Genomic DNA, 1,153,433 nt, shown 5'->3' with positions numbered 1-1,153,433 from the left:
GACCGAAGCGGTCATAATGGTGCTGCTGAAACCAAACAGACCGCCAACGGAGGTAGCATCATATCGCCCTTTGTCACTAATAAATGCTGAAACAAAAATAGTAGCTAAAATATTAGCAAACAGGCTCCTCCCTCACATGACGACCTTGGTGTACCCAAACCAGGCGGGCTTCATCCCCGGAAGATCAACAGCTTCTAATGTGCAGTGATTATTTACAGTCATCTCACAAATATACCCTCCAGGCGTCTGCCGTGGCAGCAGCACTAGATGTTGGAGGGTGTTCAATTCCATCTCTGGGTATTTCCTGTTTGGCGTACTCGAACGATTCGGCATGGGTAATAACTTTAGTAAATATGTAAGACTACTGTATTTCAATCCGACAGCCAGAGTTTGTACAAATGGGGCATTATCGAGACCAATCCAACTAGCAAGAGGTACACAAGAGGGATACCCGTTCTCACCCTTCCTGTTCGCTTTAACAATAGAAGCACTAGCACAGCGAATGCGAGAACATCACAGGCACAGGGGCATACGTATAGTGGGATCCCTGCACATCATCTCCCTGTATGCTGATGATACATTACTATATATACGTAAACCAGACATTAACATAAAACCGATTATGGAAGAAGTGGGCAGATACACATACCACTCGGGGTACAAAATAAACCCCTCGAAATCGAACTATTGCCATTAACTGATAACACCACTGAACCAACAAACCTATGTGGTTTTCTTTGGGTCCCTACCTCCCTAAAATATCTGGGGATAACTGTATCCCGTACACAGAAACTGTTGTTAATGTGAAATGTTAAAGGTATATGTACATCGCCCCGTCACCAATCGGAATTGGTCCACAGGCGCTCAGGTGGATCTGCAAACGAGAAGGCAGGGTGGGTTAGTAGGGTGCAGAGGGAGCAGGATAGTGAGAGAGGTGGTGTCCTGTTGGCAGCTTCAGTTTGGTTTCCACCAAACGCTTAGCTTCGGTGCGAGTATCGGGTCAATGTCAGTCCTCGTGTGCTGTTGGTATGATTTATGTGTTGTTTGTTTGTTGTTGCATTGTGGTGAAGTGTGTGCGGTTTGCTGTGCAAGAGGTGGTTGTGTAGGTTTTTGTGTGAAGTTAAGTATGCAGAAATATGAGCTTTTGGTTAATGGGTTGTATGTCTCGCAACTAACATTTGCAGATTTGACTAGATGCCTTGATTCGAGAGTCCTGGATGATGGGAGAGAGGCCCAGGCTTCACAGTACGGAAGGTTCCAGACATAATATACAGAGATGGAGGCTACACCTAGATGTGAGAGTCCTGTATAGTGGGAGAGAGGATTAAGTTTCACAATGCAATAGGTTTCAGACACAGGAGGCTAGGATGGAGGCTACTCCTAGATTTGAGAGTCCTGTATCATGGGAGAGAGGCCTAGGTTTCACAATGCAACAGGTTTCAAATATAATATACAAAATGGAGGCTGCACCTAGATTTGAGAGTTGTGTATAGTGGGAGAGAGAAACCTAGGCTTCACAATGCAGTAGGATTCAAAACATTAGGCTAGGGCAGAGGCTACACCTAGATTTGAGAGTCCTGTGTCGTTGCGCATATAACCAACAAAGATGGAGACTACAGCTAGATTTGGGATTCAAGCTACACCTAGATTTGAGAGTCCTGTATAGTGGGAGAGAGGCTTAGCTTTCACAATGCAATAGGTTTCAGACGCAGGAGGCTAGGATGGAGGCAACACCAAGATTTTAGATTCCTGTGTAGTGGGAGAAAGGCCTAGGTTTCACAATGCAACAGGTTTCGAATATAATACACAAAATGGAGGCTGCACCTAGATTTGCGAGTCCTCTATAGTGGGAGAGAGGCCTAGGTTTCACAATGCAATAGGTTTCGAATATAATGTACAAAATGGAGGCTGCACCTAGATTTAAGAGTCCTGTATAGTGGGAGAGAGGCCCAGGTTTCACAATGCAATAGGTTTCAAACACAAGAGGGTTGGATGGAGGCTACACCTAGATTTGAGAAGCATCTATAGTGGGAGAGAGGGCTAGGTTTCATAATGCAGTAGGTTTCAGAATATAATACAGTAGGTTTAGTATTATAACAGATACAGATGGATTGTTATACCTATATTTGAGAATACATTTATAGTGGGAGAGAGGGAGAATGCTAGTGTTGCATATTCCCTAAGAGAGTGATGCAGGTAACATTTGCAGTTATATCTTAAAAATCACAGTTCCGTCCCTATGTGGCACCCTATGGATGTGGCTCAAGGCACAACTAACAATTCCCTAGGTGTGACGCAGGATAGTGTTCACAGTACTGTCTCAATGTAGCTCAGTTATATATTCCCTAAGAGAGTGATGCAGGTAACATTTGCAGTTATATCTTAAAAATCACAGTTCTGTCCCTATGTGGCACCCTATGGATGTGGCTCAAGGCACAACTAACAATTCCCTAGGTGTGACGCAGGATAGTGTTCACAGTACTGTCTCAATGTAGCTCAGTTATATAGACTGAACCATGATAAATACCTCCAAGCACTCAATGTGAAGCTAAATATATGACCCAAATTCCTGATGTCACTGTATGGTAAGGTCTCGCTGCTTAAGATGGTTGTGACACCTAAACTCTTATATTACTTTAATAACATCCCAATATGGCCGTGACGTATGTTCTTCACGGAGCTGCGATCAATGGTCACGCAATTTGTCTGGGAGTGGGGTGCGGTTCGAGCAAAGGGCGAAATCCTGGCAGAACCATATGAGCTGGGAGGACTGGCTGCTCCAGACTTCGAATTGTACTATTTGGTGGCACAGGCGCATTTTGCGGCCCTATGGCATAAAGCAGGGGACAATTCTGTGGACTGAAGGCTGGAGATACACTGTGTCTCCCCGGCTGACCTTAAAAGCGCCATATTAGACGATCACTATGAGGATTCCTGCCCTTTTGATCCCATAGGTACTACCATATCAGCGTGGCATCGCATATTCAAACGATTGGACTCGCCTAAGCCATACAGTAATAATATCCGCCTGTGGAATGTCCTTGGCCTCCCCCCAACGTTTGATATAGACCTCCAAATGGCATGGGGTCCGGAGAATCAATGAAACTGGGAGACCTATTCCCTAGAGCTAGATTTGTAACTGAAGAAGAATTGTATAGCGAAACTGTGGGATAATCCGGTCAAAATACTTCAATTCAACTCTATAGAATGCGCGCAGCGGTCAAGAAATAATTGCCAATGTACCCCCGGGAACCGGACCCATGTCAATGCTTAGACACCATAGTATCTGGCGCAGATAATAGGGCGATGATCTCAAGACTATACAGTATAATACAGAACAGTAAGATACACAATAACACACCGAAAGAAAAATGGGAGAGAGACACGTCCACAACTATCGATGATACTAAATGGCGCAGATACTGTGGATTAACCAAAAACGTTTCACTTAATGCACGATTACGACTCATTCAATTGAAGGTATTAAACAGACTACATTACACCCCTGTTAGAGTTGCGAGATTCTCCCGAGATCTGTCAGACAAATGCACGAAATGTGGGTCGATTGGAGCTGACACAATTCACATGTTTTGGACTTGTCCGAACATAGCTGATTTTTGGAAAGATATGGCGAGTGCCTTACACATTATGACAAATATTCCGCCTATCCCCTTACCCCTCAAATATTTACTGGGAGATATTGGGAAAGTCAACATTAAAATGTGCAGACTCTTCAACATGGAGTGCATAATTGTGAAAAAATGCATATTACAACACTGGAAATCTAAGGTTGCTCCGACAGTTCATGACTGGTTAAAAGAACTAGCGTATGTCCAAGAAAGGGAAGAGGGATACATAGGGCAAGTAATGGTCACTAGCAGACCAAATGATATATGGTGCCCACTGCGGGGATATTTGGAGGAGATACAATAAAAGGACAAAAGATACCATTAGATACTGCAAAGTTCATGTGATGGATATTGGAAAAGAACGATTAAATGTGTGAAATAGTAATTGTGAATGTCTTCTACTGCATGTCCGCCTGAATCAAAAAAAGTTAAAAAAAAGAAAAATAGAAAACATCAGATATGTTAACTTATTATGAATGAACAGTAGTTGCAAGACTCTGTCTACTTTCCAATCACAGCTGCATTGCAAAGTTGATTCTGTCAAGACAGCGCTGTAACCAACCTTAAGAGCTATAAATGCCCAAAAGGAAAGCCAAAGGGGTGACAATGCATAGATTGCAATGAAGGGTGTGGAGGGGTGATAGGGCATATACACAGGTGTTTGGTAAGATGAATTTCAGTACCTGGTGAGGAGACAGATTAATTCCCAATTAAAATACCCTGATGGAGTATTTAACTGTCCAGCAAGTAGGCTCAGCAAGATAAGTGTCTGTCTGCAACCTGAGGTCATAGGTTCAGTTCTCGGCAGGACTGACTCACCTTTTCATTCTTCTGAGGGTATGAAAATGAGTACCATTAAAAGGGGTCATTAACAGCGATTAGAAAAGTGCTTAGAAGCAGGGGGAATACAGCATGATGTGGCATGTAACACCCTGATACTATTCTTTATTACTATAATAAAATATGTGGCCAATATGTTATCAATGTTTATTGTATGCATCAATTTTGTGCTGTGACCACACAGCTTTTTGAGAAAAGTCCTGTATTTGCAGAAACAACAACAATGTTCAAACATTCTCTGTGTTCATTTAAAGCTAGAAGGCAGTCTTAAATGATGCGACTGATGCACTTTCTGCCCAGATGCATTGGTTCAATTATCTGCTTGCCATTTGTGATGCCATTGTATCAATGTGGAGATTACATCACATTTTTTACAAAATGGGTATGTTCAATTTGTAAAAATGCAAGGAATCACTATTGTGACAAAAAATGAGTTTAAAATATTGTATAGCTATTTGATGAAAACATGATCACATGATGTATCAAGTGACGGTTGTATTCCCACTGCAGTTGCTACTTTACAGAAAGCACATTCATTTGTCTTTAAAAACATTTCCTAACCCAGCATGCTGCCAATTTATTGATAAAAGCAAGAGGGTGAGTGGAAAGTGACAAGGACTGCAAATCAATAGCTTTAAAATAAGCACGCACACATCCCAGCAGGTCCAGGTACAGTCAGTTATTTATGGCCTTGGTTTGCAGAGTGAATGGAAGGCAGACAATCATTATTCAAGAACTATTTAGGACATGGTTTCATTGCCCCCTCCAATGTAGATTTTGGGCACAATCGACAACAAATGACAATGTTTAACACACACTGGACCCAAATTACAAAAATGTTTTCAATGGGACTTTCGCATGTAAACACAATTTGGAAATCAGTCACATTATGTGGGTGTAAGTTGTTTAGTCACTGATTTGGCATTCTGATTAATTTACACTTCCATTTTTCCAGCAGGCGTGCAACATATTTACCAAGTTCTCTATCTTAATATTCCAATATGGGTTAATTCCAGTGCTAGGTCCTGAAGACCCTCACGTATGGAAACAAGGCATAATCACCATACACTAAGTGATACGACAGATACAAGGTTCGATTTCCAAGTACTAGGGTTTATTGCAAAGCAAATATTCTTAGTTGTCCAACTTGGTCTAACGTCTCAAAACGTGTGTCACCCAGTCCTCGTGAGACGCAAGAGAGCGAACATTCTATAAAAGTATCATATATATGAAAAGACAATCATACAATCTCTTTGTGACACATCAAAACCACCCATAATGTATCTTCTTGAGCTAGGGTTCGGTAATTGACAATTATGACAAATATGACACATTGTGACACATTTCTTACAATCTATATTACTCATTTTACCCACAGTTGCAATTTTGCAGTAAGCAGACATAGTTCTTTGTTATGAAGAACACAAAGCACGTGTTCAGTAAGGATACTGTGTTCATAGGAGAGACACATTCCAAAGCGTGTTATCTAAAGGTTTCTATTCGTGAGCTAGGGGTCAGTCTGATCTAAGGAGAGCCCCGAAGGGGGGCCGCTAGGAAAGTATAATTCATGCTTTAACAGCCTCTTTCTACAGCTTCAGCGAGACCGGCCGGCACCTGGGCCGCTGATTAAATGCCTTGCTGCTCGATTTCAAGGACTTGTGAGGGAGGAAAACAATGTATTTCTGTACTGCTTGGCATTTCTGTCTGGGCCGGTCTCTCAACAGTAAACTGTGGCCTCGCTCCATGCATGAGCTTTATGAAATGAAATCCTTTATGCAAAGCGCTGAACAGAAAGTCGAAGAAAGCAAATGGCGGATCTTTACATAAAATGGACGATCTATGGTTATGCTGACTTTTCTCTATCGGCGATGTAGCGCATATGATGCGACTGATTTTGGACCACCATAATATACCGTCTATGCTTTGGTAGGGTAGTTTCTAAACTCACAAACCCTCCTTTTGGCCGTAAGCCAAGGGCATCATCCATACATCGCATCTTCATCTGACCACGTATCTAGCTCTGAGCTATGCATGCTACTGTAATCGTCATCATCAATATTAATTGACATGAACTCTTTCATTGTTTCTATTTCGTGGTTTGTATTCATATCCAATTTGGAAGGTCTTTCTTCTGTTACCATGTGTATACATTCATGTGTTATATCGGAGCATAGGATTGGCAGGCAGCGTATGCAACAACAACATGTCATGAGGATTCCAAGTAATGGTACTAGAATTGCAATTAGTTTCCATCCCCATGAGCGCAGTAGATCCCAAAACCATGAACTTATATTCAGCTCCCACCTGCCTGTTGGAGTATGAATGTCAGAACTCAGAATGTGCAATTTCTTGATTGCCTCAAAAATCATAGGGGAGGAGTCACTTACAAATACGCAGCACGCTGACCCCACGATTTTGCAAACACCTCCACGGTCGGCCAAGATTATATCAAGAGCCATTCTATTTTGAAGTGTCATTAATCTAACTGCCTTTTCTTCTAGGGTCATATCATACAATATGTCAGTCGTCCCATTTATCATTTTTTCTAATATTCTGGACAGTCTCGTATATTCCAGGAGTTTATTGCTTGTCCCCAGAATGGGATAAATAATTTTTGCTATGTCTTCCGCAATTAATCCTGTGTCATCCCGCCGGGGCCTGGTCTAGATAATTTGGATATGTCTGATGTTTTTTATAGGAATACACCATGGAAAACGATTGCTAAGTAAGAGGTCCCCCCTAATTTCTAGGCAACCAGGGATACGCTTTTTCTCCACATATAAAATAAACGGGATCACCTACAGATATTGGTTCTTCTTCTCTCTCAAATACTGCAATATTCATGCATCTATCGAATATCCCTACTGAATAGGAACCTTTCTTTCGTAAATAAAATGGGACAGTGCGCAGATTGTAATTAATATATAGGAGGGGGGCACAACATCCTTGTTCCCTACCGGATTCATGTGAAACGTGATTACAGATGATTTATAAGGCACATAAAGTCTATCTACTGGCCTTACTGCTGGTTTTATCACTCTTGCTCTGTTAAATATGGAACAACCTACAGGTTCCATTACCACTCTTTCAAACTCATCTATGTTTGTTCCATCTAATTGGCCTTTATCACTCTTATTCCACTTCCCATAAAATAGTGCACTTAGTGATGCATAACATGCTATATTAAGGGGTAATGGCTGCACATACCAACCCATTCCTTTCCCGCCATGCTGGGATAAATGGGAGCAGACCCAGCAATTTGTTCTATTCAGGATAGAGTGAGTCATATTCATGATCTAAAGCAACATCTTATTATCATAACCTTTTTTATGTCTTTCATCTAGTCGGGAGAGAGTATAAGAGAGTACATGGACTGGAATGTCTGTGACAGGTGCATGGGTCACAGGCAAAAGATAATGTAATGGATGCACGCTCTCCAGATACCATAATACGGGGATCAGTGTACTCAGAATACAAAATAGTGTTATAGTCATTAGCACAAATTTTCTACAGCAAATCCTCCTAGACATTTTTATAGTCTCTATATCTATTAAATCATCAGCATTGGTGCAGGAGGGAACAGAATCGAGTATAGGCATTGTGTGCAATCCTTCTCTCCAGCAATGTTCATCGCAAATAATTTCTTCACAGCAGCATCTGTTAAAACAGCAGAGCGTCCAAGGAAATCAGCAAAGTGTCTAAGCCAGTTCTCATTAGCCTGACTTGCTAAACATGTGTCAAGATTATTGTGACTCTGCACAGTGCTCCAAAGACTTTAGAGCAGGCATCAATTGTGCTTGTACCATATGCGCCCCGCTTGTTCGCACGGGGTGATCAACATATGTCATTCACTTTTTCAAAGATTGCACCGGGAAGCCGCGTTCCAGAGCTTTCAATTAGATGCAGATTGATAGAGCTCCCATGCTCCACTTCCCTAGGCCTTCGATTCCCAATTCATCCGTGTCGGGAATAGAGGCAAAACAAAACATGTAGATCAGATCACTTCCGATTTTGAGAACGTAGGTTGTACCTTATTGCTCCAGGTACTGTGTGATCTAGGAATAATGCAGATTCACTTCCAGATACAGGCTCAGTGTCAGCCTGTGATGCAAAAAGTGATGAAGCAGGCTTAATGTCAGCCCGCGATGATGTAGGTTCAGCTGGACAAAGTTGGGGCACCTTTAGCCCTGTCTCCTTTGTGGCAATCTTTTCATGCTCTTTCTCAGGCTTAGCCAGTATTTGTGGCAGAGAACTGGCGATGGTGTCTTTCGAGTCAAGGGCAGCTGTTTCTTTCTTGTCGTCTGGATCTGGCAGCTCTTTCATCGGGAATGGAATTCTTTTCATATGGGTTGCATGAATCCATGCCTTTCGACCATCCACTCGGACTGCAGTCTGTGTTGCCAGGAGAATGTGATATGGGCCCTTCGAACGAGGTGCGAGCAAAGATTTTCTTTCAATGTTTTTCACCATAATCCACTCTCCTGGCTACAAATAATGCCCAGGGCCTGTGTATCTGACAGGAAGAGCCTCCTGCACCTGCTGATGAATCAAACGCAGTTTCTGAGTTAACACGTTACAATAAGTGCTGAGCAAAGGATATTCAATTCCTTTCAAGCGCCCAGGCTGCGGGCGCTCCAAACGTTTGCAGGTCTCACCATCACAATTTCATATGGGGAGAGTCCAGTCCTTGCCTGCACAGACGTGCGCATGCACAACAAAGCTAAGGGCAGAGCATCAGGCCACTTCAACTGATACCCTGGATAGATTTTGCTAATCTTATTTTTCAAGATTCCGTTTTGGCGCTCAACAAGACCGGCACTCATCGGGTGTCTGGCCGAATGGAATCGTTTACACCTGCAAAATCTGGGAAAGTGAGTTTAGGACAAAGAGCATATAGCTACGATAATGACTGTGAATATTGTTTTGCAATATTGTCTACTTTACTGTATCTATTAATTACTTTTAAGTACTTTAATTACAAGTTAATAAAGGAAGCTTCAGTTTACCTTTAGATGATTTTATAATTTTTCAGCAAGGTTACAGTGTAGATTTTGAGGTGCAGGGTTTTATTTTACTGTTTCACTTTGAGCACTATATTGTGGTCTAGGACATAAACTGATTAGCACAGTATATTGAACAATCTACAGACAATGGGCCGAGGGTATGGAATAGTGAGTACTGGGCATTCCAGAGCGAACCGTTGGTGAGAACTTGGAGATGGAGATGGGAAACTGATGTAGAAGGATGTCTGCCCCCTTCTCTCCCATGTAACCTTCTACCTGAGATCTAAGTAATAAAGTACATTTCCTATTTGTACTTACTTGACTCTGCGTTGTCCTTGCCCGCTGGCTGACTTGCCAGATGTTCCCTGACACTTCATAGGGTAAGGGAATGTTGCTAGGTGGGGTCTTGTGTTATAAAGCATGGTATAGGGAGATATATTTTGCTCCTCTTTCTGCTACCGGCTCACACTGAAAAACCCTTCTTGTATACATAACCTTTCCCAACAACACTGGTATCACATCCAAACTCAACTATGGCAAAATACTTTCAACCGTGGCTATTGTTTTGTTGAATTGGCTCACCTTTGGCTCATAGAGGCAAGCCACACTCAGCTATGGGAATATGGTTTCAACTGTGGTTAATATTCTGCCTGACCAGACTCACACACTCAGCTCTGGCTTGGCTCTACCCATGCATTCTCTGGTTCATCGCACTAGGTGAAGGGGAAATAGTCCACAAGAAGTTCAACCTCTGTGAATGTGAAAGTGTAGTAGATATCCAGTGCTAGTGCGATGTAAGGTAATGTAAAGTGGTCTTTTATAGCACACTGCTTTCATTATGGCATCCTCAAGACACATGGTTCTACAAAATGATGTGGTGGGTAGTGAAGTAGAGGGAGAGGTATGTGCAAAATTGCTGTTGTTGAAAAGTGCAGGTTGAAAGTATTTGAGAGCTCTGTGCATTATGATTCCATGTAGTTTGTGGCAGTGACATTTGGGTTTATGTTATATTGGGAGGGTAGAACCCAGTATGCATTAGCTGTCAGTTCTGGAACACCAGGAGAGCAACTGTTCTGGAATGCGGCAGGGAGTTTGTGATAGAACCCGTGGACACTCTGCAGGTGTTAATGTGGTAGAGGTACTATGAGGCGTAATGCTGCCTTGTGTGAATGGATCCTTGTGAGTAGTATAAAGCTGCTGTTAGATTGAAATATGAAACTGTGTGTTTGGGGGGGGGTGAAGGCTCTTAGGGAGTTCTGATGTGGGGTTCCAGTCTTCCATTGGGAGAAAGCATAGGCCTTGTATTGGTGCTCATCTGCATCTTGAGGAGGTCTGTTGTTTGTGATTTGTATGCTTGACTGACTGGTGTGGTATCAGTCTGCTGTCTTGGGGAGTCCCGTTGTTAGGGATTCATGGTCGTGCCCGAAAGTGTAATTTATGTCTGCCATCTTGAGGACTCCTCAAATCTCCCCTGAATGCATGGCAACCCTATGCAAAGAAGGGTGATGCTGTTCCTTGAAATATTGGTGTTTAGTAGTGTGCCTCACCTAGTGTAGGGGAGGACTGGTCCAAGAAGACCCCCCCTCGCCTACGCTTTCTCCCCAGGTGAGGACTATGGCTCTCTTGGGCGTCCCCTCATGCCACCCGGGCCCAGGTGGTGGAGGGTTCACCCACTGGAGACATTGCCCGCATGTATTAATTGCCCACATGTATTAAAATTTAGCTAGGCCTAGAAACCATTTTGTCTGGTAAAGATGGTGTGAGCTCAGCGCACTGTAGCGCGGCCCCCACCCCTGGAGGGTTTCAGTCATCCTTGTTGCCGCAGCACCCTGGCAGATCCGCTGCGAGCACGTTCCCACGAACAAGACGGACATGAGCTAGTGTAATACACTAACATTGTAACAGTTCACCTCCCGCAGTGTATCATCGCTCCCAGCATGACCCGGCCAGCGGGCCTAGGCAAATGAAAAGAACAGTAAAATGGTCGTTAGATGACAGACAATCTTTGTATATTAATGTTAAGACTACTTGCAAAGGATGCTTTTCTTCCATAAAATCCCTTATATTACAAAAGCCTGTATGATGTATAATTACAAGAAATCATGCTCCCATGATATAAGCGATGGTGAGCCTATACCATTGCAGTTGGGTGCTAATAATAAAGGAACGCACCAGGAATCTGTTTGTTACGTGTATGACTGGAAAACTTACACCCCATGGGCTCGCGCCATAACTGAACTAATGCTGCTAGAGGACACAAGAAAACGAATGTAACCATACAGAGGGCCCATGTGAAGAATGCACGAGAAGGCGCATGTCATGTGTGCATGTCTAGGCCCCACATACGCCACCACCGTCACGAGCAAGTGGCGGGTTACTTTCTATGTTCTCCACCAATCCTAACTCTACCTCACTTACTGCAAATATATATGCATATAACTAAATACTGTACTGGTTAAAACATAATGTATGAATAAGGTGCTTAGACTGGGTATAATGAAGACACATCCAGCAAAGTTTAAATGCATGTTTTGTAATGTTTTGAATAAGTATTATAAGAGTGTTCAAATGTTTGTGATGTCTTTACCTAAATCGGCAACACACGAGGGAGATACCTTTGTGAAATACGTGCAAGGCCATTCCCCCTCCCACCCTACGAAGGCTGCCAAGGCATGAGAGCAGAGACCGCGCCGCGCTGCGTTACCTCCCCCAACCAGACTGGAGTCGCTTCAAAGATTTGTAACCCCCTCTGTAGCACCCAAGGCCACCACCTGCCACATGCATTATTTACAGCACAGCAGTAAACCTCTGCCTGAACACACGCGCCCCCTCGTAAACCTCACAACCCACCGGACCATCTCAGACTTATGGCCCTGTGCAATCAAGACACCCAACACTTTGACAACACACAGCGGAACATCCATAACAACTTCTAACAAGGCAGAAAGACATGTACCGCCCGTCCCAGGCCCTGAAGCTTAGCCCCTCGACCTATGGCCCCGGTCAACAGGACACTGGTAACCATGCCCTGACGTATTACCTCCAGTCCCCTCACAAGGTGCATTCCTCCTGTGTTGCATTAACCTGTTGTATAACCTATTGAAAGATTTACTAAAGAAGATAATATCAAAAATGCCTGAATGACTGCGGTGTGCATGGCCTAGGGCTAATACGTCAGGAAAAGACATTCATCTCTGCCACCGGCCGCGATGGCCCCACAACACCGCCTGGATGAACTCTGCCACCCTGCCAGGCCCAGCCCAACCCACGAGGCTGACCAGTGACGTCTCCCAGCCAAAGCCAACCACATCACAGCAGCACCTATAGTTAGTCGTCGCCACCCAATCCCCATGAACTTGTGCCCCCTATAGTGTGTAGGTTCTTATGACGTTTTTTGTAAATATATACGCCTGTCTTTGCTATTGTCAGACAGAGCGCTCTCGGAGTTTGCAGAGTCCTTTGCATGCCCTGTTCTGATTGATAAACTCCCTTTTACGCTCACCCACACTTTGTCTTGGCCTTATTCCCATTTTGGGAGAGTCCTTCATTGTCTCTCATTGCGGGGAGGATCGTGCTGTTTGGGGACGCTTGCCTTCAGTGGTGACCCCGATAGTGTGATATTATTTCTTCCTAGACTCGTTATAACCGTCCCCTTTTGGCACGAGAATCTCCGGTCGAAAAGGGATACGCACGGTGAGCAGGCTCCGGGAGGCTGCCCGCCAACGGCGACCGGTACACTAAGAAGTGCGCACTCAAGACAGAAAGGGTACGGGATCCCGGTTGAAAAATCCCCTTTGAGTACCGCTCGCCGGAGTCGGGGCTGACTGTTGAGCTGACGGCGACACTGCCTGGACGGACCCAGTTTCGGAGACTATCGGTTCAAGACGGGCACGTGAGTACTGAGTGTGAGCGATTGTAAAGGGAGCGGGGAGAGAAGTGTAGGACAGGGAACGAAAAGGGGGTACGAAGATATACTAAAGATCATTCTAAAATTTCCTTTCTTTTTCTTTGCATATGGCCATTAGGATTAAGAGGTGAATAAGAGATAAAAGTGACGGGAACCTAGCTCCGAAAGGGGGTGGAAGGCGGCGCCGCATAGTGCTATATTGACTAGTACTGGGAATATATGACGAAGTGAAATACAAGATAAAAGTGTTCAGCAAAAGGGGGCACTGAGAATATATTAGTGATCGCTATTATTTCTTTCTTTTCTTTTTCTTTAGGGGTAGGGGGAGAATAAAAAACGGAATTAGCACGGACTTGGGAGGAAAGTAAGAGAAAAAAAGGTCCTACTAGAAGGGGGAGAGCAGGTTAAAAAAAATAAAAAAATAATAATAATAATAATAAATATATGCATATGCGCATCCATTTATCTAAGTAAGACAGACAGGGGCAGCCGGCTAGGGAGGAAAGGGAGGGCAGCTGAATGATGCATTGAGTGTTACCAAGAGGTGTGTGCACCTTGTATGTGTCAGGGGACGATTTGAGGTTGTGAATGTGCGTAACGGTTATAAATGTATAATAGTTAAATGGACATGGTAAGTGGGATGTGCATGTTTTGACTTCCGGATTGATATTGTCAAAATAAATGATGGGTTGCTCTTGTATGTGTCCCCCAAAGAGAACAAAGTAGAAGCTGTGTACAGTCAGTTTTGTATTGTGCAGTCAAGGGAGGGAGAGCCCAACCGAGCATAACATTGAATGTGAAGTAGAATACGAAAAATAATATTGATACTACATTCACATTGTAGTTAAAGACACACAGAGACACATAAGCACTAGGAGGGCACAGAGATGGGGGCTGAAACACCCTTATCACATATTTGTAAAAGTCTTCCAGGGTACGCGGAGCGGATTAAAAAGTATCACGACCAATGGGTAACTGAGTTGAAGGGAGAGGGGTTACCCCAGATATGGCCAGAGGGAGGGTCATTTGATAAAAGCGTTCTGGATATGGTGGTCACATGCATTTTCTTGAAGTATAAAGGAAAACAGTTGCAAAATAGGAGGGAAATAATAGATCTCTGGAGGTTGTTTGAAGAGATACCACCGCCTAAAGCACCAGCATTAAATCCTGATCTCCCATCCACTACAGACAATCCACTGATGATACAGAAAGATATCAAAGAATTGTCAAGTGTAGCGCCACCAATAGAGGTAATAAATGTGTACCCGATATTAAAAAAGCCTGTACCCACAGAAGGATACAGTGATCCGACGTATGTGCCTCCCCCGACAACCACTACACCCCACCGGCCCACTGCACCCCCACCATATGAAAGTACAAGGGAGCGAGGCCAGGCGAGTACACAAAGGGTGGACATAGAGAAACTCACAGATGATTTACAGTCAAGACTGTCAATAGCAAAAGATGAGCTCTCAAGGATAAAAGACATGTGCGGACAAACAGCACTTAATGCAACTAGATCAGGGCGCACGTCTAGAGCGCCAGGCGAGACAAGAAGACCTGAAGAGGGGTGGAAGAAAGGTGAGATACTGTTCAGAATTGAGGAAGAACCAACGCGAATAATTGAAATAGAGACACGTGAGGGAGATCCTGACAATGATGAAAGGCCTATGGGGGATAGAGAGGAATTACTATGCGATATAAGGGACGAGTTAGAAGAAAGTGACAGGTTGAGCATGGCTATGGGAGGGGGAAGTGAAGGGGGGGATGGCACATGTTCAGTGAGAACACTGGACGATGAGTGGTCGGGACGACTAAGGAACAGAGTGGGGAAAATGGCATCACTAGAGACATCAGCACCCACATCGGGCCCGGGTGCCATAACGAAAGGAAAGCTACAGCTCCCGCTGATACACAGAGGAGGAGGGAGACCTAACTATATCCCATGGGCACAAATGGACAAAGCCAACTTACTAAAGCTATTGCCCCCGTTATCAGGAGGGGCAAGTAAGTGGATATACGCCTTTGAAAAACATACTGCTGGGGTACCCCTAGCTGTAGGGGATGTGAAAAGTCTGCTCGTATCAGCGGTGGGCGATCAGGCTGAAAGAGTATGGGTTAAAGCCGGCTTCCCGGGAGTAACGTTAGATTGCGACCGCCATGATGGGGCCTCCTTTAACACAGTGCGGGCTAGAGTGTGGGACGCCTTACGCGAAACATTTCCAGATACACCTGACTTACAGTCCGTGATGCAGTGTACAATGAATGACGGGGAGGAGGCTATGGATTACATTTTTCGGGTCCAAGAGATGTGGAGAGCGGAAACGGGCACGCCTTGGTATCAATCGACCTCTTTATTTTACTTCATTATAAAAAGAGGGCTCCCAAAGGAAGTGCAGAAAGCGCTCGACAAGATAGCAGGTATTGAAGCAAAGGGATGGCCAGAAATTCAGAGCCTAATAGTACACCATTGTAAACGAATAAAGGAAAGGGAGAGGGAGGTAGCTCAGAAAAGATTGGCAGACGAAGCAAAATTAGTACAGACAAAATTGGTGAAGGTCGCGGCGGCAGTAGCTGCACTCCCACCCAGCAGGGAGGGAGACGATGAGGAGGAGGGGCTGATAGCAATACAAGGAAGGATGGCAGCTAATTGGGCGGGAGCAGGACAGCGGCAGTGGAATGAGCAAGAGCAAGGTGGAGGTCCGCAGTGGCAAGAGTGGACCCCTCGGGGGGGACGAGGTGGGTAGAGGGGCCGAAGAGGAGGCGGAACAGGGTATGGAGGAATGGGAGGAAATGGATGGCAGGGCCCTAGAGGTGCACAAGGAAGTTGCTGGAACTGCGGGCGATGGGGGCACTATTCTAGAGAGTGCAGAAGCAGACCCAATAACGGGTTCCAAGAGGTAGAACAATATGGCCATCCCCACCCGGGAAGCCCATATGGCCTCCCAATGGGACAACAACAACTAAGAAACCCAAGCCAAGGTAATGCCGGACAGCAACAGGGACCCCAGTACAGAACACAGAACCACCCACACAACATGCAAAACAACGACAGCATGCAATATACACCAGGCAACCCTTTCGCAACAGCAGCAAACGGGGCCCCTGCACCAGCACCTTACAACGGCATGTCAGTGGTCTCAGGTAACGTATTCAATGAAGGGGGGGGCGATGAGACACCCCGCATAGGACAGCCCACAGAGAACACTTGCGTGTCCAGTTCTATCTACCACCCACAGTGCAGCAGAGGAACCATTGGTAGGGGCGCAGATAGGAGACAGGCAGTTTGTATTCATGGTTGATTCGGGAGCGGAGAAATCATGTGTCAGGGAGGGCCGGTTCCCGTTATCTAACAGGAAGTTAGAGACGCAGGGGTTCTCTGGGGCTGTAATTGAAGTTCCTTACACAGAAGTTTTGGATGTAACCGTAGGGGGCAAGACTGTAAAGGCACCCTTACTGTATTATGAACAGTCCCCGATAAATTTGCTGGGGAGGGATCTTATGAGTAAACTTAACATGACCATATCATTTACCGAAGGAGGAATAGTGTGTTCTACACCCGGGATATGCCCCTTGCGTGCAATGTTGGTAGTGCAAGCCTACACAACCACACAGGAAACACGAGGGCTACCACAGAATGAAGAAATGTTTATTGAAGGGCTAAAGACTTTGGCCCTTATAGTTCCAGAGCTAAAAAGCATGGATTGGAGGATTCCAGCAGAGTTCCTCTTCCGCCCCATAGTGTGTCCAAACGCAGCACCAGGATCAGTGGTGTCGTTGGATTTGCACGCTGTGCAGGTATCAACGAAACGATAAATGCACTACTAGTACAAGGGATAATAGTGCCTTCAAACTCCCCATGTAACACATGTATTTATCCAATCAAAAAAGCAAAAGGGGGATCTTGGAGGATGATACAGGACTTACGCCCCCTCAATGATGTAATCCAGAAAGAGTTCCCTCTAGTCCCGAACCCTGCATCAATACTATGCAGTATCCCAAAAGCAGCATCACATTTTACAGTAGTGGACTTGAAAAACGCATTTTTCTCAATACCCCTGGCTGAAGAGAGTAGATACCTTACAGCGTTCACACTGGGGGGAAAAAGATATGAACACTGCAGACTGCCACAGGGATACTGTGAGAGCCCGAGCATATTCAACCGCATATTGCATGAAGACTTGGGAAACCTATCAGTAGAGAGTACGATTATTCAGTACGTGGACGATTTATTGGTGTGTGCACAAGACAAAGCAACATGTAGAAAAGATTCAACAACGCTCCTGACTTTACTAGCCAACAAAGGATACAAGGTAGACAGGGAGAAGCTACAGTATTGCCTGACTGAGGTCCTATACCTGGGACAGCTCATATCAAAAGATGGAAAAAGAATAATTCCCGACAGGGTAGAGGCAATAAGATCAGTAGGAGAACCCACAACAGTAAAAGATATGCAGAAATTCTTGGGGATGTGCAACTATTGCCGAGCATGGATACTAGACTATGCAGCATACACGAGACCCCTCCTACAAGCACTCAAAGAAGCACAACAGGAGAATGAAAAAATAAAATGGTCAGAAGAAATGAGCATGTCGTTCCAATCACTGAAAGAGCTAATTTCAAGCGCTCCAGTACTAGCAAACCCTGATTATGGACGCGAATTCTACCTATTTTCCCATTGCAAAGGAACACTCATGACAGCGGTACTGACACAAAAAACATCCTTAGGACACAAGCCCCTGGCGTACTATAGTGGTACTTTGGATGCCGTGATGCAGGGTCATTTCGCGTGCGAACAATCGCTTGCAGCAGCCGCATTCGCGATTGAGAAAAGTGCCACAATAGTAATGGGATGCCCTGTGACATTGTTTGTGGAACACTCATTATTTGCAATACTTGAAAGGTCAAAAAGCACACTGACCACACAGCGGGCAACAGCATACGAGATTATATTGTCCAGCGCCAACATCCATATAGTGAGATGTAAAACAGTGAACCCCGCCACATTCATTACAGAAGCGTGCACATTAGAGGATATGCAAAATCACGACTGCGCAACCCACACAGGAGAAGGAGGGGAGGGCACAGTGGTGTGTGAAAACGCTCTCGGCGAGGGGGAAGTGTACTTTGTGGATGGGTCCGCATCAATTGATATGGACACGGGAGAAAAACACGTTGGCATGGCGGTAGTGAGATTAGAGGAAGGTGAGTTTTGAAACACTAGTACAGTACCGCCTCCCGTCGCATTACTCTGCACAGGCAGCAGAACTGATTGCGCTCATAGAAGCACTACACGCAGCAAAGGGCTGTGCAGTAACAATATACACAGACTCAGCTTACATGACGACGACAGTACATGGAGGTCTAGCAAGATGGGGCCGTAGGGGATTCAGACGGGCAGACGGAACACCAGTGCAGCATGCAGAATTGTTAAAAGAATTAATTGAGGCCCTACAAAACCCTACTGCTGTAGCAATAGTGAAGTGCCAGGCCCATACATCCAACACAGACGTTGTGTCTTTAGGGAACGCGGCAGCGGACGCTGCCGCCAAGGAGGCTTCCTATTTTCAGAAATACGACACAGGTGAGTTCATGATCAAGAACACAACAACCGAAGAACTGTCAAAAGGGTACAACATGATGTCCTTATCACAAATACTAGAATTGCAGGAAGGAGCTAGTGCAGAAGAAAAATTGACGTGGACAAAACGGGGATGCAGCCAATCAGGAACAGACCTATTATGGCGGCAAAATAACTCAGGGAAAGTGGTAATGCCACTACAGTTACTAGAAGTTGCATTCCAACAGCTACACTTCCCTGCACATAATACCAAGCAACACATCGCAGCAGAAATACAGGAAGAATGGTTTGTGCCCTGTCTCCAGGAGCATGTGTCTCGATTAGCACTGGAATGTACAACATGCCAAATATATAACTCGGGAATGACATTACGCACACTCCGGGGAACAATTCCAAAACCCATTGGCCCCTTCAGAGAACTGCATATAGATTATGCAGACATGGGGGAAAGGTGTAATGGCGCGCGGTACATGATCGTGGTTGTGTGCCCATTTTCAAGGTGGGTGGAAGCGGGACCATGTGCGCGACCTGATGCCAAAAGCGCTGCCAAGTTCCTAGTAAGGGAAGTGTTCCCGCGCTGGGGAATTTGTGACGTGATTCGCTCAGACAACGGCTCTCACTTTGTGAATGAACTCTTCAAGGAAGTGACCACATTACTGGGCATAAAACATAAATTGTGTTCGATTTATCATCCCCAAAGTAATGGCGTAGTGGAAAAGATGAACGGCCTGTTAAAGGGCAGGTTATCAAAACTATGCTTCTCATTGAAGAAAAATTGGATTTACTGTCTACCCCTGGCGCTATTTGAATTAAGAAACCAGCCAAGCAAAGACCACCATTTGTCCCCGCACGAGATCGTGACTGGGAGGAGAATGAATACAGCACACTCTCCACTGCGCGAACACTCAGATGCTCACAGAAGTGCCGCAATATTGGGAGACGAGTTTACAGACTATTTACGAAAATTGACAAGAGCAGCGCGCGCCATATCAAAACAACTCTCCCCACCCTTCACTAGAGAAGAGGGAAACGTAACAGGATCTGTCACGGAGCCAGAGCAACAGCTACAGCTGATGCCAGGTGACTCAATTTATGTTAGAAGCTTTGTGCGTCGGTGGAATGCACCACGATTCCATGGCCCATACGAAGTAATATTCTGCACACCCACGGCAGTGAAGGTGAAGGGCTTGAGGTACTGGGTGCATTTGACCGACGTACGAAAAGCATACAGCAATGTACAAGAGGAGATAGATGAGGAGGCACAGACAACAGCAAACGATGCCAATGAGTAGGATGTCTAAATATCAACTTGCATGTGTGTGTGTGTGTGTGTCAGCACTGGAATAGAATGGAATAATGACTGACAAGGATATTCCAAACAAAAAAAAAAAAAAAAAAATGTGTGTGTGCTTTCTTTTTTTTATCTTGTTGAGTGGTATGTAATTAATGAAATAATAATATTATAGCTTGTTTATACCCTTGTCTGTGAAAACCCCTCCCCCGCATCCCCACCCGCTTCCATTCCCCGTCAAATGTATTGGCACAGATGGTGCCAGCAAAACGTTTACATGCGTGCACTTAATGCACTTTTATATCTCAAACAGGAGCTTCCATGGCATCTAACGGGCAGCCTGCAACGGATAGAATTAGTAGAATGAGAGAATTAGTATATGAGAGATGTAGATATTCGTATGAGTGTGGATTATCAGTATGCATCACATTGTTTTTTATGATAATGTTTGGCTTGGTTACGTATTGGTTTATAGCGTTCATCTCTATCGAGATGTTCGAGGGGGGAGGGAGTAACAACACTACTGGACCAATTAACAGTACCACCGGGCCCAATGCAACTGCAGGTGTCAATACCAGGGAAGGTGATTTTTTGATATGGGACGGAACTAAACTTGTGTGGGGGTATCATACCACACCATCCAGTGTTGTGACCTCACAAAGAGAAAAGCCACATGGTGGAATGCAGAGCAACACAGTGTCTCCACCAGGGGTATCCAATTACAATGCCCACAGTCTCAATGACCGAAACCCGTCTGCCATATCATGGTTGTATAACACCCCCACCAGCCAGCTTGCCCCCATCCCAAAAAACAATCTGCCAGATAACGTCAGGAAAGAAGACGAAAAGCTACTAGCAATGCACGAAATATTATATGATGAATGGGCCAAGGGGGGCGGGAATGAGAAAGGGGGGTCTAGTTTGTCCACTGTCCTGGGGGTTGGGAAGTACATGAGTAACAAGAACAACAGACGAAAGAGAGAAGCAGGGAGGAGGAAGTATGATGAGTACTATGGGCTAGGTCTAGATAAGATGGAAGACCCACGACACCCCCATCAAACAAATAAGTGGTATGCAGACATGAGTGCCACAGCTAGACAGACAACAAACGAGAGCTGTTATGTCTGTTCCCTCATCCCCCATGCATCAGGTACACCCAAAGTGTTGTTACCCAAAGAGTTGCCTGTTGTGGATGCCCAATGTCTCCTTCATCTCACGTTGTGCAGGATTAAGAACACCTTCCAGGCACACGAAGTGACTTTTCAAATGCTGCAGAACGAGAAAACGTGTTACCCAAAGACGGCAGGAGTGGTATGTTTGAAAGAACCATTTTTTGTGATAGAAGGGACACTTTTTTCTGACAACAAGCGGAAGGATGAAGAAGTACTGTGCAAAGCGGAAGCACTAAGAGGTGTGGCACCGGATAAATTGCAGTGGATAGAGGAAACATGTACACCAGTATGGAAAGAACACATTTCAAAACTAACTTGGGTAACTGCCATTGAAAAGCCGTTCAAACTGCAGAGCGAAATGGACTATAAACTGTGCTTTAAAGGAGAAGGGAGAACCCCCATGGGAACAAACAAGAACTGCAACAAGACCCTCACCATCCCAGACCTAAGGAAAGGGACAGCGGCCCTGATGGACATGTACTGGGTGTGCGGCAAACAGGCATACCTACACCTCCCCCAGTCATGGAGTGGCAGCTGCTCAATGGCCACTCTGCACTCAGCCCTCATGGTGATACCAGAAAGCCACGTCGATGGGACACAGGAACGCATGCAGAGTGTGGCTCAACCAACTGCAGAGACACAAATATATGTCCTGTCTTCTGGAAGCAAGGGAGAAGTGCTGACCCGTAACAGACGAGCATCAAACTACATATCAAAGGCATCATCGGAACTATTGGCTCAGATCCCAGACAAGTATCGATTATTCAGCTCAGCAGAAACATTTTTTGCCTCACTCGTCTCAAGTGTCCAAGCAAGGGCAAACGCAAAATGGCTCCAGATAACACGCTGGGAACTAATTCAGCTGGCAAACGACACTGAAGAAGGATTCAATATAATCAAAGTGGAACTAAGAGCTTTACGACTAATGACCATGCAAAACAGGTATGTCCTGGACCTGTTGACGGCGATGGACGGTGGTGTTTGCCGAAAAATAGGAAGTGCCTGCTGCACTTTCGTACCTTCTGAAGACGCAGAGAATGGCTCCCTGTCCCATGTGATCGAAGCAGTCCACAACCTAGGAGAAAAAATGAAAATGGAAGATGGAGCAGAAGCGAGTACATGGTTCGACAACATCTTCTCCTGGGTTCCCTCATGGCTAGGAACAACTGTGAAATTTTTAATACCAGCTGTTGTGTTCCTCCTTCTACTCTTTTGCCTGTGCCAGGTGGGTCTTCGAGTTTGTGCTAACGCAGTACCAAATGGTGCAATGATGATGGTGACAATGGGCAACTCACACGGGACAATAAAAACGATGCAAGAAGCACAAGTACAAACAGGGATAGATAACTCGCCCAGGTACCAACTGGTGCCTATATACCATGATAAAGATATTGTAGATAAGTTGTGGCACACCACCATCAAAGAGCCCCGTATACTAGAATGGTATGAGGAAGTTTGGGTAGATTTAGAAGGCGATGGTGGGTGCATATATCTAATGTGTACCCCAGATGAATACGCCCGGAGAGGTGAGAGCTTAAGGGGGGTGTGCAGAGCATGGATGCCCATCAAAGGAACTCCTGCATGGGATGAGGCGGTGATGGATGAGGCAGAATGTAGGAGGATAGAAGATTTAAAGAATTCGTTACTTTAGTAACGAAAGGGGGGAAATGTAGGGGAGGACTGGTCCAAGAAGACCCCCCCTCGCCTACGCTTTCTCCCCAGGTGAGGACTATGGCTCTCTTGGGCGTCCCCTCATGCCACCCGGGCCCAGGTGGTGGAGGGTTCACCCACTGGAGACATTGCCCGCATGTATTAATTGCTCACATGTATTAAAATTTAGCTAGGCCTAGAAACCATTTTGTCTGGTAAAGATGGTGTGAGCTCAGCGCACTGTAGCGCGGCCCCCACCCCTGGAGGGTTTCAGTCATCCTTGTTGCCGCAGCACCCTGGCAGATCCGCTGCGAGCACGTTCCCACGAACAAGACGGACATGAGCTAGTGTAATACACTAACATTGTAACAGTTCACCTCCCGCAGTGTATCATCGCTCCCAGCATGACCCGGCCAGCGGGCCTAGGCAAATGAAAAGAACAGTAAAATGGTTGTTAGATGACAGACAATCTTTGTATATTAATGTTAAGACTACTTGCAAAGGATGCTTTTCTTCCATAAAATCCCTTATATTACAAAAGCCTGTAAGATGTATAATTACAAGAAATCATGCTCCCATGATATAAGCGATGGTGAGCCTATACCATTGCAGTTGGGTGCTAATAATAAAGGAACGCACCAGGAATCTGTTTGTTACGTGTATGACTGGAAAACTTACACCCCATGGGCTCGCGCCATAACTGAACTAATGCTGCTAGAGGAAACAAGAAAACGAATGTAACCATACAGAGGGCCCATGTGAAGAATGCACGAGAAGGCGCATGTCATGTGTGCATGTCTAGGCACCACATGCGCCACCACCGTCACGAGCAAGTGGCGGGTTACTTTCTATGTTCTCCACCAATCCTAACTCTACCTCACTTACTGCAAATATATATGCATATAACTAAATACTGTACTGGTTAAAACATAATGTATGAATAAGGTGCTTAGACTGGGTATAATGAAGACACATCCAGCAAAGTTTAAATGCATGTTTTGTAATGTTTTGAATAAGTATTATAAGAGTGTTCAAATGTTTGTGATGTCTTTACCTAAATCGGCAACACACGAGGGAGATACCTTTGTGAAATACGTGCAAGGCCATTCCCCCTCCCACCCTACGAAGGCTGCCAAGGCATGAGAGCAGAGACCGCGCCGCGCTGCGTTACCTCCCCCAACCAGACTGGAGTCGCTTCAAAGATTTGTAACCCCCTCTGTAGCACCCAAGGCCACCACCTGCCACATGCATTATTTACAGCACAGCAGTAAACCTCTGCCTGAACACACGCGCCCCCTCGTAAACCTCACAACCCACCGGACCATCTCAGACTTATGGCCCTGTGCAATCAAGACACCCAACACTTTGACAACACACAGCGGAACATCCATAACAACTTCTAACAAGGCAGAAAGACATGTACCGCCCGTCCCAGGCCCTGAAGCTTAGCCCCTCGACCTATGGCCCCGGTCAACAGGACACTGGTAACCATGCCCTGACGTATTACCTCCAGTCCCCTCACAAGGTGCATTCCTCCTGTGTTGCATTAACCTGTTGTATAACCTATTGAAAGATTTACTAAAGAAGATAATATCAAAAATGCCTGAATGACTGCGGTGTGCATGGCCTAGGGCTAATAAGTCAGGAAAAGACATTAATCTCTGCCACCGGCCGCGATGGCCCCACAACACCGCCTGGATGAACTCTGCCACCCTGCCAGGCCCAGCCCAACCCACGAGGCTGACCAGTGACGTCTCCCAGCCAAAGCCAACCACATCACAGCAGCACCTATAGTTAGTCGTCGCCACCCAATCCCCATGAACTTGTGCCCCCTATAGTGTGTAGGTTCTTATGACGTTTTTTGTAAATATATACGCCTGTCTTTGCTATTGTCAGACAGAGCGCTCTCGGAGTTTGCAGAGTTCTTTGCATGCCCTATTCTGATTGATAAACTCCCTTTTACGCTCACCCACACTTTGTCTTGGCCTTATTCCCATTTTGGGAGAGTCCTTCATTGTCTCTCATTGCGGGGAGGATCGTGCTGTTTGGGGACGCTTGCCTTCACTAGCCATACTGCGACACGAAATATCCTGTCTCATTACTTAAATGTTGTTTAATAATTCCCAGAGAAGAAGTCATGGTAGCTACATGTGAATTGATCTATGGATAAATCCTTGTATACATTTCAAGTCCACACATGCTTCTGCCTACTAAAGGCTGTGATGGCTGGGGCAGAGTCAATCACGTCTTAGGTTGAACTATGGCTCTAAGGACTAAGGGAACCTGTGTTAATGCTATCACATATCAGGTTGTATTTCATAAATGTCCCAGACTGCAGGTGCAAAATGACAAGAGAGTATATGCAAAATTGTCCCAAAGCAGTAAAAACATAACTCTCTCCAGAGTATATATGTGTCCATGTACCAGAGAGGACAGTAAATAGGTAGGCAATGTTTTTAGGTTTTGTCCATTAACACATACAAATCAAAAGCAAAGCAAAGTATACATAAAATGCAGCCTTCAATACACCATCAACTTTGCATAGAGTGAAACAATTTGTGTACCTACATTAAATAAATACTATAATCTTCATGACTGTTTTTCTGAGGGCTGCACTTACACAGTAGAAAACATCATATAAAAAGTCTACATTAGTACATTACATGAACATCACATAGCATCTGTGCATTTCCTGATATTATTTTAGATAAAATATGGTCTGAGCTATTTTTTCCTACACTGAATAAAAAAATCTACAAGTGATTAAAAAGTGTATTAAATCTTTTTCTCCACCCAGACACATCGACAAACCCTACCTGAGTTCAGCCAGCTCATCCTAACTCTTAGAGGAAGGACATTAAGCCTGCCCATCAAGATTATTTTACAACAATCTGAAAATTTGCTCTGTAAAGGTTTAGGCTTTTAGGTGCATATAGGCCAGGTAGTAGAATTTTAAAGATGACATTTTGCGAATTCTGTCCTGTCCTGTGTTATACAAAGCTCGATTTGAGCGGCCTTTTGCTGGGGGTTTAAGTCTTACATTGGTCATTCGAGAGTTTGCTCAGGGCATTAACATTCCCCAACCCAGAGACTTTCATCAGAGCAATCCTGCTAGTAAACCAGCTTTAGGGGTCCTGAATAAGGAAATGTGCTGTCTCCACCATAGCTTTACCCATATTTGGATTCCCAAGGGGTTAAACTGAGGCCTTAAGTAAAACTCCCAAAACCTCCTTTATGCCTCATAGGTCATACATACTAGAGACTCCCAGCTCCCGCCTCAGCACATCACCTGGGGTGCTAGGTGGTAGCCCATAGACCTTTCTTAGGAAGGAGTTCTGGAGTACCTCCAGACATCCACATGCTGTAGGTGCCTGCACCATATAGCGCAGCCGTCTGAATTGTAGTCTCTAACACAAGGAGGCACTTATCGAGCCTTTCACCACCATAATGGTACTAAAAGCACAGAAACCCTTACAGCTTCTTTACCCACCATTTTAATATGGCTCTGATAACTTTCTTTTTTAGAGAAGGTCAGGCCTAAATACTTATAGACATTGGCAACCTCTATTTTTTCATTATGATATGAAATGGCATTTATTACGTGCCTATACACAAGTGTTTCAAGTCGCGACAAGGCAGGGAGGGGAACAGAGGGAGGACAAAATACAATGATCTTACTAAGCCTAGTGACATTGAGATTGCGCAATTGCAGGGGAGAGCGGAGGAGAGAAGTGCCAGTGGAGGGGGGGTGGGAGAATGGACAAGTGCAGGACAAGGAATCAACATAACAAGTAGTGCAGCCAACAGGTGGCAAGTGCGAGTGTTAGAAGTGCAGACAACAGGTGTCTTATAAGTGCAGTAAAGGGGACTGTAGGGTTACAGATACAGATCACAAGTGCAGGGGGTGCCAGGAGGCAGTGTGGGTATGCAGCAGATGGCCAGGGACTTGGATCCGAATTCAGAGGGTAGCCAGGTGACCAGTTCAAGTGTCATACAGGAGATCAGCAGGGGAGAGGAAGAGATAAGGCAAAAGCAAAGAGGAAGGTCTAGAGGTGCTTCCGGAACCAGAGATGGTTCTGCTCAAGTTTCAGAGAGGCAGGGAGGCTGTTCCAGAGGGAGGCACCAGCCGAAGAAAGAGATTTGCCTCCAACTTGTTGCTTGGGGAAGCGACTGACCCTCAATGTGTTGGAGGAGTGAAGAACTCGAGTAGGAAGATAGTTCTGTAGAGAGAGTTGGAGGTATTGCGGTCCCAAGCCCCAGAAAGCCTTGTGGACATTGCAGTGGGTCTTGAACTTGATCATTGCTGACACTGGGAGCCAATGGAGAGATTTCAGAGCTGGAGAGATACGATCCCTGGACTTGAGGCCAAGGACAAGTCTTGCAGTCCTGTTCTGAATGAGTTGCAGAGGATGGAGAGTAGAGGCAGGTAGATTTAGAAAGGGGCTGTTGCAGTAGTCCAGCATAGAGAGAACCAGAGCTCTGGAGACAGTGAGCTTCTGGGGGAAAGTGAGATGGAGGAAGAATACCTCTAAGGAGGTGCAGCTGCTAGTTTGACTTCTTAGAGATGTTAGAGATGTGAGGAGAGAAGGAGAGTGTGGGGTCGACGATGACCCCAAGGTTCTTAGCCTCACAGGTGGGAGCAGGAAGAGGGCCCAGAGTGGGCGGCCAGAGAGTGACAGGAAAGGAAGGTGCTGGTGAGCCGATGTTACGCTCACCTGGTTCCCACAGGGGCGTAGATCGAACCCGGACAGCTGCGGCCTCCACCAGTGTGAAGCGTAGGGCAAAGATGACCGTCTGGATGGACCCCCTCAGTCTTGTAATCTTGACTCGTAGAAATATTCTCCTGTAGATGGAGAAAGGTATTTAGCCCCGTGGGTGTGAATGCAGACCCCCCTCCCTGCTCCCGTTCTCCCCTCTTGCCACCTCCGATATTCCCGGTCAGTGTTTTCACCTTATGTTTTTGATTGGTGAGCTCTCCATCCTGCGTGGCATGCAGGGGCGTGTAGATACCAGTTACTTCACTGGTTTTAGGTGTTGGGGTTCTGGATGATTATTGAGTCCTGAGTTTGCCAAGTTTTTAAAGAGTTCAAAATGTCCAAAGTTCACTCTTGCACTCCCCTGTTGATTTGCGGCGGCAAATTCTGTCTGGAGGTTGCTGGTGGCGTTCAGGTAAGAGTCTGTATTACCCAAACTGTCCTGTAAAGGTGCTGAGATTAGCTCACTGTCTTTTCCTTTTTTCCCAGATGTGGCGTATTGAAGGATAAAGCCTCCGGTGATAATCAGGTAAATGTTGTAATATAAGTGATTGTCTTTTTAGTCTCTTTAGGCTCACCTTGCTTTTTCTTGTCTTTTACCCAGGTGTTGAAAATCACCAAAAGAAAGGACGGAGGCAGTGCCGAGTCGGAGATGCTGTGGGCTGGTGAAAATGGAGCAGCGCTGCAGCTGGGATGCGACGCGTGCCGGAAGAATGTCCCTTCAGGCTCGGAGTGATGCAGGATCCGAAATCAGGTGAGGAATCTGATTAAAGTCTGTAATCTAACCTCTTCTTCTATTTTTCTTTCTCTCCCAGGGGCTCCGTGTTCGAGGCGGGCGTGGCAGAAGGCTGGATGCAGGTTTGCTGACACGGTGAGCGTTACGCTGCTAAATGCAGAATAACGCGAAGCGTGGGTTGAAGAACGGGTGTGGTTTAAATAGCTTTGAAAGTAGTCCCAGGTAAGAAATCTCTAGAACCACACCCGAGTGAAAAGTAGTCCTTGTGGAAAAATAGTCCCTCCAGGTCTCACGTTGGCCTGGATGCATGTGCAGCATGGTCTGCCTGAGGTAAGTGATGACTATGAGCCTGGCGCCTTGGGCGCCAGGACTGATTTCTACTATAAGCCTGGCGCCTAAGGCGCCAGGACTGAACCCAGATAGCCCCTGGCCGGGTCTTCTGAGGTTTAAACAGATGTCCGGATGCCTGCTTCCGGGGCGGATGGGCTTGGTCCAGCAGCCCGGGGGTAGGCATAATGACAGCCGATGAGGAGGATCTCCATTTTACTGGCATTAAGGCAGAGATCATTGGCGGCACGCCACTCTTGGATTGCGGAAAGAAAATACGGGATGAGAGAGGTAGAAGAGGCGGCTGAGGGGAGCCTAAAAGCGAGCTGAGTCCCATCCACATAGCACTGAAAGTTGGAGCAGAGAGACGCTATGCAGTGGGCGAGAGATGCCAGGTATTGGTTGAAAAGCCAGGGAGAAAGATAAGACCCCTGGGGAACACCACAGGTAGAGAGAGAGATAGAGGAGAGGAAGGACCCAACTTGGACCTGGGATGGTCAGTCAGAGAGAAAGGAGGTCAGCCAGGCCAGGGCCTGATCAGTGATACCCAGGTTATCACAAAGCCGGTTGAGCAGGATTGCATGGTTGACAGTTTCAAAAGCAGAAGAGAGATTGAGTAGGATGAGGACAAAGGGATGGTTAGTATCAAGCTTTGAAAGCAGGTCTTCACGGATGTTCAGGATAGCATTTTCCATGCTTCTGGCCAATCTGAAGCCAGACTGATGGCCATGGAGATAACCAACAGATTTGGTGTGAAGGTTGAGCTGGGAGATGCCCATCCTTTCCAAGAGTTTGCCCAGAATCGGAGTAATGGAGATCGGGCGATAGTTAGCTGGACAGGAAGGGTCGGCTGAGGGTTTCTTAAGAAGAGGGTGCACAAGAGAGTGCTTCAGGGGGAAGGGAAGGTTCCAGTGGTGAAAGAGTGGTTACAAAAGTCAGCCAAGGAAGGAGCGAGGGTGTCAATGTGGTCATTGATGGTTTGGGATGAAAAGGGAAGAAACTGTTTTGATCGGACTTGTCTAGAAACCTCGTCAGGGATGAACAAAGAAAAGGAAGGGAAGGGAGGAGGAGAGGTGGCCACAGGAAGGTCAGAGATAGAGAAAAAAGTAGAGGAAGAAGGAGGAGAGGAAGAGATGGTGGGCAGGATGTACTGGGTTTTTGAGATAAAATGTGAAGCCAAGGCCATGCAGAGGGCCTGGGAGGGGACAGGAGAGGTAGAGACTGCAGCAGGATTGGCCAGCTCCTTGCAGATTGTAAAGGGTTTGGCCGAGTTGTTAATGCTGCAGAGATGCAGGCTTGGATGTGAGCTCTCTTCTTAGTGTGGACAGAGAGTCTGTACTGCCTTTGGAGCAGGCGGCAGGCCAGTTTGTCGGAGGGTGCACAAGGTGCCCGCAATTTCCTCTCAGTCACCCTACACTTGCGTTTAAGGGTGACTAATTCTGAGTCGTACCAAGGGTTTCACTTGGCTTTGGGCTTCAAGCGGATCCTCATGACAGGGGTAAGTACATCAAGAGTGTCAGAGATAGAGGAATGGAGGTATGGAAAGGGCTGTGTCAGGATGTGAGTCAGCCAGATGTGCAGGAGGGGGAGAGAAAGTGGTGGCGAAAGCCTCAGCTGACACACGCTTCATGGGTCAGATGACCGAGAAGGTGAGCGGTGGTGCAGGGGTTTATTTTATTTATTTATTTTCTTTATAGCATTTGGTTGTACGCCCAAACCCTTGGATATCACAGCGTAAGTTATAAAGTTATAAAGTTTGCTCGGCCTGGGGGGTAGAGAGAGATAGATAAGAGGAGAGGAGAAAGTGGTCACTCCAGGAGAGAGGAGTGGTGAGAGGGTTAGAGAGGGGGAGGTCTGAGGAGATCAGAACATCCAGGGTGTACCCTGTAGAGTGAGTTGGGCCAGAGGGAAGAATAGAGAGAGAGAGAGAATCGCAGAGGTTGGGAAAGAGTACAGAGCATGGACAGGAAGCATCCAGGTGGATGTTTAGATCTCCGAGGAGGAGGAGTTGAGTGGTCGAGGCCAGGAGGGGGGAGGAGAGGTCCACCCACTCGAAGAGGAAGGAGATAACCGAACCAGGTAGCTAGTAGATAGTAGCCACAGTGAGTGAGCAGCCAGGAGAGAGAGAGAGCCTGGGGAGCAGGCATTCAAAGGATGAGTAGACCTGCATAGGAATGATAGTGGCAGGGATCCACTCTGGGAAGATCAAGGCTACACCCTCCACCAGGAAGGTTGGATCTGGGCGCAGAGAGGATCTTGTAGCCATCAGGGAGAAGAGTGTCAAAACTCGGGACAGATCTGGCCGTGAACCATCTCTCAGTAAGAACGAGAACATCAAGGTCCAGTTATTCCAGGAGATGGCAGATGTCGGAGGAGTGTTTGACACTGCAAAAACAAACACACCACACAGACCCTCACACAACAGCACACAACGGACTCCGACCGGATATCACACCAAAAAGCTCATTGAATGGTGTTAACCGAATTGAAGCTGCCAACAGTACATCACAGCTCCCTTGCTCCTCTCCAGACATTGTCCTACTAACCGCCCTAACCTACCCCCTTTCTTTCAGATCCACCACGATACAAATATCATTTAACATTAACATAAACAGCTGAGCGAGAGTTGAGAGTGGCAAAGTGGGGAAGGTTGCCACCCTTGAAAGACTTCCGTGGAGGGGTACAGATCAGAGGTACGACCTGCAGAAGTGTAGAGGGAGTCCTGGGGTGGGCAGAGGAGTAAGGAGGAGAGGGCAAGGTAGCCAAGGAGGAGGATGAAGGTGCCAGACAGGTGGCAGAGGAGGGAGGCAAAGGAGCCAGAGAGGGGAAAGAAGGGACCGCAGGACAAGAATGGAAGCTTATGAGGCGCGGGAAGCATCTATCAAAGAGGAGGAGGTTGGCCTGAGGGCCTTGGACCAAGATGGTGCCATTTAGGTAAACATTAATAATGGTCTTAGAGGAGTGGAAGGGGGCAGAAGGGCCTCCCACCGGGTGCCACCATTAATGCGAAAAGAGGAAAAAGGAGAGAGCACAGAAACCATACGTGGAGTCCATAGGTCTGGCGAAGGAACGACAAAGAGGATGTCGATGAGGGTCTGTCTGGGGGAAGCACTGATGTAGCACTGATGTAGGTATCAGCGATGGGGAGGCCTGGATTGGAGACCAGGATACTCCTTTTGAACTTCTTCCTTACAGACTTAGTAAGAAGAACAGGATAGTCAATAGAGAAGCAGTTAGAAAAAATAGGAGAAACAGAGAGCACCATAGAGGATGCAGGGGGAGGGGAGAGGGAGAAATAGAGGGAGGTGGAGGTGAGGGGGATACAAAGGTAAGGGGGAGGAGATACTATTGGCGGGCACAAAAGGAGGGGTGCAAGCAGACGCGACAAGAATGAGACAATAACAAATTAATAAAATACACTATGGGCTCAATGAGACAAAAAAGAAGAGCACTCATGTAGTGTGAAAACAAAACCAGTTAACAGAGTAAGAACGAGCGAACCTGAAAGAGAAAGGAACACAACAGGGAACAACCAGGCAGAGCGAGGGCTAATTAATAAGAAACCAGCTTGCTTTCACTCTTCCCTTGCCAAATACCAGAATCTCAGTTGTAGATAGATTCAGTTTCAGCCCGTGAACATTAAAAAAGATGTTAACATAACTTAAACTCTGCTGTAAGCCTTCAGGAGTGAGATCCATTGCAACTATGTCATCAGCATATTATAGGGAGCTGAATTTGGTTCTATTTAGGAGTGGTGGGGTTAGACTTCCGGAGGCCTTGAGGGGATTAAAATCATACAAAAACAGAGAGAATAAAAGTAGGGCTAAAGGGCACCCCTGCTTCACTCCCATGTTTTTGCAAAAATCCCTAAAATACTCATGTGCCCTTGAGCACCTGACCGCAACTGAGGTTTCTTCGTAAATCAGTTGTATCAATTGGAGAAGCCCAACTGGAATCCAAAGCTAGTTCAGCTTTTTTCACAGTAAACTTTGATTTAAGGAGTCCAAGTCTTTTAAGACGTCTAAAAAGGCGATGAAGATTTGGTTATTTCTCCTTCTAAAGTATTTCTCCATAGTGGTGTTCAGCATAAAGCATTGCTCCATGTTGGAGAAGCCTTTTCAGAAGCTAACCTAAATATCTGGGAGGATTGGTTTTTATTCAGCCCAATTCTTAAGTCTCGCCAACAACCAACCTGCCAAGATCTTTTTATAGACGTCAGTGTGTGCAATTGGCCGATAACAGTGGGGGCCTGTCACAGCCCCTTCTTTGAAAAGTGGAATAAGCAGGCTTCTTCTCCATGAGGGCGCGAAGGTTAGTTCATGTGTTGTTGAAATAATACTGGCTTTAGGACTGGTAAACACCAGTCTTGTGACCAGATAAACACCCCAGTTCTTATGCCATCTGAGGCAACAGCTTTACCCTTGTTCAGATTCTTCAATCGGGTAGAGATTTTCTGCCCAGTATTAGCACTAGCATCTTTGGCCTTGTTTCCCCTTGAGGAGCTTATAAACACATTTATCCTGTGGCGAAGAGCACTCCTTGGAAATGAGATATCCACAGGGATTAATCACATATTACCCTCCTCTGCTGCCTCGAAACCCCTTGCAACCAGCTTCCAAAACAATTTCAGGTTTTTCCCTGACTGCCTTGTCGAGCATATCTCATTGTGGGATGATGTATTGCTCTGTTTTTATTTTGAGAAGGTTTCTATAAGGAAGGGTTTCTCCCTTTTTGTGTCTGAAAGGAGAGGTAGGCAGCAACCTATTGGCGTCCTGAGCATGGGATACTTACACCTTACCGCACACATGTGCGAATGACAAACCAGGAGGTAAAGAGTGGGCTCTCCCAAGAGGACCTATGGCAGCCCTCAGCGTGAGCAGTAGGCTCTGTGTGGGATTGAGGGCCCTTTCCTATGAACTGGTAAGCCCTGGTGGATAACATTGTTTAGTGGACACCATAGGTAAATAACCAGTCATAGACTTATCTCATTTGATCAGCTTGACAGCCTTATTTATAAGACAGATATTGTATGATTATATCTTTGGTATGAAAACATTACATAACAAAAATGGTCATCCTTGAGCAGGTCAATAATTAGACATTAACCATTGGATCGCCTGTAAACTGGTCAGTTCACATTTGGTAAACAAATAGTTAATTCTCATAAACTGGGTCACCTGGTAGTGAGACAGTTCACCTTTGATAGATAAATAATTAAATATTAGCAATTGGATCACCTGTAAGCCAGTCAGTTCACATTTGGTAAACAAATAGTTAATTCTCATAAATTGGGTCACCTGGGAGTAAGTCAGTTCACCTTTGGTAAATAAATAATTAAATATTAGCAATCATATCACCTGTAAGCTAGTCAGTTCACATTTGGTAAACACATGGTTAATTCTCATAAACTGTGTCACCTGGGAGTGAGTCGGTTCACCTTTTCATAAATAAATAATTAAATATTAGCAATTGGATCACCTGTAAGCTGGTCAATTCACATTTGTAAATAAACATTTAAATATTCTTAATACAGTATGTGTCAGAGTCCAGGACTTTCCTGTGGTATGCACTTGGTTTACTCTGATCCCACACCCTTACTCCTACGCACCTAGTAGTAGCTGCAGTCTACCACATGACACAACAATTAACACAAAGATTCTCACAGGCACAATACGAATAACACAGGAAATTCCCCCACCACCATTCCGAGCACAGTGCAGGGTACATTGCCCACAGCTGAGGCCAACAATCTCCTACTGAATACTCCTATGAATGCTGATAACATAGAAAACGGTCAATGTCACTGCTCACTCGTGGCTCCGAGAAACCATTGCGCCCGAGTACGGTGTGGAGGTGTGGCAGAGCCCAGGGTGATCGCTTGGATGAGCAGCTCCCCCGTTCTCCGAGAACATACACACAACAACTGCCGCTTTACACGCCTCTGAAGAAAAACAGTATGGAAACTTGGGAACAGGTCTGTGACTGCTCCCCTCACTTTCCCTTGCTTGATTTAATTCTTTTATTTTTTCTTGTAATCCCTTTTTATTTTATTTGATAAACATTTCCCTTCTGTCTCTCTGCCAACACTAATAACCCTTGCAGAAGCCCCCATTCAATGGGACAGAGTAAACTTCTCCCTCAGCATGTATTTAGGTACCGAGGAACCCAATTGTGTCTGTCCTCTTCTCTCTCTGCAGGAATTGTGCACTTTACCAAGCCCATCTATGAGACACATGAGAGAAGGATACTGCCATGCATTTTGGGAATGCCGTTCCTCCCCCTCACTTTCACCCTCCTACCTCGAAGCCAGTCACACACGGCAATGTGTGAGAGCAACCGGGCTTTGTCTTAACAGAGCGGTGCTGGCAGTGGGGAACACACCAGGCGACTATCTCCCTCTGTTCTGGACGAGCACATAATCTCCACCCAGGGTTGGGGAGAGAAAACAGGCCGCTCAAAGCGAGGACGGCCTCGGGGTCCTCTCTTCAATGAAACAGAGAGCCTGAATGCCCTCTCTGGTTCCCCCAGGACTTCTCCTCTTCTCGCCACCCTTTCTCATACTGGGCCCTGCACACCAGTTCCTGAACTGCAGGGGACTCATGACAGGAACAGAGGTGAAAACACCTCAGCCACGCGCCCGGTCCCCCTGTTGACCGAGCATACCAAGTCCCCTGGGACTTCTCAAGCAGGACACCACTACAGAAAGGGAGAGACCCCTGGGGCTTCTCAAGCAGGACACCACTACAGAAAGAGAGAGAGAGAGAGAGAGAGAGAGAGAGAGAGAGAGAGAGAGAGAGAGAGAGAGAGAGAGAGAGAGAGAGACTTTCAAAGCAACACATGACACCAGGGCCCATTTACACATGGCAACCCCCTCTTCTTCAAAAACCCTTGTCCCTAAGGGTTTATATGCCCCTAGAGGTGCAGACAACACAAACTGATACTTTTCATCCCACAACAACGGTGCATTCCACCATTGTTGAGCATAACAGAATGGGTTACTAACATTTGACTCTGTACATGCAGTAGATTGAACAGAAAATCCCCTCCTGATAGTTTCAGTTTGGGTTCCAGGAGCATCATAGCTCAACATTCTGACTGGCCTGACCGCTCGTTGAGATTGGCAGTGCCCCCATAGGCTTCTTCTTTCAGAGGCTGCTTCCTGATGGTCTACTAGTGCTCGAGGCTTGTCCAGAGTCACAGAAGTTGGTCTTGGTACATTCCCTTCTTGTGCTGAGACAAAAATGTCAGTGTCTCCAAAAACTGATACCTCTCTCCTGTTCTCAGACAGTCTGGCGGAACCCAAAGTTGGATCCTCCCTTTCATTCCAGTAGGCTATGTCTAAACTTTCCTAATCTTCATCTCCTTCATCTTCTTGTTGACTGGCCTGATTGTATGAGGGCCTATGGGCTGCGGGTGGAGTTGGCAGCTCTTCACCCTCATGATTTTCCTTCTCTTTTGAGCTAGAGGCCACAGATGGTACAGAACTTGGGACTGCAGGGCGTAGGACTTCCCCATGGGGTGACTCCTGTTGATGAGTTCGGGTAATTCTCTTACTGTGCAAAAGAGGAACTACAGTAACCGACGGATCCATTTCCACACCATCCCCTATGGGTAGGAGGTGATTCCGGTGGAGGGTTTTCACATCCCTCGGGTGCCTTCCCTTCTCATTCGGTACCCAGTCAACCCTGTCAACTGTTTTTCAATATGGTATGGCTCCGATTCCCAGCAGTCTCCCAGCTTGTTTTGTCCTCTTTTCCCTAAACTCCAGATGAGAACACAATCACTGGGTTGTAGCTGGAGGAGTCACACTTTTTCATCATATCACCTCTTGTTTTGCTGCACCGGGTTGTAGCTGGTGGAACTAGACTTTTTCATCATATCGCCTCTTGTTTTGCTGCACATTCTGTTCGGCGGTGGCTTGCTCCAGCTGGAAGGCTTGCGACAACGAGTCTTGAAGGTCTCTCACATATTTGCGATAGTTCTCTACACCTGTTCCATTAGCGGATACCCCAAAACTCTAGTGCATGTGTAGCCGATCATCTCTTCCAAACATCAGTTGATATGGTGTGAACCCAGTGCTTTCATTCCTGGTACAGTTGTAGGCGTGAACCAGAGTGGACACATGGTGGCTCCACTTAAGAGTTTCTATTTGGCACTAAGTGTCCCCAGCATAACCATCAATGTGCGATTGAAACTTTCAGCTTGTGCATCCCCTTAGGGCTTAGAGGGGGATGTCCTGGTTTTCTTTACCCCAATCAACTGCATGAGTTCTTTAATGAGCTTGTATTTGAAAATCTCAACCTTGATCGGAATGAAGGCGAGCAGGCCAGTCATAATGCACAAAGAATTTGTCCCAAAGTACCTTGGCAATGGTAGTCGCTTTCTGATCTCTGGTGGTATATGCCTGGGCATATCGAGTAAAATGGTCTGTTACTACCAAGATGTTCTGAATCTTGCTATTGTCTATTTCGTCTATTTCAAGGTTTAGGAAGTACACACAAAATAAGTCCATGGGTCCAGAGCTCTGTAGGTGTTGGAGCGTAGTGGCAGGATGGCTGAGAATTTTTCGGGCGATATCTCGAGCACAAGTGTGGCAATATTCTTCTGGGCCCATGCGCGGCCAGTAAAATCGAATTCGTACCAACTCTAAGGTTCGTTCACTCCCCTGGTGTCCATTTTGGTCATGAAGCCACGCAAAGCCAGTGGACGTAATGAGCGGGGTAGCACAAACCGGCGTATCTGATGCACTTGGATTTGACTCTCCTTGTACAACACTCCACCCTTCAACATTAATAATCTCCATTCTTTCAGGTATATCTAGTGATTGGGCATATTTCTGTGGTCTGGCGGCCTTTTGCACCATTCACTTTGCTTCGCAGCACTTCTTGTAGTTCTTGGTCTTGTAATTGTTTGTTTCTCAGGTCAGTCTGGTTCATGTGCGGCAGTTCACGAGCCCTTAGGCTGGTTGCGTCACAATAGCTCATGGGGACCCACTAGGCAGTCTCTCTAGGCAGTCGATAAAGTGCGCTGGTTCACCTGGCAGACAAGTTCCTTTCCGGCAAATGGCTTTCATAGTGGTCACAGATGCCATTTCAATAGGGATGGATTCTGAACTGTCATCTGAGTGGGGTCTGCGGGACAGTACGTCAGCATTGATGTTATTCATTCCAGTGCAATACTCTAGCTGGAAGTTATACATGGACAACGTGGTTAACCATCTATGGCCAGCAGCATCCGATTTGGCGGACCTGAGGACGTATGTGAGTGGGTTGTTGTCCGTCCTAAAGGTGAAAGTAGCTCTGTATAGGCAGCCATGCAGTTATTCAGTCAGTGCCCATTTCAGTGCCAAGAACACCATCTTGTTGGTGGGGTAGTTCATTTCAGAGGGGCTTTGTTGACGGCTGGCGAACACCACAGGTCTGACCATTCCCTGCTGTTCTTGGTAGAGTACAGCGCCCAGCCTGTTGAAACTGGCATCCACATGTAGAATATAAGGCAGTTGGGGGTAAGCTTATGCCAGTACCAGCGCTTCAGTAAGAGTCTTTTTTAGATGAGCAAAGGTTTGATCGCACTCCTCACTCCACCACACACCAAAGTCCTCTTGCGGTAATGATTGCAGAAACCCAGGAAACTTCTCATCGCTCGCAGATTTTGTGGACGGGGCCAACGTGCCAGGGCTTCCATCTTGATAGGATCAACCTGCACTCCTTCAGGGTGTCCAGTCATTTGGTCGACTACAAACTGGTCGACTGCAATTTGGTCGACGTCATTTGGTCGAAAACCAAATGGTCGATTTTTTCTTTTTTATTTATATATGTGTTTTGTGGGCTTTCGTGTAGAAAAAAAGAAAAAAAGGGGTTTGGGGGGGGGGGGGGGACCCCCCAAAAAAAAAACAAAAAAGGGGTAAAAATAAAAAATAAAAAAAATTCGACCATTTGGTTTTCGACCAAATTGATTCGACCAGTTGTCCAGTCGACCAATTGTTTTCGACCAAATGACTGGCAACCCTCCTTCAGCTGACACCACATGGTCAATATACTTTACACTGGTCTGGCAAAACTGGCACTTTTCTAAGGATACTTTTAATCCCTGTTGCTGGAGATGATCCAAAACTTTCAGCAACCTCTGATGGTGTTCTTCTAGGGTCCTTCCAAACATGATTACATCGTCAAAGTAAACCAGTACCTCAGGTAAGTTCATGCCCCCCACTGTTTTCTCCATCAGACGTTGGAACATGGCTGGCGCTCTGATATCCCTTGTGACATTCGGGTAAACTGGTAAAACCCTAAGGGACAGATGAAGGCTGTCTTCTCCTAGTCTTCGGGAAGCATGGGGATCTGATAATACCCACTCTGTAGGTCTAAGACAGAGAACCACTTGCTTCCAAGCAGACAGTCAAGAGCCTCATCCACTCAGGGTGGTGTACTGGTCAGGCAATGTTCTGCTGTTTAGCCGCCGGTAGTCAATGCACAGCTGCACATCCTTGTTCTTCTTTCGTGCCACTACGATGGGTGAAGTATGAGGGCTTCCTGACTCCTGGATGATACCTGCATGCAACAATTCTTCAAGATGACGCTCAACGTCCTCCACATCAGCAGGTGCTAGCATTTGTAACCTCTCTTGAAAGGGGGTGACATCGTTCAGATGGATGTGGTGCTTTACTCCCTTGGCTTCACCCAAGTCCCAGTCGCTGGTGGAGAACACATCTGCTCGCAGGGATAGCTGGTCTCGTAGATGATCATTTTCACGCTCTGACAATGGTGACTCCCCAAAGTTTGTCTTTCTCACATCTCAGGGAGAATATATGCTTAGGGTGCCAGCTGCCTTGGCCATGGAGTCAGCAAGGTGAAACTGCAATTCTCAGCCCCCCAGGTAGGTGCACTGTCTTGTCTGTAATATTAGTGATGGGGACTCTAATGTTTTTCACCCCTTGGCCAGTGTCACTGATCAGAGTGCGTTGGACCAACAGACCTCCGGGCAGTTCTTCTCTCTCAGAAGCCTCAATCACTAATCTCCTGTTATGATTTTGTCCTTGGAGGCACACATGGCCAGCCATCATCACCGTCTGGCCAGGTAATATGTCAGCTTGACTGTGGTCACATCTCCCACAGGCTCATCAGTTTGGTCCCCCTTCTCCAGGCTCTTTCCTGAGATATGCCTGTTGGCAAGCTGGGTGCATCCGCAGAGATTGTGCAAACTGTGGACCAGCCATTTCCATGCACATCTTGGCTAGGGTACCAAACAGAGCAGAGTTGGTACCCATGACTAGGTTCCTCGTGATGCACACTAATGCCAAGGTGGTCACCTCAGCCACGCGTCCGCTCTCCCTGTTGACGGAGCATACCAAGTCCCCCGCGACTGCTGGAGCTGGACACCACTACAGAAAGAGAGTGAGATACTTTCAAAACAACACATGACACCACTGCCCATTTACACACGGCAACCCACATGATATGCGGGTTTACACTAGCATCTAATTGATCTGCGTTCCCTAGTCTCCACGGTTTGGCCAGATGTACAGTCCTTTTTTGAGACTGCATTCAGCATCAAACCAGAGAGTATGATTTCTTGGAGCCATTTTCTTGCATCTCATTGCCCCCGGATTGAATGATGCATTTTTATAAATTTGATGCAGAAGAAGTTCAAAGTGACTCACCATCTCGAACAAGCCTTGTGCTCCAAGATGTTTTTCCCAAATGCCCAAGGTGTCCACAGGTAAATTCACCTCTTCTCTCCTTGCCTCTAGTTCTCAACTGCTCCTCCTCTGAGACCTCAACATCCACCTGGATGCTTCTAATCCCTCCTTTGGGCTATTCCGCAACCTCTGCAACACTCTCTCTCTTTCCATTCTACCTTCTGGTCTGACACACTCTGCCAGACATAGCCTGGATTTTCTCATCTCCTCAGACATCCCCCTCTCTAACCCTCTCACCACTCCTCTCTCTTGGACTGACCACTTTCTGCTCTCCTCACACCTGAAACTCTCTGTCCCCCAGGCTAAGCCCACCCCACCCCAGCACTGTCACCCACCTTCTCGGTCATTCGGTACATGAAGCGTGTTAGTGAATGCCTTTGCTGCTACCTTTTCTGCTCCTTCTACACCTGCGGCTGACTCAAACCCTGACACAGCCTTCTCGAACCTGCATCTTTCTATCTCCAACGCTCTAGATATCCTTGCCCCTGTCATGAGAATCTGCCTGAAGCCTACCTTCAAGTGCAACTCTTGGTATGACTCCGACCTTGTCGTACTGAAACACAAGTGGAGGGTGGCTGAGAGGAAATGGAGGGCTTCAGGCGCATCCTTTGACAAACTGGCCTGCCGTCTGCTCCAAAGGCAATAAAGACTCTCTGTCCTGTCCAAGAAGAGAGTCCAAATCCAAGCCTGCATCTCTGCGGCCGCGAACAACAAAGCCAAACACGTCAAAATCTGCAAGGAGCTAGCCAATGCTTCTGCAGTAGCCACCTCTCCTGTTCCCTCCCAGATCCTCTGTATGCCTCTGAATGGCTCTTGCTTCTCACTTCACCACTAAAACTCAGGCCATCATGTCCTCTCTCTCATCTTCCTCTCCCCCTACCTCTCTTGTCCCACCTCTGGCCGCCTCTGCCTCTCCTCCTCCTCCTTTCTCTTCCTTCTCTCCAACCACACCTGACAATGCTTCTAGACAAGTGCGATCTATGAAAGTGTCATCCAAACAGGTGCTCCCCTGCTCCTCTAGGACTATCAAGAACCACATTGACACCCTCGGCCGATTTCTGCAATCACTCTTTTGCCACTGGATCTTTTTCCTCTCTACTCAAGGACTCCCTTGTGCACCACCTCCTTAAAAAGCCTTCTACCGATCCTACCTGTCCGGCAAACTATAGCCAGATCTCTATCACTCCTTTCCTGGGCAAACTCCTGGAAAAGCTGGCCATCTCCCACCCAACTCTCCACACTGAATCTATTGGTTGTCTATATGACCATCAGTCTGGATTTAGAGCAGTCAGAGGCACGGAAAGTGCTCTCCTGAATACCTGTGAAGAACTGCTCTCTAATCTTGATTGCAGCTTTCCTTCTGTCCTGATTTTCCTTGACCTTTCCTCTGCTTTTGACACAATCATGCTATCCTGGTCAATCATCTCTGTGAAAACCTGGACATCACGGATCTGGCCCTGGAGTGGTGGACCTCCTTCCTCCGGGACCGGACTTCGCTAGGCAGAAAGTGGGGGGGGGGGGTCTCTCCTCTGCAGGGGCCTCCCTCTGGAATGTCCTCCCTGCCCCTCTCAAACTTGAGCCGGACAACCTGAAGTTCTGGAAGCAGCACAAGACCTTCCTTTTCTCCTCTGCTTTCTCCCTCCCTCTCCCCTGCTGACCTACCTTTCTGCTGTGCTGACTGGGTGCTCAGCTACTCGAGAATTTCACTGGGTACCATGCCCCTCCATGATCAGCTCCCCTGCACTGCTTCCGGGTGTACCGTGCACTTATGGGCTGTTAACTGTAATCCTACATTCCCCACCACCATGCACTTACCCAGAGCCACGCTGCCCTGGCTGCACTTACAGCAACGGTGCCCTGATTGCACATCCCACTTCCCCTTCTCCCTTCACTTTTTCGCTGTCACACTTGCCCGATCTGAATGACACAAGGCCTAGTAAGATCGTTTGTCTTGTCCTCCCTCTGTCTTCCCTCCCTTGTCTTGTCGCACCTAGAAACACTTGTGTACAGGCACGTTATAAATGACATATCATATCATATCACACTCTCAGCCCTTCCCACCACCTCACTGGTTACCTTGTACTCCTCTGTCCCTCGCCGGCACATCTCCTTCCCGAAAATGGCCACCATGGAAAGGTGAGAAAGGACTATGTGTAGTTCCCTTCTCCCCATTTTTTTCAAGTAGAGAAACGGAAAACACACCATTCATCAGCTTGAAAAAAGAACTATTAGCATCACGGTACAATGTGCCAGGATACTAATAGCAATAAACCCCTCCAGGCGGGGGTATTACCCGGACAGGTAATTCCCAGGGTTATCTGTCCCTGGGCATTATCTGGCCCGGTAATGCCGCCTGGAGGGGTTTACTGCTTAATTACTTTATGAACTGTATATGATACGCTTCTTGTCCCATATGGTTGTTTTTCTGAAGCGTTGGAGTAAATAAAAACAAATAACTAAAATTAGTATGAATAACCAATTGTGCAGGAGTTGTTTTTGGAAATTGTATTTCAATGATTGTGTATAGAAATAATCTGTTTGATTTGAATCTTTATAAATCTTCCCTACAGACATTCTTCATGGAAATATGTAGTTCCCTCAGGTGCTCCAGTATAATTAGTAATGCCAACAGAGAGATATGCCAGCGCTTCCTGCTTCTGCCCACTCATCATCTCCTCTATTATTGAATCGCTGTGGGAAAGCAGACATCCACTATTTCCAGCACTGCAGACACCTACAAGGCAGAACTGGTCAAAGAAATAGGAGCAGTTTGGGATAAGGGCAATTGGGCAAAGAAGGGCACTGACTGTGATTGGAGCAAGCCTTGTTAGTATACCACAACTGGGCTTCAGTTTAAATTCTACTGATATAAGTGGAGCAAGTGGTTTATTTCTTAATTCATTAATAATTACAGAAAAGTATAGAACACTGTATTATATCACACATCCCAGAAATCGTTGCACAACATGTACACCTCACATTTAAATCACACCGCCTTTCAGAATGTTGTTTAGGAAGTCTGTTTAAATTCTGGGTTATTATACATTCATATGTGAATTGAATGTGCATTCCTGCTCAGCACTTAAGGGTACGAGCACTTTGTGAAAACACATTGATTATTTGCATCTGCTTGCTATTTGTACTGTTTCCTATTTCAGAAAATAAAGATAGTTAATGTTGCTAAAAAAATCCTATTTGAAGGGTACAATTTTGAACTACTATAGCAGTAATAATGTTGACCACTAGATGGTAGCGTTTCTCAAACTGAGTTCTGTGATTGACAGGTCTTTCTGTATCCAAGGAAATGATGTAATAGAGAAAGAAAGAAAGAGGTGGAACTTCCTGATTTTTGGACATTGCCGACCAGATTAATAGAAGAGTGGAGGCTTTTCTCTGTAATCAGAAGCGATCCATAAGCATTTAGCAGATTATTCTTTTTTTTAATGAGATAAACTATGAACATGAGCATTTTTAAAACGATGTTAGGGGTTATAATCATTTTGTGTCCGTCCGGTGATTACATGTGCTCCTTTATCGATCACTTCCTTTTATTTACCTAGATATGCTAATTTGTGTATACAATTCCTTTCTTTAAAACTAAACTGCCAATAACTCAATTTCTTCTCGGAGAATCACTACAGCAGTGATATATTTTGTCAGTTTTTGTTAAGTTTTAAGAATCATGTATGTTAGCCTGCGCCTCGCAGCTCACTTTTATCAGCCTGGAATGCTGATGATAAGGAATCGGGTTTTAAATGTGTACCTTTAATCCGTGTTACAGCAGTAACTGCTTTTATTTATTTTATTGTGCATTTGTAAGGCGCTTTGTACAACAGAACTGTTTTTCAAAGCACCCTAAGGCTAAATGGGAAGGGAACGGAAATAATAACAAAGCCAAAACAGTAGTACAGGGTCGTGATCCTACTAAGCCTTGTGGCATTCGGCCGTGCAAGTGCATTCAGGAGAAGGGCTGGGGAAGGGGATGGAAGGGGCAACAGAGGAGTGGATGAGGGCCCGGGAGGGAAGTGCTAAGGGAAGCTAAGGAGGAGAACCTCAAGCTAAGTGCTGGTACAGGCGACTCTGCAGTATGCACATTTGTATTTTTTTTGTATTTGATTTTACCTTATAGTTTATGTATACCAGGTACAGTGTTTTTTTTTTTATAGCATTGATTTACTGGATGTTTATGGGAAAACCTACTATCAAGCAAAATTGGGAGAATTACAAATGTGCAGCCAATATTTAATGTCACTTTCTTGATAATTTATTGGTGATGGTTAAAAGATCCCACTAGCCGTAGGATTTGTTCCTTTTTTAAATTAATCTATCGCTGTAAATACATCTGCATCTCCCAGAACATTATACATCTACTGTTGCTTAAATACATGATTTGTTAATACACCTGTAACAGAAATAACAACATTTTCTAGGCACTACAGTAATGGGAATTTATATCTCTAACCAGATACTTGCAGGCAGTACCAGACCAGCACAAGATTCAGTCACCGCAGGGCTCTAAGGACCTACAAAGCAGGTCTGATGGTCACTATGGTGCTGATATTATCACTATGGTGCTGATATTGTGTTCTACAGCCCCACTGTTTTTTGGGGCTGTAAAACACCAGACACCAACGATAGGTACTATTCTAGATGTCAACAGTAATACATTTTCTTGGGTTAATTATTGTTTTAGTTTTAATTTATAAATCACAGATAGAGGTAATGCTGATGAATACCAACGTCCCAAATGTGTAACTGCTAAACCTGAAAGGTTCAATTATTGCACCACATTAGCCAAATATCATGAGCACTGGTGGAGTTTTACACATGAATTTGCATATTCAGCTTTAACTTACACTCACAAGAGTTGGATCTTAAATGAGCCCTCAATCTAGAGTAGTTCTGCCTGTCTCATTCTCGCCATAATAAAGCATTTAAAGAGCACATGCTTGTCGAGCATAGTTTAGCGTCAAGGGGCATTGATGGAGGGTAAACCACGCTTGCTGACAATACTTGAAATTCTAGGTGCAATGTAGCATGTAAAAAAATCACCCGATAAACTGTCCTGCAAAAACTCCTTCTGAATAAGGTCCACCAGAAAAACATTGTCGAAGGAGGAAAGGGTTAACAAAAGGAAAACTGATAGTGTAGGACAGCGGGTAGAAGAGAGGAAAGCAGCGAGGTTATGTGTGGCAAGCAATAGACCTTGATACTTTGCTTAATGTTGGCAATTAAATAATCAAACACGTGTTTAACAAAAGTATTCATTCGTTGAATTCACAAAGAATAATTTGTGTCTTTTATTGATGTATGTACATTAACAAATATGTAGCACTAGCAAAATGTATCTGTTCTTCAAACGGGTTCTGTAGACAGACATGACAACACTCTGTTGAAAATCAATGATCATGTAGTTCGCTGTTCCTTTTCGCTTATCACTTGATGTGCTTTGCACCCTAAAGTAAATTGCACTGAGAATGGGTGCGTGCTGCTGGCTGGCTGACATAAACCAGAGCAGACGGGGGAGGTGAGAATTGGTGTGCTGCTGCATGCTGGGACCTTCTGTGCTCTCTCTCCACTGGACGCCTCACCCTGGCATAGTGCAGTTTTTTGTGTGCATTGCAGTGCAAATATCTCAGAAACTGTGCATCCTAGGGCCTTGAAACGTGGCTTTGGAACCTCGAGTTTTGCTCCTCGTGTTGAGACTGGTCCTACTATGACGGCATTGATGTTTCGTCGATTTCAGGCAACCATCTCATGTGTGAAGGTGCTGAAATCCAGGGTAAAGAATGGGGTGTCCCAATATCGTGTAGCCAGTAATGCCCACAGGGCCCTAACACGAAACTATGCAAAATTTGTTGCAGATTGGTGAAACAGTGTGGAATTGCAGAAGGAACAACGCTTTGCCAAGCCACAAACCCACAAACACATTTTGACTTTTGCTGAAATCAGGGGAAGGGGGTGGAGTGTCCAAATATCATGTAGCCAGTAATGTCAGCAGGGTCCTAACAGGTAACTATGCATAAATTGGGGCAGATTGCAAAATAATACACCAAGAGTGTATTTGAGACTGATATTTGAGTTATTTTTACATTTGTATACAATAAAAACAGTTTTATTTACATTAAACTACTGAGCACAGAAATGTCCCTGCGGGAAGAAAAATGTGTGAGTGGAGTGTGATTTAATGAGAATAATGATGGTAGATGTTTGGTCAGTGTTATGAGAAACACATGTGTCTCACACAGGTGTTCTTCTTTTAAAAAGATTTCCATCCCGGTGAAGGGAGATGTTAGTCTGAGCCCCACCTTTTTTAGGTATGAATAGACGCGGACAATGAATTTTGAAGCATTTTACTTGTGGAGAAGACAACAGTAGTTAAGCATTGAGGGCAATGGTTTTAGCATTAACAGTAACAAAACATTGGTGCACACCAGTTGTTTCCACGCCACTTTTTCATTTAAAGATTGAGACATGTGGTTCATGCCACAATGGTTGGAAAGACACACTTGCAAAATAACAAAAGATAAATCAATGCAATGTTAGTATGTTCTGCTTTTATTGAATGCATACAATTATCAGGCCATTTCATCTTTGTCCGTTTTCTTTTCCAAAGTCCTTACTACATGAGGACATATAAAGCAGTTTGTATTCCCGGGTTACATAGAAAAGACCAATTATATGAACGTGATGACATATATGAAGTACTTCATCTGTGTGTTTTCGCAGAAACGTGTTATGGAAACTTGAAGGACAACAGCCTCCACACAACATAAAACTTTGTGAGTGCACTTTAATATGTATAACCTTTCAGCACATTAGAAATCAAGATTTAATAGTCAGCCTGATGCCTTATCTATTTCTTCTCTCACAGATTCCAGAGATTGTGCTACTTTATTCAAAATACGTTTTTGAAATATACAGCTTCATGCTTCAACCCTGTAAGATAGTTCAGAAGGTTGAGTGCCTGCTGCTACAATTTGTGTGTGATTTGCAAGTCACAGCTCAAACCTTGTCAAGGGCTCGCCTTTCATCCTTCTGAGAGTGATAAAGGTTTCCAGAGTTTATTTGGGTAATAATTGTAAATAAAAATGTTCTATGTCCCGCACGTTGAAAGTGCTATATTATTACATTCAGTCAATGAAATATGTTAATTTCCGAAATTACTACTTCCATAAAATGTACACCTTAAAAAAAAAATACAATTCAAGTTAGATAAAAATAGTCAATCTATATTATTGCATATTTTTATCCAAGACGCTGTGCAGGGGTTACTTATGAAATTGCAGCAATAATATGTATAGTTTTATTTTGACCGAGGCCAGATAAGCGAACACATAATATAATAAATAACACATTATCAGAAGAAATTGTTTTTTTAATTGATTGCTTAAAGCACAGACCTCGCTCGAGAGCAACGGCGCGCTGTACAAGGTTTGGGTAGCCATTTTTCAGCCTGGCATTTTTTAATTGTACCCCGAGTCCTGTGTGTCCATTGGGATTAGTCCATGGTCAGGTGCAGTTAAATTAATAGTACCAGCATCTTCATAAAAGAATTCATCATAAATAAAAGAGGGCATACTAACGAACTTGGAGATAAAAACGTTATTAAGGTAGTATAAACTGTGTTTCCTGAGTGACTAAGCTTTCATTAAATAATTTGCTGTAACAAAAATAAAAAGCATGATATGCCATTGTCTTTGTCTCTGAGATGTTGATTACTAACCCCTTTTCAGTACATTGGACAGCTTCATCTGTTGGACAGCTTCATCTGTAGAGAGCAGACTTCAGGCCTCATTACGACCCAGGCGGTAAGTTACCGCCTGGGTCGTACCTTTACCACCATGGCGTAAACTACGTTTACGCCATGGTGGTTGCCGGACTTACCGCCCCATTCCGAGGTCGGCGGGGCGGTAAGTCCCCAATCCAACCCTTCCCCATTCCCATTTTTGCCCCATAGGGCATAATGGGAGTGGGGAAGGCGTTAATTACGCCACCGTAAATTACAGTGGCGTAATTAACAACATGGTCCCTTAGCGCCATGGATTTTAACACCTGCTAAAAGCAGGTGCTAAATCCGCCATGGCGCTAAGGGACCTCGGAATCAGGCGGTAAGGGTCGGCGCTGTTTACGCTGCCGTAAACCCCTTACCGCCTGGGTCGTAATGAGGCCCTTCCTCTTTTCCAGCCGCCCAATAGCAGGCTGTCAGCCTTCAGATGGCTAATTGTCACTGCACTCTCATTGATGTTTCAAATAAACAGCAAGGGGCAAGGACACAACCCTGCCTAAACATTTTGTCTATTCTAAACGGGCTGGTGCATTTGCCCTTTAATCCTCATTGGACTACAGCATAATTGTTCTCTTATAGGGCATACATGACTCGCAATAATCAGTTCAGGGTCTTCATTTCTGATATAGTACAGACATTTATGGGGTACAGTGTCAAATGCTGTTTGCAGCAAATACCAGATAGATGGATAGCCTTTTCAATAAAACATATTTTTGGAGAGTCATGAAAATCCTAAAGGATTGATTTGATAGTTTTCCTGAAACCTTCTTGTGCATCTGATAACCAGGAATGTATTTCGGCACACTCCTGTAACATTCTCAGGATGATTTTAGAGTATAGTTTAGCTAAGGAGTCCAGAAGAGGGATTGAACTATAATTAAAATGTAGGCCCGGATCATCTTTTATACATTGGAATAAGTATTGCTCTGCTCCAGCTATTTGGGATAGAATAATTATGATTCATCTCATTGTAAAAATGATGAATGAAAGAAGCACAAATAATTGGGCTAATTTAAAATGATGAATTATTAAAATAATCAGGTTGATGTGCTTTGTTGTTGTGTTGATGGACCAATACCATATGGACTTTAGATAAAGTAAACACCATTGGGTCGTTTTCCAGAAATGAATGGTCCTTCAATGGTAAAAGGAGATGTAGGAGTAACATCTTCTGTGTCACATTTCTATGTTGCAGCTGGTGAATAAAGCATACAAAAGTGTTCAGACCAAGTCCTTAATCCAACCAAGACGCTGTGCGCGGGTTACTTGTGAAATGGCACAATGCCATGGGGGGAGGGGGTAAACACTTTAAATTGAATCTGATTCAGGATGTACGTTCTATTGTGCAAACAGCACGTCAAGCCTACATTTTAAAGGCACTATGCAGTGTTATGCCATTCGGCGATTATTTTACATTTGTTAAAAGATGGGGAATGCATATTCTAATATATGCAAAGTGTGCTGGGCTGAATTTATCGTTGAGTATGCACTATTCATATTTCAACAAATACCTCCAGCCATTGCTCCAGATAAGATTTTGAGGTGGGAGTATTTTACTCTCTATTTTTAAACTTTGAGAGTAAATGTGATTTTAAGAGAGTTAAAATGACTTTTCTCCTTCGCAAGAGAGTAAAATGTATGCGACATCCAGCCGACGTGTGAAAAAACTGTATGGAAATGATTACTATGCGGCATCTTTCTGCATTGTGACAGAATACACCTTTCATTATGTTGAAATCACAAAAATCTAGCATATTATATAGTAAAGCATGCATGAATTTGTATTGTGTGTTTTGAGATTCGATAACAGAATTGTCTTTTGATGTTTAATGAAAGTCCTAATCCTGGAGCTATTACTGCTTAATGGTATGCCAATGTTATGATACAACAGTGCAGAGAGGCCAGGACTCCATGCTAAATTCTATATCTAATCTAGTGGTCAAATGGTTATTTATATAGCTCTTTTGGCAAAGCGCTGTACATAGAACATATTTATCACAACTACCTCCAAACCAAAGTCGGTACTCCTTTATCGACCTCGAAAGGATGAAAGGCTGAGTTGGACTTGCTGGGATTCGAACCCACAACCCATAGATCACGCAGAGATTGCAGCAACGAGTGCTCAACCAGCTGAGCTATCTTATTGGCTAACGTCCTTCAGAGGTTGCAAACACGAAAAGGTTCACAGGTACACTGCGCCAAGGAAGTGCAAACTTTAGATGCGGTCTGTAATTTTATTCAAAGATGTCTGGAAAGCCTGACATGTGTTTCAAGCTCAAACATAGCTCTTCATCTGAGGCTGAAAAGTTCCAAATATATGACCAAATAATATTTAAATAATGCATTCATATAGGATACAATTGTATGAAAAAATGACATGAATTCCAAGCACAACCAATTAGGCGGCAGGAAAGGGCAGCGATTAAAATAAAATAAAAGAACAAATATGCCAGAAGAATATTCAATCCGCACATGACATATAAAGGTTGAATGTTAATTATACATGTCAATCAAATAGCAAAATTAGAGATAATGTTCAATGGAGGAAACATAAATGGTAAGGGAGAGATTTAGGAGAGGGGAGGGAGATAAAGAAAACAGACATCCATTAGTCATCAAAATAAATATGCAGCGAGGTCAGAGACAATTCTTGTCAAATGACAGAAGTTGCAGAAGTACCTTATAAGTTGAATATGATAATTCAAGGTTTGTTGAGGCAAAAATTGCCCAATTTCGTGATAACTGACATGAGGGAATAAATTAAAAGAAATCCAAATTAGAGAGTCCAAGGAGTGGACGTTTTACTGGTGCAAAATATAAACCGTGCGTGAAGAATTACCTCTAATGCTTCGCGGGTGTGGAGACAATCCATATGTAAAGAATTACATAAAGGAAAAATTAGGTTTTGATTTCACTATTTTGTTAAAATACCTAATTGTATGAGCAAAGAATGCATTGAGCGCTTGATATAATTACTTTATCATGATGACTTAACCAGTTATGACTGCCAAGCAATTAAAAACATTTAAGACTCCACGTTATTAGTGCACCAAAGAAAAGAACAAAAATGACTTGAATTGAGCTCATTGGCGGCAGCAGAGAAGCCTGAAGTACGGAAGTACCGAAGTACGACTATACAAAGGAATAATTGATACTATTAAGGTTGTAGGAGTGGCAATTGCCAGGGATCGTGTGAAAAGGGGGCTTAGCAGTAGGACGTAATAAAATGCTGGACTCAGCGGCTCGGGCGCTAGACCGCGAGTGAAGGGGGACGTTGATAAACGTCCTTCACGATTTGTAGGCAAACTAGAAAGCGGTCTAGCGTCTTTACAAAATAGCTAGAAATGGCGGGCGCCATCTTGGAAAAGGAATATAAGTTGAAATGTCAACAATTAACAAAGGAGACCTACCCTTAACTAGGGTGGAAAAGAGTTTGGTGCATATTATTTATGGAAACAGCCAGTTATATTTGTTGGGATCCTGTAAAAATTATCTGGTGTTATCAGATATTGCAATTATATTGCAATTATAACCGTGTAAGTCAACATGTGTTAACCATGAAAATAAAAATGGGGGGAGGCAATACTTAAGGGTAAGTCTAGGGATGGTGAGGGAGAGAGACTCGTCTTTGACAACAACTGTACAAAGAGCTCGCTGCCACAGTGAACAATGAGGCAATTGAATTAAATAATTAAATGCCTAAATCGTGAACACAAAGAAATACCATTTGGTAATCAGGACAAAAACACCTAAAATGCAACAAAGAGACATTGTAGTCTGAATAATTAATTGTAATTTATAGAAACACTGCGAATTCATGATCTGAGTTAAGGCCCCTATATACTGTGCGATATTTACAAATGAGTCGTGCTTCAAGCTGGCGAAGCTTTAATAATAATTTGCCACCTCTGGGGGGTAGAGACACTTTTGCCAACCCCGCAAATCTAATGCGGTCCTTTCTGTCAAGTTGATGTTTCTCTTGCCAATGTACTGCCAATGGATATTTGGCTTCCTGGCTGCCTATACTCGCCAGGTGTTCCCTGATGCGAATTCTGAGTGGTCGAATCGTGCTTCCAATATAGTTAAGTCTGCAGGTGCAGATAACACAATATACCACACATTTTGTGTTACAGTTAATAAAAGAATCCATGTTATGCTTCCCAAGTGTTCCGTGTTTCAAATGCATATTTGCACATAATGCAATGCCCACACTTGTGGAAGCCTTGGGCCCTGGCTGAATGTAACCAGGTGGTAGGTGGACTGAGAGGACCCATGAAAGAGGGGCAAAGTTTGTTTTTCAAGGATTTACCTTTACTGAATGTAATAATAGACTTAGAGTCTAGCCAATTCGAAATGTCAGAGTCTAGGTGCAATAGGTGCCAGTGTCTATTCAATATGTTGTGGCTCTTATAGCTTTCTGTGTTGAATCTAGTGAGCAACCAGATTTTTTGACTGGCTGTAGTTGCTATACGTTTTTTAGGAACTAACAACTCCGGTCTCTTCAACTGGCGTACTGTCGCTGCAATTTGAATGAGATTTGTAGTTTCATACCCTCTCTAGAAAACGGGATTTGATTAGGTTGCTTTCCACAATGAAATCATGTAAATCAGAGCAATTTCTCCTTGCCCGGATAAATTCGCCTTTCGGGATGTTATTAATCGCATGTTTTTTTTGACAACTAGTTGCATGTAAGGTAGCGTTTACCGACGTGCTTTTCCGAAATTTCTTTGTTGTTAAACCCTTGTCAGACAGTTGTATAGTGAGGTCAAGGAAATCAATCTGAGTCTGGCTGCTGGAGGTAGTAAATTGAATCCCCCAATCATTAGCGTTCAAAAAAGACAAAAATTGCTCAAGAATATTCAAGGGACCAAACCAAATCATAAGAACGTCATCAATATAACGCTTCCATAGGTGTATATATTGAGAGAAAATTGAATTGATGAAAACAAATGTTTGTTCAAAGTGGTGCATAAATGCATTTGCCAATGCTGGGGCAAAGCTAGCACCCATCACAATTCCAACCAATTGTTTATAAAAGGCATTATTAAACAAAAATACATTATTTTGTAAAGTAAATAAAAGCAATTCCTTCACCATTTCAACATGTTCAAAATGAGAAGCCGAAGATTGTACAATGCTTTCACGTCTAAAGTTACAAGCCAACATTTGTCATGGAAATGCAATTTATCAAGGATTTCTAGAACATGCATCGTGTCTCTGATGAATGTGGGAGTGATTAATACAGCAGGTTATAGAAATTCATTAATATAAATGGCAATTGGTTCAAGGACACCACCTCCTCCACTGCCAATAAGTCTTCCCTCTGGTATATCAACATAATCCTTATGAATTTTAGGCAAGAAATATGCTGTAGGCATGATGGGACCGTCTACCATAAGGAAAAGTCTTTCAACATCTGTGAGTAGTCCTTTAGGATGCCACACTATCAATTGATTTGCCTTAGTTTGAATTTCATGTAAAGGATTGGTTTGTACCAAAACGTAAGCATTAGCAAAATTAAGATGGCGCATCCCCATTGTGATGTAGTCAGGTCTATACATCACCACTACATTTCTGCCTTTGTCTGCTTCTTTGAATACTAGGGTGGAATTTGAAGCCAGCTGTTGTAATGCTTTAAATTCCAATTTAGATAAATTGTACATAGGTGGATTACGGTTAATCAAACTATTGTCAGCTAATGTATGTACATCATTCACTACTGCCTGATAGAAAGTATCAATAATATTGTCCATAGGAAAGACAGGCGTGAACTTAGAATTTTTACTGAGCTCTTTAATGTGCACATTCTGCTGAACAATATACAAATCGGATAAGACATCAGTAATATTAGTATGAGATGAATGTTCTGAATCTTCCAAAGTCATGAGTACATGTGTACTTAGTAAGGTCTGGATTGAGATCTGGGATGCTATTGGAGTAGGAGGTTGTGGTTTATAATTTTTTAACCTGTGTTGCAAACAAATGTTTAAGCTTGAGCTTACGGACAAACTTGAATCGATTTGAATGTCCACAAAATTGTTAGGAGCAGAGGGTACAAATGAAAGTCCCTTGTTGAGGACAGCTGTTTCAGCCAGAGAGAGTGAGTGCGAGCTGAGTGTAGTAATTAAATTCAAGGATTTTGATTCATAAATTGTTGTTGGTACATCGCTCGGGTGAGTCTGCGAGCTGGGGGGGTGTTTCCGCTGCCGGGGTCTGCCGCCCCTTGTGCCCCTAGTTGTGTACCTGGGGTTACGGTATTGGTAACTATTGGGGTTTGGAAACAAACTTTTTTGGCTGTTATACGATTGCCCTTTTTGTAGCGTCTTAATTCTAAAAAACGTGAGAGATCTGAAGTACCAGATCGATCTGATTGTGGAGCTTATGTATCATCTTATAATATATTTGATTCTCCAGTTGATGAACTGGATTGGCCTGGGATCTGTTTCTCTGAGTCACTATCTACATCTACATCTGAACTAACCGGTGATGACGCAACACTACTCGAACGTGATCTTGACACTACATCATATTTCGCCTGGTATGTATAGACTCTTATTATCTCGATAGTTTTCATCATCTCGGGAAAATGTGCGTAATTGCCTCCTTTTTACTTCATCTTGATGTTTACGAAGTATGTCATATAGAGTTTTGTAATTTTTATCTATAGTAGCACTAGGTGCATCAAATAGGCTGTTTTCTTCCTTAATGTTGTCTATTTCCACAATTGTGCGCACGTGTTGCATGCTCCACTAGGAGTTTCAAAATATTGTTAGAACTGCTGGTTAGATTCTGTTCCCATTCTGAGACCAAATCTATATCTAATGGGTCTTCAAAATCAGGGAGAATTAGAATTCTAAGGCCTCGAGGGATTTTTTGCTCAAGTAGGTAGTGACAGAGTAGTTTTTTCCCAGAATGTATTTATTTCTTTAATGCTGAGTCTTTCTAATTTAAAGAAAATAGATCTAAGGTCCACTTTTGCTGTATTCAGTCTTTTGAAGGGGTTAAGGGTAGAGCCCTGTGGGGCAAACAGAGCTTTAATGTAGTCATCTCTTGTTAATAAATATTCGGCTGATGTCTGCCATGGTACAGCTGCTGTGAATGGAGACTTTTTAGGAATATTCAAATAAAGGTTGGCAGGATAACTCAAAGTATCCACAGCGCTTGTACACATAAATTTGTGTGAGCACCAGGCTGCGGGATTATGATTTGGATTGGTCCCTTGAATATTCTTGAGCAATTTGTTTCTTTTTTGAATGCTAATGATTGGGGGATTCAATTTACAACCTCCAGCAGCCAGACTCAGATCGATTTCCTTGACCTCACTATACAACTGTCTGACAAGGGTTTAACAACAAAGACATTTCGGAAAAGCATGTAGGTAAACACTACCTTACATGCAACTAGTTGTCATAAAAAACGTGATTAATACCATCCCGAAAGGCAAATTTATCCGGGCAAGGAGAAATTGCTCTGATTTACATGATTTCATTTCATTGTGGAAAGCAACGGGATTTGATTAGGTTGCTTTCCACAATGAAATCATGTAAATCAGAGCAATTTCTCCTTGCCCGGTTGAAGAGACCTGAGTTGTTAGTTCCTAAAAAACATATAGCAACTACAGCCGGTCAAAAAATCCGGTTGCTCACTAGATTCAACACAGAAAGCTATAAGATCCACAACATATTGAATAGACACTGGCACCTATTGCACCTAGACTCTGACATTTCGAATTGACTAGACCCTAAGCCTATTATTACATTCAGTAAAGGTAAATCCTTGAAAAACAAACTTTGCCCCTCTTTCATGGGTCCTCTCAGTCCACCTACCACCTGGTTACATTCAGCCAGGGCCCAAGGCTTCCACAAGTGTGGGCATAATATGCATTTTGAAACACAAGTTGTCTCCTTTGGAACACTTGGCAACCATAACGTGGATTCTTTTATTAACTGTAATACAAAATGTGTGGTATATTGTATTATCTGCACCTGCGGACTTAAATATATTGGAAGCACGATTCGACCGCTCAAAATTCGCATCAGGGAACACCTGGTGACTATAGGCAGCCAGGAAGCCAAATATCCATTGGCAGTACATTGGCAAGAGAAAAATCAACTTGACAGTAAGGACCTCATTAGATTTGCGGGGTTGGCACATGTGTCTCTACCCCCCAGAGGTGGCAATTTATTATTAAAGCTTCGCCAGCTTGAAGCACGACTCATTTTTAAATATCGCACAGTATATAGTGGCCTTAACTCAGATCATGAATTCGCAGTGTTTCTATAAATTACAATTAATTATTCAGACTACAATGTCTCGTCTTTGTTGCATTTTAGGTGTTTTTGTCCTCTGATTACCAAATGGTATTTCTTTGTGTTCACGATTTAGGCATTTAATTATTTAATTCAATTGCATCATTGTTCACTGTGGCAGTGAGCTCTTTGTACAATTTTTGTCTCTCTCCCTCACCATCCCTAGCCTTACCCTTAAGTATTGCCTCCCTCCTCCCCATTTTATTTTCATGGTTAACACATGCTGACTTACACAGTTATAATTGCAATATCTGATAACCTCAGATAATTTTTACAGGATCCCAACAGATATAACTGGCTGATTCCATAAATAATATGCACCAAACTCTTTTCCACCCTAGTTAGGGGTAGGTCTCCTTTGTTAACTGTTGACATTTCAACTTACATTCCTTTTCCAAGATGGTGCCCGCCATTTCTAGCTATTTTGTAAGGACGCTAGTCCGCTTTATAGTTTGCCAGTAAATCGCGAAGGACGTTTATCAACGTGCCCCTTCACTCGCGGTCTCGGGCCCGAGCCGCTGGGTCCAGCATTTTATTACGTCCTACTGCTAAGCCCCCTTTTCACACGATCCCTAGCAATTGCCACTCCTACAACCTTAATGGTATTAATTATTCCTTTGTATAGTCGTACTTTGGTACTTTGTATCTTCAGGCTTCTCTGCAGCCGCCAGTGAGCTCAATTTGAGTCATTTTGTTCTTTTCTTTGGTGCACTAATAACGTGGAGTCGTAATTGGTTTTAATTGCTTGGCAATTATAATTGGTTAAGCCATCATGATAAAGTAATTGTATCATGCGCTCAATGCATTCTTTGCTCATACAATTAGGTATTTTAACAAAATAGTGAAATAAAAACCTAATGTTTCCCTTATGTAATTCTTTACATTTAGATTGTCTCCGCACCCGCAAAGCATTAGAGGTAATTCTTTATGCACGGCTTATATTTTGCACCAGTAAAACGTCCACTCCTTGGGCTCTCTAATTTGGATTTCTTTTAATTTATTCCCTCATGTCAGTTATCACGAAATTGGGCACTTTTTGCCTCAACAGACCTTGAATTATCATATTCAACTTATAAGGTACTTCTGCAACTTCTGTCATTTGACAATAATTGTCTCTGACCTCGCTGCATATCTATTGTAATGACTAATGGATGTCTGTTTTGTTTATCTCCCCCCTCTCCTAATTCTCTCCCTTACCATTTCTTTTTCCTCCATTGAATATTGTCTCTAATTTTACTATTTGATTGACATGTGTAATTAACATTCAAACTTTATATGTCGTGTGCGGATTGATATTTTTCTGCCATATGTTATTTTATTTTAATTGTTGCCCTTTCCTGCCGCCTAATTGGTTGTGCTCGGAATTCATGTCATTTTTTCATACAATTGTATCTTATATGAATGCATTTATATTTGGAACTTTTCAGCCTCAGATGAAGAGGTATGTTTGAGCTTGAACACGTGTCAGGCTGTCCAGACCTCTTTGAATAGAAATACAGACCGCATCTAAAGTTTTGACTTCCTTGGCGCAGTGTATCTGAACCTTTTCGTGTTTGCAATTGTTCCGTGGCAGTACGTTAGCAGTGTACCCACACTTCACAGGCATCCCGCAGCCTGGTGCTCACTCAAATTTACGTGTACAAGCACTGTGGATACTTTGGACTTATCCTGCCAACCTTTCTTTGCATATTCCTTCAGAGGTTGGTTAACTGAGTATCGACTGAGGTATAATGATCACAGTACCTAGATCTATGACGAACCATTTATGAAGCGCTACATAAAGTTAAATACCTATCTGGATTATCACAGGGACAGGTTTTGCTGAGTTGCTATTTCAATTACCAATGTAACTTTCATTTGTTTGTTTTTGAACAGCGCTTGCACTTGAGAGTCAGGGTTTGGATGTTTTATTTGTAGTCTTGAAGATTTGAGAGGCTAGAACACCTGTGATCAGTGTAATGACAATTACTCACCCTTGAGCAAAGACTTTGCTGCCACTGACCATTTATAGTAATGTACCCCATTGACTGCAAGGTTGAATGGATGTAAACTAGACTATGAATAGTCATAATTTTACACACTGTTTTTATAATTAGCCTAAATTAAATTAGAAGTGTAAAAATTATCTGCCTCCGCATGCTTATGCACACAGCACCGGAACTCTGAAAAATAAAATTGTGCAATACTGGTTTGCTTTCACTGGAAGAAAAGCATAACTTGTTAAAAAAAAAAATCTCAATTGCAACTTAGTTTTCTATTTTATTAATTATTCAATCCTAAAATTCTAGGAAAACATGCACAGTGCTTCTGAAGCTGAATGGAAAGAAACCATTCCTTTTATCAGTGTGCTGTTTATTTTTTTGAAAGGCTTCAGAGAAATACATTCTGTTTCACAGGTGGCTTGTAGTTACATCCATGTAGATAAAATTCACAAGAAGCCTTCTGGTTTCTGTCAAGTAACCTGACCTTTGCACTGCCCTCTGCCTTAAACCTATGTGTAAATGTACCCAGGAAAATAATAAAGCTGGTGTATTTACAAGAGTTTCATGCGTAAAAAGGCCTGGTACTCGCCTTATCTGGAGCCCTGCCTCCAGCTGAGACATGCCATAACCTTGCAGCTAGGTTTTAACCCAGTTCTCTCTGGAGCCTCTCTGTGTTAAATGTATTTGTAAAATTGAGGCTAAGACTGTCCCTTAAAAAACGAAGCTGCCCTCTGCATTTCACAACCTATACTAGGATGTCAGCCTCCCACTTTGAAATATGAAATATATGTCCTATGATTGCACCCATGTTACCTCAATGCCTGGACCTATGCCAAAAGCCCCTCATCTAGGAAACCTAATCTAGCAGCTGAATGTGGTGAGGGATCTGGAACCTAGGTGGCACCCAGGTTCCAGAGATGATGGTTGGGGAGCAGGAGATAGATAGCCAGAGGGAGTAGAAGCTTGTTACCTGCTCTCCTTACTTACCTACCTCCCTTTAACTGGAACAATAAAGCAAGCTTACCTTTTATACATATTTGGCTCTGGAGCAATGTTCCCTCTAATTTGTTTGGGTTGTGTGCGCCAAAGAATAGTTGTGTGCGGGCTGTTTTTCAGTCATGTGCGCAACTGAGTGATGCGCTGCCAGACCGGTGGTGGAGCGGCGGCGCGGCGGCGCAGCGCCCCACCAGTGAGCAAGGCTTAGTGATCAGATTCCACAGTGTGCAAGCGAGGAATGCGAATTTGCGGCACAAAAAGCTCTACTTCAAGGGTCATTTGGGTGCTCTATTCTCCTCCCAAGACTTTAGCTCATCTGAAATTGTGTCCCTTTACTTCTCTAAACATTAGCAAGATCTTTCGTTTTATGATGGGTTGGTACAAGAACAGAGGGGTTCTTGTAGTGGAACACAGATTCTGCCTCACAAATTCACTAAATGTATGGAATATAAAGAAATACTTTCTATTGGTTTAATGAAATAAACAGTACATGAACATGATTAATGACAAAGAAGACTTAATAGAAGGGGGGGTATGAATGGACATTGGACTCTGACAGTTAAATAAAAAGCGCTGAATCATGTAATCATGTAATCTCAGATGATTGTCCTGGAACTAGTTAACCCGACAGTCTCAGAGTCTTCAAATAAAAGGGTGCCTGCCTGCCTATACGACTACTAGTACAGCATCAAAGAGGACTGTCTGCCAAATCAGAGGTCCAGCAAGAGGCAACACTCTAACAAGGAAGGGTTTATATTATGTTTACTATTTTATTCAACATGAACAATACATTTAAAGATGAAGGAACTGGGGGATCGGATTCATGGGGGACTCTGGGACCAGTACAGTGCACTAGCAGCCAGGTAGCACATAACAAAATAAATTGTTTTACAATCAATAAAGAAAATAAATTAAACTATTATATAAATAACACAGAAAACAAATGTCATCATCACAACAGGACAGAGAGCACCACCAGTTTTGCCATATATTGTAAGCTGATGACATGTTAATACAAGAAAAAATACAAATCTAAACATTTTCATTTAAATGAAGGGATATGTGAATGGCATACATACCAATTGCTGTTCGTTAAAGTTGGAACATTTCAACAGCATAAACAAGTTTCCATTGAAAGCTTCTTTCTAATATGCTTTTGTTTTTAAATGTCAAAGTTCTCTCTGGTGAGCAAAGCATCAATAAGCTCTAAAAGCCACAAAGTGAGAAGCAAGTCAGGCCAAACAAAGTGTCAGCATTGGCAATGGCATTGATGAGAAGTTGACGGTGTCTGTATCTACACTTCAGTGGTGCTACCACTCACCAATGGCAGTGCACTGCCCGCCGTAGCAGCACTACTGAAACTTGAGTCTTTTGAGCTCCTGTCAGACTCCCCTGATTCACATGCTTCTCTCTTCTGTCTTTGCCGCTCTTCCAGTGCTGATACACATCATCAAGATTTACTTCATTGTGTAATAGGTACACCTTTGTTCGCATGAGCATGTCAAGGTGACTTTCTTCCAGTCGATTCCTTGATTTGGTCTTAATGCTGTTCATAAGACTGAACCCTCGCTCACACTCTGCGCTTGAGGCTTGAAATGTGGCGCAGATGTCCATGAGCTGTGCCACTACATTGTACTCCATGGCATGTTGAAGTGTGAAATTCACCATGTCTTGAAAACATTTTAAAGAACCACACTTGTTCCTCTCTGCTACCACGTACTTTAAGGCATTATACTGTGTAACGATGGAATCCACCGCAAGCATGGTAGGGTCTGATTCTAAACAGTCCACCTCCTTACAATCTAAAATGTCTTTGTATTTTTCAACAAGATGCTTAACATTTTCTATTCCAAAGTCAAAGCTGCATTGTTGAGTGGCTAGTGAATCAAAATCAAAACTGGCCCAGTCCTTCAGTTCGTTTTCAGGAAACCTTTTCTCCATATGCTCACACACTAAGCCAATAAAGCTCAGAATAGATACAGGACTGAAGTCCTTCTCATTGTCAGAGTATGTTGAGATCAGATCTCTAACTGTGCTGCTCCAGAACACTTCCTGACCAAGGTACTGTCCCCTGATCTGATTGATCTTGCCGCGTGCAAACTGCATGGCTTCAATTGGGGTAAGACTGCTTTTTTGGAGTAACTTGGACAAGTCCGCTAGATCGCGAAGAATATCATTTAACACTGCCAAAGAAATGTGATAAGTGGGGTCAGACAGTTTCTTGAAACAGTATTTCGCTATAGGATCATTTTCCTCCTTCATTTCCTGATCAAAGTATTTTAGCAACACCTCATAATTGCGCATTAATGCATTCACTGCAAAATGCCTTGATAACCACCTCACTTCATTGAGGGGTCGAAATGACAAAGCATCACATTCAATGACGGATGCCATTTCTTCAAATTTAGATTTTCTCAATGGAGATCTGCAAAACACAGAATAAACAGTCCTTAGCAAGGTTTCTACTTCCCTAATCATTGGCACCTTCTTCCAAGCATCCCCGATGCCCAATTCTTCACGGTGAGCTACACAGTGTTGCTCAATTAAATGTGGAACAGATTGTTTAAGCCTTGTAGCAACACCGTTGTTTTTGCCAAGCATAACGGATGCACCATCTGATGTGAACATCACCATGTTCTGCAGACTTAGACCATTGGCAGAGTAAAATTCAGTAATTGCTGAAGTGACAGCTTCTGCATTGCAAGATGTTAACTTGACAATCCCACCGAACACAGTTTTGTACATTGAATGTGGTGTTGTTGGTGCAAGAGATCTGATTTTAAAGTAAATAACTAGCATTTTGCTGACTGAAATGTCAGTGCTTTCATCAACAATCAGAGTGTGAAATGGAGCATTGCGAACCTCTGCCAAGATTTCTGATTTTATTACGCTGCTGATGGACTCCAGGAATTCAAACGCATAATTTTTACTTCTCCAGCTATCTGGTATTTTGGTGTACTGCGCTATGTGATTGTGGATTTCTTGCACAGATAGCATGGAAGTGTTTAATTTTACAGCTAGCAAAACATTGTGCAGTAGAACTTTCACCTCTTCAGGCTTGGACCGTTGTCGCTCCACCATGGCCAATCTATTACCTCTCTCAGTTGACGTTTGTGCCAGCATACTACGCAATCCAAACCCCAGTTTCTCTGCTGAATTCTTGCGCCTGAGAGCCTGTACAGCAGAGCCATGAACTTTTCCAACTAAATGGCGTTTCATGTAGTCCAATTTCCAACCATCGGCCCATTTCTTTCCTGTAGAAAATTCTCCAGTAACTTTAGCTTCCGCACATACTATGCAAATCAGGCCCACATCAGCATTGTACTGAAAAATCTCTCCAAGTCGCACATGTACCTTATCTTGTGATTTCTGGGACTCTGTTTCGACTATTTCCTTTAACCAATCTTCTTTGAAAGCAGCGCAACATTTCTTCTTAGGTGGTGCTGGTGCAGCAGTTGCTGCAGCGCTCCCTTCCCCTTCCTTTGATGAAGAAGACTTGGATCTTCTGAAGTTGAAGAGTTTATCCATTATCTGGTTAAAAAAGAAATAGCATTTATTTGCACTGAAACAAAGTACTGTGCTTCTGCTGTCTATGTGCAAGTGGAGAACTTGTATTCATCACACCCCAGGCCAAGGGCAGATGCTTTTATGCCTGGCTATTCGCTTGCATCTTGAATTGTTTACCCACAGGCAGCCACACAAGTACAAGTAGCAAAATGCTTATCTAATATGAGCTACAGAACACTTGATGACTAAATGAGCACCTTACACCTCTCAGTTGGACTTGACTGACTGCCCATAACAACCTGGTCTAGGGAAGCACTGTGTGGACAAGGCTGGCTAGAACTGCATTACCACTGCCTGTTGCGCTTGAAAATGTCTAATGTTGGTTGTCCTCCCAGACCACCATCAGTCCACCACCACACCCATGTCAAGTGGCCAGGTTGAGAGTCAGCCCTCCCCCTCCCTCACCCCCTGAAATGTTGGGTTATGGATTGGTGAGTCGGAGTCTGTTGTTGACATTACCTTTCTGACGTACACTACAGATCATTTGGCAGGCAGGGCACAGATGAAAAACCGTGCTCTCTCCGCAGCTGCACAGTTAACAAAGGCTCTGCAATTCCTAATGTAAAGGGTTTCATTGTTAGCAACCCCATTCATATGCATGCGTTTTTAGGCAATTGATGGGGTTAGTGTCAGGGCAGGGACTGGGTGGGAGTGATTAGAAGGGTACTAAGGGGCAGGAGACAGCTCATTCTCACAGCACTCCTTTACTCTGTGGTTTCAGATGTGAAGGAGAGAGTTAACTGCTAGTAACATTGAAGCTGCACTAGAATAGTCTCATTATAATGTGTGAAGAAGATGGAGGACCCCACACAAGTAAGTTTGCTCTGACCCCACAATCTATGAAGTTGGCACCTCTCCCACATTTAAAGGGTTAGACCTCCTCCCCCCAACATTTTGACTTAGGTACACCCATGCCTCCTTGTAGATCGCTATATGCAATGAAGAGGATATACACAATCGGATAGACACAACAAGTCATGTTGAGATAATAATCAGCAAAGCATAAAGGTGTGGGCAGCCATTATTCCTCTGTATAGAAACACACAACAGTGGTTCACTAAGGGTGACGCGGCTGCGAAGAATCTCCTCCAATCACGCAGTAGCGATTACTTTGTCAATTTTTTTTTTTTACCAATCATCACAGGATTAAGATTTAGAGTAATATAATCGTGTATTCCCTTCCCTATTTTGTTTCCGTGTACATTCGACCTATTACACAGTGTCTCAACATTCATGTAAACTTAAAATGTTAGGTGTAGGAAAACATATCCTTGCACAATGGAGGAGAGCGCCTCCCATGGACTATAGATCGATTTACATTTCATTGAAAAAGATACGGCCAGAAGAAGTAGTCTACCCATTACCAGATTATGAGAGTCTATTATTGCCGGATTTTAGGGGAATGAAGGCATTATTCTTGCTCTGTTCTTAATGTCCTCTGTGATGGCCCTGTTGGGCCCAGGGACAGTCAGGGACTAAGACTAACATGGCTGTGCATTGGTGTAAGTCCCATGCCTTTCCCACAACTTGACATAGACACGTTTATCTTGTTGCACCACTCGTATAATGGCATAATAGTGCAACATCCAGCCTACACCAACACGAAAAAGAAAAACTACCTCCATTCCTGTGTCCGAGAATCGTATCTTTCTTTTTTCAACAACATGAAAACTATCTGATGCTGAAGTCAAGTGCCACTATAATGTAAACACGAATCCAGCTGTGCAGACTGGAGACTTTTCGTCCATTCCGTCCCTCTCCACCCGCTGTGTTTTATTTACCAATCTTAAAACTTGCCCTGAAATGGACAGGGCAAGAGGGGAACATGTGCCATATTAAAACTACGTCTACGTTTATGCGTTGAGCAATTGTTCATTCAGTCTGGGCGCTCGACTGGGTGTCGGACCTCGGGTATCCTGATTCCTGACCTGCACCCAGAGACCACGTTACTCCTATGCCCTCACCTGCACATACATGCAAGACTCGGCGCGCGCACACAATCACACCTTTCTTTGCTAGGCAAATTAGACAAATACTGCAGTGCCAAATGTAAGTACGCAGGAACATAAAATATGACATGTTCTCTCCAGCAGTGATCACATTGGTCAGGTCACGGTGTACAACGTTTTTTTGTGAAAGTTCACAGAGCTCGCAAGTTTCTCCCTGCCGTGAAAGAGAACGCCAGCCATGAATGTTTTTACTCGCTTTGACTTCTAGTTTAAAATGGCAAAGAAAAAAAATTCAAGAATCAAAATTTCATGAAAATACAGGACTGGATGACTCCCTGGATTACATGGAGTAAGATGCCAGCTGCCACAGTTAATATTGCTTTATGCACTATGCATTCTTTGGTGACATGCCTGCGCCTTCTTTGGCGACATGCCTGCACCTTCTTTGGTGACACTCTCATGCCTTCTTTGGGGAAACTCCTGTGCCTTCTTTGGGGACACGCCTGCGCCTTCTTTGGGGACACCCTGTGCCTTCTTTGCTGAAGCATGGGCCTATCTTTCTCTTAATTCTGGTGTACGTCCCTTTATGGTGCAGAGATGCTCTCGCTCCGTGTTACTTCCTTACTCTCGCAGAAAAAGGGGAAATAAGCAGCCCGTGGCCGTGGGACAGAACGGATGCGGACCGGACAGAGGGAAAGAAAGAACGGGGTCACGTGCGTCACAGTAAGTACCCGATGGGGGAAGCGGCCTGCAGGACAGAACGGAGGCGGACCGGACAGAGGGAAAGAAAGAACGGGGTCACTCACGTCACAGTAAGTACCTGAAGGGGGAAGCGGCCTGCAGGACAGAACGGAGGCGGACCGGACAGAGGGAAAGAAAGAACGGGGTCACTCACGTCACAGTAAGTACCCGAAGGGGGAAGCGGCCTGCAGGACAGAACGGAGGCGGACAGGGGGAAAGAAAGAACGGGAGGGAAGAAGAAAAACAATATAGCGGTCCTGTGTGGGGGGGGGGGCTGCTCAGTGCTCACTCACCTTTTAAAATCCTTGGCACAGCACTGGCAACAGGATTTTTAATGGTGCCCGTCCCGAATGGAGTGCTGCTCAACTGTCTCTGACACTGTCAGTGAGGTGGTTTCACGTGCCTTCGCGAATTCTGGAATGTTCCAGTGAGCCCGGGAAAACTCCACCTCCTCAAGCTGCAAACCCCACCTCCTCCAAGCATGGTGAAGCAGCCCAGCCCACGCGGGGCCCAGGCAAACTCCACCTCCCAGGCCCTGGCAAACTCCACCTCCTCCAGCAGGCCCCTTCCTGAAGCCCTAGATACCGAAGCAGACTCATGCCGAGTGCTGAGTGCTGCTGTGCTGACAGGGCCATCCTCCCGTCCTAGTTCGGCAAGGGCCATCCTCCTAGTTCAGCACATTACCAGCCCAGCCAACGGGTCCCCAAAAACGAAATTTGTTTTATAAAAAAAAAAAAAAAATTTTCTTGATTTGCAGCAAAATGAGCATGTGCGCGGTAAAATATGCAATATGCGCGGCTCCCAAATCAAAGGTGCGCGGCCGCACAGGCGCGCACCTTACAGGGAACGTTGGTCACCGGACTAAGGACCTCCTTAACTTCATAAGGACCTCTCCATCTGGCCAGGAGTTTGTTCGTACTGGTAGGTAGGAGGATCAATACTTGGTCCCCTACCTTAAACGTTCTCATCCGACTTCCCTTGTTGTATGTTTTCTCCTGAGTTAATTGGGCTTGTCCTAGATTCGTCTCAGCCATTGAACGGAGTATTGTCAGATGTTCTTTTAGCTCTTCGGTGTACTCTGTTAAAGAAATCTCATCTGAAGTCTCCCATTCCTCCTTTACGAGATCCAATATGGTTCGGGGTTGTCTTCCGAAAAGGAGCTCAAAGGGAGAGAAGCCTGTAGACGATTGCGGGGTATCTCGTAATACCATCAAGACCAAGGGTAATACTCGTTCCCAGTTTTTCCCATCGGGTCCTGTTACTCTTCGTATCATCTTCTTGATTGTTTTGTTATACCTTTCGACTAACCCGTCTGTCTGGGGATGATACACTGAGGTACGTAGCTGATGTATTTGTAGTCTCTCGCATACTTGTCGAAGTAGGGTGGACATGAAATTGGTCCCTTGGTCGGTAATGACTTCCGAGGGTAACCCCACCCTCGCGAAGAAGGGTATGAGTTGGTCGCATAACTGTCGGGCTGAGGTTCCCTTCAAGGGGAACGCCTCAGGATATCGCGTAGCATAGTCAACGATGACTAGTAGATACCTGTACCCTCGGGATGCAGGTTCTATAGGCCCCACGATGTCCATGCCTATTCGCTGGAAGGGTACATTAATGAGGGACATTTTCTGTAATGGGGCCCTTGCTGGTAAAACCCCACTGGTTAACTGGCAAGTGGGGCACGCCTTGCAGAACCGAGCTACTTCCCCATATATGCCTGGCCAATAGAACCGTCTCAAGATGTTCTGCTGGGTTTTTAGGGAGGCCATGTGCCCCCCACAGGGGTGGTTATGCGCCAACTGCATTATAACCATCCTATGTGTTTTCGGTAAGACCAGTTGTTCCTTTACGTTCCCATCGTCCGCTTTGTATTTGCGATATAAGAGACCATGATGAAACAAGAATCCCGGTCCCTTCGTTACGTCTGGTTCCATCTCGTTAGCCGCTCTCTCTCGGGCTACCCGAAGGGTTGGATCAGTCAGGGTTTCGCCTCTCAGGGAATCTTCATGGTCTTCGGGTTCCAATTGATTGGCCGAGTCATGTAACTGGCTTGACACCACTCCAATCTATTCCGTCTTTTGTGACCGGGAGGGTTTCTGGGGTTCTCTTCCTTCGTGGCTTTGTGGTTGACCCTGCTCCCGCCTTCCTCCTCTAGTGCCCTTAGTGCTTTATCAAAGTGAGGCAGGTCTGTCCCTATGACTACTGGGGTAGGTAGGGTAGGAAGGACGGCAGCCTTTAACTGAGTGGTTTTATGGTTCATCTCTAACTGTATCTCCTTCACCGGGTATGATTTTACGTCCCCATGAATACACCTTATCGGTATAGAAATGTTAGACAAGTTAGGTGTAGTACTCACGGTTGGAGATATGGCTGTTTGTCTACTTCCACTATCCAGCAGCGCCCGAGTTGGCCGACCATCCACCCTTATATCCACAACGTAGGGTCCAGGGCTGCGTTCTTCTGGATGGGGTTTCATATAGCCAATTTCCATGGGCTCTGTCGTCTTCCTTCTGGGGCAAAACCGGGCAATGTGGCCCCACTCACTGCACTCAAAGCATTGGGGTTGTCGAAACCCCTGGGCCATCGGAGACTGCTTCTCCTCATATCCCAATTTCCTTTCTTCATGTTTTTTGTGGCGTCCTCTGGTTGCCTCCATCTGGTGGGGGTCCCTCTTGGTCCCTTTTGTACTGGGTGTTCTAGGCTGGATAAGGTCATCCTTCCTATGGTACTGATTATGGGTAAACGGCTATACCCGGCCTTTTGATAGACCGACGCGATGTCCACGGCCTCTGCCAATGTAGGCCTGTGGTGTTGCCAAACCCATCTTTGCATTGGGCCTGGCAAAGCTTCTCCAGTATTATTTTGTCCAGGAGCGGTTGGTTAGCTGGAGTAGGTGCCTGTATCCACTTCTCCGCCAGATCTTTGATGCGGTAATATAACTGCCGGGGGCTTTCCCCACTCCTTAGCTTGGTGTCCCTTAACTGGATACGGTAGGCCTCCTCATCCAGGCCTAAACGGTCCAGTACGGCTGCCTTGATTTCACCATATGGAGTGCTACCTTTGGGATTCACCGCCTGATATGCTCCCTGCATCACTCCGGATAACAGGGGAGCCACATATTGTCCCCAACGTTCAGGTGGCCATTGCGCATTTCTCGCTATTCTTTCAAAGCTGGTGAAGAAAAAGGCTGGATCTTCCCCTTCCTTATACTTCTGAAGCAGGGTGGATGGCACCATGGGCTGGTTCCTGGAGCTGGCTACCGCATCCGTAAGCCTAGTAATGTTTTCGTGTTGTTTGTCTTGCGCCGTAGTTTGCAAGGTGCCCTGCAACAGGATGGCTTGCTGGAATGCCTGGCGGTCAGCCGCCGCTTGCTGTGTTTGCAGCTGTATTAACTGCTGCAACTGTTGTTGTCCGTCCGTCAGCGCCTTAATTAAGGTCTCCATCGCGTTGTCGCTAATCCCACCTTCGTCGCCAATGTTGGAATCAACAGTCGGACCAGGTGGTTAGTTGCTGAATTAATGCTTTATTCTTGTAACTTAACCAAAATGTAATTAAAGTCAATTGTTTCAGCTGCAGAGAGTTACTTCACTTCTCTGGCCGCCTTCCAGGAATATAGCCTTCCTTCCTAAGCCTCTTGGGTGTCCGGATAGGCCCACCAGTCGTTCCTTCGCTCTTCGCCCTCTCCGTATGACTAGAAAAGGAAACAACAACACGTTGATCAGCTCTCGGTCTTTTATGTGTTGTGAGTGGCTTGTTTCCCCTCCAATCTATCTGGCCTTCTATTGGTTGATCCTGCCACATCCCGCCTCCTTTAAAGGCTGCCGTCTGGGTTTGTGTTTCCTGATTCTCCCGCCTGCCAGGGGAGTCCCGTCCTCCTTCCCAGCTGTGCCCTGAGGCCCCTCCTCCCCCCTGCATTGGTGTCCCCGCTCGCCCGCTCCCGCCGAGCGAACTGCACCGGCAGAGCGGCCTGCTCCGTTTGGCAAGCCGCTTCTCTCTTCTTGCCTGCTCCGGCGGCGAGAGGAACACGCCGGGGTGCGCGTGTCTCCGCACAGCGGCTGGCCGCGGTTCCCGCGTCCTCGTCGTCTCCAGCCCTGAGCCCCGGTCAGCACCCGCGACGGCCGCCACGGCGAACCAAGGTAATGGCTGGCAAAATGAATGGGCAGCTTCGTGGTCCACTGCCACGACTCCACGTTCCCCCATTTCCCCTCGCCTGACGGGACCCACCTCACACCCCCCCCGCCCCTTTGGGTCTTTGCAGACCCCTCGCGGGCACCCCTTTGGCCATTTTTATTTTATTTTTATTTTCATTTTCTTTTCCCATCTCTATTTAAGTGCATTTTTCTTTTCATTTCCATTACATTATCACTTGTCCGCTTAGGCTCCTTTTTTAGGATGCGTCTCTATTTTCCATTTAATTTCTGTTTCATCATCACTTGTCCGCATTTGCTCCTTTCTCAGGATGCGTCTCTTTCCCCCCCGTCATGCTTCCCTCCCGTCATGCTTCCCTTTCCCCTGAATTCCCTCTTCTTCCCCACTTCCCATTTTCCCTTGGTGGTCTCTATTCCTTGCCAAGTTTCCCTCACACCAAAGATCTTCCCATAGCCTGACATGCCATGAATTCCCCCCGCCATGAATTAAACCCCCCCCCCCCTTCTGTTGAAACCCTGGGCTGGCCAAGCTCTCACCGCCTTAGCTGTCCCATCCACAGGTCCCTCCTTCCCCTTCATGCCCACATGTTCGCACAAGCCCCATCCAAATCTACATTCAACCCGCCCAATGGCCTTCCTTCCCAATCATCCTCCCGTTACCCATCGCTTAAAAAGGGGCCCTTCCCAACTCTCCCCCCTGCTCCTCTATGGGACACTTTCCCCTGCATGCCAAGGACTTCCCTCCCAGGCATATCCTGTTTTTTCTGTTCTCCTTAAGCTGTCACTTAAAATTGCCCCATTTCTCTTACCACCCCCCCTCTCCGACCCATAGTCCCAGTCAGTTCCCCTCCCCCCCAACTTTCCCAACCTACTTGCCAAAGCTCCGTTTACTCTCAATCCTTTCATTCCTCCCTCCTACCCCCCTTGTCGTCTTCATTGTTCCTCTCCATTATTCTTTTCCATCGATGCACTTCAAGCCCCTAACCCCCCACCCCTTTAACATGGGCCTCCCCTGAGTCTAATACTCCTGGGCACCGTTCATAATAAACTGATGGCTGTGCAGTTCCCTTGTGGTATCCGCCAGTACTTTTTAATGGGAACACCATGTAACATAGCTGGGCGTGTCTGCAAGGAAAACATGACAATAAATAACACACAATTAAAGGGCGGGTGGGAGGGCAACAATAACGGGAGCCGGCGGAGAAGAGGCCTGCAATCTCTTGCCGGGCCCGTATATAGGGGTCTCCGGCTATGCGTGCTTCCCTTGCGTCGCTGGCTGATGGGGTCACCCACCCCGCCCTCTGGGTGGTAACATGCGTGACCCCTCCCCCGACTCCATTCACCGCCGTGCCCATTGAGAGCGTCGGTACTAAGGGGGGGCCCCTGCCAAGAAGCAATTCTTTGAATGGCGTGGGAGCCCGTCGGTTTGTGTTGGGGCTGTACTGGGAGAAAAAGGTGTTTCGCCGAGATGTCAGCCAGGCAGCAGCCCTGGCAGGTTGAGACGCTGGAGAGAAAAAAGTGATTCCAAGCGTTTTCCTATGGCGTTTATGAGGCAGTGAACTGAAGTGGAATTTTGAATTACAGTTAATGTTTGAATAAGATGCTTTACAGTTGGCTGCCAAGGAAAGGAGATAACATTCATTATTTTAAGCAGCAGCATATGAGAATTTCTGTGCATTGGTATGGTCATGAGATTTGAAGTTATTTGTTGCTTCAATTAATTTAAATGTAAAAGTAATGGTTGTCGGAAAAATATAAAGCATGTTGCACACGTTTTATTTTTAAAGATATGACACCTAAGGAACATTTATTAATGGGGTTTTTGCAACATTCCATTAGTTGTGTTTTCAGAGCTGGAGATTTATATATCACGATGAGTTTAAGTGGAGATTAATAGTTTTTTATACTAACTGTAGCATATGAGTGCATGTGCGAGTATGGGTTGTTAATTTCAGGTAATGTTTACAAACGTGAAAGGAAGTGTATTCCGTGTTGATTAACAGTGAAAGTTAATGCTGAATTAAATTATGAAGTTGCTTATTATTAGACGTGATTTGAAATTTAGAAATGTTTTTTGCACACAATATTTTCTTAAATGATGAAATTTAGTGATTTCATATGGGATGTTTAGAAATGTATCTTTGAAATTCAAATGAGTGCGCTCTTTCGGAATGAGCTTGATCATCATTTCCGCTTAGTGTCTTACATCCCTAGATTTTAGTGCATTTGTATCTGTGCAGAGTGGATATGTATTGAAGTGTATGTTTTTGATGTAGATGGACGTGTTGTTCATGAGGAAGTACCCACATTGTTCGTTTACAATTGATTGTTTTACCTTTTGGACCTACAAATTGATCCTTTTTTACCTTCTTCACATTTGACTTACTTACCTGAGCATGAGGTGGCGGGGTGAGGGGACACACATTGCTATTATCACCTACCTGTTTTCTTTCGAGATATTCTTTTTCATGCATTTTAGGTTTTTTACCAATATTTTCTGCATTGAATTCACCTAAAAGGAGCATGCTTGTCGATAAAGATGAATTATTACTAACTACAAATAAACTTTTTAAGGAGCATTTTTAGAAACTGTGAAGGTGTTTCTACACTCACATTATACTTTTGAAAGTGTTAATGATGGCCCCTGAATGTTACTTTTACATGATGTGAAAAGTGTATAGAGAAATGTGGTTAATTGAATGACACCAGAAAATGGGCAGGGCGTGGGCATTGCACTACGACAGCTTTTGGTTCTGAGTTTACCAGTGAGTTGCTGGTTGCAAATACTGTAGATTAATGGGGATAGTGTTCTCCCATTTGTTTTGTTTGTTTTTGCTGGGCTCACGTAAGTGAGGGGAGGGGGCATTTTAATAAATTACAAGCATTGTTTATGCTGCCAGCAGTAGAAGAAATGTAAATTGTAAATGTCTCTTCGTGCAGATTTCTAAATACCAGTTTAATTAAAGGTATGTTTTCCTCCTTCCTAAAATAACATTTCAACTACGTTTTCAAATGACAACATCAAAAGTATTCAGCAGTTGGCAGCATTGTCCAGTACAAATTGATTGTATCCCCCCGACGTACTCGTCGGTAAGTTCCTTCTTTGATTATTCTCTTTATTTTTCGAAATTTGCATATGTTTTGCAATCAGCAATAACGCGCATTCACATTTATAATATACAATGCGCACTGACGAACTGTTGATCAAACGGTCAGATTGCCCACAAGCTGTTCACTCGCGAACAATTGTTATACAAACAAATCGTAAACATCTGTTTATGAAACATGTATGAAGTATTTGGAGGGAGTGTTGAGTGCGTGTACATGTTGTGGCGTGACATGCGGGAGTATTGGTTGTAGTAGTATGTGCGTGTTTAGGAAGTAGCACGCATGGAATTATAGGTTTTTGTATTTGTATTTATTGTGTTTTATATGGCATCTTTGTCCAAAGCGCTTTACATAGGACAGTCAACAATATAATGGGCCTCATTACGACCCAGGCGTTAAGGGGTAACGCCTATTCTGATTTTAACGGCTGCTCTTAGCAGCCGTTAAAATCCATGGCGCTAACCTGCCATGATGCTAATTACGCCACCGTAATTTACGGTGGCGTAATTAGCGCCTTCCCCACTCCCATTATGCCCTATGGGGCAAAAATGGGAATGGGGAAGGGAAAATGGGAAATGGGGATTTACCGCCCCACTCACCTTGGAATGGGGCGGTAAATCCGTTATTTTAGATGTGAGGGTTTGTTTACAGGAGCCCTGATTGGTGAGCTGAGGAGTGCAGCCCCTGCCTTCTGACACCCACAAGCAGCTAACTATCTATTGCCTTTTGGCTGCTGGGTGACAGGTGGGTGAAGAAAGAGCAGGACCTTAGCTCTCCATCTCCAGTCAAGCAGCCAGCTGCTGTAACTAGCGTCACTGGCAGGGGAGGGCACAGGTGCCTGACAAGCGGCAGCAAGTTTAGGATTAGAGGCTGCTGTCCTATCTGCCGATTCTGTTACTCTTGCTCGGCTCGCATGCTCTGAAACCAGCAGCTGGGTAGTGCACACTCAGGGCCAGCAAACCCAATGTTCCTGCTGTCACATGTTGTTACGAAGTACAACTCATGCAGGAAGTGTGAGCGGCAGGGAGCGCCAATCCTTGCCAAAGAGCCCCCTGACACAAGCCTCCTTTTTACCTGGGTAGGCGCATGGCAGCTGTGGGTCTTGAGAGCTGTGCCACTGTTGCCAGCCAGTTCCCACAAGGTTCATTTGCAGCTGCTACTTCTGTGGCCCACTGGCAGTCTGAAGAACGAGGGCCACAGCCACTGAGGTATAGGGCAGCCAGCAGTCAGTATTCCTTGAAACCATCATGACATTGACTGTCAAAGAGCTATAGACCATTAGTTGTTGGAACATCATGCTGTGTTGCTGCATATTCAGCTATGATACGAGCCAGTATGTTATTTGAAAGACTAGTTTTTGGATGATCAGACACTGGAACTATGCTGTTTTGTGCACACACCCATTAACAAAAACAATACATTAATCCGTGGAAAGGTCTAATACAGTGCACACACCCACTTATCCATACTCGGAGACGGAGCAACAGATGTCAGGTTTAAAGAAATCATTAAATAAGGTTCTGCAAACCTGAAGTGTACACTCATTTTTCAGCATTGGAGTGCATGAATAGGTTGTAGATTCACTGCAGGAATGCAGTATTTTTTCCCTCCCTTATAAAATGTCAAGCATCCTCAGAAAGAATTAAGTGGAACGCTACGGGATTGGAATGTCATACCATAATGCTCATGTTCAAATTTTGAAATGTTTTTACAGTCAATGCGAATTTTGATAAACCTGTCTTAGATGATGTTGTTCTATTTTAGCGCTATTTATTTATTTGATTTAATGTGATATCGTTTTATATAAAAATAGAATTTTACACATAAATCTGAATACAATCGATAACAAAAAGAAATTGGGAATATTTTTGCATAAATCGATAAAATAAATAGAATTAAACATAATATACATAAAACATAAACTCAATTATTATCAAAAGACCAAACAAAGTTCAGCAAATGAATAGAACCAAGATTACCTAATCAGAATAAATAACAACAAGGTGGTATATCCAATTTTCAGTCAATTTTGTATTTCATCTGATCATACAGCTTCCACTCCAAAGAATTAGTTGAGAAGTTAATCATATTGATGGACTGTGCTCACAAATTACTCCAAGCAGTTAATTATCAGCCTTCATACAATCCTTCACAGATTCATGATAGCTATTGCTATCCGTCAATGGTCATAGCTAGTATTACCTCCAGTGCTAATACTTGTCTAGATTTTAAATCCACTCTATCATTGATGTTAACAAGATGCCACTTCTATATTCATAATTTTATCTATGTCAGTCCATACTCTAAAGAGGGCTATATGCAAAATAGGATTAAGAGTAGTGAGACACGGATACCAGAACTCAGTGTCCATGATACCAGAACTCGGTGTCCATGATACCAGAACTCGGTGTCCATGATATGATCCATACGATGTACGTATTATCCATAATTTTTGATATAACTAGTGCCCATTTTTGGGCAAAGAGTTAGAATATGTCTCACCGTTTCTGGCTCAGCACGATTCTTGATACGTAACAACAGTATGAAACGCCTCAGGACCTCTGAGGGCCATACATTTAAGTACATTTGGGCCTTTTTAAATGTATGTATTACATGCAACACAAACCCATAGCTCTTTAAGTTCTCCAAATGCACATAATTATTATGCCAATCCCACAGATTTAAACGCTTACGTAGGTGGTATTTCATATATTCGTGGTTATGTTCCCATGGAGGATTCCATCATATTGTCTCAAACAGATTTTCCATATCTGCTGCAAGTTTGGATTGCGTTCACACAACAGCAATGAGTTTGAGGCGTTAGTCCAGATGTTGACAAATAATTCTGCCCTTTTTCCCAATACTATTGACCTCAGGGAGAAGATCCCCAACTCCAACCTAAGGATGGCCATGGCCGTTAGTTGCACCGCCTTAACTTTCCGTGCTTCTATGCATGTATCATAGTTACCCTTGCTGTCAAATTCCACTCCAATATATTATATTAATGCATACAAGGCCGTGCGACCTTGCCAGATGTATATAAAATGAGTTCCGTCTTGTTGTGATTAATTACTAACTCATTTAATTCTGCGTACCGCCAGAGCTGCTCTGCAGATCTAAGCAGCCCGCAGATCTAAGCAGCCTGCTGAAAGTGTCATCGAAGATCACAAGATCGTCCGCATAGGCCATTAAAACGCAATGGCATGTGCCAATTTTGGGAGGACAATTATGAACTCCCGTAATATATTCAGGAACATCTGAAACAAAGAGGTTGTAGAGCAGGGGAGCAGTGACACAACCCTGCTTTACACCTGTGTTTTGTTTGATTAGCCTAGTCATGTTGCCTCTGTGGTCTAATTTCAGTTGGACATGAGTGTTAGTATGGAGGAGCTTTAAATAGTGAAGTAAGGCTTCTGAGCAATTCATTGCTTTTAGTTTGTGCCACAATTTTTCTCTATTTACTACATCGAATGCCGTCCTGAAGTCGACGTATAGAGCATAGAGTGGCGGACTCTTCGGTTGCATTGCTTTGTTCCTCAATAACTCCATTATTAACAAATTGTGAGACGTGGAGTACTCTCTCCTAAAACCGTATTGAAAGCGATCAAGGACCCCGGCTTTGTCTGCCCATGATTGGAGTTCTTCCAATGACAGAGAGGCGAACATTTTGCCAGTACAGTCTAGCATGGACAGTAAACGGTAACTTCCAGGGTCTGTTCTATTGCCTTTTTTAAAGACTGGGACTAAAACAGCAGTCTGCCATGTTTCTGGGATCCTTCCCTCTATCAATACTTTGTCAAACAATATTTTCAGTAGACTTGTCCAGAATTGAGGATTAATATTCATGACAACGTTAGGTAGCCCATTGGGTCCTGGATCCTGGGATTATTTTAAATTACTAATTTTATTGAGAAGATCTTCAATAGTGACCGTGAATGGGGGATGACTTGTTTAATGCTGTTCACTACGGTCTCAGGTAAAATCACTATGCCATTGCGGCCTTCCAGAAATGTAACCCACACATGGGCACCAATGGGGTTCATCATAGGAGTCCCCTAGCCATGCCCATATATTACGGGTATTTCTGGTGCAAAGTGTTTTAACCGTACGCTGCCATAGTTCTAATTTGTTTGAACTTTTCCAGAGTTCTATCCATTATTTTCAAGCTTCCTAATGCTATTAAGGATTAGGATCAGTGAGTGCCCAGTTGCTCTGAGTTTACGGATGTCCCCTCTGAGCTTACGCTTGGCATCTCTCATTTCGTTGTCATGCGTGACGTCACTCTATTGGTAGCATGTTCACCAGAGAAGGTGCATATCCACCTTTTTATTTCCTCTATTGGCATAAGTTTAAACATGCATGCATAATTCATGTCCCATTCACCAATAGCATTAGCAGCCTTTTTGATATTATTTTCAGACCACGTTACCCGATTGGCTGAGTGATTTACAAGGAGATTGCCGGTATTAATCACTTCAGGGGAGTGGTTGATTGTACCTATGTTCATAATTAAAGGATCATGGGCACTCCATTTATTTTCAACGATTTCCATATCACTTACAATGGATGCCACCTCACCACTGGTAAATATATAATCTAATGTACTCCTGGAAGTTCCACTCCTACAAGTGCACTTACCAGGCCTATAACTGTGAGTACGCCAATGATAATTTCAAGTTCCCAACAATTAAAGAAACTTGCCCAGCAATCTCCCTCCATTTAATCTATTTTATGTTCCATAATGCAATTGGGATAGAGTGATACATTGTTAGCAGTGCCACAACCTCCCCTTTAATATGACAATTGAGGTCACCAGCCAGAATTATGAACTGACTTTGGCCCAAAACATCACGTTGTGCATCCTGTATCAATTCTCTATGGTTTGCCCCCGGCGGATTATAGACATTAACTAACAGCATTTTTTCCCAAACCTGTTTTACCATAATGTTGATTTCCACAGCACTGATATAATCTAAATCTTCATAGATCGTTATGATCGTTCAACTTGCTATTGAATTGGCAGCCCCCCATAAGGCCGTCCGTTTGGGATATGGAATAGAGTATACCCATCCATTGCAATTGGTGACAACAACCATGTCTCTTGTAATAGAAGGAAAGTATGCTTGACTATAAAAGATTGCGACCCATTTGTGGTTAATAAATGTTTAAACCCCCGTGTGTTCCATGTTAACAATTAAATCGCAGGGTTTCTGCAACACCAGTGGCAATGAGCCTGCTAACCATTTCAAAGTCATTTGAATGTCACTCATTTGTACAATCTTCCCAATCTGGAGTGCAGGCTTACCACTCTTATTGATGTTGTTCTGTACTATGGGGTTCATTGGCAATGCAAGATCCTCTTCTGGATTGACATCCACCCCTAGATCTATTTGCATTAGGCTGCTCTTGTGGTTCCGAATCAATTGTGCATACCTGCATTGTAATGCTGTTATATTGGGATTGTAAGCCGTTAAAGGTGCCACAAAAGTAAAGTCCTCGGATAGTATTACTCGCAATTGGGGTATGAGGTGTACTTTGTATTACTAGCAATTGGGGTATGAGGTGTAATTTTGTTAACGCCTCCGTTCTTGTCAGCCATTTGTCTCATTTTTTTAATTCAAATTCTTTATTATACATATTTTACTCTCCTTGATCTTGTCCACACTGGATGATTCGAGGGCTTCTGCTGCCAATGGGGAGCACTCTTGTACTTGCAGCTTTGATCTCCTACGAGGAGTAGAATATTTGTTTCCATCAATAGAGGTACATTGAGTGGTGTCTGAGTCTTAATCATTGGTTAGGAGTGAGATCTCATTTGGCTTTTCTTGTAATATCCAGTCAGTCAAAGTCCCTGGGCCTGGTGTTTTTTGGCTTTTCGCGCTCTTCCGCGCTCTGCCGCGCTTTTTGAGATCTTATAGGTGGAATATCTGTTGCCGGTAGTGGGGAAGCTATTACAACCATTACTTTCTTGGCTGTGGCAAGTCTAGCCATTCATCGCTGGTTCTTGGAAAAGAAAATAGCTGGGTTATCCGTGGAGACTAAGGGCCCCATTCATAGAAACTGGTGCAGGAGCAACGCAAGCGCAGCATCTGTGCGCAACCTGTATTAATGGATTTCCCCAAGCCATTACCAGCTGTGACACAAGTTACGCCCCCAACACCGCCCCCAACACTGCCCCTTGCGCAGGAAAAACCCTGTTAAATTTAAGGCCTGCGCTATCCGTGGCCCAACACACAACCCCCCTCCATCATAATTGCGTGGAAAATCAGAGCGAAAAGGGCCTTGCGCAACTCTGCGAAATCGCGTACCCCGCTCGCGCCAGCCAAATCGTGTGAAAAGGGCCTAGCGTACCCGTGTGAACTTGCGTACCCGTGTGAACTTGCGTACCCCACTTGCATACCCCGCTCGCACCAGCCAAATCGCTTGAAAAGTCCCTCGCGAACTTGCGTACCCCGATCGCACAAGCCAAATTGCGTGAAAAGGACCTACCGTACCCCCGTGAACTTGCATACCCCTGCAAACTCACATATCCCCGCAAACTCGCGTACCCCGCTCGCACCAGTCAAATCGCGTGAAACGTGCTGTGTGTGCTGCCATCAGCCGCAAACACTCCCCGCAGGCAGCCCACACTACAAGGGACCCCCCCAAAACCGGTGACCATACCCCGCAGGCAGCCCACACCACATGGGAGACTGCAACACCTATGAACATACCCCGCAGGCAGCCCTGCAACACCCATGAACATTCCCCGCAGGCAGCCCTGCAACACCCATGAACATCCCCCTCAGGCAGCCCACACCACAAGGGACCCCCCCCAACACCTGTGACCATACCCCGCAGTCAGCCCACGCTACATGGGACCCTGCAATACCCGTGACCATACCCCTTAGGCGGCCCACACCACAAGGGACCCCACAACACCCATGACCATACCCCGCAGGCAGCCCACACCACATAGGACCCCCCAACACCTGTGACCATACGGCAGACATATGCAGAAGCCCGCCAAAGGACAACGAACAAAGGAACCAAACCTGTTTTGGTGCACAGAGTAAAACACGAGAAAGACCTTTACTTTAAGTAATGGCGAATAAACCTGATCGGAACCAAATAAAAATAAAAGGGGTCCAGCAGGTTGGTGTTCGAGGCTACCACCTCTAGCCTCAATGGTACCAAAGACTGCGGTAGAATAAAAATGGTAGATACCACTTCCACCAGCCAAATCTTAGAGAAAGGGGAACATAAAAATGTCCCATGAGATTTAGACAAAAAGGGATAACTATTAACCCTTCCAGTACTCAATTGGAAGATAGGGTGTACTGGGTCTGTAGATTTAAAAAGACTAGTAAAGTCAATGGTAACTTTACATGTTCTGGGAGACAGTAGTCAGTCCCAGAAAATGAAGTTTAAAGTGGGATGTCTGAAAAAGACTAAAGGTGCTGTGTGACACACAGCAAAAAGATAATGCCTACAGGGTGGGTGAGATCCCATAGTCCATGAGCAAAAAATGTACAACACACAACAAAACACATGTAAGAGTGGGGAAAAAAGGCTCACACTCTTACCAGGTGAAAAAATTAACCCCCAGAAATCCAGCAAAACTGTTGAGGGACTCTAACGGTAAGGGAAATTAGCCATTCTGGAGAATTCTCCCTAACATCCGGCAACGCGGTGGCCGTGCGACGCTGGAGATTCGAATACTGTGTGGGAGAATTCCATGTCTGCCATTGCACAGCAACAGGGGGCATCATGTGAGTTGATGGCTCAGGGCATTGAAATGGTGGCCAATTTCTTTCTCCCCCCCGAAAGGCAGGTGGGGCTCCAGCAGCAGGCAACGCAGTTCACGTGCCGCTCACACAGTCTGGACATGTTGGCCTCGAACAGGGACCAATGGGCTGAACTGGAGGCTCTGTGCACAGCCATTGCTGCTGAGGCAGAGGCCCACAGGGATGCCCTGTGGGAAGAGAACACCTCCCTCAGAACTACTCTGGCTACACTTTTGATGGGCCAAAGTAGGCGAGCGGAAGAGCAGATGGAGCAGCTGAGACACAACATCTCTACTGAACTCCAGGCATCCCGTGAGGAGATCCGTGTGTCACGTGAGGCCTTGCAGACGGAACTCCATGCTACACGTGAGGTGCTGCATGGGGACCGCCGGACCATCATCCTGCAGAACCAGACCTTTCAGACCTGCATGCTTGCTGCCATGGAGGAGCATTCCATCATTGCTATGCTGTGCATTTCTTCTTTAATTACACATTTTACTAGGGATGTAATGGACCTTTCCATATACTTCTAGTTGTTACATTTTAGTTGGACGATCTCATGGCCACAGTAGGCTACATAGACTTAGCTGTCACTGGCACCCCCTACCAGTGGCCAATCCTAATTTTCATTAAGCAGTATGTTAACTTTTTTACGTGGACAAAGGACAAGCAATATTAATACTGTGAGGGTTATCAGGTAACTAAGATTAATAAAAGCCTGCAAGATATTCCCTTTGTTTGACAGGTTTGGAGTATGGCTCACAGCTGGGGTCCCAGAAATTACACCATAACACATTCTGGGGTACATCTCCACTTAATACTCCGCTCGTTTCAGTTGGTAGGAGGTTTCACATCATCAACCACGTCATATTCTACCACATGTTCCAATGCAAAGTGACAGTTGATTTGTCAAAATTGAAGTCTAGGCATAGCATTTATTATGGTCTCCCATTTTCCATTGTTCACAAGATGCAATGAGTCCAGCACACAGCCCATCTACCTCTTGGCCCCATGAAATATAACCCCATTACTACAGCCCTCTCCATCCTCCATTGTCTAAAAGTTTAAGTATATTGTGTTTAAATGTTTCTGCATAGCACAAAAAGCCTTCACCATCCATGTCGTACCTTTTATCCATTTGCACATACCTCTCCACCGTCTGCCGTACACGTACTGTTGTCTCCACAGACCTTCCAGTTCCCAACCAACCTTGCCTCCCAAAATAGGAGCTACATACATCCACAAAACCTTTTTTCTCATTTCAGTATTGAAAACTCTTTCACACACAGTGCCATATCTGAACTTTTCACCAGTTTTATATTTTCAGACTTCTAAAATGTGCATCTCCAGGCAGATAAATGTACTGTGCAATACAGAACATTTTTGAAGATGTGCTAAGCGAATTGTAATAACATAATTACAAATATATATTTGAATTTACCTGTAAAATCCCATTTAAAATACAAATTAATAAAATCCACTATAAAATAAGAGTTCCTAGTTGGATTACTCTAATTCAGGCTAATTCAGGATAATTTGAGAAACAATTATAAAAATGATGCTATCCCTTGTCCTACTGCCCACAGACTCAATACTTCTTTACCTACCGAAGGCTCTAGAGTTGTATCTACTAGCAGGTTAACGCCATTATAGTATGAATGCCATTGTGAATAATATATGAAGAAAGTAGTGAGATTTTGGTAAACTGTTGGCTCATTCAGTTTACTTTTTTCCTTGAAGCCTTGACTTGTGACGCCATATATTTTCCTCATAATTCCCCATGATATGGATGAAACCTCACACACCTCCAAACTTCCAAAGAATGTTACATGTTCATTCCTGATCTCAAACAAGTTCCTTCATATACTGAAATAAAAAGTAAATACCTACCAGACACTTCGATGCTGGAAGCTTTTCTACGAATTACATGTTTTTCTTGCTTTGAGGCACCCAGGGGATAGATGCTTGTGGTTTTATAGTTCATGATGTCCTGCATTTTAGTAGGATCCATCCTCTAAAGAAAAAAAACATAAGTAGGTGCAAAGCAGTCAATGGATAATTTTCTGTAGTCTGTGATTGTGTATGTAATAATTATAAGGAAATGAAAGGGTTAGCAATGATAGTTCAACTAATTGGACATTGTTGGATCAATTTAAGAATAAAAAGAAAAACATGGAATAAGAAAGTAACAGAGCATTTGATCCCTCTAAAAACTCAGTTGCAAATTGTCAGGACAACTGCATGCTTTTAGAAGCTTGAAAACAAAGGACGAGTAGGAAAGCCTGTGCATTTTTATGCAAAAGCCAACTGTAAAGGGAAATGGTAGCATGCAAGAAATGATCAAAATCATTGCCATGGACGTGGGCCAATGTGAATCTACCCACACACTTGGCTGTTTTCGTGGATACGTTTTTTTGTTTTGGCCAAATTGAAAAGAAAACTGACCCGAAGCTGGTGTTACTGGTGGCAACCAGTATTTGTCTGTCGCTGGTAAATGATGCTTTAGCTTCACATTTTTTTCTTGACTCAAAGCACTAGAATGTGGAGACTAAACTGTAAGATTTGGGAATGTATGTACCTAGTTTGGTGCAAGTGGATGATTGGCAAAGGTTATGTTATACTTCTCAGAATTATGGTTAAGATACAGTAAAATGGCTTGAAATCCTACTACTGTTTTAGGCTACATGTCTTAACTTACAAAATCTGGAAATGTCCTGCAGGGGTGGAGCTTAACACAATAGGCTATATTTATCAGGGTCAAACAAGAACCAAAATGAGGTTGAAGAGCTGCAAATTAAAACTTTCCTCATTTGCTTTACTAGTAACAATGATTCCCAGCCGGATGAAAGGGAATTTCATGCTGGAGAACAATGTGCTCCTGCAGGCAGCTGCTTAAATAATAACACGCGCAGGGCTGAATCATTTTCATTAGCAGCAACTGGAGCGCTGCATCTGAAGGCAATCTGCCTCATTGTGAAAGTGAAAATAGTGCAGGTCTATAGGATTTATGGGATCCAAGTACTGGGACTGCTCAATTTATTTTATTTTATTTATTTTATTTATTTGCATTTGTTAAGCGCGCTTGCAGCCCGTAAGGCATCGAGGCGCTGTTACAGAGGATACGCAAACTTAGGATTACAGACAGGTGCCAGGAGGGCTCTTAGTTACAGATTGGTAGGCATATATGCAGTGGACGATACAGGTTCAGGTTAAACAAAGAGTCTGGTTTTCATAGCCTTACGGAAGGCTGGTGGGATTGAATGAGTCTTAGGTGAGGTGGCAGAGCGTTCCAGTGCGTGGCTGCTAGGGTGGGGAAGCTGGAGCCACCAGCGCGCACTTTCCGAGTAATAGGCGTGACGATTGTGTTGGCATAAGGGGACCTGAGAGGTCTCGTGGCGGTGTGCCTAGTAATTCTGTTGGTCAGGTAAGGAGGGGCAAGTTCGTGAAGGCATTTGTGTGTGAGAGCAAGAGTTTTAAAAACAATTCTCTCTTTGACAGGGAGCCAGTGTGCTTGCCTTCTGATTTCGGAGATATGGTTTCTTCTAGAGGTGCCGGTAGCTGCCCTTAGCGCATTGTTCTGGGCTAGCTGCAATTTGGCCAGGTTTTTGCTGGATGTCCCCACGAGAAGGGCATTACAGTAGTCAAGTCTTGACCCGATAATTGCCCTGGCAATCGTGAGGCAGTTTTGACGGGCCAAGAAGGGCCTGGCTGCATTGAGGACTTTGGAGTAGTAGGCTGAGGATGCAGCGATAGCATTGACCTGTTTATCCATGGACAGGTCGGAGTCAAGGTAGACTCCGAGTGTCTTAACATGGTTCGAGACCTTGATTTGAATGTTATCAATGGAGAAGGAGGCGTACTGATCTCCGAGGTTACCCAGAGTGAAGGGTGACCCAATGAGGAGGAGTTCGGGCTTCTCCGCCATCCAGGATTGGATGGTAGTGTAGATAGAGGTGAGGGTGTTGGAATCTGCTAGGTAGTCTCCCGTGAGTGGGATCAGTACCTGCGTATCGTCAGCATAGTTGGTATAAGAAATACCAAGGGCATCCAAGATGCTAAACAGGGGCCTTGTAAAGAGGTTATAGAGTGTTGGGGCGATACAAGATCCCTGGGGGACACCGCAGGTGAGGAGGCTAGGGGTGGCGGCGGCAGCTTCAGAAAAGACTTTCATGGCCCTTTCTTGGAGAAAGGAGGTGATCCACTGGCAGGCTTTCGGGGAGAAGTTGGCTTGGGTGGCTAGGTGGTGACACAAGGTGTTGTGGTCAACCAGATTGAACGCTGCAGAAAGATCCAGGAGCAGAAGGAGGGCAGGTTTGCCTACATCTCTGAGGTCATCCATTTGGTTCTTTAGATCTAGGAGGGCCGTTTCAGTGCCATGTCGGGGGCGGAACCCAGATTGCCACAGGCCGAGGAGACGGTTGTCCTCTAAGAACTTTTGGACCTGCAGGTAGGCTGCTTTGTCCAAGATTTTGAGCAGGAATGGTACAGTTGTGATGGGCCTGTAGTTCCCCGGGACGGTTGGGTCGAGTGAGGGTTTCTTGAGGAGTGGGCGTACCCACGCTTCCTTGAGTCCTGATGGGACATGGCCTGATTGGAAGGAGGAGTTGATAAAGGCTGTAAGGAAGGGGGCGAGAGTATGTGCGGAGTCTTTGATGAGGCTGGCTGGGCAGGCATCGCCTTTACAATTGGAGGGTTTGATAGAGTTGAGCAGGGTGATGACCTCTTGCTCAGTGATGTCTTTAAATTCGAACATCGGGGATGATGTGGACTTGATGGGTGGCTTGGCGTGGATGTTCGCTATAATATGAGAAAGGGCTTTTTGGTGGCCACAAATTTTTGTTTGGAGGGTGTTGAGCTTCTTTAGCATGGCAGGTTGAATGCTGTTGCACCACTTGTCATCTTTGATAACTGAGGAGGGGGGGGGGCAGATGGTTTTTCAAGTTCCCTGAAGATTGTGAATAGTTCCTTAGATCCTGACTTGGCGTCGGAGATCCTGGCGTTGAAAGAGGCGGCCTTTGCCAGTGTGATGTTAGTCTTGTAGGATTTGGAGATGGCATTTGAGTTTCTGCTTAGTGGCTTCAGAAGGGTTTGCTTTCCAGGAGGATAGTGCAATCCTCTTTTGCGCACGTTGGTCAAGGAGTTCTTTGGAGAACCAAGAGTTAACATGTTTGGCTTTCTTAGCTTTTTTGAGAGTCAGGGGGGCTATGGCGTCCACGGCTGACGTGATGACATCCTTGAAGGTGTCAGCTAGGGTGTCAGGGTTATTGGATGAAGGTGCCTGAAGGGCTGGGTTAAGGAGGTAGGGTGCTAGGTTCTCGACTGTGAGGAGGCGTGAGCTCCTGACGTAAGTGGCGAGGCATGGTGATGGGGGAGAGAGAGCCACTTTTCTGGTTCCGAGGTTGAATTGGATGTAATGATGGTCAGACCAGGGGATAGGGGTATTGGCTGTGATGAGAAGGGAGCAGTTGTGATGACTGATCCAGTCAAGGGTGCGCCCTTTGATGTGCGTGGGGTCAGAAATGGAGTGCACAAAGCCGATGATGGAGAGTGCCTTCTTGAGGTGTTTCGCTGGGGAGTCTTTAGGGTCATTCAGCCCTAGGTTGAGGTCACCAAGGAGTAGAACCTGAGAGGTCTTTTTGATGTTGTGAGACAATGCAGGGATAAGGGTGTCATGGAGGTCCATACATGGGCCAGGGGGTCTGTATACAATGTGCATGGATATGGTGCAGTTGGGCGAGACATTGATTTTTAGCGGGAGGTAGTCACTGTTGCTATCAAGGATGCCTTCAGCTACTCTGATGGTAAGGGTGTCCCTTGCGATGAGGGCAACGCCTCCACCTCTCTGAGAGGTGCGGTCTTTCCTGAAAATGGAATATCCAGGTGGGATGGCGAGTGATAAGAGTGGGCCTGAGCTTTCATTCAGCCAGGTTTCAGTAAGGATGAGGAGGTCGAGCTTGTTGTTTATGATCAGGTCGTTGATGTCAAGGGCGTGAGCTGGTATGGAGCGGGCATTAAGCAGGGCGCAGCTTAGCATGTAGTCGTGGGGAGGCGTGGGGATAGGTGGGCTGGTGGGTGAAGATGGAGGATCAGAAGTACTAGGTGGTGTGGTCATGGGGGCGGCAACAGTAGGATGAATAGGCACAGAAACATCATTGAGCTGTACAATATCACGTGTGGTCATGGGGGCGGCAACAGTAGGATGAATAGGCACAGAAACATCATTGAGCTGTACAATATCACGTGTGGTCATGGGGCGGCAACAGTAGGATGAATAGGCACAGAAACATCATTGAGCTGTACAATATCAAGTGTGGTCATGGGGGCGGCAACAGTAGGATGAATAGGCACAGAAACATCATTGAGCTGTACAATATCACGTGTGGTCATGGGGGCGGCAACAGTAGGATGAATAGGCACAGAAACATCATTGAGCTGTACAATATCATGTGTGGTCATGGGGGCGGCAACAGTAGGATGAATAGGCACAGAAACATTGAGCTGTACAATATCACGTGTGGTCATGGGGGCGGCAACAGTATGCGCTACAGGCAAGGGTGCAGTAGGACTGAAGGGCGAAGGTTGAGGGGCAAAGTTAGAGTTCATAGTCGGGTTGGTGGTTGTGAAGTAATGTTTGTTGACAGGACCCTTGATGATGAACTGTCGTGCCGTGGCAGAGCATGTGTAAGCTGGTCGCTGGCTTCTTGTGCCCAACCTAACATTTCGGTAACCCAAGGTAGGGATAGAACTGATGGGGTTGGTGGGCTGAGTGCGGGACCGTAGTCGTGCATTCCTGCTGTGGTACAGTAGAGGGCGTGTGTTTGCTAGTAAGGTAGGCGCACATGAAGGTTGTAGCATGGGGGCATTAATGCTAATGGCCTTACCTTGTACTGGTTTAACAAGGCGTGGGGGTGCCAGCTGCGCCATCGAGCAGCGGAGAGCTGCAGAGAGAGAATGCGGCCTTGTCCTTTGGCCTTCTCCGGCTGGCGGCTTCGCCTGGCGGCGGTTCTCCTCAAAGCGGGAGAGGAGGGGCTGCGGGCTCCTACACGCGAGTCACGTGACTCGGCTCCGGCAGTCGTGTTGCCTGTTGCCATGGTGCACAGACGGTGGATGTGTATTCCAGCTGGGGGCTCGTGATCAGCAATGGCGGCATGGGCAGGAGGGGCTCGTCCTCGTGGAGGGACTCGTCCTTCTTCGTGGCTGCAGGGGGATGTCTGAGAAGTTCTCACTCGCAGCGGAGCTGCAGAGAGAGAATGCGGCCTTGTCCTTTGGCCTTCTCCGGCTGGCGGCTTCGCCTGGCGGCGGTTCTCCTCTCCCTTTAAAGCGGGAGAGGAGGGGCTGCGGGCTCCTACACGCGAGTCACGTGCTTCTGCGTGTATTTGTACCGTAAACAAGCTTCGGAGCAGCTACAGTGTCTACAATTCCAACAACAGGCTGTCCTGATGCTGCCTGGAAATTGAAAAAAATTGGAATACTGGCACTTTCATGACAAACACTGGCATCACTCTGTCCACAACACACTGCCCAAGGGTAAATAATAATGGGGGGGGGGGTAACTCCTTGCACACCAGCCAATGGGGCAGCAGTGGTTCTATACAAAAAGGTAAGACAAGATGACTGTTTTAGACACTGGTCATTTATGCCCAAAGAAAATAAACTGCAGTGGCAAGTGAGGGAAAATGAACACTTTATTTGCCAAAAAGGGGAAAATGAAATCAGGAAGGAGGATGTTAAAGTAAGAAAATAATTCCTCGCAGTACCTCACTGTGGCCTCTACAAAGCAACGTGTGTTTATTCTCAAAGTCAAAGAAGTAGAAGCACAAAATGAAGCCCAACTTGCCCTAAATTCCAACTCTAAAAGAAGTCACATACCTCATCTTTATATACGTAGGGGGACAAAAGCATTTAAGTCAAAACAAGGCTACAGCAACAAGAGATGGCAGCAAACGCGGGAGGAAGATGATCACACCAAAGAAGTCGGTGACATTGGAACGTGGAACGGTTTTTGATTTTCCCATTTCCTCCTGATATAGGGAGATGGTGTTGCGTCCCCATCCCCTGTGCATCCTGTGCCCCCCCCGAATCCTGTGCTCCTTATTTTGTAGTGTTGAGTGAAGCCTAAAACATGTGCTAGGCCTGTGCACTTGCATGAAAAATAAAAAGCATTGAGCAAGGCCCTGAAACAGTGTAGCTATGAGCGAAGTTCCTGGTGGGACTCTCTGGAGCGGGTACTTACTAGAGTGAAAGGAAATATACTTGGGTGCACATTCAGGTATTTATCCTGGAACTTGCACCTGATTCATTGAGAGGCGTATGCCTGACACTTCTCTAAACAGACAAGTGTAAATCTCAGCAGACCATCCACCAAGTTGAGAATCTTATGCTACGGATCTCGCCTTAAATGTAGGATTGGGTGTGGTACTAAATTGTGGGTTAGTCAATGGAAATTGAAAGTATGACCATGAAGGGTTATAGAGCAAGGATAGAGCCTCAACACTTGTTGAGACATTTAGAATTGGAAAGCTTAAACTATCCTGAATACTTTTTTACTCCATTTCGTAATATGACAAAACACAGAAGTACTCATAGCACCTGAAACACACCACTGCTGAGCAACATAGGTGCCTTTCATATTATTCACCTCAGAATGATGAAATGCTTTGTCAGTGGGTGGGATTTGATACAAGCATAACTCACGTGATATTCCCCAACAATGAATAAAGCTGCCTGTTGCTTATCTCCTACAGTTCCTTGTGTGAGTGTGAAAGTGTAAATGTGTTCAAGGAAATGAGTGGGATGGATGGAGCAAGCATATAAGTGTGTGAGAAAATGTTTGGGCTCTTTCACTTGAAAACGTACCGCCGCCAAAGCATTACACAGCATCATTTCCTCCGGTGTTTTACAGGCGAAGGGTATTTTCATAGTGAATGAGGATGAACGTTTCTGTGTTTTGTCAAAATACAAATGTTCCATGTGGATTCCCCCACGAGAGCAGTGAAAACTATATCTGGGAGCAGCCGCACCATAAACGTACACCACACAAATTCCACTAAAACCTGTAATGTTAGTAAATCATGGTCACCGTTCTTTGTTGCAGCTTTCTCTGCTTTTTCCCCCATCCTACGAGTTGAAACACTATACGCTTTACGCAGGCAGAATTATGACAATGCACCGTCTTTGTACACTGCCACATAAAAGTAATTAGACGAGTGTCTCTCCCCTCTAAGGAACACTGACATGAAAGCCTGCTGTGCCCTCACACATGAAGGGTAGGACTCCTTGGAATGGTAGAAGTTTGCAGTACAGCCAAAACATACCCTCCATGTTACTAATGAGTTCTGAATCCACTCCCGTGCCTGTTCCTCCCTAAAACCCAACTACTTACCAGTGTTGGGCAGTATTCAGTAGTTGCCTTGATTTCATTTGGCTTGGTTTGGTACTCTGGGCAATGTGATACCTTCGAAAAATCGTAAAAACATATGTATTTAAGTGTAAAAGAAAATTCCGAAATTTTCTACAAAGACATACACTGTGAAACTAAACTTTACCATAGCCATGTGTATATATCTCTTGAAGAACAGCAAGTTCTTAGATTGGGTTTAAATTTCTGCCCTTCCTCTCCCTATAACTATGCTGAAACAAGAATAGACTTTGAAAATTCATGCGGAAAATTTGCTTGAAGACATTCTTTGCTATCAATCCGCCTAAACCGAAGAGTAATGACCCCCTGAGTGGTTACACACCTGTGTTAATAGAAGATGCACACATACTATGTGATCTCATCCATCTGGAAACAGAGTGGCAAGATAATGAAGACATAAGTGACCCACAATGGGACCTTATGGATATAAGCACTGATTGGCCTTGTAAAAGCCAACTGAAGCTGAAGTCACGGTTTAACCCCATGTTGGAGGGAACATTGAGGCCTTCCAAGATCTGGTCATTAGAGATTTAAAGAAATTCAGAAAAAAGAAAACTGACATTAAAGACAATCTTACTCGCCGTGAGCAAGAGATCCTGTCCAATATATGCAAATTAGACGACTATGTTATTAAAGCATCGGACAAGGGCACCAACATAGTCATAATGAACTGGCAAGATTATATCAGCGAAGCAAATAGACAACTGAGAGATTCAGAATGTTACCGGTTATTGGACACTGATCCTACAGCACACGTGAATGACAAACTATTCGAGCTATAAAGTAAATGGAAAGAGAGAGTCTTACGCGATGAAGATACTTGTAAATATCTACATCCTAAATTTCCTGTGATGCCCACCATTTACTTTTTGCCCAAGGTACACAAACAACACTAAACCGCCAGGGAGGCACATTGTCACACTTTGTGGAGCACTCTTAGAGAATGTGTCTAAACTAGTGGATGAAACGCTAGTGAAATTTGTAACCAATATGCCGTCTTACTTGAGAGACTCAAAGGACTTCCTGAATAAAATTGACGGAATACCTTGGGAGAAAACGTATCTACTGGCCACACTAGACGTGGTCTCTCTCTACACATCAATTAGACACACCGATGGCTTAAAATCATGCGAGTATTTTTTACAGACTAGATCACTGAATTATCTTGAACATGGGAAGATGATTTTAGAACTGACTAACCTCTGTTTAAAAAGGCACTTTTATATCCAGTTGCAAGGAACAGCCATGGGAACGACCTTTGCTCCCCCATACGCCAACCTATCTATGGGCTGGTGGGAGAAGTTTACAGTTTGGACTCCTACTAACAGTCATCACACCGATAAAATTGTACTTTGGTTATGTTATATTGATGACTTGTTTGTAATTTGGGATGGTGACACCATCGAATGGTTGGAGTTTGTTAAGTCACTGACTGTGAATGAACTAAATTTAGAGTTCACCGAGTGCCACAGCAAGACTGCTATCGTTTATTTAGATTTTCTTGTTACAGTGGCACAAGGTGAAATAGTTACTGAATTACATCGCAAACCTACAAGCTCCAAGATACCACTGCATGCCAAAAGTAATCACACCACAGCCTTAAAGTGGAGTATACCCAATGGCAAATTTATTCGTATAAGATGCAACTGTTCCCAACTGGAGACCTTTGACAAGGTATGTAGAGACATGGCTTTAAAGTTCCAACAAAGAGGCTATCCCAAGAAAGTGTTGAAAAGGGCCTACAAAAAAGCATGAGAAAAGGATCGTCCTACTCTGTTGATGTCTAATGTTTCTACCCAGGAACACCCAGAGGATATAAATACCGACTCATCTTGACATATAGTAAAGTTTCAAATAATATACGCCATATTATGCAAAAACACTGGCATATACTAAAACAAGATGAACATCTGAGTAATATTCTAGGGAAAAACATAAACATTACCTTTAGACGCTCTACCTCACTCAAGGATATCCTAGTATCTAGTTTTATGAGCCCTAAAAATATCTCTACAGGTCAAGGCTGGCTTAATGCCAACTCAGATGGTTTTCAAAAATGCACGAAATGTAAGGCATGCAAATTCGCCTTGGATACTAAAAACTACCACTATCCGGTACTGCACACAAATGTGACCATTAGATCTAGGATCACTTGTGAAACTGAGTATGTTGTGTATGTACTTTCCTGCCTGTGTGGCAAATGGTATGTGGGGAGTACCATTGGGAAGTTGAAGTTAAGGATACTTCAACATATAAGAGCAATAAAAAACGTGGACCCCACATACCCTATGGCCCTACATTTTCAAGAGAAACACGGTGGGACACTTGAAGGTTTTTCCTACTTCAGCATACATACCATCCATAAAGCACCAAGGGGAGGTAATCGCGAACTTCTCCTCAGACAAACTGAAACGAGATACAACCTTGACCTGGAGACCAAGAAACCAAAGGCCCATCATTTAGATGAAGAACTTTATACCTTTTTAGGCACATAAGTATCAGGATCACAAGAGGACTTGGAACTAATTATGAAAGGTTTCCTATATAGACTTTGGACATTTTTAGCATGGTTTTGTCTCTGTTCCTCCTCTTCTTCTTTATACATTGTCTCCTTTCTTTGATTATGACTTCTGGATTGTCTTAAGTGGTATCCCCAGCCTTTTGGCTCTCACACTGGTGGAGTTTATGAATTTAGTTTGCAATTGTGTGTTCTTTTTATACATGGGCATATACAAGACTGGTGAAGTTTGTTTTTTACATTAGCACTGAAGATGGGGCAATTAACCATTCAATATCCTATTTATTCTTAGTTATTGAAGGTATCGTAGATTCCCCCTTTTTCTCTTTATCTTACTCTTCTCTGCTAACTGTATGTTATACTTTCTCCTTCCTAACAGGGTAAGCAATGGTTTTGCTTTTATATCTATGAACACAGACTTACCGGTTACTTTATGTCTCTATGTGTTTCAGCCATACAGCCAACTTCTCCCTTTTTTTAATTTGCACACATGTCAGCAATACTTTAGGTGCTTTTAATTATTATAATGTGCTTTTCTATGTATTCATTGAATATTGTGCTCCAGGAGTGATGTCAAATATGGGTTGATATTGTCTTGAATCTAAATGCACTAAGCACTTTATGTATCCCTACTGAGGGTACAACCCTGCTTTGCTGCTATTTGCACATTGCACTTTATTAACATCAATTTGATGATTGCGGGTTTGCACAAAATGCATTGACAATTCTCGTTTTTAGGAAATGTCGATATTTGAGCAGCTATATGCCCATTCTACTTTATTAGCATTTGTTAAATATTGTACATTGCATAGCTAACCACAACAGACTGTAGCGGTTTTGGTTAGCAGATTTTTGACAATTTAAGCACCTTGTACTTTTTACACTTTTAAAACTCCATAAGTGAGTTATGTGTTTTTGCTGACACTATCAGATTTATTGGCAAAAATTTGGACTGACCCATATATATTTTTCCTGTGTAGGTCACTTCGTGGACTCGGGAGGAATTAATCCATTAATTTTGACTGGCAGTAAAATTACACTGGCGCGCCTATTGATGGCATTATGGATAGCTTTACTAGGCTTAATCCATTACACGCTCTTGCGCATTCAAAATCTAAAAAGGCAAAGATGTAGCACATGCGCATAGCCCCAGTTTAATACACATTTTATGCCACATATAGCGGTAAATGAACATTTCTGATATTTAAAATATCATGGTTGGATAATTTACCTTTTCCTCCCCGTATTGTTTAAATAATGTGACACAGGTATTGACAACTATATTAATGTCCATGTTTCTTTTAATGCAGATATTAATCTGAAATGTGTACTGTTCAAACTATGGTGTGTGAAATGTTTAAAGATGGCTGGCTTTTGCCAACAGACAGTTTGTTTAGGCATGACTTTCTTTACACTGGAACCATAGAGATTGTACTAGTTTTTAAGTCACCTTTTCTGTGTTTATACCCTGAACGTGATAAAGCGGCAGGTTAGCCGCGAAACGCGTTGTTTTTCGCCTATCTCTCTTTGTCCCTGACATTTTTTCATTTATTAAAGGATTATGTTTTACCTGAAACATTTGGTTTTCTGACTCGGATGTTTGGTGTGCACATTATGCACTAAATTGCTGGCTGGTGTGCTCTCCATTGACTTCAAAGTCCGTTTTTGGGCGGCTTATAACTTCGCCCTCCCTGGACGAATCCTCACCAAACTTTGCAAAATAAGTATGTGGGTCACTCTGATTTCTTTTGCAAAGTTTGGTGAGGTTTGGTCCAGGGGGGGCAAAGTTATAGGGGGGGTCTCAAAACTTCTTTTTTTCCCATAGACTGAATGGGGAAAAAACTTTGCTCACGCCTACAGGCCAAACCGCTGGATGGATTTTCGCCAAATTTGGACCAGGAGCAGCGGCTAGGTCCCGAAAGCGTGCTTTTGCAAATTTGGTGAAAATCCGTCCAGTAGTTTTTTTTAAAATGACCAAAAGTAGGTCACAAAAAATTAGTGATATCTATGTTCGGTCCGCGGACACGCTTCCCTGTCCGCTCCGTGGACAGTGTCCTGATTGGCTGACCGACTTGCTTCATGTCCGCGGACATGCAACGTGTTCGCTGATTGGACGGCGAAGAGCGTGAAGCGCGTCAGATTTTCAGGCAAGCCCGCAATCTTGAGTTTGCGTACGTCCGCGGACAGCGCGGTGAAACTTGGTGGAGAAATGCTATTTAGTTGAGTTGTTGGTGTGTAAGACTGTTTGGGGAGGGTGGGAGTAAGAGATGGGTTAAATGTTGTATTAATTTAGGTGGTAGATCTCCTTGTTGTGTTCGATTTGTCTGCGGACAACACACGGGTGTCCTGAAATGTTCTAAATAAATGAAATGGGGGTGTTCTGAGGACAGTACGTCTGTACGTACGGTTCGTAGGCAAGTTGAAACTGTTCTAAGAACACAAGCGGTGTACTGATATGTTCGAAAATAAACGAAATGGGTGTGTCTTGAGGACGGTATGTCTGTCCGTACTGTTCGCAAGCAAGTTGAAACTGTTCTAAGAACACATGAAGTGTCCTGGGATGTTCGTTAATAAACAAAATGGGGGTGTCCTGAGGACGGTATGACTGTCCGTACTGTTCGCAAGCAAGTTGAAACTGTTCTAAGAACACATGACGTGACCTCGGATGTTCGTCAATAAGCAAAATGGGAGTGTTCTGAGGACGGTATGTCTGTTCGGTTCACTGGCAAGTTGAAATTGTTCTAATAACAGATGATGTGTCCTAGGATGTTCATAAATAAATAACATGGGGGTGTCCTGAGGACGGTATGTCTGTTTGTTTCGTTCGCAGGCAAGTTGAAACTGTTCTAAGAATACATCATGTGTCCTGGGATGTTCGTCAATAAACAAAATGGGAGTGTCCTGAGGACGGTATGACTGTTCGCAATCAAGTTGAAACTGCTTTAAGAACATATGAATTGTCCTGGGATGTTCGTCAATAAACAAAATGGGAGTGTTCTGAGGACGCTACATTTGTCCGTATTGTTCGCAAGCATGCTGAAACTGTTCTAAGAACACTCGCGGTGTCCTGAAATGTTCGTAAATAAAGGAAATGGGAGTGTCCAGAGGACGCAGTCCGTATTGTTCGCTGGCAAGTTGAAATTGTTCTAATAACAGATGATGTGTCCTAGGATGTTCGTAAATAAATAAAATGGGGGTGTTCTTAGGACGGTATGTCTTCGTTTCGTTCGCAGGCAAGTTGAAACTGTGTCCTGGGATGTTCTTCAATAAACAAAATGGGGGTTTCCTGAGGACGGTGGATGTTCGTCAATAAACAAAATGGGGGTGTCCTGAGGACGGTATGACTGTTCGTACTGTTCGCACTGTTCGCACTGTTCGCAAGCAAGTTGAAACTGTTCTAAGAACACATGAAGTGTCCTGGGATGGGGATGTTCGCAAGCAAGTTCAAACTGTTCTAAGAACACATGAAGTGTGCTGGGTTGTTCGTCAATAAACAAAATGGGAGTATTCTGAGGACGGTACATCTGTCCGTATTGTTCGCAATCAAGCTGAAACTGTCCTAAGAACACTCGCGGTGTCCTGAGGACGCTGTCCGTATTGTTCGCTGGCAAGTTGAATCTGTTCTAAGAACACTCATCATGTCCGCCGACATTAAAAGTGCCCATATGGCATAATCAAAATGTTTGACTCTATGAGTGTGATATGCTGCGGTGGTTGTGGCCAGGGCATAGAGTCTTGGGAGCATGGTGCCCTGGCCACAACCACCGCAGCATATTTCACCCATAGTGACTTATAACTTTGGGATCCAAGAACAAATTTATAAGCAACAAAGTTGTAAGCCACTATGGGTGTGATATGCTGTGGTGGTTGTGGGCAGGGCCTATAGTCTTGGGTGCATGTGCAAGACCAAATTTATAAGTACCAAAGTTATAAGTCACTATGGGTGTGATTTGCTGCGATGGTTGTACTTATTATAATATACTTACCGTTTGGTTTAGTAACTGGAGTACTAGTATTAATTTCTTGTTCATGTCTGTGATAAAAGAAAAGATCATGTTAGTATTGGTATTTTGTAATGACTTATAACATTGAATAATCAACATTTTTTTGACCCTCATATTTAGTAGATTACAAACCAGTGTACTGTGCAGTTTGCTCAGTTTCTGTGTTTGTTGCTAAAATCATTGGGTCTGTGGGAGACAAAAAAATCTATGTTGGATTAAAAAAAAAACTTTTTTTGTTATGCTACAGTCATTTGTTTGTTTTCAATTTTCACTTGTTTATGGCTAATGCTCTATGTATTGGCTTGTTGCAGATTTTTGGAGCAGATAGATACCTGTTGACATATTGTAACTGTCTATTTTTTGTTATAATGAAGTGGTATTGATTTATCTGTTTGGATATTGTATATTTCGGGGCAGTTAGATACCAGTTGGCGTATTCTGTCTATTTTTTTATATAATTTAGTGGTATTCATTTATCTGTTTAATTGTTGTATAATCTTGGAGCAATTAAATACCTTTTGGCATATTCTAACTGTTTATAGTTTTTTTTTATAATGAAGTGGTATTGATTTATCGGTTTGGTTATTGTAAAATCTTGGGGCAGATACCAGTTGGGGTTTTCTAACTCTATTTTTTGATATAATGTATTAGTATTCATTTATCTGTTTAGTTGTTGTAGAAGTTTGGGGCAGTTAGATACCTGTTGGCATATTCTAACAGTTTATAGTTTTTTTTTTTAAAATATATTTTTATTATTTTCAAATACTAATATACAACTGATAACGTATTCCCACTTCCCTCGCCCTCCCCCCTCCCACCCCGGAAGTTCTCCTGAGTGTCTCTGTTCTTGCCTGGGTATGTCTAGGAACTAAAAATGTTCGAGATTCTTATGTTGTGCGGGCACCATTGCTCCATGTAGTCCGATTGCAGGTAGTCCAAAACCTCTCCCCATTCTTTTGTGAAGGCCTCTTTTGATCCCTGTATGGTGTGTGTGAGTTTTTCCATGGTCAGTTGTGACCATACGTTTTGTAGCCATGCATACAGCAGAGGTGGTTCTTGTTTCTTCCAATTTTGAGCTATAGTCGCCCATGCTGCTATGAGTAGGCCCATGAAGCTTCTCCATTGTGTTTTTTTGAATTTCTTGGCCGTCTGATCTTTCATTCCACAAAGCCATAACCTTTCCCCTAATAGATCCACATCCGGAAAGATCTTTGACATTTCAGACTTTACTTCTGACCAAAAGCCTTTGATCCCCCGGCAGTCCCACCAGATGTGCTTCCATGTGCCCACCTCTTTGCATCCTCTCCAGCAGGTGTTAGTTGTTCGTGGGTACATGGAGTGTAGTCTCTCCGGCGTATAGTGCCATTGGGTGATGATTTTTTGCCACATTTCTCTTTTTTGGACTGATCGGGTCATTTTTGGGATGGTGTTCCAGAGGTCCGTCCATTGCTGCTTGTGGATTTCTTCCCCCAGTGTCTTCGTCCACTTGACCATGTAGGCCCATTTGACTTCTTCTTCTTGAGTGTTGATGAAGCTATATAGGGAGGACGCTAGCTTTCTTGTCCCTGAATTGGAAATTAAAATTTTTTCAAATGGGGTGAGGTCTCTAGTGGCCGCCGCTTTGATGTCTGGAGTCGCAAGCCAATGCCTGAGCTGTTCGTATTTGAACCTGTCTGACTCTTCTAGATTTAGTAGTGTTTTGCATTCGTTGAAAGTGGTCACTACTTCACCTCGAAACATTTCCCCTATTTTTGTGCATCCTGCGGTTTCCCATTTCTCATAAGAGCCTTGTTCCATTCCCGGGGGGAATAGGGGGTTCCGGCAGATAGGTGTGAATGGGCCTAGGACCGTGGTCATGGTGCCCTTCCGAGTTTGTTCGTCCCAGGCCTCTAGGGTGGTTTTCATAATTTCACTAATGCGGAGATTAGGATGCCTATGCGGTTTCGCTTTCCATAGGATTTCCTCCAAGGGGGATCTGGCTAGCGCCCGATCTTGTGTCACCCACACTGTTTTTTGGTCGTCTCCCAGCCATTCTCGAAGGACCCATAATTGCGCTGCCTGATAGTATTTGCGGAAATGTGGCAAGGACATACCCCCCGCCCTGGTCGGAGCTGTGAGGGTCGCTCTGGCAATCCTTGGGGACTTCTTGTTCCAGATATATGATGTGACCGCTTTAGATAGTGCCTTGAAGAATGATTTGGGGACCCTAATTGGGATTGCCTGAAAGAAAAATGGTATCCTTGGGAGGATGTTCATTTTTACTGCCTGGATTCTGCCCCACCATGAGACCATTAGGGGATTCCAACGTTCCAGATCCCTCTTTACCCGCTCCAGGAGTGGGGGAAAGTTCATTATGTATAGCGTCTCTATCTTCTGTGTCAAGGTTATGCCCAGATATTTAATTCCTTTTTCTGCCATTTTTAGATCTAGTGTAGCCGCTATTCTTTCTATTTCCGCTCTTTCTCCTGCTAAGAGTAGAATCTCCGATTTATTCCTATTTATTTTGAGGCCCGATATTGCCCCAAATGTCTCCAATTCTCTAATTGCTGTAGTCAGTGTCCTCCCAGGGTCTGCTAGGGCCAGTAACAAATCGTCTGCGTACGCAATTACTTTGTGTTGTACGCAATTACTTTGTGTTGTACGCCTGCCATATCTATCCCCGTAATGCGGGCTGACTCACGTATTCTGATTAAGAGTGGTTCTAGAAATATGGCATAAAGAAGGGGGGAAAGCGGGCATCCCTGCTTGGTACCCCTTGTTATTTTCACTGTGTCTGAGACCTCGCCATTAACGGCTATTCTGATTGTTGGGGAGTTGTAGTTGGCTTTTACCATATTTATATACAGTTCCCCGAATCCCATGCATTCGAGTGTTTTGAAAAGTATTGACCATTCTACCCGGTCAAACGCCTTTTCGGCGTCTAATGAGAGGAGGGCTGCCGGGGTGTGTGTAATCCCTGTTTTTTCTACTAGGTGTAATATTCTTCTCAAATTATCGTGTGTTTGTCTCCCTGGGATGAAACCTGATTGGTCGGTGTTTATTAAGTTGGGCAGTAGTGGGGACAGCCTAGTTGCTAAAATTTTTGTGTATATCTTGGCGTCCAGGTTAATTAGAGCTATGGGGCGATAGGAGCTTGGGAGGGATGGATCTTTCGTTGCTTTATGGAATACCAACACTTTTGCTTCGTTCATTGACTGGGTCACATTTCCGCTTTCTTTGAAGGAGTTTAAGAGTCTCGTCATGACAGGGGTGAGTAGGTCTGCACATTTTTTGTAGAATGGGGCTGTGAAGCCGTCTGGGCCAGGTGCTTTGTTGTTTGGAAGTCCCGCTATTGCTTTCTTTACTTCTTCTTCGCTTATCGGGTTTTCTAATGCTTTTTTATCTTCTTCTGGGATTTTTGGGATGGGGAGGGATTGTAGATATGTTCTTGGTCGTTTTCGTTTGGGTGATCTGATGTATATAGCTTTTGATAGAATTCTCTAAAGGCCTTTCCTATGTCATGGGTTCGTGTTTGGGGTTCACCCTGTGCGTCTCGAATGCTCATGATGGTTGTTGCTTTTTGTTTCTCTCGAAGCTGTCTCGCTAGATATCTGTCCGCTTTGTTGGCTTTTATATAGAGGCGTTGTTTAAGGTATTGGAGAGATTTCTCTGCTTCTTTGGTGCGCAGCATATCCAGTTGCCCTTGGACGTGTCTAAGGGCCTTCTTGAGACCTCTGGAGGGATGGGATAGTAACTTTTCTTGTGTGTCCGTTATTTTTTTTTCCAGTTCTTTTTCCCAGGAGCGTCTCTGGGTTTCTTTGGTGGCCTTCAATGCTATGAGGTGTCCTCTGATTACCGCTTTGAATGCTTCCCAAACTGGCCCAATGGGATTTCTCCGGTGTCATTTTGTTCAAAATATTCTGTAATTTTCTCCCTTACTACTTCCCCCATTATCGGGTCTGTAAGAATGTCCTGTGGGAGCTTCCAGTGCCAGAGCCCACCCCCCTTCCTTGGGGTCGTCAAGTCCAGCCACACTGGGGCATGGTCTGAGAGTGAAATTGCGCCTGTTTCTATTCCTTGAATTTTGCCCATGAGGCCCACTGATACCCAGAAATAGTCTATTCTTGACATTGTGTTATAAACATGCGAGAAGTATGTGTAGCCCTTCTTTTGGCCCTTTAGTTCTCTCCACACATCACAAAGTGCCAGCTGGGTCATTTTATGTTTGAGGTGTTTGGAGGGGGCACCCTGGTTATGGGGACCCCCCGTGCTCCTATCTGTTTGGGGATGCCATGCTATGTTCAGGTCTCCTCCCAGAATCACTTCGCCCTTCGCAAATCCCTCGAGTTTCTCCAATGCGTCTCGAAGGAAGCCATCTTGACCTGTATTGGGCGCATATATTGTAGCTAGGGTTAGGCAGCAACCCTCGAGTTTGACGTTAATAAATGCTAGCCTCCCCTCCTTATCCGTTAGCCTGTCTATTAGAGCTACATCCATGCCCTCTTTAATTGCTATCAACACTCCAGCCCTTTTATCATTGGCATTTGCTTGCGCCCATATCTTGTACCCCCTGAGATGTATGGTTTCTTGGAGTAGGAGAATGTTCGCCTTTTCCTTCCTCATCAAGGCCTCCACCTTCTTCCGCTTCACTGGGGAGTTCAGGCCCCTTATGTTAAATGTTAGGATTCTTAGTTTCCCCATTTTGCAGCGAGTTGTAGTGGATTTAACTGATTCCCAGATTTATAAGCTCCTTTCTTCTTCCGGTGTAACCCCTCCCCTCTACCCCCCCTCTCCCCCCAACTTCCCCCCAACATTTAACCTTGAAACAAGTAACATCCCGAGGAGGGCCCGGATTCCTAGGGTTGCTAGGGCGTTGCGCCTATCGCTTCCGGCCCTCAAAACACTCGGTATAACTGTCGCAGGGGTTCCTAAATCCTGCATTTCCTCAGTCTACTCTGAGTGTCAGATTCCCGGCCTCCTTTCCGGGCCGCCGATTTGTACATTCTGCATGTATTTTTGTATATGCCTTTCTCTACCCGCTTTGCTTCTTTTTTTGTCGCACAACTTCCCAGCCTCTCGGGCTTTTGTGATATCCTCCGCTTGATTTGTTGGCCTGGCTTTCTGCCCCCTCTGTATGTATATCCATTATGTGTAGGCCTTCGTCGCATGTGGTTACTCTTCTTTGTTTACCTTCCCAGGAGAACAGGAGGCCAAACGGGAATGTCCACTTGTATCGAATTTCTTTCGCCACTAGTACCTTGATAAGCGGTGCCATATCTCTTCGTTTCTGTAAGGTCACTGCGGCCAGATCTTGGTATAGATGGATTTCCACCCCGTTCATCCTTATGTGGTCCATTTGTCTGGCCCTTTTGAAGATCTGTTCTTTCTGTGGATATGAGGTAAGGGCTGCTAAGACATCTCTTGGTCTTTCGCCTTGCGTCCCTGTTCTGTTCGGACCCACTCTGTGAACCCTGTCGATCCCTATGTCGGCAGTTTCTTGCTCCTCCAGAATGTCTCTAAACACTTCTTGGACCGCTCTTTTGAGGTCTTTGTCGAGTACCGATTCCGCCATGTTCTTTATTCGGATGTTTGATCTGCGGGACCGATTTTCTAGGTCCTCGGATTGGATCTCTAGGTTGTGGGTCAGCCGCACCAGGTGTCCCTGCGTCTCGCTAACTTGGCGTGTTTCATCTTCTAGGTTTTGGACGATTCTCTCTATCGTATCTGTTCTCTCTTCTAATTTGGCCACGTCCAGCCTTACCTCTTGGACCGCCTGCTTCATTTCGTTTCTCATAGTGGTGAATTGGTCCTGGACCGTGGTCATGAACTTCTCCTGTAGCTCCACGAACCATGTGTGCATATCTTCTCTTGTAGGAGGAGATTGGGATGAGTTGGGGTGGTTGCTGTCTCCTGGGGGGTCTTCCTGTGCCCTTCCTCTAGTATGAACCTGGGGTTCTGCCGACCACATTTGGACCAAGTTTGCATCTTGTTTAGATGATTGTTCCCTCTGCTTATTGCCCCTTTGGACCGCCACCTGGTTAGGGTGGGCTGATGGGGGGTAGCTGTCTTGCGGTGAGGCGGGGGGGGTGGTTGTTATGATGCCCCCCACCTGTCTCCTTTGATTGCTCTAGGGGGTTATCGCCGGTCGCCCCCTCCGCTCCGCTGTATAAGGTGGGGGGTGCTCCTTTACCCCCCTTCCGCCCCTCCCCCCCTCTCCACGGCCGGGCTGGTCAGCGCGGGCCCCCGAGGGGAGATTTAAAATTGTTTTATTTATTTTTTTATTTTTTTTATTTTTTTTTTGGTGCCCCTCGGGGGTTAATTGCCTCCGGTGATTATTACTGGGGGGGGAGCGGGGGGCGCTCACCTTCGCACCTCCGGGCGACTGCTGGCGTGCGAGGAATCAGGCCCAGGCGCCCCGCTCTCCTTGGTTCCCCCGCCCCTCCGCTGCTCGTCTCTTCAGTGAGGGCCGGCCCTGTGGGGAGGCACGCCGCCACGCTCTGAGCGAGGGCTCTGGTCCACCCTGCTGTGCAGCCCCGGGCGCTCCACTATGCCGAGGGTGTTGCCTCGGCCTCCGGCGACCCCCAGTGGGTTTCTCTCCTGCGCGGAGGCCCGCGATGTGCTCCGTAGGGGGAGGGGCGGCCACGTCTCTTCTCCCTCGATCCTCTGCGTCTCCTGATCACCGCAGCTGCTGGGTCGGGACTCGCCTGCCGGGTGTGTCTGGTGCTGGCCCCTTGACACGGGTACGTTTTTTTTGCAGAATTGGATGTATTTGTCCTTCTTTACTGTAGTTCTTGTTGCGGCCCGGGAGGAGTGAGACTTAAACACGTCTCTCTGCCCCGGCGGCCATCTTTGATTCGAGTTTATAGTTTTTTAATAGAAGTTTAGTTAAGGTTTAAGTATAGTTTAGTTACTAAATTTTGGTTTTAAGAAGATTAAATAAGCGTTTGTAAGATTTGCTGGTAATCGCTGCTTTAGAGTAATGGTACTATCATTACATTCGAACCATCCACAATTCTTTTTTATATATGCAGTGTAGCGACCTGAATTGGTTGTGGCTCCTGCATGGTAGATTATACCTATTGTTATGAAGGTTTTCTTACCAAGTGATACTTGACCATGTGTGAATCCAGTCAGCTTGCAGTTGTTTTTGGTACCATCTGCATTGTAACGTAAAAGTATTAGTATTACGTATTTACCATGTGTTTGTATTAGTAAGGTGGAGCGTTTATCCGAATTGCAGGTAGATCATAATCTACCATTGTTTGCATTTTGTACAAGTTGCTTAAATGGAATGGATTCACAATTAGGTATTGATATATACATATACAAAGCGTTCATTGGGGATTTGTTCTTGTGTCACATTGTTGCAGAGAGTGCATGTATGTTTCCACATGTATGAAATCTGGAAGATTTCATTTATAGGTATGTTTTTGTTTTCCAGTACTTGTAGTAAGTACATTAGAAATTCTTGTGGATCTTCCTGTGAGTTTATAGTGAATTTCACCATTCCAGCACAGTAGTCCAATTGTTGTCTTATTCCATAAACACTATCAGGCCGATTCATGTAATTCCTCTCAAAAGTGTCGCACGCGGCTGGTGCACAGCGTGCCCGTGCGAATGTCTGCGCCAGCCGCGTGTGATAAAATCAATTTCCGCGCACAGCGTATTCATGGATTCTCGCCTCCAAAAGCAGACGTGGCACAGAGTGGCGCAGTGACCCTGCAGCAGCGCCAGTTACGCCCCCAAGAACGCCCTTGTGCAAGGAAAAGCCATCAAGATCGCAAAACCATCGCAAAGGGCCGTGCCAACCCTGTACCAGTTTACCGGACTGGCAAACAGCAAACGCAAAGCGGGGAACGCGTATTACGGGTTTCGGGAACACGCGTGCGGTAGAAGTTTCACACGCGATCTGGCCTGGGGGAGCGTGTGCGTGTATTTCAGAGGTGCGCGAGAAGTCCCACACGCGATCGGACCTGGGGGAGCGGGGTACGTGTATTTCAGGGGCTCGCGGGTGGTTCTACACACGATCGGGCCTGGGGGAGCGGGGTACGTGCATTTCAGGGGTGCGCAAGAAGTTCCACACGCGATTGGGCTGGGTGCGGGTATTCCAGGGCTGCGCGGGAAGTTTTACACGCTCGCCTACAACACGTATTCATGGAAACAAACGTGGCCAATCCGGAAACACGTACGCCAGCAGGAAGTAGGCGTACGTCCACCCGCACAGCATAAACGTGCACGCAAACAACAAACAAGCTCAGACGTCAGGATGAACATACCGTTCCTAGCAGCAGTGGCCGTGGGATACCGCAGGAGGAGGAGGAGGATAGTCCGGGCCAGAATTTTTACACCCAGAACCAGCCTTTTTGGGATGCCTGATGACCATGTGTATGGGAGGTACAGGTTTCCACCTCACATAATACTCGACCTGGTCAGTGAGTGGGAGGATGACCTCACATCAACCACCCTGTGCTCCCAAGCACTCAGCCCCCTGGAGAAGGCCCTCAATGTACTGCACTTCCTGGCCACTGGATCATTTCAGCGGACAAGTGCCATAGTGGGGGGGGGGTGTCACAGGCCACGCAGTCACGCTGCCTACACCAGGTCTTGGCCATCATCACTGCACGCCCATCAGTCCGCAGGCACATATACCTGCCCAGAACACCTGCAGAAAGACAGGCTGTTGCCCAGGATTTCTACAGGGTGGCACAATTCCCCAAAGTGCTAGGTGCCATTGATTGCACCCATGTGGCTCTACGTCCCCCCAGGGCAACTGAGCACATCTATAGAAACTGCAAGCACTGGCATTCCATCAACGCCCAGGTAGTATGTGATGCCAAGGGAATCATCACCTCAGTATACGCCAACTATCCAGGCTCCACCCACGACAGTTTCATCTACAGAATGTCTACCCTAAACCGGGACATAGAAGCTGGGCGGCATGGCGATACATGCCTGCTCGGTGAGTATAAATGCCACTGCGCATGCACGCATGTCAGATATTGAGTAATGTCACAACCCCACTGATGATACCCATCACCTCCTCCCCAGGGGACAGTGCCTACCCTCTCAGCTCCCACATGATGACGCCAATTCGGAACCTCACCACGCCACCCCAGGTAAGATACAACACAGCCCACATTGCAACCCGGGGCATCGTGGAGCGCACATTCGGAGTGCTCAAGTCACGCTTCCGCTCCCTTGACCGTTCTGGCGGGCAGCTGTTATACGCTCCCCCAGTAGTGTGCAGGATCATAGTGGCAGCATGTGTCCTGCACAACGTTGCAACACGCCAGGGCCTGGCCGTGGACATGGTGGTGCCCCCACATCCCCAACCACATGCATGCCCACTGCGCATGGGAGGGGAAAGGGCACGGGGTGAGGCAGCCCGTACGCAGCTCGTGGCTAATTACTTCACATAAAATCACACCCCTGGCACATACCAGCTGACAATCAATGATGATTGTAACTGACAATTATGATGTGTCAATGGACAGTCAACTGTCACAACCATACCAGCCTGAGATTGTACATCTGGAAGTGTTCCATTGTGTGCTTCCCTACCTACACAAACACCACCAATGCTGTGTTCAAAAGACACACTTCTATGCTGCTAAAATCATTACCCCCTTGCAAGACACAACATGACAACAGTGCCATGTCACCCAACCCCTCCCCAGCACCGCCACCCAACACACCGCCACCCAACACACCATGGCATGACATGCCATGTGAGAGCAAACAAAGTCATCCCCAAACATGACACGTGTCACAAAGTACAGTGTCCCTAATGGAAACTGGCACACACAATATTCCCACATAAATGTAGAAACAACAACACACATGACCAAATACTTACCACAATACAATCGACATAGCATAAACATGACAGTACTAAGGCAAAGGATACGTAGTCTTGCAACATGAGAATGCCAGCACATCCACCACCTCCAACTGTACCTTGTTGTTGCCACGCACATCTGGAAGTCCACTGCTCACAACATGAGCTCCATCTCCAAAGTGGACGGCCTTGTGAAGACATGAGGAATGAACCTGCAAATTAGGAGGGAGACATGGATGCACAAGCACACATCAATACACCATGCAGTGCACAATACAGCAACAATATGCACTAGGAATGTATACACAGTATTGACTACAGACTGCCCACACAGCTCATGGGAGTCCAACGTCACTGTGTAATTCACTGTCACTTGGGCACACCCTTTGCAAGCCCATGGAAACGGGAAGCAGGAGGGGTGTGTGTCTCACGGACCCAAGCACCTAACCCAAACTCAGGACAAGCCTGCATGTGCCCAGCCGGAATACAGTGGATGCCCACGGGAGCCACACAAGGCAACACACTGCAACAAAAAATCAAAAATCAAAAATCAAAAATGGCCATGTGTGGGCCAGGAGGGGTGGGGGAGGCCACCCAGGAGGTCCGAGGACAGGGTGCCACCAACAGCCACCTGCGTGAATGTTGCGAAAAAAAACACCTCCATGGGCTCATGGCCTGCACGGCTACTAAATAGTGGGAGATTCACTGCTGGATTCGCTGTCCTCAACCTCTGCTGCTGCTGCCACAGCCACAGGAGGTGGTGGTGCTATGGGAGGCAGCCCACGCAAAGCCCTAGTTTGGTCCTCCATGGCAGCAAGCATGCGGGTCTGGAAGGCCTCGTTCTGGAGGGATATGGTGCGGAGATCCCCATGCAACACCTGACGTGTTGCCCGGACCTCCGCCCGAGTTGCCTGCATCTCTGCTGAGAGCGTACGGGTGACGCGCTCCAGCAGCTGTTCCGTCCTGGTGCTGGTGACAGTGGAAGCCTCAAGGTCCACAAGAGTCTGCCTGAGGTGCCGGACCTCTCCCCTCAGGGCTTCCCTCTGTCCCTGGGCATCTATAGAAATTGATTCCCTCAGATTGTCCAGGGCCGCCTGTCTGTCCCTGTTGGACGCCAACATGTCCTCCCTGACTGATTGGCAAATGGAGTCTGTTGCCTGCTGTAGTAGCTCCATCTGCCTTTCTGGGGGGACAATGGAAGTGGCCACCCTCTCCATGGCTTGAGCAATCATGTCTGATGATGCTGCCTGTTGGTTGGCCATACCGTAAATGGATTGCTCCCATGCGGTATTGCCTGGTGGCGGACGGCCACCGCGTTGGCGGGCACCACACCTGTCTGGGGCAAGGCGAACTGCGCCTTGCTGTGTCGGCACTGCCTGAGGCTGCAGGACTGCATTCCCCCTCTGAACTGCTGGCCCAGGAACAGGATCAGATGTTGCGGAGTGTGGCCCTGCATCCGTAACCACCACAGGCGCACCTACCAACACTGACATCCCCATAGTGGGCTCTACCCCTGGTGCAGGTGGGTCGGACAGAACAGTATCCCTTCCATGAACACATACCTGCGAATCCACATAGGCCTCATCCGATACAAAACACCTGACAAGAGTTCTGGGGAGGTGCAGCCAGGGACATCCCTGGACAGTATGGGCTGCAGCAAGAGAGGGTTCTCCCCCACCACCAAACCACGTCCCCCACTGGTGCCTCAGATCCCTCCTGGGCCTGCACCATCTCCTCTCCCTCAACAGCATCAGGTGCGTCATCCTCTGCAAAAACATGAAAGACAAAAAATGGGAACACCATGGCACGCTATTAGGCCAGACAAGCTACAGTACCAGTACTTGATTTACACATGTCCCACATGACTATAACCCTCCCATGCATGCACTGTCCATGAGTTGGAAGGGGAGGAAAATGTCAGACACTGATGACACCAAGATGGGAGAGCAACACATCAGCTGCATGCTGGCTAGCAGTGCCATCACACATTGGCCTGTGAGTGGCATGTCCAATACACATACATGACACATGCCATCACATGGCATGTACCATAGGCATGTCATATATGTGACAATAGGGCAGAGTGATGCGCAGTAGAACCAGGTGAATTCCTACAATCAGCCTGAATGAACACAGCTAAATACGGAACAATGTTGTAGCAAGATGCCACTTCAAGGGCAACTGGCGCGATGTAGTGCAAAACGCCTACTGTGGCCAGAAGGGATACTGTAATACCCAAATCCTGGGGCGCCAAATGCATTGGATGTAGCACATGGGTGGGCCAAAACACTCAGGCACACACACCCTGACCTGGCACTCAACCAGAACCCCTCCCACAAACAACATACACATGGATGCATGTACTCACCGGACAATGCCTCGTAATCTGGCAGTTCTCCCACACCTTGGATCTGCTCCTCTGTGACGTAGGTCCCAGCAACATGCTCATGTAGAGTGAGTTCTATGTCCTCTTGTGGAGACCCACCTCCAGTCACCAGAGTTGCGGCATGACTTGAGGCCAGCTTTTTGTTAGCCCTACGCTTAAGGTCGTTCCAGCGCTTGTAGCACTCAACAGCTGTGCGCCTCATAAACCCAAGGGCACTTATGCTGTCCGCGATGGACTGCCAGTGTGCCTGACGTCGAGCAGGTGTAATCCTACACCCTGAAGTGACCAACATTTCGGCGTCATGTTCGGACACATACTGCACAAGTGCATCCAGTTCGGCATCATTGAAGCTAGGCTTCCTTGGCGTGCCGGACCGTGTAGCCGTGTCGGGGTCATCAGCTTGTACTGGACGAACACTCTTCCTCTTTCTTTTTGTGGGTGGTGGGGATCCGGAGTGCCCTACGCCGCTCTGGACACTAGAGGCAGGAGCACCGGTGGACTGTGTAGTAGTAGTGTGCGATGGCACACTGACCATATGACTTTCTGCAGGCCTTAGCTGAAGTGTGATGATGGCAGGGGGAACCACAGTCTGACTGTCCTTGCTGGGGGGGACGGAGCTGCAGCTGCAGCCTCCCCACCCCGCCTACCCGGGCAGCAGATGACATGGCTGTCCCTGTACCACGTGGCCTGGTGAGACGCCTAGACTTGGCGACCTGGAAGTCAGCCTGGGAGTCACCCTGTGCTAGGTCAGGTGTCACAACGGGCGGTCCAACAAGGGCTGAGCAGGGATGGTGTCAGCCACGTTTCCCTCAACCATGGGGGCGGGGGGGATGTGTATCCCTGACTGGTCCTCCACACGTGGGGGGGTTAGGGGGGAGTCTGCAAATCCTGGCCACGTCCCCTACCGCGCCCACCACGCCCACCTCTTGAGGCTCGGCCACCTTTGCCACCCTTACCACTTGCTCGCCTCCCAGCCATGGCACTGATGGAATTGTGCCTATGGGAGTTGCAGTGGACAATTGTCCTGGGCAATTGGGGGTCAAAGGGGTAGGGTACTAGATGGAATTCGTACCCAAGTGCTCTAGCAAGGCTGTATGGAACCCCTGGGGAAAGATCACGCAACGCACAGGCACCCCTAAAACAGAAAATGACGTGCACGCGACCCCTCGTAGACCACGTGCGTGGGAAAAGGAACCTGCACTACGCTGTGGCACCCAGAAACACAAAAATGAACGTATGCGTGTCACACGCAGCCTACAATGACCTCTGAAGGGGTACGCTACAAACGGGGCTAGCACAGTTGGTAAATACGTGCGGGACTCACCGTCTGCCTGGAAAAAGAGCGTGAAAAATACGCGCGTGTGCGCATTGGCAACACCCCCGCCAAAAGAAGAATTGTACACTGTCTGAGGAGACAGGACAAAAGGAGAAGTCAACGCTGTTTGAGGAAACAGGTCGAAGAGAAAATCAGAAAAATACTGACAGAGGTAACAGGGAGTATGAATTGGAAACGCTGTGAAGTAAATCGCATGTGAACCGACGAGAAGTACAGATTTCACCCACTCGCTCTCCACGGGAAGCACATACAAGGAAATGACGTACTACACGCACCTTTTAAACCGCACCACACGTCCAACGTCACTTCTGCGTCGTATACGCACTGAGGCACTATCCTCCAATTACGCGGGCTGACACTCGGACGTGCAGTTTTTGGTCTTGTAACATTCCCCAGGGTACAGGGACCCGCGCGTGTCACGTCACAGACGCGCCTGCGCTGTCAGGGCCTTTGGTCCAATGGAATGGCATACACAGGCCAATCGCTTGTGGAACTTCTCGCGCACCTCTGGAATACACGCACACGCTCCCCCAGGCCCGATCGTGTGTGAGACTTCTCGCGCACCCCTGAAATACACGCGCCCAGGCAAATCGCGTGTGGAACTTCTCGCGCACCTCTGAAATACACTCGCCCAGGCAAATCGCGTGTGGAACTTCTCGCGCACCTCTGAAATACACGCGCCCAGACCAATCGCGTGTGGAACTTCTCGCGCACCCCTGGGATACACGCGCCCAGGCCAATCGCGTGTGAAACTTCTCGCGCACCCCTGAAATACACGCGCCCAGGCCAATCGGGTGTGGAACTTCTCGCGCACCTCTGAAATACACGCGCCCAGGCCAGTCGCGTGTGAAACTTCTCGCGCACCCCTGAAATACACGCGCCCAAGCAAATCGCGTGTGGAACTTCTTGCGCACCTCAGAAATACACGCACACGCTCCCCCAGGCCCGATCGAGTGTGGAACTTCTCGCGCACCCCTGAAATACACGCGCCCAGGCAAATCGCGTGTGGAACTTCTCGCGCACCAGTGGGATACACGCGCCCAGGCAAATCGCGTGTGGAACTTCTCGCGCACCCCTGAAATACACGCGCCCAGGCCAATCGTGTGTGGAACTTCTCGCGCACCCCTGGAATACACGCGCCCAGGCCAATCGCTTGTGAAACTTCTCGCACACCCCTGAAAGACACGCGCCCAGGCAAATCACGTGTGGGCCCTCTCTGGCGCACCTCTGAAATACACGCACACGCTCCCCCAGGCCCGATCGCGTGTGGGCCTTCTCTGGCTCACATTTTTTTCCTGCGCAGGGACGCTACCGCCTGCTTTTGTGTGGCGGACATGTATGGGGCTGTGCGCGTCTTTGGCCGTGCGCTGTTTTTCCCTATTCGATTCCATGAATACGTGTTGTAGGCGAGCGTGTGGGCGTTCTGCGCACTTGCCTCCTGTACTTCCCCCGTGACGCCCACATTTTCAAGAGTTGTTCCCCATTCTGCGTGTGACGCCCCGTGTAACGCCTACTTTTGTTATGTGCGCCACGCTATGTGCGAATTCGCTGTGGCCTTATCGCACGGCGTTCGGTGACCTGTGCGCCAGCGTGCGCCGCGCACTTTTTCAGCGCACATCCCACATTTTGCACGTGCACGGACTTCCATGAATAGATGTGTGATGTTTTCTGTGCGATAATCGCACTTGCACTGCGATAATCGCACTTGCACTGCGATTTTCGCTATTTCACTGCGAATCGCACGTTTTCGCACGCGTGCGCCGTTTTTTCGGCGCACGTTGATTCCATGAATCGGCCTGTATATGTGTTATTAGGATTGTTTGTTGCATTTCTATGAAGTACTAACATTTGCAAACACAATTGGTCTGTACTGTGTAAGTATATGTTGTCAACAATTGGTGGTAATTGAAAAAGAATATTCATTGCTACATTTGCGTAGCAACTTACACCAATTATATTTGAGAGTTTAAATGGACCAGGTAATTCTGTATCTGAGTGATTTGTTTTGAGTTTGTCTTCCTTTTTTGACGAAGTACCTGGTTTACTTTCCCTAATTGGTTCTTTTTTTCTTGTGGTACTTGATGAAGTATTAATTTCTTTTACTCTCTTTGGAGGATTTGCAGTGATATCCTGTTGTATTTCTGTTTGATTTAGTTTTCTTTTACAACTTATTACTTTTAGTGGAACAGGATATGTTTTTAGATGGGGTGTATAGTGAACGAAGTCTATTGTATTCTAAAATGCAAGGAATATCAGTGTTTACTTTACTTGCATCAAAGTTGATTAGAAATAGACCGTCAAGTGTACGTAAGCGTGATAGTGCTACGTAGCTCATGCCTTCTTTAAAGACTGTGTTACCAATGTCTATTAATGCTTTGTCTAGGGTAAGACCTTGTGATTTATGAATGGTGACTGTGTATGCAAGAGTTAGAGAAAATTGTTCTCTGCGTACATACATGTCTTTGAAGAGAAGGAATCGAGCTGTTGAGCGTCCTATCCTTTTTACTTCTGAAAGTTTTTCAAAGAGAATATTGACAAACTGAATGTTATTGTCACGTGGGTATGTTTGAAAGCCAACAACTGTACCCAGTGCTCCATACACTAGTCCTTGGTTCACGTCAAGGTTACGTTTAAGCATTACTCTGCAATTTAAGGATAATTTTAATATTTTTTCCAATCCAGCTGTGTTGGAGATTGAATTTTCTTTTTTTTTTTTAACTTTTCTTTATTGGCAAGAAGCAGTAGTAGGCACGGTACAAGTCAAAAGAGTAGGTGTCGATGCAAAGGCGTAGCAAAGAGAACACTCAAGCATATACCAGCAGGTAAATTACAGCAGGCCATTCATTTTACAGCATGGTCCGTCACCTGCCCCGGAGATGGGGGAGAAGACAGAAGCTCCAGGTCAACCCTTCTGTTCAGGTAGCTACAGAACTCGGTCCAAATATTTTTAGGTCTAGCATTCCCAGGCAACATGTTGATGTAGTCTTCCTCACATATTTGTGTCCAGGTGAGGGCTTTCAACCACATCTGTAGTGAAGGGGGGGATCGCTGTTTCCAACACCGCAGAATGCACTTCTTGGCCACAATTGCAGCCACATTCAGGAATCTAGCAGCCCGCTTCGCGTCAGTCCCCTCCCAGAGCCCGAACAGTAGAGACAGGGGGTCAGGGTCAACGCGGAATCCCACGATCTCAGAGAGAGCCCCAATCACCGCGTCCCAGAACGGAGCCAGTGCCCCACAAGACCAGAACATGTGTGCGTGGTCCGCATTGCTGGATCTACATCTCTGACAGGAGTGGGAGTGGTCCCGTGCAAATCTCCCCACCGCGTGAGGTGTGTAATATAGGCGATTGAGCAACTTGTATTGAATGCATCTGACCCTGGAGTTGAGAGAAACCTTGCGTGTATGCGTGCACATTTGGGTCCACATACCATCAGTGATGTCTAACCCCAGATCGCGGCTCCAAGCATCCCGGACAGCATGGGAGGGTTCGGCGGCTCTCGCCATCAGCATTTTATACAGGGCGGACACTATGCCGCTGCCCCCAGCGGAGTTTGCAATATAGCAAATCTCTGGGGACTCAGGGGGTTCATCAGGATACGAGGGCCACATGTCCTGGACAGCCGCTCTGAGTCGAAAGTATTGCAGCAGTTCCAAAAAGGACTTGGAGTGCCCTGGCCTCCAAGTGTGAGGGGTGATACATTTCCCATCGGGGAACAGGTCGGAGAATGATCTGTATCCCAGGTCCAACCAGTGACGCATCAGCAGCTTATCTTGTGTGGGGTGAGGCCAGGGAACAACCATAAGGGAAGCCTTTTATAGTACGGGGGGAGTCGGAGTAGGGCATCAGAACCTGTCGCCATGCTCTGATAGTGGAGGCCACCGGGTCAGCGGGGGCGTCTGAGTGATACGAGTGGAAGAGGATAAGGGACATGACATTTACTTCCGCAGTCGCAAGTCTCTCGAGCTTAACATGGGGAGGAGGGTCCTGGTGGTGGTACCAGTAAGTGGCGTGCTGAGCTTGTGCGGCTATCCAGTACTGTGTAAGATTGGGCGCATTGAAGCCCCCTTTCTGGTAGGGCAGAGTCATCAATTGCCACTTCCTACGAACGGCACCGGAATGCCACAGGAAGCGAGCGCAACCCGCGTGCAGGTCAGCAAAGTATTGTTTTCCGGGCCAGAGTGGGACATTAGCAAATATATATAGGAGCTTTGGGACTATGATCATCTTGATTAGAGACAGCCTCCCTGATAGTGAGAGTGGAAGGTGGCACCATCTTTTCATTCTAGTCTCAGTGTATTGCGCGGCCGCCCCATAGTTGTCAGCCAATAGAGAGTTTTTCAAGAGGGACACCTGGACCCCCAGGTATTTGATGCCCTCGGGGGCCCACTTGAGTGGGAATTCACATGCAGGTTGGGGAGTTGCGGGTGTGAGGGGGAAGATTTCTGATTTGGTGTAATTTATAATGAAGCCCGAGAAGGTGCCAATTTTGATTATTTCACGAATGATCGGGTCAAGATGGACCGAATAGTCTCTAATGTACAAGAGCACATCGTCCGCATACAGTGATATGATCTCAGGGGTGTCCCGTAGACGTATACCTTTACGGGTGTGGTTGTCTCTAACACTATCCGCCATGGGCTCGATAGCCATCGCAAAAAGGAGGGGAGAAAATGGGCTGCCCTGACGGGTCCCTCTATGGAGGGTGAAGGGAGCTGAAAGGTGAGAGTTAACCAGGACTCTGGCGACAGGGTTAGTATATAGCAGTTTAATGCAGGTCAACATGTATGGGCCGATCCCCATCTTCACCAGCACCGCTCACAGGTATTGCCATGAGACCATGTTGAACGCCTTTTGGGCGTCTAGCGTCACGGCAACAGCGTTGGCTCTGGGGTCTATCCTAGAAATAACGTTGAATAACCGCCGGATGTTTAATGCAGTGGAGCGGGCAGGGACAAAACCACTTTGATCCGGGTGGATCAGATATTTCATGATGGGGAGGAACCTGTTAGCTATTACCTTGGCGAAAATTTTGGTATCGGTATTGATGAGGGACAGGGGTCTGTAGGAGCCGCATTCATCAAGAGGCTTACCCGGCTTGGGGAGCACAGTGATGACAGCCTCACGCAGGGTCTGGGGAAGGGTGGCCAGGCGTAGGGACTCGACCCAGACCTCATGAAGTCGCGGGGCAAGAAGGGAAACGTGCTCTTGATAGAATTTGGCAGTTAGGCCATCTGGGCCAGGAGCTTTCCCCTTAGGGAGGGCGGAGATGACCGAGGCGATCTCGTCGAGGGTGAAGGGTGCATCTAATTGTTCTTTAGTAGCTAAAGATATGAGGGACATTGGGATGCGGTCGAGGAGAGCATCCAGGTCCTGCGGGCTGTGCTCCCGCTGTCGGGCATAGAGGGTAACGTAAAAATCTGCGAAGGTCTCGAGAATGGACCGATCGGACCAGTGTCGCACTCCGTTATTGTCGATGACACTGTCAATCCGGGCTCTGCCTCGCTCGGATCGGACAAGGCGGGCAAGGGTGCGACCCGGCCTCTCACCCTCCCCATACCTTTGGGCCGCAACTGGTCGGGGAGGTATCTTATCTCGCTGAGGGCAAGGGATTCAAATCTATCCAGTTCAGAACGTATCTCTGCCAGCTTCGGTGGGGAAGGGGAGGCAGCGTACTCACGCTCCAACCCCCCCAAGTCTAGACTCAGAACGGCGTAAAGAGTTTCTAATATCTTCTAGGTCCCCCGCCTCCCTGGAGATACACATGCCTCTGATGAAGGCCTTGAATGCCTCCCATCTCACCCCATCCGTTGTGTCATGTCGTTTGTTAGTGTCAAAAAACAAGGTGATATCGGCGAGGATATCTGCCCTGAAGACAATATCCTGGAGCGCCTCTGACTTAAAGCGCCAGTTAGAGTGATGGGGGGAGGGCCGGGTGAAGGGCTATGTCCAATGTGATCGGGGAGTGGTCGGACAGCGTGCGTGGCAGGATCTGTGTGGTGAGTGTTTTGGCCATGAGCCTGGCAGAGAGAAGGAAGAGATCGATTCTAGAGTGACTGTCATGGGCAGAGGAGTAAAATGTAAATTCTTTAGACAGAGGGTAGAATGCTCTCCAGGCATCGACCAGCCCAGCAGTTACCATGTGTGCATGGAGGTGGCGAGCAGCCCTGGACCACACCCTGGGTGCGGTACCAGATCTGTCCAACTCGGAGTCCAGGATGAGATTCATGTCCCCCCCCAAATAATTGGAACCCCGACATATCTTAGGAGGATGTCATTAATGCGATCAAAGAAATCAGGTGTATCGATACTCGGGGCGTAAGTATTAACGAGCAAGCATTCAGTATTAGCGAGGAAGCAGTGGAGGATCACGTACCTGCCCTCAGTATCTATGTGGCTGGAGCGCAGGGAGAATTCCAAGGATTTGTGAATCAAGGTAAGGACCCCCCTGGACTGTGAGGAGTACACCATGTAATATTTGTTGGGGCCTCATGCCGGGGCAAGAGAAGCCGAGAGGTGAGCGAGGGCGTGGGTTTCTTGCAAGAGGAGTATTTTAACCCTGTGTCGCTGGGCATATGCAGTAATCCTGCGCGCCTTCGTGAAGTTGCTGAGGCCTCTGATATTCCATGACATTAACCTAACCACCATTCAGTAGTGTTTTTAAGGGGGATTCCAGTAACGCATGACATAGTCAGTTAAATAAGTATTGGTCACCCCAACAGTAACACGCTGCATTGGGCCATGAGCCACTGCTATCTTGCCATTTTTACCATAACATCCCACACCTGAACCCCCCCCCCTCACTGCTACCCCAACTCAGCAGTGCCCGTGTACCCACCCAGAAGACCAAAGCGAGCGTGCGAACCCCAACAGGGCACCCCACGCTCGCACGCCCAATGGGGGCGCAACCAGGGATCAAAACAAGCCAAACTCGGCGTTGCAGCTGCAGCCGGGGTCGCTGCTGCCGTGAGCCCGACTAAGATGACTGATCGGTGGTGTACACCATATAGCGTACAGCAGAAAACATGGTGATTTTCAAGAGACACCACACCAGAGCACGATAGACAGAGGGTATAGAATTAGAAGTCTGCACTGGTCGGTGAGATATACCGTAGTTCGTGCTCCAGCGTCACATATTAAATTTCAGGAGACGTTACAACAAGTTACAGCAAACAAAGGATATGCAAGATAAGGGTTCATGAGATTGCGAGGCAAATGCAGATGGCGAAGAGGCCATTGGTACAGGAAAGGATTCAAGCTTCGGGGCGAGGCCAACCCGCTTAACCCTCCACATGTGGTTCGTCGGCAGGGGAAGGGAGAGGAATATGGGACTCTATAGATTTCACCGCCTCCTCTGGGACCGTGAAAAAGTACAACTTATTGCGGTGGGTAAGCTTCAGCCTTGCGGAGAACAACATGGCGTATTCCACCCTCCTCTCCCTGAGCAGTTTTTTCACGCCATTGAATTGTCTGCACTCCATTTGAACATTGACAGAGAAGTCGGGAAAAATACGGATTGTCTGGGACTCAAATTTCAGTTCGCCCTTTTCTCGAGCCAGACGTAGAATGTGATCCCTATCCCTGAAGCTGAGAACCTTGGCGATGATTGGTCTGGGGAAATCGCAAGGTTTGGGGCGGGGGGCCAGTGCGCGATGAGCGCGTTCAATGGTGAAAAACGGGGAGAGTTGAGGATTGCCCAAGAGGTCTTTCAGGAGATTTTCAACAGCATGTTCCAGTTTGCCCTTAAAGGCCGCCTACGGGACCCCCACGATGCGGATATTGTTCCTGCGGGATCTGGACTCTAAGTCATCGCACTTCGCCTTGACCTGCTTCATATCGCGCACCAGGTCAGACACCGTGCTCTGGAGCGTGTGCACCACATCCTCATTGGCCCCGATCCTAGTCTCGGCCTCAACCAGCCTAGTACCATGTTGGTCCAATTTGGTGCGTAGTAAGGCGACACTGGCGTTGATGTCATCTAATTTTTCGTGGAACGACGCAAAGTTTTTGGCCATAGATTCCATCAATGTTGTAAGGTCTGGCTGAGGGGAAGGCGAGGGAGCATCAGAGTCATCCTGAGGCAGGATGGTTCCTCCCTGCTCTTGTCTAGAGAGGTTTTTGGCAAATTTGTCCATTGTCCCAGTTTTATTGGTCCCACGTGACTTGCCAGACATTTTGGCGACACGACAAGATCCAGAGGGCAGTTAATCAGAATGGTCGTACCAGGCCACAGGGCAGGCGATGGCGGGGGCTTCAGTGGGGGGCCAGGCCGCACAGTCCACGCATGGCTAATCACCATATAGGGATGAGAGCGAGGTGCGCAGTAGGCAGGCACGTTGCGCAGTGCGTGTATCCCTGTACGAGGAGGCAGTAGGTCCGGCTGGCAGGAGTGATAGGGGAATAGAGCGTGGAGACAGGCACAGCAAGGATCAGGTCTAGTAGCTATCAGGGAGCAATCGCCACGCGGCGCAACCCAGGCCCAGGACGCCAGGCGGGCGAGGGGCGCCGGGAGGAGAGTGTTGTAACGGGCCAGCAGGCAGGGTGCCCAGGCGGGGTGCCAAGGCGGGGGAGTGAGAGGTTGGCAATGGAGATGGCAGGACCTGAGCGATTCCCCACAGGTCGTCCGTGGTGCAGGCGCAGCAAGGCTTCAGGGCTATACACAGCAATCAGGCAAGCGATGGTGCTCCGCAGGGGCGCCTCCCCCAGGATTGGTAAGTTAGAGAGGGCGGTAAGCTGTCGTGAAGGACCCCCCTACTCCTCACCTGCAATCAGCAGCCCGATGGATATGCTGCCGGCGGCGGGCCAGGTCTAGTACGGCTACCCAGGATCTGCGGGCAGCCTAGAGGGGGCCAGTCGCCGCCGGTGGCCAGGGGCGCCCCACGGGGCCGGGGAGCCCGGCAGGGGGTAACAGGGGTCCACCCCAGCGGGGGGGGCCGTCAGAGAAGCAGGAGGAGGCGGGATGCCCCGCAGGCGACCAGCGGCAGGGAGAGCAGGTCGAGGAATGAAGGCCCCAGCTCCCAAATGGAGCAGAGCACAGGCGAAATAGCAGGGAAGCCCACGATGTTCAGACGTCTCCAGGGACCACGGGCTGTCAGGGCCGCCGGCGGAGGATCCACACGAGGAGGCCAGAGGGGGCCCAGCGATCCGGCAGCAGAAGGGAGAGCGGGGCACTGGGCCCGTGAGAAGTCAGCAGTCAAGTTGGGGAAGCCGCTCCGGCGGCTCCCGCAGGTAAGTGTCGGCGGGCATGTCCGCCCCTGTCCCACTCGGGAGGCAGGGCGGGAAGAGGAGTCGGCCCCAGGTGGTGGGCAGCAGGAAGAGCGGGGACGGAAAGAGAAGGCCCAGTGGCGCGCGGGGCCCGCTCACAAAGCCAGGCGGCCGGAAGAGTCCTCGGGGCGCCGCTCAGCGGTCAAGTTGGGGAAGCCCACGATGTTCAGGCGTCTCCAGGGACCACGGGCTGTCAGGGCCGCCAGCGGAGGATCCAGACAAGGAGGCCAGAGGGGGCCCAGCGATCCGGCAGCAGAAGGGAGAGCGGGGCACCGAGCCCGCGCGACGTCAGCAGTCAAGTTGGGGAAGCCGCTCCGGCGGCTCCCGCAGGTAAGTGTCCCACTCGGAGGGAGGGCCGGGAAGAGGAGTCGGCCCCAAGTGGCGGGCAGGAGGGAGAACGGGGGCGGGAAGAGGAGGCCCAGCGGCGAGCGGGCCCGCTCACAAAGCTGGGCGGGCGGGAGAGTCCTCAGGTCACCGCCCAAGCCCTAGGGCCCGCAGGCAGGAGGCAGGCTGGAAACCCAGCCCCCGGAGATCCTCAGCAGGCGAGGCCGCAGCCCGATCCGGCGGCAACGAGGCCTCGGCCGCCCGAAGAGCCCGCCGGCACCAGCGCAGCCCGCGCTCCAATCCGCCCAGAAAGGATATCGCAGTGTCGCCCACTACATCGGCAGCTTGATTTTCGCACTCTGAACCTCAGATGAAGTATAGATCCGCTGATCTAGATGGATGAAGAGCACCCGGGCACGGAGCAGGAAAGCTAAGCAGCCATCTTGCAGGCTGCTCAACAGCGCCCCCCGGAGATTGAATTTTCTAAACTATTTAGTCTTGTTGTGGCTTGTTCACACATGGGTAGTGTCATACCATGTACGTCTAGTTTGTCTGTGGCGCTAATTTCCAATATTGGTTACATTTCTTTTTTTAACATTGTTTCATTGAATTTGAAACAGCTTGCAAGAGTTGGCATTAAGGCCATACAATTGAAATTTGTGTGGGCTAATTGTTCCATAACATCTGTAGCACATGCATTATCGCCATAATGTGCATGAATGTGCCGGGTTTTCAATGTTGATTGTGCTTCTTGATATAGTATACCAACTCTAATACTTTTTAAGATGTTGGCATAAGTGAGATCTGCAGATTGCTGCATGTTTTCTGTTAATTCTCTGTATTGGAAATGTTGCCAAAGGTTGACATTTCCTATGCTGCCAACAGTTTTATGGCAGAGTTTGTGTCCTAAGGTTTTAAAAATAGGCTCACCTTTCACTGGTGTCAATTGAAGATCTCCGAAAACAACAATGTGTTTTCCTTCAAACAGCTCTTCGTAGTTTGTTTTGAGTACATCTTGTAATCTGAGGTGAATCAAAGCCAACATTAGGTTGGAGACCATGCTCACTTCATCTATTAGTAGCATTTTCATTTGTTTTAATACTCTGCGTAGTTCCATTGCAGCTTCTGTAGAAAGTTTAATAGTCTAATTTGTTTTGGTGTTCTACTGGCAGTAGTAATCGGTGTAAAGTGACACCGCCTATGTTGTAGGCAGCTAAACCTGTGGGGGCAGTGACAACAGCTGACAGTTTGTGGTTTGCAATTGTTGAAGGAACTTACTGATGATTTTGATTAAGAATGTTTATAGGTTTGTAATTTTGACAGGTGCATTCTTTGTTTTCATGTTGTACACCATGTGCAATTTCCTTTGTTACTTCTTGAAAAATACTACGTTGCTCATTGTTTAGTTTTGATTGTAGTATAGTTAAGTCTTCTTTATCTTCATACTGACACATGGTGTTTTCTACTTCTGTCATAGCTAATTCTGCCTCATTTGTTATTAGTGCCTCTCCCAGTGGTTATTGGCTTCCTGTTACAGAAGGTTGACTACTGTCAGGAGTGTCCTTATCTAGTTGGGCCTGGAGTTCTTCGTGTTGCTGTTCATTGTGCAACATTGTTTTGTACTGTGTAAAGTTTACATCAGTTATAGTGCTTTCATTTGCTTTGAAAGCGTCTTCATATGAGTCATAGTTATCTAGTATTTCTTCTTTTCTCCATGGTTTAAAGAGTTGTAGCAGGGACATGTAATATAGTTCTTTATGTTGAGGAGTCTTTAATGACAATTTGATATGATTAATTAAATTTCGTTTGGTGAGTTTTACTAAGCTGCCTTCACAATTTGTCACTCTGTATTTACCTTTGTTTTCATCGGGTTTTATATTATTTTTGTATGTGAAGTTTTGGGCTATGTGGCATAGACACATGGTTTCCAAAGTGTTACTTCTGTTTAGGTAGTATGTGTCCAGTAAATTGTTTTTTAAAATGTCTTGGCTGTTGGGATCATGTTTGGCTATTGTTTCAAGACTTAGCCATACTATATTTTCAGATTTTCCATACAAAGCAGTACCAGTTAAACGATTTGCTGCTTCATAGGAGCCACATTCTCTATGAGAGAGCTTTTTTATGCCCAAGCTGTATAATATCTGAGACAGTGTTTTGTCTGATGACAGGTCATTCCAGAGGTCTTGGAGCTCTTTTTTTCTGCTTTTGGTAAGTATGCTGTAACATATTGTGCAACTGCAGTGGAATTGTCTGCAATGTACTGCACATCTATGTTTGCATTTCATAAGTGGGCAATGATTGCATTGTAATCATTGATATATTTTTCTTCTGTTCTTTTTATGTAATATGTATTTTTAGGTGATTTACTTTTAACACTATGTCTAACTGAAGACATGAAGTTGTTCACTTGACCTGTTTTTGTAACCGGTCTAGGGAAACCAAAGCAGCATTTGGTGTAGTATTTCCCTTTGGTTTTGCATTTGCGACGACAATATTTGCCACATTTATGTCTTTGAAATTGTAAAATGTGTGCATGAAGATCACTATTTGTTGCTTCTGATGGAATTTCACAAGTGACATATTATTCAATAAACTGTAAAACGGTGGCATCACTGTCTTGACCAAATTTAGGAGCATCTTTAATCCATAAAAGCATGTGGATATGTGGTGCTCCTCTGGCTTGGTAAGTGTTGCACTTCTCCGAGGCGAGGAGCAGTTTTATTACAAATAAAGTGTAGCATAGCAATGAAGCGATGGTGAAATATCTTGAAACATTAACAGGATCTAGAGAACAAGGTTCTCCAGGTGTTAGTATATCTATGTTTGGTTTGTTTTTGTTTGATATGCATAGGAAATCATGTAAATCTTCCCATGCATATTCTGCACAACTTAATGTAACAAAACAAGTGGGTGGGCCAAGGTTTCCTATCATACAATGTACATCTCCATGACGTTGAAACCAGTACTCTTTAGTACCGTGCATATTTGCTAATAGGAAAAGCACGTGCTTCTATACTTTTTTCCCATATGCTGATTGGTGATCCTTTTGTTTGACGCATTTGGTACGTTTCTACTGCATCTTCTACGGTGTCATTAGAGTGCAATGGGTGAATTGTATAATTGTCTAAAGTATTGGATATTGTAGCAGGATCTAGGAGCTCAAATTGACCAGCTTGTTGTGTCTCTTGAATTATTTCAGTGGTATCCTTCAAGTTTTCTTCAATATTAATTTCTTTGTAGTATTCATTATTGTCTTTTAGATATTGCAAGGCTTGTCTAACTTTATGTAAATCTACCAGTTGTTTCAAAATTTATTTTGCCTTTTGTAGGTACACCATTTACTAAGATAATTAAAGATTGCTCCATTGGACGTTGCACTCCTAGAGTGTGCACATTTTCAATAAAGAACCAAAATGAGGTTCAAGGGCTGCAAATTAAAACTTTCCTCATTTGCTTTACTAGTAACAAGGATTCCCAGCCGGATGACAGGGAATTCCAATGCTGGAGAACAATGTGCTCCTGCAGGCAGCTGCTTACATACTGACACGCCCAGCCCAGGGCTGAATCATTTGCATTAGCAGCAACTGGAGCACTGCATCTGAAGGCAATCTGCCTCATCTCTCTTTGGACATGTGAAAGGGAAAATAGTGCAGTCTATAGGATTTATGGGATTCAAGTACTGGGACTGCTTCATAGGATTAGTGGCACTTTCATGACAAACACTGGCATCACTCTGTCCACAACACACTGCCGAAAGGTAAATAATAATGGGGGGTGGGTAACTCCCTGCACACCAGCAAAAGGGGCAGCAGTGGTTCTATACAAAAAGGTAATAATAATAGATGACCGTTTTAGACACTGGTCATTTATGCCCAAAGAAAATAAACTGCAGTGGCAAGTGAGGGAAAATGAACACTTTATTTGCCAAAAAGGGGAAAACGAAATCAGGAAGGAGGATGTGAAAGTAGTAAAATAATTCCTCACAGTACCTCACTGTGGCTTCAACAAAGCAACGTGGGTCAATTCTCAAAGGCAAAGAAGTAGAAGCACAAAATGAAGCCCAACTTGACCTAAATTCCAACCCTAAAAGAAGTCACATACCTAATCTTTATATACGTATATAAGTAGGGGGACAAAAAGCATTTCAGTAAAAACAAAGCTACAGCAACAAAAGAGATGACAAGAAACCAGGGAGGAAGATGATCACACCAAAGAAGTTGGTGGCATTGGAACTGTTTTTGATTTTCCCATTTCCTCCATCCTGCCCCCCTAGTGCTCCTTATTTTGTAGTGTTGAGTGAAGCCTAAAACATGTGCAAGGCCTGTGCACTTGCATGAAAAATAAAAAGATTTGAGAAAGGCCCTGAACCAGTGCAGCCTATGAGCGAAGTTCCAGGTGGGACTCTTTGGAGCGGGTACTTACTAGATTGGAAGGAAATATACTTGGGTGCACATTCCGTTATTTGTCCTGGAACTTGCACCTGATTCATTGAGAGGCTTATGCCAGACACTTCTCTAAACAGACGTGTAAATCTCAGCAGACCAGCAGAACACCATTTTGAAGGCTTCAAGACTCCATTTTAGATAACTGCAGCTTGGCCCCCGCTCACTGCGTCACAGAGAGCCATCCACCAAGTTGAAAATCTTATGCTACATATCTCACCTTAAATGTAGCATTGGGTGTGGTACTAAATTGTGGGTTAGTCAATGGAAATTGAAAGTATGCCCATGAATGGTGTATGGGAGGATAGGTCTATGGGACCCCCTCCCCGACATACCCCATCCCCCGACATACCCCACCCACGTGAGGATCGTGGCTCGTCAGCAGGCCCCCATGTACCTGTGCTCAGGTGGCAGGGTGGCTGCTGATCGACGCACAGGGCCAATCGGCTTGTACTGTAACATACCATGAACACCATTTTGAAGGCTTCAAGACTCCATTTTAGATAACTGCAGCTTGGCCCCCGCTCACTGCGTCACAGAGAGCCATGCACTCCCCCTGCGCCTCCACCCCATGGCAGATCCGCTGAAGGCCCGTTCTCACGAGCAACCAGACACGAACGAGTATCAGAACGAACACTGTATCATTTACCTTCCGCAGTAATTCACTGTCCCCGAAGTGACTTGACTCATGGTTAATGGCTGGAAAATAACAGGAATCATCCCAATTGAACAGACCTCGACCTGGCATCTAGCCCCTAACATTTAAAATATATGGTGTCAATAACCTCCCTGTATGCCCACGTCCCCCATATGAAGTGTTAACTACATACCAAAGCCTAACGATACACAGAGTTCTTGTGTAAATTATAACGCAGGTGTTGGGAAAGGGATGGATCTTATAGTGCAGATAAAACAAGAATGACCCCAGTTCGTTGGTAAACACCATGTGCCTTGAAGACTCAATGAAAGGGCTTGATAGAGCCCACCTAGTGCTAACTAAAGATTGCTGCTAATGTACAAAGGAAGGCGAAAAAGCATTACTAAAATACTTGTGTGTCATACAGTGGAACATGTTTAAGTGCTATGAACAAGAATGCAAATGTACAATCACACATGAACGTATTGCTTCTATGCTCCTGAGTACACAACCCAATCTGATGCTACCTCACGTGTTATCCATCTGTTGCCTTATGTAATTACCAATATGTGTTCAACTAATGTTATGTGATATATGTGACACTGCCAGGCTCTCATAGCCACATATCAAGTAGTACTTGAATGTATAAACAATAGAAATGTGTAATCATCTTAATGTCACTAACTTTATTAACTGTCCCCTCGTATTGTATAGTGTGCAGCCCAGGCACAGAGAATCGCGCATAGCCACAAGGCCATCTCCCCCTCCGGGCAGCACAGCCTCACGTCCCCTCATTCCGCTGGACTCGCTTCAAGTATTCATCTCCCCCATGTCCGAGGCCGTCATGGTCGGCCAGATGAATGATTTACAACCTGGTCCTAGACCCCACCGCCTCAAGGGGCCAGAGGTGTACCCTCGCTAATCCAGTAGTACTTGGAGATAGGTATCCAACCCTGGACTAACATATCTTAATGTAATTCCTCACCACATCTAACAGAACAGAACGACAAGGCAGCTCACCTTGTGCCCTCAGACCAAACACCCTGACTTATGACACGCGGTCATCAGGTCAAAAGTAACAGTGCACTGATGTATTGGTGAAGTTTCACATTGCATGTTGTTTCTCCGGTTATTTCTTAGAGTAACATATTGTTGGATTTACAGGACAACTGGAATCGTCTAAAGGATGAATGGTTGTGTGTGTGGCCACAAGGGCAAAGTGTTAGTGCAGCCATCAATCATCGACACTGACCGCGCCTGGCCTGTGAGCTCCACCCCGACGAGCCCAGCTGACCCATCCGCCCCACGTTGGCACTATGCGGACGTCCACCAATCCTGGAACGGCTCATCACTGCATCACCTATAGCCTAGTCGACGCCACCCAATCCCTGAGACTATGTGCCCCCTATAGCGTGTAGGATTTGTGACGTGGTTTCGTAATAAATATAACTGTCTTTGCTATTGTCAGACAGAGAGCTCTCGGAGCTTGCAGAGTCCTTTGGATGCCCTATATTGATTAGATAAAGCCCTTTACATCACCCGCACTTGGTCTTGGTCTCATTCTCTCCTGGGGTGTGCCCTTTATTGCCTCTCATTGTGGGGAGGGTACTGCCTTTTGGGGATGCATGCTTTGAGCGGTGACCCCGAAGGCGTGATAGATTCTTTCATCCTGGGCGGCAGTGGAGACGCACGGTGCGCCCGCTCGAGAGAGCTGCCCGCCTACGGCAACTGGTATGCTTAGACGTGCGCACGCAGTAGGCCAAAGGGTACGGGTCCCGCTCCATAAAAAACCTTTAGTACCGCTCGCCGGAGCCGGGGGGGGCGGCAATTGAGTGTGAGGCAGCGCCGCCTGGATGGACCCAGTCCGGAGAATCTCGAATCAAGACGAGCATGTGAGTATTAAGTGCGAGTGATCATAAAAGGTGGAGGGGAGGGAGCCAGATAAAACGAGGTCAGTTAACGGGTACTTTCAACTATCGTTGCTATTTTCTTTCTCTGAATATGGCCATTAGGACAATAAGGTGAAATAAGGGAAGATAAAGATGGGAACCTAGCTCTGTAACGGGGTAGAATGCGGCGCCGCGTAGTGCTATCTCGACTAGTGCTGGGAAAAAGTTGAATAGTGAAGAATAAAATAAAAGTGTCTGAGAATAGGGAGACATGGTGTATACATTAGAAACTGCTTTTCTTTTCTTTTTCATTCTGGGTACCTCAATACTAGAGAAAGTGTCATAACTCGTAAGGGTGAAGGGACAAGTAGTGGGCAAAGGTTAGGAGGCCTTGTTGGGAAGATAAGTGCATGACAAGAAAAAGGAGAGGGGGGTAATTGTTATGTGTTGTATGTTAAAAGTCTGTTAAATGTCGGTTCCATGTTGCACATGATAAGCGTGTAATGTTTTACAATTATGTTTTAGAGAATTGTATTGTACAAGAAGTGATGTTAAGTTAGTAATGTTAAACGGTTCTGTGATATGATCATTGTAAGTGTGACCCGGTGAGTTTCTAGGATAGTAACTTTGTGAACAAGTTAAAAAATAAAAATAAAAAATAAACCAAACAAGAATTGTTAGAAATAAGACACCCATGTGCACGAGTCACAGTAAGAGTTACAATTAACACAGGAAGGTGAACAAGGGACATACAGTATGGGGGCAGAAACACCCCTGGCCCACAATTGCAAAAATCTACCTGGTTATGCAGAACGCATAAACAAGTACCATTACCAGTGGGTCACGGAATTAAAAGGAGAAGGACTACCCCAAGTATGGCCACAATGGGGATCATTAGATAAAAGTGTCTTGGATATGGTAGCCACGTGTATATTCACAAAATACAAAGGAAAACAGTTTCATAATAGAAGAGAGATATTAGATTTGTGGAGGCTATTTGAAGAAGTGCCTCCACTCAAAAAGAAAGAGACAATATCTGATCAGCCCACCACCACTAACACTCCCCTAACAGCACATGAAAATAGAGGCGAGAGTACAGGGAAGGAAGGATCAATAGAGGTAACACGATTGTACCCCCTCCTAAACAAACCCATGCCAGCAGAAGGGTATAGCGATCCCACATACGTGCCCACCTCTGTCCCTACAGCCACTCCATGACCGACTGCACCGCCACCATATGAGTGCCCCAGACAGCGTGGACAGGTAAGCCCCCCAGCAGTGGATATTGAAAAGTTAACAGTGGCCAGAGATGAGTAATCTAGAATAAGAGATATATGTGAGCAGAGTGGAACAAGTGTTGCAAGAACAGAACAAACACCTAGGGCACAGGCACTCGACAAATCATCTGAAGAGGGATGGAAGAAAGGGGAAATACTATTTAGAATTTAGGAAGAACCAACTCAAATTATAGAACTGGGGCCACAAGAACTGGAAGAGAACACAGGTGAGGAAGGAATGGCCACTGGGAGAATGGAAGAGCTGTGGTGCGATATCGAGGATGAGGAACAGGAAAGTGGAAGGTTAGGTGTGGCGGCAGGAGGAAGATCGGGTAGGGTAGATGAGACACCCCTGGGAAGAACCATAGAAAAGGAGTGGACGGGAAGATTAAGGAATAGAATGGGAAGAATGGCCACGTTAGGGAGGAAAGGAGTGAAGGTGAATACAGGCAAAATGACAAAGAGCAAACTACAACTCCCATTGAGACATAGGGGAGGTGGGAGGCCAAATTATATACCGTGGGCCCAAATGGACAAAGCCAATTTGTTAAAGTCCTTGCCCCCGCTATCAGGAGGGGCAAGTAAGTGGATATATGCCTTCGAGAAACATACCGCAGGAGTGCCATTGGCAGTAGGTGATGTTAAAAGCTTACTGGTGTCGGCAGTAGGTGATCAGGCAGATAGAGTGTAAGCAAAAGCTGGTTTTCCGGGAGTAACATTGGATGGAGATCGCCATGATGGAGCATCTTTTAATGCAGTGCGCGCGAGAGTATGGGATGTATTGAGGGAAACATTCCCAGACACACCAGACTTACAGTCAGTGATGCAGTGCACCATGAAGAGTGGGAGGAGGAGGAGGAGGGAGGAAGGCAGCAAATTGGGCAGGCAACGGGCAGCCACAGTGGAATGGACAGGAGCAGTACGGATGACCGCAGTGGCAAGTGTGGGCCCCCCGCGGAGGACGAGGTGGGTACAGAGGACGCAGAAGGGCTGGTCAGGAGTACGGGGGAAATGGCGGATATGGAGGGCAAGGTCCTAGAGGGGGGCAAGAGAACTGCTGGAATTGCGGCAGGTGGGGACATTTCTCGCGGGAATGCAGAAGCAAACCAAATAATGTGTACCAAGACGACCAACCCTATGGACACCCACACCCGGGACCCCATACGGATTATCCATGGGAGGGTCACAAGGGCAACCAGAGCAAGGGTATGTGGAGCAACGAAGAGAACCACCTCATAATGTACAACAACATCCACAAAGCCGCGAGCGCATGCAATACACACAGAAAAACCCTTTCGCCACAACAGCTAACGGCGCACCCGCACCGTACGGTGGAGTGGCAGTGGTATCAGGTAATGTCTTTAGTCAAGGTGGGAACACGAGACATCCAGCATAGGACGGCCCACAGGGAGCACTTCCGTGTCCTGTACTATCTACGACCTACAATGCAGCAGAGGAACCATTGACAGGGGCGCAGTTAGGGAATAAGCAATTCATATTTAGGGTGGACTCGGGAGCAGAAAAATCATGTTTACGTGAAGGCTGGTTCCCGTTATCTAATCGTAAGTTGGAGACGCAGGCGTTCTCTGGGGCTGTTGTCGAAGTTCCATACACAGAAGATTTAGATGTCACCGTGGGGGGTAAGACAGTGAGGGCACCCCTACTGCACTACGAACCGTCCCCGATTAACTTACTGGGAAGGGACCTCCTCAGTAAGCTTAATATGACTATCTCCTTTACGGAGAGAGGGATAGTTTGTTAGACTCCAGGGATCTGTCCCGTGCGGGTAATGCTGGTGGTGCATGCACGAGCAACAGCACCAGAAGTGCGCGGCATACCGGTAGATCCTGATGTATTCATTCAAGGGCTGAAAACATTGGCACGGGTGGTCCCAGAGTTGAAAAATATAGAGTAGCGAGTACCCGCAGAGTTCATCTTTCGACCAATAGCCCTCCCAGAGATTGTGCCCGGGACAGTGATGTCCTTGGATTTGCATGCAGTTCAGATCTGCATGCAGTTCAGATCTGCATGCAGTTCAGATCTGCATGCAGTTCAGATCTCAGCTAAAAGAATAGCTGTCATTGCAATGGACATACACGGCTGTGAGTGGCGCACAGTATTGTGCATCAATGCTGACATTGCATTGCGAGACCTATCAGATGAAGACCTTTTTTCAGACTCAGAGAGTGATGGTGAGGTAATTATGGAGATAGCCATACCTTGTGATGTCATGATACAGGAAAGACAAGTACCTGTACAGCTAATGGCAGTGGTAGGAGCACCTCCTTCCTTTTTCGATGATGACATGAAATCAGTGGCCAGTAATTTGTGGACAATGGGCCCCATGACGTGGGATTATTGCATGGAGTCACACCAGTCAAAATAAAGCTCAAACCAGGAGATATTTTACCAAGGGTAAAACAGTACCCCCTGTCCCGAGAAGCGGAAGAAGGGATAAAGGAAACAATCAGTGCATTATTAACCCAAGGAATAATAGTGCCCTCAAATTCGCCATGTAATACTTGCATTTACCCAATCAAAAAAGTAAAAGGTGGGGCATGGAGGATGATCCAAGACCTACGCCCCCTCAATGACGTCATTCAAAAAGAATTTCCCTTGGTCCCTAACCCGGCATCCATCCTGTGGAGCATTCCAAAGAATGCGTCACATTTCACAGTAGCTTTCTTCTCCGTCCCACTGGCAGAAGAGTGCAGATATCTACCAGCATTTACATTGGGGGGAAAGAGATACAAGCACTGCAGGTTACCTCAGGGATACGGTGAGAGCCCCATCATATTTTTTTTTTTTTAAACTTTGGTTTTTATTAGCATTTTGTAAAACATAAAAACAGAAAACGGGGCCTAACTGAAGCCCCCATCCCCCCCCTTTCATGACCCTCCCCCTCCCTCCCCCCCTCCGTGTCCAATCCAAACATAACAGCAGTAAAGAGACCAAACTTTCACATCTTTTCCTAGGTCTTTGGAGCGCCGCAACATGTGACCCATTCAGTTACTGGCTTGAAGCCGACGTCGCCCCAGGTCGTGGGGACCCCCCATTTGGGTATTGTCCTTCACAGCGATGGTCACGCCCTGACCATCCGGGGGCACGATTTCGGAACTAGTGAACATCCCATCCCCATGTCTGCTGGACCCCATACCATTCAGCGAGGAATGAGCATGAGTCATTGTTCACCAAGGCAGTCAGTTTGTCCATCAAGAACATGTTCTTAAGTTTTTTTGTCCAATCTTCTTTGGAAGGTGTTTCCGGGCTCTTCCACCTCTGGGCTAGGGCCACTGTGCCTGCTCTCAACATAGTTTCCCACATCCTTGTGTACCGGTGTATTTCCGCTTCCTCCGGGGGGAGGCCCAGCAGCATGGTCAGCGGGTTGAGGGGTAGAGGGTCCTCCGTTACCTCCGCTATCCAATCTCTCACCGATTCCCAATAGGTCTGTACCTTCGGGCATAGCCACCATATGTGACCTCTAGTCCCTATCTGGCCACAGCCCCTCGGGCATTCAGGTGATAACCCTGTGAACATTTTCGAGAGTTTTGCTGGGTCCCTGTGCCACCCCTGCAGTATTTTAAAGTTGTGTTCCATATTCGAGGTGAAAAGATTGCCATGAAACGATATCCTGAAAATGCGAGCCCAGGTGTCCTCTGATATCTCCTCCCCCGCCAGATCACTCCAAAAACCACGGAAGCCTCGCCTGGCCTGGAGGTCATGGGTGTTTAGGACGTTGTACATACAGGAGACCGCTCCCTTTCTAGAGGTTGCTGAGTCAAGGAGTTTCTCGAAGGGAGTTAGTTGTCTCCGCAGGTTAGGGCCTCAAGCAATGTCATTGAGGATGCCCTTGAGACGGAGGTATTAGAAAATGGAGACCAGTCCCTCCCGGAGGTCCTCATAACTCAAGAATTCTCCCTCCCTGAACAGCTGGCCCGCCCATTCCAGTCCCGCATCAGACCAACGCTGGGATTGTCTGAACCCTCTGCTGCCCAATTTCAGGGGGGGGCCCCACAAGGAGGTCATGGGGGACGGGGGCATTCCCTCCAAATGTCCCAGAGAACACCCAGGGTCGGGTGGGACAGTACTTGTTTCGAGATATACCTGCGAGGGGCCCACAGGAGGTCACAGACTTTTAGGGGGTGGACAACCATGACCTCTAGGTATGACCAATATGTCCGTAAACCTTCCTTCATGTGTTCTAGAAGGACCCGCAGTTGTGCTGCGTGATAATACAATTGGAAATCTGGGAGACCAAAACCTCCCTCCTCTCTCGGAAGCGTCAAGGTGGCCCTGCCAATCCGCGGGGTTTTCCCCTGCCAAATGAAGTCTCGGACCCCCTTGTGTAAATCTATAAATGTTTGAGCGGGTACCCGGGTACGCAGAGCTGTAAAGAGGTATAAGAGCCGAGGCAGTATGTTCATTTTAACTGCCGTCATCCGACCATACCATGAGAGGATCATTCCTCCCCATCTCCTCAAGTCAGAGGCGATCTCAGTTAGCATGGGCTCATAGTTGGAAGACCCTAGTTTTGTTAAGTCCCTAGTGAGGAGAACCCCCAGGTATTTTATGGTGTTCTTGCCCACCGCTATCCCATAAAACCTAATCAGGGGGTCTAGTACCGGGTCCACCAGGCGCATCAGAAGGAGGACAGACTTGGTGGTATTTATTTTCAGGCCTGAGAACCTCCCGAAAGAGCTGACCAGGGACAGGAGGGGAGGGGTCGAAGAGCCCGGGTCCACTAGGTATGCTAGGATATCATCCGCAAACAGGGATAGCTTGAATTCCACCTCTCCCCTTCCAATACCCCTGATATCTGGGTGGGACCTAACCGCTATGGCCAAAGCCTCCATCGTGAGGACATACAGAAGGGGGGAAAGAGGGCAGCCCTGTCTAGTCCCTCGGGTAAGAGGGAAGGATTCTGACAGCACTCCGTTCACCTGGACCCTTGCGGTAGGGGCTCTGTAGAGGGCGGCAACCCAGCTCAGGATGTGCGTCCCAAAGCCCATTCGTTGTAGGAGGAGGGTCAGGAATCTCCATTCTACTCTGTCGAAGGCTTTTTCCGAGTCCAGAGACAGGATGCATGCCTTGAGATTTGAGTTTTGGGCGAAATTAACCAAGTCTATCGTTTTGCGGATATTATCCGATCCCTGTCTGCCCCTAATGAAACCCACCTGGTCCCCGGTGACTAGCTTCTGCATTATCCCCTCCATCCGCCTACCCACCACCTTGGCCAAGATTTTGACATCGATGTTGAGCAATGATATGGGTCGGTAGGACGAACACTCCCTCAGGTCTTTACCTTCCTTGGGAAGGACCACTATAATGGCTCCCATAATGGTGTCGGGGAGAGTGCCCCCTTCCAATACCGAGTTGAAAACTTTCGCCAGGTATGGAGACAGGGTGGATCGGAACCTCTTATAGAAATACACCGAAAAGCCATCCTCCCCCGGGGAAGTCCCCACCTTCATCTCGCTGATCGCCTTCTCCACCTCTTCCTCTGTCACCCGACCCTCCAGCCCCTCTGCCTGATCCCGTGAGAGGGAAGGTATCTGTATGGAGTCGAGGAACTCTTCGATATGGGCATCGCCGCCATCATATTCGGAGGCATATAGTGTCTCATAGTATTGACGGAAGGCTTCGCTTATATGGGGGGTGTTATAACCCAATGTACCCCCGCTGTCCCTCACTCCCTTCACCATTCTGCTTCTCTGGACCTCCCTCAATTTCCAGGCCAGGATCCTATCCGCTCTGTCCCCCTTCTCGTAGTATTTCTGTTTGACCATTTGGAGGCTTTTCTCCGTTTTGTGGAGGAGTAGGTCTTTCAATTGGAGCCTGTAGTCCTCCAGGGTGACCACGCGGTCTCGCTCTAGGGTCTGTACCGGGGAGCCCCCCGGTTGGAGGCGTGCTATTTTTCCCCTCAGAATCCTCTCCTGGGTCTCCCTTTCCCTCTTCTGTCGGGAACCAATTTTTAGGAGCACTCCTCTTAGTGTCGCCTTGAAGGCGTCCCAGAGAGTGTGCGTGCCCACCTCCCCTTTATTGTTGAGCTCGAAGAACTCTGTGATGGCCTCCAGTACAGTCTGGGCATGGACCTCGTCTCTCAAAATGGCGTTGTTACATCTCCAGCGTCCCCTCCGTTCTCTGCACCAGCCCCCTGCCAAGGTGACCCTAACCAAGTCGTGGTCCGACCAGGGGACAGGGTCTATCCTGTAACCCGCTATGTGTGGTCGGTGTACCTCGTCCACAAGGATATAGTCTATTCTGGAGAAGGCTTTGTGGGTGGAGGAGTAGTACGAGAAAGAGGGAGTCCCCACTCGGGGGGTGAAAGTTCAGGTCATCATTCACCCTTTGGAAGCAGCGTGAAGTGGCGTCACCAGCGGGTATGGGGTTTGGTGAACCTACCCGTTGTCTATCTCTGGATGGGTTTAGGACCATATTGAAGTCGCCTCCCACCACCAATGGGCCTTGGACAAAGGTTTTCAGCCTTTCCCCCACTCCCTCCCAGAATTGGGCCTGGCCCTCATTCGGGGCGTATACAACCGCCAGGGTTATGGGCGATCCCTGTAGGGAGCCTCGTGCGAAGAGGTAGCGGCCTTCGGGGTCCCTTAGGATGGAGTCTTTCTCGAAACCCAACCCCCTAGCGATCAGAATTGCAACCCCTCTTTTCTTTCCCTTGTGGGATGCATAGAATATCTCCTCAATTCCGCCACCCCGCAACCTGGGCTCCCTCCCCCTCGCCCAGTGTGTTTCCTGCACAAAGAGTAGGTCCAGCTTAGCCCTCCTAAACTCCCTACTGATTAGGGATCTTTTCGTGGGGGTGTTCAAGCCCCGCACATTCAGGGTTCCCACCCCTAGGGCCGGTCGGTCGTCAGCCATAGTCGCTGTCGCCTTTCCCCTCGGTCACCGGTGTCGCATGGACGCTCCCTCCCTGCTTACTGTGTTTTCTTGTTTGGACCTCTTTGAAACGTTTCCCCAACATCCCCCCCATCGCATTCCCCGCCCTAAAACCCCCAACTTGTAAACAAACCCCCACCCCCCGCCCCGGCGTCCAGCCATGTAGTTCTTCCATTCCTGGATTGTTGGCTGGACCACCAGCCGGTTCCCCTCGGCCAGGCATCAGATCAAAAGCTTGCTACCGTGAGTCCCCCCTCCCCCATCTCGTCGCTCCCCCGAACCTCTCAGTTTGGTTACTCTCCCGGGCCTTGGTTGATGCATCCCTCGGTTCCCACAGTTATGAACCCCCCCTATGCTCCCTTATACTTGCAGTTCAAGGGGGTGCAGCAAACCAGGCATCTCCAGTGTCCTTCTGTTTTCTAGACCTGATGATCTCCGTGGGGTCGCTGGTGTCACCCCTCTGAGTCAGCCCGGTCTTCCTCCATTGGTGTTGGTGGTGTGTTCAATTTCTTGAACTTCCTCGCGCCGGTTTTTCTCCTTCTGGGGTTGGGCTGCCTGGGGGTACCCCCTCTGAGCGCCTCCAGACCCACTGGTTCCCTCCGGGGGGCGGGTTCGCCCACATAATCTTGAATAGCGCCCTTAATGTCTTCTTCGGTTACCAGAGTTGTGCGTTGGCCTGAATATTCAGAGGACAGGGAGAAGGGATATCCCCATCTGTAACGGTCACCCTTCTCTTTCAGTTGTTGTGTCAGAGGGCGGCACATCCTCCGTTTGGCTAGGGTGTAAGCTGAAAGATCTTGAAAAATGGCGGTCTGTGCGCCGTTATAGGTTATCGCCCCCGCCTTCCTCGCAGCCTCCTGAACTTTGGCTTTCTCCATGTAATAGTGGAAGCGGGCCAGAACCGTTCTGGGGCACCCCGATCTTCCCCCGGCCCTGTGCACCCGGTCAAACGTGAGTTCTGTCGTCATTTCTTCAGCAAACAAGAGGGTGATGATGTCTCTCACCACTCGAGTCAGCTCTCTCTCCGTCTCACCCTCCGTCTCCGGGATCCCAAAGAACCTTAGATTGTTCCGCCTTTCCCTGTTTTCATAGTCGTCCATAATCCTGGCTCTCTCTTCATCCCTCTTCTCCAAAGCCGCAAGCCGTGTGTCAAATTGGATTTCCTGAGATGTAGAGGACGATTGATAGTTTTCCACTTGTAGGACTCTATCCTCAATTTTGTCTACCCTTTGGTCCAGTTTCTCGAACTTCTGGGCAATGTTGGATCTCATTTCTCTGATCTCATGAAGGATGGAGGCAAAGCCCTTTTCCATCGTCATTGCGGGTTGGCCTGCGGATTCCGTGTGGGCCATGGCTCCGGAGACAGTGGGGACCTCGGTCGTGTTTGCTGTTTCTTGGAAGCAAAATGTTTGTAGGGCCTTCTTCCAGCTCATGGGGCGTCGTTGATCCCTTGCCGCAGGGTCCGCTGCAGTCCGGGGGGCCCTAGGGGGGAATGCCGTGCCACCCCAGGACCAGTCTGTAGTGCGTCGCACCAGTGGGGTTTGTAGTCGATGGATTGTCCCCTGCGGGGGGATGGGGCGGCCCTCCAGGTGGGCACTCGGGTCGCGGGCAGCCTGCGAGTTCAGGGTGGGCCGGGGGTGCGATGATGCTAAGGACGCCGGAGGTGTGTGCCAGTTCTCTTGGGCGGCGTGATTGTGGGGTCTCCCTTCGGGGCTAGGGTGCTTATTGCCCCCCGACCACCGGCGGGGGCCTCTCACCTGGGCCATAGAGTTGCTGTCGTCTCCCAGGGGGTGTCCCCCCGGGGTCCTCTGCTGCGTAGCTGGGCCTAGCCCTGCCTTGTCCACGAAGCACTGTGTGGAGTCAAGATGGGATCCTGGCCAGGGCCGTGCACTCCCTATGTGCCTCTGGGGTAGCCCTGTGTGAAGTGGCTATGTTGATGTTCTCCGCCCCTGTGGCCGGAGGGCCGGTCCGCCACTCACCCGGGGCGCTGCAGTGTTGCGAGGTTCCTTTCCTGGGCCTTCTCCAGCGGGGTCCAGCCCCTGGCGTTGTTTTCCTCTTTTTTGTTTTCCCAATGCCCACCACCCCCCCCCCCCGCCGGACCCCCGCGGGCCGCCGTACAGCGAGACTCGGGGCCGGGTCGGAGGGAAGGCAGATCATTCTGTTTGTGGTCCGGTGGGGGGGGCCGTCACAGGACCCCCTCCGGGGAGCATCTCTCCCCCAGCACTCGCTTCTCACCCCCGGGATCGGGGGAGGCACGGGCCGTCCTCACAGCCCTCTCAGCGCGGAGGCCTCCTCTGTGGGGTCGCGGTCTTCCGCCCCCCGGGCTCCGGTCCTTGTGTGTGCCTCTCCTCCGGCAGGGTCTGGGGGCTCGGGGCCGGGCCGGAGGGACAGCCTATCCCTCTGTGTGTAGTCAGGAGGGGGGGCCGCCGCCGGTCCCCCTCCAGGGAGCGTCCTTTCACCGGCACTCGCCTCGCACCCCTGGGGCCAGCGGGGGCGCGATCCGTCGCCGCAGCCTTCTCGCTGCGGAGGCCTTCTCCGCTTCTGGAGCCGCCGAGCGTGGCGTCTGTGGAGTCGCGCTCCTACGCTTCCTGAACTCCTGTTCCACGTGGAGTTAGGAGCCCGTTCCTTCGGGCGGGGGCGTCACGGGAGGGTTAGACGCACCCGTCTCGCGGCATGCTCGTTCGGTGGGGGTCTCGGGGGGCTCAATCCCCAAAAATAGGCCCGGCCTCAGCAGGAACACCGCAGTCAGGCAGCCATTGCCTGTGCGCCCCCTGGTGGCCTATCGCCCCATCATATTTAATCGCATCCTCCATGAAGATCTAGGGAACATGACAGCAGAGCACGATTATTCAATACGTAGATGATCTCCTCATCTGCGCAAAGAATGAGGAAGAGTGCAGAAAAGACTATTGCTCTCTTGACATTGTTGGCCCACAAAGTCTACAAGGTCGACAGAGGAAAACTACAGTACTGCCAACGAGAAGTGTTCTACCTGGGACAACTAATATCACAGGATGGCAAGAAAATAATACCAGACAGAGTATCTGCCATCACAGCTGTGAGAAGGCCAAACACAGTGAAGGAAAGGCAAACTTTTCTTGGCATGTATAATTATTGCCGAGCATGGATACTAGATTATGCAGCATATACGAGACCATTATTGGATACTAGATTATGCAGCATATACGAGACCATTATTACAGGCACTCAAGGAAGCCCAACGAGAAAACACAGAAATACAATGGTCTGCAGAATTACGTGACGCATTCACGTCACTGAAAGAAATGATCTTGATCGAACCCGTGCTCGCGAATCCAGATTACGAACGCGACTTTTACCTGTTCTCCCACTGTTAGGGGATTCTCATGACCGCAGTACTGACACAAAAAACATCATTAGGGCACAAGCCTCTAGCCTACTACAGCGGCACACTGGACGCAGTAATGCAAGGACACTTGGTTTGCGAGCAATCTCTCGCAGCCGCAGTGTTCACCATTGAAAAAAGTGCAACAATAGTGATGGGATGCTCTGTGACACTGTTTGTGGAACACTCCCTGTTCGCTATATTGGAAAGATCAAAAAGCACACTGACAACACAAAGAGCAACTGCCTATGAAATAATATTATCCAGTGCAAACATTCACGTAGTTCGATGTAAAACAGTAAATCCAGCAAGATTCATTACAGAACCATGCACATTAGAGGACATGCAGGCACACGACTACTACTTACAAGGGGGAGGAAGGAGAAAGTACTGTTGTAAGCGAAAACACACTAAAAGGAGAGTTTTCCTTCATAGATGGGTCAGCATCAATAACCCCAGACACGGGGGAAAAACATGTGGGGGTGGCTGTTGTGAGGATGGAAGAAGGTGAGTACGAAGTGATAGTACAGCATCGCCTGCCAGCCAATTACTCAGCTCAAGCAGCAGAACTCATAGCACTCATTGAAGCATTACATGCAGCGAAAGGGTGCGCAGTCACCATTTACACAGACTCAGCCTATATGACCACTACAGTACACGGCGGATTGGCGAGGTGGGGGTGGAGAGGGTTCCACAGAGCAGATGGGTCACCAGTACAACATGCAGAGCTCCTAAAAGAACTCATTGAGGCATTGAAAGAGCCCACCATGGTGGCTATAGTGAAGTGCCAGGCCCGTACTACCAACACAGATGTTATCTCTTTGGGAAACGCTGCAGCGGACGCTACAGCCAAGGAAGCCTCTTATTTAGGGAAAGAACGGACAGGTGAGTACTTAATGCACCAACGAGTAGAGGAAGAACTCCCAGATGGTTACAACACTATGCTTGTGTCACAAATGCTAGAGTTACAAGAAGGTGCAAGTGAAGAAGAGAAGGGGCTGAGGGAGAAGAGGGGATGTAGCCAGTCAGCAACTGACCTTTTGTGGCATCAAAATAACACAGGGAAAGTGGTCATGCCACTCAAACTCTTAGAAATAGCGTTCCAGCAACTACACTTCCCAGCACACAATGCAAAACAACATATTGCAGCAGAAATACAAGAGGACTGGTTTGTGCCAGGGCTACAGGAACATATATCAAAGTTGGCAATGGAATGTACAACATGTCAAAAATACAATTCAGGAATGCCCCTAAGGACACTGCGAAGAACCATACCCAAACCCATATGGCCCTTCAGAGAACTGCATATTGATTATGCAGATATGGGAGAAAGGTGTAATGGCGCACGGTACATGATAGTGGTAGTTTGTCCATTTTCCAGATGGGTTGAAGCAGGGCCTTGTGCATGTCCAGATGCCAAATGCGCTGCAAAGGGGGAATTTGCGACGTGATTTGCTCGGATAATGGCACGCATTTAGTAATGAACTTTTCAAAGAAGTCACAGCTCTGTTAGGAATTAAGCAGAAACTATAACTCGATTTATCATCCGCAAAGCAATGGCGTGGTTGAGAAGATCAACGGCCTCCTGAAGGGGAGATTGTCAAAACTGTGTTTCTCCCTTAAAAAGAATTGGGTGCATCGGCTGCCTCTGGTCTTGTTTGAGCTGAGGAATCAGCCTAGCAAGGACCACCATCTGTCACCGCACGAGATTGTGATGCACAAAGCACACTCCCCACTCCGCAGACATTCATAGGCGCACAAGAGCGCCACAATATTAGGTGAAGAATTTAATGACTATCTGACAAATCTCACCAGAGCAGCCCCCATGATATCAAGACAACTTGCACCACCATTACATGAGAGGAAGGAACTGAGGCCATACAATTGTAGAAGAAAACCCTCAAGGCCCGTTGATGCCAGGGGAGATGGTCTATGTGAGGAGTTTCGTACATAGGTGGTATGCCCCAAGATTTCATGGCCCTTATGAGGTGATATTTTGCACACCAACTGCGGTAAAAGTGAAGGGCCTGAGATATTGGATACATTTAACAGACGTACACAAAGCATATGACAGTGTGAGAGAATAACAGGAATTAGAAATACAAAGCACAGTAGAAGTCACAATAGAAAACAGGATGATAAATGACTATGTTATACTGAAGTATAAGATACTGTATAGTAAACGAAAAAAGTACTGTAGTAAATTAGTTTTATAGAAGGTGAAAAATGTAAATGAACTGGAACTGTAAATATTGAAATATTTTTCTCTCTCTGCCTTTCATTAAATAGAAAAATGATGAATATAAATATAACTGTATGAGTATGCTTAATACACTTTTATGTTTTAACATATAGGAATAACCATGGCAACGAACGGGCAGCCCGCAACAAATAATATTAGGGCAGTTAGAACTGTAAATAATGCATTTGACTTACGTAGATATTCATATGAATGTGGCCTGTTTGTATGCGCTGTTTTATTTTTTGCCATGATTTTTGGTCTTGTCACTTACTGGTTCTTATCATTCATCTCTACTGAGATGAATGAGGGGGGAATAAATGGGACTAACATGGGGAATGGTACCAGGATGGTTAAGGAGGGGGCCTATTTAATATGGGATGGATTCCAGCTTATATGGGGCTATGATACAGTCCCTACCCATGCACAACCTCTAAATGATACCAACGACAGCCCAATCATGAGCCCAGCCCCACCCTCAAATGTCTCAGAATATAATTAATTAATTATGGGTTAAATGATCGTAACCCTTCTGTCATATCATGGTTGTACGACACTACTGCCATGATGCCCACACCAGAAGTCACCCCAACCACAGAAACTAGACCACCTGTGCATAGAAAGGAAGAGAATGAAGAAATGGCAGAAAGGTTTTTGGCCCTATATGATGAATGGGAAAAGGGGGGCGCGGGGAAAGTGGGAACAATGTCACAAACAGCAAGAGAAGCAAAAAGCTACCTTAAAAGCAATAGGAGAAGGAGGGAGGCGGGCAGGAAAAAATATGACGAATATTCTGGCCTGGGTCTAGACACAATAGAAGACCCCAGACACCCACATCAATCAAATAAGTGGTAGGCAGACATGAGCTTCACTGCAAAACCGACAACCAACGAAAGTTGTTATGTCCGTTCTCTGATTCCCCACGCCTCAGGTACACCTAAAGTCTTGCTGCCTAAAGAACTGCCTCTTGCAGATGCCCAATGTCTCCTTCATCTCACTTTGTGCAGAATTAAGAACAAAAGGAGTGATATGTTTAAAAGAACCTTTTTTCGTAATTAAAGGGACATTATTTTTGGACAATAAATGGAAGGATGAAGTAATATCGTGCAAGGCTGAAGCATTACGAGGACTGACGACGGAAAAGCTACAGTGGATCAAGAAAACCTGCACACCAGTTTGGAAGGAACACATCACGAAGCTGACCTGGGTAACCGCCATAGAAAAAACGTTCAAATTGCAGAAAGAAATATCATATGATCTGTGTTTCCATGGCGAAGGGAAAAATATCATGGGTGTAAATAAGAACTGTAACCGGACACTCATTATCCCAGACATGAAGAAAAGAACAGCAGCACTCATGGACACTTACTGGGTCTGTGGTAAACAGGCACCTCCCACAATCATGGAGGGGCACATTTTCCTTGGCAACGTTGCATTCGGACTTGATGGTGATTCCGGAGAGCCACATAAATGGAGGAAAAGGAGTGTCAGTTGCCCATTGTGAACAAAACACACGGCCAACTGAAGAACCACAATTGTATGCCCGGTCCCCAGGCAATGTGCAAGATGAGTTATCAAGGCGGCGGAGATCATCCAACTACATATCCAAAGCCTCCTCAGAACTGTTGGCACAAATTAGTACCGGCTGTTCAATTCCGCAGAAACATTCTTTGCCTCCCTTATCCCGAGCATCCAGGCACGAGCAAACGCAAAATAGCTCCAGGTTACACGCTGGAAGTTGATACAGTTATCCAACGACACTGAAGAAGGGTTTAACGTGATCAAGGTGGAGCTAAGACCCCTGCGGTTAATGACCATGCAGAACAGGTATGTCCTAGACCTGTTAACGGCGATGGACGACGGTGTTTGACGAAAAATCAGGGATTGCCTGTTGCACATTCGTGCCTTCTGAACACGCAGACAATGGTACACTATCACATGTTATCGCAGCGGTGCACAACCTGGGGGAATGAATGAAAAACGAAGGTGGAGCAGACGCCAGCACCTGGTTCGACAACCTTTTCTCCTGGGTACCATCATGGCTAGGACTGACGGTCAAAATGCTGATGCCTATCGTGGTATTTTTACTCCTGATTGTTTTGTGTGTGCCAGCTGAGTCTTCGATGCTGTGCAAATGCAGTGCCAAATGGCGCAATGATGATGGTGATAATGGGCAACACTAGAGGAGTGGCGCCGATCATGCAAGAAGCTCAAGTACAAACAGGGGAGGACCCAGAACCAAAGTATAGAATGGTGCCATTTTACTACGATGGGGACATAGTAGATAGGTTATATCACACCACAATAAAGGAGCCCCAAGAACGGGAGTGGTATGGGTGGACTTGGAAGGAGATTGAGGAATATATATATGACCTGCACACCAGATGAATATGCTAGGGGGGGAGAGCCTTCAGGGGGGTATGTAGAGCCTGGATGCCTATAAAAGGCACACCAGCATTGGATGAGGCTGTTGCGAATGAGAAAGAGCGCCAGAGGTTGGGCGAGTTACAGTATTCATTACTTAAGTTACGAAAGGGGGAAATGTATGGGAGGATACGTCTATGGGACCCCCTCCCAGACGTGCCCCAAACCTGTGAGGATCGTGGCTCGTCAGCGGCCCCCCATGCACTTGTGCTCGGGTGGCAGGGTGGCTGCTGATCGACGCACAGGGCCAATCGGCTTGTACTGTAACATACCATGGACACCATTTTGAAGGCTTCAAGACTCCATTTTAGATAGAAGCGACCAAAACCCCAATGAAACAGCCTGCCTGCCAAAACTGCACCTTGGCCCCCGCTCACTGCGCACAGAGAGCCATGCACTCCCCCTGCGCCTCCACCCCATGGCAGATCCGCTGAAGGCCCGTTCTCACGAGCAACCAGACACGAACGAGTATCAGAACAAACACTGTATCATTTACCTTCCGCAGTACATCACTGTCCCCAAAGTGACCTGACTTATGGTTAAAGTCTGGAAAATAACAGGAATCATCCCAATTGAACAGACCTCGACCTGGCATCTAACCCCTAACATTTAAAATATATGGGGCCTCATTATGAGGTTGGAGGCTCCATGGCTGCCTCCAAAACCCTTCTGACTCCGCCCTGGTGAATGGAGCAATTACCGGTCCATTCAGAGGTATTCCCCATTCACCAGGGCCATTCCCCATTCCCATTTGAGCCCCCATAGGGCCCAATGGGAATGGGGAAGGCGCTAATACCGGTACCGAAAATTGAGGTACCGTTATTAGCTCTAGAGTCCGTTTGCGGGTCCCGTCCTTAACGCCTGCAAAAACCAGGCGTTAAGGAAAGACTCGCAAAGGGAACTCGTAGTAGGGAGGTAAGGGATTACTGGTGCCCTTACCGGTGCCGGTAATCCCTTACCTTCCACCTCGTAATGAGTCCCATGGCGTCAATAACCTCCCTGTATGAACCCCTGCCCATGTCCCCCAAATGAAGTGTTAACTAGATACCAAAGCCTAACGATACAGAGTTCTTGTGTAAATTATAACGCGGGTGTTGGGAAAGGGATGAAGCTTATAGCGCTGATAAAACAAGAATGACCCCAGCCCGTTGGTGAGACACTGTGCCTTGAAGACTCAATGAAAGGGCTTGATAGATCCCACCTAGTGCTAATTAACGATTGCTGCTAATGTACAAAGGAAGGCGAAAAAGCATTACTAAAAATACTTGTGTGTCATACAGTGGAACACCTTTAAGTGTTATGAACAAGAATGCAAATGTACAATCACACATGAACGTATTGCTTCTGTGCTCCTGAGTACACAACCCAACCTGATGCTACCTCATGTGTTATCCATCTGTTGCCTTATGTAATTGCCAAAATGTGTTCAACTAATGTTATGTGATATATGTGACACTGCCAGACTCTCATAGCCACATATGAAGTAGTACATGAATGTATAAACAATAGAAATGTGTAATCATCCTAATGTCACTAACTTTATTAACTGTCCCCTCGTATGGTATAGTGTGCAGCCCAGGCACAGAAAATCGCGTAAAGCCACAAGGCCATCTCCCCCTCCTCCCGCCAAGGCCCGCCAGGGCTTGCTGGTGTGCGGGCAGCACAGCCTCACCTCCTCTCATTCCGCTGGACTCGCTTCAAGTATTCACCTCCCCCATGTCCAAGGCCGCCATGGACGGCCAGATGAATTATTTATAACCTGGTCCTAAACCCCACCTCCTCAAGGGGTCAGAGGTGTACCCTCGCTAATCCAGTAGTACTTCAGTTCACCCCAAGTTAATGGGCCTTGGAGATAGGTATCCAACCCTGGACTAACATATCATAAAGTAATTCCTCACCACATCTAACAGAACAGAACGACAAGGCAGCTCACCTTGTGCCCTCAGACCAAACACCCTGACTTATGACACCCGGTCAACAGGTCAAAAGTAACATTTCACTGATGTATTGGTGAAGTTTCACATTGCATGTTGTTTCTCCGGTCTCCTATTATTTCTTAGAGTAACATATTGTAGGATTTACAGGACAACTGGAATCATCTAAAGGATGAATGGTTGTGTGTGTGGCTACAAGGGCAAAGTGTTAGTGCAGCCATCAATCATCGACACTGACCGCGCCTGGCCTGGGAGCTCCACCCCGACGAGCCCAGCTGACCCATCCGCCCCACGTTGGCACTACGCGGACGTCCACCAATCCTGGAACGGCTCATCACTGCATCACCTATAGCTTAGTCGACGCCACCCAATCCCTGAGACTATGTGCCCCCTATAGCGTGTAGGATTTGTGACGTGGTTTCTTAATAAATATGACTGTCTTTGCTATTGTCAGACAGAGCGCTCTCGGAGCTTGCAGAGTCCTTTGCATGCCCTATATTGATTAGATAAAACCCTTTACATCACCCGCACTTGGTCTTGGTCTCATTCTCTCCTGGGGTGTGTCCTTTATTGCCTCTCATTGTGGGTAGAGTACTGCCTTTTGGGGACGCTTGCTTTCAAGGGTTATAGAGCAAGGATGGAGCCTCCGACTACTGTCGAGCCATTTAGAATTGAAAATTTTAAAATATCCTGAATACTATTTTGACTCCATTTCGTAATATGACAAAACACAAAAGTACTCATAGCACCTAAAAACACATCAGTGTCTTTTAGGTGGTGTAAGAAGTCTAGAACATCACTACTGCTGAGCAACATGGGTGCCTTTCATATTATTCACCTCAGAATGATGAAATGCTTTGTCAGTGGGATTTGATACAAGCGTAACTCACATGATATTCCCCAACAATGAATAAAGCTGCCCATTGCTTAACTCCTACCCAACAGTTCATTGTGTGAGTGTGAAAGTATAAATGTGTTCAAGGAAATAAGTGGGATGGATGGAGCAAGCATATAAGTGTGTGAGAAAATGTTTGGGCTCTTTCACTTGAAAACGTACCGCCGCCAAAGCATTACACAGCATCATTTCCTCCAGCGTTTTACAGGTGAAGGGTGCTTCCATAGTGAATTAGGATGAACGTTTCTGTGTTTTGTCAAAATACAAATGTTCCATGTGGATTCCCCCACGAGAGCAGTGAAAAATATATCTGGGAGCAGCCGCACCATATGTTGGTAAAACGTACACCACACAACTTGCACAAAAAACTGTAATGTTAGTAAATCATGGTCAGGGTTCTTTGTTGCAGCTTTCTCTGCTTACTTTTTTCCCCCATCCTACAAGTTGCAACACTAGACGCTTTACGCAGGCAGAATTATGACAATGCACCGTCTTTGTACACTGCCACCATAAAAGTAATTAGACAAGTGTCTCTCCCCTCTAAGGAACACTGACATGAAAGCCTGCTGTGCCCTCACACGTAAAGGGTAGGACTCCTTGGAATGGTAGAAGTTGGCAGTACAGCAAAAACATACCCTCCATGTTACTAATGAGTGCTGAATCCACTCCTGTGCCTGCTCCTCCCTAAAACCCAACTACTTAACAGCATTGGGCAATATTCAGTAGTTGCCTTGATGTCGTTTGCCTTGGTTTGGTACTCTGGGCAATGTGATACCTAAGAAAAATAGTAAAAACTTATGTATTTAAGTGTAAAAGAAAATTCAAACATTTTCTACAATGAAATACACTGTGAAACTAAACTTTACCGTAGCAGTTATACTTTTTGGGCGACTTATGACTCCGCTCCCCCTGGACGAATCCTCACCATACTTTGCAAAAAAAGTATATGGCGCACTCTGAATTTTTTGCAGTCTGGTGAGGTTTAGTCCAGGCAGGGCAAAGTTATAGGGGGGTCCCAAAACTTCTTTTATTCCCATAGACTGAATGGGGGAAAAACTTTGCGCACGGCTACAGAGGAAACCGCTGGACGGATTTTCACCAAATTTGCGGCAGGAGCAGCAGTTTGGTCCCGAAAGCGTGCTTTTGTAAATTTGGTGAAAATCCATCCATATTTTCTGTTATGTTTTCCTAATAGCTACATGCTGCCTTACTGCCATTGCCATCGATTCCAGATGCCAACCGGTGGGTTCTTCAATAGGCTGGTGCACGCTGTCGTCAATGGCTGGATCACCGTCACTGTTTTGTGGGACGACCGCCCAGGGCCCATTTGTCCGTACACTGCCCGAGCGATTAGGAGTAACATAACATCTTTTATGGTGGTGTAGACGCAAGTTGATGCAGACGCCCTGGAATTCACTGTGGGACCCAAGCGGTTCCTTTATGGAAAACGAACACTTTGTGTATGAAAAAAGAAGAACGTGTGCCTCAGATTAACATTTTCGATCACGAGCGAAGAAAAAAAATTGCAATTTGATTGAATATGGGAACAGTCGGATGTTCTGGGAGAGTTGATTGGGAAATAAAAGTACTTTAAAAATTGTATAATGTTATTTTCTTTTAAAGACCTGTTTAATCATTTGTATGTTGGTCGATGTGTGTTGATTTTTTGGGTTCTGCATCACATAGGTGATTATGGGCGCATTTGGCTAAGCTGAAGAGGAACGTCACAGAGAAAGGTGTTCATTATCACTAGGGTTGGTTATTTGAGGGTCAGGGGCGGGGCATGATTTAGTGACGTCAGGAGGCCAGTTTACCGTAGGCCGATGTAGCAATGGTTAACAATAGTACAAGATGAATGCGCCCTGTTGCCACATTTCGTATGTTTCTCAAAGTGGAAAAATTTGGGTGGCCAAGTGTCCTGGATTTCGTGGGATTGTCCCTCAATTAGGGACTCAATCCTGCGGTTTGCAGAGTGGCTGTGCAGGACGTAGGTTGTCCCGACTTGCGTCGGACAACCTGCCTTCAGCACAAGCACACTGCAAACTGAAGTGGCCATCTGCTCAGCACGGCGCTGCCGCCTGCTGCTTTCTTTGCTCCTGGGGTCGTGATGGTCATGTTTGGAGTTAAAAACGTGAACATCACCTCCCCAGGACAAACCATTTGTATTTAAATTAAGCCAGGAATTAAGAGCCATCAACACATTTTTTTTTAAAAGAGGCGGGCCAAACATGAATGACGTGATGTCATCACCACCTTGTGGCCAAGTGTACCGCGACAGACTATCAAAGAGTTGACCACCCTAGGGGGCAGTGTTTCTCATGCTCCTTGATTACAGCAGTGGTGGTGTCTCATGGGGAGGAGGGATGGCGTTAGCTGATGTCATTTTAACGTAAATAGCCATTTTGCCAAAAGTATGTACTGTGTACTAGATTGTTAATGGATGAGTACGAATAGGTGTTGGAGCTGTGGAAGGGAAATGTTGAAGTTGCAAGTTCCTACATTAGTAGAAAATGTAGTTCCAAACTGTGCATGAAGCATAGATGTTATTGTTAAGTGCGTATGGGTTCTCCGACACGTCCTCATGCTGTGCGCCAGGATATGGTCATGTGGTATTTTCCGGAAGGTGTGCAATGAAGTCAGATGTTGGTTCAGTTGCACTAATAAAAACCTATGAAAATCAGTAAAAAACGTTTGTTAAAGGGACGTTATGGTTAAGTTGCGCTACTAAAAACCTATGAAATTCAGTAAAAAAACGTTGTTAAAGGGACGTTATGTTTCAAAGTAAAACCGAAAACCCCTTGAAATTCGCTAGTTATGGTAAGCTAAGGAACCATAATTCGCGCCACCACAGGGCATTGCTAAGACTAACACCCAGGACATCACTGATGACATCACATGTTCATTTACTTGTCATAAAAAACTGTACAAGGGATTCTTATTATAATATTGACAAAAAAGTGTCAAGGATCATTGGAATAAATATCATGAGGTACGTAGTGCATTAAGCAATGCATTAATCCAAATAGCATTGTATTATGAAGTTTTTTCCAATATACTAAAATACACATGTAGTAACATAGGCATAGTGTGCAGCACACAAGACGGAGATGCAATATTAATAATCTTGCCATGTTAAATACTAACATTATAAATGCTTTCTTATTAGAGTTTTGCATTTTGTGAAACATTTAATAAGTACCTAATAAAACCCACTTACTACATTATTGCATTACTACACACAAAACACAAACAGACAACAACACATACAAATATGAGCATATACAGGGAAAGTAAAGTAACCTAACTGATTATCTTCATGCACGGAAATTATTGCTCTGCTTCAAAGCTACTATTCGCCTATGTATAACTATCACATATTGTGACTAGGCCCTATGTAAGTGCAATGTGTACAAATATGACCATATCCAGGGAAAGTAGAGTAATAAAAAAACAACAGAACTATAAGACAGTGTTGGTAACGTTACTATTCAACTTCATACATAGAAAGCATTGATGTCTTCCAAGTCTGTGTTTTCCCCTTTGTATATGTTTCATATCCTGTTAGTGGACCCTAAGTGAATTACTGCAAGAACATATTTAAAGTATAAATCTACAAATATAGTACTTTTTGAATTTTTAATACCTGACTGTTACTGGCCTAGATATATCAGTAAAGGAAAAAAGAGAGAGACAGACATGTGATGTCATCAGTGATGTCACCAATGACATTTGTGATATCATCTTTGTTGTCCTGGGTGTTAGTCTTAGCAATGCACGGTAGTGGCGCGAGTTATGGTTCCTTAGCTTACCATAACTAGCGAATTTCAGGGGTTTTTCGGTTTTACTTTGAACCATAACGTCGCTTTAACACAGTTTTTAAACTGAATATATATATAATATATATATATTCACCTTTAGCCGTGCACAGTTTTTCCCCCATTCAGTCTATGGGAAAAAAGATGTTTCGGGACCCCCCTATAACTCCACCCCTGGCCCAAACATCTCCAAACTTTGCAAGGAAATTCAGTGACCCATATACTTTTTTTGCAACGTTTGGTGAGGATTCGTCCAGGGGGAGCAGAGTTATAAGCTGTCCAAAAGGTGCTCTTCCTATGGAAACAGCAACTTAACCATAACTACACGGCCACTACCGTGTAGTTATGGCACAACATTTCCACTATCCATTTGCTAATGATCATGCACTCTTGCCGAATACGAAATGCTGTGCTGTCTATGTACAGAATTGAGGTGGCAAGTAACCTTTCATGGCTGGCAAGTAGCTTGCAACACCTGATATATGAATTCAATGGTCAACACAAAGCAAAAGAATTAACATATAAATGTTGTTTTAGCTTACTTATTAGCCATTTAAGATCAAATGAATGGTCAGAGAATTTTCTGTGTATATGACCAATGAATACGATGGCCTCAAAGCTTCAAAGTGAAAAAAACACACCCTCCTGACCTCATAATCCCAGCCAATCACTGGCCCGTCTCTTATCATTTGAATGATCTTGTAGAGACTATATGAGCAGTCACAAATCTTTTGAAAGATCTGTGACCACTCTTCTAGTCGCTGCGGCCTCCGTTGCGCACAAGGTCATTCAACTGAGCCCTCCTGAGCTCACTATTCCTAATCTGGATTTTTAACACATGCCGTGAAAAAAAAACGTGTTGGGTCGAAATACTTATTGGCTACAGTGTTTAATAAATTCACCTGGAATAGTAGGCATAAGTGTCTAATTAAAGCACTTATAATCCAACCACAATGCAAGACTCAGCTCACATTCATCATAACAAGCCTAGATACCCCATCAGATGCTATTCAAACTACAAACAAGATGGAAGTGCCCTGTCTTTTGGACGCAACATCAAGCACTGTGGACAAGCCACAGTGATCTACAAAGTCTAGTGCTCCTCCCTTTCTTCCTGTAACCTTGTGGAAAGGTTGCTTTGTAATTGTGTTACTGTAGATCTGTTTGTTCACAATATTGGATGGATTTTACTTCGAGAGTCAGAAGCAATATTAATACTGGTAGCCCAGAAACATTTCAGTGTGTAACTATTTGGAGACACTTAATTTAGTTATGGGTGGGTCTTTTAAAGGTTGGTTGAATAAGGTGGCTGATAGAGGCAGGCTATTAGGCAGATATTAAATATGATGTCCAATGAAAGATATGTACAAAGAGAAATGTCATGGATGTGACTGTTCTTTAAATAAGAATATGTATGAAAACAAAAAAGTGTTAAAGCGTAAAAAGGCCAGACGTCACCACAAAATAGCTCACTCCTAGTAATTAATTTTAATAGAGCGTACCTTTCAGTGTTATTTGTAAACATTATCTTTCAGAAGGGAAGGTAATTCCGGATGAATTAAAGAAGCTTGGAGCAAGCATATTGGGTCTGCAACTAGCATTTTAACGTTTCTGTATGATTTAAGGTGCTTAGCATTGCCACGCATTCGGGTACTTGGAGCCTTCCAATGATGAGTAAAATAAAGGTACTAGTAATATGTACCATACTCGTTGCGCTTAAAATATTTCTATATGGATGTATATATTTGTCAGGTCAGCTTTCTATATGGATGTATATATTTGTCAGGTCAGCTTATTTTGTAAATTGTGTACCTTTCAAATCATCTCCATTAAAACAGAATGTTATTCTCCTTCCAAGCCCCCACTATCTGGAACTCAATGCGGCATTGCCACTTAACATCTGTTGCAGCATAGAGGATCACTTGGCATTCAGAGGGCCCTCAAGACATGGCTATTGCCCCCAGCACCTTGGTGCACCTGCTCTCTCAAGCTAGTCAACCACCTCAGATAGCCCGGGGCAGCAAAGAACCTCCATGCAAATGTAATCACTGAATGACAGTAAGAATACACTAATAATCTCTAGCAGAACACAAGAGAGAGCCAGTGCTACATCTACGATGCCAGCCAGATCAGCACACATGTACTATCACACTCTGTGCTAATAGAAGCAGAACACGTAGAATCCAACCACAATGCAAGACTCAGCTCACATTCATCATAATGATCCTAGATACCTATGGTTCCAGCGCTTGGTTTGAGTGCAAGTCCCCCATCATTCCCTATTCAAACTACAAACAAGACGGAAGGGCCCTGTCTTTCGGCAACTACTCACCAGCTGCAGGATGCAACACCAAGCACCGTGATCTACAAGTTCAAGAGCTCCTCCGTTACCTTGTGTTTATGCTTATTAAGTTTATATAGAGCTTTTCTCCAAAGCGCTTTACAGAATAACAAGGTACAATAATGAAAGAAGCATATTTACAAACATCAAACAAACCAGTGGTACAGTATGTAGAACAATTTACTCAAAAGGAGGGGAAGAGAGGAGTAGGCGAGGTAGGTGAAGGGGGTGTCAATGTCTGATTAGAGGCCAGCGGGAGGGGGAGGAAGGGGAAGTGGAGGGGGGAGCCCCCAGGTGACCTCCTATGCCCCTTGGTGGTTACAGTATCCAATATGAGGTCATCAGGAGGAGGGGGAAGGAGGGAGTGGAAGGGAAGGGGGCAGAGGTTTTAGGGGGGAGAGAGGTAGGGAAGGAGAGTCAGGGGAGGCACAAGGGACTGGGGGGTACATTGAGAAGGTAGAGATCAGCAGAGGGAGAGTAAAATGAGAGCAGGGAAGAAAGATAGGGGGGGCGAGGTCATGGAGATATTTGTAGACAAGGCAGAGGAATTGAAATTTCAATTGTGAGAGGAAGGGAAGCCAGCCAAGTTGAGAGAGTGAGGTAGTAATAGAGCCGCGAGGGCCAAGAAGTCATACAGTATGGATAGAGGAGTGGTAGATGGATTTTAGGGGAGTCAGGTGAGAGACAGGGAGTCCAAAGAGAAGAGAGGAGCAGTAGAAGAGACGGGAGACAATAAGGGAGAAGATTAGGAGTTTAGAAGCGTGAAAGGTGAGAGAGGAGCAGATCTTGCGGATGTTGAAGAATTGGTGCCGACAGGCACGAGAGGTTAGAGATATGTGTTTGGGGAAGGAGAAAGAGGAGTCCATATGGAGGCCAAGATTGCGGGCATGGTTCGAGATGGGGGGGATTGGAAGGGGGAAAGAGGATGAAAGAAGAGGGGAAAGGTGAGAGAGTGTTAGGAGGGAAGAAAAGCACTTCAGTCTTGTCAGTATTGAGGGAAAGAAAATGGGATAACATCCAGTTTTTTATCGCCGTAAGGGAGGAAGAGAGTGTGGTGATATGATATGATATGATATGATATTTGTAACGCGCCTATACACAAGTGTTTCAAGGCGCGACGAGGCAGGGAGGGAGGGAAAACAAGGGGAAGACAGACAAACGATCCTACTAGGCCAGGTGTCATTCAGATCGCGCAAGTGCAGGGGTAAAGGGAAAAGGAGAAAGTGCAGGGGGAGGAGGTGGGGGGGAAAGTGCAGTACAAGGTAAGTAGCGTAATAAAATAATAAATAAAAAGGGCCAGCTGGTGGCAAGTGCGAGTAAGTGCAGAGCAAGTGCTGGGAAGGGGGCTGTAGGGATACAGTGACAGTCCCACAGTGCAGGGGGAGCCAGGGAGGCAGTGCAAGTGGAGAGTGGCTGGGCCCTGGACCGAGGTCACTGAGAGTGGCCCAGATGCAGGTTTAATGCAGAATTCAGTGGGGAGTTAGGCAGGTTTAGCAGGGGAGAGGGAGAGAGAAGGCAGAAGCGAAGAGGAAGGTTTTGAGGTGCTTCCGGAACCGGAGATGGTTCTCCTCAAGTTTCAGGGAGGCAGGAAGGCTGTTCCAGAGGGAGGCCCCTGCTGCGGAGAGAGATCTACCCCCAGCTCGTTGCTTAGAGAAGCGGCTGACCATGAGGGAGTTGGAGACGGATGAGCGGAGGGCTCGTGAAGGAAGATATTTAGGAAGAGAGAGTTGAAGGTATTTAGGCCCCAGGCCCCAGAAGGCCTTGTGGACAATGCAGAGGGTTTTGAACTTAATCCTCGCAGCCACTGGGAGCCAGTGAAGGGATTTCAGTCCTGGAGAGATACGGTCCCTGGGCTTGAGGCCAAGGACAAGTCTCGCAGTTCTGTTCTGGATAAGTTGCAGAGGGCGGAGAGTGGAGGCAGGCAGATTAAGATAGAGGCTGTTGCAGTAGTCCAGCCTTGAGAGAACCAGGGCTCGGGAGACAGTGAGCTTCTGGGGGAAGGAGAGGAAGGGAAGAATACCTCTGAGGAGGTGCAGCTGGTAGTGTGACTTCTTAGAGACGTCAGATATTTGAGGAGAGAAGGAGAGTGTGGAGTTGAAGATGACCTCGAGGTTTTTAGCCTTGCAGGTAGGGGCAGGAAGGGGGCCAAGGGAGGCCGGCCAGAGAGCTGCAGGGAAGGAGGGAGTGGGTGTGCCGATGAGTAGAATCTCGGTCTTACTGGCGTTAAGGCAGAGGTCATTGGCGGCACACCATTCCTGGATAGCAGACAGACAGTCGGAGATGAGGGAAGGAGAGGAGGAGGCCGAGGGTAGCCTGAAAATGAGCTGGGTATCGTCCGCATAGCACTGGAAGTGGGGGCAGAGAGCGGCGATGCGGTGGGCAAGGAGTGCCAGATACTGGTTGAAAAGCCAGGGAGAGAGGTTGGATCCCTGGGGGACACCACAGGTGGAGAAAAAGATGTCAGAGAGGAAGGAGCCCATTTGGACCTGGGAGGGTCGACCGGAAAGGAAAGAGGTCGGAGGTGAAGGAAGAGAAGGAGAGAAAGAGTTGGGTATCATCAGCGTAGAAGTGGTGGGAGATGCCGAAAGAAGAGATGACGGGGCGAGAAGGGAGGTATGGAGAGAGAAAAGAAAAGGTCCAAGTACGGATCCTTGGGGAACGCCATAGTTCAGGGGGAAGTTGGAGGAGGTGCAGCCGACACCCAGGAGACAGTAAAGGATCGGTTGGAGAGGAAGGAGACCCAGGACAGGACAGAGCCTTAGAAGCCGAAGGCGGAGGGAGTGCTAAGAAGTAAGGGGTGATCTACGGTGTCGAAGGCTGCAGAGAGGTCAAGGAGGATGAGAATTGAGGATTGCTTAGCGCAGTGAGGAGAGAATTGACTACATAAGTGAGAGCAGTCTCAGTGAAGTGTTTAGGGCGGAAACCAGACTGAGGGGTGGGGAGGAGGGAGTGAGAGGAGACGAAAGCTGAGAGATGAGAGTAGGCTAGGCGCTCGAGGAGCTTTGAGATGTAGGGGAGAAGGGAGATTGGTCTGAAGTTGGAGGCAAGAAGAGGGCTAGCAGAAGGTTTCTTCAGGATAGGGATGACGGTAGCGTGTTTGAAAGCTGAAGGAAAGGTAGCAGAGGAGAGACAGATGTTAAAGAAAGTGGTTAGGTAGGGGATGAGGGGAGGATAGACTTTGGGGATGAGGGAGGTGGGCATGGGATCAGAGGGGGCAGCAGTAGGGTGAGTTTTGGACAAGAGATGGGAGACGCAGGCTGTGGTGATAGGAGAGAAGGTGGACATGTTAGCAGAAGTGGAAGAGGAGGAGATGGAAGGAGGAGAGAAGAGAGGAGAGGACGTTTTGGCAAAGAGAATTTTGGATGAGAAGAAGTTGGCAAAGTCAGAGGGAGAGAGGGGAGAGTTCGTGGAAGGGTCAGAAGTAGGAGGGGAAAGAAGGCAAGAGAAGGTATGGAAGATATGGCGGACGTGAGAAGCTTGTGAGAGGAGGAGGTTAGAATAGTAGGAGCGCTTGGCAAATGTGATGCAAGAGTCATAGAGAGAGTGATATGAGAAATAAGAGGATTGGTCAGTCAGAGAAGGGGATTTGAGCCAGCGTAGTTCGAGGCGACGGAGGAGGCGACGCATGGACAGAAGTTGAGAGGAGAGCCAGGGTTGGGAAGGTCTGTGAGAGGGTGAGAAGGAAGTAAGAGGAAAGAGTTGGTCAAGACTGGAGGATATAGAGGAGGACAGTGAGGAGAGGGCGTCATCGGCCGAGAGGGATGAGAAGTCAGAGGGGGAAGGGAGGTGGAACAGGAGTCAAGGAAGAGAGAAGGGTTGAAGTTGCGGAGATCGCGATGAGAGGAGGGTGAGGACGGAGAGGGGGAGGACAATGAGGATGGGGGAGGAGTAAGGGAGAAGGAGAGTAAGGCGTGGTCAGAGAGATAGTTGGGAAGAGACGATACGGGGGAGGAAGAGTATGATGAGAGAAAGATGAGACGAGAGTGGAGCCAGAGGAGTGGAAAGGTTTCCTTGTGGAAAGGTTGCTTTGTAATTGGGTTACTGTAGATCTGTTTGTTCACAATATTGGATGAATTTTGCTTCCAGAATCAGAAGCAATATTAATACTGGTAGCCCAGAAACATTTCAGTGTGTAACTATTTGGAGACACTTACTTTAGTTATGGGTGGGTCTTGTAAAGGTTGGTTGAATAAGGTGGCTGAAAGAGGCAGGCTATTAGGCAGATATTAAATATGTCCAATGAAACATATATACTAAGAGAAATGTCATGCATGTGACTGTTCCTTAAATTAGAATATGTATGAAAACATAAAGGGCTGAAGCATAAAAAGGCCTGACGTGAGCACAAAAGAGATTACTCATTGCATTGAAATTTAATAGAGCGCACCTTTCAATGTTATTTGTAAACAACATTACCTTCAGAAGGGAAGGGAAATCCGAATGAATTAAAGAAGCTTGGAGCAAGCATATTGGGTCCGTAACTAACAAGCAGTTGACATTTTAATGCAAAGAACACTTAAGCTGGGAAGGGTGATGCCATTATTAGTAAAGGGATCCTGGTTCGAGTGCAGAGGCAGCAGAAAGGCCTTGGTCCCCAAAGTATGAGTGTGTGTAACTATATCAAAAACCTACATTAGCAAGTAGTACAAACAAAAGAATGATTACCCTTTTGGAAATATCCATATTCATTTTCGGCCAGTAGAAACGCTGAGAAATGGCATGGCACGTATTCCGAATTCCACAGTGTGCTCCTGTAGCTCTGGCATGAACACCCACAAATATTTCACTTGCTTCCTCAGTGGTAGGAAACACTTTCATGATTATATTCCTGCCTTCTTTTCCAAAAGATACATAATGCAGATCACCCCCTGTAAGAAATGAAAGATGTATGAAAGATATATAAGTTGCGCCAAAAATTGCTCTTTTAAAATTGAATTTGTAAAGCAATACTTTTACAATGTTATATATTTGAGCCTCTGCTGCCATGTTCCATTGTATTAAAAAATCAATGAAAGGGGATGGTCCAGCAAGATGGCAACAGAACTTACACCTGCCTCAAATTATAGCTTTCTGTAGTAACACGTGTTGCTGTTGTAAACCTCCACTCTTTTGTTTCACCCCTCTCAGAAGACCACATCCCTCATTGGGACCTTCATTGCTAGCCTCTGTTGCATATGATCCTTTGTATATAGTGTGAGGGGGTAAATAACAGTCTCAGCTAAAAATCTCAAAGATGCAGTAGGATTATGACTTGGGCATTTTGCTGGTGCTGCTGATTCTTTAGTTCTTCACAGAACCAGAGTGCTTGGAAAATTCCCAAAAGGAACATTCAGGCATCTCCATTTTATTCCGTGACCCCCCAGAGATTTGCCGTCAGTCCAGGGAGTGTGACACACTTTGACAACTCTTAAATTGAATCAGACTGTGGCCTCTAGTATACTCTGCTTTTGCCCTGCTAACCAGATAGTCTTTAATGAAAACATTGCAAATGTTTTCGAACCTCTTGACGTTGCCCTTGCTTTTGACATACTGTCTCTGTCTAACGTCTGTAAGTGGAGGGGTGGCGGCATACAGCCACAAGTTTTCCACGGAACACTAGCCCCTTTTAGTAATGCCTGGTTGTCTACGAAAAAGCACTTTCTAACAGGGTTCTTGTAGCCATGGACGACACACCTAGGACACCCTGTATATGCTTCAATACTTCCATTCTACTCTAAACAGCCCTTAGTCAAATGGTTCTCAAAGGCTGTTTTTTAAGTCTAATTTATTTACTCTTTTCACATACACCCCTTTCATCTTCATCTCTAATGGTGATTAAAATGTGCGCAGATGGACGTTGTATTTGATGTTCCATGTACGCTCTTACCCTTTCAGCTGAATGTTTGCTTGTTACTTCTTTAATTACACATTTTACTAGGGATGTAATGGACCTTTCCATATACTTCTAGTGGTTACATTTTAGTTGGATGATCTCATGGCCACAGTAGGCCACATAGACTTAGCTGTCACTGGCACCCTCTACCAGTGGCCAATCCTAATTTTCATTAAGCAATATGTTAACTTTTTTATTTGGACAAAGGACAAGCAATATTAATACTGTGAGGGTTATCTGGTAACTAAGATTAATAAAAGCCTGCAAGATATTGGGCCTCATTACGAGGTTGGCGGTAGGGGAAAAACGATGCCGGTAAAGGATTACCAGCATCGCTTACCGCTCTGATGTATTATGACCCGGTAACCCGCTATTAGCGGCACCCTAAATAACGGTGCCACTAAAAGCGGCATGGGCGCGTACACGCGCCTCTTCGTGGAGCAAATACCGGCATGCTGGTAATAGGGGGACATCCCAACCCACGCGGACATGCAAATACCGGCATCGAGAAGCCGGTAATCACAGGCTGCACGATGCTGGCCATACTGGCATCGCGGGCCACCCGCAAACAGCAATCAGCAATCAAGCCAACTGCCACAGGTGCACACAATCCACACAGGTGGAGTCAATAGAGGCTGGGCCAGTATAAAATGAGCACACCCACACCCCTTCCAACACCAAAATGCTACCACTAGCTGTTGCAATCATGGTGCTGGAGGACATGCCAATACTGCTACAACTACAGCTACAACAACAACTACAGCAGCAACAGCAACGATGATGAGGATGGAGACGGAGGAGACGCAGGAGGAGAAGGAGGGTGAGACAGGCCCAGCAATTACCACCAGCGCAGCCAGCAGTGCCTCGTAGGCAGCCACCAATCCCTCGCATCAGACCCAGGACATTCAACCTAACCCCTGAGCAGATCCACACCCTGTTGGACCGGGACACCATCACCACCATAGTGGACCTGATACACAACGACAATGCCAGCCTCATAGAAATACGCACTGCCATCCCCCCGCTACTAAAGATGGTGTCTGTGCTCCACTTCCTGGCCGCAGGCACCTATCAACACACAGTGGGGCAGCTGCATGGCATTTCACAACCACTTTTTTCACGCATGTTGAACCAAGTGCTGGATGCCCTCCTGAAGCACGCAAGCACCTACATATCCTAACACGGACTGCCCAGGAGATAGCCGACACCAAAGTATGCTTCCATGCACTGGCAGGCATGCACAATTGTGTTGGTGTCTTGGACTGCACCTATGTTGAATTGGTAGTCCCCCATGCCATAGAGGTGGTGTACCGCAATCGCAAGCAAACTCCATCAATGTGCAAATGGTATGTGACTCCAGCAAGATCATCACACATTGCTGCGCCCTATTTCCCGGATCAACACATGATGCCATGGTGCTGCGCAACTCAACGCTACCCCGTCACATGGAGCGACATGCTGGACCACGTGCCTGCCTGCTTGGTGAGTTGCCCAACTGGCCCATGGCAGTGCTTTGGGGCACTGATGTGTAGGGATGCATACTCCACCTGGGTGGGAAAGGGGGGGGATGCATACTCCACCTGGGTGGAAAAGGGGGGGATGCATACTCCACCTGGGTGGCATATGTCGGTGATTGGAGAATGCATGCAGAACTAAACACTCCTGACCTGAACCTCCCAAATGGAACATGACACATCACTGGCACACATTTTACCAATTATGTATATCGATGACAACAAGTAAGAGGCACAACCAGGCCACCATGGTGATGGCAAGCAATACATGACTGAACAGGATTGCAAATGTGCCAATGTGGCTAGTTTGACCATGCACAGTGTAGAATACACAGCATGAATGGGAGGCTAAACATTGTCGTACTACCACAGTACATCCGCCTCATCATGCATTATTACACCCTGCATCATCTATTGAACGCCATCCAGACTACCACACCTCATAACATTATAGTATGCATCTAGGTAACAATTTTGCATAAGTACAGGGGCATGTGCATGTCCACACCAAATAGCTGCGGCCATGACTGTGCTTCCTGAAGGTGGCAGCTCAGAGTGACACACACCTATTTGTATTTGCTTGCAGGTGATGGAGGATATCCCTTGTGGCCGTGGCTACTTACCCCTGTGCGGAACATGCAGAACAGCCATGAAAAGGAGTACAATCGTGTGCACACCCGTACCTGTGTTGTGATTGAGCAGAGCTTTGGCCTCTTGAAGGTGCGTTTCCGCTGCCTAAGCAGGTCTGGTGTGGCACTCCTATATAGTCCTGAGAAGGTGGCAAAGATCACCATGGCCTGTGTCATGCTGCACAACATGTGAGTCCGGAGAAATGTACCACTGCCACCAGACATTGACATGCATGCCCCGGGTGAGGATGATGAGGATGGAGACGGAGGTGAAGTAGCCCCCCTGCCAGTACGTGATGCACGGGATGGCCATGCTGTATGCCAAGCACTGATTCACGAATACTTCTGAACCACAGGGCCTATGATAGACGTGTGTCAGTGACACACTGGCTCCATGTGGACATGCACACTGGGATTATTGGGAGTTGGCCACTGAACCCCATCACAAATTAAATGGATATACACAAAATGAACAATGTCCAGCCATTTCATTTTTTTGCACACAAAGGGTGTATTTTTTCAAACAGGGAAAAATGTTCCCACTCCCTCCCAACCCCCAGTGAACTCCCTAACCCACTCTACAAACCGCAAAAACCCCCAGTGAATCCCCCAAAACGCCCCAGTGAACTCCCTAACCCACCCTACAAACCCCAAAAGTCCCCAAATGTACTCCATGAAATGGTTCCTTTCACCCACAACCATGTGTCCCACTCCCATTGTCCAGGCACTCTACTTCCTGGACTTTTTGTTGTCCTGGGGTGGCATCTCCGAGTGCCGTGCAGGGCTTGCGGGGACTGAGGATGCAGGTGTTGTAGCAGTGGATGTGTCCGAAGAAGGTTCCACATGGAGCAGGATGGAAGTTAGGACGTGGGTTACTGCCCCCAGACAGTCCCTCATGAGCACAGCCAACGCATTCACGGCAGCTGTGGTCCCTGCAATGGCAGTTGCAATGCCCCTCCTTGTCTCCTCCCCATTTGCAATATACTGCCGCAGGAGTTCCAGCATTGCCTCCTGTCGTGTCTCCACCCTCAACAGGCGTGACTCCAGGGTGTTGGTGGGAGCTGGAGTGGTGGGAGCTGGAGTGGTGGATGGTGCATGCACGGGGCCTACATCCTGGGTTCTGTCCTCCTCAAAGGGGGCACAGGTCCGAATCCCTCAGGTCAGAGTCATGGAGGCAGGGATCTTCACTGCTGTAGGGCTCCAGGGTCGGGGGTGGGCAGGGGGCTAGGGGTGGGTGTAGGAGTCAGTACTGTGACTCCCTCGGGGTCCACATTGGCATCCGAAGCGTCCTTGGTGGTGGGTGGCGCAGGAAGGGACACCCCTCCGACTGTTGTGGGTGTGTTGTTGTCTGGCTTTCCACCCGGTCAGGTCTGGCCTGTTTGTCTGGCTGGGGGGTGGTTGTGGCGGTGGCCCTTGTCTTATGGCGTGATGTGGATGCCCTTGCGGTCCTCTCCTGACTGGCATCTTCCTCATCGGTGCCTGGGGGTTAGAAGAGATGCAGGTCATCAGTGATGGTGTCACATGCCAGCGGCATACAATTGTGCTGTTCAATATTCATACATTCATGCATCCATGTCTTACAGGTGTGTGGCACTTGGTGTTCTGAGGGGGCATATTGGCTATCACTGCATGGCAGGTGGCATGCTGTTGATATGGGGTTTGGGTGATGGGTTACATGGGCACGGTCCTGGTGTGTTGCCCGTGTGTTGGTTATGGGATTGGCACTCAGCATGCATTTCTGTGTGGCAGGGTTTGGGCCGCAATCTGGACTTGGATATGTTTATGTGGGTGTAGGGACATGCATTTCCTTGCCTAGTCACACTTCCACATCAATTGTGCTACGTCATGGTTTCCCCTACAGGGATGTGCAGGGTCACTCACCTCCTTCTGGGGATGATGCCGCACCCATCTCAATCTCTCCAAATCCCTCAATCGACTCGGGATCGATGAATGTGCTGGCAGTCTCCTCCCGGGGCATCAGCTTTGCAGGTGAGTGGGGACCCCCGCCTGTCGCCATGGCTGCCCTCCTGTTGCTTGACAGGATGTTTCTCACCCTCAAGCGGAGGTCGTCCCAGCTCTTGCCGCAGTCACGCACAGTACGTGGGGTGGTCCCCTCGGCCGACACCTTCCAGGCAACCTCCTGCCAGATTTCTTTTTCCTCATCTGGGCATCACGCTTCATGTCATTGGCTTTCATTATGTCTGCATGTGCAGCCAGAGTGTCCGCCAGCATATTTATCTCTGCGTCAGAGAAACGCTGTTTCCGCTGCCGGGGATTCGTCTTCTCGACTGAGTTTTTTTAACACAGCACAACAGAAATAGACTGGTGGTTTTGGAGGATTGCAATGGATTGTGTTTTTAAAGATGGCCGCCGGCCAATTTCCCGTTCCGACGCAATGACGTTATTTCCGGGTCCGGTTTTACGAGCCCTGTATTAGCATGTTGGTATTACCGGGTCGGTATTTAGGGGTTCCTCCTAGGCGGTGCCGATATCGGCGGGTCCCGTGATGCCGCTATCTGGGGGTTGGAGGGCCTTTTGCGGCATGCCGGTACTCGTAATCACCCGCTATTAGCGGCATCATAGGAGCACAGACCTGCTCTTACCTCCATGCCAGTAATGACCCAGTTTTTACTTCGCTACTCGTAATGAGGCCCATTCACTCATTTGACAGGTTTGGAGTATGGCTCACAGCTAGGGTCCCAGAAATTACACCATAACACATTCTGGGGTACATCTCCACTTAACACTCCTCTCGTTTCAATTGGTAAGAGGTTTCACATTAGTCTCTTTCAGAATAATCAACCATGTCATATTCTACCACATGTTCCAATAGAAAGTGACAATAGTTTTGTCAAAATGTAAGTCTAGTCATAGCATTTACTATGGTCTCCCATTTTTCGTTGTTAAGAAGATGCAACAAACTCCACCCTGGTATGTAAATATATGTTATTATAATATGATTTGAAATCCAATTTATTTGAACAGCATCTACATGCATGCATTTTTGTCAATTGATGTAATTTGTTATGTAAATTTGGGTGTATTTGGCAGCCTTAAAAAAGAAAATCTGTCGAAATACGTGTTGGCTGCTATGGCATTAATTGGGCCCCAGATTGTTGTGAAGAACAGAATAATAAACAATAATTTGTACTGCCAAGCGCATTGGACAAGTATAACTAACTTTGACGTGTTGTTTGATGTAGCACAGGGGAAGTGTTACTATACTAGTCCTTGTGGCTGGCATAAAGAAGGACTTTAGTCGGGGCTTAGCGCACTAAGAGTTTGGTGTACCCCCATGGTTATTTGCTAAATATTTATTTAGTTAACAGTAGTTTTTAAATGATCAATCTTTAAAAAGGGCAATATATGTAACAATCAAATATACTTTAAAATACTTTTCCAGAATCAACACAAAGCTAGTAGATACTCTTTGGAGACACTTCTTACTCACTTCCTGTACCCTGAGGTGACTCCACTAACCAGGACAGTAATGACATTTATATATTACTAGTACACTTTGTGGATTCTGAGGTTTGTGGGAAGGAAAAAGGTTAAACAGTTTCTCAGAGCATGTGAGCACTTAAATGTGAGCACTTAAATCGTCCAATGAAGTCTAGATAAAAACCAAGTTATTACCTATGAGGGACAGTAAGTAGCAAAGTCAAATGGACTAGAAGAGTGTGCAGGGAGCCATGACAGCCAAAGTCAATTGGAGCACAGTCTATGGAGCTGAGGCACTTCTTAGATAGCAAAGTCGTGCAGGAAATTAGAGTTTGTTTGTAGAATTTTTAAATCACTGTAGGGTCACAAGTGGTTACACTTGTGAAGGTTAGAGCTGAAATCAACTCTAGCAAAGTAGCTACTGCAACTCTCAACTGAGAAGCGCAAAGCTAAAGACACTGTGGTAAGTAACCCTAGTTGGAACAGTATCATTGGGTAGAAGAAGAGTGATCCAGCTGTCTTCTCTCTGGCTGCAGCAAAGCAGATCCTGGGTTCCTGGGCCTCAGTCGTGGGGACAAGAGAGAGGATGTCTGGAGGACTCCTGCAGCAGTAATTCCGGGGTCAGCGGCAGCTACAGGCTCTTTTCAGATCAGCAGCACTTTGCGGTTTCACCGTTCGGCAAACTGCACCACTGCTGATCTTGGATACTGGTTGGGCTTCCTTCACTCCTTAGTTTAGTTTAGTTTATTTGTAGAGTGCGCCAAGCCCTGAGGCATCTGTGCACTAACCTTACATAATTATAGCACTCATGTTACAGGTTACAAAATTACATATATACACATAATTATCACAGGAGCACGGTAGGTTACATATATACAGTTAAGTTTAAAGAAGCAAAAGTGGTATTTTGTAGAGCATTGTGAATATTAGTACACCATGAGATCATTGGTGCATGTATCTGGTGGTGGGGCAGGAGATTCTAATTCTTTCAGGTTATTGAAGAGTTCCTTGGTACTAGAATTGGCCTTGGTGATACGGTCATTATAATTGTCTCTTGGCTTGGACAATGGCTTCTTTATAATTAAGGGAGGCCAGTGCAAAGTTGTCCTTGTTGGCTATTGAAGGAGTTGTTTTCTAGAGAGCCTTTGAGTTTCTTTTCAGTTTCCGCAAGGATCTGAGGTGAGGGGTGTACCATGAGTTAAGGTGCGCCTGTGGTTTAGATTTGCGCAATTTTAGTGTTGCTATTGTGTTAATGGCATTGAGACGAGTACGATTATAGAGGTGAACTAGGGCCGTGGGATCCGAGGGTGTCGTAGAGGGGTTGATAATTGGCTGGAGCAGGGGCAGTAGTTTCTCCATAGTTATGTTGCATTTGTTTCTGGTATTCACAGGTGGAGCCTGGTTCTGTTGATTGTGCTGAAAGAAATGAGATGATGGTCTGACCATGCACAAGGTGTGTTAAACTGGATGTTTATGTCGCAGTTAAGGTCACCTAACCAATCTAAGTTTCTACCTTTTTTATGTGTTGGTTCAGTTATACGGTGTAGGAATCCTAATTCATTGATAGTATCGGCAATGGCACATGCCTTTGAGTCTTTGGGGTACCGAAAGCCCAGGTTAAGATCACCCAAGATAATAACATGAGATTTGGTTTTAATATTAGTCGATAGGAGGAGCGAGATATCGACTTCGAATGTGGTAGTCGGGCCAGGGGGTCGGTAAATGAGGTGGATGGTGTTAGTACTGGAAGGTGAAGTTGGTAGTTTGATGGATAATAGTTCTGCCGAAAGCATAGTTTGGATGGCAATGATTCTTAAACCAAGTGAGGTTTTATAAATAAAGGCAATACCCCCACCCTTGGATAGGTTTGAATCTCGGTCATGCTAGATAATGGAATATTTGTCGGGGATAGCAAGGGCGAGAGAGGGTCCTGATGTGGCATGGAGCCAAGTCTCTGTGATGGCTATAAAGTTAAGGTCATGTACTGTAAGGACACCTTTAATTACGGATGGGGAGTTGTCCGGTTTGCATTTAGATTGTGGGTTGCTATTGAGTACAGGAGCAGTGGATACTGACTTCTTTGAGGAGTTGGCAGACATGGCGATGCGTTTGAAAATGGGAGCGGTGTGCAGAAATGGGAATCCGGAGCCTAGTCATAGATTCCTGTAGTTGGTAGTTCATGGGGTATTTGATAACGGTGTTAATAAGGCTTGGTGAGGCCTTAGGGATGGTGTGATGTTAATAGGGTAGTCTGTGGGGCAGTAGGCGAAAGTACTAGGGCCATCATTAAATCTTTAGGTTCTGTTTGAAAGCAAGGTGGTAAAAAAAATTGTCGGCGGTCTATGGTCTGATAACGGTAGGCTAAGAGCCATAGCTATGCAGCTGCATCATTTTCCGGGAGTGGGGTTGAGGTCCATGGTAGAAGGCAGTAGTGGGCTAATTCTTGTGGTGACTAGAGAGGACAAGTACGTACTCATAAGGCAGATTATAGTAAGGGCTATAGCATACGCATGACTAGGCACTTTATGTGGTATGCTAGGGTCAAATAGTATGAGGAGTGTACTATTAGAGTGAATTTATTGGAGTATAGTCAACATGGTGACTATGTAAGTTAGACCAGATTATAGGTGATAGACACTTTAAAGCTGGCAAAGGCTGAAGAGCAATGTAAGAATTACTCTAAATTCGGTCATGGATGGTAGGGCACAAGTTACAAAATACAATTGAGAGCATCAGAGTGCAATTGATGGGACGTTGCTGGCAAAATGACATGAAGCAGATCTGAAAGCGATTGGCAAAGCATTATAGGCATCATGAGTACGATTCTGATAGCAAATCTCTGCAGTCGCGTCCCACAGCGTGAGGTTTACGAAGGATAGGTCACTAGGCTAATATGCACTGCTATATGCTGGGAACAATGCTAGCATTTACAGGCGTGCATGGCACAGTGCAGATCACGTTGTATAGGGCATATGTAACAGATTACAATTTGTGGTGAGCTTATCACATTAAGTTGATGGATTAGGGAAGAGTAGAAATTAGACTAGAAGCGCACACTGAAATTGACACGGAAAACGCTTTGTGGGTCAAATGTAAAAGCTAAGGCAAGATAATACCCAGTGCTATCAAGTCCGTAGTACAGAATTATCATCTACAAAACATAAAGGCGTGAGGTGCAAATCACATACGTACTTGCGGGCCGCGTGGATATGGGCAAGTATGCTTTAGGTGATTAGATGAGGTCGCTGGGGGAGAAAAAGGGTAAGTGAACAGTATAGTCATGTGTAAGTTTGCAGCTCCCACAGGCAATTGTCATGGTGCGAAGTCTGGGGAGTTGTTGGCTGGCAGTAGTTCATACGCGTATGGGATTGGAAGGGAGGGATTGAGCTTAACCTTTGATATGGTGCTGGAGCTAGTGTCGGCTGTGCAGGCAGCATGGGTGGGTCTTTGGACCTGTTATGGCCCGGACAGGCACAGACAGGTTACTAGCCTTTATATGTTTGCCTTCGTATGTGGGCCGGCTAGCGCTATCTGGTCGCGCTTTGATGAATAAGAAAGCGAGGTGGCCTATCGTACGCCGCGCATCAGCTGACGAGGTGTTATCTAGCAACCTGGATGTAAAGCTGTAGCGGCCATTTTAGAGTGGACGGGCCGAGATATAGCTTGCAGGCAAATTCAAATAATATTACGTTTCGGCAATCGGTCGTCATACAGGCGTAGTTGCGGGCTCAGCGAGGCTCAATGGGGGAGCAGGCAGATGATCCCACTCAGGTGCTGGGATGGATAAGATACACGCTTACCCGTTGTGGCAAGGTTGCATGCTGGTAGGTTGGCCTTCTCTTCAGGCTAACGCGATGCTGAGCAATAGGTCTCCTGCCCTCCCAGCATCACAGTGAAGGAAATGCTTGAGTCATGCACTCTGGTGAGGGGACGCAAGCTCTGGTCGTCCTGCTTTCGGAGGGTCCTGGGGAGACTCCCGGAGCTTCTGGCCGGATCACAGACGTTGCACTCGACTATGAATTTCTCAACCCTTGGCACTTGGTTCCTGCAGCAGCAAAGAAGTACAGCCAGTCGTGGAAGATTGCCCAGTGGAGTTTGTCTCAGGGTTAGTTGGTCCCACTAACCCAAGGGAAGAAGTCGTCCCTACCGGAGCTTCTCTTGCCGATCAGAAAAAGGTGTTCGGCACAGCAGCAGGGCTTCAGGCAATTCAAAGGTCCAAGAAGATTCAGCAAGCTTTGTTCACTGTTTCTTTGTTGGGTTGTTCTTCCCAGTGGTTTTGGGACCCTCTCTCACTTCCTGCCCTTCCAGACACACTGGAGCCTGAGGCGTGTTTTAGTACTGAAGACCGTCAAAGGCAAAACGAACAAAGGCCTCAAACTTGGCTTGGTGCACAGAGTAACACCCAAGAAAGACCTCACAACTGGAAAATGCCAAAAAAGATGGGCCATTTTGACAAAATGGATACCCAAGGGTGCTATACTGCAGCTGAGGATTCAGCCTGCGCTAGAAAAGCACAATGGTAGGAAAATTAAACCATTGCCACCAGCCATTTAAAGTAGTGAGGGTAACATAACAAATTGTACATGAGTAGGTAGGGTAAGGGGCCACTAAGTAACCCCCCAGCACTCCACATAAGATGGTGTGTGCTGGACCTACAAAAAGAAAAGTGAAGTAAAGTCAATTTCACTTTACTATTCTTGGGAGCAGCAGTTCACCCAAGAAAGGGTATTTAAACCTTATGATAACTCTAAAGGATTGCTCTGTGACACTGCACTGAAGGTGCTGTGTGTCGCCATACAAAAAGTAGAGGCTTATGGAGTTTGTCAGACTCCAAAAACAAAGGAAACGCATAATCCAAATCAGGTAAAAACACAGGAAAGAGTGAGAAAAAGGGCTCACTAACTCCAGGGTTAAACGTTTTCTTATATGTTTAGATCTCTGTAGTATTCATTGTTTTGTCTAAGATATTATACGGCTTCACTAACTTGGTTAACTAGTTGTAGCCACGTGTTTTCATCTTTTGTTGGTACACCATTAACTAGTGCAATATAAGATTCTTGTATTGGTCGTCCTACTCCTAGGGTTTCTACATGTTCATTAAGATCTAATTGCAAATGTACTAATTTGCCACAAATGCCTTTCAGTAACTTGGTAGGAGGCAATTAGCCCGTTTTTGGATTGAAGAAATATTATAGCTTGAAATGGGTGTACTGTGTGAATTACGACTTTCTCATAAAAGTTATGTTGTTTGAAAGGTTCTGGAAGTGGGAAGATTTCTAAGATAAAAGTGATAGCATGTAATGGCATTTGGTTATTGTCAAGCTTTGTAGTGCAGTATGTGCAAATTATTGAGGGGTCAGTTATTTTGTATTTATGTTCTGCTTTTGAATTATAAGCTAATTGGAACCATTGGGACTCTTCATAGTCTTCTATTTTGTAAGCCATATCTACTATATCTACTATTTTTGTATTCCTTTCTATTTAAGTTCTGCGACAGCAGACATATACTTTGTCTGGTATTTTAGGAGATGTGTTCTGAAACTATTTCTTTTTTGTATGTGTTTGTAAGGAGGTTGCCGTTGGCCAAGTGTTTACTGTTTTCTAAACAAACTGAATTTTCACCTTTAGTTCCAAAATCTTTACTTTGGATGTGTTCTATTTGTCGAAGGAGTTTATCGACTGTTCCATTTAGGAGAGTGGTGTTTAATTTTTGGAGTTCTAGAGCAGGACTGCATAGTACAAATTGCGCATTGCAGAATGCTATTGCTGACAGGGGTGTACTGAATAGTTAATTTACTATCCGGCCTAATACCAAATAGTTGATCCAGGTATTCAACTGGAGGCGAATTGTGTTTTTTAAATTTTTTTAAAATAATTTTTAAGTAAACATGTTCTAGAACATAAACAACATTTCAATGAATAAAGTAGGGAGGGGTTCTATTGCATGAGTATTCATGTTTATTAATTTGACATATATATCTCAGTAAACTTGTTAAAAAGATAAAAAGAAATATAAAACAGATCTCTTGCTATCCACACTGGTAGGAGGAGGTGCCAAGTACACACAAGCAACTTTTGCCAACCCTGGAAATCACACTGTTAATTTCCCACCACCACAGCGGTTCTTCTGTTTTAGGGAGCAGAGCCTCACTCAAAAGAATAGTGAGTTCAGTGTCTAAGGAGCTAATTGACTAACTCACACCAGCCGTGGACTGCTGAACAACACGGTCCCAGAAGGCACATATGCCACATGGTGGCGCACTGTTCTTAGATGGTGACCACATGGTGGCGCACTGTTCTTAGATGGTGGCTCGTCAATCTTGCAGGTCAGGATCTGCAGGTTGCCCCAAAGGATGGTGCGAGGTCACTTCACACAGGGTTAAGGCAGTAGGGTGTATTGCACATTTTACACCATTTTCCACAACATCATTTCTGACATTTTTTTATTTGAACCAAGGATCGATTCCTGTCGCCACTGAGTAGTTTGGTATGTCCTCAATGCCTTTAAACTTTGCTTCTACTGCCTTCAATAGCTGTGTTTTCACAAGCTTCACACCAGTGTTCCTAACCTCACCAGAGCCCAGGTAGGACCTTAAAGCTTTGACAGCAGGAACAACCAAGTAGCAAATCCCCTTTGTGAGCTATCCAGAGGGTGCCATCAAAGAGAGTACATTTTCTGCCAAAAGCCACTGACAGGCAGAAAGATTAGGTACTTTGTCATTCTCCGCAAAGTACAAACTCACTGGCCACCTCTGCCCCATCAATCGCCCCAGCATCAAAAACAAGGAGGTCCACCATGATGACACAACTTTTCTTGCATGTGACAGCATGTCCAACACAGATCTTTGCACAAAAAGTCCATCATAGATGCAAAGCCTTAGGGTACTTGCAAAGCACCCCACACTAACAAAATCTGCATCTCTGAAGGTCTTAAACATGTTGCTGCATTATCGCGAAGAATTATATCACATTCTATGTTATGTAATGTTACAGGAATTTGTAGAGAGTGGCGTTTACACCAGGGCATCTTGGCACTGACCAGAAAGGAGAGCCGAAATGGGAACAGACTAAGAGCAGAAAGATTAGAAAAGATCTTCACTGAGGAGACAGGAGAAGGAAAAAGGCCCAAACTAGATGGCCAAAGATCCAGTACTCTGAGGGATCCATTGTACCCACAACCAGTACCTCAGTTTTATCAGCGTTTTTCAGCCAATTCCTGGACATCCATTCACCCACATCCTCCAAGCAGCCCCTAAGCCGAGCGCCAGTATTGGAGCAGTAGAGTCAAGCCGAAGGGGAATCTGTGTATCGTCGGCGTAGGAGTAGCATAGGTAGTCATGAGGCTGAATGTAAACGTTGAAAAGAATAGGGGATACTGTGGAGCGTTGAGGGACTCCGCACGACAAAGGAGTGGGTTTGGATTTGAAAGGGGTCAAAAAGATAGATTGGGATGGTCCTGAGAGGAAGGAGGTGAAACACGTGAGCACTGTGCCAGATAGGCCAGCAGAGGAGAGGCAGGCAACCAGGCTGGGGTGGTCAACGATGTCAAAGGCAGCTGATCTAAACGAATCAGAGCTCCAACACCATCCTGGTCCACCAGCCGTGTAAGATCATCCACCACCGCCACAAGCACTGACTCAGTTACTCTACCAGGGCGAAACCCAGACTGAAAAAGATCAAACAAGTGAGACGATTCTAGAAAATTGCCAAAGAAGTGGGGAAATAAGAGATTAAAGCACCTTCATAGTGAATGGGAGAAGAAAAATGGGACGGAAATTTGAGTGGACTGCCGGGTCTGAGACGGCTTCTTCAGTAGGGGAATCACCAGAGAGTTTTAGATCATTAGGGATATGACCCAAGGCAAGGGAGTCATTCATTGCCAGTGTGATCCTAGGGCCAGTGTTGGCAGAGAGATCCTTTAGAACTGAAAGAGGAATAGGGCCCAGGGGGGAAAGAGATTTCAACCTATTTACACAAACTTTGGTATGGCTAATTTGCCACCTTTAAAGCATTTTTTGGAATGTCAGGCCTATTTTGGCACCAGTATGGCTTCCTTCAAAAGCCTCACATTGCAATAAAACTGGATGCCTTTTCATGTTGCTGGCTAGCCAATGTCCTGTTCAACTGAAAGATTTTACTGTATCATCAGAGGTCCAAAGGTCTACACTAAATGCTATTTTCTCAGCGCTCTGAACCTCAGCTGCAATATACTGGCACTCTGTTTCATACAGGTCAGGGATGATGCGAGTCAACAAATATTTACTTGATGGTACTTTGTACTGTGGCTCCAGCTTAACTAGTAAACGTACAAAACCTCCAACCTCGACAACAGAAAATGGTTGCAAGTCTAATGCGATCATTTCGCCAATACTGGGATGCACAGCATGTGCAGAAGGGTTGTCCGAAGCCAGACCTGCATTTTGTCCATGTCTTTTCTTACATATAGTACAAAGTCATTGGGATGCTTTGAACGCAGATTTGTCAGCACAGATGTGCAGCACTGTTTAGAGTTTGCAGTACCACAAGACAAAACCGCTGAGCTCACAGAACACAGCGCCTTGGAGTTATCATCCAGTTTACTGACAAAGCAATCCCAAATGGGGCTTTTTTTCTCATTGATGCTACTCATGCTGAAAAAGAGGGGCTATGCTGCTTTGCGACAGGGATAGGATTTCTGTTGGGCACTTCTTCTAGCTCTAGGTTGAGGTGCTTTACGCAATTCGGAATCTACTGACAGAAACATAATGTAAAGCAAAGGTCACACATAAGAGTATGTTTTGGCAAGGCTGTACCGAATGTTGGCTTTGAACGGGTATTCGGTTTTACTTCAAAATGTTGTTAAACCCTCTTTAAAAACATGAGCATTCAATGAAAAAAAAACAGGGTTCGAAATTGCCAGGAGCGGTGAGCTACTTACATCCATGGTTTGCAGGTAGCCCCCTCTCATTTATTTATCAGGCAGTGCACCGAGTGGTGGCCTCCCACCTCAAGCTTCCCCGGAATAGTACATCAAGTTGGATCAGGGTGGAATGGCAAGCCGGTCTTGGAGGTGGGCTATCTTGGTTGGTGCCGCGTCTCAGGGCAGTTTCAAGACTAAAAGTAAAGGCTCATGTGTGAGAGGGTGAGAGCAGGGTACACCAATGATTGGCACAAACAGTCATCTACTTTCTGCCCATTGCTCCCAGCGTCACAGCAAGCTGCTTCATGTCCCTCAGCACATCAGGGTTCTTCAGCACATGCCCTTATACTCCCTTTCCAGCCCCCACCACTGACCAGAGGCCATCGGGCATTGTGCACCGTGGCCCCAATAAAGTTACCTCCATCCTATGGGGGCTTCACCATATACTGGCAGTGGCCCCCCATCTCACTTATACCTTGGCCAACCGCATAAGGCTTGCCATAGCCCCCCCCCCACACATGAACAGCAGTTGTAAGGCTGCAGTTTTGGATGACGCCAGCTTTGCCAGGCTTGAGGAATGCTGTGACAATGATCCGTCTCCTATTACTCCCCCACTCCCCTCTGGCATGCAAGCCTAATGCCACCTAGCTGCTGCAATATTGGGGCAAAGCCGGTGGCCCCCGATCCACGCTCAAAGTGGGCAATAGGGCAATGTCCAAACCAAAAATGCTAGCGTGGGCCCGTTCTTTGGTCATTTGGCCACTTTTGTGGCCAATGTGGGCCAGTTTGATGTTTTGCTTCACTATGCTTCTAGTAATTTAAGCATTATTGCTGAATAAGTTAAGTTGCTTATGCTTCAAATTTTTCAAAAACATCCCCCATATGCAGCATTTCATTTCCAATTCATTTCCAACAGCTTTATGCAAAGCGAGTGGCATGCAGATATCTATTATGGGGAAATGTAAGTGTTGGGTGGTAGTTCTGCAGTTCATGCCTGAAATATACGCCCTGTTGGATCAAATTGTAACACTGAAAATCATAATGTTTCTTTTTTCTGTGGTTTTTTCGTTTCGTTCCATTTTTGGGGATTGTGTTGACTATTGTATTGTGGTCATGTCATTGTGCATGCATACAGCCTGGAAGAAGACTGTGAGAGAGAAACACATGTCGGCTGTTTTTGTTGATTAAATAGACCTGTTGACAAGTCAACTTATCAGCGCAGTGTAATCGTGTTCTGGTCGAATTAATGCACTGGGTCCTTCTCTGCACGATTACTTGCAGCAGATATTTTAAATTGCGTAAGTAGTGACCAGCGCAGCAGGTTCAAGTCTAATTGCCCCAGACTTGTCTGTAATATGAAGTATAAAATATTAATTTCTCTGATTTGTTTTAATTTTTTTTATTTTTTAAGCATCTGCCATGCTTACCCCTAGCATATGGCTCTTCGTGCCGTAGTTCTACGTTCATTGTTCCTAAACTTCCCACACTATCCGCATTCTAGCTTACATAAGCGGCACTCACTTCTGCAGGCATGCGGGTGACACAAAACAGTGCTTTTATAGTAATGCGGGTGACAGGAAAAGGTGAATGTCTCTTCAATAGTGTCCGCAATGACGTTGTCTGTCACATTGTGACAAATCTCTCATGATATGCACAGAAACTTCATTTCTCACAGAAGTTGATGAATGTATGCCACCTCAACAGTACGAAGCTTGTACACTTCAGCCGTACACGTACGACACTTATGTTGAGGTTGCTGCTGCCTCAGCTGTAGATTGGGACACCAATAATGTTGCTGCGCAATCTCAATGGTCCAACTCAAAGTAGATGGAATCGATATACGGGATTCATCCTTTTCTCATGGTCATCTTTATGTGGCTTGCTCCAGAGTTGGAAACAGACAATTCTCTCACACTAGCTCCTACAGGAATGACTAGCAATATTATCTACAAAGAAGCATTGCTTTAGTTCATTAAATAAAATTCAAAATAGGACTGATGTGGGGGTTTTTTCAAACAAAAAACTTTAATTGCAGGGACATTGAGGTGAGAACTTCACGCAACAAAAACACTGAAGTACAGCTAAAGCCACCTTAACTTCGCACCTCCTGTTGCGCAGCCTATGACCACGATTGACATGACATCACTAATAACATCATCTCTGACATCCTTGTTTACATGACAATGCTAACAGCTATGGCCAGTTGCTATAGCCTTTGGCTGTGCCCAATGTATATTTTAATACATTAAGGGGCCACTAGCCATGGTGTTTGGCCATGGACAGTGGCAATGTCTATTGTATATTTTACAACATTAACCGGACACTAGCCATGGCCTTTGGCCATGCCCACTGCATATATAAGCACATTAAGGGACCACTAGCCATGGCCTTCATTCATGTCCACTACCATGGCCTTTGGCCATGCCCTTGGGTTGTCCCCTGGTATATTTTAAGACATTAAAGGGCAATAGCCAAGACCAGTGCCAGTGGCCAGAGCCTTTGGCCGTGCTCACTGTATATTTTTAAATGCTAACAAACCCCTAGCCACGACCTTCGGCTGTGCCTACTGTATATTTGGGAACACTAACCGGCCACTAGCCATGGCCTTCAGCCATAGCCAGTGGACACAGCCTTCAGCAGTGCCCACTGTATATTTTAATACATTAAGGGACCACTACCCATGGCCTTTGACCATTCCCTTCGGCCATGCCCTTGGGTTGTCCCCGCCTGTATATTTTAACACATTAAGGTGCAGTAGCCAAGGCCAGTGGCTAGAGCCTTCGGCCGTGCTCTCTGTATATTTTAAAATACTAACAAATCCCTAGCCTTGGAACTTAGGCCTTCGGCCCTGCCTACTTTGACAACACTAACCGACCACAAGCCATGGCCTTCAGCCATAGCAAGTGGACACAGCCTTCGGCCGTGCCCACTGTATAGTTGAACACATTTAGTGACCCAAAACTTATCACAGGCAACATCAACAATGGTCTCAACTGCAGCCATCTCACAATGACAACCTCCTCAACTATGGGATATGACATCCAACCTACCTTATTCCTTCCTTCGCTATTTCCAACTGCTGACCCTCTTAAAACACTGCCCTTGTTCAGAACTAAACCAACTACATTTTTGCCTCAACAAACACCACTATCCAACAACCTACATCTCCTTGAATCCGCTAACCTGGCCTCTCTCTACTTGTACTCTTACTCCCGACCAATGGATTCAACGGTTTGCCTCTAGACCCACTCCCAACCAACCCTACCCCACTAACATAAGAAATTATAGGCTGGGATCCAGAAAGCCAAGAAACCTTTTAGCATCTCCTGTTCTCAAGGACAGCCCCACCTACCAACTGCGGCCAAAGAAGAGTTCCAAACTTAAAACCAACCACATCACCAACTTGTCCGAACAACTAATTTCACTCAGTGCATCAGACAACATTAAAGGTGCTCTTATTAACGTGAGATCCATGATGGCCCATGCTATAGACATTGTGGAACTGATAACAGCTAATCAACTAGACTTTCTAGCAGTTAGAGACTTGGCTCCATGCAGCTGCAGCTCCTGCCCTTGCTATTCCAGACACCTTTACCATTCTATGACTCGATAGAGAAACTACTAGAGGAGGGGGCATCATATTCATAGCCAAAACTAGCCTAGATCTAAGGGTCTCATCTCATCCTCCTTTCCCATCAGGGAGACTTCTGACAGCTAAACTGTCCCTTTCGGCTTCACAGACCATAACCATGCATCCGTTATACAGACCACCTGGCCCCATTGCTTCTTTCGAAGACATTACTAACCTACTCTCTACCAATACCAAACCTTTTTCTCAAATTCTAATACTCGGAGACTTCAATCTAGGTCTTAGCTATCCTAATGATCGGCATGCTTTGGCACTTGCCAATACTAATGCTGATTTAGGCTTTACTCAGAGAGTGAACAAGCCTACACACTCCAAAGGTAGAACTTTAGGCTTGTTGGCTGACCTTAATTGTGATACTACCATACTGTCAAATGAACCATGCGCATGGACAGACCATTAACTTTTAATATTTACAATCCAAGATAGCTGTCAACTTACATGGACTAACCTTTTGGCACCTCCTCTACTCACCCGAAATAAACAGAACATTATGGTGGACAATCTTCTACCGCTCCTCCATCCCATCACTGTGACTAGGCTGGCATGTACTGACCCGGAAGCCCTAGTGGACTTCTACAACTCCACGATGAATAAAGCCATTGATAACATTGCACATTTAAAATTGTGCAAAGGTAAACCTAAAGCGCACCTTAGCTCATGGTTCACCACAAATTTTAAAGCCCTACGAGCAGAAAAAAGGAAAGCCGAACGAAAAATAATCCTTCAGTACTGAACAAGGATAATCTTCCTAAAACTTCAGCAAAATACAGAGCTGAGATCATCCAAACTAAAGGCGATACTAAACGTTTCTGTTTTGTCTCCTCGGACCATCACCCTGTCCTGAAAATAAAAGTGTGTCCTATGATCCATTGTGATTTGAGGGGGGCGTCTCGTTGTGTTGGGAAAAATCATTGTTACAGTAGTTCCGGCCTCACATATCTTTTGTAGCACTCAGACTTCCAACCCCATGTTTGCTTTACTTTGTCCGCCCCCAGGCTCCCTTGCTATGCGGATGTCGCTGCTCCTATTCTGAACGAGTGTGTTCGAAATTCACTGCTGTCCCAGCCTGCTTTCTCAGTGGTTGTCTTGAGGACAGCCTGAAATTGAAATTGACTCAGAGCCCTCCCATCTTTATGTATCAAAAAATGCCCTCCTAGACTAGTATGGTGCCTGAGATATTGGTTTGTGATGCATGCTGGGCAAGGCTCTTTGTCTTCAATGCAATAAATTGTACTGGGAAGAGTCTATAGCATTGTTCAGGCATGGATGGCTAACCACGGCCTATGTCTGAACGATGACAAAACAGAGCTTATAATCCTGGGCACTGCAACTCGCATCTCTAAACTCAACCACAACTACTCGGCATTCATTATTGATGGGAATACTATTAAGGTAGCTAGAGAAGTAAAAGCCCTAGGCTTTTACCTTGACTCAACCCTATCCCTTACTAAACAAGTAAACGCATTGGCCTCTTCTACGGCCTACACATGTAAACTAACAAGAGCAGGAAAACAATTCCTGTCAACTGACATTTGCCTAATCCTTTCTAGAGCCCTCATCCTATCAAAACTTGATTATTGTAATGCCCTCTACATAGGGGCAAACAAGCAAACCATTAACAGAATACAAGTGCTACAAAATAATGCTCTCAGGGCTGCCCTAAGCATCCCTAGAAGAGTACCCATATCTGAAATAAGAAGGAAATATAAATGGCTCTCCACCCAAGAAAAAATCAATCTTAAATTGGTTTCCATCATCCTCAAATGCCTTAACAACAAAGCCCCTCGCTACCTAACAGAAAGTTTTATCAGAAAAAATGTCACCTGACCGCCCAGAATAGCCAACCCTAACTGTCTTCAAGTGCCAGGATTCAAGCTGTCTACCATCGGAGAGTCCAGTTTCCCAGTTAGGGCCGCACAACTGTGGAACTCCCTGCCACACACACTCAGATCTGACCAAACTTTTACCAAATTCAGAAAGAATACGATCTAATGGCTCATAGAGTAAGGCAAGTAACCCTCTCTCCCGACCACACTAACTTGCCTGTATGCAATGTTTGTTCTGACATAGTTTGCTTATTATGTAAATATCTGTAAATTATGATTTATTATCCACACTCTTATACGGTTTTCCCTGTTCTTTGCTCTCTACCTTCTTCCTGTATTGTGGATGTAACCTTGCTTCCAACTTTTGTAACTGTTCTATGTGACTCACCCTCTACCTGTAACGTGGAGGCAACCTGTCTTCACCCTTTTCCCTTACCTTTGTAACTAAGCTGTAAGATCTCTTGTAACTTGCGCCCTGATACCTCTGGGTCAGGTGCGCACAATAAATAAATAAACAAACAAACAAACAAACAAACTGGTCCTATTGCTTCCTGATTTTGCCATTTTGTATATCTATTGCCATGTACTCCCTTTCTACTCTGACCTCCAGCATGCCTAACCCATCAGAAGCTTTGGTGCCTGATGCAATGAGCTCGCTGACTCTGAACACCCCAAAATATGCCATGGAAAATGCTGTTTTAAACAGCTGCACCTCGTACTTGTCTGAGCAAACGGGTTCCAGTAATTTTGACAATATTACTCATTTCTCAAAATGTAGTGGGCGCCTTTTATGCTTGTGCTGCCCTTCTACCTTTCCCCACCCTCTTAGTGCATAGGTTATTAATGCACTGCGGGTTGGGTCAGATCCCCCTTGTATTTTGTCGAAGTATGCTACTGCTGCTAAAAGCCTGTTTGCCCCTTCTGTTCTAACGTTTTGATTGCACGCTCATTCTAAAAAGCGATTCATTTCATTTGTTGTTAAAAGCTCTACATGCACCATCTGTGTAACCTTCAGTGCTGTTTCCAGACACCTGCTATACTGTTTTGCAGGGTTTGTTGCCAAAGCTTTAGTGGCAAACCCTAGTAATAACCCCATAGCAGGGTCTGTGTAACCGCCCTGCGGTGTGCTCATGCTAGCAACCGTTTTTGAGGTGCTTGGTCTGACAGTAATCCCACCTTGGTCCCGGCCATTAGACGTTGACTCAGGTGATTTCCTCATCTTTCTGCAAGTATGTCCCATCATTCTTTGGGTATCTCTGTCCTCCTGGTGTCTGCTCTGGCTTCATTTTGCAAAATGTCTCCCACTGAAAGCGAGACAAAGCATCTGCAGCTATGTGGTTGGCCCTTATCTCAATATTATTCTTCAGCGTTAGGATGGTCATGGCCCTAAGAATTTTTAAGACTGCCTGTCATGTGGTTGATCTTCTGTTTATGATTCTAACCACCGCCATATTGTCTGACCATGCCGTTAGCTCGGAGTTGGCCAATCAGTTGCCCCATACCTGCAGCGCTACCCAGATTGGTATGAGGTCCAGCAAAGTTATGTTCTTAGTCGGCCCTTGTGTGTGCCATTGTCCTGCGCACCAAGCATTCTCCAGTATTGCTCCGAAGCCTTTGCTTCCTGCTGCATCAATGAAAAGTACCCGTTTGTTGCTGGTATTCAATGGCGTGCGCCATAGTTTCTTTTTAGGTTGAAATCCCTCAGGAAATGTTCCCATGTTGCTAAAGCCCTCTTTATCTCTTCACCTAGCCTTATGCGCAGGTGTTTTTTGTTTTTTTTGCTGCAGCTAGTCTTTATTTCTAAACTTCTTGCAAAGAACTTCCCTTGTGGTATAACCCTGGTAGCAAAGTTTAATCTTCCTGCTAGGGATTGTATTTCCTTAATTGTCCCTTTGTTTATTTTGCCTAAACGCTCTGATGTTCTTGAGTAGTTCATATCTTTTCACTGTATGGATCCTGCACTCCCCTGCAGTTGTATCTATCTCAATCCCTAAGAAAATTATGTTTGTATTTGGATGTGACTTTTTCTCTTTTGCCAGTGGGATTGCCCAGTGCTCTGCCATCGCTATCATTTCTTAGTGATTGCTCACATTCATTAGTTCCTGGTTGTCCTATCAACAAAAAATCATCTACGTAGTGAGTCAACTGCGCCCCTGGGTTTTCTTTTACAAAAGCCCACTGAAAAAATGAACTAAATGGTTCAAAGAGCGCACATGGCATTGCGTACCGCATTGGTAGGCATTTATCTGCAGAAAACGTATTGTCAGATGTGAAACCCAGCCAGCGATGTGACCTGGGGTGCACTGGAAGTAATCTAAAAGCAGATTCTATGTCTAATTTTGCCATTCTTGCCATTAGTGCATTTTAACCACACTTATTTATGAACCTGGGCGCTTCCTGAAAGTGTGTGTTGGACACTGCTGTTTCTGTGGCAGGTATCCCATTGTTTACTGACTTGCCCTTTGGGTATGACAGGTGATATATTCGTCTATACTGTCCTGGATCTTTTTAGGGTACTAAACCCAGTGGTGAGCATATGTACTGGCTAAAAGGCATTGTTACCCATGGTCCTCCAATCCTCCCAAGCTTCAATTCCTTTTGTATTTTTTGTTCAACTAGCAAGGGGTTTTCTCTGGCTGGTTTAGATTTGCTGGTATTATTCTAGACCCTTGTCCTTCAAAGGGGATAATAAACCCTTGTGTATACCCTATTTTTATTGTCTGGCTTATTTCCTTGTCGGGATAGGCTTCCAATAGGTTCTTAAAATTGCTTATTCTAAATGGTGTTTTGCCCAGAGTTGTTTTTTCTGTGACTGGGGCAACTGTGTCTCTTGTTCTGCCTGCTCATTGTTAGTACCCCTTACTCTCTTGCAGTTTTCATGGCTCCTCTTTCTTTGTGGTCTTGTTGGGTAGTCTAGTACACCCATTGCTGCTGTGTTCGCCCACACATTTGGTGCATGCATGCTTATATCCGCAGTCTTTCCCTATGAGCAGTGCCCTTTCTCAAACTTCCACCATGTGATGTTGTTTTTATTGGAACTATAAGGCTTGCGTGTGTTCTGGCTGTGGTTATTTGACCTAGCCCCCCATGGCTACTACTTACGAAAGGGCTGTTCTCCCTTTTTCTTTTGTTCTGAGTCACTGCTTTTACCACTGTTGTTCTGGGGGTTCTTTGCCTGTGTTGTGCTTTTCTCTGTACAGCAAGGTGATTTGGTTTTTAAAACCTCATGTATGTATATGCTTGCCTGTACTTCGCCCCATTGTATCTCTGGGCGTGTTGCCATGGCCCTACTGAACTGATATCATAAGTGACCCATTGTTCTGCTTGATTTATGCTTGGTTCAAAATGGCGCGGGCGCGCAATGCATTCTGGAAGCGCTCGGAGCCATGTTGGATATTTACTTCACTCCGCAGTGAAAGGCTGCACACATTTTGCTGAAGTGTTAGATTCACAGTGCTGAGACAAACATGCTTTATCAAACTTGGTATGCAGTCAAGGCCATTTCTGCTGGGAAAAGCTAATGTTGTTATGGCTTGCTACTGTTCTCCGTGGAGCATGTTTTTAGAGCAGGGAGGCCCTGCGTTCCTTGGGGGGAGCTCTCGATTGACCCAGCTGGCAACCGACGGCTGTTCCTCAACTGCACAGGTGCAATTTCAGAAGGTTCGAGAATGAACTCCCCTTTTGTGGAGTTCCTATATATGCGGAAACCCGGATGGGTCAGGTGAGACTTCAGCCAGAGAAGGACGCTCCGTCTGGCCTTCCTGTGAGCTGTGGCACTCTCGGCCTGGCTGCCCCCGGAGTCTTCCAGCCGCTTCTGGACGAGATGAGGACTTCAATTACGCTCACAGTGATGTATTTCTTTTGACTGCTTTACTTCTTCTGTGATCTATGTCCATAGTAGTTTTATGAGTTATTTCTATGTACTTGTAATCTTTGAATAAATGGCCGTAAAGAGCTGATTATCTTCTAAAGAGTGCGTGGCTGTGAGTTATTGTGTCTGTCTGTTTATGGGTTGAAGTATTTGCTCTATAATTGCATTGGTGATTTATGGTTGTTCCGTGCACTTTTAGAAAAAGAGCAATACAGCCATGCATCCCCGCAAATGTTTCCCTGCACGGCCTTCATTGGGGAATTTTTCCAAAATTAATGTTGCCATGATATTGAATGCTTTACACCAGTTGTCATAATTCTGCACTACCTGAGATTTTCTGGCTAGGTTTTTCTCTATCTTTTTTGGATCCCCGAAGACATTGTACCCTTTTTGTTCTGCTTCTAACGGTAAAAATATTTCAATGAATTATTTTTTCCATATTTTCTCTTTAGCCACCTGATCGATTTTCCAGGCTAATGATCTGTTGAACCTGTTCTGCATTTCTGTCTATATTTCTTTAATTAGTGGTCCCTGTGCTCCCGTCCAGGAGTGTCTTGTTGGCAGCCTCACTACTGTTGGCGCCTGCTGTATTGCCTATATTTATTACTGTCGGTGCTGTCGTAATGTCCCCATTCATGACTGGCCCACCCATTCGGCTTGCTGTGGGTGTCTGTGCGTTCCCCCACCCACGCTTGCAAATGCCCACTTATGGGGTGACCCATTCTTCTCTTGCTGCTATATGTCACTTCCCCGTTTTACCCCTAGCTCTGTCATCATTTTTTAAAGTTTGTCAAATTAGCATTTACAATTTCTTCTTGCTGTGCCGTATATTTACTTGCAAAACGTTCCATAAATGCAGTCATATCGTTTTCATTTTTACCTTCGTTTTTCTTTTTCAGCCTGTCTGCGTCTGCTTCCTCTGTTGCGGTTGGTTTCTCCCCTTCTTTCGCCTTTTTCATTGGAGGCTCACTTATGCCCAGCTCCACGCTGTCCCCCTCCTCCTCATCTGATTCATCGCCCAGCCTCTTCCGCATCCAGGCCCAGCCATGTATTTTCTCCGCTGATGCAGCCCATTACACCAGCTTGCTTCCTCGTTTCTCTGCTGCTGTCAGTGCTTTTCTTGCCATGTTGCGTTTCTTAGTTAAACTTGCCATCAGCCCCTGATGTGTTCTGCAGCTTGATTCTGCTGCTTTCCTCTGCGCTACCCACATGGCTTTTCTCCAGTCGTATGCCATGTGTTTCTCCAGTCGTATGCCATGTGTTCTTTGCCCAAATTGCAGCCTTCGTTTCTTAGGGGTTTATATCTTTTAGAATGTTATGCTACTCTTCTTCATTCTGTTAGCCGCGGAAAGAAGTTTTCCTCATGCGTTTTTCTAATGGACCTGCACCACGTTTGCAGTGCTATCCCCCCACCGGCTGCTTTCCTTCACTCTGTGAAATAGACACAGCGCATAATGCAAGGCGTTACGTTGCCCAGAAACCCCGGCCGGGCTTTAAACTCTTGCTTCTTTATTTGAGGAAACTCCCTTGTTGGCTAGTGCTCCGCCTCGTTGGGTTTACTTTTCCCCCCTGCGCCCACTCCGTCTCCTATCCTGTTGTCGTGCTGCCTGGATCGGGCTGATACTAAACGTCTCCCGGAGGTCGCTGTGCTCCTTTCCTCACGTCTGGTGACCGACGGTATGTTTTTCTTTGCGCTGCCAATTGCTTCGTTTTCGCCTGCCACCTCCTTCTTTTTTAACGAATTCTATGCCCTTACACCAGCTCCCGATGAAACCGATTTGCAGCTGGTACACAGAAAGATCGTAGTACGGCGCCTGACTTGCTTGACCAGGGTGCATACCAAACTGGAGCAGGATGAAGCTCACAGCAGTCCCCCGGAGCAGGGAGAGACTCACGGCTGTGAAAATAAAGAGTAGGTCGCACACCACACCGGAGCAGGATGAAGCTCACAGCAGTAAAAATATGGAACAGATTGATGCTCAAGAAAGAAGTCTTCTGGAGCACAGAATGACAGATGGTGCTCTGTTCGGAGTACCACAGAGATCTGTTTGCGCACTCCAGTTCTCTCCTTATATTCCCTTTTTCATGCCTGCAGACATGTTTGCTTCCAGCGGCTTCCTGCCCCTCTGGCCGGCTGGCACCGACGTAGCCTTAGTCCTACCCTTCCTGTCTTAGGCTGTACCTGCCAACCTCCCTTTTGTTACTGGGACCCTGCTTTGTGGAGGTGTTGGCGAAGGGGGGACCTGACTGGTGAGAGGCGCTAGGCTGTCTTCCTTATTTCTGCATGGACTGCAAAAGCAGCCTTGCAGGAGAGGTGTGTTACCATGCCCTGGCCTTCTGCTCATTCCCATGTGCCTTTGAGCTCCATCGGTGCCTGATTTTGCGGTACTTGGCTAATTGGGGGTGGGGGATTATAATAAATGGTGAGGCCGCAGGGGTGCAGAACACCCCAGTGGCCTCACCATGTGTTGCAGGGGCATTGGGGTAACTTGGGCGTTTTCGAGGCCACCGGGGTGCAAAGTCCCCTGGTGGCCTTGTGTGGCTGGGGGAAGCTCCCGGACAGTGGATCAGGCCCCTTCATGCTACAGAAAAGTGTTAGCAGGTGGGGAAGGTGACTTGCCTGGTGAGTCTCCATCTACTGGTCTGTCTGCTGGTCCGTTGACATATGAAGTGAGGGAAGGGAAGAACTATTCCCGTCCCTCACTACCTATTTCAACAGGCAGAGGCTGCCTCCTTTGTGATCAGGCTGCAGTAGCCAATAAGCAAACAGCTTATTTGGCTTCTGCAGCCTGCAACCTACAGCCACTGCCACACTTTCTGTGATTGGCTGTTATCTCCCAAACAGAGGAACACAGCTAATCATATAAAGTGGACTTTGGCTTCTAGTCACTAAAGCAAAAATTAGTCAGACGAAGCCGAATTCCTGTTTTCGGCTGTGGTTCGTCCAACTAGTGACTCAAAGCCGAAATTTGGTAGACCCTTAGTTGCTAACAGTTTTAGGTGATGGAAGGTGCTTTTACAAGCAGTTACTGAAATGCAGGCTAATTAATGTCCTCATAGTCCAGTATGGATGAGTATTGGGCAGGAGTTGATGGTTTGTAAAGTTTGAATTCTACTTTTGTCTTTTAGTTTGATATAGATTGTGGAATTGTCATAAACATTTGAATGACAGTTGGTGTACGTTACATATTGAGCTGCACGTCCTATTGTACACTCGACTTGTTTGGACAAAAGGAACATTTGGTTGAAAGTTGGTTTGTAAAGTTTGAATTCTACTTTTGTCTTTTAGTTTGATATAGATTGTGGAATTGTCATAAACATTTGAATGACAGTTGGTGTACGTTACATATTGAGCTGCACGTCCTATTGTACACTCGACTTGTTTGGACAAAAGGAACATTTGGTTGAAAGTTTGTTAGAGAAGATTTTCTATTAGGGTTTCTTTTGGCATAATTGCCTGTTTGCACTTCATAGCCACGCCCATTATTGCCTGTGGCAATTGTGTGTGTATGTTCTTGTTTATTAGCCTCTTCATTGAAGTATGGGTCTGTTCTGCTCATGTGAAACCATTCACCTGCACAGAAGTTTGAAAAGCCAACTACATTGTGCATGTTTACAAGTAGTCTTTGTAGTTTCTTGATTAATTTAGATGGTGCTTTCATTCTGTTTAAAATCAATATGAAAACAGTTTGCTTTAATGCCCTCTGAATCCAGAGCTTCAAGGATCAGTTTTCTGTTGTAGTGCAGAATGTGACTTCTTAGAATTTTTAATTAGATCGTTAAGAACTCTACGCTGCAACGTTTTTGTAAAATTGACTTTTTAGAATAATATGACTTGGGGAACTTTTTTATAGTCATTCTTAGACCTCCACGACTTGATACAACATGATAGTATTACAGAGTCGCACTGATGCGTGCAGAGAACGAAGACACAGAGTTCCCCTACTCTGTTTGTAGTAAGTGAAAAATGTGGTTTCTGCACTCATCTATTACTGCACCACAGGGAGTTTGGTATCAACCAACACCAATTTCTCTTAGTTCATCATATATTAATTGATTTGATCGCCCATACGGATGACACATGTTTCGGCACCCTACATGTGCCTTTTTCAAATCTGGGCATAGATTGTTTAATAAACTGTGTACAAGATAGCAAAAAATAATAATAATAAATAAACATAATTCTAAGACAATTTTTATGATATGTCAATAGAACAGATTCAGTATTCATATCAATCAAGAAGACCAACAGAAGAGGATGGGCAAGACAAAAGTACGGGAAAATCTCACAGTACAGGAGAGAACAGCTTTAAAGAAATTGGAGAAAGAACATACGATCGTTATTAAGGAAGCTGATAAAGGTGGAAACATAGTCATCATGAATCGTCCAGATCATATTAAGATGGCCCAAAACCATCTGGATACACCTAATTGCTATGAAAGACTACCAGGCAACCCAAAGACTCAGATTGTTCAAGATCTTAGAGACTCAATTGATGGTTGGTACAGACAAGGCCTCATCACCGATGAGGAAAAAAGGTTCCTGTTTATACCCAAACCAATATTGCCGACAATCTACTTCCTTTCAAAAGTACATAAACCTTTTACAACTATCCCTGAAGGCAGACCGATACTAAGAGGAATAGGCTGGGCCACGGAACCCATTGCAGAATATATTGACAATATACTAAGACCCAAGGCAAAGATGGTACAGGCATACCTTAAAGATTCGACTTCAGCAATTAACATTATTGAAAGTATACAATGGCATCCATCTTACTATTTGGCAACATGGGACGTTAGGGCCCTATATACGTCCATTAGTCACGACCTTGCTCTAGACACAATTGACTATATATTTAGACAAGAATCGGCATCTCATTTCCCATTCGTTTGTATGCTGAAAGAAATGCTCATGGCCACTTTGGACAACAGTATTTTTACGTTCAATAATACTTTCTTCAAACAAAAACGTGGGGTAGCCATGGGTGTGAAGTATGCACCAGCCTTAGCAAACCTGGTGATGGGCATGTTTGAGGACTTAACAAATGTATACCACCAGAACATATAATCGACAGGTTGTAAAATGGACCCGGTATATAAATGATGTGCTGTTCATATTTCACTGACTTTTTACAATGTTTTACTGTGGCTACATTAACATAGTGTAAGGTTAATCTTCAGGTGTAGTTTCCTTACTACATATTGCTTTATTTTTCGAAGGATGGGGCTTACTTTTTCTTTTTTATTTAGTGCTGACTGCTTTAGTTTGCTTGAGTGAGGTTGCAAACTCCTCGGTTTGAATGTTTTCTCTACATTGTTTTAGTGGTGGGTGATTGTATGGTTTGTCTTTCTTTACTTCTGCTCTATCCTTTCTTTGTTTACTAAAGAGTTGCTTTTTAGTAGGCATTCTGTTGGAAACAAAAAGTGTTAAAGTTGTGGAATATTTAAGCATGTGTTATTGTACAGAGAATGATGGTGGTGCATGTAATTGTAGAGGGTTGGAAGACTGCTGTCTGATTGTGTAGTGGAATGATGCTTGTGGTTGGGAAGGTTGTAACTGAGGTTGTAAAGGTGTGGTGGGTTTGCGTAAATGTCATTGAAATAATGTGATGGGGAATGGGTGATAAAGTGTTTGTAGAACTATGTGTTGCACAGCAGTGGTGTTGTTGAATAAGGATGAATATTGTGATGTGATGAGATGAGAAACAGTGGTTGCTACAATGTTGTGATGTACTGTAGAGTTATGAGGTTTTTGTGGGTGTAATTGTAAAGCAGTGAGGAAGAGTGCATATGTGGTAATAGTGTGGAATCCAATGAGTGTGAAAGTTCTTGGATTCGATTTCAGCAATGGATGAGGATAGGGCTATGCAAAAAGAAAGAAATTAAATTGTGCTACAGAAGGTTTATGAGAGAAGGTTGTGGTGTTGGTCAATAAGGGACTGCTGGTATGTTGAATAAGAAGGAATGTTGAGATGGGAATGGAAATAGTGTGACTACTGCAATGGCAGGAGTAAGAGTGTAATACAATACTGTTGAGTGGAAAATAACACTGTAGGCTAATACATAGTGAAATTAAGTTATTTCAATTAGAGAGACGTAAATGCTATATTATACATACCTACTAGCACGTGAAGAGTTTTCTTTGTTTGGTAGCTGGTTTTGTCATTCCTTTTCTCTGCAACTGTAAAACAAAATTTGTTGGTATATGTGGTAATGTTCAATTGGTTTCAGTAGCATAGCTTGTCATTTATTATGGTAGGAGATGTCATTGGAAAAAGGAGTGAATAAAGTACTGTTTTGTGTGGGGCACTGAAGTTGTCACTATATGGTTCTCATAGCACTTTGTTGGAAAACACTAGACCTTCAAATGTAAGGAAACGTGTTGCCTTTAGGATTGCCACTTTTTAGTAGCAATGTATTGAAAGGCAAAGTATGCATAGGTGAATTAGGACTTCCACCATCTAGTAAGTGACATGCACGTGCAAAATATTACAGCAACTGTTTTAAGTGGCACTTGTAATGAAGTGTAATATTGTGCCACTATATGTTTTGTTTCATATTTCATAATTCATTTTACATATGTACATTTTACAATTTAAAAGTAATACGTTTGAAAAATACAAACCAGTATTGTGCAAAAGAGTTTATACAATAGGTATTAAAATGTACAATTGATGATGTATAACATGAATATCACAACGTTATTCCAATACAGTGTCTAAAAAGTATAAAACAACTATTAATATCAAACATAACATTTACCAAATCCAATGATTCAATTCTTGACCACCCTACAGTGAATACATCCTTTAAGATTATAACTTAAAATAATAATTGTACAGTTAGACTGATCACAGCATATTTGTTAAAAAATTCAGATGCAATATAATAATATTTCAAGGATCATTGCAAGCTGTTGAAGTTGATTACAGCTGCTCTATTCTTTATTGTATCTCTCAGTTTAAGATAGCGCTGAAAAACTGGACTGTTGCAATCTGTATTGTGATTATTTTTGTACTGAATATATATTTCCATATATACTCACTTGTCAAAATTTGGAATTTACTAAGTTGTCGTCTAAAATAGAAATAAGGTTTCAATATTAGTTTTGGGCATTCTGCTATCAGATGTTGTAAGGATTCCCTCTGATTTTCTAGATGAATAAAGTGACATACATTTTCATGTTGAGAAATGATTCTTTGCCGTGCCAAGAGATCATTTGTGGGCCACAGATTCAGTCTAAACCTTAAAATTTGATTTCTCACTTGTGCTGATGGAGTTTCTTATCAGGTAGGTCTCCATTACTCGCAGCGTTTTGTGTCCAAACGTATTAGATCTAAAATCTAAGTATGTGTTACATTTTGCTAGTGTAAGGATCCAGTCGGCTTGATATCATTTCTGCTGGGCCCGTACTGGATTTTGTATGAGTAGTTCAATGGATATATCAGCATCTGCTAGGCTGCCCAAAATGTAGTTCCTCCATCTAAGGGGAAAGTCATGTTTGGATGTTAAGAGGTAAGACCCCAGAATACTTAATAGGCTGTCATTGTTCTCGACTAGCAGACACTTCCTTAAAAGGGAGCATAGTTTTCACACGTACATGACGTGTAGAGACACGGCTCCCAATTCAAAGCGTATTATTGATATTGGTGCGCATGATGGCAAATTAAACACTTTGTGCCAAAATTTGCTCTCAACTTCTTCCCAAAAGGGTGGTATTAAAGGGTGTTTTGTCTCTGCTCCATAGGTCAAAATGGGCATACAGTTCTGATTGTAGTATTTTTTTGTGCATAACGACCAAAAGTGTTCAGAGGTTTTTGAAGGCCTCTTCACGTTTTTGATAGTAAAATAAGATTGTCCGCATATAGTAACCATGGCTGATTTCCCAATTTTGGAGCGTCGGATGTGATGACAAGAAATTAATCTTTGATGTCTAAAATGAAAAAAATAAACAATACAGAGGCAAGAATGAACCCTGTTTGAGGCCTCTATAGGTGGCAAAAGAGGAAGAAAGGAGGCCATCAAGGGTCATTTGCACTTGAGCTGTAGTAGATGTATGCAGAAATTCAATCCGAGACAGTATAGATTCTGGGCATTGTTTCTTTCTTAGTTTCTCAAATAGTAGTTGCCTGTCTATAGAATTGAATGCTGTTCAAAAATCCACAAAGGCAAGATGTAAAGATTGTTTTTGAGCAATGAACTGTGCTTTGATAGCATGCAAAACGGTGGCGTTTATTGCAGTACCAATACCTGCAACGAAACCAGCCTGATGCAGGTCTCGATTATTTGATCTTGTAACCCAATCATTCAGTTTTCTCAGTATTCATTGTGCATAAATATTGCCGGGTGCATCTAGAAGAGCGATCAGCCTGTAATTCGCAGGATTTTGCCGATCGCCCTTCTAGAAAACCGGGAGGAGTATGAATCGTGTCCAATATTCCGGTAGCTTGTTTGTATAATTTATGTAAGCAAACAAGTTAAATAGGATCTCTGCCCAGGCTTTAGGATGTTGTTTTAACATGGTGTTAGATAGCCCATTGGGCCCCGGAGCTCTTGATCGACTAGCTTTGTTTATGTAATTTTCGATGTCATCTTTGTCAAATTGGAGTAAAAATTTCCTGTGGTGAACGTAATCCTCGTAGCCACTGGGAGCCAGTGAAGGTGATGTTCCAGCCAATCCAATTTTCTGGTAGTGGGCCTGCAGGCTACCCAGCATCTCTGAGTTCTTTCCATTGGTTTTTAATTGAAATTGCTTGCACAGTTGCTGCAAGGTGGCCCGGTTTAAGCTTTGCAGCTTCGATTGTGAAATTGCCAGGTCTGAGGCTAGTGCTGTGGTTGTTTTGCGATTTGTACTGCTAGTTTCATTTGATAATTAAGTTGACTAATTATATTCCAGATTTGTGCTGTGTTCTTATTATCAATTTCTCTTAGCATTACTTCACCATCATTCTGGTAAGCAATGGCTTTACACTCCCTCGTCCAATTCCTATATTTAGTTGCAATTGTTCTTAATGCAGTAGTTCTTTGTTCTGTTGGTAATAATGTAGCCATTCTTTTGTCCGCCCGATACCGGGCTTTACTTTTCTTTACTAACTGATCAAACTTATGAATGTTTTGATATACCTTTCTTGACTTATTTTATTTTGTATTTTAGAAAATTGTAGCAAATCACTATTTTGAAAAGCATTTTTTCTATATTGATTAGTTGGGTTGTTCTTAATATTAACTAAATCATTGTTGAAGATTCTATTCAACGGAATCTGTTTTTTCCGTTATTAATTATTAGAGGTCCTGACATCTTTTCATGAAAATGCGTCTCATAATGCATCTTAGATGATAGCGGAGCATGCCATTTCATTGTTAGCATTTCATGGTGACTTTCTATTTGAGATTTGAATTCAAATGGTTCGAGAATTGCAAATAGTGTCGGGTCAACATGCCTTTTTATATGTAGGGAAAGCTGATGCGTTTTTAGTAATGCCTATTTTTACCTGTATTTTGTTAGAAAACAGTGTCTAGGTGCATCAGCAGCACAGACATTTTTACATTTCTGGAAAGGGAATGCACTAGCTGAACACTGGTTTGGTAGTATTAAGTGCCAGTTAATGTGAGCAGGTGGAGAATGGTGGCAGATAAGGGATCTGATAGCAATGGTTGGAAAACTAGACATTTATATGTAAGGAAATATGCTGTTCTTTTAAAAAATGTACCTTTTATGCAGCATTTTATTGAAAGTAAAAACATGCATAGGTGCCTTATGAGCCCCACCATTTGTGCCTGTTTTCCAAGTAAGGAAAATGCACTTGCAAAAGATGTCTAAAATACTGCTAACTGGCCCTTGGAGTGAGTAGGTGCTAAATGTTGCCTCTGCATTTAATCAGCTAGCATTGCCTGTAAATAGTGTAGACTTGTATGTAGGCAAACCTACTGCATTTTAAGGATGACTATGGGCCTCATTACGAGTCCGGCGGTAGCCATGCCGGAAAAACCAGCAGGCTGCTGCCGGACCCGTAATACCATTCCGCCTCCGTGATTGCTGGAATCACCGGGGCATTACAACCCCGGTGACCCGGGAATTCCGGAGGCAGAATTCTGTAAATCCCCATTCCCATGGAGTCCCATGGGGATGGGCACCATGGAAACACCGGTTCTGTCTATGACAGAGCCGGAGTTTCCATGTCCTCCTGCAGACGGCTGGTGTTAAACCCGCCAGGTCAGACCTGGCAGGTGTGACACCTCACGCCTGCAGGACTCTGAATCAGCCAGTTTGGAAACAACAGTGGCAGTGGTTTTACCGCCACCATTCCGGACCGGCAGGGTCGTAATGAGGCCCTATGTCTAATAGCATCTGAGTAAAACACTCGCAATGCATAGGTGAATGAGCAGCCCTAAAATCTTTCTAATTCTGTAAAGTTCAGAAGAATGCAATTTCTGAACACTTTTATGGTACAATTAACTACCACTTGATGTGAGCAGGTGGAAAATGTTGGCAATACATGGGATCTGAAATGTGTGGATATGTGTCTCTGTTTGAAGTGGTCTGCATACTTCCCAACATGCTGCAAAACCTGGAATTTGGTATGTGGGTAGGTTCCATGGTGTAGACAATGTTAATTCAAGCAGAACACGATCACACAGCGCTGATAAATCGACTTGTCAAGAGATCTATTTAATCAACAAAAACAGCCGACGAGTGTTTCGACCTCACAGTCTTCTTCCAGGCTGCATGCATGCACGATGAAATGTCCACATTACAATAGTCAATACAATGCCCAAAAATTAAACAAAACGAAATAAATTACCAAAAACAGTTCAAATGAATACAATGCCTATTAGCTGAAAATAGTTGCACATATGAGTCATTCGGGGTCATTCCGAGCATGGAGGTAAGGTAAAAACCATGCCGGTAACGGCATGGTTTTCCGCTCCATGCTATTCTGACCCCTCAGACTGTTAATTACGGCACCGTAAACTACAATGCCGTAATTATCGGTCTTGGGTCTTGCGCGCGCACGACCATGCCGAAATTAGAGGCATGGCGTAAACGGCAGCTGATCGCAAGTGTGGAGCACACGTAAATAACGGCCTCCCCAATGCCGCAAAGTACCTTACCGGCATGGAGTACATACAGGCATCCCAGGGAGTAAAAACCCTGAGCAGTGGTTCCCAGAGCCACAGGTGCACACATACATCACAGATGGAGGCTATGGAGTCTGCCACAGCAGAAAAGGAACACACCCACACACCACCCCCCTCCCACACCAAGATGACACCAATAGAACAAGCAAGGCCACAACCACACAAACCTAATTATAATTGTACATATGGAGAAGCAGAGTGTAGTCATTATTCTGTTTGCAAGCTGTTTAAGAATGTTTCTCCACATTTTGATAAAGTCTGTCCAGGTGATTGTAAGAAACACTATGCCTTTGATGTAAAATAAGGGCTTTGTGGCCATTAACAGATGTTAAATATTGACGTTTGTTTTGGTAGACACAATTAGAATATTGTAATTCTGGGAAACTCAACGTGTGGGGATCAGCAGGATATATTAGACATGGTAACAATACTACCTGTGTTGTAGTAGCACCATTCAGCATATTTTTCCAACTGTTTACCACCTTTTTTTGTAAGTGATTGTATTCGGTTCTGAAGTAGCTCTTAAGGCTAATCTATATAGCCATTGAAAGTATCAACATCGCGACGTACGCGATGATGTCATCGCGCTAATCCGCGACGTATGCCGTCATCACGGCACCCGTGACGTGACCGCGTCACGCTAGAAATATTTAAGGCGGCCATTTTGATTTTTTCAAATGGTGCGTGCAAAATTGAACCCTGTTTTTAGCGAGGAGCATTTTTCTGAACTGGAGGTAAGATGGGGACACTTTGAATTGATGAATAATACCCGTTGAAGCTGAGGCAACCGTTGCTTTTTCATATAATTTTTGTGATAAGATTGAATATAGCCTCAGCTTTAGAGACTCACACTAGTCAGGCATGGAATTGTAGAAAGTCCTGCTTTTCTAAATGATGGTGTGAATGCACTTGAACTTAAGCTTGTCTACATCTCAGGCTCTTACACCACCCTTTTCTTCTTTGCATTCCTTTTTCCATCCTGTAGAACTCCTTACGAGCCACTTCAAACACCACCTTTCAAGACGGATTTTGTACCTCATACATGAGTACTGACCTGCAGGCTCTGTAAGTAAGGTTTTTTTGGTTAAAAGGATATATGACCATGAAAGGCCCCCTCTCCATTCTAAAACGGTCTTCTTTGTATTTTGTATATTTTTGTAGAACTTGAGAGGAAGTTTTCGAGTGATCTTCCTTAACGACTTGGAAATCGCCCCTACCAATACCAATTTATTTGGTGTCTGATTGTGGAATTATTTACCACACTCTATAAGGTATGTAAATAAAAATATATACCTAACACCCTAGGTGGATCGGGGTGCTCATGTTTGTAATCTATTAATAAGACTTAAACAGTTGACAATCTAGTAATACACGTTCTCTTTACCCTACAGGATTCGCCATTTTTAGAAGTTTTTTGGCTGCAAGAAAGTGATAGGAAGGAAATACCATCATCTTTGAAAAGCACATTTAATTTTTACCCCTGATGAATGTCCCACATTTGTCTGTGTTTTGAGGACAGAAACTTGTTGGGTTTGAAAATACACTAATAGCATTCAGAGAAAATAGAAATTACTCCAGTGTGGAGTTCCACACAGAGTCAAGTAAAAATTACCAAAAATCAACCCACAGTATGGGTTTTCCATGTGTTTTGTCAAGTACAGTCTTTTACATGTTTTATATATTGTGTGTTTGACTATGAATTTTATGTAATGTGATCATTTTATGAGTGTTAAAATTAAATAAATATATGTATCAATAAGTATATTTGGTAATACATGTTTCTTGCTTTGTTAGCCCTGTAGATATAGACAACTGTGTTTACACCTTCTTTTGAATAATCTTATCCATGTGGTAAGAAGTGTGTTGGATCCAATAGAGCATGGAATTGGCCGTTTGAGAATAACAGTATTGAACAAATAGAACATTGAATGTGCACAAGCCCTCCACCCCACACCCTCTCCCCCCTCAACTTCCCCACACACCCTCTCCCCCCTCAACTTCCCCACACATGGTGTGCACTTGCATCTCAACTTCCCCACACATGGTGTGCACTTGCATGCACCATTAGTCTTCAAGAGTTCGGAATGGCATGCTGCACCTACACCCCTTGTCCACTGCCAGCATCGGGTGGATCCCTGTCCGACCTGCGCAAGTTCTGCACAGACCTACGCAGGGGGCTGGTCTGTGTGGAGCTGGCATTTGAGCAGGTGCCTGGTTGTTCAACCACCTGTGCGGGACACAGGGCCTCCAAGGCTTCCACCATGCGGGTGAGGACCTGCCTCACAGCCGCCAATTCGTTGCATATGTTTGTAGAAGTTGACTCAATGACAGCTTGAGGGACGCTGCACATTCCCTGAAATCCTCCCTTGCCTGGCCACTTTCAATGATGTGCTGGGTCACCAGCCCTGTCAGCTCCTCCTGGCGCTGTTGGATTACCATGATCCCCTCTTGCCTGTCCCGGACACTGTTGGATGTTGAAGCTGCATGCAACATGGTTGGTGCTTCATGCATGCTCCCTGTGGGGCTGAAGCTCCCTGGCCATGACTCCACAGCAGACAGCTCATGGCTGCTGGCATTGTGTATGCTGGGTGGGGAGAGGTGGGGTGACTGCAGGGGGCCTGTAGCGGTAGGTGTTCTGCGTGTCGGACTATGTGCCTCATCATCTGACACGGCTGCCGTGGCAGCTGCCTCTCCAATGGTACTGCTGGCAGTGGATACAGAGCCTTCAGCCACTGGCTCCTGTGTGGTGGTGGCTGGTGTGGGTGCTGTGGTGGTGGCCCTATTGCACATTGGTGCTGTAGCTTTGTGGGTTGTGTTGGGCTTGTGAGGTAGTCCTGGTTTCACTCTTCCCCTTGATGTTGAGGGCCTGTTTGCTCCCTCCATGCCCCTGGACCTTTTCACTGGTGTTGCGGGCTGCTCTGTGGGGTCCTGATCATCGCTGTGGAATTGTGTGCCTGGGGGGACCAAGAGAGGGAGAGCATTAGTGCTGGGTCTACGTGCATCAGGCATGCATTGGGGTAGCTGCAGTTCTATGGAATGGCAGGTATTTGCCGTTGGAGTAGAGACATATGGGTTGCTTGCCTTATGGGTGGGTCATGCAGGGATGCGTCTGGGCTGACAGATGTATGGGGTGCATCATGTATGTGGACGAGATGGTGCTGTGCACTGCAGGGTTGCGTACATGTGTCTGGTGGCCCCTGCTTTGGATCATTTCACTGTCAGTTTGGGGGGACATCTTCATGGTTTGCATTACAGTGGTTTATTTGGGACACCTACCTGAATCAGCCGATGACGGGGGTCCACGCTCCATATCCCCCACTCCCTCGATTGCCTCCATTCCGATGGTGCTCGCACAAGTCTCCTCCCAACAGGTCATCTTAATGGGTGAGCCACCTCGCCACCTGTTGCCATTCCCTGGCTACGGTTTGCTGCGATGATGTTCCTGGCGCGTAGGCGCAGGTCATCCCAGCGCTTCCGGGCATCTTTCACCGTGCGTGGGGTGGTGCCAACCGCACTCACTTTATGCGCCACCTCCGCCCAGATCTCTTTTTTGCGTAACAGTGCAGGTCGACGCATATCATTTGAAAACACTACATCCCCATTTTCTGCCAAGGTGTCCACAAGCATGTTGAGCTCTTCTTCTGAGAAGCGCTCCTTGCGCAGGTGCGCAGCTCCTTTTTTCAGTGCCTTGGGCATTCTAATATGCTGCTGGTTTATTTTGGGACAGGTGTGGTGGTGAGGTAGATCCTGGGTGCAGAGGATGGCAATGGATTGTGTTTTTCAAGATGGCCGCCGTGCTCTTTCCCGTTCCTGTGCGGTGACGCTACTTCCGGTTCCGCCTATTTACGGTCACCGCTAATTCCAGAGGCATGGATGGCGGTGGTGCTATCTGCGCTTCCCTCAATGCCGCTAAGGGCGATTTTTGGGTCTTTAGCGGCATGGCGGTAAGGTTGTTACCGGCATGGCGCAAAGCTTGTGCCTACGAAGTCGTAATAGCCCTCTAATAACGGGCTCTTTGCTACACAGACACAGTATTTGCTCCATGCCGGTAAAGACAGTTACTTACCCCCAACCTCGTAATGACCCCCTATCTGTTAAAATTACTAAACAATTATTTTGTATTTTTTGCCATAGCTGTGGGTATAAATAGGGGTTCCTGTTTTTCAGTGTTTATTTTTTTACCTCTGGGGTGTTTCATTTTTCTTTTTTTTTACTTCTGGGGGTGTTTTTCCAGTATTTTTTAAAAATGTCAGAATCTGTGTTTATCAGCGTTTTCCTTGTGCTCCCTTCAAACGATCAAGAGATAGCTGTTTGTTCCAGTGTAAACACACATTCTTTCATTGTTTCATTGCGTGCAGAAGTAGGGTAATATCTTTCATGACCGGCTGCAAGAATAACATATGCCCAGGTTTGAGAAGTTAACCTCAAAATCCGTAATGAAACCATCGCTCAAACACACATCATTCACAGATTGATTTTGACCTGTTTTGACAGTGGTATTATGTAAAAGGATGGCAGGCTTTGAAAACTCATAATTATTTTAGGCAATGCGCAGTGAGATTTCTTTTCCAACTATCACACACTTTGGTTAAGCAGCGTGTTACAAGCCCCTGGTTATATGACTGGTCTCTTGGTGACTTTTGGTGACTTATGTGATACATCTCATGACCCCAACTAACTGCATTTAAACAGCACGGAAAAGGGGGAAAAAAATGACCGGCTGCAAGAATAACATATGGCCAGGTACTTTTGCCCCCATAGCGAATTTTAAAAGCTGGCCCTAAGAATATATGCTCACTAAGTGAAGTGAACATGTATCTTAAAGTGAAATATACAAATGTAGTGCATTTGACCTTCCCCTTAGAAGAAAGTGCGCAAGACACAACAGCATTGGACCTAAAAAAAAAAATGATCACAAGAATGTTCCAATAAATATGCTGGCAAAGTATAAAACGTGCTCACCGTATAAACCCAGCAATCTGTTATGAAGTATTCCCTGGTAAACAAAGTCCCAGTACAAAACAAGTACTTGTGGTCTTGTGGGTAAGCGTCTGCACTGGAAACATGACAACCTGAGTAAAAAGCTTGGGGGTCTTTGTGGCAGGCGACTTGTTTGCTTTGAAGCTAAGCAGTGCCTGTCCTGGTTACTGCATGATTGGGAGACCTGGATGCCTATTTTTAGTATGGACTACTGATAGCCACAGGTATGTGTAGTTTATAGCAGCAAATATTGAAAAAACGGCTGAAGAAAATGCTTATTTGCCCCCCCCAAAGCCTCACCTAGTGCACCCCTTATCTGTGCCAGCTCCCCCACACTCCCCTCAAGGCATGCTCCCATTTCCCATTCCCTCCACAACACTCAATGTTTCTGTGACGCAGTTTGCTTTGAGATGTTGGCTATTCACGGCTATTCTTTCCAATAGCCAAGGTTACAGAAAAGCTTTGTGTTGCAAACTCAGTCCCTTGGCCCCTGCCACTCCCAAATTTCACTTGGTGTCCTCTTGCACCCCCCCGCCACCGCACACCTCCAAAACTCTAGCCTGATGGCATTTGCATTTTGATTTACCTGCAAAAGCTTTTTTTCTTAGTTTCATTTTCCAATACCCTCAGCTATAGCTGTGTCATGACCCATAGAACTTGCCCCTTCTGGACTTTCTGGTCCTTATCGCGCCGGGGCTTGTATTCTATGTTACTCCCAACATGGCCGCAACAAGCGACTTGCCTTGCACCAGCTTCCACGTCACACACGGCACGTTCTATAAATTGGCCACGGCACCGCGGGTCTCAACGCTATCATTAGGTAGTGACTTGACGTGTGTGTGCTGTTCGGCGAATCCACTATTCCTAGATCCTGGTTCCTTCTTCCTTCCTTCACCCCTTCCCTCTAATCTGTTCCTGGAATCCCCATTCTTAGCGACTGCTAACAATTTTCCTGGACATCCTGGAACAGCGACCTTCCCGGAACTCTGAACGCGCTCTGCAGCCGGACGAGACTCGAGCGAGCCTATACAATACCCGGTCCGTCCACAAGAGGAATCCTGCCACGGAACAGAACAAGAAGCGATCCCAGGTGAGACGGGGGGGGGGGGGAGATTTACGACAGTTTGAGACGCCAAACGACCGACACAGATACTGCTATGGAGAAAGCAGTCCAGGACCTTATGCGTGGCATGCAAGAGCTCACAACTGAATAACAGAATTTAAAGGCTGAGAATGCTGCGTTAAGACAGCTTGTTTTGTCTCGCGACCCTGCTAACAAGGACAGTGTGTTACTGGGTGGAGTGGTAGACAAATATGATGGATCGTGAAGGCAAGCGTCCCCAAACAGCACGATCCTCCCCGCAATGAGAGACAATGAAGGACTCTCCCAAAATGGGAATAAGGCCAAGACAGAGTGCGGGTGAGCGTAAATGGGAGTTTATCAATCAGAATTGGGCATGCAAAGAACTCTGCAAACTCCGAGAGCGCTCTGTCTGACAATAGCAAAGACAGGCGTATATATTTACAAAAAACGTCATAAGAACCTACATACTATAGGGGGCACAAGTTCAAGGGGATTGGGTGGCGACGACTAACTATAGGTGCTGCTGTGATGTGGTTGGCTTTGGCTGGAAGACGTCACTGGTCAGCCTCGTGGGTTGGGCTTGGCCTGGCAGGGTGGCGGAGTTCATCCGGCTGGTGTTGTCGTGCCATCGCGGCCAATGTCAGAGATGAATGTCCTTTCCTGACTTATTTGCCCTAGGCCATGCACACCGCAGTCATTCACTCGTTTCAGTATTATCTTCTTTAGTAAATCTTCCAATAGGTTATACTACAGGTTAATGCAACACAGGAGGAATGCACCTTGTGAGGGGACTGGAGGCAATACGTCAGGGCATGGTTACCAGTGTCCTGTTGACCGGGGTCATAGGTCGAGGGGCTAAGCTTCGGGGCCTGGGACGGGCGGTACATGTCTTTCTGCCTTGTTAGAAGTTGTTATGGATGTTCCGCTGTGTGTTGTCAAAGTGTTGGGTGTCCTGATTGCACAGGGCCATAAGTCTGAGATGGTCCGGTGGGTTGTAAGGTTTACGAGGGGGCGCGTGCGTTCAGGCAGAGGTTTACTGCTGTGCTGTAAATAATGCAGGTGGCGGGTGGTGGCCTTGGGCGCTACAGAGGGGGTTACAAGTCTTTGAAGCTCCAGGCTAGTTTGGGGGAGGTAAAGCAGCGCGGCGCGGTCTCTGCTCTCATGCCTTTGGCAGCCTTCACAGGGTGGGAGGGGGAATGGCCTTTAAAATATTTCACAAAGGTATCTCCCTCGTGTGTTGCTGAATATAAGTAAAAGACATTGCAAATATTTAAACACTTTCCATAATACTTATTTAAAATCACGTCAAAACATGCTTTTAACCTTTACTGGGTGCGTTTTGATTATAACCAGAACGAGAATCATATTTGTACATTACACTCTAGCAGCTACAGTGTTTCAGTTACATGCATATACATTCGCGGTAAATGAGGTAGTGGTTAGATCAGTGGGGTACACGAAAAACGATCCGCCACCGTTTGTGACGGTGGCGGCATATGAGAGGCTCAGACATTCACACATGATACGTGCACTCTCGCGCATTCTGTAATGAGTTCATAGTATAGTTGCATCCGCTTTCTCGTGTACTCTAGCAGCATTAGCTTTAGTTATGGCGCGAGCCCATGGGGTGTAAGTATCTCAGCAATACGTGTAACAAGTAAATTCTTGGTGTGTTCCTTTGTTATTAGCATCCAACTGCAATGGTGTGTGTTCATGGTTGTATACATCGTGAGGGCATGATCTCTTTTAGTTATACATCTTACAGGCTTATATACTGTAAGGGATTATATTAAAGGAAAGTATCCCTTGCAAGTAGTTTAAACATGGATATACGAGGATTGTCGGGCCTGTGACGCCTAAGCTTGCTGGCCGGATCATGCTGGGAGCGAGGATACGATACACTACGGAAGGTGACTGTTACAATGTTAGTACATTACACTGGCTCATGTCCTTCTGGTTCGTGGGAACGGGCTCGCAGCGGATCTAACAGGGTGCTGCGGCAACAGGGATGTTCTCCAAGGGTGGGGGCCGCGCTGCAGCGCGCTGAGCTCACACCATTTTTTACTGGGCAGAGAATGGTTTTTGGGCCTAACTAAATTTGTGTTGTGATCAATAGATGTGGGCATTCGATATGTGCGGGCAATTAATACGTGCGGGCAATGTCTCCAGTGGGTGTGTTCTCCACCACCTGGGCCCGGGTGGCACGAGGAGACGCCCAAGAGAGCCACAGTCCTCACCTGGGGAGAGAGTGCAGGCGAGGGGGGTCGTTTTGGACCAGTCCTCCCCTACAATCGGCGAAATCCTTACGTGGATTCCTGCTTGGTGCATTTTCCTTTCAAGCCCTATTATTTTTCAACTTCTAGGGCGAAGGTGGGCTTCATAATCTCGCACCTCACAGGGAACGCGTTGACATGGGCCACTCCCTTAGTCAACTCAGGGGATGCCCTCCTGGATGATTATGATGGATTCATTCAGGCACTCAAGACTATGTTCGACCGCCCAGAACAGGTTTTTAGTGCTCAGGAACGCTTACTTGATTTCCGACAGGGTACTCAGGATATGCTAATGTACGTTACTAGATTCAAACAAATGGCCAAGGAAGCGGATTGGTCCTCAGAAGCAAGTTTCACTCTATTTCGCAGGGGTCTAAACGAGGACTTTAAGGATGAATTAGTCCTGGTGGCTCGTCCTAGTTCATTCCAGGCTCTTTTGGATCTAGCCATGCAAATAGACTTCCGAATCCAGGAAAGAAAGGCTGAAAGAAGAAAGACCAAGACACCCTTTCAAAAGAATTCCCTTGAAACCTCTGTTAAAACCGATTCTGCCCCAACCCCTGACATAGATCCGAAACCCATGCAAATCGGAGCCTTCCGTGGGCCTATTTCCCCTCAAGAAAGGATGAGAAGGATCCACACAGGCCTGTGCATGTATCGTGCCTCGGTTAACACCTTGTTAGAGAATGCCCTCTAGCACCTCCACGGCGTTCAGGAAACGCCAGCCCTCGAACCTAGATGGAGCGAGGTGTCGGGAGACAGATGTTTGCTCCACATCAATTCCATCCTTGAACTTTCCTGGACAAAACAGTTTGGTGATACTACAGGCCTTCCTCTCACCCTCCAAAGACAAGACCTATCCCATTCTGGCCTTGGTAGACTGCAGAGCTATGGGAATTTTCATTGATCAAGACTGGGTTGTTAGTCATCATATTCCGTACGAGACACGAAACACCATGCAGCCGGTGGAAGCAATTGACGGAAGACCCCTCTCTTCAGGACCCATAAGCCTGCAGACTAAAGAGATCCAACTTTCCATAAACCATCATTAAGAGCGGATTAATTTCGACCTCATTAAGTCATCCCATTACCCCATGGTTTTGGGTATGCCCTGTTTACAAAAGCACAATCCGTATATCAATTGGACAGCAGGATCATTATTCCTGGGCTCAGAGTTCTGTATGTCCCACTGTCTATCCTTGGACCCCTCCTCGATAACTCCTAAAGAACCACCAAGAGACCAAGAAACACCACTCATGGTTTCCAATATCATACAAGTTCCAGAGGCCTATCACGGATATGCTGATGTATTTTCTACTGCCATAGTCCAAGCCTTACCCGCTCACAGGCCCGAAGACTGTGCCATAGATACAGATCCCTCAGCTGTAATTCCCTTCGGCCGAATGTTCATTCTTTCCGAACCTGAGAAAAAGGCCCTTCGGGAATATCTAGGCACCAATCTTGAAAACGGCACCATAAGACCCTCGAAATCTCCAGCGGGTGCTTCGTTGTTCTTCGTTCCCAAGAAGGATACCAAGGAACTCAGACCTTGCCTCGACTATCGAGGCTTAAACCAATGCACCCTCAAAGATCGGTACCCACTGCCCCTGATCTCGGATATCCTGGAAGCTGTGAGAGGAGCCGTAATATTCACGAAGTTGGATCTCCGGGTGCCTACCATTTAATCCGTGTCCGGGAAGGGGACGAATGGAAAACAGCCTTTAGAACATCCTCTGGTCACTATGAATACCTTGTCATGCCTTTTGGACTAGCCAATGCTCCCGCAGTCTTTCAGTGTTTTATGGACAGGGTGTTCTCTGATATGTTGTTCCTCTTTGTCATTGTCTATCTGGATGACATATTGATTTTTTCAAAGGATCCTCTAAAACATGAAGAACATGTAAAGGCAGTACTACAACGACTTTGTGAACACAAACTGTTAGCCAAACCCGAAAAATGCTTGTTCCACGTTACTTCTGTTGACTACCTAGGATTCATCCTTAGCCTAGAAGGAATTGGTATGGACCCTTCAAAGGTAAAGGCCATACTGGCTTGGCCCGCTACCACATCTGTGAAACAAGTGCAATCCTTCCTGGGGCTCGCCAACTTCTACCGGAAGTTAATTTCTACCTTTTCTGAGATCGTTCAGCCGATAGTTGCTCTATTGAAGAAAGACACCCCCTTTATCTGGTCTACACCGCAAGATAAAGCATTCCAACGATTGAAGACAGAGTTCACGCAACCCCCCATCCTGACCCAGCCCGACATAAATCGCCCATTCCTAGTGGAAACGGATGCCTCTAACTACGCCATAGGGGCGGTCTTGAAACAGGAACTTGAGGATGGACTGGAACACCCCATTGCTTACCTTTCACGAACCCTAACCCCCAGCGAGACACTCTATTCCGTCCTGGAGAAGGAACTCTTGGCCATCCGTCAAGCCTTCACTGAATGGCGACACCTACTTCTGGGTGCTAGATATCCAGTTCAGGTCCGCACAGATCATCGGAATCTCCAAATCCTACAGTCGGAGTGCAGGAACAGTCGTCTGGCCCGTTGGGCCTACTTCTTTGCCCAGTTCCAGTTTCAAATTAACCATGTTCCCGGATCACAAAACATGATTGCTGACGCCTTATCTCGACGTCCTGACTACGCAGCCACTGAGGACAAGGCCTAAGATGTTTCCCCAAACTATCTTTGTAGCTCAAGCAATCAACCTCCTGGAAGAAATCCCAGTGCAAATCCAGTCCTCTGACCTCTGGAAAGATATTTCAAGGAAGAATCCATGGAATCTAAGAGTCAAGGAAGAATATCTATTCAAGGACAATGCACTGGTCATTCCTACGCAGAAATTACAACACAGGGTAATAAACCTCTGCCATGATACCCTCCACTCCGGTCATCGTGGTATACTAACACCCTCCATCTTATACAAAGACAGTTTTGGTGGCCTCGAATGAAGACCGACGTACAACAGTACGTCAAGGCTTGTACTGTCTGCAGTCTAAACAAACATGATAACAAGAGACCGGCGGGTCTTCTACTGCAACTGTCGCTGTCAACAAGACCATGGGAGTTTATTGCTACAGACTTTATTGTGGAATTACCACCTTCCCAAGGGTACACGACCATTATGGTAACCATAGACTTGTTCACCCATATGGCTCATTTTACACCTTTGTATAAACTACCATCCTCCTCAGAACTTGCTGGAATCTTCCTGGAACATAATTTCCGTCTTCATGGACTTCCTTCCAAGGTCATATCGGACCGAGGACCTCAATACGTCTCACAATTCTGGAAACATCTGTGTCGTATTCTAGGGATCCAACGCGCTCTCTCATCAGGTTATCACCCACAAACCAATGGAGCCACGGAACGTGTAAATCAAACTCTGGAGCAATATCTTCGTTGTTTTGCCACCAAGGTTCAGGATGACTGGTCTCTCCTCATACCCCTGGCCGAGTTTGCCTACAACAATTCTGATCACTCAGCACTCAAGGTCAGCCCTTTCTATTGCAGTCAAGGTTTTTACCCGTCCGTTTTACCTTCTGTTGTTCCACATCCCACTCCAGTACCTACTCTCGACTCATGGATACAGACTCTCATCAACATACACAAGGAAGCCAAGGAACAATGAGAGGCTCAAACACGCACTAAGCTCTATGCGGATTCCAAGAGAAGATCAGCGCCCTCTTATTCTGTTGGTGATCAAGTCTGGTTGTCCTCGAAACTATTACCGCGACATCTACGGCCAAACAAATTGGCCCCTCGGTACTATGGACCATTTTCCATAAAGGAAGTCATCAATCCTGTCTCATTCTGACTCAAGCTACCCGATTCCTGGAAGAAAATACACCCAGTCTTTCCCACTCCCCTATTGAAACCTTACATCCAATCCTCCCGAAAATCCTGCAGACCCAGTCCTGTTGTTGTGGACGATCAGCTGGAATATGAAGTGTCCAGAATATGCGATTGCAGGTATAAACGGGGTCGACTTCAATACCTGGTTGAATGGAAAGGATACCCTCCTAGCGAGAGAACCTGGGAACCAGTTTCTAACTTAAATACCCCTCGACTGCTTAGAAGATTCCATCTCATACACCCGGGCAAACCTGGTGGAACAGGTCTTCGGAGGAGGCATGCTGTCATGACCCGTAGAACTTGCCCCTTCTGGATTTCCTGGTCCTTATCGCGCCGGGGCTTGTATTCTTTGTTACTCCCAACATGGCCGCAACAAGTGACTTGCCTTGCACCATCTTCCACGTCGCACACGGCACGTTCTATAAATTGGCCACGCGTGTGTGTGCTGTTCGGCGAATCCACTATTCGTAGATCCCGGTTCCTTCTTCCTTCCTTCACCCCTTCCATGTAATTTGCTCCTGGAATCCCCATTCTTAGCGACTGCTACCTATTTTCCTGGACATCCTGGAACAGCGACCTTCCCAGAACTCTGAACGTGCTCTGCAGCCGGACGAGACTCGAGCAAGCCTATACAAGACCCGGTCCGTCCACAAGAGGAATCCTCCCGCGGAACAGAGCAAGAAGCGATCCGAGGTGAGACGGGGGAGATTTACGACAAGCTGTGGCTATCTCTCGCATTGAGAAAAAGAAAGATGGTGGCTGTTTCTTTTTTAAACACCCGGCTTGTTGGTAATTTACTTGAGATATAGCTATCTATTTTGGAGAAGGGGCAAATATTATATAAACTACTGGATGGATTAACCCCAAACGACAAAAGGGTCGAGAGTCAATGCTCCGTGCCCAAGTTGTTTCGGAACTGGTTCAAATCCCCCCCAACAGTTTGGGCTTTGCGGACCAGCAAAAATGTATCTTTTTTGTCTGTGGGAAAATTAATGGGGAGTAGGCTGAAACTGCATTTTGTTTTTCTTTTGTTGGCTTATTATCTATTATTTTTTAACACATCTGTCCCAAAACAAATGTGCAGTCTGGAGGGGTGGGATTTCGGGGGGGCATGCGTACCTAGTTATCTTCAGAATTTCGACCAAATCCGTGAGACAAGTCAAAAAGTTAGTAGCAATTCATTTTTTCACGTTTGGGGGGCTGACTAACCTTAACTATAGGGCACTGGCTGCCGCCCTATTATATTTTTGCAAAAAATACTTTTGAAAATGAAAGCATACCTGTAGAATCTTTTATTAGATGTAGATCTTCTTTAATCTGCAAATAGAAATCTGTAAGAGGGTGAACAGTAGTTCGTGATAAAGCAGGCTCTGAATCACAGGACAAATGCACTGGTGAACTGAGTAACAGGGTTGCATGTAGAGTTTTTGGATATGTGACTGTTCGAAAGTGGTCAGTGGGGGAGTGTTACAGAGATAAAGGTAAAAAGGGTAGAGGGCTTTCTAGTGCATTGACGTCTGCGGACGTTTGCAAACGTCCACCACGTGCCATCCGGGTCCTCTAATCAAGCTGTGCATGGAAAGAGGACTGCGGAGACTGTGAATAGTCTCGAACGCCCAAGGACTGTGGGAGGAAAAGCCAATGGGGTTTCCGTCTTGTGAAGGAGGAGTTAAACTGTAGAGGAGGACAGGGTAGGAAGTGCTTCATATCTTGTTTGAATTGCTGGAAGCATCGCTATCAACAAGAAGACTGTGGATGTTAGGAGATTTGTGGATTCATTGGCTGAAAGTATATGCAGAGCACCTTGGAATCTCTGAGAATCTTGGATTAGAAAAACTGGAGGTGTCCTGGCGTGGAAGGAAGTGGACTATTGCACATGTGTGAAAATGTGGTGCATTTGAAACATCCAGAAATGATTGTAGTGCATTGTTTAGGCAATAGTTTAAGATATGTAACTGGAATATACTTGCAGTATGCTTTGAAAGATACAAAGAAGCTACAAAGAATATTTTTTCCTTTATTACTCAGACAAATGTGGAAGAGATCAAACTTGTTTTGCCCACCAATTGATAAAACAAGACGGAATGTCAACAAAGATGTATGTGTCTTTTTACAAGATGTAGGAATGGGATCTTTTCACAAAGAGAATATGTAATTTGGTGCAGTGAATATTTTTCAAAAGGAAAGAGTACATATAACAGATGTTGGAAATTAGATTTTTCTTTCCAATGTTCAGAATGCTTTGTAACAGTTTTTGTGAAAGTCGTGAAAAAGTAAAATATGTAGTGCAACATTTGTTAGTAGATATAGTACATAAAAGAAAACAAAAGAAAGGGCTCTTTTAAGAGCCACCATTAGAATAAGAACACAAAGTAAAAGGAGGTTAAAACCTGTGTGTCAGTGTCATACTTGTGATACCATGCCAGAAAAAGCAGGGAGGTGTGGGGGGATTTGAGTCATGTTTAATGATGATGTAATGTGTTTGGGCAGTGTAAAAGCCATATGAAACTTTGTTTCATATTTTGTATGGCAGAGAAAAGGGGTTGGGACAGATCATTATTATGGTCACCTTTTTAGCTTTCTTTACTATACAAATGCTCTATCATTTCCATTAGTATACAACGGTTAATGCTTATCAATGTTAGAGATTGTTTATAGAGGCTTACTATAAGCATAAATGTAAAGTTGATGGAGTCTACATGACACATTCTATTTTTAAACTTTGAAAGGGGCTCCTTCTGATGCTGCTTTTTCTTCTCTTCCTCTTACTTCTCCTAAAGGAAGATGAAAGGCCTGCTAAAAAATAAAGGTTGGGTGCAATCCTTCTCATGTGCCTTCATTGCTGCCTCGAAGATGTTTCATAACCCTCCTTCCTGCAAATAATTGTGCTGCAGTGCATACATATCAGCCCCCTGTTTGGCCTGTGAGACTTCTGGAGGAATCCTCTGCCCCACTGCGGTGTCCAGAGTGGTTGAGGAGGCCCCACTGCGGTGTCCAGAGTGGTTGAGGAGGGTGTAGTGGAGGATGTTAACCTACTTGCTGAAAAGGGAATCTCCTTTCTCAGGGCAGCCAGGTCAAAGGTGCAGGTGTGGCAGTGCATGGAGTTAGTGCCTAAGGAGTACTGGCCCTTTTGGCCGTGACTGAGTATCCACACTCAGTGCAGCGCACGTGGACTGCCTAAGCCTTTGGCACCCCTCCCACGTTAGTGAAAAGCCTCCACACCCATGGCTCCTTCTGCCCACCTGATATAGTAGGAACCTCTACTACATCTTCATCCTCTTCCTCCTGCATGTTATCTGCTGCATGGCCTCTGTTGTCTTGTCCAGGTCCTCTAGGTGGTAGTGGTGGCCTTGGGAAGGAGGGATGGACGTTGCAGATGTCATTTTCTAGTTTGGAGTAGGATCCAAAAAGTGCTGCCAGCTTGAGAATCACTAAAATAAATGGTTGGGTCCCCTTGGAGGATCTGTCTGCACACTGTTGTCCTGTCCGTGGACCTCACAGTCCAAATAAGGCCTTTAAAAGTAGAGAAAAGTTTAAAGATCAAGTAACAATGATACTAGCAGCTGTGGAAAGACACCGTTTTAACTTGAAAGTCCCTAGAGTGGCCAAAAATTGGATTCAAAGATGTCAACAGAGCACAGAGACTAAGCACAGAGACTAAGCACAGACACATTTTGATGCACAGGTGCCGTCACATGAATATGTCCGTGGATATCTGCGACACGCCCCACGGAGAGTGCGTAAAAATCTTACAGAAGCACTAATAATGGTACTAGGAGGTGTGGAAGGGAAAAGATTCAACTTCAAAGTCCCGAGAGTGGCCGGAAAATTGGATTTAAAGATGTCCGTAGAGCACGTATACTGATCGCGAATACATCATAATGCCGCATGGCCATGGCACAAGGTTCAAGGACCAACACGTGACCCCTGACATCACGTCCACATAAAGCAACGTTCATAAGTGGACAGTTACGTTAGCGAACCAATTAAAAGTGCGTAGTTCGGTTCACGGACTAAGCACTACATTTGCAGACACCCATCAGTATTATGTAATTTGTGCGAAAATATGAAGACACAGACATGATTATTGTCCGCAGACATCAAAATGGTGTCTTGTTACATAATATTTACTTATTTACATTTACATTTTAACATTACTTATTTACAAAAAACCTTTGTGGGACATGGGTCAGGTCAACTTTCTTTATTTCGGATACAATTATCCATAAAAGTACAAAAACAATTCATAAGACCGTCATTCAATGGTCCTTCATTTGCCCAAAACATTCTACAAAATAACTATGAGCTGTGTCAACAATCTCACCAAAAAACTCACTCTTGAACATTTTCTTCTGGACTTTGGGTTTGTGTTACATCATCTCTGTCCTCACAATCAACTCCTAAATCAACTGCCATTTCTTTGGCAACAGTGATGGAATTTTCAAATCCATTCTCTGTAGGCTACAAACACCCGAAGACATCCTTTCATCAAAGTAGTAGCAATCACAATGTCCACAGACTTATTTTGTAATGTCTTGCTCACAATGTTAATCTGAAATAAGATATAGTGCCAAAGTACAAGTGAAGCCAGAAATTTGAATTCGGTCACCTGTTTAGCCAGACATTGAGGCTCATGTCTCAATCCAGCATCAGTGTTGCTTAACTCTGCTATTTCCATCAGGGCATCGTAGATATCAGTCACTTTGAACCTTACTGCTTTCACGCTGTCAATACGGCTCTCCCAAAGGGTGTCGCTTAGCGGCTTTACAGTGAGAATCCTAACATTAGTTTTTGAGGATTTACCACCTAATAGTAGATGCTGAAAACATAGTGTATATTCTTTGCAGTAATCCAAAGAGAGTTACTGAATCCAAACATGAGAGTGCTGCATCAGTCACAACCAGACTGATGCAATGGCAGCCACAGGGTACAAGAAAATACTCTAAGAGCGGCATTGTCATATGCTTGACCACAGCAGTGTTCAAGCATTATTTTATATTCATTCAGGACATTAAATAGTTAAGTTAGGCCTTTTCCAGTAGGGTCCTCCACAGGCTTAAAGCAGACAAAGGCCCTCATTAGTTTGCTGGTATCCTGGTAGTAATACAGGCAGATGGTAATACTGTTAGCGGCGCCTGCTTCGCTGGAATTATTGGCAGTTTGCAGGTGCCGCAACGGTAGGTTAATCCCCATTCCATGGAGTTCATAGGACTCCATGGGTTCATTAACAGTAATACTGGCTGTTTTTTGCTGGTGGGGTGCATGGCTTACCTCCAGCTTTTGGCTGGTAGTAAATCGGGCCACCCCACCAGCAAACTTGTAGTTTGGCGGACTAAAACGTGCCGGTAAACTGAATTACTGGCACGTTAATTCAGAACTGGCAAACTTCATAAGAGGCCCTAAGTGTTCCTTTACTTAAATTTGTCCATCACTGTTATCAACAAATCTCACCGTCTGTGACAGCTGTACAATGGGACTAATGTCAGAAGTGCAGTACATCAATACGTTGCGAAGCACCTTCCTTGCCATCAAGCAATTTGTTTTGAATTCTTTTGACCCAGTAATGATCTTTGACTTTTTTTTTTTTACAAACAACTCGATTTAAATGCTTATGCATGACATCATATTTGCAAATTAGCTCTACTAAACCTAGGAAATTTTCATTATGATCATTGAATAACTTATCTGATGTGCCCCAGAAAGCTAAATTATTCTTTGCGAGCAAGATAGTAAGATTTCTGAATTAACGATTTGCTGGTTTTCAGGAATCTATGCATTAGTTCTGTCTGAGTCTGGACTCTGCTTCTGTGCATTTTGAGTAAGCGATAAAATGAGCATGTGGTACTAAGTTATTCTTTAGAGCATCACCAATGTTATGCCAACAGTTGTAACCCAGAAAGTTTAAGCATTGATTTTGCAATCTTATCAAAATATTTTACAACAAAAGCAGAATACTTCATCAACCGATTTTGAGAAAACTAGCCAACGTCTCGCCACCAGTGTCGCTTCAGTTTATTAACTGGGAATCTCATTGTTACCTGGTCCATTCAAAATTTTACGTTCTATATCAGCAAAACCTAGGACCACTGGTCACAAAGCAGGGTCTAATGTATCAAAGCTTGATGTGTAATTTGCTTTTCCGGGTGAGTTGGGCACTTTTTCAGAGGTTTTTTTCATATGGAACAGATTCTTCTGCATTATCCTTCCTTTCAGGTGAGCCACATTCCCCACTCCCCATCATTTCCAGGCTGAGCACCGCTCACTATTTGCTCTGCATTATTCTGTGACTGACTCAGAAATGCTTTCATCTGTTTTGCAGATTTCTGCAAATCAGATTCAAATTGAGCACTTGGCTTCTTATTCTGATCTCCTGACAGTTTCATTGGAGGCATCTTTTATCTCTCCCCTTAAATTAAACAAGACACACATTATTTTAACTTTTCAGTATATTGATACATATGGATTCAGAAACAAAACAGTATGCCAGTAGCAGTGCTTAATTTATAAAAAAATAAGTGCCAGGGCCCACAAAATATTGGCCCCTAATGTAAGTCCCTGGGCCGGCGGGTGCCGCCCGCCCCGGTTCAGTGCTAGACCTAGATCGGCCCACCACCAGCCCATCACACTGCTGCTGCTCCATGTCACGTTTAGCGCTGTAGCAACTGCTGGCAGAGGCTAGAAGTGGGATGGATGGGAAGGAGCACACATGGGTTGAGGAAGTATAATGATTTAAAGTTGGAAAACAATTGTTATGGTAGGTATAGTGATTCCGGCACCCCAGAAGCAAAAGAGTGCATTTGAACACACTTCTAGACCATATTTGTTTGACGTCTGGACCATACTTGCTGTCCTCGAAGTGATAATGCAGTTGAAAAGGTTTTTGCGAACCTATGTACGTAATCTTATTTGCCAATTTTGTAAAATGTCATACCCCCCACCACCTCACCCGCCCTGTGTCCCAAATGGCTGTGAGTGGAGCTGGGGTCTCTTGTGAGGGATTTGTTTTATTTTGACGTAAATTAGGAAAAATAGTAGAATGTAGGTAAAACAATAGGTTTGATTGAATGAAAGTTAACAGATGTTGCAGTAATTGCAAATCTGAGACATCCTCAAAAACACTTGATTTAACCTCTCACTGATAACAGAATAAATAAACACACTGAACATAGAACCGAACCAAACAAAAAAGCACAAGGTGCCATGTTTTGTTTTAATTTTAAACTTGGAAAAGGAGGCAGAGAAGGCATCAAATCTATATAAATGTTTTGTTTGTTTGTTACATTCTGCCAGCCATAGTATTCAGCATAACATGGAAAAATATTTTTTATAACATTTCACAAAATGCCATGATAACTCCAGTTAAAGATTCTATCACAACTTTGCCAACAGCTGGTTGGGGTCACCATGGGGTCACCATGGCTAAGCTGCCATGGTCAAGTGCAAATTTAAATATATGAATAAACAAAACAAACCAATGCAAATAGCAGTTAATAAATAAAGTACAAATCAATAATATATTAAATAATTACAAGTGCAATAATGTTTGCCTAGTTGTCTCTATTCGCTCATAAACGCCCATAAAGTGTTTAAATCTAACCTGGCTGTGTCCTCTTTTTGTTCCTTACATCTAGTATCATCCGCATCTCTTCGTCCTTTTAAAACCCATGATTTGACATAGGTAATGGGGTTGAACGTCTTCAATGGTGGGCCAACGAGATTATTGAATAATAAGGACAAAATGGTGTCAGTATGCAGTGATGCTCTTGTTGATGTGCAGACAAGATTAATTTGCAAAAAACCCTTGTTCACACTCAGCAGTGGAGATAGCAATAGTGTTCACAGCTGTCAAATGTTCCTTACAGTATCTTTTTTGCACCTGTCTCCCTATGTTCCTTGTATGCCCGAATGGTTTGACGAGTGTCACCAATATCAAATCTTTCACACATATACTCTATCTCACTCACTTTCTCCACATATAGGTGGTAACTCATCTGGCCGTTAATGCTTGTACAAAACCTTTAGTTTGCTTGTTAGTTGCTTGTACCTAACTTTGTTGCTAGCAGAAGCAGAACTTCCTGTAGACAACAAACGACTCCGTACATTTTCTGCAAGCCTGCGAAAAACTGTCCATGTTCAATTCTTTTGTCGCACAACTTTCCTTCATGCAGGGTCACTCCTTGCAACCTATTTTCTTCTATGGCCTTCTCGCACTGGGAATAATGTTTTCCTCGCCTTTCTACTGTTGCCTCAAACACTGATACTTGTTGGCAAATAGCACGATGTGCATCAGTGACCGTGTAATCACGTTTTTGTAAGTCGGGAGACAAGTCTGATACCTCTTGAAGTGCATCAAACATAATGCCAAGATTTGCAACAAACTGCACAGACGATAGGCACCTACTTAGTCCAGTGTACATGTTACGTGTTGTGCCATCACTAGATGCCAATTTAAAGTGTTTGTAAAGAGAAGGATAAGCATTCCAAACAGCCTCTACTGTTCTGCTTGAGGCAACCCAGTGAGCATCTAACACTCTTCCTATTTTACAAAGCTTAAATTCAAGAGCATCTGCACATTTTTTTATCTGCAAACGATTTTTTACAGATGTGCTAAAAAGAGAATAAAAATTTGAAATGGTATGAGGTGCTCCCCCTACGGGTGGTCTTCTGTTGGCGACTTCTGAGTTGATAAAAGTTATTAAGCAATAGTTGCTGTTAGTTGTAACTGCATTTAAGGACTGGTGTTGTGTCTCACTGGAGTAGGTGGAGGGAAAAACAAGCCACCTAATGTATTCAAAGATAAAGAAAAAAACTCTCCCAGAGACTTGCGCCACGTAATTGGAACTGGTCAAAATTGTTTATTCGTCAAAATTAGTCGACTGCCCCTTCTGATGACACGTGTTTCGGCCTGTTGGCCTTTCTCAAATCAGGGCAAAATAGCATTATTCACATGACATGTTTATACACATCACACATATTAATGATAGAAACACAAATTATATTGTGCAAAACATCCAAATATGCATTAGTGAAGCAGTATTACGTGCATATTGGTATCCCAATCAAAGCATAGGTAATGTGTAGACCAAGTATCGTGAAATCATAAAAACCATGGTATTGTGTAGACAGAAACCAAGGATAGGGTTAAGGGGGGAGGAAGAATCATTGATAATGGTAAACAAGAGGAAACAGAAAAGTGAAATAAATCAGAGAAACAATAATTAAAATTAGGTATCCATTCTATGTTGTGACTTTGTGAAAATAGATTAGGATTTGAGCCTAATGGGCTGTCTGTAACAGCCCCCAAAGGTTTTGCTTACCATAAGATTAGGGTAAAGTCCATGCCTTGTCTTTCTCTAATTAGTATACATAAGTAGTGGACCTGATCTGCCACACTGTGGGTCTGTAACACAGCTAATAGAGTAATTGTTGGTCCCGATCACGTTTCTTCCTACATTGGGAAAATCTATGCAATTGCGTTATTTGAGCGCTGATGCGTGTCAATTTTGTAATTATGTAAATGGAAAATCGGTGAATAGACATCCTTGTGAACCAACTTCAAAGATAGTTTACACATACAGGACGATCCTCTATCTTGTAAAAAATCATATACGGGTACTTGAAATATTCTTACTGCTGATTCTGGACTAATTCCATGCTGCTTTTTCTAACTCGCAAGTGTCCGGCGCCATGTTCTTTTAAATGGTTGTCGTGGCGGGCCGACTGCTCACGATCGTTGTCAGGGCAACGCTAAGCATCAATTAGAAAATTGACTTCTGTCTGTTCTATGGGCTGCCATGTTGGAGTGTTGAGTCCTAATTGATTCCGATGAGTCTGAACTTATTTGTCATTGTTTATGTAGGAATTAGTGCACTTCTTGATATATCTAGTAATGTTGACATATATTAGTGAAACGTTCTACAATATGTGTTACCATATCTCAAACTTGGATCTTTTTTTAATTGTTTTTCATCCCAATGTGTTACAGAGGTTGGGCAATGGCAGAATGTGCTTGATGTGGCTCCTGGTGTCCGGAGCTTAGACTTGTGTTAGTAATAGACTTGCACATGTGGATCCCCTTTTCTTACATGCGTGTGTGTACGTGAGTGGTCTCCACTTTGCTGTGTAGGCAAAAGTGCTGATTTCCTAAGTGTCGTGTAATACGTGCTATGCTGCTGTGATTACAGTATTATATTACTACAATGTCCTGTCATGGGAATGTAAATGTGATCACATGTATTAAATTAACATTACATTGTCAGAATAAGAATACATCACTATCATGTACAGTGTAGATAAATCACAGGTGTTTGTTAGTGTTTCTCATAGGAAAGCAACCATTTTGTTATCAGAGTTCAGACCCGTAACTGTTGTGTTGCTTCTGCTTGTCTCAAGAGTTTGATCCTATCTCCCCCTCTCCTTCCTAGGTTGACTTGTTGAAGTCCTAGGAATCTTAGGTCTGATTTGTCTGCTATTTGATGCTTCATTTGCCAGTGAAGGGATAATGGAAACAGTGGGTCCTGACTGCCAATTTTCTACAAGTGTTCTCTTATCCTTGTTCGCAATTCTCTCCTAGTACTTCCAATATATAGTTTGTTGCATATACACATAATGCCATAAATAATACAGTTGATACTCTGTTTAATTTTGATAATCTTGCCACTTGTCTTTTCATGTGCGTTCCTGCACATGGAGCAGGTGCCCGCATTTTATAAATCCTGTTGGAACTGTTGAGGAGAGCCATGTGTGCTCTTTTGTGCTAGCAATGTTAGGTAATAGGGACGGGCTAACTTACATATCAGTGTTTCTGCATGTTTGTAAATGATACTTGGTTGATCTGCAATGTATTTGTAAATATGTTCATCCAATCGCAATAAGTGCCATGTGTTTGGTAAGTAACTTTCTGATGGTAAAATGATTACTACTGAATCTTGTGATGAAACTCACTTGTTGTGTTCCCAAGTTGTCTTGTTTAATTTTCGTACGTAATGTTTGGTCTCTGTTAATCTTGCTTGCCTTTTTGTATGCCATCTCAGTGCTTTTAGTTGGATACCCTCTTTGGTGAAATCTCGATTCTAATAGCAGGCATTCTTTTTCGAAGGTTGCTTGTTTCTGGCAGGTCCTTGGGGTACGTTATTGATAATCAGTCGAAAAACCGCTTGTGTGTGGGAGCGAAGGGTCATTTAGGCCCCCCTCACACATTCAGCACGATGTGGAACTCTTGCTCGTACAATAGCGGGGGACGCCTCCATTGCCCGCATGCTAACATTAGCGTAAGTGGGGCTGTTGTGAGGGACACTTGGCTTCCATTTTGTGTGCCCCCCAACTCCATCTTTGGACTAGGCCTCACTACGATAATACGAAAAGGCTTCTCACCCCTCTGCAGCACCGCGCACACAGCGCTCATGGCCCCCACCTTTTTTCACTCTGTCTGAAAGCTTCACATCTCCATTTCTCACAGATGTGCTGGGGACAATTGAAACAAATATACTAATGTAACATCTCACTCTTCCTCTGAGATCACTGTCCTGTGTGTGAACCGGCCTGAGCCATGACTTGTAGCTCACCCATCTCCACAAACTTTCCTGTGCCCTCTTACCCCCGCTGTTGGAAAATGACTGCCACTATAACCCTGTGCCCCTTAAGGTATTCCCTTGATGTAACAGAAGTGTGACCCTGCTGTAAAGCCCACCCTAGTGTGCCCACTACTAAAACCAGAACTCTGCCACAGTATATTGCACCCTAAAACTAACAAATGTCGGCATCCCCCATAGTTGCTTTGATGCGCACAAGCCCACCCCATGATCAATGCCATCACACTGACCAAGACCCCTAAGCCTGGTGCTCCATATAAGTCCCAATGAATGATGTTATAATTACATGCATGTAATTTATAGGTTTACAAGGATTTACTTACTAATTATCATTCTTTATTACATGTCTAATGGTAGTTTTTCATGCTAGCTTAGTTAGTGTCAGCTCTACCTCACCTAACCCTCACCCATCCTGGACATTGGCAGCCGGACAACGTGACGCTCACCCTTCCGCCAACGGAGCGACCAATCCGGATGAAGCAGCACCCATTTACTATATGTAACCACTTTTTCTAGCCAATCCTGCACTGGTTTAGTACCCTATTTTAATTGTGTCATCTATGACGCCATTTTACTCTATACCTCCATGTAATTGTAATGTTTGCCAGAGCGCTCTCGAGGCAGCAGAGTTCTCTGGATGCCAACTTTATATAAAGAAAACCAACTCTTGCAACCTGTTCTCTTGGTCTCATTGCCCATTGGGGTGTCTTATGTTTTTTGGTTGTACAAGTGTAAGTCGGGGAGTGAGCCTTTACATTTGGTGACCCCTGTGATGTGATTGGGACAGGTGCGCCGAGGCCCCGTGCCGTGCCGCGAAATCTGGCATGCCCCCAGCAGAATCATTGCCTTTGCGGTTGCCCCAGCAAAATCATTGCCTCCGCGGCTGCCCCAGCAAAATCATTGCCTCCGCGGTTGCCCCAGCAAAATCATTGCCTCCGTGGTTGCCCCAGCAAAATCATTGCCTCCGTGGTTGACCAGTTCGCGCGCAAAACTAAAGGTTCTAAGGGTCCCCGTCATCTTTGCAAATACCCAACTAACTGCTCACCAAGGCGGGTCACGGTTTGGTTGGGGTGCGGACCCGATTGTGGATAGACCGTGAAGGGCGGCTCTCGGACCACCCTACTGAACATGAGAGATTTTAAGGGGAGAAGGAGAAAACTGAGAAATGAGGGTATAAAAAATTATACGGGTGATGAAAATAGTGGGAAAGTAAAAACTGGAAGTTGAGTGTAGGGCGTGTGTGAATGCGACTGAGGATTTTTCTTAATCTATCCTTCATATGGCCATTAGGTTGTTGTGCAAAAAAGAGATAAAGAGGAAAACTGGATCCTAGCTCCGAAGGGAGGGTAGAAGGCAGCGCCGCATAGCATTGTCTCGACCAGTGCAGGGAACAAGTGCAGATAAAGAAAAGAAAAAGTAGGAGTCTCATATATTTAGTAGGCTCGGAATAGTAATTTAGAATATTCTTTTTCCGTGTAAACAGAATTCCTTAAGAGGTAGCCTAAAGAGGCTCAGAGGTGGGAAGTGACTGAGAAGATAAGAACAAGGGGTAAAAAACTAAAGTAATACAGAAGGAGAGTAAAACAGAAAGGTAGTACACGTTACGTGTTCAATGTTGTTAAAGTACTTTGTGTTGGTTTGCCAATAAGTACATGTGTATTTGTGTATTCTCCAAAATAAGCTTTGATGAAAAATGTTAGTAAATAATTTGTGATTCCTGCAAGAGGGTGTAAGTAAAAAAGGTTGTTGGTATTCTTTGATGTTGACAGTGAAATAAGTTTGAAAAGAGGTGTCAAAGGAGGGAGTTCATTTGGTAACTTGCATTGTGTAATTGTACCCAGGAAAAGAGTGAACACTTATAAGAGCGAGAAATACAGTATCATGGGGGGGGGAACACACCTTTAGCACATATCTGCCAACACCTCCCTTTGTACAGTGAGAAAATACAAAAATACCACGACTAGTAGCTGACGGAAATAAAAGGAGAGGGCATGTCGCCAATATGGCCAGAGGGAGGGTCATTTGAGAAACGAGTATTAGATCTTGTATCAACACATTTGCTAGCAAAATACAGGGGAAAGCAATTGCAAAACAGGAGGGAAGTACTAGAATTATTTCAAAAAAGGTAGCAGGCACTCCTCTCCAGAAAGAACATGGCTGATAACCTGTTCTGAGATGAAAGTTTGCAGCACATGCTTTTTGCTCAGTGTACCTTTTACAGATGGGAAATATCCATTATGGCGAATGTTTGAGGAGGCAACCCCTAGCAGCGAGGTAAGTAAGGACACATCCATAGAGAAAGAGAAGGCCCCGGAGGGGGGAGAGGGTGCTGCAGGGGAGGAATGCACAATAAAAACAAGAGAGTCAGAAGAAGAGATAGATGAGGTATGGAGCGATCTAGACGAATACAAAGATGGGGCAGCAGCAGCAGGGTCTCCGCTGCCATTTCCATTCGACCAAGAGGATGAGAGGGCCGCTCCAAGATGGCAAGGCAGGTTGAGGCAAAGAGCAGGGAACATGTTGGTAAGTATAACAAAGAAGGGAACAGTAAGTAAAAAAGGAGGCAAGGCAATACTACAGATGCCCCTGATACATAAGGGAGCAGGAAGGCCACACTACATAACATGGGCACAGATGGACAAGAATAACCTGTTGAAACTTCTCCCTCCACTTTCGAGTGGGGCGGGGAAGTGGATACATGCATTTGAAAAGAACACAGCAGGGGTGCCACTAGCTATTGGGGATGTAAAAAGTTTATTAGTGTCTGCCGTTGGTGATCAAGCAGACAGAGTGTGGGTGAAGGCAGGCTTCCCGGGGGTAACAGTGAACTGTGACCGCCATGATGGGTCATCATTTAACAATGTAAGGGCACAAGTATGGGATGCATTGTGGAGAGCTTTTCCAGACACTCTAGATTTACACTTAGTGATGCAATGCACTGTGGGAGAGGAGGAAGAGCCTATGCAATTCATCCTTTGGGTGCAGGACCTGTGGAGATCTGAAACGGGCACGGCGTGGGACCAATCCACCACCTTTTTCTACTTTATAATTAAAAAAGGGCCCCCGAAGGAGGTACAGAAGGCCTTGGATAAAACAGCTGGATAGAAGCCAAAGGCTGACCAGAGATTCAGAGTATAATTGTTCACCATTGTAGGAGGATCAAAGAGAGAGAAAGAGATAGCACAGAGAAGGTTGGCAGACGAAGGAAAGTTAGTACAGAATAAATTAGTGAAGGTCGCAGCAATGAACTCAGCAACATCCACTGACAGGCAAGGGGAAGGAAAGGAGAGGTTAGGAAATACACCAGCAAGGATGGCAGCAACTTGGTCTGCAAATGGACAAGAGCAATGGGATGGAGAGGAGCAGTACGGAGGCCCCCAATGGCAGGGCAGGCCTGTAAGAGGACGAGGTGGGCACCGAGGACAGAGCCCTCTTTGGAGGAATGGGAAATAGAGGATTTTCAGGGCAAGGAATGAGAGTAGGACCGCAAGGGTCATGTTGAATTGCGGGAGGTGGGGACGTTTTTTTCGCGAGAGTGCAGAATGCGACCAATGGGTTATTATCAAGGGCAACCTCCTACGGGAAACGAACAGCAGAATGGCCACCCACACCTAGGCAGTCCCTATGGGTTACCAATGGGTGGGGGTGGGCAGAATGAGCAATGTTATGATAAACTGCAACAGAGAGAACCACAAATGCAACAAAAACAGCAACCACAGCAGAGAGGTATGCAGCAACAAATGGCAAGGCAGAACACTATGGGAAACGCACACACTAATATTTTTGCAACATCTGCAAATGGCGCGCCGGTACCTTTTTGCGGCGCAGCCGTAGTGGGGGACAATGTATTCTCTGTTCCAGGAACGGAGACATATGCAGATTAGGACAGCCCACAGAAAGTACTTGCGCCTCCAGCCCTATCAACTACCCTACGTGTAGAAGAGGAACCACTAGTGGGGGCAGAGATAGGCAACAAACAGTTCATCTTTATGGTGGACCTGGGAGCTGAAAAATCGTGTCTCATGGAAGGCTGGTTCCCGCTCTCAGGGAAAAATTTGGAAACACAAGGATTCTCTGGGGCTATTTTAAAAGTTCCTTACACAAAAGATCTTGACATAACGGTGGGGGGAAAGACAGTGCGAGCACCTCTACTATATCATGAAGATTCACCAATAAATTTGTTGAGAAGGGACCTCCTGAGTAAGTTGAATATGACCATCTCATTCACTGAATGGGGGACAGTGTGCTCCACTCCAGTGGTGTGCCCAGTAAGAGCGATGTTGATGATAAGCACTATGACAAATGAAATTGCTGTGAGGGGGTACCCATAGACAACATGTTCATTTATGTGATAAGGGTGCTTGCCAGGGTGGTACCAGAGATAACACGAAAGGAGTGGAAGGTGTCATCTGATTTTGTCTTCCGCCCAATTATAAATAAAGATGTTATATCCGGTACAATTTTGTCTATTGATCTGGAAGGGGTGCAAGTATCAAGAAAACGTATTGCAGTGATAGGACTGGACACACATGGTTGCGAATGGAGAACAGTGCTGTGCATAGACCCATAATAACTTTACATGATTTAACTGATGAGGAATTGTCCACTGACAACAATACTGATGGGGAAATAATAATGGAAATAAGTGTACTTTGTGACATCATGATCCAACACAGAAATACACAAACCTCTTATGGCTAGTGTTAATGTGCCACCCACTATATTTGAGGAAGATATCGAAAAGGTACTGCCAGAATTATGGGCAACAGGCCCCCATGACGTAGGGCTATTGCAAGAGGTCACGCCCATAAAAATGAAATTGAAACCAGGTGCAATACCACTTAGAGTAAAACAGTACCCATTATCAAGATAAGCAGAGGAAGGGATACACGAAACCATAAATGCATTATTACAACAAGGGATCATAGTACCGTCCAATTCACCATGTAACACTGCAATTTTTCCGATCAAAAAAGCAAGGGGCGGGGCTTGGAGGATAATCCAGGACCTACGCCCACTTTATGATGTCATACGGAAAGAATTTCCACTAGTGCCTAATCCTGCATCAATTCTATGTAGCATACCTAAAGATGCTACTTGTTTTACAGTAGTGGATTTGAAGAATGCCTTCTTCTCAGTACCACTTGACCCAAGTTGTCAGTATCTCACAGCATTCACGCTGGGGGGTAACAGATATGAGTGTTGTAGATTACCACAAGGTTACTGTGACAGTCCTAGCATTTTCAATAGAATATTGCATGAAGATCTTGGTAACGTGGATGTAGAGAGCACGATCATCCAGTATGTGGACGACCTGCTCATCTGCAGCAAAAGTAAAGAACAGTGCAGGGCTGATTCGATATTGCTAAATTTACTGGCCACAAAAGGATACAAGGTGGACAAAGGTAAGCTGCAATATTGCCTAGCAGAGGTACTCTACTTAGGACAACCGGTTTCAAAAGATGGCAAAAGAATAATACCAGACAGAGCAGCAGCAATACGCCACCTGATCATACCAAAGACAGTTAAAGACATGCAAATATTTCTCGCCATCTGCAATTACTGCCACGCATGGATACTTGACTATGCAGCATACATACGCCCACTATTACAGTCTTTAACAGAAGCACAAAAAGACAACGTTCCATTAAAATGGACACAAGAGATGATGACACAGTATTCTACCTGTTTTCACACTGCAATGGCATTTTAATGACAGCAGTTCTAACACAAAAGACATCATTAGGCCACAAGCCATTGCCCTTTTACAGCGGCACTCTAGACTCAGTAATGCACGGCCACTTCGCATGCGAACAAGCTCTCGCAGCAGCGGCCTTCGCTATAGAAAAAAGCGCCACCATCGTGATGGGTTGTTCAGTGACACTATACGCAGAACACTCACTGTTTGCCATTTTAGAACGATCAAAATCTACCTTAACAACAGAGCGGTCCAACAGCATATGAAATAATAATATCCAGCCTAAACGTTCATGTGGTTAGATGTAAGACAGTAAATCTAGCCATATTCATCACCAAGCCATGCACAGTAGAAGACATACAGGCGCATGATTGCACCACATGTGCGGGAGAAGGAGATGATATTCCAAAAGCGAGTGAAAATTCACTACAGGAGGGAGAAATATATTTTGTTGATGGTTCAGCATCAATAGACAATGAGACAGGTGAAAAGCATGTTGGGGCAGCAGTGGTAAGAATGGAAGAAGGGTATGAATTTATCGTACAGAAACGCCTCCCCTCACATTACTCAGCGCAGGCAGCAGAATTGATAGCGCTGATTGAAGCGCTACATACAGCAAAAGGATGTGATGTGACAATATACTCTGACTCAGCATATGCAACAACAACAGTGCACTCAGGATTGTCACGATGGAGACGAAGAGGGTTTAGAAGGGCATATGGTTTACCAATACAACATGTAGCACTATTGAATGATCTAGTAGAAGCACTATCAGAACCATCAGTGGTAACATTGGTAAACTGGCAGGCACATACCTTTAACACAGACGTAATCTCACTGGGGAACACAGCGGATGCTGCCGCAAAAGAAGCAGCAGATTTTAATGTCCCGCAACCTTTAGAGTGTATTGTAAAAACAACAGGTTCAGAAACACAAGAAGAAGGATACAGCCATACACCAGTCGCACAAATAATTGAGTTGCAGAAACGGGCGCCAATAGAGGAACAAGAGTTATGGGCAAAAAGAGGATGCAAACAATCACCAACAGATTTAATGTGGCAACAAGAGTTGACAGGGAAGGTAGTGATGCCACTAGAATTGTTAGAGGTAGCATTTCAGCAGCTGCACTTCCCAACATGTGACCAAACAACCCATTGCAGCAGAGATACAGGAAGCATGGTTTGTTCCGAATCTGCAGGAACATTTGTCCAAATTCACAATAGAGTGCACTACATGCCAAACATACAGTTCAGGGATGACTCTTAGAACACTATGAGAGACACTACCACGTCCTGTGGGCCCTTTCAGAGAGCTCCACATTGACTACGCAGATATGGGTGCAATGGAGCAAGATACCTCATTGTAATAGTTTGTCCATTCTCAAGGTGGGTGGAAGCAGGGCCATGCGACGTCATAAATTCAGATAATGGCACGTATTTTGTAAATGATCTTTGTAAGGAGGTACATTGTTGGGTGTAAAGCACAAATTATGTTCGATTTATCACCGCAGGTGAACGGGGTGGTAGAAAAAAATCAACTGCCTGCTCAAAAGCAGACTGTCAAAGTTGTGTAACACCCTAAAACAACTGGGTGAATTGCTTGCCACTAGCACTGTTCCAACTCCGAACACAGCCAAGTAAGGACCACCATTTGAGCCTGCATGAAATGGTGACGAGACGGCGCATTCATATGCCACTCTCATCAGTAAGAAGAGCATCAGACGCTCACAGATGAATTTAAGGAATACATTACCCAACTGACACATTTAACCATCGTTTACACAGAAAAATGAGACAGATACTAGAACGCCAGCGCAGGACAGCCCAACAAGACAATTAATGCCAGGTGAAAATGTTTACGTGCAAAGTTTCGTACGGAGGTGGAACTCTCCAAGGTTCCATGGGCCTTACGAGGTTGTATATTGCACGCCAACTGCAGTGAAAGTGAAGGGGTTGAAATATTGGGTGCATCTCTCAGATGTGAGAAGAGCACACAATAGTACAACCCCTCAATGTGAGCAACACGAAAGCCAAGAAGTTGCAAGTGGCTAAAATAAAGATGTGCAAAATGCAAAAAATTAAAGAGCAACAGATTAGGAAAAGTGAACGAATAAAATTGTAGGATAAAGAAAACTGTGTAAAGAATTACATATATAATAAACATCATACAGCACTCTCTCTCTCTCTCTATTACTCAGGAACTATATATGTCTCTCTTCCTCAACTTCACTTTATCTGTAAGGATTCCTGTCAATTACTAGGTTTATTTATGGCTTACAAATAAGTTTATTTTCTTTTTATTGGGGAACATTGATAGAATAAAATAGAGCTGTAGGAATTAAATGTTTACAGAGTGAATCGCTGAAAAAATTATAAATTAATGCGGTATTGATCGAAAGAAAGATATGTAAAGAAGTATGAAAAGTATTTTGCAAATGTACTTAACAATTTTATATCGTCCCTTCAGGTGGAACTATGACGGAAAGGAGGGCCCTCACGAACACCGACACAAATGTAGATAGTAATAGGGCAAACAGTAGAATAAATATGTGGTACAGCTATGAATGCGGATTTAAGTTTGCAGCAATATTGTTTTCTGTAATGTTATTTTTTGCGGACTGGTAAAGTTCTTTCACTTTCATAACTGGGGATATGAAAGAGGGGGGTAGTGGGGTAAACTTGATACGGGAAGGCTCAACCCTTATATGGGCTGGAGTCACAACAATATGGAAACATAATGGCTCTGTAAACAACAATCTTACCACGTTGGATAAAAACCGAACTGCTAAAACTCCTCTTTTTTTCACTTGCTACTATTGAGTTACGCAAAGATAATGAGACCAATCAGTGTGATGGGGATTACTCCTGGCTCGGTGAGTCCGATCTGACAAATACTGATGTGTATGCAGCCGTAGAACCTACCTCACAAGGCATTGTAGTGCACTTTAATCCTGACACTGCAATTACACAAGACACTCCAGCACCACAGTCCTGGCAAGCTGCTAATCGATTCAGTGACGCAAAATGGGCGAATGTCTTTGCCATAAATTACGGGAGAGTGAAAATGATAAATAACAGGGAAGTGGGGAGGAGGAGATGGAAAAGGGGGGCGGGAGGGAAAAGATATGATGTATACTATGGCCTGGGATTAGATGAAATTGAAGACCCCCGCCACCCAGATCAGTCAAACAAGTGGTACTCAGACATGAGTGCAACAGCAAAACAAGCCACGAATGAGAGCTGCCATGTCTGCTCTCTCATACCGCACGCTTCAGGTACACCTAAAATACTTATACCTCAAGAAGTGCCCTTTTCGGATGCCCAATGTTTAATTCATCTCGCATTATGTAGGATTCGGAGCACCATCCAGTCACACACAGTTACAATAGAAATGCTGCAGAACGAGAAAACCTGCAGGAACAAGCCGCAAGGAGTGATTAGCATCAAAGAACCATTTTTTGTTATCAAACGGACAAGGTTCACAGAAAATTTGTGGCATGATGAGACAATCACGTGTAAAGCAGGGGCATTGCAAGGCTTAACAGAGGAGAACTTTTAATGGGTCAAAGAAACGTGTACCGCCTTCAGCTCTCAGCACATTGCAAAGCTCACGTTGGTTACTGCACTTGAGAAACCCATCAAAACACAGAAAGAAATTCCGCACAAACTTTGTTTCCATGGCAAAGAGAAGGTACCAATGGGCTGTAATAGACAATGCAACAAAACAATCATCATTCCAGATATGAAAAAATGTACGACAGCACTCATGGACATGTATTGGGTTTGTGGCACGCAAGCCTACCTGCATCTACCGGCATCATGGAAGGGTACCTGCGCCCTGGCCCCCCTGCACTCAGCACTAATGGTAATCCCAGAAAGCCTTCCACATACGACAGTCTGTCTGAAAATGAGCTACGAGACAGAGTGTCCCACAAAAAGAGGTCATCCAATTATATCTCCAACGAATCATCCGACCTCCTCGCTGAGATTGCTGACAAATATAAGTTGTTCAATTCGGCCGAAACGTTTTTTGCCTCCCTCCTGACGCCAGGATTTTAGGTGCGAGCAAACGCCAAATGGCTGCAAATCGTCCGCTGGGAACTGATCCAACTGGCCAACGACACTGAAGAGGGACTCAATGTAATCAAGGTAGAACTCCGCACCTTGCGCCTAATGACAATGCAGAACCGGTACGTCCTAGACCTTCTCACAGCAATGGACGGCAGTGTTTGCTGAAAAATAGGAAGCGCATGCTGTACATTCATACCTTCTGAAGATGCGGATAATGGACCCTCTCCCACGTCATCTCGGCAGTACACAGCCTGGGGGAGAGAATGCGGAAGGAAGGAGGAATAGAGCCGAGCAACTGGTTCGACAACATGTCCAACTGGATACCCTCATGGTTCAGTGTCCTGATGAACATTTTTGTTCCAGTGGTCGTTTTTCTTTTGCTATTTTTCTGTGTATGCCAGTTGCTTATAAGATATTGTGCAAAGTCTATGCCTAGTTCAACAATGATGATGGTAACAATGGGCAAATCGACAATGGTAGCAACCATGATAGATGCAGAAATACAAACAGGGGAGTCAAACCCGCCAAAGTATCGCCTGACAGCTGTTTATCACCAGCATGGGGACAGGGTGGACAACCTATACCACACCACAATCAAAGAGCCACGGGAATTGCAATGGTACAGGGAGGTGTGGGTGGATCTGGATGGGGTATATATATATATATATATGACATGCACACCTGATGAATATGCCAGGAGAGGTCAAAGCCTAAGGGGTGTTTGTAGGGCTTGGATGCCAATAAAGGGCACACCAGCATGGGATGAGGCAGTCAAAGAAGCAGGGTATTATTGAAGTAAAAATAATAAAAAAGATGAGTTAGTTACTTTGGATGTAATGAAAGGGGGGGAATGTGTGGGAGTGAGGGGTCGTTTAGGCCCCCCTCACACATTCAGCACAATGTGGACCACTTGCTCGTACAATAGCGGGGGATGCCTCCATTGCCCGCATGCTAACATTAGCGTAAGTGGGGCTGTTGTGACGGACACTTGACTTCCATTTTGTGTGCCCTCGACTCCGTCTTTGGACTAGGCCTCACTGCGATAATACAAAAAGGCTTCTCACCCCTCTGCAGCACAGCGCACACCACGCTCATGGCCCCCACCTTTTTTCACTCTGTCTGAAAGCTTCACAGCTCCATTTCTCACGGATGCGCCGGGGACAATTGAAACAAATATGCTAATGTAACCTTATGCCCCTTAAGGTATTCCCTTGATGTAACAGAAGTGTGACCCTGCTGTAAAGCCCACCCTAGTGTGCTCCCTACTAAAACCAGACCTCTGGTACAGTATATTGCAACCTAGAATTAACAAATGTCAGCATCCCCCATAGTTGCTTTGATGCGCACAAGCCCACCCCATGATCAATCCCATCACACTGACCAAGACCCCTAAACCTGGTGCTCCATATAAGTCCCAATGAATGATATTATAATTAAATGCATGCAATTTATAGGTTTACAAGGATTTACTTAAGAATATACTAATGATCATTGCTTATTACATGTCTAATGGTAGTTTTTCATACTAGCTTAGTTAGTGTCAGCCCTACCTCACCGTGACCTAACCCTCATCAATCATGGACATTGGCAGCCGGACAATGTGACGCTTACCCTCCCGCCAATGGAGCGACCCATCCGGATGAAGCAGCGCCCATTTACTACGTAACCTAATTGTCTAGCCAATCCTGCACTGGTTTAGTACCCTATGTTAATTGCGTCATCTATGATGCCGTTTTACTTTATATCTACATTTAATTGTAATGTTTGCCAGAGCGCTCTCGAGGCAGCAGAGTTCTCTGGATGCCAACTTTATATAAAGAAAACCAACTCTTGCAACCTGTTCTCTTAGTCTCCTTCCAAGTTAATTTGGGCAGTGTCACTTATTCCTGTGAATTTGATTCCAAAGTTATTGGTGTTGACTCTCCTTGTAAATTCCTGAAATTGGTCTGATGTACCGTCCCAAATGACAAAGACATCGTCTATGTATCACGTCCATAGTTTAATTTTGCTGTCATAGTCTTGTAAATTACATTATCCTCAAAGTGTCCCATAAATAAATTGGCCAGGGCTGGCGCATATCTTGTGCCCATGGCCACTCCCATTGTCTGTTGGTAGTAAAGATTATTAAAGGTAAAGACGCTGAAATCCAACGTCAATTGTAACATTTCTTTAATGTTAGTAGTTTGCTGATAAACAGAAGCCGAATCATTCCTGAACGTGTAGTCGATGGTAGAAAGTGCCCATTTGTGTTTTATAGAGCCTTTATGTCAAGGGTGCCCAAGATGTAGTTGTCGTTCCAAGTCACTGTTCGCAGTTTATTAATGATGCTGGTAGTGTCCTTCAAATACGAGGGAAGTAGACTCGTTTTTGGTTTCAGGATTACATCCAGGTATTCAGAAAGATGTTCAGTTGCCCATCCGATACCACTCAATATTGGACAGCCTTCTGGTATTGCTATACATTTCTTATGTATCTTAGGTAAAAAATACATTGTTGGAATAATAGGTTCCTTGATCCTTAAATAGTCTTGTTCCTGATCCGTGATGAGCCCTCTTTTGTGCCACATTTTGATAGAATCTTCTAATTGTTTCACTATCTCTCGTGTTGCATTGTTAGCCAGAATCTTGTAGCATCCTGGGGTGTTGAGATGGTTGTATGCCATTTGAAGATAGTCTTTTAGATCCATGATGACAATATTGCCCCCTTTGTCGGCTTCCTTTATGACTATAGATGTGTCTGCAGCTGGTTGTTTTAAGGCGATTCTTTCTTCCCAAGTTATATTACTCTTCCCCATTTTTGTTCTTTTGCCAGGGTGCTCTTTCTCAGAGATAGCATTTAGTTCCTGAGAGACTACCATGTGAAAGGTATTTGAGGTACAAATTTGGACTTCTTTAGATGTCATTGCGCTGGATTGGATTCTTAATTCCTGTAGCACGTTTCTCATTTCATATTCCTCCGTTTCTGTTAGTGATCTTAATAGGCATATGTCATCAATTTCCTGGATCATTATAGTACTTTTGGGTATTGGTAATGCTCTGATGTAATCAGCAGGCGCTTTAGTTGTGAAGTATTTCTTAAGTTTTAGTTTATGAATAAATTTAAATAAGTCAATATGTACATCCACTTGATTGAATTCAGCTGTAGGTGCAAAAGACAAACCTTTATTAAGTACCCTTGTTTCTTCCTTGGTTATTGTTCGATTTGATAAGTTAAGTAATAAGTTGCCTTTTGCTGAAATTTGCAAGTTCGTCTGAAATTATTTGTAGTTCCAATGTCTTTCATGACATCATTGACTGCAAGTTCTAAGCGGTGTGCTGAGCAGTGCCAGGCTACAATATTGGGAGAATCATTTCTTGTAACCTTTTCAATACGCCGCAATTGCGGGCAAACATTACTAATGCTTCATCACAAGCGACTGACACCAGACATTTGGTGAGAAAATCCTCACTAATGTTAATCCTTTTGGAGCGAAGACAGCAAACTGTTTACTATACTTTCAGCAGACACATGACTGAGCCCAATAAGGTCAACAAAACTATTAGCTGGAGACTTCATATCAGGGGCTTCACAGGTGTCTTTTTGATTTGCAGGAAAGATGATTCCCTCTGGGTGGGCAGGGAAACTCTTGGCTTGGGGGTCGTCTCCACTGGGGCCGCATCTGCGGTCTTCGCCAGGAACTCTACCACTCCCTCAATCAAAGCCTTAGCCTGCTGAATCTGGTCCAGTTCTCTGATTTCCTTTTTGTTGAGCCAGAGCATTGGCTCGTGGTTGCGCCCGGCCTGGCTGCTGTGGAGCACGTACCAACGGCGCTCCCAGTGCCCGCGAACTTGCAGTGCTTTGCCTTATGTTGGGTTGCTGAAGCGTCCTCAAAGGTCTTAGAAGACCGCTCAGATGTTCTCTTCTCACCTGCCGCCGGGCTCCTTGACTCCAGCCAGTTAGCGAGCCGCTGGTGACGGTCCTTCATGGTGCGGGAGGACATCTCCTTGCAGAACGCACAGGCCTCCTCCACGTGCGGTTTGTCTGAGTGTAGTCAGTAAAGGCACCGGGAGTTCCCATTCTCCTTGAAGACGTTCTGTAGTCCACATCCTGGGCAGATCCTACACAGAGGCATTGAGTCTCCTTTGTCTTCGGCCAAGACCATGCGGGGTAGGCCTTGTTGATCTTCTGGAATCCTCCTAGAAGTGAAGTTCTATGAAAATGTGCCCTTGAGGGGTGTAGAAGCTTCCGAAAATGGGTGCCCGTGAGACGGATGATGAATCGGTGGAGCTTGAGGCTCAATTGACCGAAAAAAGTAGAGAAAATTCTCTCAAAAAAACGCAATACGCAGTAGAAGCTGGAGAGCTATACCACGAGGACTCCCAACACTTGAACGTCCGGTAAACATCTGAGGATGGCTGCCAGAGGAGGGGCATAGGTAGAGGGCAGTCATTGGCTGGGGGCAGTATGACCCACAGACCAGTGATTGGTTATTAGGAGAAAGACAGTTCAGAAACAAAACTGAAACTGATTTTTTCTTTACCGAGGATTCCCAGCCTGACGACGGGGAATATTCATGAGCATGTGAATCCATGCCAGACCCATGCTGGAGAACAACTGTTAGAGGTAAGTAACGTGTTCCTTATCCTATGACACATACACACAAAGCAAATATACATAAAGAAGTAATAAAGATAACAAGCCCCAAATCAGAGTATAGTGATCAAGTCATTATCCCAAATCAAGTATTGGAAATATGGAATTGCAGGTTTCCAAAAACAAAACAATCTTAATGATATATGTATATTCACATATAAATACAAAGAAAAGGCATGTGTGCATGCCAATAGACGGTGCATAAACAAAACATCAATGGGAAACGCAAAAGACAATTGAGCAGGGTAAAGAAAGAGCAAACTGGTCTCACCAGCTAGACAGTGTGACAGCGCATCTATTTAGTGAATGAAGTGCCTTCAATTAACAGTATCACAGTGACAGATCCTTGTACCTGGAGTCCAGAACTATATTTTGAGGAAAGAAATTAATGAAATGAAGTGCCTTACCAGCAACATACACATCACACATTTAACCATCTAGAAAACAACCCTATGATTTGAAAGTAATAATGTATCTGTATATGAACTGCCTTAGAATTATTTTCCTAACAAATACTCAGATGCACTACTTCATTGGTAAAAATGCTAAGTGAACGGTTGCTAAAAACAAAACTGCTCATCAAATAATGTCAACATAACTTATAAAAGACATTTCTGGAGAAAAAAGGAACATTACAAATAATGAATCTCATATCTATGAAACACTTGGCTGGCACACTGAACTAGAGCCTGGTGACTGCTTGGCTGGCAAACTGGACTGTTGACTGCTTGGCTGGAAAGCTTGACTGTTGACTGCTTAGCTGGCAGACAAACTGGACTACACCAATTCCTTCTTCGCTGTCACACTGGACTACAGACGTATGGCTGATTGGCTGGCAAACATGACTGTTGACTGCTTGGCTGCTTGACTGTTGACTGCTTGATTGTCAGACAAATGACTATACCAATTACTGCTTTGTTGTCACACTGTACTATAGACTTGTGCCTGCTTAGCTGGCAAACCTGACAGATGACTGCTCGTCTGGAAAATGTAGACTGATGACTGACTGACTTCAAGAAATGACGACTGCTTGGCTGTCACACTGGACCACAGACTAATGACTGATAACGTCTTGGCTGACAACCTGGACTTCAGAGTTTTGGATTCTTCCTGGCACATTTGACTGTTGACTGCTTGGCTTTTTGACAAAATGGACTATACCAATTACTGCCTTGCTCTCACACTGAACTACATATTGATGACTGATTTGCTGGTAAATTAAAGTTGTAGAGTATTAGGGCAAAGGATGCTTTTTTCCCTTAACGGTACGTTAGTCATGCACTGTCATCATACCACCATTAGTTAAGCACTTTCATTTTGTTAGTCAAGCACACTTTAAGCCCTGCACGTTTGAAAATGACTTTTTTGTTTTACTTTTCCACTACTTAGGTTTGTGGTTTTCCTCTTAACATTGTTTTTTCTCTGGGTGTCCATGCATTTTAGAACATGTTTTTATGACTAGATGAAAGATGCACTTATCAGGCAGTATGCTCCACTTGCAATCAAGAAGCAGAGGTTATGTTGATCTGTGATTTTATAAAAACATCTTGGATTAGAATGTGAAGGTTGCTGGCACCTTTCTTGGAATAAGGTTTGTCTGCTTGCCTTTCTTTGTGCAAACTCCTCCGTTAGCTCTTTAACATCTACTTGCCTTGCTCTTTCGCTCTCTATACTCAAAATAGTCTTGTCAGTCTCTTCTATATCATGGAACTTCTAAAGTAATTTTTCATACATTTCTGATCATTCCGCAGTAGCAACGGACACTGGAATGGTTAGGAAAAGTTTAATAGCTGTTGCAACGTCCACAACACTAGGCACAATTCCACTATTTTTCTAAAATAAAAGATCTGGCAAATCTTTAATTGTTCCCCCTGACATGTTTTTGATTTGCCTTTTCAATGCAGTCCTGAATTTTAGAAGTTGCAATGGGAGGTTTGAGGATAGGCCATCCTTGTATTGAGCAGCAAGGGATTCTGCCGATTAAAAAAAAAATAACTCATGAGTTGCTTTTAGAATTTCCGATGGGAGTCATGAAATTAAATCTTTGAACAATGGTATCTATACCTTGAAAATCTGTTTTGTAACTGTGTTACATTGATATCAATATTGGTGTAAAATACTGATACCCTAAAATTATCTTCAGGGTAGGATAATCGTTTGTCTTCGCACAATTCGTCAATGTTTTTTTCTGTACCAGATTCTTTTTTCAGTACATTTTGGTTCAATTTCCCAAGTAGTTGCAAGAGAACAGGCAGTGTTTTTAATATCGTCAAACTATCCTCTGAGATTTACAAAGGTTGTAGTCGTGCTCTTCAGCATACCAGCTGCTTGCAAAAGGTTCACATTCTTAGATTGTAGCAGTTTTGAAATTATATTCACATTTTCTAAAACATTGCTTTGTACTACAACCATAACAACAACCTCAAATGTCTCCATGCATTTTTTAAGCACAATAGCTTCGGTACATTCATCTACCTTTTTAGACAGTAGAATTATTTTAGCCAGTGCTTTCATAACATCCAGAAAGCGAAAACGTAGGGCATGAAGAGCGTCATGTCTTGATGCCCAGCGTGTTGGACACAATTTTTTCAATGTGGAATGTGAAGATGAAGCTACTTCCCTTGAAGTGGTAAGAAGTTCCCACTGTGTGATGCTGTCACTGAAGAACGTATGAACTCTCTGTACAACATCATAAAATGTTCTAATTTCAGAAATATTAATGCAGGCATCATTTAATACTAAATTTAAATTATGAGCAGCACAGTGTGCATAGACAGCATTTGGCTCTCTAGAGCGTATCCTAGTTGGACACTTGAGTATATTCCACTCATAGTGCTAGCCCCATCATATCCTTGGCCTCTACATTTTTCGATTGACAAACCTTTATTTTCAATAATTTTTAGAATTTCTAATGTAACGCCTTCTGCACTTTGGTCTTTTATATTGTGAAAACCAAAAAAATCATTCATTTATTTTTACTTCAATTGGTTTTTCATTCTCATCATGAATGACTGTAATGTACTTGAATACCTGACGACTTAGCAGGTCTTATTTTTTAATGTCCTGTGTTGTATCCATGATGATGGAGTACAAATGTGCATCTTTAATTTCGGCGATTATTTCATTTTGTACTTTATGTGAAAGCAATTCAATTAGTTCATTTTGTATTTTTGGGCTTAGATATTTTATTCTTGTGTCTTTTTCAATTAGTTGATTAAGAACTGGGTCATACTTGCTTAACACTCTGATTGACAAAAAATGACCATCTCTCCTATTTCTTTCCCTGTGTCCTCTGAAAGCTAGATAACATGTAGCCAATGTGAGGGTGACATCAATAATTCTTCTCAGGATTTTAGTCCAAAAGCTAACCTGTTCTTGGTATTCAGATTGCAATTTTGTGTCAACTGTGTTATCTTTTTTCCACATGTCATAAACAACACAAGCCCCTAATGGGATTGTGGCATTTCATGCTCTTTAATTTTCCTACAAATACCTTGCTAGTCTTTTATTCTGACAGCCCATGATTGTTGTTGGGAAGAAAGTCTTCTGTCACCAAACAGCCAACAAGGCTCACAATATGCACAATCCAATTTAACTGAGTAGCTTAGACAATTTCTGGATACCCTTTTCCCTGCTTGTGTTAATGTGTAAAAGTATTAATTTAAAAAACACCTCTTTAAATCTCTTGGGAAGGGTTGTGTTAGTTTGCAGGGACCATTTTTAAGAATTAATTTCTTTAAAGCAGTATTATAGTCAAAGTAATTGGAAAATGTGCTCTATCTGTAGGGAATACATCTGGGAGAGTCGATGGAATGATTTCAACGTCACTGTCAGATTCCATTACGGTCACTGTCTCAGTCCCTCCATATTCATCAACAGTTAATGGATCTATGAACATCACTGACGTAGCTGTGTTTACAGAAGGCAAAGCAGGCAAATCTTGGTCAGAGCTGCTCTGTTGACTCTTCAACAGTAGTCAATGAAGCAGTATTTACAGAAGGCAAAGCAGCTAGCATTTGGCCAGAGCAGTTTGGTTGTTCTACTGGCACTTCAACTGTAGGCAAATAAGCAGTAGTTACTTGGGGCAAAGCAGCTAGAATTTGACCAGTGCAGGATGTTGGCACTTCAACAGCAGAAATTGAAGCACTATTTACAGAAGGCAAAGCAGCTAAGTTTTTTTCAGAGCAGGATGGTTGATCTGATGGCACTTGAACCGTAGGCAATATAGCAGTATTTAATAGCGGCAAAGCAGCTATGTTTTGGCCAGAGCAGGATGGTTGATCTGATGGCAGTGGCATCTGTGGTTCTTGCTCTGCATGAACACTGCTTCTAGGCTTAAATATGGATTCCTTTTTTGGCTGTTTGCTCTTAAGAGTTTCAGAGTTTCATCACTATCTTTACGTCGCTTCTGAGCACCACTTAAATACTTCCTTGGTTTACTCATTTTCTTACTTTATGAATATGTAAATTATTGTAGTTAATTTAAATGGTGCTTGAGGTGTCCCTTGTAAGCTATCTCCTCTGTTCTGGATATTTGTTAGCCTAAGTACAAAGAAATATTTGAAATTATTCATGCCTATAATACATGCCAAGTTACCAACTTTCAAAATGAAGAGTGCATTAATAATCACAAGCTATTAAACGTGCAATAGAAAAATAAACATGAAACAGTTAGGAGAGGGAAATTAGCCACACATTAGACAATGTAAAACACCTTCCGCTTTACATTTTTGATAATTACACTTACCTTGAAATATACTTTCTGCAAGATGTTCATAATCCTCCGGTTCCACAGTGTCCTCACTGCCTAGCTCTGTACCTTGAAGGCTATAGAGAGACATAGATGAGCAACTACTATAGACTACTGTACACTACATGCCAAAGTTTTAAGTCATTGTTTCACACAAGAAGCAAATATGTATGCAGCACTATGCATTAATAGCACACTGCTTTCATACCAACAAATTAGACACATCACAGACTAGCATTGGTATGCTAATAAAATGCTTATGTAGTGGAGATATTTAATGTGGAGTTAGTATACACAGGGTGAGGGACTGCTGGGTGTGCAATGGCTGTGAGCTAATCACACCTGTCAGAATGAAAGTGTTTAATACAAGCAGGTCTTCATGGGCATTCAGATGTGATCGGACTGATAAATGGAGCTTGTGCGATTGGTGTTGGTCAGAAATAACATCCATAATAAGGCTGCAGGGCAAATGCAGAGCTTGGCAATCAGGCCGGCATGGAAGCATTGGGAATTCACTTCAGAACCCCATATATATAGCAAGCTTTGGTAAAGCCAATAAGCCTTGTTTTGCAGGATAACCTTTTTTTATTCTGATGGACCTTATAAAAAAAGGCCCTCTTCATTTACACAACCTTGCCAATTCGCTTTGCAAATATCCGGTGTACGGCAGTAATAAGCTATGTAAATGTGAGCCTCTATATTTTCATTTTTCACTATTCGGTGGTGCCAAAGGGACATCTACGAGACAAAATTATTTAATTTTAATACATAGGTGGGAGGTAAGATATGAGGGACACAAAGTCGGCCACGATATTGACTATGCCATTCCCACCCACTTCTTGCCCCCCCAAACACATCCTCTTTGTGTCTGTGTGAGCTAGCTTAATCAAGCAGTAACATCAAACTGTGCTCAAAATGCCTTACTGGGTTATTTCAAACAAGTTATCTGAGAGTTAAAGGTTAAATTGGAACTGAACATGTGATGCTGGTGTAATAAAAATGTCTTTAACTTAGTGTGCCTTAAGCTGCTTAATTCATAAACCGTGAGCTTGTTCTTCACCAAAGTCCTGTTAAAACGAACATTGGCGTCATCAAATGTCTTTTCATGTGCATAGGTAATAGATGGGCCTTTGCCAGCCACTGCTGTTATATGTTGAGGTACTCCCACCAAAACTCCCAAAACTGTTTGAGGTGAATCATCCCCCACACATTTTCCAGCTGTGACATTTTTACTGCAGCACATCAGGTTCCAAGACAAAGGTAGGCAGAAAACTGTTTCCTCAAGCCGTTCATGGAATTAACCCACCGAAATGTACATTGTTTAAAGCGCAATGTTGCATATGCGGACTGGTGTCAAGCCTGATGGATGATTTGAGCCTCTGTGGGAGATATAGACTCGGATCAAGACAGGGACCCAGTTGCACAGGGGCCTGTGTATGAAGTGAAGGAACCAGCAAATATATTAAAATGAGTCAGGCTAATCCGCATTTGGATCGCTGTGGGCAATATACAACAGTCTGTCCCATGGAAGGGAGTAGTTTCTTACCTGTAACTCTAATTCTCCAGCGTTGGTGTCTTTCATGGATTCACTTGCTGTGAATTTTCCCCGTCGTCAGGCTGGGAACCTCGGTCACTTTAACCTAGCGTTTTTCTTATGTAAAACTTTGACACTTTAGTGTCCTATCGTGTCCTTTTTGGGTGCTTTAGTCCACACCAATAGGACGTAGGCTATAAATAGCCGCGCCCCGCGGCTTCCCTTCAGATTTTAATCTCCAAAGTACAGGGAACCCGAACCAGGTTTGCCTGCAGGGGCGGCCGGAGGGCGCATGTGAATCCATGAAAGATACCAACGCTGGAGAAATGGAGTTACAGGTAAGAAACTACTCCCTTCTCCAGCATTGGATCTTTCATGGATTCACATGCTGTGAATAGATTACATAGCAGTACCAATCATGCATGGTGGAGTGCAAAGGCAAACCAATAGAGAAACAGAATCACATACATGAGACAAATAAACCCATCTAGTGATCAAGTTCAAAAATAAACACCCCGAAGCTGCGGGGCTTACCTTATTGAAATAGGCGTTGCAGGACCGCCGTCCCACTTGCACATCATCACCATGCTGCTGCCCCAGACAGTAATGCCGGGTAAAGGTATACAGCACCGCCCAGGAGGCCGCCTGGCAAATGTCCACCAGCGGAATCCCCGACCATAATGCCGCCGACGAAGCCCGAGACCTTGTTGAGCGTGCCTTCATAGTCCTTCCCAAAGGCTTCCCACCTTTAGTGTGGCAGAAAGAGATAGCAGAGGACACCCAACGAGACAGTCCTTGTTTGGAGATTGCCTGTCCCTTGATGGACGGCCCATAAACCACAAATAGCTGTTTAGATTTCCTAAAATCAAGAGTACGATTCAAATAAAACTTCAACGCCCTCTTTATGTCTAGCGAATACAGAGCCTGTTCTGCAGGGGTGGATGCTGAAGCAAAAAACGAGGGTAAAACAATAGAAGAGAGTTTGTGGATAAAGTGCGGATTGGTAGCCAACACAACCTTGTCCTTCAAGAACCTCAAGTATGGGGGGTCCACAAACAATGCTTGCAACTCCGATATCCTTCTGGCCGAAGTAATGGCCACCATGTCCTTCAAGAACCTCAAGTATGGGGGGGTCCACAAACAATGCTTGCAACTCCGATATCCTTCTGGCCGAAGTAATGGCCACCAGAAAAGCCACCTTCCACGACAGAAATTGCAAAGGAGTCGTCGACAACGGCTCAAAAGGAAGTCTCATAAGACCCGAAAGTACCACATTAAGACTCCACACTGGCGCAAACTTCTTGACCGGAGGAAAAGTACGAAACAACCCCTTCAAGAAATGCTTGAAAAGCCGATCACTAAACAGAGGCACTGCATGTTGCCTCCGAGTAAATCTAGAAATCGCTGCCAAGTGTACTGTAACGAAGTGGGGTTCTATATAAACCTCGTGAGAACTTTGCTGTGAGAGCACTTTAGTTTATTGTAATGCCAGTGTTCAGTTCTCAGTTACAGATCAAGATGAAGACATGTACATCCACCAGCCCCCCATGGTCAGCCACACTTCCTCACTAACTGTCAAACTCAGAACCCAAACACACGTAACATTCCAAACCTCTCCCAGATCCATTCCTATGACATCACCATGGCTGCATGAATGAGTCGCTGACCAGATAGCAAACTCCAGATCATTACATATCTCCCTCCTTTACAAAAAGAACAATTAAAATAATCCTACTAATCACAACAACCTGAAGTTACTGACCATACTGACCCTCCTATAACAAGCACAACAAAATGCACTCCCAACATCTAAACCTTCACCTACTGCGGGCCCTGCAGTACACCTAACAAAGAGACCAGCTCGAACTTCCATCATCACACAAAACCAACAGCAAACTTCCAACACTTCTACAATTTATTCATAACTCCACTTCCCACGCTAACATAAATACGGTTTCACTTACTCTCTCACTACTCACGCAAAAAAGCCTGAAGAGTTCTAAACTCCACGACCGAAATGAAAGCAGGCAACCCCCAGTGCCCGACATTCACCCCGTGTGACAACCGCCCACCCTAAATCCTCCCATGAAGCTTCACAACTTCACTGAATTTGTATAATTCAACAATCTCACAACAGCAACACTAGAGTTCTCCATTCTCTAGGCACCAGTCTAATGACAGTAACATTCAACAAACACCTAGGCAAATGTTGAAGTATTCAACACCTCAAGATACCTACCATATCTCAAATATAAACATATAGTGCACATACAGTCTTATACTGCACTTAACCAAGATACCCACTGTATCCCTAATTAAAACACACAGTGCACAAACGCTCTTGTACAGCACTAAACCATGTGATCCTCTGCACACCACTATCATTAAAACATATGTCAAACATAACGTGCAGAACTGTCCCAACCAATTCTATTAATACATTTATCATTGAGAGCACAGGGTAAACCCATCACCAAAGTCTCTGATTCGCCCGTAGATCTGAAATGGACACATAAATTATGCACATACTTTGTTATTTTATGCCAGCCAATCTGAAATGGAAAAGGATTAGAAAACATATACCATATTCACAATTCCTCACACGAATGTCCTTAAATTGCTCGTAGGTTCGAACAGCAAAAGAAATAAACCCAAACAGTACATGCATAATGGAGCAAGATCTCAAAGTAACATTACCAATAATAATGCCCCTTTACAGTCTCAACTCATTTACAATACCCAACCTAAACGAAGGCCACGTCAATGTTACACATACCATCCAATCTGCTCACACATACTCATTCAAAATAGAATTGCCAATCAAAGGCCTTGCATGACACCACTAGATCCCCTCAATACTCCCTGTCATAGCAAGAAAGATCCTTAAAGAATCTCAAAAAATCCGGATCCAATTCCTTCAGCACCAAAATAGAGGTGTCTACATCTTCCCCTATAAGTTCCCCACAAGACCTACAATGACCCCATTTCTCCTCCCAATGCGCCTTCAACTCGTTCAATGCACCCAAACAACAGTCACATAGTGCTACCCCTCTGTCACGATAATCCCAAAAACTTCCATAATGGGAATCTCTCCTGGAACTTTGAACAGTCCCTACTTCCTCCACCGGAAAATGTGCACACGTTTCCAGACCCTCAGTGTTCTGAAAACTCGCAGTTCCCTGCCGCACACAAACCGCCTTCTCTTGAACAGTGAAAACTTCTTTTTCACTCATGGACAGTTTGCTCCTTTTCCCGTACATTGTTTCTCCTTGGCACTTACTTTCACCAGTTACCGCTGCTGCACCTCCCTGTAATGTCACTTCACCTGCCCAGGTCCCAGCACAAGGATCCTTCTCATCCAGAACGTATTTGCGCTTGCCCAGCACAGTACCAGTTCCTTCTGTAGAAGAAAGAAACCTTGCGTCGTCCTCCGAACGCCCGGAAGACTGTGTCACACCATGTGACGTCATCATTCAAGCCGTGACTAGCGAGCCTCTCGGAGCTCTCTTCCAACTGTCACTTTACTCCCACACACACCTTGTGTATGTCCTGTGCACACCCTGTGCACCGCCAAAATCACACGCCTTGTGTATGTCCTGTGCACGCCCTGTGCACCTCCAATATTACACGCCTTGTGCACTTCCAAAATTACACGCCTTGTGTAAAACCTGTACACGCCTTGTGCACTTCCATAAATAAAATATGATCCAATCCACGAACAGCTCAGTGTGATTTCATGGTTGCCCAAAACATCCCAATTCATGTACGCGCCATGCGTACTGACCGGAGAACACTCCAGCCCCTCTGTTGACTTTGGGAATCAAACACACTGATCTGTCCCAGTCACTACAAGCGCATACCAAACATCGCAGCGCCTTCTTCACACCGCTTGTCACCGCTGGCCCCAACCACTGATTAACGGCATTAACACTTTTACTGCTCTCACCTGAAGCCCTGGAAGAAGGAGGGGGGGTGGGGGGCTGGTGGATGTCCTGGTAGCCCGTACACTTCTGGCTGCGGATCACAGCCCTCACCCGCAGGTCGCCTGATCACCAGAGGGCACTCTCACTTCACATAAACTCTGAGCTCTTGTCAAAATAAAAACCTTTTATTTTATTTTCATTAGCTTTAGGGCTGCTCCATGTCGGCGAGCAGCAATCGATATGGGACACTTCTCTCGAACAATAGAGCCCTGTGTCCTCTGATTACACCTCATGTGATCGCCGCTGGCGCACCGACATTTCCGTTTTCCTTTATTTTAAATGTATTTATTTTTTTCTCTCACTGCGGCGCTCCTGAAACTGGCATCCTCGTTGCCAATGTAACGAAGTGGGGTTCTATATAATCCTCGTGAGACCTTTGCTGTGAGAGCACTTTAGTTTATTGTAATGCCAGAGTTCAGTTCTCAGTTACAGATCAAGATGAAGACATGTACATCCACCAGCCCCCCATGGTCCTCCACACTTCCTCACTAACTGTCAAACTCAGAACCCAAACACATGTAACATTCCACACCTCTCCCAGGTCCATTCCTATGACATCACCATAGCTGCATGAATGAGTCACTGACCAGATTCAAACTCCAGATCATTACATGTACCTTTATGGAGGATAACGCCAAGCCCCTTTCCACCAACTGCAAAAGGTAGGGGAGAACTTGTTCAGGGGAAATGTTCAAAGGGTCCACCCCCGGCTGGCCCTTGCACCACACACAAAACCTTTTCCATTTACATGCATAGGAGACATTTGTGGACGGTGCTCTGGCAGTAATCTAAATTCTGACTCTGTCTAATTTAGCCATTAAAGCATTTCTCCCACATTTTTTAATTACACTAAGTGCCTCGTGGAAATGTGTGTATGTCACTGCTATTTCCGTTTCGAGTATCCCATCATTCAATGACTGGCCCTGCGGGTAGGACAAATGATGTCTTCATCTAAACTGCCTGGTTCCTTTTTGGGTACCAGCCCCAGTGGTGAGCAGATGTATTCCTTGAATGGCATTTCTTCCAAGGGCCCTCCAATCCTGCCTAAGTATTGTTGGATTCCCTTTTGCAGATTTCAGATTTTGTGGTATCAGTTTGGACCCTTACCCCTTTAATGGGATCCTGAAAACTTCCAGGAAACCATTTTATATAGACTGCCCCATCTCCTTGTCCGGATATGTTGCTATTAATGATCTGGGACCTGTACGCCTATCCCTTACCCCCTAATCTCCCTTGTTTCCCATCTCTTCTTGGGTTAGGTACCTAGGCTCTCATTGTTCTTCTTTTTTGGGCCCTTTACTTCGTAATCTGGTGCATCCGCTGCTGCTGTGTCTCCCCTTCACCCCCACATTTTGTGTGCAAGCCTGCTTATATAGGCACTCCTTGCCTCAGGAGCAGTAACCCTTCTCGAATTTCCAACATGTAATGTTTCTCCTGTTGGTGCTTTGTGGTTTGCTTGTATTCTGGCTGCGGGTATTTGACCTAGCCACCCATGGTTGTTTTTTCCGAATGGTGCAAATCTACTGACACGTGTGTGTATATTTTATCTGCACCTTACAAATGCAATTTAGCTAGATAACACCTTTAAGACTATCCTGTGATGTGCTGTGCGCCTTCTACTTGCTGTGCAATTGGTCGCAATGGGTGCTAGACCAACCCGGCTGATGTATTTTTGATATTTTTGGATAACGTTCCCGCTTAGGGCATGCACTAGTGCTTCATAACAGAAACGTACTGTTCCCGTCACATGCCTCGTGAACTCTTGCACACAAAAGAAAATGCGCTGCCGCCCGATGCTTGCCCTTTTCTCCATAATCCCACAACCGCTCCTGAACAAAAGCAGACACAGATTGCTGCAGTGACTTTGGTGGCTCAACATTTCAAATCCTGCAAATCGACCCTGCAACCATGGATGCTTTATAACCCAACCACCCTGCGTTAGTGTGACGCACATAACGCACGAGGGACCTCTACCAAGGCAATAAAAAATCTTGGTTCTCTGACAACATTATTAATGGTAGGAAGATGAAAAGAGCATTAGACCGGGTATGGAGGAAAAATCCTGAACCCTCCACATTGGGAAAATACAAAAAGGCAGCTGCAGCCTAAAAGAACACCATTATTGAAGCTAAAGCTAAAAACTTGAATTCACAGATTAATAAAGCCAACTCATCCCCTAATTAATTATTTAAAATTCTTGAGGAATTGGAGAACTACACCACTCCCTTCCCTTCTATCACTAAGGATTCCACCTTGTGCAAACTAATTCAAGATGAGTTCACTGCTAAAATTACTAGCCATCAAGTGAATATTTCTAAGCAACCGAGTCATCTTACCTCTAATGCGAAAACATACTCCTAGGAAATCTAACATCCTTGAGGCCCCGAGTTCATCTATTCCTAAATTTGAATTCTGACACTATACTGAAGACGAAATTCATGACCTTATTATGAGCCTCAAATCAACCAGCTGTTCGGGGGACCCCTGTCCTACCCTGTCCTACTAATGTCCTGAAAGACTCCCTAACTGTGACTATCCCATGGATTACCAAATTTATTAACTCATCCTTCAGTGAAGGCACTGTGCCTTCCTCACTGAAGAACGCTTGGATTACTCTGCTGCTCAAAAATAACTCCTTAGTCCCTTCCATAACCAAATCTATCACCCTATTACCTGTGTTCCATACTTATTAAACATTCTTGATAGAGTTGGCTGTCTACAACTCCCAAATTTTGTAAGAGAGAATAAACTCTGGTTTCAGGGTTCGGCATGCGACTGAGACAGCATTGTTGGACCTTAAGTCCAACATCTCCAAGATCGTAGAGAAGGGCCAAACCGCCTTGCTTATGTTATTGGACCTCTCTGGCCTCACACAATCTCCTTCATGAAAGGCTGCTCAACATTGCTACCTTTTCAGAAAAAACGGCTGATTGGATTTCCTCTTTCTCAGCTCTAGAACCTAAAAATGTTGCTTACAAGGATGCTGAAGCCATTCCTATTCTCTCTTCGTGCAGAACGCTGTTCAACGTATATATTAGGCCACTACTTGATCTTCCTGATGATCTTGGTGTCAAATATGCTAACTGTGCAGATGACACGCAGGTCCTCTTTCAGCTAACCGGTACCTACGCCACCGATCTCAATAAGGTGAATTGCATTTAAAATGAAATCCAAACCTGGAAGGCCTATAATTCTTTAGCTCTTAACTCTGAAAAAACTTCTCATTGTGGACACATGCCCCCTGCTATTCCCATTTTTCGGCATTAGGGTAAGTAAATCAGTTAAAACTCTTGAGGTAATTTTAGACTCTGAACTATCCATGAAACAGGTCTCAAGTGTGCATTCATCTTGTGGATACATTACTAAGTTATTGCATCAAATCAAGCCATGGCATAGCATTACAAATAGTTCTCTTCTGGCCACTGCACTAATTAATTTGCGGCTTGATTATTGTAACATTTATTTATTTACATTTGTGGTAACGCGCCAACTTGCCTGAAGGCCTCAGGGTGCACAAAGAACAAACAAGACAGACAACAAAGAAATCGAAGTCAGAGTGGCAACAGTAAGTCAGAGCTTAGATCGAGGGAGAGGTGAACAAAGGTCTTTAGCTTTTTTGTTAGAATCATTAGTTATTTGAACTTTTTGAAGATCAGTAGAGAGAATTCCAAGTAGCAGGGGCTAGGACATCAAAGCTTGTCTCCCCCTCCCCCCGTATCTGGAAAGCCTGAATCTTGGCTGGACGAGTCTAGCATGGTTATGAGACCTAAGCGTGCACGATGGCAGGTAGGGTTTCAGGCGCTCTGTGAGATAGATAGGAGCCTCATGGGGCAGGCATTTTTTGGGTTAGGGTCAGGATCTTATGAGATACACGTTGCTTCACGGTCAACCAGTGCAATTCTCTTCTTGCTTCGGAAATGTGATGTCGTCTAGAGGCACCTGGACTGCTCTTACTGCCCCATTTTCAGTTATTTGGAGGGGACAAAGAAGTTCTATTGGGATGTGTTGGCCAGCAGACTGTTAGAATAATCGAGCCTTGAGTTGACCATAGGCCCGGAGGTTAAAGCCCCCTACCAAAATGATTGGTGAGTTAACATTGGTAGTTTTGTAGAGATCTAGGGGGTCTGTAGATGACCACGATAGTAAGCAAAGCATTTTCATTGATTCACATTTTTGCCACTAAGGTTTCAGTCATCAGGGGAGTCATGAAGCGAGAGGTGACAGTGAAACTGAGTCTTAAACAGGAGAGCACGCCCCCTGCTTTTGTGCTTTCACGATCGGGCTGAAGGATCTCATTATTAGGGGGGATTGCTAAGGTGGCCTCAGATGGGATGGAGGTACTGAGCCAGGACTCAGTGATTGCAAGAAAGTCAAGATTGGAATTAGTGAGTAAGTCTTCTTCTTCAATCCCGTGCTGCTTAAGAGATTGTGCATTCAGCAAGGAAAAGGATAGTAAGGGAAAGTGGGGCATGCCTTGGGGCATCCTTTTTTTGTGATGGAGTTATTAGGGAGAAAGATCAGGGTGTCGGTGTTAATGGGGACATTCGTCTCCGAGCCCGGTGGCATTTTCGATTTGGGGCACATTGCTCGGTCTGGCTCAGTTTCAGGTGGCTGTCTGAAGACAGCGGTTGGTGCAGATAGGAAAACACAAAACCTTACCAGTGAAGCACTGCTTAGAAGAAAGGAACTCCAGGGAAAGCAGCCGGAAACAAGCCGGATGCAAACTGGCGACCCGCCTCTTCAAATGTACCGCCAATGTGTTTTTGGAGGGCTGGGTTGAAATGTAGTTCAGACGAACTACCTGTAAGAGGATTCAATTCAACACTACAGCTAAGTCAATGCCTAGTCTGGGATACTGAATGGAAACCCTTATTGAAATATCTTTATGTCCAGTTCATGCGTTCTGGATGACTACCCCTATATAACACCCCTCTCTTAGAATCCCCCTGACCCCACTGAGCCAAGAAGTAGTTCTGTTTTGCAAGTTAAAAGGTTTATTTGATAATTTAAACAATATATATATATATATATATATATATCACACTTTATAATAATTTAATAATTGAATATCACACTGAATCTGAGCAGTAATCAATAATGGATAGTCTGGCACTAGCACACTTCTTTATAATCAATGATGAGTGGTTATAGGATGGATAAGATAGCAACAATACTTTATGGTTTCAAATGGATGCAAGGTGGAATGAAAATGCAGTACAGAAAATACTCAATATGCGTTCAACAAAACAATGTAATCACTTTTCTCTGGCAATCCCCTCCCCCTTTATGCAATGCAAGGAAATGGAAGGAAAGCACACAGTTCTCAGAAATGCAATCAACTGTAATTCAGTTCACCCCAGCAAGCTTACACTACAGAAGTTGGAAACACAGGCCCAAAATGCTTTTATATGTGCTGGCAATGAAGTGAAAAATATGCTAAAATGCTTTTAATTCCCTCTAGAGGTTCAGGGTGAGTGATATCAAGTTAATATCAAGGATCTAGGAGTAACTAGCTGGTTAAACGAATTTTTGGCAACTGAAAGCAAGAAAACTGCTGTTTTCACACGTTGAGAAATTTGCAAATCACAGCAAATTCGCGAGTGCGTTTTTCGCGATTACAGAGGAACTACAAGGACTAGCACTTTCGTTATGGGGTCGTAGGACAGCCTAGGATCTCAGCTTCCAGATGAAAGTTACTGCAAGTCTCTAGGACAAACGGAGATATGAGCGATTAAATAAAGGTAGTTTTTCGGATTTGGAATGTTAAAATTCAAAGTGACAAGTGCAGCTTGCAACTAGAAAATGACAGGTGACAGCTTTACAAATGACAGGTGACAGTTAGGAGACAGTTCTACTTAGATTAAAATAGATTGAATTATATTATTTTAACTAAGAGATTGGTTCTGCACAGTCTGCTAGGTACTCACAATATATTTTTGAAATAAATGGGCCTCGCCACGGATCTGGTCAGGTTTTAGACTGGACTCTGGTCTGGTCTCTGCACTTCACAGTGATCTGGGTCAGCTCTGCTCTCTCTCTGGTTTTGGATACTGATAGATTTGAAGTCTGGATCTCTGGATGTGGATAGATTGAAGTCTCTATGTTGGCTCTCTGAAGGTTGAGGGAGGTAAAGTATGGATTTTCCCGGCAGAGCGTCCCGCAGCAAATGGATTTGAAGGTCCCTATCTGTCCTGTCTGTCTGCTTTTATGTGTTTTGAAAATGGGTGTGTGTGCAGCATCACTAAGCTCTACCCCTCTCCACTTGTCATTGGCCACTTCATCCTCTTCCCCTTGATTGGGGGAATGAAATGAAGTGTCATCATGATGAGGTCTGTTTATGGTACAGAGAACCCACCCCTGTCAAATTACACACAATCTATATTTTGACCCAAAAGACATATTTGCACAGGTACACATTTGTTTAAAATTACATGCACCCATCCAAATCTGCTCTTCCTGAGAGCTTGCATTGAGAAATGGCAACATTTTGCACTTTTTAACTGGTTTCGTAATATCGGACATTACCCCAAATTTATACACATGTGCGCAAGGAGTATGGACATTACTTGATGAAGTGTCAGATTTTTAACATGCATACATTTTAAGTAATACCCTCTTAACTGCTAGTTTGCCCCCAGATCATGCCACCGGTTCTAAAAACCTCTTAAAATGTGGGCAGAAAAATCACAAGAATTATGGTATCATTTAAATAATTTTCACAAGTCCGCTCTATGAGTTATTCATCTTTTTCTAAAACCATATTCTGGCTACAGGGGTGTGGTTTCCCCCCAGCACAAGGTTGAATTTCTGGTTTTTCCAGTTCTGCCAAGCCAGCTTGCTCTCACAGGCAGTGCTCCTCCCCTTTACTTCCAGGAGGAAGCCACTTTTTACGGCCCCCATAATAAAACATTTGCCTGAGTCAGGACAGGGCTTTGTTCAATTTCCTGCAGAGCCCAGGTAATTCAATCAGGGAAGTGTCATATCCCTTTTGGTGGGAGCAGCAAAAGGCAGATAGGCCTAGGAACACAGCTGTTGTGCAAGTCTCAACTCCTGTCGGGGGTAGCTGGTGGGCAGAATTCAGTTCCTTAAGCCAGGCCCCAGCTAATGTCACTTTTGTTCCCCAGTTTAAGTCAAGACAATTTTTTTACATATGCAGCTAGGATGCTGATTCTAAGTTTAAAACTATGACATTTAAACAATTGCAACCTATGTGACACTCAAAAGTAGGTCACTCGTTTGTTTTAAACATTTAGGTTTTTAGTGTCTTTCAGTCCAAATTTACTTAAACTGCTGAAATCCACAGCTCAGCCAGTCTTGTTATAAACCTTCAAGTCACTTCAGAATATAACTTTAGATTGTATCCACCTCTCAGTAAGTCTTTCTTTGGCTTGCCTTGGGTTCATTTATTCAGTTTTAAACAAAATCTGGTGGTTTTAAAACGCCGGCTTTCTGATAGTGGTGAGTACTGGTACTGCACCAATTTTTGGGATTTAAGAAAATGAATTCCCCACAATTCTAGGTTGCTTTTGGCAATCAGCATTGCCATTCCCAATGGTTTCAGACTACTGTGTGGGTAGTCCAATGGTGGTTTTAGGCAGTGCCCTTCTGTGCCCATAACATCGGCAAAAATGAGTGGCAGCCTATTCTTCATGCATTTCCCTGTGCATTTTCTGGGAAGCTCTGGCCATCATGATGTTTTCCATGTCAGTACTGCAAAGTTTTGAGGTAGGGCTTGGATGCATGGATAAAAACATCCCACATACCAGTAATTCCTGTTGCTCAGGAATGAATTACGAGCAACAGGCAAAATGCGAGCAAGGACATCCCGCACAAGATTTGAGTGGTAAGTATAAGCGCGCTAAGGCACTCAAAACAAAGTCAAATCTAGGTGATTTTGCGTTGTGATCAGAGATCAGAGGCAAATAAAGCTAAAGCAGCACAAATGGTACAATAACAGCCCTTACTGCATGGACAATTCAAACAAAAGACTCTAAGCATTGTAGGCAGTATAAACACAGATGTTACATCGGCTAAACAATGAGCATAATAGCGCTCCAGTCAAACGTCCAGCAAACACACAATCACGTAGTTACAGGTTGTCGGTACTTCACCGTCTAATCTTGCCCGTCGGCAAACCACACAAAATTGAGTCATCTGGGCTATATATGGTCTGGCCAAGAATGATTATGTATCTACCTACAGAAAAAAGTTACATTGGCTCCCGTTCAGACAAAGAATTCGACACAAGTTACTCTCCCTGACCTATAAATGCCAGAATGCTGCTATCCCTGTTTACTTGGAAATGGGAATCTCTTGTGCTAAACCTATCAGAGCCTTGCACTCTAGTAACTCTTACTCTCTATATCAACCTAGCTTTCGCCTGAAAAGGTTTGGAATTTCCTCCTGGCAATGGAATATTCTCCCTGATGCTTGTAAACTATCATCCTTGCTTTCGGTCTTCAAAAAGGCCATCAAGACACTTCTTAACTCTGCCGATTAAATCCTATTCTCTCTCACCTCGCTCGTCTTGCATTCGCTGATCGACCTGTACTCTTGTTTTGTTGCACTCTAAGGCCCACGGCCGTGTAGCGCTTTGAAGAATTATAAGTAAATAAATATGTATGGCTCTCTCAGAGTTGCAATTGGTTGGTAGTTCCCAGTCAATCAGAACCTATATCCACAAAGGAGCCATACAGGTCAACGCTTATTCCTAACTTCTTGCATGTTTTGGCTTTCCTTATTTAAAAGCTCAGGTCCAAGTTGTGTTTCTCCAAAGGGAAATCTCCCAAATGAGGACATGGATTCAAACAGCTCTGAGCAGTGTCATCAGATTTAAAGAATATGGTGAAATGTTTGCATTGCTTCTGGTCCTACTTGGCCTTAAGATTTCGATAACGCTATTATAGTCAGAGGAGGACGGGCAGCTTTTGGGCTGGGAGCAAGTACAATTTTTCTGGCCCGTGGTGTAGTTGCCAAAGCCCATAATGAAGAGGTCCGAATATCCTCCAGGATAAATCTTAATAGCCACTTCTGCCCCACCCAAATGCTCAAGTATATATAGTGTAGCATATTTACATTACTTTCGTTTTATGCATTTTATCTTGCAGTTATATTTGTAGTTTCTTGACAGTGGTGCCACAGAACCTCCCCCAAATATTAAACATAGAAAAACGATTTCACAAGGATAAAATAATTCGGTGAACTAGGAATGCTGGGATTTGAGCCCAATTTCCTTATGTCACAGTTTGCAATTTGACAGCAGACTTCAGTGAAGAGTCAGAAATGAAAGTCCGAACACAAGGTTGTAATGTTTTGGTTAAAGATTTGTATTCAACAACAAAATAAAGTTGGGACAAGGCCTCTCTGACCATGCTCTGAGAAGAACCTCCCTAGCTAAAACCAGAATTAAGGATCTGTCTGTGTCAGGATGTCAAAATCAAACTGTCCCTGTTCCAAACGTTTTGTGCTGACCCTCAAGCTCTAAGGTGAAAAAGGAAATGCTTTTAACCGTAGCTGATTGCATAAAGAGTTCATAAAGGAAAATGTCTTTCTAGTCTGGACCAAACCAGGAGCGCATCATTTATTAGCGTGCCTTTGTTAGTGTCAAAACCCCCTTCTAACTTATGGTAATCAATTGCTGACAACCGGGCTCTTCTGCTGGTGTGCGACACTGGGCACTCCCTGCAGCCCCTATCAATGTATTATCCATTTACTGCAAAGTTTGACGTACTCTTGGGCAACGCTTTTCTGCCAGGACCATTATTATGCTCAAAGGCACTTCTGCTGCTGTTCTATTCTGTGCACTCACTGCAGCCCCCGTGAATGGGGTGCTGTTATTTGCAGTACTGCCATCAATTTCCTTCTGCACACCTTCCGGTGTGTGGAAAATGCATCAGCAGCGTCATTTGTTTTGTTGACAATCCGCCTGGCCTCTAGCACCATGCTGTATTGCAATGCCCATCTTGGCATTGCCCTCAATATTGTCAGCACCAACTGGCATGATGAATGTAATGCTTAGCCGCTTCCTTGGCTAATGCGTTTTTGTTAGGTGCAAGATGTGGACCCTCTCTGTATTACCTGAGCAGGTGGTCCATACTGTAACCTTCCAGGCAGGGCCCCATCCAAATTGGGATTATTGCCCAAATTCTTCCTTTCTTTCTCACACATTAACGTCTGCCAAATCACACTCCCATTAAGACCCCCCGGTCTATTATTATGCTTGAGGGCTCTTCTGCTGGTGTGCGATCCTGTGCACTCCCTGTAGTCCTGTCAATGTAGTAGGCAAGTATTGCAAAGCTAGGGTGTACTCCTGGTCAAATCTTTTTCTGCCAGGGCCATTCTTATACTCGAGGGCACGTCTGCTGTGCTATTCTGGGCACTCACTGCAGCCCCCTCAATTGGTTGCTGTTATATGCAGTCCTGCCAGCAATTTCCTTCCGCACCCCGCACCCTGTCCTGTGTGTGGAAAATTCATCAGCAGTGTAACTATTTTTTCTCTTTTGAACCCAAGCTTCAAAGCCTTTATTCATATAACTTCTTTATCTGTTCCATTTTAATACACCATTTAACTTGCTGCACTGTCCAGTGTGCTTGTGTTATAAGGTTTTCGGACCATCTCCTACCTAACAAAGGCATCTGGGAAATAGCCATTGGACGCCAGTTGTAAAGCCATGAGGAGGTTCTGGAGGAGTCACCCCATGCTTGTCGCCACCCCCCGCTTGACCCTTTTCTATTCTATGTAATTTATTTTCTATGTTTCAATTGCAACTATTATCCTGTTCCCTTTTGTATCTTACATGGAAGTTACATTTGCGGAGCACTATATACTAGTTCACTGTACTCTTGTCTTGGCTCTTGGCCGCTGGTTATTGTTGGATACCTAGGAGATGCTTTTGCTCCTAATTAACCAATTTTAATTTCGATCCCTTCCTATATATCCCCAGCATGCCCATCATTGCCGAAACGCAATGGGACCATTCAAACATGGGTGTGATTTACATGAATGTTTTTAAAAGAATTCCTTTGAAATAACAGATTTTTAAAACGGGTTAGAGTAACGTCGGACCAAAACTGAGGCCTGTGCACTGCTGAACCATTGGTAGCTATGCCAAATTAAATTCCACCCCCCACTTGTTCCGTGGGACAATGTACCATCAGCTGCCTTGTGCATTCAGTGGGATGCGAAGGACTTGTCTACGCGGGCCACATGTGGTCAATGAAAGTCTAATAAGCCACCTTATGCGATCTGGAAAGTATAATGCTGCCATTTGTGTATGAGCAGGTCCCATACTGTATGCCACGGCTTCAATAGACCTCGGCCAACACAATTATGCCCATGCTTTCTAACCTGGGCCGTAACCTGGGCCGCCATGTAGGACAAAGAAAGTGAAGCCCAACAATGCCATGCCATTTAAATAATGCTGCCGTTTTTGGGAGGTCTGTGCACATTAGTTGGCCGTGCAGATACAATATCATTTATTCTAGAAGATGTGTAATTGGAACTGTGGGCCCAGACATCTTTTCTGCTTCCGCTAAAATAAAACAGATAGCAATAAGCTCTCTTGCTTCTTTGCGTGTGGAGATGTCTACCTATCCCCCTGCCCAGGGGGCAGGCTGGGTCCGTGAGCAGCGTTTCTCCCGGTCTCCAAACTCTGCCCTAAATCAATGCAACCCATTGTATGTGGCATATCAAGATTAAATGTCAACTTACTTGTTTGTGGTACACTTTAAATTTTAAATTCCTTGTTTAAAAATAGCAAGACTAACATATCTTATCACACTATTTCCCCAAAATTCAGCTTATTCAATGCCACAATTAGCTTTTTGGAATCTTTTCATACAAATGTAAGGGATCAATAGCCGCATTTCCATGTGTTGGGTATGAAAACCTTTCTTCCTACAGTTAGTGCTGGTGTTGCACGTTATATCCTTTCCACTTGTGTTGAACCATCTGCGAAATAATTTTATGGAGGTGCTGGGCATGGTGGTCCTCTAGTCTATGAGGAACGGCTGATCCCAAAAAGGCATGCTGTTCCTATTGTGCCCATATGGACGCTGCTATTCTTGCAGTTGCATGGTACTGTGCTGGTGTGGCCTTCATTTCAGGACAAGGGCAAAACATGCTCTTGTTTAATTATTTAAAACCTCCCCTAACAGAATTCGAAAACTGGGCGTTGTTGGTAACACCATTATCACAACCCATGATCTTGCATGCTGCGCACCCGCAAATATTTACTTGTACCTCACCTTTCCACTTTATTTCACATACCCTGGCGGTGGCCTGAACCAGTCACCTATCATTCTACCACTTCATGTTTGCATGCCTGCGGGGGTGCCTTGTACCAGGGGCTTTGTTGTTGGTAGCCTTATGTTCTACCAGCTGGGCTATTTGGATCCCCCTGCTTGTTTTCCTACTCTTAATTCCCATAATGACGTAAAGTTTACCGTCCGTAATTCATTACAATGGTGTCAGCACCAATTTTTTATATTTCCAACCCAAAACAACATAAGTCTACCAAATAGCCTATATTATGGCCTGCTAAATTTATGACTTTGAAAGCTGCAGATCCAAATCTGTTCACTTTAAAACAATTTGAGCATGCATAACCTGGTGCAGCACTGTCCTCAGTGCTGCCTTTCTGCCCGATAGTACTCCCTTCAATGTTATGGCCTACTTGTTTGCCATGTTCATGTCTGAGAAGGCTGTGTCTGTGAAACCGGTCTGCAGACCGTGGTGAATTTGCTCCTAATTCGCTGGAGCTCAGTCCCTGACGACCAGCTCCATGCCATTACGCTTGTTTCAACAAGCGTGCCGAATCCAATAAAAACTGTTTGTTAGCCTGTTCTGCAAATCACAGTGCTTTAGCTCCAAATTCCTTGGGGCACTGCTCTGTCCTGCCGTTGAACTGACTGTGTGCAGCAGCCCTGCGTTGTGCTTGGCAAAAACAGTTTTGCTCCCAAGAGGCTGGAAAAGTATATTTCCCCTTCTAACCAAGTCCTTCTCTGCATGACGTGGTGTTCTGTTGTTGTGGCCCAAGTCCTTAACCTTGTTGCTGCGGAGCCCCCTGAAGCTTCGATATGGTTTGGAGGAGCCAGTTCACGTCGTTGAACCTCCCCTTCAATGTTAAGCCACTCCAGGTCACTAAAAGCCCCTGAGTGCCGTGGAAACCCGGTATAGACCAGGTATAGATGTAGGAAAGAAAGCTGCATGTTATGGTCGTTCCAATGAGTGTGCTGACTTGTGGTTGGCTCTCCTTCCTCCCATCTGGTGTTTCGGTTTCCTCTCGCGCTCTCCTGTGTTCCCTTTCCATGTGGAGGACGGAAAGTAATAATGGCTGGGCAGTTCTTGCCGGTCTCCTTATAGCCCAAAAGATGCCCTAGGGCAGAAAGACATCTCACTGGCCAGCTGATTAGACTGGGGGCCCCAACCAGACCAGTTGGTGGCCTCCCTTTGGTCTTTCTTTGTTCTTCTATACCTGTGTGTTACTAACTCCTTCTCCCAGGTGCCCAGGTGTCTGCTGTCTCTTTTGTTTCCCGAAACCAGCCAAATAGGTGTTAGTGGCAGGGGAAGTGGCAACAGGCCACTTCACTTGTTATGCCAGTCACCCTCCTCCCTGCCTGAAAATACACCAGCTTAGATACCTGTGACCTATACCTCCCGGGCCGCGGCACTTCCTGGTCCCAGGGTAACGTTTTATCAGAAAGATTTTCAGTTATCACCCCTCTGTTGTGAGACGGACGTAGTGAGGATAGAGATGCAAATGCGAAGTTAACAAGGTTTATCAACTCCCGTCTCTAATAGTACCAATAGTCAAAATGATAACAGTCGGGGAGCCGGTTTCTGTGGAAGGTGGCAAGGAACATGTTGATGCGAGTGGGGAAGGATTGCCCTTTTCACCTGGCGTTTGTGGGAGAGGGTAACTGCCTTCAGTCCCACCTACACTCCCCACCCGTTACTTTGCGGTGCACCACACTGTGTTAAATGCTGACATGCATCGACAATAAATCAATAAAACAGTTCTGAAATGAAGCGCAGAACCAAGGTATTCAGCTTGCAGCTCTTTATTCAATCGGGTGCGAACTGCCGTCTTGGTGGTTGCCCCGCTCACATCCCAACACGTGGGTCGCAGCCCTCTCATTCAGAACAACAGAAAGGAGACACGGCTCCTGTAACAATAGAAATGGGACTTTACACACTGCACCTTGGCCTGTGCTTCCCCCGGCTATTTGCATTGGCCGCTGCAACAAGAGGCACTTCCGACCTGCTTTGGCAGCTCATGCGCTAAGCTAATATACTCAGGGAAGATCGACATGTGTTATCAATAGAATGGCTGATGCGGTGCATTTCCTGCACAACAATGTATAACAATGAAAGGTTTTCAACATGTGTCGTGAATATTTATCTAGCATGGCTGGCGCTGTAGGTAATATAATCCACTAGGTGTGGTGGTAGCTGCTGAGATCGGCATTGACTCTGCAGGTCACATGTTCGAGCTCCAAAGGAGGAAGCTTTAGTGCTGCACAGACACGGTGCACCCTGCTGCTGAAGGACTCGCTATTAATGTGCCCCTGGCAAGCCAAGACGGCCCTCTGTGCATAGGTGGAAACAGAAGTACAGTTGCTGGGCAATGCTTCCTGAGCATTGGGCTGCCCAGGACGTAGACAACAAGCTTCTGCGTGATATGATATGATATGATATGATATTTGTAACGCGCCTATACACAAGTGTTTCAAGGCGCGACGAGGCAGGGAGGGAGGGAAACAAGGGGAAGACAGACAAGCGATCCTACTAGGCCAGGTGTCATTCAGATCGCGCAAGTGCAGAGGTAAGGGGAAAAGGAGAAAGTGCAGGGGGAGGAGGTGGGGGGGAAGTGCAGTACAAGGTAAGTAGCGTAATAAAATAATAAATAATAAATAAAAAGGGCCAGCTGGTGGCAAGTGCGAGGTAAGTGCAGAACAAGTGCTGAGAAGTGCTGGGAAGGGGGGCTGTAGGGATACAGTGACAGTCCCACAGTGCAGGGGGAGCTAGGGAGGCAGTGAAAGTGGAGAGTGGCTGGGCCCTGGACCGAGGTCGCTGAGAGTGGCCCAGATGCAGGTTTAGTGCAGAATTCAGTGGGGAGTTAAGCAGGTTTAGCAGGGGAGAGGGAGAGAGAAGGCAGAAGCGAAGAGGAAGGTTTTGAGGTACTTCCGGAACCGGAGATGGTTCTCCTCAAGTTTCAGGGAGGCAGGAAGGCTGTTCCAGAGGGAGGCCCCTGCTGCGGAGAGAGATCTACCCCCAGCTCGTTGCTTCGAGAAGCGGCTGACCATGAGGGAGTTGGAGACGGATGAGCGAAGGGCTCGTGAAGGAAGATATTTAGGAAGAGAGAGTTGAAGGTATTTAGGCCCCAGGCCCCAGAAGGCCTTGTGGACAATGCAGAGGGTTTTGAACTTAATCCTCGCAGCCACTGGGAGCCAGTGAAGAGATTTCAGTCCTGGAGAGATACGGTCCCTGGGCTTGAGGCCAAGGACAAGTCTCGCAGTTCTGTTCTGGATAAGTTGCAGAGGGCGGAGAGTGGAGGCAGGCAGATTAAGATAGAGGCTGTTACAGTAGTCCGCCCTTGAGAGAACCAGGGCTCGGGAGACAGTGAGCTTCTGGGGGAAGGAGAGGAAGGGAAGAATACCTCTCAGGAGGTGCAGCTGGTAGTGTGATTTCTTAGAGACGTCAGATATATGAGGAGAGAAGGAGAGTGTGGAGTCGAAGATGACCCCAAGGTTTTTAGCCTTGCAGGTAGGGGCGGGAAGGGGGCCAAGGGAGGCCGGCCAGAGAGCTGCAGGGAAGGAGGGAGTGGGTGTGCCGATGAGTAGAATCTCAGTCTTACTGGCGTTAAGGCAGAGGTCATTGGCAGCACACGATTCCTGGATAGCAGACAGACAGTCGGAGATGAGGGAAGGAGAGGAGGAGGCCGAGGGTAGCCTGAAAATGAGCTGGGTATCGTCCGCATAGCACTGGAAGTGGGGGCAGAGAGTGGCGATGCGGTGGGCAAGGAGTGCCAGATACTGGTTGAAAAGCCAGGGAGAGAGGTTGGATCCCTGGGGGACACCACAGGTGGAGAAAAAGATGTCAGAGAGGAAGGAGCCCATTTGGACCTGGGAGGGTCGACCGGAAAGGAAAGAGGTCAGCCATGCCAGAGCCTGACCAGTGATACCCAGGTTATCACGGAGACGGTTGAGCAGGATGGCATGGTTGACAGTGTCAAAGGCAGAGGAGAGATCGAGCAGAATGAGAACACAGGGAGTGTTGGAATCGAGGTTAAGGAGCAGGTCCTCACGGATGTTCAGGAGAGCAGTTTCCGTGCTTCTGGCCGCTCTGAAGCCGGATTGATGGTCATGAAGATTACCAACAGATTCAGCATGGAGGTTAAGCTGGGAGATGGCCAGTTTCTCCAGGAGTTTGCCCAGCAAGGGAGTAATGGAGATTGGGCGATAGTTGGCCGGGCAGGAGGGGTCGGAAGAGGGTTTCTTGAGGAGGGGGTGCACAAGGGAGTGCTTGAGGGGGGATGGGAAGACTCCAGAGGCGAATGAGTGGTTGCAAAAGTCAGCCAGGGCAGGAGCCAGGGAGTCGATGTGGTCCTTGATGGTTTTGGAGGAACAGGGGTAAACCTGTTTAGACGAGGCTTTCATAGATCGGACTTGTCTGGAAACCTCATCAGCAGAAAAAGGTGGAAAAGCAGAGAAGGAGGGCGGAGGGGCTCCTGCAAGAGAGCAAGAGGAAGAGCCGGGAAGAGAGGGAGGGAGGAGAGCGGAGGAGAGCGAGGACAGGATGTCCTGAGTTTTTGAGATGAAGTGCGAGGCCAGTGCAGTGCAGAGGGCCTGGGAGGGGACAGGAGAGGTAGAGACTGCAGCAGGGTTGGCCAGCTCCTTGCAGATTTTAAAGAGTTCGGCCGAGTTGTTAGATGCCTCAGAGATGCGGGCTTGGATAAGGGCTCTCTTCTTGGTGAGAACGGAGAGCCGGTATTGCCTTTGGAGCAGGCGGCAGGCCAGTTTGTCAGAGGATGAACATGAAGCACGCCATTTCCTCTCTGCCACCCTGCACTTGCGTTTTAGGGTGACGAGATCCGAGTCATACCAGGAGTTACATTTGGCTTTGGGCTTCAGGCGGATTCTCATGACGGGGGCAAGGATATCGAGAGTATCAGATATAGAGGAATAGAGCATGGAGAGGGCTGTGTCAGGGTGGGAGTCAGCCGGGGGGGAGGAGGGGGCGAGAAGGTAGCAGCGAAAGCCTCAACTGATACGCGCTTCATGGGCCGGATGACCAAGAAGGTGGGTGGCAGTGAAGAGGGTGGCTTTGCCTGTGGGGTAGGGAGGGAGAGGTGGGAGGATAGGAGAAAGTGATCGCTCCAGGAGAGAGGAGTGGAGAGAGGGAGGGAGAGGGGAAGGTCAGAAGAGATCAGAGCATCAAGAGTGTGCCCTGCAGAGTGAGTAGGCCCAGACGGGAGAATAGAGAGTGAGAGAGAGTTGCAGAGTTCGCGAAAGAGACCAGTGGGGGGACAGGAGGCATCGAGGTGGATGTTGAAGTCACCGAGAAAGAGGAGTTGGGTGGTTGAGGACAGGAGTGAGGAGGAGAGGTCAGCCCACTCAGAGAGGAAGGAGGAAATTTGACCAGGTGGCCGATAGATAGTAGCCACGGTAAGGGAATGGCTAGGAGAGAGAGAGAGTCGGCAGACAAGACATTCAAAAGAGGAGTAGGTCTGCGTAGGAATGACAGTGGCAGGAATCCACTCAGGGAAGATAAGGGCAACACCACCCCCTGAAGGGTTGGGCCTGGGCACGGAGAGGATCTTGTAGCCGTCAGGTAGGAGTGTGTCGAAGCTGGTGGCAGAGCTGGCAGTGAACCAAGTCTCAGTGAGACCGAGGACGTCGAGGTCCAGTTCCTCAAGAAGGCGACAGATATCAGAGTAGTGCTTGATGGCAGAGCGAGAATTTAGAGTGGCAATGTGGAGAAGGTTGCCACCCTTGAAAAACTTCCGGGGAGGGGTACAGATCAGAGGTACGCCCTGCGGAGGTGTTAGAGAAGGAGTTGAAGAGGGAGCAAGAGAAGGGGCAGGGAGGGAGGGGAGAGGCAAAGTAGCCGAGGACAGAGGAGGGGGGACAGCGGGAGCGGAGAGGAAGTTGATGAGGCATGGGAAGCGTCTATCAAAGAGGTGAAGGTTGGCCTGAGGGCCTTGGACCAAGACGGTCCCGTTAGCATAGACATTAATGATGGCTTTAGAGGAGTGGAAAGGGGCCAAGAGGACATCCCAACGGGTGCCACCATTAATGGGAGAGGTGGAGAAAGGAGAGAGCACAGCGACCATGTGAGGGGTCCATAGGTCAGGTGAAGGCACGAAAAAGAGAATGTCAGTGAGAGTTTCCTTGGAGCAGGCGCTCGTGTAGGTGTCAGCGATAGGGAGGCCTGGGTTGGAGACCAGGATGTCCTTTTTAAACTTTTTCCTACCAGATTTAGTGAGGAGAGCAGGATAGTCAATGGAGAAGCAGTTAGAGTAGATAGGCGAGATAGAGAGCACCATGGAGTAGGAGGGGAAGCGGACGCCACGAGTATGCAGACAGGAAGTGAGTGGAGGGCACTAGTTTAACACAATGCAGAGCCAAACAGTAATGCGTAGTAGGTCAGGGCCACCTAAGTTTGAGAATCCTGCGAGGGGAGAAAAACACCCTAGTTTAACACAATGCAGAGCAAACAGTAATGCGTAGTAGGTCAGGGCCACCTAAGTTTGAGAATCCTGCGAGGGGAGAAAAACACCCTAGTTTAACACAATGCAGAGCAAACAGTAATGCGTAGTAGGTCAGGGCCACCTAAGTTTGAGAATCCTGCGAGGGGAGAAAAACACCCTAGTTTAACACAATGCAGAGCAAACAGTAATGCGTAGTAGGTCAGGGCCACTTAAGTTTGAGAATCCTGCGAGGGGAGAAAAAGCACTCTAGTTTACCAAAAAATTGGAATAGGGGGGGCGAGGCATCATGCGGATGAGGTGAGCAAGGTGAGGAGGGGTGGGCCGGAGAGCGGAGGAGCTGGCGCCTGGCGTCCCCTGCGGACACCTGCAGACATACAGGGAGCCGCACTGTAGGAGTCGCCCTTGGCCTGGGGCCCTTAGCCGCGGGGGCTGCCGGGCAGAGGGCTGCCGAGGAGGGGGGAGGTTATAGGCAGAGGGAGAGGAAGGGGCGGGGGTGGGCGGGCAGGGAGGCGGGGAGGGAGGGGAAGACCAGGAAGTGGGAGGGGGGAGCAGAAGCAGGCCAAACACCGCGCTGGGAGCGCGTGGAAACAATTCACTTTCTTTTTCCTTTTCTTTTAAAGCACAAAGAACACAAAACTCACGGAGGCCCAGGCAGGGCTATCCAGGCCTGCTGATCCCCTCAGGCCACCGGCGACCGCTCTCCACGCTCAGCTGGAGAAAAGAAGCGAGCGTGGGGAACGGCCGTCGAGTAGGCCAGAGGGGAGGCAGGCACACAGCCAATCAGAGGGGGGGGTGGGCGGGCGTGCGTGCCCTCATCACATGCGTGGAATGGCTTCCTTTCAACACAGGGCTTTCTGCAACTCAGGGGACATCTTTTTCATGGAGGGTAATTTTAACAGTAATATGTGTTGGTTGCAAACATGGCTTGTTTGGCAAAAAGTTCGGAGCACATGGGGGCGATCAATATATCAGTAACAGTTTAATTTCGTTTTCAGATGGAACATTTATTTGCTAATGTAAAAATTGATTTGATCCTAAAGGTTGGCTCCTCCCATCCCCCCTTTTTCATTTGGGGGTTTTGGTTTAAAAGGGAATGATAGAAATGTCAGTAAAAGGTTTGAGCATTATCTCAGTGCCAAGGGTGCTTATTTGCGAACCAGCTGCGTATGGACATGTTTCAATAAGAGTGGTCTTGCCAGTGGGCCACAGCAATGTAATGACCCATGTTTGTTTATTTATTTATATAAAGTGCTCCTCAACCGTAGGTATCTGGGTGCATTACAAGAATATGCAGTTTCTTAGTTGCAGTACAAAGGACTACAGGTTATAATACAATACAGCATAATACAAAGGATTACAAGTTATAATACATAGCAGGAATGTGAATATATACAGTTGACAGCGTAATAAAGATTGCCCACGCTTACAGCTCAGGAAGTCTTCATTCTATTAACGACAAGTCGAGCATTATGCTATACTTTCTTTAATACTGTCATCGTAGCATTTCAACATATAACTTTTAAATTTCAACATTTGCGCTTTTTTCTCTCTGTAGCTCTGAAAATAGCCAATCTGAGATTTAAAAGTCTCGAAATAACATATACTTTCTGAAAATCAGTCTTAAACTACAACTCCCATGAATCCCTAGGAGTGTAGTAGTCCTTACCCTAGCTCCTGGTCCAATCCGGTATCAGGTCATCCTATAAGAACTCCCAGTGCTGGGTTCCTTCCTCTTCTTTTTTGCCTTCCATGCTCTTGATAACAAACTCAAACTGTATCCTGAACAACCACCAATGGCTTCAAACTCAACCGAGAACCATGTCCTTAAACAGTAACTACCCGGAATCCTCGGGCAAAGTAAACTAGTTTCCTCTGTAAGGTTTCACTGTTTTCAATCAGGCTGCTTTCTGATCGTCTCCTAGAAAAAACAGAGAATACTCATAAAGATTGACATCTAAGCAATCTGGACACTTCATACCTAAAATACAAGGGCTGGTTGCAAGACAAAGTTGTACATTTGATCAATGATACACAATATCAACTTTCGTCCCTTCTGGGTGGGATATAATGCTCGCCTCCTTGTCTTTAATAGAATGAAGACTTCCTGAGCTGTAAGCGTGGGCAATCTTTATTCTATGACAAGACAGGAGGCTTGCATTATGCTTATTCAAAGCTAGCCAACACTCTGTTCGTTAATTCAGACACTGGCTTGAAATAAAATGTCTTAAAGGTTGATTCCGATGTCCAGTCGGCAGCTTTCATTATATCCTGCAGTGGCACCCCTGCTGAGAAAGCTCTAGAGGCCATCGCGCCCCTGGTAGAATGCGCGCCAAACTGCGCCAAGTCTATCCCTGCCCATTGCATGACCTTGCGCACCCATCTTGCAATTGTTGCTGTTGCTACTGCGTGATAAGGCTTCCTAGGCGCTATTAACAACTGCGTTACTCCTTGCGGTCTACACTGCGCTGTGGCGAACTCGTAGTCTTTGATGCACTGCGCGACACATAATTTCTTATTCTCCGTAAAATAAGGATATGAGATTACTCTAGAATCAGATTTCGTTCGCTTAGCTATGGTAAAGGCTACTCCCTCTGGATAGGATATTTTTCCATGTATTTCTAGAGCCTTGTATTTCTAGAGCCTTTACATCCGACACCCTCTGGCATGCCGTGAGACACAACAACATTGCCAGTTTGCCTGAGAGTTGTGATCGGGATAGATCTCTATTGTCTGGCCACCTGATGAATAGTTGAAAAACTTCTCTGACATCCCATAATGTCGTATATCTAGGCTCTGGAGGTTTTTTCAATTTCATACTTTCAGTAATCGCAACACTGTCGGGTGTTCGCCAATGATACACAAGGGGGTTGTCCTGATCACTGTGTTTTCCGGTCTACTTTCTAATTACTCTAAACCTATTCTGTCATATAACACACATTGGAATTTCTTCAGTATGTAAGAGTACTTCAACCAATCAATTGATAGTGCAGACAAAATTAGAAACTAGATACAGCTTTTATTTCATTCGCTGTTCATGCATTTCATAGTCATGCATTTGAATTTTTTAGCATGTTTTTTTAATAAAAAAGGGTTCAGTTACCCAAATACAGTTAGTTTCTTTGAAAACAATTACAAAGTCTTTTTGGCAACTGAAAAGGTAATACAATTTTGTTTATACATCACTAGAGCAGATTTATGCTTAAAGAATTTAGTGCATAACCACCACCTATAGTGACAGGTGATAGCTAAAATTACATAGCACAACCAAACAAAGAAACATAGTTAATAGGTAATATGATTGGTTGTATTTAGCCAGGCTAGAGGGTGACCTAACACATGGTCGACGTCTGGATATAAATCAGAAAGTTGGAAGGTCCAGGTGGCGCACACCAGGGTGCTGGTTCTCAGACGGTTCGGCAAGGTGCCTTCATCTAGGGCCTGGAATAGGTCTCCCTAAGAAAGAAGGAAAGTTAAGGGCACTCTATTAATGCCTGCAGTGGTAAGAGGCTATTGATCATGATCATGACAGTTAAAAAGCTTTCCATAATTCTGGTACACCATCAGTGAAGTTAAAATGCGTAAGAACGCACAGGACTAACCTGAGGGGTAGTATCATAAGGTGGATATTGCAGTAGGCTGTCCACCAGTGTCACGAATGGAGTAAGTGGTTCGTGATTGTTCAGAATTGGTTCAGTGCAGCATCAGGCTGCTGTGGAATAAATAGGATCCAGTGAGTTGTATTCAAACACTATATATCTCAGCGGTCAACATATTATTTTTAGGAACGGGGTAGGGCGGAGGACCTGCAACACCACACAAATACAGGGAACTCGCCATGCATGGCGTTGTTACTTGGTGCTGGTAGTAGTAGGGGTCCCGCCAGGGATTAAACTGGGGGAGGCGTCTGGCAGAACGAGGGCTTGTTTTTGGCCCAAAACGGAACAGTAGCCTAAAGGGAGGAGACAGAAAGAGGAGAGCACAGAGTAGCTGTTACTCTAGACTATATATTGACTGGCTGGTGAGAGGTGCATGTTCGATGCGTTTAGCAAAGAAAATACCTGTTTCTGGATCTGCGATAAGCTGCGATTCTGGTCTGGATCGTAGCCGAGGCCGTAGTGCACAGCAAGAGAGCCGTCTCTGACTAACGTGAAGCTGTGCTCTTCTGTGCGTATTGCGCATGTGTCTGGAAAGCAGATTTGTGCACTGTTCCAGCGCGCATGTGCAATAGGGAGCTATCGTGTCTGTACAGAGAACGCGTGCGTTAGGGAAGCAGTGTCCGATGAATACTACGTGCGCATGCGTGCACTGGTAGTGTTGGGCCTGTCTAGCATCCCGTAGTCAAGGGAACGCTACTGTATGCCGGTACACAAATGTATTCGCAGTGATAATGCGAGTTTGTCATGATGTTCGAGTGCTCTCCGTGGCTGCAGGAGAGGTAAAGTGACCTGTGAGTGAGCATTGGTGTTTTAAATTAATTAATGTAGTTGAACATGAAAACCACGGGCAGCTATGAATCTAAACAGAAAATATATAGACACAGAAAGAAAATAATCAGGGAACAATGTACCTGAAAATTCAGTGAATCATTACATCGAGGCTGGGTATGCACCCAAGGGGATAAATGACAGGGTGCAGACACAGCACTAATTGCTGGCTGGCTGGATGGAAAAGTTCATTAGTAAGGTGGAACAATTCAACTTGGCTCAGATTGCATCCAATGGCATTACCCTCTACTAAGTCATGTCCTGCTGAAATTGCTGAACGCAGAACTATCGTTCTATAGGCGCTACCTTCTTGGAATCTCTCTGCCAAGAAATGTAATACCTGCACTACAGGGGCAGAAACGAGATCCAGACTGTGTTCTGCACACCAGTGTCCAACTCTTCCATGCCGCGTTATAGCTCCTGACGGTGGAATGCGCCCATGAATCTCTGATGCAGTCTGCAGCGAGTCCCGAAATTCCTGGCAACTCCCACTTTCTCCTGAAACCTTGCAGACCATCAACCGCAATGTAGAAGGTCTGGCTGGTGGGGAACTATCCTCGGACAATCCATAGAAAGTTCCATCGCTACTGGAAACCAGGGCTGCGATCTCCAGATGGGGAGCACCAATATTAGATCTGCTCGCTCCCTGCGCACTTTCGCCAGCGCTCTCGTGATCATGAGAAACGGGGGGAAAGCATAATTTAACATCACGTTCCATGGTCATGAGAAACGGGGGGAAAGCATAATTTAACATCACGTTCCATGGTTGGAGAAACACGTCTGTGCCAGCTGCACCCGGGTCTATCCTCCAACTGAAATACGTCTGTGTCTGCGCGTTCAGTCTGGACACAAATAGATCTATGTGGATGGGGCCCCAGAGTTGTTGCATCTTCCTGAACACAGCAGGGTGTAGCTTTCAATCGCTGGAATCTACAAGATACCGTGAGTTCCAGCCGCTACATCGTTGAGTGATCCCGGCAGATACTCTGCTGTCACTGCAATCTGATTCTGTAGGCAGTAATGCCAGAAGTCCTTTGCTAATTCTGCTATATCGCACTGCCGAGATGTTGTCCATCTTGAGCATTACGCAACATCTTACTCTGTCCTTCGTAAAGGCGCGTACCGCAAAAGAACCTGCTAATAACTCGAGACAGTTTATGTGCATTTGCAGTTCCTGCTCTGACCATTTTCCTCCTGTTTCTATGTTCTCGCACCTGGCTCCCCACGCGGACCTGCTGGCGTCCGACTCTATAATGACGTCTGGGGTATCCTCGAAAATTGCTCGGCCGTTCCAGGCCTCCATGTTGTGGAGTCACCAATGCAGTTCTGAGATTGCTTCTTGGTCCAGAGTTACTAATTGATGATAGCCTAGCCCTCCTTGCAGATGTCTGATCTTGTGCCTCTGTAGGGCTCGATAGTGAAGCGTACCCGGGAAAATCGCCTGGATTCACGCTGCTAGAAGACCCACTACTCTCGCAAGAGTTCGAGAAGATATATTCTCCTTCGCTATTACCATTCTGAGCCCTTTCTTTATCGCTTTTATTTTGTGTTGAGGAAGCTCGAGGGTCGCTTTGATGGTGTTTATATTGAAACCTAGAAACTCTATCGTCTGAACTGGTACTAGTTGGGACTTGTCTAAGTTCACTAAGAATCCCAGAGACGACAGGAGCGTGAAAATCCATTGAACATTTTTGGAGAGGGTAACCTTGTCTGCAGCTAGAACGAGAATGTCGTCTAGGTAAATGATTATGCGAATACCCCTCTCTCTTATGGCCGCTGCCAAGGGCTTCATCAGTTTGGTGAAGGCCCAAGGTGCTGAAGCCAGACCAAATGGAAGACATGAGAAGCGTCAAATCTCTCCTTTCCACCGAAATCGGAGATATTTTCGGAATTCCTGAGCTATCTGTAACGCTCACCTGATTCCCGCAGAGGCGCCGGTCTTGACTGGGTGAATGCCGTATCTTCAAAGGTGATGTGTAACACACGGTTGGCTCTTTGGGCTGGACCTCTGTGCACTGTATGTCTGACTCGAAGAGTAAGATGTCTGCAGATAGAAAATATGGGATTAATGAACTGGGGTTATTGGGTGCCTCTCTCCTCTTCCCTTTCTCTTCTCCTGTAGAACCCCAAAGGTTAACGCCCTCACCTTAGGTAAGTGAACGCCGAGCTCTCCATCTGCCTCGGGGCAGGGTGCCGTAACCAGTTTCTTCACTGGATAAGGGTGCAGGCCTCTTGACCTCAGAGAACTGCTGTCCGTCGTTAACTGCACGAACGGTAAGTTCTGGGCACTTCAAATGTCTTAAAAGTCTTTTGTAATGATATCTCTTGTTTTGCAGGGTTCCGGCGATGGCGGATGGCGGGCTGATGAGAGTTGAGGATCGAACCCGCGAGAGGAATAGAAGCGCCTGGAAGCGCTTGTAGCTTGCTTCACGATGCGCACTAACTGTCCCTTTTATCTTGCAGGTACAAGTTCGGAGCTTTAGAGAAGCTGAAGGGTGCTGGAATACCCACTGGATTCGGCGTGGGAAGGAGTAATGGCACGTGAGTAATAAAGTTGCCCAATGTCTTTAAACGCACCTTCTTTTGTCTTTCAGATGCGGGATGCAGCGCCGAAGGCCTCCGGAGCGTGCGAAGAGCTGGTAAGCTTTTGTCTTTCAGATGCCGGAATGCAGTGCGAAGACCTCCGGAGCATGCGAAGAGTAGGTAAGCCTTTGTCTTTCAGATGCCGGAATGCAGCGCGAGGCGTTGGTGACAGCCGATGGACCAGGTAAGAGATGCGCTGCCACTGAAGACCGTAGTGCTAACCTGTTCTTTCTTTGTCTTTACAGGTGCTGCTGAAGACTGGATTCCAGGATGGTAATCCCTTAGGCCCAGGATCAGAAGCAGAAGACACGATGAGCGTTCTGCTGCAGAGAATGCAGAATAACGCAAAGCAAGATTCATCCATCGGGTGTGGTTTAAATAGCCTCCTGTAGTGCTTAGGTGTCTCCTTCCACAGCCTCGCCTAGGTGAGAAAAGAGTTCCTGCTTTCCAGAAGAGTTCCAGTGTTCTGAACCTAGGGAGTGGCTCCTGCCCCACCCAACAGGAAAAGTAGTCCCAAACAGAAGAGGATCAGGGGCTCAACTGGCAGGTAAGTAAGCAGCATGGTCTGCTGCAGGTAAGTCCACCCAAGCATTATGAGCCCGGCGCTTCCAGCGCTGGGACTGGGCATCTTTATGAGCCTGGTGCCACTGGCCCCAGGACAGGGTCCAAAAGGTCCCAATTGGGACTGGCTGGCACTCGGAGCCGGGGTTATGGGTCTGCTTCCAAGGGAGTCGGGCAAGTCCTGATCTTTTGGAAGCAGAGATCATGACAGCACCCCCCCTCAAGGCCCCTCCCAAACCGTGCTTCTCCGGGGGTTTGGGCTTGTTAGGAAATGTTCGATGAAATCTTTTGATTAAACGAGGGGCGTGGACATATTCTGCAGGTTCCCAGGATCTTTCTTGGGGACCGTAGCCTTTCCAGTCAATCAGGTAAAATAGTTTAGATTTGGAGATCTTGGAATCCAGGATGCTTTTGACTTCAAACTCGAGTTCTCCATCAACTAGAATATTTTTTGGAGATTTAGTTAGTCGGGTTTGAGGTTGCACGGGTTTTAATAGAGAGACGTGGAAGACGGGATGTATCTTCATGTGAGGGGGCAAGTCCAACTTGACCGCTACTGGATTTACTATGGTAGTGATGGAATAGGGACCAAGGTATCTTGGGTTGAATGTGCGTGGTCCTTTTAGAGGTAGATATTTGGTGGATAACCAGACTTGATCTCCTACTTGATATTGGGGGGCTTCCTTCCGATGTTGGTCTGCTCCTTTCTTGTATTGTTCTTTAGCCCTTTGAAGGTGAGAAACGGCTTCCTTAAAGGCTTGGGTGATTGTAGAATGCAGGTGGTCTACTGCTGGTGTTCCAAGATCTTGGAGTGGATCCAACTCCGAGGTTCGAGGGTGACTACCGTATAAAATAAAAAACGGGGTCTTCCCAGTTCCCGAGTGGACAGAGTTATTGTAGGCATATTCGGCTATCCAAAGGATATCTTTCCAAGTTTTTTCAGTTTGTTGTAGCATGCAGCGCAAATACTGTTCCAGAGTTTGATTGGTCCTCTCGGTTTGTCCGTCGGTTTGAGGGTGGTGGCTGGTCGAAAGTCTCACATCAATTTGAGCCGACCGACAGCAACTTCGCCAAAAATGAGAAATAAATTGACTACCTCGATCCGAAATGAGAACTGAAGGAAAACCGTGCAGTCGGACGATGTTTTCGAGAAATTCTCGGACCAGAGTTGCTGCTGTTGGTAAGCTTTTGAGTGGAATGAAATGCGCCATCTTGGAGAATAGGTCCACGATTACTAGGATCGTATTGTATCCGGAGCATGGAGGTAGATCGGTGATGAAGTCCATAGAAAGCGTATGCCAAGGGCGAGGTGGGATGTCAATAGGGCGTAAGAGGCCGGCTGGTTTTTCCTTTTGACTCTTGTTTTGGGCGCATACTCCACAGGACATTATAAAGTCTCTGATATCTTTTTTCCCAGACGGCCACCAGAAGTAGCGCTTGATCTTTTCCGAGGTCTTGGTCATACCGGGATGTCCTTCCATTAAAGAATCGTGATAACAAGAGATTACCTTTTTCTGTAAATCTGTGCTGGGCAGGTATAACCGTTCTTGGAAATATAATAGGTTGTCCTTCACCGTAAAGTCCTGTCCCTGCAGATGCCAATTCTGTATGTCTGCTGGAGTTACCAGTAGCCTGGCTTTCTCCTTAACTTCCTCTATGGATTGTGTGGCGATTACACCTAGAATTCTTTGTTCGGGAATGATAGGTACAGGTTTAGGATTGATCAAATGTTCTTCCACTCCCATCCGAGAAAGGGCATCAGCTTTACCGTTTTTTGTACCAGGTCGATAAGTAATTATGAAGTCAAACTCGGCAAAGAATAGTGCCCAACGGAGTTGCCTAGAGGATTGAGCTTTTGCGGTTTTCAAATATTGCACGTTTCGGTGATCTGTAATCACAGTAACGGTGTGTCGGGCCCCCAGAAGATAATGCCGCCAAGCCTTAAAGGCGGACTTGATAGCTAGAAGTTCCTTATCAGTAATAGTGTAATTGATTTCAGGAGGCGAGAATTTGCGGGACCAAAATGCCACGGGATGCAACTGATTGGTTACTGGGTCCTTTTGTGATAGAACTGCCCCCATGGCAAGGCTCGAAGCATCAGTTTCAACGATGTAGGGGAGTTCTGGCCGAGGATGTTTTAAGATCGTTGCAGAGATAAATTTAGTCTTCAAATTCTGGAAAGCTTGTTCCGCCTCGGTAGACCATTCAAAACGTTTGTTTTTCTTTAACAAGGCGGTGATGGGCTGGACTATTCGAGAGAATTCGGGGATAAACCTGCGATAAAAGTTAGCGAAGCCTAACATGCTTTGAACACCTTTTACGGAGGATGGCGATGGCCATTTGAGAATTGCATCAACCTTCTTTGAAACCATACGCACTCCGCTAGGTGATAATATGAATCCCAAGAATTCAACTTCAGTCACGTTGAAAACACATTTTTCCAACTTAGCGAAAAGTTTTTGTTGACGCAATCTCTCGAGGACCATTTTCACGTGTTTCCGATGTTCAGTTTCCGATGAAGAATAAACGAGGATGTCGTCAATGTAAACAACAACACACACATCTATGAGCTCTCTGAGGACATCGTTCATAAAATATTGAAAGGCGGCCGGGGCATTGCAAAGTCCGAAGGGCATGACCTGATATTCAAATAGCCCATACTTGGTGCGGAAGGCCGTCTTCCATTCATCGCCCTCTTTTACTCGTACCAAGTGGTAGGCTCCTCTAAGATCCAGCTTTTTATATATGCATGCTTTTCTGACTTGGTCCAGGAGTTCAGGGATCAAAGGTAACGGATATCTATTCTTAACGGTGATCTGGTGCAGGGCGCGATAATCTATACAAGTTCTAAGGTCCCCTTCTTTTTTTGGAACGAAGAACAAAGCTGAGGAAGCAGGGGACTTGGAAGGACGAATAAACCCATTCGCTAGGTATTGATCCAGGTATTGTCGGAGGTGAAGATTCTCAGGCTCGGTGAGGGCATAAATTCTCACTATCGGGATTGTTAGGTAAGCGTCTTTGAGGTCTAGCCGTGCCAACCAGTCCCCCGTACGGAGGAGATCCCGAAGAAGATGATACCCTCCATCTTGAAGTGATTGTAAACCACCCATTCGTGCAGGCTCTTCAAATGTATGCCCGGTCGTACCTTGTCCCCTCTGTGTACCAGTAACATGTTGCTGACAAATCCTGTTTCTCCCTGTGTATCTCTTTCTATAGCGTTTTTGTCTACCAAATTACAAATCTCTTTGTGCAGTAATGCCCCTTCTTGTGACACTCAAATAGGATGGGGTTCTGTGTTTTGAACTGGGTTCCCTACGAATTCGAGTCACAGCCCCGCTACTGCTTGCAGCACCCATGCATCGCGCGATAACGCTTGCCAAGCGCTCACAAATTGGAGAGTTCTCCCTCCCACTGGTACTGTAGTTACACTCACCTCCTGTGGCGTTAGGCTGCCGATAGGCACCTCTTGCCCTCCGTCCTCTAGGGAATCTGGTTCTGGTTGGAAAGAACGTATCTTGGTGCTTTCCTTCCCAGTACTGAGCGCGTGGCACCTGCGTTGGTGAAAACTCTATTCGGGAAAATCTTTTTGATCGAGCTTTGGGCTCTCTCTAGCGCTGAATAAGTCCCTACAAATTGCGCCATTTCTTTGAGAATGCTTTGCCAAATAGCAGTCCTTTGGCCCCTGATCCTGCCTCGTAAGAGGCTAAATCACTTAACTTATTATCAATTTTCAAAAGTACTCCTCTTCTCCTCTCAGAGGACAGAGCGCAGTTTGCGTTGCCCATAAGGCAGACCGCGCTTTGGACCCAGTTGGCTAGGACGGAGGCGTCTACCGGTGTTCCTGTGTCTCTCGCCTTCTCCGCCAAGTCCATTATTTTCGCTAATGGGCCTGCGATGTCGAGGAGCTTATCCTGTCATCCTCTCCAGGCTGAGTCTACCCCCTTTCGTATGTCTTTTACTGTTTTCGTTACAAATGTGACCATCTTGGGGTCTAATTCTGGCGTCTGCTAGCTTTCCAGGCAATTCTGGCCTGGGGCACTCTGAACGCATGCGCGCTCTCACCTCTCTATCCAGAGGTTTTCGAATATGCTGGGCCATATATGCGTCTACTCTGGGTGATGGGAACCATTCGGAGGACTTTGGATGTCTAATGGCCTCCGGGTCAAACATGTCCGCTGTACCTTCTGGCTCTTGAGGATCCATGTCCTCCTGGTCGTCGTGACGATCATCGTCTAATTCTTCCTCCTCGTTGTCAGGCAGATAGCCCTCATCATTGTCCCCTGATTTGTCCACCCCTGGGGTGGGGGGTCTGTCCTGGGAACTGTCCTGGGAACGTTTCTTCTCCAGGAAGGCTCTCTTTAGCCTGGCGACAGAGTCGCTTAATTCTTGGGGAGAGAAATCCTCTCTTTCTAGATTGCTCAGGGGCTCATAGAGTGTTTACTCTTGCGAGCAGCTTTCCGCCCCCTAGGTTCAACCCCTTCCTCGGGGTGTCTGGCTGACAGCTCATTCTCTGTATCTCCTGTCCTTCTTCTCTTGATCATCTGAGATTGCTGCTCATTAATCACAGCTTCTAGCATGTGCAACCTCTGAGCAATAGGCTGTACACCCTGGGACCCAGCTTTTGTCAAATAATCTCCTAACACCCTTTTAAAGCTCTGTGAAAGGGCTGTGTCTTGCTGGTAAGGACTCTCTTCTTCCCACTCCTCCTCTGACCACTCTGGTGAGGTAGAAGGAGTGGCACCGGGCTATCCACAATATGCTATTATGTTAGCAAAGCTAACTTCTTGTGCTGTCAGCAGGGTATATAGTTCGAAACACGCAATACTCCTTCTATGCAAGGTCTGACAGGCTACTGCCAGGAGTCTTTATGCTGCCCCTTCTGCCCCTTCTCTAGATCTCCGGCGTGATGTCTGTATAATTAGTTTTTTTTTTAATATATGAGCCTTGGTACCTATGACTCCAGCAATCTACTCCGCACCGCCAACGCTACACAATTCCAATGCGTACGCGCGAGCGTAAGAACTCCCAGGGGGAGACGGGAGATTGAAATCTTCCCAATCCCCTGGGTCCTACCTCGTGCCGTGTGGGGCATCGCGGATCTGAGGAGAGAGAGGAGCGGGGCTGGGTGCCTGAAGTGGGCGCGTTCGCCTGCGGCGCCGGCCCCGCCTCCTCTTACGGACCGTCTGATGAAATAAAATAAAGTAAAACTCAGCTCTACACACGCGGACAAACGCAAAATACCATCAATAAAACACTGCGCATTCGCTGTTAATTATTCGCCGGGCCTTCGCGCAGCTGATTTAACCCAATACATGTACATATTTTACATTTGCAAACATAATTCCACAGAATGACGCTGAGGTACTTATCTCAATGACAGCAAAAAAGAAAGAGGAAGGAACGTGGCACTGGGAGTTCTTTTGGATGACCTGATACCGGATTGGACCAGGAGCTAGGGTCAGGACTACTACACTCCTAGGGATTCATGGGAGTTGTAGTGATTTTCAGAAAGTATACGTTATTTTGAGACTTTTAAATCTCGGATTGGCTATTTTCAGAGCTACAGAGAGAAAAAAGCGCAAATGTTGAAATTTAAAGGTTATATGTTGAAATGCTATGATGACAGTATTAAAGAAAGTATAGCATAATGCGAGCCTCCTGTCTTGTCATAGAATATACAGCAATACTATTTGCAAGGTTCTAGTTGTGGAGCTAGAGCTATTTGCAAGATTCTAGTTGTGGACATCTAATGGGGTGGGAGGTCTTTGGAGGTGAGCCAAACTTGGGCAGCCAGGAAAGCTACTGCCACCTTCTTTCTTCAATTTAAACCTGGGGAGTTTAAGGCACCCTGAAATTGTTAGTTCTAGTAAGTCGTGAGGGATTATTCTTGGTCAATTTTTTGGTAAGGTACTGAGGGGCTGCATTGTTGAGGCATTTCTGAGTCAGGGAGGCTATTGTGAGTTGAATTCTGTCTTGATGGATAACCAATTGTTGTCCCGTCTGAACACTGAGATGTGTTGTCTCCTGGAGATGCCTAGGGCCGTTCTAAGTGCATTGTTCTGAAGAATCTGGAGTTTATCGACGATGTATTTGTTGGCTCCTAGGTACAGTGCATTACAATAGTCGATTTTAGAAAGAATTAGAGCTCTAGCCAGCGTAATGCAGCTTTCTGTAGAGAAAGGGTTAACAGGCGTGGATCACCTTACAGGTGTAAGCTGTTGCCGAAGCCGTGGCACTAACTTATTTACGCAGGCTCACAGAGGAGTCTAAATGGAAACCCAAGGTTTTTACCTTTTTAACCACCTTGATGTCATTGCCATCAATGTTGAAAGAGAGATATTGATTGCCCAGTTTCTTCTGGTTGGAGGGAGTGGCTAAGAGTAGCAGCTCAGTCTTCTCCTCATTCAGACACATACCATGTGTGGCCATCCAAGCCTGAATGATGAGATAGATTTTGTTAACCAGAGCTAGATCTTTCTCATAGTCCCCTGTCGGATGTATGAGGATCTGGAGGTCATCTGCATAGTTATTGTAGGTGACAACCAGATAGTCACAACCAGATAGTCTAGGTGGTTTGGTGAACACCTTATACATAGTGGGCGAAACACATGATCCTTGCGGGACTACGCAAGTTATAGGGATAGAATCAGCTGCTGCCGATGATGAAAAAATTCTCATCGATCTGTTGTTTAGGAAAGATTGGATCCATGTTGTTGCTTCTTCTGAGAAATGGGCTGCTGATGAGGTGTTTACAAAGCACCTTATGATTGACTAAGTCAAAAGCAGCTGACAGATCCAGCAGAAGCAAGAGGGCAGGTTTTCCTTCAATCTGGATCTTCATGTGATGTAAAATGTAGCCCACAGAGTTGTGTGCGGGCGGCTGTGTTCTGCAGACTGCGAGTTCATCATCCACAAAGAAAACTGTCTCAGTCTCCTTTTAAAGTGGGAACAGGTAACGGTGAAATGGAGTTCTTCACTGCGTTTGCGTGACTTTTTCTGGGAGCCCAAGAAACGGAATAGTGCAGCTGGTATCAGCTGTTTAAAGGTGTAATGTTGGCAACAATGCGCACATAGCCGCAACAGCCACACTAGGCCCCTCGTCCCAGTTCAAGCACCACTTACCTCTCGTCTTTGTTGGTCCCCCACTTGGTTCCGGACCCCATATCCCACTGCCCACCTCCAATAATGTCAACAGGACTTGTATTGTGGGTGGAAAAGGCTGCAGCTGTTTTGTTAGGCAGGAGGTAACTTACAGGTGTTCCAATTCGGTGGTACAGCATCAGGATTCTTCTCTGAGCCGATGCCCTTATACCTTTGTACTTTCCCCAGGTGGTCTCCTCCTGCGACCAGCAGGTTGTTAACAACTCTAACCCATTTACACATTGCCCAGGTGCTTTGTCCTCTTTCTTGGTTCTTCCTTTCCCTGATCTCCTGTTTACCAACACAATTTCTCCATTGCCCTGTGTCTTGCACGCTTACACCACTCCCCGGGCACCTAACCTCATCCTCATTATCCTTGTCTCTGCCATCACACCCATTGCCTTGCCTTGATCTTTCTTCTTATTCCTATCCCCAGTTGCTTCGACCGGTTCCTCAATTCCCCGTTCTTTGGACCTCTTCAGCCCTTCCCCGTTACCTAGGCACCTTGCTATCCTACCCAGTGCCCATTTCCCCTGGATTCTTGTCATCTTCCCCAGTTGCTCATGGCCTGACGTTCCCCATGTATCCTGCCCTTGCCCCTTGTTGCTTCTCCGGTGGCTTGTAATCTTCCCTCTTGCTTGTGCCCCCCCACACCCCCATGATGTTGCCTTCAGCCCCCTCATTCCCCCAAACCTTTGTCCTCTCTGCTTTCCTTGCGTCCCTGGGTATCTGTACCCCTCCTTTGATCCTTGGGTGCTATCCTTTCATCCCTCTTCATGCCACCTCTTTTTCGACCTCTTCCCCTTCCCAACCTAACTTGTGTCCTTGCACACCTCTGCCTTTTGCTTGCTAGCCCCTTCCGCCCCCTGTTCTACCACCTGCCAAGACTCTTCGTTGGCTACTGCTGCTGAAGAGTTCCCCCACCATCCAGACCCCCTTGCACCTTGGTACCCCGACCTTAAAACTGTTCCGCCCTTTGAGCCTTGCCCATTAGTACTTGCCCTTGTTCCCATACGGTTAGATCATTTGCATACTCCTTTAACGTTTGCCGTAGTGGCGTCCCACAGCATTTCTCATTCCTTTTGCCATTCATTATTTTGTTTTTTTTGTTTTTCCCATTAGCCAGCTACTTGTGTAGCAGTGTCTATGACTCCTTCCTCCCTCCTTCCAAACTCATTGGTTTCCTTTTTCTTCGCACTTTTATATTTGCACCCCAACTCTTCCAATGCTTCCCGAATGCCCATTCTCATTATTGCCATCCCGACTTCTGATAGATGCACCCTGTTGGTTGCAAAGTAGCCGGGCGATCTCAACAGTATCAATGTGTGTTTTATATAGCCCAACCCATCCCTTTCAAGAATATCTTAAATTCTGCGTTCAACCTCCTCCTGGATTCCTCCAATCCTCTCTGGGTACAAGCCCCTTTCCAGCGCTGGTGCAGTATAATCTCGGACCATATTAACTCGGTAGATCGTAACATATTGCCCAGTTTTATCCTTGTTCTGCGCACCTATTGCAGCAACCCTTTCCTGCTTTCCCTTGCTACGTCGTCCCCCACCCCCAGATGTACTACCAGCAGGGGTGTTGCTAGGTCTGGAAAAGATCCGGGGCTATGCTAATTTTGGGACTGTCGGGACTGGGGGCTAGCTAGCCTTTTTGGTTGTAACCCCTGAGCTTCAATCCGGGGCTACAACCAAAAGACCCGAGGCTATAGCCCCCTGTGCCCCCCCACCCGTAGCAATGCCTCTGATTACCAGTATGTCTGTTTCGCCGTATAGTTTGACTTTCTCCCTCACTGTCATTTCCAACTGCCCCAATAGTAGCCCCCCAAACCAATGCAAGTCTGTACTGTCAAGCCCCAAGTTGCGCCTCCAAACTCCTTCTCCTGCTCCTTGCGCCGCTCTTGTGATGAAAGAGTGGCCTGTTACCCACGCCACTCTTTTCCCTGAGGAGAAATTCAAAGAATCCAGTTAAATCATTCCTCTAGTATTCACTCCGCTAGCTACAGTATATGCTGGTCCCTCCCCCAGGAAACCCACCTGTCCTGCGTTTCTGCGATTCCTTCCGTCCTTCCCAATTCTCCCTTTTTTAATGAACTCATGGTGGCAATAGTAAGACAACAGACACAAGTGATCACAGTTCAAAGGTGTTTATTGACTTAAAATGGGTGCGATGAACGCCTAATCTAAACCTATATCTAAGATGGGAGCAAGCTATGACCATCTAATAATACAGTCCAAGTGGACTCTAGTCAAACATAAAGGGCCTATACTTATTAAATCTATTGGCAATCCTTAATGCTGTGCTACAAAATAGTGTGGGATAATATTCACAAGACAAAGAAAGAAGTGCTCTCAAAATGATAAGTCAGGATGGGATAGCTGGGTTCTCCCTTCCTCACGTTTTCTAGCATGGGACAAGGCGGGACTCCTGAGCACAGCGCACTCCTGGGCTTCTCCAGCACAGGGTTAAAGTTCCTTTCATCGATATCAGGACCTTCTGTGGCCAAGTCTCGTTCATACAAAGTCTCTTGCCTTTGAGGACTTGATCTGCCTCTTCACCCTTGGATCCCCCTCAGCCGGGCTCCAATCCTTCTTGCAACGTGGGCCTCCCTCAGTCAGGTTCACTCCGGCCTTTAAATCAAAATCTCAGCTATGTGTAACCTTCAAAAATCTCAATGTCTGTTTTAAACAATCATTCATTGTGTACATCCCTCAGCCGGGTTCACATTTGTCGTCACAATGTTTCACAGGTGTATCATGGTTCACCTTAATCCGCAGGCATCCCTCACATAGCCTTTTTAACACAGTTCATGATTCAAGCAACTCATCAGAAAAGCAGGGTTCCCTTCCCCTAGCTTGCGTTCGGCATCCCTCCGTCGGGTTCACACTTGCCACAGTTTTACTAGACCCCTCAGCGGCACCCCCAATTGCTTGCACAGCTTGATGAAACCCTCTAATAACGTTCCGCAAGCCGCTGACCCCGCTTCCCCTATAAATAGATAATCATCCATATAGTGAGTTTCCCCCCAGCCGGCACCCGTTCTTATAATATTCTCTCCAAGCATGAGCTAAATGCCTCAAAGTATGCGCACAAGATTGCTCAACTCATCGGCATGCATCTTTCAATGAAGATGTCGCCATCCCGGAAACCCAACAGATATAACCTACCGGGATGAGTCTAAATGTTGCCTCTATGTCCACCTTCGCCAGTAGGCCCCTTTCCCAGACCTCCTACCCAGGTTTACCGCCTCATAGAACAAAGCGTAGTGCACTGAGCATCCCTCCTTGTCCAAGCAGTCTTTTACAGAATTTCCTTTGGGGTAGGACAGATTGTGGATCAAGAAAAACTTTTCTTTTTTAGGAACCACTCCCAAAGGTGAGATAATTTTGTTTACTAGCAGCAGATCCTTGAATGGACCGACTACTCTGCCTAGGCGCAATTCTTTCTCAATCGTCTGTCACCACTGCCGGGTGTTCTAACACGGATTTCAGGTTCTTAGCCCACCTTTCTTGTTGTGGTCCTTTGTATGGAATTCTAAAGCCCGTCAATTACCCTTCCGTCAACCAGTTCCTCTCCTTAACCAAAGGGTAGTTGGCCAGACACCCCAGCAACCTCCCCATGTGAATTGGGGATGGCCCCTTCACCAACAAGTCGAACCCTAATCTGCCGACCATCCTTTCCCCTTCCCCTTGAACCGCCCCATAATTTGACATGCTATTATTACAGTGCAGAGCAGTCCCCTGATCCACACTCCATTCTGCCATGGTTGGTTGTGCGCCACTCGAACACTGCAGGCTCTCATCCCCTGATAAAGAAAGACAATAGGTTACACAACATTTTAATGTATGCTCACAATGACTTGGTCTGAAAAGCACTGTTCCCCTTTCTACAACCTTCCCCCATTAGCTGGCTGTGTACCCACCACCCGCTCAGTTCCACAGTTCTCCAATCGCATGGTCTCTGGTCATGTTCCATGCTCTTCTATTGCAGAATGTTCCAGGATGTCCCTCTCCAACAAAAAAGTGCATATGTGCCGAAAGCGGCATGCATTGCCAAAGGTGCACACTCCTTCGTTGAAATACCTGCAACAATTATTTGTACTACTGGCTCCTGGCTTTCCTCCTCCCCCCGGGAGTTCCCGCCACTTCGATTACCATAGCCTTGGTTTGCCCACTGAGCCCAACTACCTTGTCCTGTGCCAATCACTCTCCCTAAGCCCACCGACCTTGAATTCATGTGTTGGCCACCCCAGCCCTACCCACTGCTGTCTTCCCCCACCCAACGCTGAGGTGTTTGCTTTCTCTCCTCATCTTCTCCCCCGCCACCAGTAAGTTGGCCCTCCCACTGTGACTTGAGGTATCTGCCCTCGGGTAGAGCCATTTCTCGACAAGCTTGTGTTTCCACTGCAGGCAGGAATCTCCCACAATTTGCATCCTAAATCTCTGATCCCTTAGCAACCAACCTGAACCCCCAAACATTTTGAACTCTATCATGGAGTTCCTATAATAAAACAGGGCTGGTCCTTGTTCTGTACATTTTTCAACCATTAAATATGCCCATATTTTAAATGCTTCGAGCCAGTTCTCTGTGTTCTCTGCTGGTCTCACTCGTTTCCGCCCTTTCACCGCCTCGCTCCCTTTGCATCTCTGCAAAGTGTCATACCCCTTGGTTTCGTGTTTGAGCAGAGAGAATATGTCGATGAACGCCCTATTCCATATCTGCTCCTTTACGACAGCTGGAATGTGCCAGCTTACAATGTTTGTGGCTGTCATCTGGGGCAAGGCTCCCTCCTGCAACCCGTCTACCCCATAATGATCTTGACTCCCAAACCTGTGCTCTGCCCTATGCTACCCGTGTTGTCAACCTTGCTCGTGCTACCCTTCCTTGTGTCCCCACACTGGTCCTGCCTTCAGGCCTCCCATCCCTTCCACTGCCTGCATCCAAGTGCTGCACCCATCGCTTCCCTTGCTGCCCATGGCTATGCTCTCCTTGCCATTTGCCTTTACCCAGCCGATCATCAGCTCCTGTACACACTCACCAATTGCTTCCCGTTTGGGTGCCACTGCCGGGCCCATGCCGGTTTGGAATTACCCACCCTATTCTGGGTGCCGTAAATTGTCCATTGTCACTTTTACTTGGTGGGCTTTTGCTTGTCGTTGCCCACAAATTCACTGCAGCCAACCAGTGCTGTTGCAACCGTCAGTTCCTCCTCCAACTCTTCCTTTCAAGCCTGTATTCGTTGTGCACGTTCTCTTTTTGGAACCCTGTGAATCCATGCTCCCCCCAGATTTGTGTGACCCCTGTTCTCCCGCTCGACCTTCCCCTTTTCAGGTCTGTCTGCTGACCTTCTCTACTTGGTCCGACCTGAGGCCCTCCCATCTGAACCATTGCTGCTTCCCAGCCTTTATTATTTGCTATCGCAGCGAGTTGCAACCAAAACACTGCATCAGGGCCCAGCGATGATGCACTTGTTGATGTTTCGCCTCGATTAACGCATCATCTGTGTGTCCTCAATGATCTCCAGACTCTGGCTTCCTTCCACAAACTTCTCCATAGATTAGATCCCTTGTGCTCTAAGTCGTTCTCCTTTTGGTTTCGGTGTTCGTTTCTGCAATAAAGTACCAACATGTTAACATTTGATATGCTATGGCCCCTCACTCTTCCCCCTTTGCGACCACCGGTGACCCACTGGTTGCCTTCCAACTTCCCCCGTGAATCGGCCTAAATTGTTAGAAAGAGTACCTAATCTTACATTTCCCCCAGCCCTTGCTCAGCCCTTGGAATCCTTCGAACATTTCCACCAACAGCTTTAACAGTTCCTTTATCTTACCCTTGCTCGTTCTTCTTTAGCCAATTTTTGAATATTTCGCTCTTCTTTACGACCTTGATCTGTAATATGCAACATAGATGTGAGGGCAGTTAACCATGTCATTGGCCCCCAACACCCTTTAAAGCCTGCTCCCTTTTCTTAAATCCCAACCCCACCTGTGTCTGCACCTATGGTATGTGTACTAGCCAGTCAAGTTATAAGCCGCTGATTGTCGAAACACTAAGACCATGGGGAAACCCAAAGTAATCACCAAAAGGTGATATTCTACCTTGGTTTTGGGAAATTGAAACTAAACATAAACAGAAGGTAGAAATGAGATTTCTCAACAGTTATTCCCACCTCAAAAATCACTACAAATCAATTCAACAATTTATTAAGATTCATGTTTTAAAAATCTCGAAAATGCGATCACAATACAAAACAACTCTTAATACATACAGATAAAGTGCAAGTGACAATACATTCTTTTGGATAGAAGGCTGGATTTTGCATACATCCACTATTTTAGAGAATAACACTAGAGAAAATATGCTTCTTCATATTGTTCAGACCCTTAATCAGTCTAAATAGACACTTTAGGTTTAGTTTACTCTAGAGGGAAGACTCAACATTTTTCAGTCCTCTAGATATTTATTGGACTTTCATCAGAAGTGGTCACAAAATAGAGTTCCAAAATTTGCTATCTTCTTTCACTGAAGTTTTCAATCGCAAGTTAGCAGGTATAACTGTTGATAAAATATAATAAATCAAGTGTAAGCTGTGATTGCTCAAATTAAGTTGTTAGTGCTCGACAAGTTGTTAGTGCTCGACAAGGTATTGACATTACTTGGTCAAGCTTGTGGAGGTGGTCCTCCGTGGTTTGTTCTCCTCATTTGGACAGTTTTTGCAAATTTTTGAAGAAGTAAATTCCTTCTAAACTGAACCTGTAAATCAATTACATATGGGGACTATTAAATTGTGCCATATAAAAAATGCCACCAAAAACGGTTCTCACTTTGTGCACTTAAAAAACATCTAGTTTTTAGATTTTAGATTTTTGTCTAATGCTTGTTCCTCCAGGCTGTTCTATATTCACTGCATGTAATGGAACTCATAAAACTTTAAATCTAGCGTGGTGAGATCAAGACGCCATATTCTCAAATGAGTTTAGATGCTACATTCAGTTGTCAGCATATTCCAATCATCTACGTGGTTCTTACCTCTTTAGTTCTTTAGTGGGGCTTGCTTTTGACTGTTCGTTAGTTGTCAAAAATTACAGACTTTGCCAAAGTTAGCCGTAGATCACTACCTCAAAGGTTATGTAGCGAATATTAAATCGTATCTTAAATATACGAAGTACGTGATTAAGAAATTTGAACACCTACCTTACGATCCTAAAAATACCTATCTTGTGGGGTTAGACATTGTTTCTTTATATACGAACATCCCGCAACACGAAACTTTAGGCGCAGTGGAAGAAATGTTGCTAACAAGAACAGATAGTGATCCAGTTCCGACTTCATTTATATTATGGTGTATCGAAGTGTCCTTGACGAGGAACTACTTCGAATTTAATGGGTCCTTTTTTCAAAAAGTGGAAGCGACCGCTATGGGGGCCACCATGGCTTCCGAGCTTAGCAAATTTATATGTGGAATTCTTTGAGAAGAAGCACATATATACAGCGCAACTTTTTGAACAATACGTACAGTCGTGGGTCCGCTATATCGACCATATAATCATGATATGGACGGGCACACTTGAGACAGCTAGAGAATTTCTAATATGGATAAACCAGCTTAACCATCATTTGAAATTCACAATGAATATCCCGAGAGAATCTATAGACTTCTTAGATTAACTATTTTTCATAAAGCAGGCCAGGTACTGGTCAAACGTTTCCATAAAGCTACTGATAAAAATTCATTACTTCATTATCAGAGCCACCATGTGAAACATCTTAGGGATAATTTGCCATATGGGCAATTTTTAAGGCTCAAGCGGAACAGTAGACAACAGACATCTTTTGAGGAAGAAGCTAACAACTTGACAAGAAAATTAAGGCAAAGAGGATGCCCAAAATAATTGATTAGGAAGTATGCAAAAAGAGTCTATAATAATAATCGAGATGCTCTTTTAGAAGAAAAGATCAAACAACCACCAGATGAGAGACTGGTATGTGTGAATACCTTCACTAATATGAGTCTGAAGATAAGTAACATCGTACAGAAACATTGTAAAGTATTCACAGATTCTAATTCTAAAGTACCATACCCACTATTTGCAACAAAAAAAAATCTACCACCATTGGAAATCGGCATAGCAGCAGCAGATTGAAAGAAAAAATCCCGAGTACTATGAGTCTAATCCGGCCATGGGGACTTGAGCCCCCTACTGGACATTACCTGTGTGGTAATTGTACTGTATGTAAACTCACCTCGAAAACCAAGGAGATTGACATTGGCCTACCTAAACCATGGCAACAAAAGCAACTAACAAATTGTAATTCTGAGTACACTGTTAATATGATCACGTGTCCTTGCCAGGTTAGATAGATAAGGAAGACAAACAGAAAGGTAAAAACACGAATTACTGAACAGAAGAGCTGCATAAAAAATAAGGTACTACTCGCTCCAATGGTGAAACATTTTATGGAGAAAAAACATGGCCATGAAGATTTTAAATGGACTGTTCTGATGACTATACAAGGCAACAATCATAACATCAAATGTTTGAAAAAGAACAAAGGTTAATTTTCTTGACTCAAAGTGACATCAGAGGTCTGAATGAAGCCATTGAATGGCACAAGATCTGACATAATGTGAATGATCTATTGACTCCTTTGACATTATAAATGGGCTGTCATTACAAACTAAGTGACCACCAGCGTGATCTCAAGATTTAACAAGATTTAATGAGGTCAAGACAGAGAAGGTCTGTTTATTTATCAGCACCCCGACAGATAGAGGGTTTCGTTTCCTAATGCATTACCACTGGAATCCCACCAGAACCCTACCTTTTTTTTAATCACAAAGTCAAAAACCACGCTGAAATAAAAAAAGGACTTGTTCATGTCAGATGCATACACCCAAGATGAAAACCCAGTGTTTTCCGGCACTTTCAAAAATGGTTCTGGAATTGCTGTGTACTGAGTTAGTGATTATTCACAACACCCCGACACATAGGCCCTCATTCTGAGTTTGGAGGTAAAGGAAAAACGATGCCAGTAAAGGATTACCGGCATCGCTTACTGCTACGGGCTATTCTGACCATTACGATGCCGTTAATAGCGGTCTGGGCACGCGCACGCGACACACCATGCCTGCATTAGCGGCATGCCGTAAACCGGAGAAGATCACAAGTGAGGCAGACATGCAAATAACGGCCTCATGAAGGCAGAAAAAGTTCATACCGGCATGGCGTAAATATCGGCATCGCTGACCAGGCGTAAGGAGCCCTGAGCAGTGTTTCCAACTGCCACAGGTGCACACAATCAGCACAGGTGGAGGCAATGGAGTCAGGCCCAGTACAAAAGGAGCACACCCACACACCACACCCCCTCCCACACCAAGATGATACCAATAGTAGTAGCATTACTGGAGCTGGAGGACTTGCTTCCAATGCCTCAACATCAACAACAACAACAGCCGCCACCACAGAGGAGACGCAGGAGGAGAAGGAGGGTGAGACAGGCCCAGCATGCCCCAGCATTGCAGCCACCGTTACCACCCCGGCAGCCCACAATCCCTCGCATCAGAGCCAGTCCATTCAATCTAACCCCTGAGCAGATCCACACCCTGTACCGGCTTGACCGGGACACCATCACCACCATAGTGGACCTGATACACGACGACATAGTGAGCCTCATTGAAATACGCACCGCCATCCCCCCTCTACTGAAGGTAGTGTCAGTGCTCCACTTCCTTGCCACAGGCACCTACCAGCACACAGTGGGGCACATGCATGGCATATCACAACTCTTATTTTCCCGGATTCTGAACCAAGTGCTGGATGCCCTCCTCAAGCACACAAGGGACTACATATCCCTACCATGGACTCCCCAGGAGATATTCGATACAAAAGTTGCCTTACATGCACTGGCAGACATGCCAAATTGTATAGGTGCCCTCGACTGCACCCACGTGGAGTTGGTTGTCCCGCATGCCATGGAGGGGGTGTATCGCAACCGCAAGCAATACCACTCCATCAATGTGCAGATGGTATGCAATGCCAGCAAGATCATCACACATTGCTGTGCCCGATATCCCGGATCAACTCATGACTCTATAGTCCTGCGGAACTCCACGCTACCACGCTTCATGGATCGACATGCTGGACGACGTGCCTGGCTGCTTGGTGAGTTGCCTGACTGGGCCATGGCAGTGCATCGGGGTTGTGAGGTGGGTGAATGCCTACTCCACCTGGGTGGGAATGGGGGGGTGTATACTCCACCTGGGTGGGAATGGGGGCGGGGGATGCATACTCCCCTCGGTGGGAATGGGGGGATGCATACTCCACCTGGGTGGGAATGGGGGGGTGCATACTCCACCTGGGTGGGAAAGGGGGGGATGCATACTCCACCTGGGTGGGATATGACGGTGATTGTAGAATGCATACAGAGCTAAACACTCCTGACCTGAACCTCCCAAACAGAACATGACACATCACTGGCACACATTGTACCATTCATGCATATCGAGGACAACAAGTAAGGGGCACGACCAGGCCACCATGAGTATCACAAGCAATGCATGACTGAACAGGATTGCAATTCTGCCAATGTAGCTAGTGTGACCATGCACAGTGTAGAATACACAGCATGAACGGGAGGCTAAACATTGTCGTACAACCACAGTACATCCTCCTCAGCATGCATCATTACACCCTGCATCATCTATTGAACGCCATCTAGACTACCACGCCTCATAACAGTATAGTATGCATCAACATTACAATCTTGCATACGTACAGGGACATGTGCATGTCCACACCAAATAGCTGCGGCCATGATTGTGCCACCTGAAGGTGGCAGCTCAGAGTGACACACACCTATTTGTGTTTGCTTGCAGGTGATGGAGGATATCCCTTGAGGCCGTGGCTACTTACCCCTGTGCGGAACCTGCAGAACAGCCATGTAGAGGAGTACAATCGTGTGCACACCCGTACCCGGGTTGTCCTTGAGAAGACTTTTGGCCTGTTGAAGGCGCGTTTCTGCTGCCTAAGCAGGTCTGGTGGGGCACTCCTATATAGTCCTGAGAAGGTGGCAAAGATCACCATGGCCTGTGTCATGCTGCACAACATGTGCGTCCGGAGAAATGTACTACTGCCACCTGACATTGACATGCATGCACCGGGTGAGGATGATGAGGATGGAGACGCAGGTGAAGTAGCCCCCCTGCCAGTACGTGATGCACGGGATGGCCATGCAGTACGCCATGCACTGATTCACAAATACTTCTAAACCACAGGGACTATGATAGACATGTGTCACTGACATACTGGGTCCATGTGGCATGCACACTGGGTTTGTTGGGAGTTGGCCACTGAACACCGTCACACATAATATGGATAAACACAAAATGAACAATGTCCAGCCATGGATTTTATTTTTTTGCACACAACGGGTGTATTTGTTCTAATAGAGAAAAATGTGACCACTTCCCCCCCCCCCCAACCCTTAGTGAACTCCCAAACCCACCCAACAAACCCCAAAAGTCCCCAAATGTACTCTATAAAATTTCCCCCTTCACCCACAACCATGTGCCCCACTCCCATTGTCTGGGCACTCTACTTCCGGGACTTTTTGTTCACATCTCCGAGTGCTGTGCACTCCTCCGGGTCGGCCGCACAGGGCTTGCGGGGACAGAGGATACAGGTGTGCTGGCTGTGGATGTGTCCGAGGCAGGTTCCACGCCCGCTCCAAGGCGTGGATGCTGCATATGGAGTAGGATGGAGGTGAGGACTTGGGTTACTGCACCCAGACAGTCCCTCATGAGCACATACAACACATTCACGCGATGGCCGCTGTGGTCCCCGCAATGGCAGTTGCTATATCCCTCCTTGTGTCCTCACCATCGGCAATATACTGCTGCAGGAGATCCAGCATGGGCTCCTGTCGGGCCTCCACCCTCGACAGGCGTGACTCCAGGGTGTTGGTGGGAGCTGGAGTGGTGGGAGCTGGAGTGGTGGATGGTGCCTGCACGGGGCCTACATCCTGGGTGCTATCCTCCTCGAAGGGGCACCGGTCCCAATCCCTGAGGTCTGAGTTATAGTGGCAGGGATCATCACTGATGTAGGCGGTTGAGGGCTCGATATGGGGGGGTGGTTTAGGGGTTTGGGGTGGGTGTAGAAGTCACTACTGTGACTCCCTCGGTGGTCCACATTGGCATCCAAAACGTCCTCGGTGGTGGGTGGCGCAGGAAGGGACACCCCTTCGACTGTTGTGGTTGTGTACTGCTGGTCCTGATGTGTGTCCGGCACACTGGCAGCAAGTGTTGTTGGCTGGCTTTCCACCCGGTCAGGCACACTGCCTGTAGGTCTGGCCTATTTGGCTGGGGGGTGTTGATGGCGGTGGCCCTTGTCTTATGGTGTGATGTGGATGCCCTTGCGGTCCTCTCCTGACTGGCATCTTCCTCATCGGTGCCTGGGGGTTAGAAGAGATGCAGGTCATCAGTGACGGTGTCACATGCCAGCGGCATACAATTGTGCTGTTCAATATTCTCCTGACTGGCATCTTCCTCATCGGTGCCTGGGGGTTAGAAGAGATGCAGGTCATCAGTGACGGTGTCACATGCCAGCGGCATACAATTGTGCTGTTCAATATTCGTACATTCATGCATCCATGTCTTACAGGTGTGTGGCACTTGGTGTTCTGAGGGGGCATATTGGCAATCACTGCATGGCAGGTGGCATGCCATTGATATGGGGTTTGTGTGATGGGTTTCATGGGCACGGTCCTGGCGTGTTGCCCGTGTGTTGGTTCTGGGATTGGCACTCAGCATGCATTTCTATGTGGCAGGGTTTGGGCCCCAATCTGGACTTGGATATGTTGATGTGGGTGTAGGGACATGCATTGCCTTGCCTAGTCTCTCTTCCACATCACTTGTGCTAAGTCATGGTTTCCCCTACAGGGATGTGCAGGGTCACTCACCTCCTTCTGGGGATAATGGCGCACCCATCTCCATCTCTCCAAATCCCTCAATCGACTCAGGATCGATGAACGTGCTAGCAGTCTCCTCCCAGGGCATCAGCTTTGCAGGTGAGTGGGGACCCCCGCCTGTCACCATGGCCGCCCTCCTGCTGCTTGACAAGCGGAGGTCGTCCCATCTCTTGCGGCAGTCACGCACAGTACGTGGGGTGGTCCCCACGCCCGACACCTTCCGGGCAACCTCCTGCCAGATTTCCTTTTTCCTCATCTGGGCATCACGCTTCATGTCATTAGCTTTCCTTATGTCTGCATGTACAGCAAGAGTGTCCTCCAGCATATTTAGCTCTGAGTCGGAGAAACGCTCTATCCGCTGCCGGGGGGGTCGTCTTCTGGGTGGCCTTGGACATTCTCAGGGTTTTTCAACACAGCACAACACGAATCGACTGGTGGTTTTGGAGGATTGCAATGGATTGTGTTTTTAAAGATGGCCGCCGGCCAATTTCCCGTTCCGACGCAATGACGTTATTTCCGGGTCTGGTTTTTCGAGCCCAGTATTAGCATGTTGGTATTACCGGGTCGGTATTTAGGGGTTCCTCCTAGGTGGTGCAGGTATCGGTGGGTCCTGTGATGCTGCTATCTGGGGGTTGGAGGGCCTTTTGCGGCATGCCGGTATGGCTATTACCGGCATGGGGGCTCGCGCACTCGTAATCACCCGCTATTAGCGGCATCATACGAGCACGGACCCTCTCATTCCGCCATGCCGGTAATGACCACGGTTTTACCGCGCTACTCGTAATGAGGCCCGTTGACTTTTTGAACCACCATTGAAGGCGTGTGCCACAGAGTTCCAAACAGCGATTCATAACTGCTAGTGATCGATTTCTCTTACGAGAAACAAACACATAGCAAAATTTGTAAACATTTTGAAGGTATGATATAAATATTGAATTGGGCCGTAATTTCCATAATTATGGAAGGTAGTTATGAAAACATAAGTGGCTATTTTCCCACTCTGAATGGCTGACACTTATGGAGATATGTATAATCATTTGTAGATATTCACCTGAGTGAACAGCCTGAGGAATCACGCTGCTATTTCAAATCTAGCGCGGTTGGCACCCTGTGCCACGGCGAACTTTGGCAAAGTCTGTAATTGTTGACAACTAACAAACAGGTCAAAAGCAAGCCCTACTAAAGAACTAAAGAGTTAAGACGCAGGTAGTTGATTGGAATATGCTGACAACTGAATGTAGCGCCTAAACTCATTTGAGAATATGTCGCCTTGACCTAACCATGCTAGATTTAAAGTTTTATGAGTGCCATTACAGGCAGTGAATATAGAACAGCCCGAGGAACAAGCATTGGGCAATAATCTAAAATCTAAAAACTAAATGTTTTTTTAAGCGAATGAAGTGAGAACCCTTTTTGGTGGCATTTTTTAACAGTCCCCATATGTAATTGATTTACAGGTTCAATTTAGAAGGAATTTACTCCTTCAAAAATGTTGTAAGACTAGAGGCCGGTCACGTGCTACTATAGATTGGTGGGGGCGGATTAAGTGCATACTTGGGTGAAGAGTGCATTGTGGTATTGTGTTCTTGAGTGTTGCGATTCCCTGGTGTTGGGAATTGTGCGGGTAATTGCCTCGAGGTACAGCTTTATGGTTGGCGACCCAGGGCAGATATACAGTCTGAAACTGTGGCGTGACATTAATTGCCACCATGTAAGCTTGCAAAATTCCATTCTCTCCCTTTCATTGCAATCGCCGCAGAAACTCATCTTTTCAAATTGTAATCGGTGCAACAGGCGCTTGAATCTAGCGCGACAAACAAATACGCCCTGCAAATGCACATGACGCGCAGCCCTGCTCCCAAAAGAAATAAAAGGGCTGCTGCTCACTTCGTTCATTGAAAACCTTTCTGTCTGCAGTGTGGAAACCCCCGTATTTGAATGTAAATTTCATGATTTTAGAAACTCAGGCGGTGAGGCGACTGCCCAGTTCACGCGACAAAACATTGTTTTTAAAGTACATTTGAATGTTTACAAAACCAGATGGTGCTTGCAATATGAAACCGGTGCGATTTAAGCTAACACCAAACTCCAATCAGCCCAGTTGAAACATGCTTTACCAGGTATCCGCCTTCTGTGCTCCCATGTAAACTATTTTAATGCTGTTACCCGGAGTTTGTATGCATAAATAAAGGACATGGCAACCAGAGGATGTAACCTTACGTCTTTCTTTACTTCTACAAAACTGAGGACATCCTGTCCTAACTGCTCCCTTTCCTCACACCTGCTTTCTCCTCCCATATGCCTTGTGTCTCTCCCTTAAAGGGGCAGACACGTAACATCGCCCACGGACAAATGTACATGCGTCTGGCCGTAATATTCTTCAACCAGGCGAGTGGGCCTCCGGATCTCCGTATCAGGCCATGGGGTTCTGTGTGTGTTTCGAGGCGCGACGAGGCAAGGAAGGGGGAAGCAGGGGGAAGACAAGCAACGATCTTACTAGGCCAGTTGTCATTCGGATAGCGCAAGTGCATGGGCAGGGGGAAAGGGAAAAGTGCCAGGGGGAAGCGAGGGGGGGGGAAAGTGCAGTACATGGGATAGTAGAATAATAAGATAAATAAAACGGCCAGATGGTGGCAAGTGCAAGGGAAGAGCAAGCATAAGTGCTGGTAAGGGGACTATAGAGATACAGAATAACAGTCCCCAGGTGCGGGGGTTGCCAGGGAGGCAGTGCAGGTGTGCAATTGGTGGGGCCTGGGCCCGAGATCAGAAAGGGTGGCCAGGTAGCCAGTGCAGTTTCAGCCAGGAAGTCAACAGAGGAGAGGGGGAGAGAAGGCAGAAGCAAGGAGGAGGGTTTTGAGGTGCTTCCGGAACCGGGATGGTTCTCCTCAAGTTTCAGGGAGGCGGGAAGGCTGATCCAAAGGGAGGCCCCTGCCGAAGAGAGAGAACTACCACCAACTCGTTGCTTGGAGAAGCGACTGACTCTTAGGGAGTTGGAGGAGGATGAGCGAAGAGCTCGAGAAGGAAGATATTTGGGATGAGAGAGTTGAAGGTATTGCGGCCCCAAGCCACAGAAGGCCTTGTGGAGAGGGTTTTGGACTTAATCCTCACAGCCACTGGGAGCCAGTGCAGAGATTTCAGTCTTGGAGAGATACAATCCCTGGGCTTGAGGACAAGGACAAGTCTCGCAGTCCTGTTCTGGATAAGTTGAAGAGGGCGGAGAGTAGAGGCAGGCAGATTTAGATAGAGGCTGTTAAAATAGTCCAGCTTAGAGAGAACCAGGGCTCTGGAGAAGGTGAGCTTCTGGGGGAAGGAGAGGAAATGAAGAATACCACTGAGGAAGTGTAGCGGGTAGTGTGACTTCTTAGAGACGTCAGAGATGTGAGGCGAGAAGGAGAGTGTGGAGTCGAAGATGACCCTGAGGTTTTTGGCCTTGCAGGGAAGAAGGCCAAGAGAGGCCGGCCAGAGAGCTGCAGGGAAGGAGGGAGTGGGTGTGCCAATAAGTAAAATCTCGGTCTTACTGGCATTAAGGCAGAGGTCGTTGGCGGCACACTTCTCCTGGATAGCAGACAGACAGAAGGAAGGCGAGGAGGAGGCCGAGGGTAGCCTGAAAATGAGCTGGACATAATCTGCATAGCACTGAAAATTGTGGCAGAGAGTCGTGATGCGGTGGGCAAGGAGTGCCAGGTATTGGTTGAACAACCAGGGAGAGAGGTTAGATCCCTGGGGGACACCACAGGTAGAGAGAAAGATATTGGAGAGGAAGGACCCAAGTTGGACCTGGGAGGGTCGGTCGGTCAGAGAGGAAAGAGGTCAGCCACGCCAGAGCCTGACCATTGATACCCAGGTTATCACGGAGACGGTTGAGCAGGACTGCATTGTCAAGCAGTGGTAGTCACTCTCTTGACAATGAGAAACCTTGAGTATTTGTCGATGAACAGTAGGTGATATTCCCCCGACTCCATCAGCCCATATATATCGACTGCTACTCTGTCCCTGGGCCGGTCGGGGATGTGCGTCGGTTGCAATGGGATGGGTGCTTCTGCTCTGGCTGTACACTGGCACGCCAGGCAGTTCTTGACCCAGCTGTCAATTAGTGAGTCCACGAAAGGGAACCATGCATGATATTGCAGCTGCCTTTTTTGTTGTTGGCCCCTAATTGTCCTTCATGCACTGTTTTAATGACCTCCGCTCTGAGTGTCGTAGGGATGATTAGCCAACACCCTCTCAGTAGTATCACATGGGGCCTCATTACGAGTCAACCGGCCCGGAAAGAACAGTGGTGGTAAATCCGCAACCACCGTTCTTTCCGGACCGGCTGATTAAGAGTCCTGCAGGCGGGAGGTGTCACTCCCGCCAGGTCTGACCTGGCGGGTTTAACACCACCCACCTGCAGGCGGACGTGGAAACACCGGCACCATTGCAGCATGGTGCCAGTGTTTCCACTTCCCCATTCCCATGGAGTCCTGTGGGACTCCATGGGAATGGGGAATTACTGAATTCGCCTCTGGAATTACCGGGTCACCGGGGTTGTAATGCCTCAGTGACTCCGGGAATCATGGAGGAGGAATGGAAATACGAGTCTGGCGGTAACCTGCCGGTTTTTCCGGCTTGGTTACTGCCGGACTTGTTATGAGGCCCCTGGTCTTTGACTGCCAGTTCAGTGTGTATCCTTGCCAACCTCTCCAGTTCTTCTTTGCACAACCCTGGGTGGTTCAAAACTGCACGCCGTTAATCCTTCCACTTGTTGTTGCTTGTTAAGCTGATCGCCAGCACCATGGATGGGTCGGCTGCGGATGTCTCGAGTGACAGTGCTGGGGGGAGTGCATTTGCAGCCACATAGTTGATGTATTCAGTGTCGCCTGCTGGGTGGCCGGATACATAGTCAGTCAAATTTTGTTCCCCCCTGGTCTGTGGATGATGTCATAATTCTATTCCTGGAGTCGGATGCCCCATTTCTCTATCCTAGGCAGCATCTTTGTGCGTGGATTTCCAGAAAGGGACAAGTGTGCTTGGTGGTCCGTGATCAGTGTGAATTTCTTCCCGATAACGAAGCTGTGGAAGTGTTCACAGGCCCAAACAGCCACCAGGCTTTCCTTCTCAGACTGCGAGTATGCAGATTTGGGGGCCGACAGGGCTCTGCTCTCATAGGCGACGATGTGCCTGGGATGTGTGTTGGCTACGCTTGTCTGCGCCAGGATGGCCCCCTGGCCTACAGGGTTATTGTCCACTATGATCTCTGTGTGCCAGTTGGTGTCGGAGTAGGCCAGGCGGCGTGCCTCTGCTAGGTCTTTCTCAATCGACTGAAAGGCTTCCTGGCAGGCAGGGAACCAATGGAATGCAGATTTCTTTTGCAGCAGTCTCCGAATTGGCTCAGTAATGGACGCATAGTGAGGGATATAGCGTGCACAGTACCCGGCCCTGCCCATAAATGAACGGACATCCGCTATTTGCAGTGATGCACGTAGGTTGGTGTTAGTACTGACTTTATCAGGTTCCGGTGTCATGCCGTCGGCATAGAAAATGTGACAGAAAAACATCAGTTTCTTCTTGCTGAAGCGACATTTCTCGATGTTGAGTATCAGACCTGCATTCTGGATCGCTTTGCAGGTCTAGCAGGGCAGCATTGTGATCCTCCAGTGATGTTCCAAACACAAGTATATCATCACTCTAATTCAGCGCGACCTTGATGGGCCTGATAACCTGTTTTATGGCCTCCTGGAAAATGTTGGAGGCTGAGGAAATGCCAAAATTGAGGTGTCTGTTTTGAAATAGGACTTCTTGGGTGGCAAATGTTGTGATGTCGCGTGATTCGGGGTGCAGTTCTAGCTGGTGGTACCCTTGAATTAAGTCAAGTTTAGAGAAAATCACAGATTTGTTGAGCTGGACTATCATGTCCTCTATGCATTGCCCAGGGTGACCCTCTCTTTGTATAGCAGTGTTCGCCATCCTCATGTCCACACACAAACATAATCGTCCACCTTCCTTGGGTACAATAACCAGAGGAGCCACCCATGGTGTAGGGCCCCTAGCTGGCTCGATGATACAGCAATTGAGTAGTTGATTAAGTTCTCCGGAGACAGCCTCTGGAGATGAAAACCCACCCTTCTGGGGTATTGCGGGATGGGCCTGACAGCCGAGTCTATGTGCAATTTAACAGGAGCTCCCTTGAGCTTCCCAAATCCTGTGCATAGCTGGGGGTACCTTGTCAGGATCTCTTCCTTGGTGATAATGTTTCTGCCGGTGGAGACAGTGTTGATTGCACACACCACGCGTGTCTTGTCGCTTCCGCTTGCAGTCGAATGGATCACATCCCCTTCCCGAAAACGAATGTCAATGAGGCCTAAACACAACGTTGTATGGTAGCTGAGGAGGCACAGTCTTTTTTTCGGGCTCTTGATGACATGGATGGTGGTGTGCATCGTTAAACCCCTGTGCATGAGTTGGCGTTTGAAGTGTCCTATGGCGTGAAGGGGGTCTGTTGCGCACCATTGAAAAATTCTTGAGTACGTCTTCTCCAGCGTCGGCCTCTCAGGGATTTGCAGGAATTCTTGCTCCCCCATGATGTTAACTGTGGCGCCAGAGTTAACTAGGAAGCAAAACTGTCTGTTCCCAATCTTAACTGATATTCTCGGCGGCTCTCTCGCTTCTCTGTCATCCTGGATGAGGTTGACATATTCATCCTGGTACGATTAGTTGTAGTTGACACTTCCGTGATAAGGGGTGGGCAGTTGTTGCTCCTCTTTGTCCTGGTAGGTGTGTGGGGGCTCGTCATACTCATCCTACACTCGGGGTGGTAGATCATAGTACCCGTATTCCTGTGCGTAGTCAGGTGGGTGGTATTCTTCTACCGCTTTGACATAATGGGCCTCATTACGAGTTTGGAGGTAAGGGAAAAATGATGCCGGTAAAGGATTACCGGCATCGTTTACCGCTCCGGTCCATTACGACCCACCAACCCGCTATTAGCAGTACCGTAAATAACGGTGCCTCTAATGCGCCATGGGCGCGGGCACGCGACCTCACATGCCGGCAATAGCGTCATGGCGTAAACAGGAGCTGAACACAAGTAATGCGGACATGCTAATAACGGCCTACAGAAGACAGAAAAGTACCTTACCGGCATGGAGCAAATACCGGCATCGCGGACCACCCGTAAACGGCCATGTGCAGTGTTCCCAACTGCCACAGGTGCACACAATCATCACAGGTGGAGGCAATATAGACTGGGCCAGCACAAAAGGAGCACACCCCACCCCTTCCCACACAAAAATGATTCCAATACTAGTAGCAATGCTGGGGCTGGAGGACATGATTGCAGTGGAACTCCTGCAACAACACCAACAACAGGCAGCACAGAGGAGACGCAGGAGGAGAAGGAAGGTGAGGCAGGCACAGCCTGCACCACCATTGCAGGCAGTTGTACCACACAGGCAGCCCCCAATCCCTCGAATCAGAGCCAATCCATTCAGCCTAACCCCTGAGCAGATCCACACCCTGTACCGTCTGGACCGGGACACCATCACCACCATTGTGGACATGATACATAACGACATTGCCAGCCTCATAGACATCCGTACTGCCATCCCCCCTCTACTGAAGGTGGTGCCTGTGCTCCACTTCCTGGCCACAGGCACCTACCAGCACACAGTAGGACAGATGCATGGCATATCACAACCATTATTCTCACGTACGCTGAACCAAGTGCTCGATGCCCTCCTGAAGCACACAGGCGACCACATTTTCCTACCACGGACAGCCCAGGAGATCTCCAACACCACAGTTGGTTTCCATTCACTGGCCGGCATCCCTGGTTGCATTGGCGCAATCGACTGCACCCATGTTGAATTGGTGGTCCTACATGCCATGGAAGCAGTGTACCGCAACCGTCAGTTATACCACTCCATCAACGTGCAAATGGTATGTGACTCAAACAAGATCATCACACATTGTTGTGCCCGATTTCCTGGATCAACCCATGATTCAATGGTCATGCAGAACTCCACGATACCACGCTACATGGAGCGACACGCAGGGCACAGATCCTGGCTACTCGGTGAGATGTCAGGCTCATGGCATCGCGATGTGGGTAGGTGATTGGGGGGTGAGATGCATACTTCACCTGGCTGAGATGGGGGGGAGAGATGCATACTTCACCTGGCTGAGATGGGGGGGGAGATGCATACTTCACCTGGCTGAGATGGGGGGGGGAGATGCATACTTCACCTGGCTGAGATGGGGGGGGCGATGCATACTTCACCTGGCTGAGAGTACCTGAGAGGATGGACCATGCACATACCCCAAAGCAGGCCAGACTGGACCTGACACCTGACCCCAAAATGCAAGACGTAAGCTGCCCTACCATGAAAATTATGCAGTGCTACAACCATTCCATAGCCATCAACTTGTACTCTGCACATAATCAGACCGTAGCCCCCGCAACACAATGCAGCGACAAGCAATTAGTATGGCCAATGCACAGCACCAAATACCATCATCAAAAAGGACAGTTGTCCATTACTGCGTACAAAGGAGTCACATGAGGGAAAAATACATGAACACACCCCTACACCAACACAGAGGTCCATCAAAACAGCATGTCAACATCTGTCGTGCAGAGTGAGATCATCATGAGTCTGCCATCAACGGTGACAAGATGAAAGCATACAATTGACCACACATCACCCAGATCATGGGAACAACCGGTGTGGACTACCACAGTGCATGAGCACTCACAAGGAATAGGACACCCATGCGCCCACTAGACGATGCCACGCACACCTGTCGATCAGATGAATTCACACATTGCAGTTACATCATGAGGCTCTATTCATGCATGGATATGTGGGTGCAAACAGGAAATAAATGCATGCTATGGTGTCATTGATACAGGTCCCATATGATGTGATCACTTACACATAACCATTATTCCACACATGCAGGTGATGCAGGCTATCCCTTGAAGAGGTGGCTCTTTACCCCAGTCCAGTCCGGAACCCGCAGAACAGGTACGAAGAGGAGTACAATCGTGCGCATACACGTACCCGTGTGGTGATTGAGCAGACATTTGGCCTTTTGAAGGCACGGTTTCACTGCCTCAGCAGGTCTGGTGGGGCACTCCTGTACGGGCATGAGAAGGTGGGCAAGATCGTCATGGCATGTGTCATGCTACACAATATGTGCATCAGGCGGAATGTGCCTCTGCCCCCTGATGCTGAACTGCAACCACCTGACGATGAGGATGAGGAGGGTGGAGATGGGGCTGCACTTCAGGGAGGCAGCGATGCACAGGAAGGACGTGCCGTGCGTCAGACTTTGATTAACCAATGTTTCTAGCACACATGGATGCGGAGTGTGACATGGAGGTGGGACTCGGGGCACTGGGTGTGTCAGGGACATGCACACTGTAGACTGTTCACCAATAAAGCACACGTACACAATAAGCAATATCCGCTCATGTGAATTCTGATTTCACAACAGGTGTATTGAAGAAATATAACATATTAAGTGCACAAGCCCTCCACCCCACACACGCTCTCTCCCCTTCCCCTCCCCCTCAACTTCCCCACACACCCTCTCCCCCCTCCCCCTCCCCTCTCAACTTCCCCACACACCCTCTTCCTCCTCCCTCTCCCCCCTCAACTTCCCCACACATGGTGTGTGTTAAGACGGATTTCTGAACTCTGTCCTGGTGGCGCAGAAGTTCAGAAGGCCAACCTAATTACTTGGAACAGGGTAACCTCTGGACAAGCCAGACCAATCAAGGTAGCGATCGCGGCGGTCAAGACTAGGTCTCAAGAGGGGTGAGGGTGACTGAAAGCCTGCAATGAGCACACAAAGCAAGAGCGCTTACAAACTACTCCAAACAGTTGTTATATCAAAAATATAAACACATTTATTTTAAGGCCTTTAAAACAATGACCGTAGCGAGAAAATCACAATATCACAATATTAAGCCAACACATACCATATCAACACAATATATATACAAATACGACAGTCGCAAGCATTAGAGGCACGAAATGTGTAGTCCACCTGCAAGGGAAGGAAAACAGGCAGTGCGATAACGCTTTAGACTCAGTTCGCCTTCAGAGGCACCTAACTAGATGGAAGTCCGAGCCCTGCGAAGAGTGGAGCCTTGTGCTCAAAGTACCTGCCACGCCGGTGCCAACGGGCAAAAGGGGAAGCTCTTCGGAGGAAGTCAGGCAGTTCGGGTTAGTGCACAGCAGAAGGAGAACAGGTTCCGCAACTCAAGCGCAGCCTCCACAGCGAGCAGAAGAGGAGCGCGAGTACGGCCAAAAGGGTGCTGTTTTTACACAGCAGGGAAAGGCAATGGGATACTGCAGGAGGGCGACCAGATCCTAGCTAAACTACTCACCGGTCCCCGAAGCAAGCAGACCCAGGCTTCTCCACGTTAGTTTCAGCAGCTGGCAGGTTCAGAAGAGCAGGGAACGCCTCGTAGTCGTGTAGAGCAAAAAGACGTCCCAATCGACGAAACCAGCACAGTTTTGTTGCCGCAGCAGGACAACGGAGCGGCCGTGTGTATTCAAGTCAAATGTACACTCCTCCCTTCAGACTTGGGAACGCCAAGCGTAAGAAGCGTGGGAGAGTGACCAGGACTCGAAATACAGCACAACCTGTCGGCAGTTACAGAGCAGGACTCCCTTGTAAGCTGGTCAGTCAACTGGATGGCCCAGAGACACTTCCGAAGGCTTACTTGGCAGGAGTTGATGAAGTCGCCGGGAATAGCTGTTCCTGCTATTCCAAAGGTCGAAGCACCAGTACAGGCCTTCTGGTTCGATCCAAGGAGGAAAGGGTTTCACAGGACGACAGCAGTGCAAAGGAGGATTCCTTCAGCGGGTCACCAGCGATTCCTCGGTCCAGCCTCTTGGTTGCAGGATACTTGGCTCCTGTATTCCTTCGTTCGTGAGAACTCAGGAGATCGACATGGTAGTGGTGTTTCCAGCTCCCTCTTATCCACGGTTCCCTTCGCGCCAAAACGGAGGGGAGCCAATGGGAGATCCGCTCATCAACACACATACCATACGTGGACCAATCACGGACCACGGTGGTCCCAGGCATTCACACCACCCCAGACTCTCTGGCACCCAGGATGTGTATTGGGACCAGACATCCCAGCCCACACCCTGGAGGCACACAAACGACATGTAGAAGCCCGCGAAAGCAACCACGTTTCGCGGGAAAGTACATGCCCAAATAAGGAAGGCCCCGGGTCGCCCGACCTGGGGAAGGTGAAGGGAGCAAGACGGTCAGTGGACAAGACAAAGGAGCCTCGTGGTCTGGCCATTTTGGGAGCCAGGCCACCATTTTGGGTTCAGTGCGAAAAACGTGCTCAGAATGCCAAAAGGAGCTCAAAATAAACAAAACGATTGCTGCCACCATTCGAGTCCCTGAATGACTTGCACCGATCAAATACCATCCTAAAAGAGTATCTAGGGCCTGTAGAAGGCTAGAGACCCAAGAGAGCTGTAACTTAGCTTACAGTGCCCTCTTGTGGCATGTTGCACTAAAGCCGCAACATGATAAAAGAAACTACGGGAAACAGCGTTCCCCGGTACTGACTGTCTTAAGGGCATGTCAGTTTCCCCGTAAGAAAGGAGCGAAAGCCCAGAGGAGTGCGGCAGAAGGCTGCACTTCTCTGGCAAAGTCAAGAACAAGGTGAAAACAACAGCAAAAAGTTTAGGGGTTGCCACATCGAAGGAAAATTACCTACAATTACGAAATCTTTCCTAACACTCGCCCCTCCCAGACTATGGACAGGGGGAACTAATCCACCCCTGGATGAGTCTCTTGTTCAGGTCGGTAAAACATTCTGGACAACCCATCAGCATTGCTATGTTGGACACCTGGCCTATGCTCAATAGTGAAGTCGAAGCCTTGTAGACTTATGGACCACCTAAGCAACTTTGGATTCTCCCCCTTCATGTTCATTAGCCACTTTAACGGCTTATGGTCAGTCTGCACAGTGAAGTGGGTCCCATAGAGGTAGGGCCTCAGCTTCCTTAGGGCCCACACAACAGAGAAACATTCTTTCTCTACCGTGGACCATCTGAGCTCTCTGTCCTTAAGCTGGCGACTAATAAAACCGATAGGGTGTTCCTTACCCTTCTCATCTACTTGTGATAGTACAGCTCCTATCCCAGTGTCAGAGGCATCCGTCTGCACGATAAAAGGTCTTTGATAATCAGGGCCCCTAAGGACAGGGGCCTGGCACAAGGAGTCTTTTAAGCCATTGAAGGCCTTCTCACACTCGTCGGTCCAAGTTACCTTCTTGGGTTTTTTCGGAGTTGTGAGGGCAGTCAGAGGAGCAGCTATGGTGCCATAGTCTGCCATAAAATTGCGATAATACCCCGTGAGTCCTAAGAAGGCTCTCACTTGAGTTTGCGTAGTGGGGGTAGGCCAGTCTTGTACTGCTTGTACTTTACTGGGTAGAGGCTGTATCCTCCCTCCACCTACTTCATGTCCAAGGTAAACCACTGAGCCTTGTCCAATCTGGCATTTACTAGCCTTTATGGTCAAGTGGGCTTTCTGAAGAGCCTGGAGCACAATCCCGAGGTGTTTCACATGGTCTTCCCAGGTGGCACTGAAAACTGCTATATCGTCCAGATATGCAAGACAGAATTCATCCAACCCATTCAACACATGATTCACAAGCCTCTGGAAAGTGGCAGGTGCATTCTTCAACCCGAACGGCATTACCCGGAATTGGTAAAGGCCGTCTGGAGTAGAAAATGCTGTCTTCTCCTTGGCATGTTCTGCTAAAGCTATTTGCCAATAGCCAGCAGTGAGGTCAAACGTGCTGAGGTACTTGGAGGCACCCAAAGTATCCACCAGCTCATCTGTTCGAGGCAAGGGGTGGGCATCTGTCTTGGTGACAGCATTCAGAGCCCTGTAATCCACGCAGAACCTCAATTCAGAAGTGCCTGCTTTTGGAACCAACACCACAGGGCTGGACCAAGGACTACTAGAGGGTTCAATCACCCCAAGATCTAACATCTTGTTGACGTCGGTCTTAATATAAGACCGTACTTTGTCTGACATCCTGTATCCCCTACTTTTGGTAGGTACACTGTCTCCTGTGTCAATGTTATGTTTGCACCAAGGTGTCAAACCAGGGGACTGTGAAAACAGGGGGGAAAACTGCCTAAGCAAACTTTTCACCTCAGCCTGCTGATCAGAAGTCAGGTGAGGGGCCACTCGGACACCCTCAAAGGAGCTATCTGAAGGACCGCTCTGGAACTGGTTGGGGAGAGGTTCAGACTCCTCTTCCTCAACATCTGAAGCCAGTAGCAGTGCTGCGATTTCGACTCTTGGGACGAAAGCCTTCAGCCTATTCACGTGAAACACTTTTGGAGCCTGTCCAGGCCTTCCAAGGTCCACTAAATAGTTCACCTCACCCAGGGGCTCCACCACTGTGTAAGGGCCTGACCATTTATCCTGTAAAGCTCGAGGCCTTATTGGATTCATGATCAGGACTTGCTGACCAGGTGTAAAGTTGATGAGGGAAGCTTTCTGGTCGTACCAATGTTTCACCAGCGCTTGCCCTGCCTTCAATTTATCACTAGCCAAGCCCATCAGAAGTACCATCCGTTTTCTGAGCCCTAGCACATAATCAACTACATTGGTAGTAACAGGGGGAGTGGGCATCTCCCATCCCTCTTTGACGATGGCTAAGGGTCCCCGTACGGGATGACCGAACAGAAGTTCGAAGGGGCTGAAGCCAACACCCTCCTGTGGTACCTCTCGGTAGGCAAACAGTAAGCATGGTAAAAGAAGATCCCATTTTCTTCTCTGAGGCTCCTCCAGAGCCCCAATCATGCTCTTTAACGTTCTGTTGAAACGTTCCACCAGACCATTGGTCTGGGGGTGGTATGCAGAAGAGAACTTGTAGGTGACCCCACATTCTTTCCACATAGCCTGCATATACTTCGACATAAAGTTGCTGCCACGATCTGACACAACTTCTTTAGGGAAGCCAACCCTAGTAAATATGCCGAGTAAAGCTTTTGCAACTGACTTGGCAGTTACAGTTTTCAATGGGATGGCCTCAGGATACCTGGTTGCATGGTCGACCAGCACCAGGATAAACCTATTGCCTGAGGATGTTTGCGGGTCAAGGGGACCAACAATGTCGATCCCTACCCTTTCAAATGGTACCCCCACAACTGGGAGCGGTACCAACGGAGCTTGGATTGTCGCGCCAACCTTACCAGACAACTGGCAGGAGGCACAACTCCTGCAGTGACTTTCTACTTGCACCCCCATCTTGGGCCAGTAGAAGTGCATGGATAACCTTTGCTTGGTCCTCTTCATACCAAGGTGACCAGCAAGGGGAACTTCATGCGCCAACTGCAGGAGGAAGGGCCTAACAGCAAGGGGAACCACCAACCTCCTATGGTCTCCTTCTGTAGACTCTGTGGGCTCACTATACAGGAGTCCACCTTCCCAATAAATCCTATGCTTCCCAGGAGGTTCACCCTCAAGCTGGGAGCAGGCCTGTCTCCTTAGGCCTTCCAGAGATGGGCACTCACGTTGGCCTTTACTGAATTCGTCCCTATCAGGACCTCCTTCAACTAACAAGTCTTTTAGTTCAGGATGATCGTTGGGGTCGAATACTTCAGGCATCGCCACCTCCTCGTCAGGCCCGGGCGATTGACCAACTTCCTCCACCGCAGTGGTAGGCGAGCTCGGGGGAATATTCTCTTTCCCTCGTTTTGACTTGTAGACTCCTTTCGCCTTGGGTTTCCCCTTTGGCTGGGGCGGCGTATTGGACTTGGCCAATGCTGCCCGTGCTTGAGACCGTGTGTAGGGTCTTTCGGCAGTGTCTCCTACGAGCCTTAAAGCTCTGAGATCATTACCCAACAAGACCTTTCCCGGGACGTTTCTCTGAATGCTCACTGGAATCCTGACTGCTGTACCATTTAAAGTAAGATTTACAGGGATCACGGGAAACATACGGAGGGGGCCGTCAGCCAACTTAGTGGGCATCAGAGTAGCTCTGGCAACTTCCTCTGAGTCTACCAAGGTAGAATCCACTACAGTGCGACTGCACCCACTATCCCTAAGAGCTGGAGTATCCACTCCATTGATCAGCACACTGTCTTTAAAGTAGTGCTTGGTATTATCCGGAATCCTAGCATAAGCCTCTGCGACTTTAAGCTCCCAGGAACCCAGGGACACTAAAACTACCTCAGCCTCTATTCTGCTGGGAAATGAGTCTGAGGAGAAGGATGCTCCTGTAATCTCTTCTTCCTCGTAGGAGGAGAAGGCCAGATTAGCGGAGTGGACCCCCAAAGGTCTAACCTTACAACGGGGATCCCCCTTCACATGGTCAGTTGCTCCACAAGAAAAACAAGCCCCAGTGGGTCTGTTTACGTAGGGAGGCTTATTGTAACCAGAGTTCTGTTTCGGAGGCGGACCTCCACTGCCCTGTGAGTTCTCTTGTGTCTTACCCTTGTTTTTCTTTTTGTGGCCCTTATGGGAAGAAGATTTAGCAGATTCCCCACCCTCCATATCTTTGGACTTTTTCCCTTCCTCCTGCTTACCAGGATGAGTTTTGTCCTTATGGGACACTCGATGTGACACCCATAAGTCTGCTGCAATGGCCAGCTTCTTAGGATCTATCTCCTTCGAATCGGCCAAATGCTGCTTAAGCTCCGGGGAAGAAGAAGCAAAAATATGTTCCAGCATGACAAGATTTATCATGCCTTCGAAGGTAGAAACCTTATAACCTTCGACCCAGCCAGTTAAGTTTTTCAAAGATTCAGCGACATAAGATACCCAAGTACCACCTTCCTTTTTCTTATACTCTCGAAAACGCTTTAAATATTGGGCCGGAGTCTTCCCAAACTTTAAAATGAGAGTTTGCTTTACCATTGCGAAATCAGCTCGCTCAGCCTTCGACATTTCCATAATGGCACTACAGCCAGAATGGGGCAGTCTACTGAGCAACCACGCAATCTTATCAGCATTGTCAACTTCTTGAACTTCGCATGCATACTCAAACGCATTCAACCAGTCCATAATGTCATTCCTTTCTTCATACACACTGAGCAGATCTTTCGGAAACCGTGGATGAGAGGAAGCCCCAGACCCATGTCCAGGACCCTTGGATCCATTTGCAACCTCAAGCTTGGCCAGTTCCAACTGGTGATCCCTGTCTTTTTGTTTTTCTGCCTGTTCGATTTTTAGTTTGGCTATGCTGAATTCAAGCTCCTGCTGCTTAAACTGCAGCTCTTGCTTCTTGAATTCAAGCATAGCCTCCCCATCAACACTGGCAGAGGAAACATTAGACATCACATCCTCCCTGTCCTCGTGGTCGCGATGGATCAGTGCAGCGGCAGAACCGTCGGTTCTACCAGTGAGAGCAGCCCCACCACCTTCTGCACTGTCCTCAGAAGTTATAGCGTCAAGCTGCGCTTCTTGCCACGCCACGATTCTCTGGATCATTTCCAATTTTGTGCCTTGAGAGGAAACACCTCTCTCCGCACACATCTTTTTCAGCGTTTCTGATTTGGAAGCATTTAAAGTTAACAAGGTATTTGTTTCCATACTGTTTGATAGGACTATGGCCTTTTTAAAGTTATACTACAACAATTCACTACGTGTACTGGTTGGAATAACCTGAAATGCCTTAGTTCGAGCGCAACACTGGATACCTTCAGTCGTATCCCACCGCTGTACACCAATTTGTTAAGACGGATTTCTGAACTCTGTCCTGGTGGCGCAGAAGTTCAGAAGGCCAACCTAATTACTTGGAACAGGGTAACCTCTGGACAAGCCAGACCAATCAAGGTAGCGATCGCGGCGGTCAAGACTAGGTCTCAAGAGGGGTGAGGGTGACTGAAAGCCCGCAATGAGCACACAAAGCAAGAGCGCTTACAAACTACTCCAAACAGTTGTTATATCAAAAATATAAACACATTTATTTTAAGGCCTTTAAAACAATGACCGTAGCGAGAAAATCACAATATCACAATATTAAGCCAACACATACCATATCAACACAATATATATACAAATACGACAGTCGCAAGCATTAGAGGCACGAAATGTGTAGTCCACCTGCAAGGGAAGGAAAACAGGCAGTGCGATAACGCTTTAGACTCAGTTCGCCTTCAGAGGCACCTAACTAGATGGAAGTCCGAGCCCTGCGAAGAGTGGAGCCTTGTGCTCAAAGTACCTGCCACGCCGGTGCCAACGGGCAAAAGGGGAAGCTCTTCGGAGGAAGTCAGGCAGTTCGGGTTAGTGCACAGCAGAAGGAGAACAGGTTCCGCAACTCAAGCGCAGCCTCCACAGCGAGCAGAAGCAGAGCGCGAGTACGGCCAAAAGGGTGCTGTTTTTACACAGCAGGGAAAGGCAATGGGATACTGCAGGAGGGCGACCAGATCCTAGCTAAACTACTCACCGGTCCCCGAAGCAAGCAGACCCAGGCTTCTCCACGTTAGTTTCAGCAGCTGGCAGGTTCAGAAGAGCAGGGAACGCCTCGTAGTCGTGTAGAGCAAAAAGACGTCCCAATCGACGAAACCAGCACAGTTTTGTTGCCGCAGCAGGACAACGGAGCGGCCGTGTGTATTCAAGTCAAATGTACACTCCTCCCTTCAGACTTGGGAACGCCAAGCGTACGAAGCGTGGGAGAGTGACCAGGACTCGAAATACAGCACAACCTGTCGGCAGTTACAGAGCAGGACTCCCTTGTAAGCTGGTCAGTCAACTGGATGGCCCAGAGACACTTCCGAAGGCTTACTTGGCAGGAGTTGATGAAGTCGCCGGGAATAGCTGTTCCTGCTATTCCAAAGGTCGAAGCACCAGTACAGGCCTTCTGGTTCGATCCAAGGAGGAAAGGGTTTCACAGGACGACAGCAGTGCAAAGGAGGATTCCTTCAGCGGGTCACCAGCGATTCCTCGGTCCAGCCTCTTGGTTGCAGGATACTTGGCTCCTGTATTCCTTCGTTCGTGAGAACTCAGGAGATCGACATGGTAGTGGTGTTTCCAGCTCCCTCTTATCCACGGTTCCCTTCGCGCCAAAACGGAGGGGAGCCAATGGGAGATCCGCTCATCAACACACATACCATACGTGGACCAATCACGGACCACGGTGGTCCCAGGCATTCACACCACCCCAGACTCTCTGGCACCCAGGATGTGTATTGGGACCAGACATCCCAGCCCACAACTTGGAGGCACACAAACGACATGTAGAAGCCCGCGAAAGCAACCACGTTTCGCGGGAAAGTACATGCCCAAATAAGGAAGGCCCCGGGTCGCCCGACCTGGGGAAGGTGAAGGGAGCAAGACGGTCAGTGGACAAGACAAAGGAGCCTCGTGGTCTGGCCATTTTGGGAGCCAGGCCACCATTTTGGGTTCAGTGCGAAAAACGTGCTCAGAACGCCAAAAGGAGCTCAAAATAAACAAAACGATTGCTGCCACCATTCGAGTCCCTGAATGACTTGCACCGATCAAATACCATCCTAAAAGAGTATCTAGGCCTGTAGAAGGCTAGAGACCCAAGAGAGCTGTAACTTAGCTTACAGTGCCCTCTTGTGTCATGTTGCACTAAAGCCGCAACATGATAAAAGAAACTACGGGAAACAGCGTTCCCCGGTACTGACTGTCTTAAGGGCATGTCAGTTTCCCCGTAAGAAAGGAGCGAAAGCCCAGAGGAGTGCGGCAGAAGGCTGCACTTCTCTGGCAAAGTCAAGAACAAGGTGAAAACAACAGCAAAAAGTTTAGGGGTTGCCACATGGAAGGAAAATTACCTACAATTACGAAATCTTTCCTAACAGTGTGCACTTGCATGCACCATTAGTCTTCAGGAGTTTGGAATGGCAGGCTGCACCTACACCCTTTATCCACTGGCAGCATCGGGTGGACCCCTGCCCAGACCTACGCAGGGGGCTGGTCTGTCTGGAGCTGGCATTTGAGCAGGTGCCTGGTTGTTCAACCACCTGTGTGGGACGCAGGGCCTCCAATGCTGCCACCATTTGGGTGAGGACCTGCCTCACAGCCGCCAATTTGCTACATGTCTTTGGAAGTGGACTCAATGGCAGATTTGAGGGATGCTGCACATTCCCCGATTTCCTCCCTTGCCTGGCCACATTCGGTGATGTGCTGCATCACCAGCCCTGTCAGCTCCTCCTGGCGCTGTTGTATTGCCCTGATCCCCTCCTGCCTGTCCCGGACACTGGCGGATGTTGATGGTGCATGAGGAATGGTTGGGGCCTCATGCATGCTCCCCGTGGGGCTGAAGCTCCCTGGCCATGACTCCTCCGCAGACAGCTCATGGTTGCTGGCATACTGATTGCTGGGTGGGGAGAGTTGGGGTGACTGCCGAGGGCCTGTAGCAGTAGGTGTTCCGGGTGTCGGAGTGTGTTGTTCATCATCTGACACAGCTGCCCCGACAGTATCAGCCACTGGCTCCTGTGTGGATGTGGCTGGTGTGGGTGCTGTGGTGGTGTCCCTAATGCACATTTGTGCTGTAGGTTCCTGGGTTGTCTTGGGCTTGCGCAGTAGTCCAGGTTGCCCTCTTCCCCTGGATATTGAGGGACGGTTTGCTCCCTCTATGCCCCTGGACTTCTTGGCTGGTGTCGCAGCATCCTCCCTGGGGTCCTGATCTTCACTCTCAGATTTGTGCCTGTGGGGGACCAAGAGAGGGAGAGCATTAGTGATGGGTCTACATGCATCAGGCATGCATTGGGGTAGCTGCATTTCTATGGAATGGCAGGTAATTGGCGTTGGGGTAGTGACATACGGGTTGCTTGCCTTTTGGGTGGGTCATGCAGGGATGCGTTTGGGATGAAACATAGATGGGGTGCATCATGCATGTGGACAAGATGGTGCTGTGCACTGCCTGTAGGCAGTCTTGCGAACATGTGTCTGGTGGACCCTGCTTTGCATCATTGCACTGTCAGTTCAGGGGACATCATCGTGTTATTCTTTACAGGGGTTATTTGGGACACCTACCTGCATCAGCCATTGACGGGGCTCCACGCTCCATTTCCCCCACTCCCTCGATTGCCTCCATCCCGACGGTGCTCGCACAGGTCTCCTCACAGCGAGTCGTCTTTATGGGGGAGGCAGCACCACCACCTGTTGCCATCCCCTTGCTACGGTTAGCAGAGATGATGTTACGGACGCGTAAGCGCAGGTCGTCCTAGCGCTTCCGGACATCTTTCACTGTGAGCGGGGTGGTGCCAACAGCACTAACTTTCCGCTCCACCTCCGCCCATATCTCTTTTTTCCGCATCAGTGCAGATCGCTGCATGTCATTGGAGAAGACAACATCCCCATTTTCTGCCAAGGTATCTGCCAGCATGTTGAGCTCTTCTTCTGAGAAGCACTCCTTGCGCAAGCGCACAGCACCTTTTTTTTAGTGCCTTGGGCATTGTAATATGCTGCACGTATATGGTGGAACAGGTGTGGTGGTGATATGGGTCCTGGTTACCGAGGATGGCAATGGATTGTGTTTTTCAAGATGGCCGCTGTGCTCATTCCCGTTCCTGTGCGGTGAGGCTACTTCCGGTTCCGCTTATTTGAGGTGACCGCTATTAGCGGTAACCACTAATGCCGGAGGCATGGATGGCGGTGGAGCTATCTGCGCTTTGCACGATGCCGGCAAGGGCGATTTTTCAGCCTTTAACGACAGGGCGGTAAGGTTGTTATCGGCAAGGCGCAAAGCTTGTGCCCGCGTACTTGTAATGGCCCTCTAATAGCGAGCTTGGAGCAACACGGACACAGTATTTGCTCCATGCCGGTAAGGGCAGTAACTTACCTCCAAACTCGTAATGACCCCCAATGTCATTGACCTTGATGGTAGAACCTGTTCTGGTAAATTGGGGCTTGCGATGGCCGTCCATTGATCCTGTTGTGTAGTTGTGGGTTCATTCTCAGAGTAGGGAATGGTCTCCCTTACCTACATGCGGATTGTAAGTGGCCTTCCCTCCACCAGTTGGCACATCTTTGTGAGAGGGCGGGACAAGCTCCTGAATGTGGGAAATCCATTCCACATTGGTAGCACTGCCTTTGCGGTCTGGGTCCAGGCTGATTGGATATCCTGTTCGATGTGGTCCCTCTGTCTCCTGGTCTCTGGGTTGCTGACTGTATTGCGGCAATGTGTTTGGTGCTGTCCTGCTTCGTGACGGGGGTGCCCGTCATGGAGGCTGCTTGCGTGCCGACCCTTTCAAAAATTCTTGCTAGCTCATTCATTTCATTGATCAACGGGGACTTCTTTAGCAGTTGTTTCTTCAGGGCTAGTGACAAGCAGCCTTCTATGACAGGTAGTCGTATTGCTTTGTCCAAGGAGAATGCATGGAATTGACCGTGAGTGCCCTTCACCCAAAGACGGTCAATGAATTTGTCGACCATCTCTTCCACCCTCTGTGTGCATTGGTTGAACATGTACCTCTCGTAGACTCGGTTTGGTTCAATTACAAGTTTCCTATTTCAGGACGGTGATTAGCGTGGAAAATTCCGGGTTGTCCCCTGGTGGAATTGTTTTAACAATGGTGTTGATCTCACTGCCAACCAGGTTGATAAACATAACGTGTAGGTTGGGCGAATTCTCCTCCCCCGCCGCTTTCACAAAATGGTCCTCCATCCCCTCGACCCACCTCAGGCCTTTGTCTGCCTAAGGGGTTCATAGAGAATGGGAGTGGCATGCGCAACAAAACTATATTGGACCTGGGTGTAGGAGGTGGGGTCCCTTTGTTGTTCATTGTAGCTCGTGTGGCAGTTGAGGTATAGGGCACTGGTGGGGTGGCTTCTGCGCTGCTTTCAAGGGCCTTCCCTTGCTGTGGGAGGGGCGTGTGGTAGTTGCTGCTTCCGTGGGTGCTGCACTTATTTATTAGTGTTGGTCGGTGTGCACAAATGTTTACGTTCCCTGGAATCTGAATATCAGTCCCTCGGTAGTAGAATGTACAAATTTCACAGAGTTTTGTTTTAATTTAATTTTTCTTTTTTGTGCGTGCTCCCTCTTTTGTATGGGTCGGGGGCCCAGTTAGTGGGCTGTCCTTGCTTAGGGCAGCTGGCACATGGGGCTGGATAAGGAGTAGGAGCACAGAAAATGTTGTGTGGTCCAACTGTTTCCCCCCACGTGGGCCTGCCGTCGGAAAAGGAACCGCTGGCGGATTGCCATGCAGATAGCACGAGAAATACTTGTGCCTCGCTCCCCTTGTGGAGCGTTGTAATGAAGGATGTCTTGAAATGCGTAATGTTGCAGGATAGCTGGAAACACGTGGGAAGGATACGCGGAGAGTGTATCAGCTCGGCTGGATACTTCAGCGCGGTGGGATCACCCGCTGGCAGCAGGAGGACGGTGCATTGGGATCACCCACCAGCAGTGGAGGCTCCGGTCCGCTGGAACAGCCTTGTCGCCAGTTGTTACCCAGAGTGGGTATTCACAAATAAAGGACATGGCAACCGGAGGATGTAACCTTACGTCTTTCTTTATTCAGTATTCTACAAAACTGAGGACTAACTCCTCCCTTTCCTACCACCTGCTTTCTCTCATATGCCTTGTGTCTCTCCCTTAAAGGGGGAGGCACGTAACAAATGCTATCCCCGCGTAAAGCCAAATCGTTGAAGCAAAGCCAATGGAAATCGACATCCATTTTATGAACTGATGCATAACTTTACAAACAGTTCACAACGGTGCAACCCCGCTGGGAAATTACAGTTGCATTCCATTAGAACGTCACTGGGACAATCATATTTTAAAAGCGACAAGCTCACTGAACTAGCAATCCAGCCAGGGGATAAATTGAATTTGAGGGAGAATCATTGCTACAAATAATACCAATTTCCTTGGCAGAAAGTACAAAGAACTAAATTTAATGCAAATGGGTCACTTGGCTGCACCTTAAAACTTGCCTGATGTATAGGTGCCTTACTAATGCCCAATAAATAAATGCATTAAATCTACGTTACAACTGGCAGCAATACTTTAAAGTGGATGACCGTACTATAAACATGCGCAATGCGCCTTACAGATGCACCCTAACAGTGAAGTCAACTTACACATGTATCATAACAAGTGACATTTTCTCCTGCCAAACTGCCTGCAGCCCTTTATCATAATGAACCGCACGCTCAGAATGCACCTGGAAATAAATACCTGCTCAGACCCCTGAAAATATGGCCCCATAAATAATAAATACATTTGAGGTGCGGGGGTGGGATGGGGGCCCCACAAACTACCAAACCTGTGCCAAGGGCAGAAGTAACTGTAAACGTGCCTGCACACCTTAAAATTAACCCCAATTGTAGTTTTCCATCACCCCTACTCAGCGCAAATCATCCTGCCCATTCTTTGCAACCCGTACTTGGGCTGCTGGTTATTGTTGTGCGGTGGTTGCACCCATCCAAATTCAATAAGCCTCCCTTGGTACCAGCAGTCTCCTTGCATCCAGTAAGCAACAGCTCGATGTATACGCCTTTGAAATGCACACTAAATAAACAGGATTACATGATGACGCCACGCTGCAATAATTTTGTATTATCTAAATGTTCAACAAGTGACACCAGCCGGCCATTTACAAACCCCATACCTAGCTTATTAAACTGTATTGCCCATGCCCCCCTTTGCAGCAAACACTTATTTATCCAACGGGTATGCAGTATAGTATACTCTTATCATGGAACGCCAGCAATTGCAATAAACGCCTGTTGGTTGCCAAATGGAATAAACCCCTCCAAATGCCTCAACTTCCCCCCACTAGGGTGGCCAACTTTTCAAAATGGCTTCGCAGGACACTCTACGTGCGGAGGCTCAAAAATGGCTTGTAGCGCGCAAGATTTTATACAGCGCCATTTGTTCGCACTAACATATGGATACTTTTGTTTACATATGACTGTTGTGATTAAATGTCCTGTCCTGCTGGCTGTCTATGTAGGCTCAGAGAATGTAGGTGCTTGGAATGACTGACAGCACAGGACAATGTTGATGAGCGTTTGCTTTTGAGCGTTCTGTGAGTGTCAGTTGGGGGCCTGAGTGAGCTGGTGTGTGTGAGGATGGCCAGTGGGTGGTCTGTCTCCTCGTATATAACTTAGAGACACTGGAACCCATACCTGTATATATTTAAATAAAATGTACTAGCATCACAACAATGACACTTAAACACATACCGTATATTCCGGCGTATAAGGCGACTGGGCGTATAAGACGACCCCCAACTTTTCCAGTTAAAATATAGAGTTTGGGATATACTCGCCGTATAAGACTACCCCCTCTTCCAACACACACCAAATACGGTAAAAATTAAAAAAACATCAGATTTGATTTCAATATGGTAATTTTAATTCAAATGCTTATAACATTGCAAGTGGATTCAACTTTTCCTAATTCACTCTAAAGCTGAAAGGTAGGATAAGACAATAAACCCACGGGAGCTGCCATGCTGTTTGTTTTCTAAGCTGTCAACCAAACTGGAACTGATGATGATAGGAGGAAGATAACAAACAATAGAGAGGTAGAGCAAGTCCCTGGCGAGTTAGCAACGCCCATCATAACTGCAAGCTACAGTATTTTTACAGGTTTTGCTGGCGTGACAGTTTCCCTTTAAAAGCCCTCAAAATCCTCCTGTTTGTCATCTGATATCATAGGTAGATCAATGAGATCTTATGATACATTTGTAAGGCAGTCATCGTATGGATCGAATTCCATATCAGATGGTGTGGTCTCAGTTTCGGCTTCCTCTTCATCTTGCCACAAGTAGTCGTCCTCCATGCCATCTAATGAATTTGATATGCGACGCTTCTTGAAAGACTTGATTACTGTTTCTGCATCAATGGGCCTCATTACACGGATGGCGGTAGGTATTTAACGTTACCGGTAATGGAATACCGGTAACGTTAAATGCCCATGTGGATTATGACCCGGCTCACCGCCATTAGCGGCAACGCTAATTACGGTGCCACTAATAGCGGTGAGTCCGCGTGTGCGCGTCCCGCCAACCCATAAATAACGACATGCCGCTAATAGCACACCATCACAAGGCTAGTGCACACGGCAATAGCGCCATGGTAAATACCCCAAAACACCTTACCGGCATGGCGGTGTAACGTCGAATTCTGCTCATCGTCGAAAAATGCTTAGGCTGCTACTGCGCATGCGTGAATTTCAATGGCAAAGCAAAATCCGACGGCACTGTAAAGTCGGATTTTGCTTACCCGTCAGAAAATGCTTTCTGGTCTACGGGGCAGGGACAACGGGGGCAGGGGCAGGGGCAAGGACAGTGCTACATTAACCCTATGTTTCCACAGGGCATATTATTTATTTACAGGGCATATTATTTATTTTAACCCTATGTTGTGCAGGGCAGTGCATTAACCCGTCAGAAAATGCTTTCTGGTCTACGGGGCAGGGTCAGGGCTACATTATCCCTATGTTTCCACAGGGCATATTAATTATTTTCAGGGCATATTATATATTTTAACCCTATGTTGTGCAGGGCAGTGCATTAACCCGTCAGAAAATGCTTTCTGGTCTACGGGGCAGGGGCAGGGACAGCGGGGTCAGGGGCACGGGCAGGGGCAGGGACAGTGCTACATTAACCCTATGTTTCCACAGGGCATATTATTTATTTACAGAGCATATTATTTATATTAACCCTATGTTGTGCAGGGCAGTGCACTAACCCGTCAGAAAATGCTTTCTGGTCTACGGGGCAGGGGCAGGGACAGCGGGGCCAGGGGCACGGGCAGGGTCACGGACAGTGCTACATTAACCCTATGTTTCCACAGGGCATATTATTTATTTACAGGGCATATTATTTATTTTAACCCTATGTTGTGCAGGGCAGTGCATTAACCCGTCAGAAAATGGTTTCTGGTATACGGGGCTGGGCAGGGAAAGCGGGGCCAGGGGCACAGGCAGGGGCAGGGACAGTGCTACATTAACCCTATGTTTCCACAGGGCATATTATTTATTTACAGGGCATATTATTTATTTTAACCCTATGTTGTGCAGGGCAGTGCATTAACCCGTCAGAAAATGCTTTCTGGTCTACGAGGCAGGGGCAGGGACAGCGGGGCCAGGGGCACGGGCAGGGGCAGTGCTACATTAACCCTATGTTTCCACATGGCATATTATTTATTTACAGGGCATATTATTTATTTTAACCCTAGGTTGTGCAGGGCAGTGCATTAACCTGTCAGAAAATGCTTTCTGGTCTACGGGGCAGGGACAGCAGGGCCAGGGGCACGGGCAGGGGCAGGGACAGTGCTACATTAACCCTATGTTTACACAGGGCATATTATTTATTTACAGGGCATATTATTTATTTTAACCCTATGTTGTGCAGGGCAGTGCATTAACCCGTCAGAAAATGGTTTCTGGTCTACGGGGCATGGGCAGGGACAGCGGGGCCAGGGGCACGGGCAGGGTCATCGACAGTGCTACATTAACCCTATGTTTCCACAGGGCATATTATTTATTTACAGGGCATATTATTTATTTTAACCCTATGTTGTGCAGGGCAGTGCATTAACCCGTCAGAAAATGCTTTCTGGTCTACGGGGCAGGGGCAGGGACAGCGGGGCCAGGGGCAGGGGCAGGGACAGTGCTACATTAACCCTATGTTTCCACTGGGCATATTATTTATTTACAGGGCACATTATATATTGTAACCCTATGTTGTGCAGGGCAGTGCATTAACCCGTCAGAAATGCTTTCTGGTCTACGGGGCTGGGGCAGGGACAGCGGCGCCAGGGGCAGGGGCAGGGCTACATTAACCCTATGTTTCCACAGGGCATATTATTTATTTACAGGGCATATTATTTATTTTAACCCTATGTTGTGCAGGGCAGTGCATTAACCCGTCAGAAAATGGTTTCTGGTCTACGAGGCAGGGGCAGGGACAGCGGGGCCAGGGGCACGGGCAGGGGCAGTGCTACATTAACCCTATGTTTCCACAGGGCATATTATTTATTTACAGGGCATATTATTTATTTTAACCCTATGTTGTGCAGGGCAGTGCATTAACCCATCAGAAAATGCTTTCTGGTCTACGGGGCAGGGGCAGGGACAGCAGGGCCAGGGGCACAGGCAGGGGCACGGACAGTGCTACATTAACCCTATGTTTCCACAGGGCATATTATTTATTTACAGGGCATATTATTTATTTTAACCCTATGTTGTGCAGGGCAGTGCATTAACCCGTCAGAAAATGCTTTCTGGTCTACGGGGCAGGGGCAGGGACAGCGGGGCCAGGGACACGGGCAGGGGCACGGACAATGCTACATTAACCCTATGTTTCCACAGGGCATATTATTTATTTACAGGGCATATTATATATTTTAACCCTATGTTGTGCAGGGCAGTGCATTAACCTGTCAGAAAATGCTTTCTGGTCTACGGGGCAGGGGCAGGGACAGCGGGGCCAGGGGCACGGGCAGGGGCAGGGACAGTGCTACATTAACCCTATGTTTCCACAGGGCATATTATTTATTTACAGGGCATATTATATATTTTAACCCTATGTTGTGCAGGGCAGTACATTAACCTGTCAGAAAATGCTTTCTGGTCTACGGGGCAGGGGCAGGGGCACGGGCAGGGGCAGGGACAGTGCTACATTAACCCTATGTTTCCACAGGGCATATTATTAATTTACAGCGCATATTATTTATTTTAACCCTATGTTGTGCAGGGCAGTGCATTAACCCATCAGAAAATGCTTTCTGCCGGCAGAAAATGCTTTCTGGTATATGGTGCAGGGGCAGCGGCGGCAGGGGCAGCTCTACATTAACCCTATTAACCCTATGTTTCCACAGGGCATATTATCTATTTTAACCATATTTTGTGCAGGGCAGTGCAGCACAGCATTAACCCGTCAGAAAATGCTTTCTGCCGTTAGAAAATGCTTTCTGGTCTACGGGGCAGGGGCAATGCTACATTAACCCTACTAACCCGATGTTTCCACAGGGCATATTATCTATTTTAACCCTATGTTGTGCAGGGCAGTGCAGCATAGCATTAACCCGTCAGAAAATGCTTTCTGCTGTCAGAAAATGCTTTCTGGTCTACGGGGCAGGGGCAGCGGGGGCAGCACTACATTAACCCTATTAACCCTATGTTTCCACAGGGCATATTATCTATTTTAACCATATGTTGTGCAGGGCAGTGCAGCATTAACCCTATGGTGGCCATTTTGTACCCTATGTTACATCATTTATGGTGAGATTGCAAAATCAGACGGCAGCCTAAGCAAAGTCTGACGGCACGTAAAATGCCATTTTCTGCTGCCCTGCAAAGCCACCTTCCTGGGCAACTGGAGCTGTGCCTCAGCCTTTTTAACCCTATGTTGCATCATTTGGGCATCCTAAGCAAATTCTGACGGCAGCCTAAGCAAAATCTGACGGCACGTAAAATGGCATTTTCTGCTGCCCTGCAAAGCCGCCTGTGAGGAATTGTGCCAACTTAACCCTATGATGGCTTGGCGCCGTCCTTCCCGGGCAACTGGAGCTGTGCCTCATCATTTTTAACCCTATGTTGCATCATTTAGGTAGTGATAGCAAAAGCTGGCGGCGAATCCGCTGTGGATTTGCGGGTATGGAGTCCTTTCATTTTTCTTTTATTCTTTTAGAGTATTAAGGCTGTTTTAGTTTAGTTTACACATGTTTACCATGTTTAAAAAAAAGTATTGAGTCCTTTCCTTTCCCCAGCTGTATAACCTGCAGGCTTGTCTGGGCCTATTTTCAACTTGAAGAGCCCCCCCCCCCCCCCACCCCTGTGGTGTTATCTATTGTGGTGGTTGCCCTCCCCGGGCTTTCATTTTGCCTTAAAAGTTAGCCTCCCTGGTGCTTTTATTCTGGTTCTGGGCCTCTCAGACCCCTCGAGCCTCATGGGGGGGCGGAAGAAACCCCTCTATGTAATGTCTTCGAGGACCGATCTTGTGGCGATGAGGTGCAGTCGGTCCCCCTCCTTCTCCCCTGGGCCTCCTTTTGTGGGACCCCTGTTCTGGAGCTACTTGGGGATTCTCTCCTCGTGGAGGTCCACAGGGCTATACCTGGCAGGTTGTCTCTCTCTCCTGGACCAGGTCTGCGGGGCCCCCAGTCCTTTACTTCCCCCGCTTTTATGGGGCAACGTCTGCCAGCGACCCCCCCCCACCCCCCGCCTGGGTTATCAGCTGTGCCCCTCTTGATATTAGAGGCTTCTTCTCCTGTGGTTGCCACATTTTGTCTGGTTAGGAGTGCCTGCCCCCCCTGGAAGCTCCACCTTAGCTCCTTTATCCTGCTCTGGGGAACCGGGGTGTCTGGGGTCACTCATGTGGGCCCTTGATCGGATCTCGCCGGGGCCAACAAGGTGCGGTGCCTTGGCCCTTCCTGGCCTCAATGTTCTCCTGGATGGGTGGTGTGGTGGGGGTTGTGAGGTAGTCCTCTGGGTATAGCCAACTGGTCTGTGGCCCAGAGCCTCCTCCCTCCCTTGCTATGTCCTACGGTATCTTCCTCTGTGTGTTCACTTTAATGGAGGGGCCTCACCTGTTGCACATGTCGGGGTTGCACTTGTCGAGGTCCTTATGAGGTTCCACTGGTGCTCCTGCTATCCCCCTGTTGCTCTCCTCTAAGCTTGCCCCTTCAAGCTCCTGCTGTCCCCCTGTTCTTCTCCTCTACGCTTGCCCCTTCAAGGCTCCTGCTGTCCCCCTGTTGCTCTCCTCTACGCTTTCCCCTTCAAGGCTCCTGCTGTCCCCCTGTTGCTCTCCTGTACGCTTGCCCCTTCAAGGCTCCTGCTGTCCTCCTGTTGCTCTCCTCTACGCTTGCCCCCCTGTTGCTCTCCTCTATGCTTGCCCCTTCAGGGCTCCTGCTGTCCCCCTGTTGCTCTCCTGCACGCTTGCCCCTTCAAGGCTCCTGCTATCCCCCTGTTGCTCTCCTCTACACTTGTCCCTTCAAGGCTCAGGGCTGGCTCCGGCTGCTTTCTCACTCATAAGGCACTGGATGGAGGGAGAGGCTCTTTGCAAACAAAACTAGCTGTTTAGGTGCTGCAGATGAAAGTGCTTGAATTGCCTGGGCCTCCCTTTCAGGGCCCGACAGAGGAGATGAGTAGTGCCTTTGAAGGGTTAGGCTTGCCCAACCTACTTAATGGGATGCTAATGAACCTGCTACTAAAACAACTACCCTTTTGTGAGGGTCCAATAAGTAATGATATTGAGCATTGATTTCTAATACTTTAAGGAATGTAGCAAGCAGACTGTGTTGTGATATGCACTTAGTTAGCAAGCCACACCATTTTTAAAATGTTCGTAGGTAGGCCACCCCCATCAGGTATTAGACCATGGACATCATGCAAGACACGCCCCCAAATTAGCCCCCACCCCCTTACTTTCTTACCCTACTCAACGCCCTGGGAGTACTTGAAGCAGGGTATGGGTAACATATAAAACATTCTTGCAGAGGGCTGGTTGTGGGTTCTCTGGATTCGTGCTCAAACACCGCCTGGGGACTGGATGGGAACCTGGCGCATAAAGTGTTGCTAAGTATCACACACCAGGTGAAGTGCGGCTTCCCTCTCGTGCAATTATCACACCATTGACGAGAAGTCTTGTCCCGCCTCCCCTCACTGAAACAATTGCACTCATGCTGAAACCAACGCTACAACTGACTGCACACTAAACATCCCATCTCGCAAAACCGCAGCTATCTGGACAATTTGAGACACTCACTGCCATCCTTGCATCCCCTAAGGCCACATCGTATGTGCCTGACTGCCTCTGTACTAGAAACCTTTTCCGACTGAAGCACTCCTCCCTTACCTGACAATCATTAGCTGCTCTCAGCAGAACACAACTGTATTAGTGCCCGAGGCAAGTGACCTTCATAGAATCATAGTTGGCTAGCCAACCCCTCCGATTGGGTTTATAGCTCTTTGGTGACTATTAGCCAATTAGGAGAGCCGTTCTGTTTGGGGTATGAGGCACACTATGACAAATCAACTTCTAGTGCACCAGTGGTGCAGGGATGAATATCGGTTTCTAAACCATCACACAACCCCTAGTACACCATAAGGGATGTGAACAGATTGGAAACATAAGCAAATTATAAACCTTGTTCAATTTTGGTAACATGAACGGAGTGGCAGGCGTATCTGCGAATAGTCGTGGATCGTTGGTTAGTTGCAACACAGCGAAAATAAAATTATTACCCAATGTCTTTGCTTTGGGTAATAATCGCTTCGTGAAAGCGAGGTGAGTGGAAAGCATCTAAAAGCTCCTCTGAGCATATTTTTTCTATTTAATTGTATTAATCTGTGCTCCGTGCCTCAGGGAATCCCTCTCCCTGCCTCCCCCACCCACTTCCTCCATGATTGGTCAGATCACTAGTCTTAACTGATATGAGTTTCTTGACCTACTATCCGCCAGTTGTCGCTGTGTAACACGCCCTTATTTCCCTCGTCGTCACTGTGTGCCCAGACCCCCTGGTTCCCATCTCGTCACTGCCCCTCCAACAACCTCTGGTCCAGTGTGATGCCCCCAGCTTCTCGCCTGGTCGCCGAAGATATGGCCGTCTACCCCATGCCTCTCTCATGTCCCATGTTGTTGCTGTGTGCCCCCAGCCCCCTCTGGTCACCCTTGATGTCGCTGTATACCCCCTGCCCTTCTGGTTCCGTGATGTCTCTCTGTACCCTCTGGCCCCCTGCAGGCTGTTGCCGTTTGCCTCTACCCCCGGCCCCCTGCGATACCGCTGTGTACCCAACCCCTTCCGTCCTCGTTTATAGTTCCCAGGCATGCCCTCCTGTCTGTGCCCTAGCACCTGCACTGTCTAGGTGTCTCTAGACCGAGTGCAGTAGCTAATCTTCACATTTGTGCTGTTCATGCCCTGTGGAAGTGTATTTGCTTTCTCCCTCTTTCCCTCCCTTGTCATTGAACGCCTTTGAAGCGCATTTCGCTTAGGCGCCGTTTGCATGAAACATCATATCATATCAGTATGCTTACTCTCTACTCTACACCATCACACAATTAGAGTGCATGTGCACCTATATCCCTCGATCAATTCGGCCTAGCTGCACACATACGACCACTACCCCACAAACACCTCATCACTTTAATAAAACGCAGCTATATCCCATGACAAACCGGCCTAGCTGCACACATAAGCGTCCTACGGGCCTAACGCAGCCAGAACCCAGTCTGGGTGTCCACCCACCAGACTGCACACATTCAACTGATATCATCAACACCACACCTAATGCTAGGATGCAGCTAACATCAGGCAATTACATCAGCTCCACACATAACTGGTGCACCCATGCACCCTACGACACTTACTCTCTCAACTGACCTGGACTCTGGTCCCAGAGGGCGTTCAACCTACCAGCACCTGGAGGTCACACCAATGATATAGAGCGCTATATAAATGCCAAATAACATAACAATAGGGGACCAAGAGTGTCAGGCTGTTTGCCTAGACATACACCCCAGTCAAAAATGTTGAGTGTCATAAAACGGATTCAAATTATATATACTGTATAGCTTATGATTTATACCTTCTTTTAGCACTACCAAGGAGTTCTCCAGGATGAAGTTTCAAGGCACAGCAAAAGAGTTCATACTGAACAGTATGTGATGTTCCATCCCACCCTGATGCTCCTGTCAGCAAGCATAGATGTACAAGCCCCCATTTGCTTTATTGGCCCACATTCTGTATAGTTGAAGGCCATTTGAAGGTACGCTGATTTGATCAAGGTTAACCCAAAGAAGCAAAGTAGTAGAGAAGCAATCAAGTTTTACGCTGATAATTTTATTCTTTACAATGAAATATGTATTAACAGAAAAGTCAGCAAGAACATTTTATTTTTGGACAACTTCAAAACAATGGCACTCAGGAGGTTGGTGCGAAATTCAGGTCACCCACACAAGCCAACGCTGAATGCTCCAATGAGGATGACTTCTCTGTAAGTGTAAAGAGATGAAAAAGTAAGGCTCAAAGATTGGGATGCATACAATAGCCACCAAAATGTATGACAGCATGAACATATTAATCAATAATGTATTGGGTATTTATAATGCCGCTATACAGCAAATGGTGCATCAAGGTACATATATTTATAATAGTAATGTGAAATTCAAAATTACAATGTACATGTCATCAGAGTGAACTGGACCTTCCAGCCCTTTAAGATTACATAGCAATACCCTTGGAATAGATGGGGATGCAGAATTGTATTCAAACATCAATAATCGAAACAACTCAGGTAGTTGGCAAAAGGATAACTGTTTTAATATCACTTATCTAAAACAGGGAGGACAACGGACATCAGCAGATGTCTATCATCACTATCTCACAGCGTTTCATTAAAAAAATGACACCTTTATAGTAAATATTCGTCATTGATGACGTTAACCTGTGTATCACTCATGTCATTCTACGTGGGAAAACTTAAATACCTACGGGTGAATGAGATAGGGTCTAAACAAATCATCTAGGTATACGATCCATACTCGTTTGGGCAGTGAAATAAAGTGATAGGCTTCTTAACATCAGGTGGGGCAACTAAGCCCTTCCCTAAAATATGTCACTATGAACGTCACTAAATACACAACGTCTAATTTGCTACACAACTATAGGACCCTTGATCATGCCGTCCTCTATCATTGGTAACTTTCCAACCTGTGTCAGTACCCTCCCAACCTATGTTAGCAGCTCGCAGGCTGAGCGTCCAGGTGCAGATAAGCTAGTCTTAACCACAGCTTCCCAACAATTAACATGATCATCCATCATCACCTCAGTGGTCTGCTGTCAATTAGGGCGTTGCACTTGTCCTTGGAAATGTTCCTTGCTACTGAAGAATTCAGGGGAGTGAAGGCACACTCTGCCCTTGTGCGTAGATGTGACCATCATGCTCTTCCGACTTCTTCTCCCCACATGACTAAAGACCACGAAATTGAACTTTCAGAATTCAGATTTTCCAGACTAATGTCCAGGAAAGTCATAATTGTATAAAAAAATGTATATTTTATGCAGCTAGTAGTTTTGACGATTGTTCCTGAATACATATTCTTAAATTTACAATTTGCATCACATTGTATACAAAAACTCCCACTTGTGTACAATTCAACCAGTCTGTTACAAAAGGAATGAATTGACATTTGCAACTGTGGGTCACTTTTTCATTGGTGCCTGAGACAATGTTATGCCCCAGGCCAATCTGGTGGCCAACCATGCTTGGATAGTGTCATGCATTCTGTTGATGTAGCTGGAGTCTTGGTCATAGTTGGTATAAGATATGTCCAGAGCGTGGTTTTGTACAAATGTTGTAAATTGTTGGGGAGATGCATGAGCCTTGAGGGACCCCGCAGGGAACTTGAGTTGGATGGGCAGCAGTGCTTCCAGCATAGACACTGTATGCCTGCAAGAAATTAGGCAATCCATTTGGTGGAATTGGGTGAAATGTTGGCAGCTAAAGTGAGGTGGTGGCAGAGTGTTTGGTGGTTGACCAGGTCAAACGCTGCCGATAGGTCGAGAAGAAGGAGGATGGCTAGGTTGCCAGTGTCTTGGATATCGTTGAGTTGGTTTTTCAGGTCAAGGAGGGAGGATTCTGTGCCATTGACAGGTCTGAAGCCTGACTGGTGAGGGCTGAGGATGTTGTGTTGTTTCAGGTAGGCTTGTATTTTAATGTATGATATGATATGACATGATATGATATGGAATTTATAACGCGCCTATACACAAGTATTTCTAGGCCAGACAAGACAAGAATGGGGAAACAGAGGGAGGACGAAACAACGATCTTACTAGGCCTTGTCATTTAGATCACGCAAGTGCAGGGAAGGGGAAGGGGAGAAGTGCAAGGTGGGATGGAGAAGTGCATGTAACCAAAGTTGCAGCCAGCTGGCGGCTCAGTGCAGCCAACGGGTGGCTCATAAGTGCAGAGTGAAGGGGATGTAGGGTTACAGATACAGACCCCAAGTGCTGGGGCAGCCAAAAGGCAGTGCAAGGTGCAACTAGACAGGCAGGGACCTGGGCCCAACTTCAGAGGGTGACCAGTGCGTGGACCAGACGGGTCATCAGCAGGGGAGAGGAAGAGAGAAAGCAGAAGCAAATAGGAAGGTCTTGAGTTGCTTCCGGGACCAGAGGTGATTCTGCTCAAGTTTGAGAGAGGCAGGGAGGCTGTTCCAGAAGGGGCCCCAGCCGAAGAAAGAGATCTGCCCCCAACTTTCTGCTTTGAAAAGCGACTGACCCAGAGAGTTGGAGGTGGATGAGCGGAGAGCTCGAGAAGGGACATGTTTAGGAAGAGAGAGTTGTAGGTAGTGCGGTCCCAGGCCCCATAAAGACTTGTGGACAATGCAGAGGGTCTTGAACTTGATCCTTGCCACCACTGTGGGCAATGTAGGCAGCAATGGTAGATGAGTGTTCAAAATGGCTGCGCATCGATGCCATGTTATTCTGGCTCACATTTTACACACTAGCATTACAAAGCTGTGTCTCCAGGTGTCACAGGTGCTCTGTTTGTTACGCAGGGGTAGCACAAACTTGTGCATCCCCATAGGGTTATGGCACCTGCACTATAGTAGTACACAGGACACTGTAAGGCCTCAGGGATAGAGGGTTAGGGTCTGTTGGATTGGATAGGCACAGGGAGGTAGGGTAACCGGAAAGAGAGTTAGGTAGAGGGTGTGGAAAGCAAGGGGGAAAGTAGGGTAAGGAACAAGTTACTTACCTGTAACTGTTGTTCTCTAACATGGGTCTGGCACGGAATCACATGCTCATGAATATTCCGTCGTCGGGCTGGGAATCCTCGGTATAAGAAAAAAAAGTTTCACTTTTGTTTATAAACTGTCTTTCTCCTATAAACCAATGTCTGAGCTATGGGTCATACTGCCATCAGCCAATGACTGCCCTCTCCCTAAGCCCCTCCTCTGGCAGCCATCCTCAGATTTGGTAGCACGTAAAGTGGCAGTATGACCAAGAAGAGCCCCAGAGGGGCAGGAGGGTTCACATGTGATTCCATGCCAGACCCATGCTGGAGAACAACAGTTACAGGTAAGTAACTCGTTCCTTCTCCAGCATGGGGTCTAGCATGCATTCACATGCACATGAATAAAGAATACATAGCAGTACATGCATACACGCCCACAGGATGTGGCAAGGCTCAACAGAAGGATTTACTCTTACCTCCTCACCTTCAAGCAACCAGGTTGCGTAGCACTGCTTGGCCGACTATGGACTCCTCTCTGAAATCCCTGTCAATGACGTAGAATTTCGTAAAGGTGTGGGTAGACCTCCACGTAGCAGCCCTGCAGATGTCTAGCAGGAGCACAACAGACAGGAATGCCGTCGTCGCAGCGATTGCTCTGGTGGAGTGGGCTCTCGGACGGCCAGCCAGCAGTTGGTTTGCCAACTAGTGACAATGGTAGATGGAAGCCTTGAACAAGGCCTTCCCATGGTTCACAGGACCAAAGTTAACAAAAAGCCGAGATGCCTTCCGGAAACACTGCGTGTGGTCCACATAAAACTTCAGCCCTCGAGCCACATCCAGTGAGTGCAAAGTCTTTTAAGCCAGCAACGAAGGCGTCAGAAAAAACACAGGCAACACCAAGGGTTCGTTGACATGAAATTTGGATGGAAACTTGGCCATGAAGGAGGGGTACATCCGCAGCACCACCCTCGTCTCGTGGAAAGTGAAATAAGGCTGCTTGCAGGACAGGGCATGGATCTCACCTACTCTCCTGGAAGAGGTAATGGCCACGAGGAAACCTGTCTTCCAAGACAGGAACTTGAGCGGAGCTTTATGCATAGGCTAGAAAGGGGCCCCGTGAGCCTAGTCTGCACCACGTTGTGTTCCCACACCGGGGCAGCGCCTTCACCAGTGGGAACGATCGGAACAGTTACCTAATGATCTCCATGACTAGATGGTGCGACCAAAGCAAAGACTGTCCTGGAGCCCTGGTGTAGCGGGAGATAGCCGCCAGATGCACCAGGATGGCGACGTGCGCCAGCCCTGACGTAGCCAACGACAAGTTGGAAGGACTTGTGGGCCGTGACCCTCAGAGGGTTAATCTTCTGTGATCAGCACCATGTCGCGAAACGCTTCCATTTGTGTCTGTAACACTTCAGAGTCCACGGTGCCCTGGCCTTGGCGAGGACCTCCCTGCAGTCCGCAGGCAGCTCCTAACCACTGAACTCGAATGCTGCAGAAGCCAGGGCTTCAGGTTCAGCGATCATGGGTCGTGGTGCAGTATTGCGCCTCCTGCCCTGGCGTGAAGATCCACGACCACTGGTAGCTTGACTGGAGGGGACGCTGACATGCTGAGAAGGTCCGGGTACCAGATTTGCTTCGGCCACACTGGTGCAACGAGGATCATCCTGAACCAGCACTGTTTGAGTTGACTGATGACTTGTAGTAGCAGCAACTGAGGGAACACATACAGGAACAGGCCTTCCCAAAGGGAAGGTGAATGCCTTCCCCATGCTACCCGGCTGGGGGAAGCTGATGGTGAACCTCCGGCACTCAGTGTTCATCGCCGTCGCAAACAGATTGATGTGGGGACTACCCCACCTGAGGAAGAAATTGTCCACTTCACCCTGCAGAAGCTCCCACTCGTGGCAAGAGCGCAGCTCCCTGCTGAAGGGGGAGTCAATGTTTTTGACTCCCGCCAGGTGAAAAGGAAGGAACAAGTTACTTACCTAAGCCCCTCCTCTAGCAGCCATGTTCAGATTTGGTAGCACGTAAAGTGGCAGTAGGACCAAGAGAAGAGGGGTTGGAGGGAGGGTTCGCATGTGAATCCATGCCAGAGCCAGGCTGGAGAACAACAGTTACAGGTAAGTAACTTGTTCCTTCTCCAGCATGGGGTCTGCCATGGATTCACATGCTCATGAATACAAGAATACATAGCAGTATACACATGCACAACCACGGAGGTGGCAAGGCTCAACATTAAGCATTTCAACAACTCAACATTAAGCATCTCTTACCTCTTCACCAGGCTCACCTTCAAGCGAACAGGTTGCGCAATCTCGGTCGACGCAGTAGAATCTCGTGAAGGTGTGCGTCGACCTCCACGTAGCAGCCCTGTGTCCAGCAGGGGCACACCAGACAGGAATGCCGTGGTAGCAGCGATCGCTCTGGTTGAATGGGCTCTTGGACGGCTGCGCAACGGTCGGTTTGCCAACTGGTGACAGTGCATGATACAGCCGGAAAGCCATCTGGAAATGGAAGCCTTCGAGAGGGCCTTCTCTTGGTTCACAGGGCCAAAGTTCACAAACAGCTGTGACGTCTTCCGAAGACTCTGCATGCAGTCCACGTAGAACTTCAGCGCTCTAGCCACATCCAGCGAGTGCAAAGTCCTCTCAGCCGGCGACGAAGGCGACGGGAAGAAAACGGGTAACACCAAGGGCTCGTTGAGATGGAAGTCCGACGGCAACTTGGGCATGAAGGAGGGGTGCGTCCTCAGCACTACCCTCGTCTCGTGGAATGTCAGATATGGAGGTTTACAGGAGAGGGCCTGGATCTCTCCCACTTGTTGTACGGAGGTGATGGCCACAAGAAACGCTGTCTTCCACTATAGGAACTTCAACGGTGCCGAATGCAAAGGCTCGAAATGGCGGACCCATGAGCCTGGTCAGCACCACCTTGAGCTCCCACGCCGGGGCCAGAGCCTTCACCGGCGGGAACGAGCGGAACAGTCCTTTCATGAACTCCTTCACCAGGTGATGAGACCACAGCGACGACCACCCCGCAGTTCTGGTGTAGCGGGAGATAGCCGCTAGATGGATTTTGATGGAGGCATGAGCTAGCCCTGCCTTGGCCAGCGACAGCAAGTACGGCAGCACTTGAGAGGCCGTAATCCGCAGAGGGTTGATCTTCTGTGCACGGCACCAGACAGAGAACCTCTTCCATTTATGTCCATAGCACGTAAGAGTAGAGGACACCCTGGCCTTTGCAAGCACCTCCTTGCAGTTCGCCGGGATATCGTACCCTCCGAACTCTAGTGCTGCAGGAGCCAAGCCTGCAGGTTCAGCGATCCTGGGTCGTGATGTCGAATGGCGCATCCTTCCCTGGCGAGAAGATACACGTCCGTCAGCAGTTTGACTGGGGGGGACGCTGGCATGTCCAGAAAGTCTGGGATGACATGTCCAGAAAGTCCGGGAACCAAATCTGCCTCGGCCACGCCGGTGCGACCGGGATCATCCTGCACCAGGACCGTCTGAGTTAACTGATGAATCGCAGCAGCAACGGCAAAGGTGGGAACGCATACAGGAACAGGCCGTCCCAGGGGAATGAGAAGGCATCGCCCATGCTCCCCGGCCGGGAAAACCTGCTGGCGAACCTCCAGCACTAAGTGTTCGTCGCGAATAGATCGATCTGGGGATTGCCCCATTGTCGGAATAGGAGATCCACTTGATCCTGCCGAAGCTCCCACTCGTGGCACGAGCGCAGCTCCCTGCTGAGTGAGTCAGCGATGGTATTCTTTATTCCTGCCAGATGGAAGGGTACCAGGAACATCCCTTGGGCAACGGCCCAGTGCCACAGATCCTGGGCCTCCTTGGATAGGGCTGGGGATCTGGTGCCCCCTTGCTTCCGTATGTAGAACATCGTGGTGGTGTTGTCGGTGAAGATCCTCACCACTTTGTCCTTGAGGGACGGAAGGAACGACTTGAGAGCCCAGAACACCGCTCGGAGCTCCAGAATGTTGATGTGGAGAGACCTCTCCTCCGGGAGCCAAAGGCCTCTTGCGTGGAGATCTCCGTTGTGGGCCCCCCAACCCTCCAGAGAGGCGTCCGTCGTCACCGTCTTCTGAAACGCCGGGGTTTGAAAGTCTGTGCCTGTAGTGAGGTGAGCATGGGTGCCCTACCATAGGATCGCCCGACGGAACTCCTCGTCGAGAGGGATCCTGTCCTCGAAGCAGCCCGTCGCCTGAAACCAGCAGGCGTCGAGGAACTCCTGTAGCGGACGCATCCGAAGTCTGCAAAGGGGTACAAGGTAGATGCATGAGGACATCATCCCGAGAAGGGACTTGATGGACCTCACCCTGGCCACGTTCGTGGCTAACAGGTGCCGCACCTTGCCCAGGATGGTCTTGGTCCTCCCTGAACCACGAACATGAGGAACTTCCTGTGCCTTTTTAGAATGGGGATGTGGAAGTAAGCATCCTCCAGGTCCAACGACGATAGGAAGTCGCCTTCCTCCAGCTGCCCCAGCACGTGCTGGAGGGTGACCATCCTGAATTTCTGCACCTTGATGTATTTGTTTAACCGACGCAGATCCAGGATGGGGCGCCAACCGCCTGTCTTCTTTCTGACGAGGAAGTACCTTGAGTACACTCCGGAGCCCCGGAGCCTCCTGGGGACGAGCTCGATGGCACCTTTCTTGAGCATCGCCTTTACCTCCAATAGCAGTTGAGGGACGTGATTCTCCTTCCTGGCCACGGGAGGAATGCAAGGGCACTTCTTTTGGAATTCCAGCGAGTGCCCATTGGCCAGGGTGTCCAACACCCAACGGTCGGTGGAGATGGACTCCCACACGCTAACGAACTTCGTCAGCCGGCCTCCCACCGGGGTGCTTCGGTGGGGGCCCGGCAACACGGCCGGGTCAGTCCTGCTTGGAGGCGGCCTTGCCTCCTTGGCCTCCTTGGCGACGACGGCGGGATCCCCCTTGCTTGCCGCGACCTCTGTAGGCCTCCTGGGAAGAGGAGCGGGCCGCCTGGCGGTAAGTGGAGGAGCCACCGCTGGATCCTTTGGAGGCACCCTGTCTGCCTCCGGAGCTCCGAAAGGGCTGTCGCTGTTGAAGCACCCCTATGGCCCGGTCCGTCTCCGAGTCGGTCGTGATGGTCTGTAAGTCACAGGCAATTCACATGGAAACACTGCTTCGCGCCCATACATTAGTTGAAAAGGAGTGAAATTGGTGGAGCTGTGCTTCTTGCTTCGCAACGAGAAAAGGATGGGTAACAGAAATTGGTTCCAATTATTCTGCTTCTCATTCACTACCTTTAGGAGAGCCCTTCGGTGGAAATGAAAAGAAAACATTTCAACATGGTTTTAATATTTGCATTTTTTTTTCTTGTTGTACGACACATGCAGTATTCACTACAGTAAAAACATTGAAAAATGTTCACTCCCTTCCATGTTCGATGAGCACTAAAGAAAGACACAGGCATCCCCAGTGAGACAGAATAAATGTTCCTTACACATACCATCACTGGAAGAGAATTAATGAAATACTTCCACAATAACTAGCCAACCACTGCAGTGAGAGGTCCACATCATTCTCACCCCACAATGCCATCTGACCCAAACCAATTCTTGACCTAAACTCCTCATTGTACCTTGCCCTTGCAAAACCCACAACTAAGAAAGGTTTACCTATGTATACTGTTTGACCATCTAGTCATCTGACAGGAGCCATGGAGCTCTGGCTATCCTGCGTTACTGCTTTTCTCTCTGGTTAGGGAGGGGGAACCCCACCATGTCACACCCCATGACCACCACTGGCCGCTATGTTGTTTTGCCTTCCTAAGGGTGAAATGGTTGCGAAACAACAATGGGGAACGTATATTAGATATTCCAAACAGACCAGAGATTACCTTTTGATGTTGTGGTTGGTTTTCTCATCCAATCCATTGGTCTGGGGGTGATAGGCTGCTGCCACGCTGCATTCTATTTGTAAGCTTTTACATAAATCCATATTTAACTGCAATGGAAACAGAGGTCCATGGCATAGTTAATGGTAAGTGCTACGTTTGGTTCAACTGTGCACAATGGAGTTAAAAAAAAAACGAAAAAACTCCTGTACATTTGTGATATAAAATCTTTTATACAAATAAAAAAAAAATGGATTCCACTGGATGGACTCATAATACACAAATGGGAATGGGGAAGGGCCATGGTTCAATGGGGAATTACCGCCCCGCCAACCTTGGAATGGGGTGGTAATTCCCCATTGAACCATGGCGGACCCGTTACAACGCCGGCACCAACCATGGTGCTAATATCGCCATGGTTTAGCGCCGGTGTTGTAATGAGGGCCAATATGTCTATCTGGTACTACCAAACCGGTTCTTACACTACTTACCCGATTTACAAATTCTGTCCCTTGAGCCGACAAAATCCTTTGTGGGCAACCTTGCTCATATATCATGGTAACAAGATTTTTCGCTACCTCCACCGCAGACTTTGATTGCAAAGGATACGCATACACCCATTTTGAATAATAATCAGTAGCAGTCAAGATGTACTGATAGCCTTCAGGTGTACGTGGGACGGGACCAAGCAGATCAATCCCAACCAGTTCCCAGGTTTTGGAAACCTACATTTGGGAAAAACATAAATGCAATCAGCAGATTTCATGATGCAGATAACACAAAAAGTGTAGGATGCTTTCGTTGCATTTAAATGTTTGAGACATTTTTGCTAATCTGTATTTAAGAAACTCTGTTCATTAAAATGCAGCACATCAATGATACGGGCCCCAAGGTAATAACCGTTAAAGAGTGGAATTGAAACTGTGGGTCACGACCCCCTGGGGGGCGGTGGCCTCATGTCTAGAGGTGTAAACAAAAGGGGTGCCTGGGAAAAACCTGGTCCTCCAAAAAAATATTACATTATGTGTTTATTTTTCAGTCGCCATGGGTGATGAAAGGAAGACAATGTCACCTAAGCCGTGTACCCATGCCATGGATGTCTGCCACTCCTGGCAAAGAGGACAGGAAAAAGGGGGGATAGGAGGAAGTACAGGCACAGCTTAACGACATGAGCTTGGAAGAGAGGGAGAAAGGCAAAGAATGGGAAGCCGGTTATAGGAGGCAGATAAAGGACGAAAGAAGATGGCCAGTCAACAGGACCAGGAGAATAGGAATAAGAGCAAGAGGAAAAAGGAAGAACAGAAGGGAGAAAAAGCTGCATAATAACAAGATGGACACAAGTTAGGTGTATAAAGCAAATTTAAAGATTTTAAAAAACGCTGCAAGAGACATGCGACTGAAAGATGGATAGCTCTCCAAATCGTTCAGAAGAACACATTATTAAACTTGGTAAAGGAGATGGAGGAACACCATAGGAGGAACACAGACAAGTAGAAAGAAACTAACTGGGGTAGCAAAAGAGGGGGGCATCAAACAGGAAGGGGAGACAGAATAAGGGAATAGCGCAAGAGAGAAAAATATTAGTACCAAAAAGGAGGGAGCCACAAAACACGAGGGACATAAAGACCAAGAGAGGTTTGGAGGGAGAGGCAGACTAGAAGGGAGATACAACATAGGACAGAGTAGCAGGGAAGAACCACAATAGGTGGGAGAGACAGAAATACAGAACCACAGGCACGGATGACGACTAAAGTAAAGGGAGATACTGCTACCATTAATATTGTTAAAAAGTAATTCTTTGGAGGTTAGTCCATTTTATTTTTTTACATGACTTTACCTTTATGCTGTGTAGGACAGGATCCACATTGAAGATGTCACTACCTTTCTGGCATTCTTCACAAGTAGACACCTTGGATGAAAGGGTAAAGTTACTTCTCCACTAAAGAGCTATAGATGGAAAAGGTAGGCAAAAAGTTGCTGGTGTACTTCCACTCTCTAATTTTGTACTATATGCATTCACTGAAACCTTGATATTTTCTTTTCCATATATTCTAGTACATTACGTAATGTATGCACCCTACATACTAACCAAATCAGTATTAAACATAAGCGCAATGCACTGCTACTTCACTATCCACAAAACACTACAAGATTAACTCATAAGTGTCAGACTTACAACGTGAAGTCTATGTATATATGCACGTCATAAAATAATAGTAACAAAACACTTACCCATTCATCAATATGATTGGACATGCCTAGCCAATAAAAACGAGAAGACAAGGCGTTTCTCGTTTTCACCATGCCTGTGTGGCCACCAGATCCTAAAGCATGAACTTCTCTAAATACTTTCATTGCTTCTGCCAGGCTAGTCACAACTTTCTGCATCCTGCCTTTCAATGATCGATACAGACTCCCATCTAAGTACAGAGTAAAAGGTATTAAAGCGATGAAAGAGTAGCCAAGAAATACATTTTTTGATGGTGACTTCAACTGAAACATTGTGCATCATAAAATTACTCGAGTTCACGTGCTACAATCAATATTTTTTTGCCAGTGACATTCTCAGGCAGACTTAAATGTACTCGATGTTGTCCTAGTCTAAAAAATGGCCGCAAACAAGATGGTTGCCTGATTTCTCCAGCCCCTGTGCTGCATAAGTGAGGAGTAATAGGGGAGTAGTTGAGCCACTACCTTGGTGGTTTGGCCATTAGGCCCGAATCTTCCAAAATGGGTGGCTGAATGCCGCAAGAGGAAAAAGGGAGGGAGGGAAATAAGAAGGGTGGAGGAGGGAAGGTGGGACAAAAGAGGGAAAGAAGGAACAAAAAAGGGAACGAGGGACAAAAATGGAAAGAGTTGGACAAGGGGAGCAGAAAGAAGGGTGCAGGGGTGGAGCTACATGCAGTACATCATCACAAATGGATCGGAGGAAAATACTGTTTGAGATCACAGGAGTAGGGGGGCTTCCACGATGGGACAATAGTTAATTGGAAGGTAGCGACATTGAACATGAAGGGGCTAAACTCCACAAACAAAATATCTCTCACTGGGAAGATACTGCTGAAAGTCAAACTGGCAGTGCTATTCCCCTCAGGAAACACACTATAGAAAGGGGATGGAATACAGTCTAAAAAGGCAAGAGGTGGGACAAACTTACTGGGCCTGCCCATTGGGGATGAGGGGAGGGGAGAAATCAAAATGTGCTATAATATGTTGAATACAACAGTAACGTGTTGTGAAGATGTAAACACTTACACACATACAAATATCTAAAAAATACAGTTAGGATTACCCGCATTTGTCCAGCCTAATAACACTATTAAACAGATGCCAGGTGTGTTTTTTTCAACATTTCACTTGCCTTTGCAAAAACACGTTTTACTAGATACTTTAAGGATGTTACATATGTTATTTGCTTAGCACAAGAAATCCCGAAACAGTCCACTTGCAACACATGATCACTCTTTCAGTACTCATATTGGTGCCACACATGCACAGTATGAAGGCAAACATTTCCAATTACTTACTTAAACACATAGGGCCTCATTAGGAGTTTGCCGATAAGCGTAAGCAAAATTGGAACTCACCCTGAATTGTGAACACGCAAATATACCCACCTTTTACAAAGAAATTGGATGCATAACGTTTCAGGTTCAACCTTTGTGGGCCTGTAAACCCATCTGGAAAAACTTTGCGACTAAGGAAGTTCAAAACATCTCCTATTTTTGCTTCAAAGTTTACAAAGCTGTAAAACAATTGCCAGGGTGTCACATCACTTTAAAAAATGTCTGCATGCAGTTAAAACAATGCCATCACAGAAATTAAAATAGGTCAGAAAAACAATCCAAAGCCGGGATATTTTTCTCAATTGCTATTAGTATGATATGATATGGCATTTATAATGCGCAACGAGCCAAGGGAGGGGAAACAGAGGGAAGACAGAGACAACGATCCTAGTAGGCCAGGTGAGATTGAGATCGCACAAGTGCAGGGAAGGGGGGAAAGGGGGAGAAGTGCAGAGGAAAAGGGGAGGGGGCAATGCAGAGCACAGGATAACAAAAAAGATACATAAGACCATAAATAAGGACAATAAATAAGTGGGCGTGTCGCCAGCTGGTAGCAAGTGCAAAGGTACGTGCAGACATCAGGTGTCAAGTGGCAGTAGGGCTACAGAAACAGTCTGAATGCAAGGGTTGCCAGGGGGCAGTACAGGTATGCAACTGGTCGCGAGGGAACATGGGCACAGGATCATAAGGTAGCTAGGTAACCAGTGCAGTTTCAGATTCAACCAGCACATCAGCAGGAACAGGAGGAGAAAAAGCAGAAGCAAAGAGGAAGGTCTTGAGGAGCTTCCAGACCCGGAGATGGTTCTTCTCAAGTTTCAGATAGGCTATTCCAGAGGGATGCCCCAGCAGAAGAAAAATATCTACCACCAACTCACTGCCTGTAGAAGCGACTAACCCTGAGGGTGTTGGACGAGGTTGAGCGAAGAGCTCGAGAAGGAAGATATTTAGGAAGAGAGAATTTAAGGTAGTGACGTCCCAGGCCCCAGAAGGCCTTGTGAACAATGCAGAGGGTTTAAAACGTTATCCTCGCCGTCACTGGGAGCCCGTGCAGACATTTCAGTCCTGGAGAGATACGATCCCTGGGCTTGAGGGCAAGGACAAGTCTTGCAGTCCTGTTTTGGATGAGTTGCAGAGGGCAGAGAGTAGAAGCAGGCAAATTTAGAAAGAGGCTGTTGCAGTAGTCCAGCCTAGAGAGAACCAGAGCTCTGGAAACAGTGAGCTTCTGGGGGAAGGAGAAGAAAGGAAGAGTACGCCTGAGAAGGTGCGGCTGTAATAATCATAATAATCATATAATTATGAGTTCTGCAAGCATCACCAGCCCATCAACGGGACAGGGGTAGAGAGTTAAGGCCCTTGATTAACTCAAGCATGTAAGTCATATACCAGGGTGTTAGCAGCCTCTGAAGCCCTCTGAACATGAAAGTATTGCAACATTTCACTAACTAATTCAATATTAGTAAATGTTCCCTGATCTGTCATTGCCCTGTATATAAGTGGTTTACTCCCTGTGCACACTACCTATTGCATTACTGTATTACATACGTGCTGCCAAGGCATACCTCTGGTGTACGGTCTCTACGTTCTGGCATCTTGCTCCGGAAGCTGACTGGGTTTCTTCCAGTGTCGGGACAGAGAACTGAGGCTGCAGATCATTCTCTGAAATAGCACAGACATTTTGGAGACTGCCCTGGTCTGTAAGAAGAAATGAATGAAGAGTTACATTAACACTTTCATTCCCAACAAGACCATTTGTATAGTTTTTGAAATACCAAAATAAATGCAGCAATTAATAAAGACATTACACAACAGAATGTGTCAAGGCCAGTGTCAGGTTGGAGAGCTTGGGAACCGCTGCAGCAATGATACAAGGGAAGGCAACATTTGGCTTGATAATTTCCCCTCATCCCTCATCCCCTCTCCACCGCAAGCTGGTTTGATTAACTTGCCTGCCAGATCCCTGTATCACACTAAAAAAACATCCATAACATTCCACCTCATAGTAATGACTCGGATTCATCCACACTCACCACGCCCACTTACATGGTAGGTATGCATTTCTTAAACATAAAAGATCATGAACACTGCACAAAGCAATAGCTTCGCTCAGACATCTGTCACTGATCATTAGCACTACCATTCAGCTAAATGAAAACATCATTAAATATCAGTGCATTTAGAAGCCTGTTAAGAGTGTGGGAAAGCTTACTGGCGGTGTCATTAGCATCCGAGGTCCCCTGCATTAGGCTCTGCTGAAACGACATTCTTGCAAAAGATAAATACAGGAACAATCTCATTTCTTGCTATTTCTTCACTCGCACTCTCTGTTGAACTGGGGAAATAATTCGATTAACACAAAGTACAAAAGACAGAAGTACAACACCAGAGTAAGTTAAAACAAATTCCCACAGTCAAAAGTCCTCTCCCGTTATGTGGTCTCTGGTTCTTTTTTTTTTTTAGCATCCTGAACATGGAAATACCCAAGTCTCATAACTGAGCATGTGGTCATGATATGATATATGATATGGCATTCATGACGCACCTATACACAGGTGTTTCAAGGAGTGACGAGACAAGGGAGGGGAACTGAGGGAAGACAGACAACGATCCTCCTAGGCCAAGTGTCATTCAGATCGCGCAAGTGCATGGGAAGGAGCGGGGTGAGAAGTGCAGGGTGGGAAGGGGGAAGAGGACAGTGCAGCACATGGGATAAGAAATAATAACAATAGGTAATGTACGGCCAGCAGGTGGCAAGTGGAAGGGTAAGTGCAGACAACAGGTGTCAAGTGCTGGTAGTGGGACTGTTGGGATACAGAAACAGTACCCAAGTGCAGAGTTGCCAGGAGGGCAGTGCAGGAGTGCGACTGCCGGGGGTGGGGGGCTGGCCCCGACATCAGAGGGCGGCCAGGCAACCAGTGGAAAGTTAGTGTCAGCCAGGAAGTCAGCAAGGGAGAGGAGGAGAAAAGGCAGAAGCAATGTGACAATGTCAAATGTTCAATCTCAGAGTCCCTGTGATGGGTTGAAGGTCAAACTGTTGACATGGAATGTACGGGAATTAAACAATCACATGAAAGTTAAGAAAACCGGCAATTATATTGCCAAGCATAATCCCCAAATACTAAGCAAGAAACCCATAGAGTGGGAACGAGTAACGCTCACATACTGCCTAAGTGGGGTCCTAGATGCATTGGAGAAAACATACACAAGCACGCAAGATAAGGAATTACTAGCCAACATACACACACACCGTCAGGAATTTGATACATTGGCCATAAGTGAGGTCCGATACGTGGCAGCCCCTATACGACCACGCAGATAAGGGGAGGGTAACAAGGCTGGTAGAACGCTTTGCAATTTACTTAAGCTTGATAAACAACCTTCTCCAGCATGGGGTCTGGCATGGATTCACATGCTCATGAATATTCCCCGTCGTCAGGTCGGGAATCCTCGGTATAGAAAAAAATCAGTATCAGTTTAGTTTCTGATCTTTCTTTCTTAGTAGTAACCAATCACTGGTCTCTGGGTCATACTGCCCCCAGCCAATGACTGCCCTGTCCCTAAGCCCCGCCTCTGGCAGCCATCTTCAGATTTTTACCGCACGTTCAAGTGTTGGGAGTCCTCGTGCTGTAGCTTTTGCTTCGTTTTCGCATTTTTTCAGGAGATTTTTCTCATTTTTCGGTTAAATAGAGCCTAAAGCTCCACCGTTTCTACATCCCATCAACGGGGATCAGTTTCAGAGTTTTCTACGCCCCTCAAGGGTGAAGATTTCGTCGAGTTACGCTTTTGGAGGATTCCAGAAGTTCCGAGGCCTACCCCGGACATGGCTCAGGAGAAAGGAAGCTCGACGCCCGGGAAGCTGTTCAGGACCTGCCCTGGATGCCAGCTTCAGAATGTTTTTAAGGAGGACGAGCATTCGTTATGCCTCTACTGTCTCCATGAGGACAAGACGCACACGGAGAAGGACTGTGCGTTTTGTGGGAACATGTCGGAGCGGACCATGAAGGATCGCCACCTCTGTCTCGCCAACTGGCTGGAAGGGAAGAGCCCGTCAGGCGAGAAGAAGAAAAAGAAGTCTGAGCGGTCTTCTAAGTCCTGTGAGGGTGCCCCGGCGACGGGGGCCCAACAAAAGGCTAAGCACCGTGAGTCTGTGGGCAACGGGAGCGCCGAACGACAAGCCTGCAGCCCCTGGCCCGGGCCGCCTTGGAGCCTCCCCCACTCCGCATAGAGCTTGGTTAACCCACTCGTCCCTCTACTACTGTTGGAAGCAAGGGAGATGCTCAAGGACGGTGCCATCGAGCTCGTCCCAAAGAGGCTTCGGGGCTCCGGAGTTTACTCAAGGTACTTCCTCGTAAAAAAGAAGACAGGAGGATGGCGCCCCATCCTGGACCTGCGGCGACTGAACAAGTACATCAAGGCACAGAAGTTCTGTATGGTCACCCTCCAACACGTGCTGGGACAGCTGGAGGAGGGCGATTTCCTGTCGTCGTTGGACTTGGAGGATGCGTACTTCCACATTCCCATTCTAAAAAGACACCGAAAATTCCTCAGGTTCGTGGTCCAAGGGCGGCACTACCAGTTCAAGGCCCTACCGTTCGGATTGAAGTCGACACCCAGGGTGTTCACCAAGTGCCTCGCACCGGTGGCGGCGCGGCTGCGCCTACAGGGGATCCAGGTCTACCCCTACCTGGACGACTGGCTCATCCGGGAAAGGACAAGGGAGCTCACCGTGGAGCACACTGCGCAGACCGTCAAGCTGCTCACGGACCTGGGATTCTCCATCAACTTTCCAAAATCCCACCTGGTTCCGTCGCAAGTCGCCCTGTTTCTGGGAGCAAAGCTCGACACAGTGGCGCGGCTGGCCTCGCCGTCGGAGGAAAGGACCAGGACCATTCTGGGCAAGGTGCAGCGTCTGCTGGCCACGGACATGGCCAGGGTAAGATCTATCAAGTCCCTCCTCGGGATGATGTCCTCCTGCATTTATCTGGTGCGCCTTTGCAGGCTTCGGATGTGCCCCTTACAATAGTTCCTCAACGCCCGCTGGGTCCAGTCGACGGGCAGCTTCGAGGACAGGATCCCTCTCAACAAGACGTTCCGTCAGGCGATCCGGTGGTGGGGTACCCGCTCCCATCTGTCGGCGGGCACGGACTTTCAGACCCAAGCTCACCAGGTGACAGTGACGACGGACGCCTCCCAGGAAGGTTGGGGAGTGCATTCCGGAGATCTTCACGCAAGAGGCTTTTGGCTCCCGGAGGAGAAGTCACTCCACATCAACATCTTGGAGCTCTGTGCAATGTTCTGGGCCTTCAGGTCCTTTCTTCTGTCCCTCAAGGGCAAGGTGGTGAGGATCTTCACCGACAACACCACCACGATGTTCTACATCCGGAAGCAGGGCGGAACCAGGTCCCTATCCAAGGAAGCCCAGGATCTGTGGCATTGGGCCGTCGCCCAATGGATGTTTCTGGTGCCTCTTCACCTGGCAGGAATAAAAAACACAATCGCCGACTCACTCAGCAGGGAGCTACGCTTGTGCCACGAGTGGGAACTACACCAGGATCATGTGGATCGACTATTCCGACGATGGGGTGAACCCCAAATCGATCTCTTCGCGACGGCGACGAATTCCAAGTGCCGGAGGTTCGCCAGCAGGTTACCCCAGCTGAGGAGCATGGGCGATGCTTTCTCGTTCCCCTGGGACGGCCTATTTCTTTATGCGTTCCCTCCGCTGCCGTTGCTGCTCCGGCTCATCAACCAGCTCAAGAGGTCCCGGTGCAGGATGATCCTCGTCGCACCGGCGTGGCCGAGACAGATCTGGTTCCCGGACCTTCTGGACTTGTCAACGTCCACACCAGTCAAGCTGCCGACAGACGCAGACCTTCTCTCCACCCTACACAGCTGGGATAATGCTATCCGTAGCATGGGGGTCAAACTAGGTCTGGGCCCACTATCCCCTATCACGCATAATCCAGATTTCTCACCTGGCCTTCACAAAAGATTCTGGGAAGGCTGGAATGAAGCAGACACATTGTCCCTACAAGATATGTATCAGGACGACTCCCCACTCACCTTCGAAGGATTTAAAAATAGATTTGGCCTTGTCGAAAACCACAGATTCAGATATATTCAATTGCGTCACTGGATCTCACACCCAGAGGTAAAAAGAGCAGGGTTACGACCCCCAGTAGGCCCAGAACTAACAATACGGGAGGGGACACATGAAAAAGGGATCACTAGACTATACAAGCTACTGGATAAGGCGCAAACAGACGACTCCCTCCAGTACATGAAAACTTTTCTACCATTGAAAGTCACCCAAATACATGCCAAATCAGAACTGGAATTAATTTTGCAACAGAGTCCAACGGGAGGATTCTTTGTATGGTTTCAATTCAATTAATTTTGCAACAGAGTCCAACGGGAGGATTCTTTGTATGGTTTCATTGATAGAAAATGTTGCCAGTCCAGGGCAACTACCTGAGGCATAGGGACATTCCAAATAGTGCAAGATGCATTGCCACAGGCAGCCCACTCAGTTCTACAGTGAAGAATCCAATCAACTGACTGGATTCACACAGCTAAGGAACTATATGCAAGCAGAGACACATCACCAGCAAACAAAGGTATCTGACAGCAGCACCAAGAGTCTAGGCAACACCATAGTGTTCACTGCATCGCAAGACTAGGCTCTTTGGCAAGATTCCCCCAATGGTCTGGGTGAAAGCTTGCAATTATCTCTGCATTGATTCCATGTGGGATAAAAGAAGGTCTGTGCTAATCGGGCCAGCTCGCTCTAGGTAGCGGCCTAAATTGCCACTCCCATTGTCCCCAACATTGCTGCAGCACTATGCTCGCTTGCATTAAAGGCACTACTGGCCTTACAGAGTAGTAGCCTGTCAGCTCATCCTCTCCAAACCGACTGCACATGCTATTTGCACACCCTATTTGCAACCCCTTGCATCACACAACCCATACTCATCAGCCCCTCCCACCCCAACTACTGTGCTCACTCCACACATGCACGCTCCTACATGAAGGTGGGCAACCATGTAGACAGGGGCAACAAGGTCAGAGATGGTTAACACATGGGAAGAGAGGGTGCATGAAGGTGGGCAACCATGGAGAGAGGGCAACAAGGGCAGAGATGGGTAACACATGGGAGGAGAGGGTGCATGAAGGGGGGCAACCATGGAGACAGGGGCAACAAAGATAGAGATGGGTAACACATGGGAGGAGAGGGTGCAGGGTGGGAGAACAGTGATGGGTAACGCAAGGCAGCAGAGGGTGGGTAGCACATGGGAGAAGAGGGTACATCAAGGTGGGCAACCCTGGAGAGAGGGCAACAAGTTCAGAGATGGGTAACACATGGGAGGAGAGGGTGCATGAAGGTGTGCAACCATGTAGACAGGGGCAACAAGATCAGAGATGGTTAACACATGGGAAGAGAGGGTGCATGAAGGTGGGCAACCATGGAGACAGGGACAACAAGGTCAGAGATGGTTAACACATGGGAAGAGAGGGTGCATGAAGGTGGGCAACCACGGAGAGAGGGCAACAAGGACAGAGATGGGTAACACATGGGAGGAGAGGGTGTATGAAGGTGGGCAACAATGGAGACAGGGGCAACAAGGACAGAGATGGGTAACACATGGGAGGAGAGGGTGCAGGGTGGGAGAACAGTGATGGGTAACGCAAGGCAGCAGAGGGTGGGTAACACATGGGAGAAGAGGGTGCATGAAGGTGGGCAACCATGGAGACAGGGGCAACAAGGACAGTGATGGGTAACACATGGGAGAAGAGGATGCATGAAGGTGGGCAACCATGGAGACAGGGGCAACAAGGACAGAGATGGGTAACACATGGGAGGAGAGGGTGTATGAAGGTGGGCAACCATGGAGACAGGGGCAACAAGGACAGAGATGGGTAACACATGGGAGGAGAGGGTGCAGGGTGGGAGAACAGTGATGGGTAACGCAAGGCAACAGAGGGTGGGTAACACATGGGAGGAGAGGGTGTATGAAGGTGGGCAACAATGGAGACAGGGGCAACAAGGTCAGAGATGGTTAACACATGGGAAGAAAGGGTGCATGAAGGTGGGCAACCATGGACAGAGGGCAACAAGGACAGAGATGGGTAACACATGGGAGGAGAGGGTGCAGGGTGGGAGAACAGTGATGGGTAACCCAAGGCAGCAGAGGGTGGGTAACACATGGGAGAAGAGGGTGCATGAAGGTGGGCAACCATGGAGACAGGGGCAACAAGTTCAGAGATGGGTAACACATGGGAGGAGAGGGTGCATGAAGGTGGGCAACCATGGAGACAGGGGCAACAAGGTCAGAGATGGTTAACACATGGGAAGAAAGGGTGCATGAAGGTGGGCAACCATGGACAGAGAGCAACAAGGACAGAGATGGGTAACACATGGGAGGAGAGGGTGCAGGGTGGGAGAACAGTCATGGGTAACGCAAGGTAGCAGAGGGTGGGTAACACATGGGAGAAGAGGGTGCATGAAGGTGGGCAACCCTGGAGAGAGGGCAACAAGTTCAGAGATGGGTAACACATGGGAGGAGAGGGTGCATGAAGGTGGGCAACCATGGAGACAGGGACAACAAGGTCAGAGATAGTTAACACATGGGAAGAGAGGGTGCATGAAGGTGGGCAACCATGGAGACAGGGGCAACAAGGACAGAGATGGGTAACACATGGGAGGAGAGGGTGTATGAAGGTGGGCAACCATGGAGACAGGGGCAACAAGGACAGAGATGGGTAGCACATGGGAGGAGAGGGTGCATGAAGGTGGGCAACCATGGAGACAGGGGCAACAAGTTCAGAGATGGGTAACACATGGGAGGAGAGGGTGCATGAAGGTGGGTAACCATGGAGACAGGGGCAACAAGGTCAGAGATGGTTAACACATGGGAAGAGAGGGTGTATGAAGGTGGGCAACCATGGAGACAGGGGCAACAAGGACAGAGATGGGTAACACATGGGAGGAGAGGGTGCAGGGTGGGAGAACAGTGATGGGTAACGGAAGGTAGCAGAGGGTGGGTAACACATGGGAGAAGAGGGTGCATGAAGGTGGGCAACCATGGAGACAGGGGCAACAAGTTCAGAGATGGGTAACACATGGGAGGAGAGGGTGCATGAAGGTGGGCAACCATGGAGACAGGGGCAACAAGGTCAGAGATGGTTAACACATGGGAAGAGAGGGTGTATGAAGGTGGGCAACCATGGAGACAGGGGCAACAAGGACAGAGATGGGTAACACATGGGAGGAGAGGGTGCAGGGTGGGAGAACAGTCATGGGTAACGCAAGGTAGCAGAGGGTGGGTAACACATGGGAGAAGAGGGTGCATGAAGGTGGGCAACCCTGGAGAGAGGGCAACAAGTTCAGAGATGGGTAACACATGGGAGGAGAGGGTGCATGAAGGTGGGCAACCATGGAGACGGGCAACAAGGACAGAGATGGGTAACACATGGGAGAAGAGGGTGCATGAAAGAGGGCAACCATGGAGACAGGGGCAACAAGGACAGAGATGGGTAACACATGGGAGGAGAGGGTGCATGAAGGTGGGCAACCATGGAGACAGGGGCAACAAGGACAGAGATGGGTAACACATGGGAGGAGAGGGTGCATGAAGGTGGGCAACCATGGAGACAGGGGCAACAAGGACAGAGATGGGTAACACATGGGAGGAGAGGGTACATGAAGGTGGGCAACCATGGAGACAGGGGCAACAAGGCCAGAGATGGTTAACACATGGAAAGAGAGTTGTGTCAAATGAGCAGACTTTTAAATATGCTTGCCCGAGTCCTGCACCATCTGGTATGCTCCCTTTTGTCTACCACCCCTTCCACTCAAATGGCTTACTTAAGAAGAAAGATCAAGGAATGGGCTAAACGATGCCACCAGCATGGGAGGAGGCAAACTTCACAGAAGACAGTACAATAATGTAAGAGATATTAGATGATTTAACCAGGATCACTGTATTGTCTGCTGGCAAAGCCAGGATACAGGCATGAATGCTTTGGTTCCAAATTTGGATACTTATTCATTTCTTTGACTAACAGTGTATGCTCATCGTTGGAGGTGATTGCCAGAGTTTTAAAACGCCCCATTTGAACAAACCCATTTCTAGACCTTCACCATAAGGATGACATGTTCGTTTTTATAGCAACCCCTTTCTGGTGCAGGCACGTTGCTCATAATAAGACCTGTTGCGCTGCAAGACCAAGTATATACAGAGGCATGTTTACATAGGAAAGGCTCAGCCAGCCTTACAGGAATGTGCTATTCTAATCTTGCAAAGGAACACATATCTCTGCAATGAGTGTTCAACACACTGAGCCAACTTCTGAACCATTGTGACACTCAATTTACCAATATGCATTTCAAATTTGGCTATTGTACCAGATAAACATAATTACCACAGGAGTAAAGAATGCTAGAGGAGTTGTCCAGCAAGGAACAAACACACAAAATACATATACCACAGTGAACACAGAAAGCATCACATGATGAATTGATCGAGGCAGAATGAACTTGCCAAAACAGACAAGCAATAGGTTTAGAGCCTCAGCACCATGCCATAACATATCCTGATGTGTGCTATTTAAGTCTGGTGAACAAAGGAATCTTACTTCTTTAGATCAGGCAGTCTTGTGGGGGCCCCCTCCAATAAAAACGTCTCTGAGTGCAGGCCAGCAGGGAACATAGTTCCACTCCCTTAAACAGCAGGTGCAAGTATTTGGTGGTGCGTATTGTGTAGGGGAGGGGACGTGATGATGATGGGGTTAGTGGGGAGTGGGTGCAGGCCAGCGGGAACATAGTTCGACTGCCTTAAACAGCAGGTGAAAGTGTTTGGTGGTGTGTACCTGGCTAGCACATTTAATTGCGGGCTAAAACCTGTTTTAGGGGGCACAGACATTCTGCTTCCTAGTGGGTGAAACATTTAACAAACACAAGGTCTATTTTCAATTTCTACAAATAAAAGTTTGATATTTATGTCAATCAATATAATTTGTCTCACATGAAGCCAATTTCGGCACAATTTCCAATCTGCCCCTGGGGCATCCAAAACACCACTGGTAGCCTTTTTTTGTTTTTAAAAAGAACTGTAAAGCCATAAACAAACACATTGGTTAACAACCAGCTTTCTTGCAATACACATATGTCTATTTGTGCCAGATGATCCAGTCCTTCCTTGCTGTTTGTAAAGTGTCTGTCCCCCCTAGCATTACAGGAAGTTATAGTAATTAATCAGGGTTTGGCCATACGTTTAGATTGCAAAATCAATGGAAGCCAATTCCATTTGACCGCCTGCTGATTACACTTTACAACCATCAGATCTTACTTTGAACTGACTACTTTCCACCCAACGTTTGTGCTTGTCACCTTTACAATTTCGAAAGCTGTTTTAGGAAGCTTTCTTTTGCATATTCACTTTGGGTGTCCCCGCTTAGTTCATACCCCAAATTCAAAAGACTCATCACATGCGAGAATACCAGGTTAGTTACAACAGCAGATGTTCCACCTTTTATAATTTCGACATACTTCAAGTCCTGCAAAGCTAGCATATGTAGCATGGCAATCATCGAAAATAAGTGTAAAATATGTGAAGGATTGATTTGAACACTATCAGCCGTTGAAAAAAGATCTATAAAACAGCAGGTGCAAATGTGTGGAAGATAGGGTGCAGCAGGGAGCAGGAGCGGGGCAGCATAATATTGTAATAAAAAGGAAAGGGAAGCAGAACGTAAAGAACATAGGGAAAGGTGCAGCAGGGAACATAGACATAAACAGCAGGTGCAAGTTTTTGGGTGCAGCAGGGAGCAGCATAATATTGTAATAAAAAGGAAAGGGAAGCAGGACGTAAAGAACATAGGGAAAGGTGCAGCAGGGAACATAGACATACACAGCAGGTGCAATTGTTTGGAGGAGATGGTGCAGCAGGGAGCAGCATAATATTGTAATAATAAGGAAAGGGAAGCAGGACGTAAAGAACGTAGGGAAAGGTGCATGCTCACTTACCTTCAGTGTTCACTGAAAACACAACGGTGCAAACATATGGGACCCGACCATTCTATATATACACTATGGTCGGGGTGGGGCGGGGTGATGCTTGGCATATTTAAAAAATGCCCTTCAGTGGTTGGGGAGATGGCATTTTCAAAAAATGCCCTTCAGTGGCGCTTGGGGGGGGCGGAGGGGGCGCGGAGCGGGCTTCAGTGAAGCAGTGGAGATGGCATTTTCAAAAAATGCCCTTCAGTGGTTGGTGACGCTTAGGAGAGGCAGAGGGGGCGCAGAGCAGGCTTCAGTGACGCAGGCATGGTTGCAGCGCTTGGGGGGGCGCGGGGGCCGCACTGTATTTATTTAAACTTAACCGGTATGGGTGTGGGGCGCGTAGAAATCATCACAACTCACCCGTCGAAAAATGCTTTCCTGTCAGTAGTTACTGCGTATGCGCACAATCACAACGCATGCGCAGTAAGCAGCCTAAGCATTTTTCGACGATGAGCAGAATTCGACGTTACAGCGGCAATACCGCCATCGCGAACCACCCGTTAAAAGAACTAAGCAGTGTCAACACCTGCCACAGGTGGCCAAAATCAGCACAGGTGGAGGCAATGGAGACTGTGGCTGCTCAAAAGAAGCACACCACACCCCTTCCCACACCAAGATGGTTCCAATACTGGCAGCATTACATGGCGTGGAGGACCTGATTGCAGCGCTGCTGCTACAACAACAGGCTGCAAAGAGGAGAGGCAGGAGGAGGAGGAGGGCCAGACAGGCACAGCAAGCACCACCACGACACCTAATCATACCACAGAGGCACCCACCAATTCCCCGGATCAGAGCCAGTCCATTTAACCTAACACCTGAGCAGATACACACCCTGTACCGTCTGGACCGGGACACCATCACCAGCATCGTGGACATGATACACAACGACATTGTGAGCCTCATAGATATCCGAACTGCCATCCCCCCTCTACTCAAGGTGGTGACAGTGCTCCACTTCCTGGCCACAGGAACCTACCAGCATACAGTGGGGCAGATGCATGGCATCTCCCAACCAGTATTCTCACGCATACTGAACCAGGTACTCGATGCCCTCCTGAGGCATGCACCCGAACACATATCCATGCCACGGACTGCCCAGGAGATTGCAAACACCAAAGTTGGCTTCTATTCACTGGCAGGCATCCCAAGTTGCATTGGGGCCATCGACTGTACACATGTGGAATTGGTTGTCTCACATTACAATGAAGTAGTCTACCGAAACAGGAAGCAATTCCACTCCATCAATGTCCAAATGGTATGTGACGCAAACAAGATAATACACATTGCTGTGCCCGCTTTCCAGGATCTACCCATGATTCCATGGTCCTGCGGAACTCAACTATCCCCCGCTACATGGAGCGACAAATGGGACAACGTTCGTGGCTACTTGGTGAGTTCCAGGCCAAGCACATGGCAGTGTGATTGGGGGGGGGGATAGATAGATACTCCAACTGGGTGTGCATTGGGGGGTGGGGGTAGATAGATACTCCAACTGGGTGTGCATTGGGGGGGTAGATAGATACTCCAACTGGGTGTGCATTGGGGGGGTAGATAGATATCCAACTGGGTGTGCATTGGGGGGGTAGATAGATACTCCAACTGGGTGTGCATTGGGGGGGGTAGATAGATACTCCAACTGGGTGTAGCCTGTAGTCCGTCGCCCAAATGCACATACAGATGTATGCTAATGGGCATCTGTGAGGGCAGCAACGTACTTGGGATGAACGGACATGCAAGTATATGCCACACGACACAGTTGACAATCCAAATCTAGTGACATCAAACATCAATCCTCATCCACATTGCACGACACTCCACGCCACGAAATACACAAATGTCATCCATGCCGTCAACATAGTCATGCAGCATTCCTACAGCACAACATCAACAATGCATTGTGCCCTTGGATGCATGCAAAGGGATACCCCCTAGCTATGGCAGTGCACCACAAACCCATGGCACCACTGAAGTGTTGCCTCTCAGCATGGCAACAGCAATGTCGGAAGGACAGTACACCACCAGTGTGGTACCAAATGTGCCTGCCCACAGGGACACCAATGACCTGGCCTCACCCAGGACATGGCAGTCACTGTTGGAGGCATCAATGGGGCATGTCTACTTGCATGCTTGTGCTCACCTTTGCACAAAGCAGTCACACAGACCATATTCATTGATGCAGTTGAATGTGTAAATGAATCACAATGATAGGCCAAAGTATGTGACATGAACAGGCCACACATGTGTCAATAAGTAACAGGAACCCATTCCTCCCCCCATGTAGGTGATGCCGGCTATCCCCTGAAGAGGTGGCTCCTCACACCTGTACGGAACCCACAGAACAGGCACGAAGAAGAATACAATCATGCACATACCCGTACCCGCATCGTCATCGAGCAGACTTTTGGACTTCTGAAGTCACGGTTTAGGTGCATTAGCAGGTCTGGTGGCGCCCTCCTGTATGGCCATGAGAAGGTGGTAAAGATCACCACGGTATGTGTCATGCTGCACAATATGTGTATGAGACGGAATGTGCCACTGCCCCCTGACGTTGAAATGGAGGCACCTGAAGAGGATGATGACGGGAATGAGGATGGAGGTGAAGGGGATGCAGGTCATGCAAGAGGGGATGGCCAGGAGGGACGTGCTGTGAGACAGCATTTGATCAACCCAATATTCTGAGTAACATGTAGTCATACTGTCACCTGTATATGGCTGGTGATGCACTGGTGTCTGTTTGTTAGCTCACAATGGACCTTGGCGTCAATAAATTGATCATACACAATGAAGGAGTCAAGGCATGTGTTTTGCTCGACCAAGAGGGGAAAAAGCCCTTAGGCACAAAAAAACCCTGTGTTGTCGTCGGGTGCCTTGGAGGTGTGGAACCAGGAATCCTTGAAGGGTGAGAGCTGGTGGAAAGTGTCTGGAGGCAACACGTGGCCGAACCCCCCCAGAACAGGCAGTCCAGTAAGCGGACCGAGGATCTGGTACACGAGGCTAGAAGTGGAAGTAACAAAACGGTAAGCAAAGGCAGTCCAGGGGAACAGGCCGGAGTCTGGTACATGGAAGGTCACAGCAAACAATCTTGAAGGTAGGCGAGAGCAAGTCCAATGGACAAGGCAGGGAACTGGCACACGGAAGGTACGGAGCAGAGCGAGAGGAAGTAGGAAACAGAAGAACGGAGCAAGCGCAACAGATAAGAGGAGGAAAAGCGGTAAGTGAAGATGGGAAGGAGGGAGGGTAAGCAAGTTGGAAGGAGGGCAGAGGAGGTGGGCGAGTGAAACAAAGCCAAGGGAGCGAGAGAAAGGCAGAAAGAACCAGCGGAAGGACGAAGGAAGAACAGAGGGGGGCCGGACTGGGCACGAGGACCCGACCGCCGGAAAGGCGAGTAACCCAGGAAGAATAGCAACAGGTAGCAAGCAACTCGGGGCTAACGGACGAAACCGGAAGCGTTGCGACGCATCTGTGACTCGGAAGTGGCTGGTTAAAACACCGGGCCGCGGAGCGCCCATCCAATAGGAACAGAAGGAAAGTAAAACCAGGAAACAGGGGGCGTGGCCGAAAGCTGCCGGCGAACGGGACTAAGTTCTGCGTCGCCAGCGGCTCCATAGACGCCAGGAACTCGGCGGCATAACATAATGAATTGCATATTTTGAACTTGTACTTTGTTTGACTTTTTGCTGAAAAAAGCAATAACTTCTTGTCTTTGGAGCACTTTGTGCAAAAATCAGTACAGCTCATCTGAAAATTATATTTAATTTGAAGCTCTGCCTTAATTGTGGTAACTTCACAACTTCACAACGGTTCCTGGCGTCACTCCAGGTAAAGGAAACAAGAGAAAATTCTCTCTCCACATGTGCATTTGATGCAGGTATTGAAATCACAAAGCTTGCAATCTTGGAGAACTGTTTTCCTTCATGGCCCAATGCATTCAGGAGCTTTATCCATTTTTGAATAGTTCCTTCATCATTTGAAGGAGTTAAAATATGTATAATACTTTCTAAATGCAAAATTCTTCATATAACATATTAACATCTACTAACAGAGCTGGGAAAGATTGAAGAGATGTTATTTCAGCAAAAGACATAGGTCTATTAAGTGAAACAATGATAAGCACTGAAGTCATCCATTTTCAGAAAGATCAATCCACTTGTCAAAGTAGATCAAAACCGAATCATAGAAAGCAGTCACATCCTTCATAGCAGCCCGTCTCACCTCATCACCTACACATTTGAAATCATTGTCTGCTTTAAATGCAATAAAACAGTCTTTCTGGCGCCTGGACATTTTCTTTCGAAATAGACTAAAAATATCAAAAAGTTCAATAATAGTCATGTCCCTCTGCTCCATTAGGAGAATTGTGTCTTGGAAAACCTTCAGCACATTGCGCAGAAAAGAAAGCATGATCACAGCTTTTGTTACTTTCCTTGCATCATGCTCACCACCACGCATGCTGGGACCTTCAAATATTTGCCACAAAAAATAAGGGCATGTTTCTTCTCCAAGAGAAAGAAAATAGGAGTGCATGCTGGCCAGTTGGACAGCAGGCGCTCAATGGCTGGATCATTGGTACATACCGTTGAAGTACTCGCCACTCAGTCTGAGTAAACTCACACATGCCAATTATTTCTTGCCTACGCTTGGCTGAACAGGAGAAATGACTATAAACTTTGGTCACTAATTTCTCAACATCAAACTTCATTCTTTCAATGCTGCTTATGGCTGTGTTGTGCAGGATATGGGCTGAACAGTGGCCCTGAATTATCTGGCCAGCCCTTTCCTTTTGCAGTATGGGGAACACACTATTATGTCTTCCAAAATGTACACCTGCATTATCTGCACTATACAAAGAAACCTGATTTAAAATGAGGCCAAAAATTGTAGATTCTCCTATGTTTGGGTGGAAATCACAACTGCGATTTCATCACTGTCTTCATAGAAATCAAGCAAACAATCTTTCACCCCATTGTCAATATCAAAATATCTTATTACCAATGGGAATAGTTTTATGTTACCCTTGTTGGAGGCATTGCTGCCAATGGAGAAAAACCTCCAAGAGTTTTGCCTAGTGTCACGACCCTCTGTCCTGATCCCCACTGGCAAGCCCATTGGCCTGGTGGAATCAGGGCTCAGATCACTAATAAGGCCTGGCATCCACTTCTCAGGCCCTCTTGGGGCCAGTCCTGGCGCCTTTGGCGTCAGGCTCGTATGTAAGGAAAGACATCTGCTTGAGGAACTACTTCATTTAGGCTTTCAGCCAACATGGAGGCATCCGCATAGCTTGATTCCTAGAACCAAGCTATGCGGTCTAGTGTTTTGGGTGTGGTGGCCTAGGGATACTTTACCTGGACTACTTTACAGTGGCTATTTAAACCACACCCGAACAGGACAACACGCTTCGCGTTGCTTTGCTTCTAGCAACGTGACGCTCACCGTGTCCAGCTTTCTCAGGAGCCTGGTGAATTCCGGACCTGCAGAAAAACCAAGAACATACTTAGCAGCAGAATCTTGCCTGCATTCATCATCCTTCACTGCTCGCAGCTCCTGGGCAGCTCTGTTGGTGGAGTTCACCGCCCAGATCTAAGGACCTGAGAAAAGGAGAAAGACATCATTAAAGGAGGTAGTGGAGACATTACAACCACAAAGCGCTTAAAGACTTACCTGGTTGGTTGCTTTTCGGCCGGCAGAGCTCCGGAACTCCATGTGTGCTGGGAACTCACCGCGACCTACAAAAAGAGAAAAGCACAGGTCAGTGAGGGCAAGACATCGCTGCGATACGCAAAGCGCCTCCTTACCGCATCATAGCGCTATAGCGCGCCATCATCTCCCGGTGAGAACCAGCATATCCAGTTCTCCAAGCGGACAATCTGCGCTCCTAGGGAGATAAAAAAAGAGACATTTAGTACAGAGAAAAGGCATGCATGAATTACGACGCCATCAATCGCAATAAGACCTACCTGAAAGACACTACAAGGGCAGCAGTCAGTGAAGTAACTGGACCACCCGCGCCCACAAAAGACAACGCGCCCCTGCCCAGAGAGCAGGACGGAGAGCCCACCGATTCCGACAACTAGGTGAGAAGAGAACCTAGAGGGGCTGGAAACACAAGGGAAGTGGGGGAAAACTTACCTTGGTTGCCCAGTCCTATAATATAGTCTTCATTTCCAGGTGGAATCCCATCGACACCGAGACCACACCAGGGAATCATTGGGAAGGGCACCAACGACCAACTGGCTGTGTGGCGTCCCCGTGGATATCAGGTGAGCATAACAGCACGCGAAGCCTCACATAAATAATCCACCCGGGCGCCATGGAATGGCCCAATTGTTGGGGGACTTTCGTGCTGAGATTCATTCAGCCCGACAAGAGACTAATGCACTCTGGAGAGACCTAATAGTGACCAAGGAGCGCACCGACGAAATCAGCAAACAATTCTTGCAATCGCAGGCAGGACAGACTCCTCTGCCTGGAGGAAATCCACTGATGCAAAATCCTATCTCACCATCTTATACCCACACACCAGTACAGATCACGCTGCCTGGAACAGTTCCCCTGGCACCACCAGAAAGGTTTTCGGGCGATCCACGGAAGTATGCAGCATTCATAAATCAGTGTCGCCTTCACTTCCTTTGTCGCCCTGGGGCATTTCCAAATGACCAAGTTCGGGTAGCTTTCATCCTATCATACTTGAGTGGAAGTGCAGCGGATTGGTCGGTGCCGTTGGTGACCCATAATGATCCGTTGTTACAGGACTATGGGGGGGTCCAGAGAGAAATGGAAAAACTGTTTGCTCGCCATACCCAGGAACAAGCAGTGGATAACGAACCTTTATCCCTCCGGCAGGGGAACCAAGACTTGTTAACATACATTGCGACTTTCAATAGACTGGTTGCTGAAGCCAGGTGGCCAGAAAACAAAAGAACCACATTATTCCATCGAGGCTTACGAGGCGAATTAAAGGACGTCTTGGCCCAGGTAGTTGATCCCCCCAGAGACTGTACCGAATTCATAAATCTGGTTGTGCAGCTAGACCATCGGTTGCAGGACCGAAAAGCAGACCGGTCCAAAGCAGACTCTCGAGTAGTTTATGTTCGGCCTAAAGACAATGCGCCACGGGGGCCAGACAACGCCGTAGAACCGATGCAGATCGGAGGAATACGACCTCCATTAACAAAATAAGAGCGGGATAAAAGAAGACAACAGCAACTTTGTTTGTATTGTGGAAAACCAGGACATTTTCTGAAAGACTCCCCAATAAAACTCCCAAGGAGGGCAGTTGGGGCCACAGAAAAGAATGAAGTTAAGGAATCGGGAAACTACCAAGCTCGGCAACCGTAGAGGTCAGTTTGTCGAGTGATGAGAAAGAGCCACAGACCTCACACTTTGCGATACCCGTGATCTTAATAAATCACCAACAATCGTCAAAGATGCATGCCCTAGAAGCGTACATCGACAGCGGAGCAGTTGGGAACTATATAGATCAAGAATTGGCAGCAGAGATGGGGCTCCCTTTGTGTTCTAAGTCTACCAGGGACAAGGTGACTACCGTGGATGGGACAGAAATCGCCTCCGGACCAGTAACCCAGTGCACAGCAGTAGTAACCTTGCTGTGCCAGGATGGACATCGGGAGTGTATTTCGTTCGATCTTATAAAGGCACCTCAGTTCCGGTTGATACTAGGGATGCCATGGTTGGTTGCTCACAACCCTTTGATAGACTGGCGGGCACGGAAATTAACCTTCTCCAGCAACTGCTCCCTGACTTGCTACTCTCCTGACCCGGAACCTGACTCCTGTGTCTCCAAGACTTTCAATACTAGAGCCTCTACTCTGGGAGTAACTAATACCAGATGAATATTGTGACTTTCAGGATGTAATCCAAAAAGACCAGGCTAACACATTGCCGCCGCATAGGCCTTATGATTGTCAAATTGACTTTATTCCTGGGGCACAAATCCCTTGCGGCAGGATCTACGCTCTTACCGAACCAGAAAACCTTCACCTGAAATCCTATTTGGACCAGTACCTTGCAAACAGATGTATCCGCCCATCTAAGTCCCCAGCAGCCAGTCCTTTGTTCTTCGTACCGAAAAAGGAAGGGGACTTGAGGACCTGTATTGATTACCACGCAATAAACTAGAAAACCGTGAAGAACCGCTACCCCTTGCCTCTTATCCCGGAAATGCTAGACCAAGTCAAAGATGCCCAGATCTATACCAAATTAGACCTTCAGGGAGCATACCACCTGGTCCGGGTCAGAAGCGGAGATGAGTGGAAAACCGCTTTCCGTACCAAATATGACTTGTTTGAATATCAGGTCATGCCTTTTGGCTTATGTAACGCTCCCGCAGCGTTTCAATATTTCATGAATGATGTCTTGAGAGAACTGATTGACGTTTGCACCTTAGTGTACATTGATGACATCTTGGTCTACTCAGCCTCAAAACAAGATCATATCAGGCATGTTCGTTCAGTCCTCAACAAGCTCCGCCAACATCGTTTGTATGCAAAGCTGGAGAAATGTTTTTTTCACGTCACCGAAGTAGAATTCCTTGGTTTCATCCTTTCGCCAAAAGGCATCAGAATGGACGTACATAAGGTTGACACTATTCTAAAATGGCCATCACCAACATCTCTGAAGGGGATAGAGAGCATGCTAGGCTTTGCGAACTTTTACCACCGGTTTATCCCAGAATTCTCTCAGGTTGTGCACCCGATCACAGTACTGCTAAGAAAAAGCAATAAAAAGTTTGCTTGGACTGAGGAAGCAGAAAGAGCCTTTCAGGAACTGAAAAAAAGGTTCACCTCCACTCCAATCCTGCGGCACCCTCGTCCAGACCTCCCTTATGTCATAGAAACTGATGCTTCCAGTATGGCAATGGGAGCGGTCCTTTCACAGAGGGACCCAGAAACTGGCCAGCTGCATCCTGTGGCCTTCTGGTCAAAATAATTCTCACCCCCGGAAATTAATTATGCTATCACGACAAAGAACTCCTAGCCATCAAGTCCGCTTTCAAGGCGTGGCGACACTATCTTCTGGGAGCTAGACACACCATTACAGTGATCACAGACCACCAGAACCTGCAATATCTCAAAACAGCCAAAGCCCAGTCTTCACGCCAGTTACGGTAGGCCCTCTTCTTCGCCGAATATGACTACGTGATCACCTTTCAACCAGGGGTCAAGAATGGGAAAGCTGACACCTTATCTCGAATGGGCATCGATGAAACTGTGTATACAACTCCAGACCCGGTACCCATCATACCTGAAGACAAACTCTTGGGTATCACAACAGCGTTACCACAAGCCAAATTACGAAACAAAATTCGACAGTCAATGCTTTCCTCGCATGGCAAACTCAAGGAGAACAATATTGCATCAAGGATCAGTTACCTTATTTTAGGGACAGGCTATATGTACCCGAGAAGGAGTTACAACAGCATATCATTTCAGGTCATCATGACTCTCTGATCGAAGGACACCCTGCAATCGCTAAAACCTTAGCCAAGGTAAAAAAGAACTTTTGGTGGCCTACCTGGCGTAAGGACATTGTCCGGTATGTTCAGTCATGCGGCGTCTGTGCACAAAATAAATCACAGAAACAGATACCATCGGGTCTCCTACAACCACCGGACATCCCTCCCGCTCCATGGCACACTCTTTCCCTCAACTTTATCACTGATCTGCCACCGAGTCAAGGCTTTAACACCATTCTTGTAATCGTGGATTTGTTCTCAAAGATGACACATTTTATTCCTCTCAAGGGCCTCCCGGACGCATCAACCCTAGCAAAAGTATTTCTGGAAAACATTGTCAAGCTGCATGGCTTTCCATCAGTTCTGGTCCCCGATCGAGGCAGCCAATTTGTATCCAATTTTTGGAGAAAATGTTGCGCAATGGCACAGATTGACGTCTGGCTATCCACCAGTCACCACCCCCAGACAGGCGGCCAAACCGAGAGGACCAATCAGACCCTCGAGCAGTATTTACAGTGCATGCTGCACCATGAATTTATAGATTGGAAGGACTTACTGTGGATAGCCGAGTACGCATATAACAACTCTGTACATTCTAGCACGGGCCAAACACCTTTTTACATCTTGTATGGCAGACATCCACGTACATCAGAACTTGACCTTCCTGCCAGCTTGGAAATGCCTGCAGTAAAGACTCTTCATACAACCATCACTCAGGCGTTCAGAAAGGCGAAGGAACATCTTATTCATGCTAAAGAAAAACAAAAGCACTTCGACGACCAGCATCGGAAAAAGGCCCCAGACTATCAAGTAGGAGACCAGGTTTGGTAATCCGCCAAATACGTACCCATCAAAGCAACCCGGACCTTCAATCCTCGATATTTGGGACCCTATACCATCAAGGCAATTATCAACCCAGCAGCCGTCAAATTGGACTTACCACCTAATCTACAAATCCATCAGGTATTCCATGTGTCCCTCTTAAAACCAATGCAACCCGGTACACGAATCAAGACACCACCTCAACCTATACTAATAGACGGAGAACCAGAATTCGAAGTCAAGGGCATCCTGGACTCCAAGTACTCTAGAGCCAAGTTGTACTATCTCGTCGACTGGAAGGGGTTTGGGCCTTAAGATAGATCCTGGGAACCCATTGAGAACATCCATGCACCACGTCTGATCAAGAAGTTTCATCAGAACTTCCCAACTAAACCTGGACCAGGCAGGAGACATACCTTGGGAGGGGCCTTGGGGGGGAGTGCTGTCACGACTCTCAGCCCTGATCCCCACTGGCAAGCCCATTGGCCAGGTGGAATCAGGGCTCGGATCACTAATAAGGCCTGGCATTCACGTCTCAGGCCCTCTTGGGGCCAGTGCTGGCGCATTTGGCGCCAGGCTCATAATTAAGGAAAGACATCTGCTTGAGCAACTACTTTATTTAGGCTTTCAGCCAACATGGAGGCATCCGCATAGCTTGATTCCTAGAACCAAGCTGTGCAGTCTAGTGTTTTGGGTGTGGTAGCCTAGGGACTACTTTACCTGGACTACTTTAGAGTGGCTATTTAAACCACACCCAAACAAGACAACACGCTTCGCGTTGCTTTGCTTCTAGCAACGTGACGCTCACCGTGTCCAGCGTTCTCACGAGCCTGGTGAATTCCAGACCTGCAGAAAAACCAAGAACATCGTTAGCAGCAGAATCTTACCTCAATTCATCATCCTTCACTGCTTGCAGCACCTGGGCCGCTCTGTTGATGGAGTTCACCGCCCGGATCAAAGAACCTGAGAAAAGGAGAAAGACATCATTAAAGGAGGTAGTGGAGACATTACAACCACAAAGTGCTTAAAGACTTACCTGGTTGGTTGCTTTTCGGCCAGCAGAGCTCCGGAACTCCATCTGTGCTGGGAACTCACCGCGACCTACGAAAAGAAAAAAGCACAGGTCAGTGAGGACAATACATTGCTGCGCTACGCAAAGCGCCTCCTTACCGCATCATAGCGCTATAGCGCGCCATCATCTCCCGGTGAGAACCAGCATATCCAGTTCTCCAAGCGGACACTCCGCGCTCCTAGGGAGATAAAAAAGAGACATTTAGAACAGAGAAAAGGCATGCAAGAATTACGACGCCATCAATCGCAAGAAGACCTACCTGAAAGACACTACAAGATCAGCAGTCAGTGAAGTAACTGGACCACCCTCGCCCACAAAAGACAACGTGCCCCTGCCCAGAGAGCAGGACGGAGAGCCCACCGCTTCCGACAACCAGGTGAGAAGAGAACCTGGAGGGGCTGGAAACACAAGGGAGGTGGGGGAAACTTACATTGGTCGCCCAGTCCTAATATAGTCTTCATTTCCAGGCGGAATCCCATCGACACTGAGACCACACCAGGGAATCATTGGGAAGGGCACCAACAACAAACTGGCTGGGTGGCGTCCCCGTGGCTATCAGGTGAGCATAACACCTAGTCAGAGCATGGACACTATCCTTGCTAGAATAAGGACCAAGCACATTAACTGCTATTGCATTGGCTTTTGTTTTAGCACAGCTCATTTTGCATGAGATGGTGGAGTCAGGAAATATCTTGGCAGCAAGGTTCATTCCGCAGTCCATTGAACGGTAAGAATGATTATGGATTATGCCATGGTACACACTGGAAACTTCTGCCAGTACTACCTTGTCATGATCTGTGGTCTCCACAGGGTTAACAAAGAAACGCTGGATTGTTTGCCTAGCAGAGAGTGACTGCACATACCTTTTATGGAAATCTGAATTCTCATGTCGCTGTACATTATGAAAACCTCCATGACCAATAGAAAATGACTTCCCACATGGGATAATTCTGGCTTGATTGTCACATTCTACTTTCCACTCTTTCCGGTATTCACACATACACTTCCTTTTCTTTTGGGGTACATTTTATTTAACAATGCTATTTTGGAATTGGTTCACATAATCCTTGCCACCAATTTCAATATCATTGACATTATCAATGCCATCACTGCTGCACACGCTTAGTATAGCAGCCATTTTAAGTCTTTGAGTGTGGCTAATATACCACTAAAGGCTTGCCTCCAACAAGTTACTTGGTAAAGTTTCTTCCTGGTTTTGGCCACTCTTCTCTACCCTCCCACAGCTGACTTTGTGGTGTTTCCTCCTGGGTTTTAGCTACCCACTTTTCTGTTTGGCTTTCAGGTCACTCAAGCAACTTTTTCACTGTACGGAAACAAAATATTAGGTAAGGAAGACATAAAAATGTATTCTAAATCTGGTACCCATTGCTGCCGGCCCAAAACGGGAAGTAACAAAGAATAGCACTACAGTGCTAAAGTGGAAGACTGGGAAGCACATATTACATGAAACACCACATACTGTTTTATTTTTAGTTTACATTTAAATTTTTTTTAATGTGTCACTCTCACAATTTGTCACATTTTCTCTAAAAGCCCAACCTGCACTACTCCCTGGGCCATTCAGACAAATAAGTGGCTAGCAAATATCAGGGAAGCAGATGGATATCTGGCACAGCAAATTGTTTTCGATAAAATCATTAACTCTTGACATGCAAAAAAATAAAGTTTCTTTAAGTCACTAATCAAATGTTTTTAACCTTATGAATAACAACAAGCTGTGACAAAGAATCTGCATATCTATCTTTGTTTATTACGCAACTTCTTTTATTACCTGTCTTAAATCACTGAAAGTACAGTGGGGTTGACTATATTTTTCAGTTTGGCATTATCTTCCATTCTGGCACATAATAGTTTACCATTCAGGATGTGAAAATGAAAGCCACAATTATATTCCTTTGCCTTAACATATTGTTATAAGGATGTACATGTTGTCATGTGACTTTATTATGAAATTTGTGCTTTTTTGTAATTGAACTCCATTAGACTTTGATTGTTGAAATCCAACAATTTGAGTCAAAGGGCCTCATTACACGTTGTGCGGTAATGGAATACCGGTACCGGTAAAGTTTTACCGGTTCCGTTAATTCCCTAAACCAATCACGACCCGGACCCACCGCTATCTGCGCACCCGTTAATTACGGTGCCACTAATAGCGGCAAGGGCGCGGGCGCGCAACCCCCAGGCCGGAATTAGCGCCATGGCGCTAATACCAGGCCATCACAAGCCATGCGGACATGGTATTAGCGGCATGCAAAACACCCAAAAACCCCTTACCGGCATGGCGCTAATAACGGCATCGAAAAGCACCCGTTAAGAGACCTGAGCAGTGTACCCATCAGCTACAGGTGGACACAATCAGCACAGGTGCATGCAATGGAGACAGGCAGCACAAAAGAGCACACCACACCCCTTCCCACACCAAGATGGCCCCAATAGCAGCAGCATGACATGACAGCCTTGACTACATGATAGCAGTGCAGCACCAACAACAGGCCACACCAGAGGTGACCCGTAACAGGTACCCATTCCTCACACCATACAGGCAATGCCAGCGATCCACTGAGGAGGTGGCTCCCAACCCCTGTACGGAACCCACAGAACCAGCAGGAAGAGGACAACAATATTGCACATCCCCGTACCTGCGTCGTGATAGAGCTGGCAGTCAGACTTCCAACGACAGTGCTCCGCTGCCTAAGCAGCCTGTGTGAGGCACTCCTGTACAGCCGTGTCAAAGTGGCAAAGATAACCAAGCCATGTGAAGAGCACCAAAAATGTGCAAATGACGGAATGTGCCAATGCCACCTGAAATTGACATGCAACCACCAGAAGAGCATGATGGGGATGTGGATGAGTATGGGTGGAATGCCCCGGCAGGACATGCAAGAGGCAATGCCAAGAGGGCACAACGATGTGCGTCAGCATCTGATTCTGAAATCCCATCAGGCACAAAGGTGAAAAAGCATGGACGGAGATGGATATTGTTGCCCTGGTGCATGTTTGGAGTACCATAAAGGACCCTGTCCGAGATAAATGACACATACGCAATGATGGAGACCACGCTTGGGTTTCAACTTCAGAACAACTGTGTATTGAACAGAATGTGATAATAAATGCAACACCCCCAAACACCCAAATGCACCCTTACCCCCCTCCCCCCCAAACACCCAAATGCACCCTTACCCCCCTCCCCCCCAAACACCCAAATGCACCCTTACCCCCCTCCCCCCAAACACCCAAATGCACCCTTACCCCCCTGCCCCCCAAACACCCAAATGCACCCTTACCCCCTTCCCCCCCAAAACACCCAGGTGAGTCTCATGGTGTCTATAATGTTTCCTGCACCACATGTGCCACCTGGTCCTTGGTGGAGCTAAGCATCAGGGCCCCCACCGACATCGGGTTGCTGTGATGCGGGGCGCCTCAGGTTGCGCAGTGAGCTGGTCTGCTGGGAACTTGCTGAGGAGGAGGTTCCCGGTCGATCCTGTGTTGGGGGTTGGTGATGCTGCTCCATGATGTCCCCAATACGTAGAATGGCCTGGCGGAGTTGGCCCATCTCCTGGCATATCCTGTCAGTGCAGGCCTCCATGGCCTCCTTTGTTTGTCCAGCATATTTTTGGAGGTCATCCCTTAGACGGACTGTCTCGGCCACATGCTGGGCGACCAGCGCAGCCATGTCTTCCTGCCTCCGGCTGATGGTTGCAAGGTCTTCCAGGGTGGTAGATGCCGCTGGGCTGGACGGCGCGCCCTGGTCCATGCACCCGGCATCCGGTGAGGACAGCTGAGGGCTCCATGCACCTTCTACAGTGAGGGTGTCATGTGCTCCCTGGGTAGCAGATCCGGACGTTGCCCTCGGACTCCCCTCAATGGACCATGTTGGGCTGGGGTCATGGATGAGTTGTAGGACGTCAATTGCGTCCTCCTCGTCACTGGCCGGTGCGGTGGCTGCTGCCTCCCCAGTGGAGCTGGTGGCTGCGGAGTGCGTGCCCTCCGTGCTCATCTCAGCAGTGATGGGGCACACTTGCGTGGGTTCGGCTACAACAGGAGCCGTGCCCTCAGGCTGTGATGCAATGGTGCTCCTGCTGCCCTTGGCCCTCTGCAGATGGACTGTCCTCCCACTTCCACTGGAGGTGGTGGCGGTGTCACCCCTCTCATGCATTCTGGCTTTTTTGGCTGCTGGGGGAGTACGTGCTGCGGTGCTTGTCTCTCCAGTGTCCGTCGGTGATCCTGTGGAGGACATGAATAGGGTACATCATCGTTAATGGGTCTAGGTGCCTCATGCAGAATGTTCACGTCATGCTGCTCTATGCATTGGGGCCTATTCATCAGTGATTCTTGTCATGGGGATGTCGGGTTGGTCATGCATAGATGGGTCAGTATTGCACGTGTATATGGTGATGCATGCATGTATGTGTGTGGCAGGACCAATGGCCTGGTCATCGACACGTGTTTGGGGTACCCCCTCACCCTTCACTGTGCATTGTTTGACCTATTCACTCACCTCCATCAGATGAGATGGCCACACCATGCTCCATGTCTCCGACCCCCTCTATGGCTCCGACTCCGATGGTGGAGGCACATGTCTACTCCCACTCCTTCATCTTCAGAGGTGATTCTGCGCCTCCTCCTGTGGCCATTGCAAGGTTGCGGTTGACTGAAAGGATATTCCGCACACGTAGCCGGAGGTCATCCCACCTCTTGCGGCAGTCCTTCACGCTGCGGGTGGTAGTGCCCACTGCACTTACTTTGCGGGCTACTTCGTCCCAGATGTCCTTTTTCTTGATGATCGCCGCCCGGCGCATATCATTGGCGAATACGACCTCCGCATTGGCTGCAAGTGTGCTGGTCAGCATAATGAGCTCATCTGGTGGGAATTTCTCATTCCGCTGTCGGTCAGAGAATTTTTTCGGGGCCTTTGACATCTTCAGGCAGTCCTGGATGGTTTTTGGTCAGAGTTCTCCGGTAAGATGTTCTGGATACAGAGGATGGCACTGGATTGTGTTTTTAAAGATGGCTGCCGTTCTCTTTCCCGTTCCTGTGCGATGACGCTATTTCCGGTTCCGCTTTTTGACGGTGTCCGCTAATAGCGGTGACCGCTATTAGCATGTTGCGTGAGGGAGGAGGTGCTATCAGCACTGTGGTCAAGGCCAGTAATGGGCATTTTGTGGACTTTTGCGGCATGGCGGTAATGACATTTACGGCATGGCGCTATGCTCGTGTCCGCGAACTCGTAATGGGCCGCTATTAGCGGTCTTTAGCGAGGGCGGACATGCTAATAGCGCCATGCCGTAAAATTCCGATTTTTACCGCACAACGTGTAATGAGGCCCAAAGTGTGTGATCCTGGTCACCCCTGACCAACTAGACACCCGTACCCCACGCCCCCCACACTCCACCATCTGTCCCACCATCCAACTTCCCTCGTTTTTATTTACAGCAGAGTACCACTAGTTCCTTTTTGCCACCACTGAACTTACCAGCGTTCAAGCCCTTGGTGGGAACTAATAAAGTAGTTCTACTTCCATCAGCAGCAGCACCTCCCTGCATTGGGCAAACTTCAGCTTCCAGGACCCAGGACGACAGACATAGTGCTACAGTCATATAAACTGTGGAGAAAACACCTACTATGCTACAAACCATGCTACCATGCTGCTGCAGCTCTTTTCACCACCTTTAATAAAAGAATATCATGCTTTAACTACTTTAAGGTGTCTCCAAGTGGGTGGTGCTAATCATGATACATTTGCAGCATTAGGGTTAAGAATTTGGTATGTGCACAATAATAAAGATATGCCCCCCACCCCCTTCACCCCACTGGGCCCTTATTCAGTTCACACAAAAAAACACCACACACTTGCTCTCATAACATGTATTACACCACTGTATCTAATCGACCATCAACCTTGCTTTTTTCTAATCCCCATTCACACAAACTCTTATTATTGTGCCTCTTTTCCCTGCCTATGTAGCCCCTCATCTCTGCCCCTCTCGAGCAGATTCCTCTCACCTTGTGATCAGCATCAGCAAAGGTGCAAGCACTGGAAGGCAGGCAGCGACGGCTGGTTCCTCTCCTCAGGCAAACTTCTCGCCACTGACATGCTGGGCTGGCAATAAATGGCATCCGACCACTAACCCCATCCAATCAATGCCTTGCACCCGCAGCTGCTGACGTGACAGGTCTGCTATGCAGATGCACTATAAGTGCGTCGCCTGGAGTCCCGCTTTAATGGGAGGTGGAAATGTATGTATATGACCCCCACCTCCCCGCTCCTATTATAGGAGCGGGGATGGGGGTCATATACATACATTTCTCGCGATTCGGAATAACAGTGGCTGGCAAGTGGCAGCTAATCTGTGAGACATGGATGGATGGATGGACAGCAATTAGCTGTGTCCTTTGCGCTCTGCAGCGTCCAGCCCCAGCATGCCTAAGTGTGCTCAAACAAAGCAACTCTGGACAACCCACGTCCCCAGAGCCACTCTGCAATCTGCGGGACAGAGTCCCCAATTACGGGACAATCCTGCAAAATACAGGACAGTTGGCCACCCTATCCCCCACAGCCCAGCATTGTGGTGCTGCGGCCGTCAATGTTAATTCATCCACCTAGCCACCATTAGCCCCAAGGGCTCCCAGCCTGGACGCCGGCGAGGGCCGCTGCAACCCGACCCTGCCATTATCCCTAAACGTGCACATGATATCTGCTGTGACACTGAGGCTGCAAAGTACGAAAAAACATGCAAATATTTAACAAACTTTACCATATTTGACATCTTGAAATAAAACAACGAACCTGGCGGCAAGGTCACTGCCAGGCGAACAACATTAAACCCAGCACTTGACTGAAACAACACACTGATTAGAAACATTATATAGGGAAACAATACAACTGGCAGCAAAGCAACCAACCTGGCACACTGATAATCATTGTACATGGCGGTACGGCAACTGCCAGAGCCATAGCCTGCAAAACACAGCCCTTATTCCGAAATAGCACGCCGGAAATTAGGAAACTGCACAACATTACCACACCCTCATGACAATTTCATGGGAACAACCCCTAGAGGGAGAACAGAAGAAGAGGAGTGTAGGGGTGCACTGGCTTGTCTGGTCTCAAATTGAGAGACTAGTATATGTCTGTAAATATTTAGGATGCTAACATTAAGTTAAACGTGTGCAGTGTACAAAATCCAGTTTAGGTGCAGACGGCTATAGTCACAAGTCCACTTGGGACAACAAGTAAAACAGAAACGGAACTATATATCACTACACAGTAGGCCCAAATGCACTCTTAGGGGCACACTAGCACCAATATAGTTTGGTAGAAATGAGAATAAGTTGCCTCACTATCAGTGAGGAAGATACTTAACATTCGTAACAATGTAGTTTCAATTTTAATCAAGATTAAACTTCCATACACGTTTATCTATAGCTATTCAATAACAAATCACTGTCAGCATTACAGTGTTGATAACAAAATGTATTGTCGATCACACAAGGTTTTGAATGTCCATACCCCCAATTGATCCAACAAATTGGAGTCAAGGACAATAGGGTAATCATACATTATCAACCATGTACAATGTTATCACAAATGTCCTTATTCGTGTACAATGTTATCACAAATGACCTAATTCGTTATAGGATATAATCTGAACCAACAATTTCAAGTGTGTCTAGGTATTCACACATCAACTTTCCACATTATATCATACAGTCCTTGTAGCTTGTAGCTCCAAAAATAGCTCAATAGTGGTGTTTTCTTTCACCAACACGTTTCAGATCATAGATTCATCCTCAGGGTGTGAGCTACATGTTCCTGGTCATCATGAATTTCATTGGAGTGGCCCTACAGGGTAATCCAGGATAAACACTCAGTCTCGGAATCAGTAAGGTCCTAATAGTGAACTTCTATAAAAACGAAAGGTAACACTAACCTTTACAAATCTTTACACAGAACCAACTTCAAAGCCTGAAAGGGTAAAACAAATATAGTAAAGCCGGAACGGCGCTAAGGTACTAGCTGACATTTGCTCAAAGCCAAGGGCAGAGAGGGACTCACCCAATCCTCAGAGAGAGAGTCACGAGGGGATGCTGGTCACAGTGGAGGTGCGGTCCCAAGGTACTCTATAACAAATTAGAGAGGTGGCGTCGGTCAGGAGGATGTTAGTAAATGTTAACTATCTCAGAAGTACAGTAGAACTAGGTACCCCTGGCTACAGCTCCGACAGAGCAGGGATTCATTGGCATATCTGCGTTACAAAAAGCGTGCTGCTACACATGTAAAAACAGTAAAAGATACCATAACTTCTCAATCTAGGCGTAATCTCCAAAATTAAGCCAAGCCAGCCGAAAGTCTGGATGGAGCAATGTATATGCGACTTAAAGTGAGTCGAATCAACAAAGTATATTCAACCAGCAGTATGTGATTTCAATATGTGCATCCGCACTTCACGTATACCAAGCAAGCAATTAACCTACATACTAAAACACATGTGGGAGCACACCGCGTGTGTCCAGCATACACTTGAGTGCATATTGGTAGTAAAATATACAAAAAAAAGAAATAATCAGGATGAAGAAGATCCTACAAATAAGCCAGTTTGTGCCGTGCATGTATATTTATTTTACATTGACAAAGTCCTTTTTTGGTTCATTCAACAATTTATTTTACAGATCTTTCGATAAGCACGAAAGTTTTTTGGCATCAAACGGACAAAAGTTATTGTGAACGGTGGTAACACGGGTTAAGTGTCAACCTCTGATGTATTGAGGTTGAAGCTCCACACTGAAATACATTCCCTGTATAGATGTGATAGAGAAAGAACTATCAAGCAGGGAAAGTATACCTGAGGCTTGAAGATGGCCCCAGGGTTAGTTCACATAAGGTGTACACAACAAATATTTACATAACATACACAAGGGGGAAGATACAGTTGTGTCACAGGGATCGACACAGGTGTGGACACAGTTGTGTTTCGGCCAAAAACGTGGCTTGATTGAAGCCGGTCTATATGCTGGCCTTCATCAGGAAAGGCACCATTGGTGGTGCTGTCCGTTGATTCTGTGGGTTTAAGAGAGGCAGTGAGGATCTTCAAATAAAGGGGTGATTTAATTAATTTAGGATAGTATTAGATACAGTGTTACATTTCATGGTGCAACTAAGAAGCGGCTTACCTGCTGCTCCAGTGGCAGTGGCAAGCTGAGAACTATCCTCACGTAGTTAAAGGATAGTGTGTGCGTGATTGCACTTAGGAATCTGCCTAAGAATGCTTCAGGTCGACATCTCTCGGGTTCCTACTGACTGTGAAAGACCACAGCGGGTCCCGGACCTGAGAGAAAGAGAATACAGGATCAGAACGCATGATCCTGGATCAGGATTCAGAGGAGTGGATTCGATGATAGTAAAAGAATCCTACTTGGGGTAGATTGCCCTCGAAAAGCATGGTGGTGGGCGAGTGCGTGGCTATGAGGTGTAGACGTCTGGCCGGTGGTTGAAGTGGTCTGAAAGACTGAAGTCGATGTAATGAAACCGATTTGGGGAAAAAAGTACGGGGGGTGTGGAAGACTGAAGATGCGTGCATGAAGTGGCGCTGAGATGTAGTGGGGAACACTATATTCCATGCAGTGAGATCGAGTTGGGATCTGGCGAGTGAGGAAAGGCGGGTAATTAAGTGCCTGTATGTGGCGGTGTGGACACCTGAATAGTCTACTTGTAGTTATAAGTGGATGCAAAATGGCAAGCCAAGTCAAAAGAGGGGCGCGCTCTGGTAAATAGTTAAAAAGCTAAGGTGCTGTTTCCTGGCTAGCTTACCGTAGTATGTCCGGCGTACCTCTGTATACGGGGTCCTCAGCTCGAAATGAAACTGTGAGGAGAATGCTGGCTGCTATGTAAATATCCATTGTGCAGGCTAGGCGGCAGCCAATCAAAAAAGCGCATTGGAAGTACCCAATCGGTACAGGAGGGAGTTTGAACCAATCGCGTGTTGTCAAGAAGGTGAAGCATACTAGAACTACTCAAATAGTGGAGCATCATGGGAGGTGTGGTCCTCGAAGCGGTGCTTACAGGCTAAAGCAATGCTGAATGGGATGTACTGAATGCAAATTGTAGAAAAGGGTGTGTTGGAAAAGGCAAAACGGTTGGCTCTGAGTCTGGTAGCATTTCATAATAGCTCCATGGAGACACCTATTGTTTATTTAATTATTACCAGTGGGAGGTGCGTTGTGAATATACATTTTGCAGGCTAGGAGGCAGCCAATCAGAACGAATTGTGAATGCCCAATGGGTACAGGAAGGAGTGTGAACCAATCGCGTCCTGAAGATGGAGCATGATTGAACTACTCAAATGGTGGAGCATCATGGGAGGTGTGGTCCCAGAGGCGGTGCTTGTAGGCTAAAGCAATGCTGAATGGGATGCACTGGATGCAAAAAGTGGAAAAGGGTGTGTGGAAACGGCCAAAACGGTTGGCTCTGAGTCTGATAGCATTTCATAATACCCCTATAGAGAGGCTTATTGTGTACAGGTAGAAAGGTTCATTATACATGCTGCTGAGTACAAACGCTTCCTTTCATTGTACGGGTTCAAAAAATAAGAGGTTAATTAGCATTGGACATATATATATATGTCATATCACATGTCCCCCATAGTGGTAATTAATACATGTGTACACTTGTTGTTGACGGGAGATGCATAAGTACTGATTGCCAGATGTCAAAACAATAGGTGAACAAACCACAGTCCATGTGAATACAGGTGTACACTTGGTGTTACATAGGTTATAATAGCCAGAAATTAAAACAATTGGTGACAGTAATACAGTTGTTCAAATATGCAAGCTGAGATATCTATATAGCTTGCCCCTGGTGTCCTAAACTGATAAAGGAGGGTGAGGGTTTTTTTTGTTTTTAGAAATGTTTCCATTCAACGGTTATATTTAAACCGTGACATACGGTGTCCAATTTGTGAACCCATTTCTGTTCCAGTCTTGTCAGAGTCAAATTGTGTATCACCCCCACGACGTTGTGGTTGAAGCTGTTGTAGCACGGTCCATGAAAATTGTTCATGAGTATGGCCCTTTTTGGTGTAGTGTTCAACGAGTGGTTTGTCTTGGACTGAGTTCTTTATGCAAGACCTGTGTTCATTAATCCTTTGTTTTACAGGCCTTATAGTTTTACCAATGTAGACCAAATCGCAGGGACATTTGATGGCATAGATAACACATCTGCTCTCGCAGTTGGTGTGGTTGTTCATCTTCCATGTGAAGTCCTTGTGTGTGAAGGTCTTGCTGTTGGTGGTGTATTTGCAGGCGATACAGTGTCCACAACTAAAGTGCCCAGTAACTGGAGGGATACTCCATAAGGTTGCAGTCGTTCTCGTCGGTTCCAAAAATGTGTGTACAAGGGTATCCCTCAGGTTCCTGTTTTTCTTGAAAGCGAACAGTGGTTTCTTCGCTAGGCTGCCCTCGTTCTTAATTAAATGCCAGTTTCTGTTGATGGTGCTCTTTATGAGATTGCTGACCGGGTTGAAGGTAGTTACACAGACAATCCTGTTAGTGGGATTTTTTTCTTTTGCTGTCAAGCAAATAGAGCGGTCGGTGTTCTCTGCTCTCTTCCTGGCAGTCCTGATGGATTTTTTCGGGTAGCCTCTCTGTCCTATGCGTATTTGAAGTTGTTTTGCATGATGGAAGAATTTCTCTCTGTCGGTACAATTTCGACGGATGCGAAGAAATTGGCCGTACGGAAGGTTGTATTTTAACCCTTCTGGGTGGTAACTCGTGAAATGTAGCAAGGTGTTTCTGTCGGTGGGCTTTCTGAAAAGTTCTGTTTTCAACATATCTCCAGATCGATAAATATGTAGATCGAGGAAGGTGATTGCTTGGTGATCCCACTCAATGGTGAATTTTATGTGGGTATTCTGTGTGTTCAGCCATTGATGAAAAGCCAGAAGTGATTCTAGATTGCCTTCCCAGATCATGAGCACATCGTCAATGTAGCGGCGCCAAATTTTGATGTGTGATCTGTGAGGGTTGTTGTTATAAATGTTATCTTCCTCATATTGGGCCATGTAGAGGTTCGCGACGTCTGGTGCAAAGGCCTTCAACCCGGTCAGCAATCTCATAAAGAGCACCATCAACAGAAACTGTCATTTAATTAAGAACGAGGGCAGCCTAGCGAAGAAACCACTGTTCGCTTTCAAGAAAAACAGGAACCTGAGGGATACCCTTGTACACACATTTTTGGAACCGACGAGAACGACTGCAACCTTATGGAGTATCCCTCCAGTTACTGGGCACTTTAGTTGTGGACACTGTATCGCCTGCAAATACACCACCAACAGCAAGACCTTCACACACAAGGACTTCACATGGAAGATGAACAACCACACCAACTGCGAGAGCAGATGTGTTATCTATGCCATCAAATGTCCCTGCGATTTGGTCTACATTGGTAAAACTATAAGGCCCATAAAACAAAGGATTAATGAACACAGGTCTTGCATAAAGAACTCAGTCTAAGACAAACCACTCGTTGAACACTACACCAAAAAGGGCCATACTCATGAACAATTTTCATGGACCGTGCTACAACAGCTTCAACCACAACGTCGTGGGGGTGATATCAATTTGACTCTGACAAGACTGGAACAGAAATGGGTTCACAAATTGGACACCGTACGTCACGGTTTAAATATAACCGTTGAATGGAAACATTTCTAAAAACAAAAAACCCCCTCACCCTCCTTTATCAGTTTAGGACACCAGGGGCAAGCTATATAGATATCTCAGCTTGCATATTTGAACAACTGTTACTGTCACCAATTGTTTTAATTTCTGGCTATTATAACCTATGTAACACCAAGTGTACACATGTATTCACATGGACTGTGGTTTGTTCACCTATTGTTTTGACATCTGGCAATCAGTACTTATGCATCTCCCGTCAACAACAAGTGTACACATGTATTAATTACCACTACGGGGGACATGTGATATGACATATATATATGTCCAATGCTAATTAACCTCTTATTTTTTGAACCCGTACAATGAAAGGAAGCGTATGCACTCAGCAGCATGTATAATGAACCTTTCTACCTGTACACAATAAGCCTATCTATAGGGCTATTATGAAATGCTATCAGACTCAGAGCCAACCGTTTTGGCCGTTTCCACACACCCTTTTCCACTTTTTGCATCCAGTGCATCCCATTCAGCATTGCTTTAGCCTACAAGCACCGCCTCTGGGACCACACCTCCCATGATGCTCCACCATTTGAGTAGTTCAATCATGCTCCATCTTCAGGACGCGATTGGTTCACACTCCTTCCTGTACCCATTGGGCATTCACAATTCGTTCTGATTGGCTGCCTCCTAGCCTGCAAAATGTATATTCACAACGCACCTCCCACTGGTAACAATTAAATAAACAATAGGTGTCTCCATGGAGCTATTATGAAATGCTACTAGACTCAGAGCCAACCGTTTTGCCTTTTCCAACACACCCTTTTCTACAATTTGCATTCAGTACATCCCATTCAGCATTGCTTTAGCCTGTAAGCACCGCTTCGAGGACCACACCTCCCATGATGCTCCACTATTTGAGTAGTTCTAGTATGCTTCACCTTCTTGACAACACGCGATTGGTTCAAACTCCCTCCTGTACCGATTGGGTACTTCCAATGCGCTTTTTTGATTGGCTGCCGCCTAGCCTGCACAATGGATATTTACATAGCAGCCAGCATTCTCCTCGCAGTTTCATTTCGAGCTAAGGACCCCGTATACAGAGGTATGCCGGACATACTACGGTAAGCTAGCCAGGAAACAGCACCTTTGCTTTTTAACTATTTACCAGAGCGCGCCCCTCTTTTGACTTGGCTTGCCATTTTGCATCCACTTATAACTACAAGTAGACTATTCAGGTTTCCACACCGCCACATACAGGCACTTAATTACCCGCCTTTCCTCACTCGCTAGATCCCAACTCGATCTCACTGCATGGAATATAGTGTTCCCCACTACATCTCAGCGCCACTTCATGCACGCATCTTCAGTCTTCCACACCCCCCGTACTTTTTTTCCCAAATCGGTTTCATTACATCGACTTCAGTCTTTCAGACCACCTCAACCACCAGCCAGACGTCTACACCTCATAGCCACGCACTCGCCCACCACCATGCTTTTCGAGGGCAATCTACCCCAAGTAGGATTCTTTTACTATCATCGAATCCACTCCTCTGAATCCTGATCCAGGATCATGCGTTCTGATCCTGTATTCTCTTATTCTCAGGTCCGGGACCCGCTGTGGTCTTTCACAGTCAGTAGGAACCCGAGAGATGTCGACCTGAAGCATTCTCAGGCAGATTCCTAAGTGCAATCACGCACACACTATCCTTTAACTACGTGAGGATAGTTCTCAGCTTGCCACTGCCACTGGAGCAGCAGGTAAGCCGCTTCTTAGTTGCACCAAGAAATGTAACACTGTATCTAATACTATCCTAAATTAATTAAATCACCCCTTTATTTGAAGATCCTCACTGCCTCTCTTAAACCCACAGAATCAACGGACAGCACCACCAATGGTGCCTTTCCTGATGAAGGCCAGCATATAGACCGGCTTCAATCAAGCCACGTTTTTGGCCGAAACACAACTGTGTCCACACCTGTGTCGATCCCCGTGACACAACTGTATCTTCCCCCTTGTGTATGTTATGTAAATATTTGTTGTGTACACCTTATGTGAACTAACCCTGGGGCCATCTTCAAGCCTCAGGTATACTTTCCCTGCTTGATAGTTCTTTCTCTATCACATCTATACAGGGAATGTATTTCAGTGTGGAGCTTCAACCTCAATACATTATAGGTTGACACTTAACCCGTGTTACCACCGTTCACAATAACTTTTGTCCGTTTGATGCCAAAAAACTTTCGTGCTTATCGAAAGATCTGTAAAATAAATTGTTGAATGAACCAAAAAAGGACTGTGTCAATGTAAAATAAATATACATGCACGGCACAAACTGGCTTATTTGTAGGATCTTCTTCATCCTGATTATTTCTTTTTTTTGTATATTTTACTACCAATATGCACTCAAGTGTATGCTGGACACACGCGGTGTGCTCCCACATGTGTTTTAGTATGTAGGTTAATTGCTTGCTTGGTATACGTGAAGTGCGGATGCACATATTGAAATCACATACTGCTGGTTGAATATACTTTGTTGATTCGACTCACTTTAAGTCGCATATACATTGCTCCATCCAGACTTTCGGCTGGCTTGGCTTAATTTTGGAGATTACGCCTAGATTGAGAAGTTATGGTATCTTTTACTGTTTTTACATGTGTAGCAGCACGCTTTTTGTAACGCAGATATGCCAATGAATCCCTGCTCTGTCGGAGCTGTAGCCAGGGGTACCTAGTTCTACTGTACTTCTGAGATAGTTAACATTTACTAACATCCTCCTGACCGACGCCACCTCTCTAATTTGTTATAGAGTACCTTGGGACCGCACCTCCACTGTGACCAGCATCCCCTCGTGACTCTCTCTCTGAGGATTGGGTGAGTCCCTCTCTGCCCTTGGCTTTGAGCAAATGTCAGCTAGTACCTTAGCGCCGTTCCGGCTTTACTATATTTGTTTTACCCTTTCAGGCTTTGAAGTTGGTTCTGTGTAAAGATTTGTAAAGGACTGTGTCAATGTAAAATAAATATACATGCACGGCACAAACTGGCTTATTTGTAGGATCTTCTTCATCCTGATTATTTCTTTTTTTTGTACATATACCCACCTGGGCAAATCAGGACTCCGCCAGGCGCCCTATATTCTTCACTATTGGTAGTAAAATATACCGATCCGGTCCTCCCTTAACATCAGAGGTCCTAGTGGTTCGGACCGCACGAACGTGGGCGGCTCGACTGAAGAGCTGTTAGTAACATTGCCGTGGTAACCATGCACATGCGCGCATGGTACCACGGCCTCGTCCTCCATTTTGGTGTGGGCCTTGGCATAACGTTGCCAAGGCAACCTCCCCGGAGTCAGGAATAGCCAAGTGAGAGGCCGATTCAACAAAGAGGGTACAGGGGGGGAATTGGGCGGAAAATACTGAGCTGAGAAGCAAGACTGGGGGCACAACCATGGCCGAAAATTAGCAGCCGTGTGCCCCATATCTAAGTTCTCAAGCTGAATTAATGTTGATAATTGTGACACATGCCTAATGTCCAGCCCACTGGAGGGAGGACCCGAGTGTTCACTCTGCACCACCCTGCAGGGTAAACTAAATCACTCAATGGGTTACATTGATGCCGCAAAGGGGACATCACCATCGGAAAAATAGATTTCATGCATGACAAATACAATACATTTTAGCCGCAGTTTAGAGGTGAATACAGTAGAGACAAAGAGTGGATCACAATTGGATGTAGTTTGGATAGATGGTGTATCACAGAGCATGAAGTTTAAACAAAACACATTAGGTCAAAATCCGTATTCATGCCCCTCGGGCTTAATGAGTCCAGCAGATCTACCCACAAGATTTCTCGTTGCAGTAATTTCCGTTGTATGTCACCACCCCTGCTGCCTAATGATACCTGTTCGAGAATAACACATTTTTAATTGTGCGATGGTTTGTCGTGCTTCCAAGAAGTGCATAGCCACAGGCGAATTTTGGTTTTTAGTGCGTATGTTGGACTTGTGTTCTATCCATCTTATCTTGGCCTTCCTGGTGGTCATCCCTACATAATAATACCCACATGGGCACTTCAATGCATAGACAACATTTCGTGCATCGCATGTGCATGAATGTCTCAATTGAATAGGTTTCCCTGAGTGGGGGTGGGTGATACTATTTCCCACAATGACATTTTCCACAGTGTTGGCAGTTATGCCATGGGGTTCATTCCGAGGTTGGAGGTAAGGTAAAAGCGATGCCGGTAATGGATTACTGACATCGTTTACCGCTACGGGCTATTCTGACCAACCAGACTGCTATTTACGGCATCGTACTCTACGATGCCGTAAATAGCAGTCCAGGGGCGCGTGCGTGTGACACAACATGCCGGCATTACCGGCATGCCTTAAACCGGAGCTGATCACAAGCCTTGCAAACATGCAAATAACAGCCTACTGAAGCCCGAAAAGTACCTTACCGTCATGGAGTAAATACCGGCATCTCCGAGAAGATGTTAAGAACCCTGAGCAGTGTTACCAAGAGCCACAGGTGCACACAATCAGCACAGGTGGAGGCAATGAAGTCTGGCACAGCACAAAAGGAGCACAACCACACACCACACCCCCTCCCACACCAAGATGATACCAATAGTATAAGCATTACTGGTGCTGGAGGCCCTACTTGCAAGGCAGCAACAACAACAACAACCACAGCCCCCACCACAGAGGAGACACAGGAGGAGAAGGAGGGTGAGACAGGCCCAGCATACCCCACCAGTGCAGCCACTGTTACCACGCCGGCAGCCACCAATCCCTCGCATCAGAGCCACCCTCTTCAACCTAACACCAGAGCAGATCCACACCCTGTACCGGCTTGACCGTGACACCATCACCACCATAGTGAACCTGATACATGACGACATAGTGAGCCTCATTGAATTATGCACCGCCATCCCACCTCTACTGAAGGTAGTGTCTGTGCGCCACTTCCTTGCCACAGGCACCTACCAGCACACAGTGGGGCACATGCATGGCATATCACAGCCCTTATTTTCCCGGATACTGAACCAAGTGCTGGATGCCCTCCTCAAGCACACAAGGGACTACATATCCCTACCACGGACTCCCCAGGAGATATTCAATACAAAAGTTGCCTTCCATGCACTGGCAGGCATGCCGAATTGTATAGGTGCCCTCGACGACACCCACATGGAGTTGGTGGTCCTGCATGCCATGGAGGTGGCATATCGCAACTGCAAGCAATACCACTCCATCAACATGCAGATGGTAAGCAACACCAGCAAGATCATCACACATTGCTGTGCCCGATATCCAGGATCAACTCATGACTCTTTGGTCCTGCGAAATCCACGCTACCATGCTATATGGAGCGACATGCTGGACGACGTGCCTGGCTGCTTGGTGAGTTGCCTGACTGGGCCATGGTAGTGCATCTGGGTTGTGAGGTGGGTGGCTGCATACCCCATCTGGTTGGGAGGGGTGGTGCATACCCCACCTGGGTGGGAAGGGGGCAATGCATACTCCACCTGGGTGGGAAGGGGGGCGAGGAGATGCATACTCCTCCTGGGTGGGAAGGGGGGTAGATCTATACCCCACATGGGTGGAAATGTTGACGCCAGTGCACAATGTGCACCTCACCGAACACTGTGCCCCAAAGTAAGTGAAACGGCACATGACTACCAAATCCCACAGTGATGAAGTAAGGCTGACAGCCAACACTACATGACTAACAGGTAAACCAGGCCGCATCCCACAACACATGCACCACACTTCGGCGGCCCTCACACACCGTAAGGGCATCCTGCACTATGCACTGCATATGCACTATGTCGCTGCCTCCGGCATTTCACCACACAGGACAGTCATCCCTGGGAGTGCATTGAAGTGAGCCTAACAGGGTTACCACAGCGTGTCACTGGTTCCGCACACCCATAGTAGTTCTACAAGTCACCATAGTACTGATCAGTGCAGAATGACGAATATGCTAGTGACTACAGCCAACACGCCCTACTACCAAATCTCACAGAACACAACAGATCAATGATTTTACTACAACACTGCTGCATGCATATACGATGCACGTGCAACAAGCTGTGAGTGCACACCATAACCCATCTTGAAGATGCTACCCCCTCCATCATTCCATTGCACAGGATACATAGCGGGGTCAGAAATGGGGTCAATGCACCCAGGGACATGTGTGTATGGGCAGAAATCACCTGCTGCCATGTAAGACCAGTACAGTTGTCCGCCATGAATGTACAAACACTTACCTTCATTCCCCTCTCATGCAGGTGATGGTGGCTATCCCTTGAAGCCGTGGCTCATGACCCCTGTCCGAAACCCACAGAACAGGCACGAGGAGGACTACAATCGTTCCCATTCCCGTACACGTGTGGTGATTGAGCAGACCTTTGGCCTGTTGAAGGAACGATTTCGTTGCCTCAGCCGGTCGGGTGGGGCACTCATCTACAGCCATGAGAAGGTGTCCAAGATCACCATGGCATGTGTAATGCTGCACAATATGTGCATCCATTGGAACGTGCCCCTGACATGGAACTGCTACCACCAGATAATGAAGAAGTGGCAGGACAGCATCACGGTGCCGATGCACAGGTGGGACGTGCTGTGCGGCTATCATTGATTGGACAGTATTTTTGACACACAAGTTAGCAGAGGGTGTGAGGATGTCTGGACATCGGGCACTGGGTGTGGGGATACATGTACACTATGCACTGTGCAATATTAAATGACACATACGCAATGATGAATGTCCACTCTGTTTTTATTTTAGATGAACAGCCGGTGTATTTAAAGTGAAAATGTCAACGTGATGAACAAACCCTCCACCGTTCTCCCCCCTCCCCCTCCCACCACAACTCCCAAACACACCCTCACCCCCCCACTACAACTCCCAAACACACCCTCACCCCCCCACTACAACTCCCAAACACACCCTCACCTCCCTCCCCCTCCTACCACAACTCCCAAACACACCCTCACCCCTCTCCCCCTCCCACCAAAACTCCCAAACATACCGTCACCCCCTGCCCCTCCCACCACAACTCCCAAACACACCCTCACCCCCCCACTACAACTCCCAAACACACCCTCACCCTCCACCCCCTCCTACCACAACTCCCAAACACACCCTCACCCCCTCCGCCTCCCCCCACAACTCCCAAACACACCCTCACCCCTCTCCCCCTCCCACCAAAACTCCCAAACACACCATCACTCCCTCCCCCTCCTACCACAACAACCCCACACTAGTGTCACTGTGCGCTCTAAGAGCCAGGGGGAGGCATGTCCTGGCGGCGCATCATACGGAGCGACCGACGGAGCGGGCTGGTCTTGGTCGAGTTGCTAGTTGAGGGGGTGTCCTCATGCTGGGGCTGTTGTGCAGGATGTGCAGCCTCCAGAGCATCTGCTATCCGGCCAAGGAACTCACAGAGCCGGTTGGTGCTGTCCGTTATGACCTGGCCCAGTGCCCTCAGTTCATCCCGCCACTCCTCCCTGGCCTGCCGATTGTCCTGTCTGAAGTCAGTGATCAGGTCTGTGAGCTGCTCAGCCCGCTGTGCATCTACGGCTGATGTTGTGGCCCTGCTGGGGATCGGGCTCACATGTGTTTCCGGCGATTCCCCAAGGGAACTGGCCACAGGACTGGCATGTCCCTGTGTTGATCCTTGGCCAGATAGCTCAGGTGTGTCGGTCTCACCCGAGTCACTATAGGAGACCTGGGGGTTTGAGTGGGCATCATTGTGGCCGACTTCAAATGTGTCCTCCTCAGTCGCTCCACAGATGGAATTGGGGCTCTTGGTAACGTCGAGGGAGACCGTGACTGTCACCTCCCCAGCCACACTTGACCTCTCAGACCGCAGCATAGGGCATGTGGCTGCCGCCAGTGGAGGGTGGGGTGGGGGTGGGGATGGGTATGGTGCACCCTCCACAGGCCTTGCTGGAGCTGGTGGTGTGCCTCCAGGTGTTCTCTTCCTCGCAGGGAGACGGCGGCCCCTGCCTTGGCCCCTGGAGGTGCTGGGCCGGTTGCTCTCCTGCTCCTCGCTGTCATGCTCACTGCCTTTGGGGGTGGAAGAGAGGGACGGCATGAGTGTTGATTTGACAGTCAGCATTTGTACATGGCTACAATAGCACATTCAGATATTTGTGGGTTATCAGCATTTGGGTGGGGAACGGCACATAATTCAATACTAGGGTGGGAAATGCATGCATATGTCTGTGTCACTCATGTTGGCCGGGTACTGTGCTGGCTCACATGCACACTGTTTACATCAGCTGTCCTGTGTGCTTCATGGAATGGGCCACTTTGTGTGGAATGTGTCATATAGGTTACGGCCTCGCACCTGGCTCTAGCCCGGGTCTCAGTTGCTTCAGCGTGATTTTCAGGGGGGTGTGTGGCCAACCATGCCGTGACTCCTTGGCCAGACCTTAGCAGTGACTTTCATAACATTGGCATTGGGAGTATTGACTTTGGACACTCACCTCCATCAACGGATGACGTTGCCCCGCACTCCATTTCTCCAACCCTTTCAATGGATTTGGGGCTTATCATGGCCGCACATGTCTCCTCCCACGGCATTAGTTTCATGGGCGAACCTGGGCCTCCTCCAGTCTCCAAGGCCTGGCTTCTATTAGCAGAGAGGATGCTCCTCAGCCGCAGGTCGTCCCACCTTTTTCTGCAATCCTTTGTGGTGCGGAGGGTGTTGCCCACATCGCTCACCTTCTGCGCCACTAGAGCCCAGATGTCTTTTTTTTATCACCGTCACCCTCCGCATGTCGTTGCTGAAAACAGTGTCAGCATGCTCATGGAGGGTATCCATCAGCATTTGGAGTTTGTCAGGGCTGAACCGCTCCTTTCGGAGGCGGGTAGCTCCCTTTTTTGGCGCTTTGGGCATTCCTCGTTGATATTGGTATCTTTCCGGTATGTCGAAAGTGTGCCAGGGGTCCTGTCTGGTGAGGATGGGAATGGATTGTGTTTTTAAAGATGCCCGCCGTGCTCCTTCCAGTTCCTGTGCGATGACGCTGTTACCACTATTTACGGTGACTGCTAATGCCGCGTTGCTCTAAGGCGGTAGTGTTCGCTACGGTGCGGTTCATGCCGGTAGGGGGTTTTTCGGCCATTTTTGCGGCATGCCGCTACGTTCATTACCGGCATGGCACAAAGCTCGTGCCCGCAAACTCGTAATAGTGCGCTTTTAGCGGTCCAATGCCAACTGGATACCCTATTTGCGCCATGCCAGTAATGGACAGTACTTACCTCCAAACTCGGAATGAGGGCCATGCTATCGTGCCTTTGTATTGAATCGAGACTGGAGGTGGTAGCACTTCAGCTTTCACTAGGCTCTTGCGCAATGATCTACTGTTTCGATACGCAAAAGTCCGGAGTTTTGGAAATAATTGTTGTAGTTGTGGGTCCATTCCCAACATCCGCCAGTTCTTTTGTATGACCTTCTTAATCCTCATGCTCTGTACCGTGTGCGTTGTAACATACACCACGGATTCACTGGGTTTCGGTGGTTTCGGTACAAGGAGTGTCTCACGGTCGACATGTCTTACTTTCCCCGCTACCTCCGAGATGAGGGTGGGAATGTAGCCTCTGGACGTAAACTTGGTCCGTAGCAAGGATGATTGACGTTCATACTCAGAATTGTCGGAAATATTCCTTCTGTAGTGTAAGAACTGACTCAGTGGGACACTAACAATTGTTCTTTGCGGGTAGAAACTGGTTGCCAGTAATAAGCTATTCCGATCCGTTTGTTTGGTATACATTCTTGTTTCCAATGAGTGCTCCACTGCATATATCTCCACATCCAAAAAATGGATGGTAAAACTGTTTGTTTCTGTCGTGAATTTGATCCTAGGATGCATCTCATTCATCATGGTGAAGAAGTCCTGTAACTCGTCTGGTGGACCTGTCCAGATCCCAAAAATATCATCTATGTATCTAACATAGATGGAGAGGTGTTGCATCCATCTCAGAGATTACAGTATATGTTCATGTTCCAGATAATACATGTAGGTATTTGCGTAGCATGGTTCCATTGCGGCCCCCATGCTCGTCCCCGATATCTGTAGAAAGTAGCGATCTTGGAACTTGAAGAAGTTATTTATGAGGACTAACTTCAAATGAGTAAGTACAAAGAGTCTATCTCCTTGGCAGTTCTCTGATCTTAGTAGGAGCCATTCAACTGCATCAATGCCGGCTTCATGCACAATGTTAGTGTAAAGTGATGTCACATCCATAGTAAAAAGTTGGTACCTTCCTTTCCCAAATTGCACACTGTTACGTTTTTGTAAGACGTGCATGGTATCTCTGATGTACGTTGCAGACTCTCGAATCAAGGGTTGTAAAATCTTATTGAGATATTGAGCAAGGGGTTCAAGAAGATTCTCAGTGGCTGTGATGATCGGGCGACCTGGTGGTTTCAATAACCTTTTGTGGATTTTAGGCAATATGTACATTACTGGCATAATCAGATGTTTATTCTCTACGAATCTATGAGTTTTGTCCGATATGTCTTCATTCTCCTCTGCCTCATCCAACACTACTTTGATGAGTGCCCGTATCTTTTCTGTCAGATTGAAGGATACGTCCCTGTAGGGTTCCCTATTTTCTAGCTGGTGTTCAATTTCTCCCAGGTAATCTTGTTTGTCCATAAGGACCAGTGCACCTCCCTTATCGGCTGGTTTAAAAATGATTTCCGTGTTATCCAGTAAGTTTTTGAGTGTCTGCCATTCCCTTATTGTAAAGTTCCCTTGGGTATTTGTCTTGAACTGTATCTTCTTAAAGTCCTGTAGCACTGTTCTCTAAAACACCGTAAGTACATGATTTTGAACTTGGGCATTAAATGTACTCTTTGGATTCAGCTCAAGGAACCTATGGGGTTCATTGGTCATGGCATCTTCATCAAGACAATCAAAAAAGACCTTGAGCCACAGTTTCCTCATGAGTCTTAAGAAGTCAATTTTCTCACAGAGAGGTGTGCTGTTGCTGCGTGGAACAAATGACAAGCCTTTCTTCATTACTTGTAGTTCCATCTTGGATAGACGGTAGGATGAAATATTAACTATTAGGCTTTCTTTGTGGGTTTTTTCCTCTGAGGATTTTTTCTTCTTTCCTCTTCGGATTGGCTTTTGTCCAAAAAATCTGCTTTGGCTGCCATTTGGTCACTGGCTTCTGGTACGGATGCTCTCTCCGCGCTTGGGCCTGGAATCACCTCAATTTCAGTACTTGATGCGTCTGAGGATGCACTATCGGCTGCTGTGGGTCCTGTTTTTGGCATGCGGCCCTGATACGGTTTATTAGGGTGGTGTCTGTAATATTCTTGCCAGCTATACACAATGTCCAGCTAATAATCTTGGGTATCACGTTTACATTTTCTGATTTTTTTCGCTTCCAGTTCCTGTTTATAGCTGGTTAGTTTCTGGTTCGTGTCATCTAAGATTTGTTTAAGCTGGTCTGGGGTAAACCCTTTACTGAGTGATGTCTTAATCACTTCAATATCCTCATTCAGCGTTGTCAAACTGTGGGCCAATTCCTCGATCGTTAAAAATATAAGGTCAAGGGAACACTTATTCAAATGAAACCCTCGGCAGTGGGCTCCGGCGACATTCCTGTCACTCGAAACCAAGAGACCGTCCTGCAAACCGGCTGTGTTCAAGCCACCAAAAAAACCTGTGATGCTACAACAAGCAAGTTTTCATGTTCAGGCCCCCCGCCGCCCTAACTCTGCAAACAATCTCGCAAACGATCTCACTGTCTGGCGGTCCTCCTCGATACGCATGTAACAATTAAACCCCACATTTGAGGGACACTCCATGCTTTCTATAACCCTGGCCCCCACACTCTGCAAGGCAAGGGTTTCCGGCACGCAACCCTTCTATCAAAATGCTCTGCCCACACAGCGACCGCTATAATATGGGACTTCCCACCATTCAGCTTTAAGCAACATATTAAACTTCAAGCCCCAACATATTCAAATAGTGCATACATTAAGCAACCGCAGCATACTGCCGTATCCGACTTACCTTGCTTCCTCTCAGCCTCACGCACTCAACGTCTGTTGTCTCGGCCTCAGTCACTCGACATACAATATCCTCTGCCATAGTTAGTGGTCCTGGCAGAGATAGTGTCTTCCAGTGAGTGCTGCCTTTTTATAGGCCCCTTGTGGGGGGTGTGGGCAAGCCTCACTTCTCTACTCCTCTTGTCCTTTCCTCCTTCAGTCCGCCCCCTTCCAGTTGCCTGGCGCCCCGGGGTCTGCATCTACAGCCCTTAGCTGCTAGGGGAGGAAGCAGGGATGCTTTGGGTCTGTTGACCGCTGCAGCTAAGGCAGGGGCCACCCAGGCCTCCCTTTGCTCAGCACGTTCCCTGGCATAGCCGCAACCCCCCACACTGGCCCTCCACGGGGCCCTGCATTTGGTAAACCTGATTTCCAATTCCACTTTGTTTTCCTTGCGTGTCCCTCCACACATTTCCCTTTTTCCATGCCCTCCACCCCACGCCACTGAAATAAAACACTGACTCAGATTGTGGAGGGACAGGCCGCAGTTGCTTTATTAAGCAGGAGGTAGCTTACAGGTGTGCCGTTACTTGGTAATATAGCATCAGGATTCTGCTCTGAGCTGGAAAACCCATATACTTCCTCACTTGATGGCGGCTAGCCTCCGGTGTGCGGAGCTGACGCCTTTCCATTTTATTAACTCACAAACTTCACACACTCCCCAATTCGGCAACGGCTTCTCATTGCAGCCAATTCCACTTCACTACTTTCCGAGGTGCAGGATCGTTACCCAGCTTTACAGCCCTGTTGCCTGCCCCGCCCCCTTTTGCTCCCTGTTTGCCAGGTGTAAGTGCTCAAAACTTTTCCTTCACCCAACCCCTTCATACACCGACCCTCAGCTTCCAGGTCCTTGTCTTTTTATTCGCACTGAGGGTCCTGTAACTCTCTCACCTCCTCACCCCTCCCTTCCCTTGGTACCTAACCTCTGCCTCTTCCACCCGGTCTCTTGACCTACTACTCGCACCCTTTTGCTTGTGTGACTTACCCTCTTACATGCCCCATTTGATTTCCTATTCTCCTTCATTCCCCGTTGCACTTGCCCCCTTCCCTTGCCCCCGTTGACAACTCCTTGTTCCCCTGGGGTTTGCTCCAGGCTCCCCCCCGCTCTCCTCCCCCTTTGTTCCCCCATGGTAACTGACCACTTAGTCCTCTACCAACTCCCCAAGTTGCTGCGCCGCTTTCCATACCTTTGGCACCTTACCCCTTTTCCCGACTAACTGGATTCCCCTGCGCCCTGTTACCTTGTGCTTGCCAGCCCCTACTGCCAGTTGCCTAGTCCCCCGCCACGACTCTTTGGTTGTTCCCGGCACCTGAGAGTTCCCCCACCTGCCTCTTCGTAGGCCTATGCCACTCTTCCCGGTGCCCATATCTTCCCCTATTGGCGCTCCGTTGGCTTTGATCAATTGACCTTCCCTTGGCGTGGTTTGCCGTTTCCCACTCCTCCCCCTGCTAGTTACCATACAGTACTTCCTGCCCTACCTTTCCAACCCAAACTTTCCAATGCTTCCCTGATGCCCATTCTCATGATGTCCATCCCTACCCTGGAGAGGTACACCCCATCTATTATCTATTGCATGCAAAATATCCTGGTGTCCATAGAGTAATTAATATGTGCTTTATACTACCCATGCCCATCCCAGTTAGAAATTTCCTGAATTCTGAATTCAGCTTCAGCCTTGACTCCTCCACCCCTCCCTGGCTGCGCGCCCCGCTGCAGTTCTGCCGTGGGATAATCTCTGACCATACTAGTTGAGTGGTGCGCAGGAAATTCTCCAGTCTCACCATTGTACCCCTCATTTGTTGAAACAACCCCTTCCTACCCATCTCTACCAAATCGTTCCTCCCCCCAGGTGTATGACCAATATGTCCGGGGCCCTGTAATTTTCTAATTCATGACTAACTTCCCTGTCCAGCTGTCGCCATAACATTCCTCTCTTCCTCAACCAGTGCAACTCTGTATTTTCAAGCCCCAGATTGCGACTCCACTCTCCTTCACTGGCTCCTCGGTACGCTCTTTTGATAAGAGTGGCCCATCACCTACACCACTGTTGCCCTGAGGAGAAAATAAGAACTGTATTACTTAATTTGTTCCGCACCAACCTTCATAGTATACTTTTCGCTTGACTCCCCCAAGGCAGAACAATGGCCGCCGTGCTGTCGTTTCTGCCCTTCCTGAAATACCAGCGGCCTTCCTTCACATGTTTAATAATCCACACCCTTTTTTTAAATATATATATATATGTATATATATTTATATATATATATATATATTTTTTTTTTTTTGTTTTCATTCTTATTGTTTGTTGTTTATCGTTCTTATGATTACTTCGTCATGCCTGGCCTGATGTATAATCTAAACCTGTCAGATTTCCACTCCACCTCCCAGGGTTCTTTATTTGCTGCTGTCCTATGCCTTCTGTCTGTTGTTGCTGTGCCAATCCTAAAAGAGTGCAAAGTGTATTTCCCGCTGGGTTGTTCTGGCTTGGGCAGCACCATCTGTAATACCTCCCTAAATTGATATTGGGTCAAGGGCGTACCGTCACTGTGAAATATCCTCCCGCCCTCGGCCTCACTTCCCAATCAGCCCTGGTCAGTGCTACAGGACAGTACCTGTTCACTCTCAACCTGTTTAAGACCAGTTGTCCTATGCCTTCTGTCTGTTGTTGCTGTGCCAATCCTAAAAGAGTGCAAAGTGTATTTCCCGCTGGGTTGTTCTGGCTTGGGCAGCACCATCTGTAATACCTCCCTAAATTGATATTGGGTCAAGGGCGTACCGTCACTGTGAAATATCCTCCCGCCCTCGGCCTCACTTCCCAATCAGCCCTGGTCAGTGCTACAGGACAGTACCTGTTCACTTCCAACCTGTTTAAGACCAGTTCTTTGCCTTCTCCTGCATGGTCCGTCTTGGATTTCCTTATCCTTACTCTGACAGTCCTCCTCCCCACCCCGCAGATTTTTTAGGAAAAAGCATGCATTTTTGCTGAAAATTTTAGCTAGGATAATGAATCAAAAATTTTATGAGTTTTGTAGATCTAATGAGAAAACAAATAGTAAGCTTTCCCAAACAGACTTTCATAAAACATCAAATTCATAGCTTAAAAATTATTAGATAAACATGATTTGTAAGTAGATAATATCTGTAAATCATCAGACTGTGGTATTGTTTTTCCTGGACAAATTAAATGTCGACGTCAAAATGCCCCGACAAGAACAGCATTTACATTTAACACAAACAACTCCCAGAAAGATCTACCGCCCACTACTGTACTATGAAAATTTGCTTTGGATTGGACACTACAATGTCAGTGGCTACATAAATGATAGACTAGTTATATTTAGATGTTGCTATCAACAAGGAAATCATGGATGGTATGTGCATTTGGACACCGGTATACATTAAATACAGTTCTACATCATAGCTGTATTAGGATAATGCATTGTGTGAAAGATGCACACATGTAATAGAAAACTGATACATTATTTTAACTAAATATTTTTATTGTTTTAAAAGCACAAACATGTGGTCTACTCTACATTTTTCACTTGAATAGCTTTCCATCCAAATGTTCACTTTCCTTTTATCATATCCATTTATTTTGTTCTTTGACATTACACAAACTTATAACGATGATTCCTGTCATTTTCCCACTACCTCCAACTCTAATATAGCATTCTGTCTTTTATGTACAACTTTACAAAAATCTGTGCAGTTACTCTATTCATCCTTCACTACATCCAACAACTCTCTGGACACATCTTTCCTTCGCACACTACATCCTCCAACCCCATTTTCACATTCATGTTCTTCCTTCGCTTCATCCTCTAACCCCCTTTTCATATTCTTTTTCTTCCTTCTCTACATCCTCCAACCCCTTTCACATTCCTTCCTTCACTGCATGCTCAAATCATCTTCATGTCCTTACTTCACTCTATCCTCTAACCCTTTGAACACATTCCATCCTTCAACCTTCTAAACACAGTCTCTTTCCCTCAATGCATGCTTCAACCCCTGTCCACATTGTCCTTCCTTCACTCAACCTCCAGCCCCCTTTTCACATTCCCTTTTTTCCTACATCACATCCTCCAACCCCCTTCTCACATTTCCGTTCCTTCCTTCACTATATTCTCCAACCCCCATTTCACATTTTGTTTCCTTCCTTCACTACATCCTCCAACCCCCTTTTCACATTTCCTTTCCTTCCTTTACTACATCCTCCAACCCCATTTTCACTGTCCCTTTACCTCCTTCACTACATCCTCCAACCCCCTTTTTACGGCCTTGTTACTTCCTTCACTACATCCTCCAAACCCCTTTCAGACTCCCTTTCCTTCCTTCACTACATCCTCCAACCCCCTATTCACATTGCCTTTCCTTCACTACATCCTCCAAACCACTTTTCACATGCCCTTTCCTTCCTTCACTACACCCTACAACCAACCCTCTCCCACTCTGTCCTTCCTTCACTATTCCCCAACCTTCAGATTACCTTTCTGTTCTTCCTTCACTGTATTTGTCAACCCTTTTACAAATCGATTCTCCTCTTTTTTGTTTTGAAGGTATCAACAATTGAATCAATGTTAATTAATGAAGACAATTTTCTCTCAACGACAGGACGCATAATGAGGACAGTCTGTTTTCTGTCACCCTTGATCTTAACCTTGTTTTAACACTTTTCAATGTACTAAAAGTACGTTCACATGATACCGATGTAACTGCAAATGTTCGGGCCACTCTAAGCATGTTACATACATGCTGGTTCTAGACCTTTTAACATTTCTAGAGAAACCGAAACATCTAGGGTACATCTAGGTTCCTTTTGTAAATTCTGCAAAATCACATGCTTAGCCTGTGTCAGTTCCACCTCACTTGGCAGAAAACCTAACACAGAATTGTATGTGTTGAGCAAAGGCTGAAGTGTAGTCACATCAAGAAATGTGAAACTGGCAGGGGAACATGCTTCCACAGCCCCAAACAATTCACAATTTAAACTAGAAAATCTCCTTTCTAGCTGATCAAGAATAATTTGACAAGTTCGAGAAACAAGGGATTCTACTAATGCAGAAAGGCTTACATTCTGTTTCGCAACTCTTGAACTTCCCAAAGTAGACATGAGTGAGTCTTGAAGCTTTTTGGAAACAGTGCCATAACGCTGTGGATGTTCATCTACCTGTAGTTCCGAGATGCTTATAGATGCAGCCATGTCCTTGGCTGCAGTAATGATATCAGCACTATTAGATTTACAGTTCTGCAGATCCGATTTGACTGCATTAACAAGTGCAACACAGCGAGACAGGTCAATATATTTTACCTCTACCTGATCAGACAGACCTATTGCTATACAAAAGATCTTTCTGCATACTACTAATGCACTAACAAAATGTAAGATGAACTTGAACTAACAACCCTCTAGCAGTTACAGCCTGTATCTTATTTTCACCCTCAGCAATGTAATCCAGAATAGATATAATAGGTGTTAGCTTGTCATGAACTGCTAGAATACTGTCATACCTACAGGACCATTGTGTATCACACAATCGTTTCAATTCAATTGTTTGCTTTGTTAGATTTAGTCTTGTTTGGTCCTCAAGGACAAGGACATGAACAGTCGTTTGTGACATGAAAACATACAAGCTCTCGAGAACAGCCCTCGAGGGGAAGATCATGCTGTGCACAGAGTAAAAGGATTTTGCAGACCACCTTAAAATAGGTGCGATTCTTTTCCTTGACTTGTCCAGACACCTGACAACAAATTAAAAAAGAAACATCCTTCAATACTGAGGCTATGCTCTGCCAGGGGCATTGAGACTGCTAATGATAGATGCACTGGTTTGGTGCAGTACAGGAACATAAATGATTTCAAAATCAGGATACATGCACTTATTTCTTTTCATATAAATGACTAATATAGATTCTAAAGTCATTTTACTGGGCTGGTACTCTGGGGACAATTAATAAATATATAGTAAAACTGAATTAACTTTTTAATTTGAATGTGATATGCATTTAGGTAAATAATATTTTTCAGGCATAAATGAACTGCTTTTGCAGAAAGAAAGTAGGAAACTGCTACTTCTCAAGGTAATACAAGTCCTGGGTAAACAAATTCACCAACAAATTATTAAATACCAGACCTGTGGATGGTAGTTTAGAAATGTGCACTGCATATGTATATAGGAACTGCCTCTAGGCACTCAACTACACATCTCAGTGTTGAAAGGGAGAGACATACATTTTTTGATTTGAAGAGCAGGTTTTGAGGGATTTTCTGAAGGGCCTTCTGCATGCACTGAGGTTCAGAGCAGGATTCCCAGATGGACGAGGGGAACAGCCTCCCAATGGGATGAAAAATGATTTATGCTGGGATGGGGGAGGTTGGGCTGTAACAACTGTTAGATACCATTCCCCCTTATTTGCCCCTGGCATTGTGTTAGGAAAGATTTCGTTATTGTAGGGAATTTTCCTTCCATGTGGCAACCCCTAAACTTTTTGCTATTGTTTTTAACCTTGTTGTTGACTTTGCCAGAGAAGTACAGCCTTCTGCCGCACTTCTCTGGGCTTTCGCTCCTTTCTTACGGGGAAACTGACATGCCCTTAAGACAGTCAGTACCGGGGAACGTGGTTTCCCGTAGTTTCTTCTATCGTGTCGCAGCTTTAGTGCAACACGACACAAGAGGGCACTGTAAGCTAAGTTACAGCTCTCTTGGGTCTCTAGCCTTCTACAGGCCCTAGATACTCTTTTAGGAATGTATTTGATCGGTGCAAGTCATTCAGGGACTCGAATGGTGGCAGCGATCGTATTGTTTATTTTGAGCTCCTTTTGGCGTTCTGAGCACGTTTTTGCACTAAACCCAAAATGGTGGCCTGGCTCCCAAAATGGCCAGGCCGCGAGGCTCCTTTGTCTTGTCCACTGACCGTCTTGCTCCCTTCACCTTCCCCAGGTCCGGCGACCCGGGGCCTTCCTTATTTGGGCATGTACTTTCCCGCGAAACGTGGTTGCTTTCGCGGGCTTCTACATGTCGTTTGTGTGCCTCCAGGGTGTGGGCTGGGATGTCTGGTCCCAATACACATCCTGGGTGCCAGAGAGTCTAGGGTGGTGTGAATGCCTGGGACCACCGTGGTCCGTGATTGGTCCACGTATGGTATGTGTTTTGATGAGCGGATCTCCCATTGGCTCCCCTCCGTTTTGGCGCGAAGGGAACCGTGGATAAGAGGGGGCTGGAAACACCACTACCATGTCGATCTCCTGAGTTCTCACGAACGAAGGAATACAGGAGCCAAGTATCCTGCAACTACGAGGCTGGACCGAGGAATCGCTGGTGACCCGCTGAAGGAATCCTCCTTTGCACTGCTGTCGTCCGGAGAGCCCCTGTCCTCCTTTGATCGAACCAGAAGGCCTGTACTGGTGCTTCGACCTTTGGAATAGCAGGAACAGCTATTCCCGGCATCTTCAACCATCTCCTGCCAAGTAAGCCTTCGGAAGCGTCTCTGGGCCATCCAGTTGACTGACCAGCTTACCAAGGAGTTTGGCTCTGCAACCGCCGCCAGGTTGTGTTGTATTGCGAGTCCTTGACCCTCTCCCACGCTTCGTACGCTTGACGTTCCCAGGTCTGAAGGGAGGAGGGTTCATTTGGCTCGAATACACACGGCCGCTCCGTTGTCCTGTGCGGCAACAAAACTGTGCTGGTTTCGTCGATTGGGACGTCTTTTTGCTCTACACGACTACAAAGCGTCTCCTGCTCTTCTGAACCTGCCAGCTGCTGAAACTATCGTGGAGAAGCCTGGGTCTGCTTGCTTCGGGGACCGGTGAGTAGTATATCTAGGATCTGGTCGCCCTCCTGCAGTATCCCATTGCTTTTCCCTGCTGTGTAAAAACAGCACCCGTTTGCCGCGCTCGCGCTCTGCTTCTGCCCGCTGTGGAGGCTGCGCTTGAGTTGCGGAACCTGTTCTTCTTCTGCTGTGCACTAACGTGAACCGCCTGACTTCCTCCGAAGAGCTTCCCCTTGTGTCCGTCGGCACCGGCGTGGCAGGTACTTTGAGCACAAGGCTCCACTCTTCGCAGGGCTCGGACTTCCATCTAGTTAGGTCCCTATGAAGGCGAACTGAGTCAAAAGCATTATCGCACTGCCTGTTTTCCTTCCCTGGCAGGTGGACTACATATTTCGTGCTTTAAACGCTTGCGACTGTGTATTTGTATATATATTGTGTTGATATGGTATGTGTTGGTTTAATATTGTGATATTGTGATTTTCTCGCTACGGTCATTATTTTAAAGGCCTTAAAATAAATGTGTATCTATTTTTGATATAACAACTGTTTGGAGTAGTTTGTCAGCGCTCTTGCTTTGTGTGCTCATTGCGGGCTTTCAGTCACCCTCACCCCTCTTGAGACCTAGTCTTGACCGCCGCGATCGCTACCTTGATTGGTCTGGCTTGTCCAGAGGTTACCCTGTTCCAAGTAATTAGGTTGGCCTTCTGAACTTCTGCGCCACCAGGACAGAGTTCAGAAATCCGTCTTAACACATTGCATAGGGGTATAACTCAGGAGGGTTCTCATGACAATTGTTACAGCCCTTTGATTACGACATTCTTGTATCAGAGAAGTACATTTCTTCTTATGGTTATTGAAGTACAGATTGAAGAATAAAGCAAATATACAAAAAAGTGCCTACTTTATCTATGTGGTCATCAATCCCCATCCTGTTTGTGTGGTTGTCGCAGTAGTCTTTCCACTGGGTAATTGAATGTATGTTTGCTGAACTGTTGGCATGTCTGCGAAATCCACCACTTGCATGTTTCCAGTCACAGGACCCACCTAGCAGAGGTTGGAATGTGATAAAATAGCAAAAGATATTATTCCCTTCTGTCCACCCAATCTGGGTTTCTATTGTCAGTGCACTGCATGTATGACAATTCTAAATGCATCGCAGCATTACTTTTGGACCATAGGTAAAGCAATGATAATGATGAATAGCAAATTGTAAAATTAAATTGGATTCATATATGGATTGTTTTCTTTGAAGTCATCCCACCTTTGAATTTTAATATTATTTACAGCACAGCAACTGCACGTACTCTACATCTTCAATACCTTCTTTATGACTGCTGACTTCATTGGAAACATTCAGTTTACAAAGAAATTGAATGCACATTACTAGAAATCTAAAACCTTTTAACTTTCCCCTTTAAAAGCCAAGTGTAGACCGCTCACCAGCTTGCCATCTCAGACAGTGAATAGGGATAATTTCTCCATGAATTTTTGTAAATTTTGCCCATCCAACGAAGGTTGTCATAACTCACAAAGTAGAACGTAGGTATTGTTTCTTATCACAGTAACTATTCTGATGTGTTACCTAACTGTCATAAGATGTAAACAAACTCACCATCAATAAAAGGGGATTTGCATGTTGTATCAGCAAAACAGTTACTGCCAATATGACGGCAGGAAAAGGAGTAAGCAGAGTCCATTTTCTTAGAGTACTCCAACCATTTAGTATTGGAGTACCATGCTTCTTAGAAGGACCTGGATTTTCCACCTATCACCGTGATTGGAAACTTTATCCGTGGTTCAAATGGTTGCTCAAACATGGATCCCAAATCATCAGGAAACTGTCTAACTAATGCTGAACTTCCTATCACACATGGACTTCTAATAAAGTCACAGTCTACATCTAATGGAACTGGTGAACATGGATCCAGTTCTGTACTGCAGCTAGGTCTATCGGGTCGATTAGAACTGTGGTGATCATCACTAGAAACAGACGAATGCAGATCTCCAGCTTCTTTGACGGTAACTGAACTACAGCTTGGTCTAGTTAAGAAATCAGTGAGCTTCCTCTGTCGCTTCATGTCTGAAACCTAATCACTAACAGGTTAACACAAATGTATAATTAATGACATAATTAGGATGTATATTAAAAGAAATAGCAACAGATAGTAAAAGTAGAAAGTCACAATAAAAGCACGTCATTCCATTGTAAACACCCATATTATATTGCACTATAAAAATATACAACAAATATAGTTTTAATCACTCTCTTAAGTGGTGCCAGGCCTATATTTCCAGTGGCAATATATTGCCCACAATTAATGAGAGCTAATGTAGAGGATTTCAAATCTGTTCATTTGTATGATCCCAACCAAAATGTTCTTTAATTATATGCCACGTACCAATTAGCTTACATTGGTGCTATTTGTTGTCCTCTTCTTTCTCACAGGTCCCCTCATTAGTAATTTGAAGGCTGGCTTAAGATGCATGGATGGTCCTGGTGGACACCAATTCCCCCAGTCTTCTTCCCGGGGCAGCTGTGTGGTTCATAGATAATAAAGGAGATGCTTACTAATGAAAACTGCAATGGGTTATTTCTCTGGGATTATCGTTGAGGGTGCCCAGCATGAATCCTGACTTGAATGTCTTTATTCCCCCCAAACCTACTCCCTACCCCACATTAAAGAATAATGTAAAACATGTTGTGGATAAGCGAACGCCCTGAGGTCTGTTGTTTTCCAGCAAAATCACATTTAAAGTGACACAATGGGGGTCATTCCGAGGTTGGAGGTAAGGGAAATATGATGCTGGTAATGGATTACCAGCATCGTTTAACGCTACGGGCTATTCTGACCAACCAGACCGCTATTTACGGTACCATAAAGTACGATGCAGTAAATAGTAGTCTTGGGTCGCGCGCGCGACACGCCATGCCGATATTAGCGGCATGGCGTAAACCGGAGCTGATCACAAGTAATGCGCACATGTAAATAACACAGCAGAAAAGGATCACACCCACACATCACACCCGCTCCCACACCAGGATGATACCAATAATGGTAGCATTACTGAAGCAGGAGGCCCTGCTTGTAAGGCCTCAACTACAACAACACCAGGCCCCACCACAGATGAGACACAGGAGGAGACGGAGGGTGAGACAGGCCCAGCATGCACCACCAGTGCAGCCACCGTTACCACCGCGGCAGCCCCCAATCCCATGCATCAGGTCCAGTCCCTCAACCTAACCCCTGAGCAGATCCACACCCTGTACCAGCTTGACTGTGGCACCATCGCCACCATAGTCGACCTGAGACATGATGACATAGTGAGCCTCACAGAATTACGCACCGCCATCCCCCCTCAACTGAAGGTGGTGTCTGTGCTACACTTCCATGCCACAGGCACCTACCAGCACACAGTGGGGCACATGCATGGCATATCACAACCGTTCATTTCACGGACACTGACCCAAGGCTGGATCACCTCCTCAAGCACACAAGGGACTACAAATCCCTACCATGGACTACCCAGAGATATACAATACAAAAGTTGCCTCGCATGCACTGGCAGGCATGCCAAATTGCATAGGTGCCCTTGACTGCACCCACGTGGAGTTGGCAGTCCCGCATGGCATGGAGGTGGCGTATCGCAACCGCAAGCAATACCGCTCCACCAACGTGCAGACGGTACGCAACGCAAGCAAGATCATCACACATGGGTGGGGCCGACATCCAGGATCAACTCATGACTCGATGGTCCTGCGGAACTCCACGCTACCTTGCTACATGGAGCGACATGCAGGACGACGTGCCTGGCTGCTTGGTGAGTTGCCTGACTGGGCCATGGCAGTACATCGGTGTCATGAGGTGGGTGCCTGCATACTCAAACCAGGTGGAAATGTTGACGCCAGTGCACGATGTGCACCCCACCAAACACTGTGCCACAGAGCCAGTGAAACGGCACATGACTACCGAATCCCACATTGATGAAGTAAGGCCCACACCTAACACTACATGACCAACAGGTGACATGGCCACATCCCACAACACATGCACCAGTCATCGGCGGCCCTCACACTCCGTAAGGGCATGTAGGAAAACACACTGCATATGCACTATGAGGCTGCCTCCGGCATATCATCACACCGGAGAGTCATCCCTGGGAGTGGATTGAACTGAGGCCACCAGGGATACCACACCGCATCACCGGTTCGGCACACCCATAGGAGTGCTGGAAGTCACCATAGTAGGGATCAGTGCAGTATGATGAATACACTACTGACTACAGCCAACACACCCAACTACCGAATCTCACAGTATACAGCACTTCAAGGATCTTACCCCAAGACAGCTGCATGCATAAACGATGCTTGTTCTACAAGATGTGCTTGCCATAGTCCACAGACCATCTCGAAGATGCTACCCCCTACATCATTCCATTGCACAGGACACATAGCAGGGTGAGGAATGAGGTCAATGCATCCATGGACATGTGCGTATGGGCAGAAATGTCCTGCTGCCATGTAAGACTAGTTCAGTTGTCCACCATGAAAGTCCAAACACTTACCTTCATTCCCTACACATGCAGGTGATGGTGGCTGTCCCTTCACGCCTTGGCTCAGGACACCTGACAGAAACCCATAGAACAGGCCCGAGGAGGCCTACAATATTGCCCATACCCGTGCACGTGTGGTGATTAAGCAGGCACTTGGCCTGTTGAAGGCACGAATAAGTTGCCTCAGCCGTTCGGGTGGGGCACCCATCTACAGCAATGAGAAGGTGTCCAAGCCCCCCATGTCATGTGTAATGATGCACAATATGTGCATCCCTTGGAACGTGCCCCGGTCCCCTGACATGGGACTGCTACCACCAGATGATGATGAAGGGTAGGAGGAGGAGGAAGGGGCAGGACAGCATCATGGTGCCGATGCACAGGAGGGACATGCCGTGTGGCAAACATTGATTGGACATTAAAACCAAAACACAAGTCAGCAGAGGGTGTCATGACATGGGGACACAGGACACTGGGTGTGGGGATACATGTATACCATGCACTGTCAGATATCAGAATACACATGCTCAATGATGAATGTCCACATTGGTTTACCTTTGCAACACAAACGGTGTATTGAAATTGTACATGCATAAGTGTATAACAAACCCTCCACCACCCCACCCCCCTCTCCCCAACACACCCTCACCCCTCCTCCCCCAAACACACCCTCACCCCCCTCAACCCCCAATTTCCCAACACACCCTCACCCCCTCCCCCCAACTCCCCAACAGTAGTCCCATGGTGTACATCTAGGCCACATGTGGCAGGTATGCAAGTTACTCCGCGCTTCCGGGGCCCGGGGTATCCATGTCCTGGCGGTGTTGGGAACGGAGTGAACGACGCAGTGGGCTTGTCCGGGTTGAGTGACTGGTCGATGGGGTGTCCTCATGCTGAGCCGGCTGAGAAGGACGCGCAGCCTCAAGGGCATCAGCAATGCGTCCGAGGACGTCACATAGACGGTTTGTGCTGTCCGTCACCACCTGCCGCATTGCCCTTAGTTCCTCACGCCACTCCTCCCTGCCCTGGCGATTGTCTTGCATCACCTCGGTGATGAGGGCAGTGAGCTGCGCTGCACGCTCCACGCTCCGCGCTCCGCATCAGCTGAAGGGGTGTCGTCCCTGCAGGGGATTGGGCTTCCATGCCCTGACAGGGCTTCGGCTGGGGGACTGGGCACAGGATTGGCTTGTTCCTGTGCTTCTCCATGGGCACATCGGCCAGGTGTGTCTGGCTCCCCTGAGTCGCTGCATGACACGTGGGTAATTGCTGGCCTCTGGGGTGTGGATGACTGGGTATGTGTCCTCCTCAGCCGCTCCACAGGTGGAAAAGGGGCTGTCCACGGTTTGCTGGAGTCCTCGGACCTTGGGGTTGACAATGTACCTGCCACCAATGCAGGGAGGGGTGGGGGTGTTGCACCCTCCATGGGCCTTGCAGGAGCCGGTGTAGGTGTGTCCTTCCTGGCTGGGATGCGGCGGACCCTGCCTTTGCCCCTGGAGGTGGTGGGACAGCTGGTCTCGTGGTCCTCGCTGTCATGCTCACTGCCTGTGGGGGTAGAAGAGAGAGACGGCATGAGTGATGATTTGAGACGCAACTTACATTCATGGCTGCATTCACATATTCAGTCATTTGGGGTTTATGGGCGTTTGGGTATGCAACAGCACTACATTCTATTTATGGTTGTGATATGTATGCAGGTGTCAGTGTCACTCATCCTGGCCGGGTACTGTGCAGTCTGACTCGCACACTGGCCACACCAGCTGCACAGTGTGCATCATGGGATGTGCCAGTTCGTGCACTATGTGTGATGTGCGTTATGCCCTTGCACTTGGAACTTGCTTGGGTCGCAGTTGGTTCGGCATGATATTATTGGGGGGGAGGGCACCATGCTGTGATTCCTTGGCCGGGCCTTGGGGGTGTATATCATGGAATTGGTATTGGCAGTGTTGACTTTGGACACTCACCTCCATCAGCGGATGACGGTGCCCCACACTCCATGTTGCCGACGCCTTCTATTGATTCCTGTCCGATTAAGCCGGCACACGTCTCCTCCCATGGCATCATTTTCATGGGGAACTTGGCCTCCTGTGCCTGGCTGCGGTTGGCAGAGAGGATGCTCCGCACCCTCAGCCGCAGGTCGTCCCACCGCTTGCGGTAGTCCTTGGGGGTGCGGGGTGTGGTGCCGACTACACTCACCTTCTGGGCCACTAGTGCCCAGATGTTCTTCTTCCAGAGCACCGTCTCGCTGCGCATGTCCCCGCTGAACACGATGTCAGCGTGCTCCTCAAGGGTGTCAATTATGATCTGCAATTCGTCCGGGCTGAATCGCTGCTTGTGGAGTCGTTCTGCTGTCTTCTTGGGTGCTTTGGCATTCCTGCTGTTTCTGATGGCCTTTTCCAAGATTCAAAATGGTCCCTGGGGTACTGCCTGTAGAGGATGGCAATGGATTGTGTTTTTAAAGATGGCTGCCGCGCTCCTTCCCGTTCCTGGGCGATGACGATATTTCCAGTTCCGTTGTTTAACGGTGGCCGTAACTTACGGCCACCGTTATTTACGGACATCGCTGTTTCCACGATATTGTTCAGTACGGTGCGCTTCATGCCGGTAAGGGCTTTTTCGGGCCCTTTTGCAGCATGGCGCTAGGTACTTTACCGAAGAGAAAAAGAGACATGTATTGCTACCTGGCAGCCCACAGTGCACTCCAGTGGGAGAAGAGACCCCCCAGTCTATTCGTTTAGCAAGTAGTTAACGTAGGTTGTCTAATTTAGATGATTCCAATTGCAGCATTCAGTCTATACTTTCAATATTGTCAACAAAGAAATTCAAAAAAACATTTGTTTGAAAAAGGAAAAACAACCTTTTACTGATATTTTTAGATTTCAGAAAAACTTTAAACAATAATCTTTATAGATATATTAGGACAATCAAAAATAACTTAGGATTTATGTAACAAAACAATTTCACCATTAGTATTTGCTGAAAACAGTACTCTGTCAGAATTCAAAAGACATTTCTTCCTTAGAGTATCACATGAATCACAGTGCAACTCGCTTTTCTTTGGCTGATTATTGGTGTGGGGTCCTGTTGTCACCAGGACATTGTGTATCTGTCCATCAATGTGAGTACAAAAATTCTACTGATTGAGGTTTGTCAATCCTAAAAAGTACCAAGTCTATGGCCCTCATTACGAGGTATGCCGGTAAGGGAAAAACGATGCCGGTATGTAAATACCGGCATCATTTACCATTCCGTAGCATTCCGACCTGGAACCCCGGTATTAGCGGCATACCAAACAACGGTGCCGCTAATAGCGGCATAGGCGCATACACGCGCCTCTTCAGGTAGTAAATACTGGCATCCCGGTAATAGGGGGTAATTTCAACCCACGCAAACATGCAAATACCGGCATCGCGAACCCGGTAATAACGGGCTGCATGATGCCGGCAAAACAGGCATCGCGGACCACCCGCAAACAGCAAGCAAGATACAAGGCAGCTGCCACAGGTGCACACAATCCCCACCGGTGGAGTCAAAGGAGGCTGTGCCAGTAGGAACTGAGCACACCCACACACCACAACCCCCCCCCACTCTCCTCCCCGGTGTAGGCAATGCAGAGTTGCCCAGTACAAAAGGAGCACAACTAAACACCACACCCCTTCCTACACCAAAATGCCACCACTAGCATTTGCAAACATGGCGTAGGAGGACCTGCCTATACTGATACAACTACAGCAACAACTGCAACAACAACAACAGCAGCAAGAACAGACAGCACAGAAGAGACACAGGAGGAGAAGGAGGTTGAGACAGGCCCATGAATTACCACCAGCGCAGCCACCAGAGCCTCGTAGCCAGCCAGCAATACCTCGCACCGGACCCAGCCCATTCAACCCTACCCCTGAGCAGATCCACATCCTGTACCGGTTGGACCGTGACACCATCACCACCATAGTGCACATGATACAGAACGACATTGCCAGCCACATACAAATATGCACTGCCATCCCCCCACTACTAAAGGTGGTGTCTGTGCCACACTTCCTGGCCACAGGCACCTACCAACACACAGTGGGCCAGCTGCATGGCATTTCACAACCACTATTTTCACGCATGCTGAACCAAGTGCTGAATACCCTCCTGAAGCACGCAATCACCCACATATCCCTACCACGGACTGCCCAGGAGATAGCCGAAACCAAAGTAGGCTCCCATGCACTGGCAGGCATGCCCAATTGTGTCGGTGCCATCGACTGCACCCATGTGGAATTGATAGTCCCCATGTCATAGAGGCAGTGTACCGCAATCGCAAACAATACCACTCCATCAATGTGCAAATGGTATGTGACTCCAGGAAGATCATCGCCCATTGCTGCGCCCGATTTCCTGGATCAACACATGATGCCATGTTACTGGGTAAATCCACGGTACCCCATCAAATGGAGCGACATGCCGGACCATGGCAGTGCTTTGGGGTACTGATGTGTGCAGATGCATGAGGGAGGCAATACTGCACCTGGGTGGGAATAGCCGGTGATTGGAGAATGCATGCAGAGCCAAACACTCCTGACCTGAACCAGTCAAACGGTACATGACACTTCACTGGGCCACAGGCCTCAATGAGAACAAGTAAGAGGCACAACCAGGCCACCATGGTGATGGCAAGCAATGCATGAATGAACAGGACGGCATGTGTGGCTATGTGGGCAGTGTAACCATGCATAGTAAATAATGAACAGCATGAATTAGAGTCAAAACATTGATGCACTACCACAGCATATCTGCCTCAGCATGCATGATTACACCCTGCATCATCTATTGAATGCCAACCAGACTACCACACCTCATGACAGTACAGATTGCACCTAGATAACATTTTTTCATGCTTACAGGGACATGTGCATGGCCACAACAAATAGCTGGCGGCATGACTGTGCTCCCTGAATTACGGGAGTTCAGGGTGACACACACCTATTTGAATATGCTTGCTGGTGATGGAGGATATCCCTTGAGGCCGTGGCTACACACCCCTGTGCCTATCCCGCAGAATGGCCATGAGGAGGAGTACAATCGTGTGCACACCCGTACCCATGTTGTCATTGATCAGACCTTTGGCCTGTCGAAGGGGCGGTTCCGCTGCCTCAGCAGGGCTGGTGGGGCACTCCTATATAGGCCTGAGAAGGTGGCAAAGATCACCCTGGCCTATGTCATGCTGCACGACATGTGCGCCCGGAGAAATGTACCATTGTCACCTGTCATTGACATGCATGGGACGGGTGAGGATGATGAGGACGGAGACGGAGGTGAAGTAGCCCCACTGCCAGTACGTGATGCACGGGGTGGCCATGCTGTACGGCAAGCACGAATTCAAGTATACTTCTGAAACACAGGGACTATGAAAGACTTGCGTCAGTCAGACACTGGGCCAATGTGAACATGCACACAGGGAATGTTGGGAGTTGGGCACTGAAAACCGTAACACATTAAATGGATGCACACGAAAAATAACAATGTCCAGCCATGGATTTTCTTCTCACAACTTGTGTATTATTTAAAACTGCAAAAATGTGCCCCCTCCCCCCTCCCGGACCCTCCAACAAACTCCCTCACCCACCCCACAAACCCCAGAAAATACCCCAACAAACTCTCTCACCCACCCAACAAACTCCCTCACCTGTCAGGTTGCCCACATCGTTGTGTGGGCGGACCCCCTTTGGGTCCTCAGGACACGACGTCCCGGACGTGACGTCAGGGGAAGGGGGGAGGGTCGGGGGAGGTTTCGGCAGTTCCGCCGGCACAGTTAATAAAGACGGTTGTGCAGCAAACTCGGCTCCAGCGGACCGTGCCGAGGTCTGCAGCCGAGCAGTTTAGCGCGTCGGCGCGCCTCGGGCACGGGTGCCCACCCGGCAAGGCCCCGCCTCCCGCGTGACAGAGGCCTCACGTCCAGCCCGTCACCCTCCACGACAACGGGTGCACCGTGTGAGCGTGGCCCCCGGCTCCCGCGTGACTCTATCTACAAGCCGGGACACAGGCGCTCCAGCACCGCCGGGCACTCGTCACGAGTGGCCCCGCCCTCCGAAGGGTAGAGCGCTGTGTGTACGCGGCCCCAGCCCCGCGCGACACAGCGAACGCCCGCGCCGAGACGCCCACAGGACACGGGCGCCCGAACACGCGGAGGCCCCCGCCACAAGCAGCCCCACCTCCCCACACGCAAGAAAGACGCGCTAGCAGCCAGCACAGACCAAGGGACACACCACGAGGAAGCACCAACGTAGGTGCCCACAGTGCATCCTGCATAGCACAAAGGTCAGCGCCACCACGCCCTCGCGGCGGCACAGTCATGTCGGATGCCGCGACCACCCCGGCGTCCTCCTCAGGAGGAGCAGGACAGGCATCTGGAAGCGCTGATACTGCGCAGGACAACAACCCGCATGCACACCAGGAAGGTGCAGCCCAAGTCATGCATATGCCCAACCCATTTGAAATCAGAGACACCTCCAACCTAGGGCCCAGATGGAACATATGGTTGCGAGACTTCAAGTTCTACGCAGGGGCCATAGGACTGACGGACGACACGAGGCTGAAAAACACACTGTTCATGGCAGTGGGACCGGCGGTAAGAGACATTGCAGGAGAATTGCTGGATGTAGACACCGTCACATATGGGCAACTACATGCCAAACTGTCCGAATACTTCGCACCGCACACAAACGTGGATTATGAGCGCCACATGTTCCACACAACAAGACAGGAAAAAGGGGAGTCCATAGACAGTTTTTTGATGCGATTACGCATCAAACTGAAACATTGTGAATTCCACAGGTACTCCAACGAAGAGGCGCTCAGGTCCCAAGTGATAGCTGGATGCCTCTCACAGCCTTTCCACAAACAACTGTTACAGAAACAACGGTCACTAGAAGAAATCCTGGCGCTGGCCCGCATGGAAGCAGCGGTGGACTCGCAACTGGACAACCTTGGCAAGGTGTCCATTCACCAACCCAGCGACAACGCAGAAGTAATCAACAAGATATACACCCACCCAAGTCAGACCACCAAACACCCCGATGCCACGTGCTTCAAATGCGGCGACGAGTATCCACATTCTGGCACGTGCCCGGCCATAGGGCAGAAGTGCGCCGCGTGTGGGGGAATGGACCATTACAGGGCCATGTGCAAGAACGCCCCGACCCACTCAACGCCCAAACACCGATACCAGGAAAGGCGCAGGCCCACACCACAGAGCCCGCCCAGGCCGCCAGCGAACAGCGAAAGGCGGCGTAACAGGAAGGAAGAAGGAGACCGCAGAAGTCGCTACACACGCGAAGACAGAAGATCATCCGAGGACACGAGAAGGTCACACAGGCGGCGTTTCGTAAGGTATGTGGAGACCCGCTCCCCCACCAGCACGGATACCCTCTCGTCAGAGGAGGATCAGAGAAGAAAAGGGTACGTGTGGGCCCTACAGGACAACACGACGGCCACCCAACACAGCCCCATTTTGACACTCCAAGTGAACGACACTCCACTGAAATTTCTCATAGACACCGGAGCGACGGTCAACATCATCAGCGAAAGCGCATATCAGTCCCTGACCGCCCCACCAAAGATCCGGAAAGCCACAGTGGACATATACCCCTACGGGTCCAGGACGCCCCTGCCCTGCAAAGGCATGATCACGGCCACATGCACGCACAAAGGACACTCGGCGAAGATCCCGTTGTACATTCTAGACACAGAAGCCAGCAGCGGGTGCATACTGAGCTTTCGGACAGCAGTCGACATGGGACTGGTACACATACTATACCAGTTGATGGCCCACAAGTATTTCGCCAAACCGGACTCAATTGAACAATCCTTCCCCAGACTCTTCACAGGTCTAGGCAAACTACGCAACCGAAAAGTGCACCTCCACATCAACCCTCAGGTCAAACCGGTAGCCCAACACTACCGAGGCATCCCGTTCAACATCCAGAGACAAGTAGAGGAGGAACTGGACAAGCTCATCAAAATGGACGTCATAGAACCCGTTTCAGGCCCGACACCATGGGTTTCACCCATCGTCCCCGTCCCGAAAAAATCACCAGAAGGGTCCATACGGCTATGCGTCGACATGCGCAGAGCCAACACAGCCATTGAAAGGGAGCGACATCAAGCACTGAGAATCACGGACATGATTCACCTCCTCCACGGGGCGAGGATATTTTCCAAATTAGACCTCACAAAAGGGTACCACCAGATCGAAATAGCACCGGAATCCCGTTACATCACCACATTTGTCACGCATCTCGGCCTGTTTCAATACAAAAGGCTCAGTTTTGGCATATCCTCGGCCGCTGAGATCTTTCAGGAGGAGATCCACAAGGTGATCAGGCACGTTCCCAACTGTCTAAACTATTCGGACGACGTCCTGGTATACGGCAAATCACAGGAAGAACATGACCTGGCACTGCAGAGAGTATGTCAGGCGCTGGACGACGCAGGGCTCACCCTAAACAAAGCTAAATGCGAATTCTCCAAAGGATCGCTGAGGTTTTTCGGGCACATCTTCTCAGATAAGGGCATGAGGCCTGACCCAGAGAAAGTGGAGGCCCTGAACTCTGCCACGCCTCCCGTCAACACTACCGACCTCAGATCGTTCCTGGGACTGGCCAGCTACTGCTCCAGATACCTAAAAGACTATGCCACCGTCAGCAATCCCCTACGACTTCTCACCATGAAAGACACGCCATTCACGTGGTCAAAGGAGTGCCAAGCAGCATTCGAAGCGATACGAAGAGCCATCACACAGGCATCGGACTTGGCATATTTTGACGCTCACCGTGATACTGAGCTGATAGTAGACGTCAGCCCCGTGGGACTGGGCGCCATATTGATGCAAAAAGACCACAAGGAGCCACGGTCCACGCACGTAGTAGCATACGCCAGTAGGAGCCTGACGACCACAGAACAGGCATACTCTCAGGCGGAAAAAGAGAGCCTCGCGGTTGTCTGGGCCTGCGAATACTTTCATTCATTCCTCTTCGGTAAGGAGTTCACTATCGTCACGGACCACCAGGCACTACTCACCATTTACGGCAGCCCGAAGGCCAGGATGCCACCAAGAATTGCCAGGTGGGGACTCCGCTTGCAGGATTACAAGTTTACCATACAGCACCGGCAAGGCAAAGAGGAAAACCCCGCGGACTATCTTTCCCGACACCCCATGCCCATGACGGCGTCCCAACCGTCCATAGCGGACGCGTACATCAACTACATTATTCACCACCTACAACCACTTCCGGTAGGATGGCTGGAACTGTCCGTACAATCAGAAGCAGACCCAGCACTGCGAATCGCCCGCCACTGCCTTCAGGTAGACAAAACGGCCCTCATGAGACAGCAGGCCAGAGATGAAGCGGAAACCACAAAAGAAGACATCAAGTGGCTAGATCAAGTCCGCGACGAGTTGACCGTGGTGGAGGATAATGTCATACTAAAAGGCTGCAAGGTCATCGTCCCGAGAACTCTCCGGGAAAGGATAATACACCTAGCCCATGAAGGACACAGGAGCGTAGTCGCCACTAAGCGCCTCCTGCGCCAGAAAGTCTGGTTCCCCCAACTCGATCGCCTGGTGGAAAACATAGTGGGCAACTGCCACGTGTGTGCGCAAGTGGCACCCGCGCCACACCCGAACCCCCTACAACCCTCACCGCTGCCCAGCAAAGTGTGGGAAGAGTTGGCAATAGACCTATTCGGACCTCTGAACAATGGGACACACGTGGTTGTACTCATGGACGAGCACTCAAGATACCCGGACGCTCAGATAGTAGAGAGCAGCGCCACGACGTGTGTCATCCCAGTCATAGACAGGATGCTCTCTGCCTATGGTATCCCCAAAATCATAAAATCCGATAACGGTCCCACTTTCATCAGTCAAGATTTTCAACAATTCGCAAAATACATGGGGTTTCAACATCGACGCATAACCCCCCGGTGGCCACAGGCCAACGGCATGGTCGAGAGATTTATGGCCAACATAAAGAGGACCCTAAAAAAAGCCCATGTGCAGAACAAGCCATTCGAACAGGCCCTCAATCAACTTCTACGAGAATACAGGCACACCCCCCACAGCACCACGGGTGTATGCCCTGCAGACCTAATGTTCCGAAGACTGATCACCACACGACTACCCGAAGACCCGAGACCACAAAACCCAACACCGCTGGAACAAGAAGCGCGAACAAACGACACCGCGAACAAAGCGAAAACAAAGGAGATCACGGACAGGAAAAGGAGGGCTCGAGAGAACACAATGCAACCAGGAGACGAAGTATGGCTAAGACAACCCAAGAACAGGAAAGAGGAAGCCACCTTCGCACCCACACTGCTAGTCGTGACACACAAGTAGGGTTCTATGGTCACCACACAAAGGAGTGATCACTCAACAATAACTCGGAACAGCTCACACTTCAAACAAGTCCGACTGACGCCAGCAGACCAATGGACATGGGACCGGGACAGTGATGAGGACAGACCACGCGAAGAAGCATATCAGGGAGACGGAGAAGAGTCAGAAAGCAAAGCGCCCCGCTCCCCACCCGCCAGGGAGGAATCGACCCCGAGCAAGACAACCTGACCGCAGAGGAGTCGCATGAAACCGATGCGACTCATCGAGGAGATGGGGTTAGAGAGGGGCCCGTCAACTAACGCGCTAAAAAGGGGGGAGATGTCAGGTTGCCCACATCGTTGTGTGGGCGGACCCCGTTTGGGTCCTCAGGACACGACGTCCCGGACGTGACATTGTCATTGCCCATACTGTTATTTCTTTGAGACTTTTGGGTCTGGGGGTGCCATGGCCGAGCCCGTGCGCTCCTCCGCGTTAACCGCACAGGGCTCGATTGCACCGAGGTGGAATGGGTTGGTGTAGTGGAGGTGTCTATTGTCAGTCCCATGGCTGGGCCAAGGTGTAGCCGCTGCATTTGCGGGATGTTTGCGAGAAGGGCTTGTGTCAGTGACCCCATGCACTCCCTGAATGCACACGTAGATGCCTCCACAGCAGCTGTATTGGCTGCAATGGCCGTGGCTATGGCCCTCATGGCCTCATTCCCAGCGTCGACCTTTGACGCATGATTTGCAGCATTGACTCTTGGTGGGCCTCTACCCTTGCCAGGCGAGCCTCGAAGGAGGTGTCGGCCGCAGGTGTACTGGTGGCTGGCAGGGTGGTGGCTGGCAGGGTGGTGGAAGGCACCTGCGTGGGGTCCTCGTCCTGGGCACTGTCCCAATGTCTGATTCTCCAAGGTCAGAGTCATGGAGACACAGATCGTCCAGGCTCTCAGACTCCGCAGGTGGGTGGGGGCTGGCAATGGGGCTTGGGGTGGGTGTTCCAGACATGATTTCCAGCCTCATCATGCACCTCTGTGGACACAACATCCGTGGTGGCTGGCGGAACGGCTCCCACTGTTGTGGGTGCCTGCTGCTGTTCTGTCGCTGCAGGTGCCCCCTGCAGGGTTGATGCCTTGTGTGGCGCACTAGGTGTTGCTGCAGGCATTTTCTTGGACGGGGGGTGGCAGTGGCCCTGGTCCCTTTGCGTGCACTGGATGTACTTGCACCCCTGTCCTGTGTTCCACCTTCCTCATCGGTGCCTGGGAGATAGAAGAGATGCAGGTCATCAGTGATGTTGTCAAATGGCAGCTATGATGTATTGCGGTGTGATATGTTCATACATTCAGGCATCATTTCATTTCTGGTGTGTGGCATTTGGTGTACTGAAGGGACATGTTGGCAATCAATGCATGGCTGGTGGCATAGCATTGGTTTGGTGTCTGTGTGGTGGGTCCCATGGGCATGGTTGGGTCATGTTGCACCTCTGTTGGGATTGGGATTTTCACTCAGCATGCATGTGGTGCAGGGTGTGGCACTCATTATTCTATGGATGTGTTGATGTAGCCTTGGAACATGCATTGCCTTGCCTAGTCTAACTTCCACATCACTTGTGCCACATCATGTTTTGGTATACGTGGATGTGATGGTTCAGTCACCTTCCTCTGTGGTAGTTGCAGCGCCGAACTCCTGGTCTCCTATTCCCTCTATGTATTCTGGGTCAATGAATGCACTTGCGGTCTCCTCCTATGCGGTGAGCTTCACAGGGGAGTGTGGGCCACCGCCTGTCGCCATTGCGGCCCTCCTGTTCTCCGAAAGGATCTTCCTGACCCGGAAGCGGAGGATGTCCCAGCACTTCCGGCAGTCACGTACACTCCTTGGGGTGCTCCCCACTGCCGAAACCCTCTGAGCGACCTCCTGCCAGACCTGTTTTTTTTTTCGTTTGGGCCGCATGCTTGAGGTCAGTGCTCCTGATTGTGTCTGCATGCTGTTTGAGGGTTTTAGCAAGCATAGTGAGTTCAGCATCAGAAAAATGCTGCTTCCTCTTCCTTTGGGAGGATTTACTGGTGGCCTTCGACATCCTGCTTCAGTTGTGGCACACAACAGCACGAGTGTAGTGGTGGTTATGGAGGATGGCAATGGATTGTGTTTTTAAAGATGGCCGCCGGCTCATTTCCCGTTCCTGCGCGATGATGTAATTTCCGGGTCCTTTTTTGCGACCACGGTAATACCGTGCCAGTATTACTGTGCCAGTGTTTAGTGGTTGTTATGACGTGGTTACGGAATGGCCGGTACCCGCAATGCCGGTATAGGGGGGTTGGTGGCCCGTTACCGGCATGGCGGTTTTGCCACTACCGGCATGGGGTAACGCGCGTGCTCGCGCACTCGTAATCACCCGCTATTAGCGGGTTCATACAAGCACGGACCCGCTCATTCCGGCATGCCGGTAATGAACCCGGTTTTACCGGGCAACTCATAATGAGGCCCTATGTATTTAATTTGTTGCCAATGCGTTTCAGGGCAGATGATACCAATGGTTCCAGAACATGTTAATTCGCACTTTCAAAACCTAAGGCGGAATATAAAGAGGGACCCACCATTAGGGTTGTAGTCAATACTAGTACTTTCATAAAAAATTGTTAAAGTACTGATAACCCACCTCGTGAATTTTGTTGGTGGGATCTATAGTCCCAGGCTTTATAGCAGACCCTGCTGTAAATGATGTCACTGCATCCGTATCCAAGAGGGTGCCGTTATCTCACTCCCAAATCTGGTCCATTCAGGAGCAGTTGGTTCTAAAGTAAAGGCGGACATTAGTCGAATTTAGTATCAATTAGTTTAATTATATTAACTAATTATAGTTTAATATAATAGGCCTTGGAGTTCTACTGCATATACTTTCTGCATTTCAATAATTGTTCCATCCCCACTTGCTAATTCTGTTAGGAAGTAATATATTTGTATACCCAATATGTAATGGTTAACCTCATCTCCTACACTAGAATAGGTGAGGTGTTCAGTAAATGAAAAAAAGGAAAAATGGGCATACATAGTCATCAATCCCTCTAAATATACTAGGTAAATACAACCCTGCCACTCTTAGCTATTTATGGATATCTACCCGTGATTACCTAAAAGTCGAGGTTCTCAATATGAGGATCAATTCTTACCCATTCATCAGCGTTAGGTCTATCAAACGAAGCTTCTAGCATCCGGCGTGGGAGTGAATGTCAACTGCCTGGACTCGAAGCTTTTTGTGCTGATGTGAAGCCTTGATTGGTCATGCGCAAGGTGAGTAGTGCCGACGTATGGAGCTGGCTACTACTCTACTGAGCATGCGTATTACTGGTCGCGCGTGCACTGCACCTCCACGTCTGTGTATTCGGGACCTAGAATCCCATATTGACTTCAACTTTGCTTGTGTGACGGAGGACACCGCAGTGTACACCCTACGCACATATACAAATGATGGGTAGCTCTGTTTAAACTATAAAAACTGAGGTAAAATCTAGATGATGTGTGCGTGAGATGAGCAGTGCCAATGTGTCAAGCTGGCTGCTGCTCTCCTGTGCATGCATATTTCTGATGGCGCGGGCAATGAACCCACGTTTCTGTGTAATCGGAGTGTGGAGTCTCATATTTAATTCAACTGCGCATGCGCAAAGGCGAACACCTCAGTGTACACCTCTCGCCCATGTGCAATGACAGTTAGCCCGGTCTAAGGCAGTGCCTCATCCATGGGAGGACACAGCACTGTATATACTGCGCCCAGTGTCCACGAATCAAAGGAAATCAGTAAATACTGTGATCTTACGGTAAGACAAAATACCAATATGTCCATTGTCTAAGATATGCTAGATCCACTAATGGTGATTAGCCAATAGAGGGTGATCAGCCCCTATGTCGGTGATTGTAATATTTGCATACGTCGCTGTCCAGCTGAGTGGGGATGGCGCAGATCTAGTCTCCTCGGGTCCCCATATCTGCCGGGCTACGATGTCTATGTGGTGGAACCAATGGTAAGTGCCTCAAGTGTTAGAAATTCTACTGGATGTACTTGTCATGTACCATCCTGCCGTCGTGTAGATTAGAAAAATATTTCAGAATCCCCATAGACGTTCACATTCTAAAACATAATTTCTTAAAGCCAAATGGTGTTAAGTCCTCACGATAGGGCGTGCACCTCGTGCCTCAGATTCAGGCACCATCTTGGTTTCATCAGACATCATATTCAAATAGCATTTTAGTGCATTTTAGACATAACACATAAGATCAAAATCCACGTTCATCCCGCTAGGGCTGAGACAGTGTAGTAAATCGTCTAGTACTTTACCGGCATGGCGCAAAGCTTGTGCCCGCAAAGTCGTAAAAGGCCGCAATTAGTTACCAGATCGGACACGTTGTTTGCTCCATGCCGGTAAAGCCCGGTACTTACCTCCAACCTCGGAATGACCCCAAATGTCTTTACTGAGGTCTACTTCTGCCAATGACAGAGCTTTGACCTCCTATGAACTCATAATTTTTGCAGATCTCACAGACCAGAAGTGTGTATATAAAGCCGTTCTGTCACATTTCTAAAAAAAACTCATTAGTCACGGCTCTAGTCCTAAAAATGGAGGAACTCTGATGCACGCATTGGGACATGATGTCACAGGAAATGAAAAAATCCTAAAATTGAATTAGATATCTTAAATTATATTCAACTTAAATTGCATAGATCAAATACACATTTGCCAAGAAAAACTGATTTCTTATTACTCTGCTGACTAACTATGAAAGGAATGCACTTTTAAAATCTAATAAACTTCCCCAAAGCACGTTCTGTATTGCAGGATGGCAATATAAAACTTTTTAGCGGCCAGTGCTGAGCTATTCATGTGGTCATGTGGCGAAGGGTCTCACCTCCCAGATGCATCAACGGTGTTCAAAAGCAAGTGCAGGATTTTAAAAAAATATACACAATAGGGACAGCATCCGCCCCTTCAAAAAAGTGGGTAGACGCCTTCCACCCACGTGGTCCCTCGACTTGTGCCCTGATTTAAATGCTTCGAGTCAGGCGCATAAGTTATTGGTGGGGCTGGGATGTAAATATGCTAATTTCTTAAAATAAAACATACACTGATATACACATGTTGACAATTTGGTTAATTGTGTGCCCCACTACTAAATATATTAGTGAGGATTCAATAGTATCTACAAAGTCACTACTAGTGAACACACATTCCCAGAACAGTTTTGCCCAAGATCACAAGGCACTCCAGTGCAATCAATCCCATCACTTTTGAATACCTATCAAAGCAGGGTAGGAATTGGGCCGGAAAGAGGCAGAGCTGCGCTCTGGCAAATATTGTGTTGCCAGACGCCATTCCTTGGAGACCCTTGGCACATGGCCTTCCAAACTTGAGGAAGCTCTCTGCCCCTGACTCCCCAAGTCTCCTGAACCCTGTGCTTTTGAAGTCTCAATGTGTGCAGCGAACCATTTGTAATGCCTTAACAACCTACATCTGATCCATTGCTTACCAGAACAGTCCACGCTCAATCAATGGAATGGTCGAAAGCTGTATACATGTCTTGCGCTTTGCACACATTTTACTGTCATGTTGAATATTTGACAGAACAAATAAACATTACACAAAGTGTGCATTGCATGCTCAGATGAATGCACATTTAAATTCATATCAGACGTTTGATAAATTGGCAGCCATTCTTATGTTCCCAAAACGCACTTCGTTTTTATGCAAATCAGCCAGCGTTTGATATTAATGGCACCCGCATTCAACACCTACCTCCACCCCTCATTGCCACCCCACAACTGACAACATGTCCCCGCCCCCATTACCAGCAACTGCCATAGAGCAGCCCGGGGGCTTTAGCCCTCCCCCACGCCAAAAACATTTTTTGTGGCTATTATCAGGGACTTTTGGCCCTTTACAAATGGGAGGGAGTGATCAGAAGTGAGAAGGGTGGATAATGTTGCCTTTTTTCATGAAATAATGACGATGGCTTTAAAACCCAAGGTGGATTTGTTAGGCTCACATAAACTTGCATGATGCTATTGTGTCTTTGCATGCAGGATGGGGAAAATAAACTAAAGCAATACTTGTATTGCTCAATATATTTCTATGACAATGCCCACCTCCCCTCTGTTAGCCGTGATGAGGTGCCTCGGGCAGCTTTGCATGTCGCACACACACGCACACAATGAGGGAGACTCAAATACGTGTCTGCTGGTTGCAAGGTCCCGGCGGCAACTGCCGTTCGGGACGCGTTTATTCTTTCAGCGCATGCGCAAGCCCAAACGAGGATCGGGCATGCATACACGCCAATTACTTCGTAACATCGTTCCTTTTCTTTAAAACTGAAAGAAGGCAACCTTATGTAACATAACTGTGACGCAACGTGAATCGCCTAACCTTGGCTGCTGACGGCTTAGTCCTCTGAGTCCATAAATAGTCTTTAAATCAAGCAGGGGATTGTCGACCCTGTCTGTTCGGGTACCGACTGCTACTCCTGAAGGTCGGCAGTGATGCTTCCTCATTCAGTCCAGGTTCCTCTGGTCTCTCCACCTCTTGTGGAACTTCCCTTGCCCCTGGCTCAGGTGTCTCTTCCGGCGGCTCCTCCGCAAGACTCGAGTCCACTTTCTTGAAGAACGACTTGTTCCTGGTTACAGTTCCTCGCCTGTTGGCGGCGGTTACCATTGACCCTCTTACGTGTGTCACTCTCCAGGGTTGCGGCTCGTAGGTGAGCGACATTTTCTCCTCCGCATGGCGGTTCTTGACCAGCGCAGTATCGCCCACTGCGTCTCCTTTTCCAGTAGGTGTCTTCTCTCGCTCTCCTTCTCGTTCCTGACCATCCTTTCTTGTCTGACCCGGGCATCATCAATCACTCCTGGTGCTCTCCCTTCAAGCTCGGGGAGGAGCCCTCTTGGGCATCGTCTGAAAAGGGCCTCTGCTGGGGAAACCCCAGTGGATTGATGGGGTGTTGTTCTGTACTCTCGCAGGAACTCAAACAAGTTTCTCCTTAGTTCCCCTGCTCCATTTGCAGAGATCCAAAACGTCTTGTTTAAAGTCCTCATGAATCTCTCCACTTCTCTGTTCACCCGGGGCCAGAGGGGTGTTACCTTCCTGTGTTGTATTCCCCTTTCCTCCATATACTTTTCAAACTGACTCCCTTGGAACGGTGGCCCATTATCTGAGCATAGGACAGTCGGAAACGCATGGGTCGCGAACATTTTCTCTAGTGCTAGGATTGTGTGGTCACACGCGGTGGATTCTACCAGTTCTACTTCCGGGTATCTTGACCACTGATCAACTGCACTTTATATTCTCCCTGCCATGCAGGGAGCACAGTTATCTGACATGCACTTTATTTGTACAAATTCCATTTATTGTCTGTTTTTATGCTGTTTTATCATGAACTCAGCACCATAGGTATTGTGATTTAATATGTGAATAATAAAAAAAATTTGATTTTATATTATCCTTGACCTGGCCTATCCCCTCATTGTGCTCTCATATTGATGGCTACTTATTGTGCTTGATTTGTTTAGCACTTTTGCTCCGCGTTACCCCAACTCTCTTGTTTACCAGTTCGAGCACCTTTGGCACCAGTGATTTTGGGATCACTATCTGTAGGCCATGTAGGAGCGGGCCTTCCTCTGAAATCAACAGTTCGTGCTTCACCTTCCACAGCGCTTGCCAGTGCTGTTGCGCTCTTATTTCTCGCCTTGCGTTGTTGCCCAGTATCTCCTTCCACTCCCCAATTCCAATGGCTGTCCGAATGACCCTGAATACTTCATCTTCATCGGATGCTCTGACAACGTCTTGTCGGGACAGTGCCACTGCCATGGCCACTTCCACGACATTGTGGACTATTTTCTGACATGCAACGATCTCCCCTTGGCCTTGCTCCCGTCTGTTAGGATGGCGGGACAGGTAGTCAGCGTGATTGGTCGTCCCAGGCCTGTACTGAAGTTTCACCCCATACTCTGAGTGACATCATCCAGCGTTCAATGCATGGGGGAGGTTTCAAGGATGCCCTGGCCATAATGGGGATCAGGGGCTTGTGATCGGTGACCACCACCACTGGTTTCCCAAGGATGTAAAGGCGGAAGTGCCAGCAACCCCATAGCATTGCAAGCGCTTCTCTCTCTATTTGAGAGTACCTTTGCTCTGTCTCCGACAGCGCTTTGCTTGCATATGCGATGGGTCGTATATTTCCTTGTGTGCCTGCCTGCAACAGTAGGGCCCCTAGGCCTGCCTGGCATCCACCACAATTTCTGACTCAATTGCTGGATCAAAGTAGGCCATGGTGTCCTGATCTGACAGTGCCAATTTGATGTCCTGGAACACTTTTTGTTCCTTCTTGTCCCATGTCCAGTGTCCGTCATTTTTCATCAAGGCTCGGAGAGGTTCCGAGAGCGATGCAAGTCCCTTGATAAATCGGCTGCAGTAATTCACCATGCCGAGGAAGCTGCAGACTTCTGCTGGCGACTCTGGTGCTGCAGCCTTGTGGATGTCGCTGACCTTTTCCGGGTCGGGCGAGATTCCTCCTGCGTGAAAGACGAACACGCAAAACTCTATGCGGTCTTTGAAAAATGTGCATTTACCTCATTGTAGCGTCAAACCTAATTTGCTCAGCCTTTGTAGGGTCAGTTCAAGCCTCTTCATGTGTTCCATTTCCGACGACGCAAAGACTAGAATATCATCGCCCATGTTGAGGACCCCGTTTAACCCAGCCAGTGCTGCCCTGATAGTGTTTTGAAACACTTCGGCGGCAGATGATATGCCGAAACTCAGTCTCTTGAATTGATACAACCCCTCGTGGGTAGTGATGTACCGTGATTCCGGGTGAAGTTCAAGTTGGTGGTACCCGGACCGTAGGTCCAATTTTGAAAACACTTTGGCACCTTGGAGTTGTTAGGCAGAATCCTGTGCAGTGCCCTTAGAGACCACTAAACACAATTAAGACTACAGGTGGCAATACAAGTTTTACCTTTGGTACAAGTCTGTACTACTAGGTTATAGTGGTAGCAGTAGCGGAGCAGCCAGGCTTATCCCAAGAGTATATGAGCAGTAGCAGAGATTACACAAAGGGACACAATTACTGTGGCTCAAGCTAACACAGACTCAAGGTTTCAGGTAAAAAAATATAAATACATTTATTTTTAAACCGTTTGTTATTAACACACCACTTCTATTCAATTTTAAAATCACACGTTAAATACACTACAACTGACCAATTCACTTTGCACGGTATAAATAAAGGTAAGTACCCTGTGTTTGAGAGAACCAGTGTTACAAAACAATATGCGTTACCGTGGATACAATTGCGATCGCTTTTTGGTCTACTAAATAAAACGCGTATCCGCGGCAAGAAATGCACTTAGCACCCGCGATACCCAGAGAGAGTTGGGGGCAAAAATCATAGGCAATATGTTGGCAGGCACACAGAATTGAAGAACACTCATAGACAAAAATACAAGAGTCAAGAGGCCGGAGTCAGTGTCAATTGGAACGGGATTCCTGTGTCGAGGATCACACATCGGATAGTTCGAGATTCAAAGTTGCCAAAGTACTTTAGGTATTGTCAAATGTTCGGAAGCAAAAGTTATAAGAAGGAGGGAAAAATAAGGGCAAGCCTTATAAGCGAGAAATAGGGATTTCACCCAAAATTCCTCAAACAGGACATAGTACCTTTTCAAAGAAAAGTAACCTATATCATCTAAAGCAACTAATGTAATGTATGAATATGACTAATTCCTAAGGCATCTTATATCCTCGCCGTGACACCTGAGGGTCTGGGCGTGTAACAAATAAATAAAATAAATAAATAAATAAAGAAGAAGCTGGTGCCACGGCAGTTGTTCCTGGTAGTTTCCTGTAGACCCATGATTCCTGGCTTCGGCACGAAGGGCGATGAAGGGGGTCTACACCACACAGGGGTGAGGCCGGCAGCAGCGGCGATGAATAAAATGTGCGCTCCTTAAAAACAGGAGAGGCTCTTCAGGGGGCTATCCAGACCACTACAGCAGTGTGCAGCGATTTCAAACACGAAGGCGACCTCTGGCTGAAGAAGACGAGCTGGCTATCCCCACCAGGCTCAAGGGAAGAAGACTCCGGACTGGATCGCCTCTTAGTTGTTGAAGAGTAGATAGCTCAGGACTGCAGCAGGGCTTCACCGGTACAGGGTAGTTGCAGCAGTCGACCTTTCCTCCGCTTCTCTTCCATTCCTTGTGGTTCCAGTGGCGGCTCTCTGACTTCCAGCCCAAGAGACCTGCCTTTTATGCGAAAATCCCCCATTCACAGAGCCTGGCTGTCAATCACACAGCAGGGGGGTTGTCCAGCCCGGACAACCACCTCAGCCAATCATGAAAATGTGCGACTTGGGTTTCCTAGGATACCCTGTGCAGGGGGTGACTACACACCTCCCTCACATTCAGCCCACCTGGACACCCAGGCGCCCTGAGGAGGGCTTCTTAGCAGAAGCCCGCCATAAGACAGTGAACAAAGAAGGCAAACCTGGTTTGCCATGCAAAGTAAAACACAAGAAGGGTTTTAACAAAAAGAAATGGCGAATAAACCGCACCGGAGCCAAGAGAAAAAGTATTTGGTCAAGCGGGTTTAAGTTCGAGGCTAACACGATAGCCTACAATATTACCACGGTTAGTAAAGTTAATAGTTACTTTACCCTTTTCTGGGGGACAGTAGTCAGCCTCAGAAATGGAGTCGGTGGGAAGTCTGAATGACAACCCTGTGTCACTGCACAGAAGGTGCTGTGTGACACACAAAGGAAGGGGACTACTGAAGTGGTGGACTCCAGAGTCCACAATCACAAAAACAGGTAAAAACACATAGCAAAACACAAGTAAGAGGGGTGAAAAGCTCACACTCTTACCAAGTGGAAATTAAATACCTCCAGAGATCCAGTAAAGCTGCTGAGGGACTCACTAGGTAAGGGAAATTAGCCATGAAATGAGAATTCTCCCTAACAGTAGTTCACTGACAGCATCGTCCAGTGTCGGGGTAATGTGACGTTCCCTCTTTATAGCCGTGTTGGGCAACCGCATGTCCACACAGATGTGGACAGCACCTGGTTCTTTGGGTTTAGGTGCTACTATGATTGGCGATACCCACAGCATGGGTCCTTCTTCTTTTTCAATAATGTCCATATCTATCAGTGTTTGTAGCTCTTTCGCCATTTGCGTTCTTAAACGGAAAGGTATCCTCCTATGCTTGAGCGCGGTGGGCCTTACAGTCTCGTCAATGTGCAGGCGAATCGGTTCAGCTTTTACCTTGCCCACTCCCTGAAAAAGGCTTTCAAACCTGCTCAGGGCTGTTCAATATCTGACTGTTACACTGCTAACGTGAAGTGACCGATGTTCAGGGCTTCAGATGCGGCACAGCTCAGGAGAGAATGTGGGCTGACATCTGTCACATAAAATCGGGCTTTGATCGCAGTGGGGCCATGGGTAACAGGTGCAACAAAGACCCCTTGGATCGGCAACGCAGTGTCGCCTCCGAATGTGTAAATCCTGGCTTTTGGATTTTCAAGCTCCGGTGGGCCAGGGAGGGTCTTGTAATGCTCTGTAGCCAGAACGCACACCTATGCACCCGTGTCTAGGAGGACTGGTGTGGGGGTGCTCTTAATGTCTACTACACAGGTGGGTTGTCTTCTTTTTCTGGCTCTTGTAGCTATATTGGAAATGAAGAATATTTCTTCGTCCTCTTCTTCTTCAGCCAGGTTGAGTCTCTGTCTGTCTTGTTCTAGCGTGGCCACGCTCCGTGGCCTCCTGAAATAGCCACTGCTCACCCTCCCAGGGCCCCTGTGGGTCATCACTGGTCCTGCAGCTCTGCACATTCTGGCGTAGTGGCCTGGTGTGTTGCACCTGCCACATACTCTTGACTTTGCAGGGCAGTCCTCTGCGTGCAGCAGATCGTAGCTGCAGTATTGACACACTGCCGGGGTGCCCTGGGCGGGGGATGTATCTTGACACTTTTGGCTAGACCGAGACTTTGATGGGGTGGATTTCCCTGGGGCAAAAGCCTCTTCACCTTTGCTTAGCCGTACGGGCATGTCCATCTTTGCCCCTCTGCTTTCTGCTAGTTCATATACCCTGCCAGTGTCCAGGATTTGAGCCAACGTCATTCCGGGTTCCCGCAGGATCTGCCTCCGCAACTTACTCGAGTTACACCCCTGTATTAGCTGGTTTCTTACCATCCCTTCTTCATTGTCCCAACTGCACGTGCTTGAAAGTTAGCGCAGTCGCGCACAGAATTGGTCTCGGGACTCATCATCATGTTGCTTTTCACTACACATCACGAACCGGTCAAAGTCCACATTCGATAGCGGTATAAAATGATTTTGAAGGGCAGTCTTGACGGCGGCATATGTTACCACCTGAATGTTCAATGATTCATAGATGCGAAATACCTCGGTCTCCGCTGAGTACAGCAGCGGCGAAACTTTTGCATCGTCGTCGTCTTCCCCAGTCACTCTGAAGAACATGTCCAGCTTCTTGATCCATATAAGCCACTTGGGCCCTAACTTGGAAGGAGGACCTGATGTGTCGAATTCCGGCATCGGTGCCAGAGTGCCATGCTGTCGACTTGACATTTGTGCTGGTGCCGCTGCCTCTCCTTCTTGGTCACTCATTCTCACAGGTCGCACAGGCACCTCATTCACATGTGTGAGGCTGCAAACCTTTCCCCCACAGACAGCACTCCACTGCTGGAATAATTTGTGGGCAGAAGTGAGCTTCTTGTCCAGCAAATAGCAACCACTGACCTCCTTCACAGCAAGCAGTCACCTTGTCCCAGCAACTCCTTCTTGACTGGACCTCCAGGCTGGGTGATCAGTTTTCTTTTTCTTTTAGGCACCCAGGGCCAGAAATCATGGCTCCCCTTCCAGGAGAACCATGAAGATTCCAAAAATTGTTTACTTGTAATCACGTGGGCAGCACACGAGCACCCTCGCGGGCCGCTACTACCACACGTTCCATTTGAAAGTGGCCGACCGTAGCAGCGTTGGTTTCGAGGCTGCATAGTAAGAGGGACTGCCACGACTTGCAGGTAATTAATTTGTTGCATACACACTCTCACTACTTGCCGACTCCTCATCGCCAATGTTGGCCACGAGGAGCGCGATTACGTGTCTGCTGGATGCAAGGTCCCGGCGGCAACTGCCGCTCGGGACGCGTTTATTCTTTCAGCGCATGCGTGAGCCCAAACGAGGCTCACGCATGCGTACACGCCAATTACTTCGTAACACCCTCCTTCTATCTCACCCCTTGCACACCCCTTTGTGCACCCTCCGCTAACTAAGCCCTCCCTCCCGACCTCCACACCCATATGCCGCCTCATGTAACACGTGGTAGACATCATGTTCATATGCTCGTCTTGCAACTTGGGGTAATGCATCAGGTTTTGTGCCACCGATTTTGACTATGCATTTCAAGCTGCCTCCCTGCAACTGGGGTAAAGCGTCATGTTTTGTGCCACAGATTTTGACAATGCTTTTCAAGCTGCCTCCCTGAAACTGGTTAAGGCTTCATGCTGTATGCTTCAACCTGTCGTTCTTGCACTTATGTAACTAAGCTAAGCGAGGGCAGTTGTGCACTATACAAATTCAAATAAATAAATATAGTGCATAGTTAGTTTACTATAAAAGGCTAGTTTAATATGTAATGTGGTTTGCTTCCAAGGCATTGCTATAAATAAAGTATTATTTAAGCACATTAAATGAAAAGCAAACCCTTAATAAAAATCTTTATCAACTAAGCCTAGGAAGATGTGCTCAGTTGCTTAAATTGTCTGCATCCCAGTTTCACCATTTAACCAATGTGTGTGATCCTGGGCAAAACATTTAATCACAATGTGTTTTATCTGCAGCTCTGTAAGCGATTCTGATTCACTTAAAAGTGTTTGTTAATATATCATGCTATTATAATAAAGAAACAAATAATACCTATAGAGTTTCTCCATATATAATAAAAGCCCAATGTAGGTATTTTGCACCACAAAGTTATTTAGCCACTTGGTCTCTTGAACTCACATGCATGCTGCGTCCAAGTATCAAAGACTGATTGTGGTTCCTGTAATGTCCTTTTCTATAAAGTCACATCTTGGTGAAATCCATTTGCAAATTAGGAGGTTTTCATTTATTTTGCACCAGGGGGCCTGGACAGAGCTCTCAGTACACCCCATCTTATATGGAGTATTGGAGTATTTTTCAAGCTCCGATGGGCCAGGGAGGGTCTTGTAATGCTCTGTAGCCAGAACGCACACTGATGCACCCGTGTCTATGAGGACTGGTGTGGGGGTGCCCTTAATGTCTACTACACAGGTGGTTTGTCTTCTTTTTCTGGCTCTTGTAGCTATATTGGATATGAAGAATATCTCTTTGTCCTCTTCTTCTTCAGCCAGGTTGAGTCTCTGTCTGTCTTGTTCTAGCGTGGCCACGCTCCGTGGCCTCCTGAAATAGCCACTGCTCGCCCTCGCAGGGCCCCTGTGGGTCATCACTGGTCCTGCAGCTCTGCACATTCTGGCGTAGTGGCCTGGTGTGTTGCACCTGCCACATACTCTTGACTTCGCAGGGCAGTCCTCTGCGTGCAGCAGATCGTAGCTGCAGTATTGACACACTGCCGGGGTGCTCTGGGCGGGGGATGTATCTTGACACTTTTGGCTCCACCGAGACTTTGATGGGGTGGATTTCCCTAGGGCAAAAGCCTCTTCACCTTTGCTTGGCTGTACGGGCACATCCATCTTTGCCCCTCTGCTTTCTGCTAGTTCATATACCCTACCAGTGACCAGGATTTGAGCCAACGTCATTCCGAGTTCCTGCAGGATCTGCCTCCACAACTTACTCGAGTTGCACCCCTGTATTAGCTGGTTTCTTACCATCCCTTCTTCTTTGTCCCATCTGCACGTGCTTGAAAGTTGGCGCAGTCGCGCACAGAATTGGTCTCGGGACTCATCATCATGTTGCTTTTCACTACACATCACGAACCGGTCAAAGTCCACATTCGATAACGGTAAGAAATGATTCTGAAGGGCAGTCTTGACGGCGGCATATGTTACCACCTGAATGTTCAATGATTCATAGATGCCGAGTACCTCTGTCTCCGCTGAGTACAGCAGCGTCGCAACTTTTGCATCGTCGTCGTCTTCCCCAGTCGCTCTGAAGAACATGTACAGCTTCTTGATCCATATAAGCCAATTGGGCCCTAACTTGGAAGGAGGACCTAATGTGTCGAATTCCGGCATCGGTGCCATAGTGCCATGCTGTCGACTTGACATTTGTGCTGGTGCCGCTGCCTCTCCTTCTTGGTCACTCATTCTCACAGGTCGCACAGGCACCTCATCCACATGTGTGAGGCCGCAAACCTTCCCCCACAGACAGCACACCACTGCTGGAATAATTTGTGGGCAGAAGTGAGATTCTTGTCCAGCAAATAGCGACCACTGACCTCCTTCACAGCATGCAGTTACCTTGTCCCAGCAACTCCTTCTTGACTGGACCTCCAGCTGGGTGATCAGTTTTCTTTTTCTTTTAGGCACCCAGGGCCAGAAATCATGGCTCCCCTTCCAGGAGAACCATGAAGATTCCAAAAATTGTTTACTTGTAATCATATGGGCAGCACACGAGCACCCTTGCGGGCTGCCACTACCACACGTTCCATTTGAAAATGGCCGACCGTAGCAGCGTTGGATTCGAGGCTGCGTAGTAAGATGGACTGCCACGACTTGTCCTCCCTCCCGACCTCCACACCCATATGCCGCCTCATGTAACACGTGGTAGACATCATGTTCATATGCCCGTCTTGCAACTTGGGGTAATGCATCAGGTTTTGTGCCACCGATTTTGACTATGCATTTCAAGCTGCCTCCCTGCAACTGGGGTAAAGCGTCATGTTTTGTGCCACAGATTTTGACAATGCTTTACAAGCTGCCTCCCTGAAACTGGTTAAGGCTTCATGCTGTATGCTTCAACCTGTCGTTCTTGCACTTATGTAACTAAGCTAAGCAAGGGCAGTTGTGCGCTATACAAATTCAAATAAATAAATATAGTGCATAGTTAGTTTACTATAAAAGGCTAGTTTAATATGTAATGTGGTTTGCTTCCAAGGCATTGCTATAAATAAAGTATTATTTAAGCACATTAAATGAAAAGCAAACCCTTAATAAACATCTATATCAACTAAGACTAGGAAGATGTGCTCAGTTGCTTAAATTGTCTGCATCCCAGTTTCACCATTTAACCAATGTGTGTGATCCTGGGCAAAACATTTAATCACAATGTGTTTTATCTGCAGCTCTGTAAGCGATTCTGATTCACTTAAAAGTGTTTGTTAATATATCATGCTATTATAATAAAGAAACAAATAATACCTATAGAATTGCTCCATATATAATAAAAGCCCAATGTGGGTATTTTGCACCACAAAGTTATTTAGCCACTTGGTCTCTTGAACTCACATGCATGCTGCGTCCAAGTATCAAAGACTGATTGTGGTTCCTGTAATGTCCTTTTCTATAAAGTCACATCTTGGTGAAATCCATTTGCAAATTAGGAGGTTTTCATTTATTTTGCCCCAGGGGGCCTGGACAGAGCTCTCAGTACACCCCATCTTATATGGAGTATTGGAGTATTTTTCAAGCTCCGGTGGGCCAGGGAGGGTCTTGTAATGCTCTGTAGCCAGAACGCACACTGATGCACCCGTGTCTATGAGGACTGGTGTGGGGGTGCCCTTAATGTCTACTACACAGGTGGTTTGTCTTCTTTTTCTGGCTCTTGTAGCTATATTGGATATGAAGAATATCTCTTTGTCCTCTTCTTCTTCAGCCAGGTTGAGTCTCTGTCTGTCTTGTTCTAGCGTGGCCACGCTCCGTGGCCTCCTGAAATAGCCACTGCTCGCCCTCGCAGGGCCCCTGTGGGTCATCACTGGTCCTGCAGCTCTGCACATTCTGGCGTAGTGGCCTGGTGTGTTGCACCTGCCACATACTCTTGACTTCGCAGGGCAGTCCTCTGCGTGCAGCAGATCGTAGCTGCAGTATTGACACACTGCTGGGGTGCCCTGGACGGGGGATGTATCTTGACACTTTTGGCTCCACCGAGACTTTGATGGGGTGGATTTTCCTAGGGCAAAAGCCTCTTCACCTTTGCTTGGCTGTACGGGCATGTCCATCTTTGCCCCTCTGCTTTCTGCTAGTTCATATACCCTGCCAGTGACCAGGATTTGAGCCAACGTCATTCCGAGTTCCCGCAGGATCTGCCTCCACAACTTACTCGAGTTGCACCCCTGTATTAGCTGGTTTCTTACCATCCCTTCTTCTTTGTCCCATCTGCACGTGCTTGAAAGTTGGCGCAGTCGCGCACAGAATTGGTCTCGGGACTCATCATCATGTTGCTTTTCACTACACATCACGAACCGGTCAAAGTCCACATTCGATAGCGGTTTAAAATGATTCTGAAGGGCAGTCTTGACGGCGGCATATGTTACCACCTGAATGTTCAATGATTCATAGATGCGAAATACCTCGGTCACCACTGAGTACAGCAGCGGCGAAACTTTTGCATCGTCGTCGTCTTCCCCAGTCACTCTGAAGAACATGTCCAGCTTCTTGATCCATATAAGCCAATTGGGCCCTAACTTGGAAGGAGGACCTGATGTGTCGAATTCCGGCATCGGTGCCATAGTGCCATGCTGTCGACTTAACATTTGTGCTGGTGCTGCTGCCTCTCCTTCTTGGTCACTCATTCTCACAGGTCGCACAGGCACCTCATCCACATGTGTGAGGCCGCAAACCTTTCCCCCACAGACAGCACACCACTGCTGGAATAATTTGTGGGCAGAAGTGAGATTCTTGTCCAGCAAATAGCGACCACTGACCTCCTTCACAGCATGCAGTTACCTTGTCCCAGCAACTCCTTCTTGACTGGACCTCCAGCTGGGTGATCAGTTTTCTTTTTCTTTTAGGCACCCAGGGCCAGAAATCATGGCTCCCCTTCCAGGAGAACCATGAAGATTCCAAAAATTGTTTACTTGTAAACATATGGGCAGCACACGAGCACCCTCGCGGGCCGCCACTACCACACGTTCCATTTGAAAATGGCCGACCGTAGCAGCGTTGGATTCGAGGCTGCGTAGTAAGATGGACTGCCAGGACTTGCAGGTCATAAATTTGTCGCATACACACTCTCACTGCTTGCCGATTCCTCGTCGCCAATGTTAGCCGCGAGGAGCGCCTAGGGCCGCCTTGCATGCCGCACACACACAATGAGGGAGACTCAAATACGTGTATGCTGGATGCAAGGTCCCGGCGGCAACTGCCGTTCGGGACGCATTTATTCTTTCAGCGCATGCGTGAGCCCAAACGAGGCTCGCGCATGCGAACACGCCAATTACTTCGTAACACCCTCCTTCTATCTCGACCCTTGCACACCCCTCTGTACATCCTCCCCTAACTAAGCCCTCCCTCCCGACCTCCACACCCGTATGCCGCCTCATGCAACACGTGGTAGACATCATGTTCATATGCTCGTCTTGCAACTTGTGGTAATGCATCAGGTTTTGTGCCACCGATTTTGACAATGCTTTTCAAACTGCCTCCCTGAAACTGGTTAAGGCTTCATGCTGTATGCTCCAACCTGTCGTTCTTGCACTTATGTAACTAAGTTGAGCGAGGGCAGTTGTGCGCTATACAAATTCAAATAAATAAATAAATACAGTGCATAGTTAGTTTACTATAAAAGGCTAGTTTAATATGTAATGTGGTTTGCTTCCAAGGCATTGCTATAAATAAAGTATTATTTAAGCACATGAAATGAAAAACAAACCCTTAATAAACATCTATATCAATTAAGCCTAGGAAGATGTGCTCAGTTGCTTAAATTGTCTGCATCCCTGTTTTACCATTTAACCAATGTGTGTGATCCTGGGCAAAACTTTTAATCACAATGTGTCTTATCTACAGCTCTGTAAGTGATTCTGATTCACTTAAAAGTGTTTGTTAATATATCATGCTATTGTAATAAAGAAACAAATAATACCTATAGAGTTTCTCCATATATAATAAAAGCCCAATGTAGGTATTTTGCACCACAAAGTTATTTAGCCACTTGATCACTTAAACTCACTTGCATGGTGCGTCCAAGTATCAAAGACTGATTGTGGTTCCTGTAATGTCCTTTTCTATAAAGTCACATCTTGGTGAAATCCATTTGCAAATTAGGAGGTTTTCATTTATTTTGCCCCAGAGGGCCTGGACGGAGCTCTAATAGATGATTTTCTGCATCGGTTATGATCCTGTGCTAGGGAGAATTCTCCAAAATGGCTAATTTCCCTTACCTACTGAGTCCCTCCGCAGCCTTTTCACCTGGTAAGAGTGTGAGCCTTTTTCCCACTCTTACATGTGTTTTGCTGTGTGTGTTTTACCATTTGTGTGATCTTGGGCTCTGGAGCCTCACCTACTCCATGGGCATCATTTGTGTGTGTGTTACACAGCACCTTCAGTGCAGTGACACAGGCTTGTCTTTCAGTCTTCCCACTGACTCAATTTTTCTGGGACTGACTACTGTCTCCCAGAAACATGTAAAGTTGCCATTAACTTTATGTAGTCTCTTTAAACCACAGACCCAGTACACCCCATCTTACATGGAGTATTGGAAAGGGTTCATTCTTATCCCTTTATGACTGTTTCTCTTGGAGCACTGTTTTGCTCTCTTTTCGTCAAGACTTGGCTGGTGGCAGTGGTAACTACCCTATTCTTCATACCGCGGTTATCTTAAATAACCATGGTATTGTTTTAGGCTATTTTATTAGCCTCAAACATAAACCCGCTTCACCAAATATATTTTATTTCGGCTCCGGCTGGGTTTTTTCACCATTTCTTTTTGTAAAAGTTTTTCTCGTGTTTTTCTCTGCGCGCCAAACCAGGTTTGGTCCCTTTGTTCACCGTCTTTTTGTGGGCTTCAACACAGAAGCCCTCTTTAAGGCGCCTGAAAGTCTGGGTATGCAGGATGTGAGGGAGGGGTTTTAGGACCCGTGCCATGGGTTCCCTTGTTAACCCAAGTCGCACTCCTGTTTGATTGGCTGGGTGACTGTCCTTGCCAGGACAGCCACCCTGCTGTGTGATTGACAGCCAGGCTGTGTGAATGGGGGAAAACGGCACAAAATGCAGGTCTCTGGGACTGGAAAGGTAGAGTCACCACTGGAGCGAAAGAACCGACAAGGAGCTGACATAAGAGGGCCCCTGCAACGACTCAACCGGCTGGTGAAGCCCTGCTGCAGGTCCGAATCTTCAGAATCCGACGATTCTGAAGAGAGGATCCTCCAGGAATCTTCTTCCCTTGAGCTGGTGGGACCAACCAGTTCACCCAAACTTCAAAGCCAGGATCCCTCCTCTGGTCGAATTCACTGTACAGAGCTACAGTGGGCCGGATAGCCAAGAGGGTCGGACCCTGCTTGGGTTTTAAGGAGCCCACCTTTTATTCGTTTCTTTGCTCTTCTGCTGGTTTCTTACCTGGGTAGTGCAGGACCCTCCCGTCTTCCTACTTTGTGTCAGTCTGACAGTCGCTTCAGGAACCGTGAGCCTGCAGGAACTACCAGGAACGTCTGCTTCAGCTACAGCTCCCTCTCCGTTTTAAGGTACTGTGCAAACCTGGTCGTTTTGTTCAGCCGCGGGGAAGGTGTGTTTCAATTTCTTTTAACTTTGTCTTTCCCTCCCTTTTATATTGCTGCAGTGGCATTTTGCTCCCACTTCATTTTGTGAGCTTAATTTGTCTGGAACTTATTGGGAGTGGTGTGGTGTATTAAGAGTGTGATTTTTAAACTTCTTTATGATAGTGAAATGTTACACAACTGAAGAGTAAATAAATGCGTATTGTTTTACTTGAAAACCTTGAGTCAGTGTTTGTTTGAATCATAGTAATTGCTGTCCTTTGTGTAACTATTTGATACTTCTCACTTACTCTTGAGATAAGTCTGGCTGCTCAGCCATCGCTACCACTTTAACTGTGTAGTACAGGCTTGTACCAAAGGTGAATTTGTACTGTCAATTGTAGTCTTATTTGTGTGAAGTGTTCCCAAAGGGTACTGCATATAATTCTGCCTAACATCCTGCAGTTTCACTTTTCTGTTGTGTTAAAATGCCATCTGCCACTAATGGTAAAACAAAAGTAGATTGGGGCAGAGGTGGGCTGTTTGGGGGTGTGAATTGAGACGTATGGAATTGCCTTTTTTCCCCACAAGCCTCATTTGTGAGAAAAAGAAGCACTGTAGAAGGACTTTTTTCGTGACTCGCCCACCTTTCCTCCCCATCTCTTGAAATGCTGGCTACTTCCCTGCACCCGGGGCTGTGACTGAACTGAAGGAGGGCAATGGGCAAGCATGAAGGCGCTCGCGCTGAATGCAAAGCTGAATGATGCGCTGCAAGGCCTCTTAGCCCCTCCTCACCCCCGAAGCGCTTGGTCACTTACCGTACACCTGGTTGGTTGGCATCTATGTAGTATCTATCCTTACAGTAGTAGTAATGATAGATATGGCAGAGATGCCTACTTCATTCAGTCAGGGGTGGACTGGGAACTAAAAGACTGGAAATAATTACTGGGGAGTCGGGGGACTAAGAGAGGCCCTGGAAATAATGTTCAAAGTGGCCCCATATGGCACATTTTCCGCAAGCCCAATGCTTTTACTATGAGAACATTTGATAATACCCCTCAAAAGAGGCCCAGAGTGCAGAGGCCCACCAGGAAATTTCCAGAGTTTCCTATAGGCCAGTCCACCCATGCATTCAGTCAACCCTCAACCTATGCATTCACTGACACTGCCTCAGACACGCTTGCACACGCACACTATATACTCTCTGCTAACCACACACACACACAAACACCACAGTTCCTCAGTCACTCAATCAGTGTTTACATAGGCATATCAAACACAACACACATAACATACAAACACGCACGCACCAGCATTCATGACACGCAGGCATACACATAACAAGTACATTAAGATAATATGCTGGGCTCGCTCGCAGCTGGCGCTGCAGTGCTTACCTTAGAAGAATAGTCTTCTCCGGTCTGTGGGCACAGGCACAGCAGCAGCAGCTCTGTACACAGAGCTCCACACACAGAGAGCTGTAGCTGGCAGGCAGTCAGTGCACAGGCAGACGCAGTGTGGATTCGGAGACCGGTTCTCCTTAAAAAACAAAAGTTTGGTCTGTGTATGGTGTGGTTGGCCCAGGACTGACCTTTGCAAGACCAAAGTGGTTGCATAGCAACCAGCGCAAAGTGCGCCAGGCGTGCTCTCCAACAAAATTTTTTTTTAAAATAAAGTGAGTAGCACTGTCCTCCTCCTCCCTCGTAAAACAACGTGGAGCAGAGGGAGGAGAGGTGCTAACAAAAAAAATGTTGTGTGTTCCGTCTGCAAAAAGCTGAAGGGAGCAGGGAAACTCTAGCCTCTGGACCAGAGTATTATAATAACATAGAAAAGCGGAAAAAATATGTCCAGAGAATATATATTTGAAAATTGTGTATCAAAATGTATTTGAAGTGATACCAACAATTTAAGCAATGGTGAATCAATCACAAAAATGGTGATTGATTCACCATTGCTTAAATTGTTGGTATCACTTCAAATAAATTTTGATACACAATTTTCAAACATATATTCTCTGGACATATTTTTTCTGTGTGTTCCGTCTGCGCCACTCCTGCACAGAGCAGTGTGGACATTTGTTATTTTTGGGTGGGCTTTTCCCGCTCAGGCCCTACCCTGTCTACGCCTCTGCCTGTCATCCTTAATCCTAGATCCTAGAAGACCCTGTGTGCCAGCCTCACTGCTGATCTGATGTGGAAGATCTTTCTTGGGTCCTCCAACGCCCCTGAGTTGTGCATGGAATGCTATTACCGCCAAATGGTTCTTTACCCAGCCTTTGGACTTTCCATTGTCTTTAGCCCATACCATGAATAATATCAAAGGGCTCCTGGTGGAAGCAACCCTATTCTGCCCAGGAAGGCTAAAGTTACTAGAACAAAAGTGAATGGGTTGGAAACAATCTTACTGTGTATCCTCCTCCCTTCTATTTTCATTCCCAGAACAGCAAAGTGTATAGAATCACACTCCGAGAATTTCAATAAGTTTTATATTTGAAAAGATTTTGAATTTCTATTTTTACGTAATGAACATCATATCAAAGACACAACACATAAGCAAACACAATTTGCATGTTCAGAGCAAAACAGAAGCCTGTATTCACAGGGTAATGTAGTTAGACAAACATTAATGCAAATACTACTGTCGCTACTGCAAGTATACGCCAGGCGTCAAACACAATGTGAACAAATAAACTAAGACAAATCAATCGTACAACTTTCTGGAGAAAACAAACAATGGACATGGATAGTGTTTATGTTTTATGGTACAAAAGCGTCTACACAAGGTGTTTCAGCCCTATAACGGGGCAAGGTGAGCTATTTCTTCCTAGGGCCTTCATCAGGACGAAGGGAAAACTGGTCAGGATGTTCAGGGAAAGCTGTAACAGGAATGGAGACATTTGATAAGGGGAGGCTCAAAACTTATTGAGTTTAGGCATGACATAAATCACTAATGTCTAACTTCGAAGTAGAAAAGGCAAGGCTTACCTATGGGGACAGACGTCTCACCACAGGTGAAGATGGCGTCGATAACCTAGTAAAAGAATGAACAATACCCATTGAATGCATCTGGTATTGTGCAGCTCAATAATAGAGGAAAGAGTATAAAATAAAGTCCACATGCTTGCTGGATGGATCTTACCTATTAAAGGTGGCTGTGCGTCCAAAGGTCAGTGCTCTATGGCATCTACTTCTAGTACTAGTTCAGAGGGGGGGAGGGAGTTCTTACTCCCGCAACTGCTTGGCCTCGGAATCAAAACCATCTAATGGGGTCCCGGGCGTGGATTATAAACAAAAAAGTAAAAAACGTGAAGACACGATTCTTAACTGACACCAGGGTAGGCATAATCGCTGAGCTATTTACGACACAAGCGTTCTGTTAATTACCTGTGTCCGTGCTCCACAGTGGGGAGCAATGGGCAGCCGACTTGTGCGCGATCCAAGTATTTACGCTATTGGCGACGGGAGAGCTCTTGGAGATGTGCTCCCTGCAGTGTCTGTACGCATCTGGAGGACACACGTTTGCGGCTGGGGACGCCGTTGCTAAGCGCCGATAGTCGTTTAACGGGTGCCCTCTTGAATCGGGATTAGTTAATTAATGGCGCCGAAAGTCCCACACTCTCGACACCAAACATGCTACGAAAGGCACATATTAGTCAGTGTCATAGGGCAGTGCATGCTGCCGAGTATAATTAAAAAGGCGCTGAGTTCATGAGCGTTGCCATGGCAACCTGAAACATTGTTTACATGAGTGGAAGAGTGGGAGAGTAGCCCTCGGTACGGTCAAATAGAGGGACAATGGGGAGAAAGACCTAAACCTAACACAGAGTCGTGTGGTTCCCTGCTGGAAGAGTATAAAAAGGTTAGGACTGAATCAAAAAAATAAGATAGTGGTACCATCTCCTGAGCGAGAGGAGTCTTCACTGACAATCCCAAGTTCACTAAAAACTTCAGTGGAGTAGGCAATAAGTGCAGCAGGGACTGGCTAATTTTGGTAATAGATACAGCAAAAGAAGAGTGCGACAAATAAGGCAAAGATCTTGACAAACTCGAGAAGAAATTCCTTGAGGACAAATCCATCAAGGAGGCAAAAGAAAAATTGGAAAAACTAGAGATTGAAGTCGAGAAATTTAGGAACATCACTATAGATAGAAAGGTCCCCAAGTTTAAAAAAGATCTGGCAAGTTATTCGGAAGAAAGAACTTATCCCTACCTGCGAAGCACATACTACACCGACCTCCAACAAAACCAAGGGTACAACCATAGAACCACAGGTGTTAACTTCTCTGGCACTTCCTCGAGTGGCAGTGGGAGCAACCCAAGCCTACCCGGGTGTTCCGGACAATCACAACCGTTCTTTCAGCCCCAGCAACCGTTTTTTCCCAGAGGGGGACAGAGAGGGAGACCCAAGAGAAGACCCACGCAATCGAATCAGCAGATGCACACCAGGCAATGGTACCAAAACCAGGGTCAGCAGGCGGGATACCCATCTTTAACATATCCAAACGTCTAATCTCGGCTGCTGAAGAGAGACTCCTTGGCAAAGGTTTATTGTTTGTACCTGCCCAAAAAGCTTAACCTTTCGAAATGGAATTGGAATTACGTAGATTTTTCAGAAACATCTGCCTCAAATTCTTCTTTGAGGTTTATCTTCCATCGAATCAAGGACCCACTGATCAATTGGAGCGTGAGAAAAAAGAGAATACTACTGGGTTAAAACCCAAATCTACTTTCTATCCTCCTCCCCACACCATTCCTTGTGAGGTGGAGGCTTTTGAGAAAACAGTGCTGAAGACAGTGATGACAGGATTCCATAAGCAGAATTTTTACAAGGATAACTTAGAACAAGAAGAAATAACTGCCTTACAGACCTTACACCTAGACACCAGCATAACCATAAAACCGGCCGACAAAGGCGGTGGTATAGTCATCATGGATACTTCATATTATGACAAAGAATGCTTACGCCTGCTTGACAATCCAAAAGCTTACAGACCACTGAATCACAACCCAACCTCCAACCTGCAAGAAGAAATCAAAAGTTTAACAGCTCACGCTTTGGAGGAAGGATGGATCTGTGAGGATGAACAACGCTTCCTCAACAAAACACACCCCCGCACTCCAGCTTTTTACATTGTACCTAAGATCCACAAGAATCCCTCTCAACCCCCGGGAAGACCCATTGTGTCTGCTTGTGATTCACTCCTGGAGCCTCTGTCCCTTTATACAGAATTATTTCTCAAGCCTTTCGTCATCAAGATGCCTTCTTACCTTAAGGACACTACTAGTACCATCAATCTACTTAATCACGTCAACCTACAACATAATAGCCTCCTCGTGACAATGGATGTAGAGGCGTTGTACACCTCCATCCCCCAAGTTGAAGGCTTAGAAGCCATTTGTATGGTTCTAGACCAAAGAAGTGACATCACCTCAACTCCCACTAATTTCATTCTGGAGTGTACTAGGCTAGCAATGTCTGAAAATGATTTCCTTTTTCACAAACAGATATATAAACAGATTCAGGGAGTAAGCATGTGGGCCACTTTTGCCCTCGACATTGCAAATCTTTACATGGCACAGTATGAAATGGACAAGATCTACTGTGAGGATAATTATTCGTCGGGCAAATTGCCCTGTGGAAACGCTATATCAACGACGTTATCCTGATCTGGAACGGACATTATCCTGATCTGGAAAGGCACACCAGCCGCCCTTCTGGACTTTCACCTGTGGATTAATCAATGCAATCCATTCATCAAGTTCACCATACAGTGGGATTATCATCAGATCGATTTGCTCGATTTACACATTTACAGGACTGTAGATCTACTAAAAACGGAACTATTCCGAAAACCCACAGATTGGAATAGTTTACTCCATTTTGATTGCTACCACCCACACGGTCTAAAATACAACTTACCGTATGGACAGTTTTTGAGAATCTGGAGAAATTGCACCGAGGCAGAGAAGTTCAAAAAACATTCAGAAGATCTACATGTAAGACTGACTGCAAGAGGATACTCCCGCAAAGCCATAAGAGATGCCAAGAAAAGAGCAACATACACCCCAAGGGAAGTCTGCCTTGAGACAAAACCGAAAAAAGATCTAGACAGATTGGTCTGTGTTACTACGTTCAGCCCGTTGAGTGATGTCATTCAAAAAGCGGTTAAGAAAAACTGGCATTTAGTCAAACAAGATGGAACACTCAGTAAAGCCCCATGTTTTGCTTACAAGAAGAACAAGAATCTAAGGGACACTCTTGTCCACACTTTTGTAGAACCAGTACCACCAATGGAAAATACACTATGGAATTTTGGAATTTACCAGCTGTAGTAGGACACTACAAATGTGGTCAATGCATTGCATGCCCTCTAACCTTACAAACAAAAGTCTTTGAGCATAAGAACTTGAAATGGACACTCACGACACATACCAACTGCAACTCAAAAGGAGTCATCTACATCATCAAGTGCCCCTGCGGACTTCTATATGTTGGCGAAACCATTCGACCCATAAAAATGCGCATTTCTGAACATCATTCGTGCATCCGAAACAATGTTCGTGACAAATCTCTAGTAGAGCACTTTGGACTCCTGAAACATAAAGATGTGGACCTCAGATGTTTCATCATCCAGAAACTTGAGCCTACAATTAGAGGGGGCGACCCTAATTGAGCACTTACACAACTTGAGCAGAGGTGGGTGCACAAATTAGATACGGTAAAGACAGGGTTAAATATTTCTGTCGAATGGAAATCTTTTCTGTAGGATGTACCTTTTACCTTACCTCTCAACTGTTATGTAGTCATGAATACCTTGTAAGCTGCTGTCTTATTTAAAGCAATTGGCGGACTATGACATGATGTATTACAAGTGGCATTTTGACAATATGTATTGAAAGCAAATGTACACATGTATCTCGCCTGTCTTATTTTATTTTATCTTCCCGGAAATGTTGTTACACATTTCACCCATCGCCTCTGGGTGAAATGACATCATGTCATAGTGATTCTATGTCATGATTCTATATACTTTGCTGTTCTGGGAATGAAAATAGAAGGGAGGAGGATACACATTAAGATTGTTTCCAACCCATTCACTTTTATTGTAGTAGCCCATACCATGAAGACATTCACCCTGTTTAACCACCCTTGCCCCCCCAGATTCAGGTGATACTTCATCAAACAGTTTGATGCAATTTTTGTATTTTCCTCTGGTCCCCACTGCCAGCGCTGCTTCTGCCATCTTCCTCATTCTTGTTTCCTCTTCACAAAATCCCACAGTCCCTTGTCGAACTTCGTCATTTCCCTCTCTGCCTGAGGCCATGCCTGTCTGAATCTTGCCATCTGCGAACGAGAAAGAGCATCAGCTGCTGTGTTGTGAATGCCTGGCACATGTCTGGCCCTCAGTTCTGTGTTGCATTGGAGTCCTACCCACACCAGGTGTCTAACCAAGCCAACATGGTCAAGCACTGTGCTGATTATTTATTGGTTGCAAGGACCACACCCATGTTATCGGACCAACCGCAAGCCTTTTACAAGTCAGTTTATCCGATCAAGTGCGTAATGCGACCAGTACGGGGAATAATTCCAGAACACATTTATTCTTGCACCAACCCTTTTTCACCCACTTGTTAGGCCAATCAGCCCTACACCACGCTTGGCCCAAGATCGCTCCGAAACTGTATCTGCCTGATGCGTCAGTAAATAATTGTTCTTGGTCGCAGCGAACCCAGGGTTTCTGCCATAATCGTACCCCATTGAAATTCTTCAGAAAATCACCCCACAGCCTTAAATCTTCTTTTAAGCTCACCTTGAGACGAACGATGTGCTTCCCTTTTGTTACCTCTGCTATGGCTGCTGCTAGACGGCGTGTGAAGACCCTTCCCGCCGATATTACCCTGGCTGCAAAGTTTAGCCTCTCCAGCAATGTCTGTATCTCCTTCAGGCTTGCTTTTTCTTTGCTTACAAGAGATATAATGCTCTCGTAGAATGTAGTGACTTTCTCCTGTGATAATCTAGTCACCTCTTCGACTGTATCTATTTAAATACCAAGGCATGCCATTCGTGTACAGGGGCCCTCAGTTTTCCCCCCGCCAGTGGGACCCCTAGTTCAGCGCATAACTCGCTGAAGCCCACCAGATGCCTATTACATACGTTCTATCCAGCCTTACCTACGAATAGAAAGTCGTCCAAGTAATGCGTTCGCCCCCCCTTGCACTAAATGGGACAGTATCCATTCCAGGCATGAGCTGAATGCTTCAAAGTAGGCGCATGAAATTGCACAGCCCATGGGCATGCATCTGTCAATAAAGATGTCCTCCCCATGCTGGAAACCCAATAGGTACAAGCTTTCGGGAGGCACTGGGATGCGTCAGAATGCTGCCTCTGTCTACTTTTGCCAGAAGCGCCCCCTTCCCAGCCCTTTGCGCGAAGTTGAATGCCTTGTCGAATGATGAATAATGGACCGAGCATCCCTCGCCTTTCAGCCAGTTATTCACTGAGTTCCCCTTCGGAAAAGATAGGCTATGTATCAGGCGGAACATCCCTAACTCCTTCTTAGGGACGACCCCAAGTGGTGAGATGATTATGTTTTTTAGTGCAGGTTGTCTGAATGGACCCACCACCGTCCCCATGACCAGTTCCTTTCAGATCTTCTCATTCACAACAGCTGGGTGTTCATAAGCAGACCTTGATTATTTTTACGGTAATTCTTGCTGTGGCCCCCTGTAAGGTATTTTGAAGCCAGTTGGGAAACCTGATGACAACACGTCCCTCTCAGACACCCGAGGGTACTTAGACAGCCAACCTAACAACTTTTCCACTTGAATTGGGGATGGGCCTTTAACAAACAGGTCGGATTGTGACAAGTGGGCCATCTGGTTCCCTGTCCGCTCCCCTCCCTCGCCCTAAAGTTGCTACAAGTAATTTTACCATGCCCCATAGTTTGCAGTCCCGCAACTGATCGTGTTGTGGCTGACTCTGTGCCGCTGTCCTTCCCGCCAGCTATCCCCCCTGACGAAAGAAGACAAATCTGTTAACAAACTGTTTATTCGTACAGACGTATGGACACAAACATTTCTCTTTCAGCACAACTTCCTAGTTCCTACTACCCCCTATATGTGCGTCCCTACACTAATTGAGACATACCCTGGCCCCTAACTTGTGCTGCCTCTGCTTCCTATTGACAGGCTGCACTTAGTTCCTAGAACCACCTGCCATCTGATCCTTTTTAGTGTTTGCAACTCCTCTGCTACACATTTTTCTATTGTGACCTTCATGCCCACAGTTGGCACACACGTGCATGAAACAACATGAATTTCCGAATGTGTATTGACCGTCATTGAAATGTCTACACCAATTCGAAGACCTCCAGTTTCCTTGCACCCCTCTACCCTCTGCTCCCACCCTACCCCCTCTGCCCCCCTTGTGCTCTCCCTGCCCCTAGTACACTATAACCTGCCGGTCCTCCCGGAACCCAGCTGCCTTGCCCTGTGGAACCTTGCCTCATGTGGCCTCATGTGGCCTCCATTGGTTGAGGAGGGGGGGGCTGTTCACCTAGACCTTGCGTGTTCACTCCCACTCCCATCATGCTCCCGCCCTTCTCGGCCGTCTTTTCCCTTCCCTCTGGTTGGTTAATCTTTGGCTCTACACCTTCTATTCCAACCCTCGGGTCGAACCACTTGTGCTCCCAGTGAAGGCTGGCGTTGCTGACCATGGGCATCCTGAATCTTTGGTCCCTTACTAGCCATCCCGAGCCCCCAAACATTCTGTACTTTCTGTAATTTTTTTACCATTACGTGCGCTAGTATTTTAAATGCCTCTAGCCAGTTCCCCACGTTCTCTGTAAGACTGACCCGTTTTCTTGCTTTTACCACCTCACTCCCTCTGCATGTCTGTAAAGTGTCGCACCCTTCCGTCTCATGTTCAAGTACCGAAAATATGTCAATAAATTACTTGTTCCAGATCTGTTCTTTCACTGCCAAGGGTATGTGCCAACTGACGAAGTTGTTATCAGCCCAGCTCGGCAGCCGTCCCACCTGATTCCCCCCGCTAAAGACCTGGTTGTTACTGTTGTGTCGTTATTCTGTCCCAAAGTGCTGTTGCCCCCCTACTACAGTGCTGTTCCTCCCATCCACTTTCTTTGGTACCTCACGGTGACCCCAGACTGCTCACGCCTTCAGGCCCTCAGTTCCCACTGTGCTGTCACCTGCCAGTGGAGAAGCTTTGCGCTCCTGGCTAGTGTCTGCATCTCTGTCTTTATTGCCTGCCTGCACCCAATCCAGTACCAAATCTAGCTTTTCTTTTAAGCCCCGGACGCACTGACCCACTAACTCTTTGCTCGATAACAAATTATGCCCTGTGGCCTCGGATGCAGCACTGGCTACCCCGTGAGTAAAGTACGATTCCTTCCTGTTCGTCCCGGGAAGGACCTCACTTGAAGTAGTTGTGTTGCTCATAATTTCTGCCCGAGCAATGATTTCTGTTGCTACAGCAAGTTCCTCCTCCAAGTCTCTCTTCGTTTTCCGCACTTTCTGGCCAGTGTTAGTTTTGCAGAGCATTTTTTTTAGAGCCCAGTGACTCCATGCTGCTCACTGATTCCTGCGATCCTGTGCTCAGACTTTATCTATAACTCTTTAGATCACGGGGCTGCCCCTCGCGGGGTGTGGCAGGCCGAGGGCCCCCCATCTGGGCCATCGCCGCTTCGCAACCAAACATTTTTGCCAATGCTGAAAGTTTCTGCCAAAATATGTGGTCCGCCCGCATGGGCGATGCGCTCGTTGATGGCTGGACCTCAATTGATACATCCTCTATTGCGTATCCTCAATAATTTCCATATGTGGGCTTCCTTCCTCATACATTTTGGCCATCACTGCTCTCCTGCCCTTACTCCCGGCCCGGCTTTGATATTCTGAAATAAAATGTGTACAGGTTAGTTATGGCCTTCTCAAGCAGTAGCCCCCCCTCCTCTCTGTGCCCGCTTCCTCCTGGATCTCTGCCCCCCATTATGTGAACAGTATCTTGATGCGCCTTGAAACACTTTTGTCTCGGTCTATTATAAATGCCATATCATGTCCTATTTCAACATTGCCACCATTATGCTGCTATTCCTACCCCTGACTGGACAGCACACTTTCATCATCCTTACCCTGTACCAATCTTCTTCGCACACTTCGCCACGCAATGCTCTTTTTGTCCGACACGGTTCTGTAATACACAACTCATATGTTAACAACCTAACAGGGTTTCCTGTTCCTTACCCCTCTGACAATAGTCCCCCCGGTGAACTACCACATGCTGGTGTTTGAATTTTATCATTCTTGGCGTGAATGGACTGGGGCTCTGATGTTCAACATATATCTGAATATGTTTATACCTGCTGCCATGTTATCATGGCCTAGACACATTTTTATTAATTTGTGTGCCCCCCCACTCCCCTTGGTAAAAGGGGGGGGCACTACAATGTGTTCACCTAATCTTGGCGGCTGAGTGGTCAACCGTCCCGTATGTGTTTATTCCAAGGCATTTCTATAAACAAAGCCGTAATACATTGTATATCAAGTAAACCTAGGACTATATGTGGCCAACTGCTTAATAAACCCACATTTGTCACAAGTCTCCCCCCTTCTCAAATGTGTGTTGTTTACTTGTGGCCTTCTGAGGTGTCTTCTTTCGCACGGTCTGGGATTTGTATAACCCTGTGCGCTGGTCCTCGGATTCCAGCATGTGGTTCACAATCCAACTCCAGGATACGTTCGGATGTCCAGGGTGGAGACCAGAAAGAAACGATGCTCACACTCGGAGTCACAGGAGGCCGTGACCCGAATGCGGTTGAAATCCAGGAAGTTCGGAGGTAAGGATTGAGGAAAGGAAGGAAGGAAGGGGGATTCAAGGATTTGGGAACCAGGAATCAGAAGTAAGTTCTGAGTGAACTCCGGCAACACACGTCTGACTACTGCAAACGGTAACGTTGAGACGCGCAGAGCTGCGGGGGCGTGTCTGTTTTGTAGAACGTAGAGCGTGTAGCGCAGAGACTGGCAAGCAGTGTTCCGCGTTCAGTGGCCATGTTGGAAGGAATACTGAATTCAATCCCTTATGGGTCAGGGACCACGAAGTCCAGAAGGGACGCAAACGGTGGTTCATGACAACATCCCATTTTCACTCCCTAACCAAAGTGTGTGATCCTGGGCAAATCATCTAATTCAGTGTCTTGTTTCACTCGCTAACGAAAGTGTGTGATCTGTGGCACATCATTTAATCTCAGTGCTTTATCTGGAGCCCCTGTACGTGATCAGTTCACATCTTCGATTATTATCCCATTATGTTATAAACTTTTATAAACTTGAATCCTCCTTCATGTTTTTAATGACTATAGAGCTGCTACCCATGCAATAACAATAGTGCCATTTGTGCATTTCACTCCTCAAAGTTATTTGACACTCCACTCATGGTGAATTTGTAATGACACTTCCTTCCGCTCGGTGTGTCCCCTGGCTGAAATGCAAAGCAACAGGTTGTTCTCCCAGTTAGGACGCCTTGCAGACAAGCATGTGGACAGGAATGGCATGCCTTACGCTGATCCGTGGGCAAGCGGGCATGGCGATGCTCCTCCTCCAGTAATTTGAGCAGGTAAATAACGGTGCTACGACACCGGCGGGCGAACGCGCCAGGAAAGCTGGCATGGCGGGCGCCGCCCCTTAGTGGGGGCGGTCCAGGCCGCCCTCCCCCCCCCCACGCCCGTAAGAAATAATGCGCCGGGGGGCGGGATGATGACATAATGCAGGGCCCGCCCCCCCCTGAAGGGCGCGAAAGCTTTGGCGCGGGGCGGGAAACCGGGTAGAAGCCGGCCATAAAAGCCCGGACTTGTGTGAGCAATCACACATCCTCCCTCGGTTTCCCGTCTCGCCGGAGCTGCGTTCGTTTTCCCACCCACCCTCCCGGTAAAAAGTATGTGAATAAAAAAAATGTTCTCTTTTGTTTTACAGGTCGCCCAGCGGAGTGGAGGTGGGGGGGAACGAGTTGGGGACGGTGTCAGGCCCGGTTCTGGGGGGGGTGGGGGAGTGCAGGCATTGTTGCAACATCGCTAGGGGAGGGAGGAAGGCGGCGGGGGTTTGCGGCGCCATTTTTCCGTCTGGGGCAGGGCGGATCGAGCCATCGGGACCGGCGCAACTTGTTCTCTGTTGCCCCTTATCTCGCCTCTGCGTCGCAGCATGGGTCCAATTTTGCATTCGCGGCGGGGCTGGGGAGGATGTGCCGACGGGGGTATGCACGGGGCGCTGAGCAGCTGGGGGTCATTTGTAGTACATGCGCGCGAATCAATGTTCGCTCTTGGCTGTTCCCCGGGCAAAAAACTCTCCCTAAATGCCATCATTCGTTCTCTCCTTTCATCTCTCGACAATGCCTTGGTGTGATTCTGCAACAAAAGAACAGCGGCTTTGACTTAGCTCGCTGCTTCCTTTCTTTAATTCAAAAGCGCGAGGCGGACATAATCGCGCAGACATAAAGCCCCGCATTCAGGACACGCTGCGCCGTAGCATTTAAGCCTCTGCGCCCCCAGGAAGGCCTTGCCGTGCTTGATGCTATAATGTAGACCTGTGCGCACGCATGTGACTGGGGGTGAAATTACTTGTGGGTGCTTACTGTATGCCTCGGTGTCTTCTGGAGAGATTACAATCGGCGAACAAAGAAGCACTTCGGCGGGCGAACGCGCCAGGAAAGCTGGCATGGCGGGCACCGCCCCTTAGTGGGGGCGGTCCAGGCCGCCCTTCCCGCGGCGGGGCTGGGGAGGATGTGCCGACGGGGTATGCATGGGGCGCTGGGCAGCTGGGGGTCATTTATAGTACATGCGCGCGAATCAATGTTACAGAGGTGGCGGCATAAGCAGGGATGGGGCGCAGCGAACTGTGCGGGCCCCTTTGCAGCATGTGCGAAACGGAGTCGCCTCGGCCATCTGGGGATTGTTTATTGGCACACCAAACTCGCATAAGTGGGGCAGAGCAGGGGACAGGATACATGGGCAATAGGAAACACCCTCGCAGTGCACTTGGGACCAGATTGGAGACGCCGGAGTGGGGGAGCACGTGGCCGGGTATTGTCTTGCCGATGTTTGAGGAATGGGCGGGGAAACCGTGAGGCGGGGCCTTGGCGACGCGGTCGGTATGCATACGGGGCCTTCCGGGGAGGGGTGCAGGACCCGAGGGGCAGTAATGTTATAATGTTTAAAAAAAAAAAAAAAAAAAAGCAGAAAGGTGCGGTCACATTATTCAGTTGTAACTCATTATATGCGGGTACGCAATGCTTTTGGGTGGCATGCATGCTGGTTGTGTAACGGCTCTGCGTCGCAGCATGGGTCTAGCTGGATCTAAGCATGTCTTTCTATATCGACGTATGGATGAGTGTGTTACCTTTAACGCTTTAAATAACACTCTACTAAAGCTACAGCCATTTTCAAATTTCGGTACATGGAAAAGTAATTTAACTGCTGGAGAGATAGCACAAACAAGTGAATGACAATGCGCGAGGGGGACATTCTGCAATTTGTGGTCTGAGTGCATATGCAAGTTTCTATGTAAAACATGGTAAAGCACTATGGGTAATATCACTCCACACAGGGACATTCTAGGCAGTTATGTGCAGCCATGCATTCTTTGTAAACAAGGTTATAGCTCAAGATTGATCAAAGGAGTGCCAACGGGGTGTGCATGGGGCGCTGGGCAGCTGGGGTCATTTGGGACCAGATTGGGGACGCCGGAGTGGGGGAGCATCGGGGTACGAGTGGGGGAGCATCGGGGTACAGGCGCGCTGGCCGTGCGGCCGGCGCGGTGGTGCCATTGCACTCAGCAAGTGGAAATGAGATCGGAGCAGTGGGGTTGGTCTTGCGGGCGCCGTTGGCTCTTGGTTTCTCCCCTTCCAGCTTTCAGGCCGGCGCCTTTGCTTGGATGGCATTCCCCGGGCGGGTGGCTCTGCCGCCAGAATCCGGTGCGGGGGGGGGGTGGAGGCGTTGGTTTGGGGGCTGGGGGGGAGGGGTCGGGAGTGGGGGGCTCCTGCGGGACCGGGTGTTCGGGGGCTGGATGGGGGGTGGCGTTCGGCGCGGGGCATCATGGGGGTCTGCCTCTTGAGCAGGGGGGCCGCTTTACAATAAATAATGCCATTGGCACCGGCGCCTTTGCTTGGATGGCTTTCCCCGGGCGGGTGGCTCCGCCGCCAGACTCCGCTGCGGGGGGGTGGTGGCAGGGGTTGCTCGTGGGGGAGGGGGGGTTGTCCGGGTGGAGGCGTTGGTTTGGGGGCTGGGGGGTGAGGGGTCGCGAGTGATGGGGCTCATGCGGGACCGGGTGTTCGGGGGCTGGGTGGGGGGGTGGCGTTCGGCGCGGGGTATCATGGGGGGGCTGCCTCTTGAGCAGGGGGGCCGCTTTATAATAAATAATGCCATTGGCACACGCAAAAAAAAAAAAAAAAAAAAAGGGCCGTTAGGGGTGAAATGGAATGTTTTCCTCGCCAACATGCATTATTATGGTATGCATTTTGCAATTCATCATACAAGAGGATGCTAGGATGTGGTACTTATAACGCGCTTATACACAAGTGTTTCAGGGCGCGATGCAGTGACAGATCATAGAACAAAGAAATGGTCAGGCTTCCTGATTTTACTAAGCTGGTACATGACATTCACTTGTAGGTTAAGCGAATTAGGGCCCTTTCATCCTTGGTATGAGCGTGCCTGGGCCACGCACTTTGGACACTCCTCCTAGACTTACCTTGCCCACCTCCCACAAGAATGAGTGTGTTCACACAATATTCCAGCACTGGCTAGCCACTGCGCTCCCCGCAATTCCAGCACTGACTAGTACTTTAAAGCGATGGAAATATGACATCACCTTATAAGCGCTGAGAGACCATGAACAAGTCAGCAGTGCGCTGCATACTCTCACACAACACCACTTTAGCCTACCATAACCAAGGGCTTGCCAGAGATCGATGAAGTCCTTGCACAACTCCAGGCGTACACAGCAATTCATAGCCAAACATCAGCAATACAGTGCACCACGGGTAACCTCCAAGTCTACATGTGCGTTTAACATGGGTCATTCTGGAAAATAGCAGACAGTTCAATGGAGTGACTCTCATGCAACTAAACCAGTAGGGACGGGCGGGAGCATTGTCCCCCAGCAGGAAAGCTGGGGGGGACGGCCACACATACTCTCCCCAAGGCAATTTGCGGCCATCAGGGGCTCCGGGTAGATCGGAGGGCATATATATGCGGTACATAATGCCAAAGGGGCGCCAATTGCAGGGCACTACGTGATGAAGCAGCGAAGGGGAGGGGGGGGGGGGAGACATCAGCACAGGGAACAGGTCGCAACAGGCCGGGAGGAGGGCTAGGGGCGCGGCGGTTAGAAAGGCCTTGGGGGGTACAGCGAAGGTCACGGAACAACACCGGGCGCATTAAAGGGACAAGGTGCCCCCACCTCACCGGTGGGGGTGGTTTACACGGGGCACGGGGTTGAGCATTTAAACCAGGATGGATGTGCATCTGAGTGACTTCAACATTTGTTTTACCAGGTCAACATGTCGGTACATACAAGTACTGGTAACACAGGGCCGGACGTGGTCGAGCTCGTACTATTCGAAGATGGCCAGACCTTGGAGGAAGTGGCCGGACCATCAACCACGGGGCGAGGGATGGATGCACAATCTTGGGCTGAATTTCTAGCCCTTACCGAGGTTCTGGGGTGGCAGGCGGCCATGGCAAGGATGGGGGGCCCAACGCTCAACAACGCAGTCATCAGTCCGGGAGGCAACACGGAAGGGGCCAAAACCGTGCCGGAAAACAAGGAGGGGACAAACGGCGAAGGGGTCGGGGCCCCGGATAATGCACCCACCGGGGATGGACAGGAGGGGTGCCCCCCCCGGAAGCGCACGGCGAAGACAAGTGGGGGCCCGCATGTGAAGAAAACTAAAAGGGACTTAGAGGAGGAACTGGCGGCGCTAAAAGCAAAAATGGGGGCGACACCGGCAGCACCTGGGATCGTACCAATAGCGTCGATGCCGGCCCAACCGCCTGCCGCTCCCCTCAAAGGGCAACCAAAAGGACCAACAAGGCCAGACCAAGGATCGCTGTCAATCATGGTGCCTGCGGGCAACGAGGGTGAGTCAGAATTCATTCAAAAAATTGTAAGGGCAGTATTGGCAGCGCAAGGGGCAATGGGCACACCAGCCCCCAAGGCAAACAAGACACCGGGGGCAGACACTACGGGGGCTAGCAGGGTGTGGCGGGGGGGGACGAGGTCACAGCTGGGAACATACCAGCTAACACCATTGGGAGCACCGAGGTAGGGGCCCCAAATACTAAATTACCACCGGCAACTGGGTGTAATTACTCAGCATGGCTTTTGCCGGAGTGGGTGAAGCAAGAAATTTGGGAGGGCAAGTTCATCGACATTTTGTCACTCCTTGAGCATGAAACCAAAGGGAATGACACACTGCGGGGAACTGGAGGGAGGGAATTGGCCAAGGCCAGAAAAAGAGTGAGGCCGGCGGAGACGCTGGAAAACTGGCTCGCGGCTTTCAAAATATTGTCCCAAACTATCAACCAGAAGGACCCCGACATGGGCCCGCACCTGATGGCATACAGGGCTTGTGTGATACACTAATATAACCAACAGGGCGGAAATGAATGGTTTTTGAGGGACCAGCGTTTCCGTTTACGTATGGAACACGACCCAAAGCTAAAATGGAACCACAAGTCGGTGGAGGATTGGTTGGAGTCCTCCAGTGGGACAATAGAACAAGCAGATGGGACAATCATGCTGGCGGGAGGGCGCATCAATCCCTGGACAGAGGTGGGGGGGGTACGCCCGGCAGAAGGGGTGGGGCAGAATAGCCCAAGCACGGCCCCCAGACCGGCGGCACCTAGAGAGGGTCGGACGGAAACGGCAGCCTGGGCCAACTGCTGGGGGACACAACCGGTTCGGGGTAGCACGGGCACGGAACTGTCGGCCGCCCCGGAAGGAATCCCCAGAGCAGCAGGGGCTGGGCGATTGAACACTGGGGCCCTAAGGCCACAGGCATTTTGCAGATTTTACAACGAAGGAGTATGCAACTGGGGAGCAACTTGTAAATTTAGGCATGCCTGCGCCATCTGTGGCCATAATGGTCACCCGGCGCGCTGGTGCAGGAATAGGCCCGCAGCAAATGACCCGCAAAAATGAGCGCTGGGATGGACTTGGAAAGGATATTTCCTGGTCATGGGGCAATGTGCCATGATATATGCGGGGGGGTTGCCACGACCTGCAATGTATACTAAAATAAACCAATTTTTCTCTTAAGGTGCCTCGAGAATTGATTCATCAAGAGGAGAGGGGACAAGGGCATGCACGGCAACGGGAACAGGCACAAGAGACAGCATGGGTAATGGTGGGGTATGGGGGTACGAAAGGGGGGGAACAAAGGGGGGCCGGTGAACGGCCTCAATAGCAAGGGGTTTTCCCCCATCAAGGTGGACAAACTGCTCACATGGCTGGGCAAGTACCCGGCCTCATTGGGTAGGGACACACTAGCTCAAGGGTTCCTAGAGGGGTTCCACATCCCCTACCAGGGTCGCATAGGTGCCAGAACAGCCAATAACGCTAAGTCCATTTCAGAGGGGGCAGATGTGGCCAGGGCAAAGATTAACAAAGAGATTGAATTAGGAAGGATAGCAGGACCCTACCAGGGTCCCCCATTGGACAACCTCATCATTTCCCCATTGGGCCCAGTACCCAAGAAAGAACCCGGGAAGTTTCGCCTAATACACAACCTATCGCACCCCAAAGGGGGCTCGGTAAATCACGGTTTGGACATGGAGGCATGCACGGTAACATATGCATCATTTGACCAGGCCATAAGCCTAGCACGGGCGGCGGGAAAAGGGGCACTAATGGCAAAGGTAGACATAGAAGCAGCATTTAGGTTGCTCACGGTTCACCCAGACAGTTTCTTCCTGCTAGGTTTCCAGTTTGAGGGACAGGTATACGTTGACAAATACATGCCTATGGGGTGCAGCATATCCTGTGCATACTTCGAAGCATTCAGCTCCTTCCTCGAATGGGCACTTTCCAAAAGGGAGGGCAGGGGGGGGGGGAACGCACTATCTAGATGATTTCTTGTTTATAGGAAGAGGGGGCACGAACATTTGCGCAGCGCTACTCGAGAACTTCTTGGCTTTATCGGAGGAACTGGGGGTACCGTTGGCGGGGGACAAAACGCAGGGACCCTGCACCAAGCTAACCTATCTAGGGATAGAGATAGACACAGTGGGGGGAACATGCAGATTACCGGCAGAGAAGATAAAGGAATTCATCAGCGACATAGATGGGGCGTTACAGGGGGAGAAGGTATCCATAAAATACATACAGTCTTTGGTAGGAAAGTTCAACTTTGCCGCCAGGGTTATACCGGCTGGGAAAGTTTTTGCAAGACGTTTGGCGGCAGCAGCGGGTAGGCATGAGAAGGGGTGGCACAAGGTGCGCCTCGGTGCGGGGGTCAGGGAGGACCTCAAAGTATGGCGCACATTTCTAAAGGGATTTAACGGGGTAAGTTTATGGCAGGCACCGTGGACGGCATGCGCTCAGTTACAGCTATTCACGGATGCTGCAGGTAGGGTGGGATTCGGGGCAATATTAGGGAAGGAATGGTGCAGGGCTGACTGGCCAAAGGCATGGGTGAGAAAGGGGTGGTGCAAAAACATCACCATGCTGGAGCTATTCCCAGTGGTGGCAGCTATGCACATTTGGTCGCATGAGCTGCGCAACAAACGATTGGTGGTATGGTCGGACAATTTGGCTGTGGTGCAGGCAGTCAACACGCACACGGCAAAATGCCCGGCAACATTGTGCCTATTACGACATTTGGTTCGCAAATGCCTAGAGATGAATGCGGCCGTCAAGGCACGACATGTTCCCGGGGTGGATAATAAAGCGGCTGATGCACTTTCTCGTTCACAGATAACACGGTTCCGGAAAGCACACAGCCTGGCCCAGCCCATCATGACTCCGTTCAACGTGGAACTATGGCAGTTAGTGAGTTGGGTCAAGGGATGAGAAAGCTCGCCTCCAGAGCCCTAGCAGGGAGCACTTGGAATAGATACAAGGCTAACTATGAGACATTTCTGTTGCACACTAGGCATTGGCAGGACGAAGGTCTAGAAAAAAGGGTGGATGGGTTCGTTCTTTGGGCTAAGGGGACGGGGAAATCAAGATCGTGGCTGGGTGGTCATCTCAGCGCGGTGGCATTTCACAACCAGCTGGCGGGCCAGCCGGACCCAACTAAAGGCTTCCTAGTTAGAGCAGCAATGAAAGGATGGGACAGGGCAGGGGCAGTCACGGCAACGGCCCCCCCCCAACATTGTAAAGAAACCCATTGATTTTGAGCTGTTACAAAAGGTGATGGCGGCAACCTCAAGGGTGTGCTACTCGCAATACGAATGCATTATGTTTAAGGCATGCTTCGCACTGGCCTTTTTTGGGGCTCTGCGGATAAGTGAATTGGTAGCCAAAGCCAAGAATGATTCGAGCGGCAGAGCCTTACTATGGGGGGGGGATGTACGCCACATTGGGGAGGGGTTATCGGTCAATATTAGGATTTCCAAAACAGACCAGAAGGCCAAAGGAAGCGAACTGCGGTTGGCCAGACTGGGACAGGAGGCTTTCTGTCCAGTGGTATGCACCACGGCATACTTTGCCATCAGGGGGGGGAGCCGGGGTATCTATTCCTACATAAGGACCGAACCCCTCTTACCAATTTTCAGTTCAGGCGGGTCTTGGAGGGAACTCTGGCAACTTCGGGGGTGGATCCGGGGCTATATTCAACTCACTCATTTCGCATAGGTGCAGCGACAACAGCAAGCAGGGAAGGACTGGGGGAAGACATGATAAAAAAGATCGGGAGATGGGCATCGGATAAATACAAATTATACGTGCGCTAATGGAAGGAATCAAGGGGGGAGCGGGGGGGCTGAGGGCGGCATAGGGGGGGAAGGACATCAGTCAGTATACATACGCTAACACGATCTGTCATGTCTCCACAGAAGCCACCAGGGTTTGGGTCGTGGGGCACTCCTTCGTGGCCCGTGCAGCGGCCAGAGCACGGCAGGCGTTTAGGGACGGGAACTTGGGACTACGGAACACACAGATCAGCTGGATCTCCAAGGCTGGCTTGAAGGTCTCATCCGTATGGGGAACTTTGGAACAGGCGGCAAGGCAACATCCCTGGCCTGATATCATATTGTTACATATAGGGGGCAACGATTTGGTGACAAAAGGAAGAAAGGACCTGTCAGAACTATTGCGAAACCTACTTCATAGGATGGGGAGTGTGCTCAGGGGATGCGAGGTGATGTGGTCGGAGATAATCACAAGACAGGAGTGGAAGGGGGCTTTGCGCCACGGCGCCATAGAAGAAGCAAGGCGCAAAACAAATAATCGGATGGGCGGTTTTCTGAAAGGCAGGGGGATGATTTGGATTCGCCATCCCCTCATCACTATAAAAGTACCAGGGTATTTTGAAGGGGACGGGACCCACCTGTCCGAGGTGGGCACTGCTTTGATGTCTTTGGAATGGATGACGGCACTGCAAAATGCGGGATGTGTATGAGGGGCCCGAGTGGGGGGGCACCTCCCAAGATGCCAGCCATTAAAAAATACAGGGAGTGCCCTGTGGAAGCAAGCTGGGGGGGGGGAACTCTCCGCCGCCGGCAGCCAGCAGAGAGTCTTGGAGGAATCACAGGCCAATCCCTGAACACAGCACTGCCAGCAGACCCACAGGGGAATGAGCAGCCAAGAGTTTAGATGCACGGCGCCCCAAGAGCAATAGGCTTGGGGGAGGCCCTGGGGAAAAAGGGGAGGGATGTAGGGGACTTGGGAGACAATTCCAAGACCCAAATTGCAGGGGGGGGGAGGGAACGAACAACAAACTAAAAGAGGGCAGCAAGTGAAGCTGGTTGGGGGGGAACAAGAGGAGAATACAGGGGGGTATGCTACCGGGACAAAAAATACAGCAGGGGGAAGTCGTCACGAAGGGGGGGGGCAAGAGGGGGGGAGCTGGAGGAGGGAGTAAGAAAGGTAGGAACATCGGGGGGGGGAGCTCGGACAAGGAGGGGCCAGCAAGGACAGGAAAGAGGGGGCCTGGCGGGGCGCAGCGCAGCATAAGGGGACCGGGGGAATGGGGGAGACAGTTGGGAAAGGAAGATAGTACGAGGGACAGGGAATCCGGAAGAGATATGACACCAGCCAAGGGGGGAGGACACCTGCTAAGGCTGCAGTTGGAGGGGGGGGCGCCTTTAGTGAGAGGGAATTGCGAAGTTTCTGGGGGCTCGGGGACACAGGAGGGAGACCTGGGGGGGGTTTTGCATAGCGGGGGTAGGACTAGGATGCCAATAACCGGAACAACGCGAAGGCGTAGCGGGGGCTGAGTAGAGTTTGGTAAGAAAAGGTTAGATGGACGTCGCAAGCGACGGCCAACTAGGCAGGCAGAAAGTGGGGGACGGCATCGGAGGGCGGTGCCGGCCCAAATACAGATACGTAAATAAATTGTAAGGGCACTTGTGGTGGTGCCGGTATAGGAAATTGTAAGGGCACTTGTGGCGGTGCCGGTATAGGAACCTGAACATTAGCGAGGCACCGCGTGGCTGCCGGTTTTAGCTAGAGCCCGATTAGGACACGGGGTAAGTGTGCGGGGGGTCGGGCATCCGCAACAAAGACCTAGCAAGGGGCAGGGGGAAATGGGGGCAAAATTGACATCACCAACGGCCGGGGTAGAGAGAGGTGGATAGCCAGGGCCGGGCTCAATCCGAGGCGTCCCCCGGACGAGGACGATGGGGAGGGGGACAGGGGGGGAAGCCCTAGGTAGCCGCACTTGGAATAGTATATCAGTGACAGTGAATTACGGATCGCCTGTAAGATAACTCCAAGACTTTATGCAAATAAAGCTGCTGAGGCATGTTAACCTTCCAATCATAAACTGGTGTTGTGTCAATTTTTTGCTTCCGCCTGCATGGGATGACTGATGCGGAGAGGGGGGGTGAGGGGGTAGTAGGGATGGGGGGGGCAAGAAGGGGCGGATAAAGTGGGGGGGGAGGCAAGGCGCTAAGTGCCCACGCTAGGGTAAAGGAGGAGCTCAGGTTTTTATTTTAGCAGCAGGAGTGTTTGGAATGTTTACTGCATATGGGGCTATGAAGGAGTTACTGCGGCTGCTGCATTACAAGTGCGACGTTTTAATGTGGTTTGCTCAGCTAAAATGTTTCAGCCGGAGGAGCATGTAAAATGGAATTTCATTTGCAGCCGATGGAGATTGGCCAGTAATTGAAGATTTGCGGCATTACATGTGCAGCTGGTGAGCTTGTCCAGCTGCACATGATGGCGAGGTAAGGTTTCGGCCAGCGCAGCAGTCCGCAGCTTTCAGGGGTGAGGCCGAGTGGATGATGCTTTGACTTGCTTCCATCTAAGGTTTGCCGGTAACTTAATCTCTGGGTGAGCAGTTCTTTCTGTTGGTTGCATTTTAGGTAGAGGTGACGGTAGTAGAAAGCGCCCAGCCATTGGAAAGCTGCACAGGAGTTTCCTGCGAGGAGTGGCATTTCACAGTTCACACGCTCATGTTCTCGGGTGCTTCAATGGTTGGAAGTGTGCCGGTTATAGAAGACAAGTTTTTCGTTGGGGCAGCTCGGGTGTTAGTATCCGCGCGGAAAGCCAGATTGCATAGAGGGGGCTTCCGTAATGGTCGTTCTGCTGCCCTGGGACCCGCAAGGGCCGCGGCACTGGAGGTAGAGGTCACGGGTAACTAAGCCTGTGTGTGGTCAAGGAGGGAGGAGGATGAATCACACAACAAGGGAAGTGGCCAACTGGTTGCCACTTCCCTTGCCCTAAACACCTAGCTGGCTAGTTTTGGGAGAAACAAAAGAAGGGGGTAGCAGACTCATGGTCTCCCTAGTGTAAAGGGGTTAGGGCACCAGCCTGAACACATACCTGTCGTATGCAAAGAAGTACAAAGGAACAAAGAAAGACCAAAACAAGGGTCGCCAACTGGAAAGGTTGGGGCCTAGTCACCCCCTGAGGTGTCTTCCTGCGCCCTCACAGTTTTTGTGCTACATGGAGTCAGGCTGCTCAGCCCATGCATTCTTTCTTTCCTGCTCCACACAGAGAGGGAATACACAAGAGGGCAAGATTCTCACTCTTATTCCTCACGGTGGGATTGTTTAGTTCTTGCGGTTTCGGAGGGGTCACTTTTCCAATACAGGGTGGGACAGCACAGTGACAGTTGGAGCAGACGCCTGCTCTGGAGAAGGTCTAGCGGCCTGAGTGCCTTGGCCCTAGAAGCACAGGGTGAACGAACTGAGAGCCAGCTTCGTTTTAGCAGGCACACATTTTCAGTTTGGGCTATTAGGTGGCGCTGAAAGCGCTACTTTTAAGCCAAAACTATTGTCAGTAAAATAAGAGCTTCAAATATGGGCTTTGAATGAGGGTCTGTACTGCTTTTCCAATGGAGATGACATTTGAGGAGGGATACACATTTGTTTGGCCTCACATTCCCTGCCCCTAGCCATGATAATCCCTATGGCTAATCCCACCCATTCCTGCCCATCTCGGAACTCTTTGATTGAGCTCTTCCATGGAGGCAGCCACCTTGTTATTGGGCTAGAAGAGGGACAATTGGCCAACTGAAGTAGCCATCTTCAAACCATTTCCTCTGTAATACTTTTAATGTAGTTTTAAATTAAAATAAATCTGACAAGTCGGTTAAACCAATTTTCTCATTTCAAACAAATAATGTAGTATCTGAATTAAATATAAATACAATATTTTAGTTATTTTCATCATGTAAATATAATATTCAAATAAAAAAATCATTACATTTAGAATCCTTAACAAACGATGCTGTTAACAGTGACATTGGAGACGGAGCACCCCTTTTCAGTGAAATACACTGCATTCGTTCCAAGATGGGTGATGGCTTTGTGCTGTGAATAATGATGAGGTTTGGCTGCTGCCATCCTTTGGCCCAAGCGGCGAGTGACCGTCAGATTGTACTTAGTACTCACCGATGGGTGGAGTGTGTTAGCAGGTCAGCCTACATGCCTGCGTACACCCCTGATGAAAATCTCTGGGCGCCTTATGGAACATTCAGTGTCTGGTTTGCGGCAGGCAGGCTATGATCAGTGAATACGCTTACTCTGAGATAACAGTGTCAGTGTTATAATTTCAAGGTACTAGACGAGATGATAAGGGGTTGTCCAGCACTGGGCCACCTTTCTTGACACCCCCCCACCCGCACCTCTCGCCCCCTCTCGGAGGGGAACGGACATCCCCCGGCCCAGCCACATCCAGCTAGGGGTCCGTGGAGTAGTGCTATAAGGCAGGGAGCTGCGGAGGTCCTTCACTTTGTTGCAGCGCCCCGCCTGAAGTTTGCAGGAGAAAGTCTGGGTGTCAGCTTTGGCGTTGAGAAGTTTATTGGCTATAGGTAAGTATGGCCTTAGGTCGATAGCCGGGCAGCAGTGCGCTGTTGCCCGCACGGAGGGTGGGGTTGTGAAGGGTTGCTTTAATTGTTTCTCGGTTTGGTCCATGCCACCGGGATGTTAGTGCAATTTGCAGTATTTTCTGTTGTATCCTCGGTTTTGCTGATGGGTTGTTAAATATAAATTACCTTGTGGGCTGTTGCATCACCGAGTGAGCCGCTGTGCCGCCGGGTCTTTTGTGCAAATTAATGTATGTTCATTGGTACCCCCGTTGAGCTGCCGGGCCGCCAGGTCTTTTGCGTAAATTAGTAATTAATGTATGCTTCACGGCAGTCCGGTTGCCGTGCCATGATTAGATTTTTCTGTCCCTGGGTTGGTTGCTGTGACGCTGGGGCTTTTAAGGTACTGTGGATCTGCAGTATTTATGCCTGGCCGCTGATCTATAAATCAAGCGTCTTCAACCCAGAAAATGCAGCACCATGTATTGAGTAGAAGCAGTAAAAAGTTTGCCAAGATGGCGTCTTGCGCCTTAATTATGGCGAGGTTGGAAGATGCGGTAGTGTCGATTTAATAAATGCTTACCTTGCAGTGAGGGCTTTGGCATGTGCGTAGGTTTACACTAGGGCGGAACAGAGTTGTAGGGCTTATTAAAGGTCTTCAGCAAACACTGTTACTGCGTTTACTGTGCCGCATTGACTGTGTCTGCTGTGCGGCTTTTGCACACACTGAGGATCACGTTTGGGGCATTGTGACACTATGGAAAGGGTTTTTTGAAATGTGTTTAAAATGGGGGCCGCCTCCTTCTTTAAAAAAGGATTTTCTTCATAAGTCAAATTTTGTCTGGACCACAATGTACTATGGTTATAAGTAATCTGCGGTAGGGCTTTCAAAGGCGATTATGTCTGGTGGACTATCATCAGCCCCAGGTGTAAAAGAGGATTTTGGTCTAAATCTGCTTAATGAGAGCACTGCTTTCTCCTATTTGTCCATGAAAAAATCCCTCAATCTTATGGTTCTGAAAAACCTCATCAATTCAATAAGTTGGTAATTGAATTATCCTTTGTAGGCACAAAACTCAGCCCCTTTCTCAAAACACTTTCCTCAGCATTGGTTAACGGATATTTAGACAAGTTGAACACCACTGTTTGCCTAACAGTTTGTATTTGTATTTTTTGTATTTTATTGGATTTTATATAGAACTTTTAGCCAAAGAGCGTTACATAGAACAACAGGTAATACATTACGAAGCAAAGTTAATTCTTAACATGAATCATGTAGCAGAGAACAATAAACAGAACAATTTACAATAAAACAGATAGAAATAGAAATTTGAGCAGAGTTGGGCGGTGATTAAATCAGCCGTTGACTGTCAGGTGGGTGATTGGAGTACGTGGGCTTTTAAAGAAGTGCAGAAGGAGGAGTAAGAGGGGATGGAGCAGAGAGAGAGAGGTAGAAGATTCCAGTGAAGTGGGGCAAGAAATTGGAAGGAACAGAAACGGGATTGTGCACAAGGGGTGGGCGGAACAGTAAGTAGGAAGAGAACAGCAGAGCGGAGAGAACGAGAGGGAGAATAGAAAGAGAGGAGGGATGCGAGGTGGGGGGGGCAAGTCCGTAGAGAGATTTGAAAACAAGACAGAGGAAGTTGTATTTGAGTTGAGAGTGAAAGGAGAGCCAACCTATTGAGGTAAGAGATGAAGAGATAGTCTTGGAGGGAAAGAAGACAGAAAGAACGGATGGCAGAATGGTTGATGGATTTAAGAGGGGCAAGATGTGAGGAAGGGAGGCCAAAGAGGAGAACAGAGCAATAGAAAGGTTGATAAGATTAAAGAAGATTTTAGAAGCTTAGTGGCATGGAAAGTAAGGAAGGGACACATTTTGCTTATGTTGTATAGGTAGAAGCGGCAGGACCGGGAGGTAAGAGAGATGTGGTGAGTGAAGGAGAGGTTGCTGTCAAGGTGGAGACCAAGATTGCGGGCAGAGGGGGAATAAGCGAGATGGGAGGGAGGAAAGGGAATGGAGGGAGAAGGAGAAGGAGGAGGGATGACATTAGCAGGAAAGAATAGAACTTCAGTTTTCTCTGTGTTAAGGGTAAGAAAGTGGGAGGACATCCAGGATTTGATCACAGTGAGGCAGGATGAGAGTTGATGATGGATGTCAGGGGTGAAAGATGGGAAAGAGAGAAATAGCTGAGTGTCGTCAGCATAGAAGTGGTGAGATACACAAAAGGAAGAGATTATAGGGGCAAGAAGGGAGGTGTATAGCGAGAAGAGAAAAGGGCCAAGAACGGATCCTTGGGGGACACCATAGTCAAGAGAGTAGGAGGGGGAGGTGCAGCCGCCCCCCCCCCCCCCCGAGAAACAGAAAAGGTGCGGTTAGATAGATAGGAAGTGAATCAGTCAAGGATGGAGCCCTTGAAGTAGAAGGAGGAGAGGGAGACAAGAAGTAAAGAGTGATCTACAGTGTCGAAGGCGGCTGATAGGTCAAGGAGAATAAGGACAGAGGAGTGTTTGGAGTAGCGGGCTGTAAGGAGGGAGTTAAGGACAGAGGTGACAGCAGTTTCAGTAGAGTGTTGAGGGCGGAACCCTGATTGAGTGGGAGGGAGGAGAGAAAGGTTAGAGATGTAAGCTGAGAGTTGTGAGTAAACGAGGAGTTCAAGGAGCTTGAATAGGAAGGGTAAGAGGGAGATGGGGCGGAAGTTAGAAACCTGGAGAGGGTTTGCTGAGGGCTTTTTCAGAATGGGAATGATGATTGCGTGCTTGAAGGCGGATGGGAAGGTAGAAGCAAGACAGATGTTGAAAAAGGAGGTAAGGTAAGGTATCAGGAGTGGGTAGACTGGGGCTTAGAGGGGTGCGAAGGGGATCACTGGGGGCTGTGGTAGGGTGAGTTTTGCATAGGAGAAGGGAGATTTCAGAGTCCGAGACGGGTGAAGTTAGAAATGGCAGTGGAGGTGGATGTGAGAGGTGGGGAGGGGAGAATATAAGAGGGAGATTGCAAAATGTCTTGACGTAGAGTGTGTGCCTTAGAGGAGAAGAAGTTAGCGAGGTCAGTAGCCGAGAGAGGTGAGGCAGCAGAAGGATTAGGAGTAGGGGGAGAAAGTGGGTCAAGGTTTGAAAGATGCAGCGGGGGTGAGAGGATTGAGTGTGGAGAAGGTCTCAAAAGTAAGTTTGTTTGGCAGATTTAATGCAGTTGTCATAGAGTATGGTAGAAGTAGGTAGCCTGGTTAGCTGGAGAGCAATGTTTGTGTCCGTGTCTTTCAAGGCAGCGGAGGAGGCGGCGCATAGAGGATAGATGTGGAGAGAGCCGGGGTTGGGCGGGTTTGCGGGAAGGGCGGAAGGTGGTGAGAGGGTGGAGTCGGTTGAGACTGGTTGGAGAGGGATGAGGAGAGAGTGGATGTGGCATCATTAGCAGAGAGAGTGGAAAAGTGAGGGAGAGGGGGAAGGGAGTTGGAGCAGGTATCGAAGAAAAGTGAAGCATTAAAGTTGTGCAGGTCGCATCGGGAGAAGGTGGTGGAGGGTGTCGGGTAAGGTAGAGGGAGAGGGGGGTAAGGGAGACAGAGAGTAGAGAATGGTCGGACAAATAGCAGGGAATGTCAGATACGGAGGAAGCTGTGAAAGAGGAAACAAAGATTAGGTCTAGAGTGGAACCAGAAGTATGAGTTGGGGGAGCTGGGAGGGGGAGCAGGGAGAGGGGTGAGTAGGTAGGAGTCAAGTAATGAGAGGAAGGGGGAGGTTAGGTGAGAGGTGGAGAGAGGGAGGTTAAAGTCACCAAGCATGACCAGTGGTGTGGGACTAGGTGAGATGTGACAGAGGAAGTGGTCAATGTCTTCAAGGAAAGATCCAAGTGGGCCGGCTGGACGGTCGATAATGACAAAGGATATGGCGTGTGGTGAAGTGAAAATTTTGTACATGTATTCAAAGGAGGGGAAGTCGGGAAGAGGGACTGGTCAGGGAACTGATAGGTACTTTGGGTGATGTAATAGACCAATGCCACCGCCACATCCGTTGGTGCGGGGAACATGGGCGAAAGAGGAGGAGGAGGAAGTGAGCGATGCAGTTACTGAGGTATTGTGGGGGTGTTGCGTAGTGACTACGCTGGAGGCGCATGCGCGGCCCATAACAAGGCTCGCGCATGCACGTAGTGAATAAAGAAAGTCCTGGCCAGCAGTTGCGGCCGGGACCCGAGCAGGCAACACTCATCCCGTGTGTGTTCTTCCAGTGTGAGTGACTGCGCATGTGTGAATGTCGGCAGGGGCCCAGGGGGTCACTCGCCCACACAACACTGGTAACGAAGAGCGGCAACAACGGGGAGACGAGACATTGCTCAGATCGAGTCGGAGATAGTGTCTTTTCCTCATTTAGTCGCGTACCTATGCACATGGCCGGCGGCCATCTTGGTTAACACGCGGATCGCAGCAGTTGCATCCCAGGCGGGTGCACGTGCGCCTGCTGCAATCCTCTTTCCATAAGGAACAATTTTTGGACATTCTATGGCTCTTTCTGTCTGAGGGACCGTGGCTTCAAAAAAATTTTTTAAAAAACTCCAGGAAGACACTTGAGACGGCTGGAGGTGTCACCATCCACTGCTGCAGGCCCAGTATTTCGTCATCCTGTGTTTACGTGCCTGAACACCCATCCTGTGGCTGGATAGCCTGTGCAAGCGTTCAGGGAGTGGCCTGGCAGAGATACCCTCAACCCTATCGTCATCATGGGTGAGGAGGGGGAAGAAGAGGGAGCCCCTGCGCCTGTCCCACGCAGAATGCACAGCACCCTTGCACCTATGCCCGAATTTGACACTACAAGCCCACCATCAAAGCTAGGGCCGAAATGGCTTCTATGGGTTAAGAAGTTGGAAATGTTTTTCAAGGCATGAGGGGAAATGGATGATGATGCAAAGGTTGTTACAATGGTGTACTCAGCAGGCACTGAGGTCCACAGGATCTATGACTCTCTAAATCTTCAGGTGGTTACCTATGATGCAGTGAAACAGGCTCTTCAAGACCACTTCCTCCCCATGGCGAATGTCGATTTCGACAGATTTGTAATGTGTGCAGAGAAGCAGCAAGGGGAGGAGTCGCTGGACCTGTTCTGTGCACGGCTGAGACACCTCGCAAGTACCTGCAGGTGGGTGAATGAGGAGGAGATGGTGCAGAACCAGCTGCTTCAAGGGTGCAGCTCGGGGAAGCTAAGAAGGCAGGTGCTAAGGGAGCCGGGCCTGACACGACAACAGATTCTCGACACAGGGAGAGCATACGAACTGGTGGAGTTCAGAGGGGCGAAAATGGACGCTGCTATGCACCCTGGGAAGGGTGAAGATGCTTTTGACATCAGGCGTTCTGCCCCAGGGAGGGCGTGATGGACACCTAGGAGGGTAGACAGTCCCTCTGCGCCTGGGACTCCGCAGTCTTGTCCATATTGCGGGTATGACCTGCCTCATGTAGGGGAATGCCCAGCAAAGACGAGGATCTGTGGGCGGTGTGGCACACCAGGACACTATGCAAGGGTGTGCAGGGCTTCTACCCCAGTGACGGCATCGAGGAGGCCAGCGAGTGTAGGTGGGAGTAGTGCCCGGAGAGTGAGGGGCGTGTCGTCGGTTGAGCAAGGCATGCAGGATCTGGACATTGCTGAGGAGGAAGAAGAGGAGGAGAAGATCTTTTTCATTTCGAGCATTGCGACAGGGTCCAGAGGGAGCAGACAACCGACGTGCACAGTGAACATTGGTGATGTACCCACTCCCGTTTTGATAGACACAGGAACGTCAGTCTGCGTGCTAGCTGCAGAACACTATGCGGCTCTCCCAGGCCCTCCCAAGCTGGCAGAGTCAAAGGCCTGGATATACTGTTTCGGTGGAGATACGCCGCTACCGATTCAGGGAGTGTTTGTGGCTCCGGTGTCGCATGGGCCTAACAAGATTAAGGCGAGGTTCTTTGTGACGAGTGTGAGCCCGCACTCCCTCTTGAGTTGTGCTGCCTCAGAGGCCCTTGACATTGTACATTTTACGCTGGCTGTATACCACACTGACATTGATCGCCTCCTGCAGTGTTTTGATGGCATCTTTCATGGGGTCAGAAAATTGAAGGGTGACCCCATCAGGCTTCACATTGATGGATCTGCGAGGCTGACAGCCCTCAAGCACTGTAGAATACCCTTCCACCTGAGGGCACAGGTGGAGAAGGAACTTCAGTTGCTCATCGACCTGGACATTATTGAGAGGGTGGAAGGTCCAACACTGTGGGTCTCCCCAATTGTCATTGCCCCTAAACCCAAACAACCAAGGGCCGGCCGCATCTGCGTGGACACGAGGCTGCCCAATATTGCCATCAAAAGGAAGCGCCACCTCACGCCCATGCTGGATGACATCGTCGGTGAGCTACAGGGAGCGAAGGTCTTCTCCAAACTGGACCTGAGATCTGGCTACCATCAGCTGGAACTTCACCCGGAGTCGAGATATATTACCACCTTCACGACTCACGAGGGGCTGTACCAGTTTAAAAGGCTCAGCTTCGGTGTCTCATCGGCGGCAGAGGTTTTCCAGAACCCCATCAGGGGAGCCCTGGTGGGACTGAAAGGGGTGATCAATATGTCAGATGACATTTTAGTCTTCGCACAATCGGAGGCAGAACACCTAAAGAGACTGGAACGGGCACTGGAGAGACTCAAAAGTTTGGGGTTGACCCTGCACCGAAAGAAATGTGAATTTCTCAAGGACCTAATAGATTTCTTCAGGTTTGTGTTCCATGCTGGAGGTTTCTCGCCTGATCCGGAGAAAGTAAGGGACATTCGTGAGGCGGCCCCGTCAGAGTCCCCAGCAGAGATAAGGAGCTTCCTTGGCATGGTCAACTACTGTGGACAATTCATTCGCGATCCGGCATCTGTGAGCCTTTGCGGGCCCTGACAAGGAATGACGCGCCATGGGCTTGGACGTCAAAGGAGCAGAGGGCGTTCGCGGAGATCAAAAATGCCTTGTCGGGCCAAGAGACCATGGCGTATTTTAACCCGGACAGGGAATCGGAAATAGTGGTGGATGCCAGCCCAGTGGGGTTAGGAGCGGTGCTCATGCAGGCAGATTGTCATGATCTCTGCTTCCAAAAGATCAGGACTTGCCCGACTCCCTTGGAAGCAGACCCATAACCCCGGTTCCGAGTGCCAGCCAGTCCCAATTGGGACCTTTTGGACCCTGTCCTGGCGCCAGTGGCACCAGGCTCATAAAGATGCCCAGTCCCAGCGCTGGAAGCGCCGGGCTCATAATGCTTGGGTGGACTTACCTGCAGCAGACCATGCTGCTTACTTACCTGCCAGTTGAACCCCTGATCCTCTTCTGTTTGGGACTACTTTTCCTGTTGGGTGGGGCAGGAGCCACTCCCTAGGTTCAGAACACTGGAACTCTTCTGGAAAGCAGGAACTCTTTTCTTAGGCGTGGCTGTGGAAGGAGACACCTAAGCACTACAGGAGGCTATTTAAACCACACCCGATGGATGAATCTTGCTTTGCGTTATTCTGCATTCTCTGCAGCAGAACGCACATCGTGTCTTCTGCTTCTGATCCTGGGCCTAAGGGAACAAAGGCTTACCATCCTGGAATCCAGTCTTCAGCAGCACCTGTAAAGACAAAGAAAGAACAGGTTAGCACTACGGTCTTCAGTGGCAGCGCATCTCTTACCTGGTCCATCGGCTGTCACCAACGCCTCGCGCTGCATTCCGGCATCTGAAAGACAAAGGCTTACCTACTCTTCGCATGCTCCGGAGGTCTTCGCACTGCAATCCGGCATCTGAAAGACAAAAGCTTACCAGCTCTTCGCACGCTCCGGAGGCCTTCGGCGCTGCATCCCGCATCTGAAAGACAAAAGAAGGTGCGTTTAAAGACATTGGGCAACTTTATTACTCACGTGCCATTACTCCTTCCCACGCCGAATCCAGTGGGTATTCCAGCACCCTTCAGCTTCTCTAAAGCTCCGAACTTGTACCTGCAAGATAAAAGGGACAGTTAGTGCGCATCGTGAAGCAGGCTATAAGCGCTTACTTACGTGCTTCTATTCCTCACGCGGGTTCGATCCTCAACTCTCATCAGCCCGCCATCCGCCATCGCCGGAACCCTGCAAAACAAGAGATATCATTACAAAAGACTTTTAAGACATTTGAATTGCCCAGAACTTACCGTTCGTGCAGTTAACGACGGACAGCAGTCCTCTGAGGTCAAGAGGCCTGCACCCTTATCCAGTGAAGAAACTGGTTACGGCACCCTGCCCCGAGGCAGATGGAGAGCTTGGCGTTCACTTACCTAAGGTGAGGGTGTTAACCTTTGGGGTTCTACAGGAGAAGAGAAAGGGAAGAGGAGAGAGGCACCCAATAACCCCAGTTCATTAATCCCATATTTTCTATCTGCAGACATCTTACTCTTCGAGTCAGACATACAGTGCACAGAGGTCCAGCCCAAAGAGCCAACCGTGTGTTACACATCACCTTTGAAGATACGGCATTCACCCAGTCAAGACCGGCGCCTCTGCGGGAATCAGGTGAGCGTTACACAGATCCGCAGGAAACCATGTGTCCCATCGCCTATGCCAGTAAGGCGCTTACAGAGACAGAAATGAGGTATTCACAAATTGAACGCGAGGCCCTAGCCATCCTGTGGGGCTGCAAGCACTTCAGGATCTACATCCTGGGGAAGCCAGTGGTTGTGATAACTGACCACAAGCCACAGATTCCGATTATGGCCAGGGCCTCCTTCAAACCACCACTGCGCATCGAGAGATGGATGCTGTCGCTTATTGAATATGGGGTCAAGCTACAGTATCGCCCTGGCACTCACAATCCGGCGGACTATCTGTCCTGTAACCCGAGGGCAGGGCGCCCTCGAGACTCAGCCGAAGTGGTGGACTCCATTGAGATGGTGCAGTACGTGGTGGAAGCAGCCCTGCCAGTGGCCCTGGCGCACCAAGAAATTGCGAATGTGGATGAGGTGTTGCGGATGTGTCGAATGTGGATGAGGTATTCCTGGTCATCAAGGAAGCCATGGCTAGCGGGGAGTGGCGCGAAGTGCTCAAAAACAATGCCAGGAGAGAAAGCGGGTGCAAAGAGACCTCCAAGCACTATGGAAGGTGCGCAACGAGCTGTCAGTTGCAGACAACGGCCTTCTGCTGAGAGGGCGCCAAATCATCATCCCGCGAGCCTTGTGGGGAAAGTGCTGCAACTCGCCCATAAAGGTCACCAGGGGACGGGAAAAACAAAGGCACGCCTAAGACTCAAGGTGTGGTTCCCGGACCTGGAGAAGAGAGTGGACGAGTTTGTGCATGCTTGCATACCGTGCCAGACAGCTAGCCCAGTGGAAAGAGGGCCGCCCATCCAGGCAATGGAAAGAAGTGAGCAGCCTTGGGGGACAGTGCATGCCGGCTTTGACTCCACGGGCAGAGGAATGTACTTTCTTGCAGTTGTTGACCAGTGGTCGCGTTATCCCGAGGTGGAGCTGGTGGAATCCACGGCCAGCGACCACACCATTCTGGCCCTGGAGAAGATGCTCACCACCCACGGGTTCCCCACCGAGATTTGTTCTGACAACTGTTCGCCATTCCAGGGGCAACAGTTTGCCTGATACTGTGAGGAGAGGGGGATCAAACACCAGAAAGTCACCCCACTCTGGCCCAGGGTGAATGGGGAGGTTGAGCTTTTCATGCGGACACTCAATAAGGTCTTCAGAATCTCGCTGGATGGGGGAGAGGAGCTACGCCGAAACCTCTTGAAATTTCTGCGTGAGTACCGCACAACCCCACATCAGTCCACCGGGGTTGCGCCAGCCAAGGCCCTATTCAAGCGGGCTCCCAGAGGACTGCTACCGGAAGTGGAAGGGCACAGCCCTGAAGTGATTGACAACAACCGGGTGCGCGTGGAGAGGGATATCCACAACGAGCGGGAAAGCGCCCGCCGGAACTTGCCGGAGAAGTCGATTGCAGTAGGGGACACTGTGTTTGTCCGGAATCGGAGGCTGGAAGGGAAACTATCTCTCCCATACGAGGCCCAGTCGCTAGGCGTGACCCATGTCAAGGGGTCCATGATCACTGCGGCCAAAGCCAGGGGCACCATCAAGCAAAATGTGTCATACTTCAAGCAGATCGAGGCTGCGCCTCCTTCAGTGCCGCCTGAGACGCCCAGACCCGGGCCAGGGTCACCACCGAGGGACCTCCAGAAGCTCCTTGGACAACAAGACACTTCGAGAGGAGTCCAGAAGGTACCCCAGCCGTGCGGGGCGGAAGCCGCCGCAGAGGTTCCAGGACCTTATCATGGACTCAGCATCGTAACAGGTTGAGAACTGTTAGTGAGGTCCAAAGTTGTTATGGTTGCGTGTTAATGTTATAGTTGTTTCTTGTTTGGGGAAAAAGGAGGGATGTTGCGTAGTGACTATGCTGTAGGCACATGCGGAGCCCATAACGAGGCTTGCGCATGCACGTAGTGAATAAAGAAAGTCCCGGCCAGCAGTTGCGGCCGGGACCCGAGCAGGCAACACGCGTCCCGTGTGTGTTCTTCCAGTGTGAGTGACTGCACACGTGTGAATGCTGGCGGGGCCCAGGGGGTCACTCGCCCACACAACAGGGGGGATTCAAGTTTCAGTGATGCAGAGGAAGTTAAGGTTTAGACGTAGAAATAGGTCTAGTACAGCAATGGTTTTGTTGCATAGAGATCTTGCAGATGTTGGAAGTGTCAACAAGTTGGGGATAGATGAGGTTGTGGCGTTGAGTTGGGGTGGTAGGTCGGTGAACCATCTGGGGGTTGAGGGGAGAAGGACTGTTGAGAGTGGAAATGGTCATAATGATTAAGCACAGAACTTTGTGGGAGGGCCAGGCGACAGGACGGGGTGTAGTGGAGCAAGGCGGAGGGAGCTGGCAGGTGGGATGCAGCATGCTTGAGAGCCCTTTAGGTACGGAGTTGCCGTGGGCAGCTATGTAGGAGTTTGCTTTGTTTTGTTATGGAAGGTCTCAGGTCAGGAGGAGCAGGGGCCTGAGTGATGTAATCCGAGGGCATTTAGGAGGTGCAGGGAGCAGTCCTGATCGAGTGGAGCAGGGATCTAGGCAGGAGTTGCCAAAGGCAGTTAGGGAGGAGCTAGAGACATGCAGTAACTGCTTGCAGGTACCTCTATACTATATTAAGTCTTTATTGGACTTGTGGATTTCCAGAATGCCTGGGAGCAGAGATTGAAGTTGAGTGCTCTAGTCCTGTATACTTGTGATGGCTGACTGGAGGATGGTGTAAGAGAGAGGGGGTGCTGTACGTCTGCAGGAACCAGGTGAAGGGACTCTGGTGTGCAGCTGGTGAGAGTCCTCAGGGCCTGCTATCTTGTGCTGTTCAACTGGAGGATGGAGCAGGAGAGTGGGTGTGCTGCACGTCAGCAAGAGGCAAGTGAAGGGACGGTGGTGTGCAGCAGGTGAGAGTCCTCTGGTTCTGCTTTCTTGTGGTGTTTAACTAGAGGATGGAGCAGAAGAGTGGGTGTGCTGCACGTCTGCTGGAGAAGGGACGCTGGTGTGCAGTAGTTCTGCGTGCCTGGTAGATCCTTAAGCGGGAAGGAAGCAGATCTGGTGGGAGGGAACTGTAGAGTGGAGGCTGACTCCTCTGTCAGCGTGGTGATGTACCTCGTGGTTGTTCTTCAAAACTGCAGTGCGGTAGGCCTACGCTGGGCAAGTCAAAGCGTTAGCTATGCACAGCGGTTCTCAGCCGGCAGGTTGCAGCGCAAACTTAGTTGAGGCTCCAGGGATAGCGAAGAGCAGGATGCAGTGGTGAGCAGGGGAAGGGCACAGCGTGCCGAGGCTGAGTAGCGAGTCGGGTTGTTGAAGAAAGGATCACGGCCCCCCGCTCTCCTTACCGGAGGCTTCGCTTTGCGACTACCGTGTAGGTGGGCATTGCTGGGCAATTTGAGGCGTTGGCTTTGCCTGGTGGTATTCGACTGGAGCGGGAGGTCCGATCGCAACCAAGTTACTCTGGGCTCACCATCTTGGCTTCAGGGAGAGCGAAGAGCAGGATGCAGTGGAGAGAGCGGGGGAGGGCACAGCGTGCCAAAGCTGAGATGTGAGTGTTGGCTGTCAATGAAAGGGTCACGGCCCCCCGTTCTTCATACTGCAGGCATCGCTTTGCAACTACCGTCTGGGTAGGCTACGCTGAGCAATTTGAGGCGTTAGTTTTGCCTGGTGGTATTCGGCTGGAGCGGGAGGTGCGGAACGCCAGCCAAGTTAGTCTTGGCTCACCATCTTGGCACGCTCGGGCAGGGACGGACTGAGCTCCTCAAGTTTCGTTCTTTCAGATCAGCGCCGCGAACTCCAGAGAAAATTCATCCAGTGATGCCCAAAATGTTCATGGGCAAAAACGTGCGTACTTTGTGGAGGAAAATTGTAGTTTATAAAGTTATCTTGCCATATGATTCAGCCTGAGGAGGAGAGACGCTACCGTTGCTTCTGCGCCACCTGGTGGAAGAACAGTTATCTGGGATACCCCCGATGCCTGATGTGGAAAGTTTGCAGATGTCCCACGAGAAGCCCATTCCATCTGTTCAGTTGGCGTCTTCTTCTGTTGGAACCTCGTCCTAAAACATTCTGACATCCATTACTGAAACCTTGACCCGAATTATGTTTACCTGGATCACTCCCTGAAGAGCTAGTATCCGAAAAAGTGACCCACCTTTTGTTGTTATATGGCCTATTTTGAAATCTATTGTTCCAATTCGGTGCTTTGTAGTCGCTCGCCAAGTACGGATATATTTTTTCCTTTGAAAATGCAGCAATATCCGTTTTCAATTTATTGGATTTTTTCAATAAGTTAAACTTCTTGAAAGCCTCCCATTCTTGGTGTATGGCATTCAGTTTATGTTTTGCCTCTGAAGCTGCCTCGCTGACTAGAAAGGCAGTTTCTTGAGTATCCAGTTCTTGTTTTTGCTTGGTGGCTAATCTTTTGGCTGTGTTGATAGTCAACAGCATCAAATCACAGCTGCACTTCGTGGAGATTTGGCTGAAGCAAATTTTGTATTCTTCATTTTGCAGAAATACTGCCGGAAGAATACAGACCTGTAGCCGTAGTCTTAGATTTAAGGTATTCTTTGAGTAAGTGGCCATGGAGTTCCGTACAGAATCTCTTTTTCTTGCCTCGTAATAAGGCCTCAGCTGTTATCAAAAGGTCACCATTTTTGACCTGTGGAATGTCGTCAAAAATGGTGGAACTGCTAATTGCTTCCAGAATCTGTGCCTCTGTATAGCTCAAGGTGTCCATCTCTGCCATGACCAATAGTGTACGTGAGGATGCCTGAAGAACGGGAAAAGTGAAAAACAAAGTAACTGTTTAACAAACCCATCACTTTAACAAGGGACCACACCAGCCAAGGGCTGTACTAGGTATTATCTAACCACACAAAAAGTGGTCTAGCCTAATTCATTATTTTGCAAAGCAGAGAGTCCCAGGCTATCAAGGACACCACAACAAGTACAGTTGTCAAAAAACGTGTACAGACTCAAATCCCATTCAAGTTATTCATAGATATTCTCTGATACAAAGAACTGGTTTGTTTTTCTTAGTTGCTTTGTCTTTTCCAGATAGTAAATTACCGCTCCCCTCACATCTAGTGCGTGGAGGCTCCTTTCTGCCACGTTAGTGGGGTTTTGGAAGGAGGTGGGCAGTTCGATGGACTGGTTCACGTGGAACTTTGAGATACATTTGGGCAAAAAGCATGGGTGTGTGCGCAAAACCACCTTGTCCTTGTGAATTGTTGCGCAGGGATCTTGAACTGAAAGGGCCTGCCGTTCATTAACCCTCCTTATAGAAGTAATGGGCACTAAGAAGGCAGTCTTGTAGGTGAGTGCCTTAAGGCTTGCATTGTGCAACTGTTCAAAGGGAGGTCCCATTAGTCTTTTGAGGACAACATTCAAGTTCCATCTGGGAGCTGGGTTGGGAATAGGAGGATGAAGTCTCTTTACCCAGAAAGAGCGGCTAGGTGGACCTTTAGAGAGTTGGAAACCAGTCCTGCATCTCTGAATCTAATAGGCGAGTTAGCTAAAGGACAATGGCCCTCATTACGACCCTGGCGGTAAGTGAAAAACGATGCCTGTAAGGGATTACCGGCATCGCTTACCACTAGGGCCGATTATGACCCGAGATAGCGCTATTAGCGGCACCGTAATCAATGGTGCCGTTAAAAGCACCAAGGGTGTGGGCATGCGAATCCCATGCCGTAAATACCGCCATGGCGCTAAGTTGGGAACATTACGAGTCACGCGGACAAGGAAATAACACCTTTGTGAAGGCCGTAATGTACCTTACCGCCATGGTGCTAATACCGCCATCGCGGACCAACCGTAAATGGCCATGTGCAGTGTTCCCAGCTGCCACAGGTGCACACAATCAGCACAGGTGGAAGCAATACAGACTGGTCAAGCACAAAAGGAGCACACCCCACCCCTTCCCACACACAGTTACACTCCACAATGAATCCAATACTACTAGCAATGCTGGGGCTGGAGGACCTGATTGCAGTGGAAGTGCTACAACAACAACTACAAGAACTACAACAACAGGCAGCACAGAGGAGACGCAGGAGGAGAAGGAGGGCAAGGCAGGGCCAGCATGCCCCACCAGCACAGCCAGTGCCACCACGCAGGCAGCCCCCAATCCCACGCATCAGAGCCAGTCCATTCAACCTAACCGCTGAGCAGATCCACACCCTATACCGCCTGGACCGGGACACCATCACCACCATTGTGGACATGATACATGACGACATAGTCAGCCTCATTGAAAAACACACCGCCATCCCACCCCTACTGAAGGTGGTGACTTTGCTCCACTTCCTGGCCACATGCATCTACCAACACACAGTGGGGCAACTGCATGGCATTTCACAACCATTATTCTCACGTACGTTGAACCAAGTGCTTGATGCCTTCCTCAAGCACACAGACGAAAACATTTCCTTACCACGGTCTGCCCAGGAGATCTCAAACACCAAAGTGGGTTTCCATTCACTGGCCGCCATACCTGGTTGCACTGGCGCCATCGACTGCACCCATGTGTAATTGGTGGTCCCACATGCCATGGAGGTAGTGTACCGCAACCGTAAGCTATACCACTCAATCAACGTGCAAATGGTATGTGACTCAAACAAGATCATCACACATTGTTGTGCTCGATTCCACGGATCAACCCATGATTCAATGGTCCTGCGGAACTCCACGATTCCACGGTACATGGAGCGACATGCAGGGCACAGATCCTGGCTTCTCGGTGAGTCGCATGTTAGGCTCATGGAAATGTGATGTGGGTAGGTGATTGAGGCATAGATGCATACTTCACCTGGCTGAGATGGGGGGGAGGGAGATGCATACATAACCTAGTTGCGAGTGCCAGAGGGAATGGGGGAAGCTCACACCCCAAAATCCGCCCAGACTGGACCTGAAACCTGACCACATAATGCAAGATGCAAGCAGCCCTATCATGCGAATGAAGCGGTGTCCCAACCATCCCACAGACATCTGCATGTGCACTGTACCAAATCCGACTGCATCCCCCACAACGAAATGCAGCCACAAGCAACGACTATAGCCAATACAAAGCACAAAACACCATGAACTGAAAGGCCAGTCCCCCATTACTGCGTACAAAGGAGTCACATGAGGGTCAAATACATCAATACACCGCTACACTGACACAGAAGCTCAACTAAATTGCATGACACCATTTGTTGTGCGTAGTGAGAGCATCATGAGGCTGACATCAACGTTGCCAGGATGACAGCATACAACTAAGTGGACATCTGCAAGATCACAGAAACAACGGACGTGGACTGACACAGTGCATGTGCACTCACAAGGAACTGGACCCCCCCGTGCACACTAATCAATGACATGCAAAACAGTCCATAAAAGGAATACACACATAGCAGTCTCATCGTGTGACTCCATCCATGCATGGAAATGGGGTTGAGATGAAGAAACAAATGCATGCCATGGTATCACTTAATGAGGTCAAACATGATGAGTTAACTTACACATACATTGTTGCCCACATGCAGGTTATGCAGGCAATCCCTTGAAGCGGTGGCTCCTTACCCCAGTCCGGAACCCACAGAACAGGCACGAGGAGGACTATAATCGTGCCCATACACAAACCTGTGTGGTGATTGAGCAGACATTTGGCCTCTTGAAGGCACGGTTTCGCTGCCTCAGCAGGTCTGGTGGGGCACTCCTGTACCGCCATGAGAAGGTGGCAAAGATTGTCATGGCATGTGTGATGCTACACAATATGTGCATCAGACGGAATGTGCCCCTGCCCCCTGACGCAGAACAGCAACCACCTGACGAAGAGGATGAGGACAATGGGGATGGGGCAGCACCTCAGGGAGGAAGCGATGCACAGGAGGGACGTGACATGCGTCGGACTCTGATCAACCAATTCTTCTAGCACACATGGATGGGGGTGTCACATGGAGATGGCACTTGGGGCATTGGGTGTGTCAGGGACATGGACACTGTAGACTGTTCACCAATAAAGCACACGTACGCAATGAGCAATGTTCACACATGTGATTGTGCATAACCAAAAAGTGTATTGAAAAGGTAAATCTATGTGAACACACCCACTCCCCCCCTCAACTCCCCAACACACCCACTCCCCCCTCAACTCCACAACACACCCACTCCCCTTCCCCCCTCTACTCCCCATAACATGGTGTGGATGACTGTGCACAAGTGCATCATGTGGCATCAGTACACGAGGTTGCGCCTATTCGCACCCGCCTCTCCCGGCACCCGGTTCACCCCTGTCGGTACGCCGCAGGTTCCTGCCCAATCTGTGGACGGGGCTGGTTCGGGTTGAACTGGCAGCCGAGGAGGAACTGGGTTGCTCACATGGACGCATGTCCCACATTGTTTGGACTAGCTCTGAAAGTACGTGCCGCAACGCGGCCAGTTCGGCACAAATGTCCTTAGAAGTGGACTCGATGGCAGACCTAACAGTATCAGCACATTCGCGCATTTCCCCCCTAGCGCTGGCGCATTCTGTGACATGCTGTGTCAACAGGGCTGCAAGTTGCTGTTGCCGCGTGATTATTTCCTGCATTGACTCTTGGGTGTTGTGGCCTGTGGCTGATGGTTGTGGCGTGTCCATTATGCTGCTCCCCTCCTGCACATCTGCTATTGGGCAGGGCCTAGCCGGCCAAGAGTTTCCAGGAGATTGCCCCTGTATGCTAGTGTCATGCTAGCTGCATGGGGACAGGTAGGGGGAATGCAGGGGGCCACTGGGGGGACCCATGACAATATCTACTTCCCCTTCCTCGTTGTCTGAGATAGCTGCGGTGGCAGCAGTCTCACCGATGGTGCTGCTTTCTGCGCCTCCAGTGCCTTCAGTGGACACCACTGGGCGGATGGTTGAAGTCAGTGGTGCTGAAGTGGTTGACTTGCTGGACATCGGTGCCGTGGCCTGTGCTGTGCTGTGGGATTTTTCCTGTGGTGGGGGTTTGCTTTTTCTACCTGAGGTGGAGGGACGGTGTTGTGGCTCTTCGGGCCTGGGCTTCTTGGCAGGTGTTGTGCCTGTGTCTTCATCGGCACTGTCCGAATGAGAGCCTGTGGTGGACCAAAGGAGGGAGAGGGTTAGTGATGGGTCTACGGACGTTGAGCAGGCATTGTGATGGCTGCATTCATTTTGATTGCTAGATGGTTCACATTGGAGGCAGTGACATACAGGTTGTCTCACTCTTGGGTGGTAGATGCATGGAGGCATGTGGGTGGCTACAGAAAGGGGGTGCATTATGCATGTGTACAAGGTGGAGGTCAGCACTGCCTGTAGGCAGTCTTGTGCTAATGTGTCAGGTGGACCCTGTTAGGCATCATTGCACTTCCCAACAATCTGGACATCATTGTGGTGAGATTGGCATAGTTGGATTTAAGGCACCTAACTGCGTCGCCTGATGTCGGGGCTCCTCTCTCCATATCTCCAACTCCCTCAATGCTCTATGTGCCTATGGTGGCGGCAGATATCTCCTCCCACGGCTGTAGTTTGATGGGCGACCCAGCTCCTCTGCCAGTCGCCATGCCGAGATTCCGATTGGCCTCCCGTATGCTCCTGATGCGGAGACGTAGATCGTCCCACCTTTTTCGGCATTGTCTGGCATTGCGGGGTGTTGTGCCGACAGCACTAACCCTCTGGGCTACCATGGCCCATATGACCTTTTTTCTCTGCAGCGCCGGTCTGGTCATCTCCGTGGAAAACACAACATCAGCGTGCTCTTGGAGGGTTTCGGCAAACATAGTTAGCTCCTCCCTTGAAAAGCGCTCCTGCCGCAGCCGATCTCCGCTCTTCTTCAGAACTTTTGGCATTGTGATGTGGAATGGGTGGTGTAGAAGGTTTGTGGAGGTTGTGGGGTCCGGTGTCCACTGGTTACAGAGGATGGCAATGGATTGTGTTTTTAAAGATGGCCGCCGTGCTCTTTCCCGTTCCTGTGCGGTTTCACTACTTCCGGATCCGCTTATTTACGGTTGCCGCTAATAGCGGTTCCCGTTAATTTCGGTTACCGCTATTAGCGGTGACCGCTAATGTCGATGGCTAGAGTGGTGGAGGTGCTAGTTGCACGGCATACGATGCCGGTAAGTGGGATTTTACGGCCTTTAGCGGCATGGCTGAGATTACATTACAGGCATGGCGCAATGCTCGTGCCCGAGAAGTCGTAATGTGCCGCTTTTAGTGGTCTCTGGCCAGCACGGACACGTTATTTTCGCCATGCCGGTAATGGCCGATACTTACCGCCAGGATCGTAATGAGGGCCACTGTCTTTAGGAGAGCAGTTAATAGGGTTGGCGCCCTTGGTGTTGCACCAGGTAGCAAAGTGCTTCCGTTTGTTACAGTAGCAATGTCTGGTGTTAGGTTTGCGTGCCTCCCTCAGTATGTCCATGCATCTCTGGGGCAGTTGAAGGTGTCCAAACTCTATGACATCAGGAGCCAGGCTGCCAAGTTGCGTGTTTGGTGTCACTCCCTGATCCTGGGACAGCATGTGGTACGGGCATGGCAGCTTCTTCGGTGGGAAGACTGACATCATCATGAGATGGGAGAACCAGGGCCGGCGGGCCCACATAGGGGCCACCAGGATCATCGTGACTGGTTCTTGGTGCATCTTGTGCACTATTTTGTTGAGTAGGGGTATAGTCTAGGCAAATCTCCCAGACCATGTTATCCAGAGACCATTCCCTTCTGAGCAGTTCTGAGGGTATCTGGAAGCATAGCCTGGGCATTTGGCATTTTCTAGAGTGGCAAACAGGTCGATCTCGGGAAAGCGCCACTCTGCAAAGACATCGAGTAAAATGTCCTCTAGAAGCCGCCACTCGTGCTCTACGGGTATGGGTCTCTGCTATGTACGTCTGCCAGAAGATTGAGTTCCTCTGGTACATGTTGTGAGAAGAGGAACATATCGTGTTTGAGTGCCCACTTCCAGATTTTCTGGGACAGTGTGGATAGCCCTAGAGAGTGAGTGCCCCCTTGTTTGTTCAAGTAGTAAATGGCCGTGTTACTGTCCATGAGGACTGGAATAGTCTTACCCTGGAGGTGTGTCTGGAAAGCCTTTAGGGCTTTGAACACTGCTAGCAGCTCCAACAGGTTGATGTGATTGGATGCTACTGATGGAGACCACATGCCGTGCACTGTCTGTTGAAGGTGGTGAACCTCCCACCCCGACAGAGATGAGTCTGTGGTGAGAGTGCCTTCTACTGCAGAGGTGGTGAAGGTTTTTCACTGCAGAATGTTTTCCCTTGACCACCACTGCAGAAACTGAACAAGGGCTGTCAAGACAACCACTAAATCGTCCCACTGGCGTGACACCATTGGCTCGAGAGCCATTCCTGCATGGGGCGCATGTGCAGACGAGCGTGAGGAACCAGGAAGACGCAGGAAGCCATCATCCCAGCAGCTGCATGGTCTTGCATATGGTCACCCGGTGACTGGTTTCATAGTGAGGGTTCTGGAACAGCATGTTTTGAACCCTCTCGCTGGAGGGGAAGACAAGCCCGGATTCTGTCTGAATTAGAGTCCCCAGAAACTGTTTGACTTTGCTCGGGGTCAAACTGGATTTCTTCTCGTTGATCGAGAATCCTAGGTTGAAGGGAAGATCCACTGTCTTCTGGGTATTTGTCTGGCATGTTCTATACAAATCCCCTGTTATGAGCCAGTCATCGAGGAAGGGATAGACAGGGATGGACTGCCGGCGCAGGTGAGCCGCCACTACCGCCAGTACCTTTGTGAACACCTTTGGGGCTGAGGCAATGCCAAAGGGGAGAACCTTGAACTGATAGTGGGTGTCCTCTATCATGAACCTGGGGTACTTTCTGTGCGCTGGCAACATTGAAATATGAAATTATGAATCTTTCATGTGCAATGTGGCCATGTAACCACCCTGTTGCAGCAGTGGGATTACTTCCTGAAGAGTTATCATCCTGAACTTTTGGGGTTTGACATACTTGTTCGCAGGGTGCAGGTCTAGAACAGGGAGCATGGTTAGATAATTTTTGGGTACAAGGTAGTACAATGAATAGATACCCTTGTTTATCTGGAGAAGGGGGACGACTTCGATGGTGCCCTTTTCCAGCAGGACCTGAACTTCTTCCAGCAAGATGCGCAGGTGTTCTGCTGACAGGCGTTTTCTTTTTGGTGGGTGGTAGCGGGGTGGTCAGAGGAATTCTAAACAGTATCCATGGGCGACTGTCTTTAGCACCCACTGATCTAAAGTGATCCCCTCCCAAGTGTGGTGAAATGACAGGCAACCCCCAACCGGGGAAGCGTGGGAGGGGACATGTACCGACGAGTCACTTGTGATTTGAAGGCCGGGGGGCCTCTGGAAGCAGAGTTTCTACCTCTGCACATACACTGATGAGAACCTCGTTGTTGATACTGAAAATTGCCAGAGGAGCCCTGTTCCAAGGACCAGCTGGAACCTCCCGAGCTACATTGGACATGGGGAGAATGGAAGAAGGATTGGCCACAAAAGGGCCGGCGGGTGTTAGGGCTGCCGTGCCGGTTAAAGGGTTTAGCTGAGATCTGGTTGAGTGACTTTAGCGTATCGTGCTCCTTTTTTGCTGTCTCTAGGGCATTGACCGCCTTTCCGCAGAGGTTGTCTTCCTCTACAGGCTTATTCATTAAGGAGGCTTGTGTTTTGGGTTTGAACCCAGAATTTTTGAGCCATGCGTGTCGCTTGAACAGAGTCCCTTGGTCAAGGGTGTGCCCTCCAGCTTTGGCAGAGTCCAGAGTGTTCGTCAGAATGTACTGGGTAATTTGTCTGCCTCAGCCACGATCACTGGCAGGCATGATCGGGTAGGCTCTGTAATTTCCTGAAGGCCATCCTGTACTAGGCCCCACTGAATATCACTATAGCTTGCAAGGCGTGTGGTGTTTGTAATTCTAGTGGAATAAGCTGCAGAGGTGGTGACATGCTTACCAAGGGCGTCACCTTTTTTACAATCCTTGTCTGGAGGGGATTCTGCCGAGGATAGTAGCACCCCAGCCCGCTTCCGAGTAGTGGTTACGACCAACGAGTCTGGTGTAGCGTGGCCCCTAATGTTGAGGGGATCAGAGGGGGCCAGATGAAACATCTTTTCCACATGGGGGTTAACTGCCCGCGTGAGGGATGGAGAGAGTAAGGAAGGTGCCAGGCGTTTCTTAATGGAGTTTAATAAGGGAATAGCTTGACTAACAGGTGCATTCTCCTTGAGGATGTTCTCCATGAAGTCCGAGTCAGGGACGGTTTTGTGTGTTACAATTTTAAAGCGTTTGGCCGCCCTTTTTAGGCGAGTTAAACAACATTTGGTAATCTACGGGTGATGTGTCTCTTGGTAGAGGCGTAGTGGAAGAATCCAGACACAGATGACGTTTGGGTCGGGGTCATGTGGTGGTGTGTGCCACGTGCCCTTGGTGTCCACCTGGTCTCAGTCAGGGTCCTGACAGGTGGGGTCCTGATCATATAGATCAAAACCCTGGTTACATGTCTTTATAACGACAAACTTTATAACAAATGCACATATAACAAAAACTTTAAAGACAAAACATAATGAATTTTATTTTTTATTTTTTGTTGGGGGGTTCCTCCTAACCCCCGTTTCCCACCCCTAAAAACCCACCCGAACTGTATCCACACAAGATTTAACCCTTTACCCCACCCCACATACATTTTCGTTATGTTTTTCGTTATACAAGTTTTGTTATGTGCATTCTACATAAAGTTTTTGTTATAAAGACTGTATACCCAATACCCCCATCAGAAATATCTTGGCCCAGATCATCGGTGTCATCACCAAAGATATCAGCCTGGTGCTCCTGGGGTTCCTCCAAAGAGGGAAACCTCCCTATGCCTCTTCAAAATGCCATCATACTATTCTGAAAAGTTGATGAACTCAGCCATCTTGGCCATACACTCCTCACATTTTTGCCTGGTCCATGCTGAGGAAGCTGAAGGGTCAGGAGCTGGGTAAGGCTGCCCAGAAGAGGGAGATCCCTTATTTAAGGCCCTAGAAAGAGGATGGGAGGCCTCATAATAGTCCCCCCGGGAAGAGGGGACCTCTCTTAAGTCTCCGGCTGTCCAAACGGGAACCGTAGGCTTCTCGCGGAGCTTCGGAATCATGATTGACAGCTTAGATGATTTCTGCACATCTGTAGGTGCTGCCCCAGTCAACGACGCTACCGGGCCTTTCAGCGTTCTAGTGCCTTTGGACAGTAACACATTGGTAACAGGAGTTTTAAGGGAACTGCCCATTCCAGCGGAAGTTTTATGCCCATTTGCATGCCGCCCTTGTGGTTGTGTGGAGGGCGCCGAACTGCGAGGTTCGGGAAGCACCACCACATTTTTCGTCGAGCCTACGGGCATTGGGGTATTTTTCGATGAACCTGTCATAGAGGCCTTTTGGGTTGCATGCTTAGGGACACATTGTGTGTGTGTGCCCTTGTCGCCGGGGTGTGACTACCCCATAGCAGTGCCGTTGGCATCCCCATCGGTGCCGGGGACGGACACATGGGAGCGTGTAGGCTCGGTGGAACGGTCGAGCCATGGCTTCGGATTCCTCGTCTGAAGCGCAGGCGCTAGCGGGGGAAAGGTTTTCGGCTGCATAGCGTATGCCACCCACCGCTTAGTCTGCCTGTCTTTTAGCGTCTTAGGCCGAAAGAGCTTACAGACCTTACACGACTGCTCGTCATGGTCACGCAAAGACCTCTATTGCTTTGGCGATGGGTGTCCTTCCAGGGAATATTTGCTGTTACAAGACGGGCAGAATTTAAAGGGAGTCCTCTCCATAGCAGAGGGTAACGGTAGCCAGACCAAGAGGAAAGGAAGAGTGGTGAAAGAAATGCATTCGCGGGTAGAGAAGAAGAAGATAACAGGGACCAACTCTCCTTACGGGGCCTGAGGGCCAAAGCCACACGGTCAACAGTCAGCGAACAGTTGTAGATGGAGTTGTCGGCGAGCAGGAAACCCACGATACAGCAGTCGAGATAATGGTCGAAGATGATTGAACCACCACAGGCCGTGGGATCAGATAAATGAAGCAATATGAAACTCTTATGAGCTCTGCATAAGCGAACAACTAGATTGGTGGAAAAAAACAATCTGGTCGGACCTTGATGCGTGAGGGTTTTTGGGTACACTACACTACACGTCACGTTAGGGATAGTGTTACAGTCACGCCCATGTCAAAGTCCCTTTCGATCTTTGAAAAAAAGATGCAATACTCTATGATTACCATTAGATGTTGGACTATATAGTCCATGCACAGCATGTGATTCTAAGCAGATCCACAAGCATCAGAAATATGGGAACCTTTACTCACTGTAATCGTATTTCTGATGCTTGTATCTGCTTAGATTCACATGCTATTTATAGGCCCACATCTATTGGTAGCTGCAGAGTATTACAGTTTTTGTTTTCGAAACTCAAAAAGGGACGTCGACAGAGCATGCCAGTAATACTATCCCTAGTGTGACATCTACTGTACCCATGGTGCTTCACGCACCAAGGGTCCCTCAAATTGTTTTGTTTCTGACGTGAGGTCGCATGAAGTGTAGGTCGAGTACAGGTGTAGTAAAGCAGATTTATAACAGATGAAGCCCGGAAACATCTATGCACCTTCTACTCAGGGGAGGAAGGGTGGGTGCATGTGAATCTAAGCAGATACAAACATCAGAAATACGATTACGCTGAGTAATGTATGCCTTCTGAGGCTTGTGGGATCTTCTTAGATCACATGCTATTCATAGATTAGCCAGCAGTGTTTGGAGAAGGTGGTGGGTTGTGAGAAGGTACGTCAGCGAATAGATGTTTCAGCACTGCTTGTACCACTTGGGAATCTGCTTTAGAATGTGTGTCAATGCAGTAGTGCTGAGTGAAAGTATGGATAGAGCTTCATGTAGCTGCTTTGCAAATGTTATGTTATGTTAATTGGCATTCATATAGCGCTCTATATATCATTGGTATGACCTCAAAGCGCTGTTAGGTTGCCCTCGAGAACCGTAGTTCTGGTCAGTAGAGGGAGATAGTGTCGTAGGGTGTGTGGGTGCACCAGATATGTGTGCAGCTGGTGTAATTGCTGGGTGATAGCTGCATCCTGGCGTTAGGTGTGGTGCTGGAGATATCAATTGGATGTGTGCAGTCTGGTGGGTGGACACCCAGACTGGGCTCTGGCTGCGTTAGGCCTGAAGGATGCATATGTGAGCGACTAGGCCTGAATGTGCTTGGCTAGCTGCGTTTTATTAGGGTGATGAGGTGTTCATGGGGTAGTATTCGTATGTGAACAGCTAGGCCAAATTAATCAGGGGTATAGCTGTGTTCTAGTTGAATGATGGTGTGTAGTAGAGAGTAAGTGTAGTCATGTGATGACATGCATTACTTGCCCTAAAAGCATTTCTTGGTTGTATCTGCTTAGATTCACATGCTGTGCATAGTCTGACATCCAGTGGTGACCGTGGAGTATTGCATCTTGTTTTTCGAAAGTCGAAAATGGGATGTCGACATAGGCGTGTCTGTAACACTATCCCTATTGTAATGTGTAGTGTACCTAAAATCCCTCACGGGTCGAGGTCCCTCTGCTTGTATTTTTCTGCAATGAGGGAGCCTTATGACTAACGTGAGTGAGTACAGAAAAGAGAGAAAGTAATAAGACGTCTATGTTCCTTGCATCCAAGCGGGGAGGAAGGGTTGGCGCATGTGAATCTAAGCAGATACAAGCATCAGAAATGCTTTTATGGTAAGTAATGCATGTCTTCTGATGTTTGTTAATCTGCTTAGAATCACATGCTGTGCATAGAGTAGCAAGCAGTACCCGGAGGTGGAGGTGGGTTGTGAGAAGGAACAGTAGAAAAAAGGTGTCTTAGTACTGCATGTCCGACCTGGGAATCGGATCTAGAGTGAGCATCTAGACAATAGTGTTTTGTAAAGGTGTGTACAGAACTCCAGGTTGCCGCTTTGCAAATGGACTCTAGGGGAACATTTGCAATGAACGCTATGGATGCCCCAGTGATTCGAGTAGAGTGTGCTCTAGGCTTGAAGGGCAGTTCTCTCTTAGCAAGAGTGTAACAGAGAGTGATGCACTGGACAATCCATCTAGAGATAGTGGATTTGGAAACTGCATCTCCTTCTCTTCCTGCCGCCACTGAGACAAAGAACTGATTAGTCTTTCTTAGTGGACAAGTTCTTTCCATATAAAACATGACCGCCCTGTGCACATCGAGTGTGTGCAGGCTCTTCTCCCCCAAGTTTGAAGGGTTTTGAAAGAACGTTGATAGCTCTATAGACTGGTTGACATGAAACTTCGAAATGCATGTTTTATTAGGGTGATGAGGTGTTCATGGGGTAGTATTTGGATGTGAACAGTGACAGCATGGTGTATGGGCAGGGCAGTTTCACTGGAGGAGACAGTGACATCTCTATCAGATGAGCGAACCAGGTTTGGCGGGCCCACATGGGGGCCACCAGAATCATGGTAACTGGTTCCTGGTGCATCTTGTGCACTATCTTGTTGAGAAGGGGAGTCGGGGAGGGGGCAAACAAACTTCCCTGACCATTTTATCCAGAGGCTGTTCCCCCTGGAGCAGTTCTGGCGGTACCTGGAGGTGTAATCTTGGCATTGGGTGTTCTCCAGAGTTGCGAACAGGTCGATCTCTGGGAAGCCCCATTCTGCAAAAAGGTTGGAGATGATGTCTCCATGTAATCGCCATTCGTACTGTGCGGGTAGAAGGAAGTCTCTGCTGAGTCCGTCTGCCAGAAGATTGAGTTCCCCTGGTACATGTTGTGATAACAGGAGCATGTTGTGTTTGAGAGCTCACTTCCAGATTTTCTGGGACAGCTTGGACAGTCCTGGAGAGTGAGTGCCCCCCCCTGCCTGTTCAGGTAGTACATGGCTGTGGTGCTGTCCATGAGGATCAGCACTGTCTTTCCTTGTAGGTGTGTCTAAAAGGCCTTCAGTGCTTTGAAGACCGGCAACAATTCCAGCAGGTTTATGTGTTTGGACGCCACACTTGGAGTCCAAACTCTGTGCGCAGTCTGATGGGACAGGTGAGCCCCCCATCCTGTGAGGGATGCGTCTGTGGTTAGAGTGGCTTCCACTGCGGGGGTGGTGAAGGATTTCCCCATCACAAGGTTCTCCCTCGACCACCACCGCAGCGAGAGAACCAGGGCTTGCGAGACAACCACTAGATTGTCCTATTGTCTGCTGGCCTGACACCACTAGCTGTTGAGCCACTCTTGCATTGGGCGCAGGCGCGCGTGAGGAACCAAATAAATACATGACGCCATCATTCCTAGCAGTCAGATGGCTTTGCGTACTGTCACCTCTCGATCGGCTACATATTGAGGGATCTGAAACAGCGTGTTTTGGACCCTCTCGTTGGAGGGGAAGACGAGGCTGTCCCTTGTTCGAATTAGAACCCCTAGGAATTGCTTGACTTGGCTGGGGTCTAAACTGGACTTCTTCTCGTTGATGGAGACACCCAGGTGGAACAAGAAGTCTATAGTCTTTTGGGTATTTGAGAAACATGTTTCGTAAGAATACCTTGTTATGAGCCAGTCGTCGAGATGAGGATAAACCGGAATAGACAACTTGCGCAGATGTGCTGCTGCCACTGCCAGTACCTTTGTGAATACCCTTGGCGCTGAGGCTATGCGGAAGGGTAGCACTTTGAACTGATAGTGTTTGCCTTCTGTCATGAACCCGAGGTATTTCCTGTGCGCTGGCAACATTGAAATATGAAAGTATGCATCTTTCATATCTAGTTTTGCCATATAATCCTCCTGTGTGAGCAGGGGGATTACTTCCTGCAGTCACCATACAAAATTTTTGAGGTTTTACAAATGTGTTCGCTGGGCGTAGATCTAATACAGGGCACATGGTTAGATCCTTTTTGGGTACAAGGAAGTAGACTGGATAAATACCCTCCTTTACCTGTGATAGAGGCGCAACCTCTATGGCTCCTTTTTGCAGCAGCGATTCCACTTCCTGAAGAAGGATGAGAAGGTGTTCTGTGTGAGACGTCTTCCCTTTGGAGGTCTAAATGTCGGGGACCGGCAGAACTCGATACAGTAACCATGGGCTAATATTGACAGTACCCAACAGTCTGTGGTAATCCCCTCCCATGCCTGGAGAAAAGATGTTAACCGGCCCCCGACCGGGGATGCATGGGAGGGTACCCGAATTATCGGGTCATTTAGTGGCAGTGGCCGGGGAGCCTCTAGGAGTAGGGCCCTGACCCCTTCCTTTGCCACGACATTGGCCTCTCTGAGTGTACGCTGTGTTGTAACCACTGGTTCCTTGAGGGGAGGACCAGTTGCTGGCTGAGGTATACTTTTGCTGAGCTTGTCGTTGGCCACAAAAAAGAAAAGCGCCTAATGCCATATCCGCGCTTATTGGGGGGGTCTCGTGATCTGGTCCAGGGTTTTTAAGGTCTCATGCTCCTTTTTCGCAGTTTCCAGTGCGTCGTCAACCACCTTTCCAAACAAGTTGGAGTCCTCCAGGGGTTTGTTAATGGGGGACGCCTGTGTCTCTGGCTTGAACCCTGAGTTCCTAACCCATGCATGCCTTTTAAGGAGTACACCCTGGACTAAGGAACGGCCAGCCATTTCCACAGCATCTAAAATATGGTTCACTTGAGTGCCTTCTGTAACAGTGGCCAAAAGACGGGTGCGAAGAGGTTCAGGGACTTCCTGTAGGCCTTCGCGCCACAGGCCCCATTGGGCATCAGCGTAATTAGCCAACAGGATGGTATTGTTGGTATTGTTGCAATATGTGTAGCAAATGCCGCTGAGGCTGTAATCCTCTTACCGAGAGCATAGAGCTTTTTCCCCTCTTTATCAGGGGGTGCTTCACTGGTGGACAGAGGAACCCCCGCCCTTTTCCTCGTGGTGGTCACCACCAGGGAATCTGGGATGGAATGACCCCTAATGTATAATATAAAGGATCTGAGGGTGAGGGGCTAAAGAGCTTCTCAATCCGTGGGTTAACACCCCTGATTAAGGCTGGTGTAGACAAAGAGGGAATGAGGCGCCTCTTGATTGAGGCGAGGAGAGGAATAGCCTGGCTAGCAGGTGGCTTTTCTTTGATGATTTTTTTCAACAAAATCAACCTCTGGGGTAGTCTCCCCCGTATCGATTTGAAAATGTGCAGCTGTCTTGCATAGCATGTCATTAAATGTGGGCTGATCGTCCACAGGTGAAGGCTCTCTGATAGGAGTAGTCTGTGGAGAGGCCAGATCTAAAGCATCAGGGTCAGTTGACGCCCCAGGGGACTGCCATGGCTGTGGGTCACACATGTCAGGGTCTTCCTCAAAGCCCCCTACAGGATCTTGTAGGTCCTCAGTATCCATGAATTCATCATCGTCATGAGTGTCAACATGAGGGTCCTCTTCAGTGAGGTCATACGTATACAGTTCCACTTCCTGGGGGTCAAAAAGTCTAGGAACCTTGGCTAGAGGGTCTTGAGGGATTAAATCCCTTGGTCTTTTAGGTGGAATGTGCTCAGAAATGGACACAAACCTATCCAACCTGTTCATACAGGTCTCAAATCTCTCCCAGGTCCAGTGGGAAGACCCAGAACAGTCTAGGGGCAGAAAGGCTTGCTCCTCCGCCTCCAGGCATCGAGATCTCTCCCACAAAGTGGAGGAAATCCCCCTGTCGCCCTCCGAGAAGCTGTCCCGTCACCCAGACGCTGGAGTAGTGTCTTTGGGTCTCTCCTTTGACCTAGGGGAGGGTTCCGGCGCTCCGGTCGCACCTTCGCTAGGTCTCGGCGTCTCCTTGACCTTCTCAGTAGGCTTCGGTGAATCCTTCACCTGCCGTTTCTGATAGTCTTCGGAGACGATCCTCGCGATGCTTTCAGCGACCATCCTCCCATCCAGGAGCTGATCGTGAGGAGTTGTTTTCGGCAGAGCCGGAACCTTGCTGTCGACAGACGCTTTCTTGCGATGCGTCTCGACGGATGATATTTTAGGGGTAGCGCCCTTTGTATTCGACGGCCTGGTCGCTAGGCATGAATGCGGCTGCGGGGAGGGCTGCTAACCCTTACGGTTGGTGGGGACGGCCGGCTGTGTCGGCGTCCCTGTTGGCGCAGAGGCCTTCTTCGATTTACTCGAAGAATGGCCGGGGGTTTTGTGACATGTAATTGTCCATCAGCATCGCCGGGGTGTACATCCCCCAAAGCAGGGCCAGAGCCGTGCCTGTCGGGCCGGGGACAGACGCCACAGAGCTAGAGCGCTCTGTTTGGGGGTCAACAACCTCCGTTACAGAGGTCGAGTCATCACTATCCCCCTCGTCGCAATCAGCGGCAGCGGGCGAGGAATCAGCCTTCGACATCCCATACGCTGTCCACCTTTTAACTCTGCGCTCCTTCAGAGTTTTCGGGCAAAGGAGCTTGCAGGCCACGCAACTATCTTTGTCGTGCTAGAGGGGCATGCAGCGGTTACACCGCTTATGCTTGTCATTCCACGGAAATTTGCCTTTACAATGAGGGCAAAATTTAAATGGAGTCCTCGCCATAGCTGAGGACGTCACCAGTGATAACGACCTGGAAGGAAAGGGGGAAGAAAGGGAAAGGCATTGTAGTATGAGAGAGAAATGTCCACCCCAACCCCACTCTCCCTACTGTGTAGGCCGGCGAGGGCAGGCCATGTGGTCGGCAGCGCCGATAGGATCACCGTCCGTCGAAAACCACCGTCAGTCGAAGACCTGGTCTTGGCGGGGATGTGGAATGGCCGTCTAAAGAGGGCTGGAGGTGATGTGAGTTAACAATAATTAACAAAATTGATCAAGGGTCGAGTCAATGGCAATGGGGGTCATTCCGAGGTTGGAGGTAAGGGATTACCGGCGCCTGTAAGGGCACCGATGGTGGTAATCCCTTACCTCCGTATTCCGAGTTCCCTTTGCGGGTCCCTCTTTACCTCCTGCTTTTAGCAGGAGTAAATTACGGGACCCGCAAAGTGACCTTGGAGTAAATTACGGCACCGTAATTTACGGTGCCGTAATTACCTCCTTCCCCATTCCCATTGAGCCCTATGGGGGCTGAAATGGGGATGGGAAAGGGCTATGGTGAATGGGGAATTACCGGTCCATCCAAACTTGGAATGGACCGGTAATTACTCCATTCACCATGCCGGTATTCCATGGAGTAAATAGCTCCATGGTTGCCAACCATGGAGCTATTTACTCCATGGTGTAGTCCTAACACGGAATGAGGGCCAATGTCTCAATCTGAGGGACCTCGACATGTGAGGGATTTTGGGTACACTACACGTCACTATGGGGATAGTGTTAGAGACACGCCTATGTCGACGTCCCCTTTTCGACTTTCGAAAAACAAGATGCAATACTCTGCGGTGACCACTGGATGTCGGACTATGCACAGCATGTGATTCTAAGCAGACAAACACCAGAAATGATGGTTAGCTTTAAAGAGCCCGAGACCTGGCACATGTGCAGTATGGCAGGGAACATAGCGACACACGGACACATAGATACAGGGGGCTGGGCTTATAGTGATAGGAGGGGGCATATGGATATATTGCAACAGCATGGGGAACAGGAAAGCAGGGCACAGAGTGACACACGAGTGGGGCATGCTAACATTTACATTCGCATTTCTATCTAGATGTGATTCAGGCTAATGATCACAACTCCACCTAAGTGTGGGACATGCTAGCATTTGCATTTCTATCTGGATGCGGCTCAGGCTAATGTTCGCGACTTCATCCAAGTGAGGCATATGCTTCATCCATAAGGCCATCCAAGTGTGCAACATGATTACACTCGCCTTTCTGTCTAGATGCGACTCAGGCCAATGTTCACGATTCCATCTAGCTGTGGAACATGTTGCCATTCACAATTCCATCCAAGTGTGGGACACGCTAACATTCACAATTCCATCTAGGTGTAGGACATGCTAGCAATCACATCTCTATCTAGATGCGACCCAGGGTAATGTTCACGGGTTCATCTAAGTGTGGCATATGCTACCATTAACAATTCCGTCTAGGTGTGGGACATGCTAGGACATGCTAACATGCACAATTCTATCAACATGTGACGCAGGCTAATGGTCATGATTCGAGCTAAGTGTGGGACATGCTACTATTCACAATTCTATCTAAGTGTGGCACATGCTACCATTCACAATTTCATCTAAGTGTGGGACATGCTGACAATTCAATTCTATCTAGATGCGATTTAGGCTAATGTTCACCATTCAAAATTGTGTTTAAGTGAGGCACATGCTACCATTCACAATTCTATCTAAGTGTGGCACATGCTACCATTCACAATTCTATCTAAGTGTGGCACATGCTACCATTCACAATTCCGTCTAGGTGTGGGACATGCTGACAATTCAATTCTATCTAGATGTGATTTAGGCTAATGTTCACCATTCAAAATTCCGTTTAAGTGAGGCACATGCTGCCATTCACAATTCCATTTAGATGTGGGACTTGTTGGGACATGCTAACATTCACATTTATATCAAGATGCGACTCAGGCTAATGCTCATGATTTCCTCTAAGTGTGACACATGCTAACATTCACAATTGCATCTAAGTGTGGGACATGCTGATAATTCTATTACATTTAGATGCGACTTAGGCTAATGTTCACGATTTCATCTCTAAGTGTGGCACATGCTACCATTCACAATTCCATCAAGTTGTGGGACATGCTACTGTTCGCTATTCTATCTAGGTTTGGGACATGCTAACATTCACATTTATATCAAGATGCGACTCTGGCTAATGGTCATGAAATCATCTGTGTGTGGCACATTCTAACATTCACAATTCAAACTAAGTGTGGCACATGCTACCGTTCACAAATGCTGATAATTCCAGGGCCTGGAGAACAGTTGTTCTAAAAACACAATCCGCAGTTGGAGAGGAGTAAAATTCAAGGGCAAAAAGGCAGCTAACGAGTCCCAGGCACGGATGGAATGGCGGGCAGCAGCGGAGACACAGACTGCACTAATCAGGGGAGGGGCGGGCTGGGAGGCGGGACGAGGTAGGGATGAACACAGAAGAGAAAGGGAGAAATGAGGGGGCAATCCACGGGCAGAGGGCCCGAGTAAGTTCTAAACACAATAGGCAGTTGGAGCAGAGTAAAATTCAAGGGCAAAAAGGCACCTACTGAGTCCCAGGCACAGATGGAATGGCGGGCAGCAGCGGAGACACAGGCACTAGGCCCAGGAGACTACGCACCAATCAGGGGAGGGGGTGTGCTGGAAGGGGGGAGGAGGTGGGGATGAACACGGAAGGGAATGGGAGAAACGAGGGGCAATCCACGGGCAGAGGGCCCGAGTAAGTTCTAAACATAATTTGCAGTTGGAGCAGAGTAAAATTCAAGGGCAAAAAGGCACCTACTGAGTCCCAGGCACAGATGGAATGGCGGGCAGCAGCGGAGACACAGGCACTAGGCCCAGGAGACTACGCACCAATCAGGGGAGGGGGTGTGCTGGAAGGGGGGAGGAGGTGGGGATGAACACGGAAGGGAATGGGAGAAACGAGGGGCAATCCACGGGCAGAGGGCCCGAGTAAGTTCTAAACATAATTTGCAGTTGGAGCAGAGTAAAATTCAAGGGCAAAAAGGCACCTACTGAGTCCCAGGCACAGGTGGAATGGCGGCCAGCAGCGGAGACACATGCACTAGGCCCAGGAGACTATGCACCAATCAGGGGAGGGGGCGGGCTGGGGGGCGAGAGTAGGTGCGGATGAGCAAGGAAGGGAATGGGAGAAACGAGGGGGCAATCCACGGGCAGAGGGCCAGAGTAAGTTCTAAACACAATAGGCAGTTGGAGCAGAGTAAAATTCAAGGGCAAAAAGGCACCTACTGAGTCCCAGGCACAGATGGAATGGCGGGCAGCAGCGGAGACACAGGCACTAGGCCCAGGAGACTACGCACCAATCAGGGGAGGGGGTGTGCTGGAAGGGGGGAGGAGGTGGGGATGAACACGGAAGGGAATGGGAGAAACGAGGGGCAATCCACGGGCAGAGGGCCCGAGTAAGTTCTAAACATAATTTGCAGTTGGAGCAGAGTAAAATTCAAGGGCAAAAAGGCACCTACTGAGTCCCAGGCACAGATGGAATGGCGGGCAGCAGCGGAGACACAGGCACTAGGCCCAGGAGACTACGCACCAATCAGGGGAGGGGGTGTGCTGGAAGGGGGGAGGAGGTGGGGATGAACACGGAAGGGAATGGGAGAAACGAGGGGCAATCCACGGGCAGAGGGCCCGAGTAAGTTCTAAACATAATTTGCAGTTGGAGCAGAGTAAAATTCAAGGGCAAAAAGGCACCTACTGAGTCCCAGGCACAGGTGGAATGGCGGGCAGCAGCGGAGACACATGCACTAGGCCCAGGAGACTATGCACCAATCAGGGGAGGGGGCGGGCTGGGGGGCGAGAGTAGGTGCGGATGAGCAAGGAAGGGAATGGGAGAAACGAGGGGGCAATCCAAGGGCAGAGGGCCAGAGTAAGTTCTAAACACAATCCGCAGTTGGAGCGGAGTAAAATAATTAAAGGGCAAAAAGGTACCTACCGAGTCCCAGGCACAGGTGGAATGGCATCTAGCGGGACATTTGCGATAAAGGCCAATGTAGCTCTTGTGCCCCTGATAGCGTGAGCTCTTGGCGTGAAAGGCAAAGTTTTATTTAAGAGAGACTAGCAGAGCTGTATGCATCTGACTATCCATCTGGTGGCGTTTTTTTGTAGTTTTTGTAATCGTGGTCTCCTTCCTTGTCAGGAGCTATAGAGACAAACAATTAGTCTGTTTTCCCAAGCAGTTTTGTCTTGTTTACGTAGTAAAGGACCACCCTCCTTACATATAGTGTATTGTGTTTTTTCTCAGCTGAGCTTGATGGATTTTGAAAGAAAGCTGGTAGTTCGATGGACTGATTGACATGGATCTTAGAAATGAACTTAGATGAAAACCTAGGGTGTATTCTTAATACCAGTTTCTTTATGGATGACAAGTAAAGGGTTTTGCACTGACAAAGCTTGTAGTTCACTCTTCTTATGGAGGTGATAGCCACCAGAAAAGCTATTTTGTATGTGAGGTGTTTCTATCTATCTATCTGTCTGTCCATATATCTATCTATCTTTATTTATTTATTTTTATATAGCGCTTTACGCCCGCAGGCCTCAGAGCGCTCACATGGACGGAGACAAAGATACATGAAACACAGACGCAGCAGGGTTCTAATGCTCTAGAGGAGAATTAGGATGGCTATACAGTCCCACCGTCGAACAGCCACGTTTTTAGTTGTTTCTTAAATATGATAGACGCACTGTTCTTAAGGTCACGAGGGAGGGAGTTCCAGATCATAGGTGCCCAGAAGTTGAAATTGGTTCCACCGACTCTTTTTAGAGTTTGTCATGGCTGATGCAAGGCTTGATTTCCGTTAGAACATAGGTTTTTTCTGATCTGGGCTTTTTTTATCTTACCAACAAGATAGTTAGGTGCATTTCCTACTAAACATTTGAATACCATAAATGCACCTTGAAATGTAATCCTCTGTTAAACCGGGAGCCAATGTAGCTTCCTCCTTGCTGATGAGATCTTGGAGCATCGATTTAGGCCAAAAACGGCCCGGACAGCTCCATTCTGTATTGTTTGCATTTTTGTAATGTTAGTCTTAGAGGTACCCATCAGTAGGCTATTGCAATAGTCTAATTTAGAATTTACTATGGCACCAGCAATCATAGCTAAATTTTGCTCTGTCAAATAAGGGCGAATTTGCCACAGTAGATTAGAGTAAAATGCACATGTGGATTTTAAATACGAGGTATGCCTCTTAAAAGTTCGATGTGATTCCATGAAGACCCTGAGGGTTTTTACATGATCTGATACCAAAATGCTATTATTGTTGATTTTAAAACTTACATGTCGATCATCTATTTTATTTTTAGCTTTTGAGGGGTTCCAACTATTAGTAATTCAGTTTTTTCTTCATTTAATGCTAAAGATTTGGTCGCCATTCATTTTTTTATTGCGCCAAACACCTCTTTAACTCTGTGTCCATAATTTTCGGATATTCCTGACAGCTCGAAGACCAATTGGGTGTCGTCAGCATAGTTGGTAAACCGGACACCGAGCGTTAGAAGCATGTCACACAAGAGTTTTGAAAAGATGTTAAAGAGCTGAGGGGACAAACATGACCCCTGAGGAACACCAGATACTAGCAAGGTTTTTAATGAGGAGAAGTTTCCTTTTGCCACTGCAGCCATTCTAGGTCCCAAGAAGTATTTAAACCAATTGGCTGCTGAGGGTGACCTTTTTTTGAACTGTTATTAGTCTATCTGCTATGAGGTCATGAATTATCAAATCAAAAGCAGAGGACAAATCCAATAACAGAAGTAATGCTACATTCCCTTTTTCAATAATGGTGGCAATATTTGACTGAAGGTCCAAAAGGGCTGTCTCCGTGCCATGCTTTGCTCGACAACCAGATTGTTCGGCAGCAAGTATATTATTATTTTCCACAAACTTCTGGTATTGTAAATATGGGATCCTATCAATTATTTTCAATAGGAACGGCACATTTGTGATTGGCCTAAGATTTCCTGGGACTCACAGGGTCTAAATTGTCTTTTTTAATGAGTGGAGTAATCCAGGCTTCTTTTATGTTTTCTGGGACATATGGTTCGTCAGGACTGGTTCACGAACTGAGTGACCCATGTGGCCAATGTATCCACAAAGTCCTTGAATAGCCTGGCAGGGAAGATGTCCCCCTTACATGCGGATGGTTTTAAGTTGTGAATAACCTCTAAAACGTCCATCTCAGATACCTTTTCGAAAGCAAAAGTCTATAGAGGGTTTTGCTCCAGAAGAACTAAGGGCTTGAATGTGGTTTCGGTGTCAGAGAGTTGGTTTGTCTGGTTTCTGATGGCCTGTTGATGTTTTTCAGTTTTTTGGATAAACCCATCATGTATCGCTTGGCACCAGGCATTATTCTCTTGTTCCTGAAGGCTATCTGGTGCATTTTTTAACACCTGTAATATCAAAAATATCTCCTTTGACTGAGACTTTGCCTGTTATATTCTCTTGTTAAACCTTTTAGCTTTACATTTGAAGATTATTTGTTTATAGGCTTTTGCTGCCTGTTATAAGTGGAGATTGACTCAGCTGAAGGAGCCTTTCTGCAACAGCGCTCAGCTTTGCGCTTAATTCTCCTAGCTTGCTGAATTGCCACAGAAAACCATTTATTTTGGCCTATAGATTTATTGGTTTTGGCAGGTTTAAGTGGGGCCAAAGTGTCAAAAGCTTGATTGGTGGCCTTTCTGAACGAGAGAGTAAACTTATCGATGGAGGTATAGTCCTGTACCATTGGCAAAAGCGGTATAACTTGCTTTTTAAAAGCCTCACTAGTTAAATTTTTATAATTTTGCCAGGTCATGGACGGCTTATTCCTTATTGGTAGTGAAGCCTGGAGTGATGGTATAATGCAATCAAAGTTTACATGCCGATGGTCAGACCAGGGACATTCCGTGATTGAAGTAATTATTGTTTCCAGATTTATTACCACTAACCAAACTAGGATATTACCACAGCTATGATTTGCAACTGAAACCAGCTGCTTAAATCCAATGGATTCAAGTGACAGTTTCAAGTCCTTGGTTTAAGGCTGCATTTATGCATAGGCTCAAAGGATGATCCCACCCTGGATTCAGGTTGAAAATGGGAGGTTGGAGTCTTTTTACTCCCGCCGTGAACTCCTTAATGATTGGGATTTTCCACCAGGACACCTTATGTTGATAAGTGGTGTTGGCGGATAGTCGCTAGGTGAACTTTGAGTTAAAAACTGGCCCTGAGTCTAGTAGGTGGAGCATGTAATGAAGAATGTGTGATGGAGTACATTCTATAGGATTTATTTCTTTTGACTGGCACCATATTACACATCTTTTCCATTTGTTAAAGTAACAATGCCTAGTGTTTGGTTTACATGCCTCTTTGAGAATTTCCATACATCTTTGAGGCAGTTTTAAATGTATGTCCAAATTCTATGACTTCAGGAGCCAAGCTGCCAAGTTCATAGACTCAGGTTGAGGGTGTAACATTGTCCCCCCGTGCTGCATAAGCATGTTGTAGGGGCATGGGAGTTTGACTGGATCGCACATTGTCAGTTTGAGCAGATGTGGAAACCAAGGTTGTCTCGCCCACATAGGAGCAACCAGGATTAGGGTTACTTGTTCCTTGTGCATTTTGTTGACTATTTTGCTCATTAGTGGAGTTGGGGGAAGAGCGTAGGCAAATTTCCCTAACCAGTTCATCCATAGGGCGTTCCCCTTGGAATTGTGTTGAGGAAACCTGTTTGCAAAGTTTGGGCATTGCATGTTTTGTTGTGTGGCAAACAAATCTAGAGGGGGGTACCCCCATAGTGTGAAGATCTTGTCTACAATATTTTGTCTAGCTGCCACTCATGTTCCTCTGGTAGAGGATCTCTACTTAGTGAGTCTGTCAGAGAATTGAGTTCCCCTGAAACATGTTGCGATTTTAGAAACATGCCCCGCTTGAATACCCACTTCCAAATTTGTTGTGCTAACCCGGACAGACTTGAAGTTTATGTAAAAAATGGCAGAGGTGCTGTCCGTGAGGACCTGAACTGTCTGGCCTGACAGGTGTACTTGGAAGGTTTGTAGGCCTTCAACAAAGTCCTTGTCGACCTGGGCTTTTTGTGTGTCTATCTGGAAGTGCTCTGCAGCCTTTAGGAGCAGGTCATTATATTGTAATTGGTTATCCACTGCTGAGTCTGCCACCGGTCGGTCTGTGCGATCTGGTGACTGGATGATGACGTAAACGTCCTCATCATAGTCATGGTAGTACTGGTCCACGTCCACTGTGTTCCCTTGGTCGTCTGTGTCTGTTTAAGTGCCAGGGTCTTGGGGGTCTTGCGTGGTATAATAGTAAGTATGTTGCTCTAGGTCCTGATGTGAGGTGGAATCCTGCGTGGAGTCTAGGCAGGCTGTTTTGGTGGTAGGCTGGGTGGCTGCTGGCCTGCTCGAAGTAATTTGTGGTGTTCCCTGAAGGTTTTGCAGGACCTCGGGGTGGTCATCAAAGAAATTAATGAAACAGGACATGTGCCTCATGACCTTATCAAATTGCTCTGCTGTCCATTGAGAGGAGCTTGGCAGAGGAGAGGGGCCAGGAGTAGGAGTAGTGGGTGCAGGTGGTGGCTCTGGGGTCTTTTTTTATGGTGCCTAGCCCTTGACAGAGTGCCCGCTGTTGTACTGAAAATCCTGATTTCTGTAGTTTGGTCTTTTTCCCCTTTTGGCGTCGAATACTAATGATCTTTCGACGTACGACCCTTTAACAGGGTATCGGCCATGTGTTTTTTGATTAACGTGCTCATTTTCTAGCTCTTTGTGCCTTTCTTGGAGGCCGTCGATGCATCTTTCGATGCCCGATCATCGGCGCCAGAGGATTTAGATGGTTTAGACACAGTACCGGAAACTGAATTTACTGTCTGTTTCGGGGGCCTACCGCGTGGCGTTCTTGACCGTGATGGCCCAAATGGCCAGGGACATTTTCAGACCTCCCCCTTGACGCTATGTGTGGCCTTTTGGTCGGCGGCATGGTCGACTTTCGGCTGTGGAAGGTGTGCTTTGTGTGGTGAGACTTGGTTGTGCTAGTACCGCCAGATGTTGTTCCCATAGCAGAACCGCTGGTCTGCCTGTTGGGGTCGGGGGCTTGCATGCGGCTATCCGATGGATCCTGATCGCCCTCGGCATCACTGTAGACGTTGGTGCTGTCGCCGCTTGAGGCTCCCTCGACGACCATGGTGGCTTTGGCCTGCATGGTGTGGTGGGCCCAGCATTTGGTTTTGCGGTCCTTGAGTGTTTTAGGCCTGAACAGTTTGCACGACTTGCACTGTCCCTCTGTGTGATCCCTGGGGAGACAGATTCCACACCCAGTGCAAGTCTTTCCAGGGGAATTTTCTATTACAAGAAGGGCAAAACTTAAAAGGTGTGTTTTCCATTATGTATGGCGGTGGCAGCCTGGCGAAATATGTGGGAGTTAAGGGGAATATACATTCTCTTAATGAGACTAAAGTATGAAGCTCCCCCCACTCTCCCTACTGTGAGGGCCAAGGCCGTTGAGCCCTTCCGAGGCTGTGACAAAGGATCGTCAAGACGGGCTGTTGTAGTTGTTGACGATAGTAATTTGTCCTCAAAGCCGTCTCTGAAGCTTTCACTGTAGACGGATTATCGAAAGGACAGAAAGAAATAATATAGTTAAACTTCTAAATAATGGCGCCAGCCAAGAAGGAACTCTCCGATGTGTCGGACTATGATGGCAGAAAAAACAACCTGAGTGACTTTGACGCGTGAAGCACCATGGGTACAGTAGATGTCAGACTAGGGATAGTATTACTGGCACGCCCTGTCAACGTCCCTTTTCGAGTTTCAAAAACTGTAATACTCTGCAGCTACTACTAGATGTCGGGCTATGCAAAGCTTGTGATCTAAGCAAATTCCACAAGCCTCAGAAATGTATATATGTATCTCATACATACAAGACCATGAACTGTGGTTTGTGCCACAGACCAACCCACCACTCATCCTGGCTTTCTCCTCACAATTTTGACAGATCCAGTACTTGCCCTTTCTATTACTTTTCATGTTCTAAATTGAGCATATGTTAAAAGTAATTTCACGCACTTTGGAAATCTCACTATTTGACTTTTTCATTGTTATGTTAGAGTATCTTCTAGCAGAGATTACTAACTCTGCTCCTCAAGGGTTCCAATGAAACCAGAATTTCAGGATAACTCCTATTTAGATTCAATGTATTTTATTTGATTCTGTGTGGATATCCTTATAAATGAAATTAATTTGGCTTTTGAGCACCAGACTTGAAGACCACTGATCTTAGACCCGTATTGACTCACATAGTTACCTAAAATTTCTGTTTTATGTGGATATTTCATCTCGCTATTCTGAAAAAAGCAAGTCTGACCTGATGTACGCCTGGGTGAACACTTGTTTAACCTGCATCAGAAAGACACCAGCTTGACTATGAAATCTCCTGCTAGGCCTTTAAATGGAAGGCACAGAATTACCCTTGCACAGATCAATTTCTCATCCTCACAAAATTCATGTCTGAAGGAAGAGATACAATTCAAAATCATATCCAAATATTTTATTTACACATTTTAAGGCAGCAAACAAGCAACAACAGACCCATAACTATTGCATTTTCACACATCAACAAACATCTTTATATTCTGCATTCATTTCAAACTGTGGAACTATTTTAGTGCAATTTGCTCTCTGAGCATGGCTTAAAATAAAACATATTGAATTCCTCTTTCAATAATTGATTGACATATGTACCCTTTTTTGGTTAGGATAACTACTTTACAACTGTAGCACAGGCACACCATAAAATGTATCCTTTTTTGCAGCTCTTTAGTTTATCTAAGATGCCTTGTGCAACCTTTCTAGTGCAGCATGTATTGGCAAAATGAACATCAATTCACCACACAACACGCTTCCCATGATGCGGCAGGAAGGATGGATCTCTGTACCAGATGCGTTTGCCACGGGCACAGTAATACAAACCAAGTCATTTGCCGGGTGTTATTGAGTTTATTTAAACGCTCCCTATGCCCAGTTTAAAAAGCTTCATGATCAGAGTTAAGTTTCTGCCAGCGAGATAGTGAGTGGTGCACATGCTTCAAAGTTTCAGTGCATTAACTGTATATTATAGATTTTCATCCTTCTGGGGATGAGAAAAAGAGTACCATTATGTTGCATAGAAATATCACCTATTAATCTCCAAGAGACCTTATGTTTGTGGTGCACGTTGTATACATGGTTAGTATGGATTTCATGTTGTTTCCATTATCCAAAAGGCGTGAATTCTTAAGTGAGGTTGAGTGATCAAAGTGGGTGCAAGGTTGGATAAGCCTTAGGGGTTTGCCCATTGTAGTAGAACTAATGTAGGAATATGCTCCCTAATAGCTTGTGGGTGGCAACCATGCTTGAGCCCTCAAACTTCAGAAAAATGAAGCGGTAAAAGTACTGATGAACTTTCTAAGCTGCAGGTAGCTCTTAGTGTCATTAAAACAGTTCTCACTTGCTCCTAGTGCAGAATATCCCACTGCCCCCACCAGTGCTCAAGTAAATGACTTGCTGATCTTATATATCACTACCCACTCTTTTTACAAATTATTTTTTTTAGCACCCCCACACCCGATTTTGCTATTGAAATGAACTGAGACAAAGAAATATAGGGATTGGCCCAGAAAGGATTACACAGTTGGGTCAAGTGGTGGAGGTGACGCTAATCTGAGGGCTTGCGGTTACCCAGACAACAACGTAGCAGACAACGTCTCCCCACGTTGGGTACCAGTGGTCAAAAGAGGGGAGGTTGGGTTGGGTTTGGATTTTTTCATTTGAAGCGCAACACTGAAAGTAGCAACATCATTTCTTTCCGTTTTCCTCAGCTGATGTTGCCTTGTTTCTCCCTTCTTAGGCTTTGGCTCATGGGACACGCTTTGTGAATGTGTCCATGACCAGTTCAGTGCCTATTCTACAAAATTAGAACACACGTACGTTCAGCATTATATGACACCTAACTAAAATGCACAGCATCCCAGATGATTGAAATTCATTTCTGTACAGTGATAGTTTCTTTAAGTCTAAAGGCACAATACAGATAAGCACAGTCTTGTAAGGCTGACGTTCCACTATGCTAATGCAAGTTTTAAATTCTCATGCAGAGGGTTGTTGAATTGTGGAGGTGTAGCATCCTTTGACATTTTTTGTTGCATAATCTGCCATAAGAAACCAGCTTTATGACAATACCATTATTATATACAGATAAAAAAGAAATAAATGAAAAAAGGAAATCGTTCCTGAACTGCTATATATTATATAGCTGAGGCAGAGCCAGGGTCCCTACACTTTGACTGCGTAACAAGAGGATACCTCACTTGCAGTGTCAAAGCCTTTGCGCTGGCACTACACTATACAAGATGGCTGCCAACAAACTGACCTCCTTTATTAAACACCCTGTTTTCTTTCGTCTCACCTGTCACCCTTCCTGTACATATTAGCAGAAAGGGGTCTTTGAAAAGCTAACAAGAAAAACGCTTGCATCTCCCAAAACCTTGATTCCTTCTTTCTACATCCCATTGCATATCCAGTGTTGGAATGATAAGCACGTTTCTGGGATGTTTCCCATTTTGGTGCGCTACAAAGAGAGTTGTACATGCAGAGGAAGTTTCCAAACTGATTTTACCATAAGGCAATTAAACTGTGGTCTTCCATAGTCTGATTGGATTGGGCTTTACTTTGCCTCATGGCTAAGAGTCCTCATTTTTACAATAACAGCAGGCAATCTTGTCTTTTCCACACAACAAAATCCCTCTGCCTGCACCAAAAGGCATTTTTTCAGGATGATTGGAGAGCCTTTCTTCTGTTAGTAGTTTCTTTGTTTTAGTTTTATTGTGTTGACATATTAACCTCTGCAGCGTTGTATCGTCAATGCAAACCATAATCTAATGTCAGAGACTCAAAACAGAATGACTGAAGAAACGAAGAGAGGTCGCAGTCGGCATGAAGGCCCATAGGTAAAGTGATGGTCTGTGCAGAAAGGCAGACGTTTTTCTGTGGAATTCACAAACGTACTACTGCATAGCGCAGATTTTCTGAGAGTCCGTCTTCCTATTTTATGTTGACTGGGCCCGGGAGACGTTCATACAACGTCCCTAAAACAAAACAAAAATGCGATCAGACAAAATAAAACCAAATAACAATGCTTCATTAGGTAAAATGCAGTGTTGCAATTTATAATCAGATACTGTTTAGATTTAATATTTTCTGATGTCCACTGACTGGGGAGGACGGGGGAAAGGGCTGAACAATGTTAACTCTACCAAATGTCAAAATACTAACATCTGTGATCTGAATGGAGAGTGACAAATTAGCTAAGTGTCCCAAATTTGCCAGTTGTGTACTAGCTGCAAATGAAAGCTGCAAAGATTCAACAAAATGGAAATGGCCACAACAGAAATTCCATAAGGGTTATGAGTAACCATTTAAGCTCTGATCTGTTTCTCAGGTTGCTCAAATAAGTGCTGCCCGTGAACAATCTAAAATTCAACTACCCAAGTCGTAACTGGTTGTGCCAAATTCACCCACATAGCCCAGATATCTGAAAACACTGCCAGTGCTGAAATTTTGGGTTGTGTCAAGTACTCTATTAATAAGGAATAAGTTACTTACTTGTAACTCCGGTTCTCCAGCATTGGTATCTTTCATAGATTCAAATATTGCCTGTCGTCAAGCTGACAATCCTCGATAACATAGAGTAGTTTAAACTTAAACTGACAACTTTCAGTCACTTTTGTGCTCCTGCACAATCATTTTGGGTCATACTGCCCACAGCCAATAGGAACACCTACTTTAACTCCTCCCCTGTCGGCCATTGTAAGGATTTGACAAGCGCATCTGAGTGGCAGTAAGAACCAAAAGATGAGCCATGCGTTTTAGATGGGAGTGTCGCATGTGAATCTGTGGAAGATACCAATGCTGGAGAACTGAGTTACATGTAACTAACTTATTCCTTCTTCAGCATTGGATCTTTCATAGATTTACATGCTGTGAATAGATTACAAAGCAGTATTACAACCATACATACAGGCTGAGGTAAGCTCCTAGCACAATTTACTACTGGAAACGTATTAACCTCACGCAAAAAGGTTCTGCAGAACGGACGGGCCGACTCTAGACTCTTCTGCAGAATCTCTGTCGACACAGTAGAACCTGGTGAATGTATGCATCGATCTCCAGGTAGCTGCATGGCAGATGTCAGGCAGTGGGATCCCAGAGAGGAAAGCAGTGGTACCAGCCATTGCTCTAGTGGAGTGTGCCCGCGGCCTGCCGGGAGGCGGCCTGCTGGCCTGCTTATGGCAGAATGAAATGCAGGTTGCAATCCATCTTGAAATGGAGGATTCTGACAGAGCATTCCTGGGCCCAGAAGGTCCAAATGACCCAAACAATTGATCTGTGGCACGGAACGACTTAGTACATGCCACATAGTACTTGAGGGTGCGCACAACATCCTGCGGTTGCAGTGTTCGCTCCGCTGGAGACGTTGACGTGCCAAGGAATACGGGCCGACCCACTTGTTGTTTTAAGATGGAAGGATGGCACCTTAGGCATTAAAGGTTGGGTTGGTACGCAGAATAGCCTTGTCCTTGTGAAACATCACATGAGGTGGTTTGGAGGAAAACGCCTGGATTTCTCCCACTCGCTTGGCTGATGTTATGGGCACCAAGAAAGCAGTTTTCCAGGAAAGATGCTTAATGGATGTCTGCTCTATAGGTTCAAAAGGTGGCCTCATGAGCCTTGCGAGTAGCACTTTGTGTTCCCATGCTGGCCCTGGGCGACGGACAGGTGGAAAAGACCAGAACAGCTCCTGTAAGAACTCTTTCACTAGCCGGTGGGACCACAGGGATGGCACCCCTGTGAAGCGATTGTACCTGGAGATTGCCGCCAGGTGCACCTTGATTGAAGAATGTGTCAAGCCAGACTGAGCCTGGACAGCAGATAGGGAACAGACCTTCTGGCTGGATGGTTCGAGGTTGCAAATGATGGCACCACACCCGAAAACGTTTCCACTTGCTCCTGTAGCACTTTAATGTGGATGGAGCTCTTGCTCGAGCCAGGACTTTCTGGCAGTCATGTGGAAGGGACAGAGAACCAAACTCTAAGAACACAGGAGCCAGGTCGTCAGATTGAGTGAGGCCGGGTTATGGTGCAGCAACACCCCTGGTTCCTGAACAGGAGTGATCTGGTTTGGGTACAGCTTGAGGTGAGGGGTTGACGAGAGGGAAAGGAGGTTGGAGTAGCAAAACTGTCTTGGCCATGCAGGGGCCACTAATATCAGTTTTCACTGATAGTCTGAAGGTGTGGAGGACTTGAGGCACCAGATGAATCGGGACAGGGGAATGCATATAGGAACTTACCCTCAAATGGACACGCAAAGACATCCCCCAAGCTGTCTGGATAGGGGAAATCGGCTGGCAAAGGTCTGCACTGACTGTTGTCATAGGTGGCAAAAAGGTCGATCGTCGGAGTACCTCACATCTGAAACAACAGGTGAAGTTGATCCTTGAGCAGCTCCCACTCATTGCATGAGTGCAACTCCCTGCTGAGGGAGTCTGCTACAGTGTTCTAAATCCCTGGCAGATGGACGGGAATGATAAACATGTTGTGCTGTAAAGCCCAATGCCAGAGAGCTTGGGCCTCCTTGGAAAGCTGGGGGGACTTAGTTCTTCCCTGCATGCGGACATAAAACATTGATGTTGTATTGTTGGTGTAAATGCGTACTACCTTCCCCGCCAGGTGGGGAGTAAAGACTTCAGGGCTCAGAAAATCGCCCGCAACTCAAGCAGGTTGATGTGCAGGCTCTTGTCCTCTTTGGACCATAGGCCTCTTGTGTGATGGTCCTGACATTGGGCACCCCAGCCTCCCAGTGAAGCATCCGTTGTGCGTGATGGTCCAGCAACTGGGAAGGGACGCTCCTTTACTGACCACCAGCGAAGGCTCTGCCTGAAAGCCTATATCAGAATGATACAGTTGCCCCAGGACCCTGAGACCTGTGTCCAATGAGCATCCAGGAATTCCTGCAACTGCCTCATGTGAAGCTGGCTGTGAGTGATCAATGGGATGCACAATTACACCCAACAATGATTTGTAATTGCCTACTGGGGTTACCAGGGCACTGCTGAGCCGCCACCCTTTCATCCAAAGGCCTAGCGGTACAGGTTTGAGTATTGAGTATTGCTCCAAGATAGAATGCCTGTTGTGATGCAACCAGGCATGACTTTTGGAAGTTTATGAAGAAACCTAGTTGCGGTAGACATTGGATGGTGGCTGTGTTGTTGACTTCTGCCAGCGGGTAGGCCAGGGGCTCTCACCAACCAGTTGTCTAAATACGGGTATGCATGAATGCCCCTTCACCGCAGGTCAGCCACCAATGGCGCGAGGCGCTTGGTAAACACCCATGGAGCAGAACGCAGGCCAAAGTGAAGGGCCTTGAATTGATAATATACTTCTGCCACCATGAAGAGTAGGAAGTGCCAGTGTGAGCGGCAAATAGGGATGTGAAAATAAGCATCCCCAAGGTCGAGGAACACCAAGAAATGTCCCTACTGTAGCTGGAAGAGAACTTGTAGTGTCACCATACAGAACGTTTGTGCCTTTAGAATTTTGTTTAGCACCCTTATGTCTAATATGGGCCTCCAACCCCCTCACTTGTTGTGCAGTGCATTTTTCCTTACCAGGAAGTAGCGGGAATAGACTCCTGTGCCAACTTCGTACTTCGGCACCTTCTCCACTGCACCTTTCAGTAGCAGAGCCCACAATTCCTGCAGCAGTAGGAGTCGCAACCTTTCTGGCTTGTGTGCAGGAGTAATGTCCGGTGGAAAGCCTATAAATTCCACCGAGTGGCCCTGCTGGAGGAGAGATAGCACCCATTTGTTGGTCATGGTGTTTTTCCATTCTTCAAATCTTGACAGGCATCCTCCCATGGGGGTTCTGAAGTGGGAGGAAGACCGGGCCCTAGGCTGGTCATGCTTGCTTGCAGGACTGGCCCCTAGGTTGGGAGGAGACACAGCGGTGCTGCAAACCCCTTCAGTGTTTTGTAGAGAGACGAGGACTGCTATGTGGTGCTGTTGTCCTGCTAAATCCTACCATAACGCACCTTCCCCAGAGTGAAAGTACTAGCACCTCTGTTGTAGTGTGCCCAGGGTGCGACGATCTCCGTGTCTGTTTTCATGGATTGTAAAGCCTCATTCCCCTTTTTTCCAAATAGGTCCTTGCTGTCAAAGGGCATATCTACGCCCTAGGACTGGAATCAGGTTGAAGGTCTGTGGCCTTGAGCCAACCTTGACTGCGCAGGACCGCTCCATTTCCAAGCTGGCGAACACCTGTGTCAGTGAAGGTTTGTCGCCAATTCGCCCTCATTAAAGATCCCCCATAGCTTCCTGTTTCTTGTCATTGGGCAGAAACTCCAGAATGGGACCCATCTTATACTACTACTACTAAAGACTTGGATGTGTCACCTCTGAAGGCGTTGCGCAGCCCTAACATTGGTAGATTAGTAGACAAATATACTAGAACAATGTCAAACATGAAAGCACAAGGTAAGCCATAATGCAATTCAAAAGAATCTTAGACCTCTTCCTACAGGTGGTTTGCTGGGCTGTCCTGCCCTGCTGGCGCGAGGCATGGCTTTGTACATATGTGGAGTCAGAGGCCCCGCTGGCATCCTCAAGCCACGACACGAGATGATGGCCCCTCAGCATCTTATTGAAGAACAACTGGCAGATTTCACAGTCCTCAATGATGTGGTGAGGGTGAGGGCAGTAGAGTTAGTCGTAGTGCTGATCTTCCACTTAGACATTTTTCAATCCGCAGCGGGCACATGCCTTGAACAGGCTTTTCCTCGTGGACTCAGCCATGAGGTAGGCCCAGCTACGCCGACGATAAGTCAGCGAAGATTACCGCCGGCGGGAGCGGTCCACGGACCCAGCAACGTTGCCACTAACACCGGTCGTTGAGAATACATTGAAAAACATAAAATCTTTCATCAAAAAAGTTTTAAAAGTTGACATTTTCTGAAGAATAGTTGAAGGGAGAAGTTGAGGGAGGTGGTCCTATTGCCTGTGGGCAGTATGACCCAAAATGACTGTACTAGAGCACAAACGTTTTCAGTTTAAGTTTAAACTGCTCTATGTTACCGACAATTCCGAGCCTCACAACAGGGAATATTCACAGAATGTGAATCTATGAAAGATCCAATGCTGGAGAATGGTGATCATTATTCACTGGATACTTGCTATACATGAAGGAACACAGTTAAGTCACAATCCCTTCGCCCAAAAAAAACATGCATTGCTGCAGTGTTGCATAGTGATGAACAGGCCCCTGAGGGTTTCAGTGCACTGTACATGAGAGGCTACAACACAGTAATTACTTATTAACGAGGCACAGGCTGATGATTGGTCCATCACTAATAAGAGGCCAAATATTACTTCCAAGTATTCTTCTTTCTGTAAGCTTGCATCTACTTGGAATCACATTCATATGTTTGGTATGCTGTGGCTGTTCGAGTGTTTTGAAACTTTTTCTCTGTTTGGGATGAGACTTGACTTTTTCTCGTGGATTGAAAAGCCTAGGCTGTGTAACAATTCTACTGTCTGCTGTGTGTGCACTATGCACTCTTGTGCATCCAGTCGTTTAGGGGTATACTGGTATACCTTATGGCATAGATATGCCGCAACCACTGCAAGCACCTTGGTTAATACAAAAGGTACCATGCAATTCCAAAATCGAATACCTTGAATTGATACTGCTTGTTTAGTATTTTGAATCTTGAGGTATTTTCTGTGACTTTGGAACGTTGAAATATGAAATTATGCATCTTTCAAATCCAGTATTGCCATAAGGTTTCCCTCTTTTAGAAGGGGTACGACTTCTTGTAGTCTTTTCATTCTGAATTTGCGAGGTTTGACATATTTGTTTGCTGGTCTTAGATCTAGCAGTGATCTCATAGTTTTGTCCTTTTTCGTACCAGAAAATAAACTGAGTATATTGCTGATTTTCTGGTACTTTTTCTATTGCTCCCTTTCAAAAGTGTTCTTGTATTTCCTCCATTAGAAGCTTTAGGTGTTCCAGGGGTATGCTTCTCTTTTTGGGTTGATGAACGTGCGTTTTTCTTGATAGCTCGATGTAGTACCCATTCTTTACTGTACTTAAGACCCACTTGTCTGATGTTATACCCTCCCATGTCTGGGTTTAAACTGAGATGTAACCTACAGGGTTGCGTTGGAGGAGACTGTTACTGGGCAATTATTTGTTGGCGGGTCCAGCGCCTCTACTTTTCAGGGAGGGAGCATGGGTAACAACCAGATACCTGGTTTTGGCAGCTTTGGAAGGTTGAGCTACCCAGTTGTGAGTGATAGTGGCTTGGTGTTGTGTAGGACTGCATATGAAAGGGCTGCATGCCTCCAAAATGTCCCCTTTCTGGGACGGGTCTCCCTGAAATCTGGTCCAGACTTCTTATGGTGTCATTTTCTTTCCTTGCTTTTTCTAGAGCCTCGTCTACAGCTGTACCAAACAGGCAGTCGTCCTCTACTGGTGTGCCTAGGAGATTGTCCTGTGTTTCGAGTTAGACCGTGAGCCCCTAAGCAAAGCATGTTTTTTAAAACATTTTTGCCACCATAATAATTCTACCAGCTGTCTCTGCAACAGCCAGTGAGTTCTTTATCACCATATTTAAGGTATTTTTCCTGCTATCTTTAACATTGCTGATCTAGTAGGTTCTGCTACTTGATCAGTAAGTTCTATTGTGTCCCTTTGATCTCTATCAGACCTTGCCATGAGAGTAGTTGCATTAATTATTCTAACTTCATGTGGGGCAAATGTTGCGATTCTCCTCCTGAAAGCATAGATCTTTTTACTTTCTTTATCTGGTAAGAATTCACTTGTAGACGGAGGTGCACCCCTCTTTTCCTAGTGGTAGTTGCTACACGAGAGTCAACCTTGTGCTGGCCCCTTAGGTAAAGGGGGGGGTCAGTAGGTGCTGATCTGTAGTTTTTCGCAATTCTAGGGTTAATGGGCCTTGTCTGCGCTGATTTTGCAAACGAGGTTGAAATTCTATTAACTAAGTTTTTTAATAAAGGAATAGCCTGTGATGCGGACTTCCTTTCCTTGAGGACATCCTCATGTCTCTTCCTGTTGTTCCAAAACATGGTCCACCGTAGGAGAGGATGAGGTAGAAGGTTCTGTCATCTCTGGGGATGGCATGGTGTAGTAGTTTGGATACATTTCTATTTTTCCATCCTCCACTTCAATGTATAACTCCTCCACTTCCTCCACTATGTCTACCTCATCCTTTCCTCTTTGTAAGTATTTTCTCGCAAAAATCTATACAGGATTCTATTTTTCATAGAAGATTTGAAAATCTATCCTCAGACCATGGAGTTCCTTTGGGTTGTCCTGTGTCTGTATCTATGTCTTCCTCTAATTCCGGAAGTCCTGTGACAAACTTCTTCTGCATCGCAGAAGATAAGGTACCATAGATGAGTGTGATTTTTTTTTTCTTTCTTCCATTCTGTGTTGTATCTATTTAGGTGTTTTCCTAGAATCAATGTCTTTCAGAGTCTGTTTTTCTCCGCTAGACCACTTTCTGTTCGGTTGTTTTCTGTTTGGGTTTCGACGTGATCTTAGAAATCTCTGATCCCTTGTGTTTGTGTGTGTGTCCCCGGTGTGTCCGGTCGCTGGCCTTATTTTAGGCATTGCTACAGTTCCTGTCATTCTTCTTTTTTGGCATAGAAGTGGAGATATCGGACAAATGCCTGTGTTTGTGTTTGTTCAGTCTTTTGGGCTTGGGCATCTTGTGCAGCCTTAAGGAATGTCTCCACGAGCACGATCTGACATCGGCCCTACAGCACAGAGGACCGGCTGCAAGGATACAATCAATGTTTCACCTATTTCTTGCTCTTCAGCTTTGCTTATGAATCCGGCCCCTGCTTCCTCTGTCTCGAGGTCTTCTGCGATAGCGGTTGACTCACCCAATGTCTTTTATGCTTGCATAGCATAGGCTCCCCGCCTTTTAGTACGATGTGCCTTCAACGTTTTCGGCTTAAAGAGCCTGCAGGCCTTACACCGAGAGTCGTTTTGGTGACTTGGAAGGCAACTGTTGCACACGCGGTGCATGTCCTTCCAAGGGAACATGGTATTGCAGTATGGGTAACATTTAAAAGGAGTATTCTCAATTGGGATGGCTGGGAACATACAAGCTAAATCTTATTTTGTAGGACATTTTAAGAAAATATGAAAAATGTTAGCCCTCCCCTACTCTCCCTACAGCATCACCTTTTCGACGTATTGCCCCTCTTGGCCTTCGTCAGTTGTACTATTGTTCAAAGGAGGTTTGCCTAGCATTTCGGTGCTGGACTGCCCTTGTGGGCGGGACAATGACTGATATGCAAATGTATTTCTGCTTTGTGAAAAGTACAGTGAGCAAAAAGCGATGGCTGCAGACTCTCAAAGTGGGAAAGAAAACACAGGAAAGGTTATCATTGCATGTTCTTTTTACAGAGGGACAGCCTGCTACCTTTTTTGTATTTTCACAGAATAATTAGTCTTTCTTTCCCAGGACAGTGCCTGGAACATCATGTGACAACATTTCTTTAGTACTCACCTCACTATTTGTTTCTTTTTTCCCACCAATCAAGTCTCCAACCAGGACATTGCAATGAGTCAGTCAATGTGCACCTGTGTGACAATGCCTGGTGCTTAGTTGATGGGGAAGATGCCTGTTTGCTGGTGCTCTTGGATCAAGCCATGTCTTTCGATACACTGCAGCATAGAGTTCTGTACTACATCCTAGACACCCACATGACAGAGTGTCGTGGCGAGGAAGCCCTGTGTTGGCTCGCTTCCTTGCTTTTATTTTTCATAAAGAGGCTATAATCTTGTAAAAAGGTGGATCACAAGTACTGTTATACATTTCTTAAGAAGGCACAAGCGATAACCGCATTCTCTTAAGTAAATCGTTTACTGTCATATTAATACATTTAAAGGGCCTAATTCACAGAAGAGTTTTATAATGGCAAAACCCTATTGGAAAACGCTCTGTGAATCGGGCCATAACATTTGGCAAATTGCCTGCACCAAAGCACCTACTAATCTATACGTCCACCGGGTGAAGTGAACACACATCCCACCGACTGCACCCTCCCAAATACTATTGAATAACTCCCAATGTCTTCCAGACTGACTGTTGTGAAACCACTTTTAAAAAAAGAGTAGGTACAAAGAATCCAGCTTTTTCTTGGGAATTTGAACAGCTACAAACAGTGGAAGAAAAAAGCATCACGTGGTGTGTGCACTAACTAGTTTGGTTTTAATGGGTTCATAATATTTGTAAGCCTGTCTCTCAGTAAAAATCAGTATCTTCCCAATAGTGACCACGAGGTGGCACTAGAAGCCCACAATAAGCTTATGTAAACTGAGGAAGTACCAGGCAAACCTGACCGCCACATTCCAAAACATTAGAATGAATTATTTAAGAATTCTCGAGTTGGACTTCTTTATGATGTCAGCAACTAAGCTAGATTGCACCCTCTTTGTACAAATCCAGCTGAACAGCCTTGGTTAAAACATTGAATGAATGTTTCTCTTGGCACTGTGCTGATGTTTTTAACATTGTTGGGCTCTTTTTCGAAGGCCGGCGTGCAAAAGTAAGGAATTAAAGTAAGGTGTTAGCCATTAACACCTTCCTTTTACACTTCAGGGCATAAGTCTGGAAGTGTTTTAGTGCGGGGGTGCCTGGGGAAGCATGCAGGTGACACAAGTGACAGTCATGACTAGTATGACAGTAATGACAATGGCCCTCATTACGACCCTGGCGGAAATCGAAAAACGATGGCGGAAATGCAATACCGCCATCGAATAGCGCTCGGTGCGATTATGACCCGTCACCGCAAAGTACGATGCCATTAGCGACACCGCAGTGAACGCCAACGCTAACTGCACCAAGTACGCGCGCGCGCGCCATGCCAAGCCGCAATTACCACCATGGCGCAACGGTACGCGAATTCTGACCCCAGCGGACATGCACCTAACGCCATCAAGCACGGCGGAAAGTACCATTCCGCCATGGTGAGAAGTACGGCATCGCGAACCAACCGTAAACGGCCCTACTGAGTGCCTGTACACCGCTCCCTGGCCACATTGTACAACTCCCCGTAGGTGCAATGAAGCCACACAATGCAACCAGTGAAATGTACAAGTCATCCATGCCTGCCAACGAACAAATGAATCTTAAGAGGGGCCAATGGAAGCTGCCGGGCACTGATGGCACGAATACAGAAGCCACACAAATGGACATGACCTCAGTCTCCCTCCAAGAAACGCACGCAAACACAGGCACCTGTGACCAGCCATATTCTGATAATCACATCATACCACCAATCCAACTGGCTGACCGGCATCTGTTACACAAAAGCCATTCCCCCGCCCCTGAGCATCACATCACCAAAACAGTCACATTGGCAGCCCACATCCCTGACCTCACTGGGCTTCGTAGGCAAACGCGCCCAGCACAGTACCACGCAACTATACTCCGAAGCTGGAACCCAATGCAGATCTCCTCACAATACATCGCTCCCCAAATAGGAATATGACACATCACCTGCAAAGAAGAACGCTACACGGTTCATATCAGAATAGGAATTTAATGCACAACAAATTCACCAAGCCCATACAGCCATCAGGCCATGAACTCCAAAATACATTTCACCATTGTGGCCTGCATCCGCAATAAATGACCAGCTACTTCTTGTGTGACGCCCTGTACCCTCATGGCACACAGGGGCTACATTCTAGTACGAAAAGGCAACATGGAAGCGCCTCGACCCGCAGGGCCGTCCCAATAGGGAGGCACTAGTCCAGCTGAAAGGCCGAAATGTTGCTCCTAGCCACTAGTACTGCGTAAGGGCATGTGGCCCATTGGCGATCGTCCCATAAGATCGTAATGCTGCTCCACTGATTAACACGAAGCAGCAGGTGTCGGGAGTAAAATCCATCTGCAGGAGTGGCATACAGATGGCAGTGGCAAAAGGGGAGGAGATACCTGTCACCCAAACGAAATGAAAAAGAATAGAATGGCCATCAGAACTACATTTCAATAACTCACTTCAATGATCACACCAAATCCACAGCCATATGCATGCTAGCCCACTCCAAAGGATCATCACCAACCAAAAACCACTAGCGAATCATAACTATCTATATCGAGGTGAAAACACTATCACAAACGCCTGCTTCCATACTCACATGACATGTGAAACTTCCATTTAGTCTGTGCGTAATGCAGCCTGCAAAATCCACTGTTCCCCCAGCCCGTAATTCCAGTGTTGTGAAGCAACATGTAATTGGGAACGTCCGGCCTTATCGCCCACTTCGCTATTGCGCATCCCATACTATTCATATCAATCATTGCATCCTCGCCATGGCCCCTGTCCCAAGGACATTGAACAATAGAACGTTATATTCGCAGTCAGACCTGTGGGCATCTCCTCGGCGCTAGCTGAAAACCGAAAGCGCCGTCCTTCGAATTCCTCATTTGCAACATCACGTCGAAAAGGCATCTGTGGCCGCTTGAAATCACAAATTAATCCATCTAGTGCGGCTGTGTGTGAAAATGGCAACTGCCTTCACTCACAAATGGGACGCCCCGCCCGTCGGTGAACCTCGGTGCAGTGTTGCATGAGGGTCCACCGTTACTCGAGTACTACGTTCCACTGACCCTTCACAAGTCTGTTCGCGACTGCAAAGATAGTATGTGAAACAATGGGACCAAAGCAGAATGAACATATCAACCAATGCTACACTGCCATCGGGTACAAATACATGATTGTAATGGCAAGATGCCATTCGTCAAATTGCAGCGTTGTGTGCGGGACGTGCTCGCCCAAAGGGGAGAGCAGCTTGCACAGGTGGAATGAATCACCACAGGTGGAGGCCATACAGCCTGGAAACACATTAATTGCACACCCAACCCCCTCCCACAACCACACCCACTCCGAAATGCTACCGGCAGGATTAGCCATGTTGGCCCTGGGGGACCTGATAGCACTGCAAGTACTCCAACTTCAAGAAGAAGACGAACACCGACTACAACCGGCCGCACGGAGGAGACGCAGGAGGAGGAGGAGGAGGAGGGCAAGGCAGGGCCAGCAAGGGCCGCCAGCACAGCCACTACCACTACGCAGGCAGCCCGCTATCCCACGCCTCCGAGCACATCCGTTCAACCTCACTGATGAGCAGATCCACACCCTCTACCGTTTGGACCGGGACACCATAACCGCCATTGTGGACATGACACAGGCTGACCTTGTCAGCATGATAGATAGCCCAACCGCCATCCCACCCCTACTGAAGGTGGTGTCTGTACTCCACTTCCTGGCCACAGGGACCTACCAGCACACAGTCGGACAGTTGCATGGCATTTCACAGCCACTGTTCTCACGGACACTATTGCAAGTGCTCGATGCCCTCCTGCTGCACGCAGACGACTACATCTCTCTACCACGCTCGGAGCAGGAAATTACGAACGCAAAAGTGGGATTCCATGCACTTGGCGGCATACCGGGTTGCATTGGTGCCATCGACTGCACCCATGTGGAATTGGTTGTCCCACATGCCATGGAGGCCCAGTACCGCAACCGAAAACAATTTCATTCCCTGAATGTACAAATGGTGTGTGACTCCAACAGGATCATTACACATTGTTGTGCCCGATTCCCAGGATCAACCCATGATTCTATGGTCTTGAGGAACTCTACTATACCACGCTACATGGAGCGACACGCAGGGAACAGATCCTGGCTACTCGGTGAGTCTCATTTCAAGCATGATACTGTGGGGTATGTGATGCGGCAATGACCTGGCATGAAGGGGGGGGGGTGCGTACGTAGCAATGGAATTCCTCAAAATACCTTCATTGTCCACATACAGGTGATGCCGGGTATCCACTGAAGAGATGGCTCCTTACACCAGTCCGCAACCCACGGGACCAGCATGAGGAGGACTACAACCATGCCCACTCACGTACCCGTGTAGTCATTGAACAGGCATTCGGCCTACTGAAGACTCGTTTCCGCTGCCTCAGCAGGTCTGGCGGGGCACTCCTGTACCGCCATGAGAAGGTTGCAAAGATGGTCATGGCATGTGTCATGCTACACAACATGTGCGTACGTAGAAATGTGCCCATGCCCCCTGACGCAGAACTGCAAGCACCTGAAGATGGTCATGATGAGGGTGGGGATGTGACAGCACCTCAAGGAGTCTGCGAGGCACAGGAGGGCCGTGACATTCGTCAGCATATCATAGATGCATGCTTCTAGCACTCACGCCTGGTGGCTGATACATGGACACGGGACTTGTGGCACTGTGTGTGTCTGGAACATGCACTATATGGACTGTACGCCTATAATGGCCTCGTACACAAAGATCAATGTCCACGCATCTCATTGTATGATCGTGCATTGTTCATGGCATATGTGATATCATGTTAAACACCCTATCGACCCGCCACCCAAGTAAGCCCAACACACCCCCTCCACCCTCCTACCTCCCCCCCGAACACCAGTGTCCAAAGATGCTCATTGTCAGTGGGCAGTCGCTATTGCAAGCCCCCTCTCCGGGTATCAGGGGCACCCCTGCCTGTGGAGCGCAGGTTCCTCCCGGATCTACGTTGGGGGCTGCCCTGGACGGAACTTGCAACGGATGATGTCTCTGCCTGCTCACGTCCATGCATGTCCCTAAGGGTTTGTGAGAGCTCAGTGAGCACACGGCGCACAGCGGCAAGTTCAGCACATACGTCTTTGGACGTCGCATGCAGTTCCCCCCTCAGGCTCTCGGTGCTTCTCTCCATTTGTACTCTCAGGCTCTCGGTGCTTCTCTCCATTTGTGCCCTTAGTGTCTCTGTACTTCTCTCCATTTCTGCCCTAAGTGTCTCAGTTGATGTTTCTATGGCTGCCTTAGTACCCCCACATTCATCAGCATGGTCCTTGAGGAGCGTGGCCAGTTGCTGCTGTTGCACGATCACCTGGTCGAGGGACTGTTGCCTCTGCTGTGCCATGGCCATTTGCGGTGGTGTCACAGAGGGGCTGCTCACCTCATGTTGCCTTGCCACAGGGCTTGTGGGGGATGGCCAGTCGTCGTCTTGTGGGTGCCCCTGCGTGGTATCCTCATGGTGTACGGGATGAAACAGACAGGGGGATTGAGACAGGTCATGGATGGATCTAACTTCGACATCCCCGTTTTCTGTGTCGGAGCATGCTGCCATTAATGCAGTGTCACCTATGGTGCTGCTGCCACCAGAAGCAGTGCCTACTGTGGCATCCATTGGGGGGACCTGTGGTGGTGCTGTTGTGGGCATGCTGGCTGCTGGGGTGCCTGTTGGAGTTCCCTCCTGTGTGCTGCCACTCGATTTGTGCTGCTGCCGTGTCTTGATGCGTGCAGCTGAGGTGGAGGGTCTTTGGCCGTTGGTCTTGGCCCTCTTTGCAGGTGTGCTGGTAGGGGTGTCCTGGAGCTCGTCGTTTGAATCGGACCCTGTGGTGGAGTAAAGGAGGGCGAGCGTTATTAATGGGTCTGTGGAAATTGGAATGGCAATGTATCACATGCATTGGGGTGGTACCTGAGGGTGATTTGGGTTGGGGCCTTGGAGGTGGTTTCATTTGTGTGTGGAGTGAGGGTGCAGTTGTTTTGCAGCCTGCAGTTAGGGTGTGCCTGCTGCACGTGTAGAGGGTGCTTTTAGGATTTTTAATTATTTATGTATTTAATGTGACTTTTAAAGTGTGCTATCAGGCCTATGCATGTGGCCGTTCTCCTGGACATGTGTTACTGTTGCACTATGTGGACACGTGGTACTTCACATGATTGGACATTGTGGTTATGGCATTGTTTTATTTGGGGCACCTACCTGATTCTTCGGTTGTCTGCACTCCTTTCTCCATCCCTCCGACTCCCTCTATACTCTCCATTCCAATGGTGGAGGCACAGATTTCTTCCCAGGGGGTCAACTTGATGGGTGATTCCGATCCCCCACCGGTAGCTGTGGCAATGTTGCGGTTGGCAGAAAGTATGCTACGGACGCGGATCCGCAGGTCGTCCCATCGCTTTCTGCATTGCTGTGGGTTGCGGGGTGCGGTCCCCACCGCACTTACCCGCTGTGCCACCAGGGCCCATATGGCCTTCTTGTTCGCAAGTGCCGTCCTGGTCATTTGCGTGGAGAAGACGGCGGCAGCATTCTCCTGGAGGGTCTCTGTGAGCACGGTGAGTTCCTCACGGGAGAAGTGGACCTGCCGCTTGCGGTCGCACGCTTTCTTCGCTACTTTTCCCATTGTTCTTGGTTTCACTAGGGTGGCTGACGGGTTGGGATGTGTCTCAGGGTAGTGTTTTTAATGGTTGTGTGGAAATAGTGTTTTTATAGGTGTACGGCGTGATGTTTCCCGTTCCGGGACCATGTTTTTACTTCCGTTTCCGTATATTTCCGGTCACCGTACTTTCCGGTTGCCGCTCATTGCGGTGACCGCTAAGATGGGTGGCGGAATTGCACCTAGGGCGCCGTATGGCGGCGGTGTGGGCCGTTTTGGGGTCATTTCCGCCATCGCGGACTTTGCACTTCCGCCATGGCGTGGTGCTCGTGCCCGATGGGTCGGAATGAGCCGCACTTTGCTCCGTCGTGCAATGGCGGAAACGCTATTTACGCTATGGCGGTCCGGTCGGTCGATTTCCGCAAGGGTCGTAATGAGGGCCAATGTCTGAAAGGAGGAGGCCAAACGAGATGTGAGGTGGAAAAACTTTGGCCACAAGCTTTATTGTAATACAAGCCATGGTGCAAAAGAAAACCAACCATAAACAACATCATAAGAAAAATAACACAATGGGCCTCATTCCGAGTACGGCGCTAACCAATGGCGCTATTAACGCCTTGGTTGACGCCGTACCCGGACCGGCAGCGCCTTGGTGGATGGCGGAATCACCGCCCCATTCCAAGGTCGGCCGGGCGGTAATTCCCCATTCACCAAGGCTCCTCCCCATTCCCGAATGAGCCCCCAAAGGGCTCAATGGGAATGGGGAGGGAGCAAATAACGGTGACCGTTCATTACGGTCACCGTTATTGGCTTGGAGGCCCCTTTGGGCCCTCGACTTTAACACCTGCTCAAAGCAGGCGTTAAGGGCGAGGGCGCAGAGGGAACTCGGAATATGGCGCTAAGGGATTACCGCCACCGGTCTCGTTACCGGTGGCCGCTATCCCTTACCGCCATACTCGGAATGAGGCCCAATATATTTTGGGGAACAGAGGGATCAGGTGAACAGGGGCCCTACTCCCACGTAGGGCCAACTCGAGGCTGATCCCTGCCGCCCTTCATGTGAAAAGCTTGTGACATTGGATGGACCCAGCGTGTGATCATTCCTGTAAAGTTGGAGAGGTATATGCCTTTCATCCACTGTTGTGCGTTTTTCCACGATTTGAGGCATTCTCATACCTTCTTATCGCTCTGGTGACCCACTTGTGATGCTGCCGCCTCAGGGGCGTTATTCATTATTTATCCTCGGAGGTGGATTCTGGAGCTTGGCTTGCCTTCCACTTGTCTTCAGTTTTGGGGGCATTGTCCTTCCCTTGTACCCTTTGTGGTGCGGCGTGTGAGCCTGTTCCACTGTGTTTAGGCATCCTTTTAGCTCGCTGATCCACTTGTGATATGGCCCCTGGTGAGGCGCTATTACTTTTCATCCTCAGAGGTGGGTTCTTGAGCTTCCACTTGCAACCATCCTGATCTGGTTTTGGGCATTTTGCCCTTCCATGTCCTCAGGGTGAAGGAGGGGCAGCCTGCCATTCCCCTCCCGCCCCCGCTGCCGAGTGCCCTACTTTCACTTTTAAGGCATCTTTCTGCATTCCCTTTGCTCATGATCCACTTGTGTTTGAGCCCCTTGTGAGGCGTTATTGATTTGTTTCTCCTCAGACGTGGGTTCTTTGAGCCTGGGTTTTAATAATTGAATTCCCGTTCCCTTAACTTGTTTAGCTCCATTTTGACCTTTTGAATTTGGTCGCTATTATTATTTGTCCATCTTTTTAGGCGTTTTAGCCTTTATGTATACTTATTTGATTTTTAAATTGTTGCCTACGCTATTTGTAAAATTTTATGGGCCTCATTACGACCCTGGCGTTAACCATGGTGCTATTAGCTTACCGAATCCGCCATGGTGAAATGGGGAATTACCACCCCATTCCAAGGTCGGCGGGTCGGTAATTCCCCATTTACCATTGGCCCTTCCCCCATTCGCATTTTTGCCCCATAGGGCTCAATGGAAATGGGGAAGGCGGTAATTATGGTACCGCAAATTGCGGTACCGTAATTACCTTCAAGTCCCTGGTACAGACCAGCCGTTAAGGTCGGGAGCCGCAAAGGGACCTCGTAGTAAGGCGTTAAGGGGTTAACGGCGCTGCAACCTTTTACGGCGCTGTTAACCCCTTAACGCCTGGGCCGTAATGAGGCCCTATATATTATTGTGCTTCTACCTGGCCCCCTATCTGTGTAGTCCATCCTGAATTTTAAAGGGTGGGAGGGAGGTTTTAGTAAATGGCTGCTGGATCGGTAAATCCAGCGCAGGTGTCTGGCAGAGGGGAGGCACGGAATGAGAGTGGCTACCTTGCCCGCCAAGGTTATAGGCCAAAATTGGCCTGAGGGCAAGGCGGCCCCTTGTTTCTCCGTCCGGATGGGGGGTAGGGGCTTTGATGTGAGGTGTCAGGGGCAGGGACTACCTGATGTCACCTGCCCCTGCCACCTCCCTTCAGTCACGGGTGCCCAGCTGTCTGGGTCCCCATTGTATTGGGGACCTGGATGCCCGCCCTGACACCCGCTTGCTAATGGGGCGAGCACCTGAAAGGTGCTGCCCCTGCCGGACCAACAACAACCCCACCTCCCAGTTTATGCCCCTGGGCCTCCCATACCAGAGGGCCCATGTTTACTTTACACCGATTTGGAGAGATAAGGAGCACAAAACAGCAGTAACCTTCCCGCCTTGCTTTCCTTTTCCGACTTAATTTGACCATGTATTTTCTTGCTGGTGTTAAACCAATGGGCTACTGTGAAAGCTGCCTACATTTAGCAGCCGCCCAAAGGAGACAGATTGCATAGGGATCGATTGCAACTTCCATCTGCAAAGCATAATTTGCAAACATCATTTACATTTTTGTGTAAAAATGAAGAGTAAGGGAGGTGCAGGTGTTGCCTGTTTTTACTCTTTCATTTTCCACTAAATTTTGTAAATGGCAAAATTGCATGCCGGGGTTCCAATTTCACAGCACGTAAGTGCCAACGTTGGTGGACCCTGCCTTCAACTTGCACTTTTTACAACATGGCACCCATTTAGCGTCATTTTAAATTGGATGGCATGTTCAATGGAGGCGCAAAAGTGAGACACAATGCTTTCCCGCCTCCCTTTAACACGCTTCCCTGTTTTGGAGCAGTGCAGAGGAGGAGCACGGACCGGAGACAGGCTCTCGTTTGTGCGGAGCTCATCTGTCTCATCAGCCTGTCTCGTTTCGGAAGGACGTGGGACGCGGCAAGGCTATTTGCAGCTTGGGATTGATACCAGTTTTTACCTACTCAGTCATGCTCATGAGAAACATCATTGGATATGCCCTGATTTGATAAAGGCACCATGCCGAAACACGTGTTATATAGGGCAATGTTAATTAAACTTCCCCTTTACACAACTTCATTCTGATCCAGCAATTCTTCTTTTTTATTTTTTCTGGCGCAGTAATATGGTATAGTCATAGTAGCTTGCCCTTTTAGTTTTTAGAAACAGAGTTGAGTAACTAAGTCTCCGTCCTATGACTCACCAACGCGACAACGCAAACTTTTGCTATTGAATAGGTTTTGGGGGAACCAAGTGATATCAACTCATAAGTTCCTTCATATCAACTACTCTCTCGTTATAGGCCTGCATGAAAATCTCATGACGACAGTGTACAGTGAATGGATTCCTGTGGAATCGGTCTTGGTTTCGCACTTGGTCCTAACCGGGTGGAGGCCATAGGAATGGATTAGTAAACGCTGCCAGCAAAGCATATAGGAGGCATTTGCTTTTTCACATGACTGAGAAGAAAATGAAAGCGTAAAAGTGAGTTTGCCTCACTTTCGCTCTTTCCTCCTCGCCTCCACTTTGTGAATGAATCAAATTACATGCAAGGGACCAGAGCCAGCCTTAGGGCAGGGCAGGCGACCGCCCAGGGCGCCATTAGCCCCCTGCAACGCCAGCTCGGGGAGTCTTTTAAGGGCTCCCCCAAGCTGGCGTAGTGGGAGAAGGCGCAGCAGGCGCCCTTATGTTATTAAATGAACCCAATACGGATCTTCACATGATGATTACCTCCCTGCTGCGACCCAGGAGCGAGGAGGTTTTCATTGGAATAGGGCGCTCATGCATGAGCGTCCTATTCCAGTGATTAACCCCCTGCGAGGCGCCGGAGCAGGGGGGGACAAAACAAATGTGGCACTCCTGCCTCACTCCCCCCTCCTCACTCCTTGTTGACCAGGGGCGCGCAGGGAGGGGGGCGCCAATTCGCCTGGGGCGCTGCTTCCTCTAAGGCTGGCCTTGACAGGCACCTTCATGTTCCAGGTCACCACAGACGCTGCGGTTGTGACGTGTCACGCTTCTTGCATGGCTCAGCCATTGCCAGTGAGGGGCATATTGACTGACTCACAAGACACCAACATTGTACAGCTCACAATGTGCAAAGAAAGGACGCACACACACGCTGTTTTTTCTTAACACGTGTGGTACTTGCTTTTGTCATGTACCCCATTCCCTTGCTTCCTTCTTTCCATGTCTAATGTGTCTAATGTGTGTTTCCCTGTTCCTGCTTTTTGCGATTCTTCCTACTCTTCTTCAGTTACATCTCTGCTTGCCACCGTTCCTCTGGTTCCTCACCATCAGTTTAAAGTGTGTTTGTTTTTGTGCCAGTGTCTGTTCTACGTTTGGAACTCCTGGTCCAGACCATCAGGCCAAACCAATTCATTTTACATGGCTGGCAATGTGCCTGGGGAACAGGCGGTCAAATCTGCCATCCAGCAACAAGAAGAAGGTAAGCATCCCAGTCCCTCGATATTGACGAGGGCGGTTTCCTGGCTAGAAGACTCCAGAGCCATGCTGTTGGTGTTGTCAAGGTGGGCCGTGCATCTAATGGAGGACGCTCGGGGCAATTCAGCACAGGTCAATTCAGCACAGAGCTGCCACCAGCCCGTTCCTTGCTCTATGGGTAACACACAGGTGCCCAAAAACATACACTAGGAGTACAGGGTCGTACTCCCACTCATGGGTGACATAAGGGTATCCCAAGGGTCTGTTCACCAAACCAAATACAGGAAGAGCTGCACCGCCAGGAGTCCAACATGAACTCCTGCGCGGAAAACAAGACAGAACATACATGATAAGGAAATAAAGGACAATGATTCGGAGGCCCTGTCCCTCCGATGCATTTCCAGCATCACAGTTGCATGGCATTTCCGTGCTGGACTGCCCTTGTGGGTGGGACAAAGACTGATATGCAAATAGATGTTTCTCCTTTGTGAAAAGTACAGTGAGCAAAAAGCGATGGCTGCTGACACTCAAAGTGGGAAAAAACCACAGGTTATCATGCCATGTTCTTTCTAGAGAGGGACGCCTGCTACCTTTTTTGTAGTTTCACAGAATAATCAGTCTTTCTTTCTTAGGACAGTGCTTGGAACATGAAACCTGGAACACGGCATAATATAGATCATTTTAACATTGAAATCCTGCTAGGTTAGGCATGCTGGGCTACTGTGGGTGTGAATCGGGGGTGTCCCAGTGTACTTGGGTTATGTTGAGAGTCACTGTGGCAGGGAGATTCTTCGGAATATTGGATTGGTGTAGTTGGGGCTCCAGGGCTTCTTCGTATTGGTCTTAAGGTTTTAGGGATGCCTGGGGCATCCAAGTTAAGGGGACCTTATTGCGGATCTAATGCTACAGGGGCCCTCCCAGATAAACATGACTGGCAACAACAAGTCTAAGATTAGACTATTAGTCACTATAGGCCTAGCACTCTCAGCAGCGGGTCAGTCGCTGGAGGGCAATTACATGCTTATGGGCAATTCAAGAGACAGCCCCAGCACGCTTCAAGGCAGCAGCTTGAGGGGTCAGTTTACTGTGTGACAGGTCTGATTGGCAAACATAAGTTTACAATTATTGCACTGCTCTTTGCCAGTGTGAGTTTCGATGCTGAAAACATGGCAAGGAGAATGTGTACAAAGAAGGCACGTCACTTGTTTCCTTCAGCTCTAGGAAGAGAAGCCAAAGACAAACTTTGAGATAAAAGTCCTCAAAAATGATCGAATGCACATACTGTGAAAATAGTTATGGATCCCATAGCAGCAGCCCTGAAGCAGACCATCCAGCTTGCAGCGAGTTTGCACTGGCAACAACAAGCGCAAAATCTGTCATTTTCACAGGTGCTGATTTTATTTTTACAAGGGGCTAAACTTTGCTTTCTACCCATATCACACAATATGTTGACTTTGAAAGGCAAATGAGTGTCAATTCCAAATATATGCCGCCCACACTTCTGGTGTTCCCAAAATGCACGCATCGTTACATGAAGCAATTCCCACTGCACCAGAGCGCTCCAAAACACCAGCAGCTTCCTTCAGCAAGAGGCTGAGAAAATGATGAAGTACAGGGTTGACCATGAGGATGCTGAAGGGGAATCGTCAAGTTTTTAGCAGAAATGTCTGATGATATTTATGTTGATCTCTAGGAGCACACATGCCTTATCCCAGAATGTCCATCCCCTCCACCTGAGACAGAACGTTGCTATTGCCAAGCTCAACCTTTTCATTTATTTATTTATTTATTTATTAAAATATGCATTTAGTGCAAATGGCTTTACATATTACACACAAATACAAACATCAATACATCCTATAATCACTTAAAAAAACAAATTTAAAAACAATACATTCAAACATCTAAAATTCCTAAAGACAGGTTTTTTAAAACCATTAAAATTAGACTAAAAAATGTCATCATGTGATATATCAAGTTAGTGTCGTTGCCCTGAAGAAGGAATAGCCATATTTTTCCTATTTCTGCTATTGTACAGGCGTTATTTTATCGTTTCAAATATAAGTGTCTCAAATTCTCTAGGCTTTCGCACTCACAGATTAAATGTTTGGCGGATTCTCTAATTGCACATTCACACAGTCTGCACAGTCTTAAAGTTCTTATTATGCCCAGTCTGGCACCTATAATTTCCATGCTGTCACATTTGTTATATTTAAATAACATGTAGGCTCTTACAATGTCGGCACAAGGGTATGCATACAAATATTTGGGTTTTCTTGAATCCACGGTCCAGTGTTCAAGAAACATACGACTATTTGCTTTGACAGCTAAATTTACCATGTCTCTTTCTTTTGCATAAGTATATATTGTCTTTTTCAATAGGCGTTTAACCTTAGTAGGAGAGTAAAGTAGCCAACTATTTGCATTTTGTTTTGCCCATTTCAGATACGTCATATAGAGGAGATAAATACTTTTAAAACTTTTCAGGTTTTCTCCTTCATTAAACATCTTCATCAAATCTACTCCATAGGTATGGTTATTTAAAGTGCATAATTTCACAAATAGCATGGCAACTTTATATTCTAAAATATCACTTACATATCTAAAATCACCTTCAAGTTAAATATATTCACACAAAACAGCTTTAGGAAGTCTGAAAAGCCATCTTAAAATCTTTCCTTCAAACATACATATTTCTTTACAGAACTCTTCTCCCCATATCTCAGTACCATAAAGGTGGAATGAGATCATTTTAGAAGAATATAATAATAAAACTGTATTGATAGAAAAGCCGCCTTGTCTGCCTATAAAATCGTTAATTGCACCAGTTATTTTTAAACATTTCATTTTGGTGTCTTGCCAGTGGTGTTTCCAACTTAGTTTATCATCAATAATCATCCCTAAGTATTTATAACAGTTTACATGTTCAATTTGTGTTTTTTTCAATATACCATTTATATCTATTAGATCTTGTTTGTTTTCTTTTATCTAAAAAGGCCATCACCTTAGTATTACTAATGTCTCCAACCCATTTTCTTTCGCATACTTTACCAGGTGATTAAGCCTATTCTGTAATCCGTAGGGAGTGTAATCCAATAGAACTAAATTGTCTGCATATCCCAACCAGCACAGCTGCAGTTTAGCAGTCTTAATCATATCAGCATTTCCTTCACTTATTTCATTCTGACAGTCTGTTTATTTGTTTATTTATTTATAATGGACACCAGACCCAAGGGTATTAGGGCGCAGAAGAATGAAAAGAGGATTGCTCAGTTTAGGTTACATTGCTGTGCGTTGCAGTACAAAATAATAATAAACAGTGCTGGCCTATATGATACAAATGAACAAAAGGTAGCAAAGAGCATCAAGCACAGTTATATACAATATATACAATTATACAGATAAAGATGGGATACATTACTCACCGTAATCGTATTTCTAATGCTTGTATCTGCTTAGATTCACATGCTGTGCATAGGCCGACATCTAGTGGAAGCTGCAGAGTATTACAGTTTGTTTTTCGAAACTCGAAAATGGGCGTCGACACAGGGCGTGCCAGTGACACTATCCCTAGTGTGACGTCCACTGTACCCATGATCCCTCACGCGTGTAGGACCCTCAGATTGTATTTTTTCTGACATGAGGTAGCATGAGGAGTAGCATGAGTACAGATTATCCAAGCAGATAGATAGGAAGATAAGACTACAAGCATCCATGCACCTTCTCTCAGAGGGGAGGAAGGGCGGGTAGCATGTGAATCTAAGCAGATACAAGCATCAGAAATACGATTACGGTGAGTAATGTATCCCTTCTGAGGCTTGTGGAATCTGCTCTGATCACATGCTGTGCATAGATTAGCGAGCAGTGTTAGAAGAAGGAGGTGGGATGTGAGAAGGGTCATGAGCAAACAGATGTCTTAGAACCGCTTGTCCCACTTGAGTATCTGGGGGTCATTCCGAGTCCGGCGTTAAGGGAAAAACGAGGCCGGTAAAGGAATAACGACTTCCTTTACCGTTACGGGCCATTCTGACCCGCCACACCGTTATTTACGCCACCGTAAACTACGATGGCGTAAATAGCGGACCAGTGTCGCGCGCCCGACACACCATCGCGGAAATAACGGGAAGGCGTAAACCATCTCCGATTCCAAGCAAAGCGAACACGGAAATAACGACCTCCACAAGGGCGCAAAGTACCTTACCGCCATGGCGTTAATACCGGCATCGCGGGGAAGGTGTTAACAACCCTGATCAGTGTTTGGAAGAGGAACAGGTGCACCCAATCAGCACAGGTGGAGGCAATAGAGTCTGGCACAGCACAAAAGGAGCACACCCACACACCACACCCCCTCCCACACCAAGATGATACCAATTGTAGCAGCATTCCTGGAGCTGGAGGCCCTGCTTGCAAGGCAGCAACTACGACAACAGCAACAACAGCAACCACAGCAACCACAGCCCCCACCACAGAGGATACACAGGAGGAGAAGGAGGGTGAGACAGGGCCAGCATGCCCTACCGGTGCAGCCACCATTACCACGCCGGCAGCCCCCAATTCCCCGCATCAGAGCCACCCCCTTCAACCTCACACCAGAGCAGATCCACACCCTGTACCGGCTTGACTGGGACACCATAACCACCATAGTGGCCCTGATACATACCGACATAGTGAGCCTCATAGAAATCAGCACTGCCATCCCCCCTCTACTAAAGGTAGTGTCCGTGCTCCACTTCCTTGCCACAGGCACCTACCAGCATACAGTGGGGCACATGCATGGCATTTCACAGCCAATATTTTCACGGATACTCAACCAATTGCTGGATGCCCTCCTCAAGCACAGAAGGGACTACATATGCCTCCCCCGGACTCCACAGGAGATATATGATACCAAAGCTGCCTTCCATGCACTTGCAGGCATGCCAAATTGCATAGGTGCCCTTGACTGCACCCACGTAGAATTGGTGGTTCCTTATGCCATGGAGGTGCCGTATCGCAACCGCAAGCAATACCACTCCATCAACGTCCAGTAAAGCCATCACACAATGTAATGCTCGGTACCCCGGATCAACTCATGACTCCTTGGTCCTGCGGAACTCAACACTACCAGGCTACATGGACCGACATGCCGGACAACGTACCTGGCTGCTTGGTGAGTAACCGTAATGGGCCATGGCAGTGCATTGGGGCTCTGAGTAGGTTGTCAGCATACCCCACTGTGAAAGGGGGTGGGGGAGATGCATACTCCACCCGGGAGGGAAAGTGGGGGGGGTGCATACTCCACCCGGGAGGGAAAGTGGGGGGGGATGCATACTCCACCCGGGAGGGAAAGTGGGGGGGGTGCATACTCCACCCGGGAGGGAATGTCAACGCCATTGTACGTTGTGCACCTCACAGAACACTGTGCCCCATGACAAGTGGCACGCCATATTACCACCTAACCACACAGTTGTGAATACGAGGCAACACCTAATGGTACCTGACAAACAGTTACCCTGGCCAAAGACCACGACACATGCACCACACATCGGTGGACCTTACACACCATAAGGTCATCGTGCACCATGCAGTGCAATAGCACCATGTCGCTGACTCCTGCATCTCAACACAAAGGACAGTCATCCATGGGAGTGCATAGAGGTTAGTCTAACAGGGATCCTACTGCGTGTGACTGGTTCGGCACCTCCATAGGATAGCTGCCAATCACCATGATAGGGATCAGTGCTGAATGAAGGGTATGCTACCAACTACTACCAACACACCCTTACAGCAGGTCTTACGAAAGTCATCAATTAATGCAGTCCAACACTGCTGCATGCATAAACGATGCACATGCAACAAGACATGAGTGCGCACCATGACCCATCAGGGAGAAGCTACCCCCTCCATCATTCCATTGGCCAGCACACATGGCCGGACCAGTAATGGGTTGACTGTATCCAGGGACATGTGTGCATGGCCAGTCATCACCCGCTGCAATGTAAGACTAGCACAGTTCTCCACCATGAATGTACTAACACTTACCTTCATTCCACTCTCATGCAGGTGATGCTGGCTACCCTTTGAAACCGTGCCTCATGACCCCGGTCCGCAACCCCCAAAACAGGCACGAGGAGGACTATAATAGATCTCATACCCGTACACGGGTGGTCATAGAGCAGGCCTTCGGCCTTCTGAAGGCACGATTCCGTTGCCTCAGCCGGTCAGGTGGGGCCCTCATCTACAGCCACGAGAAGGTGTCCAAGATCACCATGGCATGTGTAATGCTGCACAACATGTGCATCCGTCGGAACGTGCCATTGCCCCCTGACGTGGGACTGCTACCACCAGATGAGGAGGTGGAGGAGGTGGAGGAAGGAATGGCAGAACAGCAACACGGTGCCGATGCACGGGAGGGACGTTCCGTGCGACAAGCATTGATCGAGCAATATTTCTGAATCACAAGTCAACTGATGGGGTGAGGATGACAGGGCATTGGGCACTGGGTGTGGGGATACATGTACTACATGCACTGTGAGACATTAAAAGACACATGCACAATAATGAATGTCCACTCTGTATTGTAGGATAGACCAAACTGTGTATTGTATGATGATGTCCAAACGTGTACAACAGATCCTTCACCCTCACCCCCCACCCCCTCGCCCCCAACTCCCACACACACCCTCAACCCCCTCCCCCCAACTCCCACACACACCCTCAACCCCCTCACCCTCCCCCCCAACTCCCACACACACCCTCAACCCCCTCACCCTCCCCCCCAACTCCCACACACACCCTCAACCCCCTCCCCCTCCCCCCACAACAACCCCACAATGTTCCCATCAGTGCAGCATTGGCCACATGTGTGTGGCTGCACGGTCAATGGGCACTGCCAGAGCCTGGGGCATCCCTTCCATTCCGGCGCATCGTGCGCAGTGACCTACGGACCGGGCTGGTCTGCGTGGAGGAGCTCTGGGAGGGTGGCACCTCCTGCTGGGGCTGTGGTCTGGGGGGTGCTGCCTCCAGGGCATCAGCAATCCTGCCAAGCATCTCACAGATGCGGTTTGTGCTGGTACTGATGATCTCGCTCAGAGCCTGAAGGTCATTATGAAGCACCAACCCTGATTCCCGGTTGTCCCGGAGAAACTCCTCTATCATGCCCGTGAGGTGCTGGCAGCGCACTGTTTCTGCAGCCGATGTGGGCGATGTGGTCGGCAGGCTTCGTGTTGTTGTGCCTGCAGGACTTTCAGGACTTCCTGCAGGGGAAGTGGGCTCATGACAGACAGGTGTATCCCCTTCGCCTGTGAGACCTGGGCCGTCACTCGACCCAGGGTCGCTATGGGCAACCTGGCTGTACGAGGGAGTGTCTGGGCTCTGTACATAGTCATTGGGCTCCTCCACGTTGTCAATGGTGTTTGGTGATGTGCTGCCTGGCACATCGAGGATGCACATGGCAGCATTCTCCCCTGACGCACTCGATTCCTCATGGTGCAGCGTGGGGCATGTGTCCCGCAGAACTGCAGGCATGTCCAGGGCCGCGGATGGGGGTTGTGTACCCTCCATGGGGGTTGCTGGGGCAGGTGGTGTGGCATGTGCCTTCTTCCTGCTTGCAGGTGTGCGCTGTCCCCTGCCTGTGCCCCGGGAGGTACTTGTCCGGGGGCCTTCCTGGTCCTCACTTTCATGACCGGTGCCTGTGGGGGGCAAGAGAGAGACGGCATGAGCAATGATCTGGGGGTCAGAATTACGTCCAGACAATGGTATTACGATGGGATAGCAGCGTTTTGGTGACATTTGGGTGCTGAGTGGGACTGTGATCTTTGCTTGGATGGGAAAAGCATACTGTCGGCAGGGTCACTCATGTTGGCGGAGTACTGTGGTGACTGACATTGACCAGCTTTTTGTGTGGCATGCCCAATATGGGTGTCAGCCTTGCACCTGACATCATCCTGGGTCCCAGTTGTTACGGCATCATTGGAGGGGGGGTGGGGTTTACCCAAACATGATGTGACTGCTTGACCAGCCCTTGGCGATGACTTGCATTAGGGATGCATGTACTGTTTACACTCATGGCACTCACCTGCGTCAGCTGATGAAGGATCACCGCAATCCATATCGCCGACACCTTCAATGGCTTCTGTGCCCATCATCTCCGCACATGTTTCCTCCCAGGGAATCATTTTTATGGGTGAGGCTGGGCCTCCTCCTGTCTCTAAGGCCAGATTGCGGTTTGCTGAGAGGATGGCCCGCACCCTCAGACGGAGGTCATCCCAGCGTTTGCGGCAATGCGTCGTGCTGCGGGGGGTGTTTCCGACAGCGCTCACCCTCTGCGAGACCAGCTCCCATATCTCCTTCTTCCTGAGGATGGTGGGCATACGCATGTCGCTGCTGAAAACAATCTCAGCATGTTCATGCAGAGTATCGACGAGTACCTGGAGCTCATCCTGGGAGAATTTCTCCTTCCTGATGCGCGCAGCACCCTTTTTTAATGCTTTTGGCATGATGCTGGTCTCTGGAGTCTATTTTGCCTATCACAATATGCCCACGAGTCCTGTATGGAGAGGATTGCAATGGATTGTGATTTTAAAGATGGCCGCCGTGATGCTTCCCGTTCCTGTTCAGTGACGTAATTTCCGTCTACGGTTTTTACCGGTGCCCGTAATTTACGGTCATCGTTAATTACGGGCACCGCTATTTACGCACTACGTGGAGGGCGATGGTGTTAGTTACGTCTCGGTTGTTGTCGGTAAGGGGTTTGATGTGCCCTTTAGCGGTATGGTGCTAGAGGGTTTACCGGCATGGCGGAAAGCTTGTGCCCGCGAGGTCGGAATATGGTGCTAATTACGCCCTGCTACCAACGCGGATCCGGTATTTCCGCCATGCCGGTAAAGTCAGAAATTTAATGCGAACCTCGGAATGAGGCCCTCTGTCTTGGAATGAGTGTCAATGCAGTAGTGCTGAGTAAAAGTGTGAATAGAGCTCCAAGTAGCTGCTTTGCAAATGGTGTCAAGTGGTACATTTGCAATGAAAGCCAGAGTGGCCCCAATGCCTCTTGAAGAGTGGGCTCTTGGTGAAAAAGGCAGGATCTTTTCAGAAAGGGAGTAACATAGTTGGATACAATTGACTATCCATTTGGAGATGGCACCTTTAGAGACGCAATCTCCTTCTCTGCCTGTAGCTACGGAGACAAACAGTTGGTCTGTTTTCCTTAGCAGTCTGGTCTTGTCTACATAGTAGAGGACCGCTCTTTGCACATCTAGAGTGTGTAGTTTCACCTCAGCAGAGCTTTTGGGTTCTTGGAAGAAGGCTGGAAGCTCGATGGACTGGTTAAGGTGGAATTTAGAAATAAACTTAGGTGAGAACCTAGGGTGTGTTCGTAGAATCAGTTTATCCTTATGAACAGTAAAGAAAGGATCCTGCACTGACAGAACCTGAATTTCACTGACACTTCTTATGGATGTAATGGCTACTAAGAAGGCAGTTTTATAGGTCAGGTGTTTGAGACTGGCTTTATGCATGGGTTCAAATGGTGGGCCCATGAGCTTAGCAAGCACTGCATTAAGGTCCCAACCAGGTGGTGGGTTTGAAATTGGAGGGTGGAGTCTCTTTACCCCTCCATGAAGGCTTTAACCACCGGTACTTTCCACCACGAAACCTTGTTGTGGGAAGTGGTGTAGGCTGACAGCGCTGCCAGATGTACCTTTAGTGATTTAAAAACCAGGCCTACATCCAGCAGGTGGAGCATGTAAGTGACAATATTGGAAGGAGTGCAATCAACTGGGTTGATTTGCTTATTCTGGCACCAGATAACGAATCTTTTCCATTTATCAAAGTAACAGTGCCTCGTGTTAGGTTTCCTAGATTCCTTTAGGATGTCCATACATCTCTGTGGTAAGTTGAGATGTCCAAACTCTATGACTTCAGGAGCCATGCTGCCAGGTTCATTGAGTTGGGTTGAGGGTGCACTGTTTGTCCTCGGTGCTGGGGCAGTAGGTTGTACCAGCACGGGAGTCTGATGGGTTCACACACTGCTAGTCTGCATAGGTGTGGGAACCAGGGTTGCCTCGCCCACATGGGAGCAACTAGGATGAGCGTCATCGTTTCCCTGTGCATCCTGTTGACCACTTTCCTCATGAGAGGGGTAGGTGGAAAAGCATAGGCAAACATTCCTGACCAGTTCATCCACAGGACGTTCCCCTTGGAGTCTGGCTGGGGGAACCTGGATGCGAATTCTGGGCATTGCCTGTTTTCGCTTGTGGCGAATAGGTCTGTAGTGGGGAAATCCCACTGTGAGAAGATGTCTTCTACAACTTCTCTAAGTAGACACCATTCGTGTTCTCTTGGGAGGGGATCTCTGCTTAAAGCGTCCGCTAGCGAATTGAGATCCCCTGGAACATGTTGAGATGACAGGTAAATGTTCCGTCTGAGTGCCCATCTCCAATTTTCTGGGCAAGCTTGGACAGATTTGGTGAACAAGTCCCTCCCTGTTTGTTTAGGTAAAACATTGCTGTTGTGCTGTCTGTCAGGATCTGCACTGACAGGTTCAACAGGTGGGGTTCGAACGCCTGAAGCGCTCTGAATACTGCCAGAAGCTCTAGCAGATTAATATGATTCTTGGCTACTGTGTGAGACCAGAGACCCTGAGCTGTGTGGTGGAGGAGGTGTGCTCCCCACCCTTACAGGGATGCGTCTGTAGCGACTACAGCCTGTACTTCTGGATCGTAGAAGGGTTTCCCCTTTGACAGGTTCTCTCTTGTCCACCAGTGAGGACTTTGAACAAGTGTTGGCGAAACGACAACTAGATCGTCCCACTGACCATTTGTCTGAGGCCACTGTTTCGCCAACCATTCTTGCATGGTTCGCATGCGCAGGCGCGCGTGGGGACCAGGTAAATACATGACGCTGTCATGCCTAGCAAACACATCGCTTTGCGCACCCTTATCTGGCGACCAGACTTGTAAAAAGGAATTTGCAGTAGTAGATTCCGAATTCTTTCCTCTGATGGAAAGGCCAAACCCCCTTGAGTGTCTAAGACAGCTCCTAAGAACTGTTTGGAGGTGCTTGGCACCAGACTTGATTTTTTCTCGTTTATGGAGAAACCCAATTCGATGAGGAGGTTGATCGTTCTTTGAATGTTTGACCTGCAAATTACTGGGGTCTCCCGCGTGATGAGCCAGTCGTCCAGGTAAGGGTACACCGGGATTTCCTCCCTGCGCAGGTGTGCCACCGCCAGTACCTTGGTGAATACCCTCGGAGCCGAGGCTATACCGAAGGGCAGCACCTTGAACTGGTAGTGCTCACTGTCCACCTTGAAACGCAAGAATCTTCTGTGCGCGGGGAACATGGAAATATGAAAATAGGAATCTTTCATATCCAATGTTGCCATGTAATCCCCCTTTTTTAGGAGGGGGATTACCTCTTGGAGAGTAGTCATGCAAAACTTTTCGGGCTTGACATACTTGTTTGCAGGGCATAAGTCTAATACTGGGCGCATTGTCAGATCTTTTTTTTTTTGGCACAAGGAAGTAAGTTGAATAAATACCCGTTTACCTGGTTGCCCGGGACGAGTTCTATCACGTCCTTTGCTAGAAGATTGACGATCTCCTCGAGGAGAATCTTCTGGTGGTTCAAGGAATGTACTTTTTGATGTGGGGGGTGGTTTCGGGGACGCTCGAGCAGTTCTATGCAGTATCCTGTGGACACTGTGGACAGCACCCATCTGTCTGATGTGATCCCTTCCCAAGCTTGGGTGAAGTTCGTAATGCGTCCCCCTACTGGGGATGCGTGAGAAGGGACCCTGAGCGCTGCGTCACTGTTTAGTGGGAGGCGTGCCGCCTCTGCTGGGGTGCCTCTACCCTTACCACGGCCCCTCTTGTTTCCTCTGTTGTAACTCTGCGTAGACTGCTGGTTGTTACCCCATGGTGTACCCTGCCCCTGTGAATAGTTGGAGCCTCTTTCTGAATTTTGGCCACGTGGGTGACGAAAATTACTATTGCCTCTTTGATTAGAGGCCTTGTTGGTCAACTGTCCCAGGGATTTCAGAGTCTCATACTCATCTTTGGCATTCTTTAATGCATCCTTTACCGCTTTGCCAAACAGTAGATTAGGCTCCACCGGCATATCGATTAAGGATGCTTGTGTCTCGGGTTTAAACCCTGACTGTCTTAACCAAGCATGCCTCTTAATGACAGTGCTCTCTGCTATTAGCCTGCCGGCGTTATCTGTGGCATCAAAGGTTGCCTTAAGGATGCAACCGGACACGGCTCTCCCCTCCCACGCAACCTGGGCCAACTGGCCCTTTAAAGGTTCCGGTGCGGAGTCGATGAGGGCAGCTACTTGCTCCCACTGGTGGCAGTTGTAACTAGCCAGCAGAGTGGTGGAATTGGCAATCCTTGCCTGGTAAGCGGAAGTGGGGGCTACCTTCCTTCCCAACCCATAGATTTTCTTGCTCTCCTTGTCGGGGGGAGCCTCAGATGATGATAGAGGCGTTCCCGCCCTCTTCCGGGTATTAGTAACTACCAGGGAGTCAGGCTTCAGTTGCCCCCTTATGTAAAGCGGGTCTGATTGGGCTGCCCTGAACAATTTCTCAATTCTGGGCTTTATTGCCCTGGTGAGTTTAGGATTGAGAAGGGAAGGATCAATTCTCCGTTGGATGGATTTGAGAATTGGAATGGCCTGAGCAATGGGTTTCTTTTCTCCTACTAGTTCCTCAGCAAGGTCCCGCTCCTCCTGTGCCCCCTGAGTGTCTATGCGGAAGTGTTCTGCCGCTCTAGATGAGACCTCATTTAGGAGGGGCTGGTTGTCGACTGGAGAGTCTGTAACTTGAGGTTCTTTGCCTACCGGAGAGTCTATTCTGTAGACTTCTGGGTCATCTTCCTCCTCCTCTTGGTCCTCTTCGTCCCCATAATAGTCCACCCCAGTTTGGTCGTCCAACGTTACCAAGTCTGGATCCTCATCCTGCAGTGGATCCTCACTATACTGGGTGTAAGGCTGGATGTAAAAAGGGTCTAAAGATCGACCTTGCGTTGGGGTCTCAAACCAATGTTTCTTACCAGGGGGCTGCGGGTCCCTAGACCCTGAGGGAGTAGCACCGTCAGGGGTATAGGAGAGGAAGTGTTCTGGGTTCTTGGAGTAGAAGTTTGCTAGGGAGGGCATTCTAGACATAACCCTTTCTATATCCTCAATGGTCCATTTCTTGGAGCTGGGAATGACCCTTTCTTGAGAGGGTTCCCCTTCTATGACTTGACTGGACCTATGGGCTTGTGCAGGGGTCTTGGCTAGCTGTTTATCAGAAGACTAAGAACTGTCTTTATGTAACTGTGGTGCAGAAGAAGGGTGAGATGGTTTCTTCTGCTGTTTCCCCCCTTCCCCATGAGTGGAAGAGTGTTTCCCTGCTGTTTTCACCCTCTCAGAGCTTTTTTCGGATTTGGAAGCAGCTGCCGAACGGTCTGCTGGCACCGACTCCTGGTGAGCGGCCTGGGGCTGGCGGTCAGCTTTGTCTCCTGACGAGCGTACCTCCATGACTTTGGTGAGTGAGGCACTTTTGGCAACTGTGGAAGGTTGCCTGGTGTCATGAGGCGATCTTGACCGAGAACGCCTAGAGGACACCGATTCGGTGGACCGCTCTTTGTGTGCCTCTTTCCGAGAACTCGACACCCGTGTCAAGTCTCGGTTGGACTTCGAGTGTTTAGGTGTGGAAGTGGTGTGGGTAGCGCTCATGTCGCCGGGTGTGTTCCCCATAACTGCCCTGCTGGACAGCCTTCCGAGGTCGGGGACTTGCGCTTGGCCATCTTTCGACGCCTCGTTGCCCTCACCGTCCGAAAGTACGGCGTTGCTGCCGTCACTGAAGGTGCCCTCCGCTTCGATGGCCTCGCGTTGCCTGGCCCAACGTTTGGTCGAGCGGTCCTTTACGGTCTTAGCCTTGAACCGGCTACACACTCTACAGTTTGCCTCGGGGTGGTCCCTCGGCAAGTAGAGGTTACAGGTGGCGTGTTTGTCAACCCAAGGATACTTGCGGTTGCACTTGGGGCAGAATTTGAAAGGGATACCCTCCATACGCACCCTGTGGCAGCGGGCTAGTGTGTGTAGGCAATATATACATGAGTGTAGAGTATGTTTCCACCCTCCCACTCTCCCTACTTGCAGGGCCGAGGCCAGAGGCCTTCCAAGGCCCGGGCCGAGGCCAGAGGCCTTCCGAGGCCCAAAGTCCATCGTGCAGCTCTCGACAGTTGTTTCTTCTCCGGGCCGGCGTCGAGCTCCGAACTTCGATGACTTGACGTGGGAGAGGAAGAAACAGGGAAATATGATATTTAAGCAAAATATGGCTGAAAGCCAGGGAACTCCGCGGAATGCTTCCGTTTAGTATGGCGGAAAAAAACAATGTGAGGGTCCTACACGCGTGAGGGATCATGGGTAAAGTGGACGTCACACTAGGGATAGTATTACTGGCACACCCTGTGTCGACGCCCATTTTTGAGTTTCGAAAAACAAACTGTAATACTCCGCAGCTTCCACTAGATGTCGGCCTATGCACAGCATGTGATCTAAGCAGATTCCACAAGCCTCCGAAATAAATATACAGTTATACGCAGTAGTAGACAGTGGTGTGGCATTGTGGTAGAAGGTCAAATGTCATGCTCATTAATCCGTTGGATGAGGTTAGATCTGAAGTGTGGGTATGGCATGTCTTCTCTTAAAGAGGTTGGGAGTGAGTTCCAGTTTTGGGCAGCTTTGACTGGGAAGCTACTACCACCAGTCTTCATACGTTTGAATCTAGGCACTTGAAGTTGGTATTAGCCAAATACTGCCAAATAGCCAGCCTGCCAAATATAAATTAAACAACGTTGCCGCAAGTGTGCACCCCTGTTTAACACCACAATGGATAGGTACAGATTCAGATAATCTACCTTCAGCATCAAGTCTTATGCGTACCGATGTGTCATGATAGAGTTGTTCCTTTAGTATTTGGAACCAAAGACTAGAAAGATACCAAAAATCCAGGATTTACTAGATTTCTATACAACTCATACCCCAAGGAAGGGTTTTGTGCTCTGGGAAGCATCAAGCTGGATCCACAGCAGGGGGATCTTATCGGCCAATGTTCCTTTTTTATCTGAATAAGATACTTTGAATAATTTTGTAAATTATAAGATCATAAAACGTTACAATTCTCTTTTCAAGAGGGCATAGATATTTGTAGGAATGACAGGTCCAGGGTTATTCCTTAAATCTGCCATCAGGAGCAGAGCAGGGTGATCAATTAAAGAAAGCAAGCTGCAATTCTGGCGTGGACACTAATAGGGGCAAGCCTCTTGCATGGGATCCATGAACAGACTGCCTTGCTTGGGTTCCAGTATATTTGGACCTGGATTGGAATCCTTCCCTCAGTAGCTGTCCTTTTAGCGCAGAAGACCTTTCAAATCTTGTGGGTCTCCTCATGGCACCACCTGCCAGGTACCTCAAATGAGGCAGGGGAGCACTCAGGGGACGTACTAGAAGTGAACTATGTAGAGGTCATTCTCTACCCCACCCTTGGCTCCCTTCACCTCCACCCCTAAAACATGATGATGATGGCATGGCTTGACCAGTGGGATAAATATGTAGCAACTTGCACAAGCATGGCTGGATTTTTCACATTTCTTGTTGCAGGGATTCCCTTCAGGGGTTATGCACTCAAGTTTGTTCAGGTCCACTTTTCTTCAAATGAAGGCCTAAACGTACTCCAGAATGCCTATTGAAAAGGCAGATTCTATTGGCGTTTTTGATTTATGTTCATAAAAGCCATTGTCTGGCTTCAGAGAACATGAAGCAAATGACATCCTATTCCATCACTTTCATTTGAAGAAATAGCATTTGGTTATGGTGTTACCTATGAATCAACCCAGGATTAGCTGATGTTAATAGATCTAGAAGGTCTCTAGCTGCCCATTCCCATACACAGTCCTCAAAGATTCATCAGGTTTGGTGTGGAACCAACTTCTTTCTTCCCAGGTTTGTTTTCTTCCATTCAGCCAATCATCTGGCCCAATGGTTCTCACCAAGTGCTTTGCCCTGGTGCTTTCTCTTTTTCATCCAGAGGGGATGCATGGCTGTCAAGGTCTGGAAGATTAATGATTGCTAGAAGTGGACCATCAAGAAACATCTTTGAGGAATTCAGCCGGGGTAAGGGTATGTCTATCATACTGAATAATACTATGCAATGTTCCAGACATATGTGTGGAAGGCCTTCCTCCCAGAAAGCAGATACAATAATGTTCTACTTCTTCTGGACAACCTTCTCCAGAAAAGAAAGGATGACTCTCTGCAGATGTGTGTCTTCAGGCCCAAGCAGACACAGCAGCCTGCAATGCTGTGGTGGTCTGGGCTTTCCTCCACCTCAATTCCTTGGCACATCATATGTTGGATCACTGGTCTCCCATCACATTACCAGCATTTGGTTTCTGTGCCCCCTGGAAATCCTCAGAAGCTGTGCTGGTGGGTGTAATGTAAGCGGCAAGAAGGACAAAAGAGGATCATGGAATAATAACCACAGATGGCAGCACGAGGGATTGGGAGCAGCATGCTGCTGGGCCACTGGTAGGTGTCAAGTGCCAATCTCATCAAATGGGAAGGTATTGAGTCACAAACCCTTGTATTTATGGCAGATGGGGTATGCCAGTGAGCAGTTCACCTTCAGTCTCTCACTGCAGCATACCTTCATGGTTGGCAAAAGCGCCTGGCAGATCATCTTAGCCCGGGCCTCCAGTCATGAGTAGAATACGTACCTACTCATCGGGTTCTCATATGTTGATGGTTCTGTGGTACTTCGTGCGCCTAGGCCTAATTACTGCATAACCCAGCTATCTCCTAAATTGGTGCAGTAACCTTCATCCAGGTCAAACCCTCTTGTGTACACTGTGGGACACTTACCTGCGGAACCAATGTTTCCTCATCTTCAGGCAGCGTTGCTAAGGATTCAAAAAGAGAGGTCCAGATTCACTAATGTTGCCCAGGCTGTGCAGCAGTCACATTTCCCATCAAAGTTGGCTTCCAGTCCTTGCCATGGATCAGCATTTGATTAGTGTTGCTTGACTAAGAGCAATTATGCATGTTCAGGAGATATGTGGAGGATGTTTGATGTCATGTGAGGCGAGTAGCTGATGGCATATGGCATTCTTTCCCATTCGTGCCCTTTGTCGAGATTGGCCAGATTTCTCTGTATCTGCGTTATGACGGCGATCATTCCGTTCATGATGTGCAGCCCCCTTGATGCTCTCTGGAAGAACTTCTATGTCAGTGCTGCAGACCTCTATTCCGCTGCTCTGCTTCCTCCTGAGAAATATGACAATGCATTACTTACCGTAAAAGCATTTCTGATAGTTGTATCTGCTTAGATTCACATGCTGTGCATAGGTCCGACATCCAGTGGTCACTGCGGAGTATTGCATTTTGTTTTTCGTAGTCGAAAAGGGGACGTCGACAAGGCGTGTCTGTAACACTATCTCTATAGTGACGTGCGTTGTACCCACAATCCCTCACGCGTCGAGGTCCCTCTGTTTGTATTTTTTCTGCCCTGAGGGAGCCTTCTATACGTGAGTGAGTACAGAAAAGAGAGAGAGATGTAGAAAGATGTCTATGTTCCTTCCATCCGAGCGGGGAGGAAGGATGGGCGCATGTGAATCTAAGCAGATACAACCATCAGAAATGCTTTTACGGTAAGTAATGCATTGTCTTCTGATGTTTGTTAATCTGCTTAGAATCACATGCTGTGCATAGACTAGCGAGCAGTACCCGGAGTTGGCGGTGGATTATGAGAAGGAACAGTAGAGAAAAGATGTCTTAATACTGCCTGTCCCACCTGGGAGTCAGATCTAGAGTGTGCATCTAAACAGTAGTGTTTTGTAAAGGTGTGCACCGAACTCCAGGTTACCGCCTTGCCGATGGACTCAAGCGGAACATTTGCAATGAAAGCTATGGATGCCCCCGTGCCTCGAGTAGAATGTGCTCTTGGCTTGAAGGGTAGTTCTCTCTTAGCAAGAGTGTAACAGAGAGTGATGCTTTGAACAATCCATCTAGATATAGTCGACTTTGAAACTGCATCTCCTTCTCTTCCTGCTGCCATCGAGACAAAGAACTGATTAGTCTTTCTCAGTGGACTGGTTCTTTCCATGTAAAACATGACAGCTCTGCGCACATCGAGTGTATGCAGACTTTTGTCTCCCAGATTGGAAGGGTTTTGAAAGTACGTTGGTAGTTCTATTGACTGGTTCACATGGAATTTCGAGATGAATTTCGGTGCAAACCTTGGGTGTGTGCATAGAACCACCTTGTCTTTGTGAACTGTTACGAAGGGGTCTAGAACTGAAAGAGCCTGTAGTTCACTTACTCTCCTAATGGAGGTGATAGCTATTAGGAAAGCAGTCTTAAGAGTGAGGTGCTTAAGAGTTGCCTTGTGCATGGGTTCAAAGGGCGAGCCCATGAGTCTGCTAAGTACCACATTTAGGTCCCATGCGGGAGCTGGGTTAGCTATCGGAGGGTGTATTCTCGTTAGGCTTTCTAGCTTCCCTGAGGATGTCCATGCATCTCTGCGGGAGTTCTAGATGTCCAAACTCTATGATCTCAGGAGCCAGGCTGCTAAGTTCATGTTCTGAGGGCATGGATGCAATGTCCTGCCCTTGTTCTGTGACAGCATGTTGTATGGGCAGGGAAGTTTCACTGGGGGAGATAGGGACATCTCCATCAAGTGAGCGAACCATGGCTGCTGGGCCCACATAGGAGCCACTAGTATCATGGTGACTTCTTTCTGGTGCATCTTGTGCACAATCTTGTTGAGAAGGGGAGTCGTGGGAAAAGCGTAAACAAATCTCCCTGACCATGGAATCGACAGACCGTTCCCCTTGGACTGGTTCTGGGGGTATCTGGAGGTGTAACTTTGGCATTGTGAGTTCTCCAGAGTTGCGAACAGCTCTATTTCTGGGAATCCCCATTGTGTGAAGACGTCGAAAACAATGTCTTCTTGCAACCGCCATTCGTACTCTGAGGGCAGAGGGAAGTCTCTGCTGAGTTCGTCTGCTAGCAGATTGAGTTCCTCTGGTACATGTCATGACAGTAGGAACATGTTGTGTCTGAGAGCCCACTTCCATATATTCTGGGATAGCTTGGACAGTCCCCCTGCTTGTTGATGTAGTACATGGCTGTGGTGCTGTCCGTAAGGACCATAACTGTCTTCCCTTGTAGGTGTTCTTGGAAGGCTTTTAGTGCTTTGAACACCGCCAGTAGCTCCGGTAGGTTTATGTGCTTGGATGCTACGCTCGGAGTCCACACTCTGTGAGCAGTCTGATGGGATAGGTGAGCCCCCCATCCTGTGAGGGATGCGTCTGTGGTTAGAGTGGCTTCCACTGCGGGTGTGGCAAAAGGTTTCCCTATTACCAGGTTTTCCTTTGTCCACCACCGCAGCGAGAGAACCAAGGCCTGCAAGACCACCACTAGATCGTCCCATTGTCCGCTGGCCTGACACCACTGGCTGTTGAGCCACTCTTGCATTGGGCGCAGGCGCGTATGAGGTACCAAATAAATACACGACGCCATCATTCCTAGCAAGCGCATCGCTTTGCGCACCGTCACCTCTCGACCTGCCACATATTGGGGGATCTGAAACAGCATGTTTTGGACCTTCTCGTTGGAGGGGAAGACGAGGCCGTCCTTTGTTTGAATTAGAGCCCCTAGGAATTGTTTGACTTGGCTGGGGTCTAAGCTGGACTTCTTCTCGTTGATGGAGAAGCCCAGTTGGAACAAAAGGTCTACAGTCTTTTGGGTGTTTGAGAAGCATGTTTCGTAAGAATCCCCTGTTATGAGCCAGTCTTCGAGGTAAGGGTATACTTGGATGGATAACCTGCGCAGGTGGGCCGCTGCCACTGCCAGTACTTTCGTGAATATCCTTGGTGCAGATGCTATGCCGAAGGGTAGCACTCTGAACTGGTAGTGTTTGCCCTCTACAATGAACCTGAGGTATTTTCTGTGCGCTGGCAACATTAAAATATGAAAGTATGCATCTTTTATGTCTTGTGTTGTCATGTAATCTCCCTGTGATAGCAGTGGGATCACTTCCTGTAAGGTCACCATACGAAACTTTTGGGGTTTGACAAACTTGTTCGCTGGGTGCAGATCTAATACAGGGCGCATGGTTAGATCCTTTTTGGGTACAAGGAAGTACACTGAATAAATACATTCCGTCACCTGAGCTCCTTTTTCCAGTAGCTGATCCACTTCTTGGAGAAGGATGGCGAGGTGTTCTGGTGTCATGCGTCGTCCCCTCGGGGGTCTGTATGTTGGGGAACTGTTGAACTCTATACAGTAGCCACGGGCTACGGTGGATAGTACCCAGCGGTCTGATGTTATTCCCTCCCATGCTGGAAGAAAGGATGTTAACTGGCCCCCGACCGGCGATGCATGTGAGGGGACCAGAATCTTCGCGTCACTTAGTGTTGTTGGTGGCTTGGGAGCCTCTAGGGGTGGAACCCCGGCCTCTCCCCTTCCCACGGCGTTGACCTCTCTGATTGTACTGGCCACTATTACCTTGGTAGTTGTTGGCAGAATACTGTTGTTGCTTTCTTATAACTACCCGGCCTTGGAGAGATTGTTTTGCTTATCACCCTCTTTCTTACCCTTTGGATCTCTACAAACTACATGCTACATTCTTTCACAATGGCCTTCTTATGCTTCCATCACCAAGATTGACCCATCTACCGTGAACACATATATCACCACTTGCTAGCTCAGGCACCACTAGGCCTTACTTGCATGTGTGTCTTTTCCATCACTGCGACTGTATCATGACCCTGTCCACTGCAACTTTTTGCTTTCCTTCTACCATCGTCTTCTTCTGACTATATAGTACATAGAATACTATCATAGCCATCACATACCACCTAGCTAGTCCAGCCGCTACCAGGTTTGACATAGCTAGTTTTCTCGTTAATACTGCACCCCAGAAACCATTAGATTTAGCGCTCATGGTGCTGACACTCAGAACATGTGTCTGCCTATCGGCACGTATATGTTTTAGTAATTACCATGCATATCACTCACATTTTTACATTTAGCATATCTTCTAGTCTTTATTCTTGCATCTCTACATATATTTTTTTAAGAATCATACCTTTTCATTGACATAATGTGCATACAAATACACGGGTGCCTGGAGAGCAAGCTACTCCGTTATTCTAATCACACCATAATAGCGCGATGACGTCATCACGCAAAAATGTGTGTGCGCGTGACGTCACCGCGCTCGCGTCGGCCCGCGAATACACATATATTCGCCAAGACTGAATGCTGTCAGTACGGCAGCAGAATCCGAACGGGCAGGACATTGTTTACTCAGTGGTAAGCAGCTTTTCTATTTCTTCACCTCTCTCTAGAAGTAAGCTGGACTGGTTTTACCTCCACCCATGCTACACTACTTAAATTACTTCCCCCATACAACTCTTTTTACCTCCCCTTTTCTCTATCTGATTCATGCATACCCACACCATTTCTTTATAAGTGCACCTAAATCTTTTCCCAACTCAGTACTTTTTGGGTTTAACTTGTCACTTGTACCGTATAACCTCACATATTTTCATATTAATCATATGAGATAAGCATTCTTATATACCTATTTATCAACAGATAAGACCCTGTGCTACAGACCAAACAACGTATTCTACCATAGAGTGAGAATCATTATACCAACACTATTGATCTTGTACACAAGTAAGTACTTATCATGCTTTACTTGTGACATCGTATTGAGATACAATGTGATATTTTAAACAAGATATCATACTGCCTTCCCACCGACCGTTATTTGTTCCTTTTTTTCCTCTCTTCTCTTCCTCCTTCCTTCCAGATTTGAACACAATTGTTCTATACCACAATCCTCCTGAAGAACTGCCGCACATCAGCGGCGGGGAAACACGTGTTGAGGAACCATATTGTTTTCGCTCTGTCAAACCATAACCTTCGAAGAGGAACCATATTGTTTCCGCTCTGTTAAACCACAACCTTCCAAGTGGAACCACACTGCTTCAACCAGGACTTATACTATATTACTTAGTGGATACAACTAAGGATATTACAATTTGGAAATTCAATTGGGTTGAGGAACCATATAGCTTTGCTCTGCCAAAACCACAACCTTCCGAGCCTCAATCACTCTTATAAATTATCCTGCCGAAACCAGAATTTCTATTTCAATACCTAGTGAACACAACTAAGGATATTACAATTTGGAATGTAACTGGACTACAACATCGCATCAGTGAACTTAGTGACGATAACTGAGCACACTTCAAGTTTCAGCCAATGAGCAAATTTCTTTTCGAAGTCTTTACCGCCGGAAACTTTTTGGTACCAGGATCTTTACCTCAATACTTAATACTTAGTGCATTCAACTAAGGGCATCATAATTTGAAAACTAACTGGATTTTGTCCAAGTACCAGTACAAAAAATTATTTTTTTGATTTTGTTATTACATCCAGGCTTGTCTGTCCCATCTATGCTTAAATCTAATGACTTGTAATTAAATTTTCCGTTGTAAATCACCATTAGTGTCGTTATTTTATTTTGAGAAGCGCCACAGGAGGGCCTTTCTTCTCTACGGTGGATAGTACCCAGCGGTCTGATGTTATTCCCTCCCATGCTGGAAGAAAGGATGTTAACTGGCCCCCGACCGGCGATGCATGGGAGGGGACCCGAATTTTCGCGTCACTTGGTGTTGTTGGTGGCTTGGGAGCCTCTAGGGGCAGAACCCCGGCCTCTCCCCTTGCCACGGCGTTGACCTCTCTGATTGTACTGGCCACTATTACCTTGGTAGTTGTTGGCAGAATACTGTTGTTGCTGATTTTGTTGCTGGCGTTGGCCACGAAAAAAGCGCTTGTTACCAAATCCCCGCCTGTTAGGGGGCTTTGAGATTTGGTCCAAGGTCTTTATGGTGTCAAATTCTTTTTTTCGCATTCTCCAGAGCGTCGTCAACTGCCTTTCCAAAGAGGTTAGACTCTTCAATGGGCTTATTAATGAGGGACGCTTGCGTTTCTGCCTTAAACCCGGAATTGCAAAGCCAGACGTGACTCTTCAGCAAAATTCCCTGTACCAAAGTACGGCCAGCCGTCTCTGCTGCATCGAGGGTATTCTTAACGATGCTTTGGTTGACCAGAGAGCCTTTATTAATTGTAGCCAATAATAGAGTTTTTAGGGGTTCAGGGGCCTCTTCGATGTCCTGCTTAAGCTTTCCCCATTGAGCATCAGCGTAGCTTGCCAATAATGTATTATTATTGGCAATTCTAGTTGAGAATGCTGCAGAGGTGGTGATTCTCTTGGCCAGGGCATAAAGCTTCTTCCCCTCTTTATCTGGGGGTGCCTCGCTGGTAGACAGTGGGACCCCAGCCCTCTTCCTAGTGTTGGTCACCACTAAGGAGTCCGGGATTGAATGACCCCTAATATATAGTGGGTCTGACTGAGAGGGTGAGAACAATTTCTCAATTCTCGGATTGACCCCTCTCACCAGTGCCAGAGTGGACAGTGAGGGGGTAATACGTCTTTTAACTGAGGCGAGGATGGGAATTGTTTGGCTAGTGGGAGGTTTTTCCTTGATAATCCTTTCCACAAAGTCAGTATCTGGGGTGACCTCCCAGTTTCGAGTTCGAAATGTGCTGCTGCCTTCTTCAGTAGCGCATTGAAGGTGGGCTGATCATCAACAGGCAAAGGGTTCCTGACTGGTGTAGTTTCAGTAGACCTGATGACTATACTGTCTGTGTCTGTGAACCTAGCTGGTGACTGCCAGGGATTTGGGTCACCCTCACCTGTGTCCTCCTCGTGCTCCTCCTCACCTATGTTAGTGTCCTAATGAAACCCTTCTTCTTCTTCTTGGTCTTCATCATTAATGAACTCATCTTCCTGCTGGAAGTGAGTGTCCTCCTCAGTGAGGTCGTAAGAGTCCATGTCTTCCTGTATGGGGTTATAGAACCTTGGGTATTTAACCCTTGGACTCTCCTGGGGTGCCTCCCTTGGTCTCTTGGGTGCCCTATTTTCTGGGATGTCCATGAACCTGTCTATTTTATCCATACAGGACTGAAACTTCTCTACGGTCCACTGAGGTAGGCCAGAGCGGTCTGGGAATGAAAAAGGATTTTCTTCTCACTGTAGTTGCCTGGTTCTGTCCCATAACGTCGAAGAAAGCGAACCTTCGCCTTCTGAGAAGCCTTCTCGCAGGCTTGGGCTTTCCGTCGACGGCGGGAGCTGTCCTGACCTGTTTTCCTGCGCCTTCGGCGTTTCTTTGGCCTTGTGCGCGGTTTTTGGCGTATCGCGCACCATCTGTCTCTGGCGGTCTTTAGTGGATATCGCTGGTAGACAGTGGGACCCCAGCCCTCTTCCTAGTGTTGGTCACCACTAAGGAGTCCGGGATTGAATGACCCCTAATATATAGTGGGTCTGACTGAGAGGGTGAGAACAATTTCTTAATTCTCGGATTGACCCCTCTCACCAGTGCCAGAGTGGACAGTGAGGGGGTAATACGTCTTTTAACTGAGGCGAGGATGGGAATTGTTTGGCTAGTGGGAGGTTTTTCCTTGATAATCCTTTCCACGAAGTCAGTATCTGGGGTGACCTCCCAGTTTCGAGTTCGAAATGTGCTGCTGCCTTCTTCAGTAGCGCATTGAAGGTGGGCTGATCATCAACAGGCGAAGGGTTCCTGACTGGTGTAGTTTCAGTAGACCTGATGACTATAGTGTCTGTAGACCTAGCTGGTGACTGCCAGGGATTTGGGTCACCCTCGCCTGTGTCCTCCTCGTGCTCCTCCTCACCTATGTTAGTGTCCTAATGAAACCCTTCTTCTTCTTCTTGGTCTTCATCATTAATGAACTCATCTTCCTGCTGGAAGTGAGTGTCCTCCTCAGTGAGGTCGTAAGAGTCCATGTCTTCCTGTATGGGGTTATAGAACCTTGGGTATTTAACCCTTGGACTCTCCTGGGGTGCCTCCCTTGGTCTCTTGGGTGCCCTATTTTCTGGGATGTCCATGAACCTGTCTATTTTATCCATACAGGACTGAAACTTCTCTAAGGTCCACTGAGGTAGGCCAGAGCGGTCTGGGAATGAAAAAGGATTTTCTTCTCCCTGTAGTTGCCTGGTTCTGTCCCATAACGTCGAAGAAAGCGAACCTTCGCCTTCTGAGAAGCCTTCTCGCAGGCTTGGGCTTTCCGTCGACGGCGGGAGCTGTCCTGACCTGTTTTCCTGCGCCTTCGGCGTTTCTTTGGCCTTGTGCGCGGTTTTTGGCATATCGCGCGCCATCTGTCTCTGGCTGTCTTTAGTCGATATACGCGCGAGGCTTTCGGCGATCATTCTCTCTGCCGAGGGATCGGTCGCCGTCGCGCTAGATAACGTCGAGTCTTTACTGGCAACGTGAGCACTCTTACGAGGCGCGTCGCCAGAGGATTTGGTGTTAGCGCCCTTATCTTTAGAATGCCCGGACGCCTGTCGCGGAAGCGGTGGCGGGGGGGCTGACGACCCTTACGGTCGGCGGAAGACGCCGGTGGACCCGGCGCCCCGTTGGCGCTATGGCTGCCTTCGTCTTCGACGCATGCGTGCTGGGGGTATGTGTTTTTGTGCTTTTTTGTGTGCGTCCTTCTTGCCGGGGTGTTCATCCCCATAAGCTGGACGTGAGCCGGGCTTGTCGGGGCCGGGCACGGATGACGAGGAGCGTGAACGCTCCTTTGAGAGGTCTACAACCTCCGCTACGGGGGCCGTGTAATCACTGTCCTCATCACATTCGGCAGCGGCGGCAGCGGGCGAGGAGTCAGACCTAGACATGGCGTCGGCCGCCCACCTTTTGACCCTGCGGTCCTTTAACGTTTTGGGCTTAAGTAACTTACAGGCCGCACAGCCGTCCTCCTTGTGATCGAGGGGCAAGCAACGGTTGCACCGTTTGTGCTTGTCTTTCCAGGTATATTTACCCTTGCAAAGCTGGCAAAACCTAAAGGGCATCCTCTCCATAGCTGAGGGCCAGAAGTGTGATTACGACCTCGGAAGAGAGGGAGGGGAAAGAGAAAGGCATTCTCAAAGAGAAAAGAAAGACCACACAACCCCACTCTCCCTACTGTGTAAGGCCGGCGAGGCCAGGCCACGTGTTCGGCAGCGCCGAAGGATCTCCTCCACTCGTCCTTCCTTCGAAGATCTTGCTCGGCGGAGAAACAGCTATGCGTCGAGGGAGGGATCTATGTTATTAATATTAATAATAAACGACCAAAGGTCGAAGGAATGATTTGGCAATGTCTCTCAAGGAGCTCTGCATAAAGGCGACCAGTAACTGGGCGGAAAAATACAATCTGAGGGACCTCGACGCGTGAGGGATTGTGGGTACAACGCACGTCACTATAGGGATAGTGTTACAGACACGCCTTGTCGACGTCCCCTTTTCGACTACGAAAAACAAAATGCAATACTCCGCAGTGACCACTGGATGTCGGACCTATGCACAGCATGTGATTCTAAGCAGATTAACAAACATCAGAAATTAATATATTCTATTGGTGTGCATTGTGGTGGTTGTTTTTTGGTATGCGGCAGTCCGATGCAGTAATAGTTAAGTCGTCACTAAGTAAGAATTGTGTTGAGGTGCGGGAGGGGGGAGTAAAAGCTAAATATACATATGTTGGTCTGCATTATTCCTTGCCCTCCTAGTCACTGCTGTGATGAATCCTGCAGACTCCTCACATACTTCCAGCCTAATGCCTCCTCCCATGTGGCAGCTTCTACCTGATTCTGACCCAGGGGATGGTATTTGCCGGGAGAATTAGATGGGAGGAGAAAGCAACCAGAGTAATGTGAGGAAATGATGTCATTCATCCCTTCCTGAAGGTGCAGACATCCTAGTGCTTGACTTGATGGCTTGTTGCTATCGTGCAAAATCCCCTCCCAAACTTCCTCTAAACATGATGTGGGAGAACCATTATGATAAACATGGAGGCAGAAATCAAGGGACTAATATGGCTTATAAATATCATAATTCTTTATTATATTTGAATTGTGAGGTTAAGATGCAACTATTAGTTTCGTTAAAATCCTTCCCTCAGTATACATCTGATAAATCATTAAAACAGAGGAAAATAAATGAGCTTATTTGAACTAGGAACATTGGAGACTTCAAGTCCCACAATACCCTAAATACTGGTGCGATGAAGAGGGGCTCAAAGGTGCAGAACTGCAATATGCAGTCTAGTTGTTCTGATGACCCACTCCTGAGCGAGACTTTCAAATGTATTAAACCCCTTCAGGTGCCGGCCTACAAGAAGAGGAAGAGGAGAAGCAGGAGTCGTGTGAGGCAGCAGAAGCAGTAGTTTGAATGCAACGCAGGAGACTAGGTCGCAACTGATGTGAAAGCGGGATGCCGTGGTGTAGCTGTGACAGAGGTTGAGAGTCCTGTGAAGTGCAGACAGTGCTCAGCAGTAAGCTGTAAAGAAACTGACTACCCGGATGGAGAGAGACACTCTCCCCACTCTGCATACTACTCCACTGTTTGGCATTCACCGGAGCGTACTTGGAGTGAAAGCAGCTCCATCCACGGAAGGCGCGAGAGAAGGAAACCTGACCAGACCTGCCAAGAAAAAGTGTTTCCCCCGCAGAAAACAGAAATACAGACAGTGGGTCCAGAGGAGATGTGTAAGCAGATCAGTGAGTTGGCCTTGCTTAATTGACCCCGGAGCGCTCCTAACCCAGACCGCTGATACAGCGTAATTATTTAAAATACAAACTGATAAGATTTTGAATAACGAGTTAATGGATTAAGGCTAATTGGGCGCAATTAATTGCAGAGTGAAGAGGACCATTGTAATCACCATTATCCAAGCCAAGAGGGGGGCGATATTATGTAACCACCATTGTCAAAGCCAAGAGGGGACAATTCTTAACAAAGGTAAAAAGAAACATTGGTTTAAACAAAGTGAAACAGAATATTGTAACCATTAATACCAAAGCCAAAATGGAACAATATTCAAGCAAGGTGAAGGTGCTGTATTGAGAGGAAGATTACTGCTACAAGGATATTGTGACAAGTATTGTCTCAGACAAAATAAGGCACACAAAAGAAGATAGTTGGTAGAACAGAATCCCTCCTTGTGATAGTTGTCAAGGGGGAGAGATATATAATCAGAATTGCCGAGGGCAAGTGAATCAGTGTGAAACATATTATCAATGCATGAAACAATTGTTGATGTAACTTTCCCATTTGAGGATTCACGTCTGGAAAGTTTGGAGCAAACCTCACCACAAGGTACTGATAGTAGTTGTAGGATTTTTTTCCTGGGAGGCGAGTAGACCAGGAAAGGAAACTAGTGGTTAGCCTGGCAGGTGAGTGGACCAGGAAGAACTTGAAGTACTGCAGTGTGTTTGGAGGTTGTGACCGAAGGAAAGAGTACATCAGATGACGTGCTTTGTTGAACTGTTGTGAAACTATCCTGACCAAATTGTGTTTAATAATGAATAAGTCTTTTTGGTTTAGTTCAGTCTGTGGATATTATGAACATTGTCTTACAAAAGCAAGAAGCAGTAGAATAAGACATGCATTACTTACTGTAATAACATTTCTGATGATTGTATCTGCTTAGATTGACATGCTGTGCATATAGTCTGACATCTAGTGGTAATCCCGCAGTATTGCCTCTTGTCTTTTGAGAATCGAAAGGGGACGTCGACATGGGCGTGCTTGTAACACTATCCCTAATGTGATGTGTAGTGTACCCAAAATCCCTCGCGCGTCGAGGTCCCTTTGGTTGTGTTTTTTCTGCCGTGAGGGAGCCTTCCACTCCGAGTGAGGCGGAAGGGTGGGCGCATGTGAATCCAAGCAGATACAATCATCAGAAATGGTAAGTAATGCATGTCTTCTGATGCTTGTTAATCTGCTTAGAATCACATGCTGTGCTTAGACTAGCCATCAGTACCCAGAGTTGGTGGTGGGATGTGAGAAGGAACAGTAGTAAAAAGATGTCTTAGTACCGCTTGTCCCACCTGAGAATCAGACCTAGAGTGAGTATCTAGGCAGTAGTGTTTTGCAAAGGTGTGTACAGAACTCCAGGTTGCCGCTTTGCAAATGGACTTGAGAGGAACATTTGGAAGAATGCTATGAAAGCCCCAGCGCCCCGAGTAGACTATGCTCTAGGCTTGAAGGGCAGATCTCTCTTGGCAAGAGTGTAGCAGAGTGTGATGCAATGTACAATCCACTTTGAGATGGCTGATTTAGAGACAGCGTCCCCTTCTCTACCAGCCACCACTGAAATGAAAAACTGGTTTGGTTTCGTTAGTGGTTTAGTCTTTTCCAGATAATATATGACTGCCCTGCGCACATCAAGTGTGTGTAGGCTTTTTTTATGCCACGTTAGTGGGGTTCTGGAAGAATGTGGGTAGTTCTATTGATTGGTTCACATGGAACTTTGAAATTAATTTAGGCGCAAACCGTGGGTGAGTGCGCAGAACCACCTTGTCTTTGTGAATTGTGACAAATGGGTCTTGAAATGAAAGGGCCTGTAGTTCACTAACTCTTCTTATTGAAGTGACTGCCACTAGGAAGGCGGTCTTGTAAGTTAGTGTGTTAAGGCTAGCGTTATGCATAGGTTCAAAGGGCGATCCCATTAGTCTAGTTAATACCACATTTAGGTCCCATCCGGGAGCTGGGTTTGATATAGGGGGTGAATTATTTTAACCCTTCCATAAAAGCCTTGATCACTGGGTTCTTCCACCACAACACCTTTTTCTGGGACGTAGTATAAGCTGAAAGTGCAGCTAGGTGGACCTTCAGGGAATTAAAAACCAGACCCGAGTCAAGTAGATGAGTCGGGTATAAGACAATATGTGTTGGTGAGCAGTCTATACGATTGATGCTCTTGGAATTGCACCAGATAATGAAGCGTTTCCATTTATTGGAATAGCAATGTCTGGTGTTAGGCTTTCTAGCTTCTCTAAGTATGTCCATGCATCTCTGAGGAAGTTGGAGGTGCCCGAACTCTATGACTTCAGGAGCCAGGTTGCTAAGTTGAGAGTTTGCGGGCATGGATAAAGTGTTTCCCCCTTGTCTTGTGATAGCATGTTGTATGGACAAGGTAGCTTCATCAGAGGAGAGATTGACATCGTCATCAGATGGGAGAACCTGGGTTGGCAGGCCCACATTGAGGCCACCAGAATCATTGTGACTCGTTCCTGGTGCATCCTGTGCACTATCTTGCACTATTTTAGGGGAGTAGGGGAGTCGGGTGGGCGAGGGGGAAGCGTAGACAAATTTCCCCGACCATGTTATCCAGAGACTGTTCCCTTTGGAGCGGTTCTGGGGGTACCTGGGGGCATAATCTGGGCATTGTGCTTTCTCCAGAGTTGCGAAGAAGTCGATCTCTGGGAAGCCCCATTCCGCAAAGAAGTTGGAGATGATGTCTTTGTGTAATGGCCATTCATACTTTGTGGGTAGTGGGAAGTCTCTGCTGAGCACGTCTGCCAGAAGATAGAGTTCCCCCTGGAACGTGTTGAGACAGGAGGAACATCTTGTGTTCGAGAGCCCACTTCCATATGTTCTGAGACAGTTTGGATAGCCCCGGAGAGTGTGTGCCCCCCTGTTCGTTCAGGTAATACATGGCTGTGGTGCTGTCCGTGAGGACCAGTACTGTCTTCCCTGTAGTTGTGTTTGAAAAGCCCTCAGGGCTTTGAACACTGCTAACAACTCCAACAGGTTCATGTGGTTGGATGCTACTGCTGGGAACCAAACGCTGTGTGATGAAGGAGATGAGCCCCCCACCCAGTCAGAGATGCGTCCTTTGTTGAGAGTGGTTCTACTGCGGGGGTGGTGAAGGTTTTCCCCTGCAAGAGGTTTTCCCTCGACCAGCACTGCAGAGAGAACGAGGGCTGCCAAGACAACCACTAGATCGTCCCATTGTCCGCTGGCCTGACACCATTGGCTGTTGAGCCACTCATGCATGGGGCGCATGCACAAATGTGCGTGTGGGACTAAGTAAATGCAGGAGGCCATCATCCTTAACAGTCGCATGGCTTTGCGCACAGTCACCTCGCGATTGACTACATAGTGAGGGATCTGGAACAGCATGCTTTTTGGGTACCTGGAAGTACATTGAATAAATACCCTTGTTTACCTGTAGAATGGGGACGACTGTGGTTGTGCCCTTTCTTGCAGGATCTCAACCTCTTGCAGTAGGATCTTAAGATGTTCTGGCGATAAGCGTCTGGACGTTGGTGGTCGGTATCAAGGTGGCCGGCTGAACTCGATACAGTAACCGTGGGTGATGGTCTTGAGCACCCACTGGTCTGTGGTGATTGCCTCCCATGCATGAAAGAAAGATTTTATTCATCCCCTGACCGGGGAGGCATGGGAGGGAACCCGGACTTGCAAGTTATTTCTGATTTGAGGCTGCGGAGCCTCTTGGAGTGGAGTTTCTACCCCTTCCTTTGCCACAGCGCTGCCCTCTCTGCTGATATTGGCCTGTGGCAGTTGTTCCTTGTCCTGAGGACCATGGTGTATTTCCCGTTCCGTATTGATTGTGGGGGGAACGTGGGAAGGATTTTCCTCAAAAGGAGCGGTGAGAGCTATCCCCTCGCTGCTGATAGAGTCTTTGCGTAATCTGGTTTAGAGCCTTTAAGGTTTCATGTTCCTTTTAGCTGTCTCTAAGGCCTCATCTATTGCCTTTCCAAAGAGGTTTGTTTCTTCAACCGGCTTGTTAATAAGGGATGCCTGGGTTTCAGGTTTAAATCTTACATTTTTTAGCCATGTGTGCCTTATAAGCAGGGTACCTTGGGCCAGTGTTCGTCCTGCTGTTTCTGCAGCATCAAGGGTGTTTTTGAGGATGTTCTGATTGACCTTCCGACACAACCGCCAGAAGGCGTGATCTTGTTGGCTCTGGTACTTCTTGTAGGCCCTCCTAGAGCAAATTCCATTGGACATTGCTATAACTAGCCTGCAATGTGGTGGTGTTAGCTATCCTAGTAGAGTAGTCTGCGGATGTTGTAATGTGCTTTCCAAGGGTATATAACTCCTTGCAATCCTTGTGTGGAGGTGCCTCGGCCATCGACAAGGGTACTCCGGCTCTCTTCCTTGTAGTTGTAACTACTAGGGAGTCGGGAGTGGCATGTCCCTGGCTATGTGGCGGATATATAGCGTGTCTGTTGGAGAGGGGCGAAAACGCTTTTTGACTCGTGGGTTTACAGCTCTTGTTGGGGATGGAGTCAACAAATTGGGAGCGATGTGTCTTTTGATATAATTCAACAGAGGTATCGCTTGACTTGAGGGTGGTTTCTCTTTTAAAATATCCCCTGCAAAGTCGGTGTCTTGTACCGCCTCTTGAGTGGCAATCTGAAAGTGTTCAGCTGCTTTTTAAGAATAGCATTGAATACCATCTGGTCATCGATAGGTGAGGCTTGTCTTTGAGGAGGTGAGGATCTATACACAGTGTGTCTGGATCTGGGGTAGTGGACGGAGACATCCATGGTGCCTCCCCTACCGGTTGTTCATCACCCCAATCTGGAGACTGGTCTAGTGTCTCATCAAAGGGATTCTCTCCCTGATCATAGGGGGTCCTGATGGATATCCTCTGGTTCAGTTAGGTCAAACACCTCCTCATGAGAGAACTGACTGGAAGTTCTTTGATCTTTGGGCAAAGTAGGGTAAGAGTGTTCCTCTCTTGGCCTTTTTGGGGTGATAAATCTTTCAGAAAAATCCACAAACTTGGAAAGCTTGTTCATGTATCCCTCAAACCTATCTCTGGTCCATAGAGATGAACCAGAGGGGTCTGGAGGGGGAAAGGACTCTTCTTGAGGACTTGGGTCTCTAGGCAGTCGAGATTTCTCAGCCAGTGGACTTGGGTCTCTAGGCGGTTGAGATTGGTCGGCCAGTGTATTAGACAGGGGCTGTGAACCTTCCGTATATTCTTCTCGACCTTCTCAACGTTTCGACGTGTCTTTTGACGTGTCCTTAGGCCTATTTACGGCCGAGTTGATGTTCGCGAGACTCTCGCGGATCTCTGGCATATCTGGGAGTGATTTCGATGAGCATAAGGGCCTTGGCGCAGAATTCGGCACCGCCGAAAACTTTGGCGCTGACGCACTCTTATGAGGCGTCTCGGTGCTCTTATGATGTTTATCTACAAATTGATGAGCATCTTGTTTTTAACAGGGCTTATTTTAGCCATATTTTCATATCAGGAATTCAACCGATGTGTCCTGCAATCCTGTATTGTTCAGGGAGGCGTCAAGCACAAGCAGACATGCGCCATAATGTAGTGTGATCCCCTCTCATTTGCAGCATTAAATCCGGGATGCTGGCAAGGTGACCCTTTGTCATATGTGGGAACAGAAATCAACACCAATCATGGATATGATATGATAGGTTATTTATAACACGGTTAATACCCAGAGGTTTCTAAGTGCGCACCTGGGGATCGAACCTGTGTTGCTCCATGTCGTCTTGCTTCCAAGACGAGCACGTTGCCGCTGAGCTATCCTCCCGAGACTATAGCAAGCTCAGCCACAATCATGACGTCACTCTGGTTTGAATTTGGCTTGGGGTGTTTTAGATACCTTTCCCATTCCAACCCACTTTCTCCAACACAAAGGCTACTTCCAGTGCCCTGGCCCCTACCCGTAAAAAGCATAACCATGCATGGCCTTTTTCTGCCCCTGTCCAGGAGGAAGACGGCCAACAAAGACTGTAAGCCACAAAGACAGGACATAAGCAACATAGTTAGCCATTTTGGACCCTGTAGTGAACGAAAGGTTGCCATGCAGTACAAACGTGAGGTTGGCTCCTCTGGAGATTGTAGATAGCACCTGAAAAGTGTAAAAATAAGGTGCCACTGCCCTGACTGAGCGACACTGATTAAGGGAAAAAGGCCCTAAAAGTTAAATGAATGGGGAAAAATTGTTACCTTGACTACTTTCCATAAGTGAGATCCTAGTGCTTCACGACTTACAACAATGAGGGAAGTGGTCCACCCTGCACTGCTAGCCTTAAGAACTAACCAGTGCCCTCTAAATGAAATTAGTTAAGCAAATTATTGCGATTAGAAATAGCCCACCAGCTGTGAAAGCTGCAAAAAGAAAAATCTTTCCTAAAAGACGTCCATCTATATTTCTTGGAAAATATAGTGGGCTTGGGGTGGTAGTTCGTTGGGCTGTGCATTGACACAGAGGCGTAGCCAGGATTGACTAACAAGTGGGGTCTGAAGCTAATGTCGTTGTGCCCACTGCAGTGACATTAACATCTGTAAATGCCCACACAGCACTGCTGAGTGGGTATTTACAGATTTTGGTTGGGCCTTACCTGCTCAGGCCATACCCCGTCTATGCCTCTGGCATTGGGCAGGCTCATTGATGGGCCACTGTGTTAAAGTGTCTTCTGTACATATTATGTACAATTCTGTTGACTGACCTGGGAAAGGGAGAACATTTAAGGTTTCCTGTGGGATAGAAATGTAAGTTCCTGCCCAACCCAGAGTCCTGAATCAGGAGGTTTGGGTCATTAGACAGCGATGTTAGTTCACCCTGACCATTGTTGCAATCTGGAAGAGTGCCATTGGCTGGGAGAGTGGGAGGGTAAAGCAACCCTGGCAGTGCATAGCCATTGAAACAGCGCATTGCAGGAACTGATCACTCAGTATGTTGCTCTCAGACACTTAGAAAAAGGAAATGACAGGCCCATCAACAACTCCCTGCTCTGAAAAGTGATTGACTGAGCTCAAACTACTGTTGGATGGGAAAACCGAGAGCAGAGATGCTCATCTGCTCGGACTTTAAAATGTGCATAGTGAATTAATATACATATATGTTTGAAGCAGGCTGGAAGATAATGGCATTTGGAATTTAGAGGGAGGAAATGTGGCCTAGTGGTTAAGTTGTTTACACTGGATCTATAAGGTATAGCTTCTAACCCTGACTCAAACACTTCACCAAACTCTGATTCCTGGACAAGTGATCCTTATTTATCTTAATTTATTTATCTTAAATTATTTATTTGTATTCTTTTCAAAATTAAGGTTAAGTACAATTTTCCAAATCATGAACATTGGGACTTTAAGCAAAGCAGTAACCCCAATGGGTCAAAGCACTCCTCTAACTTAAACAACCTTCCCCACTAGGGCCTCCCTAAGCCCACCCCCACATGCCTCCCTCTATCAAGCTGAATGTCCAGTACAGACATAAACAGTATCACCAGCACAAGGCCTTAAAGCATAAGCAACTTTACCTCCCATATTTATCGCAGAAAGGGATCCACCACTCCTCTATTCTATCCTTAGATTCGTCAAGCAAATAAGTAAGATATTCCATGGAATGACATGCATTACTTACCGTAAAAGCATTTCTGATGGTTGTATCTGCTTAGATTCACATGCTGTGCATAGTCCGACATCCAGTGGTCACTTCGGAGTATTGCATCTTGTTTTTCGAAAGTCGAAAAGGGGAGGTCGACATAGGCGTGTCTGTAATACTATCCCTATTTATTTTTTTACATTTATAAAGCGCTCACACAGCCCGCAGGCATCGAGGCGCTGTTACAGGAATTGTTGTTTTTTTTCTTAGTTGCGTAATTGTATTTTTTTGTCTTAGTTACGTATTTATAACGCGCTTAAACACCCAGAGGTTTAAGCGCGGACCCGGGGATCGAACCTGTTGTTGCTTCGTGTGGTCTTGCTTCCAAGACGCGCACGCTGCCGCTGAGCTATCCTCCCGGGATTTAGGGTTCTTAAGGGTTGCTTTATGCATTGGTTCGAAGGGGGAGCCCATTAGCCTGGATAGTACAACATTCAGGTCCCATCCGGGAGCTGGGTTAGATATAGAGCAGTCAACTATAGTGACGTGTAGTGTAGCCAAAGTCCCTCACGCGTAGAGGTCCCTCTGTTTGTATTTTTTCTGCCATGAGGGAGCCTTATGACTACGTGAGTGAGTACAGAAAAGAGAGAAGGTAATAAGACGTCTATGTTCCTTCCATCCGAGCGGGGAGGAAGGGTGGGCGCATGTGAATCTAAGCAGATACAACCATCAGACATGCTTTTACGGTAAGTAATGCATGTCTTCTGATGTTTGTTAATCTGCTTAGAATCACATGCTGTGCATAGACTAGCGAGCAGTACCCAGAGTTGGAGGTGGGTTGTGAGAAGGAACAGTAGAGAAAAGATGTCTTAGTACTGCTTGGCCCACCTGGGAATCAGATCTAGAATGGGCATCTAGAGAATAGTGTTTTGTAAAGGTGTGTACAGAACTCCAGGTTGCCGCCTTGCAAATGGACTCAAGGGGAACATTTGCAATGAATGCTATAGATGCCCCAGTGCCTCGAGTAGAATGTGCTCTCGGCTTGAAGGGCAGTTCTCTCTTAGCAAGAGTGTAACAGAGAGTGATGCATTGGACAATCCATCTAGATATAGTGGATTTGGAAACTGCATCTCCTTCTCTTCCTGCCGCCACCAAGACAAAGAGCTGATTAGTCTTTCTCAGTGGTCTAGTTCTTTCCATATAAAACATGACCGCTCTGCACACATCAAGTGTGTGCAGGTTTTTTTCTTCCAAGTTTGATGAGTTTTGAAAGAATGTTGGTAGTTCTATAGACTGGTTGACATGGAATTTTGAAATGAACTTTCGGTGCAAACCTAGGGTGTGTGCGTAGAACCACCTTATCTTTGTGAACTGTTACAAAGGGATCTAGGAGATTCTTAAGGGTTGCTTTATGCATTTGCTCGAAGGGGGAGCCCATTAGCCTGGATAGTACAACATTCAGGTCCCATCCGGGAGCTGGGTTAGATATAGGAGGGTGAATTATTTTCACTCCCTCCATGAAGGCTTTAATAAATGGAACTTTCCACCATGACACCTTATGTTGAGACATAGTGTATGCAGAGAGTGCAGCTAGGTGAACTTTAATAGAATTAAAGACTAATCCTGAGTCCAACAAGTGAGTCGGGTATAGAACACTTTGTGTGGGAGAGCAGTCAACGGGGTTGATGCTCTTCGACTTACACCAGATAACGAACCGTTTCCACTTGCTAGAGTAGCAGTAACAAGTGTTTGGTTTCCTTGCCTCTCTGAGAATGTCCATGCATCTCTGTGGGAGCTGCAAATGTCCAAATTCTATGACCTCAGGAGCCAGGCTGCCAAGTTCTAGGTCTGTGGGCATCGGTGCAGCATTCGGCCCCTGTCCTGTGACAGCATGTTGTATGGACAAGGAAGTTTCACCATCAGATGAGGGAACCAGGGTTGCCGGACCCACATGGGGGCCACAAGTATCATGGTAACTGGTTCCTGGTGCATCTTGTGCACTATCTTGTTGAGAAGGAGAGTCGGGGGGGAAAGCGTAGACAAATTTCCCTGACCATGTTATCCATGGACTGTTCCCCTTGGAGCAGTTCTGGGGGTACCTGGAGGCGTAATCTTGGCATTGGGTGTTCTCCAGAGTTGCAAACAGGTCGTGTAACGCTCACCTGATTCCCGTAGAGGCGCCGGTCTTGACTGGGCGTATACCGTATCTTCAAAGGTGATGTGCAACACACGGCTGGCTCTTTGGGCTGGACCTCTGTGCACTGTATGTCTGACTTGAAGGGTGAGATGTCTGCAGATAGAAAATATGGGATTAAGGAACTGGGTTATTGAATGTCTCTCTCTTCTTCCCTTTCTCTTCTCCTGTAGAACCCCAAAGGTTAACGCTCTCACCTTAGGTAAGTGAACGCCGTGCTCTCCATCTGCCTCGGGGCAGGGTGCTGTAACCAGTTTCTTCACTGGATAAGGGGAGCAGGCCTCTTGACTTCAGAGAACTGCTGTCCGTCGTTTACTGCACGAACGGTAAGTTTCGAGTAACTCTAATGTCTTTAAAGTCTTTAGTAATGATGTTTCTGGTTTTGCAGGGTTCCGGCGATGGCGGATGACGGGCTGAAGTGAGTTGAAGATGGAGCCCGTGTGATGAATAGAAGCGCCTGGAAGCACGTAAGTAAGCGCTTGTTGCCTGCTTCACGATGCGCTCTAACTGTCTTTTTATTTTGCAGGTACAAGTTCGGAGCGGCTGCCGGGTGCCGGAATACCCACTGGGTTAGATGTGGAAAGGAGTAATGGCACGTGAGTATTAAAGTTCCCCAATGTCTTTAAACGCACTTGTTTTGTCTTTCAGATGCGGGATGCAGCGCCGAAGGCCTCCGGAGCGTGCGAAGAGTTGGTAAGCTTTTGTCTTTCAGATGCCGGAATGCAGTGTGAAGACCTCCGGAGCGCACGAAGAGTAGGTAAGCCTTTGTCCTTCAGATGCCGGAATGCACCGCGAGGCGTTGGTGACAGCCGATGGACCAGGTAAGTGAAGAGCTGTCACTGAAGACCGTAATGCTAACCTGTTCTTTCTTGTCTTTATAGGTGTTGCTGAAGACTGGATTCAGGATGGTAAGTCTTTTTCCTTAGGCCCAGGATCAGATGCAGAAGACACGATGAGCGTTCTGCTGCAGAGGATGCAGAATAACGCAAAGCAAGATTCATCCATCGGGTGTGGTTTAAATAGCCTCCTGTAGTGCTTAGGTGTCTCCTTCCACAGCCACGCCTAGTAAGAAAAGAGTTCCTGCTTTCCAGAAGAGTTCCAGTGTTCTGAATCTAGGGAGTGGCTCCTGCCCCACCCAACAGGAAAAGTAGTTCCAAACAGAAGAGGATCAGAGGCTCAACTGGCAGGCAAGTAAGCAGCATGGTCTGCTGCAGGTAAGTCCACCCAAGCATTATGAGCCCGGCGCTTCCAGCGCTGATACTGGGCATATTTATGAGCCTGGTGCCACTGGCGCCAGGACTGGGTCCAAAAGGTCCCAATTGGGACTGGTTGGCACTCGGAACCTGGGTTATGGATCTGCTTCCAAGGGAGTTGGGAAAACCCTGACCTTTTGGAAGCAGAGATCATGACAGTACCCCCCCTCAAGGCCCCTCCCAAACCGGGCTCCTCCGGGGGTTTTGGCTTGTCAGGAAATGTTCGGTGAAATCTTTTGATTAGGCGAGGAGCGTGGACATATTCAGCAGGTTCCCAGGATCTCTCTTGGGGGCCGTAGCCTTTCCAATCAATTAGGTAAAATAGTTTAGATTTGGAGATCTTGGAGTCCAGAATGCTTTTGACTTCAAACTCGAGTTCTCCATCAACTAGGATAGGTTTTGGAGATTTAGTTAGTCGGGTTTGAGGTTGCACAGGTTTTAATAGAGAGACGTGGAAGACCGGATGTATCTTCATGTGCGGGGGCAAGTCCAACTTGACCGCTACTGGGTTTACTATGGTAGTGATGGAATAGGGACCAAGGTATCTTGGGTTGAATGTGCGTGGCCCTTTTAGAGGTAGATGTTTGGTGGATAACCAGACTTGATCCCCTACTTGATATTGAGGGGCTTCCTTCCGATGTTGATCTGCTCCTTTCTTGTATTGTTCTTTAGCCCTTTGAAGGTGAGAAACAGCTTCCTTAAAGGCTTGGGTGATTGTAGAATGCAGGTAGTCTACTGCTGGTGTTTCAAGATCTTGGAGGGGATCCAACTCCGAGGTTCGAGGGTGACTGCCGTACAAAAGAAAAAACGGGGTTTTCCCAGTTCCCGAATGGACAGAGTTATTGTAGGCATATTCGGCTATCCAAAGGATGTCTTTCCAAGTTTTGCTGCCATGTAATCCCCCTGTGTGAGCAGGGGAATTACCTCCTGCAAAGTCACCATACGAAATTTTTGAGATTTTATGAATTTGTTCACTGGGCGAAGATCTAGTACAGGGTGTATGGTTAAATCCTTTTTGGGTACAAGGAAGTACACTGAATAAATACCCTCCTTTACCTGTGATAGAGGCACAACCTCTATTGCTCGTTTTTCCAGTAGCAGTTCGACTTCCTGAAGAAGGATGGAGAGGTGTTCCTTTGAGAGGCGTCTTTCCCTTGGGGGTCTGAATGTAGGGGACCGACTGAATTCGATGCAGTAACCGTGGGCTATTGTTGACAGTACCCAACGGTCCATGATAATTCCCTCCCATGCTTGTAGGAATGATGTTAACCGGCCCCGACCGGAGATGCATGGGAGGGGACCCAAACTTCCAAACTTTCGGGTCATTTGCTGTTGGCAGCCTGGGAGCCTCTGGGAGTGGGGCCCCGACCTCTTCCCTTGCCACGACGTTGTCCTCTCTGAGCATATTGTCCACTGGTTCCCTGAGTGGAGGACCAGTTGCCTGCTGAGGAGTATTGTTGTTGTTGTTGGTTTTGTCGTTGGCCACGAAAAAAAGCGCCTGTTGCCGTAACCTTGCTTATTAGGAGGTCTTGTGATTTGGTCCAGAGTCTTTAGAGTTTCAAATTCCTTCTTAGCTGTCTCCAGTGTGTCGTCAACCGCCTTACCAAACAAGTTTGAGTGTTCAAGGGGTTTGTTGATGAGGGACGCCTGGGTTTCTGGCTTGAAACCTGAGTTCCTGAGCCAAACATGACGCTTAAGAAGTACCCCCTGGACTAGTGACTGGCCAGCCGTCTCCGCAGCATCTAGCGTGTTCTTAATGATGCTTTGGTTTACCTGAGTACCTTCTGTCACAATGGCTAACAAACGGGTTCATAAGGGCTCAGGAGCTTCTTGTAGGCGTTCGTGCAACATTCCCCATTGGGTATCAGCGTAGCTTGCCAACAAAGTATTGTTGTTGGCAATCCGCGTGGAGAAATCTGCCGAGGATGTAATCCTTTTTCCCAAGGCATAAAGCTTCTTCCCCTCTTTGTCTGGGGGTGCTTCGCTAGTAGATAGCGCAATCCCTGCCCTTTTCCTCGTGGTGGTTACTACCAGGGAATCAGGTATGGAGTGACCCCTAATATATAAGGGATCCGACAGTGAGGGGCTAAAAAGCTTCTCAATTCTTGGGTTGACACCTCTAACCAATGCAGGTGTGGATAAAGATGGAACGAGGCGTCTCTTGACTGAGGCAAGAAGGGGTATGGCCTGGCTAGTTGGTGGCTTTTCCTTAATTATTTTCTCCACAAAGTCTACTTCTGGAGTAATTTCCCCTGTGTCAATTTCAAAATGTGCTGCCGCCTTGCGTAGCAATGCATTGAAAGTGGGTTGGTCATCCACAGGTGACGGGTTTCTGACCGGTGTGGTCTGAGGAGAGGACCGATCTAAAACGTCAGGGTCTGTTGACGCCCATGAAGACTGCCAGGGCTGTGGTCCACATATGTCTGGGTCTTCTTCATAGTCCCCTACAGGGTCTTGTAGATCCTCAGTATTTAGGAACTCTTCAACTTTGTGAAAATGAGGGTCCTCTTCAGTGAGGTCATATGTATCAATTTCCTCTTCAAGTGGGTCAAAGAGGTTTGGATATTTGGCCCTAGGGTCTTCATGGAGTATCTCTCTTGTCCTTTTGGGTGTAACGTGTTCAGGGGTGGACATAAACCTATCTAGCTTGGCCATACACAATTGAAATCTTTCCATAGTCCACTGGGATAACCCTGAATGGTCTAGTGGCGGAAAGGTATGCTCCTCCGCGTCTAGGCGTTGAGATCTCTCCCGTAGCGTGAATAATATATCCCTGTCGCCCTCTGAGAAAACTTCTTGTGGGCCCGACACTAGGGATGTATCTTTAGGTCTTCCCTTCGACGGGGGGGGGGAGGTTCCGGCATACCTTCCATATTTTTCGGCGTCTCTCTGGCCTTGTGAGCGGGTGTCGGCGACTCTTTCGCCGTCCGTCTTTGAGCGTCAGTGGAGACTATTCTAGCCAAGCTTTCGACGACTAGTTTGTCCGTCGAGGGCTGATCGTGAACGGTTTTCGGCAGTGCCGGAACCTTTTCGTCGACGGTCGCTCTCTTACGAGGCGGTTCGTCTGACGTTTTGGTGGTAGCACCCTTAGTTGCAGACGGCCCAGCCGCTAGTCGCGCATGCGGCTGCAGGGAGGCCTGGCGACCCTTACGGTCGGCGGAGGCTGCCGGTAGATTCGACGTCTCTGTTGGCACTGGGGCCTTCTTCGACTTAGTCGAGGAAGGGCCGTAGGTTGTGTGTTTAGTTTTCACGTTTTCATGTGCATCGGCGTCGCGGGGTGTCCATCCCCATAAGTAGGGCGTGAACCGAACTTTTCAGGGCGGGGGACAGATGCAGAGGAGCGGGAGTGTTCCTTGGAGAGGTCGACAACCTCCGATACGGAGGTAGCGTTATCACTATCCCCCTCGTCACATTCGGCGGCGGGTGAGGAATCAGCCTTCGACATAGCGTAGGCTGCCCACCTCTTGCCCCTGCGGTCCTTCAAAGTGTTTGGACGAAGGAGTTTACAGGCCGCAAGCCGGCCTCGTTGTGGTCGAGGGGTAAGCAGCGGTTACACCACTTATGCTTATCCTTGCACGTGAATTTGCCGTTACAACGAGGGCAAAATCTAAAAGGAGTCCTCTCCATAGCTGAGGATGTAATAATAAGTGAAAACAACCCCGAAGGAAAGGGGGGAGAGAAAGGCATTCTAGAAGAAAACGGAAATGTCCACAACAACCCCCACTCTCCCTACTGTGTAGGCCGGCGCGGCTGGGCCACGTGTTCGGCAGCGCCAATGGTATCGCCTCCGTCGAAACCACCACTGTCGAATATCTTGACTCGGCGGGGAAGTTGCTTTGCCGTCGAAAGAGGGCTGGAGGCGTTTGGATTAACGATAACTGACAAAATGACAAAGGGTTGAATAAATGGTAATGGCAATGTCTCTTACGAGGTCCACATAAGGCGACCAGTATTCTGCGTGGAAAAAAACAATCTGAGGGACCTCGACGCGTGAGGAATTTTGGGTACACTACATGTCACTATAGGGATAGTATTACAGACACGCCTATGTCAACGTCCCCTTTTTGACTTTCGAAAAACAAGATGCAATACTCCGCAGTTACCACTGGATGTCGGACTATGCACAGCATGTGATTCTAAGCAGATTAACAAACATCAGAAATATATATTCCGCACCATCGGGAGCCATTCCTTTTTTGATGGCACGGTTGTCCTTTTCCATTGTTCAACTCGGCAACTTCTAGCTGCAATTGGGAGAGTATGGGACATGTGATTCGGACTCTGATGTTCCCCCCACCTCATTCCCCACCTCATCTTCCACTCCCAGTAGTACGAATGATGGAGAATGGACCCTAGATATACCATCCAGATCCTTAATCCAGGACAAAACATCCATCTAGTACTTTTGTCTATCAGCACAGTCCCACTGCATATGATTGTAGTCTGCTTTCCTCATTCCACAGTTCCAGAAACTCAGGTTAACTCCCTGGTACAGCCTTGCCAGTTTAGTCTGCGGGTAATGCCACCTATGCAACAATTTAACAGCCTGCCACCTATACTGCAGGGAGACGGTAGCATGTGACACTTTCCGGCACATAGCCTCCCACAGTCTGTAATATACCTGCCCAAATCTTTCCCCCAACTTGGCAGTGCCTTACTCTCTGAGGGCGGCCCAGCAAGCAACAATTCCCTATACAGGCTGGCCACAAGACCCTTAGAACCCCTCTTCTGGATCAGAATATTCTCGAAAGATTTCAGTTCCCTTTGCAAATTATCACTCCACCTTGGCTCTATTCAGTTGCAATACACAGGAACTGAGATCCTCCCGATCTGAAGAGACTTCTCCAATTGTTGAGGGAAAGAAATGGTCCCTTTTCCCAAAGCTGTCCTGCTTTGCCCAGGCCCGTCTCATACCATGCCTGGAAGCTCAAATACTCATTAACCATGTCTTGCAACGGGGGGCCAACATACAACTTAGGGGGGGAGCCACATCATGAGCCATCGCATGTGCCTCTCTTCTCCTCCACAAACTCCATAGCACGGCCAGAACCAAATGTGCACTAACTCACCTTAGGATTTGCGACTGCGGGACCCACAACCACTCTCCCAGAAATACAGGTGTCAGAAGAGCATTCTCAATAGCAAACCCATTGTTTGAGCATAGAAGAGTCAAGATGATCCACCACCACCCTCAACTGGTCCTCTTTATAATACCACAACAAGTCGGGGAATCCAACATCCCCGGCCTCCCTAGGCAGTACAAGTGTATCGTAGGTAGTCCGATGCTTTGCACCTTTCCAGAGAAACTGCAAAAATGCCCTCCGAACTTTCTGAAAAAAATCATTAGGTGCACTAGCCGGTATTGTTTGAAACATGAACAAGAATGTGGGTAAGAGCATCATCTTGATACAATTCAGTCTAGCCATCCATGATACAATGTTTCCCCATTTATCTAAGTCCCGTCGCACCTTAAACCATGGAGGGAGATCATTGACTCAGAATATATTCTCTAAATCCCTTGAAATATACACCTCCAGGTAACAAAATCCCACATGTTTCACCACAAAAGGCAGGCTTCCATTATAGTCCATGTCAGCCTCATGCAATGGTCCCACCGGAAAGGCCACCAATTTATCCAAATTAATTAGAAACCCTGAGAGCCTACCATAAATCTCCAAGCCCAGAAGTTGAGGCGGGAGTGAGAGCCTCGGCACAGTGATATACAGCAGCACAGGATCTGCAAACAGACTCAATTCATAGGGCTTCCCCCTAGATCAACACCCCCTGAACAGAACCATCATTCCGTGCACTTGCGTCCCAAGTTTCCATCACTGAGGTATACAACAGCAGTGACAGAGGGCAACCCTGTTTAATACCCCTCGAGTAAAGCTCTTCTTCCCATCCATTTATCGGTCATACCTATCTTCCGCAGCACTGCTTCAGAAACAACCAGTGAACCCAGTCAAATGCCTTCTCTGCGTTGAGAGAAAGCACTAAGTCTCCCTCCATGCCCACCTCCCAGGAATCAAGATAATCCAATGTTTTCCTCAGATTGTCAGACCCCTGCCTATTCCTCACAATGCCAGCTTGATCAGGATGGACCAGCTACGGGAGAACAGCATCCAGTCTGGACGTGAGAACCTGAGTAAAGATTTTTGCATCCATATTTAAAAGGGAAATGTGCCAGTATGCCACGCATTTTATCAGGTCTTTCCCTTACTTGGGAATCACCTTAATGAGGGCCTCCAAGAAAGTGGAGCGAGGGAAGATCCCCTCCATTCCTAATATGATTAAAACCAGAGCCAGAAGATCAACATATAACTTAAAAAGGCTGAAGTGAAACAGTTTTTCCCTGGTGCTTTACCCGGCTACATATGAAGGATGGCCTTCGTAACCTCCATGCTGAGATGTCCGCCTCCAGTCTCTCCCGGTCAGCATGGTTCAGGGAAGGAAACCCCAGGCCTGCCAGGTAGCCCTCCTCCTTGCTCTCAGGGACTCAACATATGACCCTCTCCAGTGCAGTTAGGATGCTTTGTACCCTTATAACCTTTTACCTGATGACTTTTTGGTTATTTTGACAATGTGCCTAAGACAAGCTGCTGGCAAGCAGGTGGCAGGTGTGTGATTTTTACAGTTTCTGTGATGTTTTTCTTGTGCACTTTTGCATTTAACGTAAATGGCCATTAAAGGTGGCTAGCGCCCTAAAATGGCCATGCCATGAGATTTGTGCTTGTTCTTTGGCCATCTTGTCCTTTGGCCTCCTCTTCCTGCCTTCTGAGCTCAGATTATGATATATATGGTAACTTCTCAGTTCAGGAAAGGATACATGTGGTAACCCCTATCTCGGAGAAAGCTACTGCTTTTGTGTTCCCTGGATCTTCTTTCGTCTGTACCTTGACTGTCCTTCCTCCCGTTTGTTCTGCCGTTTGTTTTCCCATTTGATTCCTCTTACCTGGTTTCTGTACTCGCTGGATTTCATTCTGCCACGCTTCCAGACTTACCGCTGCTTCTTCCTTCCCTGGATTTGTTTGGATTACCTTTCATCTTTCATCAGCCTGCTCCTTAACAGGCAACTGGACTGCTGCACACCAGATTGTGCATCTCTGCAAGTACAGGTCTTTTTCTTTTCGTTTGGGGAAAGGTTTTTTGCCCTGTGTATTTGGTTTTCCACCCCAGAGGTCACCTGGCCTGGGTAATTACCTGTCGGGTAGAGTGATGTCAGGAGACTCTCACCCATATCTAATTATAAGTGTTTTTCTTATAATAACGCGCTTAATACCGGGATTCAAACCTGTGTTGCTCTGCGTCGTCTTGCTTCCAAGACGAGCACGTTGCCCAAGAGCTATCCTCCTGGCCCTGCACAACATCCGTTCCAAGCACAAGACCTGTCACGGATCATCTGCAAGCAAGATTCCACAGAAGACGACAGGTGAGCCCAACTGCAGAGTCTGACAGTTTGAGACGCCAACGGACCACCACACCTGAAAAGATGCATCCAGACCAAGATTTTTTACGAGGCATGCAGGAGTTAAACATAGAGATGCCAACCCTGAAAGCAGAGAATGCTGCTCTTCGACAGATGGTGATGACACGGGATGTCCTTTTCTCAAGAAACCCCTGCCCTGGGAACAGTATAAGAAAAATATGACGGATCACCAAAAAGACTGTGTCCATTCCTGGATTCTTGCCTTGTTCTCTTTACTTTCAAGCCTTATTTCTATGCCTTGGACATAGCAAAAGTGGGATTCATAATATCCTATTTAACTGTTTGTTCTCCAATTGGATTCCTCTCGTACCCATCACGGATCAACTGCAAGCAGTCTCCACAGATGACACAGGTGAGCCCAACTGCAGAGTCTGACACTTATACAATACTGCTTTATGGTATGTTTGAAGAACCTTTTTCAAGCCGTGTGAAATACTGAGCAGTCTATACCTTGCTTCTGCTCTATACATGAATGAGTTCCTATTAAGGTGTTAGGGCATTTTCTAGTAGGGAAGGTTTATGTAGCGTTCACATCTGGTAGCAGATAGAGAGTGAGAATCTAAGGGTGTGTTTTTAGATGGTGCTGGTGCCGGGAACAGATGCGTGGGCCTTGATTGTGCAGCACAATGGTGATGAGGGGAGGGCTTGGGCTGATTGTTTGTGTTGAGCCTTAGATTGTTTTAAAGAGAGGTAGCAAGCCAGCTGCACACTACATGTGTAAAGTCCAATAACTGTTAAAAAGCAACCAAAGGTGTCATTAGAAAGAGTACAGCTGCATAGAGTTTGTTTGTTTGTTTGTTTGTTTATTTATAGTGTGCTCCCAACCCAGAGGTATCTGGGCGCATTACAAGGATATGCATTATCATATCAGAGCACAGTAAGTCAGTAAGATAAAGGAATATATACAGTTAGTTACACAATAGGCAATACACAGTATATCAATGCATTAAAAGAATATACAAGGCAGTCTATGTTGCATACATGTGTGATTTCTTAGGTGCAAACATGTGCATACAGTATAGGGAAATATAATGATAATGTCAAGGAGATATGGGATAACAAAAATGGCCTAAAAAAATAAAAAAAACAGTGGAAGGTTTAATGCAGTGGGCTAGAGATAGTGTTACTGTACATGGTTCGAGTTTAGGGAAGGCTAGCAGGGTCTACTAAGGAGCATCTTTGGAGATGAGCCAAAGTTTGGTGTCTTTCCTGAATTTGTAGAAGGACCAGACGACTCTTAATGCAGTGGGTAGGGAGTTGAGCAGATTGAAGTGGCAGAGTGGCAGGTGTCGATTGTCGTAGTGGAATTCACATTTGTGTGGATTGGGTAGCTTGTACAGTAGCATGTGGTTAGCTTTTGTCAACTCATAGTAGGGTGAACTGGTTTGCTTCATTAGACAACCTCTCATTATCACTAACCTTCATTCGAATTAGAACCCCTACCGCCTTCCTTTTTAGTGCAGTTGAGCGTGTATATGCCTCTGTCTGCTTCATGTCCAGAATCAAAAGATCATTTGCTTCGAGATATGGGTTGGGTGTCATATCCGAGAAGACATTGTGATCTGTGGGCAAGCAGATGTTTAATAGAGGAAAGATTGACGGATATGATGTCCAGGTTAAGTCCTGGCGGTCTCCAGATCAAAAGGGCGCAATGCCTAGTATGAATGGCATGGTGCCTTATGAGTTGATGTAGTCCATACTGTGCAAATCAGATCTGGAAGGGAAGGATCAATTAACAATGTCTTGACTTGGTGCAGTGTTCCTTAGAATTTGATTTATTTTTAAAATATTTAGCTGCTGCATGAATTGAGTAAGCCGGGGGGAGGGGCATTTTTCTTGGAGTGAAGGGTGGCAAAAGGCTCTTCAGCATATTAGAAAGGATTTGTTAGATGGAATGGGCAAACCTATCTTGACACTACCTGCTAGTGGCCAGGGTTTAGAGATTCTAGTGAGTTAGGTGGAAGGAGATGGCAGTGTTTGCTTTCTGAGCATTGAAGAGGACCATCCAAATATCCTCGGTAGTGAAATGCTGCTCATCTTCCAACTATTTTAGGATGTATTGGTGGGGTATTACATAGAATTTACACAGACGCCAACATTTTGGACAATCCAGTTGCCACCAATGGGACGAGCAGGCAACTTGTATGCTCTTAAGCAATTCTTTAGAAATGTAATTTTGTGAAAGAGTTCATACTTCACTTTTTGGCGGAATTTCTGTTGTGGATGACAAAGAAAAGGAAGTTCTGGTTTTGGGAGGAACTGAAAGCCTGTGAGGTCTTTATTGTGATATTTCAAGGTGAGTGATAAATATACAAGTAAAGAACAAGGAGCGCGAGAAGGAGCTGCAGTTGAATGGATTACCAAATCTCAGTCACTCGCACCTTAAGGGGATTGATGGCCCCACACAACTTTCTTGCCTTTGTAGAATCCGGTCCTCTGTTTTTCATCCTCAATCTGGGCTTCTGGGAGGAAAGGAATCCTCTCCTCCAGGCCTCCAACATTCAGACATATGCGTCATGCGTGGACAACATCACTGTTTGGGGAGTGGCAGAGCACTCGCCACAGCTTATGCCAAGTAGCTGGCAACTCAGCTGAATTTAGCAGCTTTGGGCTTTCATCGCTGCTTCGCTGCTTCCCTTGTCTAAAGGAACTGCCTTCTGTTCTTGACAACCCACATACTTGCATATCTCCTGAACCTCCTGCAATCGCCTTGCTCGTGCCTAAGCAGACCGTTCTTCTCCCTCATCGTTTCATTTGCTGCCATCTATTTTTCCTTCCTCTTGATGTTCTTCCTTTGCATCTCCTTGCTATTTTCCTGCCGTTTGGCCACCTCTCCCCTGCCTCCTGTTTCGTGACCACCTCTCTCCAGCCTCCTGCCTCCTTCCCACCTCCCCTCAGCCTCCTGTCTGCTGCCTCTTGGCTACGTCTCCTGACTTTAACTGCCCCATGCCTCTTTTCCAGTACTTCCCAAACTCGCTCCTACTCCGACTCCAAACACCGTAGCCCTTCTGTCAAGAACATGACTGCCCTGCGCACATCTAGTGTGTATAGGCTTCTTTCGGCCATGCTAGTGGGATTCTGAAAAAAAGGTAGGTATTTCAATCAATTGGTTCACATGGAACTTCGAGATGAATTTAGGCGCGAATCTGGGATGAGTGCGCAGAACTACCTTATCCCTGTGGACTGTAACAAAGGGATCTAGAACAGAAAGGGCCTGTAGTTCACTAACCCTTCTGATAGAAGTGATGGCCACTAGGAAGGCCGTTTTATAAGTAAGGTCTTTTAGACTTGCTTTATGCATTGGCTCAAAGGGAGATCCCATGAGCCTGGTTAAAACCAAATTTAGGAGCTGGGTGAGAAATGGGAGGATAAATCCTCTTAACCCCTTCCATAAAGGCCTTCATCACCGATATCTTCCACCACAACACCTTTTGTTGTGATGTGGTGTAGGCTGAAAGTGCAGCCAGATGAACCTTCAGGGAATTGAAGACCAACCCTGTGTCCAACAAATGGGTTAGGTACAGCTCAATGTGTGTGGGTGACCAATCGATGGGATTGATGCGCTTGGTATTACACCAGATAACAAACTGTTTCCATTTGCTGGCATAGCAATAACGGGTGTTAGGTTTTCTAGATTCCCTGAGTATGTCCATGCACCTCTGAGGGAGCTGTAGGTGTCAAAACTCTATGACCTCAGGAGCCAGGCTTCTAAGTTCAGAGTCTGTGGGCATTGGTGTAGGGTCTCCCCCCTGTCCTGAGACAAAATGTTGTACGGGCAGTGTAGTTTTACTGGTGGGGAGAGGGACATTTCCATTAGATGAGCGAACCAGGGTTGGCGGGCCCACATGGGGGCCACCAGTATCATGGTAACTGGTTCCTGGTGCATCTTGTGTACTATCTTGTTGAGAAGGGGAGTCGGGGGGAAAAGCATAGACACATTTCCCTGACCATGTTATCCAGAGACTGTTCCCCCCTGGAGCGGTTCTGGGGTTACCTGGAGGCGTAGTCTTGGCATTGGGCGTTCTCCTGAGTCGCGAACAGGTCGATGTCTTCGTGCAGACACCATTCGTATTCTATGGGCAGAGGGAAATCTCAGCTGAGCACGTCTACCAGAAGATTGAGTTCCCCTGGAACATGTTGGGACAACAGAAACTTCTTGTGTTTGAGAGCACATATCCAAATGTTTTGGGACAGCTTGGTTAGCCCTGGAGAGTGAGTGCTCCCCTGTTTGTTCAGGTAATACATGGCTGTAGTGCTGTCTGTTTGAATCAGCAATGACTTCCCTTGTAGTTGCATAGGAAAAGCCTTTAATGCCTTGAATACCGCTAATAGCTCCAGTAAATGTATGTGGTTGGACGCTACTTGTGGGGACCACACTCCATGCGCTGTCTGCTGAAGCAGGTGAGCCCCCACCCCGTGAGAGATGCGTCTGTCATGAGAGTGGCTTCCACTGCACGGGTGGTGAAGGTTTTCCCCTTCAAGAGGTTTTCCCTTGACCACCACTGCAGAGAGAGAATGAGAGCTGGCGAGACAACTACCAGATATTCCCATTGTCCGTTGGCCTGACACCACTGGCTGTTGAGCCACTCTTGCGTGGGATGCATGCGCAGCCGCGCGTGGGGAACCAAGTATATGCATGACGCCATCATTCCTAGCAAACGCATGGCTTTGCGCACCATCACCTCCCGACTGGCTACATATTGAGGAATCTGAAAAAGCATGTTCTGAACCCTCTTGTTGGAGGGGAAGACGAGGCCGTCTTTCGTCCGGATTAGACCTCCCAGAAATTGTTTTATTTGAATGGGGAATAAAATGGATTTTTTTCACGTTGAAAGAGAAACCCAGACTGAACAGAAGGTCTACGGTCTTTTGGGTGTTTAAAAAACATGTGTCGTACGAGTCCCCTGTTATGAGCCAGTCGTCGAGTTAAGGGTAAACCGGGACGGATAGTCTGCGCAGGTGTGCTGCTGCTACTGCTAGGACTTTGGTAAACACCTTTGGTGCCGAGGCGATGCCGAAGGGGAGCACTTTGATTTGGTAATGCCTGTCCACTATCATGAACCTTAGATATTTCCTGTGCACTGGCAACATTGAAATATGAAAGTATGCATCTTTCATGTCCAATGTTGCCATGTATTCCCCATGTTTCAACAGTGGGATCACCTCCTGTAGTGTTACCATGCAAAACTTTTGAGGTTTTATGAACTTGTTCGCTGGGCGCAGGTCTAGAACAGGGCGCATGGTGAGGTCCTTTTTGGGTACAAGGAAGTACACTGAATAAATACCCTTGTTTACCTGAAGAATAGGGGCGGCTTCTATGGCGTCCTTTCTCAGCAGCACGTCCACCTCTTGATTAAGGATCTCCTGATGGTCCAGTGAGAGGCACCGTGAGCACGGTGGTCTGAATTGTGGAGGTCGGGCAAATTCCACGCAGTACCCGTGGGCGACCGTCTTTATGACCCACTGGTCTGAAGTTATCCCCTCCCATGCCGTGAGGAAACATGTTAAGTGCCCCCCGACCGGGGTGACATGGAAGGCGACCTGGATCTGATGGTCATTTCTGACCAGAGGCTGCGGCTCCTCTAGGATTGGGGCCTCTACCTCTGGCTTTGCTGCGTCGTTGACCACTTGGTGGGTGGTATGCAGGGCTTCCTGAGATTTGTCCAGCATTAAAGCTTCCAGTGCTATAGTTGTTCTGACTTTCACAGGACTTTTAAGTAAGTGTTTTTAAGTAATCTGTTGCAGGGACTTAAGAGTCTCATGGTCTTTTTTGGCAGTTTCCAGGGCCTCATCGACCACATTTTCGAAGAGGTTAGTTTCTTCAATGGGTTTGTTGATGAGAGTGGCCTGTGTCTCAGGCTTGAAACCTGAGTTACAAAGCCAAGCATGCTGCTTAAGTAAAGTGCCCTGGGCCAGAGACCTGCCTGCTGTCTCAGCAGTGTCCAGAGTGTTCTTTATTACATTCTGGTTCACCTGCCTGCCTTCGGCCACAATAGTGAGAAGCCTGGACCTGACGGGTTCTGGGACCTCCTGGAGACCTTCCTATTCTAGGTTCCATTGAGCGTCAGCATAACGCGGCAGCAGCGTAGTGTTATTCGCTTTGCGCATAATATATGCAGCAGCCGAGGTAACCCGCTTACCTAAGTCATACAACCTCTTGGATTCTCTATCCGGAGGCACCTCTCCTACTCCTGCCCGTTTCCGGGTGGTAGTCACTACCAGGGAATCAGGGGTGGCGTGCCCTTTAATGTATTGAGGGTCCGAAGAAGCTGGCCGAAATAACTTTTATACTCTTGGGTTCACTGCCCGGGTCTGAGCTGGTGACACCGGGGAGGGAGCCAATCTTCTTTTAACAGAATTAAGGAGGGGAATGGCCTGTCTTGAGGGGGGCTTCTCCTTGAGAATGTCTTCTACAAAGTCCTGCTCGGGTACTGCTTCTTGAGTAGTGATTTGGAAGTGATCTGCTGCCTTTCTAACATGGCATTCAAGGCCATTTGGTCCTCTACAGACGAGGCCTGGCGAGCTGGGGTGGACGGAGGAGAATCCAGGCACAGAACATCAGTGTCCTGATCTTGTTGGGGGAGCGTCCATTGGTCCGTCCCCACTTGCTGGGATTCTTCCCAATTGTCTTTGGCATCCGCCTGGTCCTCGTTGTAGCCCTGCAGGAAGGACGTTTCTTCATCTTCACTGTAAACGTCCTGATAAGTATCCATCTGAACGATGTCTACATGATGGACGGAGACCGAGGGCTGATCTTCTTGGAAATGTGAAGCCAATTTAAGATTATGTTCTCCACAAGATATTTTCGGGGAAGGATGTTCAGAAAAATTGATAATTTTTTCAAGACGATCCATGCACCCTTCAAATTTCTCCATTTTCCACTCAGAGGAACCAGAAGGGCCTACGGATGGAAAAACATTGTCTTCCGGCCATTGACGCCGAAATTTGTCACTCAGGGTGTTGGAAAGAGGCTCATGACTGTACTCGTAGGTCTCGTGAGAATCGGGGCACCATGGCGTATCTATAGATTTGTCCGCGGCCTGCCCCATGTTTTTCGACGGAATAGGTATAAGCCCAACCACCGAAGTAATTCTTGCGATAATGTGTCCAATTGCCGCCCAATCGGCGTGAGTTAGTGGGTCCGAAGGCCTATCAGTAGATTTACTGCCTACCGCAGCGTTAGAGGGCCTAGCGGTAGGTTTTTTGCCTTGAGGCCTAGTCGTAGATTTTGGGCCTACCGGGCCTTTCGGGACCGTCGGAGCATCGAAATTCCACACTTTGATATGTAAACCTGATTTAGGTGTAGCGCCCATGTTTGTTTTGGAATGCCCAGTCGCAAAACGCTGCTGCGGATGCGGGGAAGGCTGTTGATCTGAACGATAAGAGGAATCCGCCGAAATTTTCGACTGCCTTGCTGGCGCTTTCACCTTTTTCGACATACCTGTCGAAATAGGTGGAGGGGTTGTGTATTTAGTGTAATGCGTTCTTTGTACGCCCCTGTCGCCAGGAATTGTCCCTGAAGCGAGACTAGTGTCAGGCCTTGAACGGTCGGGGCCGGGCGTGGCGGACCTAGAAGTGTCCGCCTCGAGGTCTATCACATCTGCAACGGATGTTTGGTCATTGAAGGTGCCCCCGTCACTTTTGGCGGGTGTGGCGGTGGGGGAAGAGGGTTCCGCCCGCGACATACCATACTCGGCCCACCGCTTTTCACGGCGCTCCTTAAGGGTCTTAGGCCAAAGGAGTTTACAAGCCGCACACCGCTTCTCATTGTGATCTAAGGGGAGACAGGAGTTGCACGTCCTGTGCTCGATCTTCCATGGGTATCTGACCCTACACTTAGGGCAGAACCTAAAAGGAGTCCTTTCCATAACGAAAGGGAAAGATGACCAGACCAAGAGGGTAAAGAGGGGGAAAGAGGAAAGACATAGCGAAGATATGGCCAGCCCGACCCCACTCTCCCTATTGCGAAGGCCGGCCAGAGGATGCTACAGCCGCCGGATCTTAGGTGCCGAAATCGATAGCCGTAGACAAATCCCCTGCAGTCTTCGTTGAGGTTGTTCTTGCCATCGAAGTGACTTAAAGGGGGAATAACCGACAAGTCGGTTTAAGGTAAACAATGGGCCTCATTACAACCCTGCCGGTCTGGTAAGAACGGTGGCGGTAAAACCGCCGCCACCGTTCTTTCTGGACTGGCTGATTAAGAGTCCTGCAGGCAGGAGGTGTCACTCCCGGCAGGTCTGACCTGGCGGAATTTACACCACCTGCCTGCATGCGGACATGGAAACACCGGCTCCGTCATAGACAGAACCAGTGTTTCCATTGTCCCCATCCCCATGGAGTCCTATGGGACTCCATGGGAATGGGGATGGGAGTGGGGACTTACAGAATTCCGCCTCTTGAATTCCCGGGTCACTGGGGTCGTAATGCCCCATTGATTCCAGGAATCACGGAGGCGGAATGATAATACGGGTCCGGCCGTAACCTACCGGTTTTTCCGGCACGGTTACCACCGGACTCGTAATGAGGTCCAATGTCTCTTATGTAAGAGCTCTGCTATAGGGCGAACAGTTATCTGGGTGGAGAAAAACAATCTGAGGGACCTCGTCGCGTGAGGGATTTTGGGTACACTACATGTCACGATAGGGATAGTGTTACAGACACAGCTATGCCGACGTCCCCTTTCGGTCCCCGAAAGACAAGATGCAATACTCTGCGGTTACCACTGGATGTCGGACCATATGCACAGCATGTGATTCTAAGCAGATTAACAAGCATCAGAAGCTATGTTATGTTGAACCGCAGCCTTCCTGCTGCTAGAACAGTCTGAGCTTCTCTCCCGTGGGACTGCAGACCGGACCAATATAAAGGCTGGCTGCCATTTTGAAGATAAAATCTGCTGTCTGAGCAAAGCAAGCTTGGCCTGCATCTCCCACTCTCAGTCTAAGTGACATGTTTCTCCAGTGCTGTGACTCATATTAAATTCCAAACTGGTTATCGATGTTCTTATGTTTGCATCATTCTGTGCTTTGTGATGACTGATTCCCCAGCGTAAAGTCTCCTCCCGTATGGCCAGGGGAAGGCAGCCTCTACCTGATCCTGACCCTGGGGGTGGTATTCTGAGGGTGGATCACATGGGAGGAGATGGCTGTCGGGGGAGAATGGTGACTCCACAGGGAGCAACCGGTATAATTCACTTTATGAAGAAAATCCCTTAATTCCAGAGTTCTTGATGGCTTGTTGCCATTACTGAAACCCATCTGATTGTAAAACTCGTAAAACTGCTTTTAAACAGAAACCTATTAAATCTCCATAATGAACACCATGTATATAAAGCATCTGATAATGTTGATGATTGTATTTCAAACACAACTATTCATCAATGTGATCCAAAATCATAAGAAACTTGTGGGAACTCCAAATCGCAGAAATCTCGAAGTAGTGTGACGAGGAGGAGGCACAAGGAGTTCATGTGGAGGAAACATGACTTTGAAAACAAAGTGCAGTCTAGTCGTTGTCAGCCCAGTCAATTATGCAGGACATTTAAATCTCCCGACCAGCTGTGGGAAAGGAGACAAGGAGAATGTCATGACTGAACGAAGAGAGATAAGGAGGGCTGCAGAGTGCGATCAGCGGGACGCGGGACCGGTAGCGGAGGAAGACCCGCAAAGGACCATGGGGAGAGTGAGAGATGCTCGGCCGAAGCAGTTTGATGATGCTCAGGACCGGAGAATAACTCCAGAAGACAGAAAGCAGGTGATGCGCAGCGGGACTGCGAGAGACGTAGTCCTACAAGGCTGCACAGGTCATGGCAACATAAGCCAGAGGAGTTAACGCAGAGACCCAGACAGAATTTGGCCAGACGTCGAAGCTGGCTCCTCATGAGCACATCTCAGCCACTGCACAGTGAACCGGTGAGTCAGCCTAATATCGAAGGGGGCTCCGGGACATGCAGACATGCTAAACAGCACTGTGAAAGTACTTTTAAATACTGACCATATGTAATTTAATGAAAAAGGTGAAAATGGTGCAATTCTCCTGACATCAAATGTCAGTTGGGGGGGGGGGAACCTGTGACCAGCATTGTCTAAGCCAAAAGACATTGCTTAAAGAACAACGCAGGCAAATATGGTGAGATTCTTCTGGCATAAGAGTTGTTTGGAAGAAACCATGAACCAACATTGCCAAGAGCCAAAAGAGAATCTAAGAGAAATAAAGAGGCAAAATCTGACATGAAATGTCAGTTTGGGGGAAACCTTGAAGCATTGGCAAAAGCCAGGAGACCGTATAAAAGAGGATGACAAAAGGAGCTTGAACAAACCCTTATATATGGGATGCTAGTGTGAGGGAGATTGGTGCAAGTACTAACTGAAGTTAAAGAGGGTTGTGCCACAGGAGAGGTGCAACTGTAAGAATATTTAAGAGGAGAGTGAATGTTGCAGAGAAGTCTGATAAAGAGATCAGGTAGCGAAAGCTTTTCGGTAGGAGATACCTTGCAGGAGAATACACCAGTGGATCTAAGTGAACCAAAAGGGGTTATTTCTTGCAGGAGAGTAAACCAGGATATCAAGATTTTCTTTCAGTGGAAGTTGAGAGGTTTCCTGGCACGAGAGTGTACCTGGAAAGTTATTTTGAGTTGGTGTTTTAAAAAGAGACTTGGTCATATTCAGTTCTTGTTTTAAATGATCATTTTGTCTACCAGAAGCTTTGAAAAGACATGCCTTTTGCCATATGTGAATCACTATTCTGAAAAAGACATTTGCTTTGCCATTCTGAATAGTAAAGACTTTTCCTTGCTTTATCTGAACCAGCATTTTGAAAATAACATTTATTTTGTCATCCTGAAGAAAGTATTAGGTGAAAGAGACATTTGCAAACGCTTTAAGAGACTGGTCTTCATCCAAGAACATTGAATAATTTACCTGAAGTAATCCAGGGGAAGGGATTTAACCCTGGATACAAGAAGTATTTGTGTTGGAATTATATGTTTGAGCTGTTGCACTTTTATATTGAGTTGAAATTTGAAACATCAATCTTGCACTGTTTGCTTGTTTATGTTAATGTGAGGGTCAGATTGGGTTTGGACACGAGGCCCTCTTGCTTTAGTTTTACTTTCATATGAAGGGAAATTTATGTTAGGATAGGGATAGTTAGGCCTTCATCCTTACCACTTTTTCTGTTAAAAAAATGACTAATATTGAAGAAAGTATATCTTTGCGTCTGTCTCGGATTGCTGACCCCTCACATGTAATACATAAAGAATAATGTAATACTGATGCCTACAAATCAATTAAAATCAAATGACATGTCCTTCTGGGATTTACTATTACTCAATGCCAGCAATGTCAATCTGGCTGCTCTGACACTCATGCAGATTCTAGCAGGCTTTCAGCAGAAAACAAAAGTGCATTGTGCAAAACCTGTACTGATGAGGCTGTGTACACCATTTTAAATTGGTAAAGCAGCAAAAGGACTTGAAGGCAACATGTTTCCACGTAATAAGAAAAGCCAAACGGCCCCTCCCATCCCTTCAGATGTAATTGGTTCCAGTCATAATTTGATACCGTTTCCTCCTAGCCCTCTTTTAAAAACTCCTGGCTGATCTCCAGATACCTAATCAAAAACTTCAATTCCACATGGGAACCTCTTCCAAAGGGGACATGTGACTCTGTTGCCCTCCAGCACACTAGTGCTTCTGCAATGTCTGCTCAGCAGTGCGAGTTGCTTTACTCATCTACTTTAAGCCCACATTACACTCCACTACAGTTGGGCATGCTGGCTGCTACTGCGCTCAATCAGTGCCAGTGTGGAAGCTCCCGCACAGAGGATAGCTATATTTTTCTTTACCCTCTGGCAGGATAAGTTCCATCCCTCTCCTTCTCATGTGGGACATGACTTGCAGCTGCTCACTTTCCATCGTTGTGGCAGCCGACAGACGGACATGTCATATCCTGCTGCTTCTATTTATAAATCTGGGGCTTCCTCTCCGAAGCCTACAAAGAACCGCATTGAAGTTGGCAGAGGTGAAACCCAATTAGCCTTTATGATCTTCACCCCGTTTCATTCAAAAAAGCTTTATATCCTTCCAAGCTGAACTCTGAATAGGAAATTGAACCCTGTTAAACATGTTTTAATAATGATGGCACGTATCCACATAATTTTCTTTATCTTTTATTGAATTTAGAAATCATTAACTGGTTTCCAAATACTGACTCGGGTCAGGGGTGCTGTTATGGCTAGTTTTCCTACTAGATTTGATGAGATTTCTGATAGAGCCGGAAGATTAACCAAGGAGAGGGGAGGGGGAGGAGAAGGAAGGAGAGGGACACAACAAGTGACTATTCTACTAGGCCTGGTGACATTTCAGATAGTGCTGGAGACGGAGGGGAGGAACAGAAACGAGAGGGGGGGGGAGGAGACAAACAATGTAGCTATCATACTATGCCCAAGGACGAATTCTATCATACTATGCCCAAGGACAATTCTGATAGAGTAAGTGCATACAGTAAGAAAGGGAGGGGGGGAGAAGAGAGGCGGAGAGGGAGAAGGAAGAAGGGAGAAAGGAGAGAACAAGAGTAAGCAGGGAAAAGAGTGGAGGAGCAAGGGGGGAGAGACAATACATTTGCAGGAGTCAGTTTAGTTTAGTTTGTTTATTTATAAAGCGTGTCCGAACCCTCAGGTAGCTGGGCGCATAATCATGTGCACAGCAGCGTTACATATCGTTACACAAACATCTTAATACACCAGTCAGAGCATACATTAGTCCAAGCTCTGAGTAGTTACATACAAGAATAGAATATACAGGGAATAAGGTACAAGATAATTTACAGTGGCGAGTGAGGACCGGGTTACAGGGTGGTCCTGAATCGGATATAGACAGGGTGATCATTACTACATGGTGGCGAGCGACGGCTGGCCGAACGTGTCATTGAGAGATTAGATGTTTAGGCTAGTAGCCATGATTTCACCATGGCTCTGAATGGCCAGAATGTGGCTTCCGATCTAATTGCAAGAGGGAGGGTATTCCAGCACTGTGCTGCAAGCATTGGGAAGCTGCAACCTCCATCTGTTTTTAGGTTGTAGTTGGGGACCTTTAGTTGGTGCAGGTAGGGGGTTCTGGTGGGTCTAGTGGAGCAGTGTCTAGTGAATTTGTCTGAGAGGTAGCGAGGAGCGATGCGTGACAGGCACTTATGGGTGATGACCAGGGTTCTTAGCTTAATTCTGTTGCGGATCGGGAGCCAGTGGACTTCTTTGCTCGCCGTGGATATGTGAGCCTTGCGCAGGTCGTTAACGGTGCATCTTAGTGCATTATTTTGCAGGATCTGGAGCCTGTTCAAGTTTTTTGTGGTAGTGCCTAGGTAGAGTGTGTTGCAATAGTCTAATTTAGACAATATCAACGCTCTAGATAAGGTGAGGCAACTAGAGGTGGAGAGAAAAGGCCTGCAGGCATTGATCAATGTATTGGTGTAGGTAGTGGTTGAGATGGTGGAGTTTATTTGTTTTTTTTGTGACAAGGTGGAGTCGAGGTACACACCTAGTGTTTTGACCTCTTTGGAAACTTTTATGATGTTGCTGTCAATGGTGAAGGATTGGTACCTTTGGTCTAGTTTGTTAAGCCGAGCCTGGGAGCCTACGATAAGCAGTTCTGTGTTATCGTCGTTGAGGCAGAGACTGTGTGTGGCCATCCAGGCTTGGATTTCTAGGTAGATTTCATTAAGCTTTGCAACATCCTCTTCATAGCTGCCAGTGAGGGTGATGAGGACCTGGGTGTCGTCTGCATAATTAGTGTAGCTGACACCCAGGTCGTCAAGACGGTCAAAGAGGAGCTTCGTGAAGATATTGTAAAGTGTGGGGGAAATGCAAGAGCCTTGGGGCACTCCAAATGTGATTGGGATAGGGTCCGCAGCCGCAGTAGGGGCGAAGACCCTAGTCGACCTGTCAGACAGAAATGACTGGATTCACTTAGTGGCATTCTGAGAGAATGCAGCAGCCGAGAATAGGTGTTGAGTGAGGATCTGGTGGTCAACCAGATCGAAGGCAGCAGAAAGATCCAACAAGAGCAAGATGGCCAGTTTGCCCTTATCTTTGGCATCATCCATTTGGATTTTTAGATCCAAGAGGGCAGTTTCAGTCCTGTGCCTTGGTCTAAAGCTGGATTGTCGCAGGCCTAGGAGGTTGTTGTCTTCCAAATGTTGTTGTATTTGGAGGTAGGCTACCCTGTCTAAGATTTTGAGGAGAAATGGGACTGTGGTGATGGGCCTGTAATTTGTAGGGATGTTGGGGTCGAGGTTGGTTTATTTTGAGCATGGGTAGGACCCACGCTTCTTTAAGGTTATTGGGGACCACTGAGTTTTGAAGGAAGAGTTGATCAAAGAGGTGATGAGAGGTGCTAACTCATTAGCCCCGTCTTTGATGACGGAGGCGGGACAGATGTCACCTTTGCAGTTGGATGGTTTGAGACTGGCGATTATCTTGATTACTTCCTCTTCTGTGACTGGTGAGAAGTGGAAGGAAGGGCAGTTAGTGGTAGTGTGGTTTATTATGCTATTGGGGTTCTGTTTGGAGGCTTTTTTTGCTTCTATCTTAGCTTGTAGGAGGGCAATTTTGTTAGCGAGGGCAAGCTGGATATTATTGCACCAGGCCTTGTCTTTAATGCAGTCCTCTGAAGGAGGCAGTGGTGATTCGAGTTCCCTTAGTATAGAGAATAGTTCTTTAGTGCCAGATTTGGCGTTTTGTATTCTCATATTATAGATCTCTTTTTTTGCATTTAAGATGGCGGTTTTGTAGGTGGAGGCTGCTGAGGCGAACTTATCTTTAGTGGAGAGAGAAGGGGCTTTTCTCCAGCTAGTTTCTGCCTGCAACACTATGTAATACACATAGTGTTGCAGGAAAACAGCAGAAGCAAGACATGATTAAGGAAGAAGATGGACATAGCATGATACAGGATCACCATGAGTATGTGATGCAGAGGAAGTCCGGATTGAGAATAAAGTCGGGAGAAGCACCAAGGGTCAAACAAGTCCATAAAGTCCAAGTCAAGCATTTGCAACAATATAGTGATGGTAGAGCAATAGTGTATCAAGACAACTCCTGGAGTGAGAAGATGAAGGGGGCAGAGGTAGAGGGCTAAGGGGAATGGGAGGTAGGATAGACAGGAATAAGCAAGGCAGGAAACACATGCACATAAGAGGGGGGTGTCAAGGGAAGAAAATACAACACCACAGGCAACCATGGGGGGGAACTGTAGACAACACCAGAGGCAACCATGGGGGGGAGGGCAAGGGAAGGCGCAGGGTTTCAGTAGCGGACAGGGAGCAGACAGGGGCCTTCGATGTGTGCCTTAGTCATCAGGGCCAGCTCCCGCCTCCTGGTTGCTGTGATTGGCCTATCTAACACTTCCAGAGTTGTTGTTTATTTCACAGAACTGGATGGTGAGTGGTGTCGTAAGTGGAAGATTCTGTGTGTATCTGGAATGTATGTGGTTGATTGAAGGTTCCACCCAGGCAGTTGGAAGTATGTAGCATGGGTGGTAGGAGCCTCACATATTTTTTAGGTTAGGTTAGTAGACTACCATGTGGTTCCGGTGGAATGGTTTAGAGGAACAGTTAATTGTGATGACTCAGCAGCTTGCCTGGAAGTTGAGTGAAGCTACATGTTATGTTATGTTATGTTATTTTGCATTTATATAGCGCCTTATATACCATTGGTATGGTCTGAAGGCACTGGTAGGTTGAACGCCCTTGGGAACCGAAGTTCATATCAGTAGAGAGAGTAGAGAGAGTCAAAGGTGCGTGTGAGCACCGGGTTTGTGTGCAGCTGGTGCGGTATTCGTGTAATAGCTGCTTCTTAGCAGTAGGTGTGGTGGTTGAGAGATCAGGAGTATGTGTTCGTTCTGGCAGGATTTATCCAGACCGAATGTGGCTGTATTAGGCCTGAGGAGAACGCCTGGCTGGGGAGGGTGTAACCAGCAGTGTTTACTTAGAATGATGGGGAGTGTGCGGCGGATGTTGGTATGAGAACAGTTATACCGAATGGTGTCATAGTATCTCTGTGTTCTAGTTGAGTGGTGTTGTAAAGGAGAGAGTAAGCGTGGGGTGTGATATGATGGGTTATATGCACTTTCAAACGTTCTCTGCATTCCAAACCATACTATATACCTCACGCAATTCTATGCGCTCCAGTCGGTTCCATGCACTCCTATCAACTCCATGCATCGCAGTCTGCTCCACACACTCCGATCTGCTCGACGCACTCATGCACTCCCGTCCGCCCCACGCGCTCCAGTCTGCCCCACGTATGCACTTCTGTCTGCCCCCATGCATGCACTCCTGTCTGCCCCATGCATGCACTCCTGTCTGCCCCATGCATGCACTCCTGTCAGCCCCACGCATGCACTCTTGTCAGCCCCACGCATGCAATCCTTTCGGCCCCACGCATGTGAGTTCCTTTGACTTTCAAACCCTTGCTGGCATGGACATTCAGTGTAAGGGGTTTCGCTCCTGTAGGGCTGGTGGTCCATGGGAACATAATCCATGAAGTCCATCCCAAACACAGGCCCACAGATCCAACGCAGATTGGCCATTTCCCTCCCTGCTTACCAACCCAGGGTCTGCTCGTTGCCTTGGACACCAGATGCTCCTCTCTGAGTATCAAAGCATTCTCATGGTTTGAAAAAGTACATCCATGGGCAGTTGTGCACCATTCGTGCACATCTGTCTGCATTCAGATGTGTCAGATTGTCTCAGTCAAGCATTGATACTGAGAATTCATTGCCTTCTTTGTTTAGAAGTGATAGCTTTTCAGCTGGAAAAACAGTGAATGATGACTTCCACTAGCAAAGCTGTAACACCAACATACTACAACAAGCTAATTAAAATCTATTCAATTGGTATTATGTTACTGTATTGGTTTTACATAGCACACTGGTGCCATGTTCATGGTCTCTTGATGCGTTGCCACCTGTAGGAAAATGGGTTGAGCTTGGTTAGTAGGATAAGAGGCAGCACTGCAAGATTGCTTGCTTTGCTGTTGCGTCAATGCATGCAGATCGGAAGGAACCAGGTCTGTATGACGTTTTGTTTCTTTGTGAGTAGCAGAGAGGCCGCATACATCCAGAGGCGAGCCCAAGGTGGACGTATCCTGCTCGGTTTGCTTCTAGCAAGGTTTGCCCTGAGAGCGAGGGTGGGCTGAGTGTTGTGTGGGACAAGCTTGCCGGAGGGCTGTGGAGTTACATGAGTTTCATGTGTGCAGTGGAGAGGTGCACCACCTGTTGTTCACCTGCAGCGATCAACTGGATAGCTGAAGTGGAAAGTAGAAGCAGGTTAGTGACAAATATTGCACAATACACCATAGGGGACCAATGCTATGGTCCCCTGATGTGTTGATAACCGAAAGACAACAGAAAAAGTACTTAGCAGCACAAGGAGCCTTTAACAGCGCAATATACTGCTAGATGCTTTTTAAGGTTTGTAGGTCACATTAAGAATGCATGAACGCAGACCTGCTTCTTGTTTCAAGCAAATACTGGGCCACTTGGTATCCGCTTGACCATCAACCCAACGTACATCTCTAATGGTTAAAATAAAATACAGATACTTTAGTAATATTGAAACTAAAAATATCTTGGCGCCGTTTCACTGACCCATCATAGACCAGCAAGTATGATAACCAATATACATACCTCATCTCCTTGCTGAGGTCGCATTAACGAAACCCGGTCATACTGCCGTCGCAGCAGCGCACAGAGTGCATCCAGCCGACCCTGAAGGCAAAGAGCAAACCAGATGGAACTGTCAGTGAGAAACATTGCACTCCCTTTCCCTCTCCTACTCTCATTGGTTGTACCAATGAAGAACCGGGCAATTCGCCACAGCACAAATCCATTCCACCAACAATGAACTCTGCTTCTGTCCCCCAATTAACACCTAAAACACCCATTATTTAAACTGTAATGTTGAGTGTGGCTACTGCATAAGAACACCATCAGTATCCATTGTCTCTCATTATTTGTGTCGATTTCAATGTGACTATTAGAAAAAAGCTTGCATGCGTCACAAATGCCAAATGGAGTAGATTGATAATTTGCATCTGCATTTCTATTGGTTCTATATAAATCAACTGTGTCTACTAAATACTATCGTAAACGCTAAATACAACATGTACAACAGCATCAGATTTTACAAATGCAATCCTAGACCTATATCCCAAAACATGGCTGTGTTAAAGACACATTTGTGTCCAGCGCAATGCAAAAAAGTTCATGTTCTGCCTCTTTGGGGCCTCATTTGTGACCTTAGTTCAATCATATGTAGAGGATTGCTCAGCTCAGCAGCGCCCTAACATACCACTCATACGCATTGCTTATTTCTGTGTTAAATGCATGGGTATGCATGCTGCATGTGCTTCTATCGGGTATTTTGTAGTGATGTGGGTGTTACGATTGGCCTGGGCCCACTTACACAATAAGGAGCGGACACCAGGCATGTCTTTATCCTCCTTTATTCCTCTCCAAACTGGTTTTGCTTTCCCTTTCCCCCTCCCTTTCTCCCGCCCATCCCTCTCCCATTCTTGGTTTCCCTTTTCCTTTAAAGGGGCAGGTGCCCTTTTGCTGCACAGCATCCCCCCTTGCTTATCAAGTTCAGTGTCTGCATTTCTTCAGTGAGGCGGGTGGACTTCCTTGAGAATCGCTGGGGGCGACTGGGCGGGTTGCCGGTGTCATCATCCGGCGCCTGTGGCGGGGGTTCTTCAGGCGGTTCAGGGGGTGTCTCTTGGCTTTCGGGTTCCTCATCCTCCAGTGGTGTATCTTCTTCAGGATCCTCTTGGAACATCTTGTGAAAGAATTATGCATTCCGTGTTATTTCCCCCTGGTCTCCCATGGTGGTGACCATTGGTCCCTTTACTTCCGTCACCACTAGGGGCTCTCGTCTGTATCGGGAGTCGGTTTTCCTGTTCTGGGCTTGTTTGACTAGCACAATCTCCCCGACGGGGAGTTGGGGTTCTCTGGGTCTCCGTTTCTGGACAGCCCCTTCTTTGGCTTTCCATTTTTTCCTGCCGCTCGCTTTCTTATTTCAGCGTCTTCCGCTGGGGTCTAGTCTTCCAGTTGTGGTAGTCTGGTTCGCGGTTTCTATCTGATCATCAGTTCTGCTCTGGTTCTCAGCATTTGGGAGATAGCTTGAGGCATGGATGTTTGGTCGACCACTGCTTTTTGGCACGTCCGCTTGATGTTTGCCATAAAGCGCTCGACCATGCCATTGGCTTGTGGCCACAGTGGCGTGATCCTCTGGTGGTGGAACCCGAGGTGCGCTGCGAACTTTCCGAACTCCTGTACTTGTAAAGGTGGGCCATTGTCAGTTTTCACAACGTTGGGGACACCCCATTCGCTGAACAGTTCATCTAGCACTCCTACGACTTGATGGAATGCCGTAGGCTCTACATGTTTCACTAAGGGGAATCTCATGTATTCATCAATTGCCACTAGGAGGTATCCTCCTTCTTCCAGCGGCCCGTAGAAATCAAGCTCTACTCGTTGCCATGGCTCCTCGGGAGGGGGACTGTCTGGAGTGGGCATGGTGGTGAGCTTGCCGCGTTTATCTTACATGGGTCACAGTGCCTCAGCGTGTCCTCGACTATGGTGTCCATGTGTGGGAACCAGACTTGGTTACATAGTACCTTCTTTGTATTGGCTATGCCATGGTGTCCCTCATGTGCTATCATGACGAGGGGTTTCCTGAGGCTCTTGGTGGCGTCTAGTCCATTTCCTCTCAATAGCATTCCTTGGCTTGTCGTGGCCAGTTCCCTGTGTATTTTCGCCATTCTTGATAGTTCTCTCCTGTCTGCTTCACCCTCCTCCCCTGGTTCAAAGTGTTCTGTGGCCACTTGCCGCCACCTGTTGGTGTTTGTCAGGTTGATGGCTGCCCTTATCGTGGGATCAGCTCGGCTGCGTTCTACAAATTGTTTTGTTGTGATTGTGGGGTGGAGGGCGTTCAGAGACAGATATGCGATGTATTCCTCTGCTTCACCCTGCATCTCAGTGTCTATGGGGTTGTCTGGGTGCCTTGATAGGTAATCGGGTGGATTTTCTTTTGCTCCAGGTTTGTGGATGATGGTGTAGTCATACTCCTGAAGGCGGATGCCCAAACGTTCTATGCGTGGCGGCATTTTTATCTTTGGGTTTCCGAACAGGGCTCACAGTGCTTGGTGGTTGGTGATCAGCACAAAGGTCCTGCCGAGGATGAAGTAGAATTTTTCACACGCCCATACCGCCGCCAAGCTCTCACGTTCTGCCTGGGAGTAGGCTTGCTCCACAGAGTTCAAAGCCCTGCTGGCGTATGCGACCACAAGCGTTTCAGTGTTCTGTTGCGGGTTGGTCTGGGCCAGTATGGCTCCTAGGCCCACGTGGCTGGCATCTACAGTTTTTTCCGTGTCCGACTGTGGGTTGAAATATGCCAGTTGGCGGTTGGTCGCTAGTTCTTGTTTGATCGTAGAGAATGCTTGTTGGCACTGCTCCTCCCAGGCAAAGGGTTGGTCTTTCTTTAGCAGTTGCCTCAAGGGGTCGGTGAGTGTCGCATAGTGGGGGAAGTCCCATGCACAGTACCCTGCCATGCCTAGGAACGAGCGCAGTTCGGACACGTCTTTTGGGCTCGTTAGGTTGACGATGACACTGATTTTGTCAGGGTCAGCCCTGATGCCTTGGTCTGAGAAGATGTGCCCGAAGAAGCACAGGCTGTGTTTGTTCACATCCCACTTGAGGCTGTTAAGGGTGAGACCGGCTTCCTGGAGGATGTTGCATACTTGTTTTAGCGCTTCGTCATGTTGTTCTTGTGCTATTCCGAAGACCAAGATGTCGTCGCTGCAGTTAAGTGCGTTAGTCACAGGGCTAATCAGTCTTCGAATGGTTTCCTGAAAGATTTCGGCCGCTGATGAAATTCCAAAATTCAGCATTTTAGCAGAAAAGCCCTTCATGTGTCGTGAATGTTGTTTTTGGCCTGGATTCAAGGTCCATCACCAGCTGGTGATAGCCTTGGTTCAAGTCCAACTTTGAGAACCTGGTGGCCTGATTGAGTCTCACCAGCATGTCTTCGCACGGAGGGTCAATGTGTAGTTTTACCACAGTGTCTTTCAACTTGTCAACGCCTTTGAACAGGTCGGGGAACATGGCTCTCAAGGTCGAGCACCCTCTGGGACATGGCCCATATGGATTGGGTGGTTGGAGGGAATCCTTGAATCTTCTTTGACTGATCGTAGCGGATTTGTATTAGGTGTAGCGTGATGGCTGCAATATAGCTTGGGCGGCATCTCCCTGTCACGGGGCTGTGGATGACGTGGATTGTCACTGGTGCTCTTCTGCCTCTGTGCACTAGGTCACACAAGAATTGGCCTTTGGAGGTCAGTGGTAAGGTCGCGCCCCATTGGAACATGTAGGCCTGAGATGGCCGTAGGGGGTATGTCTCGGTGAGCGTTTCGTATGTTTTCTGATTCATTATGTTGACCGTAGCACCAGTGTCAATAAGAAACAGTGTGTCGAGTTCTCCCATACGGACTGTTACTCGTGGTGTTGTGCTGTCATCAGACGAGTCGGATCTGAGCCGTGCAGTCCGGTCGTGTTCTGGGTACTGCTCTGCCTCTGTCAGTTGCTCCTCAACCGGAGGGTTTTCGTATGAGTCACGGGCATTGAAGTCTCATCTTGGATCTTCCTCGGGAACGGTCTGCACCTGGTAGATTTGTTCCAGGTTGTTGTATGCTTCATTTGCTGGCTCCATTTGTAGGTTCTCTATGGCTCGGATGAATCCGGGGTGCGTGATGTTTCTATGGGCATTGTTTCTGATGTTGTCCCTTTCGAGGAAGGGTCGCTTGTTGGGTGCTCTTGGCGGTTCATATCGTCTGTTTGGCGCCAGCTGAGTCGGCGGCCTGTAGGCTGGTAGTAGAGATGTTCTTTCTCGACACATGCTCTGAAAATTGTTTTCCTGGCCGCATCTCATGCACATCTGGCCGATTGCCGGGCACTGTCCTTTGTGGGGGAACTCAAACCTGCAGCCATAACATTGTCTCTCTGGTTGAGCTCGACGTGTCTGGTTCCAGGAGTCTTGTCGAGGCGAGGTGCCAAACTGGTGAGGTTGTCCTTGCTGGTGTGTGGTGATGGCTGCCACCATGTCCAGTTTCTTTGGGTTTTCAATGTTTGTGGCTTGGACATCGACGCGTTCATACACCCTTGCTAGTTCCGCTATCTCTTGCAGGGGTAGGGGCTTCTTGAGTAGGTGTTTCCGGAATTGGGAGGACAGATAACCTTCTATTACCTTTAGCCGGATGGCTTCGTCATCGTTGATATTCGCAAAGTCGCAGTATGTTATCTTCCTTTGGAGGCGTATAATGAATTGTCCTATTGTCTCGGGTGCACTGGTTGAAGGTGTATCATTCGTAGTCTCTGGTTGGTATGACTACTAGGCATATGATGGCGTCGATGAGTCGCTGGTATGTTGCTCTCTCCCGCTCTCTCCAGGGCCGGGATCGTCTTAATGACGCTCTTGATGTCTTTTCCTACTAGATTGGTGAAAATATCTAGCTTATTTGGCGCATCTTGATTTCCCACGGCTCCCATGAATTCCTCAAATGAATCCAATCCTTCCTGCCATCTCTGGCCTTGGTTTTCTTGGGGTTCCAGTGGGAAAGGATTTGGGCGGCGTAAGAATAATATGGGGTTTGTGGGGGCCACCCCAGGTGTGGTTGGTGTGGCGCCATCTGCTGCAGCACTTCCTGATTGCAACATTTCTGGGTTTGGGCGGGTTGAGATGACTTCCTTGTGGTTTCTAGGTTTGCGTTAGTGTGGCGCGGGGTGGCCTTTGCCGTCTCTGTGGTGGTGTCGGCTGGCTGGCTGTCTTGGTTATCCCGCATGTGTGGCTTGTAGCCATTGGTTGTGCTGCATTCATGGGCCTCTGACGCACTGGTACGTTGTGCGTGATCCTCGTGTTCTAGTGGTATGTCTTTGGCAATGTCTTTCTCATGACCATTCCTCGCTTTCAAGTGTCTTTCTCTTCGCCTTTCATATAATCCTCGCTTTCAAGTGGCCTTTTCACTAAATGTTCAATGTTTATTTTATAGATCCTCGCTTTCAAGTGGCTTTCTCTTCACCTTTTATATAGTCCTCGCTTTCAAGTGGTTCTTTCACTAATATTTCATTGTTTAATTTATAAATCCTCACTTTCAAGTGGTCTTGTTTGTGTTTTTACTGTTACCATGCCTGCCCTTTCGTCTCCGTACCTTCATGCAGCTGTTTGAAGCTGCGCACCACGTGGTCTTTTTATCTGTTCCTGCTGCCTTGGTCCTCATCACCTGCAGCATCGTCGGGCATCCTCTGTTGGCTTCTTTCTCCTGGACTGCCGGTCGTCTGTGCTGGCCCCACCTGGTTCCTGTGGTCAGGTCCTCCTCGCCGGGATCTGCTGGGCTTCCTCTCTGTACCGCTGGGCTTCTTCTCCTCCCTGTGCTGTTCGGGTCTCCTTCTCCTTCCCGTCTCCTCGGCAGCTCCTCTGGGCCTCCTTCACCTGCAGCTACGCTGGGCCTCCTTCCATCAGCAGGCGGTGCGCTCCTCATCCGATATGTTCCACGTCCACGGTCCTCCTTGCCGCAACTGGAAATGCTTGTCTCCTCCTCACGGGACGGCAGCGTGGGTAAACGCTCTGGTCTCATCGCCAGTTGTTACGCTTGGCCTAGGCCCATTCACACAATAAGGAGCGGACACCAGGCATGTCTTTATCCTCCTTTATTCCTCTCCAAACTGGTTTCGCTTTCCCTTTCCCCTCCCTTCCTCCCGCCCCTCCCTCTCACGTTCTTGGTTTCCCTTTTCCTTTAAAGGGGCAGGTGCCCTTTTGCTGCACAACAGTGGGCTAACCATTCCTTTGTGGAAACTCGCTCTAAGGGCACTTTTGTAGCTGGGCAGTACAACATCATGCCCCTTTTAAGCTTTGCACCATCCAGAATAATATGTTCTGGTGATGTGTCATACCTACGGCACCATTGCAGCCGGGGGTCTTTAGCGCAACATCTTTGCAAAGGTGGCGTGGCTAAGCTGATGCTTCAGGATCTCCGTCGGGAGGTGGACAGGAAGTGGAGTTGAGTGGAGGGATGGGCGCCAAAGAAGAGGCAGAATCGCAGCGAGGAGGAAGCTGAGGCGCGACCGGTTGGTGGTGAAAGACGGAGGTAAACGTGGGTGTATGGGTAGGGATGGGGGGGTGGGGTGAAGGGAGGAACCCACGGACCTTGGAGAACCAGCCAGGGGATGTTGGGTAAACAGGGGTCCCCCTCAGTGGGGGTGGAAAGCGAGGGAAGAGCTCTGTGGTATTTGATACGAGGAAAACACTCCCAAGGGAATAAGGGCATGGAACCGTTTTCTAATCCCCCTGTAGTTGAACTGCAAATTATTTGCAAATAGCTACAAAACCTGGCAAGAAATCATTCGAATTTCTTAGGATTTAAAGTCTCTGCAAGCTACATAAACATATAAATAATGATTAGGTCCAATAAGAACTACCATTTTGGTGCAGTGCAAGTGGTAGAGCAGATGTGTGTGTACACCTCGCATGTCAAAATGAACCGTACCTCCTACACATTGACGGATCTGCTCTTGCCAGTTTGAATGTTGATATCGGAGAACAAAAACATTATTTCGAAATGTGTTATGATTCATGCCAGTGTAAGGACATTTACACCCAGTACATGGTGTGTAAGGATTGGCAGACCTATTTATGTTGACCATTCTTTGCTTATTGTCCCCTCGGGGTCTCTGCTGTTACCCTTGCTTGCTCAGCATAAATTTTAGCTATGCCAGTTTTTCTTTCATTTGTTTGTTATTGTAAATTCATTACAAATAAATGAGGCTGGTGTAATGTGGCAATATAGTGACGGAAGCACTTTGATATATACAAGGGAGAGTTACCCATGTACAAGCCAGCACTATGCAAATCCGGGGGAACACCCAAAAAATTCCAATGGACATAATTGAACACCTTCTGATCATAGGTGCCCTCATTAATGCCTCGATCATTGGTAGCCCACGTTCTAGACATTGCGGACCTCTTTTACACTAACAACCTTCACTTTCTGGCTATTACTGAAACCTGGCTGCATCAGGCAGCAGGCCCAGCTCTATCCCTTGCCATCCCGGAGGGCTACTCAATTCAAAGGAACAACAGGGTCTCAGGTAAAGGAGGAGGAATAGCCTTTATCGCCAAAACATCCCTTGTCCTGAGAGTAACCCCTCTGTCCAGCTTCCGGTCTGCGGAACTTCTGTCGGTTAAGTTCCAACTTTCATCTACAGACCACCAGGCCTCATCTCCACATTTGAGGAAGAAATATCCAACCTCCTGACCACTAATACCAAAACCGGTTCTCAAGTCATCCTACTTGGGGATTTAAACTTAGGCCTCGGCGATCCGAATGACGCTAACACCCTGTCCTTAGAAAACACTATCTCCCAACTAGGGTTCAAGCACAGGATCTCAGCCCCAACACATAACAAAGGCAGAAGGCAGAACCCTGGATTGGTTGATGGATCTCAACTGCTCCACCTCCATCCTCAAAAATGAACCAATCGCCTGGTCAGACTACCATGTCATATCCTTCTCCATCCAAGGGAAGATGCAGCCGAACACCCCTCCGTCTACTATCCCACAAACCCTCACCAGGAATAACCGCAACATCACCTCGCAAAACCTTTGCCCCCTAATCCACAACATCCATGCTCCTGCAAACTACACCAACTTAGATGTGGATAAACTTGCTGACCTCTATAATAAAACACTTGAATCAGCAGTAGATATCATAGCTCCTATCAAACACACCAAAGCTTAAACCGGCAGCCCACTTAAACAAATGGTTAACTCCCAAACTCAAAATTCTCTGGAACGCCAAACGAGCGGCGGAAGACACGTGGAAAAAAACGCCAAAACAGGCCAACAAAAACAATATTCACGGTAGCGGCCACCACTTACAAAACTTCTATCCTCAGAGCCAAAAAAGAGACTTATGACAACAGAATTGAAAATGCCAAATCAAGACCAAAAGAGCTCTTCATCATCCTCAGGGAACTCGAGTGCCCCTCCCCACCTACAGAAACCTGTGTGAAAGACGCAGACTGGTATGAGAGAATCCAAAAAGCTCTGGCAGACAAACTTATCATGTTACAATCCTGAATTGAACAGAAAAAGTCCAGCCTAAGCCAAAAAAGCAAACTCTCCACTGCCACCCACCGCTAAAACTCCAAACTGCCCTCCCTTCTCTTTCACCCCGGTCGCAAAAAAAGAAGTGGAAAGCATCCTCAAAGGCCTCAAGCCCTCAAGATGCCAAGGGGATTCTTGCCCAGCTCCCATCATCCAGGAAGGTGCCAGCGACCTGGCCCCTTTCATAACAGCCATAATCAACACCTCCTTCAAAACAAGCTCAGTCCCTAGTAGCCTCAAGGAGGCCTGGGTCATGCCCCTTCTAAAAAAAAACGAACCTAGACCCCAATGACCCCACTAATTACAGGCCAATCACTACTGTCCCCTACATCCCAAAGATCTTAGACAGAGTGGCCTACTTACAAATCCATAAGCACCTGGAAGAGAACAACTTTCTGGGGCTTAGACAATCTGGCTTCAGACCAAGGCACGGAACAGAGACAGTCCTCCTGGACCTGAAATTTCAGATGGACGAGGAGAAGGACAAGGGGAATCTAGCCATTTTCCTACTGCTAGACCTCTCTGCAGCCTTTGACGTCGTTGATCATCAGATCCTCACGGAAAACATCTGATGGCTTCAGCTGCTTTATCCAGCCAGGCGACCGCCTGGGTCCACTCCTTCCTAGCCGACCAAACCATCCGGGTCTTCTCCCCGGGGGCTTCAGCCCTTCCCATCCCCATCCTCTGTGGCGTCCCACAAGGTTTGTGCGTCTCGCCGACCTTATACAATATCTTCACAAAGCTATTGTTCGACCGCCTTGATAACCTGGGTGTCACATACACAAACTATGCTGACGATACCCCGGTTCTCATCAACCTATCAGGTTGCAATCAGGTTGCAATGAAGAGGACTCCATACGGATCAACAACCTCTACCTTGAGATCCAAGCCTGGATGGCAGAACGCGGCTTATGCCTCAATGACGAGAAAGCTCCCAACCACGGCTAAACAAACTGGACCCCCGTTACGCTTCGATGAACATAGACGGTAACCTAATCACTGTGGCCAAAGAAATTAAAACCTTAGGGGTTTATTTATATTCCACACTCTCGCTCAAAAAGCAGATAAACGCCACAGCCTCCTCCACAGATTATACTAATAAGCTCATCAACTCATGCAAAGCCTTCCTTCGCCCTCCAGTTGCATCACACTAGCCAGAGCACTAGTGCTCTCAAAAATCGACTACTGCAACCCCCTCTTTCTTGGCACCTCAGAGCGCAATTTGAACAAATTGCAGGTGCTACAGAACAATACCCACAGAGCGGCTCTGAGTATCCCACGATACTCACACTTCTCCAGCTTTAGACAAGATGCCCATTGATAGCAGAAGGGGACAAGTCAATGGATGGTTCGCTTGTGCACAAAGCGTAATGTGATGCCTGCCTGCAGCAGCACGTAGAGGCAAGAGCAATTCTAGGTTTCAGGCAATGTCACAGGCAAGTTACCTTGATTGGCGAGTACCACTTGGGTTGATGAGGCTCTGAGGTAGGCTTTGGTTTTCGAGGTTTGGGCTGGAATGGTTCTTCAGATTCCTCGGGCACGGTCACAACAGCATTCTTTGCCATTTCTAATCTTGCACCCTCTTCTGTCGATCCCTTGTCGCCCCAGCGCACCTGAAGGAAATTTCAACAATGTTTTTCTGCTGAAATTCTTGACATGATAAAATAATAAATCAATAATATAAAACAATTACACTATAAATGTTTTAACAAAAACAAGAGGATTAAAATATAATGGTAGAGTAACTCTAATGTACCACACTTGCATACATGAAGCCGCCATTATTTATTTTTCTGCCACCTTCCTTTGATATATATGACATGACATTTATAACGAGCCTATACACAAGTGTTTCAAGGCGCGACGAGGCAAGGGAGGGGAAACAAAGGGAGGACAAGACAACGCTCTTACTAGGCCAAGTGACGTTAAGATCGCACAAGTGCAGTGGAGAGGGAAGGGCAGAAGTTCCAGGGGAAGCGGTGGAGGAGCAAGTGCAAGACACAGGATAAAAACATCAAAAACAAGTAGTGCAACCCAGGATAAAAAACAAGAAGTGCGGCCAGCAGGTGGCAGTGCAAGGGTAAGTACAGACAATTGTCTGATAAGTGTAGGTAAGGGGACTGTAGGATTGCAGATATAGACCTGAGTGCAGGATTGCCATGAGGCAGTGCAGGTATGCAAATGGGAGGGCAGGGACCTGGGCCCGAGTTTTAGGAGGCAGCCAGCTGACCAGTGCAGTATGAGACAGGAGATCAGTAGGGAAGAGGAAGAGAGAAGGCTGAAGCGAAGAGGAAAGTCGTGAGTTGCTGCCGGAACCGGAGATGGTTCTGCTCAAGTTTCAGAGAGGCAGGGAGGCTGTTCCAGAGGGAGACGCCAGCCGAAGAGAGATTGATCTTCCCCAAGTCGTTGCTTGGAAAAGCGACTGACCCTCAAGGAGTTGGAGGAGCGAAGAGCTCGAGTAGGAAGATATTTCCAAAGAGAGAGTTGGAGGTATTGCAGACCCAGGCCCCAGAAAGCCTTGTTGACAATGCAAACGGTCTTGAACGTGATCCTTGTAGTCACTGGGAGCCAATGGAGAGATTTCAGGGCTGGAGAGATACGATTCCTGGGCTTGAGGCCAAGGACAATTCTAGAGGATGGAGAGTAGGGGGAGGCAGATTTAAAAAGAGGCGGTTACAGTAGTCAAGCCTAGAGGGAACCAAAGCTCTGGAGACGGAGAGCTTCTGGGGGAAGGAGAGCAAAGGAAGACTACCTCTGAAAAGGTGCAATTGGTAGTTTGACTTCCTAGAGACGTCAGAGATGTGAGGAGAGAAGGAGAGTATGGGGTCAAAGATGAACCTGGGGTTCTTAGCCTCACAGGTTGGATCAGGAAGAGGGCCAAGGGAGGCCGGCCAGAGGGTGGCAGGAAAAAAAGGTGCAGGTGTGCCGATGAGGAGAATCTACATCTTACTGGCATTCAGGCAGAGATCATTGGTGGCACACCACTCCTGGATTGCAGACAGACACTTTGTGATGAGAGAAGGAGACGAGGCAGAAGAGGGGAGCCTGAAAGCGAGCTGTGTGTCATCCGCATAGCACTGGAGGTAGGGGCAGAGAGCAGCAATGCGGTGGGCGAGAGCGGCGCCAAGTGTTGATTGAACAACCAGTGAGAAAGGTTAGACCCCTGCGGAACACCACAGGTGGAGAAAGAGATAGAGGAGAGGAAGGACCCTTGTTGGGAGGGTCGGTCCGAGAGAAAAGAAGTCAGCCAGGCCAGAGCCTGATCAGTGATACCCTTGTTATCACAGAGCAGGTTGAGCAGGGTGGCATGGTTGACTGTGTCAAAGGCGGAAGAGAGATCAAGTAGGATGAAGCCAGAGGGGAGTTTAGCAACAAGGTTTGAGAGCAGGTCTTCAGCGATGTTCAGGAGAGCAGTGTCCGTGCTTCTGGCTGCTCTGAAGCCAAACTGATGGTCATGGAGACAACCAACAGATTCAGTGTGAAGATTAAGCTGGGAGATGGCCATCTTTTCCAGGAGTTTGCCCAGAGTGATGGAGATCGGTCGGTAATTAGCTGGAAGGGTGGGGTCGGCTGAGGGCTTCTTGATAAGAGGGTGCACAAGAGACTGCTTCAGGGGGGAAGGGAAGGTTCCAGTGGTGAAAGAGTGGTTAGAGAAGTTGGCCAAGGCTGGACCGAGGGTGTCAATGTGGTCCTTGATGGTTTTGAAAGAACAGGAAAGAACCTGTTTCGATGAGGTTTTCATAGATCGGACTTGTCTAGAAACATTGTTGGGGTGAAGAGAGGAAAGGCAGAGAAGGGAGGTAGGGCTGCAGGGGGCGGAGGAAGAGGATAGAGCAGAGGGAGAAGCAAGAGAAGACGAAAGGGTGGACAGAATGTCCTGGGTTTTAGAGATGAAATGAGAAGCCAGGGCTGTGCTGAGGGCCTGCGAGGGGACAGGAGAGGTAGAGACTGCAGCAGGATTATCCAGCTCCTTGCAGATTTTGAAGAGTTTGGCCGAGTTGTTAGATGCCGTAGAGACGCGGGCTTGGATGTGAGCTCTCTTCTGAGTGAGGACAGAGAGTTGGTTTTGCCTTTGGAGCAGGTGGCAGGCCAGTTTGTCAGAGGATGTACAGGATGCCAACCATTTTAACTCAGCCACTCTACACTCGCATTTAATAGTAAAGAGGTCTGAGTCGTACCAGGAGTTGCACTTGGCGTTGGGCTTCAAGCGGATCCTCATGACAGGGGCAAGTACATCGAGCATGTCAGAGATAGCAGGTTGGAGCATGGAAAGGGCTGTGTCAGGGTATGAGACAGCCAGAGGTGCAGGAGGGGGAGAGAAAGATGCGGCGAAAGACTCAACTGACACACGCTTCATGGGTCGAATGACTGAGAAGGTGGGTTGCAGTGTGGGGGTTGGCTCAGCCTAATGGGTAGTGAGAGAGACACAGATGAGAGGAGAGGAGAAAGCTTTAAGCAATTATCAGCACATCAACAGGCACTTTTACAAGAGCAGCCGACCTATGGATTGAATGGAACAATTGTACAGGGATTCTTCTATGGTCATGAGATGTCATGCTCTTGATTGAGGTGTAGAACACACGTTTTATTTTGTTTGTGTGTCTTGTCTAGTGTTTGTCATGTAAGTTGAGTTCAATAGGATGGATTAGGCTGTAACTTGGAAATGTTAAAATGGTTTAGGAAACTGAAAATGGGTGTGGGAGCCCCTCTACTGAGAACGAACATCGGTCAAATACCGTGTTCTATGGAATTTCTTCCACTCAGGAGGGTCTACAACCCCGTTTTAGCTCACTAACCATTTGCATATCCGTCTGGTCCAACCCACAAGGGCAGTCCAGCACGGAAATGCTAAGGCTATTCTCCTATGAACAAGAGTACCAACAGCAACCCCAGAACCATGTTTCGGCCTTGTTGAGCCTCCTCATTGAGGTGAGACTGAGCCTCTCTAAGGCACAGTGAGCAAGGGATCCATGTCTGGATTACCCTTGGTTGCTTAGGGTAAAACCCCAAGTTTTACAAAACTGAAACAGAGTCTTTAATTATTAGATAGAATTGTTTTACAGTAGAGATGTTTTTGAAAATGTATCTAATGATGGTTGGTTTGCTATAGTTTTCTCTTTTATTCTGTTTGCGCTATATATTGATTCTAATACTTCAGTGACTTCTTGTCGTATAAATTGTTACTATTTTGGTTATGGCGGTTGTTGTACAATAAAAGTTATCAATATATGGGATACATTACTCACCGTAATTGTATTTCTGATGCTTGTATCTGCTTAGATTCACATGCTGTGCATAGGCCGACATCTAGTGGAAGCTGCAGAGTATTACAGTTTGTTTTTTGAAACTCGAAAAGGGGCATCAAACTAGGACGTGTCAATAATACTATCCCTAGTGTGATGTCCACTGTACCCATGATCCCGCACGCGTGTAGGACCTTCAGATTGTATTTTTTCTGACATGAGGTAGCATGAGGAGTCGTGTGAGTACAGAGTATCCAAGCAGATAAGATAGATAAGACTACAAGCATCCATGCGCCTTCTCTCAGAGGGGAGGAAGGGCGGGTGCCTGTGAATCTAAGCAGATACAAGCATCAGAAATACGATTACGGTGAGTGATGTATCCCTTCTGAGGCTTGTGGAATCTGCTTACATCACATGCTGTGCATAGATTAGTGAGCAGTGTTAGAAGAAGGAGGTGGGATATGAGAAGGGTCATGAGCGAACAAATGTCTTAGAACCGCTTGTCCCACGTGAGTATCTGTCTTGGAATGAGTGTCAATGCAGTAGTGCTGAGTAAAGGTGTGAATAGAGTACCATGTAGCTGCTTTGCAAGTGGAGTCAAGAGGTACATTTGCAATGAAAGCCAGAGTGGCCCCAGTACCTCTTGTAGAGTGGGCCCTTGGCGTAAAAGGCAGTGTTTTATTTGAAAGGGAGTAGGACAGTTGGATACATTTGACTATCCATTTAGAGATGGCACCTTTAGAGACATGATCTCCTTCTCTGCCTAGAGCTATGGAGACGAACATTTGATCTGTTTTTCTTAGCGGTCTGGTTTTGTCCACGTAGTAGAGGACTGCTCTCCTCACATCTAGTGTGTGGAGTTTCACCTCAGCAGAGCTTTTGTGTTCCTGGAAGTAGGCCGGTAGCTCAATGGACTGGTTAACATGGAATTTTTAAATGAATTTAGGTGAAAACATAGGGTGAGTGCGTACAACCAGTTTGTCCTTATGTACAGAAAAGAAAGGATCTTGCACTGACAGGGCTTGAATCTCACTGACCCTCCTTATGGATGTAATGGCTACTAAGAAGGCAGTCTTATAAGTCAGGTGTTTGAGACTAGCTTTATGCATGGGTTCAAAGGGAGGTCCCATGAGTTTAGCAAGCACCACATTAAGGTCCCAACCTGGTGGTGGGTTAGAAATTGGAGGGTGGAGTCTCTTTACCCCTTCCATAAAGGCTTTGACAACTGGCACTTTCCTCCAGGACACCTTGTTATGGGAGGTGGTAAAGGCTGACAGTGCCGCCAGGTGTACCTTGAGTGAATTAAATACTAACCCTGCATCCAGTAGGTGGAGCATATAGGTGACAATATTGGAAGGAGTATAATCAATTGGGTTGATTTGTTTCTTCTGACACCAAATAAATCTTTTCCACTTGTCAAAGTAACAGTGCCTTGTGTTAGGTTTTCTTGACTCTTTTAAGTTATCCATACATCTCTGTGGTAAATTGACATGGCCGAACTCTATGACGTTAGGAGCTATGCTGCCAAGTTCATCGAGTTGGGTTGAGGATGCACTGTTTGTCCTTCGTGCTGGGAGAGAAGGTTGTACCAGCACGGGAGTCTGATGGGATCGCACACCGCCAGTTTGCGTATGTGTGGAAACCATGGTTGTCTCGCCCACATAGGAGCAACTAGGATGAGCGTCATCGATTCCCTGTGTATCTTGTTGACCACCTTGCTCATCAGAGGGGTTGGTGGAAAAGCGTAGGCAAACATCCCTGACTAATTCATCCATAGAGCGTTCCCCTTGGAGCCTGGCTGGGGGAACCTGGATGCGAAGTCTGGGCATTGTCTGTTTTCGCCTGTGGCGAATAGGTCTATAGTGGGGAAACTCCACTGAGAGTAGAGATCTTCTACGAATTCTTTGTATAGTCGCCATTCGTTTTCCTCTGGGAGGGGATCTCTGCTCAGAGCGTCCGCTAGTGAACTGAGATCCCCTGGAACATGTTGGGATGACAGGTAAATCTTCCATCTGAGTGCCCATATCCACATTTTCTGGGCAAGCTTGGAGAGATTTGCCGAACAAGTGCCCCCTTGCTTGTTTAAGTAAAACATTGCTGTTGTGCTGTCTGTTAGGATCTGCACTGACAGGTTGGATAGAAGAGTTTGAATGCCGAAGCACTCTGAGGACTGCCAGAGGTTGTAGCAGATTGATGTGGTTCTGAGCCACTGTGTGAGACCAGAGACCCTGAGCTGTGTGAAGGTAGTGAGCTCCCCACCCTGCTAAGGAGGCGTCTGTTGTGACGACGGCCTGTATCTCTGGATCGTAGAAGGGTTTCTCCTTCGTAAGATTCTCTCTTGTCCACCAGTGAAGACTCTGTACTAGTGTTGGTGAAACGACCACTATATTGTCCCATTGACCACTTGCTTGAGACCACTGTTTCGCCAACCGTTGCTGCATGGGTCGCATGCGCAGGCGCGCGTGGAGACCAGGTAAATGCAAGATGCCATCATGCCTAGCAAACACATCACTTTGTGTACCCTTATTTGGCGACCGGACTGATATTGAGGAATTTGCAGCAACAGATTTCGAATTCTTTCCTCTGATGGAAAGGCTAAGCCCTCTTGGGTGTTTAGGACAGCTCCTAGGAACTGTTTTGAGGTGCTTGGCACCAGGCTTGATTTTTTTCTTGTTGATTGAGAAGCTCAATTGGAAGAGGAGGTTGATTGTTCTTTGAATGTGTTCTCTGCAAATTACGGGGGTTTCCCCTGTGATGAGCCAGTCGTCCAGGTCAGGGTACACCGGGATTGCCTCCCTGCATAGGTTCGCCGCCACCACCGCCAGTACTTTGATGAATACCCTTGGAGCCAAGGCTATTCCGAAGGGCAGTACCTTGAACTGGTAGTGCTGGCTGTCTACCTTGAAACGCAAGAATCTTCTGTGCGCTGGGAGCATGGAAATATGAAAATAAGCATCTTGCATATCCAATGTTGCCATGTAATCTCCTCTTTTTAGTAGGGGGATTACTTCCTGGATTGTAGTCATGCAAACTTTTTGTGGCTTGACATACTTGTTTGCAGGGAGTAAGTCTAATACTGGGTGCATTGTTAGTTCTTTTTTTGGCACAAGGAAGTAAGTTGAATAAATACCCTTGTTTACCTAGTTGCCCGGGACGAATTCTATTGCGTCCTTTGCAAGGAGAATGACGATTTCCTCGAGGCGGACTCTTTGGTGCTCCAAGGAGTCTATCTTTTGTCTTATAGGATGGTCGCGGGGGCGTTCCAATAGTTCGATACAGTATCCTGCGAACACTGTGGACAGCACCCATCTGTACGAAGTGATCCCTTCCCATGCGTGGGTGAAGATGGAAATGTGCCCCCCTACTGGGGATGCATGGGAAGGGACCCGGAGCGGAACGTCACTGTTGTTTGTCGGGAGGCATAGCGCCTCTACCTGGGCTGTCTCTCCCCCTACCACGGCCCCTCTTTTGACCTCTGGCGAAACCCTGGGTAGTTTGTTGGTTGCCGCCCCACAAGGTTCCTTGGTTCTGATAGAAATTGACCCTCTCTGGGAGTTTTGGCTGCGAAAGCGAATCTTGGAAGCAGACGTCGAACAAACTACCGGAGTAGCCATCGAACGTGCTGCCTGGGGATAGAGGTCGGATTCGTCTTCTGACGACCATACCTCCGTGTCTTTAGGTAGTGTGACAATCTTAGCAATCGTGGATGGTTGCTGTGTGTCATGGGGCGACCGTGACCTGGAACTCCCAGAGGACACCGATTCGCCAGACTACTCCCTCTGTGCCTTCTTATTCCGATCACTCGACACGCGTGTCGAATCTCGGGAGGTGTTAGTGTGTTTAGTGGAAAAGGTATGGGTAGCGCTCTTGCCGCCGGTAGTTGTCCCCATAACTGACCCGCCGGCCAGTCCTCCGAGTTTGGGGGCTTGCGCTTGGGTGCCTGACAACACACCTGTGCCCTCGCCGTCCAAAACGGCGGCGTTGCTGCCATCGCCGAAGGAACCCACTGCGTCCATGGCCTCGAGTTGCCTGGAGTAGTAGGCCCAACACTTGGTGAAGCGGTCCTCAAGTGTCTTGACTTTGAAGAGCTTACAAGCTCTACAATTTGCCTCGGGGTGGTCCCTTGGAAGACACAGGTTACAGGTGTTATGTTTATCTACACAGGGGAACTTACGGTTGCACTTCGGGCAGAATTTAAAGGGAGTACTCTCCATATGTCAATATCTGGCAGTGGGTGGGTATATGTCGGAAACGAGTGTGTGCGTGTATGTCCACGCCCCACTCTCCCTACTTGCAGGGCTGAGGCCAGAGGCCTTCCGAGGCCCAAAGTCCGTCGTGTAGTCATGACGGCTATTTTTCCTTGGTCTCAGGTACCGACGGCGATCTTCGACGTGGGATTTGAGAATGGGTATTTTTTGATAATTCTATGATAAATGACTAAAAGCCAGGGAATTCCGCATCTATGCTTCCGACAAGTATGGCGGAAAAAACAATCTGAGGGTCTTACATGCGTGAGGGATCATGGGTACAGTGGACGTCACATTAGGGATAGTATTACTGGCACGCCCTAGTTCAACGCCCCTTTTCGAGTTTCGAAAAACCAATACTCCGCAGATACCACTAGATGTCGGCCTATGCACAGCATGTGATCTAAGGAGATTTCACAAGCCTCAGAAATATACGGGATACATTAGCCACCGTAATCGTATTTCTGATGCTTGTATCTGCTTAGATTCACATGCTGTGCATAGGCCGACATCTAGTGGAAGCTGCGGAGTATTACAGTTTGTTTTTCGAAACTCGAAAATGGGCGTCGACACGGGGTGTGCCAGTAATACTATCCCTAGTGTGACGTCCTCTGTACCCATGATCCCTCACGCGTGTAGGACCCTCAGATTGTATTTTTTCTGACATGAGTTAGCATGAGGAGTAGCGTGAGTACAGATTATCCAAGCAGATAGATAGAAAGATAAGACTACAAGCATCCATGCGCCTTCTCTCAGAGGGGAGGAAGGGCGGGCACATGTGAATCTAAGCAGATACAAGCATCAGAAATATGATTACGGTGAGTAATGTATCCCGTCTGAGGCTTGTGGAATCTGCTTAGATCACATGCTGTGCATAGATTAGTGAGCAGTGTTAGAAAAAGGAGGTGGGATGTGAGAAGGGTCATGAGCAAACAGGTGTCTTAGAACCGCTTGTCCCACTTGAGTATCTGTCTTGGAATGAGTGTCAATGCAGTAGTGCTGAGTAAAAGTGTGAATAGAGCTCCAAGTAGCTGCTTTGCAAATGGTGTCAAGGGGTACATTTGCAATGAAAGCCAGAGTGGCCAATGTGCCTCTTGTAGAGTGGGCTCTTGGCGTAAAAGGCAGAGTTCTTTCAGAAAGGGAGTAACATAGTTGGATACAATTGACTATCCACTTCGAGATGGCACCTTTAGAGACGCACTCTCCCTCTCTGCCTGTAGCTACGGAGACAAACAGTTGGTCTGTTTTCCTTAGCGGCCTGCTCTTGTCTACATAGTAGAGGACCGCTCTTCGAACATCTAGAGTGTGTAGTTTCACCTCAGCAGAGCTTTTGGGTTCTTGGAATAAGGCCGGAAGCTCAGTGGACTGGTTAACATGGAATTTAGAAATGAACTTAGGTGAGAACCTACGGTGTGTTTGTAGAACCAGTTTATCCTTATGAACAGTAAAGAAAGGATCTTGCACTGACAGAGCCTGAATTTCACAGACCCTTCTTATGGATGTAATGGCTACTAAGAAGGCAGTTTTATAGGTCAGGCGTTTGAGACTGGCTTTATGCATGGGTTCAAAGGGTGGGCCCATGGGTTTAGCAAGCACCACATTAAGGTCCCATCCTGGTAGTGGGTTAGAAATTGGAGGGTGGAGTCTCTTTACCCCTTCCATGAAGGCTTTGACCACGGGTACTTTCCATCACAAAACCTTGTTATGGGAGGTGGTGTAGGCTGACAGCGCCGCCAGGTTTACCTTGAGTGAGTTAAATACCAACCCTGTATTGAGCAGGTGGAGCATGTAGGTGACAATATTGGAAGGAGTGCAATCAACCGGGTTGATTTGCTTATTCTGGCACCAGATAACAAATCTCTTCTATTTATCAAAATAACAGTGCCTCGTGTATGGTTTCCTAGATTCTTTTAGGATGTCCATGCACCTTTGTGGTAAGTTGAGATGGCCAAACTCTATGATTTCAGGAGCCATGCTGCCAAGTTCATTGAGCCGGGTTGAGGATGCACTGTTTGACCTTGGTGCTGGGATAGTAGGTTGTGCCAGCATGGGAGTCTGATGGGTTCGCACACTGCTAGCCTGCGTAGGTGTGGAAACCAGGGTTGCCTCGTCCACATGGGAGCAACTAGAATGAGCGTCATTGATTCCCTGTGTATCTTGTTGACCACCTTCCTCATGAGAGGGGTTGGGGGAAAAGCATAGGCAAACGTCCGTGACCAGTTCATCCACAGGGCGTTCCCCTTGGAATCTGGCTGAGGGAACCCGGATGCAAATCCTGGGCATTGCCTGTTTTCGCTTGTAGCGAATAAGTCTATAGTGGGGAAGCCCCACTGTGAAAAGATGTCTTCTACGACTTCTCTGTTTAGACACCATTCATGTTCTTCTGGGAGGGGATTTCTGCTTAAAGCGTCTGCTAGTGAATTGAGATCCCCTGGAACATGTTGAGATGACAGATAAATGTTCCGTCTAAGTGCCCATGTCCAAATTGTCTGGGCAAGCTTGGACAGTTTTAGCAAACGAATCCCTCCTTGTTTGTTTATGTAAAACATCGCTTTCGTACTGTCCGTTAGGATCTGTACTGACAGGTTCAACAGGTGGGGTTGGAACGCTCGAAGCGCTCTTAAGACTGCCAGGAGTTCTAGCAGATTGATATGATTCTTGGCCACTGTGTGAGACCAGAGACCCTGAGCTGTGTGGTGGAGGAGATGTGCTCCCCACCCTTGCAGGGAAGCGTCTGTAGTAACTACAGCTTGTACTTCCGGATCGTAAAAGGCTTTCCCCCATGACAGGTTTTCTCTTGTCCACCAGTGAAGACTTTGTACAAGTGTTGGCGAAACGACCACTAGATCGTCCAACCTAACACCACTGTTTTGCCAACCATTCTTGCAAGGGTCGCATGCGCAGGCGTGCGTGGGGGACCAGGTAAATACATGACGCCATCATGCCTAGCAAACGTATTGCTTTGCAGTAGTAGATTCGGAATTCTTTCCTCTGATGGAAAGGCCAACCCCTCTTGAGTGTTTAGTACAGCTCCTAGGAACTGCTTGGAGGTGCTTGGCACCAGGCTTGGTTTTTTCTCGTTGATAGAGAAACCCAATCGAAGAGGAGGTCGATCGTTCTTTGGATGTTTGATCTGCAAATTACTGGGGTCTCCCCCATGATGAACCAGTCGTCCAGGTAAGGGTACACTGGGATTGCCTCCCTGCGTAGGTGTGCCACCACCACCGCCAGTACCTTGGTGAATACCCTTGGAGCCGAGGCTAAATACCGAAGGGCAGCACTTTGAACAGGTAGTGCTGACTGTCCACCTTGAAGCGCAAGAATCTTCTGTGTGCTGGGAACATGCAAATATGAAAATAGGCATCTTTCATGTCCAATGTTGCCATGTAATCCCCCTTTTTTAGGAGGGGGATTACTTCTTGGAGGGTAGTCATGCAAAATTTCTGGGGCTTGGCATACTTGTTTGCAGGGCGTAAGTCTAATACTGGGCGCATTGTAAAATCTTTTTTTGGCACAAGGAAGTAAGTTGAATAGATACCCTTGGTTACCTGGTTGCCCGGTACGAGTTCTATCGCGTCCTTTGCGAGAAGATTGATGATTTCTTCGAGGAGGATCTTCTGGTGGTCCATTGAATGTATCTTTTGTCGTGGAGGGTGGTTGCGGGGGCGCTCTAGCAGTTCGATGCAGTATCCTGCGGACACTGTGGACAGCACCAATCTGTCAGATGTGATCCCTTCCCATGCCTGGATGAAGTTGGAGATGTGCCCTCCTACTGGGGATGCATGGGAAGGGACCCTGAGCGGAACGTCACTGCTTTGCGGGAGGCGTACCGCTGCCTCTGCCGTGGCTGCCTCTACCACGGCTCCTCTTCTTACCTCTGCTGTAACTTTGGGTAGTCTGCTGGTTGCCACCCAATTATGTACCCTGTCCCTGTGAATAATTGGAGCTCCTCTAGGAATTTTGTCCGCGTGAGTGTTCCGCAAGGGCTGTATCGGAGCGTTCACCCCTGGCAATAATTGCCTTCAGTAAGTGTTCCTTCATTTCAAACTGTGCTCATTGCTTCCTGTGATTGTTTGTTCTTGGATAAACACTGCCTACCCGCACTGTGAAGAAAACTACACGTTACCTTGGACGTTGTGCTGGATTTGTACTCTTATCTTACAAGTGCAGTTCAGGACGCTTTCCAGTTACTTGCACCAACCTGTACCTAGTGCGTCCCTCGTGCCGTTCGGGTGTATCGTCCCTCACTAACTTCCCTGTTTATTATTTTCTCCTGTCGTTGTGTCCTTTCCAGCAGGATTTCCCTTTTATCTCCTCAACCATCTCCTTCCAGGTTAGTTGTGCATTCTCTAGGGTTCAAGGGGAGTCCTTAAGTCAGTTAAGCTAGTTCCTTATTGTCTTTTGCATTGTCCTTGTAGGCTCTGTACATACTCTGCTACTCCATCCTACTTGTTATTCAGGTATTCATGAATTGTTGATTGTCCTACAATTACTATTCTTATCTGTACCATGTATTACCCTTTCTGTGGTTTCTTTTCAGCCGTTGGTCTAGCGGTGTGTGTTTACCCCACTCTTTTATTTGATAGATACCTCTGTCTTATCAACACAGCAGAAGGATACATCATAGAAAAGAGCCCCTCTTCTTGAGGAAGCCTGATTCACTGAAATGAATTTCTGGGGCTTGGCATACTTGTTTGCAGGGCGTAAGTCTAATACTGGGCGCATTGTAAAATCTTTTTTTGGCACAAGGAAGTAAGTTGAATAGATACCCTTGGTTACCTGGTTGCCCGGTACGAGTTCTATCGCGTCCTTTGCGAGAAGATTGACGATTTCTTCGAGGAGGATCTTCTGGTGGTCCATTGAATGTATCTTTTGTCGTGGAGGGTGGTTGCGGGGGCGCTCTAGCAGTTCGATGCAGTATCCTGCGGACACTGTGGACAGCACCAATCTGTCAGATGTGATCCCTTCCCATGCCTGGATGAAGTTGGAGATGTGCCCTCCTACTGGGGATGCATGGGAAGGGACCCTGAGCGGAACGTCACTGCTTTGCGGGAGGCGTACCGCTGCCTCTGCCGTGGCTGCCTCTACCACGGCTCCTCTTCTTACCTCTGCTGTAACTTTGGGTAGTCTGCTGGTTGCCACCCAATTATGTACCCTGTCCCTGTGAATAATTGGAGCTCCTCTAGGAATTTTGTCCGCGTGAGCGCGCGGAAATTATTATTCCCTCTTTGATTAGTGGGCTTATTAGTTAGTTGACCCAGGGACATACTTGTCTTTGGCAGTTTTCAGTGCTTCTTCTACCGATTTGCCAAACAAGACATTTGGTTCCAACGGCATGTCAATAAGGGTTACCTGGGTCTCGGGTTTAAACCCTTACTGTCTTAACCAAGCATGCCTCATAATTTTACGCTCCGGCAGCGCTGCTCTTGCCAGTCTCCCTCAGCATTTACACCGGCTCACACAGTCCGGGGAAAGACATCGGTGTGGCAGCGTTATCGGTTTCCATGGAGACTGTATGGACGCTGGCATCAGTATCGGCCGTGTCAGCTGACACGCTCATTACGCACAACGCGTACACCGAGGCTCCGCCCCGTGCCTTCTTAACCCGGTTCCTCTCGGGGCTCGGTGCTGCTAATTGTAGTCTACACGTACCCTTACGTGTTTAGCCCTCAAGCTAATTTCCTTCTTCAACCTTCCAATGTGTTTTCCCTGGTTTTCGACCTTGCCTTCCACTCGGACTGCTTACCGATTGCCCTGTTGTCTTTGGTTCTACACGCTGTTACGATTCGGAACGTTTCCTGGATTGTTGGCGGCTTCCTGTCAGAAGTCGTTTTCCTACGCTCTGTGGCTTTTTGGTTCCTTCCGCAAGGGCTGTATCGGAGCGTTCACCCCTGGCAATAATTGCCTTCAGTAAGTGTTCCTTCATTTCAAACTGTGCTCATTGCTTCCTGTGATTGTTTGTTCTTGGATAAACACTGCCTACCCGCACTGTGAAGAAAACTACACGTTACCTTGGACGTTGTGCTGGATTTGTACTCTTATCTTACAAGTGCAGTTCAGGACGCTTTCCAGTTACTTGCACCAACCTGTACCTAGTGCGTCCCTCGTGCCGTTCGGGTGTATCGTCCCTCACTAACTTCCCTGTTTATTATTTTCTCCTGTCGTTGTGTCCTTTCCAGCAGGATTTCCCTTTTATCTCCTCAACCATCTCCTTCCAGGTTAGTTGTGCATTCTCTAGGGTTCAAGGGGAGTCCTTAAGTCAGTTAAGCTAGTTCCTTATTGTCTTTTGCATTGTCCTTGTAGGCTCTGTACATACTCTGCTACTCCATCCTACTTGTTATTCAGGTATTCATGAATTGTTGATTGTCCTACAATTACTATTCTTATCTGTACCATGTATAACCCTTTCTGTGGTTTCTTTTCAGCCGTTGGTCTAGCGGTGTGTGTTTACCCCACTCTTTTATTTGATAGATACCTCTGTCTTATCAACACAGCAGAAGGATACATCATAGAAAAGAGCCCCTCTTCTTGAGGAAGCCTGATTCACTGAAATCAGCGTAGCTGAAGTCGAGACTGGTTGCTCCGAGAATTCCACCACTTCTGTCTTCGAGGTCCGGTTCCAATCTTCCGATCCTTGGTGTGGTGAGTAACACTTAATGACAGTGCTCTCTGCAATGAGCCGTCCCGCATTATCTGCTGCGTCAAAGGTTGTCTTAACAATGCAACCGACACGGCTCTCCCCTCCGACGCGATCTGGGCCAACCGATGCTTTAGTGGTTCCGTGGAGGCTACTTTCCTTCCTAACTGGTAGATTCTTTTGCTCTCCTTGTCTGGGGGAGCCTCCGATGATGATAGAGGTGTCCCCGCTCTTTTTCTGGTGTTAGTGATTACCAAGGAGTCCGGCTTCAGTTGCCCCCTTATGTATAGAGGGTCTGACTGGGCGGCCCTGAACATCTTCTCAATTCTTGGGTTCACAACTTTAGTGAGATTAGGATTGAGAAGGGAAGGATCAATTCTACGTTGGATTGATTTGAGAATAGGAATGGCTTGAGCAATGTTTTTTTTTTATCCCCCACAAGCACCCCTGCAAAGTCCCTTTCTTCCTGCGCCCCCTGCGCATCTATGTGGAAGTGCTCTGCAGCTTTAGCGAAGACCTGATTTAGAAGGGGCTGGTTATCTATAGGTGAGTCAGAAGCCTATGGTTCCTTGTTAACCGGGGAGTCCATATTGTAGACTTCCGCATCGTCTTCCTCCTCCTCATCCAGGCCCTCGTCATCTCCATAATACTCGACCCCAGTTTGGTCGTCCAGCACCACAATGCCTGGGTCATCCTCATACTGTTGGTAAGGCTGAATATTGTAAGGGTCTGAAGACAGTCCCTGAGCTGGAGTATCAAGCCGAGATCTCTTATAAGGAGGCTGAGGGTCCTTGGATCCTGAAGGAGTAGCATTGTCAGGGGTATAGCTAAGAAAATGCGGTGGATTTTCTTCATAAAAATTAGCTAAGGAAGACATTCTCCTCATCACCCTGTCTATGTCCTCAGTGCTCCATTCTCTGGAACTGGGGATGACGACCTCCTGTTGAGATTCATCTTCTAATCCCCTCTCGTAAGGAGTGGGAGGGGTGAGCTTGGGTGAAGTGACAGGGACAGGGGTCTTAGTTTTGTCCTTATCTGACGACTTGTGTTTGTCCTTGTGTACCTGGGGTGCAGAAGTAGAAAGTGTAGGTTTTTTCTGCTGTTTCTCCCCTTTCCCGTGAGTGGAAGAGTGTTTCCCTGGCGTTTTGGCCTTTTGGGAATCTTTTGACACCTGGCGTCGAGATTCGGGGCTACTCTCTCTTTCCCTTGAGTGCGCACATCGACTCTCGGAGGCCGACGCTGAGCGGGCTGCCGGAGCTGACTTTTGGTGTGCTGCCTGGGGATGGAGGTCGGATTCGTCTTCTGACGAACAAACTTCTGTTACTTTAGGGAGCGAGGCACTCTTGGCAACTGTGGACGGCTGCCGTGTGTTGTGCAGCGATCTCGACCTGGAACGCCAAGATGACACCCATTCAGTGGGTCGCTCTCTTTGTGCCTCTTTCTTCCGAGAACTCGACATGCGTGTCGAGTCTAGGCTGGACTTAGTGTGTTTAGGTGTAGAAGTAGTTTGGGCAGTGCTCGTGTCGCCGGGTGTGTTCCCCATAACTGCCCTGCCGGACAGTCCTCCGAGGTCGGGGACTAGCGCTTGGGTGTCCTTTGACACCCCTGTGCCCTCGCCGTCTGAAAGGGCGGCGTCGCTGCCATCACTGAAGGCACCCACTGCTTCCATGGCCTCGAGCTGCCTGGCGTGGTGGGCCCAACGTTTAGTGGAGCGGTCCTTGAGTGTTTTTGCTTTAAAAAGCTTACACGCTCTGCAGTTAGCTTCGGGGTGGTCTCTCGGCAAGCAGAGATTACAGGTGGCGTGTTTGTCAACCCAAGGGTACTTGCAGTTGCACTTGGGGCAAAATTGAAATGGCATACTCTCCATATGTCACCTTATGGCAGCGGGCTAGTGTGTGTAGGAAATAAAGAGTGTAGAGTATGTTTCCTCCCCCCACTCTCCCTACTTGCAGGGCCGAGGCCAGAGGCCTTCCGAGGCCCGGGCCGAGCCCAAAGGCCTTCCGAGGCCCGAAGTCAGTCGTGCAGCTCTCAACGGTTGTTTGTTCTTCGGACCGGCGTCGATGTTCGATGTCTTCGACGTGGGAGTGAAAGAACAGGAAAATTAATATGGATTTTTAGCAATATGGCTTAAAGCCATCGAACTCTGCGCAATGCTTCCGACCAGTATGGCGGAAAAAAACAATCTGAGGGTCCTAAACGCGTGAGGGATCGTGGGTACAGTGGATGTCACACTAGGGATAGTATTTTTCTGACATGAGGTAGCATGAGGACTAGCGTGAATACCGAGTTCCCAAGCAGATAAAGCTCATATAACATCTATGCACCTTCTCTCAGGGGAGGAAGGGAGGGCACATGTGATACAAGCACCAGAAATACGATTACGATGAGTAATGTATTCCTTCTGATGCTTGTGTAATCCGCTAAGATCACATGCTGTGCATAGATTAGCGAGCAGTGTTATGAGATGGTGGTGGGTTGTGAGAAGGGGTAGCAGCAAATAGATGTTTTAGCACCGCTTGTCCCACCTGTGTATCTGTCTTGGAGTGTGTGTCAGTGCAGTAGTGCTGAGTGAAGGTGTGAACTGAGCTCCATGTAGCTGCTTTGCAAATGGTGTCAAGGGTGCAATGAAAGCCGGAGTGACCCCGGTGCCTCTTGTAGAGTGAGCCCTTGGCATAAAAGGCAGAGTCTTACTTGAAAGGGAGTAGCACAGTTGGATACATTTGACTATCCATCTTGAGATGGCACCTTTAGAGACGCGATCTCCTTCTTTGCCTGTAGCTATGGAGACGAACAGTTGATCTGTGTTCCTTAGCGGCCTGGTCTTGTCTACGTAGTAGAGGACCGCTCTTCGCACATCTAAAGTGTGTAGTTTTATCTCAGCAGAGCTCTTGGGTTCTTGGAAGAAGGCTGGTAGCTCAATGGACTGGTTAACATGGAATTTAGAGATGAACTTAGGTGAGAACCTAGGGTGAGTTCGTAAAACCAGTAAAGAAAGGATCCTGCACTGACAGAGCCTGAATTTCGCTGACCCTTCTTAAGGATGTAATGGCTACTAAGAAGGCAGTCTTATAAGTCAGGTGTTTGAGACTAGCTTTCTGCATAGGTTCAAATGGGGGCCCCATGAGTTTAGCAAGCACCACATTGAGGTCCCATCCTGGTGGAGGGTTTGAAATTGGAGGGTGGAGTCTCTATACCCCTTCCATAAAAGCCTTAACCACTGGTACTTTCCACCACAGCACTTTGTTGTGGGAGGTGGTGTAGGCTGACAGTGCCGCCAGATGTACCTTGAGTGAATTAAATACCAACCTTGCGTCCAGCAGGTGGAGTATGTAGGTGACAATATTGGAAGGAGTGCAATCAACTGGGCTAATTTGTTTATTCTGGCACCAAATAACAAATTGTTTCCATTTATCAAAGTAACAGTGTCTTGTGTTCGGTTTCCTTGATTATTTAAGGATATCCATGCATCTCTGGGTAGATTGAGATGCCCAAACTCTATGACTTCAGAAGCCATGCTGCCATGTTCATTGAGTTGGGTTGAGGATGCACTGTTTGACCTTGGTGCTGGGACAGAAGGTTGTGCCAGCACAGACGTTTGGTCTGTGCAGGTGCGGGAACCATGGTTGTCTCGCCCACATGGGAGCAACTAGGATGAGCGTCATCGACTCTCTGTGCATCTTGTTGACCACCTTCCTCATTAGGGGAGTTGGTGGAAAAGCATAGGCAAACATCCCTGACCAGTTCATCCATAGAGCGTTCCCCTTGGAGCCTGGCTGGGGGAACCTGGACGCGAAGTCTGGGCATTGTCTGTTGTCGCTTGTGGTGAACAGGTCTATAGTAGGGAAACCCCACCGTGAGAAGAGGTCTTCTAGGACCTCTTTGTGTAGACACCATTCGTGTTCGTCCAGAAGTTGGTCTCTGCTTAAAGCATCTGCTAGTGAATTGAGATCCCCTGGAACATGTTGAGATGACAGGTAAATGTTCTGTCGAGTGCCCATATCCAAATTTTTTGGGCAAGCTTGGACAGATTTAGTTACCTAGTGCCCCCCTGTTTGTTTATGTAAAACATTGCTGTCTTGCTGTCCGTTACGATCTGCACTGACAGGTTCGATAGGTGGGGTTCGAACGCTCGAAGTGCTCTGAAGGCTGCCAGGAGTTCTAGCAGGTTGATGTGATTCTTGGCCACTGTGTGAGACCAGAGGCCCTATGCTGTGTGGTGAAGGAGGTGTGCTCCCCATCCTGAGAGGGACACGACTGTAGTGACTACAGCCTTTATCTCCAGATCGTAAAAGGGTTTCCCCCTTGAGAGATTTTCTCTTGTCCACCAACGAAGACTTTGTACCATTGTTGGTGAAACGACCACTAGATTGTCCCACTGACCACTTGCCTGAGACCATTGTCTTGCCAACCATTCCTGCATGGGTCACATGCGCAGGCGTACGTGGGAAACCAGGTAAATACATGACGCCATCATACCTAGCAAACACATCGCTTTGCGCACCCTTATCTGGTGACCGGGCTGACATTGAGGAATTTGCAGTAGTAGATTCTGAATTCTTTCCTCTGATGGAAAGGCCAACCCTTCTTGAGTGTTTAGGACAGCTCCTAGGAACTGTTTGGAGGTGTTTGGCACTAGGCTTGACTTTTTCTCGTTGATTGAGAAACCCAATTCGAAGAGGAGGTCGATCGTTCTTTGGATGTTGCATCTGCAAATTACTGGGGTCTCCTCCATGATGAGCCAGTCGTCCAGGTAAGGGTACACTGGGATTGCCTCCCTGCGTAGATGCGCAGCCACCACCGCCAGTACTTTGGTGAATACCCTTGGAGCCGAGGCTATACCGAAGGGCAGCACTTTGAACTGGTAGTACTGACCGTCCACCTTGAAGCGCAAGAATCTTCTGTGCGCTTGGAACATGGAAATATGAAAATAGGCATCTTTCATGTCCAATGTTGCCATGTAATCTCCTCTTTTTAGGAGGGGGATTACCTCTTGGAGTGTAGTCATGCGAAACTGTTGGGGCTTGACATACTTGTTTGCAGGGCGTAAGTCTAATACTGGGCACACTGTTAGATCTTTTTTTGGCACAAGGAAGTTGAATAAATATCCTTGTTTACCTGGTTGCCCGGGACGAGTTCTATCGCGTCCTTTGCGAGAAGATTTTCGATTTCCTCGAGGAGGAACTTCTGGCTGTCCAGGGAGTGTATTTTATGTCTTGGAGGGTGGTTGCGGGGATGCTTTAACAGTTTGATGCAGTATCCTGCGGACACTGTGGACAGCACCCATCTGTACGAGGTGATCCCTTCCCATGCTTGGGTGAAGGTGGAAATGGACCCCCCTACTGGGGATGGATGGGAAGGAACCCTGAGCGGAGCGTCACTGTTTTCTGGGAGGCGTACCGCCACTACCTGCGCTGCCTCTCCCTCTACCACGGCCCCTCTTGTTACCCCTGGCGTAACCTTGGGAAGTTTGTGGGTTGCCACCCCACGAAGTACCTTGGCCCTGTGAGTAATTTGAACCTCTCTGGGAATTTTGGCCGCGTGGGCAACGAAAATTATTATTCCCTCTTTGGTTTGTGGGTTTGTTAGTCAATTGTCCCAGGGACCTTAGGGTATCGTATTCCTCCTTGGCAGTTTTGAGTGCCTCCTCTACTGCTTTCCCAAACAAGACATTTGGTTCCACCGACATGTCGATAAGAGTAGCCTGGGTCTCGGGTTTGATCCCTGACTGTCTCAGCCAAGTGTGTCTCTTTAAGACAGTGCTCTCTGCAATGAGTCGGCCTGTGTTGTCTGTTGCATCAAAAGTCGCTTTCAGAATGCATCCGGACACTGACCTACCCTCCGACGCAATCTGGGCTAATTGGCCCTTTAGTGGTTCTGGTGCAGAGGCAATGAGGGCGGCTACTTGCTACCAGAAGAAAGCAGGTAGCTCAATAGACTGGTTTACATGGAATTTGGAGATGAATTTAGGTGAGAACCTAGGGTGAGTGTGTAAAACCATTTTGTCCTTATGTATAGTAAAGATAGGATCCTGCACTGACAGAGCTCGGATTTCAGTGACCCTTCTTATGGAAGTGATGGCTACTAAGAAGGCAGTTTTATAAGTCAGGTGTTTCAGACTAGACTTGTGCATAGTCTCAAAGGGGGGTCCCATGAGCTTAGCGAGTACCACATTAAGGTCCCAACCTGGCAGTGGATTAGAAATTGGAGGGTGGAGTCTCTTTACCCCTTCCATAAATGCTTTGATGGCTGGTACCTTTCAACATGATACCTTATTATGTGAAGTGGTGTAGATTGATAAAGCCACCAGGTGTACTTTTAGGGAGTTAAACACTATAGCCCTGCATCTAGTAAGTGGAGCATATAGGTCAGAATGATGGAAGGAGTACAATCAATGGGGTTGATTTGCTTATTCTGGCAACAAATTATTATGCTTTCCATTTATCATAGTAACAGTGCCTAGTGTTTGGTTTTCTTGATTCCATCAAGATATCCATACATCTCTGTGGTAGATTGAGATATCCGAACTCTATGACTTCAGGAGCCATGCTGCCAAGTTCATTGAGTGTGGCTGTGGGTGCACTGTTACTCCTTCGTGCTGGGTGAGTAGGTTGTACTGGCACGGGAGTTTGATTGGATCGCACATCGCTAGTCTGCGCAGATGTGGATACCACGGTTGTCTTGCCCACATAGGAGCAACAAGGATCAGCGTCATCAGTTCCTTGTGTAACTTGTTCAGCACTTTCCTCATGAGAGGAGTTGGGGGAAAAGCATAAGCAAACTTCCCTGACCAGTTCATCAATATGGCATTCCCCTTGGAGCCTGGCTGGGGGAACCTGGACGTGAAGTCTGGGCATTGATGATTTTCGCTTGTGGCGAATAAGTCTATAGTTGGGAAACCCCATTGAGAGAAGAGGTGTTCTACAACTTCTTCGTGTAGCCGCCACTCGTGTTCCTCTGGTGTGGGATCTCTGCTCAATGAGTCTGCTAGAGCGTTGAGTTGCCCTGGAACATGTTGTGATGACAGGAAAATTGCCCATTTCCAGATTTTCTGTGCAAGTCTGGAAAGATTTGGAGAGTGTGTTCCCCCCCCCCTGTTGGTTGATATAAACATCACTATGGTGCTGTCCGTCAGGATCTGCACCGAAAAGTTTGTTATATGGGGTTTGAATGCCTAAAGGGCTTTCAATACTGCCAGAAGTTCCAGCACATTGATGTGGTACTGAGCTGCAGTGTGAGACCACAGACCCTGAGCTGTGTGGTGAAGGTAGTGAGCCCCCCACCAGTGAGGTGTCCGTTGTGACCACTGCCTGTATCTGTGGGTCGTAGAAGGGTTTCCCTTTCGTCAGATTTTCTCTTGTCCACCAGCGAAGATTTTGTAGCAGTTTTGAAAAACGACCACTAGATCATCCCACTGACCGCTTGCCTGAGACTATTGTTTCGCCAACCACTCCTGTATGGGACGCATGCGCAGGCGCCGTGAGGAACCAGGAATATGCAAGATGCTATCATGCCTATTAAACGCATTGCTTTGCGCACCCTTATCTGGCGGCCGGCCTGATAATGTGGTATTTGCAGTAACACATTTCTTATTCTCTCCTCTGAGGGAAAGACCAATCCTTCCTCTGTGTTTAGAATAGATCGTAGGAACTGTTTGGAGGTGCTGGGCACCAGGCTTCATTTTTTCTCGTTGATTGAGAAGCCCAATTGAAAGAGCAGGTTGATAGTTGTTTGGTTGTTTTGTCTGCAAATCAGAGGTGATTCCCCTGTTATGAGCCAATTGTCCAAGTAATGGTACACTGGGATTGCCTCCCTGCGCAGGTGCGCTGCCACCACCGCCAGTACCTTGGTGAATACCCTTGGAGCTGAGACTATTCGGAAAGGCAGCACCTTCAATTGGTAGTGCTGGTTCGCTATCTTGAAATGCAAGAATCTTCTGTGCGCTGGGAACATTGAAATATGAAAATAGGCATATTTCACATCCAGTGTTGCCATGTAATCCCCCTTTTTTAGAAGCGGGATTGCCTCTTGTAGCATAGTCATGCAGAACTTTTGTGGATTGACATACGTGTTCGCAGGCCGCAAATCTAATACAGGGCGCATAGTTAGATCTTTTTTTGGCACAAGGAGGTAAATTGAATGAATACCAGTATACCTGGTTGGCTGGGACCACTTATATGGCGTCCTTTAATGGAAGCGCTGTTATTTCTTCTAGAAGGATCTACTGATGTTCCTTTGAGTGGACCTTTTGTCTCGGGGGGGGGAGGTGGTCGCGAGGACATTGAAGAAGTTCTATGCAGTAGCCCCCTGCCACCGTGGACAGCACCCATCTGTCCGAGGTGATACCCTACCATGCGAGGGTGAAGTTGGAAATGCGTCCTCCTACTGGAGATGCATGGGAGGGTACCTGGAGGGACTGTCACTTGCTCTGAGGTGGGGTGCCACCTCAAGCTGGGCCCCTGTCCCGATTACCACAACATCTATGTTGTCCTCGTGGATAGCCTTGAAAGGCTTGTCCTTAGTTGTTTCCATAGGAACCTTGGCCTTGGTTGTATCCTGATCCCCTCTAAGATTTGTGGCCCTGAAAGCGGCGAAAATTGATGTTACCTCTTTGCCCCGTGGGCTTGTTTGTGAGCTGACCTAAGGATTTTAGAGTGTCATACTCATCCTTTGCTGTCTTAAGTGTGTCTTCTACAGCTTTGCCGAAGAGCACATCAGGTTCCACTGGCATATTTGTTCGGGTGGCCTGTGTTTCTGGCCTGAAGCCTGACTGGCGAAGCCATGCATGCCTCTTTATAATAGTGCCCTCTGCGATGACTCTCCCTGCATTGTCAGCCGCGTCGAAATTTGACTTGAGACCAGTAGATACAGCTCTTCCGTCTGCTGCCACCTGAGCGAGTTGTGATTTAAGTAGCTCATGTGCGGATGAGAGTAACGTGGAAACTCCCTCCCACTTATGGCAGTTGTAACTTGCCAAAAGTGTAGCATTGTTAACAATTCTTGTCCTTTCTCCCCATTGCATCTATCTTTTTGCTCTCCTTATTCGGTGGAGCATCGGAGGAAGCAAGGGGTGTGCCTGCTCTCTTTCTTGTGTTGGTAAAAACCAAAGAGTCTGGTTTTAACTGGCTGTGAGATTAGGTGCCTCCAAAGAAGGTTGAATTCTACGTTGCACAGATTTTAGCAGTAGGATAAACTGCCCTACTGTCTTTGTCTCCCAATAATTGTTCAGCAAAGTCTCTGTCTTCCTGTACCTGCTGTGTGTAAATACAGAAGTGTTCTGCCGCTTTGGCTAAGACTACGTTGAGGAGGGGTTGATTGTCTACAGGGGAATCTACCACTGGAGGGTCCTGATTAATAGGAGAATCTATGGAATACATGTCCGCTCCTGGTCTGCGTCTGTGTCCTCCTCGTCCCCATAATAAAGTTTGTCTGTGTCCTCATCAATAATTTGAGGGTCAGATGTTTCCAAAAATTAAAGATCGTCCTGGTCTTCTGGATCTATTTCAGAGTCATATAGATCTATAATTCTGCCCTGTGTGGGGACATCAGAGCGAACCCTCTTAGCAGGGGGTTGAGAGGCAGAGGGTTGAGAGCCAGAAAGGGCTGAGGTGGGAGGAGTGGATTGAAAACTTTGAAGGTAATCTGGATTTTTCTCAAAGAAATTCGCCATAAAGGTCATTCTTCACATAACTCTATCGATATCTTGCAAAGACCATTCCTTTGAATTTGGGATTATAATGTTGGGAATACCCATATCTTCATTAGTAGGAGGTATAAGCTTTGGCCTAGAGTCCTTTTTTTCTCTATGGGCTTGGAGAAAATTACCTTTTGTGAAGACCTATCCCTAGTAGGACTCTTGTCCCTATGAGGGGTCTTTGAGGACTTTTTATGGTATTTTTCCCCACCCTGGGGCCCACAGGAGTGTGAAACAGACTTTTTGGGGCCCTGACGCCTTACCAGAACAAGAACGTCAAACTTCGAGTGTGCGGGCTGAGGCTTCGTCTGCAGACGATCGACCTTCGGAATGTGTTTTTCTTGCAACACCCTTGCCGTCTTTCGACATCTTAGCCCTGTCGTGTGGCGATCTTGAACGAGATTGCCCAGAGGACCGGGACTCAGTGGACCGTTCACGGGGTGACGAACGTTGTCGAGTATTTGACTCATTTGTTGAATGGGTACTGGGGCTTATGTGTTTTGTGGTGTGTGCTTTTGTGCCGCTGCCGGGTGTAGTTCGCACAACATGGCCGCCGGCCTGTCCTACCGGGTCGGGGGCCTGCGCTTGAGTAACCGAAGTTACTGCGGTGCCCTCGCCGTCCGAAAGTACGGCATCGCTGCCATCGCTGAAGGCTCCCTCTACCTTCATGGCCTCGAGGTGCCTGGTGTAGTGGGCCCAGCGCTTAGTGGAACGGTCCTTCAACGTTTTAGGCTTGAAGAGCGTGCACGCTCGACAAAACCTTTTGACGTGGTCTATCGGGAGACACAAGTTGCAAACAAAATGTTTGTCTACCCTGGGGAATTTACAGTTACACTTAGGGCAAAACTTAAATGGAGTGTGTTCCATAATTCTGGGTTAAGGAGATGGCAGCCGGGCGACCAAAGTGTAGGAAGGGCAGAATATGCATTGTTAAATGGCCTCCTAGCAATGGCCTCACCCTCTCTTGCTACTGTCTGGGCCAAGGTGTAAGTGATTTCAATCCGGCACACACCCAAGTCAACGCCTAGCGTGTAATGCACAACTGAAACCCTTATTTATTTTTGTCTAAAAGTTCTTTATTCTGAATGATATTCCACTCATATCACGCCCCTTTCCTGGAACCCCCCAGGTCACACTGAACCAGGAATCAGGCTGGTTTACAAAGTTAAAGTATTTATTTATGTATTTACAATTTAATCACACTATGTTTTAATGAGTACACAATAATCACCAATGGGGTGATGTAACACTGAATGATCTCTTTAATACACAAGGAGTAATAGTGAGCAAAGCAATTCAGCACAGAAATAATACCTTTGTGTGTGTTTTCAGATCAGATAGCACCGTGGTTACTAGTTTCCCCCTTGCACACCCCTCAACCACCCAAAAGGCAATGTAAAGAGATAGGAGGAGAGAGCAGGTATTCAGGAGGGACAAAAATCAACAGAATATCAAGCCCACTTTCCCCCAGAAAACACAAGAGAAAAACGGAATTGACCGTGAAGCTGTCAGATGGCTTTTAAAGTTATCCTTAGAATGGACTGAGCAAAAACACTAAATATGGTCAAAATTGCTGAAATTGTTATAAATTCTTATGCAAGCCACTTTGGATAGTTGCACACAAACAGAAGCAATGATGTAATACCAAGAAACAATTTGAAATCTTAAAATTGAAGTCAGAAGCAATCTGTTTTACACGTGTCAGAATTTCCCTAAACGAAAATTTGTGGCAAACTTTTCACTGTACGATAATTGCGATAATGGGAGAACCATATGGATTTGGAATGCGGTTTGGATGCGGATTAAAGCTGTGGATGTTTGCTACAAGCAGAAGTTGAAATTTTGTTTCTAGAACAAGAACTGAGGGAGTTATGGACGTTTTAGTGGAGGTCGTTTTTTTAAGATAGGCGCAAGATTGGAAAACAGGAATGCACTTTTAAAACGACAAAAGGAGTTCTTACACTAGAGGATGGCCCTCAATCCGAGGTTGGTGGTAGTCATGGTGCTATTTGCGCCATGACTGCCACCAATAACGGGTCCGACCTTTGCGGGACCGGTAAGACCCCATTGAAAATGATGCCATTCCCCATTCCCATTTGAGCCCCCATAGTGCCCAATGGGAGTGGGGAGGGTGCAAATAATGGGCTCGCGAATGTTAAGCCTGTTATTTGCACCCTGGTCCCTTAACGGGTCCCGTCTATAACGGCTGGTCAGACCAGCCGTTAATTGTGGGACCCGCTAAGGGACCTTGTAGTAGGGCGGTAAGGGATTACCGGCACCGGTCTCCTTACTGGTGCCCGGTAGCCCTTACCGCCCACCTTGGAATGACCCCCGATGACTATGAATACAACGAATACCACACAGGAACACAGCCACTTGATCAGAATGACTGCCTGCAGAGGTCTCGCCTTCTTCAGATGAGAAATGATCAGCACAAAGATAGTTTTATCAATACTAGTACAGAGGAAGATAGGATGGTTTGCATAGAGAGTTCAGACAATTCAAAAATATTCCTAACAACACAGGTTCTGAATAGAAGATATGATGGGTTTAAGATAGGGATTGACCATGCAAGGTACATATGCTAGTGACACGGTTCTTTTTATAGATACTCACTAGATATGTTTTTAAACGGAACCGTCAGGATTATGGTCCATCAAGATCCTGGTCAGGGAAGTGGATCTGGTTTTAGGACAGACGGCTGGGCACCTCAGACTGGGCAGCGATCAGCAAGGCGCTCTGGTCACCGCACGGCACCGGACTGGATTGGATCTGCAAAGCACTCTGGTCACGGCACAGGATTGGAATGGATCTGCCCTTCTTGGTTATGATGAAAATTATTTTCAGCAGGCAAGCAGTACAGCGCAGCCCAGCTGTATTTTGATGCTTCCCCTTAGGTTTGTGGGGTTCTGGTACTGGAATTTGAGGCCTAGCTGAAATTGGTTCAGCTATGCAATGGCTTTCTGCTTTGCCAAGTTTCTGGAGTCTGGAGCAAGGAAGATGTAGAGTTCAGCAGCAGGGTGATCCGCCAGTATCACGATACTGAGTGAATCTGTCTGTTTTTCTGAGTGGTGAGCTGTCTCTATTTATGCTATGATAAAGGGGGTGTGTGGGTTGGTTTAGCCTAAACTCACCCCTTTGACAGGTGATTGGTCCGAGTTTCCTCTCTGCCTTGATAGGAGGAGAGAAACAGCGTGTCACCTTTATGGCGTGAGTTTATGAGGCTGAGAATCCCCCTCTAGCCCCTTGAACACAAAATCTACTTTTGGCACAATGACAATGCATTACTTACCGTAAAAGCATTTCTGATGGTTGTATCTGCTTAGGTTCACATGCTGTGCATAGGTCCGACATCCAGTGGTCACTGCGGAGTATTGCATTTTGTTTTTTGTAGTCGAAAAGGGGACGTCGACAAGGCGTGTCTGTAACACTATCCCTATAGTGACGTGCGTTGTACCCACAATCCCTCACGCGTCGAGGTCCCTCTGTTTGTATTTTTTCTGCCCTGAGGGAGCCTTCTATACGTGAGTGAGTACAGAAAAGAGAGAGATGTAGAAAGATGTCTAGGTTCCTTCCATCCGAGCGGGGAGGAAGGGTGGGCGCATGTGAATCTAAGCAGATACAACCATCAGAAATGCTTTTACGGTAAGTAATGCATTGTCTTCTGATGTTTGTTAATCTGCTTAGAATCACATGCTGTGCATAGACTAGCAAGCAGTACCCGGAGTTGGCGGTGGGTTATGAGAAGGAACAGTAGAGAAAAGATGTCTTAATACTGCCTGTCCCACCTGGGAGTCAGATCTAGAGTGTGCGTCTAAACAGTAGTGTTTTCTAAAGGTGTGCACCGAACTCCAGGTTGCCGCCTTGCAGATGGACACAAGGGGAACATTTGGAATGAAAGCTATGGATGCCCCCATGCCTCGAGTAGAATGTGCTCTTGGCTTGAAAGGTAGTTCTCTCTTAGCAAGAGTGTAACAGAGAGTGATGCATTGAACAATCCATCTAGATATAGTGGACTTTGAAACTGCATCTCCTTCTCTTCCTGCTGCCACCGAGACAAAGAACTCATTAGTCTTTCTCAGTGGTCTGGTTCTTTCCATGTAAAACATGACAGCTCTGCGCACATCGAGTGTATGCAGACTTTTTTCTCCCAGATTGGAAGGGTTTTGAAAGAACGTTGGTAGTTCTATTGACTGGTTCACATGGAATTTCGAGATGAATTTCGGTGCAAACCTTGGGTGTGTGCGTAGAACCACCTTGTCTTTGTGAACTGTTACCAAGGGGTCTAGAACTGAAAGAGCCTGTAGTTCACTTACTCTTCTAATGGAGGTGATAGCTATTAGGAAAGCAGTCTTAAGAGTAAGGTGCTTAAGAGTTGCCTTGTGCATGGGTTCAAAGGGCGGGCCCATGAGTCTGGTAAGTACCACATTTAGGTCCCATCCGGGAGCTGGGTTAGCTATCGGAGGGTGTATTCTCTTTACCCCCTCCATGAAGGGCTTTGATGAATGGGATTTTCCACCACGACACTTTAAGTTGGGAAGTGGTGTATGCAGAAAGTGCCGCTAGGTGGACTTTAATAGAATTGAGCACCAGACCTGAGTCCAATAGGTGGGTCAAGTACAGAACAATTTGTGTGGGTGAGCAGTCAACCGGGTTGATGCTTTTCCCTCTACACCAGATGACAAATCTTTTCCACTTACTAGAATAACTGTGACGAGTGTTAGGCTTTCTAGCTTCCCTGAGGATGTCCATGCATCTCTGCGGGAGTTCTAGATGTCCAAACTCTATGATCTCAGGAGCCAGGCTGCTAAGTTCATGTTCTGAGGGCATGGATGCAATGTCCTGCTCTTGTTCTGTGACAGCATGTTGTACGGGCAGGGAAGTTTCATTGGGGGAGATAGGGACATCTCCATCAAGTGAGCGAACCATGGCTGCCGGGCCCACATAGAGCCACTAGTATCATGGTGACTTGTTCCTGGTGCATCTTGTGCACAATCTTGTTGAGAAGGGGAGTCGGGGGAAAAGCGTAAACAAATCTCCCTGACCATGGAATTGACAGACTGTTCCCCTTGGACTGGTTCTGGGGGTATCTGGAGGCGTAACTTTGGCATTGTGAGTTCTCCAGAGTTGCGAACAAGTCTATTTCTGGGAATCCCCATTGTGTGAAGACGTCGAAAACGATGTCTTTTTGCAACCGCCATTCGTACTCTGAGGGCAGAGGGAAGTCTCTGCTGAGTTTGTCTGCTAGCAGATTGAGTTCCCCTGGTACATGTCATGACAGTAGGAACATGTTGTGTCTGAGAGCCCATTTCCATATATTCTGGGACAGCTTGGACAGTCCTGGAGAGTGGGTGCCCCCCTGCTTGTTGATGTAGTACATGGCTGTGGTGCTGTCCGTAAGGACCATCACTGTCTTTCCTTGTAGGTGTTCGTGGAAGGCTTTTAGTGCTTTGAACACCGCCAGTAGCTCCAGTAGGTTTATGTGCTTGGATGCTACGCTCGGAGTCCACACTCTGTGAGCAGTCTGATAGGATAGGTGAGCCCCCCATCCTGTGAGGGATGTGTCTATGGTTAGAGTGGCTTCCACTGTGGGTGTGGCAAAAGGTTTCCCTATTACCAGGTTTTCGTTTGTCCACCACCGTAGCGAGAGAACCAAGGCCTGCAAGACCACCACTAGATCGTCCCATTGTCCGCTGGCCTGACACCACTGGCTGTTGAGCCACTCTTGCATTGGGCGCATGCTTTGCGCCCCATCACCTCTCGACCTGGCACATATTGGGGGATCTGAAACAGCATGTTTTGGACCCTCTCGTTGGAGGGGAAGACGAGGCCATCCTTTGTTCTAATTAGAGCCCCTAGGAATTGTTTGACTTGGCTGGGGTCTAAGCTGGACTTCTTCTCGTTGATGGAGAAGCCCAGTTGGAACAAAAGGTCTACAGTCTTTTGGGCGTTTGAGAAGCATGTCTCGTAAGAATCCCCTGTTACGAGCCAGTCGTCGAGGTAAGGGTATACTGGGATGGATAACCTGCGCAGGTGGGCCGCTTCCACTGCCAGTACTTTCGTGAATACCCTTGGTGCAGATGCTATGCCGAAGGGTAGCACTCTGAACTGGTAGTGTTTGCCCTCTATCATGAACCTGAGGCATTTTCTGTGCGCTGGCAACATTAAAATATGAAAGTATGCATCTTTCATGTCCAGTGTTGTCATGTAAACTCCCTGTGATAGCAGTGGGATCACTTCCTGTAAGGTCACCATACGAACCTTTTGGGGTTTGACAAACTTGTTCGCTGGGCGCAGATCTAATACAGGGCGCATGGTTAGATCCTTTTTGGGTACAAGGAAGTACACTGAATAAATACCTTCCGTTACCTGAGATAGAGGCACGACCTCTATAGCTCCTTTTTCCAGTAGCTGGTCCACTTCTTGGAGAAGGATGGCGAGGTGTTCTGGTATCATGCATCGTCCCCTCGGGGGTCTGTTTGTTGGGGAACTGTTGAACTCTATACAGTAGCCGCGGGCTACGGTGGATAGTACCCAGCGGTCTGATGTTATTCCCTCCCATGCTGGAAGAAAGGATGTTAACCGGCCCCCGACCGGCGATGCATGGGAGGGGATCTGAATCTTCGCGTCACTTGGTGTTGTTGGTGGCTTGGGAGCCTCTCGGGGTGGAACCCCGGCCTCTCCCCTTGCCACGGCGTTGACCTCTCTGATTGTACTGGCCACTATTACCTTAGTAGTTGTTGGCAGAATACTGTTGTTGCTGATTTTGTTGCTGGCGTTGGCCACGAAAAAAGCACTTGTTAGCAAATCCCCGCCTTTTAGGGGGCTTTGAGATTTGGTCCAAGGTCTTTATGGTGTCAAATTCTTTTTTCGCATTCTCCGGAGCGTCGTCAACTGCCTTTCCAAAGAGGTTAGACTCTTCAATGGGCTTATTAATGAGGGACGCTTGCGTTTCTGCCTTAAACCCGGAATTGCGAAGCCAGACGTGACGCTTCAGCAAAATTCCCTGTACCAAAGTACGGACAGCCGTCTCTGCTGCATCGAGGGTATTCTTAACGATGCTTTGGTTGACCAGAAAGCCTTCATTAATTGTAGCCAATAATCGTGTTTTTAGGGGTTCAGAGGCCTCTTCGATGTCCTGCTTAAGCTTTCCCCATTGAGCAGCAGCGTAGCTTGCCAATAATGTATTATTATTGGCAATTCTAGTTGAGAATGCTGCAGAGGTGGTGATTCTCTTGGCCAGGGCATAAAGCTTCTTCTCCTCTTTATCTGGGGGTGCCCCGCTGGTAGACAGTGGGACCCCAGCCCTCTTCCTAGTGTTGGTCACCACTAAGGAGTCCGGGATTGAATGACCCCTAATATATAGTGGGTCTGACTGAGAGGGTGAGAACAATTTCTCAATTCTCGGATTGACCCCTCTCACCAGTGCCGGAGTGGACAGTGAGGGGGTAATACGTCTTTTAACTGAGGCGAGGATGGGAATTGTTTGGCTAGTGGGAGTTTTTTCCTTGATAATCCTTTCCACGAATTAAGTATCTGGGGTGACCTCCCCAGTTTCGAGTTCGAAATGTGCTGCTGCCTTCTTCAGTAGCGCATTGAAGGTGGGCTGATCATCAACAGGCGGAGGGTTCCTGACTGGTGTAGTTTCAGTAGACCTGATGACTATACTGTCTGTGTCTGTAGACCTAGCTGGTGACTGCCAGGGATTTGGGTCACCCTCGCCTGTGTCCTCCTCGTACCCCTCTTCACCTATGTTAGTGTCCTCATGAAACCCTTCTTCTTCTTGTTGGTCTTCATCATTAATGAAATCATCTTCATGCTGGAAGTGAGTGTCCTCCTCAGTGAGGTCGTAAGAGTCCATGTCTTCCTGTATGGGGTTATAGAACCTTGGGTATTTAACCCTTGGACTCTCCTGGGGTGCCTCCCTTGGTCTCTTGGGTGCCCTATTTTCTGGGATGGCCATGAACCTGTCTATTTTATCCATACAGGACTGGAACTTCTCTAAGGTCCACTGAAGTAGGCCAGAGCGGTCTGGGAATGAAAAAGGATTTTCTTCTCCCTGTAGTTGCCTGGTTCTGTCCCATAACGTCGAAGAAAGCGAACCTTCGCCTTCTGAGAAGCCTTCTCGCAGGCTTGGGCTTTCCGTTGACGGCGGGAGCTGTCCTGACCTGTTTTCCTGCGCCTTCGGCGTTTCTTTGGCCTTGTGCACGGTTTTCGGCGTATCGCTTGCCGTCCGTCTCTGGCCGTCTTTAGTGGATATACGCGAGAGGCTTTCGGTGATCATTCTCTCTGCCGAGGGATCGGTCGCCGTCGCGCTAGGTAACGTCGAGTCTTTACTGGCAACGTGAGCACTCTTACGAGGCGCATCGCCGGAGGATTTGGTGTTAGCTCCCTTATCTTTAGAATGCCCGGACGCCTATCCCGGAAGCGGTGGCGGGGAGGGCTGACGACCCTTACGGTCGGTGGAAGACGCCTGTGGACCCGACGTCCCCGTTGGCGCTATGGCTGCCTTCGTCTTCGACGAATGCTTGCCGGGGGGTATGTGTTTTTGAGCTTTTTTGTGTGCGTCCTTGTCGCCGGGGTGTTCATCTCCATAAACTGGGCGTGAGCCGGGCTTGTCGGGGCTGGGGACGGATGACGAGGTCTACAACCTCCGTTACGGGGGCCGTGTAATCACTGTCCTCATCACATTCGGCGGCGGCAGCAGCGGGCGAGGAGTCAGACCTAGACATGGCGTAGGCCGCCCACCTTTTGACCCTGCGGTCCTTTAACGTTTTGGGCTTCAGTCATTTGCAGGCCGCACAGCCGTCCTCCTTGTGATCGAGGGGCAAGCAACGGTTGCACCGTTTGTGCTTGTCTTTGCATGTATATTTACCCTTGCAAAGCAGGCAAAACCTAAAGGGCGTCCTCTCCATAGCTGAGGGCCAGAAGTGTGGTTACGACTTCGGAAGAGAGGGAGGGGAAAGAGAAAGGCATTCTCAAAGAGAAAAGAAAGACACACAATCCCTCAAAACCCCGTAGCTGTGGGATCTTATGTCTGCTTTTCACAGGAGTTTGCCCTTTTCATCAGGAACACAATGTCCAATTTATCAGCAAATTTCTACAAGTGTGCGCTTATAACATGGGCATAAGTGTATAAAGGTTCATGCTTCTAGCAGAAATACATTTTGTGTAAAATCACATTTCCTGCCGTTTCCTTCCAGAACATGTCACACAATTTTGCCGCCTCTTGAAACGTGCAGCCAAAATTTAGATTCACAACTCTTACTGTTGTATTTTTGACAATTTTAAGTGGCAAGTTATAAGTCTTTAAACAAAAAGTTCTTTGTGAATGTTTAGCCCCCGATGGTTGTTTGGGTCTGCCTCTTTTTGTCTCCCTTCAGTCCAGGAGCAGTCTCCTCCCTGTTGGCTCTTGGCAGAGGTCATTTACGACTGTCCTCACACCTCGCATTTCCTGCTTTGCAGCTTGTCATTGTTTCCTTCCCCACTGCAGACCAGGTTCTTCCCAAACCCTATAATTACCACTTTGGTGTGATTTCCTGCTGGGGAACAGGCCTTTTCTCTGTGAGCAAAGCTGTTATTCCAGTTTGGTAGCTTTAGCCAAGCTTATTTTAATTGTTACTTCTGTTGAATTTTCCCTTAGCATAAAACAAACTAGTTGGATCAAATCAAACCCTGGATCAAAACAATTACAATATGGGTTACTCTCAATAACAGGCCTCTTAGATTTCAAAAATTTGATTTCAGTTTATACATGTTTAAAGTTTAATCAGGCAGGCTGCCATTCAGGCTGCCTAGGGTACTGCACCCAGATTTTTTTGACAGATTCCACAGTCAGGCCACTTTTGCTGTGGAAATCCCTTTATGCCTTCAGCTTTTGAGGACCCTGCAAGTTCACAATGATTTCTTAAACTAAATGAATTGTAGCAGCCAGCAAGAATTTTGGATGTTTGAGGGTTTTTTGTACCGGCATTGTGCAGTTTCAGCAACAAAGAAAAAAGGGATTTAATCAAGATTTGGGGTTTCCTTTAGCAAGGCACTGCTTTTTCCTTCTGTACTCCATTTTCACATGTTGTGGAGCCCAGTGACATATTTCAGGAGGGAGATCTCTGTTCCACCACTGACAACATGCATGGCAGATTGGGCAGCCATCTTTTTGTGCTTTGCAAAGCGCGATTTTCAGAGGTTTTAGCGTGCACAAGGGTTTTGCAGCCATTTTGATGTTTCTGGCAACATCATAATAGTGCTGCAGCATAGCAGAGCAAAAGTTGGTTACAACATCCCACAGAGGCCCGGGGTGGCCTTCCAAGGCCGTACAGTCCATGGCAATGGTCTCTTTCCTCGGCGTTGTGTTACGGCAGTCGATGAAAGGATAGAAAGAAAAACTATGCTAATTATACAAAGTCAATGGCTTATCGCCGAAATGAACTCCGCTATACGCGTCTGTCTAGCATGGCAGAAAAAACCAATATGAGAGACCTCGATAAGTGATAGATCATGGGTACAGTTGACGTCACACTAGGGATAGTATTACTGGCATGCCCTGTTGACATCCCTTTCTGTAATACTCTGCAGCTTCCACTAGATGTCGGCCTATGCACAGCATGTGATCTAAGCAGATTCCACAAGCCTCTGAAATATTTGACATGCATTACTTACCGTAAAAGCATTTCTGATGGTTGTATCTGCTTAGATTCACATGCTGTGCATAGTCCGACATCCAGTGGTCAGTGGTCACTGCGGAGTATTGCATTTTGTTTTACACAGTCGAAAAGGGGACGTCGACATAGGCGTGTCTGTAATAATATCCCTATAGTGACGTGTTGTGTACCCAAAATCCCTCACGCGTCGAGGTCCCTCTGTTTGTATTTTTTCTGCCTTGAGGGAGCTTTATTACTATGTGAGTACAGAAAAGAGAGAAAGTAATAAGACGTCTATGTGGGCGCATGTGAATCTAAGCAGATACAACCATCAGAAATGCTTTTACGGTAAGTAATGCGTGTCTTCTGATGTTTGTTAATCTGCTTAAAATCACATGCTGTGCATAGACTAGCGAGCAGTACCAGAGTTGGAGGTGGGTTGTGAGAAGGAACAGTAGAGAAAAGATGTCTTAAACTGCTTGTCCCACCTGGGAATCAGATCTAGAATGGGCATCTAGACAATAGTGTTTTGTAAAGGTGTGTACAGAACTCCAGGTTGCCGCCTTGCAAATGGACTCAAGGGGAACATTTGCAATGAATGCTATGGATGCCCCAGTGCCTTGAAGGGAAGTTCTCTCTTATCAAGAGTGTAACAGAGAGTGATGCATTGGACAATCCATCTAGATATAGTGGATTTGGAAACTGCATCTCCTTCTCTTCCTGCCGCCACTGAGACAAAGAACTGATTAGTATTTCTCAGTGGTCTAGTTCTTTCCATATAAAACATGACCTCTCTGCGCACATCAATTGTGTGCAGGCTCTTTTCTCCCAAGTTTGATGGGTTTTGAAAGAACGTTGGTAGTTCTATAGACTGGTTGACATGGAATTTTGAAATGAATTTCGGTGCAAACCTAGGGTGCGTGCGGAGAACTACCTTATCCTTGTGAACTGTTACAAAGGGATCTAGTATAGAGAGCGCTTGTAGTTCACTTACTCTCCTAATGAAGGTGATAGCTATTAGGAAAGCAGTTTTAAGAGTGAGATTCTTAACGGTTGCTTTGTGCATGGGTCTGAAGGGGGAGCCCATTAGCCTGCTTAGTACAACATTCAGGTCCCATCCAGTAGCTAGGTTAGATATAGGAGGGTGAATTCTCTTCACTCCCTCCATGAAGGCTTTAATAACTGGAACTTTTCACCATGACACCTTATGTTGAAACGTAGTGTATGCGGAGAGTGCAGCTAGATGAATTTTAATAGAGTTAAAGACTAATCCTGAGTCTAACAAGTGAGTCAGGTATGAAACAATTTGTGTGGGAGAGCAGTCAACAGGGTTGATGCTTTTAGCCCTACACCAGATGACGAACCGTTTCCACTTGCTAGAGTAGCAGTAACGAGTGTTCGGTTTCCTTGCCTCTCTGAGAATGTCCATGCATCTCTGTGGGAGCTGCAAATGTCCAAATTCTATGACCTCAGGAGCCAGGCTGCCAAGTTCAGGGTCTGTGGGCATGGGTGCAGCATTTGGCCCCTGTCCTGTGACAGCATGTTGTACAGGCAGGGCAGTTTCACTGGCGAAGACAGTGACATCTCCATTAGATGAGCGAACCAGAGTTGTCGGGCCCACATGGGGGCTACTAGTATTATGGTAACTGGTTCCTGGTGCATCTTGTGCACCATCTTGTTGAGAAGGGGAGTCGGGGGAAAAGCGTTGGCAAATTTCCCTGACCATGTTATCCAGAGACTGTTCCCCTTGGAGTGGTTCTGGGGGTACCTGGGGGCGTAATCTTAGCATTGGGTGTTCTCCAGAGTTGTAAAAAGATCTATCTCTGGGAAGCCCCATTCTGCAAAAACATTGGAGACGATTTATTCTTGTAATCGCCATTCATACTCTGCGGGCAGAGGAAAGTCTCTGCTGAGTTCGTCTGCCAGAAGATTGAGTTCCCCTGGTACATGTTGAGATAACAGGAACATTTTGTGTCTGAGAGCCCACTTCCAGGTGTTCTGGGACAGCTTGGATAGTCCTGGAGAGTGAGTGCCCCCTTGCTTGTTCAGGTAGTACATGGCTTTGGTGCTGTCTATGAGGACCAGCACTGTTTTCCCTTGTAGGTGTGTCTGGAAAGCCTTCAGTGCTTTAAAGACCGCCAGCAGCTCCAGCAAGTTTATGTGTTTGGATGCCACACTTGGGAGTCCAAACTCTGTGTGCAGTCTGATGGGATAGGTGAGCTCCCCATCCTGTGAGGGATGCGTCTGTGGTTAGAGTGGCTTCCACTGGGGGGGTGGCAAATGGTTTCCCCAATACGAGGTTTTCCTTCGACCACCATTGCAGCGAGAGAACCAAAGCCTGCGATACCACCACTAGATCGTCCCATTGTCCACTGGCCTGACACCACTGGCTGTTGAGCCACTCTTCTTTGGATGCATGCGCAGGCACGCGTGAGGTACCAAATAAATACATGACGCCATCGTTCCTAGCAATCGCATGGCTTTGCGTACCGTCACCTCTCGACCGGCTACATATTGAGGGATCTGAAACAGCATGTTTTGGACCCTCTCGACGGAGGGGAAGACGAGGCCGTCCTTTGTTCAAATTAGAGCCCCTAGGAATTGCTTGATTTGGCTGGGGTCTAGACTGGACTTCTTTTCGTTGATGGAGAAGCCCAGGTGGAACAAAAAGTCTACAGACTTTTGGGTATTTGAGAAGCATGTTTCGTAAGAATCCCCTGTAATGAGCCAATCATCGAGGTAAGGGTAGACCGGAATGGATAACCTGCGTAGGTGGGCCGCTGCCACTGCCAATACCTTTGTGAATGCCCTTGGCGCTGAAGTTATGCCGAAGGGTAGCACCTTGAACTGATAGTGTTTGCCTTCTATCATGAACCTGAGGTATTTTCTGTACGCTGGCAACATTGAAATATGAAAGTATGCATCTTTCATGTCCAGTGTTGTCATGTAATCCCCCTGTGTGAGCAAGGAAATTACTTCCTGCAAAGTCACCATACAAAATTTTTAAGGTTTTACAAATTTGTTCGCTGGGCGAAGATCTAGTACAGGGTGCATGGTTAAATCCTTTTTGGGTACAAGGAAGTACACTGAATAAATACCCTCTGTTACCTGTGATAGAGGCACAACCTCTATTGCTCCTTTTTCTAGCAGCAGTTCGACTTCTTGAAGAAGGATGGCGAGGTTCTCCGGTGATAGGCATCTTCCCCTTGGGGGTCTGAATGTAGGGCACCAACTGAATTTGATGCAGTAACCGCGGCCTATAGTTGACAATACCCAGCGGTCTGTGGTAATTCCCTCCCAATTCCCTCCCATGCTTGTAGAAATGATGTTAACCAGCCCCCGACCGGAGATGCATGGGAGGGGACCAGAACCTTTGGGTCATTTGGTGTTGGCAGCTGGGGAGCCTCTAGGAGTGGGGCCCCAACCTCTTCCCTTGCCACAACGTTGTCCTCTCTTAGCATATTGTCCACTGATTCCCTGAGTGGAGGACAAGTTGCCTGCTAAGGAGTATTTTTGTTGTTGTTTTTGGTTTTGACGTTGGCCACGAAAAAAGCATCTGTTGCCATACCCTCTCTTATTAGAAGGTCTTGTGATCTGGCCCAGAGTTTTTAGGGTTTAAAATTTCTTCTTAGCTGTCTCCAGTGCGTCGTCCACCGCCTTACCAAACAGGTTTGAGTCCTCGATCGGTTTGTTTGTGAGGGACGCCTGGGTTTCTGGCTTAAAACCTGAGTTCCTGAGCCAAACATGACGCTTGAGAAGTGTCCCCTGGACTAGTGACCGACCAGCCGTCTCCGCAGCATCAAGTGTGTTTTTAACAATGCTCTGGTTAACCTGAGTACCTTCTGTCACAATGGCTAACAAACGGGTTTGTAAGGGCTCAGGACCTTCTTCCAGTCCTTTGCGCAATTTCCCCCTTTGGGCATCAGCATAGCTTGCCAGCAAAGTATTGTTATTGGCAATCCGCGTGGAGAAAGCTGCTGAGGATGTCATCCTTTTTTCCAAGGCATAAAGCTTCTTTCCCTCCTTGTCTGGGGGTGCTTTGCTAGTAGATAGCGGAACCCCTGACCTCTTCCTTGTGGTCGTTACTACCAAGGAATCAGGTATGGAGTGACCCCTTTTATATAAGGGATCTGACGGCGAGGGGCTAAAAAGCTTCTCAATTCTTTGGTTGACTGCTCTAACCAATGCAGATGTGGATAGAGGTGGAATGAGGCGTCTCTTGACTGAGACAAGAAGGGGAATGGCCTGACTAGTAGGTTGTTTCTCCTTAATTATTTTGTCTGGAGTAATCTCCCCTGTGTCAATTTCAAAATGTGCTGCTGTTTTTCGTAGCAGTGAATTGAAAGTTCGGTTTGAGGAGAGGACAGATCCAAAACGTCAGGGTCTGTTGACGCCTCTGGAGACTGTCAGGGCTGTGAGACACCTATGTCTGGGTCTTCTTCGAAGCCACTTCCACCTATGTCTGGGTATTCTTCAACGCCCTCTACAGGGTCTCGTAGATCCTCAGTATTGAGGAACTCTTCATCTTCATGAAAATGTGGCTCCTCTTCGGTGAGGTCGTATGTATCCATATCCTCTTGAAGTGGGTTAAAGAATCTTGGATATTTGGCCCTATGGTCTTCATAAGGTATATCTCTAGGCCTTTCGGGTGTAATGTGTTCAGGGATGGACATAAACCTATCTAGTTTGTCCATACATGATTGAAATCCTTCCATAGTCCACTGGGAACCCCCTGAACAGTCTAGTGGCGGAAAGGTATGCTCCTCCGCCTCTAGGCGTCGAGATCTCTCCTGTAGCGTGGAGGATAAACCCCCTTTGCCCTCTGAAGAAACCTTCTCATGGGCCGGACACTGGGGAAGTGACTCTATGTCTTCCTTTCGACGTGGGAGGAGGTTCTGGCGTACCTTCCCTAGGTTTCAGCGTCTCTCTGGCCTTGTGAGCGGGAGTCGGCGACTCTTTTGCCGTCCGTCTGTGAGCGTCAGTGGAGACTATATGAGCCAAGCTTTCGACGACTAGTTTGTCCGTCGAGGGCTGGTCATGAACAGTCTTCGGCGGTGCCGAACCTTTTCGCCGACGGTCGCTCTCTTACGAGGAGTCTCGTCTGATGTTTTGGTGATAGCGCCCTTAGTTGCGGACGGCCCAGTCGCCAGTCGCGCATGCGGTTGCAGGGCGGGCTGGTGACCCTTACGATCGGCGGAGGCTGCCGATAGATTCGGTGACTCCGTTGGCGCTGGGGCCTTTTTCGACTTTGTCGTGGGTTGTGTGTTTAGTTTTTACCTTTTCATGTGCGTCAGCGTCGCCCGGGTGTACATCCCCACAAGTAGCGCATAAGCCAAACTTGCCGGGGCTGGGGACAGACGCGTAGGAGTGGGAGCTCTCTTTAGAGAGGTCGACAACCTCCGTTACGGAGGTAGCGTTATCACTGTCCCCCTCGTCACATTCGGCGGCGGCTGCAGGTGAGGAATCAGCTTTCGACATAGCGTAGACTGCCCACCTCTTGACCCTGCGGTCCTTCAAAGTTTTTGGACGAAGGAGTTTACAGGCCGCACAGCTGGCCTCGTTGTGGTCGAGGGGTAAGCAGCGGTTACACCGCTTATGCTTATCTTTCCACGTGAATTTGCCGTTAAAACGAGGGCAAAATCTTAAAGGAGTCCTCTCCATAGCTGAGGATGCAATAATAAGTGATAACGTCCCCGAAGGAAAGGGGGGGGAACAGAAAGGCATTCTAAAAGGATAAAGAAATGTTCCAACAACCCCCACTCTCCCTACTGTGTAGGCCGGCGAGGCCGGGCCACGTGTTCGGCAGCGCCGATAGGATCGCCTCTGTCGAAACCACCACCGTCGAAGATCTTGCCTGGGCGGGGAAGTTGCGTAGCCATCGCTCGGCGTGAAAGTTGCTTAGCCATCGAGAGAGGGCTGGAGGCGTTTGGATTTAACGATAACTGATAACTGATAACTGACAAAAAACGACCAAGGGTTGAATAAATGGTAATGGCAATGTCTCTTACGAGCTCCGCATAAGGCGACCAGTATCTGGGCGGAAAAAAACAATCTGAGGGACCTCGACTCGTGAGTGATTTTGGGTACACTACACGTCACTATAGGGATAGTATTACAGACTAGTATTACAGACACGCCTATGTCGACGTCCCCTTTTTGACTATGAAAAACAAAATGCAATACTCTGCAGTGACCACTGGATGCCGGACTATGCACAGCATGTGATTATAAGCAGATTAACAAACATCAGAAATATATATATTCTGGTATTTTAGCCATCTCTGGATACATTTTGAAAGGTTTCCACATTACTACCCTGGTTTGGTCTTCTGATCCACTTAAACCGTACTACTGGGCTATGTTTCCTTCCAGGAAAAACACACAACTTTTATACTTTGCCAGTAGTCCCCTACCCCTGCTCCTTTTCAGTCTGTGTGCATAAGTTGTTTTATGCACAATTCTGTTTTTTAAGCATCAAAAGGCTTTTTATATATTGTGATTGTGAGCTTTGCTACATCTTTAAACAAAACATAACAAGGCTCCCTCTATCTCCAAGCCTGCTCATTATGTGGGGATAGAAGAACACTTCCTTCAGTTTGACAGATGCCCAAAATGACCAAAAACAACAATTGTACCTTTGCGTTAGAAGTAATAACATGTAACTTTTAGCTTTGTGCACTTCTGCCATTTTGGTGGCCTCGTGGTGTGTGCTTATGCAAAACATTAGGAGAATGGTAGTGGGTTAGGAGTGCAGGTGCAAAACCTTTGCTGCTGATGAGAGGAGGCCGGAGGTACCAGTCTTGAGAACTTGTATGATTCTCTGTGGTTTGTAGTGGTAACAATTGGCCATGTTTTTTTTCCTGAGGGAAATGCTGAGTGCTAAAATGGCATAACATTATGCATAGAGGAAATAATACTTAGTAATTGGTGTGCAGTCTAACAACTAATTAATTGGATTACCAACATGCATGCAACTGTTATTTATTTTTCGGCGCACATGCATCCATCAAAGATTCGGGTAAAACGTACTGACCTCCATCCTTTTAATGCCTCCTACTCCTCGGCCACCATAATAGGATGCATCGACCGTTGGCCATTTCTTGGGAGGTAATACTTCTTCTTCAGGTTCCTTTGCAGAGAAAGATAAACAATTATTTGTCATTTTGAGGGTGCATATCTTGTGACAGGTCTTCAATGTCATGGGGAAGAAAAATGCCTCCAACCAATAGTGCTTTGCAACAAAAAAGAGACAGCCTCCTACGATGTAGATTAGTATGGCTGCAATTACATCCTTATTCATTCTCCATGAGACAGGTGCAATGACAACAAACTGACCAAGTACATCCTGTTCTTGGGTCATGGAACAACCATGTCCAAGCCCGACGAACTAAACATGTAATTACCCTGGTGCTAGTCTGGGCAGCTGGTTCTATTTAATCTTGCAATATTTACTTTCATTCTGTTCATCAGCCATGTGGACACCTGAATGGCTTTCATGATTTCTTATAAGGCAGTCCATTGCCAAAAATCATTTTGAGACTAAGTGTCAGTGTTCTGCATGCAGTGATTAATGTTGTACTATTTTTTTTAATGGCATTCATCAACCGGTATATATATCAGGAAATATGAGCCAATCTACAATGTAGCATAGACGTTTTAACCATACATACCATGAAGGCTATTGCAGAAGATGTGCACAGAAAACCTTTGCGGCTTGCAGAAGGTGGACCCCTTAGACAAGTCTTCAGTAAGGGCCAGAGCAAGTGGCTCCTCCTTGGGAGGGTTGATTAAGCAAGCCTGTTTACAGTCAGACGAAAAAGCCTCTAATCAACATGGGATTTATTGTTAAGATCGACTCCCTTATAGTGAGCCCATATGGTCTACTGTCAGAGGCCCCAAAAGATGTGTGCCCCCCCGCACCCTAGTTAGGCACTTCTGAATACAGCTAGCCCATGACATAAAGAAGACAAAGTAGTACAGGATTTCATTTTCGTTCTGCTAGGCCAAGATGGACGTTCAAGTGGAAGACCACTGTATAAGTTGTACTAATTGCTAAATGCCTTGCAAAGCATTGAAAAAATCCCTATACTGGGTGTTTCTTTGAGAAGGTAAGGATTGACATTGTTAGTCCCTTGACCCTGCTGCTCCCTCAGGAAACAGGTTTCCCCTAGTGTTAGTTGACAAAGCCACTAACGGGCTGATTCTGAGGTGCGTGCAAAATGTAAGAAAGTGTTCCACCGTAAAGGACCCCCATCACTCAAACCCACGAGAGAACTTGATTAGGACTTATTGGGTATTACACAAACTGCATGGCCAACAAAGGAAATATAACAGCCCCTGTTACTGCCATTACATGTCCAAAGCACCATAGAAAGGTAGTTTGGAGTGAAGAATGTCAAAAGGACGTTCAGGGATTGAAGCTTATCCTTTGTCAAGCTCTTTTTCTGAGGACCCCTGATTACGAGAGACCGTGTGATGTCCAAACCGATGCTTCAGATTCAGGTAGAAGTGCAGTCTTGTCTGAGCTGGAAGAGAAGGTTATGGAGCACCCGGTATGTTTAATCAGAAATCAGCTCAACTGTTGACAGCTGGGCTGAGGTGGATAAGAGTGGACAAACCGACTACTGTTTTACGATAGTGTGGTCACTCAGGAGGTTTCAGCTGTCAGGGTCTACCTTTGACATCCAGATTGACCACATGCCCCTCAACTGGCTGATGAAGATGAAAGCAGAGAAGTCTAAACCGCACAGATGGTTCCTTTAGCCTTCAGGATTTCCACTGCACCATGGGTGTGTACTATATGGCCCGTAGTTGTTTTGCACTTCCACTCCCATCAGCTCCATCCAGCTTAGTAAATGGTGAAGGATTATTGGAGTTGTACTCCAACATGTATGAAGTGTCGCATATTGAGAATCCAAGCCATAGAGCATAGACCGTGAACCAAACATTGCAATGCTCCTGGCCTGTCCTAAAAGTATAACCAAGCAGAAGATTAATTCAGGAGTGGATAAGCTGCACTGTCCTCAATTCTTTTTGCAACGTTGCAACTTCTTTCTCATTCCTTTGAATGGGACCCAGACATGTCTGATGACTGATTTTGTGATACTGCCCTAGCTATACTGAGTGAGGTATTTTTTTAGCCTCAATCACTATCTCGACTCATTTCACTGTGAGGGCAATATTTAATTCTTAAGGCTCCCAGTGCCGGGGCCTCCTGTCCCACATTCATTTTTTTCTGCTACTACCTCTCTTAAACATAGAAATTCTGAGGAACCCTGTTCCTGCTTATTTACCTTATGTACACTTAAGCAGTGAAGTCAAGCTAAGCTGATTCTCATTTTTTACATTCCTGTGCACCTTAAACATATTTGTACTACATGGCATCCCGTTGTCCACTATGTTCTTCAAAATGACTATGCACGTCCGTCGTTTAAGTACTGTCCTTTCAGCTCACTGGCTATGTGGGCCGTTTCCCTCCCGGGCAAGGTAGGAAATGTCCATATCAGGGGATGCTGTTTGGGCAGAGCCCAGGAAGAGACTTTGGATCTGGTTTTCACAGCTGCAGACATCCCCATAACACATCCAATCCAGAGTGATATCATGAATGCATCAGCTGCATCTGACGTGTTTATTCAGGATTGAACAGCCACTCATACATTGACTTTTACAAGACCTCTGATGATAAGGGTGCTGGAGTCTACCACAGCCCAGGTTTTGGTATATCCAGAGGGGATATGGAGTCACTCTGGGAGTCAACCACTGCAACCTGGGGTGCAAAGCACAATAGACCACAGAAGGGATGCTGGTAGCTGCTGCAACAAGAATTGTCAATGCCAGCTCTTGCACGGTGCAGCTGTACTTTTCTAACCAAGGGAGGCCTTGCAAGGTGTTTTAGTGATTTACGCTAGTGTGCACTCTGTGACAGGGTCAGCGTCAGGACCCTGTTAAGTGGGGAAAGCTAGGACCTTCCTCAACCGGAGGTCGAAGTCTCACTAGAACAAGAGCCAGCCCTGCCCCAGATATATGAAGTGGGATTTGGACAGTCTACGTCTTTTAAAATTACCCCCTTGTGCTATAGTGGTATCACTGTGTCTCCCAATGCCCCCCAGTACAATTGCTTGATCACAGTTCACTTTCTTTTATTTCAGAACCGCAGATCCCAGAACCCCCCTGAAAGCACCCATGAAAACCCCGGACCAGCACCAACCAGCCATATAGCACAACAGAAAACAAGCAGGAAACCCCTCAGAGAATGTTAAGAAAACTATGCTGGAATATGAGGAGGGGCCTCGAGTTTGTTTTTTAAAGCCTCTCACCTGGTTCCTGGTCAAAGGCAGGCATGGATTGGAGCAAGGTGTCAGGTCAGCGCTGCAGCCAATGGGAAGGGGAGAAAGGCACTGAACCACCAGCCCTATTTTATAAAAGCAGACTGCAGCAGAGAAAGACTGTGGGTTGTATGTGTGAGGTCATAGGAGGAGGAGGACTGAGACCTGGCGGAAGATGGACAGAGAAGGGGAGTGTTGGATAGTTGATGGCAGGTTTTAGCTAAGGTGAGGTATTTGTTAGAGGGAGTAGAACCAGTGGTTTTGTTGTGTAGTGCAGGAAGTGGGGAGGCAGTGTATAGCAGGTTTGTGAGAGAGGGAGATAGAGATATTGTGGGAAACAGGAGTTGAGGCGTGGGTTAGTATTAGTGTGAGTTAGTCAGCTCACTGAGCAGTACCACTGATAAGGGGTTACTGTCACCTGGACTGGGGCAGGAATCCCACAGCAAGTGAGAGAGAGGGATTGCCCTAATGCCGCTTCCTCAACCCCTTCCATCCAGTGCCTCTGTCCTGAGAAATTCTCACTGTTGGTTTAAGAATCAATCCTTCGTTGTATTTGCAGTAAAACCCTTGAAGATTCCCCAAAGACTGGATTATTTGGGGCATCTGTGACAACAACCAGTTCAGAGCCCAATACCTTGTTGGACAACCTCCTGGAGCTTTTGGAAACCATGGGCCTGAAGTTGATTCCTCTGTGCTTGGATATTGTGCTGCCTCCTGTGCATCTCCTTTGAGGAACTATGACGTTGTTCTGCTCTCCATCAGGAACACAGCCCTTGCTGGAGCAGAGGTCCTATGTCCTTCCTCATCATTGCCGGCTACCCTTGCTGGTTCACCAAGACCGTTTCTCCCGGCTGCTGTAAGGATCTTATTCTTACACCAAGCCTTACTGCACAGTTATGTTACCATTGAGTATATTTTTGCCTAACTTGATGGAAAACCTGCACTTCCAATAAGGTTGGTCGCTGAGAACTGTTTGAGCCTAAAGTCTCCTCCCATGTCACCTGATCCTAACCCTGGGGGTGGTATTTGGAAGGAGGTTCACACGGGAGGAGAAGGCGGTCAAGGGAATGCGGTGACACTGTTAGGGGAGGTTTCTCAGGAAACCCATCAAAAAACTTGATAGTAAATTAAAGAATCACCTCACTATCTGCGCTTCCAACTGGTGTTTAACTGAAGCTGGTTAAAAAATTCACTGCGCATATATAAGGTTCACAAGATTCCAACCTAAAGAGTAATCCAAATTAACAAATGTATGCTTTACAACCCTATCTGGGCCGTCTTCAGGGCATAAACAAATATAACTGAAATTAGTCCAGTATAGCTGACAATAGTATAACCAATGATGAACAGTCAAAACATCAATTAAAGTTAGGGGAGGCGCAGTATTCATCCTCTTCTGAGGATATGGTTGGATTGTTGACTTCCCCTCCCAGACTTATCCGAGGTGCCAAGTATGAGAACCCTTTTTGTAAACATGAAAATGAGGTATGCAAGGGTCAGGGAGATAATATTACTACTTCTAGTAGTTATGAATCTACATTATGTTTGGACTATAGGTCCAGGAGGGAACCATTACCTCCTTTGAAATCTGCCCGTAAAAATACATCCTATAAATTACTCAAGCAGAGTGGATTAAATAATATGAAAACAAATAAGAATTTATGGAATTCAAGTCCCATACTCAGATGAGGAAGATGGATCCAAAGTCACCAAAGTATAATGAGTCGTCTAGTTGTTGTAATGACCCACACCTGAGGGGGACCTTTAAGCATTTAAAGGCCTTTCAGGTGCAGGCAAAGAGGGAGCTGCAGAAAGAAGCCAAGGTTGGAGTCGCTGCTGTACTGAAAGCAGGATGCCGTGCAAGCGGTTTTGATGCCAGCTACCCTGAGGGAGAGAGAAACTCTGCATCCTGCAGTACTCTCTGGTGTGGGCTTGTCACTAATGAGCATGTAGGGCTGTGCAGGCTTCATTGATGGTCAGCGTGAGTTGCTGCAGACTGACGGGAGCTGTCAAACGCTGCAGGTGTGCCGACGAACAAAGAAGCAGAACCGGCGAGTTGGGAGGAGACTCTAGGACATAACCGTGAGCTGGCCTGATGCAGGTGACCTCGGGCGCTCCGAAGGAGACCGCTGTATAATTTTGAATACTGAACATTTGAATTTAAGCAAACTGGGTGCAACTCTCCCATTAAGACATGTTGAATAGGAGAATATTGTAACCTGCATTGCCAAAGCCAAAAGGGGGAATATCCGATAAGGGAATATTATAACCCGCATTGCCAAGGCCAAAGAGGGGCAATAGTAATGAAAGGGTAACACGACTTTCCTGAGGGTGTGCTATCCAATGAAGGGACATTATAACCTGCATTGCCAAAGAAAGCTGTTAGTGACACTAAGGCAATTTGAATAGAACCATCCCAGACCAAGATACTACTGGGAGGACGTTGTAAACAATACTACCAGCAGCCAAAAGGTTTTGTAAATAAAAATCAGAGACTGCAGGGAAAAGGTCTCCTTGTAAAGAGGATCAAGGGTGAGAGAACTGTAACCTGCATTACCTATGGGAAATAGATCAATGTGAGAATCATTGCCATTCTGTGCACTATAATTGTGGAAGAAGCTGCATATCAAATGTGTTGAAAGTCAAGACTAAATCGAGAAGCAGTTGTGGATTCACCTTTCTCCATTGAGGATTTAAGTGTGGAAAGTGTGGAACAAGCCTTACCACAGAGTACAAGTGGTAGTAGTAGGCGTTTTATCCTGGCAGGTGAATAAACCAGGAAAGGGACAAATAGCGCTTAGTCCTGCCAGGTGAGTGGACCAGGAAGAAGATAACTAAGTATTATGAATTAATTTGGTAGAGGATTGTGGTGGAAAAGAAGTGGTAATTCCACTACTGTGTTTGAAGAAACTGTTGTATAACCATCCTGACTAAGGTGTTGCTTATGAAGGATAAATACGATGTGATAAAAGGTGATTGGTCTTAAGAGAAAAACGCATTAACCTTGACTTCTGACTAGGAGTGTGAGGAGAAAGTCTTTTTGGTGTGATGAGCAGAATTATGTGTAACCTTTATCAGTTGTCTTTGAGTGTGAAAAACCCTTTGAAACTAAGATAGTTACTTTGCCAAGTGAAGGACATATTGAATGAAAATAACTTTATATTCTACCTGGAGTGGAACTTGGCTATTGAAAGGAGCTTTCTGTAAACTGAACTTTGGTTTGAAACACCCTCAACTGATCAAGGGGAAGGGGATCCAACCCGGGTCACAAGGATTCTTGTTTATAACGCTTGTGTTTGAAGTTATATGTTTTTATGAAGTCCAAACAGCCAAATAAGTCCTGTATGATTTAGTTGTATGTATTAGAGTGAGGGACCGATACTTTTAGACATTAGGTCATTTAATTTAGCCCTAGTTTATTAGGTAGGGAAATCCTTGTTAGGCTAGGGAAAGATAGGCGTTTGTCTCACCCCTTAGAATTTGATAAAATGGCGACTTCTGACAAAACTATACTTATGTGTCCGTCTCGCATTCTTAACCCCTCACAGAACTCTGATAGTTGTTCTGAAAAGCCCCCAGTAATAACATGGCCACAATGTTTGCTCCAAACCAAGCAGCTAATGGGCCTTTTTACCTGAGGCATGAAAAGCAATGGCCTCTGCAGCAGCACCTGCACTGCTGCTAATACAGGGTTGGATGCCTGACGTGTTAGGTGTAGATACTTTGAAGACAAACTGTATTTTTGTCCCTGGGTTCACCTCAAGCTATTTTCTTCTTCAAACAAATATGATCCTGAGCTATAGTGTCTTGGAACTAAGAAAAATGAAGATCCTGAGTGTCTTACAGCAGTGTTTCCTTTTTTATTCGAACCCCAAGATTTTGCAGTCTTCAAATCTGTTTTTACCATAGCTACAGGAGGTATATAACTTTCTCAGTCAGATGATTTAACTTCAAAACACCTCCCCACTGTGGCTAAATTCTGAATTGTATGGTACACTTGGGATAATATGCCCTACCAACAGCACATGATTGAGAATGATGTGGCAGAGAGTGGCTTCCTGAGCAAGAGCATTGCAAATGTGCATTCTTTTTTCGGTCTTTAGAGTTATCAGGTAAATGTGTGCCCTGTTGGAAAAGCATTCACTACGACCCCCTTAAAAGATCTGTTGTCCAGCAGTGCTAATATTGTAACGTCTCCCCACTTGAAGTTTTGACCCCTCATGGGTGATTGCTTTGCGTCACGGTCTACTGCACTCTGGAATAGTCTCTCGCAGTATCTAAAGGACGCTACAGATCTTCTTGCGTACCTCCCAAGACATGGGTGTGCCAGAGAGGTCTGCGCTACCATTGAGAGCTGTTGCATCCGTTGCATATTTGGGGGACATTGTAGTATTCTTTGCTTCCGGTTTCCTTATCAATGTCATCCTCTTTCTGTAAATAATCGCCACCTGATGCCCCTGCCTGATTCACAAGAGAAACACTCCTAACGCTGGCCCATCTCATACTTTGACTTTCCAGTCACCACCAACCCCCATCTCATATTTTGACTTCCCTATGGGCCACAAATGTTTTGGTAGGAAATTGACCTACCTATGTGCCCGCTTTTGGGTATTAATTTCCTGCAAACTGTGTTGTTGCTCCTTACTATTGGTTTTTGGGCCCCAACCTCGTACTCTGACAAGCTCACCATCACATTTCCTTCCACCTGGACAGCTCCCACTCATGTCGTTCTCCTTTCCTCAAACCAGGGCATACGCTGCCAGTGGATGCTCCGGGATGAGGTCACTACCATTACCAAATTGATGGTAAACTTGCCAGCTCCTAGACCGCATTCCAAGGGCTGGTGGTTTGGCCCCATATTCAAACACAAAATCAAGTAATCACAGGGTTCCAATGACGTTTAAGAAATCAACTGGAATGCTACGATTGAGGAAGACCATGGCGCGGCCATTGTTAGATTCGAGAACACGTCTTATCCAGTATCAGTCATTTCCGTAAAGAACTGTGACCACAGGTGGAGCCCTGATCCCCACACATCAGGTATGTTACACCTTAGAAACGTTGGCACAAGCATGATCTCCCATTTAGTTAAAAGCCAAAGGTTAAGGTGAGCAAACGTAGAGAGATGCTACATGTACATAGGTAATCTTGTTTGCAACTGCCAGAGGACAGAAGGCATTTAAAGGTCTCAAGGAGTATTACCTCACTGTACATTTTGTTCACATACATACCTCGGGTGGTGGTAAGACAGCAGGAGGAGGAGCTTTAATAACCTGCAAAGAAGCAAAATGCTGAGATGAGCTGATGAAGAGGTGGGTGGCTTCAAACATTAAGTACAGTGTTGTTGTAAATCTGTGTCCCCCGATGCCTATCAATTTGTGTGAACTCATTATGTGCTGCATGCGGCCAAGGTGGCTACAGACCGTACTGGATTCAAATAAAAAAATCAAGGCATGCTTATATCTACTTAACAGAGCAGCTGCTACTTATAATCTTAACAAAGCCACATTCAAAGCAGACTCATTCACCACACAGTCAAGGTTTTGGGGAGCGATTATTCCATACACAGTTGTTAAGCAAGATTTGATGCAGTAACCCTGTGGGAGACTACACCAGTCTTGTCCTCTTGGTATTTGGTAACCCACCTATTGGTATAGTTCTGAACTACACATGTTGGTAGAGTGACTGAGCAGCCAGACTTATCTCAAGAGGGGTAAATGTGAGCGGTAGAGCTGTAGCATCGTAATCCATATATACAAGTATCCAAATAACACTTACAGTCAAGATTTTCTAGTAAAATAATGATTTATTTATTTTACGGTCAGTTTTAAATGAGCATTCTTTAAAAAGGGCAATGTGCAACAATAAAAATAAACTTCAGAATACTTTCTCAGAATCCAGGCAAAGCAAATAGACACTCTTTAGAGATGCTGAGGTGACTTCACTAACTAGGACAGTATTGGCATGTATATATCACTTTTGTACTTTGTAAAATTCGGAGTTTGTAAAAGAGGAAAGGTTAAGGGAAGGCAAAGGTTAACAGGTTCTCAGAGCATGTGAGCACGTTTTAAAATCCCCCAATGAAGTCTAGATAAAACCTTTCCCAGCAATATTAGTTAAGAACCAATGTATCACCTATGAGGGACAGTTAGAATCAAAGTCAATGGGTTCGAAGTTTCTGCAGGGAGCCAGGACAGCCAAAGTCAATTTGAACAATGTCTATGGAGCTGAGGCACTTCTTAGATAGCACAAACGTCTTGCACAAAGTTAGAGAGTTTGTTGTAGAAAATCACTGTTGGGCCACAAGCTGTTATACTTGTGAAAAAGTTAGAGCTAGAGTAACTCTAGAAAGGCAGCTACTGCAAATCTCAACTGAGACAAGCAGGCTACAGACAAAGAGGTAAGTAGTCAGAACAGTACCTTAGTTTAGAAGAAGAGGATCCAGCAGGCTTCTGTTGCAATGTGGCCGATCTTGTGTTCCTGGGCCTCAGTTGTGGGGACAGGACGGATGCGTATGGAGGACTCCTGCACAGCAGTTCGAAGGTTGGCGGCAGCTACGGGCTCTTTTCAGTTCAGTGGCACTTCGCGGTTTCGGCTACTGGCAAATAGCACCACCGTGGATCTTGGACACTTGATGGGCTTCCTTCACTCCTTGAGTCCAGCACTCTGGTGAGGTGACTTGAGCTTGGGTTGTCCTGCTTTGAGAGGGTCATCGGGTTCTTCCTGGAGCGTCGGGCCGGCTTAAAGATGTTGCACTCAACTAAGGATTTCTCAAAACCTAGCAATCGGTTCCAGCAGTAGCAAAGAAGTACAGCCAGTTGGGGAAGGTCTTCCAGCAAAGTTCGTCTTGTGGTTAGTTGGTCCAATTAACCCAAGGGAAGTTGTCCTCTTCGTAGCTTCTCTGGTCGATTCGGAAAATCAGTTTCAGCAATGCGGTAGGGCTTCACGGGGCAGTTCAACGGTCCAGGAGGATGAAGAAAGCTTCTCTTCACGATTGCTTCATCGGATGTTTCATCCATTGGTCGACTCTATCGTCAGTTCAAGAAGCCTCGCCTTTTATGCAGGTTTCTCCCACTCATGCACAGCCTAGCAGTCCCATGGCAGGGTGGCTGTCAGCCAGCCAATCAGCACTGGGTGCACCAAGGAGGCTAATGACAGGGAGTTTCGCACACCTCCCTCGCTTTCTGCTCTGCCAGACACACTGGAGCCAGAGGCGGCTTTCAGTACTGAAGCCCGCCAATGACAAAATGAACAAAAGGGTTAAACCTGGTTTGGCGCACAGAGTAAAACCCAAGAAAGACCTCACAAACAAGAAATGGAGAAAAAAGAAGACTGGGGCCATTTTGACACAATGGTCACCCATGGGTGCTATACTGCAGCTGAGGATTCAGTCTGCAGTAGAAAAGAACAATGGTAGGACAATTAAACCATTGCCACCAGCCATTTAAAGTAGCGAGGGTAACAAAAAATGTAGCTACTTAGTAACCCCATCCCCCCCCCAGCACTCCACATAGGATGGGGTGTGCTGGACCTGCATAGGAAACAGGTAAGTAAAGTCATTTTCACTTTACTATTCTTGGGAACTGCAGTTTACCCAAGAAAATGTATTTAAACCTTAAGTGAAATGTGAAGGATTTGTCTGTGACACTGCACTGAAGGTGCTGTGTCACCATACAAAAAGTAGATGCCTATGGAATTTGTCAGACTCCAAAACAAAGAAAACACAGAGTCCAAATCAGAGCAAAAGTACATGAGGGAGTGTGAAAAAGGTCTCACGCACTCCAGGGTAGAAATTAAAAGTCCTAAAGTCCAGCAAAAGTGCTGGGGGTCTCTAAGGTTGAAGGGAATTAGCACAGACATGAGAATTCTCCCTAACACCAGTTGCCGGTCTGGTGTAAATACCTATCCTTTTCCCCCCTGCCTTCGAGTCCCCCTGAGAAAGTACTGCAATGGAATCGACTACTTTACAGACAAAGATACGAGTTTAACTCTCACTAACTACCCTCTTGGCAGTTTCTCCACCTGCTGCTTCTCCCCATCACCATTTTCCAAAACAGCAGTGTCACCTTGTAACATAAGCAATATGCTAAGAATTCAGTGCTATGGGTGTTCTGATTCTTTGGCTACTGGGTTCTAAAGCCTCTGGGGAAATGGATGCCATTGTGACTGTCTGGGGTCAATTCTCCTAATTGCTCATGTAATAATGGCACAGGGTGGTTGCTCCTGATCCTTTTGTTAGTGTGATCTGGCAGCACAGGGGCGTTGGAGACTTGGTTAACTGAGTGGGCAGCAGGCTTGAAGCTCTTTAATCCATGATGTTGGGAAAGGTCTATAACTCAGTCTCTATGACTCTTCATATCAACTAATACAGTAATAGCAAATTGGCCCCATGCCGGTTGGCTTTGTGGGAACAGTTAGATGATGTACTGAGGAGTCACCTGGCCCCCAAGCATGTTCCCCCTCCTCTGGGCCACAATGTGATACTTAAAAAAAAAATAATGTGTAGTACTACAGTGTAGGCGGGATGGAATAAATATAAAAAACACCTGTTTTAGTGAATACAATGCCTCTCAGTGCTGAGTTGTTTTTTGGAATCCAAAAATATGTTTTTATTTAAAGTTAACCATATTTATAATATTTAAATTTACCTTTATGTTTTCATTAAGGAAACGGGTGACAGCGGTGCTTTTACTTCTGTTCCTCTGATCGGGGTTGTAGGTGCAAGCCAAACAGTCGATTACACTGATTTTGAGCCTCAAGACTTGAGAAAATATTAAGACATGACCATTTTTCAAACCACACATTCCAGTACACACCATGCAAGGGCATAATTTATTACATGTGTGCCTGCATAATTCGGTGACGTAAAACTAGATGCAATCTGTCAAAATGCATGACACAGGGCAGGCTCTAAGCATTGCACACCACACAGATCATTGTGGGGGTGGGGGTGATGAGTGGAAGCAAAATAGGCGCAGTCAACAGGGAGTTTCCACACACATTTGGCAAGTCACCTTTCCCTGCTGCGTGTGGAAAATGCCTGAATTAGCCAGTGTTTGTTTTGCTGTGGTTGTTGACTGTGGGTGCATTACTTCCTCATTCTTCCCAGTCAATGTGGTTCTGTTTTCCAATGGAGAGCAACAGCTTCTTTATCTATAACTGTGGATAATGTGCTGGCTTGTAGGTTTGTGAAAGGCTTCATTACTGTCATGAACCTTTAGTGCGTGAGATGTGTGGCGTTGTTATGGCAACTCTTTTGCTTTTATGGTTGATGGTGCATGCCATTATTATATTCCTTTTACTTGTGTGATCGAGGATTGCAAGTCCATGCTAGCCACAGCATGCTTGGACCGTGCTGGTCTGTTTTCTATTTCTTTTCCTTTTGATTGCTTCCTGGAAAGCATCTGATAACCTGCAAAAATCACTTGATAATCTCTGGAGTACTTGGAAAATCAGTAATAATTCAGCGTTAAACTCCACATGATGGAAAAAAGCCGACATTGTTAAGCACACTTAAAATAGTGTAATGGTCTGACAGAATACATGAAGGAAATGGCACCCTCATTTCCTTGTGCCGTGGCGTAGCAGGTAAAAACGTTGCCATTTCCATGAATGGATGTCCATGTTCACGCTGCTTGTTTGGCAGCATGGGGAGTTGGGAAGAATTGCTGACTGTTTGTGACTGAATTGCTCTCCGGAGTCTCAGTTGCTAAGCATCATGTTTCAGTCTTGCTTCAAAGTGCCTGTACTTTTGTACTGAAACAATTTTCTTTTTATTTGGATTACCAACCTTACACTACCTTTGTTGCCATACTTTTCTATAGCATTCAAGTTGCTTCCTGATAGAAACCCCTTAACTTCATCACTGCCAAAGTTTGATGTCAGATTGCTGGCACGGGAAAACTGATGGCAATAGTCCCTTTTTTCCTTTTTCCTTCCCTTTTAGACACTCACACCTTTATACTTCTGCCGCTTACCCCCCTGTAAAGCAATACAAATGGGAATACTAACACTGGCCTGCAGTACGAGGTTGGCGTTAACCCGCTGGTGTTACCGGCGGGTTGCCGCCTACCCCGTATTACAGTTACCGCCCCCTGACATCCAGGTGCTACCGTGATATCACAAGAGGCAGCGGTACAGTAAGTTCCCATGCCCATAGTGTCCTATAGGACTCCATGGGAGTGGGAACCCTGGAGCGCCAGCACCGCTATTAACAGTGTTGTTGCTTCAGTGAAAAACATAGCGGTATGGGGCCTGAACTTCCGGCAGGTCAGGCCTGCTGGGATTTCAGAGCCCCTACCGGCAAACACGGATTGGGCCGGTCCGGAAAGGGTGCCGGTAACTTGTTACCGGCACCTTTATGTCAGGACCGGCTCGCTCATATTGAAGCCCACAGTGTATAGTCTCATTCTACTGGACACAAATTCACCTAAGGCATGCTGCCAAAAAATGTACACTCCATCCCGCTTGCAAGCACCAAATATGCCAAAATTAATCAGAGTTTGTTCCACCTCCTTGAGGGATACAGTTCTTTGGCTGACAAAGCAATTCATAAGAATCACAACTTTTTTTGTTAAGGTGGGCAATTTATTTGATGGCCTGTGCAGTATGTGGTGCTTATGTCAGCCACTGAGAATTTGTACACCCACATCTTCTGCCTGCTTCTTAACTCGAGGGTGAAATCCTTAATTAAATGGATTTGGGTTGGCTATGTACATGCACACATAACGGACATATTAAACAAGGGTGTGGTACCCCCTCCAATGAGAACGAACATGAGTCAAATATCCTGGTTCTATGGAATTTATCCCACTCTGGAGGGTCTTCAACCATATCTTAGCTGACTGAACGCTTCACAGAGTCTTGTTGAGAGGAGAAATACCTAGCATTTCGGTGGTGGATTGCCCTTGTGGGTGGGACCAGACTGATATACAAATGGATATTTTTCCTCTGTGAAGGGTACCGTAAGCTAAGACGTGGTTATAGACCTTCCTGAGTAGAAGAAATTCGATAGAACAAGGTATTTGACCCATGTTTGTTCGCAGTAGAGGGGGCTCCCACACCCTTGCTTAATATGTAAAACTTGGGGTTTTAGCCTAATTACCCCAGGGTAATCCAGACGTGGGCCCCTTGCTCACTGTGCTTACAGAGGCACAGCTTTACCTCACTGAGGAGGCCCAACAAGGCCGAAACAGGTGTCTGGGGTTGCTGGTGGTACTCTTGTTCAGAGGAGAATTGTCATGGCATTTTGTTGCTGGGCTGCCCCTGTGGGCGACCCCAGAATGATATGCATATGGATAGGTCACCTCTGTGAATGGTGCAGTGAACTGAAACATGGTTGTACCCTCCTGAGTGGAAAAAACTCTGTAGAACAGGATATTTGACCCATGTTCGTTCTCAGTAGAGGGGGTCCCACACCCTTGCTTTATATGTAAAACTTGGGGTTTCAGCCTAAGTAACCCAGGGTAATCCAGACGTGGGCCCCTTGCTCACTGTGATTACAGAGGCAGAGCTTTACCTCACTGAGGTGGCCTGACTAGGCCGAAACATGTGTCTGGGGTTGCTGATGCTACTCTTGTTCAGTGGAGAATCGCCTAGCCTTTCTGTACTAGACTGCCCTTGTGGGTGAGATCAGACTGATATGCGAATGGACAGGTCTCCTCTGTGAAGGGTGCAGTGAGCTAAAACATGGTTGTAGAACCTCCTGAGTGGAAAAAACTCCATAGAACAGGATATTTGACCCATGTTAATTTTCAGTAGAGGGGCTCCCACACCCTTGCTTTATATATAAAACTTGGGGTTTCATCCTAAGTAACCAAGGGTAATTGAGACCTGGGCCCCTTGCTCACTGTGCTTACAGAGGCACAGCTTCACCTCACTGAGGAGGCCTGACTAGGCCGAAACATGTGTCTGGGGTTGCTGATGGTACTCTTGTTCAGTGGAGTATCGCCTGGCCTTTCTGTGCTGGACTGCCCTTGTAGCTGGGACCAGACTGATATGCAAATGGATATTTCTCCTTTCTGAAGGGTTACAATGAGCACAAACGTGGTTGTAAGACACTCCTGAGTGGAGGAAATTCCGTAGAACACGGCATTTGACCCATGTTCGTTCTCAGTAGAGGGGCTCCCACACCCTTGCTCCCACGCACGTAATGGATAGGTTTGTCTCTTTTTTTACTCCCCATATCACTGAATAGGTTTGTTTTACTCGGCATTGTTTTTTGCATGAATATCCAAGTCCCACACGTTGTCAACCAAATGTACACCTGCATGCTCCAAAATCGGACACCTTTTTGGGATTTCCCGAAGTAATTCTCTTGCAGCAATAGAAAACGGGAAAGTAGGCAACCACGCTCACCTTTTCTCCGGCTCATTTTGTTAAAAAAAAGGCATTCATTACACACAGGGGACCTTTAAGATTAGCACTTATGTGTTTTTGGGGTCTCCTTTATGCAATTTTAAATGTTCAAAAGATTGGTGTGGGGAGTAAAGCGAGGAAAACTACTCTTTATTTTCCTCTCCATCTAGTGAAAAATACCACTTGAAAATGAAGCCTCGTAGATGGCATTTATGAATGGAATCCTATGAAAATCATCTGGTCTTGAGCAGGTGCAAAACCGAGGTGGATTCCATAGCAATCCCTTCGCTTTACACCTGCATGAAAATGTCATGCAGGCGTAAAAGGAAATGCACTGATGAGACGGAGGAGTTCAGAACGAAAGTATCCCTGCTCCATGCCCCGCCTCGGACTGGTTAGTGCTGGAAAATGGGGGGGGGGATGTAAATCAAGGCGTAAAAGCATTATACCATGTTTTTACACCCTGAATTACCAACAGTCCCCTTTTAAGATGAGGGTGTGTATGTGAAAGCCTAGACAATATTAATCACGCTTATATATGGGACTTTTTCCAAATGCTTTTTGCATTACTTTTAAGTTGAGACTCAATTGACTGCAGATATAACACGCATTGGCAACTGTTTGGGCTTCCCAGGCCCTTCCCTAGTGCCATTACTGGCCATTGGTGGTAGCGGTGCAAAATCCTACAAGAACCTGGGTATCTTATAGCAGCACCTGCAAATGCCTAATATCTATACACAAGCAAATCTGCTGGTTTTGCCAATGCTTGTTTTTTACATGACTTAAGTCAAGGACACGCAGAGTGCTTATAAATCTAGTGGCTGAAGGCAGACCTAGTTAAGACATTTTTACTACATCAGTAATAGTTTACAGCTCCAATTAAGTCATTGACTGTCAGAGGACTGCTTTTAAAAATCACTGGCATGCACTTGGAGCACAAAGTTTGATAAGGCTTGATTAAACCTAACTCAGAGTTCCCATGAGGAGGTGCTTTGGGCAGGGAGGGGCAGGAGCTGTGTGGGAATGGCCATCGGGATTAGCATTGCCATGGGCAGGCAATGGGTGGGCAAATAGCCAAATAGATGTGTGTCCCACCTCATATGTTATTTCTCCCATTTGTGCTCCAATGCAATAGTTACGGCCTATAGATGGTGCAAGTGCCACCTGATAGCGCAGACTAAAAATGTAATTGGTAGAAGTAATATCTAATAGCCTAGTAGTCTCTGGTATATGTGCAAGTCATAGCATTGGTTTGTATGGTGTACAAGGCTGTGCCCAAATGCACTCGTGTGGGTGGAAGTTTATGTGCAACTCACTTTGATAAATAGCACACATCTGTATATCTGTACCTGTATCAGTGGCCAACATATGCACCATTAAATGGTCTGAACACTTACCTGTCCATGGAGGCTGTACTACAGGTTGTGCAAACAATACGGACCGTAGACTTTCAGATTCCCTCTGCCACTCAAGTGGTACTTACCAGTTTGCAACACAGCGGCCAGAACCACCACATGAGAGCCAAGGCCGCCAAAAGCAGTATTACCAGGATTGCAATGAGGGCAGCAAAGCCGCTGGACTGCAAAGAGAAAGAAAGATAATCATGATTCATGGGGTTTTACAGTCACTTCCATCTTTGTAAGCCAGAAGACAGGCGTGAAGTCAGGTTGAGTGTAAAACTCTACTTTTATCTAGTGCTTTTCGACACGTTAATGCAATTCTACAGAAAAGAACGTAAGACTGCGGTTCAGGGAGCGACTCACCCCAGGCATGGCCTTGTAGAGCTCCGGCCAGCTGGTCGCTAACCACCACCCACTGAGCATGCGTGAGATGTATTAAATCGCGCATACACAGTGCTTCATTTCCTCTCCGGTAGGTTTGTGCTTTATAAAAAGAAGCACTTGAAACGCAGTCCAGCCAGTTTCTGATGTCTCCCCCTTCTGTCAGGAAAGGGAACTTCAGCATAGAGAAAAAAAGCGAATTACTCCGGAAGAGAATTCCTCCAGGTGAAGAAGCAGAGATTGGACAGTGGTTATTCTGTTTTCACAGTTGACCTCTTTATCACTAAGCGACATTGGTTCCATGTGATAATGACCCGCAAAAATGCTATGTGGCAAAAAAGTTGCTGCAAAAAGGCAGTGGTTTGTGTCGACATTATCACTGTGAACCTGCGGGGGACACCACGCAAACCCTGTTTAAAAAAATAAAAAACGTTCCCCCCCAAAGGGTGCAGGGGACAGCCCCGCTCCTCTTACAAATGACTACAACCTTTTCCCGGCGACTATATGTATGGCGACCATTTGTGTGAGGGTAATATTACTGGATAACGCAACATTGCCTCTGATATGCTGTGCTGTGCTGCGATATGATATGTTGGCCTTGCTAGGTGGAGTCCCATTGTTGCATGGAGAAATTGACCAGAGCAGCATGTCCTTGGCTACATAGAAGACACAGATCACAGGCATCGCAGCCTGCACTGAAGTCCCATCAGAGGCCAGGACACCGGGGGCCATGGCCTCTAGATCCAGTCAACAAAATCAATCCGTATAACTCACCTGTGCTCCGCTTACATGTACAGACTATAACCCACTCAATGTCTGCAATCCCTTTTTGTGGGACTCCGGCAAATGGAACTCTACAGTGGATGCATGACCTGGCTTTCAGTTAAAGATTTTGCTTTTTCAGCATAGAAGACCTGAGCTCCACCAAAAGTGTCAACTCGGTTCATGCACCAGCAGCGGGGTACCCTTTTTCCATTTCAACTCTTTGAAATAGTCAGAATCCGGTTTTCGATGCAGTATTTTTCGTATACACACGTCTGAGAAGATTCTGAACTTTTGGGCAATGAGTGATGCAAAACGTGACTCTGTGGAATAGCAAACGTGTGTGCCCATTGTTGCCACAATGTTACTTGAACTGCGGCTCTCCCTTTTAGCTTTCTGCTTCACACTGAGGATGAATGGAGGATGAACAACTGACTAGAACGGTCAGAGTCTGATCAATTATTTATTTATTTTTCAGTGGTATGCTGTATGTTGGTATGTTTTCTGGATAAAAACAACTTGGTGCCAGCTCCTGAACAGAGGGGATTTTTTTTTGGGTGGACATAACTGGGTGTCAGCTTGCATTTTCTAGATAGTGGCTTGAAACTCGAGTCACGCTCAAGTCAAGCTTTAGGCAGCTTCTTGGCCCGAGCCCAGTCATGCTCACCTACCCTACATAGAAGCAGTTCTGGAATCTTCTGAGAGACACTATCCTCAGAACCACAGAGATCAGTGCAGCCAATTTGACACAACGTGCAGGTCTTACAGTCACTAAAGACAAATAAGGGCCCTACATTTCATCCATGCGTCACTGGGGCTGAATCAGCAGTCACTAGTGCTGCCCTTCGAGCTAGGGCTAGTCCAACCCGGACCAGCTCAAATTCTACTTGCAGGTGGCAGGTGAAAGGAGGGTGGGTCCATAAGGTCTGCCCCCCGAAGCAACCAGCAATCAACTCATTTTGGAAAGGAAGGAAAGGCTTTTTGTTCAATGTGAGGAACCGGTCCGCAATCTTCTAGGAATGCCAAGCCAATGACCTTCACTATGAGGGCACCCTCTGCACTGCATGTGAAAACACGGTTCTCATGACAGGACAGGACAGAACGAGGCCTGGCCATTTGGGGGGAGAAATAGGAATTGGAAGCTTTACTGCAGTCCTTCTGATCGCTCTGTCAGTCACCAGGCAATCAAGAGAATTGTCAGTGGCCCTAGTCGGGCCCCCCACGGGCTACCCTTATTTCTTGCCAAACAGTCATTTGTTTCTGGCTTGTTGTAGTTCACGCCTTTCAACGTGCTAAACAGTGTTTTGTACTGGAAACGTGAACTGAAACCTGACAGCGGTGCCCTGGTCAATGGGCGGGCCATTGGTGTTTTTGGCCAACCATCTTCTATGTAAAACAGCTGGTTTACCAGAGCAAACAGGAAAGGGGTTGTTTCTGACGTGGCATTTACAGTGCCAGTTAAGTCAAAAGTTCATTGCTATTTCCATAGTAATGGAGAGTGTGTTCATGAGTAAATAGAGTTTCCATAGCGGCCGCTGGACATCTGCACATAGTTTGCTGTTTTCCAAGACAACAGTGATTTGACTGGAGAGCACTGTTCTATTTGGTCCAGCCTGTGCACTGGCGAGGGAGAGAACGTGCAGGGCCCCGCGGGTCGAGGCCTAGCTGCGGAGCACACTGGAATAAACACACACACTCTGCTCGCATGTTGCCCGGAACTGCTCAACTGTCACGGGGCTTTTATTTAACACGCCTTACGTCCCGCAGGTGCGGTGACGTAAGGCGTACACAACATTACTCCTTTTTTCCAACAAATTATAACACAGCACACCGGATCGGAACATGTCAAACTGATTCAACTTAACTCTACTGTGCATTCTAGTCCAGCACAACTTATGGTCCTACCCCTCATAGTCTTTTAACTTTTCTGGGGCTCTCCGTGCAGTCCTTAGGGCATAGCGCCCACATCTGGGTGCTGTCCCCGAACTCGTGTCCTGTTGCGGCTCACCTGCCTTATTTGGAGACGCCTCCCTCGGTTCATCCAGTAGTCCGTCTGTTCCGTGCCCCATGGTCGACTCCTCCTCGGGTTATTGGTGCTCGTCTTCCAGCGGCGACCCTGCTTCCTCCAAAGGCTGCTGGTCTCTGTCAGTCCACATTTGTCGTGGCACTCCCTTGAACCATGATGCGTTCCTGGTGATCTGTCGCTGCCCTCGTGTGGCCGTTATCATGGTTCCTCGTTGTCGAGTTATGGGCCAGGGGACCACGTCGTACTGGGTGTCCAGCTTTGTTTTCGAGGGGTTCCGCTTCACCAGCACTTGATCGCAGACTTGGTGTCTGGATTCCTTTGTATGTCTCTTAGTGCTCATGCGCTCATTCACTGTGATCCTTCTTTGATTTGTGCATTCGCTGTCGTAGGTTTCTGTGCTCCTGTTAGGATGGTGGGGAATGGATGAGTTTATCACTCTTTCCGGTGATATTCCTGTGGTGCTGTGGGGTGTTACTCTGTAGTTCCTTAGGAATCAGTACAGGTCCACCCTCCAGGGGCTGGAGTGCGCCCGGGATAGGCGTAGTACCTTGTTGAGGGTACGCATAATCCTCTCTGTGTCTCCATTGGCTTGGGGCCATCTCGGCGTGATGTGGTGGTATTAGCTGATAGGGACGTCTTGATCTGCTCAAAGGCCTCCTGGCAGTTGGGGCTCCAGACCCATTTTGTGTTAGATTTAGTGAGTTCCCTGCATGGCTCGGATATTGTGGTCAGGTTGGGGATGAATCTCCCACAGTAAGTCACCATCCCCAAGAAACTGCGTACTTCTGTGGGTGTTGTTGGGGGTGAGGCTTCTTTGATGTCTGCAACTTTTTGTGGGTCGGCTGAGACTCCTGCCCCATTGAATACATATCTGAAAAAAGTTATTTCTTCCTTCATGAACTTGCACTTCTACCAGTGAATGGTTAGGCCTGCGGTCTCCAACCTGCTAAGTATGTGTTCTTGCCTGCCTCTGGGGTGGATGAGAATGTCGTCACTGACAATGAGTACTCCGTGGATGCCCTGTATCACTTCCTGGATGGCCTGCTGGAAGACTTCGGCTGCTGAGGATATGCCGAAACTCAGTCTTTTGTATCGGCGCAAGCTCAGGTGTGTGGAGAATGTCGTAATATATCTCGAGTCCCGATGCAGTTTTAGCTGCTGATGGTACCCAGCATTCAGGTCAACCTTGGAGAACACCTTTGATCCAGTGAGGTCTTTAATGATTTCATCAAGCGTGGGGGTGATGTGTCGTTCTAGCTTGATAGCTGCATTGAGGATGCGCATGTCGATGCAGATCCTCACCTGCCCCGGTTGTTTTGACTTCTTAGTCACCACCATAGGTGATACCCACAATGTCGGCCCAGTTACTTCCTCTATGATGCCAGCTTTCTCAAGTTCTCGCAGCTCCTTTTCGACTTGGTCTCTCATGTGAAAGGGTGTCCTTCTGTGACGCACCACTCGGGGCTGTACCGATTCGTCGATATGGAGTTTGATGAGTTTGCCTTTCAGGCATCCGATACCTTTGAGGAGGCCTGGTGCTTGTCAAGGAGGCTGGCAATGTCCATTGGGTCTGTTATGTTACAGACAAAGCGTATTAATTCTAGGTCTTCCGTGCATCCCCACTCAGTAGGCATTCGATGCCCACGTCGACGACATATACCTTGGATTGTAGTGTTCGATCGCCTCTGCTGAGAGTTGTCCGAAAGCGCCCTACCACAGGTAGTGGAGCTTCGCACCCTTAGGCAAATAGAAGTGTGTCTGTCTTCTTTAAGACCGGGGGGGTGCCGTTTCCGGAACATGGTTGCCGGCATGATGTTTACTGATGCCCTAGTATCGATTGTCATTTGTGTCTCTTGGCCTTGTATGGCCACTAGGCATTTTCGTCTTCTTTGCCTTTTTGTTGACCCTGTGCTTCTGTGATCAAGTGCTGAAACTAGGTACACTTTCCTCCCTCTTCTCAGTTGTCCACTTTTTGTCTCTTTTGTTGTGTCGCCGTCGCCTTCTTCGTTGTTGGATGAGTTAGCTGTCTCGACGCGGCGGGCATTGGCCTGCTTCTTTTTCCTCTGGGCTTCTCTGTCTTGTTGCGGCTGAGGGCGTTGTGCGGGCCCTGACTATCTGCAGACTCTCGCGTAGTGATCCTTCCGGCCACATACTCCGCACGTGGTTCCTTGTGCTGGGCAGTTTCACCTTCCATGACGTACGCCTCCGCACCACCCACATTCAGCAGGCCCTGGAGTCCTTGATTGCCACTGTGGTGGAGTGTTTGCATCGTTGGGGTCTTCTCTTGACTGTTGGCGGCTGGCAATTTGCGCTATCGCCGTTGTCGTCGGTGTTAGCTGGAGCTTCTGCAGGGTGGTGCTCATGTGTGCCGCCCTCGCATGTTTTAGTTCCCTCTGACGTTCTTATTCAAGGATTCTGACTAGTGAGATGCCCTTTTCGCTCAACACCAACCTGCGTAACTTTTCTGAGTGCATGCCGTTGATGATTTGGCGTCTGATCTCTTTTTCAATGTTGTCGAGCTCGCACATGAGCGCATGTTTTCTGAGTCTCGTGTGATATGCGTCGAGCGTTTCCTCTTCTAGCTGGATGGTGGTGCAGAAAATGAAAGTCTCGTAGTCCGGTTTTAGTTGTGCCATAAAATGGACTGCGAGAGCGTCCTTTGCTAGCTGGTAGACGTCTAAGCCATCTCAGATGACGAGCGTGTTAAAGAAGTTGTAACGTCCTTGCAGTGCATAGCCATTTCAAATTTCTGTACCCACAACAGCCATTGGGGGCCCACAGATGAGGGGTCTGTGTATGGGTCAAAAGGTCCAAATGCCATTGTGGATCCCCCTTGCGGGCGCGGGGACGGAGTTGCAGGCGATAGATTGGCTGCAATCCTCGATGGCGTACTAGGCTTAGGTGTGGATAGGCCTGTCGTCATGATGTGCTGATTTATGGGCTGCTGTAGAGAGCATGCGCCGAGATTTCCTCACCTCAGGGAGATTGTTGCTGGCGGTGCTGTGTTGCCTGGTCTGCCTGGAGGTCTGTTGGCTGGCTCCACACATGCATTGGCATCAAGCATGCATCGATCGATTGAGGAAAGAAATTGATGCAGTGGGCCAGATGAGAGTGATGGGGAAAAAAAATGCAATTTTTTTGTTTACTTTTTTTTCGGTGAGGGATGAGCCCCCCAACGTGTTTCCAAATTTTCGCCCATGTCGAGGGCTTGTTTGTGTAGTTGTGCTCACGCATGCACGTGGTGTGTAAACATCCCATCCTCGTCGCCAGTGTTCTATTTGGTCCAGCCTGTGCACCGGCGAGGGAGAGAACATGCAGGGCCCCACGGGCCGAGGCCTAGCTGCGGAGCACACTGAAATAAACACACACACTCTGCTCGCATGTTGCCCGGAAATGCACCCCTGTCGCGGGGGCGGGGCTTTTATTTAATGCGCCTTACGTCCCGCGGGCGTGGTGACGTAAGGCGTACACAACCAGCACTAACAACATCAGCTAAAAGAAAACTTTAAACAAAAGCAATATGTTGACAGGTTTGCAAAGTATACATTTGCTGTGCTGACAATTTGTGGTTGTTGCAAGTTTTCCCAAAGCTACTGTGTGGTAGTATCATAGAAATACATAGCCATGCAAAAATATTAGTTAATGATTCTCACAAATGCATGAACAAGGGGACTGTATTTCATCGCTACCAGAAAGGGTTCAGTGGGTTCCCGCTCTGCTGAGGCTAAACCTTTCAGCCTCTAGTTAGAAGCTCACAGGGCAGCACGAGGAACAGAAAGCAAAAGCCACCATATCTATATTAAAAAATATTACTACCTGCTATAGTGCCCACCCCTTGTCCCTCATGTAGCGCCTCTGCAGGTTGTTGAATAGATGTCAACATTCCACCAATGACCCTGCCACCTGGGGTGAGGCAGGACACCCCCATGTCCTCCAACCTCCAATGCCTGGTGCCACGCTAAGAGGAGAGGAGGCTTATTGTTTAGTGCTTTGTGATTCAGTGTCCCCCCTCTCCAACCTCGGACACCCAAGAGGGAGGAAGAAGAGGAGGAATGACGCTGTGGGCCATAGATGGGCAAGATGTTTCTAATGAATATACGTCACCACTAAAAGGATCGAATACTGCGCTGTTTCTTTTTACTGAATAGTTCATTTTACATAAATGCCTCCATAATAACTCAATTATACATGGCGCACATTATGAACAGAGTTTAGCCCATTTTCTTGTGCTAGTGATATCAAGGGGTGGCTGGTTTTCCTCATTAGTTAAACTCTATTGGGCAGTGTTTGGACAGTTTTTCTAAAGTCCAACTAAGGACATCCTAAAACCATACATCTGAGGCAGTACATAAATTCCCTCTTAGTATAAGGCTGTACCACCTGAGAACATTTGGTAGCGTAAACAGAGCATCCAGGCTTATCTTAGGAGGGAGAGAGGACTGCAGCTTGGTACAAAGAAATTGTTGCATACATATGGCCCAAAGAAACACTGAAACACTATGGGCCCCATTACGAGTTTGGAGGTAGCCATGGTGCTATTAGCGCCATGGCTGCCTCCAAAATCGGTCTGGGTCCCAGTTCCTTGAATGAGGAATTACCGGGCCATTCCAACCTTGCAGGACCCGGTAATTCCTCATTCAAAATACCCATCCCCATTCCCATTCAAGCCCCCATAGGGCTCAATGGGAATGGGGAGGGAGCTAATAACGGGCCTGTTAATAATGGGCCCGTTATTTATTAGCTCCCTGGTCCTTTAGCAGCTCCCGCTAAGGGACCTCGGAATGCAGTGGTAAGGGGTTAACTGCATCCTTACCGGCGCCGTTAACCCCTTACCCCCGCACTCGGAATGCGGCCCTATATATTTGAAAATTAAAGGGTTTATTTAAATATAAGTAGGCCAAGATACATCTTGGGGAAGTAAGTACTATAACTACTCATATAAACACGATTATAAAAAACAACTCAATACTTATGGGTTACAACCCAAAGTATAAGCTTACTTAGATTGCTATAAGCAATCAGGGTGAGTCAAACCTACAACACATTCAAAATGCCACTCAACTATTCTTGAGGAGTAAAACCAGACTATATACATTTTTAGAATACAATCAGTAATTCAAGGGTAGAAGACCCTGTCAGTCATGCAGTGACACTCAGTTAGAGAAATCACTTAATAAACCAACCCTCTTGCAAGTATACACCTTGTAACAGATATTACTTTGTAGAACATAGTTCAGAGCTAGTAAAGCAACTCATATCCTTTCTGAAGGGGGCTTAAGCTACTCAATGATAAGTATGAACACTCAATAACCAATTCAGGGAAAGCAAAACCCAGTGTTACAAATTTAGAAGAGCATCAGCTATTCAAGGTAAGACCCATATACTTTTAAGAGGGGCTACAAGCAACTCAAAGACAAGTATTAACTTCAAAATTGTTTTAGATTGGTATAAAGGAGACCAGGCAAAGCAAACCCAATGGTACACTTTAAGAAAGTCACAATGAATTTCAAGGTTGGTAAACCCTATTGGTAAGCCTTAACACTCGTTCAGTTCAGAATAATAAAACCATACCAACACATTACTTTTAAGAAGGGGGGAATCAGCATTCAAATTAAAATAACTTGTATACTTTTTAGAGGGCAGAATGCAACTCAAAAGTAAGTAAATGTAATGACACCTTGTAACTTATTCTATTACAGAGATACAGTTACCAGACTAATTTCTTTAAATATTAAGTACTTGTACACTTGTTATGCTTTTCAAGAAAGAATCATTATCTTATAAAGTCCTTCCCTAGTCTATAGAATGAGTTTTCTCAGAGGCCCTAGTGGTCTAGGAGCCAGCTGTGGGCAGGTCAGGATATGGTTCAGTTGCAGGAAAGTCACAGTTCCATAGGAGACCTTCTTAAACAAGTAGGTATTCACTTTAGAACTAGTTAGAAGTGTTCAGGGACTTCACAGATGATTTGCTATTTGCATCCCAGCATTAGGCCTGAGCAAGTGGCATGGGCAAACTCCCAACCACACAAATCACCCACTCAGCCTCACAGGATTCTCACAAGACCTTTAGGTAAGTATTACCTAAGCCAACACAGTACCTTAGGAGAAAAGAAGAGCTTCTGGGTGGAGGCCTTCAGGATGCAGCAGCACAGGACGCGCCCCCTGGATTCTTGGTCTGCAGATGAAAGAAGTGGACACTGGATGGGAACTTGCAGCAGCAGTAATCAGAAGGCCCTTCGAGCAAAGGAGTCTTTGCGGTTTCTCATGGCTCTGGATTTGGCACCTTTTTACAGGAGCTAGGTAAAGAAAGAATATTATTGGTCGATTCTCTTCACTCTCTCAGTCCTGAACTCTGATGAGGGGACTTCAGGGATTCAAATTGTCTTTCTGGAGGTCCAGAAGGAGTCGACCAAAGTTTTGGACAGAATCGAACTTCGGAAGACCATGCACCACACACTGGCTCGAGGTCCCTGGGTATTGGCGGTTTGCAGCCCATCAAGGCTGCAGCACGTCATGGGATGGCTCAAAATGCAGGTTTCTTGAGACTAATGTGTCTCATCAGCCTTTTGGTAGGGGCTTTCATTTTCGGGACCCCAAGGTCGATTGGAAGGAAGGGTTACATCAGGATCCGGTTACACAGCAGGCTCTGCGGTGGCTGGAAATGGTTACAGCAGTTGTTTCTTCTTCTTCCTCTTCGGATTTGGTTCCAGTGGTCAACTTGTAAGCAGCTTCCAGGATCAGTGTATTAAACGGGAACTACAGCACAATTTCGGCAAACTCTACCTGCAGTTTACTGACAGGTGCAGTGTGGCTGTCCATTCAGGACAGCCAACCCCCATTGGGAACTGGTTTCTTTCAGGCAAGATGATAGACAAAGGGCTGCAGAGTTTTGGACTCCTCCCTCCCTTCCTGTCTTCTCAGACACTCTGGAGCCTAGGCAGGCGCAACATACAGAGGATTCCCGCCAAAGACAACACTTCATCCGTGGTCGTTCCCGCCTAGAATGGCAGAAGAAGACCTCAGAAACAACAAGCAAATGAGAAATAGCGAAAAAAGGAGCCCACCATTCCAGCAGAATGGTGGCCCTTCTGTGTATTACTGAGGCTGGTTTGACAGCCTATGAGTAATAATTACTAAAAGTCATAAACGTAGTTACACTGCCACCAGCCATTCAAGTTAACTTGTAATTGTAACAGAAATGTCACGAGGTAAGTAAGAAAGGGGATGCATTGTGTTCCCCCCAGCACCCCGCATAAGTTGGGGTGTACTGGCTCAGTAAAATAAATGTAAAAAGGATGAAAATCCCTCTTTACCCTTTGAGGACAGTAGTTCATCCCAGAAATAATAAGAGAATTAAAAAGGAAAGCCCAAAGGGGCAACCCAGCCTAAGCCCAAACATTATAGGAAACTATAACTCCAATAACATACTATGAAGAGACAATAAAAGGTAAAAGACTAGGTGACAGGGGAAAAATATTCCCCTTCACCTAGGGACAAGGACAAATTATGACCAAGTCCAAGCAAAAGGTTCTGGGGTTGACACAGTTCAAGAAGATTATTCACATTCATGAAAACCCTACCTAACATGCAGCCCATAAACTTCTTTTTGAAATCATCCTGTATAACGAAAGGCCAGGTGTATATTTGCCCGATGCAGTCATGCGCAGTAGAAACTGCCTGTTTCACCTGTTGTCATCGATAGAGGGAGCTGTTGCCTTATGCTACATTGATAAAACTTCAAGTTCATCTTCCAAGTGAACAAAATGTGTATATGAACAAAAATTTGTATTTCAACAATGATACCATTCAATTAGCTGCAGAAAAGGCCCAAGACTGGGATACCACTTCAACAGCATACTTCATGTTGCATGAAGAGAATCATGCTGCACGTGAATTGTATTACTCTGACATCCCTCAACATATGTATTTGAGCCCAAAACTCGGAAGTGGAATCCATGAAAATGAGGAGCAGATACAATGAGGCGATATGCCCCGAGGTAGCGGGACCACCCTGTGGGTAACGGCCCGCCACCCAAGTTAAGCGAAGCGAGGTTCCCCTTAATGAGGGTGCTGGGCCGTTACCTACAGGGTGGGCCCAGGCCACTGAGGGTCCCGTGAAGCATGCTACACAGATGCTAATGTTTTTTTTTTTTTAAAGGGAAAGTATTTTATTTCCGTACACGGGATGCCTTGCGGCGTCCCGTTCCAACATGGGTGCCATGGAAAAAGAAGGCGGAGCCCCTGTTCCATTTCAATGGTGGCCAGAACAGGGACGAGAGCAGCAGCAGCTGTGGCGGTGAGTCCCACCGCCGCAGCCAACAGCTAAGTGAAATTGGGGGAGGGGTTTAATAAAAGCAGGGTTGGGTGGGGCAAGATGGCGGGCAGGGGAGCCCGCCATCAGGTGGCATAGAATGCTGACTTTCACTGGTGGTGTCAGCCCTTGTTCTGAGCCACCTGTGTGGCTAGCTCCCCCGGCCAGGGTGCTAATTGTCTGTATGTACTATGTTGAACATTCAACGGATTCTGAGAGATTCTGTTTGAGGTAACTAATCCTCCACGTAAAATGAGCAAGATGCTTTGCACATTTCTTTTTTCTATTAACTTAAATCATGTGAAAATGCACCACACACCATATTTACACTCTGAAAATGTCTTCATTTACACACATTAGCCCGTGTACACTGGCTTTTCCATTAGTTACATATAATTAACATGTAAATAGGACAGTGTGATCACTTGGACGTATACACTTGCTTTTATATGTACTGAATTAGCTTTGAAAGAGCATTTGGAGTCTCCAGAGGTCAGCCCTGATGAATTTTATTGAACCAAGCTCTCTCCCGGTTCAGTCTGTTGGCATAAGGACATATTCCCATACCTCTGTAACAACCCTGTAACAGAATCTCACAAGAAGCACCTAATGGGACCGGAAGTAATAGATCTAGATGGGAAGGGGTACACATCTTGCCTTACGCCTACATCCTGGCCATTGCTTCCGACTATTGCCCCTGCTGCTACCCCCCACTGATTCCAGCCCCTTGGACCAAGTCTGCATCCTTCCTGAATGACTCCATATATACCCCTCACTGCCCCCTTGATGCCCTCCAGAGCCCTGACTTGACGTGACCAGCCACTTTGCTTTCCTTGGCTGGGTTTGTTGATTTTGGCTGCCTCACTTTGTAAAATTGAACCACATACTCTTTAGGACAACCTCTTTCTTGTTCAGTTACAAGGATCTGTGAATGTTAGAGGTCTTCTAGTTCTGTTGCTGGACTGTAGCATCTTCTAACTCTTTCTGCTCTGAATGGGCTCCAAATATCTCTCTTCTCAGCCAGGTTACAGGAAGTGTTTTTGTGTTTGCTGCCACTGACATGTCAGGTGGCAGCATACAACTCTGATTCCCTTGCTCCAACATTGGCACATTAGTTTGATGCTTAGACACACATATGGCCGTGACTTTGGAATGTGAGTGCGCTTTTAAAAATAGACAGAGGAAAGGATGAGGAAGGAAGAAAGGGAGGAAGAGGGGGGCGTGGCTTGAGCAGCCATGGAGTAGGACGTGCTTCCTGTGTAGCTCTGGAGGATCCGACAGATGATCCGAAAAACTACCTTTGAAAATGCGCCATTGGTTCCAGAATTGATCACACACGCACGGGAATGTATGCTCTGCTCATTGTGTAAAGATCGAGAGAATCGTAAGCGGGAGTCTGGAGGAATTGCTCGACGAACGACGACAACAAAGGAAACGACACTGGGGTACCTGAAGAGGACGAATAGAGGCGGCGGCCACGGGGAAAGAACGGAACAAAACCCCTGGGGGCTGTGGGCCTTGGGTCGCGGAGGCTTGGGGGCTGGCCCAGACAGCAGGGGCCGAAGGGCAACAGAGGTGTGAAAATGCAGGCCGCACCACGACAAGCACGAGCAGCGCTCGCTCGGCATTGATCAGCAACTAGCAGCGGTGAGAAGATGTGCGACTGCCTGGAGATCACCACGACGGTTGGTAAAGAGCGGAAATTGCGGTTGGGAAGACACTCGGACGCTAGGGAGACCCAACGGAGACCGGAATATGGCGGCGCGAGGGGCCATGGGTAAGAATAAGAACAAACAACCCACGATGGATATTTTTGCGAAAACACAGCAGTCTCCTGCGGCCAGCGCAACCAAAGGCCCGGTGGCATAGGCTGAGGGCGCCACAGCGGCTGATAATCATCAGATTTTAGAAGCCATCACGGAGCTGAAGGAATCTTGGGAGGTTGCGATGATGGACCTACGCACTTCCCTGGAAGCTAAAATTGAAGCAGTGGGCATCGAAGTCTCCCTGTTGAGACAAGATGTCAGGGGACTGGCGGAACGCACAAGCTGCCTGGAGGGTGCGGTGAAATCTAACACGGACACAAGCACCAACAATGCAAAGGAGATCCATGTCCTCAAACAACAAGTGGCCAACTTGGAGTCTCGAGCAGAGGGGAGAGCGAGGAGAAACAATATTCGCGTGGTGGGCTTGCCGGAAGGTGAAGAAGGCCAGGACCCGACTGATTACATTGAGAACTTACTCCTACAAGCTGAAGGTCGTACATAAGAGCAAATTGCATTTTTTTAACACTCCGGAAGAAGCAACAACATGGCTGGATCTGCAGGGCTGCCCGGATCAAGACACGGAAGAGACACAAAATGGATGCGAAAAGTGACTCAGATACGATATGCATACTGCTAGGGCGGCGAGCGAACATCCCGAGGGCGCCTAGGCGAAGGCTGAGAACGACAGGCCTGGCTGTAGGAGGCTGATGTTCGATTACATATTGCTGATTGTGAGAGACTTGATGGACTGGAATATAGTGGCAGTTACATATATTTAAATTGTTTGGCAATGTGTAGTTAATTGATGTGCTATTGGAGCGCAGGGCGGAAGTACCCTACCCCTCGAATTATAGTTGTAGTAGGTTGGCCATTAGGGCGGCCTCACCCTGCGGAGCTTCGAGTACAGGCGAAAGCCGGAAAGAGCTAGATGCGGGGGAGCCTGAGATCCAGGGATGGAGCTGGGCAACAGTTAGGGGGGAGAGTGTTGGGGAAGGGATGGGAGGCGGGGTGAGAGGGAATGGGAAGTTTAGTGTGTTTTTGGGTAAAGGGGTTTTAGAATGGGATGCAAGCCTATATGGATTGGATTGGAACTTGAAGCTAAACGATACCTGCGTGGGAGGGAACGGGACCATACCAGGCCATGGGGGACCTTAAAATACTCACATGGAATGTGCGGGGGCTTAATAGCTATTTAAAGAGGAACAAGGTTATGCTGTATCTGCGCAGGCAGAAAATAGATATTGCATTGCTGCAGGAAACCCACCTCACATGTGAGAGGATGGACATGATTGCGGGAAAGTGGAAAGGGGTGTTGGTGGGCTCATCTTACTCGGCCTACGCAAGAGGAGTACTTATATGGGTAGCGCCACATGTCCCGTTTCAGCGGTTGCAAGTGGTGGCTGAAACAGACGGGAGGATGGTTATGCTGAGGGGATTGGTAGAGAACAGGGAGATAAGTATTGTTAACACGTACGCCCCAAACCAAAACAGAGCGGCGTACATTAGGACACTGAGTGCGAATCGAGGCGCGTGTGTGGGTAGCGCGGTGATCTGGGGAGGGGACTTCAGCTGCGCACTGAACCCGAGGGTGGATAGATCGGATGGGAAATTAGATAGACCGGCCCCTGCAGCCAGGGCGCTACAGACACTGCTTGATGACTTTGGGCTGGAAGATGCATGGAGAGTGTGGCACCCTGGGGAAAGGCATTATTCGCATTACTCGGCCCCACAGCAGTTATCAACGAGGCTGGACTATGTCTTTGCATCACCTGAAATGATAGCAGGGATGGCACACATAGAGTACAGGGCCAAGGTCCTCTCGGACCACTCGCCACTGATTCTTGCATGGCAATATTGCCCCCCGAGGGCGAGGATCCCGACATGGCGCCTACGAGCGGCGGCGTTGAGGGACCCCTTCTTTAGAGAGGACTTGCGGGAGGAGATAGTAAACTATTTTGAAACCAACACTGGGAGTGTGGACTCGGTGGGGACCTTATGGGAGGCCTTTAAGGTTGTCATGAGGGGGGCGGCCATGGCGAAATCCAAGGGCCTACAGGGGGGGTTTCGGCTGAACTGAGGGAGACGGAAGCAAAATTGGAAGAGGCCTTAAAAACCGGTGACGACACAGCAGAGAAACTAGATTTGATACTTAAGCTACAGCAAAAATGTGCGAAATACTGGGAGAGGTTGTGTAACCTTAATTATAAAAGGTACATAGAGAGACAGCATGTGGGAGGTGATAAACCGGGGAGACTTTTGGCGTGGTTATATAAGAGCGAGACCCCCAGATCCACAATTAGAACTATAGAGAGGGAAGATGGTAGCGTAGAGGATACCCAGGAGGGAGTTAATCAAGCGTTTGTGGATTATTATAAAGTGTCATACGGGGAAGATGGGGACAGCAGCCGTGTAATGATAGAGGAAACTCTGGAGGATATGGGGCTGCCCAAGATAAGCGAGGAGGAAAGAGAGGAATTGGACTCCCCGATTACCCTGGAAGAACTTGGGGAGGTGGTGATGCAGTTGCCTACTAGTAAGACCCCGGGGACAGATGGGCTCCCTAGCAAATTTTATAAGGTATATATAGAAGAGGTCCTCCCCCCGCTGCTAGAAATGATAAACAAAGTATTCGAGATGGGCCGCTTACCGGAGTCACTGAGAGAGGCTGTCATAGTACCTCGCCCTAAACCAAATAAACCTGGGCGTAGCTGTGGTTCCTTTAGACCTGTGTCAATGCTGAACCAAGACGGCAAAATATTAACTGCAGTCTTGGCGAATAGACTGAAGAGGGTCATTAGCAAGTTAATACATTCGGATCAAACGGGCTATGTCCCCCATAGAAACATCACCAATAATCATAGGCGACTCCAGAGGATTATTGAGTTTGGCAGTGGAAGGGATGAGGAAATGGCAGTCGTGTCCTTGGATGCGATCAAGGCCTTTGACTCTGTCAAGTGGGCATGGCTGCTGGCGGCCCTGAAGCACTATGGGTTAGGGCCTGGCTATGTGAGGTGCGCGAAGATTTTGTACAGTGAACCGCTGGCTATAGTTAAGACAGGATCTGTGATATCAGAGAGGTGGCAGCTTAGCAGGGGTACTAGACAGGGATGCCCGTGGTCTCCTATCCTCTACATACTGGCCCTGGAACCTCTTGCGATCTATCTGAGGCAACAATATGACACTATAGACATTGAGGTGAAAGGGGAGCGGCACCTGATTTCCCTATACGCAGATGACATGCTACTGTACCTACGATTCCCAGAAGAAAATCTCCAGTACATCCTAGAAGTGATGGAGAGATATGCGGTGTTGTCTGGTATAGCAGTGAATCGCCAGATGTCCAGCATGTTCCCATTGGGGGGGTACAAGGGGATTCCATCGGAGCGATTACCTGTATTGCAAGTACCATGGGCAGTTCGCACGTTTCGGTACTCGGGGATAAATATATACCACACTGTGGAAGAGGAGCATAAGTGTAACACAGAAGTAGCCTTTAGAAACATTGAGAAGTGCATGCGGTTTTGGGCGAAGCTGCCTCTGGCGATGATGGGGCGGGGAGCGATGCTAAAGATGGTGGTCCTGCCGAGGCTCCTACATTACTTCGGGAATATACAGTACCTGATTCCTAGGGTTTTTTTACCAAACTAAATAGCATGTGTAGGGACTTTCTGTGGCACGGCATGCGAAACAGAGTGGCGTTGTGGAAGCTTCAGAACTTCCATGACAAAGGGGGAATTAAGCTGCCCAACTACGAGGCATACTATGTGGCGAGCCAGTTGCAGTATGTTGCCAAATGGCTATCTGATGAAGAGACCTCCGAACACAGGTTGTTTGGGCGTGATTGTGCACCTTTTTACTTGAAAGAAGTCATGTGGGCACCCAGAGCGGAAATGGGGAGGCGCCCTAAAATGATGCTACTAGGGTGGAAGGTGTGGCGCAGGGCATGCCAAATGATGGGGGACCCGTCCCCATGCTCACCGCAGATGCCATTGGTAGTATTGAGAGGGGCGGACGCTCAGCTGCGACTGATACTCCGGACCCACTGGGAACCGCCTGGGGTGGCAACGATGGGGGACATCTGGCAGGAGGGCTCTAGTGTTACTTTTGAGGGGCTGCGGGAAGTAGCTGGGTTGCATGAAGGCCCGTACATTACGTACCACAGAATGGTACAGAGGATTAAGAGAACATGGCCTGAAACTGTATTGGAGGAAGAATTGGATGCCACCATAGACGTGATATATGATATAGCTGAGGGGGGTCATGAGATTTCCAGACTGTATGAGATGTTGATGTCCAAAGTGGGGAAGGAGGTCACGCAGTTGAGAATGGACTGGGAAACGGAGGTTGGGGCCCAAATGGGAGATGGGATGTGGGAAAGGGTGCAGGGGTATCATAAGAAGGTGTCTAGAAACGCGAGGCTCAAACAGATAAAGTTGTACATAACACACAGGGCTTACATGACGCCTTGGAGGATATCGAGGTTCGAGATTGCAGGTCGGCAAGCATGCCCCAAATGTGACGAAGAGAACGCGGGCATGGTGCATGTGTTCTGGTCATGCCCGATCATAGAGAGGTTCTGGAGGGGTGTAAAGGAGAAACTAGAAGGAAGAGGGGTCAAGATAGTAGTGGATACGGTGTGGGCCTGTCTGCTGGGGGGGTTCCCAAGACCACAGAAACTCAGGCACGTAAGCAAACTAAGGGACCTGGCTTATGTGCTAGCAAAAAGGAGGATTGCCATGGGACGGAAGTCATTCCATGTGCCGAGGATAGAGGTGTGGTGGAAAGACTTGCAAAAATGGGCAGAAGCCGAAACCACGGCATGGCAAGAAGCGTGTAGCAATGGGGGGGAGGAGGAGAATGAGTCCCTGATGGCCTGGAAATCACTGATAGCCGGACTGTTTGGGTCATTGGACGACCCGACTGAGCCTGTGGAGGAGATGACCGAACCACAGGGTGTGGGAACTGAAGGTTCAATGCAATAGACTCGCAAGGGGGGTGGGGTAGAGGGAGTAGTGGTTAGGAAGTTTAAAAAGTGTATTGAAACTGTTGGAACATGCACTGTTTGTTTGGTTTATTGTTTGTTTGTTTGTAAAATTTAATAAAAACCTTTTTTTAAAAAAAGGGAGGAAGAGAAAACATAATGACAAAATTAAACAGGAATTGCAAAGTAAAGGGAGTTTGGTGGTACATGGAGGGGGGCAGAATGCTACTGCTAGTATCCTATTGACATAAGGCAATGTCTACTTACGCAGTGTGAGGCAGTGATGGTTATGGCACTGGTGATGGGAGTCTGCCCATTGTTCAAGCTTATAAGGACATCCAAGGTACTGCAAGGAAATAAAACATCCAAATAGTAAGCAAGATAACCTGGCAATAGTGTACTAGAGTGTAACTAAAGGCAATAGTTTACCATGCTACGGCTGACATATACACGCTTACCAGTATACAAATGCTGATCCTGACGAAGGGGTGTTGGACCCAGTATGAGCAAAAATGGACTCAAATGCAATTGTCTAGAATATTTGCAACCTTTCCTGTTCCTTATGCATAAAGCCAAATCCGTCACAGATATGCCTTGTATTAGAGGTTTAAAGCTGGCACTAACAAGAGAAACTCAGGATAGCACACTTGAAGTTCCCATGCTGATGCCCAACAGACAACTACATGCCAAGCCGTGATGACCCAAGCATGAAGCCTGAGTATTTTTAGAGATTTAAGAAAGACTTGAATTGGGTGAATGCCAAAAAAGCATGATTTTGTTTGAATTATTCTTACATCATATAACTTCCACAGAATGGAGAAAACAACTCGAACATCTAATTCCCATTGGAGTAAAAAGCCTACTCAAGGGGTGATAAGAGAATGATGGTGATGGTTAGGTTTAGGGAAAGTTGATGTTGCACTGACAGTACAACATAAGGATTACATTCCAGAATTCCCTTTCCATCTGGATCGATCGTGTTCAGGATTGTGGTGGCCCGCATGCTTTTGTATTCTAAGGACCACATTTCTCAGAATGCACAAACTCTATCTGTACCATGTCAGGGCGAGGATGGGTGAGGGACCAGATTGCCTGTGGCTGCCTGGTGCCAGCAATGATCACAGTTGAGGCAGCTGGTCATTAGCCAGCTTTTAAAAGACTCTTTGCTTTATTCCAACATTGATCGTTGAGGCAATGCTCGTGCTTTGACTGATCCTCTTGTTCCTAGATCCTAGTACCTTTTTTCCTGGTTCCAGATCTTAATTAAGCAATAGGCCCGAGCCGCGGGGACATTACTGAGTCAGGTAATGCCCCGGGGCCGGCGAGGACCTTAACGAAGGCCCCGGGGCATTACCTGACTCAGTAATGCCCCCGCAGCGAGGGGCTTATTGCTGTTAGTACCCCGGGGTACTAATAGCATTCTTTTTCTGTTCCGAAACACTGCAGCGTTTCGAACAGAAAACAAAAAAAAATTGCCACTGGGGAAGGGAAAACAGAGTCTGTTTCCCTTTCCATGGCAACCATTGGGAGCAGACACAATGGGGACAGAAGTGTTCGCAGCGCGTTCACTCTTGAAAACTGAGCAAAAAGAAGGTAAATGGGGTTGGGAGGGCAGGGAGGGGATTGTTTGGGTGGGCAGAGAAAACAATTACCTGAATCCCCGGCGGGGGAGGATGGCAGCCTCCAGCCGTGTGGTGGCTCGGAGCAGGGGTTACCCTGTTCCGAGCCTCCTCATTGGCGGAGGGGTTTCCACACACCCCCGCCGGGGATGTGAAGGAAGCTTAAGCTTCGAGGGATCTGCGTCTGGTAAAGCCTCAGCGAGAGCCAATCAGATTGTGTGTAACAATCCGATTGTCACTCGCCGGGTACTAATGAAATGTAACTTTTGCTGTGATTATCAGTGTTTTCTGCTTTCTGGCCGGTTTAAGAACCCTATGTATTGCTGAGCCTAGCTTTTCAACCTAGCTCTGATTTCCCGTGAACCCAGTTTCTTGAGCTTGATTGATTTGGGAGTGTTCCGGTTTCCACTACTATTTCCCTCCTTTCTTTTCCTGCATGGGTGAGGGTAGATATTGGGGATTGCAACGCATGCCACCAGCTGTCTGATTGCTTTGCCTTTGATCACAGTCATCTCCATGGTTATTGCAGCCACGTTGTGCTCTTGTGTGATTGGAAGCCATGGTGGGCTTCCCAGGAGATTTTCATTGCCTTATGAATGTTCTCAAGTCGTCTAGTTAGTAGATCGTCATTGCTTGTCTTGTCCGATATTTGGACTTAGTGCAGACAACAGCAATCGTAACAGCAGTTGTGGATTGGGCGCTTGCTGGGCTTCAGTGTAATTATAAAGAACTCCCGAGTTACATCCCTTTTAGGGTTTCTGCTTTATCCTCCTTATCTTGCGCACCCACTTTGTTCGCCTGTAGGTAATATTGTTTTCACATTTTCTTTACTGGATTAACGTCAATTGCCTGTAAAAGCTTGAGGACATTTCCCTTGCCAATATCCGCCTATCTGTGTGTGTGTGTGTCTTTGTGTGTGTCTGTGTGTGTGTGTGTCTTTGTGTGTGTCTGTGTCTGTGTGTGTGTGTCTGTCCCCGGTCCCTCTATGGAATCTCTTTGGAATCCACATAAGGTTTATACTATCATATTTTTACTCCCCATGACTGTATATATAGTGTCTGCTCGTAGTATCTTGCTCTATTCATATATTAACACACTCTCCATATGTATCTCGCTGATATTTATTTGGGGTTTTATGGCATGACTATCTTATGCACAGCACGTTGGAGTGCTACACATTAAAATAGTTTTTGTTCGGGGCAATGATGAGCTGCATCAGGGTGGGGCTGGGGACCTATGGAAAGTCGTGCATAAGGGTTACCATGCAGCTGTAGCATGGGTGCATAGCCGAAGATTAGCATTTAAAACCATGTACTAAATTAGTGGGCCTGATTACAAGTCTGGCGGTCTGGAAATAAGGGTTCCGGTAGCAACTTACTGGCACCCTTTACGGACCATGACACTACAAGTCTGCCTGCAGGGTACGTTAAGCCCGGCAGTTCTGAACTGCTGGGTACATCGGTCCCGGTAGGCAGTCTTGCCACAAGCACTGGCACGTTAGCAATGGGGCTGGTGCTTCCGTCTCCCCACTCAGGAGTGGGGAACAAAATTATCCGGCGCCTTACTTCCCGATCCGCCAGGACTTGTAATGTCCTGGTGGCACCGGGATATCAGGTGCCGTAAAAGGGTTATGAGTCTGGGGGCAATCCGTCGGTAGGACTGATGAGTTACCGCCGGACTCATAATGAGGCCCTGTATTAGCCTTTTGGAGTCTAGCTGGCTGAGGAACAGGTGTAACCCTGTAAAGTATTAGCCATACCACATGGGCACTGAAGCAGTTTGAGGATGCAGAAGATCTGCCTGGCACAGGATTACATGGGCACTACAGGTCAACATAAGGTAGATATTTCTCTGTATTGGGGCTGGTTTTGTTCACCCACCTAATCGTAAATATCCAGGCTGGTTTTTACAGTAACATAAACCTGTGCAAATAATCTCAACTGAAATGTATTGTATGTGAGTTTTTCTCATACATGTTTGTTAGAGATATTCCGAAAACCGAACATGATTTTAGTATTTGCTGGGTTGCCAGACAGGGCCCTAATCTATTGTGAAATGATCTCTAGCTCTATAGCTATAATTAGTCTCACTTGTATTTCCCAGACCATAAAGAAGCATGTCTTCCTCTATACCTACAATATTCCCCCGTTCTATACGTATGGCATGTATGAAACCCAATTTATACTAAGTATCCCTCTAGTCTATGGGATTTCTTGGTCAATACCAGTGATATTGATCTCTCTGTCTATATCATTAGTACCTTTTGCTCTACATCAATGGTATTTCTTAATCGATGCCGAAGCTATGTCTTGATCTGTACCAATGGAATTTGTCGTTCCCGTCCTATGATATTCCTCGATTTATAACTATTGTATTCTCTCCCTGTACCCAAGATCCCACTCCAGATCCATAATATTTAAATGTATCCCTATGGCATATATATTACTCTTTCATCACCCGCTCCAGATTGGGTGGCTGCCTCATGTATTATTTCTCTTCATGACAAAGGCATTTCACTCTCTCCCTCTCTCAATAGCATCGATTATTCAGTGTGAAAGTCAAACGAGTTGAGCTAAAGTGAAAATAATTAATGGAACAAGGAAGAACGCATTTAGTGCATGATCTAGGAGGAGCTGAAATGAGAGGAGATGTACACAAAGAAGGCTAACTCTGCTAGGCTCTGTGGGCTTTTGTGGCCATGCACTCTAACGCCAGGGGCCCTCCCTTGGCATATGGATCGCAAGGCAGGTGGTGAGAGAGTGCAAGAAGGGCCCCAGAAGTAAGGCCATGCCTGACCTCTGCAAACAGAGCGCACCACTCAAGGGCAGGAAAAAGAGACTGGGAGGCAAGAAACTGAAAAGAATGATACAACTTAAAAAAAAAAAAAAGATTTGGCATGCGATCTCAAAAAGTGCAGTGTAAGCGAGTGGAGCCAGGAAGGAGCCAGGATTGTGTCCAATGAGCATCAGCCCCACCACCAGATGCAAGCAAAAGCAAGGCATCTCAGGACAAGCCAACCTTTTCAGAATTGTATTCCTGATCTCGATGCAGATTATTCGGGGTAATGTAAGGTGTGGGCCCTTTTTGCATACCCAAACATAACTGATGGCAAACAGCATATATTTCTCAAGATTGTGTAACCAGATGCGATACACACATTTACTCAGAGGGAATCTGACACATTGCCACGTGCTGCTCAAGTCGGGCTCATTTGTGGTTCCCCCACATCCTGTGGGTTATGGGTGACCTTCCATCTCACAGATGCTTATTTGAGGGGATTCCGAAAGTAGGGCTAACTAAGGGGGGGTCGTCTTAGGATCCATAACAAAAGACCCAATGGACATTTGCTAAAACTGACTTAATTTACCTCCAAAAGTTCACACACTGAAAATGCTATGGGCAACCTTTGAAATATCTAACTAAACAGAATGAGGTGTGGTTCAAGCGGTGGCATCGCAGTGGATCGATGTGCAGTAGGGGGTGGAGTCTGACGTGCTCTCTTCCAATTAGAGATTCTGTCACTGGAATACCTCTGTCGTGGTTCATATTTCAAGTGTGTACAAATTGTGATGGGAAATAGGGTAGGGACCTGGTGGCACTACTCGGCTACAGGAGCTCTATCGTGGTTCTCAGCACTCCCCGACTTGTAACTGTGGGATTTTCCCCAGTGGGTCATTGTGCTTCCTACGTTAGAGTGCTTGTTAGCTGCTGGCAATGCATTCCGTCCTTTTATGGGCCAATATGTTGTTAAGGGCTTGACAACCAAGAGAGCTTGCTCCTCTGCCCTTCACTCCATCCACCGGCCAAAGACCATTCGTGAAAACGATGACACTTCATTATTGCATGAAAATGGATTAGGGAGAATGAGCTTCCTACTTTTAGTCCCAAATAGTAGAAAACTGCTCCACCATCTTTGAATGATGAAAGTTTGCTCCTTTTCAATTTCCAGGCAACATCAGGTTTCAATTCAGAATTGTAACCATGTATCCCTCCTGATGAACCATTGTAAAAGAATGGAGAAACACGTGTTGAGGGTAGCATTTTGAAATTGATGTACGAACAATTGTTGATGACAATTATGTTTTGACATTGAAGAGGAATCTGATGATGCACACAAAACTGATGGTGATGATTATGATTTGAAATTGAAGAGGAATTTGGGAAAATAAAGTGGTGGGTCGCATTTTGAAACAAATGCACAGAAAGATAATGTTAACAATTATTATTTCAAAATTGAAGAGGAATTTGAATACAATGAACCACAAATTGGGCCGCAAAGCCAAGGATACTCAAATTGTTTCTCTTTTCATAGAAAGTTTGCAATGGCTCATTTGTGGACGGGGTTAAAGCCCAACTAATTCTGACTTGTGTATGTGGCCTTCGCCTTCTGTACGTTCATTTGGAAGAATCCCCTTCAACTGGTTTGCTGTATGTTATAATAAGATTTTATTGGTTTGCCTTTCTTGGTTCCTTAACTAGTCTACCATGTCTGGGCGCGAAACGTTGGACCACCCCACCTATGGATCTTCTCCTGTATGTCCACCACCTCACTTTCAGAAAACCGCATAAGAGGTGGCTCTTCAACTAACCAGTCAGCAAACAAGCAGCAAAATGGAAGCTAGGCAACATATCTCCATCGGTATCCCTACATATTATCCCCACCAAAAATATCGCCGTATATATCGTTGTCCGGAACGCCATAGGCAATATTTTTGGGGGAGGATAATTTGTGGGAGCGGGGTTTGCAGGGGTTTCCCCTGCACATTTAAAAATAATGGAGGGGTTGCGGGGGTGTCCCGCACAGGTTGCATGCCTCATTATCACGGCAAAAATATGACAATATTTTTGTATCGCAATATTTTTGCGGGGATATTAACACATGGAACCATCTCCATCCTGTGACCACACACAATAAATGAACAAGGTGCCCACAAACAAATGGATTGTACCAAAGAAAACAAACAAGGTATCCAACCTGCCCACAAACATGCTATTTTGTGAGAGATACCTTCTTTGTCCCCTTTTAAAGGAAGATTATTTGCTCGCACCTCCTCAATCCTGCCTTGATAGGTGTTGATCTGGGATAAATATATACCTCAATATAACATTCCCTTTAGCAATCAAAAGGAAACCCATCCTGGAAACTTGACCAAGCAAGCAACACAAACCACAGGAGACTACCACTCATCGGCCCCCCGCCCGTCCATAACCACCTGCGTCATGATTTGTGGGCCACTTCCCCTAATGCACTGCACAAACAAAACCCAGACATTTGCAACTCCTACCCACACAAACGCCTCCCTCCCTTCCCCAACCACTAATAACTCTTCACCACTGACATGTTGTCACCTTTACACACACTCCCATCGGAAGGAAGACCCACCAGGTATAGCATAGCTCAGAGACTCCTACCCGCACTCCTTCCATCAACAACCATTTCGGCTCAAATCGTTTTCAGTCATGCATTCATTAATATAAGCATTACCTAGCAATGCGGACGCCCTTGAGCCATCATGCACCTCTATGCACCCCACTCCAAAGCCCCCTCTATCCAACCAACACCCTGGCAACCCCTGTTTATTCTTACAGAGCCAGGCCCAGCAAGACCAGCATTATTGACAGACGGGAACTATATAAGACTACTTACATTATCTTACCGGACCTACCTTGAAAGCATGATACATCCTTGTTCGTGTGCAGCGATGATATTTAAGTCAGTTCTTTTCTAACTCAAAGAAGCCTGAGGTTGGAATTCATGACACCGCTGAAAGTTCAGAGATCCTGGGAGGCAAACCCACTCGGGAAATGGCAAACAAACACCTTAGAGGAAAATAAGAGTACTGAGGAAAACTGCCCCCCTGTGAGGATTCGTGGACGCTTGGACAGAAATGAACAAAAAAGGCCACTGAAAAAAGATAGTACGGGGCCCAAAAGGTCGAACTGAGGCCCATACAAAATAATCACCTTCACCAAGAGGTGCAAGAAGGTTTCATCCAACTGTCTACTCCCATTACTCTCGTTATAAATGGTCACGTGGCCCAGTCTTCATTGGCCTATGTCAGGAAAGGCCCAAAATATGTTCTTCTCTCCACCATCTTCAATGAGGGGGGACCACACTATCTAGCTTGGTTTTGGTCTCCACTTAGTTTCCTCTTAATACTTTGTTCTTTCAATTTTGTAATCTCTCAAAAGTCAAATAAGCTAGGTTTTAGAATTAGGGTGCTCTCTGCAGTTGTAATTTTTAAACCACAGTTGGTCATTTTGTATTCTGATAGTTTTTTCTGACTAAAGGCCACTTTATCCTGACTACTGATTACGCGGTTCCACAATTGTTTACATATTTCAGTTTTCCTGAACCTACAGTGCTTGGGGATAACTGCTCTATGGCCGCACTATTTCTTTGGGAGCACAAACACCTGCCCCAAAGAGTGTGGCTGAGCCCCTGGTGGGATTACAAGAGGTCTCACCACATTTTCCATTATTACAAATGTGGGGGCTCTGCAAGGCCCTTGGTAAAGAAATATTTTACCCCCGCCCCTCCTGCCTCTTCAGAAATTGTGTTTTCCCCAGCAGTGTCACTGCCAGCTCAGTCTAGAGTTCTCTGACAGGGGACACTGTCTAATATACCTAGCGATCTCTACCTGGGGGAACTGCCTGAAATATCTAGAAATCACTACTACAGGGACACTGCCTGATATGCCTAGCGATCTCTACCAGGGGGCACTGCCTGATATGCCTAGCAATCTCTACCAGGGGACATAGTCTAATATGTCTAGAGCTCTCTACTACGGGGAAACTGCCTGATATGCCTAGCAGTCTCTACCAGGGGACATAGTCTGATATGCCTAGCGATCGCTACCAGGGGGTGCTGCCTGATATGTCTAGAGGACTCTAATACGGGTCACTGCCTGATATGCCTAGCAATCTCTACCAGTGGACACTGCCTGATATGCCTAGAGATCTCTACTACGGGGGCACTGCCCGATATGCCTAGCAATCTCTTCCAGGAGGCACTGCCTGATGAGTCTAGAGATCTCATGGTCCCTCTCACATGGGATAAGTTCTTAGCTCTAACTAAATGTCCCTATGGAGGAAAGGAATATGTTCCTGGATGCATCCAGAGAACAGCCAAAGGGGCACTTGCCCTGTCCTGGCTCACTACCTTCATACAATTGCTAAAATGAGGTGCACGCCCTTGGGAGTCAACAAACTTCTTTTAATCATGTCGCTAACCCTCGGTGTGACTTATATATAAATCACAGCGATCATTGGTCCAGAATCTATAGGTCCAATCACTGCTGCGTACTAAAAATGCAATGGATATTATTTTCAAGCTCATATATTACTTTCTTATGAGACAAGTGGTACAGGTCATCACCCTGAACCCATATTTGTCAACCGGTTTCAGCGGGGAAATATAGTTTGACGCCTTCTTCAGGACTATAGAGATATTTTTTGGCACTCTATACATTCACAAATAGACAGTGAAAATTCTCTGTCTTTCAATTTCTTGATCTGGATCCAGCGTGTTCCATTTCTAGATGGGACATCTCATCTGCGTTTCAGCTCCCTTTAAGGGAAAATGCACACATCAGAGGCCTCGAGGTATATGACTACTATACATTCTATGGTACTCTTATTCGTCTAATTTCTTACCACTATCTTTTGTCTGTTATGATAGGTCTTCAATTCAGGTCTTCTTTTCCTCCTCGTCTATTTTTGTTTTATTCTTTTTTTCTCTTTTCCTCTTTCTCTCACAGAATAAAACAAAAATAGACGCCTTACCGTGCACTGGAAACTAAGTGACGGTAAGTGAGATAAAATTGAAGTATTAGACCTTACACTGGATTAATGCAGGGGGGTTTTGAAACACAGCTGACCAGGGATTCTTTACTCACTAGAGATTACAACTCCTGAGAGGAAAAGAAGACCTGAATTGAAGACCTATCATAACAGACAAAAGATAGTGGTAAGAAATTAGACGAATAAGAGTACCATAGAATGTATAGTAGTCATATACCTCGAGGCCTCTGATGTGTGCATTTTCCCTTACAGGGAGCTGAAACGCAGATGAGATGTCCCATCTAGAAATGGAACACGCTGGATCCAGATCAAGAAATTGAAAGACAGAGAATTTTCACTGTCTATTTGTGAATGTATAGAGTGCCAAAAAATATCTCTATAGTCCTGAAGAAGGCGGCAAACTATATTTCCCCGCTGAAACCGGTTGACAAATATGGGTTCAGGGTGATGACCTGTACCACTTGTCTCATAAGAAAGTAATATATGAGCTTGAAAATAATATCCATTGCATTTTTAGTACGCAGCAGTGATTGGACCTATAGATTCTGGACCAATGATCGCTGTGATTTATATATAAGTCACACCGAGGGTTAGCGACATGATTAAAAGAAGTTTGTTGACTCCCAAGGGCGTGCACCTCATTTTAGCAATTGTATGAAGGTAGTGAGCCAGGACAGGGCAAGTGCCCCTTTGGCTGTTCTCTGGATGCATCCAGGAACATATTCCTTTCCTCCATAGGGACATTTAGTTAGAGCTAAGAACTTAAGCTATAGGTTTGAATTATTTTAACAAAATAGATTCTGTTTGTGATGTGTTGGAATATACTGGGGGAGACAGAATCCAGATACCCATGTGACTCTAATTGTATTGACCCTCTCACATGGGGCCTGCCTGTAGTGATGGTTTCCTTTGCAGGGGGAATGTCTGCCCAGGTCTTGGCCCTCTAACACAAGAGCACTGCTGCACCAGAGTGGAGCTCTACAGTCTGAACAGGAGTGTAGCTCTCTCAATTCCTTTCTGCTCAGGAGTGAGGATACCTTCCACAGGGCGGCTATCTGCACAAGAGTGCGCATTACTCCCTGTATAGGAGTGGGAATTGCTTTTACAGGTGGCTGTTACAGGCAGCTGCTTCCCAGGCATGGCATCTCTCTTATGGATGACTGCATGCATAGAAATGGGGGGTTCTGCAATAATGCACATACTTCATTTTAATGCTGCATACGTAGCACAGAAAGGAGGTTGGGATGAAGTTTCCTGTGCAAAACAAAAGGAGAATGGCAGGTTTGCCAAGGGGGCCAGGTGCCACCGCAAGCCGGTTGATGCTGGGCACAGGGTGACGCGAGGAGAGCCCCTCGGACAACCCCACCATGTCGCCTGCGCTAGGCTGGGGATTCCCACATGCAACCATTATTAAGTGCAGTAATTTTAATTTATCAGGATTCGTACATGAGAGGTTTGCCGAACTCTCTGTGAAGCAGGAATTCCACAATAATGCATCAACAACAAACAAACAACACATAAACAGCGCCTACAGCACACACGGTCACGCCCGGTCCGATACTCGCACCAAAGCTCAGCGCACAGTGTATAGCGAACTGAAGCCACCAACAGCACACCACTTCTCCCACTCTCCTACTCCCCTGCACCCAACAAACCCTACCCGCCCTCCTTCTTGTTTACAGATCCGGCCAGAGCGCCTGGGGACCAACTCCGTTGGTGACGGTGCGCTATACAAATACCTTTAACGTGAACATTAACATTAATAGTGCAATTTCTAAACAAACACTTAGGCTTTAGATATTAAGCTTATCTCCTGACCTAGAACGCATGACAAGTTAGAAATAGTGGTCTCCCGCCCACATGCGTAATGTCAATAGACCCAGCATAGCAGTCCACAGGGGAGAGAAGAAAATTGTGCGGAGGCACCATAGTTGATGTAGGGAGGGACACTAACTCTGATGGCGGCAATCAAGATGGAAGCCCGGTATCTTAATACTTGGGTTCACAGCTTGAAGACCCGTCAAATTATCCTCAGCTGAAAAGTATGTAGTTTCAAAATCCTGTAGCCAATCAGCCATGCTCTTAGGGAGGCACACTCAGGTGAAACCTTTACAGGCTTAATTACTGGCCTGGCCAGGGGATAAAACAAGTTGGAACAGAAATGGGCTTTTGGAAAAGAAGTGAGGAGAGTGGGGGTTGGAAAGCAAAGGAGGCAGCAGACTGAAGGAAAAAGTCCAGAGGATGGAGAAGCATTAGGAGAATGGATGGAGAAGCAGACTGGAGATGAAAAAGAGTAGAAGATTGGAAGAGGAGGAGGTGAATAAGAACAGAGAGGGGACGAACAGCGAGTGGTTATGAACAGAGGGGAGATGGTGATAAGCACCACAGATAATATCTGATGAAGAATGGGGGGTATCAGGATAAAGGAGGAGAAGTACAGGCTGAGAAAGTAAACATTAGGAGGAGGCTGGTGGAGAGAAGGGGACGGCAGAAGGAGGCTGATGGCAAGGGGAAGGGGACAGCAAAAGGAGGCTGGTGGAGAGGGGAAGTGGCCTTCAGAAGGAGGCTGGTGGAGAGGGGAAGGGGACAGCAAAAGGAGGCTGGTGGAGAGGGGAAGGGGACAGCAGATGGAGGCTTGTGGCAAGGGGAAGGGGACAGCAGAAGGAGGCTGGTGGAGAGGGGAAGGGGACAGCAGAAGGAGGCTGGTGGCAAGAGGAAGGGGACAGCAGAAGGAGGCTGGTGGAGAGGGGAAGGGGACAGCAGAAGGAGGCTGGTGGAGAGGACAGAAGAAGGAAGATGGTGGAGAGGGGAAGGGGACAGCAGAAGGAAGCTGGTGGAGAGGAGAAGGGGACAGCAGAAGGAGGCTGGTGGAGAGGGGAAGGGGAAGCAGAAGGAGGCTGATGGGGAGGAGAAGGGGACAGCAGAAGGAGGCTGGTGGAGAGGGGAAGGGGACAGCAGACCGAGGCTGGTGGTGAGGAGAAGGGGACAACAGGAGGAGGCTGGTGGAGAGGGGAAGGGGACAGCAGAAGGAGGCTGGTGGAGAGAAGGGGACAGCAGCAGGAGGCTGGTGGCAAGGGGAAGGGGCCCGCAGAAGGAGGCTGGTGGAGAGAAGAGGACAGCAGAAGGAGGCTGGTGGAGAGGGGAAGGGGACAGCAGAAGGAGGCTGGTGGCAAGAGGAAGGGGGCAGCAGAAGGAGGCTGGTGGAGAGGGGAAGGGGACAGCAGAAGGAGGCTGGTGGCAAGAGGAAGGGGACAGCAGAAGGAGGCTGGTGGAGAGGGGAAGGGGACAGCAGAAGGAGGCTGGTGGAGAGGAGAAGGGGACAGAAGAAGGAAGATGGTGGAGAGGGGAAGGGGACAGCAGAAGGAAGCTGGTGGAGAGGAGAAGGGGACAGCAGAAGGATGCTGGTGGAGAGGGTAAGGGGAAGCAGAAGGAGGCTGATGGGGAGAAGGGGACAGCAGAAGGAGGCTGGTGGAGAGGGGAAGGGGACAGCAGACCGAGGCTGGTGGTGAGGAGAAGGGGACAACAGGAGGAGGCTGGTGGCGAGAGGAAGGGGACAGCAGAAGGAGGCTGGTGGAGAGGGGAAGGGGACAGCAGAAGGAGGCTGGTGGCAAGAGGAAGGGGACAGCAGAAGGAGGCTGGTGGCAAGGGGAAGGGGACAGCAAAAGGAGGCTGGTGGAGAGGGGAAGTGGCCTTCAGAAGGAGGCTGGTGGAGAGGGGAAGGGGACAGCAGAAGAAGGCTGGTGGAGAGGGGAAGGGGACAGCAGATGGAGGCTGGTGGCAAGGGGAAAGGGACAGCAGAAGGAGGCTGGTGGAGAGGGGAAGGGGACAGCAGAAGGAGGCTGGTGGCAAGAGGAAGGGGACAGCAGAAGGAGGCTGGTGGAGAGGGGAAGGGGACAGCAGAAGGAGGCTGGTGGAGAGGTGAAGGGGACAGAAGAAGGAAGATGGTGGAGAGGGGAAGGGGACAGCAGAAGGAAGCTGGTGGAGAGGAGAAGGGGACAGCAGAAGGAGGCTGGTGGCAAGAGGAAGGGGACAGCAGAAGGAGGCTGGTGGCAAGGGGAAGGGGACAGCAAAAGGAGGCTGGTGGAGAGGGGAAGTGGCCTTCAGAAGGAGGCTGGTGGAGAGGGGAAGGGGACAGCAGAAGAAGGCTGGTGGAGAGGAGAAGGGGACAGCAGATGGAGGCTGGTGGCAAGGGGAAAGGGACAGCAGAAGGAGGCTGGTGGAGAGGGGAAGGGGACAGCAGAAGGAGGCTGGTGGGAAGAGGAAGGGGACAGCAGAAGGAGGCTGGTGGAGAGGGGAAGGGGACAGCAGAAGGAGGCTGGTGGAGAGGTGAAGGGGACAGAAGAAGGAAGATGGTGGAGAGGGGAAGGGGACAGCAGAAGGAAGCTGGTGGAGAGGAGAAGGGGACAGCAGAAGGAGGCTGGTGGAGAGGGGAAGGGGAAGCAGACCGAGGCTGGTGGTGAGGAGAAGGGGACAACAGGAGGAGGCTGGTGGAGAGGGGAAGGGGACAGCAGAAGGAGGCTGGTGGAGAGGGGAAGGGGACAGCAGAAGGAGGCTGGTGGCAAGAGGAAGGGGACAGCAGAAGGAGGCTGGTGGAGAGGGGAAGGGGACAGCAGAAGGAGGCTGGTGGAGAGGTGAAGGGGACAGAAGAAGGAAGATGGTGGAGAGGGGAAGGGGACAGCAGAAGGAAGCTGGTGGAGAGGAGAAGGGGACAGCAGAAGGAGGCTGGTGGAGAGGGGAAGGGGAAGCAGAAGGGGGCTGATGGGGAGGAGAAGGGGACAGCAGAAGGAGGCTGGTGGAGAGGGGAAGGGGACAGCAGACCGAGGCTGGTGGTGAGGAGAAGGGGACAACAGGAGGAGGCTGGTGGAGAGGGGAAGGGGACAGCAGAAGGAGGCTGGTGGAGAGAAGGGGACAGCAGCAGGAGGCTGGTGGCAAGGGGAAGGGGCCCGCAGAAGGAGGCTGGTGGAGAGAAGGGGACAGCAGAAGGAGGCTGGTGGAGAGGGGAAGGGGACAGCAGAAGGAGGCTGGTGGCAAGAGGAAGGGGACAGCAGAAGGAGGCTGGTGGAGAGGGGAAGGGGACAGCAGAAGGAGGCTGGTGGCAAGAGGAAGGGGACAGCAGAAGAAGGCTGGTGGAGAGGGTAAGGGGACAGCAGAAGGAGGCTGGTGGAGAGGTGAAGGGGACAGAAGAAGGAAGATGGTGGAGAGGGGAAGGGGACAGCAGAAGGAAGCTGGTGGAGAGGAGAAGGGGACAGCAGAAGGATGCTGGTGGAGAGGGGAAGGGGAAGCAGAAGGAGGCTGATGGGGAGGAGAAGGGGACAGCAGAAGGAGGCTGGTGGAGAGGGGAAGGGGACAGCAGACCGAGGCTGGTGGTGAGGAGAAGGGCACAACAGGAGGAGGCTGGTGGCGAGAGGAAGGGGACAGCAGAAGGAGGCTGGTGGAGAGGGGAAGGGGACAGCAGAAGGAGGCTGGTGGCAAGAGGAAGGGGACAGCAGAAGGAGGCTGGTAGAGAGGGGAAGGGGCAGCAGAAGGAGGCTGATGGGGAGGAGAAGGGAACAGCTGAAGGAAGCTGTTGGAGACGGGAAGGGAACAGCAGAAGGAGGCTGGTGGAGAGGTGAAGGGGACAGAAGAAGGAAGATGGTGGAGAGGGGAAGGGGACAGCAGAAGGAAGCTGGTGGAGAGGAGAAGGGGACAGCAGAAGGAGGCTGGTGGAGAGGGGAAGGGGAAGCAGAAGGAGGCTGATGGGGAGGAGAAGGGGACAGCAGAAGGAGGCTGGTGGAGAGGGGAAGGGGACAACAGACCGAGGCTGGTGGTGAGGAGAAGGGGACAACAGGAGGAGGCTGGTGGAGAGGGAAGGGGACAGCAGAAGGAGGCTGGTGGAGAGGGGAAGGGGACAGCAGACCGAGGCTGGTGGTGAGGAGAAGGGGACAACAGGAGGAGGCTGGTGGTGAGGGGAAGGGGACAGCAGAAGGAGGCTGGTGGAGAGGGGAAGGGGGCAGCAATAGGAGGCTAATGGGGAGGAGAAGGGGACAGCAGAAGGAGGCTGGTGGAAATGGGAAGAGGACATCAGAAGGAGGCTGATGGGGAGGAGAAGGGGACAGCAGAAGGAGGCTGGTGGAGAGGGGAAGTGGCCTGCAGAAGGAGGCTGGTGGAGAGGGGAAGGGGACAGCAGAAGGAGGCTGGTGGAGAGGGGAAGGGAACAGCAGAAGGAGGCTGGTGGAGAGGTGAAGGGGACAGAAGAAGGAAGATGGTGGAGAGGGGAAGGGGACAGCAGAAGGAAGCTGGTGGAGAGGAGAAGGGGACAGCAGAAGGAGGCTGGTGGAGAGGGGAAGGGGAAGCAGAAGGAGGCTGATGGGGAGGAGAAGGGGACAGCAGAAGGAGGCTGGTGGAGAGGGGAAGGGGACAACAGACCGAGGCTGGTGGTGAGGAGAAGGGGACAACAGGAGGAGGCTGGTGGAGAGGGAAGGGGACAGCAGAAGGAGGCTGGTGGAGAGGGGAAGGGGACAGCAGACCGAGGCTGGTGGTGAGGAGAAGGGGACAACAGGAGGAGGCTGGTGGTGAGGGGAAGGGGACAGCAGAAGGAGGCTGGTGGAGAGGGGAAGGGGGCAGCAATAGGAGTCTAATGGGGAGGAGAAGGGGACAGCAGAAGGAGGCTGGTGGAAATGGGAAGAGGACATCAGAAGGAGGCTGATGGGGAGGAGAAGGGGACAGCAGAAGGAGGCTGGTGGAGAGGGGAAGTGGCCTGCAGAAGGAGGCTGGTGGAGAGGGGAAGGGGACAGCAGAAGGAGGCTGGTGGAGAGGAGAAGGGGACAACAGGAGGAGGCTGGTGGAGAGGGAAGGGGACAGCAGAAGGAGGCTGGTGGAGAGGGGAAGGGGACAGCAGACCGAGGCTGGTGGTGAGGAGAAGGGGACAACAGGAGGAGGCTGGTGGTGAGGGGAAGGGGACAGCATAAGGAGGCTGGTGGAGAGGTGAAGGGGGCAGCAATAGGAGGCTAATGGGGAGGAGAAGGGGACAGCAGAAGGAGGCTGGTGTTGCCTAGGGATCTAGGCCCAATGAAGGACGCACACACGGAGGGATTGGAGGAACGTCTTTATTCTTTTACAACTATGGAGTAATGCCCGCTTGCCGTGCACGTGCCCCAGAACCCCCTTTCTTCAATCAGGCTCCGCCTTCCCAACGGCGGGGGCTCGAGAGTGTTAACTCCTTGAGCCCCGGGTAACACTACCCCCGAACAATATGTCCAAACATCAACTTAACACTCTGTGCTTAAACAACACCTTAACACTCTTCAACAAGTCTCATCGGTTTCCTTATGATTCGTCGCGGCCTCTCACCTTGAGTTTCGGGCTCTGAAACCTCTTGAGTTACCGCTCTTTGGCTCGTCTCTCCAGGATCTCCCTCTGGGGGAATCCACAACTGTCCGGTGGTCCGGGCGTCTTCTTCGGCGAGGCGGTTTCGGTGGCGAATTCTATGGTCCGGGAGGGAAGACGTGTGCGGGATCGCCTCTGCAGGGTTCTGGAGGAGGAGGCTCAGCGGGCCGGTAGCCGCCTGAGCGTATCCGGCGGATTGCCGTGTTGCGCTGAGGAGGAGCAGGAGGAGGAGGCTCGCAGGGTCTCCTGCAGCACGAGCACGGAAGCAGCGGACTGCTGCTGGAGGAGGGCTCCGGTGTGCGGGAGAAATCCTCGTCGCCAAATGTTGCCTAGGGATCTAGGCCCAATGAAGGACGCACACACGGAGGGATTGGAGGAATGTCTTTATTCTTTTACAACTATGGAGTAATGCCCGCTTGCCGCGCACGTGCCCCAGAACCCCCTTTCTTCAATCAGGCTCCGCCTTCCCAACGGCGGGGGCTCGAGAGTGTTAACTCCTTGAGCCCCGGGTAACAGCTGGTGGAAATGGGAAGAGGACATCAGAAGGAGGCTGATGGGGAGGAGAAGGGGACAGCAGAACGAGGCTGATGGAGAGGGGAAGGGGACAGCAGAAGGAGGCTGGTGGAGAGGGGAAGTGGCCTGCAGAAGGAGGCTGGTGGGGAGGGGAAGGGGACAGCAGAAGGAGGCTGGTGGAGAGGGGAAGGGGCCCGCAGAAGGAGGCTGGTGGAGAGGGGAAGGGGACAGCAGAAGGAAGCTGGTGGAGAGGGGAAGGGGACAGCAGAAGGAGGCTGGTGGAAATGGGAAGAGGACATCAGAAGGAGGCTGATGGAGAGGGGAAGGGGACAGCAGAAGGAGGCTGGTGGAGAGGGGAAGTGGCCTGCAGAAGGAGGCTGGTGGAGCGGGGAAGGGGACAGCAGAAGGAGGCTGGTGGAGAGGGGAAGGGGCCCGCAGAAGGAGGCTGGTGGAGAGGGGAAGGGGACAGTAGAAGGAAGCTGGTGGAGAGGGGAAGGGGACAGCAGAAGGAAACTGGTGGAGAGGGGAAGGGGACAGCAGACCAAGGCTGGTGGAGAAGCTTACAGACAGAAATCAAGAGCAGATTCTAGATGAGAGACGGGAGTGGTGGAATGGTGAAGATCACTAAAGGGCAGGTGAGGAAAGAAAGGAGAAAAGTATTCGAATTTGCCTTTATGTCCGTTTTGTGGTGCTGCAACATAGCGTCTGAGTACAAAATAAAGTATATTTATTCTTGTAATATATTTTAAATTCATGAACACGCACACGTTATTTGGAGTGTAGACACTGCCCCAAATTCACTTTTTTGGTCCGAACTTGAGAGACGGCTTTGGCCATCATTGCTGGAAATTGTAGCGTATTTGGTAGCGCATTTGAATAACGATTGTAATAAAGCCTTATGGACTGAAGGAGGGGTCCTTACGTGGGATAATGGCCTGCCACCAAGTTGGGAATGGGTCATTATTCCAAGTGATAATTACCTCTCCCGAGGTCAATAAGGCTACAATTACATGATGGTAGTAGAAACACATGCTTTGGAATTTTGGTGGCGATGTAGTGTGAGAAAGTAAATAAACAAACTGAGTTAGTAAATTAAATGTGATTTTATTTAGTAGTATTTAAATAACATGGGTGTCTTCATATATTAAGAATTGTATTTAAAATGTGGTTGAACTGGAACATGTTTTCCATTAGCATGCATTAGGTGTCACGTCAAAGTAAATGGTTTCTCTATAAGAAAGGATAAGCATTTTCCCATGCTTTAGCTTTCTCGTGTGCGTGTTACATAGCATGTTGCAGCAAACAAGGGGTCATCCCAGAGAGTAAGTGTCTCATTGACTCAGAAATCTTGACTGGAAATTGCATTGTTGTTTCCCCGTCTGCTTTGGAAGACAAAATGTTGATAATGCAGTCAATATTAGTTGTTATTCACTGCACTCTAACATTCCGAGGTCAACAATGATCTCCATGTGCTAATAACATTTATGTGGGATGGAGAGCTCCCTATCCTGCGTGAGGACAGAGCCAGTTTTCGGGAGGATAGCTCAGGGGCAACGTGCTCGTCTTGGAAGCAAGACGACATGGAGCAACACAGGTTCGAAACCCTGGTCCGTGCTTAGAAACCTGGGTATTAAGCATGTTATAAATAACCTATCATATCATACCTTTGGCAACCCTGCCTGCCCTCCTCTATCCCCACTCACCTTTACCTGCCCTACCCTACCCTTGAGGCATCGTCCTTCGCCTAGGTTCACCTGCTTTCAATGCCTCTGAAAGGTTACCAGAGAAATCTGGTGTGTCTCTGACTTTCTTGGGAGGAATACCTCATTCTCACCACTCTTGTTTGTTCAGGCGAGGCTTTGCTATTCCTGCCCTGTATGTTTAAGTCCTTGGCACAGTCCTGGAAACCAGGCTGAAATCGCAGCCCAGCCAGACCATTTGGCACTGCAGCAAATTAGAGAGGAGAGGAAGTACAGCTGGTTTTTGCTGGCACAAGTGGAATAGTTAGCGGCATCCCTGCTGCTGTGAGCTCAGCGTTTTTGTAGGAGGGCTCCTACTGCAGTGGAAGGCTTCCTTCACTCACCTCCCTTGACTATGGGTCAGCTCGAAAGCCCACTACTACTCACTACTCCAGAAGGGAAACTCCTTTATTTGGGACCTCTGTTGGCTTGTGCCCTAGTACTCTCAGTGGCCTGTCGAGGATGTACCCACACACGTTCCAAATCACCCTTGATGCCCTTCTCAAAGCTGAGTGATGTGATCATCTTATGGCACAATGACATTAATGATTCATGGAAACTTCACCAGCTTTCCTGACAGCGGTGGGGAATAGGTAGGGCAGTGGTGTGGGTGGATTTACAGCACTAGCCCTGCAGAATTATATACTATGAGAGGGGGGTTAGCCTTTCTATTTAGACCCCCTAAAGAACGTGGGTATAAATCTCCTGGTGAGTATTATAGGTCACTGTTGTAATTCATCATTCCACAAAAAAAGCACTTTAAGTTATTTTATAAACACCGGATACTGTCTGCGAGAGATGGTCAGTCTTCAAGGTGTCTGTGTAATCATCTGAAATAAATTATATATATATATATATGATACATTACTCACCGTAATCATATTTCTGATGCTTGTATCTGCTTAGATTCACATGCTGTGCATCTAGTGTAAGTTGCGGAGTATTACAGTTTGTTTTTCGAAACTCGAAAATGGGCGTCGACACAGGGCATGCCAGTAATACTATCCCTACTGTGACGTCCACTGCACCCATGATCATTCTTGACATGACTCTATCTATGTCCTCACTGGACCACTCTCTTGAACTGGGAATGACTTCGCCTGGGGGGAGTTTCCCTGACTCATGTGTGTAGGACCCTCAGATTGTATTTTTTCTGACATGAGGTAGCATGAGGAGTAGCGTGAGTACAGTCAATCCAAGCAGATAGAAAGAAAGTTAAGACTACAAGCATCCATGCGCCTTCTCTCAGAGGGGAGGGAGGGTGGGTCGCATGTGAATCTAAGCAGATACAAGCATCAGAAATACGATTACCGTGAGTAATGTATCCCTTCTGAGGCTTGTGGAATCAGCTTAGATCACATGCTGTGCATAGATTAGCAAGCAGTGTTAGAAAAAGGAGGTGGGATGTGAGAAGGGTCATGGGCAAACAGGTGTCTTAGAACCGCTTGTCCCACTTGAGTATCTGTTTTGGAATGAGTGTCAATGCAGTAGTGCTGAGTAAAAGTGTGAATAGAGCTCCAAGTAGCTGCTTTGCAAATGGTGTCAAGGGGTACATTTGCAATGAAAGCCAGAGTGGCCCCCGTGCCTCTTGTAGAGTGGGCTCTTGGCGTGAAAGGCAGAGTTTTTTCAGTAAGGGAGTAACACAGCTGGATACAGTTAATAATCCACTTAGAGATGGCACCTTTAGAGACGCGAACCCCCTCTCTGCCTGTAGCTACGGAGACAAACAGTTGGTCTGTTTTTCTTAGCGGTCTGGTCTTGTTTACATAGTAGAGGACCGCCCTACACACATCTAGGGTGTGTAGTTTCACCTCAGCCGAGCTTTGTGGGTTTTGGAAGAAAGCCGGAAGCTCGATGGACTGGTTCACGTGGAATTTGGAAATAAACTTACGTGAGAACCTAGGGTGTGTACGCAAAACCAGTTTATCCTTTTGAACTGTAAAGAAAGGATCTTGCACTGACAGAGCCTGAATTTCACTAACCCTTCTTATGGATGTAATAGCTACTAAGAAGGCTGTTTTATAAGTCAGGTGTTTGAGACTGCTTTTATGCATGGGTTCTAATGGGGGGCCCATGAGTTTAGCTAGCACCACATTGAGGTCCCACCCTGGTGGTGGGTTTGAAATAGGAGGGTGAAGTCTTTTTACTCCTTCCATGAAGGCTTTAACCACTGGAACTTTCCACCACAACACCTTGTTATGGGAGGTGGTGTATGCTGACAGAGCTGCCAGATGAACCTTCAGTGAGTTAAAAACCAGTCCTGCATCCAGCAGGTGGAGCACGTATGTAACAATCGTTGAAGGAGTTCAATCAACTGGGCTGATTTGTCTATTCTGGCACCAGATAACGAATCTCTTCCACTTGTCAAAGTAGCAGTGCCTTGTGTTAGGCTTCCTAGATTCTTTTAGGATGTCCATACATCTTTGAGGTACATTTAGATGTCCAAACTCTATGACCTCAGGAGCCATGCTGCTAGGTTCATTGAGCTGGGTAGAGGATGTACTGTTTGACCTTGATGCTGGGACAGTAGGTTCTACCAGCCCGGGAGTTTGATGGGGTCGCACGTCACTAGTCTGCGTAAGTGTGGGAACCACGGTTGTCTCGCCCACATGGGAGCAACTAGGACGAGCGTCATCGATTCCCTGTTCATCTTGTTCAACACCTTCCTGATGAGAGGAGTTGGTGGAACAGCGTATGCAAACATTCCTGACCAGTTCATCCACAGGGCGTTCCCCTGGGATCCTGGTTGTGGGAATCTAGATGCGAATCTTGGGCATTGTCTGTTTTCGCTTGTGGTGAATAGGTCTATGGTGGGGGAACCCCACTCAGAGAAGAGATCTTCTACGATTTCTCTGTGTAGACACCATTCGTGCTCCTCTGCGAGGGGATCTCTGCTTAGTGCATCTGCTAGAGAATTGAGATCCCCTGGAACATGTTGCGATGACAGGAAGATGTTCCGTTTGAGTGCCCATGTCCAAATTTTCTGGGCAGGTTTGGACGGATTTGGCGAACGAGTCCCTCCCTGCTTGTTTATGTAAAACATGGCTGTAGTGCTGTCCGTCCGGATCTGCACTGACAGATTCAGCAGGTAGGGTTCGAACGCTTGAAGCGCTCTGAATACTGCCAGAAGCTCTAGCAGGTTCATGTGATTCTTGGCCACTGAGTGAGACCAGAGCCCCTGAGCTGTGTGGTGGAGGAGGTGAGCTCCCCACCCTGTCAGGCATGCATCGATTGTGACTACCGCCTGTATCTCGGGATCGTAAAAGGGTTTCCCCTTGGATAGATTTTCTCTTGTTCACCAGTGAAGACTTTGTCCCAGTGTTGGCAAAACGACCACTAGATCGTCCCACTGACCACTTGCCTGAGACCACTGTTTCGCCAACCATTCCTCCATGGGACGCATGCGCAGGCGCCCGGGGGGGATCAGGTAAATACATGACGCCATCATGCCTAGAAAAGGCATTGCTTTGCGTACCGTTATCTGACGACTGGCCTGATATTCAGGAATTTGCAGTAGTATATTCCGAATTCTCTCCTCTGATGGAAAGGTCAACCCCTCTTGTGTGTCTAGAATAGCTCCTAGGAACTGTTTGGAGGTGCTTGGCACCAGACTTGACTTTTTCTCATTTATTGAGAAACCCAATTTGAAGAGGAGGTCGATTGTTCTTTGAATGTTCGTTCTGCAAATCGCTGGGGTTTCCCCCGTGATGAGCCATTCGTCTAGGTAAGGGTACACCGGGATTTCCTCCCTGCGTAGGTGTGCTGCCGCCACCGCCAGTGGTGAATACCCTTGGAGCCGAGGCTATTCCGAAGGGCAGTACCTTGAACTGGTAGTGCCGACTATCCACCTTGAAGCGCAAGTACTTTCTGTGCGCTGGGAACATGGAAATATGAAAATAGGCATCTTTCATGTCCAATGTTGCCATGTAGTCCCCCTTATTTAGGATGGGGATTACCTCTTGGAGAGTAGTCATGCGAAACTTTTGGGGCTTGACATATTTGTTTGCAGGTCGTAAGTCTAATACTGGGCGCATTGTTAAATCTTTCTTTGGTACAAGGAAGTAAGTTGAATAAATACCCTTGTCTACCTGGTGTCGAGTTCGCTAGCAGATTGACGATCTCCTCGAGGAGGATTCTTTGGTGGTCTAGAGAATGTGTTCTTTGTCGTGGAGGGTGGTTTCGGGGACGCTCTAAGAGTTCTATGCAGTATCCTGCGGACACTGTGGACAGCACCCATCTGTCTGATGTGATCCCACCCCAAGCTTGGGTGAAGTTGGAAATGCGTCCTCCTACTGGGGATGCGTGAGAAGGGACCCTGAACGGAGCATCACTGTTTTGGTGGAGGCATGCCACCGCCTCTACTGGGGCTTCCTCTACCTTTACCCCTTCCTCTCTTATTCCCTCTACTATAACCTTGGGTAGACTGTTGGTTATTGTTCCACTGCGTACCCTGGCCCTGGGAATAGTTTGACCCTCTTTGGGAATTTTGTCCACGTGTGCGGCGAAAATTGCCATTACCCCTTTGATTAGAGGGTTTGGTGGTTAGTTGACCTAGGGACTTGAGTGTTTCTTACTCGTCCTTGGCATTTTTCAGAGCGTCCTCGACCGCCTTACCAAACAATAGATCTGGCTCCACCGGTTTGTCTAACAATGATGCTTGTGTCTCGGCCTTGAATCCAGATTGCCGTAACCAAGCGTGTCTCTTGATAACAGTACCTTCTGCTATCAATCTACCAGCATAATCTGCGGCATCAAAGGTTGCCTTTAAAATGCAACCGGAGACGGCTCTCCCTTCCGCTGAGACTCGTGCCAATTGGCTCTTTAGGGGCTCTGGGGCGGAATCTATGAGCGCCGCGACTGCCTCCCACTGGTGGCAGTTATAACTCGCCAGTAGGGTGGTGGAGTTAGCGATTCTTGCTTGGTAGGTGGAAGTGGAGGCAACCTTTCTGCCGAACCCATAGATTTTCTTGCTCTCCTTGTCAGGAGGAGCTTCTGATGATGACAAGGGTGTTCCTGCCCTCTTGCAAGTGTTTGTAACGACTAGGGAGTCCGGTTTCAGATGCCCTCTTATATATAGTGGGTCTGATTGGGCTGCCCTGAATAGCTTCTAAATCCTGGGATTGACTGCCCTGGTGAGATTGGGGTTTAGCAGTGAAGAGTCTATTCTTCTTTGGATGGACTTAAGGATAGGGATGGCCTGCGCAACAGGTCTCCTTTCTCCCACCAACTCTTCGGCAAAATCTCTTTCCTCTTGAGCACCCTGGGTGTCAATGTGGAAGTGGTTTGCTGCTCTAGATAGGACCTCATTTAGCAGGGGCTGGTTGTCGACAGGTGAGTCGGTAACCGGTGGTTCTTTATCTACCGGGGAATCTACCCTGTATATTTCTGGGTCATCCTCTTCCTCCTCTTGTTCCTCATCGTCCCCATAGTAGCCTGTCCTAGTCTGTTCTTCCAACATGCCCAAATCTGTATCCTCACAAAGGGAAGGAACTTTTTGTTCCTGAGAATAAGGGTGAATGTGGAAGGGATCTGAAGACCGTGTTGTTTGAACCGGGTCTTTTTACTTGGGGGATTAGGATCCTTGGAGCCTGAGGGTGCTGACCCGTCGGGGTTATAAGTGAAAAAATGTTCAGGATTTTTAGAATAGAAATCTGCCAATGATGTCATTCTTGACATGACTCTATCTATGTCCTCACTGGACCACTCTCTTGAACTGGGAATGACTTCGCCTGGGGGGAGTTTCCCTGACTCATCTATAATAGAGGTGTGAGACCTTTCTGTCTGTTTGAGTGGAGTGGAATGTTTCTGCGATGTGGAAGTAGGCTGAGTCTGCTTCCTCTGTTGTTTTCCCCCCTCCCCGTGGCTGGAAGAGTGTTTGCCCTGCTTCTTTGGGCCTTCGGAGCTTTTCGACGCCTGGCGTCGAGCTTCGGTAGTGGTGGTACTATCCTTCGACCGTGTAGGTTGGGATTCAGGAATGGGCGTTACTTGTACTGACGCCGACTCCTGGAGTGCGGTCTGGGGATAGAGGTCGCTTTCGTCTTCCGACGATCGAACCTCGGTTACCTTGGGGAGCGAGGCACTTTTGGCAATAGTGGATGATTGCCTGGCGTCATGCGGCGATCTAGATCACAAACACCCAGAGGACGCCGATTCGGACCGTTTCCTATGTGCCTCTTTCCGAGAGCTTGACGTGCGCGTCCAGTCTCGGTGGGACTTCGTGTGTTTGGAAGTGCTGTGGGTTGCGCTTACGTCGCCAGGGGCCTTTCCCATAGCCGCTCTGCCGGACGACCTTCCGAGGTCGGGGACCTGTGCCTGGCTGTCTTTCGACGCCGTGTTGCCCTCGCCTTCCGAAAGTACGGCGTCGCTGCCGTCGCTGAAGGCACCCTCTGCGGCCATGGCCTCTTGACGCCTGGCGTGGTGGGCCCAACGCTTCGTGGAACGGTCTTTTAGTGTTTTAGGTTTGAACCTACTACACGCTCTGCAATTTGCCTCGGGGTGATCCCTTGGCAAGCAGATATTGCATGTGGCATGTCTGTCAACCCAATGATTCTTGCAGTTGCACTTTGGGCAGAATTGGAAAGGGGTACCCTCCATACGCACCTTGAGGCAGCGGGCTAGTAAGTGTAGGAATATATAAGAGAATATATAAGAGTGTAGAGTATGTCCACCCCTCCCCCCTCTCCCTACTTGTAGGGCCGAGGCCAGAGGCCTTCCGAGGCCCGGGCCGAGGCCAGAGGCCTTCCTAGGCCCACTCCGTCGTGAAGCTCTTGACAGTCGCCTTCTTCTCCGGTTCGGCGTCGAGTGTCGAATTTCGGTGGCTCGACGTTAGGGTGGAGAAAAAAGGGGGAAATATAACAATATTTTTCAAAGTATGGCTAATGCCAGGGAACTCCGCTGAATGCTTCCGACCAGTATGGCGGAAAAAAACAATCTGAGGGTCCTACACGCATGAGGGATCATGGGTACAGTGGACGTCACACTAGGGATAGTATTACTGGCACGCCCTGTGTCGACGCCCATTTTCGAGTTTCCAAAAACAAACTGTAATACTCTGCAACTTCCACTAGATGTCGGCCTATGCACAGCATGTGATCTAAGCAGATTCCACAAGCCTCAGAAATGTTATTATTATATTCAATATTGCTCTAAATAACAGAATAGGAAGTAAACTTTGAAAAATGTAAAAAGAACTAGAGAAGTAATGAGGACTGCAGCTCTCTCCAGTTTTATCATACTGATCTCACGTTTATCCATCTCCCCGTCTATTCCCCCCTGACACATGCTTCATTAATCCTGCTAAGAAACTATTGGTTCTTCTTCGGGGGAAGAGTTCTTGTGTTCATTTCATCAGTTGTCAAAAGATTGCTTCTCATCGTTATATTTCTTTTATTCACTGCTCATTATTATTATTATTATTGTATTTATTGAGCACGGACCTAGCTTTGAGAAGCAATGGAGCACTTTACAACAATACAGATACTTATCGGAGCGCTTTACAGAGGTGTACAACATTACAGACGCATAACAGAGTGCTTTTCAGAGGTAAAAGAACAGATACACAGCGGGAGTTAGAATACAGAGGAGTGGTACAGCTGTGGTGGGAAGGAGAGGAGAGGGACGGGTGGCGTCTAGCGAGTCAGGTGGTATGAGGTGCGATGTGATGGTCTAGGTGTTGAGGAGGAGAGACTCCTTAAAGAGGTGGGTCTTCAGTTCTTTTCCGAATTGTAGGAGCAAGTCTGATGGCGACGGGGAGGAGTTTCCAGTCTTGGGGCATAGGCAGAACACCAGGGATGTAATTTCATCAAAATGCCCGGGGTAGCGCAAGTGACATCACACAACCCTTGACCTCTGATAACATCACACCGACTAGCTTCCAGCAGTTACAGAAATCCTCTGAACCCCGGTCGACGGCAATGGACTTTGACGGCCTTGATGTCCGGTTGCTTTATTTCAGATTTCTCAGCAGACCTTATCTTCGGTTGACAGTCTTTCGGGACTGGCTTCCAGGGTGCCTCGATGAAGATCAGCTTCTGTACGATGTTCCCTCGTAGCTCGGGGAGAGGTCTCCTAGCCAGATCCTCTCGCGGATCAGTCCTCGAGAGACTCGATAGCTTTCAGATTGGGTCGAAGGAAAGCAGCAGCAATTCTTCTTTCAGCTGGGCTTCAAGGATAAGTAGCCTCAAGTTTCAACTTCAGCTTCTGAGCCATTTGGTAAGTGAGGTCCCCAGATATAAAGATCTGTCCCTCATTCACACTGTTGAGCCAAGCTCAGTCAGCTGATCAGTCAGAAGGGCATTCATGCAGGCAGGCAGCCAATCAGATTAGATTGGGGCAAGTACCCAGCCTTTCAGCTCACAACACTGCATTCATGTCAGTTTCGGGTAGGGTTGTCTCATTCTTTGTGTCACATACAGATACCTGACACCCATAACAAGGAATGCACATTGGTCACACACTCCATTCATCCAGGTCCCACCCCAAGGGTGTACCCACAACTTACAGTCACTGGGAAGGCTCCAGCCAGTCTGGCCTGGACATCCCCACTCTACCATATATCTTTCTCCACCCAACAGCCAGTCAGGGGAAAGGTCAGAATCAGGTCTTCCCAGGGCTTTGGGAAAACAAGGTAACAGGTAATAGAAACCAAGAGGCCACAGGGGCCATCTTGTCTCTTATCAGGAATCCACGGATTCCTATGGCAGGACCTGGGTATTCCAAAATGGAGGATACTCAGAGCACCTGTCAAATTCAGCATGGAGCTGCCACCAGCCCATACCCTGCTCCGTGGGCCACACACAGGTTCCCAAAAACATACACTAGGGGCACAGGGTTGTAACCCCACCCATGGGTGCCACAAGGGTGTCGCAAGGGTCTCTGTTCACCACAACCAAAAAGAGGAAGAGCTGCACTGCCAGGAGTCCCACATGGACTCCTGTGCAGAAAACAACACAGAACTCACATGATAAGGGAGTACAGGACAAAGACATGGATGCCCTGTCCCTCCAATGCATTTCCAGCATCACAGCTTGAACGGTGGATCTAAAGCTGTCCGTATGGAGGAAGGGCTTTACTTTCCGCAGGAGGGAGAGCAGATTCCAAACTGTCTGAGTTTTCTTAGCTATCTGTGTCTTGAAGGAGAGGTGTTTGTCGATGTGGAGCCCAATGGACTTGGCGCAGGAGGTGAGCTCAGGTGTGAATCTCTCAAGGTTCATGGTTGATAGCCAGGTCTGTATGTCTGGGTGTTGGGTGTTGTTGGTGAGGGGTAGGAATTCAGTCTTCGAGGGGTTGAGCTTCATGTATGCACTGGACATCCAAGACTGGCTCAGCAAGAGGCAGGTTTTGAGCCAATGGATGTCCTTGATGAAGTCGATCTTGAGGTATAGCTGTGCGTTGTCGGCGAATTGGTGGATGTGGATGTTGTGCGTGGCTAAGAGGGCACCCAGCGACTCCATGTATAGATTGAAAATCACCATTACAAAGTCAACATTATAAGTTGTGCATACAGCCATAGTATATAAATGTCTCATTTCTTGATTAGATATTTTTAAAGTATTAAACTACACCAAATCGTAACTTCAGTAGTGCAGAGTGCCTATCCCAACAAACATATTTCAATAGAACTAGTTTAAGCGCATCAATGCATGATCAAATTTAATAATTCAGAGCCTTATTTCAGCCTGGTCTGTAAAAGGTAGTAGTGCTCCAAGTCATCCATCATTCCCAACATTCACAGGGAGGTGGATGGAAGAACTCCGGTCATCATAGCTCTATCTCTTAAAAGTAGAGCATGAAGCCTTTTCCTATTGCACACTTTTTTGGCTTCTACCTGAGTCTATAACTTTGGGGGGTTGGAACAAAGTGCTGCTCCCGAGCCCAGTTGCACTGCCTATAGTTTCAGAGAATCATTAGACATCTCCCTTCTTGGCGTATACCGTATGGCTTACTCTGATCTGCTTCAACTCATAGGAGGGCTACTCATCACTGCATTTTTCATGGCATTTTTATGGGAGGCCTGCCTCCATGCCCTTTTCTACAACCCCAACCCTAAAATGAAAAAATATAAGGGCACTAACCCCTCACCACTGCAAAAATGCCACAAAAATCTGGCAAAATAGCCACAATGAGATCCTCCCTACAAGTGGGGAGGGTACCGGCTTACTCACACCCATTTCTCAGCGCTTTGGCGTAAAGCGCTATATAAACAATAAAATACAAATACAAGATGCCAGGCCTCATTACAAGTATGACGGTACAGTAAATTTGGCAGTATCTTACTTTCTACCGTTTTTACCCTAACCCCACACTGCATGCAAGTTTGGAGAAAAGTTTGAGGAAAAACCTCAGCAATTATTTCCTATGCAAAAATTGAATTTACCAATGTCGGAATTAACAATGGCAGTATATCCTCCAAGTCCCAATCGAGTGAAATAGGACTCTGTAATGGGGAATGAAACCGCCTCTCTGCCGCTCATAATTTTGGGGATTGTTAGGGAGAATTCTCATTCTATGGCTAATTTCCCTTACCTATAAGAGTCCCCCAGCAGCTTTGCTGGATTTGAAGGGTTAGTTTCTTTCTCCTGCTAAGAGTGAGACTCTTTTTCCCACTCTTAGACATTTTTTGCTATGTGTGCTCTAGGCTATTTTTGTGTTTAATGTCTATGGGGTTTTTCTCACCTCCATAGGAACCATCTTTATTCACATGTGTTACACAGCACCCTCCGTGCAGTGACACAGGGGTGTCGTAGCGACCCCCAAACATAGACTCCATACCCTGGGACTCACTACTGTCTCCCAGGACATGTAAAGTCCCCATTGACTTTACTAGTCAATTTTTGTGTACTAAACCAGTTCAACCCATCTTACTAAGGCGGTACTGGGAAGGGTTAATAGTTTTTCCCTTATGTTCATTTTCGAGAGAGTACCGTACAGTCCCTCTCTCAAAAGTTTCTGGCTGGTGGCAGTGGTTACTACTGTAAATATTCAACCATGAATATTTTCCTATGGGATTTTCCCATTGTTCGAGGCTACCACATTTTCTGACAGCCTCTAACATACCGCAGGTGTATTTTAATAATAACTTTACTCCGGTAGGTTTTATTTGCCCGAACTTTAATATAACTTCTTTCTCGTGTCTTTCTCTAAACTCCTAACCCATGTCGGGGATCCTTTGTTCGTCCTTTTGGCGGGCTTCTGCCAAGAAGCCCTCCTTTCTGCGCCACTGAGTCTGGGGTGGGTCCATTGTGTGGGAGGGGGAGTAGGACCCCTGGACAGGGTTGCCTCAGCAACCCATGTCGCACTCTATCCTGATAGGCTGGAGGGTCTCCCGCCAAGATGACCACTCCACTGTGTGAGTGACGGCTAGGTTGTATGGATGGGGATCTCTTTGCATAAAAGCAGGGTCCTGAGGACTGGAAGAGCAAGACATCGCCACTGGAACTAAGAAGCCGAAGAGGAGAGAAGTCAAAGACATCTGCAACGACTGAACCAACGACTGAACCACCGGTGAAGCCCTGCTGCTGCGTCTCACCACTCTGTACTCAGAGACCGGATAGCCAGGCACCCGTCCACCCGGACCGCGATTTAAAGGAGCATACCTTTTATTCATCGGGTAGTGCATTAACTCAAACCTTCCTCCACGACAAGAGCCTCTCTTCCTCTGCTGGATCCCCCGAACTGCAAGAGCTACCAGGAACAATCACCGCCGCAGGAGCCACTTATTCATTTTAAAGGTACATTGTTCCGCCAGGCCGCCCTTTCTGCGTGGTAGTGCTAAAGGTGTTTTAAATCTTTTACCTAACTGTTGGGTTGGCCGCCCCTCTCTCTTAACATTGTCTTTCACCTTCTGCATCCACCTTTTCCAATCGTTAACCAAAGACTTGACTGCAGCTACAAGAACATTTTGCTCCTGGGCCCTTGCCCTGTACCACTGACTCTGGCACAGGCCTATTGACTCTGGCTAAATTTGTTAGAACTGCCTTGTCTAGATTGCTTCTGAACTAGAACTGTGTTGGTGCACCTACTTCTTATAAATACCTTTTCCTTCATACTTTTATAACCTGTGAATTGCCATTTTGCTCGGTTTTCATTTCAGTATTCTTTATGCTACCGTACTGCCTTGCCTAAACATGTTCACAAACTTATGGGAAGTGTTGCTAGGGTGTGTAAGAAGATATTTCTGTATAACTTGTGCTTTCCCTCCCTTGTGAGAAATTGTCAGAGTGCCATTTGTGTTTGGTTTTCACTGTGCCGTTTTACTCAGTTTGCACTCTTGCTCAAACTTGTCTACAATTTAACTAGGATGTTGTGTATACTTTCTTTGACTGAATTTAACTTGTTTAATACTTGTGATAAATGTGTTTAACTAGAAGTGTGTAAAATAAATATATATTCTTTTTTTAATACAAAGCTTTGGTCAGTGTTTCCTTGTGCCATAGTACTGAAGGCCTATTGTGTAAACCCTGAATACTGCTCATCTCCCTCTTGAGATAAGTCTGACTGCTTAGCCACAGCTACCAACTAAATCTTTGTGGTACAGACTGATACCAAAGGGGATGTATTCTCTCACCTGTAGTCCTAATCTTCTGTAGGGCTCCCTAAGGGAACTGCACAGGATTCTCCCTAACAGGGATTTACTGCCAAAACAAGCGGAGGTAATGGTGAACTAGCCTGGCAGATTTATATTACAGGCAAATCTGCCATACTCATAATGGGGCTCAGTGTTGCAAATGCCAACAACAGTGCATTGGTGAAGAAACTACGGATGAGTCTGGAAAGAAGGTCTTTAAAGCTTAGACTGTTTTCTGAGCAATACTAGTTGCTGTAAGGTCAAGCGAGGTATTTATGGAAAAAAGGGCCCAACGTTAAGGATCTTCAATAACGGAAGGAAATGTCGTCAGGATCACATGAAGGTAAACAATGATCCTACCAGGTCACAAGTGTGTGTTAATGCCCACTAGCTGTGAAACTTTATCACCGAAAGGAAGACAACCTTCTCTAGACCATGAAGGAGACACAATAGGAGTGTGCATTTCTCCTAACAACAAGGCTACTAACCAACCCCAAAAAATCACTAAAAACCTCACCACTCCTCGCACACCTCTCACACTCTAACCAAACACAACCACATCTCTTAAAACCACAGCAACACGCACACACTTCGCCGCACCACAACAACAAACACACCACACAGACCACCACACAACAGCACACGACGGACTCGGAACCGAATCACCACACCAATATGCTCGGCGAACGATGTTAACCGAACTGAAGCTGCCAACAGTACTTCACAGCTCCCTTGCTCTTCTCTAAACATTATCCTTCTAACACTCCTAACCTAACCTACCCCTCTTTTTTGTTTCAGAACCGCCAGAGCGTCAGGGGACCACTTCGGTGGTGATAGTGCGCGGTACAAATATCCTTTAACATTCACTCACAGTATCACTGGTAAGACTGGTCGACGAAACACTGCATACAATAGAAATGTCAATACTGTGAATTTCTGTGCAAAACAAACAGCACGCTGGCTGTATTGTGTACTTACTCGCCTGCATTATGCAGAGTGGGTGCCGGGCATATCATGTATTGGGGCTTCACTGCTATAGGCTTTTCATCTGGAGAAAAAAAAAGGCACAGGAATTGAACTAGGTTGAAAGACGTGAAAACAAAGTCATGCCCAGTGGGCGCAGTGACTGGAGAATAGCTACCCTGCTCATCTAAGTTGAGTGTCAATCTCCACAATGGTTTTGCACCACTCTTTGGCAAAAATGTTCTATAGGATAGTTTTTGTTTGGGGAGGGACTGCCCAAAATATAAGGTGCACACCAAATTGTCCCCAAATACGTGAGCCAAATACAATATTCAAAGCAGGGATATGAAAACCATCACAGGCGTGCACTCAGGTAGTACATGGGACCTGTAACACTTTCACTTAATTCATCACTCATTCATCAAAACATGTTTGCAGTCAATCTTTGCTCGTCCTTCAGCGTGAGTGGAGATTTCAAAATCTCAAAGCTCGAATAAGTTAACTCCCAAACCGTGTCTAAAATATTGTGAATTTCCGTGTCTAAATTATTGTGAATTTCATGATTGCATTTCCATGCTTTGGCTCAATGTGAAACATGAATATACAAGAATAAGCCCCACAGTGCTATTGACCAACAAAACCGGACCTATAGGTCAGGGGTATCGGGCTCGCCTCAGGGTCGGACTGGGACAAGAAATAGGCCCAGACACCCAAAAAAAAAGTGGCCCACCCTGCGCCACAAAAAAAGTGGCCCACCCCACGCCTCAAAAAAAGTGACCCACCCCGTGCCTCAAAAAAAGTGGCCCTCAAACCATCATCCGTGAATCGCCTACCACGCTTCTCACTGCGCAAAAACAGATGTTTCTACAGTATCAGTGCCATTAATGAAACACAACCTTTCACCCCTTGACAAAACGGGAAGTGGCATCAAAAGCAGACTAATATGGTTATGATTTCACTAATATGATATGCATTTCATACAAGAATGGATCACTATATGTATCTGTGTGTTTAGAGCCATATTGTCAAATTACTGTGAATGCAAGCAGACGTCCAAGGCCAAATGATAATATGTTATTGTATAGCACTTACGCTTAAGCTCTTTTTTATAGAACAAATATGCATACAATATCACCCAACCTGTCTTGGTACCCATTTATCGACCTCAGAAGAATGAAAGGCTGAGATGGCCTTGCTGGGATTCAAACCTGCAGATCACACACACATCACAGCAGCGAGCACTCAACCCACTAAGCTATTATATTGGCTATAGTAAAATGAGCATCTGCAGGTTTGGTGCAAATGTGGCCGCATTTCAAGCATGTGTGCAATGCATCTACTTTTCAGGCTCTGCCCACGGTAGTGCTTGTGTGATGAGGGCCTCAGCAAATACAAGTGCATGACACAAGGCAATGGCGCCTGACCATTGAGGGTAGTTTCTAAGATCCCAAAATGCAGTCTCTAGTAAATCACGTCCATGACAAGCTGCCAGCCAATCCCCCAGGACCTCGAGCACCTGATGGTAGGCTGATGTTAGCTGGGTGTCAAAGCCAGCCTGAAAACAACAACGTCACGTCAGTAAAACACTGTCAGTAAAGGCCCTGTTTCTGGAACACCACCACCAAAGCATGGTGCTTCAGGCAGTCCCGGCCGTTTCCTCTGCTTATTAGGAAGTGGGGGCTCGAGAAACATGTGAATGAAAGAAGGGACATGCATAGCGCAGCCCTGTTAACTGAATCGCCTCAAGGCGCTTCCTGGCCACACGCCCACAGGGATTCTGGGAAATCGACAGACCAAAGGAGGTCGAAATTGTAATGCAAAGATCCCTGTTAAGCAGGCTAGATTCTGCACGGACAAAGCAAAAGTAAGATTCTAACAACAAAATGTCAAAAGAGAAAAGTCAATTAGCTTTGAAGAAGGAAGGATGACTGCTTTGTGGGATGGAAAGTACATCACACCCCTCTGAGATTTGTCTTAGCGAGTAGGCCCTCTTTAAATGCCATGTACGCGTACAGGTTCGAGATATCATTGATATGACCAAATTAAAAGACTAATTGGAGCATTGTTCACTATTAGTTGCATTTCCATTTTTAAGTTGGTGACATAAAATGGAGGCTCGTATGCAGGCATAACGTTGCCCACAACTACCTCATGCAAATAAAAGGTATCAAAGGACGTGGGAATCATATTGAAACCACAACACAGTGTGGCTAGTGAAATGTGCGTTCGCCTCCAGCTATAAAGGATAAAAATTGCACTCAATGTGAAAAGGCGAAACACAAGGTGAGAAATGGAAAATGCTGACTGTGCTTGGATAAATGATAATAATGCATGCGCCAATAGTCATTAAATAAAGTGCATAGACTGAGAACAGCCAACCTTGAGCTGTTTATGTGGCGCTCCCCAAATGCCACAACACATCACAACACACCACCATGTTGCGCCCTCTCTACCCAGTCCACCTCACTCCCCCATTCCCGACATGGCACCGTGGCATCCATTCATGTAACAATTGTGTATAGGCGCGTTACAAATGCCGCATTCGCTCAGATTTTAGTCCATGGCCTACAGTCATCTCTGCAGCAGGACGCTACCCCGCCACGCTATCTTAAAGCACTTTGCCCACGGTTTTCTGAATTTCTGTGTGTTATGGCAAACTATCCGGGGTTCCATTATCTGCCCTTTAAACTACCAACAGAACTGGCTCTCCTCCGGCGAGTTCATGGTATTATTCACTTCCAAAGGGGGAAAGTCTGGGGGGTCTGACTCTCGGGTCTGCCGTAGCTCGCACCCCTGACGCTGGGACTGTACACCGATTTGAGCAGCGGGCGCAAGGCCCACTGAGATACCTTGCCTGCTGCTGAGTCACAGATTGGCCAACAGGTGATGATATGATGGGCCCTACGAGAATAGTACTAGTACTAGTCCTTACCTCAGTGGCTGGCTGGCTGTTGGGCTGCTGTCTGTGGGCTGTGGCCTGTGGCAGTGGCACTGGGCACTGTCTGCTGGCCGCCTCGCCTGCTGCCTGGTGGTCCGCCTGTGTGTGGGCACTGGGCACTGGACTGTCGGCCTCCAAGTTGTCTGGTGAGGTCCAGCTCCGTGGTGCCTGGTGGTGGTGGCTCTCTCTCTGTCTCTCTGCCAGAGCGCTGCCTGCTGCGCTGTGTCGGTGTGACTGCGACGTGCCCAAATAAATCAGGGCCAACCCAGGGTGGGTCAGAGAGGCAAGCGAGGCCCAAGGCAATTAGAAATAGCAGCATTGGCGGCACTATGGGTGGGCAGGGCAGCCTGCCCAGCCGAATTTTCATTGGCTTTTCTGTGGCGCCAGCGGCCCCGGGCCCCACCCCAGCCCCCAGGCACAAGTTGAAGACAGTTGCTTTCAACTTTGCAAAGAAGTGTTACTTACTTCCTGCAAAGTTGAAGCAAGTGTCTGTGAAATGTGTCACTGTTCTGGCAGTACCAGCCCCAGGCAGGCCCCCAGCTCAGCCCTCAGCCCTGCAGGCAGGCTGCACCACCGGGGTCAGGACTCGGAGGGAGGCAGGTGTTACAATAGCTTTATTGTGTGTTTGCAATTGCTTCAGCCTGCCTCCCTCCCACAGATCAAAGAAACGTTCTGGCCTGGCCATTACAGGCCCGAGCGGAGCGCGAGCCGGCGAGCACAAACGGCACCGGCCCCCTTCAGTGGCGGCACGGGTGCCGGCCCTGTGGCCCACGACGCCGTGAATGAATTATGCATGCATTTGCATCTGCATGCATCATAAATTATGATGCATGCATGATGCAGATGCAATCATCAAAGCAAGGTAACATCTAGTGTGTTACGTTGCTATGATGATTCTGAAGACGGCAGACAGTGCCGCTGCCGTGCGGCACCAGCGCCCCCCCCCCCCCTGGCTCCCTGCCCTGCTGCACAGCACAGCCCAGCCCAGGCAGCCCAAACCCCCCCTCCCCATCTGACTTCCCGGCCATGGGCAGCCTCCTGCTCTGAGCCCCTGGAGCTACAGACAGTCGCGAGCTGCTGCTCTGCGGTGCTCGGCGCACACGCACACACTAGGCCGGGGCCGCCGGGCCTGCCAATGAAAAAATGACAAAAAAAAACGGCCCAGAAGTGGCTGCTGGAAAACCGGCCCCAGGGGACCCTAAAGTCCTTTGGCCACGGGCCGAAAGACCGAAAGGGCCAGTCCGAGCCTGGCTCGCCTTAGGGGCAAGGCCATGGCAGCCACATGCTTTTCATCCCGTCCTGTGCATAGAAGCTAAGGAGTCCAGCATTAAGCGCAATGTAAATAACCAATAACAGTAATAATCAATAATAATGCCAATCACAGCCCAGGTTTCTTTTGAGTTTTGTTTATTTTCATGTGATGGGACCACTTGGTTAATAGGCGCCCCACATTAGGTGATGTTTGGTAGAGGGAGCCCTGCCCTCATCCATTAACATAGTTTCATTTTAAGCGCAACCAATTTGGCTGAACCATTCTGAAATCATTTGAAAGCAGGCCACAAAAGGTTCCATGTCCCTTTGCCGACACGCTTTTTTTCAAAGTAATTTTCAACGACAAAATTACTTTGAAGAAACTCTTATATATATTTTTGCGGGGGTACCCCCAAATCCTCCTTTTCTCTATACTATTACCCTTAACCCAAACCCCTCCCCACCCCTTTTAAAATGTTACCCCCTTTATATATATATTTCAATGAGTTTTTTAGAAGTCACTTTTTCTTGAAAATTACTTTGAAAAAACAGGTGTCGGCAAAACAACGCTATACCGCCACAAAGGCATTTTTTTATGTTATTTATGTGGCATTTGCATGCCAAGCTACAGCTCATATGTTCTCTGTGACGGTGATCGCGGTCATACATGCAATGCATACTTCAAAGCGCAGTCTTTAGAAAGAAGAGGCCCAGTTCTCAGGTTGACCTTGAAGCGTGTGAGACGGAGAGCTGACCCGTGAAGGGCTCTTTAGGTGCAAGTAAGCGAGTAAGTCATTAGATGCGCCGAGGTAATTCCAGCAGGATTCCAACCAGCAGTGGGTTGTCATAGTCTCCATACTAGGCCATTCTGATTACTGAGTGTGTAATGAGTGCCAAGGAGCATGGAGGTCAGCTGAGCTTCCTGATTTGGCAGCCTGACACCAATCCTTCCTTGTGCACGCCAGGGTCAACGCCATGCCCTGCTGAATCCCACGATGCATGTTGGATGGACTCCCAACTTGGTCACTTTGTAAGGGACCACTGTGTTCGAAGTGGGCTGAGAGTTGGATGAAGGCGAAATTTTCCTTCAACTTGGCAAGAAAAGAAAAACTATTTGTACGTAGCCACGGGCATGCAAACAATCGTATCTCATCCTCTGGAGAAAGACTGGGTGGTCTGTATCCATTCTTTGAGGCATTAAAAGAGACCATTGTATTTGCATTGAAGTCAAAGTTAGATGAACACCTCTTTATCATGCAACTAGGAAAGAACAGGCATGTTAGTAGTGGGGTCACTGGAGTGATCGTATGAGTCCCGGTTTAACTCTTTCATTACTGTGGTGATGTTAGATCCTCTTACAGCTGTAAGGCATTTAGCAATGGTTGTTGTAGGCAGCATAGAGCATTGCACCATTTAGAAACATTGGACACGTGACCTCGCTTGAATGGGGAGTGGCCCATTCATTTCTGTTGGCCATTGCAACCAGTGGACACAGGTGAGCTGGTGTGAGAATTGTGCAGGTGGCTGTGCATTGTGTACATGACTGGGAGTCGCTGGCAATTGTTTGGGATATTTAATGTCTCATTGTAAACACTTTTGAGGTAACGAAGTTGTTAATGTTGTCTCAGAAACTGTTGTCCACTGCAGCAAGAATTCAGCAGGGCTATCAACTGTTCGATTTTATTGGAAGCAGCTGCCATTTTTCTGTCCATGGAGACGCCCCTTTCCTCGCTATGTAGCCCTATCAGCCTGCCTGGAAACCACACAGAGGCCATCACTTTCACACCAGTCACAGATTCCAGAGCCCCAACATGGTGCATCTCCTACACATGGAGGAAATGCTCGGGTCTGGAAAATGGAGAATTCTCGGCCCCTTCCCTTGCAACAGCTTGAACTTTGCTGCTTTTCTTAGCTACTTCTCTATGATGTCAGTGATCCATTCTGAATTGGGGAAGCCCGAAATGCCTTCTGGTTAAAGGCCTGTCTCATGTCTTCAACCCAACACAGTCATACCAAAGCGTGAGAGCAGGGCCACGTGAAGGCGAGCGGAATCCACCATGGCAGGGCCACGTGAAGGCGAGCGGAATCCACCATGGCAGGGCCACGTGAAGGCGAGCGGAATCCACCATGGCAGGGCCACGTGAAGGTGAGCGGAATCCACCATGGCAGGGCCACGTGAAGGTGAGCGGAATCCACCATGGCAGGGCCACGTGAAGGTGAGCGGAATCCACTATGGCAGGACCACGTGAAGGTGAGCGGAATCCACCATGGCAGGGCCACGTGAAGGCGAGCGGAATCCACCATGGCAGGGCCACGTGAAGGCGAGCGGAATCCACCATGGCAGGGCCACGTGAAGGTGAGCGGAATCCACTATGGCAGGACTTTTTGTGACTTTCAGATTTGCTGCCAGCCTACATTATGCTCTGCTTTTAACTTTGTCTCCAAGAGAAACACTGCATCAGCCATTTTTCCTTTAATCTCTCAAGCTAGCTTGATCACAGTGTGTCTTCTACCTTTTCTGCTAAATATTGTAGTTAAATACTCAATGTGCACAATGACTGCTCCGTTCCTGTTATACACACTTCTACAGTCTCCATCCACGATTCCATTAAAATGGCAGTTCACTCCACTTTGTCCAGTCTTTTGGAATGCTGAAATAGCCACCACAGCCCAGAGGTGGCGATCCACGCCCTCATGAGCACTTCAGGATTGGCTGTGTGGAGTGAAAAAGTACCACCGTCTCTCTTGTTCCTTTTGCCATCATCTCAGTGGCCCACATTTGTACTCCACTGTATTCCCCCAGCTCCGACCATCCACACGGCTGTAGAGACATTCAACTGTGGGAGTACCACGGAACTAGCACCACCTTGGATCATTGTTGATGTGGTGACTCTGGTAATACCACCACCACTGGAAACAACTTAAGCTACACAAGGGTGAAGGGAGCCAGAGGTGGAACACCACTGACAGCCATCTCAACAAACATTTGATTGTTTTTTTGGACCTTTTTTTGTGAAATGTAATTAAATATATATATGGGTGTTGTATAATATAACAATAATACACAGGAGGCTGCTGAGTTGCTGATGAAGCTTCTTTATTCAATACTGAACATCAGCTTCTTAACTGCATATCCACTCTGCTTCCAATGAATGGGCAACAGGCCCTGTGACTCTGCTCCACTTATGTGAGTCTCTAATCTATAAAGATGTGCTTCATGTCAGTCCAATGGGGGAGCACACGGGAGCTGATGTTGCTCCGTGCCTTCTCCCAGCTCTCTCTGCCGCGCGCGAAGCGTGAGAGCCACACTTCCGCTTTTCACGCGAGATCACACAAGACCCAGAAGTCTTGCGATATCTCTACACACCTCCCTTTGATAATGCAAAACAGGTTACTGCAGGACATAGTCATTGTATCTCACCGGTCTTCTGTGTTCCCTTCTCGGCCGGTCATCTCTCTCGTCATTGGCGTCCTGCTTAAGATCACCTTCTTGCTCTTCTATGGGTGCATCTTTTTCAATTTCTTCCTCTTCGACTTCTCTTCTGCCTGTCTCCGGCTCTCGTTCTCTCTCTGCCTCTCTGTCCGGTGTTTCATAGGTTTCGGGTCTCTCATGGGTCTTTTCTCTCTCTTGCCTCTTTCCAAACATGGCTACCCTCTCCATGTTGTATGTGCGGCCGTCCTCGGTGCAGACGTGGTTGGTACCTCTGTGAATCACTTTTATGGATCTCCTGAACCTTGAGCCAGTCATTTGATCTTTGGTCGGTAAACGTATTTTGATCCAATCTCCTTCTTTTACCTCCCACCCTTGTTTTGTCCTTCTTCTTCTGTCGCTCCACCTTTTCATGCATGCTTTGCTGTTCTCTATTCTCCACACTACTTCTGACATGTCTACTTCCTCGTCTTCTCTTACTCTGGCCAACCATGGTGGCACTAGTGTGGAGGCTGCTCTCCTCCCTCTCAACATGCGAAATGGGGAGATTTAGGTGATACCGTTGGGAGTCAGTCTGTGAGCTGCGATGGCCTCTTTGGTCGTCTTGAGGGGATCCATTCCAGAGGCGGTCGCTAATTGGATGGCTCCTTTGATAAATCTGTTGGCTCTCTCCACAAGCCCATTGGCTTGGGGATGATATAACGCTGCTTTCTTCTGGTATATGTTGTGTTTCTTCGGGAAGAGTTCCATGTCTCTAGATATTAACTGTACCCCATTGTCTGTCACTAACTCACTGGGGAGCCCTTCCCTCTGAAAGATGGCGGTAAGGACTTCTATCACGGTAGCAGTCGTAATGTTGGGGACGAATTCTGCTACGACCCACTTTGATAGATAATCCACTAACCCTATGCCCTATGCCATATTGATGTTCGGGCGCCATTGCTTCCAGTGGTCTGATAAAGTCCAGTCCTACTTTTGACGATACGGCTTCGGGGATTTCTGTAGAAATCATGGGCGCTTGTCTGATCTTCAAGCGTTTGTCACTGTTGAGACAATCATGGCATCTCTCGATCATTGTACGAATCTCCTGATCCATGGAGGGCCACCAGTAGGCTTCTCTCACTCTGTCCTGTCATGGTGTTTCCTAAATGCCCTGCACGTGCTCTGCACAAGATGGTTTTCCTCATGCCTGTGGGTGGAATCACTTGGTGGGTTTTCATGATTATGCCATCAATTTCTGAGATCCATATGGTCTCATTCCTTCTGGCACTGCCCTTTCATCGGGCCATCCATTTTTTATCCATTCTGATTCCCACCATGGTGGGGTCTTTCCCATCTTCTTCCATCCAATGTCTCTCACTCAGCTCTAGGTAGTCTGCGGCCCTGAGATCTGTAATGGATGCTACAATGCATTCTTCTTGCCAGAAGGTGGTGGCATTGTCTTTTCCTCCTGGCAATAGTGATATGCAGTCTTCCTGCATATTCTTCCACCCCGAGATGTGTTGTACCTCAAAAGTGTATCCTTGCAGTTTAGCTGCTATGCATGCTAACCTGGGTGTCGACACTTTGGTGCCTCCTGGGCTGAGCATATGGATGAGAGGCTTGTGGTCGGTGACTAACATGAACTTTGTGGCACATACATACGTCCCGAAGTGTTCCACAGCCCATGCCCAAGCCAGCATCTCTTTCTCGACTGTGGAATAATTTTGTTTAGCTGGTGATAGGGCTTTGGAGGCAAATGCAACCACATGTTCCATGTAGCCCTTTTTCTGGCTGAGCACGGCTCCTAGTGCATACGACCTGGCGTCTGTGGTAATGACAGTCTGGGTTGAACGGTTGTAGGCACGGTGCTTCCACTATGTGTCGTTTAATGTTTTCCACCGCTTTCTTCTGGACTTCTTGCCACATGTACTCTGACCCTTTTTTGAGGAGCTTGCGAAGCGGCGCTGAGGTTTCTGAGAATTTGGGGATAAATTTGGCGTAATATTCAGCCAGACCTAGGAATTACCTCACTTTTAACGGTTCTTTCCTTGCCCATTTCCCTTCTCTCGTGTCGAAGATCGGCTTCTCCTCCTTTGGGTGGAAAGCTATCACTTGTATTTCGGCCGGGCTGTGCACACTTGCGCATTCTTTCCTCCTACCTGCTGTCTCTTCCACTGCTCTCGCTATTTCGACAGATTTCTCCAACTGTAGTTCTTTCTCTAGGATGAACTTGTCTTGCACCTTTCTGCTGTTGGTACGAACAACCAGCATGTCGCAGATCAATCCTTCTGCTTTGTTACCGAAGTTGCACAGCGCCGCCAATTTGCGCAGTTTGGTCACATAATCGTGTACTGGCTCTGACGCCTCCTGTTTATGGCTTTAAAACCGTATCCTGTGTAGGACGGTATTCTCCTTGCTGGCGAACCTTTTGACTATTCTTCTCACGGCATCCTTAAATACGTCGTCATTGTCGCCGGCCACTGGCACCGGGGTGAGACTTTTAAACACTCTTTGGCCTTTGACGCCCAGGGCATTCAATAGCATTGCTCTGCATCTCGCTGCCGTGTAGCCTGCACCACCCAAGGCCTCTAAATACATGGTGAATAAGGGTTGCCATTGTGGCCAAGGAATGGCAGGCCTACCTGGTGTTTGCAGGAACGGCAGTGGTGGTGTTGCTCCTTGCATGGCGCCACGTGGGTTTCAGTGGTGATCCTCGTCGCCAATTATGTTGTATAATATAAGAGAGCCAGAGGTGGAACACCACTGACAGCCATCTCAACAAACATTTGATCGATTTTTTTGTGAAATGTAATTAAATATATATGGATGTTGTATAATATAACAATAATACACACCAGGCTGCTGAGTTGCTGAGGAGGCTTCTTTATTCAATACTGAACATCAGCTTCTTAACTGCATATCCACTCTGCTTCCAATGAATGGGCAACAGGCCCTACAACTCTGCTCCACTTATGTGAGTCTCTAATCTATTAAGATGTGCTTCATGCCAGTCCAATAGAGGAGCACACGGGAGCTGATGTTGCTGCGTGCCTTCTCTCAGCTCTCTCTGCCGTGCGCGAAGCGCGGGAGCCGCATCTCCGCTTTTCATGCGAGATCTCGTGAGACCCGGAAGTTTCGCGATATCTCTACAATGGGGTGAGTAAGGGTATACATTAGGTTGAGTGGAAAAGGGCGGGGGCGTTGCGGGTGGTCTCCCCCTGCATTTTAGAATGCAAAAAAGGTCCAATAAATTAGATCAAATGTGATTAGATCAAATGTTTTAGGTCAAATAGACCCAAACCTTTCAAAACACTCCCTTGAAACGTTCACACGAGAGTGCTCTCACTCCTCCCCCGTGGCTCACTACACTGGCCTTCCAGCTGCTTTTCCATCACTCTGCGTTCCCTGTCTTTAGCTCCATGCACTCATTGGTTCCTCTGAGGAAGAAAAGTCCTGCAGCCCTGTTCTGTTTCCACACGTCCCTGGTTCTATGTTGATGACCTTCAGCACCCCAGGCAGGTCCAAGTCCCGGAATCTCCATTGCAGGGTTCATAGTTAACGTAATGCGTAGCCGACATTATCTGCATGGCTCCTGAACTTATCTCACTAGCTACCTTATCCGCATCCTCAAATTCATGTTTCTTGTGGATGTTGGAAGGATTCTCTGATCCCTGTGTTTATGGTTTGGGGTCACCTTTCCAGGGATAGGCAACCAGACAATCCTTAAGCTTTTCCTGGCTCACCAAGTGGTAGTTGTGCTCGAGCAATCAAGGTACACTCTCAGCAAAGGTGAGGGGTGGATGCAAATACAGGCCAACACAGTATTACTTTGAATAAAGGACTATCGACAGAGGTATTATGAACATATACTTTAGATCTCATATCATGTAAGTAGAGTTGTTGATGCAGGTAAGTAATTCTGGTTCAAAACGTCTTTTAGTGTGTTCTTGAGTCATGCCGTTCCTACAGTGCAGTACCTTGTAAAGTCATCACATTTGTCATTTTGCACACATGGGGTGCGTTAGGACTTGTATAGACTAACCAGGAGTTAGTATCCCATAGGGCTCACTGGGAAGAATGGACCAGCTTCTGATTGGTTAAGCAGGAAACTGCTGCTGATGCTGCAGGATCACCAGTGTTTACTATGTCGCCCAATGCTTGAGTCTTCACAAGACTAGAGGTCTCTGATAACCGTTCCTGTGGTCCAATTGTGCGGCAAAAGGTCCAGTGGTGAAGACGAGGAGCTCCAATGAAGGCAATGAAGGAGGAGTGCTATGGGGCGCTGGTGATGCTTTTATACTGCTGTGCCTAATAGGAGAGGATCTGCAGCTATATTTTGACAATGCAGGTCGAGTACTGGGATGTACAGAAAGTATCCAGTGGAGCCATTTAAGGTAGGCCTGGATACCCTCTAAATCCTAATCAGAATATGAGAGGAATCCCGGTTTGCACTTATAGAGCTAATAACTAAGTGCTGTCTCTATCTATTTCCGGGCGGTAGAATCTACAATTAACAGTGAGATAGAGACACTAAATTGACAGTTCAAGCTACCCCTGTGGATAAAAGAGCTATAATACAAATGACCTCAATAGGATCTTCAAGTTCTGAGTTTTCTGAACAAGAAGCTTACCACGTTTTGAAAAAGTGACAACTTTTGTGTCTATATCATATCTATTTTCACCTTCGCTGACTGTTGTACTACATTGTACTATCTTAAGTGCCTTGCAATTTTAATATTTGTATATATCACAGTCACTGTGCCATTGTTTCTTTTATTATTTAATACATTTATTTTATGTATACTGAGGGATTACTAATTAATCTTTTTAGTAGCTTGAACTGTCAATTTAGTGTCTCTATTTAACTGTTAATTGTACCCTATGAGTCCTGACATTCTGTTTTTTTTTTTTTATATTTCAGCGATGTCTTTAGCTTCAGGTTGTAACCGCAGGCCTCTGGTTCTGTCTAGGTGTGGTGTGTTTCCACCTCTTTGTGTTGGGTCTGCATCAAGATTGGGCAGCAAAACTTTCCTCTGTGCAAGAGCTGGTTGAGGCTTGTGACTACGATTTGCCCATCATGTGAAAGAAGCAATTGCCAGTCCCACGGTTCCCTATGGTCTGTAGAAGTGCAGACTCTGGGCAGAGTTTTGCATGAGAACAGATCTTGGAAGATTGCAGAGGTGAGCATTTCAGGTTGGCATCTTCTTCTCTGCTTCGGGCTGGTCCCCCGGTTCAACGGAGTAAGGATACAGGCTGTCTTACTATATCTGAATTTGGCTGTTGATACTGTAACTCATGAGCCCGGGTTCTTCATTCATTTTTACTTGTGGTGGCCTCCCCAGCACTGGGGAGGCGGGGCACATGTCACTATCACTGGCTTCTTCCTGGGCTTTATCTCCAGGTGTGGAATCAAACTTCATTCCAGACAGGTCAGATCTGGTCTCTGAAGCAGGCAGTAGCCATGACCATATCTGGCAACATTCAGTTCCAACTCCCTCTCTTATAGAAGCAGTGTCTGGGCATACGCCTCTCTATAGTGTCTGCAATGGGGCTTCCCTGTAGGGACACCCCAAGGGTACAGGAGGCTTTGCTAGGGTGACCAGATGTCCTGGTTTTGCCGGGACAATCCCTGAATTAGGACCTCTGACCCCCCTGTCCCGAGTGTGTTTTTAATTTAAAAACCACATCCTGGTTTTTGGGAAAGGAGGGTCACTGAACCCCCAACCTTTCACGGTATACAGTCCTTATAACGAAAATCTTAAATCGATTGAATATATAACGAAAATGATAATGAAAATGTATGTGGGCTGGGATAAAGGGTTCAGTCGTGTGGAGAAAAGGTTGGTGTGGGTTTTTAAGGGTGGCAAACGGGGGTTTGGAAGGGATGTCCCCCCCAAAAAAATGTGTTATGTTTTGTCATTATGTAGTTTTCGTTATATGTGCATTCATTATAAAATGCTTTATTATAAAGACATGTAACCACCTTTCACGTCCCCACCAGATGCATTGCCAGTTTGAGCTACACACACTGGCTGGGAAACCAAATGAAAGTGTGTAATATTAATCAGAGCAAAAGCTCCTTTGTTAATGGCATGCCTACATTAAAAATCAAAACCGCACGTTTATTTGCAGGATAGCAGTTCAGTCCTGGACATATTGCAAGAACCTACAGGAAGAAGGCGGGCCGGAGGGTCTGCCGTGGTAGTCCTTCTTTTATGTTTGTGGACGTTCCTGTTTTTTATTTGGAAAATCTGGTCACCCTACTTTATAAACATAACATAAAACAAAGGTTGACACCAACCAGCGGAGCTCACACAACTAGTAGTGTGAAGAAGGTAGCAGGAGTGCTTCTGGGCACCTTGAGAGGGACTTTGGTTCTCTCGGGGTTGCACATCAGTATTCATGTTCCTGATGTCTACTCGTCAGGGAAAGATTAGGGCACTGGTTAGGTAAGATCTCTATAAACACATATGCATGCATGCTAGGATAGAATCTATGGTCCCACCGTGGATTACCAACGAATTGCAGGTATGTCTGGAATAGGCCTTTCCCCTTAGAGGCAAAAGTGTGCAACATTGCTTCCATGTTTATCTACAGTTTTTCCTTTGCCGTGCACAGCATCTAGCCTACATTCACACAGTGTTTCGCATTCGTACTTTGACTCATTCAGCCTTACCCTTAATGCCCTATAGATCAGATTATTTCTACTTTCTGAACTGACACATTCTGAGCTGGGATACAAACAATGACCATAGTAGTGTGGAATTCTTTCTGATAAAAAGAGCAAAGTATCCCTTGTAATTTGAAAGGATATGCCGCAACAATAAAATTGGCATGCATTCTGGGTAAAAGAAACACTTACGCAAAGTTGTCTGGTTCACGTAGTAGGTGCATGTAACACCCTCTCCGTTCCTTCCCAGTAGAAATCCATTCCCTCTTAAAACAAGCTCATATGCCTCTGCAAATAAAACAAAAAGAAAACATTGTATATCATTGTATATCGTCAATGGCAAGCACCTGAAGAACATTGCACGCTACAAGTACTGATCCCGTTGAATGTCTGAACTTGGCCAACTGGCGTAGTAAGAGAGTGCAAGGCTGGGGAGTGGCCAGGATGGCAGGAAAGGGTGACTGGGCCAATCTGAGCTTCGGTCAAGCAGAAACAGCCAAGTCAACATAGTTAGCACTGCTCACCATCCGTGGTGCCTTCCCAGATCACACTTCCTGGACACTTAGCATTGCTCCTGTGAATTTTGGGTGCTCCCGGTTTCTCAAGAGCCCTGCTCAGTGTGCCTGGTGAAGGCTGATCCTAAATGCATTGCTCATGTTTGTAAAATGGCACCCACAATCTTGCACAGATCAGTGTAGTCATGTGTGAGGTCTACAGATCTGCAAGGTCAGAGCAAGAAGTTGTGAGCCCAGTCTGAAATATAGTATGGCCAGAGGAGACGGAGCCCTGGAGGAACAGCGGGGGTTGGTTACAGGGGAATAGGTCCTCTGTGACAGAGACAGGGTGGCTCTGATATGGTAGTAACAGTGGGCCGAAACAGTTGGGGAACTCTACACAAGAGCCACCAAGCTATCTGTGATCCTGCTGGTGCAGAATTCAGAGTGGTACATTTCATTGCAACCAAAATACCGAAAATACAGTTTTCTTTGTTGTTTTTCGATCCTTATAACGCCACCCCAACCTCAACCTGACCCATTAACCCCTTACCCCACTACCCTTTATATATCTATTTAATATTTTTGGTATTTTTGCTATTATGGTTTTCGGTGAAAAGTACCAATATGAAATATTTTCGGTAAATTGACTGGGTACCGGGCCAGCATTATGAGGTGGTGAAGCCCTGATTATCTGGGGAACCAGTCACTGATCTTAACACTGTGCCTAAGGGCCATGGTGGATGACTGCATAATCTAGTCACTGCTAGCTTTAATGGCCTAGCGCAATGGTATTTGTTGGTGCTTCTATATAACTAGCACAGGAGACTTTATTTGAAGTCAAGGTTTGGATAAGTTGCGTTATGTTGTTTATATTTGTATAGCGCCTACTGCCATTGTTATGGCTTTGAAGTGCTGCGGTGGATGAACGCCCTTAGAAGACCAAAGTCTGTGCAAACATGTAAATAAAAGGGGCGTGTGAAAAGTGATTAGAATTCAGTGATTAGCAGAGATGACTAGGTTACAACATTGTAAATCTTGCAGCCCATATTGCACAGTAAGTACATTGGTTCCCAATAAGGGGACTTTGCTTTGAGATCCTAAGGCCCCAGCACCTGTGTAGAGAATGCAGTCATTCATTAGGAAATGGAGAACATGTGCTATGTGTGTGCTCAGCAAGGAGAAACAAGCATAGGGCCTGATTCACAAAACTTTTTCCCATGGGACTGCGCCATTATAACACACTTCTGTGAATCAGGCCCTTAATGTTTTAATCCATCCTCTGTGCTACGGAGCGATTCAAAATGTCTCCGGATATTTTAGAATGTTTTTCTCAGGGCAAACAAATCGTGTGTCTATTTAAATGATACCTATTTTTTTTAAAGTAAACTGAACATATTTTATGAAATACCTTTTAAACTTTGTACAACCATGTTTTTCTTTATATATTATTGTAATTGGTGGCTCTAGCAACGCATGGCGTTGTTTTAAACATATCACTTTGTAAAGTTTTAGTGAACTATTTCAAGCAACAATAAACACAATGGTAGGTGGAGTATATGTGTAGGGCTCATGTGGACATTGCAGTGCCTGAGCGCCCTGTGGTTGGGGCCTGGACCCAGGGCTGGAGGTCAGACCACTCTGTGAGGATGGGTTTAGATGCTTGTGGGTGCATCCTGAGTTGCAGTTTTTAGGAGTGTGGGGCCTGACATTGGCGGCCCTCTTTCACCTTCGGCCAGGAGTTTGACACTGCACTGTGGGATCTGTATTGACTGTTAGTCTGTGGGCCTTTGCTCCCATTTACCCATCTAATAAAACAGTAAGGGAGAGGAATATGTGCTGGTCCAGCATGCTCTACTAGAAGGAGGTATTAACAGGAGGCTGGACCTGTCTTTGATACCCGAGCGTACCTAACACAAAGATACCTGCCTGTAGAATCCTCTTTGTCTTTGTTTTGACCACAGGCTGCATACTACGCAGCCTACCCCACTACCTGAGGCCAAGAGTCCGCCTTTCTAATCTGCTTTATTTTACAGAGCATTCCCACGCGGACGACGGGGAATATTCATAGCATGTGAATCCATGTAAGACCCCATGATGGTAAATATAACTCCTTACTTACACAAATATTTGCATGTACATGTAAAAAAAAGAAGTGCTTCAAGTGAAAAGCACACATCACTTTTAGAAAGCATTAATTCGATAGCTAAGAGTTAGGATTAAAGATCTGACTAAAGCACCCATTATTTTATATGCTCAAATATATGATTTGTGGTAGTAATTTCAGCAGCAGAGAGGAGAGCACAATAATGCTGGCTACCATAGTTGCTCTGGTGGTCAGGGATATTCTGAGAATGCTTGCCCCAGGCAGGGCAGCCACTCCAAGGAAGGTGAAAGATAGTTTGATTCGTAGGGGAGGTAAAACTACCATCAGGGCCCTCCCAGGCTCATCCCAGTTTTGTTGAACTGCTGCCAAGTTCCATCAGGTGCAGGGATTTTAGGTCTCATTCTGGGAGTTCTCTTAGGGGATGGTCACTAATACTGGGTTAAAATGTAGAGGATTGGTCTGGCTAGTGAGACTGCTGTCAGCTTGTGCCACTGTGTAGACAGGTGAGCAACAGGCCAACAGCCTTATCTTCGATGTCGCAACACCCCCATCCTCCCCTGGTGCCACAGTCCACCAGAGCTTTGTCATCAATGTTTGGAGCAGTCTTTGAATTTAATTTGTTGGTAATTACATGCCATTCTGCAGGATTCTCCTCTTCAACACCACCTGGAACAATCCTCTAGAATTCACGAGGAGTTGGGGTGGAGATTGCTGTCTCTCGAGTACCTATCAGCTAGTGGTTCACTGTAAGGCATAGCTCCTGCCAACCTCTGGGCACATGTTATCGCAAGGGTTCCACGTCTCAGTTCTCTAAACCTGGCCTGATTCAATGTCTGGCCCAGTTGGCTTAGTCACCTCTGGGTACAACTGCCTCTGCCATTCAGCCTATTTGACTTGGGCAGCAAAGCTTCACAATGACTCCCCTCTCCCCCCACCTTTATCACTTCTTTCTGTATCACACTTCTCTTTGGAACACCTTCCTATCCCCATCAGTGCTTAGAGATTTCTGTGTCCCTTTATATTGGTGCTAATCACTAGCTTAGTTTAATGGCCTGACTGATTCTTTGGTCCATTTTGCCATTGTCACCCTGGATCTGTTTGGTCATTGGAAGCATTCCACCACCTCCCTGGGAGGATCATCTAATGTAGGAAATCGGTCACTGCCCAATGCCCCATAGTCTGATCTTGTAAGAGCAATGACCGCCATTTTGTGGTAAAACATACCTCTAAGGGCAGCTCTTAATTCATTCATTGGTTCACTTCGATTAAGTCTGCCCCTCTCTACAGGAGCATCCATGCACTAAGGGTGAGGGATAACTAAATCCTCCAGTACTGCTTCGAGCTCCAGCCTGCGTTCCTCTTTGGAACACAGAGCCGGCAGATACCCTTTGCTGACTCCCTAACTTTATACAGAGCTATGCGAAGGGCTGCCTCGGGGAGGAAATGGTGACTTTGCAGACTTGAACCAAGGACTGTTCCTCTTTCAATTCCCTCTGCACTCAATTTCTACGGTGGCTAATCAGTAAATACTTCACTATTTATCCCACCCATCTCATGTGTATTCCACATGTTTTTAGAGGTCTGGAGTTCCCCTGAGGGAGGAATGGGGGATGCATCATGTAATGACTCTAGGTGTTGCATCAAAGAGATGGTGGCTCACCCTTGTTCCCAGTCCTCCAAAAGGGGTGACCAACTGGCGACCTCATCAAGGCACATTGTAGAGATTGGATTTTACAAGACCAGAGTCCCAGGAAAAGACGGGTCCTGTAGTCAAGGCAGAAAGGAAATGCAGGTGTTTATGGCTGCCACTCTGGAAGATTTGGCTTACTTGGAAGAAACAGGAGTTGACAATGGTGCTCACTAGCGGCTTGATGGTATGGTTCCTAAATAAATCCAAGGTGCTGTACAGAGTAGGCTAGAGTGAGCCACAGGACCATATTGTGCAGCCACATTATATCACACCACGGAGGGGTGCAGGATCCCTGACAAGTATGACATCTGCTTTTGAGGGTTTCTGTCTCAGCCATTTGGTCCACGTGATGGAGGCAGGAGGTGAGAGGAGGATCTGCTTGTGCTTTTCCTGTCCAGCCAGAGCCAGATCTGGGTGTCATCTGCATTCATGTAGTAGGTAAATCCGAAGGCGCAGATGATGTTGACAAGTTCATGGGGCTACAGGTTGAAGATTATGGGTGGTAATGCAGAGTCTTGTGAGAATAGGGGAAGAGAGGCAAGGAGAGAGCAGGGTCCTTTGCTTTCTGATCCTTAGGAAAGAGGCCCTCCAATGAAGCACAGTGTCCAGGAGGTTGGCGACAGACTGCTTAGGGGCCAAGGGGATCTGATGTTCAAGATGGTCAAAGGCTGCAGATAGCAGTTCTAGGGCACTGACGCCATTTGCTTCTCAGGTAATTCACAGATCATCCGGAAGCACTGCAAGAACTGAATTAGTGTCCCTCCTGGGCCTAAATCCTGTCTATGGGAATCCAGGATATACTTCTCAATGTTTGATTGTAGTGTGTCACATACAAGCCCTCTCAAGTAGTTTGGCTGGGAAAAGGCGGCTTGCAATTGGCCTGTAAACGGTGGTGTTGGTGTGACCTATGCTGGGATTGTTTAGGAGATGTTTAAGGGCGCCTTCATTCCCTATTTCATTTCCGGTAACTGCCCAATTCACAGCTGCCATTTCACTGCATTTGGATTAGTAGATTTGTTTTGCTGCATTTATTTAATAGGGTGCTGGGTTATGGCATTTTTAAATCAGATTTCCAGGTAGTAGGGGGAGGGTTGAGTGACATAGAATAGGCGTATGGGGGGCTTTCCCCAAAATTATCGCCATGATAAAATGCTGAAAAACCCAACGGCCCCCACAATGTGTTGTACCTGATCAAATCATTTCCCGGGTTTAGGAGGAGATTGAAGACTGCACTGCTCCAAAGGTTCAGGTTGAGCAGTGATGCCGAGGCCTTAGATTTAGTTAGTAGAATGTGACAGTGTGAACGAGTAGAAGGTTCCCTGCAAACCTAGAGCTATTGTGGTTTGTATCCAGAATTGAGTTCCGTGCTGTGTCCTGGAGATTGGAGCTTTCGATGACAAAGGGAACCCACAGCAAGAAATATTGCAAGAAATGTAGACAAACTGCAAACACTGCACAGTTTAGAACTTTTGGTGTCCCGCTGGCTGAACACCAGTATTATTATTATTTATTTATTTGTTTATTTCTAACGTGCTGGCAGCCCGCAGGCAACGGGGCGCACACATACACATGAGACAACAAAAGCAGGACAAACAGTCATTATTCAAGATTCACTAAGACTGGGGAAGACCGATTACCTGAATAGTAAGGTTTTTAGTTCCTTAGGAAAGGAAACCAAATTCTCTATCAATCTTAATTTCGGGGGGAGAGAGTTCCATAACTGAGCGGCCCTAATGGGGAAGGACCTTCCCAGACCTCTTGATTTTTTGAAAGCAGGGCAATCTGTGCACGGTTGGAGGAGCGCAACGATCTTACTGGTGTATAGCGGGTTATGGCAACTTTTATGCAGGATCGAGCATTGCCATAAAGACAACGATGGACAAGGGTACATACTTTGAAATCTATGCAGTCTTGTACTGGCAGCCAATGGAGACCTCTCCTATATTTTTGAGATGTCTTCTTTCCATGGAATGATCCTAAGTGTTTGTATAGCATAGTTCTGAACACATTGAAATTTCTTTAGACAAGAGATCTTTGACGCAAACAACAAGGAATTACAATAATCCAATCGTGGCAGAAAGCCTGGATGTTCCTTAAAAGGCAAAGGTAATGATTACAATTTCTGTTAATCTAGTTGGTATGTTCTTCGGTGTTAAGAGAGGATTCCAAAATAACACCCAGCGTTTTAACTTTGTGCTAGACTGAGATGGTTTTGTCATTTATGAGGACATTTTCATATTTTGCATCCAGGTTGGACCTGGCTTGGGACGAACTGAAGATCAGAAGTTCAGTCTTTCCTCCATTGAGGCACATCCAGTTTTGGGACATCCAGGACTCGATCAGATTATATGCAAAATGAAGCTTTGATTAGTTTTGGGAGAAATCAGCACTTAATTCTAAGACCAGTTGCGTGTCATCCGCATAGTTGGTAAAAAATAGGCCCGAGTCCTCAAGGAGAGTGTACAGGGGCCTGACGTAGATGTTAAACAACATTGGTGATAAACAGGCTCCCTGTGGCAAGCGACAAAGGATGGAAGAAAGTGGAGAGAAAGCATAATCCCAGTGTATTCTTGACACATGGGGCCTCATTCCGAGTTTGGAGGCAGTCATGGTGCTATTAGCCATGGTTATTAGCACCATGGCTACCCCCTTACCACATACCGGGTCCGGGTTCCCTGAATGGGGAGTTACCGGGTCATTCCAACCTTGGAGCACCCGGTATTTCCCCATTCAGAGAAGCCATCCCCATTTGAGCCCCCATAGGGCTCAATGGGAATGGGAAGGGAGCTAATAACGGGCCTGTTAATAACGGGCCCGTTATTAGCTCCCTGGTCCTTTATTGGGTCCCGCTAAGGGCGGCTGGTTTTACCTGCCGCCTGTAGCGGGACCCGCTAAAGGACCTCGGAATGCGGCAGTAAGGGGGTAAGGGGTTAACGGCACCGGCATCCTTACCGGCGCCGTTAACCCCTTACTGCCGCACTCGGAATGAGGCCCATGGTGTGTAAGGAAGGATTCAAACCATTCAATCGCTTCTTTAGAGCAGGTTCCTATGGAGTCAAATCTGCTCAAGAGGCGCTTATGGTCTAGCACATCAAAAGCTGCGGAAAGGTCAAGAAGGACCAAGAGGCCCGTCTTGCCTTTTTCCATGATCCCAAGCATGTGAGATTGCAAATCCACAAAAACAGTCTCCGTACTGTGGCCAGGTCTAAGGCCAGATTGCCTATGGTGAAGTATGTTGTTAACGTCTACAAAAGACTGATAATAATACGCACTTCATGCAAACGGGTTATTTAAGTTTACAAGGCACATGTTTGTGGTATGAGCCGCAGCCAGTATGACAGCTCAGGGCTCAGAGACCAATGTAGGTGCAGCTTTGAGTCCTAACCGGGCTCTGTTGGGCTTTCACCCTTTCCAGGTTGATCAAATAAATGTAATTCCCTTTGGTGACAGCAACATCTATTATTGTTGTAACTGGAAACACTTGTGTATAGGCACGTTATAAATGCCATATCATATCATAGAGAAGATTCTGTTACCACTTGCCCAGTGACCTATTGCATTTCACCTGGTCTGCCCCTTAAATCATGTATGGCATAGTGAACTATTGTTCTCTGCTGCTTATCCAACCTCTCATTTGCCTGCATTTGCCTGTTTAGTAGATTATTACCTGCCTTGTACTCTGCATGCCTGGTGACCTACTACTTGATTCACATCTGCCTGTTTAATTGACTATTACATGCTGTGCATTCCGCCTGTCCGATGATGTATTATTGTGTCTTGTATTTGCCTGTTTAATTATTATCTGCCTTGCACTCTGCATGCCTGGAAACCTACTACTTGCCTCGCATCTGCATGTTTAATGGACTATTACATGCTGTGCATTCCGCCTGTCCGATGGTATATTATTTTGCCTTGTATTTGCCTGTTTAGTAGATTATTATCTGCCTTGCACTCTGCATGCCTGGTGACCTACTACTTGCCTCACAGTTGTCTGTTTAACGGTCCATTACATGCTGTGTATTCTGCATGCTCAGCGACCTTTTATCTATCTTTGGATCGTGCTTGCCTATTAGACTATGGTTGGCCTGGCCTAGAGGCCCCTGACTGGCCCATTGAATCTCTGACTGCTATCACCTACTGTCGGCCCACTGCTCGCTGCCTGGCCCAGTTACCCTATGCCCACCCACTGCATTATGGCCACTCTAAGAAGAGTAACACTTACAATGGCCACTATTCTTCCTTTATTCCATAATATATCACCCTCGAACCGCCCACACGCCACATGGCACCAAGGGTTGCCGGGCATACCTACTACAATCACTCCCATTAAATAAGTGCCTCTGTCTCCCATAGAATTTATCACTAAATTCGCCACCCCCACCCTACTCCACTGATCCCATGCCCCACTCATCTAAGAAACGCAAGACTAGGCTCTCACTTAAGTCTCAAACCTAAGTTCCCCAGGACACGCATCATGCACACTAAGGATAACAACCTGCTGCCCCCAGTGACACATACAATCACACTCAACGACCATAGCGACTCTACATAACCTGATCCCCCCCTTAGAGGATTTAGCCTCTACCGCCTCCAAGACTCTCAACAATGCACGTTCCTTAGCGGCAAATGCCCCAGATATCGCTGACCTGATCATTTCCAATCACCTAGACTCCTCGAAGTCACCGAAACATGGTTACATCCCGCTGCCGGCCCAGCCCTATTGATAGCCATCCCAGAAGACTACACCATGATCCAGGCAGATAGAACATCCGGGACTGGTGGTGGTGTGGCCTTCATCGCCAGAGCCAGCCTAAACATTAGAGAAGCAACTAATTCAGGTTTACCCTCTGCGCAAATTCTATCAATCAAACTCCCATTATCCAACACCCAGACCATACTACTTCACCTCACCCACAGACCCCCTGTTTCCATCACCTCATTCGATGAAGACATCACACATCTACTGACATTGAACACTAAACCAGGTTCACAAATTATTCTAATCAGTGATCTTAACCTAGGTCTACATGACCGCAATGATATGAACGCCTCCTTACTCAATGACACTATGACACAATTAGGCCTCACACCACGCATCGACAAGCCAACACACTCTAAAGGTAGAACCTTGGACTGGTTGGCCGACGCCAATTGCGACGTTTCCATGATAAACATTATACAATGCGCCTGGACTGACCACCACTGTATCACCTTCACCATACCTAAAGTCAAACCTAAGAACGCGCCTACAACCACAGCACCTCACATTATGTCTAGGAACAAATGCAATATCACCATAGAGAATATAAGACCCCCTCTTACAACCGATCACCCAGACCCTCACTAACACCAACCCCACCTTCTTAGTCGACCTCTATAATAACACAATGGAACAACCGCTAAACCAAATAGCACCACTTAGACTAATAAAGGCCAAACCAATTACGCATTTGAACAAATGGTTCTCGGCAGAATTGAAAGCACTGAGGAATATTAAAAGAACTTCAGAGGCGAACTGGAGAAAAGCTCAGTCCTCGTCCACTAAAGAAAGATTCTCCTCCACAGCAGCCAACTACAAAGCTGCCATTACAAACGCTAAAAAAGAGGTTTTCAATACTAGAATACACAACGCCAAATCTGGCACTAAAGAATTATTCTCTATCCTAAGAGAACTGGAAACACCAGTGTCTCCCCTCAACGACTGTATCAAGGATAAAACTTGGTGCTGCGATAACATCCAACAAGCTCTCTCAAATAAAATAACTCTCCTACAAGCAAAGATAGAATCCAAAAAAGCCAACCTTGCTCCCAAAGACCACTCTCACAACGCTCATAACTCTCGTCCACCTGACTGTCACACCTTCCAATTCTCCCCAGTCTCTGAGGAACAAGTAGTTAACATTATTGCTAGCCTTAAACAATCCAATTGCCAAGGTGACCTGTGCCCAGCCACAATTATCAAGGAAGGGGCCAAAGATATTTGCTCTATTCATCACCACCTTCATCATTTCATCATTTAAGAATTCGTCTGTCCCCAACAACCTCAAAGAAGCATGGGTTCTGCCACTTCTTAAAAAACCCAACTTATATCCCAATATACCGACCAACTACAGGCTCATCACGACAGTCCCCTTCCTTCTGAATATATTAGACAGAGTGGCTTACATCCAAATACAACATCTGGAAAAAAAACCAACCTCTTAGGTCTGTGACAATCTGGCTTTAGGCCCAGGCATGGGACAGAAACAGCCCTCCTGGACCTAAAAATCAAAATGGATGAAGCCAAAGACAAGGGCAAACTGGCCATTTTGCTCCTGTTGGATCTGTCTGTAGCCTTCGACCTGGTCGACCATCAAATTCTAACCAAACATCTTTCATAGGCTGCCGCATTCTCACAGAATGCCACCAATTGGAGTCAATCCTTTCTGTCAGACAGAACGACTAAGGTCTTCACTCCAGCGGCTGCGGCCGACCCTGTCCCAATCCATTGTGGAGTCCCCCAAAACCCTTGTATTTCCCCCACGCTTTACAACATCTTTACTAAACTCCTCTTCGACCGTCTTGACGACCTAGGTGTCACCTACACCAACTATGCAGACGATACCCAGGTCCTCATCACCCTCACAGGCTGTTATAAGAAGGATGTTGCAAAACTAAATGAAATCTACCTTGAAATCCAAGCCTGGATGGCTACTCACAGCCTTTGTTTAAATGACGATAAGACGGAACTGCTGATCGTGGGCTCTCCGGCCCGTCTCAATAAACTCGACCCACGATACCAGTCCTTCACCATTGATGGCAACATCATAAAAGTCTCAAAAGAAGTCAAAACACTGGGCGTGTACCTTGACTCCACACTCTCGCTAAAAAACAAATAAATTCCACTATCTCATCCACTGCCTACACTAATAAACTTATCAATGCCTGTAAGCCATTTCCATCCACAAACAGCTGCCTTACTTTGGCTAGGGCCCTGATTCTGTCCAGATTGGATTACTGCAATACACTCTTTCTTGGTTCAATCAATCACAATCTGAACAGACTGCAGGTTCTCGTGAACAATGCCCTCAGATGTGCCCTTAATTTACCACGCAAGGCCCATATCTCCACCTTCAGAAAGGAAGGCCATTGGCTTCCCAAGCACCTTCAGACCAACCAGATACCCATATCTGCACCAACTTAAAGTCCCTAAGCTCAACCTGAAAATAGCAGGGGGCGCAAACTTCCCTGTACTTGCCGCAAAATACTGGAACTCACTCCCCACTGACATCAGAGCTGACCCATCGTTCTGGTCGTTCAGAGCCAAGGTGAAGGCTCTGCTCACAGCTCTGTAACTCCAATCTCATCAGGCACCAATGCAACCTTTGATGCACACTGTTGAGATGAACCCTCACACACCCTCTCATGTTGTAACATACCTGTTGTCTACTGACTCGGACCACGCTGTAACCTGGTCCCCTCTGTAATATCTGTGACATACCTTGATTCGGACCATCCTGTAACCCAGCCCCTTGCTATTTATTGTATCTACTTATTACTAACATCTGCTTCGTACTGCCTGTGTAATCATCTGTAACCATGTTGTTCTACAAGTTAATGTGCCCAGTTACCCCAGGGTTTGGCTGCGCTATACAAATAAATAAACTAAACTAAACTAAACTGTTTATACCCTATAAATAGCCACTGTCATTTTGATCCCTCGGATAGATGTACAGTGTTTACCACAAAGAATGAGCACATGTCCAGGATCTAATTTATACTGTGTTGCTATAAACAAAGCTACTGAACAGCCTTACAAAGAAACGCCAATATTGCACAAAATTAAAGGAGCTGGAAGTTGTATCTGTGTGTCATTTTTATATTTTACCATGATTATTTTCACCTGCAGCTGCATGCAAATATTGAGTAAACATGCAATATAGTTATCCAAATAAAATATCCACAGAACAGGCCCCAGAAATAAAGGGTAAGGCGTACCTCCGGCACACACACTGGATGGCTCGACCTGCAGGACTTCTGTACAAGACTGTTTTAAGATCTGGAAAATCAAAGCAAGAAAACCAAATTACTTAAAGACGAGTCAGAAGTTGCTTGTCAGAACAATGTGGAGCAAGTGTGAAGAAATCCACCCAGGCTACATATCAACATTCAGCATCAAATCAAAGATCATATGAAAGGCGCTCCCCAGGTGCAAGCACTGAAATCACAGTATGCTGGCAAATGCCAGATGCTCCAGGGGACAAGTCATATGGCAATATACATCAGAGAATAGGGACATAATGCCAAATGCTGCTTTGGTTGTAAAACAATTAGACTAAGAAACGGTTTGGTTGTTTTGTATCAATGCATAACGGAGATCATTATTATAATTGTTATTTTATAAGGTGCGTAAGCGCGAGATCGGGAGTCGAATTTGTGTTGTGCTGCGTTCTCTTGCTTCCAAGACAAACGTTGCCCCTGTGCTATCCTTCCTCCCGAATGGGAATTAGCAAAGGACTGCAAGTTAATAGAGAGAAAGATGTGGCTTTCACTATGGCTGGAAGGAAGATGATTATTTTGTGTTTAGTTTTGTAAGATGTATAATTCCAGCATGGCACTGAGATGCCTTCAGATTGCAATATCATAGAAAAAGTGTTGCAACAATACAAACAGGTGCGGTGTGCAATAGGCTCCTTCCAGGGATGGTATTGGTGGACTCTGTAAATGTATTCAAGGCACGGTGGATAAGTATTTAAAAAAGCAAAACAAATACATTGTCATCACAATACATTGCTAGATGCTATGTTTTCAGTAGACATGATGAGAAGAGCCAAAGAGTGAATGCTTATACTGCATATCTTGTCGTCCATCTGTGGATCAGGATTTGTATAGTTTAGCCGGCGACTTTACAGCTGCCATCTGGATCATCTCTTGAGTGTGGTCCAGGTTCTGCCAAGCGTAGGAATGTTGAACTCAATAAACCTTCTGATTTCTTTCAACTGTACTTTATGACTCTAAATTAAGCTTACTTACTTAGTACACTATTTATGGAAAACTCTCATGAATTATCCAATCAGTGGAACAGTCGAGGCTGTAATTATAGTTTGGCCAAGCTGGCCCAAATCCCATCGAGGAGAGGAAAAACTTTCCACGGTTAAACTGCAGTTAACTTTGGATTCTCAAACGGTTTTATTCAGCAAACATCACATTCAGGAAGTCTGCCCCCTCTGCAGGGAGGTCGCCCCAGGTCCTCCTGGCAAGCAAGTGGTCCTCGTCCCACATGGGCCGTGGCTAAATCAGATGCATCAGGTTCCTGAAGAAGGGAGCCCAGTTTCAACACTGTGAAGATGACAAAGGAAGGCACTAGTCTGCCAAAAAGAAGAGTACACAACCCTGCGTTCCCTCCTTCCCGCATACCCGAGCATCCTCCACCCATACCAAACCAGACCCAGGCTACACACGTTTGCCTCCAAGTTGCCGAGAAAAACGGGGCAACCCATGAAAGCCCTCTTGCCATGTTGTGGGCTCAGAATGCTGTTATATTTTTGATCTATCCAGTACATGGGGAAGATGCTGCCTGGGACGTCAGGGGTTAAGCTTTCAGATCAGTAGTTTCTGGTGTGAGGTCATGCTGATTGTTTATTTATTGAGAGACCCTGCACTGCGGTGGCAGTGCTAGGCAACATCTGGAGTAGTAACCCTGTGGGAGACTACAATAACCTTGTCCTCTTGGTATTGGTAACCCACCTATTGGTATAGGTCTGCACTACACAAGTTGGTAGAGTGACTGAGCAGGCAGACTTATCTCAAGAAGGGTAAATGCGAGCTGTAGGGTGGTAACATTGAGATCCACAAATACAAGTAACCAAATAACACTTATACTCAATGTTTTCTAGTAACACCATTTTTTTATTTAACGGTCAGTTTTAAGTAAGGCTTCTTTAAAAAGGGCAATGTGCAACAATCAGAATATACTTAAAAATGCTTTCTCAGAATCAAGTCAAGCAAGTAGATACACTTTAGAGATGCTTCATACACACTTCCTACACCCTGAGGTGACTTCACTAACTAGCACAGTACTGGCATTTATATATCAATTTTTGTACTTTGCAAAATTCTGAGGTTGAAAAAGAGGAAAGGTTAATGGAAGGAAAAAGGTTAACAGGTTCTCAGAGCATGTGAGCACTATTTAAATCCCTAAATTAAGTCTAGATTAAACCTTTCCCAGCAATACAAGTTAAAACTAATGTACCGCCTATGAGGGACAGTTAGAACCAAAGTCAATGGGTTAGAAGAGTCTGCAGGAAGCCAGGACAGCCAAAGTCAATTTGAACAATGTCTATGGAGCAGAGGCACTTCTCTAGATAGCACAAAGTATTGCACACAGTTAGAGAGTTAGTCGAAAATCACTGTTGGGCCAAAAGCTGTTAGGCTTGTGAGGGTTAGGACTGAGATCAGCTCTGCAAAAAGCAGCTATTGCAAGTCTCAAGTCAGATAATGCAAGCTACAGACAAGAGGTAAGTACCCGTTAGTCAGAACAGTACCTTAGGTTAGTAAAAGAGGATCCAGCTGCCTTCTGCTCTGGTTGCAGTGATGCAGATCCTGGGTTCCTGGGCCTCAGTCGTGGGGACAAGAGGGAGGACGTCAGGAGGACTCCTGCACTACAGTTCGAAGGTTGGCAGCAGCTACGGGCTCTATTCCAATCAGCGGCACTTCGTGGTTTCAGCTACCGGGAAATAGCACCACCGTGGATCTTGGACACTTGATGGGCTTTCCTTGCTTCTGGAGTCCAGCCCTCTGGTGAGGTGACGCGGGCTTGGGTCGTCCTGCTTCAGGAGGGCCCTCAGGATCTTCCTGGAGGTCTGGTCCAGCTTAAAGACGATTCACTTGATTCTGGATTTCTTGACCCCTGGCGCTTAGTTCCAGCAGCAGCAAAGAAGTACAGCCAGCGGGGGAAGGTCTTCCAGGAAAGGTCGTCTTGGGGTCAGTTGGTCCCACCAACCCAAGGGAAGAAGTTGTCCGTTCTGGGGCTTCTCTAGTTGATTTGGAATTGGAGTTTTAGCACTTCAGCAAGGCTTCACCGGGCTGTTCAACGGTCCAGGAGGATGCAGCAAGCTTCTCTACAAGATTCCTTCGTCGGATGTTTCGTCCAGTGGTCGACTCTGCCTTCTGCTCAAGAGACCTCACCTTTTATGCAGGTTTCTCCCATTCATGCACAGCCTAGCTGTCACTCACACAGAAGGGGGCCAGCCAGCCAGCCAATCAGCACTGGGTGCATACAAGTAACCAAGGAGACTAAGGACAGGGAGTTTCAGGCACCTCCCTCGCTTCCTGCCCTGCCAGACACACTGGACCCAGAGGCGGGTTTCAGTACTGAAGTTCGCCAAAGGCAAAATGAACTAAAGGGTTAAACCTGGTTTGGAGCGCAGAATAAAACCCAACAAAGAACTCACAATGGCGAAAAAAAGAAGACCAGGGCCATTTTCACACAATGGTCACCCGTGGGTGCTATACTGCAGTTGAGGATTCAGCCTCTGGCAAAAATGCACAATGGTAGGAAAAATAAACCACTCCCACCAGCCATTAAAGGTAGTGAGGGTAACATAAAAAATGTTACATGATTAAGTAGGAAAATTGGATACTAAGTAACCCCCCAGCACGCCACATAAGATGGGGTGTGCCAGACCTACATAGAAAAAAGTTAAGCAAAGTCAATTTCACTTTACTATTCTTGCGAACCGTAGTTCACACAAGAGAAGGTATTTAAACCTTATGAGAAATCCAAAGGACTTCTCTGTGACACTGCACTGAAGGTGCTGTGTGGTGTCACAATACAAAAGTGATGCCTATAGAGTTTGTCAAACTCCAAAACCAAAGAAAACACAGAGTCCGAATCAGATCAAAACACATGAGGGAGTGAGAAACAGGTCACTCACTCCAGGATAACAATTAAAAGTCCTAAAGTCCAGCAAAAAGCTGGGGGTCTCCAAGGTTAAAGGGAATCAGCACAGAAATGGGAATTCTCCCTAACAGTGCAATAGTGAGTAAGTTAAGGAACCTGGTTGCTTTTCCTCTGAGTTTAGGAAGGGATACAATTGCTACTGCTGTCTCTCATGAGGTTTGCCGCGCCTATCGTTGTGTTCACTGTCATTTCAACTAGAGCTTTACCGTGCAATTTGCTAGTTGTGATCCCTTTTCTCTTTGTAGGTCCAGCACACACCATTTTATGTGGAGTACTGGGTGGTTACTTAGCCCCTATTCCTACTTACTCATGTAACATTTCTTATGTTACCCTCACTACATTTAATGGCTGGTGGCAGTGGTTTATTTTTCCTACCATTGTGCGTTTTAACGCAGGCTGAATCCTCAGCTGCAGTACAGCACCCATGGATGAAAATTTTGTCAAAATGGGCCCGGTCTTCTTTTTTCACCATTTCTTCTAGTTTGAGAGGTCTTTCTTGGGTTTTACTCTGTGCGCCAAACCAGGTTCAACCCTTTTGTTTGTTTTGCCTTTGGCGGGCTTCAGTACTGAAAGCCGCCTCTGGCTCCAGTGTGTCTGGCAGGGCAGGAAGCGAGGGAGGTGCCCGAAACTCCCTGTCCTTAGTCTTCTTGGTACCCTGAATGCATCCATTCGTGATTGGCTGGCTGTCCCTGCTGTGTGAGTGACAGCTAGGCTGTGCATGAATGGGAGAAACCTGCATAAAAGGCAGGGTTTCTTGGACTGAAGGCAGAGATTGGAGTCGGAAGAGTGAGCCATGCATAAGTGTATGATGACAAGATGTGCCAAATGTTAAGAGTACCTTGGCCTAACCTGGCCAGTGATGGTGTTACCTAGCCGTACAGTGCCAACAGAAATGTTATGTGTAATTGGACACATGATGGCAGTGCCTGACAAATGCCCATCCATACGCCAACACTGTTGGCCCTGTCAGTGCTTCTTCTATACCTGCCACTCCTACCCAAATGCTCTTCCGCAACTTCTCTGCCCCATTCTGTAAGCAAATACTTGTAATGATACTCCCGAGTCTCCCCTTCAGTCACACATCACGGCCACTGCTCAGGCTACTCTATATGCGCTTGCCATACACCGTACAGCCTTTATCTTACTGTTTAGCCCTTTGAGGTCCTCTGTGTTGCACAGCAGTGACTCATTGTTTTTAAAAGGAGAAGGCCCTACAACCATAAGACTCACCTTGTCCATGTCATATTCAACATTCTACAGGAGCTACATGGGCAGCCGAGCCTGCTGTGCTAGGTAGGCATTTCTAATGAAGCAACATATGAAGGTCAGATCACATATTGGGGGGAAACACACTTTACACCGGAGGACTCCTGCTTGCCGTAAGTGATCTGTCCCCTTAGCATGCACGCTTGCCAGAGACTTGTTCTTAAGAAGGTCCTTGAAGTCTGCAATATACGGTAAGCCAGATTCAATGCTGAATCCCTGAAGAGCATGTAGAATGGTTTATGTAAGCAGGAAACAGGATGCAAAATGTAGAAACACAGGCCCAAAAGGGTAAATACTTTATTTCCTTTTAAAGCGCAAGTCAGCTTAAACAGGGCGTTCGCAGACCAGTGGGAGGACAAACATCGGATATACTTTCATGTCCAACCGATGACCCCTTCCCACTCATTCAGTACAACCAAGTTACAAGGTTTTCCTGAGGCTGAATGCCAATGCTGTGTGTTTACAATAATCAAAACAGGTAGGCAGGGAAATCCAGTCCCTAGTGCAGGTTTGGCGGCATTAAGGTCTTGTAGAAAATGCAAGACGTGGGGTATTTATACTTTGTTGGTGGCACAAGAACAACCAGGAAGTAAAGGAAGAACGGAGACATTAATGTCTTCAGTGAAATGCAGGCCACGCATGGTAAGGCCCTGAAGGTACTGTCAAGTTGTGGCCATTGATAGGTTAAAGCTAGGCTCAGAACACAAACACCTTGTAATTTATACAAGACTGGGGCTTTAATGGATTGTAGGTAATTCAAAGGTGGGGATATTTAAAAGAAATGCAGGTAATGTGAGGCTGAGCATATTAATGCCTCAAAGGTAATACACATTGCACATTGGCACCCTGAGTGGGGGCGCTGGCCAAACAGGAGGCTCGGAACGCGGGCTGTACTGTATGGTACAAGCTTTTGTTCTGAGCTGCCTGGGCATCCAGGGGCCCTTCCATTCCCTGCTCCCCCTTCATCAGTTAGCACCCGCGTAGTTTCTCACACAGGTGCGAATGGTGACTTTTGTAAAAAAATAAAAATAAGAAATATGCTAACCTTTTTTGCGCAGGCCGGCGCTTCAAACTGCTGCTCTCGGACGTGCATTTGCATCAGTCATCAACCTGGAAAAGGGACTTCTTAACAGGAGCACTGCACAGCGCCAGGCCGTGTAAGAAAGGTACGTTTTTTCTTTAATTCTTTTTTTTAAACAACTCCGTTAGCACCCCTGTGTAGAGAACTACACGGGTGCTAATGGCAATATGCCCCTCGGTCGTGCCGACCCTTTCAGTAACGGCACTGCCGTCCTCGTTAAAGGACTCCCACTGCGCTGTAGCCCTTAACTTAGACAGAGGGCTGTTACCTACACAGTTGGCCCGCCACCTTAGGGAATATCGTCCCATTAATGACTTGTTAGTAATGCAAGTTTGGGGACATTAACAACATATGGGTAATGCTAGGATCCAGACCTTAGAGGTGATATAAGATCGGGGGAATAATGCCTTGTCGATGATGAAAACCTGCGGGCATTACCATCTTGTAGATCATTTATGGCCAAGGACATGAATGCCTTGAAGGTAACACATATTGCACATTACTGCCATGGTGGAAACGGTTGAGGACATTAAGAACTTTTAGGTAAAGCTAGGCTCAGGACACAAACGCCCTGTAGGTGATCTCATTCTGCGGGATGAATGCCTTGTAGGTAATGTGTGGCCCTGGTGTTGTTTGGTCCCTGGCCCACTGGATTGGCCATCAGCCGTGGCCAGGATGGAACCACTCCATGCCCACTCCCTCATGCCCCCACAGCTGTAAGGGAAGAGAGCATTTGACAACCTGCAATATAGCAGATGTTAAACAATTAAACATGAGATAAGCTAATTCCTGTGTTCCTATGAAAATCTTGTATATAATTTTGCCTTCCCTGGGGTACTCTACTTTGAGAACTATAACACACGTCAGCTTAGAAATTAAGTATCACTTCCCTCAGATTTTCCCTGCCCTTACTCTGGCTACCCACACTCAAGGAATCCACTAAGAAGACCTCCTGAGGCTAGAAGTCGGAGCAACGCCACTTCTGCATTCCAAGCCTATCCTTGGATACTCTTAACATCACAGTTTAAAGATAGCTCCTCGGTACCACATCTAACCAGAGTGATGTAGGTCAAGACAGCGCCCCTCGCCCAGAGCCCACCGCTGTGCAGGCCACATTCTGGTTCTGTTTTACCCTTCCCTTCTTCAGAACATAATGGTGAATCAGCTATGGAACCAACCTGAATGGTGAAACACTAAAGGTGCTGTACAAAGCATGGAAGGGACTATTTACACATGCTCTTACGGTCTTGATGTGGTTTGGTGACCTGTTTGGATTTTTGCAGGACTTCAATGCAATGTCTCTTTTTTTATTGTTTCGAGTACCCACTTATCTTCTTCGGTAATGCCCTCCCGCCTGCGGACGTATTTGGTTATTCTTCGCCCCTACCTCTGTACTGTGGGAGGAGGATGCCTGTAGTTCATGGTAACTGTTTGCAGGGGATGTATCGCTTGGGGGTATGCCCTTCCCCAGCCTCCTGATGTATGTGATCGATATCCTTATTGCTGGTGTTAAAACGTGTGTGGTTATTGCCACAATTTTTCTAATTTACGAAAGCGTTGAGTAAATTAGAAAAGTGGTGCCGCAGTCTGGGAAATGCCTTGCTGAACAAGGGGAAACGTGTACAGTAGATGTTAACAGCAACTCACAGGTGCCAGATTTTATCTATGGTTTTTGACATCCAAGAGATTGCCGAGAGAATAATCCTCTTGCAGTCCCTGTCTTGCATTCCGGATGGGGCATGGTCAGGCCATAAATCAGGCGAATGCAAAAGGCGAGGGTTTAATGTCCCTAGACCGCATTCTTTCTTTGTCAGAATATGGTGCATTGAAGAATTGTGTTCCTGCTTGGAACAGCACATTTCTCTTTTACACGGACCGCTGAATCTGGCCCTGTATTGGGGGGAAATGGGTTTCCTCTCTGGAATAATCTTCATCGAAAATTTCCATCACTTCTGTGATTTCTGTATCCTCTTGTGCCAGATCAGTTATGCATTTCACTTTCAACATCAAAACCTTTACTGTACTTATTTTTTACTGACAAACTGGTTTTAGTTTTAAAATGCCTTTTGAGTCTGAATGTTTTGCTGCACAGAAATGTGTTTCGGTACCCAATCGCTTAGTTGCACTTATATCGTTGCTTGTGCCTTCTCCGCACTACTGGTCTCCTGCGTATGCAGTTTCCCGCTTCATCCATCTTAATGGGACCTCATTACGAGTTTGGTGGTAAATCTGCTGAAATACCATCAATCTTATTACCAGTACCACGCCTTTGTCCTGTGATGTTACCACTGGATTATAAATGGTGGTAATTACCCTTTTTTTGGAGTCCCCAGGAGCCCGTGTGGATTTTTGGCAGCTTTACCACTGGCGGAATTACCATTACCGTGCCGTAAATCCACCAATTTGTGGAAGTGGAGGATTTACCCCCAGCAACAAGCTGGAGGTGAATCCATCACCTTTCCTCACAAAATCGGTGCATTTATTACACAGTAATTCCGCCAGCGGTAAAACCACCAAAAATTATAATTTGGCAGTGTGGGAAAAGTGGTGGCAATACAACAGAATTACAGACATTTGTGTCCCTGCACTGGCAAACTTGTAATTAGGCCCAATGTCCTGATGGCTCTTGCCTTTTGTGGTTGTGAGGTCCAATGCCACGTTTGTTTTTACCCAAGTGTGGAATCAGATTTTTTTGGGGGGTTTGTTGTGCCGATGTTAGACGCCGTCCCACTCTCTATTTATTTTTGTCTGTTTGCGTGCCTTGTTCTTCCTCACCTACATTCTTGGGGGCATCTGAGAGTGTGGGGTCTAACTTTTAGGGCACAATTTGTTCACTTTTCACCAAAGGGCTGGAATCCATCACCAAATGGGCATTGACAGCCGCTCCTGATTTGTGAGTTACAATGGGATCACCCTGTCGGCGTCCACTAATGCGTCGGACACCATTTTGGCTTCAACATCTTCCATCCCAGTGGTCTCTTCTATGAGGGGGCTTCTGCCCTTCCAGCCTCCATGGTGTACATTAGGCTGCTCAGAGTTGCTCTCGTCTTGTCTTTAGAGTGTTCGGCTTACATTGTTTACAAGCTGGGCCCTCGCTCTCCTCGTGGTTCTGTGAAAGACAGCAATTGCAAATCCCCGGCTGGGCTAATACAGGAACGGATGATAGCAAATGGTGCAAAACGTACAAGGTATTTTGTCCATGGGGTCAAAACTGCACAGATATTGGAGAGTTGCAATCATTCAACAAATGACACATTCTTATATGGCCTGTCTACCCTGAGCTGGCCCCGGTATTCAACGTTGCTCCACATAGAGAAATGATGTCCGTCCTTAGCATTTCTCCTCTCCATGACCGACACAAATGGTGGAAAAAAACAAACCTGCGGAGGGTGTCGACTGTAGGAGCAGCAGTGTATCATACGCAGTTCCTATTACAGGAACGCCCGCGTCAACACCCAAGCTAAAGCTCAAAAACAAATGAATACTCTGAGCCAATCACTAGATAGCAGACTGTGTGCTGCATGTGAGATTGAAGTATGCAGAATCCTATGGCGTGGTGTGCTTGATTATGCACAGGCGATTCACGTGTGTGCGCCTGGGCTGCTCCAGATGCTTCTGAACACTCCAGGGGATCCGTGTATGCATGTTTATGTGCTTGCTGTGCTTCCATGCCAGTTAGATTAGTGCTGAAACCCAACTGCACAGGGTGAATGAATCGGCATGGCCTCTTCTGTCTGGAAGAACACAAAAGGTCTGGCTGTTGAGATCCTCGAACGGAAGAAGCATAATGGCACCTTAAATGGATGAGCTATGCACATTGTGTCCTCTACCTGGAAGAGCTGTCGGTCAGTTCACTTATTTCTTTGGGTGATCCATTATATTTTCTACTTGATCTTTATTCTGTGACCAGGCTGACAGTTCTGGGTTTCATCTCCTACAAGAGTGGTTCTCGCTGTCATGAGTTGGGTGCAAGTTCCTCTTGGAAGATGTTAAAATGGCACATTTTAGGTGTAAATCTTAAAAACGCATGTGCCAATCTAAATATAAAAGCCATTGGCCTCATTACGAGCTTGGTGGTATCTCGGTGGTAAATCTGCCAAACTCAATTACCGTTACCGCCACTTGGCCCCGTGGCGTTGCCATGGGATTACAAGTGGTGGTAATTGCCCAATCATGAAATCCTTAGGACTCCACTGGGACTTATGGCGGATTTACCACTGACGGAATTACTGTGCTGCAGATTTTTTGGGAGGTCATGTGGAGGATTTACCTCCAGCAACAAGCTGGAGATGAATCCACCACTATTCCTCTGGAAATCGTCAGACCGTGCTGTAATTCCGCCGGTAGTAAATCCACAAATAACAGAATTACCCCCACTTTTTCCCTGCACTGTCAAACGTGTAATGAGGCCCATTAAAGAATTCCTTAATAATTGTGGGATACAAAAACAGACTTAGAATGGGAGACAGGCTGTTGTAGGGAAATGTTTTGCTGCTTTTGGTGGTAGGGGACGAATATCAATGACTAGAAACCATTGTTTTATCCTTGAAGGTTTGGGATAGGGGCTGAGGTCTTGGGGCAGTTCCAGGATTGCTTGCTTTTAGGTCATTGTATGTGTTGAACCTTAGGTAGGTTAATCATGGTTGTGACCGATTGTAAATATAAAGATTATGTGCAATTCCTTAAAGTCGTTTCTAATTGTTTGACTTTCATCGCTTTCTGTGGCATTTTGCTAGTTGAGCCAGTTGCTTGATGGTTTGGTGTAATGATGGATAACCCTGTCTACGTGACTACAAACTGCTGCTTTGATACTGGCGATTTCTGGCTCGAGGTAGAAGATTCCTGCTTCTGGAGTTGTTGGCAGATGTTAGTCATCGAAATTTGCTGCTGCTGCTGTTGGGATGCGGTTACAATTCACCTGGCTCTCCGGCTGAAACTTAGTAGCCACTGTTCTGGCTCAGAGGCTTTTATTGGATGGGAGCGCCCTGCATCACTTTTCTTTTACTCTACAGAGGAGGGCAGTAGTGAGTTTGTCTTTGATTTTAGGATGCTCAGGTTTTGCCCTTTCTGTTACCTCGAAGGGTATATGTGTCCTTATGCCGTGCCTCTCGCCAGATGACACAAGCACTGACATCGGCTGCTTCCATTGCTATCCACTGTTGGGCTCTACCCACCACCTGACACTGTAGATGATGACAAGAGATTTCTTTCTCCAAAATGGCTGCCAACTTCGAATTGGGTCCGGTCAAAACTCCAGATTGAAGGTTTCACATTGCATGCTTGAGGCTAACCCGCCTCAGTTTTCCTTGTGAACATGTGAGTGAGCTCACTGCCACTGGTGATCCAAAAGTAACTTCTGGAATGGCCAGCTGCATCTTAAAACCTCTGAGAAACAGCATCACGTGAACAATGCATTGCTGCTCTTTTGCACCGTTTCAAAACTCCTGAATCACGTGTACCACCTCGTCCTGTGCAAACTACCCTTGCTTCAAAAGCACCACGTTTGACATTTTCTTACTGGGTGGATACAAGGACGAGGACAAGGCAAACAGCCCTCAGGACAGCACCAGTCAAAGCACGGATGTACAATGTTGAACTTTGTCCATAGTATTTTACACTTAACTGAGCTTCTGCCCCCAAATAAACAGTTGTCCAAGGCACCAATTTTCAGCTACCGATGATATGAAAGATCCTGCTCTAAACCAACCACTGAGTAGAACTCAACGGATCCCAAAAGATGCCACACTCTAACAAGTAAGCAATCAGTCTCAGGGCTGGCCCTGAGAAATCAAGAACAGACCATTTTCTCTTAATAATGAAAAGCCACCAACCTTGTAACCAACCGCCCCCTGCGCCCCCCCATCTGCACAACTGCAACCTAGGAACTCCCAATAGAGCTCCCTCCAAATCTCCAAGCAGAGATTTGGAGGGAGATCCTTATCCTCAGCAGATGCCCCCTCTGGAATAGCCTCCCTGCTGCCCTGCACCTTGAGCCTGATCTTCATTTCTGGAAACTCTTCAAGACCTTCCTCTTCTCCTCTTCCTTCCCACTCCCTCTCCCCTGCTAACCTAGCTCTGTACTCTTCCCCCTCCTCTTCCTTACAGTTTGCTGACTGGCCGCCTGGTGTACGAGTCTCACTGGTCCCAAGCACCCCCACCAGCCCTCTCCCACACTTGCCTCAGGGTCCCACACCCCACCCACCTTCACTGCACTTCAGAAACAACCCAAGAGAGTGGCCCTCTCTGCACTTACCCCAGTCCCCATCAATTGGGTGCACTTGGACCTCCCCCCTCCCTGTGACCGTTGTGTGCACTTGCACGATCTGAATGCACCGTGCCTGAAGATCGCCTGTCTACTCTCCCTTGTCTTCACCCCTCAATTGCACTAAAGAAACTGCAGTATCGCCGTCAGGCCTATTTGCTGTGTCTCAACTGCTTAATATATTATACGCACTTACTCTGCCTGCGCAGACTATTATCATCTCAGAATTTCAAGGGCTCTTATTGTTTTTCCCCATGTTCCCACCCTCCTTCAGCGCTTTAAAACACTTGCCTGTGTATAGTTGTTTTATAAAAAACAATACCATACCAAGCCCATGAAGCCTTCACCTAATTCACAGGGACATTGCTGAGCGCGTCTTCCAGGGTACACATGCCTCCTTCTGCACCACGTTAAGGCACCATTTCCGCCTCCCATACAGAGTCACTGCCCCAAAGTACATGCGTAACGGCAACAGCCTTCCTGAGAAGCTGCACTGCGATATGTGTAGTCAGTGGTGGAAATGGAAAAAATGTGGTGGGGGATCCCACAACACAAGGACCGTTGTGGGGGATGAGTTTGGGGGGTGGGGGGAGGTGGTGCCCGGGGGGCGTGGTCTAGAGAGGTCGGGCTCGTATGCTCGAATACTTTCGAAAAAAAAATTAAAAACAAAAATTGCGCCCGCGACGGCAGCATTGTCTTGTACCGCCGGCTTTGTCACTGGTGTGTAATGCACAATGAGCATTGTGCATTACACACTAGTGCTAAAGCCGCGGTAAAAAGCAATGCTGCCGTCACGGTCGCTTTTTTTTTCTTTTTTAGTTTTCCAGCAGGGTTCATGGGCTTGGGCAGCTGACTCTGACCGGATCCTGAGATCCTGCTACACATCTGGTGCCGGATCTCGGATCCCCCGAGAGCCGGCCCAATGACCAGCACTGTGTGTAGTGCTTTAGAAAGCACCTGAAACAAATGCATCAACGCACGAAGGCTCTCCTGCATGTCTTCTCACCGGTAAACAAGCGGTCACCTTGGGAGGAAGGCCTCGCAGGATCCAGCTGTGTGGGCGTCGGTTGGAAGCAGTCCACTGAGTGGTCCCGGCAGCACTGCAGCCAGATGTGGAAAGCGAACACTGGGAATTACTGAGGAAGGGAGAGAATCCCAAACACGCAGCTGGATGCGCTGGCACTGCACTCCGAGTGAGCTCAGCCCTGCAGCCAGATGAGGAGAAGTCACGACTGGGACGAACTGGAAAGCGTGCGGATACCTCATTAATTCCAGCGGCGAGATTGGCGTCATCTTCAGTATCCGCAGATCGCGCCTGCGCTGATGATGCTGGTGCCATTATGCAGAGGTGTTGGACATATTTTGGATTGTCAGACGTACAGTCCTTGCAAAGGTTTTGGAATGGTAGAGATCTCGTTGTTTGGGGCGTGGCTATGATCGCATTCTTGAAGTCGGTCTGGAATGCCGCAGCCCTCATTCTTGAAAAGGGTTCTGGATCGCAGAGATCTTGTAAACGCTTCAGGATGATAGAGTTCCCGTTGTTGAAAATGGGTTCAGGATGGACATGATTTCATCCTTGGAAAGAAATGTTCAGGATGCTCGAGATCTAATCATTGAAGAGGGGGTTAAGGGCTTATTCTTGGAAAGGGTTGGGGATGGCTGACATACTTGAAAAAGGTTCTGGGATACCAAACATCTTGTTCTTGAATAGGGTTTGGGATGGCTGGGATCTCATTCTTGAAAAGGGGTTGGAATGGTAAACATCCCATTCTTTTAACCCCTTAAGTGCCAAGCTATTATGCAAGTCTATGCAAAAAGGACGAGCATAGTCGTCCTAGGCTCTTAAGAGTGTTCAAGATGGACGAGAGATCATTTTGAAAAGCATTTGGAATGGTTGAGATCTTGTTCATCGAAATGATTTTGAATGTCAAGAATCGTGCTTTCAGAAAAGCTTCTATCAGGGCCATTGTTGGTATCAAATAGAATAATCTGCCGGCCTGCCAGATTTTTTGTTTTGGGGATTACAGATTCTTATGTGCCAAGAGTATAGATGTGTGTTTTGGGAGAGAAGGGGAATGCCCTGAGAGGAGAAGCAGGCATGGCCTGGTGTGCAGGCATACATTGAATACTGTCCCACCCACCACAAACAGGGCTACTGCAATGGCTACAAGTTGCTCCACCTACTACACTTCCATTCCCTCCAAAACATGGGTGTCGATCAGCCACATCTTGCACATGGTTAATGGGTGTGCTGCATCTGATTGTAATTGTTCATTTATAACGTGCTTAATACCCAGAGGTTTCTAAGCCTGAACCCGGGGATCGAACCTGTGTTGCACCGTGTCGTCTTGCTTCCAAGGCAAGCGCGTTGCCCCTGAGCTATCCTCCTGAGACCCGCTCATGGGATTGGCAGCCCTTTAGATCCCTTTCCTATCATCTTCCCCGCCATCACCTCAGATGCCAGTCTGCTGACATTCTAGGGAATGGTGCAGTGGCAGCGCTAATGTGCAGTAAACACCAGCACACTGTGCATGGGCTCCCTTGTGTTTGCCAAACTGGAGTCTAGCGCCAAGTGTGGAGTATCCTGGTATGAACGTGTACAGTGGTTTTGAAGACCTTGAATTGAATGTTCGTGTAGGTGTGCTCATTTCACAAAAGAAGCACACAACATACCTTTCAGAAAAGCTTCTGCAGTGTTTCTGACCAGGCAACTTCAAATATCCAAAATGAAATTACTTTGTAAAGACAGGTGGAAATAGACCCACTTTGGGGCACTTGAGAGCCCAGCCAAAATGGCCGCTCTTGCCGGAGCTCCACGACAGCCCTGCACAATCCTGTCTTATCCTGCATACCGGCAGATAAGTTGTGATCAAAAAGGTGGAGCGGGAAGATGAATGTCTCATGTTGCGTGGGAGCCGCTCTGCAAATCCTGCCCTAACCGACGGCCTACTGATGTAGAGGAGTGCTGTGGCGGCTGCATCTAGGCCTTACGATCCATTCACAGCGAGCAACCAGGCCCGTGGCGTGGACAGGTGATCACTTCCCGTGATCGGCGCCTGAGGAGGAGTGTCAGAGCGGGCTGGTGGGGCGGCTGAAGGCATTCGCCCACCACTTCTGCATGGGGCCTTACCAGAGACGAGGCCAGTGATCGGTGTGAGGCTTCGAGGACCGGTGACCCTTTAGTGGGATGGCTATACTGAAGAAGGCTCAGAGACAGCGAACCATGCTTGCCTTGAGGGGGCTGGTGCCAAACACAACATTACAGCAGCAACTCTGTCTGTTGAGCCGGTGCCTCCGGACCTACGGAGCGGGCAACAGCTGACCCTAGACACGGGCTCTCAGTGTCACATCTTTGGGTAACTGGCGGTTTTGGAACCGATGGAACCTGCGTCCTCCATTGCTGTTTCCATCATGTTCTGTGCAACGCAGAGTGCCGGTCTAGTCTTTTCATTGCGGCACGTCCGACGCCGGTTGTTTTCTTCCTGCACTTCTGGCATTCGGGCGCGTTGCAACGTCCTGAGTTCCAGTTCGTCTGCGTTAGCCTGCGTTTCTCTTGCTATTCCATAGCTCCCTCATTTTCTCTCCTTTGCTTACCTTTCGTTCTTATTTCTCGACCGCTCTCTCTCAGTTTTCTCTGCTGCCCCATTCCCGGCTTGACTCGTACCTTCTCACCTTGTTCCTCCCTTTCCGCCTGTCTCCCGTTTATTCTTTCTGCTCCCTCTTTTTTGCCTTTTTTATTCTTCCTTTCCCCCGTTCTTCTGTTTGACTTCCCGTGTACCGACCTTGCCTGCCTTTGGATTGCTCACCCTCGCCCTGTGTCTTGATATTGCGCCCAGTATACCTGACCTACGCCTGTCCCTGGACTGCTTCTTTTCCCTGTGCTGCTCAGATCTGTCCTCGTTGAGGCTCCTTCTACTACTTACCTTCCCGAGGAGTTCTCACGGGGGCTCCACTCTACATCCCGTTCTGCTGCCGGACCAGGCCACAGAATATACCTCCCGGATCTACTTCAAGAACTTCTGGATCTCGTTCTCGCCTAACCGCTCTGTGTGCACTTCCCCAGGGTTTTTTGTGCCACCGGCTTTTTCTCCACATTCAGGTGGCCGCGGAGGATAGCCACAGGTTACCTTTAAGGTGACACTGTGGCGTCCTTCCACGGTCGCCCCTATCTACATAAAAAAAGGAGAAGACCAGACCCAAAGGAAGACAAAAGCCAGCACTCCGGTGGAAAGACAGAGGTGAGGTGGAAGGGGAGGTGGGAGAGATAGAGTCTTCGGTGGAGGAAGAAGATATTACCGACCATTCTGAAACTGAGAGTCTGATGCTTTATTGGGGAAGCATGCTGGGTCGGTCCCCTCAACCCCTCCCGCTCTCTTCGCCATACGGGACACTCTGGCGCAGTTGAGGTGACAACGGAATGGACGTGAAATGAGTTGGTGGCTGACAACCCGAGCAGGTGTGACCTCTGTTGCCAGTCCTACGGGTGTGCCAGATCAGAAGAATCAGCACATCAGAAACGGTCACAGAAGGTTTGTGAGCAACAATGAAGGCCAAGAAATAAAAGAGCCTCCAAACTGAAGGTGGATTGATTTGGTTGTGTGTGAACTGCCAGATTGCCACAACTCATTCTTGGACCCAGGAAGGTGATGAAATAGGAGCCTGGGTCTTAGCACAAGGTATGCAGAGGCGTGGGGCTCACCTGCTTGGTCGGTTGGGTGGACAGCTCGAGAAGATAACTGCCGGGAAATGTCTACCCAGTTGCCCCTGTCGCAGACCTTTCTGCAGCAGGTAGAGGAGCTGGATATTAACATTTTGGAAATCCTGGGGTTCAAGTTCATCTCACGGACCAGTGACCCCGGCAATTACTGAGCCCTGCATCCTATGGGGATGGGGGATCCTCACTGTACTACGGTCCAAACTCTACTAATTTCAAATCTGGTAATCTGGTCTATGATGTCTGAAGATGGGGAAATCTGATAAGCACTAAACTAAGCTCCCCTTCGATATGTCCACCAACAGTAAAAAGGGAAGACTTCAAGGGGCGGCCCTCCTGGAGTCTCAAGAGTGCCGGTCCAATGGGGAGGTTGGAGACCTTGATGACATTGAAGAGATGTTTATACAACTGCATGTGGGGGATACATTCACTTGACACCAAACTTGACTCCCTTACTTGCAAAGTTGACCATATGAAGGTTCACCTAGACAAATACGGTGAGCGGCTAGATGAAGCAGGAACTCGGATATCGACTGTTGAAGATGAGGTGGCACCAACAACGAGGGAAATGGTCCAGATCAGGAAAGCGCTGAAGGAACTCGTGTACAAACAGGAGGACCTGGAGTGCAGATCTTGGAGGAATAATATCCAGATTCTCTGACTTCCTGAAGCGAGGGATACTCGCTCAATGGAAACACTGGTGGAATCACTCTGGGATCGCATGGTTTCTCCTCCGTTTTCCTAGTTGATTGCGGGCAGCAAATCCATATGAGAAAACCCAACCTTGTGGCCTCGGTGGGGCCGCTCATAGCACGATTACTTAATTACAGAGGCCGAGATACAGGGCTGCGACTTGCGCATGAAAAAGAGCACATGGTTTACAAAGTAGACCACATATGAATCTTTCCAGACTTCTAGAATAAACTTCAGGCCTTGAGGAAATCCTACATGGATATTAAAAAGTCTATGAGGAACAGAGGTATAAAGTATGCCATGATTTTTCCGGCCATGCTCTGAGTGGAGCACAAAGGAAAGGCCCTATTCTTCCAGTCTACAGATGAGGCTAGAGATTTCCTGGACACTCTACTGCCGTGGTCCCCTCAGTCTCCAAGCCAGGAGGGCGCACATCCATCGCCAGCCGGGTACTCGGGTTGACTATGTTTAGTGCCGAGATGATTATATGATGCACAGTAGCTCATTTCTCTTGTGATCCTTTACTGCTGCTGGATGGAAATTATGTTTGAGGGAGTGTTGTGTGGGTCCTTGAAAGCCCTCCCAAGTCAAATACGCATACATTGAAGGGTGTTTAATGGGTGGAGGTTATATACCGGCTTGTTGAGGTTCCTGCTGGAGGACGGAAGGTGGTACGGGGATGAAGTTGGTAAAGTTTTGGTTTTAACGGTTCTTGTAATGACCGCAAATGTGGCATCCATCTGTCATATCATTAGGGCACAACAGAGCTCTGTACAATTGGGGAAACCCAGTTTTGGGAGATCAGCCCCAAAGAGGGATCCTGAGGTAAACTGTCTACTATGGATAATGGCAACCGATAGCAATGCGTGGTGCTAAGGTGATGCGACTCCTAACATGGAATGTATGTGGCTTTAATTTCTTTTGAAAAGCTGAAAGGGTATTACTATATTTGGTCACGCACAGGGTGGATGTTGCTTTCCTACAGGAAACACACCTAGGTCCTGCCACGGAAGCAGGATTTGCAAAACACTGGGGCTGGCGCCGGTACTACTCTTCATACTCGTCATACTCCAGGGGAGTCTGTATTATGTTTCACAAATCTTTGGGTTTCCAGCTCAATGAAGTGGCCCAAGATTATGAGGACCTTGATAATTACGTGCATCATTCATAATTGCAGCTTTGTGTTACTTAACTGCTATGCCCCATAGGTAGACAACCTGGAGTACTTACAATGGATCGAGCATCAGTTACTCAAGACACACTGAACATGAGATCATATGGGGAGGGGATTTCAACACAGTGGTGGTTCCTGGAATGGATAGGTCCAGGGGGTGAGGGGAGTGCCCGGGTTCTCGGCATATTTCTAAGACTGACAGTAAAATACTACAGATGTGTAAATTCCACGGGCTGACAGACATATGGAGGGACAGGCACTCTGGGGTGGGGCGCTGGAATACACGTTCCAATGATCAGAAAATCACATTTTCGCCTGTATAGACTATATACTAATGTCCGGCCACTGAATCTCGGTGGGTGGTAGAATGTGAAATTTTGGCCCGCACACTATCTGATCACTCTGCAGTGTTTGTGCACATTGAGGTCCCAGCGGCGCTAACGAGTATATCACGCTGGAACTTTACGAGTGGGGTGCTGGTGGATGCACTGTTTAGGACTGAGATACAAGAAGAAATCAATAACTTCTTCAGGGAAAACTAAGGAACAGAGGCTCCTTCCGTAACACTATAGCACTATAGGAAGCTTTCAAATGTGTCATAAAAGGGAGGTCTGCAATGATAAAGAATGTGGTATTCTTAGGAACATCAGATGTGAGCCAGATGAACTCGAGAAAATGCTTAAGGGTCCAGAGAATGATGGCGATAGTGCAGATAGCCCTAACACACTTGGCCAGATTCATGAAGTGCTACAGAGGTTTCAAGAGACGGCGCATAGGGAGGTAAAAATACATGGGCAGGCGGCCTGCTGTCAGGCAATATGGGGAAGGTCAGCGGCCAGGGAAAACACTGGCTTGGATAGCGTGTTCCAAGAAACCTAGGACACATACAGATGCGATGAGAGACGCCACATGGGTGACACAAGGCACTGATGCAGGGATGATCAAAGCACTGACGGATTACTATGGCTGCGAATATACTTCAATCCTGGACGCGTCTCCCCCAATGACAGAGGGTTATTTAGACCAAAGTGCACTATACTGGTTTTGTCCACTGGCAAGTGAGGCACTGACCAACACCATTATGATACAAGAAGTCTTAGCAGCCATTCAAGCATTACTTGGAGATAAGTCGCAAGCGCCAGATGGCCTGACGGCAGATTTATATAAAGGCTTTTGCGGCAAGGTTAGCCCCACATCTTCTTCAGGTTTATCAGCTGGCAGTGGAGGAGGGGGTGCTTCCAGATTCAATGTGGGAGGCTGTGGTGACCCTACTGCTCAAGCCAGGGAAGTACCCCTCAGACTGTTAGGATATAGGCCATCTCCCTTATATATACGGACAGCAAACTATTGTCCAAGGTCCTAGCTGCCCGAATTGGCACCTATGGTGTCCAGGTATGTCAGGGTGGACCAATCCGGTTTTATTCCGGGCAGATCAACCTCATACAGACTCATACGATAATCCCAGACATTCCAGTAGTGGAGGCCCTTTTTGATGTGTAGAAGGCCTTTGACTCTATCGAGTGGCCCTTACTTTTTGCTGTGCTTAAAAGGCTTGGATCTGGTGCTGCTTTTACTTCCCTGGACTCCTTATTATATACTCGGCCTTCTGCCAAACTTCTCATCAATGAGCATTTATCCAATCCCATTCCACCGGATAGGGGTACGAGACAGGGGTGTCCTCTCCCTCCCTTACTCTTTGCGTTGGCAATAGCACCCCTGGCTGAATTACTTGGGGAACAGCATCTACACAGAGGGATACAGCTATAAACATATACGTTGGTCGCGTCACTGTATGCAGTTGGCATGATACTTTACATCAAGGACCCTGAGACTAATCTGATGACTATTATGACAGGCGTTCTGAATTTCGGCCGCTACTCTGGATTTAGAGTTAATGCTAGGACATTGGCCCTTTTTTCCGCTCACGGAATGTGTGGTGAAATTCTCAGACGGTCTGGGGGTTCCAGTGGCATATCACCAACACAAGCTATCTGAGGGTTGAACTGGCCAGGAACCCGGATATACTATGGAGGGGAAATGATGGTATGGCTTTGGAGCAGGCAGAAGAGGCGGTGAATCGGTGGAAGAAATTACCGCTCTCTTTACATGTCAGAATATCTCTTATTTAAATGATTTTATTACCCTGATTTTTGTATCTCTTTCTCAATGTTCCCTTGGTGCTGACAGGGGCCATTTTTAAGAAGCTCAAAAGTATGATTATCGGATTTATTTGGGCAGGCAAACGAGCACGGGTAGCTTGGGGGTAATTTATCACCCACTATAGAGGGGAGACGCTCCCTTCCAGACTTTGAGACCTATTACTTGGATGCACAGGCTCCATTTCTATCCCACTGGTACTCCCCGAACCCAGATAGACCTCATGTCCAGATAAAGAGAGCCTTCGCGGCTCCGTCCCTCCTAAGGGAAGACCCACCAAGGCACGGAATATGGTGGAATGCACGTGCATAGCCTGATGGATGAACTACCTCTCTACTCACCGCTCCTTCCCATCACTCATATTTCAGAGGTTCCACTCACTAAGGAAAGGCTTAAGTACAAAGTATGGCCAAACTGGGATTAACCAGCTTCCCTGATATATTCCCTGATGGCCAGTTCATGTCTCTTGATAGATTCAAGGAACTGGGTAATGTCGCAGCATTGGACATATTCCTTTACTTTAGATTCCGTACTGTGCTAAGGTTCTTTTTGGGTTAATTCCCAGTTCAACCAAAAACGACACGCCAATTTCACACCGTCATCAAGGTGGCAGGTGAGGGCAAGCTGACATGGCGCATTTACTCCGAGATAATAGAGAAAACAGTAGGGTGGTCGGAGGAAGCACATCATAGGTGGCAAGAGTCTTGGGTCAGCCGACTAAGGGTGGAGGCACTGCTGCGCACTAGCTAAACAGGTCTCCCCTTCCTGAGTGGTACTATTGTGTTACACGAGGGAAGTGCTCGGGCATTTGAGGCATCTGAGAGGACTGTCACTAGTGTTGACAAAGCGACAAGTTGTAATGGTGTGGGGAAGGGGACCTCTGCCCCAAAAGGGAAGCTGGATGCGCGATATAGCGTATTGTCATGACATAGAACTGGACTAGAGGGACATGGTAGCAGCAAGTGCCAGGCCTAAAGACATCTGGGGCCCTTATAAAAGCGACCTGATCCCCAGATCACTGAGTTCTCCTGGCAGTTCATTATGCAGGGAAAGTGGTTAGACGTGGGATAGTATATGCTTGACTGGGCGGAGCTCACATGGGCTGGATAAAGCTCTACATGTATACTAGGTATCTTGACGATAACCCATGTGGCTGGATGCTCTTTAATGCTATAGTAATGCTGTCTTTTGTTTTGTGGTTTCATTCGTTTTTTTTTCTTACAAAACACAATTAAAGAGAACTTTTTAAAATAAAAAAAGGAAATATGTTGTATAATAATGAGGATTCAGCATGCTTGATTTGACAACTTTATTAGTTGTAATATAGGAACAAGTAAGTAACAATAGAACTAAGTGCATACAATGTTCATGGGCTATGGGTTGAAGGTAGTGCAGGACTTCGGTGTCCTGGGCTGCTCATGAGTTCTGTGTCAGTCTTTAGTCCCTTATGAGGAGGAGTGCCAGGAGCGTGACCTGCTCCGTTTGTTGGCGCCTTCAGAATGATGTTTGCCGCTTTGCACAGCTGTTGCACTGTATGTGGGAAGTCTTGCGAGACTACGGCGGTGCCGCATCTCGTGAACTCTCTATAAAATAGATCCGATCTTCCCAAGGAGATTATAAAAGACAAAAGGCCCGTAAATCCTGCACAGCCCACTGGAAGCCCCCTCTTTAGTCCAATGATGCATGGGCGTAGGACATGGGGGGGACAGGGGGACCACATCCCCCCCACAATTTTAAGTGGGGGGATATAATGGCATTTATCCCCCCCCCCAGAATATGTAAGTAGATGAGGCAGAGGTAGAAGATAAATAGGACTTAGTTCAGGGAGAAGTAGAAACAGGCCTGGAAGTGGAATGGATCGGAGATTAACACGCTGCAAAACGTGTTGCTCAAGCCAAGCGACACCCATGGCTTCTACTCTCTGAGTCTCTTCCCTGGTTGCACGCATAATGTCCCTCCCATATCGCTGGGGTCTCCCCTGGGGCATGTGCCTATATCACACTTGGGCCCCAGACACGCATGAATGGCACGAGGTGGTGTCCTCTTCCGACAGCGCTCTGGGGCTCCTCGCCCTCCAGGCCCCCCAGCTCCCTGGACCCCCTGCACCCTAGCAATCCAAACCTGCCTCTTCTTAAGTCACTCCTATCTTTCCAATAAGGAGGACCCTCCTGCTGTGCACCTGGCAGACGTGCTAGATCATTCTGTAGGGCCGGGCCCACATAGCATTCCACGTCACCTGAAAGGGTCCTCATATGCTGGATACATCCTTGAAGATTACCAGTCCACGTGAAAGCCACGCAAAGGGGCACTCACAGCCTGTAACATCATTACTGGGGTCCTCATGCATGACCCATATAAGGTGCTGAAAATGGAAAAAGTGAGCATTGCCTGGTCAGCCTAGCGCCAGGGTTTGGGTCTCGGGACGCTACTGGATGGCACACTTTGCCTTAGTCCAGTTCTGCCTTACTCCGGTATTGCATACCCTGTCCCCATCAAATGATGGGCCTTTCGTCCGACTGTCATACAAGGCCACTCAATGCGTCTGCATCCCATGTCAGAAGCCACCAGATCCTCTGTGAGTTGCCCATCCAGTCCCTGTTTTCACCTGCGTTCTGGGACTTGTGGTTTTGCTTTTCCTATTTTGAATAAGAGAGTGCAATCCCCATATTGCAATGAACTATGCCCTCAGAATGCCATGAACATCTTCAGAATGTTCGGGTGTGTGTAGCCCCTTGCCCCCACCCCCTTGCCTAAAAATGTTACCCCATCACTCATCTCAGCACTCTGTGCAGAAAAGCAATACAGACCAACGGGACGTATCCTAGTGAAAGGACGCCCAGCACTTCCGTTTCCCGATTAAAAATACTTTGGAGGCAGCAGAAGTTAATCAAATGTAAATGCCTGCACGTGTGTCAAAAGTAACCTAAAACATGTTTGCAGGCTAATACTTTAAATGTGGTCTAGTGTAGGAGGAACGATTATTCACTACAACTCTAGGTATATTGCCTAGCCAGATCTCAGTATTCACGTCTATGGACCCCAGCCCCCTTTAACACCTGTACCCAACAACCTGTCATGTACATTCCAAGAGTCACATAAGGGAGACAATGCTGAGCACGGGGGTGTATGTGGGGGGCTGAAGCTTCCATGTTAGGGCCTGGTCGGCGGAGGGTGCATATGGGGGGCTCAAGCTTCCATGTTAGGGCCTGGTCGGCGGCGGGGGGGCATGTGGGGGCTCAAGCTTCCATGTTAGGGCCTGGTCGGCGGAGGGTGCATGTTGGGAGGGCTCAAGCTTCCATGTTAGGGCCTGGTCGGCGGGGGGTGCATATGGCGAACTCAAGCTTCCATGTTAGGGCCTGGTCGGCTGACCTGCGGAAAATGACATGTCATGTTATAACGCAGAACTATATAATTGGCAGCGTTTTGTTGGTGGGCAATTTGATTGTCCTACCATTCCATTATAAATGCACAGCTCTAGCTTAGTTGGAAGAAAGCCATTTTTCCTAAATGAATGGAAGCAGAGTCAGGGAAGCAGAGCAAATGTACCCTGTGGTTGGCGAACAGTGCCAGGAAACGAGCAAAGCGCATACTCTGAAGAGGCAGCCTTGTCTCACATATATGGCAATGGCCAGATGTCTACATAATTAGGGGCTGCACTGTGCATTTTTAAGCACTAATGTAAATTAACTGCACACGTTTTGGGAGCTGTGTTATGAATGTAATACCGAAGCATCTTCTGAGGATTAAAGAGGAAGCCATGTGGCCAACATCCCAGGCATCCCCCAAAAGGAGTTTCATATTAGTGTCCCCAACCTTTAATGCAGAGGTGCACAACTTGTTTAGCTCGAGGGTCGAATGTTTGACCCTCCCACCATGGTTGGCACGGGTTCCTGATGATAGAAATTACAGGTGACCACGTGGCAGCCAGTGGGGAAGGACGGATTAGGGAGAGGTTGTGGATGGGTAACGGGAAGTAGGGAAACCGGGAAGAGGGTTAGGGTAACAAAATTGAATAGGTAGAGGGATGTTAGGGGAAAAAACACACCTTGATAATCTGCATACCCAACTAGCAACCTAATCTCACCTAACAGTAACCAAACATGCCTGAAAAAATAGCCTATTGCCTTCCTAAATCACTACAAACATAAATGTTGAATGGATTGTGTCTTCCCAAGTATTCCTCATCTTAGATATCTTGTCTCCCAGCTTTGCTGCCTCATAAAAAAAAATTCACCGGAGGGCGCTGTGCTCGAAGCCGCAGAGTCGTCCCTGGAGGGCCACCGTCGACCATCAACGTCATCCGCAGCATACACGGCACGAGCCGCGCCCATTAGCTCGGTTCCGTTTTTCCGAGCACCGCTTCGTGTCACAAAACGGCGCATCAAATTTTTAGACCAAATGTCCTCGTCATCGACTCCATCCACACCCAAGACGGCTTTTAAAAAATGTCAAAAGTGTGGAAGAAAAATGTTGATTACCGATCCCCATCGTAATTGCCTTTGGTGTCAGAGCCCTGACCATCGGGTCGACGAATGTGGTTCCTGTCAGGCTATGCCCAATAAGGCTCTTAAGGAATGGAAAGGTAAACTGGGGGTGGGGGAGTAATCTTATAAGTCTTCCAAAAGACAGAGATTCGGGAGGGTCGAGCGGAAAGTCTCAACACGGGTCGAGGAGCTCGAGGTCTAAGAGTCGCTCGAGGAAATCCTCCTCTTGTTGGTCCAAAGTATCGAGGATGCGACGACCTAGATCTTCTTCATCCTCTTCCTCCACGTCTGACAGAAGGGTCATATCTTACCCTTCCAAGCACGATTCCCCTAAAAAATGGAGGCCCTTAGGGCTTCGATGCTAAGATTTTTCGAGAATGCGGCGCAGACCCCCTCAAAAAAGCCAAGTGAAGATCATGCCCCTGCCCACTCCAAAAGTGACAGAGGGAGATCAAAGACCAGGCATGCAAGATCTGACAGAAAGTCGAGGGTGTCATTGGGGAAAGTTCTCCGACACCTCATGAAAAAAGAGTGAAACCACCGGTGCATAAATCGGGGGTGACGGTCGACAAAATGGAGTCCAACGTCGAGGCCGCCACCGAAGATGGCGTCGATACCTTCCGCAACAGCGTCCAGGTCTCCCTCGGCACGTCAAAGCCTCCTTCGAGAACATTGAAGCCAGCGTCTATACCATTGATGCCTTCGACACCTTTGTCAAGGCATTCTTTAATTCCGATGCCAAAATTGATGCCTCTGTCTAAGCCTAGATCAGTGCCACCACCCTCATCACAGACAATCTTCCATCCACTACCCAGGCAAGAATTGTTTAGATCTATGTCATCTATTTACGAGGAGAGATCCTCTGAAGAGGATGTTACTTCAGCTGGGGTTAGATTTGGAACAAAAGAGGTTCCTGAGGAGCTGATAGACCCAAACTCTGAAATGGCTGATCTTTATGATTGCCTTCAGACAGCCAGTGGCCCAGATACTTCCCCAGAAGTAGAGTTTGAGAGGCCAGACCCTGCGGTTCATGCAGACCCTGGGTATAGAAACCTAATTGGAAGAGTCATTGACTTCATGGGATGGAAAACAGCTTCCCCAAGATTTGACAAGGACGATATGACAGACATCGTTAATGAGGGCCCTCAAAGGGACCCTGTCCTCCCGTTCCATGAGGCACTGCAAAAAAGGGTGATGGCAACATGGGATACCCCAGACTCTGGGCATGCAATAAACAAAAAGATTGTGGAGAAGTACATGCCATCCTCATCATATCCTGAGTACCTGTCAAAGCATCCCTCGCCAGAAAGCTTGGTGGTACAAGCTGCAACCTCCACTAGACAATCAGCTTACCCTTCGATACCACCTGATAGGCAGGGGCGTTGCTAGGGGGGGGCTAAGGGGGCTATAGCCCCTGATCTTTTGGTTGTAGCCCCGGATAGAATCTCAGGAGCTACAGCCAAAAGACTAGCTAGCCCCCAGTCCCAACAGTTCTGACATCAGCTTAGCCCCGGGTCTTTTCCAGACCTAGCAACTCCCCTGCTGATAGGGATGACAAAAAAGTTGATGCTTGGGCCCGGAAAGTCTTCTCTTCAGGCAGCATGGCCCTTAAATCTACGAATGTAACTTGCACTCTGGCAAGGTTTACATACACCCTGTGGGACTGAATGACATCAGCGGCTGAACACATCCGAGAGGGCGAGGAACGGGATGGTTTCCTGGCTATAGTAAAGGATGGGAAGGAGGCTATTGGGGAATGCCTCCAGTCAAGATTCGACACTGCGGATAGTGTAAGCAGGTCCATGGCATCTAGCATGGTCCTACGCAGATTTGCATGGCTGAGGAAATCTGGCTTTGCCCCTGACGTGCAATCCAGATTACTCAATATGCCCTTTGACGGCTTGAGGCTGTTTGGCAGCAAGGCAGACAAGAGCTTGGGGAAGCTGCAGACCTCTAAAGCGGCAGCTAAGTCACTCAGCTGCGCTATAAGGCAGCCTCAGCAACACTCCTACGGCGGGTAATCTTCCTTGAGGAGCCGTCCCTTTCATTTCTACTCCTCCTTTGGAAGAGGGAAGGGACAGGCCAGTCAAAGAGGTCAACAGAGAAAGCCCCCTGGTGGTGGAAGAGGGAAAGGTTCTAGATCAGCCCCAGCAGTGGCTACTACCTCCTCAGCCACTGCTGCAGCTGCTGCAAAGCCACTCTGAGGTCTTGACCCACAAGACCCCGGTGGGAGGTAGGATCACTCGGTATCTGAACAAATGGCGGGGCATTACGTCATGGTTACTGCCTTCCTTTTCGACAAAGACCTCAAGATCATCCACCGGGAGCCAATCCTGTCAAAATTCCAGACCCGCTCCTTCTGCAGGAGATTTCAGTCCTGTTAGAGAAAAGTGCAATAGAACATGCACCTGTAGCAGAGGGGTACAAGGCTTGGTACTCCCCTTATTTTCTCATACCTAAGAAGGACGGAGGATTGAGACCCATCTTGGACTTAAGAAATTTTAACAAATTCCACAGGAAGGACAAGTTCAAGTTGATGACCATTTCTCAGATCTTTCAGGCTTTTCAGCTGCAGGACTGGTTGGTTTCATTGGAACTTCAGGATGCTTACTTTCATGTTTCAATCCTTCTCAAGCACAGAAAGTACCTGAGGTTCGTGGTTGGCGGTTGTCACTATCAGTTTCGAGTTCTGCCATTTGGGCTGACCTCCGCCCTGAGGGTTTTCACCAAGCTGATGGCTGTAGTGGCAGCGAGTCTCAGAAGGGAGGGGATATACATCTACCCTTACCTGGACGATTGGCTAATCAGGACAAGTTCACCCTAATGAGTCCAAGAATATCTGACCATGACCTGCCACTTCTTGCAAAGACTGGGCTTCTCCCTCAATTACAAGAAGTCACAAATGATTGAACGCCAAAGACTCCAATTCATCGAAGCAGTCCTGGATACCTTCTCAGGGAAAGCCTTGCCTCCCGAGGAGAGAGCGCACCACATTCTGCAGATGGTAACAAAGTTTCAGAATGCCCAACATCTGCCGGCCTTCGATTTTCTGAGGTTGCTGGGCCTCATGGCATTCTGCATTTTTCTGGTGCCAGAGGCCAGATTGAGAATGAGATCCCTTCAATGGGCCCTCAGGACTCAATCGTCCCAATTTTCTGGGATATGTCAGATCTTCTGCAAGTCCCGGCCAGAGTGGCTCAAGATCTTCTACGGTGGGCTTGCAAGTAAATATCCTCAAGAATCTTTTTGACTGTCATGATCTCTGCTTCCAAAAGGTCAGGGTTTTCCCAACTCCCTTGGAAGCAGATCCATAACCCAGGTTCCGAGTGCCAACCAGTCCCAATTGGGACCTTTTGGACCCAGTCCTGGCGCCAGTGGCACCAGGCTCATAAATATGCCCAGTCCCAGCGCTGGAAGCGCCGGGCTCATAATGCTTGGGTGGACTTACCTTCAGCAGACCATGCTGCTTACTTGCCTGCCAGTTGAGCCTCTGATCCTCTTCTGTTTGGAACTACTTTTCCTGTTGGGTGGGGCTGGAGCCACTCCCTAGATTCAGAACACTGGAACTCTTCTGGAAGGCAGGAACTCTTTTCTTACCAGGAACTCTTTTCTTACTTAGGCGTGGCTGTGGAAGGAGACACCTAAGCACTACAGGAGGCTATTTAAACCACACCCGGTGGATGAATCTTGCTTTGCGTTATTCTGCAACCTCTGCAGCAGAACGCTCATCGTGTCTTCTGCATCTGGTCCTGGGCCTAAGGAAAAAGGCTTACCATCCTGAATCCAGTCTTCAGCAACACCTATAAAGACAAGAAAGAACAGGTTAGCATTCCGGCATCTGAAAGGCAAAGGCTTACCATCCTGAATCCAGTCTTCAGCAACACCTATAAAGACAAGAAAGAACAGGTTAGCATTCCGGCATCTGAAAGGCAAAGGCTTACCTACTCTTCGTACGCTCCGGAGGCCTTCGGCGCTGCATCCCGCATCTGAAAGACAAAACAAGGTGCGTTTAAAGACATTGGGGAACTTTAATACTCACGTGCCATTACTCCTTTCCACATCTAATCCAGTGGGTATTCCGGCACCCTGCAGCCGCTCCGAACTCGTACCTGCAAAATAAAAAGACAGTTATAGCGCATAGTGAAGCAGGCAACAAGCGCTTACTTACGTGCTTCCAGGCGCTTCTATTCATCACACAGGCTCCATCTTCAACTCACTTCAGCCCGTCATCCGCCATCGCCGGAACCCTGCAAAACAAGAGAATCATTACTAAAGACTTTAAAGACATTTGAATGACTCGAAACTTACCGTTCGTGCAGTAAACGACGGACAGCAGTCCTCTGAAGTCAAGAGGCCTGCGCTACCTATCCAGTGAAGAAACTGGTTACAGCACCCTGCCCCGAGGCAGATGGAGAGCTCGGCATTCACTTACCTAAGGTGAGAGCGTTAACCTTTGGGGGTCTACAGAAGAGGAGAAGAGGAAAGAGATAGGGACACCCCAATAACCCCAGTTCATTAACCCCATATTTTCTATCTGCAGACATCTTACTCTTGAAGTCAGGCATACAGTGCACAGAGGTCCAGCCCAAAGAGCCAACCGGGTGCTACACATCACCTTTGAAGATACGGTAATCGCCCAGTCAAGACCGGCGCCTCTGCGAGAATCAGGTGAGCGTTACAGAACGCAAAGCCTACCGCAAAACTCTCGCCCAGGCGCTATGGAAACCTCGGATACTGACCCCCTAGCCCGGTTACTTGGGGAACTAAGGGCAGAAGTGCATGCAGCTCGTCAGGAAACGAATGCTCTAAGAAGGGAACTAATTATTTCCAAGGAGAGAACAGAAAATCTTGCTAGACAAGTGCTACAGTCACAAGCCGGACAGACCCCGTTACCCGCATCAGGGGCAAATCTTCCTTCAACATCCTCTATGAATCCAGTGCAGATCAACCTACCTGGGAATGTACCTCTGGCTCCGCCCGAACGATTTTCTGGTGACCCAAAGAGGTTTGCAGTATTTATCAATCAGTGCCGGTTGCACTTCTTATGCCGGCCAGCAGCCTTTCCAACTGATCAAGCAAAAGTAGCTTTTGTACTTTCGTACCTTAGTGGCAATGCGGCAGACTGGTCGATCCCTCTAGTTAATCAAGATGATCCGGTTCTCCATGATTTTCAAGCCTTTCAGCTTAGTATGGAAAAACTGTTCGCAAGACATTCACAGGGGCAGGCCTTGGACAATGAGCTTCTTTCGTTGCGACAGGGTAATCAAGACCTTTTGGCTTATATTGCATCTTTCAATAGACTAATAGTGGAAACTCAATGGCCTGAGGACAAAAGGATTACGCTGTTTTATAGAGGTCTACGTGGAGAGCTCAAAGACGTTTTAGCCCAAGTAGTGAATCCCCCACAAGACTGTTCGGATTATATAGACTTGGTCGTTCAAATAGATCACAGGCTGCAGAACAGGAAGGCCGATCGTTCCAAGTTTGATGCTCGAGTATTTTCCAAACCGCCAACTCCTTCCAAAGGAGTAGACTCCGGGGAACCCATGCAAATAGGGGGTCTGAAAGGTCCTCTAACACAAAGGGAGCGGGAAAGGAGGAAACAGTTACAATTATGCCTATATTGCGGAAACTCAGGGCACTTTCTTCGAGACTGTCCGGTGAAACCTGCCAAGAAGGCAGTAGGAGCTGCAGTTACCAAAGTTACAAACTCTGAGCAGGGAAACGACCTTGCCCGACAAGAATAGAGGTCCTCTTGCCGAGCGTGAAAACCAGTTCCGTGACCTCGCATTTCGTGATACCTATGGTCCTCATTAGCCCTGATAATCCGGATCGATTACATGCAATTGAAGCTTACGTCGACAGCGGTGCCATCGGCAATTATGTGGATCATGAAATGGTTTTGAGGATGAATCTAACTCTTTGTCCCAAGGCTGTAAAGGACGTCATTACTACGGTGGATGGTACGGAGATAGCCTCCGGGCCAGTAACGCATACCACTCAAGAGGTGACGCTAGTAAGTCAAGATGGACACCATGAGAAGATCGTGTTCGATGTGATCAAGGCCCCTCAGTTTCAGATTATTCTAGGAATACCTTGGTTAGAGAAACACAATCCTCTGATCGATTGGCGAGCAAGAACGGTCCAGTTTCCAGAATGTGTCTCTACTTGTCACCCTCCACCTGGTGTTGCACTGGCCGCAATTTCTTCAGAGACTCCCCAGTTACCTCCCGAATACCTAGAATACCAAGATGTTTTTCGGAAGGATCAGGCTAACTCTCTACCTCCTCATAGGTCTTATGACTGCCAGATAGACCTGATACCTGGATCTACTCCTCCTTGTAGTAGAATTTATGCCCTCACCGAGCCTGAGAACCTTCACCTTCGACAATACCTGGATCAATACCTGGCAAATGGGTTTATTCGTCCTTCCAAGTCCCCTGCTTCTTCAGCTTTGTTCTTCGTTCCAAAAAAGGAAGGAGACCTTAGAACTTGTATCGATTATCGCTCCCTGAACCAGATCACCGTTAAGAATAGATATCCGTTACCTTTGATCCCTGAACTCCTGGACCAAGTCAGAAAAGCATGCATATATACAAAGCTGGATCTTAGAGGAGCTTACCACTTGGTACGAGTAAAAGAGGGCGATGAATGGAAGACGGCCTTCCGCACCAAGTATGGGCTATTTGAATATCAGGTCATGCCCTTCGGACTTTGCAATGCCCCGGCCGCCTTTCAATATTTTATGAACGATGTCCTCAGAGAGCTCATAGATGTATGTGTTGTTGTTTACATTGACGACATCCTCGTTTATTCTTCATCGGAATCTGAACATCGGAAACACGTGAAAATGGTCCTCGAAAGATTGCGTCAACACAAACTTTTCGCTAAGTTGGAAAAATGTGTTTTCAACGTGACTGAAGTTGAATTCTTGGGATTCATATTATCACCTGGCGGAGTGCGTATGGATTCAAAGAAGGTCGATGCAGTTCTCAAATGGCCATCACCATCCTCCGTAAAAGGTGTGCAAAGCATGTTAGGCTTCGCTAACTTTTACCGCAGGTTTATCCCCGAATTCTCTCGAATAGTCCAGCCCATCACTGCCTTGTTAAAGAAAAACAAACGTTTTGAATGGTCTACCGAGGCGGAACAAGCTTTCCAGGATTTGAAGACTAAATTTATCTCTGCACCAATCTTAAAACACCCTCGCCCCGAACTCCCCTACATCGTGGAAACTGATGCTTCAAGCCTTGCCATGGGGGCAGTTCTATCACAAAAGGACCCGGTAACCAATCAGTTGCATCCCGTGGCATTTTGGTCCCGCAAATTCTCGCCTCCTGAAATCAATTACACGATTACTGACAAGGAACTTCTGGCTATCAAGTCTGCCTTTAAGGCTTGGCGGCATTATCTGCTGGGGGCCCGACACACCGTTACTGTGATTACGGATCACCGAAACCTGCAATATTTGAAGACCGCAAAAGCCCAATCCTCTAGACAACTCCGTTGGGCATTATTCTTTGCCGAGTTTGACTTCATAATTACCTATCGACCTGGTACAAAGAACGGTAAAGCCGATGCCCTTTCTCGGATGGGAGTGGAAGAACACTTGGTCAACCCTAAACCTGTACCAATCATTCCCGAACAAAGAATTCTGGGTGTAATCGCCACAGAATCCATAGAGGAAGTTAAGGATAAAGCCAGGCAACTTGTAACTCCAGCAGACATACAGAATTGGCATCTGCAGGGAAAGGACTTTGCAGTAAAGGACAACTTATTGTATTTCCAAGAACGATTATACCTACCCAGCACAGATTTACAGAAAAAAGTAATCTCTTGTTATCACGACTCTTTAATGGAAGGTCATCCCGGTATAGCCAAGACCTCAGAAAAGATCAAGCGCTACTTCTGGTGGCCGTCTTGGAAAAAAGATATCAGAGACTTTATAATGTCCTGTGGAGTATGCGCCCAAAACAAGAGTCAAAAGGAAAGACCAGCAGGCCTCTTACGCCCTATTGACATCCCACCTCGCCCTTGGCATACGCTTTCTATGGACTTCATCACCGATCTACCTCCATGCTCCGGATACAATACGATTCTAGTAATCGTGGACTTATTCTCCAAGATGGCGCATTTCATTCCGCTCAAAGGCTTGCCAACAGCAGCAACTCTGGCCCGAGAATTTCTCGAAAACATCGTCCGACTGCACGGTTTTCCTTCGGTTCTAATTTCGGATCGAGGTAGTCAATTTATTTCTCATTTTTGGCGAAGTTGCTGTGGGTCGGCTCAAATTGATGTGAGACTATCGACCAGTCACCACCCTCAGACCGACGGACAAACCGAGAGGACCAATCAAACTCTGGAACAGTATTTACGCTGCATGCTGCAACAAACTGAAAAAACTTGGAAAGATATCCTTTGGATAGCCGAGTATGCCTACAATAACTCTGTCCATTCGGGAACTGGGAAAACCCCGTTTTTTCTTTTGTACGGCAGTCACCCTCGAACCTCGGAGTTGGATCCCCTCCAAGATCTTGAAACACCAGCAGTAGACTACCTGCATTCTACAATCACCCAAGCCTTTAAGGAAGCTGTTTCTCACCTTCAAAGGGCTAAAGAACAATACAAGAAAGGAGCAGATCAACATCGGAAGGAAGCCCCTCACTATCAAGTAGGGGATCAAGTCTGGTTATCCACCAAATATCTATCTCTAAAAGGGCCACGGACATTCAACCCAAGATACCTTGGTCCCTATTCCATCACTACCATAGTAAACCCAGTAGCGGTCAAGTTGGACTTGCCCCCGCACATGAAGATACATCCGGTCTTCCACGTCTCTCTATTAAAACCCGTGCAACCTCAAACCCGACTAACCAAATCTCCAAAACCTATCCTAGTGGATGGAGAACTCGAGTTTGAAGTCAAAAGCATTCTGGACTCCAAGATCTCCAAATCTAAACTATTCTACCTAATTGACTGGAAAGGCTACGGCCCCCAAGAGAGATCCTGGGAACCTGCTGAATATGTCCACGCTCCTCGCCTAATCAAAAGATTTCACCGAACATTTCCTGACAAGCCAAAACCCCCGGAGAAGCCCGGTTTGGGAGGGGCCTTGAGGGGGGGTACTGTCATGATCTCTGCTTCCAAAAGGTCAGGGTTTTCCCAACTCCCTTGGAAGCAGATCCATAGCCCAGGTTCCGAGTGCCAACCAGTCCCAATTGGGACCTTTTGGACCCAGTCCTGGCGCCAGTGGCACCAGGCTCATAAATATGCCCAGTCCCAGCGCTGGAAGCGCCGGGCTCATAATGCTTGGGTGGACTTACCTTCAGCAGACCATGCTGCTTACTTGCCTGCCAGTTGAGCCTCTGATCCTCTTCTGTTTGGAACTACTTTTCCTGTTGGGTGGGGCTGGAGCCACTCCCTAGATTCAGAACACTGGAACTCTTCTGGAAGGCAGGAACTCTTTTCTTACCAGGAACTCTTTTCTTACTTAGGCGTGGCTGTGGAAGGAGACACCTAAGCACTACAGGAGGCTATTTAAACCACACCCGGTGGATGAATCTTGCTTTGCGTTATTCTGCAACCTCTGCAGCAGAACGCTCATCGTGTCTTCTGCATCCGGTCCTGGGCCTAAGGAAAAAGGCTTACCATCCTGAATCCAGTCTTCAGCAACACCTATAAAGACAAGAAAGAACAGGTTAGCATTCCGGCATCTGAAAGGCAAAGTCTTACCTACTCTTCGTACGCTCCGGAGGCCTTCGGCGCTGCATCCCGCATCTGAAAGACAAAACAAGGTGCGTTTAAAGACATTGGGGAACTTTAATACTCACGTGCCATTACTCCTTTCCACATCTAATCCAGTGGGTATTCCGGCACCCTGCAGCCGCTCCGAACTCGTACCTGCAAAATAAAAAGACAGTTATAGCGCATAGTGAAGCAGGCAACAAGCGCTTACTTACGTGCTTCCAGGCGCTTCTATTCATCACACAGGCTCCATCTTCAACTCACTTCAGCCCGTCATCCGCCATCGCCGGAACCCTGCAAAACAAGAGACATCATTACTAAAGACTTTAAAGACATTTGAATGACTCGAAACTTACCGTTCGTGCAGTAAACGACGGACAGCAGTCCTCTGAAGTCAAGAGGCCTGCGCTACCTATCCAGTGAAGAAACTGGTTACAGCACCCTGCCCCGAGGCAGATGGAGAGCTCGGCATTCACTTACCTAAGGTGAGAGCGTTAACCTTTGGGGGTCTACAGGAGAGGAGAAGAGGAAAGAGATAGGGACACCCCAATAACCCCAGTTCATTAACCCCATATTTTCTATCTGCAGACATCTTACTCTTGAAGTCAGGCATACAGTGCACAGAGGTCCAGCCCAAAGAGCCAACCGGGTGCTACACATCACCTTTGAAGATACGGTAGTCGCCCAGTCAAGACCGGCGCCTCTGCGAGAATCAGGTGAGCGTTACATTGACAACCATGGCCGGAGATGACAGTAGTGACGGACAGCTCACTCACGGGGTGGGGAGCTCACACTAACGATCTGACAATCAGCGGTCGTTGGTCTCCATCGGAGTCCAAACTATACATCAACCTTTTGGAGCTGAGGGCGATCAGACTAGCGCTGAAGGCATTTCTGCCCTCTGTACGGGGAACGAATGTCCTAATAATGGTGGACAACACAGTGGCCATGTACTACCTCAACAAGAGAGGAGGCGTAGGGTCACTATCACTGTGTAGAGAGGCAATGCAGCTCTGGTTCTGGGCAATGCAAGAAGGAATCTCTCTGTCAGCAGTTCACCAAGGCCGGAGAGCAGAACACAGCGGCAGCCACTCTGAGCAGGCAGAGCACAGTTTCTCACGAATGGGAACTAGCTCAGGAAGTCCTTCAAGAGATCTTCGCCCTTTGGGGAAACCCTCAGGTGGATCTGTTTGCGACCAGTGTCAACAGGAAGTGCGAACTATACTGCTCAAGGGAATTTCCTCCGAGAGGAGCTCTAGGAGATGCGTTCGTGGTGGACTGGGTTTTTCCACTCCTATACGTGATTCCTCATGTAATCAGGAGATTGAGAAAGTTCAGGAAATCCATGATCCTAATTGCCCCAGATTGGGCCAGGAGGACGTGGTACCCGGATCCTCTGGACATGTCTGTCTGCCCTCCAATAATTCTTCCACAAAGAGATGATCTTCTCTCACAAGAGGAAGGCCGGGTTCTCCATCCAGAGGTCAAGACATTCAGCCTTCACGCTTGGTTTCTGAGAGGCTGAGATATAAGGATTGGGACCTCCCGGATGACGTAATGAAGATTTTGCTTTCAGCCAGAAGGCCAGCAACAAAAACCTTGTACCGGTGTCGTTGGAACAAGTTCAGTAACTGGTGCAGGGATAAGAATGTGGATCCTTTCTTATGTAATACTCCTACAGTACTTTCTTTCCTTTTACACTTGACCAATTTGGGGCTCCAAGTTGGCACTATAAAAGGATACTTGGCAGCGCTGTCTATCTTCAAGCGCTCCTCGGAAGAGGTTTCTTATTTTAAAATGCCTTTAGTTACCCAGTTTCTAAAAGGACTGACAAATGTGTACCATCCAACGCCTTTTCAGGTTCCCATCTGGGATTTTAAATTTAGTTTTAAAATGTCTAATATGTGCCCCTTTTGAGCCTTTACATTCTTGCCCGTTAAGGCTCCTCACTTTGAAAACTATTTTGCCAGTGGCTATAACATCAGCCCGCAGGGTGAGTGAATTGCAGGCACTCTCTTGTAAACCTCCTCACACCATTTTCGATAGGGACATGGTCATTCCAAAGGTCAAACCATCCTTCTTACCTAAAATAGTCTCTGATTTCCACCCGTCACAGAAAATTACCTTACCTTCGTTTTACCCTCCTCCACACGCAAGTAAAGAGGAGGAGAGATTACACAGACTGGACCCAAAAAGGGCTCTCAGTTTCTAGATCTCTAGACTGGCAAATTTCAGACAATGTGACCAACTGTTTGTTGGATATACTGGACACAAATTGGGCCTTGGAGTGTCTAAGCAAACTCTATCCAGATGGATAATTCTAGCAATTTCAGAGTGCTACAAATTGGCTGGGAAGTGGCCTCCAGATGGGCTAGGGTCTCATTCAACCAGGGGCATGGCAACTTCTACGGCTCTTCAGAGTGGTGTTCTGGTGCTCTGGTACAGGATATTAGTGCGGCGGCCACCTGGTCGTCAATGCATACTTTTGTAAAACATTACTGCTTGGACTCTACATCATATTAAGGAGGCCTTTTTGCAAAAGCCGTCCTTCATTCAGTCCATGATTGAAATCTCTGGTACTCCCGCCTCCAAATTCTTACAGCTTTGGGAGCCTATCTAAGATGAAGAATACGTGGGAGGACACAATCCATTTGAAGAACTACTTACCAACTGTAAAGTTCTTTCGACTGGATGTTTTTCCCGCTTATTCCTCATCGACCCTCCCAACCTACCCCTCCGTACAGTTTACGGCAGTTGCACTCGAACTTCCTTTGAAAGCCTGATCAACTGATGCGACCATTAACACCGTAAAAACAGAACTGAGCTAATGGGCGCGGCTCGAGCCCTTTATACTGCAGATGACGTCAACGCTCGACGGCGGCCCTTGCGGGACTATGACTCCGTGGCTTCGAGCACAGTGCCTTCTGGTGAAAACTTTTTTTCCGAAGCATCAAAGCTGGGAGACAAGATATCTAAGATGAGGAATACGTGGGAGGAACATCCAGTCGAAAGAACGTTACAGTTGGTAAGTAACTTGTTCTTCTCTGCCTCCCTTGTACCTGAACATTACAAACAAAGCATTGGACCTGTAACACCCCCTTAATGGGAGTTGAGGCAGCAAAATGTACATGGCAACATAATGATGGCAACATAATGAAACAGAACAGCAGGGAGCTTCTCCCCTCATGATTTACAAAACTCGTGGAAAGGGCCCAAGGGTTCTGCTTGAGAGGCTGGGGGGAGAAGGGCACAGGGTAAGTGGGAACATGGTGCAACTTATGTCAAGGGCTTGAGGCTGGTACAAGTTAACGGCCAAGTCGGTAAAACGGGGAAAAACAAGGTGGTCTCCCAGGGACAGCATAAGGGCCTTTCGACCATTTAATTTAAAAGGGGCCTCGAACTTCCAGTTGACGTTGACCCCTCATTTTGCCAGTCAGCACCTACAACATGGCAATATATTCCTTTCTATATTACATTAGTTCTGGGGCTTACAATGTGCGCTTTGTTGGAGACCTTCCGGCCTTCACTTCCCTCAAGTCCACCTTGGGGACTTCCCTCATACACAAAAGCAAAGTCCCCAAGGTGTCCCCTGTCCCCCCCAGATTTGATGTGTCTCCTACGCCCCTGCAATGATGTAATGACACTATGATGAATAGGGCCTGCCCCCTGCACAAAATATGGCGCTCTTGAGTAATGCCGACCCAAAAAGGTCAGTAACGTGTGCCAACTTGCCCCATTCCATTTGGGAAATGGCATTCCAGTCCTGTTTTTCTTTGTTTCTGGTACTTTTACTACTGGATTTGTAATTAGCAAAATCCATAACTACAAGCCCCAGATGCAAAGAAAAAACTGAACTGAATAACCATCTTACAAATTTAATGTGGCTAGTTGACATGACCCCTTCCACTCTTTCATTCTGCCTCCACAGCTCGTTTTCATCTGCCCTCTCTTTCTTTGTACCCATCTGCTCCCTTATACTGTCTCCACCTCTGCCCTCCCCCTCTGATCCCTCATCCTGTCTCCCCGTCCCCTCTTCTGTCTTCCCCCGCTGCCCTGTCATTCTGTCTACTCCTGTTCCCTATCATCCTGTCTCCCCCATCTTCCCTCTCATCCTGTATCAATCATCTTCCCTCTCATCCTGTCTCTCCCCTCTGCCCTCTCCTTTTGTCTACCCCTCTATCCACTCATTCTGTCTACCCCAAAGCCCCTCCATTCTGTCTACCCCTGTCGTCTGATCCTGTCGCGCCCTCTGCCTTCCGATCTCGTCTCCCCCCTCTTCCCTCTCATCCTGTCTCCCGCCTCTTCCGTCTCATCCTATCTCCCCCCTCCTCCCTCTCATCCTGGCTCCCCCCTCTTCCCTCTCATCCTGTCTCCCCCCTCTTCCCTCTCATCCTGTCTCCCCCCTCTTCCCTCTCATTCTGTCTCCCCCCTCTTCCCTCTCATCCTGTCTCCCCCCTCTTCCCTCTCATTCTGTCTCCCCCCTCTTCCCTCTCATCCTGTTCCCCCCTCTTCCCTATCATCCTGGCTCTCCCCTCTCATCCTGTCTCCCCCCTCTTCCCTCTCCTTTTGTCTACCCCTCTATCCACTCATTCTGTCTACCCCAAAGCCCCTCCATTCTGTCTACCCCTGTCGTCTGATCCTGTCGCCCCCTCTGCCTTCCGATCTCGTCTCCCCCTCTTCCCTCTCATCCTGTCTCCCGCCTCTTCCCTCTCATCCTGTCTCCCCCCTCTTCCCTCTCATCCTGTCTCCCCCCTCTTCCCTCTCATCCTGTCTCCCCCCTCTTCCCTCTCATCCTGGCTCTCCCCTCTTCCCTCTCATCCTGTCTCCCCCCTCTTCCCTCTCATCCTGTCTCCCCCCTCTTCCCTTTCATCCTGTCTCCCCCTCTTCCCTCTCATCCTGTCTTCCCCCCTCTTCCCTCTCATCCTGTCTCCCGCCTCTTCCCTCTCATCCTGTCTCCCCCCTCTTCCCTCTCATCCTGTCTCCCCCCTCTTCCCTTTCATCCTGTCTCCCCCTCTTCCCTCTTATCCTGTCTCCCCCCTCTTCCCTCTCATCCTGTCTCCCCCCTCTTCCCTCTTATCCTGTCTTCCCCTCGGCCCTCTATCTCGTCTCGCCTTCTACCCACTCATCCGGTCTCACCTTCTACACTCCTACCCGAGGCTCTCTTTTATTCACTCCCCTCTTCCAGTCATCTCGTTCTGGCTCCTGTCTTGCCTCTGATTCCTTCTACAATCTACGCTTCAATCCATCTAAATAACATTATTATAGGAAGACCACCTTCCACAAATACTCAATAAGGACTTCATATTTCGAATTCACACATGAATTCCTTATTAATGACCTTCTTAACGCAAGGGACTACTAACTTCCATCAGTATTCTCTATAACTGCTCATTCTTTACAGTAACTCCATCGCTTATTCATGTGTTAGCACAACAGCTCGACCAACTAGTGGTAAACGTTGAAAAGCTGCCTTCCTTTCCTTGGCACCCTACTCAACCCTGTGCCCGACCTACGTGCTATTTCATTTCTGCTGGTACCTCAGCTCACGGGTCTTCTTCACACTACCCTATTCCAGCCCAAAGTGTGGTTGGAGCTATATGGAATGTTGCAAGGTTTGTCAACCTCCATCTGGCTGTTCGGAGAAACTTGAGGTCTAATTCTGCTAATCTCTTGGTCGTGCCGAGAATGAAGCTGGTGTTGGGCGGACAGTGCGCCTTTGACTTTGCTCCTCCTAAGCTTTGGAATGCCATGCCACCCGAGTTGCGGGGTTGTCGTTTCTTTGAACCATTAAATGAGCCCTGAAGACTCCTCTTTTTAATTGATTTGTTCGTTTGAGCTCTGCTTTACTGTGTCCTTTTTTCGCCCGGACTGTGTGCGTGGTTTTGTTCCTATTTGTGTTGTTTGTATGTTTGTTTTTCTCGTTTTGTGAGCACCCTGATGCCTCTGGGCTTATTTTTGGCACAATACAAATAATAAATAAATACATGTGAAGTTGCCAGCCCTCTTCATAGAGTCCCACAACTTACCCTTTCAATTTTATGTGGACGATGTGGTGATCCATATTGGGGCAAAGAACAACCAAGACCAGGCTGTCCCCTCCTGCAGGTGGCATATAGTACCTTTTGTCTGAAGTCGTCAAGACAGAGGACATACTAATCTGCACTGAAATTACTAACAGCATTTGAATACCCCGGCCATCATCACTCAGACCTCCATCCTGACCACACAACCTTGAAACCTTGGTGTGAGCTTTGGTAACTCTTGTTCCTCCTTTGCCCAGAGTAAGATGGTAACGAAGGAAGTGAATGCCCAAAATCCCTCTTAGGAAAATGCTATCATACTGCCAAGATTAACTGGTATTTAAATCCACTCCACGACATGCCCGCGAATGGCAATGGTGCCGAGAAGGGCAGATCTTGGATGTCAATAGCAGAAATTTACCCTCAGCTGGTACTGGGTGCGAGCTTGTGCCAGCTAGAATGAAGCTGTGTGAGAAATGCATTCTTTTCTGGACATTTAGTGTAGCTGCCTTCTGCTCACTTTAGCAGCCTATTGAAAATTGCAGGTACCGAGGCCATATTTGCGACAGCAATTCATCACACATGCGGTGCAGGTGATCACTCCAGTGCTTTTAAGGGCACGTTGAAAAACCCCCATTGGCCACTGATGGTTCCACACTACATCATACCCATCCATGCTACACTTTGCCATTTTGTCTGGCTTCCAACCCGAGAATGTGCCTCTTTAGATTGGAAAAGCTCACATTTGCATGTCCAAAATGTCTCTTTTTTGGATTTGTCTCTTGGGTGGAAAGAGCCAAGTGGTCAAAAGTGCCTGTTTATTTAAAAATTAAATCTAGGTATTTCACTACGGATAAATGGCAGATGTTATGCGGGAGGCTGGTTACTTTTGGGGTTAGCAATTCTTCTTTCGAGCTGCGCGGTCCAGCTTGAGTCTTACTAGATCCAGCGCTGGCCAATGGGCCAGATCTCGCCGAGACCGAGATCTGCCATCAGATGTGTAGCCGGATCTCAGGATCCAGCCAGCCTCAGCCCCAAACAACCCATTCAAGAAACTAAAGAGCTTGATTGTACAAATAAATAAATACATTTTAAAAAATGGCAAAAAAAAATCTTCATACTGGCCAGTGCAATATTTGTGTGGTTGCCCCACAAGACCATGGACAGTTTGGACACTGAGTATTCAAAATGTAGTCTATTTTGAGCAATAAAGTACATCTGAGCAACACCATCACATCTGCCAAGTTTTGGGGTTTGAAGATGGAAGTAGACTCTGTAAAGAATGTAAATGAAAGTACACTTTAGTGCTGTACAAAAACTAAAAAAGATAAATTCAGTGTGGCTCTGCCCTTGATCCTGACTGTAAGCCCAACCCCAGCGCTTGCTCCTTGCCTTCACACCTCAACAGATGATGGGACCCCAAAGCGATTTTCCAGTGGTAATGATAACATATTTTGGGTGCACCAGTGCCATGGACGTGGTTTAAAGTGGAATTGATATACAGTGCAGAGTTTGGAAAAGAAGCATAATGAAAGAAATTGCCCCATTTTTAAACTATTATTTTGAACATTTCCTTTGATTGGAGGTCAACTGCCCGCTCTGCCCCTCTGAATGCTGCCTCCTCGAAACTCAGCCCCTCCTCAAAACTCTGGCCCTTGTTCCATCCCCTCCACATTTTTTCTATTTCCACCACTTTTTATTTTGCAAGTAACTTGGGCTATATTTTCAAATTCTAAAATCCCCAAAAATCATTAAAGAATAAAGATATCATACCTATTAGATCGTTTGTCTTAACACTGGTAGACATTTAAAAACCTCTAAAACCCCTGTTTGGCAGCTAAGCGTTTGGTGGCGGCCAGTTTGTTACTTGCTGCTCAGGGTGAGACGCCATCTTGTTAGTGCTTCTGTGCTAGTTCCCACCGATATTTTATATGGCTCTGGGTTTCTCTGCAAGCAGTATTCTCTTGTATGTCCACACTTAGATGGAATCCTGAACATTAGCCTGCGTCGCATCTAGGTGGAATTGTGAACATTAGCCTGCGTTGCATCTAGGTGGAATTGTGAACATTAGCCTGCGCCGCATCTAGATGGAATTGTGAATATTGGCATGTCCACACTTAGAATTGTGAACACAAGCCTGCATCGCATCTAGATAGGACTTTGATTGAAGGAAAGCATGCCCGCGCATAGATGAAACTTGAATGTTAACATGTGCCACACTTAGAACTGTGAACACCAGCCGGCGCCACATCTACATAGGATTGTGAAGGCCAACAAGTGCCACACTTAGACAAAACTGTGAATGTTAGCAGGCTAAAAGTCAGGTAACCCACTAACCAATATAACCTCAAACTCTGCATACCTGTCTCACCCAATAACTCACACAACAATCTCTCGCACCACAAGCCGCATGCACTTCACAACACTGCAACAACACATAAACCGGAGCAACAGCACACGCGGACTGACACCGATCCAATACCTGCACCAAAGCTCAGCACCCGGAGTATACCGAGTTGAAGCTGCCAACAGAACACCACTCCTCTCACTATCCTGCTCCCTCTTCACCTACTAACCCATCCCACCTTATCGTTTGCAGATCCGCCAGAGCGCCTGGGGACCAATTCCTTTGGTGACGGTGCGCGATACAAATACCTTTAACATTTAACATCCCCTCAGGGGTATAGAAGGTGGGTGTGGCAGGGTTAAGAGTAGGCAAGTACAGAGTTGTACCACCCTGTTTAAACATTTTTTTTAAAGGAGGAAAAGCCACCAGCGGAGTTCTGCAAGCGGCCTACAAACTCCGATATTGCACATACAACCATTTCATATAGCCACTCATACGAGGGAAGCCACTTTGGGGCACTTCCCCGAAAACAGAGTGCATAAATAGTGTGATAAAATTAGCAAGAAATGAATGATAGTTCGAACAACCACAACTGAGTTGGGCAAGCCGCCTCAAAATGCGTCTATAATGCTACCCATTTTGGCATCTGGCTGCCTGACTCTGCTGCCGGTCCAGATGAAGCCATAACTGTGGCTGCTTTTGGGACATCCGGTTTTTTATGTTTCCTGCTGGAAAGACGCTCTAGAGAAGGGAGAATGGGGTTCTGGTGTGCACACGTGTCTGACACGTGTTTTGACGCAGCTTAACGGGCTCATCCGTTATTCAGCAGCATGTCTTCCTAACATCTGCTTTTGCAGCAAGTGGAGCCCAAAATGGCTGCCCGTTGACAATTGTTGAAATGTGTTTGAGCTCTCGTGTGCAGTGTGGACCTTTGGCAGAGGTCAGCGCCATGACTCACCACATGCTTGGCGCCTGCCCCCCCATCATGGGGCTGTTTATACCAAAGTGCATTCTAGGTTGAAGTACATGAGTAAAGCAGCAACCGAAGAGAGGAATTCTTCATCTAGAAAGCACAACACAAAGAGTAAAAAAAAGGCACTGCGTTTGCCATACCACGTCGTGAATGCATAAGGACAGCTGATGGAAATATTAGCGGAGCCCAGCTGCTCTTAAGCATCTGTTAGTCATAACGTAGCAGCCCTCTCAGCAGGGAAACGTGTGTCGAATTAAAGTCAGAATCCCCCTCTGACCTCCCCCCACTCGCTCTCCCCGGAAGGATGCACTTCCACTGGCTATGTGCTGAAGTTCTTTTTTATTGGCTTCCGATACAGGTATTTTAACGACAATTGTTCACAAAAGTGTGCACTGGAACTACACACTTTTGCTACAGTTACCATTTTTTTGCAGTTTTACTGTTCAATACATAATGCCTTGGTTTTCTGGGACCACGCACGCACGCAGCCAACGAAAAACAGAGGACGCTGCCTGTTGGCGAAGTGATATCCAAATAGTGTGCAGGCAGCGGGTGGACACACGTTCCACTGCCAAGCATGGGATCATGCCCTCCATCTTCCACCCAGTTGTTGTGTACGTGGTACACGAAGCGTGCATGCGCGGCCCAGCAGGCCGGCGCATGCGCGCTAGTTAATAAAGGCGGTGCCTGAGCAGTTCGCGCCGGAGCACCAGAACGAGCAGACGTCTCCGGTGTGTGTTCTTGCGCACCGCCCACGCGCCCTAGTGTCCCGACCCTGGGAGGCCCGCTCACCACCACAGGGCTTCCCCAGGGCACAACACTGGCGACGAGGAGGTACGGACTGCTTCCGTTCTCCGACAGCCTCGGAGCGACGGAAAGTCTTCCGTATTACGGACCCGCGGAGCGCCGGCGGCCATTTTTATTCACTCGCTCCCCTCTTCACACGTGGCGGCAGTGGTTGCGGCCCGAAAGGGTACTTGTGCGCCACCCACCAGCTGTGTTTGGAGGACACAGGCAATTTTTGGAAAGCCCACAGTCCTGCAGGCGCAGGGCTGTGGCATTTAAGAAGAAAGAAGTGGGTTTCTACACCCCAATACTACCACGAGACCAGGACAAGCCGCCCTTCTCTCAAGAAAGACAACTGTGAGTACGTGACGCAGATATGGGGGAAGAGACTGACGATGAGGGTGCCGCTGCCCCAATCCCCCGCAGATCTCGCAGCTCCCTGGCCCCCATGCCTGAATTCGATACTACTCACACCCACTCTAGACGACATCGTCGGAGAACTCCAAGGTGCCAAAGTCTTCTCCAAACTGGACCTCAGGTCTGGGTACCACCAGTTAGAGCTACACCCCGAGTCGAGGTACATTACGACATTCACTACTCACGAGGGATTTTACCAGTACAAGAGACTAAACTTTGGAATCTCGTCCGCGGCAGAGGTCTTCCAGAATGCCATCAGAGGAGCCCTGTCCGGACTGAAAGGTGTCATTAACATGTCCGACGACATCTTAGTCTTCGCCAGGTCGGAAATTGAACACCTTAAACGGCTGGAGAACACTTTTGAGAGACTACAGGCGGTGGGCCTGACCCTGCACCAAGAAAAGTGCGAATTCCTCAAAGACCGACTGGAATTCTTTGGGTTCACCTTCCATGCGGGGGGCATATCCCCGGACCCTGGAAAAGTGAAAGACATAAGGGATGCGCCTCCACCAACATCACCGGCGGAGGTTCGGAGCTTCTTGGGGATGGTCAACTACTGCGGCCGTTTCATCAAAGACCTAGCCTCTCTGTCGGAACCAATGAGGGCACTTACGAGGAATGACGTGGCTTGGCAGTGGACTGAGATTGAACAACGATCATACAAAGCCATCAAAGAAGCCCTGTCAGAGCAGGAGACAATGGCCCATTTCAACCCCAGCCGGGAATCGGAGATTGTGGTCGACGCCAGCCGGGTGGGACTGGGGGCAGTCCTCATGCAGGCTGACGAACAAGGGGTCATGAGGCCCATAGCATATGCCAGCAAAGCCCTCACCGACACGGAAAGGCGGTACTCCCAGATAGAAAGGGAAGCCCTCGCCATCCTGTGGGGGTGCAAACACTTAGAATTTACATCCTCGGCAAACCCGTTGTCGTGATTACGGACCATAAGCCCCTGATTCCTATCCTGTCAGGAACGTCATCCAAGCCGCCTCCCCGAATCGAAAGATGGATGCTATCCCTCATTAAATACGGCGTCAAGTTGGTATACCGCCCAGGCACCCATAACCCAGCCGACTACCTTTCTCGCCACCCAGGCACGAGGGACACCCAGAGTCCCGTAGAGATAACAGACGCTGGGGACGCCGTGCATCTCGTCATTGAATCAGCCCTGCCAGTAGCCTTGTCGAGAGAGGACATTGCGGACGACTCGAACTCCGACGAGGCGTTCCTAAGAGTGAAAAGGGCTGTGGCCACAGGAGAGTGGCGGGACATCCTTCTAAACAACGCCAGGAGGAACCCAGAAGTACAAACGGACCTACAACTGCTGTGGAAAGCTCGACACGAGCTCTCGGTGTCCACGGACGGCCTGTTGCTGCGAGGGAACCAGATCGTGATCCCCAGGTCGTTGGTCATGAGAGTCCTCCAGTTGGCCCACACAGGGCACCAAGGCATGGCCAAGATGAAGGCACGCCTCAGGCTGAAGGTCAGGTTCCCCGATCTGGAGCACAGGGTAGCTGAGTTTGTGAGGACCTGCATTCCCTGCCAGGCCACGAGTCCTGTGGAAAGGGGCCCACCCATTCAAGCCATGGAACGGAGCGACGTGCCATGGGGAACGGTGCACGCAGATTTCGGCTCGACCGGAAGAGGCCTATATTTGCTGGTGGTCACAGACCAGTGGTCGAGGTATCCGGAAGTGGAACTCGTGGAATCCACCGCCAGCGATCACACCATCCTGGCGATGGACAAAATCTTCGCCACCCATGGGTTCCCATTTGAGATCTGCTCAGATAATGGAGCGCCATTCCAAGGACAGCGGTTTGCCAGATACTGCGCGGAACGAGGCATCAAGCACCGGAAGGTAACCCCGCTATGGCCAAGGGCCAATGGAGAGGTTGAGCGCTTCATGCGGACACTTAACAAAATTTTTCGTATTTCTGTCAATGGAGGGGAGGACCTGCGACACAACCTAATCGACTTTCTCCGTGAGTACCGGTCCACCCCACATCGATCCACCGGAATCACACCCGCCGAGGCGCTGTTCAGGCGAATACCCAGAGGGCTGATACCCGAAGCGGGAGACCGACGCCCAGGAGTGATCGATAGCGCACGGGTGACAGCAGACAGAACAGCGAGAAACGAGAGCGAAACAACAAGGCGGAGGCTGCCGGGAAAAGAGATAGCAGTAGGAGACACCGTCCTAGTCCGGAACAGGAAACCGGAAGGAAAACTCTCGATGACTTACAAAACCCAACCAATGGGAGTAACTCATGTCAAAGGCTCTATGGTGACAGCTGCGAATGCGCGAGGAACGGTAACCAGAAACGTGTCCTTCTTCAAGCGCATAGGACCCGTGGCAGCGGAGGAAGAAACCAACCCTGCCCAAGGACAAGCAGCAGAGGCGCCGCAGGAGGGCGGTGAGCTGCCCGAGGACCCTGGGGGACCAGAGAACCTCGAGAGAGGCTCGCCCAGGTACCCGCGCAGGGAAGGACGCCGTCCACCGCAAAGGTTCCAAGATTTCATCATGGACTCGGCAGCCTGAGTAACGAAGTCTGTTAAGTACAGTTTGATTTGAGCCACGTTGGCTCCCCTGTTTAATGTGTTTGTTGTTTGGGGGGAAAAGGAGGGATGTTGTGTACGTGGTACACGAAGCGCGCATGCGCGGCCCAGCAGGCCGGCGCATGCGCGCTAGTTAATAAAGGCGGTGCCCGGGCAGTTCGCGCCGGAGCACCGGAACGAGCAGACGTCTCCGGCGTGTGTTCTTGCGCGCCGCCCACGCGCGCTAGTGTCCCGACCCTGGGAGGCCCGCTCACCACCACAGGGCTTCCCCAGGGCACAACACCAGTGACTGGTGGCCTCCATTTCACTCTGATGACAGGCGCGCGTCAGTGCACATCACCCGGGTCCCTTCCTCCATCTTATTCCAGTTGTTACTTGGTGTTTACGAAATTCCTTGAGCTTTCTGAATACAGCACTTCCAGGGTGAGTTCCCATTTCGGTTTCTGGGAGGCGCAATATGGTCCTGTAAGGAAGACATATTGCTTGGTCTGCTCTCTTCTGTCACCCCCCCTCAGCTTTTCTGTCCGTTCTGGTATTTGCACTTGTGCACTATTTTGTGAGGCGTGCACAGTGCTCCACCACCCACAAGGTAACGCAGCGCTAAGTAAATACCCACAAGCGATGCATGAAGACAACACGGTTTGCTGTAAAGTTGACATCTGCAGTATTACTGTAGCCTGACTAAGGGTGGCGGGGAGGGGGGGTTGCTGTGCTAGGTCGGGTACTCTGCCACTCAGCCTCTTGGCACTGAAAGCAACAACCTGAGCACCGAGACTGGTATTTCAGTAGGCAGTGCTGCTTGTGTGTCCATTTTCTTCTAATAGGCGTGGATTTTATAATCCACGAAAACCCAAGTTCTGATGCCTTTTCTTGGACCAACTGAAAATATTCTGCTGAGATGGTAGATGCCCCTTACACTTCATCATCAGGTGGATGTCACGTGTAAAATGGGCAGGGAAAGAAAACACTCATGGAGCTGGATATATGTTTTACATAGAAAAGGAGATCTCTGACTGTAAGCTCACTCCATTGGTGTCCGGACAAAGAAGGCAAGGAACTCAGTCCTGGAAGGCCCATCAATCTCCAGGGCAATGATTCTGGGAAGAAGCAGACGCATGCTACTTAGACCCAGTGCAGGGAAAACATGCTTTAAGGAAGGAAGGCCACATTGTTCTCCCATTGCTTTGAACGTAATGTGCCCATGCACTTAAGGGCTTTAAGTGGGCCGGGGCTAGCCAGGGCGAGCCCCGGCTGTCTCCAAAAAGGGCTCCTGAGCCACCCCTGACTAACCCCAGCCAGTCGACACCTCCGTTGGGCAGCCTGTGTAGCCGAAGCGCTGCAGTTACACAGGCTGTCTCGGGTGTCAGCACTTCGAAAGTACTGGCACCTGCAAGCAGCCTGTGTAACCATGCAGTGCTTCTGCTACACAGGCTGCTTGTTGTTTCCATACTCAGAAACAGGAGGAGGGCTGGGCTGCCCAGATCTCCTTTTGTTTCTGAGTAAATAGACATCACGAGCATGAAGCCAAGGGGCTTCATGCTGTTTGATGACTTAACTCAAAAACAAAAGGAGAGCTGGGCAGTCCAGCCCTCCACCTGTTTCTGAGTACAGAGACATCAGCAGCAGGTTGACCCTTCATTCAAGGAGCCAGTGGTTAAAGAGTTGCCTACCACAGGCTACTTGGATGAAATGACTGCCTGCTGTGTGTGAGCTGGGGCACACTGGTGTCACACCTTTGGTGCGCCCAGCCCCTTCTTTTCTTTAAAAAGGAGGGGCTGGGCGCATCAAAGGTAATAATGCCCAGGCACGCCAGCTCTACTTCTATTACCAGCACCCCCCCCCCCCCCCGACCTTAGGCGAAGGCTCTCCTTAGGGGGCGTGGCTTAAGTACCCCTAGCTAAGGCCACACACCCCCAAGGACAGCCTCCCTCGATTTCTAATCCCACTTAATGCACTGCTTAAACCAGACGAGCATTCCACTTAATGCACTGCTTAAGCCTGACGAGCCTTGTAAAAAGTGGGAGGCGGTATGAAAAAAAACAGGAATGCTATTGCAGGTTAGTCCAAAACATAAGATTCAAAGATTGCTCCACCCCTTCCCCACGCAGTCTGGATGCTCCACCCCTCCTCACGCAGTCTGGATGCTCCACCCCTTCCACACGCAGTCTGGATGCTCCACCCCTTCTCCACGCAGTCTGGATGCTCCGCCTCCACCCCTTCCCCACGCAGTCTGGATGCTCCACCCCTTCCTCACCAGTCTGGATGCTCCACCCCTTCGTCACGCAGTCTGCATTTCTTCACATCTACGGTGGGCTTACAATTACAATGTTTGAACCAGTTTTTCCAAATTTAATGCGTATTAGCATCTTCCTGTTAACCACTGCCAAAACAATTGCCTGCAGTCTTTGTAATGCCCAAACTTACAAAGGAACCCTGCACCAATGTGTTGAATGAAAACGTTGTCGGAGGAAGGGTTGCTAATGTAGTCTTGGACCACCTTTAAGTAGTGGGGCCAAACGTGATGCTCAACCCTTAAAGATGAGCTTGGAGCTGGATGAAAGGAGTCAAAAGATAAAGGGACTCATTACCAGTTTGGCAGTGCAGGTAGAAGCTACGGTTGATTGGGGGCAATTCAATTACTGATACTTTACCCCACCAACGAACGCCGACTTCGGAGATAAAGTGTAGGGTTGTTCTCCTGCAAATGCCCTCCACTTCACCTCCAAATCTGGCAGATTTACCTCTGCGTAAACGTGTCGAGATTCCCTGGGAGCGAGTTGGCCGCCAAAAATACTGTCACACTTTGCCGTTAACCCACTCACAATCCTACCCTCAATGCACGCGACCTAGTGCCGGTCACAGCAAATGAGTTTGGTGGTAATTGGAATTGAATTCCCGCCAACATCGTAATGAGGTCCAAAGACCATAATGTTCCAACAAAGGGTCTCGAGTAAGAGTGAGATCACTACTCTATGGTGTTCGGTGATCATATACACTGGGGGCGGCTGTGTTGGTCCCTTCGCTGCTCAGCCTCTCGCTTTTGAAAGCAACAACACATAACAAGTCTTTCCTTCTTGTGCGTCAGTAGCAGGCACTACATACAACCTCTTTTTAGTTTTGTCTGTGAAGTGGTGTTTTAATTTCCCCCATGAATCCACAAATATTGATACAGCCGTACCGATAGGATAGAAGGGGCTGGGATGTGAGAAGGAACACAGAGTGTGTGGGTGATGTTTGGGGTCCCCCCCGCCCCCCAATGACCTCACATGGCCCTGCTAATCCGTATGGCCATTACCTTCCCCAAACACACACACTCCTCGGATCTTTTTGTGCTAGCTCTATCATACAGTAACATCAAACTATGGGCTTTTATGGAGCTGCCATTCTTATTTCTAAACCGTCTTCTGAAAAGTAATGGCTTAATTAAATATTCAGTTACTTAATTTGTAAGCAGTATCTGTGTCCTCGTATTGAATTCCTGTTAAAAAGACAAGCAGCAGCAAATCCAACAGTTTTGGCTTTTTTGTTGGAGGTAGGCATTTGCCAGGCACTGCCATCATATGACCAGATTCACCATTTGCCATCTTTGGCTATTTTATTTCAAGGTATGTCTGTCATGGGACTATTTGGCAAATTCCTTTGCCATGCTGTTGGGGTTCCGAATACGTTCGGAACCTCGGGCAATCCAAAGCATTCAAATGAATCGAAGCAATATAATGAGACGCGGGAGCCGGGGTAGTAGGATGCTCTTCTCTTTATTGTCTGCGCCAGAACTGGCGTCGGAGGCGGTAACCCCGCCTCTTCCCCTTTCTGTGGCCACGCCACAACTCCTAAACAAACAGAAAGAACGGACACAAACAGTAACTATGAATAACGTGTCCATAGAAATAGGACACAACATCTAGGACGCAACATCTCCCCCCCACTTAAAAGAGGGGCGCCCATTCTTACATTTCTTCTATCCACCGAGGGGGTCGACGAATAGTCCTTTTGGACGGGCTCCTCCGGGGTGTTCTCTCCCAGCGCACAGGGGTGTCGCTGTCGCTGTCGTCCGCATCTCGCACCTCCACCTGATACTCTGACTCCACCTCTGAGGATTCCAGGTCAGACCTCGAGTGATCAGTGGTCGGTTCGGCGTGTCCCTTAAAGGTCTTGAAAAATGACGAATTTCTCGTAATGGTCCCTGTGGGGCTGGCTGCTGTTATCATGGAGCCATTGACGTGCGTCACTTCTAACGGTTCAGGTCTGAACGCCGGGGTGTCCTTGGTGTTTTGTTCTTGCCTTACCAACACCACGTCGCCCACTTGAATGTGACAAGGCTTGGCCTGTCTTTTTCGATCAGTGTATGCTTTTGTTAGTTCTTTGCTCCGCTTGTCTCTTTTGATGGCGTCACCTACGGCTGTTGGCGACGGACGGGCATGGGGGTTGTGGGGCAGTTGCGTTCGTATGATGCGCCCGAACATTAGCGTGGACGGACACACCCCTGTGGTGCTGTGTGGAGTGTTCCGGTACTCACGTAGGAGGGTGCAGATGGCCTGCATGAATGACCTATTTGTTATGGAACATATTTGGAGTGTTCTCTTGAGAGAGCTCATGAATTTCTCAGCCATTCCGTTCGCTTGTGGCCACAGCGGTGTGATTGTTCTGTGCTGAAAACCAAGGTGTTCCGCGAACATTGCGAAGTCATGTCCACTGAATGGTGGGCCATTGTCTGACTTTACTATTGATGGTATGCCGTAATCAGCAAAAGTCTTGTCCAGGGCAGGTATAACCGCTTGGGCACTTGTAGAGTGAATGAGATGCACCTCCGGGAACCGTGACATTTCGTCCACAATTACCAACACGTATTTCCCGTTTGCCAGGGGCCCAAACATGTCTACAGCCACTCGGTCCCACACTTGCGGAGGCATCTCTGATGGTTGTAGGGGTGCCGGGAATGTTCGGGGACCCACCGCTTGGCAGGTGAGGCAATTGCCTAGGATCTGTTCTAATTGTTCATCCAGTTTGGGGAACCAGACCTTTGTTCTCAGTTGTCTCTTGGTGGACACTATTCCGCGGTGGCCAGCATGAGCTATGTCCAGTATTTGCTTCTGCAGGCTGGAGGGGATTACAATTCGGTTCTCTTTGAGAAGCAAACCTTCTGGAGACACGGATAACGTGTGGCGTATCAGTCTGAAAACGCGAAGTTGAGCCTTTTCTGTTTCTGTTAGTTCTTTGACATGCCACCGGCCCGTTCGCAGACACTCTTTTATGATGGGCATCATCTTGTCTGTGGACGTGGCTTCCACGAGTTGGGCAACGGAGACATGCTTAGGGAGTGCATTGTTGACTAGGAAATTGAGGTATTGGTTCGCTTTTGTGGATTGTCGTTCCACTTGAGCTGGTAGTGGGTATCTGGAGAGAAAATCGGCGGGGTTGTTCTCTTTCCCTGGGCGATGTATAATCTTGAAGGAATACTCTTGTAAGCGTAGACCCCATCTGGCAATTCGGGGTGGCATTTTGGCAGTGGGTTTGCCATATATTGTGGTTAGCGCTTGGTGATCGGTCACGACGGTGAATGGGCGGCCATATAAGAAGAGATGGTAGTGCTCACACGCCCATACGACTGCGAGACTTTCCTTTTCGGGTTGCGAGTACGCGCATTCTGTCTTTGATAGACTCCGACTGGCATAGGCTACTATGCGCTTGGGTGCATTGGGTGGCGCTCCCGGTCTGGATTGAGCTAGAATGGCGCCCAGGCCTACGGGACTGGCGTCTACGGTGAGTTCCGTGTCGTAGTCAGGGTCGTAATAAGCCATGCAGGACGCTGATGATATGCGTCGTTTAATTTCCTGGAATGCTTTTTCGCATTCTGTTGTCCAATCAAATTCCTGGTCCTTCCCGGTGAGGACTCTTAGCGGGGTGATCACTGACGCAAAGTCTTGAATGTACCTCGTGCAATAACTTGCCATGCCCAGGAATGATCGTATGCCCGATGATGAAGTGGGAGTGGGGGTATCCACCAGGGCTTGTACCTTTTCAGGATCTGGACGCATGCCCTTGTTTGAAAATGTGTCCAAAGAACGAGTGTGGTCTTGTTGATTTCACACTTTTCTGGGTTGAGCGTGAGGTTGGCATTTTCTAGCGCCATGCAGACTCTTCGTAGCGTGTCATCGTGGCTTTCTTGGGAAGTGCCGAAGATAAGAATGTCATCACTGTAATTCAAACAGTGCGGGATGTGTTTAATTATTTGATGTATCTCATTCTGAAAAATCTCGGCTGCGGATGACACACCGAAGCTTAGTCTCTTGTATCTGAAGAGCCCTAGATGGGTTGAGAATGTGGTTATATATCGAGAAGACGGGTGAAGTTCGAGTTGGTGGTAACCCTTGTTCAGGTCGAGCTTCGAGAAGATGGTGGCCCCATGTAGAAGATGTATCATGTCTGTCATACGTGGAGCCAAATGTCGCTCTCTTTCAATGGCCACATTTGGAGCACGCATGTCTACGCAGATGCGTATCTTGGAAGTGCCATCTTTCTTGAGTACCGGTACTATTGGCGAAACCCATGGAGTCGGGCCTGATGCTGGTTCGATTATGCCTTGTTGTAGTAGTGAATGGATCTCGTCTTCAACTTGCCGTTGTATATTGAGGGGAATGCCCCGATAGTGTTGAGCAATAGGTTTTACCTGCTGATTAATGTGCAGTTTGATTTGCTTGTCTTTTAAGCACCCTAGTCCTCTGAAGAGTGCCGGAAATACCTTTTGTATCATGTCTTTGGCGCTGGAGGTGTATGCAGACATGATCTGATACATGATGCTGATGAGGCCCATTTGTATCGCTGTGCGGAAGCTTAGGATGCTTCCTCCCGGGACTTCACCTCTGATTACATATATTTTTACTTTCTGGCTCTGCTCCTTGTAGTTGCAATATGCGTTGAACATCCCAATACAGTCTAGCGGTCTGTTGGACCCGTAGGGGTATATTAGCGTGTCGGCCTTCTTTAAGTCTTTCTTGACTTCCAACGATTTATATATTATGTCATTGATGACATTCACAGTGGCGCCTGTGTCTATCAGAAATTCTAGATTTTGGCCATTCAGTTGGAGTAAGAGGGTCGGACTGTATTCAGTCGCTGTGGCATTTCCAATGGCATGCACGTATGCTCGCTTTCTTTCTCCACTGGATGAAGATGATCTGATTGTCCGTCTGTCCTGAGGCGAGTCATCCACATATCTGATCCTATGTCTTGGTCTGCGGTGCGGGGAGTGGCGTCTGCTCTCTCGGTGGTTAGACGTTTCCCTCTCTCTCCTCTCTTCTCGCCTCCTCGATGAGGGCGCTTGTTCTTTGGTTGAGCTGTGAGAGCGCCTCCTTCCATGCGTGGAGCCTCGATGTGAGTTTCTGCGCGGGCTCTCCCGCCTAGAGCGTCCACCTTCTTGACGTCCGGCTTCCCTGTTGCTTCCTGAGTTTTGGAGGAATTTGATGTTCTTGCAGACAGACTGGAAATGATTGTCCCCCCCGCATTTATCCCACTGATGTCCAATCGCAGGGCATGGACCAACATGAGGAAAGCGGAAACCACATCGATAGCACTTCTTTGGTTCTGACGGGCCGACGGGCGTGCGGATGGGGCAGAGAGAGGCTGATTTGGCATTTTGCGTGATGGAAATATTGCCTAGAGACTCTGTTTGTAGTGTTAGTGCAGCGTCTGCTCTTGCAATTTGAAGGATCTCTTCTAGCGTCCTGCTCTTCTGTAGCAATTTTCTGCGAAAGTCAGGGGACCCGCACCCTGCGATGGCTTGTGATTTTAGTGCCTCTTCAGTGGAATATTTGTCAAAATCGCAGTATTTTGCTCTTTTTCTTAGCCTCATAATGAAATTGTCCATGCTTTCATCATTGTCTTGCGTCGTTGTGTGGAACACATGTCTCTCGTAGTCGACGTTCCGTAAGGGTGCGAAATAAGCATTTAATGAGTCAATTATGCCTTGAAAAGAGTTGGTGTTGTCCTCGGGCATTTCGAACACGATGTCCCTCACCACGGGACCCAAAGAGTGAAGCAGGATGCCTCTTAACCGGCGCTCTTCTCGCACGCCCGAGGCATCAATGTAGATGTGGAGTTCTTTCAGCCATCGAGCCCATCTGGGTGCCAGGCTGTTGGTGTCCGTCATATCGAAATGCGGGACCGCTTGTAGCTGCAGAGATTCAGAGGAATTGTCCTCTTCAGTGCTGGCTGCTCTCGGAGTGGAGCTGGCTTGGGGGCTCTGTAAGCCACTGTCAATATTGTCTGCTGACATGCTGGTGGACATGGCTGGGCTGCGCTGCTGTGGCACTCTACTCACTGGGGTGGCGTGTACTGAAGGTCCCTCACCACTTCTTTCACCAGCACGGCCTCGCCCGCTGAACGTGGGGGCTAGCGGCGACTTGGGCTGCATGGGGGCGTCATGAGTAGCAGGTGTCCTTAGTCGCTGGGCTGCAGCGCTTCCCTCCTGGTGTGTGTGTGTGAGTGGCAGGAGCTTCCTTCCCTCGCCACTGCAGCACGCAAGCAAAACGAAAAGCGGCCGTGCCTGGGGCAGCAACGTTAATTAGTAATTTTTATTTATTTTTTTTTTTTTCCTTTCCTTTTAGCGGCCCACACGCGACTCTGGAAACTGCCTGCTAGTGGGCGGGTCGACGATGCGCTGCAGGGCCGAAAGCAGCGGCGTTGCTCCGCGGCCCACGCGCGACTCTGACACTGCCTGCGGGTGGGCGTGGGCGGGCCAACAACGTGCAGCAGATCCGGAGGCAGCGGTGTTGCTCCGCGGCCCACACGCGAAGCTGGAGCTGCCGGCAGGTGGGCGTGAGTAAGACGTCCTCGTCGCCAATGTTGGGGTTCCGAATACGTTCGGAACCTCGGGCAATCCAAAGCATTCAAATGAATCGAAGCAATATAATGAGACGCGGGAGCCGGGGTAGTAGGATGCTCTTCTCTTTATTGTCTGCGCCAGAGGCGGTAACCCCGCCTCTTCCCCTTTCTGTGGCCACGCCACAACTCCTAAACAAACAGAAAGAACGGACACTAACAGTAACTATGAATAACGTGTCCATAGAAATAGGACACAACATCTAGGACGCAACACATGCCTACACAAAAGGCAAAACGTTTGTCTTTGTCAATACTTGTTAGGACTAATCGTTGGACGTTATGTATTCTGGTATGTTGGGTGCATTTCAATCCGGCTACAGAAAAACAGAGCTCCGGTTTAAATGGGAACCGGTCCTTGTTTCGTAGCTTTAATTTCACCGAAACACTTTTTGTGTCTCCCAGTACTGTGTATGTGAAGGGGAGCCTGCCGTCACCATTAAGTTGGTGGGACATTGAAAAACAGGAAGTGGGGAAGGATGCGCAGATCCTCACAAAGGTGGGGAGCGGTTACGAAGAGTCCCACGTGGAAGAAAAGAGGGAATAAAACGGGGTGTACAAAGTGGAGAACACCCCTGGACCGATCCGAGAATAGTTAGGGCATGGAGCTGGGGAAACTGGGCAAAGGCCGGAAGAGAGGGAGTGGGAGCGGGTGCAAAGCAACGCTGGGGGATTTCCAGAGGCACAGTAGAGCGTTTTTCATCGACGGGTTTCAATGGGTTTTTTTCCGAGTACATTTTACTGAAAAAAACGAATCTAAATATATAGGGGTTGATGGAAAAGTATATATAAGGGGTGGGGTGGTCAGGAATAGGTACAAAAAACAATAGGGGATGGAGGGTTTGGGGGAGGAACCCACCCAAATAAAAATAAAAAATGTAATTCGTTTTTTCGGTAAAAAATACTCAGAAAAAAAACATCGAAATTACACCAATTGATGAAATGGCATAGAACCAGAGGCGCAGAGAGGCAGCAGACGGTGGCGGGTGGACAGCGGGCAGGTGAGGAGGGGCAGCGGGTGCGAGAAAAGGGGGAACTAGAGGCGCAGAGAGCGAGCAGACGGTGGCGGGTGGACAGCAGGCAGGTGAGGAGCGGCGGGCGCGAGAAAAGCGGGAACAGTCATATTCCACAGGAAAGTAAGTGTTCTGCAGAAACATGGCCCTGCTCCAAGAGAATCGAAAAAGGTACATTCTTGGATGCTTAGAATCAACCGAACTGTCTAAGGGTGCCAGGTTCCAAAAGCAAAGGTAGTTAAGAACGAGTAGTGTTGGATGCGCAGTGGGCCTGAGGGCGCTCAAGCGAACCCCTGAAGTGTGCTGGCGCTGTGCCCGGATCAGCATTGACATTGTTCTCACTTTTTGCAAACTCTGAATAGACAGCGCAGTATACAAGCTTTACTGCATAACCCCTGCATTTGTCCATTTTCCCTCATTGCCAATTAAGCCTCTTTCGCTCGTTCCTTCGCTGCACCTTGTTACTTACACGCAATGAATTGGCATGAGACGGTATTTTCAAAATGGCAAACTTGGCCGCAGTTTTATTTCCACAACAACAGAATTATTGCACACATTTTGCGAACTCCAGTCTGTAGGTGTGGCACTTGCTCCGTGTCTGACGTCACCTGCTTCCCCCTATACTTTGAATAGTTTCCATAGTAGGCCCAACTCTCCCAACCCTTTGTGCCTGAGCCTATCCTGCCCATCCAGGTGTCCGTGGGTGGGGAGAGCGCCGTTTCTTTTTTGGGGGAAGCTGAGCCTTAGTTGTTACCCCCAGACGCCCCCGCTGTTAGGCCCCCAAGAGGCGCTGGTCCGGAAGAGCGACGACCCATTCCGGTTTCCTTCTGGGTCATCCAGAGTCTGTCATTTGTGCTTGGTGGCCCAAACACCGCCTTACACCAACCTGACCGTCCTGCAACAGTGACGTCCAGGTATCACCCCCCCTTCCCTTCCTTTTCGTGGGTGGGTGGGTGGAAAACAAAATCTCTCACATGGCACGGCGTGTATACAGGGTCCTACTGCAGAAGCTGGATGTCTCTGCTTGTAGGACCCTGCTCGTTATAAAGGGGCTCGCCCTGCCCCATTCCTTTGTTTTCCCCTTCGTGAGCTTCGGGTGTTTTGGCGCTGTTCCGCCCCCGTGCCCTCCCCTTTCCCAGGGGGAGGGGAGAAGTTTGGTAGAGGACACTGCAGCGGTTATTGTGCTGCCTCCTCCATTTTGTTTTTGTGCCTTTCCGTCGTCCGCGGCATAACCCCTGCATTTGTCCATTTTCCCTCATTGCCAATTAACCCTCTTTCGCTTGTTCCTTCGCTGCACCTTGTTACTTACACGCAATGAATTGGCATGAGACGGTATTTTCAAAATGGCAAACTTGGCCGCAGTTTTATTTCCATAACAACAGAATTATTGCACACATTTTGTGAACTCCAGTCTGTAGGTGTGGCACTTGCTCCGTGTCTGACGTCACCTGCTTCCCCCTATACTTTGTATAGTTTCCATAGTAGGCCCAACTCTCCCAACCCTTTGTGCCTGAGCCTATCCTGTCCATGCAGGTGTCCGTGGGTGGGGAGAGCGCCGTTTCTTTTTTGGGGGAAGCTGAGCCTTAGTTGGTGCCCCAAACACCACCACGCCGCTAGGTGGGTCACCGCCCACCGTGGCTCCCCTTCCACCTGTCTCCTTTCTACAGCTCCAGCAATTTGGTACATATGTTCCAGAAAAAGAGCTCCATTCCCATTGCAGATAGATGTACACCATCCTTTAAAAAATACTCGGGGGTTTTCAAGTTGATTAGGCCGTGTCTGATTTGTTGGAAGCCTCTGCCCCTGCAGAACTTTGCCATGGCCCCATTCAGTTTCTTCCTTGATTTTTCGACCGCTGAGTGGCTCTCCACCCCTCTCCATTCCACCATGGGAATTACCTCGGACCACACGATCTGTCTCCCCCAGTCGTGCCGAGATTTCCTGTAAAGAGAGCATCATGTCCCTCAACAAAACCCCCCTCCCTAGGTTGAATACATCATTCCCACCCAAGTGGATTACCAGCACCTCTGGCTTCTGCTGCTTACCCAGCAGTTTTTCCAGCTGCCCCTGCAGCTGTGCCCATTTCATCCCCGGCACCCCGTGCCACTCCACTCGGAACTCGCCGGCCGTCAGCTCCTCCTGCTGTGCTGTCCAGCTTGCTTTGGCCCTTGAGACAAACGAATGCCCAACTACCCACATGGTGCGCTTCCTCTTTCTTTGAAATGCTGGTAAATGAGAAGTAGAGGGAGTGGCATGTTAAATCACATTTTTTCAGGTCTGATATATCTTTTGAAACACCCAGAAGACCATCTCCCTAGTTTCATGATGTCCTCCGCCCCCAAGCCCCCAGCTGCTGCGGATGTGGCGGCCCCTATCCGGAATGAATGGGTCCCAAACCGACCTTCTGTTAAACCCATTTTTGCAAGGGCCAGCTCCATCACCTTTTTGAACTGGAAGCGGCTCAATGCGGAACCGTCCCTATGCAAGAGCAACGGTGCCACCGCCACTGATGGTTGTCGCTGCCGGAGGAAGTTGGCCACCGCCGCCACCGGGTACACCCGGCTTTTTAGAATGGCTTGAAGGGTCAGTGCCACCCCCTTCCCTTTTTGATCCGTCTTTGACCTCCTCACGTAAATGACCACCTGCGAGGTGCTGACTTGCACATCCATCAACCGTAAAAACCCGCTCCCCTTGCCTTCTTTATTCTCCGCAACCAGCTCGCTGACCCTGAGTGCCCCAAAGAATGCTACAGTAAAGGCTGCCGTGAATAACACCTTCTCAGCCTCGCTGTTACACACTGTGTCAAGACATTTAATCAACCCATGCAGTTTTATAATATCGATGGGCCGTCTTTCGTCGGGTTTAGATACCGTTTGCTTAGCCCAGCCTCTCATGGCCAGGGTGATGTAATGCTCCTTGGTGAGGTCCTTTTCCCCTTTGAGCTTGGCATAATGTGCAATGGTAGCCAGGTGATAAGACACCCATGCTCGGGTTTTCCCAGTCTTCCAGCACCAACCCACTAAGGCCCGCACCGCGCTCTCACCTTGCCCCTCTAGCGGCGCTCCATTTTGGAATCCTACAAAACGTTCCCAACATGCACTGTACCTTCTCGCTGTACCTGTTGCCATTGCTGACTCTACCAAGGAGCTCAGATCATCACCCCAATTATTCCCCACCAATGTTCCTTGAATGGGGTCATTTCCTTCCTTGCTTCCGGGCAGCTTTCTCGGAACCTCTCCCACTGTAAACGAGACAGAGAATCAGCAGCCGTGTTTTTAATACGGGGGATGTGCCGCGCCCTGACCTCTATGTTCAATGCTAGTAGACATTTGATGAGTTCCCTGAGTAGTCTTAGTACCCTCGAATTGCTTGAAGACCCCATGTTGATAATCTGTACCACTGCCAAGTTGTCAGACCACAAGGAAACCTTTTTGTTCTCGAGGAACTCACCCCACAACTTAAATGCCACTACAATGGGGAATAGCTCTAACAGTGTGATATCCTTTGTGACCCCTTCTCTGTGCCACTCGTGTGGCCACGCTTTTCCACACCACCTGTCACCCAGGATTGCTCCGAAACTCAGGGACCCAGATGAATCGGTAAATAGTTTGAGCCTCTCGCTGCTTGCCCAGTCCTCCCTCCAGATTGCAACACCATTGGACCCCGCCAGGAATGTAGCCCACATCTGGAGATCCTCTTTTACCTCGGTTCCCAATCGGACGTGCTGGGAGGCGTGCTGCAGCCCTACCGTTTTTAGCTCCACACTTCTGGCAAACACCTTGCCCAATGGTATTACTCTCCCTGCGAAGTTGAGGTTACCTGCCAGTGCCTGCAATTCCCTCAGGGTTGCTTTGCTCTTTCCCATCAAATCATGTATCATGGCCTGCAGTCTCTGCACCTTGTCCTGGGGAAGCCTGCACTCGCCATTTATTGAATCAATTTCAATCCCCAAGAAAGTCAGGGTGGTTCCTGGGCCCATGGTTTTCCCTGGCGCCAGTGGCACCCCCAAGAGCCTCATTGTCGCCTGAAATTCCTCCATGAGGGCCCTGCACTCCTCGGACCCTTTCCTACCAATGAAGAGAAAATCATCGAGATAATGCAACATTCCACCCACCCTCGTTTTTTGCCTCACAGTGAATTCCAAGAAGGTGTTAAATGCTTCAAAATAGGCACATGAGATGGTGCAGCCCATCGGTAGACATTTATCGTAGATATACTCGTTGCCCACCTTGAACCCCAGCAAATGATGGCTGTCTTTGTGGATCGGCAATAATCTAAATGCTGATTCTATGTCCGATTTCCCCATCAGGGCCCCCCTTCCAGCTGCCTTAACCATTTGTACCGCATCGTCCAAGGAGGCATATTGAACCCTGCATAACTCCTCTGGTATGCCGTCATTTACTGACTGCCCCTCGGGAAAAGAGAGGTGATGGATCAGGCGAAATTGGCCCTCCTCCTTCTTAGGTACCAACCCCAGTGGTGACACCACCAAGTTGCCCATGGGCAGGGAGGCGAAGGGATCTGTCACCCTCCCCAGCTTCAACTCCTTCTTCACCTTCTGCTCCACCACATCTGGCCTCTCCAGAGCTGACCTCAAGTTGGTCGCCTCCTTACCCCTCTGGCCTCCCGCCCCCGGGATCTTAAAACCCCATCTGAACCCTTGCCACAACAACTTTGCATCAACTTTGTTATGATATATATTAAGGAAAGGAGTCACGGCCGGGAGATTGACTGGCGTGGGCAAGTTCCCTTTATTCACACTTTTGACACTTCTTGCTTTCTCAAGATTGTTACTGCTAGCAGATACTTCACTCCCTTTTTGCTTTCTCTTTCTCTCTGCCGCTGCCTTTGTGTTTGGCCTCACCTGCAGAGGCGCTGCGAGGCCCGGAGCTACCACCCTTAGTGTGTCTGTATCTGCATGCCTTCCCATACGAACAGTACCCTTCCGCAAACCTCCAACAATTCTCTTGCTCCCCCTGGTGGGTTGCTGCCTGATACACCCAGGAGGAGGGCCCGCAAAAGGACCCCCTACCCTGCTGTGTGTGACCCCCTCTGCCCTTCCAAGTCCGGGATCTATCCCCTTGTTGCTTATCCTCCGTCTCCCTGGCAGGCACCATCTTGTCAATGTACGCTCCAACATCAACCTCATCCCACGACATTGCCGGCCACACTAGCATTTTCAGTCTGAAACCTTGGTCATAGTCCAACCACGCATTCCCCCCATACTTCAAATACATATCATGAAAATATTTCTTGTATGCTATCATTGAAAGTGCATCCTGGGGATATCTTTCTAACATCACTGACATGTACATCCTAAATGCTTTGAGCCAATTGTTAATGGATTGTTCCACTTTGGTACTCTCCTTATCCCTTTTCTCTTTCTCCTTCTCAGACAGCTCCTCCAAACCGCCCCCCAATGGTACAATTGTTAGCAAATCAAAGATGTCCACAAACTCTTTCCTCCACAGCCTCTCTTTCGTAACCCATGGGATATGCCATACCAGCGAATTGACTGTCGCCCTCACCGGTGCGAACCCCGGCATTGGCCTACCATACTGGGTCGCCTGCCCCCAGGCTCCCCCTGCCCCCAAGTTGCTTGGACCTGCCGCCAGAGGCTGTGCCGGGTTCTCCCCCCCCCAGTCATGATCGCCCCGGGCCCCTGACCCCACCACTTTTGGCCCACCTGTGCCTCCGCTGTTGCCATTGGCCCTGGCTGCAGTGCATCACCACCGATGTTGGGAGCCCCAGGCTCCACCAAGCTTCACCCTTCTGAGCCTCAGCTGGGGCAGCCACCTGGGACTGCTGACTGGCCCCTCCCGCTGGGCCAGCGCTAGGTAAACCCACTGATAAAAAATCCTCCTGGTGGAATCCCGCTCCTCTGAGGTAAATGGCCAGACCCCCCCCACCGGGGACCAAGCCTGAAACATTCCCCCAAGATATCCCCCAGTGCCCTGAGTCACCCCTTGCTGAGACAATGCACCAATATCTGACACATTAGTAGTTACATTTGGCATTTGCCCATTTCTTCCCCATGCTTTCATGCCTTCCATGACCATACCTTTGACCATCTCGAGGGATGTGGTTCCTCCCACAGCTAAGTCCACCAGTCTGGTTGCAGGAGTGCTGGGTGGGCCCCCACGGTTCCCTGGAGCCTCGGCAGGTGTAGGAGCCGTTAAGGCTGCATCCTCCTGCGCCCTCCCTTTCCCTCGTGGTTTCTTGACTGTGGTGGCCTGCTCCTTGCTAGCCTTGGCCTTCGCAGTCAATGTCCTTTTCCTCTTTTTGTCCAGCACTTCTTCCTCCTCCTCTTCTTCCACCCGTGTATTTCCACCTACACCAGCGTCCCCTCACTGGCGCTGTCCTGAAACAAGAGGGGGGAGCTTCCCTCTTCGCTAGGCCCCGGTGTTCCTTGTCCAGCTGGAGCCACCATGGAGTTCATCCAATCAGGTCCGTGGGTTGCTGCCGCCAACCTTGCCATTTCCAAAAATGCCTCCAGCTCCATGTCTCGTCCTTCTCTTCCCTCCAAAAATGTGGGGGGGAGGGGGACGGCCTGCTCGTGTCCTCACTCGTTGTCCTGCTGGACTGATGGAGTTTTAGTCTCACTCCTGCGCTCCCCGTCCTTCCCCGCACTCAGTGTTTCCTCAGCACCCCACGTGTGCTGAGCCACCTGCACTTCCACAGGAGGATGCTCGCCTGTATTGTCCTCGCTCTGGCCTCGCGCCCTGCTTGCCGCCTGTGTGGGGGAGGGACTCTTCTCCCTTCTCCGGATCGTGTCACTGCCCACGTTTGGGGTAAGAGTGCTTCCGGTTGCTCCGGCGCCTATTCCCTCCTCCTCCTTGCAGAGGGTTGTCTGTGGTTGCCGGGGGGTGGGGAGGACTAAGCGTTCCCCCGTGGCGCATGCAGAGCTTCTGCACCTCCGCCGGAGCCCACTGCTCACACCCGGCAGCCGCTGCTCCTGTGACTACTGTCGGCCGTAGACTGTCCTGGGCGGCCCGTGTAGCCGAGGTTAGAGCAGCCGCTGCTGCAGCCCCGCCGCTCCTCACCTTCCCGACGGCCCTTCTTCCTGATCCGTGTCACAGCTGATGGGCCCGTGGTCTCGGCTCGGCCCGCCTCCTTCTTCCTGGACGCGCACTCTGCTCCTCGTTCCTCGTTCCTGGGCTCCAGCCCCGCCTTCCGCTGCACAGCTGATCCGCTCACCGTGAACGCCGAGGACAGAGCTGCTCCACACCAGCGCCTTGCCGCGAGATCCAAAACTGCTGGGCAATCCTCCTTCACACCAAGGCAACGACGTCCCACGGCAATGACAAAACGAAATCCCTCACACAGCACGACGTGTCTGCAGGGTCCTACTGCAGAAGCTGGATGTCTCTGCTTGTAGGACCCTGTTCGTTATAAAGGGGCTCGCCCCGCCCCATTCCTTTGTTTTGCCCTTCGCGGGCTTCGGGTGTTTTGGCGCCGTTCCGCCCCCGTGCCCTCCCCTTTCCCAGGGGGCGGGGAGAAGTTTGGTAGAGGACCCTGCAGCGGTATCGTGCTGCCTCCTCCATTTTCTTTTTGTGCCTTTCCGTCGTCCGCGGCATATCATTTGGCCACCTATAGGTTGTGTCAGCCAATCTGACCGTCACCTTCCATGTGCCCTTTAGGTCATTGCAGGTCACTTGTCAAGCTGGGCAAGTTACAGTGCACTCCTCACATCCCCTCTTACAAATCTAGGATTAGTCACCCCCTCCTACACCCCAGATAGGATGTCATTCCTCATTTACACATGTTGTGACAAGGAAAGTGAAGTCTTGCGACACACATGTGTAAATTGTGCCGCAATTATGCATAATGCAATATGAATAATAAACAGCCAACACCTTTACTTGCGCTGATTGTAAGCAGGGTCTTGTAGACTTGGTCGCCTTATGTCTTCGATTGGCCCTTCAGGCTAATTACAATGCATTCTAAACGCTGCCGCTTTCAGATATCTTGCAGCACAATGGCACATTGTCAATTGAATTGGTTTGGGGTGGGATAAATTGAAGCAATCAAAACGTGAAACTTTTGCTCAAAGCCAAAAGATAACACCCAACCTGTGATCGTGGGCCCCTTTATAGTCTATGGAACTACTAGCCCTGCCGTCAGCTCTTACTCCAGTGACAACATTCTGCGGTGCGCCTAGAAGCACCAACTAGCCGCTCATCAGCATGGCCCCAGACATCAGTGACTCGGTGTTCTGCGAGGTTCTAAGGACATTTTAAGAGCAGCAGACTCCTTTCCGCATAAATGCCAATGAGAGTATGCGCGTCCTTTTTGCATAGACTTGCATAATAGCCTGGCAGTTAAGGGGTTAAGGCATGCGCTTGAGTTCTCATGTCAGGTGCCCCACCTTGAGAGAGAATGCCCCCAGCCATTCTACATTGAGGAGACCAAGCCCAGCTCTTATATGGCTCCTGCAATCGACAATTCTGAAGGATAACAACACTGGCGAGATGCTGGCAGTTTTAATTAGGACGTTGCCTGCTACCGTCCCTGTTCTGCCCGCGGTTTCTTTGCTACTAATTAAAGTTACATTTGTTTCTTAGGCATTTCTTCAAGAGCAAAATGCGTGGAGTCGCGGCTTGAGTTTATAAAGAGAACAATATATACGGAAAAGGCGACTACTGTTTTGGGAAGCTTCACGTGAGCTATGGTGCACCGTCCTGTGGTTTCTGTGGAGTGGCTATCTCGATTCATTCATTACTTGATGTCCATTTACTCAGTGATGTTCTAACCAGGTGAGTATCCAGCATTGCAAGAGTCAGGGTAGGGGGTGGGGTGTTTGGGACATGTGGGGGGGAGCCACAAAAAAGTCCTGCTATTTTCCCCCCAAATGCAGTATGCGCAATTCCATATGGTCTCATTCGCACACACAAACCTGCCTCAATCTACCTTTTAGGTAACATTTGTGGCAGATGGCATTTTAACACATAACAAACAGATGGCTGCTGCCGTGAGCTGCAGATAAGGTAGGAGTCTCCTGACCCTCGCCATCTTGTGGGCTTGCCAACATTATTTGCAGCTGTGCTTAATAGCACGGTGAGCCCACTCGGTGCGTGGTTACTATCCCCTTCCTGATCCTCCCTCTGCCCGCCTCGCTCAACTCCCCCCCGCCCTGATTGCTCCACCACACCTTCATCAAGCACACCCCAGGGCAGCCCTGTACCCAGGAGCCCCTGTGGCTAAGGGCCCCAAGGCAAAGGGCGGTTCCAACAGAGGCGGCTCCATATCGTGTCTGCAGGTGTGAGCAGGGGAAGCCAGTGAAGCCAGCCGTCAACCAGCAGCTAATACCGCAGTAAGTGTGGCACGGGTGGGGAGTAGAGCAATCACTCTACTCCAGGAAGCCCTACCACTCTACATTACCTCAGAACATAGCTTGCCAGGCAAATGTCACCTGCATCACTCTCTCAGGGAATACTCAACACTAGCAATCACCTACTATTAATCTACTCTCAAGTATAGGTATACCAAACCATCTATGTCTGCCACACTTAGAATTGTGAACATTAGCACGTGGCACATCTAGACGGAATTCGAAATGTTGCCCTGCGTTGCATCCAGATAGAACCGTGATTGGTAGCACGTGCGACACTTGGACAGAATTGTCAACATGGGCCAGTGTTGCATCCAGATAGAACTGTGATTGTTGGCATGTGCCACACTTGGACGGAGTTGGGAATGTTGGCCTGCCTTGTGAATGTTGGCAAGCGCCACACTTGGACGGAGTTGTCAAAATTGACCCTCACCGCATCTGGACAGGATTGTGGGTGCTGCCTTGCATGCATCTGGGTAGATTTGTGAATGTGGGTGAATGCCACACTTGGTTAGAGTTGTGGACATTAGCCTGCGTCGCACCCACTCTGCAGGACCCTCAATCTAGGTGTGACCTTTGCCTATTGTATGGTGAAACATAGTGTAGTGAAGCCTGGGCCTCTCGCCCACTTTGCAGAACTCTCAAACCTAGGTGAAGCCACCATCTTTGGCCATTGTATAGTGGAACGTAACGCATTGTGAAACCTAGGCCTCTCCACCACCATACAGGATTCTCAAATCTAAGCATCTAACCAAACTGCGAAGGTCGGTTACGAGACATATAACCCACTAACCAAAAAGCTCAAAATTCCACACAACCACTTATCGCACAGCTGGCCGTACCACTTCACCACACCGCAACAACAAACAACACATAAACCGCACCAACAGCACACAAGGACTGGCATCGATCCGATACTTGCACCAAAGCTCAGCGCACATTGTCAACCGAACTGAAGCGGTCAACAGGACACCACCTTTCTCACTATCCTACTCCCTCTCCACCTTATCAACCCACCCCGCCTTCTCGTTTACAGATCTGCCTGAGTTCCTGGGGACCAACTCCGTTGGTGAGGGTGCATGGTACAAATAACTTTATCATTTAACATAACATAAAACTGTAGAATCCTTACAGATGAAGGGAACAGAGCTCTGTCCAGATGCTCTGGGGCAAAATACATGCAAGCCTCCTAATTTGCATATGGATTGCGCCAACAGAAATGACTTCACAGAAAAGGGCATCACAAGAAGCCTCATCGGTCTTTGATACTTGGAGGCACCATGGAAGTGACTTTAAAATAAGTTGCCATAAGTAAGCAAAGTGGCAAATAACTTTGTGGTGCAAAATACCTAAATTGCACTATTGTTATATATGGAGCAACTCTATAGTCTGGCTTTTTTTTAAATAACAGCAGCTATATTAACATAAGCTCTGAAGTGAATCACTTACAGAGCTGCAGATAAGACACAGTGGGCCTCATCACGACTTCGGCAGTAACCCTTAAATCCAGCGGTAGCGCTATTACCGCCGGATTTAAGGGTCCGCCGAATCAGGGCTTCGACTGATTTCGCCCCAGCTCTGAGCTGGAGGGAAATCTGCCGAAAATTCACGCTATTACCGCCGGCGGGAAATCCGCTGGCGGTTTTAGCGCGAAGATTCCCCATTGAGCCCAATGGGGAATGGGGCATTCCCGAATGGGCTCAGTGGGGAATGGGGACTTACATTACCGCCGAACTCGTGATCCGGCGCTATTAGCGCTGGGGAGTTCGGCGGTAGGGCTAATACCGCCCGCGCTAATAGCGTTACCGTTACCGCCCAAGTCGTGATGAGGCCCAGTGTGATTAAATGATCTGCCCAGGATCACACACGTTGGTTAAATGTCGAAACCGGGATGTTGACAATTTAAGTAACTGAGAACATCTTCACAGGTTTAGTTGATATAGATATTTATTAAGGGTTCCCTTTGTATTTCATGTGCTTAAATAATACTTTTTAGCATGTCTTGGAAGGAAAGCACATTACATAATAAAGAACCCTTTCATGATTAACTTTGCACTATATATATTCTGCCCATCCTGCATGCAAAGTCACAATATCATCATGCAGATTAATGTGAGCCTAACAAATCCCCCTTGGGTAGAGCCATAGCCATTACTTCATGAAGCCTGCTGCATTATGCGCCCTTCTCACTGCTGATCACTCCCGCTCATGCACATTTCTAATGGGACAAAGTTCCCTGCTAATAGTCCCCCCCTCCCTCCGATCAGTGCCTAATGGCTCACATTGAAATGCTCTGTTGACACAGAGCAACGTGAAAGCACCTCGGCTGCCCGCAACTCCTTGGGACATTGTCCTGGCAGCGGGACACCTCTCGAGTTTGGACAGGGTAAGGGGTCCTGAGGCCAGGACAATGCGCGTGCTGACCAGGAATTCATCAGTACAGTGTCCTCCCAGCGGGACACCTTGATCGTTGGGCACCCTCATTGAGGTGCCCAGGGAGAGGTGTCCCACTGACAAAAGTCCAGGTCAGGCTCTCAAAAGAGCCTGTGGGGGGGACAGTGTGCGCCCCCTGCGCCCCTCACCCTCCCCACTCGGCACTCACACTTTGCAGGTCAGTGCTTTAACAGATCGGAAGTGTTCTTAGCGGTGGTCAGTCAAAAGGCCGAAAACATAATACCGAATGACAAAAATCTCGAAAACAAAATCTCGAAAAAAAAATATCGAATTATTTATTTATTTATTTATGTGTTTTTGGGGTCAGGTAAGTAAAAAAAAGGTTAAAATAAAAAAAATAGAAAAAAAGGGGGTTTGGGGGGGAACCCCCCCATTTCGAAGAAAAAAAACATCACAAAAAAAAATTCGATATTTTTTTTTTCGGCCTTTTTTTTCGAGATTTCTGTTTTCGAGATTTTTTTATTCGGTATTATCACTATAAACCGTTCTTAGCATCCCGAACAACAGCGCAAAGAACGCATGCTACAACAGCATAGAGAGCTGGCACGGGCGGCCTACTGAGTGGTAGGGCAATGCTCGAAGGCCTGGCCAATCTGCCTAGTGTGGGAACCATTTGTGGGATAATGTGGGCCAATTTGTTTAGTTATTGGTCTGTGCAGCTGGCTGTTTTGACCCATTGTGCTTCAAAGTGTACAATCTGCAGAAAATGTTACCAAAAATATACAGCAGGCTGTACTATCTAAATTGTTTGTGGCAAACACGAATGAACAGAGATTTGCAATTTTGGGTCTCTATTTCATTAGTGCCTGGGCATATTGTCAGCCCCTGGGATAGAGAAGCGCAAGGCAAAGAGTGTGGCGCATGCATCGGCGAGCCACTGGAACTCCACAGGTCAATTCTATTTGACTTGATTCCTATTAGATTTGAAAATCAACCATTACATTTACTTTCACTGCTTCCTGCACCACAGGCAGCAGCGCTCTCAGGCGCCACAGGCGGCAGCGTTCTCAGGCGCCACACACAGACGCGCTCTCAGGCACCACACAGTGCAGCGCTCTCAGGCACCACACACTTTAGTGCTCTCAGGCGCCACTCACTTCAATGATTTCAGGTGCCAAATACTGCAGTGCTCTCAGGCGCCACACACTGCAGTGCTCTCAGGCGCCACACACTGCAGCGCTCTCAGGCACCACACACTTCAGCGGTCTCAGGCGCCACACACTTCAGCGGTCTCAGGCACCACAAAGTGCAGATCCCTCAAGTGCCACGCAATGCAGTGCTCTCAGGCACCACACACTGCAGTGCTCTCAGGTGCCAAACACTTCAGTGCTTTCAGGCGCCAAACACTTCAGTGCTTTCAGGCGACACACACTGCAGTGCTCTCAGGCGCCACACACTGCAATGCTCTCAGGCGCCACACACTGCAATGCCCTCAGGTGCCACACACTATAGTGCTTTCAGGCGTCACACACTGCAGTGCTCTCAGGCACCACACACTGCAGTGCCCTCAGGCACCACACACTGCAGTGCCCTCAGGCACCACACACTGCAGCGCTCTCAGGCACCACACACTTCTGCGCTCGCAAGTGCTACAGACAACGCTGCTCTCAAGTACCACACACTGCAGTGCTCTGAGGCCCCACATACGGCTGCGCTCTGAGGCACCACATACGGCTGCACTCTGAGGCACCACTTACGGCTGCGCTCTGAGGCACCACGTACAGCTGCGCTCTGAGGCACCACGTACGGCTGCGCTCTGAGGCACCACATACGGCTGTGCTCTGAGGCCCCCCATAATGCTGGTCTCCCAGACACTGGAGATGGTGTCCTTCCAGGCATTACATACAGTAGTACTTGTAGGCACCAGAGAGGGAGGCATTCCCAGGTGACAAAGAACGCTGCACTCCCAGGCACCAAAGATGGCTTTGCTCGAGATAGTTTCACTCCCATGCGCTGGAGAGTGTTTCAGTCGTAGGCAGCACAACTGGTCCTGTTTGGAGGCACTAGAGGGGGAGTGCGCCCAAGTGCCACAAAGGGACCCACCTTGCAGTGGAGACCTCTGTGGGTTTTACTGCAGGGAGAACAGCTGGGTTCTCAGGCACTGGAGGTAGTTTCACTCCAACAAGAGGTGCTGTATTGTGTGGCCAGGGACTTAGATACTTCTGGGTGTAGTGGGATCAAGAGGGGTTTGGTAAACACTTCCATAAGAGAAAGGGGTTTGTGGAACCCCTCCTTTAAGAGACCTCTAAGGAAGGATGGGAAAGTAGGTCAACCACAAAAAATACCTTATTGGCAGTACATCCAACCAAGAAGAGCAAGCAAAACAGAAGTGTGAATGGCGAGGAAGAGGAGGAGGAGATGTAGTGTACAGGAAATCAGGAGAACTGAGAAGACTGCTGCTGTAAGTGACATGGAGGGGAGTGGCAACAAAAGCCCAGTAGAGAGGGAGCAGTGGTGGGGGGTGGGGTCATGCAAAGAGCACCAGAACCTCCATCCTTCTCTAGATGGTATTCGTCCATGTCAAAAAGGTGACTGCACTCCCAGATACCAGAGATGGTAGTGCTTAGTAGCACAAATAAGTCTAATGAACACACATACACCACCTCATCAGTGCAATGGTCTATGTCTAGTCTGGAGATAAGGGCACATGGCCTGCTTGTACCCAGAGGCACCAATATGTTGATGTTGAGGTTGGTCTTGATTAGAGCTCAGACCCTTGTAGCAATCACCACATCCTACTTGCTATCGAAATCGAATTCTGCAGCCGGTGAAAAAACTCTTATAGCTTGGCACTTGGTATCGGATGAACTACCTTTAGGGCATGTGGAGGCAGTCTTTCTACCGTGAAACCTGTGTTGAGGTCTGTGTATCCCACTTCCATAGCCATTTGCCATAAAGAGGCCAACATAACTCAGACACCAGGAGCCCGGTTCACAGTTTTTATTCGGGGGAAAGCAAGATTGGGAAAAATCAGGCAGGGTTGGAAGCACTAAAGAGCGGTATCCTAAGACCACAAATAGTATCAGGGTGGTGCAAATCAATGCCTTGACTGGTCTACTCTGGAAAGACCTGTGTTTATTAGTCCATCCCTAACGTAGCAATCAAGGACCCCACCCAAGAATGTGTCACATACAGTCCCTGAGAGTCTCACACAGTTATCGTTGTGGGGTGTAATCAAAGGCCCAAAACCAACGAACTAAAGGATCATGTGAAAAAGGCCAGCCTGTCATTTCCAAAGGAAAAGCAGCATTTTTATTCAATAGAAATTCAAAAGTCCCTTTCACATGAAAAACAGGATTTATAAACACTGACACCAAAATGGTTTTGCATGTGTGTTTGCAAGTTAAAGCAAGACATGAGAAAAATGTTCCCCAGTCAACATGAAGATGTCAGGGATAAGATATGGTATGTGTGTTGACAAACAGTAATGTATATTATGCTTCACATGCAAAATACCACCCAACATTTGAAAATAAAAGCCCACTTTGTTGCCATAAAAAGTTCCTTTAGGCTATGTGGGTGTCTTTCTGCAAAGGAAATCCAGAGAAAGCAAAAATAAAAATGTAATCTGAGTGCAGCTTGGAAGAGCACATCCCCATTGCTGACTGAGAAATGAATGCAGCATTTTCGCTGAAACTGCCACCCATCAAAAGGTGGTGTTCTGTGACAATTCAGACTCACTTTTCAGCAGAAAAACAAACAGCAGATAATTAAAAGTGTATTTTATTAATGACTGAAAGAAACAGCTGTGCACTTTCAGCGCAAAATCATAGTGCACCCTGAAAACACGCTGTATGCCAAAGAATCTAGGTTAATGTTAGAAAAGGCAATATGTGAGTTCCTTTCAACCAAGGACAAATGATGGACCTCTGAGCAAAATTCACAAAGGACTTCCCCATTGAAAGCCTGGCTAGCATATCAACTGTTTACAACTGCCATAAAAGGTGGCCGAAAGGATATCGAAAATCAAGTTTGCCTAGACCTGCTGTCTCTGAGGGAAGTTCCGAGCAGGCCAAATGTTCTAGCTAGTGCCTGACAGGAATATATATATATGTATATATATATGGCAATTACTAGTAAATCACAATGTTTTTGACACATAACTAGATTTTTGCCTACATTTAACATGAAAACAAAAGGGGATTTCAAATGAAAGTTGCCATATGTCTGTTCCAGACTCCTAAACCAATTGGAGAGAGGCTGGATTTGCGAAGAGAGAGAACGGTAACTGCTCAATCCTATTTGCGAGAACTCTTGCAGAGCACTCCCCAAAATTGTACACTTGATGGTATCATTACTGCTATATAAAGTGGATGCACTATGAGGAAAGGAAGAGCTCCTAAAATTACCACTGTGAAGAGACCTGCTGAAACGTACCATCTGACAGTAACCAGGAAACACTAAAAGGAGATTTTGCTGTAATTGCCTCTGGACTGAGCTTTCTATTGTTGCTGTCTCTTGCTGGGGATGCCTAAAAGCTGACTGGATTTTGTGGTGAAGAGCTGGGGACCATCCTTGAGAGTGGAGTGACTAAACCCCTGCCCTATCCTCCCAGAGGGTCCTGAAATGCAGCTGGAATTACTGAACTTTAAAAGAAGGCTTTCTATGCAAGTAGAACTGAGCCCTGGGAGACCAGAAAGGAGGGGGAATCTGCTTGCCTTAAATCCTTTCCCTTTGTAGTGGGTGGGGGAGCAAAACTGTGTAGATCCTTTGCCTAATTAACAAAAAATATGAATTTGATTAATTCCCCTTGACAGAACACCACTAACCAAAAAGCTCAAAATTCCACACAACCACTTATCGCACAGCTGGCCGTACCACTTCACCACACCGCAACAACAAACAACACATAAACCGCACCAACAGCACACAAGGACTGGCATCGATCCGATACTTGCACCAAAGCTCAGCGCACATTGTCAACCGAACTGAAGCGGTCAACAGGACACCACCTTTCTCACTATCCTACTCCCTCTCCACCTTATCAACCCACCCCGCCTTCTCGTTTACAGATCTGCCTGAGTTCCTGGGGACCAACTCCGTTGGTGAGGGTGCATGGTACAAATAACTTTATCATTTAACATAACATAAAACTGTAGAATCCTTACAGATGAAGGGAACAGAGCTCTGTCCAGATGCTCTGGGGCAAAATACATGCAAGCCTCCTAATTTGCATATGGATTGCGCCAACAGAAATGACTTCACAGAAAAGGGCATCACAAGAAGCCTCATCGGTCTTTGATACTTGGAGGCACCATGGAAGTGACTTTAAAATAAGTTGCCATAAGTAAGCAAAGTGGCAAATAACTTTGTGGTGCAAAATACCTAAATTGCACTATTGTTATATATGGAGCAACTCTATAGTCTGGCTTTTTTTTAAATAACAGCAGCTATATTAACATAAGCTCTGAAGTGAATCACTTACAGAGCTGCAGATAAGACACAGTGGGCCTCATCACGACTTCGGCGGTAACCCTTAAATCCAGCGGTAGCGCTATTACCGCCGGATTTAAGGGTCCGCCGAATCAGGGCTTCGACTGATTTCGCCCCAGCTCTGAGCTGGAGGGAAATCTGCCGAAAATTCACGCTATTACCGCCGGCGGGAAATCCGCTGGCGGTTTTAGCGCGAAGATTCCCCATTGAGCCCAATGGGGAATGGGGCATTCCCGAATGGGCTCAGTGGGGAATGGGGACTTACATTACCGCCGAACTCGTGATCCGGCGCTATTAGCGCTGGGGAGTTCGGCGGTAGGGCTAATACCGCCCGCGCTAATAGCGTTACCGTTACCGCCCAAGTCGTGATGAGGCCCAGTGTGATTAAATGATCTGCCCAGGATCACACACGTTGGTTAAATGTCGAAACCGGGATGTTGACAATTTAAGTAACTGAGAACATCTTCACAGGTTTAGTTGATATAGATATTTATTAAGGGTTCCCTTTGTATTTCATGTGCTTAAATAATACTTTTTAGCATGTCTTGGAAGGAAAGCACATTACATAATAAAGAACCCTTTCATGATTAACTTTGCACTATATATATTCTGCCCATCCTGCATGCAAAGTCACAATATCATCATGCAGATTAATGTGAGCCTAACAAATCCCCCTTGGGTAGAGCCATAGCCATTACTTCATGAAGCCTGCTGCATTATGCGCCCTTCTCACTGCTGATCACTCCCGCTCATGCACATTTCTAATGGGACAAAGTTCCCTGCTAATAGTCCCCCCCTCCCTCCGATCAGTGCCTAATGGCTCACATTGAAATGCTCTGTTGACACAGAGCAACGTGAAAGCACCTCGGCTGCCCGCAACTCCTTGGGACATTGTCCTGGCAGCGGGACACCTCTCGAGTTTGGACAGGGTAAGGGGTCCGGAGGCCAGGACAATGCGCGTGCTGACCAGGAATTCATCAGTACACAGTGTCCTCCCAGCGGGACACCTTGATCGTTGGGCACCCTCATTGAGGTGCCCAGGGAGAGGTGTCCCACTGACAAAAGTCCAGGTCAGGCTCTCAAAAGAGCCTGTGGGGGGACAGTGTGCGCCCCCTGCGCCCCTCACCCTCCCCACTCGGCACTCACACTTTGCAGGTCAGTGCTTTAACAGATCGGAAGTGTTCTTAGCGGTGGTCAGTCAAAAGGCCGAAAACATAATACCGAATGACAAAAATCTCGAAAACAAAATATCGAAAAAAAAATATCGAATTATTTATTTATTTATTTATGTGTTTTTGGGGTCAGGTAAGTAAAAAAAAGGGTTAAAAAAAAAAAAAATAGAAAAAAAGGGGGTTTGGGGGGGAACCCCCCCATTTCGAAGAAAAAAAACATCACAAAAAAAAATTCGATATTTTTTTTTTCGGCCTTTTTTTTCGAGATTTCTGTTTTCGAGATTTTTTTATTCGGTATTATCACTATAAACCGTTCTTAGCATCCCGAACAACAGCGCAAAGAACGCATGCTACAACAGCATAGAGAGCTGGCACGGGCGGCCTACTGAGTGGTAGGGCAATGCTCGAAGGCCTGGCCAATCTGCCTAGTGTGGGAACCATTTGTGGGATAATGTGGGCCAATTTGTTTAGTTATTGGTCTGTGCAGCTGGCTGTTTTGACCCATTGTGCTTCAAAGTGTACAATCTGCAGAAAATGTTACCAAAAATATACAGCAGGCTGTACTATCTAAATTGTTTGTGGCAAACACGAATGAACAGAGATTTGCAATTTTGGGTCTCTATTTCATTAGTGCCTGGGCATATTGTCAGCCCCTGGGATAGAGAAGCGCAAGGCAAAGAGTGTGGCGCATGCATCGGCGAGCCACTGGAACTCCACAGGTCAATTCTATTTGACTTGATTCCTATTAGATTTGAAAATCAACCATTACATTTACTTTCACTGCTTCCTGCACCACAGGCAGCAGCGCTCTCAGGCGCCACAGGCGGCAGCGTTCTCAGGCGCCACACACAGACGCGCTCTCAGGCACCACACAGTGCAGCGCTCTCAGGCACCACACACTTTAGTGCTCTCAGGCGCCACTCACTTCAATGATTTCAGGTGCCAAATACTGCAGTGCTCTCAGGCGCCACACACTGCAGTGCTCTCAGGCGCCACACACTGCAGCGCTCTCAGGCACCACACACTTCAGCGGTCTCAGGCGCCACACACTTCAGCGGTCTCAGGCACCACAAAGTGCAGATCCCTCAAGTGCCACGCAATGCAGTGCTCTCAGGCACCACACACTGCAGTGCACTCAGGTGCCAAACACTTCAGTGCTTTCAGGCGCCAAACACTTCAGTGCTTTCAGGCGACACACACTGCAGTGCTCTCAGGCGCCACACACTGCAATGCTCTCAGGCGCCACACACTGCAATGCCCTCAGGTGCCACACACTTTAGTGCTTTCAGGCGTCACACACTGCAGTGCTCTCAGGCACCACACACTGCAGTGCCCTCAGGCACCACACACTGCAGCGCTCTCAGGCACCACACACTTCTGCGCTCGCAAGTGCTACAGACAACGCTGCTCTCAAGTACCACACACTGCAGTGCTCTGAGGCCCCACATACGGCTGCGCTCTGAGGCACCACATACGGCTGCACTCTGAGGCACCACTTACGGCTGCGCTCTGAGGCACCACGTACAGCTGCGCTCTGAGGCACCACGTACGGCTGCGCTCTGAGGCACCACATACGGCTGTGCTCTGAGGCCCCCCATAATGCTGGTCTCCCAGACACTGGAGATGGTGTCCTTCCAGGCATTACATACAGTAGTACTTGTAGGCACCAGAGAGGGAGGCATTCCCAGGTGACAAAGAACGCTGCACTCCCAGGCACCAAAGATGGCTTTGCTCGAGATAGTTTCACTCCCATGCGCTGGAGAGTGTTTCAGTCGTAGGCAGCACAACTGGTCCTGTTTGGCGGCACTAGAGGGGGAGTGCGCCCAAGTGCCACAAAGGGACCCACCTTGCAGTGGAGACCTCTGTGGGTTTTACTGCAGGGAGAACAGCTGGGTTCTCAGGCACTGGAGGTAGTTTCACTCCAACAAGAGGTGCTGTATTGTGTGGCCAGGGACTTAGATACTTCTGGGTGTAGGGGGATCAAGAGGGGTTTGGTAAACACTTCCATAAGAGAAAGGGGTTTGTGGAACCCCTCCTTTAAGAGACCTCTAAGGAAGGATGGGAAAGTAGGTCAACCACAAAAAATACCTTATTGGCAGTACATCCAACCAAGAAGAGCAAGCAAAACAGAAGTGTGAATGGCGAGGAAGAGGAGGAGGAGATGTAGTGTACAGGAAATCAGGAGAACTGAGAAGACTGCTGCTGTAAGTGACATGGAGGGGAGTGGCAACAAAAGCCCAGTAGAGAGGGAGCAGTGGTGGGGGGTGGGGTCATGCAAAGAGCACCAGAACCTCCATCCTTCTCTAGATGGTATTCGTCCATGTCAAAAAGGTGACTGCACTCCCAGATACCAGAGATGGTAGTGCTTAGTAGCACAAATAAGTCTAATGAACACACATACACCACCTCATCAGTGCAATGGTCTATGTCTAGTCTGGAGATAAGGGCACATGGCCTGCTTGTACCCAGATGCACCAATATGTTGATGTTGAGGTTGGTCTTGATTAGAGCTCAGACCCTTGTAGCAATCACCACATCCTACTTGCTATCGAAATCGAATTCTGCAGCCGGTGAAAAAACTCTTATAGCTTGGCACTTGGTATCGGATGAACTACCTTTAGGGCATGTGGAGGCAGTCTTTCTACCGTGAAACCTGTGTTGAGGTCTGTGTATCCCACTTCCATAGCCATTTGCCATAAAGAGGCCAACATAACTCAGACACCAGGAGCCCGGTTCACAGTTTTTATTCGGGGGAAAGCAAGATTGGGAAAAATCAGGCAGGGTTGGAAGCACTAAAGAGCGGTATCCTAAAACCACAAATAGTATCAGGGTGGTGCAAATCAATGCCTTGACTGGTCTACTCTGGAAAGACCTGTGTTTATTAGTCCATCCCTAACGTAGCAATCAAGGACCCCACCCAAGAATGTGTCACATACAGTCCCTGAGAGTCTCACACAGTTATCGTTGTGGGGTGTAATCAAAGGCCCAAAACCAACGAACTAAAGGATCATGTGAAAAAGGCCAGCCTGTCATTTCCAAAGGAAAAGCAGCATTTTTATTCAATAGAAATTCAAAAGTCCCTTTCACATGAAAAACAGGATTTATAAACACTGACACCAAAATGGTTTTGCATGTGTGTTTGCAAGTTAAAGCAAGACATGAGAAAAATGTTCCCCAGTCAACATGAAGATGTCAGGGATAAGATATGGTATGTGTGTTGACAAACAGTAATGTATATTATGCTTCACATGCAAAATACCACCCAACATTTGAAAATAAAAGCCCACTTTGTTGCCATAAAAAGTTCCTTTAGGCCCGAGGCAGGCTATGTGGGTGTCTTTCTGCAAAGGAAATCCAGAGAAAGCAAAAATAAAAATGTAATCTGAGTGCAGCTTGGAAGAGCACATCCCCATTGCTGACTGAGAAATGAATGCAGCATTTTCGCTGAAACTGCCACCCATCAAAAGGTGGTGTTCTGTGACAATTCAGACTCACTTTTCAGCAGAAAAACAAACAGCAGATAATTAAAAGTGTATTTTATTAATGACTGAAAGAAACAGCTGTGCACTTTCAGCGCAAAATCATAGTGCACCCTGAAAACACGCTGTATGCCAAAGAATCTAGGTTAATGTTAGAAAAGGCAATATGTGAGTTCCTTTCAACCAAGGACAAATGATGGACCTCTGAGCAAAATTCACAAAGGACTTCCCCATTGAAAGCCTGGCTAGCATATCAACTGTTTACAACTGCCATAAAAGGTGGCCGAAAGGATATCGAAAATCAAGTTTGCCTAGACCTGCTGTCTCTGAGGGAAGTTCCGAGCAGGCCAAATGTTCTAGCTAGTGCCTGACAGGAATATATATATATGTATATATATATGGCAATTACTAGTAAATCACAATGTTTTTGACACATAACTAGATTTTTGCCTACATTTAACATGAAAACAAAAGGGGATTTCAAATGAAAGTTGCCATATGTCTGTTCCAGACTCCTAAACCAATTGGAGAGAGGCTGGATTTGCGAAGAGAGAGAACGGTAACTGCTCAATCCTATTTGCGAGAACTCTTGCAGAGCACTCCCCAAAATTGTACACTTGATGGTATCATTACTGCTATATAAAGTGGATGCACTATGAGGAAAGGAAGAGCTCCTAAAATTACCACTGTGAAGAGACCTGCTGAAACGTACCATCTGACAGTAACCAGGAAACACTAAAAGGAGATTTTGCTGTAATTGCCTCTGGACTGAGCTTTCTATTGTTGCTGTCTCTTGCTGGGGATGCCTAAAAGCTGACTGGATTTTGTGGTGAAGAGCTGGGGACCATCCTTGAGAGTGGAGTGACTAAACCCCTGCCCTATCCTCCCAGAGGGTCCTGAAATGCAGCTGGAATTACTGAACTTTAAAAGAAGGCTTTCTATGCAAGTAGAACTGAGCCCTGGGAGACCAGAAAGGAGGGGGAATCTGCTTGCCTTAAATCCTTTCCCTTTGTAGTGGGTGGGGGAGCAAAACTGTGTAGATCCTTTGCCTAATTAACAAAAAATATGAATTTGATTAATTCCCCTTGACAGAACACCACAGGGTGATTTTTGTTAAAATTAGAAATTAACAAAACCCATTCCCGGTATGCGCTGAAAAGTAGACTGTAATTTAATTAGGTGATCCTATTTTTCCTGTTGACCCTGAAATCTTTAGGAAGGGGGGTGTCTTTTTCCCTAAACTAAATAAATCCCTAAACTGGCAACTTCCACAACACAGGTCTTTAAGTGGAGGGTTTCTGAAAATCCAAAATTCCCAAATCATCCCAATTTTTCTGTCCAACTTCCCCAGGACAGACCAAAGTAGGAGAGGTCTGAACAACAAACTGCTAAATTACCCTGTGTTTATTTTAAAGCAAAAGTGTGGGTGAAATAATAATTGCCATATACATTTACACAAATTTGTAAAACCTAACTGCCAGCCTTTTAAGCATGCAGGAAAACTGAAATTGCACAACGTTGCATACGTAAATGGAATTCAGTAATTGACCAGTGCTGATTATTTCTTGAAATGAACTCTGTAGAAAGTAAAATATTGTAATTTGTGTTTTTCCCAACCCGTTGGTGTGAATTATTTGTGTAATAAGAAGGTAATTGTGAGCCACGAAGAAGGTGACCTGTCTAGTTTAGTGTGATTTCTATTACCTATAATTTAAATAAATACAAATATATTTCCTGTACACCGCCTTGTTCTTGGCTCATTGGTAGCTCAGGGGGAGGTATCCAAGCGGCATGATATGATGCTGAGATAGAACTGACATTAACCGTTTATCGTGTGACACATAGCTTGGGGAGGGAAGGAACTACATGTGTTGAGGGTGGCCTCTCAATAAACCGTTACATCGTGCCCAAGTACACTTCTTTCTTCTTTGCTGAGTCTGTTTGGTGCACGTTGTCTGTGACTTGGGAGCACTGACTCTGGGACAGTGAGATTGCGTCTGGCGTTGGTTGAACCCATGTGTCCTCACAGTCATTCAGGTTCTCCTCTGAGTAATTTGTATTTTGTATTTGTATTTGTATTTTATTTATTTGTATAGCGCAGACCAGGCCGGGAGGCTACCGGGCGCATATCTTAGAAACAGTGGTTACATAGTATTACGACATTTCAGGTAACATTTAAATTGACATAGTAATCAAACACATTAGTCGTTTGTACAGAAATACAAAGGTCATCAAGTTTTCAGAGTGAAGCTTGGTCATCAGATGTGACTAGCCAGCGTGTGGCTTTGTGTTTGAATAGATTCATGGAAGGAAGGTTTCTGATAGTAAGGGGGACAGAGTTCCACAATTTGGCTGCCAGAACTGGGAAGCTAGAACCACCGGCTGTTTGGAGCTTGTATCTAGGGATCAGTAGGCTCTGGTTGCGGGTAGATCTTAGAGATCAGGATGGGGTAGGGTATACTACGTGAACCGTGAGGCAAGGTAGATGGGGGCCAGGTTATTCATGCATTTGTAGGTCAGGGCAAGTGATTTTAGTGAGATCCTTTGGGTGACTGACAACCAATGAAGGTTCTTCCTGGTTTCCGAGATGTGGGCTGATCTAGGGATATTGAGGGCTGCTCTGATGGCGTTATTTTGTATAATCTGGAGTTTTTCTAGGTTGCCTTGATTGGTGCCTTGGTACAGTGCATTGCAGTAGTCCAGTTTGGACATGACCAAAGTCCTAGCAAGAATTGTACAGTTATGAGTGGAAAGAAAAGGGCAGCATGCCGTGATCAACTTGCAGGTGTAAGCAGCGGTGGCAGCAACTGCATTGGTTTGTCTGTGGAAGGAGAGGGTGGAGTCAAGGTAGATTCCGAGAGTTTTAGTATCTTTGGAAACTTTTATGGAGTTTCTGTCGATGCTAAAGGAGCTGAACAAGGGGTTCAGCTTGTTAAGTCTTTGCTGTGTGCCTAGGATGAGGAGCTCTGTCTTATCGTCATTGAGACAGAGCTCATGTTGAGCCATCCAGGTTTGGAAGACAAGGTATATGTCATTTAGGGATTTCGGGTCTGCCGTTTAATCGCCCGTGATGGGGATGAGCATCTGGGTGTCATCAGCATAGTTAGTGTCGGTGACACCCAGATAGTCCAGCACATCAAACAGGGGTTTAGTGAAAACATTGTAGAGGGTAGGGGATACGCACGATCCTTGGGGGACCCCGCAAGGGACTGGCACAGGGTCGGCAGAGGAGGTTGGGGAGAATACCCTCATCTGTCTGTTATCCAGGAAGGATTGAATCCAGATAGTGGCCTTATCGGAGAAGTGGGCTGCCGTTTTCAGGTGGTGACAGAGGATTCGGTGGTTGAACAAATCGAAGGCAGCAGATAAGTCTAATAGTAATAGCGGGGCTAGTTTACCTTTGTCTTTAAAGTCCTCAATTTAGGTTTTGAGATCTAGGAGGGCTGTCTCTGTACCGTGCTTGGGTCTGAAGCCGGATTGTCTTGTGCCTAGTAGATTGTTCATTTCCAGGTAGTTCTGTGTCTGAAGATACGCTGCTCTATCTAAGATTTTTTGCAGAAATGGGACCCTCGTGATGGGCCTGTAGTTGGTTGGGACCTCCGGATCTAAGGTCGTTTTTTTTAGGAGAGGGATGACCCATGCATCCTTCAGGTTGTTGGGGACCACTCCCGATTGGAAGGAGGCATTGATAAAAGTGGTAATAAAAGGAGCGAGGTCATGAGCCAATTCCTTAATGATCGGGGCTGGACATGCGTCCCCTTGGCAGTTGGAAGGTTTTAAATTGCAGATGATTTTTTCAACCTCCGGAACGGTGAGCGGTGTGAAGCTGAATGGTACCGGGGAGTCTGGGGTGGTTATTTTAGGTGGCAAGGTATTGCCAGGCATGGACTGGCCCACCGGGACACCGGGAGTTTCCCCGGTAGGGATCGAGCACACAGGGCCTCTTTGCTTGAGGAAAGTATACATACAATTTATGGGCCTGCCTGCAGCTGCCCATGACCTCTTTACTTTGTGTGTTAAATGATAACAGGAAAGGAGTAATCTGGGGTCACAACCCTGCCCTGGGAGAGGGAGAAGTTACAAAATGAATAAATCATGCTCTCAGAGAGGTTCTGGCCACTTCAGGCCCACCCACTGCAGAGAGTTCTGCAGAGCTGCATGTAAGAGCTCTCCTCTCATCAAGCTGTCTCATGGACACTATAAGTCACACTGTTTGCTCATATTTAGTGCAACTGACGATTCACTATTCATAGCAGAGAAAAGTATCATTCAGTGTTAGAATCAGTGCAGACAGTCAGGGTCGGGCCTGCAGAAGATGCAGCCAGGATTGGCAAAGGCTTGTTTTTGGTGCAGAGGTTTTCAGCAATGAAATTAATACACTACAGTGCAGTGCATGCTTGCTCAAGCTTTCAAACCCTGCACTATTTCTATCATGAACAGAAATGCACACATTTCCCCATTCACTGGAGCCCATCGTCAGACAGCATTTCTCCCATCTTTGGGAAGGCATGGAAGACTGGCCTGCTTTCGCTAGGCCAGTGTGAGCCTTTTTTACGCTGGCGGTATTTCTCACCGCTCTGTCTGCAAGATAATGCTTCTGCTGTGCAGGTGTATAGCGTTTAGATAAGAGGATCAAGGCACTACATTCCCTGCCCTCCAGTGGTGGGTGTCACACTCTCATCACTGTCCTCTCTTAGCTTTTTACCCCCTGATGAAGATCTATGCAACTTCAAACGTTCGTACCTTGTTCTTTCTCAGCACAATATTTTCAGTTACTCCAATAAAAGGCGCACACACCTCAACATTTGTGATGTAATTTCTACAAGGGTTAGTGCTGAGAAGTGAAGGTGCTCGCCCTTTAAACCCCCTCTCACGTCTCCCTTAAAAGTCGGGCGTTAGCAGCCCCATCCTTCCAAAGGGTTCCCCATGTGCTCGCCCCCAATGCCACCCTGCACTGGCGCAGCACCACGAGGCGGGGTGGCCTGCTGGTCTCACGACAGACCAGTGCCTCTGAAAGGCTGCCAGGTGTGGGTGGCTTTGGTGGCATGTCACACAGATTTTGCCATGGGGTCCACATTATCCATGTCCACCTCTCCCTGCAGGACTGACACTTCCTGGTGGCATGGTTTATTTATTTATTTATTTATACATTTGTATACCGCTCAGGCAGCCCTTTGGCATCGCAGCGCTGTTACTTGTGCACAAACTAGTTACAGTTACATCATAATTTAAGGCTTGGTTACATTTTCATATCATTATAGAGCGTACATTTTCTTACAGGGTAGTTACAGGCTAGATGGGTGCCGTCAGAGGCGATCAGGTGAAGGTACGTGTTTTTACAGCTTTTCTGGACGCTAGATGAGATTTTTCAGCTCGAATGGGTGGTGGGAGGGCGTTCCAGTGCTGGGCTGCTAGATAGGGGAAGCTGGCACCTCCTGCTCGGGCTCTCTTGATTTTGGGTAACGTGAGCATATTTGAGTAGGGCGTTCTACTCGGGCTTGTAGATGTGGTGAGGTGTATTCTTGCAGAGAGGTAGGGAGGTGCGGTTTGGTGGATACACTCGTGTGTTCGAGCATGCGCCTTGAAGAGTACTCGCTTTTTTGGTTGATGCTTCTTACTGAGCACCGTAATAGGGGCAACTTCCTGAAGTTCTGGTGTGCCCCACTTTGCCACTGCCAGAGCCAGAGCGCTGTGCGGCCTGGACCTAGTTATGTCTCAAATGGTGGAACAAGCTTATTTCCTTTGTATTTATAGGGGGCACACTGGCATTGGGGGCCAGTGCGCACATTGGAGGCGCTAACCAGTGCTACAATCTGCACCTTTACAAGTTCATTAGGTGGCGGTAAAGAGAACTTTGCATGGACTCAGTAAGTTCACTCTTCACAAAAGCGCAGGCCCTAAGTTACGTGTTGGCTGTACTGACGTTGCCCGTGCTAGAGTCTAGGCCTTGAACCCACATAGCTTGCCAATGTACTGCAGAACTGACCAACACCAGCCCCTGCTACATGAATGTCCGGTTCACACACTGCTCCACTAAGGTACCTCAACCCTGATATGCACCCTTCCGGCTGTGCCACTACAGAGATTTGCACGCTGCTCCACCAATGCACCTCAATCCTGATCTGCACCATCCCGGCTGTGCCACTACAGAGATCTGCATGCTGCTCCCCCAATGCACCTCAACCCTGATCTGCACCGTCCCGGCAGTGCCACTACAGAGATCTACACACTGCTCCACTAAGGCACCTCAACCGTGACCTGCACTATCCCGGGTGTGCTACTACAGAGATCTACACACTGCTCCACTAAGGCACCTCGACCGTGACCTGCACCATCCCGGCTGTGCTACTACAGAGATTTACACGCTGCTCCACCAATGCACCTCAACCCTGGTATGGCCCATCCCGGCTGTGCCACTACAGAGACCTGCACCCTGCTCCACCAATGCACCTCAATCCTGATCTGCACCATCCCGGCTGTGCCACTACAGAGATCTGCATGCTGCTCCCCCAATGCACCTCAACCCTGATCTGCACCGTCCTGGCAGTGCCACTACAGAGATCTACACACTGCTCCACTAAGACACCTCGACCGTGACCTGCACCATCCCGGCTGTGCTACTACAGAGATCTACACACTGCTCCACTGAGGCACCTCAACCCTGATCATCACCATCCTGGCTGTGCCACTACAGAGATCTACACACAGCTCCACTAATGCACCTCAATCCTTATCAACACCATCCCGGCTGTGACACTATAGAGATCTACACACTGCTCCACGAATGCACCTCAACCCTGGTCTGCAGCATCCCGGCTGTGCCACTACAGAGATCTACACACTGCTCCACCAATGCACCTCAAGCCTGGACTGCACCATCCCGGCTGTGACACGGTATCATACAAAAATGTCGCCCTGATTTGTATGCTCCCACAGTCACTGCGACTTTGGAGGCGCACGAAATGAGGGTGACATTTACTGCGCCCAAGCAGAGTGGGGGTTGCGGGGGTGTTCCCTGCTCTTCCTGGGCGCAGTAATGGGGGTCACGGGTTGCGGGGGTGTCCCCAGCTTACCATTTCGGAAAGCGGGGGACATGTAAAAAAAAAGCACCCTGCAGCGCCAGCTCCAACCCACGTTAGTGGGATGAGCTGACACCGCAGGGATCACAGAGTGCGGGCGGCACACGCAGAAGTGTGCCACCCTAAAGGTAAGTGGGGTGGGGGTTGGGAGGGGTAATGCAGACCAGGGGAAGCGGGCACAGTGATCCATATGATCACTGCACCGTGCCGTCACTGCCGTCAGCATTTTCGGCATCGCAGTTGCGGGTGGCGCAGTGATCACATAGATCCCTGTGACACTATAGAGATCTACACACTGCTCCACCAATGCACCTTAACCCCTTCTCTGCACCATCCCGGCTGTGCCACTATAGAGATCTACACACTGCTCCACTAAGGCACCTCAACTCTGATCTGCAGCAGACCAGTATCTCTGGTACTTAATCCAACAAGCCATACCAAAAGGGATCGAGCCGGCTGAACTGGGCCAAGAAGTGGAGCCTGGCCCTGCATGTCAGATCATATGTGATGCACTCATGTCGGGCCAATGGAGGACAGCCAAGGAAAGAGGGCGTGCGGCAGCAGAGGATGTATGGGTGGAGGTAGAGCGGTTGCTACAAGTGAGAGAGGAACTGGCACTCTCAGATGATATCCTACTATTGAAGGGTCACATGGTGGTGATTCCAACATCCCTGAAAAGAAAGGTAGTTGAGCTGGTTCATGAAGGCCACCGAGGAGTGGTCTCCACAAAGCTCATGCTGTGCCAAAAAGTGTGTTTTTCCCCAACTTGACACCATGATGGAAGATCTCCCCACTTGTTGCCTCCTCACGCCAAACAGACACCCGGAACCGTTGAAGATGTCTGAACTACCAGAAGGCATCTGGGAGGCAGTGGCAGCCAATTTCTTTGACCCTATTGAGGGGGGTAAGTACGTACTGGCCATCATGGACGAGTACTCCAGATATCCCGAAGTCCATATTATATTGTCGACAGCAGCCCATCATGTGATACCTGTGCTGGACCATATCTTCACTGTGTACAGTGTCCCTCAGATAATGAAGACAGACAATGGGTCCCTGTTCAGCGAGTACATGGGGTTTCACCATCACAAAGTCACTCCATTGTGGCCCCAGGTGAATGGCATGATCGAGAGGTTAAAGGGCAACCTGAAGAGGTCACTGCAGGTAGCCCGGCTCACCGGACAACCCTACGAATAAGTAATGCATGAATTGCTAAGGGACTACTGAAGCACTCCGCACAGCACCACTGTGAAAACTCCTGAGGATGTTCTGTTCAGGAGAGACATCAGGACAAGCCTACCCCAGGCCACTCTGCCGGAAGATCAACCAATTGTGGATGTCGAAGTGAGGGAACGAGATGGGGCCGCAAAGGAGCGCATGAAAGAATACGCGGATGAGCACCAGAGGGGACATTGTAGGGGACATTGTTGCGGTAAAACAGCCTCAAACACAGAAACACACAGCTTTCTTTCACGAGGAACCCCTGATTGTCATGGAGAAAAAGGGATCCATGATCATAGCCCAAGGGAACAATGGCTCAACCAACCATAACTCATCCTATTTCAAGAAAGTTCCCTTGTCCGAGTCCCGACGACTAGGTGGGAGAGTGCGAATACCCATTGAATATATGTCTGACGATGCCTATCAAGGGGACCAAGAGGACTCTGGAGCTTTGGGCCAAGAGGACTACTGTGAGGATTTGGGTGGCAGTGCTTCCACTGAACGATTCAGCTCTCGACTCCAGAGAACCAGGAATAAGTCTTGCTGCCTCATTGAGGAGATGACCTAGTAAACAATGTGCCTGCATAGTTCATCACCTCGTTGGGTGACTTTTTAAATTGGGAGGAGATGTCATGCCATGTATTGAATAAAGAATGACGCATGTGAGAAAGCTCTGTGTCTATCCATTTTGTACTGCGCAGTGCAGCGTGTGAAGTGACACCAACGAGGCCATCACAACTCCCACTCGGCACATGTTCCCTTCTGAGGCTTTCCTCATCTGTTGCTCCTCTTCTTTCTCTCTCTCCATTTCTGGCATAGCACCACTTCGCTCTCCGCCATGTCTCTCCCTGTTAACCAATGTCTACTCTCCCACTCTTGCCTTAACTCTAGCACTACTTCTCTCCCTAGAATCTCTCCCCCTGCTCACAAACTCCTGTCACCCAGACGCGCTTCACCTCTAGCACTACTTCTTGCTCTGCCATGTCTATCCCGGTACCAAATCTCCTGTCTCCCAGTTGCTCTTTGCCTATAGTACTTCTCTACTGTCCCCCAATCGTGCCTCACCTCCGACACTTCTCACACTAGCATCTCTTCCCACGTTTACAAATCTCCTGTCTCCCAGTCTCGCCTCACGTCGAGCACTTATTCTCTTACTTGCATCTCTTCCCATGTTAAAAAATCTACTGTCTCCCAGATATGCACTACTTCTCTCTCTTCCATGTCTATCCCAGTAACAAATCTCCTGTCTCCTAGTTGCTCCTTGCCTTTAGCACTTTTCTTACTAGCATCTGCACCATGTTCACAAATCTACTGTCTCCCATTAGTGCCTCTCCTCTTGCACTATTTTCCTCACTGCCATGTATATTCTTGTTAAAACATATCATTGTGAACAAATCTCCAGTCTACCAGTTTCGAATCATCTCTAGCACTACTTGCCTCACTAACATCCCTTCCCATGATCACAAATCTACTGTCTCCAAGTTGTGTCTCATCCCTAGCACTACATCTCACACTGCCATGTCTAGCCCTGTTCATAAATCTCCTGTCTCCCAGACGCACCTCACCTCTATCACTACTTCTCTCACTAGCATCGCCCCCTGTTCACAAATCTACTGTCTCCCAGTGCAGCCTCACCTCTAGCACTTCTCTCACTGCCATGTTTATCCCGGTTAACAAATCTCCTGTCTCCCAGTTGCTCCTCAACTTTAGCACTAATTCTCTCAGTAGCATCTATTCCCATGTGTACAAATCTACTGTCTCCAAGTTGTGCCTCACCTCTAGCACTACTTCTCTCACTAGCATCTATCTATCTGTTCACAAATCTCCTGTCTCCCACTTGCACCTCACCTCTAGCACTACTTCTCTACCTATCATGTCTATCTCTGTGATCAAATATCCTGCCCTCCAGTCATGCTTCACCTCTTGCACTACTTCTCTAGCTGCCATATTTAGCCCTGTTAACAAAACTCCCACCTCCCAGTCTCGTCTCACCTCTAGAACTACTTCTCTCCCTGCCATGTCTGGCCCTACTACCAGTCGTGCCTCACCTCCAGCACTTCTTCTCTCCCTGCCTTGTCCATGCCTACAAGTGCGTCTCACCTCTAGCACTACTTCTCTCACTGCCATGTCTATGCCGTCTACCATTCGTGCCTCACATCTAGCACCACTTCTCTCACTTCCATGTCTATGCCTACTACCAGTCACGCCTCACCTCTAACACTACTCCTCTCCCTGTCATAACTAGTTCTACTAACAGTTGCGGCTTATGTCTAGCACTTCTTCTCTCCATGCCATGTCTAGCCCTACTGCCAGTCGCGCCTCACCTATAGCACGCCTTCTCTCACTGCCATGTCTAGCCCTATTACCAGTCGCACCTCACCTCTAGCACTTCTTCTCTCCCTGCCATGTTTAGCCCTACTGCCAGTTGCGCCTCACCTCTTGCACTACTTCTCTCCCTGCCATGTCTAGCCCTACTGCCAGATGTGCCTCAACTCTAGCACTTCTTCTCTCCCTTCCATGTCTAGCCCTACTGCCAGACGTGCCTCAACTCTAGCACCACTTCTCTCACTGCCATGTCTATGCCTACTACCAGTCGTGCCTCACCTCTAGCACTACTTCTCTCCCTGTCATAACTAGTTCTACTAACAGTTACGGCTTACGTCTAGCACTTCTTCTCTCCCTGCCATGTCTAGCCCTACTGCCAGTCGCACCTCACCTATAGCACGCCTTCTCTCACTGCCATGTCTAGCCCTATTACCAGTCGCACCTCACCTCTAGCACTTCTCTCCCTGCCATGTCTAGAACTACTGGCAGTTGTGCCTCACCTCTAGCACTACTTCTCTCCCTGCCATGTCTAGCCCTACTGCCAGACGTGCCTCAACTCTAGCACTTCTTCTCTCACTGCCACGTCTATGCCTGTTATCAGTTGCACCTCATCTCTTGCACTACGTCTCCTACTTCCATATATCAATTTCCACCCTTCCAATCATTTTATCTTTCCCTTTCTCTGCTCCACCCACATTTCCCTCCCTTTACTTCTTTCTTCCTGTTGCGAGGGGCACGTTGGTGTGTCCCTGGGCAGGGATTCTCAGAGTGAGCCTGGCTGCAGAACTTCGCAGAGAGTCTGGCTTCTGGGCCAGTGGAGGAGGTGAAACTCCTTTTTCCAAATTCAAAGGAAAAGTAGCTATTGTGACTATCAGTGAGCAAAGCAAATGACTTTAAAAGACAAGAATGTTGCTAGTGTTGGGACATTCTGCCACTATAATGGGCGCAGCGTTCCCTATCATCCTGCAAGGGCACAAAACAGTTCTGGCGCAATAGCAGGTATAGCACATACGGCCAGTCCACGGGCCCCCTCCCTCCGTCCTTCCTTTTTTTTCCATGCTTCCATTTTTCCTAAATATCTCTCTCTCTCTCTCTCTACCTCTCACTCACTCTCTCTCTCTCTCCCTCTCACACTCTCTCTCTCTCGCTCTCTCTCTTTTTCTTTCTTTCTTTCTTTCTTTCTTTCTTTCTTTCTTTCTTTCTTTCTTTCTTTCTTTCTTTCTTTCTTTCTTTCTTTCTTTCTTTCTTTCTTTCTTTCTTCTTTTTACTTTCTTTCCTTTTGTATGTCGTGCTCCTTCTTTCTGTCTCTCCCCCCCACCCCCTTGACTGACGGAATTGGCAAGACTTTTGACAGACAGGAAGTCTTGGTTTGGCGAGGGTAGGCCGCGGATGTTGGGGGTGGGCTTCGAGGAGTGGGGTGAGAAGGTGAAGTGGGGATCAGTATCTCCCAAAGCCAGGGAGCTCTTTATCTTCTGCATAATCTGCATTCTGCCTTTCCTGACTTCAAACGCCCCCTCTCTGGACACAGAAAGTGGGCCTTTATCTGCTCCCGGGCATTGTTCCGCTGACAGCACATATGCTAATCCCTGTACCTGTGGACACAGCGCTGGGGTGAAAGGGTGACCCTCAGGGATGAAAGGAGGTGCACAGTGTGCAAATCCCAACAACCACCGCAGGGGCAATCCCCCCTCCCAGCGCGCCCACACCTAGGGGCATCCCTTTACCCTAATCTGAGCCATGTTAGTGAAGCATGATGGAGGGCCAGGTGGGGGACACCGCGCACGAGTACTGCCGGCTGGATTGACGCCTGTCTCCTAATTGCCAGGTTCTGCCCTCACTCACCCACCCCAGGGATTACCAGCAATGCCCCGAATATCCACTCCACGATCAGCCCTTACTTCAGTGCCCCCTGCAGGAGCCACCCTGCATCTCATCCGCGGCCTCAGGTGCCATCAGCATGGGTGTACTGGCAACCAAAGAGGCCCTGTAAATAATGTTCAAAGGGGCCCTATATTACACATTTTAAGCAAGCCCTTAAATACAAAAGAGGCCTAGGGTGCAGAGGCCCACTGGGAAATCTCCAGAGTACCCCGTAGTCCAGTCCCGCCCTGTCAAAAGCGAGCCTATACGAGTGCCCACCCCCACCCACCCTCAGCATCCATCGTGACCTCAGAGCCCACCTCAAGAGGCGAGTGGCACTCATGATGGCCAGATATAAATACCCGGCCTGCACACACCGCCCTCACTGCCTCACTTTCCAGGAGCAACTCTTAACACACGTGCCCTCATCCATCCCCAATCGTGACCCCAATAATACCCTTCTCAAGGGGTGAGTGTCCCCCGTAGCCGCACGGACACCACTCTTACCTCACCACTCATTCAAGGAGCCTCCTTTAACCACCGATGCCCACCTCTATCCCCAATCCTCGCCCCCAAAGACGGCCTGCGGACTCAACTCATATCCAAATGGCCTCCTTAAATAGCAACCCGCATTTATACCGCAGAGTACCTTCCACGCCGTATCACTTACCTCCCCACGGAAACAACCTCGTGGTCTAACGCCCCCTGCAGCATCAGGCCTTACCCCAGTACCCCCTCAAACGGGCAAATCCTGCCGCTACCCCCACCCCATCAATCACCCCCAGAGTAAGCCTTCCCCCCCACCACCGAACGCCAGGGGAACCCCTATACCTCAACCACAGTATTAACTATCGGAGGACTGGCAGTCCCAGGGAGTACCGCATGAACACTTGCTATCCACTACGCACACTCCACACACATGCGCAGCTCTACGGACACACGCACGCACTGGAAATTGTAAACAGGTACGCAGTGCACTCACTTGTACGCACACTCAGTTGCTGTTTCACACACATCACATGGACAGTTGTATGCTCACGCAAGCTTCCACGTCAGGTTTGAGCATTTATACTTTGGGAGTCAGTGCCCACTACCAGTGGTGGACTGGCCTACAGGGAACTCAAGACTTTCCAGTGGTCCTCTTTTGAGTGGGTTAAATAAAGAATGTCTTACAAATCGCCCAGTCTATGATAAGATGGGGCCACTTTGAAAAACATTTCCAGGGCCACTTTTGGTTCCCAGTCCAGCCCTGGGTATTGCTAAATATAGGAGTGTGGAGGGAGTTTTGTTTGGCGTTGATTTTGGATTTCAAATCCTACCCATATGTGCCAACACCACTGGAAGTAGGCAGGAGGTTTGCAGTTGCCCCTCCTGCCTCATTCCAGTGGTGTTGGCACATATGGGTAGGATTTTCTTCCTCCCCAACCCGGGTACTAAGAGGCTCTCTAGGTTCAGCTGTCAGCCTAGCAACTGCCACCCTAGTCTGTGTCCCAACCCCCAGTTCCTTCTAGTCTATCTTTCTATTCCTGGGGATGAAGCACCCCACTTGCTCCAACCCATTTGCAGGATATTGTGCCACTGACCTGTTTCTCCAGCTGTAGTGGGTATAGCGCCCCTGACTTCCTCCAATACCTCCTCCAGTCCTCATAGACTGAACCCTGCCATTCTCTAGGCCAAAGCCCTTAGCAGGACTGCTGTACAAGCCTGGGTCCTTTGCTTATGCTGTCTCCTCTAAGGCCGTGGCTCTCTGGATGCAGCCTTCACGACTCCTGCACTCCTCTTCTTCCTAATCTTTCTGGCACACTCTCACTGCTCTAGAATGTCATCCTCTCTCCCCCACCCAGCTAGGAGATGTCTGCCTCTTTGCATATTGTGCTTGATTGGGTGGTGTGTTCCCTCTTAGGGCTTTTGGAAGCACATTGGTTTGAACCTGCAGTGTTCTGAGCAGCTAAATGTGGCTGATAATTCAACTGGATTAAGGGTCACGAAGTTGAGCACCATCCCATGCTAGGTGCAAAACTCGGGAGCGAAGCAAGTCTTAATGCTTTTTTTCTGCCGTTCATTAGTCAAGTACTGGCCAGTGTGAGTAGGTGCATCTGTCTCCCCAATATGTGAGGGCAAAAATCTTATCACTAATACATACGATTCCAAGCCTTTGAGAAGTAGGGGTTCTTGCTAGGCACAGAACATGGTGCTTTGATAGCTAAGTGCCAACGTCCACACATCCCTATCCCTTGACTCCCCCATCCTAGCACAAGACCTCTGCTCCTAATAAGCCAGACCCAATGCTTCAATAGCTACATATACTACAGAGCCCACTGTAAATATGATTTGCATCAGCTGTACTGCCACCTGAATTCCCGCTCATTGAGGGTTCATTTTTTGGCAGGTATCACTCATAGGCAACAGCAAAGACTGATCATCTATTTAACCTGTTGGGTAAGATATTCGAAGAGCCACTGCAGTCATATTTCACAGAACCGTTACTTAAATGTTGACCTATGCCAGTCGGCCTCAATGTGGGCCTGTGCCAGTTGGCTTCAATGTGAGCCCGTGCCAGTCGGCTTCAATGTGGGCCCATGCCAGTCGGCTTCAATGTGGGCCTGTGTCAGTCGGCTTCACTGTGGACCCATGCCAATCAGCCTTAATGTAGTCCTGTGACAATTTGTTTCAATGTGGGCCCATGCCAGTCGGCTTCCTGTTGCACCAATCTCTCCTGGCAGAACAATCTTTGTAAGACACCCGTGGCAATCAATTAGCTGGAAAGAACTAGTGCATAGATCATCAGAAAGCAAATAACTATAGACAATGGGTAATTTCCACGAATGCATGTAGTGACTCTAGAAGCTGTCTCCACACCGGTAGCATTACACGCAAATAGCGAAATTACTCCTAAGTCACGAACAAATTGCAGCAACAGCAGCAGTAAATCACCCATATGGCTGCAGCAAGACACTGATGCGATTGGAGTGACTACTCTTTAGGAGTAATTGTAGCTTTTAGCTTGGAATGGCTCCAGATGTGTTTGCTCTCTTTCTGCCTGCTGCAATGAAAGGCACATCTTTCTGTGGATAAACTCTTTGATTGCCTATTAGCTTTCAACTTTTCCGTTCCACTACAATTCCTTAAGTACAGTACTTAGAAGATGAGAGACAGCTGTGAGGGTGCAGAAAAAGACAACTGGCTAGGAGGTGTCATGGTGGTTGGCAAATACCTTTATTGAATTAAAAAAACTGATTATCCCTTATGCTAAGAGTGGTGTCCCTGACTCAAACTAAAAACAAAAGGATCTGTCAGAATGTTTGTAAACTGAAAAATTCCATCCTGAGTCAAAACCCTGCTTCTGTCGCTTACACTACACAACTAAAGAGTCTTAATCAAAAGTAAAGTTCTCTTACACGTGTTAGGGAGAATTCTCATTATATGGCTAATTCCCCTTACCTAGTGAGTCCCCCAGCAGCTTTACTGGATTCCTGCAGTTTATTTTTTCCACTTGGTAAGAGTGTGAGCTTTTCTCCCACTCTTACCCAGGTTTTTCCATGTGTATTTCATCTGTTTTTGCGATTGTGGACTCTGGAGTACACCACTTCAGTAGCCTCCTTCTTTTGTGTGTTACACAGCACCTTCAGTGCAGTAACACAGGGTTGTCTTTTAGACTTCCCACCAACTCCATTTCTGAGGCTGACTACTGTCCCCCAGAAAAGAGTAAAGTTGCCATTAACTTTACTTAGGGCCTCATTACGACCCTGGCGGAAATGGAAAAATGATGGCGGAAATGCAATACCGCCATCGAACACCGCTCGTTGCGATTATGACCCGTCACCGTAAAGTACGATGCCATTAGCGACACCGCAGTGAACGGCAACGCTAACTGCACCAAGTACGCGCACGCGCGCCTTGCAAAACCGGAATCACCGCCATGGCGCAACGGTACGCGAATTCTGACCCTAGCGGACATGTACTGAACGCCATCAAGCACGTCGTAAAGTACCATTCCGCCATGGCGAGAAATACGGCATCGTGAACCAACCGTAAATGGCCCACTGAGTGCCTGTACTCCACTTCCTGGCCACAGGCACCTACCAGCACACAGTGGGACAGTTGCATGGCATTTCACAGCCACTGTTCTCACGGACACTCTTCCAAGTGCACGATGCCCTCCTGAAGCACGCCGACGACCACATCACACTACCACGCACGTACCAGGAGATTACCAACGCAAAAGTGGGATTCCATGCACTTGGCGGCATCCCGGGTTGCATTGGTGCCATCGACTGCACCCATGTTGAATTGGTTGTCCCACATGCCATGGAGGTCCAGTACCGCAACCGGAAACAATTTCATTCAATCAATGTGCAAATGGTGTGTGACTCCAACAAGATCTTTACGCATTGTTGTGCCAGATTTCCAGGATCTACCCATGATTCTATGGTCCTGAGGAACACAAGAATACCACGCTACATGGAGCGACACGCAGGGCACAGATCCTGGCTACTCGGTGAGTCTCATTCCATGCATGACATCGTGGCCCATTTGATGCGTCAATGACCTTGCAGGAGGGGGGGGGGGCTACTTAGCACTATCATTCCACTGACACCCTTTATTCGTCTCATACAGGTGATGCCGGGTATCCACTGAAGAGATGGCTCCTTACACCAATCCGGAACCCACAGAACGAGCATGAGGAGGACTACAACCATGCCCACTCACGTACCCGTGTGGTCATTGAACAGGCATTCGGCCTACTGAAGGCTCGTTTCCGCAGCCTCAGCAGGTCTGGCGGGGCACTCATGTACAGCCATGAGAAGGTTTCTAAGATGGTCATGGCATGTGTCATGCTGCACAACATGTGCATACGTAGGAATGTGCCCATGCCCCCTGACGCTGTACTGCATGCACCTGAAGATGATGATGATGATGAGGGTGGGGATGTGGAGGCACCTCAAGGAGTCCATGAGGCACAGGATGCACGTGCAATCCGACAGAGCATCATAGATGCATGCTTCTAGCAACCACGCATGGTGCCTATTACACGGAAAGGGGACCTGTGGCACTGTGTGTGTGTAGTACAGGCACATTGTGGACTGTACGCCTATGAAGGCCTCGTACGCAAATATCAATGTCCACACATGTCATTGGATGATAATGAGGTGCTGTATTGTTAATGTGATTTGATTTATACACCCTATGGACCCGCCACCCAGTGAAGCCCAACACACCCCCTCCACCCTACTACCTCCCCCCCCAACACCAGTGTCCAAATATGCATGCTGTCCGTGGGTAGACGCTATTGAAAGCCCCCTCTACGGGTATCAGGGGCACCCCTGCCCGTGGAGCGCAGGTTCCTGCCAGATCTGCGTTGGGGGCTGCCCTGGACGGAACTTGCCACGGATGATGTCTCTGCCTGCTCGCGTCCATGCATGTCTCTGAGGGTTTGTGAGAGCTCCGAGAGCACACGGCGCACAGCAGCAAGTTCAGCACAAACGTCTTTGGACGTCGCATGCAGTTCCCCCCTCAGGCTCTCGGTGCTTTTCTCCATTTGTGCTCTCAGGCTCTCGGTGCTTCTCTCCATTTCTCCCCTGAGGCTCTCACTACTTTTCTCTATTTGTGCCCTGAGTGTCTCGGTGGATGTTTCCATGGCTGCCCTGGAACCCCCGCATTCATTTGCATGGTCCTTGAGTAGCGTGGACACTTCCTGCTGTTGCTCGATCAGCAGGTCGAGGGACTGTTGCCTCTGCTGGGCCATGGACATTTGCGGTGGTGTGACAGGGGGGCTGCTCAACACATGTTGCCTTGGCACAGGACTTGTGGGGGTTGGCCAGTCGTCGTCTTCAGGGTGCCCCTGCGTGGTTTCGTCATGGTGTAGGGGATGGAACATGCAGGGGGATTGGGAAAGGTCATGGATGGTACCTACGTCGCCAGCACTGTTTTCCGTGTCGGAGCATGCTGGCATGACAGCTGTGTCACCTATGGTGCTGCTACCACCAGAGGCAGTGCCATCAGATACGTTCTTTGGGGGGACCTGTGGTGCTGGGGTTGTGGACTTGCTGGCTGCTGGGGTGCCTGTTGCAGTCCCCTCCAGTGTGCTGCCACTTGATTCCTGCTGCTGCCGTGTCTTGATCCTTGCACCTGAGGTGGAGGCTCTTGGGACGTTGGTCCTGGCCCTCTTTGCAGGCGTGCTGGTAGGGGTGTCCTGCAGCTCGTCGTTGGTATCGGACCCTGTGGTGGAGTAAAGAGGGGCGAGCGTTAGTTATGGGTCTGTCGGATTTGGAATGGCAACGTATCAAATGCATTGGGGTGGTACATGAGGCTGATTTGGGACTGGGCCTTGGAGGTGGTCTCATTTTCGTGTGGATTGAGGATGCATTCATTTGGCTGCCTGCAGTTAGGGGGTGCATGCTGCACATGTAGGGGTTGTTTATGGCATCTTGATTGATTTGTTTATTCATTCTGACTTTTAGAGGGCGCTGTCAGGGCAAAGTATGTATTGCACTATGGGGTCACATGGTACTGCACATGTTCGTGTTTTGTGGATTTCGCATTGTTTCTCTTGGCCAACCTACCTGATTCTCCGGATGTCGGCACTCCTTTCTCCATCCCTCCGACTCCCTCTATGCTCTCCATTCCTATGGTGGAGGCGCAGATATCCTCCCAGGGGGTCAACTTGATGGGCGACTCTGAACCCCCCCCGGTAGCTGTGGCGATGTTCCTGTTCGCAGAAAGTATGCTGCGTACGCGGATCCGCAGGTCGTCCCACCGCTTGCGACATTGCTGTGGCGTGCGGGGTGTTGTCCCCACCGCACTTACGCGCTGTGCCACCAGGGCCCATATGGCCTTCTTGTTGGCAAGGGCCGTCCTGGTCATTTGACTGGAGAAGACGACGGCGGCATTTTCCTGGAGGGTCTCGGTGAGCACGGTCAGTTCCTCTCGGGAGAAGTGTACCTGCCGCTTGCGATCACACGCTTTCTTGGCTACCTTTCCCATATTTATTTTTTTAACTGGGGTTGCTAACGGGTTGGGATGTGTGTCAGGGTCGGATTTTTAATGGTTGTGTTGGGATTCGGATTTTATAGTTGTGCGGCGTGCTGTTTCCCGTTCCGGCCACATGCTTTTACTTCCGTTTCCGTATATTTACGGTGCCCGTAATTTGCGGTGCCCGCTCGTTACGGTGACCGCTCATTACGGTGACCGCTAAGATGGGTGGCGGTATTGCACCTGGTGCAGCGTACGGCGGCGGTAAGGGCCGTTTTGGGGTCATTTCCGCCATCGCAGCCTTTCGGATTCCGCCATGGCGTAATGCTCGTGCCCGATGGGTCGTAATTAGCCGCACTTTGCTCCTTCGTGCAATGGCGGAAACGCTATTTACGCTGTTGCGGTCCGGTCAGTCACTTTCCGCCAGGGTCGTAATGAGGCCCTTAGTCATTTAACCACAGATCCAGTACACCCCATTTTACATGGAGTACTTGAAAGGGTTAATCCTTAGTCCTTTTTTTATCTGAACCTCCTAGAGAATTGTTTTGCTCTTTTAACTTTTAGACTTGGCTGGTGGCAGTGGTATCTACCCTAACTTTTCTACCGCGATTATACTATATAAACGTGGTATTTTTTTAGGCTATTTTATTAGCCTCGAACTTAAACCCGCTTGACCAAATACTTTCTTTTGGCTCCGGTCGGGTTTATTCGCTATTTCTTTTTGTTAAAATCCTTCTTGTCTTTTACTTTGCGCGGCAAACCAGGTTTGCCTTCTTTGTTCACTGTCTTTTGGCGGGCTTCTGCCAAGAAGCCTTCCTCTAGGCGCCTGGGTGTCTAGGTGGGCTGAATGTGAGGGAGCGGTGTAGTCACCCCTTGCACAGGGTATCCTAGGAAACCCACGTCGCACTTTACCATGATTGGCTGAGGTGGTTGTCCGCCCGGACAACCCCCCTGCTGCGTGATTGACAACCAGGCTGTGTGAATGGGGGATTTTCGCATAAAAGGCAGGCCTCTTGGGCTAGAAGTCAGAGTCGCCACTGGAACTACAAGGAACCGAAGAGAAGCGGAGAAGAAGTTGGCTGCTGCAACTATCCCATCCCGGTGAAGCCCTGCTGCAGCCTTGGGCTATCTACCCTTCGACGACCAGAGAAGTTCCAGTACGAAGTCTTATTCTCTTGAACCTGATGGGGAAAACCAGCTCATCTTCTTCAGCCAGAGGATCTGTTTCGTGGTCGAAATCGCTGCACACTGCTGTAGTGGTCCGGATAGCCATCTGAAGAAGCCTCTCCTGTTTTTAAGGAGCGCACCTTTTATTCACTGTCGCTGATGCCGGCTTCAGGTCTGTGTGGTGCAGATCCCTTCAGACGTCCTCCTTCGCATCGAAGCTCCAGGAACCCTGGGTCTGCAGGAAACCAACAGGAACAACTGCCGTGGCACCAGCTCCTTCATTGAATAAGGTACTGTGTTCTGCTAGAGGAATTTGGGTGAATCCCTTTTCTTCGCCTCCAAGGCTTGCCCTTGTCTTCCCTCCTTCTTATAACTTTTGCTTCCTCTGTTGACAATATCTAAGTACTCCTGGCTACGTTGAATCGTGAACTATCCGACTGTGTGATCCACGACAACAGGAACCCAGATCCACTTGACACTGGCTCCGGCCTATTGACTCTTGAATTTCTGTCTATGAGTGTTCTCTGGTTCTGTCTGCCTTGACAAAAGTATTGCCTATGATTTTTGACCCCAACTGTATCTCGAGTGCTAAGTGTGTTTTTGCCCCGGTAACATTTCTTGCCGCGGATACGCGTTTCTTTAGTAAGACCGAACTGTCATTACTGTCAAAAAGTGATTGCAAGTGTATTCCCGGTACGTCTTTTGTTTCATAACACCGGTCCGCTAAAACACAGGGTACTTACCTTGAAGTATACCGTACAAAGTGAATTGGTTAGTTGTAGTGTATTTTACGTGTGGTTTTTGAATTAATAGAAGTGTTGTGTTTATAACAAATGGTTTAAAAATAAATGTGCTTATGTTTTTTACCTGAAACCTTGAGTCAGTGTTTGCTTGAGTCACAGTAATTGTGGTCCCTTTGTGTAATCTCTGCTACTGCTAATATACTCTTGAGATAAGCCTGGCTGCTCCGCTACTGCTACTATTTAAACATAGTAGTACAGGCTTGTACCAAAGGTAAAACTTGTATTGCCACCTGTAGTCTTAATTGTGTGTAGTGGTCCCAAAGGGCACTGCACATGATTCTGCCTAACACGGAGTATGACTCCCTTCTCCTGGTGTCTTAGATGAAAGTCTCTTCAATACTTCAATTGATACCAGGGGGACGACTTCTTTCCACTGTTCCTGATTTATGCACAGTTCCAACAGTGGCCAGGAGGAATGCCTTCCTTCCGCTGGTTTCGCTGGTAATGTTCAAGCTGGGTCCAGGGATAATGACTCCCTTCCCCTGGATAATGGTTTCAACAAAGTTCCAAATGTGCCCAGAGGAATGACTCCCTTTCCCTGGGTATTAGTTTGAACCAAGTTCCACTTGAGAATGGTTCCCTTCCCTTGTATTCTTAGGTAACTTTCACAACAGTCCCAGGCTCTCCTTAGCCCATCAGTGGTCTTTTCTTTACCACTGTTTGTAGGGTTCCTCCCTCCGATATACACCTGTTTGCTTCCCTTTCTTGTCAGGTCCACTTGGTTCCCTCTCCTGCCAAGGAGTGCCACAAGGAGACTTGTATGCTGATGTAAGTGAGTTTGGTTTGGGTCCCAGGCCCTGGTTTCTACTCTTCTTTTATTAGGCCCACTTGGTTCACTCCCTTGCCAAGTACTGCCACAAGGAAAATGACTCGTATTATAGGCTTCAGCTTGGTTCGGGTCCCAGACCCTTGGTTCTCTTACCTCCTCACTAGGCCCACTTGGTTGACTCTCTCCCCAAGTACTGCCATGAAGAAGATGCTTTGTATCGTTATACCCATGCAGTTTATCGCTCTCCCACACCTCCAAGCCTCTGCCGGTCTCTGTAACGCACCCGTTACCTTAGTTGGCTCTGAACTTCCTGGGTGCTTGTATCTTCTTGCCTGATTTCCAAACTACTACTCAGCCCAGCCTACTAGAAAACAGCAGTGATGTTAATCATTAAGTTGAAGTAGTCGCAACATGAATAGTACACCTCCTCCGCCTGTGGGTATAATGACAGGGAATTGTCAGCAATTGTCTTTGTAGCTAAGTTTAAATCCAAATATGTTTCTTCAAAAGGTATAGAGTGGGCTCCTAATGGTCACTAGGTCCCTTAAGGCCAGGTCAGGGAGTCAGAACAGCTGATGCACCTGTTGATCTTCTTCTGTGGGCTTGATAGCATTGTGCTGGGTTTTTAGGTGCTTTTTGTCAGGTCACGACGCCCTTGAGGCAGTTGTGCTAGGTGTAAGCATATATGGTGTACTTCAACAAGCAGCAATCGGCTTGAGGTTCAAAGAAACCCTGGGACATGTGGCAATGTGCAGATCACAGCAGCACGATGGCTCAAATGGGTATTTACACATGGATTCAACTACGGCTTCAAGCTGGTTTGGCTGAGAGACGCAATGTGTTTTCTGTAGCAGTGATCGGTTTAGAGGTGCAGGAGAGCAGGCAGGTGAAGCAGTTTGAAAACATAGAATGTCAAAGGTAGCTCAGTTGGGGCTTGCAGTAGCTCAGAATGGCAAGAGAGCGGTTGATCCAGCTCGAAAGTGGTTTGAAGCGGTATATAGCCAAAGGCTGCTCCTTTTAAATTTTTCGGGTACGGTCCAAGTTCCCAGAGGAAAAGTAAATCCATCTACCTTTCCCAGCCAGGAACGTTGCCAGGGACACTTGCAAGAGTGCCACTTCCAGTAGGCAGAGTCCTGGGTGCTAGTGTTTCAGTCACAGGCAGGCTTTCAAGCAGCAGACCACTCCAAATGTTCCTCTGAATTTGATGAGGGAAGGCCTTGCTCCTTCATTGGAAATCCAGATCCTCACCCCAGTGGCACAGGACATTTGTGCAGACTATACCCCAATAAGGTTCCAGTTGTTCAGTCCAAAGATGACGGAATTAAATCTGGCATTTCACCTTGTTATATAGTCATTTTCCCACAGAATATTTGCACAGTCTAAGTCTTCTGTACGTGGCCAATCCCAGCTGCTATAACAAGTGTCTTGCCTTCTGATGTCAGCTGCCAGAGAGCTTTGCCTGCAGGAAGTTGTCAGGGGGTACAGGAAAGAAGTGTAGCCTAGGTATTTCCAAGATGGCATTACTATTCCCATTGGTTCAGCTCCTTCCATGAGCTTCCCTATACTTCTCTCCACCTGGGTCTGCCAGAGAACGAAATCATTTCAGTCATAATGACCATGGTGTGACGAACTTTCATATTGTTTGGCAAAGATCCCTTTAATGTACATTGCTCTGACTTCACCCGCAGGGGGAATTTCTGTCCTCTGGGGAAGGTGTCAGGCCTTCCCAGGCAGAGAACAAAAGAGGCCTCCAGGGCGACACCCAACCTTTTGTCGATGAAAGCCGCAGCCCCAGACAGTAATACACAAAAGTTCTGACAACTGTAGGAGCCAAAGAAAACAAGTTGATAATAAAATTATGTCAAATGGTTTTGGCAATGTATAACTGTATTTCCTCTGGCTAATCTATCAAACTAGATATACCTTTAAATTGTTATTTCTTTTTTTATTATCAGTATTATACAGTTTAACATATAGTTAACTTGTAATACTCTTTACAAATATAAAGGTATACATCCATCTCTAAATCCAAATTTAAGAATTAATAATCCTTAAAATTGCTTCAGTTATCTTCTATAATGTTGTCAAATAAAAAATACAGGCTTCATCATTTCCAGACAAGAACATTTTCCACATCTCATTATACGTGTCTTGCTTGATTTTGCTCAGGCCAACAGATGCTTTTTCCCTACAGTTTCCAAGGTAGGTCTATACAACAAAAGACGGTTAGCAGTCTCTATTGTCTATTCATCACATAAACCGTACAATTGTCCCTCCATCAGAGTGCCAATATATGCTCCAGTTATGTCATAGGTCTGTACACTATTAAACTGAATTCTTATGTAGATCCACATAAGATGATTCCCAAGAAAGTGTTTCACGTACAATGCAACATTGTCATACCCTAGGCTATGGAAGATACATAGTTCAGCAGTGGATTTGCCAGCGAGGTCGACCAAGGTTTGCTTGATATTCACAATATTATATTCCAACATGATATACTCTGCTGGAGTGTTTCCGCAGTATACCTTCCTCTAACAAAGATAGTTTACGTATCATATTTAGATCCCAAAGTTCAATCCCATAGAGTACAATTGGTAGCACTTTGGTCAGATACAATTCAATGATGGTTCCAAATGTGTATCCTCTTGCTCTATATGTTAATGACTTAATAGCCCCTCTAACATGTGCCTTGCTAAGTTGGAAGGTGTTGTAGTTGTAGTTTTCCATCCAATTGATATTTAACCAAACTGACACCAGACCTCGGTGAAACAAAAGAGGTCATGGCTGAAAGGTTTAGAATGAATCTTAAACTCTGGCATTGCCCTGGACAACCGTCCAAACCATCGTTCTTTGCCTGCCAAGTCATTACAAAAGGGGAAAGACCATATGCAAATCAGGCTTGGTCGCACCCCAAAAAGGTCAGTCCAGCCCGAACTGCTTGTTTACATCCCTTCTACACAAGACCACAATCATCCCCAGACATGTTTCGGCCTAATTGGGCCTCATCAGTGAGGAGTAGCTTGGAACTCTAGGTCCAGGAGACACAGGACCCACATCTGGGCATAACCATCCCAGCCAGGGTGACTATAACAAAACAAAAGAGGTGATGACTGGAAGGTTTAGGATTTATCTTAACCTCTGGCATTGCTCTGGGCAACCGTCCAGACCATCGTTCTTCGCCTGCAACCCATTAAAAAAAATGGAAACACCATATGCAAAGGCCTTGGTGATAGTTAATAGCGGGTGCCCTCTATTTAAAGGCAGCCCATGGCAGTTTGAATTAATTTGGATTTCAGCAGGCTGGTGTCAGGAATTAACAGGTCACTCTTTGTTTGGCTGTAATGCTACCAAACTGCAAGGCAACCCTCGGTATGTCAGTAGACTGGCCCGGGCAAGAGAACAACTGTACATTTCCAATCAACATGAGCATCTAGAAAGTGAGTCCTGATTAGCAGTGCTCATTTTCTGAGTGAGAATAAAAAGTCATCAATTTACATAGTAAAACTCACTTGGGCTTGTACACAGTAGATGGCATGTCCTCACACCACCTTCTGCAATAGTCTTATGGGAAAATCTCCCTTTGGCAGCAGAGGGTATAAGGATGTGTAACACAACCATTTACACTGCAAACGAAACAACCACACCTTCTCTGGAAACACCTGAAAACCAATAGGAATCAGCCAACTGTCTTCCTCTAGCTGTTCCCCCCTACAACTCTGACGAATCCTCGCCATTAAACATGCTTCTCCCATATTGTCTTGTACACATAAAACAAGTCACATTAAAGTTGGTCAGTTTCTTGATATCTTGAAACCACCAGTACAGTAGTCCTCGACCTCTTTTTGCCAATGATCACCCAACGTTTACACAAGTACATTAGTTGATAAAAGAAGTATCTTAGTTGAAAAAGACCAAAGGTCTGGCCGGTTAACTTTCAGTTTCCTGAAACTGGAAAAAGATCTATTGGATGAGAACGACCTTAAATCATAACACCTCTTAGGGCAGTGGAGCCTGTTCCACAGTGTAGATGCTTATGCTTGAGAACTCTTCTTCAATTCCCCTGATTGAACCAATTTCCTCTCATTCTGGATGGGCACATATATTTTGTAATGTTCTTTTATTTTTCCGCTTGTCTTGCTTATGTGTTGTACATGAATTTTGCCATTCCAAAAAGTAAACCACAAAAAAATAGATTAACAATAAATCTGAAATATAATTTCAACATATTTCTTATTTTATTACCGAAAAGCAGCATTTCATTTATTTTTGGGACATTGCTGTACAACATACAATTACCTCATTCTTGAAGGCCTTCAAAATTGCAGGTCAGCTAATTCCAACCACATAATTGCTGCAACACTGAAAGTTTACATGGTGCTGCAAAGACATCTACATGACAAACAACACATACAGGAAGAACATGGGCGTGCGTTCACAGGCCAGGACACCCTTTACATTTCTCATTATTGCAGATTCCAAAAACGTGTTTTGTATTGGGTCGCTTTGTTTCCTGTCCTCTGGTCATATTTTCTTTACATTCCCACTTCTTTTCTATGGAAAACTAGCATTTTTTCAACTAAAGATGTGTTTCTCATCATCTTGTAAGTCTGTCCTCTGTTTCTTAGTCATGTTTTTGCTAAGGTGAATCAAGAGATCATGTAGCTTGAAGACTCATACCTTAATTCCGCAGTTGAGATAAACATTAGGAGCTAAATTCTCAACACTTTTTTCCCCTCGAACAAATGAGATGTGCCAAAAAATGGTGCATCCTATCCTCAAAGAGGAACCGAATTTCTTGCGAATAGATGGACACATTCATGTGCCCTCATTTACCCGCTTTACTCATTTGGGCAAATCAGAGGCGGTATTTTAAAGTGCATCCCGTTGTCAAAAACAGTGTGCACTTCAAAGTGCGCTGAAAAGAAAGACACCCTATGCCTGTTTGGAAGGGGCGCAGAGGGATGGCCACTGCGTGACAGAGTCCTGCCTGACCCTGTCATCCATTGTTTTCTTCTTAAGTGGAACATCCGCGGTTTTAAGTGCTGCTGCTCCACCTGCTTGTCTAACCCTCAAGCAGGGATAGAAATGCTTTTTTTCTTTTCACAGTGAAGGGCTTGTCACTGTGGAATATACGCTCCCAGCACCCGCAGCGGTGCTGACAGCCTGTAAAGCATAAGTGTCAGGTGCACGCTCTGGACACTAATAGGCACAAGGCGACTGGATAGCACCCCTGGTTTACTGCTCATCAGCCACCCTGAAATGCGCAGGTCACCTCAAACACCCTCCTCTGTGCTTCTTTTATTTGCAATAGTTTAAGAGAATCTTATCGGCGTCCCTTTCCCAGTGTAGCCCTTATAAAACTCTTCAGTGTGTTTCTAAGTCCGAACACTTTTGGCATAGAATAAGTCAGAATGGCGCGCGCTTATGGTCGTCATTGTAAGCGTGACAAGAACGCCTGCCTCCTGCTTGCAAAGTTGCACAGTTGGCCATTACTACACATCTGGTCCATTCATTTTTTTGTAATTCTATGAACGGTGAAGGGAGTTGTCTGTGTAAGTCGTCACCTAATGGCGCCTCATCCTTACATTGTTCGACCCTGATGCATACCGACTTAAGAGCAACATCTGTATGGCCCTTGACCAAAATAAATTACTCAAGTGAATGCTGTTAAACACATGCCACAGTAGTTATGCAGTTATTAGGAACAGGATTGTGGGAATGTACAGTTTATTCTGAATAATGCCACAAAGTACAGAGAAAAAATACTTTTAAATCCCCACTTTTCAACCTAATTGAGTGCATATGGCCCCATGTTGTGTCCGGCCCCAATGGGTTTATGGCCACCGGGAGCCCAGTGCTTCATCGACCATACTTGGGTGTGGTGGTCCGCCACTGTGTCCTGCTGCACCGTGTTTGTTATCTCTGAGTGACCGGTAATTTAGTGTTCTGCTTCAGTGAGATCATATTAAAAAATTCCTTTAAACATTACATTGTTATCTAGGCCATCCAGGGCAAGGAAGAACTTGTGGCCACAGTAAAACCGTAGTACGTTTTTAGATTCACATTTTCCTATGAAGTGTTATTGTATATGTTTTTAATTCCTTTGCAGAGGGTCATGCATCCCACTGCAATTACTTCATCTAGTATCAGCGTTTCAGAGATTTCATCGCTGGACATATTGCGGAGCTACCCGTAGGGGAGTTCCCATGTAATGTAGTCCCCATGGTCGTTTCGTCCTTCTATGGGTTCCGTCATCAGGTATAAGTAATTATAGTAGCAGGAAAGTGCCTAGGACCTTCTTGAAAGGCTAATGCTGATGCCAGGAAGTGGTGCTGTTACGCTCCACTAATGGAGCACGCTGAAGCAGAGACCGAATCCCCTGTGGGGTAAGACTGTTTGAACGCCCTCCCGCCAGAGCGGAGAATATCCATTTCATTCAGAGGTGAGATTTGTCTCTCCACTGTCTGTTCAAACACAATGTTCAAGGTAAGAGGCAATGTCAAGCACTGAGGAAAGACATCTCCCTTCAGTGCTCTGAGATTTTGATTACAACATCTGCTGGCATGGAGCAATGTGAATATCAGAGCAGGAAAAAGGTGGGCAATGTAAACAAGGAGAGCATTCAAGTTAACCGAGCTGAACGATTCCTATGCAGAAGCAGGCGACCTTTAGACGAAATCTGCAATCAAATAACTCTGGACATAAACGACTACAGGCTGCAACCACATATGAATCATAATGATATTGCCTACTATTGATCGGGACTGTACGCAAGCTCTTTTTTTAACTCAGCTAGTAAAAGCAGATGTGTTGCTAGGTCTGGAAAAGACTCGGGGCTGCGCTAATGTCAGAACAGTTAGGACTGGGGGCTGGCTGCTTTTTGGATGTAGCTCCTGAGATTATATCCGGGGCTACAACCAAAAGACCAGGGGGGAAGGGGCCGGTTAGACCTCCCCCTAGCAACGCCTCTGAGTAAAAGCCTGTAATAACCAACACTGGATAACCCAGTAGCCCGGCCCCCTTTCTTGCAGGCCAATCCTAGGGCAGCTCTGATGAAGCCACTCAATTTGCCGACAATAGCGATGCCTTACGCACTGGCTTCAAAATCAGTATTAGGCGCCTCGCAATAAGGCCCTAGATGGGTTTACAACATTAACGCATAGGAGTGTGTCCAGCTGGTGCTCCTGGCACTGAGACAGTGATTGCTGCATGCAGGCACGCTTTCTTTACTTAAGCGATCCTTGGACCAACAGAAATATTAAGGTATAAACACTCAGTCCACATGGAGTATTTCCCTAATATACATTTCATCCCACTGCAAACTAAACATTGACTGACACAACACCACTGCTTCACAACACTCACTTTAACTATAGCATGGGCCTTCAGAAGCATCAGGGTTATGAAAGCTCTCCAATGGCACCTGGTAGACCATAGAATTACAATCAATGCGCTGTTCACCTTGCACAGGCCTGCTGTTGCAAAGGACTGGGACACCTAAAGAAATTGACACCCTACCACACCCCAGCCAGGATTCTGCCATCAGCCAACTCCATTCCAATCCATAAAGCGTGCTTACATGGAAGATAGTGTGTAGTCGGATATCCTGGTGCCTGGGGCCCCAGGCTCTGGAACACAAAGGGTAGAACCTCATCATGTAATTTTCAGAAGACTCTTGGAAATGGGTACTTTCAGATTAGCCACTTACTTAGAACAGACTACACGAGGCCAGGGATTTAGAAATATCAATATAGGGCCACACCTGTCGGCCCTCCCATCCCTTCCACTGGGGATGAACAGGGCGGTCTCCCTTTGGCAAAATCAATCTGTGATACAAAAGAAAATAGGATGTTTTTTTCCTTGGGGTTCTGACAAAAAAACTCTTCAGTCCAGAGATTCCTCCCTGGGAATTATCGTCACTTCCCAGTCAACTCACTTCTTTCTCGACTCTGTAGTGTTCTCTGCTGTGCTTCTCATCATGGATTCCCTGCAGACCCCTTCTTCTGTGTCTCGGGGCCCCATGTGCCCTTAGGCAATGAAGATGGGGAAAGTGGGGCTGATCAATATTGAGGTGCACCCCAAAGGTTTCATTTGGAGGCTTGCCACCTGAGGATCTCTTTGGGCTGGGTATGGTTGCCTCCTTCCCCTCTGTGTCTTGGGGTCCTGGTCCCAGTCCCCTCACCCTTGTCTACTTACTCAATTAGTCAGGAGGGTCTTGTGCCTCAGGAAAAGGCCCCTGAACCACCTTCTCCTTCCTTTCTCTTTCAGCACCTTGATGCCTTATCATGTAGGCATACATCCTGCCCACCTTCTCTTGCAGCCCTAAATCTTGGGGTGTTCCTTGTCCTTTCTCAGGTCTTTCTATTTGTGTCTTCAGATCTTCTCTCTAGTGGTCACCTTTACTCTTCCTTAACTGGCTTGCTTGTCCCTTCCTCCACCTCTCGGCGGGTTTTTACAGACTCCTCCTCCTACGTTTTTACCACTGATCTCCTAGATATACCACTCACTCTCTGCCCAGGTATCTACACCAACCACCTCCTGGAAGTATCCCTTTGCATTTTCCTTGTTGTCGCTGCCAACCTTCTCTATAACCCTTCCTCCATCATTTGCTTTGATGCCTCCCTCAACCTATTTTATACTCCTTCCTCTCCTCTGATGTATGCTCCAAACTCTTTTATAATCAACCCTCCTGCCTCTCCTCGGACGACTCGTCCAACACTCTCATACTCTTTCCCCTGCTCTGATGTAACCTCCACCCTCCTTTTATACCCCTCACTCCTTCTTCTACTTTAATTTTAATTCTTTCTCCAAACATTATACTCATCCATCCATTCTCTCCTTTGAATTCTCTTTCCAACCATCTCAGTACCTCTGCTGTTCTTTCTTTCCACCACTTTGCTGTCCTCCAGATCCCTTCTCCTTTCTCTCCCTCTGGATATCACTATCCAGTCTCGTTACTCCTATTTCCCCTCTGTTCCCTTCCACCTTCACCTCCAGCTCTACTCCTTGCTCTTTGTCCGACTCCAAACCACCACACTGCCACTGAATTCAGTGTCTTTTTCATACCAAACAAGCCCAGCCTCCTGGGATGTTCCTGTTACCTGGTACATTTCTGATTCTGCACTTTTTATTGATTTGAGATAGATCACATCTGAAGCAGGAAGACTGGCCTACTGATTTGGCATACAGACGGGCCTGACAACTAACAGCCATGAAAGCAGATGTCGCAGAGAACAGCAGCTCTTCTGTGGAATGCTGAAGGCCTCAGAGATGGGCAGCCTCCCACTTTGAGAAGTACACAGTTCGGATGCTGCTGGCTCAAGTCCCAAGGGTGCTAAGAGCCTGCCATGCAAAGACAATCTGATGTTATGAAATGTGCTTTTTCTCTCTCTGTTCGGGACATGTTTTAATACGTACGGTTAATGGGAGGAGAATAATATGTAGCTTTTGCATTGTACTTAAGTATGAGCCAGGCCTGGGAGGGGGCAGAGTCGAATGCAGCCCTCCAGAGACTGGTGTGTGTGTTAGCATTAGGGTGCTTTAACACCCCACTTCGGGCTTTGTGTATTATTTGTGGCTGAGAGCCGAGTGCCTGGAATGCCTGTGATGGTTTAAGGGAGCTGGATGAGCAGTAGTATCGTGGGTATCAAGACAAACTTGTAATAGTTCCTCGCTATTCGAAACAGCTGTGTTGCATAGCTATACTCTCCTGCAGGGATTGGCTCTCTGGTAAGTGCTGAAAGAAATCACCTGTGCGTAATGAGTGAACAGCACGTTGCAGGCAGAGACATACCGAGTTTAAGTTAAGCTCAGATGTGATCTTTGATTCTTGGTTCTTTTGCTCTCAAGCCAAACAGGCGACTCGCGCAGATGTTGCTTCACACTGCTCCTCAGTACTTCCATTTGTGTAGCCACTGATAGCATGGGAGAGACCCTCCCCACTGGAGATTTGACGCTACATACTTTAATGAGCTCCGAGCCGAAGGGATATTTGAATGCCTAAGTGTTCACCCTTGTTGCTGGGAGCCTTATGCTGTAAGGGAGTTTCATGTAGCCACTCAGGCAAGGTTTTCACTCTAAGGTTGCTTGGGTTTTTCATGTACTGCCCATTCTTGGAGTTCACCTAAAATGGATCGGGCATGTTTTGTTTTAAGGTGACAAGCCCCTGCCAACCTATCGGGAATGGAATGTGAGTTTAGGGGATCCTTCTTGAAGCCTGCATCCCGTAGCGGTCAGCAGTACTCGGCCTCCATGTCCTCTCCACCCTGTGAGGGGTCGGAGTAAGGAGACTGACAGTGTTGGTTTGTTTCACAATGTTTTTATTTAAATCATAAAAGGAATGGGAACAAGGCTTCAGTCTCCATAACTCTGAGGGTTTTCCCTGCCTCAACAGAAATAACTAATGGACCAGTCTTCCTCAGGATGTCCAAATTAATGTCCACTGTCCTGTGTCTAAAACCTACTCTGACCCTCACACTCAAAATACTTCCTAATCCTACTACACGGGAAAATATAAATGTACTTGGCTGCTTTCCTGTAACCTTTCTCCACGACTTGGTTGTACCAAGTTTCAATTTGCCAGTCCAGCAACTGGTAGTGGTTCTAAAATAAAGTTACACAATGTTACCAGTAAAACTCTCAGTGGTTGTTTAACCCACTATTTGGGGAAGAGATTTGTTCCCCTGAGAAGTGGACCTTACAGTGCTAGGGAGGACAATCCACAACCCCTGGTCTTCCATTTAATGAGTCACTGCTTAGGAAGGGGTTATCTTGCCCTTGGCAGACTTGGTTTGTTCGGGTGCCAAGTGCTGCCAATGGTATGCTCTCCTATGAAATACTGTCAATTTCTATAGTCCTGGTCTCACTTGGACGAGGAAGTATATAATACTGATCAGCCCATGTGTGCCAGTTGTCTTTTCCAACGACAAGAAAGTGCAGTGTATTTATTGTCTGCTCTTAGTGGTGTCCAAGTACTTGACTCATAAGTTCAATGTCCAGTTATTTACTTCTCTTCTATTCCAATTTTAACTGGTCTGTGTTTGCCGTCTAAACATTGCTAACTTCTGCAGAGAGGGGTGGGTGGACAGTTGAAAATGGATTAATGTTATTATTTCCCTTTTTCAACTGGTGCTGCATCCCTTCCCATCCCATACCTGCCTATTTCAGTGCCGTACCTCGGGTTCCTTTTCAACTCGCGGTCCCGTTCCACCTGCAGCCGGGGACAGCGTTCGCTCGGGGCAGCCCGATGCTGCTGACACCAGCGAGGGAAGCCCCCATACTCCTCTTTGCCACGCAGGACTTCCTGATGACAGATGGCGGACTGATGTGGATTGTCAACAGGTCTCCTTGGCAGGCTGTCTCCTTTTCCACGAGTGCTGCTTGCGCTCACTCAGATAGGCGAGGTGCCAATACCCGCTTTCTCTTGGTGTCCCGGGTACTTCTACGGGCTGGTAAGCCTTTACCAAATGAGGTGGTGAAGAAATCGGTGGTCTGTGCCCATGTTCTGCAATACTCTCAGTGTGCCACTTCGTGGGAGTTAAGTCTTGTGGGTTCCAGGTCCAAGTCTCCTGTCTGGACCATAACCCTGCTTTGAATGGCAACTTTCCCGTTCTCCTGCTTCGTTCTTCTTCCTTCTTCCACTTTCTTCCACAACTTCTCTTTACTAATACTACTCCAACTACCATCAGCACCACGGTGTAGTCCCTCTTCACTTTTATTAGACCAACAATTGTGCAACATAGAAAAAGGACTAACTTGGTTTTTCAATCGTTTCCCATCTCCATGGAGTCTATTACTGACTCAGATTTCAATAGCTGAACTGAAATATTAGCAAAACACATGTAGCCATATGGTACCCGGGGATTGGATTCCGCCGTTTCTCTAGGAATCTTTAGGATTCCTCTTGCGTTTGGTATGGGAGGGGCATCTCTATTGTAGATGATAGGGATGAGACCCTCTGACTCGCCACAACCCTCTACTGCAAGGATGAGTCAAGGGACTTTATCACAGAGACAACTCAAGGAACAAAAGATATGAAAATAGGGATAATTAACCTGCCGTATAGAGATCTTGAGAGAACCCTTGAAAAGACAACAATTAGGCTCTTACAATCCAATAAAAATCTTATCACGTCAATTAAAAGACCTCCCTTCGAAAGTCTTCTTTTTAGTCATGCACTTTTGTTTCACGAGAATTTGACCCGTTTTTTTAAAAGTGTCTATGTGCATGTGAGGTTAGAGAGGTAGGGAAGGGGAGGACTGCATTACATGCCCTTTCAATATAACTAACATGTAGCATAAATATACAAAGTCAAACAGGGATCCTTGATTATGTACATGGTCACAGTTTTAACTAGCCTTCATTACTAATGGAGCAAAGAAAATATACTTTGTAATAGCAAGTGTTCAATTGCCATGTGCATTCCATTCAAGGTATTGAACAGGAGAGATAAACATGGCCGCCCATTATATTGGGAATGCAGTCACTCCTACAACCATTACAAAGAGGCAGCAGTGATCTCTAAAGACATAGGCTACTGAGTGGGATCAAGAGTAAGAATCGGACACAGTGACAGTTTTCATGTTGGTTAAAGGGGTTTGGGGAAATCCTATCTATCCCCAACTCTAGGAGGCGATTCCTAACCTCAACAAAACTAAGGAACATCTATTTCAGAATGTCCAGATCAAAAGAGTTCTCTGTCCTGTGTCCAAATATCCTAAACTGACCCGCACACACTAAACTCAATATAATGTGAAGTGAGGGATACCTTTTGGCTGAACACCTGCAGCCTCTTTCTAAATTTCCAAATGCAAAGTTCTAAAGTGAAGAAAAGGAAATCAATAAAGTTCCACCAGAAAGGGGACTTTCCCTTCCCCACGATTTCTCTGGCGTTTCAACGTCACTTCAATATACTCCCCAATCTCACAACTCTTCCCTTGAGTTTCCTCCTGTTACACAATTCAGCAATGCTTGATACAGAATCCTCCTCTGGATCCTTTGCAGAGTTATACTTTTCCACAATCTGAAGGGGTATGCCTTTCTTTCAAGGGTTTCACAATTTCATAGTTCAAGGAGGAGGTATCTGCCTCTGAGCTTTCTTAGCTTTTTCACAGTTCACATCAAGTTCAACAATTCACATGTGTGGCCTCTTTGCCCTTTTCTCTGGTTCAACACTCTTGATTGGGTGTGAGTCCCTGACTCGCTGTATGGCTGGTTTATTCTCCGGCGGGTGCTTTCTTGATGACTTGGGTGTGGGTCACAGACTCGCTGTGTGCCTGGTTTATTCTCCTGCCAGAGTCTTCTAGATTTATGACTTGGGTGTGGGTCACAGACTCGCTGTGTGCATGGTTTATTCTCCTGCCAGGGCTTTCTAGCTTTATGACTTGGGTGTGGGTCACAGACTCGCTGTGTGCCTGGTTTATTCTCCTGCCAGGGCTTTCTAGTTTTATGACTTGGGTGCAGGTCCCAGACTCGCTTTTTGCCTGGTTTATTCTCCTGCGAGAGCTTTCTAACCTTATGACTGGGTGCGGGTCCCAGACTTGCTTTGTGCCTGGTTTATTCTCCTGCCAGGGCTTTCTAGCTTTATGTCTTGGGTGCATGTCCCAGATTCACTGTTTGCCTGGTTTATTCTCCTGCCAGAGCTTTCTAGCTTTATGACTTGGGTGCGGGTCCCAGACTCGCTAAATGCCTTGTTCACGCTCCTGCCAAGACTTTCTTATCTCATTACTTGGGTGCGGGTCCTAGACTCGCTGTGTGATGTGAGGGGCCAGAAATGAGAGACAGACACAAAGTTGTAATGTTTTCAACATTGGCCATTTTATTAAATGAAAAGGGTTTTGAAAAAGGCCTTTCTATCCCTTTCCAAATTATTTTCCCTACCTATGAAATCAAAACTAGGCAACAGTCTGTGTCTCGTCGTCCATCTTAAGCAAACATTCCTTGTGTCCAAAACGTATCTGACCCTCACCCTAGAAATGAATAACAAATGTGCAAGGTAAATGCCTCTGTTTTAAACTTAGAAAAATAAGTGCAAAAACTAAGTATATAAATCCAACAGAACAATCCTTGGATCCAGGGGATAGATCCCTTCCTCTGAATTGTTTCAGGTATACCATGTTCAGTTAAAACAACAGCTCTTTAGGAGTGGTAGAAGAACAAGTTACTCTCTTACCTGGTAATGTTCTTTCGATGGGATGGTCCGACGAAGTATTCCATATCTATGACAGTAATCACCACAGCTGTGCTGCTTTGGAAAATCTGTCGGCGTCTGCGTCGATGACGTCGATACGCCGCCCTCGAGGACCTCCTCCAACGGCCGACGTCACTGGATGTTATAAGTAGGACGCACCACGCCCGTAGCCTCAGTTGTGGTTTTTTCCCAGAACGTGTGGCACCAGTCTTCTGCCAGTCTGACCACACAAAGCCTTTCGGAAACATAAGCTGCAATCGCATAAGAAATTCTGTAGCGGGGAAGTCAGGGAGGGAGCGATATGGAATACGTCGTTGGACCATCTCATCGAAAGAACGTTACCAGGTAAGAGAGTAACTTGTTCTTCGAGGGGATTGGGTCCTCCGACGTATTCCATGTCTATGACAGACTCCCAAAGCAGTACCAACGTAAGGAGGTGGGAAAAAGAATTTAGAAGATAGAAATTTAAAATGCCCAATGAAATTGCAGAGTAAAGGACCGCCTTGCCAAAGGCCAGATCCTGCCCACAGATGCAATCGAGGGAGGAGTGACATACAAAAGTATGGACAAAGCCCAGGTGGCTGCATCACAGATGTTACAAATAGGAACACCCCTCTGCAGGGCAGTAGAGGCAGCCATACCCCTGGTAGAATGGGCCCGCAAGCCTATCGGAGGGTCCTTACCCGCCAAGCGGTAACATTCAGAAATTGCCAGGATAATCCATTGAGACAAAGTCTGCTTAGTAACAGCTTGTCCCAAACGCCTTCCAGCGTAACCAATAAAGAGTTGATCGTCCACTCTGACCTGGGACATGCGTGAAATATAAAAGCTTAAAGCTCTCCTAGGATCCAGCCTATGGAGCCTCTCCTCTTCCTTACTAGGATGCGGAGGAGGATAAAACGCTGGAAGAATAACCTTCTGGCTTAAATGAAATTCAAACACCACCTTCGGAAGAAAGGAAGGAGAAACTCTAAGGACAACCCTGTCCTTGTGAAACACAGTGAAGGGTCGCTTAACTGAAAGTGCCTGTAACTCACTCACTCTGCGAGCGGAAGTGACCGCAACTAAAAATACAGTTTTAAGAGTTAACAGTCTCAAAGGGCAGGAATGCAAAGGCTCAAACGGAGCACCCATTAGAAACATGAGAACAAGGTTCAAATCCCAACCGGGCACCTGGAAAGGTGATGCAGGGAACACATTAGTGAGCCCTTTTAGAAACTAAGAAATTAAAGGAATTTTAAAATAAGAAAACTCTTCAGATGAGCGCTTAAATATGGACAGCGCTGCCAGGTAACCTTTAATGGTACCCACTTGCAGGCCCTTGTGGGCCAAAGAAAGCAAAAAAGACAGAACCACAGGAATGTCACATGAAAAAGGATCCACATTCTTAACCCTGCATTAGTCGCAGAACTTTCTCCAACGGCAACGGTACAGGGACTTTGTTGCCGGCTGTCTGGCCGAAAGCAACACTTCCATCACGTCTTCAGGGAGGTCCAAAACCTTATACCTAAACCTTTCAGAAGTCAAGCATGAAGGTTGAAGGACCTGACCTCTGGATGGAGAACCTGACCCCTCCCCGTGAGAGCAGATCGTCTTGGTAGGGAAGACGACGTGGAGGTCAGATGACAAGTCGAGAAGGTCCGGGTACCACGTCCTCCTGGCCCATGCCGGAGCAATGAGGATCATCCGGGAACCAAACCTCCGTAACCTCCGCAGCACTTGCGGAATGACGCGGACTGGAGGAAACGCATACAGCAGTGGGAATAACCACTCCACCACGAACGCGTCTCCTAAGGCTCCTCTTGGAAGAAATTCCCGCGAGCAGAAACTTTCGCACTTCCGGTTGACACTGGAGGCAAAGAGATCCACTTGAGGGGTTCCCCAAAGGGCGAAGATCTCCAGGAGAATCTCCGGAGCCAACTCCCACTCGTGAGAGATCGCGCTCTGCCTGCTCAGAGCCTCCGCCATCTCGTTTTCTTCTCCGGCCAGATGAACGGCCGATACCGAAATTTCCTGCTGGATTGCCCAGAACCAGAGCTGCATCGCCTCCCTGCACAGAGGAAGTGACCCTGCCCCCCCTTTTTGTTGAGGTAGTGCATGGCCACTGTGTTGTCCGTCAGAATCAGGACATTCTTTCCTCGCACAGTCGGTAGAAAAGCCTTCAGGGCAAGCCTGACGGCCCTCAGCTCCAACAGATTGATATGGAGTCTGGACTCCGACAGACACCAACGACCGCTGACTGTCAACTCGTTGGCATGAGCTCCCCATCCCGTGAGGGATACGTCCGTCACGATCGTCACCTCCGGCCAGGGTAGCCAAAATGGAGCCCCCTTCATCAGATTGCCTTTGACGGCCCACCACAGAAGGTCCTGGGCGACCGAGGGCGGCACCTGAACGGGGTCCGACATCCTGCCGAGGACTGAGACCACTGGAGCTTGAGTGCCCACTGCAAAGAGCTCATCCGCAACCTGGCCTCTGGCACCAGAAGAATGCAGGATGCTATGAGGCTGAGCAATCTCAAGAACTCAAACGCATGGAGACTCTGGGCATGTTGGAACTTTCGCACCATCTGCTGAATGTGATGAGCCCTCACCTGGGGAGGAAAACACTGCCCCAGGGATGTGTCGAGCACTGCTCCGATGTACTGGAGCCTCTGAGTTGGCGTCAAGTGGGACTTATTTAAGTTGAGGGAGAAGCCCAGCTTGTGGAGGGAGTGGCAGGTGACGGACAGATGATCCAGGACTTGCTCAGGAGAGCGCGCCCTGATCAACCAATCGTCCAGGTAGGGGTAGACGTGAATCCCCCCTTTCCTGAGATGCGCTGCCACCACTACCATGAGCTTGGTGAAGACCCTCGGGGCGGAGGTCAATTCGAACGGCAGTACCCGTAACTAAAAGTGCGAGTCGCCAACCGCGAACCTCAGGTACTTCTTGTGCTTTGGATGGATCGGCACATGAAAATAAGCATCCTTGAGGTCGAGTGACACCAACCAGTCCTGAAGTTGAAGGGCCTGGAGGACTTGAGAAAGAGTAACCATCTTGAAGTTGGCCTTCCTGAGGAGTTTGTTCAAACCGCGCAAGTCCATGATGGGTCTCAATCCCCCGTCTTTCTTGAAAATAAAAAAATAAGGGGAATACCATTCCTTGTTCCCCTCCGCTACAGGCACCAGTTCTATGGCGCCTTTCTCCAGCCGGGATTGAATTTCCTGCGCAAGGAGCGGATCCGGACTCTTCAAAGAGAGGTTCCCTGGTGGATTGTCGTGAGGCCTCTGCCGGAAAGGAAAACAGTAGCCGTGGGCTATGATCTCCAGAACCTACACATCTGAAGTAATGGCACGCCATTCGACAAGATGCTGCACCATCCTTCCCCCAACCGGCGAACCATGGGACATGGCCTCATGACTAAGCTGAAGCGGCTGCGGCGTTGCCTAAGGGCAAAGAGGCAACAGCCCGAGCGGCCTTGGCACCTCGAGTACCTTGTTTTCCACCTCTGACACTCCTACGGTGGCCCCTTTGACTAGCAGCTCCTTTTGCTTTACCAAAGGATGAGTAATAACGAAAGGAACCTCCCCTCCATTGCTGTTCCCTAGGATGAAAAGGCGGAGGTTGGCGAACTGCAGCGCCCAACGACTTCGCTGCAGCTTTTGAGGTCTGCAACCTCTCAAGGCTCTCGTCAGCCTTGCAGCCAAAAAGATGGACACCATCAAAGGGCATGTTGAGGAGTCGGGCTTGCACATCAGGAGCAAACCTCGACTTCCACAACCACGCAAACCTGCGTATTACGGTGCTCTCCGCCATGGACCGGCTGACGCAATCTGCCATGTCCAAACCCGACTGAATGGCCTCACACATGGCATCCTTGCCATCCTTGACCATAGCAAGAAAACCATCCCATTCGTCCCCTTCGGGAATATGTTCAGCCGCTATGGAAACACAGTTCCACGGAGTGTGTGTGAAATGTGACAAGGCACATACCGAGTTGGCAGCCTGAAGAGCCATACCCCCTGAAGAAAACACTTTCTTCGCCCAACCATGAAAACGCTTGTCGTCCCTATCAGTAGGGATGGTAGGATACGACGCTTGCTTTGCTGGGGCCGTAGCCGTCTGCACCACCAAACTCTCCGGAGTGGGGTACTTGGTCAAGTAGCAGGGGTCGCTACTGGCTGGGCGGTATTTTCATGGCAAAGACTTGCCCACTGCCGGAACACTCTCCAGAGCAGTCCAAGCCGCCGCCACCCTCCTCTGTAGAGCCATATGGAATGGCAGTACCGGGTCAGTTGGTGGACCTTGGTCGAGGATATCTGTGAGGTCAATCCTGAACAAAATCCCCTCGGGGAGCAGACCACCCCAAGTACTCGGTGACTCTTGACATAAGGCGACAGTACGAGGAGTCGGCATGGATGCCAGGCTCAGGCCTACAAAACTCCACCTCCGGAGGGGTGTCCAGACCACTGTTGTCGTGCAGTGACTGACGCAGGTCTTCAATCTGACTATGTCCCGAGATAATCTCATCTGGCACCGTATCAGGAACCATGCCATCATCAGAGCCCTCATCCACCTCCGAAATGTAATCAAGATGGTGGAAAGTGGGCACAGAATGGGCGACAAAGCCATGCTTGGCCTTGGCCAGAGCCTTTCTAGGGGGTTCCACCGTACCCCGGGGTACACCTGTCGAAACAGCCTCGAAAGGCGTTGAGGGCGTCGAGTGAATCGGCGTTGATGCGAACGTGGCGCCGACAACATCGACACTGTCGACACAGGCCTCGAGGGCGGAGTCCCGAGTGTGTCCTTTGACAGCCTGGGCGCCGATGGCGTTGACAACTTCCTCGGAGGTGGAGCCTCAAGAGAGTCCCTCGACTACCTCGGCGCCACAGGCGTCGACGTCTTCTTCGAAGACATCACAGGTGCACACGGTCTTGAGCGTGTCGAGGACCGGGACCTGGAATGGGCATGACTAGAACGATTCCCCTTGTCCGAGTGGGACCTTTACCGCGAATCGTGCCGACCACCCGAGCCCGAAGGCGTACGAGCAGTGTCTCTAGAACGGTCACGCCCGACCCCACTCAGAGGCGTGGATGGACCGGTGCCCTGCGATTCAAGAATCGCCAGCATTTTCTTACCGAAGGAAGCCCATTCCTCCAGAGTCGCATGCTTGGTGGGATAAACGACCCGCCAATGGGCGGAGTCCTCGGACGAGGACGGGGAAGGCAACCCCTAGACTTACGACGACGATGCAGAGAGTCGGCCCTCAAATCGTCCGTCGAAAGCCCAGTGGAACTAGACTTCCGGGGCTTGGACACCTTACCGACCGACAGTTTCTTCTTGCGCTCCCGCAAGGCTTTGGACGTAAGCGACTGGCAGTCGACACAATCATCCGTGTCGTGGGCCTCCCCGAGGCACCAGAGGCAGGCGTCGTGCGAGTCCGTCACCGACATCTTGGACCCGCAGTCCCCGCATTTCTTGACGCCCGGACACGGGGTGGAAGAAGAGGAAGACATCTCGAAAACTTCTTACAACCGAACAGGTTTGAAGAACCGAAAGAACAGAAACTCCAAAGAGTCGAGGCGCGCCAAGATCTCCGAAGCGAACATGTTCGTGGAAAAAACGTAACTGAGGCTCCGGGCGTTGTGCATCCTACTTATAACATCCAGTGACGTCGGCCGTCGGAGGAGGTGCTCGAGGGTGGCGTATCGATGTTATCGACGCAGGATGCAGACGCCAAAATATTTTCCGAAGCAGCACAGCTGTGGTGATTACTGTCATAAATATGGAATACGTCGGAGGACCCAATCCCCTCGAAATGTCTCTTGCAAACAAATGATGATTTTGCAGGAGGGCACAAGTGTCACTTATATTCAACAACAGAAGGTCTCCTTTTTACAATGTCTCTCTGTTTATAGACATTAGCTGGTTTCCCTAGTGTACTCCCCTGCCAGGTATTCCCTTTATGGGCCTTAACGATCACCTGGTGTACTCTCCTGCCAGGTATCTCCCCTTCCCCAAAGGCTCACTTCCTGATGCAACACTTTCAGCAGGTCTTCTCACAATCTTTCAATACTCTTTCCTTCTCAAGTATAACGCAGTTCTTACTTCTTGACAGTTTCATACTCCACTGGCTTCAATTATTACTTGTTCCAACTTCCCCCATACTGGCATCACTTGTATGGAGGTTTGTCCAAGTTTTGCCCTTCAACTTAATTAATACTGTTCATTGGCGTGTGGCAATGCTTGTTCCAATCTTTTCCATATAAACCTTTCACATATGAAGAGTTGTACAAATCTTGCCTTTCAGTTACTTCACTTGTAATGTTCATTTGCTTTACATGATATTTACTCCAACTTTCCCCATACCTCATATGGAGACTTGCGTAAATGTAATCTTTCAACGTTACGTGGCGGACATTCAAAACATCTTGGTAATTGCTGCTACACATGTCGGTACTTCCCGTGCCTCCAAACACTCCAGGGCAAGCTCGCCGGTATCTCTTGGCATTCCGACCTTTAGTGTGCTGCTGCCACGATGTTTGCATGCCAGGGAAGCGTTCCCTGCCCTTCAGGCACCTCTTTGGTCTTCCCACCGGCTTTTCCCACTCGCTGATGGAATGATGGCTCTGCAGCGTGACCATGCTCCTGTCAGCTTTCTCCTCACTGCCAGCTCCTTCACGGTCACCATTCTGCTACTGCCATGCTTCTCCCGGTCTCGCTCTACTCTGGTAAAATGTGCCTGACACCTTCAGCGTAGCCTGCCTGAGCGTGCCTATCTCCGGTTCTGCTTCCCGATGCGCCCACTCTGCATCCCTCCTCTCCTTCTGCTCCGTTTGGGTCTTCAAGCACACCATTTTTAAATGTCCTCGTCCCAGTACTATAGGTTTTCTAGGACTTGGGAGTCCATTGGAGATTGCGGTTTTGTAAAGTTACTATGCTTTGAATTTACTTTTAGGTCAAGATGGTGAGACCTAGAAGATGTTATATAAACACTTACATAAAGGGTGAAAGTCATTCTGCCTAGAGTGTCTAGCAAGAAGAGGTTTTTGAGTTTTATTATTAGAAGTATTTGTATGCTGGCAACTTGCCATCAAGAAATCAGGATTATAAGATCTTGTTCACATGGAAGAGGGCCATACCGCGTACCTACTGATGGGGTCACCCCTTATCCCCAATAGCCATCTCCTCTCATGTGATCCTCCCTCATAACACCATCCAGGGTCAGGATCAGGCAACGGCTGCCGTCCCCGGGCCACATGGGAGGAGATGTTAGGCTAGGGATCAGTGATGACTCCACAGGATTCATCACAGTGCCTGATTTACTCTCCTGCCAGCGCTTTCTTATTTGGCTCCGTATTTGGGTTTAAGTCCCAGACTCCTACTTCTTATCAGCAATCACCTTTGCTTTTATACAGTTCATCATACTTCTTATATGCTAGGTCAGCGCCCCGTTTTCCACAGTTTTATTTTCTTGGCTCAATTGTTCAGCTCGCTTATTTGGGCTCACTCGATTTGTTAACGGTACGCGGCATCCACCCTGAAGCACCCCGGCTTCTCAAGCTCTCTCTCTCTCTCTCTGGGTTTACTGGTCTCCGTCATCGGCTTCGACGTCCCTCGCGTCTCACTGTTCTCCCTGCTGCTGGCTTGTTGGTTGGGAGAGTGTCCTGTCGATCTTCGGTTCCCACTCTGCCTTCTTCACTTGACAGCTCCTGCTATCCGTGGCACCAGCGCTGCGAACCCTCCACTGCTAAAGTTTATTGGACAGCATTCTCAGCAGCCTCTCTCCGCTTCACCCTGCAGCCTGCTTTTCTCTGGTGTCCTGGCCGGAGTCGGGAGTAGTGAGTCTCTTGTACTGTTCAGGTGCGTTGTATTTGAATGTCCCGGCACCTATTAACTTTGCCCAACAACTAGAAACACTGCGTTGGCTTTCCGCTTCTAGTGATCTTTATTACTCAGCCCTCTTCCTCGTCTCAGTGTTACTAAGTAGAGGGGGATGTAAGTAAGATTGGTGATCAGACATGATTGGAGATTCTCCACCCACATTACAGTATGCCATACAGGAATGAGGGAGAAGCAAGTGGGCATTACCAATAGAATTATGTAAAGGTCTGTTTTGATGCAGCAACTTTACTCTGCTTCCTGGCTGTTTGTCTTCCCTCACGTGGTCCTCCCGCAGATAGCCACCCCCAGGATCAGAGTCAGGTACCTTATGCCTTTTCCTGGCCACATAAGGGAAGCTTCCCTCCAGGGAAGCAGTGACGATATCGCTATTGGTGGTAAATGGCCAGTAATTTGACTGCTTCACCAGTAAATACGTTTACCGTTACCCCCCATTCAATCCTGTTCCATTAACACTGGATTACGAGTGGTGGTATGGTAGTGTAAATCCACGTATTTGGAGTCCATATGGTAATGCAACACAGTAAATCCACTGTTTTTTGGGGGTAAAGCAGAGGATTCACCTCCATCATTTTGGCAGAGGTGAATCCTCCAATTTAACTCAAACTCCGAATTCTGTGGTTCATTAATTCTGTTACTGCCAAAAAGTGACGTTAAGAGAATTACTGCCATTCCATAAAAGTAAAGTTGAGAGGTAATGTTGAGAGCTACTAAAGCGTAGTGTTAGGAATATGTCATAACGTGGGTGTAGCGTTATGCTCAAGCGTGTGAGTGTCGGTGTGCCTGTCACGTGTGGGCTCAAGTGGTTGCGTGGTTTGGATGTGAAGGTTCGGAAAGGACGGTTGGGAGTTGGCGTTAGCGGCGGTGGTCTTTGGGGTGTTGGGAGCTCGGTGTCTGTCATCTACCATCTTGACGCTCCAGTTGGCTAGGGGTGTTAGCCGAGTACTGAACAATAAAGCTTATTGTAAAGTATTCTTACTTACGTCACTGGCGACGAGGATTCGTTAACGGTACCCAGTGCGGTCGCTGCTGGGGGGGGCAGCTGGGACGAGACACTCCCCTCCACGTACATTTCCCCACACCCCAGACGAGTTGAGGCTACCTATCAGCCCGGGGTTTGTCGTTGGGCATTGCCGCCCCTGGAATTCTTCCTGTGTTGCCGGCAAGGTTGGCCCAGTCCGTTCTCTTGTGTCGCAGGAGCGGTTCGGCTTTGGCATAGAAGGCGAGTCGGTGTCTCGTGCAGATGTTTTTATCTCCTGTTCCGGAGAGCTGGGACTGATAATGTTGGGTCCAATAACAAGGACTCACTTCGTCCAAGTCTTGGGGGTGAGCACAGAGGTCCAACGGGCTGTTCCGTTTTGCATTGGTGAAGGTCCTGACGAGGATGCTGGGAGTGGGTGCGAGCTTTGCGGATATTCACCCATTGGGGACAGTTCCCTGAAACCACTGGAATGTGCCTCTCTGGACATGAGTGATGGTCCCGTCTGCGGTGGTGGGACATTTGTCCAGTTGTGTGGTCTCAAGGATGCTGCTGAGAAGAGTCTTCTGGAGCAGGTACTTCTGGTCTGTGTGGGTACGCGACCTCAGCAAAAATATGCTGTCTGCGGGGCAGTTCCTCTACTGTGTAATGTCAACGACACTGCTGAGGAAAGCGTTTTGGAGCTGCGTGGTGTCAACAACACTGCTGAGGAGAGCGTTTTGGAGCAGGTACTTCCGGTCTCTGTGGGGAGGCGGATTCAGAAGCAACACGTTCTGGGTAGGTTGCACTCTGGGATGTTGCCGGGTGTGAGGTCGTCCAGCAGGGCTGTCAAGAGGGCTGCAACTACAAACTGGGAGCCGGATGACGACACTACTATGGCGGCCGTAGTAAATTTGTGTGCCAACATCTCCTCTAGGTGATTCTGCAGATGGTCATAGACGGAACTGCTGTTCATCCTGCCAAGAATTCTTACGCAAGGCGCAGGCTTTTGAACGTGGTTTGGTGGAATTCCTTGCCAGTTTGAAGGGGCTATCGTTGACTGAGCTGGGAAGTATATAACCTGGGACCTGCATCGATTTTAAGGGGTTGTTGCATTTAGACATTTTTGTGTGGCATTTGTGGGGGGAAGCCTGTGTTTTGGTCGGTGCGTGCAATTTTGGGGGTGAGCGTCTGATGTTTCCCGCAGTTCTGGTCTTGCGGATTTGGGTAGTAGGTCCTGAGGGTGAGTTTCGTTTTCTTTGGATGCGTTATGGGGTGAGGGTACCATGACGTACGTGGTTTGGTTTAAATGGTGTGACTTTCGTTGTATATAAGAGTTTGTGCTTGGAATGTAATGGTTGTATGCATGGTCGGTGTGCTTTGGAGTGATGTGCCATGTTTGGTTTTGTGTAATGTTTTTCTTTTACAGGTCGCAATGTTTTATTTGGACTTGAGGGTGGAGGACACATTTGGGGATAATGTGCATAATGTTTTTCTTTTTTCGGTCTATGTTTTATTGGTCTGGAGGGTGGAGGGTGTTTTTGTGATGATGTGCCCTGTTAACATATTTTCAGTGTATTTTTCTTGCAATTTATTCCGCATCATTTCAGGGTGAGGTTCCAGTGGTGCACTTGGTGGGATTTCCTGAATGTGGTTCACTACTGTATGTAGGATGCAGTGAAGATTTTGGGTGACAGTAAGGTGCTGTTGTAGGTTTTTGGGGTGACAGTGAGGTGCTGTTGATGGATATTATGGGACAGTGAGGTGCTGTTTGGAGGCATTGGTGGTGACAGTGAGGTGCTGTCGTGACAGTGAGGTGCTCTGGTTGGATATTATGGACAGTTGTGTGCTGTCGCCATCCTTCTATTTTTTTTTCTCTGTTCTCTGAGTTTTCCTGTTTTCCAGGTAATTTTCTATATGGGTTTCTGTGGTTTTTTTTCTCTTTATGTTGCGTTTCCTGGTTGGGTTCGCGTTTGTAGAGGGTGGTTTCTTCTAGTTTTCTGGTTCAAGTTTTTCTCTCTCTCTTTTGTGGTAGTTTTATGGTCTTTCCTGGTTTTCTATATGGTTGTTGTGAGGTTGGTTTCCTTGTTTTCTATATGATGTGGGGTTGGTTTCCGTGGCGGTTGAGTTTCCCCATTTCATGTTTTCCATTTTCTGTGTGGGGTATCTTATCCCTCTTTGAAGTACCTTTTCTAGTTGTGGTTCGCATTTGCAGAGCATGGTTTTCTTCTAGTTTTCCTGGTTTTGAGGAGATTTTTGTTGGACATTTGGGTTTGGGTTCCATGGTGTTTAGTTCCCTAATTATTTACGTTGGTTACCGCATGGGATGGGATTCTAGGTGTGCGTTCTAGTTATATTGTTACCAATGTGAGGTTGAGGGGTTACTGTTCTTAGTGGTGTGTGTTATTTTTCTTTGGCCATTTTATTTTTGGGCCATTGTTTTATGATTTCCATTGTGAGTTTAGGGCAAGTTCTATGTGGCCATTTTATTTTTGGCCCATTGTTTCTGATTTCCATTGTGAGTTTAGGGCGAGTTAAGTTTAACGGTGTGGTGGTTTTTGTGTGTTGGTTTTCTATAAGGGAGGAGGATGTGTCATAACGTGGGTGTAGCGTTATGTGCGAGCGTGTGAGTGTAGGTAGGCCTGTCGCGTGTGGACTTGCGTGGTTTGGATGTGAAGGTTAGGTAAGGACGGTTGGGAGTTGGCGTTAGCGGCGGTGGGCTTTGGGATGTGGGGAGCTCAGTGTCTGTCATCTACCATCTCGACGCCCCAGTCGGCTAGGGGTGTTAGCCGAGTACTGAACAATAAAGTGTATTGTAAACTTACCTACCAAGTAGCCTTACTTACGTCAGAATACTTCTGCAGAACACATTCATTGCGGCTGGACCCTCACAGCCCTTTATCAGTTTATTGTACAGTGGCTTTATTTACCTAAACATTCCTTGAAGGTTTCACTTTTCCATTAATTTCAGCATGCCTTTAGGAGGCATGGTTATATCCTTTTAGAAGAAATGATTGCATACTATGGAGTTTACCAGTGAACTAATTGTGTCCTCGTCTTGATTCTGGCTCTGCCCAGGTCATGAAACATGATTCTTAAGCAACATTATTCGCCTTCAGAAACTAGGCAGAGGTTCAATACAATTCTGATGTAATGCACTGACATTTATAGCTCAGGGGGAATGCGTTTGTTGTGGAAGCAACACAATGCAGAGAAACACAGGTTCGAATCCTGATCCCGCGCTTAGCAACCATATTAAGCGCATAATAAAAGAACAATTATAAAGTGGTACTCTTTGTAATGGAGGTTATTGTAGTGATCCCATCCTCGTCGCCAATTGTAGTGTTTTCTTTTGATATAACATACATCATGCTCATACAGTGGGATGTATAAACTTGGGTTTAATCATAGGAGCCCCCAGGAGGCCAGCATCTTTACAGCAACATCTTCGTGTATGGTCTCATCAACATTCTGGAACCATACACGAAGATGTTGTCATAGTTACATTGCAGGTTCTAATAACAAACAGGAACTCTGTATGCATGTATTAACTATAACAATATCCTCACAGTTATTATCCTGGGAGACTGAGGGCCTAATTTACGCTTTTCAATGAAGATTTCTCATTGCAAAACGCTTTTGTAAATCAGGCCATCAGTGGTCCAATTAGATTTTAAAGATGGCTCTCTGGCAGATGCTGTCTGGATTCCCAGCAGATGCACCGTTTGGTCACACGGAAGGGGAAACTGGTCCACTTCATTTGACTCCCTTTTGATCCAACTTGTCTTCCTGGGTTTCTCAAAGACACTCAAAGAAAGACATGAAAGCCTAGGAGAAAAGGAAAGGATTGGAAATGATATTCCTGGACAAGGGGTCTGCAACCTTTAGCTCTCCAGATGCCTGGGACTACAACTCCCATCACACTTAGCCTGCATCGTCAATGGTTAGGGATCGTGGGAGTCGTAGTTGAAGACATCTAGAGAGCCAAAGGTTGCAGACCCCTGTCCTAGACAGAGTTTTGCTCCTCTCCCAACATAAGCGGACTCTGTCAGATGACATAATTAGATATGGAATTATAGATGGGTGGCTATAACTGCAGGGATATATTCCACTGGGGGATTCAGAGTAAGATCTGATAGACAAAGAGAGTGATTTCGACTTGTCTATGATGTCACATAGATCCCCAAAGTGTAATACACCCCGTAGTTGAAAGCCACCCATTTATGATTTTATTGTGTGTATGACCACCCTCGCCCCCAACTACTTCCCCATTTCCAGCCAAGCTTCCATTTCTATCCCATGAACAAGCATTGCAGGCGATGGAGACAGTCAGCATAAGGGAACTATGTAAAATGTGAAACATAGGGAACTATATAATATGTGAAAAATACAAGGTTCACACACTCCACAGCAACTCAAAAAGGAAAATAAAGTTTCTGGTAGAGAAAATGCATATCAAATTGCTGTGATGTAATGGCAGTTGATTAAGAGTTTCATAATCCTCTATTATGCAGTACGGCACAACTGTATTCAGGAAGTCAAACAGTTGCTATCCATACACAGCAGTTAGATCCTGCATTGAGAGCATGTACCCCCATATTAATGTCAAACTATCACTTTGTTCCCATCCACTAAAATGGATGTTTGTGTGGAGGGGAACTATGAATGACATCCACTCCCTGCGGAACCATGATTATCTGAAGTTTAAACACTTTGAAGGAAGATACTATCCATAAGGGAACTGGCACGGATAGTAGGTGGGTGTTCAACATCTATTCATGCCTCTTTTTCCAGAACCATATACTGTAGAGTGAAAGATCACACTCTTCATCATTGGAGAGATGTACAATACCCAGATACTGAGAGTACATTCAGTTAACTCCAGGTGAAGGAGACACCTCAATTGTAGCTAAACACGTGTAAAAAAAAGATGATCTGATGACAGAATTGGATGCCAGCAGATTGTGGTGCTAAATGTGTAGACGCGCCACAAGATCCTCATAGCCAGAACTGAATGCTCTGCACATGCACAGTCTAGACCCGCTGGCAGGGTATTCACCCTAAAGAGCTTATCTAAAAAAATATTGGCGTTTCCTACTCAGAAAGAGCAATGCCTCAGCTGTGCGATACATAAACCATCTGTATGGAACATGCTCAAGTGATGCAGCAGATCTAGCCAAAGACTTCTGGTCATTGTGACAGAAATGTTTCCATGATAGCAGAGTCTCCCCCAGGCCTAGCCAAAGAGTAGCATATTAGCACTCCAGATTCCTTCAAGATGGGAATGACTGAATATTATGAATATTATTCTGCTTTGGCATCTCTATGTGGCCCTAGTCCACAGAAAATGAACTGAACTATAGTTCATACTTATTCACATAAAGATAAGTCTTAAACTTGTGTGCCCATTCGTCTTTATTGATCTTAAATGCCCATATGATTATGATTATTATGGTTGGTTATTTATAACGTGCTTAATACCCAGAGGTTTCTAAGCGTGGACCCGGGGATCGAACCTGTGCTGCTCTGCGTCGTCTTGCTTCCAAGGCGAGCGCGTTGCCCCTGAGCTATGCTGCTGAGACAAGCGTTTTGACCGTACCTTGGTCTTCTTCAAGACTGGGCTATTACTATCTATTCACATATATATAGTTGTATATTGATTAACATAACGTTGTCAGGCGCATTCAATGTTCAAACATATTGTCACATCAATGCCATTGTTATTGGACCATTAATATACATACATCACAGTCCATCTCATTCAAAAGAAAAAGCATTTACGAATTCAAATATAAGGGAAAAGTGCATTGTTTGAATGAAAAAGGAAAAAGTTAATAAAAATGATGATAGACAAACATGTGGGAAACAGGGTTGCCGTAGGGAGGATTGTTGAGGAAAGAGAAACATTGAAGGCAGAGGTCAATATACGTTGTTGGAGGTATTACAACACCATTCCATCTGATTATCAAGTTGTGTGTTTAATATCTATTGGTGCAATGTGCATGCACACCCTTTGTGCCTCTTCCCATCATAGACAGTTCTATGTCTTTGTGACTCTCAGTGCTAGGTACTGAGTCAGAGCAACTCATCAATATTGGAGAGCTCTTGCCTGTCATTCATTACAATTGTAAACCTTATATGCCCATGTTCTCATTAGTTCTGTTGGGCATTTGTATTTTGTCAACTTGACCATGTGACCCATCATAGTACCCCTTGTACTGATCCCTTGTTAACCATGCCAATATTACGCCACGTGTTTGATCACCTTGTCCACTCTGTTTTGTAAAGAGAAACTTCTCACAAACATGAATGTGTGGGATCGCAATTCCCTTATACCTGCAGAGGGAAGGTGTAGTTCTCTTCTTCATTTACATGTTGCATTCTTATGTCATAATATTATTAATTTTAATCATACAGTAATGAATCCTCACTGTCATATTAGCTATATGGCAGTAGTATATAAATAGGTTCTTCGATTCCATTTTACTAGTTTGGGAAATATTAATCATTGCTAATACTCACCTGCAGTGTTAAATCTGGTTTTGTGACTGTTGGATTTGTCATCTTATCATCTTGCTCATCCCATATATGTTCTATCGCCACTCACTGTCATGTTACTGTTTAAATATATTGTAGTTCTAAAGGAGCAGTTATTAAATGACCTACTTGGGAAATGGGAGGAGGATCTCAACAGTGGTTCTAAAGTTATGATGGAACTTCTGGTTGAGTATTCGTCAAGGGAACATTCCAGAATAGTGGAGCAGATTGAAATTGTGAAGAAAGAAATCGCGGACATGAACGCGTTGGAAACAACTAAAACTAAGAATGATCAAACCATGTATGATATTCTAAAAGAATATCAAGACGATGTAAAAATCAGAGAACATTCCTTTGCGATACTGACTATCGTGAAGATCATGTCTACACATTTCAGGACAAGTACAATGAACAACCAAGAACCCACTCAAGGGAGCGCATGTCGGCATCATCACCTGGTAGCTCCAACATTAAATCAGACCCAGATGGAGGGAACACAACCATCAGCGATAATAAAAAAGCAGATCCTCAAGAAAGAACTTTTTTTTAATAATATCAAATAAAAAAGGTACAAGAAAGGCAACGGAAGCACTATAACCAAACACATCAGATTCTCCATCACCACAAATGTTACACCGCAGGGGAGAGGAGGAGTGGAAAGGGGGGAAGAGGAAGAACAGACCCAGACATATAAGAGGATCAGACAAGAAGAAATACCTCCTGGAGAAGACCGAAGTACGGTTGAAACACATTTCGCCATGTGGGCATTTAAGATCAATAAAGACAAATGGGCACACAAGTTTAAGGGCCTGTTTCACTGAAGTATTTTATAATGGTGCAATCCCATTGAAAAATGCTCTGTGAATCAGGCCCTAAGAACTAAAGTTCAGTTAATTATTTATGGACTAGCGGCACATAGAGGTGCTGAATCAGAACATACACTAACAAGAAGGTATGGAGGTACCTTATGATACCTGCTAGAGAGAAGGTCTACGAGTCAAATAGAAATTTCAGTAAGCACAGAGTGACAAGGTTTACCCTGCACACAGAACTATTATGAATATTATACAAGCCAGCTTTCAATCATATCCCAGAAATAAGGGTTCTCCTCAAAGTCCGCCTTTTTGCTTCCTGCCTCAATGTTCACCTGCCTTTATTCGTCTGTTCAAAACAAGATCCCTAAACAGGAAGCGTAAGGACAGGAACCTTCTGAAGGTTTGCTTCCCGGGCTTCTCCCAATGCAATGATTTCAGTATTGGTCCTTCAGTGTACACAACAGGAAGCCACTGTAATTCTCATACAACCTTGTTGGCCTGGACATTCCTGGTTTCCCCCACATCAACCATTATGGACTGACATCTTTAGAACACTGGCAAATTCTGTAGTCTTGCGGCAGACTTATTCTGATGGCTGCTGTGACCACTGTACCGATGGAAGAATTTGGTATTGGGTTATTTGCCCGTGATTTTTTGATCATGTGCAACAAAAACCAAAGACAGAGCCTGCCCCTTGCAGCAGATCCACCATCATGCTTAATGGCATGGAAAAGGTAAGGGGCAGGGCGGTAAGTGTGTCTGTATGTCTGTATCTGTATGTCTGTGTGGGAGGTACAGTGTTTGTGACGGGGAAGGAAGGGCATGGTGGCAACGTAAATGGAGGTTTGGGGGGGGTGAAATCTCATGATGGCAAGAATTTAGTGCCAGCGTAGGAGCAGGTGAGTGTCGGAGGGTGTTAAGGGGAAGAGGAAAGGGGAAGAGTTTGCTACTGGTAAGGAAGGTGGGGCATGCAGCTCCAAAAGAGGTTTTGGGGGTAAACCCCTGCAATCTTGACACATTCCCACCCGTTTACATGAATAGTTGGTGGCAGTGGTTTTACCTTCATGACTTTTAATAATTTTTTACTCACAGACTGTTAATTCAACCTTGGTAATGCACAGGAGGGCCACCATTTGTCTAAAATGGCGGACTCCTTCTTTATTTGCCATTTCTGTGCTTGCTGTTTCTGAGCTCTTCCCCTGCCATTCTAGGCAGGAACGACCTCAGTGGAAGCTTGGTCTTCGGTGGAAATCCTTTGGATTCCCTGCCCAGGCTCCAGAGTGTCTGAGAAGGCAGGAAGCAAGGGGGGGGGGGGGAATCCAAAACTCTGCAGCCATTTGTCTTTCACTTGACCTGAAAAGGAACTAACTCCCAGCAGGGGGCTGGCTGACTTGATTGGTCAGCCAGACTGCCCCTTTCTGTAAAAAGTTGTGCTGTAGTTCTTGTTAAATACTCCGAACATGGAAGCTGCTATCAAGTCGACTACTGGAGCTGAAACCGAACAGGAAGATGAAGAAAAGACGGTGGTAGCGATTTCCCAGCTACCAGAGAGCCTGTTGTGTAACTGGAGCCTGCTGTAACGTTTCCTTCCAATTGATCTGTGGGTCCCGACAATTATGACTCAGACCCAGAGACTGGTGAGATCCACTAGACGCAAGAAGACCTGCATTTTGAGCCACCCCAAGCCACGACTTTGCGGGGCTGCAATACCCCAATACCCTGTTACCTCGAGCCATTGCAGCGTACACGGTCATCCGAGTTCTGAAACCTGATGAAACTATGGGGGCATCCTGCCGGACCTCCAGAAACTCGATTTGAGACCTTGAAGTCCACTCACCAGAGTGCTGGAACAGATTAGCGATAAGAATCCGACCAGTGAGATTCAGTCTTCGCCTGGCTCCTGAAAAGGGCGCCAAAACCACAGAGCCGTGATCAGCCATGAAGAAAGTCTTGTCCAGGCCCAATGCTGGAATCCTTCTAGGGTGTCTTCTCTGAAGTCCCTGGACACTAACTAACTCTAAAGTGAACTAGTTACATGTTTTGAAGAAACTTCCTCAGGAACTCTGACTTTCCCTGCAACTGAACCCAATCTCACCCTGCCTACAGCTGGCTCCTAGACCACTACGATCCCTCTTATGCCTCTGAGAGAACTTGTGCAATAGACTAGGGAAGGACTCAATAAGAACGTATTTAAGATTATTTTACTCACCTGTGAATTGGGTCCCCCTCTTTCCAAAAGTAATGCTGTTGGCTTCACCTAACTATTTATTTCAGAGATTAAGTGTATAAGTTTACCAACTGGGTCTTGCTTCCCCTGACCTGCTGTGTAGCCTGTCTAGAATAAGTCTGCCTTGGCTCTTACCTCCCTTGAATAGCTGTGTGCCATTCTTAATAAGTGTATTATGGGTTTTACTAACCTTGATCTGCCTTGTGCCTGAGTTGGAGAGTTATTGCTTACCTCAATCTCTGTTCCACTGATCTGAAAAGCAACTGTAGTAGTTTATTACATTAGGTCTTACTCCCCTGGTATACCTGAGGTTATCCTGAATGTAGTTATAGGTTTATACTGTTCCATGAATTTGTGTTTTATTATTCAGAAATGTATCCTGGTAACAGGGTTGGTTTACTAAGTGATTTCTTAACTGTGTGTCACTGCATGACTCACAGGGTCTACTACCCTTGAATTACTGTCTGTATTCAAAAAATATATGTAACCTGGTTTTACTCCCCAAGAATAGCTCATTGCATTCTTAATGTGTTACTGGTTTGATTCGCCTTGAACTGCTGATTGTTATTCTTAATAAGGTTATACTTTGGGTTGTATCCCTTAAGTATTAAGTTTGTTTTTATAATTGAGTTTATATATGATGTGATAATACTTATTTATGGTGTTTATTTATAATGGGACAGTACTTATTTACCCAAGATTCATCTTGGCCTGGTTGTAATTAAATAAACCATGTATTATTTCAATACATAGTGCTTCAGTGTTTCTTTGGACCATATGTATGCTATAATTTCTTTGTACCAAGCTACAGCCCTCTCTCCCTCCTAAAATAAGGCTGGTTGCTCTGTCTACGCTACCAAATGTTCTCAGGTGGTACATCCTTATACTACGAGTGGATTTATGTACTGCCTCAGATATATGGTTTTCTGATGCCCTTTGTTGGACTTTAGAAAAACTGTCCTAAGAGGGTGTAAAGCACATCAAGCGATAAGAACATCGGAACAGCGACCTACAGGATTAGTGTTGTCATGGCTGTCTACAAAACCCATTCGGAGAACGGGTACTTCTGCTGGTATAAACTACAGATGATATGTTTACTCCTGTTTAACCCAAAGGGGGTACATATGATCAATGCTATTATGAAATTCATGTTGAAATAGGTCTTCTTTGTGAGGGGGTAACATTTCTCAGAAGCTTCAAATGTAGGAAATGCCAGAATGTGACCGATGCACTGAAAAGCATGTTTCCTGGTAACAATAAACATGAAAACATTCTAGTGGCTTTACAAAATCATCCCAATGCTACTTTTGTGGTGAACTTGCTGGAATGTTTTCCGAGCCACTTACAGTACATGGCCAGAAAGCAAGATAATAGAAAGAATGTGTTTGTGAGTGAGTGCAGCCAGAAAATCTGTTTAAATTCTGTGGCTTACACGCACACAAAGTATGAGATTGGCCCAAAGTCATGACGTTGCAATCAGCGTTAACCCGCAACAGCCCTGCAACCTATTTTCTGTCCATTAAACACACTTCTCTCACTCAGCTGTAATGTATTGTCTGTGACATCCAAAGGTTGCTGAAATGTGGGGGTAAATGCAATGTAAAGTAAAGTGGTCTTTTTCTTTAGCATACTTTTGCCACTTGGGCAAGCTGTTGGCGTATTTTGACATGGCAGGATGCATGTAATGATAATGATTAGTTATTTACAGTGCTTTCATTAAGGCACTGTACAGAGAACATATTTACATACAATTATCATCCAACCTACGTTGGTACTCATTTAGCAACCTCAGAAGAATGAAAGGCTGAGCTGACCTTGCCAGGATTTGAACCTGTGGCCTGCAGATCATACTCAGATCACGGCAGTGAGTGCTCAACCCACTGCGCTATCTGAACGGCTGTTCATTGGTTATGGAGGTTTGTTAAATGAAAGTTGGATCAGGCTATATTAATTTGTTGAAAATCTGGATGCAATTATGCAAGGAGATGTGAACTAGCAGTTAAATTGTTCACTGAAATTCCTGGAGGCAGGAGATTTTATTCTGACTCCTCCACTATAGTTTGTGATTTAGGAAAAAAATCACTGAATATTACATTGCCTTAGATCCCACATTTGTTGAAATTGGGGAGCCCTTAGAAACAGGCTGAGCTCTATAAAAATGTGTAAAAATTGCCACATTTCTATGATCGAAGGTGCAGATAGGTCCTGAGTAATGTTGTACCTGCAATTATTGCTAAGGTTCAGTAATGCACTGTCCCTAGTTTGTCTTAAAATGTTAAAGGTAGTGTGATGAATGTGATGATGTCATCACCCCTTTCCCAGAGGTAGCATCTCCTCATGTGGCCAGGGAATGGCAGCCGCAACCTCATCCTGACCCTGGGGGTGGCTATTTGAGGGAGGACCACATGAGGGGAGGTGACCCTCTTGGGGGGGGGGGGTTGCCATCATCAGATGAGACATGGTATCCATCTGCCGTTCTTAGGGATGTCCCCTCCATTCCTCATGCCTCGATGGCATCCCACAAGACTCGCTGTTGGCATCCCACCATATCCTGTAATGGCAAAGGCAGACTATCAATCTCCTATATATAAGTTCTTTGAAGATACTGCGACAAGGAGGAGGAATGGAGTTATGAAGATCAGTAGAGCATGGAATCCCATGCTGCGCTCTAGTTGTTAGAAGGAGTGGCACTGTAGCGGGAGCTTTAAATCACCAACAGTTGCTACAGTCGCATAACCTGTGGAAGCAGAGAAGGCTTTCTGAGAGCTCAGCCGCATGCAAGGCTAGCAGAAGAGAGAAGTGCCAACCAAGTGCTGCATGAGGCAGAAGATCTGCCGGTCCTGCCAAGAAAGAGAAGCGGGAGGCCCAGAGCCCTGTCATTGTCCGAGCAGTGACAGCAGAATGCTGCCTCCATACCGCGGAAGACAGACGAAGAGTGAAGAAAGGACAGGACCTACCGGAGTGTTACAGGAACCATGGAAGCTGGCAAAGGATGCTTCAGCTGGCACACATAACCGTTGAGCACAGCTGGGGAAGGTGGGATGCCGGGGTGCTTCCAGGCAAGTGCTGCACACCATGGGAGGGGGCGGCAGGCCTTGAATATTGGTTAAAGGAAGGGTCATTGACAAGTTGGATATTAAAAGCATGGCAATGGCTGAAGCCTGCAGTAAATAAGAGCTCAAGACCCACATTTGAAAATTGATAGTGCAATTGTGTGAAACAGATACTAAGGATGACCCATGCCCTTTGGATTGTTAATTGAGTGAACTGCGTAAAGAAAGTCATAGTAGGAGAGTATACCAGGCAAAGTCAATTGCGTGAAACAAATCCTAAGGAATACCCATGCCCTGGGGATTTTGAATTGAGTGAACTGTGTAAAGAAAGTCCTGGCAGGCGAAGTCATGTCCAGTAAGTGGATTACACATATAAGGAAGAAGAAGTTATCTTATTGAATCACAAAGAACTTGGTTAGATCTTTGAACTTTTGATTTGCTGGGGAAGGGAGACATTCCCAGGAACTGTGAATACAATCCAAGTGGAAACCATTTTATTGGAGTTGTACGTTTTTTCTGAGTTTGAACATTTGTACACTTTTCAAGCCAAAGACATTACCCATAGCAGCTTAGAGTTACTTTTAGAATGTGAGAGCCAGAATAGGATTTTGGACATCTTGACATCGGACAGACCCTTAGTTTTGGTTGAGGTAGGGAAATACCTCTTAGGGCAGGGGCAACAAGGCATTTTCCAACCTTCTTATGATTTGAATAAGTCTGTAACAATCAACATGACTCCCCTGTGTCCGTGTCTCATTCCGGTTCATCACAATAGTGATAATTTTCCTTGAGTCAATAAAAGTAGTATAACGTATAAAAGAAATATAAATATAAGACTTTAACTTACAGAACCACATACATATAGTTTTCAAATCCATGTTTACCATTTCTGTCTAAATAATATTCATAATGTCAGATTCATGACCTAGAAGTGAATCAATTTGCTGTACCCTTGGGCACATTGGCATGTTTGGCCAACATCAATCTCTATATGTATGTTGGTGGACTGCCTAATAGAATAAACGTATTAGAACAGTCGTTAGAGCCAAGCACACAGAACACAAGGTTTGATTGTTTAGCCCATTAACCTCTTTGAACTTGCAGGCTGCGTAAGAAGTATATGTAAAGGAAATTAAGTGCATGTTGGCACTTGATGTTGAATGAATGTGCATATGCTCCCATTGTAAAGGGTGAATAACTAGGAGTATTACTTCCTGGGATAATCCGAGACATTCCTCTGCAATGGACTGCAATCTCGAATTGTATCACCCTTTTTTTAATCAAAGAACACCACCAGAAATGCAGTGTACCTCTGAGCTTTGCTTTACCGGGCATGTTTTTAAAATACATATAGAAGTCCTTTCTTAAGATCTGTTACAATCTTTTGACACTTCCACGTCAAACTATGTGAATCGCACCCAATTAAGATGGAGACTGAGCTCTGATAATTTGAATGGAGCCAGCTGCTTGTCTGGGTGCCTGCTGACAATCCAAACTGGGATGTGGGATGACAGCCTAAAATTAAACTCTGCCAAAACTGAGATCTAGTGGTTCTTAATCAATCCAAAGGGTGGCCATTTTCCCCCCTCAGTCTGCCAAGGTGAAACTCCCAGCTTGGCCACTCAAGTCAGAAAGAGTCCTGTTGGATTCCAATCTTTCACTAGTGCCACGCATTTGGTGCAGTGGTGAAGTGTATTTTTGCCCTTTATCTTTTTAAGAGTGTTTTCACTCTGGAAGTTTACAAGCCGGGTCCCTGTGACTGTTGAATTGGCACGTGCAATGGTGGACTGCGCAAACGTTAGACTATTCAGTCGAGGGGCCTCATTCCAGGTCCGGCGGTAACCCTGCTGGCGCTACGGGAGGGTTGCCGCCGGACTCTGAATAATTCACTGGCGCCTGACCTCCCTGTGCCACAGCAGGCCCCGGCAGACAGACTTGTAGTTTGCCGGTCCGGAAACAAGGGTATCGGTGAGCTTACTGGCACCCTTGTTTCCGGAATGGCAAAGTTATAATGAGGCCCGATGTCTTGGAAGCCCAAGAGAAACACTGTCATCAGAACGCTAAGTTGCTGTGTCTGATGCATTAAGCCATTTGTGTTTCAAGGCCTCAGTTCTTGAGGGGCATATTTTCCTTCAGATTCTAATATTTTAGTGCAATATTTGGGTGGACGCCCCTTTTCAGTGCCTGCTGCAGCCAACCCTGCCGATTGCAATGAAAGAACTGGATAATATTTGGTTCTGAAGGGTCTTGAAAACCTTTAAGTTCCCTATGCAATCTTCTCTACAGGTGCTCATTGCGAGCTGGCCCTGTATTCCGGTAAATCTGCCAGAATATCGCCAATGGAATTACTGTTACCGCCACTTGGTCTGGTGGAGTTACCGCTGGATTACAACTGGTGGCGGTGGAGTTAATCCCCATTTTCTGAGAGCCCATTGGACTCTCTGGGACATTTTTGGCAGAATTACTGCCGCTTTTGTAGATTTTCAGCAGAAAGTGGAAAGAATTACCTCCAGTCTCATGCTGGAGGTAAAGCCCCCACTCCAGGCCTATACTCGTAGTATGGTGGAGCGGGGAAATTGGTTGTAATTCCGTTACTGCCAATTTTGCCCCGCACTGCCATACTCGTAATGAGCCCCTTTAAGTCTTCGTTGGGGTTGGTAGATTTTTATAAGAGTAAACACTAGGATACAGATTCCGTGGTGGCAGAGTGCTCTATAAAATCCGATAACATCCACCACCACCAAAACCTAACAATAAAAAGGACATTTTAACGAGGAATTCAAAAAGGAAGGGTTGGCAAAATGATACATACCCTGCTTTCAAATTATACGCCCCTAGAATCTGATATCCTTTCATGGAAAGATCCAGGAGCAGGTACTTCATGTAGCGAAAACCAGTGAACTAGGCTCCCACCCGTTCTGGCTCCACCCTATCCCTGTATTTTTCCGTTTGTACACTCACCTTTTGCAATTTGACCTTTCCACGCTTCTGGTTATTTCGATTCCTTAAGCATTCTTACCGCCTCAACAAAACCAATACCTCATAGGGTTACTCAAATGCCAATCAATTGGCATTTTAACACACTGTGTAACCCCCTTATTTCTCCTCCTGCCCCAGCAAGCCAGAGGGTCTGCTGGTAATACAAATTCCTTCAAATAATGTTGCTCTTCATTTAACAGATTCCGTTAAGGTTGATTGTGTAGCGCGACTTGCCAGGGCACTGTTTTCTGGGCAATTTGTCAGCACCCGTGCTGTGTATTACAAAAAAGACAATCATACAAGGAGACTTAGGGAGAGAACTCAGCTAGAAGCACCCAGGATGAGACAATCATTCAGAATTTCAAATAATGTGATTTCATTCTGCATTAGAGGAAGGGTACGGCTACAGAACCATGAGCAGGTCTAAAAATAGTTATCCAATAATCCATTTAAAGAGTTCTGGAAAATCGTTTGCAATATAGAGCCTAGCATATCAAGTTAAAAACATGAAGTAAACAGTTCTGAACACTGCTATCGTTGCAGGCCAGGGGAAGCAGGTGTCTTCAGAACATAAAAGAAGGGCTTTCAATAGAAGCTGTGTTGCCTTTAACCGCCTACTTCAATGTTTCACAATTCTAAGCCTCATTTAGAACTGCCAGCAGCTTTTTTATTTGACAGTTTTGCTTTATGCAGCTAACAGGCGAATTCCCTTGGCCTCCCAATTCGTGCTCGTTATTCTCAAATTGATATTTGCTGGAATAGGGGGGTAGACGCTTCTCAGTGCAAACCCCTACATTCGGAAACCAGTTAGCTGCCCAAATTAAAGAACGACCTACCTTGTTCTCCTTTAGAGAGTCCATGAAGACTTACTCCTTGCAGGTCCCGAGAGTCCAAATACTCGCCCACCAGAAAAGCTACATAGAACTCTCATCTCTCTAAAAAATCCCATGTCAAGGTTTAACCTTGAAGGATTTGCAAAACTAGTTGCCACCACTAATAAAAATGTCCACCATTCCATGCTTCGTGCCCACTGCTTCCTGCCTGCCCTTAAAATGGAGGGAAGCGCTGCCAAGTGGAACAAAAAATTGATGTTGGGATGCTCCAATATAGTTAGTATTGTACACAGTGGTACAAACTATTCAAATATATAACTAATGATTTCAGGCGCTCCGAACAAGACCCTAGCTACAGAGACTAAGGGCCTCATTACACGGTAGGCGGTGGACCAAGGTGCTAATAGCACCTTGGTCCATGCCGGTAAAATACCGGCACCGCCTTGGTGGAAAGGGGAATTACCGCCCTATTCCAAGGTTAGCGGGGCGGTAATTCCCCCTTCCACCATTGCCCTTCTGCATTCCCATTTTTGCCCCATAGGGCATAATGGGAATGGGGAAGGTGCTAATTACGGTACCGCAAATTTGCGGTGCCGTAATTAGCACCAAGGTCCCTTAGCGGGTTGGTTTTTAATGCCTGCTAAAAGCAGGTGTTAAAGTACCAACCCGCTAAGGGACCTTGTAGTAAGGCGGTAAGGGTTAACGGTCACTGGTACCATTACCGGTGACCGTTAACCCTTACCGCCTTCCGTGTAATGAGGCCCTAAAACTAATAATGGAAAGCGTTCTTCAAATACAAAAGAATTGTCCTGGGGGGCTTATCCCAAAGCATTTTTTAAACATTCACTGTGATTAACAATATTCAAATGTTTTTATTTAACAAGTACATTGTGAACATAATATGAGAAAACAATTATGTGCACAAGTTAATTGGACTTCAAAGCAACTTCAACAAATGATAACTCCAAAACGATTTCCTATTTGAACTTTTCAAAGTTGACAATGTGCATTCTGCAAGAATAGTCCACCTAGTAAAATAGTATGTTTCTTGTGGATTGTCTCTTGCGACTACTAAGCGTTTCGGGACAATGGATCAAGTCTTCAGGTAAATGCAGTGTGCATTCCTATGTTAAATTTCTTGTTTCATATTTGTAATCAGTATCTGTGTTAATTTAAACATGACTAACCAAGAAAAGCTTAGATACTCCAACATCCACTCACCTTGTATTTGCGTGTTTGTGCTAGACAGGAGGCCGCATTACAAGGCTGTTCAACTTCAAGGATTCTGTGTGGTTTCTGTTTGGGAAAACCTTGGAAAAGGCTTTCTCATAATGGTTTTAGCTTGTTTGATTATCCCATGATGTGCAACAAAAGAAAACAGGGAAGTGGGAGGAGTGCTCTTTCTTCCGATGACCCTTACCAAGGAGAAACATGAGTGTCCACCCCCTTCCAGAGACTTTTGGTTTTGTTGGAAAGACTTTGCTTTAACTCAGCCCTAAAAATACCAACCCTGAATTGAAACTTTGGTCCTGGTAATTAGACCCATTGAAAAATGTCCAGGTTTTTCCTTCCTAATTTTGTTCCCATGAAGTGAAGGAGAATACTAGGTTTTTTTGGTGGCTATTTATACTGACCATGCTCAAATGAAAATAAACTATTCATGACACCCCCTGCTAGCCTACACATGAAACAGCTCCTGATTGCTCTCTTTGATGGATTGTCATCTGACGAGAATGTGAAAGCCCTGGATTATTTAATTTTTATTAAATAAATGAAATGGTGCAGGCAATTCTGTTTCTGAAAGGGGCATCTGCCAAACAGACGCCACCTTTCCTAAAATTCCATGCCAAGAGCATAGTGCTGGCATGTGCCCTCACTGCACCAGTGTCTGGACATCCACAGCACCTGCTCTTCAGTGGCACAGGGCAGGATCAACGGTCAAGTGCATTCCTGGCAGCTGCTGTGACCCAAAGTCAGTGCAAACAGAGGCTGAAATGAAACTTCTGTGCCTCTGATCCTAAATGTAATAATTGTTGCCTTATCCATCTGGTAGCAGGGTAAACTATAAGAATAAGATATACGGGTTTATGGTATAGAGGCGTATAAGAGCACACAGTTATGAAAGGTACACAATTTTGATATCATACAACTGTCAACCCTGTGAGCCCATACCAGCTATGTGAGGGCAATGCGTATTCATGGCAGCCTGGCTGTCTCCACTTCAGTAATTGAGACAATAGGCAGGTTGCTGGCTTCCTTTGATTCCCCCGGGAGGAAGGAAACTACCTCCCTTAGGCCACAGGCGCTCTCACCAGGAGATCTCCAGGCAACCCTACTGCAAAGGTACACTCACATAGCAAAGGCCAGCCTCACACCATGGCGCTGCACACCAAAGGGCACTTGAGGTGCAAGCTTGTTTAGAGGCAGAGTTATGATTGCCAGAGAGTGATAAGTGGATCTGCGAAAGGAGTCCACCATCTTGATTTCCTGTGAAACTCTTTCCTTCCTGTCCCCTCCCTTTCCGGTGGAACAAGGAACACAGGTTATGATACACAAAGGCAGGGGCCCCTTGTTACAAGGACAGCTATTGGACCCTTTACAGCAAGCTTGCTTCTGTCCAATCCCCTGTGGCCTTTTTTCCTTTATAAGGAAGGGGCTCTCACTCCTTCCTTGCTTCTTTTTTGTACACCAAGAAGACATCCATGGATCCCTGATGGGAGTGCAGTCCATTCCAAAGTCCTCTGCCATAGAGTTAAAGGCAGGTGCATCAAAGACAAAGAAGATCACTGCCCCCTTACCATCACCACTGAACATTAGGGGTGAACTGCTGTGGACCAAGGTCTGCAACTCTGCTAGCTGCACTGACACCATGCTCCTCACTGGAGGTGAAGGAAACACTGTTGATGCCAGCTAAACTCCCTAGTCTGGGAAGGCAGAGCAAGAAGCACCTTGAGAAGGCCAAAGAAGCCTTGACTCCAACAGGGAAGGAGGAGATGTTATTGACAGAGTTAGAGCTAAAGATTTATTCAGTTCAGACCATGATGGAACAGGGTAACAGGGTAATATCAGGAACACTCAGCAGCGACTAGAGATCGTTCAGTTTCTGATTTGCAGAGTGAGCTATACAATCCTTGGCTGTCATTCATGATATGACTCAGGCCCATCTGACGACAGTGAAATGGTAACAATCTGTTTAATTCCAAAGCATGACAGGAAACCAAAGGCCAACGAAACCTCAGCTTTTCAAGCAGCTGCACATGGTTTGACATGCAACTCCACAACGTCTAGCGGTCAGGGTGTAACCAAATTTCTAACTGAACGCTGACCAAATACCCGTATTGTGGTCTTGTCAACAGAAAACATTCCATGAAAGCAGAAATGCAGCAAAGTAAAATTAGAAGGGAAAATATTTGTTTGACACAATCCAAAGATTTGCCTGCCTTTGTTTTCATTAATGCTTAGCGCACCATTCAACTAATCTGTTACTATGAATGTACGCGTTCTGTTGAGTTCAGGTGTTGGTGTGTGCTTAGTTGAATAGGATGCGTAAATCTACTGCAACTATCTAATAAATGGCCTGTGTATTTTGCTTGTGTAGTAAATTCATAGTTTTTTCCTCATTATTATTTTCCTCGGTTATTATTTCCATAGAGTGAGTGCCATAGCTCTAAAATATTACATTAAACATGGTTGCGTTCAGATTTAGTGTCAGGGGCGTTGAGGGGATGGAGGAGCGATTGTAGTTCCCCACCATTTAAGAGCTTTGCTAAATGGATTCATGGCATGACGGGATGTTGTAGGGAAGGGACAATAGGAGAAACCCTGTTTTAAGGACTATGATATGAGAGTAAGGATTTGGCCAATTGAAAAGAGACACTACTTTTAAGATCAGTGCAGTTGTTTTATTATGTTGTTTCAAATGCCCAAAAACATAAAAAGTCATACAAAAAATAAGGTAAATTAAAACAAGAAACCTCAGTGAAAAATACTCGAGGAATATATGCTTTTAATTTTAAGTAAATTAAGGAAAATGCACTCAAGAAAAAAGTGAGGAAATGAATTAAGTCAGAAAGGCTAATAGGTCTGTGATCTGCATTGCAAATGATGCAGGGGCACGTGCTCATTTCCAGCAACGCAAGAAAGTGGTGATGTCACTAATAGCAACACACATTCGGCCTAGCTGTTCTCATACAAACATGACCCCACGAACACCTCATCATCCTAATAAAACACAGCTAGTTGAGCACATACCAGTTTAGGCGTCTCCTCAGGCCTAACGCAGCCAGAACTCAGTCTGGTGTCCACCCTCCAGACTGAACACATCCAACTGATTTCCTCAGCACCACACCTACCGCTAAGAAGCAGCTATCATGCAACAACAACACCAGCTGCACACATACCCGGTGCACCCACGCACCATAAAACACTCTCTCTCTGCTGACCTGAACTGCGGTTCCAGAGGGTGTTCAACCTACCAGCACTTTGAGGTCATACCAATGATACATAAGGCGCTATATAAATGCCAAGTAACATAACATAACATAAGACACAGAACTCTATGACAAAAGGTACTTGGAGAGAGAAAATACATAAAAGTAAGAAAGGCAAAGCAGAATGTCAAGCAAGGGGATTGAATGGAAAGCAGCAGCCAACACGGAGGAAGAGCGTTACTGTAGATTTCTTCAAATACCATTTCACCGAATTTATTTCACCGAAAATGGTAGGGGAAATGGTATATGTGTAATGCATTATAGGTGGGATGTGGGGTAAGGGTTTAAGTTAGGCAAGGGAGGGGTGATGGGGGGCAGGTCTCCCCCTGCATTACAAAACAAAGTAGATTTTGTTTTTCGGTGAATGGATTCAGTGAAGTCTCCATTAGGAGAAATATTTCCGAAGAAATCACAATCATCCGAGGAAGAGAAGTTGTGTCCATGCACCTATATATCACGCTTCATTTCAACAGGGGATTTTCCTGCTAAGAAGCAGCTGAATAACTGGGAACTAAGAACATCCCAGAGAGCATCGAGAAATTATAAATGGCAATTGCGTGTGCTCTCCCTACCTCAAAACCAACATTTTTCTCAGTATCTCACCTCAGGAGAGGAGCAAAACAACAAATATTTGCAAATGTACTAAAATGGGCGAGGTTTACTTGACTGGGGTTGCTAATGCACAAATTGATAATGAACAACCACTCTGCGTGCTTTCTCAAGGAGAGCATTCAATGTTCTTCTGCTTCTTTTCTCTAACCTTATTTTCCGGTATGCCACCAAGACATATAAAGTAGAGCAAAGTTGAACCGGAATTGAACTGCAGTATGCATATGACCTTTGCTTGGAGGTTAGATCATGTGTATGTCTGAATGTACATTTTGGTCAATTAACTGTGTCCAGCTTCGGGCCTGGTACTCGCATGAACCAATAGAGAAGTGCAACAGACCAGGCGACAAGTCTCCATCTGCATCAGGGAAGCCCAATTTTGATGACAAAGTTTACATGCAGTCATATAGGGCACAGCATTCATGCAGTCAAATACTCAAGAGGCCTATTTCTGGGGCCAAGGACTGTAGCATATATTCGGCAGAATGAACAATCATAGCCATGAGTCTTTAATTTTCCTGTAGGTGGTCTTGGATAATGAAAACCTGAGCACCGGTTTGGTGCAAAGCCATTGGGACTGCATTCATCACTGTGCCTCAGCCAGGCCCTGTGATGTAAGAGCGTGGGGGTGGTGGGAAGACCTGTAGCTTTTACCAGGTGAGCCAAAGTGGCATCTCCTACTACCCAGCCACTTTAGCACCTTGAGGTACAATGAAGGAATCAAGTCACCATTGCTATGCACTTTCTCTCCATTGACTTCCTGCCAAAGTACCTTGGTGAGGAGAATTTCCGCATAGGCTCCTGTCAATGGCGCACCTAAGTAACAGTCTCCAGCGTGCCAGGAAATATCCCCACAACAGGAACCTCTTCCAAGCTAGTGTTACACCTTGCTTAAAGGGGAGAGGATTCCCTAGGGGCTTCTGAGCTAGGAACTTGTCTGAACTCGTGCACAGAGGTCATATGGGGCTGCAGACTACCATGCCTAAGCCAATTCCCAATGGCACCTCTGGTGTGTGTGTGTGTATACCTGCTAAGGGCAACCAAAGTCCAATTTCTTAGGACATATAAATATCCCAAAGGAAGAGAATGGATGAAATAATTATGATGCGTATTAAGACAACGTATGTAGTAGTGGATTCTAACTATGTGAGAAAGATGTGGATGATTGAATCCTTATGAGTTCCTTGCATTGTGTAATCAACCAATGATGGAGAAAGAATCCGGACAATATTGCAGCGAGCAGGCAATCTACCATATTTTAACTCTTCTGGATTTAGAAAGCTGATTTTGGAATCTTTACTTGACTATGGGCTTCATTACGAGTTTGGAGGTAGCCATGCCCTGCTATCTCCAAACTCGGGTCTGGGTTCCCTGAATGGGGAAATACCGGGCCATTCCGACCTTGGAGGGCCCAGTATTTCCCCATTCAGGGAACCCGGGCCTGGCCCCTCCGCATTCCCATTTGAGCCCCCATAGGGCTCAATGGGAATGGGGAGCATGCCAACAACGGGCCCGTTAATGACAGGCCTGTTGTTAGCATGCTGGGCCGATCGCGGGACCCGCTAAGGACATCTGGAAAAACCAGTCGTCCTGAGCTGGTCGCCAGCAGACCTCGTAATAGGGCGGTAAGGGGTTAACGGCTACGGCACCTTTACCGGCGTTGTTAACCCCTTACCGCCCTCCTCGTAATGAGGCCCTATGTATTGGTACAGTAGATTAAAAAGACAACAATAAAAAAGACAGTGGACCCTGGGGTCAGGTGAAGGCAAATTATGTATTCTTCTATTCCCACAACTGATTAGATTTTCACTAGTGCACCACCAGTGGATTCTTTTGATTATTATTATTTATTTTGTGTTCAAGTATTTTCATTTGGGAGTCACTGACTTCGGGAAATACAACTCTTAAACGGTTATGTATGCTAAGTTGAGGCAGCCACAAAAAGATGCGCACGATTTGACGTTTATGAAGACAAGAACAAAACAAAAAATGGCAAATACATTAAGATGGCATTTAATAGGTTAATCCACACTAAGTGCTGTACTCACAGAGTTGATGATCCCTTTCAGTGCTTGGAATCCTCCTTCAACGGGGAACACTTGCTCTCTTGAATCTGCAATTGTCTCAAGCTGCACAAAAGAGAAACCAGGTGGGCATCCAGGTAAAATTGTTGAAGTCCAACCTCCAATTCAATGTGTTCATTCCCCATCCTGTCTCTGCATGGCACGGGGCAACATGAGCAAAATAGGGAAATGTGCCTCGTCTGTGTGCGAGCGAAACTCTGTGGATACCTCAGTTTTACAAAACAGTACATTGAACTTCTACAACAGTCTTACCATTCCTGGATACATATGTATCCTTAATCGCTCTGGGCAATGCAATATGTTGGAGAATATGCCTGAAACCCTATGCATAATCAGAAAGTAGTGACTAGAAAGCTATGTGACTATATCAAGTGCCTTTATAAGTTCAAAGAACTCTGCGGCGACTTGCCATTTTTGGATTATGGAGTTTACACCGCTTCACCATATGAGTAGTGTCCTGTTTCGAATTTAATATGATTCTTTAAACTATACTATGTTGGCTTGGCGTCTTTGGCTTGGTTTGCATGTGGTTTTGTTACTGGGCTTAGTCCTAGCCTTTCCTTTTTTGTGAATGGTGTGTTGCAGGTTTCGGTTTACAATCGTGGGCAGGACTACCCTCTGGAGATTGTGGGCGACCACCAAGGGGAAACAAACTTTACCATGTTTTTGTTCACATCCCAGGACCTTATTTCTAGGTATACTCATTGCCATGTGGAGCTGATCATCCGACATGCAGTCCAGCACAGGGCTATGCACCTTTTAGCTATCCAAATGTTTGGGCCTACAACTACTATGATCCCTCACCACTGACTATGCTGGCTAGGGCTAATGAGGATTTTCGTCCAAAATATCTGGAGAGCCAAAGGTCGCACACTCCTGCTTTATGCACAATTTATTAATCCCTTGATTTTGTTTTTTCTTAAATGGAATTCTCAGTCCTCTATTTCTGATAGAGATCCCCATAGCCTTTCAATTTGGGCTCATTTCATTATTTACAGATAGCTTTGTAGGTATATTTTTGTGGTAGGACTGTTTGATGTCACACGACTAGACTCTGATATGGAAATTATGTAAACAATACATACTTCAGCAAATCAATACACATGTTTTTGGGCATTTCCAGGGGCTTAACATATTGGAAAGAGATTCGATTAGATTATTTCTTCCTGCCACACTTCTCCACTTGTGCTCTGCTTACTGTTTCTAGGGCTTCACTGGCCAATGATAGAAAGGCCTGATTACGAAATTGGCAGTATTTCTTATGGAAAGATTGCCAAATGGTATTGCCATTACCAAATTTAGTAAGCGCGCAATACTTTGAAGGGTCCGCGTGGTTCTGAATCATGTGGACGCTTCACTTATTCCCCATTTTGGGGACCCATCGGACTCTATGAGGAAAGGTCCACTGCATGTGGTAATGTCACATTTGTTAATGTTTGTTGTGGATGTGCTTACCGCCACACAAAAGGACAAAAGGAAGTGCAATTGAAGAGTTTCTAGACTGAAACTCAGAATTTATCGGAGTGGTTAAGCATTCAGTATTACCAAATACATCATCCATACTAAACTAGGGTACCTGATCAGGTCTTGATCTTCCAGGATCTCATAACATTTTATACATAATGTGATCAAGACCAACATTCTGCTATGTGTTATGGGTTCTGTCTGTACTCTATTATTGGAATGATAGAGTACAATAATACAGTACAGACAGAACCCATAACGTAGCAGAATTCGTTTTTGTTATAGCCACCCTAAATACTGAAGTGTAGTCGCAGTGGTACACATTCAGATGCCATTCATGTCCTGAAGAAGGCCGGAGCAGCATTTAGCCTAGTGTTCGTCTAACAAGAACAGGCTGAAACACATGTCGACGGGGAGTCAAAAGAAATAGGCGCATTCAGGTCATTAGAGTTAGGTGGTTGTTTACTGTGTAGTGGTATTTATAGTGTGTTATCCGGGTCAATTGACTGGATAGGATATTGTTATCTGGAAGGTGTGTGTGGGAAAAGAGATGCATGTGTATCACTTGCTAGATACACATGTATTCAGAAGAATGAATTGCAGTGTCTGGTAATATTGAGTGTATTTTGGACATATTTATGAATTGGTATTTTGTATTGGTTTTAATTTTAATAAAATGAGATGATAGTTATTGTCAAAAGAAAACAGATGGAGACATTAATTTATATATGTCTAATACTATTGATCTTGATCACTTTATGTATAAAGTATTACCAAATACTGCATGTTTTACCATTAGTCCCAAACTTGTAATCAGGCCAATAGTCAGGTCTGAACACGGGAAATGCTTGCCTTTAAACTCAATGACCTCAAAGGAATTAGGACTTAATTCGGTAAATGGTCATATTCCTGTCCACTCACCCTTGATAGCACTACATAATATCCCCACCAAAAATTTTGCCGAAGATATGGCCGTTTGGTTCGCCATAGGCGATATTTTTGGGGGGGATATTATGCGGGAGCAGGTTTTGCGGGGATGTCCCCCGCACATTAAAAAAATGATGCGGGTGATGTGGGGGTGTCCCCCACAGGGTCCATATGTGAATTTCACCGCAAAAATATTGCGATATTTTTGCATTGCAATGGGCCTCATTACAAATCGCCCGGTATGGAAACAACGGTGGCTGTAAACCATGTTTCCATGCCGGGCGATCACAATTCCTGCAGGCGGGAGGTGATGTTCCCACCAGGTCTGACCTGGCGGGTTTAACAACGCCCGCCTGCAGGCGGACGAGGAAACACCAGCAGCATTACGAGATGCTGCCGGTGTTTCCATGATCCCCATTCCCATCGAGTCCTATAGGACTCGATGGGAATGGGGATTAACACCATTCCGCCTCCGTGATTCCCGGAAAACCGGGGTTGTAATGCCCCGGTAATTCCGGGAATCACGGAGGCGGAATGGTAATACGAGTCCAGCGGTAACCAGGCGGTTTTATCGCCGCGGTTACCGCCGGACTCGTAATGAGGCCCAATATTTTTGCGGCGGAATTAACACATAGAACCCTCACCCTTGTCCTGACCAGGAGTGAATGCTTAAAGGTGAATTAATTTCAGGCGTGTGTTGCGTGAGCTTTGCAATCAATTTGCTGTCTGCAGAAGAAGGTGATGCAAGGTAGTTGCTCGGGACTGGCACTCTACACCAATCATTGTTAAGATGTCCATGTTATTTTTGGAGGCCTGAAGCACTGCTCCATGTTATGCTGCATCTTTGTAACTTAAATGTGTCACACACGACGCAAACATGCCATAGCTCTAAACTAAGGGTCTGTAACCGCTGGTTCCCCAGATGTTTTGGTCTACAACACCCACCAGCACTAATCAGCATAGCCAATGGTGCTGGATCATGGCAGTTGATGTCCAAAACATCTGGAAAGCCACAAGTTGCGGACCCCTGCTCTAAACACTCCATTCCTTTTCAGAGGGTGGCACATGAACACAGTTCAGTTTAGAATTATTCATGAATCTGTCTACATGAAGTTCAACACTGGAAATTGTTGGTATGTGAGGCAGGCTTGTTGCCATAGGATGGCAGTGGGGGATATTGGCTATGCTCGCAGGAGAAATGAGGAGAGAAACGCGTGGAATATAATGGAGAAAGACTACTTCGGCGAGCTGTAAGCGATATGACTGGCTTTGCTCTGGCCCTACAAACCTTCAGGGAAATAGGCCTTTCAGCACGTTGTCATAAAGGCCCATCTACACATGGCACATTACTACTTTGAAAGAGACATGTAATGAACACCCGAAGGATTCTGTACTGAAGATGCATGGGCAAGAAAAAGGCAAACACTGACCTTTTTGATCAAGGCGGTCTGATCTGAGAGGTCTGATTAGGCAGCAGTATTTATGCACTTTGTTGTTCTTTGCAGCATTGGAGGTCATAGCTAAATATAGATGGTTGTACATCAAAGGATGACCTGTAATATTTCTTTGACGGGAATTATTCCTGTGTGATAGTCTAGGTCTGTTAAACATTTCTTACAGAGGAATATAACCAAAAAGCAAGATTAAAATCTGGCAAGTCTTTCGATTCCAGTTAAATTCTTATGCCGGCATAAAAAATAATAAAAAGGCGCCCGTAAAATAGCTGGCAAATGGGACTTGTCAGGTTTGTTTTTAACATTTTAGGAATCCATGCAGTGCTTTTTACTCCACCAATTCTTTGTATCTTTTTCTACCAGCACCATCGTTTTTAAAATGGTGAGACTCCTCCCTCTCACCACTCTTATTCGATGCAAGCATATCCTCACTGATCAGCATGATGATAGAGGACGATCGCCAGTATCGGATGCACATGGACAATACGAAGATCCTGATGGATCTGGAGTTTCAACTAAATGAGTGCCAGAATGTGGTAAATTTGGTGGCAGAAGTGTTGATGTTTTTGACTCTCAGGTTTTCTAGTGAAGCGTCTCCAGCAAATCACCAGCAGGTGGTACATAATCCGTAACTGGTAGGAAGTACAGTAGTAATGGTTATCCCAGGCAAAGAACATCTGATCCTGTCTGAGTGGCAAGAGGACAGGTTTGTGGCTTTCAGGATTATGTCAAGGCTACTGTGGAAAGCAGTGAATCGACCAGGCCCCAGATGCTGTATTTGGTCCAATGGATGTTGCTTTTGAAGCCAAGACACAGATAGTTACGGCTAAAACAGACTTTGAATATAAATTGCAAAGGATATGAAAGAATGTGGTTCAAGAAAGAGGCCTTCAGTTGTGGAGAGGATGACCACCAAAAGTGAGGAGTCTTATCACAATGATGACTTCCCAGAGGGAGTTGAGGAGTTTTGGGGTTTCAGCGGGAAAGTGAGGGTAGCAGGACTATATATTTGTCGGTTTTGTTGCTGTGCAGACCTCAGGTTGTCCATTGTTCTGGTTTATATTCTCGGCCTTTTCCTGTTGGATGGATTTCTTGCCGTCTTTGTTTTGGATTACTCAGTAAGCAACATGTGGTTCATTATCACGTGTCAAATGACGCTGATCATTCTACTGCCGCCTGAAAGATGGGTAGACGTCTGCCTGCCAGCTGTGCCTCGGCACATCAAACAGGAAGTCCTCCCTCACCAGCAAGCCAAATCTGAAAACAAGTACCAGGGATTTGGAAGGTGATCCGCTACTAACCAAAGAAAAGTGAGTGGGAGAGGTGTGTTGGGGCTTCTTATAAGATTTCTTTTTAAAAGGCCTGGAAAGCGATCTCCTGCTCTATGCCAGAGCTCTTGAAGATCCGTACTACAGATTGGCACTCGTGCCAGTCAGCCACTCTGTGACAGAGAACAAGTGCATCCTGGACAAAGTTCTGTTATAGTAGCACCCATTTTGTAGCTGTAGGTGGAGCTGTCTCAGTTGTGGATAGATTTTTAAATGATGATTATAAAAGCATGTTCTTTTTCTCCCTGCTGCTTGGAACATTGATATTTCTTTCACTTTTGTGTTGCACTACATTGCTATTGGTATTTTTGTTGCGCTGTTTATAAAGCCTGTCCTGCATCGCAGACCACGATAACCTACATTTATGAAACCAGACAAATTGGCTTTGCCAATAGTCCTGTTTGGTTGATATTTGGTAGGAGACACCCCTTTAGTCATGTAATCACAATATTTGTGAATGCCTAATTGCTTCAGGATAACGTTCACAATGACTCATTTCAGACCCCCAGGATACATTGACTTCAACGTTTGTGGCAAAAAATGTAAATGTACACGAATCTGCAAATTTTTCAGCATGTAGGCTTATTAAAATATGCCATATAGTTGCTTATTTTGCATGGTGTGGAGCTTGGCCCTATGGCCATCGACTGTCAGACAAGCCGTTTATTTGTCCTTCAGGCTAATTCTAATTAGTCGGGGTAAAATATCAGATGCGCACTTTTGATGCAGCATTTCGTACATTTTGGACATATTCGAAAATGACAAATGATGTAGGGTTTGTTCTGTGTGCAAAATCGTTGTAAAATGGATTGTCTGATTATCAAATCGTAATTTGAAACTTTGCCCCCACCCTCCCCACTCCCCTACAGTCGGGAATATCTAAAGCACCCTTCGTGATGGCTTAACATATCTAGCACTAAAGCTGTTCCCCCGCGCCTCTCCAGAGCCACGGAACTTGTGGAATCCCAGGGAACCCCACACCCTGCATTCTCGCCCATGAGGACGACAGGCCATGCTTTCATCCACTGGTGGAGTTTGTACCTCAAAGTGCACAAGCTCTGCTGCTGATAAGTGATTCGGTAAACAGGTCTACGGGTACTTTCCAGTTAATGGCAAACCGCCGCTTGGTAAATAGAGTGATCATGATCAACACACATGGAAACGTGGGCTTGGTTGAAAAGCACCCCAGCTGCTGGAATTCTTTTTTTATTATGTTTGTGTGCTTTTTGGTTTCTAATTTCATGTACATTGGAACGGGTTTTGGGGGTATGAAGATTGTACTTTATAACCAAATCAAAAACTTCTCTTCAACTTTAAGTCATCCCCCAGCAGAAATGTATTTTCATAATTATAGTTCGCAAAATATAAAAGGTTATGGCTGAAGGTATAGAATTAATCTTAACCTCTGGCATTGCTCTGGGAAATCCTCCAGACCATCGTTCTTTGCCTGCCAAGCCATTACAAAAGGGGAAAGACCATTTGCAAATCGTGCTTGGTCCCCCCACAACCCCCCAAAAGGGGCAGCCGAGCCCAAACTGCTAGGTCACATTCCTTCTGCACGAGACCGGAAGCATCCCCAAACATGTTTTTTGGGGTGGGACCAAGACTGATTTACATATGGTGTTTCCCCTTTTCCAGTGGTTTGGCAGACTGAAAAACAATGGTCTGGAGGGTTGCCCAGAGCTGTGCCTTTGGTTATGATTAATTCCAAACCTTCCAGCCATCGCCTTTTTGTTTTGCTTAAGTGACCATGAATGAGATGGGTATGTCCAGACATGAGTCCCGCGCTTGCTGGGCCTAGAGATTCAAGCTACTTCTTACTGATGACGCCCAACTTGACCAAAACTTGTCTGGGGATGCTTGTGGTCTCATGCAGGTGCAGAAGGGATGTGATCTAGAAGTTCAGGCTGGACTGCCCCTTTTGGGGTGGGAGCAAGCTTGATTTGCATATGGTCTTTCCCCCTTCAGTAAATGGCTTGGCAGGCTGATAATTGATGGTCTGGAGGATTGTCCAGGGAGTGCCAGTGGTTATGATACATTCAATACCTTCCAGCCATCACCTTTTTCTTTTGCATAGTTATAGTTACACACAACTGTATTTCGAAAAAGATAAACTTCCCATAAAAACATCAATACAACACAATGTCATTAACCTTCATTGTTTAGTGTCTTTATTGACGAAGTGATCAGGACACTGGTTGAGGAATGTTTGGATCCCCCCCCAAACTGGGCGCAGATAAACTACTGGCACTCTTCTTTGCAGACAACACTGTTTTATTAGCCAACTCCCCTCAGGGGGTTAAGGTGACTTTGGCTTCCTCCGACAAAAAGGGTGGTGAGCATCAAATAACTCTCAATGTAGGGAAAATAAAATCTTTGGGATTCAGACCCAAGCTTGCCAAACCACAACAGATAATAGCGTTGAAGGTACTGTGCTTGAGCAAGTAAAATGTTATGCTAATTTGTGGGTCGGATGTAATGAGAACGGGGTTTGGTCTTCTCAAATTGACAAAGCTTGCACTAGTTTTAGGTAAGATTATGAGCTTTCACAAGCGTATCCTGAGGGCGGCCAGTGTAACGACCACAACTGATGCAATGAGCTATTTGACTTCCACCCAAGAACCGCATGTTGTCATGTCAGTGGCTACAATTATTTCCCGGACTTGATTTAAAAGACCCAAGAGATGATGTAGTATCAGTGCGTATAACCGACTTATTGTGCTTAGCTTTTTTTAACTGTGGCTTAAATTGAATAACAAACTCTATCCACAGATATGATTATTTCTTCCCCTTGAATTAGATTTATTCTAAAGCATCTGATGGGTTGCGAGTCATCTCGCCCCGTGTTGATAATAGTATTTATTTCTGTTTGACTTTTAGTTACATTGAATATTCCTTTCTGTAAGGGGTTGCGAGTGACTTTTAATGATGCTTCTAATTGCATTGGGGTTGATGTTGTAATATGCAAATTCCATCGACCAGCCTAACGCTTACAAATGTGTACTGATTTTTTATATGAATGTGTTTTTTTTTTGTTGAAATACATGTTATTAATATTAAATATTATATTTTTCTTTTTATGCTGTTTCAATGTATATGTATTTATATGATACTCTTTTATGGCTTCATGACGTATAAAGAATATTTTAACAATTTCATTAACAAAACAATATACATAGTAAAAACTCACACATTGCCATGTCAACTCAAAAATCACATAATAAACTAATATAAGTGATAAAATGGTCAATGGTTACATAAAAACATAAGATCTAAATAAAATACCACAATGCAAAATATCCTGTTCATAATTATGTACCACCTACAATAGTCCGTTACGATTGAACTGTGAATTTTATTTGGCTGACCACCCATTCCATTGAGGTAGCGGTAAAAATAACCGAATGCAAAAATAACGAAGGAGAAATTCGCAGGTTTCTTTGTCTGAATTCTGTAAAAATGGTTGTGCTTTTTAATTAAAAAAGTAGGTGGGGTAACGGTATATGTTAAGGTTGGGGGAAACGGGAGTGGTGGTGGGTAAGGGTGGGGTCTCCCCCACATTATTAAAAGGAAAAACAAGTCGAAAAAACGCACAAGTAATTTACACTTTTTTTACTCCAGAAAATGGGGTCATTTCTCATTCTTTTTTTATTTTCATTGATGCCTAAATGTCAGTATTTCACAAGTTTGTTTTACCAATGGCATTTATAGCGGCATCTCAATGCCGATATTTAGCAATATTTTATAGTTTGTAGCTCCATCTAGAACTCTTTTTTTTTTACATATAAAGCCAGTCAGGAACAATCTTCAGTTAAGGGGCCATTACAGTTCCAACATAAAACATTAGTCCACAACTTTAGGATTGAAGTACAGTTGCAACCTTAATTCTCCCAATAAGCACACACTTCACAGTTGACCTCCATCATGGCATGCATGGGAAACGCAGGCCACAGCCTGCTACCATGCACAGAGGGTTTCGTTTTACACATGGCAAACATGGCCCATAGGCTTCATGCATTGATGTATAAAAATGTAATCAGAAGAAGGCTCCATGTCAAGTAGAAAGAACCATGCTCATTTCTTGAAAAAATGCTTACAAGTTCATCAAACACTTAGGTGTCCGAGTCCTACACATAGATAGACCTCGTGCGAGGAATGCCTTAGAGGACGTCAGAACTCTGGCCGGAATGCAGAGACTGCATCATATCCCTGCATGTGGTATTAACTCGTTTCACCTTTAGATTGGGGGCCTATGAAAATGTGTCGCTCCATTGGATGTAGGGTCTCTGTCACAGAGATGTATCACAAGCCCGGGAGAAGCATGTCACAGAAGCTGCAAACTTTAAATAATTAAGGACGAAGCCCCAAACATAGGCCTTTGCGTAATCCAGGTGAAACAAGTCAGCAACTGGAGTAATTCTCTGAGCATGTGTACATGTTCACTGGGATTTGTCTCTAGTTTATAAACTGTCTTGACCAACAGGGAACAGGGGCTAAGTGCTATTGGCTTAAAAAAAAAAACAAAGAGCTATATACCAATGTTAAAGTCGAAGCCCGGTTAGAAGGGACAAGGATTGTCTTTGATGGTGATGGCAGGACATGGGGAAACTTGCTCAGAGAGACTTTAATTTTGTTATCATCTTAACTTCTTTCTGGCAAACTTGCTTAAAGCTAGAGAAGGAGGTATTGGTTTTAAGTTCCACTCCAGGAAGGGTTCAAGATCTCGCCTGCTCAGCCGTGTTTGATTGGATCTTCTCTTCAACGAAGGTGGTCAGGTTATCAGCCAGTTCTTGTGATGCCCCAGGTCCGAACATGCATCGAAAGGAGATTTCAGTTCTGTATTAGTTCTGTGTATCAGTTCGTGGCCTGTACATTGTGGTTATGTGTGAACGTTTTTTTTAATACTTTATGGTCATGTAGTACCCTCTCAGGTGTCATGTATGTTTTTGTTTATCTTCTGTGTACCTGTCAGAGAGTAAGACATATGTGGGGACAGTGCAGTTCGTACAGGCCTTATAAGGCTCAGCGAAGATTGCAGTGGCTACTTGCTTCATGGCTATGACCAGGATGGTCCACTACCAGCAGGCGGCATAGGCGCACAGAGCTGTTCATGTCTTTCTAGTCTTGAGTGAAGAAGAAGATGGAAAGGGTAGAGGGTTGACTTGAATGTCAGAAAGGAGCACATGGGACAGATGTTTAAGGACAGAGAGTTGCCACCAGTAGAAAAACGTTGTTGGACAGTTTGCTAGTATAACAATCCAAACAAACGTTAAAGTCTGCGAAAATGGGGGTCATGTTAAAAGTGGTTTGAAGGTTTGAGATGTAATCAATCCATTCTTTGGAGAAGCGGGTAGAGTCACATAGCGGTCTGCAAATGGTGACTTCCGTGAGGCATGTGTTATGAACATTTCTCCAGCATGGGGTCTGGCATGGATTCACATGCTCATGAATATTCCCCGTCGTCAGGCTGGGAATCCTCGGTAAAGAAAAAATCAGTTTCAGTTTAATTTCTGAACTGTCTTTCTCCTAATAACCAATCACTGAGCTCTGGGTCATACGGCCCCCAGACAATGACGCCCCCTACCCAAACCCCTCCTCTGGCAACCATCTTCAGATTTTTACCGCACGTTGAAGTGTTGGGAGTCCTCGTGTTTAGCTCTCGAGCTTTTACTGTGTTTATCATTTTTTTGGAAGAGTATTACTCTATTTTTCAGTCAGTCAGGCCTCGTGCTCCATCGATCAACCCATCCGATTAACAGGGACCTATTGTCGGATTTCTCAGCGCCCCTCAAGGCCGAATTTCGTCGAGTTTCTCCGTGGAGGCTTCCAGAAGATTCTCAGGCCTACGCCGCGTGGACCATGTCAGAGGAGAAGAAGGATTCAGCTCCCCTGTTCAGGATCTGCTCCAGCTGCGGCTCGCGGAATGTCTTCTCGGACGACAAGCATTCCGAATGTCTTTACTGCCTGTATCCTGCGCACAAGGAGGAAGATTGTGTGTTCTGCCAGGAGATGTACTCGTGCACGATGAAGGATTAACACAGGCAACTGAACGAGTGGCTACAGGCCAAGGCCCCTGCTCAGGGTGGGTCCCAGCAGCATGCCTCTCCCAGTTCCGAGAAGGCTGAGTGGGCTTCTAAGACCTTTGAGGGCGCCTCTCCCATGGGGGTTCAACAGAAGGCTAAGCACTGCGAGTCCACTGTCACCGGGAGCGCTGTTGCGGCGGGCTCCTCGGCGGCCGGGGCACGTTCGACGTCTCCAGCCTCTGGCAACAGTCAACGCTCAGGATCTTCGGCCAAGAGGTGGTTGGATCATCTGGGAAAGCTCAAGGAGAGGCTCAAGTTTGCACTACCGGAGAAGATCAAGTGAAGGTCTAGGGCCACCCGGTGAAGGCCCGGCCTTCCGTCGAGGGGGTGGCAGAGTCTCTGACGGAGGCGGCTCCGCAGGGTGAGACCCCGAAGATGAGGGTGGCCCTTCCTCCCAGGAGAGAGATGGCGTTCTGGCCCATAGAGAAGACTCGGGAGAAGAAATGGGGAGGAGTTGCAGTGGCACTCCAAGGTACGGATATCCCCTCTGAGGAGGCACTCACTGTCCTGCCATCCATCCAGGAGTAGGATAGGCCCTACGACTAGCGCGCCGACAAAGGCGGCGACAAAGGTGATGATGGCGAGGACACCGTCGAGGAGGAGCAACAAGGCGACGATGGCCTGGGCGAACAGCCGGTGCCCCAGCTGTCTATTTCCCAGCTGCCAACCCCAGTTCAGCCTCCACCCCCTTCGCCATTCTCTCGCTCCCCGAGGGATGAAACGCCTGACACGGCGACAACGGGCACGGACGACGACGGCGGATTAGGAGACCTCCCGTCGCTGCCGCCTAGATCTTCACTGCCAGACGAGATATGCTTGTTCCATTCGATTATCTCCAGAGCCTCAGTACTTTTTGAGCTTGCCCCAGAGGAGAAGGAGGGTTTCTTATATCGACACTGTGAGGCTAAGAGAAAAACCATCCTCTCAGTCCCACTCCATGATGACATCTGGGACATGGGTCTGTCCCTATTGAAGAACCCTTCTATGGCCCCGGCGAAAAGGGATCACCTTGAGAAGAAGTACAGGGTGCCGGACTCTGCGCCCAAGTGCTTGCGGGCCCAACCGTCGCTGGACTCAGTGGTGTTAGCCGCAGCCAAAAAGAAGTCCTTGGCCGACTCTTCTTCGACTGCAGCCACCCCTCCGGACAGCGAGGGAAAGAAGTTAGATGCCATGTGACGGTGGGTCATCTATTCTGTGGCGACTACCATCAAGGTCGCCAACGCCCTCGCCATTGTAGCGTGCTACAACCGGGAGCTGTGGTTCAAGATGGCTACCCTCCTGGACTTCCTCCCAGACAACAAGAGGGCAGAGGCGCTGGAAATTCTGCAGGAAGGCGAGGTGGCGTTGGACCACGCCATCACGGTGCCCATGGACATTGCCGACGTGGGGTTCCGCCAAATGGGCAACATAGTTTCCCTTTGTCGTCATAGCTGGCTCAAGGCCACCAGCTTTTGTTAGGACGTTCAGTCGAAGGAGTTGGACATGCCCTTCAACAGAGACCATCTGTTCTTTGCAAGCCATGAAGACGGACACAGAGATGGCTCAGGCTTTGGGCACTCTTCAACAGTGGAGGCCATCCTTTCAGCCCTCAGGCAGCAATTCCCAAGGTTTGTCCAAGGGTTTCGGTGGGGGCTCCACCTCTTACCGCCAGCACTCCCGATGTATTCGGCCCAGGAAACCAACAGGGGCCGTTCCAAGGCCTCCGGAGGAGGACATTGTCATTGCCAGGGTCCCCAGGGTGGCCCTTGGATGTACAAGCAGGATTGAATCGGCCGGGGCGTCAGGGCCCCCTCCCCTGTGCATCCCAGTGAGAGGCCGGCTGGCGAACTTCGTCGGCGTGTGGGAGACCATCTCCACCGAAAGTTGGGTGCTGGAGGCTCTCACCCACGGACACACCCTGGAGTTTCAACGGAAGTGTCCCCGTATACCAGTGGTGGCCTGTCAGGAGAACCACGTCCCCCAGCTGCTGCTGGAGGTGCGGGCCATGCTAAGGAAAGGCGCAAAAGAGCTCGTCCAAAGGAGGCTCCGGTGCTCCAGATTGTACTCAAGGTACTTCCTTGTAAAAAAGAAGACCGGCGGTTGGAAGCCCATCCTGGCTCTCCGTCGCTTAAACAAATACATCAAGTCCCAAAAGTTCCGGATGATCACGCTTCAACACATGCTCAGTCAACTAGAAGAGGGGGACTTCCTGTCGTCGCTGGACTTAGAGGATGCGTACTTTCACATCCCCATTCACAAGGGGCACCGAAAGTTTCTACGCTTCGTGGTTCAAGGGAAGCACTACCAATTCAAGGCCCTTCCCTTCGGATTGAAGTCAGTGCCAGCTGTAGAGGATTCACGTCTACTCTTACCTGGACGACTGGCTCATCCGGGCCAGTTCAAAGGACATTCCTGTCGACCTCACAGCGAGGACTGTTCGCCTGCTGATGGATATGGGGTTCTCAGTGAACTATGCAAAGTCCTACTTGATTCCATCGCAGGACGCTCTGTTTCTGGGATCCCGGCTCAACACGACGTCGTGCCTGGCGTCTCCGTCGGAGGAGAGGATGGCTGCCATATTGGGCAAGGTGCAACGGCTGTTGGCACTGAAGGTCGCCACAGTGAGGACCATCAAGTCTCTGCTTGGCATGATGTTGTCATGCATCTACCTCATCCGGCTGTGCAGGCTACGGATGCGCCCGCTACAGGAGTTCCTCGACGACCGTTGGATTCAAGTGTCGGGAAGCTTCGAGGACAGGATCCCGCTCAATGAGAGCTTCTGTTGAGCAATAAGGTGGTGGGGGGTTCGCATGCACCTGTTGGGGCAGCGCGGATTTCCAGACACCATCGCACCAGGTGACGGTCACGACGGACGCCTCTCTGGAAGGATGGGGAGCCCACGTCGGAAGTCTTCACTCAAGAGGCCTTCGGCTACCGGAGGAGAAACGTTGCACATCAACATGTTGGAGCAGCAGGCTGTGTTTTGGGCCCTCAAGTCTTTCCTTCCGTCCCTCAAGGGCAAGGTGTGGTGAGGGTTTTCACGGACAACACCACCACAATGTTTTATATCAGGAAGCAGGGGGGCACCAGGTACCCGGTGCTCTCCAAGGAATTGCCGGAACTGTGGCACTGGGCCATCGCCCAGGGGATGTTCCTCATCCCGTTTCATCTAGCAGGAGTGAAAAACACCATTGCAGACTCTCTCAGCAGGGAGCTGCGTTCGTGCCACGAATGGGAGCTTCGTCAGAACCAAGTGGATCGTCTGTTCCGCAGATGGGGCAATCCCCAGGTCGATCTCTTTGCGACAGCGACGAACACCAAGTGCCGGAGGTTCGTCAGCAGGTTTCCCCAGGTGGGGAGCATGGGGGATGCATTGTCATTCGCCTTGGATGGCCTGTTTATGTATGCGTTCCCCCGTTGCCGTTGCTTCTTCGACTAGTCAATCAACTCAGACGGTCCCGTTGCAGGATGATCCTCATCACACCGGCATGGATGGTACTCTGACCTTCTCGACATGTCAGCAGCCCTTCCAGTCAAGCTTCCGGTGGTCGCAGATCTTCTCGCCAGCGAAGGAGGTGCGATCCTGCACCACGAACCAGGATCGCTGAACCTGAAGGCCTGGCTCCTGCAGCATTAGAATTCGGGTGTTACGACCTTCCCGCGGACTACAAGGAGGTGCTTGCCAAGCGAGAGCTTAGTCCACTCTTAAATGCTACGGATATAAATGGAAGAGGTTCAACGTTTGGTGCCGTGCAGAGAAGAACGATACTCTAGGAGTCACGGCTCCGCAGGTGCTGCCGTATCTACTGTCGTTGGCCAAAGCAGGTTTGGCCCATGCTTCTATCAAAGTGTATCTGGCGGCTATCTCCCGCTACACCAGATTTCCAGGACGATCGTCATTGTGGTCACATCGTCTGGTTAAGGAGTTCGTCAAGGGACTATTCTGTTCGTTCCCGCCGGTGAAGGCTCCGGCCCCGGCGTGGGAGCTCAATGTGGTGCTGACTAGGCTCATGGGCCCTCTATTCATGCCTATGAAGACAGTTCAACTAACATTTTTGTCATGGAAGACAGCGTTCCTCATGGCCATCACCTCTGCACGACGAGTGGGAAAGATTCAGGTGCTGTCCTGTAAGCCACCTTACTTGACTTTTCATGACACAAGGATGGTGCGCTGCGGACGCACCCCTCTTTCATGCCGAAGGTACCGTCAGACTCATCTAAACGAGCCCTTGGTGTTACCTGCATTTTTTCCAATGCCTTGGTCTTCGGCTGAAAGGAATTTGCACTCGCTGGATGTGGCTAGAGCGCATAGGTTCTACGTGGACCGCACGAAGGGTTTCCGGAAGACGTTGCACCTTTTTGTGAACTTTGGTCCTGTGAACCATGGGAGGGCCTTCTCCAAGGCTTCCATTTCCAGGTGGCTCTCCGGCTGCATCACCCATTGTCACCGGTTGGCAAACCGACCGTTGCATGGCTGTCCGAGAGCCCATTCAACCAGAGCAATCGCTGCAACTACGGCATTCCCGTCTGGTGTGTCCCTGCTCGACATCTGCAGGGCTGCTACGTGGAGGTTGACGCACATCTTCACGATATTCCCTGCGTCGACAGGGATTCCAGGGAGGAGTCCAGAGTCGGTCAAGCAGTGCTGTGCAACCTGTTCACTTGAAGGTGAGTTTGGTGAGGAGGTAAGAGGTGCTTATTTTGAGCCTTTGCCACCTCCCGTGGTTGTGCATGTGTTACTGCTATGTATTCTTTATTCATGAGCATGTGAATCCATGCCAGACCCCATGCTGGAGAAGGAACAAGTTACTTACCTGTAACTGTTGTTCTCCAGCATGGGTCTGGCATGGATTCACATGCAAACCCTCCCCCTACCCCTCTGCGGCTCTTCTCTTGGTCCTACTGCCACTTTACGTGCTACCAAATCTGAAGATGGCTGCCAGAGGCGGGGCTTAGGTAGAGGGCAGTCATTGGCTGGGGGCAGTATGATCTAGAGTTCAGTGATTAGTTATTAGGAGAAAGACAGTTCAGAAATTAAACTGATTTTTTCTTTACCAAGGATTCCCAGCCTGACAAAGGGGAATATTCATGAGCATGTGAATCCATGCCAGACCCATGCTGGAGAACAACAGATACAGGTAAGAAACGTGTTCCATATTTGCACACAATGCTTTTAAATGAAGATGTAGTGCTGGGAGGGATATACACAGAAGACATGAGGGACACACCTCCACCAGACTGGTTCAGTCTGTTATTAACTTGACATTTATAACCAGCAGGAAGAAGACTATCAACCAAAGTCGCATCGTCATCTGAGAGCCGGAATTCCCTCAGACTTAATGCTCCAAGGTGTGGAGGGACTTTTAATGCTATCACTGGGATCATTATGTGACTTGATCTCTCAGACTCTACTTTCTGGGCAGTTAGAAATGTATTTACTGCAGGTGAAGAGATTTCCAGTGATGAGCCCGAAAACTCTCTAATTTGTCACTGGAGATGACATTTTTCCATCAGTAATGAGTCAAAAGAAATCAAGTTTTGCTTTTGTTGGTGTGGCTTCAGACTCCCTAGCAGAGGATAGATTGGAGTAACAGCGACGTCATTTAGGGGTCGCAACTGCGACCCCTGAGGTCTCCCTTGCTACCACTGTGGTCTCCCTTACTACCCCTAAAATATATATTTTTTTTAATACTTTTTTTTATTTTATTTTTTATGCAACCTCCTGGGCCGTGGGCAGCACCATTTGGCTCTTCGCTTCTGGAGTGGCTAGCTTTCTTGTTCTGGCCTCTTAAAAACAAAAAAAAAACAGGGATTCCACAAGTTTAGCACTTTCAGCAGTGTCCCTAAATAGGAAAGAATAGGAATAACAAATAATGTGTCTTTCTGGAATTCTATACAATAATTGCTGAACTCATTAAAGGTTTATTTCAGGCACACTTCTGGGGGTGAATCACTGATTTCGTCTGTTCTTAAACACCTCAACTCAGCCTTTCATCCTTCTGAAGTCATTAAATGAGTACCAACACAGGTTGGGTGATATTGTATGTATCTTTGTTCTACATAAAGCGCGTAAGAGTAAGTGCTATATAATAACACATTATTATCATTTGGTCATGGACGTCTGCTTGCATTCACAGTAATTTGGTAATATGGGCCAATACACACTGATCTTAACGATACACATGGTGATCCATTCTTGTATGAAATGTATATCATATTATAGTGATATCTAAACCAAATTTACGTAGCGAATTTAGGAACAATTGTATGTGATGCAACTTCCTGTTTTGTCAAGGGGTGAAAGGTCGTGTTCCATCGCTTCACGTGATATCACTTTGGGGTGGGGTCAAATGACAATACTTCCTGTGATGTCATCAGAGGTCATGTTTCTGTGATGTCACGTCCACTACCCCTGGCCTTTTGGTGAATTGACATCCCTGGGTTGAAGTCGGATAACTGTGTGTTGATTATGTCTTCATAAATTAGATGGCTTTATTACAACACGGGTCAGAACATGTTTGCATACTTTTAGTTAGAATCATGCTGATTTTGAAACAGGTGACTTTTTTTAATTTATGAAGGATTCTAAATGTCTCCTCAGATCTATGAGGATACCTTTAGGAAGGTTTTTCTTTTTTTTGACCTTGTCAGAGCACCTTACCCTAACCATCTTATATGCACATTAGGGTTGCAGCGACAAACACAATGAAAAATATACAATAGAGTGAAAAATATTTTGCAAAGTGCCCCAAAACCTCCACAGTCCCCAATATATACAATGATCCTAGAAATGATAAGACTTTGCTTAGAGAACAATATCTTTCTCTTCAATGATGAATTATTCCATCAAATTCAGGGAACCGCAATGGGCACCACATTTGCCCCATCCTATGCAAATCTTTTGATGGGGAAATGGGAGAAAACCGTGGTATGGGCTGAAGGAAATGAGCCCTTCACCGATAAAATCATTTTGTGGCTACGCTACATAGACGATTTATTCATTGTATGGAATAGTACAGCTCAAACTTGGAAAGAGTTTGTTAAATTCCTCAATGTTAATGAACTGAACTTACAATTCACTGAACAACATAGTGAACAATCTATCGTCTTTTTGGATGTGAAGGTAAAAATTACTGATCAAAAAATTGGGTGTGAATTGCATCGGAAGACAACTGGAGCCAATATCCCATTGCATGCCAATAGTGCACACCCTAAAAGTCTTTTATGGAGCATCCCATATGGAGAGTTCATTCGAATCAGAAGGAATTGCAGTGATGTGAAAGACTTTGATTCAGCAAGTAAAATTACAGCTCACAATTTCCTTAAACAGCGATATCCCAAACAGGTAATTGAAAGATCCTACCTGAAGGTCAGAGCTATGAATCGACAAACTCTGTTGACAACATCACAAACTGATCTTCGGAACTCTACAGACAAAGATACTACCAGGTTAATACTGACCTTCGGGAGCCATTCTACTATTATAAGAAACATAATCACCAAGTATTGGAAAGTCCTCAAGGTGGATAAAGATCTAGGAAGTATGCTAAATGCATGGCCATATATTACTTTCCGGAAAAGTCTGGCCATCAAAGATTTGGTGGTTCAAAGCTATATGGCCTCCGAAGATGTATCCACAGGAACCAATTGGCTTACAGGGGGACAAAAAGGCTTCTTTAAGTGTTGCAAATGCAAAGCATGCAAATATGCGTTCAATTGCAGAAGCTATATTCATCCAATCCTCCAGACTCAAATACAAATAGCCAGTAGAATCACCTGTGAGTCGGAACTGGTAGTATATGTTCTGAAGTGTCCATGCTCTAAATGGTATGTTGGCAGCACTAAGTGAAAATTAAAAATGCGTATTTTGCAACATATCAGAGCTATTGTCAACAAAGATCACGCATATCCCATGGCCAAACATTTCACAGAGTGCCACAATGGAGATCCAAGCACTCTGAGGTTTTTTGGTGTTCATAAAGTTATCTGCGGCCCGAGAGGTGGTGATAATGAGAAATTGCTACGACAAGAGGAGACCAGACATATTATAGATTTTGAGAGCAAAACCCCGATGGGCCACAATGTGGACGAAGAGCTGTACACTTTTTTGGGAACTTAAAATGTGCTAGTTAGCCATTACACTACCTCCCTTTTGGTTGTATATAGTATTGCTCAAACAGTCTGACTCCAATAGGCCATACATTTGTTGGCCGTTTTATTTGTATTTTTTACAGCCAAGGCAAAATTGTTGTCCCTCTCCTGAACATTGTGTTCATGATCTAGTTTTCCTGACTATGTTCCTGTGTCTTTTTGCCTTTCTTCCCCTTAGGTTTTGTGTGGGTTAATTTTTTAATTTTATTTTCTTTCTACATGTCACCCATAAACACAGTTTATAATGAAATATCAAATTGAGGTGCATCTTTCTGTGATACACAATATCTGCTTATACATGACTGCAAAGTAGATTTGATTCTAGTCACATAAGGTCCTTCGAGCATTTATGAATCAAGAGTAATGTTGTGCTATGTAGTAGTATTGATTTTAAGCAAAACACTTCCACTTTAATTGATGGTTGCAAGACAATGTCTGGTCATCGAATTATGCTGCTAAAATATTGCACTATGCACTAGCACTTTACTACTAAAAGCTGCCATGCGCGTGCACTTTAATTACAAATTGTCTTTTATGTATATGAAACTACATAATGCCACACCATTACCTTGTATAACAATATCTTAGTTATGTGGTTTTTGCAAAAAAACTTGAAATACCACATTACACCTACATGTGTATTATTATTAATAGCGTCACTATGATGCTTATTTAATGTCCATTGCTCGAATCAGGCGAGGTGTGCAATACCTTGTAAAATACTCTGATTTTCCGAATTATTTTAAAATTGAGATGGAATGTATATTGATATATGTACTATCTGGTAAAATCTATTAGGTGTTGGAAAGTATTGTCTACATGCAGACATGGTGCTAGAATTGCATTTTGCACTGTGTAAAATGGCCGAATGTAAAAACGACATCTCTGTAAATCACCTTTTCTGTGTTCATTTGGTATGCCATGGGTTAAAAGAGCTCCCACAACAGGGTGGAGCTATTGTGAACAAGCCACAGGAGTGTGGTGAAACGCGTCAGGTAGCCTCCCCTTGCTACTGGGAATCCGTTTATCTACTGCAAATAATCTTTTAATTAAAACTTGAAACCTTTTAAAAGCTAATTTTTTGCTGTGCAGTGGTTTGATTTTGCTTTCCTATTATTGGATCTTTTCGGCGAGCACTGCTTGCTGGACATTGATGGATTTCGTTAACTAAAGGGAGTGCAGCTTTCAAAGGAACTTGACCTCGCGGTCTGTGTTTACTTTTCAATTTCACATATATATATATATATATATATATATATATATATTAGAAAAAGGACATAGGTGTAAGTGATAGCCTCATAAATCAAGGGGAAACAGTAAATTGCCCGAGCACATATGTATATGTACACACATAAGGAGTGAAGAGCCCAAAAGAAAAGCTAAAACAGTGCAGGTGCAGTTACGCAGTTTCTACTGTCTCAGCACTGGCCTGAGGACCGGAAGTGAGTTTGGTTGTTGGGGCAGGAACAGTGACCAGATGTGTGCTGCTCTAATCTGCAGGAGCGGAAATTGAAACATTGCCCTGGCCCTATGAGGGAAGTGATGTCAGAGATCCCACCCAGACATGGACAGGTGTGCTACTTGTGGAAATGCTTGCTGGGAAAAGCTGGGCCTGGCAAGCCAATACAAAACGGTATGTCCACTGCAGCCTGTAGTTTTGCTGCATGCCAAGTCCATTAACCCTTATGCGTGGCCAGCCATGATTTGCGAATGGGACATAATAAAAATTGGCAATGAAGTGGTAAGTGGGTATACTGAAAACCAGGCTTTATGTGCTGACCGGGCATAATGGAAACTTGAAAATGTCAATGACCTGCTAAGTGGGCATGATGTAATTTGATGTCTGAACCTAATGTGGACTGGTCATCATGTTCTAAGTGGGAACTGTACACTGATAGTGATGTGTTAACTGGGCATACTGTAAAATCGCCAATGATGTCCAAGTTGGGTTAAAATTACTTAAAAGATACAATAAGGCTACATCAACCATATCAACTGTACTTACTGCAACTCAATCATTTTCGAAATGGCCTTCCTATAATTATGTTCCGGATGCATTCTTCAATGAATTCATATATCAGTGATATGTTAATAAACTAAACATGGATACTCCTTGTAGTAGTCCAGTTGATGTTTGTATAATCATCATATTTAAGAATATGAATTGTTTGTTTCGGCTCATTTAAAACCCGAGATGCAGGATGCGGGGGAGCCAATGCAGAAACTTCTCCGGTAATGCATGTTCTACGTGAAACGGAAAGGATATCTACACTGCCGCTGCACCACAACAGACCCCGCTTCCAAATCAGGGTCCCAGAGAATCCTGCGGGGTTCTCTTCAACAACAGTGGAAATCCCAGTTCCCCAATTTAAGGCCTATGTCCACATAGAGCTAAATGCTGCACACCGAGAAGGGACCCTTGGCCTGGACAAAACTATCCTCCATTCTTACCAAGGCTCTGTCATGATGGCAATTTTATATCTAGATAGCGGTCAGCCCTATTTTATTGAATTGTAGCTCTTGGTCAGTGAAGTTTGCTGCAATACCAGGCTTGCTGTGTGAATCCTTTAACAGCAGCAACCAAAACATTGATTATTTTTCAATGGGGCCATTGCCCAGGGTTGGCATGAAGGTTGCTTTCTTGGTGTGGCATGGAGAAGCCCCAGTCTCACTGCGAGTCCATGGTAAACCAGAGCCCGTAATCCACAATGGAAGCCTAATAATGCCTATCCATAACGAATGAGAAATGGGGTAAAACACATGGATGCACCTACCTGCTCTAGTTTAAACTCGTGAACTCCAACGCAATATACTCGGGCTCCCATTGCGCGGGCCTTGTTAGCCTACGGAAGAAAGAAGACATGAGCTCAGCCACACCGAGGCAAACCGCAAAGCGAATGCAGACACAGCGGCTGTCCTGCGCACCTACCTCCTGCTCTGCGAACTGCGGCACAAGGCCGTCCAACTTCCCGTCAGTCAAAGCGATGATCACGCTGGAGCTGCTTCCCGCCTTTTTGATCTGCTGATTTGCCTGAAAAGAGTGATGTTTCAAATTAATATTTCATAACCTACCAACGCAGTCACCCTTTTTTGTCCCTGCATCCCATGTTTTGCGTTGGCAAACAAAAGATTGCGGCCTCTAATTTGACACAAAATGTGTGTGTTCATTTTTTTTTTAACTTTGTTTATTGTCATTTTACATAACAAACATAGCGTAGAAATCAAAAACATCCAATAAACAAGAGAATAAAGACCCCTAAACACCAACCCTCACCCCGCTACCTACTCCCAGTATTATAAACAGGTTCCGAATGCCCACCTTTGACCACAGTTTCAGACCGGATATTGAAGAGCTCCACCGAAAGCACCATAATTATATACACTCATTGCAACATTCCACCATTCCAGTGTCTTAAACGCACATAGTCTCTGACGATGCCCTCACGCGGGGGCATTGACCATATGTGGAACAAGCTGGGACTACACAGTTAACCAGTAACTTGCTCATCTCTCCCGGCCATGTAGCTTCTAAAGGGTTAATTTGTACTCATATAGCAAAAAAAGCAATACTTGTAGTTGTTTTTACTCTAAGAAGAACGCATAATTGCACTCCTATATTTGCAAATCTTGCTAAATGTACATTCTGGTCCTCATTGAAAACACCTTGGTTTATACAGAATCATGTTCTAGTTCTAGGTTTACAAAAGGTTCGGGATTAATCTTGGACTATTCCCCCACCCATCAGGTGAATCACAGGTAGCAATCAGACTGTGAAGTAGTGGTTTCGTCCTTCACTGTATTACTGGGTCCGTTTACGGTCATTATTTTGCTTAGTTTCCTATACAATGTTCGTCTTGTCTGCTAAAGCTTTTACTTTAAAGGAAGCTGTCAGTAAGATTGCTTAGTCTGATAATGCACGTGCTTCCTAGAAATGTCCGTTGGTCTCTGGGGTGATTTCTGAATGATTGACTCAGGCTTTCCTCCTTCAAAGTTTGAAAAGGCGAGTCTGATCATAACGCCTCAGACCGGCATCAGGAGGCCATGTGGTTTGAAGATGTACACTGTTCAGTCGTGTGTAGTAAACATTAAGTCAGCCGTTTCAGTTAAGCATTCAGCACCCACGTTCTCTCATATGGAACGGAAGCAGCAGCAACTTCTACTGGACTACGACCTCCCTTGTCATACATAGGGATAACTGCTGGACCCATATGCAGGCAAACTTACATTTGTTGTGTTGGGATGTGGCTGTATGTCTAGTCGGACCCCTTCCTCACCATGAATTATTACAACACAACATTTGGTCAAGTGTTGGCAATAAAAGGCCACAGGTTTTTATTGTTACAGATATGGTTATGGAACATAAACAAGATTTCCATATTAGTACTCATATATTACTTTTGGGCACCGGGTCCTGAGGTTAACCCCTCAGGCCCGTGCCGCCTTCTTTGTCCCACGACTTGTTGTGGTCACTGTACGGTGTCCTGGTTTTCCTGCTGTTCTTCTCCCTTTCTAGGGTGGGAGGGTTTGCAGAAAAGAAAAAGAGAGAGACGCTGAGTACACAGTGAACACTCTGGATGTTTGGGTCCCCGTGCAGGGTCCACAAACAGCATGTACCTTTCTGAGCTGAAAGCAGCTCCTTATATAGAACCCAGGGGTAGTCCCTGGGTCTTTGTGGTGTATCTGTGGGGGCTGTGAGGCCAGCCCACAGGCTGGCCTGCAGCCGACATTCTGAGCCCCTGGGAGGGGCTCCTCTTTGTTGTTCCCCTGCCTGACCTTGCTTCCCCTGGGTGCTTAGCACCCATTTGTTGTTGTGGAAGGGTGAGGTGTTTTTTCACACCTCACCCTTCCTGCACTTAGCAATGCGGAGACAGCGTGTCTCCTTGCTGTTGGGGGAAGAGAGGGGAGCTGAGCCAAGGGAGACGGTTGCTGCCTCTCTCCTGGGCCTGCTGCCATGGGGCAGAAGTTACCCGGCCTCGCTTGGGGCTGCCCAGCAGCGTTGCCCAAAAGCAGCTGCCAGAAGTTCCAGAGCACATGGCCTGATGGCAATTTTGCTTGAGGTTACGGAAGCGGGCTAGCAAATATATATGAAACCATGGTGGGCCAGGAGGAGTCCTCGTAGGTAGGTAGCCCTTGGATGACTGACATTATGCCCCATCGAGAGACCTGGTGCCCTAGACACCTCATAGAAGCGTAGCAGCCTCTGCCAAAGTAGCGATGTGGACTGTTGTGACTAAAGCACGCCTCTGTGCCGTCACGTGTTGTTGATTGGGGGATCGCAGCACATCTCCCACAGGGACGTCTGTGATCACATGACATGTCTCAATAAAAAGGGTGAGCGTCTTCCTGTTCGTAAGTTACCTTTACTCTTAAACTGACTCTGTGTGCATTTATTGTATGTGTGTTGGAGTAGGGCCCGGCCTCCCTGGAGCACTTTACAACTGGCAACGATGATGCCAGTAACTCGTGTGTGCGCCGGCCTCCCTGGTCCACACTGTGCCTCTCCTTGCTTGATGGTCTCTCGGTGCAGGAGGAATCCTGCAAGGCAGCCGGGAGGGAGAGCTGGAGAAGAACTGTTGCTCGCCGAGCCTGCATAGCCTGCAACCCCTGTGAGTGACAACGAGGGTCGCGCATCAAAAAATAAAAAGACCCCGTGGTCTGCAAACAACATGGAGTGGTCATGTTTTGTAATCCCCTGTGATCCCACCTCGGCGTTCTTCTCTGTGGTGGAGCGCAGGGCGGGGAAGTAACTAGACTGTCTTCAAGTGCGCCCACAGCGGGTGTTGGCACTCAGCAGCCAACATTCCCCATTGCAGCTCTCGGTTGGAGAGTGCTCGTGTGGCAGGGTGAGGAGTCTGGGGGGAAAAGCCCCAAGAGTGGGAGAAATGCAACACAGTGGGTGTGTGCAGCTTGCAGACATTGCCCTGGGGCAGCTGCTGTGTGGGAGAAGGGCAGGAAGACAACTGACAGGCCCAAACGCCCCAACCCAGCATTGTGTCAAGGTCAACAATCTGGGGGAGAATCACCCCAGAAGAAGCAACATATCAACAGACAAGTGCCCGCCAGCTATCTGTGTCTTTCCACGGGTACCCAGCACTAGTGCCCACCAGCTATTCGTGTCACCCAAGGGGCCCAGCACCAGTGCACATCTGTGGGGGCAGCAACCAAACACAGGGACCTCGGCTGCTATGGCCTGCAGGAGGGTGCTGGTGCGGCAGAGTAAGAGGGATCCAAAGGGAGTACGCCTGCAGAGTAAGAAGGTCTGCAGGGTCCCATCATGCTGCTTGGCTCCATGCAGCAGTGGCAGATGGGCCGATGCCCAAGGGGCAGGGCTCACAACACCAAGATGCCGAAATTTCCTGACACCAAGCCCAAGGGCCATTGTACTGCCCGCAGACATGTCGTTTCAAAGCCACCCGGTGCAAGAATTCGATATGAAGGCAAACCCAGCAACCCTAGGCCCAAGTTGGACACACTGGCTGGAGAGGCTAGACATGTTTTTCAAAGTGGCTGAAATAACTGCTGATGCCAAAGGGAAGACACTCCTGCTGTTCTACACAGGGAGCAACGTTCATAAATTGTACAGAGTGCTGCCACCAGGCGATGGGTCGTACCGAGCTGCGGGGAGGGCACTGTTCACTGCTTTGCCCCAATGGTCAATATTGACTACGAACAGGCTGCGCAGAGTTACAGCTCCGACAGGATGCTCAGGGGCCTGCACAGTCCATTGATACATTCTACACCCAGCTGCGCCAAATGGCAGCAACGTGCGCATTTCTTGATGAAGAACAAGAGTTGCAGGGCCAGATAATTCTACAAGTTGCGCACACAGATAGTGAAGAAACCAGGAATTCCGCTGGCGCAAATTCTCAAACTAGCAAGAGCTAGCCAATGTGTGGTCGACCCAAATTGAGGTGGCTATGAAAGGGATGCAAGTGGAGGAGGTACACGCTGTCAGGATCCCGAGCAAGAATGCTCCTCCAGTGACGGGGGCCGTGCTGAAGCCACGCAAAAGAGGGGCTAGGATGAGGCACCCCAGAGACTGTCTGAATTCTGCAGAGGAGGGTTGCCACATGTAGGGCCATATCTGGCGGTGGGGTGGCATTGTGGTAGTTGCCACATGGCAGGAAATTATGCCAACCTCTGCAAGACCTCCTGGGTGTCCATTACCGGGGCCAGCGAGCCTGAGTCATGGAGAAACAGGCAGGCTGAATAAGCCACCAACATGGCACTCATCGCGGAGAACGCTAATTGGCCGGAGGAGGGAGTAAGAGAACACAAAAACGAGGACAAAGTTATAGCCCTAGTTGAGTAGCATTATGATGTCGAGGACGTATTCTTCCTTTCAGAGCAGGTGCCAAGACCACTGGCAAGTGACCTATGGGTGGCAGAGCAGAAAAGACAGAAGAAGAGGGCAGAGAAGGCCCATGCCTGCCAGCACAGATGTGCGGGTGGCCAGGGCTAACTGCGCAGATGAACGCTGGAGCTGAGTCGTATCGATGTTATAAAAGTTTATGTTGAAGTTTTGTGTTCCTACCCTTGGCATGGGAAGTTGTTAAGGACTCCAGGGAGGCTGGGCCCCACGCCAGCACACATACAATGGCCCCACGCCAGCACACATACAATGGCCCCACGCCAGCACACATACAATACATGCACACAGAGTCAGCTTAAGAGTAAAGGTAACTGGTGATCGGGAAGCCGCTCGCCCTTTGTATTGAGACATGTCAAGCGATCACAGCCATCACTGTAGGAGACGTGCTGCGATCCCCCAAGCAACAACACGTGACAGCACAGAGGCATGCTTCAGTCACAACAGGGATGAGGGGAGAGGTCAAAGGCGGAAACAGTGGCATGATATGGGTTTTGCACTAGGGGGTTTACAAGACTCTGGATTGGCGGAGAGTTATGAGGGAATGGGCCAGTAGAGCAGCCAATAGGCAGTCTTGTAAGTAAAACGTGACCCTAGCTCAGGAGCCCTGTAAGGCACAGTGCACAGACTACTTATGTCATTAAAGTTGAGTCACCAATGTCTCTTATGCTTGACAAAAGTGAGCTTTCATAAGGGGTTAAACATTAACTCTCACATTCGACACTAAAAGCAATTAACCATTTCACTGCTGCTGCCTTTGCACACACAGAACCCGGATGTTGTTTTCTGACTAATGCAATGCTGCATTTCCGTGGAGGATGCAGCCGCAAGCACACATCAGTGGCAGGAACAATAAATACAAACGTTCATCAATTTCAAAATTAGGTTTTTTTTTTACTTCTAAACAGCAAAATACTTAGGAACTCAACCCATGCTGAGGAAATCCCTGCAGGTTTATATTTTGCACTGTGTAGACTATTAGTGTCAGATAATGGTGTTTCCCGTCTTATGTGAGTCAACGGGACTACAATGAGACATAGTAAATGTAAAGGTTTTTATAACTGAGCACATGCTAAAGAATCTATGGGTCTGTGGCCGATCTTGCTCTCATTGATTGGCTGGTAGCGTGCCCGCGAGGCAGGTGACCGCAGATGCTTATCGACACTGCAACGTTTATGGAGGGACACCACAGATGTCTCCGTTTCCATAAAGACTGTGCTCTCCACAGGCACTTAAGCACAAAAGGCGCATTTTAGAAAACCAGGCCTCGAAGCATAGGAAAGTAATATTTGTGTTGATTCTGCTCACCTTAAAAAAACATCTAGCTGTCCCTTTCAGAGACTGGCCTACTGGGAGGGCTCACTAAAACAGAGGGTGCATTTTTGTCCATGGTATTTTGAGTGAGCCACGTGCATCCAGGCTTTAATGCCTAGTCACTCGTGGATAGGGGATGTAGTGAATAGGGGATGCCATGCGTAGTTTGTTTTCATTATGATGCAACCCTAATTTCTTTGAAAAAAATCGACCCCGGGATTACGCCCAAAATTGAAATGACACTGAAAGGTCATGGTTGAAAAGGGAGACAACGATGGTGTGGGCCAACAGTGTGAAATTGGTCCACAGAATGAGACTGCAGGCTTTTCTTTTCTTTCAAGCTCAGTGGTGGTAAAGCGTGTTTAAAAAGGCTTTTCTCAAGGAATCTACTCAGGAAAACAATGACGTGCAGGAATGCATTTTAAGGCACAGTGCTATCAGTTAATAATATGATATTTTTACCACCTACATATAGTGTAGTCTTTTTTTCTGTTTTCATTCATCATTTGAACAATAACACTTACCAGCTTTAGCCCTTCATGCATATATGTGTCACCAGCCGGTTGCACTTTGCTTAGCTCGTCAAGACCCTTCGCTACTTGTGCCCTACGGAATTTAAACAAACACATTTTTTAATATTGAAGACTTTTTTTTAAAATTAATTGTTCTATTAATATTGTGCAAGAGGAGCAGGTGGCACAGAGAGATGTGAAGCGGCAGGAGGAGCTTTTGGTGCAGGATAAGGTGGTGGTGCAGAAAGATCTGGTTATTGCAGGACGAGGTGAAGGAGGTGGAGAATAAGTTGGCAAAATCGGGGGAAGGTGGAGAAATTAGAAGTTGAATTTGAGAGAAGTAGAATAGGAAGGGGCAAAAGTAGGAGAGGGGAAGTCCTGTGAAGATGCAGGGATAGAATCAGAAAGCCAACATGACAACATAAGTCTATATGTTGTTGGAGAAAACTAAGAGGAGGAAGGAGTTCATGGAGGAACCTCGAGGAGGGTCGATGGCATGAGCTTGAGGGGTAGAGACGAGGTCTAGCACGAGGCCCAAAGGAATGACTTAGCGTCAGCTCAGCTAGGACGTGGCTGTGACTTCTGAACTGTAAGACAGGGAAGTGGACTAGCAGGTGAGTACAGGAGATTTACCTCGGAAAATGTACTTGGCAAACTACTACATCTTGACTTAACCAAGTGGTTTTGCTCCCTCACAAATTAACCAAAATCAAAAGAGGAGAAATCCTGGGACGGGAGTTACAGAACTCCATTTATCCACGAGGAGTAGGGATAACTTATGGAACCGACTTTGATGGAGAATGTTCCCAAACCTTTATGAGGAGTACCCGCAACTAAGACAAGACTGGTCGGGCTCGGAGGGATTAGGTAGAGGAGTAACATTATTTAATGAGGCATTGAGAGATTTCAGACCTCAAATACAGGTGTAGTAGATTCCTTTAGTTTATTGTGAATTGATTTGCATAAAACCTTACACAAATTTTAAAAACAAGATACACAAAGCATAAAATAGAATACAAAATTCATACAATTACAGAGTAAGATCAATCGTGTGCAAAAGACAAACAAGTGCAATGATTAAGGATACATTTTCGTCCCACATAAGTCTAGACCATAACAATTCCTTAGAATGGTCAGATGTAAAACAATCCAATTTCTTAGAAAAGGAAATAGATCTGATTGAAGTCAGAGCTTGGCAATCCAATATCCAATATCTTAACTTTTCTATGGGCGTCTGAGCATTACAAAAATGGCACGTCAACAATAAATCATCAGATGGAGCCATGGATCAGTGTTTAATCCTCTCTTTGGTGTTTATCTGATTCAGTTTGAATCGCAGGTACATATTACGAAACTTGTTACATGGGAAACACCTCAAGTACACTTATAGTTGGTTTCGCCTATGTGGAAACCTAGCATACTCGACGTATGAAGAAAATGTGGACAAGGCTTCGGTAGTCAATCTCCAAGCTTCCTGAGGAGTTTAGATTTTGCCACATCGGAGTTGGACATTAACTCCAGCTCCGACGAGCCAATTCGGTCCAACAGATTATGCATGTAGTCCCTATTCTCAGTGACTGATTTAACAGAACAATCTTCCAAGATTTCGTGCAATTCAGTGAAGAGGGAGTTAGGCTGTGAAAGATCAGCAGTTGCCACCAGTGATGCCGAGCCTGTACAGATGTTACATTCAATTCATGGCGTATAATAGAATTTGGAATGGATTTTGAAAGCCCCAGAACACTCTTCCAAATGAGGACCCGTAAGGAGTCAAGGTATGGGCCCAAGTTTATAGATGCCATATCCAGCCCATTCAGTAGAACTGTCTCAATCTTACCCAGGTATTATTTTAGGATAGGAAGAATGGAAAATCTACACAATTCCACAGAAATCCGCTTCATATGAGATAGCAGAGGTGAAAGCTTATCTTTTAGAATTGCCTTCTACATATTTACGGAGGAAATGTTTGTTAGGTTATAACGTAGATAGCGGAGTGACGCCACCAACTCAACCCTTTCTGTCCCCACAAACCACCACATGGTTTTAGGTTTCTTGTTCATTGGAAAGATGACCACCTTACATTTGGCGTCATTGGCCACCAAATTATTCCTTGCAGTGTAGATGTGAAAAATATTGAGTTTTTGTTGGAGACCACGCCAAGTCCTAGCGAATAGTATAATGCCATCCGCGAAGGCCAACCAATGAATCTTCACGTGACCCAACCTTACAGGTACCACATCATTGGTGCGCCACAAGTCCTCTGTTGAAGGGTGTGGGTGCCAGGATGCAACCCTGTCTAAGACCAAGGTTGTCTGGAATAGGCCTAGAAATCACCCCTTCCCTATTTAAAAACATTTCTCAAGGTGGAGTGTTGATCTAAAAGGGCTATCAACTGCACTAGCTTTGGTGGAACCTTGTATTTGAACAGTTTGTCCCATAATTGCTTGTGAACAACACAGTGAAACGCTGATGACGGGTCCAGCGAGTCCTTATAGATGTTACCACCCTGGTTGGATTTTACCTCATGTATTAGATGTTTCAGTAAGGTGACATTAAGGGACGTGCCCTTGTTTTGCCAAAAACCCACCTGAAAATGAGATAAGATGTCCGACTGCCTCAAGAAGGTATTTAGATCTCTCAGAAACAGAATGGCAAAAACCTTGCTTACCAAGTCGATCTAGACACTAGGCCTATAATTGCCCGGGTCACTCAGGTCTCCCTTTTTGTAGATGCAAATGATAATAGACTGTGACCAAGAGGACAGAACTATATGTGATGCATAGATAAAATCTAAATGTGGCTTTAGAAAGTAGGCCCAAGCAACTGGCTCCTTTTTCAATAGGAAAGGAAAAAGACAGTTTGATTTTGTTTATAATCCAAATCATATCCTCAATTTCCAGGGACAAAGGCCATAGACAAGGCCGTAGACAACAGAGCTAACAAAAGGATCTGGGAAATTCATCAATTTAGCTAGGGTGCAGAATATCTTAGAGAAGAAAGACATCCAGGTGTGTTCTTGGATGGCATCGCCCGTGGAAGAGATGCTAGCTCCCACTTTGTTGTTGATGCAGGCCCAGACTTGTCTTAGTACGGTCCTCAACATGGACTGATTATCACTCAAGTACTTTAAGTATTTGACAAAGTTTCTGTGCCTCTGACAAGCAAGTTTCTTTTGCTTTAAATACTCGACCTCAGAGAGATCCTTACCCTTTAGTAGCTTAATGCCCAGCTGTTTTGGCCCATTAGAAGCTTTGATCCTAGGATTAAAGTAATGCGGATATGTTTTTTTTGTTGGTACTCCAGTCTCAACTGATACCTTTTTGATACTATGTTTAATGCATGTATCCAAAGGTTTGAAACCAACTTGGTCTTGAACCATACTCAATGCCACGGAATCTACACATTGTTGCATATCACCCTGGAATAAAAGCTTAGTTAGCTTGTTGTACATACTCCAATCCCAGAGACAAGCGAGGCCACTCCTATCTGATATAATCGGAACTAACATAGGCCATACTTCATGCTTAGAGATTGATCATTTCAGAGTAAAAGTGATGATCAGATGATCCCCTACAAATGTCCATTTACTACACATAGGTTTCAGGGTTGAAGAGACAAAAGGATAGTCAATCCAAGATACAGAGGAGCCCCTATGCCAGGTGTAATTAAGTGCTGTTGTGGACTGAATGGTGTCTAGTTGTTGCAGATCCCAATCTGACATATAAGCCTCCATGCAAGACCCCACATGAGATTGTTATTGGAGCTCAGGGGGTACAAGAAAGAAAGTTGTAACCCTGATCCTCAGCACAGTTGTCGTTAAAGTCACCCCCCACGATCATCGCGTGGTGGTGGCTCTCCAGCAGCCAGGATTCAAAGATTGATAAAAAGAGATAATGGAATTCAGAAATTGAATGTTTGGCCGGATTCCAAAATATGTTGATTAGTAATAATTGCCCGGCTGCATTCGGCAAGCTGGCGCGAACCGCCAGAATGCCCTCACAGGCAAACCACAAGGTAGAAGTAATATTTAAGTTGATGTCAATCGCAATGGCCAGACCACCACTGGGCCGCCCTTTGGTCGAACGAGTGGCTGGAAAGAAAAAGGTAGAATTCCCCTTTAAATAAAGATTCTCCATATACATTGTTTCCTGGATAAGCAGAATATTACAATTTCGTAAATACATAGAAACATTCCACATATGCCTGAAATTTGTGAAACCACATACATTCCCGGATAGGATCTTGATGTCATGAAGGTTAGGATTGATTTAGGGTCCATGGGTTAGAGACGCAAAGGTTTTAATAGCGGACTCCACCCAGGACCAATCTTGAACCTCTTTGATCCTTGAAAGTAAAATGTACCTCCGATTGTATAGAAGATAGCAGGCGATTGGCCGAACTATCTGGGGTTGTAAGCGATTTAAGTGCCAAAACAGGAGGAGTCAGAAACAACTTCACTGCATCACTAGATTTAAGTTTGTACAAAACATATCCCAAGGAATGAAGAATAGCCCTCTGACCCCAGACCAAATTTGCCACAATTTCAGAGTGAAAGTGAGAAACCATGCGATTGTTATTCACCAAAGGAAGGGAAATAAATTCAATGTCCCCAGAATGTAAAAATCTTAGAGGAGGGATCAGAGTGAATATATCCCACACCTTTGACCGGTTCAGCATTATTGAGCCATACCTCTGCCTATTAACCTCCCAAACTACAATCTTTGATGAACAAGTTACAGTCAGGTTGATTGGTGCTGTCTGATCACTGATTATGTCCATCTGCTTAGACTTTGGAGACAATGTTGACAAGCTGGTAGGACCTGTGCCAAAAATGAGCAATAAGGAGAAAGAATGAGGACATTTGTGAGGAGTTCAGCCGATATTACTCCTCTCTATATAGAGCTGATGAAGTGGTTTCCAAATGAGATTAATAATTATCTCTGTTCAATAGATATGCCAAGTCTGAATGAGCATGAGAGATTAGACCTTGATGCGTCAGTAACAGTAGAGGAAATTGAAAATTCAATAAAGACGCTGGAGAATGGTAAATGTCCTGGCCTAGATGGGTTTCCAATAGAGTTCTATAAACATTTAGTCAGATCCTGGCACCTTTCCTTGCACAATTGTATACAGAGATTGTGCATAATGAAGCGGTCACTTCGTCAATGCAGACTGCATAAATAACGGCAATCCCGAAACCAGGTAAAAAAAGTTCGCTATGTGAGAACTTTCGGCCTATTTCGCTCTTGAATGTTGATGTAAAGCTTTTAGCAAAAATATTCGCTAGAAGATTGAATGGCTCACTTCCAAAACTGGTCCACAAAAAACAGACAGGTTTTGTTAGCGGAAGGAATAGTTATGATAACCTACGGGAATTGCTTGATGTCATTTACCTAAAGAGACATTCTGCAGATGTATATGCTGCGGTCAGTATTGATGCAGAGAAGTCTTTTGACAGGGTGAGTTGGGTTTTCCTATGTAAATCTCACTTCAAGTAAATTTTGGGCCACATTTCCTTTTAATTTGTGGAGCTCTATATAGCAGTGCAAAGGCGGCCGTGGCCGTTAATGGTTGTCAATCAGAATGTTTCCAGATTCAAAAAGGGACTCGTCAGAGCTGTCCCTGGTTTTTTTATCTTTTTTTAGTACCCCTTGCCTTTGTGCTTAGAAACCACCCAAATATAATGGGCATTTCGTTTGGGGACTACACTTCAAAAGCCCTCCTATATGTAGATGACATTTTGATTTTCATTTCAGATCCAGAGCACTCATATCGAGAACTTCTGTTGGCATTACAAGAATTTGGTAGTATCTCTAATTATAAAGTGAATGTCACAAAGACTCTAATTTTCCCAAACTCCCGTTTATGGCACAGAGGGTTATTTGATGTGGGTAGAGAAGTGTGGGCTGACTCGGGCCTCAAGTACTTGGGTATTCATGTCAGTAGGAATATTGAGTCACTACTTGTGAATAATATGCGCCTGAAACTTGCAGAAATATACAGACTCTGCTGTAAATGTGCGAAATTAAAACTGAGCCTCTAGGGCAAGCTTAACGTAGTGAAGATTATTTTGCTGCCAAAACTATTATATGTTTCTGCCACTTTCAAATAATCTACTCTGGAGTATTAATAAGTCCTTGAATAAATGTGTGTGTGGTGGGAGGTGGCCGTGTATGGATCCCAAAGGATGTCCTTCAAAGGGTACAACGTCCTTTCATCGTGGGATGTTTTTTTGCGGGGGGGGGGGGTTTCCATGAATTTTTTAATGAAAAAAACTCATTGAATTTTTGGCAGGGGTTAGAAAAATAAATATATGGGGTGCAGGTTTTCAAGAATAGCAAAAAAATTAAAGGGGTTGGGTGTTGGGGGTGAACCCCCCCAAAAATAAAAAAATAAAAAATCAATGAGTTTTTTTCATTAAAAAATCTGCAGTAAAAAACCCCGCGAAAAATCATCCCGCGATGAAACGACATGGAACCCTTCAAAGACCGGTTCATCCATGTGGTTTTGGTTATCCCGATAAACCTTTATTATACCAGAAAATAAAGAGAAAACCCACCTCTGCCTAACTCTGAGGGGTGTCCCTGCCTCAACTCAAATAATAAGGAATCGGTCAGACTGTCCACGTAAATCAAGGGCCCACTGTCTTGTGTCAAAACCTTTCTGTCCCTTACATTTGTAACTAAACTAAACAGGTAGTGGATCTTCTTGGTCAAGTAGAATGGCTCCCTTCTTCATGACAACAGATCACAGTTCCAGTTGTTAGGTAGGATATTTACCTGAGGGAATCATTCCTTCCCCAGGTCTCAATCCCTTTCCAAATCAGAACACAATGTCACAGATGGTAAAGCAGCAAAGTTCTCAGTTCAAACCAAAAGGTAAAATTCCAATTCAAACATCAACATTCCTTATTGCCCATAGTTGTATCTTCACTGTTGGATTCCTGGAGAATGCCTCCCTTCTCCAGGTATCTTGGTCTCAGTGTTTTCCCATTGTCAGGGGAATGACTCCCTTCCAGTGACCTTCCTCAAGGTTACTTTTCAGTTCCCAACAAAAGGGGGAATGTCTCCCTTCCTCTGGTCTTTTCTCAGGCATACCGTGTAGTTCACAAAACCAGGGGGGATGTCTCCCTTCCCCAGGCCTTTTTGCAGGCTTAATTGCGGGTTAAGCGCTTGTTGCTGTGATCTGTGTTTGATGTGCAAGTCACAGGTTTAAATCCTGGCAAGGTTGACTTAGTCTTTCATCCTTCTGAGGTTGATAAAGTGAGTACCAATTTCGAGAGGGTAATAATAATGTATGTAAATATGTCCTATGTAAAGCCCTTTGGATAAAAGTGCTATATAAATATCAAATTATTATACTTGGTAGTTCACAACCCCAGGGAGAATAACTCCCTTCCCCTGACCTTTTCCCAGGCTTATTTTACAGTTCACAACTGCTAAAGGGATCTCTGATCCTCTTCTCCCTCTCTTTGGTTTGCCCCACTTGGTTCACTCTCCTGTCAAGCGTTGCCGGGAAGAAGACACCTCGTTTTTGTATGTGAATCCCAGACCCTGCTGCCCCTTCCGTTTCTTTCTGACCCGCTTGACCCCCTCTCTCGCCAAGTACTGTCACGAGGGAGATACCTCATTTTGCATGTGGGCCCCAGAACTTGCTTTCTCTTCCATTTCATTCGGACCAGTGTGTCTCTCTCACAGTACTCTCGCCAAGTACTGTCACAAGGAAAATACCTGTTTTGTATATGGGTTGCAGAACCCTGCTTTCCAAGCCCCCACCATCACCAGAGTTTAGGCCTTTACCTTCACAGGCCTCTGAACACTCTGCCGATCCTCCTTGGGTGCTTGCGGTCATTTGCCGGGCTGCGCAGGTGTTTCTCGGCTCTGGTCTCCCGCTTCTCATTCCCGGTGCCAGTCACCCGCTCCCAGGCCTGCTCTAGGTTCCCTCCACGCCACCAGGTTCTTTGTTCCTCCGAGACCAGAGGGATTTCTTTTTCTCCACATCTCGCTTGAATTTCCCTGGCTGGGCAGTTCTCCGTCACCTACTGGTGCGGCTGTGGCTTTTCCCAAAGCAGTTCCTCCGGCTTCTCAGACAGCCCATAAGTCTTTTGTCAGTTGTTATCCTAACCTCCCAGTCCTGCCTATGTGGAAAACTAGAATGGTGAAAACCATTCCACCAGGTATTCGTCATGGCTCTGTGCCTCTTTGTCTCAGTTGGAGTCATATAGGTTTTACTTGAGTCATCTATCCTCTTCCTCGTCTCCGTAGGGGTTAGCCCTATAGCCCTACACACAAACATGGGATCGTTTGGTAACACAGAGGCGGGTGTAAGATATATGTGAATGTATGGGAGGTGGGAATAGGGTTGGAATACTGCATTTCCCTTAGATGATCGTCCTTGTCCCTAGAGGGGGAGTCTCTCACCATGAGATCCTCCTGCTGAGTACCACCCCCCGTGGGACCATCGGGTAACGGCCTCACCTCCCTGGCCTCACAGTAAGGGGCTCCTCCTTTGGGAGAAGTGACATCATCAAAGGATTTGTCACAACACAAAGAAAGTTTACAAAGAGAACATTTCTTTAGTACTGTTATGTCAACACAAATGCATGACAAGTGTTGATTGCACTTCTGAGCCATCAAGAGAATGTAATGGCCTTAGTGTCATTCAATGGAAAAGGGAAAGGTTTGATAGTAGTGCCACGTGGGCATTCACATTGCAGCTCTGTGCAAAAGGTACATCGAAGTGAAATAAAAAGACACGCCTCTGCTGTACAGTAATGGGGAGATTATAGATTGACCTTTTACAATTGACCTTTTGCACAATTGACCTAATTATAGTGGTCCTAATTGACCTTCTGCACAATTGACCTTTATTTTATTTTAGTTATTTTATATATGTATTGGGGTGGTTTTGGATTATAATTAATATAAGGGGATTGGGTGGGGTGTTGCAGGGGGTTTGGGATTGGGCAGGGGATTGCGGGGGGTTTCCCCCCCGCATACATTTCCTAATTGACCATCCAAATTAGGTCAATTCTCCCGAGGTCAACTGTGAAAGGGTCAATTAGTATACAACCAGATTAAACCAAGCCACTGGAGCCAGAGCATTTCTCTTAGAATCAAGCACAAGCAGAAAACACGGGCATGAACATTTTGACAGAGGTAGGCCCAACTTCTTTACATTTTCAGCTCCAAATAAAGCCTAGAACAAAATAGTCTCAAGTCAATAGCACTTTAAACAGGGCTCTTCACAATCAAGGACATGCTTTTCTAAAGAGGGATTGAGGTGAGAATTTCACTACAACTAACAATATTAATCACTTTTGCTTATATAGCACTACATTTCTATGGGCCTATTAGAAGCATCATAAACCTATGAAACAGGCTAGCAAGTCTTTGCAAGGATCTGACAAATCCCTGCTTCTTCAAATGCAAAGGCTCTTAGAAAACCCAAGACACATATCATGGACAAAGCATTATCATCCATGAACATACCACAGATTGATTGTCAACGATCAAAGAAATAGGCTTTTCTGGATAATGTGAAAGGAACTTATTATAGCAATATCCTGAGGGCTGGATCGGGAAGTAACGCCTTCCTTGTGAGGCCCTTAATGATGAGCCCCAGCGACATTATCACCCCATCCGGTGTTATTGCTGTTAGCACTTTGGGTTTTTCAATCGAAAAAACCCAGGGTGCTAACTGCAGCGTATTTTGCTTGAATGAATGGTACGTGCTCGCTGCATTCATTAAAAAAAAAATACTTAAGATGGCTGAAGTCGAGATGGAAGGCGGGGCTCCATGTAGAGCCCCTCTTCCATTTCCACTGCGGCTCAGGAGACTGGAGCTGAATCGGCGGCTGGGCTGGAATCAGGAAAGTGAGGTCGGGTCAGAGGTCGAAGTGGGCGGGAGCGGTGCTCCTATACTTTTTGTTTTTCAGTTTCACTGTTCCTATACTTTTATTTTAGAAAGAAACCGTTCCGGAACGGTTTAGTTTTAAAATAAAAGTGTAGGAAGAAGTTGAAGCTTGCACTTCAGTGCACTGCACTGAATGTTCCCTTAAATAATAAGTGTGTTTGTTTGGGGGGTTTGGACTGTGTTTGGAAGGGGGCGCAGCAGTGGGGTTTGTGGAGAGTGGGGCAGACCGGCAGGGAACATAGCTCCACTACTTCGTTTTGTACACTTCGACCACTGGGTCGGGTGTGATCAGGGAGGGGCCTAAGACAAGTGAGAAGGGGAGCGTGGTGGGGAAGATAGTGGGGCGGATAAGAGCAGACTTCGGGTTGCTTGAAACGTAGGCTTGGATCATGGGTGCTAATAAGTAATGTATAAGGTAATGTGTCTTTTTTTTAATCTGCTACCTCCATCAACCGGTATTGCTTTCCGTGTATACATGATTTTGATTAATGCGTTTAAAAGCACTAGCGTAACATGCACAATTGTTTTCAGAGTGTATACTGATGGTAAAGTCAAAGTACACATAGTACAAAAGATGCAAGTACATTGTGATGAAATAATACTTTAAGACAATGGGCCTCATTACAGGTTGGGCGGTTCGGAAATAACAGTGGCGGTAAACCCACCGCCACTGTTAATTCCGGACCGCCCAATCCCGACTCCTGCAGGCGGGAGGTGATGTTCCCGCCAGGTCTGACCTGGCGGGTTTAACACCGCCCGCCTGCAGGCGGACGTGGAAACACCGGCACCATCACGAGATGGTGCCGGTGTTTCCACTTCCCCATTCCCATTGAGTCCTATTGGACTCAATGGGAATGGGGATTTACCGAATTCCGCCTCCGGAATTCCCGGGACACCAGGGCCGTAATGCCCTGGTATTTCCGGGAGTCACGGAGGCGGAATGGTAATACGAGTATGGCGGTAACCAGGCGGTTTTACCGCCTCGGTTACCGCCGGACTCGTAATGAGGCCCAATATCAGTTTCTCCTCAATCTCTTAAAACTAAGAAAGTACAAGTACATTATAAACAATCTGCGCTCTACTGGAGGAGATCACTGGGGAATCAACAGCGATCAACTCACCTGTCTCCCGTCAGTGGCAAAAGAATGGCAGCCTGCGTCGAAAACACTATGTAGGACAATCTCATCCTAGGACTAGAAAGGAAAGGAAAAGAAGGGGATTATTGCAGCAAAACAAAAATATAAAAAGGTTGCAACCTTATAGTTAATCGGTAAATCTTCACTTTCAAATTCCTAGGCAGTCCTCCCTATGACACCCATGATGTGTGCACACAGGGGGCAGATGTGTACTGCATTGAGACTACGTTATTTTCATATCACCACAATGCAGCAGAAGACCACAGATTGCCATCTGTGTAACATTTTGTTTAATTTTATGTAGCATCATGATTTATATTGTTAGGCAAGATTGTATGCAGTACCCTTTGGGTGCACTACAACAACCCTGACCTCCTGGCAATAGGAACCCAACCTTTGGTAGAAGTCTGTACTACACAGGTTGATAGCGTGTTGAGCAGCCCAGATTATCTCAAGGGGGGTCAATGTGAGCTGTAGGGGAGTTACACAGAGATTTACAATGACAAGTATTCAAATAAACTCTTTACACATAAAGTTTCTTGATTAAACAATTATTAATTTAACAGTCAGAGTAAGCCTCCTTCAGAAGGGGGCAATATAAAGCAACACACAAATACACTTCAAAATACACACTCTTAGTTTCCTAAATCAGTAAGTACCCTTTTGGGATGGCCCACGGACACTACCTACACCCTCATGTGACTTCAATAGTTAGGGTGCTGGGGACATTAATATATCACTGTTGCATTTAGATTATCCTTGGGAGGAGTGTCAAAGAAAAGAGGTTTCAGAATAAGACAAGTATTCACACAGTTATTCTTAAGCAGGTAAGTACTTTCAAAATAACCCCCCAATGCAAAGTCAGTTAACTCCTTCCTGGAAGGAGGACACAACATATAAGCAGAGGAGAGAATAGTAATTCAGGGAGCCAGGCCAGCCAATGATAAGTTAGCAAAAGTCAAGGTGAACTGAAGCACTTCTTGCATGTAAGTAGAAAGTCTTGCACAATGTTAAAGTCTTTTTAAAATAGAAGAAATCAAAAGTAGGGCCACAATCTGATTAGGCTTGTGAGGTAAAGAAGCTGTTAGCAACTCTACAGATACAACCAAGACAAGTCTCCAATGAGGACAAGTGAGGTTACACGACAAGAAGTAAGTTCTCTTAGACTGCACGGTACCTTTAGGTTGAAGAAAAGTGCAGCAGATGGCTTCTGATCCTGTGCAGTGCAGCTCTGCAGATCCTGGTGTTCCTGGGCCTCAGTCTTGGAGACAAGAGGTAGGACGTCTGGGGTCTGGGGACTGCAATGGAATGGTCCCCGACCGTAACCGGCAATCTTCAAACAAGTGGCACTTCGGTGTTTCAGCTCCTCGCGTCTACCGCAAATAGCAACACAGTGGTTCCTGGCTGTCGAGATGGGCTTTCCTTGCATCTGGGGTCCAGCACTCTGTTGAGGTGGCTCAGGCTCAGTCAGTCCTGCTTCCTGGGAGTCCAGAGGATCTTCCTGGAGCTCTTCGCCAGCTTAAAAGCAACGCACACGATCTGGTGTTCCTCTCCCTGGATATTCGGAAATTCAACCAGCTCCGAGAGGACATCGAGGTGGCTTACTTTGGAGTTGATTGGTCCCACCAACACAAGGGGAGAAGTCGCCCTTGCAGGACTTCTCTAGTCGAAACGAAATTGGAGTTTCAGCACAGCAGCAGGGCTTCACCGGGCAAACCAACGGTCCAGGAGTTGCAGCAGGCGTCCTCTTCAAGTTCTTCTTTGGATTCCTTCGGCCAGTGGTCGACTCTGCCTTCCAAGCCAAAAATCCTTGCCTTTTATGCAGTTTTCTACCATTCATTCCAGCCTAGCTATCAGTCACCCAGCAGGGTGGCTGTCCTTGCTGGACAGCCAGCTGGCCAATCACCTAAGAGTGCATTCCTGTCTACTAGGAGGCTAAGCACAGGGGGTTTTGGTCACCCCTCCTTGCTTCTGCCCCCGCCAGACACCCTGGAGCCAGAAGCGGGCTTCACTTGTGAATCCCGCTGAAGGCAAATCGAACAAAGGGACCAAACCTGGTTTGGCACGCAGAGTAAATCTCAAGAAGGACCTTACCACAAGGAAATGGCGAAAAAAGAAGATCGGGCCATTGTGACAAAAATGGCACCCTTGGGTGCTTTACTGCAGCTGCGAACGCAGCCTGCGGTAAATGCACACCACGGCAGTGTAAAGTAAACCACTGCCACCAGCCATGCATCGAGGAACGGGTAACATAAAAATGTTACATGAGAAGTTAGACAAAGGGGATACTAAGTAATCCCTCCAGCCCCCTATCATAAGATAGTGCGTGCTGGGTCTAGAAAGTTACAACGTAAGCAAAGTCAATTTCACTTCACTGTTCTTGGAAACAGTAGTTTAGCCAAGAGAAGGTATTTAAACCTTGGGAAGTTTAAAAAACATCCCTGTGCCACAAAAGGTGCTGTGTGACACAATGTAAAAAGATGATGCCTATGGAGTTTGTAAGACTCTACAACCAAAAGAAACAGAGTTCAAAATCACATTAAAATACATGAGAGAGTGGGAAAAAGGGTCTCGCTCTCTCCAGGTAAAAAATGCAAGTCCTCAAAATCCAGCAAAGTTGCTGGGGATCTCTAAGGTAGAGAGGAATTAGCACATTTCTGGGAATTCTCTCTAACATATATGTTATACAAAACCTAGAGCAAATAATATCATTTCCGGGATCCAATTTATATTCGTCATGAAAGCACTTGGGTACATTGTGCAATTATCTTTAGATGTCACTCAATGTTACAATTAGATATGCGTCAATAACATTCATGAGCAATCTATGTTCCATCCCAACGCTTTAATAGTAATGCCGATTTCAATTTCGTTGGTCCATTGCTCACACATAGGACGTCTCTGGTTGCTATGAATAACCTCCAGATTGCATTAAATATTTTCTCTTAATCAACAACTCTAAGTGAGTAATATACAGCACTCAACAAGAAACCTGCCAGACATAGGTTGGATTCCTGCCACTTATGACGGCGCCTGTCCTTCCGAGTTTGGCAGTAATTCAAAGCACCCCCACCATACATTAGAAGGATCTTGTAATTCATTGAGGAGTTCAATGACCAAATATAGGAATGAGGCCGAACACTGAGGTGGCTTGCAGTATCCTTTTTACATACAGTAGGGTGTACTTCAGTCCTTATAGTACTTGGCCCATGGCCACACCGGCATTACATTTAATACCCGATCCCTTGTTCAATCTGCTGCAAGAGATTTTAAGATGAGTGGTTAAATGTTGATAGGGTGTTGCTCTTCGGTGCTAAACTCCTCTAGTGCACCCAAAGCATACTATCACTAGCTGTACTCTGTGGAAACAGAGTTCTGGGCTGGCTATGCCAGTGGGCATTGTGAAGTCATATACAACTGTAATAAATGATTACAGTTGCAGTAGTGATGTAATTTTCTTATTACATGTAAGTAGCAATATCGCAATTAGACTATGAAAGGTCTCCTGATGTTTGAACAAGCGTTATAAAACAGGACTGCGATATCTATTTAAAACCCTGCAAATCATTGTCTTATTTATTTGTGGTGTGCATTGTGTACCTCGTCAGTAAGATAGCACAGTGGGCGAATGTTTCACCTGCAGAGAACTGGGTGTCTTGACTCAATGCAGGGGTAGACTGGTCTATAAGGAACTATGAAGATTTCCCGGTAGACCTCTGCAATCTGGGCCCCTTTTGGGAGGTATTTCCAAATTTTACCACAGGAAAAGGGTTGGGCTTGCTGAAAAGTGTAATATGGGGCCACTTTGAAAATTATTTCCAGGGCCTCTTTTGGTTCATAGTCCAACCCTGACTCAGTGTCACAATTGTGAATCTCTGTGTAGCCTACTCAGCTGCTCATCCTTTTCAAGATGGAGAAATTAGTATCATTAAGTTGGTGAACAATGATAACTAGTAGTGCCTTAATGTCATTCAATAGGTAAAGTGTGGCAATTATTTGTATTATTATTGTTAACACTGAGCAAGCATACGCTGCAGTAAGGAAAAACTCCAAGAATATCTCAATCTGTAAATTACTTGTAATTCAGTGTACGTATGGAATAGCAGAGGAAATTGCTGCTGCACCTGGTTTCTGGCAACCATAGCCTATGTACCATGCTGCACGTAATGTAATGTGTCATTTGTATAGCACCTTTCACCATTAGTATGGTCCCAACACACTGTCGGTTGAACGCCCTCTGGGAACCAGAGTCCAGGAATGGGAACATTCAAGGAGGTGCTAGTATGTGTGTGTGCATATTGGCCAATACGAAGATATGAAGGGGTGGCCAAGTCCCTGCTAGCCACCTATGTTGAGCTGGTATGTGGATGCGTGGTTTGAGGTAGTCTATATAGGGTATGCGAGAGCGGGATAATCATTATCTGTGCATCTACCTATCGTATTTTTGTCACCAACAGTAGCTACATTCTTATGGCAGAGATGTTGTGCAAAGTGTCTTCGAGTAGTGTATGATGGCAGATGTGCGTGCGTCGGTGGCCGTGCATTTGGCTAGTTTCCATAAGCAGGGAGTGTGAGAGGTTCAGTGCATTGGCTACATTCTAACAATTGCCTAGTTATAATACATTGGCTTCACTCTAAGTCACCTAGACTTAATTTAGTCGCTACGATCTGCATGCTCCCAGATTCCATACATTAGCTAAAGTCTACATTCACCTAGATTCAGTAGAATGTCTGCAGACTACATTCTTCTGGGTTCCGTAACTGGCCACATTCTACACTCTCCTAGATTCTAAACATTGGCATTGGCTAAATTCTTCATTCACCTAGATTCAATATCATGGCTACATTCTCTGTTCGCCTGGATTTCAAACAATGGCTACGCTGCCCACTCACACAAATGCAACCCAACTTGGGTAAGAAAAGTCGAAATTGTCCCTGAATTTCAAGTCGTATCAAAACCAAGAGACTTTTTTTAACCAAAGAAAATATGGTAGATGTTAGAGAAGAGTTTTTCTGAAGTCCAACTAAGGGCTTAGTAAAACCATTCAACCAAGACAGTACAAGACTCCACTTTTAGTATAAGGCTGTACAACCCAAGTTCAGGGTAGCGTAGACAGAGCAGCTAGGCTTATCTTCGGAGGGAGAGAGGGATGTAGAATGAGTTCAAATGAAAATGTAAAGCAAATGGTGCAAAGAAACACTGAAACAATATGTTATATGAAAAATACATGGTTTAAATACAAGTAGGCCCAGATCAATCTTGGGGGAAATAAGCACTATCACAGATCATATAAACACATTATAGAAAAACACAACACTATGCTTGAAGGTACACAGACCAAAGCATATAACCTAATTTGGAACACCTAACAGGAGTTCTAGGGAAGTCAAACCAATAGTTACTTTTTAGTTTACTTTCAGTAATATAAGGGTAGTAGACCCTATCAGTTGTACTGTGACGCTCAGCAAGAAATTACATAGTAATATAAACTGGACAATAAAATGTTCTAATATAGTGAAACACAGATTATAGGAACAGTATAAACCTATAACTCTGATTCAGGGTAACACAGTTATTCTAGAGGAGCTGGACCTTGGGGTGTAATATTGAATTACAGTTGCTTTTCAGTTCACAGACTAAGGAAAGCAATAACTCTTAACTTATTTTAGGATAACACAGTTATACTCAAGGTAAGTAAAACCTATACACTTTTTACAGGAGCAACTTAAACTCAGGTATAAACCCAAGACTGTTCTTGTGTCTGTCTACAACAGACCAGGCAAAGTAAAACCCAGTGTTACACTTTATGAATGACTCAAAGTTGTTCTAGGTAGGTAAAACCTAATGCAGACTTATTCAGGACAGGCTAACATCAAGTCAGGGGAAGCAAGACACAGTTGGGGGACACTCATACATTTATCCTAACAGGAATAGTGAAGTGAAACCAACAGCATTACTTTTGGGAAGAGGCACCACCAAATCACAGGTGAGTAATTTACCCTTGCATCTACTTTCTGTTAGAATGGCAAAACAGTTTCTAAGGAAAGAAAGAGGATACATATACTTTTCAGAATGGCAAACCATTTCTAAGGTAAGTAAAACTACCTTATATATACTTTTTCGGAATGGCAGAATATTTCTAAGCTAAGTAATAACTTTTGTAACTGTTCACTCTCAGAGTTACAGTTACCAACTTCTTTTGCAAGTAAGTAACTTTCAAACACTTATTCTCTTTTCTAGGCAAAAGGCCCAATCCTTAGAAGTCTTTCCCTTATTCTTGGAGCATGAGTGTTCTCAGTGGCAGAAGGGGGGGTCACATAGATCTAGTGTCCAATGGGCAGGTCAGGATATGTTCTTAAGTAGCAAAAGTCAGAGTTCCTAAGGAAGACTGTTAGAACAAGTCCGTACTTTACTTAAGAGTTAGTTGAGGGTCCAGAGGCTTCACAGAAGACACCCTAGGAGGGTCCTGGGTGCACTGAACGAGAGGACTCCCGATTACAGAAAACACACCAAAACTACACAGGAATCATAAGAGACTTAGGGTAAGTAAATACCCAAGCCAACACAGTACCTCAGCACAGAAGAAGATTTTGCAGCAGGAGGACTGCAGGATTTGCAGCCAAAAACCCAGTCGTTGAATTCCTTCATCAAGAATACAGGACACTGCAAGGACGTTAGCAGCAAGGATCATGGGGAAGGCTCTAGGCAAAGTTTTCCTCACAGCTGGATGCGGCTCTGTGGGTTTGGTGCCTTTTTCAGGACCACAGAAGTAGACAGAATATTGCTGGTCGGATTCTTGTAATTTGCAAGGTCTAGTACTCTGGTGAGGAGGCTTTTCAGACTGGAATCGTTCCTCTGGAGATCAAGCAGGATGCCCACGAAGTGTCAGTGAGATTCGGAATTCGGAAGACTGTGCACCACACAGTGGCTCGAGGTGCCAGGGTATTGCAGCCCGCAAAGTCGCAGCATGGCGTCGGATGGCTCAAAATGCAAGTCGTCTTGAGTCTAGTGGGTCTCACCAGGCTCTGGGTCGGTGTCGTCATTTTTGGAGTCCCCAGATTGATTGGAAAGAAGGGCTACAGCACGCTCCGGTTACAAGGCAGGCTCTCCAGTATCTTGAAATAGTTTCAGTCGCAAATTCTTCACTTCCTCTTTGGTTTTGCTTCCAGTGGTTGACTACCTCTTCAGCTTCCAGGATCAGACTTTTAAGCAGGAACCCAGCCAGTGAAACAGCCATGCAACATTCAAACTTGGGGGGGTTGGCAATCCTTTCAGGACAGCCAGCCTACCAGTTTGAACTGGAATCATGCACTAAGGCTGGAAGACAAAGGGCTGCAGAGTTTTGGACTCTTCCCTCGCTTCCTGCCTTCACAGACACTCAGGAGCCTGGGCAGGGAGACCATAGGACTCCCGCCGGAGGTCGAAATCACACAAAGGACTTTCCTACCCTGGATGTCAGGGGAAGGAATGAGAAAGTAGAAGGAACACAACACAAAAATGGCGAAAAATCAAGACAGGGGCCATTTTGGTAAAATGAGCACCCATGGGTGCCTTTACCAGGGATGTGGACACGACCCGCCGTAACAGTGCACGGAATTAATAAAAGGTATCACTGCCACCAGCCATTAAAGGTAAGCTTTGTAACAAAATTGTTACAGTATTGAAACAACTGTGAATGGGCGCGATATAAATAAAATATCATATCATATCATTAGTGTTAAAGGGGATACATTCTATCTCCCCAGCACACCACATAAGGTGGGGTGTGCCTTGTTTCACCAAATAAAATGTAAAGGGGATCCAAAGATCCTTTCTACCCTTGGGAATTGTAGTTCTCACAAGGAAAGCCAGAGAAAGTTAAAAGGGGAGCCCTTAGAGAAACCCAGCAACAATAGGCATTTATTGGCAAAAGTTGTCAAGGAAAATAACTTTTAAAAGACACTATGGAGAGTCTTAAAAATGACACCCATAAAATGAGTCAACGATTCTGTGAGTGTGGGAAAAGGTTCTCACTCACAGAGGTATAAACAAAAATAATCCACCAGTAGAAACAAAAGGTTCTGAGGTTAAAAATCTTACCTAACAGTAGAATAACAAAATATTGTGTGTGTTTTAACGTTATGGGAAGGGGGTTGCCAATTTTCCACTTCCTGTGCAAGTCATTAGTTGCATGCAGAATTATACCGGCCTGATTTGTGCAGGCGTAATAGAAATCTATTTCTTTACCCATGCACAAAAATCTCTTCAGCACTTTGTGGTGTTCAGAGAGTTCCTGTTATTCAAGAGGACACAATGCAAAATCTACCATTCAAATTAGTGTTAGGGTAAAGTCTGAGTAGCAGCCCTAGGTTTCATTGCAATCCCTGCGACCACTGCCTACGGTGTCGTATCACTCAATTATGGCACCGATCAAGAGAACATTTATTTATTTGTATACAGGGAAGAGCAATGTTCTTTGTATCGCAATAGAACGTACAATAGATAAGCTATCAGTTTGAGGGGAAGCACTGAGCTACTTACAATGGGGTGAGCTAGTTGGACATTCTGACCAGGTTCTAGAGGGGCGTAAATGGAATAGTTACCAGGGACAATACATGGGTGGATTAAGGACAACCAACATTAGACATGTTTAACTACTGATAGGTGGTACAACCAGTTATGTTTGGGATGTGACCATGATAGTAGAAGTTTTAGAGTGGAGGCAAAGAAAGTGAAGGACAGAGGCTGGTTAGAGGTGAGGGAAAGATGTTAGCACAAACGCAGATGAGAGGTAGGTTAAGAGGATAACTCCGAGGCGAGAAGGTAGGCTTATAATTTGGCTTTTAACAAATTGGTGTGAACTGTTTCTTGGATGTCCAGGGGAAGAGAATTCCATACAAGCGGAGCCAGAAAAGCAAACGTGTGGAAGCGAGAGGAAGCACAGGGAGGGGCGAGGTGCTAGAGCAGAGATTACAGAAGGCTTTCCGAGTTGGATGGAGGATAGATACGGTGGTGGCTTAGCATGCATAGATTTGTGAACCAGGAGAAGACATTTATATCTGCCCATGTTTTTCATTGTCGTGACGGCAAGGGGAAGTAGGTGTGAAGTGAGGGAGTCGAAAGAGTCCTGCGCTAAACTCTGCCTTTATATTGCGCCCATCAACACTAACGTGTTCTTGTAGGGCCTAGGCTCTTAAAAAGTGTGGCATATTGTGCACACACCTTGGGTTACCGGAGCCTGGAGGATGGGCAAAGTGGGAGTCGTTTCAAACAAATTGGAAAGTTGGGAGGTGGGCCATGCCCTTCAGGGGAATGGTTTAGCATACCCTTGCAGAAGCCATTCACAAGTGTAATGCTGGTAATTCAGACCATGGTTCCAGATTCAACCAAGCACACCTAGACCCCAAATCCATCTTCAAATAACATGCCACCAGGGCTGGCAATTGATAATTGCTTTGAATACCTGGAAGACAATCCATTCACCTGAACTAGTCCATGCGCTTAATCTCAAACAGCAAGCACATCGTTAGTCATTTGAACCGATTATTTTAGTTTTTTATAGTACAGGTATTGGAGAGTACTCAGAAGTCCAGTACAAGAAGCAAGGATTGGTGTTTTTCCACCTTTGAGGGTGGGAGGGATGGAGGGGCGCTTTCCAATGAACTCTAGGGTATGACCATGTTGAATGATAGATAGCACCCTTTTGTCAATGGTGATGTGTTTCCACTGACTGACAAAGTCGACAAGCCACCCCCTTACTGAAGCAGGGGGTCAGGGTTGTGGCCTGGTGAGGCCTGCTTTAGCAGTTGACTTCTGGAGGAAGCTTCGAGTCATCGCCCCTTCCTGCATCTGTAGTTCCTCAAAGTCGTGAGAACCTTGCTTTACTGGAGCAAAATAACTGGCTGCGCTGTTGCCGAGTGCCCAGGGAACGTGCTCTTGGTGTGTTCTGCAGGGTTGCAATAATCTCTTTCCAAAAAGGTTGGAACTGTCAAAAGGTATATCTGTCTCATGTTGCTGGCTTTTAACCACCATTGGCGGCAAAGCACTGCTCCATTACGCATTTGGTGAAACAGTTTCGGCTATGTCCGCGGCAATTGAAAATGCATGTTCTGATGTTGCCTACCCTCTTGTAAGTGCTTTCCACTTGTAATCTGGGAGGAAGTCTAGTATTGGCCCAAGCTTAAACCATAGCTCACGATCGTAGTGGGAGAGGATAGCAAACGTGTTAGCCGCCTTGGTGGTCGCAGCGGCTGTAGATATGATCTCCTTACTAGAGGCGTCCAGCTGTTTGCTCTCCTTGTCTGGAGGTACCGTTCTGGGAGAGGAAGGATTGGCATAACTCTTGAGGAAAGCTGCAGAGACAACCAAGTCCACACATGGTGTGTATGCAGGTGCTGAGTCTCATTACTAGGAGCCAGTATTCCCAAATATGCTCCAGTACTGGAATGGCCAACATTGATTTTCTGGCAGTCTCCCACGGTTGGTACAGAAAACCCTTTTTTCTACTCTTCGGGAAGATCATAAAGTTTCACTGCAGATGACATGAGGGCACCAAAAGAGCCAGTTTCGCAAGCGGGCAAATCTCTTGGCAGTAGGTCTGTTGGCTCACTATTTTACCTGCCACTAAATCTTCAAACTCCTCTGTAGAGTGCGTGCCTGGAGAACCATTTGATGGGTATTCGTCAGTGTCGGTACCCGTGAGAGCGACAGGTGGTAACAGCGGCACTGCTGCAGCAGGACCAGAGGGTGGCGGTGGAACTAAACCTCAGATGGTGCTGGAGAAGGCAACAGTGTCGCAGGAAGCTGTTGTTGGAGTTATGAAACTAATGTCTGCAGTGTGGAGTGTATGTCCATCGACACATCCCATAAAAACACAAAGTAAACCTTGATACCCGTTGCCTTTATTCTAACATTGCATTTATATATAGAGGCTTGTTCATATATATGAGAACCCAATGTATGAAATTACGACACATGGGAGCTCATTTTTGTCTGGGGCATAACGTGAATGAAAGGGGTGAGTAAGGCTTTAACGCCTTTCATTCACGTCACGCCCAATTTTCAAACATTGGTATAGCAGCGAGGGGGGGTGGTTCCGCCGTTCCCTTCCTCTCTACTGTACAAATGCTCAAACAAATTTTGGGGATCCCCATGGGGTACGCCTGCTTTATGCATCAGCATAATGTAAGCAGACCCCTTTGGGACCCATTGTACACGCATGTCAGGGAGGGTTTCATTTCAATTGGGAGCACTGCTTGCCAGGTGGAGTGCAAATGTGAAGGGCAAAAGGCAGCGTACTCACTTTGCACCCCGCAGTGCAAATTATGATCATTTGGTGGCGCAGTGTCACTTACGTTGCAGTGCTAAACTGTCAGGGAGAGGACAGGGAACAACCAAGAAGGGTAAAAAACGTCTTCTACCTGAACGATGTTTGGCTCTACTCGTACTGTTTATTGCGGCCAGTGTGTATGTATTTAGAATGACGTTCAGGCCAGTCGAATAATCGGACAGGTGTACAAATCCTTTCAAAGTAATTTTTTTAAGTGTTTATATTCAAAACCGAAACGTTGGAAGGCTTGTGGGGCCCAATTCAACATGACATTGGAGGCCCCCTTGCCTAAAGCTGAGAAAAACAGTATGTGGCACACATGGGGTGCTTAAATTGTAATGGAGACAAAGGAATGCAGTGAGGGGGTTATTATCTGCAGATTATCATGGGACAGGTCGCAAGATGGGACCTGTAAATCTATCCATGGAAAAGATATTAATCGCACTTTGACAGCCCTGAAAATGCTGAAAGGCCCTTGGGCTCAGGGAATTATGTTCTTTTAAAGGAGAATACAACTTTCTAAGGTACCTACACAATATTAACTCCCAGCCCCAATAGTGGAGATTTATATAGATGTACATGTGGTGAGTGAGTGTGGTGGACCCTGGGGGCGGTGTTTATATTTTCTTCGTTTACTTACATTTCAAGACTGTTACAGTTTAATCAACTTCACTTGTAAGCCACCCCCCTTACTGAAGCAGGGGGTCAGGGTTGTGGCCTGGTGAGGCCTGCTTTGGCAGTTGACTTCTGGAGGAAGCTGGATGTGCCTGATTTAAAGGGTTGAAATGACATACCTTCATTTTGTTTTTAAATGTTGACCGGCTGGTGGTGCTAGCCACATGAAGGTTGAAACCAAATGGTGTGGAGTTGGTACTGGTCTTCTGCGAGTATACTGGGTAAGAGTACAAATTGAGGCAGAATCTTTAATGACTTGGTGTGGGTTATTGTCTGGGCATAGGAGACCCAAGGGCACCCTTGGCGTTATGCATTGGCCCAAATGGCATTGTTACACGCACGCCATTGTATTTCAGGCCACATGTGCTTTATTTTGCTACATGGCTACCACTGAGTTTCTGGTTCCCAAGTTCCCGCTCCCCCTAAAGGCTGCCAGGTCCTCTGTCTCCATTCCCCCTGCCTTCAGCCTATGGCGGGTTCCCCTAACTTGACAACCACCTGAGGCCTGCTGTTGCGTCCTGTGCATCCCCTCTGTCCTCCAAAGGCGGGTCACTATAACAAGCCTGGCACCGAATGGGGACACATTAAGAGCCCCCTGTAGCTTTCTGCTGACCCCCAGCTTCCTACCACTCTATTGGTGAGGCCCACCCAAAATGTGTAAATGCCCACTCAGCAGCAGTGTGTGGGCCTTTACAGATGTTAATGTCACTGCCATGGGCCCAACCACATTACCTTCAAGCCTGACTTGTTAGACAGTCCTGGCCATGCCTCTGGGCACTGGCACATAGATGCTGTGATCACATTCTGCATCCTTCCATGCCTGCATTGTACAGGGACACTGCACACTGGTTTCACGGCACTGTTACTAACACTGCGTTAATAAGGCGATGCCTAAACTGACTAATTGCAGTTAATATTGTCTTCACTTCCTCGCTGGCCCAATCTATGCAGGCTGATGGAGCTCATGGTCACCTACACAGCCCAGTGGATCCATCATTATACTTTCAGATGGGGAGTCCAGTGGAGACCCTACCTAAGCTACAGAATGGGGACATAGCGAGCCTATGATAAGGTATACAGTGTTTACATCGAATCTTATATATTGAATCCCCATGTATGGAATCTGTTATCTTGAAAACATTTATAGTGAATGTATTTGGGGTGGGGTAAAGGGTTCCATTTTTTGGGGAAACAGTCGGGATGGGTTTTTAGGGGTGGGAAACGGGGCTTTGGGGGCATTGGTTATATATTACCTTGATATAAAGACATGTAACCATATGATAACTATGACTGGGACTGCCTGATGTATGTGACTATTATGTATACTGCCTAAAAGGTCCGGGCCTGTGCTGTACTGTAAAGGTCATTACTCACTATGGGCCCATGCCTATACTGCGAGCGATAATTCCCTTATTTGCCTTACGCGGTCTTAGCTATAGTACCTGGCGGATGCCATCATTACCTGTCCTGCACGATGCGCGATTACTACCTTTACAAGCTTGTACATCTCCACCTGCACTGCATGACTGCACCATTAGCTAAACTCTCTGATGGGGTGCGCCAGTGCTATCCTACCTGCTTGGGTTATAGGGCTCAAGTCGAGGGTACATGCAGGGGGCAGAGTCCACCCACTTTGTTCAGAGAGTGGACTCAGCCCCCACCCCCACCAGCCAAAATGAGAAAGATTGAATGTCCTCTTTGAATGCATACATTAAAGCCGACCGCAGGGATCAAACCACATTCGTCAGGTTTGTAGGCCCGACACTTCACCACTGCACTATAAAACCTGATGAGAAATAACAAACAACTAAGGGTAAACGGTGCCATTTCGGTACTGCAAGTCCCAGGGAAAACATTTGTATTGGTTCTTGGAGTTTAAAACATGCACACCTTTTTAACGGTTTCTCTTTTTTTTGTTGCAGAAAATGTCCTCTCTTGGTATTGTGTGTGGTGATTTAATGAAAGGCAAATGTCATTCGTCCTGTGCAATTTGGGTGGTTATGCAAAGCCAATGTTATGAACTGTGCATATTTCACCTTCGTATGCTAATTTCTGGCGACGTCACATCCAGTGCATTTGTTGATGAGTCCCTCCACTAATTTTTAGGACTTGACCCCAGTTTGTGTACTGCCTGATGGAAGGCCATATAGCCTAATAGTGGAGCATGTTTATACTGTCAGAGGGGAGTGAATCGTATAAGGTCTATCTGTACTGCCTGATAAGGGGAGATATCTGACATACAGACATAGCCCGACTGGAGGCCCAGACATTTCTAAACTGCTGACTCCTACCAGACGAGGACATGCCGCTGCCGGTGGGTGGTGGTGGTGGGGCGGCGCGGTGGTTGTGGGGCGGGGGGTCATTCTACACTACCCGGTAGATGGTAATGCTTGTTTCAATCCCATGTTCACCTCACAAAGGGGAGGGACCCTAGCTGCACTGCTTGATGGGGGCCAATCATGTGTGTTGCTGTTCTTCAGCAGCTGTTTCCTAGTCATGCTAAGGACTTGATTTATGTGGGATGAGCCAATCCTCTGTTATTATTTTCATTATTCAATTATGCAGGAACCAAATGCAGGCAAACGCGATCATTCGGCCAAATGTGATTTAGATCCGCAGTGCTCGTTCGAGTAACATCTCCTTCTTGAGGTGCGATTAGGAAAGCGCAGACTTGAAAACCCGGTAGTTTACACTCCGCTCTTCTTGTTTGAACTTCACTGAATTGGACAAAAATATTCTGATTGGCCCAAATCATTTCTTTAATAGCGTGGTGCAGACTAAGTGACGTGCGGCAAAATGATAGCCCCCTTACAAAATGGCTGTTGCAATGGAAGAAGGGCTGTGATCTTTGAGTGCACCCACTGTGGGGTCTCCTGATAAGATCATCCCAAGATCATCCCAGCATCGGTGTTCCTTTGGTGACCTTGGAGGCATCTTCTCCAGTTGAGCGATACTGAATACAGAATAGGTTCTTGCTCACGAGACAATGGCTTTCCAAGTGCTTCTTCACTGTGCGCTGGACAGGAAGCACAACCTGTGCGGAGGACAAACTGAAAGGAAGTGACATGAGCCACAGTCGAGTGGGAGTGAATAGTTCGAAATAGAATGGGATCTGGCACGCACTCAATACTCCCCTTCAATAAAGTTATAATGGGAAATAAGTTAACCAAATGCTGCGATCAAGACTATTTCATGTATGTTCTGATCCCAAAAAAATGTTTTAATCTCTAAATAACACTGCCTTTTCCTTCTGGAGTCATAAATCCGATTTCGTGCTAGCCACCCATTTGGAAATGTAACACTCAACTGGTTCCCGTATTAGCGAGATTGTTTTGAAAGAAAAATGTGCACAACACCCAGCGGATTTTGTTTTATGTGCATTCATAGTTTTTCAGCTATCTATGCTGGAAGGAATGCGGGAAATATTAGAATATTTTAGTTACGAAGCCACTGTCCATGGCTTTTCCATTAGCGACTGCAGCTAGACAATAGTCTAGTGTGCGATCCTAATTGGGGACAAACACTGAAGTCTTGTGCATCTCTGGGTTGAGGAGGCAGAAAGTCACGGGCCTTCCCAGTGAATGGATGTAAACCAGTGCCCCCAGCACGACAGATGGCTGCTGGCATTAAATGTAGCCTCTGTCTGATCTCGTGAGAAAGCGTCCTTTTGCTCGGACCAATGGTATATTCTTGAAGAATTTGATACTGTTTTGAACCCTTCTCCCGACATTCATTGGGTCTGGTTCTCATGCTACAGAAAACACAACCATAGATTGGTAGCCAGGGTTCTTTCTCAGAGGAGCTGAGTGAGAGGTGTCAATAGTGAGATGCATTACTCCAGGTAATACATTACTCCAGGTAATACGTTACTCCAGGTTGGATCTCACAGGTTGACAGGTGCAATATTTACTAAGGGAGGTGCTGTTATTATTGAGTGTGCACAGCACTTCAGGTGAGACTTACTATCGGAAATGCATAACCTTCCACTTGTGGACTCAAACCTCCAGATGAGGGCTCGACACTGAGTCGGCACAAAACGAACACAAGTGAGTGGGCACAACACCCACAATAAGGCGAGGGAGGATTACTATTGATTGTAGGAGTTACTCCAGGGTAGATCTTGCTAATGAGTGGGCACAGTACTTCTGGGGAGGTCCCACACACAAGTGGACACAATCTCCCTGTGGAGGGTTCTCCAAGGTGAGAGCACAATACTTCTATGGAGGGAGCACCCTTGAGTGGCCATGTTACTCCAGCGTAGGTCTCATAAGGGAATGGAAACAGGGTTCAGAGTGGGAATTCACTATTGAGTGTACTCAATGCTTTAGGGGTGGACTCGGTTGTGAGTGGACACTATTCTCTAAAGTACCCCCAGATGTGGTACTCTGGCGAGGACCCACTACTGAATGGAAGCAATACTCCAGTCCAAGTCTCATTAGTGGCTGGAGTTAGACCCGAAGCGGAGAAATTACTATTGAGTGGCCAAGTTCCTCCATTATAGACCTCACTAATTTGCAGACACAGTGTTCCAGAAAGTGGGTGCTATGACCCTAATAGGTGGCCATAATACTGTAGGGGAGGGATTACTTGTCGAGTGTGCATTTTACTCCAGGCATAGTAATGATACAAAACTTCAGCACTAGTGAGTTGTCATGATACCACCTTGACATATCATCAATGGACCACCACAACACTCTAGGTGCGGTTAAGGTGCATGTTTATTGCATTCATAACATGAAAACATCAAATAGAACCACATGGAGGTGCAAAGGGAATCTGGTCCTGAGTGTAGGCAGAGCAGTGCTGCAGAAAGAGCTCAGAGGAAGACAGGTCTCTGCTGCCTTCCAGAATGCTATGAATAGGCATGGTGCATATCCCAGAGTCCCACAGGCGAGGAGCCTGCACTGTAAGCCTTATGCTTCCTGTCTGTACGTTGGGAAGTCCAGTACATGAGCGGTGCGCCCAAGCAGGCACACGATATCTGATCTTTGATTCCAAGCATCAGGGGACCGGCATGGCTCTATGTGAGAATAGCTTTTTGAAAAACATCTTCCTCAATGACATCTTTGTAAAGATGGCCACCAGTGAACCACAGCAACCCAAACTCAAAAGTAAGGTGACACAAGGGTGTATTGCAGGATTGTGTACAGGTTGGGGCAAATAATACAGGGTTGGGAAAATGCAATTCATTTTTTTCCCAAACAATGCCCTTCATGTGACCCCCTCTGATCCCCCCCCGTCCCCGGAGTCTTCATCTCCCCGAAAAGGAGCCACTCCTCTTGCTTGTCTCTTGGGCAGCCCTCCCCGTTTGTGTTCCAGGGGTGCTACAGCCCTGTTCCTGGAAATACCTAACTTGGTTGTTTCTTGGTCACTTGAAGGGAGTGTCTCATTTTCTCGTGGACAGGGGGCTGTCTCAGGATGACTTGACAGCCTCCTGGGGGTCCTGGATTCTCTACATTTGTTGCCAAACTTTACTTTGTTCTCATTTTCCAAGTCACCTTTAAAGCCTGCCTGGGGTCTCTTAGGCATTTTCCACTATGGCAAGTTTTGCCCTGGTGCTTATACCATGCCAAACTGCACTTGTGGTGCAATAGTTTTCTAATATGTCCCAGTGTTTTACAATAAATAGGGCAAACGTTGCCCTAGTGCTAATAAAGACTGTGCAACTTTGCACCTGCACCAGTGCAAAGTTTCTATAATCTGACCCATGATCGTCTCTTCAACTAGCGCCTTCCAATACCGGACCCCTTTAGCTACTTACTCTTTTAGCTCTTCACCCACCTCCTACTTTGAGTAAGCAGTGCTCTCCCCCTCCTCAAGTCCCCACGTTATCCCGCCATTCTCACCCGCCTCTTCTAGCTTCCAGATGTCTTTGTCACCTTCCACCCACTGCAACCTGCTCTGTATCTTCATCCTCCTTGTAACTCACCTCCTCCACCTCTTTGATCTCTTCTGTACTCTCCTCTGCCTCTTTCCCAGCTGCCTCCTTCATCAAGCCTCCAATCTCCTCCTCTTGCTTTTCCCCAACCTCCTCAGATGACTCTCTGACCTCCTCCAACAACTTCCAGTCCCCTGCTCTTCTCTTTTACCGCCTACCTCCTGACATTTCCGCTCCTTTCCTTATGTTCTCCTGCCACCTCTCCTTAATATTTTCCCATTCCTCTCCAACCTCATCAATACTCTCTTGATTTCTTATCCCCTTCTCCAATATAACTTCTACCTTCACCTCCTTACTTTTACCAATCCCCATTAGGGCCGCCTCACCATTTAGCATTCCAGCGCCTTCTCTCTTGTCTCCTCCTCCAACTCCATCTGCACTCTTTCCTTCAACCTCCTCCTTCCTGCTTCTGCTCAATTCACCACCCTTTCTCCTCCAAACTCCCAAGTAGTATGACTGAGGCCTTTGATTTTTGGTACACCGTCCTTTAATCGCTGTATATTTCAAAGCCTGGCATTTAAACGTGCACATTATAACGAAAATGTCCATCGAATTTTTTAGGGGGGTGGGAAAGGGCAGTTAAGAGTTTGGGTGGGTAGTGAATGGATAAAAATAGGTGGTGTAAAGGGGGTTTGGGTAGAGAACCCCCCCCCAAAAAATTCGATGAACATGTTCGTTATAATGTACACGTTTAAATGTCAGGCGTTGAAATATACGGTGATGAAATGACATAGAACCTGATTTTTATAGGGCTTTGCCCACCTTCCAGCTTCTCTTGGGGGCAAGTCGATTCAGGTGTGTCAGTCGGGATGGGGATTGGCTGTTGCACTCCACCGCCTGGGATAACCTACAGGCTGTGGGACTTGGAATTGACCCATACGTCCTCTAGGGCGGTCCTAGCTTTGCCTGCCACTACCCAGGCTTGCCTTCTCCATCCTCCTTTGGTAAAGGGAATAAGGTGTCTCTCTTTAGGCAATTTAGAGGGGTTCCTGCACCCACATGGGGGGAACCAAGTATGTGGGCACTGGTTGTAATTCCTTAATTAGCTAGAAAAAGAAGGTATTTCTAACAAGCATTGGCAGAATCTTTTAAAAGGAAATCATGTTTGCTTTTAGATTGATAGATTAATGTGATTGATTGATTGAGTGGGTGTGTGGGTTTACCTGTGGGGATTGCGGAAATTGTGTGGATGGACGAATGGGTACAATTGTGTGGGTTTGGTGTGACTGGATGGAAAGAGGTCTGTGAATGGATGTATGGATGAGTGTGATTGGATATAAAAAATGGGTGTGATTAGGTGGCTGGATGATGGGTGTGGTTTTACAATAGATGGGTGGGTGTGATTGTGTGGATAAGTGGGCGAGTGAAATAGTATGGCTGGAAGGACACGGTTGGATCGATGGATAGGTTTTGTTGGGTGGATGGGCTATTCGATAGATGGGCGCTACTGGATGAGTGAAACATCTCTCCATGAAAAAAGGTTCCAGTACTCTGCAAATCACTCTATTACGTGCCATACACAAACGTGTTCTCATATAAAAAAAGAGGTGATGGCCATTTCACCCGCGAACATTTCGGGAAAAGTCTGTGAAGGAGTCTAGCTTTGCCTTCTGCAAGGAGCCTGCAAGGAGCTGCTGCAAGGATTCTGTCTTTGCCCCGTATTGTTGCCAGAAGGAGAAGCCTGACTTCAAAAACACTCGCCACAGCGGAGCGTGGCGGAGTGTTTGGCAGAGTGTTTGGCAGAGTGTTTGGCAGGAGTGGAGATCACCTGCCACTAGCTGCTAACTTATCTGATGGACGGACTATGCCATAAGAAAGGGTAAGACAGTTAATTTACATTGCGCCTCATTAGCCTTGGAACGCAGCGTAATAACAGATACGCTGACATGAGTAATACTGTGGTCGAATGAGAAGTGTTGGTTCAGATAGCGTTATATTTAAAAAGTATGAATTACACACACGCGATCACTTAAAAGCATAACTGCCAAAACTCTCCCTATATTAAGAACTGCAGTGAAAAAGAAGCAATGAACAGACTTAGAACCTATGAATAAACTGTTGAACCCATTCTGCTGAGGAGTTCGCGTTACCGCCAGGAGAGCTGCAAAAGAGCCTGACGATCTAATTACATCTTTGGCGAGGACAAGGCAGCGCTAAAAACAATCTTACAACCGACATATACTTCTACGGCGATAACAAAGCCAGCAGACAAGAACGCAAGGCGGCAATTAGAATCCCTTGGCCGCACAGCTGTAATTAATAAGACGGAGATGAAGGAGCACAAAATCCCATCTAAAGTAACCGTGTACTGATGGCCTTGGGAAATAGAAGCTCTCAAAAATACAAAAGAAACGACTAGGAAGAGAGTTGTCTCACACATACTAAATCGTGAAGAAAATCCCTAGTTCAATCCATGAGCGCACGGAACGTGAAAATAGTCGAGCAATCTTAGACTCCCGTCCCAGAGAGCCATAGCTACTTTTCACGGACAACACAGCTAACAGAAAAATAACTAAACTTTCTTTGCTAGCTTAACGAAAAACAGATTCTGGAGAGACTGCGGGCAGCACAGCCTTTGAGCTCCGGAACTCACAAATCATAGGGTCTTTTCAGCAAACAGAAAAGGAATAGAACCTAACTTGAAGATTCTACTGAAAACGAAAAGAAAACTCTGGGGAGACTGCGGTCTTCACTCCTTTGATCCCCAGAACATAATTAATCATAGCGACACAATCCTCGAAGTGGCATTCAACTGTAATACACGACTGTGTGCAAGTGCGTGCCTGAATAGTAATCTTGACACTGGGTGGAATTGAGGAATTGTACCTCCACCTATAAGGTATATTCATCTCATTCTACATACTCAGCACTCGTAATCATGGTCGCATCGACTGGACCAAAGACTCGCCATCAGACAAAGAAAAGCAAGAATGCAGAGTTACTACATAATACGTCAATAATCCCTCACATAATAAAGATGAAACAACAAACACGATCGAACGACAGTGAAATAATGGGAAACCCCACACAAAACACTAGTTCAGAACTAAAGAGAAGTAGCCCAAGGAAGACACAAACAACTGAAAAACCAGACTATGATGAAAGGCTACTAATGACTGATGGGAAGAAAATAGGAGCTGCCACTTACACAAAAGAAAATTAATGCTTATGTGTGAAGGTTAACAACTCAGAAGATTACGAAAATGACTCTTTTAATAAATCACCAACACAGAAACCAACAAAAAAAAAACTCCTGCTGAGATCTTATCAGATGGACAGGCAAGATGCGGATGAAGATTTTATACAAGACCACCTTTAATGAGGATGAATCTAATAAAATAGGCGGAGATGGAAACCTGAAAGCATTGGAAAATATGACAACTCCCTTGGCAACCTTAAAATTAAGAGTGGTACGAGCAACACTAATTTGGCAACAGAAATTTCACACACAAAACACTGAAAGGAAACGCATTCCACCTAGACTGCAACCAGAAATGAATGAAATTGTGAGATTGTCTCTTGACATAACAGAGATTGAGTCGTTGATGGCGAGTCATGAAAAGAGATCTCAACTCTTTTGCCTTAATCCGCTTAATCATGTAACGAATGAGAGAAGAGACATGACTTCTACTCCGGCTCCTAAAGACTCTAAACGAATAGACACAAATATAACAACACAGATGAAAAGAGCGAAACCAACCCTATCTAACTTGACTGATAAATTAATTGATAAACAAATGAAATACACAAAGAACGATTGAAAAGGCATAAGCAAATAAAAATGGAAAGACAAGATCTGTATACGGAAAGCATACGAGAAGTAGAAAGAGAAACAAAAAACGATGCGTAGCGCAGCATTGTGAATGTGTCAATGAGTCAAATTTGCCGACACAGCCCATCCCTACTACGATGGTTGATCTCCAAAATTCACTAATGGCTGCATCCACCTATGCATTAGCCCCATTCCTAAAATTACTGGAAACTCTCACGGAAAATATGAAAGACCAGGCTACTCTGCTTGCACTTATCCACACAAAGCAGGTTAAAGTTGAGGATTTTGTAAATCGCATACAAGAGAGACTGGATGAGGAAGCAGAGGCTTCAGCGCAATGGCAGGCCAGGCTGTTTGATATAGCCAGAGCTGACAGAAACGACAAGAATGACATGACATCAGCCCTCATAAATATGATGAAACAAATGGGAAACAATGCACATTGACCAACAAGAAAATGAAATAAGAGTACATAAACAACAAGAATTACAAATAGGTAAGATAACTAATAACATGGCATCAGCAGGAAATGAAGATGACTGAAAGAATTAAGACCACCAACCTTCCCAATATTTGAAGGACTACAAAAGGGAGTAAAACAACAAGAAAAGTTAAAACATCAAGCACCTGAGCCAAAAGAGTAGAACAAACCATCCAAACCCAAGAGTTGTATGAAAGGATTACAGGCCTTCTTACGAAATATAAGACTCCACAACAAGAGATTGTCGCCACTCAACTAAAGCAAGACAAAAAAAAGAAATTCAAACAACATCATGCACAACAATCACAGAAAGCAAAGAGTGCAATAGAAGATGCCAAAACCAATTCAATAGAAGACAGCTGTAAACAAGAAGAAATTCTGATGAATTTATCAACATATTCCATTGATGAAGGTGAAGAAGCTGCTATAATGCTTGATGAGGAGTATATAGTCATCGACGAAGATTGCTCACCAGGTGAAACAACCAACCTAGGGAATGACAACTCAGACACTGAATTTACAACTTTCACAGATTCAGAACCAAGTCTTACAAAAAAGGATAGACAAAAAAACAATACCTACAACACCAAATCCATAGAGAACTGGATGATGAAAGCTATGAACTCCCTAACTTCGAAGACCCAAGAGGAGAGTATTCAGATAAAATTGTTAATATTAAAACAAAATGGCAAAGACATGATGATATAGTTATAACTAGAACAAACATATTAAGATTATTGCATGTGATTCCCAATCTAAAAACAATTGAATCGAAAGATATTCAAACTATTGGATTTTTGCACGATCAACATACCAATAATGCAGCTGTAAATTTCCAGTCTAGGAATGCAGCTAATAATGTAGCAGATATGGCAAGAGAATTAGAAATCCTGGGATTCGAAATCACAAATAAAGAAATTGCAAATAATAAAACAACTAAGGAAAATCAACAGCAAAGACAATGCGTATCTCCAAGTCACAAATTATAATATGACATCAAGAAACTATGTAGCTGGAACTTCCATGGCTCATGTTCTCTCTTCAAGGGCGACAACCCGATTATGATCAATTGTGATATATTGTGTTTACAAGAAACATGGATCAATGAGCAACCCTCCTGTGATGGATTCACAATATATATGAACCCCGCTATCACTAGAGAAAAAGGTTGACCATCTGCGGGTCTTTTAACCATGATAAGACCAGGATCGAAGATCCAGGTAATTAAATCCTGAAACCTGAATCCATTTACATAATGCACCATTACAGAGCACCCAAAGATCGAACAAAAAACCATTAGGGACAACATGGACCGAAAGACTAGGATAACCTGCATATGCAATGTTTACAGAAATCCATGTGCCATTAATGACAATGTATTTATTGACACCCTATTTTCGAAAGTGGACAAACTTAAGAGAACCCATCCAAAAATGGAGATAATTATATGCAGCGATTTCAATATCCATATTATTACAAAAACAGGGAATAAAATCGCCCACAATAAACTTACGAAGAAAGCCCAACTATGGATGAATGAATGCTCAATGAGAGATCTAAACTTGATTAACAGCTTGATTAAAGGAGACACCCCACCAAGACCAATGTGGGGCAAAGGAAATAATGTCGGTTACCTGGATTACATATTTGTATCCGGTTCACTGATGAAAGAACTAGAATCACTGGATATCAGGGACAAAACCACAACTGATCATAACACCTTAACCCTATCATGGTCGGCTTTGCAAACTCGCCTCCACACCAATACAACCATGGCCCTAGAAGTAAACCAAGGACTGAATTGGCTACCAAAATTCTGATACAGAGATACAACAACTACCAAGGAGATTTGAGAGCACTGACATGACAGACAAAAATAAAATTGCGTATAAATGGTTATTTCACAGACAAAATGGACTGAGAGCAAAACAATGATCGCAACCCCTACAGCATACTCATGCATATTATATGGAAACAGCTACTAGGAAAAAGTCACTCAGAAAAGGGATCAGAATGGCAACAAAAAAAAATGGAGCCATTAAGATAGAAAAATAACCATTCATAAGCTCAAACAACAATATAGAAATTGGCAAAGGAACTCACGAGCAATGCGCATGCAACTTGACGCTGAAACAATGCTGGCCACACTGAATCAAAGTAACACCAGAGAGATGTGGAATCTGCTAAACAATAACCAGTTTACCAAAGAACATACAACAGCTGACGTTTCAGAGACGGTATGGACAACGCATTTTACAAACATCTATGAAAAAAAAGGGATGAAAAATTGCCATCAGGAAATGAGAAAGATGATATAACACAATCATGGGACTTCAACTGGTCCTACGATTAAATATTAAATATCATACATCATCTAAACTCCTCTGGGGCTCTGGGGTCTGACGGGTTAAGTAACCAAATCTTGAAAAGAAATCCAGAGATCTGGTTAAGATTATGTGAACATTTGTTTCACCTTATTGTAAAAAAAGAACCAAATACCAAACACCTGAAAAAGTGCTACACTTATCCCAATTTATAAAAAGGGTAATCGTGATCAACCATCTAATTATCGACCGATAGCGCTAATAGACCCTTTAGGAAAAATATTTGCCACTATGCTACAACAATGCCTAACAATATGGGCAAAGAACAACCAAAGATTTGACGCGAGACAAGCGAGTTTTGTAAAAGGAGTTGGCACCAACATCAACCTCTTCATCTTGAACCTATTGAAGTTAGAAGCAATGAGGACAACATCTCAAACCATTGCAACATTCATCGATTTTCAAATGGCTTTTTCGATAGCATCAATAGGGAAAAATTGTGGAACAAACAGAGAGTGGAACTGCCCTTCGAATATTTTAGAACGCATAATAGCACTATATTCAGCAACCAGTGTCTGCGTAAGATTGGCTAAAACAGGAGCAGTAAAGGAGATAATCAACACATGGAATGGCCTAAAGCAAGGTTGCCCACTAGCTGCTACTCTGTTTTGTCTGTATCTAGCAGACTTCAAAGATTATCAAAAAACCCTAATAACCAATCCACCAATATTGAATGGAACACCTATTAAGTGGATCCTCTATGCAGATGACATGGTGTTGCTAGACAAGACACAAATCGGCATGCAGAAGTTGGTGAACGTATTGTCAGATTATGCAGAAAAGAATGATCTAAATTTCAATCTAGAAAAAACTGAATTGATGTGCCTAACCAAGAATGTGGGGGGGGGAGTGGGGAGAAAGAACCAGCGATTTATCTTCAGCAGACAAAACTTGAAACAGTAACATCAATTAAATATCTTGGAGTCTGGATCGATCAACGTATTAATGGAAATTTATGGAAACATCACTTATTGACAAAAGTTGACTCCCTGGCTCGTCAAGGCACGATATTAACAGAAAGTACAGAGCATTCTCCTGCAAACCATTGACTATGTTTTATAGACAAAAGGTAACTGCTATAGTTACATATGGAAGTTAATCCATTATGAATCTGTCATGGAAAGCGTGGGATGTGATAGAAGGTAGGTTTTGGATGAAAGTTCTATCTCTACCACCTGCCTTCCCAGTAATTCGAATTTGCTTCGAACTGGCCTTGCAGTCCCTTGAATCCATGTTAATATGGAAAACCTTAGATCTTTACAGGAAGATTGTGAATAACGATGGCATATCAGCGATGCAGTTCCTGAAGACTCGCCTCAATCCCAGTAACAATATAATACTGGACACATGGAAAGAAAACTGCAAACAATGGATGCAAAACAAGAACATTACAGAAGAAATTCTGACCTGTAGACCAGTAGAAGCTAAAAGAAAAATACAAAAAGCAGAAAAAAGACGGATATCATCTATTGCTCTATTGTTGGAAAGACTGCCGAAAACTCAATCAAATGCCAAAATATTTGGAACTATTCCCGTGTCGATGGACACGGGAAACATTTCTAAGACTAAGGTTGAACTTGCTTCCAACCAGAGAAACACTCGCAAAAACTAAGCAAATTCCAACAGATCAAATTTTTTGTCGATTCTGCAATAACATCGAGCAAAAAGAATTATCTTATCATATTTTTATGGAGTGCGAATCCTTGAAAATAGAAAGAAAACAATTCTCAGCAATTATATCGACAGTTTGCTGTGGCCAAACCCTGGAAGAACAATGGGACTCCATTCTAGCAGACAATCACAAAAGCATGACTTTTAGAATTGTACAATTCTGGAACTCTGTTAATGAAAGACAAGATGAAAAGTCTTAAGAAAGAACATGCAAAAATAAAGACTGCAACCGTGACGCCACAAAAGCTGGGCAGCAATGAAGGATTTTACAGATTTTAAAATAATGTAAAAAGCATAAAAACAGATAAATTGAAGGATAGTATAATGTTAATAACTTAATACATTAAAAAAATTAAAAAATAAACAATTGTAAAAAACTCGAATTCTTCTTCGACGAAATGTACTGCAGCAAAAACTCCCATTCCCGTTTTTACAATCTTAACGAAGAGAGTGAACTTTGCCCTTTAAAACATGGAAGCCATAATTATGCAACATGAAAAAGGGATAAACCACTGTGAGGACATCATCATGTGTTTTAGGAATGATGATTGTGCTGCAAACTTTGCATATGCCTGCAGAAGCCGTCCATGCTCTCTACACAGTCATACCAAAGGTGAATTAAACATAAAATAAAAGACAACTTCAAAGAATAATAAAAACAAACTAGTTAGTGCGCCACAAAATAAAATAACAAATTAAATGTTCTTAAAAGCATCCTTCAACAAATCTCCCCCTCCCCCTGCATAGACAGTTTCACTCACTCCTACAAAACAGTTGCCACAAAAGTAGAGCTTTCCACATGTTGTCCTTCTACATCACCAAGCAGCTGATTGGCACTAAGGTCCCTTTAATATGTCTCCATAAGAGCTCTGCTAGAGAGCTAAAGCTTTCTTTTGCTGGATCTAAAATTGTGCAATTTTATTTTCGTGGTGCAATATTAATTGTACTTAAAAGAAAAGAATTCTATAAAAACATATACATTTTTTAAAATAATCATTTTCTGTGAATGCCCAAAATGGTGTGGTGCCTCTTGAAAGAGTGACCGTATGCCCACTGCCTGGGTACTATGAAGTGAGGGACTCATCTTCTTAACAGATAAATTACTCTCCGGACCAAGAATCTGCCCCTGAAGGATCTACCAAGACCACTGTCCTTCAAAAGAGCCCTGACGACGCACCTGCTCCTGGAATGCATCCCGCACTCTCCTTGCCGCTATCGGAACCGCTACGTATAAAAATGGGCCGGGCCCTGCGTGACTGCTTTAGACGTTCATGAACCAGATTTTAGGAGAAGACCAGCATTGTGCCCAACCCTAATAGGAAGTCTTCGGTCTGAGCAGCAATGTACCAGACTCCCCAGCAACGCAAAGTAAGGGGAAGGGAACATGAAGCACATTACCAGACAAATGCATAATAGATATAACATATTGGGGGTAATCTTGGAAGCTGATCTGGGCCCCAAATCATAGATTGGTACAGTGCTGCCAGAAGCCTTCTTTCGATTGGGTCAACTCTGAAGTGTGCTTCCTGCCATTGGGGCAGGTTCTCGAGTAAAGCAACTGTAGGTGGCTGCCTAGTCGGCCACCTACAGTTGCTGGAGGTTAAAGGCAGGACGAGAAGACGCCAGACTGATCCAACGGTCATCAGATATAGTCCTTTGCTGGAAGCAGCATAAACCCTTGCGCTGGCTCTGCTTTTCATCTCCTCAGAGAGAGGCAGACAGCTGCAGTTGCTTCTCTTGTAAATTGCATTACGGCCGCTCCATTAATGCAAGCCTGTCAGGGCGCAGCTGCAACATAATCTCTGGCCTGAAAAAAGAGAACTCTTGTCGCCCTCTTTCCCCGTGCCCCTGCTCCCCACAAAGCCACTGTTTGCAATGGATTCCTCCGGAATGTCGTATCACTTTATTATATGACTTAAAAGTTGAAAGTGTTTACTTGTGCTAGCCGGTTCCATTGAAAAACACATTTTGGGAAAAAATCTCTCAATGACATATTCTAAATGAATGTTATTGTTTTATAGGTATCTTTTCCCTTCACTGTGGAGGCCACTGATTGCCACCCCTATCCCTTCCCCTCCCCCCTTCCTTCTCTGACCTGCTGCCCTTCATTAGTGATTTTATTTTGAATCTTTTCTTTTTCTCTTTTTTCAAGTTATTCAATAGGTTTTTGGGTGAGCATTAGTAAAGAATTATGTTATTAAGAAATGAGTTTTTCAGAAAATGTGCTCATTATATATCTACTCCAAGTGGGCCTCATTATTGAGTGGACACAGGGCAGCCTTAGGGCAGGGCAGGCCGGGCGTCCGTCCGGGCTGCCATGCCCCCCAGGGCACCATTAGCCCTGTGCCACGCCAGCTCGAGGGACTCTTTCAAGGGCTCCCCTGAGCTGGCGTAGTGGGAGAAGGTGTGGCAGGTGCCCTTTCGCTATTAAATGTGCCCGATGCGGCGGGACACATTTAATAACAATAGGGTGCTGATGTTTTGCATCAGCACCCTATTCACATTACCTCGACGCTCCGACGCGGGAGCGAGGCGGTTTGCATTGGAATAGGGCGCTCATGCATTAGCATGAGCGTCCTATTCCAATGATTAGCTCCCTGTGAGGCGCCGGAGCGAGGAGGTAGGACAAAAAACGTGGCGCATCCTGCCCATCCTCCCACCGCCACGCCCCCTGTTGACCAGGGGCGCGCAGGGAGGGGGGCACCAATTTGCCTAGGGCGCTGCTGCCACTAAAGCCGGCCCTGAGTGGACACCGGCAATCCTAGTGACAACACATGGAAATAGACATTGTTGAAGGCGCGGGCACAAGGGAAGCACTGCGCAGTGAAACACAATTACTTGATGTGTAAGTGCTTTACAAATGCAGAATAAATAAAATAAATAACTGGGGCGCACACGCAGGATCCGTGTTCAACTGACAAGCCACGCCCGATTCATCCCGTGACGCAGCACGCACCGCCACGGGTGTCGTGTTCACGTCACCACAGACATACCATGTCATGTGAAGTTTCTCTCACTAATAAATGGGCTTATTACGTTTCGTGCGGTCTTGGCAACAAGTGGGCGCAAGACTCCAGGATGCTTAATCGCTTTGTTGAGCTCCACATGCACCTTGCGCACAAGAAAGCACAGCCGGTTTGCTGTTTCTTCATATCTGGTTGAGTGTCATTTTTCAGTGCAACCCTGAACCGTGCAAATCACACATTAATCATCTGCGCTTCCGGCCAATCCTTTTCTTAGATCTCATTTGTGATTACACATTGTCAATAGCGACACAATGTCAATGCTGCTACTGTGAAATGGAAGGGAGGAAGCTGAGGTGTGGGTTTGCATCACATAATGAAAGTAATTTCCTGTGCAGGACAGTCGGTCCTTCAAAGCACTATGTCAACATGTTTCTTGAGGGAACTTCCTGTGGCCCAACAGTGCAACATTTCGGGGTTTGAGGTAAAATCTGAATAAGGGTCACCTTACCTCACAAATCTTTGCGTAAGCTGCTCAACAAAGCCATAGATTTCAGGCCAGTGTTTTCCAATGCTACCGGACCTGGGAACGAAGCGACAAACAGGCGTGAGTACATTCAAGGAAAGCAAAAGCCAAAATACAGGTGTTCAAGATCTCCTCCCCAAGAGTTTAGGGAGCACATTTTATGGACAGAATTGCCTTAATAATCAAATGACGTATGTGCCTTCTATGCACCCTTTCTCCCTTTTTGTTCTGATCACTTCAATCATGCTGAGTTCCTCGAGCTTCTAATCACGCCAATAATAGCTATTGTTCTCACCCAAGTGAATGATACTCAATGCATTGACTGTTGAAGGATGGTGCATGACTCGACCCTGCTGCGCTTCCTTCAGGCTGAATACAGATGTCTGGGACGAGCACTTAACTTGCTCAGCTACCTTGCTGACTTTAGGGAATCCCAGCCGAAAGGTGGCTGTGACTACATTAATATACCTTTTGGAGCCCAGACACGGGTGCCCCTTGAGGGCCCCATGAACATGGATTTAATCATTTCAAAGTGATCTAGGGACGCATGATTGTGTTTTCTTTTGGAGTGTGGTGACATTTTAGAGAGCTTTGAAATGTAGCCTTAATTGGGGAGTTTGGTAATGAATGGGGAGTTTGGCAAACTTCTCCCTCTCCTCCCCACCCCCGCTTCAGAGTTGGTCTCTTGCTCAGTAAAGGCACCCTATCCACCCCTGGGAACAGCAAGCCGCCCAAGGTGGTGCGGGTGTTGGGGGCTATGGGAGATTGGATTACGTTCTTCCCTTTGTAGAAAAGCCAACTAAACTCCACAAAAGACACAACTCAAGGATTCAGGTCAAAAGATGTATGCGGTACTAGGTACAACGTTGGGCACTCAGAAAGGGGTCAGAATGGCAAAAAGTCTTCTTAGTTCAAAGAGTTCTCCACACGCATCTCTGGGTCTCAAAACCGCTGTCCCTCAGTCTTTTCTAAAGCATTACTCCATTGAATGAGGTCTTGCAGGGAGCAAAGTTATGATTTGATGAGCAGAAACTAAACACAGCTCCTCAGTAACTGGCCACAACACCCAGTTGGCAGGAACTACCTGTGACAAACCAGGATCTAGTATCTAGGGCTACACGGATCAGTGGCAGGCTATTATGCACGTCTATGCAAAAAGGACGCGCATATTTGTCCATGGCACTTCAGGGGTTCACTTCAACCTGCGATACAAAGTTTCTCTCCATTGTATTGGATCCATTATGTTTTAAATATCTCCTGCATGTGTCCTGTATTATCATATATACATATTCCCCAACATACAGAGCGCATATTACATTGGTATGTTTCTAAGTTAGCATGGGGGGTTAAAGGCAACTCCTCGTAGTTGTTAGTGTCAAGCTGAACAGGCCCTCCTAGTCTAAAATCATTAGTTAACTAACTCCCAGCGATTCTGAACACTGTCTTGATGGGTGAGTGGCCTTCCCTGGGAGGCCATGTGATGGATAGTGTTGCGAAGATAACTCAGATAATCTTGTTGCAGAAAAGGGTTCTACTTTAGTCTACTGGAATCTATTCCATGGTGCCCCCGGGAGGTGAGGCGGGCCAGAAGGATTTTTTGGTGTCCGATTGGGGTCTGCTACAACTTTTGTTCCTTAAGGTCTTGATCCTATGACTACCTAAGCCCCATCCTACTCCCCTTCTCAGTTGTGCCTATGGGTCTGTTGATAGATTGGGTCCATGTGTTATTATCACAGCAAACATATCGCCAGAATGGCGCATTTTTTTCCGGCGATATTAACCCATGGAACCTACAGGGGTACCCTGCAACCCCCATATATTTTTAGAGGGAGAGGCGGACACCCCCGCAACCCGCTCCCATTTTCCCCCATAAATCATCCCCACCAATAATATCACCTATGGCCTTTCCCAGCGACCATATATATGACGATATTATTGATGGGGATAATATTACCTGATACCGATAGACCTTGGCTCTAGCTCTCATGCTGGCTGTCACCTGGCCTGCTTGACATTCCGACACATGCTAGTTCCCCCCTCTTCTCCCAGAAAACAAAGGGACTTGTGTCTCCTTATTGTCTGTCTGGCACGCTCCCTATGCACCCAAATGGCTTCCTACATCTTCTCCTCTCCTCCAGCTAATTCTCTTTCCTCCGTCCAACTTCTTCACTTCCCTCTCTTCTGGTGGTGTTCTACTTCCCCCCTTCTTCACCTCTTTCAGCCTCTTCTGCTTCCTTCTCTCCGACTGGCTGTTCACCTACTTCAGCTTATTTTGCTTTATCCCCTCTTGCTGCAACCCAAAATCTTCTGCACCACCACCTCCTTCTCCATCTCCACTCGCTGCTCCTCTGCTTCAAACTCCTACAGTCCTATTTTCCCTTCTAGGGTTTTTATAGCAGGCCGTTCCCTCACCTTAGGGCTGGCTTTCAGTAAAGGCTTGCAGCTGGGTGTGATGATGTTCTCCATTCATGGATGGACTGGGACGCCCAGGTGTATCTCATTCAAGGTTATCGACTGGCATCCCCAGAATGGATTAAGCATCTAGAGGGCTAGTCCGCCATCTTGGATTTGCTAGAGTCGCATGCGTACTGAATACACAGGCAGAGCTGTGGCAGCAGAGCCCGCAGGCCCTGCGGCGGCTGCGCACTCCACGGATCTTTCTCTGCGGTACGGATGTGTATGGATTTGGTTGACACTACTTTGGTAAGCTTCTGCATTTTTATTACGATGGGTCAAACACTGCAGGTCTGGAGTTATAGAGCCAATGGATTTCAATATAATAACTTGGGTCTGATTGTGCAGAGGTGGCAGCATGAGCGATGTGGCAGAGCCCTGCCCCAGGACCACCAGGGGTGTGTGCGAGACCGGAGGGCCTTATCAATACTGCCATGGGTCCCTCATCGTGTAGCGGGTGGTGGGCCAAGCCCCCAATTCACCCAGAGACACACCTCAAGTGTCCGATTGGCCATTGTCACAACATGCAGTATAAAGTTTGCAGGTTTCCGGAAGCCCTAAAGGTATTTTGCACTTCCCACCCCATGTTGTGCCCATCCTGGTAATGTATTGAGGACCTGTGCTTCAAATCGCAATAGGTTATATAAGATAGCAATACCAACCATATCATGGAAGTACCAGAGCAAATGATGCTGGTGCCTATTTTATTGTGTGAAATAGCTGACCAATGGCAAATGCCCTCAAAAGCTTATACAATGGTCTTACTTTTCAGAGTCCAATGCATTTTCCCACCCACCGCGCCCACCTATGTTGAGACTAGAGAAGGGACTGAATCCTGCACAACTGTCCCATCCTTCCTCGTGTTTCGCTATTAAATTGTTCATTTTTATTTTCAGTTTGGTAAACCTTCATCCTACCTAAATGTAGTGCTGTTAGTCTAGCCACGATCAGATTCCTGGAAGGTGTGAACATGACTAATGTGGAAATAATATTGACTGTAAAGGATCCTGGAGAACAACGGAGGGAATGATTATCAAGTGTGAGGAGCGCTAGATATAGTGTGAAATTGGAAAACTCTATTGTTTGTTTCTGTATATTGTATACTGTATTATACTGCACATTGCACTATATTGTACCGTCTTTTGTGAAGATTGTAAATGGTTTTTTAAACCTCCTATTTTAGTGATATTAGAGTTGATTTGGATGTTAATGGTGACATAACTTTTATTGTTTTTTATCGCTTTTACTCTTTTGCCTTCTCTCCCAAATCTTCACTGATTGATCCCTCCTTGCTTTCTTTCTTTATTGTTTACTGTCTCTTGTCGATTGTTTTGTCATGTCTAAATTGTACTGATGCACTAAAAATTGAAAGGTTGTTTCATTTCAACCAATTCAATAAAGAAATTGTAAAAAAAAAAAAAAAGAAATCCAAAGCATTGAGGCATTTTGCTTTATCAAGGCCCAAGGACCTGGTACTTGCTCACTTTAGAGTCAGCCTCCAGACACAGTCACGAGCTCCAAGGAATGAGTTCTGCTTATAGAGACCCAATTACCTGAAACTCAGTCCCTAGAACACTTAGACAATCGTCATCATTAGTTATAAGTCCGGTAATTTCTCCTGCCCCAGATTGCCTATGGTTATTCAGAGTGGGATTTGTCTAAATTCAGTTCCTCACTCACACTTTAACTTTCTTATTCATTTTATTTTGAGTTTAAACTGCTTTGTAGCGACTTTGGAGAGCTTCACAGCACCAGGCATTGTGGGAGGGGAGATTGGTAGGGCTGGACAGTCGTCTAAGAAAGGCGAGTTTTGATCTCTGTGGAGTGCCAGAAAGTCATCTTGAGGGTTAGAAGGAGCATTCCAGATGGTACGAGTGGACTCTCCCCTGACCTTCGATCACCTTGCATTTAGCCGGATGGATGACCAGCAGGTTCAAGGAGGCCGACCTTAGACATCTGGTCAGCTGATACCTCAGCCAGAAGACTGCAGAGAGGTATTCACACTTAGTACCCGACGAGGGACAATGAGCTTAAACTAAGCGAGATCATTGATCCTCGCCGGGTCGTCGGTCACTGCCTGACAAAGCCTTTGTCGGGCCAGTCACAGCCGCGTCCTACGTGTAGCCTCTTCTCCCCGTTCCCTCGCGCCCATCTTTTTTGTTGACTTTTTTCAATGGTCGCCATGGAAAGGGAGAAGGAACTATGTGTAGTCACTTCTCATTCCATGGCAGGCATTTTGGTTTTCAATTCATGGCGGGAAATTTGTTGTTTTATTTTTGCTCGAGTCGAGAAACGGTTGACACGCCATTTCTTAACATGAGCAAAAATACAATGAGTACCCGACCAGTAATGACCACCCCCCTCCTCGGGTTCTATTGCTTTAACCATTCCATATATTCCTTGTGGACGATGCATACGTTTTTGAAGTGGGCCTTTCCCGTAACAAGGCGGGTCCCACACAGTGGGATTTTGAGGTCTGAGTGTTGCAGTGAGAAGAAGATGCAGAATGTGTGATTCTGAATTGTTTGCAGTGTTCATACTTTTTTGACAAGAAGCACAGTGAAGACCCTATCCGGTACAAAGGTGCTAGAAGGGACGATACACCAAAGTAGATGATCAGAGATACTTTTGCTGACAGCCTTAACTTGGGGCTGGAGGTCACTAAAGAGCCGAACCCCACTTCTGAGTTCCACACTTTCTGGGAAGGCTGCAGGAAGGGTATCAGATATCAGTCAATTGAAGGGAAGACTGGGTCAGTGTGTTAGGCAGGCAGTATGACTTTAGACATAGCTGCATTCAGGCACATTTTCTGTTTGTAAGCCCGCTGTTATTCTCACACCATGGGGACCACACTTGCTGCCAGCCCCTATTCTCTCCTACTTTAGCTGTCATCAGCGCACATGTGGTATCCAATGTCATGAGATTTGATGATGTGAGCCAGCAGAGGCATGTACGTGTTCAAGACGTTTTAGGATAGAGCAGACCCTTGTGGTACTCCACAAGGTACAAAGGCAGCCTTGGGGAGGAAGGTACTGATCTAAATGCAGAATGTCCAGTTCTCCAGGAATGATCAGGACCAGTTAAGTGCCTTACCGCCAACCTCTGCATGTGCAGCAAGGGGGTGGGTTTTAGGAGCTCTGGCTGGTTGGCCAATGGTGCAGATGGCTGCAGAGAGGTCCTGTTGCTGTAGTGTGCAAGCATAGCCTTGGTGTATAGAGGAAAGTAGGTATTGCCTTATGCTGATTATAGTGGTTTTCGTCACTGTGTGGGGAGGGGGACTTGATGGGAAGTTTTGGACAGGGCCGTGGCATTCCAGGTGTGAAGGAGGTTGGAAGAAGGTTGATGAAGCTCATAAGATTTGCCTGCTTATGCAGTATGCGTCTGGTCGACTGCCTTCTTTATACCGAGTATGTCCTGCTTGCATCTCCTCGCTGTTGCATTTGGATCTCCTTGGGAACTTACACCCACCCATATTGAGAAGGAGATTAAGCACCCTAGCACCTTCCTTCAAAACGACAATGGGAGGCCAATGACCATCTTCTGCACCGCCAATAAGTCCCGCCTCTCTGCCGGTCAGAGAATGTAAGGCTCTGGATCTCGACCACAGATCAGACCAAAACACCTGGACCCCTGCAGCACCAACTGCTCTCCACCTTTCTCCTACCATTAGCCCACCATAACGGGATTCATAACCTATTACCGATGACCTCTTGCCCTCCATTCCATGACTGAATGCAAGACACTTGCCATATACTGTTGGATGTACTGTTACCTTTTTCTTTTTTACATTTCTGAATATATATACTGCTCCTTCAGATATAAGCAGTGAATAGTGTACAAATAAATAAGGACAGTGAAGATGGTGATGTGTCTACGTATCAAAACTCAGTGCTTTACCATTGGCTACACATGTTGTGGTACTCATGGGACACTCATGGTCCTGGACAGTGTTACCAAATGATAAACAGCCCAGTGCAAGCTACATTGGCCCTCATTATGAGTCTGGCGGTAGCCGTGCCGGTAAAAACAGCACGGCTGCCGCCTGAGTTATTTTTTTCCGATGCCCGGCAATGGGGACTTACCAGGGCATTACGGCCCCGGCGGCCCCGGTCATTGCCCATTGCTGGGCGCCAGAAAATATTACTCCCCAATCCCATTTGAGTCCCGTTGGACTCAATGGGAATGGGGAGGATGGATGCACAGGCACCACAATGGTCAAGGACTGAGAGCGGGTGCCGTTCCGCTCGCCGGGTCAGACCTGGCGGGCTAAAAGGCACCCGCTCGTAGAACTCGTAGTTTGCCGTTCCCGAAACAACGGTACCGGCAAGCTTACTGGCACCATTGTTTTCCATACCGGCAACCTTGTAATGAGCCCCATTGACTTGTTTAGGATATGCAAAACACTTTAAGAACATAATTTTAACCTTCCTGAGAAACCAAATTCAACACTAAGTGTCCCAAATAGTCCTGCACTTTCTGACCAAGATGATGCTCACAGTCCCCAGCACACAAAAGCACCTTTGGTGGCCAATACATCTCATGTCTCAGGCAGCATCCAGCCAACAAGCTTTTCCTTTATCCAAAACCGAGCTAAATACATCGGGAAAAACCTCATGACTCTTATAGTCTAGGAAAGGCAGCATCACTCCAGTACAAAGGCCCATGAGCCACCACCAGGTGAAATCGCAACCCTCCCTAACTCCAGGAGGCACAGCATCAAGTGCTGGTCCCAGCTCCAAGGATGGCCAAGGGCTGCATCCGGGGTAAAGGAAAGTCAAGACCTCGATCCAGCGGCAAGAAAGCCCTAGGGCTTGCTGAAATCAAAGAATCAGCAAGAGGGGGGGTCTAGTACCAATAGCAGGCTTTATTGCCAAGAAAGACCAACGCATGGCTCCAGTGCCAAACCTGGCTCTGGTACCAGGAATTGCCAGGGACTGACTCTGGTGCCAAAAATTGCCACGGCATGGCTCAAGTGCCAAGAAAGGCCAAGGGCTGGCTCCAGTGCCAAGTCTAGCTCTGGTACCAGGAATTACCAAGGACTGACTCTGGTGCCAAAAATTGCCAGGGCATGGCTCCAGTGCCAATAAAGGCCAAGGGCTGGCTCCAGTGCCAAGTCTAGCTCTGGTACCAGGAATTACCAGGGACTGACTCTGGTGCCAGGAAAGGCCAAGGGCTGGCTCCAATGCCAAGGAACCCAAGAGCCCGCCCAAATCCAAGAATCACCAAGAAGGGGGTGGCTCTATTGCCAATAGCTGGCTTCATCACAAAGAAAGACCAAGGGCTGGCTCCACTGCCAAGAATTGCCATGGTCTGATTCTAGTGCCACGAATTGCCATTAACTGCCTCTAGTGCCAAGAATGCAGAGGGCTAGCTCCAGTGCCAAGAAATGCCAAGGGCTGGCATCAGTGCCAGGTATGGCCAACGGCTTGCTCCAGTGCCACAAATGGCCAAGAGCTGGCTCCCACGCCATCTAAAGAAGACAGAAATTCAGATGTTGCACTGAACTGCCCTTCATAATCGTGTGCCCTATTCGCCAATGCTACTTTCTTCCTCACAGTACCCTGCGTGCCCTCAGGAGGAATCTAGAAGTTACCTTTGTTGTCCAAGCTCGGGCTAGCCCAGTTGTCAAATCTAAGTTCTTTCCACTACAAGACGTGCTGCCCTACTCATAGAGTAGGGCAGCAGTGCTTCTACCACAAGCGAGTGCCAGTAGTGCACATACAGACCAGAGAGTTCATGTAAATGGTTCTTCATAATGGTAGGGGTAAAGGTCGAGATGGTAAAAGATCCAGAGGATGGGGAGGCACCTTGGCTCATAGAACTGGGAAGATAAAGCCAGCAGGTTGCTGAGCAAAATGTACAGTGGTGTGCATTGTCTCCAGAGATTATCAGAGGGGTCAATGTGGCTAATGTGGATGGCCTTGAATGACAGCCAGCGTGCACCTTGCATATCAAGGAGAAGTCTCTTAAGAGATCGTTTAAATCCCTCGACGGTGGGGGGCGGGGCTTTGCCGGTTGGAGCCATTCCACACAGACCCTTACAACATGCCCCTCTACCCTAACGGGGAACTGCAGGCCCATGTAAGGCAGTTGGCATGCTAATCTATTTCTAGCTCTTCTGCTTTTAAAATAGAAACAAGAAGCCATGTTTCTAGGGGTGCTTGGGCTTAGGGAGGGAGTTCACGGGGAGAGGTGGTGGCAGAAGGATGCACAGGGCTGCTATTAGGAGGTGTAAGTGGGAAAGGTTTGCACCCCTAAAAGGGACTGGCAAACATTCAGAGGAAATAGAACGTGTGGATCTGTGTCCCGTGGGACTCTTTTGACGAAGTTCGTCTAGACTTAATGATTAGGAGTCCCGAATGTGCTTCCTGTGGAGGTCTTTCTGGGTTGCCCCTTAAATAGAAACACATTAGTTATGAAGAGCCACAACCATGTTCAACATCCTCAAAAAGGGGCCAAAATCACTTATTCACATCCTTGGTATCCATTTTCACATGTTCAGTGCTAGAACACTATTTCGTTCACTGTAAAAAAAAAAAAAAAAGTACGAGAAGCAGGAGATTTTAAAAAATAAAACAATAACAGATTTTTATATTGCGCTGTGTGTCGGAATTCTCTTGCCTTTCAATGTTCTGAATACACACGGCGGGGTGGACGGAGGGGTGTTACCGGCTTTGCAGGTTGGCCAATGCGGAAAAAAGGCAGCCATGCAAAAGCAATCACGTGTGAAAGTAATCCTCCATGATTGATGCCAGAGGTCCAATGAGAAAAGGGGGCTTTTGACACTATTTAAGTTAATACCGGGCACCGCTGTGTAATTCAACTATGTGTTTTGCTTTACTACATCCCATTCTTGTAAGCCATTTATTGATTTTGCTCGTTTATTTTTAGGATAGTTACTCTGAACTCTGTTTTGTCGACTCTTGTAGCTCTCACGACATGCACACGCATTGTGTGAATTTGTGTATATGTGTGCATAGTGAGTATATATGCTGATAGGAGTGCGAGAAAGGCTGATGTTGGGGAGCCTCCCATTTAATATAAATATATATATATACATATATATTTATATTAAATGGGTGTGTGTGTGTATATATATATATATATATATGTGTGAGCAAGCAACGGGAGCGTTGCGAAACGCGTCATAGGTTGTAATGCCTTGAATAAAACTGGATATGGTATAAAAACTTTGACGAATGGTGGACTGACTTAACTTTTTCGGAGTTTTATACTGGCGTCTTGACCGCATTGAGTGCTATCCCTGTGTGGAGAAGTGCAATTACTTTTCCTTTCTTTAAAATATATATATATATATATATATTTTACACAGCCACAGCAGTGTCTGTGTAGTTATGGTTAAGTTGCTGTTTCCATAGGAAGAGCACTTTTTGGCCGGCCTATAACTCCGCTCCCCCTGGACGAATTCTCTACAAACCTTGCAAAAAAAGTATATGGGACACTCTGAATGTTTTTGCAAAGTTTGGTGATGTTTGGTCCAGGGGGGCAAAAGCTATAGGGGGGTCCCAAAACGTCTTTTTTTCCCCATAGACTGAATGGGGGAAAAACTTTGCGCACGCCTACAGGCCAAACCGCTGGACAGATTTTCACCAAATATGCGGCAGGGGCTTGGTCCCGAAAGAGTGCTTTTGTAAATTTGGTGACAATCCGTCCAATAGTTTCCTTTAAAATGACCAAAAAGTAGGTCTCAAAAAATGTGTGATATCTATGTCCGCTCCGTGGTCACACTTCCCTGTTCGCTCCGCAGACAAGAAATCGATTGGCTAATCCATAGCGTCATGTCTGTGGACATGTGGCGCTTTCACTGATTGGTTGTGGAACAGCGTGAAGTGCGTCAGATTTCTTCGCTGCCCCCACCATCTTTTGTTCATGTTTTGGTGTACACGGACATTGCCGGTAACACATACAAAACAAGACACCAATGCACTTGTTATAATTATGAAATACTGTTTCCGAAGGTGAGCTTTAATTAGGTTGGGATGGAATGTTGCAGCGGAAACTCAAAAAGTGGTATTTTCTTGCCACCAAATTCATACGGTAAAGTGGAAGTTGGTGCTCAATGTACGGCGACCAATGCCTGCGTCTGTGTTACAATGTTTTCAGATTAATATTGAAGTCGGACTGGCGTCCTACTTTTTTAAATCTGAAGCTGCCACCTGGAGTGTTTGATGGCACAAGTGGTTCTGGAGGCGTATGGGAGTAGCGGTTCTCATGATTGAATGCTCATATGCTGTTGCAAAGTGAGAATGTATTTGCCTTCTGAGTGAAGGTCAGTTGATTTGGTTTTTTGGTTGCGAGCTCAGTAGGCCCATGCATCCAAGTCAATCCATAAGGGGCAATTGTTTTTTGACCTAGAGCGAAAGGGAAACTTCAAAAGCTATGCAAGGAATGAAAGCTTCGAAAAAAATACCATTTGACAAGGTTATGTTTTATGAACATTTGTAAGGAACATGAAATATCATTTCACGAAGATTCTTTGGTGCAAATACATTGCTGTCTGACTGGGCCAAAAACAATGGAGGCTGTCAACATCATGTAAGTTTAATTTTGACGACTCTACACCGACCCGCGTTTCAATTTTATATTACCAAAACACTAATTGCGACAATGTAACTGAGGTATTATCTTTTTGCGCAGTCGTCTTTTTCCTCCAATAACAGAGAGTGCAGATTCTCCGCGTTTGCAGGCTATGACTAGACTCATCCTTATTGACTGTTATTTCTTCTTCTTTTAACTGTTATGCTTGCCCACAAAGCTTTGTGTATCAGTTTGCACATTCTTTTGGTCTTGTGTTAAATCAAGACATGTAATTTTTTCTTGCGTGTCCATTACTTTTGGCTTCATAACTGAATTACCATCTCACTCTGCAGTTGCCCTTTTTTTAAACCCAGGAGACTGACAGTGAAGAAAGCCACCTTGCTTAAATATGTCAGTGAACAAAAAAAGAATGAGCTACACATGTGATGTAATCTGTTCTGTCACCATAGTACTTTGTACTATAGTATAGTGACTTTTTAGTTCCTGCCTGTTACTGCCCCAAATATATCAGTGAAGGAAAAAAGAGTGAGCCAGACATGTGATGTCATCAGTGATGTCATCAATGACATTTGTGATGTCATCTTTCATGTCCTGGGTGTTAGTGTTAGCAGTGCACAGTGGTGCGGCCAGTTATGGTTGCTTAGCCTACCATAACTGCCGAATTTCAGGGGTTTTTCGGTTGTACTTGGAACCATAATGTCACGTTTATAACGTTTTTTTTGGTGAATTTCACAGGTTTTTAGTAGCGCAACTTAACCATAACGTCCCCTTAACAAAGTTTTTTTAGTGAATTTTACGGGTTTTTAGTAGGGCAACTTAACCATAACGTCCCTTTAACAAAGTTTTTTTTACTGAATATATATATATCCATGGTGAGTGCGGTCCGTCCTCTTTCCTCCAGTTTCTCTGATATATATATATATATATATATATATGGAAACCTTTCAACCTCTACATAAATGCATGAACCTCCATCGTCAAAGCGTGAAGCAATGTGCTAACGAGAGTCCAGTGGGTGAGCATTTTTCAGAAACTACTCATACCCTTGATGATCTCAAGATTGCTGTACTCCAGGGTAATATCAGGACTGACAAAGCCAGAAAGACCTATGAATTAATTTAAATGTGTGCACATTTTCAATACACTGGCAGGGGTCTTGAACAGACATTGCGGTTTCATGAGTCACTATTCCAACTAACAGACGTACCCCTTTTTCACTCAGATACAGGGATCACAACATCCAGACTCGACACTTTCCATCATGTGTTTCAAAGCCATTCACAGACATTCAACTGGCCCACTAGCCTCTAGGCAATGAATTGTTGTCAAGCTCTCTCCAATCCAGCACTATCTGCCTCAAGCTATCCATGGCCCTTGTCCCTAGTCAATCCCCACCCTTTCCTCTTTATTGGGATGTAACACAATCCTGATATGGTATTTGACACAAGGTTACCACACTGGGCTCCATGGGTCAAAGGCCTAACACATAAACTGGCTGTATAATCCCCTCTTTCAGACCTTTAGAGGCACAGGCCCGATATGTTCATGATTGTGCTACCACTGATCTTGTAAAGGGACTGGCCTGACATTCCAAGCCTCACCTGGACTGAACATGCAATGACTGACACCTAACCAACCCCTCCTCCATTCCTGAGAACACACTAACAGGGTGGGCTGTTTATTTTTTAATTTCTTTTCCCTGCTCTCCACTTTGCTCTATTTAACACAGTTGAAGAGTGCAATGTGTGGGGGAGTTGAACATACACAATCCTTTCTGAGCAAAACTACAAATCAGGTACAGACAGGCACAGATAATGGGGTATCTGTAGGAGGGGCTATGAAAGCTGTAATGCTGTGCTGTTTTTCAAATGCTTCTTTTCATCTCTGCCTGAGGAAGTGGAGACATCCCACAAAAGCTTGCAAACATGCAAAATAAATGACTTTGTTAGCCTTATTAAGGTATTGACTCGTTTTCTTCTGAAACAACATATCTCTCTCTCTCTCTCTCTCTCTCTATATATATATATATATATATATATACATACACACACAGACACACATCTTAGAAGTACTGTGAAGTCTGCCATCTGCACCTTGTTTCGAGGAGTGTCTGTTATTGCCAATTGCACTTTTCTTTTGGCCTTGCCGATCTAACTTTGTCAACCTCATGTCACCATATAAAAGAATGCCCAAAACACTTCAGGCCCCTGCAATCCCCTTCTCGGCAAAGACTATTTTTTTTTAAATTGATAGTAAATAAGTTTAATTAGGCCTGGAAATTGAAAATATGCAAGAAGAATGGGTCCAGGTAAGTTCTTAAATACATGGTGGTGGAGGAGAACCCATCTTCTCCCCCACTTATTCTTCCTTTCGCTCCTCATTAAAATCACTTCTGCTTCATTCCCCTCCCTGACACCCTTCCCCCTCTCTCCTTCTCCCTTCTTCTAGTACCCTTCTCCCGACTCTCTTTCCCTTTCTTTTCCTGTCTCTCCTAAGATCACTTCTCTTCCTGTTGCTCACTTTACTCACTACTCTTTCTTTCTCTTCCTTTCTTCCCCACCCCCTCCTCGCCTCTCCTTCTTATATCCAAATTGTTCTACATACCGATTGCATGGCCTGATTCATGTACACTGTTATTGCTTCTACTGTTCCATGTGTCATGTGTTCTTTGTTGTTAACTGTAAAGTGCCTTGGATTAAGGTGCTATATAAAACAATAAATACAAATCTAATTTCTCCTCATGTATCGTCTCCCTGGAATAATAGCCTCTTTTTGTGAAGACATTGGTCATCTTCTCTCTGTTATTCTTTCATCCTCCACCCCTCTTATACTTTTGGGTGACTTCAATCTTCATCTTTCTCCCACCCACTCCACTCTTCCTCTGCTCTCAATTCTTGACTCACAGTTCTTATGTCCTCTCTCTCCCCCTCCCTCTCATATTTCTGGATCTTGTCTTGATCTTATTTTTGTTTCATCTTTGCCTGCTTCCGCTGTTTCCACACTCCCAGTTTATCTTTCTGAGCATCACCTTCTTTCAGTTTCCCTCTTTCCACAGGTCCCTACACATTCTCCAGCTCCTTTTCCCAAGTCACCTTTTTATCTGCATGACTTACGCGATTTCAACACTCCACTCTGTCTCCTCTTGTACTTCTGTTCTTCCCTCTCATCCTTCTTTTGCAGCTTTGTCTGCTGATGAGCCTGCTTCAATACTTTCCTCTTCCTTCTCTTCCTGGTCTTCCTCTTTAGATACACTTTACCCTGCCTCACCCTTTTATCCTACCCGAAGATCCTCCCAACCATGGTTTTCTTCTCAACTTTGTTCTATGCATCATTTCCTCTGCCGTCTTGAAAGAAATTGACTTAAGTCCAAGTCTACGGCTGACGACTCTTCATATTCTCTTCCCATGCTCTCTATGATGACTGCTTACTTTCTGCTGAACGTTTGTATTTTTCAGATCTTCTTTCTACAGGCGCAATCCGCCCATCCCAGGCGTCTTTTTCAAATTCTCTCTCATCTTCGCTCTCCTCCCATTCATCACTACTCAGTTAGCTCTGCTCTTCTTTCTGCTTCTGATTAGACACAATTTCTTTTCCTCTTCGGTGGCTTCTCTTTGCTCTGACATGGACGCCTCTGCCTCTCCAACCCCACCTATTTTTCCCACTCCAGTTTTCTCTGATTCCATTTCCTGTTTCAAACCTATTACTAATGTAGACACTTCTGTTCTACTGGCTACCACTCATCCTACCGCTTCCCCTACTGATCCTATTACTTCTGCACTTATTCGTAAAGTGTATCCATCCCGTGTGTCATATCTTACCTCTTTGTTTAACATGTTGACTTTTGATGTCAACTTTGCCTTCATCTTTTAAGCAAGCTTCTATTATTGCATATGCAAAGAAACCCATCACTGACCCTCTGCTTGCATCACATTTTCATCCTATCTCCATATTGCCCTATCTCTCTAAACGATTTGAGTCTGGCTTTCACACCTGGACCTGTCACTCTACTGAAACTGAACTTCTCTCAGTTCTGAATTTACTACTCAGTGAACACTATTGTAAACATTCATCTCTTCTTATCTTGTTGGACCTTTCAGCTGCATTCGATACTGTTGATCTCTCCCTTTTATTGACTTCCCTTTCATCCTTTGCTTTTTCTGGTTCTGTCCTTTCTTGGTTCCAGTCATAGCTGTCCCAAAGAACCTTTTCTGCTTCTTCGGCCAAACATCTGACACCTTCTTGCTTGCTCATGGTGTCCCACACCGGTCTGTTCGGGGTCCTTTTCTATTTGCCCTTTACACTTCTCCTTTTGCTGTGGTTATTTCTTCATTCGATCTATCACATCATTTCTATGCTGATGATACTCAGCCTTTCCTTTCTTTTTCCTCTTTTTTTCCAATATCCACCACAGAATGTCTGCTTATCTATCAGCTATCAAATCTTGGATGTTTACTCACTACCTTACACTGAATGCTTGTAAAACAGAGGTTCTCTTTTTTCCTGCAAACACTCTTTCCCTTATTTCTCCCTTCTTTGTTTTGTTTCCCCCATCCCAGCTTCCTATTTCCTTCACTGCTCGCAATCTGGGGCTTCACCTTGACTCTACCCCATCTTTTGACCACCATGTCTCTTGCTCTTCGCGCACCTTTCCCTACCACCTATATAATATACGTAAAGCTTGCCCCTTTTTACTGTTTCAAGCATCGCAATTGTTGATATCGTCATTGATCTTCTCTCGACTTTTCTACTTTTCTCTTTGGTCTTCCACTTACTCGTCTTGTTCCCTGAAATCTGTTTTCAGTGCTTCCATTTGTCTTCTCTCCTTTCATGACTCTATTGCTTCTTCTGTTTATACTCTTGGCTGGCTATCCTTTCATTCTCAACTTAAATTTAACTTTCTATGTCTTGTTTTCAAGTCTCTTCACGGTCTTGCACCGGACTATCTCTCTTCTTTGGACTCTTTCTAAATTCCTTCCCGATCTCTTTGTTCTTCATCCCTATTTCTCCGCGTCCTCCCTTTGCTCAGTCTCGCTTTAGGTCTTTTGCTCTCTTATCTCCTCTACACTCGAATTCTCTTCCTTATTCTTTTCACTCTATCTCTGTCTATTTTTTATTCCGTAAGCCATTGAAGTCCCATTTTCTTCACTGTAGTTAATTTGATTGATTGCCTTTATTGATTTTCGTTACTCATTTTTACTCTTTGATTCTCAGGTACAGTGCCTTGATTTAAGGTGCTATATAAAATACAAGTAAAATACAAAGAAATATAGCATGACATTCAGTGCAAATGTTAATATAATAAGAGTAAAGTAATCATATGTATTTAAGTTCCACTGAGTAATTATTTCATTACCATTGTGAAATGAGGCTAGGTGGTATGAGAAGCCAGAAACGAGTAACCGCAAGAGACAGGCTAATTTGCTGTCCAAAACGATTCTGTTGGAATAAAATGGGGCTCATGGACACATTTCCCAAATAATGTAAATATATAAGTCTGTACCAGCATGGAATGACTGCTTCCTACAGCCCTTGAGTTTACAGTAGGTGGAAGAGATTTCACTGCATTTCTGCACCATAAAACAGGACGCATTAGCCCTGAAATTGTCAAAGCACTGTTGCAATAATTGTATTGAATAGCTCTGCTTTTATGAAGGTGATGCCAACATGTCTGTATTGTTCAACCTTGAGGTCCTCCCAGAAAACGTCCTTTTGTTTTAGGCTGGAGGAACTTAAAGTAGTGTGTGACCTGCACAAGACTTCATTGTACTCTACGCTGGAAACAGCAATCAGTGTCTATCATCGACATACATCAAAGTCTGGATTGTAGTAGCATAGAGGGGGTGGGGGGATGCTGCTTTCTCTACAAAGACGCTTTGCAAATTGCAACTTCCCCATCCAGCATGTTTTGGGAAATGTACGAATATTCTTACCTGTTACTACCCATGGATTCATAAACTCTCTCGATGGAAGGAGAGCTCTTCAAATGGGTTCCTGAATTCCTCTTTTATCATTCCTTTATGGAAAGGCTGATTGCTGCCAGAGTCCTTAAAAAGGCAGCTGTCACCCGCCTGTGACGGGCATCATCTCCTTTCCAACACCCTCATCGACTTAAAATGGCGGCAGGCACACCTGTGGAGTTACGGTGATCCGGCAGTGACCCTGCTTCCGGAATAATCATAGTCACACATGTATTAGTTTATCAAAGGTAGGTGTCGCCTTTTGTCATTCTCTGTCGCTGACAATTGGGCCTACAGGTTTTGGCTACCAGCCAGGTCCCTGTTTGGTGTCATGGCTCGGAGGGGAGGCTGTTTAAGCGTAACAATGCGTCCCTTGTAGAAAGACAACCCACCACCCCTTACATCCCTGTGTACCTAGAAAGCAGATGCACACTGTCCTCTCCCTCCCAATCTTCAGCTGGGTTCATCAAGGAAAGGCTCTCCTTTGAAGACTCCTTTGAAGCCCCTGGAGTTCACAGCTGAATGGAAGGGGTCATGTGCTCACAGTTCCTTCCTCAAACCCCTAGTGCCCCATTGTTACCTTTATTACATATCCTGTGCTGAGCTCCCAGCTGTAGATCCCATCACTAATGAAAAGGGGCCTTTGTCGGAAAAGCATTGCGAAATAGATTCGTGGCACCCTCTCCTAAAAATAGGGTTTATCACAGAGACACTCAACCGGAAAGAGAAAGAAATGAGTTCACTAGTCCAGAGTTCTGTTTGTGTTGCTCTTCGTGTACCCAGATTATGCTTGTGAATACCGGAGAAATATGGGATACCCCCCTCGTCTGCCCACTGTGAAGGCATGAGCCCCACGCTGAAGAAGGCAGACTAACTCCTGGACAATGTCGCTCCTTGAAATCGCAGGTTATTTTGGTAAGGAACCATCTTTTGGTCCAGAGATGTGACACCTAAGTGGACCATGTAAGCTCTGATGGCAGTACAGCAGAATGCCTGGCACCTAGGTTCCCTAGGCAACACGCACACTGAGATGTGGTGCACCTTGCTCAGGTTCCCTAGGCAAAACGCACACTGAGACGTGGTGCGCCTTCCTCAGGTTCCCTAGGCAACACGCACACTGAGACGTGGTGCGCCTTCCTCAGGTTCCCTAGGCAACACGCACACTGAGACGTGGTGCGCCTTCCTCAGGTTGCCTAGGCAACACGCACACTGAGATATGGAACACCTTGCTCAGGTTCCCTAGGCAACACGCACACTGAGACATGGTGCCCCTTCCTCAGGCTCCCTGCTGCTTCGAGAGCCACTATCAAAGCCGTTCCTTCCAGCTCAGAGCCATGTCTCCATCTACTGCAGAGCCACAAGACCACGGGGCTCATTACAAGTATGGCGGTGCAGGAAACAATTGGTGGTAACAGAATTACTGCCACTTTTCCCACACTGCCATACTACGAGTATGGCCCTGGAGTGGGGGATCATGCTGGAGGTAAATCATCCCACTATCCGCCGCAAAACTGGCAGAATTACTGCTGCAGTATCTTCTTCTGGCGGTAATTGCACCCAAAAAAAACATAAAGTCCAATGGACTCTAAATAAATTGGGATTGACTCTGCCACCGCCACTTGTAATGCGGCAGATTAAATGGCAGTAACGGTCATTCCATTGGGTGGTATTTCAGCGGATTTACGGCCAGAATACCACCCCAACTCGTAATGAGGCCCCATCTTTTTTCTCAAAACCAAATCGACTGTTCTAGCTCCTCCTCCGTGCAGTTTAGTATGTACCTCTTCCTCAAGGTTGGTGCATGCACAAGAGTATGGAGGTACTGGGGCCTCTTCCACACTTACCAACATCAACCGTGCTGTCATTTCTGCCAAATCCCCCTAATTATATCGCCTTCCTTGACCCTGACATATCCCTGACTAGCGCCTGCTTAGCTGGCAGTCACTTCAGGAGCAAGGTTGCTGCTGTGCCCAGTGCACCCGTTACACTGCAGACATGCGACAATGGCACTGCTCCACATGGGACCAGCAGTGGTCGACTTCCACTTGGCTTGGGTGATGGTCACTGAGCTTTTGTTCTTCGTCACACAGTGCGAGGGAGCTGTGGCTGCACAGCTGGGACCCCACCAGCAGGACCAAGCTCAAATCGCCATGCGCATTTTTAAATCGGTAGGATAGCTCAGGGGCAACGTGCTCGTCTTGGAAGCAAGACGACACAGAGCAACACAGGTTCGATCCCCGGGTCTGCACTTAGAAACCTCCGGGTATTAAGCAGCGTTATACATAACCTATCATATCAAAGATAAAGGTCATGCAAATGACTAGGTCCAATGTGCCTGTGCAATGTCCCTGTAGAATCCACAATACACATGTTTGACAAAGCCCATAGGTCTGCCTTCTAAAATGCAGAGGGTGCAATCATTTTACAAAGCCTCACATGGAAAAACAGTTTACCGTCCCCATTTGCAAGTCCACAACCGAGGCCCTGATTCATGGAATGATTTGCGTATAAAACGGGGATTTGCGTGCCATTCTGCCCGCAAATCCCCATTCGCCAAACAGGGATTTGCGGGCAGAATGACACGCAGATGATTCCCTGGATCAGGGCCTATATGTTTTGCCAATGCTTATTATTGTAGATGTTCGTGAAAAGGGTTCACAGTGATCCCAGTCATATTGCCTAGCGAATTGCCGAGGGCCCCGTTTGCGCTGTAGCCTTCTTTGGGCCAGCACCTAACTTGCATGCTGATGAAGCCAGGCACACGGTATTTGCAGCACCCTGAATACCTTTTCAGATTAGGCCCCGCTGCTTTTTTCATGTAAATCTTGTTATTTTGTCACATAAAATGGGTCACAAAGGGTTAGCCTGCGACGGTGGGTAAGACTGACTGGTCAAGGGGCTGCCCATGAGGCTTTTTGCCGAGAAACATTTTTTTTTAATTAAGAAAATACACATTTTGATACTCATTGGCTTTATTGCTCTGTTTTAAATTTTATGTAATTATTTAACCTTTTTTGACAACATGTTTTTATTGTTTCATAGAAAGACGATGAAAAAACATCACCTAATGTAAACTTCAAAAGAGTTCTGGAGGCCTGTGATGAACAGAATATAAATACTAATGACATGACCCCCAAACCTAGAATTTACTTCTTTAAAATGGCCATCTGCAACTTCAAAATCTGCACAAGCAAATGGACTGAAGGAATGGGCGAGGTTGCTAGGGGTGAGGGGGGTGGTCCATTTTATTTTCAGACTGAGGGATGATTAAAAGAACACAATCTGCCTCCTCCCCCATTGACCATCCATGGCCATGCTAGTCCATAGGGCCTACCTGCCACTCCGCGCCAAAGACACGGCCACTGATCTCTTTTTAGCTAGCTCTGTGGTTTTAGATGGATGCTATTGTTATTTCTAAGTTGTCTCCTGAAAGGTAATGGCTTAAATGCACTTATAAGTGAGGTCCTGCTCTAATAAAAATGTCTTCGCTAAGTGTGATTTCAGCCACTTGTTTTATAAGCTATATGTGTGTCCTTGCATCTGTTCCTTGCACATTATTCTTGCTAAAACAAGCATAGGCAAAACCCACAGTTCTGACTCTTGTATATGCATTAGATCAGCGGTATTCAAACTGTGGGGCACGTCCCTCTGGTGGGCCTCAGCCTCATGCCCAGAGGGGCATGCAGCCACACCCTGAAAAGAAAAAAAAACAGGATACATTACAAAAGGATCAGGAGGTTGCTTCATCAACAAGCAGCAGCCTGGTCTAGGGCCCCTGCCACACATGCTTAGTGTGACAGGGGCCGGGCCTTTGTGGGGGCCTCAGGCTCCATTAGTAGCCTATTCATGAAGACAAAAGAAAAAGCGCACACCTTCTTTTGCCGAGATGACCAGCCCCTCCCACTGAAAGCAGAGTAGGAAATCGCTAATGATGGCTCATTAGTGACATAATGGTTTCCTGCCCTACTTTCAGATAGGAGGGGGTGGTAGGGTGGGTGGGCCAATCCATGGTAGCCAGCTTCTCTGAGCTTGCATTTTGCAAGGGTCACATGCTGTGATGCCGGCTCAATCTGGCTGATTGACAGCCAATGAGGATGGAAGGCGCCACTTCCTCCAACAATAAATAATGCTCACCTGCAGCTTCAGTGATCCTGCTTCAGATTGCATCTATCAACTCTGGAGTCACATGCTGGCAAGAGGTTCCTGCTTTTCTATTCTTTTACTTTCAAAAGGTAAGTGGTATTCCTATAAATGACCAATAAACAAATAAAGTGCCCAGAAACACGAGAAGAGGAAAAATGAGGCGTGGGGGCCTCTGTTCTAGTTGATAGAACAGGGGCCCACATGGTCCTCGTTTCTCCTGCAGCAGCATGGCCATGGAAGGCACCAGGGCATTTCAACTTTTACATAGTAATGGCGCCAGGGCATTTCAACGTTTTCACAATGGAGGGGCCTTCACTAAGTCTTGGGGGGAGCAGGGGAGAGGGAGCAACTGCCCCCTGGGTGCCAGTCAGAACTCATTAACCTCTGAAATGTAGTCAGTTCTCTGTTTTTTGTCCTGACGCTTAAAATGTGCGATTTGCATTACATGCTGTGTGCCACAGACTGGTTCCGCTCCAAGCGGGGGAAAAATGAGGACTGCGTGGACTCTGTACAAGTGAATAGAATAGAGACCCCATGGTCCTCATTTCTCCTGCAGCAGCAGTGGCCAGGGAAGGTGCCCGGGCATGTCAACCTTTTCAAATTAGAGGCGCCAGGACATTTCAACCTTTTCATTTGAGGGACCTTCACTGAGCCTTGGCGGAGGGGGGCATCACCTCCCATGGGATATGGTACAATAGTATCACCTCATTGATCTCTCACACTGGTTCCTCCACATTAGCCTCTTGCTGACATAGAAGGGTTTATAGCTGTTCAGTGGGTGTTTAGTGGTTAAGATCCCTGCTGCATTTTATTTTTACAAGGTTATTTTATTCACTGAATGCTGATCAAGTGTTTTAAGTGTGGACTTTATTAAATGGGTGCTTGTAATTACAACACTATTTACAATCTGAACTAGAAGCGTGTTCACAATGTTGAGTGTTCCAAAATACATCTCCTAGTGTGCTGCTTTGGGTCAAGTGGCTCCCTATAGGCTGTACAAAATGATACATTGTCTGGTTGACATACTATGTGATTTGTATATTTTGAAAAGTAAACTATAAGACCACTATAATTCACCACCCCACAAGCACCCAATCCCACCTTTGGGGGCATTCATGGGGAAGTGGGAACGCCGAGGGAAGAGCCATAGCTGGGTATCCTGCTGAATTTCGGTTGTACAGTTATTTTGGAGTACTGTAAAATGGACGGGTTGTGTTTTCCAAAACGTTGCCTGGGTTGTTTTTTGTGAAGCGATGGTAAAGAAGCTTTGGTTGGGTCTGAAGACTTACTGGAGGTAAAGGTAGAATTTCTTTCTTAGAGCACCACCACGTAATGCCCCAATGGTTTGTGGCTAGCACAAGCAGTCAGCAATGTCCCTTGCCTTTCTTTGAATTCTAGAAACTACTAAGATCTTCAAACTGGGACTCATAGGACATGTAGAATACCACAACACTTGTGGTGCACTATTGGAGGACCATGTTTTTTCTAGCCCCTAATTTTTGCTCAACAGCCTTCTGGTGCATGTGTGATTTTGTCACAGCTACAACATGTTTTGCATTTTTATTTTCGAATTATCGTTTTCAAATCCTACTGTACATCATTCGGTACATAAATGCAGTTATCAACAAAGCATATGAAAAGGCATTAATATGGGAGTTTTCATTTTTTCATAAGTGAGGAACCCATTTTGAAATGGAGTGCTTCTTTTTGCCGAAAAACAGTAGTGTGAAAAGGTAGGCAGACACATATATTGACACAGGAAAAAACCCTGCAAAAGCCAGGAAAAATCCAGGTCTGAGTATGATGCCACATATTCAGACCTGGATTTACTTCCGTTATGATCGGATGTGAAACGAGGACCGAGTGTGTGGCGTGTGGAGGAACTTTAGCCAATGAGAGCCTGAAACCAACCAAATTAAGAAGCCACTTGGAAACAAAACGTGGGGATCTCATTGGCAAGAGCACAGACTTCTTTGCTCGCAAGTTACAAGCCATCAGTCAGCAGAAAGGTACAGTGCAAAATATTGCTTCTACTCCACCCAGTGCACTGAAAGCATCTTATGACGTTGCCTACGTTCACCGAAGCTGAGAAAGTCGTTCTACCAGCAGCCATGGCAATGTGCCGGAGAATGGGTGCTGAAAGTGTAGCGGACAAGCTAAAAATGATTCCGCTGTCAGACACCACCATCAGCCGACATGTGTCTGGGATGGCAGAAAATATCACAGCACAATTTATCACACAGCTGCAAACCAGTCTCGTTGCGTTACAGTTGAATGAGGCAACAGATGTATCCAGAGAGGCTCATTTAATAGCCTATGTAAGGTACTTTGGGGCAACACCAATATTGGAATATGTTTTGTTTTGTAAGGCCATTAAAACCAGGGAAACAGCCTCAGGACGTTTTGATATTTTAAATGATTTTATAAGCAGCCACTTTTTGCGATGGGAAGCCTGCGTAGAAATCTGCACAGATGGTGCGCCTTCAATGTGTGGAGACAGATCAGGGTTGAAGGCCAAAGCATTGGCAGGCGCTCCACATGTTGCATGGACACACTGCATAATTCACTGTGAAGCGCTTGATGCTTGGAATATGGACAATGAACTTTCTGATGTACTTAGTTCAGATGTAAAAATAGTTAATGCCATCAAAGCAGTGCAGACAAGACCATGTCTCTTTGCAGTTCTGTGTGCAGAAATGGGGTCAGAACATGATGGTTTGCTCTTTCACACAGAAGTCAGATGGCTGTCCAGGGGTCGAGTGCCACAAAGTGTGTTTGAACTCTGAAACGAAGTGCAGCAATTCCTTTTGGAGTGGACACTGGCAAAGCAAACCATCTGTGTAATCCTCGCTGGCTTGTGATCTTGGTATACCTTGCTGATATTTTCGATAAGCTAAATACCCTCAATATGTCTTTGCAAGGAGCCAATGCCAATTCATTTACAATGAATGCAAAAGTATTTGCCTTCAAGAGGAAGCTAGACCTCTGGAAAAGAAGAATTGGAGCTGGGCTAGCAGTTCAGTTCCTCTTGCTTGCAGAAGCAAGTGGGGAAACAGTAGAGCTTGCTGCATGTCCTAGCACCAATCTCAAGTCACCTAACCACATTAAGGTCCAGCTTTAATAAATACTTCCCTGAAGAAAATGCTGGCATTAATGACTGGGTGATGCAGCCTTTTCTGGCAGAGGAGGTGGTGCATCTTCCATTTGATGCCCAGGAGAAGCTGATTGCGGTTCAGTCTGACACTACCCTGCAATCTGAATTTAGCAACATTGCAGTGGTTGGCTTTTAACTGAAGGTAAACCTAGAATATACTACATTGGCATGGCTTCCTATACATTCTCTCTTACCATTTGGGTCATCCTACTTGTGCAAAATAGGCGTTTCAGCATTGGCTGTGCTGAAAACTAAATACTGCACAAGGCTGGAAGTGGAGGACAGCCTCAGAGTGGCGGTCTCAAAAATAAAGCCACACATTGACTCACTTTCTGCAGAGAGACAGGCCCACCCTTCCCATTAGTACTTGCTCTGTAAAATCAAATTGTCTTCTGCTGAATTTACTAATAGGAATGTATTTTGAGAAAATAAAAGCCCTACTGGAGAATTATGTTTTTACTTGCACGGTTGCTATGTTTGGATTGGAAGTGATTGTCCTACCGTCTTGGAATGTCTTCCCGACAACATATCCCTTCAAAATGATGTCACCACGCATTAGGCAGCCATCTTTATAAACAAAAATAACACCAACACAGGGGGCGGGGCAGAGGGGTGCCAAACAATGTATTTTTTGCTCACGGGAGCCTTGACATCAAAGGTTTGAAGACCACTGCATTAGCTAGACATTTGCCAGGTACTGCCATAATAGGTCCACCTAGTAACACCATTTAGCAGCTGCTGCCATCTTATGGCTAGGTCTAGCATTATGACAGTGCCTGCAAAATGCCTATCCCAAATCTACACAAAAGCCAAAACGGTTTGCTTTGCCGGTGCTTGACCTCCCAATATACTACTGCACTATAATGAAAAAGCTGCACTGTCATGAATCCCTACTTCTCTCAGTGCCCGTTGCTTTTCTTTTCTCTCCGTAGAACACAGGAACGCACATTATACGCCTTGCCAAAGATCACATCACCACACTGTAATGAGCATAGCTGCTTTTTCTTTCCTCCTCCTTATGGGGCATGAGATGGTTGTTTGCCCAGGATCATAAGCTGAACTGGGATATGCTGTTTGCCCAGGATCACAAGGCACTACTTGCTACAATTAAAAAAATAACCCACCCTCTCTAACGAAAATCATTTTTGTGCATGTAACGCTATATTTTAAATGCCAAACGAAATCACTCGTTTTGCTTTAGAAATTGGTTGTGAAAACTTTAGAGCCCTGTTATCCTTTGTAATTCAACTAGCACTATGAGTGATTACATGCATTTTGGAATGTTTTATGAATTGAAATGGTATTACAGTGCTGTTTAACCTGGCCAATAACTTGTTACAAGTCAATATGGCATCAGGCATTTTCATTTCAATAGTCGTTTCTAATTTGTTGAACATCTTTGTAGGAAAGTGATTTATTTCTCCTTAAAGCCACATGTATGCACTGTTACTTTTTATGGTACAGTTGAAGCACTGCCTACATGAAGGAAGAGGTTTTTTATCCTTTGGTTCATTGATGTTGTTCCTCTTCAACGTAAAATAGTGAAACAGGTTGACACATCTTTCTATTAAATTTCTATTGTATTGTATTTAGACTCTCTGTTTAGAAAGCAAACAACCAGAAGTGGCACAAACGTAAAAATAAAGCTCTAGTAACTTGGAGGTCCATAACGCATGCCCTGAAGACAGGGATGTCATTTAATGGTAGCCAGGGGTCACATGTGTCCCCTGTTCTGTGCCTTCTCCACTGGCTGCCAGTGTATCAGCGTATTAGATTGAAAGCTCTGTGTATCGTCCATCGGGCGATACACAATTTGGGAGTTTGTGCGCTAGCCACCAGCTCCGCTCTACCACTGCTGATCTGCTTGTGGAAGCGCCATAAAGACGCACAAGGATAGGAGGTCGCTCTGTCTCCGTGGCTGCTGCCATTGCATGGAACGAGCTGCCACCTCAGATGAAGAAACTATCTGGCCATCTAGCTTTTAGGAACGACCTTTCTCTTCTAAATCTGTACTTGTTGGCTTTACCCCTTTTATGGACAGTTTGCCTTCTCTCCGGTGTCAAGATGCCCATGGGCGACCGTCCGCGCTTAAGAAATTACAAATAATAATAATATTAATAAGTTATCCAGTTTCCCCTTCGGTGCCCCTGGCATTGCCCTTGCGACCCCTGGCATTGCCCTTGCAACCCCTGGGTGTGCAGGGCCAGAAGGCAGGCATACTCCCCATGCTTTGAGTGAAGTGCTCCTGAGGCATGTGTCCCTGTGTCCAGCTTTCACTCCTTTAGCCAATTGATCACAAAGTAAACATCAGATCAGGGCCTGCCTACTTCTGAAGTGGTGGTAATTAATCACAAACTTCATGTCTGTTCACTTTTACAGGCATCCTGCAAGTGCTCGCATTGAAAGGCATTACTGGGGCAATTGAGACTGTCCTTGGAATATAAGTGTGGCAACTGGACCGGAAACTGTGCCTGACACATGACTATACAGGCATTCACCTGCATTAGACAGCCTTTGAGTTGTTTAGGGCTGCACCTGGAATACGATGGCAAAACACCTGCTCATGTCACCTGTGCCTTAGATGTGATGATTCTACCCGGCACCTGAAGTGTTTACTGGCATTGTGTGTGGCACATGTGAGAATGCACCTTACAAATGATAATACCAGGGCTATGAAACATGACAAGGCATTTCTGAGGTATCGGAGAAAGCTCTTATTGTAGGATGGCAGCACCTGGACATGGAACGTTGTGCCTCACATTTTATGACACACCTAAAATGTGAGGCGATAGCAAACCTAAGATGGCGGCATCTGCATGTAGGCTTCTATGTGAGAATGTCCTCAGAAAAATGTAGTCATGGGAAACTGTAGTCAGCAAAAAGTCGTTTTAAAATATGTAGTCATTCAAAACAAGCAATGCAAAGTGTGAAAATGTTGCAAGTAATGTCGCCAGAAAAGCTTTTTTTAATACACAAAAGTACAAGACTAAAACCCTAAATATGACCCAAATTTCTAACATTACCTCCACTATCACCCTAACTCCATTCCTAAACCTTCCCCTAACTCTAATTACAACCCTTATTCTACCCTAAAGTCTTATAGAGCACTAACCCTTTCACGCATTAAAACATGTCATCTGCATGTTATTCAATACAAAATCAATAGAAACTGAACAGTGAACCATCTCCAACCCTAGAAGCAGCTCTCAAAAAATGACACATCCCTTGCCCAAAGCCAAACCCTTGCTCTAATACTAACCTTAGCCTTACCCTAACTGCAACTCTACCACTTAACCAAATGCTTACTTTACCATAACCACTAGGTTTATCCCAACCACTATCCTACGCCAACATCACCAGCCAGCCCCCTCTAAGCTCCCTATTCCTTTGTTTAACACTTACTTAAACCAGTACTCTGTTAGCCCTATCTTCCCATGGAATAGCGTTCTTTCATCGTTGGATGAAATTCAGGGCCTGATTCATGGAACATTTTTTCTATTGGATTGCGCAATTATATAACACTTCCATGAATCAGGCCCCTAGTGTTTTTTTTCCCGAGGATACTTGAATGAAAAAAACACATCTAAATGTTTAGGGGCGGTTAGAAAAGTATACATATGGGTTGGGGTGGTCGGGATTAGGTCAAAAATAATAGGGGACGGGGTCTTGGGGGTGGGACCCCCCAAAAATAAAAAGAAATCAATTTCAATTTTTTTTTCGCTACAGTATCCTCAGAAACAAAAAACACAAAATTGTATCCGACGATGAAATGACATGGAACCTCTTTCCATAACCACTAATATAAAACACACTGACACTTAATCTATCCTAACGACTGACCAAACCCCAACATCTTTACTCTATCTCTAACACCTATCCTTACCCTAACCCCTATCCTAACCCTAAACCAGTCAATCACAGGCCCACTAAACCCTCCTTATCCCTAACAATTACCCTAGCAGCACTACATGCTTTTCAGTGGCATTTATTGACTACTTTTTGCTTGGCAACTTTTTCACTGCAGAGGTATTTTCACCACGACCTTTTCACTGACTGCATTGCCGTTGGCTACAACCTTACTGTATACCGCATATAGTGGGGTACATTTGGCGTGTTAATAGGGGGCTGTATTAAGCATATAATGACTATACCTGCCGTTTCAGGATATAGGTAACATAAAACTGCTGTATTGGCATATAAAGGCAGTGCCCCTGTCCTATGTTGGTTCTGATGGGTGCATCCTTGTCATATCATGAGCACGTCCATGACAAATCAAGGCAGCACACTTAAAATATGGCAGGTAATGGAAGGTATTTTGGCTGCTTTCCTAACGAATATACTATACAAGCAAAAAGAACCCGTACTCCACACAGGTTCTGTAGACGAACATGATGACACTCATCAATTCTTGAAAATCATTGATCCTGTAGGTCGCTGTTCCGAGTTTCTCATCGCTTGATGTGCTTTGCACTCTAAGGTAAACGGCACTGAGAATGGGCGTGTATGGCTGGCTTACATGCCCAGGAGCAGGCGTGGAGGGGAGGCGAGAGTTGCCGTGCTGCAGCATTGTGGGACCTTCTGTGAGCTTTCCCCACCTGTCGCCTCAAGCAGTTTTGTTTGTCACCATCAAGACTCTTAAAATGAGCTTTGACCGGTACTTCTACGACCACATTGATGTTTCGCTGATTTGAGGAAACCGTCTCATGTGTGAAGGGGCTGATATCCGGGGAAAGGGCTGGGGTTTCCAACTGTCAGGTAGCCAGTGATGTCTGGAAGGTCCTAACCGGTAACCTTGCAAAATGTGGTGCCGATTGGTGGAACGGTGTGGAATTGTCTAAGGTACAAACTAACAGATTTTCTGCTTTATATATAGACAGATAGAGAAGAGATTAACTGCAAGCCTGCCTGCTTCTTTTCACATGCACAATGTCACCACCTGGTGTGTCATCAAAGGGCTTGATGTCATCAACGCCAACAGTCATATGACATCACTTCCCTTGATGTCACTGCATGTATGATGTCACTTCTGCTAACCCTGGCATTTTACTCAATCGGCGTTGCTGCAGCTGTATCCTGTGCACCATTGAATTACAAAATAGCTCTTGCAGATGAGTGTTTCTGCAATAATGTTCTGCGATAACATAGTGGAGAGATTTATTCACTAAAATGTATCTTCACACTGCATGTGACACCTCAGAGTCAAAAAGCACACAGCGATACTGTTCTCCTAAAATAAACGCAGAAAACCCAACAATAGCTATTATTACTCTATTCTCAAGGCTATTGGATATCTGTTTCCAAGGAAGTGCTCGTATTTCGCTGGGCTGGCTCCTCCATAATGGGTAAGAAGCGGGCCACGACCCGGTGGGTCGACAACCCCCCGCCCATTGTGGATGGACCGGCCCTGCACAGATGCATCGTCATAAAATGTGACCACCCGATCATATTAGGAGACTCCAATATAGGGTTTAAAGAAGAAACCACCAACTCAGTCAAATCACTGACCCTCAACAACTATCAACAATACATCTGCAACAATCAGTGAAGGGCGCATCCCAATCCGCTGGGCACCACCAAGATACACTTTTTCGGCAAAAGAAGCCTGGTCACAAGTCACAACTGCACCCCACTTCACATTCTCTGGAGTGGCCACTGTATTACACCTTTCTTGATCCACCCTCCAACGCGAATACTAACCCCCCACCTAAACACCTCTCCAATTCAGGAAAGAAACTGGAAATCCCTAAACATCATGGATCTCAACACCATGCACCGTCTTGAACACACTCCACACAGAAGAACTGGGACAACCCAAAAGTGGATCATAGAAGCCATGGATGATGTTGCACCGAAAAACCCTGCGATGCAGCAATGACACACACTGCGAATGAAAGTAATATTCGAAAACTGACATATGATGATCAGCCTTCTGCAAAGCTCAAACTCAACCCCCCACTACCACACTCCCACCCCACCCGTCGGCATGTTCTCCTGCACTTCACCTCACCCCCAGTACTGTGTTTTTATGGAAACGTCACCTCTGATGTCAACTATACTTTGGTGTGCTGTTCACTGCCACTATACAAGAGCCCCCCCCCCCTTCCATCATATGCTAGTGATCCTGGGGCAGCGACTCATGAGAAGGGTGCCTTACTCGAGCACTTGGGTCCACTGTACTGACGTTTCCTGGGCAAGTGCAGGCGTGTATCACATGGAAGAAAAAAAGTGAACAACTGCACAGCGGAGTGGTATACCGGTGGGGGTGGGGGGTGCCTTTATGGTTAGTTTTAAAAATAGATGCATCGAAACACGTAAAATCTCACTCATCGGGTGTGTATTGCACTCTTCGACACAGAGGCCCTGATTCACGGAACGTTTTCCTATGGGATTGCGCCATTATAAAACACTTCCATGAATAAGGCCCACAGTGTCACGCCAACATGTGCACACCTGCATAAGCTTTAATGGAGTTCCAAACGTGGTGGTCATGATTCTTTGAAAAGCACCAACTTTTTGTTCCACAACACTCAGATTGCAGCGCTGCTGGGTCTCGTGCCTCGAGGTCATTCTGTTCGCAAGGCAGCCTCTCCTAATCGGGGAAAGCTAAACAAAGGCCTGGCCGTCTGCCAGGACACGAACCAGCCACGGCAAGGGCGCATCCTCCAACACACAGCAGCCTGCATCCCTGCCTGGAGCGTGACACCGAAACAACACAAAGCCCTGCAAAGCTCGGCCCTGACTGTGCAGTGAAACGTGGTGCGATACTGAGAGTGCGGCTGTGTAGACTAACATGCACTGATTTAGTCGAGCTCTTAGAATGCGCTACTTGCCACCATTAGAGCCGCATCTAAGCGGACCAGGAGCCGGATTACCAAACCCTTGCCCTAGTGCAAGCAAATGGGATATGGGCCCAATTTAGCTGCTTAGATAACAGAACAACGCAAACACATTTGCCCCAGTCCAAATTATCTAAAACATTTTCAACTGGGGCAGATTTGAAGCAGACTGTCTTATTTGCTACGTGTGTGTTAAGTTCGCGGGCCCGCGGCCTACGCGCGGGGGCTGGAGTTGATCAATGAGGCCGCGCGGCCTGTGACGCAGCTCCAGCGGGAGCTGGAATGAATGCACTCCCACGCTGATGTTGGGTCTGCCCCGGAACTGCCTCCCGAACGCGGGGGCGGGGCTTTTATTAGGATGCCCTGCGTCACCGCGCAGCGGGACGCAGGGCGGAACGTAACATTCCTCCTTTATTATAAAACAAAACAAAACACATAACTATAACTGCCAAACAACTGCGAGGTCCAACAACAACTGTCCGTCTTCAACACTCAGCCGCCCTGCCATTAGGGTTCATGGCACCAGTGTACCAGCTACCACACATAGTCACTTAGCTTAGCTGGCGGTCTTGTTGTTGTTCTCAGTCTGTATCGTCCTTCGCGGGGTTCACCCCCCCTTGCTTCCGGCTCTGTTCCATCTTCGCGGTTCGGGCCCTCGAGGCCGGGTTCATCCACCGGCTCCCAGTCTCCATCCCTCGCTCCGTTGTCCTCAGGGATGGCCTCCGGCTCTTCTTCACTGGGGCGAGTGTCCTCGCCTTCCCAATGGCCCTCCTTGTCGGTCCACAGTGTACGTGGTACGGCCTTGAACCATGACGCATTCCTCGTCACTTGGCGGCTTCCCCGTGTCACCGTTACCATGGTTCCATGCCGGTTGCTGACGGTCCATGGAAGTTCCTCGTACCTGGTGTCCAGTTTAGACTTGGAGGGGTTTCGTAGCATGATGACCTGGTCACCCACTTGATGATGGGACGGCCTCGCTCTCCGCTTGCCACTCATGTGTTCGTTGGCATCCCTTCTCCTTCTCTCTGTGCGTTCCTCGTTCAACGCGTCCGGGGTTCTGCTTGGGTGATGCGGGATTGAGGATCTGATGACGGTGCCGAACATGAGGTCCGCAGGCGGAATGCCGGTTGTGCTGTGAGGCGTGACCCGGTAATTTCGGAGGAATCGGAAAAGGTCAACCTTCCAGGGGCTGGCGTTAGCCTTAGATACTCTGAGCACTTTATTGATAGTCCTCATAAATCGCTCTACATCCCCGTTTGCCTGGGGGTGTCTTGGAGTGATGTGATGATACTTCACATTGAGTTCCTGTAGATACTTTTTGAAATCCTCCCCTGTAAACGGCGGCCCATTGTCGCTTTTGATTGAGATAGGTAGTCCGTGAGTCGCGAACATTTTCTCTAGTGCCGGAATGACCACTTCCGCTGCTGTGGACTCAACTACCTCGACTTCCGGGTATCGAGAGTGATCATCGACGGCCACCAACAGGTGGAGGCCTTCTCGGAGCTTGCAGAAGTCAATGCTGATGGCCTCCCAGCGAGAGCGGCCCCGTTCTGCTGATATGATGGGTTCCGGGTCTGGCGGGGCCCCCGTGATCTGACAGGGTAGGCACGTGGCAACGAGTGTCTCGACCCGCTCCTCGATCTGGGGAAACCATACTCGGTGCCGAATGCAGGCTTTCGTCCTCACCAGTCCTTGGTGTCCTTCATGTGCTAGGGCCACTATCCTGTCCTGTAGTTTGAGAGGTATCACGATGCGGTTTCCCCGTAGTAACAGTCCACCTTCCGTGACTGACAAGTCTTGCCGCACTGTGAATATGCCGGACAGAAACCCTTTTGCTTCCGCTGTTCTGTTGTGTGTGTGTCTCATGAAAGTCTTCCAATCACCGGAAAGGATGGCATTTTTCACTAAGTCACAACACGGGTCCTGGTGCGTTTCCGCCTCGATCTCCTCGATGCTCACCGCCTTGGGTCTCATTGCGCGCACTACTTGGCATATGTGTTCCTCTGTCTCTGCCGCCACTTGGATCTCTTGTTGAGTGGCCTCTCGCGGATGCCTGGAGAGATAGTCCGCTGGGTTTCCACTGCCTGGTTGATAGACGAGATTAAAGTCATATTGCTGGAGGTGCAGTAACCACTTGGTGATTCGGGCCGGAGGGTGTGCCGATGTTCCCATGAAGATTGGTAGCAGGGGCTTGTGGTCCGTGATTGTCGTGAAGTGACGCCCATAAAGGTAGAGGTGAAAGTGTCGGCACCCCCACAGCACGGCAATGGCCTCCTTTTCGATGTGTGAGTACCTTTGTTCGGTCTCTGTGAGGGCTCTCGACGCATACGCAATCGGTCTCTTCTCCCCTTCTCTCGTGACTTGCATTAAGATGGCTCCGAGCCCTACGGGGCTGGCATCTACGAATAGCTCTGTGGGCAGTTCAGTGTTGTAGTAGGCCATCTTGGTGTCAGCTGAGAGGGAGTCCTTGATGCTCTCGAACGCGTCCTGGCATGTTGGCCCCCATTCCCACTTGACGTTGGCCTTCGTGAGTTCCCGCAGCGGCTCAGATAGCGTGGCCAGGTTTCGGATGAACCTCCCGCAGTAGGTGGCCATGCCTAAGAAACTGCGCACTTCCGTGGGGGTCATCGGTGGGCTTGCCGCCTGGATGTCTGCGACCTTCTGCGGGTCAGGTGAGATGCCTGTGCTGCCAAACTTGTAGCCAAAAAAAATGATCTTGGATTTGAGGAACTCGCACTTTTCCCGGTGTATTGTGAGCCCAACCTCTTGTAGTCGGCCCAGTAGGGCGTGAAGCCTCTCGACGTGTGTTTCTTTGTCGGGGGCGTGAATCAGAATATCATCGCTCACGTTGAGGACACCGGGGATGCCCCTGATGACCTCCTGGATGGTTTGCTGGAACACCTCCGCGGCAGACGATATTCCAAAACTCAGGCGTTTGTATCTCCGTAGCCCCAAATGTGTAGAGAACGTTGTTATGTATCGAGAGTCTCTGTGGAGTCTGAGTTGGTGATACCCCGCCTTTAGATCAATCTTTGAAAATATACTCGACCCTGTGAGGTCAGCCACAATCTCGTCGATTGTTGGGGTTATGTGGCGTTCCCTTTTGATGGCGGTGTTGGGGAGGCGCATGTCTATGCAGATCCGTACCTTTCCAGGCTGCTTGGGCTTCCGTGTTACCACCATGGGAGAGACCCAGGGTGTGGGCCCTGTGACTTCCTCAATGATACCTGCCTCTTCTAGGGCCTTGAGTTCCTGCTCCACTTGTTCTCTCATGTGGAAAGGCGTTCTCCGGTGCCGGACGGCTTTCGGCTGCACTGTCTCATCAATATGAAGCTTGATGGTTTTGCCTTTCAGACAGCCTATGCCTTCTTGCAAGTCAGGGTACTGGTTCAGCATCTGCTCCACTTCCTTTTCATCGTTGACATGGCAGATGAATTGGACCACACCCAAATCCTCCGCTGCGTCCCCGCTCAGGAGGCTCTCAACACCTGCCTTCACCACATAGACTTTGGACCATAGTCTGTTTTTCCCGTGTCCCAGCGTGGTGCGGAACCTGCCAATGACCGGCAGGGGCTTTCGACAGCCGTATGCATATAACAGGGTGTCGGTGCTTTTCAGCTCTGGTGTAGGACTTAGGGTCAGGAAAATGCTTTCAGGCATGACGTTCACCGAAGCGCCTGTGTCGATGGTCATCAGAATGCACTGGTTTTGGATGGATACCATGCATTTGCGCCTTCGGGCGGCTTTTCTGCGAGGTCCTCGGTCTTGGCATAGTGCAGACACCATGTATACCTTCCTTCCTTTCCTGTCTGTGTCCTTGGAGGGGGCCTGCAGCATCGCCGAGATATCATCCCCTTCATCCTCCGTGGAAGAGCTGGCCACTGCGACCCTTCTGGCACTGGCTTGCTTCTTTTTCTTAGTCGCGGCCTTCTCCGGCTGGTTCTGCGGGGGCTGTATGGGGGTGTCCGTCGATCGGCATACCTTCGCGTAATGGTCCTTCCGGCCACATGCTCCACATGTGGTGCCTTGAGCAGGACAGTTGCGACGGCCATGTCGTGGGCCACCACACCAGCCACACTCTGTGGGTCCCGGAACGCGCGGTTGCCACCTGTTTTGGCCGTATCCACCACTGTTGTCATCTCTCGAGGGTTGTTTGTTGGTGACGCGGGCCACCATAGCCGTATTTAGAGCAGGTTGCAGCCTGTGTAGTGTGGCCTCCATGTTGGCCGCTCTGGTGTGTGCTAGTTCCCTCTGACGTCCTAGTTCAAGGATCCGCTGTAGGGGAATACCCTTCTCACTAAGTATCAGGCGCCTCAATTTTTCCGAATGAATCCCGTTGATGATCTGCCTCCTGATTTCCTTCTCCACGTTCGTGAATTCACAGGACATGGCTAACTTTCTCAGGCGGGTGTGGTATGCATCAAGGGTTTCCTCCGCTGCCTGTAAGGTGGTGCAGAAGAGAAATGTCTCATAGTCTGGGTTTAGTTGAGGGAGGAAGTGATCGGTGAGGGCGTCTTTCGCACTTCGGTACCCATCCTGGCCATCATCAACGTTGAGGGAATTGAAAATGCGCAGTACCTCGTCACCCACGCTGAGTAGAAGGTGTGCCTTCAGTTTCCTGGGCGCAGTGATTTCTTTGCACTCCATCGCCATCTCGAACTTCTGGATCCACAGCTGCCATCTGGGTCCGCATGACGACGGATCCGTGAAAGGGTCAAACGGCTGGACCAGTGTCGACAAAGTGCCTTGTGTTCGAGGTGGAGGTGGCGTCATGGACAGGTTTGCTGCAATTCTGGACGGCGTGGAGGGCCCAGGCGTGGATGCGCCGGCCGCCATGTTGGCGTGGACCTGATCCGTGATGTCGCAGTTGTCTCTGACGGCCACCCATGCAGCGACGTTGGGCCTACCTTGGAGGTGCCGCCGTATCCAGGCACCGTGTTACGACTCAGGGCCTGGCATTCCCTACACGCCGTGATGCTGCTCCCTTGTGCTGGATGTTCGATGCCACCTGGTTTTCTCGTTTCTGGAGTGAAGAAAAATGGACTTGGTGGCAGAGAGCATGAATGGATGAGGTAGGCAAAAAAATTTTTTTTTTTTTTTTTTTTGGGTGGGGGGGTCACGTGTGTGATGGCACCCCCACCGGGTGTCCAAAAATTTAGCCGATGGCTGTGTGGCGTTATTGTGCTCTCCGAGCACCGAGCCTTTCGTGAGATTCGTCTCTCCTCGTCGCCATTGTTAAGTTCGCGGGCCCGCGGCCTACGCGCGGGGGCTGGAGTTGATCAATGAGGCCGCGCGGCCTGTGACGCAGCTCCAGCGGGAGCTGGAATGAATGCACTCCCACGCTGATGTTGGGTCTGCCCCGGAACTGCCTCCCGAACGCGGGGGCGGGGCTTTTATTAGGACGCCCTGCGTCACCGCGCAGCGGGACGCAGGGCGGAACGTAACAGTGTGCTGCTTAACATCCACGGAAATGCAATAAAAACATACCCTTTATGTTATGTAGCAAACAAAGTGGTCGATTATTTTTGTTGTGCCCCAGTGCAAACTGCTTACAATAGATAATACGTACTGTGGCAAACACCGCGAGATTTGGTAATCTCTAAGCATGTGCTCGGTTTGCAGCAGTGGCGCAAGCATGAGGTGACCCGGCCCCGGGTAGCTGGAGAGGTTCACCAGAGAGCCAATGGCGAAGCGCGCTCGGTGGGACGGCAGCTGTGGCCTCCACTGCGTGATTGGCCACGATAGAAATCTCGCAATTCAAAAATAGCGCCGCGATACGGAAAAGCCGCAGAACATGCGCTGGGCAAATATGGGAAGTGGCTGCCGAGTGCGGACCCCTCAGCTGCGATGCTATTTCTGCACCTATAACGTTGTGGCCTATGTCACCACACGTTTAACAGTGTGCAATGAAGCATGCATGTACAGCCATGTCTGTATGCAGGGCTCTTCTTACGAGGATTAGAGTTCCCTTTGAAGGTCGCACGCCTGATACCCAGAACCGCTCTTCAATTAACACCCAAGCAGCACACAGCGCTGCGAGGCCGTACCAATGGCAGACGTGCGCTTTACAAATGACACCTATCCGCAAGAGCAGCGTTGAAGTGAGTTGTGGCGCTATGTGCGGAAGTCTGCTTCACAGCTTGGAAGTGAAAAGCGGTGCATTTTATGTGGTTGCACCTTGGACCTGCAGAGTTTTCTAAGGCAATGAGATAGTTGGTTTGCTATGCATGCCTTTTATTTTATTTTTTTTATTTATTTTTTACAAACGGTGGTCATTGACCAATTGAAGGCCGTGCAATACAATGCGGCATCGATAAACGAGAGAATAAAGCAACACCTCCTGAAATTAGAATCTGAGACTGGCGTGTTGCTGACTCTGTGTCGGCCCAACCAGCCTCCCAACGGAAAGCCCCTCGTTCCCCCACAGGCCAGCTGGCTGGTCTGTTTACTTTCAGCTCTGGCGCCCCCTTTCGAGACCTGGAGGAAGCGAAGCCGACAGGCGTGGGGGATTACAGGCACCCTCCACGGAAGCAACTGGAGTGGACCAGGAGGGCTTCACGTTTAACACTTCTTTTAGGTCAATGGGACGGACCATTGAGCTTCAGCAAGAGGTATTCTGACTTCCAAGGTGTGAGACTCCACTGAGGTCAATGGGATCCTTCAGCCTGGCCAGGTGGGAGGCTGGCCCTCAAGGTGTGAGACTCCACTGAAGTCAATGGGACACTTCAGCCTGGCCAGGGTGGAGGCTGGCCCTCAAGGTATGAGACTCAACTGGGGTCAATGGGACCCTTCAGCCTGGCCAGGGTGGAGGCTGGCCCTCAAGGTGTGAAACTCAACTGGGGTCAATGGGACACTTCAGCCTGGCCAGGGCGGAGAGGCTGGCCCTCAAGGTGTGAGACTCCACTGAGGTCAATGGAACCCTTCAGCCTGGCCAGGTGGGAGGCTGGCCCTCAAGTTGTGAGACTCCACTGAGGTCAATGGGACACTTCAGCCTGGCCAGGTGGGAGGCTGGCCCTCAAGGTGTGAGACTCAACTGGGGTCAATGGGACACTTCAGCCTGGCCAGGGCGGAGAGGCTGGCCTTCAAGGTGTGAGACTCAACTGGGGTCAATGGGACACTTCAGCCTGGCCAGGGCGGAGAGGCTGGCCCTCAAGGTGTGAAACTCAACTGGGGTAAATGGGACACTTCAGCCTGGCCAGGGTGGAGGCTGGCCCTCAAGGTGTGAGACTCAACTGGGGTCAATGGGACCCTTCAGCCTGGCAAGGGTGGAGACTGTCTTCCAAGGTGTGAGAATCCATTGAGGTCAGTATAAGTGCTTTGAGAGTGGTCAGGCGAGAGACTGGTTTCCAAGTTATGTGAATCCATTACGTTCAATGGGACCTTTGACAATCTTAGGTGGGAGGCTAACTTTCAAGGAATGAGACTCCCTTGGGTTTGGTGGGGCCTTTGAGGATGTCCAGAGGGAGCCTGGTTTTAAGGTGTAATACTCCATTGAGATCAATGGAACATTTGAGGGTGCCCAGGGGGAGCCTGGTTTTCAAGGTGCGAGAATCCATTGAGGTCTATTGGACCTTTGAGGGTGGCGATGAGGGAATGGGGGAGGGGGGTAACGCTGTCTGATGCTGAGGATCATTGAAACACATTAGGACAGTACAGTCTGCCCCACGTTATGATATACATACACTATTTAGCATGGAACTGTTGATCACGTGCGTATATCTCAGAAGTACCTCGGCCCTTTAACCTCCCGAGGTCAACACAAGGAGGTTCACATTTGTAGTAGCCGTGTTACTAACTTGTCCATGTGTGCTGAGTGCACAAGCGCCTACATTAACATGCGTATGCAAGTGCATGAAATATACACCGACTTTTACCGAGTATAGTTACTAATGCCAGAATACACTTCCTAAAGGATGTCCACGGTTTCTAACATTTTATGTTTTGTTTAATGGGGGTGGGGGGGGTGGAGGGGCTGTCTCTTCTGTGGACGGTAACTTCGCCCTCCCCCTTAACGATAGGAGGTACTGCCTGGCACACAGGAAGCGTGCGGAGAAGCAGGCACCGCTGTCATCCTTAGACTTTGACACCTAAACGAACCCTCACTGCAGTGATTAACGGATCGGAGGTATCAAGACTGCTTCCTCCGCACTTTGGATGCTTGCTGTTGGGGGGCGGTCCTGAGCCCCCCACTGTGTTCCTGTAAGCCCCCCCACCTGAAAGGACACACGCACACAGCCTATCAGCCTCCCCCCGCCTCCCCAGGCATCCTTCGCCGAGACTGCCTGTCAGCCACTCGCCCTGCTCACTTCTGCAGCACGGGCCGAAGCAGACAACAGTCCCACTTCTGTCTCTTCCCCAGAGGCAGGCATTCCGCCCCATCCGTCCTGATTTGGAAATCCAGAGCTCTTTGCAAAGTTGTTTACTGCCCAGCAAAACAGTTCCTATTCGTAGATTTTTTTTGTCGGCTGTTCCGGACCTCTTCTTTCAGACTTAAAACGCCCTCCCCAAGTCCCAAAGGCCAAACTACGGTCGTCCACTTACTTGTCCACCACGAAGTAGAGGTCGAAGGCTCCCTGGCAAGAGGGCTCCTCGGCGGCAGCCAAGGGCCACCCCGGCCCCCTCAGGACGGCCAGAAGCAACAGGGCTCTCAACAACCGCCAGCAGCAGCTGCTCTCCATCCTGCGGGCCAGTGCAGCGAGGAGAGGAGCAGGGGCTGAGGAACAGAGGGGTGCAGACAAAACCGCAAAGAGCAGAGCCGGCAGACGGGAACAAAGCCGCCCGAAGTAGCACTGGGCAGGGAGGCTGCAGCCCTTGTAGGTCTCTGAAGCGCTGATAGAGATAGGATGGCCGGGGGCCAAGTGCTCCGTGTGTCTGCAGCCTCTCTCTCTCTCCTTCCTTCCCCCTCTCTGGGCTATGTTGCTTCCTCTCGGCCACACACTCACACACACTCTCTGAACTCCACCAGAGCAGATCCGAGCATTAAAAGAATTACTCGGTGGTGACTCTTTCTGAAAGGGGTGGGGGTGGGCCTCTAGGAGGGCTTACCCTTTTATGGCATCAGCAAAGATATATTTCCTGTGCTAATGTACACACACTGCAGCCCCTCCCCGCCTCCTAACCTCACCACGCCCTTTCCTGCTGCCAATGTATTGCCGGATTTCAGTCTACAATCAATGCACACACAAAAGCTCTGCGCACGCGACCCTTCACTGAGGCGCATCCGCCTTTAGCAAATCTGGTCCCACGTAGAGGCACAGAATACCATATCAGCGTACAAAAGACAGGCGTGTAGCGCCAAGAGGCTGCCCAAACGGTAGGTGGCGCTACGTAAAACCTAGTTATTTCATACATTTTGATTACGCCTCTCAAATAAGATCGACAATCACAGACCCTCTGGCATATTCACATTCACGTAGTGATTGATCACTGACCTCCGAATTGAAATCTCCTTTGTCTACAGAGTTCAGAACAATATGTGTGCCTGATTTCACTGTATTATTCCCGGCCCTCAGGCCCCAGGGCTGGGATGGGAGGTGATCATGTCGGTTTGGGTCTATTTGACCTAAAACATTTGACCTAATCACAATTGATCAAATTTATTTGACCTTTTTTTTTAGTCTAAAATGTGGGAGAGGCCCCCCTGCAAGCCCTCCACATACCCTCAACCTAATCTATACCCTTACCCACCCCCATATATATTTTTAATTAAATTTAACCGGAAAAAGGGTCTAAAAAATTTGATCATATGTTTTAGGTCAAAAGTTTTTAGGTCAATTATGCTAATAATCTGTCTAATCATGTCATGATCATGTCTAATGGTTTGGAATCTGGCCCCTGCTGTCTTCTACCTCCTCTCTCTCTGCCCTCTTCCATTCTCAATGATTGCAGTATGTTATCCTTGAGGACAGCACAAGTAGGTGTGCCTTAATTCCATGGACTTCCAAAATTAGAGGGCCCAGTGCCTAGAACATCATCTTCCCTCAAAACATCCTTTGTATGCTCGATTCATGCAAAGACTGAGGCACAGTTTCTAAGGCCTACGCTGGGTGGGGCTCTACTAAACCAAATGCCGATGTAAATACTGTCTTGACATGGCCCCCTTTCAAGGGGGAAGTCTAGATTGCCAATGTGTTCCGTTTGGTATTACCCAATTTGATCGATTTTTAAGTGATCGAATGGTACATCTGGCAGAAATCGGCCAGTACCATTCAATCGATTAATATCGATCAAATTGGGTAATCACCACCAGACATGGGAAGCGGGGTGTCCCCTGCTCCCCATGTTCAGGATTGCTGGCCTTGGGAGGGTAGCAGGAGTGTCCCCCCACGTCCTGAGGATTGAAGGTGAGGGACGGGAAAAAAAGCAAATTGAAAAGCAGACCCTGCAGCGTCAGATCCGACCCGCGTATGAGGAACGGAACTGACGCTGCAGGGTCAGAAGGAAGCAGACAAGCAAGAGGTAAGTGGTGGGGGGCATAGATTTGTGGATTTTGGACGCAGCAAAATTGGTCTGTTTGAGGCTACATGCCAGAAGGTTAACAATGCCCTCAATTGGCTTTACCTTATCCATTACCGATGTGGGGTGAAATATTGCCCCTGAATGCCAGAAATAAAGAGGCCAGAGCGATTTGGGAAATCCCATTGAAGTATAAGGCCAGCACAGAAATGGTGAGATCAGATGTGAGGCTCATTGAACCAAAAACAGGCCTAAATCTCAAAGGAAAGAAAGTGGGCTTAAATCCCAAAAGTGCAAAGATATGCGCAATGCATTGCAACATGGAAAAGAAAGACATTTGGCTGACAATGCTGTTTTACTAAATCCATGGAGTGCTGCACTTCTACTTAAAGGGACAGACAGCAGCGTGTACAATGTCTTTATGCAACATGAGACTGTGATCCCGAAATCTTAATTGAAACCAAGCTTCTTGCAATTATAAGAAATAAAAGAACTTCCTTTTCCCTCATCCAAATTACAGTATGCAGAGGGAAGTGCTCACTAGACTTTCAGAGTTTGAGCATGGTTTGCTCATATAACTGCCCTATACATATGGACAATCCAGAAGTGATACTCATGTATTTTGCAACTGTGAGATTAAAGAAGTACATTACATATTGATATAAGGCCCGGGTGCCTTATACAATGTCATGTTAAATGCATTGTGTGTGAGTTTAAAAGCCATTGCTTGCAGAATCTTACATGTAGCCGGTCATTTCTCCTAAAGCTGAAACCTAACCTCCAAGGCCTTCCTCTGCCGACCGTGGAGTGGGAGGTGTTAGGAAAGATTTCGTAATTGTAGGTAATTTTCCTTCCATGTGGCAACCCCTAAACTTTTTGCTGTTGTTTTTCACCTTGTTCTCGACTTTGCCAGAGAAGTGCAGCCTTCTGCCGCACTCCTCTGGGCTTTCGCTCCATTCTTACGGGGAAACTGACATGCCCTTAAGACAGTCAGTACCGGGAAACGCTGTTTTCCGTAGTTTCTTTTATCATGTTGCGGCTTTCGTGCAACATGACACAAGAGGGCACTGTAAGCTAAGTTACTGCTCTCTTGGGTCCCTAGCCTTCTACAGGCCCTAGATACTCTTTTAGGATTGTAACTGATCGGTGCAAGTGATTCACGGACGGGAATGGTGGCAGCGGTCGTTTCTTGTGTTTTGAGCTCCTTTTGGCGTTTTAAGCGCGTTTCTCGCGCTTAACCCAAAATGGTGGCCTGGCTCCCAAAATGGCCAGACCCCCAGGCTCCTTTGTCCTGTCCGATTACCGTCTTGCTCCCTTCACCTTCCCCAGGTCGAGCCGACCCAGGGCCTTCCTTATTTGGGCATGTACTTTCCCGCGAAACACGGACGCTTTCGCGGGCTTCTACATGCCTGGTGTGTGCCTCCAGGATGTGGGCTGGGATGTCTGGTCCCAATACATATCCTGGGTGCCAGAGAGTCTAGGGTGATGTGAATGCCTGGGACCACCGTGGTCCGTGATAGGTCCACGTATGGTGTGAGTGTTGATGAGCGGATCTCCCATTGGGTCCCCTCTGTTTTGGCGCGAAGGGAACCGTGGATAAGAGGGGGCTGGAAACACCACTACCAGGTCGATCTCCTGAGTTCTCACGAACGAAGGAATACAGGAGCCAAGTATCCTGCAACCAAGAGGCTGAACCGAGGAATCGCTGGTGACCCGCTGAAGGACTGCTCCTCTGCACTGCTGTCGCCTTGTGAAACCCTTTTCACCTTTGATCGAACCAGAAGCCCTGTACTGGTACTTCGACCCTTGGAATAGCGGGGACAGCTATTCTCGGCATCTTCACCATCTCCTGCTCGTAAGCCTTTGGAAGCGTCTCTGGGCCATCCAGCAGACTGACCAGCCTACACAGGAGTCTTGCTCTGTAACCGCCGCCAGGTTGTGTAGTATTTCGAGTCCTTGTCACTCTCACACGATTCGTACACTTGGCGTTCCCAGGTCTGAAGTGAGTAGTGTACATTTGGCTCAGATACACACGGCCGCTCCGTTGCCCTGCTGTGGTAACAAACTGTGCGGGTTCCTTCGTTTGGGACGTCTTTTACTCAACTCTGCAGCTGCAGACTCAACACGACGACGAGACGTCCCCTGCTCTTCTGAACCTGCCAGCGACTGAAACTGACGCGGAGAAGCCTGGGTCTGCTTGCATCGGGGACCTGTGAGTAGCATAGCTAGGAACTGGTCGCCCTCCTGCAGGAGCCCATAGCTTTTCCCCGCTGTGTCAAAACAGCACACCTTTCCGTACTCGCGCTCTGCTTCTGCCCACAGTGGAGGCTGCGCTTGAGTCGCGGAACACTGTTCTTCTTCATTTGTGCACTAAACTGAACTGCCTGAGAGACTCCCCTTTTGCCCGTTGGCACCAGCGTGTGCAGGTACTTTTGAGCACAAGGCTCCACTTTTCGTAGGGCTCGGACTTCCTTTTAGTTAGGTGCCTCTGAAGGCGGACTGGGTCTAAGCATTATTTCGCACTGTCTGTTTTCCTTCCCTTTTAGGTGGACTACACATTTCGTGCATCTAACGCTTGAGACTTGTTTGTATTTGTATATATATTGTATTGGTATGGTATGTGTTGGGTTACTAGAGTTGTATTGTGATTTCTCGCTACGGTCATTGTTTTAAAGGCCTTGGAATAAATGTGTATATATTTTTAATATAACACCTGTTTGGAGTAGTTTGTAAGTGTCCTTGCTTTGTGTGCTCATTGCAGGCTTTCAGTCACCCTCACCCCTCTTGAGACCTAGTCTTGACCGCCGCGATCACTACCCTGATTGGTCTGGCTTGTCCAGAGGTTACCCTGTTCCAAGTAATTAGGTTGGCCTTCTGAACTTCTGCGCCGCCAGGACAGAGTTCAGAAATCCGTCTTAACAGGAGATCTGGTTGCCAACCATCAATCAGGGCCATTGCTTAAAAATATAGAAAAAAACACTGCTTAGATTTAAACCACAGTGGAAACAGATAAGGCCATGCTTATTCTTTCAGCAGAAGTGACCTTGAGGTCACAATTCCCATAAAATACCCATTAGTGTTGCAGCCAGGGCCATTACAAGACCAAGAAGAGAGGGGCGAACATAAACATAGCCAGCCTCTGGTTGATCACATGCAACTTAAGAGAACAAAGAAAAAAACTGCAATTTAGTTAATAGAACAATAAATATTACTGCAGAGAAGAGGCAGCGTATATGCCACAGCGGTCATTTCAAACTTTTATTAAAGGTGACAGTAACCCCCTTTGAACCACTGTAAAACAACTTTTGTGTGATAAACATAACTAAAGTTATTAGTGAAAATGTGATTTGAGCCTTCTCTTAATTCCGAGAGATTTGAAAGTTGGTGTGAGGGTGAAGGATAAAATTAACATAGGAACTATTAAACAGCATATTTTTCACTGGCTCCTGAGTAAACAAAGAAAAACTGTATCTCTGCATAGGAGGGGCGTGCTGACTTCAGATTATCATCATTTGATTTGCCTTAAAATATAGTTCTTAAAAATATATCCATACATGTAAATATTTGAGAAACTAGGGTACTTGCCATGTTTATAGATTTTTAGAGTTGAAACAGGCTGAGCTTGAGCCCACATGTCAGTTTGGGATGACAAAGCTTTCTCCTCCCACAGCTTTCCTAACTCGCACCCTTCATCTCCTTGTCCCATTAGCACACAGATGGGAGGTGGGTAGACAAAACCAACCAATTCCTTTCGCAGGAATCATGACAAGTTTGTGTTGTCATTTGCCCTATAAGTAAACCAGTTTGCATTAGGACTGGTCTTTTTCACTTATTCCGGGAGGTAACCTGCTGCTGAACTCTTGCGTGAAACATCTAAGCAGAGAGTGAAAACCTAGATTTATTCTTCAATTCCTTCTCCATCGGAAAAGCAAGTAATAAACTTGGTAATGAATATTTCAAGCAGAAACCTGACAAATGATGAACTATCCGTCTTGAATAAAGGATTGTCATTCGCACCCATCAATCACTTGGATGTCATAGAGACACAGATTGATTTATTTAAGTTCATACGGAAACTTAGACTAAAGAAATACTTTGCCACGGCAGTTGGAAAACCCAGGGAGATTCAAGAAACAAAGGAGATTAGTGATTTCACAATTCAAGACATTGAGAATATTCACTTGCTTGGGTCCTTACCTGAAGCAGAGTCTGATGAAATACATATGACATTGAATGAATTGGGAGTCATGCAGATATGCCCGATGGACAAGGAATTGAAGAATAAATCTAAGTTTTCACCTCAATTTGCTTCAGAAAACTTGATTTAGGTTTTTTATAAAGCAATGTAACGCTCACCTGATTCCCGTAGAGGCGCCGGTCTTGACTGGGCGTATACCGTATCTTCAAAGGTGATGTGTAACACACGGCTGGCTCTTTGGGCTGGACCTCTGTGCACTGTATGTCTGACTTGAAGGGTAAGATGTCTTAGGTAAGTGAACGCTGTGCTCTCCATCTGCCTCGGGGCAGGGTGCTGTAACCAGTTTCTTCACTGGATAAGGGGAGCAGGCCTCTTGACTTCAGAGGACTGCTGTCCGTCGTTTACTGCACGAACGGTAAATTTCGAGTAATTCTAATGTCTTTAAAGTCTTTAGTAATGATGTTTCTTGTTTTGCAGGGTTCCGGCGATGGCGGATGACGGGCTGAAGTGAGTTGAAGATGGAGCCCGTGTGATGAATAGAAGCGCCTGGAAGCACGTAAGTAAGCGCTTGTTGCCTGCTTCACGATGCGCTCTAACTGTCTTTTTATTTTGCAGGTACAAGTTCGGAGCGGCTGCAGGGTGCCGGAATACCCACTGGGTTAGATGTGGAAAGGAGTAATGGCACGTGAGTATTAAAGTTCCCCAATGTCTTTAAACGCACCTTATTTTGTCTTTCAGATGCGGGATGCAGCGCCGAAGGCCTCCGGAGCGTGCAAAGAGTTGGTAAGCTTTTGTCTTTCAGATGCCGGAATGCAGTGTGAAGACCTCCGGAGCGCACGAAGAGTAGGTAAGCCTTTGTCTTTCAGATGCCGGAATGCAGCGCGAGACGTTGGTGACAGCCGATGGACCAGGTAAGTGAAGAGCTGTCACTGAAGACCGTAATGCTAACCTGTTCTTTCTTGTCTCTATAGGTGTTGCTGAAGACTGGATTCAGGATGGTAAGCCTTTTTCCTTAGGCCCAGGATCAGATGCAGAAGACACGATGAGCGTTCTGCGGCAGAGGATGCAGAATAACGCAAAGCAAGATTCATCCATCGGGTGTGGTTTAAATAGCCTCCTGTAGTGCTTAGGTGTCTCCTTCCACAGCCACGCCTAGGTAAGAAAAGAGTTCCTGCTTTCCAGAAGATTTCCAGTGTTCTGAATCTAGGGAGTGGCTCCTGCCCCACCCAACAGGAAAAGTAGTTCCAAACAGAAGAGGATCAGAGGCTCAACTGGCAGGCAAGTAAGCAGCATGGTCTGCTGCAGGTAAGTCCACCCAAGCATTATGAGCCCGGCGCTTCCAGCGCTGGGACTGGGCATATTTATGAGCCTGGTGCCACTGGCGCCAGGACTGGGTCCAAAAGGTCCCAATTGGGACTGGTTGGCACTCGGAACCTGGGTTATGGATCTGCTTCCAAGGGAGTTGGGAAAACCCTGACCTATTGGAAGCAGAGATCATGACAAGCAACAGCCAAGGATATCTATGGATTATACGATGGCTCAAAGAGGAAGTAAGAGATCTCGAATCTTACCAAAAATGAAAAGAGGGCATTATCCGATCTCCAAAAAGATAGGAACATAGTGATTAAGGAGGCGGACAAGGGAGGAAATATTGTTGTGATGGACAGGATGGACTATATCCGAATGGCTTCAAACCATTTAGAATTACCAGCATGCTATGACAAGTTGACTACTAACCCTAAAAAAGAAATTCAAACTCAAATGGATGAACTGATAATCAAATGGCACAGACAAGGATTGATATCGGATGAGGAAAAGTCAGCCTTAATGAACAAGTTTCCAACAATTCCAACTTTATATTTCCTACCCAAGGTACATAAGTCCTTTGAAAAAATTCCAGAGGGTCGGCCAATACTTAGCGGTATTGGATGGTTAACAGAAAGGATTGCTGAATACATCGACAATGCATTAAGACCTAGGGTATCAAAATTGAAAGCTTACATCAAAGATACCACTGACACATTAAAAATAATCAATGAAGTGATCTGGAATCCGACATATATACTGGCAACCTGGGACGTACGTTCTCTGTACACCATCATTGAACATTCTGAAGCGATCAATACTATAGAATGAGTTCAAAAAAGATACGGCATCACATTATCAACATGTACAAATGCTGAAGGAGATGTTGGCATTTACGTTGAATAATAACATATTCATGTTTGACGATTGTTTTTTATAAACAAAAGAGAGGCATAGCGATGGGCACTAAATATGCCCCAGCCTTAGCTAATCTGTTCATGGGGAATAAGAGCTATCAATGAATAAATTGGCTCAAACTTTACTACAGTGTGGGAAAATTATTTTTCAAAACGACAACAGGAGGTGGCACAGTCTCGAAGTGTGTTTAAACCCCTTCACTTTGCAACCAAGGAAAGGAGGGGACTGGTCCTTCCCTACCAATTAACACACTAGCGCAACACCAGAGAAACTTGAAAGACACAGGTCGCTGGTTTAAAATAAGCCTCTACCACCCAAAACCCCAGTTAAATTTAGAATCTAAGCAGAGAGGCCCCAAATCTTGTATTGGAGACAGGAACCAGGAGACATAGAAGCTGACTGGGACCCCTTGAAGGAGCCCTAGGAGATTATCCTGGACTGACACCCTTGCTGTCCAGAGGTGCCCTGCTGTTCCCTGATGCTCATGACAAGGCCTCTCCTGTAAATAAAACTACCCCCAAAGCCATAGATTGTGTAGGCCATGCATTTTTCAAGCATTGTTCTAGTTATTTCCCCCTAGCAAAATATCCTGTTTGTCTGTGTGGATCCATAGCATATTTAATTATAGTAAATCAATTAATTCCCCTATAGAAATCACAGGATGCGTTTTGTTGGCATTCGAAACTAACAAGCTCTTCCAAGTGTGTTTTTGTGCTGGTATAGACATAAAGATTTGCCATAAGAAGGAATCCCAAAACCCTGTTTCCACGTGAGTGTGCAGGGTGCAAAACGAAATTGCCCCTTTGTTCCCATTGTGCTCTGACCAAAACTACAAAGCCCTGCCTGTTCTTTTTAGGCGTGGCAAAATTAATTTTCCCAATGCTTTTCTTTCCCTCATATTGCATCTGTGGTAATAAGGAAGGCACAGTGGTGGGTACAGAATTTAAGCCATTTTTTAATTAGGGGTTTGCAGCATTATATGCAGCTGTGCCTTTTCCCCAGAATTCCCGGGTAGTATTAATAACATCATGCACTGAATGACTCTACAAGAAGTTACATCTCAAGAACCATAAAATCAACAATATCACAGGAAGTGATGTCATTGATCCAGAATCAACCCACTAATCTCAGCTATGCTTGGGTTTTGTATTGGGCTCTGGAGTAGGGTCAGCAATGCTTGGACCTTGTAGTTGGAATCTGGCAGGATGACTGCAGGAGATCAGGAACACAGGAGCAGTCACGTCAGGGAGAGTGTGTGTCTGGAGTCTTGTCAGGGACTCTTATTTATAATGCATAGTGACATCATCAAAGTATATGGCTGGGAAGGCTTAACTAAGCCCACCTCTAACCGACTGGATTGGTTAGGCGTGCTAGTCACGCCTCGCTCTCAACTGGTTGGATTTCAAGGCAGAATGTCAGATTTATGATGTGAGTTTTACAATGTTCAAAAATCTCCCACAGTTACTTTAGCTAAAATCCGATTTTTCACAAATGGTACGTTTATACACTTAGCAATTTACATAAACAGGTAACATATTTTATGCAGACAATTCCACTACAACTCTGAACTCTGTGAGACATTGTTTCGCTCTTCTAATACCTTTTGGTAATTTTGAGTAGGAAAGATTCGGCCTAAAATTCTGTAACTTTATACACATGCGTGGATTATCATAAGGGATGTAAGTATTCAAATTCGAAATGGCAACATGGATACTTTCCTTATAATCCCCAATTCTTTGCCATTTCTATCCCCAAGGTGTCAGTGAATTCTACAATGTCTCAAATTATAAACCACAAAATCACTTTTAAACTGCGAGATTTTCACATTTTACAAAGTCCTGCTGCAGAGATATAAGTATTTACATTTTTATTAAAAAATAGTCTTTGGAGGCAAATGTTCAATCTGTTCCCATGTGTGGGCCTGCCTTGCAAGGCTAACCCCCTTCAAGGGGCACGGTCATCATGGAGAGTCTGTTGAAGCTTCCTGTAGAAATCACAAGGAAGTTTGACTTTCTTTTCACATGTCCTTGTCCTGGAAGTTCCATTGTCAGAGGGTTCAGACTAGATCGGATTCTGTCCAACCTCATAATGATCACTGGGGTGTTAGTACCTACTGAGGGGCCCTTTTGTTTCTGTCATCCGCTCAGCAGAAACCTGAACGTTTATGGTGGTTCCCTTTCTTTGGGGGAAGCCTTATCTCTGCCAACTGGAATAACCTGTTTTTGGGAGCTTGCAAAATCCGGCCAAGGCAGTTTAAAACCGGTATTTTCTTTTATTTGGTCCTGAATAAACAAAAACAAGCCTGTTGAATAAACAGCCCACATGTGTTTCCCAGCATCCAACCCCTTCACATTGCTAGGCACAGACAAGCTTTCATTCAACATTTTACTTTTTTAAAAACAGGCATTTCTTTTTCTTTAGTCTGCCCAAGCCCATTTACACATGGGGTGAAAGCTGGCATTTCTTTTTAAATTCGGTTTTTGCATCTGCCTTTCCAATATGGTTGGTTCTGTAGCTGTAGCCAGCTTGTTTTACACAACAGTCTGTACAAAGCAAAGGTCTCCATGAAATTGACATGTGCACAGAAAGCTATGATTTCTTTTCAAACAGGGATATATTGATGGTTTGTAGCAAAAGCTAAGCGCTTTTCCATGCTGCTGAATTAAAGCTTTTGTGGATTTTGTCTCAGATTTGGTTTGACAGGACCTGTCATTCAGAAGTCATGCCTGTCTGCTGGAGCGCAATGTGAATGTGGATAAGCATAGCAGGATCTTATTAATAACATGTTGTGATAAGGAATCAGAGGAAAAGAGCATCAGAGCAGCATCATTTTTAAATGTGAATAATTCCCTTTTTCCATGGAACTTTCGGCTGGCAGCAAAACAGTGCTGCTTTTCACTCTATTTCCTTTGTATGTGTAAGAACACACTGGCACGCTCCCTCAGTGTGCCCCCTTGTTCCACCCTGCCCAATGTTTGCTTGGCAAGATGGTGCAGCCATCTTTTTGTTGCTGCAAAATGCAGTTTTGGTGCAATGGTGCTAACTGGAGCCAGTGCAGCCATTTTGCTGTTTCTGCTGAAATGCACCTTTGTTATGGATGGGAGGAATTCTGTTCAGTGGGTCAATGTAGCCCACAAGGACTAGGATACTTATAAATGGTGCACCTATAATGTGGCCATTTTGAAGTATTTCTCAACACACAGAAACCCACAAGAGGCACGTAAGGCTGAATATATTTTGCAATGTGGAAAGAATCAGGCGCTTAGGGAGTTTGTGCAGGAGCTAAAGCGTGCATTTGCTCATACTTCCCTGTGGGTGAACACCAATAGTAGGGAGTTCCTGACCACCTATTTCCATGTGCTCCCCAAATACATTATGACTCAGTTGGTGCGTTATTTTCATGAGAACACGACTCTGGATTGGGTAACTGAACAGGTCACCAGTATCTATGAGGTCCAGAGGCCCACTGAGTAAAAACATCCCCAAAACATCCAAACCATCTAACACACCTGCTGCCGCAAAGGTGGTGGAGGTGAGAGCTACTCCTCTTTTGGATCTGTAGATGGGGGGGGCTGAAAATACTCCTCCTGACAAAAAGCAAAATGGAAGAAAGAAGAGACCCCCACCCCAGCTCAATCAAATGGTAGTCAGGGAGTGGATTCAGAACAATGATCCCTCTTATCCTGCCACCTACGTAACCCCTAAGTACAAGGGTACCAAACCAATCCTGGGATATGTATACACTGCCCCGGCCCGGGAGGTGGGGGGAGTGCTGCTTCAGGAAACATCCCCCCCAAACTTCTCTCAGGAGAGAACTATCACTCCACCTCCCAATCTAATCTGAACTTTTCCCCAGATATCCCCCAAAGCAGAACTTCCAAAACAACCCTCTCTCTATCTCTCTGGTTCCAGGTCAATAGACCCCTGAACCCGGGAGAAGGGAGATTCAGGATTGAAAATATGGGGGAATTTCACGTACCCAAGCTACTCCGGGAGAAGGGACAGTTACCCCTTTCAGGAGCAGCAGAGGTATAACTTGAGACCTCCCTACAACCAAAAAAAAGTCTTGCAGCTGGAGCGATAGGTCCAGCAACTAATGGACAATCCGCTGTGCATTCTGAGGGCTCAGTCCTACCTGTTGTGACCCGGGGGGCACTGTGGTGGAGCGTGGGCCCTCCCCAGGTCTGGGCCCCAGCGCGCAGGTATGCCGCGCAAGAACGAACACTGGAGACGTCCGCCTGTTCCGGCGCTCCGGCGCGAACTGCCCCGGGCGCCGCCTTTATTAACTGGCGCGCATGCGCCGGCCCGCTGGGCCGCGCATGCGCGCTTCGTGTACCACGTACACAACATCCCTCCTTTCCCCCCTCAAACAACAAATACATTAAACACGGGGAGCCAACATGGCTCGAAACAGTTTATACTTAACAGACTTGGTTACTCAGGCTGCCGAGTCCATAATGAAATCTTGGAACCTTTGTGGGGGGCGGCGCCCCTCCCTGCGGGGGTATCTGGGCGGGCTCCTCTCGAGGTTCTCTGGCCTCCCAGGATCTTCGGGCGGTTCATCGCTTTCCGGCGGCGTCTCTGCCGCCAGCCTTTGGCCGGGATCGGGTTCTTCTTCCGCGGCCATGGGTCCTATGCGCTTGAAGAAGGACACATTTCCGGTCACCGTCCCACGCGCGTTCGCAGCCGTGACCATGGAGCCTTTGACGTGAGTTACTCCTAATGGTTGGGTTTCATAAGTCATTGAGAGTTTCCCTTCCGGTTTCCTGTTCCGGACAAGGACGGTGTCTCCTACTGCTATCTCTTTCTCCGGCAGCCTCCGCCTTGTTGTCTCACTCTCGTTTCTCGCGGCTCTGTCTGCTGCCACCTGTGCGCCATCGATCATTCCTGGGCGTCGTTCTCCCGCTTCCGGTATCAGCCCTCTGGGTATTCGCCTGAACAGCGCCTCGGCGGGTGCGATTCCGGTGGACCGATGTGGGGTGGACCGGTACTCACGGAGAAAGTCAATTGGGTTGTGACGCAGGTCTTCCCCACCATTGACGGAGATACGAAAAATTTTGTTGAGCGTCCGCATGAAACGCTCGACCTCTCCATTGGCCCTCGGCCACAGCGGGGTCACCTTTCGGTGCTTGATGCCTCGTTCCGCGCAGTATCTGGCAAAGCGCTGCCCTTGGAACGGCGCTCCATTGTCTGAGCAGATCTCAAGTGGGAAACCATGGGTGGCGAAGATCTTGTCCATGGCCAGGATGGTGTGATCGCTGGCGGTGGATTCCACGAGTTCTACCTCCGGGTACCTCGACCACTGGTCTGTGACTACCAAGAAGTATAGGCCTCTCCCGGTCGAGCCGAAGTCTGCGTGTACTGTACCCCACGGCACGTCGCTCCGTTCCATGGCTTGAATGGGCGGGCCCTTTTCCGCTGGACCGGTGGCCTGGCAGGGGATGCAGGTCCTTACGAATTCGGCTACCCTGTGTTCTAGATCGGGGAACCAGACCTTCAGCCTGAGGCGCGCCTTCATCTTCGCCACGCCTTGATGCCCTGTGTGGGCCAACTGGAGTACTCTCATGACCAGGGACCTGGGGATCACGATCTGGTCTCCACGCAGCAGCAGGCCGTCCGTGGTCACCGAGAGTTCGTGTCGAGCTTTCCACAGCAGTTGTAGGTCTCTCTGCACCTCTGGGTTTCTTCTGGCGTTGTTTAGGAGGACGTCCCGCCACTCCCCCGTGTCCACCGCTCTTTTCACTCGTAGGAATGCCTCATCGGAGTTTGAGTCATCCGCAATGTCCTCTCTCGACAGGGCCACTGGTAGGGCTGATTCAACGACGAGATGCACAGCGTCTCCAGCGTCTGACACCTCTACAGGATTCTGGGCGTTCCTCGTGCCTGGGTGGCGGGACAGGTAGTCCGCGGGGTTGTGAGTGCCCGGGCGGTACACCAACTTGACGCCGTATTCGATGAGGGACAGCATCCATCTCTCGATACGGGGAGGCGGCTTGGAAGATGTGCCAGACAGGATGGGAATCAGGGGTTTATGATCCGTGACCACGACAACAGGTTTGCCGAGGATGTAGATTCTGAAGTGTTTGCACCCCCACAGGATGGCAAGGGCCTCTCTTTCGATTTGTGAATACCGCCTTTCCGTGTCGGTGAGGGCCTTGCTGGCGTATGCTATGGGCCTCATGGCCCCTAGTTCGTCAGCCTGCATGAGGACTGCCCCAAGTCCTACAGGGCTGGCGTCGACCACAATCTCTGATTCCCGGCTGGGGTGGAAGCAGGCCATTGTTTCCTGCTCTGACAGGGCTTCTTTGATGGCATTGAAGGATCTTCGTTCGGTCGCTGTCCACTGGCAAGCCACGTCATTTCTTGTAAGTGCTCTCAGTGGTTCTGACAGGGAGGCCAGGTCTTTGATGAATCGGCCGCAGTAGTTGACCATCCCTAAGAAGCTCCGAACCTCCGCTGGCGATGTGGGTGGAGGCGCGTCTCTTATGTCTTTTACTTTTCCAGGGTCTGGGGATATGCCGCCCGCATGGAAGGGGAACCCGAAGAATTCCAGCCGATCCTTGAGGAATTCGCACTTTTCTTGGTGCAGGGTTAGGCCTACCGCCTGGAGCCTCTCAAACGTGCGCTCTAGCCGTTTAAGGTGTTCACTTTCCGACCTGGCGAAGACTAAGATGTCGTCGGACATGTTAATGACACCTTTCAGACCGGACAAGGCCCCTCTGATGGCGTTCTGGAAGACCTCAGCCGCGGACGAGATCCCAAAGTTAAGTCTCTTGTACTGGTACAACCCCTCGTGCGTCGTGAACGTCGTAATGTACCTCGACTCGGGGTGCAGTTCCAACTGATGGTAGCCGGATCTGAGGTCCAGTTTGGAGAAGACTTTGGCGCCTTGAAGTTCACCGACGATGTCATCTAGGGTGGGTGTGAGGTGGCGCTCCCTTTTGATGGCGGCATTTGGGAGCCTCATGTCCACGCAGATGCGTACAGCCCCCGGCTGTTTCGGCTTTGGGGCTACTACGATGGGCGAAACCCAAGGGGTGGGGCCTTCCACCCTTTCGATGATGTCTCGGTCGACCAACTGTTGCAGCTCCTCCTCCACTTGGGCCCTCAGGTGAAAAAGGATTCGGCGGTGTTTGAGGGCTGTCGGCCTTACAGACTTGTCGATGTGCAGGCGGATGGGGTCTGCGTTCAGTTTGCCGATGCCCTTGAAGAGACTCTCGAACTTGTGTAGCATGCTTTTCAGATCGGTGTGGTATACCCCAAATGTGAAATGGACAATGTCGAGCGCTTCTGACGCTGCACAGCTCAACAAGGAATGTGGGCTGACGTCGGTGACGAAGAATCTTGCTTTGATGGAGTTTTGTCCATGAGAGACTGGGGCGACAAACGCACCCTGGATGGGTAAGGGTGTTTCTCCACCGAATGCATATATTCTTGCTGTGGATGTTGACAGTTCTGGTGGGCCTGGTAGGGCTACATAGTGTTTGGTGGCTAGCACGCAGACTGAAGCTCCAGTGTCGATAAGAATGGGGGTGGGAACGTCATTGATGTTGACGGTGCATGTGGGTTGGCGCCTCGTGCCAGGACCTTTCGCGATGCTGGAGATGAAGAAAACTTCTTCCTCCTCCTCTTCTTCTTCCGCGAGGTCCAGGTCCTGCAGGCCCTGATCGATCGAGGAGATGCCTCTCACTCTGCGAGCGCCTCCTCGTCCAACTCTCTCCGGTCCTCTTACTGCTGCAACGGGGGAAGCCGCACGGCACATCCTGGCAAAGTGCCCCGGTATGCCACACCGGGCGCATGTTCTCGACTTCGCCGGGCAGTCGCCGCTGTGGGGGAGGTCATACCCACAGTACGAGCACGATGGGGCGTTGCTTGGTGTGGATGTGGCATCAGGCCTTTTCGGCGCCCATCTCGACCTACCCGCAGCCGACCGTCCTACTGCAAATGCGTCTTCGTTATGTCCTGGTCGCGAGGCAGCGTCCATTTTCGCGCCTCTGGCATCCGCCAGCTCATGTGCTCTGCCCAGGTCTAGAATTTGCTGGAGGGTCAGGCCAGGCTCCCTCAGTACTTGCCTCCGAAGTTTTCCGGAGCTGCACCCCTGCAGCAGTTGGTTGCGGACCATTTCCTCCTCATCGGCCCATCTGCAGGAGGTCGCCAGGTGTCTCAGGCGGGCGCAGAATTTGTCTAGGGGCTCGTCGTCCAATTGTTTCTCAGCGCCCATGACAAACCTGTCAAAGTCTACGTTAACCATGGGGAGAAAATGGTCTTTGAGTGCCTGCTTGACTGCGTCATACGTGACCACGGGGATGACGAGGGAGTCGTAGATCTTGTGGACTTCTGCGCCTGCTGAATAGATCATGGTTGCAATTTTGGCGTCATCATCGTCCACCCCAGATGCCCTGAAGAACATATCTAGTCTTTTGACCCACAATAGCCACTTCGGGCCTAGCTTGGAAGGGGGGCCAGTAGTGTCGAATTCCGGCATGGGGGCTAGGGAGCTACGAGCTCTGCGTGGGATTGGGGCGGCGGCACCCTCATCGTCAGCTCCTTCACCCATCTCAGCGCCACGTACTCACAGTTGGCTGCCTAGGGAGAGGGTGGCCTGTCCTGGCCTCGTGGCAGGGTTGGGTGTGAAACCCCCTTCTTTCTTCTCAATTGCCACAGCCCTGCGCCTGCAGGACTGTGGGCGTTCCAAAAATTGCTCTCCGGTGTTCTCCGACGCCGCTGGCGAGTGGCGCACGAGCACCCAGTTGGGCCGCAACCACTGTCGCCACGTGTGACGGGGAGCGAGTGAAAGAGAAAGATGGCCGCCGGCGCTCCGTGGGTCCGTAATACGGCAGACTTCCGTCTCTCCGAGGTCGTCGGGCACGGAAGTGGACCGTACCTACTCGTCGCCAGTGTTGTGAAGCGTGGGCCCTCCCCAGGTCTGGGCCCCAGCGCGCAGGTATGCCGCGCAAGAACGAACACTGGAGACGTCCGCCTGTTCCGGCGCTCTGGCGCGAACTGCCCCGGGCGCCGCCTTTATTAACTGGCGCGCATGCGCCGGCCCGCTGGGCCGCGCATGCGCGCTTCATGTACCACGTACACAACACTACCCTCAACCTAACCTCGCTTCCCAGAATTCCCCAACACTCAGGTCTGATGCCAAGGGGTCGGGGGGAATGACAGGAGGAAACGTTTGACAAGCCACAGGTTCATGAGGAGGGGGACTGGGTGGAGGGGAGATGCCAAACCCTAGAGGAAGCTTCCTTTCTCACCCAGACCAAACCCCAAGCAACCTCTCAGCCTGAAAGGGACTCTTCTACTCCTGGGAAGTAAGAACCCAAAGTGCAAATGGTAAGTACGAGAGGCCAAAGAAGAACCCGCTTTGTGGAGGAGCTCAAGATAATCCCCTTTCAAAGAGCAGAGTCCCTTGAGGATTCAGGTAAGCAAACCTTCTCTTTCAGGAATGGGGGCTTCCTCCCAAAGAAAAATGGGTCCCAAAAGACCCTGGGTTGGACAGGTATGGAGACCTACCCAGATGAAGAAACTCTTCAACCCCAAAAATGCGAGCCAGACAAGTTAGAAACGGAGGAGGTGTCCTGCCTCCAAACGGGTTCTGAGAACTGTCTCCATGTGAAGGGGACAGCAAAGAATCCGGGGAGAAAGAAGATTCCCCAAATCCACCCATTGTTAGTTGTAAAATGTTCCTTACAGATTCCCGATCTCCGACACATAAAATCGCCAAGATCACACAGTGTCGGAGTTCAATATGTTATGTTATGTTACTTGACATTTATATAGCGCCTTATGTATCATTGGTATGACCTCAAAGCGCTGGTAGGTTGAACACCCTCGGGAACCGCAGTTCAAGTCAGTAGAGAGAGAGTGTTTTATGGTGTGTGGGCGCACCGGATATGTGTGCAGCTGGTGTGGTTGTTGCATGATAGCCACTTCTTAGTAGTAGGTGTGGTGCTGAGGAAATCGGTTTTATGTGTTCAGTCTGGAGGGTGGACACCCAGACTGAGTTCTGGCTGCGTTAGGCCCGAGGAGACGTTAGTATGAGAACAGCTAGGCCGAATGTGTCATAGCATAGCTGTTTTCTAGTTGAATGATTATGTATAGGAGAGAGTAAGCTTAGTAGTGTGATATGGTGGTTATCAGTAAAGCACCTGTGACCAAGCACGAGAGCAGGACCGGGGCGTACATAGCGGCATACGTATATAAAGCGACAGGATGGATAGGGTAAACATGTGATACAGATAACATGGGGATACAGGTACATAGCATATACATAGCATAAATAGGAGATACAGAGATATACAGCAATATATCCACGCCATCCACTAAACTTTAGCACTGTGATGATATTAGAGACACTTTCTAAATTCAACTATACTACATTGATGCTATTAGGCACACTTTTAGATTCAACTATACTCCAGTGACGCTATTAGGCACACTTTCTAGATTAAACCTTAGCATAGTGATGCTATTAGGCACTCTTTCCAGATACAACTATACCACAGTTACGCTATTAGGCACACTTTCTAAGTTCAAACTTTGGCACAGTGACGCTATTAGGCACACTTTCTAGATTCAACTCTAGCACAGTGACACAAATCAGACATACTCTCTACATTCAATTATACCATGGATACGCTATTAGGCACCCTTTCTAAGTTCGACCTTTTGGCACAGTGACGCTATTAGGCACACTTTCTAGAATCAAACTTTAGCACAGTGACGCTAATTAGGCACACTTTCCAAATTCAACTATACCACAGTTATGCTATTTGACACACTTGTAGATTCATCTTTAGCACAGTGATATTAGGCACACTCTCCAAGTTCAAAACTTTGGCACAGTGGCACTAATTAGGCATACTTTCTAAATTCAACTATACCACAGTTACGCTATTAAGCACACTTTCCAAGTTCAAACTTTGGCACAGTGGCTCCATTAGACACACTTTCTAGATTCATCTATATAACAGTGACGCTATTAGACACACTTTCTAAATTCAATTATACCACAGTGACGCTATTAGGCACACTTCTAGATTCAACTTTAGCACGGTGATGATATTAGGCACACTTTCCAAGTTCAAAACTTTGTCAGGGTGACGCTATTAGGCACACTTTCTAAATTCAACTATACCACAGTGATGATATTAGGCACATTTTCCAAGTTCAAACTTTGGCAGAGTGACGCTATTAGGCACACTTTCTAAATTCAACTATACCACAGAGACGCTATTAGGCACACTTTCTAAGTTCAAACTATGGCACAGCGACGCTATTAGGCATACTTTCTTGATTCAACTATACCACAGTGACTCTATTAGGTACACTTTATAAGTTCAACTATACTACAGTGACTCTATTAGGCACTTTCTAGATTCATCTTTAGCACAGTGATGCTAGTTAGGCACACTTTCTAGAATAAACTTTAGCAGTGATGATATTAGGCAGACTTTCTAAGTTCAAGCTATGGCACAGTGATGATGTTAGGCACACTTTCTAAATTCAACTATACCACAGTGACGCTATTAGAAACACCTTGTAAGTTCAAACTTTGGTATAGTTACGCTATTAGGCACACTTTCTAGATTCAACTATACCACAGTGATGATATTAGGCACACTTTCTAAGTTCAAACTTTGGCAGAGTGGCGCTATTGGGCGCACTTTCTAAATTCAACTATACCACAGTGACGCTATTAGGCACACAATGGTATGACTTTAAAGTGATGTTAGGTTGAACGCCCTTGTGAACCGCAGTTCAAGTCAGTAGAGAGAGAGAGTGTCATATAGGGCATATGTGTGCAGCTGGTGTGGTTGTTGCTTGATAGCTGCTTCTTAGCGGTAGGTGTGGAGCTGAGGAAATCAGTTGGATATGTTCAGTCTGGAGGGTGGACACCAGACTGAGTTCTGGCTGCGTTAGGCCTGAGGAGACGCCTAAGCTAGCGGGAATGTGCTCAGCTAGCTGTGTTTTATTCGGATGATGAGGTGTTCGTGGGGTCATGTTAGTATTAGAACAGCTAGGCCAAATGTGTCATAGCATAGCTATGTTCTAGTTGAGTGATGGTGTATAGAAGAGAGTAAGCGTAGTAGTGTGATATGGTGGTTATCAGTAAAGCGCCTGCGACCAGGTACAAGCGCAGGATAGATGGGCGTACATAGCGGCATATGTATATAAATGTGTGTGCTTGGCAAGATAGTGCAGCCATCTTTTTGTTGCTCAAAATGCAGTTTTGGTGCAATGATGCTCACTGGAGCCATGCGCAGCCATTTTGCTGTTATGCTGAAATGCACCTTTGTTATGGATGGGAGCAATTCTGTTCAGTGGGTCAATGTAGCCCACAAGGACTAGGATGCTTATAAATGGTCCACCTATATGGTGGCCATTTTGAAGTATTTCTCCACACACAGAAACCCACAAGAGGCACGTAAGGCTGCATATATTTTGCAATGTGGAAAGAATTAGGCGCTTAGGGAGTTTGTGCAGGCGCTGAAGCGTGCATTTGCTCATACTTCCCTGTGGGTGAACACCAATAGTAGGGGGTTCCTGACCACCTATTTCCATGTGCTCCCCAAATACATTATGACTCAGTTTGTGCGTTATTTTCATGAGAACACGACACTGGATTGAGTAATTGAACAGGTCACCAAGATCTATGAGGTCCAGAGGCCGACTGAGTAAAAACACCCCCAAAACATCCAAACCATCTAACACACCTGCTGCCGCGAAGGTGGTGGAGGAGAGAGCTACTCCTCTTTTGGTCCTGTTGACGGGGGTCTGAAAATACTCCTCCTAACAAAAAGCAAAATGGAAGAAAGAAGAGACCCCCGCCCCAGCTCAATCGAATGGCAGTCACGGAGTGGATTCAGAACAATGATCCCTCTGATCCTGCCACCTATGTAACCCCTAAGTAGAAGGGTACCAAACCAATACTGGGATATGTATACACTGCCCCGGCCCGGGGGGTGGGAGGGAGTGCTGCTTTGGGAAACATCACCCCCAAACTTCTCTCAGGAGAGAAGTATCACTCCACCTCCCAATCTGAACTTTTTCCCCAGATATCCCCCAAACCAGAACTTCCAAAACAATCCTCTCTCTCTCTGGTTCCAGGTCAATAGACCCCTGAACCCGGGAGAAGGGAGATTCAGGATTGAAAATTATGGGGGAATTTCCAGTACCCAAGCTACTCCGGGAGAAGAGACAGTTACCCCTTTCAGGAGCAGCAGAGGTGTAACTTGAGACCTCCCTACAACCCAGAACATATCTTGCAGCTGGAGCGATAGGTCCAGCAACTAATGGACGATCCTCTGTGCATTCTGAGGGCTCAGTCCTACCCTCAACCTAACCTTGCTTCCCAGAATTCCCCAACACTCAGGTCTGATGCCAAGGGGTCGGGGGGAATGACAGGAGGAAACGTTTGACAAGCCACAGGTTCATGAGGAGGGGGAATGGGTGGAGGGGAGATGCCAAACCCTAGAGGAAGCTTCCTTTCTCACCCAGACCAAACCCCAAGAAACCTCTCAGCCTGAAAGGGACTCTTCTACTCCTGGGAAGTAAGAACCCAAAGAGCAAATGGTAAGTAGGAGAGGCCAAAGAAGAACCCGCTTTGTGGAGGAGCTCAATATAATCCCCTTTCAAAGAGCAGAGTCCCTTGAGGATTCAGGTAAGCAAACCTTCTCTTTCCGGAATGGGGGCTTCCTCCCAAAGACAAATGGGGCCCAAAAGACCCTGGGTTGGACAGGTATGGAGACCTACCCAGATGAATAAACTCTTCAACCCTAAAAATGCGAGCCAGACAAGTTAGAAACAGAGGAGGTGTCCTGCCCCCAAACGGGTTCTGAGAACTGTCTCCATGTGAAGGGGGACAGCAATGAATTGGGGGAGAAAGAAGGTTCCCCAAATCCACCCATTGTTAGTTGTAAAATGATCCTTACAGATTCCCGATCTCCGACACATAAATTCGCCAAGACCACACAGTGTCGGAGTTCAATATGTTATGTTACTTGACATTTATATAGCGCCTTATGTATCATTGGTATGACCTCAAAGCGCTGGTAGGTTGAACACCCTCAGGAACCGCAGTTCAAGTCAGTAGAGAGAGAGAGAGTGTTTTATGGTGCGTGGGCGCACCGGATATGTGTGCAGCTGGTGTGGTTGTTGCATGACAGCCGCTTCTTAGCAGTAGGTGTGGTGCTGAGGAAATCAGTTGGATGTGTTCAGTCTGGAGGGTGGACACCCAGACTGAGTTCTGGCTGCGTTAGGCCTGAGGAGACGTTAGTATGAGAACAGCTAGGCCGAATGTGTCATAGCATAGCTGTGTTCTAGTTGAATGATTGTGTATAGGAGAGAGTAAGTGTAGTAGTGTGATATGGTGGTTATCAGTAAAGCGCCTGTGACCAAGCACGAGAGCAGGACCGGGGCGTACATAGCAGCATACATATATAAAGCGACAGGATGGATACGGTAAACATGTGAAACAGATAACATGGGGATACAGGTACATAGCATATACATAGCATAAATAGGAGATACAGAGATATACAGCGATATATCCACTCCATCCACTAAACTTTAGCACAATGATGATATTAGAGACACTTTCTAAATTCAACTATACTGCAGTGATGCTATTAGGCACACTTTCTAGATTCAACTATACTCCAGTGACGCTATTAGGCACACTTTCTAGATTCAACCTTAGCACAGTGATGCTATTAGGCACACTTTCCAGATTCAACTATACCACAGTTACACTATTAGGCACACTTTCTAAGTTCAAACTTTGGCACAGTGACGCTATTAGGCACACTTTCTAGATTCAACTCTAGCACAGTGACACAAATCAGGCATACTCTCTACATTCAACTATACCACGGTTATGCTATTAGGCACCCTTTCTAAGTTCGACCTTTTGGCACAGTGACGCTATTAGGCACACTTTCTAGATTCAAACTTTACCACAGTGACGCTAATTAGGCACACTTTCTAAATTCAACTATACCACAGTTACGCTATTAGGCACACTTTCCAAGTTCAAACTTTGGCCCAGTGGCTCTATTAGGCACACTTTCTAGATTCAATTATACCACAGTGAAGCTATTAGGCACACTTTCTAAATTCAATTATACCACAGTGACACAATTAGGCACACTTCTAGATTCAACTTTAGCACAGTGATGATATTAGGCACACTTTCCAAGTTCAAAACTTTGGCAGAGTGACGCTTTTAGGCACACTTTCTAAATTCAACTATACCACAGTGATGATATTAGGCACATTTTCTAAGTTCAAACTTTGGCACAGTGACGCTATTAGGCACACTTTCTAAGTTCAACTATACTACAGTGACTCTATTAGGCACTTCCTAGATTCATCTTTAGCACAGTGACGCTAGTTAGGCACACTTTGTAGAATAAACCTTAGCAGTGATGATATTAGGCAGACTTTCTAAGTTCAAGCTTTGGCACAGTGATGATGTTAGGCACACTTTCTAAATTCAACGATACCACAGTGACGCTATTAGGCACACCTTGTAAGTTCAAACTTTGGTATAGTCACGCTATTAGGCACACTTTCTAGATTCAACTATACCACAGTGATGATATTAGGCACACTTTCTAAGTTCAAACATTGGCAGAGTGGCGCTATTAGGCACACTTTCTAAATTCAACTGTACCACAATGACGCTATTAGGCACACAATGGTATGACTACAAAGCGCTGTTAGGTTGAACGCCCTTGTGAACTGCAGTTCAAGTCAGTAGAGAGAGAGAGAGTGTCATATAGTGCGTGGGCGCACCGGATATGTGTGCAGCTGGTGTGGTTGTTGCTTGATAGCTGCTTCTTAGCGGTAGGTGTGGAGCTGAGGAAATCAGTTGGATGTGTTCAGTCCGGAGGGTGGACACCAGACTGAGTTCTGGCTGCATTAGGCCTGAGGAGACGCCTAAGCTTGCGGGAATGTGCTCAGCTAGCTGTGTTTTATTAGGTGATGAGGTGTTTGTGGGGTCATGTTAGTATTAGAACAGCTAGGCCAAATGTGTCATAGCATAGCTGTGTTCTAGTTGAGTGATGGTATATAGAAGAGAATAAGCGTAGTAGTGTGACATGGTGGTTATCAGTAAAGCGCCTGCGACCAGGTACAAGCGCAGGATAGACGGGCGTACATAGCGGTATATGTATATAAAGCGACAGGATGGATAGGGGTAAACATGTGATACAGATGACTTGGGGATACAGGTGTATCCACTTCATCTGTTCCATCCACTTGATCTGTTCTGTCAACTCCATCCACTCCGTCACTCCATCTGTTCTATCCATTATACTTGTGCACCCTATTTAGCTGTGAAGCTCACCACAGTGACACAATTTGGGCACACTCAATGATCATAGCGCACTTTCTAAGTTCAAACTTTAACACAGTGCTGCAATTAGGCACACATTCTAAATTCAACTGTAACATAGTGACGCTATTAGGGCACACAGTGACGCTATTAGGGCACACTCAATGATGTTGGGAATACCTTCTAAATTCAACTTTAACACAGTGGCGCTATTAGGCACACTCAATGATGTTGGGAATACCTTCTAAATTCAACTTTAACACAGTGGAGCTATTAGGCACACTCAATGATGTTGAGAATACCTTCTAAATTCAACTTTAACACAGTGGCGCTATTAGGCACACTCAATGATGTTGGGAATACCTTCTAAATTCAACTTTAACACAGTGGTTTAACACAGTGGTGCTATTAGGCATACTTTCTAAGTTCAACTTTACCGCAATTAGGCACGCTCAATGATGTTGGGAATACCTTCTAAATTCAACTTTAACACAGTGGCGCTATTAGGCACACTCAATGATGTTGGGAATACCTTCTAAATTCAACTTTAACACAGTGGTTTAACACAGTGACACTATTAGGCACACTCAATGATGTTGGGAGCACAGCCTACATGCAGGGTTCAGTATAGTGATGCTATTAGGGTACGTTTGTCCTTAATATGTGGCTGGACAATGTAAAACAGTAATACTTTTAGGGAATTTTAGGTAATAGTGGTAGGGCTTTCTGGCGTGAAGTGATTGCTTCAGTCCCCACCCTTGCCACGCTTACTTTTTGGTTGGTGCTGGTTGACGGCAGGCTGCTGGCTTCATGCTTCTCCTGCGGATACCTGCAGATACGATCTGGAGCCGCCTCTCTAGGAGCCGTCCTTTGCCTTGAGGTCCTTAGCCGTGAGGCTGCTGGGCAGAGGGCTGCCCTGGGTGGGTCAGTTAAGACCAGTCGGATCAATCAACCAGGGAGGGGGTGGGTGGGCTGGGAGGCGGGAGGGATGGAAGGGGAACCAGGAAAAGGTGACCGGGTGGGGAAGCAGGGACACGGACTACAATCAAGAAAATGACCAGTGGGCCGGCAAATAATTCGCACTTTCTTTGCACCTTTAAGGAGAAAGAAGGCAGATTGTATGCACCGTTCAAGGTGCAGGGTCAGTTTGAATTATAAGCTCTGGTGGACACTCGATCCCAAGCCACCCTCCTGTCCAAAAAGGCCTTTGACCAACTCAACTCAGGAAGGGGGGTAGGTCACCAAATTTCTCTCAGACAACTTCCCGGACAACTAAAAATTTCGACAGGAATGACATTTCCATCGAAGGGACTGCGAATTTGGAAATAATAATTGTGCTACATCGATTTAAAACATCCAGTGATAGTCATGACTCCAGAGGGCACACCCTGTTTACTGGGGAACAATCTCCTGAGGAGGGTATCACCTCTAAATGACTGTGTAAATGAGGTCCTCTGCAACCAAATAACCAGCCGATAACATTCAAAATGAGTACTAATTATGTAAGCATGAATTGTAAATGCCATTTAATTGAACAACGCTCTGAGAAAGTAGAATTCCATTTAAAAAATAACCAGGTCCCAGACATCACCATCATCTCTGTAGGAGAACAAACTGGTGATGGGAAAACGTCTCCATTCATGAAAATCAACCCTTTTCCCAATTTTTAGTGGTGTTCCACACTTAAAGGGAACACTCTGAAATGTTACACCAATCCAGAATTAGAAGAAACATTGAGTCCCTTGAAACAAGACAATGAAGATCCATCTCAAAGTCTGACAGATATTCAGAAAAAGGGCTAACAGTTGTTTTTTCCCCATGCAGATAAATGATGGGGAGGAGCCTGTGCTCGCCAGAGTATGCTCGAATAATGGAAGAAGCTTCACCAGTGAAGGATTATTCAAGAAATTCCCAAAAGATCAGACCATTCCCACATTTCAATTGATTGATTTAAGTAGCTCTGTAAACCCCAAATTCCATACATCTCCTGCATAGCAGGTGTATGCTAAACATTTTCATTGGCAACAAAAGCATACAACATAATTGTTGGGTCATGAGAGATGTCTCTTCTTTTTATTTATGTGGTGATATTCTCAACTGATTCGCAATCAATTTGGCCACGCCTGGGGGGTAACCCCATGGGTTTTGATGACACAGCATTCCAGTCAGCTCAATCGCTGCCTTATACAGTTGAAGTTCAAGTGCGAGAAGAGGTTACCATCCCAAGACAGGTGCAGCAATTCACAATTCCCCCTCAAAATTAAGCGAGGACAGAAGCTCAGACATCAAGGTGCCTATGTAATTTTGACTTCTCATCTCCAACAACAAGATTTGTATTTAAATCCGACACCTCTAGTGGATCTAGAACACAACACCATTTGAATATTGGTGTTTAACAGAGACCCTCAAAGTTTCACTTTAGGCGCAGCCACCTTTTATTGCTATGGTGGCTGATGCCCAACATTATTCTATTGATTTAGGAAATGAAAACATTGGACCAATCCCAAATGACTGTTTCAACATCAGCAACGGTATTGCTCCAGAAAAGATTTTGACCAGACAAGGGGGAATTTCTTGGTGTACTCTTCCTGCCCTTATGGGGTGGAAGAGGTGACCCGTGACATCAGGAGAGATGAGGTAGTACTTAGAGTCAAGGTCCACTACCTTAAATCCCTTTAACCTCCTGTCCAGTTCAACACCATAAAAAGAGATCTATCCACCCAACTGGAGGATACCGCTGAAATTGCCAAGCCAAAGGTCTTTCCAGGTTTCAAGCAGATGGTTGAAGAACATATAAACCTTGCTGATGCCTGTGAGACTGAGGAGTAAAGACAAAAGCTGAAACAGGTCTTCCTGGAATTTCAGAATATCTTTTCAGTGGACTCACATGATTGTGCACGCACATCTATTCATTCAACCTCCATACCCATGGACTCTGAGATGGCTCCGGTATTTGTGAAACAATACCGGTTACCTCTCGCATCCATGGAGTCACTTACAGAGATTATTAAAAATCTAGTATCCTGTGAGATAATTTGTCTGATCCACAGTACCTTTAATAAACTGGTACTGTGGATACACAAACCAAACGGCCAATGGAGACTATGTACAGACCTGAGGGAGTTGGACAAATGGGTCCAAATGTCAAGATGGCCACTTCCCTACATCGATCAAGGGCTAGCACAGATCCAAGGGTCCAAGCTGTACACAGCCATTGGTTTGACCAACGGTTACTGGACAGTATACTTTTTAGCCGTGGCACAATTGTTCGCGGCCGAATGGACCATGGTCAATTCGACCGTGAATCCAATTTTGCCATCGCCAAAATGGTCCTAATTAAAAATCCCCACCCACTCCCACAGACCACCAAAGACCCCCTACTTACCGTTTGGCAGTACGTGCATTTTTTTAACCTGCAGTGTCGGATCCGTCCCTCCTACGCAGGTCGGATCCGACGCTGCATGGCTTGCTTTTCATGTTTTTGTTTTTTTGTCCCCACCTCCAGACCTTCGGAAGTGAGGGACACCCCCACTACCCCAAAGGCAATCACTACCAAACATGGGGACCAGGGGGCACACCCCTGCAACCCCCACTGCCCATGCTTGGTATTGATTACCCAAATGGGTTGTTTCAAAACGACCAAATGGTACTGGCTGAATTCAACCAGTTGTACCATACGGTCAATTTGAAACAACCAATATGCCTTTACTTTCGGGGGGCAGCAATAAACATGGACCCAAACCCCCTTTGGATACATAAACTCCAGCAATTAGTTCAACATCTTTCTGCATAAAACCCTATTATTCAGACTAGACACTTTACGATAGACACTTGGGCTCTCTGCACCGAGGTTTCCCCTGCTAGTACCAATATAACTGCTAGGCCCAACACCATGTATAACTAGCCTTGCTACCATAACTGCTGTGATCATCTGTAAAGCTTGAAACTCTGAATGTGCAATATTTTATGTTCCACCTATTATGCAAATATAAATATGTCAACGCAGCCTATGTAACATGTAACCATTTTCTTAAGCCTCAAGCCTAGATGCCCCTGGGCTACATGCACTTTGCAAATATATAAATAAATAAATAAAACCATGCCCGATTTGGGTGAAAGGGTAAACCTGGCCTATGTAGATGATTTTCTGATCAAGAGCTCAACTGTGGAGGAACATATAGCAGAAATCCACTATGTTCTGACTCAGTTGCAGAACGCCAGAGCAAAACTGTCCTTTCAGAAGACACAGTGGTGTTAGTCCCAAGCGAACCTCTTAGGGCATGGGATCACCCCTGAGGGTCTCAATCCCCAGGCAAAGAAGGTAGGAGCCTTAAGGAAATTAAAGGACCCTACAACTCTGCGAGAATTAAGAAACCTTCTTGGACTCACTAATTATAGTCTGCAGTTCATTGAAGACTATGCAGAGGTCACTTGACTCTTTATCCCTTTTATTACAGCCCAGAGTCAACTGGGAGTGGTGTCCGGAACAATCTGAGGCAGTTAAACAACTGAAAAGAAGCCTTTCCCAGACTCCCTGTTTGGCTTACCCCGTTCTTTTTGGAGACAGGCCTAACAGCTATGTTGTACCAAAAGCACGACAACATCAACAAAGTCTTCTCATACGTGAGCAAAACTTTGTCCTCGTTGGAGGAAAAATGCAAAGACTGTGACAAGGCACTCCAGGATAGGGTATGGGCGTTGAAAAATTACCGCCCACTCATCCAGGGGGAGCACGTCATCATCAAGACTCCTCACCAACCCTTGCAATATCTACAAAGCAACAGAATCCAGGCAGGGAACGTTAGTAATTGCAGAATTACTGCCTGGATTCTGTCCGGGCAAGGCTTTCCTGTGGAGGTGAGATATGGCCAAAACAAGAGGAGTCCTCTAGCTCAAGGATTGGTGGACTTGCATGATTGTGCTCAAGAAAACTGACTTGAGGACGACAGTCTAATGGCCAACAACAATATGGAGGAGTACCTAACTTCCCTGAACAAGGTCTATGAAGAAGACATGTGTCAAGGGATACCCACAGTTTATGTGGATTGGTGCTCCAACCATGTTGATAACAATGGGGAAAAAGAACTTGTGGCTGGCATTGGGAATGCCTAGGTGACTGATACCCCGGGGCCCTCTGCTGGTTACACAATAGGACCCTGAAGTAGTCAGGTGGCAGAGTTGATGGCTGTTTATCAAGACATCCTCACTGCAATGCACCACTAACTCAAAGAACTGGTCATAATCACTGACTCTGATTATGTCAGGAATGGGTACGTGGAATACCTGATTAGCTGGAAGGATCGAGGCATGCTTTGTGCCCGTAACAAACCATTAAAGCATGGTAAATTGATCCAATCAATTGATAATCTGGTGAACTCTAATGAGATGACCATGTATTGGAAAAATATAAGAGGTCATTTAAAAAAAGGTGCCAGATAAGACTGGGAATGACCTAGCAGACCAGTTGGCTAAAATAGGAGCTCTGCAGGGGGATTTCATAGAAGCGGAGTCCCTGCTAGGTGAATTCCAAGTTGCCACTGTCACCAGGTCACAAACACATGCCAACAGTGAACTCTTCACTGCCCAGTGGAGTAAAGATAACCCATATTCAGATTTTATCACTGCACAGAAAGAGGACCTGATTATTTGAAAATTCTATCGACACATTGAAGACCCTGTGGGTTTACCTCTAACAGAATTGCATTATGCCGTTAAATAGAATCTCTGGGTGTTGTTGAGGTTTTCCAAGATGTTCAAGATCCAGGATGGTTTGGTGGTATGGAGAGCCCTATCTGGATGAGACTAGTGGGTGATACATATCTCATTCCGAAACCTGATGTTGAACCATGCCCATGATGTGGCCATTGCTGGTCATAGGGGGTTTCACACAACACTGGAAATATAACGTGAGGTTGCCTACTGGCCTAACATGGCCAAGACGTCGACATTTACCTAAAGGTGTGTCTTGTGTGCGCTCCATTCCAACACAGTTCACTCACACACCGAGCTCCCCCAGAAAAAAGGGGAATTACACTGCTTTCCTTGGATTTGCAAGTAGATTTCATAGGGCCAGTGATTTGCTCTTCTAGAGGCAACAAGTACATGTTAACTGTAACATGCTTGTTCACAAAGTGGGTAGACTGTCTTCCTGCCCAAACTGTAAGGCATATACAGCTGCCGCACTAATGATCAACAAAATCTTCTCTTGTGTTTGCCTCCCACAAAGGATTGAGTCAGAGCAAGGAAGTCATTTTACCAGTGAGATGATTGCAAAGATGTGGGAGATTCTATGGGTAAAAAGAAAACTCCACATTGCTTAACATCTAGTCTCGAGCGGCCGGGTAGAGAGATACATCAAGACACTTGTGAGCATCTTAAAGAAGTTTGTGGCAGACTCTGGACCCATTTGGGACATTCGGTTACTGCTTATCCTGATGGCGATTGGGTCTACAACATCTTCTGCAACAAAAATGTCTCTCTCTGAGCTTATGACCAGATGTAAAATGGTGTTACCTCAGCATTTGCTCTATAGAACTCTGGAGCAGACCCTGATAAATGTGTCCACCACTCATGAGTACATTGAAAATGTAAGGAAGCACCTCCAGCATGCAATTTAGAGAAGTCGGCTGAAGGAATGAAAAAATATAATGATCTAAAGACAACAAAGTAGTGCGCTGGGTGACAAGGTTTACCTGTACAGTTTCCAGATGAGCCAGACCAAGGAATGTAAATTCCTTCCGTCTTGGCGTGGTAACTTTGAAATTGTAGAGAAAATATCACCTGTTGCCTGCAAGAGCCGCATCCCAAAAGGAGAACAGACGGAAGAGAAATGGTGTAACGCCCACCTGATTCTCGCAGAGGCGCCGGTCTTGACTGGGCGACTACCGTATCTTCAAAGGTGATGTGTAGCACCCGGTTGGCTCTTTGGGCTGGACCTCTGTGCACTGTATGCCTGACGTGTAGAGTAAGATGTCTGCAGATAGAAAATATGGGGTTAATGAACTGGGGTTATTGGGGTGTCCCTATCTCTTTCCTCTACTCCTCTCCTGTAGACCCCCAAAGGTTAACGCTCTCACCTTAGGTAAGTGAATGCCGAGCTCTCCATCTGCCTCGGGGCAGGGTGCTGTAACCAGTTTCTTCACTGGATAGGTAGCGCAGGCCTCTTGACTTCAGAGGACTGCTGTCGGTCGTTTACTGCACGAACGGTAAGTTTCGAGTCATTCAAATGTCTTTAAAGTCTTTAGTAATGATGTCTCTTGTTTTGCAGGGTTCCGGCGATGGCGGATGACGGGCTGAAGTGAGTTGAAGATGGAGCCCGTCTGATGAATAGAAGCGCCTGGAAGCACGTAAGTAAGCGCTTGTTGCCTGCTTCACTATGCGCTCTAACTGTCTTTTTATTTTGCAGGTACGAGTTCGGAGCGGCTGCAGGGTGCCGGAATACCCACTGGATTAGATGTGGAAAGGAGTAATGGCACGTGAGTATTAAAGTTCCCCAATGTCTTTAAACGCACCTTGTTTTGTCTTTCAGATGCGGGATGCAGCGCCGAAGGCCTCCGGATCGTGCGAAGAGTTGGTAAACTTTTGTCTTTCAGATGCCGGAATGCAGTGTGAAGACCTCCGGAGCGCACGAAGAGTAGGTAAGCCTTTGCCTTTCAGATGCCGGAATGCTAACCTGTTCTTTCTTGTCTTTATAGGTGTTGCTGAAGACTGGATTCAGGATGGTAAGCCTTTGCCTTTCAGATGCCGGAATGCTAACCTGTTCTTTCTTGTCTTTATAGGTGTTGCTGAAGACTGGATTCAGGATGGTAAGCCTTTTTCCTAAGGCCCAGGACCGGATGCAGAAGACACGATGAGCGTTCTGCTGCAGAGATTGCAGAATAACGCAAAGCAAGATTCATCCACCGGGTGTGGTTTAAATAGCCTCCTGTAGTGCTTAGGTGTCTCCTTCCACAGCCACGCCTAAGTAAGAAAAGAGTTCCTGGTAAGAAAAGAGTTCCTGCCTTCCAGAAGAGTTCCAGTGTTCTGAATCTAGGGAGTGGCTCCAGCCCCACCCAACAGGAAAAGTAGTTCCAAACAGAAGAGGATCAGAGGCTCAACTGGCAGGCAAGTAAGCAGCATGGTCTGCTGAAGGTAAGTCCACCCAAGCATTATGAGCCCGGCGCTTCCAGCGCTGGGACTGGGCATATTTATGAGCCTGGTGCCACTGGCGCCAGGACTGGGTCCAAAAGGTCCCAATTGGGACTGGTTGGCGCTCGGAACCTGGGTTATGGATCTGCTTCCAAGGGAGTTGAGAAAACCCTGACCTTTTGGAAGCAGAGATCATGACAGTACCCCCCCCTCAAGGCCCCTCCCAAACCGGGCTTCTCCGGGGGTTTTGGCTTGTCAGGAAATGTTCGGTGAAATCTTTTGATTAGGCGAGGAGCGTGGACATATTCAGCAGGTTCCCAGGATCTCTCTTGGGGGCCGTAGCCTTTCCAGTCAATTAGGTAGAATAGTTTAGATTTGGAGATCTTGGAGTCCAGAATGCTTTTGACTTCAAACTCGAGTTCTCCATCCACTAGGATAGGTTTTGGAGATTTGATTAGTCGGGTTTGAGGTTGCACGGGTTTTAATAGAGAGACGTGGAAGACCGGATGTATCTTCATGTGCGGGGGCAAGTCCAACTTGACCGCTACTGGGTTTACTATGGTAGTGATGGAATAGGGACCAAGGTATCTTGGGTTGAATGTGCGTGGCCCTTTTAGAGATAGATATTTGGTGGATAACCAGACTTGATCCCCTACTTGATAGTGAGGGGCTTCCTTCCGATGTTGATCTGCTCCTTTCTTGTATTGTTCTTTAGCCCTTTGAAGGTGAGAAACAGCTTCCTTAAAGGCTTGGGTGATTGTAGAATGCAGGTAGTCTACTGCTGGTGTTTCAAGATCTTGGAGGGGATCCAACTCCGAGGTTCGAGGGTGACTGCCGTACAAAAGAAAAAACGGGGTTTTCCCAGTTCCCGAATGGACAGAGTTATTGTAGGCATACTCGGCTATCCAAAGGATATCTTTCCAAGTTTTTTCAGTTTGTTGCAGCATGCAGCGTAAATACTGTTCCAGAGTTTGATTGGTCCTCTCGGTTTGTCCGTCGGTCTGAGGGTGGTGACTGGTCGATAGTCTCACATCAATTTGAGCCGACCGACAGCAACTTCGCCAAAAATGAGAAATAAATTGACTACCTCGATCCGAAATTAGAACCGAAGGAAAACCGTGCAGTCGGACGATGTTTTCGAGAAATTCTTGGGCCAGAGTTGCTGCTGTTGGCAAACCTTTGAGCGGAATGAAATGCGCCATCTTGGAGAATAAGTCCACGATTACTAGAATCGTATTGTATCCGGAGCATGGAGGTAGATCGGTGATGAAGTCCATAGAAAGCGTATGCCAAGGGCGAGGTGGGATGTCAATAGGGCGTAAGAGGCCTGCTGGTCTTTCCTTTTGACTCTTGTTTTGGGCGCATACTCCACAGGACATTATAAAGTCTCTGATATCTTTTTTCCAAGGCGGCCACCAGAAGTAGCGCTTGATCTTTTCTGAGGTCTTGGCTATACCGGGATGACCTTCCATTAAAGAGTCGTGATAACAAGAGATTACTTTTTTCTGTAAATCTGTGCTGGGTAGGTATAATCGTTCTTGGAAATACAATAAGTTGTCCTTTACTGCAAAGTCCTTTCCCTGCAGATGCCAATTCTGTATGTCTGCTGGAGTTACAAGTTGCCTGGCTTTATCCTTAACTTCCTCTATGGATTCTGTGGCGATTACACCCAGAATTCTTTGTTCGGGAATGATTGGTACAGGTTTAGGGTTGACCAAGTGTTCTTCCACTCCCATCCGAGAAAGGGCATCGGCTTTACCGTTCTTTGTACCAGGTCGATAGGTAATTATGAAGTCAAACTCGGCAAAGAATAATGCCCAACGGAGTTGTCTAGAGGATTGGGCTTTTGCGGTCTTCAAATATTGCAGGTTTCGGTGATCCGTAATCACAGTAACGGTGTGTCGGGCCCCCAGCAGATAATGCCGCCAAGCCTTAAAGGCAGACTTGATAGCCAGAAGTTCCTTGTCAGTAATCGTGTAATTGATTTCAGGAGGCGAGAATTTGCGGGACCAAAATGCCACGGGATGCAACTGATTGGTTACCGGGTCCTTTTGTGATAGAACTGCCCCCATGGCAAGGCTTGAAGCATCAGTTTCCACGATGTAGGGGAGTTCGGGGCGAGGGTGTTTTAAGATTGGTGCAGAGATAAATTTAGTCTTCAAATCCTGGAAAGCTTGTTCCGCCTCGGTAGACCATTCAAAACGTTTGTTTTTCTTTAACAAGGCAGTGATGGGCTGGACTATTCGAGGGAATTCGGGGATAAACCTGCGGTAAAAGTTAGCGAAGCCTAACATGCTTTGCACACCTTTTACGGAGGATGGTAATGGCCATTTGAGAACTGCATCGACCTTCTTTGAATCCATACGCACTCCGCCAGGTGATAATATGAATCCCAAGAATTCAACTTCAGTCACGTTGAAAACACATTTTTCCAACTTAGCGAAAAGTTTGTGTTGACGCAATCTTTCGAGGACCATTTTCACGTGTTTCCGATTTTCAGATTCCGATGAAGAATAAACGAGGATGTCGTCAATGTAAACAACAACACATACATCTATGAGCTCTCTGAGGACATCGTTCATAAAATATTGAAAGGCGGCCGGGGCATTGCAAAGTCCGAAGGGCATGACCTGATATTCAAATAGCCCATACTTGGTGCGGAAGGCCGTCTTCCATTCATCGCCCTCTTTTACTCGTACCAAGTGGTAAGATCCTCTAAGATCCAGCTTTGTATATATGCATGCTTTTCTGACTTGGTCCAGGAGTTCAGGGATCAAAGGTAACGGATATCTATTCTTAACGGTGATCTGGTTCAGGGAGCGATAATCGATACAAGTTCTAAGGTCTCCTTCCTTTTTTGGAACGAAGAACAAAGCTGAAGAAGCAGGGGACTTGGAAGGACGAATAAACCCATTTGCCAGGTATTGATCCAGGTATTGTCGAAGGTGAAGGTTCTCAGGCTCGGTGAGGGCATAAATTCTACTACAAGGAGGAGTAGATCCAGGTATCAGGTCTATCTGGCAGTCATAAGACCTATGAGGAGGTAGAGAGTTAGCCTGATCCTTCCGGAAAACATCTTGGTATTCTAGGTATTCGGGAGGTAACTGGGGAGTCTCTGAAGAAATTGCGGCCAGTGCAACACCAGGTGGAGGGTGACAAGTAGAGACACATTCTGGAAACTGGACCGTTCTTGCTCGCCAATCGATCAGAGGATTGTGTTTCTCTAACCAAGGTATTCCTAGAATAATCTGAAACTGAGGGGCCTTGATCACATCGAACACGATCTTCTCATGGTGTCCATCTTGACTTACTAGCGTCACCTCTTGAGTGGTATGCGTTACTGGCCCGGAGGCTATCTCCGTACCATCCACCGTAGTAATGACGTCCTTTACAGCCTTGGGACAAAGAGTTAGATTCATCCTCAAAACCATTTCATGATCCACATAATTGCCGATGGCACCGCTGTCGACGTAAGCTTCAATTGCATGTAATCGATCCGGATTATCAGGGCTAATGAGGACCATAGGTATCACGAAATGCGAGGTCACGGAACTGGTTTTCACGCTCGGCAAGAGGACCTCTATTCTTGTCGGGCGAGGTCGTTTCCCTGCTCAGAGTTTGTAACTTTGGTAACTGCAGCTCCTACTGCCTTCTTGGCAGGTTTCACCGGACAGTCTCGAAGAAAGTGCCCTGAGTTTCCGCAATATAGGCATAATTGCAACTGTTTCCTCCTTTCCCGCTCCCTTTGTGTTAGAGGACCTTTCAGACCCCCTATTTGCATGGGTTCCCCGGAGTCTACTCCTTTGGAAGGAGTTGGCGGTTTGGAAAATACTCGAGCATCAAACTTGGAACGATCGGCCTTCCTGTTCTGCAGCCTGTGATCTATTTGAACGACCAAGTCTATATAATCCGAACAGTCTTGTGGGGGATTCACTACTTGGGCTAAAACGTCTTTGAGCTCTCCACGTAGACCTCTATAAAACAGCGTAATCCTTTTGTCCTCAGGCCATTGAGTTTCCACTATTAGTCTATTGAAAGATGCAATATAAGCCAAAAGGTCTTGTTTACCCTGTCGCAACGAAAGAAGCTCATTGTCCAAGGCCTGCCCCTGTGAATGTCTTGCGAACAGTTTTTCCATACTAAGCTGAAAGGCTTGAAAATCATGGAGAACCGGATCATCTTGATTAACTAGAGGGATCGACCAGTCTGCCGCATTGCCACTAAGGTACGAAAGTACAAAAGCTACTTTTGCTTGATCAGTTGGAAAGGCTGCTGGCCGGCATAAGAAGTGCAACCGGCACTGATTGATAAATACTGCAAACCTCTTTGGGTCACCAGAAAATCGTTCGGGCGGAGCCAGAGGTACATTCCCAGGTAGGTTGATCTGCACTGGATTCATAGAGGATGTTGAAGGAAGATTTGCCCCTGATGCGGGTAACGGGGTCTGTCCGGCTTGTGACTGTAGCACTTGTCTAGCAAGATTGTCTGTTCTCTCCTTGGAAATAATTAGTTCCCTTCTTAGAGCATTCGTTTCCTGACGAGCTGCATGCACTTCTGCCCTTAGTTCCCCAAGTAACCAGGCTAGGGGGTCAGTATCCGAGGTTTCCATAGCGCCTGGGCGAGAGTTTTGCGGTAGGCTTTGCGTTCTGTAACGCTCACCTGATTCTCGCAGAGGCGCCGGTCTTGACTGGGCGACTACCGTATCTTCAAAGGTGATGTGTAGCACCCGGTTGGCTCTTTGGGCTGGACCTCTGTGCACTGTATGCCTGACGTGTAGAGTAAGATGTCTGCAGATAGAAAATATGGGGTTAATGAACTGGGGTTATTGGGGTGTCCCTATCTCTTTCCTCTTCTCCTCTCCTGTAGACCCCCAAAGGTTAACGCTCTCACCTTAGGTAAGTGAATGCCGAGCTCTCCATCTGCCTCGGGGCAGGGTGCTGTAACCAGTTTCTTCACTGGATAGGTAGCGCAGGCCTCTTGACTTCAGAGGACTGCTGTCCGTCGTTTACTGCACGAACGGTAAGTTTCGAGTCATTCAAATGTCTTTAAAGTCTTTAGTAATGATGTCTCTTGTTTTGCAGGGTTCCGGCGATGGCGGATGACGGGCTGAAGTGAGTTGAAGATGGAGCCCGTGTGATGAATAGAAGCGCCTGGAAGCACGTAAGTAAGCGCTTGTTGCCTGCTTCACTATGCGCTCTAACTGTCTTTTTATTTTGCAGGTACGAGTTCGGAGCGGCTGCAGGGTGCCGGAATACCCACTGGATTAGATGTGGAAAGGAGTAATGGCACGTGAGTATTAAAGTTCCCCAATGTCTTTAAACGCACCTTGTTTTGTCTTTCAGATGCGGGATGCAGCGCCGAAGGCCTCCGGATCGTGCGAAGAGTTGGTAAACTTTTGTCTTTCAGATGCCGGAATGCAGTGTGAAGACCTCCGGAGCGCACGAAGAGTAGGTAAGCCTTTGCCTTTCAGATGCCGGAATGCTAACCTGTTCTTTCTTGTCTTTATAGGTGTTGCTGAAGACTGGATTCAGGATGGTAAGCCTTTGCCTTTCAGATGCCGGAATGCTAACCTGTTCTTTCTTGTCTTTATAGGTGTTGCTGAAGACTGGATTCAGGATGGTAAGCCTTTTTCCTAAGGCCCAGGACCGGATGCAGAAGACACGATGAGCGTTCTGCTGCAGAGATTGCAGAATAACGCAAAGCAAGATTCATCCACCGGGTGTGGTTTCAATAGCCTCCTGTAGTGCTTAGGTGTCTCCTTCCACAGCCACGCCTAAGTAAGAAAAGAGTTCCTGGCAAGAAAAGAGTTCCTGCCTTCCAGAAGAGTTCCAGTGTTCTGAATCTAGGGAGTGGCTCCAGCCCCACCCAACAGGAAAAGTAGTTCCAAACAGAAGAGGATCAGAGGCTCAACTGGCAGGCAAGTAAGCAGCATGGTCTGCTGAAGGTAAGTCCACCCAAGCATTATGAGCCCGGCGCTTCCAGCGCTGGGACTGGGCATATTTATGAGCCTGGTGCCACTGGCGCCAGGACTGGGTCCAAAAGGTCCCAATTGGGACTGGTTGGCACTCGGAACCTGGGTTATGGATCTGCTTCCAAGGGAGTTGGGAAAACCCTGACCTTTTGGAAGCAGAGATCATGACAAATGGGTCCACATCAATCAGTTGAAAAGCTGTAATTCCAGAAAAGCTTCATGACTGATTGAGGAGCCCAATGAAAGTCGAGCTGAGGAACCATCTGAGGAATGAGAGGTTACGATGAAAACCCCAGATGGAGACTTATAACAGGTGAGTAGTTTCATCAATATTCATCGGAAATGTTAAGAAGAAAGTTGTGAATAAAATAAATAAAAAATGTGAGGTCTATTATCTGAAATGTCACATCCCTTTCTATGTAATGTTTTTTTCCCTGACTGCTATGTCCTCTCTCCTTGGGAAATATGTTGTGTATAAATAAAAAGATTTCAGAGGAAAACCCCGCTCTCCCCTGCTCTTTCCCGCGAATGATCCATGAAAGAGACGGGGGGAGAGTGGGACGGATCTGTGGGGTTGAATGACAGCCCCTGCATGACAAAAGGAAAGGCCAGGTTACGCATTACTGTGAAATACATTGGTTTAATGGGAAAAGACACAGTGGAATATACATACCAGCCCAAACCTTAACACAGCGAAAGAGCCTGGTGAGTGAAAATATGCTTCTTGCTGTATATGACACAATGAACAGTGTATCATGGCACATATGTGTCTTGCTGAAAACGACACCATTATTTTTAACTACTGCTGTACAAAAAGAAAGAAACTAATTCAAAAGGGCCTTGTATGTACTTAGAAGGCCAAGAATAAAATAAAGAAATTGATGTTACCTGTAAACGCAGTGTATTCTAACACTGAAACTGCAATGTCCAGTGGCATGTGCATTTCGCAAAAAGGAAAGGTTTTAAGAACGGACATATCAGAATGATAAAGTGAACAATTATGGTGGGATGCAAGTTAATGCTTCACCTGAAAAATACATGTAAGCAAGTGAAAAGGCTACTTTCTTGTAAATTCACATGCAAATCTCTTATAGGCCCAAGACAGACCAATTCTTCTAGTTTTTGGGCAGAATTTGCAAGTGACATCCCACATGGCATGTCTGTGGGGCTCCTTATCTGGAAGGGAGAGCTCTTTGAAGCTTCTGCATGCTTGGTATTTACGACAGGCCAGATCCAAACAGTGCCGGCCTGGGTGGGTGTAGTACTCAAAGAAATACAAACTATTAGATCGGAATTGTGGCCAACTGAAGATTACAAGAAAAAATGTCAGAGACCAGCAGGGCCTCACGATGTCAGAGGGCAGAGGTATGCCGTCTATTGCAGGATAAGAATCTCCTCAGCCCATCAGCTCTCAAAGAACAAAAGGCTAATGCTATTATCCAAGCCTTAAATCAATATTCCGCCTAGAGATGGGAGAGGCACGTGTTTCCAGTGAAATTAAACCAACTCTAAGATAATGGGGGAATATGTATCATGTATTTTGCCATTGAAATGCCAATAGGACAACATTTTTGAGCCATTGAGGTGTCATTTTAAAGATATTATCTGTCACGGCTCCAAAGTCCAGGTGCAGGAGTGGCGCAAACCAACTACCCCCACTGCGGTCTGAGCACCTGCAAGACGAGCTTACACAGGCCGCCGAGACCCCAGCAGGGAAAGAGGGTTAGGATCTCGTTGGTTGGATGGGTCTCGAACAGAGGGTAACCGGAGTGAGGGTTAGGAGAGGGGAAGTGGACAGGCAAGGGGACATATAGGAAAAAACAACAGTAATATATGCACTATCGCCCCAACACGCACACACAGTGTTTTACAATAACTTTTGATGCAAAAGGCACTTTGCTCTGTGGTTGAGTGCTAGCCTGCCTCCTGCCTGCGCACTCTCAGGTCCGGAGTTCGGAGCAGTTCCAATGCTGCAAGAGAGTTTTAGTATTAGTGACCTGTGTTAACTCACATAGGCATAATACATTCCACACACATATAGTGCTGGCACATGCACATTACACACTCTCAAAGCTTTTAGTTCCCAACAACAGCGTGTGCCTCAGAACATGTGGCTCAAGTTCGCCGCACGTGGCTTAAAAGGAGCTAGATCCATCGTGCCGCCAAAGTTTTGCCGCACGTGGCCTATATCAAGCACTACGTGCTGCCAAAGTCTGCCGCACGTGGCTGTGGTCAGAAATGCTCTCCGTGCTGCCAAAGTTCACCGCACGTGGCCGAAAACACGTCAATAACAAACGCTGCATGCGTTAATGGTAATGGGTCTTGGTAGCCAAAATTCAGGCTGGTTATATGCGGGGGAGCGCTGCTTAGCACTTAGCTTTTGTCCCTTGCAGGGGACGTAATATGGCTGGGCGGGGCCCCCTGCACGAGCCCCTCAGCGAACTGGATGTCCCAATGCTCCTCTGCTTGTTTTGCGCTCTCCCCCCGCTGCTGCGCTTCTGATTCCCATGTAGGGAGTATCCGCTCGTTCGCAATGGTTTGGCCGCACTTATCTGTTGTGAGCGAGGGGCCGGAATGCTGGTTCCTTGGGGCGTGGCCCTTCGCGTAATCCCCGTCGGCAGGAGCTCTGCTGGATGCGTCCGTTCCGGTCGGGAGCTTCAGCACAAGCCCCATGCCCTTGTTCTGCGCGCATGCGCGTGCGCAAGCCCCTCCCAACCTGGGAGTGGAAAAGTAGTTCCTGGCCCGGAGGCTGCTGGGAGTTGTGGTCCGGCGAGCCTTCTGCCTGCAGAAGGGACAGAGAAGCCTCCTGTAAGGCTGGAGGCTGTTCCTTTGGGTTTGCTTTGTTTTGTGTCTGGTTCCTCTGTGCCCTGGGCCTCTCACTAAGCCCTGACTCCCCCTTACAACTCCCTGTACCCTGACAGTACTCCCCCCCCGCACGGAAGGGCTCGGGTTTGGGTTTCTCAGGATGATTTTTGTGGAATTGCCTTACTAGTCTAGGGGCATGCACATTGTGTGCAGGCTCCCAGGAACGTTCCTCAGGCCCATACCCAACCCAGTCCACCAAATAGTATAACCCATCTGGGCGACGCTGTGCATTCAGAATTCCCTGGACCTCATATTCAGGATGCCCCTGAACTATGATTGGCGGTGGTTTTTCAGTGCGAATGGATGGCCGGGCTGGTTTCAATAAGGACACATGAAAAGTGGGATGAATTTTCATTTGTGGGGGTAATGCCAGCCTCACTGCCACCGGGTTAATCACATCCGAAATAGTAAAAGGACCTAAAAACCTTGGTTGTAATTTACGAGGTCCAGACAACTTAATATTTCGGGTTGACAACCAGACCCTGTCGCCCTGTTGGTACTGGGGACTTATTTTTCTCCTTTTGTCAGCATAATGCTTATATGATGTCTTTGCGGTGTCCAGATTTACCTGAATATCCTTCCAGACCTGCTGCGCATAAACCTGACGCCCCAATAGAGTGGGTAGATTTGTAGACTGATTACCAGATCTGGTTGGCAATACTCTAGGATGGTATCCATATGCACCAAAGAAGGGTGTATGCTTGGTAGAACTATGCACAGTGTTGTTGTAAGCTATTTCTGCCAACCAGACATATTGGACCCACGACACTTCGGTAATGGCTGCATAACAGCGGAGGTATTGTTCCAGACCTTGATTCACCCGTTCGGTTTGGCTGTCCGTTTCCGGGTGATAACCGGATGATAGGCTGACCTCCATCCCGATTAATTGGCAAAACGCTCGCCAAAATCGGGAAGTAAATTGAGGTCCTCTGTCCGTGATAACACGTGTGGGTAGACCGTGTAGGCGAACCACATGATGTAGAAACAAGTCTGCTAGCTCACATGCAGTGGGAACTCCAATGCACGGAATGAAGTGACTCATCTTGGTGAGGGAGTCCACAACCACCAGGATAGAGGTGTATTTTTGTACTGGTGGCAAATCTACAATCAAGTCCATAGTGATTGTATGCCATGGAGCCGGTGGCGTTGGCAATGGTTGGAGTAAGCCAACTGGTTTCTGGTGACTGGCTTTTTGTCTGCTACAAGTGCTGCATTCCGTCACGTAAACCTGCACATCACGAAGTAACGTAGGCCACCAAAAGTGTCTGGATACGTTCTGCTGGGTTTTAGCAATACCAGGATGTCCGGCTAATGTAGTGTCATGACACCAATGTATCACTTCCTTTCTGAGTGCTGACGTAGGTAAATATAAGGCCTTAGCGTAATATGGGACACCGTCTATCAATGTATGTTGCGGGCCTCTTGAACACCACTTTTGCAACTCTTGAGCAGAAATGGCCGTCAACACGTCGTCAAAGATGTTCGGTCTACCCACTAGTCCGACTATCCGGGTGGGCGGAATTATTGAACGAGCCTCACCTACGCTTTTTGTCTCTGGCTCCGGATATCGAGATAGGATATCTGCCTTCATATTGTTTGCTCCTGGGCGATATGTAATTAGAAAGTCAAAACTAGAGAAAAACATTGCCCAGCGTAATTGGCAGGGGCTTAGTGTTTTCGCGGTTTTAATGAATTGTAAGTTCCTATGGTCTGACATGACAATGACCGTATGGTGGGCTCCCAACAGGTAATGTCGCCATTCGTTGAACGCTGCCTTTACTGCCAATAATTCTCGGTCGGCTATGGTATAATTAATCTCAGCCGGTAACAGTTTTCTAGAGTAGTATGCCACAGGGTGTAATAACCTCGTTTTGGGGTCTCGTTGAGATAAGACCGCTCCTAAGGCATAGCTTGATGCGTCGGTTTCAACTAGGAACGGCTGGCTGAGGTCAGGATGGCGTAGTACTGGTGCGGATGTAAAGGCAGACTTCAATCGCTGAAAACTTTGTTCAGCGGCTTTATCCCATACAAATGTCTTTCCTTTCCTAAGCAACGTTGTAATGGGCGTCACCAGTTGCGAGAAGTTCTTAATAAATCGGCGGTAGAAATTGGCGAAACCCAAGAACGATTGTACTTCCTTCACGGATGTAGGAGCCGCCCAGTCGACCACTGCTTGTACCTTTTTCTGGTCCATCTGTACCCCAGATGGTGTCAGTAAGTATCCCAGGAACTCCACGGTGGTACGGTGAAATTCGCATTTCTCAAGTTTAGCATATAGGTGGTGTTCCCGAAGCCGCTGTAATACTTCCCTGACATGTTTAACGTGTTCCTGCATGCTGGTGGAATATATCAAGATATCATCGATATAAACCACAGCGAAAACATCTAGATACTCCCGTAACACTTCATCTAAGAAGTGTTGAAACGCTGCTGGAGCATTACAAAACCCGAAAGGCATCACCTGGTACTCGTACAGACCGAATTCGGTCCTGAATGCGGTCTTCCACTTATCTCCAGCCCGCACTCGCACCAGGTGATAAGCCCCCCGAAGATCCAATTTTGTGTATATTGTTGCGTTCCGAACTTGATCGAGCAATACTGGAATTAGTGGCAAGGGGTACTGATTTTTAATCGTAATACGATTGATTCCTCTATAATCGATACAAGTTCTCAGGTCACCCGTTTTCTTGGGCACGAAGAATAACGGCGACGAGACTGGTGAGTTGGAATGTCTGATAAAACCGCTTTTCAAATTGGCATCTATATATTCTTTTAGGTGCGCTGTTTCTGCCTCCGTTAGGGCATACACCCGACTACAAGGTAGTACCGCCCCGGGTTCTAAGTCTATACGGCAATCAAAAGGCCGATGTGGTGGCAGTGTCTCAGCCGATTTTTTACTGAACACATCTTTGAACCCCTGGTATTCTGGCGGTAAATTACTGGGATCTGATGCCTCTATGGCAGCTATAGTGGGCTCCTGAACTAAGGGCAAGGACTGGACCACCTTAGCGCAATGTGAACGGCAGTATGGAGAGGACATGGATATCGTACCCTTGGACCAATCCACCTGGGGGTTATGTTTTGTGAACCAGGGCAGACCCAGTATAACACCAAACTGTAGTGCTGCTATCAGGTCAAATTGGATGGCCTCGCTGTGATTCTGTTGGCTACAAAGTGTCAAGGATTGAGTGCAGTGTGTTATGGGACCTGAACTCAAAGCTGTCCCATCCACCGCCCTTACTGGTTCCGGTGCCCTCTTCCTACACAAGGGCACTCCCAACTTAGCCGCATATGAAACGTCCATGAAGTTACCCGTGGCACCAGTGTCTAAGAGTAAATTCACCTTAACTTCGTGCCCCCGGAATTGCAAGACTCCTGACAGAGTGATGCTGGGGGCATAATTCACAAAACCTGAGACTGGGGTAACTTCTTTTTCAGGGCTCGGCTGTAGTAACCCTACAACCGCCGAGCCGAGGCGTTTCCCTGCGCTTTAGGTTTTGTTGGGCAATCTTTGACAAAATGTCCTGTGATCCCACAGTACAAACATAGGCCCTCCTTACGCCGTCGTTCTTTCTCGTCTTTAGTGAGAGGACCCCGGACTGACCCAATTTGCATCGGCTCATCCCCGCTTGATTTCTCCGGGGCCGGGGTGAAATGGGTATGATCAAGCCTGACTACTGGACGAGAGTCCCACCTGTTTCCTATCTCCCCGTCGTTCCGCTTGACGATGATCTCCCAGAAAGGTCTATCATTGCTGGACAGTCTCGGGGTTGGGGGTCGACCTGTGCTATCAGGTCCTTCAGGTCGTCACGAAGACCCTGATAAAACAGTGACATCGTTTTATCTCGGGGCCACTCTGTCTCCGCTACCAGTCTGTTGAATTGAGTTACATATGTGACTAACTCCTTATTGCCTGACGTAGGGTAAGTAACTCCCTGTCTTTACACATAGAGGCAGCTTGACGATTAAAGATCTTACCAAACTCATTTTGGAATTCAACCCAGCTGTAAAGAACTGCGTCATCCCTTTGCACTAAAGGATTCGCCCAAGCTGCTGCATCTCCTGTAAGGTAGGAGATCACAAAGGCTGTCCTAGCCTGGGTTGAGCGAAATGCTGAGGGCTTGGTAAGGAAATGAAGCTGGCATTGAGTCAGGAAGGTTTGGTATTTCTGTGGATCACCGAAGTATCTTTCTGGGAGAGCTAATGGAACTATGGACTCTGGAGTTACACTTACTTGGACAGGAGTGGGTGCAGTAGCACTACCCGGAAGGCTCGCGGATTGGGCTGCTAAAGAACGTACTTGGACGGCCAGGGTAGCATAGTCCTGTCTAGTGGGAGTGAGCTCAGCTTGTAGGTCCTGTAGGACCTTGGTTAATTCTTCCATAACCTAGCTGGGTCGTGCCACTCAGGCACCTGTCACACTTGGGCTTGTGCTTCTGTCACGGCTCCAAAGTCCAGGTGCAGGAGTGGCGCAAGCCAACTACCCCCACTGCGGTCTGAGCACCTGCAAGACGAGCTTACACAGGCCGCCGAGACCCCAGCAGGGAACGAGGGTTAGGATCTCGTTGGTTGGATGGGTCTCGAACAGAGGGTAACCGGAGTGAGGGTTAGGAGAGGGGAAGTGGACAGGCAAGGGGACATATAGGAAAAAACAACAGTAATATATGCACTATCACCCCAACACGCACACACAGTGTTTTACAATAACTTTTGATGCAAAAGGCACTTAGCTCTGTGGTTGAGTGCTGGCCTGCCTCCTGCCTGCGCACTCTCAGGTCCGGAGTTCGGAGCAGTTCCAATGCTGCAAGAGAGTTTAAGTATTAGTGACCTGTGTTAACTCACATAGGCATAATACGTTCCACACACATATAGTGCTGGCACATGCACATTACACACTCTCAAAGCTTTTAGTTCCCAACAACAGCGTGTGTCCCAGAACATGTGGCTCAAGTTCGCTGCACGTGGCTTAAAAGGAGCTAGAACCATCGTGCCGCCAAAGTTTTGACGCACGTGGCCTATATCAAGCACTACGAGCTGCCAAAGTTTGCCGCACGTGGCTGTGGTCAGAAATGCTCTCCATGCTGCCAAAGTTCGCCGCATGTGGCCGAAAACACGTCAATAACAAACGCTGCATGCGTTAATGGTAATGGGTCTTGGTAGCCAAAATTCAGGCTGGTTATATGCGGGGAAGCGCTGCTTAGCACTTAGCTTTTGTCCCTTGCAGGGGACGTAATATGGCTGGGCGGTGCCCCCTGCGCGAGCCCCTCAGCGAACTGGATGTCCCAATGCTCCTCTGCTTGTTTTGCGCTCTCCCCCCGCTGCTGCGCTTCTGATTCCCATGTAGGGAGTATCCGCTCGTTCACAATGGTTTGGCCGCACTTATCTGTTGTGAGCGAGGGGCCGGAATGCTGGTTCCTTGGGGCGTGGCCCCTCGCGTAATCCCCGTCGGCAGGAGCTCTGCTGGATGCGTCCGTTCCGGTCGGGAGCTTAAGCACAAGCAACGTGCCTTTGTTCTGCGCGCATGCGCATGCGCGAGCCCCTCCCAACCTGGGAGTGGAAAAGTAGTTCCTGGCCCAGGGGCTGCTGGGAGTTGTGGTCCGGCGAGCCTTCTGCCTGCAGAAGGGACAGAGAAGCCTCCTGTAAGGCTGGAGGCTGTTCCTTTGGGTTTGTTTTGTTTTGTGTCTGGTTCCTCTGTGCCCTGGGCCTCTCACTAAGCCCTGACTCCCCCTTACAACTCCCTGTGCCCTGACATTATCGAGGCGGTTCTGTGGGGAATCCTCATGCACACCCAAAGTTAAGAACTCTTGTACCAAGCTAAAACATGCTCACAGCTCCCCTGAAAGTGTGATGAAGCTGCAACGCTGAGATGTAAGCCCTGGGAACCACAACTGTATATCAGATGTCGAGATACTGACTGTTATCATATTTTAATAAATTGGGGAAAACTACCATTTGATCAAGCAACCTTGTGCGAACATAGGAGTCATCTCATTAAGACTGCCATGATAAAGGGAACACAAATGTATCTATATTAAAATGTCTATTTGTAAATTGTAAACATTTGCAATGTTGGAACTTTTTGAGTGGAAAAGCTGACAGCTAAAAAATGCAATGCAAATGATAGAAGGTGTGTACCTCTCCACTTCACGTCACTCAGGGAACTCCCTGGGCCTGTAGGCAGACAGGGGTTGGCTCTTGGGAGGAGGAAGAGAGGACAATCCTCCAATGAAAAAGCTAGCACCAACAAACTGGCACTTTGTAATAATTGGCGGTGTGGCTTAAACATTAGAAAGCACTTGCTCTAAGCAGAAAAGAAAGATAGACAGGAAAGACAGAGAAGGAGAACAATGAGAGATGCTAAACATTTTGAAGGAGAACTGCCCTTAATCCACTTGGGGGCAGGTATCCTGAGACAGCTGCCTGACATCTTGGGTGGAGAGCCCTTAACATTGAGGGGCCTTAAACATTGCCTGAGAGAAAGAAACTGGGGAAGCCCACAGCTGACCCAGCCCTGATTCTTAGCGAAATCCAACTGAGGGATGGATGCTGGGACTATCTTTGAAAGCAGCCTGTGACCAGACCCAAGCTGATTCCCCTGAGGAGCCTTGCTGTCTTTCCTGACTGCCCCAAAACAAAGTTCCCATGTAAGTAGAATTGATCCATTTGAAACCAAGTTTATAGGGGATCTGCCTGCCTTAATATCTTCCCTTCATATTGGCTTAGGGGGGCAAATTGTTTAGACCCTTAGCATATTTGACTGAATATTAATTCAATTAACTCCCAAATAGATTGACACAGGAAGAGTTTGGAGGAGTTTGAAACCCCCAATCTCGTTCCTAGCGGAAGTTAAGTTATAAGGCCTCATCAAGAGTTGGTCGGTACCCCGACTGGGATACTGCCCAACTTTATTTGCGTTACAGCCCACCCGCCGGGCGATATTACCGCTGGATCACGGATTGGCCAGTAAACGTTATCCCATTGGACCCAACGGGGAATTTTCAGTGCAATTACTGCCGGCAGTATTACCGCACAGTAATTGCACTAAAAATCAGCCTTTTTACAGCATGTTTACCGCCAGTTCAGGGCTGGGGGTAAACACACCATACTCATGATTGGACAGACCCTTTAATGTGGAGGTAACCCCGTTAACGCTGCATATAAGGGCTACCGCCCAACTCGTGATGAGGCCCATAGTCACATAAAGTCATTGGGGTGTCCTGACCACAAAAACGAAATGTATAATTGTCACCATTCCCAAAGCATGCCTTTAAAACAAAAAGGTCCTTGCCCCTAAAACGAATTTCCCAACTGATACCCCATCCCAAAACTTGGTTTTAAACAAAAGGTATACTTATCCTAAAAACGAAAATCCCAATTGTACCACTCCTTAAACCTTGTATTTAAACAAAGGGGTACCCTTGGCCCCAAACGAAATTCCCAACTGCCTTAGACCTGGCCCTTAATCAGAGGGGTGCTGCATATCACTGATGTCTGGACTTTTGGTGCTGGGGGAGTGGCGTTTTGCAAAGTGAAACTAGTGTAATTTCCATTGAAAAATATACACTCTCTCCTGAGAGTGAGTAAGTGACCCTGATAGCAGAACGATTTTGCATTGTTTTGGGTAAAAAGGAAACAGGGTGCTATTTGACACATGTATTTTTATAAGTCTGTGTTTTCAAAACTGCAAGCATTTTCAAGTGTGCAGGAAATTAAGCAAAGAACCACATTTACAATGTGTATCGTGTTCTCAAGTCAAAACTGTGCTTTGTTTTCACATTCAATTTTATCAAGTTGTGTTTGCCTGTTATTACGGAAAAGGAGAGTGCATCGCGTGTTGAAGCTTTGTTTGTGCCACAGAGAAAGTGGCATGTCTACTCATTAAAGATCTATTGAACATACATTATAAATATATATATTCTGCCTATACCCCTGCCTGGTTCTTGGCTCATTGTTGGCACCGTGGGAGGGATCTACATGGCTCTATATGCGTCATATATAGGGCGTGTTGAATCCCAACCAATGGTGTGTTGTGGGCTCTCTTAATTGGGGGCTGGGGAGAAATCCCTATGCTAAGTGTGATCTCCCGATATATTGTTACATTAGTCTACCTTTCGCCAAATGCTTCACAACACCTTGTCTGTCAGATGTCCAACAGCAACATTCACATTATCATTTTCCAGTTCAGTCATAATCATTTGATCGATGTGTAGTCTGTTGTTTAAGTTTCCGATATGTCGCTCTGTCCAGATAATTCTCTTTCCTTGACTAGATATTCCATACTGCATCTTAAGGTACGCATATTTTATTTTGCCAACACTGTGTTTCTTGAATTCTAAGATCTTATGGTCACTTAGTGGAGTCTGTAGCAAGTGAGACAGATTCCCAAGAATCTCTGCTAGGTGCATAGACATACTCTATTCTGCTTCATGAGGTACCATCTGTCCATGTGTATGTGGAATCAATTCCCTTTTAGGCTGGTTCACTTAGGAAAATCCAAACCAAAAGATTGCATTAATCCATGCCATTTAATCCCCAAATCAATTTGTTGGCCTCCTTTATGATCAATTTTGCAATTCCTATTTTCAGTTGCACTCTTAGCTTTCAGACAATATGCATTTAAATTCCCACAAGCGATCCCTTCTCCATTAGGATGACTCCATTTCCACTCTGTCAAAACATTTTTAAATATTCCATGATTCTCATTGTACTATGCCCCCCAAGAGGGATAAAGTGCATGCCAAACACATGGCGTATACCTTTGCCCTGCTGTATCAGCATCCCTATCTGCAGCCCCTGCTCTACCAGTGGCGCAGAGTAGGTTCACAGATCACAGGTGTCCATTTGACAGTTGAAGTGACAGCCCAATCCCTGTATCGAAGAGGCTGCATTTAAGGTATGCATCCCTGTACCAAAACCCTATGATTATGAGTTTACTGTCCTGGTGGCAGATACATCTTGAAATATGAGCCAATCATCACTTAAGGTATTTTTTATAATTATTAAAGCTACAGCAGTTTGATATCTTGCATGTGTCAACCCAGTGAGCCCAGCTCAGCTGTGAAAGGCTAATCTGTATTTTCTCCAGACGTTCTCTTTCCTGCTGGCGGGGCTGTAACTTTGGGGATAGCTTCTGTTTGTTCCTTTGTGAGGGCAGGTAACACCCTCCCCAGAGACAGCCACTCCACAGTAAGCTGTCCTACAAACAGAAATCAAAGGCCACACCCATTGACAAAAAGCTTCGCCTCAAACCATGGTGTTACACACCAAAAGGGACTTTCATCCTATTGAGGGGGGAATGGGTGGGGCTAGTGTAGACAGAGGGAGCTCTTTACAGCTGGAAGAATGTTGTGACATCTTGTTTATCTCTGTCTCTATCTGCCCTTCCTGTCCCTTCTCTTCCTTTAGCACAAAGCACTTTAGGTGTGATGTCAGAAGGCAAAATCCACTTGTTCTAAGAACAGGAATTGGACCCCTAAAACAGTCTACCTTTAGTTCAATCGCCTGTAAGCTTTTGCCTTTAAAAGAAGGACCCCCCCCCCATCTTTGATTTCCCCTGGAACAAACACCTGAGACAGATTAATTTGGAACTCTTTTGGGATAGTTGTACTTTCCAAAGCCCTCAACCACTAACCTGAAGAAGGATCAGTTCAAGGCAGAGGAAATCCTGTTTGGGCCGGCCGCACTGTAATGACCACACATACACTGGATGCATTGTAAATAGCGATGGCCTGTTCATGCGGGTCATCGCCTCCTTTATTCTTTCAGGTGCGTCATGTCGCCTCTTGTACCTTTTCTCTACACCACATCCCTTCCCAAATTAGATAACAATTAACAGTAACATCTCAGTCTCTGTGTTCAGTTTATAGTTTGTTGGTACACACCGTGGGGGACGAATCCCCTCAGCTTCGTCAATGGCTGTGGCCGTTTCCTCAGCGAGTATCTCATCTTCATCCGCTGGGGGTGTCTTGCGGCTCATCAGGGGTGGCTCTGCTTTCTTGACTTGGACTTGTGTGGGGGTGAGTCAACACCCATGCCTCTGCTGTCTTTCTCTATGTCTGTTCTCCTCTCCTCCGGGAATCCACATCGGCAAGGTGTCATCTCGGTTGTCATTGTGGGTGTTTCTTTCCACATAGTGTGTGGCACCTTACGAAAATTCGATGCATGTCTTGCCACTGTTTCATGGTGTTGAGTCGCTGTCACCATTCCATGTTAATTTTCAGTTATGTCCCATGGTTGTGATTCATACGATAGGCCCATCTTCTTTTGTGAGGATCTGTTTTTCACCATCACTGTGTCGCCTGGTGTCAGGTCACTGGGATGGGCTTGTCTCATCATGCTCTCCCTCTCGGTTTGGGTGTGCCGAGATCTTTAAATTTGCTTGTGGTCTATGTCTGGGGCTACCCAGATGGGGTGCACTGGGAGTCCCACTTGTATCGACACCCCGGGCTGACTTGGGTCGATGAGTGTGGGGTTTGCCGGTATGTTCGAAGAAACCAGTTTACTCCGGTAACCATGGGACTTAATAGTATTTTGCAATCCGCACCACTTTATTTAGCGAGGTCATATATCTCACGGCCTCCCCATTGGCCTGGGACCAGCATGGGGTGATCCTGTGGTGGTGTATGTTGAGGTTTTCAAGGAATCTGTGTAGTTCTCTCCCCTTGAACAGTGGCCCATGGTTGCTTTTATTTTTGCTGGTCAGTACAACAAACATCTTTTCCAGTGTCGTTATACTGACGTCGCATCACCGGATTTCACAATCTCAACCTCTAGGTATCTGGTATATTCATCCACTGCAACCAGTAGATAGGCTTTGTTGGTGACAGAGCAGAAGTCTACGCTTATCGCATCCCATCTCAGCTGGCTGCGTGGGAGGTTTGCAATCGGCTCTAGTGGTCCTTGGTGTTGGGAGGACTGGCATGCTGTGCATGACCCTACTAGTGTCATCACCGTTTGTTGAATATTAGGCACCCACACCCTTGATTTCAGAAAGGCTTGCGTTTTTAAGCCACCTTGATGGCCTTCATGGGCTAGCCAGAGCATATGGTCCTTGGGCCACTGCTATGCGGTCTGTTGTTGCTGCTAGAACATTTTTCCAGTCACCTGATGTGATTCATTAGCCAATTGAAGGCATGTGTCCTTTGCTGTTTTGTTTATTACCTCCTCCAGCTTTATCCTTTTTGGGCAGGTGCATGCTATCACATGGCAGACATGTTCATCTGTCGCTTGTGTTGCTTCCTGTTCTGCCGGTGTTGCCAGCGGGGGTGTCGGGACAGATATCTGCCAGGTTATAACCCCCTGCTCTGTACAATACTTCCACATCAAACAGCTGTAGCTGTAACATCCATTGTTCCAGTCATGCTGGGGGATGCGGGCAGACACTCTGAAGATCAGTACGAGCGGTTTGTGATCAGTGTACATCATAGCGTGATGTCCCAGGAGATATACTTGGAAATGTTGGCTTCCCCACGGGATGGCTAGTGGCTGACGTTCGATATGCGCATAGTTCTGTTCTGTCTTAGTTAATGTCCATCTGGCAAAAATGCGATTGGGTGTGTCACCCTTGCTGTCCGTCTGGATGAGGACGGCTACAAGTCTGACTGGACTGGCGTCCACCAGTAGTTCTGTTTGCCACGCAGTGATGAAGAATGCTATTGTGGTGTTCGTTGTGAGCAAGTGCTTTATCTTCTGGAATGCAGTGACTTGTTCTTCGCCCCACATCCATGGCGCTTCCTTCTGGGTGAACTCTCTGAGGGCCGATGCTACTGTGGTGAGGTCCGGAATGAACCAGCCACAATATGTGGCCATGCCTAGAAAGCTCCTGACTTCAGACACCGTGATGGGTGGCTATGCCCTCTTAACATCTGCCACCTTGGTCGGATTTGGGGATTCTCCATTTGCATTAAAGATGTAACCAAACCAAAAAACAATTTCTGGCATGCAATGTTAGCCCTGACTCTTCCAATCGTTGTAGGACTACTGCCAGCCGCGTGCTGTGTTCCTCTTCTGGCGTACCGTACACTTGGATGCTGTCACTGACATTTGTGGTGCCAGGCATGTCTTGCAGGAGCTTGCGTATCTCGTTCTGAAAAACCTCTGCCGCTGACGAGATGCCACAGTTGAGTCGGCAGTATCTTCGGAGCCCCAGGTGTGATGAAAAGGTTGTGATATACCGGGACTCTTTGGCCATCTATTGTTGTTGTTATGTGTCATTCTCGGCCGATGGCAAGGCTGGGAAGCCTCATATCTATGTATATGCGCACATCATTTGATTGTTTTGGTTTCTTTGTGACGACCATCACGGACAACCATGTAGTGGGCCCAGATGTTTTCTCGATTATGTTTAGGTCTTTGAGTTCCGTAGTTCGGCTTCCACTGCTGCTCGCATATGGAATGGGGCTCGTCGGTGGCCTACTGCTTTTGGTTCCACCGTGGCATCTATGTGGAGCATGGCGGTCCTATTCCTCAGACAGCCAATTCCTCTGAACAGTTGAGCATGTTTCTTCAGTAGCTTGTTGATTACTGGCATTTGGACACTGAACGCAAACTAGATACGTTTCAGTTTCTCGGCTGTTTTGCGGCACAGCATCGTTTCTATTCTGGCGTCCACAAATATATTCAGGTGCTGCATGTCTCTCTATTGTAGGATACGTTGACTTTGAAATACCCTTTTTGTGTTGAAGCTGGGGTCGTGCTGGTATTTTCTGGAATGTGTTCAGTGGCATCACGTTCACTGTGGCTCCAGTGTTGATCTATATTCATGTTGTCGTGCTATCTACGAACACGGTGCATGTTGGCTGGTACTTGTGTTTAGAGTTCTTCTTATTCTTTGTTGGTTCTATCACTGAGATTAGGTGCACTTGTTCGCTCCATCTTTTCTGGTGCTTTGTTCACCATCTGGGGACGACTCGTCCTCTGATTGTTTGTCGACTTCATTGTCGCTCTCACTCTGGTTGTGTTCTTTTCCAACTGTTATCGCCTTTCCTTTGCCACTCTTGTGGTACCTTCTTCTTGTTCTGGTCTCCTTCGAGTCCGTTCTGTAGGGTTCTCAGCGGAACCTCGAGCTCAGGCAGATGGATGCAAAGTGGGTTACTTTGCAACACTTGCAGCATGTCGCTCCTAGGACCGGGCATGGTTCTTCATTGTGCCAGGCTCCGCCGAACCAATTCACGATTCTTGTGTTCATGCCAGGTGTCTGGGTAGATTGGGGGGCTTCCCTCTTGCGTCTCCACATGAGTCAATCACGGCGAAAAATTGCGACGGGTTTCTCTCCGGTGATCGGCATGTGGCTCATGGCCCTCTCCATGGCAGCCACCTGACAGTCCGTTCCCTCCCTCTGTCGCCCCATCTCCATGATTCTCTCCAGCGGTAGGTTTCTCTCTGATAGAATAGCCCTCCGGAACTTGTTGGAAGAAATACCATGCATGATCTGTTGCCGTACCGCAAACTCTTAATCAGGGAATTTGCACCTCACAGCCATCTCTCATACCCTTGCGTGACAATCATCGATTTTCTCTGTCGGACGTTTTATCGCCAAGCTTAGTTGAAACCGCTCGTAGTCTGGATTCAGCTGGGGTTTAAACTTGTTGCTGAAGGCTGTTTTGGCGGCTTCATAGTCATCTTCCTGGCCTCGATTGGACAGGGCGTTGAACAGCATAGGGCTAAAGTTTCTAGATTGAGCAGGAAGGTGTTTCTCTTCTGCTGCCGTGATCTTGCTGGACCCATTTGAGGGTGGTACCTTCTGCGTAGAGGTCAAATGGCTTCATAAATGAGCCTTAATTGTGACAAGTCTTGCCACATGGTGGCTCCTAGACGTGGGCCTTGCCCCTTAATGGTTCTCCCACAGGCAGGGGTGTTGCTAGGTATGGAAAAGATCAGGGGCCAAGCTTATGTCGGGAACGGTGAGACTCGGGTCTAGCTAGCATTTGGTTCTCGCACCTGAGCTTCTATCTGGGGCTATAGTCCCCTTAGCCCCCCTCTACTCCCCTAGCAACGCTTCAGTAATCTCCCTCGCGGGATGCTGGTGGCTGCTGGTGGCTGCTGGTCATCCGACATGCTGCCAGGTGGGGTGGTGTTTGCCCTTTCCGCTCTTTGGAGTCGGTAGGTTGGTGTGGGTGACCTTGTGCGCGCACGTGTCGCGTGCTGCGAGTATTCTCAACTGTTTATTTCACCTTTGCACGTGTTGAGTGCTGCGGATGTTCGCACCTGTGTCTTTCCCCTTACAGTGGGCAAGTGCCACGGCTCTTATGGTGTTGGGGCCACGCCCACCTCACTTTGTTCTCTTGCTGCTCCTGTGCAGTGTGAGTCCAACGGCTGTCTGCTGTTCTGGGTGGCACTGGCTGCCTTTGCGCCGGCACACACGGGCGCTTTGTGTTGCTTTGATATTTTTTTCTTTTCTTGGGGCCGGCTGCACCTGTGTGAATGTGTCTCAGGAGCAGGCCGTCGACGATGTTGATGGCAGGAGCGTTTTTGCAAGGGGGCGGGCCGCTCCTTGACGTGGCGCTGCGTGGGGCCACATGCTCGTCACCAATGTGAGGTAGCGCGGCGCCGGGCCTGATCGGGCCGGCCGCACTGTCATGATCACAAGTACACTGTGTACACACGATGATGACGGTGATCACACGTACACTGTTCGCGCGGGTCATCGCCTCCTTTACTCTTTCAGGCGTGTTATGATGTCTGACGTCATGACGCCACTCAGTGTGGCGTTGCCCCGTGAGGGTATGCGCACGCGGCGGCGTGACGTTGCACGTTGCCGCGTGCGGCTTAAATAAACGGGGCGTTCCCGGCCGCGACAGAGCGACCGGGGAGCCCGAAACACACGGACGTGTCCTGCGTGAGGTCTGTAGGTGGAGGGGCTCACGGGCACGCATGGGGGCTTCCTGAGACCCCCAACAGTGGCGACGAGTGATACTGGACGCCCGGGCCCGGCGGTGAGAGTCATCCAGGATAATTTTTCCATACGTCGGAACATCCGCGGATGTTTCGTCTCACGCCGTGGCCGCGGACCATACACGCGGCTGGCGGCCATTTTGCACACGTGGTTGCGGAACTTCCAGGAGCTCCGGTTTGGAGTCGGAAGGTGATCCGAGCCAAATTTTTGGATATGCTGACTGCGGGCAGCCTAACCTGCAGGCCCATGCCTGGGTTTTGATGTTTTGGCCAATTTTGGGTCTCTGACGTCGTGTAGTAGCTGGGAGACGGACTGAGGTGGCTGGGCCTTCTCAGCCCACTCCATTTTTCAAGCTCAATTTTTGGAACCTCTGGTTCAAGAAAGCTTCTTTAACCCCTTCATCATCACGAGGGTGGTGGCAGTGTGGGGAGAGGTCCAAGTTGCGGCCCTCAGGACTGGAACGAGGGTGCCTGTGCGCTTGGGCCTATGAGTGGTATCGGCGCCCTGGAGGGTGCGGCTGCCACGACCTCGGAGGATTCACAGGACGAAGGCTTGGCAGATCTATTTCGGCAGAATCCCCCACAGCCACCCCCACAACTTGTGACGTCTGGACTGCCAAGACCCGCGGTAGGTGCCGCTGCTCCCCCGAATCAGCCAGGGCCTGGGGTCTTACAGGGCGCTCAACAACCCCCTCTGGCCATGGCCCAGGCCAGGGCGCAAGTGACCCTGCAGCCCATTCCAGAATTTGACACTGCGGGTCCCCCGTCCAGCCTGGGCCCCCGGTGGAGAAGATGGATCGGACGCCTGGACATGTACTTCCGGGCCGCCCAGGTGACGGACAATGATAGTATGGTGGCTACTATGTTGTATTCAGCCGGAGTCGCCGTCCAAGAGATATTTGAATCACTGACTCCGGTGGACAACTCCTACGACCAAGCCAAAGCCGCTCTCCTCGCACACTTCATTCCCCTTGCCAACGTGGATTACGAGAGATTCGTCATGCTGTCGGCCAGGCAAAAGGAGGATGAGACTCTCGACACCTTCTATGGTCGCCTGCGCCGCCTCTCCCAAGGGTGTGCGTGGGGGATGCGGAGGACATGATGCGGACCATGCTAATCCAGGCTTGTTCATCGGGCAAACTGAGGCGGCAGGTCCTGAGAGAGCCCGGCCTTACCCTACCCCGCATTCTGGAGCTGGGGCGGTGTCATGAGGTGGCCGAGGCCCGTGCCAACAAAATGGAAGCCGGATCCCGCGCCGCGCGGCCGGAAGAGGTGTGCACCGTCTGGCGGGGCGGCAGAGGGGTGCGAAGGCCCGGTGGAGCTCCCAGAGACAGAGCAGGAAAACCTGTGGAGTCATGCCAGAAGTGCGGCTATGACCTCCCCCACTCATCTGAGTGTATGGCAATAGGGAAGATCTGTGGACGCTGTGGGATACCCGACCATTTCTCGAGGGTGTGTAGGGCGACCCTACCTGTACTGATTCCGAGAGGGCAACCTCGACTGTGGACTCCTCGCCAGAATCGCCCGCCCAATGTAGCTCAGGTGGAGCAGGCGGAAGAGGATGCGCCGGCGGAGGAAGCTGAGGAGGAGGACGAGGAAAACATTTTCTTCATCTCCAGCATGGAAGTCCTAAAAGGGAGGAGCAGGAGACAGCCGAGATGCGTCGTGGAGGTGAACTGCTCGCCTGTCCCGGTGCTGGTCGACACTGGGGCATCACTCAATGTAATGGCGAGAGGACATTATGCCGCGCTCAAACCACCACCGAGTCTGGCGACGCCGAGAGCCCGCATCTTTGCATTTGGGGGGCGGGAGCCCTTGCCACAGGACGGTGCGTTCGTTGCAAAGGTGGAGCATGACGGGTCCATGATCAAGGCCCGCTTCTATGTGACTCCAGTGAGCAGCAACACCCTGTTGAGTTGTGCGGCAGCGGAGGCTCTTGGCATCGTGAGTTTCGCATACTCAGTCTACCTAGAGGACATAAACGACCTGCTGGACAAGTATGCTGCCATCTTTAAGGGGATTGGGAGAATGAATGGTGACCCGGTGAGGCTCCACATTGATGAGTCGGTGCAGCCGGTGGCTCTGAAACATAGGAGGATCCCTTTTCATCTGAGGGACCAGGTTGACAAGGAACTAGACAACCTGGTGAACCTGGACATAATCGAGAAGGTGGAGGGCCCGACACCCTGGGTGTCCCCCATCGTAGTGGCGAGGAAACCGAAACAGCCGGACTCTGTCCGGATCTGTGTGGACATGAGGTTGCCCAACAAGGCCATCAGGAGAGAACGGCACTTGACCCCGACCATCGATGACATAATTGCAGAAGTGCAGGGGGCCAGGTTCTTCTCCAAGTTGGACCTACGAGCCGGATACCATCAAGTTGTCCTCCACCCAGAGTCCCGCTACATCACGACCTTCACTACTCACAGGGGGCTCTATCGATACAAGCGGCTGAGCTTCGGAGTATCATCAGCAGCCGAAGTGTTTCAAAACATAATTCGAGGCGCCCTCGCAGATCTGGAGGGCGTCCTCAACATTAGTGACGATATTCTGGTCTTCGCCAAGACTGAGCTGGACCATCTGAAACGTCTTGCCAAGACCCTCGAGAGGCTGCAGTCACTGGGGCTCACCCTCCACAAGGACAAGTGCGAATTCCTCCGCCCGACCATTGAGTTCTTTGGGTTCATATTCAAGGAGGGCGGTGTATCGCCGGACCCGAAGAAGGTCCGTGACATCAAAACGGTGCGACCGCCTGAGTCGGCATCGGACGTGCGAAGCTTCCTGGGTATGGTGACATACTGCGGGCGCTTCATCCGGAACCTGGCCTCGAGGTCGGAGCCACTCAGGGCTCTGACAAAGAAGGATACAGCCTGGCAGTGGGGCCCGTTTGAGCAGTCGGCGTTCGAGGACATCAAGGGCGCCCTGACAGCAGATGATACCGTGGCCTTCTTTGACCCGGCCCTTGAGTCTGAAATTGTGGTGGACGCGAGCCCGTTCGGTCTGGGAGCTGTGCTCACTCAAGTGGGCCGAGATGGAGGGATCAGACCAGTGGCCTACGCCAGCAAAGCCCTCTCCGAAACCGAACAGAGATACTCCCAGATAGAACGCGAAGCCCTCGCCGTCCTGTGGGGCTGTCGGCACTTTCGGCTGTATGTGCTGGGAAGACCTGTAACGGTGGTGACGGACCATAAGCCGCTGCTCCCGATAATGGCTGGATCATCATCGAAGCCGCCGGCCAGAATCGAGAGGTGGATGCTTGCCCTCTTGGAATATGGCGTCACCCTGATCTACCGGCCGGGTGCCAACAATGCGGCTGACTACCTGTCCCGACACCCGGAAGGTGGTGGAGGATCAGTGCGAGACTCCTGCGCCGAAGAAGCCGACGACCACATCAGAATGGTGGTAGAGGGTGCCACTCCCAACGCAATGCCGCTACCCGAACTGGAGGCTGCCGCGGCCAACGACGAGTGCTTCCGCATATTGAGGAGCTCAATGCGATCGGGATCCTGGAAGTCCGTGCTGGAGCTGGTGGTGGGGCGCACTCAAGAGGCCAAAGTGACCCTCGAGCAACTCTGGAAAGTGAGGGACGAGCTGTCCTTCTCGGAGTCAGGCCTTCTGCTGCGGGGCGATCGCCTGGTGGTGCCGGGCTCCAAAGTCAATGAGGTCATCAATCTGGCACACCAGGGACACCAAGGAGCCGCCAAGACGAAGGCGAGACTGAGGCTGAAGGTGTGGTTTCCCGAGCTAGAAAGGAAGGTGGACGACTTCGTGGCGGCCTGCGTGTGGTGCCAGGCGGCCTCCCCAGTCCAGCGGGAACCTGAGATCGAGGTAATGCCACGAGGGACCCGGCCGTGGGAGATCGTACATGCGGACTTTGGATCCACAGCTGTGGGCACCCACTTCCTGGCCATTGTGGATGAATACTCCCGATACCCCGAGGTAGAGTTCGTCGAGTCAGTGGCGTTTGAGCACGTGGTGGGAGCAGTGGAGAAGATCTTTGCCACCCATGGGTTTCCAGTAACCCTATGCTCGGACAATGGGTCCCCATTCCAGAGCGCACGGTTCTCGGAGTTCCTGGAGAGCTGCGGAGTGACACACAGGAAGGTATCCCCGCTGTGGCCCCGTGCGAACGGGGACGCAGAGCGGCTGATGAGAACACTGAATAAAACATTCCGAATAGCCCAAGGGCAGGGCCAGCCCCTCCAGCGGGCACTATACCAATTCCTGAGGGTATACCGCACCACCCCACACGCCTCGACGGGGGTTGCCCCGGCGGAAGTCTTATTCCGACGATGCCCCCGAGGCCTCCTGCCGGAGGTACGAGAAAAGGAGCCCGGCGTGATAGACGATCAACGGGTGGATGCGGAGCGACAGACAAGGACACTCCAAGAAAATATCAGGCGGAGTCTCCGTCCACAGCGGCTGGAACCGGGTGACGAAGTACTGATCCGGAACCGGCATCCTCATGGCAAGCTCTCGCTCCCGTATGAACCGGAGCCACTGGATGTGGTTGCAGTAAAAGGGTCAATGGTGACGGCCTCGGATGGGAAATCGGCCGTCACTCGGAATGTGAGTTTCTTTAAGAAGCTGGGTGACTCTCGAGCCGAACTCCCGCCGGAGCCGGATGAGACGGACCTCCCGGATGAAGACACCCCCCGGGGGGAACTCTCGGGGTCGCCAGATCGAGGGACTGGAACCAAAGGAAGTCCTGCGGTGGAGGTAGGCGGGAGGTACCCCCAGAGGGCTGGGCGAGGGAAACCTGCCTACCTCGGTGACTATGTGCTGGGACCGATTGATTGTGTTCCGGAGTGAGGGGACTCGGGTGGCTGACATTAAAGGGGCATGGGCTCTGAGTTTTCAATTGTTGTTTTGTGTGCAGTGCAATATCTAGAAGTGTGTGCTATTGTTGTTCCTCCCGGAAAAAGGAGGAGTGTGGCGTTGCCCCGTGAGGGTATGCGCACGCGGCGGCGTGACGTTGCACGTCGCCGCGTGCGGCTTAAATAAACGGGGCGTTCCCGGCCGCGACAGAGCGACCGGGGAGCCCGAAACACACGGACGTGTCCTGCGTGAGGTCTGTAGGTGGAGGGGCTCACGGGCACGCATGGGGGCATCCTGAGACCCCCAACACTCGGCCTCCTTCTAAACACCACAGAGGGTTCAAATAAATCGAGGCCCTCACACACGAAAAACAGCTCTAACGTCTCTTGTGCTAACTCACAGGTAACTATTTATTAGATCAAGTCTGAACATCCAGCTTTCATTCTATCTTCCCCAGAATGCTTGTCACTTGCCCCAACCACTACTTACCAGATCGCCCATTCCAGCCTTCCACTGCACTGCAGCATTGTTAGTCATAACATACCCTTCCCTTTAACAACCACAAACTACTTTGCAGGAACAGTAATTGCATGATCATTAAACAATACATAATCTTTCAGGAACAATGATAGCCACATTACTGATCAATACATTAAGAAATCACTGAATTTTCTCAGTGCACCTGTAGACCTGTGATGGCTTCTTTTTGAACATTGTGGTTCAGTGGGGAAGGGCGAGGTGTAGCCCAGATTGGAGCAGATTGCGAGCATTCAGTGGGGATTGTACGAGCACACTGCGTTCAGACGTGTGAGGTGTTTCCACTCTCACACCTCGCGCAACATTTCGCTGCTAGCCTCCTTCCAGCTCACTTGAGAGCCGCTCAGTGCGTCCACTCTCTAGAGTCAGACGGACCCTTTCTCGCTCTGCGTGGTAGCTTCGCCCTCAGCAAGTCGCCCGCATTGCATTTAGTCCATTCGTCACCTCTCCTACGATCCACACACTGTTTCATTGTCACTTTCTGTCCTGTAACCATGCTGGGACCATATCATACACGGAGCCACTCAAATGGTGCGCCCATTAGTGGGGTGGGGTGTAACGCATTATAATACCAAAACACTTTGCAACACCCGGGCCCAATCCCATCTATTTGACACAGACATCTTTACGTTTTCTCCAATGATATCGTTGATGCCTTCGCACAACCCACTGCCCTTGGGATGATATAATAAAGCATGTGCATGTTTCATGCCTCTTTCCTCTAAGAACCAGCGCTTCTCACCAGAGACAAATTGTACACCATTGTCTGTCACAATTGTTTGGAGGCCCTGAAGCTGAAACCAATTCTCCAACGCCTGAATCACATTAATGATATTTATTTCACACTTTCCTGTCAGGGATGTCATTTCACCAAAATGCCAGGGGTAGCGGAAGTGACATCACACGACCCTTGACCTCTAATGACATCAGAGGAAGTGATGTCATTTAACCCAACCCCGAAGTGATATCACGGGAAGAGAAGGAACACAACCTTTCACCCCTTGACAAAACAGGAAGGGGCATCACATAACATTGTTCCCAAGCTCACAACAAAATATATGGTTACAATATCACTATAATGTGATATAAATTTCATACAAGAATGGATCACCATATATATCGTTAATATCAGTGTGTATGGGCCCATATTACCAAATTACTGTGAATGCAAGCAGACGTCCAAGATCAAATGATAGTGATGTGTTATTATATAGCACTTACACTTAAGTGCTTTACATAGAACAAATATACACCCAATATCACCCAACTGTGTTGGTGGTACTCATTTATCGACCTCAGAAGGATGAAAGGCTGAGTTGAGGTATTTAAGAACTTACTAAATCAGGGACTCCCCTCCTGAAGTGTGCCTGAAATAAACCTTTAATTAGTCTAGAATGTATTGTACAGATTTCCAGAAAGACACATTATTTGTTATTCCTATTCTTTCTTATTTCAAAAAAGAAAGCCAGCCACTCCAGAAACAAATAGCCACATGGCGCTGGCCACAGCCAGCCCAGGAGCATATATTTAAAAAAAGAAAAAATCTATAGCTATGTTTTACAACGCAGACCACAGGGGTAGCAAGGGAGACCTTGGGGGTCACAGCTGCGACCCCCAAATGACGTCCCTGATTCCTGTACCATATGGCCACCGTGTGTGGAAATCTATCACCATGAGCATATAGCGAAAGTTGTTTTCCGGATTACAAACAGACCCATAACGTCCATGGCAATTTTAGAGCATGGCAACACCTTATGGCTCTGAGCAACACAATGTCCAACAAGCATCTCCACATTATGGTCCATGAAAGGCCACCAAATGTTTTGTGAATGTTCTTTCCATCACTGACCTGCCACAATGAAATGTGTCTGTGACTATGCACAGCAATGACCTATCTCAAACTAGTGGAAGGGATGAGTTTGTCTTGCCTAAAACATTACCATTTCCCACACATAGATCATCGCTTTCTTTCCAACAGCTATGGAATTCTGAAGGTAGACACTTTTCTGCGCGCCATCCATTCAAACACAAGGTGTGTACTCTTACGAGGACATCATCCTGTTCTCTCTCCCTTGTCCACAACTTTTTGTTAATTGAACATCCTTTCCACCATCCAATTTCAGCCACTGGCAGCACCAAATCGCCTATCCGTGCGACTTCACATTCCTCCTCCTCAAATTAATTCTCTTTTTACAATGGGTGACATGACAAAAAATCCACAGGAGCACCTACTGCACCTCACACTGGTAAGGTTGCAATTTGGTAGCAAACTTTCTAACCTGGGGGAATTATGCCTCACGTTGCTTGACCCCAAGACATTCACTAAGGGTTTGTGGTCTGTATACATTAGAAAGGGTTTCCCCCAGATGAACATATGAAAGTGATTGGCAGCCCAGCAACATGCTAATGCCTCACGTTCAATGACGCAGTACATGCGTTCTGTTAAGTGTGTGCGCGAGGCAAACGTAACAGGACACCATTTCCCCATGTATTTCTGCATGAAAACAGCACCAAAGCCATGCTCACTGCCATCTACATTAGGCTGAGTAGTGTGGGTTCACTTTGCTTCTCTTACCAGATCCCTACCTAAGTAATAAATTACAGACAACTTATGTGTATGGCAAAGTTGTAGGCCGTAGGCATTTTATTTTCTTACAGAAAATACAACATAACAAAAATAATTACACATCCATATGCTTTTGGGCACATTGTGTCCAGTTCCGAAGCTGCCCAAGGCTCCTCCTGAGTCCTTGTTATCCCTGAGCCTTTGTTCCTGGGCACATGCCGCCTACGACGTGTCTTGGACCGTGTACCGAAAGAGTACTCGGCGTTCCTTTTCTTCTGCCTGCTCCTTCTTTTCTTGGACCGTGTACGGAGAGAGTACTCGGCGTACTGGCTCCTGCCTGCACCCCTTCTTCTTCCGTTTTTCTTGTAGGGTGGGTTGGGTGGCAAAACGTTTTTCCTTCCCCTTCTCCAGGTACCAAGAGCCTACCCGAGAGAGGTGAGCGCTTACCTGGTTTGTGCCGCCTCTCCTTTTCCAGGCTTACTTATACCCCCCCGGCCTTTTGTTCCTTCCTGGGAGCGGCCGGGTTACCCCCCTGACCCCTTGCTGTTACAATTCGCACCTACCCAGGTGCTGTTTCCTGCCCCTCCTGGGCTTTTGTTTCCTGTGGCGCCATTCGGACGCCCCTCCCTATGCTTTTGTGCCGTTTTCCCCCACCCCGCGCCTAAACTCCCAGACCCTCTATCATCCCGCATTTCATGCGGCCCGGGGCCTGGGTCATAACGGCACAATGTTTTTTACATCAAAGTGTTTGAGGGGGGGAGCATTGACTATTTTGCTCTTTATCTCCACAAAACATTTCTCAGTATCCCTTTCCCATACCTAAGGTCTTTTCTCTGCAATATTTTCTCTTTTCTCAACCCAATTTGTAACAAATTTTGAGTAAAACTCAAGCCACGAAATTACATCAACTGTTCTTCGATTCTTCATTTTTTGGGGCATGGCGCATTCAAAAGAGCATCGAGACGTTTTTGTTTTGTTTCACTACTGCAACAGACCTATGGCCCAGGTATTCCATTTCTTTCTTTACAGTGTGACATTTCTCCATTAGTAATGGGAGGGCAACCTTTCCCAACATGTCTAAAACCATTGCCAACCTCTCACAATGCTCTTCCAATGTATGGGAACATATTAGCACATCAAAACCGAAAGGCATCTGCTTCAATTAGAATAATCCACTGGGGGTTAAAAATGAGGTTAAGCTGCATGACTCAGGGTGGAGCTGCACCTGACAGTAGGCACTTGTCATGTCTAGACTGGAGTGATATTTAACATCTCCCAGTAGTGACACTAACTCGTGCATGTTTGGCATGGAATGACATTCCACAACTATTCACTTCTTAAAGCCGTGCAAATCAGCACACAATCTTAAACTCCCGTTCACTTTTTTAGATAATACCATGGGGGACACCCACTCAGTACTCAATAACTCCTTGGCTGCAAAGGTCACGCACAATTCTACTTAATACTTCAAGGTAGTTAATTGGCACGTAGTTTATGTGCAACAGGTACTGCTTTTTTCTTTAGTACAATTCTGTGCTGCAGCCTTTAAGACATCCTAAACTGTCACTTATTACTTCAACATACCGAGGCAACATTTGATCTATGCTAGACATTCCAACAGATAGAACTTTGTCCCCCTCTCCTGGATGTAGTTTCATATTTCATGCACCTTGCAGGGGCCACCCAATAATGGTATGCCTTTTTCAGCGCAATATACCTTTGTGGTTGCCATTCCACCTCTGATGCAGATTCAGTATCCACGCATCCCAGCATGTTTATTTGTTCACCTTCGTACCCAGTAGGACTGATGTCATGGTCATGTAAGTGTGCATGAGGCCATAACCTCTTCTAAAACCTTCCAGGGATAATAGTGTGGTGTGACCTGAGTCTACCATAACATCAAGTGGGCTTACTTTCAAATGAGACTGTGCATCAAAGCTGAGGGAACTGTGCACCATTTACTTGATCAACCACCATAAGCACTATATCATTTTCATCCCTGCCATTTTCAGATGCCTCCTCAAGTGCCCCATTTAGCTTGTTGGAGTTCCTGAATCTACACATGTTTGCAAAGTATCCCTTGCGTTCGTATATGGTGCACATTTTGTGTGATGCATGGTAGAATCTGTCTCCAGTGATGTGTCCTTCCGGGCCAAATCTAAGGCATATAGGTTTCCCTTTACTCCTCGCTGGCGCACTTCTTGGGGAAGTTTCTGCTGAGATTGTCTTCATTGGCATCTTGACCTTGTCTTTGTTCCTCACTATGCACACTTCTTCCACAGGTTAATTCTTCGGTTCCTTTAAACTAGATTTCGACATCTCAATGCTCCTTGCAATTTTCACAAGATCAGGGTTCCGTCCAGTCCAAAGTCACTCTTTGATTTTTGTTATTATGGGCATGCATACGGATTTGGTCTCTGAGAACTTGTTCAGCAGATGAAGGGCCTCATGAGAAGTTGGGCGGTGCAGCTGAAATCGGTGGTAATGTGGTGGTAACAGAGTTACTGCTGCATTACCGCACCACCCAACTATGGTGTTTGCAGTGGGGTGGAGGAAAAACCTCCAGCAAAATGCAGCAGCAATTCCACCACTGTACCACCAAAATGTGGGCATTTTGGCAGAATTAGAGCCGGTGGAATGACCACTTGTGGTAATTTCACCAAAATCCAGGCACTAACACAACCATATCACCACTTGTAATCAGGCGGTAACTCTGCCGGACCAAGTGACAGTAACAGTAAATGTGTTTGGTAGCATTTTGGCAGATTCACCGCTGAAATACCACCACACTTGTAATGAGGCCAATAGTTTCAAATTCACATGTAGCAGCCAGGCATTTTATGTCAGTTACATATTCGTCAATACTCTCATGGAACTTTGCTTTCTAGAGTAAAATTTGAACCTGCCAAAAACTGTATGTGTCTTCTCCTTGCTTCATCATGTGTACACCCTCGGGTCCAAGGCAGTTCTTTAAATTTAAAATAGCCACTACTTGGATGGTTGCAATAAAGCTCCATCTTGAGACACCAGATAGGCCTCAAATAGTTCCCTCCACAATGTATTTATTTATTTATTTAACGATTTACTGTTCTTATATAACCCCCAAACCCTGAGGTACCAAGGCTCTTTACTTGAAAGGTTACAGTGATAGAAAACAAAAGTGCTTTCAGTTACAACATTAATACAGAAGTGGGTAAGTGCATAGTGCCGGCCACATGTTGCATGGCAGTAGCAGGATTTACAAATACCGGGTCATAATTATTGGGCAGATACATGGTGCCAGCCACATTTTACATGGTGGCAGCAGGACATATATATGCAGGGTCTTGGTCAGTGAGCAAATACATGGTGCCGGCCTGCATGGCGGCAACAAACACATATAAACTGGTCAAAATAGGTAGGTACATGGAGCCAGTCGAAATTACATATTAGCATTTTTTCATACTAACAGTGTGAAAACTCTACATATACAAGCAGTCCGCCAATCCCCTATTACAGGTGGCAAGTACATTCTGATATGTAGTTTTGATCGGCTGGTAACAACGCAGAAGCGATGACAATGAAGTAGGGCGACAGCTACTCACATACTTGAAGTCGGGTCCATGGAAGCACTCGAACCGTCAACCTCGGCCCGTTCGGGGGGTAGTGGTTCATGTGAAAGCCATGCGATTAAAGGGAGGGGATGGGAGGCATTCATTCGCACTGGCGACCAAGGGGAGGGGGTGGGATACATTAACTCGCACTGGCGACCAAGGAGAGGGCGTGGGAGGCATTCACTCGCACTGGCGACCAAGGGGAGTGTGTGGGAGGCAATCACTTGCACGGGTACGCAGCGTACCGTGGTGGACAGGGGTAGTCAGGGCCTTAGGAGTGGGCCTTTAGTGGGAGGACCAGCCAAGCCTGCCGGCTTGCAATTGGCTGAATAAAGGTGAGGCCCTGCCAATCACGGACCATAGCAGGGAAGAGCCCTAAGCACTCCAATTCTCAGCAGAGGGCAGCCATCTTGGAGTGGCAGTCCCATAGAAGATGCAGGTAGAAGAAGGGAATAAAGATGCCCATGGCAATTGCGGTGATCCTGGCACAGGTAAGAACATGGCATCTGACTGACTGGGGGTGCCACAGACTTTGTGTTACTCACACTTGTGGAGCTCACATCCTCCGAATTCATTCTTTTTGTTTTGTTTTAAAGAGTTTTTTCAATTTTCCCAAAGAAAAGGTTTAACAGTTTCAACAAACAGAAAATAAAACCATATAAAAAACAATTACAGGGTATAGCACAAAAAGACAATAATAGACCTGCAGGGTAACTAGCAATCTGGCCTGAAGAGGTCCATATAAGCTCCTAATCTTAGCACAGGCATTAAGAAACATCCGCTCAACCTCCCAAGCCCGGCCCACCCCCACTTTCCACACAGAAACAATTGGGAATTAAATCAGAGGTAAGTGTTTAAGCAGCAGTGGTTTAACTGAACGAAGAGGATACCTGTGACAAAACTCATGGAAAGGAATCCAAACCCCAATGTGGCTAGCCAGACAATCTTGAGTGGTGGCAGAGATCATTTCGAAAGAGGCTACTTCCCAGATTTTGTACACTAGATATTTACTTGTGGGCCCACCTTCGATTTCCAGCACCTGGCCAAAGGAATACGGGCTGCCAATAATAGGTGGTTAATCATTGATGCCATGCGCTAATGCATGAGGTAGTTAAACTCCACGTCTCACCCAACAAAACCACCAATCGGTTCATTGACAACTGTAACCCACTGATGTCCTTTATCCATGCCAGAACTTCCTTCCAGAATACTTGGGCCCTCCCACAACTTCACCAGAGGTGTAAAAAGTTGCCCTCCGGCCCACAGTCTCTCAAACATAGAAGGGGAATGGAACCATCAATCTATTCAGACATGGCAGGTACTTGTACCACAAAACATGACTGTATATGACTGTATATGCATTCTCTTTCTTTCTTCACAAATCGGGATGCACGGTCCCTTGCAGCGAGCTCCAGCACATGGGAACGTCGCTTGAGACATTCATCTCAATATTGATGTTTTCCCTTGAAATCTTCCTCCAGTTGTCACCATCGATAGAATTCTTTATTTTCAGGCAGTGATCAAACCTATGGATCCACTCCATTCAGACTGCAAACTCCCCTCACCAATTGCAGGTGTCTCATCACGTTTCCCCCACCTCTCTGCCCCCCCACCCGGTCCCCCCCTGCAACCCCCTCTTTCCCCCCCCTTCTCTTTTGTCAAGTCCAGGAGGCACCCCGGATCCGGACACATCCTGTTACCATCTCCAGACAATAAGCACCTTGTGCTCGGGGATTCTTCGACTTTGTACATTTGGCGCACCCATTTTTTGGTCCAGACAACAACTGCAACACAGGTAAGCACTGTACACGACAACCCTGCATTAGCTTCCATATATGCCGTGTCACTACCCATGCAGTGCCTCCCACCAGCACTGACACTTTTCACCCCCATTTTGTGTATCTAGCTAGGCTGACGGGATTTCAACACAAGTGAGCGAGCCTTGCAAACAGTGACGCCCACACCCCGGAGACTTTTTTCATCCACCCTCAGAACTATCTGGCCCGCCACACAGATGTGACCTAGGATGATCACAACCTTTGAAGCACCAAGGTAACCTAGCACCACTGTATGCAGACCTACACACACACGGGTTTGCACCAACACATGGCACTGGATCGGTGTGGGACCGAGGCCCTCAAGGCACCGGCTATTTTGGGAACTTTTGGATAGAATATTTGTACTTCCTTTCTATCCCTTTCACCAGTGATTAAGGCAGTCACGGTAGAAAGCTTAATCCAATTGTATTTTTTATCTAAAACATGCCAGCATAGTGGAGTTCTATTTTCTTTAGCTTCCTTCTCCCCTTTTTCTCTAACGAAAAAACCTCACCTCTAACCTTTGACTACCTCTTGGGACATCCTCTAAAACAGGCATTGATTGCCAATCTCAAGGCATTCCCTAGCTTCCATTTCACCAGGGGCTCTCTCTTCTTTCTTCCCTGCAGAATTCGACCATTGCCCTGATGAAGGCGGAATACTTCAACTTTTCAAATACCTTTTGGTTTCAAACCGCCGAAACGCACCAAATGTGAGGGGAGTGTGGGTGTTTTAGATGCACCCACATATAGATTGTTTTTCCTTTTCTCACCTTGTGAACCCATTCCCCCACAGCGTTGGCAAACTCAAGCCTCGGAGTACGGAGTCACGTCCGAGGAAGAATAAAATGGCATCAAGATTTTTTTGGCATTTTTCAACTTAGACCTTTGACGGGAGCAACAAAACGACACTCCCAACCTAATGTGATCAAATTGTTGTTTAGCCTAATGATTTGCTCATAGCACCATGTTAGGACAGGAATGATTCTGTCTCACTCCTGCTGCTATCAGGACTTTATGTCTCCCCCCCCTTTTTTCAATTTCCTTCTATGCATGCTTCCCCTTCGACCCCACACCACCGCCCAAAATTTGTAATCTACATGTCGTATGATTAAGGAATATGAATGTACAAAAGGTGTGTGTGTTTTTTTCTTCATTTGCTTTTCATTTGCCCATGCCTTTAATGATTACAAACAATTTTGTGTTTGATGTTTTATGTTGCTAATACAAAACTACTTTGCACTTTTGTATACAGACTGTGTGTCTTTCTCTCTTTTTTCTTACGTCTGGCATCCCACCTGTTTAGTCAATAGGACTAGAGGTGACATTCATCGAAGCATTGATTGCAACAATGTTGGGTTGACTAAAGGGTAGGTCTTGGATTAATACCCACCCACCCGTTTTCTCACAACATAAACCCATGGCACAGCAATACTCCCAATTCTATGATCTACCATCGATAGGTACATCAGGCATTGAGCTCTTGCTGCTGGTATTTGAGTTGCTATGAACGTTCTGGAGGCACTCTTGGCATAGGGGATTAATAACAGCTCTCCCCAGTGGTTTCCTTACCTACTTTTGTCATGTGCTTATGCCACATGTTAATAGAGACACTTGAGCGGGGGGGCGCTGTTGCGCTCGGCGAAGATGGCCGCCTGATTCACTGCTCTGTCCCGTGTGGCACTTTCTATTTGTAAAATCTCCTGTTTGCCCCGGCACTGCGTATTGCTGACTTGCGGCGTGGGTTACGGACCGGACTGGGAGTCTACCACGCGAGTTTCGGCCGCTGGGCTGCCCCTACTGCGGAGTTACAGCCCGCTGTGGGTAGTGCGGAGGCGGGCGCCCTCCGGCCTCCCCGCTCGGCTCCAGGAGTTCCCGCCTGAGCTCCGAGGCTTGCGGCCTACTGTGTGGGGGAGGGGCGCCCCACTCGCCCTGCGCGGCTCGCCCCGGCGTGGGCCGTACTGCACCGCGGCCTCTTCCTCCTCACTACACTGGATTCCAGAGCGATCCACTCCGCTGCCCCGTACCGGGCGGTGTGCTGACCGAGGCTCAAGTGTGCATCGATCCGAACCCGGACGGTGAGTGGCCCTGGCCCGATATCCTTCGCGCCCGCCACACAACAGCGGACCCAGCCCTCCTCCTCCTTGATTTCGGAAGCTTGCTCCCCCTTCCCTTCTTAAGCCACCTGGCTGTGGCAATCGGTCTGACTACCTTCGATACTGTCACGGAGACAACCGAACCACCCGGCTGTTGGGCCTACTACTACGATTGTTCCAGGGCCCCGGTCCCCTTCACTTGCTTTCAACGACCTGTACCGAGCACCACCCGTCTCATTGCCTCATACAGGGTTGCTCCCCTGCACTACTTCAACACCTACGACCCCGGCTTCTTGTACCGCTCCGGCTGTTCATTGCCTCTTGGGTCCGGACCCCCTGCGGAATTTCTTGAAAACTTCCTGGGCCCTCCATCTGTTAACTTGCTCCTGCTTGGATTGACCGTCCCGGCGGGCCTCCGTCGGAGGCGCCATATTTCTTCCGTCCTGGTGCTCGCCCCTGCTCGGCCTCCGCTCATACGCCGCCTGCTCGATCCTGGTACCTGCCCTGGTGGCCATATCCACTCTCCTGTTGGTCTCTGGGGCTTAAGTTTATTCCCCCCTCCGGCAACATGTCGACACGAACCGGCAAGAAGCAATCCTCTATCAATATTTTCACTAAACCCTCGGGGGGCCCCGGGGCGGAGGCATCTACACAGGACTCTCCCCCCTCACTCGCTCTGGAACCATCCGATTCCCAGAAGATGATGGAGTTTATCCGTGAGGGGTTCACCACAATTCATAGCAAGCTCGATGACATGAATGGCACGATATCCTCTATTAAAGCGCATATGGAGAGAACTGATGGTCGAGTGGCCGAGATTGAGGAGCGTGTGAGCACCGCCGAAGACGGCCTAGGTTCCCTCCGTGCGGAGGTCTCCACACTCTCCACCCGTGTTACCGAGGTGGAGAAGAAGAACGAGGACCTTGAATCTCGCTCGAGGCGCAACAACCTTCGCATTGTCGGGGTGCCGGAGGACGGTATACAAGAACCCATGGAGGACTATGTGGAGGGTATGTTACTCCAGCTCCTTGACTCCCCAAAACTCTCCCCGCAGTTTGCGATCGAGAGGGCCCACCGTTCACTCACGGCGAAACCCAAACCTGGTGCACCTCCACGCCCGATCATAGCCAGGGTTTTAAATTTTCGCGACCGCGATGCCCTCCTCAGGGCGGTGAGGGCCAAGGGAGACCTTCTCTTAGGCGCAGCCAGGATCCACCTATATCCGGACTTTTCGGTGGCTGTTCAGCGGGAACGCAAGACCTTTCTGTCAGTAAAGAGGAGACTACGCGACCTCCAGGTTAAATATGCCATGTTATACCCCGCCAAACTGCGTATCGAACATGCAAACCGCGTTTACTTCTTCACGCTGCCTGAGGAGGCCTCCAGGTTCATTGATGAACACTTTCCCGGCTGAAATGTTCTCGTAACAGGCGCCACTACTGGCTCGCCACATCTTAAGATATTTGATGAACGAATGCCGCTATATCCTGCCTCAGAACTTATTTGGTCTTCTGGCATTCTGACATTACCTAATGTGGTTCCCATGAGACCACCTGGTCGCACCTGTAACAAATAATGTTGTTATCTTTGCTGTTTTCTTTCACTACTGTTATCGCTTCCTGACTCATTGTCCTAACGCAATGCGACCGGGCTAACCCTGTTAAATTGGTTCATTATATGTTCACCATGCCTGCCCTTCCCCCACGGGACCTCCCCTGGATGGGAATTGGTATTAGTGTCGGGCATTATGTTTATCCTAATATTGCCTCATGGTTCGGAGCATCGCCGCCAGGCCACCTCACAGGCCCCCCGGGCGTCGATGCCATTGTGTTGGTTTTGGTTGTTGGGTTATGGGGTGACCATCCCTCTGTTTGGGGGAGTGATGTGGGTGGGGGAGGAGGGAACGGGGTTATTTGTTAAAAAAAGCTTGGTATTCGCAGTGAAGGTTGAGTCCGAACCACCACGGTCCCGTTGGCGATACAGATCTGTCCACACTGGGCGCGGTCCATGGGGGGCACATTTCCATCCACCCATATTCCTCTATGGCTACCCCTGGAGGGTTGAGTGAAGAAACCTTGACATTTATGAGCTGGAACGTACGGGGGCTGGGTAATTACAAGAAAATGAGGCTATCACAACTTCAGGCCGAGCGTCACGGGGCTAAAATCCTGTTCCTTCAGGAGACGCATGCATGCACAGAGTATTGTGAAAAATTTGCTAAAACATGGGGTCCACAAAGGTACTTCACCACCTACTCTACCCAGAGCCGCGGGGTTATGACCCTTATTCACAGGAGCCTTAGATTTATCCCCGCCGCTACGATAATTGACCCCCTGGGCAGATACGTGCTACTCCATGGTACCCTACAGAATAGGGAAGTTGTCCTGCTAAATATATATGGTCCCAATATTGACGATCCCTACTTTTACACACACCTTGTTACTCTCCTGGATGGCTTCCCTCTGATACTGATTCTCTGGGGAGGCGAATTTAACACGATATTCGATGTGGATCTTGATAGATCTGGCTCCAGATCCCAGCAACTCTCCAGAGCTGCATACACCACACTTTCCTCCCTTCCCCGCTTAGCCCTGTTTGACGCTTGGAGGTTCCTCTATCCCAACTCCCGCTCCTATTCCTTTTACTCCTCGGTTCACGATTCCTTCTCCCGGATTGATAGATGGTTGTTATCCGACGGTCTGATGAAGACCGTGTCTGGTATGGCAATCCTCCCCAGGACCCTATCTGATCACTCCCCAGTGACTGTCACCCTATGTTGGGGTCTTGACCGGGACCAAACCAGACACTGGAGAATGAAACCACTTTCTCTCCTCGATCCGGTCTTTGCCTCGGAGATGGAGTCGGCGATCGAGGAATTCTTCGAGATCAACACCAACTCTGTGTCTTCACAGGCCACTCTATGGGAGTCCTTTAAGGTCTATATCAGAGGCATTGCCCTTTCCAAGGAAAATGGTATCCTCAAGACTATTCGTAGGGAAATCGCCGAAAGCGAGGCCACATTATCTGCGCTGGAGACCCAGTACACTCTAGACCCAACCCCCGAAATCCTTGCGTTAATTGGCACGGAATTGGACACCTTTCGCTCGCTTGCAGACCGCGAGCTGAGGTTTCTCGATAATCCCGGGCGGGCAAGGAGATATGGTGAGGGGGAATGTCCTAGCCGTCACCTAGCTAGACTTCTCTGCCGCGAGTTCGGTGCCCCGCCCATTCCCGGAATTGAGAGACCTGACGGATCCCTGGCCACCTCCCCTGGAGATGTCAATACCGAATTCCTTTCCTTCTATCAATCCCTATATGCACACTCGGACAACGCCACTACGGCAGAAATTGATGCTTTCCTTGATAAACTTCCCCTCTCGGTCCTTTCTTACGATACCATCGGTTCCCTTGAGAATCCATTCACCCCTGAAGAGTTCTCGGAGGCATAGACTCCCTATCTTCAGGCAAATCCCCAGGATCGGATGGTATACCTGTTGAGTTTTATAAGCACTTCAAATCACTCCTACTCCCTCGTCTGGCTGCACTCTGGGAGGAGTCGGTAGAGGTAGGTCAGTTCCCCCCTCACTCCGCGAAGCCACCATAACAGTCCTACTAAAACCCAATAAATCCTCCACTCAATGCGGCTCTTACCGTCCGCTATCATTGATCAATTGTGATGTCAAGATTTATGCAAAATTACTCGCTCTACGTCTTATCCCCTTCATGCCACATATCATTCACCCTGACCAGGCGGGATTCATCCCGGGCCGCTCCACCTCCTTGAATTTGAGACGTCTTTTCAACATTATAAGTAGAGTAAGTCCGGGTGTACACGCGGTGGCCGTGACTTTTGATATGCAAAAGGCTTTTGATTCGGTCTTGTGGAGCTATCTCTGACGGGTACTTGACAAATGCAAATTTGGCCCCACCTTTGTCTCCTGGGTCAGGCTACTGTACTCCAACCCCGTGGCCAGAGTCTGTACCGAGGGCCGTTGTTCCCCCCTTTTCCACATAGCTAGGGGCACTAGAGAGGGTTGCCTCTTCTCACCCTTAATCTTCGCTGTGGCAATGGCGCCGTTTGCTGACATGCTTCGCCAAAACCATGCGCATAGGGGTCTACGTACAGCTGGTTTCTCAGATATAGTCTCTTTATATGCTGACGATGCTCTCCTCTATATTCTTTCCCCCGAAATTAATTTGGCCCCAATACTGGAAGATATTGCTCTATTTGGACGTATCTCTGGTCTCACGGTGAACTGTTCTAAATCAACCCTCTTTCCGCTCACTCCCAGTACACTCCCACCCCCCGATACCATGGGATTCGCATGGGCCCAATCTAAATTTACGTACAAGGGCGTAGTGGTGTCCCGTCACACCGAACGGGTCCTGGAGGAAAACTATCAGGCATACCTTGCAAACCTTATAATAAAAATACAGGGCTGGAACAAACTTCCGATATCACTGGCGGGTAGGATAGGGGTACTGAAGATGGTTGTACTTCCCCAGCTCCTGTATAGATTTGCTAATATTCCGCAATGGCCGGGAGCTGACTTTTTTCGGGCGTTGACACGCACCCTAAACACCTTCCTCTGGCACTCTGGCGCAGTCCGCCTTAAATTCAAGACCCTTTCCGCCCCCATGGAAGCTGGCGGCTTTGGGGCACCAGACTTCCTTAAGTACTGGCTGGCGGCACAACTCCAACATACTGCACACTGGTTCAATACATCGGCCCCCCCTTATGTCAGACTAGAAAGGCTATCAGTTAGTGACCGTGACATTCGATCTCTCGTGATCACACCTATGCCAGTGGTATCGGACTCACTGGATCCAGCGACATGCACATCCTTAGCCTTATCCAAATCTTGGCAAATACTGGGCACTGCCCATCCTTTCCACGGTAACCTCCCAATTTGGAATTTACTTCCGGAGGTCCCACGAGTCCCACCCTCTGTAGTTCGTACTTGGGCCGAGGCGGGTTATGAATTGCTGCTTGACATATTCGAGCAGGGTAATTTCATAGAATGGCCTGACCTCCCAGCCCCCCTCAGACGGAGACCCTCTGTTTGGCTCCAATATTCGTCTCTCTGTAGAGTACTCAAACACAAGTACACGTGTTTTCCAGCACTGCCACCCGATGAGCCTGCAATCACCGAACTAACCTCACCTGTCCCCCTGAGGGGCAAAATCCCCAGACTATATACTCTGCTTCAAACCAGATCGCCCCCTACATTCCCCAAACTACGGCGCTCCTGGGAGACGGATCTCGGCCTCGAGGTGTCCGATGAGCGTTGGACCCATATGTGTTCACGTATCCAGGGTGTCTCCTTCAACTCCCGATTCAAATTAATTAAATTTAAGGTGCTTCACAGGTATCACTACACCCCGACCAGGCTACATCGAATCTCAGGCGACTCCTCCCCTAGGTGCCCTAGGTGTGGCTATGATGATGCTGATTATTTCCACATGATCTGGTCTTGTCCCCGACTCGCTCAATTCTGGACCTCAGTATGTTCTACTATGTCGTCTATCCTTGAATCCCCCATCTCCCCATCCCCAATGAGATGCCTGTTTCATGATTTCCCCGAGCTCCACCGTGACTCCAGAAAACTTGCTGGCCTCTGTATGTTACTAGCTGTACGCACAATTCTACTTCGCTGGCTTCGGCCTACCACCCCTACTCATGCACAGTGGCTCAGGGCAGTTACGTGGGCCTCCGACACAGAAGAGTCCTGGGCGATACAACAGCCCACCCATTCCAGACCTAGAGATATCTGGCTGAAGTTCCGCTCATTTATGTCTTCCACTGACTCCGACTCAGATCCTGTATCCCCAACCCCCTAGCCTAGATCATCCCTAGGTTGTCCTTGAATTATTTTCCATCTGCCTATGATCCGACCTCCCATGTGTCCCCCCATGCGCATATGTTGATTCTTTTTTCTTTATGCGCTTCGTTTATACGAACTATATGTGATTGTGCCGATTGCACTGTTTTGTTTCCATATGCCTTATTGCTACTCACCTGTATCTGTGTTGCCGAGCTGAATAAATAAAAGTTTAAAAAAAAATAAAAAAAATAGAGACACTTGAGCAGTGTTGGTGAGCTAGATTCTACCCCCTTCATGTCTGTGTCAACACTGCACTTACCTCTCGTTACCATGCTCGCAATGCTCTCTTGTCCACCTGACATGGTCGTACCACCTGCTGTGGTCGGGGTAATGTTAGTAGCGGACACAGCAAATTCGCTAGCAACAAATGAAATTCTCCAAAATATAAATACAATAGAAGCACATTTTTATTATTTCACCCATCTTTACCTGTGCAGCGTGTTCCTTGTGCAGCTTGAAGATATAGTTGCCTGCCTGAAATGCACAGAAATGAGCGTTATTGTGTTAGCATCAAGTTCATTCTTTAAACCCTGTTAACCACATTGTTGTTGATGACAAATATAAACAACTGCTCCCACAGTTCTCTAATTCCAGGTTCCCTCAGTATGGAAAGAACAGAAGGATTTCCTTGTCCGAGTTGTGAGTACACTTGGGCCAGATTTTCTAAAAAGACAAGGTACTATACTCTGGGTGAACTGGCCCGAAATTTTCTGGGCCTTCTCACATTGTGGACAAATTGGTTTGAGAACGTATCAGGGTGGTAGTCAGCGGGTAACATTAACAATCATCAATTATCACAGTCGGCTTTCTCGAAGAATGTATGTAGAGGATAAAATAACAAACAGACAGTGGCCCTCATTACAAGTTTGCTGGTCCGGAAACAACGGTGCTGGTAAGCTTACCACCACTGTTGTTTCTGGACCGGCAAACTACAAGTCTGCAGACTTTCACGGAAGCACCGGCACCGTTAATAAGGGTGCCAGTGCTTCCGTGGTCCCCACTCCCATCGAGTCCTATCGGACTCTATGGGGATCAATATTTTATCGGCGCCTGACTTACCGGACCGTCGGGGATGTAATGCCCCGGTTTTTCCGGCAAGTCAGGCAGTGGTAAATCATTACGGGTCCGCCGGCTACCTGCCGGTTTTACAGGCACGGTTTCTGACAGACCTGTAATGAGGGCCAGTGTATCCACACTCTATATGTAGGCAGGCCATTCCCTAGCTCTGCTGCCCTTGAGCGTGTAACCATTGGGTGGCCTCCACTTGGCAGGGGATGTTCAAAATTGCCATTTTGCTCCTCAAGCTGTTGATTGTTGGCCCCGTTGAACTCGTTGCCAGGCGAGATCACTGCTTGGTAGAGCTTGATGTCTGCGATGCAGTACCAGGCTGTCTTTCCTTCAAGCTTCACTGCTTGAGCTGCCACTCTTTCTACAGTGTAGGGACCAACAAATCTAGGTGTTTCCCACCTTCGAATAAAGTGCCTAAGTAACATTGTGTCCCCAACGCTAACATGTCTTTTAATCTCAGAGTCCTTTTGTTCGTGGTCACTGCTTCCTTCTCCATTGTCTTCAGGGCCTCCCTGGTGTCGTTGTACCTCGGAGAGAAAAAAGAGGAACTAGCAATCAAGGAAGTAATGTAATCAAACATTTCCTGGCCCAACACATCTGCACTACTCTCACTGTCCTTCACTGCTCTAGTGGGAGGAGCCAGTGGGAGTTGCATGTGCCATCCTGTCAACACCTCATGGGGCGTTAAATGGTGGTGGAGAGCAAGTGGCAGGCAATGGAGCCAGTTTCTCCTTGTGCTCTGTTTTGTTTTAGCTATTGCCTCTTTCAAAAGGCTGTTCAGGTGTTCACACACCCCATTTGCTTCTGGGTGGTATGCACAAGAGAACTTTATTGAATGCCGAGCAACATAGTTATGTGCTTGAACATCTCATTAGCGAGGTGAGGGCCGTTGTCAGACCACAGGACCTCAAACACGCCCCATCTTGGGAACACTTCCCGGACCAAATATTTCGCTGCTATGAGAGCATCAGGATGTGCTAAGGGGCCTGCCTCAATCTATCGAGAGAATAGGCACACAACCCCTATCATGTAGCCGTATCCTTGACACACTTGTATCATGTCAGTATTCTCGACATGTAGATGGTGGAATGGAATGGGCCTACAGGCCAAGGTATGGCTCCTCTCACAACTCTCAATGTATGTCCTGCACAACTGCGTGCATGTCAAACAATTGCTTACAAATTCGGCCATGTGTTCCACCAAATTAGGACAGAACCATGTTTCTCCAATATGGGTAGCAATGTCCTCCTTCCCGGTGTGTGTTGTATATTGTAACTGTGTCAGTGCAGTGTTCAATAATGCTAGTGGCATTACCACTTTCCCTGTGTTGTTCTGCTGCCATAGGGCATTTGTTGGAGATATTGTACATCCCCTCCTGGTCCACAGTTCCTTCTCCTCCCTGGGTGCATCTCCCTCCAATGCCATGATCTGTGTTTCTGGTAATACATTGTACCCTTCCTTTAGCACCATTGTTCTCGTGAAATCTTGTGCATGCAATGCTGTCTCCATTTCTAGTTGCTCCCCAAAATATACTGCACACTTGGCCTCAGTCTGCTGCTTTGTTTCCAGCTGAGACAGGATTGTCCCCTCGTGTGTGTACCTGTCATTTTACAATTGCTATCTGCCCAGGGTATTTTATAACTTCTTTTAGCCTGCCCAATAACAGTACATGCTATACTCGAGTCCCATCAGCTCTCCTGAAACCTCTCCTCATCCATCGTGCCAGGCCTGGGTGTACTGTTGATGTCACATACGCGGAGTCAGAGTACACTGTCACGTCCTTTCCTTTGCTATGCTCCAATGCTAGTATTAGGGCCACTAATTCTACTGCTTGTGCAGATTAATGTGATGGAAATTGCGCACTGGCCACTACCTCACTTGTTCCATCTTCCCTCACTCTTACCACTGCAGTTTCCCCTCAAGTACGTCCTCATGTCCCTTCGGGTGCCACTGAATTCCTGTATGTTTTGTGCACAGTCATGTGCCTAGTCACATTCCTGCAAAACATCCGCGAGAAAGATTGCCGGGTTAACAAGTCTGCACCTCACTATTTTGAAAGACCCGAGGGCTTTTCCCACTTTGATCCCAAGTTAAATGGAAACTTCCGAAGAGAATACCAAAAGGGGAGCCGTGATATTTATTATTTTTGTAAATTCCATCATTCTGCCCTCTTTTCCACATGCAAAGGGCATTTGAGTTCAATCTCGAACTCCACATCCCCAGTCCTAAGAAATACTGGGACAGGGTAGAACAGACAAAAAGAAAGAAAGATTGCCCATAGGAAAAGTAGGGCTTTACCTTCCTCTGTCAATCCACTATATTTACCAGTTAATGAGATCAGGCAGGGTCAGGCCATCTCTTCTAACTACACACACACCTGATGGCCCTTTCTCTTCCCCACAGGGCTAAAAAGTGGAGCACACTGGCATAATACGAGCAAGGTAGACCGCACAACATGAGAGCTAACTCAGCCCAGCAGTTCAAGAGGAGGAGAAAGAGGTTGAATACTGAGAGGGTAACAAGGAGAGAAGCGACCTTTCCCTTTCTGACCAAGGCCCGTGAAACCTGCGCAGATGGAATCGTAAGACCGCAAACAATAGCCAGCATGTGTTGCAGCATATGTCAATGGTACATGAGACCCTCCTCCATTGATAACCATTTTGGGGAGAGACGCTTGTCTCCCTGGTACCAACCTTCACTCCAAAAAGAAGGAAAGCCAAGTGGTTCATCACAGCCAGTGAGTCGAGGGGAGAGTCGATAAAACACAGACTGTGTTGAACGAAAAGTAGCAAATGGCTTATTGAACTGTGAAAGGTTAAACGAACTATTGATGCTAAGAGGGGAAAACCAGCAACAGAAGAGTCCGCCACCACATGGGTGCTCACCCAGGAAACTCTGGGTGATTACCCGATTATTGAAACTACCATAACCAGAAAGCCTTGGGAAAGGCGAGAAGGGGATCAAAGTGGTCATGCAGGGGTCTTGTAAAATCCTCTGTACAGTCGAAAGTCTTTGACCGACAGATAATTGTGAAACTAAGGGAAGTGAATCCCGCATTGTAAGAGTTGAATGAAAAAGGAGCAATTGGCAAGAGTGAACCCAAACAAGGGATGCCCATGAAGAGGGGGTGAAGTCTAAGGTCCCAAAATACAGTGTGTTGACAAAAGTGAACCCGGCCGAGGGATGTCCACAGTGAACTGTACAAAAAGACATTAAGATTTGTGAATGTCACAAAGAAGATTGTGTGAAAGCAGCCAGTGTATATGTGAAAAGGAACTGTTTGTGTGTGATTTGAATACATCAGGGGTATCCATGTACTGGACCTAAAGGGCGGTCTAGTACCCAAATCCTCCCTTGGTTATGATATTTTCACACATGGATTTGGGTATTTTTATTTGAGTGATTTTCTAAAAAGCAAAGTCTTTGCAGAGCTTTGTTGTTTGTCATAAAAGAAGACTGTCCTCAAAGTGAAATAATATTGCCTTTATTGAGTTTCCCTTGGGGGCAGATTTTTCTTAAAAGAGAGACCCACTATTCCCTAGTTGAGTTTTAAGGCATTTTTACCACTGCAACTATGGTACTAGGGCGTGGGTATGGTAAGTAAATGATGGACCGGGGGTCCTCGTGTCAAATTTCTTTTTGTTCTTCTTTTGCTTTTTTCTTAATATTACTAGTTTAAAGTTTTTTGTCCCTGTGTCCTAGATACACAGTAAAGATCCTTGATCAGTCATTGTCTTCCTTTGGATAGATCAAACTGTAGTCTGACATATTGTATTCAATGTAATTGTGCAGATACAGTATTGTGATGAGCTGACCGGTTTCAGTGGTGAGGACCACTTTCATCAGGGCTGGAACAGCTGACTGTTAGTGGCGCTGTTGTTGGTAGAGGGAGCTGAAGTCTAACTCCTTTCTTTCAAAAGGACCTGTGCTCAAAATTGGTGTCTTCTCTAGTCAGAATGGTCCTAATGTGAGACTGTAGAGCTTCCTGCACTGGATAGAGACTGTAGCCAGCCACTGTTGACTGTGCGCTGCCAGGGGTATCTTCTCGCAGATGGCTAAACATAGTCAGCACCTGTAGTGGGACTGAAGCTCTACAGTCTCACATTAGGACCATTCTGACGAGAGAAGAATCCCATATCCCCAAAAACCTCCTGGAAAACCCCCTTGGTTGAGATGTATCTGTGGTCCGTACCCACGCCCTCTCGATGGCCCTCCACTCTATTGAAATCCTTGCTGCATGTTTCTCCGCCCCATGATTTCTCCCCCCGTGGGCGGATGTGTGTACTGCTGCAGCTGTGCTCCTTGTATGCTCGAGCTTGTGAGCACTGCCCCTTCCATGGCGTACTTCGATATTTCTTTCTGCACTAGTTTCGCTTCCTCTAACTTTCTGTCTTCAGCCTTCTTCTGAATTTTCTCCTGCAACAGCCTACAGTGGTGTACTATCGTAAGCTGTATTTCTGGCCAAGGTTTTGCCTCCATGCCCACTCATTTCTTTAGGCGCTTTTGAACCAGTTCGGGAAATCCCTGACATAATATATGGTAGAACACTACTATAATTTTATCCCATGGTTCTGGAGTTTCAAGGCCCCAAAGCTCTTGGATCGCCTGAATATAGTGTAGTGGATCTTCATCAGGCCCCATTTTAGGGGCCATAATTATACCCATGTTGGGGTGTTGTGTCCTTAAGGCTTGCCATACGGCAGCCCTGCAATTTACAAAGGATGAACCATTGTGCGCTGTGTTCTGGGGGATTACTCCAGGAAACCCTGCCCTCTTTCATACGTCATCAGCAGCTTCCCCGAGGATCGCTACTATCAGTGCTTTCACATCCCCCACTGCTAACCTCTCCCCTGATGTCCTCCTTTCCATCTCATATATAAATTTCGCAACTCCCGCTGACAACAATGGTAACCTGCATCTCACGTTTTCTTTTGTCAATATGCTTCCATGGTAATACAGAGGTCGCCCCCCTCCCTTTTCCAGTAGGGGCATCTGTGTGAACCCTACTTCCCCATTTGCACTTCTAGTCAGTCTGACCTGTCTGTCCGCGTCTCTAATGTCAGAGTATATGTCTATTAGTTCTGTTATGGGTATTCGAACACTGTCGTCTTGCTCCCCCATTAGCCTTTCTCTAGACCATGGGTGCACAACATACAGCCCGCGGGCCAGTTGCGGCCCGCCATGCTGTTTTTTCCGGCCCGCAAGGCAAAAAGATTTTCGGCCGCTCTCCATTAGGAAAGTCTTTGTTGTCTTCCGGGCTGGACAAAACACTGGCCGTCATTGGCTCAGCACACACGCACCACGTCACTCCTACGAGCCACGTAGTGCGTGTGTGCTGCACCAATGGAGTGCCAGCACTACGGTTGGCGTGGCAAGTAAGGCTTGATGCCGGAAGGTATTTCAGCCTTGCTTGCCACGTCAGCCGTAGTACGATTCCACTTACCTCGCCAGCTTTCCAGCTTACCTGCCTTCCAGCACGTCTCCGGTAAGTGATCGGTGTGTTTGTGTTTGTGTGTCGGGTCTGTTCTGCTGTATGTTTGTGTTGTGTATGTTGAGATGGGGGGGGTGGGGGATTAGTCGGATGTGTATGAATGTTTGTTTTTGAGTGTTTGTGTTGTGTATGTTGAGATGGGGGTGGGGGGACGTGTCAGATGTGTATGAATGTTTGTATTTGAGTGTTTGTGTTGTGTATGTTGAGATGGAGGGGTGGGGGGGCGTGTCGGATGTGTATGAATGTTTGTTTTTGAGTGTTTGTGTTGTGTATGTTGAGATGGGGGTGGGGGACGTGTCGGATGTGTATGAATGTTTGTTTTTGAGTGTTCTTGTTGTGTATGTTGAGATGGGGGTGGAGGGGGTGTCGGATGTGTATGGATGTTTGTTTTTCAGTGTTTGTGTTGTGTATGTTGAGATGGGGGGGTGGGGGGGTGTGTCAGATGTGTATGAATGTTTGTGTTGTGTATGTTGAGATGGAGGGGTGGGGGGGCGTGTCGGATGTGTATGAATGTTTGTTTTTGAGTGTTTGTGTTGTGTATGTTGAGATGGGGGGTGGGGGGGCGTGTCGGATGTGTATGCATGTTTGTTTTTGAGTGTTCGTGTTGTGTATGTTGAGATGGGGGTGGGGGGGTGTCGGATGTGTATGAATGTTTGTTTTTGAGTGTTTGTGTTGTGTATGTTGAGGTGGGGGGGCGTGTTGGATGTGTATGAATGTTTGTTTTTGAATGTTCGTGTTCTGTATGTTGAGATGCATGTATGGGTGCATGCTTCAGAGTGTGTGTGCTGAGTTGGGGGGTTTGGGTCTGTATGGGTGCATGTTTGAGAGTGTGCTGGTTTGGGGGGTGGGGGTTCGGGTCTGTATGGGTGCATGTTTGAGAGTGTGTGTGCTGATTTGGGGGGTGGGGGTTTCGGGTCTGTATGGGTGCATGGTGTATGCATGAGAGTGTGTGTGCTGAGTTGGGGGGTGGGGGGTTTCGGGTGTGCATGAATGTTTGTTTTTGTATGTTTGTGTTGTGTATGTTGAGATGCATGTATGGGTGCATGCTTCAGAGTTTGTGTGCTGAATTGGGGGGTTTGGGTCTGTATGGGTGCATGCTTGAGAGTGTGTGTGCTGAGTTGGGGGGGTGGGGGGTTGGGGTCTGTATGGGTTCATAGTGTATGCTTGAGAGTGTGTGCTGAGTTGGGGGGGTGGGGGGTTTGGGTCTGTATGGGTGCATGTTTGAGAGTGTGTGTGCTGAGTTGGGGGGATCGGGTCTGTATGGGTGCATGTTTGAGAGTGTGCTGATTTGGGGGTTGGGGGTTCGTGTCTGTATGGGTGCATGTTTGAGAGTGTGTGTGCTGAGTTGGGGTGTGGGGGGTTCGGGTCTGTATGGGTGCATGTTTGAGAGTGTGTGTGCTGATTTGGGCGCTGGGGGGTTCGGGTCTGTATGGGTGCATGTTTGAGAGTGTGTGTGCTGAGTTGGGGGTGGGGGTCTCGGGTCTGTATGGGTGCATGTTTGAGAGTGTGCTGATTTGGGGGGTTCGGGTCTGTATGGGTGCATGTTTGAGAGTGTGTGCTGAGTTGGGGGGTGGGGGGTTCGGGTCTGTATGGGTGCATGGTGTATGCTTGAGAGTGTGTGTGCTGAGTTGGGGAGTGAGGGGTTTCGGGTGTGCATGAATGTTTGTTTTTGTATGTTTGTGTTGTGTTTGTTGAGATGCATGTATGGGTGCATGCTTCAGAGTTTGTGTGCTGAGTTGGGGGGTTTGGGTCTGTATGGGTGCATGCTTGAGTGTGTTTGGGGCATAGTGGTTGGTTGGGGGTGAGGGGGCCATGGGGCATAGTGTTTGGTTGGGGCTGAGGGGGCCATAGGGCATAGTGTTTGGTTGGGAGTGAGGGACAGGGGGCATAATGTTTGGTTGGGGGTGGCAGCCATGGGGCATAGTGTTTGGTTGGGGGTGAGGGGGCCATGGGGCATAGTGTTTGGTTGGGGGTGAGGGACAGGGGGCATAGTGTTTGGTTGGGATGAGGGGACCATGGGGCATAGTGTTTGGTTGGGGGTGGGAGCCATGGGGCATAGTGTTTGGTTGGGGGTGAGGGACAGGGGGCATAGTGTTTGCCTGAGGCGTGGGGTCCATGAGGCATAGTGTTTGGTTGGGGGTGGATGCCATGGGGACTTGTGTTTGGTTGGGGGTGAGGGACAGGGGGCATAGTGTTTGCTTGAGGGTGAGGGACAGGGGGCATAGTGTTTGGTTGGGGGTGGGAGCCATGGGGCATAGTGTTTGGGTGGGGGTGAGAGGGCCATGGGGCATAGTGTTTGGTTGGGGGTGAGGGGGCCATGGGACATAGTGTTTGGTTGGGGTGGGAGCCATGGGATATAGTGTTTGGTTGGGGGTGAGGGGGCCATGGGGCATAGTATTTGGTTGGGGATGAGGGGGCCATGGGGCATAGTGTTTGGTTGGGAGTGAGGGGGCCATAGGGCATAGTGTTTGGTTGGGGGTGGGAGCCATGGGGCATAGTGTTTGGTTGGGGGTGAGGGGCAGGGGGCATAGTGTTTGCTTGAGGCGTGGGTGCCATGGGCATAGTGTTTGGTTGGGGGTGGGAGCCATGGGGCATAGTGTTGCACTCCAAGACTGAACTCAATAATAAAGCTAAAACAGGCACAGTTAGGAGATGTACATCCTTTGCTCTTTTGAGGAAATCTGACTCAACGAAGGCCATACTCCTCTTGGGCAACCCAAACAGCAAACTATAGCAGTCCAAAATAACGGACTGTCCAATCAAGGGTCAATAAAATATATATAATTTAATTAAACAGACGATATACAATAACTACATTGAAATAAATTATAACAATGGAAAATGTGTAGTACAAAATGTAAGTTTGAAATGCAATAAAAATCGTTACCCCTCAAAAACATGTTCTATTTCCATGTGTTTAATACAAATTGGGGGTTGAAAAAGCCTCCTGACATGTCCCGCCTACCGCCCTGCCCACTTTTACTTTTCGGCCCACTATAGCCCTCATGTAAGGTACTTTCGGCCCTCTGTCAAAATCAGTTGTGCACCCCTGCTCTAGACCATACTATAGCTGTCTCCCCCTTCCTTCGCCCTGGGAGATGTCCAAGTCTTTGTACATATGGTACTAGGTCATCGATGTTACATAACTCGTCCACTGACTGTGGTGTCCGCTCGTCCTTGCTGCCTTCTGCTCCTCCCGCAGCGGTCCCTCTCTCCCATGTCACTGTCTTGTCTGCACCTGTCCCTGTGGACTGAGGCCTAAGTAATTCCACCTCTTGCCCCCACTGTTTCGTTCTTCATTGAGTGACCCTCAGCCCATGTTCCTGTAAAAGTGTTCTTCAAAGCTCAGTCATCGAGTAATTTTGTTCGTGTTGGGCTTCATAGTAATGGTAATGTCGATGTCCCTCAAGTCGTACCTACTCCTTCCCCCCAGGCTCCTTTGCCCACTCTGCCTGACACTGTGGCTGTCCTACTCAGTGTGGTTGTGCTGTCTGGCTCTACTTGTCCGCCCCCTCCAGCTGTGTCATCTCCTGGATCCAATGTCCATCATGTCTTTATGTCCCTTATTGCACGTTCATCCTCTTCCTTGCGCGCGCATTCCCTCGCCAATCTCTCCACCTGCAACTTCCTCTGTTCCCTTTCTAGCAACTTGCATTTTTCCTGCTCCACTGCCTCCCTCCTCCTCTCGATCTCCTCCAGTTCTCTTATCCTCATATCCCGCTCAACCTGCTCTTTTCTCTTCCTCTCGCTGCTCTCACTTTCTATCCTGTCTTCTTTCTTTCTACACCTGCTCCTTTTCTTCCTCTCTTCTCCTCTCTCTCTAACCTCTCTTCTCTTTCCTTCTCCTTCCTTTCTGTTTCCTCCATTATCTCAGCCCAGTACGCAGCTTGATGCCCCCCTCAAGCTTTCCATTGCCTTTATTGCCCCCTTTTTTCCCCATCTGTCTTCCCCTCCAGCTTCAGGAGAATCTGTCCCCCTATCCAATCATCCGTGGCTATGTTCCCTAGCCCCTCCTTCATGTCTTATTGCACCTCACTGATTGTTCCTCGCCCACTGGTTAGCTGCTCTGTGCGTTTTGATCCCTCTTCCCTAGTATATGATGGTGGCTTATATGTCGGAATTGAATACCCCTCTGCTGCTCTTAGTTCTCGTAATGGGTGCATCCCCTGCTTATCGTCTGTGTCAACAGAGGCCAACGGAGACCATGCTCGGATCGACATGTGGATGAGCAGAGGGCGGGCTGCGGGCCCCTCCACCTCCTGCTAACTCAGCATCCACTGACGCCTCACTGTGTCCCTCTCTTCCTCTTGGAACATCCTCCAGAGCTCGAATATGGCCGTGCGGCTGGCGAGCATCTTTCCCTTCCCTTATAGGTACCCTGTATGTGTTGCAATAGTGATTGCTGCACATCTTTGGAGAAACTTCTTCTTGTAGGGTGGGAGGGTCTTACACAGGTGCTGTAGTGGCATATCACCCCCGCACTTCCCTTGATACATTGCTTTTGCGTTTACATGACCTCAAATCGTCGGTTTCCATAGTCCGCTGTTAAGGAAGGAACACAATGTAATCACAATGCTTTTTAATTTACTACAAGCCTTTCTGGCTCTGCAACCTGTCAGGAGTGCTCCATGCACAGCCCTCCCTCACAATCTCTGCCTACTCAGAGATGCCCCCAATCTTGCGGATGCGCTTCCATGCACTGCCACTGTACCACTGTACCACCTTGTCTGCCAGTCTGAACTTTTCCATTGCTTGCTCCTTACCGTCTCGTGATCTCCGTGTCCTATGCACAAATCTACAGGTGACGTCACCAATTTACTAAACAAGGTAGGGCTGAAAATTCAAATACTGTGCACAAAATGTTATAACCTGTTACTCCAGAATACACACAAACCCAACACAAACCCCACAGATGTCTTCCTGCCTCCTAGCAGAGTATACCAATATTTTCTCGTGTTCGATCTGTACCGGCTGCGTCCTCTAGCAAATCATGAGCCTCCTTGAGACTTAACCAGTTGAATCACCTGCCGAAATCTAGGTCAGCTCCCTTGCTAAACCTTACGGGGATACTGTCATCTATGACCCAAGCTAAAATGCCCAAACCACAGGAAATCACTATTTACATACTTCTGTCATCTATGCCTTCGAATCAATAGTCTAGGTTGTTCACCAGAACCGTTTACCTCTGAACTCGAACATACCCTATCCACATATAATGACGTCTACCTCCGCTCCTGCCCCTACTATGTTTAACATTGCTAAACAGTACTTTGATAATGCTCGACAGTACTAAACAATACTGTGCAACTGGGTCAATACTTACACTCCTTGGTCTGCTGACCCTGCTCGGCTGTCGCATCCCCCAAAGTTGCTCCTTCCCCCTTCTTGGTCTAATGGACACCTCGTGTATTTTTGGCAGAATATTTCCTAGGCTGGCTCCTGGCAGTCTTTCCACGGGGCATGCATTGTCTGTCTTCTCGAAATGACGCAAGGGCTCCTCTCAGGTTCTGCGGCGGAGGAGTCTGCTTCGTGCAGGCTGTTGCAGTCAACCATCAGTTCTGCTACCAACTTGTTGGGAGGGACTCCCAGGTATGCCAGAGTCTGGCTGACGGTCCGCCGACTTCGAGGGCCTCACAACCTCCCCAGAACAAACAGAGGACTCATCTAATGGCAAGTAATATTGCAGTTTATTGCAAATACAACCAACAGGAATCAGTACAAGAAACAAGAATGCTCTGGTACATCTCAGCTTTCCATGGCATGTGTCATGGTTTTGTGTGACTCTGGCGTCATCACTTGGGCCCTTCCCCAAAAAATCTTTCATCACAAGGGGTTGGTTATTGAGAGCTTTACTACCTATGGGGCACCCTATAGGTGTTATTCTACTGGCCCTTGCATGTCAGGTGGTTGGCCTGTCCCATCCCCAAGAAACTATCTTTTACATTGTTGCAGAGTAGTGGGATTCCCATTGGTTCATGCCCCTTGCCATCCACCCCTGGGATTCTAAACTGTGATTGGTTAGAGCTCATCTCCCCAGGCCTGGGATCAGAATCGGTTCTCAGCTCGCCAGGCACCTCTTCAAGTTTATGTGAAACGATTATGTTTCTGCATTGTAACTTGTGTGTACCACCATTGCCAATGAGAATGTGCTCCTCTTGCCGCAACACTTGTTGCAGTCTGTGTCTGGCTTGCTGGGATCGGCTCCCCTTTCCCATTATGGATGGCTGTCCATTGCCTCGTTCCGCTGTACCACGTGTTTAGAGACAACAAAATCGAGCTCTTCAGCTTGCAATTATCAATATTTATTCTGTTTCTCTGCAACTGGTCCCCTTGTCGTCTGAGAATGGAATGTGTCCACGCATCTCTGGCCTTGGCTGTGATCCTAGTGGCCTGCTGTAATGTTATTTTTAATTCTTGTAAACACACACATCAGAGCGACCAGTGAGTTCAGTTCATGCATAGATGAGTACAGTAGTTGGAAAAAAAAGGACAACAATTGACAATAGATGGGGAACAATACATCACGATGCACTATAAGGTGTCAGCGTGACTACGAGAGGCCCAGGAGGTACCGCTCTCAGAGGAGTTCTCATCCAGACTGTGGAGATAGCTGTTGAAAGCAGTCCAAATGTTTTTAGGGTGAGAGCGAGCTGGGATCATGCTGAGGTACTCCTCTTCACAATTATGAGACCAGGTGAGTAGATTTAGACATTTCTGGACTGTGGGGGGGGGCTCTTCCAGCTCTGAAGGACACACTTCTTGGACACTATACAGGCCACATTCAGGAATTTGGCTGTGTGTCTGGCCCCCTCAGGCTCCCACAACCCAAACAAGACTCCCATCAGGTCCCGGTCAATAACAGTGTCGCTAATTTCAGGTAGTGTCTCTAGGATCTTACCCCAGAATTCCACCAGTCTTGGGCATTCCCAGAACATATGCAGGTGATCAGCGCCCTCTGCTCCACAGCGAGGGCAGGATTGTGGGGTGGTTCGAGCAAACCTAGAGATCCTGAGCGGGGTATAGTACAGCCTATTCAACAGTTTGTATTATATGGCATGGTAGCGAAAGTTGAGGGAGAACCTGTTAGTATGTGAACACATTTTCCTCCATAACTGGTCAGAGAGCTCTACGTCCAGCTCGTTTGCCCATTCATCAAGGGCCCTGGAGGGTCGAGCCGGGGCACCCATCAGCAACAACCTATATAATGAAGAGACCATCCCACGGGCGCCACCTGTGTTAGCAATGTATACAATCCCTGGGGAGTCTGGGGGTTTGTTAGGGAAACATGGCCATGCAGTCCGGAAGGCCGCGCGGAGCCTGTAGAATTTCAAATATTCCAATGCCTATCCTGAATGGCCCGGCCTCCATGTCTGTGGAGTTATGAACTGCCCATCAGGATAGAAGTCCGTTAGTGCGAGGTACCCCAGAGTTTCCCAGTGTTGCGCCAAGGCTATGTTGTGCGTGGGTTCCAGCCCGGGGAATCTGCAGGCAGGGAGCCATTTGTAGTAGGGATGCTGTTCCGCCCTAACCCCAAAAATTCGACCCTAGGAATGCAAAATAGTTCCTACTGGGTCGATGGGCGAATCTGGCACATACTGCTGGTGGAGTATTAGTGACATTACATTTATGCCTGCTGCTGCCAGAGTCTCTAGCTTGACATGGGGATGAGAAGAGGTCCCGGGGTACCAATAGGAGGCGAATTGAGCTTGTGCCGCTAGCCAGTACAGCATCAAATCGGGGACGGTGAAACCTCCTCTATCGTAAAGGAGCGTCATGTCCGACCATTTTTTGCATACAGCGCCAGAGTGCCATAGTTTGTGCAGTCTTGTAAAGTATCCCCCCCCCCTGGCCAGACGGGACATTACTAAATATATACAACAGCTTGGGAAGCAGTACCATCTTGACGAGTGAAAGCTTCCCGGCAAGTGACAGTGGGAGGGAGCGCCATCGCGCAATTTTGGCCTCAGCCTGCTGTGCCGCAGCCAGGTAGTTGCCTGCCAGCAATGTGTCCCTGGTCAGGGACACCCGGACCCCCAGGTATTTAATCACGTTGGGCGACCAGCGGGGTGGAACTAGTGAGGGGGAAAAAGCTCAGACTTGGAGTAATTGATAGTGAATCCGGAGTGGGTGCCTATACGACTGATGTCGCGTAAGATTGGGTCAAGGTGGATGACGGGGTCTCTGATGAACAATAACACATCATCCGCATAGAGGGAAATGATCTCAGGAGTGTCTTTCAGCCGTATCCCCCTGCGCGAGTGGCGTGCTCTGATATATTCGGCCATTGGCTCTATCGCCAGGGCTAATAGAATTGGGGAGAATGGGCAGCCCTGCCGGGTGCCTCTGAAGAGTGGGATTAGTGCTGACGTCAGGGAGTTAACTCGGACCCTGGCCACTGGAGAGGTATATAGCAACTTAATGTATCTAATCATGTTAGGGTCAATGCCCATAGCTTCCAGTACCAGCCACATGTACTGCCAGGATACCATATCAAATGCTTTCTGAGCATCAAGTGTGACCGCCACCGCATTTGCACCCTGGTCGATCCGCGCCATGACGTTGAGCAGCCTCCTGATATTGTGGGAGGTGGATCTTCCGGGCACAAATCCGGACTGATCCTCATGGACCATGTATGTCATGACTGGGAGAAAGCGGTTCGCTTTTACTTTGGTGAAGATTTTAGTGTCCAGGTTCATTAGCGAGAGGGGCCTTTAAGAGCAGCACTCCTGGGTTTACCTGGTTTGAGTAACACCGTTATGATGGCCTTACGTAGTGTTGGGGGAGGGTAGCTAACCGGAGTGACACATCCCATACCTCAAGGAGTTTAGGGGTCAATATGGCTACATGTTCCTGGTAGAATTCTGCCATGAGCCCGTTGGGGCCTGGAGCTTTGCCCTTGGGAACACTGGATAAGGCCTTGACTATTTCATCTAGTAGGATTGGGGAATCTAGCTGGTCTCTGGTGGCAGGAGAAATGCAGGTCGTAGGTATCTGTTCAAGGAGATCCCTCATATGCTGCTCACTATGTTCGGGGGGTTGGGAATAGAGCTCTGTGTAGAAGTCCACAAAGACTTCCAATATCTGTTGGTCGGACCACTGTACAGCGCCCTGGCTGTCTTTGACACAGGTAATCTGGGTCAGACCCCACTCTCCCCTAGTCAGGGCAGCCAATGCTCTGCCGGGTCTATCACCCTCTCCATACTTCGACGTGGCTTGTGGACGGCTAAAATATTGGACCTCTCTAGTGGCGTGTTCATTGAATATTTGGAGTTCCTCATTGATTAGGGCGAGGGTAGCAGGATCAACTGACGTGGGGTGTTCCCGCTCCAGTTCACGTAGCCTGGACTCAGAGCGACCAAGGGCTGCTCTTATTACATTGAGTACTTCCACCTCCCGGGATATGGACATTCCCCTGATGTAGGCTTTGACGGCGTCCCACCGGTCTCCTATGGTAGTGTACTGGGGTGTATTATGCTCAAAGTAGTACTGGATGTCTGCTAGGATATCTGCCTTAAACACAACATCTTGCAGGGCGGAGGACTTGAATCGCCACGTGTTATTGGTTGGGCGGGCACCCCCAGTTCCAGGGATAGAGTGATTGGGGCATGATCTGACAGAGTACTAGTGAGTATCTGCGCTCCCTCTACCCTGCCCAGCATTCCGCTTGACAATAGGAATAAGTCAATTCTGGAGGAACTATCATGCACAGAGGAGTAATGGGTGTATTCCCGTGTTTGCGGATGAAGTGTCCTCCATACATCTCGGATGTCAAGCGCTGCGCTATGTGCCAGCAGTCTGCATGCTGCGCCAGACAGTAGTCTGGGAGCCGTTCCTGTTCTATCCAGCTTAGTGTCTAATATGAAATTCATATCCCCTCTCCAAATAATCTGCACCCCCACATAGCCCAGCAATATAGATGCCACAGAGTCCACAAAATCGGGGGATTCAACATTAGGACCATAAGTGTTTACTAAGAGATATTCTCTATTAGCAATTGCGCAGTGTAATATAATATATCTGAAAAGGGTGGCTTTAGTATAAGTTGTTCTGGAGGGTGACACCTTACAATTCCTTGAATTGGTATCAATTTAAATTGGCAATCTAATGACGTATCTTTGAGGACATAGGATAAGTTCAAAGATGTCGCAGGTCATTGTATCCAGACGGTAATAAAGCCTGACCGTCACCGTAAACAGTGTAAAAAAGAAAAGAATGCAGGACTCCGCGCCATCAAAATGTGTGTATATTTAATAATATTGCATAATCACACATTAAAAAAGAAGCCCATGCATGATAACATGTTTCGGCTCTGCTGAGCCTTTTTCAAATCTGGGCTACATAATATTCCACAACAAATCACCATACGTAAATAACATAATATTGTAATAAAAAAATATATAATTCACACGAAAACATGACATAAATGTACAAACAATGATAAGGTCATATTGCACGTTGCAATATTCCATCATGCCGCAATAAGACAATAGATATCATTGTAATAAGCGTATAGCGAGTAGACAGAGAAACAAGGATTGGTGAAAGGGAGGATTCAAGGGTGTAGAAAAAGCAACAAACCCATCATAGATGAATATTAATTTCAAAAGATCAAAACATAAATAGACAGAACAAAAGAGAAAAAATCTAAAAATTAATAGTTATTTTGAAATTGTGGTAACAAATCCATACTGGTCAACTGACCCCTATAATATCCTGAAACAAAATCAATCAGATGTCCTTACCCGTATTTGCATATAATAAATCCATAGGACTGATGTCCCTGTAGTAGTAACGGGGTTATATCCCCAGTCTGAAATTAAATAAATGTAAAATCAGGTTTGTCATGGTATAATTATAAAATGTATACTCATTATTGGAATGAAAATCCACAAAAGAAAATTATCTCCCTGCATTTGACTCATGCTAAGTATTGTTTTGACTCTTCATAGAGTACATCATTGTATACAACTAGCCATGGGCTTGGGTGTGTGGGACATATAGCTAATGTGTGCACAATCTTAAATATCATCCTGCCGTCATCTACGGACCACATTGTAAATGCGTTCAAGCACTGTGATAGGCATCCTTCATTAAGCGCGTTCAAAATAATCACAGACTACGACCAAACTAGAGAACTGGCGTTACACATGACAAATCTTGAGCCCGTATGGCCCTGCTTATGAATAATCAGAATTTGCAAAGTAAACAGAATCAACCATTAAGATACGAGTAATGCCAGTCTAAAGCCTCCTAGGCTTACCTGATTCCTGCGAGCAGAAAAAGTCACACGCGTCGGCAAAGTACGGAGCCGTCTACGTACGCCATCTTGATAACTTTGTTGAACACGGTGACCATGGCAATGTGAGTCACGTTGCCATGGTGATTCGCGTTAAGCGGTGCGCCTCAGTAGCAACCGACGCAAAAAGAGCGTCAATGGCTATCGTCCATCTTGTAGATGGAGTCCGCCATTATTGAGTAGTGTCTAAAGTTCACCAGCAAAGCCAAAATGGTTATAATTACCCTGGATTGATTATTTCAAACGTTGTGATTTCAACAAACCAATTTGTACAAATCTAATATTGGAAATATCTCAGCAAGATAAACAATGTTCTTTCTAATGTGTAAGAAACAACTCTAATCAACGCCTCGGCACGTGCTCACACCCAATCACGTCATACAGTAGTGCTCAGAATTGTCGAACCTAGATCTGGAAATCGTTAAGAAAATCACCATGAACTGATACATTGTAATAAGAGTACTGAAAAATGCACCTCTTAAAGGGAACTTCAGGCAAGGTGACTATACCCATTAACCTGTTATATGCTACAGGTAATCAGGAGCTGAGTCGCTAAGTTACAATGGGATAACACTACAGGAATGACACCATTTCACTGTCACTGTTGAGACCTGTGATTGTTGAATTGAAATAGCAAATTGCTCGTGCCTCAGCTTGTTTTAGGATTCTCAACCTGTCCCCACCTCTTTTATTAAGAGTAACCTGTTGTAGGCCAATAAATCTAATCTCCGATTTATTATGTAATTGGTGCATCTTCTGCCAATGTTCAGCTAGTGGGATAGATGGGACCTGGCTACCAATTTTTGCCAGATGCTCGCGTATTCTGATTCTCAACTCTCTTTCTGTGCTCCCTATATATATTTTCATACATACACAAATAATACCATAAACCACAAATTTTGTCTTGCAATTGATCCCGTTTGATGGTCCAATTTTTACCATTGATGTCTACAAAAACCGTGGTTTGATCATGTGCATATTTACATTGCGGGCATATCCCACACTTCCTGAAACCAAGTTCTTTCTTATGTAACCATGTGACTTGATTGTCCCTTACTATATCTGGCAGAAGAGATGGGCTGAGAATGGATTTGAGAGTGCTTGCACTTTTGTACGTCATACGTGGGCGGTCACCCACGAAATTGCAAATGTGGTCATCCAGTTTCAATAGATACCAATGTCTTTTCAATATTTTCTGAATCTTATGATGATCAGAGCAATACTGAGTGATGAAACATATTGCCCTGATTGAGTCTGAATTGTCCTTTGGTCGGTGCTCCAAAGTATCTTGTTGCTTCATAGGTTTTGTTTTCTTATATGCAGCTCTTACGGATTTTTCAGAGTAACCTCTTTGCCTGAAGCGTTGTTGCAGTAGAGTGCATTCCTCTTCAAATTTTGTTTCTTTTTGACAATTACGTATGGCTCTAATATATTCACCTAACGGTATATTGTGTATAGTCGGATGAAAATGACAGCTGTTAGCATGTAGTGTCGAGTTCACTTCAGTTGGTATCCTGTACGTCCATGTCTGTAATTTTTGGCCGTCTGAGTGTATTGTTAGATCCAAAAAATTGATTTCATATTGGTTGCAGTCCCCTGTGAATTGAATATCGAAGCAGTTCGAGTTTAAAGATGTCACAAAGTCCTGAAAGTCATCAATGCTCCAATCAATAATGCAAAAAACATCATCAATGTACCGTATCCACATCTTGATTTTATCTCTGTAGAACGGTTCCGGATGAACAGCTTTGTCTTCAAGCATGCCCATGAAAATGTTGGCTAGGGCTGGGGCATACTTCGTGCCCATGGCCACTCCCTTGGTTTGTTTGTATACCTGGTTGTCGAAAGTGAACACATTAAGATCAAATGTAAGCTGCAACATTTCCTTAATCATCTGAATTTGATTTTAGTAGGAAGCTGATTCATTCCTGAAAGTGTAGTCAATTGCAATCATAGCCCATTTGTGCTGAATAGAAGTATATAGTGCCTTCACATCTAGAGTTGCTAGAAGGAAGGTGTTGTGCCATGTAAAACTCTGTAGTTTCCGTATGAGACTTGTAGAGTCCTGAAGGTACGAATGTAGTAAGCTGGCTCTTGGCTTGAGAATGGAATCAAGATATTCCAATATATTCTCAGTGATCCACCCAATCGCACTCATGATTGGGCGTCCCTCTGGTATGTTGTCATAGTGTTTATATATTTTTGGCAAAAAGTACATGGTCGGGTCACTGGTTCTTTGATTGATAAGAAGGCACATTCCTCATCGGTAATAAGACCTTTCCTGTGCCACATCAAGATGTAAGCTTCAACTTGTTCCAGTGCTGTTTGTTTGTAATGATCTGTTTTTATGACATAGCAACCGGGGGTTGTGAGATGTTGAAATGCCATTGCTAGATAGTCGTCTCTATTCATTATAATGATGTTAGCCCCCTTACCAGCTTCTTTGATCACTATTTGTGTATCTGATTTGAGTGACTCAAGTGCTCTTCTCTCTCCAGTTGTCAAATTACTGGTTCTTCTCACATTTCTGTTTTTTCCTTGATTTAGATTATAAAACTCTTGTGAAACTGCTTTGTAGAATGTATCAATAACATTTTCAGGTGCCAATTGTGGCACAAATTTCGATTGGGCTTTAAGTTCTTTGACTGTCAACGTGTCGGATTGAATTTTTAAGTCATCCAACAAATGCAGTACTTGATACTGGTAATCCTCTACCAGTGATCGTACTAGAAAGGTATCTTCAAGTCTTTAATTGACATGTCACTGATTGGTGTATGTTGTTCCTTAGGTTTAAAATCACCAGGAGCTTTATTCGCAAAGAATTTTTTTAATTTCAATTTTCTAATAAATTTAAACAAATCGATGTGAATATCCACTTGACTGAAGCTGCATGCAGGTGCAAAAGAGAGACCCTTATTAAGAAGTAGTCTTTCATCTCGAGATATATTTCTGTTGGAAAGTTTTAGAACCAAATCTTCCATTACTTGGTACTGCTCGTTTCCTTGGAGCTGGCCCTTGCGTGTCGTTTGTTTTTCTGCGGGATTTCTGAGTTGTCGCTGTTTTCTGCCCCCCCTCCTTCCTCTCCTCCTTGCACAGGGGTCGGAATATTCGTGGTCACTGGTAATTGAAAACGGACTGTTTTCTGTGAAAAGTTGCGATTGCCTTTCTTGTACCGCTTAATCTGGTTCAAATACGCGCCTTGTTCCTGTGACCTGGCACTCTCACTAGCTTGATTGTCTGGTTCAGAGTCTGCATCTGAACTGGCTGATGAAGTGTTGGGGGTTGAGTTCCTTGAAGATGGTTTTGAATTTAGATCATACTTGGTCTGAAATGTGTACACTCGATCTTCCTTATAGTCACGTTCATCTCTGTAACATTTTCTTAGTTTCCTGATTTTAACCTCATCTTGGTAGACTTGGAGTAGTTCATACATCTTCTCATATTTTTTGATCTTGATAGCTTCATTGGATTTCATTGCCGCAATTTCTTTTTTGATGATTTCTATTCCATCTACTGCTCTTTGATGTTCCCTGGTCGCATGTTGTATCAATAAGTCCATCATTTTCATTGAGCTGTTGCATAAATTGGCTTCCCGGCCATCAGCTAGATCTTTATCCAACTCATTGTTGAAGTTCGGAAAAATGAGGATCCTCATACACCTTGGAACTCTGTCATTTGCAACATGGTTTTCAAGCGAAACATTCTCCCAATACTTATCAATTTCTTTCTTAGATATTCTCTCTAGTTTAATACATTTTTAACGTAAATCTTCTCGTTTAGTGGCAAGGTTTGAAAAGGCATGTGTCATGTCCCCTCGAGGAGTGAACAGATTCTTGGTTTCTTCTTCACGATTCTTCAAATAGGCTGCCATCATGAAAAGTTTTTTTGATGTGTTGAGTTAAGGTAGCGGGTCAGCCCAATTGGCAACTTCTGTAGTGTAACTGAAAAGGGTGGCTTTAGTATAAGTTTCTCTGGAGGGCGACACCTTACAATTCCTTGAATTGGTATCAATTTAAGTTGGCAATCTAATGCCGTATCTTTGAGGCCATAGGATAAGTTCAAAGATGTCGCAGGTCACTGTATCCAGACGGGAATAAAGCCTGACTCCGCGCCATCAAAATGTGTGTATATTTAATAATATTGCATAATCACACATTAAAAAAGAAGCCCATGTATGATAATATGTTTCGGCTCTGCTGAGCCTTTTTCAAATCTGGGCTACATAATATTCCACAACAAATCACCATACGTAAATAACATAATATTGTAATAAAAAAATATACAATTCACACGAAAACATGACATAAATGTACAAACAATTATAAGGTCATATTGCACGTTCCATCATGCTGCAATAAGACAATAGATATCATAGTAATAAGCGTATAGCGAGTAGACAGAGAAACAAGGATTGGTGAAAGGGAGGTTTCAAGGGTGTAGAAAAAGCAACAAACCCATCATAGATGCATATTAATTTCAAAAGATAAAAACATAAATAGACAGAACAAAAGAGAAAAAAACGAAAAATTAATCGTTATTTTGAAATCGTGGTAACAAATCCATACTGGTCAACTGACCCCTATAATATGCTGAAACAAAATCAATCAGGTGTCCTTACCCGTATTTGCATATACATCTACCCTCAGGGTCAATGTAGCTCTTATGAAGTACAAATTTGACTGATTTGTGAATCATTGTCAGCACACCTCTGGCCCAAGTGGAATAGGAGGTAGAGTACCTGTTGGGGCCCCATGATGGTGCCATACATTTTGTCAGGGGCCCTGTAGAGTGTATTTCCTGTAAGAATAATATTTTGCACTCGTGTCTATGGGCGTAGGCCATGATATTACGGGCCTTTGTGTAATTACTCAAGCCCCGGACGTTCCAGGACATCATCGTAGTAGGCATTCTAAGTGTCTATGGTACATCCCAGTTTTGTTGCCGTAGAGTATGTTTATCGTAGGGTCCGCCACTCTGCGGGTGCCCCGATGCAGTGCGATTTGTCAGTCTCCCTCTGCCTTTTCCAATATAACTTCTCAGCCCATACCCTTCCCCCTCCCCCACCACCCCTTCCTGGTAGATAATGTTCCCAGCCTCCCCCCACCCCCACAAAACTAGAACTCCCCGTGGAACAAGGGTTAGCGGGCGAGTCCCAACATGAACCCGCTACGTTACTGGCCCAACCGGGGCCAACACCCAACAAAAACCATACAAGAGTGAACATTGCAATCGCAGCGGGGTGCGCTGTTGCCGTGTGGCAGACACCTAGACAATATAGGAAACGTAAAGTACGAAACGGTACGTGGGACAGCGGAACGCATAATGTTTGCATTTTTCAAAACACCATTGAGCGTGGTAGGACAAGCTTGTTCAGGGAGTAAAACATCCCAACCATAATCGGTCGGGACCCAGGAAAATGAAATCATTCAGTTGAACCCCAAACGCAAATATAAGCCAGTGTCAGAAAATGGTCCACATATGATGAGGATCGGTTAATGGCCTCCGGTAGGGGGCCACCCAGGTGCGACTACCTAGAGTGTCAAATGCGTATCCATAGTTGAATCAGTAAGTCGTTGTTACCATCAGCACAAACACAAAACAAACAGTGGTGACCAGATTACATACCCTCTAGGTAGCTAAGCGTCAATCATCATCCATAGGGTCTCCTATCGGATTGTGAAGTGGTATCTGGGACTCTATAAACTTCACTGCTTCCTCCAGGATGGTAAAAAAGTACAGTTTTTCCTTGAAGGTGACCTTGAGCCGGGCCGGGAACAAAATTGCGTAGGGGAGGTTGCGTTCTCTTAGCAGTTTTTTGAAGCCTTTGAACTGGTGCCTCTCCTGCTGCACGCCAACAGAGAAGTCGGGGAATATACGGATGGTGTGTGAGTCGAGGCGCAGTTCGCTCTTCTTGCGTGACAGGCGAAGGATAAGATCCCTATCTCTGTAGTTGAGAATTCTAGCGATGATAGGCCTGGGGAAATCTCCTGGTTTGGGGTGTGGTGATAGGGCCCGGTGAGCCCACTCGACTGTGAAGTACGGGGACAGGGTAGGGTTACCCAGTAGATCCTTGAGTAAGTTCTCGACTGCCATCTCCATGTGCCCCTTGAGGGCAGTCTCTGGGACCCCGATAATGCATAGATTATTCCTGTGTAAGCAGGACTCGAGGTCGTCACACTTCGCCCTCACGATTTTCATGTCTCAGGTCAGAGTGGCCACGGTGTCCTGCAGAGTGTGCAGCACATCCTCATTTGCACCAATTCTATTTTCTGCCTCACTGATCCTGGTCCCAGCCTGGTCAACCCGTGATTTCAGTGATGCAACGTTGGCGTTGATATCGTCCAACTTCTCATGGAAAGAGGCAAAGTTCGTGGCCATTGATGCCATCATTGCCGTGAGGTCGGGGGTCAGTGCACTGGAGTGAGGTTCGGGTTCAGGCTCGGATTACGCCTGGGTAGGTGTTGTAGACTCCAGCTCTGCTTGTGGGGCCTCCTTCACAAACTTGTCCATGGCACCCACCTTATTGTCTCCTCTGGCTCTATTAGACATTACGGATGTGGTAAGGGGTGCCGGGGTGTCCCAGCAATCTAGGCCTGGCACAGCGTAGCAAGCAGGGGGTGTAGCAGGGCGTAGTGGTGCCCAGCAGGCACAGGTCTCAATAGTAGAGTAACAGGAGGGACAGCCAGCAGCAGCAGCGGCCTCACGTGGAAGTAATATAATGGTATGGCTGCAGTGAGGACACAGTAGGACCGATGGCTCGGTCCCTCCAGCATTAGAGATGCCAGGGCAGTGATACATTATGTCACACCACTGGGATGATGATAGGTATGATGGCAGAGGTATGGTGTCCGCGGTCCAACAGTTCAGTACCAGTGAGGAAGTGACTTTGTGGGCCCCCAGGCAATCACGTGAGGAAGAAGATGGGGCCCAAGGCCGTGTGGGCCCTGTCAGGGTTCATGTGCCAGTGGGGCCCGTGGAGCCAGATGCGGCAGGCCCCCAAGGCCCAGTTCGGATAGTATGGGGAGATGTCAGCAGTGTGGGCCAGGCCCCCCGTAGCCCACACACCTCAGGGCAGCACAGCCGCACTAAGAAAGCACCAGTGAGGGAGCAACGGTGTGTATAGTCAGTGCAGCATGCTCCCGCAACGGCCATCCCCCAAAGCTCCTCTCCTGCCCATGGGCACTGATCCCAGCCCGCAGGGTGGAGGTGCCGGGTCCAGCAGCCACCGCCATGAGGTGCAGATGTCCGAGGGGTGAGGTTCCAGCTCCGTCATGAGCCAGCAGGCGCGCGGGCCTCAGGAGCCGCCCCCACTCAATAGGTGGAAGCCATGAAGCAGGCAGAGGGGCCGGGCCGCAGCGCCACAGGACAGAAGGAGGGCCGGCCGTCAGTGCCGGGCCAAGCTCAGCCGCAGCCCCCCGGTGCAGAGCGGCCAGTTGGTAGGATCGCCGCGGCACTCAGGGGGAGGGAAACACAGCCACAGCCACACATACGGCGGCAATGCGGGGTGGAGGCGGGCCAGCTCGAGTGTGCCGCCGGCAACAGGCGCGGTCTCCTGCCACAGCAACTGAGGCGGCCCCGGCCTGGCTCCAAGCAGTGCCGGGGTCCGCCCATGCCACCAGACCCAAAAACGATCGCCAGTCGCAGCGGGTCGCCCGCAGCCCAGTACCAGTCGAAATCAAATCAGGACAAGCAGTAGGGTGTCAGCAACAATCTGGGCCAGTTAAGGGTGTTGATGGCAACGCGATCCGCTGATATGGCCGGATTCGTGTCTTCACCTCATGGAGCTCAGAGGCTAGGCAGCCATTTTCAGGCTGCTCAACAGCACCCCCCCCTGCTGTAATGTTCTTAATCTTTATAATGCGGTTTCTAGATTGTCCATGCTATGCTAGGTTCTGTATGTGTTAGTCACACTTGGTCCTATCAGGTGCCATATAGATCCCTCTAGTCCCATAGCGTTAGCATCTGCAAGCTTGCTCAGGATCTCTTCTGCCTTGCGGTTCTGATTTACTGCATTTTGGCTAATGGAAAAAATAATAAAAGCATTGACAGTATGTATATGTATCTGTCCTCTAGCTATAGAACTGTGCACACATGTTCTTCATGTATATGACTGTGTGTTTTGTGTTGCAGTGCAGGACTGCAAGTGTGCTTCATGTCTAACGCTGCTACATTGTGGTGGCACTAATGACGTCAGCACCGTGGCTTTGTGGTGCTTAGTCAAGGCTGTCCATGTAGGTTTCTCTGTCCACGATCTCTGGCTCCTCTACTATACCTGGTAAGAGTTGCATTGTATTCAATCTGTATGGCTGCCTGATAGGATACTTCTCAGTGTATTTGTCATTCATGGGTGCACTCAGGATTCATCCGAAATATGATGGGTGGCTGCGAGCATTTCTGTCTCGACATGAATCTGGGAGTGAAGAGGGGCATCTTCGGGACCCTCTCTTCAGTAGTTTTATGACTTTCAACAACGTTTCCGAAAAGACAAGATTCACATTAGTGCTTTTAACACATTCATGTAAGCAATGCACTCTTCTTCTGAACATTCACCTTCCAAAAGGACAGCCTCTTTGGCACTCTTGTCTTTTTGCCACACCTCTAGCCAAACACCCTGAAGGATGTTATTACACCTTTCCTCCTTCAGGCTTTGGCAATCTGAGATTTTATACCAGCTTTATGGAACAATCACAATCAACAAGAGTTACCTTTGAGAACACTTGCATTGGCCCCTTCTCTTCCTGTTGGCAACATTGACTTAAATATATAAGTTACTATTTGTCTCTTTTGGCCTTTGGCAATGATTTTACAAATCTTGACTTTAGGCAATGCTTGTGTCCCTCTTGATTTTGGACAATACTTGTACCACTCTTGACTTTGGATAATGCGTGGTTGTTCCCTGAAACTCACAATAATTAGAGTTCAGTCACTTAGAATAATGCTACAATGTTTTCTGCTGCTTTACAAATGATTCTTGTTAGCCTTCACTTTTAGAATTGGTTTTAGGCACACACAATTAGTATTTTAGCTACTTTCTTCAGCTGTATATTCAATTAAGGTTATTCGAGCAGTTTCGCTCATACCCGAGTGCTACTTTTGTTGCATTCATTGCCTGAAAATGAACCGTTGGGTTTACAACAATTTAACTTGTATGTGGGTGATTCTTCTTTGCTACTGTTGCCTGCCGTTGTTACATGCCAATTGAATAAGGAGCTTGACTTGCTCCTGACACCCTGAGATTTACACCAGACCACAGCCATGGTTTCTGCACACTTTCCGCTGCGCAACCTCTGCACTTCAGATTCTTGAGGGAAAGGACCCTCTCAGGACCGGCAGCTGGAATTTGCCCTGCAGTTGTCCCGGCACCCTCTCTTTCCTCCAACATCTGTTTGGACTGCCAACAACTAGCCTGCTGCTCCTTTCTCCTTCTGCTACTGCTGCTCTATCTCTACCTCCACCTAATGGCCTGCACCTGAGGGGGCCTTTTAAGCCTCTCTGCCTCCCTCAGGTGTGAGTTGTTAGTCTTTACAAGCTGACTACTCTTGCAACAGTGCTCGTGAGCTCTCTGCCTCATCCCAGTACTTAGGGAATTATGGGACTTCAAGTCCCCAACAACAAAATCAGGTTTTCTAGTTAGCTTCCTGCTTTTGAACTTAGGTTAAATTCTTTTAGGTGTAATTAAAGAAACATCACAAGAATTTAAAAGGGGAAAGCAGTTCATTTAAGCCATTATTCACAGATTTTCCTTTACTGTACCTCTGGGAGTTAGGATGATTTCTAACGTTGTATGTCTCAGACAGGCTTTCTTTTCTTAAGATGTTTATGGATTTTACATTAGCTTTATCCACACTAGAATGTTTAATCTGTGGATCCGACACATCATAACAACAATAAGCCGTACTTGTAAAAGGTTCTAACCCTTTAAAGACAAATACTGTGTTTCATCCCACTGTATCTCCTCTTCACTCTGAGCCTTGTCTCCGCCGAGGTGATCTTCCTGCAGTACGCTACCCCCAAGGTCAGGATCAGGAAGTGTCTGCCTTTCCCTGGCCACCTGGGAGGAGACTTTAGGCAGGGATTTAGTGAGGGATCTGTAGGATTTATCACAGCCCACACACACGAAGAACAGCTCTGGAGCCTCCGGTGGTAAGTTACAGGTAACTATTTATTAGATCAAGGCTAAACATCCAGCTTTCATTCCACCTTCACCAGAATTTCCTGTTACTTCCCCCAATTGTCACTTACCAGAATCTCCATTCCCCAACGTTTCACTGCACACGCAGGTGCAGCTTTGTACATTATAATGCAGGGGAGCATGGTGGTGATTGAGGGAGAGCCAGAGACTGTCACGTGCACAGTAGATACTGCCTGCGATCCAACCAACTTGATTGGACCAGGCAGCCACACAGGGTGCTTCCTATTTGTTATTGCCCTGTTGTGTTTAGCTTCCTCTACTCAGCAAATAGCTGGCGAGGTTAGGCCTTGTCGTGCTACCAAAGATGAACCAAGGAAGCCTGCTCTGCCATATGTTAAGATGGATTTCTGAACTCTGACCTGGTGGGCAGAGGTTCAGAAGGCCAGTCTCGTTTCTTGGAACAGGCTAACCTTCTGGACAAGCCAGACCAATCAAGGTAGCATTGGCGGCGGTCAAGACTAGGTCTCAGGTGGTGTGAGGGTGATCGAAAGCCGACAATGAGCACACACAGTAAACAACACCACACATTACTCTGTCAGGTGTATATATCAAAAATACATATACATTTATTAAAAGCCTTTTAACTCAAACACAAAATAAATCTCAGCAATATTGTCAAGACTATCTGCCTTAGAGTCATCAGAATCAGTCTCAAAGTCCCCTTCTTCTTCCTCACCTGAAGAACTTGCCTCCGGAGACGGAATCTTCATCCTTCCCCTTGTCCCAAAGTCCTTTTTTTAATGAAGATAAGGCCGACCACAAAAGGAAGCCACTGTGACCACGAGATGTCAGCAGGCCAGTGACCTCGCTTCCGGAGTTGCAATAATCGGCACAAAAAAACCCTTGTAGTTCTGGGATCAGCAGTGAAGGTATGTTCAGTGTTGAAACACCTTTCCAGTAAAAGAGCTCCTGATGGGACCCCCGGATCCAGGACTGGATGGAACAATAGGAGTATTGCTGAACTGAAGAGTAGGATGACTTGGATGAGAAGGTAATGCACCCGATAGAGAACAGGTAAGGTTAGCGGGGTGATGAAGGGCTGTAGATGAAAGACTGTAAGAACAACCAGTCGCTGGGGAGAGCAACAATCGAATGAGCTGGTCTGGAGAGGAACAGCAGAGGGTGTACTCCAGAACCAGGGGAAACAGAGAGGAGATAAGGCCACCGAAAGAAAATGGGAGAGCAGGGGAAGGCAGAGTTGGAGAGAACCGACTGAGAGAAAGAGAGAGCGGATCGCGAGTGGGAGGGACCCGCTGCGGATGACAAAATGAGGGAGAGCGGAACCGCAGCGGGTTAGGAGCTGCCGCGGAAGGTAGGAGAGGAAAAAAAGACTGCGAGTGGGGAAGGAGCAGCCGCGGAGGGAAGATAGAGCTGGCGAACAGCTAGGCAGCAAGGTCAGGGTACCTAAGGAAGAAAGCGGAGCACCCCAAAGGGAAAACTCAGTGTGGCAACTCAAAAGAGAAAGTGCAGTGAGTTGCAAAATACCAGCCATGTTGAAGAAACTACTAGACTGCATGTGTGAGCACGGCAAAGAACGGGACGTCAAGCTTCAATGGAGGTTATGCCTCCACTGTTTCCATAGGCTCCAGACTCCTGGGATAGTGACAAATATCAACAAAACTACTAACAAACACTAACTAGGAAACATATATACAGTAAATATTGGCCTAAAGGAATATTAAACGAGTGGAGATCCACAACCTGCAACAGAATGGGGTCATATAGTGTGAATATACTTTAGGCAGCCCTTCATTAATTCAAACCCTAACTAATAGGCAGTCCAGTCCCTACGAAGTGTGGAGCCTTGCGCTCAAAAGTACATTCAGCGCCGGAGCACTCAATCGTGCGGTTAAGTTCAAAACGGGTCTCTTCAAGGGGCTGTAGTGACTCAGGAAAGTGGGTGAGGGGATGAAGAATAAGGTCCCACTATTCAAGGTGGGTCTCCACAAGAGGGCAGAGTGAATTCCAAGAATTGGGAATAGCTTGGTAGCACAGGTTACCTTCACAGAGGAGAGTGGCCCTCAGGTGACACTTGTGCGTAAAAGTCTATGGATGCACCAGGGGCTAACGGTAAGGGATGCAAGTACTTACCAACAGTAGACACACTCTGGACCAAACTTCGCCAGTCAAGTCCAGTTCCTTCGCAGTCTCGAATCCTGCAGTTGTGCGTCGCTGCAGCTTTCAATGGCTGTGTTTCGTGACCTCAGTCTGTGGCAGGACAGTGGCAATTTCTCTGCTTCTGGTGAAGGGATCGGACCAGTACCACTCCAGCTCGTCTTAAGACACAGGGGGGCACAGAAGCAAGGCACCCACAAAGATCGTCACCACAATGGGGTGACACAAGAATTGCATATGCTCGGGTGCAGGCGGACTCTCCTAATTGCAGATCTATGAATGCTAGGTGTACGAAACTCGGCGGGAGAGTGCCTTATACTTCAAGCTTACAGTCCTCAAATGCTCAAGTCGAAACTCGAGATGGCGGCGGTTCCAGGGCAAAGGTCCTATACGAGCCGGTTAGTTCACTCGGCGGTCCAAGAACACTTCCGAAAAGGCTTGCTTTCATGTTAAGCAGGAGGTGCAGAGAGTAGTTAGTCCCACTACTCCAATGAGTGAAAGTGCCCTTGCAGGCCTTCTATGATTGATGAGAAACAGGGGCTCCAATGGGATAACAGCGAGGTCAGGGGGCCAAACCTTCCAGTGGGTCACCAGCGGTTCCACAGATCTGCTTCTTCAGTTCAGGTTACTTGGCTCCTTTACTAAGTTCAGTGTGAACTCAGAAGATCGACCTGAAATGGGTGGAAGGGGCCTTCTCTTATCCAAAATCTCCTTTGCGCCAAAACAAAGAGAAACCAATAAGAGATCTGCTCACATTCAGCCATCCCAGACATGGACCAATCACCGACCACGGTGGTCCCAGTCATTCCAGCACACCAGACATCCTGGCACCCAGGATGTGTATTGGAACTAGACAGCTCCAGCCCACATCCCCTGGGCGCACACACACAAGGCATGCAGAAGCCCGCAAAAGCTTCGTTTTGCACGGGGGTCTGCATGACCAAATAAGGAATTTGCCCGGTCTGCTCGACCTGGGCAAGGCAAAGGGACAAAATGGCCAAAGGACAGAAAAAAGGACCTTGTGGCATGGCCATTTTAGGCACTGATAAAATGTTAGTAAGAAATAGCAACAAAGTGAAAGACTAAAGGAAACAAAGTCTCCCAGTACTGACAGTACTGACAGTCTGAAGGACATGTCAGTTTCCCCATAACAAAATTAGCAAAAGCCCAGCAGAGTGCAGCACAAAGCTTGGCTCCACTGGCCAAAGTCAGGATAGCATGGTCAGACAAAAGCAAAAAGTTGGGGGGTTCACAACTGGAGGGCAAATTACCCATAAATGGAAATCTTTCCCAACGCCATATCAGTGAGAGTAACGTCTAATGTGTGTAGAGCGTTTATAATACTCATGCTTGAGGTTACATAACATTGATACATTTTACCAAAGCAGAAAATTACATTTTATTAACAATGAAATAATGAAAAGATTTAATGAAACATACACATACTTTTCTTTTTGTGTTTCCCCTTTCTTCTTCTTCACCCGCCTTCCCCTTGCCCCTTTCTTTGTTTTGCACCATTATTGATGTGGGGCCAGCACAAAGATAATTCACTGTAACATGTTAAATCACTTAATGAAAGAAACATTTATGTAAACGTGAAATGCCCTGAAGAAGCTCACTACAGATCTTAGAATACTTAAGATCACATTGAGTGAAACACGTGTTGACATACGGTACATCAGAGGTATTCAAACTTGGGGCATGCCTCCCCGCAGACGGGCGTGGCCACATTCCCATGGGAATAATAATGGAGGAAAGAAGAAGAGGCGTGGGTGAGCCCTACACTGGGGCGGCTTGTCCATAATGGGTGAGAGTGTGTCTTTGAATCTGAATCACTTGACACCGATATAACTTGAAGTTAAAATTAAAAAATCTGCTTTTCTATCAGCTTGGACTAATACTTTGTTTACTCTGTAATACTTTGCTTTCTACTCTGGGATGGGTGGCGACTGCAAGCTTTTTCCCTTTGAGCCACTCTTGATCCCTGCTTTTGTGAAGTACATTGTATCTTACCCTTTGGTAAGCTTTGACTAAGCTTTGACAGTATCCCTTGAACTGTTCACCTTGGATTCATGTCAAGCTGAGTGATGACTGCGGGCTTATCATCGCCTTGGAGCCGTTTAGGTACTGGACATTCGATACGGCCACTGCTCAGAAAACCAGTTTTCTGCATATACTTATTTGGTACAATTCTTTGCTTTTTCCTCTAACAGGACGGGTGGGGACTGTGGGCTCGTTGTTTCTGAGGCTTTCAGCCGAACTCTAACCAGATTGTGAAAAGTCCAATGCAGGACCTTGGGTGTGCAGCTGGAGGATTTGTTGTAGTACTGTTTGGCGGTGACTGTGGGCCTTGCGCCTTTGAGCCTCCTCGCGTAAACTAATGTTGTTATACTAAAGTCACTAACAAATCAATTTGGATTTCAATTACATCTTCTATTCTGCAACTGGAGGGGTTTGCGGGTACTGTATCTTCGCGCCATTTTTGTGCACTGTTGCAGTAATGAGGGAAGGTTGATTGAGGCCTTCTTAATCACACTGCTCCTACTGCAAGGCTAAAACTTGGGTTTCAGTGGTTCCCTGGCCTTGGCACGGTTGCTGTCTTTTGTCTTCCTATATAGGATTTGTTAATTGCCATCTGTGTTACTAAATCTACTTTTACATCTGTCTGACTCCAGTGATTCCACTCGAAACTTGGAATATGCTGACTCTTAGGAGTGACTTTGGCCAGGGCGGGGAAGCCCGGTTGGGTGACGGGGAAGTGATTCCAACTAAGATGTTATCATCCAATGCCTATGAGTTGGCCTCTAATGGTTTATTGCCTACAAACAAAAGTCACTCTGGAACATTGGAGAATACTCAGTTTGATGGGTGAGTTCTGGAATTGACTGATGCTGAGTGTTTACAAGAACGTCTATCGTCACCACCTGTTCTCATTACAAGGAAGGTGGTACGATTCCACGCATCAACACTACAGCATACTGGCAAGTTCATCAAAGATAATGGATCTATAGGTTCCATTCACTGTCTGTACCTGACCAAGAGCAAGGAAATAGCTGGTCTGCCTGGTGAATTGATAGTGTCCTCTCCTGCATTTACATCCTGCTTCCCTAATGTCTTTGTGTTTGGCAGGTCTGGTGAGGAATACCAGTCAAGGTCTAGACTCCCAAGACTGCCGTAGATGGGAGGGTCCATGACCCACCACATACCTTGCCAAGGGGACGTGGGGAGGGAGGCAGCGGAGGTAATATTGCAGGTGCAGGAACTGGAGAGTTACTGTATGGAGGACTCATTTCGCCAGGCTGCTACTGCTACGAAGGAGCTCCTAAGGTACATCATTGACCTAGATATGCCCTCCATCTTAGATGAGACATTCACAACAAGAGTATCAAGGCGGTTATCTGTTGGTGCTACTGATGGACCAAAATCTAGTACCCGTCTGGGGTTAGGGCTAGAGGAGATTGGGCTTGTAAAAGCAGTGTAGGATTCCCTAGGTCGGGGGATTTAAGGGGTAAAGGGACAGGATGGCTGGCATATCATCAGGGAGATGTTGATGCCAGCAACTTGGTGCAAACGACTCTGCCCCATCAGATCCTGAATACTGTTAGTGCAGGTATACTGGTTGAGGGGGAGGTTCCTCCTAGCTTGTCTCATCCTCAAATGGAGTTAATCACTGAGCTTAGAGTTCCAACGGTACCTTCAAGGAATGGAGGATCTAACTCCAGCCATGGAGTTAACTCTCAGACTAATCCTAATCATAATTCACAACGTATTTCGATGGGGGCATGTGCGCTGTTATCGCCCCTTCTATCTAACCTGCATGTTAGTTTGAATCTTGCACTTAAGACACTGGCTGACACACAGGATAACTGGGGGAGGGGTGCTGACTGGTCAACAATCAGCTTTTAATGAACTCTTGACACATATGGCATTTCTGGAGGGCTTTGCTAGGGGGATGGCTCCTCAAACTGAAAGACCAAGACCTGACAAGGAAATGCCAGATGAACACACTGAAAGATTTTTAAATTTGGATGCCAAGGTCTCTCTAATTCGTGAAAACTTTCCACAATGAAGACTCTCCAACGTAATACTTCAGAGGGCCTGAGTGCTGTCCTGACAGCAACTACAAAAACTATTCCATCACATTTAGGAGGGGTAGACTGTCTTGACAATTTACAAGAGGTGCAGATTATAGACTCTCCGGACAGCCCCTCGACTTTAGTTGAGGCAGTGGGGCACCTAGAGAGTCTGCAGATGCAAGAAGCTACTGTGTCTGTGGTATGTGATGCATCCCTTTCAACATCAAAATGTGAAAATCTCGACTTGGCTAGATCGGTACCTAGGGGTAAAAACCATGAGAATAAGCCGAATAATACCAAGTAAAACAAAAACATAGCCTCTGTCAAGCTTATAGGGCGTAATTCTAACCTAAAATATATTCACCTGATATCAGGGAGTGTTAAACACACTGACATCAACTACAATTGGTATCAGGGATTGGTAAGTGGGCGATCTTGCTCTAAAGAGCGACTCGAGTCACATGTAAATTCTACCACAATGCCTATGGTTGGCGTGGAGGTGATTGTGTCCCCTATTGCTCTTTCAGGTTGTACAGTTGTAAAGACTGGGGTAGCCATGCCAGAGCGGGTCCAGACCAAACAGACTAAGATCACTGCCTTCGGTAAGATCACTAGCACTACCCATGCCCGTGTATCAACAAGTTCACAGATAATGGTGAATGTGTTGCCTAATTGTGATGAACGAGGGTTACTGGTCTATCAAGATGGGGGTCATATTGTTCCATCAACTAGTAACCACTCACTGATGAGCAACCAACTTAACGACAAAAGGTCCAATTGTCTCCAAGGAATTGACAGGTACCCAGGAACAGCTCCTAGTTCCAACGGTATCCCAGGTTGATAACCTTTCACCCGTAATTTTGCCTTCAGTGCCTCCTCGAAGGAAGAGATTATTCAACCTGCTTCAAAAATAGTAGGTTGGGTAACTAATAATAAAACTAACAAACCTTCTAGACTCAACAGATCTAGTGTACTAACTATCTTTAAAAAAATCCCTCTTCTGATATCTATCACAACAGATGACATTGATGCTATTTCACTGCCTATTGTGGATAACCATTGTATGGTCATCTATTTTCATTCGAAAAATAGTGGCCAATATGGTGTGGGACCAGAGGGAAAATCTATTGTTATTGGGATATGAATTAATTGGATTGCAAAGCGTTATGGATGCCAAAACCTTTTTAGACTATAAGGCAATAGACATCGCACCCAAAGAGGCATCCAGGACGCCCAATGACATTGCTATAAGGGGATGTGCTGGCACTAATTACTAATTTTCGGAGCAATTGACAGGATAAGTCATGGATACAACTGGCCCTGAAAACCTTTGATAACATTAGACAAGGATTGGGGCATCCATGACAACATTAAGGTAGAGGTGTTCTCTAGGAACACGTGTGGAAGTGTGTATCTATCTAAATTCATGGCCAAAGCCTTTGTTGGGGGACCCCTTTGTATCTACATGTTCCAAGAGACTATGATCCAATCCCATTTTGTTCTTGATGGCTTTTACACCATCACGAGTCCGGCGGTCAGAGGGGCTTGTGGGTGACCGAGAGGGGTTCTTGCTATAGCCATCGGTCATAAATTGAGGATTAAATGGGGCATTAATCTGTAGTAACAAATGACTGTTGGCAATTAGGTTAGATCTAGGTTCAGAACAGCAGCCGGTATCACTGGTGAATCTTTATTGGAACCCGGTGATGGTCACGTTAGAGACTATACAAGAGTGTCTGACTGAGATACTCCAAGCTTGGTATATGTTGGGATACAGAAAGAGAATAATCCTGGGGGGGCCTCAACTCCAACTGCGCAGAGGGCACTTTGCGGAACGGTGATAAGGATATCCCCATTCACTCGCATCTCAGTGTCATTGGGGGCATGTGATGGGATATTTTTCTTATGGAATGGGTCATGTCCTTGTTGCACTATTGCCCTTCTTTCTGTCTTCCCAAACACACGTCAAAGAGGCGAAAGGAAATCTAGGATTGATTACTTCTACATTTCGAATGGTTTCAGGGGCAATTGCGGCTATTTAAATCACATCACTACCCGCTTGGGTGACCATTTCCCTCTATCTTTCTCTCTGATTCTTCCCTTCCCCATCTTTGACGTTAGACCTGATTTGGTTGAGCTTTCTGTGAACAAGAGGGGGGCATCTATAATATGGAATAGAAAGACAGTTACCAAACTGAACCATCTCCTTACTGCTTCCTTAGATAGTCTGAGCCCTATAACTCATTCTCACAATCTGAGGAAAGGTTACCCAAACTCCTATTATAACATCATTATGGCTTGCCTTTACCAACTTACTCGAGATTGCCTCTCTGTCAACTGGGAGCTCACTAGCTACCTGGGTGATCATAGAATCTGGAAGTCCAAGATTCTCAAACGCAGGAACTAGGCTATTCTAAAAAAGCAGTCCCTTTGTGCCAAAGATTACCTGGCTGCTAAATCTAAAATCGGGCAATCCCATAAGAATTTGGTAAAATCGTTGAGGATAGAATCCTACCAAAGGATCCACCAGAGCATGCTGGAATCCCTATGTAAGGGCAACGATGTTAAACTCTGGTCTATTACCAACTGGACCCTCGGATCAAAAGATAGGGGCATGGATTGCCCGATACAGGAACAATCCTGGGCTGATTACTACGTCAAGAAATATTTCTTGCCTGACAACTTTATCGACACTGGTGGTGCCGAGCTGGGCTTGGTTGTTGACAGTACCTGCCCTTGGGACAGAGAAGACAGCTATTGGGCCATCAATAAACTCAATCTGTCTCGTGCTCTGGCACCTGATGGCATTCCACCCTTTGTTTTGAAAGAGGCGCAGCACTTATGGTCAGAACTACTGAAACCAATATTTGATAAAATGTTCTTGACTCATGTAATTCCTGCCTTTTGGGCCCAATCTATTATTATACCCATCTATAAAAAAGGGGGCACACTCGATCCAAACAACTATAGGCCAATTGCCCTGATAGATGCAACTAGCAAAGTTTTTTCTATTTTGTTTTTGAGCGACCTAAATCGAGTAGTCGGGGAAACCTAATCTCTTGAGCCAATTCCAGGTCGGGTTTAGGCAGGATCTAGGTACCTCCATCATTGCTACTATTATGACCCATCTTAGACATCATGTGCACCATACATAAGCCAGGGATGTATTTATAGTATCCCTTGATATGTCTAGTGCTTTTGATAGAGTGATAGATCTAGACTCTGGTGTAAACTACTGGGTATGACTGTTCCTCGAAAGCTGGTCCAGCTTCTTGCTCTTCTTCACACGATTACTTCTATACATGTACGTCTAACTAAGGAAGGGTCTTTGTCTAGAGAAATAACCTTGTGTATAGGGGTTAAACAAGGATGTACCCTTGCCCCCATACTTTTCAATCTGTATGTGGCAGCTGTGGCGGGACTGTGGCAGGGTCCTTCCATTGCGCCTGTTAGGTTGGGAAACACAAATGGATGGCTTTTGCAGATAATTTCATATTGTTCGATAGAACCCTTAGAGGTTTGAGATGTAAAATGCAGTTATTCTTTGCCTATGCCTTGGCTAACAACCTCCTTCCAAACGCCTCAAAATCCAAGGTTTTAGTGTTTACTAGGGGAACTAAAGCCAAAACTAGATCAAGGGCTATGGGACCTGAAACAGTGGAGCAAGTCATGGCGGTTACATACTTGGGCTACAATCTTACTAACAAAGCCACAATGGGGTCTTGGAGAACTTGTCTCGATGTGAAGATGCATAAATCGGTTTCTCAGATGAAATTTCTGATGCATAGAATGTATAAATTCTCAATACTAACGGTACGGCGCTACTATCTAGCCAAGTTTGAACCCATGATACTATATGTCCTCGACTTGTCCCTACATGACTTGGCTAAACTGTTTGACTCCATCAAGGGAAAGTTGTGGAAGGAGGTCTTGGGATTATCTCTGGCCATTCCGAATGCTGTCATAAGACATGAACTCTGTCTTATTTCACTAAAGCCACGGCATACGTGGAAATAACCTTCAACGTTTAGGAAAGTCCTTGCTCTTCCTACAAACTCTTTATATGAGGTTCTCAACACAGCCATGTGTGCTGAATCTGTTTCTTCTATTAAATCATTTAAATTGAGGATGCAAGGCGTGCTGGGTTGCATCAGAGCCTCTGAGTTGGATCTTGTACAGCGTCCAGGAGTCGCCAAGATGTCTCTATTCAAGGCAGATTGGGTTGAGACAATAGACAGCATAGCATCCAATGCCACTTATGTTGAATATTCTCATTACATACACTCTAGAGAATGCATCACCTTGTACTTACAATGTTTCCCTCGCAAAAAAATACGAGCAACCTATATGCGCTATAGGCTTAACCAGCTCCATACGACCAAGAGGATCAAGCACTAGAGAGATCCTTCACTGTACCCTCAACCAAATCTTTCCTGAAGATTCTGTGGTATAGTGGACACTTTTGAGACCTTGAGACATCTGGTCTCCATACTTTGACAATAGTCGGTTTTCTTGTTTTAAGGCCATTAATGGTAGCAGTACGGAAGTATCTAAGAACCTGCTGTGGTGTCAGTTTACGTGGAGTACGAATGTATCTCTCATTCTAGCATCTAGTTTTTTTAAAATTTCTTATAAAAGAATTAGATGACAAAAAGATTCAAACCAATGTATGCATTTTTCTTTTTTCCTCTCTTGTAAATGTGGAGTGTTTTGAAGTATTTTAGTTTGTTTTCTCGTTTGTAAGGATTTATACATCATGGTGTCTTTTTCCTTGTGGGTGATGTTTTTATACGTGATTCTGTTTTTATGTTGTGTAAGGTTTTTTGTAAACCATGAATGCAACAATAAAAAATAAAAAATAAAAGACGTCCAAGTCAAAAATACCATGTTTTCCCCCTCGGCTCCCAGCGCCTTGTATACACACATAATCACGATGATGAGTGTGAGTGTGTTAGGTGTTGTGGGGCCCAGTGGACAGGGATGGTATCTTTTTACCAGACATTTATCGTAGATGTCCAGTAAAAAATACCATAACAGCCCCGTGGACACCCCACTGCCAATTGCAAACTGGCTTTTTACCCAATTTGTTTTGTTAAAGTGGGCTCTAAAATGCAACATTTTAACCCATTCATTTAAAATATGTCCTAGGGGAGAACCCACCCACCCCATCCCGGTCCTCCATTCATTGGTTTGGGCTCCCTCCTTACTCTCTGTCGCTATGGCATATCTGGGGAAATATTCTTACTTAAAAAATTCACCAGCCATCACTTGCCCTGGGACTGTGCTGGGAACGGGGTGTGGAGTGCCCAGGGACTGTGGTGGGAGCAGGAAGGGCGGGAGCCATGGGATAGTGGTGGGAGCAGGGTGGGGAGAGCCCAGGGTCTGTGGTGGTGTGGAAAGAGCCCAGGGACAGGGTAGGAGTGGGAAGAGGGAGCCCAGATACTGTGATGGGAGCAGGTGGGGGAGTCCAAGTACTATACTGGGAGTAGGGTGCGGTAACAGCCCACGATAGTTCATAGCCATTTGGGTTTCCTGTCCATTTGGCATTACTGGCGGGGGCCGGCATGCCCACATTTTGCTCAGAGGGCCCAGGCTAAAATACTTTGAAGACCACAGCTGTAGATAGAAAAACCATCAAATTGGAGCTGTGATATTGATAAATTGTGAGATAAAAATCATGAAATTGGAGAGGCGCTATTGGTTAGATAAGACTTTGTTATGTTGTTGTTACACAAAAATGTTTAGTTAAAATTCTGCAATGTATACATTTGGTTGCTATGGAACGCTACACACCACATATAGGCAAGGTTTAACCAAGAGAAAAAAGAAGCTTTTTTCTTTGAGCAAGGGATCAGAGGAACTAAAATAGTGTCCTTGGATATAGAGTCTTTGAGAAACAACATACCTTTAAGATGTTTATCAACCATGATTCATGAAAATTGAATGTATTCATATGCTGGTAATTTACTGGAATTATGAAAATATGTTACAGCCATCAACTGTGAACTGGTTGCGTGGCTTTTGATGTTAATTATCAAGAAAATAATCTCAGCGAGGGTAGCCAAACCACATTTGGTATTTATAGCCAATCTCTTTGTGCTACAGAATTGAGAAAGCCTAGCAGTCTCCATTCAGCATGAACTGTAATTCAGAGGTTAAATGTCAGAAATTGCACAACTCTGTAACTCACATCAGCTTCCCAGGATAAGCTCATTTCACACAAAATTCACACAACTGGCCTTATGGACCAACAAGGACACATGGATTCACCTACACTGGCTAGACAGTGCAGGCTTAGCCCAAGAGTGTTTTGAAGGACATCAAATTACTTCAGAGTGTGACAATTGGCAATTGATTCCAAGGCATGGTGTTAGGCAGAATTATATACAGTACCCTTTGGGAACACCACACACAATTAAGACTACAAGTGGCAGTACAAATCACCTTTTGTACAAACCTGTACTACACAGTAAAGTAGTAGCGATGGCTGAGCAGCCAGACTTATCTTAAGAGCAAGTGAGCAGTATCAATAGTTACACAAAGGACAGCAATTACTATGATTCAAACAAACACTGACTCAAAGTTTCTGAGTAAAAGAATATACATTTATTTACACATCAGTTGTATAACATCTCACTAAAGTAAAGCAGTTGAAAAATCACATTCTTAATACACCACACCACTCCCAATAGATTCTGGACAAGTTAAACTCAACAATGAATTATGAGAAAAATGGCACTCCAGTAATTTAAAAAGGGAGAGAAAGACAAAATTAGGTAAAATTAGAGCAGCACCAACAGGTAAGTAAGCAGGGCAATCTAGAAAGAGGAACTACAGTGATGGAATCAAATCAAAAAGGCTTAGAGCCAAAGTCAATAGGACAAAAGTCTTTTGCTCAAGATCACACAGTTCAGGGTAGTTCGCGATTAGGTTTTTGCCAAGAGTTCTGGACAAAGTTGGTCAGCAGAAAAGTTAGTTTAAAGAGTAGAGAAGGACAAGCCCTCGGATTGGCGAAAGGTTTCACACACCTTCACAGCGGCTGGACGAAACGAACAACCGGATTTGCACAGTACCTTCAAATGGAGAAGAAGCTGTAGCTGAGGCGGACGTTACTGGCAGTTCCTGCAGGCTCACAGTTCCTGAAACGACTGTCAGACTGACATGAAGTAGGAAGACTGGGGGAGTCCTGCACTGCCCAGGGAAGAAACCAGCAGCAGAGCAAAGCAACGAATAAAAGGTGCGCTCTTTAAAACCCAAGCAGGGTCTGACCTTCCTGGCTATCCGGTTCACTGTAGCTCTGTACAGCAAATTCGACCAGAGGAGGGAGTCCTGGCTTGTAGTTTTGGCAAAATGGTTGGTCCCACCAGCTCAGGGGAAGAAAATTCAAGGTAGATCTTCTCTGTCGTTGGAGCTTGAAGATTCGGACCTGCAGCAGGGCTTCACCGGGCAGTTCAGTCGTTGTAGGGGTCCTTTTCTGTCAGCTCCTCGTCGATTCTTTCGTTCCAGTGGCGACTCTGCCTTTCCAATCCCAGAGACCTGCTTTTTGTGCAGTTTTCCCCCATTCACACAGCCTGGCTGTCAATCACACAGGAGGGTGACTGTCCCGCCGGGACAGTCACCTAGCCTATCAAACAGGAGTGTGACTTGGGTTACCAAGAGAACCCATGGCAGGGGTCCTAAAACCCCTCCCTCACATCCTGCCTACCCAGACTTTCAGGTGCCTAAGGAGGGCTTCTGTGGAGAAGCCCGCAAAAAGACGGTGAACAAAGGAACCAAACCTGGTTTGGCGCACGGAGTAAAACACGAGAAAGACATTTTCAAAAAGAAATTGCGAATAAACCCAGCCGGAACCGTATAAAAACGTATATGGTCTAGCGGGTTTAAGTTTGAGGCTACCAAGATAGCCTAAAACAATACCAAGGTTATTTGGATCAGGTTCGTGGATTTCTAGATAGAATGTCAGCAGGATTCTCCTCTTTTCCTGGTCTATGCATGGTTTCAAAGGCAGAGGACCTCATTACGAGTGTGCCGGTCCGGTAACAACGGTGCCGGTAAGCTACCGGCACCGTTGTTACTGGACCGGCATACTCCGAGGTCTGCGAGTGGGTGCCTTTCAGCCCACCAGGTCTGACCCGGCGGGCGGAATGGCACCTGCTCGCAGAAACTGACGGATGCACCGGCATCATTCGTGAATGGTGCCGGTGCATCCGTACTCCCCATTCCCATTGAGTCCAATGGGACTTGAATTGGAATGGGGAGTAATTTTTTCCAGCGCCCGGCAATAGGAGATTACCGGGACTGCCGGGGCGCCGGAAAGAAATGACTCGGTACGGCTACTGCTAGGCTCATAATGAGGGTCACAGTCTTGTAGCCTAAGCCCCCACCACGCGATATGGGCGGGTATTTTGTCGTAGTCCATTGCCTTTGAATAGATTGGGGTACACGTCTTTTATCATGAGTACTGGGTCTATGTATTTGTGTACCATGATTTTGTAGAGTACATGAATTAAACCCATCTCAATAGCCGTCTTGAAGCTGAGTACACAGCCACTGTTGCCAGTATGTGTATTAGTACTTTCTTTTCATGTGCCTTGTAGCAGCACGATCCTTCGAATTGCCCGATGCACTTAAGGGTTGTCGTGGCCCCATAAGCATAGATGTCCATGGTTGCTTGGTGTAGCTTGGGGCTGAGCCCTAGCTCTCGGAATACCTTTTCGCTGATCACGTTTCCTGTGGCCCAGTGTCGATGAGGAATTCTGTGGGTCGTTTGTTCAGTTTTAGGATCAACGTTGGGCTGTGTTCGGTGGCTACCGCGTACTCAGAGCGTATACATAGGCCTTCTTTTGATGTTCGCTCGCAGCCGAGCTGCCCTTGGATTGCGACAGGGAGTGCTCTACCAAGTATCGCACATGACGCCTCAACCTTTGCTCTGGTGTTACACTAGTGACGTATCTACTCCTTTCTCTCCTTTCCCTCTTATGTCTCTCATCACCCGATTCTCTTTCTCTTGATTCAGTTTCATAGTGCCTCGGCGGGGGATGCAGGGCCATTCCCGATGGTTGTGGAGTGGCAGGAAGGGGTTGTGGCGTGTACCTGCGATACGACTCTCTACGTCTCTCCTTTTCTCCTCTCTCTCGGTTCAGCCGACATACTGCCTTGAAGTGTCCTTCATCACCACACGTGGCGCATCGCTGGCCTATGGCGGGGCAAGTACCTTCATGTGGGTATTCGAATCCACATTTGAAGCAAAATGGCTCTTCTTGTCTTCTCTCCTGCTGTAAACGATGTACAGTGTCCGTTGGCGCTGCAATGTTAAAGTGTTAAAGCTTTCCACTTGTGAGTCCACTGCCCTTTCTGCCCTGGCAAGTGTTAGTATCTCGTCCAAGGTGCAGGCTTTTTGTAGCAATTTCCGTCTGAATGTTTGTGACTCGCAACCTGCAATGATTTGAGACTGCAGAGCCTCCGTGTTGGAGTAGTTTGCGAAGTCGCAATGCTTCATTTTATTCCTCAGTCTCATAACATATGCATCCATGGTCTCACCCTTAGCTTGTTTGGTGCTTTGGAACAGGTGGCGCTTTTTTGGTGCTATGGAACAGGTGGCGCTCATAGTCCACGGTGGTGTGCAGGGTGAAATAAGCTGATAAAGCCCCTTTTAAGTCTTGTATAGAGTCAATGGTTGTTGCAGGCATCTCATCGATTATGTCGCGTGTAGCTGGTCCTACTGCCAGTTTAAGAAGATATTTTTGTCTTTCATCTTCAAAGGGCCCCATGTATAATTCAAAGTCCCTTTTTCATCGGCCCACCTTGGCCCCATGTTACTCGTATCTGTAACGTCAAAGGCACCTGAGCTGGTAGCCTGTACAGAGCTTGCTCCTGCTGTGCAGCTGGTCGTGGGGTCTGTGCACCCTGGTCTGAATCTTGGGAAGACATCTTTCACTGCTACTGTGCAGCTCTCCTGCATTGCAAATGGGGTTTCTGGAGACCTAAACGGCGCCTGGTAGGCACGAGCACTGTGTCAATGTAAATCTGTCCCTGGGGTGGCTAAAGGGGTGGGCTGTTGCTGGGATGGCTGCCTTTTGGCACGAGCACCATTACGTGGCCCTCCTCCCCTCTCCCTGTTCACTGTGTCAACGTTCGTTTCACTGCCATGACCCAGGGATTCCAAATGTCGCCTCCAATGCTTGAATGTGGGCGGGGCACCTTTTCACTGTGCGCGGCCCGGGTCGGGCTCTTAGGAGTCAGCTGTGACGTCACTGTGCGACTTTCCTGGTCGAGGACTAGCAGCTGTGCCTCCAGGCATCCGCTACCCACTCCATCAAGATTCAGTCCACCTGCCACTGTGGATCCGACTCTCCTCGTCACCAGTGTGAAGTCTGGGCCGGAGTGGGGCCCGCGGCATGCACCTCGCTGCTCTGTAATGAGAGGCCGAACATGGAGCCGGTTTCCCAACCTCCTTCTTTATTCACATGCAAACTCTATCTGATCTATTCCCTGCCCTCACGTGTCATTTCCCTCCCTGCCTCCCTCCTCCCAGCGGTCCTCCCGGAACTGACATCTCAACACGACAGTGGAGCGCTCACGTTTTGTCCTTTGAGCAGTCCCGCCCACATAGGTAGCTAGCTCATAGCACGCAGCCTTCAAGCCGTCCTGCCCAGGTTGTATTTCCGTCAGGTAAAGATCCCACCTAACAACTGGAACTGTGATCCGCTGTCCAGAAGAAGGGAGTCATTCGTCTGGACCAATGAGTTTTATTACCTCTTTAGTTTTGTTGCAAGTGTAAGGGACAGAGATAATGCTTTTTGACACAGGATGGTGGACTATTGATTTACATGGACAACCCTTAGTATTTTCATTGAGGTAGGGAAACCCCTCTTAGAGTTACGGAGAGTTAGGTTTTTCCTTTTACTGTCATTACTAGTAAACGTTTATGCCAACAAGCATGCCACCTGTGTGTCAGTCTCCTCCTTATTCACCCTTAAAGTATGTATGGTTGATTTATGGAGGAGGAGATGGTGATACTTGCTTTGGATTATAAAATGTGAGTTTTGAATGGGGAATTGGGTTGTGGTAATTTAAGTGGATGATTTGATATGTGCTTATGGAATGGTAGAACGCTGGAATGGACAGCGTGATGCTTCTGTGAGGATTCTGGAATATATGCGTGGCAGTTGGTTTTAGTGGTTCGGGTGGACGAAGTGACCTATGTGTATGGAGTGAGGTAGAGTGATGGAATGGAATATGGTGATGTTTGCTTTGTATTCTGGAATGTGAAGTAGGAGTGGGACATTGGGTCGCGGTAATTTAGGAGAACAATGTGTTCTGTGTGTATGGAGTGGTAGAATGCTGAACTGGATGGTGAGATGCTTGTGCACGGATTCTGGGATATTTATGCGACAGTCAGCCATGGGGTTTCAGGTGGATGTTGTAGTCTATGTGTGTGGAGCCGTGAGATGATGGATTGGAACATAAGGATGCTGCGTCATGTGTTCTGGAATGAAAGGTATGAGTGGGGCAGTGCAGTTGGTTATAGTGACGCAGGCAGATGATGTGATCCGTTTGTGTGGAGTGGTAGAATGCAAGATGAGGATGCTTGTTTGGGTATTCTCGGGGGCGTTCGTGTGTGTGTGTGTGTGTGTAGGTGTGTGTGTGTGTGTGTGTGTTTGTGTGTGTGTTGGGCAGTTTCTGGTCACGGGTTATGCAGGTGATGTGAGTTATGTGTATTGTGTGGTAGAATGTCGAAATGATGGTGGTGATGCTTGCTTGGGGATTCTCAACTGGAAGGGGAATGGCATAGTGACATCAGGAAACACTAGTAGCAATTAGAGGGACGAGGGGAGGAAATCGTGTGGCAAAAGACTGGCAGCTAAAACTGATTATATGTCATGGCCTGGTAGTTCTGATTGTAATTTATTAACTAGCCTAGGATGAATGAGGTTCATTCAATAATAAATGTCCTGGTACAATATTTAAACTGGTGGAATTTCTACTGGGATTTGATTTATGGCTGCCATTTTTTTCAGTGTGCCAGTTAGTGCCTTAGTGTGTCGGGTACAGCCTTGGTGAGGTTGCTTAATATATATATATATATATATATATATATATATATATATATATATATATTTATTTCTCAACTGTGTATCTGGTGTTTCTGTCAGACACACAATCCTCCAATGGAAACATACTTGATTGCCTGTTGAAAATTCTCCTGTATACTTTTGGTGACCTGCCACTTGAACTATTGTGGTATTTCATGTGTTCCCCGGCAGAACTGCCTGTAAATCAGTGGTTTTTCTAATCTAATTTCACCCACAAATTGACCTGTAAAATGCACGATGTCAATCCTTTGTAAAATGATTTTCTTGCTGGGAGATGGCCTCGAACTCGTCTCACTGAATCCGCAAAAAAAATGCTAACACTAGCGCTTTATTTGAAGCAAACATACAAAATACTCATAACCAACTTTCAAGGTTACTTCCGCTGTTTAATGGGAAGATGGGGTGGCGTGGTCAGAGTGCGGCCAGCCATTGATACTGTGCGCTGAGAGCGTGGTCACAGAGTGGTTACTCACATGTATGCTGTCAAGTTCATCCTTGGCTCAGCCTCAGCAAAACTGGTGCTCAGTGAACCACCAATAATCTACCAGCATGTGGTCACCGAGAAGAACAGCAATGCACCCATTTTTTTAATTGACAGTCTCAAGTCATTATATCCACAATGAACATGATTTTAAGGCTGAGCCAGAGAATGACTGAAAAGCGCAACTGCGCCAACACCCCCTAGCCACAGTACCCTAGTCGGGTTCACCGCTAAAACTCCTGCAGCAGTGTTTACATTTCAGATGAGCTATCTGCCACTGGATGAGCAGAGGTGATGTCACATTAGGATCTCTCAAGGTCATGTACATAGACATGCCCCCAAAGACCCTCACACACGTTTGGTGATGTTGAACCATGATAGAAAGCTGATTTCAGCCTTTCAAATTCACGACCACATTAAATCCAGAGATCACGCACATTATTCTGTTTGGTGTTGAAGTACTGAATTATAGAAGATGTGACATCATAGTCCTATGTGGCAATCCTTTGGGCTTTAAGCAGAATCTAGCCTCTAATCCCCTTACCCTCCTCTGTGAAACCAGTACCACGCACTTCAATCCAAATGTGCTGCTGCCTTGGAAGTAGGAGCACACATTTCAAGTTGCAAGCTCCTAAAAAGTGTCTTGCCCTATCTGTTCTCCACATGTACACAGCATACCATTTCAGGCCAGTGAGGAGCGCACATTTTGAGGCCTGCTGGGAGGATTAACCAGTTGGGGTTCTAGTGCATGCACTACACTGGCAGATGTGCTAAGGGACTGAATCTAACTTGTGAAATAATCTGCATCACACCTTCCATCTTGATCAAGCTCTACTTTCTTTTAAAACACCCCTTGAATGACCCCTGCTTAGATACGGTTTCACATAAGAATGCATGGTGCCATCATCTCAGCGGTCTCTGTTTGCCCTCCCCTCCCTGACTGTCTTGTCAGGTTCTCTACTCGTACTCTTTCCTCTCTCATTCTCTCTCTCACACTCTATTTTAAGCTTCCCAAAGCTGTTGGGTATGCTCCTCTGGTTCAATGTGGTAGTGCTAGGAGGGCAATCTGAGCAATGAAAAGCTGGTCTCTACGTACCTACCGAAAGCGGAAGTGTTTGGTTAGCACCAATTTGCCGTCTTCCAGCACCCAGGATGAGTGTCACATTCCCAGGCTGCCATTCTGCCCATAGCATAAAGCCCAGCTATAACTTTCTATGATTCCCTTTCCATCAATATTCCACACTGGTTCGCGTTAGAAAACACTGAAACTTAAAAAGTCAAAAATCGAAACAAACACAATGTACACCATAGGCGGTTCTCTCATGGAGCACCCGGTCCTGCCTTAAGCTACCCCTGGTATCCCACTTTCCTGTTCCTCCACTTCCTCTTCCTCACTCCCAAACCTTGATACTTCCGTCTCCCTGCGGTGGAAGTTGTCCAACCCTAAAGTGGGTTGGGACTTCTACCGGAGGGTTCTTTTTTTGTTGTTGTAACAGCGCTGCATTCCTTCCCTTTGAAGCAGGGGACACCCCCGCAGCTCCCGAATCACATAATGCCAAACATGTGGAGCAGGGGACACCCCTGCAACCTCTGTTCGGTGTGGTGGTATTCAGCATTTTCGTACATGCCGAACGCGCACAAAATGCACATTAGGCATTTTCTTTCGACATTTTGGGGCATTTCTACACAGAGAAGGACAAAAGGACATGGTCCAACGATGATCTTGATTGAGAAATTAAATAAAGCCTCTTCTAACCCTATTACTGTAAAGGAGCCCCTACTATACTAAACAACAACGGGTGCTCATCAGGATGTCTCACAAAATAAACTGTCTTCCGTCCAAATCCATGCTAACCTACCAACTAACCCAACACTTGTCAAAGAAAGGAAAGAGAATCTAAGCCTGAGCTTAGCGTATGGTTACTTTGCCCTGTTAGCAACTTAGTGGGGGTTGGCTTTCTAACCCCACCAAAAAGTTCTTATGATGTCCTCCACTTCTGTATTTCGTGTTAAAATGTTCCAACCAAAACAAATGTCTTTCAGCTTTCTTTTAAACCTAGAAAATGTCATCATCATGTACTTCAGACAGTCTTTACTTGATCCTGTCTCCTGGGAAATCTCTCACATGTGCAGACTGGTTGATAGTTACAAAAGAAACAAAGTTCACACCATATCTTGACTGAATGTTTCAGCTTCTCATCCTCGGGTAGGTCATGGACTTGGTCAGTGTTTGCTGTGTCCTTTAGTTCAGCCCCTCAGCATAACTGCTTTCTAAACTCTGGTGCGTTTTTGGGTCTGTTTAGTCCTGCTCAATGTCTTGGTTTGCTCAACCCCTCCTTGGCTATTCTTACTGTTAGGAATGCACAATATCAAAAGTAGGCACACACACAATTGATACAAGTCTCGAAAACCTTTATTTGGTATTTTGGTTGGGTTGGTAGAATTCCTAGCCGGCCCTAGTCAGGTCATATACTAAGAGAAACCTAACCTTGACCTCCTTCTAAATGACAAATGTGTTAAAGGAATACACAAGGAAAATGGTATCTTAAAAGAAATGTGAGAATGGCTTAAATAACAACTCCTTTCCCTACGTTCAGCAACACAGGGTCTAGAGAGCTCCCTGAAAGATATAGGTGGATGGCACAGTTCTATCAGCCTTGCAAACTTTGGCTTACTGGTACAATTCAACAGTTCAGGCTTAGGCTTCAAGCTTCTAGTTCAATCACATCCTTAGGCTCGTCCACCTTGTCATAAATCCACAGTTCCACTTTTGACTCTTACTTTCCCACAATTCAACACAGGCTTCCTTTGGCCTGGCTCGACCCTGCCTCTCTTTTCACATTCACTTTCTCAACTTCTCATATTTTGCACAGGCTTCCCTCTGTCGGGCTCGAGCCTGTCTATTCACTCTTTCACTTTTGTCACACAGTTCTGCACAGGCTTCCCTCTGCTGGGCTCAAGCCTGTCTTTCTCTTTTTACTTTATCACACAGTTCTGCACATGCTTCCCTCTGCCGGGTTTGAGCCTGTCTTTCTCTTTTCACGTTATCACACAGTTCTGCAGAGGCCTCCCTCTGCCGGGCTCGAGCCTGTCTTTCTCTTTGTGGGGTTCCCTTCCCCACATTTTGTCTTGGGTGTCTTTTCACTGACGAACACTTTCGAAACTGCATGGATTTTATGTAGGCCTCTGATTGACCACTTTGACCTCTCTTTACACAATTCTGCAATCCGCACAATATTCCTCATCTTGCAACACCAATGCCTCTTGGTACTTGTAGTTTCTTATTCTCTTTTCTCTTTAGTTTACCCGCTTGGCCTCTTTCAAAGTTCATATACATGGCCCTATTGGCATATTCAGCGTTCACATACTTTGCTTTTCACTTATTCAGCGTTCTTTCGGACTTGCGTTTACTTTCTTGCCTTTAGTTCCCGTTCACACAGTTCACTTCACAGAGACTTTTTCGAATGTGCGATTTCGCCTCGCAGGATAACATTTTTACTTTGGATCCATTAATTTTACAATTCAGCAATTGTCCTTTCCATTATGCATTTTATTGGCACACGCACAACCTTCAACTTTTAAGTTACAGTTACTTTTGCTTTTGACACAAACCAGGATTTTATTGCCTTCGATAACTCACCGGTCATGTTAATTGGTCTTCTTTCATCTACACAATTCATGCAGCAGTCAAGGCCGTACTTTGCTCCTCACCAACTATGCTCTTCACCTGGGAGGGTCTTGGGCTGCTTCCAAGTACCTTGAAGGTTTCTTTTTTCCACTCGCTTGGTTTTGGTCTTAAAATGCTTATGGCATCCCGAAAGTGTGGAATTGTCACCTGGCTCCCTCTCAATCCCAGCAACGGCTGATCATCCGCTTGGCCTTCCAACCTCCATCGCCTGATTTGCATCAGCCCCAAAAGAGCTGTTCCTTCTCGTACCCAGCCTCGCTCAGCGTGTCTGTGATTGCCACCTTTTAACCTGACAGGGACTGTTAACAAGTTTCTGGTGTGCATATTTAGGATTACGTGCCTGACTCTGCCTGGCCTCATTACAGTGACAGAGTCATTGCAAGTCGGTAGAAGTAATCTTTCTGGCCTCATTCCTCATTTTACTCGGCTCAGTAGTGTAGTCAATGTAAAGTGGGGAGGAATTATGGGAGCTGTAGCTTCCCATAAAATAAGCAGGGATAGGGGTTAGATGGGTTGTGGAAAAAGGGGGATACCATGTCTCACCATTGGGTGCTTCTCCCCAACGACCCTGCCCAGGTGATCCTCCCTCGCTTGTCCATCCACAGGGTCGGGATCCAAAAGCGATGGCCTTTCCCTGGCCACCTGAGTACGGGATCCCCGGGGACTAGGTTGTAAAACACCCTCTGGCTTTCACATTATACTCAGCCTACTTGGCCCTACTCCATATATTGAGTCCTCCAACCCTTTCCTGGGGTATTCTTGTATTCAGCCTGGGCGGGCTATGGGCCTGTTTAGCCCTATTCGGTATCTCGCTTTGCTCAACCCCTCCTGGGGTATTTTATGTTTATCCCTGTGTGGGCTACGGGCCTGCTTGACCCTACTTGGTACTGTGCTTTGTTCAGTCCTTGCTGGGTTTGTTAAGGATTTCAATCAGGCGACACGCACACCTTGGTCTCAGCCTAGTATGTAGCGCCTAACGGAGGCGTTTTTCTCCTTATTTATGTGGATTCAATTTTGGGATGATACACTACTCATATAACCCCCCCTTTTCAAATACCCCGGTCACAATGGACCATGAACCAGGCTGGTTGGTCAAATGTAATATTTATTTATTTATTTGAAATTCAAAAGAAATCATACACTTTTTAATATGGGGCTGCATTCACCAATGGGGTGATAGTAACAATGAGAAGGTGAGCAATGCACTGGGTTTGACTTTTTAATGGAGCGTATACACAGCACAGCAGAATAGGAACACTTTTGGATTTAGGACAGATAGCACCCAAGTTAGAATTTCCCGCTGCACTGTTCCCTCAACCCACAGGTAATCAATTCTGAGTGGATACAAAGAAGCAGCATTTACTCACGAATAAGAAACTGAAACGGAATCTAAATCTGACCTTCCCTCCCCAAATAAGAGAGAAAAACAGATTTCAAACCGCTTGCAATAATGAGAATAATACTCGGAAATGGATAAATCAATAATGAATGTGTGTTAAAAACCTTGAAGAAAATACAATTCCTTACTAAAGCAAAAATGCAGAGATACTAACAATCACAAAGAATGGATTTCCAAAAGCATACAGTTCAGAAATTAGTGGAAAGTTTAAAACAGCTTGTAGTCAAATAACACGTTTAAAATTTACACTTTTTCAATTCCCGCCTAAAATTACCCAAACGGTTTTTAAGAAAAACGGGTGGAATACACTGATTTGAAGTGCGAATGATATATATCACAGGTACAAAATGGAATTGAAAGTAAGTTTCTAGCTGGTAAAGGGAAAGAGTTATGCAAGATAGAAGGAGGCGCGCTTTGAGTAAAATGAAGGGTGTTATTGGAAAGGAAATCAGTTTGTGTAAAGAACAGTTTTCCTTTAAACCAGATTTAAGGAATAAAGAAAAGAGAAACGCCACCTGTGAATTCTATAAGTTACGCTGCAGTTGTAACTCTTCACGCAGTGTACACCTTTTCTTTAAGGAAATTACTTAATTTAATCAAAATATTGCTAATGACATATGATCTATGTACGACAGAAATTAAAAGAAAAGTAGCGCTAATACTTGGCGGTTAATGACAAAATGCACAGAGAATTCTGACAGTTGAATAGGTGATCAGGATAAGGATAGGATGACTTATAGAGTGGGATAAGGACAACACAAGAAAAGGTAGACTATGGATTTCTATGGGGTGATGAAATACTCACAATCTACTTCTTCGTTTTGGGCTTTTTGGACAGTCAACCGGGTCTGGTCACTACACAGCAGGGCACCTGACAAACAGCTGTGCGGTTCTGGTCACCGGCTGGCAAGGACTGGACGGGCAATTCTGGTCACTGGATACTAAAGGTCATCAAGGTAGCAGGATTGCGGCAGCATGCAGTGAGTGGCAGCAATCCAGACTGGATCAGGATGCCAAAGGTACCACAGCTTTCCCCTTGTTAATGGGAGATTTAGTGGATTTTTAGATTTGAGGCCTTGCTGGGAATGGGATCAGCACTGCTGGGGTTTTGCAGTGGGCTCTGGAGTAGGATCAGCAATCCTTGGCCTTGTAGATGAAGTCTGGATCTGAAAGGTGATGGGAACAGGAACGCAGCGCAGGAAATCGGGAAGAGTGTCTGTCCAGGGTCTTGTCAGGGACACTTATTTATAATGCCTAGTGACATCATCAAGGTGTAGGTTGGGCAGAGTTTACTAAACACGCCTCTAAACTACTTGGATTGGATAGGGGTGCTAGTCTCCACCTCACTCTCAGCTGGTTGGATTTCCAAGGGAATGATGTTAGATTTTTGATGGGAGTTTACCAATTTCCAAAAACTCCCACAATTACTTTACTTAAAATCCGATTTTGCCAAAAACAGACATTTATACAATTGCAATCTCTTAACAAATTATATACACAGGTTACATATTTGTGCAGCACATATTAGTCCCGTCCTCCAGTCTGTGGGACCTTGTTTTGCTCTTCTGATGCATTCTGGTAATTTTGAGCATGAAACTTTCGGCCCAAAATTCCATAACTTTATACACAGATGCGAATTATCCCAAGGGAGGTATGTACAAAATGTATGTTTGCAACAATGATACTTTTCTATTTCTCCTCAATACTTTGCCCTTTCTGTCCCCAAGGTGTCAGTGACTTCTACTATTTCTCAAAAGAAAGCACAAAAAAATCACTTTCAAACTGCAAACATTTAACAAGCTTTCAAAGTCCGGCTGCAGAGATAAAAAGTCTTTAAAGATTATTCCTGAACTAGTCTTTGGGAACAAATGGCAGTCCCTTTGTCCCTGGGTCATTTTGTTTTCTTTCCTTCAACTGCTGCCAACTTTTATTTCCTTCAGAGCATGGTGGGGGGTTCTCCCTTGATTGAAGTTTTATTGCCCCTACACACTTCAGACTTCCTTCTCTGGGAGCTTCAGTGTTAGGGTCCCAACAGAGATGAAAGTCTGTTCAACGCTGTAATTATCAGGGGTTTGCAAGTATCTGCTGAGAGAGAGCCCTTCTTTTTGTGCCACCGCTCGAAAGCAGAAAACCTGTTTTTCAACTTGCAACTCCAGCTACCATGGTTTTAACCTTAACTTTCTGATCTTAGATCCAGAATTACAACAAGCTTCTTGCATAAAATAACCCATGTTATATAGTCTGACCAGCAACAAACCTCTTCATATTGCTAAAGACTGGCAGGCTTTCATTCACCAGTGTAGTGTTCCCACACACAGGCATTTGTTTTCCTTTAGTTTGCAAGGGCCCATTTTCTTTAACACGTGGTGCAGCTGGCGTTCCTTCTTAAATTCAAATTTTCATCTCCAGCAGATTCACACACTGTCTTGCAGCTATAGTTATTCTCTTGAATGCTGGAGTTGGTCTTAGGCACGGATACATTGAAACAGATATGGCTCAGCTAGTTAGAGTCTCTCTCTGAACAGCCGAGTTTTGGATACTTTTGCAAAGAAAATGAATGTGTTTCCCTTGTAAGTAAAAGTAAAGTTCCTGGTTGATTTTTTATTTTTTTATTTTAGAGTTGGTTTGACAGGGCTTGTCAATTCAGAATCATGCCTGGTTTTTCTGAGGCACACTGAAACACACAGGGCTTGGTAGGGCTTTTTAATCAGTGGCTTTAAGGAACAGAGGGAATTAGCGTCAAGGCAGCATTTTTTTTAAAGGTGAAAAAGGTTCCTTTTAAATGGAGGTTTTGGCTTTTGCAGCAAAGCAACACTGCTTTTTCCACTTTCTTCTTTTGTTTATGTTGGGACACACTGGCAATCTCCTTTAATGTGCCCCCTTGTCCCATCCTGCCCGATGTGTCTGGCAGGGCGGTGCAGCCTGTTTTGTTGTTGTTGCAAAACGCAGTTTTAAGCATGGAACGCACAGGAGCTGGCGCAATGATTTTGTGGTTTCTTGTGCAAGTGCAGCTTGGTGATGAGGGAAATACTGTTTAGTGGGTCAATACACCCCACATATCTCACCCCCGACTCTACTGAGATTTCAGGTCGAGGGAGAATCGGGAAAGTGGGACTTCTCCATGGGACAAAACAGGATCAGGCAGGTATGAGTCCTTCTTCCAAAAGAGAACAGTGCATCCTGCTCCTCTCGTCTCCGGTCGGAACGGGGAACGACACCCCCAGCTTTTTCTTGGATCTTCCTTTCATGGTGTAGAGCGACACTCCCAGATCTGCTTTGGTTTCTCCCTTCCAGGTTGCCAGGAGGTCCTCTTTGGTCTTTGGATAGATGCAACCAGTACGAATCTATGAAAGAGAACAAAAACCGGTTAAGACAATTTCCCACTAACTGCCCTCCAATTGGGTTGACAGGAGTGGGATACGCAGGCATTCAATGATCACAGTTGATAATGAAGAAAATACTCCCTGTTACATAATCATATTTATAAATCCTATCGGTTCCCTTCTGGTTCTTCTTTTCCTTATTCTCATGTTCCAGATGTCTCCTAGGTTTGATTCTCTCTGGGCTCCTCAATTTGTTGCAAAGTGTGCTTTGGGTGACAACTCTTCAGCTGATTAATATGGACCCATTTCTCTTCTGTCTGTTCGCCTTTGGGGATGCAGACTCTGTAGGCTAGGCCTGGGATGGTGACCTCTTCTCCATTTTTGAACTTCAATTTCCTATGGTAGCATTGGGGCTGACTGGAAGGCTTTCTTTAGGACTGCCAGGGCCTTGAGATTTACTCACCAGTTGGGACCGGGCTTGGCAATAACTGGGATCCAAATTAATCTCGAGTTGGTCGAGGATGTGACTGCCCATGTAAAAGGCGGAAGGAACACCTCCCACGACCCAACAATTGTGTTCTATGCTTTTGTCACCTCTAGAAATGTTTATCATACAACTGCTAAGCAGAAGATGTTCGGAACAGGGAATTTCCAGGCCCCATACCCATTGATAAACTGACTCGACAGCGGGCAGGGTCTGGTCTTTTGGGAGTTTCCTGAATAATACTTTGCTGATGAAGCTTTCTTCGCTTTTCAAGTCAACTCGGGCGAGAACAGACTCCTTCCCTGAATCGGGAAGAAGAGCTGTTCGCTGTTCTTCTGAATGCCAGCTACGCCTTGTGCTGGTTTGTCATAAATTTTGGCTATAGAATTGGGATTTTCAGATTGTGAATTGGGATAGAATTTCAAAGTATTTCCTTCCAGTGTGGAATGACACTTAAGACTGGAAGGAAGGTTGATTTTCAGGAATGGAGAGGAGTTCCCATCACCAGTTTGTTGTCCCACAGCAATTATTGTGACGTCGGGAATGCCATTATTTTGAGATGAAACTTAACTTGATCTGGTTTTTGCTCAACCATGTGGCATGGGCCATTTAAACTAACATGGATGACACTCTGTTTCAATTTTATTCGCCTATTACTCTGAGTTCAGAGGACCTTGTTCACACAGTCTATTAGGGGGGACAACCTACGCAGGATGTCATTCCCCAGTAGACAAGGTGTGCCCTCTGGAGTCACGACTATGACAGGGTGCTTCACCTTATGTTGCCCAATTTTGATTTCCAAATCCGCAGTCTCCTCGACAGGAATTTCATTCCCATCGAAGTTCTGGAGTTGTCCAGGAAGAGGGGTGAGAGGGATCTGGTATTTCTCCCCCTTCCTGAATTTATCTGATCAAAGGTCCTTTTTTACAGAAGAGTGGCTTGGGATCCTGTGTTCACCAGCGCCGAAAATGTACATTGCCCTTGCATCTGGACCGGGGCGTAAAAATCTACCCTCCTTCTCCTCCAGGGGGCAACGATAATGTGCATTTTAGGCCTATTGGGAGGTCAATTTCCTTATTTTTGACTCGGTAACAGGGGTAGTTTGGGCATAATTCTGTGTGGGAATTTGGGAATCTGAAAGAAAAGTTTTGCACTCAGAGATTCAAGGAGTTTTGGGCTTCTCCTTTTCTAATTCTGGGCTGTCCCCCACTTTTTGGAGACAGCCACCAGAATCGCTTTGGGAAGTTTGGGGATCCTCTTTTAATATTATGTCTTCTTGATGCTCATTATGGGGTTCTAGGAGGGGTGATTCAGAATCAGTCCCCACTGCCACCCAGTCTTCATCTATATCTTTTGGGACCCATTTTTCTTTAGGAGGAGTCCACCCGTCCCTGAAGGAGAAGATCTTTTACCAGAATCCTTTAAGGATTCTTCCCCTTCAAATTGGAGGACACTCACTTCCTCCACAAACTGGGACTTTTTGAGTTCTGTATTTCTCCTACCCACCCTCTGTTCTTTGGGTTGCAGGGTTTCGTGCCCAGGAGATTTTGGTTCTGGTTCCTGGCTGTCCAGGGGCGTTTCACAAGTGAGGAAGGAAGCTTCCTCTAGGTCTTTACACCCCCTTTCACCCGTGCCCCCTCCTCTGGAGCTGGTGAATTGTCGGGGTTCTTTCCCCATCATTGTTCTGGGGTATGTGTGGGAGTAAGGGGCCAGAAGGCCCCCAGTACCTCCTTTTCTTTAGTACGGCTTGGACCATGTGCTTCCAGTGGTGGGGAATTCCTCCATCGCCCTTATTTAATACCAGCGTCAGCTGGAATTTGGGTAGATGGGGCTGTTGTGCAGGACGTGTGGCATCCATGTTGTGCCCCCTTGACTCCATCTTTGTAACTAGGCCTCAATGTGATAATACGAAAAGGCTTCTCTCCCCTCAGCAGCACCGTGCACACTGCACACATGGCCCCCACCTTTTCTCTAACTATGTCTGAAAGTTTCGCAGCTCCATTCTCAAGCTCAAGCCAGAGGTAATTGCAACAAAAACCAATGTAGCATCTCACTCTTCCTCTGAGATCACTGTCTTGCGTGTGAACCGGCTTGAGCCAGGCCCTGTAGCTCATCCATCTCCACAAATCTGCTCATGCCCCCTCACCCTTACTATTGGAAAATTACTGCCATGTGTAACCCTGTGTCCCTGCAAGGTATTCTCTTGATGTACCAGATATGTGACCCCACCATGATGCCCACCCAGCATGCCCTCAGCTAACATCTGACCTCTTTCACAGTATATTGTCTCCCACTACTAACAAACGCCAACCTGCCTCAGCCTCTTTATGAGTCCAGACCATCGGCGCAATCAAGGTTATCATATTGGTCAAGACCCTTAACCTAATGCCCCATATAAGTCTCAATAAGTGATGATGCAAATACATGAAGTTTATAGGTCTATAATGATTTGCTCAAAGGACTTGCAATGACTATTATTTTGTGCATGTTTTATTAGGTTGTATTATGTTAGCTTAGTTAGTGGCCACCCCACCTTCAGCGGCCTGACCCTCACCCCGCCCGGACACAGGCAGATAGACCTTGTGACACTCGTCCTCCCGCCAATTGGACAACCAATCCGGACGGAGCAACACCCAGAAGACACCTATATCCATAATGTCTATCCAATCCTGCACCGGCCTAGTACCCTATGTTAGTTGCGTCATCTATGACAATGTTTCACTTTATAATGTTGTGTACATGCAATGTTTGCCAGAGCGCTCTCGGGCAGCAGAGTTCTCTGGATGCCAATTCTATAAGAAACCATGAAACTCTCGCAACCTGTCCTCTTAGCCTCATTCTCCGTCTGGGGTGTGTCTTATTTATTTGTATTGCACGTGGTAAGACGGGGAGGACTCTTACATTTGGTGACCCCCGCAACGTGATTTGGGACAGGTGCCCCGAGGTCCTGTGCCGTGTGACGAGATCCAGGACGTCCCCCAGCAAAACCATCGCCTCCGCGGTCGACCAGCCTGTGCGCACAATGAGAAGGGTTCCCAGTTACAGAATACCCAACTGAAAAAGCTGCTCGGTGAGGCGGGCTACGGCTTGGTTGGTGTGCAGACCAGATTGTGGATAGACCGTGAACGGTGACTCTCGGACCACCCGACTGAACACGTGAGTAGCGGTTGCGAAAGTTCCCAAGAGGTAAGGGAGGGGTTAAGGAAAAAGGGAACGGGTGACATGGTAGGCAAGGAGTAAGTTAGGGTCTGCATGAATGATACTGAGGCTTTTTCTGATCTATCCTTTACATGGCCATTAGGTTTTTGTGGAGATAAAGAGGTAAAAGAAGAGTAAGGGATCCTAGCCCGAATGGGGTAGAAGGCGGCGCCACGTAGCATTGTCTCGTCAAGTGAAGGTAAATAAGTGAAGATAAAGAGAAAATAGAAGGAGTCTCGTATATGTAGTAGACTCGGAGTAGTAATTTAGAATATTCTTTTTCCGTATGAGCAGAATTCTTGGTGACATAGCGAGAGGGGAGTAAGAGGTGGGGAGTGCATGAGAAAGCTAGAGCAGAGGGTAAAAACCAAACATAATTGAAGTGGGAAGTAAAGCGCGCAGGTAGCATATGTTCCATGTTCGTGCGTCAAGGTGTTACATGTTGGTCTGTTAGTAACCGCTTATGTGTCTATAAAGTTGAAGAACAAACCAAGGTTGATTAAGAAAATTGACAATGCAATGTGTACATAAATGAAAATGTTTTAGATAATGGTAAATGACGAATATCCATAGTTGAAATAATTTATGGTCCCAGCAAAGTGGTGTAAGGGGGAAGGTTGTCGAAATAGTGCTGGTACCAAAAGGAAAAAAAGAGGGTTTGTTAACCGAGGGTCTGTGCGTCTACACGCAGGAAACTAAACTACCATGGGGGACATCACCACTAGCACATATTTACCAACACCTCCCATTGTATAGTGGAAAAAATACAGAAACATGACGATCAGTGGGTGACGGAGATAAAGGGAGACAGCACAACACCCATATGGCCAGAGGGAGGGTCTTTTGATAAGAGAGTGTTAGATCTAGTGTCCACATACCTGTTGGCAAGGTACAAAGGAAAGCAGTTACAGAACAGAAGGGAGGTGCTAGATTTGTGGCAAATGTTCAAGGAAATAATGCCCATAGGTAAGGTAACTATGGATACAACAGCTGGGAAAGAGAGGTGCCGGAGGAGGGAAGTGGGGCTGCAGGAGGAGAATGCATGACAACCACAACAGACAGTGACACTACTAAAGTATACCCGTTGATGACGAGGCATGCAGTGGGATATAGTGAGATCAAGTATGTGCCTCTGTGCCCCACCCCGAGTACTCCAGCAGCTGCAGTAGCCACTGCACCATCCCCTTATGACAGAGGGGGGCTCTATGGCCCAACTAGTGTCCCACCAGTGGATTTGGCACGACTAACCAGGGATTTAGAAAGGAGGAGCCTACGCAATTCATCCTCCGAGTGCAAGACCTGTGGAGAAGTGAAACGGGTACAGCGTGGGATCAATCCACCGCCTTGTTCTATTTCATAATTAAAAAAGGGCTCCCGAACGAGGTACAGAAGGCCTTGGATAAAATAGCTGGGATAGAAGCCAAGGGCTGGCCTGAAATTCAAAGCATAATTGTACACTATTGTGGGAGGATCAAAGAAAGAGAAAAGGAGATAGCACAGAAAAGGTTGGCAGACGAAGCAAAGTTAGTGCAGAATAAGTTAGTGAAGGTTGCAGCGCTGAATGCAGCAACATTCACTGATAGGAGCAGTGAAGGGGAGGATGGAGTAGGAAACGCACCAGCCAGAATGGCTGCAACATGGGCTGCAGGAGGACAAGAACAGAGGGACGGTGAAGAACAATACGGAGGGCCCCAATGGCAAGGGAGACTAACAAGAGGACGAGGTGGGTACAGGGGGCCACAAGGGGGATTCGGAGGAATGGGAAATATTGGATTTGGGGGGCCCGGGATGAGGGGAGGATCACAAGGGTTATGTTGGAATTGTGGAAGGTGGGGGCACTATTCAAGAGAGTGTAGAATGCGACCTATGGGTTACTTCTAAGGACAGCCCACATGGGAAATGAACAGCAGTACGGTCATCCACACCCGGGTAGTCCCTACGGGTTACCTATGGGAGGGGGCGGACAAAATGAGCAATATTACAATGAACCCCAGATGCCGCAAAGACAGCCACCCCAGCAGCAGCAGCCACAACATAGTGGGATACAACAACCTATGGCAAGACAAAATACTGTAGGGAATGCAAATAATAACATTTTTGCGACATCTGCTAATGGTGCACCTGCACCTTTCCGTGGTGCAGCAGTGGTTAGAGATAATGTTTTCTCAGTGTCAGGAACTGAGATGTACTCCGATTAGGACAGCCCACAGAGAGCGCTTGCATGTCCAGTCCTATCCACTACCCTATGTGCAGAAGAGGAACCACTAGCGGGAGCAGAGATAGGAAACAAGCAGTTTATCTTCATGATAGACTCAGGGGCGGAGAAATTGTGTCTCATGGAAGGGCGGTTTCCACTCTCGGGAAGAAATTTGGAAATGCAGGGGTTCTCTGGGGCTATTTTAAAAGTTCCTTACACTAAAGACCTTGACATAACAGTGGGGGGAAAAACAGTGCGCGCACCTTTACTGTACCACGAAGACGCGCCAATAAATTTGCTAGGAAAGGACCTTCTAAGAAAATTGAACATGACAATCTCCTTTACTGAACGGGGGATAGTATGCTCAACGCCTGGAGTGTGCCCTTTACGAGCAATGTTGATGATTAGCACCATGACAAACGAAGTTGCAGTAAGAGGGGTGCCCATTGACATGGACATGCTTATTTATGGTATCAGAGTGTTAACACGGGTAGTGCCGGAGATAACAAGGAAAAAATGGAAGGTACCCTCAGATTTTGTCTTTAGTCCAAGTGTAAATACAGACATTGTGCCAGGAACCATTTTGTCCATTGATTTAGAGGGGGTTCAGGTGTCAAGCAAACGTATCACGGTGATCGGAGTGGACACACACGGATGTGAGTGGAGAACAGTACTGTGCATAGACCCAAATATAATGTTGCGCAACTTAACTGATGAAGAATTGTTCACTGACAGTGAGAGTGATGGGGAGATAATAATGGAAATAAGTATACCATGTAACATCATGATCCAGTCCAGGTAAATACACAATCCTCTCATGGCTAGTGTCAACGTGCCACCCACAATATTTGAGAAAGACATGGAAAGGGTCCGACCAGAGATTTGGACCACAGGCCCCCATGATGTAGGGTTACTGCATGAAGTAACACCAATAAAAATATAATTGAAGCCAGGTGCCATACCCCCAAGAGTTAAGCAGTACCCACTATCAAAGGAGGCAGAAGAAGGGATTAGAGACACAATAAACGCAGTACTGAAACAAGGGATAATAGTGCCGTCCAACTCCCCATGCAATACGGCAATGTTTCCAATCAAAAAAGCGAAGGATGGGGCGTGTAGAATGATACAAGACCTACGCCCACTCAGTGATGTCATCCAGAAAGAATTCCCATTAGTGCCTAATCCGGCATCAATATTGTGCAGCATACCCAAAGACGACACATGCTTTACAGTAGTGGATCTGAAAAATGCTTTCTTTTCAATCCCACTTGACCCGAGCTCTCAGTACCTCACAGCATTCATGCTAGGGGGACACATATACAAACACTTCAGGCTACCGCAGGGGTATTGCGAGAGCCCCAGCATTTTCAATAGGATTCTACATGAAGATCTTGGAAACATTGATGTAGAAAGCACAATAATACAGTACGTAGATGACTTGCTCGTCTGCAGCAAAAGTGACAAGCAGTGTAGAACAGATTCTGTAACATTGTTGAATTTGTTAGCCACAAAAGGATATAAAGTAGACAAAGGAAAATTGCAATACTGCCTAGCAGAAGTATTGTACCTAGGGCAACTAATTTCCAAAGATGGCAAAAGGATACTTCCTGACAGAGCAGCTGCCATACGCCATATGATAATACCAAAAACAGTAAAGGACATGCAAATGTTTCTCGGCATTTGTAACTTCTGCCGCGCATGGATACTCCACTACGCGGTATACACACACCCACTGCTGCAAGCACTAAAAGAATAGCAAAAGAATAATGCCCCAATGAAATGGACAAACGAGATGATGACACAGTACTTTAAGTTACAAGATCTGATTGCAAACACACCAGTCCTCGCGAATACAGATTATGACATGGAATTTTATCTATTTTCACACTGCAATGGAACATTAATGACTGCAGTATTGATACAGAAGACATCACTAGACCACAAGCCACTGGCCTATTAAAGCAGAACATTGGACTCAGTGATGCAAGGGCACTTCGCAATCGAACAATCCCTCGCTGCAGCGGCCTTCGCCATTGAAAAAAGCACCACAATCGTGATGGGATGCTCAGTAACACTGTACGCAGAGCACTCACTCTTTGCCATCCTAGAAAGATCCAAATTAACCTTAACAAAACAAAGGCCAACAGCCTACGAAATAATAATTTCCAGCCCAAATGTCCATGTGGTCAGATGTAAAACAGTAAACCCAGCCACATTCATTACTGAGCCATGCACTGTAGAAGACATGCAGGAACACGACTGTGCTACATACGAGGGAGAGGAAGATGATATTCCCAAGGCAAGTGAGAATGCATTACAGGAAGGAGAAATATACTTCATAGACGGATCAGCATCCATAGATGCCGAAACAGGGGAAAAACATGTAGGGATGGCAGTGGTAAGAATGGAAGAAGAAAGTTATGAAATAATTGACCAAAAACGCCTCCCTTCTTATTACTCTGCGCAAGCGGCAGAATTGGTGGCATTAATTGAGGCGCTGCATACCGCAAAAGGATGTGCAGTAACAATATATTCAGATTCAGCATATGCCACAACAATGGTACACTCAGGACTGTCACGATGGCAACGAAGAGGGTTCCGAAGGGCAGATGGGTCGCCAGTACAACATGCTGCATTACTAAATGAACTAATAGGAGCATTAGCAGAACCTTCAGTAGTGGCCGTGGTGAAATGCCAGGCCCATACTAACAACATGGACGCAATCTCATTGGGAAACGCGGCAGCAGACGCAGCAGCGAAAGATGCTGTGTATTTCAATATGCCCCCAACATTTGAATGTATTGTTAAAACGCCCAACACAGAAACATTAGAAGAGGGGTATAGCAATACACCATTAACGCAAAAAATGTAACTGCAAAGAAGAGCACCAATAGAAGAACAGGAGTTGTGGGCCAAACGTGGGTGCAAACAGTCACCAACGGATCTGATATGGAGACAGGAATTAACTGAGAAGGTAGTAATGCCAGTGGAGTTATTAGAAAGAGCGTTCCAACAGCTGCATTTTCCAACCAACATTTGTCAAAATTCACCATAGAGTATATCACATGTCAAACATACAATTCAGGGATGACCCTAAGAACGTTGCGAGGATCACTGCCACGCCCAGTAGGACCATTTAGAGAACTCCGCATCGACTACGCGGACATGGGAGAAAGGTGTAATGGAGCAAGATACTTGATTGTGGTGGTATGCCCCTTTTCCAGGTGGGTGGAAGCTGGACCATGTCCCCACCCGGACGCGAAGTGTGCTGTGAAATTCTTGGTACGGGAAGTGTTTTTAAGGTGGGGAATTTGTGACGTAATAAGATCAGACAATGGCACACTTTTTGTGAATGACCTCTTCAAAGATGTAACATCGCTCCTAGGGGTTAAGCACAAACTGTGTTAAATTTATCATCCAATGGCTAACATGATGGTAGAAAAGATCAACGGCCTGCTTAAAAGTAAATTGTCAAAGTTGTGCAACACACTCAAGAAATATTGGGTGTATTGCCTGCCCCTAGCACTGTTCCAACTCAGAACGCAGCCAACCAAAGACCATCATTTGAGCCCACACGAGATAGTGACGGGCAGGTGTAATTACATGCCTCTCTCCCCAGTAAGAAAAGCTTCAGATGCGCACAGGGCTGCCACAGTGCTGGGGGAAGAATTTAAGGAGTACCTTACACAGTTGATGTGCGCAGTACGTATTATAGCACAATAAATTGCACCACCCTTTACTGGGAGATACTGCAATGCCGGCCCGAGACAGTCCAGAGGGTGTCATGATTCCTGCCCCTCATGTCCCCAGCCCTCCAAGATGTCAGGCTGGAGCCAGGCCACGATCACCTACATGGCCCTCAAGAGCCTCTCCATCCCTCCAAAGACCCACTTGGAGTCAGACTTGTTGCTTGTGGCACCAGACTCACTCACTCCCATAGGATAACATTGGGGATTGGACTTGTAGTGCATTGATGGGGACAAGATGGATGCCCCCACATATTTCGTTCCCAGAACTGCATGTGCAGTCTAGTCTTTTGAGTATGGTTCTGCCCAGAGACACCTGGGATACCCAGAGACTATTTAAGCCACGCCCAGGCTGAGAAACATGCTTTGTGTTTTCTGCACCTGCAGTGTGACACTCACCGTGTTCGGATCGGTCTCCAGTAGGCCTGCATCTTTCTTCTGCACTCAGCTCCTGCAAGAACAAGAACACCGTTAAGAACAGCCTTACTTTGATGCACTTCTGCCCATCATACATTGCTCCTTCTGTTCTGCGGGCATCTTCGGCGATGTAATTCCCATCCCGGCACGCCGCTTCCTAAGGAAAAGGAAAAGAACAGAAAAAAGGCATTAGTAAGCATTCAGCAAATCTTCGCTTATTTTTAAATACTGTACGAGCTTCAAACGCTTACCTGAATCCCAGTCGTTCTGGGGGAACTCTGTCTCCGGAATTTCTCATCCATCTGCAAGAGGGAAAAGACACTCCAGGTTAGCGTGGAAACATCTAGAGGCGCCGCATACTGCGCTTACTCACCGCATTTGTTCTTCATAACGGCATCCATGCTGAAAACGTCGCGGCATCTAAAAGACACAGGAAAAGAACTCAGTTTAATACAAATAAGAAAGGGGTGCATCGCGCATCACGCTCTCACTCAACTTCAGGGCTACTCATCTCAGCAGCACGCCGCCATCCGTGGACGCCGGTCATCATCTAAGGAAGGAAAGGAACGAAGTTAGAGAACTGTTCAAAAGACTCATTATACTTACCTGTCGGACTCTTGCCAGTGAAATGACTAGGCAGCAACAAGCCTGCATCAATCAACATGCCCCTGCGCTGAAAGCAGGATGGAGAGCATACTATCCAAGAAAACAAGGTGAGCTGTGGCTCAAAGGGAAGGGTTGGACCCAGGGGAAGAAGGAGTTCAAGCACACAGAGACAATAGGGAGTTAAACTCTACCAATCCTGTGTTTCAGGCCCAGTCTCCAGTCGAATAGCCTCCAGGGAAGGGTTCGAGGTCGTAAGAGGTCAGAACAAGCTGAGTGACATCCCCGTGGATACCAGGTGAGTGTTACAGAGGGCCCATTAATGCCAGGGGAAAATGTGTATGTGAGAAGTTTTGTTCGGCGGTGGAACTCTACACAATTTCATGGACGGTACGAGGTCATTTATTGCACCCCTACAGCGGTAAAAATAAAGGGACTGAAATATTGGTTGCATCTCTCGGATGTGAGAAGAGCACGCGATAGTGCATTCCCTCAATGCGAGCACACAAACAACATTGAAATTGCCAGTGGGATTGAAAAGTAACTACAGAAAAAGTATGAAATAACAAAAAATGAGAATGCACCTACATCTTTTCCTCTATATCTCTCTGTCGCTCTCCCCCTCATTTTCTCTCCATAACTTTCTCCATAGTCTCTCTATAACTCTATCAGCACCACTGAAAAGTAAAAGAATGTATGGGTGTATAGAAATAATGCTAACTATTGAAAGAAAATCGTGTTAATTGCAAGAAGATTATAAAGGAAACACGAAAAAACAAAAAATAAAAATATATAATAATAAAAAGATATGTACAGCAACAAATAAGAGATTAGTATGAATGATATGACAAAAAGTAATGAACTAATTAATGAAATGAATGAATGAATGCTTGTCACTTAACCATTTTATATCGCCCCTCCAGGTAACACAATGGCCGAAAGGAGCGCGCTCACCGATAATGGTGTAATGTTAGTTAGCAATAGGATTGTTAATAGAGCCAACAAGTACTATAATCTGGAGTGTGGACTGAAGTATTCTGCTATATTGTTTTCTATAATGCTATTTTTTATGGCCTGGTAGTACACTGTGTTCTGTATTGTCCATGATATGAAAAGGGGGGGAGCAGGGCACAGCTAATATGAAAAGGGTCAGTACTTATATGGCCAGGGGTATAAACAATGTTGAAAGATAATTATTCTGCTAATGATTATTCTGCCAACACAAACCTTACTATGGTGTGCATTAATGATACAGCAACAGCCCCCCTCCTTCCACCTGCTGCTATGAGCCCGAACAATGATAATGAAACAAACGAGTATGATGGTGACTACTTTTGGGGAAATGAGCCTAACCAGATGAATATTAATGCACAGACAACCAGAGAACCTACCTCACAAGGGTCGATAATGCACTTTCATGTTGCTGCTACCCACGAATCGCCAGATCTATCAGCTAAATACACTGTGAATGATGTCAACGACACAGCATGGATAGGGGTGTTTCCTATACACTATCGAAAGGTTAGTAGTTACCAAAATGGGGGAAGGAAAAGAGAAAAAAGGGGGGGCGGGAAAAGATATGATATCTACCATGGCTTGGCATTAGATGAAATAGAAGATCCCTGCCACCCTGACCAATCAATCAAATGGTACTCAGACATGAGTGCCACGGCAAAACAAGCCACGAATGAGAGCTATGTCTGCTCGCTCATACCACACGCATCAGGAACACCCAAAATACTAGTGCTACAAGAAGTACCCTTGTCAGACGCCCAGTGTTTAATTCATCTTGTACTGTATAGAATTCGGAGCACCTTTCAGGCACACACAGTTACAATAGAACTCCTGCAGAATGAAAGAACATGCACAAGCAGGCGCCAAGAAGTAATCTGCATTAAAGAACCATTCTTCGTCATAAAAGGAACAAGATTCATGGAAAACAAATGGCATGATGAAACGATCGAGTGCAAAGCTGAGGCACTCAGAGGACTCACTGAAGAGAACATTCAATGGGTAAAAGAAACGTGTGCCCCAGTTTGGTCCCAGCACATTGCAAAACTCACGTGGGTCAGTGCACTAGAAAAACCCATCAAGACGCAAAAAGAAATACAACACAAGCTTTGCTTCCACAGAGAAGGGAAGGTGTCTATGGGTGTCAACAAGCAGTGCAACAAAACAATTATAATTCCAGACATGAAGAAAGGGACAGCTGCACTCATGGACATGTATTGGGTCTGCGGCAAACAAGCATACCTGAACCTCCATGCATTATGGAAGGGCACTTGCGCCCTACCCACTCTACATTCAGCTCTGATGGTAATCCCAGAAAGACATATGCAAGGAGATGAAGGGAAATCGGCTGGCATACCGGCAGCAGGGAGATCGGCTGACATATCGGCAGAAGGGCAGTTGGCTGGCACATCGGACACACCCCAAGTAGTGGTAACAGCCTCCAGCATATGAACTGTTGTCGGAAAGTGACTTAAAAAACAGACTCTCTCACAAAAAGAGATCATCAAACTATATCTCCTCTGAATCATCTGCTCTTCTTGCCGAAATCCCGGCGAAATATAAACTGCAGAGACATTCTTTGCTTCACTCTTAACCCCAGGGCTCCAGGCTCGAACTAATGCCAAGTGGTTATAAATAGTACGCTGGGAGCTGATCCAACTTGCCAATGACACTGACGAGGGGTTCAATGTGATCACAGTGGAACTTCGTGCTCTGTGGTTGATGACAATGCAGAACCAGTACTTCCTAGATCTCCTCACAGCACGGTGTTTGCCGAAAAATCGGGAGCGCATGCTGTACATTCGTGCCCTCTGAAGATGCAGATAATGGGACCTTCTCCCACATGATCTCAGCTGTACACAGCCTGGGGGAGAGAATGTCGAAAGAGGGAGGGATAGAACCAAGCAACTGGTTTGACAACATGTTCAGCTGGATACCATCCTATTTCAACACTGTGATGAAAATGTTTGTTCCTGTCATCGTCTTCATAATGCTATTTTTCTGTGTGTGCCAACTAGGTATCGATGTTGTGCAAAATCTATTCCTAGCTCAGCTATGAAGATGGTAACAATGGGCCGACAGGCAATGGTAACAACCATGATAGATGCACAAATGCAAACTGGGGAACCCAACCCACCAAAGTATCGGATGACAGCGGTGTACCGCCAAAATGGGGACAGGGTTGACAACCTATATCACACCACCATAAAAGAACCAAGGGAGCTGCAATGGTACAGGGAAGTATGGGTGGACCTAGAAGGGGATGGAGGAATATACATGACATTCACTCCTGATGAATATGTAAGGAAAGGACACAGTCTGAAAAGCGTATGTAGGGAATGGATGCCCATAAAAGGTACACCTGCTTAGGATGAAGCGGTAGCTGAAGCTGAGTATTATCGAAGCAAGAGCAAAAGAGCGAATAGTTTGTTACTTTAGATGTAACAAAAGGGGGGAATGTGTGGGAGTAAGGGGCCAGCAGGCCCCCGTCCCTCTTTTTCTTAAGTACGGCTTTGACCATGGGCCTCCAATGGTGGGGAATGCCCCCATCGCCCTTATGTAATACCAGTGTCAGCTGCCATTTGCGTAGATGGGGCTGTTGTGCAGGACATGTGTCATCCATGTTGTGCCCCCTTGACTCCATCTTTGTAACTAGGCCTCACTGCGATAATACGAAAAGGCTTCTCTCCCCTCAACAGCACCGCGCACACTGCACACATGCCCCCCACCTTTTCTCTCACTATGTCTGAAAGCTTTGCAGCTCCATTCTCACGCTCAAGCCGGAGGTAATTGCAACAAAAACCAATGTAGCATCTCACTCTTCTCTGAGATCACTGTCCTGCGTGTGAACCGGATTGAGCCAGGCCCTGTAGCTCATCCATCTCCACAAATCTGCTCATGTCCCCTCACCCTCGCTATTGGAAAATTACTGCCAGTGTAACCCTTTGTCCCTGCAAGGTATTCTCTTGATGTACCAGATACGTGACCCCACCATGATGCCCACCCAGCATGCCCTCAGCTAACATCAGACCTCTGTCGCAGTATATTGTCTCCCACTACTAACAAACGCCAACCTGCCTCAGCCTCTTTATGAGTCCAGACCCTCGGCGCAATCAATGTTATCATATGGGTCAAGACCCATAACCTAATGCCCCATATAAGTCTCAATAAGTGATGATGTAAATACATGAATGAAGTTTATAGGTCTATAATGATTTGCTCAAAGGACTTGCCATGACTATTATTTAGTTCATGTTTTATTAGGTTGTATTATGTTAGCTTAGTTAGTGGCCACCCCACCTTCACTGACTTGACCCTCACCCCGCCCGGACACAGGTAGATGGACCTCGTGACACTTATCCTCCAGCCAATTGGACAACCAATCCGGACAGAGCAACACCCAGAAGACACCTATATCCATAATGTCTATCCAATCCTGCACCGGCCTAGTACCCTATGTTAGTTGCGTCATCTATGACAATGTTTCACTTCATAATGTTGTGTAAATGCAATGTTTGCAAGAGCGCTCTCGGGCAGCAGAGTTCTCTGGATGCCAATTCCATATAAAACCTGAAACTCTCGCAACCTGTCCTCTTAGCCTCATTCCCCGTCTGGCGTGTGTCTTATTTATTTGTATTGCACGTGGTAAGACGGAGAGGGCTCTTACAGGTAACAGACCCTTGGTCTGTGGGGTTCTGAGCTGCCATGTTTATCTGAGGGTTCTGTTGAGCCCTCAACATGCAACCCAGATCCTGGGTTAGGTTCTGGTTCTGGCGCTCCAGTTGGGACACCCGTTCTGGCTGGTACGGGGGTCTCTGGTCAACCTTAGGTGGATCACGGGAAGGGTAACTATCCTTTCTCCTGTAATACCCTGGATGTGGTGAATTTTGGTAACCCTCCACCCTTGGCCTCCCCTCTCCCGGATTGGGTTGTCTGGGTTCCTGAAAGCGAGGAATGAAAGGAGGGTTGTCCTGCAGGTTGGGGTTTTGTGGGTATCGGGCAAAAAGCTTAACCCAGCATTTGTGTAATTCCTGCACTCCTGAGGGAAGTTAGGAGGGAAGTTTCCCGGGGCAGCACTTACCCGGTTGGCGCCCCCTTGGGGCTGGGGGAGTCCATACATACCCCAGGATTGGTTGGTTGCCCTTGTATCGGGGGAGCTAGGGGTCCCATTAGTGGGATTACCTCCCTGACTGCCACCTGTTTGTGACTGACCTGAAGGCCTTCTGGGTCTTTGATTTTGCTGACCTTTTGTAGGTGTATTTTAGTCTCCCCATCTCTAGGTCTAAAATGGGAGCAACCTTCACCACCGCCACCTTAGCAACAGCAGGGGTGTTGGCTGATTTGGGGTTTTTGTTCAGATTTTTATTTTCTGCCGGTTTTTGGACCTCATAAATGCAGGTTGCCTGCTGTATGACCCAGTCCAGAGATCTTTTCTTGTGGAAGTCCCTCACCAGCTGGGTCATAATATACTTGGGGAGTGCATGAAAGAAGGTGGTTACAAACTGCCTGCTACCCGTGCGCTCCCTCCTAGTGGTTTGTGCGAAGGCACGTTTGAGCTCCTGCACAAACTCTTGTGGGGCCTGATCTTCCCCGCACTGCAGATTGTAGGCCGCTTTGAGAGCCTCTTTGGGGTTTCTGTGGGCGGAAAAGTGTTTCAAGATGGCCGCCCTGTAGGTCGACCATCTTGAATGGTTCTGGTCCTCCAGCCCAGCAAAGAAACTGGAGTACTCCGGGGAGAATGTCCATTTTACATACTCTATACAGTTTTGGTGGTCTTTCAAATGAAAAGTGTCCATCATCTGCTCATAGAGCCCCAGGTGTTCCCAAACAGAATATTTTGCATTTTTATGGTATGGGGTTATGACACTCCTAAGGGCCTTAATCTGCCTAATTGGGTCTTTGGTCATAACTCGCTGGAGTTTGTTTGCCTTCTTTGGCTTAGTCACCCGAGTCCACTCGTCCTCAGACTCCAAGGCGCTACTAGTTGAGGTCCCCTCATGACCATCTAGGCTCTCCCGGATTCTGTGAGCTTGAGAGGGGCTCGCAGAATGGTGGGGCCTAGTTTCTTTACTCCTGTGGGGCAAAAGAGAGTAGTCTTCTGACTCTTCCTTACTCCCAGGGTTGGCAGAGTATTCCCCCCACTGCCCTAATTGAGTGGAGGTCTTCTGGATACTCTTTTTGGGCCTCATTTCATCGGGTTTGTCATCAAATTGGACCAACTGATCCCTTGGAAAGTAATATTTCTGTGGATCTAATTCCCTGACCCTCCCCTCATAGGAGACTTCTTTGTCAGAGACATCAGCCTTAATGTTTGGGTATCTATACAGGAACGCCCGTCCATCAATTTCTGGGAGGCGCTGATCTGTTATTTCCATAATGCTTGGTCTATTGAATTCTTCTGGCCTCATTGGTTTCTGGCTCACGTGAACCGGTAGAAATGAAGTTGGCAGTGTTTATAGTATTAAATGGGTTGATGTCCCTTAGCATAGAGGTCCTTATACTATGATCAGGGGTTACCCTTTCCCTCTCTACCTGTTCGAGGTCTCTCCAGTTAGGATTAAATCTAGCACCCTCTTTCTCCAACCTTAATAGTTTCTCATTTTCAGCCCCTGCTTCTAGATAAGAAGCAAAGATCTGAGCTTTTTGTTCCGCTATCAAGACTTCACTCGCCTCTATGACCCGCTCTTGCACTGCCACTTGTTTGTTGAGCCCATCATTCTTTTCACAGAGAGCCTAATTGTCTCTCTGTGCTTCCTGTATGGTTTGGGAATAATAAGACAATTTTTGCTGCCGCAGGAGACTCACCTGCTGAGTTTTAGCATTTTTGGTCTGGGTGTTCTCTTCTAGAGCACCTTCTACCCATCTGGCGTGCTCCAGTAGATTCCCATATTCTATTTTTAGCTCATTGAGTTTCTGGAGGGCTATCTCACTCCCCTGTAACTCTATTTTTAATTTGCTGATTTCCTGGCATAGGGCATCTTTATACTGATTTAGGGTGCCTCTCTGTTCAGCCAGGTCATCCCTTTGTTGCCTGGTGATATTGAATTTCTGGCGCTCATCATGAAATTCTGTTTGAGAGTGGAGGTCTCTCAAGATTAACTTATTATTTTCCTCTTTCAATTTATCTATCTGATTTTGTAGAGGTAACTATCTGCTCTGTGCAGGCCCTGTTATAGGTTAATTGTTGAATCAGCTTCTGTTGACTCTCTTCTGGAGAGTCAACCTTTTCCTGACACTCTACCTCCAACTCTTGGCTCTTTTGTGATGTTTGTTCTGCTAAATTTAAATCAATCTGGATTTTATTTAATAGTTCAGATTGATTCTGCGCTAGAGTTTCATTTTCCTCCTGCTTTTTCTGCATCACTCCCGTGTGGAGATACTGATAGGCTGTAATTCCGGCAATTTTGATTTGCTCCTCTTATATTTTTGGGGTCATATATAGCTCGCTCAGAGCTTGGTGTAATAGACCACCCTCCTGCCATATATCCTGGTTCATGGCGGTGACCTGCTGTGTTATTTCCTGTAGCCAGACTTTTTCATCCTGTTCTGGCCACTTGTGCAGAAGATGCTCCCTGGCCATATTGATTTCTGTTACAGTCATTTTGGACATGTTCCTTATTTATTAATGTATTTATTTATGTATGGGTAACCGGTATCTTATTGCTTTTTCTGTCTATTTTGGGGTTGATTTAGCTTTAATTTTAGACACAGGCCTGGTACATGGAGTATTTGTTTTGGGAGGCGCTTGTACAGTGTAACCCAGTATTCCAACCACACAAAGTATTATTACCTAGCAGGTAGTGTGCTGTGCTAGACTGTTACAGGTAGCAACCAAAACCCAAATCCCGGACGAGCCCCCAGGTTTGTTAAGGATTTCAATCAGGTGACATGCACACCTTGGTCTCAGCCTAGTATGTAGCATCTAACTGAGGCGTTTTTCTGCTTATTTATGTGGATTCAATTTTGGGATGATACACCACTCATATCACACCCCCTTTCAAATACCCCAGGACACAATGGACCCTGAACCAGGCTGGCTGGTCGAATATAATATTTATTTATTTATTTAAAATTCAAAAGAAATTGCACGCTTTTTAATATGGGGCAGCAATCATCAATGGGGTGATAGTTACAACGAGAAGGTGACCAATGCACTAGTTTTGTCTTTTTAGTGGAGCATATACACAGCACAGCAGAAAAGGAGCACTTCTGGATTTAGGTCAGATAGCACCCAAGTTAGAATTTCCCCCTGCAATGTTCCCTCAACCCACAAGTAATCAATTCTGAGTGGATACAAAGAAGCAGCAGGTACTCAGGAATAAGAAACTGAAATGGAATCTAAATCTGACCTTCCCTCCCCAAATAAGAGAGAAAAACAGATTTCAAACCCCTTGCAATGTTGTGAATGACACTCGGAAAAGGTTAAATCAACAATGAATGTGTGTAAAAAACCTTGAAGCAAATACACTTCCTTACTAAAGCAAAAATGCAGAGATACTAACAGTCACAAAGAATGGATTACCAAAAGCATACAGTTCAGAAATGAGTGGAAAGTTTAAAACAGCTTGTATCAAATAACACGTTTAAAATTTACACTTTTGCAATTCCCGCCTAAAATTACCCAAACAGTTTTTAAGAAAAATGGGTGAAATACACTGATTTGGCGTGCAATTTTTATGTTGGGGAATAGATATATATCACAGTTAAAAAATTGAATTGAAAGTAAGTCTCTAGCTGGTAAATGGAAAGAGTTATGCAAGATAGAAGGAGGCGAGCTTTGAGTAAAATGAAGGGTGATATTGGAAAGGAACTCAGTTTGTGAAAAGAACAGTTTTACTTTAAACTAGATTTAATGAATAAAGAAAAGAGGAACGCCATCTGTGAATTCTCTAAGTTACGCTGCAGTTGTAACCCTTCACGAGTGACATCATCAAAGTATATGTTGGGCAGAGTTAACTAAGCACGCCTCTAAACTACTTGGATTGGATAGGGGTGCTAGTCTCCGCCACACTCTCAGCTGGTTGGATTTCCAACAGAATGATGTTAGATTTATGGTGGGAGTTTCCAATGTCCAAAAACTCCCACAATTACTTTACTTAAAATCCAATTTTGCCAAAAACAGAGATTTATACAATTGCAATCTCTTAACAAATTATATACACAGGTTACATATTTTGTGCAGCACATATCAGTCCAATCCTCCAGTCTGTTGAACCTTGTTTCGCCCTTCTTATGCATTTTGGTAATTTTGAGCATGAAAGATTCGGCCTAAAATTCCATAACTTTATACACAGATGCGAATTATCCCAAGGGATGTATGTACAAAAATGTATGTTTGCAACATAGATACTTTTCTATTCATCCTCAATACTTGCCCTTTCTGTTCCCAAAGTGTCAGTGACCTTTACCATGTCTCAAAAGAAAGCACACAAAAATCACCTTTAAACTGTGAAATTTTTACAATTTTTCAAAGTCTTGCTGCAGAGATAAACCGTCTTTAAAGTTTATTCCTGAACTAGTCTTTGGGAGCAAATGGCAGTCCATTTGTCCCTGGGTAATTTTTTTTTCTTTCCTTCAACTGCTGCCAACTGTCATTTCCTTCAGAGCATGGTGGGGGTTTCTCCCTTGATTGAAGTTTTATTGCCCCTTCACACTTCAGATTTCCTTCCCTGGCAGCTTCATTGTCAGGGTCCCAGCAGAGATGAAAGTCTGTTCAACCCTGTAATTATCAGGGGTTTGCTAGTATTTCCTGAGAAAGAGCCCTCCTTTTGGTGCCACCACTCCAAGCAGATAACCTGTTTTTCAACTTGCAACTACAGCCACCATAGTTTTAACCTTTCCTTTCTGATCTTAGATCCAGAATTACAACAAGCCTGTTGCATAAAATAACCCCAGCAAGAAATCTCTTCATATTGCTAAGGACTGTCAGGCTTTCATTCACCAGTGTACTGTTCCAACACACAGGCATTTGTTTTTCTTTAGTTTGCAAAGGCCCATTTTTTTAACACATGGTGCAACTGGCCTTCCTTCTTAATTCAACTTTAAATCTCCAGCAGATTCACACACTGTCTTGCAGCTATAGTTATTCTCTTGAATGGTGGAGTTGGTCTGAGGCACGGATACATTGGCACAGACATGGCTCAGCTAGTTAGAGTCTCTCTCTGAACAGCTGAGTTTTGGACACTTTTGCAAAGAAAATGAATGTGTTTCCCGTGTAAGTAAAAGTAAAGTTCCTGGTTGATTTTTTTCTATGTTTTTAAGAGTTTGACATGGCTTGTCATTTCAGAATCATGCCTGGTTTTGCTGAGGCACAGTGAAACACACAGGGCTTGGTAGGGATTTTTAATCACAGTGGCTTTAAGGAACAGAGGGAAATAGCATCAAGGCAGCATTTTTTAAAGGTGAAAAAAGGTTCCTTTTCAATGTAGGTTTTGGCTTTTGCAGCAAAGCAACGCTGCTTTTTCCACTTTCTTCTTTTGTTTATGTCAGAACACCCTGGAAATCTCCTTTAATGTGCCCCTTTGCCCCATCCTGCCCGATGTGTGCTTTGCAGGGCGGTGCAGCACGTTTTGTTGTTGTTGCAAAACGCAGTTTTAAGCCATGGCACGCACAGGAGCCGGCGCAACCATTTTGTGGTTTCTTGCGCAAGTGCAGCTTGGTGATGTGGGAAATACTGTTGAGTAGGTCAATACATCCCACATATCCCACCCCGACTCTTCTGAGATTTCAAGTCGAGGGAGAATCGCGCAAGTGGGATTTCTCCATGGGACAAAACAGGATCAGGCAGGTATGAGTCCTTCTTCCATCAGAGAACAGTGCGTCCTGCTCCTATCGTTGTCTCTGGTCGGAACGAGGAACGACACCCCCAGCTTTTTCTTGGATCTTTCTTTCATGGTGTAGAGCGACACTCCCAGATCTCCTTTGGTTTCTCCCTTCCAGGTTGACAGAGAAGTCCTCCATGGTCTTTAGATAAGCGCAACCAGTATGAATCTATGAAAGAGAACACAAACCGGTTACAACAATTTCCAACTAACTGCCCTACAATCCGGTTGACAGCAGTGGGATACGCAGGCATTCAATGATCACAGTTGATAATGAAGAAAATACTCCCTGTTACATAATTATATTTATAAATCCTATCAGTTCCCTTCTAGTTCTTTTCCTTATTCTCATGTTCCAGATGTCTCCTAGGTTTGATTCTCTCTGGGATCCTCAATTTGTTGCAAAGTGTGCCTAGGGTGACAACTCTTTTCTGTAGGCTAGGCCTGGGATGGTGACCTCTTCTCCATTTTCGAGCTTCAATTTCCTACGGTAGCACTGCGGCTGACTGGAAGTCTTTCGTTAGGACTGCCAGGGCCCTGAGATTTATGCTTCTGTTGGGACCGGGCTTGGCAATAACTGGGAAACAAATTAATCTCGAGTCGGTTGAGGACGTGACTGCCCATGTAAAAGGTGGAAGGAACACCTTGCATGACCCAACAATTGTGTTCTATGCTTTTGTCACCTCTAGAAATTTTTATCATACAACTGCCAAGCAGAAGATGTTTGGAACAGGGAATTTCCAGGCCCCATACCTATGATAAACTGACTCGACAGCGGGCAGGGTCTGGTCTTTTGGGAGTTTCCTGAATAATACTTCGCTGATGATGCTTTCTTCGCTATTCAAGTCAACTTGGGCGAGGACAGACTCCTTCCCGTCATTTAACTGAATCGGGAAGAAGAGCTGTTCGCCCTTCTTCTGAATGCCAGCTACGCTTTGTGCTGGTTTGTCATCAATTTTGGCTATAGAATTGGGATTTTCAGATTGTGAATTGGTATAGAATTTCAAAGTATTTCCTTCCATTGTGGAATGCCACTTAAGACTGGAAGGAAGGTTGATTTTCAGGAATGGAGAGGAGTTCCCATCACCAGTTTGTTGTCCCACAGCAATTATTGTAACATCGGCAATGTCATTATTTTGAGATGAAACTTAATTTGATCTGGTTTTTTTCAACCATGTGGCATGGGCCATTTAAACTAATATGGTTGACACTCTATTTCAATTTTATTGGCCTGTTAGTCTGAGTCCAGAGGACCTGTTGACACAGCCTATTAGGAGGGACAACCTACGCAGGATGTCATTTCCCAGTAGACAGGGTGTGCCCTCTGGAGTCACGACTATGACAGTGTGTTTCACCTTATGGCGCCCAATTTTGATTTCCAAATCCGCAGTTCCCTCGACCGGAATTTCATTCCCATCGAAGTTCTGGAGCTTTCCAGGAAGAGGTGTGAGAGGGATCTTGTATCTCTCCCCCCTTCCTGAATTTATCTGATCAAAAGTCCTTTTTGACAGAAGAGTGGCTTGGGATCCAGTGTTTACCAGCGCCGAAAATGTACATTGCCCTTGCACCTGGACCGTTGCATAAAATCTACCCTCCTTCTCCTCCAGGGGGCAACGATAATGTGCATTTTGGGCCAGTTGGACGGTCAATTTCCTTATTTTTGACTCTGTCACAGGGGTAGTTTGTGCATAATTCTGTGGGGGAATTTGGGAATCTGAAAGAAAAATTTTGCACTCGGAGATTCAAGGAGTTTTGGGCTCCTCCTTTTCTAATTCTGGGCTGTCCCCCCCTTTTGAAGACAGCCACCAGAATCACTTTGGGAAGTTTGGGGATCCTCTTTCAATATTATGTCTTCTTGATGCTCATTCTGGGGTTCTAGGATGGGCAATTCAGAATCAGTCCCCTCTCCCACCCAGTCTTCATCTATATCTTTTGGGACCCATTTTTCTTCTGGAGGAGTACCCCCGTCCCTGAAGGAGAAGATCTTTTACCAGAATCCTTTAAGTATTTTTCCCCTTCAAATTGAAGGACACTCACTTCCTCCACAAACTGGGTCTTTTTGAGTTCTTTATTTCTCCTACCCACCCTCTGTTCGTTGGGTTGCAGGGTTTCGGGGCCAGGAGAGTTTGGTTCTGGTTCCTGGATGTCCAGGGGCTTTTCACAAGAGAGGAAGGAAGCTTCCTCTATTGCTTTACACCCTCCTTCCCCTGTGCCTCAACATGTGGAGCCGGTGAACTGTCGGGGTTCTCTCCCGTCATTGTTCTTGGGTAACAGACCCTTGGTTTGTGGGGTTCTGAGCTGCCATGTTAATCTGAGGGTTCTGTTGAGCCCTCAACATGCGACCCAGAACCTGGGTTAGGTTTTGGTTCTGGTGCTCCAGTTGGGACACCCGTTCTGGCTGGTACAGGGGTCTCTGGTCAACCCTAGGAGGATCACGGGAAGGGTAACTATCCTTTCTCCTGTAGTATCCTGGATGTGGTGAATTTTGGTAACCATCCACACTTGGCCTCCCTTCTCCCGGATTGGGTTGTCTGGGTTCCTGAAAGCAGGGAATGAAAGGAGGGTTGTCCTGCAGGTTGGGGTTTTGTGGGTATCGGGAAAGAAGCTTAACCCAGCATTTGGGGAATTCCTGCCCTCCTGAGGGAAGTTAGGAGGGAAGTTTGCCGGGGCAGCACTTACCTGGTTGGACCCCCCACCTTGGGCCGGGGAGTCCATACATACCCCAGGATTGGTTGGTTTCCCTTGAATCGAGGGCTGATATAATCAGGGGAGTTAGGGTTCCCATTAGTGGGATTACCTACCTGACTGCCATCTGTTTGTGACTGGCCTGAAGTCCTTCTGGGTCTTTGATTTTGCTGACCTTTTGTAGGTGTATTTTAGGCTCTCTGTCTCTAGGTCTAAAATGGGAGCAACCTTCAACCCCGCCACCTTAGCAGCAGCAGGGGTGTTGGCTGGTTTGGGGTTTTTGTTCAGATTTCTATTTTCTGCCGTTATTTGGACCTCATAAATGCGGGTCACCTGCTCTATCACCCAATCCAGAGATCATTTCTTGTGGAAGTCCCTCACTGGCTGGGTCATAATATACTTGGGGAGTGCATGAAAGAAGGTGGTTACAAACTCCCTGCTATCCGTGTGCACCCTCCTAGTGGTTTATGCAAAGGCGTGTTTGAGCTCCTGCACAAACTCTCGTGGGGCCTGATCTTCCCTGCACTGCAGATTGTAGGCCGATTTGCAAGCCTCTTTGGGGTTTCTGTGGGCGGAAAATTGTTTCAAGATGGCTGGCGTGTAGGTTGTCGATCTTGAATGGTTCTGGTCCTCCAGCCCAGCAAAGACACTGGAGTACTCAGGGGAGAATGTCCATTTTACATACTCTATACAGTTTTGGTGGTCTTTCATATGAAAAGTGTTCATCATCTGCTCATAGAGCTCCAGGTGTTCCCAAACAGAATATTTTGCATTTTTATGGTAGGGGTTATGACACTCCTAAGGGCCTTAATCTGCCTAATGGGGTCTTTGGTCATAACTTGCTGGAGTTTGTTTGCCTTCTTCGAGTCCACTCATCCTCAGACTCTGAGGCGCTACTAGTTGAGGTCCCCTCGTGGCCATCTAGGCTCTCCCGGATTTTGTGAGCATGAAAGGGGCTTGCAGAATGGTGGGGCCTTGTTTCTTTAATCCTGTGGGGCAAGGGAGAGTAGTCTCTGACTCCTCCTTACTCCCAGGGTTGGCAGAGTATTCTCCCCACTGGCTGCCCTTATTGGGAGGAGGTCTTCAGGATACTCTTTTTGCGCCTCATTTCATCGGGTTTTTCATCAAATTGGACCAACTGTTCCCTCGGAAAGTAATATTTCTGTGGATCTAATTCCCTGACCCTCCCCTCATAGGAGACTTCTTTGTCAAAGACATCAGCCTTAATGTTTGGGTATCTGATCTGTTATTTCAATAATGCTTGGTCTATTGAATTCTTCCGGCCTCATGGTTTCTGGTTCATGTGAACCGGTAGACATGAAGTTGGCAGTGTTCACAGTATTAAATGGGTTGGAGTCCCTTAGCATAGAGGTCCTTATACTATGATCAGGGGTTACCCTGCCCTTCTCTACCTATTCAGGGTCCCTCCAGTTAGGATTAAATCTAGCACCCTCTTTCTCCAACCTTACTAGTTTCTCCTTTACAGCCCCTGCTTCAAGATAAGAAGCAAATATCTGAGTTTTTGTTCAGCTATCAAGTGTTTACTGGCCTCTCTGACCTGCTCTTGCACTGCCACTTGTTTGTTGAGTCCATCATTCGATTCACAGAGAGCCTCATTGTCTCTCTTCGCTTCCTGTATGGTCTGGGAATAATGAGACAATTTCTGCTGCAGGAGTCTCACCTCCTGAGTTTTAGCATCTTTGCTCTGGGTGTTCTCTTCCAGAGCACCTTCTACCCGTCTGGCATGCTCCAGTATATTCCCATACTCTGTTTTTAGCTCATTGAGTTTCTGGAGGGCTAACTCACTCCCCTGTAACTCTATTTTTAATTTCCTGATTTCGTGGCATAGGGCATCTTTCTCCTGATGTAGGGTGCCTCTCTGTTCAGCCAGATCATCCTTTTGTTGCCTGATGATATTGAATTTCTGGCACTCTTCATCAAATTCTGTTTGAGAGTGGAGGTCTCTCAAGATTAACTTATTATATTCCTCTTTCAGTTTGTAGAGGTAACTATCTGCTCTGCCCAGGCCCTGTTGTAGGTTTAATTGTTGAATCAGCTTCTGTTGACTCTCTTCTAGAGAGTCAACCTTTTCCTGACACTCTACTTTTGCTGCTTCTAGTTGCGCCTCTTGATCTGCATTATTTTGCTGTTGGTGAGCCAAATCTTCTTTTAATTTTATTATGTAGTTTGCAGATTCTACCTCCAACTCTTGGCTCTTTTGTGATGTTTGTTCTGCTAAATTTAAATCAATCTGTATTTTATTTAATAGTTCAGATTGATTCTGCGCTAGAGTTTCATTTTCCTCCGGCTTTTCCTGCATCACTCCCGTGTGGAGATACAGATAGACCGTGATTCTGGCAATTTTGATTTGTTCCTCTTTAATTTTTGGGGTCATATATAGCTCGCTCAGAGCTTGGTGTAATAGGCCATTCTCCTGCCATTTATCCAGGTTCATGGCGGTGATCTGTTGTGTTATTTCTTGTAGCCAGACTTTTTCATCCTATTCTGGCCACTCACCTCTGACAAATAACTTGTGCGGAAGCTGCTCCCTAGTCATATTGATATTTATTTATTTATGTACGGATAACCTGTATCCTATTGCTTTTTCTGTTTACTTTGGGGTTGATTTAGCTTTAATTTTAGACACAGGCCTGGTACATGGAGTATTTGTTTTGGGAGGCGCTTGTACAGTGTAACCCAGTATTCCAAGCACACAAAGAATTATTACCTTGCAGGTTAGTGTGCTGTGCTAGACTGTCACGGGTAGCAACCAAAACCCAAATCCCGGACGAGCCGCCAGGTTTGTTAAGGATTTCAATCAGGCGACACGCACACCTTGGTCTCAGCCTAGTATGTAGCGGCTAACTGAGGCGTTTTTCTCCATATTGATGTGGATTCAATTTTGGGATGATACACCACTCATATCACACCCCCTTTTCAAATACTCCGGGTCACAATGGACCATGAACCAGGCTGGTTGGACAAATGTAATATTTATTTATTTATTTAAAATTCAAAAGAAATCGCACACTTTTTAATATGGGGCAGCAATCACCAATGGGGTGATAGTTATAATGAGAAGGTGAGCAATGCACTGGTTTTGTCTTTTTAGTGGAGCATATACACAGCACAGCAGAATAGGAGCACCTTTGGATTTATGACAGATAAAGTCTAGGGGGTAAAGTTAGAATTTCCCCCTGCAATGTTCCCTCAATCCACAAGTAATCAATTCTGAGTAGATACAAAGAAGCAGCAAGTACTAAGGAATAAGAAACTGAAACAGAATCTAAATCTGACCTTCCCTCCCCAGATAAGAGAGAAAAATTGATTTCAAACCCCTTGCAATGTTGTGAATGACACTCGGAAATGGATAAATCAATAATGAATGTGTGTTAAAAACCTTGAAGCAAATAGAGTTCCATACTAAAGCAAAAAATGCAGAGATACTCACAATCACAAAGAATGGATTACCAAAAGCATACAGTTCAGAAATGAGTGGAAAGCTTAAAACAGCTTGTAGTTAAATAACATGTTTAAAATTGACACTTTTGCAATTCCTGCCTAAAATTACCCAAACAGTTTTTAAGAAAAACAGGTGAAATACACTGATTTGGAGTGTGATTTGGGGAATAGATATATATCACAGGTACAAAATGGAATTGAAAGTAAGTCTCTAGCTTGTAAATGGAAAGAGTTATGCAAGATAGAAGGAGGCGCGGTTTGTGTAAAATGAAGAGTGAAATTGGAAAGGAAATCAGTTTGGGAAAAGAACAGTTTTACTTTAAACTAGATTTAATGAATAAAGAAAAGAGGAACACCACCTGTGAATTCTCTAAGTTACGAAGGAGTTGTAACCATTCACGCAGTGTAACCCTTTTCTTTAAGGAAATTACTTTATTTAATCTATCGCTAATGACGTATGATCTATGTATGACAGAAATGAAAAGAAAAGTAGTGCTAATACTTGGAGATTAATGACAAAATACACAGAGAATTCTGACAGTTGGATAGGTGATCAGGATAAGGATAGGATGACTTATAGAGTGGGATAAGGACAAAACAAGAAAAGGTAAGACTATGGATTTCTATGGGGTGATGAAATACTCACAATTCACTTTTTAGTTATCGGATTTTTGGACAGTCAACCGGGTCTGGTCACTACACGACAGGGCACCTGTTAAACAGCTGTGCCGTACTGGTCACCAGCTGGCAAGGACTGGACGGGTAATTCTGGTCACTGGATACTAAAGGTCATCAAGGTAGCAGGATTGCGGCAGCATGCAGTGAGTGGCAGCAATCCAGACTGGATCAGGATGCAAAGGTGCCATAGCTTTCCCCTTGTTAATGGGAGATTTAGTGTATTTTTAGATTTGAGGCCTTGCTGGGAATGGGATCAGCACTGCTGAGGTTTTGCAGTGGGCCCTGTAGTAGGATCAGCAATGCTTGGCCTTGTAGTTGGAGTCTGGATCTGGAAGATGATGGAAACAGGAATGCAGCGCAGGAAATCAGGAAGAGTGTCTGTCCAGGGTCTTGTCAGGGACCCCTATTTATAATGCTGAGTAACATCATCAAAGTATAAGTTGGGCAGAGTTAACTAAGCACTCCTCTAAACTACGGATTGGATAGGGGTGCTAGTCTCTGCCTCACTCTCAGCTGGTTGGATTTTCCAAGGGAATGATGTCAGATTTATGATGGAAGTTTCCAATGTCCAAAAAATTCCACAATTACTTTACTTAAAATCCGATTTTGCCAAAAACAGACATTTATACAATTGCAATTTCTTAACAAATTATATACACAGGTTACATATTTTGTGCAGCACATATTAGTCCAATCCTCCAGTCTGCTGGACCTTGTTTCGCCCTTCTGATGCATTTTGGTAATTTTGAGCATGAAATATTCGGCCTAAAATTCCATAACTTTATACACAGATGCGAATTATCCCAAGGGATGTATGTACAAAAATGCGTTTGCAACATTGATACTTTTACATTCATCCTCAATACTTTGCCCTTTCTGCCCCCAAGGTTTCAGTGACTTCTACCATGTCTCAAAAGAAAGCACAAAAATCACTTTTAAACTGTGAAATTTCTACAATGTTTCAAAGTCTTGCTGCAGAGATAAACAGTCTTTAAAATGTATTCCTGAACTAGTCTTTGGGAACAAATGGCAGTCCCTTTGTCCCTGGGTCATTTTTTTTCTTTCCTTCAACTGCTGCCAACTGTCATTTGCTTCAGAGCATGGTGGGGGTTTCTCCCTTGATTGAAGTTTTACTGCCCCTTCACACTTCAGACTTCCTTCCCTGGAAGCTTCATCGTCAGAGTCCCAGCAGAGACGAAAGTCTGTTCAACCCTGTAATTATCAGGGGTTTGCTAGTATCTGCTGAGAGAGAGCCCTCCTTTTGGTGCCACCGCTCCAAGCAGAAAACCTGTTTTTCAACTTGCAACTCCAGCCACCATGGTTTTAACCTTTACTTTCTGATCTTAGATCCAGAATTACAGCAAGACTGTTGCATAAAATAACCCAAGTTATATAGTCTCACCAGCAACAAACCGCTTCATATTGCTAAAGACTGGCAGGCTTTCATTCACCACTGTACTGTTCCAACACACAGGCATTTGTTTTTCTTTAGTTTGCAAAGGCCCATTTTTTTTTACACGTGGTGCAACTGGCCTTCCTTCTTAAATTCAACTTTTCATCTCCAGCAGATTCACACACTGTCTTGCAGCTATAGTTATTCTCTTCAATGCTGGAGTTTGGTCTGAGGCACGGATACATTGACACAGATATGGCTCAGCTAATTAGAGGCTCTCTCTGAACAGCTGAGTTTTGGACACTTTAGAGTTGGTTTGCAGGGCTTGTCAATTCAGAATCATGCCTGGTTTTGCTGAGGCACAGTGAAACACATAAATCACAGTGGCTTTAAGGAACAGAGGGAATTAGCGTCAAAGCAGCTTTTTCTTAAAGGTGAAAAAGGGTTTCTTTTCAATGGAGGTTTTGGCTTTTGCAGCAAAGCAACGCTGCTTTTTCCACTTTCTTTCTTTTGTTTATGTCGGAACACACTGGCAATCTCCTCCAATGTGCCCCCTTGTTCCATCCTGCCCAATGTGTGCTTGGCAGGACGGTGAAGCCCTTTTTTTTGTTGTTGCAAAATGCAGTTTTAAGCCATGGCGCACACAGGAGCCGGCGCAACCAATTTGTGGTTTCTTGCGCACGCAAGTGCATCTTGGTGATGTGGGAAATACTGTTGAGTAGTTCAATACATCCCACAGGGTATTCTTATGTTCAGCCCTGGGTGGACTATCAGCCTATTTGACCCTGCTCGGTAGGTGCTTTGCTCGACCGCTCCTCCTGAGTGAAGCACACTCAACCCCAGGAGGGTAATCTTGCCTTCAACCCAGTGTGGGCTATGGTGTGTCCACACAACCCTCCTCTGCCTGCTCTCGGCACCATTCTGCATACCTCTTTTCCTGTGGCGGTGTATATCCGTGGTCTCTGAGTAGTGTGGTTCCGTGGTGCAGACCTGGCTGTGCTCTGTGCAGTTGCATCTCTCTCTTTGAAGTCCTCCTTTCTGACCGGCCGAGCTCTGAATGACTCTTCTGCCGGACGTCAATCTGCTGCTCCTGCTGGGACCTTGGTTCATTTGCCTGCAGGTTCTGGGCTCTCTGCCAGTCCACAAGCAGCAGTGTTCGACAGGCTTCCTTGTCCCTTCACCACCCATGCTAACAACGCAGTTCTTCCTATTTCCTGTTTAGTAGGGGCTCCCTACTCGGGGGAAAAATCGACAGGCTGATATTTCTCGTGATCTGGCTGCTTCCCTCTCTTTTTGCTTCCATCCAGTGGTATTTAAGTTCCTTCCCTAAAGGCACGTGAAGAAGCCATTGATCCGGGTCATCATCAAAAGGCGGTAACAAATACAGGTCAGAAACCAAGCCATCAACATCAATAAGGCCTTGTATATGGTTACCTTGTTCAACCCCCATGCAACTCATAAACATTGTAAACTTAAATTTAATGGGAGATTGGATTGAATTTTTATCTGGGCATTCTCCCCATTGGGGTCACCCCCAGTTGTATCCCGCTTGCGCTGTCCCCTAGGGTGGGTATTGCATAGCCGGTTCACCTCTCTAGTCGCAAATGGTATGACTCTTCCTTGGGGAGAAGGGACAAATGTCCTGGATTTGTCACACTGGAGATTACCTCTCCTCCTTAAGGCACTTCATGCAGTGAAAGGTGTTATGGTTACATGGCTTACTCATGCAGTGTAGAGTTTAATTTCTTTTGAGAAGTAAGTCATCTAGTTTTCGAAACTTAACCCAACCATCATTGGCGAGAAACCGGCTTCAGAATGTTGAATATATCGGGATGGAAAGTGTCACTCAAGCTTTGTGGTCTGACTAAAGAAATGTTTCAGGAGAGAATACTCCCAAAGAAGCCATGGTAAATAGAGATTTGTTCAAAAATTGCAAGAAGTGATAATAGTAAACAAGAAGAGAGAGGGTGGAACATGTGGTCATTAGTTACAAACTTCCAAGAGCTAGGGGCAGTTGTTTATCTTTAAAATGAAGTAATATTGATAATTTGTATTCTTACATAGAGATACCTGCCATATTCTGCCATTTTAAAGCTCTAATGACAGGTGTTATATACTCAAATTATCGACTTCGGGTGTGTGTAAGCAAAGTCAACCATGCCGCAGGATTTTAATTCATGTGAAATGCAGGCTGCCCTCATGTAAGAGACTAGTGCTTTACTCATGAGCCATCAACCTTGACGTGAGCTGAGACATGAAATCTAGAAGGAAATAGTCAGAAGACCTTGAATAAGTATAAAGGAGGTGCATGTGTTGAATCCATATGCACCAAACTTAAGTTTGTGCTTGGCACTAGTGGGGTAGCAGAATGGAGAAAGGGTGTGTGTGGTACAAGGCACATAAGGAGGGGAAGAAGTTTTGAGTATCTGAGAATAACTACAAGGAAGAATGCAGGTAGTATTGTGGCATTCCTTCTGGTGGGGGAGTATGAATAGAAGTTATGTTGGAAAATCAAAAAAATTATAAAACAAACATAAAATAAAAAATCATAAAAACATATACAAATGTGGAACATCGGATATGTGTTGCAGTTCTCATATCTTTTTATACTGTTACTAAAACAATTTTTATAAAAATAAGAACATGTAAGGTTGTTTGTTGGATTGTTAATGGATAATTGACCCCAAAGAAATTGAGATGAATGATGACATGCCCACAACAGGGTGCCCAGCTAAAGGAAACATTTATAGCTGGGGATGGGTAAAAGAGATTGTAGTTAGTAAAGTGATAATGATATGCTAGTTCTATAGCGCTTTCGCCAAAGTGCTGTACAGAGGACATATTTGCATTCAATGATCACCCAACCCAATTGATACTCATTTATCGACCTCGGATGGATGGCCTTTCCGGAATTTGAACTTGTGACCTGCAGATAACACTCCGATTGCAGCAGTGAGCGCTCAACCCGACAAGCTATTTACCAGCGGCTTTAATACTAGGATGAACCATGAAGTTAAGGAAAATCATGGTACATATGGGAAAAAAATTATAAATTGCTGGTAGAGGAGGCTTAGTAAAAGATAATAGATCACAATATTAAGACTGTTTGGAGGGATGTAGACACTGTGTACGTCAGACCCTGGAAGCAATGACACTTTTTTTTCTGGAATAATTTGTGCAATTTTACAGGAAAGGGTAGACAGCTGAAATGTACACCATTGAACAGTATTTGGGTCCTAACGTTTTTGCCACACATTCTGTATGAGAGGCCATCTCATGAAGGGGATGTCAAAGAACAAGAGCTATAAAAGCAGATGAAATATAATGCTTCTCTACAGTGAATATGGAACAGTATACTAAAGGATACACCTCAAATTATACATGGTGGACATGAATGTAAATCAAGTTGAAGAAAGTATTTGAGCAGCACTAATGAGATATAATGACACAGAGAGATCATTTAAGGAGAAGTCTTTAAAGCGCAAATAGCAGTATAAATACAAATAACCTCTTTGTAGCCTAGGATACTACATAGGAATCCCCCTGACCTGGACAGGCAGGTCATATAGATGGGTAAAGCTAGAAAAGACGAGGTGAATGGTGTGTTCATGCATCAACAGGTTTTACAGCAAACGAATAACTTCCTGAAGAATGTTGTATACTGAAATATAGGAGCAGAAACACGTTAATGGCAGTATATCGTGTACATTTGAAGTAACATCAAAAAGGTAAAGCATAATGATGAAGAGTAAGTAATCTCAAAGAACTAAAGGCTGTTACTTATACATTGGAAATTTCCATTGCAATTAAGAAAGAAGCATACATCCCTTCAGCGAGTTTGTGCTTTGCACTGTGGAATAGATCTTTTGTACCAAACGTCTTCAAAGAGATCTCTCTCAAGAAAAGGTGTACAATTCTTGCACAAATGTTTGAGGACAGTGCTGATTGCAAAACAAATTGCTTCTTGTTAGGCTAAATCTTTTAAGATAGTTAGGAATTTAAGGAGCAATTCAAAATATTATATGATTTTCTTGGGAGATTAGAAAACTTATTATAACGCCCTATTAGAGCTGACAATGACCAATGAAGAGAACATTATTGAAAAATACAAAAGTCAGTTGGACATGGCTTTACATTAGGATTTACCATTGGAGAGATCTTTACAGCAGATACATGAATTACCAATACTGGCTAATATGATAAAACCACACTATTGTATTGCACTCCTTCTATAGTTGGTAAATTTGCAACTGATAAAAAAAGGACAGTTGTTTTAGGTGCCAGGAAAAAGAACATTAGTTCTTAATATTGGATTGTGTAGCACAATCCGAGCACAGTGGACTGAGCTATTTGAAAGAATGCATGAACTAATAGAGACACCTTTTGACTCAACCCTAGAAAGAATGGAATGATAGGGATTCTACTGTTGGGATATTTTGTATACACAGCAAAGACACAGGAATTAGGGTTTTCTAACACAACAAAATAAGTATGTTTTATTTCATCAAAAAAGTGTTAGGACACTTTGTCCTTCTATAATAGGCAATACACTGTTTTTATTTCACACATCATAAGCCCAAAAAGTCAGGCTCCAGTCTACGCAGAAGGTTTCCTGGGGGATCAACCCAAAACAGTGTCTACAAATGTCACTCTCAGTCCCTGTGAGTTGTAAGGTCCCAGTTCCTTTAATTCATCACAATGGGTTCTGTTCCTCCTAAATCCAGCTGACAGTTGAGAGTCTGTGTCTTGATTGCTTCACCCCCTGGGATGATAAATGGCCTGCGGTGGTCATTGGACCGGTCATGTCCTCACAGCGCTGAGATGCGCTTGAGCATAGTTATCCATGGTGACTTAGGGGCCTTCTTTAAGTTTGGCTGTCCAGCATGGGCCATCTTGTGGAATTAGTAGATATTTAATTCTCTATCCTGCCCTAGGAGTTCTCCTTGGCTTGGCTGTGCCACCTGAGACAAAGTGTTCAATTGGCAGGTGCATAGTTCTCTTTTCTGCCCTATGGGTTCTCTTTGGCTTGACTGTCTGAGACAATTTGGGTAGGCATTCCCTCATTACAGGGCTCATCTGCATAGGATTTCCCGCCTTACTTCTGGGATCTTGGGGTTGTGCTGATGGCCTTCTCACTGCCACGCTAGTATGAATCCCACCTAATCTTTCTGGTATAACTGATTAAGGGCATATAACACTACTGCCTCACTTCAACAAAGTTCCTACCATCTGGTGTGCCCAACTACTCAGCATTCTGTCTACCTTGGCCTGGATTATCCCCCTTAGCACTTGCTCCCTCTGATTTCCTGGAGGCGACTCCCATATGCCCGACTCTGCCCTCTAATGACTCTGGCCCTCATTACAAGTTTCCTGGTGTTGAGAAAATGCTGGTAAAAAAGCTGGTAGTCCGGCATCAGCACTTTTACCGCACCGGGAAACTACAATTACTGTTGCAGGAAATACCAGAACTCCCCTTCATGGAGTCCTGTGGTACTCCATGGGATGGTGATTTACCAGCGTTTCCTCTGCTTGTACTATCCCAGTAATTCTGGGTTATCAGGCAGTGAAAACGGTAGGTGAGTTTGACAGTATCCCACCAAACACACAATGAGGCCCTCTGCCTCCTTACATTCCAGCTCTTGTCCACCTTTTTCTCCTGTTCTTGCTGCTATACCTCACCCTACTTCATTTTTTTTTACTTCTCTTCTCCCTTTGCATCCTCCAACATCCCCCTTTTACTCCTATTTGCTCTGTCCTCCTCCTTCAACCTCGTTCCAACTCTTTTATCTCTCAGTAACAACAGCTTTCAGGAACACCAACCTCTCACCCGTAAATCCAGTGGAAATGATCTGATGTTTATATTGTGGGTAATGGGGTGATTTGGGCAACAATGGCTCTTAATGCTGGTCTGTGTGTTAATGGAAATGATTTGCCTTGGGCCCTTCTGTAACCCTCCTCCCTTTGTGGTTAACCATTATCTCTCCTTATTTGCAGATGAGGGCAGGCTTCTATTGGATATTAGTTGTATCCCACCATTTTAGGGTCAGGCAGGAGTGTGAAGGCTGTTGCTTAACCTACTGATCTGCTTGGGAAGCTTGTGGGGAATTGGGATGTCTGACTCTGATCATGTGTTTTCGGCTGAATACTGCACATCACCGTCATGTGTACAATAAAAATGCCTGATCTGTCCCAGCCACGTGTTTTGCTTTAAAGTCTGGTCGTCAATCCATCTCAGGCTTTGGCCCTCAGGTGCATGTGGTGCTAGAACTCCCACTCTGCATAAGGATGTATGGACTTTAAGCACTGTATATTTCCTGTCTCTCTTCAACTTCATGGGTGTGTCTATGTCGGCTATCTGTAGAAGAAACCTGTTCTCTAGGTTTTGGTGGCCTCCATTGGGATGACTCGAGGTTCCCCCATTTCCTGAGTCCAAGGGGTCACATCACAGAGCAGCTGGCTCCCCACCAGGGTACTCCTTTCTCCCTTGGTTGGTGTTGCCATAGTGACTTTGTCACAGTTGATAAGAAACTATATCAATGTTAGGAACACATTAAGATTAAGGTAAACGTAAATTATGTTGCAGAAAGTCCACAATTTCCATATATCATAAAAATAAAAAATATATTTATGATGCAGGCACAATCATGGTTGAAACTGGAAAATATATGGATATGTGTTTTTGGCTTGACGTGGACCCTTTGGTCTCTGTGCCTAGGGAGGTACTGCACCATGTGACCACGTTGACTTTACCACATTCACATGGGGAAGGCATCCCCTTGGTTCACTGCAGCAGCTGTGTGCAGTGAATGCATATCCCCAGGCATAGACAATCCCTTTTGGAAAAATAAACCAGAAAAAACTTTATGTCCCATAATTCCCATCTTGAATGAAACCAAAACCCAGACTGGATCCCAGAAGTGGAATTATGTACCTGGGAGGGGATAAACCATACAGAAGACAATCAGGTCACATAGGTCAGGAGAAAAGCTGGATAACATGCCCCTGGGCCAGATGACCCAAATAATGTTAGAAAACAAACCACAAAGGGACTATAGCTCCCATAATCCCTCTTTCCCAACAGTGGAAATACTGGACCACACTAGCAAAAGTCACTTTCGGATTTGGAATTAGGAACATGATTGGAGGATAACCCATAGACGTGTTTTACACCCCCCCAAATGGGGCAGTCTTGGGAACATGCACCCCTCACCCATTCGATATCCAGAGTGGGAGGAGGAAGCCCAGTCCTGACCCATACAATTAATGTTCACGCATACAGAGCCCAATGTCTTTGCCCCACTAACAAGAACAATGGGGCGGAGAGAACTCATGTCTCCCTCACAACTGCAAGCAATAGGGAGACAGAATCACCTGCAACTACTCCCGCCATCAAAAGCAAGGAAAAGGATACCAATGCTGCACCAAGCAAAGGAGAATCGTTTTTTCATAGCCCCCACCACACAGGAGTAATACTCAATAAATACCCTGAGCTGTTTGGCACAGATAGTCACCAACATGAATTTCAGATAAGGGTAACTTTTCAGCCTAAAAAAGGGGACACCCCAGCAGCTCCTTCCCAGCCAGCAACAAACACAGAGTGGGATCCAAGATTGAGGGTTCCCTATTTGAAGAATCCTCCCATGAACTCAGGACTACAAAGCATCCCTACCATGGAGCATGCTTAGAACAAGCATGTGACCAATCACCAGGAGCTAGGCAGCCCAAGTACCATGCAACAGCCAGCTCTTATGACAAGAGTGGAAGGGAGTTTTGTGGTACAGAGGAGGCAACTGGTGGTGTTAAAGAGGAGGAAGAAGAATGTAGCAGGGATAAAACTTGATGGGCTATGTCACAGAACCTCAAGAACACATCAATTCCCAGATAAAGTTCAAGGGTTATTATTATCTGGTTGGCAACGGACCTAGTGTCCATCCTGTTCTCCCGGGCAGTTCCATCCTAACCTAGGCTTCCCTCAGCCCCGACTGATTCTAGTGAGCGATATCCCCTAGTATTTAAAAAAGATTCTGACTATGGGGGAGGGCCTACGTGGAGATTTATTCTCTATCTAGACTTCCCCGGGGAACAATTTAAGTGACATCTGTGAGGGACCCCAGTTGTAAAAGTGCCTTCCAGTCACTCAGGGCATTTGCCTCGTCTACCACCCCCTTCTACTCCTTTCCCTGGTTATTACTCTCTCTCTACCTTCTTCCATCTACACACTCATCCTTCTTTCCTACTATGTCCTTGGTCTTCTCGATCTCTCTCTCCCTATATCAGTAACTATTCTGTGTCTCCGATGATCTTCCTCCTGCTACTCGCCTCCACCCTCCAATCTTTTAGTCTCCTACTCTCTGTCTCACCTCTCTACTGCCTCTTCTCGCTACACCCCACTACTACTCTCTCAACTCTTCTCAACTACTTCTCCCACCTCTACACTATCACTCCATTACCTGCATGTTGTTACTAGTCCACCGCCCATTCTGCTACTCCTGCCACTACATTGTCACTCCACCCACCGCCACCCCAATACTACTCTACCTCCACACCTCTACGTCTCCCACCTCTACTCTGTCACTATGCCCACCTTCACACCACTATTACACCACACCACCTTCTCTATAATCACCCTCCTTTCCTTTCTTCAATCACCCTTCACCCACTCCCTACTCTCCTACTACCAATTTCGCTCACACATCTTACACACCCACTCACAACACTACCACTTCTATCACCAGAAAATAAATCACCTTCTCTATAAACCGAATCCACACTCCTTTCCACCACCCCACTCCTTCTGGTCTCTTGGTCTGCCACTTCCTCTGACCTCACTATTTCCTGTTGTTCCTTATAGCCTCTTCCTGCTGTTCCCATTGGCTATTCCCCTTCAGGTTCCCCAGCAGGGTCGGATTGGCCCCTCAACCTTTTGGCCCGTGGCCAGGCCGACATCGTCCATGGGGAGTGGGGG

At 47.2% G+C, this 1,153,433-nt stretch overlaps 1 protein-coding gene across 1 annotated transcript; it reads right to left on the bottom strand.

The window, feature by feature from the left end:
• Positions 1-490,616: 490,616 nt before the first annotated feature.
• On the bottom strand, positions 490,617-982,162 carry ANTXR2 (ANTXR cell adhesion molecule 2). The gene is made up of 17 exons (XM_069644750.1): positions 981,707-982,162; positions 942,048-942,119; positions 912,329-912,400; positions 901,305-901,386; positions 895,027-895,128; positions 894,872-894,940; positions 872,676-872,756; positions 723,460-723,520; positions 711,384-711,479; positions 696,936-697,005; positions 664,621-664,699; positions 646,211-646,306; positions 637,602-637,643; positions 629,079-629,174; positions 587,033-587,200; positions 577,061-577,141; positions 490,617-493,206 (listed from the first exon to the last, which is right to left on the bottom strand). The coding sequence occupies exons 1-17, from the start codon at positions 981,841-981,843 to the stop codon at positions 493,168-493,170; spliced, it is 1,443 nt and encodes a 480-aa protein (XP_069500851.1). The 5' UTR covers positions 981,844-982,162; the 3' UTR covers positions 490,617-493,167.
• Between the last annotated feature and the right edge of the window lie 171,271 nt (positions 982,163-1,153,433).

The sequence above is a fragment of the Ambystoma mexicanum genome, chromosome 2p (assembly GCF_040938575.1).
Source record: "Ambystoma mexicanum isolate Mex_15411 chromosome 2p, UKY_AmexF1_1, whole genome shotgun sequence".
Classification (NCBI taxonomy): domain Eukaryota; kingdom Metazoa; phylum Chordata; class Amphibia; order Caudata; family Ambystomatidae; genus Ambystoma; species Ambystoma mexicanum.
The sequence above is the reverse complement of the archived record's forward strand: the minus strand, read 5'-3'. Positions and strand labels throughout refer to the sequence as shown.

What these genes read in the sequence shown, in the direction of transcription:
- ANTXR2 (XM_069644750.1), bottom strand. Translation starts at nt 981,843, where the DNA reads ATGGAGAGCAGCTGCTGCTGGCGGTTGTTGAGAGCCCTGTTGCTTCTG. An exon ending in CCATCACTGCCTCACACTGC is followed by an intron (nt 646,307 to 664,620) that starts GTAAGTAGACAT and finishes TTCTCTTTGCAG; the next exon opens with TCCAGCGGCTTTGCTGCCCT. An exon ending in AGTGGTACTCGCCAATCAAG is followed by an intron (nt 577,142 to 587,032) that starts GTAACTTGCCTG and finishes CTTTGCCTTCAG; the next exon opens with GGTCGGCTGGATGCACTCTG.